Source organism: Hypanus sabinus, chromosome 5, assembly GCF_030144855.1.
Source record: "Hypanus sabinus isolate sHypSab1 chromosome 5, sHypSab1.hap1, whole genome shotgun sequence".
NCBI classification, from domain to species: domain Eukaryota; kingdom Metazoa; phylum Chordata; class Chondrichthyes; order Myliobatiformes; family Dasyatidae; genus Hypanus; species Hypanus sabinus.
Window position 1 is genome coordinate 72,659,642 of NC_082710.1, and position 1,153,433 is coordinate 73,813,074.

The 1,153,433-nt window shown below is 45.9% G+C and overlaps 2 protein-coding genes across 6 annotated transcripts; both read right to left on the bottom strand.

Annotated features, from left to right (window-relative positions):
• Positions 1-99,253: 99,253 nt before the first annotated feature.
• Positions 99,254-617,518, bottom strand: LOC132394242 (A disintegrin and metalloproteinase with thrombospondin motifs 3-like). 5 transcript variants are annotated; one of them, XM_059970122.1, is made up of 23 exons: positions 617,254-617,518; positions 613,564-613,591; positions 612,678-613,063; positions 547,489-547,648; positions 420,119-420,318; positions 216,218-216,301; positions 211,955-212,111; positions 210,431-210,536; positions 199,823-199,966; positions 197,274-197,406; positions 174,394-174,507; positions 171,368-171,513; positions 169,411-169,583; positions 169,185-169,318; positions 157,866-157,989; positions 145,522-145,605; positions 145,093-145,173; positions 140,501-140,664; positions 121,991-122,156; positions 108,187-108,319; positions 104,085-104,292; positions 102,603-102,720; positions 99,254-102,198 (listed from the first exon to the last, which is right to left on the bottom strand). In XM_059970122.1, exons 1-23 carry the CDS (start codon positions 617,311-617,313, stop codon positions 101,690-101,692), a joined length of 3,612 nt encoding a protein of 1,203 aa, XP_059826105.1. In that variant the 5' UTR covers positions 617,314-617,518; the 3' UTR covers positions 99,254-101,689. The 5 variants fall into 5 exon arrangements, 4 of the variants coding, with proteins under 4 accessions (XP_059826105.1, XP_059826104.1, XP_059826106.1 ...); XM_059970121.1 differs by having other exon boundaries at positions 617,248-617,518; XM_059970123.1 differs by lacking the exon at positions 145,522-145,605 and having other exon boundaries at positions 617,248-617,518.
• A 122,243-nt stretch (positions 617,519-739,761) lies between these two features.
• Positions 739,762-1,071,965, bottom strand: LOC132394761 (paladin-like; the record flags this gene model as incomplete). The annotated part of the gene is made up of 17 exons (XM_059971170.1): positions 739,762-739,911; positions 767,901-768,056; positions 798,733-798,869; positions 800,683-800,758; positions 802,232-802,372; positions 806,591-806,788; positions 810,395-810,543; positions 997,235-997,464; positions 999,306-999,454; positions 1,002,484-1,002,613; positions 1,015,194-1,015,342; positions 1,027,000-1,027,167; positions 1,038,282-1,038,357; positions 1,041,302-1,041,462; positions 1,047,364-1,047,528; positions 1,054,353-1,054,532; positions 1,071,858-1,071,965. Coding segments are annotated over 17 exons (2,523 nt in total), but the record flags the coding sequence as incomplete, so codon positions are not given.
• Positions 1,071,966-1,153,433: the final 81,468 nt, after the last annotated feature.

Consider the following 1,153,433-nt stretch of genomic DNA (forward strand, 5'->3'; position numbering starts at 1 on the left):
CTCACAGAGACTCAGTAGACAATCCCTCCATGAATTCCTCCTTTTCTCCACCCATGACACCATGTCTGATCTTGAGTGCCATGCCCCCACCTCTTTTGCCTCCCTCCCTGTCCTTTCTGAAACACCTAAAGCCTGGCACTTGAAGTAACCAATCCTGCCCCTGAGCCATCCAAGTCTCTGTAATGGCCACTACATCATAGCTTCAAGTACTGATCCACTCTCTAAGCTCATCCGCTTTGTTGGTAATGCTCCTTGCATTAAAATAGACACATCTCAAACCAACAGTCTGAGTGTGTCCTTTCTCAATCACCTGCCGATCCTCTGTCTCACACTGTCTCCAAGCTTTCTCTATTTGTGAGCCAACTGTTCTTGGACTACAGTTCAGCATTCAACACCATAATTCCTTCCCAGCCCAACAAGAAGCTGGGAGATCCCAGCCTTCACCCTGCACTGTTTTGTGCACTTTATGCAGTCCTGGGTAGGCCTGTAGTCTAGTGTAGTTTCTTTTGTGTTGTTTTTTACGTAGCTCAGTCTAGTTTTTTTAGTGTGTCTTGTAACATCATGGTCCTGAAAAAACGTCTCATTTTTAAAATGTACTGTACCAGGAGTTATGGTCGAAATGACAATAAATAGGGACTTGACTTGACTTTTCTTGTGTAGCTGGATCCTGGACTTCCTGGCAGATCACCAGCAAGTGGTAAGAGTGGGCTCCCTCGCCTCTGCTCCCCTGACCCTCAATACAGGAGCCCCCTCTTTTACTCAGTTTATACCCATGACTGTGTCGCCACCCACAGCTCCAATCTGCTAATTAAATTTGCTGATGAAATTACTCTGATTAGCCTAATCTCAAATAGTAATGAGACAGCCTATAGAGAAAAAGTCACTACCCTGACACAGTGGTGTCAAGAAAACAACCTCTCCCTCAACGTCACAAAAACAAAGGTTCTGGTTGTGGACTACAGAAGGAATGGAGACAGGCTAATCCCTATTAACATCAATGGATCTGGCATCAAGAGGGTGAACAGCTTTAAGTTCCTTGACATAAACATCATTGAGGATCTCACTTGGTCTGTACATACCGGCCGTGTGGTGAAAAATGAACAACAGCACCTCTTTCACCTCAGACGTTTGAGGAAGTTTGGTGTTGGCCCCAAACTCCTAAGAACTTTCTACAGGGGCACAGTTGAGAGCATCCTGACTGGCTGCATCACTGCCTGGTATGGGAACTGTACTTCCCTCAATCACAGGACTCTGCAGAGAGTGGTGCGGACAGCCAGTGCATCTGTAGATGTGAACTTCCCACTATTCAGAACATTTACAGAGACAGGTGTGTAAAAAGGGCCTGAAGGATCACTGAGGTCCCAAGTCATCTTTTCCAGTGGCTACCATCTGGGAAAGAGCATCAAAAACTAAAAATCACAATATTCATCAAAACAAGGTGCTGCATAAAAGCCAAGACCAACAGGCTCCGGGAAGCTTCTTCCAGCAGGCCATCAGGCTCATGAACTCACACTGATACAGTTGTATTTCTATGTTGTATTGTCTGTCCTGTTGTACATACTGTTTATTACAAATTACTATAAATTTCACATTACACTTTTAGATGGAGACATAACGTAAAGATTTTTACTCCTCGTGTATGTGAAGGATGTAATTAAGTCAATTCAACTCAATTAGTTATTACTTGCCATGCACCTTGTTTCGATGAATTTTGTGATTTTGAGGTTTTGATGCTGTTTTTAATTATTAATCTGAACTAACTAAATACTTAACGAGCAAACACAAGGAAATCTGCAGATGCTGGAAATTCAAACAACAACACACACAAAATACTGGTGGAACTCAGCAGGCCAGGCAGCACCTCTAAGGAGAAGCACTGTCGACGTTTCGGGCCAAGACCCTTCTTCAGGACTAACAGAAAGGAAAGATAGTAAGAGATTTGAAAGTAGTGGGGGGAGGGGGAAATGCGAAATGATAGGAGAAGACCGGAGGGGGTGGGATGAAGCCAAGAGCTGGAAAGGTGATTGGCGAAAGTGATAGAGCTGGAGAAGGGAAAGGATCATGGGACGGGAGGCGGGAGAAAGAGGGGGTGGGGGGAAGCACCAGAGGGAGATGGAGAACAGGGAAACAACTAAATATGTCAGGGATGGGGTAAGAAGGGGAGGAGGGGCATTAACAGAAGTTAGAGAAGTCAATGTTCATGCCTTCAGGTTGGAGGCTACCCAGCCTGTATATAAGGTGTTATTCCTCCAACCCGAGTTTGGATTCATTTTGACAGTAGAGGAGGCCATGGATAGACATATCAGAATGGGAATGGGACGTGGAATTAAAATGTGTGCCATCAAGTTGGAGGCTATCCAGATGGAATATAAAGTGTTGCTCCTTCAACCTGAGTGAGACCTCATTGTGACAGTAGAGGAGGCCATGGATTGACCTTTTGGAATGGGAAGTGGATTTAAAATTGGTGACCTCTGGGAGATCCCGCTCATCCTGAGAGCAGATGCGGCAGAGACGGAGGAATTGTGAGAAGGGATAGCATTTTTGCAAGAGACAGGGTGGGAAGAGGAATAGTCCAGGTAGCTGTGAGAGTCTGTAGGCTTATAGTAGATATCAGCAGATAAGCCATCTCCAGAGACGGAGACAGAAAGATCAAGAAAGGGGAAGGAGGTGTCGGAAATGGACCAGGTAAATTTGAGGGCAGGGTGAAAGTTGGAAGCAAAGTTAATGAAATCAATGAGCTCAGCATGCGTGCAGGAGGCAGCGCCAATGCAGTCGTCGATGTACCGAAGGAAAAGAGTGGGACAGATACCTGTATAGACTTGAAATATGGACTGTTCCACAAAGCCAACAAAAAGGCAGGCATAATTGGGACCCATACAGGTACCCATAGCTACACCTTTGGTTTGGAGGAAGTGGGAGGAGCCAAAGGAGAAATTATTGAGAGTAAGAACTAATTCCGCTAAACGGAGGAGAGTGGTGGTAGAGAGGAATTGGTTAGGTCTGGAATCCAAAAAGAAGTGAAGAGCTTCGAGACCATCCGGGTGGGGGATGGAGGTGTATAGGGACTGGATATCCATGGCAAAAATAAGGCGTTGGGGGTAAGGGAACTTAAAATCATTGAAAAAATTCAAAGCATGAGAAGTGTCATGGACATCGGTGGGAAGAGATTGAACAAGGGGGGATAAGACAGTGTCAAGGTATGCAGAAATGAGTTCGGTGGGGCAGGAGCAAGCTGAGACAATAGGTCTACCTGGACAGGCAGGTTTGTGGATCTTGGGTAGGAGGTAGAAACAGGAAGTGTGGGGTGTGGGAACTATGAGGTTGGTGGCAGTGGAAGGGAGATCCCCAGAGCTCATAATGTTGGTGGTGGTATAAGAGACAATGGCTTGGTGCTCTTTAGTGGGGTCATAATCAAGGGGTAAATAAGAGGAGGTATCAGAGAGCAAATACGAGGAAATCTGCAGATGCTGGAAATTCAAACAACAACACACACAAAATGCTGGTAGAACACAGCAGGCCAGGCAGCATCTATAGGGAGAAGCGCTGTCGACGTTTCGGGCCAAGACCCTTTGTCAGGATTTTTGACCAGCATTTTGTGGGAAGTATCAGAGAGTTGTTGTTGTGCCTTGGCCAGGTAGACAGCTCCCCCTTATCAGTAGGTTTTTTAGTGAGGTTGGGATTGGTGCGGAGGGATTGGAGAGCAGACCGTTCGGAAGGAGTTAGGTTGGAACTGGAACAGGATGCAGTGAAGTCGAGACAGTTGATGTCCCGTCTGCAATTAGCAATAAAGAGATCCAGAGCAGGCAGAAGACCAGAGTGGGGTGTCCATGAAGAGGAGGAGGGTTGAAGACGGGAGAAGGGGTCATCATTGCGGGTAGGAGAGTCCTTGTCAAAGAAGTAAGCTCGGAGACAGAGCCGACGGAAGAAGAGTTCAGCGTCATGACGTACGCGGAACTCGCTGAGGTGTGGGCGAAGGGGGACAAAGCTGAGGCCCTTACTGAGGACAGAGCGCTCTGCCTCAGAGAGTTGAAGGTTGGAGGGAATGGTAAAGACCCGACATGGATGAGAGATGGGATCAGAGGGGGGAGGATGAGGCTTTTCATTCCAGTACTTCCCACCATGTTTCTTGCAAAAATGCTATCTCCTTCTCACAATTCCTCTGTCTCTGCCGCATCTGCTCTCAGGATGAGGCTTTTCATTCCAGGACGAAGGAGATGTCTTCCTTTTTTAAACAAAGGGGCTTCCCTTCTTCTACTATCAACTCTGCTCTCAAACGCATCTCCCCAATTTCCTGCACATCTGCCCTCACCCCATCCGCCTGCCACCCCACTCAGGATAGGGTTCCCCTCGTCCTCACCTACTACCCCATCAGCCTCCAGGTCCAACGTATAATTCTCCATAACTTCCGCCACCTCCAACGGGATCCCACTACCAAGCACATCTTTCCCTCCCCTCTCTTTCTGCTTTCCGCAGGGATCGTTCCCTACGTGATTCCCTTGTCCACTCGTTTCCCCCCCCCCCCCCCCATCCCTTCCCATCGATCTCCCACCTGGTACTTATCCTTGTAAGCGGAACAAGTGCTACACCTGCCCTTACACTTCCTCCTTCACCATCATTCAGGGCCCCAGACAGTCCTTCCAGGTGAGGCGACACTTCACCTGTGGGTCGGCTGGTGTGGTATACTGTGTCCGGTGCTCCTGGTGTGGCCTTTTATATATTGGTGAGACCCGACGCAGACTGGGAGACAGTTTCGCTGAACACCTACACTCTGTCCGCCAGAGAAAGCAGGATCTCCCAGTGGCTACACATTTTAATTCCACGTCCCATTCCCATTCTGATATGTCTATCCTTGGCCTCCTCTACTGTCAAAATCAATCCAAACTCAGGTTAGAGGAACAACACCTTATATATCAGCTGGATAGCCTCCAACTTGATGGCATGAACATTGACTTCTCTAACTTCCATTAATGTCCTTCCTCTCCTTCTTACCCCATCCCTGACATATTTAGTTGTTTGCCTGTTCTCCATCTCCCTCTGGTGCTTCCCCCGCCTTCTTTCTCCTGAGGCCTGCCGTCCCATGATACTTTCCCTTCTCCAGCTCTGTATCACTTTCACCAATCACCTTTCCAGCTCTTAGCTTCATCCCACCCCCTCCGGTCTTCTCCTATCATTTTGCATTTCCCCCTCCCCCCACTACTTTCAAATCTCTTAGCATCTCTCCTTTCAGTTAGTCCTGACGAAGGGTCTCGGCCCAAAACGTCGACAGTGCTTCTCCCTATAGATGCTGCCTGGCCTGCTGTGTTCCACCAGCAATTGTGCGTGTTGTTTTAACTAAATACTTAACACAGTACTTTCTTGATGTTTTAACTGTGAAATGTTTTTACCTGTAACTAATTTCCTATATACAAGCAAATTTTTCACCACAATATTTATTCAATCTGTGATTCCTTAACTACTGAACATCAGCATGAAATCCTGCAAACCAATTTCTGCAAATCTAAACTAACAGCGTGAAATGACATGGTGAATTTCATGGGTCAAAGGAGATAGTAGACATTTGATAAAACTCTTTTCTGACCACTGAATATCTCAAATTATTTTGCATGCTATGATTTTGGAAAGTGGTTACTATAGTGCTGTACAAATCCCAGAAACTAATTTCTGTCCAATGAAGATCCACAAATCGTAAATGAAGTAATAAGGAAATATTTTGGTGATGTCAGTTCAAGGATAAATATTGGCCATGGTTTGGAGAGTATTTCTTTGCACTTCTCTAAATAAAGCTGATAAACAGCTGAGTAGGCAGAAGGGATCTTGGTCACAAACTCATCTGACAATGGCACCTGTAACCATGCACTGAAGTATCAGGCCATGCCTTATGCACACACCACTGAAGCGGTGTGAAAGTTAAACCCTAACATTCCATCTAGGGACCAGGAGTTACCAACTGCAATAAAATGCCATACCCTGATTGTTACTAATCAAAGCCCAGTATAACCAAGCGAGGTTAAGGTCTTACTCACCACAGCCAAGTGTTACCCGCTGTAGCCAAAGCATTACTAACCAAAACCTAGTGTTACCAACCACGGCAGAGGTATTACCAACCAAACCTGGTGTTACCAGCCAAAGTCAACTGTTACCAATAAATACTTGGTGTGAAAAATGCAGGTCAGGGTGTTAATAACCATGACCAATATCCACCAACCACAGCAAGATGTTACTAACCAGGGCTGGATGTTAACAACCGCAGCTAGAGTGCTGCCTGCAGAGGCCAGGATGCTACCAATTGAGGCAAGGTTGTTACTAATTAAGCCAACTCTAACACCAATCAAACTTACTACACAGGATAGTGAAATCAGATGAAATTTAATACTGAGTAAAATAAGTCAGATTCAAATTAAGAAAAAAGAGGTGGAAAATTAGGGATATTTCTTCCCAGACTACTGAAAATATGTTGGTAAATAAGGTAAATCAACATGTAACATAGAGGATTGTTGCACTAGCCAATAATGTTGTGCTATTCATGATGCCATATTACTCTAAATATCCTCTGTGTGTGTCATCCATGCCATTACATTCCCTTCATATTCATGAATTTGTCTAAAAGCCTTTTAGACCATAAGGCCATAAGCAGAAGTAGATCATTTGAATGACACTGTTCTGTCATTCAATCATGGGCTGACCCAATTCTTCCAGACATCCCCAATCTGCTCACTTCTCTCCATACCATTTGATGCCCTGGCTAATCAAGAACCTATCCATCTCTGCCTTAAATGCACCCAATGACATGGCCTCCACAGCCATTTGTAGCAACAAATTCTTAAACTCAGCCACGATGCCTGCTTCCAGTAGAACCCCCTGGGAAACTATTGCAGGCAATGACCACTCTCTAAATAAAAAGCTTACTCTTCAAGCTGTCCTTACACTTCCCTCCTCAGCCTTAAAATATGTCTTCTGGTATATGTCATTTTTACACTGGGGAAAAGATTCTGTCTACTGTACCTGTGCTTTTCATAATTTAAAGAAAAATAACTCTATAATGTCTCCCCTTGGCCTCTAACACTCTAGGGAAAATAACCGAAGCTTGTCCAAACTTTCCATATATCTCACACCATCTAATCCAGGCAGCATCCTGGTAAATCAGATTTGAGTTCAAGTTCAACCACATACATGTCTACTGCTAAATGAAACAATGTTCCTCCAGACCAAGGTGTACTACATAGAATGTATAACTCACACACAACACATTAAGTAATATTACCATCTACAACACAAGTTAAAAAGTAAGTAGTATGGTGCTACTTGTGCTGTCTGCTTGATGAGACCTGTGGCAGAGTTCAATAGTCTTATAACCTGGGGGAATAAGCTGTGTCCCATCCTAACAGTTCTTGTTCTAATGTTCCAGTGCCTCTTGCCTGAGGGTGGGAGATCAAAGAGATTGTTAGATGGATCATTGACAACGTCAAGGGCTCTCCATATGCAGCACTCCTGATAAGTTTCTCAGACGGGTGGAAAAGAGACCCCAATGATCCTCTCAGCAGTCCTTGCAATCCCTGTGCCAGATAGTGATGAGCTCTCAATGGTGCTCCTGTAGAATGGTGTCAGTGCTTCCCTCAATCTCCTCAGGAAATGGAGTTGCTGCTATGATTTCTTGATGAGAGAGGTGGTGTTGATGGATTGGGAGATTGTCCACTTCTAACTCTCCCCGCGGAGCTATTATGTACAGTGAGGAGTAGTTAGTCATTACCTCCTAACTTTCACAATTATTTTATTAGTCTTGTCCACATTGAGCTGCTGTTCTTAAACTGATATACCAGGCACGCTACTTCCTCTCTGTACACTACCTCATCATCGTTGTCAATGAGGCCAACCACTGTTATTAGTCATTTGTGAACTTGATGATTCAGGTTTGATTTGGTTCTGGCAGAACAGTCATGTGTCAGCAATACCAGCTGAGCACGTAGACCTGGGGCACCGGTGCTCAATGTGATTGAGTTAGAGATGTTGCTGTTAACACAGACTGACTGTGGTCTTTCTGTCAAGAGGTCCAAGATGCATTTGCAGTGTTACGTCTGTAGCCACCTCCTTTGTGAGAATCGCAAGATCACTTGTTGGGTTGGGAAAAGAGACGTGCAGTCTGGCTCGTCTCTCTGGCGATGTAAAGCTACTGGACATGGCCATTGTCTCTTGTAGACAGATTTGTGGATTGAGATGCTCTGCTACGTGAATGCCCTCGGGCAAAGTGGGCTGGTTGAGGGAGAGATTGGATCACCCCCAACTTGATTGACATCTACGACTCTGCGAGTCAGAATAAAAGAGGGGCTGTAGGAACAACCCCTCAGACGCACTAGAAGAAACGTTAAGCGACCACGTAACAGCAGGAAGTCATCTGAAGGAAGCCACGTGCGTTCGATTCCGTGGCTGGAATCGGTGGCTGGAACCACGGAAAACAGCTTTTAGCTAACAACAGGGAAACCCGCTCCCCTGACTCAACGGATTGGCATCTTAAAAGACCTGGGGCAAGTTTAAACCGCATCACTTTTAAACTCAACAACGCTGCAGCTTGAACGAACTGATAGTGACTTATCTTTCCATTGGACAATACAATAACCCCTAGACAACGATAGAGTTATTTCTTATTGGTTATTATTATACCCGTGCTTAGATTTAGTATTGACGACGTATATTATCTGTATGTTTGCATTAATCTAATTTTTGTGCCCTTTATCAATAAATACCTTTAAAAATAGTACCATCAGACTTCAACGGACCTCTCTATCTTTGCTGGTAAGTAATCCAGTTACAGGAATTCGTAACAAAGTTGGGGTTCTCGTCTCGAGATTTGACACCAAATTGGGAGGCCAGTGAATTGGGATTGTAAATCCAAAACTTGGATCTGGTTACGCGGGTAGCCAGACGGGAAACCAGCAAAGATGGATGTGGGTGAATTTATAGAAAACCCGACTCTGGAGGCGCTGGAGGTGGCCTCCAAATCGGTCTTGATAAAATTGGCGAAGGATTTAAACCTCGCAGGGGTGAGGCTGTCAATGAAAAAGCGGGAGGTGCGAAGGGCAATAACTCAGTATTATATTGGGAAGAAGGTGCTTACAGATGAGGTATTGGAAAATATCCCTGAAGAGGCACCCGCTAGTGGGACGGCTCAGCTAGAATTGGAGAAATTAAAGTTGGAACATGCAATTAAGTTAAAGCAGCTGGAGGCAGCCAAGAGAGAGAAAGAGAGAGAAAGGGCCGAGAGAGAGCAAGAGAGGGAGAGGGCCGAGAGACAGCAAGAGAGCAAGAGGGCCGAGAGAGAGAAAGAAAGGGAGAGAACCGAGAGAGAGAGAGAGAGTGAGCATGAAATGAAGTTAAAACAGCTGGAAGCAGATGAAAAAGAGAAACAGAGGAAACGTGACTTGGAGATGGAGAAGTTACGGCAGGAGCCACGAGTTCCAGGGTCAGAGCGAGAGGAGCGTTTCAATGTTAGTCGAGAATTGAGGCTAGTACCTCCGTTCGAGGAAACGGACGTCGATAGTTACTTCTTGCTTTTTGAAAAGGTGGCAGTGAATCAGAAGTGGCCCAAAGGTCAGTGGGTGGCGCTGTTACAAAGTGTGTTAAAGGGGAAGGCACAGCGGGCATATACGGCGTTGGCCATGGAGGAGGGAGAGGAGGAGAGTTATGACAAAGTAAAGGCAGCCATTCTCCGGGGTTATGAGCTAGTACCTGAGGCGTATAGACAAAAGTTTAGAAGTTTAAAGAAAGGATGGAATCAGACGCATACCGAGTTTGCCTATGAGAAGGGTGTGCTCTTGGACCGGTGGTGCACCACAGAGAGAGTGGGAGAAGATTATGGGCGTCTCAGGGAGTTAATTCTGATTGAGGAATTTAAAGGGTGTGTTTTGGAGGATATCCGGACGTATCTGAATGAGAAGCCGGATAAGTCTATCTCAGTATTTGCTAGGTTCGCAGATGAATATGCCCTAACCCACAAGACAAAGTTTTCCTCGAATAAAAGTACCCAGAGAGACGGTGGGAACAATCGAGAAAGTCCGCCGGCTGAGGCAGAGGTCCTGCCGGGAGCTACTGGTAAGGTCGAGGGGGAAAGGCCATATGGCCAGAGATTTCCGGGCTTAACCTGTTTTAATTGTGGAAAAGTGGGACATATTGCATCGCAGTGCTTTGCTCCGAGGAAAGAAACAGGAAAGGGGAAAGCAGCAGTCCCTATCGGATGTGCCGTGGTAATCAATAGATCGACAAGAGAGCCCCGGGTAGACAGAGTACGAGAAGGGTTGGAGACTTGTCTGTCACACGGAACCGTAAACCGTGTCTGTGAGGGAGGGAGACACACCAGTTCCCGTACGGATCTGGAGAGACACGGGGGCTGAGCTGTCGTTGATCAGCAGTAAGGTACTAGAGTTTGGTCGAAAGATGAGAATGGTAGCTGTAAAGGGAGTAAGTAAAGGGACAGAAATGGTGCCCTTACATAAGGTTACATAAGGTGAGCTGGTATCTGGACCAGTTGAAATAGGGGTGAGATCAGAATTCCTGAGGAAGGACGCAGACGTCCTTCTCGGTAACGATTTAGCAGGTGGTAAGGTTTGGGCAGCCATGACGATGGCCAGCCGACCGGTGAGTGTTGCAGCCCCACCCCTAGATTCCAAGATCTACCCCACATGCGCGGTCACTCGCAGCCTGTCGAGAAAGGCAGCTGAGAACCAGAGCAGTTTAAATCTGGCCAGTTTCGATTTGGCCGAGACGTTTCTACCGACCTTGTACCACGAGGGTTTAGAGGGTGGTAAAACGAAGAGTAGTAAAGTAAAAGAGGTTAAGGAAGCAGAGGTAGATCTGCCCTTAGTGAGGAGAAAGATCCTAGAGGCTGGAAATAAAGATGAGGAACCGATAGAACAATTAAGAGGTCCAGAGTTGGACATGGATGATCTGTCTGGTTTGGCAGAACTGTTTGAGGAAGTTGAAACTTCTAAAGGTGTTCCCGATAATGAAATGAGGGCAGCCCTAGATGAAAAGGGTGCCCTTACCTCGAAGAATCCTGCTGGGTTGGCAGATGAAGTTGTTTCAGCCCGCGGGGTTGAGTTTACTCCGGAAGGGAGTTGCCCAGAGAGTACCTGGGAGGATCAGGGGAACTTAAAATTTGAAAAAGGTACGGGTATTGAAAGCCTGGAAGAGGCCAATGTCCCGTTTGAGTGTGTCCAAGATGGGGATGCACGTGGTACTGAACCTAGTAACGGAGCTCAGAAAAAGTCTGAGGTATTTGATTCAGTGGAACGGGATGGCCGTCCTTGTGGGTCAAATACTTGGTTCAGTGAAAAAAGGGTTAACCTTAGTAACAGTGGGAAGTGAGAGTTCCCAGGTGTTTGTGCTCGAAGGTGTGTTCAAAGTTAATGCAGAGTTTAAGAATGGGGAGATAAGAATTATCATTGAAGGAAACAGGAAATCTGTAGTTCCCAAATCGAATGAAGAAATTTTAAGCCCTGCAGATCGCTTACAGATTAAGCTGGCATATGACAGGGCCCCCCACGCTATTGTTATTCCAGCGTGTGGTGTAAAAGGGCAGAATTTGAAATGCTGCTTGAGCAAGGAAGTCGAACTGAAACCACACAGTCTGAAGGGGCCTGATGAGAGGGTTAGCCACCTGTGTAAAATTACAGAGGTCAGTGGAAATTCAGAAGATGGGCTAAGTTTGGGACATGGTGTTGATAAAATAATTCCTATGGAACAGGCAGGCGAGGGTTTATCTCACCACCTTACTCAAATTCCCCGGAAAAGAGGCGACGGTTAATGAGGACGCCATTTTTAAATAGCAAAGCCGGTTGTACGGGATTTCGACAAAACCTGTGAATAATAAAGACAACCCCCTTGGAAGCCTGCCTGTTCAGTTTGAAAACGACCGAAAGACTAGTATTTACATAAACTTTTGTAGATGCATGTAAGCTAAGAGCATACCTCCTTAGTTTTGTTGCTGAAAAAAATAATAAAATAGGTGGTTATTAAATTGAAGTCTGATGCTACAAGACATTAGTACGGTACAAGATGTTAAGATATTGAAGAAAGTGACACTGTAATCGTTAACTGTTTAGATGCTGAATTGAGTGTATAACTGCATTACTCTGTAGAAAAAAACTTTAGATTATAACACCCTGTAAGACTCTGTATGAAAATGCCCTGAAGAAAGGGGGTGTTACATCCGTAGCCCCCTCCTTTGTGAGAATTGCAAGATCACTTGTTGGGTTGGGAAAAGAGACGTGCAGTCTGGCTCGTTTCCCCGGCGATGTAAAGCTACGGGACATGGCCATTGTCTCTTGTAGACAGATTTGTGGATTGAGATGCTCTGCTACGTGAATGCCCTCGGGCAAAGTGGGCTGGTTGAGGGAGAGATTGGATCACCCCCAACTTGATTGACATCTACGACTCTGCGAGTCAGAATAAAAGAGGGGCTGTAGGAACAACCCCTCAGATGCACCAGAAGAAATGTTAAGTGACCATGTAACAGCAGGAAGTCATCTGAAGGAAGACACGTGCGTTCGATTCCGTGGCTGGAACCACGGAAAACAGCTTTTAGCTAACAACGGGGAAGCCCGCTCCCCTGACTCAACGGATTGGCATCTTAAAAGACCTGGGGCAAGTTTAAACCACATCACTTTTAAACCCAACAACGCTGCAGCTTGAATGAACTGATAGTGACTTATCTTTCCATCGGACAATACAGTAACCCCTAGACAATGATAGAGTTATTTCTTATCGGTTATTATTATACCCGCGCTTAGATTTAGTATTGACGGTGTATATTATCTGTGTGTTTGCATTAATCTTATTTTTGTGCCCTTTATCAATAAATACCTTTAAAAATAGTACCATCAGACTTCAACAGACCTCTCTATCTTTGGTGGTAAGTGATCCAGTTACGGGAATTCATAACAACAGAAAGAAGTGTTGAGATCCAATGAGGACAGTTCACCCACCAGCTTTTGAGGGACGATCTATGAAACACCGAGCTGAAGTCAATAGAGAGCATCCTGGCATAGGAGGAACCTTTTCCAGGTGGGACAGGATGGAGTGGAAGGCAGAGGCTATGGCATCATTGGTGGAGTAAAAGGTGAACTGGAAAGGGTCCAGTGCTGCAGGAAAATGGGATTTGGTGCAATCAATGACCAGCTGCTCAAAGCATTATTGTTGAGGCAGGTTACTGTCACCCTCTTGAGCACTAAGATGATGATGGCTGCCTTAAAGCCTGAGAGGACCGTGGACAGTTCCAGAAAGATGTAGAAGGTGTCTGTTAGAACCTCAGATAACTCAAGTTCAAGTTTATATGTGAATTCAGCCATATATGAATGCCCATGAATATAGTCAAACAAAACAGTGTTCCTCTGGAGCCATTGTGTAAAACACAGCACCCACAATCATACACAGCACAAGGCACATGTAAAATCGCAAACAAACATACAATCGCATGCAAAAAATGTATAACCCAAGTCCATGAATGAGCTGTTCTGTAACTTAATGGTTCATGGATGTTGTTGGCAAGATCAAGGAATCCACAAACAAATACATGCATGCACCCCAGTCCATGTCATTACAGCCTGAACTCTGGAGGGCAACACTGAAGGGAGGGGCCAGCCCCTTTCCCCAACCCAGCATGGGAGCTGTACTACACCATCTCTGCTGCCCTCTTTGCTGGACTGCTGCAGAACTCAAGCCCACAGCTCGAGGCCTCAGCCTTACTGCAACTGAGGCCACATAGCTTCCCCAACATCTACCTCACCAGTAAACAAGGGAAACGACCTTGCAGCATTTTACGTTATCAATGTCCAACAGAATCTTGCAATCACAAGAGGAAGGTCCAAGATAACCACTCACAGTTAGACTGCACGTGGCCTTCACTCTGATGCCTTCCTGTAGCAGGCAGAAATATCGTCTGCACCTCCAGCTCACTAATGGGGTAGACCTGCAGAAGTTAGTGTCCAGAATTGTTCTGTGATCATAAAAAACACATTTTAAAACATGTTTTTGACTTGCCGAAGGATTTCAGGCCGAAATGTCGACTGTACTATTTTCCTGGATATTGCCTGGCCTGCGGAGTTCCTTCAGCATTTTGTGTCTGCTGTTTGGATTCCCAGTGTCTGCAGATTTTCTGTTGTACATGTTTTGAGAGGTCCAAAAGCACTGCCATTTTACTGGAATCGCACTGTGTGGTCTCTCACTGCCTGGCCAGGTATGTTAATCAGGCCCCGCAGCTTTACGAGGGTTGACCCTGGACTGGGTCTTCCTCACATCAGCTGCAGCCAGACAGAATGCCTACTCCTCGGGGGGTGGTGGGAGGAGGTTCTTCCTCGCTGGCAACATTCTGTGCATCAAACCGAGTGTAAAGGACGATCAGCCTATCAGGAAGAGAGGCGACACTGATGCTGGCATGTAGGATGGATTTGTGGTCCGTTATGGTCTGAATACCCTGCCACATGTGCCTCGTGTCTCTGGCATCAAAGAAATGTTTATATGCTTTGTGAATAATCCTGTTCCTGATGGCACGGGAAAACAGAGCCCCAACTGACAAGACAGCTGTCTTAGCCCCTGATCTCTCAGCAGTGCCAGGATCTCTGCCTCAGCAAGGACCTGGACTCACTGCAGTTTGCCTATCACCAACGACAGACGCCATCTGTAGACTTCAGGAAGGGTAAGTCGAAGGAACACATACCAATCCTGATAGAGGGATCGGAAATGGAGAGAGTGAGTAGTTTCAAGTTTCTGGGTGTCAAGATCTCTGAGGATCTAACCTGGTCCCAACATATCAATGCAGTTATAAAGAAGGCAAAATAGCAACTATACTTCATTAGGAGTTTGAAGAGATTTGGTATGTCAACAAATACACCCAAAAACTTCTACAGATATACCATGGAGAGCACTCTGACAGGCTGCATCACTGTCTGATATGGTGGGGGGATGTTAACTACCTCAGTTTTTTAAAAATATATATTATTTATGTTTTTTGCATGATTTTAATCTATTCAATATACATATACTGTAATTGATTGATTGATTTACTATTATTATTTTTATTTGTTTTTCTCTTCTATATTATGTATTGCATTGAGCTGCTGCTGCTAAGTTAACAAATTTCACGACACATGCCAGTGATAATAAACCTGATTCTGATTCTGTTGTCAACCATTGTTCCTGATTTGCCCTCACAGAAATGTGTTTATTAAAAGGGACATCCTCAATGCTCTTCTCTGTACAGTCTGTTATGGTCAGGTCCGAAGTCCGTATTCCAGTTCTTGATCCGGTCCGCAGACTCTGGACTCCGGGTCCTTCGACCGTCCCTCGTTTCGCCTTGAACTCAAAAAGTCACACCTGAGGATCATCTTAGCTTGGTTGGGCTCAAGGAGGCGCACCTGATGCCTATCGGTTGGCTGTGAATATAAGGGGCTCTGGGATTAAGTATAGTCGGGGGGGGGGGGGGGGGGGGTTGGGTTGGGTTCGGTTCGTCTCGTCTCGTCTCGTCTCGTCCTGTCCTGGCTTGGAGTACCACTGTTAACGATGAGTTCTGTGATTGAGTGATGGACTGGGCTGCTCTGTAGCCCATCTGAGTCTTGAAGTCACCCTGGACTGAGCTTCCTTCCTGTCCCTTGCCTCTGTCAGGTAAGACAGGCCAGATTGCTGTTGCCTGGTGGAGGGCTCTGCCCCTTCCTGTCCCTTGCCTCTGATGGATAGTGCCCCACAACCTGCCCAAGACCCCTGTGTCCTATCCGGAAGGTTCGGGTCCTGCCCAGGAGTTCTGCGGCCTGTCCAGAGGACTCTGCCCCTTCCTATCCTTCGCCTCTGATGGGTTGTGCCCTGTGATCTGTGCAGGAACCCGATGACCTGCCCAGGCCTGTGTCCTGCCTGGAAGGTCTGGGCCCTGCCCAGGGGGCTGTCCTCCCAGCATTCCTAGACCCAAGATCCCAGCCTCAAGCCAAGCCTCGATGCCACCTTGGACCCCAAGATCTCTCTGAACGCAACGAACTCCACACCTTGTCCTATCCTTTAGCTTGTCCTGTCCTGCCCCCAGTACTTCAGTGCTTGCGTCCTGCATTTGGGTCCAGTCCCACAGTCAGTCACAGATCTCGCCAATTCATCGATGTTAATGTGAGGGCTGTAGTCTGTGGTTTCAAAACAGTCCTGCAAAGCTCTGGCTGCTTCTTCTGGCCAAGTCTTTATCTTCCTTTGAACTGGTTTGCCACATTTGATCATTGTATGCAGGAATTAGCAGGTCAGAGTATCCAAGGTAACCCCTGAGGATCAGCTTTGTAACCACCAGGGATAAACAGGTCTAATATATTCTCAAACACAAGAAAATGCAGATGCTGAAAATCCAATGCGACACAGACAAAATGCTGGATGAATTCAGCAAGCCAGACAGCAGGTGATGAAGGGTCTCATCCCGAAACATTGACTATTTACTCTGTTCCATGGACTCTGCCTGGCCTGTTGAGTTCCTCCAGCACATTGTGTGTGTTGCTAATATGTTATCACTTGTAGCAAACTCAACGTGCTGAACTTCGGCAGGACTCTTCATATCTTCTGCACACACTCGTCAGAGATGTTGTAGCCAGAACTGGAGGAGTCAAGAGTCAGAGGCTACTTTTGGTTTTTTTTTAATTAACTTATTCAATAAGAAAAGCTGTTTTTTTTTAAATTGCAAAGTCATATTTTTAACTCAAGATGAAGCCAACATCACTTGTAAGACATGCATCTGCTGCAGCTTCTAACACTCTGTATTTAGGAGTTGGAATTGCAACTAGATGAACTCTGGATCATTTGTGAAGCTGAGCTGGTGATAGATAGAACATGCAAAGGGATAGTTACACCCAAGGTGTAAAAAACAGGAGACTAGGTGACAGTCAGAAAGGGGAAAGAAGTTAAAGAGCCAGTGCAGAGTACCCCTAGCCATCCCCATTAACAACAGGTATATCACTTTGGATACTGTTGGGGGGATGAACTAACAGAGGGAAGTCACAGTGGGCAGGTCTCTGGCACTATTCTGGCTCTGTGATTCAGAAGGGAAGGGGAGGGAAGAGGCACACTGTGGTAATAGGAGATTCATTACTTCAAGGGAACAGACAGGAGACTCTGTGGATGAGAACAAGATTACTGGATGGTAATCTTGATGTTCCACCAGCATTTTGTGGACAGCGCTTCTCCCTATAGATGCTGCCTGGCCTGCTGTGTTCCACCAACATTTTGTGTGTGTTGTTTGAATTTCCAGCATCTGCAGTTTTCCTCATGTTTACTGGATGGTGTGTTGCCTCCTGGGTGCCAGGGTCATGGACATGTTGAATTGAGTCCTGAACATGGGAGGGGGAGCATCCAGAGGTTGAGGTCCATGTAAATACCAATGACATGGGTCAACTGAGTGATCAGGTTCTACATAGGGTGTTCAGGGAGCTGGGTGCTAAGTTAAAGGTCAGGGCCTCCAGGGTTGTGATTTCAGGTTTGCTGCCCATGCCAAGTGTTTGTGAGGCCAGAACTAAGAAGATTATACAGTTTAATACATGGCTAAGGAATTGGTGTAGCAGAGAGGCCAGAAGATTATTGGATCATTGGGCTCTCTTCCAGGAAGGTAGGACCTGTACGGAAGGGACAGTTTGCACCTGAACTGGAGGGGGACTAATATCCCAGCAGAAAGGTTTGTTAATGCTGCACGGTGGGGTTTAAACCAGATTTGAAGGGGGATGGGAACCAGAGTGCCAGAGCAGATAGTGGAGAGGTTGTGGTGACAGATGTTGTTAAGACATCAAAGTCAGGAATCAAAAGGTTGAACAATAGTTCAACTAATGCCCTGAGCTGCGTATATTTCAATGCAAGAAGTATTGTAGGAAAGGCAAATGAGCTCAAAGCATGGATCAACACCTGTGATTAAAATGTTCAAATGTGCAGTCCAACATTGAGTTCAATGCTGACTGGAAACTCCTGCAATGCAGCTGGTACCAAACTGTATCGGCCTCTGCCATTCCTTTGGGTTGATCAGATGCATAGAGAGGGGGAGCTTGCTACATGGGCAGCAGTTTGCTCTCCAGATCGTACTGCCAGGCTGGCGTATTGAGACAGCTAGACACAATATCCATGGTTGAGTCTGACCGACGGAGGCCCTCACCACCTCACCATTAATGAGGGCAAGTATTCCTTTTTTGCCACTTTATCCACCTGTGTGTTGACACCTTTAGGAATCCGTTAACTTTTTCACTGAGTTCCCTCTGTTTGGCAATATGCTTTAGGACCCATTGTACGTGTTCTACCCTTAATAGGCCTTCCAAAATGCATCTCAGGATTACATTCCAACAACTATCTCTCTGCCTATTTCACCGGTAATATCATTCTGCACCTACAATTACTTTCTTCACTAAGCACCAATGTTTGTACCATCTGCAAATGTATTTATCATACCTCTTACAGCTGTTTCCAAATTGTTAATACACTTAAACACTGATTCCTATTGCACCTCACAAGTCATAAACCTCAAACTACAAAAGTAACACTCCGTCACCACCACCCCTCCCCTGTCCAGCTCATTTCACACCCGCAACACCATCTGAAAGAAGAGGTGTCCCCTCAGGTTCTCCTTAAATATTTCACCTTTCACCCTTAATGTATGACCTCTAGTTTTAGTCTCAAGCAAACCCAATGGGAAAGCCCTGCTTGCATTTACCGTATCAACATCACTCATAATTTTTATACCTCAATCAAATCTCCCCTCATTTTGCTACATTCTAGGGAAGAAAGTCCAAACATATTCTGTCTTTCCCTATAACTCCGATCTTCCAAGTTCTGGCAACATCCTTGTCAATTTTCTCTGTACTCTTTAAATCTTATTGAAAACTTCCTGCAGGTGAGTGACAACAACTGTACACAATAGTCCAAATTTGACCTCACCAATGTCTTATATAACTCATAAAATCCCAACTCCTGTACTCAATGTGCCAAAAGCTCTTGTTGTGGCACTATCTAATTGTGATATCACATTTAAAGAATTATAATTTTGTATTCCAAAATTCCTTTGTTCTACCACACTTTGAGTGACCTCCAATTTACTGTGATAGTCTTAACCAGATATGTCCTCTCAAACACCTCACATTTATCTGCATAAAGTTCCATCTGCCATTTTTTATCCCATTTTTTCAACTGGTCTAAATCTTGCTGCAAGCTTTGAAAATCTTCCTCACTGTCTACCAATCCCCCAATCTTGTTGTCTTCCACAAATCCAGTTTACCACATTAACAACCAAATCATTATGATATAAACAACAATGGACTCAGCACCAATTCCTACAGCACAGTACTAGTACTAGTCCCAAGCCTCTAGTCAGAGAGGGACAACCATCTACTACCATTCTCTGGCTTCTCCCACAAAATCAAAGTCTAATCCAATTTATTACCTCATCTTGAATGCTGAATGACTGAACCTTCTTGACCAGCCTTCCATGTGGGACCTTGACAAATACATTGTCAAAGTCCATATAGACAATATCCACTGTATTCCTGGATCAAATTTCCTGGCAACCTGCTTGAAAAACTCTACAAGATTGGTTAGGCATGGTCTATCATGCAGAAAGCCACATAGACTCTCCCTAACCAGTCTGTGTCGATTGAAATATTTATAAAGCTGGTCCTTTAGCATAGTTCCAATAATTTTCCCACTACTGACAAAAGGCTCACTGGCCTATAATTTCCTGGCTTATTTTTAGAGCCTTTCTTAAACAACAGAACAACATTAGCTATCCTCCATCCTCCAGCACCTCTCCTAAAGGTGTTTTAATTACCTCTGCCAGGAACCTTGCAATTTCTGCACTAGCTTCCCACAAGGTCCGAGGTGACTCTTTGTAAAGTCTTAGGAAGTTATCCACACTGATTTACCTCAAGAATGCACACACCTCCTCTTCTGTAATCCGGACATGGTCATTGACCTCACTACAGTTTTGCTTTAGTTCTGTAGACACACAGTGTCTTTCTCCCAAATAAATACAGGTGCAAAAAATCCATTCAAGATTTTTCCTGTTTGGTTTGTGATGCACCATCAATAATTCACACTGAGACATAAGGCGAGATATCGGCTTTTATTGACTGGAAGAAGGAACCAGGAGTGAGTGTCTATCATACAATGTCCTGGAGACTGAGGCCGAGCGTCAGGCCTCAGATCGCCTTTATACAGGGGCCTGTGGGAGGAGCCACAGGAGCAGTCAGCAGGGGGCGTGTCCAGACAGGCACATAGTTCACCACAGTTTGGCACAATGTATAGATGACCACTGTAATCTTCCGGAGGACCACTCCTTCTCCTTGTCTGCCAAAGGAACCTCACGTCTTCTTTTAGACCCTTGATTTCTCTCAAGTGTTACCTTGCACTCTGTATAATCCTTACATACCTCATTTGTTACTTGCTGCCAATATCTTTCTTCTTCAAGTTCTCAATATCCCTTGAAAACCAAGGTTCCCCAAACCTGTTATCCTTTCTTTTTAATCTAACAGTAGCATAATACTCTGTGTTCTTCTTTTTGAGGACCTCCAGTTTCCACGTATGCTTTTGCCAAAAACCAATCTGTCCCAACCCACACCTGCTAGATCTTTTCTGAACCTGAGGACCAGTCCTATCCTTCTCCATAACTATCTTGAAAATAATGGAATTCTAATCACTAGATCTAAAATATTCCCCTACTCACACTTCTCTCACTTGCCCTGTCTTGTTCATTAATAAGAGATACAGCATTGGCTCTCTCTAGTTGGGACCTCGATATATTGACCATTCAGTCCTTTTACAATATGGGAGTATGTGAAAACTTACAATCACCTATAATCGCAATCTTCATTTTTGTCTAATTGTCTGCTACCTCTATGAATCTTCTCCCCTAAATCCTGCTCAGTATTGGGAAGTGTATAATATAATCCCATTAATGTATTCATCCTTTTCTTATTCCTCTGTCCCACACATTTAACCTCAGTAGATGAGCCCTTCAGCCTGTCCTGTCTGAATACTCATGTGACATTTTCCTTTAAGAGTAATACCTCCCCTTTATCATGTCTAAAACAATGGAATCCTGGAACATTGAGCTGCCAGTCCTGCTTCATTTGCAAACATGTTTCACTACTGTCTACACTATCAAAATTCCACATTCTGATCCATGCTCTCAACTCATCTGCCTTATCTACAATACTCGTTTCATTGAAATAGATGCAGCTCGGAATGCCAGTCCCACCACGCTCAACCTTTCCATTCCTGTCTTTATATCTACTTTCCCCACAACCACTCCACTAGCTGCCCTGGCATCCTGGTTCCCACCTCCCTGCAGCTTTAGTGTAAAGCCCGCAGAGCAGCTGTAGCAAACCCTTTCACAAGGGTTTTGGTCTCCGTCCAGTTCAGATGCAAACCATCCTGTTTCCCTGAAAGTGGGCTCAATGATCTAAAACTCTGAAGCCCTGTCTCCTGCATCTTCTCCTTAGCCACATGTTAAACTGTATGGTCTTCCTATTTCTAGCACACTAATATGTGGCATGGATAGCAATCCTGAGATCTCCCACTTTGGAGATCTTGCCTTTTTCTTTAAGACTTATCTTCCAGAACTCATCTTTTTCAGGACCTCATCAACCTTCCAACCTATGTGGGACCAACGTAAACCACAAACTCAGGCTGCTCACACTCCGCTTAAGAACACTGTGGATTTGATCCAAACTATCCCTAACCCTAGAACCTGGGAGACAAAGTACCATCTGGGAATCTTGTTCCATCCACATGTAACACTCGCTTCACCTAGCGGCTTAATATAGGGGGTGATAACCCCTGCCCAGCCAAGCTTAAGAAATCTCGTCTGGGTGGATGCTGCGCGATGTGTCCCCAGTTATAAATCAGTACCCCGAAGTAATAAACAGTACACACTATGCAATTAAACAATTAAGCTTTATAACTCTTTCTTTGACTATATGATTATTAGAGAGACAAAATATAAAAGAAAAAAGGCCCAAATCTTATTACACAGTCTGTGCACAAAGTTGGAGTTCACCCATAGGCAATCGGTCCCCATTGACCTCCTCCGATCATCACTGCCCTTCGGAGCCTCGCTCCGAGTCTACCCCATCCAGCAGTCTACCAAATCTCTCCATCCACGTCTTCTCTCTGCATCTCTCTCTCTCCCTCGCACGAAAGCCTGGGAATTCAACTGCTTCCAGAATCACAAGACAGGACAACAAAATCCTGATTGGCTAACATGCATCCACAGTCTTGTTATCTTTAGCCATAACCCAAACATTGCTGCTACAGAGAAACTGTTACTTCAGCAGTGAAACATTACAAAAAACCATTACATTAGCAGTGAAACCTTACAGTGCATTACACACAGAACGTCCTGTCTTTTCCCCAACCATTGAATCCTCTATCACTACAGCTCCCTTTTCTTTCAGAGTCACAGAGCCAAACAGAGTGCCAATCAGAGACCTGATTACACTGACTTCCCACCCCCCACAACAAAAGGTATCTGAAGTGTTATATACACTATTGAGTGAAACAGCCACAGAGGGACACTTTTCTCCTATTCCCTTCCCCTCTTCTGACTGTCACCTAGCTAACTAAATTTTGGAAATTAGTGGTGTCTATCTCCCTGGAGCTATTTCTATCATATTCTCCTTCTCCCAAATGAGCTGAATGTCATCCAACTGCAGCTATAGTTCCCTAATATAGTCTGGAAGGAGATGCACCACATACACTTCTCATAGATGATCATAAGACCATATGATCTACAGATGTGTAGAGATTGAAGATCTCTCAGTTCTCCCACATCTTGCACACCACTCATCTTGAATCCATTCTCTCTAATCTAGCTCGGCACCAATTAAGAAATAGAAACATGGTAAAAGAAACCTCAACCTAGCCTCTATCTCTCCTAGCTAAAGCTTCAGCTCCCCAGTCTAATCCTGGCCAGTCCGCTGATACCTCACTCCCCTACCGAGAGCCTAATAACACAAATGAGCTCAAATTCTGCTGAAAGATCCAAAAGGCCTTGCCTGCCTTTTGAAACTGTGGCAAAACTCATGACTTTTCTGATTGGACTCTTGCACTGAGTGATAGCTAAACTTCAACATAGATTGATAATGTTCTGACTTACTTTCCTCTGTTCTGTATCAGGCAAGACAGCAGCTATCTTTCATAAGGAGTTTAAGGAGATTTGGTTTGTCACCTAAAACACTCAAAAACTTCTACAGATGTACCTTGGGGAGCATTCTGAAGACTGCATCATTGTCTGGTGTGGTGCATTACTGCAAAGAATGGAGAGAAATTGCAGAGGGTTGTAAAATTAGTCAGCTCCGGCTTGGTTACGAGCCTCCGTAGTATCCAAGACATCCTCAAGGAGCGGTGCTTCAGAAAGCAGGTGTCCATCATTAAGGATCCCCACCACCCAGGACATGCCCTCTTCTCACTGTTACCATCAGGTAGGAGATACAGAAGCCTGAAGGCACACACTCAGCGATTCAGGAACAGCTTCTTCCTCTCTGCCATCCAATTCCCAAATGGACATTGAACCCAGAACATTTGTTATTATTTCTGTTTTTGCCAAAACAATATATATGTATATATATATATACCTACTGTAATTGATTTACTTAAATTTTCAATATTATGTATTGCATTGTACTGCTTTCACTTGTTAACAAATTTCATGGCATATGCTGATGGTACTTAATCTGGTTCTGTTGCCTATCGCAGGCTGTCGTTAAGATGCTTCAATTAGTATTTCACTATATCATTCTGGTAAAACTCAACATCCCATTGCACAATTAGCTTTAATGTTTTAGAAAATGCATGTACTAAAAATAAATGCTCTACAGAATCACAGATTATGATTTGTCCTTATACCTTGAGACATCTGCAGGGTGTTTAAACACATAGCTTGAGTCATTCTGTGATTTCACTTTGAAATGTCAATGAAGATTATTCAAAGGGTTTCACAACTCTTTTGTCCTATTGAAGTGGGAATTGATTTAATCATGGAAAATACTGAATAATGAAATAAATTTGTGAACAGATTGACATTCTTTATATGAACATGTTTTTGAATTGGAAAAGAACTTCGCAGTAACTGTAGATGTTTGCTGGCATATTGTCATGGAGTTTTCATAAAGTTTGTTTGATCAGGATGTGGATAAGAAAATTAAGTAGAGTTTAATTCTTGCACTCTGTTAGAGAGCAAGTCCTAAAATTTGCTTCTTCACTTGACAATTCTATCTTTTTGCTTCTTCTTTCCTATGCTGTAAATCCCTCAGTTACACTTTGCCTCTCAGATAAAAACAATAGACATTTATATCATACCTAGTTTGTCCTTAGAACATGCCATATTTTGTTTTATATAAAGAACTATCAACAGCTGATTTGTACTCAGAACTGTGCTGCTAAGATAACAAATTTTGGTGGTAGATGTTGAAAACTAAATGATTTCCCCCTAAGTGGGTGATAATTGAATTTCTCCATTTCCAGGAGGAAACTGGTTGAAAATAAATACCAGCTTGAAAAACAATGAAAATAATGATTTTCCTTTGCATATTCCTGCTTCATCTGTGTGAATATTTTGATGGCTGAACAAATATTCACCCAGTTGATCCAATGCATCCAGCACATCAAAGTTGAGTTAATTGTTCATTCCAATGATTTCCACTTCTACTCAATGGTAACTGGACTTATTGATACAGCAAAGACCAAAATTCCATAACTGGTAAGTTCCAATGAACAAACGTGCAGTACAAAATGGAAAGATGGATTTTGGTGCAGAAATTGTTGGTAGACCTTTTAAAACTGTCCGGATGGATGGTCTCTGTTTACCCCTTTCCATAAACTGTTTACTCCTTTCCATAGACACTGCATGACCTGCTGAGTTCCTCCAGCAATTTGTGTGTGCTACTTCTAAAATGGAAGCTGACTTAGGACACTTCCAAGTACTAATAGCCAAGCTTCAGGACCCAGATCTGAAGGGTCCCTTGGCAACTGGATCGTCGACTTCCTTAATGGGAGATCACAGTCATTGCAGATCAATAATACCATCTTGTTGCTGACTATCAAAACAGGCGCACCTCGAAGATACATGCTTAGACTAATGCTCTACCCTCTCCTCACTCATGACTGTGTGACTAAGCACAGTTGAAACACCATCTATAAATTCACCAATAATGCCACTTTTGTTGGTAGAACCTCAGATGGTGCTTACAGGCAGTTCAGCAGGTTGAGTGGAGTCATTATAACAAGCTCACACTCACGCTCAGCATCAGCAAGACCAAAAAACTGACTGTGGACTTCAGGAAGGGAACATCAGGCAACACACGCGAAAAGTCAGTGGTGAAAATGAGAGTATCTTCAAGTTCATGAGTGTCAACATCTGAGAGTCAACATCTTGGGTGCAACACATCAATGCAATCATGAAGACAGCATGCCAGTGGCTCTATTTCTTTAGGGGTTTTAGAAGATTTCATATGTCACTGAAGACTCTTGCATGTTTCTATAGACATATGACAGAGAGTATTCTGACTGGTTGGAGCACAGCCTGGTACATAGGCTCCAATACATAGGATTAAATGGTTATAGACTCAACCTTCTCTTTACAGGCATGACTCTATTCATTATAGAGAACATCTTCAACACGTGGTGCCTCATGGTGATGATAGCTAGTATTAAGAACCCCCATCACACAAGACATGACTTCTTATGAAATTTGATGACTTAACACAAGTGGTCATGATTGGACAATGAATGGATTAATAAATGACATATCATTAGTAACCTGAAATTCTGTTTCAAATTAAATTGTACCACTCTCCCATCGCTCAAACTAAGTATATTCTGCCATTTCCTAACACACAGCATTCAAAGTAAATCTTACATCCATATTGGACAGCTTGCAGACATTCCAGGTATTCCATTACAAAAGGAACATCCTCCAGGATTAATGGATGTGTGTATTGCAAGATGAACTCTCATCCACGTTCCTCTATTTAACCGGACAAAGAGGAAGCCAAATAAAGGCAATGTAGCTAGTATTGGTTATTTATAGCTTTATCCATGAATCAGGGACCCCCACTACCTGGGTCACGCTTTCTTGCTGATGCCATCAGGAGGAAGGTACAGGAGCCCCAGAAGCCCCACCATCAAGCTCAGGAACAGTTACTTGAACCATCATGCTCTTGAACCAGAGGGGATAACTTCACTCAACTTCACTAGCTCCATCAATGAACTGTTCCCCCAACCTATGGACTCTCCATCTCATGTTTTTGATATTTATTGCTATTTATTATTCTTTTATCTTTTGTATTTTCAGTTTGTCATCCTTATCAATTAGCTATTCATTCCTCCTGTTGGGTACCTTCTTTCCTTGATACTAGTTTTTCTTGGATTTACAGTGAATGCCCACAAAAATGAATCCCAGGGTTGTATATGGTGACGTATATGTACGTTGTATATGTACGTTGCTATTAAATTTATGTTGATCTTTGAAGTTATTGTCCTTCTGCTAGTCATGTTACAACCTCGAGGAGTAATGATACATGGATGCAGTGGCATGGATTGGCACTAAGAAGATGTACAAGGATAGTTAACACTTGTAACTGGTTTGCCATTATTTAATTCGTAGCTTATTTGGAATCTTTGTATTGGTGCATAGCTTGATATTTTGGTTTTGAGAGAGTGATGATACAGAGAATGGGGCAATGGGCAGTGATAAATGCAGAGTACAATCAGATGAGTTAATTACAGACTGTTCAAAATAAGTCCAATTGTGTGAAAATCAAAACAAATTGCAAATGATCTGAAATAAAATGGAAAATGCTGGCCAGGCAGCATCTGTGGAAAGAGAACCAAAGTTAACTACCTCCAGCATTTTCTGTTTTTATTTTGAAAGTCCAATCAATTTGTTTCTCTTCTGTTTCACAGTGGCTCACCAGACAGCTGGAGGCAAGGACTGAACCTTAATGACTACAAACCTGAAACCTCCTCCACCGAGCACCTTCAGAGTCAGTATCTCAGAAATGTTTTCCTCAGAGTTCTACAGGTACTTTGCAGGCATGCCCTTGCCCTCTGAGTCATTCAATAAGCAAATGACACCTATTCTGACTTTATTGTTGCTATATTTTCTCCATGAAGAACTAATGTGCATTAGATCTGTGTCTAAATAAAGTTCTCAACATGCTCTGCAGGTGGTAATACAGAAAGGTGCCAACGTGCAGCCATGAATTTGTCTAATTGATCTATGTGCCTTTCAGACCTGGTGTTAATTTAATTTAATTTTCTAATTTAAGTTTGATATACAATTTTTGATTAGGGCACGTGGGTAACAGAGCGACTATCTACCATCGCCAGATGCTACTACAATACAGAGATCGCCCAGAAACAAACCTTCACGAAGATCTGATGGGTAAATTACGCAACCTTGGCTTGCTGAGGGGATCAGGCCTACAATCCTCGGAGTCACCTGATGCTGGTGGCCGGAGACAGAGACGGCGTAAGCGATGTGCGAGGAATCGGAAGCGAGGCAAATGGGCAGGGGTCCCTGCCAGGCTAAAAGCAAACCCTAGCCGGTCGGCTCTCCCGTCCATTCTGCTCTTCAATGTCTGCTCCCTGGACAATAAATTGGACTACATCCAACTCCAACGAAATACTCGGCGGGAGTACCGAGTCTACTCTGCATATGTTTTTATAGAAACACGGCTCACTGATGGGATTTCGGACGCCGCCGTTCGGCTGGACGGGCTCGCCTTGTTTTGAACAGACAGGGTAAGACTCGCGGTGGTGGCGGTGTCTGTGTTTACATCGACACGGAATAGTGCAAGAACTCTGTGCTGGTTTCCATTCACTGCTCATCGCTAGTGGAGTTTGTGACTGTTCGATGCAGGCCATTTAGTTGCCACGGGAATTCACCTCTGTCCTTATATTCGGTGTCTACATCCCCCCAGCGCTAATGCTAAGGAGGCGCTCTGTGAACTGTACGGGGCTATTAGCGAACTGCAGAACGCACACCCTGATGGTCTGTTTATTGTCGCCGGAGATTTTAACCAAGCGAACCTTAAGTCAGTGCTTCCCAAATTCCATCAGTATGTAGACTTTACAACGAGGGGGGAGAACACGTTGGACCTGGTTTACACAAACATCCCAGACGCGTACCGGGCAGAGCCCCGCCCCCACCTCGGATACTCAGACCACATCTCTGTGATGCTAATCCCAGCATACAGACCGCTCGTCAGGCACTCCAAACCAGTTCAGAAGCAGGTGAAAACCTGGCCAGCAGGAGCCATCTCTGCTCTTCAAGACTGCTTTGTGCACACTGACTGGCACATGTTCAGGGAGGCTGCAACCGATGGCGACTCTACCAATTTAGAGGAGTACACAGCATCAGTGACCAGCTACATCAGCAAGTGCATCAATGAATTCACTGTGTCCAAGACCATCAGTACACACGCTAACCAGAAGCCATGGATGACCGCAGAGGCGCGTGCGCTGCTGAGGACCTGTGGCTCCGGAGGCATCACCCGCACAGTCAGGTGCTGTTGTCCTGTAATTGGCGACAAGGCAGCCCTAACAACAGCAAGGGCCTTCAGAGGAGCAAAGTGTGCACACTCCCAGTGAATCCACAGCAACTTCCAGGACAGCAGTGACACGCGGCGCATGTGGAAGGGCATCCAGGACATCACCAATTACAGGACAACAGCACCTGACTGTGCGGGTGATGCCTCCCTCCCAGATGCGCTGAATAACCTTTATGCCCGTTTTGAGGTAGAAAATGATGTGGCGGCGAGGAAGTCCAAAGTCCACCCCTCCTACAAATGAGGAATGGGTTAAAGGGTGGACCGAAAGATTTTTGTGATAAAGTTTGTTGAGATAAAACCTGCAACCTTCTGACCAACATAAACAGTATCTACCTCAAGTGTTAACTTTTTCATACAACTTCTGGGAGTCAGTATAAATTCAACACCAATCTAGACTTAACGCACAAAATGCTGGAAACACTCAGTGGATCAGGTAGCAGAATTAACATTCTCTGCTTTTATTTGGGATTTACACCAGCTACCATTTTTACTGTACACCTTATGAAGTTTGCTTGTTCCACTCTTACTTTTGCAATGAGCTCTATATTTGGTCTCCAAAAATTTTCCAGCCTAAGCCAGAGGAACAGACCTCAACCTTCTACATGGACAAATGGCTGCCGTGGTGATAATGTTGTATACCAACAACTCCAGTTTCTCTTTCACTGATGTCTCAGTTCAAAATTATTCTGTTTCTTTTCCCTGTGGTCTCCCCCAACCCCTCCACCATGTAATCTGCTTCTTTTCTGACTTTTCTGGTTTGGAGAAAGGATTATTGATCTGAAAAATCAACTCTATGGATTTTACCTGACATTTTGTATCCTTCCAGCATTTTCTGATATTTTGGATTTTCATGCATTTTTCATGCGTTAAATTCTTCTCATTATTATTTTAAAGTACTTTAATTCTGTTAGATAAGGCCTACATATGCAAATGTATGTCATATTCTTCTAGAAGTCTGTTTAATTAATAGGTATTCATTGATGTGTAAAACTTCTCTCTTGACAATTCTTTTGATGACAATTATTTTGAAGGCATTTCAGTTCCTTGCCACAAGACCTTAAGACGCAGGAGCAAAATTAGAACAATCAACCCCTCGAATCTACTGAGCCAATCAATCATGACTGATTTATTTTGCTTCTCAACCCCATTCTCCTGCCTTCTCCAATAACCTTTGATGCCCTTAGTAATCAAGTACTTATCAACCTCCGCTTTAAATATACCCAATAACTTTGCTTCTAGCTGCCTGTGTCACTGAATCCCAGGTTCATGACAATCTAGCTAAAGAAATTCCTCCTTATTTCTGTTCTAAAGAGATGTCCTTTTGAGGCTGATTCTGAGGCTGCGGCCTCTGGCTAAGATTCTCCCATTACACTGGGCAGTAAATTTTATCATAAGTGTTGCTTCCACAGAAACTTTTTTTTTTGTTTATGATAGACGACTTGAAGTTGAACACAAATATAATTTCACACTACTTGTGTTATGTAGGAATTTTCAGAAACAACAAATTAACTTATATTGAATACAATGTGTTTAATTGTTTAACTTTGTAAATGTTCAACTAAGTTATAATGTTTTGTTGATTATTTTCATTTGTACTCATTGTCTGAGGCACTGATAGATTCTAGTTGCCCTGATGCCCTGATGCCATTTCTCCATGACTGCAATGTCCTGATGAAACCTTTCACCATCTCATCACTGACAGTGCCAAGATTTGCAGGCAATAGGTCTAAGTGGGAACGTAGAAAGTGACATGTTGTCAACATGGTTTGGTGCTCTGTAGCTGCCAAGAATATTTTAAACATAATTCTTGAATGCCTTCCATGCGATTTTCTCCTGTCTCACTAGAAGTTCTTCAAATTGCCTGTCATTGATGACCTTTTTGATTTGTGAACCAACAAAAATGCCTTCCTTAATCTTGTCATCAGTTATTCTGGGAAACATCTGTCTCAAATAATCAAAATTCTTTGAAGAATTAACAAGAAGGATAGACAAAAGAGGATCAGTTGATGTGTACTTGGATATTCAGAAGGCCTTTGACAAGATGCCACACATGAGGCTGCTTAACAAGCTCGGAGCCCATGGTATCTAGCATGGATAAAGAAGTGGCTGATTGACAGGTAGCCAAGAGTCTGAATAAAGGGAGCATATTCTGACTGTCTGCCAGTGGTGTTCTACAGGGGATTGTGTTGGGATAGATTCTTATTGCATTATATGTCAATGATTTGGAATTGATGGCTTTGTTGCAAAATTTGCAGATGATATGAAGATAGGTGGAGAGCAGGTAGTTCTGAGGAAGTAGAGAGACTACAGAAGCACTTAAAGATTAGGCAAATGGGCAAAGAAATGGCAGATGGAATACGATGTCGGGAAGTATATGGTAATGCACTTTGGTAAAAGAAATGAAAGGGTTGACTGTTTTCTAAATGGAGAGAAAATACAAAAAAAAAACTAAGATGTAAAAGGTCTTAGGAGTCCTTGTACAGGATTCCCTAAAGGTTAACCTGCAGGTTGAGTCTGTGGTGAAGAAGGCAAATACAATGTTAACATTTGTTTCCAGAGGACTAGAATATAAAAGCAAAGATGTAATATTGAGACCTTATAAACCACTGGTGAGGCCTCACTTGGGGTATTGTGAGCAGTTTTGAGCCCCATACCTTCGAAAAGATGAGCTGAAACTGGAGAGGGTTCAAAGGAGGCTCAGGAAAATGATTCCAGGATTGAATGTCTTGTCATTTGAAGAATGTTTGATGTTTCTTGGCCTGTATTCACTAGAATTCAGAAGAATGAGGGGTGACCTCATTAAAACCTATTGAATGGTGAATGACCTTGATAGAGTGGATGTGGAGAAGATGTTTCCTTTGGTGGGAGAGTCTATGACCAAAGGACACAGCATCAGAATCAAGGAGTGTCCTTTTAGAATACAGGTGAGGAGGAATTTCTTTAGACAGAGGGCAGTGAATCTGTGGAATTCTTTGCCACAAGCAGCTGTGGAGGCAACATATTTATGCATATTTAAGGCAGAGGTTGATAGGTTCTTGATTAGTCAGGGAGAAGGCAGGAGGTTGGATCAGCCATGATGATATAACAGCAGACTGTTGGGCCAAATAGCCTAATTCTACTCCGAAATTCTATGGTCTTATGGAAGTTTTCATTGGAAGTTTTGATGTCTGGTGACTGCAGATTCCATCCTTGTAGTCTTGTACCCAATAATTCTCCTTTTGCCTTTGACAAACCCAAGTCACTGACTAGCTCATTTAACTCAGATTGAGTAATCAGATGAGGCTCACTTGACACAAAAGGGTTTAAAATCTTTATCAGTATCAGTGTTGTTTAATATTCCTGCCTCGTACATCATGGCATCTTTGTCTGCCTTGAATGGACTCCATATCTCTGGTGGCTTTGGTACTAGAAGACTATCGTCATGGGGTATTCAATGGATTTCTTGTTTTTAGCAGAGAAACCAGGCACACTGGTCAGACAGAAGTAGCTGTCTGTCACATGATCCTCCTGCTCTCGCCATATCATCAGGACAGCAATTGGCATTGACTTCCAAGTACCTCTGAGCCAAGCTCTAAGATCGACAATGCATGTTGCACAACAAACGTGAGGAGCCCAGGCTTTGTTTTGGTTGCTAATTTTATACCTGGAGTAGAGCATATAGGCTTTTGTAAGAAGTCATGCTCTGTCTTTAGGCATATACTCACCACAAGTATCATAGAAAGTATCGAAACTGTTGCAACATTGGTGAGACATTTTGTTGACACAAATACTCCTGAAAATACAATTGCTTTATTATACTGAGCACACACAATATGCTGTGCGAAGAGCATGCACATCAACGCGATTGCAAACCATAAACGCAATGCATAGAACAATGTACATTAGGCTTTCTAAAACCTGTCCTGCCCAGGAATACTGGGACAAGATAGAAAACCTTTCATCTTACATTGTGGGCAACATTGTAGTTGACTGAATTATGAATTGAAATAAGGTGATTTCAATAAAATGGTGTATAATATGGAAATTTCATCGTGATTTTCATGATCACCAGCCCAAAATCTATTATATGCACCCAACTTGATTCAGGAAGTAAACACTTTGTTGTCCAGTGTTATTGGAAACATCCTCTGCATACCCACTCTATCTAGGCCTTTCAGTATTCAGTACATTTCAATTACAAACGTAGATTTCCCATAATTTTTTTTAAAACTCCAGTGAGTACAGGCCCAGATCAATCAAACAGTCATCATATGTTAACCCTTTCTTGGCGAGATCATTCTTGTAACCCTTATCTGGGTCCTCTCCAATGCCAGCATATCCGTTCTTAGATATTGGGCTGGACAAATATTCCGAATGTGGCCTGAGAATTGGCTTATTAAGACTCAGCATTACACCTTTGCTTTTATGTTCCAGTCTTCTCAGAATTATTGTAACATTGCAACTTTATTTCTTTACTACTGACACAACATGCAAGTTAACTTTTAGGGAATTCTGCACTAGGACTTTCATGAGACCATAAGACATAGGAGAAGAATTAGGCCACTTGGCTCATCAACCCTGCTCTGCCATCGACTTCCTCACTTGCAGACCCCAGTCAGTTCATTTTGGTAACAACATCTCTTCCACAATCTCCATCAGTGCAGGAGCACCAAAAGGCTGTGTGCTTAGCCCCCTGATTTACTCATTTTACATTATGACTGTGCTGTCTTTACGATCTGGTTCTTATTAACTGTGGTTTATCTCGACGTTTAATTCGGCGTTCGTTACACGCGAAGGAGAACGTTACAGTGACTATGAGCTCCCATGCCATTATGTTTGCCGACAACACCGATATTGATGGCCAAATCAAAGGTGGTGATGAATCAGCACAGAGGAGGGAGATTGAAGATCTGGCTGAGAAGTGCCTTAACAATAACTTCTCACTCAATGTTAGCAAGAAGAACGAGCTAATTATTGCCTACAGGGGGAGGAAACCAGAGATCCATGAATGAGTCCTCATCGGGGGATCACAGCTGGATAGGGTTAGAATTTTTAAATTCCTTAGTGTTATTATTTCAGAGGATCTCTTCTGGGTCCAGGAAGTAATTGCATTACAAAGAAAACACAGCAGTGCCTTTGCTTTCTTATAAATCCACGAAGATTTGGCATGTCACTTAAAACATTGACAAACTTCTGTAGATGAGTGCTGGAGGTTGCATCACGGTCTGGTATGGAAACACCAATGCCCTCGAACGGAAAGGCCTACAAAAAGTAATGGATACAGCCCAGTCCATCACAGGTAAAGCCCTTACCATCACTGAGCACATCTACACAGATAGCTTGTGTAGAACAGCAGGATCTATAATCAAGGACTCCCATCATCCAAATTATGCTTTTTTCTCACTGCTGCCATTGGGAAGGAGGTACAGGAGCCTTACACCCACACAACCAGGTTCAAGAACAGTTATTATCCTTCAACCACCAGGTTCTTAAACCAGAGGTGATAACTTTTCTCACCCTAACTGTTCCCACAATGAATGGACTCACTTTCTAGCACTCTTCAGCTCAAGTTCACAATGCTTATTTATTTGTTATTATTTTTCTCTTTCTGTATTTTCACAGTTTGTTGTCTTTTTCACACTGGTGTTTGTCCATCCTGTCAGGTGCAGTCTTTCATTGATTTTATTGGAGTTCTTTATAATTATTGTGATTACCCATAAGAAAATGATTCCCTGGGTTGTGTATGGTGACCTACAGGTACTTTGATAATAAATTTACTTTGAATTTTGAATTTAATTTACTTTCTTCCTGTAACCTTTGATGCCATTACTAATCAAGAATGTATTAGCCTCTGCTTTAAATATACCCAAAAACTTGGCCTATACAGCCATCTGTGGCAATGAATTCCACAGATGCACCGACCTATAGCATAAGAAATTCCTCTTCATCCTTGTTCTAAAAGGATGCCCTCTATTCTGAGGCTATGCAAAGTCCATTTGCAATTCGGATTTCTAAATTTGCTCCCTGTCTAGAAAATGATCAATGCCTTTATTTCTTCCACCACAGTGTATGACCATACACTTCCCTACATTATATTCCATCTGCCACATCTTTGCTCACTGTTTGAAACAATCCAAGTCCTTCTGCAAATCACAACAATAGAAAATCTGCAGACATTGGAAATCAAAGCAACACACTCAAGATGATGGAGAACTCAGCAGGCCAGGCAGCATCTATGGACAAAGGGTCCAGTCGACATTTTGGACCAAGACCCTTCAGCAGGAATGGAGGAAAAATATAAGGAATAGGGTAAGAAGATTGGGGGAGGGAAGGGAGAAACACAGGATGATAGGTGAAACTGGGAGGTTGGGGGGAGGAGTAGAGTAAATAGTTGGGAAGTTGTTTGGTGAAAGTGATACAGGGCTGGAGAAGGGGTAATCTGACAGGAGAGAACAGAAGGCCATGGAAGAAAAAAAGGGGGAGGAGCATCATAGGGAGGCGATGGACAGGCAAAGAGATAAAGTGAGAGGGGGAAATGGGAATGGGGAAAAGAGAGGGGAGTATTACTGGAAGTCAAGAAATCGATTTTCAGGCCATCAACTTGGAGGCTACCCAGACAGAATATAAGGTAAACACAAAGTACACTGCAGATGCTGTGGTCAAATCAAGACATACAAACAAGCTGGATGAACTCAGCAGGTCGGGCAGCATCCATTGATAGAAGCCCGACCTGCAGAATATAAGGTGTTGTTCCTTCAACCTGAGCGTGGCCTCATTGCAACAGCAGAGGAGGCCATGGATGGACATATTGGAATGGGAATGGGGTGGAATTTATATAGCGGCCACAGGAAGATCCCACTTTTTCTGAAAATCTTGATTTCTCCACAGCACCTGCCTCTTCACCTACTTTTTTCAATCATCCATAGACTTTGCCACAAAACCATCAATTCCATCACCCAGATTACTGGTGGTGCCAACACAGAACCCTACAGGACAGCACTAGTCACTGAATTCTAACCAGTAAAAGGCCCCTATTATTCACACTATTTGCTTTCTGCCAGCCAGCCAATTATGGGGGGGGGGAGGGGGGCGGATAGATAGAGTTGACATGGATAGGCTTTTTCCATTGAGAGTAGGGGAGATTCAAACAAGAGGACATGAGTTGAGAGTTAAGGAGCAAAAGTTTATGGGTAACATTAAGGGGAACTTCTTTACTCAGAGTGTGGTAGCTGTGTGGAACAAGCTTCCTTTAGAAGTAGAGGCAGGTTCGATTTTGTCATTTAAAAAAAAAGTGCAGATAGGTGGGACTAGGTGAGAGTAAGCGTTCGGCATGGACTAGAAGGGCTGAGATGGCCTGTTTCTGTGCTGTAATTGTTATATGGTTATATGGTTATAACTTTGTGGTCTGAAGGGCCTGTATTGTTCTGTAGGTTTTCTATGTTTCTCTGTTTCTATGTTCACCGATATACAGGAGGCTACAGTAAATGACCCCAACAGACTTACAGGTGAAGTATTGCCTCACCTGGAAGGACTGTTTGGAGCCCTGAATGGCAGTGAGGGAGGAGGTGTAGCAGCAGGTGTAGAACTTGTTCTGCTTGCAAGGATAAGTGCCAGGAGGGAGATTAGTGGGGAGGGCCGATTGGACAAGGGAGTCACATAGGGAGCAATCACTGCAGAAAGCAGAAAGTGTGGAGGAGAACAGATGTGCCTGGTGATGAGATCCCGTTGGAGGTGGCGAAGTTTTAACTGTACTTTTTTCCATGGATGCTGCCTGGCCTACTGAGTTCCTCCAGCATTTTTTGTGCATTGCTTGGATTTCCAGCATCTGCAGGTTTTCTCTTGTTGGCAATAAATTATTAGCTGGCTTATCTTCATCTTTTCTTCTCATTATTTTTTTTTACATGGCTTCTCTTGGTTTTATTGCTTTCCAATCCTCTCGTTTTTCTTTAGTTTTTGCTCTAAGGTATGTCTACACTTTTGCTTTTATGCTCTATTTGACTTCCCTGGTCATCCAAAGTTGTGCCATCCTCCCTTCAGAATTTTTCTTCTTAGTTGAGACATACTGATTCTGTGTCTTCTAAATTACTCACAGAAACATGAGCCAAGTTGCTCTGCCGAACTCCCTGATGTGTTTCTTACCAATCCATTTTTGCCAGCTCCTCTGTCATGCCTCTGTAGTTAACTTTCCTTAACTGTAATACTCATGCATTTGACTTCAGCTCTTCCTCAAACTACAGGATGAATTCCATCATATGATGATCACTGCCTTGTAAGAGTTCCTTCATCTAAAGCTACCTTAGCAAATCTGGTTAACTGCATAACATTCAATCAAGAATTAACTTTTTACTGGTGTGCTCAACCGCAAACTGCTCTGAAAAGCCATCTCAGTCTTTCTCAAACTTCCTTCTTTTGCAATTCAGCACCAAGCTGATTTTCCCAATACATCTGCATAGTGAAACTTCCCACAACCATTGTAACATTGCCCTTTTTCCATGCCTCTATAATTTGTACCCCACATCCTTCCTACTGTTCAGAGGCCTGTGGACAACTCCCATCAGTATATTTTTATTCTTGCAGTTTTTTTTTACTCTACCCCTAAGGGCTTTACATCTTTTGATCCTTTATCACTTCTTTCTAAGGATTTGATTCTGTTTTTGACCAACAAACCCAGCCTACACTTCTGTCCACCTCTCTGTCCTATTAATATGATGTGCATCTTTGGATGTTAATCTCCCAGCAGTGATCTGCTTTCACCCACAATTCTGTAATGCCCACAACATCAAAGTGACTGATTTCTAACTGTGCTACAAAATCATCTATCTTATTTAAAAGTTCAAAACAAAATTTATTATCAGAGTACATACATGTCACCACATACTGAGATTCATACTTAACAAATCTATAGAACAGTAACTGTAAATAGGATCAATGAAGAACAAACTATGCAATTGCAGATGTAAATAAATATCAATAAATAATAAGCATGAAATAACAAGATGAATGAGTCTTTAAATGAATGTACTGTGCATATACTCTGCGCATTGAAATACAACATTTCCAGCCCTGTACTCACCACCCTGCTTTTCTAATTTGTCTACAGCTTGTTTGACATTAATTTCTTATCCCTTTCTAAACGTTTTGCCTGAAGATCTCAGTAACCTGGATTACTCCCCTTTACATAGGGTTCCAAACTGTTGAACCTGCCCCTGCATTATCACAAATTACATGGTGATTAAATATCAACAGAAAACACTTTATCAAGGTAAGCATGTTGAACTAATCACATTGACTAATGGTATCAAAAATATTTACGTGACAGGCCATGTAGTACAATAATTTTTTGTTCTTCAGTTGATTAATTTTTGCAACCATTGATGTTTACATACCTACTAGGTTAACAGAGGAAGTTTCACTGTTGCTGTCAAATGCTAACGCCCCATGAAATAGAAGCTTCAGCTTGTCTATCCCACCCATATCAACTGTCAAAATCTGAAGTAAGCCCAACAATTGCAGCACCTTTTATGTCTGTGCTGTGCTTAGTATAACAAAACAACCTGAAGTATTTTATAGAACTATTATCAAGTAAGAACTGACAATCTCTTGCTTCTAGAGCTATCTTTTAAGCAAAATTTAGATGAGAAGTAAAGAGATTTATGGAGGAAGCTTAAAAACTGTTGTCCTCAGCAGGTAAAGGTACAGCAACCAAAGTAAAGTATTAAGTCTGAGGCTGACTAAGAGGTAAGAATTAGAAGCATGTACATAAAACATTTACTGAAAAAAATGTTGTGACTATGATTAAGTCACTCAAGAAACTGGCAAAGTTGTGGGTATGAAAGTCTTTATACATCAAGACAATCAGACTTCCTCTTGGAAACTTTCTCAGTAGAGTCTCCCAAAATCAAAACTACATCATGTTTTTATACACCTAAGATCAAAAGTAACACCAGGTGATTCAATACAATTCAATAGTCACAATGACATTGGTTACTTCAGTACATTGGCTTCCAATGAATTGCATATCTACAGTGGCCTACCTTTGCTCAGACATACTAATTGACACAGATATTCTAAAAGTTTCTGAAGACAGAGAGCCAGTCATCCAAGATTAGAGCTGTGTGAGCTGACTGACAGTGCAAATCCCCCAACAATTGATGGACTAGAATAGATGATATACTAGGTGATAGCATCAGTCTGGTCTGCAAGCTTCCTTCAACTTGTTTACAATGGTACAAATAGTTAAGCCTATATATTCTGGGATTAATACTGACCAATTGACATAACCCCATTGTCTGGCAGATTCATATGCAAACTTTGTATGGTCACCATTTTGCAAACCATATCTCTTAGTCTGTAGACAAATGAGAAAAGCTGCAGGTACTGGAAATCCAAGCAATATGCACAAAATGCTGGAGGAACTCAGCAGCAACAATGGAGAAGTGTACAGTCCAAGCTTTGGGTTCAGACCCTTCAGCAGAAGCAGTCTGTGGACCAGCCTGTGCTCCACAGACAGTATTAATTATTTGTTCGAATGGACTATTAACTTCAATTTAATGCATGCAATGTACAATTCACCATACATTATGAACTGAAGGCTGGTTATTGCTGGAATTAACATCTGCAAATTCACATAACACCAGAACAAATGCATTCTTTGGAACCATAATGATACTGCATAATGAAAAGCACAGCTTTAAAAAATGAATTATAAATTTATTTTCTTTTGACCTTTTATTGGACATAGCATTTTTAGTTGCTATCTCTCAGTAAAGATTGCATATCAGCAGATGAGTATGACTTTATATTAGATCAGATCAGATACAACACTGTGTCATGTCATCTGCAGAAATTCTCTGATGACTCAGCAGTAGTTGGGTGTATAAAAGGACAGGAGGATGAATATAGGGCCCTGGTGGAGGACTTTGTCAAACGGTGCAAGCTGATTCATCTGTGGCTCAGCATCAGTAAGAAAAGGAGATAATGATGGACTAAGCCCTGCCCCGGTTACTATTGATGGTGAGGACTCACAGGTACCTGGGTGTGCACCTGGATAACAGGTTTGAATGGGGCACCAACATAGAGGCTGTGTACAATAAGACCAGAATAACCTCCACTGCCTGAGGAAAATCCTGACAATTCTGGACAATGTTTCTCACCTTCTACATGCTACCTTGGCTGAATAGAGGAGGACTTTCAGTAACAGACTGCGCTGCTCCAAAGAGCACTATGTGAGGTCATTACCCTCAGCCATTGGGCTCTATAATGAGTCAACCTATAGCTGGGGAAGTGATGATCCCCTCCTGTTAGACTGTTTGAGGTAATTTTTTTTTATTCTCTGTACTTCTATTCTAATTTCTGTATATCTGTGCACTTTTGACACTTTAATTTCTTGTTGGATCAATAACTAATCTATCAATAATCAGTAAATTGCTCAAAGGTTCAAAGGTTTCAAAGGTACGATCCCCCCTCCCCCCACAGGCAAAAAAAGCAACGGCACCCGCCTCCAAGCACTCAAGTATGAGCAACGCAACAGCAAAGAAAGAGACTTACAGTTACCCCAAAGACTTCGCGTTTCACCCAGCAATCGACATACCGCAGGCTCTCTCTCCCTAGTAAGGGGAAAGAGGTGTCTCTATTTTCAGTGAGCAGGGAGACATAACAAACAACTTGCTGGTTTATGATGTTAAAAGTCAGTTAAGTCGCTTCTTTTGAGCTCTGTGCCTGAAGATTGCAGAGATCCCGGGTCTCCAGGCACACAGTTGCAGATAACCCGACTCCCCAGATGGTACATGGGTCTCCTGTCATGACACAGAGCCCCAATCCGCCCGTCTCCAGAGCCCCAAGATCCTAGTCTGAGCCTTTGCGTACCGAACAACAACGGCCGATCATGGAACCCCGAGAGCAGGTCCCATTTCCGCAAAGAACCATAGTCAACGTGCAACTCCAGGTCAGGGTCTTCAGAAGGACCCTGAAAGGGAAAAATAGAGATATTAAAAATGGAAATAGCACTGCTTCTGAAGATGCAGGCAAAGGGGTCACCATTAGGTGCCATTGACCCTCCTAAGCTCAGCCTTTGAATCACAGTTCATTACCTCCATACTAGCAATTCAGATCTACAGGTGCAAAGCTTATGTTCAACAACAAAATTAAATAGTATTTTTTTATCTTAATCAAAATTATTTGACATCTCCACTTCCATTTTGTCTGTTGAATATACAGAAATTTATTCAAAGGACTTCTTGCTATTTGCCCAAAGTTATTATACTTCACTAAATTAGCTGCAGATGTGTCTAATTGCTCAATTTACTACTGCTGTGGTTGTTAATTGATTTGTTGAATATGGTGCAAGTGTATGCCTAATAGAAAATTGTTAAGTGTATGACTGCTGAGAAATCGTGTTTATTTAGTAGGAGCCTCTCTTACCAATTTGAATGTCCTTATATTTCCAAGTAGTGATTGTATGTTGCAGCTAACAACCATAACACCATAAGACACAGGAGCAGAATTAGGCCATTCAGCCCATTGAGTCTGCTCCACCATTCCATCATGGCTGATCCCAGATCCCATTCAACCCCATTCATCTGCCCTCTCACCATATGCCATGATGCCCCGACCAATCAGGAATCTATTAACTTCCACTTTAAATATACCCTCAAACTTGGGAAAAGGGGAGCTCCATTTCAGCAACAATAAGGAGTTATGAATGATATTCACCCTCCCACCTTCAATTCTATTAGAATGCCTGACACCAATTTCCACCTGTTCTTTGCATAATAAAGGCTACCAAATTATTTGCTTTCTTAATTGCATGTTGCACCTGGTTGTTTGCTTTCAGGGAATCTTGCTCTTTAATTGTGAGCATGTTTAAATGAACTTAACTCAGACTATCATTCTTTAAAACTATTATCATTTTTCATGTTTAATGTACCAAAATAAACAATTCATATTTTCCCACATTGTGTTTCATTTGCCATGTTATATTCACTCATTCAGCTTATGGCAGGATGTCCTCCTGACATTTCTTACTTACTCCTCCACGCTGACGATCTGACAAATGGATCAAACACAGTCACAAACTTGTTATCTGATTCCTTCAGCCAAATTGTTGTAATAGATTATGAGTAGCTGGGGTCACGCACTGTGGAATGCCATTCCAACGTGAAAGCAATCTGTTTAAATCCATTCTTTGCTTTCTGTCTACCACCAACTCCAAATCCAGAATCCATAAACTTTATAGCTTCTGTGTAGAACATTATCAAGAGTGTTTTCAAAGTTCAAATGTGTGACATTTACACAAGAAAGTCTGTAGATGCTGGAAATCTTGAGCAACGCACACAAAATAAAAGGATCCTTTTATGGTTGGCTGCCAGTGGTGTTCTGCAGGGGTTGGAGTTTGGGCCACTTCTTTTTATGCTGTAAACCAATTATTTAATGATGGAATAGATGGTTTAGTTGCCAAGTTTTCAGATGATACAAGGATTAGTGGTGGGGCAGGTGGTGTTGAGGAAACAGGTAGATTGCAGGAGGTCTTAGATTAGGAGAATGGGTAAGAAAGTGGCAAATAAAATACAATGCCGGAAAATGCATCATCATGCACTTTGGTAGTAGAGTTAAATGTGGAGACTATTTTCTAAACAGGGAGAAAATCCAAACATCTGAGATGCAGAGGGACTTGGGAATCCTTGCGCAGAGCACCTTAAAGGTCAACTTGCAGCTAGAGTCAGTGGTGAGGAAGGCAAACACAATATTAGATTTCATTTCCAGAGGTCTAGAATGCAACAGCAGGGATGTGATGCTGAGGCTTTATAAGGCACTGGTGAGGGCTCACCTTGAGCATTGTGAACAGTTTTGGGCCCCTCATCTAAGAAACGATGTGCTGGCATTGGAGAGGGTCCAGAGGAGGTTCACAAGAGTGATTCCAGGAATGAAGGGTTATCATATGAGGAACATCTGATAGCTCTGGGTCTGTACTTGCAAGAATTAAGAACGATGAGGGGGGGAACGCATTGAAACCTTTTGAATTTTGAAAGGCCTAGACAGAGTAGATGTGGAAAGGATGTTTCCCATTGCGGGGGCGGTTAGGACAAGAGGGCACAGCCTCAGGATAGAGGGACGTCCATTTAAAACAGATGTGGAGAGATTTCTTTAGACAGAGGGTGGTGAATTTGTGGAATTTATTACCACGGGCAGCTGTAGAGGTCAGGTTGTTGGGTGTATTTAAGGCAGAGCTTGATAGGTTCCTGATTGGACATGGCATCAAAGGTTATGGGGAGAAGTCCGGTGAGTGGGGCTGAGGAGGGGAAAAAAGGATCAGCCATGATTGAGTGGCAAAGCAAACTCAATGGGAAAAGTGGCCCAATTCTTCTCCTATGTCTTAAGGTCTAAAAAGCTGGTGGAACTCAATATATCAGACAGCAACTGCAGAGGGAGTAATCCATGCATTTAGTGAGTCTAGTATAACTTTAGAAACATTATTATACTAATTACTGTTATATGAACATTCACTATCCTTGGAGGAAGAGTAGATAAATTTGACCCATCAAGCCTACTTCATCATTCAGTAAGATCATTCCTGATCTTCTCTCAATGACAAAGAATTTTGAGTACAGGAAGGAGACAGAGAACCAAGTAACATGGGTGTTATTACAACCTTTCTTTCAAATTTGCTTTTGACTTCAGGAAGGCCACATGCTCCAGTCTACATCAACAGTATTAAGATCAATAAGAATTAAAGCTTCATTTCTAAGAGTTAACATCATCAATCAGCTGTTTTGGTCCAACCACACATATGTCAAGGCCAAGAAAACTCATCGCCTCCCCTGCTGAAGTTGACTCTCACCAATGTTTATAGAGGCACCACAGAAAGCATCATAATTGGAAGCATTGCATAGCAATTACTCTGCCCAAAATTTCAAGAAGACGCAGAGTTGCAGATGATGGTCAGAACATCAGAGAAATCAGCCTCCTCTCTATGTACACTTCCCACTGTCTCAGTAAAATAGCCAACTTAAAGATCCTACTAAACCCGGACATTCCCTCTTCCTCCGCCCACCCCCCCAACCCCTGCCCTCACATCAGATAGAAAATACACAAGCCTGAAATCAAGTACCATCAGGCTTGAGGACAGCTTCCTTCCTGTTCTAAAGCCATTGAACAGCCACCTGGTACAATAAGAATGGAATACTACCTCTGCATTGATGGCATGCAGAGCAGAATTTTCCACTGAACCGCAGTACATGTGACAATAATGAAGCAATTTACCATCCGCTCGCTCTGTCCCCAAATACCATGACTCCACTAATATCTGCTGCCGACAGTTTTGAACAAAATCCATTACCGAGTACCCACAGCCAACCAGGGTAGATAATTCAGAATATTTACAACCCTCTGAATGAGGATTCAATTTAGTACTGAATAGCTTAGCCTTTATTCGGAGATGGTGACCACTGATTGGAGACCCCTGGGCCAGTGGAAACATCCTCAATTATTGACCCAATTAAGAATTTAAGAACATGCTAAGAATTTTGCTAAGTAACCGGGAACACCTGTTATACTTTGTGGCCTAAACTACTCAATTTCTTTTTGTATGACAGACCTCGAATCAAATCAAATCATTGGCATTTGTCATGAAACTTGCAGTTTTTGCCACAGCAGTACATTGCAATTCACAATGACAAAAAAGTATATAAAAATTAATTTAAGTAAGGAGTGCAAAAAGAGAAGAAAAAATTGAAATGTTCATTGTCCATGCAGAAATCTGATGGCAGAAGAGAAGAAGCTGGTCCTGAAATGTTGATTGTGTGTCTTCAGGCTCCTGTACCTCCTCCTTGATGGCAGCAATGAGAAGAGGGCATGTCCTGGATGATGGGGATACTTAATGGTGGATGCCACTGCTTCGAGTCACTGTTTGAAGACGTCCACAAACCTGGGGAGGCTGGTGAAGCTGACTGAGCTCACAACTTCCTACCGCTTGTTTTGATTCTGTGCAGTCAGCCCCACCCCTCACCCCCATATGAGACGGTGATGCAGCCAGTTAGCATGCTCTCCTGTACATCTGTAGAAATATTCGAGTGTCTTTGGTGACATACCAAGTTTCCTCAAACTCCTAATGAAATATAGTAATTGCAATAATATGGGTTGAGCTCAGAGATGTTGATACCCAGGAACTTGAAACTGTCCATCCTTTCCACTGGTGTGTGTTCCCTTGACTTCCTCATCCTGAGGGCCACAATCAATTCCTTGGTCTTAATGACACTGAATGCAAGGTTGTTGCTGCGTCACCACTCAATCAGCTATTTCACTCATGTACGCCTCTCTTCACCATCTGAAATGCTGACAATAATCATCATGTCATCGGCAAATATATAGATGGTGTTTGAGCTGTGCAGAGTTGTGGATGTAGAAAGTAGGGCCTGCAACTTTGAGGTGCATAAGTGTTGATAGTCAGTGAGGAGGAAATGCTTCCAATTGTACAGACTGTGGTCTCCTGGTGAGGAAGTCAAGGATCCAGTTGCATTGAGAGGTACAGATGTCCCCCATTTTTCGAACGTTCACTTTACGACAGCTCACTGTTATGAAAGACCTTCATTAGTACAGTACAAAGGCCCAGGTTTTGGAGCTTGTTGATTAAATCTGAGCAACTGAATATTTTTGATTTGAACGCTGACCTGTAATCAATAAACAGCAGTCTGATGTATTACTGTCGTCCAGGTGATCCAAGGCCCAGTGAGATTACATAGTGGCAATAGGCAAACTGAAGTGGATCCAGGTCCTTGCTTAGGCTGGAATTGATTCTGGCAATGACCAGCCTCTCAAAGCACTTCATCACAGTAGATGTGAGAGCCACTGGGTGGCAGTCATTGAGGCAGCTCACCCTGCTCTTCTTGGCACTGGTATGATTGTCACCCTTTTGAAGCAGGTGGCAACTTCCAACAGCAGCAGTGAGAACATTAGGACTCTAGAACATTAGAATGTTTTTGACAAGAACAGGCCATTCGTTTAACAAAGCTTGCCAAATTTCTATTTACTTTGTGTGTTAAGATAACTATTGAGTTTAGATTTGAAAGTCTCTAAGGTACACCATCAGGGCTTGGCTCCTTGTGAGGGTTCACCCTCTTGAAAGGTATTCTGACATCAGCCTTTGCTACAGAGATCGCAGGGTCACCAGACACTGCAGGAATTCACACAGGTGTTGGTTTATTCTCCCTTACAAAGTGCACATGAAAGGGGTTGAGCTCATTGGGAAGTGAAGCAACACAGCCGTTCGTGATATTAGATTTCACCTTGTGGGAAGAAATGGCCTGTAAATCCTGCCAGAGCTGATGTGCATCCAATTCTGTCTCTAACTTAAACTAGAATAGTTTTCTTTTCACTTTTCAAAGAGTTTTCTGTTGTTCATACCTGGATTTCTTGTACAGTTCTGGATCACCGGTCTTGAATGCCAGAGCAGACTCAGTACTTTCTGTATCATCCATGGCCTATGGTTTGGGCATGTTTGGATATGTTCTTGAAGGCACACTCTCAACCACACAGGTCTTGACATCAATGACAACTGTGGCATATTCATTCAAATTCAAAGATGAATCCCTAAAAATTGTCCAGTCCACCAACTCAAAGCAGTGCTGTGACTTCTCTTCACCATGCCAGCACTTGTGCTGCGGCATTTAATCTCTGCCTATTCACTGGAAGTAAAAATACAGCCAGGTGATTGGACTTTCCAAAGTGAGGGCAAGGGATGGCACAATCAACATTCTTGATGGTGGTATAACATTGGTCTAGTGTGTTGGGTCTTCTGGATCCACAGGTTCAGAGACTACATCAAGTGGGATTGGCTGAAATCCCCCACAATGATCAGGAAGGTATCAGCTTTAAATAGATCCAAGAAAGAATTAATACCTTTATTATTCCAAATTTAAAAATTGGATCACTCAAAGAAGGCTTAAAAAATAGTTTTTATAAATTAAACTACAAAGTTTGAATGTTTTAAGATTAAAAAAAATTACGGAACTGGAGCCAAACTTGTAAAAAATACTTAATGACAGGGTATAAACTTAAATTAGCAACTTCAGCTAATTGTATAAGTAGAGAAACTCCCAATAATGAAGTTAAATAAAACAGTTTCACAGCTTTCAATTCCAAATCTACCCAAATTGGCCGCTCATTCTTATCAACCCAGAGTAACCAAAAGGACATATATCGCACATTATCAGCCCAGTAATACATTCTTAAATTCGGCAACACAAGACCTCCATCCTTTTTCAATTTTTGTAAGTGATATTTACCAATTCTTGGTCTTTTATCATTCCAAATAAAGATGAGATAATAGAATCATTTTGATCAAAAAACTTCTTAGTCAAAAAAACAGGGATATTCTGAAATAAGTACTTCATAGAATCTACCAAGGGAACAAAATTAGCTTTATAAAGATCCTTATGTTTTTAGTGATTATAATGCCTATATATCTAAAGGAATCCATAACCTTGAAAGGAGTATTATGATATATAGAAACAGATTCATTTAAAGGAAACAGTTCACTTTTATTAAAATTAATTTTATATCCTGAAAAATCTCCAAATTCATTAAATAATTTTAGCAAGGCAGGGATAGATTCCTCAGGATTAGATATATAAACCAGTAAATCGTCAGCATAAAGAGAAATCTTATGAAAGGTCTCATTCACAAGAATCCCATAAATATCTTTAGCTTCATGAAGAGCAACAGCAAGGGGTTCTAATATTAAGTTAAATAACAAAGGATTTAATGGACAACCCTGTCTTGTTCCCCATGAAAGCTGAAAAAAGGGGATCTACAATTATTAGTAATAACAGTAGCAAAAGGAGTTTTATATATCATTCTAATACAATTATTAAAATTAATGCCAAAACCAAATGTCTCTAAAACATTAAATGAACATTTCCATTTGACTCAATCAAACACTTTTTCAGCATCCAAAGATACTGTGGAGTTTTAAAAGAAGACAAATATATAATATTAAATAATCTCTGAGCATTTGAAAATGAATAACAACCCTTTATAAATCGTGTTTGATCTTTAAAAATAGTTTTACCCAAAATATTTTCCAACCAATTGGCCATTATCTTTGACAGGATCTTAGCATCAACATTCAATAATGAAATAGGTCTATATGAGGCACAACCAGTAGGATCCTTATCCTTTCTAAGAATTAAAGAAATAGAAGCCTCATAAAAAGTAGAGGGTAAATCACATTTCACTAAAGAGTCCTTAAACATTTCCAACATATACAGAGAAAACAATTTTCCAAACTTTTTAATAGAATTTTCCAGGATAGCCATCAAGTCCAGGGGCCTTACAGATTGCATTGAAAAAAAAAATGGCTTTATCAGTTTCAGCTTCAGTAATTTGGGCATCAAGAGTTTTTTGATCCTCAACAGAAATTTGAGGAAAAGCAATCTTTCGTAAAAAAAGCATTCATTTCAGAAGAATGCACTGGAAATTGAGATTTATAAAGTTCAGTATAAAAATCTTGAAAAATCTTATTAATTTCTTCATAATCCCAAACCAGGGTGCCATCTTTGCTACAGAATTTCATAATTTGCCTTTTGGCTCTGGCCATTTTAAATTGAGATGCAGGCAGTTTGTTATTTTTATCTCCAAACATATAAAATTGACTTTTTAGCTTAAGCATGGACATGGACAGACAGTTCCAAACAAGGTGAGGCAAGGCTCCAGGCAGGAACGTGAAGGGATACAGACAAGAGGTTTGGACAGGAACAATCCAGCAGCCCGAGGCTGAATCCTGAAGCTATTTATGAAGCCAGCCCAAACGAGAATCAGCTGCCTCAACAGAAACTGGGGAAACCCAGAAAACCTGGAATAAGGAACATGGACTGGACTGTGAACCGGAATGTGGATTTCACAGATTGGACCATGACATCTACTTTAGTCTGTTTTTTAAGCTTAGCTGAATAAGAAATGATCTGACCATGTAAAAATGCTTTAAATATATCCCATATGATTAATTTAGACATAGCCCCTATATCATTAAAAAGAAAACATTTTTTTATCTGGGTTTCAATAGAACTAACAAAGTCAGAATTTTGCAATAATGTTTGGGATAGGCACCAAGGTGGCAGGCAAGGATGACATCATCAAATTTGAAAGACAAACTCAAAGGCACATGATCAGATATAGCAATAGTGCCATATTCACAATTCTTAACACTAGGCAAGAGGCAAGAGTCGACTATAATATAATCGATCCTCAAATATTTTCCATGAACATGTGAAAAAAAAGAATATTCTCTGTCATCAGGGTGTAAATATCTCCATAGTTCAATCAATCCAAAATCGGTCAAAAAGGAATTAATAAGTGACGCAGAGCGATTTGGAAGTCACTGATTGGTTGAGCTCTTGTCAATCAAGGGATTTAAACAACAGTTAAAACCCCCACCGGCGTTCTGCGGATTCGGGATCACTGTCTGGGTGCCGAAGAATCGTCAGACCTGTGGTGAGTGATTTATTGGAATAAAAACCCCAACTGGAAGCAAACCACGACTGAAGATGAGGGAACATCAACAATTGAACCAGCCCGAGGGTTGAGAGCATCAACTGAAGAGAATCCATCTGACTCGGAGATTCCAGTGATTCAGTCAGGAGAAAGTTTGGTTAAAAACGAGAAGGAATTTGTCTCCCAGAAGCTCAAACATGGCACACTAGTTTTGCTGTCTCTGTCTAGATATTTAAGAGGTGAAGCAAGGGATTCAATCAACCTTCCTATCTGATCAGACTACGGGGCAGGATTCACTCAGTCATTTGACCAACTGGTACCTCTGTTATTTTACACAGAGGAGAGCCCATTCTTCTGTGGGAATGGATTCAGTCAGTCATCTCAACTGAAGGTACATCAGTAAGTTCACATTGGGCAAGGTCATTCACCTGTTCTGTGTGTAAAAAAGTATTTAGTCTGTCATCCCACCTGTGGACCCACCAGTCAGAAGCTGGTCATCTGCTGAATTTCTGGGGAAGGATTCACTCGGTCATCTGACCTAATGGCTCACCAGTCAGTTCACACAAGGGAGAAGCCATTCACCTGCTCGGACTGCGGTAAGGGATTTACTCGGTCATCTGACCTAAAGGTACACTATTTTTTTAATAAAAAATTTTTAAAAAACCCACCCATTATCAACACATTTATTTAAATCAGGCAATAGAGCAAATACGTTTTTAAAAAAAGAGGGATCATCTAAGTTAGGAACATACAAATTGACCAAAACAACTTTTCTATTACAAATTACTCCTTTAACAATTAAACATCACCCATTAAAATCTGACTTAATATCCTCTTGAAGGAACAAAATATTGGATTTAATAAAAATAGACACTCCTTTGAGAAGTGGAGTGAAATTGCAAACCCTTCCATGATCTGAAAAATCTGTCTTGATCTCCTGCCTTGATATGCGTCTCTTGGTCAAAAATTATATCAGGCTGGAATCGATTAATGATTTTAAAAGTCATTTTTCATTTGATAGGATGATTCCAACCACATACATTCCAACTTATTACATTACCATACTATACTTTTATTCTACTTTACATATGCGCAGAGCACATGCCAATACTGGATGATCATAAATGGCGGCGATGAAGAATACAACCACATAAAAAACACACATGCTCTGGAACCACCCAATGGAAAAAAAAACCCTAACTCTTACTCTAATCCCACCCCTCCCCCCACAGCTCAGAAAAAACAAGCACCCTACGATAGAAAAACAAACCCTAGACTGCTCTCACTGTCCAAAGAAAATTTGAAAAGGTTCTCTACCCCACCCCCTAGTTAAAAAAAGATGAAATCCACTGACCTTGTAAGAGAAACAAGAAAGTCTCAACAGTTTACATTCCAGCACCTACAGACTATCCCATGTTTATATTTATTTTTAAACAAAGAGAAAACCAAAAAATTATTATCTCTTACAAAGAAAAACCAGCACCATTTTAAATTTAACATTAGATCCCCTAAAAAAAGCTTTAAATTCAGTTATAAGATGCTATAATATTCTATTATGTAAAAAGCATACTAATATATTGAAAAGAAATTTAAAAAGATAAAGTTATTAAGATCTAAAGTATATTACCTAGTGAAACCAAGCATATTATTTAATAACAAATCAACACTTTTTTTTAAAAAAGCAAGTAGAAACGTTAATAGCATATTTAACCCAAGCAAATTTTCAAAACTACCAACTAATAATATTATACAAATAATTGAAACCTCTGCTAAGTATATATATAAAAAAAGAAAATAGCCCCATTAGTAGGAAAAACTACCAGTTAGTTAATTAAGAAAGAAACAAAAAAAACATCAAACCAGATATTAGGTTAAAGGAGTAAGTCCTCTTACCTACTTTTTCTCAGTCGAATGTCCAAATAACCATTTAAACAGTCATACTTGAACCATGAATCTTCTTTCCAAAGCAAAACGATAATATACAATAATGAAAAAGTCACCTGATCTTCATAGATCAGCCTTCATAAATCTTCTTTCAGAAACGTTAATGCAGATAACCAAACCGTCTTCCAGACAGTTCAATCGGCAGTTACAGCAGGTATGATTTGAACAAACACCAGTGCAACTTTAGGATCAAAAAATGTAGAGGAGGAGAATCAGGAGGAAGATCTTCCATTCTTGTTGGGTGATGTAAGGAAGGAAACAATTTCTTTTCATATGCCTGTTTCATTACTAGAGCAAATTTTGATCTTTGATGTCTTATCTATGTGCTCTTTCTATAGTAGGCGGCTGCGATAGCATAGTAGGAAATAAGGTATAAAAAAGCTTACCAAAGCAAACAGTTAAGTCTCCATTTTTGATTCCATCCTGCAGCCCAACAATTCATATATTCCTTTGGCGAGACCTAGTTTTCAGGTCTATAATCTTATTTCGATATATTTCCAAACAAGTTGTAGTTTCAAGCAATTTTTGCTTAGTTACCTTCCATTCCTCTTCATGTGTAATGACTTGAGTTTCCAGATCTTTAAGTTTTCCCAGAAATGACATCATTTCATTACTGTTCTTTTCCAGTTTGTCTTTAATTGAATTCAATGTCCGAGCCATATCTTTGGCCCACGATGGCATTTCATCAGATCTTTCCTTTTGCATCTTTCCTTTTCTGTTACCTTTATCACTAGGTTCAGACAGGTTCTTCCAACTCTTCAAAAACATGTTGTTCCCCTTCAAGAATCAGCAACTAAAATTTTTAAATTTGAAGTTTAAACTAAAGGGAAAGGAACAAAACTAGGGGCAGCCCAGAAACTGCTGTTACTCCATTCACAGACAGGTGCAGATAGTCTGATGACTTTTGAACAAATAGTTGATAAATACTCTCTTTCATATTCAAACTTCTTACAATAGCTTCAAGTTAGACATTTCTTACACAAATATTTAAGTAATTTTCCTTGCATATTAGAGGCTGACCTGTGAGATACTATTATGAGTATGAACCCTTTGATGAAGGGTTCCATTGGAAGAATCTATAGTTTATTATTACAATGGGATAAGTGCCCTTTCTTTAAGATTAAACAAGATTGGGAAAAGGAACTTAATTTGACTTTTATTACGGAGGACTGGATACGGATCTTGAAGTTGGTTAACTCTTCCTCGATTTGTGCTAGCCATTCATTGATTCAAGTTAAAATTGTACATTGTTAGTATTTGATGAAGGAGAGATTGTCTAAAATCTTTCCTAATGTTGATAGTTATTGCGATAGATGTAAAACTGAGACAGCTACACTGACACACATGTTTTGGTCTTGTTCTATACTGGAACAGTTTTGGAAATCAGTTTATTCTACAATTTCTAAAGCACTTAGAATTAATTTACAACCTAACAAATTAACTGTGTTCTTTGGAATAATACCTCAAAATATCTGTGGTATTTCTTTGTCTGACCAACATGTTATTGCATTTGTTACATTGATAGCTAGGAGGGCCATTCTGTTGAAGTGGAAAGATACGTTGGCTCCCACTCTGTCACAATGGTTCTCTCAAATGATGTTATGTCTTACTTTGGAGAAGATTAGAAGTCGAACCTTCAAACCTATGTTTGATTTTGAGAAGAGGTGGGGTTCATTTGCTTGTTACTACCATTTGAGTTAATAGATAGATTTCCTCCACAATCTATTTGTAAATTTTGGTATAATTTGTTTTTTTGCTGCCGGTTTGATGTTTATCTTTAGAAGCTTTTTGTATAACGCATGGCTCCGGGGTTGAACACCTAATGGGTTCTTCTTTTTATCACTTTTTTCTTGCTTTAGTCAGATTTTTTTTAACTTTTCTTCTCTTTTCTTGTGTCACAATATTTTTCAATCCTTAATATTGTTCTTTTTCTCGTTTGAGACATAATAAGTGGTACTTACTTTGATATACTCTTGTATTTTGGATAATAATAATAATAATAAAAAGATATGAAAAGAAAAGAAGGTATCAGCTTGCACTTTTTTGTAACTGCTAAGCACAGTGCTCAGCTCTGTATTGATAGACATTTTAAATGTCTGAAAATGATGCTCCTTACTTTAGTACCCAAGGCTGTGACTGTGGATTTTGGCTGTAAATGGGAATATTTAACAAGTGCAGCACATACTAGATGGGCAAAGGGGTCTGTTTCTGTGCTGTACTTTTCTATGATTCCTATTGAAGCCACATAAAAAGAGTCACCACGTGTTGGCGCCATCTTAACTAAACGTATATCCACCAATTCCTCTCCAATATGTTATCTAAAACTTTAACAATATGTCTCAGGACAAATCCTCTAATATGGCAATGCCATGGAGTTTAAAGTTACTGACCCTCTCCTCCTCCAATACTGCATGTCATAGAACCATTTACAAGAGACAATTTTGCAAGAAAGTAACATTCATCATGAGGGACCCTCCACCTGCTAGGCCATGTCATCTTCTCAATGCTGCCATCAGGCAGGAGGCAGAAGTGAAATGCCACACTTCAACAACAGCTACAAAAGGTTCATTTCCATTTATATAGGAATGCCTAACACAATAAATATGTACTTAATTTCCTTCAACTGGCCAGTGAAATGGTTTCTGCATTCTATCTAGCAATAAGCATTCTTGCTCACAACATCTCACTGATCTTTTTATAAACCTTTACTACTGTGATTCTTTTGCAAATCAATTTTCAAAAAGGGAAAAGACAGATAATTTTTTTGGGAAATGAGTCTAAAGGGAAGAAAGTTTTTAAAACAGATGAGAAACTGTAAATGTTGAGCAATAGATGGTTGAGGAAGTTTGGTATGGGCTCCCAAATTCTAAGAACTTTCTACAGGGGCACAGTTGAGAGCATCCTGACTGGCTGCATCACTGCCTGGTATGGGAACTGTACCTCCCTTAATCACAGGACTCTGCAGAGTGTGGTGTGGACATCCCAGCGCACATGTAGTTGTGAACTTCCCATGATTCAGGACATTTACAAGGACAGGTGGATAAAAAGAGCCCAAAGGATCATTGAGGACCCAAGTCACCCCAACCACAATCTATTCCAGTTGCTACAATCCAGGAAGTGGTACTGTAGCATAAAAGTCGGGACCAACAGGCTCCAGGACAGCTTCTTCCACCAGGCTATCAGACTGATGAACTCACATTGATTTGAGTGTCTTAATACATTGACTGTTCTATTTATTATAACTTATTATAAATTACTATGATTGCACATTGCACATTTAGATGGAGACTTAACATAAATATTTTTACTCCAATGTATGTGAAGGATGTAAGAAATAAAGTCAATTCAATTCAATAAATCATCTGTTAGAGGAATTCAGTGGGTCAAGCAATGTCTGTGCCAGGGGAGGGTGTGGAAGTTGTTGCAATTTTGGGTCAAAATGCTAAATCAGGACACTCATAGCAGAGAAGAAACTTTAAGTGTTGGTATTGATATAGGAGATAAGAAAAAGTGCAACATTCTCTATGCAACATTGTAAAGACTGGAACAACACTCAAATGTCTTCAGGAAGATGATTCAAGCGATATTAATTAGCAGCAATCTAACAATAAGTCGGGTGTTCCTGGTGGTGGAGACAGATACAATAGAGGTTCTTTGATAGGAACATGACCATGCAAAGAATGGAGGGATATGGGTAATATGCAAGCAGGAGGGATTAGTTGTCATTAGCTTAATTAGTTTGGCTCAACATCGTGGGCTGACAGACCTGATCCTCTACTAATGTATGTTCCTTAATTAAATGAGATGCATGCTGAGGCCCTAGAGGACTAATTGAACATTTGAACATTAGACGCAAAATGCTGGTGGAACACAGCAGATCAGGCAGCATCTATAAGGAGAAGCACTGTCGACGTTTCGGGCCGAGGCCCCTCGTCAGGAAATTTGAACATTAGAAAGCTTTTGACAAGAACAGGCCATTCAGCCCAACAAAGCTTGCCAAATTCCTATTCACATCATGTGTTGAAATAACTATCGAGTTTAGATTTGAAAGTATCTAAGGTACTGCTCTCAACTACACAACTAAGGAGCTTATTCCAGTCGTCCACAACTTTCTGCATAAAGAAATGCTTCCTGGTATTAATCTGAAATCACCCCTTAACCAGTCACCACCTATGGCCCCATGCCCTTGATTGATTCATTTTAAAATAGCAGCTGGCATCCATCTTACTTATACCTTTAATGATTTTGAACACTTCTATCATGTTTCCTCTCATTCTACGTCAACCTTGGCAAAAAAGATTCAATTCTTTCAATCTCTCTTCATAGCTCATACCCTGCAGACCTGGATTGAGTCTCATCACCCTTCTCTGCTTTCCAGTGCCTTCACATCCCTCACACAATATGGAGACCAAAACTATGCATACACAGTACTCAAGATGTGGCCTCATAAATGCATTATACAGCTTAAGGAGAAAGTCTTTTGACCTTGGACTCCACTAAGCGTCTGATATAGCCCAACATTCTATTAGCCTTCCTAATTGCTTATGTATATTATCCAGATGTTGATAGTGATGAGTCTCCAAGGATGCCCAAATCCTTCTCATACGGTGCACTTTGTAACTCAAGACCCCCCCCCCCGTTGTACATTTAAATCTAATATTTCTACTTCCTATATGTAATACTTTATATTTACTGATATTAAATTTCATCTGCCATTTCTCTGCCCGCATCTGGATTTTGTTTAGATCTAACTGTATTGACTCCACTGCCTGAATGTTATCAGCCCATCCCCCTAAATTTGTGTCATTGGCAAACTTTACTAGTTTATTTATTATGTGCTTATCCAATCATTAATGCAAATGAAAAACAGCATCAATCCCAAAACCAATCCCTGCAGAACCCCACTTTTAACATCTTTTAATTGTGAAAATGATCTTCTCACTATAACTCATTGGCTCAAAAACAGAAAACAATTGTGTACCCATTCGCACACATTACCCTAAATCCCTACCTCCTGCAATTTGATTATTAATCTCCTATGGGTCACCTTGTCCTAAGCCCTCTGAAAGTCCAAGTAAACTAAATCAACCATGCTATTGTCAAAAATTTTAGTTGACTCTTCAAAGAACTCCAGTATATTAGTAAAACATGGTTCCCCTTTCTGACCCCATGCTGACTTTCTGCTAACATGCCTGTTCTTATCATCTGCTTCTCCACCTCATTCTTCATTATTGTTTCCGCTATCTTGCCTGTGATACATGTTAAGCTTGCTGGTCTACTGTTACTACGGTCAGTGTGGTCACTTTTACTACTGAAGTATTGAACAATTCTTTTAGATTTGAAAAAATATTGAAAGTATTAAAAAAATCAGCAATAGGCTTCTCAACCTGCCTTTTAGCAATCTGAATTTCCCTCTTGAGTCTAGCTCTCATATTTTCATATGCCTGCTGTTAACATCATTATTATTTTCTCTATATTCCTTATATAGCTGTCTTTTCGTCAATAAATTTTACGTATATATTTATTCATCTATGAAGTTCATCTATTGTTTTTATTGCTTCTCCCGACCTTGGGTATGAACATTTCCTCTGTGTATTACCTCTTTAAATTGACCCCATTGTTCCTCAATGGACTCAATGTCAAGCAGTTTCTTCCAGTTTACTTTACAAAGCCTTTGCCACATCTGCACAAACTTTGCCTTTCTGAAATTCAATTTCATGGCTTTGGTTTTTAATGCCATACTTTCCCAAAAGTACTTTGAGACTAACAATGTTATGATCATTTGTTCCTAAAGGCTCAACAATTTCCATATCAATTCTATCCTGATTGTTATGAATATCAGATCTAGACAGGCCTCCCCTTGTGTTGGTTATTAACATATGGGGTCAAAAACAATCATTCAATATTTGAAAAATTAAAGTCAGCTATAATTATAACATCATCCTCAGATATTGCTTTTTTGATATTCTGCAGATTTGTTTATTAATATCAATGTCAGCATTATGGGGTCGAAAACATACACCCAATGTTTTTCCTTTATCCTTAGCTTTCAATTCTCACCCAGATATCTTAATTAAGTCTCAATTCATCTCCTACAATAAACATCATCAAATGTTCAAATCCTCTTTTATGTATGTGGCTACTCCTCCCCCTTTACAACCTTTCCCATCTTTCCTTTAATACTATATTCATCACCATTCTTTGACGCCGACAAGGTTTCTGTTATTATTGTTATATCATACTGATATGCACTTGTGTATAATTCCAGCTCTTGGAATAGTACTGGTTGGTTGGGTTGCTGGGCACCAGTGCAACATTGGGTGTATATAGGGATCTGAGGGTGTAAATGGTCTCAAATCCTAGTCTGTTGTTAAGTTGTAAGTGGTGCATTGGACGCCTACCATTTTTGGTTCTGAAGATCCAAGCAGAAATAATGACCTAAAGAAATCAGGCCTTTGTTTTTAATTCTTGAAATTTCCTGTTTCATTCCAAATGTATGGTGGAACTTATATTTAAAAGAAACTGTAGAATCCCCGAGAAAGCTGTGAGGGAATGTAGATCAGCAAGTGTGATATGTGAAGGGCTACTGTGAGTTAGGGTATGGATACCATTGTGAAGCACAATTTGATATCAAATAATGCCACTCTTCTCAGCAGAAAATTTGCTTCACATTGAGATAGATGTCTGGCTGAACCAGAGAGATGGAGATATGCCTCGGGAAGACACTTTTTAGGCAAATGGTCAGTGGGTGAGTGGAGAAGGGAAGTAGAGAATAAAAGAGATTACTGTGTGGAAAAGAGATGAACAAGTTATTTGGTAACATTGCAAAACATTTTAATTACTTCGTGATTCCAATATGAAGTGGAAAAGTGGAAAGAATAATGTAGAATAAAATATTAAACTTTAGCTCCTATCTTGTTTCAAACATATTCATGACTGTGCATGCTTCAGCAACTGGAAGGAAATGAAATTAATCACTGTAGGTTCAGTAAGAAACATTATGTGCTCAATATCTGATAGAAAAAGGGTCTAGTGCTTTCCCGGCATGTATGACAAATAAACTCTCCTTGGGCTTCCAGCTGGATACAGCTGTCAATGATAACATACATCACAATGACCAGCTCTGCCATCTTCGTCAGGGATGAAGTGTGTCTGGTGAATGTCTGGTCTGGTGGTATTTATACTCCTGTAGTCTGTCCCTCCTGGTTGGTTAGTCCTCATCCAATCACCTTTTATACATTGAATTCCTGTTCTTATTTAGAGTGAGACCTTTACCTTTTGTTAAAATTATTTTCTTCTTGTTCTATTTCAAAGACTTAATTCACCAGGCAGTCCCAAAAGCCATTGGCACACCACAGTAGTTTTGCACCATTAAAGGCATATTCAAATGTTCTGCTACTGCCAATTTCTCCAGGCAACCCAAACAAATTCACCTCCTGTGCTCCTCAATGCTGGTTTCTACCATGCATCCCATCTGGCTAATGTACGCTGCTCTACATTCACAGGGCACCTTGTAAATGTCAGACAAATTGAGACCCAGCATAAGCTGTGAATTGAGCTTCCTTACAGGTTTGTAGATGGTATTAATCTGGTATTTCTTCAGGATACTGAGATCCCTCCAGAAACTGCAGAAAAACCAGGAAACCTAACAACAAGGAGGAATCAATCGCTACTGCCCTTCTTCCCTATATTTCCATGGTTTCTGAAAGGATCATCAAGAGCTTAACATTCAAGTATGCAGATTGTATTAAAAGGATGGGTAGGTAGGTAAAGGGGGAGGCATGGCTTTGTTGGTACAAAATGAAATCAAATCATTTGAAAGAGGTGACATGGAAGGAAGATGTTGAATTATTGTAGGTAGAGCAAAGTGTAAAAAGACCCTGATGGGAGTTATATTCAGACCCCCAAACAGTATTGAGGATGTGGCCTGCATATTACAGAAGGAGGTAGAAAATGCTGTGGTGAGGAAGGAAAAGGCAATGTTAGCATTCATTTCCAGAGTACTAGAATATAAAAGCAAGGATATAATGTTGAGGCTGTGTAAAGCACTGGTGAGGTCTCAATTAGAGTATTGTGAAGAGTTTGGACCCCTAATTTAAGAAATAACATGTTGACATTGGAGAGGGTTCAGGGGAGGTTCATGAGATTGATCTGGGAATGATTGGGGTATTATATGAACAGCAATTAAAGGCTCCTGTTTTTATATTATAGTGTTCTTGAAATTAATGCTAAAATTGCACTCACCTTCCTCACCACAGATTCAACTTGCAAGTTAACCTTTAGGGAATCCTGCAAAAGGATTCCCAAATCCCCTTGCACCTCAGATTTTTGAATTTTCTCTCCATTTAGAAAATAGTCCAAGCTTTTATTCCTGCTATTAAAGTGCATGATCAAACACTTCCTGACACTATATTCCATCTGCCAGTTCTTCACCCACTTTCCGAGCCAGTCTAAGTCCTCCTGAGCCTCTATGCTTCTCAGCACTACCTGTCCCTCCACCTATCATCAAATCATCTACAAACTTGGCCCCAAAGCCATCAATTTTGTCATCTAAATTGTTGACATATAATGTTAAAAGATTGGTCCCGACACAGACCCCCGTGGAACACCACTAGTCATCGGCAGCCGATCAACAAATGCTCCTTTTATTCCTACTCTTTGACTCCTGCCAATCAGCCAATGCTCTATCAATGCTAATATCTTTCCTGAAATACCATGGGCTCTTATCTTATTAAGCAGCCTTGTGTGTAGCTGTCAAAAGCCTTCTGAAAATCCAAGAACACAATATCAACTTATTCTCCCTTATTTATCCTGATTGTTATTTCTTCAAAGAATTCCAACAGATTTGTCAGGCAAGATTTTTCCTTGAGGAAACCACGTTGATTCGGCCTATTTTATCATGTGCCTCCAAATACCCTGAAACCTTATCATTAACAATCAACTCCAACACTTCCCCAACCACTGAGGTCAAAGTAACTAGCCTACAATTTATTTTCTTCTGCTTCCCTCCCTTCTTGAAGAGTGGAGTGACCCATTGGCCTAAAACGATCCTGCTTCTTGCAGTAGCCATGTCTATGACTGGATTTCAGTTTTCATAATCCTAATAGGAATATTTGATGATCCCCATTGAAGCTACATGCAAAGTATTGTCACTTCTTAATGCCATCTTATTATCAGAATAAAAATTAAAATAAAGTCTGAAGCATTTGGATGCAAGGGGTCCGCAGATGCTAGAAATCCAGAGCAATACACACAAAATGCTGAAGGAATTCAGCAGGTTAGATCGCATCTATCAATCTGTAGTTAGCTGCCTGACCTTTGAGTCCTTCCAGCATTTTGTGTCTGAAGCATTTGAAAGCGTCTTGGCTAGAATTTTCAAACGGATGACTGGTCTCATTTTCCACGCAAGGCCATTTATCTCTGTGGTGAACTACGTGTGCCTGTCTGGACACGCCCCTGCTGACTGCTCCTCCCACAGGCCCCAGTATAAAGACGATCAAGGTCTGATCCTTGGCCTCATTCTCCAGGATGTAGTATGATGGTCACTCACTGCTGGTTCCTTCTTCAGTCAATAAAAGCCGATATCTCGCCTTTACGTCTCAGAGAGAGTTATTGATGGTGCATCAATTTTATTGACTGGAAGTTTTAAAACATGGAAACCGTTTTACGTCCGGAAAGATTGGATTTGGACCCTCAAGACCCTGAAGCAGCTCTTGCTTTTGAACTCTGGCTTGCATGCTTCCAATCGTACTTGGAGGAGGTTCGTGCGGCTGACCCTGCCGTTATGCACAGAATTCTCCTCTCGAGGGTCACCCCAAAACTTTATTCCATTATCCGGGACCTGCCGACCTACGATGGGGCACTGGATGCCCTCAAAAGACAGTACCTGTGGCCGGTGAACACAGTCTACATCATTTAACTACCCGGCGACAGCGGCCTGGCGAATCGAGCGCCCAGTTTCTCCGAGCACTACAGACACTCATCCAAACTTGTGACTGCAAGACGCTCACGGCAGAACAGCATGCGGAGCTGCTAGTGCGAGATGTCTTTGTGACGGGACTGAGGTCAGTGTACGTGAGCCAGCGGCTGCTAGAAAAAGCCGGTCTTACCTTACGCTCGGCGATCGAGACGGCCGATAGCTGCTCTGCACAACGCTGACGCTGTCCAGTGGCGCGATTCCCCGCCGGTTCTGTGGACACCTCAGACCCTGCCGCCGCCGGCTCCCGGGAGCGAATTCGCCAACGCTGCTGCCAGTTGCGATTCCACGAGCTCCCCGAACCCGACCATGGCTGCGGCCCGTCAGAAGCCCGTGCTTTGTTATTTCTGTGGAGTCGGTAAACATCCTCGAAAACGCTGCCCAGCGCGAGAAGCGACCTGCTCCAGCTGCGGAAAGCGGGGCCATTTCGCCATGGTCTGTAAGTCTAAACTACGAGCGGAGTGCAGCGCTGCGGGTGAGATGTGGGGGCCGCCATCTTGCATGCCCGGATGTGGGCGGCCATCTTTGTCTGCGTCAGCATGCCCCGCCCCCGACCCTCCGATGCGTACCGGGTACCCCGGATGTGGGCGGCCATCTTTGTCGACGTCAGCATCCCCCGCCCCTGACCCTCCGATGCTTACCGGGTACCCCGGATGTGGGCGGCCATCTTTGTCGGCGTCAGCATGCCCCGCCCCCAACCCTCCAATGCTTACCGGGTACCCCGGATGTGAGCGGCCATCTTTGTCTGCGTAAGCATGCCCCGCCCCTGACCCTCCGATGCTTACCGGGTACCCCGACCGCTCATCTCTGGCCACTGTAACCCTCGACCAAAGCGCCCCACACCAGCTTGCAAGGTCAATGATGGACATCCGGGTGGAGGGGCACAGGACTAGATGCCTGTTTGACACGGGCAGCACTGGGAGTTTTATTCACCCGGACACAGTGCAACGCTGCGGACTCGCAACGTGGCCGGTAAGTCGGAGGTTCAATTTGGTTTCTGGGTCGCATTCCACAGACATCCAGGCGGGTTGTGTAGCGACATTGGTAGTGCAAGGCACAGAATAACTGAACTTTGCGCTGCTGGTCATGCCTAATCTGTGCGCACCTGTGCTATTGGGGCTGGACTTCCAGAGCCATCTCGAAAGTGTGACTATGGTATACGACGGGCCCCTCCCACCACTCACTGTCCGGAATCTTCAGTTTTGTGGGACTTCATCACAAGTGACCACACACACACACACGGGCCCACACGTCCCATCCAGCACCAGGCCGACAGCTGCGCTACCGACACCACTTGCAGTCTCTCCACTCTCAAGGTCCCTCCCCCACCGCTGTTCGCCAACCTGACCCCCGACTGTAAACCTGTGGCAACTAAAAGCAGGAGGTACAGCATGGGGGACAGGGCCTTCATTCAGTCAGAGGTGCAGCGGCTGCTCAGGGAGGGGATCATTCAGCCAAGCACAAGTCCTTGGAGGGCCCAGGTGGTTGTTGTTTGGACTGGGCAGAAAAATAGGATGGTGGTGGACTACAGTCAAACCGTCAATAGGTTCACGCAGCTTGACTCGTACCGCCTACCCCGCATCGCGGATATGGTCAACCAGATAGCTCGGTACAAGGTGTACTCGACAATAGATCTGAAATCCACTTATCACCAGCTCCCCATCCGCCCAGAGGACTGCCCCTACACCGCCTTCGAGGCGGGCGGCAGGCTCTATCACTTCTTGCGTGTCCCCTTCGGTGTCACGCATGGTGTCTCTGTCTTCCAGGGGGAAATTGTCTGGATAGTGGACCAGTACCAACTGAAGGCCACATTTCCCTATCTGGATAACATCACCATTTGTGGTCACAACTGGCCTGATCATGACGCCAACCTCCAACGATTTCTCCAAGTGGCCGCAGCTCTGAACCTTACTTATAACAGGGACAAGCGTGTGTTCAGAACCACCCACCTTGCTATCCTTGGGTATGTCATGGAAGACGGGGTCATTGGCCCCGATCCCGACCGTATGCGCCCCCTGTTAGAACTCCCTCTTCCCACCACTCTCAAAGCCCTCAGACGGTGCCTGGGTATTTTTTTTCCTTTTACGCCCAATGGGTCCCCCATTACGCAGACAAGGCCCGCCCCCTGGTCAAGTCTACCATTTTTCCCCTCTCTGCTAAGGCCTGCGCGGCCTTCAGCTGCATTAAAGAGGACATTGCCAAAGCTATGATGCTTTCAGTGGACGAGACCATTCCCTTCCAAGTGGAGTGTGACGCCTCCGATTTCGCTCTGGCTGCTACCCTCAATCAGGAAGGCAGACCAGTAGCATTCTTTTCTCGTACCCTCCAAGGCTCTGAAATTCGGCACTCTGCGGTGGAGAAAGAAGCCCAGGCCATAGTGGAGGCTGTTAGGCACTGGAGACACTATCTCGCTGGCAAAAGGTTCACCTTGCTGACCGACCAGCACTCAGTTGCGTTCATGTTCAGCAACCAACAGCGGGGCAAGATCAAAAATGATAAGATTTTGCAGTGGAGAATAGAACTCTCCACCTACAACTATGATATCCTGTACCGGCCTGGCAGATTCAATGAGCCCCCTGATGCCCTATCCCAGGGAACGTGTGCTAGCACACAGCTTGACCAGCTGTATGCCCTTCATGCACAACTTTGCCATCCAGGGGTCATCCGATTTTACCATTTTGTGAAAGCCCGGAACCTGCCATACTCCCTGGAGGACATCAGGACGATGACCAGGGACTGCCAAATTTGCGCTGAGTGCAAACCGCACTTCTACAGTCCTGACACGGCGCAACTTGTCAAGGCCACCCGCCCTTTTGAACGCCTGAGTGTTGACTTTAAGGGCCCCCTTCCCTCCACTGATCGCAATGTATATTTGCTCAATGTTATCGACAAGTACTCACGGTTCCCCTTTGCCATTCCTTGCCCCGACACCATTGCCACGTCCGTCATAAAAGCCCTGTGCCAGCTCTTCACTCTGTTTGGGTATCCCTGCTATATCCACAGTGATAGAGGGTCCTCCTTTATGAGTGACGAGCTGCGCCAGTACCTGCTAGCTAGGGGCATTGCTACTAGTCGGACCAAGAGTTATAATCCCCGGGGTACACTTTTAGCCCTTAAGTCAAAAGGGTTGCCGGTCTCTCGATGGCAGGAGGTCTTCCCTGAGGCACTCCATTCTATCCGCTCTCTGTTATGTATGTCCACCAATGCCACCCCTCATGAACGTCTATTCTCTTTTCCCAGGAAGTCTGTCACTGGGACCGCTCTACCAGTTTGGCTGACGTCCCCGGGGCCAGTGCTGCTCCGGAAACATGTGAGGAGTAATAAATACTCCCCGCTGGTCGAGAGGGTTCACCTTCTGCATGCGAACCCCCAGTATGCCTATGTGGTCTTACCTGATGGGTGGGAGGACACGGTCTCCATCCGCGACCTGGCGCCCGCAGGTGCAGCAGACCACTACCCTGAACACTCTCCGGTAACTATGAACCCTGTACCTGAGGTGACACCGTGCTCACCAGGCCCTACACAGACTCCTCATGATTCTTATATACCGGGCGTTTTGTACGCATATATACCAGGCGCCTCGCACATGCGTGAGGGATCACTGGCGCCTAGTGGGCTGGAACCAGCACAACCTCCGTCTCCTGTGCAATCACCAATGTCGCCGGCATCCGTGCAATCACAGCCGGTGCTACGTAGATCGCAATGACAGATTCGACCACCTGATAGACTTGACCTGTAAGAAACTTCGCTACATGGGGGCTCTTTTAAACAAAGGGGGGGTGAATGTGGTGAACTACGTGTGCCTGTCTGGACACGCCCCCTGCTGACTGCTCCTGTGGCTCCTCCCACAGGCCCCTGTATAAAGGCGATCGAAGCCTGATGCTCGGCCTCTCAGTCTCCAGGATGTAGTATGATGGTCACTCACTGCTGGTTCCTTCTTCCAGTCAATAAAAGCCGATATCTCGCCTTTACGTCTCTGAGTGAGTTATTGATGGTGCATCAATCTCAGAAGCCAAATTTTATCATGAAGCTAGTGAGGGCACTGGATTCTTCAAAAATTATGGCTGTAGTTACGTTTCAGGACAAATCAAAGCAGCAGGGCCCTGGCCCAACACTGAGGAATGAGCCAATGCTTGGCCAGATGAAGAGTCAGGCCAGATTGGAAAGGTAGAGCACGGCCCAAATCAAGGTAGTGGAACCCAGGCCCAAGAGTGAGCAATGAGTCATTTTTTGGCCATTGTTGGAGCAGATGGGGTCGATTTGAACAGCAGGGCCCAGGTTCCAGAGCAAAGATCAAGCCTACGTTTGACAATTTAAGCATCAGGCCATATTGAAAAGCTGTGGTGACAGTGCAGGAGGCGAGGAACAGGCCGATGTCTGGTTTGCTGCTCCGCAAGGTTTACTTGTCTCTGCACTGAACTGAGGCTGTAGCCGGCAGCTAATGGGCTCCTGGACTGGCTGCAGTGATGAAATAGCTTGATGGCTGTGGACTCACTTTCATGAACTTCAGTTCTGAGTGCTTTGTTAAATTCTAATTGTTTGCCCAATTTGTTCTTTTTCTCCCTTCTTTGGCTACTTGATGGCCTTTTTTAATGGGTTCTATTGAGTTTCTTTGTTTTGTGGCTGCCTGTAACAAGATGAATCTCAAGAGTGTATATAATATACAAACTTTGATAATAAATTAACTTTGAACTTTGAACTATGTGCTACAGAACCAACATGCTGACTTGTTACTGCTGTTACTGCTGTTACTGCACTACATCTACCTCACAAAAAATTCCTCAGGTATTTCTGGTCCACATGAAACAATAACAAGTCCAGCACTCACCCATTGCACTCAACATCATTATTTCCATCAACATGGCCAGAACCTGAACTAAGACAGACAGACACACACACACACACACTAGAACTGCTTGAGTAAATCAGAGACCCTGATCCTATTGGATGTTGTATATTTTCAGACATACAACATTTTTTTACTTATCCAGTAAAAAGCAGCCAATTTGATTGAAGCATCACACTCAGAATGTTGGAGGAACTTCACCACCTCCAATGGGATCCCACCATAAGCCCATCTTTCCTTTTCCCCCGTCAGTCCCTCCAACTTTCTGCTTTCCATAGGGATTGCTCCCTATGTGACTTCCTTGTCCACCTGTCCCTCTCCCTGATCTCCCTCCTGGCACTTATCCTGCCCCTACACCTCTTCCCTCACTAACATTCAAGGCCCCAAGATGTCCCTCCAGGTGAGACGACACTTCACCTGTGAGTCTGTAGATGTCATATACTGTGTTCAGTGCTCCTGGTGTGGCCTTCTGTGTATTGAAAATACCTGACATAGATTGAGAGAAAGCTTTGCTGAGCACCTATGCTCCATCAGCCAGAAGAGGTGGGATCTCCCAGAGGTCACCAATTTTAAATCCACTTCCCATTCCAAAAGGTCAATCCATGGCCTCCTCTACTGTCAAAATGAGGTCTCACTCAGGCTGGAGGAACAACTCTTTATATTTCATCTGGATAGCCTCCAAACTGATGGGCATGAACATTGACTTCTCTAACTTCTGTTAATGCCCCTCCTCCCCTTCTTACCCCATCCCTGACATCTTTAGTTGTTTGTTTTTTTACTCTCTCTCTCTGCCCATCACCCTACCTGTTCTCCATCTCCCCTTTTCGTTCTCCCTAGGCCTCCCATCCCATGATCCTTTCCCTTCTCCAGCTCTGTATCACTTTCACCAATCACCTTTCCAGCCCTTAGCTTCATCCCACCCCCTCCGGTCTTCTCCTATCATTTCACATTTCCCCTTCCCCCCACTATTTCCAAATCTCTTACTATCTTTCCTTTCAGTTAGTCCTGACAAAGGGTCTCGGCCTGAAACGTCGACATCGCTTCTCCATATAGATGCTGCCTGGCCTGCTGTGTTCCACCAGCATTTTGTGTGTGTTGTTTGAATTTCCAGCATCTGCAGATTTCCTCGTGTTTGTACATTAAGTCAATATGTCATTATGCACAATAAGAAATTATATTAGCAAATAACTGCTTAACAAAGCTAAGCAATATATCAATAATAATAAGAAAAAATAAAGTGTTCAGAATATTTTTTTGAAAGAAAAAGGAAAAAAAAAGAACCCCTACTAACTGAAAAAAACAAAATAAAAGCCCATTGGGAACACAACCCCGGAGCTATACATCATACAAGCTTCCATAGAAAAAACATCAATCCGCCAAATCAAATCCACTTAAAGAAAAAATTGGAAGGAAACCATATTAATTAACTCAAATCAGATGTTAGTAGTGGGTGAATGAACCCCACCTTTTCTCAAAATCAAATCAAGGATCAAAAGTTCGACTTCTGATTTTCTCCAAACTAAGACATAGCATCACCTGAGAAAACCATTGTATCAAAGTAGGAGCAGAAGCATCTTTCCACTTCAACAGAATAGCCCTTCTGGCCAACAAAGCAACAAATGCAATTGCATGTTGGTCTGATGGAGAAATACCATGAATATATTGAGGGGTTATACCAAATAAAACTGTCAATTTATTAGGTTGTAAATGTAACCCCCTGGGTCGCCTCAGGCTCACTCAGCTCGTTCTCGTCTAGGGGGAACAGCCTTCGGCCCCGCCAAACTGGGTAATCAGCTGGTGTGGATGCTGTGTGAGGTCCCCGCCTCACCCAAAAACAGACAGTACACCATATGCGATTAAATGAGTACAATTTATAAAGGTTACTATAACTAAGTGATTAATAACGATACAGTATATATGAAGAGAAAATTAAAGAAAAGGCGCCAAACTTATCAAAGTCCAAACCACTTCGTGCACAGCCGTTGGAGCTCAATTTCTGAAGTCTTCTGGCCACCATTCGATCCCCTCCGAACTCCTCGGACTCTCCAAACAGCTCAGGACCCTCCGAGTGGTCAACCAAGCACATCTAGCTTCATCCCCCACCCCCCTCCTCGGAGAATCTCCCGGCCTCGGACCCCCCTTTGGGGTCCGATCCTCGCCCAGCTTAGAGCATTGCGTCCTCTCTCTCGACCCCCTCGCGCCGATCTGCCCAAAAGCCCGTCAACAAAAGCTTGCAGACTCAGAAGAAAGAACATTAATCCCCATTTGGTTTACAAAGGAATACCATTCTCGTTATCAGTAAATTAGCATTCCTGCTAGTTAACAAAAAAGAAGAAACCCTCTTTACGCTCTCCCTCCACCAAATAAAAGTCATGTCCTCATGACTACTAAATAACTCGCCACCTTTCCTGCCAAGACACCGTAACCCAAGCACAAACAGTGACATCTCCTCCCCACACAGTAACCCTCACGCCCTGTTCCTCAGGCGCTACTTAGGCCAACTATCTGGGAGTTCCCTAACCCTTCTGAGACCTCCGTACCCCCTCACCTAAACCCTTCAGGCTCGGTCACAACTGGGGATACCTTGGGCCCACTACCAACTCCTCTCTCAACCTCTCACTCATGCCCCACACTGCACACAGCTAACCCTCCCCGCTACACCTGACTCAATGGGAGAAGGGCCAAAGGTCTCTTCCTCAATCGAGGGAAAGTCAGCAAAAGGCAGCATGTACCACACATCCAGCACATCATCCATCGAACCTGTATTCTTCCTCATTCCTGTGATCGGTAGCTGCTGTTTGATCTTCTCCAAACGGAAACACGTGGCCTGCACTGCTCCCGCAGTCTCTTCAACCTCCTGTTCAGTATTCACTGCACTTCTCTCCAGCTTTTTCTTCCTCATGACTTCTTCCAGATCAACTTTCAGGTTTTGCACTTCATTTGAACTGTCGATGGTCACCTTCAGGTTCCCTTCAAGCCTCCGCTTCTCTCTTCTGAGATTTGTCTGTAATTTCTTCACCTCTGCAAACTCCCCTCTCTGGGTTCTCAGTTTGCTATTACCCTCAGTCAGACAACTTTCTTCATTCTCTCCAACTTGTAAGTCTTCCGAATGGTTCCAGATCACTTTCTCCAGTCTCTCCGTCTTCATTTCAAACTTGGTTCCGTAGAGACAGTCACTCACGAGCTGCGACCTTCGCCAGCCCTGGCACGTGTCCCGAAAACACTTTAACTCGGTAGTTCTCAGCTGCTCCTGCAACGACCTCACTTCATATTCTCCTGAGGCAAATCCAAATACCAAGAGATCATCCACATACACCAAAACTCCAAACGCCTCCACATCCCCTATGGTCTTCCACCTGCCCCGCAGGAAGGTTGCAAGGGCTCCAGATATGCCCTGTGGCATCTTTTCGGACCCGAAGACTCCTAGGGAATTTATAACGGCTGTCTTCTCCTTGTCGGCCCCACTCATCGGGATCTGGCAACATCCACTCCTCGGATCCAGCACCTTAAACCATTTCGCACCACTCAGACAGGCCATCGCCTCTCCGGCCCTCAGGCCCATATTCTGGTCACTGACAGTGTGCCGCTTCAACGCGAATATAATCCACACACACGCTGCCTACGTCTTCCACGGCTTCAGGGGACAGTCGCCGCAACCTCTCTCTCTCCGAGGTGTCTTCAGCAGTCAACTCCGCTCCCTCGTGGTACTTCGCAGCGTCCACTAAGAGGGTCTCACCCTCAGATACTTCCCCCAGGCCGTACCACCACTGGCTCTTGTTTGAATTCGGTATCAGCCCAATGCTGCTATACACGTCCGCACAAGCAGCTCGAAACTCTGGGTGCATCGACAATGCCTCCAAACAGCGCTCAGCCTCCTCCGGGCAGGCTCCCAAATGCACCAGCAGGATATTGGTTCTCTCTAGAACAGAAACACTGCCCGTCTCAACAGGGTCCGGACACATCAGCATTAACGATTCATGAACCTCAGTCACCTCCACATTTGCCTCTAAGAACTCTATTTTCACTGACCAACAACCGTCGTCTGGATAATCACCAGCACTGGTACCCCAAATCCCCAGTGTTCTCAATGTCGTCAAGGGTAAATGCTTCCAATAACGGTTATAAAACAAACTGTACAGCAACTTCACCAGCGCCCCGGTGCCGAGGATGGCTTTAACTTGACTTCCATCCATCCGTAACAACACCTGTGCTCATGGCCCCTCTAAGCCTTCAGGAATAGGGTCTTTTCCTTTCGGGAGTTCCTTGGTGCATTGCTGGGAACGTGCTCCCCCAGAGACCCCAAGCCGTTCCCCCACTGGGCCTCCTCTAAGTTTCCCGACACCTCTCGAATCAACGGAACAACTGATCCCCTTGACAGATCCCCTTGGCACCACAAGCAATTTATCTGCCCCCTTAGGCAAAAAGAGATACCCTAAAAACTTCCCACCAATCTCCTGCCACGGATATGATAAGCCTCCCAGCTGCGGCATTTGACTTCCAGACGAACCACACGCATTTTCCCACACTTTCCCAGAACTGGCAGCGGTCACTTCGAGGTAATTGCGCCCGACAGTTCTAATAAAGTCACCAGCCCGCCTACTCAAACTTTCAACCCGTCCCTGTCGCTTTCCCTCAGCCAAGCACTGCCACTCACCCAACAACTGAGGGGTCCGCTCCGCCCACGCCTCCGCCCCTTTAGAGCTGGACATTATTCCAACAACCGGGCGGAGCTCACCACTGCTGAAACATCCCAACCTGTCACTCCTCAATCTCCGAACAGTACGGAAAACCCATGGTCCCACCACCATTTCGTCAGCCAACAGCAGCCACCCCACCCAACACACACGCAGCGATAACCAGCAATCGCACACCCACAAAGGCACACCAGCTCTTCGCCGCAGACACAATTTAAAGAGGGCGATCCCACAGCTTCCACAGAAATCAACCCCGGACGAGCACCCCACAATGTAACCCCTGGGTCGCCTCAGGCTCACTCAGCTCGTTCTCGTCTAGGGGGAGCAGCCTTCGGCCCTGCCAAACTGGGTAATCAGCTGGTGTGGATGCTGTGTGAGGTCCCCGCCTCACCCAAAAATAGACAGTACACCATATGCGATTAAATGAGTACAATTTATAAAGGTTACTATAACTAAGTGATTAATAACGATACAGTATATATGAAGAGAAAATTAAAGAAAAGGCGCCAAACTTATCAAAGTCCAAACCACTTCGTGCACAGCCGTTGGAGCTCAATTTCTGAAGTCTTCTGGCCACCATTCGATCCCCTCCGAACTCCTCGACTCACAGCTCAGGACCCTCCGAACTCCTCGGACTCTCCAAACAGCTCAGGACCCTCCGAGTGGTCAACCAAGCACATCTAGCTTCATCCCCCCCCCCCTCCTCAGAGAATCTCCCGGCCTCTGACCCCCCTTTGGGGTCCGATCCTCGCCCAGCTTAGAGCATTGCGTCCTCTCTCTCGACCCCCTCGCGCCGATCTGCCCAAAAGCCCGTCAACAAAAGCTTACAGACTCAGAAGAAAGAACATTAATCCCCATTTGGTTTACAAAGGAATACCATTCTCGTTATCAGTAAATTAGCATTCCTGCTAGTTAACAAAAAAGAAGAAACCCTCTTTACATAAATTAATTTTTAATACTTCAGAAATTGTAGAGAAAATAGACTTCCAAAAATGTTTCAATGCAGAACACGGTAGCAGTGAAATCTTACAAAGAAACCATTACATTAGCAGCGAAATCTTACAGTGTTACACTCAGATTTCCAGCATTTGCAGATTTTCTCTTGTTTGTATTTGATCGAAGCTTTTTTCTCTCCAACACTGCTATCTCTTCAGTTTATAAGATTGTATTTACATTCATACTGTGTGTGCCCTTCAGATTCTCCTGATAGACTGCTTTTTCTAGTGGAGTGTTCTCCCATGGGTGAAATTTTCACATAACTTAAAGCTTCACTTGACACAAATCTTGATAATTTTTTATAAAAAGGGCACTTTGTTTTCACTCCATTGTAATCCTACTTTTGTCACATTCTCATTTGTTACAATCCATTTCAGTTCGTAATTTAATATGAAGTAGTAGTCTGCAATTAACAAAATCAGGGTTTAAAAATAATGAGGAGATGGCTAGCAGCTTTGGTTGTGGGATTGAGATTGGATATTGCTCACCTGTTCACAAGGTGGGAATGATCTCTATGTGGTGAATATAGACCAGGCATGGGCAAACTACGGCCCGCGGGCCATATGCGGCCCGTTAAGCTTTTTAATCCGGCCCGCAGAACTTGATGAAATTATATTAATAAACCTTGTTAACGTTTTTTTCCCCGCAATTCTGGCGTTTTCCCAATAGATGACACACTCTATATACATTGAGGTGCAGCGTATTACTCCACATTTGTGCTTTACTTTGTGACCTTGTGGCGACCCATTTCCTGGCACATCCGAACTGGCTCACAATTAGCCAGCGTTCCGGCTAAGGGAAATAGCCTGCGGGGATTTGCGAGCACAGAGCTTTGGAGCCTTTGCGCCACGGGGGGCAGGTTGAGGGAGGCTTAAAAGTGAGGCTGGGGATTTCGAATAAAGTTTTTTCCTTCGACTGCAGTTACCGACTCCGTGTCGTAATCTTAGTGCTGTGTGTAGCACACCGCTACAACCTCTCACCCCTTCTGTAAAGATGAGTGGAGCTAAGAAAAGAAAAGTGGATAGAGAATGTCGGGTGTTTAATAAGGAGTGGACAACTAAATATCTTTTTACCGAACACCGATCAACTGCTGTATGCCTGATATGCCAAGAGACTGTTTTTAAAGAATATAATATCACTTTGCCACAAAACATGCCAACTATGCTAGCGACCAGTCAACGAAAGAACGGGAAGCTAATGCTCAGAGGCTGGCAGCTAATTTACAGGCTCAACAAAATTTTTTTCACCGTCAAACTGCCATTCATGACTCAAGTACCAAGGCGAGTTTTATGCTGTCATTCAAATTAGCAAAGGCCAGCAAGCCTCTGTCTGGAGGCGAGTTTTTAAAAGAATGTATGGTGGAGGCAACAGGTGTATTGTGTCCGGAGAGCAAAGACAAATTTGAAAAAATCAGTTTATCACGCAGGACAGTGACTCGCCGTGTGGAACTGATAGATGAAGATATAACCAGCGACTTAAATAAAAAGGCAGAGTCGTTCATGTTATATTCATTAGCACTGGATGAAAGCAACAATGTAAAAGACGCTGCACAGCTCCTCATTTTTATCTGAGGAATTAACAATACTTTTGAAATAATGGAGGAGTTTTTGACAATGGAGTCTCTGAAAGGAAAAACACGGGGAGAGAACTTGTATGACCGGGTGTCTGCTGTCATCGAAAATATGAAGCTCCCTTGGAGTAAACTTATCAACGTCACCACAGATGGATCTCCTAATTTGACGGGGAAAAATGTCAGCCTGCTGAGGAGAATACAGAATAAAGTGAAAGATGAAAATCCTGACCAGGATGTTATTTTCCTTCACTGCATCATCCACCAGGATCTCTATGTAAATCGGTATTACAGCTGAATCATGTTGTGAATCCTGTCGTAAAACTTGGCAACTTTATAGGTGCAAGGGGACTTCAGCACTGTCAGTTCATCACGTTCCTGGATCACCAGGACCTACTTTATCACTCCCGTGTCCGCTGGTTAAGTTTGGACAAAGTGTTTCAACGAGTATGGGAGCTCAAAGAGGAGATTGGTGCATTTTTGGAGTTACTGAGGAAGGCTGGCGAATTTCTTGAGCTGAGCAACAAGAGCTGGCTTTGTGACTTTGTGTTTGCTGTGGATATATTTTCACACATGAATGAACTGAATGTGAAGCTACAGGGGAAGGATCAGTTTGTGCATGACACGTACACAAACATGAAAGCCTTTAAATCCAAGCTGGCTTTTTTCTCCAGGCAAATTTCGAATAAGTTATTCACTCATTTTCCCACACTAGCCACGCTGGAAGAGGCCGGCGCAAATGTGAAAAAATACAGCGAGTCACTGGATGCGCTGCACAGAGAATTCTGCCGTCGCTTTTCTGATTTTGAAAAAATTGACAAGTCACTTCAGTTGGTGGCCTGTCCCCTGTCGCAAGATCCTGAAACAGCACCAGAGGAGCTACAGCTGGAACTGATCGACCTTCAGTCTGACCCCGTCTTAAAAGAGAAGTTCAACTCTCTTAAACTGAATGGCTTTTATGCTTCACTTGGTAAAGAGGTGTTTCCAAACCTCCGGAGGACGGCACAGAAGATGCTGGCGTTGTTCGGCTCAACCTATTTGTGTGAACAGGCATTCAGCGTCATGAACATCAACAAAGCCAGCCACAGATCCAGGTTAACTGACAAACACCTAATATCCATCCTGAGAATCGCCACAACAAAACTAAATCCAGACTTTGATGCGCTGGCTAAAAAGGGAGACCAACAACACTGTTCCCACTGAAATTAAAAATAAGTTTCTTCATTGTGTTATGTAAAAAATGCATTGCAAAATATTTTTTTCAATAAGCCTTACATGTTACATGTCATTTCTGTTAAGTGATGGACATGAGTAGTGCGCAGGTGCACGTACGTTCTCAAATAAAAAATGTGCTCCTGATCAAATAACGCCTCCGCATACCGGCGCGCTCTCACTGTTCTGTCATTGTGCGGGTCGTTGTTGAGTTTTGGCACAGGGGACAATTGAATAAGAAGGAGCAGGACAAGTAGACCTGCATCTCCTACCGTTTTTGAAATAAAGACAGTCAGGAGGAGAGTGATGATGATAATATCTTGAAGGATAACAGAATTTTCAGTGCTTTAAAATAATAACTGTTACTATTAAAAAAAGCTGTATTTTATTCATTTAATTTTCAGTGTTTTAAAAGTCATTTCAATAAATAGCTAAATACCATGGGACTTCAAAGACAGATATTTTGTTGTAATGCATTTGTTCATTTTCAATTGAAATTAAAGCACATGTTTTCTACATATCCCATGATATTTTATTTTCTCTTATGAGGTGTATTACCAGAACACTCCGTCCATCTGCTCCTGGTCTGGCCCCCCTGTCAAATTTTAGAACCCTTTGTGGCCCTCAAGTCAAAAAGTTTGCCCACCCCTGGTATAGGCACAAAGGCTTTCTCAAGCTCTTCTCAGCCAGCCAAAAGAACCAGCAGTAAGGTCCATGTGGGACATTAGTTCAGTCCGCCTGCCCCACCCCCATAAGCACACTCAGCAAACCCAGTGACATTCCTGAAGTTTTCTGTGACCAATGTTGTCCACTAATGTCTGCTTTAATGGTAGTATTATGCGTGTCAGGGTATCATGCATTCTATTTCCACTACAGAAGAATTAGAATCAAGTCCAGACTGCTACTCCAGCACATTATTGAGAGAGTGTTGTACAATTAGAAGTGTAGTTCAGGATTGGAAGAACTCCTTAGCGCAGTTCTGAAAGAGAGTAATTATTCTAGTCCGTTAGTCAATATTTATTCCCCAATCAGCATTCACCAAAAAACCCCAGAAAACTTTACCTAACAAATTTGAAAGTATTAAGTAAATTTATAATCAAAGTACAGGTATGTATTCATATGTCTCTGAATACTACCCTGGGGTTTATTTTCTTGCAGGTATTCAGAAAGAAGTAAAATAGAATCAATGAAACACTACACACAAAGTCTGCCAAATTGTGCAATACAAAAATAAACAAGTAATAATAATAAATAACTAATGCTGAAAACAAGTTGTTGAATCCTTGAAAGTGAGTTCAAAAGTTGTGTACAATGATTGGTTGGTTCAGTGTTGTGGTGAGTGAAGATGTTTACGCTGATTCAGGAGCCTGATAGTTGAAGGATAATAACTGTTCCTGAAACTGGTGGTGTGGGACCAAGGCTCCTGGACCCCCTTCCATATGGCAACTGCAGGAAGAGAGCATGGTCTGAATGGTTGGGTCCTTAATGGTGGATGCTGCTTTGTGACCGCGCTCAATCGTGGGGAGGGATTCTCCTTTAATGAACTGGGCTGCATCCACCAAGTTTTGTAGGCTTTCCCATTCTGAGATCCCCATACCAGACTGTGATGCAATCAGTCAAGATACTCTCCACTGTGCCTCATTAGAAATTTGTCAGCATTTTAGATGACATACCGAATCTGCGCAAACTTCTAAGAAAGTAAAGGTGTAATTGTGCTTTCTTGGAAATGGCATTTATGTGCTTGTTCTAAAACAGATTCTCTGATATGATAATGCCCAGAAATGTAGAAGAATGGCTGAGAGGCAGGAGGCAGTGAGTGGGAATAAAAGGTGCCTTTTCTGGTTGGCTGCCAGTGACTAGTGGTGTTCATCATGGGTCAGCATTGTGTCCTCTGATCTTCCATTGTCAATGATTTAGATAATGGAATTGATGGATTTGTGGCAAAGTTTGCGGATGATACGAAGATCGGTGGAGGGGTAGGTAGTGCTGAGGAAGCAATGCGATTGCAGCAGGACTTAGACAAATTGGAAGAATGGGCAAAAAATGTGACAGATGGAATAGCTGTTCCAGTGCATTTTAGACGATGTTGGATCTCATCATTAAGGTCGACATTGGAGGAGAGGTGACTTCCAAGATACGGAATGTGGTCCACATTTTCCAGGGTTGTTTCACCAAGTTGAATTGTTGATTCTATTCAATTTGTCTTAGTTGGTGAAAGTTGGTAGACGACCTGAGTCTTCTTGGAATTGATGGTAAGTCCAAGTTTCATGTATGCACGGTTGCAGGCAGTCAGAATCTGTTGTAGGTGGTTTTCTGAGAGAGCTGCAACACTGTTGTCATCTGCGTATTGGAACTCGATGAGGGAACTTGTTTTTGGACTTGAGACTGGCAAGATTGAAAAAGACTGCCATCTGTTCTGTAGACAATTTTGATTCCTGGGGATAGGTTGTCCTTGATGATGTGGATGATTGTCGCAGTGAAGATGGTGTACAAAGTTGGGGTAATCATGCATTCCTGTTTTACTCCTGATCTGACTTGAAAAGGCTCACAGTTACTGTTGCTGACCATGACTGTGGCAAGCATACCATCATGGAGGAATCTCAGGATTGAAATGTATTTTTCAGGGCATCCATAGTTGGATAGGACATCCTATAGGAGTTCCCTCGATACTGAGTCAAAGGTTTTGGTGAGGTCATTGAATGCCATGTACAAAGGTTGAAGTTGTTCATGACATCTTTCTTGTAGTTGTCGCATTATGAAGATCATGTCGATTGCTCCACGTGATGGTCTAAAACCGACTTGTGTCTCCGGAAGGATCTTCTCGGCTAAAGGCAGCTGGTTGTTCATGATGCCGGTGAGGATTTTTCCTGCTGTTGCTAACAGGGAAATTCCATGATAGTTCCCGCATTTGGATTGATCGCCTTTCTTTTTGTAGATGGTAATGATTGCTGAGTCTCTAAAGTCTGCTGGTACATCTTCATTTATCCAGATCTTTTTAAGAAGTTGATGCAGTTGGTAATGAAGTGGGTTACTTCCAATTTTGTGGACCTTGGTTGGTATTCCATCGAGTCCAGTGGCCTTGTTGTTTTTCAAGGTTTCAGTGGCTTCCTTGACTTCTTCAAGTGTTGGTATTTTGCTTAGGGAGTCGTCAACGGGCTGTTTTGGAATGTTGTTAATCACATTCCTGTCAAATGAGATGGTTTGATTTAGAGGATCTTCAAAGTGTTCCCTCCATCTAGAATTGATGTCAGCATTGCTCTTCAGGATGGTTGAACCATCTTTGATTTGAGAGGGGCTTGACCATGAGTGGATGGACCAAAAACAGCTTTAGTTGCATTGAAAAAGCCTCGAGTGTCGTTGGTGTCTGCTATTTGTTGGATTTCCTGAGCTTTCTTCCTCCACAGTTGGTTTTTCAGGTTTCGGGTGCTCTTCTGGATTGCAGCCTTGCATTCCTGATAGTGTATCCTTTTGGTAGCTGATTGTTGGTCATTTTGTAAGATGATGAAAGTTTTTCTCTTTTCGTCGATGAGTTGTTGGAGTAGTTTGTCATTATCATCGAGCCAATCCTGATGTTTTTTCATCCTGAACCCAATTGTTTCTTTGCAAGAGGTGATGATAGCATTCTTCAATTGATTCCAGTGTTCTTCTACAGATGGTGGGATTTGCTGAGGCAGTTGTTCTTGAAGATTTTGTTGGAACTTCTGTACATAGTTGATGTCTTGACAGATGTCAACATTGTATTTCTTAATAGTGTTCTGATTTTGATGTTTCCTTTTGGGCCGAATCTTCATTCTCAAGACGAGTTGATGGTCTGTCCATTGCGCATTGGCACCAGTAACAGCTCTTGTTATCAGTACATCTGATTGGTTCCGAGATCGTACGATGATGTAGTCGATGAGGTGCTAGTGTTTGGAGCATGGATGCTGCAAGAAGACTTTGTGCCTGTTTTTCTGGCGAAATAGAGTGTTTGTAATCACCAGGTTGTGTTCAGCACATTTGGTGAGGAGGAGTGTTCCATTGGCATTGACCTTGCCAACTCCTTCCTTGCTTATTATTTCAGTCCAGATCCTATGATCCTTCCCAACTCTGGTATTGAAGTCTCCCAAGAGAATGATCTTGTAATTGTTGGGAACAGAGGAAAGGACATCGTCAATTCGGTTGTTCATCTTTACTTTAAACTTTAAAGTTCATCTTTACTTCATCTTCAGCGTCCAGAGTTGGAGCGTAGGTGCTGATGATGGTGGCATGTGGGTTCTTGATGAGCTGAATTTGCAGAGTCATGAGACGTTTATTGATTCCCAGTGGTTGCTCTGTCAACTTCTGAAGTAGGCTGTTTCCGATGGCAAAACCTTCTCCATGAATCCTCGGTTGTTCAGGATCATGTCCTTTCCAGAAAAAGGTGTATTGACCTTGCTGTTCCTTTAGTTGCCCTTCTCCGGCTCTGTGGGTCTCACTCAGAGCAACAATGTCAAAGTTGAATTTTTGGAGTTATCGGGCAACAAAGGCAGTTCTCCTCTCTGGTCGGTCTGAGTTTGGGTTATCCATCAGAGTTCGTATATTCCAGGTTCTAAATTTCATAGTTTCACTTCTTGATGTTTTTTGTCCGCATGATGGTGATCCCTCTGGATGCGGCTTTCTAGACAGGATGGAGTGAAGCAGACTATTTTTAGGGCACCCTTTCTAGCCCCTTCCCAGTTCAGGATGAGCAGATTGGATCCTAAATAGGGCTGCTCAGATGTTAAAACTGCTACTGAACAATTTTCCTGCTTCTGTCCAAAAGTTGGGTGACTGACTCAAGTATTCACCGCTTTTGAGCCAGTTCTTGACCAGGGGCTTCCAGTCTGCATATTGCCTGCTCCTGTCACCCTCCCCTGATTGCCAAAAGACTTGAAGATGTGGCCCACAGGGCAAAGACGCCTGTGAATGTATTTGTTTAATGTGTACTTGATGTTGCACTCCAAGAAGCACACGATACTTCACAAATCAACCAACTAATTCCAATGGCATGGAAACCATGACGATTGGTGCTGATGGATTTGTTGCAGCCTTCATCCACCTTCACAGCCATTGAGTTCAAATCAACTTTGTCTGCCTTATCCACTGTTGAGGTCTTGGTGGGACTGTTCTTTGTCAGGGATCTCACTCTCGACCTTACCACCATGGATTGTCACCTTGTCATGGTGGAGAAGCTTATGTGGTCCTGAGATCCCGAGAGCGATGCCATCTGGAGCTATGCTCCTGGTAGGGTCAAAGGATTAGATAGGGTGGATTGTGCTCACCCATCTTTCCTTTCCTCCAACCAACAACTTCACATATAGGATTCTTTTTCCTCATGTACCTCCCATTTGGTTCCAAATGTCATTCACCTTTCCCTTGTCCTCTAATGGTTCTCATTATCTTTACTTGTCAGAGTCCAGCTCTGGTGTCCCTACTTATCTCCTTCCAGCAGCTGTGCCCTGCCTTCACCCTCCCATCCCTCTATCAGCAATTTTCATCCTTCTTTCTTCTCTCTTTGTCTGACCCAATCTAACATTTACCTACACAGTCTTCCAACTCCACCTCCACTCACCTGCCCTACCTTCCTGTCATGTTGCACCCCTCAATGCATCAATCACCTTGGAAACCCTTCTTGCCTCTGTACAGGCCATCTCATCTCTCCATTCTCAGCCCTGATTCAGGGCTTTGGTTTGAATATTCACAATGTCTTTCTCCCCCACTGATGCTGCCCGAGCAAATTATGTGTTGCTGCAGATTCCAACATCTGCCGTCTCTTCTGTCTCCGTGGTGCTTTGTACATTTTGTTCTTCTTTTAAAGAGTTTACGCTACTAAATATAATCATCATTAATATCAAATATGTTTTTCTTTTATATTGATGTTTCTTTCTTTATACGTATTTTTACTATGGATGGTTTATTTATGAAATACAAAAGGTTAGGCTCCCACTCAGTGGCCCAGAACCATCTACTGGTCAGCTCCTATTGTTCCAAATGTAGTGGTCCACTTTCTGAGAAAACTTGCATTTACAGATATATTCTTTGCCTCATATCCCTTACAAATCTAAGGAGATTAATGGTTACTGTTTTCAGAAGAGTAGATTGAAATAACTTGAACAGTCCACAGAAGGAGTTAATTCACAACAAACTGTCAGAACAACTTTACTGTGCTCACTTTGTGAATTACACAAAATGTTACATCATCTTAGGATCTCTGACTGTCCACTGACTTCTGATCAGTTGTCATTTGTCAACATACTTGCCTCATGTAACTGATGGTAATTGTAGTGTTGCTTCACAGTAAAGAAACAATAACATAATGCAAAGACAGCGTATGATAGAATCTGAAGGAACTCTAATTAAAGTACTAGATTGCTGTACCAGCTGTCTTCCCTCTTCCCTTTCAGTCCTGATAGAGCATCACAACTCATCAGCTCGAAAAGTAACATTCCTTCCCACCTCTACACACAACCCACCCTCAATACTGCTCAACCTGTTGAGTTTTTCCAATTTCATTATGCTATGACAATATGTTTTGTTAATTATTAAGTGATTAACTCTCAGTTCATAGGATTATAGAGACACAGAAAGTACAGCACAAAATCAGCCCTTCGAGCTATCTCATCCATGCTGAACCATTTAAACCCCATTGACCTGCATTGCCCTCCATACACCTGCCACCATGTACCTATCCAAACTTACCTTAAATGTTGAAACTACGTTCTCAAGCATCACTTGTACTGCAGCTCATTCCACACTCTCATAACCCCGTAGAGTGAAGAAGTTTCCCCCTATGTTCCCCTTAAACTTTTCACCTTTCACCCTTAACCCATGACCTCTGCTTGTAGTCACCCAATTTAAGTGTAAAAAGCCTGCTTGCATTTTCCCTGTCTCCACTCGGTCTTCAACTTTCAAAGGAATAAAGTCACAACATATTCTGTAATATATGGATCTACTTTTAGCACAAATACTCCCCTTAGCATGAATTATTGACTGACAACTTCACCAAGCGCAGTAATCTGTTGTTCTCTCTCTGCAAGCTGATTATACCAGTTAACCCCATTTCCACATGTGTGTGTGTGTGTGTGTATTTTTATTAAATTATTATGTAGTTGTACAGACAAAGAGATGAAATCATCAACAAAGTCAGCATGGATTTGTGAAAGGAAAATCATGTCTGACGAATCTTATAGAATTTTTTGAAGATGTAACTAGTAGAGTGGATGGGGAGAGCCTGTGGATGTGGTATATTTAGATTTTCAAAAGGCTTTTGACAAGGTCCCACACAGGAGATTAGTGTGCAAACTTGAAGCACACGGTATTGGGGGTATGGTATTGATGTGGATAGAGAATTGGTTGGCAGACAGGAAGCAAAGAGCGGGAGTGAACGGAACCTTTTCAGAATGGCAGGCAGTGACTAGTGGGGTACCGCAAGGCTCAGTGCTGGGATCCCAGTTGTTTACAATATATATTAATGATTTAGACGAGGGAATTAAATGCAGCATCTCCAAGTTTGCGGATGACATGAAGCTGGGTGGCGGTGTTAGCTGTGAGGAGGATGCTAAGAGGATGCAGGGTGACTTGGGTAGGTTAGGTAAGTGGGCAAATTCATGGCAGATGCAATTTAATGTGGTTAACTGGGAGGTTATCCACTTTGGTTGCAAGAACAGGAAAACAGATTATTATCTGAATGGTGGCTGATTAGGAAAAGAGGAGGTGCAACAAGTCCTGGGTGTCATTGTACACCAGTCATTGAAGGTGGGCATGCAGGTACAGCAGGCGGTGAAAAAGGCAAATGGTATGTTGACATTCATAGCAAAAGGATTTGAGTACAGGAGCAGGGAGGTTCTACTGCAGTTGTACAAGGCCTTGGTGAGACCGCACCTAGAATATTGTGTGCAGTTTTGGTCCCCTAATCTGAGAAAAGACATTCTTGCCATAGAGGGAGAACAAAGAAGGTTCACCAGATTGATTCCTGGGATGGCAGGACTTTCATATGAAGAAAGACTGGATCGACTCGGCTTATACTCACTAGAATTTATAAGACTGAGAGGGGATCTTATTGAAACGTATAAAATTGTAAAGGGATTGGACAGGCTAGAGGCAGGAAGATTGTTTCCGATGTTGTGGAAGTCCAGAACAAGGGGCCACAGTTTAAGGATAAAGGGGAAGCCTTTTAGGACTGAGATGAGGAAAAACTTTTTCACACAGAGTGGTGAATCTGTGGAATTCTCTGCCACAGGAAACAGTTGAGGCCGGTTCATTGGCTATACTTAAGAGGAAGTTAGATATGGCCCTTGTGGCTAAAGTGATCAGGGGGTATAGAGAGAAAGCAGGTACAGGGTTGGTCATGCACTTTACAGTCGGTTGATGTTCATGGATCCTTGTGGCTAGCTTTCTCCTGGTTTGCTGCTGTGCTTGTTTTGGATTTTGCAGACCACATTGGTCTTGTTTAATAGTTTGGCTCATTTGTTGATCTGCCAGTACTCTTCTCACCATTGCTGTTGGCTTGTGTGCAACTGAAATTCTATGTTTTTGGAGGAGTCAAAGTTCACCACAGAGCCAATCAGTAAAAAAAACCTCCTCTCCATATGACAATTGAGTTTCTGAAATGATGTCTAATCAGCTGATTGAAAAGTAAATAAAGGTCAAGCATTTGGAAAAATTAACATGTTTAATAACACACTAACAATGTGTCCTTGCACAATGATGAAATGTCAAGTCAATACCAATATCTGAGAACAACTCAACCCAACCATCTCCACTACGTCCCTTATCTGCTGTGCAACCACACCCATGATTTTGTCCTCAGTAAAAGGGAGATATACTTGTTAAAAATCCCACCCATCTCCTGCAGCTCAAGACATAGGTGCCCTGTTGATCTTTATGGGAAGCTATTCTCGTTTGCTCTTACTAGTTAAAGACCCTTTTGGGTTTTTCCTTGCCTGATCCATTTCATACTCTCTTTGCCCTCTGGATTTTACTCAAGAATATCCTTAATCATTTGAAACTTGAACCTGGGACCAGTTCTGTCCCTTTCCATAACTGATTTAAAACCCTTGCTACTCCAAGAACATTGGGTACTGCAGGCTACTCCATCAGATGATTAGAGTAGCTGGACTAGTGTTGCCAGTGGAGCTGTCTGAGGCCCAGATGGTGGGGCAGGAACCGATCAAGGCCAGGATGGTGGAGTAGCAGTCGGCCGAGGCTGGGATGGTGGAGAAGGAGTTGGCCCAGGCTGGGATGGTGGAGAAGGAGTTGGCCCAGGCTGGGATGGTGGAGAAGGAGTTGGCCCAGGCTGGGATGGTGGAGAAGGAGTTGGCCCAGGCTGGGATGGTGGAGAAGGAGTTGGCCCAGGCTGGGATGGTGGAGAAGGAGTTGGCCCAGGCTGGGATGGTGGAGAAGAAGCCAGATGGTGAAAGTATTTTTTTATCATCAAGTCAATTCAGACCAAGAAAGCAGCGGGAGAACACCTAAGGATTTCCAGTGGGAAGACATTTTGAGTTCTCGGGGGAAGAGAGAGGCCAGACTGCACAGGCACGTGACGTCAGCCAGTTGAATGTGAACAGTTTAAAAAGAAGGCTGCCATATCCAGCGGGCAGCAGAGTGAAAGGGCTTTGGCTCCACGGGCTTCGGCGGTAACGGGACGAGGTGAGGCAGTTGTTGATTGCTAAAGGATGTAGTATGTGTGTGAGGCCAGTTTTCTGTGGTCGGTGTCAGATGTGGGAGGTCCTGGAGTCTCCCGGCATCCCAGATGGCCACATCTGCACCCGGTGCATCGAGATGCACTCCTAAGGGACCGAGTTAGGGAACTGGAGCTGCAGCTCGATGACCTTCGTCTGGTCAGGGAGAGTGAGGAGGTGATAGAGAGGAGTTACAGGCAGGTGGTCACTCCGGGGCCACGGGGGACAGTGAAATGGGTCACAGTCAGGAGAGGGAAGGGGAAGAGTCAGGTACTAGAGAGTACCCCTGTGGCTGTACCCCTTGACAATAAATACTCCTGTTTGAGTACTGTTGGGGGGGACAGCCTACCAGGGGGAAGCAACAGTGGCCGTGCCTCTGGCACAGAGTCTGGCCCTGTGGCTCAGAAGGGTAGGGAAAGGCAGAGGAAGGCAGTAGTGATAGGGGACTCTATAGTTAGGGGTTCAGACAGGCGATTCTGCGGATGCAGGAAAGAAACACAGATGGTAGTTTGCCTCCCAGGTGCCAGGGTCCGGGATGTTTCTGATTGCGTCCAAGATATCCTGTGGTGGGAGGGAGAACAGCCACAGGTCATGGTACATATTGGTACCAATGACATAGGTAGGAAAGGGGAAGAGATCTTGAAAGAAGACAACAGGGAGTTAGGAAGGAAGTTGAAAAGCAGGACCTCAAATGTAGTAATCTCGGGATTACTGCCTGTGCCACGCGACAGTGAGAATAGGAATAGAATGAGGTGGAGGATAAATGCGTGGCTGAGGGATTGGAGCGGGGGCAGGGATATTGATTTCCAGATCATTGGGACCTCTTTTGGGGCGGGTGTGACCTGTACAAAAAGGACGGGTTGCACTTGAATCCCAGGGGGACCAATATCCTGGCGGGCAGGTTTGATAGAGCTGTTGGGGAGGGTTTAAACTAGTTTGGCAGGGAGTTGGGAATCAGAATGTGAGTGCAGGGATTAAGGTAGAAGGACAAGGACATGCTGCTAAGAGTTCTGAGTTGATGAGGAAGGACAAGCAGGGGACAGAACATAATTGTAGCCAGTTAAAGGGGTTGAAATGTATTTATTTCAATGCTAGGAATATTAGGAACAAGGAGGATGAAAGAGCATGGATTAGTACGTGGAACTACAATGTTGTGGCCTTTATTGAAACTTGGTTGGAGGAAAGGCAGGATTGGATGATGCAGGTCCCAGGGTTCAGGTGTTTTAAAAGGAATAGGTTGGGAGGTAGAAAAGGGGGGGGGGAGTGGCATTGCTGGTCTGGGATAGTATCACGGCTATAGAAAGGGAGGTCGCTGCAGAAGGAGTGTCCACGGAGTCAGTCTGGGTGGAAGTCAGAAATAGGAAGGGATCAATCACTGTGCTGGGAGTAGTCTATAGGCCCCCAAATAGCCATCAGGACACGGAGGAGCAGATAAGCAGGCAGATAGAATGGAGCAGGAAATACAGGACAGTAGTTATGGAGTTATGGGTGATTTCAACTTCCCCCATATTGACTGGCACCTCCTGAGTGTAAGGGGGATAGATGGGGCTGAATTTGTCAGGTGTGTTCAGGAAGGATTCCTGACACAGTATGTGGACCGGCCGATGAGAGGAGAGGCTATACTGGATCTAGTTCTGGGTAATGAACCTGGTCAGGTGACAGATCTTCTGGTGGGGGAGCATTTTGGTGAGAGTGACCACAACTCCCTTAGCTTCAGCATAGCTATGGAAAGGGATAAAATCAGACGAAATGGTAAAGTGCTTAACTGGGGAAGGGCTAACTTTGAAGGGATGAGGCAGGAACTAGTGAGAGTAAATTGGAAACAGATGTTCAAAGGGGAAAGTACAGAAGTAATATGGGAGAAGTTTAGGGACCACTTGAGCTGGGTTCAGGATAGGTTTGTCCAACTGAGGCAAGGAAAAAATGGGAGGAAAAGGGAACCTTGGCTGACGAAACATGTGAGACAACTCATCAAGACGGAAAAGGAAGCATATGTTAGATACAAGAAGCAGGAAGTAGAAGGGGCTTATGAGAAATATAGGGTAGCCAGGAAGGAGCTAAAGAAAGGACTTAGGAGAGCTCAAAGGGGGCATGAGAAGGCCTTGGCATGTAGGATTAAGGAGAACCCCAAGGCGTTCTATGAATATGTGAAGAATAGTAGGATGACGAGAATGAAGGTGGGACCGCTAAAGGATAAAGAGGGCAACATGTGCCTGGAGGCGGAGGAGGTTGGGGAGGTCCTAAATGAATACTTTGCTTCAGTGTTCACAAGTGAAAAGGATCTTGATCAGGATGAGGTCGAAGTAGAGCGGGCCTGTGTACTGGACAATGAGAAGATTAAGGAAGAAGAAGTGCTGGATCTTCTTAAAAACGTTAAGATTGATAAATCCCCAGGGCCGGAAATGATACACCCCAGGTTGTTGTGGGAAATGAAAGAAGAGATCGCAGGAGCATTAGTTATGATCTTTGAATCCTCTTTTAGCTACAGGGGAAGTGCTGGAGGACTGGAGAATGGAAAATGTAGTTCCCCTGTTTAAAAAAAGGTAATAGGGAGAAACCGGGGAACTATAGACCGGTGAGTCTTACGTCAGTGATATGCAAACTACTGGAAAGGATTCTTAAGGATAGTATCTACGAGCATTTGGAGAAGTACAGTCTACTCATGGATAGTCAACATGGCTTTGTGAAGGGAAGATCGTGTCTCATGAGCCTGATTGAGTTTTTGTACACTACACTACAGTACAGTACAGGCCCATAAGTAGTGTTTTTTTTAATAAGCCCTGGAACTTCATCTGCTGTTCACCTGCAACTCCTAGATTCAGCTTTTACCACCATGGAAGATGGTGGTGAATTTCCAATCACATTCATAAACATGGGTGAAAAGCCGTCTGCCTACCTAGGGCGGTTACAGTTACTGTTGACACAGACTGTAAAGTGAGTTGGAGTTGCGGAAAGTGAGATTAACAAGCAGTTTTGTAGGGGATGTTGTGACCACTCCCAAATCTTAGAGATGCAATTGGGACAGAAAATACAAAACCCAACAAACTATTGACATTTCTACAGACTGAGGAAGACAAGCATGCTTCCAGAACTGCATACATGAAACAGCAAATAGAATCAGTGAAACCGCTTGCTGTTATACAGACACAGACCGCAAGTGCCTGTAAAAATGTAGCACAGTGAACTTCAGTTACTTCTCAATTGACTAAAGAAATTTCTGAGCTTCAAAGTTAACCAGCTACTCTACAAGCTACAAAACAGCAGAAGGTAAAAGCCAGCTGAAAGACAGCAGGTGATATGCCACCAAAAGGAAAGACTGACACAAAGGATAAACAAGAGTCCACAACCACTAACTAACAGCCAAGTATATAACCAAAACCTTGGTACTGTTTTAAATAGGGTGAAGATGGGCACACAGCCAGCTCTTGCTGTTATGAACCTAATCTGGCATTAGTAGCAGAAATCAGAATGCAGCTTGAAAAGAGAGGGAGTCATGTCATGGTACTCCTAAGCTTCATTTTAAGCTAGAAGTTTATACTGACTTGGAACTGGAACAGAGTTCCATATAACTGAACCATAATACTTAAGAATAGGAATTCAACTCATTTTCTAACTAACTAGGGATAAAGAAAGGCAAATGTTAAACCTTTAAATAGGGAATAACACTGGATCTGATTAGTTAGCAAAAATGGAGTAATAATGGTTATTCTAATGAATATCACTGATTCTAACTCAAAAGGAATTTGATTTTCATTTGATATCTGAGATTTGGAACTTAAGACAGAATGTTGGAATTTTGAATTGTACTTACTCATGTAAATACTTTGTACATATATTGCTATTTTTTTTTATAAACAAAACTTACCTCTAGATGTGTGTGTGTGTTTTATTCACTGCTTCCTTCCAATACCTAGAGCTCTGATAGTCCTCCAGCACCAAGTGTAGTACTTGTAATTAGATTTTCTCAAAACAAGTGTGGCGACTAGTCACATGAGATGAGACAAGCACTACGCAGGTGTTACATACCGACATTTAAAATGTTGATATCCACGGGTCAGGTGCCGGAGGACTGGAGGATAGCTCATGTAGTTCCGTTGTTTAAAAAAGGCTCAAACAGTAAGCCGTGAAATTATAGGCTGGTAAGTTTGACATCGGTAGTAGGTAAATTATTGGAAGGAATACTAAGAGATAGGATCTACAAGTATTTGAATAGACAGGGACTTATTAGAAATAGTCAGCACGGCTTTGTGCGTGGTAGGTCATGTTTAACCAATCTATTAGAGTTTTTCGAGGAATTTACCAGGAAAGTGGATGAAGGGAAGGCAGTGGATGTTGTCTACATGGACTTCAGTAAGGCCTTTGACAAGGTCCTGCATGGGAGGTTAGTTAGGAAGATTCAGTCGCTAGGTATACATGGAGAGGTAGTAAATTGGATTAGACTCAATGGATTGGCCAATTGGATTGGCTCAATGGAAGAAGCCAGAGAGTGGTAGTGGAGGATTGCTACTCTGAGTGGAGGCCTGTGACTAGTGGTGTGCCACAAGGATCAGTGCTGGGTCCATTGTTATTTGTCATCTATATCAATGATCTGGATGATAATGTGGCAAATTGGATCAGCAAATTTGCTGATGATAGACAGATTGGAGGTGTAGTGGACAGTGAGGAAGGCTATCAAAGATGCAGAGGGATTTGGACCAGTTGAAGGAATGGGCAGAAAAATGGCAGATGAAGTTTAATGTGGACAAGTGTGAGGTTTTGCACTTTGGAAGGTCAAACAAAAGTAGAACATACAAGGTAAATGGTAGGACACTGAGGAGTGCAGTAGAACAGAGGGATCTGGGAATACAGATACAAAATTCCCTAAAAGTGGTGTCACAAGTAGATAGGGTTATAAAGAGAGATTTTGGTACATTGGTTTTATAAATCAAAGTATTGAGTATAAGAGTTGGAATGTAATGGTGAGGTTGTATAACAGACAGACAGACAGACATACTTTATTGATCCCGAGGGAAACTGGGTTTCATTACAGCTGCACCAAGAATAGTGAAGAAATATAGCAATATAAAACCATAGATAGTTAAATAATAATGTTAATCATGCCAATTGGAAATAAGTCCAGGACCAGCCTATTGGCTCAGGGTGTCTGACACTCTGAGGGAGGAGTTGTAAAGTTTGATGGCCACAGGTAGGAATGACTTCCTATGACGCTCAGTGTTATATCTCGATGGAATGAGTCTCTGGCTGAATGTACTCCTGTGCCTAACCAGTACATTATGGAGTGGATGGGAGTCATTGTCCAAGATAGCATGCAACTTGGACAGCATCCTCTTTTCAGACACCACCGTCAGAGAGTCCAGTTCCACCCCCACAACATCACTGGCCTTACGAATGACTTTGTTGATTCCGTTGGTGTCTGCTACCCTCAGCCTGCTGCCCCAGCACACAACAGCAAACATGATAGCACTGACCACCACAGACTCATAGAACATCCTCAGCATCATCCGGCAGATGTTAAAGGACCTCAGTCTCCTCAGAAAATACAGACGGCTCTGCGCCTTCTTGTGGACATTGGTGAGACCAAATTTGGAGTATTGTGTGCAGTTTTGGTCACCTAATTACAGGAAGGATATTAATAAGGTTGAAAGAGTGCAGAGAAGGTTTACAAGGACATTGATAGGACTTAAGAAACTGAGTTACAGGGAAAGGTTGAATAGGTTAGGACTTTATTCCCTGGAGTGTAGGAGCATGAGGGGTGATTTGATAGAGGTGTATAAAATTATGATGGGTATAGATCAGGCATGGGCAAACTACGGCCCGCGGCCCATATGCGGCCCGTTAAGCTTTTTAATCCGGCCCGCAGAACGATGAAATTATATTAATAAACCTTGTTAATGTTTTTTCCCCGCAATTCTGGCGTTTTCCCAATAGACGATGCACTCTATATACATTTGTGGCGACCCATTTCCTGGCACATCCGAACCGGCTCACAATTAGCCAGCATTCCGGCTAAGGGAGATAGCCTGCGGGGATTTGTGAGCACAGAACTTCAGAGCTTTGGAGCCTCTGCGCCACGGGGGGGGGGGGCAGATTGAGGGAGGCAGGGAGGCTTAAAAGTGAGGCTGGGGATTTCGAATAAAGTTTTTTTCTTTGACTGCAGTTACCGACTCCGTGTCGTAATTTTAGCGCTGCATGTAGCACACCGCTACACATTGACCTTTGTTGAGGTGCAGCGTATTACTCCACATTTGCGTTTTACTCTTTGTTCGGCTCGACCTATTTGTGGAAACAGGCGTTCAGCGTCATGAACATCAACAAAGCCAGCCACAGATCCAAGTTAACTGACCAACACCTCAGATCCATCCTGAGAATCGCCACAACAAAACTAAATCCAGACTTTGATGTGCTGGCTAAAAAGGGAGACCAACAACACTGTTCCCACTGAAATTAAAAATAAGTTTCTTCCTTGTGTTATGTAAAAATGCATTTGAAAATATTTTTTTCAATAAGCCTTACATGTTACATGTCATTTCTGTTAAGTGATGGACATGAGTAGTGCGTAGTTGCACGTACGTTCTCAAAATAAAAAATGCGCTCCAGATCAAATAACACGCTCCGCATACTGGCGCGCTGTCACTGTTCTGTCTTTGTGCTGGTCGTTGTTGAGTTTTGGCACAGGGGACAATTGAATAAGAAGGAGCAGGACAAGTAGACCTGCATCTCCTACCATTTTAGAAATAAAGACAGTCAGGAGGAGAGTGATGATAATAATATCTTGAAGGATAACAGAATTTTCAGTGCTTTAAAATAATAACTGTTACTATTAAAAAAAGCTGTATTTTATTCATTTAATTTTCAGTGTTTTAAAAGTCATTTCAATAAATAGCTAAATACCATGGGACTTCAAAGACAGATATTTTGTTGTAATGCATTTGTTCATTTTCAATTGAAATTAAAGCACATGTTTTCTACACATCCCATGATATTTTATTTTCTTGTATGAGGTGTATTACCAAAACACTCCGTCCATCTGCTCCTGGTCTGGCCCCCCTGTCAAATTTTAGAACCCTTTGTGGCCCACAAGTCAAAAAGTTTGCCCACCCTGGTATAGATAGAGTGAATGTAAGCAGGCTTTCTCCACTGAGGCCAGGGGAGAAAGGGGGAAAAGTTTAAAGGGAATATTAGTGGGGGGGTTTCTTCCCACAGAGAGCGGTGGGAGTGTGGAATGAGCTGCCAGATGAAGTGGTAAATGCGGGCTCACTTTTGACATTTGAGAAGATCTTGGACAGATACATGGATCAGAGGTGTATGGAGGGATATGGTCCAGGTGCAGGTCAGTGGGAGTAGGCAGAAAAATGGTTCGGCACAGCAAAGAAGGGCCAAAAGGCCTGTTTCTGTGCTGTAATGTTCTAGGATTCTATGGTTCTATACAGGTTGAATGATGATTAAACTTGATCTGATTTGAAAAGAACTACAGCCACTGGTCCCAAAGTGCTTTCCCGCTAATACCTGAAGTCACTTGCTCTGCCCTAATACTCAATTGTGGGTCGGGCTTTGCCCTTTCTCCAGTAGGGCCCTCTATATATTGTCTGAGGAAACTCTTCTAATGTACTTATAAAATTGCACACCATCTAAATCCTTAACACTATGGCAGCCCGAGATTAAAAAGTTCGAAGTTCATAGAAACATTTATTATCAGAATACATCTATGTCACCACATACAAAATTCCCTTTTATGAAATCACCCTGATTCCTGCAACACCACCCCCCCCCACACACACACACACATGCACACACACACACACACACACACACACACACACACACACACACACACACACACACACACACACACACGCACACACACACACACACACACACACATACACACACGCACGCAACCTGCCTGAGTGCTTGTGCTTCTAATTCCCTTTGACTATTTGGAGGCCAACAGCAAAACCACAACAAGGAGTTCATCTGCTACATATTTCTCAGCTTCTCCCAAAAAGCATCAAACATCTACAGGGGGAACGCCAGCAGGTCAGGCAGCGGCAGCATCTCCAGTGGGAAGGGATCTGTTGACATCCTTAGCTGAAACCCCGCATCATGTCTAAGGCTGGAGATGGAATGTAGTCATTAAAAAGAGGAGAGAGGAGTGGTGAGACAGAATATGGTTGATCAAGCAAAGGTGGGGGAGTGTGAAGAATAATGAGCAGAGAAGGTTGTGTGGAGTCAGAGTCATAGAGTTATACAGCATTAAACAGGTCCTTCAGCCCAACTCTTTCATGCTGACCAAGATGTCTGTCTGAGAAGTCCCATTTGCCAATGTTTGAGCTGTATCTCATTTTCATCTAATGACTATCTGACTTTTGTTTATATCTCCAATACCTAGAACAGTGTATAGGAGAGTAGGGATCACCGTTGTCTTGTTTGGAGCCAGACCTGAGGCCATCATACCTCTTCTAATTTTATATATTCTTGAGATTTTGAAAAAGCCCATTTTTGGCCATTTACATTTTTGCCTATTTATAATACAATTTAATCCCCAAAATTCTGTTTCTTGTTGTCTATTCTCCCAACATGAAAAATAACTCTCCCCATATTTTCCAACTCAGGTACATCCCAAAGGCAATTTACAATGGGTAACATCAACCTGTACAAGGTGGGAGGAAGCCCATAATACACAGGAGCAGAATTAGGCCATTTGGCCCATTGTGTCTGTTTCACCATTCAATCATAGCTGGTTTATCATTCCCCTCAATTTAATTTTCCTGTCTTCTCTCCATAATCAAGAATATCCTTTCTAATCAGGAACCTATTAACCTCCACTGTAAATATACTCAATAACTTGGTTTCCAATGCAGTTTGCAGCTATGAATTCCACAGATTCAGCACCCTCTGGCTAAAGAAATTCCTCATCATCTCTGTTCTACAAGGATGTCCTTGTATTGAGGCTGTGCCCTCTGGTCCTGGACTCTTCTTATTGGAAACATCCTTTCCATGTCCACTCTAGCCCAGGGTGGGCAAACTTTTTGACTTGAGGGCCACAAAGGGTTCTAAAAATTGACAGGGGGGCCGGACCAGGAGCAGATGGATGGAGTGTTTTGGTAATACACCTCATAAGAGAAAATAAAATATCATGGGATATGTAGAAAACATGTGCTTTAATTTCAATTGAAAATGAACAAATGCATTACAACAAAATATGTCTTTGAAGTCCCATGGTATTTAGCTATTTATTGAAATAACTTTTAAAACACTGAAAATTAAATGAATAAAATACAGCTTTTTTTAATAGTAACAGTTATTATTTTAAAGCACTGAAAATTCTGTTATCCTTCAAGATATTATCATCATCACTCTCCACCTGACTGTCTTTATTTCAAAAACGATAGGAGATGCAGGTCTACTTGTCCTGCTCCTTCTTATTCAATTGTCCCCTGTGCCAAAACTCAACAACGACCAGCACAAGGACAGAACAGTGAGAGCGCGCCATTAGGGGGAGCGCGTTATTTGATCTGGAGCGCATTTTTTATTTTGAGAACGTACGTGTACCTGCGCACTACTCATGTCCATCACTTAACAGAAATGACATGTAACATGTAAGGCTTATTGAAAAAAAATATTTTCAAATGCATTTTATACATAACACAAGGAAGAAACTTATTTTTAATTTCAGTGGGAACAGTGTTGTTGGTCTCCCTTTTTAGCCAGCGCATCAAAGTCTGGATTTAGTTTTGTTGTGGCGATTCTCAGGATGGATCTGAGGTGTTGGTCAGTTAACTTGGATCTGTGGCTGGCTTTGTTGATGTTCATGACGCTGAACGGCTGTTCACACAAATAGGTCGAGCCAAACAAAGAGTAAAGCGCAAATGTGGAGTAATACGCTGCACCTCAACAAAGGTCAATCTGTAGCGGTGTGCTACATGCAGCGCTAAAATTACGACACGGAGTCGGTAACTGCAGTTGAAGAAAAAAACTTTATTCGAAATCCCCAGCCTCACTTTTAAGCCTCCCTCAACCTGCCCCCCTGTGCACAGGCTCCAAAGCTCTGTGCTCGCATATCCCCGCAGGCTATCTCCCTTCGCCGGAACGCTGGCTAATTGTGAGCCGGGTCGGATGTGCCAGGAAATGGGTAGCCACAAATGTATATAGAGTGCGTCATCTATTGGGAAAACGCCAGAATTGCGGGGAGAAAACATTAACAAGGTTTATTAATATAATTTCATCAAGTTCTGCGGGCCGGATTAAAAAGCTTAGCATATGGCCCGCGGGCCGTAGTTTGCCCATGCCTGATCTAGACCTTTCAATATTTAATAGGTTTCAATCTGATTCCCCCTCATTCTCCTATACCACAGTGAGTAAAGAACGTAGAACATAGAATAGTACAGCACATTACAGGCACTTCAGCCCACAAGGTTGTGCCGACCCTCAAACCCTGCCTCCCATATAACACCCCACCTTAAATTCCTCCATATACCTGTTTAGTAGTCTCTTAAACTTTACTAGTGTATCTGCCTCCACCACTGACTCAGGCAGTGCATTCCACGCACCAACCACTCTCTGAGTGAAAAACCTTCCTCTAATATCCCCCTTGAACTTCCCTCCCCTTACCTTAAAGCCATGTCCTCTTGTACTGAGCAGTGGTGCCCTGGGGAAGAGGTGCTGGCTGTCCACTCTGTCTATTCCTCTTAATATCTTGTACACCTCTATCATGTCTCCTCTTATTCTCCTTCTCTCCAAAGAATAACCCCCTAGCTCCCTTAATCTCTGATCTCTAAACCAGGCAGCATCCTGGTAAATCTCCTCTGTACCTTTTCCAATGCTTCCACATCCTTCCTATAGTGAGGCAACCAGAACTGGACATGGTACTCCAAGTGTGGCCTAACCAGAGTTTTATAGAGCAGCATCATTACATTGCATCTCTTAAACTCTATCCCTCGACTTATGAAAGCTAGCAGCCCATAAGCTTTCTTCACTACCCTATCTACCTGTGAGGCAACTTTCAGGGATCTGTGGACATGTACCCCCAGATCTCTCTGCTCTTCCACACTGCCAAGTATCCTGCCATTTACTTTGTACTCTGCCTTGGAGTTTGTCCTTCCAAAGTGAACCACCTCACACTTCTCCAGGTTGAACTCCATCTGCCACTTTTCAGCCCACTTCTGCATCTTATCAATGTCTCTCTGCAATTTTCGACAATCCTCTACACTATCTACAATACCAGCAACCTTTGTGACATCTGAAAACTTGTCAACCCACCCTCCTACCCCCACATCCAGGTCGTTAATAAAAATCACAAAAAGTAGAGGTCCCAGAACAGATCCTTGTGGGACACCACTAGTCACAACCCTCCAATCTGAATGTACTCCCTCCACCACAACCCTCTACCTTCTGCAGGCAAACCAATTCTGAATACACCTGGCCAAACCAGACATCAAATGTTACACAAGGCTCCAATCCTATAGTCATTGGGTATACTTAAGGCAGAGGTTAATAGATTCTTGTTTAGTCAGGGAATGAGGTGATACGGGAAGGAGGCAGGAGACTGGGACTGAGAGGGAAATGGATCAGCCATGAAGAAAAGACTCAATGGGCCAAATGGCCTAATTCTGCTCCTATATCTTATGGTCTTATACAAATTTGCCAACAACACCACTGTTGTGGGATAAATTACAAGTGATGATGACTCAGCATACAGTAGCAAGATAGGACATCTGATTGAATGTGGCTGTAACAACAACCTCTTTCTCAACATCAGTAAAATGAAAGAAGCTGATTGTTGACTGCAAGAAGAAGACGGCCGAACATGCATCAGTGGATCAGTGATGGAGAACAGCTTTAAATTCATGGGTGCTAACATATCAGATAATCTGTCCTGGGTGCAGCACACAGATGATGAGCTAAGGAAAGCTTTACTTTCTTCGGTTAATGTGGTTTGGCTTGTCACTGAACTGGCCAAACTCTGCTCCTATGGAGTCTAGCACTCTAAAGCATCCTAATGGGTTGCATCATGGTCTGGTATGGCAATGGAACAGAAGAAACTGAAGAGCGGAGTGGATTGGCTCATCATACATGGACCAATACTTCACAAACATATCCCTGCCCACCATTGCAAGTATCTAGAGGAGGTACCATATCAAGAAGGTAACATCCATCACCAAAGATCCCCACCATCAAAGACATGCTACCTTCTTGCAGATACCACCAGACAGGAAACAACTACATAACTTCACACATTCATTCTTGAACAATCCTGCACTAGCCTAATCACAACTCAATACAACAGCACTATGGTCACTTTACATTACAATGGACTTCGTGATTTTTTTATAATTGTGTTCTTTGTTATGCTTAAGTTATGTTTTTCTTGACAGTGAAGGCATCCAGTATGCTGAAAAGTGGCATACATCCTTGTATCCCAGTTCTGGCGGGAGTTCAGCACTGCATAGAACTAATAAGGACTATAATTCAATTTGGAGAGAGCAGTTCTCAAGGGAAGAACTGCAGATCCACAAGAGAGAATAAAGAAAATCATGATGCTGTACTTGGTCGTCAGCACGGAAGCTTTGGTTGTGGCTGGCATGTGACCAATAATTCCAGTAATCAACAAGCTAGAAGCCCAGTGGGAAATAAAGAGAATGGAAGTATTTGTGGGTTGGTTTGCAAGTGGAGAATTGGAAGTAGGCACCAATATCCAACATCAAGAACCTTTGATTGGGATGACAATCAAAGACAAAGACTTTCATGACAGAGATAATAGGGGAAATTTTAATAATTTGTTTGACTAAGTAACTGGCGCCTTGTTATCTCTCAAACTATGCAAAATATGCAGGCAGACTGCATCCATTTTCTCTTTTGCTGTTTTTCGCAGCTCTTTTTAAACAATACGTTATATTCTCTCAGTGTTATGTAGGAAGCTATCTAAACCACTTCCCTTTTTAATTATCTTCTATTTGTTTCTTTACTCTTTTTTGCACCCGTGAGTATATGCTGTTTTATTTATTAATTTTCCATATTTGATTTTACTTATCTGTCTTTCCTTTTTTACTGAGACTAATACTTATATTTTCCCATGGTTTTTTTAATCGTAATTAGCAATCTTATTTACTTTGATTTTTTTTGCATATATATTATTTACAATCATTTATTCAGCGCAGCTATACATATATATTTTCTGGAGCCACCGGATTTCTGGGTTGGGAACATTAGAATTAATCTCCAGCCTCCCTTGGCTGATTTCTCTCTTTGGGGGGAAGGAGGGGGGAAATGGGTTCTTCTATAAAACTGATTGGATGTTTTTACTGTTTTACTTATTCACTATCTACATGTCTGTGATTACCTTTTATACATAACTAAAGGATACTTGATTGATTCTTTTATTAATATACTCAGTTTTAATGTGAAAGGTCTAAATAACCCTGTTAAACGAAATAAGATTTTCTCTTATATCCGGAAACTTAAAACTCATATAATCTTTCTCCAAGAAACCTATATTCGTAAAGATGATATTTCATGTTCTTTCAAAGGATGGAAGGGTATGCATTTTCACTCATCCTCTCAATCTAGATCAAGAGGCATCTCTATCCTGTTTGATCAGAACTTATCCTTTATTCAACATCATGTAATTTCTGATACAAATGGGTGCTTTGTTATTGTTTCAGATAGTCTTGGGAATAAACTAATCGTATTCCCTCAGAATGGAGCGAATGTATACGCTCCAAATACAGATGACTCCTTGTTCTTTGAACGTCTTTTCTCTTTTCTGCCTGATTTGAATCGGTGTTCCTTAGCGATGGGTGGAATTTTAATTTTTGGCTTGACCCTATATTAGACTGCTCTTCAAGTAAAACCCCTGTCACTAATAAATCAGTCTTACTTTTTAAATCTTTTTTATCTCAATGTGGTATTTTTGATGTGTGGCATTTTTTACACCCCCAAGAAAAGGAATATTCATATTTCTCTCAGGTTCATCATATGTACTCTCAGATTGTTTTTTTTTATAGATAGAAACTTGCTTCCACTGGTACGATCCTGTGATTGCAAGGAGATTGCTTTGTCTGATCATGCACCTGTGCTTCTGGCTTTAAGATTACCTGTTTACTCTGTGCCAAATAGAAGTTGGTGTTTTAACTTATCATTGTTATCTGATAAAAATTTTCTAAAGTTTTTGGAAAAACATATTACTTTTTTGTTTAAAGAAAATTTTAAAGGAGATACTGCTGGTAATATAGTCTGGGATACTTTTAAAGCATATATTCATGGAGAAATTATCTCTTACTCTACCGATATAAAGAAAAAAGCTGACAAAGAAAGGTCTGACCTAGCAGTGGTATTAAAAGATCTTGATCGAAAGTATGCCCTAACTCTAGATCCAAGTATATATTATAAGCGTATTGAAATCCAATCCAAGTATAATCTTCTGCTAACTTACCCAATTGAACGACAGCTGTTGAGAGATAAAACTCAATTTTACATTCACGGGGATAGAACTGATAGTTTACTAGCCAATTGCTTAAAATCTTTTACAGTTAATCGTCAAATCACAGAAATTTTTAAAGATAATGGAACTAAGACATCCGACCATTCTGAAATTAACAACTTATTTAAAAACTTTTACCTTAATTTGGAGATTTAGGTATCTCCAGATGATACCAATATGAATGCTTCTTTCAGTAATATCAACATTCCTACATTGTCTGCTGATAGTCTAACACAGTTAGATCAGCCTATTTCCAATGAAGAAGTGGCTGAGGCTATACGTGCTTTACATTCTGGTAAGACCCCAGGACCTGATGGCTTTCCTGGGGAGTTTTATAAAACTTCCACTATGTTACTTACACCTTATTTATCCTCTGTTTTATCAGAGTCCTTTAAATCAGGTAAACTCCCTCAATCTTTTTATGAAGCTTTTAGTTCTCTTATTCTTAAAAAAATAAAAATCCAGCTGAATGTTCTTCATACAGACCGATTTCTTTATTAAATGTTGATGCAAAAATTTTAGCCAAAATCTTAGCTTGAAGACTTGAAAATATTCTACCATCTATTATATCACATGACCAGATAGGATTTATTAAAAATCATTACTCACATTTTAATATACATCAGTTATTGAATGTGATATATTCACCATCCAAAAAATATCAGAGTGTATATTATCCTTAGATGCAGAAAAAGCCTTTGATAGGATTGAGTGGAATTATCTTTTTAAGACCTTAGAAAAGTTTAATTTTGGACAGGTCAAGGAAGAAGATGAAGCAGGAATGCTGCAAATTCAAACAGAGTCTAAGCCTTTAAACTCAGAGCTTATATTTATTGCTATGTGCTCTCCAATATTACAAACAACATCAGTAGTGTACACTAGAGTAAAACAGAAATCTACATTATTGTACAAAAGAAAGCAAAATTGAACAATTAATTCATTTTAGTTCCCTTTATGGCTTGAAGGATATTCTTACATTCTATGCAAGTGTCTGAGGGCCCAGGAGTTGTCATTTTATAAAGCACTAATTTCATTCATCTTCAATAGCCTTGCAGATTGACAGCAGCGATTCTTCAAAGGCATTAGGTTGACTGAAATATCTGATTTACTAGCAAGGGGTTCCTGGTAGTAAGCAGTTAAGGGCTCCACACACGAAATGCTGGAGGAACTCAGGAACTGAGACCCTTCATCTCCATTCAAAATGTCAACTTCTCATAGATGCTGCCTGACCTGCTGAGTCCTTCCAGCATTTTGTGTGCGTTGCTCTAGGTTTCCAGTATCTGCAGAATCTCCTGTGTTAGTGAAGGGCTCATTTCAGGTTGACTGCCTGGCAATTTTCTGGGGGGGGGGGGGCAGTATGACAGTGCCCAGGTAACCCTGGAGAAAGAACATGTAGTCCAATGGAGGTGTTTAGGAACCACTGTGTTTACTGTCATTCTCATTAGAGTTTTGATGTAGTGTTGTAATAATATCGACTTTGCAATAAATGTATTTTGTTTCATGGTCTTCCACTATGTGCCTCCAGTTACATCTTAACTATACCATTTTGATTATGAAATGAAATACTAGACCCAATTTCAAAATGGTTCAGCCATTCTCTCTTTCCCCATTATGGGCACCACGGTACTGTAGCAGTTCGTGTGATGCTATGACAGCTTGGAGTCAGAGTTCGGAGTTCAATCACAGCATTCTCTGTAAGAGGTTCGTACATCCTCCCCATATAATGTGTGGATTTCCTCCGGGTGCTCCGGTTTCCTCCCACAGTCCAAAGATGTACTGGTCAGTAGGTTAATTGGTCATCATAAATTGTCCTGTGATTAGGCTAGGGTTAAATCAGTGGGTTGCTGGCTGCATGCTTCGAAGGTTTGGAAGGGCAGATTCTGTGCTGCATTCTACAAAAAAATATTAGCTACACACCATTTTTAAAGTTTGATCAATGCTTGTCAGTTGGTCAATTGGAATGTCCAAATTTTACTACATAAGTCACACTGACATCATTTTTTTTCTGTGAGATTAAATCACTATATTTGCATTGGATTTTTAATTATATCCTGTGCAAATCGATTAGGACTAGGGGTTGGTAGTGAGGGACCTTGTTGGTTTTTAATGGAGGGAGGAGGTATCAGCTGGTGCAGTTGCTGCTTCTGGCAACACACATGTAAGAATATTTTAGTCAAATGGCCGAATTTCTCAAGCATAAACACACACTAGTGTATGACGGAATGGATCAGAATACTTTGTTTTGCAAATATAGTCACTGCTGCTATCAGCAAATGGGCCAGTTCAGATGATAGGAAGTAGGTAGTGAAACAGATTAAGCCCAGAAATGAAGAACAATGTATTGTATGTTCAAAATTCCTAACAAGGATGTTTGATTAATGTATTTGAATCTTACTCATGAAGTGTGTAACAAGAACAGAATACTCCGGGAAGGCACAGCATATTGAAGGAATGGCATATAGGCGGCCATTCAGATTGGAATAAAAGCCTTCTCCACTTATTTCCAGTGGGTTTTATATACCCAGCTTAGTTCTTTGTAGTTTTGTATAACAGATGTTCGTCCGTGAGTGCTAGTAAATACATGTATTAAGTTAACCTGGTAATGGGTCCAGCAATAATTCTTACCTATTTATTTCACTCTTTATTCCTGACTGTACTTGGACAGTTTTGAATATCAAGAATACACCAGTATTTAGACAGTTATGTAACATTGGTAAACACTGAATAGGGCAAACTAATTTTGCCCTAAACCCTAATGTTAACTTTTGCAAATACAGTACATTATTTACAGAGCAGCTGAAAATAACTAAAATTATATCCATTCCACTGACAAATGTGGCTGACCAGACTACAGAACATTTTCATATAAAGGCATCTCCAAAAACTTAATGATATCATTTCTTTGAATGCTTGGCTTTCATTTTTTAAACATCAGCTGAAATGCAACATGATTTCATAATTATTTGCAAAGATAACAACTGTCAGACCTGGTAGTTCCCTTCACATTTGAAAGACCTTTCGTACCTTTGTTATCCTAAATAAATTGAAGGCTGCTCAAATGGTTGAAAAGATTAAAGTGCCAGCACTTCACATTCCATCAAAAGGAGAATAAAAAACCTGTCAGTTTAAATTCACTGAAGTTGCCCAAAATCCTTTTTTAATTATTTATGTGTCATGATATGTACAATTTGAACAATGGTATTTCACTTTCGCCCAGGAATGTCTGATGCACGAAGGAAGCATCCTTCATGTATTTACCACAGGAGTCTGTAATGTAGTATGGCTGTCCGTAGTCAGTGCTCCACTGTATGATGCTTGGGTAGCCATGGAGCTGTTAGTAGAATTGCGAGGTTTGCTTTGGAGTGAATGCTGAGAAGCTACAAATCTGGAAGGCCTGCTGTCAACAGAAGCAGGACTTGTTCGAGAGAAAACAGCAGCTTTTGTTTTGCCACGAGCTGTGTTTATTGCACTGGGCTGTGAGTTCCTTGCTCTGACTGGCTTGCTGCTGTGTGGAACTCTGCTCCTGAGCGTGGTATCCATTTGTTGTGTTGGTGCCATCTCTACATTGGCTCTGCGGTCTGCATCAGCCATGAGGTCCTCTAATTCCGCAGTGCCAGTGAAGAAAGGGGGAGGCAGGGTACTGCTGCGCCTGCTACAGGATTCACAACAGAGTTTATTGTAGCCTGGGATGGAGCAATACCGAGCAAGCACTTCCATTTGGCAGAATATGGACTTGTCTTTAAGGCAGGGCTCATCTACAAAATCAATAAAATTTGCTATCATTAATAAAAACAGCAGAGTGAGAGAAAGATAATCCTAGATTGTATACTTTTTGACATTTCAGAGAGAGCTAGGAGGGAGCTGGGAGGGGTAGATGAGGGAAGAAGGGAATGAGGGGAAAGTTGGAGTTGGAGCAAGAAGTGAGGGATGAAGCTCTAGTTGCGGGGGGAGAGAATATGGGAAATAACGATGAGAAGGAAGCTGTTTTTGTTGAAAGTCATACAGCCTCAGGCAATTATGTGCGAGTTAAAGTCTTTTCATAGTGCATATATATAGTTTACAAGATTCATGCTTTGTTGAGGAACTTCTTTAATTTCCGATCTTTTAGAGGATCCTATATCCCTATACCTTATGAATGTCCAGCATCATAGATACGTACCAACACATGGAGGGCGGCTGCAGACCTTCATCACTTCTGGCTTCTCCCCATCACACAGATTACTTGGACGACATGAGACTTGTCTTTGCTCAATTCCTTCACCACATGTGACAGAACACTACATAAAAATAAATACAGAAAGAAATCGGGCACACATTTTTGATGGAGCACTTTCCCAAGAACGTACAGTGACAATATGGTTCCCATGTCAGAATGCAGTAGGTTTGTTACATTCCACCTCCCAGTGATATTCAGTATGACAAATCTCCACTCACCTATATAACAGTGACAGCTCCATATCAAACAATGTTAAACAGGGACTGTCAATACTGCATCAAAGTGATAAATAAGTAGCCATACATAGTATTTTTGGTAGACCCTCAGAAGGAGATGAAAGGACTTATGGGAGCAAGGTATACCAGCTAGTTTAGTGGTATTGCAGCAGCAAACTTGCATTCAATGTCAGTAAGACCAAAGAATTGATTGTGAACTTCAGAAAGGGCAAGATGAGGGAACACACCCCAATCTTTATAGAGGGATCAGAAGTAGAGAAAATGAGCAATTTCAAGTTCCCTAGGTGTCAGTATCTCTGAGGATCTAACCTAGTTCCAACATATCAATGCAGTTATAAAGAAGGCAAGACAGCAGCTATACTTCATTAGGAGTTTGAAGAGATTTGATTCATCAATTAAAACACTCAAACTTCTACAAATGCACTGTAGAGAGCATTCTGGCAGGCTGCATCACCGTCTGGTATGGTGGGGTGGGGGGGGGGGGAGGCTACTGCACAGGAATAAAACAAGCTGCAGAAAGTTGTAAAATTAGACAGTTCCGTTTTGGATCTAGCCTCTGTAGTATCCATTTCATCTTCAAGGTGTGGTGCCTCAGAAATACAGTGTTCATTATTAAGGACCCCCTTCACCCAGGATATGTCCTCTTCCCCTTGTTACCATCAGGAAGGAGGTGTAGAATCCTGAAAGCACACACACAGTGATTCAGGAACAGCTTCTTCCGCTCTGCCGTCTAATTTCTGAATGGGCATTGAACCCATGAACAACGCCTCACTTTTTTATTATTTGTTTTTGCATTATTTTTAATTTACCTATTTAATAAATAATATGTTTATTGTAATTTTTTTTTCTATATTTGTCATGTATTGCATTGTACTGTTGCTGCTAAATTAACAAATTTCACAACATATGCCAGTGTAATTAAACCTGATTCTGATATTGTAACCCAGTTCTGCGTTATTAAAGCTCTGTGGAACACACTAAGATTGAGAAGATCATGTCTGGAAAATCAGGTGTTTTCAAATTTTTGTTCCTGTTGTAATTTTTATCTGTTTTATTTCCTGATAAGCTGGGGAAAACTCAAATGTTGCACCAGTACTTTTTAGTTAACAATTTCACTAACTTGTGGCATTGCTTTGAAAAGGATGGCCCATGACACACAATAAGGCTGTGGAAGCTGACTCTCACTGACCTCTGACCAAGGGCCTATCTTCCATTGTGCAGGGCAGGGCTTCCGATTGCAGGCACGACGCGTCTCTGGCCGTTCACCAATGCAGTATTTGCTGTGGACTGAGCGGTTCCTTCCATCAACCATCAGCTGCATGCAGCGGACAGTGCGGATCTGGTAACCAGAACTGCCGCAGGACTTAGTGCAGTGTTCCCATTCCTCTGCTCTCCACCTGGACAATATGAATTTTATTAGCAGAGATCCATGGCATCATCTGTGGATTCACTACCTTTCATTAAACTCAGTGAGAAATAACCTGAAAGAGGTGAAGACACAAGAGATGAGCAATACACAAACTTCTGGAAGAACTCAATGGTTCAGGCAGTATGTATGGACAGAATTGGACTACTGATGTTTGGAATCAAAGACATTGAGATTTTTGTTTGTTGCTCCAGATGTCCAGCATCTCAAGTCTCTTGGGTCTCCATTTTGCTGTCTTTTGAGGTATGCCTATATTGATGCTATGCCACTGTCTTCAACAGGAGTTCTGTGAGACCTTCTCAAGTTGCCAACACCCCACTCCCCCCCAAGATCTCTCTTGCTTTCCACTCTCTGACCAGAGGTCTTCATGAGAGATCTCAATCCAAAATGTTGATCGTCCATTTCAAGTCAAGTCGTCACTTTTTATTGTCATTTCGACCATAACTGCTGATACAGTACATAGTAAAAATGAGACAATGTTTTTCAGGACCATGGTGTTACATGACACAGTACAAAAACTACACTGAACTATGTAAAAACAACACAGAAAAAAACTATACTAGACGACAGACCTACCCAGGACTGCATAAAGTGCAGAAAACAGTGCAGACATTACAATAAATAATGAACAAGACAATAGGCACAGTAGCGGGCAGTCCAGACTCTGGGTAATGAGGAATCTGATGGCTTGGGGGAAGAAACTGTTACATAGTCTGGTCGTGAGAGCCCGAATGCTTCAGGGCCTTTTCCCAGATTTCACTCCATAGGTGCTGCTTCATCCTGTGAACTCCTTTATGTTGCTCCACATTTGAGAGAAATGACTGGATTGTCTTGCAATACTTCACTAATACTGTTTTATAAATGTATTAGCTACATACTCATAATGAAGCTTATTAACTGTAAATGTGCAATGCATGTCATGGTTAAAGTGTTCTTGTTCTTTTAAATACAAAACCCCGGCACAGGAGATACTTTATGTTCATACAGATTAAATGCTATGAGGGGTGATTGATAAGTTTGTGGCCAAAAGTAGAATGAGATGAGTTATTAACTTCAAACTTTCTGCATAATCACTCAAAGAGTTGAACTGCATGTACTTGTAACAAGAGCTGTTTAACACATCTCGTTCTACCTTAGGCCACAAACTTATCAATCACCCATCTGTGAACACTTTCTGGAGGTCCAAGATCTGTATGCTCCTCAATCACTAGTGTGTAAATGTAGAAGTGGACTATGTTGAAAAATAAATGTGTTAGGTTTTCTAAAATTGACTCCTTCTACCTTAGGCTATGAACATCAATCACCGCTCGTAAGTACCCAAACACACTGCATTATTTTCTGACTGCACTGGGACAAGTGTTTTAAGTATTAAACTTCACACAATCTGCATACTACTTACACACACTTTTATAAGGATTGCATTTGGATGAAGAGTAGAACATGTGGATACCACAGTAGTGAAGTGGTTAGTGTAAGTCTATTGCAGTCCATCAGAATTCAATACCAACAGTGGTTGTATGCCAACCACCCCACCCCTGTGGAATACGTGTTTTTTCCTCTAAGGTAATCTGGTTTCCTCCCACTGTCCAACGACACATCGGTTAGTAGGTTAATTGGTCCCATGATTAACTAGGGCTAAATTGAGGGTTGCTAGGGTGGCATGGCATGAAGGGTCAGAAGTCAGATTCCGCGCTGTATCTCAAAATAAAAAATAATTAAATAAGCATCATGCGTTCTAGAACCATAAGTCCAAGAGAAAATTGTCATGAAGTCAACTGATATTTCTAATTTTCTGTAAGTAACTGCGGGTTAAACTAAAGTATTGATTGGTTAAAAATTGTTCCATTAGGTTAGTGGAATGAGGTTGTTAGGGTTTATTGAGTACTTATGGAAATATGTAAATATGTCAGATATTAATTTAAATGAGAACCAGTCTTCTGTTCTCAATTTAAATGCAAGGAGTAATCAGTTTGAAGTTAAAGAGCACCTTTGCATATAAACAGTACTGTCTATGGAGCCCAGGCTGCAGGCCCACAGCAGGGAGCTGGCTGCTAAGAGATAGAGTTTGCAAAGTGAAGTGACCATGAGCTGTTCTCATATGTATCGGCCAAATATTAGACAATAGGGTTAACTTCACTGACCTGCATCAAACCAGGTAGTTATGCGCTAAGTTACTTGCATCATTGTAAACAACTTCAAAGAAGCTTGCAAACCAGACTGATACTATCACTTAGCACACCAAACATAGTCAATAGTTGGGATATTTGAGTATTCAAAGAGTCAGCCTTTGTCACACTAACCCAAGGTATCTGGCTGTCTGTCCTCAGAAGTTTTTCATTCATACTAGCAGTATGAATTAATTTGCCCCATCAAATAAATTGGAATCTCCAGAGATAGCTTATCAATTACAATGTGTTCCACTGTAAATATGTACTTCAAAGGAACCACTTGTCAGTCACAAAATGGAAGTAAATATTGTCATTATAACTGTGGAAAGTATATTCAATCACCTGTTGTATCTTTGATCTTAAGGGCATAAGAATGTGATGTACTTTGAGTTTGGGAGACTCTCCCTAGAACATGTCTATAGCGATGGTCTGCAAGCTTTCTTGAACTCAGTGCCAATGGTGCAAAAAACTTAGCCAGTGTTCCCTGGTTTGATGCAGGCCAATTAGCATAACCCCATTGTCTTATGTTTAGGTAATACAGACCAAAGCATCTCATGGTCCCTTTACTTTGCAAACTATATCTCTTAGCAGTCAGCTCCCTGCTGTGGGCCAACCACCTGTGTTCTATAAACAATGCTGTTTGCAAAGCTGTGTTGTTAACTTCAAACAGCTTGCAATTTACATGCAGTGGCCACTTTATTAGGTACACCTGCTCATTAATGCAAGATTTCCCAGTGGCCAACCATTTTAACTCCATTCCCCATTTGCATTCTGATATTTTGTTGCACGGCCTCCTCTACTGCCGCGATAAGGACACTCTTAGGTTGGGAGAGCAACATCGCATATTCTGGCTGGGTAGCCTCCAACCAGACAGCATGAACATCAATTTCTCTAACATAGTAATTTTTCTCCGCTCCCCTTTTCTCTTTTTTCCTCTCCCCATTCTAGCTCTCTTCTTACCCCTTCTCTTCTTTTCACCTGCCTATCACCTCCCTCTGGTATCCCTCTTCCTTCCCTTTCTCCTATAATCCACTCTTCTTTAACAGATTCCTCCTTCTTCAGCTCTTAACCTTTTCCATTTATTACCTCCTAACTTCTGAGTTCATCCCTCACTAGGCTTTAAGTATTACCTTCCAACTTGTCCTGCTTCCCCTCAGTTTCAGATCTCACATTTCTGTCACTTACTGCAGTTAAAACCAACTATTTCCACCCCTATAAACTTGACTGAATCTATAAATGCTTCAACCCATTTCCTAAACCCTTTAAGCATTTTGTTACACCCAGCCTTAAATATTCAGAAACAAATCTGGCTGATGTTCCATCTACCTTCCATAAACTTGAAATACTTTGCAATCCTTTGATTCGTGCCCATCTTTCCTCAAGAAATACCACTTTACTTCATTGGAGGCTTTGGTTTGGTAAGCTGCTGGAAGTTTTGTTGTTTTAAAAGTTTTTTTGAAGTGGAATTTGTTACGGTTGTTAAAGCAAATCGTCATTTTCACTGTTGTTGATAGTGATGAAGAGAACTCTTGACATCCAAAGTCATTATGAGCAAGTAGAAACACATTTCACTGGCTAATTCTCAATATCATCAGTGCTCAGTGGTAAGTTCACTGTTTAGATTCCTAGAAAATAATTCTTTTAGTAAGGAAAGGCCGGGAGCAGCAACACATCTCATCAAAGCACATGTTACTTACATAGGCAGCTTACATTGCTGTAGGTTACACATTCTGCGGATTGGCTTTGGCTTTTTGTCTGCAGAACAGTGGCTGCGGTGAACCATTTTATTATCAGCTTTCCTGCGGCATCCATATTTTGTATATTGAAAACCTAATAACAAAACTTAAGTTATTCATCTATGTCAAACACAACTTGAACTATAGTATGATGCATATATAATCAACTTTCTAATGTTATTTACTGCATCCCACACACATTCCCATTCCTGTTACCTTTGATGGTGAGGACCTACAAGTATCTGGGGGTGCACCTGGATGACAGACTTTAGTGGAGCTTGTACACAGAGGCTGTGTACAAGAAAGGTCAGAGTCGCCTCTATTTCCTGAGGAGACTGAGGTTCTTTGGAGTATGGAGTGTTCTACCAGTCTGTTGTTGCTGATACAATCTTCTAAGCAGTGGTGTGCTGGGGCAATGGCATCAACATAGGTGATGCTTTTCTTTCTTTCTTTCTTCTTTCTTTTCAAATCTTTTTATTATTATTATTATTGAAAGATAGCACAAGTACATCGAAGTAACAACACTTACAATGGCTCATAAAGAGGAAATTATCTTATCTTAAATTACCTTCAATCTTAAGGATTGAAAATTTTGTGAATAAAAAAAAACCCTACTAAGCAAGAAAAGTGAGGGGAAAAAAAGAAACCCATTGGGGGTACAACCCCGGAGCCATGCATCATGCAAAAAGCTTCTAAAAATTAACATCAAACCGCCAACAAGAAAAAATATATATCAAAAAAACTTTACATTTAGATCGTGGAAGAAATCTATCAGTTAACTGAAGTGATAATAACGAGCAAATGAGCCCCATCTCTTCTCAAAACCGCATAAAGGTTCAAAGGTTCTACTAATTTTCTCCAAACTAAGACACAGCATCACTTGAGAGAACCATTGTGACAAAGTAGGAGCTGATATATCCTTCCATTTCAACAAGATGGCCCTCCTAGCTATCAATGTAACAAACGCAATAACGCGTTGGTCAGACACAGAAATACCATGGATATTTTGAGGAATTATTCCAAAAAGCACAGTCAATTTATTAGGTTGTAAATTGATTCTGAGTGGTTTAGAAATTGTCGAAAAGACTTACTTCCAAAACTGTTTTAATACAGAACATGACCAGAGCATATGTGTCAGTGTAGCTATCTTAGTTTTACATCTATCACAATACTTGTCAACATTGGGAAATATTTTAGAAAGTCCCTCCTTCGTCAAATGGTAACGATGTACAATTTTAAATTGAATCAGTGAATGACTAGCGCAGATCGAAGAGTTAACCAGCTTCAGAATCTGTGTCCAATCCTCCCACATAAAAGTCAAATTGAGTTCCTTCTCCCAATCCTGTTTAATCTTAAGTAAAGAACGCTTATCCCATTGTAGTAATAAATTATAAATTCTTCCAATAGAACCTTGCAACGAAGGGTTCATATTCATAATAGTATCTAACAAGTCAGCCTCCAATATGTAAGGAAAATTACTGAATTCGAAATTCATAAAGCTATTTTTTCAATGCAATCTGGTAAGGCCCCAGGACTTGATGGTTATCCTGTAGAATTTTATAAACAATTTGGAAAATTGCTTTCTCCATTTATGTTGGAGATGTTTAAAGAATCTTTTGCAAAAAGTTATTTACCCTCTTACCCTCTACTTTTTATGAAGCTTCTATTTCTTTAATTCTCAAAAAGGATAAAGATCCTACTGATTGTGCCTCATATAGACCTATTTCATTATTGAATGTTGATGCTAAGATTCTCTCAAAGATAATGGCCAATCGGTTGGAGAGTATATGTGTAAAATCATTTTTAAAGAGCAAACAGGCTTTATAAAGGGTCGTTATTCTTTCTCAAATGTTCGTAGATTATTTAATATTATATATTTGCCTTCATCTAAAACTCCACAATGTATTATATCTTTGGATGCTGAAAAAGCATTTGATCAAGTAGAATGGAAATATTTATTTAATGTTTTAGAAAAATTTAGATTTGGTATTAATTTTAATAATTGGATTAAAATGATATATAAAGCTCCTATTGTTACTGTTGTCACTAATAACTGTAGGTCTCCTCTTTTCAGCTATCACGGGGTCAAGACAAGGTTGTCCATTAAGTCCTTTGTTATTTAACTTTGTTATTAAATATTAGAACTACTTGTTATTGCTCTTTGTGAAGCTGAAAATATTCATGGGATTTTTGTGAATGAGACCATGCACAAGATCTCTCTTTACGCTGATGATTTATTGGTATATATATCAAAGCTTGAAGAATCTATTCCTGCTTTGCTAAAGTTATTTGATAAATTTGGAGACTTTTCAGGATATAAAATAAATTTTAGTAAAAGTGAATTACTTCCTTTAAGTGAATCTGTCTCTATACATGATAATATTCCTTTTAAAGTTATGGATTCTTTTAGATATTTAGGTGTTATAATTATTAAAATATATAAGGATCTTTATAAAGCCAATTTTCCTCCTTAAGTGGACTCTATGAAAAGTATTCCTTTAGTAGATGGAGCCCACTTACATTTTCACTTGTTGGTCGTATTCATGTAGTTAAAATGATGATTTTCCCAGAATTTTTATATTTATTTCAGAATATTCCTGTTTTTTTGACTAAGAAGTTTTTTTGATCGGATTGATTCTATTATTCTATCTTTTATTTGGGATAATAAAAGACCAAGAATTGGTAAATGTCATTTGCAAAAGTTGAAAAAGGACAGACGTCTCACTTTGCCTAAGCCAAGAATGTATTATTGGGCTGTTAATTTGCGGTATATGTCCTTTTGGTTATATTGGGGTGATAGGAATGATCGGCCAATTTGGGTAGACCTGGAACTGAGAGTTGTGAAACAGTTTTATTTAACTTCGTTATTAGGAGTTGCTCTACCTATACAATTAGCTAAAGTTGCTAATTTAAACCTATAACCTGTGCTTAATCACTCTTTACAAATTTGGATCCAGTTCCGTAATTTTTTTAATCTTAAAAAATTTAGACTTTGTAGTATAATTTATCGTAATTACTTTTTTAAACCTTCTTGGAGTGATCCAATTTTTTTTACTTTGTAAAAATAAAGATATTAATTCTTTTTTGATTTATTTAAAGAAGGCAGATTGATGTCTTTTGAACAATTAATCAATAAGTATTCACACGTTTTACAATATCTTCAAGGTGATGCTAACAGGCTCAATAAACTGATTAGGAAGGCCGGCTCTGTTAAAGGAGTCAAACAGGACACATTGGAGCCTGTGTTAGAACAAAGGACCCCACAGAAATTCCTGGCAATCCTAGATAACATTTCTTGCCCTCTGCATGTCACCTTGGCTGAACAGAGGAGCACTTTTAATAATAGACTAAGATAACTGTGCTACTCTAAAGAGTGCAATATGAGGTCATCCTTATCCTCTTCCATTGGGCTATAGCTGGGGAAATGATGACCCCTCTCCTGTTTGTGGCAACTTATTTTTTATTTTTTCTACTTCCCTTCTAATATTTCTATCTGTGCACTTGTAATGCTACTGTGAGACTGTAACTTCCTTTGGGATTAATAAAGTATCTATCTATCTTATAGACCAACTTTCCAAGCAGGACCTTGTCAAAAACAACATCATCAAATACACTGTCCTCATAAACACATTCTGTGTTTTTTACCAAAAAACTTCTACAATGAGTAAAACTATAGCTGGGAAAGTGACGACTCCTCCTGTTAGACTGTTTGAGGTAACTTTTTTTTATTCTTTCTTACTTTTCTTCCAATATTTGTGTATCTGTGGGCTTGTAATGCTACTGGGACACTGTAATTTCCTTCAGAATCAATAAAGTATCTATTTATCTTCCCACCCTATTCCTTATAACTGTCCTCAATTTATCTGGTCCATTTCCAACACCTCCCTCCCCTTTCTTGATCTCTCTGTCTCTATTTCTGCTGTTCTCAACTGCATCTCTTCCATTTTGTGCACCTCTGCCCCAATCCCATCCTCCCACCATCCCAACAGGGATAGGGTTCCTCTTGTCTTCATCTAACACCCCATTAGCCTCTCCGTCCAGCACATAACTCTGTATAACTTACACCACCTCCAATGAGATCTCACTAAGCACATCTTTCTCTCCCCCCCCACTTTCTGCTTTCTGCAGGGATCACTCCCTACGCAACTCCCTTGTCTATTCGTCCCTCCCCACTGATCTCTCTCCTGTCACTTATCCATGCAAGCAGAACAAGTGCTGCACCTGCCCCAACACGTCCTCCCGCACTACCATTCAGGACCCTAAACAATCCTTCCAGGTGAGGTGACACTTCACCTGTGTGTCTGTTGGTGTCATATACTGTGTTTGGTACTCCCGGTGTGGTCCCGTGTATATCGGTGAGACCCGATGTAAATTGGGAAACTGCTTTGCCGAGCACCTACTCTCCATTCACCAGGACAAACGGGATCTCCCAGTGCCCACCCATTTTAATTCCACTTCCCATTCCCATTCCGATATGTCCATTCATAGCCTCCTCCACTGTCACCTTGAGGCCACACTGAAGCTGGAAGAGAAACACTTATATTCCATCTGCATGAACATCGATTTATTGAATTTCCAGAAATGCCCCCCACTCTTTTCCATTCCTCTTTCATCTTATCTCCTTGCCTGTCCATCATCTCCCTCTGGTGCTCCTTCCCATTCCCTTTCTTCCATGGGCTTCTGCCCTCTCTGTCAGATTCTCCATTCTCCAGCCCTTTATCTCTTTCACCAATCAACTTTCCAACTTTTTCCTTCCCCCTTCCTCCCCCGATCACCTTGTGTCTCTTCCCGCCCTCCCCCCACCTTCGTACTCTGACTCCTCATGTTTAATTCTCCAGGCCCGAAACATTGAGTCTTCACTCATTTCCATAGATGCTGCCTGGTTTGCAGGGTTCCTCCAGCATTTTGTGTGTGTTGCTTGGATTTCCAGCATCTGCAGATTTTCTCTCATATATCTATCTACCTTATCCTTTTATTTAATCTATTTCAGGATAAGGACTTAATTGAAAATCCATCATTTAATGACCGTGAGCCAGAGCTCAGGACCAACGGGCAGTATTTTGACACACTCAATGTGATATATGGAATAGGTTTTTAACCCACTGCAGATATGTCAACTCTGTTAGGGTGGGAATGAAATCATACAGAGTCCAGACTAGGTAAAGATGGCAGGTTTCTTTCCCTAAATAATATTTAAAGCCAGTTTGCATCTCAAAATGCTTGACAGTTTTAGAAACATAGAAAACCTATAGCACAATACAGGCCCTTCGGCCCACAAAGTTGTGCCGAACATGTCCCTACCTTAGAAATTACTAGGGTTACCCATAGCCCTCTAGTTTTCTAAGCTCCATGTACCTATCCAAAAGTCTCTTAAAAGACCCTATTGTATCCGCCTCCACCACTGTTGCCGGCAGCCCATTCCACGCACTCACCACTCTCTGCATAAAAAAACTTAACCTTGACATCTTACCCCTGACAAAATTTTTATGATTACTTTTACTGATAAGGACATATCATTTCCTTATTTTAGAACTGAACCTTAAATTATCTCAATATCCAGAAACCCCTTAATCCCTGTTTACAATACATTCACATCTATGTTTCCACACCATTCTTGGATAAAATGTTTCCAAGACCTGCCATTCACTGATTTAAGAAATTTATTCTCATCTTACTCCCCAGCACATTAATTTGAGACCATAATCCACTGTTCATACAGCTAAACCAGAAACATTACCTCAGCATATACTTTGTTAAGCTTCATAAAAATGTTGTATTTCAATGACATAATCTCCTACTTTTCTACTCCCTATAAAGTAAAGGCGCCATAAGTTTAACATTTTCCCATGAGATATCTCCCCCACTCCAGATATCATCTGGTGAACTTTGATAGCATTTTTTCTAATACCTTAGGCAGGGAGATGAAATCTGTATACAATTTTCCAGCCACAACGTCAGCAAGAATGCCTCACTCACACTCTTCTAACCCTGTGCAGCCCCATTGCTTGCTGTACCTGCATATTAGCTTCACTGAGGAAATTCACATTCCCTAAATGCTAAGATCGCTCACTTATTTAAAAAAAACTTTATATTCCATCTACCATGCCCTTCCCCATCCATTTGACTTGACTTTATTCATCAGACGCTTTCTGCACTCTCACTACACATTCTGCCACTCTGTACTATCAACTAACTTGGATACATTACACTTGATCCTCACATTGAAATAATTGACATAGTTTGTTGACACTGAGATCCCAACACCGATCCCTTTGGCATTCAATGGACTGAAAACCTAAAAATAACATTTATTCCTACTCATTTTCTACTCTCAATTCTCTCCAATCCCACGTTATCATTTTGTCTAATGACCTCTTATGAAGTACCATTTTGAAAACTACTGGTTCTACTTTCTCCATTCTCATTGCTACAACTTTAAGATGTTCCAACAGGTTCTGAAGTATATGATTTCACTTTCAGAAATCCACAAGGACTTTTCTTAGTGCCCTGTTAGCAGTTTGCTAGAAATAGATTCTAGCATTTTCCCTGTAATATTAACTGGTCTGTAGTTCCTGCCTTTACCACTTACATTGCATAAAGAGTGAGATTATATTTGCAAACTTTCATTCTTTGGGAACCAGCATAGAAACTTTGGAACTTAATAAGTTAACAAATTGTACATTTTCATTGCCTCCTTGTTCAAAACATGACATCAATCATCAGGACTTAGACTATAAAACATAGGAGCAGAATTAGGCCACTCAGCCCATTGAGTCTGCTCTGCTATTCCATCATGGCAGATCACGGATCCCCTTAACCCCATACCGATGAGTTCACGGTACAAATAATTACGTATGGTTATGATATTGTGGCAATTACGGAAACATGGCTGCAGGGTGACCAGGACTGGGAATTAAACATACAAAGGTATTCGACAATTAGGAGAGACAGGCAAGAAGGAAAAGGAGGTGGGGTGGCTATGTTAATAAAGCAAGAAATCACTGCAATAAAGCGAAATGTTATTGGCTCAAAGGATCAGGATAACGAAACAATTTGGGTAGAAATAAGAAATAGTAAAGGGAAAAAAGCAGTGGTGGGAGTAGTCCATAGGCCTCCAAACAGCTGTAACTCAGTTGGTCGGAGCATAAATCAGGAAATAGTTGGGGCTTGTAATAAGGGAACAGCTATAATTATGTGGGATTTTAACTTTCATATTGACTGGACTAATCAAGTCGGACACGGCAACCTTGAAGAAGAGTTTATTGAGTGTATTCGGGATGGGTTCCTTGAACAATACGTTACTGAGCCGACAAGGGGGCAAGCAGTCTTAGATCTGGTCCTGTGTAATGAGACAGGACTAATAAAAAATGTCCTAGTAAAGGATCCCCTTGGACTGAGTGACCATAACATGGTCGAATTCCATATTCAATTAGAGGATGAGAGGGTTGGATCTCAAACAAACATACTGAGCTTAAATAAAGGAGACTATGATGGTATGAGAGCGGAATTGCTTAAGATGGATTGGGAAAATAGATTAAAGGGTAGACCGGTACTTGATCAGTGGTGTATATTTAAGGAGTTATTTTACAACTATCAAGAAAAATATATTCCACTGAAGAAAAAAGGGTGTAAAAGAAAAAAATAGTTATCCGTGGCTAAGTAAAGAAATAAAGCAAAGTATACGACTAAAAAGAAAGTTATATAAGGTAGCTAAATCTAGTGGGAAGATTGAAGATCAAGAAGCTTTTAAAGATCAGCAGCAAATAACAAAAAGATTGATTAAGAAGGGGAAGATAGATTATGAAAGTAAATTGGCAAAAAACATAAAAGCAGATAGTAAGAGTTTTTATAGTTACATAAAAAGAAAAAGGGTGGCTAAAGTAAATGTTGGTCCCCTAGAAGATGAGACCGGGAAATTAATGGTAGGGGACTTGGAGATGGCAGAAACGCTGAAAAAATATTTTGTATCAGTTTTTACAGTAGAGGACACTCAAAATAACCCAACACTGGATAAACAGGGGGAGAGAAGCTAACTACGATTCAAATCACCAAGGAAATGGTACTTGATAAATTAATGGGACTGAAGGTGGATAAATCCCCTGGACCGGATGGCTTGCATCCTAGGGTCTTAAGGGAAGTGGCGGTCGGGATTGTGGATGCATTAGTGATAATTTTTCAAAACTCGCTGGACTCGGCAATGGTCCCGGCAGATTGGTAAAATGCTAATGTAACTCCTTTATTTAAAAAGGGCAATAGACAGAAGGCTGGGAATTATAGGCCAGTTAGCCTAACATCTGTGGTTGGCAAAATGTTGGAATCGATAATTAAGGAAACAGTAACAGGGCATTTGGATAAACATAGCTTAATAGGACAAAGTCATCATGGCTTTACAAAAGGGAAGTCATGTTTGACAAATTTGTTGGAGTTCTTTGAGGACATAACATATAGGGTAGATAAAGGGGAACCAGTGGATGTGGTGTATTTGGACTTCCAAAAGGCATTTGACAAGGTGCTACACCAAAGATTATTACTTAAAGTAAAAAATCATGGGATTGGGGATAATATTCTGGCATGGGTGGACGATTGGCTTTTTAACAGAAAACAGAGAGTTGGGATAAATGGTTTATTCTCAGACTGGCAGTTGGTGACTAGTGGTGTTCCGCAGGGTTCGGTGTTGGGACCCCAACTCTTTACAATCTATATTAACGATTTGGAGAAAGGGACTAAGTGCAGCATATCGAAGTTTGCTGATGACACAAAGATGGGAGTGTAATGAGTGCAGAGGACATTGAAACACTGCAGGGTGACATAGATAGGCTGAGTGATTTGGCAGATGAAATATAATACTGACAAGTGTGAGGTCTTGCACTTTGGCAGGAAAAATAATAGAGCAAGTTATTATCTAAATGGAGAGAAACTGGAAAGTGCTTCTGTGCAAAGGGATCTGGGGGTCCTGGTGCAGGAAACACACAAAGTTAGTATGCAAGTGTAGCAGGTGGTCAAGAAGGCCAATGGAATGCTGGCTTTTATTGCTAGGGAGATGGAGTATAAGAACAGGGAGGTCTTACTGCAGTTGTACCGGGCATTGGTGAGACCACACCTGGAGTACTGCGTGCAGTTCTGGTGTCCATATTTAAGAAAGGACATTCTGGCTCTCGAGGCAGTGCAGAGAAGGTTCACTAGGTTAATTCCGGGGATGGGTGGGTTAATGTATGGTGAGAGGTTGAGTAGATTGGGACTCTACTTATTGGAGTGCTGAAGAATGAGAGGTGATCTTATTGAAACATATAAGACTGTGGAGGGGCTTGATCAGGTGGATGCGGGGAGAATGTTCCCAATGATGGGTGAAACTAGGACTAGGGGGCATAATCTTAAAATAAGGGGATGCCGTTCCAGGACTGAGATGAGGAGAAATTTCTTCACTCAGAGGGTAGTGGGGCTGTGGAATTTACTGCCCCAGAGAGCTGTGGAAGCTACTACACTCAATAAATTCAAAATGGAGATAGACATTTTCCTGGATAAAAATGGCATTAGGGGATACGGTGAGCGAGCAGGTAAGTGGACATGAGGCTAGGTTTAGATCAGCCATGTGATCTCCTGGACCAGTTTTCGATAGCCTGGATGGGTTGGAGAGGAATTTTCCAGATTTTTTCTCCTCAATTGGCAAATCGTTTTTTTTTTCCCCGGGTGATCACATGGATTTGGGCGGGATGAATAATAAAATAAAATGGGCAGCACGGTGCCCTGTTGGTTGGCACTGTTGCCTTGTGGGATTTGGGATTTGGTGATAACTAGAGTTAAGATTGGATCAGCCATGATCTTGTTGAATGGCGGAGCAGGCTTGAGGGGCCGATTGGCCTACCCCTGCTCCTATCTCTTATGTTCTTATGTATGTTCATACACTTGCTTTCTCGCCATATCATTTGATGCCCTGACCCATCAGGAAATGTGGAACGAGCTTCCAGTAGAAGTGGTAGAGGCAGGTTCGGTATTATCATTTAAAGTAAAATTGGATAGATATATGGACAGGAAAGGAATGGAGGGTTATGGGCTGAGTGCAGTTCAGTGGGACTAAGTGAGAGTAAGCGTTCGACACAGACTATAAGGGCCGAGATGGCCTGTTTCCATGCTGTAATTGTTATATGGTTATATGATCAACTTCTGCCTTAAATATTCCCACAGACTTGACCTCCACCGCAGTCTGTGGCAGAGCATTGCTCAGATTCACCACTCTCTGGCTAAAAGTATTCCTCCTTAACTCTGTTCTAAAGGGTTGCCCCTCAACTTTGAGGCTGTGCTCTCTAGTTCTGGAATCCTCCACCACAGGAAACATCGTCTCCACATCCACCCCATCCAGTCCTTTCAACATTTGGTAGGTTTCAATGAGATCCCCACACATTCTTCTAAATTCCAGTGAGTACAGGCCCAAAGCTGCCAAATGCTCCTCATGTGTTAACCCCTTTATTCCCAGAATGATCACCTGGACTTATAGGAACTGGGGAATTATTTTCAAGTCCACAGATTTCTAGTTTATTATGTTATTTATGTTTATTTCATTCAGCATTTTATTCACTCTGGACACATTTTTCCCATTTATTTGTGACAAATAAACATAAAATATAAAATATTTTCCCATTTATTTGTGACAAATAAACATAAAATATAAAATATTTTCTTATTCTGTAGCATTCCTTCCGCATAGGCTTTCCCCATCTTATCTACAGCCACTACACATGAACACGTTTGGGAGACCAGTCCATGATGCACCACTTTTCCAACAGAAATACACAGCATTTACTGTGAGCATTTTAATTATTTAAATGATAGTCATTACTGATTTACTGTCATAACTCACATCTCATACCTCCATGTTTATTCAGTTTTGAGACCATAATGTTTAATTGATTTGAATTAATTTTAATCTTTGTATAAAATTCTATCATACTATGATCATATTTTGTAATACAACATCAACTTCAACTTTATTGTCATTGGCCTGTACAAATGTACAACCAAACAATAAAAAGGTTTCTCTGGACCATGGTGCACCACAAAACGTGTATCACACACAGAACATAAACCAAAATATTACTGTAAGTTAATAAAATATAATTCAAAATGCATGGAGTGTGCAGCATAGGTAAACAGTAAACAATAAACAATACAGCAAAGAGTAAGCAGCTCGCTGTCCTGGTGACGATACCTCGGTGGTGGCCAGGCATACATTAGTCACACAGCCTGAGGGAAGAAGCTGTTACTCAGTCCGGCAGTCCTAGTCCTGATGTTCCTGTGCTTCCTTCCAGATGGTTGTGGGTCAAGGAGGGATCCTCAACAATGCTTTAGGTAGATCTAAAATCTTGACACACTTACCATATGAAAAGGATTCTGATTATGTACACTGTCTACACCATTTATAACTTTACAATGCCTGTTAGATCATTCCTAGCCTTCCTTATGACAAGGGAAACAATCACAGCCAATTCTTTTTCTCTCTTTAGTTATGAAGGCATTGTCCTGGTGAATCTCCTCAGCCCTCTCTCTAGTGTAAACACATCATTCCTATAATACAGAAATAACAAAAAGCAAAAGTCTTACCACTGGTAACAGGGTTCCAATAGCAAAACGAACCCTCATGACCACCCCTCATCTTCTATGACCTAGCCAAATTTGGATCCAATTTACTGACTTGCTTAGGCTCTGAGACACCCCAACATGGACAACTGAACTGCTCCATAGAGCGCTATATGAGGAATTCTTACCCTCAGCCACTGGGCTTTATAGTGAGTCAACCTATAGCCGGGGAAATGATGACCCTCTCCTGTTTGTGGTAACTTACTTTTTATTCTTTCTCCATCTTTTCTAATACTTATATCTGTGCACTTGTAATGCTACTCTGAGTCTGTAATTTCCTTTGAGATCAATAAAGTACCTATTTACCTTATAGACCAACCTTCCAAGTGGGACCTTGTCAAAAGCCTTACAGTAGCAATAACCTCAAATACACTGTCCTCATTAACACATTTTGTAGCTTTTTCAGATTGTCAGATTTAATCCTCCATCAGCAAAGCTGCATTGTGAAGCATGTAGAATGCAGCTGGTCAGGTACACATTTTGGAAATGTTTCGGAAGTCATGGGCCAAGCGCTGGCAAATGGAACTAATATGGGTGTGGCATCTTGTTCAGCATGAACTAGTTATGCCGAAGGGCACGTTTACTCTGTGGCTCATGGACAGAGTCATAAGGCACATGGATAAAAGTCACAGTGGCATATGGATGAAAGAAAAATAGAGAATGATGTGGGGAGGAACGGTTAGATTGATCGTGGAGTAGGTTAAAAGGTTAGCACAACATCATGGGCTGAAGTGTGTGGCCTATGTTATACTGTTCGATATTCTATGACTTTAACTTGTTAATCAATCTCTGCCTCTCCAAATTTTTTCCAATAACTTCCCTACCATTGATATTAGATTCTCTTTTCAATAATTACCTGACTTATTCTTGATGTCCTTTTAGAATTCAGAACCATATTTCCTGCATCCTACTTATCTGGTACCTCTTCCGTAGTCAATGGTGATTTAAAAATCACTGTCAGGACTCAAGCAATCACCTTCTTTGCCCCACAAAGCATGAAGGGGGCATATTCCGTCACGTCTTGGGAATTTGCCACCTTAGATCATTGACAGCTATTAGATGCTCCTTTTTATTAAATATGATCTAGAAAATACTGCCTCTTCCGAAATATGCAAGCACAACATTCTGTCTTTAGTGAATACAGGTTTGCTAAAGGCACCACTGTTACACTCTTGCTCTCAATATACTTACAAAATACTTTTGAGATTTTCCCTAATGTTGTCTAGTGTGAGCTTGCTTTCTCTAGGTAACCCCCTCCTACACATTCACTGCTCCTGAAGGTTCTCACCAGATATAGAATTCCCTTTCTCTTTCTCAGACCGTGACATTCAGGGTCTCCTGGACTTCTCTCTTCTACCTTTCATAATTGCAGAAACATGTTGACCTTTAATTTTCACTTTTTCACGTTTAAAAGACAGCTATTTTCCAAATGTAGATTTATCCATTAGAGCTACTCCCAGTTTAATTTTGCCAGCTTCTGTCCAGTGATGTTGAAATGAGCTTTTCACTTATTCAAGACTTCAATTTTGGATCACTCTTATCGACCTGTAGAACGTGAAGACTTTCCTGACACTACAACTACTTCCTCGGCAAGTCCAGTACCATCATTTTGCTAATACAATCTGCTACTGTCCTGTGTGCCCTCTCCAGGTCTTTCACATAGGGGTGACTCCAATTAAATTTCTGGACGCTGAAATCTCCTGCAACTATAAACCTATTGCTTTTATACCCCTCTATCATTTGCCAACATACTTGCATGATTATGTCCTGCAGCTTGTGGGTGGCCACCACAAACCCTTAGTGGAGTAATTACCCTTTTTGTTAGTTTTGCGTAATTCTACTCATTTGAAAGACAGGATATTACACTTCAACGCCATGGTAATTGATTCCTTAATCAATATAGCAATGCCTGCTCCTTTTTCACTTTCTCCCCCATCTCACCTGAAACACTGAGCTGCCAGGCCTCCTTAAAGCATGTCTCTGTGATTACAATAACACCATACACCCATATGTTGATCAACATTCTAAGTTCATCTGTGTTACAAGTAATGCTCCTTGCATTAAGATATCAGCAACTTAGCCTTCCAGTCCTCCCTTACACCATTCTTAAAAGATCCTATTCAGATATAATTACCTCCACCACAAGGCTTGGAACACTGGGACCAACTCTTCAAAGCCCACTCAAATGTATCAATGTCTTCCTGAAGCACATTGTTGTTGCTGATCGTTGGTAAGGAGTCCTCATGGATAATATAGTTATAGGTGAGACTAGATTTGGTGCTATTATTCCGAGGGATAATCTGAAAGAGATGGAAGGTTACTAGTAAATTTTGAAGGTCTGACATGTGAAAATCCACCACTGTGTTCAAGATTGTACAAGTAACACTTCTGCCACATTGCCACAGTTTTTCTCAATTTTACACCACAAGACATAGGAGCAGAATTAGGCCATTCAGCCCATTAAGTCTGCTACACCATTTCATCATGGCTGATCCAAACCCATTCTCCTGCTTTTCCCCATAACTTTTCATATCCCGACGAATCACAAACCTATCAATCTCCACCTTCAATGCACCAAATGACCTGGTCCCCACAGCCACCAGTGGCAACGAATTTCACAGATTCAACACCCTTTGGCTGAAGAAATTCCTCCTCATCTCTGTTCTATTTTGAGGCTGGGCCCCCTAGTCCTAGACTCCTGTATCAAAGGAAACATCCTCTTCACATCCACTTTTAACATTAGATTCATGGTTTTATACAGCAAGGAAATGAATCTATCAGTCCAACTTCTTCATGCTGACCAAAGTGCAATTCTCCTGCAATTGGCCCATATCCCTCTAAATCATACCTGTACAAATGTCATGCATTAGAATGTAAACAGTATAGCACAGGAACGAGTTGTGTTGAATTAATTCCAAAATTTTTTTACATAGAAACATAGAAAACCTACAGCCTCAGCTGTGCCAGACATGTCCTACCCTAGAAATTACTAGGCTTACCTATATCCCATTATTTTTCTAAGCTCCATGTACATATCCAAAAGTCTCTTAAAAATATCCGCCTCCACCACCTTTGCCGGCAGCCCATTCCACGCACTTATCACTCTCTGAGTAAAAAACTACCCGGCATCTCCTCTGTACCTACTCCCCAGCACCTTAAACCTGCATCCTCTTGTGGCAATCTTTTCAGCCCTAGGAAAAAGCCTCTGACGATCCACACGATCAATGCTTTTCAACATCTTATACACTTCTAACAGGTCACCTCTCATCCTCCATCGCTCCAAGGAGTAAAGGCCGAGTTCACTCAACCTATCCTCATAAGGCATGCTCCCCAATCCAGGTAACATCCTTATAAATCTCCTCTGCACCCTTTCTATGGTTTCCACATCCGTCCTGTAGTGAGGCGACCAAAACGGAGCACAGTACTCCAAGTGAGTCTGAGCAGGGTCCTATTTAGTTGCAACATTAACTTTCGGCTCCTAAGTTCAATTCCATGATTGATGAAGGTCAATGCACCATACACCTTCTTAACCACAGAGTCAACCTGCGCAGATGCTTTCAGAGTCCTATGGACTCAGATCCCTCTGATCCTCCACACTGCCAAGAGTTTTACCATTAATAATATATTCTGCCATCATATTTGACCTACAAAAATGAACCAGCTCACACTTATCTGGGTTGAACTCCATCTGCCACTTCTCAGCCCAGTTTTGCATCCTATCAATGTCCTGCTGTAACCTCTGACAGTCCTCCACACGATCCACAACACCTCCAACCTTTGTGTCATCAGCAAACTTACTGATCCATCCCTCCACTTCCTCATCCAGGTCATTTATAAAAATCACAAAGAGTAAGGGTCCCAGAACAGATCTCTGAGCCACTCCACTGCTCTTCCTTCATCAATATGTTTAGTCACATTTTCAAAAAATTCAATCAGCCTCGTAAGGCACGACCTGCCCTTGACAAAGCCATGCTGACTACTCCTAATTATATTATGCCTCTCCAAATGTTCATAAATCCTGCCTCTCAGGATCTTCTCCATCAACTTACCAACCACTGAATTAAGACTCACTGGTCTATAATTTCCTGGTGTATCTCTAATCCCTTTCTTGAATAAGGGAACAACATTCGCAAGCCTCCAGTCCTCTGGACCCTCTCCTGTCCCTACTGATGATGCAAAGATCATTACCAGAGGCTCAGCAATCTCCTCCCTCGCCTCCCACAGTAGCCAGGGGTACATCTCATCTGGTCCCAGTGACTTATCCAACTTGATGCTTTCCAAAAGCTCCAGCACATCCTCTTTCTTAATATCTACATGCTCAAGCTTTTCAATCTGCTGCAAGCTGTCACAATTAACACCAAGAGCCTTTTCCATAGTGAATACTGAAGTAAAGTATTCATTAATTACCTCTGCCTGTCTATCTGTTTGTCTGTCTGTCTATTTCCTCCGGTTCCATACACACTTTCCCACTGTCACATTTGATAGGTCCTAGTCTTTCACATCTTATCCTCCTGCTCTTCACATAGTTGTAGAATGCCTTGGGGTTTTCCTTAATCCTGCCCGCCAAGGCCTTCTCATGGCCCCTTCTGGCTCTCCTAATTTCCTTCTTAAGCTCCTTCCTGTTAGCCTTATAATCTTCTAGATCTCGAACATTACCTAGCTCTCTGAACCTTTTGTACGCTTTTCTTTTCTTCTTGACCAGATTTATTACAGCCTTTGTACACCATGGTTCCTGCACCCTACCATAACTTCCCTGTCTCATTGGAACGTACCTATGCACAACTTCACACAAATATGCCCTGAACATTTGCCACATTTCTTCCGTACTTTTCCTTGAGAACATCCGATTCCAATTTAAGCCTCCAATTTCCTTTCTGATAGCCTCATAATTTCCCTTACTCCAATTAAATGCTTTTCTAACGTCTGTTCCTATCTCTCTCCAGTGCTATGGTAAAGGAGATAGAATTATGATCACTATCTACAAAATGCTCTCCCATTGAGAGATCTGATACCTGACCAGCTTCATTTCCCAATACCAGATCAAGTAAACCTCTCCTCTTGTAGGCTTATCTACATATTGTGTCAAGAAACCTTCCTGAACACACCTAACGAACTCCACTCCATCTAAACCCCTTGCTCTAGGGAGATGCCAATCTATATTTGGGAAATTAAAATCTCCCATCATGACAACTCTGTTATTATTACATCTTTCCAGGATCTGTTTCCCTATCTGCTACCTTGATATCACTGTTACTATTGGGCGGCCTATAAAAAACCAGTAAAGTTATTGACCCCTTTGGTGAATCTCCAACCACAGAGACTGTGTAGTTAATTGTTGTTAATCACTTCTTCACCCTTCCCCCAGCTCTTCCCTTTTGTCCTTTTCCAAATGACCATCTGACTCAAATGCTGCTGAACTTCTCCCAGTCTAGATTACTGACTTGAAAAGTTTTCACGATTCCTTTTCCCAAAGAATCAATCTGTGGACCTAACTGAATGTTTCTGGTACATTGTGCTTCCATCACACAGAGCTAATTTCAGAATATGAAACATCAAGTTCTGTGGACTGTTGTTTAATTATCTGTGTCTGTGTGTTATTTGCTCGCTTTTTGGTGTTTGTGCAATTTGCTGTTTTTTTTTCACGTGTTGGGAGTTTGATGTTTTCTTTGAATAGGTTCCATGGTGATTTTTTGTTTCATGGCTGTGTGTGGGGAAGACAAATCTCAGAGTTGTATAGTGCACACATACCTCGCAGGTCGCACTTAGCCATTCCAAAGGATATGATGGATTGCAATGGTTATGCAGTAATGCAACCAGGCAACATCTTAGCTACAAAATGAGCTTTGCCTCTAATTGGACCGACACATGACTAGCAACTGGCAGGAACGTGGAACATTGCTGCTTATGCATTGCTAAGGACAAATGCAATTTCTATCAGTCAACCAGTCACCACCATCTACTCTTTGCTATTTAAGTGCAGCACGTAGCTCTACCACAGCCTTGGCCCAAACAAGATAGAAATTCAATAGCTGAGGTCAGAGAGACTGCTTTCATCATTAGACAGTAGTTGATCAGGTGTGGCATCAAAAAGCTCTTGTGAAATAGATTTCAGTGGGCACCTTTGCAAAATACTCTGGTCTTCAATGCAACATGGTGCAAAATGGAGAGGCTATTGAAGGTCAGTTATTCCAGCCCTAGGACATCACTGCTGAAGTATTCTTTCCCAAATACTGACCAGCAACTCAACTGGGCCAGCTAAGTAAATATAACCACAAGTGCAAGTCAGAGGTTTGGTGTCCTGTGTCATGTGAGTTACCTTTTGACACCCCAAGGCCTTTGCATCAATTGGAAAGTCTTCAAACAGAACACATTTGCAAATACCTAGGTGACGACAGCTCACTAACAACAATCATGAAACCCAAAGATTTCTAGAACAGAGTGGCTCAGTTAATTGGAACCCCATCCACCACCATTCCCTCCATCCCCAGTGCTCAGTGTTTGTGTTATAAAATGCACTGCATTATTTGGCCAAACTAACATGACCGCACCTCCCAAAGGCACTACTTCTACCAGTAACATTACACGAGCAGCAAATGCATTACCACCTCCAAGTTACACACTATCCTGACTCATTCTTTTATCATCAGTGGGTTCAAATCTTGAAGTTCCCATCCCATTAATGCTTGTGTTGTTGTTGAGAGCCGTTGAGTCCTTGTCAACTCATGGTGACCCTATGGATAGTGTTTGACTTAAACAACAGAAAAAGTCAGAATAGCTATAGAATGGAAGGAATCAACTGTACACAACAGAAATGCAGCTAGTCATGCATCTCCACCCTCTCTCTTCAGCCCTGGTCTTTATTTCAGATATTTCTGCATCTCCCTTATGAATCTAACTCTATTACTGTGCTGGTTACACATTACAGACTCTAATCACTTGTTGAGTAAAATATACATTTCCTCAGCTCAGTTTTGCTTTTGTTGTCAATTGCTCCATTCTATTTCTCTCTGTTTTTGTCTTAGAACTTTGCTTCATTTAATATTCTGATAGATCCCATCAGCTTTCAACAGTCTCCATTCTCTACTGATACAGAAAAACCATGACATTTGAGTAAAAAATGAAAAATCAAAAGCCATTAATAAATCTTAAAGGTATGTAGGTAGGTTATTTGGTTGTTGCTATCCTTTGGTGTCAGTTAATGGCAAAATGAATGGAAGGAGTGCTGATTGGAAAGAAAATTAATTGAAGGGGCATATGGAAATAAGAAGAGGGGGACTGGGTCTAGTGTTCCCATAGAAACTGGCAAGCACCCAAAATCAAATGGTTTCTTCATACTTCAACACAAGACTTATTCATTTTGGAATCTGGTTTCTGGCAATGCAATTCATTCCAGATCATAAAAAATATTCTGCTTAAAAAGTTATATTTATCAAAAATATTGGCACTCATTCTAACAAAACCATTCATAATTTTGAAAATCTAACATCCACTTGAACTTCTTTAAGAACACAAACTTCTTCTCTTGGTTCTCCATGCACCTCAAGCACAACTCTAGGAAAACATTTTTGTACTCTTACAGGGCCTTTTCTAAGATTTGCTTTATTTGTCACAGATATATCAAAATATTGAAACATACAGTGAAAAACGCCATCTGATTCAACGATCAACACAGTTGGAGGATGTGTTGGGGACAGCCCACCAGTACTGCCAACTTAGCATGCTCACAAATTACCACCCATACATCTTTGTGGAATGTGTATGAAAGGAAATTGAAATGCCCAGAGGTCACAGGGAGAATGTAAATACTACTTACAGGAGGTGGTAGGAAGTGAAGGCCAATGACTGCACTGTGACAAATCAGACTCTTCTTTGCCTGATTTGTCAGACAAGTCAGACATACACAACTTTCTTAGTTATGGAAACAGAATATAGAATAAAATTCAGCTCTGGCAGGGTTTGCAAGACATTACTTCCGACAAAGTGAAACCCAATAGCATGAATGGCAGCGATGCTTCACTACCAGATGAACTCAATGCCTTCTATGCCCACTTTGAAAGGGAGAACGTAACTATAGCTACAGCCGCACCTGGTGACCCTGTGATTTCTGTCTTAGACACCAATGTAAGGCTGTCTTTTAAGAGGGTAAACCCTTGCAAGGCAGAAGGTCCCGATGGAGTACCTGGTAAGGCTCTGAAAACCTGTGCCAATCAACTGGCGGAAGTATTCAAGGACATTTTCAACCTCTCACTGCTATGGCGGAAGTTCCCACTTGCTTCAAAAAGGCAAGTGCCTAAGAAGAATACTGTGAGCTGCTTAATAACTATTGCCCAGTAGCACTCAAATTGATGGTGATGAAATGCTTTGAGAGGTTGGTCATTACTGGACTGAACTCCTTCCTCAGCAAGGACCTGGACCCACTGCAATTTGTCTCTCGTCACAATAGGTCAACGGCAGACGCAATCTCAATGGCTCTTCACAAGGCTTTAGACCACCTGGACAACACAAACAGCTATGTCAGGGTGCCGTTCATCGACTATAGCTTAGCTCAGCATTTAACACCATCATTCCCACAATCCTTTTTGGTAAGTTACAGATCCTGGGCCTCTGTACCTCCCTCTGCAAGTAGAAGTACAGCTAGGTGATCAGACTTCCCGAATAGCACAGGTGGCATTCTTAATGGTGGTGTAGCAATGATCCAGTGTGTTGTTTCCTCTGATATTGCAAGTGGTCTGTTGATGGGAGTTGCTTAGTGATTTTTTCAGACTAGCCTGGTTAAAATCCTCCAAAACGATGGTGAAGGCGATAGGGTGCGCTGTTTCGTGCATGTTGATCCCATTGCTCAGATCATCTAAAGCCTGTTTGACATTGGCCTGAGGTGGAACATATACTGCTATCAAAATGACCCCAGAGAACTCCCCTGGTAGGTAAAAAGGACGGCACTTAACTGCTAGATATTCCAGATCTGGTGAGCAGAACTGGGACAGCACTGATATGCTTGTGCACCAAGAAGAGTTGATCACGAGGCAAACTCCTCCACCTCTGCTTTTGAGAGACTCTATAGATCTATCCTGATGGTGTATAGTAAACCCGTCGATCTGAATCGCTGCATCCGGTACGGAAGGGGTTAACCAGGATTCCGTGAAACAAAGGACACACGTGGGCTAATGTTCCTCTGATTCAGCACCCTGGCTCTGAGGTCATCGATTTTATTCACCAGAGACTGCACAGTCGTCAGCAAGATGTTCGGTATAGGGAGTTTAAAACCCCATTTCCTTAACCGCACTTGTAACCCCGCTCTACACCAGCGCTTACTCCGAGGAGTCCTACATGGGCACTTCAGACCATAATCGCTGCTATTTCCATCAGTTTTAAGCAGTGATAGTTCATTTAAACGCATTAAGGCATCTTTGTTGACTGTACTGACCCAGGAAGCAGTTGTGCTGTTCAGCTGCGTCAGGCTGAAATGGGGATATTTAATCTTATCCATTGAGAGTACTGCTGCTACTTGAGTCACTCTTAGGCACCCCGCCTAGATACTCCTGCCAGCTGGTTGGCACAGGTTTTTAGTGCCCTACCAGGTGCAGCATCAGGGCGCCTCATAACCCTACCTACTGAGAAATATTGAGGCCCTGCTTCGGAAAAGGAAAGGAAGCATGCACAGGGTTTAGAAGGCTGGGATGAGCGAATCCCTTGATGACTTTAAGAGGAAGTATATAATCAAGAGCAAAGTCAGGATAGAAAAGGGAAGGTATGAGATAGATTAGGCAGATTGGGTCAACAATTCCAACAGGTTTTCCGGTTTAAGATGGTACTGGTGAAGCTCAGCAATGCTTGCTGGTGGCAAATAAAACAACTAAATACTTCATTCATCACTCTTTTTCTGGTAAACGAGCCCTGTAAACAATAGATGGTAACTTCCCTGTCAAAGCAGAGATTTTGAACTGCCTGCATGACCTGATAAAACCATATAACAATTACAGCATGGAAACAGGCCATCTCAGCCCTTCTAGTCCATGCCGAACGCTTACTCTCACCTAATCCCATCAACCTGCACTCAGCCCATAACCCTCCATTCCTTTCCTGTCCATATACCTATCCAATATTTTTTTTAAATGACAGTATCAAATCTGCCTCTACCACTTCTACTGGAAGCTTATTCCACACAGCTACCACTCTCTGAGTAAAGAAACTCCCCCTCGTGTTAGCCTTAAACTTTTGCCCCCTAACTCTCAATTAATTTCCTCTTGTTTGAATCTCCCCTACTCTCAATGGAAAAAGCCTATCCACGTCAACTCTATCTATCCCCCTCATAATTTTAAATACCTCTATCAAGTCCCCCCTCAACCTTCTCTGCTCCAAAGAATAAAGACCTAACTTGTTCAACCTTTCTCTGCAATTTAGTTGATGAAACCCAGATAACATTCTAGTAAACCTGCTCTGTACTCTCTCAATTTTGTTGGCATTGTTCCTATAATTCGGTGACTAGAACTGTAAACAATACTCCAAATTTGGCCTTACCAATGCCTTGTACAATTTTAACATTACATCCCAACTTCTATACTCAATGCTCTGATTTATAAAGGCCAGCATACCAAAAGCTTTCTTCACCACCCTGTCCACATAAGATTCCACCTTCAGGGAACTATGCACCATTATTCTTAGATCACTCTGTTCTACTGCATTCTTCAATGCCCTACCATTTAACATGTATGTCCTGTTTTGTTTCCGCCTACCAAAATGTAGCACCTCACACTTACCAGCATTAAACTCCATCTGCCATCTTTCAGCCCACTCTTCTAACTGGCCTAAATCTCTCTGCAAGCTTTGAAAACCTACTTCATTATCCACAACGCCACCTATCTTAGTATCATCTGCATACTTACTAATCCAATTTGCCACCCCATCATCCAGATCATTAATGTATATGACAAACAACGTTGGACCCAGCAGAGATCCCTGAGGCACACCACTAGTCACCGGTCTCCAACCTGACAAACAGTTATCCACCACTACTCTCTGGCATCTCCCATCCAGCCACTGTTGAATCCATTTTACTACTTCAATATTAATACCTAACAATTGAACTTTCCTAACTAACCTTTGCTGTGGAACCTTGTCAAAGGCCTTACTGAAGTCCATATAGACAACATCCACTGCTTTACCCTCAACTTTCTTAGTAACCTCTTCAAAAAATTCAATAAGATTTAACAAACATGACCTGACGTGAACTGAATGTTCAAAAGTGCAGGGTGATTATGGCAAAGCTTCTCCAGCCTGAATTGAGGCGATGAGGTTTGGGCCTGAAAGTGGGAAATGAGCCAATGTTTGGCATTTACTGGAACCGACATGGAGATAACTTGATGTGGTAAGACTGAGGTGAGGAGAACAGAGGCAAAGCCAAGGCAGAGCCAGACCCGAGGTTTGACCAATTTAAGCACGGAGCCCAATTAGAAAGATTGGGGTCAGGCTGAATTTGGGCAGCAGGGCTCAGGCCCATGAGCATATTGAAGTGGCAGGGCCCAGGTCCGAGAGCAAGGAATGAACAAATGTCCTGACGATTTAAGCACCAGGCCAAAAGGGTGTCCGGGCGCTGGAGTGAGGGACAGGATGGTGATGATTTAAGTACCAGGCCAGATTGAAAAGGTCAGGGTGTCTGAGTGAGGGACAAGATGGTGACGATTTAAGCACCAGGCCAGATTGAAAAGGTCGAGGTGTTCGGGCTGGAGTAAGAGACAGGATGGTGACATATAACATGGAATAGTACAGCACATTACAGGCCCTTCAGCACACAAGGTTGTGCTGACCCTCAAACCCTGCCTCCCAAATAACCCCTCCACCTTAAATTCCTCCATATACCTGTCTAGTAGTCTCTTAAACTTGAGTCAGGCAGTGCATTCCATGCACCAACCACTCTCTGAGTGAAAAACCTTCCTTTAATATCCCCCTTGAACTTCCCTCCCCTTACCTTAAAACCATGTCCTCTTGTACTGAGCAGTGGTGCCCTGGGGAAGAGGTGATGGCTGTCCACTCTGTCTATTCCTCTTAATATCTTGTATATCTCTATCATGTCTCTCCTCATCCTCCTTCGCTCCAAAGAATAAAGCTCTAGCTCCCTTAATCTCTGTTCATAATCCATACTCTCTAAACCAGGCAGCATTCCAGTAAATCTCCTCTGTACCCTTTCCAATGCTTCCTCATCCTTCCTATAGTGAGGCGACCAGAACTGGACACAGTACACCAAGTGTGGCCTAACCAGAGTTTTATAGAGCTGCATCATTACATCATGTCTCTTAAACTCTATTCCTTGATTTATGAAAGCTGACACCCCATAAGCTTTCTTAACTACCCTATCTACCTGTGAGGCAACTTTCAGGGATCTGTGGACATGTACCCCCAGATCCCTCTGCTCTTCCACACTGCCAAGTATCCTGCCATTTATTTTGTACTCTGCCTTGGAGTTTGTCCTTCCAAATTGTACCACCTCACACTTCTCCGGGTTGAACTCCATGTGCTACTTCTCAGCCCACTTCTGCATCTTATCAATGTCTCTCTGCAACCTTCGACAATCCTCTACACTATCTACAACTCCACCATCCTTTGGGTCATCTGCAAACTTGCCAACCCACCCTTCTACCCCCACATCCAGGTCGTTAATAAAAATCACAAAAAGTAGAGGTCCCAGAACAGATCCTTGTGGGACACCACTAGTCACAACCCTCCAATCTGAATGTACTCCCTCCACCACAACCCTCTGCCTTCTGCAGGCAAGCCAATTCTGAATCCACCTGGCCAAACTTCCCTGGATTCCATGCCTTCTGACTTTCTGAACAAGCCTACTGTGTGGTGCCTTGTCAAATGCCTTAATAAAATCCATGTAGATCACATCCACTGCACTACCCTCATCTATATGCCTGGTCACCTCCTCAAGGAACTCTATCAGGCATGTTAGATACAATCTGCCCTTCACAAAGCCATGCTGACTGTCCCTGATCAGACTGTGATTCTCTAAATGCCCTGTAGATCCTATCTCTAAGAATCTTTTCCAATAGCTTTCCCACCACAGACGTAAGGCTCACTGGTCTATAATTACCCAGGCTATCCTTACTACCTTTTCTGAACAAGGGGACACCATTCGCCTCCCTCCAATCCTCCGGTGCCATTCCCGTGGACAATGAGGTCAGATTTAAGAACCAGGCCAGATTGAAAAGGTCAGGGTGTCCGGGCTGGAGTGAGGGACAGGATGGTTCAGCTCATTGTTCCACCAGGTTACCCATCTCTGCACTGAACTGAGACAGTGGCCTGTAATTAATGGACTTCGGTGTACTCATTTTCATGAATTTCAGTTCTGAATGCTATTTGCTGACTTTCTGAATGATTTGTTTTTTTTCCCTCTGCATATTGGATGATTGATGGTGACCTTTTGTTTTAATGGGTTCTATCGGGTTTCTTGGTTTTGTGGCTGTCTGTAAGGAGGCAAATCTCAAGTTTACATATTTTGATTACAAATGTACTTTGAACTTTGAGAATATATCAAGAGTAAATATGTGGGTATGGAGAGAGCAGGTTTTCATAGAAATCAGCAGGACCACCCATGTCTCGAGCCACAGGAGATATAGCAGATTGGATTTTTAATGATTATTTCCCCTTATATCATCAGGGAGGAGATATTTGCAGCCTTAAAGTGCATTAAGGTGAATAAATCCCCAGGGCTTGACTGAGTGTCTCCTTGGGGGTGAGAGGTCTTAGGTGATAGGCTGGTCTGAGGTCATGGAAGTGGGCTGAGGAGAGGCAAATAGATAGAGGGCTATGGGTAAAACCCTAAGTAATTTCTAAAGTAAGTAAATGTTCGGCACAGCATTGTGGGCTGAAAGGCCTGTATTGTGCTGTAGGTTTTCTATGTTTCTAAATGGATTTCAATAAGGGCAAGTCTGCTTTTGGAAAGCCAGACCAGAGTAGGACGTGTGAATAGTAGGCAATTAGGATTATAGTGGAACAATGGACCCAGGAGTACAAGGTCATAGCTCATTGAAAGTAGCATCACAGGTAAACAGGGTGGTGAAAAAGATGTCTGACATGCTTGCCTAGTGATGTTGCAGAATGGAAGTCATTCGTGAAGTTGTCCTTAGAGTACTGTGTACTGTTCTCTTCATTTTAAATTTGAAAAGATGTAGCTAAACTGAAAAGAATGAAGAGAAGGTTTATGAGAATATCATCAGGAATTGAAAGCCTGAGTTATATGGAGAGTTTGGCCTTTATTCCTTTTGGGACATAGGAAAATGAAGAGCAACCATATAGAAATGTTTAGAATTATGAAAAGTGTAGAAAAGGGGGATAGCAACAGTCTTTCCCCAGGGAAGCAAAGTCCAAAACTAAAGAGCACAGCTTTAGCGTGAGAGAGGAAACATTTAAAAGGGACCTGAGGGAGAACACTTTCACACAGAAGGGGTCAGTATGCGGAATGACCTGACAGAGAACTCTTTCAGAGGGGGTCAATATGCGGAATAGACAATAGACAATAGGTGCAGAAGTAGACCATTTGGCCCTTCGAGCCTGCACCGCCATTTTGAGATCATGGCTGATCAACTACTATCAATACCCGGTTCCTGCCTTGTCCCCATATCCCTTGATTCCCCTATCCATAAGATACCTATCTAGCTCCTTCTTGAAAGCATCCAGAGAATTGGCCTCCACTGCCTTCCGAGGCAGTTCATTCCAGACCCCCACAACTCTCTGGGAGAAGAAGTTTTTCCTTAAATCTGTCCTAAATGACCTACCCCTTATTCTCAACCATGCCCTCTGGTACTGGACTCTCCCAGCACCTGGAGCATATTTCCTGCCTCTTTCGTGTCCAATCTCTTAATAATCTTATATGTTTCAATCAGATCCCCTCTCAATCTCCTTAATTCCAGCGTGTACAAGCCCAGTCTCTCTAACCTCTCTGCGTAAGACAGTCCAGACATCCCAGGAATTAACCTCGTGAATCTACGCTGCACTTCCTCTACAGCCAGGATGTCCTTCCTTAACCCTGGAGACCAAAACTGTACACAATACTCCAGGTGTGGTCTCACCAGGGCTCTATACAAATGCAAGAGGATTTCCTTGCTCTTGTACTCAATTCCCTTTGTAATAAAGGCCAACATTCCATTAGCCTTCTTCACTGCCTGCTGTACTTGCTCATTCACCTTCAGTGACTGATGAACAAGGACTCCTAGATCTCTTTGTATTTCTCCCTTACCTAACTCTACACCATTCAGATAATAATCTGCCTTCCTGTTCTTACTCCCAAAGTGGATAACCTCACACTTATTCACATTAAACGCCATCTGCCAAGTATCTGCCCACTCACCCAGCCTATCCAAGTCATCCTGAATTCTCCTAACATCCTCATCAAATGTCACCCTGCCACCCAGCTTAGTATCATCAGCAAATTTGCTGATGTTATTTTCCATGCCTTCATTCAAATCGTTGATGTAAATTGTAAACAGCTGTGGTCCCAATACCGAGCCCTGTGGCACCCCACTAGTCACCACCTGCCATTCCGAGAAACACCCATTCACCGCCACCCTTTGCTTTCTATCTGCCAACCAGTTTTCTATCCATATCAACATCTTTCCCCCCAATGCCATGAGCTTTGATTTTACCCACCAATCTCCTATGTGGGACCTTATCAAATGCCTTCTGAAAATTGAGGTACACTACATCCACTGGATCTCCCCCGTCTAACATCCTGGTTACATCCTCGAAAAACTCTAACAGATTAGTCAAGCATGATTTACCCTTGGTAAATCCATGCTGGCTCGGCCCAATCCTATCACTGCTATCTAGATATGCCACTATTTCATCCTTAATAATGGACTCTAGCATCTTTCCCACCACCGATGTCAGGCTGACATGTCGATAGTTCTCCCTCCCTCCTTTCTTAAAAAGTGGGATAACATTAGCATTCTCCAATCCTCAGGAACTGATCCTGAATCTAAGGAACATTGGAAAATGATTACCAATGCATCTGCAATTTCCAGGGCCACCTCCTTTAGTACCCTAGATTGCAGACCATCTGGACCTGGGGATTTGTCAGCCTTCAGTCCCATCAGTCTTCTCATCACCGTTTCCTTCCTAATGTCAATCTGTTTCATTTCCTCTGTTACCCTATGTCCTTGGTCCATCCATACATCTGGGAGATTGTTTGTGTCTTCCCTAGTGAAAACAGATCTAAAGTACTCATTAAATTCTTCTGCCATTTCTCTGTTTCCCATAACAATTTCACCCAATTCATTCTTCAAGGGCCCAACATTGTTCTTAACTATCTTCTTTCTCTTCACATACCTAAAAAAGCTTTTGCCATCTTCCTTTATATTCCTGGCTAGCTTGCGTTCGTACCTTATTTTTTCTCCCCGTATTGTCTTTTCAGTTAAGTTCTGTTGATCCTTAAAAACTTTCCAATCATCTGTCCTCCCACTCACCTTAGCTCTGTCATACTTCCTTTTTTTTAATGCTATGTAATCTCTGACTTCCTTTGTCAACCACTGTGGCCCCTTTCCCCCCTTTGAGTCCTTCCTTCTCTGGTCCCTACGATAACACTTATACCCTTGTACATTCATTTCCCAGGTCTGATCTCCCTGCAGTCATGTCTCCGTTATCCCAACAACATCATAGTTACCCATTCGCACCTGGGCTTCAAGCTCATCCGCCTTATTTCTGACACTTCGTGCAGTCAGATATAGAATTTTTAGCTCATTTCTCCTCTCTCTGTTTGAATCGCTGCCTATTGTGCTTAACCCAGCTCCCCGAAGTCCCATCGGGCTATACGCCCCTAGAATTTTGTTGTCCTTCTTAAATTTACTTATTCTTTCAACACATTTAACTAGACCTGAAGGAGAACTTTTCCACACAGAGGGGGTCAGTTTACGGAATGACCTGAGGGGCAACTCTTTCACACAGAGGGGGTCAATTTACGGAATGACCTGAGGGGCAACTCTTTCACACAGAGGGTGTCAGTTTACGGAATGACCTGAGGGGCAACTCTTTCACACAGAGGGGGTCAGTATATAGAATGACCTGAGGGGGAACACTTTCACACAGAGGGGGTCAGTATATAGAATGATCTGAGGGGCAACTCTTTCACACAGAGGGGGTCAGTTTACGGAATGACCTGAGTGGAGCACTTTCACAGAGAGGGTGTCAGTATATAGAATGACCTGAGGGGCAACTCTTTCTCACAGAGGGGGTCAGTATATAGAATGACCTGAGGGGTAACACTTTCACACAGAGGAGGTCAGTTTACGGAATGGCCTGAGGGGCAACTCTTTCACACAGGGGGGTCAGTTTACAGAATGGCCTGAGGGGCAACTATTTCACACAGAGGGGGTCAGTATATAGAATGATCTGAGGGGTAACACTTTCACACAGAGGGGGTCAGTATATAGAATGACCTGAGGGGTAACACTTTCACACAGAGGGGGTCAGTATATAGAATGATCTGTGGGGCAACTCTTTCACACAGAGGGGGTTAGTTTACGGAATGACCTGAGGGGAGCACTTTCACAGAGAGGGTGTCAGTATATAGAATGATCTGAGGGGCAACTCTTTCTCACAGAGGGGGTCAGTATATAGAATGACCTGAGGGGTAACACTTTCACACAGGGGGGGTCAGTTTATGGAATGACCTGAGGGGCAACTCTTTCACACAGAGGGGGTCAGTTTACGGAATGGCCTGAGGGGCAACTCTTTCACACAGAGGGGGTCAGTATATAGAATGAGCTGAGGGGCAACTCTTTCACACAGAGGGGGTCAGTTTACGGAATGACCTGAGGGGTAACACTTTCACACAGAGGGTGTCAGTATATAGAATGACCTGAGAGGCAACTCTTTCACACAGAGGGTCAGTATATAGAATGACCTGAGGGATAACACTTTCACACAGAGGGGGTCAGTTTACGGAATGACCTGAGGGGTAACACTTTCACACAGAGGGTGTCAGTATATAGAATGACCTGAGAGGCAACTCTTTCACACAGAGGGTCAGTATATAGAATGACCTGAGGGATAACACTTTCACACAGAGGGTGTCAGTTTACGGAATGACCTGAGGGGTAACACTTTCACACAGAGGGGGTCAGTTTACGGAATGGCCTGAGGGGCAACTCTTTCACACAGGGGGGTCAGTTTACAGAATGGCCTGAGGGGCAACTATTTCACACAGAAGGGGTCAATATATAGAATGATCTGAGGGGTAACACTTTCACACAGAGGGGGTCAGTATATAGAATGACCTGAGGGGTAACACTTTCACACAGAGGGGGTCAGTATATAGAATGATCTGTGGGGCAACTCTTTCACACAGAGGGGGTTAGTTTACGGAATGACCTGAGGGGCAACTCTTTCACACAGAGGGGGTCAGTATATAGAATGACCTGAGGGGGAACACTTTCACACAGAGGGGGTCAGTATATAGAATGATCTGAGGGGCAACTCTTTCACACAGAGGGGGTCAGTTTACGGAATGACCTGAGTGGAGCACTTTCACAGAGAGGGTGTCAGTATATAGAATGATCTGAGGGGTAACACTTTCACACAGAGGGGGTCAGTATATAGAATGATCTGTGGGGCAACTCTTTCACACAGAGGGGGTTAGTTTACGGAATGACCTGAGGGGAGCACTTTCACAGAGAGGGTGTCAGTATATAGAATGACCTGAGGGGCAACTCTTTCTCACAGAGGGGGTCAGTATATAGAATGATCTGTGGGGCAACTCTTTCACACAGAGGGGGTTAGTTTACGGAATGACCTGAGGGGAGCACTTTCACAGAGAGGGTGTCAGTATATAGAATGACCTGAGGGGTAACACTTTCACACAGGGGGGGTCAGTTTATGGAATGACCTGAGGGGCAACTCTTTCACACAGAGGGGGTCAGTTTACGGAATGGCCTGAGGGGCAACTCTTTCACACAGAGGGGGTCAGTATATAGAATGAGCTGAGGGGCAACTCTTTCACACAGAGGGGGTCAGTTTACGGAATGACCTGAGGGGTAACACTTTCACACAGAGGGTGTCAGTATATAGAATGACCTGAGAGGCAACTCTTTCACACAGAGGGTCAGTATATAGAATGACCTGAGGGATAACACTTTCACACAGAGGGGGTCAGTTTACGGAATGACCTGAGGGGTAACACTTTCACACAGAGGGTGTCAGTATATAGAATGACCTGAGAGGCAACTCTTTCACACAGAGGGGGTCAGTATATAGAATGACCTGAGGGGGAACACTTTCACACAGAGGGGGTCAGTATATAGAATGATCTGAGGGGCAACTCTTTCACACAGAGGGGGTCAGTTTACGGAATGACCTGAGTGGAGCACTTTCACAGAGAGGGTGTCAGTATATAGAATGATCTGAGGGGTAACACTTTCACACAGAGGGGGTCAGTATATAGAATGACCTGAGGGGTAACACTTTCACACAGAGGGGGTCAGTATATAGAATGATCTGTGGGGCAACTCTTTCACACAGAGGGGGTTAGTTTACGGAATGACCTGAGGGGAGCACTTTCACAGAGAGGGTGTCAGTATATAGAATGACCTGAGGGGCAACTCTTTCTCACAGAGGGGGTCAGTATATAGAATGACCTGAGGGGTAACACTTTCACACAGGGGGGGTCAGTTTATGGAATGACCTGAGGGGCAACTCTTTCACACAGAGGGGGTCAGTTTACGGAATGGCCTGAGGGGCAACTCTTTCACACAGAGGGGGTCAGTATATAGAATGAGCTGAGGGGCAACTCTTTCACACAGAGGGGGTCAGTTTACGGAATGACCTGAGGGGTAACACTTTCACACAGAGGGTGTCAGTATATAGAATGACCTGAGAGGCAACTCTTTCACACAGAGGGTCAGTATATAGAATGACCTGAGGGATAACACTTTCACACAGAGGGGGTCAGTTTACGGAATGACCTGAGGGGTAACACTTTCACACAGAGGGTGTCAGTATATAGAATGACCTGAGAGGCAACTCTTTCACACAGAGGGTCAGTATATAGAATGACCTGAGGGATAACACTTTCACACAGAGGGTGTCAGTTTACGGAATGACCTGAGGGGTAACACTTGCTGAATTAATGTCATTGTTTATGCCTTTGGCTGGGGAAGAGAAGATGGTTAAACTGTACAGTTGAGTCTCTTGCTACACAGTGAAAACAATGATGAGATATTCTGTGCAGAATGAAAAGATCTTGAGAGGTAATTTAAAGGTCAGCATTGCACTGTATATCATGCTGTAATCACATTACCATTGTCATTATGTAATCTGAGAAATTTATTTGGTCTAAGGAGAAAATAAATTGAATAAGATAGAAAATATTAACATTAAGAAACAAATTTTTTTCTCCACCAACTTTTATCTTCACATCAGCCACATCTGTCTTAGATCATCTGCTGCTGAAGTATACACCTTAATGTATACAAACCTCATTGTTTATACATAGCTTGCTCTAAGGAGCTAGTAATCAGTTCTTTTATCCTTTATCTTGTAGATTTTATTCCTGGTTATCTGGAATCAGCATTGGAAAATGTTCTGAGATCCAAAGTCATAACATTCCCAATGTTGTTGTATTATTGATAGAAGAATGAAAAGAGAAAATACTCACCAAGACCACAACAGCATCGTGCAAAGGGCCATCTGTACGGAGAGTTTCCATATCGTTCTCCAAGGTGTATCTCCATTCTATACCAAGCTCAATAAAAACTTTCATCTTGGCTTTTTCACCTTTACCATTTAGAATGTAGTGGCCTGTAGCCTGGTTCTTGAGAGCTGGTGGACAAATAAAAAACTAAAGTATGTGCGGGAAAATAGTTCTCGAACACAAATGCAGCATGGCTATGTGAATTAATTATTTTGGAACATTTCAACATAAGATATTAAAGTTGAGAAACAAAGGACAGATATTCAGAGCTTAAAATGTAAAAGTTGGTTGAGTTGTTTATTTTAATAGGAATATCTATTAGACATCACTCAGCAAGGAACAATCTGTCACGGAAAGATGTTGCAAAGAAAGCTTTAAGGGAATAAAGGAGATATGGTGAAGTACCAGCATTATCCATAGAACAAAAGCATTGGATAGATGATTAGTGTTGAGAAAGTTGGTTTGCCCAATAAACAAGCCTTAACGGGAGAATTTCGAGATTGGAGAACTATTCTCTCCAGGAAAGTTAAGCCTTCGGACGATATGGTTTAGTAGAAGAAGTTGGATGACTAGCATGTGAGCAACCATTTCTTGGCCTGGGCATCTATGTTCTTACATTGATTCAGGAAAGGTTATCTAGACATCGATCAGTGTTCACCTTCTTTCACTTTTCAACTTTCTGATTGCTTCATACTTCTAGTGAATTTATCAAATCTAAACTGAGGAACTGGTTGACAAGGATGGGCTTGCTTGGTAATTTAGTTCTTGCATTAGTGAGTTTTGTCAATGTCAGCAATCATTTTTGTAGCTGAGTCTATCTGTGATTCCAAACAACCTCCAAAATCTTACGACAAAATGCAGTAATATCCAAGCAGTATGATTTAGAGGTACTTTCTTTCTACATAGTTGGAAAGCTCTGGTTTAGTACCCCGTTCCACAGCTGGAGACCATAGTTCAGGTTACCTGTCACTGAGTACAGGCAGTTTCCAGCTGAGATGTGAAAATGGCACACTTCTACATCACATGAGCATAACATATCCAATGTTTTTAATCATTTACTATCAATGCCAATGCAGTGGGCCTAGCCATCGGCTCTTGCTTTTATTGCTGCCTGCTAGACCTGATGCACACAATTGCATCCTCCATGTTTCCATTTATAAATAACTACTGGTACAATTAATCTAAATGGTTTTGTATGGCATTACTGAGTGTAGAAATAGATTATTTGGTAAAATAACTGTTTCCAGGTTAAGTTGTTGTCATTGTGGTGTCCAGACATTTTATTTGCTTATTTCACAACTACTTGCTGTTCCATTCAATTACTGGATTAACCAAAAGTTCTTTAGCAAGTTACAATTTATCAAAATGGTATTATAACCTATAAATTAATTTGAAATGCAATCTTTCTTACAGCTGGTCAAAACAGGAGATGTAAGTGTCCAACAAGGAACAACAAAAAGAGTCAATGAAATAGGTCAATAAGCCAGAGATTTCCACTAGAAAGAACATTGCTGAGCCAAGCTGTTTGGATTTCACTGGGTTTTCTGGGTCGATGAAGTTAGCAACTTACTGCTATTTCCAATACTTGTGATAAAACAATTAGCAATACTTTCAGTAAGTTGTTCAATCCAGTTAGCTATATTAAAACCTATAAATTACTACAATAAATGGCAAAAATCAAATCACCAGAGGAGCTCAGTGGAATGGATGGGGGTGGGGGTGGGGTGGCAAGGAAATGTAAACTTTGCAAATCATGAGCCTGCATCAGGACCTGGCTAAGAATTTCTGACCAAAATCATTGCCTGTTTCTCTTCACACAGATGCAGGCTAACCTTCTATTTCCTGCAGACACCATCCACTGTCTGTATTTAAAAAAAAACTTGTTGCTCTACACACCTCCTTTGAACTTTACCCAGCTCAACTTAAATTCATACCCTCCATTATTAGATATTTAGACCCTGGGAAAATTGCCTACTCCATCTATGCCTCTCATCATTTTATAAAATGCTACTAAGTCTCTCTCAGTCTCTGCCAATGTAGAGAAAACAGCCCTAGTTTCTCTAATCTCTCCTTATCCAGGCAGCATTCTGGAGAGTCTCTTTGTCAATCTCTCAATAGCCTACATATCTATCCCATAATCAGAAGACTACAACTGAATGCAATACTTCAGATGTGGCCGAACCAGAGTTTTCTCCTGCTGCAACACACTGTAACTTTATGATTTTTGAACTGGGTGTCTTGACTAATAAAGGCAAGCATACTACATTCTTTCCTCACCATGCGATAGAATTGTGTAGCCACTTTCAAGGTGTTATGGACTTGGACCCAAACTCCCTCTGTACATTAACATTGTTATGGGTCCTGTCATTAACTGTGTATTTTCCATTTACATTTGATCTCCCAAAGTGTAATACTTTACACCTGCCTGGACTAAACTCCATCTGCTACTTCTTCACCCATAATTGCAACTGATCTACATCCCTCTGTACTTTTGGGCAACCTTATACACTATCCACACTGTCAGCGATCACTGTGCTATCAGTAAACTTACTTATCCACCCATGCATGTTTTCATCTGATTCATGGATGGGTAGAATAGAACCATTGCAGTCATATACCAACTAGGAACCCATGGAACAAAAACAGGTGAACAATGAAAGTTAAGTAAGGTTTCATTTCAGAACATTTTTTATAATAGCAAAATGTTATTTCTTGAATTATGCCCTTGCACTTTAACAATCTAATCAGAGATGCCATTTACATATATTTAATCCTTCAAATTTTAAATAATATAGACTACAATTTTCTCTAAGTTCCCAAATGCTCATCACCATCATAGAAAGAGCTTTATGTTTGGTGCTTATGAGATGAGTGAAATCATACAGTATTTCTGAAGTACGGTGCATTTCTTGTACACCTATTGCAACATAATTTCTGTTTATGGAGCTGAAGATGAATTTCTGTCTTATAATTAATGATATTATGAGATTTAATATTATAAAAATGGATCTGAAGCAGACCCCTGACAATAGGGTTTGCCCATAAAGTCTGATATGGCAATGAAAATTCATAGGACACAAGTGTCTGTGTTTGTGTGTGCGTGAGTGTGCGAATGTGTGCCCGACATGTCTTTATTAATTACTGCACAAAGCGGGCAGTTAAGGGTTGGGGAGAAGATGGGACACATGCCTATAAAGTACATTTTTTTAAGATCCCCCTCCAAAAGTGGTGTAATTTAAATTCTACACACACTGCTGAAGTGTTAACTGGCGCCTGTATTGCTGATATTGTTCCATGCAAAGAGAAAGTCACATCAGTGAGGCAATTTTGTACAAGTAGTCTTACGGAGATGAGCAGAAGAAACATTGCACTTTGAACAAATGCTAGTTAATTAATGGTATTATGAGAGCTAATATTATAAAAATGCATCAGCCCATAGTATTACAGGAAAAATTCCAGCATGGATAAAGCAGTGGCTGATTGGCAGGAGGCAGAAAATGGGAATAAAGGGAGCCTTTTCTGGTTGGCTGTCCCCAAAGACCTGGGATTATATGTCAATAATATGACAATATTATATGACAATATGAAGATAGGTGAAGGGGCAGTTAGTTTTGAGGAAGTAGAGAGGCGACAGAAGGACTTAGATTAGGAGAATAGGCAAGGACATGGCAGATGGAATATGGTGTTGGGAAGTGTATGGTCATGCACTTGGGCAGAAAAAATGGAAGTGTTGACTCCTATCTAACTGGAGAGACAATATAAAAAACTGAGGTGCAAATGGACTTGTGCAAGATTCACTAAAGGTAATTTGCAGGCCGACTCTGTGGCGAGGAAGGCAAATGTGGTGTTAGCATTCATTTCAAGAGGATAGAATACAAAAAGACAGATGTAATGTTGTCACTTTATAAAGCACCGGTGAGGCCTCATTTGGAGAATTGTGAACAGCTTTAGGCCCCTTTTCTTAGAAAGGATATGTTTACACTGGAGAGGGTTCAAAGGAGGTTCACAAAAATGATTCCAGGATTGAATGGCTTGTCATATTGACAGTGTTTGATGACTCTGGACCTATATTCACTAGAATTCAGAAGAATGAGGGTTGACCTCATTACAACCTGTCGAATGGTGAAAGGCCTTGACAGAGAGGATGTGGAGAGGATGGTTCCTATGATGGGAGAGTCTAAGACCAGAGGACACAACCTCAGAATAGAGTGGCATCCTTTTAGAATGGAGATGAGGAGGAATTTCTTTAGCCAGAGAGTACGAATCTGTGGAATTCCTTGCCACAGGCAGCTATGGAGGCCGTCATTGGGTCTATTTATAGGGGAGGTTGATAGATTCTTGACTGGTCAGGACACAAAGGAATACGGGGAGAAGACAAGAGATTGCGGCTGAGAGGAAAACTGGATCTGATATAATGGTGGAGCAGGTTCGATGGGCCAAATTCTACTCCTATATCTTACGGTCTTATGGTCTAACTTGTTTGGATTAGTCCTTCAAATTGTCATCTGTTGCTTCAATGGGTAAACTTTATCAAGCTGTGGCAGGTTAGTACTTACCAAGAATGTGAGGAGATACCTCATCTTCTTGGATGAACACATGTCTAGAACCAGCTGGGATATCAAATATCTTTAAGTAGCCTTTGCATGTGTCATCATCAATTATAGAAGCAAAAAGAAAGAACAACACAGTGGTGGTTAATATGGCATTCCATGGAATTTTGATCTGAAGAAGGTAACGTTAAGCTAATGCACAATTTCCATATCCACTTCAAATAACAAACTAGATATGTGACACATACAACCAAGCCAAATTTTTTTCTCTCTGCCTTAGAGAAAAAAATAATGTATGTGTTTGTCACAAGTCCATCTTCTCATGTGATAAACTTGTACAAAGGAATTACTGAGCCAGTGGATGAACTGAATGATGAACACGTTTGCAAAAGCAATATTCTGATGCTCCACCCTTTGATCACTATCATTACTTACCAAAAAAATCCCCCGAGTGCCTTGATTCAGAGATATCAAGGTTTCTAGCCCCCTTGGGTAAAATGAATGCTCCTCTGGTTCGCCCTTGAACAAAATGGTTTTGTCAGTTTTTCAGGTGATTGTCTTGTTTTCATAGACCACATTTGTGATCATTATGTAAAAGAAGTAACTCTGCCACAATTGAGGTAGAGTTAATGACATATGTTTCCAAATGAGAAACAGCTACTAGAATAAGATAGGTTATTGCCAATGAAAAAAAGCAGAAATCAAAAGTGTAAGAGACGTCCAGCTCAGGCCAGACTGGATACTTGCAAATATGTTTTCCCAAGGTTCCAAGCTTGTTTTTGTATCTCTTGTTTAATTTTTTACCTGTTGAAAGAGTTTAGGGAGTGATTAGCTGCTACTGAGTCACCACAATTCATGGTCAAGACAGTCATTCCTGAATATTGATTAATTTCTCTTTCTGCATCATAATATATAATGTTTCCTCTAATTTATGTTCCATAGCATTTTCAGTACAATAGCAATTAGCAACCAGAGGATATGTTCTTAATGTTTAGGGGTGGACTGTATCAGTCTGTGCCTTGACGCAAACTCCAAATGTTGCAAGACTGTTGTTCCACATGTCCAGGGAGAAGATAGGGCATCACCAAACTACTCAAAGTGAACTTCCGGATAGGACGTGCTTCACTTACAGATAATCTTGCCTCGTTTTATTTTTGACTCTTTTTCATTTGAATTCTGCTCTTATGGCAATATGCATTGCACTTCAGACTACTGATAAAGTATGATGAACATATCACAGTAGTCATGTTTTCTGGGCTTCCTAATTATCCACATGGAAAAAAGATGATAACATGAGAAGACCTAACCTAAGAAATAAGAACAGGAAGATACCATGCAGCCTCTCAAGCCAGTTCTACTAATCAAAAGAAATATCATGGGTAATCGCCTCCATCAATTTACTATTGAAATTTATTACATAGACAACATACAACTTCAAATTAGCTGAAGACACTAAGAAACGCTTTTATTTCCTCTCTACGCAAGTAATATCAGATCACAGGGGTTTTGCATGGTATGCTGGCAATGGCGTAGTTTACAACAATCCACATCACCAGCATCATTCCACAGTGAAAAAGGTTTATACTCATGAATGGAAGACTTTGAACAGAAGCCAGTATAAAGCTGACACAAAGGTTTACTCGTCTTTACTTCAGTTGGAGGTCTTGCTCTCTAACTCTGTGAGTTGGAACCTTTCTAGCTTCTGCTGCAATCTGCAAGTAGCATTCTGCTGGAGATTGAGAAGCTTTCAATGCACAGAACAGAGGGGTCACTTTGCTGCTTTGGCACAGGGAAATGCAACCGATATGCCGATATCCATTACTTGACAGAAGTTAGCTGAGCCTGAAACAGACACGAAATGAATGGCCTCCTTCAGCACTGAATGATTCTAAATGAGTGCTAATGGCAGTGCTTTCCATTCTGTGTGCTGCAGCACATTGGGACCTCAGCACGTATGACAAATCAGGAGCTTAGAATGAAACTCAGCTGTTGCACTCCAGGCAAGTATACTTCATAAGCACTAAATCTATCACTTGTCAGATCTCAAGATGTATGGTTGTGGCTCAGAATACACTGCTGTAGTGAATAGTTCTACTCCGGACTGCATTTAGGTCTTTGTAAACAGTCCCTTGGAATTTAGGAAAGGGTGCCTGCACTCCAAATGAGAGGTGGAAGATACCGGTGTGGTAATTCATGTCAGCTGTTTGTTATACATACTGTATAACACCATAAGACACAGCAGCAGAATTAGGCCATTTGGCCCATCGAGTCTGCTTTGCCATTCATTCAATTGTGGCTGATTCTTTTCTCCCCTCTTCAGCCCCACACCCTGGCCTTCTCCCTGTAACATTTGATGCCATGTCCAATCAAGAACCTATCAAGCTCTGACTTAAATACAACCAATGACCTGGCCTCCACAGCTGCCTGTGGTAACAAATTCTACAAATTCACCACCCCCGGCTAAAGAATTCTCTTCGCATCTCTGTTTTAAATAGACACCCCTCTAACTTGTGGCCACGCCCTCTTGTCCTAGACTCCTCCACCATGGAAAACATCCCTTTCATATCTACTCTACATTCGAAAGGTTTCAATGAGATCACCCCTCATCCTTTTGAATTCCAGCAAGTATAGACACAGAGCCATCAAACATTCCTCATATGATAACCGATTCATTCCTAGAATCATCCTTGTGATTCTCCTCTGGACCCTCTCCAATGGCAGCACATCTTTTCTAAGATGAGGGGCCCAAAACTGTTCACAATACTCAAGGTGAGACCTCACCAGTGCTTTCTAAAGCCTCAGCATCACATCCTTGCTCTTGTATTCTATAGCTCGAGATGAATGCTAGCATTGTATTTGCCTTCCTCACCATCGGCTCAACATGAAAGTTAAACTTCAGGATGTTATCCACATGGATGCCCAAGTCCCTTTGCATCCTAGATTTTTGGATTTTCTCCCTGTTTAGAAAATAGTCTGCACATTTAATTCCACTACCAAAGTGCAAGACTGTGTATTTTCCAACATTGTACTTCATTTTCCACTTTCTTGCCCATTCTCCTAATCAGTCCAAGTCCTTCAGCATCCTACTTGTTTCCTCAACACTACCTGCCCCACCACCAGTCTTCGTATCATCTGCAATCTTAACAGAACCATCTATTCTGTCTTCTAAATCACTTATATACAGTATGAAAAGAAGCGGCCCCCAACACTGACCTCTGTGGAACACAGCTTGTCACTGGCAGTCAAACAAAAAAGGATCCTTTAATCCCACTCACTGCCTGCAACCAATCAGCCAATGCTCTAACCACGCCAGTAACTTTCCTGTAATAGCATAGGATCCTAACTTGGTAAGCAGCCTCATGTGTGGCACCTTGTCAAAGACCTTCTGAAGGTCCAAATATACAAAATCTACTGCATCCCCATTTTCTATCTTACTTGAAATCTCCTCAAAGAATTCCAACAAGTTCATCAGGCAAGTTTTTCCTTCAAGGAAACCATGCTTTGTGCTATCTTGTCCTGTGTCACCAAGTACTCCATAACCTCATCCTTAACAATTGACTCCAACCACTGAGGTCAGGCTAACTGGTCTATAATTTCCTTTCTGCTGCCTTCCTCCTTCTTTCCAATTTTCCAGTCCTCTGGAACCATGTCAGAGTCTAACGATTTTTGAAAGATCATTGCTAATATCTCCACAATCTCTAATGCTACCACTTTCAGTACCCTGGGGTGCAGTTCATCTGGTCCGGGTGACTTATGTACCCTTAGGTTTCAGTTTTTTTGAGCAACATTTCCATTGTAATAGTAACTGCACTCTCTTCTCTTCCCCCACACCCTTCAATATCTGGCACACTACTAATGTCTTCCACAGAGAAGACTGATGCAAAATACTCATTTAGTTCATGTTCCATCTCCTTGCCCCGTTATTATTTCTCTGGTCTCATTTTCTAGCGGTCCTATATCCACTCTTGGCTCTTTTATTTTTTACATATTCGAAGAAGTTTTTACTATCCACTTTGATATTGCTTGCTAGGTTACTTTCACATTTCATTTTTTCCCTCCTAATGATTCTTTTAGTTGCTCTGTGTAGGTTTTCCAAAGCTCACCAATCCTCTATCTTCCTGCTAATTTTTGCTTTTACTTTAGGTTTGACTTCTCTTGTCAGTCACGGTTATACTATTTTGTCATTTGAGTATTTCTTCATTTTAGGAATACATCTATACTGCACCTTCCTCATTTTCCCAGAAACTTTCACCATTGTTGCTCTGCCAGCATCTCCTTCAAATTGGCTTTGACCAACTCCTCTCTCATGCCACTGTAATTTCCCTTACTCCACTGAAATACTGCCACATCAGACTTTACTTTCTCCCTCTCAAATTTCAAGTTGAACTCAATCATATTGTGATCACTGGCTGTTTAGGTTTCTTTTTACCTTAAGCTCCCTAATTGCCTCCGGTTCATCACAAAACACTCAATCCAGCACAGCTGATCCCCGGGTGGGCTCAACGACAATGCCATAGGCATTCAATAAACTCAATCTCTTGAGATCCATTTACCAACCTAATTTTCCCAATCAATCTGCATGTTGAAATCTCCCATGACTATCCTAACATTTTTTTGACACGTTGCCCTGTATAGTCCTGACAGAGCTCTTGGTTCACAGGTATGGAGATACAAGAATACCAGAATTTAGGTAATAATACAAGCATTTTCTTTCCCTCACACCCCTCTCTCTCACACACACAAACATGCATTCTAAGCACTCCAGGTTAGAGGACAAAGGAGAATATGGGAGAGGAGGGGTAGCACAAGTCCTGTGCGTATAGAGGCTCAGAGCATTCAGTGAATAATGATGGGAGCCAACTGAAATCCTGGCAGCTTCATTTCCTAGACGTATCCATCAACATCACATTGAGAAATGTTCATCGGAATTCACTTGCAAGTCGCTGGGAACCCATAATCTGTCAATATCAAGTAGTAGCATATAGCTTTTGTAGCATAGTCTGGGTGAGTTGGCCACTTTATGAATATATGAGCAGCCTGCTCTAACTCATCTCTTCTGAAAGAATATCCTAATCCCTTAAAATCTGTCCTGACAGCATTGCCATGACAAGATTCCTATTGCACTAAACTAATTGGTCAGAGTACAATGCATCCAGTGTTTCCTTACTCACTTACATCCATAAAAGGTCAGTATACTGATAAAAAAACATGCAAGGAGTGCACTTTAATCAATTAGATAAGATGACAACATCACACGTAGTTTTGTTAATCTCCATTTCCCATGCTGCTGATTATCAATTACAGCTCAGTGTTCAACCATCATCCCCTCACTAATCAACAAGTTTCAGAACCTGGGCCTTTATTCAATCCCGTGTAACTGAATCTTCAGCTTCATTAATGGAAGATCACAGTCAGTGCAGATTGGTGAGAACATCTACTCACTGACAATTAACTCCTCAGGGATATGTGCTTACCCCACTGCTTTACTCTCTCTACACTCATGACTGCGTGGCTGGCCACTGCTCAAACACCATCTATTAATTCATTGATGACACCACTGTTGTTGGCAGAATCATAGATGGTGATGAGGAGCAGTAGAGGGGTGAGATAGACTGGCTCTTTGTATGGTTTCACAACAATTACCTCATATTTAGTGACAGAAAAAGCAAGCAACTAATTGTGGCCTTAAAGAGAGGGAAACTGGGAGAACACACTGCAGACCTCATTGAGGAGTCAATGGTGGAAAGGTTAACAACTTCAACTTCCCAGGCATCAACATCTCAGAGGCCAATAAATTGATGCAATAATCGATAAGGAACACTCGTGGTTTTACTTCACTAGGGGTTTGAAGAGATTCGGTGTGTCACTAAAGACTCTTGCAAATTTCTTCAGATGTACACTGGGGTGTATTCTGACTGGTTGCAACATAATGTGATGTGAAACCACCAAAGCAGAGGATCACAAAAGAATGTAAAGTGTTGAAGACACTGCCAGTTCCATCACATCCACAAGTTTTCCTGCCATCAAGGACATCTTCAAGAAATGGTATCCATCATTAACTGAGACATGCTCGCTTCAGGTTATTTCGAGCAGACGAGGCAGTACAGAAGCCTGAAAGCATACACTCAATGTTTTAGAAACAACAAACAAGAGAAAATCTACAGATGCTGAAATCCAAGCAACACACACAAAATGCAGGAAGAACTCGGAATCGAATGCAGGAAGAACTCGAATTGGAACAAGGAGGCAGCGGGAGAGCACCTAAGGATTTCCAGTGGGAAGATATTTTGAGTTCTCGGGGGAAGAGAGAGGCCAGACTGCACAGGCACGTGACGTCAGCCAGTTGAATGTGAACAGTTTAAAAAGAAGGCAGCCATATCCAGCGGGCAGCGGAGTGAGAGGCAGCAGAGTGAAAGGGCTTTGGCTCCACGGGCTTCGGCGGTAACGGGACGAGGTGAGGCAGTTGTTGTATATGTGTGAGGCCAGTTTTCTGTGGTCAGTGTCAGATGTGGGAGGTCCTGGAGTCTCCCGGCATCCCAGATGGCCACATCTGCACCCGGTGCATCGAGATGCACTCCTAAGGGACCGAGTTAGGGAACTGGAGCTGCAGCTCGATGACCTTCGTCTGGTCAGGGAGAGTGAGGAGGTGATAGAGAGGAGTTACAGGCAGGTGGTCACTCCAGGGCCATGGGGGACAGAGAAATGGGTCACAGTCAGGAGAGGGAAGGGGAAGAGTCAGGTACTAGAGAGTACCCCTGTGGCTGTACCCCTTGACAATTACTCCTGTTTGAGTACTGTTAGGGGGCACAACCTACCTAGGGGAAGCAACAGTGGCTGTGCCTCTGGCACAGAGTCTGACCCTGTGGCTCAGAAGGGTAGGGAAAGGCAGAGGAAGGCAGTAGTGAAAGGGGACTCTATAGTCAGGGGTTCAGACAGGCGATTCTGTGGATGCAGGAAAGAAACTTGGATGGTAGTTTGCCTCCCGGGTGCCAGGGTCCGGGATGTTTCTGATCGCATCCAAGATATCCTGCGGTGGAGGGAGAACAGCCAGAGGTCGTGGTACATACCGGTACCAATGACATAGGTAGGAAAAGGGAAGAGGTCCTGAAAGAAGACTACAGGGAGTTAGGAAGGAAGTTGAAAAGCAGGACCTCAAAGACAGTGAGAATAGGAAGAGAATGAGGTGGAAGATAAATGCGTGGCAGAGGGACTGGAGCAGGGGGCAGGGATTCAGATTTCTGGATCATTAGGACTTCTTTTGGGGCGGGTGTGACCTGTACAAAAAGGACTGGTTGCACTTGAAACCCAGGGGGACCAATATCCTGGCGGGCAGGTTTGATAGAGCTGTTGGGGAGGGTTTAAACTAGTTTGGCAGGGGGGTGGGAATCAGAATGTGAGTGCAGGGATTAAGGTAGGACAAGGGCATGATGCTAAAAGTTCTGAGTTGATGAGGAAGGACAGGCAAGGGACAGAACATAACTGTAGCCAGTTAAAGGGGTTGAAATGTGTCTACTTCAATGCTAGGAGTATTAGGAACAAGGAGGATGAAGTTGTGGCCATTACTGAAACATGTTTGGATGAAGGGCAGGATTGGATGATGCAGGTCCTGGGGTTCAGGTGTTTCAAAAGGAATAGGTTGGGAGGTAGAAAGGGGGGGGGGAGTGGCATTGCTGGTCAGGGATAGTATCACAGCTATAGAAAGGGAGGACGCTGCAGAAGGAGTGTCCACGGAGTCAGTCTGGGTGGAAGTCAGAAATAGGAAGGGATCAATCACTGTGCTGGGAGTAGTCTATAGGCCTCCAAATAGCCCCCGGGACACCGAGGAGCAGATAAGCAGGCAGATTTTAGAATGGTGCAGGAAATACAGGGTAGTAGTTACGGGTGATTTCAACATCCCTCATATTGACTGGCACCTCCTGAGTGTAAGGGGGATAGATGGGGCTGAATTTGTCAGGTGTGTTCAAGAAGGATTCCTGACACAGTATGTGGACCGGCCGATGAGAGGAGAGGCTATACTGGATCTAGTTCTGGGTAATGAACCTGGTCAGGTGACAGATCTTCTGGTGGGGGAGCATTTTGGTGAGAGTGACCACAACTCCCTTAGCTTCAGCATAGCTATAGAAAGGGATAAAATCAGATGAAATGGTAAAGTGCTTAACTGGGGAAGGGCTAACTTTGAAGGGATGAGGCAGGAACTAGTGAGAGTAAATTGGAAACAGATGTTCAAAGGGGAAAGCACAGAAGTAATGTGGGAGAAGTTTAGAGACCACTTGAGCTGGGTTCAGGATAGGTTTGTCCCACTGAGGCAAGGGAAAAATGGTAGGAAAAGGGAACCATGGCTGACGGAACATGTGAGGCAACTCATCAAGAGGAAAAAGGAAGCATATGCTAGATATAAGAAGTGGGAAGTAGGAGGGGCTTATGAGAAATATAGGGTAGGAAGGAAGGAGCTAAAGAAAGGACTTAGGAGAGCTCGAAGGGGGCATGAGAAGGCCTTGGCATGTAGGATTAAGGAGAACACCAAGGCGTTCGATGCTTATGTGAAGAATAGGAGGATGACGAGAACGAAGGTGGGACTGCTAAAGGATAAAGGGGGCAACACGTGCCTGGAGGCGGAGGAGGTTGGGGAGGTCCTAAATGAATACTTTGCTTCAGTGTTCACAAGTGAAAAGGACCTTGATCAGGATGAGGTCGAAGTAGAGCGGGCCTGTGTGCTGGACAATGTGGAGATTAAGGAAGAAGTGCTGGATCTTCTTAAAAACATTAAAATTGCTAAATCCCCAGGGCCGGATATGATACACCCAGGTTGTTGTGGGCATTGAGAGAAGAGATCGCAGGAGCATTAGCTATGATCTTTGAATCCTCTTTGGCTGCAGGGGAAGTGCCGAAGGACTGGAGAATAGCAAATATAGTTCCCTTGTTTAAAAAAGGTAATAGGGAGAAACCGGGGAACTATAGACCAGTGAGTCTTACGTCAGTGGTATGCAAATTACTGGAAAGGACTCTTAAGGATAGGATCTATGAGCATTTGGAGAAGTACAGTCTACTCATGGATAGTCAAAATGGCTTTGTGAAGGGAAGATCGTGTCTCATGAGCCTGATTGAGTTTTTTGAAGAGGTAACAAAAGAAATTGATGAGGGTAGGGAGTGGTTGTGGTCTACATGGACTTTAGCAAAGCATTTGATAAGGTCCCTCATGAGAGACTCATCCAGAAAGTCATGAGGCATGGGATAAGTGGAACTTTGGCTGTTTGGAAAAAAAAATTGGCTTAAAGGAAGAAAGCAGAGGGTAGTTGTGGAAGGAAAGTATTCTGCCTGGAGGTCAGTGACTAGTGGAGTGCCGCAGGATCTGCCCTGGGACCCCTGCGATTTGTGATTTTTATAAATGACCTGGATGTAGAGGCGGAAGGATGGGTGAGTAAGTTTGCGGATGACACAAAGATTGGTGGATGGAACTGTAGGTTGTCGAAGGTTACAAGAGGATATAGACAGGCTGCAGAGTTGGGCAGAAAAATGGCAGATGGAGTTCAATCCGGACAAGTGTGAGGTGATGTATTTTGGAAGGACAAACCAGAAGACTGAGTACAGGATTAATGGTCAGTTACTTAAGAGTGTGGATGAACAGAGGGACCTTGGGGTTCAAATCCATATGTCCCTCAAGGTTGCTGCACAGGTTGTTAGGGTAGTTAAGAAGGCCTGTGGGATGCTAGGCTTCATTAACAGGGGGATTGAGCTCAAGAGTAGAGAGGTCATGTTGCAATTCTACAAATCTCTGGTGAGACCACACTTAGAGTATTGTGTTCAATTCTGGTCACCTCATTATAGGAAGGATGTGGAAGCTATGGAGAGGGTGCAGAGGAGATTTACCAGGATGTTGCCTGGATTGGAGAACAAGTCATATGAAGCAGGTTAGCAGAGCTGGGACTTTTCTCTTTTGAGCATAGAAGAATGAGAGGGGATTTGATAGAGGTCTGCAAGATTATGAGAGGCATAGATAGGGTGGATAGTCAGTACCTGTTTCCCAGGGCACCAATAGCAAACACCAGAGGGCATATGTACAAAATTAAGGGAGGGAAGTTTCGGGGAGACATCAGGGGTAAGTTTTTTTACACAGAGTGTTGTGACTGCCTGGAATGACTTGCCAGGGATGGTGGTGGAGGCCAAAATATTAGGGGTATTTAAGAACCTCTGGGACAGGCACATGGATGAAAGAAAAATGGAGGGTTATGAGGTAGTGTGAGTTTAGTACTTTTTTTAAGGATTATATGGGTTGGCACAAAATGGAAGGCTGAAGGGCCTGTACTGTGCCGTAGTGTTCTATGGTTCTAACTCAGCAGGGCAGGCAGCATCTATGGAAAAAAGCAAATAGTCGATGTTTCGGGCCAAGACCCATTATTAGGGCTGGAAAAGAAGATGGGAAGTCAGAGTAAGGTGGGGGAGGGGAGGAAGAAGTGAGATGTGTTACATGGTAAGTGAAACCAGGTTGGGGGGGGCGGTTGAAGTAAAGAACTGGGAAATTTACTGGTGCAATAAAGAAGGGGGAATCTGATAAGAGAGGACAGAACTCCATGGCAGGAAGGGAAGGGGAAGGAGCACCAGAGGAACGGATGAACAGGTAAGGAGAGAAAATGGGAATGGGAATAGTGAAGGGGGGGGGGGCAATTAACATACGCTTTAGAAACTGACGTTCATGCCATTAGGCTGGACAATACCCAGACAGAATATAAGGTGTTACTTCTCCAACCTGAGTGTGGCCTCATCGTGGCAGTAGAATTGGACTGATTGTTGGAATGGGAATGGGAAGTAGAATTTAAAACGGGTGGCCACTGGGAGATGCTGCCTTTTCTGGCAGATGGAGCTTAGGTGCTCAGTGAAGCGGTTTCGCAATCTATGTCCGGTCTCGCTGATTTACAGGAGGCCACACTGGGAGTACTGGATACAGTAGATAATCACAACAATCTCAAAGGTGAAGCGTTGCTTCACCTGGAAGGACTGTTTGGGGTGATGAATAGCAGTGAGGGAAGGATGTAGGGGCAGGTGTAGCACCTTCCACTTGCAAGGGTAAGTACTAGGAGGGAGATCAGAGAAAGCAGTGATCCCTGCAGGAGGTGTGTGGGTGGTGGGATCCCATTGGAGATGGCAGGGGTTGTGGAGAATTATGTGCTGGTGGGGTGGTGGGTGAGGATGAGGAGCCCTGAGCCTGGTGGGGGGGATGGGGTGAGGGCAGACATGAGTGAAATGGAAGAGATGCTGGTGTGGGTAGTGTTGATGGTGGAGGAAGAAAGCCCCTTTCTTTGAAGAGAGAGAACATCTCATTCATTCTGGAATGAAAAGCCGCATCTTGAGAGTAGATGCTGCAGAGATGGAGGAACTGAGGGAAAGGGATGGCATCTTTACAAGAGACAGGGTAGGAGAGGTATAGTCCAAGATATCAGTACATAAACTGTCTCCAGAGACAGAGAGATCAAGAAAGGGGAAGAGGTGTCGGAAATGGACCAGGTAAATTTGAGGGTAGGGTGGAAGTTGGAGGTAAAGTTGATGAAGTTGACGAAGTCAGCATCAATGCAGTCATCGATATAGTTTAGGAAGAGTTGGAACCAATGCCAGTGTAATCTTGGAATGTAGGCTGTTCCATATAGCTGACAAGAAGATAGGCATACTGAGATCCATGCAAGTGCCCATGGCTACACCTTTTTGTTTGAAGGAAACGGGAGGAACCAAAGGAGAAATTATTGAGAGTGAGCACAAATTCTGCCAGACGGAGGAGAGTGGTCGTGAAGGGGAAAAGTTTCAGGAACAATTTCTTCTGCTCCACCAACGGGTTTCTGAATGGTCCGTGAACCCACAAACACAACTCACTGTTCATCTTCTGTACTACTCACTTCTTTTGTAGCATGCAGTAATTTTTATGTCTTGTATGGTACTAGAGTCATAAATTTCACAACACATGTCAGTAATGTTTGCTCCTGCCTTGTGATTTTGTCTGTTATTTCTGTCATTTCAGGAAAATTCTTACTTATCCCATAGTAAATTGGAAGATTTAATAAAAGGTTATTAATGCTGAGAGAGCCTTTAAGGCAACTATTAACTGAATAAAGGCACACACTAAAGCTACAATGAAATGTGTAAACAATTTATGTGGTCAACTTCGCTCTGTAAAGTCAATTGAAGTCAGGAAAAGCCATGTTCCCTCTGTACAATCACCCAGAGGGCAAATGGGTACTCCTATGTAGGCAGGGATCTTAAATACCCACAGCATTATCCAAGGAAGAAGCTAAAATTTCTATTAACACTACCCAATTGTAAGGAATCCTTTCATTCTCTGTGCACTAAGGGTGATTTTAACAAACATAAGGTTGCTTTAATTACACAAATGCATAATGAATGTATGCCCAAAATGTTCCACTGTTGTTACCTCTGAGCAGCAGTGAGCCACCCTGTTAGGCACATTTATATCATCCTTCTCGGTGCAGATCAGAATATCCTTGTCATCTTTCTTTGGCGTATGTCTTCAAAGATTATAACTCCCTGAGAATTTCTTGCTTTCCCAGAAGATGGGTGGAAAGCCCTTAATCTGTTTCTGCCAGGATTCTCCCTTATACATAATCGTTATGGAAGTTCCATATTTATATTTGGCATAGATCACAGTGGGTTATAATCAGTAATACTACTGGGTAATCCCAGTCGGTGACTGTTCAGAAAATGCCCATGAAAATTCTGCCACAGTGATCTTGTCATATTTCAACGAGGAAGTTCAATGCAAATCAGAATACTCCTACCTAGTTTTTTTGGTGTTCGGGTGAATGTTCCTTTCACTGTTCTGCAGTGTGAGTTGTCCCCACCACATACTCCACACTTGTCATCCACTTTGTTTGAACCGATTTCTTTGTCACATCCCACTTTCTGTAGAGGCAAACCTTTAATCAACATAGCAGCACACTGCAGCATTAAAACAGAGGAATTGCAATGGACCATTTAGCACCACACACTAAATGCTGGAGGAACAGCAGTCCAGGCAGCATCTATGGAAAAGTGTATAGTCGCATTTCAGGCTGAGACCCTTCATCAAAACTGGAGAAAAAAAAGACCAATAAGCTCTTTCACTGTTCCCATCAACCAATTAGATCACAGACGAGCTCACCATAGAATCCTTTAATCTGTTTTCACTCTGTGCTTCCTTTACCTAATAAATTCTTGATCTTAAAAGCTTTAATTAATCTAATTAAGACCATAAGACAAAGGAACAGAATTAGGCCATTTGGCCCATTGTGCTTGCTACACCACTTCATCATAGATGATTCATTTCCCTCTCAAACCCAATTTCTGGTCTTCTCCCCATAACCTTTCTCACCCCGACTACAAATTCCACAGTTTAACCACCCTCTGGTCAAAAGAATTCCTCCTCCTCTCTGTTCTAAATAGCCCTCTGGTCCTAGACTCCCCTATGAAAGGAAATGTCTGCTTCACATCCACTCTGTCTCGGCCTTTCAACATTCAATAGATTTCAATGAGATCCCCCTGATTCTTCTAGTGAGTACAGGCCCATAGCCTTCAATCGCTGCTCATATGATAACCCTTTCACTCCTGCATACATTCTTGTGAACCTCCTCTAAACCCTCTCTAACATCAGCACGTTTCTTAAATAACGGACCCAAAACTGCTCATAATACACCGTGAGGCCTCACTAGAGCTTTATATCCTTGCTTTTATATTCTAGCCCATTTGAAATGAATGCTAATGTTGTATTTGTCTTCCTCACCACAGACTCAAACTGAAATTAACCTTTAGAGAATCCTGCACATGGACTCCTAAATCTATTTACATCTTGGATTTTTGCATTCTCTCTCAGTTTAGAAAGTAGTCTCTGTGCTATTGCTTCTACCAAAATGCATGACCATTTACTTCCCAACACTGTATTCCATCTGCCATGTCTTTGCCTATTCTCCTAACCTGTCTAAGTCCTTCTGTAGCCTCTCTACATTCTCAACACCGCCTGACCCTCCACCTATATGTTGGCCACAAAGCCAATAATTTCATCATCCGAATTGTAGATGTGAAACATAAGAAGAAGTGGACCCAATACAGACACATATGGAACACCTCTAGCCTCTCGAAGCCAATTCAAAAAGGACTCCTTTATTCCACACTTTGCTTCCTGCCAATCAACCAATGCTCTATCCATGCTAGTATCTTTCCTATAACACCCTGGGTCCTTATCTTGTTAAGCACCATGTCAAATGCCTTCTGAAATTCCACTTACACAACATCCACCGATTCTCCTTCTCTATCCTACCTCTTACTTCTTCAAAGACTTCCAACAGGTTTATAAAGCAAGATTTACCCTCAAGGAAACCATGCTGACTTTGGACTATTCTGTCATGTGCCTCCAAGTACCCTGAAATCACATCCTTAACAATCGACTCCAACATCTTCCCAACCACTGAGGCCAGGCTAACTGGTTTGAAATTTTTCAGTCTTCTGGAACTATGCCAGAATCCATTGATTCTTTAAAGATCATTACTGATGCCTCCACAATCTCTTCAGCTACTTCTTTTAGAATTCTGGGGTGTACTCCAGGTGATTTGCCTACCTTCAGACTGCTCAGTTTCTCAAGCATGATCTCCCTAGTAACAGCCACTGCACTTGCTTCTGCCCTCTGACTCTCTCGAACTTCCAGCATACTGCTAGTGCCTTCCACAGTGAAGAATCATGCAAAGTCCTTACTCAGTTCATCTGCCATATTCTTGTCCCCCATTACTATCTTCCAGTGTCATTTTGTAGTGGTCCAATATGTACTCTTGCCTCTCTTTACACTTTAGATATCTGAAGAAACTTCGGGCAACCTTTCTGATATTATTGGCTAGCACTGACTTGATTTTCCAATCTACCTGCATTTTGAAATCCCCCATGACTAACATAACATTGCCTTTTTGACATGCTTACTCTATGTCCCACTGTAACTTGTAGTCCACATCCTGGCTACTGTTCGGAGGCCTGTACATAACTCCCATCAGGGTCTTGATACCCTTGAGGTTCTTAATTCTACCCACAAGGATTCTACTTCTTCTAATGTAAAATGGAGTTCTAGATTTCTACCAGTAATCAAGTAAAAAACCTGTTTCAATTGACTTGAGAATACCCAATTCTATTTCTCTTGCCAGAACATTTTTTTAAACTAACCTCATTTAGTTCATGTAGAATTTCAGAAGTCTCAATATCTCCAAGCCTTTAGAATAAAAGTCAAGTTTATTAAATCATACATAAAGCTTCAGTTTTATTTTGATGAAGCTCCAGCTTAGCTAGATCTTGGTTAACATGTCCTTCTTGATTTGTGATGATCAAACAATACTCCAGATAGGATTTAACCAAGATTTTAATCAAATGAAGCATTTTTATTACTCTGCGATTCATTCACTGTACAGTGTCAATTGTAGAGCAATCCTAAATTTAAAGCTGAATTTGAATCTTATTATCTGAAGGCAAGTCCAGGCACTGAATATAGGAGCAGGGACACACACAAAATGCTGGTGGAACACAGCAGGCCAGGCAGCATCTATAGGGAGAAGTGCTGTCGACGTTTCGGGCCGAGACCCTTCGTCAGGAGTAGGGAATTATGTCGCAGTTGGACATTTGGTGAGGTTGCTCTTGGAGCACTGTCTGCAGTTTTGGTCACCATATTGTAGCTAAACTGGAAGGCAGAAAAGAAAAATGGAGGATCATGGGCTTTTGTTGGAGGGAAGGGATAAATTAACTGAGGAGTAGGTTATATACAGTAGGTCGGCGTGACATTGTGTACCATAGGGCCTGTGCAGTGCTGTCCTGTTTCACTGTGGTGGACAGCCTTGTGAGTTCTTCAGATCGCAGAAGAGAATTTCTATCTGGAATTTAGCCCTTGGTAGGGACCGCCCAAGGGAGAGGTAGCAGACAAAGAATGATCCAGCCAAGACCTCAGTGGGGGAGCTGATGGGAAATGATAACACACCACGATGACAGTGAAGGCAGAGGAAGGCGGCAGCTGTGAAGGGTCCCCAGTCATCTTGCATTCCATGCCACTGGACCCTGACCCTGATCTGCCTAGGACTGTGTGGTGGCTGGCCGTGATTCAGCCTCCCTGCATTAAACAAAGTCACGCAAATGCATTCTCCATTAAGGGGATCCATCCTAATATCTGGATTAGCAAGTGGGCATGGTTGAGAGGTTTGACCCACACTGCACAAGAATATGTGGATCCTGGATTGGCCTCCACAGCCACCCTCCAATAGACAACCCCTGTGGAGAACATCATACTCAACTCCAGTGATCACACTCTGTTTACAAGGATGTTAACAGGATTAGAAGGCCTGGCCTGCATTAAAGGGAGTGGTTGTCTAGCCCAGGTCTTTATTCCTTGGAATATAGGTGAATGAGAGAAGACCTTACAAAAATGTTTACACTTATTGAAGGCATAGGTATGGTGGATGGCAACAGTCTTATCCCCAGGGTAGGAGAGTGAGAGGGAGTAAGGGAGAGGGGATAGGTGTAATGTGAGGGGGGAAAAGATTTTAAAAGAGACTCAAGGGACAACTCTTCATGTAGAAGGAGGCGTATATGGAATGAACTGCCAGAGGAAGTGGTTAAGGCAGGTGCAATAGTATAATTTAACAAGCCACAAAAATACAACTGCAGATGCTGTGGATCAAAGAATACGAACACAACGCTGGAAGAACTCAGCAGTCAGGCAGCATCTGTGAGAAAAGAGTAGCCAACGTTTCGGGCCGAGATGAAGGGTCTCGGCCCAAAACATTGGCTAGTCTTTTCTCATGGATGCTGCCTGACCTGCTGAGTTCCTCCAGCATTGTGTTCGTATCATTTAACAAGCACTGGAATGGGTGGGGCTTCGATGGGTATGGGCTGAACAGGGAATTGGGACGAGTTGGGTGGGCAGTGTGAAGGGCCAGTACGCTGTATTGTTCTTTGACACAAAGTCACAAATAGCTTCTCTCTTCTCCATTTCCATTGCCTTTATCTTTGTTTAAGTAGTTAGGGTAAAAGGCAATCCACAAATGTAATTAGATTTTCCCACAAAGTGGAACATGTATTTTACATCCTTTCTTACATGCAGTAACATGAAAAATTTAAGGGGTTCTAATGTCACAAAAGCATCCTCTGGCAGCTTATAGGAAAACCATTAAATATTAAAGCTGAACTATATAAATAAGAATTAGGATGCATGCACAAAACATGTAACATCTTGGCAAGTTTTAGTGAGGTTTCAAGTGAGGAGAGAAAGAGAGAGGGAGAGAGAGAAAGGACAGAGTGCTTTGGCATTTCAAGTGTTCAATGACAACATGGCCACCATTCAGAGACTGGCAGTACCCTACAATTAGACCAGCTATACACATCCAAACTCAGATCATTCCACATATGCACAGTAAAGAGCAACGCAATGACCTTCCAAGAATCACTAAGTTATGGAATGGTTCCGGAAATCTGGAAAATTTGAAATGTCACTCCACTCTTCAAGAAGTGAGAGTGGCAGAAGAAAGGAAATTATAGGCCTGCTAGTCTGACTTCAGTGGTTGGAAAGATGTTGCAGTCGATTTTTAAGGATGTGGTTTTGCAGTATTTGGAGGCACATGTTAAAATAGGTCACAATCAGCATGGTTTTCTCAAGGGAAAGCCTTGCCTGTCAAATCTGTTGGAATTCTTTGAAGAAATAACAAGCTGGATAGACAAAGAAGACCCATTTGATGTTGTGTACTTGGATTTTCAGAGCTTTGACAAGGTGCCATACATGAGGCTGCTTAACAAGTTAAGAGCCATAGTATTACAGGAAAAATTCTAGCATTCTGGAATGGATAAAGTAGAGGCTGATTTGCCAGAGGCAAAGACTGGGAATAAAGGGATCCTTTTCTGGTTGGCTGTTGGTGAACAGTGGCATTCCACAGGGGCCTGTGTTGGGACTGATTCTTTTTATGTTATATGTCAATGACTTGAATGATGGAATTGAGGGTTTGTTGCAAAGTTTGTGAATGATACAAAGATAGGTGGGGTAGGTGGTTTTGAGGCAGTACAGTGGCTAAAGAATGACTTCAGCAGCTTAGGAGGATGGGCAGAGGAATGGCAGATGGAATACAGTGTCAGAAAGTGTATGGTTATGCACACACTTTGGAAGAAGAAATGAAAAGGTTGACTATTTTCTAAATGGAGAGAAAGTTCAAACATCTGAGGTGCAAAGGCACTTGGGAGTCCTTGTGCAGGATTCCCCAAAGGTTAATTTCCAGGTTTAATCAGTGGTGAGGAAGGCAAATGTGATATTAGCATTTATTTCAAGAGGACTGGAATATAAAAGCAAGGATGTTATACTGTGCCTTTGTAAAGCACCAGTGATGCCTTGCTTGGAATATTGTGGACAGTTTTGGGCCCCTTATCTTAGGGAGGATGTGCTGACACTGGAAAGGGTTCAAAGGAGGTTCACAAAAATGATTCTAGGGTTGAATGGCTTGTTACATGAAGAGCATTTGATGTCTCTGGGTCTGTATACAATAGAATTTAGACAAATGATGGGTTACTTAATTGAAACCTATCCAATATTGAAAGGCCTTGATAGAGTGGATGTGGAGAGGGAGTTTCCTCTGGGGGGTGATTCTACGGCCTCAGAATACAGGGGAATCCTTTATGAATGGAAATGAGGAGGCATTTCTTTAGCCAGGGAATGGCGAATCTGTGGAATTTGTTGCTGCAAGGACATGATGGAGGCCAAGTCTTTAAGTACAGTTAAGGCAGAGGTTGATAGAATTTTTGACTGGATTCTCGAGGAAAATTGTATCAGCCATGATGAAATGGTGAGGCATACTTGATGGGCCTAATGGACTAATTCTGCTCCTATACCTAAGCTGCAACACTGCACTGCGACAGACATGAAGTTTCTACAGTGGGTGATCAGAACTGCCAAATGCATCACCAATACAAGCTTATCAGGACATACAGTATATACTGAAAGGTACTGGAAAAGGGCCAATAACTTCATGAATGCTCCCACCCTGCCAATGGACTGCTTGTCCTACTTCCATTAGGGAGAAGACTGTGTAGCATCTACAACAAGGCCAGCAGACACCTTATGAGCAGATGCAGTGTAGTACTATTTGTACACAGTGTAGTCCCTATTTGTAGAAAAACATGACTGATGGTATCAGTGGCAGAATTTAGAGGAAGTGGAGAAAACCAGAGTAGAATAGTAGTGAGCCTAGTCTTAGGGAATGTAAAGGGCATGCAAAAAGGGAGATGTTAGCATAGTCATGGGGAATTTCAACAGGCAGGTCGATTGAGAAAATCAGGTTGGTGCTGGATCCCAAGAGAAGGAATTTGTACAATGCTCATGAGATGGCTTTTCAGAGATAAAATCAAATGTATCAGTATTACGTTGAGGTGAAGGGAACAACAGAGGCATGAGAGTGGAGCTGGATAAAGTTGATTGGTAGGGAACAAAAGCAGGGATGACTGCAGAAGGATGAATGCAGTTTCTGTGGGTAATTCGGAAGGTGCAGGATAGATACAATTGCAAAGAAGTATTCTAAAGGGAGGTTGAGGCAACTGCAGCTGACAAGGGAAGTCAAAGACAGCATAAAAGCAAAAGTTAGGGCATATAATAGAGCAAAAGTTAATCAGAAGCTAGAGAATGGAAAGCTATTAAAATGGAAGGCAATTTAAAAAGCAACAAGGAGAGAAAAGATGAAATATGACGTTAAGCTAGCCAATAACATAAGAGGATGTCAACAGTATTTTTAGATATATGGAGTGTAAGAAAGGTGAAAGGTGAATATCGGTCTGCTGTAAAATGATGCTGGAGAGGTAGTAATGGGGAACAAAGAAATGGCAGATAAATTTTCCGCCAGTTTTCACTGTGGAAGATATCAGCAGTATGCCAGACAATCATGGGGCAGAAATGAGCGTAGTTAATATTACTAAGGAGAAGGTTCATGGGAAGCTGTAAGATAGACAAGTCATCTGGACCAAATGAGCTACACCCCAAGATTCTGAAAGAGGAGGCTGAAGAGATTGTGGAGGCATTAATAATGACCTTTCAAGTATCTCCAGATTCTGAAATGGTTCCGGGGGATGGAAAATTGCAAATGTCACTCCACTCTTCAAGAAGTGAGAGAGGCAAAACAGAGGAAACTGTAGGCTGGTTAGCCTGACTTCAGTGGCTGGGGAGATGTTAGTGTCCATTATTATGATTGAGGTTTTGGGGTACTTCGAGGAATATAATAAAATAGGCCAAAGGCAGCAAAGTTTGCCTGACAAATGTGTTGGAATTCTTTCAGGAAATAACAAGGAGGATAGACAAAGGAGGGTCAGTAGATTTTGCTTACTTGGGTATTCAAAAGGCCTTTGACAAGGTGCTGCACATGATGATGCTAAACAAGATAAGAGCCCGTGGCATTGCAGGAAAGATACTAACATGAACAGAAGATTAGCCAACTGGCAGGAGACAAAGAGTCAGAATAAAGAGGATCTTTTCTAGTCGGCTGCTGGTGACTAGTGGTGTTTAGCAGGGGTCCGTATGTGGACTACTTCTTTTCATGTTAAATGCTAATGATTTGGATGAAGGAATTGATGACTTTTTGCCAAGTATGTGGATGATATGAAGATAGGTGGAGTGGCAGGTAATGTTGAGGAAACAGGAAGTCTACAGAAATTCTTAGACAGATTAGGAGAATGGGCAAAGAAGTGGCAGATGGAATACAGTGCAAGGAAGTGAATGGTCATGCACCTTGGTAGAAGGATTAAAAACATAGACTCCTTTCTAAACAGGGAAAATATTCTGGAAACTCAGAGGGACTTAGGGGTCCTTGTGCAGAATTCCCTAAAGATTAATTTGCAGAGTGAATTGGTAGTAAGGAAGGCAAATACAATGCAGTATTAATTTTGAGTGGACTAGAATATATAATTCTAGTAATGCCATGTCTTTTTAAGGCACTGGTCAGACTGCACTGGGAATTCTGGGCCTCTTGCTTAAGAAAGAATCTGCTGCATTGAAGAGGGTCGAGAACAAGTTCACAAAAATGATCCAGAAATGAAAGGGTTAACATACAAGGACTGTTTGATGGATCTGGGCCAGTACGCACTGGAGTTGAGAAGAATGAGGGAATCTCAAGGAAATCTATTGAATGTTGAAAGAGTGGATGTGGAAAGGATGTTTCCTATAGTGGGGGAGTCAAGGACCAGAAGGTGTAGACTCAGAATAGGATATCCCTTCAGAATAGAGACAAGGAGGAATTCCTTCAGCCAGAGGGTGGTGATTTTGTGGAAGATATCTGTGGAGGCCAAATCGTTGGGTATGTTTAAAGTGGAGGTTGATAGGTTCCCGATTAGCAAGGGTGTCAAAGGTTATGGAGAGAAGGCTAGAGAAAGGGGTTGAAAGGATTAATAAATTCACCATAACTGAATGGCAGTGCTTGCTTGATGGGTCAAATGGCCTAATTCTGCTACTATGTTTTATGGTCTTATAAAATGTAGCAAGTAAATGATTGGCATATTGGTGTAAGATCACTTTGGAAATAGTAACCAGAAGAAAATTTCAAGATAGTTATTGAAAAGGGACAAGTATGGACTAGAAATCAGGATAGTACCCGGCAGAAGTAGATCTGGAGCAATTATTTGCAGGTTATTTACAACCACCGGATGGGGCGCATTTAAATGTAAAATACTTCGAATCCAGGACCAATGTATTCCTGTAAAGGGTAAAAAGAATTGACAACAAATCCAGGCAACCCTTAAAGTCACTGAATACTGAAGGCTGAATTTAACAAGTTAGCAAGCATGTCGTAGGTATGGAGAACTAAAAATAGGGAAGGCTCTTTGGAATATAGTAAGTGTAACAAGATATTTGAAAAAGAAATCATATATATGAAATCCCACTGGTGGGCAGCATTGACGGAAATCCCAAAGCATTTTATAAGTACGGTATTTATTTTTTTATATATTGTTTATTGTAATTGTTACATACCCGTGGGTATCTTGTGCCTGGCACTTGACCATGATGTAATTGAGGCTATGCTGGGCATGATGTAATGATTTTGTGATGGTGGAGTGACATAATTTTCCCGCCAGTGAGAGGTCATGAGATAGTTTTTTTCACCAGGGTATAAAAGGAGAACCCCTCCCAGTGACACGGGGCAGTTCATGGTTGAATTTGCCAGTGACTCCGTTTTGCTACGTATTCGATGTTATGACACAGTTTTGTTTTAAAGTGGAGTTTTACTTTCTGCCTTAAGTCTCAAAGGTTATTGCCAGCAGTTCTGCTACAATACTGCCAGTTCAGTCCAGTTGGACAGTGAAGATTTATCGAAGTATGGGAAGCTGGAAGAATCGAGAAAAGTTGGTGTTGTCGGCTGTAAAGCAGGTTTGACCTTTATTTAATCTTCGTACAAGGAGTTAGTAACTTGCGTCCATGATAACTCCTGCTTTGCCAAAAGAGCAGAAAGAGTTGGATGCAAAGTTTCGCCAAGGAAAAGTCAGTGCCTTTAAACGGTTTTATTTCCTCCAATCGTAAATCCCTCGGCAAAGCATACTTCAGCTGGGATCAGCAGTAACGTTACGAAAGAGGATTTAATTACTTCAAGGAAAGTCTCTCCTAACTCCTAATGATGTAAATCATTTTTGACTTTTTGCAATACTAAAGAACTGTGTTTGCATTTCTCACTTTAAGAACTGTTCGAGCTGCCATATCGCAGCTGACTTATGGTTAAGTTAGCCGTTTGCTTACTTTTGGGTTTTTTTTAGCAGTGTTTAACAAATGTTTTATTTGTTATAAAAAACCTGTCTCAATTATATACTCATTGTTGCTGGATCGTAACATAATTTATAGTTTTTAATGTATTGCCATAAGAGACCATAAGACATATGACATTAAGACATTAGGCCATTTGGCCCATCAAGTCTGCTCCAACGTTTCATCATGACTGATCCAATTCCATCTTGACCCCAATCTCCTGTCGCGAAACATTAAATTTCACAACATATGTCAGTGATATTAAACCCGATTCTGAGATAAACATTTTCAGCTGCAATCATAAAGGAGAAGGACACCGTAACTGCAGAATTCAGGTACGAGGACAGTAATGTTCTAGAAATTGTTAACATTAAAGAGGAGGAGCTTTTCGGTTCGGATGAAGGTAGCACTGTAGATGTAATCCATGTAGACTTCAGTAACTCCTTTGTCAAGATTCAACATGTGAGAATGTTTGATGTCTGGAGTGTACTGAGTGGGTAGTGAACAAGTCTTAACCTGACATTAAAGTAGTATATGGGCAAGCACTTGAATTGCCAAGGGATACAAAAGCAGATAAATAGAATTAGTTTAGATGGTCAGCATGGACTTGGTAAAACAAAGTGCCTCCAGCTGTGCTCGATGAAACTACCAGTTATCTGGGAAAGGGATGTAGTTGGTCATTAGGGAATGAAATTTACGATTCACGCAAAAGATACAAGCTTTGAACTTCTATTTAGTTGAAGGAAATCTGTGCCTATGCAATAATAGATATTGAACTGAAATGGAAATTACTGCCCAGGAGCTGCAATGGTGGCAGTGCACAGGGTTAATGTTTTTAAATTAATTTTACATGAGGAAGGTTGACATTAGTTATCACAGTTCCCCGACTGTTCTGCAGACTTTTTCAGTCCTGAAGCTGCTGAATCTGAATAGAATGGTATGGAATCAATCGAAGAAAAATGTTAAGGAACAACCAGATGGAGGAGATTTATCTCTGTATTAGCAGAGTTGTTCCTTAAACTCACACAAAAAGCATATTTATTTTTGTTTAGAGACACTATGCGAAATTCCGATCTTTCGAGCCACGGCATTCCCTTAACGCAAAACTAATCACGGGACAATGTACAATGACCCATTAAGCTACTAACCAGCACTGTGGCAGGAAACCTGAACACCCAGGGGAAACCCAGAAACTCTGCATCTGAAAATGGACTAAAATACCAGCTCAACAACTTGCACTTTTCTACAGCCAAATCAGAGAATTACCTTAAAAGCCTCTTTACTTGCATGGATAATATGAAGACATTGCATGCAAATGATGGAGCCAAGGTAGAATTTTACTCACCACACATTCCCCTCTAACACAGATGCTATAGGAATCTTTATAGGAACAGCGGGTACCATCATGAACCAACTGTTTCATGTAGACAATTCCTCCCATTTCTTTGGATTGACAATATAGATGGCATTTCTTTATTGCTAAGAAGAACCAAGACAATTAGATTGCTTTAAAGGTATCAATTGTTTTTGAAACTTGTTTTCTTAAATGCAAAGATTGTGATTTAACATACAGTCAGGATGTTCATATGGAAGCCAGTGGTGTTTGGTATTCTGATATTCATAGTATGAGTTCCTTTGTTGACATTGTTGTGCTCGGAAGTCTTCATAACGTGGACAATCTTCTTTGTTACACAATTGATACTCATAGTTTAGACCAGGACAATCCTGACCACCATTGGCAGGCCTAATGACAATAATGCAATAACATTATTATAGACAAAGGATGACCGGCAAATTATACAAGTGCTATCAAATCAGTGAAATATATTGCAATTAGAATTCCTTGACCTCGACCCCGACCTCTCCTCTCCAAATGGGTCACTCCACCTACATCAATCCTGCACCACCATCCCGGCTCATCCCCTGAACTCGCCTCGGCATCGCTCACCCCTCACTGATTGCAGTGATAGTTTAACACACTTTACCCCAGAAAAGGTGTTTTTGGAGAAGTTTTTAATCTGATTTTTTAAACTTTTTATACTATCAGTGAACTGTTGCATGTATTCAGTAGCACCATCTTAACTGGAAGTTAATTATATATTATTCATCTTTAAGTAGGCCAGCTCTACACAATCAAAGTTATTCACAAGGTTATATTTGTAATTATATGCAATCTGTGCTTAAGGCAATAGTTCGTCAGATTTCAATACAACACAATTACGATGTAATCTTTGCATGTTCATGCTATGTGCCCATGATACTGCTGCAAATAACTCTTTGATTTCACACATGTATAGAAGTGCTTGTGCAGTATAACAATAAATGAGTTTGGCTTTGATGCATCCCTGGTGTAAAAGCTACATTTTGTCTTTTAATTAATACTTTGTAATTTCCAGTGTAGCTTCCCCTCTCTTATTTAAAAATAAGTATACAAATCCTTTAATTGATTGACACAACATGGAAACAAACCCTTTGGCCTACTGAGTCCACACTGCCCTTTTAATGTACCTCATTCCCTGACAAACTCAACTCTCATCTGTGGATAATCCACAAGATTGCAGGTAGAAAGTACCAACTCTACACAGACAGCACCAAAGTCAGGAGTGAACATTAGCTGCTGTAGCTTTGAAGCAGCAGCTCCATTGTCCAGGCTCCTTAGACTTTCAGCAACAACTGCCTCATTTTGCTGCGTTTCTGAACGTTAAGGAAATTGAGCAATATGAAGCTAGTGAAGGAGTGCAGTACTGAAGCAAAAATACAAAAGTAACATTTTGAACAGTGGTAGGTGGATTGTTGGGGCAACTTGTTGCCCTTGATGTTTTCTTCTTGTGTTTTTCTAGCAAATCCGTTTTTCTAATTTTCCTTACCTAGTCCCTCCCCTTAATTTCCATGCGAAGCACTTTTCCCATATGGACTCCACTGAGAGAGTCTCTCCCCTATGCACCCTTGTGCAGGATCCTTCACTGTGTAGCCCTGATGATCACAGTAATTGTGATCACTTGCTTTGTGTCTACAGTTTGACGGTGACTGTTCACTTCCAAGTGGGTATCACCCAAAAAAGAGAGCAGTTCAGCACGCATCTGCCATTTGAACAAGCAAATGGCCTTTTGCTGTTTCCAAATCAGAGATAACCACAATAGCAATTTCATGGAGTAGAGTAAATGCATTTGAAAATTGAGATTTTTTTTGGTTTTCACAGTCTGGCATTAGACCAAAGTGAAGCACCCATTAAACACACCAAAAAGGAATGAAATCCAAAATCTATGATGCAGAATCCATTTGAAGTACGGAAGAAAGAGATTATGTTAGAAACTACAGCAACTTCTCCCAACAGAAAGAAGTAATATTTCCAGAAGAATTCAGAGAGTTGTGGATTGTTTTCTGCAAAGAGAAACACAGAACAAATCTGTAATTTACACAAGGCTTGATTATTCAGGGAAATTACTTAATCTCCACAATTATTGAGACAGCACGCTATCAAAACACTCTGCCTTTAATAAGACATCCATTATTTCTGATATCACTTACGCTGGGTTATTGCATTGGCGAGTTCGAAATCGGACGCCCGATCCACAGGTGCGAGAACAGGACCCGAGTTTGCTCCACGATCCCCAGTTACCATCCTGCTTTAACTGCTCCGAGGTCTTCCACAAACAGTGACCCTGGTAGCACCACTGTTCAAACCAAACATCTTCAGTATCAGGCAGTGCATTATCGAGAAGACTAACTATAAATACATGCAGATTAATTACACAGCACATACACCGGTGGCTAACACATAAATTATCTGTTTTGCAGTGTTTGCTAAACTATACCTAAGACCCAACATAAGTGCTGAAGAAGCAGCTTTAGTCCACCTTGTCTGTGTGCATACTTGTGCTCAGGGCGTGGCCTGTATTCACAATGGTGACACCAAGCTTTCGTGCTCTAAAGTTCAATTTTTCCATCTTATTATCTTCATTGGTCATAGTTTTGTGACCATGCACCAGCCAGCCTACTTGGTCTAAAGGTGCTCATTCAGACTGGGGTCACTGTGCTAAGTTATATTTCCCAGGCTTCTCTCATCTGCTAACAACATAGAAAATGACCCCCAGTGAGTCTGGTTCAATTCTGCTGTTGTCTGTAAGGAGTTTGTACTTTCTCTCTTGACCATGTGGGTTTCATCCCACACTCCAAAGAATTGGGGAGGTGCGGGTGAGGTGGATGAAAATTAAGCCAGTTAGCTCATCAAGTCAATGCAGACGCACAATGCTCCCAACTATTCTTTTTACAGTCGGACCTCCTTGTCCGTGGGTTCTGCATGCACGACTTCAACCAACCGCGAAGCGAGAAAACCCGGAAATGTCCTTCCAGCACTTGTTGTTCAACCATGTACAGACTTTTTTTCTTGTCACTATTCCCTAAACAATGCAGCATAACAACTACCTGACATAGCATTTACATTGTATTAGGTATTATAAGTAATCTAGAGATGACTTAAAGTATACGGGAGGATGTGCGTGGGTTATCGTGGATCGGGATCGAAAAAAATCGCAAGTTCTCTTACTAAGTAAGTCGGAACAGGTACATCCAGTATTATTTAGCATCAGTTAATCAAATGTTTGTCTTAGTATATAGTATATATTTTACCTTTCTATGCATATAAAACATTTAAGAACGTATGTTTCAGTGCTGGGCTCGGGAACAGAAGTTCCCAAGTTCAATCCAGTGACAGATCGCTCCCTAGAGCACTCTCCATCTGTGCCGGGTTGACAAGGAGGATCAAAAATCCAAAACCCAAAAACCCCATAATTAAACCACTGTGTTGCTTAGTAAAAATTGTAGCTTTCATCGGGACACTTTATCCTTTAAAATTGTTCCGATTGTTGACCAACTGTAGCCTAGCACTTTTCCAATGACCGATGGCGTTTCACCTCTTTCTGATCGCTTTATTATTTCCACTTTATTTTCAATCGTGATGGTGATTATTTTCGTGAACAGGAACACTGCAGATTCAGAGCTCTAACGCTGGGTCCTAATGTCCACTGCATTGAGACAGGTTAAATAAGGGACTTGAGCATCCGCATTTTTTGGTATCTGCGAGGGGGTCCCGCAACCAATCCCTCGCAGATCAGGAGGGCCAACTGTACTTCTGTGTAACCTACTATCTTTTAAATACCCAGCCACTCCTCCACCCCTACCCCAATCTCCTACCACCCACATACACTTGAAATAATTGACAATAGCCAATTAACAAATGAACTGCAGATCTTTGGAAACTTGGAGAAACTGGAACACTGAGGGAAGCCCATGCGATCACACAAAGAGTGTGTTATTGCTGAGTTTAGGAATGAAGCTGGGTCTGTGGAGTCGTGAGGCAGCACTATTAACTGCTGTGGCACCTTCCCACCCTGCTCTGAACAATAATTGCCTTCAACAATAAAATTGCTGAAAACAACTAAAATGTCAAATGATTGAACACATGACAAACCATAAATTTTTAAAGACATCCAGTTGACAGTTGGTCACCAGGAAAAGAGGAGGAAAATCCAATCACAGCTAGGGACAACATGAGCCTTGTGAAGGTAGTGAGTCATTGCTTTTGAGTCCTCAAACAGAAAAGTTTAAGCAAGTCCTCTAATTTCCTTTACCACCCTGCAAGTGCATTGCTACATCATGCAGCATTATGGTGTGAGTGCTCTGGATTGGATTTTCACAGAGTTAGAGAGAAATAGAGCAGAAGCACATGTCAAATTGCCCATTTACACCAACCCTACATGAACCTAGATCTTTTTATTCTTCCCTGATTCCCAGAACCTCCACACAGTTTCTACCAATACCTATAAACATGAGGCAATTTACAGTGGCTAATTAATCTACCAATTCACACATCTTTGGGACGTGACAGGAAACCCACCTGGTCACGTGAAGTCTGAGTTCAGTACTGACCCTGCTCTCTGGCACCGTGAGTCTATCAGCTGCAGCACTACGCAGCCACATTTTCTTTCTTTACTTTGCTTCTGGCCACCAGTTTTATTGGGTGACACCCTCTTCATGTTCATTTCTGACTTCCGCTTTTGTTCAATGTAGCACAGAATTCGGAGGTCAGTGCTGAGTCCAAGGATGGAGTACAAACGTACTAGGGTGAAGACCAATGTAGTTTTGTATCCCAACTACGTGTGTGCAATGCAGGTGTAATGCAATTCATTTAAATGAGACCATCAACGTTAAATGAAAAAGCATGTTTTTTGAATACATGAGTTAATACTGGCATCACTAATGTCACTGTTTCCTTGTGTTTTATTTATATTCTACCAACAGCAGTGAGTATGTAACCCACAGGAATTCCAGCTTATTTGTTATCTAGTTCTGATTAACAATGTAGTTACAACGACTAACTGGACGTTTCAGACTCTCTGATATGGTGAGGTGGCATCACTGTACGAGCAGAAGATGAAGTATACTGCATTTCCTCACCAACATGACCTTGTTACCCTAGCAGTCGAGAATTAGATCTCCTGGTAACTGATATAATTGTCTCCAAAACATATAACTGTGTCGAAGAGCTGCCTCACCTTTCCAGGTGCACACTCTGTTCCATCCAAGGGAGGTCCTTTCTTCGTCTTGCAGAAGAACGGATTTTCAGGGTGGCTGCACCACAGCTGCTTACACGGATCAAAGGTGCGAAACTGTAATGCAAGGAAATGAAATTACCTTTTATTCTACAAGCCATGTTTCAACATGTAATTGAATGCCGTTATTTATACTGCTAAGGTTGTTAATCAAAATATATTTGACCACACACGTTGAAAATGACATGGTAAATACATTTAAAAATTAATATATCCGGTTTGAAGGTAACAGTATTGGTCAAAGGGTCAAAATAGGGCCAATGAAATGCTGAAACTCCTCATGAAACTAGAGTGCAAATGGAGCTTTTACATTGTCATTGATGTATGTTTCCATCTGCTGACAGTCTAGTAAAGAGTCAATAAGGACCTAATATTAGAATGTAATTTTTCTCATATGCATTCTCATCTAACTGAACACTACCTTGAAAGTGCAGTGGAGATGACTTTCATAAAAATACAGCACAGAAACAGGCCCTTTGCTTCGCTCCACGCGGGAACAGGCCCTTCGCTTCGCTCCACGCGGGAACAGGCCCTTCGCTTCGCTCCACGCGGGAACAGGCCCTTTACTCCACGCAAGAACAGGCCTTTCGCTTTGCTCCACGCGGGAACAGACCCTTTGCTCCAGGCGGGAACAGGCCCTTCGCTTCGCTCCATGTGGGAACAGGCCTTTCGCTTCGCTCCACGCGGGAACAGACCCTTTGCTCCAGGCGGGAACAGGCCCTTCGCTTCGCTCCATGTGGGAACAGGCCTTTCGCTTCGCTCCACGCGGGAACAGACCCTTCGCTCCACGCGGGAACAGGCCCTCCGCTTCGCTCCACACAGGAACAGGCCCTTCGCTCCACGCGGGAACAGGCCCTTCGCTTCACTCCACGCGGGAACAGGCCCTTCGCTCCACTCCACGCGGGAACAGGCAAATCGCTTTGCTCCACACGGGAACAGACTCTTCGCTCCACGCGGGAGCAGGCCCTTCGCTTTGCTCCACACGGGAACAGGCCCTTCGCTCCATGCGGGAACAGGCCCTTCGCTTCGCTTCACATTGAAACAGGCCGTCCGCCTCACAAGGCTCTCACTGACCATTATTTCCCATTTGCACTTACTCCACATTCTCTTCATCTTCCCCAGAGACTACCAGTCACCTACATACTAGGGGAAATTCATCTACCATCCCAAATATCTTTGGGATGTGGGAGGAAACTGTAGCACCTGGAGAAAATCCATACGGTGATATGGTCAGGGTGGAATCAGGCTCTCTGGTGGACTGGTGTTGTAGGCAGCGACTCTAGTAGTTCCACCACTGTGACACCCCACTGGCACAGATCCATGGATAATACTGTAAGACTGATGCTTTGTCTTGCTTCTACTAAGACACTACACTGGGAGAACTGGTACAAGTGCTTTGACGGGGAAAAATCCATAAAATACATTTGTTTGATTTTCTGAAGCATGATGCAAGACTCTTTGGTATATACAGCACCGAATTTGCCCCTTTGACCCAACTCAACTACACAAACAGAGACGTCACTTTTAGGTAGATGCATTTGCCTACACTGGGCTCATATTTCTCTGAATTTCTTTGAGTTGTGCATCCGTCTCAACATCTTTTAAGCATTGCAATTGTGCATGCATATACCACTTACCCTAGTAGTTCTTTCCACATATCCACCATATTTTGTGTGAAAAGTTTGCCACTCAGGTCTCAAATCTTTCCCGTCACCTTAAACCTATGCCCTCCAGATTGAGATTCCACTCCATTGCAAAAGGACAGCCACTATCCACCTTATTTATACCCCTCAGGATCTTCTGCACCTCCAAAGTCACTACTTAGCTTCTGAAGCTCTGGGGAAGTAAAGCCCCAGCCTATCTAATCTGACCTTATATCTCAAACACTACAGTCCTGGTAACATCTCTGTGAATCTTACCTGCACCCTCTATAGCTTAGTTACATCCTTCCTAAAATGAAAATTCCACACACAATCAGAATCAGAATCAGGTTTATTATCACTGGCATATGATGTGAATTACAATACATAATCTAGGAAAATAATAATAATAAATAAACAAGTAAATCAATTATGTATATTGAATAGATTAAGAAATCATGCAAAAAACAGAAATAATATATATTAAAAAAATGAGCAAGTGGCCAAAGATTCAATGCCCATTTAGGAATCGGATGGCAGAGAGGAGGAAGCTGTTCCTGAATCGCTGAGTGTGTGCCTTCAGGCTTCTGTACCTCCTACCTGATGGTAACAGTGAGAAGAGGGCAGGTCCTGGGTGCTGGAGGCCCTTAATAATGGACACTGCCTTTCTTTTTTAAAAAATTATTTATTTATTAAATTTTAGAAAATTACATGAATAAACGTGATGATAAAATAGTAAGAAAAATAATATTAACTCTCCCTTAACGCTTGTCTAAAGAAAGAAAAAAAAAGAAAGAAAAGAAAGAGTGCCTGGATATCGGAGGATCCCCACATGCTCCATGGAGTTCAAAATAATTTTAATATTTATTTTTTCTTTCCCCAATTATTTTATAATTTTATCTTCAAAGGACCTATGTATTTAATCCTATCTTTTGTAAGTATGGGAACCAAATATTCAAAAATATATCATATTCATTTCTTAGATTGTATGTAATTTTTTCAAGTGGAATACAACTATGTATTTCATTATTCCAACGATCCATAGTTAAATATAAATCAGATTTCCAAGTAACTGCAATAACTTTTTTGGCTACTGCCAATGCAATTTTTATAAATTTTTTCTGATACTTATTCAATTTAAGTTTCGGTATTGTCCCTTCAATGTCTCCTAATAAAAATAATACTGGACTAGGTGGGAGTTGTACTCCAGTAATTTATTCCAATAAAAGTCTTAGATTTATCCAAAATGGTTGAATTTTAAAACAAGACCAAGTAGAATGTAAAAAAGTACCAATTTCTTGATTACATCGAAAATATTGGTCAGACATATTTGAATTTAATCTATTTATTTTCTGTGGTGTTATATATAATTGATGTAAAAAATTATATTGTATTAGTCTAAGTCGAACATTTATTGTATTTCTCATACTATCAGAACATAATCTTGACCAGTTTTTTCCATCAATTTTAACATTCAAATCAGATTCCCATTTTTGTCTTGATTTATGAATTCCTAATTTAATTGTCTGTTTTTGAATCAAATTATACATACAAGATGTAATTTTTTTAATTTTTCCTTTCTGAATTAATATTTCTATTTCACTAGGTTTTGGCATCAACATTGTTTGACCCAGCTTTTCTCATAAATAAGCTTTTAATTGAAAATAACAAAAAAGAGTATTATTTGATATTTTATATTTATTTTTTAATTGATCAAATGACATCAATATACCTCCTTCAAAACAATCACCTAGATATTTAATCCCCTTTTGGAACCAATTATGTAAAAGTTTATTATCCATTGTAAAAGGAATAAGCCTATTTTGAATTAAAGTTCTTTTTGCTAGTAAAGATTTTTTTATCTCATCATCCATATTTACCTTATTCCATAAATCAATCAAGTGTCTTAATATAGGAGATTCTTTTTTTTTTCCTGTATCCATTTGGATTCCCATTTATATATAAAATATTCTGGTATGTTTTCTCCTATCTTATCTAGTTCTATTCTAATCCATGCCGGTTTTTCTTCATCAAAAAAAGACGCAATAAATCTAAGTTGATTTGCTTTATAATAATTCTTAAAATTTGGAAGTTGTAACCCTCCTAAATCAAATTTACACGTCAATTTTTCCAATGATATTCTTCACATCTTTCCTTTCCAAAGAAATTTCCTTACATATTTATTCAGTTCTTGAAAAAACTTCTGAGGTAATTGTATTGGTAAAGTTTGGAATAAATAATGCAATCTAGGAAATATATTAATTTTTACAGCATTAACTCTACCTATTAATGTTATTGGTAACATCATCCATTTATCAAGGTCCTCTTTTATTTTTTTAATAATGGCAAATAATTTTGTTTATATAAATTTTTTACATCATTATCAACTCTAATACCTAAATATTTTATCCCATTTATTGACCATCAAAATTGAGTTACTAATCGACATTGATTATAATTTCCTTTGGTAAGGGGTATAATTTCACTTTTATCCCAATTTACTTTATACCCTGATACTTTCCCATATTCTTCCAATCTAAAAGATAATCTTTGCAAAGATTTCAATGGGTTTGTTAAATAAATCAAAACATCATCAGCAAATAAATTAATCTTATATTCTTCTTGATTAACTCTAAAGCCCCCAATGTCTGAATCTGATCTAATTAATTCAGCTAATGGTTCTATTGCTATTACAAATCAAGCAGGTGATAATGGGCATCCTTGTCAAGTTGACCTAGTTAAGCAAAATGGTGTTGAAATCTGACCATTTGTAACTACTTTAGCTTGACGATTAGTATTTAAAGTTTTAATCCATTGTATAAAAGATTTTCCTAACTCATATTTTTCCAATACCTTAAATAAAAAATCCCATTCCAATCTATCAAATGCTTTTTCTGCATCCAAAGCAACTGCCACACGTATTTCCTCTCTTTTTTGTGCCAAATGAATTATACTAAATAACCGGGTTATATTATCCATTGATTGTCTGTTTTTAATAAAACCTGTTTGATCCATATGTATTAATTTTGGTAAATATTTAGATATTCTATTAGATAAAATTTTTGCTAGTATTTTATAATCTGTATTCAACAAAGAAATAGGCCTATATGATGTTGGTTTTAAAGGATCTCTATCCTTTTTTGGCAATACAGTTATGATCGCTGTTAAAAAAGATTGTGGGAGTTTATGCATTCTTTCCACTTGGTATAATAATTCCATAAAAGGAGGAATTAATAAATCTTTAAATTTTTATAAAATTCAGGAGGAAAACCATCTTCTCCTGGGGACTTATTATGAAGTAATCCTAAAGCTTCTTCAACCTCTTTTAATGTAAAGGGCATTATCTAATCCTTTCTGTTCTTCCAAATTTAATTTTGGAAGGGTTATTTGTGATAAAAATTCATCTATCTCAGCAATCTTATTTTGTGATTATGATTGATATAGTTCAGTATAAATTTTTTTTTAAGTTTCATTGATTTCTAAAGGTTTATAAGTAACCTTATTTACACTTGATCTAATTGCTTTTATTGTTTTAGAAGCCTGTTCTGTTTTCAACTGCCAAGCAAGAATTTTATGTGATCTTTCACCTAATTCGTAATATTTCTGTTTAGTTCTCATAATTACTTTTTCTGTATATGTCTGGAGTGTATTATATTGTAATTTTTTATTAACAAGTTGTCTTCGTTTTTCTTCTGTCATATATCTTTGAGATTCTTTTTCTAACTTAATGATATCTTTTTCCAATTGATCTAATTCTGCTGTGTATTCCTTCTTAATTTTAGATATATAACTTATAATCTGACCCCTTAAATATGCTTTCATCGCTTCCCATAATACAATTTTATCTTCAACTGAATGTAAATTTGTATCCAAAAAAAATTGAATTTGTTTTTTCATAAAATCACAAAAATCTTGATGTTTTAATAAAATTGAATTAAATCTCCATCTATAGATCAATTCCTCCTTATCCATCATTATCATTGTCATTATCAAGGGGGAATGATCTGACAATATTCTTGCTTTACATTCCACACTTTTCACTCTATCTTGAATATTTTTTGATAATTAAAAATAATCAATCCTTGAGTAAGTTTTATGTCTATTTGAATAAAATGAATAATCTCTTTCTCTTGGATTAATTTTTCTCCATATATCAATCAGATTTAAATCTTTCATTAATGATAAAGTTAGTTTTATTACTTTTGATTTTGTAGCAACTTTAGCTGATCTATCCAAAACTGGATCTAAACAAAAATTAAAATCTCCACCTATTAATATTTTATCATGTGCATCAGCGAAGTTCAAAAAAACTTTTGCATGAATTTTGCATCATTTTCATTTGGTGCATAAATGTTCATAAAAGTCCATAATTCTGAAAAAAATTTGACAATGCATAATCACATATCTCCCCACAGAATCAATTATTACATTTTGTATTTTAATTGATAAAGATTTATTAACCAAAATTGCAACTCCTCTCGATTTTGAATTAAATGAAGCTGCAATGACATTTTCAAACCAATCTCTCTTTAATTTCTTGTGTTCTGTTTCTGTTAAATGTGTTTCTTGTAAAAAAGCTATATCTCCTTTCATTTTCTTAATATATGTTAAAACTCTTTTTCTTTTCACAGGTACATTAATTCCATTAACATTAAAACTTAAAAAATTAAGTAAATTAATCATTCATAATACCTTGGGAACTCTTTAAAATTCTCCATGTTGCTATGAGTCTCACTCCAATCATCCAGGCAAAAAAGAAGAAAAATAGAAGAAAGATAACTAATATATAAGAAAAAAAACTAAATACCCCCCACTAATGTTGCGAATAAAAAGAACACAACATTACCCCCCCCCCCCCATTTTACGGGTCATGGCAATCGCCATGATTGTACACGTGAAACTCGCAGTCATCGATCAGGAGCTCCTCCAACTCCCCCGCAAAAGCAAAAAAAAAGAGAAAATATATTAGTGGAGAAAAAAAAAGAAAATAAATAATGTCTCTACTCCCAATTAATACTCCTCGACTATTTTTTTCTTATAAATGTCCATCAAGTCCAACCTTGTTTCAGTCTTCATCATTAGTCCATTTCATTTCTATAATTCTTTACTCCTCTTTGTGGACATCAGGTAATTCTTGTACAAATTTCTCCGCTTTCCGGTAATCAATGAAAAATCTTCTTTCTTCGTTATCCAGGAAAATTATCAATTTTGCTGGGTAGCTCAATAAAAATTCATAGCCCTTTTCCCATAAAGATTTTTTCACTGGATTAAATTCCTTCCGCCGCTTCAGAAGATCGTAACTTATGTCTGGATAAAAAAAAACAACTCTTTTCCCTTCTATTATCAATGGCCTATAAAAGGTGCTCTTTTTAGCACCTTGAGTATCTGCCTTCAAGATCATTTCTTTACCTTGGTACCTTAAGCATTTTATCAAAATTGATCTTGGATTTTGATCTAGTTGAGGTCTTGGTCTTAAAGCTCTGTGTGCTCTTTCAATTTCAATTACTTGGCTTCCTTCTTTCATTTCCAAAATTTTTGGAATCCATTCTTGAAAGAATTTTATTGGATTTTCTCCCTCTGTACCTTCCATAAGACCAACAATTTTGATATTATTTTGTCTACTAGAGTTTTCAAGTGCATCTATTTTTTCCAACATCTGTTTTCTTTCTGTTGTCCAGGCAAGATTATTGTCTTCTATCTTATTTATTCTTTCAGTGTTTTCTTCAACTTTTACTTCCATCTCTTTAACTTTATTATCCATCTTCTTTTGTTTTTTCACCACATTATCGAGTGTATTCTGCATCCTTCTTATATCTGTTCTTATAGCTTTTAATTCATTCGTCATATATATCAGGATATCTTTTATGTCTCCTTTAATCTCCTCTTTCTTTTCCTCTGAATTTCCCAAAGAGTCTGATTCTACTTCCGATTCACTTTCAGTCGTAGTTGGAATTTGTAGTTTTGTTAATATCTGTTCATGCATATTTTCGTGCATGCGTTGTTCTTGCCGTTTCTTCTTAGAGACCGTCGACATTGCTGCAACTTCCTGTCCCGCATCATCAGAAGTGCCATGCACTTCACTGGGAGGAGATCCAACTTGAGTCCGAGGCTTCGCCGAGACGGCTAGGCCTTTTTCCCCGCCAATTTGCGCAGTCTTCGAAGTAGTAGCTTTCTTCTGTTTTGGTTTAGGAGTCATATCAAAAGATAATCCTGAGTTGCTTATAAATAGTTTCTAGTAGGTATTTGCTAACACTTCTTCATTTAAACCTTATTTTATTACTTTTTACGAGAGAGCTGGATTCCCAACGTCTCGATCCTACGTCATCACGTAGGACATTCTTCTGAGACACCACTCCCTAAAGATGTCCTGGGTACTTTGTAGGCTAGTACCCAAGATGGAGCTAACTAGATTTACAACCCTCTGCAGCTTCTTTCGGTTGTGTGCAGTAGTCCCTGCATATCAGGCAGTGATGCAGCGTGTCAGAATGCTCTCCATGGTACAACTATAGAAATTTTTTAGTGTATTTGTTGACATGCAGAATCTCTTCAAACTCTTAATAAAGTATAGCCGCTGTCTTGGCTTCTTTATAACTACAATGATATGTTTGGACCATGTTAGATCCTCAGAGATCTTGACACCCAGGAACTTGAAGCTGCTCACTCTCTCCACTTCTGATCCCTCTATGAGGATTGGTATGTACTCCTTCGTCTTCGTCTAAAAAAATTGGATAGGTATATGGACAGGAAAGGAATGGAGGGTTATGGGCTGAGTGCAGGTTGGTGGGACTAAGTGAGAGTAAGTGATTGGCATAGACTAGAAGAGCCGAGATAGCCTGTTTCCATGCTGTAATTGTTATATGGCTATATGGTTACCCTTCCTGAAATCCACAATCAGCTCTTCCATCTTACTGACATTGAGTGCCAGGCTGTTGCTGCAGCACCATTCCACTAGTTGGCACATCTCACTCCTTTACACCCTCTCATCACCACCTGAGATTCTACCAACAATGGTCGTATCATCAGCAAATTTAGAGATGGTATTTGAGCTGTACCTAGCCACACAGTCATGTGTTACGAACCCCGTAACTGGGTCACTTACCAGCAAAGATAGAGAGGTCCGTTGAAGTCTGATGGTACTATTTTTAAAAGTCTTTATTTATAAAGGGGCACAAAAATAAGATTAATACAGACATTCAGATAAAATACGTCGTCAATACTCAATCTAAAAACGCGGGTATAATAATAATCATCAATTAAGCAATAGCTCTATCGTTTGTCTAGGGGATATTGTATTGTCCGATGGAAAGATAAAAGTCACTGTCCGTTCAAGCTGCAGCTATTTGGCTTTCAGAGAGACGGTTTTAAACTTGCCCGGGACTTTTATGAGGCCAATCTGTTGCGTCGGGGGAGTAGTTCCCCGTTGTTAGTTCCAAGTCATTTTCCGTGGTACCAGCCACCAGCCCCCAGGCAAGGGAACCGAACGCACGTGGCTTCCTTCAAATGGTTTCCCGCTATTGCGGGATCGCTAGCGTTTCTGATGCGTCTGAGGGGCTGTCCCTGCAGCCCCCCCCCTTTTATCTTAACTCGCCGGGTAGTAGATGTCAATCAGATTGCAATCTCTCTCTCAACCAGCCCACTTTGCCCAAGGGCTTGCACGTAGCACAGTCCCCAATCCACAAACGTTGTCTCCAGGAGACAATGGCCAGGTCTCTCTCATTTCCTGGGTCCTCTGACCCAACCCAATAATGCTCTTGCGATTCTCACAAAGGAGGGGGCTCCCCCCGCACCCTTCGGCCCCTCAGAGTTGTGGTGCATTCATAACACATGTGTATACAGAGAGTAGAGCAGTGGGTTAAGCACACACACCTGAGGTGTGCCAGTGTTGATGTTAAGTGAGGTTATGTTATCACCAATCTGCACACACTGTGGTCTTCTGGTTAGGAAGAGGGAGGTACAGAGGCCCAGGTTCTGCAACTTCTCAATCAGGATTGTGGGAATGATGATATTAAATGCTGAGCTACAGTCGATGAACAGCATCCTGACGTAGGTGCTTGTGTTGTCCAGGTGATCTAAAGCCGTGTGAAGAGCCATTGAGATTGTGTCTACCGTTGACCTATTGTCGCGATATGCAAATTGCAATGGGTCCAGGTCCTTGCTGAGGCAGTTCAGTCTAGTCATGACCAACCTCTCAAAGAATTTCATCACTGTCGATGTGAGTGCTACTGGGTGATAGTCCGACCAACCTCACAACCTCTCAAAGAATTTCATCGCTGTCGATGTGAGTGCTACTGGGTGATAGTCCGACCAACCTCACCAATGCGTTACGCAGCTGTAACATGGCATTGCAATCATTGCCCTGACTGAGTATGCCAAATGCCTTCTTCATCTCTCAACTGACCTTTGTCACTACTTTCAGCAAACTATGTACTTCTTCACCTAGCTCTGTTCTCGACAGCAACTTCAAATCCCTGATAGTTACTGTGTAAGCCCTACTGAGTTTACCATTTTAAAATACAACACTTCACATGCATGAAGTTAAAATTCATCCGCCACTTTTCGCCTCACTTTCTTAGTTGATTTAGATCCATTTGTAATTTTACACAATTATTTCCATTGTCCATTGAAATGTCAATGTTGATTCCACCAGTGAACTTACTTCACTTCCATTGATATTCTCATTTAAATCATTCATACAGATGACAATAAGCAGTAAACCTATCCCCAATCCTTGTCACTAGTCACTTGCCTCCAGACTGAATATAGCCCTATATTACCATCAAACCAATTGGTATCTATTTGGTTAGTTGACCTTGAATATCCCATAATCTAACCTTCCAGAACAAGTCATCAAGGGATCTTGTTAAATATCTTGGTGAAGTCCCTATAGACAGTCTTTTCTACTGCCTTTATCAATCCTCCTGATCACTTCTTCAAAAAAGATTGATCAAATTCATGTAATTTGAGTTTCCACACACAAAGCCTTGTTGACTGTTCCTCATCAGTCTTTGCCTTTCCAAATACAGATAGATCATGTCTCCTTCAATTACCTTCCTACCATTGACATTAAGCTCATCAATGGGTAGTTACTTGGCTTGTCCTTCCAGCCCTTCTTAAATAAAAGCACAACATTAGTCACTCTCCATTCTTCCAGTACTTAACAATGATGCAAATATCTCTGCTATGGCTCCAGCAATCTCTTCATTGGCTTCCCACAATGTCCAGGGATATACTTGGTCCTCCCTTGTAATATGAATACCGTATGTTTCAAGACATAGTTTTTTCTTCCCTGAATTCCCTAGTTGGAAGAACCCTTTGGGAACAATGATCATAGTTAAATCAACTTCAAGATTGTCATGGAAAAATATAAATTTGGTCCTCAAGTTTGGGTCTTTAATCGGGGCAAGGCAGATTTTGATTGTGTCAGACAGGAGCTGAAACTGCTAGAGGGGAAACACCTGACAAGTGTGAGTCATTAAAGTGAAACAGTAACCATTCAATTTCAACATGTCTCGGTAAGGGTAGGAGGTAAAGATGGTAAACTGGTTAACAAAGGTTTGATCAAGGAAAAGACGGAGGTCAATGTCAGGTATAGGAAACTGAATGAATCTCTTTAAGTCTGTAAGAGATATTAAAGAGGAGGACAATCTTTTCTAAGTAGAGTAGGTTAGAAACAAAGGAATGAATGGGTGGCCTCAGATACCAGAGGGTTAATCTATGCATAGAGACAGGGGATTTGAGCGACATCCTAAATGAATACTTCTCATTGGTATTCACTGGAAGGTGAGTTAAGGGGAGAATATGCTGATATGGTGGAGCATATCTGGTCTTGGGAAGGAGGAGGTGTGAGAAATATTGGAGAATATTAGGCTCAGTTCTTTACTCTGCTACTAGAACTAGCTGCAGTCTAGTCTCCAGCTTCTGTTCAAATGAATTCAACACAGTGAATTGGTTGCTAAAGCTTACGTCATGACCCAACATGCACTCATAGGAATGGTTTAGAGGGATATGGAATAAATGGGACTAACTTGGAGAGGCACCTTGGCTGGCATGGACCGCTGGGCTGAGGGCTTGATTCTGTGCTGGATGACTGACTATAAATTCCAAAGACGGGGTGGGATCTGTCTCAAGATGTACAGGGATAGAAGGGAGGAGATAAGAACCCCAGCAATCTCCTCATGGAGATTTTTGCATTTTCATTAGCTATGGATGAGCATAGATCATTTTGTCTTCTTATTCCAAAAGGTCAGTAGGAATAAACCCAGCCTATTCAATCTACCCTTATAAATAAAACCCTCTATCCCAGGCAACATCCTAGTGAGGTTCTTCTGCACATTTTCTAATTCTACCACTTGTAGAACTGTACAAATGCTTCAAGCTGGTGGAGTAGATTCTGAGAGAGAGGAATTAGAATCACTTGCAAATCAGGATTGATCAGATTTGAGTGTTTGAGCAGGTAACCTAATAGATTGATCAGGGCAGAGTGATAGATATAGTTTGCATGGACTTTAATAAGGTATTTGGCAAGGTCAAGCATAGTAGGCTGGTCCAGAATGATAGGGCACATGGAATCTGAGGCATATTGCCAAATTAGTTCCAAAACTGGCTGGTTTTAGGAGTCAGAGGTATTGCTGGATGGATGTTTTTCCTGACTGGAAATTTGTAACAAGTGCTATACTGTAGGGATCAGTGTAAGGACATTTGTTGACTACAATGCTTTAATCTGATGAAAAGCTTCTGATGCAAGATAAGAAATACCAAAAATTCCCTTTCCTCTGAAGATGCTGATCAATACACTGCGTTCTTCCAGCAACTTTTTTTTAAATTTGCCTAGACCTTTGTCGTTTGTGATGTATATCAAAGTCTTGAACAGTAAAGTAAGGATTATGATTACCAAGTCTGCAGAAGGCAAAAATATTGATGAAGTTGTAGATAATGAAGAAGGTTGTACAAGGATTCAGAGAGCATAGATCAACTGAAAAGTTGAGTAGAATGGTGGCAAGAGGAATTTGATCAAGGCAAGTATGAGAAAATGCATTTGGGATGTCAAGTGCTGGTAGGTCATAGAGAGTAAATACCCAGGGTTTCAGTAGCATTGATTGACATAGAACATAGAATAGTACAGCACATTACAGGCCCTTCTGTCCACAATGTTGTGCTGACCCTCAAACCCTGCCTCCCATATAACCCCCTCACCTTAGATTCCTCCATATACCTGTCTAGTAGTCTTTTAAACTTCACTAGTGTACCTGCTTCCACCACTGACTCAGACAGTGCATTCCACGCACCAACCACTCTGAGTGAAAAACCTTCCTTTAATATCCCCCTTGAACTTCCCTCCCATATTTTTATATAAATTCCATTTGTGATAGATGTCAATTTGAAACTGCGTCTTTAACTCATATGTTTTGGTCACGTCCACTTTTGAAAAAATATTGGAAAGATATTTTTGATATTATCTCTGCGGTATTGAACCGATTTACAACCCCATCCTATTACAGCAATTTTTGGTTTACCAATGATGGACTTACTGCATTTATCTTCTTCCACCTGTCGAATGATTGCATTTCTCACTCTGATGGCTAGAAGATCTATTTTGCTGAATTGGAAGGAAATTAATCCTCCCACTGTATTTCATTGGTTTTCTCAAACTATGTTATGTTTAAATTTAGAAAAAATTAGAAGTGGTGTATTTGATACTTCTATTAAATTTGAAAAGATATGGAGACCATTTATTCAATATTTTCATATGATGTAATATGACCCTGTTCCAGGCTTATTTGATTTTCCAGCTTTAAGCTTATTTATGTTGAGAGGATCGGAGTTGATGACACTGATAATTATGTATTCTTGTGAGATATTATAGACAGCCCTTTTTTTTTTCTTTTTCTAGTTTTTCTTTTTTTTTCTTTTTTTGCTTTTTTTCTTCTTTATTAGCTATTAGATTAGTAGTTTAGTTATTTTTGCATAATATTTTTTTTCTTTTTTTCTGTGTTTTTTTTATATTATATATTATGAAATACCTAGATTTACCTTGTTCATACATATACTGTATGGTTCATGTTTTGGGAAAACTCATTTATATTGTAATTATCGCTTATGTATTCTTTCATGTGCAATGGGAATTTGTATGTTTGTAATCCCTTTATTAATATATCAATTGTATTTTGTTCATATTATTAATGATAATAAAAAGATTGAAAAAGAAAAGAAAGAACTTCCCTCCCCTTAGGGGTGCAGAGAAGCTTAGGGGCGTAGATCCATTGTTCCCTGGAATCATAGAATAGTGAGAAGGGTACTTGGTATGCCTGCTTTCATGATTGGAGATACTGAGTACGTGTTAGGACATCATGTTGCAGCTATAGCAAATATCAGTTAGACTGCACCAAGAATGCCATAAATAGTTCTGGTTACCAAACAACAGGAAGGATGTGGTGGCCTGATGACAGAGTGCAGAAGAGATTCACCAGAATGTTACCTGGAATTGAGGGCTACAGTTATGAAGAGAGATTGATTAGGCTGCAAACATTCTCAGAAGGCTGAGAGATTATTGAAGCTTATTAAATTGTGAGTGTCACAGATGGTCAGAATCTTAAACCCAACACAGAGGAGACTATAACCAGAGGTGAGAGGTGAAAATTTTAAAGGTCAGAGGGGTTCATTTTTCATAGCGTGTGATAAATACCTGCAGCGAGGTACCAGTAAAGGCAGAAAGTATTACAACATTTAGAAGGTATTTGGACAGCTTCTTGGATAGAAAGGTCTGGAAGATGTAAATATTGGAACTCTTCAAATAGTCAAACACCTTCAAATATTGTAATTGTTGTATGTAGTAACTTATTCATGGTAGTACCATGTGCATTCAAATGTAACATAAAAGAGTTGTGAACATCTGTCAAATTTAACAAACATGGATAATGTGCACAATTTTTTTGTGCAATACTATATTTTACCAGTTAGGCACTCTCAAATCAAACATTTAGTACCAATTGCTATATTTGTTTTAAAAGTCCACACAGAATTATGGATTTAAACTTGTGTTTTTGGAAATGATTAGTTGAGATTTGAGAAAACTAAAAATATGATTTAATAATGGTCATTACAAAGCTGCAAGCTGAAATTAATAAAACATGTGTATCCTTCCCTATTATTTATTTCTGACCTCATCTTCCAGTGTGTAATAGCATCCTGTGCTCTTCATGCTACCAGGATCCCGATTTGATAACTAATTCCCTACATTTGGAAGACAAAAATGTAAGTTAGGTTGTTGCTTTTCTAAACATCTCCACTTTTTCTACAGGTATAATCAATCCTAAGCTCTGGATCTGTTTGACAATCTGTGCCATTTTATTCCATGTTGCCACGGCTTCCCAATGACAAACAGCAGGAAGAATCAATTTGTAACAGCCAGTAGAACTCAGTTGCACTCGACTCTCCATGCTCTCCACACATGCACTACTGCAATGATGCTCTTGTCAAGCTTAGGAAGAACAACTAATCTTTTGAATCAGATAATTTACAAACTTCTGACTTTAACATTGACCCTAACAACTTCAAACTTAGATTACTATTCCAATTCTCTTTCAGAAGGTAACAATATACAATATACAATGGCTACATTGGTCCTTTCAGGAATGAGGAAGCAATGGGATGGAGAAATGTTACTGGCACAGAGCAAAGGGTGATCTGCATCACTGGCAGCTACATGCCTTCGGTCATTTCCTTTCGTTTTCTTGCATCATTATTTCTTCTTTCATCTCCTGTCATACCATGCAGCACAGACCATTTTCCTTTCCACTTCCTTTCCCTACTCAGTTCCCCTTTGTAAATGGAATGTCTGTAATCTTCCCATTTCTCATTAAGGTTCATCAGATCACATCATCCCCTTCCCCTTCCCTCTCCACAGATACTGCCTGCCCTGCTGAGAACTTTCAGCACTTGCTGTTTCATTTCCAATTTTTCATCAGAAATTGGTGGCAATTGTGATCTAACTCATTTACTCTCTCAAATTGACATAAAGGACCTCACAACAAAATTGCAAAGGAAAACAAAGATACACTCTCCTGGAAAAGTTTTTCTTAATCAAAGTCACTAAAGCAGAATAAGAATAAATTAGGAAGTGCTAGTAATAAGTCTTCTGGGGTTTGATCTACAATTCACTGCAATTTATAACCTAGCCCAGGAAATTCACAGGAATGTTCTTCTTCCTCAAATCCAGAGTCCAAACAGTACTAACTTTATTGCCTTGGAACATTACCAAGCCCAGCACTATGATATTGTTTGTTTGTTTAGTTAGTTAGTGATACAGAGTGGAGCAGGCCTTTCCAGCCCTTCGAGCTCTTCCGCTCAACAATCCCACATGACTGATTAACTCCTGTTACGATGCTCACCCAACCACTCCAGCTTCCAGGGCTTAGATGCTCTGACTCTCTGGAATATGGATGGCTGGCACACCCCCTTTAAAGTCTCAGACTCACCCTGCTAATTGGCAGGATGTTTTGACGCCAGGATTTTAATCTTTAAAGAGCACCTGAACTGAGGTTAGGAGCTCAATTGTCAGCTCAACTTTGGATTCTCCTCTGGCATCTAGGTTAGAACCCTGTCCTCGTTTCAGTCCTAATTCTAGTCTTGGATACTCCAGCATTTGATTCCTGACCATCCTTTTGCCTCAGACTCTCATCACAGCACGACTGAGCCTAACGTGGACCCAGTGGGGTATCGGAGCGTCTCGTCCACTGTGGGCAGACACAGTGACACCATTTCCAAACAGACCTGGTTACCACATGCTAACCTGTCATTAAGCAGAAGCTCGGGTGAAGCTATCTGTTGTTTTGTGGAGTCAATCCATTTCTGATCCCAGAGAGATTAGTTGATGACCCGGGTTCTTGTCACGGCTTCGTCACTCAGTGTTCATTGGTGCTTGAGCTCCAGCCATCCTGGTTCCCTAAGAAGAGTGGAAAAGTGGCCTTCATGATCTGTCTCCTGATCAGGAGAGTCCTGGCCTTGGTCACTGCGCATTGTGAGCAAAGGTCAGAGATCTGCTCTGATTCGGAAGAACTCATGAATGCCATGAAGAGGGTGTTCCATCATCCCGCTGGAGCTAACAGAGCCTTGGACCATCTGATGAAGGTGCGTCAGGTTTGTCGGTCAGCAGCCAACTACGCCATCGAGTTTCGGACTCCAGAGGAGTGCGGCAGGCAAAAGGAGGCCTTGGCCACTTTGCACCACAATGAACTCTGAGGCAAATTAAATGAGGCCCTTGCCTTGGGAGAGCTGGTGGAGGACATAGAGGTTCTGATTGATCAGTCCGTCCACCTTGATAATCGCTTGGGACTATCTCAGGAGGTTTACGAAGTCTAGCCCAAGCCCTGCATCAATGTATCACAGCTCTACCTCCCAACCTCAGATACTGACCAGCTCATCTCCTGCAACAGATCAACTGCACAAGACTCTCTCCTCTGATGAAAGGTCCCGGCACCGGAGTCGAGGTTGCTGCCATTACTGTGGGGAAGCACGTCACCTGTGGGCAGAATATCTGAAGCTGCAGCCATTGAGGAATCTGCTAAGACCTTCCAACGTCAGAAGGTATGTGACAGTAGCACCTACCAAGCCCAACCCTACTGATTCTGATGTAATGCTGAAGGTAGATCTCCTGGGGTAAGAACCGACAAGAGGTCAATACTTTTTGGACTCTGAGGCTCCTGGGCTTGGGGACCGCCCATCAGCTCAACATACCTTTGCAGGAGTTCATCCAGCCATGACATCAACAGCTCTGGATGGCTGGCCTCTTGGTTCCGGGCAGATCCTGCAGTAGATATCAGTTTTGCGAAAAGGATAGGGGAACACATGGAGGACATTCGTCTCTATGTCATCGATTCTCCTCACATACCACTGAGCATAACTCTTCCATAGACTGGAAGAAAGGGGGAGTCATTGAGTGGTTAAGTCATTGCAAGAGGGAACGTTTTCGGTTTTGTGTTCCAACCCGCAGCCTCTCCTGAGGTCAGTGGCCGATGAGGAGGCAGTCTTTTCCTCAAGGTAACCTGAAGCCTTTGGGAGACCTAGTCCTGCTTCCAAGGGTAGCCAAGCCAGCTCCAGTCAACAAGACCATGTGGGTCCTGACCCTGTCTAGTCAGAGGTGCGCTGGAACTGGAGAGAGAGGGTCACTAGTTCAGGAACAAGCCAAGAGGCCCACCATGGAAGTGCCCAGCAGTCTGGAGACCTAGTAGCCAAGCCCAGGGAACCAGTCAGCAGATCATGTCTAAGGGAAAGGCTCCCTTGGAGACTAGTCCCAGGAGCACAAAGATTATTAGCACCTTGCTGCCATTGTGAGGATACGGATGAGAACTTGGGCTCTGATTTGGTCTCTGTTTCAACAAAATACTCTAGTGAACTTACAGAAGAGTTTATGGGGTCTGTCGATACACCCCGCAATCTAAGGAGCATCAGCTGGTTGAAATTCCTTCCATATATAAGGATTTGGAAAGGGTCTTCAGCCAGGGAAAAGCCTCAACTCTTCCACCATACCAACATTACAACCATGCAACAGACCTACTGACTGGTACTTTTCCTCCATGGAGTCAATTAAACGCGCTGACAGTCTCAGAGGGAAGCACTATGTACATCAAAGCAGACTCTTGCCATGGGATTCATTCAGCCTCTTTGTACAGAAAAAGGACGGGAGCCTGCAGCCATGCATTTATTATAGAAGGCTGAATCACATAACAGCCAAAAATCATTACCCCCTTCCACTCATGAGCACAACCTGTGAGACTTGCCAAGGGGCAAGAGTATTCTCCAGGCTAGACTCAGAGAGTGTGTACATCTGGTCAGCAAATGGAAGACAGCATTCAACACACCGCCATGTCCTTCGGCATTGCTAACACCCCAGCAGCTTTCCAGGCCTTTATAAACGATATGCTCAGGGATGCCCTCCACAAGTTTGCCTTCACTTACCTGGATGACATCCTAATTTTCTCAAGGTCCACGGAGAAGACTTCGCTCATGTCTGAGATATTTTAGAGGCTTCCAGATCATGAATTTAAAGTCAAGCTGGAGACAAGCGAAAGATTTCATGTACCCATTATTGGGTTTTATCATCTCATCTCAAGATGACCAAGACACAAGTAGTCAGAGACTGTCCAAAACAATCCAATATGAAACAACCCCAACAGGAACTTCAGCTCAGTGGCAGCTCCCCTGCGAGCACCAATTCAGAGATCCACGAGCCCTTTTGTCTGGACTATCAAAGCAGAAGCTGCTTTTGCAAAACTTACACAGTGGTTCACAACAGCTCCAATTTTGTTTTCACCTAACCTGGACCTGCCCTTCATCATGGAGGTAGACACCTCAGACATCTAAATGTGCTTCCAACGGACGCCTTCGGACAGTAAACTGCACCCTTGTGTATTCTTCTTCAGGTGGCTATTCCTGGCAGAGGTGAGCTGTGACATCAGAAATTGAAAGATGTTTGTGGTCAAGCTGGCATTGAATGAATGGTGTCACAGGGTTGAGGGGGCCAAGAATCTTTTTAGTGTATGGACAGACCACAAAAACCTGGCTTATATTTGTGAGGCCAAAAGACTGAATTCAAGGCAGACTAGGTGGTCTCTTTTCTTTAACCGGTTCAATTTTGTTCCGACCTTTCCACCGGGGTCAAAGAATCCAAAACCAGATGCCTTATCTTGTTAGTTCGATGAACCCAAACGGGAGAAGCAGCCTAACACCATTTTGCCTGAAGCAAAGGTGATAACACCAATTTTGTGGGGAAATCGATACAATTGTTCTCAAGACCCAGGTGCAAGGAGAGATTCCCAAGGATGATCCTCCGAAGTGCCTGTTCATTCCAAATTCAATCAGGTCTAAGGTACTTCAATGGGGACATGTATCTAGAATGACCATTCATCCAGGGGCTGCCAGAACCCTCGGGTTCATTAAGAGAAGATACTGATGGCCTGGAATGGCTAAAGAGGTCCAACAATATGTGCAGGAACATGAGGTGTTCACTCTGAAAAAGGAGCCACACACCCTACCTCAGGGGCTCCTTCACCCTCTACCTGTTCCACATCATGGGCGCACATATCCATGGACTGTCACAGGTCTTCCAAGGGGAAGACAGTCATCATGGTAACTGTGGAACATCTTTCGAAAGCCTACAAATTCATTGCATTGGACAAACTGCCATCAACAGTGAAAATGGCAGAGATTGTCCTGCACCAAGACTTCAGGAATCACAAAATTCAAATGGAAGTTGTGTTGAATTGGGGTCCACAATTTGCAACATGTTTTTGGAGGGTGTTTTCTATGCTGAGTGGGGCTACAGTGAGTCTCTCCTCTGTTTCACCCACTGTCCAATGGCCAGGTGGAGCTGGTAAACCAGAACATAGAAAGAACCCTGAGATGCCAAGTCTCAGAAAAAGCAGACAAGTGGTGCAACCATTTGATGTGGACAAAGGTTGCCCACAATATGTTACAGCATTCTATGGTTGGGATGTCCCTGTTCAAGTGCCAATTTGGGTAAGCACCACCACTCTTCCCTGAACAGGAGTTCAAGGTTGGGGTTCCTGCAACTGAAGTTCTCATCTGATGTTGCAAGGAGATATAGCCTAGGGATTTTGTTAGCCTCTACCCTGAATACTGAAATGAATGCTAACGGCAAGAAAAGACAGGAACCAGTTTTGCAGCTGGGCAACAGGTCAGGCTGGCGACTCAGGATTTGCCTCTCTGGGTGGGGTGAATAAAGTTGGTGCCCAAGTTCATTGGACTGTTCATGGTTGTCAAGAATGTAAATCCAGTGGTCTACACCTTGCAGCTCCCCAAGACCCTCTTAACATCAGTCCTTTAGCACCACCGCCACCCATGATGTGGAACAGGTCTTCACCGTAAAAAGAATTCTTCATTCACAAACTCGGGGTGCTTGGCAGTTCCTCATGGAATGGGAAGAACTTGGACTTGAAGAACAGTGCTGGGTTCCCGAAAGGGATACTTTGGATGTGGCTCTCATCCATGATGACCACCACTGTCTTGCCAAGCAGCCAGGGCTGTAAGGTGTTGCCTGTAGGAGAGGGGGTCCTGTTACGATTTGCACATGACCATGCCAGCTTCCAAGGTTTAACTGCTCCAACTGTTCAGAATATGGACGGCTGGCACACCCATTTAAAATGTTCAGGCTCGCCCCACTAATTGGCAGCCATGTTTTGGTGCCAGGATTTAAAGAGCACTTGAACTGAGGTTCAGTGCTCAATCGTCAGCTCAACTTTGGATTCTTGTCTAGCATCTAGGGTAGAACCTCGTCCTCGCTTCAGTTTTTTTTGCAATTTATTCAGTCTTGTATTGTGTCTCGGTACTCCAGCACTTGGGTCCTAACCATCCCTGCCTTGGTCTCTGGTTACAATTCTAACCTACCTCTAGCAATTTTCAATAACCAATTATCTTACCCAGTCTGTCTTTGGACTGTGGGTGAAAGCTGGAGCACCCCTGGAAAACCACGCGTTCCACAGTGAGGACAGAACACCGCCAGAATTGAACTCTGATCTCCGACACACCCTGAACTGTAATAGCATTGCATTAACCGTTACGCTATTGTCATTAGCTGTTAGCCCCTATTGATGCCAAGTCTGAATCCATGTCCATACTACTTCAGAAGTACTGTCATTAGCTGTTAGCCCCTGTTTAATCCTAGTTTGAAACCACATCCACACTACTTAAGGAAGAAGTGCTTACTGTCAGCAGCACCAGTGGGAGTCACAGCAGCACAGAAGAGAATGCATACTGACTTTCTGAGCTGCACACCTCAGACAGGCAGAGAGGAGAGAGCGCTCAGTTTGGTGCGATACTGACTGCCCTTCACATTGACAGTTCAGCAGTAACAACCAATGGAAGACCAGTACCACAAGCGAACCCCAAGAATCAAAATGAAGTGACCAAGGTGATGTCCACACTGGTCAGAATCATCTGATATTGCTTTTCAGGCCTCACACACTGCTGTACACCACCATTACTAAGCAACTGAAAATTCATTTGAGTCAAAACTCCTTGAAGTATAGATCAGCTATAATTGTTAAACGGTGGAGCAGGTTTAAGGGGACATGATACTTATTGCCTAACTATTGATGTATATTCCTTTATTCTCAAAATTCCTATCTACCAACATGCACTAAACAGATTGTATACAAACAACGTCAGTCCTTCAGCCATGATGGGTATTTCAATACATAGTGCTCCCTAAGACCCTTCATCTAGTGTACAGCAGGTAGCACACAATTGATGCCACAAACAACAACGCACAACAACTATTTTTGGAGAGGCATGATTGAGGTTGGATGTGATGCAAAGTTTATCAAGAAAAGACTCCTTAATCTCATCAACATGTACAAACACGCTGGAGGAACTCAGCAGGTCAGGCAGCATACGTGGAAATGAGTAGTCAGTCTCCAGCCCCTTGGTATGAACATTGAATTCTCCAACCTCCAATAATTCCCTCCCTCCCCCTTCCCCCATCCCACTTTCACCCTGCCTCCTCTTCTAGCTGCCTATCATCTCTCTCATGATTCTGCCTTCTTCTACTAACCATTGTGTTTTCCCCTTACATTCCTCCTTCACCTCTCCGGCCTATCCCCTCCCTGCTTCCCCTCTCCCATTCCTTGATCTTTCTTCTGATTGGTTTTTCACCTGGCACCTACCAGCTTTCTCCTTCCCACCCTCTCCCCACCTTCTTTATGGGGATGTGCCCCCTCCCTCTTGTCCTGACGAAGGGTCTCAGCTTGAAACGTTGACTGCTCGTTTCCACGGATGCTGCCCGACCTGCTGAGTTCCTCCAGTGTGTTTGTACGTGTTGATTTGACCACAGCATCCGCAGAGTACTGTGTGTTCCTTAATCTCATTTTCCCCTCCTCTTCAGTTTTGTAAATTGCAGACAATTTGTTTAACAAATTAAAAATAAATAAGTACCTACTGCTCATAAAATACAGTAGAACTAATTGCTATGTTACCCAGTCATAACCATGATCACATTTGAAAAGTAAGTTTATGACAGAGTAAAACCTCTCTTTTTATGATTTAATTTGGCACCAGATGATGCAGCTGTCCACGAGAGCTTCCATCTCCTGGAAGATGATTCTTTGCTATCCACTCTGTTAATTTTTAATATTTAATTTTCTGTTTTTGAAGTCATTGAGTAAAACGTACCGCTGTACACATTTTGTAGCCTACTCCAAAATCAAATCGGCACTGTTCATCCATTGAGTAGTTTATCCCCGGCAATTCTGGAATTTTGGGCCAATCATGTTCAAATGGGTCATCCAGGAGGCAGTCATAGGAGCTGTGGGAAGCAAAGAAAACTGAATGTATAATCCCTTCACTGGAAACTTTGCCTCAACTGTTCAACATCCTGGTTTATCCCAACAAAGGTTCTGAGGATCTTTCAAAAATTGGATGTTTCCATGGTCTGGCTTTTTCTACTTCTGTCCACCTGAGACAGCCACTCCCATTAGGACACACACACACACACGAGTGCTGCGTCCTGCTGGATCATTGAACCACACCAATGGGGACAAATCCTTTTGATTTGCCAGCGTCAGGAACTCTTGCTTTCTTTCACTGGAGCAAAGACAGCAGACACAGGACTTCCTTACACAATTAAAAACAGTTTTATATCATATATTTTAATACTGAAATTACCCGTTACTGATCAGCAAAATCCATCACAGAACAATGGAAGATGAGATGAGTTGACTGCAGACTTTCAAGCCCACTCCAGTTGTCATTTTCCCATTTTCAATTACAAATTACAAATTACAAATTACAAATTGAAAATACACAAAATGAAACATTTACAGGACTCTGAGGTAGCGGTGATCAAAGGTAAGAAGTTGTAACTTTCTGAGTCCTAAATGGCCGAGCAAATACAACTACATCTAGTTTTAGGTATATGGACACGCAGAACACCCTACCAAGCTCTTCAAGTTTATTTTTCAATAAGAATATCTCTCATTCTCCTAAATGCTATGAGATAATCAACTATCCTACTCAACATCTCACTGTACAACCAGCTTACTATAGAAACCAGTCTTGGACTCAATACAAGTATATCCTTACTTAAGCAAAAGCTGTACATCACACACAGTATTCCATGAATGGTCAAACCAATTCCTTATAATTACAATAAAAGTTTTTTCTCTTGTACTTTAATTATGTTTCCTTTGCAATATCAATTATATAATACATTTATGCTTTGGTTTTTAATTCATTACAATGATCAATGTCTAACAAAGTCTCCATAACAGGCCCAGACCAAGACAACAAAAACCCTATGGTGGAAATTTTTGGTGACTTGATGGTGGAAACCCAAAGAGATCCAAATATGCTACATACACATTTCATGCCTTAGGCAACATACATGTAAATGAATGGTAATAAAACCCCTGATTTCATCTTGCCATTTTAAATACATACATGTTATTCTTTGCTCACAACACTTTTCTATGCATGACAAGCATTGTCATCAATTTCATGAACTCTCATTTTTGCAACAATCAAGCACAAGTACCATCCACTGATTGTCATCGAGTCATACTGCATTGAAAAGATCTCTTTGGATGACCACATCCATGCTACACATCAGATACCCATCGAAACCTATCCCATTTATTTTCACTTGATTCACAGCGTTCAATACCTTGACAAATTCAAATGCTTGTCCAGATCCTACTTAGATATTGGAAGAGTCACTGCTCTTGTCACCAACTTAGAAGACGTGTTCCAGCAAGTTTGTTACCTCCTCTAAAAATTCAACAAAATTTATTTTAAATTAATTTGTTTAAATTCCATACTTGTTCACTCTTCATCAATCAAGAATGACTTCTAATAACCCCTCCCGAAAAGTTTATATGAAGGCTCAAGCTAAAATCATTGCTTTTCTTCAACTGCCATTTTGAATGATGCTTTGACAAAGAGAATGGCATACGCTAAGAATCTTACATCAAAAGGCATTATCTGCATATTGCTATGATTCAACACCACCTTTCTTTGCTCAGTCTTCATCCACTTTTCCCATTAAAGATGGCATTGCTTTTACAATACCTGTTTCCTTTGGAAATATCTTTATCTAAAAACAAGACAGCATAAGAAACTTCCAAATGTTCCTGAACATTCTGTGACAAATTGAATGTTTCAAGAAATGAAACAAACATCCGTAATTCAATCCATCAGTTTATAAATTATCTTTCTATCTATACTTAGCCTTTTACACTCCAGCAAATACATAATTGGGCAAAGATCATATCCAGTTGACCATAACTAATAACACTAGGTAGCAACAATTATTTCTTTATTGATACAGTATGGTAACAGGCCTTTCCAGCTTATTGAGCCTTCACCACCCAATTACACACATCACCAGTTAACCTACCAACCTGTGGGAGGAAACTGAAACACCTGGACAAGTGGTCATGCGGAGAATGTACAGACTCCTCATAGCAGCAGAATTGAATCTGTGTCACTGGCTCCTTAATTGCTTTATTCTAAAAACTACAAACAACATGACTTGGCATAATTTAATATGCATTTTCTCAGGGCTGAATAAAATGACTTGAATAATAGTTTTTCCAGAATTAACAAAGCATCCATCACTGTCCTAATCACCCGAAACACTTTCCATCCTACATACCATTAATATAGAAGAAATAATTTACCCAAAGAAAATGTAAACCATTTTTCCAGCCAGCTGAGATACTTACTGAAGATATCGCTTCAGCTCTTGCCCACTACACCGAGACCAATGAAACCGATGAAATGCAGCTTGGACCAAGGGTGCCATCACACTCCCCATACTGGTTTCATCACCACACCGATTCCCCTGACCATCATGCTCCATTCCCAAGCTAGGAGAGTTCCAGAAAAAGGTTGTAAGATTGGGAATACTTAGCATTATTCAAAATAAAGTGTAACAACATCACTTAATCACTAGTCAGAGCTTAAGTTTTGCAGTGCCCATATTCCTGAATATTTTCTGATTTAATTATACCAGGTGATTGAACATTAGCCCCCTCCCATGTCTTGGTTAGGGAGGATGTAGGTGACTAGTAACACTGCTGGAGAGCAGTGAATCAAACCCTACATGAAGCAATAACACCAAAAAATAGACTCATTCCTGATTTGTTGAACAGTCCTTTGTGCAAGTTGTGCACCACATATTAAGAATAAGTACACTTTAAACATTAGAAGTTTTGAAAAATTCTTCAGATGTGTTAAAGTGCAATACAAAGTGTACAGCATAGAATATAGAAGGATACAACACAGGGTTAGACTACAGGCCCATCATGACCCTGCCAACGATATAACACTCTAAACTCACCTCACCTGTCAACACATGCTCCTAATCTATTTACGCCCTGCCTGTTCACATATCAGTCTAAATGCCTCTTAAATGTTGCTGTCATCTCTGCTTCTACTACTTCTAATGCTTCTACTCAGAAATGAAAGCATCTCACATCCTTTGTGAAAAATACTCACTTTACACATCTCTTTTAAAGCTCCCCCCCCACCTTGCCTTGAACTCATGCCCCCAGGTATTTGACATTACTGCCCTGGAAAGAAAGTTGATTATGTACCCGATCTATGCCCCTCATAATTTTATATATTTCCATCATGTCACTCCTCTGCCCTGGACTCTCTACAAGAAAACAACACAGCTTTGTCCAACACCTCTTATTACTACAGTCCAATCCAGCAAATATTCTCGGCAAACCTTTTCAAAGTTCAACGTAAGTTAGTTATCAAAATACGTAAATATCACCTTACACAACCTGAGATTCATTTTCTTGCTGGCATTCACAGTAAATACAAATAAACATAACAGAATCAATGAAAGATTGCACCCAATAGGATGGAGAAACAACCGACGTGCAAACACCGACAAACTGCAAATACAAAAAGAAAGAGAAAAAAAAGGAATAAATATCAGGAACATGAGATGAAGAGTCATTGAAAGCAAGTCCACGTTTATGGGAACAGTTCAGTGATGGAGTGAATGAAGTTATCTCCACTGGTTCAAAGGCCTGATGGTCCAAAGCCTCCATATTCTTTCTGTAGTGAAGCAAGCAGAACTGCATACAATTCTCCAAATGTGGCCTGACTAAAGTTTAGTCCTGTTACAGCATGGGGCTCCTTACATTTTAATACTTAGCACTGCAGGCCTTCTTTAACAACCAACCCTTCTGTTGCCGCATTCAGGAAGCTATAGATTGCACGCCAAACCCCTTTGTCTACCATGATTGTAAGGGCCCTCTTAATAATGCAAAATCCCATTTTGCATTTTACCCCCCAAAATACCTCACTTTACAAAATCCAATAGTAAAGGGAGATACTTGGGGTTAAAATCTGGCATTTCTCCACCCAAATTTTGAATGGGTCTACATTTTATTGTATCCTTTGACAATCTTCCTCAATACCTACAACTCCATCAATCAACTTTCATGCTAAAGTCAGAGGTATCAGTATTATAGTGGAGTAAAGGAAACTATAGAGGCATGAGGGCGCTCTGAACATGCTGCTCTTCATTCCCTCCACACTAATCCTAAGCTCACCAAACACAGACAAGGGAGGTACTGTAGTAGTCTAGCGTACTGACCCCTACATTGCCGAGGTCCAGCGCCAAGTCTCAGACATCTGCTCTTACTTACCCCTCAAATGGAACCCCGCTAAAGAACACCATGCCATCGTCTTCCACACCATTACCAAGCTTACTGACTCTGGGGACCTCCCATCCCCTACCACCAACCTCACAGATCCCATGCCCTGCACCACCCATTTCTACCTCCTATCCACAAACCTGCTTGTCCAGGTAGATCCATTGTTTCAGCTTGTTCCTGCCACACTGAACTCTTATCTGCATACATCGACTCTGTTTTATCCCACCAGTTCAGTCCCTTCCTACCTACATCCATGACATCTTGCACACTCTTGCCTTTTCAAGGATTTCAAGTTCCCTGGCATCTTATTTTTAAAATGGATGTTCAGTCCCTATTCATCTCCATCCCCACCAGGAAGGCCTCAAAGCTCTCCAGTTCTTTCTGGACACCAGATCCAACCAATTTCCCTTCACCACCACACACTCCTAAACCTAGCAGAACTTGTCCTCGCCCTAAATAATTTCTCCTTTGGCTCCTCCCACTTCCTTCAAACAAAAGGGGTAGGCATATGCACTCACATGGGTCCCAGCTATGCCCTCCTATTGGTCAGCTATGTGGAACAGTCTATGTTGCTAGCCTACACTGGAGACCATCCCACACTTTACCAACACTACATCCACGACTGTATTGGTGCTGCTTCCTGCACCCATGCTAAACTCATTAATTTCATCAACTTTGCCTCCAACTTCCACCCTGCCCTCAAATTCACCTGGTCCATTTCTGACACCTCCCTTCCCTTTCTCAATCTCACTGTTTCTTTTTCTGGAGACAGATTATCTACTGATGTCTATTATAAACCCATGGACTCTCACAACTACCTGGACTATACCTCTTCCCACCCTGTCACTTGTAAAATCACCATCCCCTTCTCTCAATTTCTCCGTCTCTACCATCAATGCTGCCCTCAACCACATCTCTTCCATTTCACGCATGCCTGCTTTTACTTCGTCCTCCCGCTTCCCCACCAGGATAGGGTTCCTCGTCCTCACCTACCACCACACCAACATTTGCATCCAGCACATAATTCTCCACAACCTCCGCTATCTCCAATGGGATCCCATCTCCAAGCACATCTTCCCCCCCCTCTACTGTTTTTGCTTTCCACAGGGATATCTCCCTATGCAACTCCCTTGTCCATTCGTCCCTCCCCACTGATCTTCCTCCTAGCACTTATCCTTGCAAGTGGAACAAGTGCTACACCTGCCCCTACACCTCCTCCCCACTACCATTCAAAGCCCTAAACAGTCTTTCCAGGTGAGGTGACACTTCACCTGTGAGTCTGTTGGGGCCATTTACTGTGTTTGGTGCTCTCAGTGTGGCCTCCTGTACATTGGTGAGCAACAATGTAGATTGGGAGACTGCTTCGCCAAGCATCTATTCTCTGTCCACCAGAACAAGCTGGATCTCCTGGTGGCCACCCATTTTAATTCCATTTCTCATATCGGTTTGTCGATCTATGGCCTCCTCCATTGTTGTGATGAGGCCAGACTTAGGTTAGAGGAACACCAACTTATATTCTGCTTGGATAGCCTCGAATGTGATGGCATGAACATCAATTTCTCAAACTTCCAGTCATGTTCCCCAATACTCCACCAACCTGGTCCATTTCCCATCCCCTTTTCCTGTTCTCACCTCATCTCATCTCATCTCACCCATCACCTCCCTCTGCTCCTTCCCCTTTTTCTTTCTTCCATGGACTTGAAGGGTTTCGGCCCGAAATGTCAACAGTACTTTTTTCCAGATACTGTCTGGCCTGCTGAGTTCCTCCAACATTTTGTGTGTGTTGCATGAGAGAGGAGCTGGCCAAAGTAGAATGGAATGGGACACTAGCAGGGATGACAGTAGAGAAGCAATGGCTGGAGTTTCTGGGAGCAACTTAGAAGGCACAGGATAGATACATCACAAAGAAGTAGTATTTTAATGGTAGGATGTTCTAACCATGGCAGACAAGCGAAGTCAATGCCAACACAAAAACAAAAGAGAGGGCATATAATAGAGCTAAAAATCAGTGGGAAGTTAGAGGATTGGGAAGCTTCTAAAAACCAACAGAAAACAACTGAAAAAGCAATAAAAGGGGAAACAGATGAAATATGAAGGTAAGCTAGCCAACAGTATCAAAGAGGATACCAAATGTTTGTTTTTTCAGATATAGGAAAGAGTAAAAGAGAGGCAAGAATAAACATTGGACCATTAGAAAATAACATTGGAGAGGTTGTAATGGGGGACAACTAAATCGTAGACGAACTGAGTAAGTATTTTGAAGCGGTCTTCACTGTGGAAGACACTAGCAGTATGTTGGAAGTTCATGAGTGCAAGGGGGCAGAGCAAAGTGCAGTTGCTATCACTAGGGAGAAGTTGTTTTGGAAACTGAAATGTCAAAAGATAGTTAAATCACCTAAGCAGACTACACCTCAGGGTTCTGAAAGAGGTAGCTAAAGCAACTGTGGAGATATTAGTAACGATGAGCTTTCAAGAATCAGTAGGTTCTAAAATGGATCTGGGGAACTGGAAAATTGCAAATATCACTCCACTCTTTGAGAAAGGAGGAAGGCTAAAGAAAGGAAATTATAGGCCAGTTAGTCTGACTTCAGTGGTTGGGAAGATGTTGGAGTGCATTGTTAAGGTTGAGTCTCAGGGTACTTGGAAACACATGATAAAAAAGGACCAAGGCAGCATGGCTTCCTTAAGATTAAATCTTGCCTGACAGATCTGTTGGAATTCTTTGAGTTAATAACAAGCAGGATTGACAAAAGCGAATCATTGGATGTCATGTATTGGATTTTCAGAAGGCCTTTGACAAGGTGCCACACACAAAGTCTACTTAACAAGTTAAGAGCACCATAGAACCATAGAACACTACGGCACAGTACAGGCCCTTCAGCCCTCCATGTTGTGCCGACGCATATAATCCTTAAGAAAAAAGTACTAAACCCACACTACCCCATAACCCTCCATTTTTCTTTCATCCATGTGCCGGTCCAAGAAGCACTTAAATACCCCTAATGTTTTAGCCTCCACCACCATCCCTGGCAAGTCATTCCAGGCACTCACAACCCTCTGTGTGAAAAACTTACCCCGATGTCTCCCCTAAACTTCCTTCCCTTAATTTTGTACATATGCCCTCTGGTGTTTGCTATTGCTGCCCTGGGAAACAGATACTGGCTATCCACCCTATCTATGCCTCTCATAATCTTGTAGACCTCTATCAAGTCCCCTCTCATTCTACTACGCTCCAAAAAGTCCCAGCTCTGCTAACGTTGCTTCATATGACTTATTCTCCAATCTAGGCAACATCCTGGTATATCTCCTCTGCATCCTCTCCATAGCTTCCACATCCTTCCTATAATGAGGTGACCAGAATTGAACACAATACTCTAAGTGCAGTCTCACCAGAGATTTGTAGAGTTGCAACATGACCTCTCTACTCTTGAACTCAATCCCCGTTATTGAAGCCTAGCAACCCATAGGCCTTCTTAACTACCCTAACAACCTGCGCAGCGACCTTGAAGGATTTGAACCCCAAGGTCCCTTTGTTCATCCACACTTTTAAGTAACTGACCATTAATCCTGTACTCAGTCTTCTGGTTTGTCCTTCCAAAATGCATCACCTCACACTTGTCCAGATTGAACTCCATTTGCCATTTTTCTGCCCAACTCTGCAGCCTGTCTATATCCTCTTGTAACCTTCAACCACCTACAGCTCCATCCACAACACCTCCAATCTTCGTGTCATCCACAAACTTACTCACCCATCCTTCCGCCTCTACATCCAGGTCATTTTTAACAATCACAAATAGCAGGGGTCCCAGGACAACTCCTGCAGCACTCCACTAGTCACTGACCTCCAGGCAGAATACTTTCCTTCCACAACTACCCTCTGCTTTCTTCCTTTAAGCCAATTTTTTATCCAAACAGCCAAGGTTCCACTTATCCCATGACTTATGACTTTCTGGATGAGTCTCTCATGAGGGACCTTGTCAAATGCTTTGCTAAAGTCCATGTAGAACACATCCATTGCCCTACCCTCATCAATTTCTTTTGTTACCTCTTCAAAAAACTCAATCAGGCTCATGAGACACGATCTTCCCTTCACAAAGCCATTTTGACTATCCATGAGCAGACTGTACTTCTCCAAATGCTCGTAGATCCTATCCTTAAGAATCCTTTCCAGTAGTTTGCAAACCACTGACGTAAGACTCACCAGTCTATAGTTCCCAGGTTTCTCCCTATTACCTTTTTCAAACAAGGGAACTACATTTGCCATTCTCCAGTCTCCCAGCACTTCCCCTGCAGCCAAAGAGGATTCAAAGATCATAGCTAATGCTCCTGCGATCTCTTCTCTCAATTCCCACAACAACCTGGGGTATATCATATCCGGCCCTGGGGATTATCAATCTTAATGTTTTTAAGAAGATCCAGCACTTCTTCTTCCTTAATCTCCACATTGTCCAGCACACAGGTCCACTCTACTTCGACCTCATCCTGATCAAGATCCTTTTCACTTGTGAACACTGAAGCAAAATATTCATTTAGGACCTCCCCAACCTCCTCCGCCTCCAGGCACGTTGCCCTCTTTATTCTTTAGCGGTCCCACCTTCGTTCTCGTCATCCTCCTTTTCTTCACATAAGCATCGAACGCCTTGGTGTTCTCCTTAATCCTACATGCCAAGGCCTTCTCATGCTCCCTTCTAGCTCTCCTAAGTCCTTTCTTTAGCTCCTTCCTGCCTACCTTATATTTTTCATAAGCCCCTCCTACTTCCTGCTTCTTATATCTAACATATGCTTCCTTTTCCGTTTTGATGAGTTGCCTCACATGTTTCGTCAGCCACGGTTCCCTTTTCCTACCATTTTTTCCTTGCCTCAGTGGGACAAACCTATCCAGAACCCAGCTCAAGTGGTCCCTAAACTTCTCCCACATTACTTCTGTGCTTTCCCCTTTGAACATCTTTTTCCAATTTACTCTCGCTAGTTCCTGCCTCATCCCTTCAAAGTTAGCCCTTCCCCAGTTAAGCACTTCACCATTTCATCTGATTTTATCCCTTTCCATAGCTATGCTGAAGCTAAGGGAATTGTGGTCACTCTCACCAAAATGCTCTCCCACCAAGAGGTCTGTCACCTGACCAGGTTCATTACCCAGAACTAGATCCAGTATAGCCTCTCCTTTCGTTGGCCGGTCCACATACTGTGTCAGGAATCCTTCTTGAACACACCTGACAAACTCATCCCCATCTATCCCCCTTACGCTCAGGAGGTGCCAGTCAATATGCGGGAAGTTGAAATCACCCATACCTACTCCCCTGTATTTCCTGCACTATTCTAAAATCTGCCTGCTTATCTGCTCCTCGGTGTCCCAAGGGCTATTCGGGGGCCTATAGACTACTCCCAGCACAGTGATTGATCCCTTCCTATTTCTGACTTCCACCGAGACTGACTCTGTGGACACTCCTTCTGCAGCGTCCTCCCTTTCTATAGCCATGATACTATCCCTGACCAGCAATGACACTCCCCCCTTATCTACCCCCTATCCTATTCCTTTTTAAACACCTGAACCCTGGGACCTGCATCATCTAATTCTGCCCTTCGACCAACCATGTTTTAGTAATGGCTACAACATCGTAATTCCACGTACTAATCCATGCTCTAAGTTCATACTCCTTGTTCCTAATACTCCTAGCATTGAAATTTCAACCGCTTTAACTGACTACAATGAAGTTCTGACCCCCTGCCTGTCCTTCCTCATCAACTCAGAACTCTTAGCATCATGCCCTTGTTTTTAATGGCACATGGTATTACAGGAAAGATTCTAGCAGGGATAGAGCATTGGTTGATGGGCAGGGGCAAAGTGTTGGAATAAAGGGATGCTTTTCTGATTGGCTCTCAGTGCCTAGTGGTTTTCTGCAGGGGTCTGTGTTGGGACCACTTTTCTTAGTGTTAAATGTCAGTGATTTGGATGATGGAATTAATGGCTTTGTGGCCAAGTTTGTGGATGATACAAAGATAAGTGGTGGGGCAGGTGGTGTTTAGGAAGCAGACAGGCTGCAGAAGGATTTGCACAGATTACGAGAATGGGCAAAGAAGTGGCAAAAGAAATACAGTGTTGCACTTTGGCAGAAGGAATACAATAGGAGACTATTTTCTAAATGGGGAGAAAATTCAGAAATCCAAGGTGAAAAGGTACTTGCAAGTCCTGGTGCAGGATTCCCCAGTGGTTAATTTGCAGTTTGAGTCTGTGGTGAGGAAGGCCAATGCAATGTTACTGTTCATTTTGAGAGCACTAGAATATAAAAGCAAGGATGTAATATTGAGGCTTTACAAAGCACTGGTGAGACCTCACTTGCAGTATTGGGCTCCTGACTTAAGAAAGAATGAGCTGACATTGGAGAGGATTCGGAGGAGTTTCGTGAGAATGACTCGACTGAAAGGCTTATCGTATGAGGTGAGATTGACAGCTCTGGGCCTTTAATCATTGGAATTTAGAAGAACAAGGGAGGATCTCATTGAAACCTATTGAATGTTGAAAGGCCGAGATAGAGTGGATGTGGAAAGGTTGTTTCCTTTGGTGGGTGAGTCCAGGACCAGAGGATACAGCCACAGAATAGAGTTATGTCCATTTAAAACAGAGATGAGGAGGATTTTCTTTAGCCAGAGGGTAGTAAATCTGTAGAAATCATTACCACAGGCAGCTGACGCCAAGTCATTGGTTACATTTAAGGCTGAGGTTGATAGCCTCTTGATTAATCAGGGTGTGAAACTGGAAGAAGGTTGAGAGGGAAATGGATCAGCCATGATGAAACGGTGCAGCAGACTTAATGGGCTGAATGGCCTAATTCTGCTCTTATGTCCTATGGTCTAATCAGACCACCTCCATTTTCATCCAAATCATTAATAAATACTGCAAATAACAGAGGTCCTACCAGTACAACAGAACAGCAATGGTCATAGACTTCCAGTCAGAAAAGCATAACCCTCTGTTTTCTATAACCAACCAATTTTGTATTCAATTTACCAAATCTTCTCAACCAACCTGCCAGAAGGGACCCTGGCAAATACCTTGCTAAAATCCATGCAGACAATATCCACTGCCTATCTTCATCAGTCATCTTTATCACTTCCTCAAAAACCTCTTATCAATTTTATGAGACAGGAATTCCCTGTATAAAGCCATGCTGACATTGCTTAATATATCCATTTTACAAATGTGAGTAAATTTGTTCACCAAGAATCTTCCTCAATAACTGATGTGAGGCTCACCAGATTATTTTCCAGGTTTGTTCCTGTTGCCTTTCTTACACAAAGAAACACAACTCTAGCCATCCATAAGTAGAGGATACAAAGACCTCTGCCAAGGCTCCAGCAATCTCCTCCCTTGCTTGCCTTGTTATCCTGGGACAGATACCTTCAGGGTCTTGGGAGTTATCTACTCTAATGCTTTTTAACACATTCTCCCCCTGAATAATGACATGCCCTAGAATAACAACATACCTCTTCGTAAACTTACCATCATTCTTCACCTTTCCTTGGTGAACAATGATGTAAAGTACTGCCAGAACCTCACCCACTTCCATAGCTCCACACTCGAAGGCTTAGTACACGTTTTCTCTTTAAGGCAATAATCTTCAAAGAGGCTTTCTGAAAAAGTGTGATGAAAGGACTTGCATTACAGGAATTTTGTTAAGTAATGCAACTTCTCTGCAGAGTCACTGTAGAATGATCCCAAGTTTTCCCAATTTTCCCAAGTAGAATGATCAACCCTGGACAACTGTGAGAAACTGAACAACAGGAAATGTTCAAATGAAAATCTAATTTGATTCAGAACATCGAGCAGCACAGCGCAGGAATGAGCCTCTCAGTCCACAATATCTACAGTGGCCAATTATGCCAATTAAACTCATCCGATTTCCCAGAATATGGTCTATATTCATCCATTTCCTGCCTGGAAATGGTTCTTAAACATTGCTATTGTATCTGTTTCTGTTATTCCCCTGGAGGTCCAGGCATTTACCACTCTCTGTATTAAAACACTTGTACCTTAAGTCTCATCTAAAGTTTCCTCTTCTCCCCTTAAAGCTACACCCTCTCATATTTGGCATTTCCAACCTGGGATAAAGACTCTGACCATCTCCCTATCTCTGCCTTTCATAATTTTATTTACTGTACCTCAATCAGCTCTCTCCTGCTCTTTTTGTGGTCTGTTAATAAGAAGAAATGTAGTTTCCAAATTAACGTAGCCATACGTCACATGCAAGCAGAGAATCACATTGTCTATGAAAGCCGCTTTGATTAACGTGTCCAGTGCAGGCTCTTTGAAAGTAATACATTAGACCCAAGAATTCTACCACCTCTCAGCCTTATTGCAATCAATTAATCAAGTTAAAAAGTGCAAAGGTTGCTTTGAGGTCATGCCAGTACTTTATAAATGCAACTCCTTGGTTTTGCCTGTCTTTCAGTGTTCAGGAAGTGACTAGGTTTGATTGTTTGCAGAGGGAACCCACGTAATTCCATGTAAACCCATGACATCGTTACATTGCAAGTGATGACAAGTGACATTGTAGCCAACTCAAGAGCAATAATGTCATTTAACCCATAGACTGCTGCTGAAATAATATATTTTACTTGGACTGGAGGTGACTTTATTACGTGAATATTTAAACTTACACATGACCAGTCTCGTGTGCTACAACAAATGCCGAAGAGAACCCATCTTCATGGTTTAAAGTACAGCTACGAACTGGGTGACACATTCCAGTCACTGGAGCATATCCTACAGCAAGGAGTTGGGACAAAAAACTAACATGAATAACATTAATAACAAATTGTAATCATTGAGTAGTCAGAGGATTGGAAACGAGGTATATGTAAATAAAACAGAGCTGTTTTTACTCTGCACTGTAGAGTGTCAATGCAATCAAGCTTTATTATTAACACAGTACCAGTGTAATACAGGCGTTACCTCTCAAAACACCATGTCAACATAAGACAGCTTTTGTTTTATTGCATTGACAGTGTAAGACTTTTTTTTCCAAACTCTTCATGTCCACTATCGACCATTCTAATTTTTGCAGTTTCGTTCCCTGTTACTTTTGGAACACAATAAATAAGAGCAATAGTAGGTGAAGTGACTCCAAACTTACTCAACAATTAAGCTGAGGAACCTTGACCTTTGCTTTGCTTTATCAGTTCCTTGTAATCCTCAATTTTCCTAAAATCAAGTACCTTGTCTATTTCAGACTCATCACATCAGACTCTTAGCTTTTCCTGACAAATTAACAACCTAGCAGTCACCCTATTTCTCATTAGTTTTATGCTTCAATCCCCAAATGTATTCAAACTAATCTATAACTTGATTTATTGTTTAGCTATCACCACCCTTGGTTTGACTGTGCATGATAACCGAGACTGTGGATAAACTGAAACATGGTACAATGATATGATTAGTAGCAACTGACAAGCATTTAGTAGAATTTGATGGAAATCAATGATAGCAGAGTTATTACTAAACATCAGGTTTTTTACAAAAATATAGTCTGGGATTGTGTGAACTGGCAGGATTATTGTTACAGGCCCTGAGAAGACTCTTTTGAACTGCTGCTTTTCTCATGTTTCTAATCCTTGTTTGGTAGGATTAGGTTGAAAATTCTTGGATACTTCTTTCCATGTCCCCAGTCCTTTGTGTTGACCGGATTCAGGAACAATGGCCACCAGCTACTACAACCATACCAGATATATCCTTCCTTTGTAATAACCAAAAGAGCTACTTTATCCCTCTGTCACTTTATTGAATATATTCTGTCATTTCATGTTCATGCCCTATCACAGTTAGGTTACCAGTTCACATCATTATGGGGTCTGGCCCTGTCACAGGGTGACCCTTGTGGAGCTGCTTTTTCATTGTTGACCAAAACCTACTGATACAATATCTGGCTATATTAGAATATGAATGCATCCCACTGTCATAGGACTTGGCTCTGTTATGAAAGGACTTGCTCTGCCTTCTGCTAACTACATTCAATTGTTATGAGACTCTGTCTCTACTTTAACTGGCATAAACTGAATTAACCATGGAAGGTGTGGAGAAGAATACTCAGCAAAAACCTCCACCGTCAACTGATTGTGCCTTATTTTTACATCAAGCCATTAATTGTTCATTTCCCCATAGACACCAATAGTCTTGCACAGTACCTTGCATACCCGCTGGGCCAAAATCTTGCCTTGTTAAAAAGATTGCATGATCGTGGTGCTCTGAGTGGTTTAGGTCTGATCTTTGTTGAGAGGAGGCCCAACGGCAAACATTCTCCAGACTTCGAGATGGATTTCCTCTTTCAATCAAGCTGATGGACTGATCAAAGAATGTTTACTTGCATTAGGATTGCTTCAACATGTCATATCACCTCATTCCACAAAGTTGGATATATCGTTTAAAGTCAAGTTTATTATCATGTGCACAATTACCACTGTGCACAGGTGCACTGTTAAACACAACTGCGGCCGCATCCCAGGCACCAAGCAGCATACACAAGCAAAACATAAATTAGACCCAACTCATTTACAAGATAAAATTATTAGAACAAAAAATGGCCATAAGTAATCAGAGTTGTCATAGTGTTGCTAAACTGTAGTAATAATTAGAGCTTTGCTAGCTGGTTGGAGAACCGTTCTGGGATCTAGACGATGAGGGATTTCAGGTTTTTGTACCTACTACCTGATGGCCTAGATGGTAGATATTGTTGCCTATCTAATATTTCAGTAATATTGTAAATATATTAATTGATTAAGTATTCTTTGTTGTTTAAATAATGCAATGCAGGCTGTATGTAAAAGTACATAAATAGCATACATCATTACGCCACCACGTCATATGTACGCACCTCACTTAAAGTAAAAACAAAGTTAAACTTTTATTGGCAAACATGAGGAAATCTGCAGATGCTGGAAATTCAAGCAACACACACAAATTGCTGGTGGAACGCAGCAGGCCAGGCAGCATCTATAGGGAGAAGTGCTGTTGACGTTTCTGGCCGAGTCCTTTGTCAGGACTGGCTGAAAGACAGATGTGTTCCGTTTCAAAATGGATAATTGGTTCATGTATATTGAGCAAACTGAGTAGAATTTTGATGCAAATAAATATCCCACGAGAAGCGTGTGCATTGGATTTAAGGGCATACAGATTTCTTAGAAAGCTAACTGCTCCAACCAAACCAGCCAAAATGAGTTTTGCTGATATTGTGAAAATAATGCATGAACATTTAGAACCAAAACTATTGTTGATTGCAGAATGCTTTAGGTTTCATAAGCAGAATCAAAAAGGAGGGAAGTCCATTTCAGCGTACATGGGTGAATTGAAGGGACTGCCTGTGTATTGTCAGTTCAGTAATGGGTTTAATGAAGCACTAAGACAGCATTTAGTTTGTGGAATTTTACAATAAATTATTCAAAAATGGCTCCCAACTGAAGCACAACTTACATTTAAAAGAGGTTGAAGTAATTTTATCAATAGAAACAGCAGACAGACACAACTGAGTTGCAGTCAGGAATTAATGTGAGTGTAAAAAAAACTGCAACATCTAAACAGGAAAGAAATTGACAAACAAATTGTGTTCCTGTTGTGGCAGGGACTCAAACACCAGATCAATGCAGATATAAAGGCCAAATTTGCAGAAAATGCAACAAAGTAGGGCACATATAAAGAGCATGTCAGGCAGAAAGCACTAAATAAACTGCACAGGGAAGAGAAAAAGATAAGAAGTCAAGTTGAAGTTTGAGAAAGAGCACTAATCTGCATGCTGATGATGAAAAGTCTGATTATGATGAGAGTGACACAGGACTGTGTAACCTTATGTAAAAACTAACAAGGGAGATGAAAAGCTCCCTTGTCAGGAAAGATGCTGTCCCACAAGAGTAAGAAAGCTTCCCCAGTGATTTAATCTTTAGGTCTGAATGGGACAGTTCAAAGTTTACCATGCTGTAAATGTCTGCCTAGTAGACTCAACCTGTAAATTAACCTTTAGGGAACCCTGCACAAATTCCACACATTCACTACTCTCTGGCTGAAGAAATTCCTTTTGTCCCTGTTCTAAAAGGGTGACCCTCTATTCTGAGGCTGTGTGCTCTATCTAGTCTTAGACTCTTCCACCATAGGAAACATCCTTTTAACATTCACTCTATCAAGGCCTATCACCATTCAATAGGTTTCAATGAGGTAACTCCTCATTCTTCTGAATTCCAGTGAATACTGGCCCAGAGCCATCAAATGCACTTCATATGACAAACCATTCAATCCTGGAATAATTTTCATGAACGTCCATTTCAGCACATCATTTCTAAGATTAGGGAACCAGAAATGCTCACAATACTGCAAATGAGGCCTCACCAGTGCTTTGTGAAGTCTCAACATTACATCCTTACTTTTACATTCTACTCCTCTTGAAATGAATGCTAACATCACATTTGCCTTCCTCACCACAGATTCAACCTACAAATTAAACTTTAGGGAATCCTGCACAAGTCTCTTTGCGCCTCAGTTTTTTGTATCTTTTCTCTAGTTAGAAACTGACCAGCTCTTTCATTTCTTCTACCAAGATGCATGACCATATACTTCTTGACATTGTATTCCATCTGCCATTTCTTTGCCCATTCTCTTAATCTTTCTAAGTCCTCCTGCAGTCTCTCTACTTCCTCAAAACCACCGTCCCCTCCACCCATCTTCATATTGTTTGCAAGATTTGCAACAAAGCCATCAATTCCATTATCCAAATCATTAACATATAACATAAAAATCATCAGTCCCAACAAAGACCCCTGTGCAACACCAGAAGCCACCAGAGCCAGTCAGAAAAAACTCTCCACCTGGTATCTGTAAAAGGTGCCACCAACTGTCTCCAGTCATACCAAAGGGTTTCGGCCCAAAATGTTGAATATACTTTTTTCCATAGATGCTGCCTGGCCTGCAGAGTTCCTCCAGCATTTTGTGTGTGTTGCCTTCATTATCCAGTGTATATCTAGTTCACTGTGACATCCATTTCTCCTGTAGACTAAAGTGGAGTTTCTCCAAGACAGGACGAATTCCTTGTGTAGTGCCGAGGTAAGACAAGACAGGTCAGTAGTCTACAGCCTTGGCTGCCTCTAACTCCAACAGCAAGTCCCCTAGCTCTCTCAGACATTGGGGCTCCCTGCTAAAAATCTTGGGAAAGGACTTGAGTTTGGCAAAGAGAACAGTCTTTGTTGTCTCTGCGGATCTGTATCACTTCCAATCTTTGCCTGACTAAATTGAGATCAGAACTGGGGTGTTTGATGTGAACTGGCCTTAATCTGCTTGTGTCCTCAGCAGACTTGCAACCCAAGCCACTTCACCAGCAGGACACGTCTTCACTAGGCCTGAGGCTGAGGTCTTCAGTGGCACTGGAGAATGGGCACTTCCAAGCCCAGTAATCTTCTGGCTTATTATCAAGTTTGGTGAGTCCAGCCATCAACAGCTCATGACAGGCTAGGAAACTAGCAAGATCTGACACATTGTGATTAGGTTGGGTTCATCGGGGGTGTGGTGCACCTTACAGAGAGGCTGAGCAGCGTCACCACCTGTGACATGCCGTGGTACATAGGAGCCTTGGAGTTTACTGCTACATGGCAGCACATCTCCTTCACATCAACGGGTGAGCGAGTGGCTGGTCATTGGACGTTTTGAGATATCTGCCTATTCAGGTGAACATGTGAGGGAGGCGATCTCTGTTCTATCCCATTTGGGGAAGAGATGTCAAGCTCCATGCTTGCCACTGATCTGCTAGACTGCTTGATAAACCAGATGATCGTAGTTAACACACTGACCTGGTTTCACTTCACTGTTTCCAGCATTTTAACTTTTTGTAAGACGGGAGCTTGCAGAATCAATGACTTATCCACCACGGATGGAATCACCACAGACAGTGTCTTTTTACTAATCTGCCCTTGCTCGAGAGTTACCCTGTTTCTAAAGCTATGCAGATAGGTAAACTTTATTGTTTACCAATGCATCCCAGTACACAAGGAGCCAATGTAAAAAGACACCACATCGTGATGTTCTCATGACAGGTTACTTCAAATATTGCTTGAAATTTCTTCAATTTCTAACTACAAGCGATTAAGGAAATGTACAAACAATATATAAGAGCCAAACTGATGATGAAAGCAAATTGCTTAATGCGATAAAACAAACAATCAACAACAGCTGCAAATTTACAATTAAGCAGTGAGATATAATAATTAGAAAGAAAATAACAAATCACATCAGGTAGGACATAACAAGGGCAAACAGTGCAATAATGCTCCATTATGAACTTGCAGCAATCTAATGCTGTTGCACATTGACTCAATGCAGTTCTAACTCATTGTTTTCTGATTCTACACAATGTGCAAACAGGAAATAGAAACTTCAGATTTATTGGACAATGGCAAGCTTTGGCAGTAACCTACCTTTGCATATCCTAGCATGATCATTCGCACCAGCACAACGTTCACATGGACTCCCAGTGATTTATCGTGGTAAATCTCATTAACCTAATGATGGGAGGAAGAAAAAAAAAGTATATAAGTTATTCCAATTTTTAAAATACTCAACTGTTCATGGTGGCGTTAACTTTGGTACCTTTTACTAAAAGTACCAAAACTTTTTTCATACATAAAACAAATTTCAACAGTAAATAAATGATCACAAGAATATCTGCAGATGCTGTAAATACAAGCAACACACACAAAAAACTGGAGGAACTCAGCAGGGCAGGTAGCATTCATGGAAAAGAGTACAGTGGCATGTAAAAGTTTGAGCACCCCTGGTCAAAATTTCTGTTACTGTGAATAGCTAAGTAAGTAGAAAATGAACCGATCTCCAACAGTCATAAAATTAAAGATGAAACATTATTTTCAACATTTTAAGCAAGATTAGTGTATTATTTTCATTCTGTACAATTTTAGAGTGAAAAAAAGGAAAGGAGCACCATGCAAAAGTTTGAGCACCACAAGAGATTTGAGCTCTCAGATAACATTTACCAAGGTCTCAGACCTTAATTAGCTTGTTAGGGCTATGGCTTGTTCACAGTCATTGTTAGGAAAGGCCAGGTGACGCAAATTTCAAAGCTTTATAAATACCCTGACTCCTCAAACCATGTCCCAACAATCAGCAGGCATGGGCTTCTCTAAGCAGCTACCTAGCACTCTGAAAATTAAAATAAATGATGCCCACAAAGCAGGAGAAGGCTGTAAGAAGATAGCAAAGCGTTTTCAGGTAGCCCTTTCCTCAGTTCGTAATGTAATTAAGAAATGGCAGTTAACAGGTATGGTAGAGGTCAAGTTGAGGTCTGGAAGACCAAGAAAACTTTCTGAGAGAACTGCTCATAGGATTGCTAGAAAGGCAAATCAAAACCCTCGTTTGACTGCAAGAGACCTTCAGGAAGATTTAGCAGACTCTGGAGTGGTGGTGCACTGTTCTACTGTGCAGCAACACCTGCACAAATATGACCTTCATGGAAGAGTCATCAGAAGAAAACCTTTCCTGCATCCTCACCACAAAATTCAGCAAAGGAACATCTAAACAAGCCTGATGTATTTTGGAAACAAGTCCTGTGGACTGATGAAGTTAAAATAGAACTTCTTGGCTGCAATGAGCAAAGGTATGTTTGGAGAAAAAGGGGTGCAGAATTTCATGAAAAGAACACCTCTCCAACTTTTAAGCACGGGAGTGGATCTATCATGCTTAGGACTTGTGGTGCAGCCAGTGGCATAGCGAACATTTCACTGGTAGAGGGGAGAATGAATTCAATTAAATACCGGCAAATTCTAGAAGCAAATATCACACTGTCTATAAAAAATCTGGAGATGAAAAGAGGATGGCTTCGACAACAGGGTAATGATCCTAAACACACCTCAAAATCCACAATGGACTACCTCAAGAGGCACACGCTGAAGGTTTTGCCATGGCCCCCGACCCAAACATCATCGAAAATCTGTAGATAGATCTCAAAAGAGCAGTGCACGGAAGACAGCCCAAGAATCTCACAGAACTAGAAGCCTTTTGCAAGGAAGAAGTCTCCCAAACAAGAACTGAAAGACGTTTAGCTGGCTACAGAAAGCATTTACAAGCTGTGATACTTGCCAAAGGGGGTGTTACTCAGTACTGACCACTCAGGGTGCCCAAAGTTTTGCTTCGGGCCCTTTTCCTTTTTTGTTATTTTGAAACTGTAAAAGAAGTAAATAAAAAAGTAATCTTGCTTAAAGTATTAAAGAAATGTGTCATCTTTAACTTTATGCCTTTTGGAAATCAGGTCATCTTTTACTCGCTTTGCTATTCACAGTAACACCAACTTTGACCAAGGGTGCCCAACCTTTTGCACACCAATGTAAACAGTCAACTTTTCAGGCGTTAGATGCTGCCTGGTCTGCTGAGTTCTTTCAGTATTTTCTGTGTAAATAAATGATTTCACTGTGGTGGGCTGCACACACAGGACTCAAACCGCCATTGGGAGCCAAGGGCAGACACGCGGTGCGTTTGGAACTACCCGCTTGGGGCGGACCTTCCGGGGACAGTCTGACGTCACAGGGGCTCATGGGAGGGGAGATTTAAGCGTGTGATTTTGAATCAGTAAAGGAATTCTGAGTTCGTCTCTCTCTGCCTCCGTGTGTTTCTTTAGTAGCGTGTTGCATGCAACTATTTTGATGACCCCGATGTTCCAGATGGCATCTGTAACCAGCGACTCAGCAACCAGCCATGAATCTGAGCGATTTGCACAGCGCGGTCTCTCTGAAGCTTCCGACTTTCTCGGCCACTCAGCCCCACATTTGGTTCAAGCAGGCTGAGGCCCAGTTCAATATCAGAGCCATTACAGCCAACGCCATGCGGTACGTGGTCAGCGTGCTCGACCAGGAGACGGCAGGCCAGATCATCGACTTCCTATGCCAGCCACCAACAGAGGACAGGTACACTAAGCTTAAGGCGCTCCTGATCTGTACCTTCGGACTCTCCCGCCGCGAATGGGCCGCGGGACTACATCACACAGATACTTATTTTAGGGGCAATTGCTTTATATACGGTGCCTATAAAACAGTATTCACCCTTTTCCTTGAAAGTTTTCCTTGAAGGTTTTATTGTTTTACAACATTGAATCACAGTGGATTTAATTTGGCTTTCTCCCCCTTCCCCCCCCCCCCACATTGAACAACAGAAAAGACTCTTTCGTGTCAAAGTGAAAACAAATTTCTACAAATTGGTCTATATTGATTACTATTATTAAACACAAAATAATTGATCGCATAATTACTCAACCCCTTCAAGTCAATATTTAGTAGATGTACCTTTGGAAGCAATTACTACCATGAGTCTGTGTGGATAGATCTCCATCTGCTTTACACATCTGGACTCTGCCATTTTTCCTCATTCTGCTTTACAAAACTGCTCAAGCTCTGTCAGATTGCATGGGGATTCTGAGTGAAAAACACTTTTCAAGTCCAGCCACAAATTTTCAAATAGATTGAGGTCTGGACTCTGACTTGGTCACTCCAGAACATTAACTTTGTTGTTTATAAGCCATTTCTGTGTATCTTTGGCTTTATGTTTGGGGTTATTGTCTCACTGGAAGACAAATCTCCGAACTCTCAGTTCTCTTGCAGACTACATCAGGTTTTCCTCCAGGATTTCCCTGCATTTTGCTGCATTCATTTTACCCCCTACCTTCACAAGCCTTTCAGGGCCTGCTGCAGTGAAGCATCCCCACAGCACGATGCAGCCACCACCATGCTTCATGGTAGGGATAGTTTTTGATGTGCAGTGTTTGGTTTATGCCAAAGACAGTGTTTAATCTGACAGCCAAAAAAACTCAAATTTTGGTTTCATCAGACCATTGAACCTTTTTCCAGCTGACTTCAGAGTCTGCCTTCTGGCAAACTTTAGCCAAGGTTTCATGTGAGTTTTTTTTCAACAGTGGCTTTCTCTTGACCACTCTTCCATAAAGCTGTGACTGGTGAAGCACCCGGGCAACAGTTGTTGTATGCGTAGTCTCTCCCATCTCAGCAACTGAAGGCTTATAACTCCTCCAGAGTTGTCAAAGGTCTCTTGGCCTCTCTCACTAGTCCCCTTCTTGCACAGTTGTTCCGTTTTAGAGGACAGCTTGCTCCAGGCCGATTACTGTTGTGCCATATTCTTTCCATTTCTTAAGAACTGATTTAACTGTACTCTAAGGGATATTCTTGTGGAAATTTTCTTGTTTCCATCTCCTGACTTGTGCCAAATGTCTTGGAGTATTATTTTGTCTTCATGGTGTAGTTTTCACCAGGATACTGACTCACCAGCAGCTGGACCTTCCAGATACAGGAATATTTTTACTACAATCAATTGAAACACCTTGACTGGACACAGGTGATCTTCATTTTACTAATAATGTGACTTCACCAGTGATGATTTGGCGTGTCATATTAAAGGGGGTAACTAACTGTACAATCAATTCTTTTGTGATTTATATTTGTTTGTAACACCCTGGGAAAGGATTCACTGTTAATGTAATGGTCTTTCTGTAGAAGCAGTGTTTGGGTTATGGTTAAAGATAATGGGGGCTTTGGAATGTGAGCCATCCAATGGAGGGAGTGTGTTTTCATGTTGTGTGCCGGACACCAGTGTGAGTTGAGACTTTTGCTCGGTGAGAGAGCCCGGAGAGAAGAGGTCGTAGGCCTCACCGGGAGCAGGGCCATGATCTGATGAAGACTGGGGGGGATCAAAGGAGGACTGGCGAAGGGGAAACGGTGAGCTCCAACTTGTGCACATTAGACTGTCTCATTAAAATGAGCTTTTTTCTTTTTTTCTTGCGTTTTTTTTTACTGACCCTTTAGTCAAATTAAGAAATATAAATCTATATCGTTTAATTGTGTATGTAGTCCGTTATTTTGTAGTACTGATTTGTAACAGGGTAACAAATCACGCAGCCTCCACACAAACGAGAGGATTCGGGTGAGCTTACATGAGCTTACATCTCAATCTCACATGTTTGGCGATTGTCTTCCCTAGACTTACGCAGCCAACAGAATCTGAGTGTTTCATGTAATTAATTTAGATAATTTTAGAGAGATCTGTTTTCACTTTGACACAACAAAAAAAGCCAAATTAAATCCACTGAGATTCAATGTTATAAAACAATAAAGCATAAGAACTTCCAAGGGTGGTGAATACTGTTTCTAGGTTACGGATCAAGAATTCTAATTTGCCAATATACATAACCATATGAAATAAAAATTCATTTAATTAATAATTAATCTGCTAGATTTACAAGGTAACATGAAACACTGCAATTATCTTACAAAATGTGGGGAAATCTGTGGGCCCTCCACTGCATGCATGAAAAGATAAATTGTGTCAGGCAGCAGAATGTTTTCATGGAACTTGACACTTATAACAGTTTCTTAAAGAACTCCGTAACTCATTTGAAAGAATAACAATTCATCATTTTTTTTTATCAACTTCACAACCTTTTTGGTTCTAATTTGGCATAAAACTGCTCCCTTTTCTATCCCATAGTTACATAGCAACAGTGTTTTCCTTATTGTGAACAAGGAATTTGGATTGTGCAGAAACCTGATTAATGAAATGATGTTAAATGATTGCATTCCTGCTTTCCCGAGCCACTTATTGAAGTAAAAAGCGTTTATTACTTAAATCGTTTAACATATTGATTTCCTGTGTGAAGTGTTGATATTCCCAGCATTTTGACTAGTGGTGGTGAAGTAACGGTCCATCCAGGTTAAGATGTTTTCAGACTGAGGAAACCTTGGTCCTTCTCCCCTTACCCTAACCGATAAGGATAAGATCGTGAGACACAAGCCATCTGGCCCATCGTGCTTGCTCCGCCATTCAATCATGCTGATCTCTTTTATTTTATCTCCTCCTCAACTGCAGTTCCTGCCCTTCTCCCCGTAACCTTTGATACCATGCCCGATCACGAACCTATCAATCTCTGCCTTAAATACACACAATGACTTGGCCTCCACAGCTCCATGTGGCAACAAATTCCAATAATTCACCACTCTTTGGCTAAAGAAATTTCACCGCATCTCTGTTTTGAAAGGGTGCCCCTCTATCCTGAGGCTGTGCCCTCTTGTCTTACACTCTCTCACCATGAGAAATCTCTTTCCCACAGCTAAGCTGTCTAAGTCTTTGAACATTCAAAAGGTTTCAATGAGATCCCTCCCTCCCTCATCCTTCTGAATTCCAGTGAGAACAGACCCAGAGCCATCAGGTGTTCTTTAGAGATAAGGAGATAAGCCTTTCATTCCTGGAATCACCTTGGGAAACCTCCTCAGGATCCTGTCCAATACCAGCACATCTCTGTTTGGGCCCAAAACTTTTAATAATACTCAAGGTGGGGCCTCACCAGTGCATTATAAAGCCTGAGCATCACATCCTTGCTCTGGTATTCCAGAACTCCTGAAATGAATGATAACAAAGCATTTGCCTTCCTCAACATCAACCTTCGGGGTGTTCTGCACAAGGATTCCCAAGTCCCTCTGCATCTCAGATTCCTGGGTTTTCTCCCCATTTAGAAAATAGTCTGCACATTTATTTCTACTAACAAAGTGCATGACCATGCATTTTCTAACATTGTATTTCATTTGCCACTTTCTTGCCCATTCTCCTAATATTGCACTTCGGAAGGTCAAACCAAGGTAGAACATACAAGGTAAATGGGAGGAAACTGAGGAGTGCAGTAGAACAGAGGGATCTGGGAATACAGATACATAGTTCCCTAAAAGTGGCATCACAGGTGGATAGGATCGTAAAGAGAGCTTTTGGTACATTGGCCTTTATAAATCAAAGTATTGAGTATAAGAGTTGGAATGTAATGGTGAGGTTGTATAAGACATTGGTGAGACCGAATTTGGAGTATTGTGTGCAGTTTTGGTCTCTGAATTACAGGAAGGATATTAATAAGGCTGAAAGAGTATAGAGAAGGTTTAAAAGGATGTTGCCGGGACTTGAGAAACTGAGCTACATAGAAAGGTTGAATAGGTTAGGACTTTATTCCCTGGAGCGTAAGAGAATGAGGGGAGATTTGATAGAGGTGTACAAAATTATGATGGGTATAGATAGAGTGAATGCAAGCAGGCTTTTTCTACTGAGGCCAGGGGAGAAAAAAAAACAGAGGTCATGGGTAAAGGGTGAAGGGGGAGAAGTTTAAAGGGAACATTGGGGCGGATGGGGGCTTCTTTACACAGAGAGTGGTGGGAGTGTGGAATGAGCTGCCAGATGAAGTGGTGAATACGGGCTCACTTTTGACATTTAAGAAAAACTTGGACAGGTATATGGATGAGAGGGGTATGGAGGGATATGGCCCAGGTACAGGTCAGTGGGACTAGGCAGAAAAATGGTTCTGCACAGCCAAGAAGAGCAAAAAGGCCAGTTTCTGTGGTGTACTGTTCTACGGCTCTTATAGGAACATAGAAAACCTACAGCACAATACAGGCCCTTCGGCCCATAAAGTTGTACCAAACATGTCCGTAAGTAGAAATTACTAGGCTTACCCATAGCCCTCTATTTTTCTAAGCTTCATGTACCTATCCAAAAGTGTCTTAAAAGACCCTATTGTATCCGCCTCCACCACCGTCGCTGGCAGCCCATTCCACCCACTCTCCACTCTCTGAGTAAAAAACTTACCCGGTCATCTCCTCTGTACCTACTCCCCAGCACCTTAAACCTACGTCCATTTGTGGCAACCATTTCAGCCCTGGGAAACAGACTCTGACTATTCACATGATCAATGACTCTCGTTATCTTATACACCTCCATCAGGTCACCTATCATCCTCCGATGCTCCAAGGAGAAAAGGCTGAGTTCACTCAGCCTATTCTCATAAGGCATGCTCCCCCAATCCAGGCAACATCCTTGTAAATCCCCTCCGCACCCTTTCTATGGTTTCCACATCCTTCATGTAGAGAGGGCAATTGGTAAAGCCTAGGTAGTTCTAAGGTAGGGACATGTTCAGCACCACTTTGAGGGCTGAAAGGCCCGTATTGAGCTGTCTGTTTTCTACCTTTCTACGTTTCATTAATTTTCCTTCTTATGTCATTGGTACCAATATGTACCAAGGCTGCTCCCCCTGCGTCTCCAAAATGTTGAGGTCCCAATCTGGGACGTCCCTGACCCTGTCACCCGGGAGGAAACATACAATCCTGGAGTCGCGTTCACACCCACTCAATCTCAACTGTTCCCCTCACTATCTAGTCCCCTAGCACTACTACTCCCTTCTTCTCTCTCTTTCCCTTCTGCACCACGGACCCACGATCAGTTCCAGTAACTCGGTCGCCATGGCGTACACCTGGGAGCTCATCCTCCACAAGAGTATCCAAAGTGAATAACATCAAATACTCAGTGCTGCACACAGCCAGGGACAGCTGGGTAAGGTGGGGCCATGTACCCTGAACCCTAACACAGCTGCGTAAGGGGAGACCGTGTAGTCTGAACCCTGACACAGCTGGGTAAGGGGAGACCGTGTAGTCTGAACCCTGACACAGCTGGGTAAGGTGGGACCGTGTAGTCTGAACCCTGACACAGCTGGGTAAGGTGGGGCCATGTACCCTGAACCCTGACACAGCTGGGTAAGGGGAGACCGTGTAGTCTGAACCCTGACACAGCTGGGTAAGGGGAGACCGTGTAGTCTGAACCCTGACACAGCTGGGTAAGGTGAGACCGTGTAGTCTGAACACTGACACAGCTGGGTAAGTGGAGACCGTGTAGTCTGAACCCTGACACAGCAGGTTAAGGTGGGTCCGTGTAGTCTGAACACAGACACAGCTGGGTAAGTGGAGACCGTGTAGTCTGAACCCTGACACAGCTGGGTAAGTGGAGACCGTGTAGTCTGAACCCTGACACAGCTGGGTAAGAGGAGACCGTGTAGACTGAACCCTGACACAGCTGGGTAAGGTGGGACCGTGTAGTCTGAACCCTGACACAGCTGGGTAAGGGGAGACCATGTAGTCTGAACCCTGACACAGCTGGGTAAGGGGAGACCGTGTAGTCTGAACCCAGACACAGCTGGGTAAGGGGAGACCGTGTAGTCTGAACCCTGACACAGCTGGGTAAGGTGGGACCATGTAGTCTGAAACCTGACACAGCTGGGTAAGGGGAGTCTGTGTCGTCTGAACCCTGACACAGCTGGGTAAGGGGAGACCGTGTAGTCTGAACCCTGACACAGCTGGGTAAGGTGGGACCGTGTAGTCTGAACCCTGACACAGCTGGGTAAGGTGGGACCGTGTAGTCTGAACCCTGACACAGCTGGGTAAGGTGGGACCGTGTAGTCTGAACCCTGACACAGCTGGGTAAGTGGAGACCGTGTAGTCTGAACCCTGACACAGCTGGGTAAGGGGAGACCGTATAGTCTGAACGCTGACACAGCTGGGTAAATGGAGACCGTGTAGTCTGAACCCTGACACAGCTGGGTAAGGGGAGACCGTGTAGTCTGAACGCTGACACAGCTGGGTAAGGGGAGACCGTGTAGTCTGAACGCTGACACAGCTGGGTAAGGGGAGACCGTGTAGTCTGAACCCTGACACAGCTGGGTAAGAGGAGACCGTGTAGACTGAACCCTGACACAGCTGGGTAAGGGGACACCGTGTAGTCTGAACCCTGACACAGCTGGGTAAGTGGAGACCGTGTAGTCTGAACCCTGACACAGCAGGTTAAGGTGGGTCCGTGTAGTCTGAACACAGACACAGCTGGGTAAGTGGAGACCGTGTAGTCTGAACCCTGACACAGCTGGGTAAGTGGAGACCGTGTAGTCTGAACCCTGACACAGCTGGGTAAGAGGAGACCGTGTAGACTGAACCCTGACACAGCTGGGTAAGAGGAGACCGTGTAGTCTGAACACTGACACAGCTGGGTAAGGTGGGACCGTGTAGTCTGAACCCTGACACAGCTGGGTAAGGGGAGACCATGTAGTCTGAACCCTGACACAGCTGGGTAAGGTGGGACCGTGTAGTCTGAACCCTGACACAGCTGGGTAAGGTGGGACCGTGTAGTCTGAACCCTGACACAGCTGGGTAAGTGGAGACCGTGTAGTCTGAACCCTGACACAGCTGGGTAAGGGGAGACCGTGTAGTCTGAACGCTGACACAGCTGGGTAAGGGGAGACCGTGTAGTCTGAACGCTGACACAGCTGGGTAAGGGGAGACCGTGTAGTCTGAACCCTGACACAGCTGGGTAAGTGGAGACCGTGTAGTCTGAACCCTGACACAGCTGGGTAAGGGGAGACTGAGTAGTCTGAACCCTGACACAGCTGGGTAAGGGGAGACTGTGTAGTCTGAACGCTGACACAGCTGGGTAAGGGGAGACCGTGTAGTCTGAACCCTGACACAGCTGGGTAAGTGGAGACCGTGTAGTCTGAACCCTGACACAGCTGGGTAAGTGGAGACCGTGTAGTCTGAACCCTGACACAGCTGGGTAAGGGGAGACCGTGTAGTCTGAACCCTGACACAGCTGGGTAAGGGGAGACCGTGTAGTCTGAACCCTGACACAGCTGCGTAAGAGGAGACCGTGTAGTCTGAACACTGACACAGCTGGGTAAGGGGAGACCGTGTAGTCTGAACCCTGACACAGCTGGGTAAGGGGAGACCGTGTAGTCTGAAACCTGACACAGCTGGGTAAGGGGAGACCGTGTAGTCTGAACCCTGACACAGCTGGGTAAGGGGAGACCGTGTAGTCTGAACCCTGACACAGCTGGGTAAGGTGGGACCATGTAGTCTGAACCCTGACACAGCTGGGTAAGGGGAGTCTGTGTCGTCTGAACCCTGACACAGCTGGGTAAGGGGAGACCGTGTAGTCTGAACCCTGACACAGCTGGGTAAGGTGGGACCGTGTAGTCTGAACCCTGACACAGCTGGGTAAGGTGGAACCGTGTAGTCTGAACCCTGACACAGCTGGGTAAGGTGGGACCGTGTAGTCTGAACCCTGACACAGCTGGGTAAGTGGAGACCGTGTAGTCTGAACCCTGACACAGCTGGGTAAGGGGAGACCGTATAGTCTGAACGCTGACACAGCTGGGTAAATGGAGACCGTGTAGTCTGAACCCAGACACAGCTGGGTAAGGGGAGACCGTGTAGTCTGAACCCTGACACAGCTGGGTAAGGGGAGACCGTGTAGTCTGAACCCTGACACAGCTGGGTAAGGGGAGACCGTGTAGTCTGAACCCTGACACAGCTGGGTAAGGGGAGACCGTGTAGTCTGAACCCTGACACAGCTGGGTAAGGTGGGACCATGTAGTCTGAACCCTGACACAGCTGGGTAAGGGGAGTCTGTGTCGTCTGAACCCTGACACAGCTGGGTAAGGGGAGACCGTGTAGTCTGAACCCTGACACAGCTGGGTAAGGTGGGACCGTGTAGTCTGAACCCTGACACAGCTGGGTAAGGTGGGACCGTGTAGTCTGAACCCTGATACAGCTGGGTAAGGTGGGACCGTGTAGTCTGAACCCTGACACAGCTGGGTAAGTGGAGACCGTGTAGTCTGAACCCTGACACAGCTGGGTAAGGGGAGACCGTGTAGTCTGAACGCTGACACAGCTGGGTAAGAGGAGACCGTGTAGACTGAACCCTGACACAGCTGGGTAAGGGGAGACCATGTAGTCTGAACCCTGACACAGCTGGGTAAGTGGAGACCGTGTAGTCTGAACCCTGACACAGCAGGTTAAGGTGGGTCCGTGTAGTCTGAACACAGACACAGCTGGGTAAGTGGAGACCGTGTAGTCTGAACCCTGACACAGCTGGGTAAGTGGAGACCGTGTAGTCTGAACCCTGACACAGCTGGGTAAGAGGAGACCGTGTAGACTGAACCCTGACACAGCTGGGTAAGGTGGGACCGTGTAGTCTGAACCCTGACACAGCAGGGTAAGGGGAGACCGTGTAGTCTGAACCCTGACACAGCTGGGTAAGGGGAGACCGTGTAGTCTGAACCCTGACACAGCTGCGTAAGAGGAGACCGTGTAGTCTGAACACTGACACAGCTGGGTAAGGGGAGACCGTGTAGTCTGAACCCTGACACAGCTGGGTAAGGGGAGACCGTGTAGTCTGAACCCTGACACAGCTGGGTAAGGGGAGACCGTGTAGTCTGAACCCTGACACAGCTGGGTAAGGGGAGACCGTGTAGTCTGAACCCTGACACAGCTGGGTAAGGTGGGACCATGTAGTCTGAACCCTGACACTGCTGGGTAAGGGGAGTCTGTGTCGTCTGAACCCTGACACAGCTGGGTAAGGGGAGACCGTGTAGTCTGAACCCTGACACAGCTGGGTAAGGTGGGACCGTGTAGTCTGAACCCTGACACAGCTGGGTAAGGTGGAACCGTGTAGTCTGAACCCTGACACAGCTGGGTAAGGTGGGACCGTGTAGTCTGAACCCTGACACAGCTGGGTAAGTGGAGACCGTGTAGTCTGAACCCTGACACAGCTGGGTAAGGGGAGACCGTATAGTCTGAACGCTGACACAGCTGGGTAAATGGAGACCGTGTAGTCTGAACCCAGACACAGCTGGGTAAGGGGAGACCGTGTAGTCTGAACCCTGACACAGCTGGGTAAGGGGAGACTGTGTAGTCTGAACCCTGACACAGCTGGGTAATGGGAGACCGTGTAGTCTGAACCCTGACACAGCTGGGTAAGGGGAGACCGTGTAGTCTGAACCCTGACACAGCTGGGTAAGGTGGGACCGTGTAGTCTGAACCCTGACACAGCTGGGTAAGGGGAGTCTGTGTCGTCTGAACCCTGACACAGCTGGGTAAGGGGAGACCGTGTAGTCTGAAGCCTGACACAGCTGGGTAAGGTGGGACCGTGTAGTCTGAACCCTGACACAGCTGGGTAAGGTGGAACCGTGTAGTCTGAACCCTGACACAGCTGGGTAAGGTGGGACCGTGTAGTCTGAACCCTGACACAGCTGGGTAAGGTGGGACCGTGTAGTCTGAACCCTGACACAGCTGGGTAAGGTGGGACCGTGTAGTCTGAACCCTGACACAGCTGGGTAAGTGGAGACCGTGTAGTCTGAACCCTGACACAGCTGGGTAAGGGGAGACCGTGTAGTCTGAACGCTGACACAGCTGGGTAAGAGGAGACCGTGTAGACTGAACCCTGACACAGCTGGGTAAGGGGAGACCATGTAGTCTGAACCCTGACACAGCTGGGTAAGTGGAGACCGTGTAGTCTGAACCCTGACACAGCAGGTTAAGGTGGGTCCGTGTAGTCTGAACACAGACACAGCTGGGTAAGTGGAGACCGTGTAGTCTGAACCCTGACACAGCTGGGTAAGTGGAGACCGTGTAGTCTGAACCCTGACACAGCTGGGTAAGAGGAGACCGTGTAGACTGAACCCTGACACAGCTGGGTAAGAGGAGACCGTGTAGTCTGAACACTGACACAGCTGGGTAAGGTGGGACCGTGTAGTCTGAACCCTGACACAGCTGGGTAAGGGGAGACCATGTAGTCTGAACCCTGACACAGCTGGGTAAGGTGGGACCGTGTAGTCTGAACCCTGACACAGCTGGGTAAGGTGGGACCGTGTAGTCTGAACCCTGACACAGCTGGGTAAGTGGAGACCGTGTAGTCTGAACCCTGACACAGCTGGGTAAGGGGAGACCGTGTAGTCTGAACGCTGACACAGCTGGGTAAGGGGAGACCGTGTAGTCTGAACGCTGACACAGCTGGGTAAGGGGAGACCGTGTAGTCTGAACCCTGACACAGCTGGGTAAGTGGAGACCGTGTAGTCTGAACCCTGACACAGCTGGGTAAGGGGAGACCGTGTAGTCTGAACCCTGACACAGCTGGGTAAGGGGAGACTGTGTAGTCTGAACACTGACACAGCTGGGTAAGGGGAGACCGTGTAGTCTGAACCCTGACACAGCTGGGTAAGTGGAGACCGTGTAGTCTGAACCCTGACACAGCTGGGTAAGTGGAGACCGTGTAGTCTGAACCCTGACACAGCTGGGTAAGGGGAGACTGTGTAGTCTGAACCCTGACACAGCTGGGTAAGGGGAGACCGTGTAGTCTGAACCCTGACACAGCTGGGTAAGAGGAGACCGTGTAGTCTGAACACTGACACAGCTGGGTAAGGGGAGACCGTGTAGTCTGAACCCTGACACAGCTGGGTAAGGGGAGACCGTGTAGTCTGAACGCTGACACAGCTGGGTAAGGGGAGACCGTGTAGTCTGAACCCTGACACAGCTGGGTAAGTGGAGACCGTGTAGTCTGAACCCTGACACAGCTGGGTAAGTGGAGACCGTGTAGTCTGAACCCTGACACAGCTGGGTAAGGGGAGACCGTGTAGTCTGAACCCTGACACAGCTGGGTAAGGGGAGACCGTGTAGTCTGAACCCTGACACAGCTGCGTAAGAGGAGACCGTGTAGTCTGAACACTGACACAGCTGGGTAAGGGGAGACCGTGTAGTCTGAACCCTGACACAGCTGGGTAAGGGGAGACCGTGTAGTCTGAAACCTGACACAGCTGGGTAAGGGGAGACCGTGTAGTCTGAACCCTGACACAGCTGGGTAAGGGGAGACCGTGTAGTCTGAACCCTGACACAGCTGGGTAAGGTGGGACCATGTAGTCTGAACCCTGACACAGCTGGGTAAGGGGAGTCTGTGTCGTCTGAACCCTGACACAGCTGGGTAAGGGGAGACCGTGTAGTCTGAACCCTGACACAGCTGGGTAAGGTGGGACCGTGTAGTCTGAACCCTGACACAGCTGGGTAAGGTGGAACCGTGTAGTCTGAACCCTGACACAGCTGGGTAAGGTGGGACCGTGTAGTCTGAACCCTGACACAGCTGGGTAAGTGGAGACCGTGTAGTCTGAACCCTGACACAGCTGGGTAAGGGGAGACCGTATAGTCTGAACGCTGACACAGCTGGGTAAATGGAGACCGTGTAGTCTGAACCCAGACACAGCTGGGTAAGGGGAGACCGTGTAGTCTGAACCCTGACACAGCTGGGTAAGGGGAGACCGTGTAGTCTGAACCCTGACACAGCTGGGTAAGGGGAGACCGTGTAGTCTGAACCCTGACACAGCTGGGTAAGGGGAGACCGTGTAGTCTGAACCCTGACACAGCTGGGTAAGGTGGGACCATGTAGTCTGAACCCTGACACAGCTGGGTAAGGGGAGTCTGTGTCGTCTGAACCCTGACACAGCTGGGTAAGGGGAGACCGTGTAGTCTGAACCCTGACACAGCTGGGTAAGGTGGGACCGTGTAGTCTGAACCCTGACACAGCTGGGTAAGGTGGGACCGTGTAGTCTGAACCCTGATACAGCTGGGTAAGGTGGGACCGTGTAGTCTGAACCCTGACACAGCTGGGTAAGTGGAGACCGTGTAGTCTGAACCCTGACACAGCTGGGTAAGGGGAGACCGTGTAGTCTGAACGCTGACACAGCTGGGTAAGAGGAGACCGTGTAGACTGAACCCTGACACAGCTGGGTAAGGGGAGACCATGTAGTCTGAACCCTGACACAGCTGGGTAAGTGGAGACCGTGTAGTCTGAACCCTGACACAGCAGGTTAAGGTGGGTCCGTGTAGTCTGAACACAGACACAGCTGGGTAAGTGGAGACCGTGTAGTCTGAACCCTGACACAGCTGGGTAAGTGGAGACCGTGTAGTCTGAACCCTGACACAGCTGGGTAAGAGGAGACCGTGTAGACTGAACCCTGACACAGCTGGGTAAGGTGGGACCGTGTAGTCTGAACCCTGACACAGCAGGGTAAGGGGAGACCGTGTAGTCTGAACCCTGACACAGCTGGGTAAGGGGAGACCGTGTAGTCTGAACCCTGACACAGCTGCGTAAGAGGAGACCGTGTAGTCTGAACACTGACACAGCTGGGTAAGGGGAGACCGTGTAGTCTGAACCCTGACACAGCTGGGTAAGGGGAGACCGTGTAGTCTGAACCCTGACACAGCTGGGTAAGGGGAGACCGTGTAGTCTGAACCCTGACACAGCTGGGTAAGGGGAGACCGTGTAGTCTGAACCCTGACACAGCTGGGTAAGGTGGGACCATGTAGTCTGAACCCTGACACTGCTGGGTAAGGGGAGTCTGTGTCGTCTGAACCCTGACACAGCTGGGTAAGGGGAGACCGTGTAGTCTGAACCCTGACACAGCTGGGTAAGGTGGGACCGTGTAGTCTGAACCCTGACACAGCTGGGTAAGGTGGAACCGTGTAGTCTGAACCCTGACACAGCTGGGTAAGGTGGGACCGTGTAGTCTGAACCCTGACACAGCTGGGTAAGTGGAGACCGTGTAGTCTGAACCCTGACACAGCTGGGTAAGGGGAGACCGTATAGTCTGAACGCTGACACAGCTGGGTAAATGGAGACCGTGTAGTCTGAACCCAGACACAGCTGGGTAAGGGGAGACCGTGTAGTCTGAACCCTGACACAGCTGGGTAAGGGGAGACTGTGTAGTCTGAACCCTGACACAGCTGGGTAATGGGAGACCGTGTAGTCTGAACCCTGACACAGCTGGGTAAGGGGAGACCGTGTAGTCTGAACCCTGACACAGCTGGGTAAGGTGGGACCGTGTAGTCTGAACCCTGACACAGCTGGGTAAGGGGAGTCTGTGTCGTCTGAACCCTGACACAGCTGGGTAAGGGGAGACCGTGTAGTCTGAACCCTGACACAGCTGGGTAAGGTGGGACCGTGTAGTCTGAACCCTGACACAGCTGGGTAAGGTGGAACCGTGTAGTCTGAACCCTGACACAGCTGGGTAAGGTGGGACCGTGTAGTCTGAACCCTGACACAGCTGGGTAAGGTGGGACCGTGTAGTCTGAACCCTGACACAGCTGGGTAAGGTGGGACCGTGTAGTCTGAACCCTGACACAGCTGGGTAAGTGGAGACCGTGTAGTCTGAACCCTGACACAGCTGGGTAAGGGGAGACCGTGTAGTCTGAACGCTGACACAGCTGGGTAAGAGGAGACCGTGTAGACTGAACCCTGACACAGCTGGGTAAGGGGAGACCATGTAGTCTGAACCCTGACACAGCTGGGTAAGTGGAGACCGTGTAGTCTGAACCCTGACACAGCAGGTTAAGGTGGGTCCGTGTAGTCTGAACACAGACACAGCTGGGTAAGTGGAGACCGTGTAGTCTGAACCCTGACACAGCTGGGTAAGTGGAGACCGTGTAGTCTGAACCCTGACACAGCTGGGTAAGAGGAGACCGTGTAGACTGAACCCTGACACAGCTGGGTAAGAGGAGACCGTGTAGTCTGAACACTGACACAGCTGGGTAAGGTGGGACCGTGTAGTCTGAACCCTGACACAGCTGGGTAAGGGGAGACCATGTAGTCTGAACCCTGACACAGCTGGGTAAGGTGGGACCGTGTAGTCTGAACCCTGACACAGCTGGGTAAGGTGGGACCGTGTAGTCTGAACCCTGACACAGCTGGGTAAGTGGAGACCGTGTAGTCTGAACCCTGACACAGCTGGGTAAGGGGAGACCGTGTAGTCTGAACGCTGACACAGCTGGGTAAGGGGAGACCGTGTAGTCTGAACGCTGACACAGCTGGGTAAGGGGAGACCGTGTAGTCTGAACCCTGACACAGCTGGGTAAGTGGAGACCGTGTAGTCTGAACCCTGACACAGCTGGGTAAGGGGAGACCGTGTAGTCTGAACCCTGACACAGCTGGGTAAGGGGAGACTGTGTAGTCTGAACACTGACACAGCTGGGTAAGGGGAGACCGTGTAGTCTGAACCCTGACACAGCTGGGTAAGTGGAGACCGTGTAGTCTGAACCCTGACACAGCTGGGTAAGTGGAGACCGTGTAGTCTGAACCCTGACACAGCTGGGTAAGGGGAGACTGTGTAGTCTGAACCCTGACACAGCTGGGTAAGGGGAGACCGTGTAGTCTGAACCCTGACACAGCTGGGTAAGAGGAGACCGTGTAGTCTGAACACTGACACAGCTGGGTAAGGGGAGACCGTGTAGTCTGAACCCTGACACAGCTGGGTAAGGGGAGACCGTGTAGTCTGAACCCTGACACAGCTGGGTAAGGGGAGACCGTGTAGTCTGAACCCTGACACAGCTGGGTAAGGGGAGACCGTGTAGTCTGAACCCTGACACAGCTGGGTAAGGGGAGACCGTGTAGTCTGAACCCTGACACAGCTGGGTAAGGGGAGACCGTGTAGTCTGAACCCTGACACAGCTGGGTAAGGGGAGACCGTGTAGTCTGAACCCTGACACAGCTGGGTAAGGTGGGACCATGTAGTCTGAACCCTGACACAGCTGGGTAAGGGGAGACCGTGTAGTCTGAACCCTGACACAGCTGGGTAAGGTGGGACCGTGTAGTCTGAACCCTGACACAGCTGGGTAAGGTGGGACCGTGTAGTCTGAACCCTGACACAGCTGGGTAAGGTGGGACCGTGTAGTCTGAACCCTGACACAGCTGGATAAGTGGAGACCGTGTAGTCTGAACCCTGACACAGCTGGGTAAGGGGAGACCGTATAGTCTGAACGCTGACACAGCTGGGTAAATGGAGACCGTGTAGTCTGAACCCTGACACAGCTGGGTAAGGGGAGACCGTGTAGTCTGAACGCTGACACAGCTGGGTAAGGGGAGACCGTGTAGTCTGAACGCTGACACAGCTGGGTAAGGGGAGACCGTGTAGTCTGAACCCTGACACAGCTGGGTAAGAGGAGATCGTGTAGACTGAACCCTGACACAGCTGGGTAAGGTGGGATCGTGTAGTCTGAACCCTGACACAGCTGGGTAAGGTGGGACCGTGTAGTCTGAACCCTGACACAGCTGGGTAAGGTGGGACCGTGTAGTCTGAACCCTGACACAGCTGGGTAAGGGGAGACCGTGTAGTCTGAACCCTGACACAGCTGGGTAAGGGGAGACCGTGTAGTCTGAACCCTGACACAGCTGGGTAAGGGGAGACCGTGTAGTCTGAACCCTGACACAGCTGGGTAAGGGGAGACCGTGTAGTCTGAACCCTGACACAGCTGGGTAAGGGGAGACCGTGTAGTCTGAACCATGACACAGCTGGGTAAGGTGGGACCGTGTAGTCTGAACCCTGACACAGCTGGGTAAGGTGGGACCGTGTAGTCTGAACCCTGACACAGCTGGGTAAGAGGAGACCGTGTAGTCTGAACCCTGACACAGCTGGGTAAGGGGAGACCGTGTAGTCTGAACCATGACACAGCTGGGTAAGGTGGGACCGTGTAGTCTGAACCCTGACACAGCTGGGTAAGGTGGGACCGTGTAGTCTGAACCCTGACACAGCTGGGTAAGAGGAGACCGTGTAGTCTGAACCCTGACACAGCTGGGTAAGGGGAGACCGTGTAGTCTGAACCCTGACACAGCTGGGTAAGGGGAGACCGTGTAGTCTGAACCCTGACACAGCTGGGTAAGGTGGGACCATGTAGTCTGAAACCTGACACAGCTGGGTAAGGGGAGTCTGTGTCGTCTGAACCCTGACACAGCTGGGTAAGGGGAGACCGTGTAGTCTGAACCCTGACACAGCTGGGTAAGGTGGGACCGTGTAGTCTGAACCCTGACACAGCTGGGTAAGGTGGGACCGTGTAGTCTGAACCCTGACACAGCAGGGTAAGGTGGGACCGTGTAGTCTGAACCCTGACACAGCTGGGTAAGTGGAGACCGTGTAGTCTGAACCCTGACACAGCTGGGTAAGGGGAGACCGTATAGTCTGAACGCTGACACAGCTGGGTAAATGGAGACCGTGTAGTCTGAACCCTGACACAGCTGGGTAAGGGGAGACCGTGTAGTCTGAACGCTGACAGAGCTGGGTAAGGGGAGACCGTGTAGTCTGAACGCTGACACAGCTGGGTAAGGGGAGACCGTGTAGTCTGAACCCTGACACAGCTGGGTAAGAGGAGACCGTGTAGACTGAACCCTGACACAGCTGGGTAAGGGGACACCGTGTAGTCTGAACCCTGACACAGCTGGGTAAGTGGAGACCGTGTAGTCTGAACCCTGACACAGCAGGTTAAGGTGGGTCCGTGTAGTCTGAACACAGACACAGCTGGGTAAGTGGAGACCGTGTAGTCTGAACCCTGACACAGCTGGGTAAGTGGAGACCGTGTAGTCTGAACCCTGACACAGCTGGGTAAGAGGAGACCGTGTAGACTGAACCCTGACACAGCTGGGTAAGAGGAGACCGTGTAGTCTGAACACTGACACAGCTGGGTAAGGTGGGACCGTGTAGTCTGAACCCTGACACAGCTGGGTAAGGGGAGACCATGTAGTCTGAACCCTGACACAGCTGGGTAAGGTGGGACCGTGTAGTCTGAACCCTGACACAGCTGGGTAAGGTGGGACCGTGTAGTCTGAACCCTGACACAGCTGGGTAAGTGGAGACCGTGTAGTCTGAACCCTGACACAGCTGGGTAAGGGGAGACCGTGTAGTCTGAACGCTGACACAGCTGGGTAAGGGGAGACCGTGTAGTCTGAACGCTGACACAGCTGGGTAAGGGGAGACCGTGTAGTCTGAACCCTGACACAGCTGGGTAAGTGGAGACCGTGTAGTCTGAACCCTGACACAGCTGGGTAAGGGGAGACTGAGTAGTCTGAACCCTGACACAGCTGGGTAAGGGGAGACTGTGTAGTCTGAACGCTGACACAGCTGGGTAAGGGGAGACCGTGTAGTCTGAACCCTGACACAGCTGGGTAAGTGGAGACCGTGTAGTCTGAACCCTGACACAGCTGGGTAAGTGGAGACCGTGTAGTCTGAACCCTGACACAGCTGGGTAAGGGGAGACCGTGTAGTCTGAACCCTGACACAGCTGGGTAAGGGGAGACCGTGTAGTCTGAACCCTGACACAGCTGCGTAAGAGGAGACCGTGTAGTCTGAACACTGACACAGCTGGGTAAGGGGAGACCGTGTAGTCTGAACCCTGACACAGCTGGGTAAGGGGAGACCGTGTAGTCTGAAACCTGACACAGCTGGGTAAGGGGAAACCGTGTAGTCTGAACCCTGACACAGCTGGGTAAGGGGAGACCGTGTAGTCTGAACCCTGACACAGCTGGGTAAGGTGGGACCATGTAGTCTGAACCCTGACACAGCTGGGTAAGGGGAGTCTGTGTCGTCTGAACCCTGACACAGCTGGGTAAGGGGAGACCGTGTAGTCTGAACCCTGACACAGCTGGGTAAGGTGGGACCGTGTAGTCTGAACCCTGACACAGCTGGGTAAGGTGGAACCGTGTAGTCTGAACCCTGACACAGCTGGGTAAGGTGGGACCGTGTAGTCTGAACCCTGACACAGCTGGGTAAGTGGAGACCGTGTAGTCTGAACCCTGACACAGCTGGGTAAGGGGAGACCGTATAGTCTGAACGCTGACACAGCTGGGTAAATGGAGACCGTGTAGTCTGAACCCAGACACAGCTGGGTAAGGGGAGACCGTGTAGTCTGAACCCTGACACAGCTGGGTAAGGGGAGACCGTGTAGTCTGAACCCTGACACAGCTGGGTAAGGGGAGACCGTGTAGTCTGAACCCTGACACAGCTGGGTAAGGGGAGACCGTGTAGTCTGAACCCTGACACAGCTGGGTAAGGTGGGACCATGTAGTCTGAACCCTGACACAGCTGGGTAAGGGGAGTCTGTGTCGTCTGAACCCTGACACAGCTGGGTAAGGGGAGACCGTGTAGTCTGAACCCTGACACAGATGGGTAAGGTGGGACCGTGTAGTCTGAACCCTGACACAGCTGGGTAAGGTGGGACCGTGTAGTCTGAACCCTGATACAGCTGGGTAAGGTGGGACCGTGTAGTCTGAACCCTGACACAGCTGGGTAAGTGGAGACCGTGTAGTCTGAACCCTGACACAGCTGGGTAAGGGGAGACCGTGTAGTCTGAACGCTGACACAGCTGGGTAAGAGGAGACCGTGTAGACTGAACCCTGACACAGCTGGGTAAGGGGAGACCATGTAGTCTGAACCCTGACACAGCTGGGTAAGTGGAGACCGTGTAGTCTGAACCCTGACACAGCAGGTTAAGGTGGGTCCGTGTAGTCTGAACACAGACACAGCTGGGTAAGTGGAGACCGTGTAGTCTGAACCCTGACACAGCTGGGTAAGTGGAGACCGTGTAGTCTGAACCCTGACACAGCTGGGTAAGAGGAGACCGTGTAGACTGAACCCTGACACAGCTGGGTAAGGTGGGACCGTGTAGTCTGAACCCGGACACTGCAGGGTAAGGGGAGACCGTGTAGTCTGAACCCTGACACAGCTGGGTAAGGGGAGACCGTGTAGTCTGAACCCTGACACAGCTGCGTAAGAGGAGACCGTGTAGTCTGAACACTGACACAGCTGGGTAAGGGGATACCGTGTAGTCTGAACCCTGACACAGCTGGGTAAGGGGAGACCGTGTAGTCTGAACCCTGACACAGCTGGGTAAGGGGAGACCGTGTAGTCTGAACCCTGACACAGCTGGGTAAGGGGAGACCGTGTAGTCTGAACCCTGACACAGCTGGGTAAGGTGGGACCATGTAGTCTGAACCCTGACACTGCTGGGTAAGGGGAGTCTGTGTCGTCTGAACCCTGACACAGCTGGGTAAGGGGAGACCGTGTAGTCTGAACCCTGACACAGCTGGGTAAGGTGGGACCGTGTAGTCTGAACCCTGACACAGCTGGGTAAGGTGGAACCGTGTAGTCTGAACCCTGACACAGCTGGGTAAGGTGGGACCGTGTAGTCTGAACCCTGACACAGCTGGGTAAGTGGAGACCGTGTAGTCTGAACCCTGACACAGCTGGGTAAGGGGAGACCGTATAGTCTGAACGCTGACACAGCTGGGTAAATGGAGACCGTGTAGTCTGAACCCAGACACAGCTGGGTAAGGGGAGACCGTGTAGTCTGAACCCTGACACAGCTGGGTAAGGGGAGACTGTGTAGTCTGAACCCTGACACAGCTGGGTAAGGGGAGACCGTGTAGTCTGAACCCTGACACAGCTGGGTAAGGGGAGACCGTGTAGTCTGAACCCTGACACAGCTGGGTAAGGTGGGACCATGTAGTCTGAACCCTGACACAGCTGGGTAAGGGGAGTCTGTGTCGTCTGAACCCTGACACAGCTGGGTAAGGGGAGACCGTGTAGTCTGAACCCTGACACAGCTGGGTAAGGTGGGACCGTGTAGTCTGAACCCTGACACAGCTGGGTAAGGTGGAACCGTGTAGTCTGAACCCTGACACAGCTGGGTAAGGTGGGACCGTGTAGTCTGAACCCTGACACAGCTGGGTAAGGTGGGACCGTGTAGTCTGAACCCTGACACAGCTGGGTAAGGTGGGACCGTGTAGTCTGAACCCTGACACAGCTGGGTAAGTGGAGACCGTGTAGTCTGAACCCTGACACAGCTGGGTAAGGGGGAGACCGTGTAGTCTGAACGCTGACACAGCTGGGTAAGAGGAGACCGTGTAGACTGAACCCTGACACAGCTGGGTAAGGGGAGACCATGTAGTCTGAACCCTGACACAGCTGGGTAAGTGGAGACCGTGTAGTCTGAACCCTGACACAGCAGGTTAAGGTGGGTCCGTGTAGTCTGAACACAGACACAGCTGGGTAAGTGGAGACCGTGTAGTCTGAACCCTGACACAGCTGGGTAAGTGGAGACCGTGTAGTCTGAACCCTGACACAGCTGGGTAAGAGGAGACCGTGTAGACTGAACCCTGACACAGCTGAGGAGACCGTGTAGTCTGAACACTGACACAGCTGGGTAAGGTGGGACCGTGTAGTCTGAACCCTGACACAGCTGGGTAAGGGGGAGGACCATGTAGTCTGAACCCTGACACAGCTGGGTAAGGTGGGACCGTGTAGTCTGAACCCTGACACAGCTGGGTAAGGTGGGACCGTGTAGTCTGAACCCTGACACAGCTGGGTAAGTGGAGACCGTGTAGTCTGAACCCTGACACAGCTGGGTAAGGGGAGACCGTGTAGTCTGAACGCTGACACAGCTGGGTAAGGGGAGACCGTGTAGTCTGAACGCTGACACAGCTGGGTAAGGGGAGACCGTGTAGTCTGAACCCTGACACAGCTGGGTAAGGGGAGACTGTGTAGTCTGAACACTGACACAGCTGGGTAAGGGGAGACTGTGTAGTCTGAACCCTGACACAGCTGGGTAAGTGGAGACCGTGTAGTCTGAACCCTGACACAGCTGGGTAAGTGGAGACCGTGTAGTCTGAACCCTGACACAGCTGGGTAAGGGGAGACTGTGTAGTCTGAACCCTGACACAGCTGGGTAAGGGGAGACCGTGTAGTCTGAACCCTGACACAGCTGGGTAAGAGGAGACCGTGTAGTCTGAACACTGACACAGCTGGGTAAGGGGAGACCGTGTAGTCTGAACCCTGACACAGCTGGGTAAGGGGAGACCGTGTAGTCTGAACCCTGACACAGCTGGGTAAGGGGAGGACCATGTAGTCTGAACCCTGACACAGCTGGGTAAGGGGAGACCGTGTAGTCTGAACCCTGACACAGCTGGGTAAGGGGAGACCGTGTAGTCTGAACCCTGACACAGCTGGGTAAGGGGAGACCGTGTAGTCTGAACCCTGACACAGCTGGGTAAGGGGAGACCGTGTAGTCTGAACCCTGACACAGCTGGGTAAGGTGGGACCATGTAGTCTGAACCCTGACACAGCTGGGTAAGGGGAGACCGTGTAGTCTGAACCCTGACACAGCTGGGTAAGGTGGGACCGTGTAGTCTGAACCCTGACACAGCTGGGTAAGGTGGGACCGTGTAGTCTGAACCCTGACACAGCTGGGTAAGGTGGGACCGTGTAGTCTGAACCCTGACACAGCTGGATAAGTGGAGACCGTGTAGTCTGAACCCTGACACAGCTGGGTAAGGGGAGACCGTATAGTCTGAACGCTGACACAGCTGGGTAAATGGAGACCGTGTAGTCTGAACCCTGACACAGCTGGGTAAGGGGAGACCGTGTAGTCTGAACGCTGACACAGCTGGGTAAGGGGAGACCGTGTAGTCTGAACGCTGACACAGCTGGGTAAGGGGAGACCGTGTAGTCTGAACCCTGACACAGCTGGGTAAGAGGAGATCGTGTAGACTGAACCCTGACACAGCTGGGTAAGGGGAGACCATGTAGTCTGAACCCTGACACAGCTGGGTAAGTGGAGACCGTGTAGTCTGAACCCTGACACAGCAGGTTAAGGTGGGTCCGTGTAGTCTGAACACAGACACAGCTGGGTAAGTGGAGACCGTGTAGTCTGAACCCTGACACAGCTGGGTAAGTGGAGACCGTGTAGTCTGAACCCTGACACAGCTGGGTAAGAGGAGACCGTGTAGACTGAACCCTGACACAGCTGGGTAAGAGGAGACCGTGTAGTCTGAACACTGACACAGCTGGGTAAGGTGGGACCGTGTAGTCTGAACCCTGACACAGCTGGGTAAGGGGAGACCATGTAGTCTGAACCCTGACACAGCTGGGTAAGGTGGGGACCGTGTAGTCTGAACCCTGACACAGCTGGGTAAGGTGGGACCGTGTAGTCTGAACCCTGACACAGCTGGGTAAGTGGAGACCGTTGTAGGCTGAACCCTGACACAGCTGGGTAAGGGGAGACCGTGTAGTCTGAACGCTGACACATCTGGGTAAGGGGAGACCGTGCAGTCTGAACGCTGACACAGCTGGGTAAGGGGAGACCGTTGTAGTCTGAACCCTGACACAGCTGGGTAAGTGGAGGACCGTGTAGTCTGAACACTGACACAGCTGGGTAAGGGGAGACTGTGTAGTCTGAACCCTGACACAACTGGGTAAGGGGAGCCTGTGTAGTCTGAACGCTGACACAGCTGGGTAAGGGCGAGACCGTGTAGTCTGAACCCTGACACAGCTGGGTAAGTGGAGACCGTGTAGTCTGAACCCTGACACAGCTGGGTAAGTGGAGAGCGTGTAGTCTGAACCCTGACACAGCTGGGTAAGGGGAGACCGTGTAGTCTGAACCCTGACACAGCTGGGTAAGGGGAGACCGTGTAGTCTGAACCCTGACACAGCTGGGTAAGGGGAGACCGTGTAGTCTGAACCCTGACACAGCTGGGTAAGGGGGAGACCGTGTAGTCTGAACCCTGACACAGCTGGGTAAGGGGGAGACCGTGTAGTCTGAACCCTGACACAGCTGGGTAAGGTGGGACCGTGTAGTCTGAACCCTGACACAGCTGGGTAAGGTGGGACCGTGTAGTCTGAACCCTGACACAGCTGGGTAAGAGGAGACCGTGTATTCTGAACCCTGACACAGCTGGGTAAGGGGAGACCGTGTAGTCTGAACCCTGACACAGCTGGGTAAGGGGAGACCGTGTAGTCTGAACCCTGACACAGCTGGGTAAGCGGAGCCCGTGTAGTCTGAACCCTGACACAGCTGGGTAAGGTGGGACCATGTAGTCTGAACCCTGACACAACTGGGTAAGGTGGGACCGTGTAGTCTGAACCCTGACACAACTGGGTAAGGGGAGCCTGTGTCGTCTGAACCCTGACACAGCTGGGTAAGGGGAGACCATGTAGTCTGAACACTGACACAGCTGGGTAAGGTGGGACCGTGTAGTCTGAACCCTGACACAGCTGGGTAAGGTGGGACCATGTAGTCTGAACCCTGACACAACTGGGTAAGGGGAGACCATGTAGTCTGAACCCTGACACAGCTGGGTAAGCGGAGACCGTGTAGTCTGAACCCTGACACAGCTGGGTAAGGTGGGACCATGTAGTCTGAACCCTGACACAACTGGGTAAGGGGAGACCATGTAGTCTGAACCCTGACACAGCTGGGTAAGCGGAGACCGTGTAGTCTGAACCCTGACACAGCTGGGTAAGGTGGGACCATGTAGTCTGAACACTGACACAGCTGGGTAAGGTGGGACCGTGTAGTCTGAACCCTGACACAACTGGGGTAAGGGGAGCCTGTGTCGTCTGAACCCTGACACAGCTGGGTAAGGGGAGACCATGTAGTCTGAACACTGACACAGCTGGGTAAGGTGGGACCGTGTAGTCTGAACCCTGACACAGCTGGGTAAGGTGGGACCGTGTAGTCTGAACCCTGACACAACTGGGTAAGGTGGGACCGTGTAGTCTGAACCCTGACACAGCTGGGTAAGGGGACACCGTGTAGTCTGAACCCTGACACAGCTGTGTAAGGTGGGACAGTGTAGTCTGAACCCTGACACAGCTGGGTAAGGGGAGACCGTTGTAGTCTGAACCCTGACACAGCTTGGTAAGGGGAGACCGTGTAGTCTGAACCCTGACACAGCTGGGTAAGGTGGGACCATGTAGTCTGAACCCTGACACAGCTGGGGAAGGGGAGTCTGTGTCGTCTGAACCCTGACACAGCTGGGTAAGGTGGGACCGTGTAGTCTGAACCCTGACACAGCTGGGTAAGGTGGGACCGTGTAGTCTGAACCCTGACACAGCTGGGTAAGGTGGGACCGTGTAGTCTGAACCCTGACACAACTGGGTAAGGTGGGACCATGTAGTCTGAACCCTGACACAGCTGGGTAAGGTGGGACCGTGTAGTTTGAACCCTGACACAGCTGGGTAAGGGGAGACCGTGTAGTCTGAACCCAGACACAGCTGGGTAAGGTGGGACCGTGTAGTCTGAACCCTGACACAGCTGGGTAAGGGGAGACCGTGTATTCTGAACCCTGACACAGCTGGGTAAGGTGGGATCGTGTAGTCTGAACCCTGACACAGCTGGGTAAGGTGGGACCGTGTAGTCTGAACCCTGACACAGCTGGGTAAGGTGGGACCGTGTAGTCTGAACCCTGACACAGCTGGGTAAGGGGAGACCGTGTAGTCTGAACCCTGACACAGCTGGGTAAGGGGAGACCGTGTAGTCTGAACCCTGACACAGCTGGGTAAGGGGAGACCGTGTAGTCTGAACCCTGACACAGCTGGGTAAGGGGAGACCGTGTAGTCTGAACCCTGACACAGCTGGGTAAGGGGAGACCGTGTAGTCTGAACCATGACACAGCTGGGTAAGGTGGGACCGTGTAGTCTGAACCCTGACACAGCTGGGTAAGGTGGGACCGTGTAGTCTGAACCCTGACACAGCTGGGTAAGAGGAGACCGTGTAGTCTGAACCCTGACACAGCTGGGTAAGGGGAGACCGTGTAGTCTGAACCGTGACACAGCTGGGTAAGGGGAGACCGTGTAGTCTGAACCCTGTCACAGCTGGGTAGGGTGGGACCGTGTAGTCTGAACCCTGACACAGCTGGGTAAGGTGGGACCATGTAGTCTGAACCCTGACACAACTGGGTAAGGGGAGACCATGTAGTCTGAACCCTGACACAGCTGGGTAAGCGGAGACCGTGTAGTCTGAACCCTGACACAGCTGGGTAAGGTGGGACCATGTAGTCTGAACCCTGACACAACTGGGTAAGGTGGGACCGTGTAGTCTGAACCCTGACACAACTGGGTAAGGGGAGCCTGTGTCGTCTGAACCCTGACACAGCTGGGTAAGGGGAGACCATGTAGTCTGAACACTGACACAGCTGGGTAAGGTGGGACCGTGTAGTCTGAACCCTGACACAGCTGGGTAAGGTGGGACCGTGTAGTCTGAACCCTGACACAGCTGGGTAAGGTGGGACCATGTAGTCTGAACCCTGACACAACTGGGTAAGGGGAGACCATGTAGTCTGAACCCTGATACAGCTGGGTAAGCGGAGACCGTGTAGTCTGAACCCTGACACAGCTGGGTAAGGTGGGACCATGTAGTCTGAACCCTGACACAACTGGGTAAGGTGGGACCGTGTAGTCTGAACCCTGACACAACTGGGTAAGGGGAGCCTGTGTCGTCTGAACCCTGACACAGCTGGGTAAGGGGAGACCATGTAGTCTGAACACTGACACAGCTGGGTAAGGTGGGACCGTGTAGTCTGAACCCTGACAATGCTGGGTAAGGTGGGACCGTGTAGTCTGAACCCTGACACAACTGGGTAAGGTGGGACCGTGTAGTCTGAACCCTGACACAGCTGGGTAAGGGGACACCGTGTAGTCTGAACCCAGACACAGCTGTGTAAGGTGGGACAGTGTAGTCTGAACCCTGACACAGCTGGGTAAGGGGAGACCGTGTAGTCTGAACCCTGACACAACTGGGTAAGGTGGGACAGTGTAGTCTGAACGCTGACACAGCTGGGTAAGGGGAGACCGTGTAGTCTGAACGCTGACACAGCTGGGTAAGGGGAGACCGTGTAGTCTGAACCCTGACACAGCTGGGTAAGTGGAGACCGTGTAGTCTGAACCCTGACACAGCTGGGTAAGGGGAGACTGTGTAGTCTGAACCCTGACACAGCTGGGTAAGGGGAGACTGTGTAGTCTGAACGCTGACACAGCTGGGTAAGGGGAGACCGTGTAGTCTGAACCCTGACACAGCTGGGTAAGTGGAGACCGTGTAGTCTGAACCCTGACACAGCTGGGTAAGTGGAGAGCGTGTAGTCTGAACCCTGACACAGCTGGGTAAGGGGAGAGTGTGTAGTCTGAACTTGACACAGCTGGGTAAGGGGAGACCGTGTAGTCTGAACCCTGACACAGCTGGGTAAGAGGAGACCGTGTAGTCTGAACACTGACACAGCTGGGTAAGGGGAGACCGTGTAGTCTGAACCCTGACACAGCTGGGTAAGGGGAGACCGTGTAGTCTGAACCCTGACACAGCTGGGTAAGGGGAGACCGTGTAGTCTGAACCCTGACACAGCTGGGTAAGGGGAGACCGTGTAGTCTGAACCCTGACACAGCTGGGTAAGGGGAGACCGTGTAGTCTGAACCCTGACACAGCTGGGTAAGGTGGGACCGTGTAGTCTGAACCCTGACACAGCTGGGTAAGGTGGGACCGTGTAGTCTGAACCCTGACACAGCTGGGTAAGAGGAGACCGTGTAGTCTGAACCCTGACACAGCTGGGTAAGGGGAGACCGTGTAGTCTGAACCTTGACACAGCTGGGTAAGGGGAGACCGTGTAGTCTGAACCCTGTCACAGCTGGGTAAGGTGGGACCGTGTAGTCTGAACCCTGACACAGCTGGGTAAGGTGGGACCGTGTAGTCTGAACCCTGACACAGCTGGGTAAGGGGAGACCATGTAGTCTGAACCCTGACACAGCTGGGTAAGCGGAGACCGTGTAGTCTGAACCCTGACACAGCTGGGTAAGGTGGGACCATGTAGTCTGAACCCTGACACAACTGGGTAAGGTGGGACCGTGTAGTCTGAAGCCTGACACAACTGGGAAAGGGGAGCCTGTGTCGTCTGAACCCTGACACAGCTGGGTAAGGGGAGACCATGTAGTCTGAACACTGACACAGCTGGGTAAGGTGGGACCGTGTAGTCTGAACCCTGACACAGCTGGGTAAGGTGGGACCGTGTAGTCTGAACCCTGACACAACTGGGTAAGGGGAGACCATGTAGACTGAACCCTGACACAGCTGGGTAAGCGGAGACCGTGTAGTCTGAACCCTGACACAGCTGGGTAAGGTGGGACCATGTAGTCTGAACCCTGACACAACTGGGTAAGGTGGGACCGTGTAGTCTGAACCCTGACACAACTGGGTAAGGGGAGCCTGTGTCGTCTAAACCCTGACACAGCTGTGTAAGGGGAGACCATGTAGTCTGAACACTGACACAGCTGGGTAAGGTGGGACCGTGTAGTCTGAACCCTGACACAGCTGGGTAAGGTGGGACCGTGTAGTCTGAACCCTGACACAACTGGGTAAGGTGGGACCGTGTAGTCTGAACCCTGACACAGCTGGGTAAGGGGACACCGTGTAGTCTGAACCCTGACACAGCTGTGTAAGGTGGGACAGTGTAGTCTGAACCCTGACACAGCTGGGTAAGGGGAGACCGTGTAGTCTGAACCCTGACACAGCTGGGTAAGGGGAGACCGTGTAGTCTGAACCCTGACACAGCTGGGTAAGGTGGGACCATGTAGTCTGAACCCTGACACAGCTGGGTAAGGGGAGTCTGTGTCGTCTGAACCCTGACACAGCTGGGTAAGGTGGGACCGTGTAGTCTGAACCCTGACACAGCTGGGTAAGGTGGGACCGTGTAGTCTGAACCCTGACACAGCTGGGTAAGGTGGGACCGTGTAGTCTGAACCCTGACACAACTGGGTAAGGTGGGACCATGTAGTCTGAACCCTGACACAGCTGGGTAAGGCGGGACCGTGTAGTCTGAACCCTGACACAGCTGGGTAAGGGGAGACCGTGTAGTCTGAACCCAGACACAGCTGGGTAAGGTGGGACCGTGTAGTCTGAACCCTGACACAGCTGGGTAAGGGGAGACCGTGTATTCTGAACCCTGACACAGCTGGGTAAGGTGGGACCGTGTAGTCTGAACCCTGACACAGCTGGGTAAGGTGGGACCGTGTAGTCTGAACCCTGACACAGCTGGGTAAGGTGGGACCGTGTAGTCTGAACCCTGACACAGCTGGGTAAGGGGAGACCGTGTAGTCTGAACCCTGACACAGCTGGGTAAGGGGAGACCGTGTAGTCTGAACCCTGACACAGCTGGGTAAGCGGAGACCGTGTAGTCTGAACCCTGACACAGCTGGGTAAGGTGGGACCATGTAGTCTGAACCCTGACACAACTGGGTATGGTGGGACCGTGTAGTCTGAACCCTGACACAACTGGGTAAGGGGAGACCGTGTAGTCTGAACCCTGACACAGCTGGGTAAGTGGAGACCGTGTAGTCTGAACCCTGACACAGCTGGGTAAGGGGAGACTGTGTAGTCTGAACCCTGACACAGCTGGGTAAGGGGAGACTGTGTAGTCTGAACGCTGACACAGCTGGGTAAGGGGAGACCGTGTAGTCTGAACCCTGACACAGCTGGGTAAGTGGAGACCGTGTAGTCTGAACCCTGACACAGCTGGGTAAGTGGAGAGCGTGTAGTCTGAACCCTGACACAGCTGGGTAAGGGGAGAGTGTGTAGTCTGAACTTGACACAGCTGGGTAAGGGGAGACCGTGTAGTCTGAACCCTGACACAGCTGGGTAAGAGGAGACCGTGTAGTCTGAACACTGACACAGCTGGGTAAGGGGAGACCGTGTAGTCTGAACCCTGACACAGCTGGGTAAGGGGAGACCGTGTAGTCTGAACCCTGACACAGCTGGGTAAGGGGAGACCGTGTAGTCTGAACCCTGACACAGCTGGGTAAGGGGAGACCGTGTAGTCTGAACCCTGACACAGCTGGGTAAGGGGAGACCGTGTAGTCTGAACCCTGACACAGCTGGGTAAGGTGGGACCGTGTAGTCTGAACCCTGACACAGCTGGGTAAGGTGGGACCGTGTAGTCTGAACCCTGACACAGCTGGGTAAGAGGAGACCGTGTAGTCTGAACCCTGACACAGCTGGGTAAGGGGAGACCGTGTAGTCTGAACCCTGACACAGCTGGGTAAGGGGAGACCGTGTAGTCTGAACCCTGTCACAGCTGGGTAAGGTGGGACCGTGTAGTCTGAATCCTGACACAGCTGGGTAAGGTGGGACCGTGTAGTCTGAACCCTGACACAGCTGGGTAAGGGGAGACCATGTAGTCTGAACCCTGACACAGCTGGGTAAGCGGAGACCGTGTAGTCTGAACCCTGACACAGCTGGGTAAGGTGGGACCATGTAGTCTGAACCCTGACACAACTGGGTAAGGTGGGACCGTGTAGTCTGAACCCTGACACAACTGGGTAAGGGGAGCCTGTGTCGTCTGAACCCTGACACAGCTGGGTAAGGGGAGACCATGTAGTCTGAACACTGACACAGCTGGGTAAGGTGGGACCGTGTAGTCTGAACCCTGACACAGCTGGGTAAGGTGGGACCGTGTAGTCTGAACCCTGACACAACTGGGTAAGGGGAGACCATGTAGACTGAACCCTGACACAGCTGGGTAAGCGGAGACCGTGTAGTCTGAACCCTGACACAGCTGGGTAAGGTGGGACCATGTAGTCTGAACCCTGACACAACTGGGTAAGGTGGGACCGTGTAGTCTGAACCCTGACACAACTGGGTAAGGGGAGCCTGTGTCGTCTAAACCCTGACACAGCTGTGTAAGGGGAGACCATGTAGTCTGAACACTGACACAGCTGGGTAAGGTGGGACCGTGTAGTCTGAACCCTGACACAGCTGGGTAAGGTGGGACCGTGTAGTCTGAACCCTGACACAACTGGGTAAGGTGGGCCCGTGTAGTCTGAACCCTGACACAGCTGGGTAAGGGGACACCGTGTAGTCTGAACCCTGACACAGCTGTGTAAGTTGGGACAGTGTAGTCTGAACCCTGACACAGCTGGGTAAGGGGAGACCGTGTAGTCTGAACCCTGACACAGCTGGGTAAGGGGAGACCGTGTAGTCTGAACCCTGACACAGCTGGGTAAGGTGGGACCATGTAGTCTGAACCCTGACACAGCTGCTTAAGGGGAGTCTGTGTCGTCTGAACCCTGACACAGCTGGGTAAGGTGGGACCGTGTAGTCTGAACCCTGACACAGCTGGGTAAGGTGGGACCGTGTAGTCTGAACCCTGACACAGCTGGGTAAGGTGGGACCGTGTAGTCTGAACCCTGACACAACTGGGTAAGGTGGGACCATGTAGTCTGAACCCTGACACAGCTGGGTAAGGCGGGACCGTGTAGTCTGAACCCTGACACAGCTGGGTAAGGGGAGACCGTGTAGTCTGAACCCAGACACAGCTGGGTAAGGTGGGACCGTGTAGTCTGAACCCTGACACAGCTGGGTAAGGGGAGACCGTGTATTCTGAACCCTGACACAACTGGGTAAGGTGGGACCGTGTAGTCTGAACCCTGACACAGCTGGGTAAGGTGGCACCGTGTAGTCTGAACCCTGACACAGCTGGGTAAGGTGGGACCGTGTAGTCTGAACCCTGACACAGCTGGGTAAGGGGAGTCCGTGTAGTCTGAACCCTGACACAGCTGGGTAAGGGGAGACCGTGTAGTCTGAACCCTGACACAGCTGGGTAAGCGGAGACCGTGTAGTCTGAACCCTGACACAGCTGGGTAAGGTGGGACCATGTAGTCTGAACCCTGACACAACTGGGTATGGTGGGACCGTGTAGTCTGAACCCTGACACAACTGGGTAAGGGGAGCCTGTGTCGTCTGAACCCTGACACAGCTGGGTAAGGGGAGACCATGTAGTCTGAACACTGACACAGCTGGGTAAGGTGGGACCGTGTAGTCTGAACCCTGACACAGCTGGGTAAGGTGGGACCGTGTAGTCTGAACCCTGACACAACTGGGTAAGGGGAGACCATGTAGACTGAACCCTGACACAGCTGGGTAAGCGGAGACCGTGTAGTCTGAACCCTGACACAGCTGGGTAAGGTGGGACCATGTAGTCTGAACCCTGACACAACTGGGTAAGGTGGGACCGTGTAGTCTGAACCCTGACACAACTGGGTAAGGGGAGCCTGTGTCGTCTAAACCCTGACACAGCTGGGTAAGGGGAGACCATGTAGTCTGAACACTGACACAGCTGGGTAAGGTGGGACCGTGTAGTCTGAACCCTGACACAGCTGGGTAAGGTGGGACCGTGTAGTCTGAACCCTGACACAACTGGGTAAGGTGGGACCGTGTAGTCTGAACCCTGACACAGCTGGGTAAGGGGACACCGTGTAGTCTGAACCCTGACACAGCTGTGTAAGGTGGGACAGTGTAGTCTGAACCCTGACACAGCTGGGTAAGGGGAGACCGTGTAGTCTGAACCCTGACACAGCTGGGTAAGGGGAGACCGTGTAGTCTGAACCCTGACACAGCTGGGTAAGGTGGGACCATGTAGTCTGAACCCTGACACAGCTGGGTAAGGTGGGACCGTGTAGTCTGAACCCTGACACAGCTGGGTAAGGTGGGACCGTGTAGTCTGAACCCTGACACAACTGGGTAAGGTGGGACCATGTAGTCTGAACCCTGACACAGCTGGGTAAGGTGGGACCGTGTAGTTTGAACCCTGACACAGCTGGGTAAGGGGAGACCGTGTAGTCTGAACCCAGACACAGCTGGGTAAGGTGGGACCGTGTAGTCTGAACCCTGACACAGCTGGGTAAGGGGAGACCGTGTATTCTGAACCCTGACACAGCTGGGTAAGGTGGGATCGTGTAGTCTGAACCCTGACACAGCTGGGTAAGGTGGGACCGTGTAGTCTGAACCCTGACACAGCTGGGTAAGGTGGGACCGTGTAGTCTGAACCCTGACACAGCTGGGTAAGGGGAGACCGTGTAGTCTGAACCCTGACACAGCTGGGTAAGGGGAGACCGTGTAGTCTGAACCCTGACACAGCTGGGTAAGGGGAGACCGTGTAGTCTGAACCCTGACACAGCTGGGTAAGGGGAGACCGTGTAGTCTGAACCCTGACACAGCTGGGTAAGGGGAGACCGTGTAGTCTGAACCATGACACAGCTGGGTAAGGTGGGACCGTGTAGTCTGAACCCTGACACAGCTGGGTAAGGTGGGACCGTGTAGTCTGAACCCTGACACAGCTGGGTAAGAGGAGACCGTGTAGTCTGAACCCTGACACAGCTGGGTAAGGGGAGACCGTGTAGTCTGAACCGTGACACAGCTGGGTAAGGGGAGACCGTGTAGTCTGAACCCTGTCACAGCTGGGTAAGGTGGGACCGTGTAGTCTGAACCCTGACACAGCTGGGTAAGGTGGGACCATGTAGTCTGAACCCTGACACAACTGGGTAAGGGGAGACCATGTAGTCTGAACCCTGACACAGCTGGGTAAGCGGAGACCGTGTAGTCTGAACCCTGACACAGCTGGGTAAGGTGGGACCATGTAGTCTGAACCCTGACACAACTGGGTAAGGTGGGACCGTGTAGTCTGAACCCTGACACAACTGGGTAAGGGGAGCCTGTGTCGTCTGAACCCTGACACAGCTGGGTAAGGGGAGACCATGTAGTCTGAACACTGACACAGCTGGGTAAGGTGGGACCGTGTAGTCTGAACCCTGACACAGCTGGGTAAGGTGGGACCGTGTAGTCTGAACCCTGACACAGCTGGGTAAGGTGGGACCATGTAGTCTGAACCCTGACACAACTGGGTAAGGGGAGACCATGTAGTCTGAACCCTGATACAGCTGGGTAAGCGGAGACCGTGTAGTCTGAACCCTGACACAGCTGGGTAAGGTGGGACCATGTAGTCTGAACCCTGACACAACTGGGTAAGGTGGGACCGTGTAGTCTGAACCCTGACACAACTGGGTAAGGGGAGCCTGTGTCGTCTGAACCCTGACACAGCTGGGTAAGGGGAGACCATGTAGTCTGAACACTGACACAGCTGGGTAAGGTGGGACCGTGTAGTCTGAACCCTGACAATGCTGGGTAAGGTGGGACCGTGTAGTCTGAACCCTGACACAACTGGGTAAGGTGGGACCGTGTAGTCTGAACCCTGACACAGCTGGGTAAGGGGACACCGTGTAGTCTGAACCCAGACACAGCTGTGTAAGGTGGGACAGTGTAGTCTGAACCCTGACACAGCTGGGTAAGGGGAGACCGTGTAGTCTGAACCCTGACACAACTGGGTAAGGTGGGACAGTGTAGTCTGAACGCTGACACAGCTGGGTAAGGGGAGACCGTGTAGTCTGAACGCTGACACAGCTGGGTAAGGGGAGACCGTGTAGTCTGAACCCTGACACAGCTGGGTAAGTGGAGACCGTGTAGTCTGAACCCTGACACAGCTGGGTAAGGGGAGACTGTGTAGTCTGAACCCTGACACAGCTGGGTAAGGGGAGACTGTGTAGTCTGAACGCTGACACAGCTGGGTAAGGGGAGACCGTGTAGTCTGAACCCTGACACAGCTGGGTAAGTGGAGACCGTGTAGTCTGAACCCTGACACAGCTGGGTAAGTGGAGAGCGTGTAGTCTGAACCCTGACACAGCTGGGTAAGGGGAGAGTGTGTAGTCTGAACTTGACACAGCTGGGTAAGGGGAGACCGTGTAGTCTGAACCCTGACACAGCTGGGTAAGAGGAGACCGTGTAGTCTGAACACTGACACAGCTGGGTAAGGGGAGACCGTGTAGTCTGAACCCTGACACAGCTGGGTAAGGGGAGACCGTGTAGTCTGAACCCTGACACAGCTGGGTAAGGGGAGACCGTGTAGTCTGAACCCTGACACAGCTGGGTAAGGGGAGACCGTGTAGTCTGAACCCTGACACAGCTGGGTAAGGGGAGACCGTGTAGTCTGAACCCTGACACAGCTGGGTAAGGTGGGACCGTGTAGTCTGAACCCTGACACAGCTGGGTAAGGTGGGACCGTGTAGTCTGAACCCTGACACAGCTGGGTAAGAGGAGACCGTGTAGTCTGAACCCTGACACAGCTGGGTAAGGGGAGACCGTGTAGTCTGAACCTTGACACAGCTGGGTAAGGGGAGACCGTGTAGTCTGAACCCTGTCACAGCTGGGTAAGGTGGGACCATGTAGTCTGAACCCTGACACAGCTGGGTAAGGTGGGACCGTGTAGTCTGAACCCTGACACAGCTGGGTAAGGGGAGACCATGTAGTCTGAACCCTGACACAGCTGGGTAAGCGGAGACCGTGTAGTCTGAACCCTGACACAGCTGGGTAAGGTGGGACCATGTAGTCTGAACCCTGACACAACTGGGTAAGGTGGGACCGTGTAGTCTGAACCCTGACACAACTGGGAAAGGGGAGCCTGTGTCGTCTGAACCCTGACACAGCTGGGTAAGGGGAGACCATGTAGTCTGAACACTGACACAGCTGGGTAAGGTGGGACCGTGTAGTCTGAACCCTGACACAGCTGGGTAAGGTGGGACCGTGTAGTCTGAACCCTGACACAACTGGGTAAGGGGAGACCATGTAGACTGAACCCTGACACAGCTGGGTAAGCGGAGACCGTGTAGTCTGAACCCTGACACAGCTGGGTAAGGTGGGACCATGTAGTCTGAACCCTGACACAACTGGGTAAGGTGGGACCGTGTAGTCTGAACCCTGACACAACTGGGTAAGGGGAGCCTGTGTCGTCTAAACCCTGACACAGCTGTGTAAGGGGAGACCATGTAGTCTGAACACTGACACAGCTGGGTAAGGTGGGACCGTGTAGTCTGAACCCTGACACAGCTGGGTAAGGTGGGACCGTGTAGTCTGAACCCTGACACAGCTGGGTAAGGGGAGACCGTGTAGTCTGAACCCTGACACAGCTGGGTAAGGGGAGACCGTGTAGTCTGAACCCTGACACAGCTGGGTAAGGTGGGACCATGTAGTCTGAACCCTGACACAGCTGGGTAAGGGGAGTCTGTGTCGTCTGAACCCTGACACAGCTGGGTAAGGTGGGACCGTGTAGTCTGAACCCTGACACAGCTGGGTAAGGTGGGACCGTGTAGTCTGAACCCTGACACAGCTGGGTAAGGTGGGACCGTGTAGTCTGAACCCTGACACAACTGGGTAAGGTGGGACCATGTAGTCTGAACCCTGACACAGCTGGGTAAGGCGGGACCGTGTAGTCTGAACCCTGACACAGCTGGGTAAGGGGAGACCGTGTAGTCTGAACCCAGACACAGCTGGGTAAGGTGGGACCGTGTAGTCTGAACCCTGACACAGCTGGGTAAGGGGAGACCGTGTATTCTGAACCCTGACACAGCTGGGTAAGGTGGGACCGTGTAGTCTGAACCCTGACACAGCTGGGTAAGGTGGGACCGTGTAGTCTGAACCCTGACACAGCTGGGTAAGGTGGGACCGTGTAGTCTGAACCCTGACACAGCTGGGTAAGGGGAGACCGTGTAGTCTGAACCCTGACACAGCTGGGTAAGGGGACACCGTGTAGTCTGAACCCTGACACAGCTGGGTAAGCGGAGACCGTGTAGTCTGAACCCTGACACAGCTGGGTAAGGTGGGACCATGTAGTCTGAACCCTGACACAACTGGGTATGGTGGGACCGTGTAGTCTGAACCCTGACACAACTGGGTAAGGGGAGACCGTGTAGTCTGAACCCTGACACAGCTGGGTAAGTGGAGACCGTGTAGTCTGAACCCTGACACAGCTGGGTAAGGGGAGACTGTGTAGTCTGAACCCTGACACAGCTGGGTAAGGGGAGACTGTGTAGTCTGAACGCTGACACAGCTGGGTAAGGGGAGACCGTGTAGTCTGAACCCTGACACAGCTGGGTAAGTGGAGACCGTGTAGTCTGAACCCTGACACAGCTGGGTAAGTGGAGAGCGTGTAGTCTGAACCCTGACACAGCTGGGTAAGGGGAGAGTGTGTAGTCTGAACTTGACACAGCTGGGTAAGGGGAGACCGTGTAGTCTGAACCCTGACACAGCTGGGTAAGAGGAGACCGTGTAGTCTGAACACTGACACAGCTGGGTAAGGGGAGACCGTGTAGTCTGAACCCTGACACAGCTGGGTAAGGGGAGACCGTGTAGTCTGAACCCTGACACAGCTGGGTAAGGGGAGACCGTGTAGTCTGAACCCTGACACAGCTGGGTAAGGGGAGACCGTGTAGTCTGAACCCTGACACAGCTGGGTAAGGGGAGACCGTGTAGTCTGAACCCTGACACAGCTGGGTAAGGTGGGACCGTGTAGTCTGAACCCTGACACAGCTGGGTAAGGTGGGACCGTGTAGTCTGAACCCTGACACAGCTGGGTAAGAGGAGACCGTGTAGTCTGAACCCTGACACAGCTGGGTAAGGGGAGACCGTGTAGTCTGAACCCTGACACAGCTGGGTAAGGGGAGACCGTGTAGTCTGAACCCTGTCACAGCTGGGTAAGGTGGGACCGTGTAGTCTGAATCCTGACACAGCTGGGTAAGGTGGGACCGTGTAGTCTGAACCCTGACACAGCTGGGTAAGGGGAGACCATGTAGTCTGAACCCTGACACAGCTGGGTAAGCGGAGACCGTGTAGTCTGAACCCTGACACAGCTGGGTAAGGTGGGACCATGTAGTCTGAACCCTGACACAACTGGGTAAGGTGGGACCGTGTAGTCTGAACCCTGACACAACTGGGTAAGGGGAGCCTGTGTCGTCTGAACCCTGACACAGCTGGGTAAGGGGAGACCATGTAGTCTGAACACTGACACAGCTGGGTAAGGTGGGACCGTGTAGTCTGAACCCTGACACAGCTGGGTAAGGTGGGACCGTGTAGTCTGAACCCTGACACAACTGGGTAAGGGGAGACCATGTAGACTGAACCCTGACACAGCTGGGTAAGCGGAGACCGTGTAGTCTGAACCCTGACACAGCTGGGTAAGGTGGGACCATGTAGTCTGAACCCTGACACAGCTGGGTAAGGTGGGACCGTGTAGTCTGAACCCTGACACAACTGGGTAAGGTGGGCCCGTGTAGTCTGAACCCTGACACAGCTGGGTAAGGGGACACCGTGTAGTCTGAACCCTGACACAGCTGTGTAAGTTGGGACAGTGTAGTCTGAACCCTGACACAGCTGGGTAAGGGGAGACCGTGTAGTCTGAACCCTGACACAGCTGGGTAAGGGGAGACCGTGTAGTCTGAACCCTGACACAGCTGGGTAAGGTGGGACCATGTAGTCTGAACCCTGACACAGCTGGGTAAGGGGAGTCTGTGTCGTCTGAACCCTGACACAGCTGGGTAAGGTGGGACCGTGTAGTCTGAACCCTGACACAGCTGGGTAAGGTGGGACCGTGTAGTCTGAACCCTGACACAGCTGGGTAAGGTGGGACCGTGTAGTCTGAACCCTGACACAACTGGGTAAGGTGGGACCATGTAGTCTGAACCCTGACACAGCTGGGTAAGGCGGGACCGTGTAGTCTGAACCCTGACACAGCTGGGTAAGGGGAGACCGTGTAGTCTGAACCCAGACACAGCTGGGTAAGGTGGGACCGTGTAGTCTGAACCCTGACACAGCTGGGTAAGGGGAGACCGTGTATTCTGAACCCTGACACAACTGGGTAAGGTGGGACCGTGTAGTCTGAACCCTGACACAGCTGGGTAAGGTGGCACCGTGTAGTCTGAACCCTGACACAGCTGGGTAAGGTGGGACCGTGTAGTCTGAACCCTGACACAGCTGGGTAAGGGGAGACCGTGTAGTCTGAACCCTGACACAGCTGGGTAAGGGGAGACCGTGTAGTCTGAACCCTGACACAGCTGGGTAAGCGGAGACCGTGTAGTCTGAACCCTGACACAGCTGGGTAAGGTGGGACCATGTAGTCTGAACCCTGACACAACTGGGTATGGTGGGACCGTGTAGTCTGAACCCTGACACAACTGGGTAAGGGGAGCCTGTGTCGTCTGAACCCTGACACAGCTGGGTAAGGGGAGACCATGTAGTCTGAACACTGACACAGCTGGGTAAGGTGGGACCGTGTAGTCTGAACCCTGACACAGCTGGGTAAGGTGGGACCGTGTAGTCTGAACCCTGACACAACTGGGTAAGGGGAGACCATGTAGACTGAACCCTGACACAGCTGGGTAAGCGGAGACCGTGTAGTCTGAACCCTGACACAGCTGGGTAAGGTGGGACCATGTAGTCTGAACCCTGACACAACTGGGTAAGGTGGGACCGTGTAGTCTGAACCCTGACACAACTGGGTAAGGGGAGCCTGTGTCGTCTAAACCCTGACACAGCTGGGTAAGGGGAGACCATGTAGTCTGAACACTGACACAGCTGGGTAAGGTGGGACCGTGTAGTCTGAACCCTGACACAGCTGGGTAAGGTGGGACCGTGTAGTCTGAACCCTGACACAACTGGGTAAGGTGGGACCGTGTAGTCTGAACCCTGACACAGCTGGGTAAGGGGACACCGTGTAGTCTGAACCCTGACACAGCTGTGTAAGGTGGGACAGTGTAGTCTGAACCCTGACACAGCTGGGTAAGGGGAGACCGTGTAGTCTGAACCCTGACACAGCTGGGTAAGGGGAGACCGTGTAGTCTGAACCCTGACACAGCTGGGTAAGGTGGGACCATGTAGTCTGAACCCTGACACAGCTGGGTAAGGGGAGTCTGTGTCGTCTGAACCCTGACACAGCTGGGTAAGGTGGGACCGTGTAGTCTGAACCCTGACACAGCTGGGTAAGGTGGGACCGTGTAGTCTGAACCCTGACACAGCTGGGTAAGGTGGGACCGTGTAGTCTGAACCCTGACACAACTGGGTAAGGGGAGACCATGTAGACTGAACCCTGACACAGCTGGGTAAGCGGAGACCGTGTAGTCTGAACCCTGACACAGCTGGGTAAGGTGGGACCATGTAGTCTGAACCCTGACACAACTGGGTAAGGTGGGACCGTGTAGTCTAAACCCTGACACAACTGGGTAAGGGGAGCCTGTGTCGTCTAAACCCTGACACAGCTGGGTAAGGGGAGACCATGTAGTCTGAACACTGACACAGCTGGGTAAGGTGGGACCGTGTAGTCTGAACCCTGACACAGCTGGGTAAGGTGGGACCGTGTAGTCTGAACCCTGACACAACTGGGTAAGGTGGGACCGTGTAGTCTGAACCCTGACACAGCTGGGTAAGGGGACACCGTGTAGTCTGAACCCTGACACAGCTGTGTAAGGTGGGACAGTGTAGTCTGAACCCTGACACAGCTGGGTAAGGGGAGACCGTGTAGTCTGAACCCTGACACAGCTGGGTAAGGGGAGACCGTGTAGTCTGAACCCTGACACAGCTGGGTAAGGTGGGACCATGTAGTCTGAACCCTGACACAGCTGGGTAAGGGGAGTCTGTGTCGTCTGAACCCTGACACAGCTGGGTAAGGTGGGACCGTGTAGTCTGAACCCTGACACAGCTGGGTAAGGTGGGACCGTGTAGTCTGAACCCTGACACAGCTGGGTAAGGTGGGACCGTGTAGTCTGAACCCTGACACAACTGGGTAAGGTGGGACCATGTAGTCTGAACCCTGACACAGCTGGGTAAGGTGGGACCGTGTAGTCTGAACCCTGACACAGCTGGGTAAGGGGAGACCGTGTAGTCTGAACCCAGACACAGCTGGGTAAGGTGGGACCGTGTAGTCTGAACCCTGACACAGCTGGGTAAGGGGAGACCGTGTATTCTGAACCCTGACACAGCTGGGTAAGGTGGGACCGTGTAGTCTGAACCCTGACACAGCTGGGTAAGGTGGGACCTTGTAGTCTGAACCCTGACACAGCTGGGTAAGGTGGGACCGTGTAGTCTGAACCCTGACACAGCTGGGTAAGGGGAGACCGTGTAGTCTGAACCCTGACACAGCTGGGTAAGGGGAGACCGTGTAGTCTGAACCCTGACACAGCTGGGTAAGGTGGGACCATGTAGTCTGAACCCTGACACAGCTGGGTAAGGGGAGTCTGTGTCGTCTGAACCCTGACACAGCTGGGTAAGGTGGGACCGTGTAGTCTGAACCCTGACACAGCTGGGTAAGGTGGGACCGTGTAGTCTGAACCCTGACACAGCTGGGTAAGGTGGGACCGTGTAGTCTGAACCCTGACACAACTGGGTAAGGTGGGACCATGTAGTCTGAACCCTGACACAGCTGGGTAAGGCGGGACCGTGTAGTCTGAACCCTGACACAGCTGGGTAAGGGGAGACCGTGTAGTCTGAACCCAGACACAGCTGGGTAAGGTGGGACCGTGTAGTCTGAACCCTGACACAGCTGGGTAAGGGGAGACCGTGTATTCTGAACCCTGACACAGCTGGGTAAGGTGGGACCGTGTAGTCTGAACCCTGACACAGTTGGGTAAGGTGGGACCGTGTAGTCTGAACCCTGACACAGCTCTGTAAGGTGGGACCGTGTAGTCTGAACCCTGACACAGCTGGGTAAGGGGAGACCGTGTAGTCTGAACCCTGACACTGCTGGGTAAGGGGAGACCGTGTAGTCTGAACCCTGACACAGCTGGGCAAGCGGAGACCGTGTAGTCTGAACCCTGACACAGCTGGGTAAGGTGGGACCATGTAGTCTGAACCCTGACACAACTGGGTAAGGTGGGACCGTGTAGTCTGAACCCTGACACAACTGGGTAAGGGGAGCCTGTGTCGTCTGAACCCTGACACAGCTGGGTAAGGGGAGACCATGTAGTCTGAACACTGACACAGCTGGGTAAGGTGGGACCGTGTAGTCTGAACCCTGACACAGCTGGGTAAGGTGGGACCGTGTAGTCTGAACCCTGACACAACTGGGTAAGGGGAGACCATGTAGACTGAACCCTGACACAGCTGGGTAAGCGGAGACCGTGTAGTCTGAACCCTGACACAGCTGGGTAAGGTGGGACCATGTAGTCTGAACCCTGACACAACTGGGTAAGGTGGGACCGTGTAGTCTGAACCCTGACACAACTGGGTAAGGGGAGCCTGTGTCGTCTAAACCCTGACACAGCTGTGTAAGGGGAGACCATGTAGTCTGAACACTGACACAGCTGGGTAAGGTGGGACCGTGTAGTCTGAACCCTGACACAGCTGGGTAAGGTGGGACCGTGTAGTCTGAACCCTGACACAACTGGGTAAGGTGGGACCGTGTAGTCTGAACCCTGACACAGCTGGGTAAGGGGACACCGTGTAGTCTGAACCCTGACACAGCTGTGTAAGGTGGGACAGTGTAGTCTGAACCCTGACACAGCTGGGTAAGGGGAGACCGTGTAGTCTGAACCCTGACACAGCTGGGTAAGGGGAGACCGTGTAGTCTGAACCCTGACACAGCTGGGTAAGGTGGGACCATGTAGTCTGAACCCTGACACAGCTGGGTAAGGGGAGTCTGTGTCGTCTGAACCCTGACACAGCTGGGTAAGGTGGGACCGTGTAGTCTGAACCCTGACACAGCTGTGTAAGGTGGGACAGTGTAGTCTGAACCCTGACACAGCTGGGTAAGGGGAGACCGTGTAGTCTGAACCCTGACACAGCTGGGTAAGGGGAGACCGTGTAGTCTGAACCCTGACACAGCTGGGTAAGGTGGGACCATGTAGTCTGAACCCTGACACAGCTGGGTAAGGGGAGTCTGTGTCGTCTGAACCCTGACACAGCTGGGTAAGGTGGGACCGTGTAGTCTGAACCCTGACACAGCTGGGCAAGCGGAGACCGTGTAGTCTGAACCCTGACACAGCTGGGTAAGGTGGGACCATGTAGTCTGAACCCTGACACAACTGGGTAAGGTGGGACCGTGTAGTCTGAACCCTGACACAACTGGGTAAGGGGAGCCTGTGTCGTCTGAACCCTGACACAGCTGGGTAAGGGGAGACCATGTAGTCTGAACACTGACACAGCTGGGTAAGGTGGGACCGTGTAGTCTGAACCCTGACACAGCTGGGTAAGGTGGGACCGTGTAGTCTGAACCCTGACACAACTGGGTAAGGTGGGACCGTGCAGTCTGAACCCTGACACAGCTGGGTAAGGGGACACCGTGTAGTCTGAACCCTGACACAGCTGTGTAAGGTGGGACAGTGTAGTCTGAACCCTGACACAGCTGGGTAAGGGGAGACCGTGTAGTCTGAACCCTGACACAGCTGGGTAAGGGGAGACCGTGTAGTCTGAACCCTGACACAGCTGGGTAAGGTGGGACCATGTAGTCTGAACCCTGACACAGCTGGGTAAGGGGAGTCTGTGTCGTCTGAACCCTGACACAGCTGGGTAAGGTGGGACCGTGTAGTCTGAACCCTGACACAGCTGGGTAAGGTGGGACCGTGTAGTCTGAACCCTGACACAGCTGGGTAAGGTGGGACCGTGTAGTCTGAACCCTGACACAACTGGGTAAGGTGGGACCATGTAGTCTGAACCCTGACACAGCTGGGTAAGGTGGGACCGTGTAGTCTGAACCCTGACACAGCTGGGTAAGGGGAGACCGTGTAGTCTGAACCCAGACACAGCTGGGTAAGGTGGGACCGTGTAGTCTGAACCCTGACACAGCTGGGTAAGGGGAGACCGTGTATTCTGAACCCTGACACAGCTGGGTAAGGTGGGACCGTGTAGTCTGAACCCTGACACAGCTGGGTAAGGTGGGACCTTGTAGTCTGAACCCTGACACAGCTGGGTAAGGTGGGACCGTGTAGTCTGAACCCTGACACAGCTGGGTAAGGGGAGACCGTGTAGTCTGAACCCTGACACAGCTGGGTAAGGGGAGACCGTGTAGTCTGAACCCTGACACAGCTGGGTAAGGTGGGACCATGTAGTCTGAACCCTGACACAGCTGGGTAAGGGGAGTCTGTGTCGTCTGAACCCTGACACAGCTGGGTAAGGTGGGACCGTGTAGTCTGAACCCTGACACAGCTGGGTAAGGTGGGACCGTGTAGTCTGAACCCTGACACAGCTGGGTAAGGTGGGACCGTGTAGTCTGAACCCTGACACAACTGGGTAAGGTGGGACCATGTAGTCTGAACCCTGACACAGCTGGGTAAGGCGGGACCGTGTAGTCTGAACCCTGACACAGCTGGGTAAGGGGAGACCGTGTAGTCTGAACCCAGACACAGCTGGGTAAGGTGGGACCGTGTAGTCTGAACCCTGACACAGCTGGGTAAGGGGAGACCGTGTATTCTGAACCCTGACACAGCTGTGTAAGGTGGGACCGTGTAGTCTGAACCCTGACACAGTTGGGTAAGGTGGGACCGTGTAGTCTGAACCCTGACACAGCTGGGTAAGGTGGGACCGTGTAGTCTGAACCCTGACACAGCTGGGTAAGGGGAGACCGTGTAGTCTGAACCCTGACACTGCTGGGTAAGGGGAGACCGTGTAGTCTGAACCCTGACACAGCTGGGCAAGCGGAGACCGTGTAGTCTGAACCCTGACACAGCTGGGTAAGGTGGGACCATGTAGTCTGAACCCTGACACAACTGGGTAAGGTGGGACCGTGTAGTCTGAACCCTGACACAACTGGGTAAGGGGAGCCTGTGTCGTCTGAACCCTGACACAGCTGGGTAAGGGGAGACCATGTAGTCTGAACACTGACACAGCTGGGTAAGGTGGGACCGTGTAGTCTGAACCCTGACACAGCTGGGTAAGGTGGGACCGTGTAGTCTGAACCCTGACACAACTGGGTAAGGGGAGACCATGTAGACTGAACCCTGACTCAGCTGGGTAAGCGGAGACCGTGTAGTCTGAACCCTGACACAGCTGGGTAAGGTGGGACCATGTAGTCTGAACCCTGACACAACTGGGTAAGGTGGGACCGTGTAGTCTGAACCCTGACACAACTGGGTAAGGGGAGCCTGTGTCGTCTGAACCCTGACACAGCTGGGTAAGGTGGGACCATGTAGTCTGAACCCTGACACAACTGGGTAAGGTGGGACCGTGTAGTCTGAACCCTGACACAACTGGGTAAGGGGAGCCTGTGTCGTCTAAACCCTGACACAGCTGGGTAAGGGGAGACCATGTAGTCTGAACACTGACACAGCTGGGTAAGGTGGGACCGTGTAGTCTGAACCCTGACACAGCTGGGTAAGGTGGGACCGTGTAGTCTGAACCCTGACACAACTGGGTAAGGTGGGACCGTGTAGTCTGAACCCTGACACAGCTGGGTAAGGGGACACCGTGTAGTCTGAACCCTGACACAGCTGTGTAAGGTGGGACAGTGTAGTCTGAACCCTGACACAGCTGGGTAAGGGGAGACCGTGTAGTCTGAACCCTGACACAGCTGGGTAAGGGGAGACCGTGTAGTCTGAACCCTGACACAGCTGGGTAAGGTGGGACCATGTAGTCTGAACCCTGACACAGCTGGGTAAGGGGAGTCTGTGTCGTCTGAACCCTGACACAGCTGGGTAAGGTGGGACCGTGTAGTCTGAACCCTGACACAGCTGGATAAGTTGGGACCGTGTAGTCTGAACCCTGACACAGCTGGGTAAGGTGGGACCGTGTAGTCTGAACCCTGACACAACTGGGTAAGGTGGGACCATGTAGTCTGAACCCTGACACAGCTGGGTAAGGTGGGACCGTGTAGTCTGAACCCTGACACAGCTGGGTAAGGGGAGACCGTGTAGTCTGAACCCAGACACAGCTGGGTAAGGTGGGACCGTGTAGTCTGAACCCTGACACAGCTGGGTAAGGGGAGACCGTGTATTCTGAACCCTGACACAGCTGGGTAAGGTGGGACCGTGTAGTCTGAACCCTGACACAGCTGGGTAAGGTGGGACCTTGTAGTCTGAACCCTGACACAGCTGGGTAAGGTGGGACCGTGTAGTCTGAACCCTGACACAGCTGGGTAAGGGGAGACCGTGTAGTCTGAACCCTGACACAGCTGGGTAAGGGGAGACCGTGTAGTCTGAACCCTGACACAGCTGGGTAAGGTGGGACCATGTAGTCTGAACCCTGACACAGCTGGGTAAGGGGAGTCTGTGTCGTCTGAACCCTGACACAGCTGGGTAAGGTGGGACCGTGTAGTCTGAACCCTGACACAGCTGGGTAAGGTGGGACCGTGTAGTCTGAACCCTGACACAGCTGGGTAAGGTGGGACCGTGTAGTCTGAACCCTGACACAACTGGGTAAGGTGGGACCATGTAGTCTGAACCCTGACACAGCTGGGTAAGGCGGGACCGTGTAGTCTGAACCCTGACACAGCTGGGTAAGGGGAGACCGTGTAGTCTGAACCCAGACACAGCTGGGTAAGGGGACACCGTGTAGTCTGAACCCTGACACAGCTGGGTAAGGGGAGACCGTGTATTCTGAACCCTGACACAGCTGGGTAAGGTGGGACCGTGTAGTCTGAACCCTGACACAGCTGGGTAAGGTGGGACCGTGTAGTCTGAACCCTGACACAGCTGGGTAAGGTGGGACCGTGTAGTCTGAACCCTGACACAGCTGGGTAAGGGGAGACCGTGTAGTCTGAACCCTGACACTGCTGGGTAAGGGGAGACCGTGTAGTCTGAACCCTGACACAGCTGGGTAAGCGGAGACCGTGTAGTCTGAACCCTGACACAGCTGGGTAAGGTGGGACCATGTAGTCTGAACCCTGACACAACTGGGTAAGGTGGGACCGTGTAGTCTGAACCCTGACACAACTGGGTAAGGGGAGCCTGTGTCGTCTGAACCCTGACACAGCTGGGTAAGGGGAGACCATGTAGTCTGAACACTGACACAGTTGGGTAAGGTGGGACCGTGTAGTCTGAACCCTGACACAGCTGGGTAAGGTGGGACCGTGTAGTCTGAACCCTGACACAACTGGGTAAGGGGAGACCATGTAGACTGAACCCTGACACAGCTGGGTAAGTGGAGACCGTGTAGTCTGAACCCTGACACAGCTGGGTAAGGTGGGACCATGTAGTCTGAACCCTGACACAACTGGGTAAGGTGGGACCGTGTAGTCTGAACCCTGACACAACTGGGTAAGGGGAGCCTGTGTCGTCTAAACCCTGACACAGCTGGGTAAGGGGAGACCATGTAGTCTGAACACTGACACAGCTGGGTAAGGTGGGACCGTGTAGTCTGAACCCTGACACAGCTGGGTAAGGTGGGACCGTGTAGTCTGAACCCTGACACAACTGGGTAAGGTGGGACCGTGTAGTCTGAACCCTGACACAGCTGGGTAAGGGGACACCGTGTAGTCTGAACCCTGACACAGCTGTGTAAGGTGGGACAGTGTAGTCTGAACCCTGACACAGCTGGGTAAGGGGAGACCGTGTAGTCTGAACCCTGACACAGCTGGGTAAGGGGAGACCGTGTAGTCTGAACCCTGACACAGCTGGGTAAGGTGGGACCATGTAGTCTGAACCCTGACACAGCTGGGTAAGGGGAGTCTGTGTCGTCTGAACCCTGACACAGCTGGGTAGGGTGGGACCGTGTAGTCTGAACCCTGACACAGCTGGGTAAGGTGGGACCGTGTAGTCTGAACCCTGACACAGCTGGGTAAGGTGGGACCGTGTAGTCTGAACCCTGACACAACTGGGTAAGGTGGGACCATGTAGTCTGAACCCTGACACAGCTGGGTAAGGTGGGACCGTGTAGTCTGAACCCTGACACAGCTGGGTAAGGTGGGACCGTGTAGTCTGAACCCTGACACAACTGGGTAAGGGGAGACCATGTAGACTGAACCCTGACACAGCTGGGTAAGCGGAGACCGTGTAGTCTGAACCCTGACACAGCTGGGTAAGGTGGGACCATGTAGTCTGAACCCTGACACAACTGGGTAAGGTGGGACCGTGTAGTCTGAACCCTGACACAACTGGGTAAGGGGAGCCTGTGTCGTCTAAACCCTGACACAGCTGGGTAAGGTGGGACCGTGTAGTCTGAACCCTGACACAACTGGGTAAGGGGAGACCATGTAGACTGAACCCTGACACAGCTGGGTAAGCGGAGACCGTGTAGTCTGAACCCTGACACAGCTGGGTAAGGTGGGACCATGTAGTCTGAACCCTGACACAACTGGGTAAGGTGGGACCGTGTAGTCTGAACCCTGACACAACTGGGTAAGGGGAGCCTGTGTCGTCTAAACCCTGACACAGCTGTGTAAGGGGAGACCATGTAGTCTGAACACTGACACAGCTGGGTAAGGTGGGACCGTGTAGTCTGAACCCTGACACAGCTGGGTAAGGTGGGACCGTGTAGTCTGAACCCTGACACAACTGGGTAAGGTGGGACCGTGTAGTCTGAACCCTGACACAGCTGGGTAAGGGGACACCGTGTAGTCTGAACCCTGACACAGCTGTGTAAGGTGGGACAGTGTAGTCTGAACCCTGACACAGCTGGGTAAGGGGAGACCGTGTAGTCTGAACCCTGTCACAGCTGGGTAAGGGGAGACCGTGTAGTCTGAACCCTGACACAGCTGGGTAAGGTGGGACCATGTAGTCTGAACCCTGACACAGCTGGGTAAGGGGAGTCTGTGTCGTCTGAACCCTGACACAGCTGGGTAAGGTGGGACCGTGTAGTCTGAACCCTGACACAGCTGGGTAAGTTGGGACCGTGTAGTCTGAACCCTGACACAGCTGGGTAAGGTGGGACCGTGTAGTCTGAACCCTGACACAACTGGGTAAGGTGGGACCATGTAGTCTGAACCCTGACACAGCTGGGTAAGGTGGGACCGTGTAGTCTGAACCCTGACACAGCTGGGTAAGGGGAGACCGTGTAGTCTGAACCCAGACACAGCTGGGTAAGGTGGGACCGTGTAGTCTGAACCCTGACACAGCTGGGTAAGGGGAGACCGTGTATTCTGAACCCTGACACAGCTGGGTAAGGTGGGACCGTGTAGTCTGAACCCTGACACAGCTGGGTAAGGTGGGACCTTGTAGTCTGAACCCTGACACAGCTGGGTAAGGTGGGACCGTGTAGTCTGAACCCTGACACAGCTGGGTAAGGGGAGACCGTGTAGTCTGAACCCTGACACAGCTGGGTAAGGGGAGACCGTGTAGTCTGAACCCTGACACAGCTGGGTAAGGTGGGACCATGTAGTCTGAACCCTGACACAGCTGGGTAAGGGGAGTCTGTGTCGTCTGAACCCTGACACAGCTGGGTAAGGTGGGACCGTGTAGTCTGAACCCTGACACAGCTGGGTAAGGTGGGACCGTGTAGTCTGAACCCTGACACAGCTGGGTAAGGTGGGACCATGTAGTCTGAACCCTGACACAACTGGGTAAGGTGGGACCATGTAGTCTGAACCCTGACACAGCTGGGTAAGGCGGGACCGTGTAGTCTGAACCCTGACACAGCTGGGTAAGGGGAGACCGTGTAGTCTGAACCCAGACACAGCTGGGTAAGGTGGGACCGTGTAGTCTGAACCCTGACACAGCTGGGTAAGGGGAGACCGTGTATTCTGAACCCTGACACAGCTGGGTAAGGTGGGACCGTGTAGTCTGAACCCTGACACAGCTGGGTAAGGTGGGACCGTGTAGTCTGAACCCTGACACAACTGGGTAAGGTGGGACCATGTAGTCTGAACCCTGACACAGCTGGGTAAGGCGGGACCGTGTAGTCTGAACCCTGACACAGCTGGGTAAGGTGGGACCGTGTAGTCTGAACCCTGACACAACTGGGTAAGGTGGGACCGTGTAGTCTGAACCCTGACACAGCTGGGTAAGGGGACACCGTGTAGTCTGAACCCTGACACAGCTGTGTAAGGTGGGACAGTGTAGTCTGAACCCTGACACAGCTGGGTAAGGGGAGACCGTGTAGTCTGAACCCTGACACAGCTGGGTAAGGGGAGACCGTGTAGTCTGAACCCTGACACAGCTGGGTAAGGTGGGACCATGTAGTCTGAACCCTGACACAGCTGGGTAAGGGGAGTCTGTGTCGTCTGAACCCTGACACAGCTGGGTAAGGTGGGACCGTGTAGTCTGAACCCTGACACAGCTGGGTAAGGTGGGACCGTGTAGTCTGAACCCTGACACAGCTGGGTAAGGTGGGACCGTGTAGTCTGAACCCTGACACAACTGGGTAAGGTGGGACCATGTAGTCTGAACCCTGACACAGCTGGGTAAGGTGGGACCGTGTAGTCTGAACCCTGACACAGCTGGGTAAGGTGGGACCGTGTAGTCTGAACCCTGACACAACTGGGTAAGGGGAGACCATGTAGACTGAACCCTGACACAGCTGGGTAAGCGGAGACCGTGTAGTCTGAACCCTGACACAGCTGGGTAAGGTGGGACCATGTAGTCTGAACCCTGACACAACTGGGTAAGGTGGGACCGTGTAGTCTGAACCCTGACACAACTGGGTAAGGGGAGCCTGTGTCGTCTAAACCCTGACACAGCTGGGTAAGGTGGGACCGTGTAGTCTGAACCCTGACACAACTGGGTAAGGGGAGACCATGTAGACTGAACCCTGACACAGCTGGGTAAGCGGAGACCGTGTAGTCTGAACCCTGACACAGCTGGGTAAGGTGGGACCATGTAGTCTGAACCCTGACACAACTGGGTAAGGTGGGACCGTGTAGTCTGAACCCTGACACAACTGGGTAAGGGGAGCCTGTGTCGTCTAAACCCTGACACAGCTGTGTAAGGGGAGACCATGTAGTCTGAACACTGACACAGCTGGGTAAGGTGGGACCGTGTAGTCTGAACCCTGACACAGCTGGGTAAGGTGGGACCGTGTAGTCTGAACCCTGACACAACTGGGTAAGGTGGGACCGTGTAGTCTGAACCCTGACACAGCTGGGTAAGGGGACACCGTGTAGTCTGAACCCTGACACAGCTGTGTAAGGTGGGACAGTGTAGTCTGAACCCTGACACAGCTGGGTAAGGGGAGACCGTGTAGTCTGAACCCTGACACAGCTGGGTAAGGGGAGACCGTGTAGTCTGAACCCTGACACAGCTGGGTAAGGTGGGACCATGTAGTCTGAACCCTGACACAGCTGGGTAAGGGGAGTCTGTGTCGTCTGAACCCTGACACAGCTGGGTAAGGTGGGACCGTGTAGTCTGAACCCTGACACAGCTGGGTAAGTTGGGACCGTGTAGTCTGAACCCTGACACAGCTAGGTAAGGTGGGACCGTGTAGTCTGAACCCTGACACAACTGGGTAAGGTGGGACCATGTAGTCTGAACCCTGACACAGCTGGGTAAGGTGGGACCGTGTAGTCTGAAACCTGACACAGCTGGGTAAGGGGAGACCGTGTAGTCTGAACCCAGACACAGCTGGGTAAGGTGGGACCGTGTAGTCTGAACCCTGACACAGCTGGGTAAGGGGAGACCGTGTATTCTGAACCCTGACACAGCTGGGTAAGGTGGGACCGTGTAGTCTGAACCCTGACACAGCTGGGTAAGGTGGGACCTTGTAGTCTGAACCCTGACACAGCTGGGTAAGGTGGGACCGTGTAGTCTGAACCCTGACACAGCTGGGTAAGGGGAGACCGTGTAGTCTGAACCCTGACACAGCTGGGTAAGGGGAGACCGTGTAGTCTGAACCCTGACACAGCTGGGTAAGGTGGGACCATGTAGTCTGAACCCTGACACAGCTGGGTAAGGGGAGTCTGTGTCGTCTGAACCCTGACACAGCTGGGTAAGGTGGGACCGTGTAGTCTGAACCCTGACACAGCTGGGTAAGGTGGGACCGTGTAGTCTGAACCCTGACACAGCTGGGTAAGGTGGGACCGTGTAGTCTGAACCCTGACACAACTGGGTAAGGTGGGACCATGTAGTCTGAACCCTGACACAGCTGGGTAAGGCGGGACCGTGTAGTCTGAACCCTGACACAGCTGGGTAAGGGGAGACCGTGTAGTCTGAACCCAGACACAGCTGGGTAAGGTGGGACCGTGTAGTCTGAACCCTGACACAGCTGGGTAAGGGGAGACCGTGTATTCTGAACCCTGACACAGCTGGGTAAGGTGGGACCGTGTAGTCTGAACCCTGACACAGCTGGGTAAGGTGGGACCGTGTAGTCTGAACCCTGACACAGCTGGGTAAGGTGGGACCGTGTAGTCTGAACCCTGACACAGCTGGGTAAGGGGAGACCGTGTAGTCTGAACCCTGACACTGCTGGGTAAGGGGAGACCGTGTAGTCTGAACCCTGACACAGCTGGGTAAGCGGAGACCGTGTAGTCTGAACCCTGACACAGCTGGGTAAGGTGGGACCATGTAGTCTGAACCCTGACACAACTGGGTAAGGTGGGACCGTGTAGTCTGAACCCTGACACAACTGGGTAAGAGGAGCCTGTGTCGTCTGAACCCTGACACAGCTGGGTAAGGGGAGACCATGTAGTCTGAACACTGACACAGTTGGGTAAGGTGGGACCGTGTAGTCTGAACCCTGACACAGCTGGGTAAGGTGGGACCGTGTAGTCTGAACCCTGACACAACTGGGTAAGGGGAGACCATGTAGACTGAACCCTGACACAGCTGGGTAAGCGGAGACCGTGTAGTCTGAACCCTGACACAGCTGGGTAAGGTGGGACCATGTAGTCTGAACACTGACACAGCTGGGTAAGGTGGGACCGTGTAGTCTGAACCCTGACACAGCTGGGTAAGGTGGGACCGTGTAGTCTGAACCCTGACACAACTGGGTAAGGTGGGACCGTGTAGTCTGAACCCTGACACAGCTGGGTAAGGGGACACCGTGTAGTCTGAACCCTGACACAGCTGTGTAAGGTGGGACAGTGTAGTCTGAACCCTGACACAGCTGGGTAAGGGGAGACCGTGTAGTCTGAACCCTGACACAGCTGGGTAAGGGGAGACCGTGTAGTCTGAACCCTGACACAGCTGGGTAAGGTGGGACCATGTAGTCTGAACCCTGACACAGCTGGGTAAGGGGAGTCTGTGTCGTCTGATCCCTGACACAGCTGGGTAAGGTGGGACCGTGTAGTCTGAACCCTGACACAGCTGGGTAAGGTGGGACCGTGTAGTCTGAACCCTGACACAGCTGGGTAAGGTGGGACCGTGTAGTCTGAACCCTGACACAACTGGGTAAGGTGGGACCATGTAGTCTGAACCCTGACACAGCTGGGTAAGGTGGGACCGTGTAGTCTGAACCCTGACACAGCTGGGTAAGGGGAGACCGTGTAGTCTGAACCCAGACACAGCTGGGTAAGGTGGGACCGTGTAGTCTGAACCCTGACACAGCTGGGTAAGGGGAGACCGTGTATTCTGAACCCTGACACAGCTGGGTAAGGTGGGACCGTGTAGTCTGAACCCTGACACAGCTGGGTAAGGTGGGACCTTGTAGTCTGAACCCTGACACAGCTGGGTAAGGTGGGACCGTGTAGTCTGAACCCTGACACAGCTGGGTAAGGGGAGACCGTGTAGTCTGAACCCTGACACAGCTGGGTAAGGGGAGACCGTGTAGTCTGAACCCTGACACAGCTGGGTAAGGGGAGACCGTGTAGTCTGAACCCTGACACAGCTGGGTAAGGGGAGACCGTGTAGTCTGAACCCTGACACAGCTGGGTAAGGTGGGACCATGTAGTCTGAACCCTGACACAGCTGGGTAAGGGGAGTCTGTGTCGTCTGAACCCTGACACAGCTGGGTAAGGTGGGACCGTGTAGTCTGAACCCTGACACAGCTGGGTAAGGTGGGACCGTGTAGTCTGAACCCTGACACAGCTGGGTAAGGTGGGACCGTGTAGTCTGAACCCTGACACAACTGGGTAAGGTGGGACCATGTAGTCTGAACCCTGACACAGCTGGGTAAGGCGGGACCGTGTAGTCTGAACCCTGACACAGCTGGGTAAGGGGAGACCGTGTAGTCTGAACCCAGACACAGCTGGGTAAGGTGGGACCGTGTAGTCTGAACCCTGACACAGCTGGGTAAGGGGAGACCGTGTATTCTGAACCCTGACACAGCTGGGTAAGGTGGGACCGTGTAGTCTGAACCCTGACACAGCTGGGTAAGGTGGGACCGTGTAGTCTGAACCCTGACACAGCTGGGTAAGGTGGGACCGTGTAGTCTGAACCCTGACACAGCTGGGTAAGGGGAGACCGTGTAGTCTGAACCCTGACACAGCTGGGTAAGGGGAGACCGTGTAGTCTGAACCCTGACACAGCTGGGTAAGCGGAGACCGTGTAGTCTGAACCCTGACACAGCTGGGTAAGGTGGGACCATGTAGTCTGAACCCTGACACAACTGGGTAAGGTGGGACCGTGTAGTCTGAACCCTGACACAACTGGGTAAGGGGAGCCTGTGTCGTCTGAACCCTGACACAGCTGGGTAAGGGGAGACCATGTAGTCTGAACACTGACACAGCTGGGTAAGGTGGGACCGTGTAGTCTGAACCCTGACACAGCTGGGTAAGGTGGGACCGTGTAGTCTGAACCCTGACACAACTGGGTAAGGGGAGACCATGTAGACTGAACCCTGACACAGCTGGGTAAGCGGAGACCGTGTAGTCTGAACCCTGACACAGCTGGGTAAGGTGGGACCATGTAGTCTGAACCCTGACACAACTGGGTAAGGTGGGACCGTGTAGTCTGAACCCTGACACAGCTGGGTAAGGTGGGACCGTGTAGTCTGAACCCTGACACAACTGGGTAAGGTGGGACCGTGTAGTCTGAACCCTGACACAGCTGGGTAAGGGGACACCGTGTAGTCTGAACCCTGACACAGCTGTGTAAGGTGGGACAGTGTAGTCTGAACCCTGACACAGCTGGGTAAGGGGAGACCGTGTAGTCTGAACCCTGACACAGCTGGGTAAGGGGAGACCGTGTAGTCTGAACCCTGACACAGCTGGGTAAGGTGGGACCATGTAGTCTGAACCCTGACACAGCTGGGTAAGGGGAGTCTGTGTCGTCTGAACCCTGACACAGCTGGGTAAGGTGGGACCGTGTAGTCTGAACCCTGACACAGCTGGGTAAGGTGGGACCGTGTAGTCTGAACCCTGACACAGCTGGGTAAGGGGAGACCGTGTAGTCTGAACCCTGACACAACTGGGTAAGGTGGGACCGTGTAGTCTGAACCCTGACACAGCTGGGTAAGGTGGGACCGTGTAGTCTGAACCCTGACACAGCTGGGTAAGGGGAGACCGTGTAGTCTGAACCCAGACACAGCTGGGTAAGGTGGGACCGTGTAGTCTGAACCCTGACACAGCTGGGTAAGGGGAGACCGTGTATTCTGAACCCTGACACAGCTGGGTAAGGTGGGACCGTGTAGTCTGAACCCTGACACAGCTGGGTAAGGTGGGACCTTGTAGTCTGAACCCTGACACAGCTGGGTAAGGTGGGACCGTGTAGTCTGAACCCTGACACAGCTGGGTAAGGGGAGACCGTGTAGTCTGAACCCTGACACAGCTGGGTAAGGGGAGACCGTGTAGTCTGAACCCTGACACAGCTGGGTAATGGGAGACCGTGTAGTCTGAACCCTGACACAGCTGGGTAAGGGGAGACCGTGTAGTCTGAACCCTGACACAGCTGGGTAAGGGGAGACCGTGTTGTAGAAACTGCAAATAGTAAGGGCTGGTATGGATTCAGATAAAGGCTGAGGTTTAAAACCCATCACTATAAATTATTTCTTTCCTTTGCTTGTTAATTAAATGTAATAAGGCACTTCTCCGTTCTTCAAAACGTTATTTTGCATTGGAAAGGAAAATACGTCCCATTACACAATTGCAGCTGCAGTTGGTCTTATTGGGGCATAAAAGATATGTTCATTTTACAATTCCTCTTGTGATTCAATGATTTAAATGATATCACAAATGATCGAGAGCAAACTGCATGCAATTGCCACTTTCTACAAGAAAATCATTTGGTAACTTATAGCATAGAACATTAGTTGGAGATGGTCCAGAGGTGCTGCACAAGGCAAAACATGAAGTTAGACCTGCATTCCCAGACACCCATGACTTTGTTTGAATTAGCTTAATATTTTGAGGTTACAAAACATAATATTGGCGACGAGATATTTTTAAAATAAACTCAAGATAGCTAACAACCTGTTCAATTGCACTGAGACATTCAAACCAAAAATAATGAGCACTGGGAGGAAAGGTCAAATTAAAAACTACACAGCACTTGTCTTCAGAAGGAACACAATTGAGTTTGAAAAGATGTCAGAAAGTGAAGAATTCAGAGGTTCATAAAGAGAGAGCACTAGGTAATAATATTCATAATAAAAGTAGAAATGGCTGGCTACTTTGGAAAGATTACTGCATGATGACACAAGAGAGATTTGGGATATGTATTCTGAGTTAATTCAACGACCTTAGATATGGTAAAAACAAAAGGGTCAGCATTGTGGGGCATGATTGGCTGAGACAACTACAATTTAGTTATAGATCCATCCACCATTTGAAAGCTGCATTCCCTACAACAAAGCCATATGAAAGCAAATTAAGAAATGTACTGGATGATGCCACAACTGTCTCCATGCCAAACACCATGAACCTTTGTCCAACAGAGAACAAACAGGTGTGAGTTCTACCTCTGTCCCTTTGGTTGGAAAGCATATTGGACCAGGGATTTTTTTATTATGTGTGTACATAAAGAACTTCAGTTCCTAGTGTGCAATATGGGCAGTTCACCCAGAACCAGAAAAGATGCGGGGTGAGCTCATCAAAACGTGCTTGGGCTGGAGCTAAAGCCATTGCTATAAATCTATAAACAAAATAGTCCTTGCATTTTATCCCATGTTGTCCGTCTTTTCAAAGAACAAAAATAACATGGTGTCAGAAGTCGGGGTAAAGTCTAGACATAGGCAATAAAATAATACTGTGATTGACTGAAGAAGGAGACACTCAACAGAGAAAGATGCTGCAAGTGAGGTTAACCAAGGAGGCAACGTAGCATGTTGTGCCCAGAAGTTCACCAGGAGATTGAAGATTGCTGTTCATCTCTGACTGCCTTTCACACAGAGCTTTGAGACCCATTTCATGAAATTTTGAAAGCCACCTGCTGACTAATTCCTCATATGGGCCGCTGTAGAGAGTTCCATTAATGATGAATGATCGTGATATATACTGAAATCTAAAATGAATGTTGTCTGGAGGGGAATGGCAAGTGTCAGGAAGAGATAATATATTCATGTATCGAGAAGCTGCTTACTTCCAGAGGGCACAGCTGGAAAAGATTTGTCCAATTACTGCAGAACATCTCAAAAGCTTGAAGAAATGATAGCAACAAACAAAGATGCTGGAGGAGCTCAGTGGGTCAGGCAAGCTGTGCAGAAGGAAATAGTGAATATTTTGGGCTGAGTCTCATCATCTAAACTGGAAAGAATAGCCAGTATAAACAGGTGTGAAGGGAGAGAGCTGGGAGGTGGTAGATGGACTCAAGTAAGGCTGTACCCCATCCCTCATCTGCATTTACTGCAATCATTGTCCTTTACTTTGATTTTACATTTGGGTTTGTTTCATGACTATACTGTTATTCAAGCATCATCATTTTCAAATTTCTGTGTGTTTTACAATTTTATATATTTTTAAATATTTTGAAGAGCAATTATTTGGTGCCTTTTGTTGACTTATAGGACCATTTTTATTTAATAAGAAATAGGCACTAACAAACAACTAGGATCCCATCAGAGCAGCAGACAGGAGTTGTATATCAGATTTTCCTTTGATATTTCAATGTCAGTTCAGAGATCAAGGGCCACAAAGGAAGAGAAAGGAGTTACTGCTGATGATTCCTGCTCATAGAACTCTGTGAATTTCTTCTGCCATCTGTTGGACAATTTTGCTTCTTTCATCTTTACAATATGGCCCGCCTCCTTATTGTTCCTGTTCAAACTCTGATGAATGAATTTATACAGCTTGGAATGGAGCCTCCAAGGCTACTAATATTTATTGAAAGATAAAAAACCTCACTTTGATGTCCAGATCTTAGGATAACCCGGGATCTTTTACAGATAGTGAAGAAATTTCTGCAATGCAGTCGTTGTTACAATGCAGGGTCTGTGGCAGCTGACTTGAGAGTTCTAATCTGCTCCTAGAGCAAGCCCAGTCCCAGAAGACAAAAATACTACAAGCATCAGTTTAAGGAAGCTTAAAAGAATTAAACAGGAGGTGAGGAAAATAAGGCCATAAGCCATAGGAGCAGATTTAGGCCATCAAGTCTGCACGACAATTTCATCATTTCCTCTCAATCCCACTCTCCCATAACCTTTCACACCCTGACTACTCAAGAATTTATCAATCTCTGCCTTAAATGCACCCAGTGACAGCCTCCACAGCCACCTGAGGCAATGAATTCCAAAGATTCAACACCCTCTGGCTAAAGGAATTCCTCCTCATCTCTATTCCAAATGGACATCCCCCTATTTTGAGGCTGTGCCCCCTGACCCTAGATTCCCCCCTCCAAATGAAACATCCTCTTCACATTCACCTTATTGATGCCTTTCAACACACAATAGACTTCAATGAGATCTCCCCTCATTCTTCAACATTCCAACATGTAAAGGATCAGAAGCATCAATCATTCCTCAGATGATGACTTTCAATCCCAGAATCATTCTTGTGAACCTCCTTTGCACCTTCTGCAAAGTCAACCCATCCTTTCTTAAAAAAGGAGACAAACCTGCTCACAATACTCCAAGTGAGCGTCATTAGTACCTGACACATCCTTGCTTTTATATTCATCCTCGTGAAATGAATGTTAAAATAGCATTTAGCTGTCACACCACTGACTCAATCTGCAAATAAACATAGACACATAGAAAACTTACAGCACAATACAGGTCCTTCACTCCATAAAGCTGTGTTGAACACGTAATTACTTTAGAAATTACCCAGGGTTACACATAGCCCTCTATTTTTCTGGCTCCACATAGCTGCCCAGGAGGCTCTTAAAAGACCCCATCGTATCCACCTCCACAACCGTTGCCGGCAGCCCATTCCACGCACTCACCATTCTGAGTGAAAAAACTTACCCTGACATCTCCTCTGTACCTACTTCTTCCAAGCACCTTAAAACTGTGCCCTCTCCTGTTAGCCATTTCAACCCTGGGAAAAAGCCTCTGACTATCCAAATGATCAATGCCTCTCATCATCTTATAGACCTCTATCAGGTCACCTCTCAGCCTCCGTCGCACCGAGGAGGAAAGGCCGAGTTCATTCAACTTATTCTCATAAGGCATGTTATCCAATCCAGGCAACATCCTGGTAAATGTCCACTGCACCCTTTCTATGGTTTCCACATCCTTCATGTACAGAGGTCAATTGGTGAAGCCTAGGTAGTTCTAAGGTAGGGACATGTTCAGCACAACTTTCAGGGCTGAAGGGCCTGTATTGAGCTGTCTGTTTTCTATCTTTCAACGTTTCATTAATTTTCCTTCTTATGTCATTGGTACCAATATGTACCAAGGCATCGGGCTGCTCCCCCTGCGTCTCCAAAATGTTGAGGTCCCAATCTGGGACGTCCCTGACCCTGGCACCCGGGAGGAAACATACCATCCTGGCGTCGCGTTCACACCCACTCAATCTCAACTGTTCCCCTCACTATCTAGTCCCCTAGCACTACTACTCCCTTCTTCTCTCTATTTCCCTTCTGCACCACGGACCCACGATCAGTTCCAGTAACTCGGTCGCCATGGCGTACACCTGGGAGCTCATCCTCCACAAGAGTATCCAAAGTGAATAACATCAAATACTCAGTGCTGCACACAGCCAGGGACAGCTGGGTAAGGTGGGGCCATGTACCCTGAACCCTGACACAGCTGGGTAAGGGGAGACCGTGTAGTCTGAACCCTGACACAGCTGGGTAAGGGGAGACCGTGTAGTCTGAACCCTGACACAGCTGGGTAAGGGGAGACCGTGTAGTCTGAACCCTGACACAGCTGGGTAAGGTGGGACCGTGTAGTCTGAACCCTGACACAGCTGGGTAAGGGGAGACCGTGTAGTCTGAACCCTGACACAACTGGGTAAGGGGAGCCTGTGTCGTCTGAACCCTGACACAGCTGGGTAAGGGGAGACCGTGTAGTCTGAACCCTGACACAGCTGGGTAAGGGGAGACCGTGTAGTCTGAACCCTGACACAGCTGGGTAAGGTGGGACCGTGTAGTCTGAACCCTGACACAGCTGGTTAAGGTGGGACCGTGTAGGCTGAACCCTGACACAGCTGGGTAAGGTGGGACAGTGTAGTCTGAACCCTGACACAGCTGGGTAAGGGGAGACCGTGTAGTCTGAACCCTGACACAGCTGGGTAAGGTGGGACAGTGTAGTCTGAACCCTGACACAGCTGGGTAAGGGGAGACCGTGTAGTCTGAACCCTGACACAGCTGGTTAAGGTGGGACCGTGTAGTCTGAACCCTGACACAGCTGGGTAAGGTGGGACAGTGTAGTCTGAAACCTGACACAGCTGGGTAAGGGGAGACCGTGTAGTCTGAAACCTGACACAGCTGGGTAAGGGGAGACTGTGTAGTCTGAACCCTGACACAGCTGGGTAAGGGGAGACTGTGTAGTCTGAACCCTGACACAGCTGGATACGGGGAGACTGTGTAGTCTGAACCGTGACACAGCTAGGTGAGGGGAGACCGTGTAGTCTGAACCCTGACACAGCTGGGTAAGGTGGGACCGTGTAGTCTGAACCCTGACACAGCTGGGTAAGGTGGGACCGTGTAGTCTGAAACGCTGACACAACTGGGTAAGGGGAGACCGTGTAGTCTGAACCCTAACACAGCTGGGTAAGGGGAGACTGTGTAGTCTGAACCCTGACACAGCTGGGTAAGGGGAGACCGTGTAGTCTGAACCCTGACACAGCTGGGTAAGGGGAGACCGTGTAGTCTGAACCCTGACACAGCTGGGTAAGGTGGGGCCATGTAGTCTGAACCCTGACACAGCTGGGTAAGGTGGGACCGTGTAGTCTGAACCCTGACACAGCTGGGTAAGGTGGGACCGTGTAGTCTGAACCCTGACACAGCTGGGTAAGGTGGGACCGTGTAGTCTGAACCCTGACACAGCTGGGTAAGGGGAGACCGTGTAGTCTGAACACTGACACAGCTGGGTAAGGTGGGACCGTGTAGTCTGAACCCTGACACAGCTGGGTAAGGGGAGACTGTGTAGTCTGAACCCTGACACAGCTGGGTAAGGGGAGACCGTGTAGTCTGAACCCTGACACAGCTGGGTAAGGAGAGACCGTGTAGTCTGAACACTGACACAGCTGGGTAAGGTGGGACCGTGTAGTCTGAACCCTGAAACAGCTAGGTAAGGTGGACCGTGTATTCTGAACCCTGACAGAGCTGTGTAAGGTGGGACCGTGTAGTCTGAACGCTGACACAGCTGGGTAAGGGGAGACCGTGTAGTCTGAACCCTGACACAGCTGGGTAAGGGGACACCGTGTAGCCTGAACCCAGACAGAGCTGGGGGAGGGGAGACGGTATAGTCTGAACCCTGACACAGCTGGGTAAGGTGGGACCATGTAGTATGAAACCTGACACAGCTGGGTAAGGTGAGACCGTGTAGTCTGAACCCTGACACAGCTGGGTAAGGTGGGACCGTGTAGTCTGAACCCTGACACAGCTGGGTAAGTTGGGACCGTGTAGTCTGAACCCTGACACAGCTGGGTAAGGAGAGACCGTGTAGTCTGATCCCTGACACAGCTGGGTAAGGTGGGAACGTGTAGTCTGAACGCTGACACAGCTGGGTAAGGTGGGACAGTGTAGTCTGAACCCTGACACAGCTGGGTAAGGTGGGGCCAAGTAGTCTGAACCCTGACACAGCTGGGTAAGGTGGGACCGTGTAGTCTGAACCCTGACACAGCTGGGTAAGGGGAGACCGTGTAGTCTGAACCCTGACACAGCTGGGTAAGGTGGGGCCATGTAGTCTGAACCCTGACACAGCTGGGTAAGGTGGGACCGTGTAGTCTGAACCCTGACACAGCTGGGTAAGGGGAGACCGTGTAGTCTGAACCCTGACACAGCTGGTTAAGGGGAGACGGTGTAGTCTGAACCCTGACACAGCTGGGTAAGGTGGGACCGTGTAGTCTGAACACTGACACAGCTGGGTAAGGTGGGACCGTGTAGTCTGAACCCTGACACAGCTGGGTAAGGGGAGACTGTGTAGTCTGAACCCTGACACAGCTGGGTAAGGTGGGACCTTGTAGTCTGAACTCTGACACAGCTGGGTAAGGGGAGACCGTGTAGTCTGAACACTGACACAGCTGGGTAAGGGGAGACCGTGTAGTCTGAACCCTGACACCGCTGGGTAAGGGGAGACCGTGTAGTCTGAACCCTGACACAGCTGGGTAAGGGGAGACTGTGTAGTAAGAACCCTGACACAGCTGGGTAAGGTGGGACCGTGTAGTCTGAACCCTGACACAGCTGGGTAAGGTGGGACCGTGTACTCTGAACCCTGACAGAGCTGTGTAAGGTGGGGCCGTGTAGTCTGAACACTGACACAGCTGGGTAAGGTGGGAAAGTGTAGTCTGAATGCTGACACAGCTGGGTGATGTGGGACAGTGTAGTCTGAACCCTGATACAGCTGGGTAAGGGGAGACCGTGTAGTCTGAACCCTGACACAGCTGGTTAAGGTGGGACCGTGTAGTCTGAACCCTGACACAGCTGGGTAAGGTGGGACCGTGTAGTCTGAACCCTGACACAGCTGGGTAAGGGGACACCGTGTAGCCTGAACCCAGACACAGCTGGGGGAGGGGAGACGGTATAGTCTGAACCCTGACACAGCTGGGTAAGGTGGGACCGTGTAGTCTGAACCCTGACACAGCTGGGTAAGGTGGGACCGTGTAGTCTGAACCCTGACACAGCTGGGTAAGGTGGGACCGTGTAGTCTGAACCCTGACACAGCTGGGGGAGGGGAGACCGTGTAGTCTGAACCCTGACACAGCTGGGTAAGGGGAGACTGTGTAGTAAGAACCCTGACACAGCTGGGTAAGGTGGGACCGTGTAGTCTGAACCCTGACACAGCTGGGTAAGGTGGGACCGTATATTCTGAACCCTGACAGAGCTGTGTAAGGTGGGAACGTGTAGTCTGAATGCTGACACAGCTGGGTAATGTGGGACAGTGTAGTCTGAAAACTGACACAGCTGGGTAAGGTGGGACCGTGTAGTCTGAACCCTGACACAGCTGGGTAAGGTGGGACCGTGTAGTCTGAACCCTGACACAGCTGGGTAAGGGGACGCCGTGTAGCCTGAACCCAGACACAGCTGGGGGAGGGGAGACGGTATAGTCTGAACCCTGACACAGCTGGGTAAGGTGGGACCGTGTAGTCTGAACCCTGAAACAGCTGGGTAAGGTGGGACCGTGTAGTCTGAACCCTGACACAGCTGGGTAAGGTGGGACCGTGTAGTCTGAACCCTGACACAGCTGGGTAAGGTGGGACCGTGTAGTCTGAACCCTGACACAGCTGGGGGAGGGGAGACCGTGTAGTCTGAACACTGACACAGCTGGGTAAGGGGAGACGGTGTAGTCTGAACCCTGACACAGCTGGGTAAGGTGGGACCGTGTAGTCTGAACCCTGACACAGCTGGGTAAGGGGAGACCGTGTCGTCTGAACCCTGACACAGCTGGGTAAGGTGGGACAGTGTAGTCTGAACCCTGACACAGCTGGGAAAGGGGAGACCGTGCAATCTGAACCCTGACACAGCTGGTTAAGGGGAGACGGTGTAGTCTGAACCCTGAAACAGCTGGGTAAGGTGGGACCGTGTAGTCTGAACCCTGACACAGCTGGGTAAGGTGGGACAGTGTAGTCTGAACCCTGACACAGCTGGGTAAGGGGAGACCGTGTAGTCTGAACCCTGACACAGCTGGGTAAGGTGGGGCCATGTAGTCTGAACCCTGACACAGCTGGGTAAGGTGGGACCGTGTAGTCTGAACCCTGACACAGCTGGGTAAGGGGAGACCGTGTAGTCTGAACCCTGACACAGCTGGGTAAGGGGAGACGGTGTAGTCTGAACCCTGACACAGCTGGGTAAGGTGGGACCGTGTAGTCTGAACACTGACACAGCTGGGTAAGGTGGGACCGTGTAGTCTGAACCCTGACACAGCTGGGTAAGGGGAGACTGTGTAGTCTGAACCCTGACACAGCTGGGTAAGGTGGGACCGTGTAGTCTGAACCCTGACACAGCTGGGGGAGGGGAGACCGTGTAGTCTGAACCCTGACACAGCTGGGTAAGGGGAGACGGTGTAGTCTGAACCCTGACACAGCTGGGTAAGGTGGGACCGTGTAGTCGGAACCCAGACACAGCTGGGTAAGAGGAGACCGTGTAGTCTGAACCCTGACACAGCTGGGTAATGTGGGACCGTGTAGTCTGAACCCTGACACAGCTGGGTAATGTGGGACCGTGTAGTCTGAACCCTGACACAGCTGGGTAAGGTGGGACCGTGTAGTCTGAACCCTGACACAGCTGGGGGAGGGGAGACCATGTAGTATGAACCCTGACACAGCTGGGTAAGGTGAGAGCGTGTAGTCTGAACCCTGACACAGCTGGGTAAGGGGAGACCGTGTCGTCTGAACTCTGACACAGCTGGGTAAGGTGGGACAGTGTAGTCTGAACCCTGACACAGCTGGGAAAGGGGAGACCGTGTAATCTGAACCCTGACACAGCTGGTTAAGGGGAGACGGTGTAGTCTGAACCCTGACACAGCTGGGTAAGGTGGGACCGTGTAGTCTGAACCCTGACACAGCTGGGTAAGGTGGGACAGTGTAGTCTGAACCCTGACACAGCTGGGTAAGGTGGGGCCATGTAGTCTGAACCCTGACACAGCTGGGGGAGGGGAGACGGTATAGTCTGAACCCTGACACAGCTGGGTAAGGTGGGAACGTGTAGTCTGAACGCTGACACAGCTGGGTAAGGTGGGACAGTGTAGTCTGAACCCTGACACAGCTGGGTAAGGTGGGGCCAAGTAGTCTGAACCCTGACACAGCTGGGTAAGGTGGGACCGTGTAGTCTGAACCCTGACACAGCTGGGTAAGGGGAGACCGTGTAGTCTGAACCCTGACACAGCTGGGTAAGGTGGGGCCATGTAGTCTGAACCCTGACACAGCTGGGTAAGGTGGGACCGTGTAGTCTGAACCCTGACACAGCTGGGTAAGGGGAGACCGTGTAGTCTGAACCCTGACACAGCTGGTTAAGGGGAGACGGTGTAGTCTGAACCCTGACACAGCTGGGTAAGGTGGGACCGTGTAGTCTGAACACTGACACAGCTGGGTAAGGTGGGACCGTGTAGTCTGAACCCTGACACAGCTGGGTAAGGGGAGACTGTGTAGTCTGAACCCTGACACAGCTGGGTAAGGTGGGACCTTGTAGTCTGAACTCTGACACAGCTGGGTAAGGGGAGACCGTGTAGTCTGAACACTGACACAGCTGGGTAAGGGGAGACCGTGTAGTCTGAACCCTGACACCGCTGGGTAAGGGGAGACCGTGTAGTCTGAACCCTGACACAGCTGGGTAAGGGGAGACTGTGTAGTAAGAACCCTGACACAGCTGGGTAAGGTGGGACCGTGTAGTCTGAACCCTGACACAGCTGGGTAAGGTGGGACCGTGTACTCTGAACCCTGACAGAGCTGTGTAAGGTGGGGCCGTGTAGTCTGAACACTGACACAGCTGGGTAAGGTGGGAAAGTGTAGTCTGAATGCTGACACAGCTGGGTGATGTGGGACAGTGTAGTCTGAACCCTGATACAGCTGGGTAAGGGGAGACCGTGTAGTCTGAACCCTGACACAGCTGGTTAAGGTGGGACCGTGTAGTCTGAACCCTGACACAGCTGGGTAAGGTGGGACCGTGTAGTCTGAACCCTGACACAGCTGGGTAAGGGGACACCGTGTAGCCTGAACCCAGACACAGCTGGGGGAGGGGAGACGGTATAGTCTGAACCCTGACACAGCTGGGTAAGGTGGGACCGTGTAGTCTGAACCCTGACACAGCTGGGTAAGGTGGGACCGTGTAGTCTGAACCCTGACACAGCTGGGTAAGGTGGGACCGTGTAGTCTGAACCCTGACACAGCTGGGGGAGGGGAGACCGTGTAGTCTGAACCCTGACACAGCTGGGTAAGGGGAGACTGTGTAGTAAGAACCCTGACACAGCTGGGTAAGGTGGGACCGTGTAGTCTGAACCCTGACACAGCTGGGTAAGGTGGGACCGTATATTCTGAACCCTGACAGAGCTGTGTAAGGTGGGAACGTGTAGTCTGAATGCTGACACAGCTGGGTAATGTGGGACAGTGTAGTCTGAAAACTGACACAGCTGGGTAAGGTGGGACCGTGTAGTCTGAACCCTGACACAGCTGGGTAAGGTGGGACCGTGTAGTCTGAACCCTGACACAGCTGGGTAAGGGGACGCCGTGTAGCCTGAACCCAGACACAGCTGGGGGAGGGGAGACGGTATAGTCTGAACCCTGACACAGCTGGGTAAGGTGGGACCGTGTAGTCTGAACCCTGAAACAGCTGGGTAAGGTGGGACCGTGTAGTCTGAACCCTGACACAGCTGGGTAAGGTGGGACCGTGTAGTCTGAACCCTGACACAGCTGGGTAAGGTGGGACCGTGTAGTCTGAACCCTGACACAGCTGGGGGAGGGGAGACCGTGTAGTCTGAACACTGACACAGCTGGGTAAGGGGAGACGGTGTAGTCTGAACCCTGACACAGCTGGGTAAGGTGGGACCGTGTAGTCTGAACCCTGACACAGCTGGGTAAGGGGAGACCGTGTCGTCTGAACCCTGACACAGCTGGGTAAGGTGGGACAGTGTAGTCTGAACCCTGACACAGCTGGGAAAGGGGAGACCGTGCAATCTGAACCCTGACACAGCTGGTTAAGGGGAGACGGTGTAGTCTGAACCCTGAAACAGCTGGGTAAGGTGGGACCGTGTAGTCTGAACCCTGACACAGCTGGGTAAGGTGGGACAGTGTAGTCTGAACCCTGACACAGCTGGGTAAGGGGAGACCGTGTAGTCTGAACCCTGACACAGCTGGGTAAGGTGGGGCCATGTAGTCTGAACCCTGACACAGCTGGGTAAGGTGGGACCGTGTAGTCTGAACCCTGACACAGCTGGGTAAGGGGAGACCGTGTAGTCTGAACCCTGACACAGCTGGGTAAGGGGAGACGGTGTAGTCTGAACCCTGACACAGCTGGGTAAGGTGGGACCGTGTAGTCTGAACACTGACACAGCTGGGTAAGGTGGGACCGTGTAGTCTGAACCCTGACACAGCTGGGTAAGGGGAGACTGTGTAGTCTGAACCCTGACACAGCTGGGTAAGGTGGGACCGTGTAGTCTGAACCCTGACACAGCTGGGGGAGGGGAGACCGTGTAGTCTGAACCCTGACACAGCTGGGTAAGGGGAGACGGTGTAGTCTGAACCCTGACACAGCTGGGTAAGGTGGGACCGTGTAGTCTGAACCCAGACACAGCTGGGTAAGAGGAGACCGTGTAGTCTGAACCCTGACACAGCTGGGTAATGTGGGACCGTGTAGTCTGAACCCTGACACAGCTGGGTAATGTGGGACCGTGTAGTCTGAACCCTGACACAGCTGGGTAAGGTGGGACCGTGTAGTCTGAACCCTGACACAGCTGGGGGAGGGGAGACCATGTAGTATGAACCCTGACACAGCTGGGTAAGGTGAGAGCGTGTAGTCTGAACCCTGACACAGCTGGGTAAGGGGAGACCGTGTCGTCTGAACTCTGACACAGCTGGGTAAGGTGGGACAGTGTAGTCTGAACCCTGACACAGCTGGGAAAGGGGAGACCGTGTAATCTGAACCCTGACACAGCTGGTTAAGGGGAGACGGTGTAGTCTGAACCCTGACACAGCTGGGTAAGGTGGGACCGTGTAGTCTGAACCCTGACACAGCTGGGTAAGGTGGGACAGTGTAGTCTGAACCCTGACACAGCTGGGTAAGGTGGGGCCATGTAGTCTGAACCCTGACACAGCTGGGGGAGGGGAGACGGTATAGTCTGAACCCTGACACAGCTGGGTAAGGTGGGACCGTGTAGTCTGAACCCTGAAACAGCTGGGTAAGGTGGGACCGTGTAGTCTGAACCCTGACACAGCTGGGTAAGGTGGGACCGTGTAGTCTGAACCCTGACACAGCTGGGTAAGGTGGGACCGTGTAGTCTGAACCCTGACACAGCTGGGGGAGGGGAGACCGTGTAGTCTGAACACTGACACAGCTGGGTAAGGGGAGACGGTGTAGTCTGAACCCTGACACAGCTGGGTAAGGTGGGACCGTGTAGTCTGAACCCTGACACAGCTGGGTAAGGGGAGACCGTGTCGTCTGAACCCTGACACAGCTGGGTAAGGTGGGACAGTGTAGTCTGAACCCTGACACAGCTGGGAAAGGGGAGACCGTGTAATCTGAACCCTGACACAGCTGGTTAAGGGGAGACGGTGTAGTCTGAACCCTGAAACAGCTGGGTAAGGTGGGACCGTGTAGTCTGAACCCTGACACAGCTGGGTAAGGTGGGACAGTGTAGTCTGAACCCTGACACAGCTGGGTAAGGGGAGACCGTGTAGTCTGAACCCTGACACAGCTGGGTAAGGTGGGGCCATGTAGTCTGAACCCTGACACAGCTGGGTAAGGTGGGACCGTGTAGTCTGAACCCTGACACAGCTGGGTAAGGGGAGACCGTGTAGTCTGAACCCTGACACAGCTGGGTAAGGGGAGACGGTGTAGTCTGAACCCTGACACAGCTGGGTAAGGTGGGACCGTGTAGTCTGAACACTGACACAGCTGGGTAAGGTGGGACCGTGTAGTCTGAACCCTGACACAGCTGGGTAAGGGGAGACTGTGTAGTCTGAACCCTGACACAGCTGGGTAAGGTGGGACCGTGTAGTCTGAACCCTGACACAGCTGGGGGAGGGGAGACCGTGTAGTCTGAACCCTGACACAGCTGGGTAAGGGGAGACGGTGTAGTCTGAACCCTGACACAGCTGGGTAAGGTGGGACCGTGTAGTCTGAACCCAGACACAGCTGGGTAAGAGGAGACCGTGTAGTCTGAACCCTGACACAGCTGGGTAAGGTGGGACCGTGTAGTCTGAACCCTGACACAGCTGGGTAATGTGGGACCGTGTAGTCTGAACCCTGACACAGCTGGGTAAGGTGGGACCGTGTAGTCTGAACCCTGACACAGCTGGGGGAGGGGAGACAATGTAGTATGAACACTGACACAGCTGGGTAAGGTGAGAGCGTGTAGTCTGAACCCTGACACAGCTGGGTAAGGGGAGACCGTGTCGTCTGAACTCTGACACAGCTGGGTAAGGTGGGACAGTGTAGTCTGAACCCTGACACAGCTGGGAAAGGGGAGACCGTGTAATCTGAACCCTGACACAGCGGGTTAAGGGGAGACGGTGTAGTCTGAACCCTGACACAGCTGGGTAAGGTGGGACCGTGTAGTCTGAACCCTGACACAGCTGGGTAAGGTGGGACAGTGTAGTCTGAACCCTGACACAGCTGGGTAAGGTGGGGCCATGTAGTCTGAACCCTGACACAGCTGGGTAAGGGGAGACCGTGTAGTCTGAACCCTGACACAGCTGGGTAAGGGGAGACTGTGTAGTCTGAACCCTGACACAGCTGGGTAAGGTGGGACCGTGTAGTCTGAATCCTGACACAGCTGAGGGAGGGGAGACCGTGTAGTCTGAACCCTGACACAGCTGGGTAAGGGGAGACGGTGTAGTCTGAACCCTGACACAGCTGGGTAAGGTGGGACCGTGTAGTCTGAACCCTGACACAGCTGGGTAAGGTGGGACCGTGTAGTCTGAACCCTGACACAGCTGGGTAATGTGGGACCGTGTAGTCTGAACCCTGACACAGCTGGGTAAGGTGGGACCGTGTAGTCTGAACCCTGACACAGCTGGGTAAGGTGGGACCGTGTAGTCTGAACCCTGACACAGCTGGGTAAGGGGAGACCGTGTAGTCTGAACCCTGACACAGCTGGGGGAGCGGAGACCATGTAGTATGAACCCTGACACAGCTGGGTAAGGTGAGAGCGTATAGTCTGAACCCTGACACAGCTGGGTAAGGGGAGACCGTGTAGTCTGAACCCTGACACAGCTGGGTAAGGGGAGACCGTGTAGTCTGAACCCTGACACAGCTGGGTAAGGGGAGACCGTGTAGTCTGAACCCTGACACAGCTGGGTAAGGTGGGGCCATGTAGTCTGAACCCTGACACAGCTGGGTAAGGTGGGACCGTGTAGTCTGAACCCTGACACAGCTGGGTAAGGTGGGACCGTGTAGTCTGAACCCTGACACAGCTGGGTAAGGTGGGACCGTGTAGTCTGAACCCTGACACAGCTGGGTAAGGGGAGACCGTGTAGTCTGAACCCTGACACAGCTGGGTAAGGTGGGAACGTGTAGTCTGAACCCTGACACAGCTGGGTAAGGGGAGACTGTGTAGTCTGAACCCTGACACAGCTGGGTAAGGGGAGACCGTGTAGTCTGAACCCTGACACAGCTGGGTAAGGAGAGACCGTGTAGTCTGAACCCTGACACAGCTGGGTAAGGTGGGACCGTGTAGTCTGAACCCTGACACAGCTGGGTAAGGTGGGACAGTGTATTCTGAACGCTGACAGAGCTGTGTAAGGTGGGACCGTGTAGTCTGAACACTGACACAGCTGGGTAAGGTGGGAACGTGTAGTCTGAATGCTGACACAGCTGGGTAAGGTGGGACAGTGTAGTCTGAACCCCGACGCAGCTGGGTAAGGGGAGACCGTGTAGTCTGAACCCTGACACAGCTGGTTAAGGTGGGACCATGTAGTCTGAACCCTGACACAGCTGGGTAAGTTGGGACCGTGTAGTCTGAACCCTGACACTGCTGGGTAAGGGGACACCGTGTAGCCTGAACCCAGACACAGCTGGGGGAGGGGAGACGGTATAGTCTGAACCCTGACACAGCTGGGTAAGGTGGGACCGTGTAGTCTGAACCCTGACACAGCTGGGTAAGGTGAGACCGTGTAGTCTGAACCCTGACACAGCTGGGTAAGGTGGGAGAGTGTAGTCTGAACCCTGACACAGCTGGGTAAGGGGAGACCGTGTAGTCTGAACCCTGACACAGCTGGGTAAGGTGGGGCCATGTAGTCTGAACCCTGACACAGCTGGGTAAGGTGGGCCCGTGTAGTCTGAACCCTGACACAGCTGGGTAAGGGGAGACCGTGTAGTCTGAACCCTGACACAGCTGGGTAAGGGGAGACGGTGTAGTCTGAACCCTGACACAGCTGGGTAAGGTGGGACCGTGTAGTCTGAACACTGACACAGCTGGGTAAGGTGGGACCGTGTAGTCTGAACCCTGACACAGCTGGGTAAGGGGAGACTGTGTAGTCTGAACCCTGACACAGCTGGGTAAGGTGGGACCGTGTAGTCTGAACCCTGACACAGCTGGGTAAGGGGAGACCGTGTAGTCTGAACCCTGACACAGCTGGGTAAGGGGAGACCGTGTAGTCTGAACCCTGACACAGCTGGGTAAGGGGAGACCGTGTAGTCTGAACCCTGACACAGCTGGGTAAGGGGAGACTGTGTAGTAAGAACCCTGACACAGCTGGGTAAGGTGGGACCGTGTAGTCTGAACCCTGACACAGCTGGGTAAGGTGGGACCGTGTATTCTGAACCCTGACAGAGCTGTGTAAGGTGGGACCGTGTAGTCTGAACACTGACACAGCTGGGTAAGGTGGGAACGTGTAGTCTGAATGCTGACACAGCTGGGTAATGTGGGACAGTGTAGTCTGAACCCCGACACAGCTGGGTAAGGGGAGACCGTGTAGTCTGAACCCTGACACAGCTGGTTAAGGTGCGACCGTGTAGTCTGAACCCTGACACAGCTGGGTAAGGTGGGACCGTGTAGTCTGAACCCTGACACAGCTGGGTAAGGGGACACCGTGTAGCCTGAACCCAGACACAGCTGGGGGAGGGGAGACGGTGTAGTCTGAACCCTGACACAGCTGGGTAAGGGGAGACTGTGTAGTAAGAACCCTGACACAGCTGGGTAAGGTGGGACCGTGTAGTCTGAACCCTGACACAGCTGGGTAAGGTGGGACCGTGTATTCTGAACCCTGACAGAGCTGTGTAAGGTGGGAACGTGTAGTCTGAATGCTGACACAGCTGGGTAATGTGGGACAGTGTAGTCTGAACCCTGACACAGCTGGGTAAGGGGAGACCGTGTAGTCTGAACCCTGACACAGCTGGTTAAGGTGGGACCGTGTAGTCTGAACCCTGACACAGCTGGGTAAGGTGGGACCGTGTAGTCTGAACCCTGACACAGCTGGGTAAGGGGACACCGTGTAGCCTGAACCCAGACACAGCTGGGGGAGGGGAGACGGTATAGTCTGAACCCTGACACAGCTGGGTAAGGTGGGACCGTGTAGTCTGAACCCTGAAACAGCTGGGTAAGGTGGGACCGTGTAGTCTGAACCCTGACACAGCTGGGTAAGGTGGGACCGTGTAGTCTGAACCCTGACACAGCTGGGTAAGGTGGGACCGTGTAGTCTGAACCCTGACACAGCTGGGGGAGGGGAGACCGTGTAGTCTGTACCCTGACACAGCTGGGTAAGGGGAGACGGTGTAGTCTGAACCCTGACACAGCTGGGTAAGGTGGGACCGTGTAGTCTGAACCCTGACACAGCTGGGTAAGGGGAGACTGTCTAGTCAGAACCCTGACACAGCTGGGTAAGGTGGGACCGTGTAGTCTGAACCCTGACACAGCTGGGTAAGGGGAGACCGTGTAATCTGAACCCTGACACAGCTGGTTAAGGGGAGACGGTGTAGTCTGAACCCTGACACAGCTGGGTAAGGTGGGACCGTGTAGTCTGAACCCTGACACAGCTGGGTAAGGGGAAACCGTGTAGTCTGAACCCTGACACAGCTGGGTAAGGTGGGACCGTGTAGTCTGAACCCAGACACAGCTGGGTAAGGGGAGACTGTCTAGTCAGAACCCTGACACAGCTGGGTAAGGTGGGACCGTGTAGTCTGAACCCTGACACAGCTGGGTAAGGTGGGACCGTGTATTCTGAACCCTGACACAGCAGGGTAAGGTGGGACCGTGTAGTCTGAACCCTGACACAGCTGGGTAAGGGGAGACCGTGTAGTCTGAACCCTGACACAGCTGGGTAATGTGGGACCGTGTAGTCTGAACCCTGACACAGCTGGGTAAGGTGGGACCGTGTAGTCTGAACCCTGACACAGCTGGGGGAGGGGAGACCATGTAGTATGAACCCTGACACAGCTGGGTAAGGTGAGAGCGTGTAGTCTGAACCCTGACACAGCTGGGTAAGGGGAGACCGTGTCGTCTGAACTCTGACACAGCTGGGTAAGGTGGGACAGTGTAGTCTGAACCCTGACACAGCTGGGAAAGGGGAGACCGTGTAATCTGAACCCTGACACAGCGGGTTAAGGGGAGACGGTGTAGTCTGAACCCTGACACAGCTGGGTAAGGTGGGACCGTGTAGTCTGAACCCTGACACAGCTGGGTAAGGTGGGACAGTGTAGTCTGAACCCTGACACAGCTGGGTAAGGTGGGGCCATGTAGTCTGAACCCTGACACAGCTGGGTAAGGTGGGACCGTGTAGTCTGAACCCTGACACAGCTGGGTAAGGGGAGACCGTGTAGTCTGAACCCTGACACAGCTGGGTAAGGTGGGACCGTGTAGTCTGAACCCTGACACAGCTGGGTAAGGGGAGACTGTGTAGTCTGAACCCTGACACAGCTGGGTAAGGTGGGACCGTGTAGTCTGAATCCTGACACAGCTGGGGGAGGGGAGACCGTGTAGTCTGAACCCTGACACAGCTGGGTAAGGGGAGACGGTGTAGTCTGAACCCTGACACAGCTGGGTAAGGTGGGACCGTGTAGTCTGAACCCTGACACAGCTGGGTAAGGTGGGACCGTGTAGTCTGAACCCTGACACAGCTGGGTAATGTGGGACCGTGTAGTCTGAACCCTGACACAGCTGGGTAAGGTGGGACCGTGTAGTCTGAACCCTGACACAGCTGGGTAAGGTGGGACCGTGTAGTCTGAACCCTGACACAGCTGGGTAAGGGGAGACCGTGTAGTCTGAACCCTGACACAGCTGGGGGAGCGGAGACCATGTAGTATGAACCCTGACACAGCTGGGTAAGGTGAGAGCGTATAGTCTGAACCCTGACACAGCTGGGTAAGGGGAGACCGTGTAGTCTGAACCCTGACACAGCTGGATAAGGGGAGACCGTGTAGTCTGAACCCTGACACAGCTGGGTAAGGGGAGACCGTGTAGTCTGAACCCTGACACAGCTGGGTAAGGTGGGGCCATGTAGTCTGAACCCTGACACAGCTGGGTAAGGTGGGACCGTGTAGTCTGAACCCTGACACAGCTGGGTAAGGTGGGACCGTGTAGTCTGAACCCTGACACAGCTGGGTAAGGTGGGACCGTGTAGTCTGAACCCTGACACAGCTGGGTAAGGGGAGACCGTGTAGTCTGAACCCTGACACAGCTGGGTAAGGTGGGAACGTGTAGTCTGAACCCTGACACAGCTGGGTAAGGGGAGACTGTGTAGTCTGAACCCTGACACAGCTGGGTAAGGGGAGACCGTGTAGTCTGAACCCTGACACAGCTGGGTAAGGAGAGACCGTGTAGTCTGAACCCTGACACAGCTGGGTAAGGTGGGACCGTGTAGTCTGAACCCTGACACAGCTGGGTAAGGTAGGACAGTGTATTCTGAACGCTGACAGAGCTGTGTAAGGTGGGACCGTGTAGTCTGAACACTGACACAGCTGGGTAAGGTGGGAACGTGTAGTCTGAATGCTGACACAGCTGGGTAAGGTGGGACAGTGTAGTCTGAACCCCGACGCAGCTGGGTAAGGGGAGACCGTGTAGTCTGAACCCTGACACAGCTGGTTAAGGTGGGACCGTGTAGTCTGAACCCTGACACAGCTGGGTAAGTTAGAACCGTGTAGTCTGAACCCTGACACTGCTGGGTAAGGGGACACCGTGTAGCCTGAACCCAGACACAGCTGGGGGAGGGGAGACGGTATAGTCTGAACCCTGACACAGCTGGGTAAGGTGGGACCGTGTAGTCTGAACCCTGACACAGCTGGGTAAGGTGAGACCGTGTAGTCTGAACCCTGACACAGCTGGGTAAGGTGGGAGAGTGTAGTCTGAACCCTGACACAGCTGGGTAAGGGGAGACCGTGTAGTCTGAACCCTGACACAGCTGGGTAAGGTGGGGCCATGTAGTCTGAACCCTGACACAGCTGGGTAAGGTGGGCCCGTGTAGTCTGAACCCTGACACAGCTGGGTAAGGGGAGACCGTGTAGTCTGAACCCTGACACAGCTGGGTAAGGGGAGACGGTGTAGTCTGAACCCTGACACAGCTGGATAAGGTGGGACCGTGTAGTCTGAACACTGACACAGCTGGGTAAGGTGGGACCGTGTAGTCTGAACCCTGACACAGCTGGGTAAGGGGAGACTGTGTAGTCTGAACCCTGACACAGCTGGGTAAGGTGGGACCGTGTAGTCTGAACCCTGACACAGCTGGGTAAGGGGAGACCGTGTAGTCTGAACCCTGACACAGCTGGGTAAGGGGAGACCGTGTAGTCTGAACCCTGACACAGCTGGGTAAGGGGAGACCGTGTAGTCTGAACCCTGACACAGCTGGGTAAGGGGAGACTGTGTAGTAAGAACCCTGACACAGCTGGGTAAGGTGGGACCTTGTAGTCTGAACCCTGACACAGCTGGGTAAGGTGGGACCGTGTATTCTGAACCCTGACAGAGCTGTGTAAGGTGGGACCGTGTAGTCTGAACACTGACACAGCTGGGTAAGGTGGGAACGTGCAGTCTGAATGCTGACACAGCTGGGTAATGTGGGACAGTGTAGTCTGAACCCTGACACAGCTGGGTAAGGGGAGACCGTGTAGTCTGAACCCTGACACAGCTGGTTAAGGTGCGACCGTGTAGTCTGAACCCTGACACAGCTGGGTAAGGTGGGACCGTGTAGTCTGAACCCTGACACAGCTGGGTAAGGGGACACCGTGTAGCCTGAACCCAGACACAGCTGGGGGAGGGGGGACGGTATAGTCTGAACCCTGACACAGCTGGGTAAGGTGGGACCGTGTAGTCTGAACCCTGACACAGCTGGGTAAGGTGGGACCGTGTAGTCTGAACCCTGACACAGCTGGGTAAGGTGGGACCGTGTAGTCTGAACCCTGACACAGCTGGGGGAGGGGAGACCGTGTAGTCTGAACCCTGACACAGCTGGGTAAGGGGAGACTGTGTAGTAAGAACCCTGACACAGCTGGGTAAGGTGGGACCGTGTAGTCTGAACCCTGACACAGCTGGGTAAGGTGGGACCGTGTATTCTGAACCCTGACAGAGCTGTGTAAGGTGGGAACGTGTAGTCTGAATGCTGACACAGCTGGGTAATGTGGGACAGTGTAGTCTGAACCCTGACACAGCTGGGTAAGGGGAGACCGTGTAGTCTGAACCCTGACACAGCTGGTTAAGGTGGGACCGTGTAGTCTGAACCCTGACACAGCTGGGTAAGGTGGGACCGTGTAGTCTGAACCCTGACACAGCTGGGTAAGGGGACACCGTGTAGCCTGAACCCAGACACAGCTGGGGGAGGGGAGACGGTATAGTCTGAACCCTGACACAGCTGGGTAAGGTGGGACCGTGTAGTCTGAACCCTGAAACAGCTGGGTAAGGTGGGACCGTGTAGTCTGAACCCTGACACAGCTGGGTAAGGTGGGACCGTGTAGTCTGAACCCTGACACAGCTGGGTAAGGTGGGACCGTGTAGTCTGAACCCTGACACAGCTGGGGGAGGGGAGACCGTGTAGTCTGTACCCTGACACAGCTGGGTAAGGGGAGACGGTGTAGTCTGAACCCTGACACAGCTGGGTAAGGTGGGACCGTGTAGTCTGAACCCTGACACAGCTGGGTAAGGGGAGACCGTGTCGTCTGAACCCTGACACAGCTGGGTAAGGGGAGACCGTGTAATCTGAACCCTGACACAGCTGGGTAAGGTGGGACCGTGTAGTCTGAACCCAGACACAGCTGGGTAAGGGGAGACTGTCTAGTCAGAACCCTGACACAGCTGGGTAAGGTGGGACCGTGTAGTCTGAACCCTGACACAGCTGGGTAAGGGGAGACCGTGTAATCTGAACCCTGACACAGCTGGTTAAGGGGAGACGGTGTAGTCTGAACCCTGACACAGCTGGGTAAGGTGGGACCGTGTAGTCTGAACCCTGACACAGCTGGGTAAGGGGAAACCGTGTAGTCTGAACCCTGACACAGCTGGGTAAGGTGGGACCGTGTAGTCTGAACTCAGACACAGCTGGGTAAGGGGAGACTGTCTAGTCAGAACCCTGACACAGCTGGGTAAGGTGGGACTGTGTAGTCTGAACCCTGACACAGCTGGGTAAGGTGGGACCGTGTATTCTGAACCCTGACACAGCAGGGTAAGGTGGGACCGTGTAGTCTGAACCCTGACACAGCTGGGTAAGGGGAGACCGTGTAGTCTGAACCCTGACACAGCTGGGTAAGGAGAGACCGTGTAGTCTGATCCCTGACACAGCTGGGTAAGGTGGGAACGTGTAGTCTGAACGCTGACACAGCTGGGTAAGGTGGGACAGTGTAGTCTGAACCCTGACACAGCTGGGTAAGGGGAGACAGTGTAGTCTGAACCCTGACACAGCTGGGTGACGTGAGACTGTGTAGTCTGAACCCTGACACAGCTGGTTAAGGTGGGACAGTGTAGTCAGAACCCTGACACAGCTGGGTAAGGGGAGACCGTGTAGTCTGAACCCTGACACAGCTGGGTAAGGGGAGACGGTGTAGTCTGAACCCTGACACAGCTGGGTAAGGTGGGACCGTGTAGTCTGAACACTGACACAGCTGGGTAAGGTGGACCGTGTAGTCTGAACCCTGACACAGCTGGGTAAGGGGAGACTGTGTAGTCTGAACCCTGACACAGCTGGGTAAGGTGGGACCGTGTAGTCTGAACCCTGACACAGCTGGGGGAGGGGAGACCGTGTAGTCTGAACCCTGACACAGCTGGGTAAGGGGAGACGGTGTAGTCAGAACCCTGACACAGCTGGTTAAGGTGCGACCGTGTAGTCTGAACCCTGACACAGCTGGGTAAGGTGGGACCGTGTAGTCTGAACCCTGACACAGCTGGGTAAGGGGACACCGTGTAGCCTGAACCCAGACACAGCTGGGGGAGGGGAGACGGTATAGTCTGAACCCTGACTCAGCTGGGTAAGGTGGGACCGTGTAGTCTGAACCCTGACACAGCTGGGTAAGGTGGGACCGTGTAGTCTGAACCCTGACACAGCTGGGTAAGGTGGGACCGTGTAGTCTGAACCCTGACACAGCTGGGGGAGGGGAGACCGTGTAGTCTGAACCCTGACACAGCTGGGTAAGGGGAGACTGTGTAGTAAGAACCCTGACACAGCTGGGTAAGGTGGGACCGTGTAGTCTGAACCCTGACACAGCTGGGTAAGGTGGGACCGTGTATTCTGAACCCTGACAGAGCTGTGTAAGGTGGGAACGTGTAGTCTGAATGCTGACACAGCTGGGTAATGTGGGACAGTGTAGTCTGAACCCTGACACAGCTGGGTAAGGGGAGACCGTGTAGTCTGAACCCTGACACAGCTGGTTAAGGTGGGACCGTGTAGTCTGAACCCTGACACAGCTGGGTAAGGTGGGACCGTGTAGTCTGAACCCTGACACAGCTGGGTAAGGGGACACCGTGTAGCCTGAACCCAGACACAGCTGGGGGAGGGGAGACGGTATAGTCTGAACCCTGACACAGCTGGGTAAGGTGGGACCGTGTAGTCTGAACCCTGAAACAGCTGGGTAAGGTGGGACCGTGTAGTCTGAACCCTGACACAGCTGGGTAAGGTGGGACCGTGTAGTCTGAACCCTGACACAGCTGGGTAAGGTGGGACCGTGTAGTCTGAACCCTGACACAGCTGGGGGAGGGGAGACCGTGTAGTCTGTACCCTGACACAGCTGGGTAAGGGGAGACGGTGTAGTCTGAACCCTGACACAGCTGGGTAAGGTGGGACCGTGTAGTCTGTACCCTGACACAGCTGGGTAAGGGGAGACCGTGTCGTCTGAACCCTGACACAGCTGGGTAAGGGGAGACCGTGTAATCTGAACCCTGACACAGCTGGGTAAGGTGGGACCGTGTAGTCTGAACCCAGACACAGCTGGGTAAGGGGAGACTGTCTAGTCAGAACCCTGACACAGCTGGGTAAGGTGGGACCGTGTAGTCTGAACCCTGACACAGCTGGGTAAGGGGAGAGCGTGTAATCTGAACCCTGACACAGCTGGTTAAGGGGAGACGGTGTAGTCTGAACCCTGACACAGCTGGGTAAGGTGGGACCGTGTAGTCTGAACCCTGACACAGCTGGGTAAGGGGAAACCGTGTAGTCTGAACCCTGACACAGCTGGGTAAGGTGGGACCGTGTAGTCTGAACCCAGACACAGCTGGGTAAGGGGAGACTGTCTAGTCAGAACCCTGACACAGCTGGGTAAGGTGGGACCGTGTAGTCTGAACCCTGACACAGCTGGGTAAGGTGGGACCGTGTATTCTGAACCCTGACACAGCAGGGTAAGGTGGGACCGTGTAGTCTGAACCCTGACACAGCTGGGTAAGGGGAGACCGTGTAGTCTGAACCCTGACACAGCTGGGTAAGGAGAGACCGTGTAGTCTGATCCCTGACACAGCTGGGTAAGGTGGGAACGTGTAGTCTGAACGCTGACACAGCTGGGTAAGGTGGGACAGTGTAGTCTGAACCCTGACACAGCTGGGTAAGGGGAGACAGTGTAGTCTGAACCCTGACACAGCTGGGTGACGTGAGACTGTGTAGTCTGAACCCTGACACAGCTGGTTAAGGTGGGACCGTGTAGTCAGAACCCTGACACAGCTGGGTAAGGGGAGACCGTGTAGTCTGAACCCTGACACAGCTGGGTAAGGGGAGACGGTGTAGTCTGAACCCTGACACAGCTGGGTAAGGTGGGACCGTGTAGTCTGAACACTGACTCAGCTGGGTAAGGTGGACCGTGTAGTCTGAACCCTGACACAGCTGGGTAAGGGGAGACTGTGTAGTCTGAACCCTGACACAGCTGGGTAAGGTGGGACCGTGTAGTCTGAACCCTGACACAGCTGGGGGAGGGGAGACCGTGTAGTCTGAACCCTGACACAGCTGGGTAAGGGCAGACGGTGTAGTCTGAACCCTGACACAGCTGGGTAAGGTGGGACCGTGTAGTCTGAACCCAGACACAGCTGGGTAAGAGGAGACCGTGTAGTCTGAACCCTGACACAGCTGGGTAAGGTGGGACCGTGTAGTCTGAACCCTGACACAGCTGGGTAATGAGGGACCGTGTAGTCTGAACCCTGACACAGCTGGGTAAGGTGGGACCGTGTAGTCTGAACCCTGACACAGCTGGGTAAGGTGGGTCCGTGTAGTCTGAACCCTGACACAGCTGGGTAAGGGGAGACCGTGTAGTCTGAACCCTGACACAGCTGGGGGAGGGGAGACCATGTAGTATGAACCCTGACACAGCTGGGTAAGGTGAGAGCGTATAGTCCGAACCCTGACACAGCTGGGTAAGGGGAGACCGTGTAGTCTGAACCCTGACACAGCTGGGTAAGGTGAGACCGTGTAGTCTGAACCCTGACACAGCTGGGTAAGGTGGGGCCATGTAGTCTGAACCCTGACACAGCTGGGTAAGGTGGGACCGTGTAGTCTGAACCCTGACACAGCTGGGTAAGGTGGGACCGTGTAGTCTGAACCCTGACACAGCTGGGTAAGGTGGGACCGTGTAGTCTGAACCCTGACACAGCTGGGTAAGGGGAGAGCGTGTAATCTGAACCCTGACACAGCTGGTTAAGGGGAGACGGTGTAGTCTGAACCCTGACACAGCTGGGTAAGGTGGGACCGTGTAGTCTGAACCCTGACACAGCTGGGTAAGGGGAAACCGTGTAGTCTGAACCCTGACACAGCTGGGTAAGGTGGGACCGTGTAGTCTGAACCCAGACACAGCTGGGTAAGGGGAGACTGTCTAGTCAGAACCCTGACACAGCTGGGTAAGGTGGGACCGTGTAGTCTGAACCCTGACACAGCTGGGTAAGGTGGGACCGTGTATTCTGAACCCTGACACAGCAGGGTAAGGTGGGACCGTGTAGTCTGAACCCTGACACAGCTGGGTAAGGGGAGACCGTGTAGTCTGAACCCTGACACAGCTGGGTAAGGAGAGACCGTGTAGTCTGATCCCTGACACAGCTGGGTAAGGTGGGAACGTGTAGTCTGAACGCTGACACAGCTGGGTAAGGTGGGACAGTGTAGTCTGAACCCTGACACAGCTGGGTAAGGGGAGACAGTGTAGTCTGAACCCTGACACAGCTGGGTGACGTGAGACTGTGTAGTCTGAACCCTGACACAGCTGGTTAAGGTGGGACCGTGTAGTCAGAACCCTGACACAGCTGGGTAAGGGGAGACCGTGTAGTCTGAACCCTGACACAGCTGGGTAAGGGGAGACGGTGTAGTCTGAACCCTGACACAGCTGGGTAAGGTGGGACCGTGTAGTCTGAACACTGACTCAGCTGGGTAAGGTGGACCGTGTAGTCTGAACCCTGACACAGCTGGGTAAGGGGAGACTGTGTAGTCTGAACCCTGACACAGCTGGGTAAGGTGGGACCGTGTAGTCTGAACCCTGACACAGCTGGGGGAGGGGAGACCGTGTAGTCTGAACCCTGACACAGCTGGGTAAGGGGAGACGGTGTAGTCTGAACCCTGACACAGCTGGGTAAGGTGGGACCGTGTAGTCTGAACCCAGACACAGCTGGGTAAGAGGAGACCGTGTAGTCTGAACCCTGACACAGCTGGGTAAGGTGGGACCGTGTAGTCTGAACCCTGACACAGCTGGGTAATGTGGGACCGTGTAGTCTGAACCCTGACACAGCTGGGTAAGGTGGGACCGTGTAGTCTGAACCCTGACACAGCTGGGTAAGGTGGGTCCGTGTAGTCTGAACCCTGACACAGATGGGGGGAGACCGTGTAGTCTGAACCCTGACACAGCTGGGGGAGGGGAGACCATGTAGTATGAACCCTGACACAGCTGGGTAAGGTGAGAGCGTATAGTCCGAACCCTGACACAGCTGGGTAAGGGGAGACCGTGTAGTCTGAACCCTGACACAGCTGGGTAAGGTGAGACCGTGTAGTCTGAACCCTGACACAGCTGGGTAAGGTGGGGCCATGTAGTCTGAACCCTGACACAGCTGGGTAAGGTGGGACCGTGTAGTCTGAACCCTGACACAGCTGGGTAAGGTGGGACCGTGTAGTCTGAACCCTGACACAGCTGGGTAAGGTGGGACCGTGTAGTCTGAACCCTGACACAGCTGGTTAAGGGGAGACCGTGTAGTCTGAACCCTGACACAGCTGGGTAAGGTGGGACCGTGTAGTCTGAACCCTGACACAGCTGGGTAAGGGGAGACTGTGTAGTCTGAACCCTGACAGAGCTGCGTAAGGTGGGACCGTGTAGTCTGAACACTGACACAGCTGGGTAAGGTGGGAACGTGTAGTCTGAATGCTGACACAGCTGGGTAAGGTGGGACAGTGTAGTCTGAACCCTGACACAGCTGGGTAAGGGGAGACCGTGTAGTCTGAACCCTGACACAGCTGGTTAAGGTGGGACCGTGTAGTCTGAACCCTGACACAGCTGGGTAAGGTGGGACCGTGTAGTCTGAACCCTGACACTGCTGGGTAAGGGGACACTGTGTAGCCTGAACCCAGACACAGCTGGGGGAGGGGAGACGGTATAGTCTGAACCCTGACACAGCTGGGTAAGGTGGGACAATGTAGTATGTAACCTGACACAGCTGGGTAAGGTGAGACCGTGTAGTCTGAACCCTGACACAGCTGGGTAAGGTGGGACCGTGTAGTCTGAACCCTGACACAGCTGGGTAAGTTGGGACCGTGTAGTCTGAACCCTGACACAGCTGGGTAAGGAGAGACCGTGTAGTCTGATCCCTGACACAGCTGGGTAAGGTGGGAACGTGTAGTCTGAACGCTGACACAGCTGGGTAAGGTGGGACAGTGTAGTCTGAACCCTGACACAGCTGGGTAAGGGGAGACCGTGTAGTCTGAACCATGACACAGCTGGGTAAGGTGGGGCCATGTAGTCTGAACCCTGACACAGCTGGGTAAGGTGGGACCGTGTAGTCTGAACCCTGACACAGCTGGGTAAGGGGAGACCGTGTAGTCTGAACCCTGACACAGCTGGGTAAGGGGAGACGGTGTAGTCTGAACCCTGACACAGCTGGGTAAGGTGGGACCGTGTAGTCTGAACACTGACACAGCTGGGTAAGGTGGGACCGTGTAGTCTGAACCCTGACACAGCTGGGTAAGGGGAGACTGTGTAGTCTGAACCCTGACACAGCTGGGTAAGGTGGGACCGTGTAGTCTGAACCCTGACACAGCTGGGTAAGGGGAGACCGTGTAGTCTGAACCCTGACACAGCTGGGTAAGGGGAGACCGTGTAGTCTGAACCCTGACACAGCTGGGTAAGGGGAGACCGTGTAGTCTGAACCCTGACACAGCTGGGTAAGGGGAGACTGTGTAGTAAGAACCCTGATACAGCTGGGTAAGGTGGGACCGTGTAGTCTGAACCCTGACACAGCTGGGTAAGGTGGGACCGTGTATTCTGAACCCTGACAGAGCTGTGTAAGGTGGGACCGTGTAGTCTGAACACTGACACAGCTGGGTAAGGTGGGAACGTGTAGTCTGAACCCTGACACAGCTGGGTAAGTTGGGACCGTGTAGTCTTAACCCTGACACAGCTGGGTAAGGGGAGACCGTGTAGTCTGAACCCTGACACAGCTGGGTAAGGTGGGACCGTGTAGTCTGAACCCTGACACAGCTGGGTAAGGGGAGCCTGTGTCGTCTGAACCATGACACAGCTGGGTAAGGGGAGACCGTGTAGTCTGAACCCTGACACAGCTCGGTAAGGTGGGACCGTGTAGTCTGAACCCTGACACAGCTGGGGGAGGGGAGACCGTGTAGTCTGAACCCCGACACAGCTGGGTAAGGGGAGACGTGTAGTCTGAACCCTGACACAGCTGTAGTCTGAACCCGGACACAGCTGGGTAAGGTGGGACCATGTAGTCTGATCCCTGACACAGCTGGGGGAGGGGAGACCGTGTAGTCTGAACCCCGACACAGCTGGGTAAGGGGAGACGTGTAGTTTGAACCCTGACAAAGCTGGGTAAGGGGAGACGTGTAGTCTGAACCCTGACACAGCTGTAGTCTGAACCCGGACACAGCTGGGTAAGGTGGGACCGTGTAGTCTGATCCCTGACACAACTGGGTGAGGGGAGACCGTGTAGTCAGAAACCTGACACAGCTGGGTAAGGGGAGACCATGTAGTCTGAACCCCGACACAGCTGGGTAAGGGGAGACCGTGTAGTTTGAAGCCTGACACAACTAGGGAAGCGGAGTCCATGTAGTCTGAACCCTGACACAACTAGGGAAGCGGAGTCCGTGTAGTCTGTACCCTGACACTGCTGGGTAAGGTGGGACCGTGTAGTCTGAACCCTGACACAGCTGGGTAAGGTGGGACCGTATAGTCTGAACCCAGACACAGCTGGGTAAGGTGGGACCGTGTAGTATGAACCCAGACACAGCTGGGTAAGGTGGGACCGTGTAGTCTGATCCCTGACACAGCTGGGTAAGGTGGGACCGTGTAGTATGAACCCAGACACAGCTGGGTAAGAGGAGACCGTGTAGTCTGAACCATGACACAGCTGGGTAAGGTGGGACCGTGTAGTCTGAACCCAGACACAGCTGGGTAAGAGGAGACCGTGTAGTCTGATCCCTGACACAGCTGGGTAAGGTGGGACCGTGTAGTCTGAACCCTGACACAGCTGGGTAAGGTGGGACCGTGTAGTCTGAACCCTGACACAGCTGGGTAAGGGGAGACCGTGTAGTCTGAACCCTGACACAGCTGTGTAAGGGGAGACCGTGTAGTCTGAACCCTGACACAGCTGTGTAAGGGGAGACCGTGTAGTCTGAACCCTGACACAGCTGGGTAAGGTGGGACAGTGTAGTCTGAACCCTGACACAGCTGGGGGAGGGGAGACCGTGTAGTCTGAACCCTGACACAGCTGGGTAAGGGGAGACCGTGTAGTCTGAATACTGACACAGCTGGGTAAGGGGTGGGGGACCGTGTAGTCTGAACCCTGACACAGCTGGGTAAGGTGGGACTGTATAGTCTGAACCCTGACACAGCTGGGTAAGGTGGGACCGTGTAGTCTGAACCCTGACACAGCTGGGTAAGGTGGGACCGTGTAGTCTGAACCCTGACACAGCTGGGTAAGAGGAGACCGTGTAGTCTGATCCCTGACACAGCTGGGTAAGGTGGGACCGTGTAGTCTGAACCCTGACACAGATGGGTAAGGGGAGACCGTGTAGTCTGAACCCTGACACAGCTGGGTAAGGGGAGACCGTGTAGTCTGAACCCTGACACAGCTGGGGGAGGGGAGACCATGTAGTATGAACCCTGACACAGCTGGGAAAGGTGAGAGCGTATAGTCCGAACCCTGACACAGCTGGGTAAGGGGAGACCGTGTAGTCTGAACCCTGACACAGCTGGGTAAGGGGAGACCGTGTAGTCTGAACCCTGACACAGCTGGGTAAGGGGAGACCGTGTAGTCTGAACCCTGACACAGCTGGGTAAGGAGAGACCGTGTAGTCTGAACCCTGACACAGCTGGGTAAGGTGGGACCGTGTAGTCTGAACCCTGACACAGCTGGGTAAGGTGGGACCGTGTAATGTGAACCCTGACAGAGCTGTGTAAGGTGGGACCGTGTAGTCTGAACACTGACACAGCTGGGTAAGGTGGGAACGTGTAGTCTGAATGCTGACACAACTGGGTAAGGGGAGACCGTGTAGTCTGAACCCTGACACAGCTGGGTAAGGGGAGACGGTGTAGTCTGAACCCTGACACAGCTGGGTAAGGTGGGACCGTGTAGTCTGAACACTGACACAGCTGGGTAAGGTGGGACCGTGTAGTCTGAACCCTGACACAGCTGGGTAAGGGGAGACTGTGTAGTCTGAACCCTGACACAGCTGGGTAAGGTGGGACCGTGTAGTCTGAACCCTGACACAGCTGGGTAAGGGGAGACCGTGTAGTCTGAACCCTGACACAGCTGGGTAAGGGGAGACCGTGTAGTCTGAACCCTGACACAGCTGGGTAAGGGGAGACTGTGTAGTAAGAACCCTGACACAGCTGGGTAAGGTGGGACCGTGTAGTCTGAACCCTGACACAGCTGGGTAAGGTGGGACCGTGTATTCTGAACCCTGACAGAGCTGTGTAAGGTGGGACCGTGTAGTCTGAACACTGACACAGCTGGGTAAGGTGGGAACGTGTAGTCTGAACCCTGACACAGCTGGGTAAGTTGGGACCGTGTAGTCTTAACCCTGACACAGCTGGGTAAGGGGAGACCGTGTAGTCTGAACCCTGACACAGCTGGGTAAGGTGGGACCGTGTAATGTGAACCCTGACACAGCTGGGTAAGGGGAGCCTGTGTCGTCTGAACCCTGACACAGCTGGGTAAGGGGAGACCGTGTAGTCTGAACCCTGACACAGCTCGGTAAGGTGGGACCGTGTAGTCTGAACCCTGACACAGCTGGGGGAGGGGAGACCGTGTAGTCTGAACCCCGACACAGCTGGGTAAGGGGAGACGTGTAGTCTGAACCCTGACACAGCTGTAGTCTGAATCCGGACACAGCTGGGTAAGGTGGGACCATGTAGTCTGATCCCTGACACAGCTGGGGGAGGGGAGACCGTGTAGTCTGAACCCCGACACAGCTGGGTAAGGGGAGACGTGTAGTCTGGACCCTGACAAAGCTGGGTAAGGGGAGACGTGTAGTCTGAACCCTGACACAGCTGTAGTCTGAACCCGGACACAGCTGGGTAAGGTGGGACGGTGTAGTCTGAACCCTGACACTGCTGGGTAAGGGGACACCGTGTAGCCTGAACCCAGACACAGCTGGGGGAGGGGAGACGGTATAGTCTGAACCCTGACACAGCTGGGTAAGGTGGGACAATGTCGTCTGAACCCTGACACAGCTGGGTAAGGAGAGACCGTGTAGTCTGAACCCTGACACAGCTGGGTAAGGTGGGACCGTGTAGTCTGAACCCTGACACAGCTGGGTAAGTTGGGACCGTGTAGTCTGAACCCTGACACAGCTGGGTAAGGAGAGACCGTGTAGTCTGATCCCTGACACAGCTGGGTAAGGTGGGAACGTGTAGTCTGAACGCTGACACAGCTGGGTAAGGTGGGACAGTGTAGTCTGAACCCTGACACAGCTGGGTAAGGGGAGACCGTGTAGTCTGAACCCTGACACAGCTGGGTAAGGTGGGGCCATGTAGTCTGAACCCTGACACAGCTGGGTAAGGTGGGACCGTGTAGTCTGAACCCTGACACAGCTGGGTAAGGGGAGACCGTGTAGTCTGAACCCTGACACAGCTGGGTAAGGGGAGACGGTGTAGTCTGAACCCTGACACAGCTGGGTAAGGTGGGACTGTGTAGTCTGAACACTGACACAGCTGGGTAAGGTGGGACCGTGTAGTCTGAACCCTGACACAGCTGGGTAAGGGGAGACTGTGTAGTCTGAACCCTGACACAGCTGGGTAAGGTGGGACCGTGTAGTCTGAACCCTGACACAGCTGGGTAAGGGGAGACCGTGTAGTCTGAACCCTGACACAGCTGGGTAAGGGGAGACCGTGTAGTCTGAACCCTGACACAGCTGGGTAAGGGGAGACCGTGTAGTCTGAACCCTGACACAGCTGGGTAAGGGGAGACTGTGTAGTAAGAACCCTGACACAGCTGGGTAAGGTGGGACCGTGTAGTCTGAACCCTGACACAGCTGGGTAAGGTGGGACCGTGTATTCTGAACCCTGACAGAGCTGTGTAAGGTGGGACCGTGTAGTCTGAACACTGACACAGCTGGGTAAGGTGGGAACGTGTAGTCTGAACCCTGACACAGCTGGGTAACGGGAGACCGTGTAGTCTGAACCCTGACACAGCTGGGTAAGGAGAGACCGTGTAGTCTGAACCCTGACACAGCTGGGTAAGGTGGGACCGTGTAGTCTGAACCCTGACACAGCTGGGTAAGGTGGGACCGTGTAATGTGAACCCTGACAGAGCGGTGTAAGGTGGGACCGTGTAGTCTGAACACTGACACAGCTGGGTAAGGTGGGAACGTGTAGTCTGAATGCTGACACAACTGGGTAAGGGGAGACCGTGTAGTCTGAACCCTGACACAGCTGGGTAAGGGGAGACGGTGTAGTCTGAACACTGACACAGCTGGGTAAGGTGGGACCGTGTAGTCTGAACACTGACACAGCTGGGTAAGGTGGGACCGTGTAGTCTGAACCCTGACACAGCTGGGTAAGGGGAGACTGTGTAGTCTGAACCCTGACACAGCTGGGTAAGGTGGGACCGTGTAGTCTGAACCCTGACACAGCTGGGTAAGGTGGGACCGTGTAGTCTGAACCCTGACACAGCTGGGTAAGGGGAGACCGTGTAGTCTGAACCCTGACACAGCTGTGTAAGGGGAGACCGTGTAGTCTGAACCCTGACACAGCTGTGTAAGGGGAGACCGTGTAGTCTGAACCCTGACACAGCTGGGTAAGGTGGGACAGTGTAGTCTGAACCCTGACACAGCTGGGGGAGGGGAGACCGTGTAGTCTGAACCCTGACACAGCTGGGTAAGGGGAGACCGTGTAGTCTGAATACTGACACAGCTGGGTAAGGTGGGACCGTGTAGTCTGAACCCTGACACAGCTGGGTAAGGTGGGACTGTATAGTCTGAACCCTGACACAGCTGGGTAAGGTGGGACCGTGTAGTCTGAACCCTGACACAGCTGGGTAAGGTGGGACCGTGTAGTCTGAACCCTGACACAGCTGGGTAAGAGGAGACCGTGTAGTCTGATCCCTGACACAGCTGGGTAAGGTGGGACCGTGTAGTCTGAACCCTGACACAGATGGGTAAGGGGAGACCGTGTAGTCTGAACCCTGACACAGCTGGGTAAGGGGAGACCGTGTAGTCTGAACCCTGACACAGCTGGGGGAGGGGAGACCATGTAGTATGAACCCTGACACAGCTGGGAAAGGTGAGAGCGTATAGTCCGAACCCTGACACAGCTGGGTAAGGGGAGACCGTGTAGTCTGAACCCTGACACAGCTGGGTAAGGGGAGACCGTGTAGTCTGAACCCTGACACAGCTGGGTAAGGGGAGACCGTGTAGTCTGAACCCTGACACAGCTGGGTAAGGTGGGGCCATGTAGTCTGAACCCTGACACAGCTGGGTAAGGTGGGACGGTGTAGTCTGAACCCTGACACAGCTGGGTAAGGTGGGACCGTGTAGTCTGAACACTGACACAGCTGGGTAAGGTGGGACCGTGTAGTCTAAACACTGACACAGCTGGGTAAGGGGAGACCATGTAGTCTGAACCCTGACACAGCTGGGTAAGGTGGGACCGTGTAGTCTGAACCCTGACACAGCTGGGTAAGGGGAGACTGTGTAGTCTGAACCCTGACACAGCTGGGTAAGGGGAGACCGTGTAGTCTGAACCCTGACACAGCTGGGTAAGGAGAGACCGTGTAGTCTGAACCCTGACACAGCTGGGTAAGGTGGGACCGTGTAGTCTGAACCCTGACACAGCTGGGTAAGGTGGGACCGTGTAATGTGAACCCTGACAGAGCTGTGTAAGGTGGGACCGTGTAGTCTGAACACTGACACAGCTGGGTAAGGTGGGAACGTGTAGTCTGAATGCTGACACAACTGGGTAAGGGGAGACCGTGTAGTCTGAACCCTGACACAGCTGGGTAAGGGGAGACGGTGTAGTCTGAACCCTGACACAGCTGGGTAAGGTGGGACCGTGTAGTCTGAACACTGACACAGCTGGGTAAGGTGGGACCGTGTAGTCTGAACCCTGACACAGCTGGGTAAGGGGAGACTGTGTAGTCTGAACCCTGACACAGCTGGGTAAGGTGGGACCGTGTAGTCTGAACCCTGACACAGCTGGGTAAGGGGAGACCGTGTAGTCTGAACCCTGACACAGCTGGGTAAGGGGAGACCGTGTAGTCTGAACCCTGACACAGCTGGGTAAGGGGAGACTGTGTAGTAAGAACCCTGACACAGCTGGGTAAGGTGGGACCGTGTAGTCTGAACCCTGACACAGCTGGGTAAGGTGGGACCGTGTATTCTGAACCCTGACAGAGCTGTGTAAGGTGGGACCGTGTAGTCTGAACACTGACACAGCTGGGTAAGGTGGGAACGTGTAGTCTGAACCCTGACACAGCTGGGTAAGTTGGGACCGTGTAGTCTTAACCCTGACACAGCTGGGTAAGGGGAGACCGTGTAGTCTGAACCCTGACACAGCTGGGTAAGGTGGGACCGTGTAATCTGAACCCTGACACAGCTGGGTAAGGGGAGCCTGTGTCGTCTGAACCCTGACACAGCTGGGTAAGGGGAGACCGTGTAGTCTGAACCCTGACACAGCTCGGTAAGGTGGGACCGTGTAGTCTGAACCCTGACACAGCTGGGGGAGGGGAGACCGTGTAGTCTGAACCCCGACACAGCTGGGTAAGGGGAGACGTGTAGTCTGAACCCTGACACAGCTGTAGTCTGAATCCGGACACAGCTGGGTAAGGTGGGACCATGTAGTCTGATCCCTGACACAGCTGGGGGAGGGGAGACCGTGTAGTCTGAACCCCGACACAGCTGGGTAAGGGGAGACGTGTAGTCTGGACCCTGACAAAGCTGGGTAAGGGGAGACGTGTAGTCTGAACCCTGACACAGCTGTAGTCTGAACCCGGACACAGCTGGGTAAGGTGGGACGGTGTAGTCTGAACCCTGACACTGCTGGGTAAGGGGACACCGTGTAGCCTGAACCCAGACACAGCTGGGGGAGGGGAGACGGTATAGTCTGAACCCTGACACAGCTGGGTAAGGTGGGACAATGTCGTCTGAACACTGACACAGCTGGGTAAGGAGAGACCGTGTAGTCTGAACCCTGACACAGCTGGGTAAGGTGGGACAGTGTAGTCTGAACCCTGACACAGCTGGGTAAGTTGGGACCGTGTAGTCTGAACCCTGACACAGCTGGGTAAGGAGAGACCGTGTAGTCTGATCCCTGACACAGCTGGGTAAGGTGGGAACGTGTAGTCTGAACGCTGACACAGCTGGGTAAGGTGGGACAGTGTAGTCTGAACCCTGACACAGCTGGGTAAGGGGAGACCGTGTAGTCTGAACCCTGACACAGCTGGGTAAGGTGGGGCCATGTAGTCTGAACCCTGACACAGCTGGGTAAGGTGGGACCGTGTAGTCTGAACCCTGACACAGCTGGGTAAGGGGAGACCGTGTAGTCTGAACCCTGACACAGCTGGGTAAGGGGAGACGGTGTAGTCTGAACCCTGACACAGCTGGGTAAGGTGGGACTGTGTAGTCTGAACACTGACACAGCTGGGTAAGGTGGGACCGTGTAGTCTGAACCCTGACACAGCTGGGTAAGGGGAGACTGTGTAGTCTGAACCCTGACACAGCTGGGTAAGGTGGGACCGTGTAGTCTGAACCCTGACACAGCTGGGTAAGGGGAGACCGTGTAGTCTGAACCCTGACACAGCTGGGTAAGGGGAGACCGTGTAGTCTGAACCCTGACACAGCTGGGTAAGGGGAGACCGTGTAGTCTGAACCCTGACACAGCTGGGTAAGGGGAGACTGTGTAGTAAGAACCCTGACACAGCTGGGTAAGGTGGGACCGTGTAGTCTGAACCCTGACACAGCTGGGTAAGGTGGGACCGTGTATTCTGAACCCTGACAGAGCTGTGTAAGGTGGGACCGTGTAGTCTGAACACTGACACAGCTGGGTAAGGTGGGAACGTGTAGTCTGAACCCTGACACAGCTGGGTAAGGGGAGACCGTGTAGTCTGAACCCTGACACAGCTGGGTAAGGAGAGACCGTGTAGTCTGAACCCTGACACAGCTGGGTAAGGTGGGACCGTGTAGTCTGAACCCTGACACAGCTGGGTAAGGTGGGACCGTGTAATGTGAACCCTGACAGAGCTGTGTAAGGTGGGACCGTGTAGTCTGAACACTGACACAGCTGGGTAAGGTGGGAACGTGTAGTCTGAATGCTGACACAACTGGGTAAGGGGAGACCGTGTAGTCTGAACCCTGACACAGCTGGGTAAGGGGAGACGGTGTAGTCTGAACACTGACACAGCTGGGTAAGGTGGGACCGTGTAGTCTGAACACTGACACAGCTGGGTAAGGTGGGACCGTGTAGTCTGAACCCTGACACAGCTGGGTAAGGGGAGACTGTGTAGTCTGAACCCTGACACAGCTGGGTGAGGTGGGACCGTGTAGTCTGAACCCTGACACAGCTGGGTAAGGGGAGACCGTGTAGTCTGAACCCTGACACAGCTGGGTAAGGGGAGACCGTGTAGTCTGAACCCTGACACAGCTGGGTAAGGGGAGACCGTGTTGTCTGAACCCTGACACAGCTGGGTAAGGGGAGACTGTGTAGTAAGAACCCTGACACAGCTGGGTAAGGTGGGACCGTGTAGTCTGAACCCTGACACAGCTGGGTAAGGTGGGACCGTGTATTCTGAACCCTGACAGAGCTGTGTAAGGTGGGACCGTGTAGTCTGAACACTGACACAGCTGGGTAAGGTGGGAACGTGTAGTCTGAACCCTGACACAGCTGGGTAAGTTGGGACCGTGTAGTCTTAACCCTGACACAGCTGGGTAAGGGGAGACCGTGTAGTCTGAACCCTGACACAGCTGGGTAAGGTGGGACCGTGTAGTCTGAACCCTGACACAGCTGGGTAAGGGGAGCCTGTGTCGTCTGAACCCTGACACAGCTGGGTAAGGGGAGACCGTGTAGTCTGAACCCTGACACAGCTCGGTAAGGTGGGACCGTGTAGTCTGAACCCTGACACAGCTGGGGGAGGGGAGACCGTGTAGTCTGAACCCCGACACAGCTGGGTAAGGGGAGACGTGTAGTCTGAACCCTGACACAGCTGTAGTCTGAATCCGGACACAGCTGGGTAAGGTGGGACCATGTAGTCTGATCCCTGACACAGCTGGGGGAGGGGAGACCGTGTAGTCTGAACCCCGACACAGCTGGGTAAGGGGAGACGTGTAGTCTGAACCCTGACAAAGCTGGGTAAGGGGAGACGTGTAGTCTGAACCCTGACACAGCTGTAGTCTGAACCCGGACACAGCTGGGTAAGGTGGGACGGTGTAGTCTGAACCCTGACACTGCTGGGTAAGGGGACACCGTGTAGCCTGAACCCAGACACAGCTGGGGGAGGGGAGACGGTATAGTCTGAACCCTGACACAGCTGGGTAAGGTGGGACAATGTCGTCTGAACCCTGACACAGCTGGGTAAGGAGAGACCGTGTAGTCTGAACCCTGACACAGCTGGGTAAGGTGGGACCGTGTAGTCTGAACCCTGACACAGCTGGGTAAGTTGGGACCGTGTAGTCTGAACCCTGACACAGCTGGGTAAGGAGAGACGGTGTAGTCTGATCCCTGACACAGCTGGGTAAGGTGGGAACGTGTAGTCTGAACGCTGACACAGCTGGGTAAGGTGGGACAGTGTAGTCTGAACCCTGACACAGCTGGGTAAGGGGAGACCGTGTAGTCTGAACCCTGACACAGCTGGGTAAGGTGGGGCCATGTAGTCTGAACCCTGACACAGCTGGGTAAGGTGGGACCGTGTAGTCTGAACCCTGACACAGCTGGGTAAGGGGAGACCGTGTAGTCTGAACCCTGACACAGCTGGGTAAGGGGAGACGGTGTAGTCTGAACCCTGACACAGCTGGGTAAGGTGGGGACAGTGTAGTCTGAACACTGACACAGCTGGGTAAGGTGGGACCGTATAGTCTGAACCCTGACACAGCTGGGTAAGGGGAGACTGTGTAGTCTGAACCCTGAAACAGCTGGGTAAGGTGGGACCGTGTAGTCTGAACCCTGACACAGCTGGGTTAAGGGGGAGACCGTGTAGTCTGAACCCTGACACAGCTGGGTAAGGGAGGACCGTGTAGTCTGAACCCTGACACAGCTGGGTAAGGGGAGACCGTGTAGTCTGAACCCTGACACAGCTGGGTAAGGGGAGACTGTGTAGTAAGAACCCTGACACAGCTGGGTAAGGTGGGACCGTGTAGTCTGAACCCTGACACAGCTGGGTAAGGTGGGACCGTGTATTCTGAACCCTGACAGAGCTGTGTAAGGTGGGACCGTGTAGTCTGAACACTGACACAGCTGGTAAGGTGGGAAAGTGTAGTCTGAACCCTGACACAGCTGGGTAAGTTGGGACCGTGTAGTCTGAACCCTGACACAGCTGGGTAAGGGAGACCGTGTAGTCTGAACCTGACACAACTGGGTAAGGGGAGCCTGTGTCGTCTGAACCCTGACACAGCTGGGTAAGGGGAGACCGTGTAGTCTGAACCCTGACACAGCTCGGTAAGGTGGGACCGTGTAGTCTGAACCCTGACACAGCTGGGGGAGGGGAGACCGTGTAGTCTGAACCCCGACACAGCTGGGTAAGGGGAGACGTGTAGTCTGAACCCTGACACAGCTGGGTAAGGGGAGACGTGTAGTCTGAACCCTGACACAGCTGTAGTCTGAACCCGGACACAGCTGGGTAAGGTGGGACCATGTAGTCTGATCCCTGACACAGCTGGGGGAGGGGAGACCGTGTAGTCTGAACCCCGACACAGCTGGGTAAGGGGAGACGTGTAGTCTGAACCCTGACAAAGCTGGGTAAGGGGAGACGTGTAGTCTGAACCCTGACACAGCTGTAGTCTGAACCCGGACACAGCTGGGTAAGGTGGGACCGTGTAGTCTGATCCCTGACACAACTGGGTGAGGGGAGACCTTGTAGTCAGAACCCTGACACAGCTGGGTAAGGGGAGACCATGTAGTCTGAACCCCGACACAGCTGGGTAAGGGGAGACCGTGTAGTTTGAAGCCTGACACAACTAGGGAAGCGGAGTCCGTGTAGTCTGAACCCTAACACAACTAGGGAAGCGGAGTCCGTGTAGTCTGTACCCTGACACTGCTGGGTAAGGTGGGACCGTGTAGTCTGAACCCTGACACAGCTGGGTAAGGGGGGACCGTATAGTCTGAACCCAGACACAGCTGGGTAAGGTGGGACCGTGTAGTCTGAACCCTGACACTGCTGGGTAAGGGGAGACCGTGTTGTCTGAACACTGACACAGCTGGGTAAGGGGGGACAGTGTAGTCTGAACTCTGACACAGCTTGGTAAGGGGAGACCGTGTAGTCTGAATACTGACACAGCTGGGTAAGGAGAGACCGTGTAGTCTGAATTTTGACACAGCTGGGTAAGGGGAGACCGTGTAGTCTGAACCCTGACACAGCTGGGTAAGGTGGGACCGTGTATTCTGAACCCTGAAACAGCTGGGTAAGGTGGGACCGTGTATTCTGAACCCTGACACAGCTGGGTAAGGTGAGGCCATGTAGTCTGAACCCTGACACAACTGGGTAAGGGGAGACCGTGTAGTCTGAACCCAGAGACAGCTGGGTAAGGGGAGACCATGTAGTCTGAACCCTGACACAGCTGGGTAAGGGGAGACCGTGTAGTCTGAACCCTGACAGAGCTGTGTGAGGGGAGACCGTGTAGTCTGAACCCTGACACAGCTGGGTAAGGGGAGACCGTGTAGTCTGAACACTGACACAGCTGGGTAAGGGGGGACAGTGTAGTCTGAACCCTGACACAGCTGGGTAAGGGGAGACCGTGTAGTCTGAACCCTGACACAGCTGGGTAAGGGGGGACAGTGTAGTCTGACACCTGACACAGCTGGGTAAGGGGAGACAGTGTAGTCTGAAACCTGACACAGCTGGGTAAGGGGACACCGTGTAGCCTGATCCCAGACACAGCTGGGGGAGGGGAGACGGTATAGTCTGAACCCTGACACAGCTGGGTAAGGTGGGACCGTGTAGTCTGAACCCTGACACAGCTGGGTAAGGTGGGACCGTGTAGTCTGAACACTGACACAGCTGGGTAAGGGGAGACCGTGTCGTCTGAACCCTGACACAGCTGGTCAAGGTGGGACCGTGTAGTCTGAATACTGACACAGCTGGGTAAGGTGGGTCCGTGTAGTCTGAACCCTGACACAGCTGGGTAAGCGGAGTCCGTGTAGTCTGAACCCTGACACAGCTGGGTAAGGTGGGACCATGTAGTCTGAACCCTGACACAGTTGGGTAAGGTGAGACCATGTAGTCTGAACCCTGACACAGCTCGGTAAGGGGAGACTGTGTAGTCAGAACCCTGACACAGCTGAGTAAGGTGGGACCGTGTAGTCTGAACCCTGACACAGCTGGGTAAGGTGGGACCGTGTATTCTGAACCCTGACACAGCTGGGTAAGGTGGGACCGTGTAGTCTGAACCCTGACACAGTTGGGTAAGGTGAGACCGTGTTGTCTGAACACTGACACAGCTTTGTAAGGGGGGACAGTGTAGTCTGAACCCTGACACAGCTTGGTAAGGGGAGACGGTGTAGTCTGAAACCTGACACAACTGGGTAAGGAGAGACCGTGTAGTCTGAACCCTGTCACAGCTGGGTAAGGGGAAACCGTGTAGTCTGAACCCTGACACAGCTGGGTAAGGTGGGACCGTGTAGTCTGAACCCTGACACAGCTGGGTAAGGGGAGACCGTGTCGTCTGAACCCTGACACAGCTGGTCAAGGTGGGACCCTGTATTCTGAACCCTGACACAGCTGGGTAAGGGGAGACCGTGTAGTCTGAACCCTGACACAGCTGGGTAAGGGGAGACCGTGTAGTCTGAACCCTGACACAGCTGGGTAAGGTGGGACCGTGTAGTCTGAACCCTGACACAGCTGGGTAAGGGGAGACCGTGTCGTCTGAACCCTGACACAGCTGGGTAAGGTGGGGCCGTGTATTCTGAACCCTGAAACAGCTGGGTAAGGTGGGACCGTGTATTCTGAACCCTGACACAGCTGGGTAAGGTGAGGCCATGTAGTCTGAACCCTGACACAACTGGGTAAGGGGAGACCGTGTAGTCTGAACCCAGACACAGCTGGGTAAGGGGAGACCATGTAGTCTGAACCCTGACACAGCTGGGTAAGGGGAGACCGTGTAGTCTGAACCCTGACAGAGCTGGGTGAGGGGAGACCGTGTAGTCTGAACCCTGACACAGCTGGGTAAGGGGAGACCGTGTAGTCTGAACACTGACACAGCTGGGTAAGGGGGGACAGTGTAGTCTGAACCCTGACACAGCTGGGTAAGGGGAGACCGTGTAGTCTGAACCCTGACACAGCTGGGTAAGGGGGGACAGTGTAGTCTGAACCCTGACACAGCTGGGTAAGGGGACACCGTGTAGCCTGATCTCAGACACAGCTGGGGGAGGGGAGACGGTATAGTCTGAACCCTGACACAGCTGGGTAAGGTGGGACCGTGTAGTCTGAACCCTGACACAGCTGGGTAAGGGGAGACCGTGTCGTCTGAACCCTGACACAGCTGGGTAAGGTGGGTCCGTGTAGTCTGAACCCTGACACAGCTGGGTAAGCGGAGTCCGTGTAGTCTGAACCCTGACACAGCTGGGTAAGGTGGGACCATGTAGTCTGAACCCTGACACAGCTGGGTAAGGGGAGACCATGTAGTCTGAACCCTGACACAGCTGGGTAAGGGGAGACTGTGTAGTCAGAACCCTGACACAGCTGAGTAAGGTGGGACCGTGTAGTCTGAACCCTGACACATCTGGGTAAGGTGGGACCATGTATTCTGAACCCTGACACAGCTGGGTAAGGTGGGACCGTGTAGTCTGAACCCTGACAAAGCTGGGTAAGGGGAGACCCTGTATTCTGAACCCTGACACAGCTGGGTAAGGGGAGACCATGTAGTCTGAACCCAGACACAGCTGGTCAAGGTGGGACCGTGTAGTCTGAATACTGACACAGCTGGGTAAGGTGGGTCCATGTAGTCTGAACCCTGACACAGCTGGGTAAGCGGAGTCCGTGTAGTCTGAACCCTGACACAGCTGGGTAAGGTGGGACCGTGTAGTCTGAACCCTGACACAGCTGGGTAAGAGGAGACCGTGTAGTCTGAACCCTGACACAGCTGGGTAAGAGGAGACCGTGTAGTCTGAACCCTGACACAGCTGGGTAAGGGGAGACCATGTAGTCTGAACCCTGACACAGCTCGGTAAGGGGAGACTGTGTAGTCAGAACCCTGACACAGCTGAGTAAGGTGGGACCGTGTAGTCTGAACCCTGACACAGCTGGGTAAGGTGGGACCGTGTATTCTGAACCCTGACACAGCTGGGTAAGGTGGGACCGTGTAGTCTGAACCCTGACACAGCTGGGTAAGGGGAGACCGTGTTGTCTGAACACTGACACAGCTGGGTAAGGGGGGACAGTGTGGTCTGAACCCTGACACAGCTTGGTAAGGGGAGACCGTGTAGTCTGAAAACTGACACAACTGGGTAAGGAGAGACCGTGTAGTCTGAACCCTGTCACAGCTGGGTAAGGGGAGACCGTGTAGTCAGAACCCTGACACAGCTGGGTAAGGTGGGACCGTGTAGTCTGAACCCTGACACAGCTGGGTAAGGGGAGACCGTGTCGTCTGAACCCTGACACAGCTGGTCAAGGTGGGACCCTGTATTCTGAACCCTGACACAGCTGGGTAAGGGGAGACCGTGTAGTCTGAACCCTGACACAGCTGGGTAAGGGGAGACCGTGTAGTCTGAACCATGACACAGCTGGGTAAGGTGGGACCGTGTAGTCTGAACCCTGACACAGCTGGGTAAGGGGAGACCGTGTCGTCTGAACCCTGACACAGCTGGTCAAGGTGGGACCCTGTATTCTGAACGCTGACACAGCTGGGTAAGGGGAGACCGTGTAGTCTGAACCCTGACACAGCTGGGTGAGGGGAGACCGTGTAGTCTGAACCCTGACACAGCTGGGTAAGGAGAGACCGTGTAGTCTGAACCCTGACACAGCTGGGTAAGGTGGGACCGTGTATTCTGAACCCTGAAACAGCTGGGTAAGGTGGGACCGTGTATTCTGAACCCTGACACAGCTGGGTAAGGTGAGGCCATGTAGTCTGAACCCTGACACAACTGGGTAAGGGGAGACCGTGTAGTCTGAACCCAGACACAGCTGGGTAAGGGGAGACCATGTAGTCTGAACACTGACACAGCTGGGTAAGGGGAGACCGTGTAGTCTGAACCCTGACAGAGCTGGGTGAGGGGAGACCGTGTAGTCTGAACCCTGACACAGCTGGGTAAGGGGAGACCGTGTAGTCTGAACACTGACACAGCTGGGTAAGGGGGGACAGTGTAGTCTGAACCCTGACACAGCTGGGTAAGGGGAGACCGTGTAGACTGAACCCTGACACAGCTGGGTAAGGTGGGGCCATGTAGTCTGAACCCTGACACAGCTGGGTAAGGTGGGACCGTGTAGTCTGAACCCTGACACAGCTGGGTAAGGGGAGACCGTGTAGTCTGAACCCTGACACAGCTGGGTAAGGGGAGACGGTGTAGTCTGAACCCTGACACAGCTGGGTAAGGTGGGACCGTGTAGTCTGAACACTGACACAGCTGGGTAAGGTGGGACCGTGTAGTCTGAACCCTGACACAGCTGGGTAAGGGGAGACTGTGTAGTCTGAACCCTGACACAGCTGGGTAAGGGGAGACCGTGTAGTCTGAACCCTGACACAGCTGGGTAAGGGGAGACCGTGTAGTCTGAACCCTGACACAGCTGGGTAAGGGGAGACTGTGTAGTAAGAACCCTGACACAGCTGGGTAAGGTGGGACCGTGTAGTCTGAACCCTGACACAGCTGGGTAAGGTGGGACCGTGTATTCTGAACCCTGACAGAGCTGTGTAAGGTGGGACCGTGTAGTCTGAACACTGACACAGCTGGGTAAGGTGGGAACGTGTAGTCTGAATGCTGACACAGCTGGGTAATGTGGGACAGTGTAGTCTGAACCCTGACACAGCTGGGTAAGGGGAGACCGTGTAGTCTGAACCCTGACACAGCTGGTTAAGGTGCGACCGTGTAGTCTGAACCCTGACACAGCTGGGTAAGGTGGGACCGTGTAGTCTGAACCCTGACACAGCTGGGTAAGGGGACACCGTGTAGCCTGAATCCAGACACAGCTGGGGGAGGGGAGACGGTATAGTCTGAACCCTGACACAGCTGGGTAAGGTGGGACCGTGTAGTCTGAACCCTGACACAGCTGGGTAAGGTGGGACCGTTTAGTCTGAACCCTGACACAGCTGGGTAAGGTGGGACCGTGTAGTCTGAACCCTGACACAGCTGGGGGAGGGGAGACCGTGTAGTCTGAACCCTGACACAGCTGGGTAAGGGGAGACTGTGTAGTAAGAACCCTGACACAGCTGGGTAAGGTGGGACCGTGTAGTCTGAACCCTGACACAGCTGGGTAAGGTGGGACCGTGTATTCTGAACCCTGACAGAGCTGTGTAAGGTGGGAACGTGTAGTCTGAATGCTGACACAGCTGGGTAATGTGGGACAGTGTAGTCTGAACCCTGACACAGCTGGGTAAGGGGAGACCGTGTAGTCTGAACCCTGACACAGCTGGTTAAGGTGGGACCGTGTAGTCTGAACCCTGACACAGCTGGGTAAGGTGGGACCGTGTAGTCTGAACCCTGACACAGCTGGGTAAGTGGACACCGTGTAGCCTGAACCCAGACACAGCTGGGGGAGGGGAGACGGTATAGTCTGAACCCTGACACAGCTGGGTAAGGTGGGACCGTGTAGTCTGAACCCTGAAACAGCTGGGTAAGGTGGGACCGTGTAGTCTGAACCCTGACACAGCTGGGTAAGGTGGGACCGTGTAGTCTGAACCCTGACACAGCTGGGTAAGGTGGGACCGTGTAGTCTGAACCCTGACACAGATGGGGGAGGGGAGACCGTGTAGTCTGTACCCTGACACAGCTGGGTAAGGGGAGACGGTGTAGTCTGAACCCTGACACAGCTGGGTAAGGTGGGACCGTGTAGTCTGAACCCTGACACAGCTGGGTAAGGGGAGACCGTGTCGTCTGAACCCTGACACAGCTGGGTAAGGGGAGACCGTGTAATCTGAACCCTGACACAGCTGGGTAAGGTGGGACCGTGTAGTCTGAACCCAGACACAGCTGGGTAAGGGGAGACTGTCTAGTCAGAACCCTGACACAGCTGGGTAAGGTGGGACCGTGTAGTCTGAACCCTGACACAGCTGGGTAAGGGGAGACCGTGTAATCTGAACCCTGACACAGCTGGTTAAGGGGAGACGGTGTAGTCTGAACCCTGACACAGCTGGGTAAGGTGGGACCGTGTAGTCTGAACCCTGACACAGCTGGGTAAGGGGAAACCGTGTAGTCTGAACCCTGACACAGCTGGGTAAGGTGGGACCGTGTAGTCTGAACCCAGACACAGCTGGGTAAGGGGAGACTGTCTAGTCAGAACCCTGACACAGCTGGGTAAGGTGGGACCGTGTAGTCTGAACCCTGACACAGCTGGGTAAGGTGGGACCGTGTATTCTGAACCCTGACACAGCAGGGTAAGGTGGGACCGTGTAGTCTGAACCCTGACACAGCTGGGTAAGGGGAGACCGTGTAGTCTGAACCCTGACACAGCTGGGTAAGGAGAGACCGTGTAGTCTGATCCCTGACACAGCTGGGTAAGGTGGGAACGTGTAGTCTGAACGCTGACACAGCTGGGTAAGGTGGGACAGTGTAGTCTGAACCCTGACACAGCTGGGTAAGGGGAGACAGTGTAGTCTGAACCCTGACACAGCTGGGTGACGGGAGACTGTGTAGTCTGAACCCTGACACAGCTGGTTAAGGTGGGACCGTGTAGTCAGAACCCTGACACAGCTGGGTAAGGGGAGACCGTGTAGTCTGAACCCTGACACAGCTGGGTAAGGGGAGACGGTGTAGTCTGAACCCTGACACAGCTGGGTAAGGTGGGACCGTGTAGTCTGAACACTGACACAGCTGGGTAAGGTGGGACCGTGTAGTCTGAACCCTGACACAGCTGGGTAAGGGGAGACTGTGTAGTCTGAACCCTGACACAGCTGGGTAAGGTGGGACCGTGTAGTCTGAACCCTGACACAGCTGGGGGAGGGGAGACCGTGTAGTCTGAACCCTGACACAGCTGGGTAAGGGGAGACGGTGTAGTCTGAACCCTGACACAGCTGGGTAAGGTGGGACCGTGTAGTCTGAACCCAGACACAGCTGGGTAAGAGGAGACCGTGTAGTCTGAACCCTGACACAGCTGGGTAAGGTGGGACCGTGTAGTCTGAACCCTGACACAGCTGGGTAATGTGGGACCGTGTAGTCTGAACCCTGACACAGCTGGGTAAGGTGGGACCGTGTAGTCTGAACCCTGACACAGCTGGGTAAGGTGGGTCCGTGTAGTCTGAACCCTGACACAGCTGGGTAAGGGGAGACCGTGTAGTCTGAACCCTGACACAGCTGGGGGAGGGGAGACCATGTAGTATGAACCCTGACACAGCTGGGTAAGGTGAGAGCGTATAGTCCGAACCCTGACACAGCTGGGTAAGGGGAGACCGTGTAGTCTGAACCCTGACACAGCTGGGTAAGGGGAGACCGTGTAGTCTGAACCCTGACACAGCTGGGTAAGGGGAGACCGTGTAGTCTGAACCCTGACACAGCTGGGTAAGGTAGGGCCATGTAGTCTGAACCCTGACACAGCTGGGTAAGGTGGGACCGTGTAGTCTGAACCCTGACACAGCTGGGTAAGGTGGGACCGTGTAGTCTGAACCCTGACACAGCTGGGTAAGGTGGGACCGTGTAGTCTGAACCCTGACACAGCTGGTTAAGGGGAGACCGTGTAGTCTGAACCCTGACACAGCTGGGTAAGGTGGGACCGTGTAGTCTGAACCCTGACACAGCTGGGTAAGGGGAGACTGTGTAGTCTGAACCCTGACACAGCTGGGTAAGGAGAGACCGTGTAGTCTGAACCCTGACACAGCTGGGTAAGGTGGGACCGTGTAGTCTGAACCCTGACACAGCTGGGTAAGGTGGGACCGTGTATTCTGAACCCTGACAGAGCTGTGTAAGGTGGGACCGTGTGGTCTGAACACTGACACAGCTGGGTAAGGTGGGAACGTGTAGTCTGAATGCTGACACAGCTGGGTAAGGTGGGACAGTGTAGTCTGAACCCTGACACAGCTGGGTAAGGGGAGACCGTGTAGTCTGAACCCTGACACAGCTGGTTAAGGTGGGACCGTGTAGTCTGAACCCTGACACAGCTGGGTAAGGTGGGACCGTGTAGTCTGAACCCTGACACTGCTGGGTAAGGGGACACCGTGTAGCCTGAACCCAGACACAGCTGGGGGAGGGGAGACGGTATAGTCTGAACCCTGACACAGCTGGGTAAGGTGGGACAATGTAGTATGTAACCTGACACAACTGGGTAAGGTGAGACCGTGTAGTCTGAACCCTGACACAGCTGGGTAAGGTGGGACCGTGTAGTCTGAACCCTGACACAGCTGGGTAAGTTGGGACCGTGTAGTCTGAACCCTGACACAGCTGGGTAAGGAGAGACCGTGTAGTCTGATCCCTGACACAGCTGGGTAAGGTGGGAACATGTAGTCTGAACGCTGACACAGCTGGGTAAGGTGGGACAGTGTAGTCTGAACCCTGACACAGCTGGGTAAGGGGAGACCGTGTAGTCTGAACCATGACACAGCTGGGTAAGGTGGGGCCATGTAGTCTGAACCCTGACACAGCTGGGTAAGGTGGGACCGTGTAGTCTGAACCCTGACACAGCTGGGTAAGGGGAGACCGTGTAGTCTGAACCCTGACACAGCTGGGTAAGGGGAGACGGTGTAGTCTGAACCCTGACACAGCTGGGTAAGGTGGGACCGTGTAGTCTGAACACTGACACAGCTGGGTAAGGTGGGACCGTGTAGTCTGAACCCTGACACAGCTGGGTAAGGGGAGACTGTGTAGTCTGAACCCTGACACAGCTGGGTAAGGTGGGACCGTGTAGTCTGAACCCTGACACAGCTGGGTAAGGGGAGACCGTGTAGTCTGAACCCTGACACAGCTGGGTAAGGGGAGACCGTGTAGTGTGAACCCTGACACAGCTGGGTAAGGGGAGACCGTGTAGTCTGAACCCTGACACAGCTGGGTAAGGGGAGACTGTGTAGTAAGAACCCTGACACAGCTGGGTAAGGTGGGACCGTGTAGTCTGAACCCTGACACAGCTGGGTAAGGTGGGACCGTGTATTCTGAACCCTGACAGAGCTGTGTAAGGTGGGACCGTGTAGTCTGAACACTGACACAGCTGGGTAAGGTGGGAACGTGTAGTCTGAACCCTGACACAGCTGGGTAAGTTGGGACGTGTAGTCTTAACCCTGACACAGCTGGGTAAGGGGAGACCGTGTAGTCTGAACCCTGACACAGCTGGGTAAGGTGGGACCGTGTAGTCTGAACCCTGACACAGCTGGGTAAGGGGAGCCTGTGTCGTCTGAACCCTGACACAGCTGGGTAAGGGGAGACGTGTAGTCTGAACCCTGACACAGCTGTAGTCTGAACCCGGACACAGCTGGGTAAGGTGGGACCATGTAGTCTGATCCCTGACACAGCTGGGGGAGGGGAGACCGTGTAGTCTGAACCCCGACACAGCTGGGTAAGGGGAGACGTGTAGTCTGAACCCTGACAAAGCTGGGTAAGGGGAGACGTGTAGTCTGAACCCTGACACAGCTGTAGTCTGAACCCGGACACAGCTGGGTAAGGTGGGACAGTGTAGTCTGAACCCTGACACAGCTGGGTAAGGGGAGACCGTGTAGTCTGAACCCTGACACAGCTGGTTAAGGGGAGACCGTGTAGTCTGAACCCTGACACAGCTGGGGGAGGGGAGACCGTGTAGTCTGAACCCTGACACAGCTGGGTAAGGGGAGACCGTGTAGTCTGAATACTGACACAGCTGGGTAAGGTGGGACCGTGTAGTCTGAACCCTGACACAGCTGGGTAAGGTGGGACTGTATAGTCTGAACCCTGACACAGCTGGGTAAGGTGGGACCGTGTAGTCTGAACCCTGACACAGCTGGGTAAGGTGGGACCGTGTAGTCTGAACCCTGACACAGCTGGGTAAGAGGAGACCGTGTAGTCTGATCCCTGACACAGCTGGGTAAGGTGGGACCGTGTAGTCTGAACCCTGACACAGATGGGTAAGGGGAGACCGTGTAGTCTGAACCCTGACACAGCTGGGTAAGGGGAGACCGTGTAGTCTGAACCCTGACACAGCTGGGGGAGGGGAGACCATGTAGTATGAACCCTGACACAGCTGGGAAAGGTGAGAGCGTATAGTCCGAACCCTGACACAGCTGGGTAAGGGGAGACCGTGTAGTCTGAACCCTGACACAGCTGGGTAAGGGGAGACCGTGTAGTCTGAACCCTGACACAGCTGGGTAAGGGGAGACCGTGTAGTCTGAACCCTGACACAGCTGGGTAAGGTGGGGCCATGTAGTCTGAACCCTGACACAGCTGGGTAAGGTGGGACAGTGTAGTCTGAACCCTGACACAGCTGGGTAAGGTGGGACCGTGTAGTCTGAACCCTGACACAGCTGGGTAAGGTGGGACCGTGTAGTCTAAACACTGACACAGCTGGGTAAGGGGAGACCATGTAGTCTGAACCCTGACACAGCTGGGTAAGGTGGGACCGTGTAGTCTGAACCCTGACACAGCTGGGTAAGGGGAGACTGTGTAGTCTGAACCCTGACACAGCTGGGTAAGGGGAGACCGTGTAGTCTGAACCCTGACACAGCTGGGTAAGGGGAGACCGCGTAGTCTGAACCCTGACACAGCTGGGGGAGGGGAGACCATGTAGTATGAACCCTGACACAGCTGGGTAAGGTGAGACCGTATAGTCTGAACCCTGACACAGCTGGGTAAGGTGGGACCGTGTAGTCTGAACCCTGACACAGCTGGGGGAGGGGAGACCGTGTAGTCTGAACCCTGACACAGCTGGGTAAGGGGAGACGGTGTAGTCTGAACCCTGACACAGCTGGGTAAGGTGGGACCGTGTAGTCTGAACCCTGACACAGCTGGGTAAGGGGAGACCGTGTCGTCTGAACCCTGACACAGCTGGGTAAGGTGGGACCGTGTAGTCTGAACCCAGACACAGCTGGGTAAGGGGAGACTGTGTAGTCAGAACCCTGACACAGCTGGGTAAGGTGGGACCGTGTATTCTGAACCCTGACACAGCTGGGTAAGGTGGGACCGTGTAGTCTGAACCCTGACACAGCTGGGTAAGGTGGGACCGTGTATTCTGAACCCTGACACAGCTGGGTAAGGTGGGACCGTGTAGTCTGAACCCTGACACAGCTGGGTAAGGGGAGACCGTGTAGTCTGAACCCTGACACAGCTGGGGGAGGGGAGACCGTGTAGTCTGAACACTGAAACAGCTGGGTAAGGTGGGACCGTGTAGTCTGAACCCTGACACAGCTGTGTAAGGGGAGACCGTGTAGTCTGAACCCTGACACAGCTGTGTAAGGGGAGACTGTGTAGTCTGAACCCTGACACAGCTGGGTAAGGGGAGACCGTGTAGTCTGAACCCTGACACAGCTGGGTAAGGGGAGACGGTGTAGTCTGAACACTGACACAGCTGGGTAAGGTGGGACCGTGTAGTCTGAACCCGGACACAGCTGGGAAAGGGGAGACCGTGTAGTCTGAACCCTGACACAGCTGCGTAAGGTGGGACCGTGTAGTCTGAACCCTGACACAGCTGGGTAAGGTGGGACCGTGTAGTCTGAACCCTGACACAGCTGGGTAAGGTGAGACCGTGTAGTTTGAATACAGACACAGCTGGGTAAGGTGGGACCGTGTAGTCTGAACCCTGACACAGCTGGGTAAGGTGGGACCGTGTAGTCTGAACCTTGACACAGCTGGGGGAGGGGAGACCGTGTAGTCTGAACCCTGACACAGCTGGGTAAAGGGAGACCGTGTAGTCTGAACCCTGACACAGCTGGGTAAGGTGGGACCGTGTAGTCTGAAGACTGACACAGCTGGGTAAGGTGGGACTGTGTAGTCTGAACCCTGACACAGCTGGGTAAGGGGAGACCGTGTAGTCTAAACACTGACACAGCTGGGTAAGGGGAGACCATGTAGTCTGAACCCTGACACGGCTGAGTAAGGAGGGACAGTGTAGTCTGAACCCTGACACAGCTGGGTAAGGGGAGACCGTGTAGTCTGAACCCTGACACAGCTGGGTAAGGGGAGACCGTGTAGTCTGAACCCTGACACAGCTGGGTAAAGGGAGACCGTGTAGTCTGAACCCTGACACAGCTGGGTAAGGGGAGACCGTGTAGTCTGAACCCTGACACAGCTGGGGGAGGGGAGACCGTGTAGTCTGAACACTGAAACAGCTGGGTAAGGTGGGACCGTGTAGTCTGAACCCTGACACAGCTGTGTAAGGGGAGACCGTGTAGTCTGAACCCTGACACAGCTGTGTAAGGGGAGACTGTGTAGTCTGAACCCTGACACAGCTGGGTAAGGGGAGACCGTGTAGTCTGAACCCTGACACAGCTGGGTAAGGGGAGACGGTGTAGTCTGAACACTGACACAGCTGGGTAAGGTGGGACCGTGTAGTCTGAACCCGGACACAGCTGGGAAAGGGGAGACCGTGTAGTCTGAACCCTGACACAGCTGCGTAAGGTGGGACCGTGTAGTCTGAACCCTGACACAGCTGGGTAAGGTGGGACCGTGTAGTCTGAACCCTGACACAGCTGGGTAAGGTGAGACCGTGTAGTTTGAATACAGACACAGCTGGGTAAGGTGGGACCGTGTAGTCTGAACCCTGACACAGCTGGGTAAGGTGGGACCGTGTAGTCTGAACCTTGACACAGCTGGGGGAGGGGAGACCGTGTAGTCTGAACCCTGACACAGCTGGGTAAAGGGAGACCGTGTAGTCTGAACCCTGACACAGCTGGGTAAGGTGGGACCGTGTAGTCTGAAGACTGACACAGCTGGGTAAGGTGGGACTGTGTAGTCTGAACCCTGACACAGCTGGGTAAGGGGAGACCGTGTAGTCTAAACACTGACACAGCTGGGTAAGGGGAGACCATGTAGTCTGAACCCTGACACGGCTGAGTAAGGAGGGACAGTGTAGTCTGAACCCTGACACAGCTGGGTAAGGGGAGACCGTGTAGTCTGAACCCTGACACAGCTGGGTAAGGGGAGACCGTGTAGTCTGAACCCTGACACAGCTGGGTAAAGGGAGACCGTGTAGTCTGAACCCTGACACAGCTGGGTAAGGGGAGACCGTGTAGTCTGAACCCTGACACAGCTGGGTAAGGTGGGACAGTGAAGTCTGAACTCTGACACAGCTGGGGGAGGGGAGACCGTGTAGTCTGAACCCTGACACAGCTGGGTAAGGTGGGACCGTGTAGTCTTAACCCTGACACAGCTGGGTAAGCTGGGACCGTGTAGTCTGAACACTGACACAGCTGGGTAAGGGGAGACCGTGTAGTCTGAACACTGACACAGCTCGATAAGGTTGGACCCTGTAGTCTGAACACTGACACAGCTGGGTAAGGTGCGACCGTGTAGTCTGAACCCTGACACAGCTGGGTAAAGGGAGACCGTGTAGTCTGAACCCTGACACAGCTGGGTAAGGTGGGACCGTGTAGTCTGAACCCTGACACAACTGGGTAAGGTGGGACCGTGTAGTCTGAACCCTGACACAACTGGGCAAGGTGGGACCGGGTAGTCTGAACCCTGACACAGCTGGGGGAGGGGAGACCGTGTAGTCTGAACCCTGACACAGCTGGGTAAGGTGAGACGGTGTAGTTTGAATACAGACACAGCTGGGTAAGGTGGGACCGTGTAGTCTGAACCCTGACACAGCTGTGTAAGGGGAGACCGTGTAGTCTGAACCCTGACACAGCTGTGTAAGGGGAGACTGTGTAGTCTGAACCCTGACACAGCTGGGTTAGGGGAGACCGTGTAGTCTGAACCCTGACACAGCTGGGTAAGGGGAGACGGTGTAGTCTGAACCCTGACACAGCTGGGTAAGGTGGGACCGTGTAGTCTGAACCCTGACACAGCTGGGAAAGGGGAGACCGTGTAGTCTGAACCCTGACCCAGCTGGGTAAGGTGGGACCGTGTAGTCTGAACCCTGACACAGCTGGGTAAGGTGGGACCGTGTAGTCTGAACCCTGACACAGCTGGGTAAGGGGAGACCGTGTAGTCTGAACCCTGACACAGCTGGGTAAGGTGGGACCGTGTAGTCTGAACCCTGACACAGCTGTGTAAGGGGAGACCGTGTAGTCTGAACACTGACACAGCTGTGTAAGGGGAGACCGTGTAGTCTGAACCCTGACACAGCTGGGTAAGGTGGGACAGTGTAGTCTGAACCCTGACACAGCTGGGTAAGGGGAGACCGTGTAGTCTGAACCCTGACCCAGCTGGGTAAGGGGAGACCGTGCAGTCTGAACCCTGACACAGCTGGGGGAGGGGAGACCGTGTAGTCTGAACCCTGACACAGCTGGATAAGGTGGGACCGTGTAGTCTGAACCCTGACACAGCTGGGTAAGGGGAGACCGTGTAGTCTGAATACTGACACAGCTGGGTAAGGTGGGACCGTGTAGTCTGAACCCTGACACAGCTGGGTAAGGTGGGACCGTGTAGTCTGAATACTGACACAGCTGGGTAAGGTGGGACCGTGTAGTCTGAACCCAGACACAGCTGGGGGAGGGGAGACCGTGTAGTCTGAACCCTGACACAGCTGGGTAAGGTGGGACCGTGTAGTCTGAACCCTGACACAGCTGGGGGAGGGGAGACCGTGTAGTCTGAACCCTGACACAGCTGGGTAAGGTGGGACCGTGTAGTCTGAACCCTGACACAGCTGGATAAGGTGGGACCGTGTAGTCTGAACCCTGACACAGCTGGGTAAGGTGGGACCGTGTAGTTTGAATACAGACACAGCTGGGTAAGGTGGGACCGTGTAGTCTGAACCCTGACACAGCTGGGTAAGGTGGGACCGTGTAGTCTGAACCCTGACACAGCTGGGGGAGGGGAGACCGTGTAGTCTGAACCCTGACACAGCTGGGTAAAGGGAGACCGTGTAGTCTGAACCCTGACACAGCTGGGTAAGGTGGGACCGTGTAGTCTGAAGACTGACACAGCTGGGTAAGGTGGGACTGTGTAGTCTGAACCCTGACACAGCTGGGTAAGGGGAGACCGTGTAGTCTAAACACTGACACAGCTGGGTAAGGGGAGACCATGTAGTCTGAACCCTGACACGGCTGAGTAAGGAGGGACAGTGTAGTCTGAACCCTGACACAGCTGGGTAAGGGGAGACCGTGTAGTCTGAACCCTGACACAGCTGGGTAAGGGGAGACCGTGTAGTCTGAACCCTGACACAGCTGGGTAAAGGGAGACCGTGTAGTCTGAACCCTGACACAGCTGGGTAATGGGAGACCGTGTAGTCTGAGCCCTGACACAGCTGGGTAAGGTGGGACAGTGAAGTCTGAACTCTGACACAGCTGGGGGAGGGGAGACCGTGTAGTCTGAACCCTGACACAGCTGGGTAAGGTGGGACCGTGTAGTCTTAACCCTGACACAGCTGGGTAAGCTGGGAACGTGTAGTCTGAACACTGACACAGCTGGGTAAGGGGAGACCGTGTAGTCTGAACACTGACACAGCTCGATAAGGTTGGACCCTGTAGTCTGAACACTGACACAGCTGGGTAAGGTGCGACCGTGTAGTCTGAACCCTGACACAGCTGGGTAAAGGGAGACCGTGTAGTCTGAACCCTGACACAGCTGGGTAAGGTGGGACCGTGTAGTCTGAACCCTGACACAACTGGGTAAGGTGGGACCGTGAAGTCTGAACCCTGACACAACTGGGTAAGGTGGGACCGTGTAGTCTGAACCCTGACACAGCTGGGGGAGGGGAGACCGTGTAGTCTGAACCCTGACACAGCTGGGTAAGGTGAGACGGTGTAGTTTGAATACAGATACAGCTGGGTAAGGTGGGACCGTGTAGTCTGAACCCTGACACAGCTGTGTAAGGGGAGACCGTGTAGTCTGAACCCTGACACAGCCGTGTAAGGGGAGACTGTGTAGTCTGAACCCTGACACAGCTGGGTAAGGGGAGACCGTGTAGTCTGAACCCTGACACAGCTGGGTAAGGGGAGACGGTGTAGTCTGAACCCTGACACAGCTGGGTAAGGTGGGACCGTGTAGTCTGAACCCTGACACAGCTGTGTAAGGGGAGACCGTGTAGTCTGAACCCTGACACAGCTGGGTAAGGGGAGTCTGTGTCGTCTGAACCCTGACACAGCTGGGTAAGGGGAGACCGTGTAGTCTGAACCCTGACACAGCTGGGTAAGGTGGGACCGTGTAGTCTGAACCCTGACACAGCTGGGTAAGGTGGGACCGTGTAGTCTGAATACTGACACAGCTGGGTAAGGTGGGACCGTGTAGTCTGAACCCAGACACAGCTGGGGGAGGGGAGACCGTGTAGTCTGAACCCTGACACAGCTGGGTAAGGTGGGACCGTGTAGTCTGAACCCTGACACAGCTGGGGGAGGGGAGACCGTGTAGTCTGAACCCTGACACAGCTGGGTAAGGTGGGACCGTGTAGTCTGAACCCTGACACAGCTGGGTAAGGTGGGACCGTGTAGTCTGAACCCTGACACAGCTGGGTAAGGTGGGACCGTGTAGTTTGAATACAGACACAGCTGGGTAAGGTGGGACCGTGTAGTCTGAACCCTGACACAGCTGGGTAAGGTGGGACCGTGTAGTCTGAACCCTGACACAGCTGGGGGAGGGGAGACCGTGTAGTCTGAACCCTGACACAGCTGGGTAAAGGGAGACCGTGTAGTCTGAACCCTGACACAGCTGGGTAAGGTGGGACCGTGTAGTCTGAAGACTGACACAGCTGGGTAAGGTGGGACTGTGTAGTCTGAACCCTGACACAGCTGGGTAAGGGGAGACCGTGTAGTCTAAACACTGACACAGCTGGGTAAGGGGAGACCATGTAGTCTGAACCCTGACACGGCTGAGTAAGGAGGGACAGTGTAGTCTGAACCCTGACACAGCTGGGTAAGGGGAGACCGTGTAGTCTGAACCCTGACACAGCTGGGTAAGGGGAGACCGTGTAGTCTGAACCCTGACACAGCTGGGTAAAGGGAGACCGTGTAGTCTGAACCCTGACACAGCTGGGTAATGGGAGACCGTGTAGTCTGAGCCCTGACACAGCTGGGTAAGGTGGGACAGTGAAGTCTGAACTCTGACACAGCTGGGGGAGGGGAGACCGTGTAGTCTGAACCCTGACACAGCTGGGTAAGGTGGGACCGTGTAGTCTTAACCCTGACACAGCTGGGTAAGCTGGGACCGTGTAGTCTGAACACTGACACAGCTGGGTAAGGGGAGACCGTGTAGTCTGAACACTGACACAGCTCGATAAGGTTGGACCCTGTAGTCTGAACACTGACACAGCTGGGTAAGGTGCGACCGTGTAGTCTGAACCCTGACACAGCTGGGTAAAGGGAGACCGTGTAGTCTGAACCCTGACACAGCTGGGTAAGGTGGGACCGTGTAGTCTGAACCCTGACACAACTGGGTAAGGTGGGACCGTGAAGTCTGAACCCTGACACAACTGGGTAAGGTGGGACCGTGTAGTCTGAACCCTGACACAGCTGGGGGAGGGGAGACCGTGTAGTCTGAACCCTGACACAGCTGGGTAAGGTGAGACGGTGTAGTTTGAATACAGACACAGCTGGGTAAGGTGGGACCGTGTAGTCTGAACCCTGACACAGCTGTGTAAGGGGAGACCGTGTAGTCTGAACCCTGACACAGCCGTGTAAGGGGAGACTGTGTAGTCTGAACCCTGACACAGCTGGGTAAGGGGAGACCGTGTAGTCTGAACCCTGACACAGCTGGGTAAGGGGAGACGGTGTAGTCTGAACCCTGACACAGCTGGGTAAGGTGGGACCGTGTAGTCTGAACCCTGACACAGCTGTGTAAGGGGAGACCGTGTAGTCTGAACCCTGACACAGCTGTGTAAGGGGAGACCGTGTAGTCTGAACCCTGACACAGCTGGGTAAGGGGAGACGGTGTAGTCTGAACCCTGACACAGCTGGGTAAGGTGGGACCGTGTAGTCTGAACCCTGACACAGCTGGGTAAGGTGGGACCGTGTAGTCTGAACCCTGACACAGCTGGGTAAGGTGGGACCGTGTAGTCTGAATACTGACACAGCTGGGTAAGGTGGGACCGTGTAGTCTGAACCCAGACACAGCTGGGGGAGGGGAGACCGTGTAGTCTGAACCCTGACACAGCTGGGTAAGGTGGGACCGTGTAGTCTGAACCCTGACACAGCTGGGGGAGGGGAGACCGTGTAGTCTGAACCCTGACACAGCTGGGTAAGGTGGGACCGTGTAGTCTGAACCCTGAACCAGCTGGGTAAGGTGGGACTGTGTAGTCTGAACCCTGACACAGCTGGGTAAGGGGAGACCGTGTAGTCTAAACACTGACACAGCTGGGTAAGGGGAGACCATGTAGTCTGAACCCTGACACGGCTGAGTAAGGAGGGACAGTGTAGTCTGAACCCTGACACAGCTGGGTAAGGGGAGACCGTGTAGTCTGAACCCTGACACAGCTGGGTAAGGGGAGACCGTGTAGTCTGAACCCTGACACAGCTGGGTAAAGGGAGACCGTGTAGTCTGAACCCTGACACAGCTGGGTAATGGGAGACCGTGTAGTCTGAACCCTGACACAGCTGGGTAAGGTGGGACAGTGAAGTCTGAACTCTGACACAGCTGGGGGAGGGGAGACCGTGTAGTCTGAACCCTGACACAGCTGGGTAAGGTGGGACCGTGTAGTCTTAACCCTGACACAGCTGGGTAAGCTGGGACCGTGTAGTCTGAACACTGACACAGCTGGGTAAGGGGAGACCGTGTAGTCTGAACACTGACACAGCTCGATAAGGTTGGACCCTGTAGTCTGAACACTGACACAGCTGGGTAAGGTGCGACCGTGTAGTCTGAACCCTGACACAGCTGGGTAAAGGGAGACCGTGTAGTCTGAACCCTGACACAGCTGGGTAAGTTGGGACCGTGTAGTCTGAACCCTGACACAACTGGGTAAGGTGGGACCGTGTAGTCTGAACCCTGACACAACTGGGTAAGGTGGGACCGTGTAGTCTGAACCCTGACACAACTGGGTAAGGTGGGACCGTATAGTCTGAACCCTGACACAGCTGGGTAAGGTGAGACGGTGTAGTTTGAATACAGACACAGCTGGGTAAGGTGGGACCGTGTAGTCTGAACCCTGACACAGCTGTGTAAGGGGAGACCGTGTAGTCTGAACCCTGACACAGCTGTGTAAGGGGAGACTGTGTAGTCTGAACCCTGACACAGCTGGGTAAGGGGAGACCGTGTAGTCTGAACCCTGACACAGCTGGGTAAGGGGAGACGGTGTAGTCTGAACCCTGACACAGCTGGGTAAGGTGGGACCGTGTAGTCTGAACCCTGACACAGCTGGGAAAGGGGAGACCGTGTAGTCTGAACCCTGACACAGCTGGGTAAGGTGGGACCGTGTAGTCTGAACCCTGACACAGCTGTGTAAGGGGAGACCGTGTAGTCTGAACCCTGACACAGCTGGGTAAGGGGAGACGGTGTAGTCTGAACCCTGACACAGCTGGGTAAGGTGGGACCGTGTAGTCTGAACCCTGACACAGCTGGGTAAGGGGAGACCGTGTAGTCTGAACCCTGACACAGCTGGGTAAGGTGGGACCGTGTAGTCTGAACCCTGACACAGCTGTGTAAGGGGAGACCGTGTAGTCTGAACACTGACACAGCTGTGTAAGGGGAGACCGTGTAGTCTGAACCCTGACACAGCTGGGTAAGGTGGGACAGTGTAGTCTGAACCCTGACACAGCTGGGTAAGGGGAGACCGTGTAGTCTGAACCCTGACACAGCTGGGTAAGGGGAGACCGTGTAGTCTGAACCCTGACACAGCTGGGGGAGGGGAGACCGTGTAGTCTGAACCCTGACACAGCTGGATAAGGTGGGACCGTGTAGTCTGAACCCTGACACAGCTGGGTAAGGGGAGACCGTGTAGTCTGAATACTGACACAGCTGGGTAAGGTGGGACCGTGTAGTCTGAACCCTGACACAGCTGGGTAAGGTGGGACCGTGTAGTCTGAATACTGACACAGCTGGGTAAGGTGGGACCGTGTAGTCTGAACCCAGACACAGCTGGGGGAGGGGAGACCGTGTAGTCTGAACCCTGACACAGCTGGGTAAGGTGGGACCGTGTAGTCTGAACCCTGACACAGCTGGGGGAGGGGAGACCGTGTAGTCTGAACCCTGACACAGCTGGGTAAGGTGGGACCGTGTAGTCTGAACCCTGAACCAGCTGGGTAAGGGGAGACCGTGTAGTCTGAACACTGACACAGCTGGGTTAGGGGAGACCGTGTAGTTTGAACCCTGACACAACTGGGTAAGGTGGGACCGTGTAGTCTGAACCCTGACACAGCTGTGTAAGGGGAGACCGTGTAGTCTGAACCCTGACACAGCTGTGTAAGGGGAGACTGTGAAGTCTGAACCCTGACACAGCTGGGTAAGGGGAGACCGTGTAGTCTGAACCCTGACACAGCTGGGTAAGGGGAGACGGTGTAGTCTGAACCCTGACACAGCTGGGTAAGGTGGGACCGTGTAGTCTGAACCCTGACACAGCTGGGAAAGGGGAGACCGTGTAGTCTGAACCCTGACACAGCTGGGTAAGGTGGGACCGTGTAGTCTGAACCCTGACACAGCTGTGTAAGGGGAGACCGTGTAGTCTGAACCCTGACACAGCTGGGTAAGGGGAGACGGTGTAGTCTGAACCCTGACACAGCTGGGTAAGGTGGGACCGTGTAGTCTGAACCCTGACACAGCTGGGTAAGGGGAGACCGTGTAGTCTGAACCCTGACACAGCTGGGTAAGGTGGGACCGTGTAGTCTGAACCCTGACACAGCTGGGTAAGGGGAGACCGTGTAGTCTGAATACTGACACAGCTGGGTAAGGTGGGACCGTGTAGTCTGAACCCTGACACAGCTGGGTAAGGTGGAACCGTGTAGTCTGAATACTGACACAGCTGGGTAAGGTGGGACCGTGTAGTCTGAACCCAGACACAGCTGGGGGAGGGGAGACCGTGTAGTCTGAACCCTGACACAGCTGGGTAAGGTGGGACCGTGTAGTCTGAACCCTGACACAGCTGGGGGAGGGGAGACCGTGTAGTCTGAACCCTGACACAGCTGGGTAAGGTGGGACCGTGTAGTCTGAACCCTGACACAGCTGGGTAAGGTGGGACCGTGTAGTCTGAACCCTGACACAGCTGGGTAAGGTGGGACCGTGTAGTTTGAATACAGACACAGCTGGGTAAGGTGGGACCGTGTAGTCTGAACCCTGACACAGCTGGGTAAGGTGGGACCGTGTAGTCTGAACCCTGACACAGCTGGGGGAGGGGAGACCGTGTAGTCTGAACCCTGACACAGCTGGGTAAAGGGAGACCGTGTAGTCTGAACCCTGACACAGCTGGGTAAGGTGGGACCGTGTAGTCTGAAGACTGACACAGCTGGGTAAGGTGGGACTGTGTAGTCTGAACCCTGACACAGCTGGGTAAGGGGAGACCGTGTAGTCTAAACACTGACACAGCTGGGTAAGGGGAGACCATGTAGTCTGAACCCTGACACGGCTGAGTAAGGAGGGACAGTGTAGTCTGAACCCTGACACAGCTGGGTAAGGGGAGACCGTGTAGTCTGAACCCTGACACAGCTGGGTAAGGGGAGACCGTGTAGTCTGAACCCTGACACAGCTGGGTAAAGGGAGACCGTGTAGTCTGAACCCTGACACAGCTGGGTAATGGGAGACCGTGTAGTCTGAACCCTGACACAGCTGGGTAAGGTGGGACAGTGAAGTCTGAACTCTGACACAGCTGGGGGAGGGGAGACCGTGTAGTCTGAACCCTGACACAGCTGGGTAAGGTGGGACCGTGTAGTCTTAACCCTGACACAGCTGGGTAAGCTGGGACCGTGTAGTCTGAACACTGACACAGCTGGGTAAGGGGAGACCGTGTAGTCTGAACACTGACACAGCTCGATAAGGTTGGACCCTGTAGTCTGAACACTGACACAGCTGGGTAAGGTGCGACCGTGTAGTCTGAACCCTGACACAGCTGGGTAAAGGGAGACCGTGTAGTCTGAACCCTGACACAGCTGGGTAAGGTGGGACCGTGTAGTCTGAACCCTGACACAACTGGGTAAGGTGGGACCGTGTAGTCTGAACCCTGACACAACTAGGTAAGGTGGGACCGTGTAGTCTGAACCCTGACACAGCTGGGGGAGGGGAGACCGTGTAGTCTGAACCCTGACACAGCTGGGTAAGGTGAGACGGTGTAGTTTGAATACAGACACAGCTGGGTAAGGTGGGACCGTGTAGTCTGAACCCTGACACAGCTGTGTAAGGGGAGACCGTGTAGTCTGAACCCTGACACAGCCGTGTAAGGGGAGACTGTGTAGTCTGAACCCTGACACAGCTGGGTAAGGGGAGACCGTGTAGTCTGAACCCTGACACAGCTGGGTAAGGGGAGACGGTGTAGTCTGAACCCCGACACAGGTGGGTAAGGTGGGACCGTGTAGTCTGAACCCTGACACAGCTGGGAAAGGGGAGACCGTGTAGTCTGAACCCTGACACAGCTGGGTAAGGTGGGACCGTGTAGTCTGAACCCTGACACAGCTGTGTAAGGGGAGACCGTGTAGTCTGAACCCTGACACAGCTGGGTAAGGGGAGACGGTGTAGTCTGAACCCTGACACAGCTGGGTAAGGTGGGACCGTGTAGTCTGAACCCTGACACAGCTGGGTAAGGTGGGACCGTGTAGTCTGAATACTGACACAGCTGGGTAAGGTGGGACCGTGTAGTCTGAACCCAGACACAGCTGGGGGAGGGGAGACCGTGTAGTCTGAACCCTGACACAGCTGGGTAAGGTGGGACCGTGTAGTCTGAACCCTGACACAGCTGGGGGAGGGGAGACCGTGTAGTCTGAACCCTGACACAGCTGGGTAAGGTGGGACCGTGTAGTCTGAACCCTGAACCAGCTGGGTAAGGGGAGACCGTGTAGTCTGAACACTGACACAGCTGGGTTAGGGGAGACCGTGTAGTTTGAACCCTGACACAACTGGGTAAGGTGGGACCGTGTAGTCTGAACCCTGACACAGCTGTGTAAGGGGAGACCGTGTAGTCTGAACCCTGACACAGCTGGGTAAGGGGAGACTGTGTAGTCTGAACCCTGACACAGCTGGGTAAGGGGAGACGGTGTAGTCTGAACCCTGACACAGCTGGGTAAGGTGGGACTGTGTAGTCTGAACCCTGACACAGCTGGGTAAGGGGAGACCGTGTAGTCTAAACACTGACACAGCTGGGTAAGGGGAGACCATGTAGTCTGAACCCTGACACGGCTGAGTAAGGAGGGACAGTGTAGTCTGAACCCTGACACAGCTGGGTAAGGGGAGACCGTGTAGTCTGAACCCTGACACAGCTGGGTAAGGGGAGACCGTGTAGTCTGAACCCTGACACAGCTGGGTAAAGGGAGACCGTGTAGTCTGAACCCTGACACAGCTGGGTAATGGGAGACCGTGTAGTCTGAACCCTGACACAGCTGGGTAAGGTGGGACAGTGAAGTCTGAACTCTGACACAGCTGGGGGAGGGGAGACCGTGTAGTCTGAACCCTGACACAGCTGGGTAAGGTGGGACCGTGTAGTCTTAACCCTGACACAGCTGGGTAAGCTGGGACCGTGTAGTCTGAACACTGACACAGCTGGGTAAGGGGAGACCGTGTAGTCTGAACACTGACACAGCTCGATAAGGTTGGACCCTGTAGTCTGAACACTGACACAGCTGGGTAAGGTGCGACCGTGTAGTCTGAACCCTGACACAGCTGGGTAAAGGGAGACCGTGTAGTCTGAACCCTGACACAGCTGGGTAAGGTGGGACCGTGTAGTCTGAACCCTGACACAACTGGGTAAGGTGGGACCGTGTAGTCTGAACCCTGACACAACTGGGTAAGGTGGGACCGTGTAGTCTGAACCCTGACACAGCTGGGGGAGGGGAGACCGTGTAGTCTGAACCCTGACACAGCTGGGTAAGGTGAGACGGTGTAGTTTGAATACAGACACAGCTGGGTAAGGTGGGACCGTGTAGTCTGAACCCTGACACAGCTGTGTAAGGGGAGACCGTGTAGTCTGAACCCTGACACAGCTGTGTAAGGGGAGACTGTGTAGTCTGAACCCTGACACAGCTGGGTAAGGGGAGACCGTGTAGTCTGAACCCTGACACAGCTGGGTAAGGGGAGACGGTGTAGTCTGAACCCTGACACAGCTGGGTAAGGTGGGACCGTGTAGTCTGAACCCTGACACAGCTGGGAAAGGGGAGACCGTGTAGTCTGAACCCTGACACAGCTGGGTAAGGTGGGACCGTGTAGTCTGAACCCTGACACAGCTGTGTAAGGGGAGACCGTGTAGTCTGAACCCTGACACAGCTGGGTAAGGGGAGACGGTGTAGTCTGAACCCTGACACAGCTGGGTAAGGTGGGACCGTGTAGTCTGAACCCTGACACAGCTGGGTAAGGGGAGACCGTGTAGTCTGAACCCTGACACAGCTGGGTAAGGTGGGACCGTGTAGTCTGAACCCTGACACAGCTGTGTAAGGGGAGACCGTGTAGTCTGAACACTGACACAGCTGTGTAAGGGGAGACCGTGTAGTCTGAACCCTGACACAGCTGGGTAAGGTGGGACAGTGTAGTCTGAACCCTGACACAGCTGGGTAAGGGGAGACCGTGTAGTCTGAACCCTGACACAGCTGGGTAAGGGGAGACCGTGTAGTCTGAACCCTGACACAGCTGGGGGAGGGGAGACCGTGTAGTCTGAACCCTGACACAGCTGGATAAGGTGGGACCGTGTAGTCTGAACCCTGACACAGCTGGGTAAGGGGAGACCGTGTAGTCTGAATACTGACACAGCTGGGTAAGGTGGGACCGTGTAGTCTGAACCCTGACACAGCTGGGTAAGGTGGGACCGTGTAGTCTGAATACTGACACAGCTGGGTAAGGTGGGACCGTGTAGTCTGAACCCAGACACAGCTGGGGGAGGGGAGACCGTGTAGTCTGAACCCTGACACAGCTGGGTAAGGTGGGACCGTGTAGTCTGAACCCTGACACAGCTGGGGGAGGGGAGACCGTGTAGTCTGAACCCTGACACAGCTGGGTAAGGTGGGACCGTGTAGTCTGAACCCTGAACCAGCTGGGTAAGGGGAGACCGTGTAGTCTGAACACTGACACAGCTGGGTTAGGGGAGACCGTGTAGTTTGAACCCTGACACAACTGGGTAAGGTGGGACCGTGTAGTCTGAACCCTGACACAGCTGTGTAAGGGGAGACCGTGTAGTCTGAACCCTGACACAGCTGTGTAAGGGGAGACTGTGAAGTCTGAACCCTGACACAGCTGGGTAAGGGGAGACCGTGTAGTCTGAACCCTGACACAGCTGGGTAAGGGGAGACGGTGTAGTCTGAACCCTGACACAGCTGGGTAAGGTGGGACCGTGTAGTCTGAACCCTGACACAGCTGGGAAAGGGGAGACCGTGTAGTCTGAACCCTGACACAGCTGGGTAAGGTGGGACCGTGTAGTCTGAACCCTGACACAGCTGTGTAAGGGGAGACCGTGTAGTCTGAACCCTGACACAGCTGGGTAAGGGGAGACGGTGTAGTCTGAACCCTGACACAGCTGGGTAAGGTGGGACCGTGTAGTCTGAACCCTGACACAGCTGGGTAAGGGGAGACCGTGTAGTCTGAACCCTGACACAGCTGGGTAAGGTGGGACCGTGTAGTCTGAACCCTGACACAGCTGTGTAAGGGCAGACCGTGTAGTCTGAACACTGACACAGCTGTGTAAGGGGAGACCGTGTAGTCTGAACCCTGACACAGCTGGGTAAGGTGGGACAGTGTAGTCTGAACCCTGACACAGCTGGGTAAGGGGAGACCGTGTAGTCTGAACCCTGACACAGCTGGGTAAGGGGAGACCGTGTAGTCTGAACCCTGACACAGCTGGGGGAGGGGAGACCGTGTAGTCTGAACCCTGACACAGCTGGATAAGGTGGGACCGTGTAGTCTGAACCCTGACACAGCTGGGTAAGGGGAGACCGTGTAGTCTGAATACTGACACAGCTGGGTAAGGTGGGACCGTGTAGTCTGAACCCTGACACAGCTGGGTAAGGTGGGACCGTGTAGTCTGAATACTGACACAGCTGGGTAAGGTGGGACCGTGTAGTCTGAACCCAGACACAGCTGGGGGAGGGGAGACCGTGTAGTCTGAACCCTGACACAGCTGGGGGAGGGGAGACCGTGTAGTCTGAACCCTGACACAGCTGGGTAAGGTGGGACCGTGTAGTCTGAACCCTGAACCAGCTGGGTAAGGGGAGACCGTGTAGTCTGAACACTGACACAGCTGGGTAAGGGGAGACCGTGAAGTCTGAACCATGACACAGCTGGGTAAGGTGGGACCGTGTAGTCTGAACCCTGACACAGGTGGGTAAGGGGAGACCGTGTAGTCTGAACCCAGACACAGCTGGGTAAGAGGAGACCGTGTAGTCTGATCCCTGACACAGCTGGGTAAGGTGGGACCGTGTAGTCTGAACCCTGACACAGCTGGGTAAGGTGGGACCGTGTAGTCTGAACCCTGACACAGCTGGGTAAGGTGGGACGGTGTAGTCTGAACCCTGACACAGCTGGGTAAGGTGGGACCGTGTAGTCTGAACCCTGACACAGCTGGGTAAGGGGAGACCGCGTAGTCTGAACCCTGACACAGCTGGGGGAGGGGAGACCATGTAGTATGAACCCTGACACAGCTGGGTAAGGTGAGACCGTATAGTCTGAACCCTGACACAGCTGGGTAAGGTGGGACCGTGTAGTCTGAACCCTGACTCAGCTGGGGGAGGGGAGACCGTGTAGTCTGAACCCTGACACAGCTGGGTAAGGGGAGACGGTGTAGTCTGAACCCTGACACAGCTGGGTAACGTGGGACCGTGTAGTCTGAACCCTGACACAGCTGGGTAAGGGGAGACCGTGTCGTCTGAACCCTGACACAGCTGGGTAAGGTGGGACCGTGTAGTCTGAACCCAGACACAGCTGGGTAAGGGGAGACTGTGTAGTCAGAACCCTGACACAGCTGGGTAAGGTGGGACCGTGTATTCTGAACCCTGACACAGCTGGGTAAGGTGGGACCGTGTAGTCTGAACCCTGACACAGCTGGGTAAGGTGGGACCGTGTATTCTGAACCCTGACACAGCTGGGTAAGGTGGGACCGTGTAGTCTGAACCCTGACACAGCTGGGTAAGGGGAGACCGTGTAGTCTGAACCCTGACACAGCTGGGGGAGGGGAGACCGTGTAGTCTGAACCCTGAAACAGCTGGGTAAGGTGGGACCGTGTAGTCTGAACCCTGACACAGCTGTGTAAGGGGAGACCGTGTAGTCTGAACCCTGACACAGCTGTGTAAGGGGAGACTGTGTAGTCTGAACCCTGACACAGCTGGGTAAGGGGAGACCGTGTAGTCTGAACCCTGACACAGCTGGATAAGGGGAGACGGTGTAGTCTGAACCCTGACACAGCTGGGTAAGGTGGGACCGTGTAGTCTGAACCCTGACACAGCTGGGAAAGGGGAGACCGTGTAGTCTGAACCCTGACACAGCTGGGTAAGGTGGGACCGTGTAGTCTGAACCCTGACACAGCTGGGTAAGGTGGGACCGTGTAGTCTGAACCCTGACACAGCTGGGTAAGGTGGGACTGTGTAGTCTGAACCCTGACACAGCTGGGTAAGGGGAGACCGTGTAGTCTGAATACTGACACAGCTGGGTAAGGTGGGACCGTGTAGTCTGAACCCTGACACAGCTGGGAAAGCGGAGACCGTGTAGTCTGAACCCTGACACAGCTGGGTAAGGTGGGACCGTGTAGTCTGAACCCTGACACAGCTGGGTAAGGTGGGACCGTGTAGTCTGAACCCTGACACAGCTGGGTAAGGTGGGACCGTGTAGTTTGAATACAGACACAGCTGGGTAAGGTGGGACCGTGTAGTCTGAACCCTGACACAGCTGGGTAAGGTGGGACCGTGTAGTCTGAACCCTGACACAGCTGGGGGAGGGGAGACCGTGTAGTCTGAACTCTGACACAGCTGGGTAAAGGGAGACCGTGTAGTCTGAACCATGACACAGCTGGGTAAGGTGGGACCGTGCAGTCTGAATACTGACACAGCTGGGTAAGGTGGGACCGTGTAGTCTGAACCCTGACACAGCTGGGTAAGGTGGGACCGTGTAGTCTGAAGACTGACACAGCTGGGTAAGGTGGGACTGTGTAGTCTGAACCCTGACACAGCTGGGTAAGGGGAGACCGTGTAGTCTAAACACTGACACAGCTGGGTAAGGGGAGACCATGTAGTCTGAACCCTGACACGGCTGAGTAAGGAGGGACAGTGTAGTCTGAACCCTGACACAGCTGGGTAAGGGGAGACCGTGTAGTCTGAACCCTGTCACAGCTGGGTAAGGGGAGACCGTGTAGTCTGAACCCTGACACAGCTGGGTAAAGGGAGACCGTGTAGTCTGAACCCTGACACAGCTGGGTAAGGGGAGACCGTGTAGTCTGAACACTGACACAGCTCGATAAGGTTGGACCCTGTAGTCTGAACACTGACACAGCTGGGTAAGGTGCGACCGTGTAGTCTGAACCCTGACACAGCTGGGTAAAGGGAGACCGTGTAGTCTGAACCCTGACACAGCTGGATAAGGTGGGACGGTGTAGTCTGAACCCTGACACAACTGGGTAAGGTGGGACCGTGTAGTCTGAACCCTGACACAACTGGGTAAGGTGGGACCGTGTAGTCTGAACCCTGACATAGCTGGGGGAGGGGAGACCGTGTAGTCTGAACCCTGACACAGCTGGGTAAGGTGAGACGGTGTAGTTTGAATACAGACACAGCTGGGTAAGGTGGGACCGTGTAGTCTGAACCCTGACACAGCTGTGTAAGGGGAGACCGTGTAGTCTGAACCCTGACACAGCTGTGTAAGGGGAGACTGTGTAGTCTGAACCCTGACACAGCTGGGTAAGGGGAGACCGTGTAGTCTGAAACCTGACACAGCTGGGTAAGGGGAGACGGTGTAGTCTGAACCCTGACACAGCTGGGTAAGGTGGGACCGTGTAGTCTGAACCCTGACACAGCTGGGAAAGGGGAGACCGTGTAGTCTGAACCCTGACACAGCTGGGTAAGGTGGGACCGTGTAGTCTGAACCCTGACACAGCTGTGTAAGGGGAGACCGTGTCGTCTGAACCCTGACACAGCTGGGTAAGGGGAGACGGTGTAGTCTGAACCCTGACACAGCTGGGTAAGGTGGGACCGTGTAGTCTGAACCCTGACACAGCTGGGTAAGGGGAGACCGTGTAGTCTGAACCCTGACACAGCTGGGTAAGGTGGGACCGTGTAGTCTGAACCCTGACACAGCTGTGTAAGGGGAGACCGTGTAGTCTGAACACTGACACAGCTGTGTAAGGGGAGACCGTGTAGTCTGAACCCTGACACAGCTGGGTAAGGTGGGACAGTGTAGTCTGAACCCTGACACAGCTGGGTAAGGGGAGACCGTGTAGTCTGAACCCTGACACAGCTGGGTAAGGGGAGACCGTGTAGTCTGAACCCTGACACAGCTGGGGGAGGGGAGACCGTGTAGTCTGAACCCTGACACAGCTGGATAAGGTGGGACCGTGTAGTCTGAACCCTGACACAGCTGGGTAAGGGGAGACCGTGTAGTCTGAATACTGACACAGCTGGGTAAGGTGGGACCGTGTAGTCTGAACCCTGACACAGCTGGGTAAGGTGGGACCGTGTAGTCTGAATACTGACACAGCTGGGTAAGGTGGGACCGTGTAGTCTGAACCCAGACACAGCTGGGGGAGGGGAGACCGTGTAGTCTGAACCCTGACACAGCTGGGTAAGGTGGGACCGTGTAGTCTGATCCCTGACACAGCTGGGGGAGGGGAGACCGTGTAGTCTGAACCCTGACACAGCTGGGTAAGGTGGGACCGTGTAGTCTGAACCCTGAACCAGCTGGGTAAGGGGAGACCGTGTAGTCTGAACACTGACACAGCTGGGTTAGGGGAGACCGTGTAGTTTGAACCCTGACACAGCTGGGTAAGGTGGGACCATGTAGTCTGAACACTGACACAGCTGGGTAAGGGGAGACCGTGTAGTCTGAACCCTGACACAGCTGGGTAAGGTGGGACCGTGTAGTCTGAACCCTGACACAGCTGGATAAGGTGGGACCGTGTAGTCTGAACCCTGACACAGCTGGGTAAGGGGAGACCGTGTAGTCTGAATACTGACACAGCTGGGTAAGGTGGGACCGTGTAGTCTGAACCCTGACATAGCTGGGTAAGGTGGGACCGTGTAGTCTGAACCCTGACACAGCTGGGTAAGGTGGGACCGTGTAGTTTGAATACAGACACAGCTGGGTAAGGTGGGACCGTGTAGTCTGAACCCTGACACAGCTGGGTAAGGTGGGACCGTGTAGTCTGAACCCTGACACAGCTGGGGGAGGGGAGACCGTGTAGTCTGAACCCTGACACAGCTGGGCAAAGGGAGACCGTGTAGTCTGAACCCTGACACAGCTGGGTAAGGTGGGACCGTGTAGTCTGAATACTGACACAGCTGGGTAAGGTGGGACCGTGTAGTCTGAACCCTGACACAGCTGGGTAAGGTGGGACCGTGTAGTCTGAAGACTGACACAGCTGGGTAAGGTGGGACTGTGTAGTCTGAACCCTGACACAGCTGGGTAAGGGGAGACCGTGTAGTCTAAACCCTGACACAGCTGGGTAAGGGGAGACCATGTAGTCTGAACCCTGACACGGCTGAGTAAGGAGGGACAGTGTAGTCTGAACCCTGACACAGCTGGGTAAGGGGAGACCGTGTAGTCTGAACCCTGACACAGCTGGGTAAGGGGAGACCGTGTAGTCTGAACCCTGACACAGCTGGGTAAAGGGAGACCGTGTAGTCTGAACCCTGACACAGCTGGGTAAGGTGGGACAGTGAAGTCTGAACTCTGACACAGCTGGGGGAGGGGAGACCGTGTAGTCTGAACCCTGACACAGCTGGGTAAGGTGGGACCGTGTAGTCTTAACCCTGACACAGCTGGGTAAGCTGGGACCGTGTAGTCTGAACACTGACACAGCTGGGTAAGGGGAGACCGTGTAGTCTGAACACTGACACAGCTCGATAAGGTTGGACCCTGTAGTCTGAACACTGACACAGCTGGGTAAGGTGCGACCGTGTAGTCTGAACCCTGACACAGCTGGGTAAAGGGAGACCGTGTAGTCTGAACCCTGACACAGCTGGGTAAGGTGGGACCGTGTAGTCTGAACCCTGACACAACTGGGTAAGGTGGGACCGTGTAGTCTGAACCCTGACACAACTGGGTAAGGTGAGACCGTGTAGTCTGAACACTGACACAGCTGGGTAAGGGGAGACCATGTAGTCTGAACCCTGACACAGCTGGGTAAGGTGGGACCGCGTAGTCTGAACCCTGACACAGCTGTGTAAGGTGGGACCGTATAGTCTGAACCCTGACACAACTGGGTAAGGGGAGACTGTGTAGTCTGAACACTGACACAGCTGGGTAAGGGGAGACCATGTTGTCTGAACCCTAACACAGCTGGGTGACGGGAGACCGTGTAGTCTGAACCCAGACACAGCTGGTCAAGGTGGGACCGTGTAGTCTGAATACTGACACAGCTGGGTAAAGTGAGACCCTGTAGTCTGAACCCTGACGCAGCTGGTTAATGTGGGACCCTGTAGTCTGAACCCTGACACAGATGGGTAAGGGGAGACCATGTAGTCTGAAACCTGACACAGCTGGGTAAGGGGAGACCGTGTAGTCTGAACCCTGACACAGCTGGTTAATGTGGGACCCTGTAGTCTGAACCCTGACACAGATGGGTAAGGGGAGACCATGTAGTCTGAAACCTGACACAGCTGGGTAAGGGGAGACCGTGTAGTCTGAACCCTGACACAGCTGGTTAATGTGGGACCCTGTAGTCTGAACCCTGACACAGATGGGTAAGGGGAGACCATGTAGTATGAACCCTGACACAGCTGGGTAAGGGGAGACCGTGTAGTCTGAACTCTGACACAGCTGGGTAAGGGGAGACCATGTAGTCTGAACCCTGACACAGATGGGTAAGGGGAGACCATGTAGTCTGAAACCTGACACAGCTGGGAAAGGGGAGACCGTGTAGTCTGAACCCTGACACAGCTGGGTAAGGGGAGACTGTGTAGTCTGAACCCTGACACAGCTGGGTAAGTTGGGACCGTGTAGTCTGAACCCTGACACAGCTGGGTAAGGGGAGACCGTGTAGTCTGAACCCTGACACAGCTGGATAAGGGGAGACCGTGTAGTCTGAACCCTGACACAGCTGGGGGAGGGGAGCCTGTGTCGTCTGAACCTTGACACAGCTGGGTAAGGGGAGACCGTGTAGTCTGAACCCTGACACAGCTCGGTAAGGTGGGACTGTGTAGTCTGAACCCTGACACAGCTGGGTAAGGGGAGACCGTGTAGTCTAAACACTGACACAGCTGGGTAAGGGGAGACCATGTAGTCTGAACCCTGACACGGCTGAGTAAGGAGGGACAGTGTAGTCTGAACCCTGACACAGCTGGGTAAGGGGAGACCGTGTAGTCTGAACCCTGACACAGCTGGGTAAGGGGAGACCGTGTAGTCTGAACCCTGACACAGCTGGGTAAAGGGAGACCGTGTAGTCTGAACCCTGACACAGCTGGGTAAGGGGAGACCGTGTAGTCTGAACCCTGACACAGCTGGGTAAGGTGGGACAGTGAAGTCTGAACTCTGACACAGCTGGGGGAGGGGAGACCGTGTAGTCTGAACCCTGACACAGCTGGGTAAGGTGGGACCGTGTAGTCTTAACCCTGACACAGCTGGGTAAGCTGGGACCGTGTAGTCTGAACACTGACACAGCTGGGTAAGGGGAGACCGTGTAGTCTGAACACTGACACAGCTCGATAAGGTTGGACCCTGTAGTCTGAACACTGACACAGCTGGGTAAGGTGCGACCGTGTAGTCTGAACCCTGACACAGCTGGGTAAAGGGAGACCGTGTAGTCTGAACCCTGACACAGCTGGGTAAGGTGGGACCGTGTAGTCTGAACCCTGACACAACTGGGTAAGGTGGGACCGTGTAGTCTGAACCCTGACACAACTGGGTAAGGTGGGACAGTGTAGTCTGAACCCTGACACAGCTGGGGGAGGGGAGACCGTGTAGTCTGAACCCTGACACAGCTGGGTAAGGTGAGACGGTGTAGTTTGAATACAGACACAGCTGGGTAAGGTGGGACTGTGTAGTCTGAACCCTGACACAGCTGTGTAAGGGGAGACTGTGTAGTCTGAACCCTGACACAACTGGGTAAGGGGAGACCGTGTAGTCTCAACCCTGACACCGCTGGGTAAGGGGAGACGGTGTAGTCTGAACCCTGACACAGCTGGGTAAGGTGGGACCGTGTAGTCTGAACCCTGACACAGCTGTGTAAGGGGAGACCGTGTAGTCTGAACACTGACACAGCTGTGTACCGGAGACCGTGTAGTCTGAACCCTGACACAGCTGGGTAAGGTGGGACAGTGTAGTCTGAACCCTGACACAGCTGGGTAAGGGGAGACCGTGTAGTCTGAACCCTGACACAGCTGGGTAAGGGGAGACCGTGTAGTCTGAACACTGACACAGCTGGGGGAGGGGAGACCGTGTAGTCTGAACCCTGACACAGCTGGATAAGGTGGGACCGTGTAGTCTGAACCCTGACACAGCTGGGTAAGGGGAGACCGTGTAGTCTGAATACTGACACAGCTGGGTAAGGTGGGACCGTGTATTCTGAACCCTGACACAGCTGGGTAAGGTGGGACCATGTAGTCTGAATACTGACACAGCTGGGTAAGGTGGGACCGTGTAGTCTGAACCCAGACACAGCTGGGGGAGGGGAGACCGTGTAGTCTGAACCCTGACACAGCTGGGTAAGGTGGGACCGTGTAGTCTGAACCCTGACACAGCTGGGGGAGGGGAGACCGTGTAGTCTGAACCCTGACACAGCTGGGTAAGGTGGGACCGTGTAGTCTGAACCCTGAACCAGCTGGGTAAGGGGAGACCGTGTAGTCTGAACACTGACACAGCTGGGTTAGGGGAGACCGTGTAGTTTGAACCCTGACACAGCTGGGTAAGGTGGGACCATGTAGTCTGAACACTGACACAGCTGGGTAAGGGGAGACCGTGTAGTCTGAACCCTGACACAGCTGGGTAAGGTGGGACCGTGTAGTCTGAACCCTGACACAGCTGGGTAAGGTGGGACCGTGTAGTCTGAACCCTGACACAGCTGGGGGAGGGGAGACCGTGTAGTCTGAACCCTGACACAGCTGGGTAAAGGGAGACCGTGTAGTCTGAACCCTGACACAGCTGGGTAAGGTGGGACCGTGTAGTCTGAATACTGACACAGCTGGGTAAGGTGGGACCGTGTAGTCTGAATACTGACACAGCTGGGTAAGGTGGGACTGTGTAGTCTGAACCCTGACACAGCTGGGTAAGGGGAGACCGTGTAGTCTAAACCCTGACACAGCTGGGTAAGGGGAGACCATGTAGTCTGAACCCTGACACGGCTGAGTAAGGAGGGACAGTGTAGTCTGAACCCTGACACAGCTGGGTAAGGGGAGACCGTGTAGTCTGAACCCTGACACAGCTGGGTAAGGGGAGACCGTGTAGTCTGAACCCTGACACAGCTGGGTAAAGGGAGACCGTGTAGTCTGAACCCTGACACAGCTGGGTAAGGTGGGACAGTGAAGTCTGAACTCTGACACAGCTGGGGGAGGGGAGACCGTGTAGTCTGAACCCTGACACAGCTGGGTAAGGTGGGACCGTGTAGTCTTAACCCTGACACAGCTGGGTAAGCTGGGACCGTGTAGTCTGAACACTGACACAGCTGGGTAAGGGGAGACCGTGTAGTCTGAACACTGACACAGCTCGATAAGGTTGGACCCTGTAGTCTGAACACTGACACAGCTGGGTAAGGTGCGACCGTGTAGTCTGAACCCTGACACAGCTGGGTAAAGGGAGACCGTGTAGTCTGAACCCTGACACAGCTGGGTAAGGTGGGACCGTGTAGTCTGAACCCTGACACAACTGGGTAATGTGGGACCGTGTAGTCTGAACCCTGACACAACTGGGTAAGGTGAGACCGTGTAGTCTGAACACTGACACAGCTGGGTAAGGGGAGACCATGTAGTCTGAACCCTGACACAGCTGGGTAAGGTGGGACCGTGTAGTCTGAACCCTGACACAGCTGTGTAAGGTGGGACCGTGTAGTCTGAACCCTGACACAACTGGGTAAGGGGAGACCGTGTAGTCTGAACACTGACACAGCTGGGTAAGGGGAGACCATGTAGTCTGAACCCTAACACAGCTGGGTGACGGGAGACCGTGTAGTCTGAACCCAGACACAGCTGGTCAAGGTGGGACCGTGTAGTCTGAATACTGACACAGCTGGGTAAAGTGAGACCCTGTAGTCTGAACCCTGACGCAGCTGGTTAATGTGGGACCCTGTAGTCTGAACCCTGACACAGATGGGTAAGGGGAGACCATGTAGTCTGAAACCTGACACAGCTGGGTAAGGGGAGACCGTGTAGTCTGAACCCTGACACAGCTGGTTAATGTGGGACCCTGTAGTCTGAACCCTGACACAGATGGGTAAGGGGAGACCATGTAGTCTGAAACCTGACACAGCTGGGTAAGGTGGGACCGTGTAGTCTGAACCCTGACACAGCTGGGTAAGGGGAGACCGTGTAGTCTGAACTCTGACACAGCTGGGTAAGGGGAGACTGTGTAGTCTGAACCCTGACACAGCTGGGTAAGGGGAGACCATGTAGTCTGAACCCTGACACAGCTGGGTAAGGGGAGACCGTGTAGTCTGAACTCTGACACAGATGGGTAAGGGGAGACCATGTAGTATGAACCCTGACACAGCTGGGTAAGGTGGGACCGTGTAGTCTGAACCCTGACACAGCTGGGTAAGGGGAGACCGTGTAGTCTGAACTCTGACACAGCTGGGTAAGGGGAGACCATGTAGTCTGAACCCTGACACAGATGGGTAAGGGGAGACCATGTAGTCTGAAACCTGACACAGCTGGGAAAGGGGAGACCGTGTAGTCTGAACCCTGACACAGCTCGATAAGGTTGGACCCTGTAGTCTGAACACTGACACAGCTGGGTAAGGTGCGACCGTGTAGTCTGAACCCTGACACAGCTGGGTAAAGGGAGACCGTGTAGTCTGAACCCTGACACAGCTGGGTAAGGTGGGACCGTGTAGTCTGAACCCTGACACAACTGGGTAAGGTGGGACCGTGTAGTCTGAACCCTGACACAACTGGGTAAGGTGAGACCGTGTAGTCTGAACACTGACACAGCTGGGTAAGGGGAGACCATGTAGTCTGAACCCTGACACAGCTGGGTAAGGTGGGACCGTGTAGTCTGAACCCTGACACAGCTGTGTAAGGCGGGACCGTGTAGTCTGAACCCTGACACAACTGGGTAAGGGGAGACCGTGTAGTCTGAACACTGACACAGCTGGGTAAGGGGAGACCATGTAGTCTGAACCCTAACACAGCTGGGTGACGGGAGACCGTGTAGTCTGAACCCAGACACAGCTGGTCAAGGTGGGACCGTGTAGTCTGAATACTGACACAGCTGGGTAAAGTGAGACCCTGTAGTCTGAACCCTGACGCAGCTGGTTAATGTGGGACCCTGTAGTCCGAACCCTGACACAGATGGGTAAGGGGAGACCATGTAGTCTGAAACCTGACACAGCTGGGTAAGGGGAGACCGTGTAGTCTGAACCCTGACACAGCTGGTTAATGTGGGACCCTGTAGTCTGAACCCTGACACAGATGGGTAAGGGGAGACCATGTAGTCTGAAACCTGACACAGCTGGGTAAGGGGAGACCGTGTAGTCTGAACCCTGACACAGCTGGTTAATGTGGGACCCTGTAGTCTGAACCCTGACACAGATGGGTAAGGGGAGACCATGTAGTATGAACCCTGACACAGCTGGGTAAGGTGGGACCGTGTAGTCTGAACCCTGACACAGCTGGGTAAGGGGAGACCGTGTAGTCTGAACTCTGACACAGCTGGGTAAGGGGAGACCATGTAGTCTGAACCCTGACACAGATGGGTAAGGGGAGACCATGTAGTCTGAAACCTGACACAGCTGGGAAAGGGGAGACCGTGTAGTCTGAACCCTGACACAGCTCGATAAGGTTGGACCCTGTAGTCTGAACACTGACACAGCTAGGTAAGGTGCGACCGTGTAGTCTGAACCCTGACACAGCTGGGTAAAGGGAGACCGTGTAGTCTGAACCCTGACACAGCTGGGTAAGGTGGGACCGTGTAGTCTGAACCCTGACACAACTGGGTAAGGTGGGACCGTGTAGTCTGAACCCTGACACAACTGGGTAAGGTGAGACCGTGTAGTCTGAACACTGACACAGCTGGGTAAGGGGAGACCATGTAGTCTGAACCCTGACACAGCTGGGTAAGCTGGGACCGTGTAGTCTGAACCCTGACACAGCTGTGTAAGGCGGGACCGTGTAGTCTGAACCCTGACACAACTGGGTAAGGGGAGACCGTGTAGTCTGAACACTGACACAGCTGGGTAAGGGGAGACCATGTAGTCTGAACCCTAACACAGCTGGGTGACGGGAGACCGTGTAGTCTGAACCCAGACACAGCTGGTCAAGGTGGGACCGTGTAGTCTGAATACTGACACAGCTGGGTAAAGTGAGACCCTGTAGTCTGAACCCTGACACAGCTGGTTAATGTGGGACCCTGTAGTCTGAACCCTGACACAGATGGGTAAGGGGAGACCATGTAGTCTGAAACCTGACACAGCTGGTTAATGTGGGACCCTGTAGTCTGAACCCTGACACAGATGGGTAAGGGGAGACCATGTAGTATGAACCCTGACACAGCTGGGTAAGGTGGGACCGTGTAGTCTGAACCCTGACACAGCTGGGTAAGGGGAGACCGTGTAGTCTGAACTCTGACACAGCTGGGTAAGGGGAGACCGTGTAGTCTGAACCCTGACACAGATGGGTAAGGGGAGACCATGTAGTCTGAAACCTGACACAGCTGGGAAAGGGGAGACCGTGTAGTCTGAACCCTGACACAGCTGGGTAAGGGGAGACTGTGTAGTCTGAACCCTGACACAGCTGGGTAAGTTGGGACCGTGTAGTCTGAACCCTGACACAGCTGGGTAAGGGGAGACCGTGTAGTCTGAACCCTGACACAGCTGTGTAAGGCGGGACCGTGTAGTCTGAACCCTGACACAACTGGGTAAGGGGAGACCGTGTAGTCTGAACACTGACACAGCTGGGTAAGGGGAGACCATGTAGTCTGAACCCTAACACAGCTGGGTGACGGGAGACCGTGTAGTCTGAACCCAGACACAGCTGGTCAAGGTGGGACCGTGTAGTCTGAATACTGACACAGCTGGGTAAAGTGAGACCCTGTAGTCTGAACCCTGACGCAGCTGGTTAATGTGGGACCCTGTAGTCTGAACCCTGACACAGATGGGTAAGGGGAGACCATGTAGTCTGAAACCTGACACAGCTGGGTAAGGGGAGACCGTGTAGTCTGAACCCTGACACAGCTGGTTAATGTGGGACCCTGTAGTCTGAACCCTGACACAGATGGGTAAGGGGAGACCATGTAGTCTGAAACCTGACACAGCTGGGTAAGGGGAGACCGTGTAGTCTGAACCCTGACACAGCTGGTTAATGTGGGACCCTGTAGTCTGAACCCTGACACAGATGGGTAAGGGGAGACCATGTAGTATGAACCCTGACACAGCTGGGTAAGGTGGGACCGTGTAGTCTGAACCCTGACACAGCTGGGTAAGGGGAGACCGTGTAGTCTGAACTCTGACACAGCTGGGTAAGGGGAGACCATGTAGTCTGAACCCTGACACAGATGGGTAAGGGGAGACCATGTAGTCTGAAACCTGACACAGCTGGGAAAGGGGAGACCGTGTAGTCTGAACCCTGACACAGCTCGATAAGGTTGGACCCTGTAGTCTGAACACTGACACAGCTAGGTAAGGTGCGACCGTGTAGTCTGAACCCTGACACAGCTGGGTAAAGGGAGACCGTGTAGTCTGAACCCTGACACAGCTGGGTAAGGTGGGACCGTGTAGTCTGAACCCTGACACAACTGGGTAAGGTGGGACCGTGTAGTCTGAACCCTGACACAACTGGGTAAGGTGAGACCGTGTAGTCTGAACACTGACACAGCTGGGTAAGGGGAGACCATGTAGTCTGAACCCTGACACAGCTGGGTAAGGTGGGACCGTGTAGTCTGAACCCTGACACAGCTGTGTAAGGCGGGACCGTGTAGTCTGAACCCTGACACAACTGGGTAAGGGGAGACCGTGTAGTCTGAACACTGACACAGCTGGGTAAGGGGAGACCATGTAGTCTGAACCCTAACACAGCTGGGTGACGGGAGACCGTGTAGTCTGAACCCAGACACAGCTGGTCAAGGTGGGACCGTGTAGTCTGAATACTGACACAGCTGGGTAAAGTGAGACCCTGTAGTCTGAACCCTGACACAGCTGGTTAATGTGGGACCCTGTAGTCTGAACCCTGACACAGATGGGTAAGGGGAGACCATGTAGTCTGAAACCTGACACAGCTGGTTAATGTGGGACCCTGTAGTCTGAACCCTGACACAGATGGGTAAGGGGAGACCATGTAGTATGAACCCTGACACAGCTGGGTAAGGTGGGACCGTGTAGTCTGAACCCTGACACAGCTGGGTAAGGGGAGACCGTGTAGTCTGAACTCTGACACAGCTGGGTAAGGGGAGACCGTGTAGTCTGAACCCTGACACAGATGGGTAAGGGGAGACCATGTAGTCTGAAACCTGACACAGCTGGGAAAGGGGAGACCGTGTAGTCTGAACCCTGACACAGCTGGGTAAGGGGAGACTGTGTAGTCTGAACCCTGACACAGCTGGGTAAGTTGGGACCGTGTAGTCTGAACCCTGACACAGCTGGGTAAGGGGAGACCGTGTAGTCTGAACCCTGACACAGCTGGGTAAGGGGAGACCGTGTAGTCTGAACCCTGACACAGCTGGGGGAGGGGAGCCTGTGTCGTCTGAACCTTGACACAGCTGGGTAAGGGGAGACCGTGTAGTCTGAACCCTGACACAGCTCGGTAAGGTGGGACCGTGTAGTCTGAACCCTGACACAGCTGGGTAAGGTGGGACTGTGTAGTCTCAACCCTGACACAGCTGGGTAAGGGGAGACCGTTTAGTCTGAACCCTGACACAGCTGGGGGAGCGGAGACCGTGTAGTCTGAACCCTGACACAGCTGGTTAAGGTGGGACCGTGTAGTCTGAACCCTGACACAGCTGGGTAAGGTGGGACCGTGTAGTCTGAACCCTGACACAGCTGGGGGAGGGGAGACCGTGTAGTCTGAACCCTGACACAGCTGGGTAAGGTGGGACCGTGTAGTCTGAACCCAGACACAGCTGGGTAAGGGGAGACTGTGTAGTCAGAACCCTGACACAGCTGGGTAAGGTGGGACCGTGTATTCTGAACCCTGACACAGCTGGGTAAGGTGGGACCGTGTAGTCTGAACCCTGACAGAGCTGGGTAAGGTGGGACCGTGTAGTCTGAACCCTGACACAACTGGGTAAGGGGAGACCGTGTAGTCTGAACACTGACACTGCTGGGTAAGGGGAGACCATGTAGTCTGAACCCTGACACAGCTGGGTAAGGTGGGACCGTGTAGTCTGAACCCTGACACAGCTGGGTAAGGTGGGACCGTGTAGTCTGAACCCTAACACAGCTGGGTGAGGGGAGACCGTGTAGTCTGAACCCTGACACAGCTGGGTAAGTTGGGACCGTGTAGTCTGAACCCTGACACAGCTGGGTAAGGGGATACCGTGTAGTCTGAACCCTGACACAGCTGGGTAAGGGGAGACCGTGTAGTCTGAACCCTGACACAGCTGGGGGAGGGGAGCCTGTGTCGTCTGAACCCTGACACAGCTGGGTAAGGGGAGACCGTGTAGTCTGAACCCTGACACAGCTCGGTAAGGTGGGACCGTGTAGTCTGAACCCTGACACAGCTGGGTAAGGGGAGACCGTTTAGTCTGAACCCTGACACAGCTGGGGGAGGGGAGACCGTGTAGTCTGAACCCTGACACAGCTGGGTAAGGTGGGACCGTGTAGTCTGAACGCAGACACAGCTGGGTAAGGTGGGACCGTGTAGTATGAACCCAGACACAGCTGGGGGAGGGGAGACCGTGTAGTCTGAACCCTGACACAGCTGTGTAAGGTGGGACCGTGTAGTCTGAACCCTGACACAGCTGGGTAAGGGGAGACGTGTTGTCTGAACCCTGACACAGCTGTGTAAGGGGAGACCATGTAGTCTGAACCCGGACACAGCTGGGTAAGGTGGGACCGTGTAGTCTGAACCCTGACACAGCTGGATAAGGGGAGACGTGTAGTCTGAACCCTGACACAGCTGTGTAAGGGGAGACCGTGTAGTCTGAACCCGGACACAGCTGGGTAAGGTGGGACCGTGTAGTCTGATCCCTGACACAGCTGGGTAAGGTGGGACCGTGTAGTCTGAACCCTGACACAGCTGGGTGAGGGGAGACCGTGTAGTCAGAACCCTGACACAGCTGGGTACGGGGAGTCAGTGTAGTCTGAACCCCGACACAGCTGGGTAAGGGGAGACCGTGTAGTTTGAAGCCTGACACAACTAGGGAAGCGGAGTCCGTGTAGTCTGAACCCTGACACAACTAGGGAAGCGGAGTCCGTGTAGTCTGTACCCTGACACTGCTGGGTAAGGTGGGACCGTGTAGTCTGAACCCTGACACAGCTGGGTAAGGTGGGACCGTGTAGTCTGAACCCTGACACAGCTGGGTAAGGTGGGACCGTGTAGTATGTACCCAGACACAGCTGGGTAAGAGGAGACCATGTAGTCTGAACCCTGACACAGCTGGGTAAGGTGGGAGCGTGTAGTCTGAACCCTGACACAGCTGGGTAATGTGGGACCGTGTAGTCTGAACCCTGACACAGCTGGGTAAGGTGGGACCGTGTAGTCTGAACCCTGACACAGCTGGGTAAGGGGAGACCGTGTAGTCTGAACCCAGACACAGCTGGGTAAGGTGGGACCGTGTAGTCTGAACCCTGACACAGCTGGGTAAGGTGGGACCGTGTAGTCTGAACCCTGACACAGCTGGGTAAGGGGAGACCGTGTAGTCTGAACCCTGACACAGCTGGGTACGGGGAGTCAGTGTAGTCTGAACACCGACACAGCTGGTTAAGGTGGGACCGTGTAGTCTGAACCCTGACACAGCTGGGTAAGGGGAGACCGTTTAGTCTGAATCCTGACACAGCTGGGTAAGGTGGGACCGTGTAGTCTGAACCCTGACACAGCTGGGTAAGGGGAGACCGTGTAGTCTGAACCCTGACACAGCTGGATAAGGTGGGACCGTGTAGTCTGAACCCTGACACAGCTGGGTAAGGTGGGACCGTGTTGACTAAACCTTGACACAGCTGGGGGAGGGGAGACCGTGTAGTCTGAACCCAGACACAGCTGGGTAAGAGGAGACCGTGTAGTCTGATCCCTGACACAGCTGGGTAAGGTGGGACCGTGTAGTCTGAAACCTGACACAGCTGGGTAAGGGGAGACCGTATAGTCTGAACCCTGACACAGCTGGGTAAGGGGAGACCGTGTAGTCTGAACCCTGACACAGCTGGGTAAGGTGGGACCGTGTAGTCTGAACCCTGACACAGCTGGGTAAGGGGAGACCGTGTAGTCTGAACCCTGACACAGCTGGGGGAGGGGAGACCATGTAGTATGTACCCTGACACAGCTGGGTAAGGTGAGACCGTATAGTCTGAACCCTGACACAGCTGGGTAAGGTGGGACCGTGTAGTCTGAACCCTGACACAGCTGGGGGAGGGGAGACCGTGTAGTCTGAACCCTGACACAGCTGTGTAAGGGGAGACCGTGTAGTCTGAACCCGGACACAGCTGGGTAAGGTGGGACCGTGTAGTCTGATCCCTGACACAGCTGGGTAAGGTGGGACCGTGTAGTCTGAACCCTGACACAGCTGGGTGAGGGGAGACCGTGTAGTCAGAACCCTGACACAGCTGGGTACGGGGAGTCAGTGTAGTCTGAACCCCGACACAGCTGGGTAAGGGGAGACCGTGTAGTTTGAAGCCTGACACAACTAGGGAAGCGGAGTCCGTGTAGTCTGAACCCTGACACAACTAGGGAAGCGGAGTCCGTGTAGTCTGTACCCTGACACTGCTGGGTAAGGTGGGACCGTGTAGTCTGAACCCTGACACAGCTGGGTAAGGTGGGTCCGTGTAGTCTGAACCCTGACACAGCTGGGTAAGGTGGGACCGTGTAGTATGTACCCAGACACAGCTGGGTAAGAGGAGACCGTGTAGTCTGAACCCTGACACAGCTGGGTAAGGTGGGACCGTGTAGTCTGAACCCTGACACAGCTGGGTAATGTGGGACCGTGTAGTCTGAACCCTGACACAGCTGGGTAAGGTGGGACCGTGTAGTCTGAACCCTGACACAGCTGGGTAAGGGGAGACCGTGTAGTCTGAACCCAGACACAGCTGGGTAAGGTGGGACCGTGTAGTCTGAACCCTGACACAGCTGGGTAAGGTGGGACCGTGTAATCTGAACCCTGACACAGCTGGGTAAGGGGAGACCGTGTAGTCTGAACCCTGACACAGCTGGGTACGGGGAGTCAGTGTAGTCTGAACACCGACACAGCTGGTTAAGGTGGGACCGTGTAGTCTGAACCCTGACACAGCTGGGTAAGGGGAGACCGTTTAGTCTGAATCCTGACACAGCTGGGTAAGGTGGGACCGTGTAGTCTGAACCCTGACACAGCTGGGTAAGGGGAGACCGTGTATTCTGAACCCTGACACAGCTGGATAAGGTGGGACCGTGTAGTCTGAACCCTGACACAGCTGGGTAAGGTGGGACCGTGTTGACTAAACCTTGACACAGCTGGGGGAGGGGAGACCGTGTAGTCTGAACCCAGACACAGCTGGGTAAGAGGAGACCGTGTAGTCTGATCCCTGACACAGCTGGGTAAGGTGGGACCGTGTAGTCTGAAACCTGACACAGCTGGGTAAGGGTAGACCGTATAGTCTGAACCCTGACACAGCTGGGTAAGGGGAGACCGTGTAGTCTGAACCCTGACACAGCTGGGTTAGGTGGGACCGTGTAGTCTGAACGCTGACACAGCTGGGTAAGGGGAGACCGTGTAGTCTGAACCCAGACACAGCTGGGTAAGAGGAGACCGTGTAGTCTGATCCCTGACACAGCTGGGTAAGGTGGGACCGTGTAGTCTGAACCCTGACACAGCTGGGTAAGGTGGGACCATGTAGTCTGAACCCTGACACAGCTGGGTAAGGTGGGACCGTGTAGTCTGAACCCTGACACAGCTGGGTAAGGGGAGACCGTGTAGTCTGAACCCTGACACAGCTGGGGGAGGGGAGACCATGTAGTATGTACCCTGACACAGCTGGGTAAGGTGAGACCGTATAGTCTGAACCCTGACACAGCTGGGTAAGGTGGGACCGTGTAGTCTGAACCCTGACACAGCTGGGGGAGGGGAGACCGTGTAGTCTGAACCCTGACACAGCTGGGTAAGGGGAGACTGTGTAGTCTGAACCCTGACACAGCTGGGTAAGGGGAGACCGTGTCGTCTGAACCCTGACACAGCTGGGTAAAGTGGGACCGTGTAGTCTGAACCCAGACACAGCTGGGTAAGGGGAGACTGTGTAGTCAGAACCCTGACACAGCTGGGTAAGGTGGGACCGTGTATTCTGAACCCTGACACAGCTGGGTAAGGTGGGACCGTGTAGTCTGAACCCTGACACAGCTGGGTAAGGGGAGACCGTGTAGTCTGAACCCTGACACAGCTGGGTACGGGGAGTCAGTGTAGTCTGAACCCCGACACAGCTGGTTAAGGTGGGACCGTGTAGTCTGAACCCTGACACAGCTGGGTAGGGGGAGACCGTTTAGTCTGAACCCTGACACAGCTGGGTAAGGTGGGACCGTGTAGTCTGAACCCTGACACAGCTGGGTAAGGGGAGACCGTGTAGTCTGAACCCTGAGACAGCTGGATAAGGTGGGACCGTGTAGTCTGAACCCTGACACAGCTGGGTAAGGTGGGACCGTGTTGACTAAACCTTGACACAGCTGGGGGAGGGGAGACCGTGTAGTCTGAACCCAGACACAGCTGGGTAAGAGGAGACCGTGTAGTCTGATCCCTGACACAGCTGGGTAAGGTGGGACCGTGTAGTCTGAAACCTGACACAGCTGGGTAAGGGGAGACCGTATAGTCTGAATCCTGACACAGCTGGGTAAGGGGAGACCGTGTAGTCTGAACCCTGACACAGCTGGGTAAGGTGGGACCGTGTAGTCTGAACCCTGACACAGCTGGGTAAGGGGAGACCGTGTAGTCTGAACCCAGACACAGCTGGGTAAGAGGAGACCGTGTAGTCTGATCCCTGACACAGCTAGGTAAGGTGGGACCGTGTAGTCTGAACCCTGACACAGCTGGGTAAGGTGGGACCGTGTAGTCTGAACCCTGACACAGCTGGGTAAGGTGGGACCGTGTAGTCTGAACCCTGACACAGCTGGGTAAGGGGAGACCGTGTAGTCTGAAACCTGACACAGCTGGGGGAGGGGAGACCATGTAGTATGAACCCTGACACAGCTGGGTAAGGTGAGACCGTATAGTCTGAACCCTGACACAGCTGGGTAAGGTGGGACCGTGTAGTCTGAACCCACACACCGCTGGGGGAGGGGAGACCGTGTAGTCTGAACCCTGACACAGCTGGGTAAGGGGAGACGGTCTATTCTGAACCCTGACACAGCTGGGTAAGGTGGGACCGTGTAGTCTGAACCCTGACACAGCTGGGTAAGGGGAGACCGTGTCGTCTGAACCCTGACACAGCTGGGTAAGGTGGGACCGTGTAGTCTGAACCCAGACTCAGCTGGGTAAGGGGAGACTGTGTAGTCAGAACCCTGACACAGCTGGGTAAGGTGGGACCGTGTATTCTGAACCCTGACACAGCTGGGTAAGGTGGGACCGTGTAGTCTGAACCCTGACACAGCTGGGTAAGGTGGGACCGTGTATTCTGAACCCTGACACAGCTGGGTAAGGTGGGACCGTGATGTCTGAACCCTGACACAGCTGGGTAAGGGGAGACCATGTAGTCTGAACCCTGACACAGCTGAGTAAGGAGAGACCGTGTAGTCTGATCCCTGACACAGCTGGGTAAGGTGGGAACGTGTAGTCTGAACGCTGACACAGCTGGGTAAGGTGGGACAGTGTAGTCTGAACCCTGACACAGCTGGGTAAGGGGAGACAGTGTAGTCTGAACCCTGACACAGCTGGTTAAGGTGGGACCGTGTAGTCAGAACCCTGACACAGCTGGGTAAGGTGGGACCGTGTAGTCTGAACCCTGACACAGCTGTGTAAGGTGGGACCGTGTAGTCTGAACCCTGACACAGCTGGGTAATGTGGGACCGTGTAGTCTGAACCCTGACACAGCTGGGTAAGGTGGGACCGTGTAGTCTGAACCCTGACACAGCTGGGTAAGGGGAGACCGTGTAGTCTGAACCCAGACACAGCTGGGTAAGGTGGGACCGTGTAGTCTGAACCCTGACACAGCTGGGTAAGGTGGGACCGTGTAGTCTGAACCCTGACACAGCTGGGTAAGGGGAGACCGTGTAGTCTGAACCCTGACACAGCTGGGTACGGGGAGTCAGTGTAGTCTGAACCCCGACACAGCTGGTTAAGGTGGGACAGTGTAGTCTGAACCCTGACACAGCTGGGTAAGGTGGGACCGTGTAGTCTGAACCCTGACACAGCTGGGGGAGGGGAGACCGTGTAGTCTGAACCAAGACACAGCTGGGTAAGAGGAGACCGTGTAGTCTGATCCCTGACACAGCTGGGTAAGGTGGGACCGTGTAGTCTGAAACCTGACACAGCTGGGTAAGGGGAGACCGTATAGTCTGAACCCTGACACAGCTGGGTAAGGGGAGACCGTGTAGTCTGAACCCTGACACAGCTGGGTAAGGTGGGACCGTGTAGTCTGAACCCTGACACAGCTGGGTAAGGGGAGACCGTGTAGTCTGAACCCAGACACAGCTGGGTAAGAGGAGACCGTGTGGTCTGATCCCCGACACAGCTGGGTAAGGTGGGACCGTGTAGTCTGAACCCTGACACAGCTGGGTAAGGTGGGACCGTGTAGTCTGAACCCTGACACAGCTGGGTAAGGTGGGACCGTGTAGTCTGAACCCTGACACAGCTGGGTAAGGGGAGACCGTGTAGTCTGAACCCTGACACAGCTGGGGGAGGGGAGACCATGTAGTATGAACCCTGACACAGCTGGGTAAGGTGAGACCGTATAGTCTGAACCCTGACACAGCTGGGTAAGGTGGGACCGTGTAGTCTGAACCCTGACACAGCTGGGGGAGGGGAGACCGTGTAGTCTGAACCCTGACACAGCTGGGTAAGGGGAGACGGTGTAGTCTGAACCCTGACACAGCTGGGTAAGGTGGGACCGTGTAGTCTGAACCCTGACACAGCTGGGTAAGGGGAGACCGTGTCGTCTGAACCCTGACACAGCTGGGTAAGGTGGGACCGTGTAGTCTGAACCCAGACACAGCTGGGTAAGGGGAGACTGTGTAGTCAGAACCCTGACACAGCTGGGTAAGGTGGGACCGTGTATTCTGAACCCTGACACAGCTGGGTAAGGTGGGACCGTGTAGTCTGAACCCTGACACAGCTGGGTAAGGTGGGACCGTGTAGTCTGAACCCTGACACAGCTGGGTAAGGTGGGACCGTGTAGTATGTACCCAGACACAGCTGGGTAAGAGGAGACCGTGTAGTCTGAACCCTGACACAGCTGGGTAAGGTGGGACCGTGTAGTCTGAACCCTGACACAGCTGGGTAATGTGGGTCCGTGTAGTCTGAACCATGACACAGCTGGGTAAGGTGGGACCGTGTAGTCTGAACCCTGACACAGCTGGGTAAGGGGAGACCGTGTAGTCTGAACCCAGACACAGCTGGGTAAGGTGGGACCGTGTAGTCTGAACCCTGACACAGCTGGGTAAGGTGGGACCGTGTAGTCTGAACCCTGACACAGCTGGGTAAGGGGAGACCGTGTAGTCTGAACCCTGACACAGCTGGGTACGGGGAGTCAGTGTAGTCTGAACCACGACACAGCTGGTTAAGGTGGGACCGTGTAGTCTGAACCCTGACACAGCTGGGTAAGGGGAGACCGTTTAGTCTGAACCCTGACACAGCTGGGTAAGGTGGGACCGTGTAGTCTGAACCCTGACACAGCTGGGTAAGGGGAGACCGTGTAGTCTGAACCCTGAGACAGCTGGATAAGGTGGGACCGTGTAGTCTGAACCCTGACACAGCTGGGTAAGGTGGGACCGTGTTGACTAAACCTTGACACAGCTGGGGGAGGGGAGACCGTGTAGTCTGAACCCAGACACAGCTGGGTAAGAGGAGACCGTGTAGTCTGATCCCTGACACAGCTGGGTAAGGTGGAACCGTGTAGTCTGAAACCTGACACAGCTGGGTAAGGGGAGACCGTATAGTCTGAATCCTGACACAGCTGGGTAAGGGGAGACCGTGTAGTCTGAACCCTGACACAGCTGGGTAAGGTGGGACCGTGTAGTCTGAACCCTGACACAGCTGGGTAAGGGGAGACCGTGTAGTCGGAACCCAGACACAGCTGGGTAAGAGGAGACCGTGTAGTCTGATCCCTGACACAGCTAGGTAAGGTGGGACCGTGTAGTCTGAACCCTGACACAGCTGGGTAAGGTGGGACCGTGTAGTCTGAACCCTGACACAGCTGGGTAAGGTGGGACCGTGTAGTCTGAACCCTGACACAGCTGGGTAAGGGGAGACCGTGTAGTCTGAACCCTGACACAGCTGGGGGAGGGGAGACCATGTAGTATGAACCCTGACACAGCTGGGTAAGGTGAGACCGTAGAGTCTGAACCCTGACACAGCTGGGTAAGGTGGGACCGTGTAGTCTGAACCCTGACACAGCTGGGGGAGGGGAGACCGTGTAGTCTGAACACTGACACAGCTGGGTAAGGGGAGACGGTGTATTCTGAACCCTGACACAGCTGGGTAAGGTGGGACCGTGTAGTCTGAACCCTGACACAGATGGGTAAGGGGAGACCGTGTCGTCTGAACCCTGACACAGCTGGGTAAGGTGGGACCGTGTAGTCTGAACCCAGACTCAGCTGGGTAAGGGGAGACTGTGTAGTCAGAACCCTGACACAGCTGGGTAAGGTGGGACCGTGTATTCTGAACCCTGACACAGCTGGGTAAGGTGGGACCGTGTAGTCTGAACGCTGACACAGCTGGGTAAGGTGGGACCGTGTATTCTGAACCCTGACACAGCTGGGTAAGGTGGGACCGTGATGTCTGAACCCTGACACAGCTGGGTAAGGGGAGACCATGTAGTCTGAACCCTGACACAGCTGAGTAAGGAGAGACCGTGTAGTCTGATCCCTGACACAGCTGGGTAAGGTGGGAACGTGTAGTCTGAACGCTGACACAGCTGGGTAAGGTGGGACAGTGTAGTCTGAACACTGACACAGCTGGGTAAGGGGAGACAGTGTAGTCTGAACCCTGACACAGCTGGTTAAGGTGGGACCGTGTAGTCAGAACCCTTACACAGCTGGGTAAGGTGGGACCGTGTAGTCTGAACCCTGACACAGCTGTGTAAGGGGAGACCGTGTAGTCTGAACCCTGACACAGCTGGGGGAGGGGAGACCGTGTAGTCTGAACCCTGACACAGCTGGGTAAGGGGAGACCGTGTAGTCTGAACCCAGACAAAGCTGGGTAAGGTGGGACCGTGTAGTCTGAACCCTGACACAGCTGGGTAAGGGGAGACCGTGTAGTCTGAACCCTGACACAGCTGGGTACGGGGAGTCAGTGTAGTCTGAACCCCGACACAGCTGGTTAAGGTGGGACCGTGTAGTCTGAACCCTGACACAGCTGGGTCAGGGGAGACCGTTTAGTCTGAACCCTGACACAGCTGGGTAAGGTGGGACCGTGTAGTCTGAACCCTGACACAGCTGGGTAAGGGGAGACCGTGTAGTCTGAACCCTGACACAGCTGGATAAGGTGGGACCGTGTAGTCTGAACCCTGACACAGCTGGGTAAGGTGGGACCGTGTTGACTAAACCTTGACACAGCTGGGGGAGGGGAGACCGTGTAGTCTGAACCCAGACACAGCTGGGTAAGAGGAGACCGTGTAGTCTGATCCCTGACACAGCTGGGTAAGGTGGGACCGTGTAGTCTGAAACCTGACACAGCTGGGTAAGGGGAGACCGTATAGTCTGAACCCTGACACAGCTGGGTAAGGGGAGACCGTGTAGTCTGAACACTGACACAGCTGGGTAAGGTGGGACCGTGTAGTCTGAACCCTGACACAGCTGGGTAAGGGGAGACCGTGTAGTCTGAACCCAGACACAGCTGGGTAAGAGGAGACCGTGTAGTCTGATCCCTGACACAGCTGGGTAAGGTGGGACCGTGTAGTCTGAACCCTGACACAGCTGGGTAAGGTGGGACCGTGTAGTCTGAACCCTGACACAGCTGGGTAAGGTGGGACCGTGTAGTCTGAACCCTGACACAGCTGGGTAAGGGGAGACCGTGTAGTCTGAACCCTGACACAGCTGGGGGAGGGGAGACCATGTAGTATGAACCCTGACACAGCTGGGTAAGGTGAGACCGTATAGTCTGAACCCTGACACAGCTGGGTAAGGTGGGACCGTGTAGTCTGAACCCTGACACAGCTGGGGGAGGGGAGACCGTGTAGTCTGAACCCTGACACAGCTGGGTAAGGGGAGACGGTGTAGTCTGAACCCTGACACAGCTGGGTAACGTGGGACCGTGTAGTCTGAACCCTGACACAGCTGGGTAAGGGGAGACCGTGTCGTCTGAACCCTGACACAGCTGGGTACGGTGGGACCGTGTAGTCTGAACCCAGACTCAGCTGGGTAAGGGGAGACTGTGTAGTCAGAACCCTGACACAGCTGGGTAAGGTGGGACCGTGTATTCTGAACCCTGACACAGCTGGGTAAGGTGGGACCGTGTAGTCTGAACCCTGACACAGCTGGGTAAGGTGGGACCGTGTATTCTGAACCCTGACACAGCTGGGTAAGGTGGGACCGTGATGTCTGAACCCTGACACAGCTGGGTAAGGGGAGACCTTGTAGTCTGAACCCTGACACAGCTGGGTAAGGAGAGACCGTGTAGTCTGATCCCTGACCCAGTTGGGTAAGGTGGGAACGTGTAGTCTGAACGCTGACACAGCTGGGTAAGGTGGGACAGTGTAGTCTGAACCCTGACACAGCTGGTTAAGGTGGGACCGTGTAGTCAGAACCCTAAATACAGCTGGGTAAGGTGGGACCGTGTAGTCTGAACCCTGACACAGCTGTGTAAGGGGAGACCGTGTAGTCTGAACCCTGACACAGCTGGGGGAGGGGAGACCGTGTAGTCTGAACCCTGAAACAGCTGGGTAAGGTGGGACCGTGTAGTCTGAACCCAGACACAGCTGGGTAATGGGAGACCGTGTAGTCTGAACCCTGACACAGCTGTGTAAGGGGAGACCGTGTAGTCTGAACCCTGACACAGCTGTGTAAGGGGAGACTGTGTAGTCTGAACCCTGACACAGCTGGGTAAGGGGAGACCGTGTAGTCTGAACCCTGACACAGCTGGGTAAGGGGAGACGGTGTAGTCTGCACCCTGACACAGCTGGGTAAGGTGGGACCGTGTAGTCTGAACCCTGACACAGCTGGGAAAGGGGAGACCGTGTAGTCTGAACCCTGACACAGCTGGGTAAGGTGGGACCGTGTAGTCTGAACCCTGACACAGCTGTGTAAGGGGAGACCGTGTAGTCTGAACCCTGACACAGCTGGGTAAGGGGAGACGGTGTAGTCTGAACCCTGACACAGCTGGGTAAGGTGGGACCGTGTAGTCTGAACCCTGACACAGCTGGGTAAGGTGGGACCGTGTAGTCTGAACCCTGACACAGCTGGGTAAGGGGAGACCGTGTAGTCTGAACCCTGACACAGCTGGGTAAGGTGGGACCGTGTAGTCTGAACCCTGACACAACTGGGTAAGGTGGGACCGTGTAGTCTGAACCCTGACACAGCTGTGTAAGGGGAGACCGTGTAGTCTGAACCCTGACACAGCTGTGTAAGGGGAGACCGTGTAGTCTGAACCCTGACACAGCTGGGTAATGGGAGACCGTGTAGTCTGAACCCTGACACAGCTGTGTAAGGGGAGACCGTGTAGTCTGAACCCTGACACAGCTGTGTAAGGGGAGACTGTGTAGTCTGAACCCTGACACAGCTGGGTAAGGGGAGACCGTGTAGTCTGAACCCTGACACAGCTGGGTAAGGGGAGACGGTGTAGTCTGAACCCTGACACAGCTGGGTAAGGTGGGACCGTGTAGTCTGAACCCTGACACAGCTGGGAAAGGGGAGACCGTGTAGTCTGAACCCTGACACAGCTGGGTAAGGTGGGACCGTGTAGTCTGAACCCTGACACAGCTGTGTAAGGGGAGACCGTGTAGTCTGAACCCTGACACAGCTGGGTAAGGGGAGACGGTGTAGTCTGAACCCTGACACAGCTGGGTAAGGTGGGACCGTGTAGTCTGAACCCTGACACAGCTGGGTAAGGGGAGACCGTGTAGTCTGAACCCTGACACAGCTGGGTAAAGGGAGACCGTGTAGTCTGAACCCTGACACAGCTGGGTAAGGTGGGACAGTGAAGTCTGAACTCTGACACAGCTGGGGGAGGGGAGACCGTGTAGTCTGAACCCTGACACAGCTGGGTAAGGTGGGACCGTGTAGTCTTAACCCTGACACAGCTGGGTAAGCTGGGACCGTGTAGTCTGAACACTGACACAGCTGGGTAAGGGGAGACCGTGTAGTCTGAACACTGACACAGCTCGATAAGGTTGGACCCTGTAGTCTGAACACTGACACAGCTGGGTAAGGTGGGGCCGTGTAGTCTGAACCCTGACACAGCTGGGTAAAGGGAGACCGTGCAGTCTGAACCCTGACACAACTGGGTAAGGGGAGGCCATGTAGTCTGAACCCTGACACAGCTGGGTAAGGTGGGACCGTGTAGTCTGAACCCTGACACAACTGGGTAAGGTGGGACCGTGTAGTCTGAACCCTGACACAACTGGGTAAGGGGAGACCGTGTAGTCTGCACCCTGACACAGCTGTGTAAGGGGAGACCGTGTAGTCTGAACCCTGACACAGCTGGGTAAGGGGAGACCGTGTAGTCTGAACCCTGACACAGCTGGGTAAGGTGGGACCGTGTAGTCTGAACCCTGACACAACTGGGTAAGGTGGGACCGTGTAGTCTGAACCCTGACACAACTGGGTAAGGGGAGACCGTGTAGTCTGAACACTGACACAGCTGGGTAAGGGGAGACCATGTAGTCTGAACCCTGACACAGCTGGGTAAGGTGGGACCGTGTAGTCTGAACCCTGACACAGCTGGGTAAGGTGGGACCGTGTAGTCTGAACCCTGACACAGCTGGGTAAGGTGGGACCGTGTAGTCTGAACCCTGACACAGCTGGGTAAGGGGAGACCGTGTAGTCTGAACCCTGACACAGCTGGGTAAGGTGGGACCGTGTAGTCTGAACCCTGACACAACTGGGTAAGGTGGGACCGTGTAGTCTGAACCCTGACACAGCTGTGTAAGGGGAGACCGTGTAGTCTGAACCCTGACACAGCTGTGTAAGGGGAGACCGTGTAGTCTGAACCCTGACACAGCTGGGTAAGGTGGGACAGTGTAGTCTGAACCCTGACACAGCTGGGTAAGGGGAGACCGTGTAGTCTGAACCCTGACACAGCTGGGTAAAGGGAGACCGTGTAGTCTGAACCCTGACACAGCTGGGGGAGGGGAGACCGTGTAGTCTGAACCCTGACACAGCTGGATAAGGTGGGACCGTGTAGTCTGATCCCTGACACAGCTGGGTAAGGGGAGACCGTGTAGTCTGAATACTGACACAGCTGGGTAAGGTGGGACCGTGTAGTCTGATCCCTGACACAGCTGGGTAAGGTGGGACCGTGTAGTCTGAATACTGACACAGCTGGGTAAGGTGGGACCGTGTAGTCTGAACCCAGACACAGCTGGTGGAGGGGAGACCGTGTAGTCTGAACCCTGACACAGCTGGGTAAGGGGAGACTGTGTAGTCTGAACCCTGACACAGCTGGGTAAGGGGAGACCGTGTAGTCTGAACCCTGACACAGCTGGGTAAGGAGGGACAGTGTAGTCTGAACCCTGACACAGCTGGGTGAGGGGAGTCCGTGTAGTCTGAACCCTGACACAGCTGGATAAGGTGGGACCGTGTAGTCTGAACCCTGACACAGCTGGGTAAGGGGAGACCGTGTAGTCTGAACCCTGACACAGCTGGGTAAGGAGGGACAGTGTAGTCTGAACCCTGACACAGCTGGGTGAGGGGAGTCCGTGTAGTCTGAACCCTGACACAGCTGGATAAGGTGGGACCGTGTAGTCTGAACCCTGACACAGCTGGGTAAGGTGGGACCGTGTAGTCTGAAACCTGACACAGCTGGGTAAGGGGAGACCGTGTAGTCTGAACCCTGACACAGCTGGGTAAGGGGAGACTGTGTAGTCTGAACCCTGACACAGCTGGATAAGGTGGGACCGTGTAGTCTGAACCCTGACACAGCTGGGTAAGGGGAGACCGTGTAGTCTGAACCCTGACACAGCTGGGTAAGGAGGGACAGTGTAGTCTGAACCCTGACACAGCTGGGTGAGGGGAGTCCGTGTAGTCTGAACCCTGACACAGCTGGTTAAGGTGGGACTGTGTAGTCTGAACCCTGACACAGCTGGGTAAGGGGAGACCGTGTAGTCTGAACCCTGACACAGCTGGGTAAGGAGGGACAGTGTAGTCTGTACCCTGACACAGCTGGGTAAGGGGAGACCGTGTAGTCTGAACCCTGACACAGCTGGTTAAGGTGGGACAGTGTAGTCTGAACGCTGACACAGCTGGGTAAGGTGGGACCGTGTTGACTAAACCTTGACACAGCTGGGTAAGAGGGGACCGTTTATTAGGGGACACTTATATAGGATGTCAAGCCCTTGGAGAGGGAGCAAAGGAGATTTAGCAGAACTGTGACTAGACATGACTGGATTCAGTTGTGTGAAGAGACTGGAGAAATCATGGTCGTTCGGAGCAGAGAAAGTTAAGTTAAATATATGGTGTCGATTTTGCAGTTCCAAAGTATGTATTGATGAGCTTATAAAGATAAAGCATTCCCATTATGAGTTTGCATGACAAATATTAATTATCAAATAAATTCTTAAACATTCTAGCCTAAATTAAATAAATAATTAAGAATATTACACTCTAACAAGTCAAAAGAACTGTTTTGAAAAATATCTACTTTTTTGGCTATATACCATACATTCTCATGTCCCTTTCAGAATGTTAAGACCAGGACATGAAAGAATAATGAGGGCTCCCTTTTATGATATTGAAAAGAACAGCTGCAATCTAAATTTCCCAAGCAGTAAAAACGTGGAATTTAGACAGTTATACTGGAGAGAATATGAATAAATGAAGAAATTCAGAACTTTGGGCAGTAATCTTTATGGATCAATTCCTATGGTTGTTGATTATAGTTAGCTATGTGGAAAAGCAAATACTGAGCTTTTTTTGCCAACGTTGTTCTAAATTTTATCTACTACTGTAATTCACTCTCCAGATTTATTGAAATAACGTGGTGAGCAGCAAACACTCCTGCAAAGACAAAGTCTGAAATGAGCTTCAATCAATCTGGGAAAGAACAGTAATATAAAGTTTGATATGTTACACAAGGCCCTACCATCATTAAATAACCTCACACAAGCATACTAAGTTATCACTACTGCTACAGGTATTGGCAACCACAGAATCACAGAAAAGTACAGCACAGAAACAGACCTTTCAGCCCATGTAGTCGGTGCCAAGCCATTTACGCAACCTTCTCCCATTGATGAGCACTGGGATCACAGCTCTCTATACCCCTACCGTCCATTTAATAGAACTTGCATGCACCACTTGTGCTGGCAGCTCATTCCACGCTCTCACAACTCTCTGAGTGAAGAAGAACAACCATTCCAAAGTCCTTGAAAATATCTCATAAAATTAAATGTATCCAAATTATGTTTTCTTTACCTTAATTCGGCCCACAAAGCTGTGCCGAACATGTCCTTACCCATAGCCCTCTATTTATCTAAGCTCCATGTACCTATCCAGGAATTTCTTAAAAGACCCTGTCATTTCTGCCTCCACCACCACCATCGGCAGCCCATTCCACGCACTCTCCACTCTCTGAGTAAAAAATTTAATTTAACCCTGACATTTCCTCTGTGCCTACTTTCAAGCACCTTAAAACTATGCCCTCTTGTGCTAGCCATTTCAGTCCTGGGAATAAGCCTTTGACTATCCACATGATCAATGCCTCTCATCATCTTGTACACCTCTATCAGGTGATCTCTCATCCTCCGTCGCACCAAGGAGAAAAGGCCAAGTTCATTCAACCTATTCTCATAAGGCATGCTCTCCAATCCAGGCAATATCCTTAAAAATCTCCTCTGCACCCAGTGGCGACCCATTTCCTAGCGTATCCGAACCGACTCACAATTAGATAGCCTACGGGGGTTTGCGAGCACAGAGCTTTGGAGCCTCTGCGCCATGGGGGGCCGGTTGACAGAGGCTTAAAAGTGAGGCTGAAGTTTTCGAATAAAGTTTTTTTCCTTCGACTGCAGTTACCGACTCCGTGTCGTAATTTTAGCGCTGCGTGTAGCACACCACTACAATTGGTGACCCTGACGGTCCAAACGATTTTTGGACCAGAAATGACCGACGCCGCCTCTGATCCTGCGGTTTCGTTGAAACTGCCGGGTTTCTGGACACAGCGCCCGGACCTATGGTTCCAGCAAGCCGAAGCCCAATTCCACGTTCGCCGGATCACCTCAGAAGACACCCACTACTACTACTTGGTGAGCTCCCTCGACCAGGACAGAGCGGCCCAGGTCGCGGAGTTCGTACAGTCGCCCCCGGCAGACGGCAAGTACACAGAATTCAAAGCTCTGCTCCTCAGGACTTTCGGACTCTCACGGCGCGAGCGGGCTGCCCGTTTACTGCACCTGGATGGCTTGGGCGACAGACCTCCATCGGCTTTAATGAATGAGATGTTGTCTCTCGCCGACGAACACACCCTGCCTCATGTTTGAGCAGGCTTTCCTGGAGCAGCTGCCCGAGGACATCCGCCTGCTGCTGTCCGACGCGGATTTCAGTGACCCCCGGAAGGTGGCAGCCCGGGCGGACTTGCTGTGGAACGCCAAAAAGGTGAGCGGGGCGTCCATCGCACAGATCACCCAGCCACGTTCCCAGCAGCAAACCAGTCCAGGCCCGGCCACAGAGCCCGCCAACACCAAGCCCAACGAACAATGGTGTTTCTACCACCAGCGGTGGGGCGCAGAAGCCCGCTGTTGTCGCCCGCCCTGCAAGTTCTCGGGAAACGCCAGGGCCAGCCGCCGCTGATGGCTACGGCGGCTGGCCATCGGGATAGCCTCCTGTATGTGTGGGATAGAAGGTCGGGACGCCGGTTTTTGGTCGATACTGGGGCTGAGATCAGCGTTTTACCTCCGACGAGTTACGACACCCGCAGCAGGGCACCGGGTCCCCCCCTGAGGGCCGTGAATGGCAGCACCGTAAGGACCTATGGCACCCGCCAGGTGCAGCTACAGTTCGGCTCCAGCCAGTTCACGTGGGACTTCACACTGGCCGCCGTAGCCCAACCGCTTCTGGGTGCGGATTTTTTGCGGGCTCACAGCCTGCTGGTCGACCTGCCCAGGAAGAGTCTGGTACACGCCGAGACCTTTCAGACGTTCTCCCTGGGTGCAGCCTAGTTGCCGGCCCCTCACCTCGGCTCCATCACGCTGTCCGACAATGACTTCATCAGGGTCCTGGCGGAGTTCCCATCGGTTCTGGCACCGCAGTTCACAGCGGCCATGCCCAGGCACGGCGTACAGCACCACATCCCGACCCAGGGACCACCCCTCATGCCCGTGCTCGGCGGCTTCCCCCGGACAAGCTCCGACTGGCGAAGGAGGAGTTCCAGAGGATGGAGGAATTGGGGATCATCCGGCGGTCCGACAGCCCATGGGCTTCCCCCCTGCACATGGTGCCCAAAGCGACGGGGGGCTGGAGACCGTGCGGCTACTACCGCAGGCTGAACGAGGCTACCACACCGGACCGCTACCCTGTGCCGCACATTCAGGACTTTGCGGCAAACCTGCACGGCGCACGGATCTTCTCCAAGGTAGATCTCGTCCGGGGATACCATCAAATCCCGATGCATCCTGACGACGTCCCCAAAACAGCTCTCATCACCCCATTCGGCCTTTTCGAGTTCCTCCGCATGCCGTTCGGTCTGAAGAATGCCGCACAGACGTTCCAGCGGTTAATGGACGCGGTGGGACGGGACCTGGACTTCGCGTTCATCTATTTGGATGACATCCTCATAGCCAGCGGCAGTCGTCAGGAGCATCTGTCCCACCTCTGTCAACTCTGCGCCCGACTGAGTGAGTACGGTCTTACAATCAACCCTGCCAAATGCCAGTTCGGACTCGATACCATTGACTTCCTGGGCCACAAATTACTAAAGACGGGGCAACCCCTCTGCCCGCTGAGGTAGATGCGGTCGGCCACTTCCCCCGACCCACCACGATCAAAGGCCTTCAGGAATTCGTAGGTATGGTCAATTTCTACCGCCACTTCCTCCCTTCAGCTGCCCGGATCATGCGCCCCCTGTTCGCCCTGATGTCGGGTCCGAGCAAGGACATTACCTGGGACGAGGAGTCCGCCGCCGCTTTCGTTCAAACGAAGGAAGCTTTGGCGAACATCCCAGAATGGACACCCCTACCGCCCTCACAGTGGACGCATCAAACACGGCAGTCGGTGGGGTGCTGAAGCAACTCACCGCAGGTCGCTGGCAACCCCTGGCGTTTTTCAGCAAACACCTGCGACCACCCGAGCTTAAGTACAGTGCTTTCGACCGGGAACTGTTGGCGCTCTACCTGGCAATCCGGCATTTCAGGTACTTCCTAGAAGGTCGGCCCTTCACCGCGTTCACGGACCACAAACCGCTTACCTTTGCGTTTACGAAAGCATCCGACCCCTGGTCATCCCGCCAGCAACGCCACCTGTCCTACATCTCTGAATACACGACGGATGTCCGGCACGTCTCGGGTAAGGACAATGTCGTGGCGGATGCGCTCTCTCGCCCTACCGTTCATGCCCTTTCCCAAGGGGTAGACTTTGAGGCGCTGGCAGAGGCACAGCAGGCGGATGAGGAGATTCCGAGTTACAGGACCGCAGTCTCCGGTCTGCAGCTCCAGGACCTCCCCGTGGGCCCGGGTGAGAGGACCCTACTCTGTGACGTCGCCACCGGCCAGCCCCGTCCAGTCGTCCCGACAGCATGGCGGCGCCGCGTTTTCGACTCCATTCATAACTTGGCGCATCCCTCCATCCGGACAACTGTCCGGATGGTTTCCAGCAGGTTCGTTTGGCATGGACTCCGCAAACAGGTCAGTGAATGGGCCAGAACGTGCATGCACTGCCAGACGGCCAAGGTGCAGCGGCACACCAAAGCCCCACCGCAGCAGTTCCATCCCGCCCACCGGCATTTCGACCACATTCATGTGGATATCGTGGGCCCCCTGCCAGTGTCGCGCAGAGCGCGTTACCTCCTGACTATCATGGACCGGTTCACAAGATGGCCAGAGGCGGTCCCGCTCACCGACACCACCTCCGAATCTTGCGCCCGAGCCCTGATCGCCACCTGGATATCTCGCTTTGGTGTACCGGCCCACATTACCTCCGACAGAGGCGCCCAGTTCACCTCCAGCCTGTGGTCAGCTATGGCCAGCCTTTTGGGGACTCTGCTGCACCACACAACTGCCTACCACCCACAGTCGAACGGGCTAGTGGAGCGTTTCCACCGTCACCTGAAGTCGGCCCTCATGGCCCGCCTGCGAGGAGCCAACTGGGCGGACGAGCTTCCCTGGGTCCTACTCGGCATCCGCACAGCACCCAAGGACGACCTGCACGCCTTGACGGCCGAGTTGGTATATGGCGCGCCCCTGGTCGTCCCCAGGGAGTTCCTACCAGCCCCAAGGGGGCAAGAGGAAGAACCCGCAGCAGTCCTGGGCAGACTTCGCGAGAAGCTCGGTAACCTGGCCCCCATACCCACTTCACAGCAAGGGCGGCACCCGACCTGCGTACTCAAAGACCTACAGAACTGTAAGTTTGTGTTTGTACGAAGGGGCGGGCATCGGCCACCGCTGCAGCAGCCATACGAGGGGCCGTTTATGGTGCTCCGGAACAACGGGTCCACGTTCGTGCTGGACGTTGGGGGGAAGGAGGAGGTTTTCACGGTGGACCGCCTCAAGCCGGCCCATGTGGACCTGGCGCAACCGGCCGAGTTTCCGGTGCCTCGGCGCAGAGGCCGACCTCCCAAGCAGGTTCTGGCCCAGACTGTGGACATTGGGGGGTGTATCGCCGGTTCTGGGGGGGGGGGGGTTATGTGGCGACCCATTTCCTAGCATATCCGAACCGACTCACAATTAGATAGCCTACGGGGGTTTGCGAGCACAGAGCTTTGGAGCCTCTGCGCCATGGGGGGTCGGTTGACAGAGGCTTAAAAGTGAGGCTGAAGTTTTCGAATAAAGTTTTTTTCCTTCGACTGCAGTTACCGACTCCGTGTCGTAATTTTAGCGCTGCGTGTAGCACACCGCTACAACCCTTTCTATAGTTTCCACATCCTTCCTGTAGTGAGGTGACCAGAACGGAGCACAGTACTCCAACTGAGGTCTGACCAGGTCCTATATAGCTGTAGCTTAACCTCTCGGCTCTTAAACTCAATCCCATGGTTGATGAAGGCCAATGCACCATATGTCTTCTTAACCCCAGAGTCAATCTACACAGCAGATTTTAGTGTCCTACAGACTCAGACCCCAAGATCCCTCTAATCCTTCACAATGACAAGAGTCTTATAATTAATACTATATTCTGCCATCGTATTTGACCTACCAAAATGAATCACTTCACATTTATTTGGGTTGAACTCCATCTGCCACTTCTCAGCCCAGTTTTGCATCCTATCAATGTCCTGCTGTAACCTCTGACAGCCCATCACACTATCCACAACACCCCCAACCTTTGTGTCATCAGCTAATTTACTAACCCATCCCTCCACGTCGTCATCCAGATCATTTATAAAAATCACGAAGAGAAGGGGTCCCAGAAAAGATCCCTGAGGCACACCACTGGTCACCGACATCCATGCTGAATATAACCCGTCTACAACCACTCTTTGCGTTCTGTGTGCAAGCCAGTTCTGGATCCACAAAGCAATGTCCCCTTGGATTCCAAGCCTCCTTACTTTCTCAATAAGCCTTGCATGGAGTACCTTATCAAATGCCTTCCTGAAATCTATATACACTACATCTACTGCTCTACCTTCATTAACGTGCTTAGTCACATCCTCAAAAAATTCAATATCTCGTAAGACATGACCTGCATTTGGCAAAGCCATGCTGACTATTCCTAATCATATTATGCCTCTCTAAATGTACATATAAATCCTGCCTCTCAGGATCTTCTCCATCAACTTACCAACCACTGAAATAAGACTCGCCAGTCTATAATTTCCTGGGTTATCTCTACTCCCTTTCTTGAATAAGGGAACAACATCTGAAACCCTCCGGAACCTCTCCACACCCCATTGATAATGCAAAGATCATTGCCAGAGGCTCCTCCCTCGCTTCCCACAGTAGCTTGGGGTATATCTCGCCTGGTCCCAGTGACTTATCCAACGATGTTTTCCAAAAGCTCCAGCACATCCTCTTTATTAATGTCTATATGCTCAAGCTTTTCAATCTGCTGTAAGTCATTCCTACAATCACCAAGGTCCTTTTCCATAGTGAATACTGAAGTAAAGTACTAATTAAGTACCTCTGTTATCTCTGCCGGTTCCATGCACACTTCTCTACTGTCATCCTTGATTAGTCTTATTCTCTCACACCTTATTCTCCTGCTCTTCACATACTTGTAGAATGCCTTGAAGTTTTCTTTAATCTTGCTTGCCAAGGCCTTCTCTTGGCCCCTTCTGGCTCTCCTAATTTCATTCTTAAACTCCTTCCTGCTAGCCTTATAATTTTCTAGATCTCTAACATTTCCTAGTTTTTTGTACCTTTCATAAGCTTTTCTTTTCTTCTTGACTAGATTTTCAACAGAATTTGTACCCACGGTTCTTGTACCTACCATCCTTTCTCTCTCTCATGCTTCATTAGGGAATCTTGCACAAGGATTCCCAAATCCCTCTGCACATCTGATTTTTGAATTTTCATCCCATTTAGAAAATAGTCCATGCTTTTATTCCCTCTAACAAAGTGCATGACCATACACTTCCTGACACTGTATTCCATCTGCCACCTCTATGCCCATTCCCCTCAACTGTCTAAGAGAGTAGTTCCCAACACCATTTAGCAAGGGGTCCAAGGACCCCAGTTTGGAAAGCCTTGGTTCAAGTCCTTCTGCGGTTTCTTGCAGCCTTAACACTATCTGCCACCTACCTACCTATCGTCTGCAAACTTGGCCTGAAAGAAATCAGTTTCATCATCCAAATCAATAACATACAATATAAAAAGAAGTGGTCCCAACACAGACCCTTGTGGAACACCTGTAGTTACCAGCAGCCAATCCAAAAAGGCTCGCTTTATTCCCACTCTTTGGCTCCTGCCAATCAGACAATGCTCTATCCATCTTTCCTGTAATACCCTGGGCTCTTATCTTGTTTAGCATTGTCACGTGCAGCACCTTGTCAAAGGCCTTTTGAAAATACAAGTACACAACATCCACCAATTCTCCTTTGTTTATCCTGTTTGTTATTTCTTCAAGGAATTCCAACAGATTTGTTAGGCAAGGTTTTCCCTTAAAGACCCCATGGTGACTTTGGCCAATTTTGTCATGTGTCTCCATGTACCCCAAAACCACATTCTTAATAATCTACTCCAACATCTTCATGACCACTGAGGGTCAGGCTAACTGGCCTTTCTTCTGCCTCCCTCCCTTCTTGAAGACTGGAATGACATTTGCAATTTTCTAGTTCTCCAGAACCTTGCCAAAATCCATTGATTCTTAACCATAACCATATAACCATATAACAATCACAGCATGGAAACAGGCCATCTTGGCCCTCCTAGTCTGTGCCGAACCCTTAATCTCACCTAGTCCCACCTACCCGCACTCAGCCCATAACCCTCCACTCCTTTCCTGTCCATATACCTATCCAATTTTACCTTAAATGACACAACTGAACTGGCCTCTACTACTTCTACAGGAAGCTCATTCCACACAGCTATCACTCTTTGAGTAAAGAAATACCCCCTCATGTTTCCCTTAAACTTCTGCCCCATAACTCTCAAATCATGTCCTCTAGTTTGAATCTCCCCTACTCTCAATGGAAACAGCCTGTTCACGTCAACTCTATCTATCCCTCTCAAAATTTTAAATGCCTCGATCAAATCCCCCCTCAACCTTCTACGCTCCAATGAATAGAGACCTAACTTGTTCAACCTTTCTCTGTAACTTAATTGCTGAAACCCAGGTAACATCCTAGTAAATCGTCTCTGCACTCTCTCTAATTTATTGATATCTTTCCTATAATTCGGTGACCAGAACTGCACACAATATTCCAAATTTGGCCTTACCAATGCCTTGTACAACTTTAGCATTACATCCCAACTTCTGTACTCAATGCCTTGATTTATAAAGGCCAGCGTTCCAAAAGCCCTCTTCACCACCCTATCTACATGAGACTCCACTTTCAGGGAACTATGCACAGTTATTCCTAGATCTCTCTGTTCCTGTGCATTCCTCAATGCCCTACCATTTACTCTGTATGTTCTATTTGGATTATTCCTGCCAAAATGTAGAACCTCACACTTCTCAGCATTAAACTCCATCTGCCAACATTCAGCCCATTCTTCTAACCGGCATAAATCTCCCTGCAAGCTTTGAAAATCCACCTCATTATCCACAACACCTCCTACCTTAGTATCATCGGCATACTTACTAATCCAATTTACCACCCCATCATCCAGATCATTTATGTATATTACAAACAACATTGGGCCCAAAACAGATCCCTGAGGCACCCCGCTAGTCACCAACCTCCATCCCGATAAACAATTATCCACCACTACTCTCTGGCATCTCCCATCTAGCCACTGTTGAATCCATTTTATTACTCCAGCATTAATACCTAACGACTGAACCTTCTTAACAAACCTTCCATGTGGAACTTTGTCAAAGGCTTTGCTGAAGTCCATATAGACTACATCCACTGCCTTACCCTCGTCAACATTCCTCGTAACTTCTTCAAAAAATTCAATAAGGTTTGTCAAACATGACCTCCCACGCACAAATCCATGCTGGCTACTTCTAATCAGATCCCGTCTATCCAGATAATTATAAATACTATCTCTAAGAATACTTTCCATTAATTTACCTAGCACTGATGTCAAACTGACAGGTCTATAATTGCTAGGCTTCCTTCTAGAACCCTTTTTAAACAATGGAACCACATGAGCAATACGCCAATCCTCCGGCACAATCCCCGTTTCTAATGACATATTAAAGATCTCCGTCAGAACTCCTGCTATTTCTACACAAACTTCCCACAAGGTCCTGGGGAATATCCTGTCAGGACCCGGAGATTTATCCACTTTTAAATTTCTTAAAAGCGCCAGTACCTCCACCTCTTTAATTGTCATAGGTTCCATAACTTCCTTACTTGTTTCCCACACCTTAGACAATTCAACATCCTTCTCCTTAGTGAATACCGAAGAGAAGAAATCATTCAAAATCTCTCCCATCTCCTTCGGTTCCACACATAGCTGACCACTCTGATTCTCTGAGGGGCCAATTTTATCCCTCACTATCCTCTTGCTTTTAATATAACTGTAGAAACCTTTCGGATTTACTTTCACCTTATTTGCCAAACCAAGCTCGTATCTTCTTTTAGCTTTTCTAATCTCTTTCTTAAGATTCCTTTTACATTCTTTATATTCCTCGAGCAATTCCTTTACTCCATGCTGCCTATATCTATTGTAGACATGCCTCTTTTTCTGAACCAAATTTCTAATATCCCTTGAAAACCATGGTGCTCTCAAACCTTTAACCTTTCCTTTCAGCCTAACAGGAACATAAAGATTCTGTACCCTCATAATTTCACCCTTAAATGACCTCCATTTCTTTATTACATCCTTCCCATAAAACAACTTGACCCAATCCACTCTCTCTAAATCCCTTCGCATCCCCTCAAAGTTAGCCTTTCTCCAATCAAAAATCTCAACTCTAGGTCCAGTCCTGTCCTTCTCCATAATTATATTGAAGCTAATGCTATTGTGATCACTGGACCCGAAGTGCTCCCCAACATATACATCTGTCAGCTGACCTATCGCATTCCCTAACAGGAGATCCAACACTGCCCCATCTCTAGTCGGTACTTCTATGTATTGTTGCAAAAAACTATCCTGCACACATTTCACAAACTCTAAACCATCCAGCCCTTTTACAGATTGAGCTTCCCAGTCTACGTGTGGAAAATTAAAATCTCCCACAATCACCACCTTGTGTTTACTACAAATATCTGCTATCTCCTTACACATTTGCTCTTTTAACTCACGCGCCCCATTAGGTGGCCTATAATACACTCCTATCAGTGTTACTGCACCTTTCCCATTCTTCAATTCCACCCAAATGGTCTCCCTAGAGGAGCTCTCTAATCTATCCTTCCAAAGCACTGCCATAAGATTTTCTCGGACAAGCAATACAACACCTCCTCCTCTGGCCCCTCCTACTCTATCACACCTGAAACAACTAAATCCAGGAATATTTAGTTGCCAATCACACCCTTCCTGCAACCATGTTTCACTAATAGCTACAACATCATAATTCCAGGTATCAATCCACGCTTTTAGCTCATCCACCTTTCTTACAATGCTCCTAGCATTAAAATAGATACATTTAAGATACTCTCCATCTCCTCCTCTCTTTCCATCCCTAACAATGCATTCAAATTTATTATCCTTTTCTTTCTTCTCCCCTACATCTTCGGGCTGAGCGCATCCCTTCTCCATCACCTGCCTTTCCTCCCTCACACACTGTCTATTTACTTGCTCCACTGGTGAACTAACCTCCTCTCCCATAGTCTCCTCTGTATGGTGGAACAGTTGAGGAACAGCGGAAATCTTTCAAAGGGATTTTTCACAGTGCTGAGCAAAAGTATATTCCAGTTAAAAGCAAGGACAGTAAGGGTGGCGACAGCTAGCCTTGGATAACCAAGGAAATAAAAGAAGGCATTAAACTAACAGCTTGCGCCTACAAAGTTGCCAAGAGTAGTGGGGAACTGGAAGATTGGGAAAACTTTAATTCTGGAAAGATTATTACTAACACCTGTACAATCTCCTCAGCCACTTCTTTTAAAACCCTGTGATGTAGTCTGCAGGGTCCAGGTGTCTTATCTCTCTGAAACATGATGGGACCTGGATCCTGGTGAATCACAAATCTAGGGCTGTGGACAGGGCTTTAAACTAAATAGCAGGGGGTGGGTTCAATTGATTGGAGAAACACGGATAAATTAAAAGACAAAAGTATGAATAAAGATAAAGAAAAAGCAAAGGATAATAAAAGAGAAAATAAAGGATGGAGTGCAGAAAAGTCAAGTGCAAAAGAGGCAAAGATTACTAGATTTTAAATGCACAGTAAGTGTACAAGCACTTTATCTGAAAGATAAACAAGGTCAGTGAACTTGTGTCACAAATCAGTATGAAGTGGAATGATTTAGGGACATTATAGAAACATAGTTGCAGAGTGGAGAGGATTGGGAATTAAATATCCAAGGATATCAGGTAATACAGAAGGATAGGCAGGAAGGTAGCGCTCTTGGGTGAGGATGAGATCAGGGTGTTAGTGAGAGAGTTCATAAAATCTAAGGAGCAGAATGTTGAATCCATTTGGGTAGAGATTAGGAAAAGTAAAGAAAAAAAATCACTGGTGGGAGTTGTTTATTGGCCACTGAATAATAACATTACAGTGACACGGGCAATAAACAGAGAAATATCTGAGGCACGTCAGAATGGAACAGTAGTTATCATGGGGACTTTAACTTGCACATAGATTGGGTGAATCAAGTTGGTCGAGGCAGTCTTGAGGAGGACTTCACAGAATGCATCTGTGATGGCTTTCTTGAACAGCATGTTGCTGAACCTACAAGGGAGCGTGCTATCTTAGATCAGGTCCTGTGCAATGAGACATTTTAAATTAGTGATCTTGTAGTTAGGGATCCTCTTGGAAAGAGTGATCACAGTATGATTGAGTTTCTCATACAAATGGAGGGTACAATAGTTTGATCTAAAACCAGTGTATTTTGCTTAAACAAGGGAGACTCCAATGGGATGAGGGAGGATTTGGCCAGCGTAGACTGGGAACACAGGCTATATGGTGGAACAGTTGAGGAACAGCGGAAATCTTTCAAAGGGATTTTTCACAGTGCTGAGCAAAAGTATATTCCAGTTAAAAGCAAGGACAGTAAGGGTGGCGACAGCTAGCCTTGGATAACCAAGGAAATAAAAGAAGGCATTAAACTAACAGCTTGCGCCTACAAAGTTGCCAAGAGTAGTGGGAAACTGGAAGATTGGGAAAACTTTAATAAAGAACAAAGAACCACTAAGCGAGCAATAAAGAAAAGGAAGATGGATTATGAAAATATACTAGAACAAAATATAAAAATGTACAGTATAAGCTTTTATAATTATATAAATCAGAAAAGGGTGACTAAAGTGAACATAGGTCCTTTTGTGGACGAGAAGGGCAAATCGATATTGGGTAATGAGGAAATGGCCAGGGTTATGAATGACTATTTTGTGTTGATCTTCACGGTGGAGGACACGTCTAGCATGCCAAAGAGAGATGATGTGAATGCAGTGGGAGGTGAGGAGCTCAATACAATACCTATCACTAAAGAGGTAGTGCTGAGCAAACTTGTAGGCCTGAAGATAGACAAGTCCCCCGGTCCTGATGGAATGCATCCCAGGATACTGAAGGAAATGGCAGAGGTTATGGTTGAGGGTTTGGTGATAATTTTTACAAAATTCTCTGGATTCTGGGCAGGTCCCAGGGGATTGAAAGAAGGCTATGTCACACCACTGTTCAATAAAGAATGTAAGCAAAAGGCAGGTTACTATAGGCAAGTTAGTTTAACATCTGTAGTTGGAAAAATGCTTGAAGCTCTGCTAACGTAATGGTCTTTCTGTAGAAGCAGTGTTTGGGTTATGGTTCAAGATAATGGGGTGCATTGGAATGTGAGCCGTTCAGTCAGGGAGCATATTTTTTGTGCTGGACACCAGTGTGAGCAGGGAGGTGAAGAGAGAAGATGCCGGAGAGAACCGGTGGTAGGATTTGGCCCGGTGGGGACCGTGAATCAGTGGAGCAAGGTGCGGAGGTCTACTGTGGATTCATGAATATGACTTTTAGAAGAGTTGAGCTCCAATCTGTGCACTTCTGACTGTTTTTATATTGGGCCCTTTTTGTTGTTTTCTTTTATTTACTAATCCTTTAATTACATTAACATACATAAAAAATAATTTCTTTAATTGTTTGCAGTGTGCTGTGTTATTTCTTGGCACTGAGTTGTAACAGGGAGGTAAATCACACAGCATCCACACAAACCGGAGTTCGGGGTGGGAGAGCCGTCTCAGTCTCACAGGTTTGGCAGGACCGGAGTGTGTCCTCTTTAGACGTACACGGCCAAGGAAAGCAGCGGGGTTTCATTGTGGGGGCTCATCCCAGATTGATTTCGTTGGATGCTGTGTGATTGCCCTGAGCATTGATGCAGTGAGTTGTGTGTTTAAACGTGTTAAACTATTGCCTGGTGAAGTGATTAAGATACGTGGTTATGGGTGCTGCAGTGGCTGAGTGGTAGTGCAAATCCACGGGATTACTGGTAATGAATGTGGATGGACGTTCGTAGCTGATTCAGACTTTAAGTACCATTAAAGCATTAGGGACAATTACGATCATGGAGCAGAGGTTTGAGAAAGTGGCAGGCAAAGAGTTTGTTTTAGTTCAGACTAGCGCTAATGTAATGGCAGTGGAACTGCCTGGTACTATTGGGACCCTGGGAGAGGTGAAAGGGCATGGGCTGTCCATACTTTCTGGGAGGAAGGGAGTGAGGACCAGCGTGATGAACCAGAAGCCGAGTTTCCTGTAGGTGGAGGTGGAGACCTCCAAGTCAATTTGCTCTTGTTTTTACAGAGCAAGGGGAAGGACTGGTCTGATTTGGAAGGTTTAATGACCCCCCATTGAGGGGGGAGCATTCTGAGTTGGTAGCACTCCTTCCCTCCCTGGCAAATAAATGGCAAAATGCCCAAGTGCAAAGTCCCAGCTATCGTAGGCTCAGTATATTCTCGGGAATGAAGCCCACCCCTAAAGGGACTTGGGCAGAGCAGACCATGCAGATGCTGGATGAGTGGCAGTGCTTGGATGATGTGAAAAGACAGCGACTGGTAGAGAGTTCAAGGGGGCCAGCTGCTGACGTAGTGAGGTCCTTAAAGACACAGAACCCCTTTGACTATTTCCATGGGTTACACGCTAGAAAATGTTTTTGGTGTGACAGGGAAACCCATTGGAGTTTATAACGGAGTTTCAGAACATGTTTCAGGAGGAAGGGGAGAAACTTTCCACCTACGTTTTTCGGCTAGAGAGACAGCTGAGTTGCTTTTGGTGTAGGGGGGCTATTAAAAAGGCTGAGGTGAATCAATTAAGAATGGGCCAAGTGGCAAAAGGTGCACAGTCACAGGTCCTGATCACTTAGGGTCTCCGAATATCTCGTAAGATGAGCCCCCTTCCCTTATTTCTCGAACTGATCAGAGAAGAAAGAGAGGAGGAGAATGTGACAGAGGTGTGGGAGACCTCTATCAGCAAGGTACAGCCCTAGGTAGTAGCCCCCATTGCTGAAGTGACCCCTGGTAGGCCAACCTGGGGATGGTAAAGGAGCTCGTGGCAGAGTTTAGAACTGACACGTCCCAGCTGTTATTGCAGGTATGGCCATCCTGCATGACAAAGCCAACAGAGAGTCAGACCCCCTGCGGGGACGGACTAAACAGAGAGCTACTAGTGAATGGGGTCCCACGAGAAGGGGAGCGACTGGTATTGTATGCCGTAACTGTGGGGAAGAGGGGCACTTCAAGCAGGAGTGTGAAGGGCGGGGAAGCCTTGGGAGAGTGAGCCCCCGGGTACCGAAGCAGAGAGAGACGTCAGCAAAGTGAGGAGAGATCCAGTGAGGGAACAGCCTGATGTCTCGGGTGGAACCATTCCCAGCAATATATCCAGGAACACCCGAAAGCAAAAAGATCCCTTTTCCTGATGGTTTAGTGGGGCCAAGCTCCAGTGTAGCGTTACAGATTGAGGGTATTTATGCTACAGCCATACTTGACACCAGCCCTCAGGTTACTCTGTTGCAACATTTGTTTTACAAGCAGTATTTGATACATTGACACCATTCAGTGCGCTAGAGATCTGGGGTCTTAGTACAGATGACTATCTGTACAATGGCTACTTGTCATTGAAGCTGGAGTTTTCAGAGGCAGATATGGGAGCAGCTCTTGTCTTTGACACGTTAGTACTGGTTTGTCTGGACTCAGTCAAGAGGGATGAAGCTTCAATTCTCGTGGGGTCAAATATTTCTATCGTGAGGAGCCTGCAAGGAGGAAGTTGGAGAGAGCTTTCTGAAAACTTTGTCTATTTACCCTGTGTTCCGAGCTGCTTTTGAGGAAGTGTGTGGTCACACTGGGCTAGATGATGTGCATAAACGAGGGACTGTGTGGTACACCCTGTCCCAACCAGTTGTTATAGCCTGGGGAAGTAGCAAGGGTGATGGGATACCCCAAATTTCTAGGAATGCCTGATGCTGATGCCCTCTTGGTGAATACTCTGGAAGACCACAAAGAGGAGTTATGCTTACCTGCTGGGGTACTGGTGAGGCCTGAACTTCAGAAGCCCTTGGCTGTACAGGTGAACAGGATGACAGTGACTGTCAGGAACACCTCAGAAAGAGAGGTCACCCTCAAGCAGGGGGTGCCAATGGCGCACCTCTTTCCAGTGATAGTAATGTCTAGTGTCCTTGTGAGACAAGCCAGTGAGAAACATAGTGTTTGGGCCCACCTTGAAAGAACATGAAGTGAGGCTACTGAAGGCCTGAAAGCTAAAGGGTTAAAGGTTTCCCTGGACAAAAGGGGAAGTTGACTGCCCAATCATTCAACTTTGGAGACTCCCCAATGCCTGGAGGCTGGAAGAAGAGGTTGATAGAGAAGATGTTGAAGCTGGAAGATACCTTTTCTACTGATGAGTTTAGTGTGGGTTGTTCCTGGGGCACTTAACACACCATCCAGGTGTCAGAGGACACCCTGTTCAGAGAATGGTCGTGGCAACTGGCCCCTGCAGAGCTGGAGGACATTCAGCAGCATATGTGGAAGTTGACGGAAGCAGGGATCATCACGGAGTCCAGAAGCCCTTATGCGTCTCCAGTAGTGGTGGCCACCAGGAAGAAGAATGGAAAGGTATGAATGTGTGTGGACTATCAGTCTCTGAACAGGCATACAGTTCCTGACCAGTATGCAGTCTCTGGAACTGAGGAAATGCTGGCCTGTCTGAGTGGTGTGAAGTGGTTCAGCGTGCTGGACTTGAGGAGTGGACATTACCAAATCCCCATGAGTGAGGTCAACAAAGAGAAGATGGCATTCATATGTCCACTGGGATTCTTCCAGTTCGAAAGGATACCCCAGGGCATCTCGGGAGCCCCTGCAACCTTCCAATGGTGGGGGATATGAACTTGCTTGAGGTATTGGTGTATCTGGATCACCTCATAGTGTTTGGGCCCACCTTGGAAGAACGTGAAGTGAGGCTACTGAAGGCCTGAAAGCTAAAGGGTTAAAGCTTTCCCTGGACAAGTGCCAGTTCTGCAAGAATATCTGTCAACTATGTTGGACACATAGTCGAATGGGATGTAGCTACCAATCCATCTAAAATAGAGGTGGTGACCACATGGCCAAGGCCTCAGACTGTGATGGCCCTGCACTCATATCTTGGGTTCTGTGGGTACTATCGGAGGCTCGCGAAGGGCTACTATAAAGAGGCTCATCCTTTAGATCAGCTTGTGTGGTTACCCTCCCTTGGGGAAGAAAGGGAGGAGAATGAAAGGAGAGAAGGGTAAAGATTATCTTTGCCCTTTAGAGCCTTTTGGACCGAGATGGAATGTGAAGTGTTAAGAGGCCTTTCAGTTGCTGAAGGAGCTGCTGATGAAAGTGCCTGTGCGGGCTTTCACAGACCCCAGATTGCCGTATGTACTGCATATGGGTGACAGCAGAGAGGGCTTAGAAGGTGTTCTGTATCAAGGTGAGGGCACCGGATTGAGACATGTTGTATTTCTCAGTCGGATTCTGTCACCCTCTGAGCAAAACTACCCCAAACACAAATTGGAGCTCCTGGCATTGCATTGGGCTGTGGTGCATAAGTTGGCTATCTATATGGTGCCAAGATTGAGGTGAGGACAGACCGCAATCCCCTAACTTATATCCTGACCTTGGCGAAATTGGATGCCACAGGCCAACGGTGGTTGGCGGCGTTGTCTGCCTATAACTTCAGCCTGAAGTACTGGCCAGGGAGTTGGCTCACTGTTGATGCTTTGACTCAACATGTGGACAGGGCTAGACAGGGACAGAGAGTGGGAGAACGTTTCTGCCCCTGCAGTGAAAGCCATGTGCTAGTCTTCCATCACAGTGAAGGCAGAGGAAATGCAAGGGCAGGATCGAGCGGTAGATCATTTGGGAGCTTCTTATGGCACCATTCTACAGGCTTGAGCCTGACTGCTCTGAAGACAAAGCTGTTGCAGGAATTGAATCTTGGGGAAGTGCAGCCACTCAGCGAGATGACCCATGCATTGGTTCTGTTTGGTCAGCAGTTGTGGGGATGTGATCCAAGCAGACAAGATGAATCACTGTGCAATGTGAGAGAATGGCCCACATTGGAGTTGAGGAACCAGATTCTACACAGGGTCATGTCGCCTCCGGACCAGCCTTGGCATTCCTAGCTGGATCTGCCTGAGAAGTATTGGAGGATTATGTTGAAGTCACTACATGATGATTCTGGCCATTTGGGGGTTGACAAGACCTATGGATTTTTCAGAGATCAGTTCTACTGGCCGCAAATGAAGTCGGAGGTCGAAGAGTACTGCAAGTCATGTATTCGATGTAAATGGAGGAAGACGCTGCCGACAAGGGCCATTCCGTTGTCGCACTTGCAGAATGTGGGGCCACTTGATATGGATTTCCTGTCAATAGAGCCTGATGCCAGCAACATGGCGAATGTCTTAGTCATTACGGATCATTACAACAGATATACGCAAGCCTTCCCTAAGGATCAGACATCCACGGTGGCCAAAGTGCTTTGGAAGAAGGATTTTTCTTATTACGGCAACACACACAAAATGCTGGTGGAACACAGCAGGCCAGGCAGCATCTGTAAGGAGAAGCACTGTCGATGTTTCAGGCCAAGACCCTTCGTCAGGACCCTCCTGACGATGCTGCCTGGCCTGCTGTGTTCCACCAGCATTTTGTGTGTGTTGTTTGAATTTCCAGCATCTGCAGATTTCCTCGTGCTTGCTCACTTATTATGGCCTCTCCAAGCAGATACATAGCAATCAGGGAAAGGGTTTTGAGAGTAGGCTCTTACATGAGCCACTGAGCATGTTCAGAGTCAAGAAGTCGAGGACTTCGCCTTATCACACGTAGGGTGATCCCCAGCCTGAGAGGTTTAATCGGACCTTGCTAGACCTGCTCAGAACCTTGGAGATTAGCAAAAAGACCAAGTGGAATCAACATATTGGAGATCTGGACCACTGTTATAACTGTACACAGAATGAAGCTACCAGGTACTCGCCATATTATCTGTTATTTCAGTGCGAGGTGAGGGTGCCCATTGACATCTGGTTTGGGACTGGCGAGGAAGAGCTACACAGAAGACTCATCTGTCTTCTGTCTGATATGAGAAGGGAGCTGCAAAAGACTTATGAACTAGATGAGGTCTCAGCTACCAAGCAGAAAAAAGGAAACAAGAGGAGGTATGATCAAAAGGCTAGATTCTCCCAACTAATGCCTGGAGACCAAGTACTGCTGAAGAATTTGGAGCTTCCGGGGAGGCATGAGTAATGGACAGGGAGGGGCCTCCCCATGTAGACAGGAAAGAGCCCAGAGTGTCTGAAGCTGAAGAAGTAGATGAGAGGGTAAGGAGGTCTCAAAGAGTCAGGATATTCCCAGACAGACTGGCCGATGTCACACCCGGGAAACAATGACACCTATAGCCCTTTACAACAGTTATTTAGTTTATAATATTTCTGCTTAGTAATTCATTCGGAATTACACGCGAAGGAGAACGTTACAGATACCTATAGCCCTTTACAGCTGTGTGGGAGGCTCTGATAACATAACATTTCTAAGAGATTTTGTGCTATTTATGAAGGGGTGATAAATTATCTCAAAGTCATGAGGACATGATTAATTTTGTTGGGAGGAGAGTCTAACACCCTGGAAAAGGTTTCACTGCTAACGTAATGGTCTTTCTGTAGAAGCAGTGTTTGGGTTATGGTTAAAGATAATGAGGGCTTTGTAATGTGAGCAATACAATCAAGGGAACAGGTTTTTTTTGAGTGCCTGACACCAGAGTCAGCAGGGGTCTTTGTTTGGTGAGAGTTAAAGAGAAAAGATGCTGGAGAGAACTGGTCATAGGATTAGGCCCAGTGGGGAACAGTGATTCGATGGAGCAAGATTTGCAGGACTACTGTGGATCAGTGAATATGACCTTTGGAAGAGTTGAGGTCCAACTTGTGCACATTTGACTGTTTAATTATAACGGGCCCTTTTTGTTTTTTTTGTCTTTTATTTACTAACCTTTTAATTAACATTCATAAATACAATTTCTTTAATCGTACGCAGTGTGCTGTGTTATTTCTTGGCACTGAGTTGTAACAGGCGAGTAAATCACACAGCATCCACACAAACCAGGGTTTGGGGTGGGAAAGACGCCACAATCTCACGAATTTGGTGGGACCAGAATGTGTACGTAGCCAAAGGAAACCAGGGTTTCACTATCATTTAAGAAGAAATAGCAAGGTGCCTGGAAAGAAATGGATCCATCAGACAGACACAGCATGGATTCAGCAAAGGCAGGTCCTGTTTGACAAACTTTCTGGAGTTCTTTGAGGAGACAACGAGCGCAGTGGTTAGAGGGGAACAGATGGACATTATTTACTTTGATTCCCAGAAGGTGAATGGAATGTTGGCCTTCATTGCTAAAGGGATTGTATTTAAAAGTAGGGAGGTAATACTGCAACTGTACGGGGTACTGGTGTGGCCGCATCTGGAGTATAGCGTGCAGTTTTGGACGCCTTACTTGAAAAAGGACACACTGGCTTTGAAGGCAGTGCAGAGGAGGTTAACTAGGATGATTCCAGAGATGAGGGGGGTCAGACTATGAGGAGAGATTGTGTCACCTGGGACTGTACTCGCTGGAATTCAGAAGAATTAGAGATCTTATAGAAATATATAAAATTATGAAAGGGATAGATAATATAGAAGCAGGAAAGTTGTTTCCACTGGTAGATGGGACTAGAACTAGGGGACATCACCTCAAGATTTGGTGGTGGTGGGGGGTGGATTTAGGATGGAGATGAGGAGGAACTGCTTTTCCCAGAGAGTGGTGAATCTGTGGAATTCTCTGCCCAATGAAGCTATGGAAGCTACCTCAGTAATTATAATTAGGACATGTTTGGATAGATTTTTGCATAGTAGAGGAATTAAGGGTTATGGGGAAGATGCATGTAGATGAAGATGAGTCCATGGCCAGATCAGCTACGATCTTATTGAATGGCAGAGTAGACCCGATGGGCCAGATGGCCAACTCCTGTTCCTATTTCTTGTGTTCTTCAGACCTTTCAGTTTCTCAAGCACCTGCTCTCAATTCTGCCTCTGGACACTCTCGAACTTCTGCCATACCTCTATTGTCTTCCACAGTGGAGACCAATGCACAATTTATTATTCAGTTCATCCACCATTTCCTTGTCCCCTGTTACAATCTCTCCAGGATCATTTTCCGGTGGTGCAACATCTCCTCTCACCTCTCTTTTACTCTTTAAACTTCACTGTGTCCTATGGCGTGGGCAATCATGGCTTTCTGATCATGATTGTTCTTGGCAAATTTTCTACAGAAGTGGTTTACTACTGCCTTCTCCTGGGCAGTGTCTTTATAAGACAGGTGACTCCAGCCATTATCAATACCCTTCAGAGATTGTCTGTCATAACGAGGACTTGTGATATGCACCAGCTGCTCAAAAACCAACCACCAGCTGTTCCCATGGCTTCACGTGACGCTGATCGGGGGCTAAGCAATTGCTACACTTTTCACAAGGTAACCTGCAGGTTAGCAGCTGGAAGGAGCACTTTACGCCTCCTTTGATAGAGACGCATCTCGACTCTGCCACACACTATAGTCTATGCATCTTTTAAAAAGAAAGTTCAAGAGTTACTTGGGGGAAAAAAGGAGTACAATGTGAGATTAGTACCAAAGTGCAGACTCCGGTGGAGTGATCTGATTATTAATGGAGAACACTCATTTAAGAAAAAGAGATGGACATTATCATAGATAACCATAATTTTCCAAGATTTTAAGATAAAACTACTGTACTTTAGCACTAAGAGGAATGCTTTACCAACCCAATCATTTGTTTTGAAGTTGCTGTGGTTTTGAAACTTATTTTTATTGTGCAAATCTCATTTTATCTTTTAAATGGGGGAACAGTAAATGGAAAGAGAGAAAATTATTCTAGTTATTATTTGGAGTCCCAGGGGACATTTATTAGATAAATATTACCATATAACCATTTAACAATTACAGCACGGAAACAGGCCATTTTGGCCCTTCTAGTCTGTGCCAAATGCTTACTCCCACCTAGTCCCACTGACCCGCACTCAGCCCATAACCCTCCATTCCTTTCCTGTCCATATACCTATCCAATTTTACTTTAAATGACAATACCGAACCTGCCTCTACCACTTCTACTGGAAGCTCGTTCCACACAGCTACCACTCTCTGAGTAAAGAAGTTCCCCCTCGTGTTACCCCTAAACTTTTGCCCCCTAACTCTCAACTCATGTCCTCTTGTTTGAATCTCCCCTTCTCTCAATGGAAAAAGCCTATCCACGTCAACTCTATCTACCCCCCTCATAATTTTAAATACCTCTATCAAGTCCCCCCTCAACCTTCTACGCTCCAAAGAATAAAAACCTAACGTGTTCAACCTTTCCCTGTAACTTAGGTGCTGAAACCCAGGTAACATTCTAGTAAATCTTCTCTGTACTCTCTCTATTTTGTTGACATCTTTCCAAAAATTTGGTGACCAGAACTGTACATAATACTCCAAATTGAGCCTTGCCAATGCCTTGTACAATTTTAACATTACATCCCAACTCTTATACTCAATTCTCTGATTTATAAAGGCCAACATACCAAGAGCTTTCTTCACCACCCTATCCACATGAGATTCTACCTTCAGGGAACTATGCACCATTATTCCTAGATCACTCTGTACTACTGCATTCTTCAATGCCCTACCATTTACCATGTACGTCCTATTTCGATTAGTCCTACCAAAATGTAGCACTTCACACTTATTACAAGCTATATTAACAACCTTTTGAAGAATGATCTTGTGACCTTGGCCAAAGTCTGTAATGTCAGAAGCTTCAAAGTGATTCAGGATGTGGATCTATGTAATTGTGATTATTGCAATACAAAAGATATTCAAAGATGATTATCACTCTCAGTGAAATGTAAAGCACCTGGATACAGGTTATCATTTTAAAAATCTCACATCGGTTTTATACCAAGATCTGTTTATTCATTATGTGACCACTGACCGGGCGCCATGGTAATATAGTACATCTCGGGGCATTGGAATTTGGAACGTCCCCTGTACGGAGTCTTTGTACGTCCTCCCCGTGGGTTGCATGTTTGTTGGCTCCTCTGGTTTCCTCCTATAGTCCAAAGGTGTACTCAGGTAGGTTAATTGGTCATTGTAAATTGTGTCGTGATTAGTGATGGTTAAATCAGTGCGTTCAGGGGTTGCTGGGCGGGTGTGGCCTGAAGGAGCCGAAGGGAATATTCCACACTGTTATTGCTAAATAAAAAGTAAATAAATAAATCTGATGGCAGAAGGGAACAAAGTAAAGAAGATCACTTTTTAATGTGGCTCCTGTCATCTTTAGTTTGATATTCTCCTGGCCTGGGAAGAAAACCACCTTTTGCCCTCGTCACTCGGCTTTCTACGCACCAGGGAATAAAGCCGCAGCCTATCGAGTCTCGGCAAGCCCCTGGTCCTGATAGTATCCTTGTGAACCTTTCCTGCACTTTTTCCAACTTAATTACATCCTTCCAATAGTCTGGCATGAGAAGTGCACACAGTACTCTAAATGTGGTCTTACCAATGTCTTGTTCACTTGCAATATCGCATCACAATCCAAGTACACGATGTCCTGACTGATGAAGCCAAGCACGGAGAAAGCCTTCACCACCACTCTGCCTATCTCTGTCTCCACTTCCAGTACTCCTCCATCTCTCTGCTCAAAAACATTTTCCAGAGCTTGCAATTTGCTGTGCAAGTCCTCCCTGGTTTAATTTTCAAAAATGCAAAACTTTACACTTGTCCAAGTTAAGTTCCATCCACCATTCCTTGGCCCAGCTTCCCTCTTTGCTGGGGAACATTAGGACATGAAATGAAGCACGTTTTGCCCTCGAGTGCACAGCCACAGTGTGTTGGCTTTTACTAACATCCAGTTTTGTCAGAATTGGCAGATCTAGAGATTCAAGTACTCAACTTCCATCTGTGTGTATTAAATAAATGATAAATAAGCATTTGCCAGTCAGACAGCATTTGATTTATTATTGAGCACAACAACACCTTTTCCATACTTTGGCTGGGTTTTAGATTTTGATCATAATTTTTAAAAGGAGATTATTGAGATATTGATTAGGATTAGCAAACTGACAGTTATTGCACGCATCTGAGTAAAAGTAGTGCATTAAAGTCAATGCATTGGTGACATAGTGGTAGCAAAACTAGACACAACAATACTGCAACAATGCAACACTGCAAGAAAATGAAATATAGTTTTGAGATAGTGGTGTTTCTATACCCACCACCCCCTCCACCTTCAATAAAATTATATATGCATTTACTATGCAACTTTTGAACCTTTGAACTCAAGAAATAAAAGTCATCATCAATTTCAAAATTCTATTTCTGGGAGCTTGAGATGCACTGGCTGGTTGTCACATCCCCTGGAATACACTTTGGAGTTACTTCACTGGCTACCCAAGTCTTGAAGTCATGAATGGCAATATCTAAAATAGACTTTATTTCATTCAATGTACAAAATATGGCACATTTCATTGTGAGTAATATATTCTCATGGAATGTGTTTTGTAGTTTGATAATTAAAATTTATTATAATGACGCTTTATTTTTATTTAAACTGAGGAAGGACCCTACAATAGCTTCATTTTGCATGATCAATGTGCTTAGAACTGCGGAGATGTGCACTGGTGGGCAAACTTTCTTTCACTCATGCAAAGAATGCTGCTGTGACAAAAGCCTTTGTGTCAACACTCTCTATGCCATTTCCAACAGAGGCATATTGCAGGGTAATATTATGATAAACACAGAAACTGCAAATGTTAGGCCCAAACAAGAGAAAATTTGCAGATGCTGGAAATCCGAGCAACACACACAAATGTTGCAGGAACTCAGCTGGCCAGGCAGCATCTATGGAAAAAAGCATAGTTGATGTTTTGGGCCGAAACCATTTAGCAGGACATTAAGCATCAAGATTATCCAAGGTTAAATACAATCTAATAAAGCAGTATCTTTAATCAGCAGTTACTTAAAATACATACAAGAGAGTCAGTGTAGCACAGAATCTCCAGCAGCAGCTCAGCGACATTGTAAATCCATGATTCCCATGTAGGAGATCAGGGCAGCATCATATAGGAACACATTCATCTCAAAGGTATCTCTCAAGATCCACTTGATGAAGGCTACAATTCCTACAACAGCATTGCTACAAAATCCTGGAGCTGTCTCTTTAAGAATGCTGCACAGTCTCCAGGTGATAAATAGATCCAGATTGGTTTCCTCGAAACATACCAACGTTGCAAAATCCAGCCTGTAGCTAATTGAATTCACCCTAATCTCTCAGCAATTTTACTGAGAAGCTGTGCTACACAAATAGCTGCATCTGTAGCCAAGCTGTTCTGGTCAGCTACAACAGCAGCTGTATGGAAAATTGCTGAGGTATGTCCTATACACAAAATGCCAAGGAAATCCAACTTGACCAAATAGCATCCCATCAGTTTTCAGCAAAGTGATGTAAGCCATCATCAACTTTGAGTTTTGCCTGGACCACGAACCAATAGTGGCACAGTGGTGCAGCTTGCAGAGCTGTGGTCTCACCACTCCAGAAATCTGGCTTTGATCCTGATCACTGGTCTCTAACATGTTCTCACCCTCACCTCCAGGTGCTTCGGTTTCCAACCACATCCAAAGGCATGCCCAGATGCTAGATTGATTGCCCACTGAAAATTGCCCCAAGTTTTGCAGGTGGTCAAGCAGAACATGTGGAAAGTTTCAGTTGAAGTTTCAAATCAAAGGCCTTTCTTTCCTCTCTCGTGTGCTCTGTTTTTGTTGCTTCAGATTTCCAGCATATGCAATCTTTTGTGTCTACGGTTTAATTTATTTTCCGCCAGTCAAGCAGAGTTTGTGGAGACTAAAATGTAAGGTCTTTGACCTGAAAACTTAAGTGGTTTCTCTTTCCATAGTTTCTGTTTAATTGTCTGAGTTCCAGCAGCATTTCTGTCTTTGTCTCACTACATTAGTGCTTCAGTTTTCCAATCTCCAAAGAGCATAGATCTAATGTAACACACACAAAATGCTGGAGGAACTCAGCGGGCCAGGCAGCAAAAGAGTAAACAGTCAACATTTTGAGCCAAGACCCGTCTTTAGGAACATCATTAGATCTTAAGCCTTTGGCTACTCATGATAGGATAACCTCTCATATCAGCAAATGACTGAGTGAATCAGTCTTCGGCTGCCTCCAATGCCAATATATCACTTCATAAATAAAGGAACCAAAGCTTGCCAATTCTCCCATGAGCCTGCAGCTCCCTTAGACACTAACACCTCCACAATACTCGGCTGTGAGCTGATAACAGGCAGGTAATGCTAATAATTAACCATCTCCAACAGGAGAGCCTCTATGCATTTATCTGTGATGTACAGTGGCATTACTATTCCCAAGTCCCCCACCTTCAATATCCCGAGTGTCACCATTGACTAAAAATTCAGCTCGACCAGCCACACAAGCAATGAAAGTACAGAAGCAGTTCAGAAATGGAGTGAGCGAATTACCCCTAGCACCCAATGGTCTTTTCACTATCAACAAGGCAGAAGTCACATCACATTCCTGACTCCACCTAATCCCTAAACTGGATCATAGTCCTGCAGGTCATAGGTTACCCTATCTAATCCCTAAACTGGATCATAGTCCTGAAGGTCATAGGTTACCCCATCTAAACCCTAAACTGGATCATAGTCCTGCAGGTCATAGGTTACCCCATCTAATCCCTAAACTGGATCACAGTCCTGCAGGTCATAGCTTTTTAGGAATACTTGCAAGTAGTTTTGTAAGCATGGTGAATGTTTCTGTATTTAAGGCAATGAATTCTGGATTCATAGCACCAAATAGATGGAAAATGTCCCCTCAAGCAGGATCTCGTTTGAATAAGATGCACTTCCTCACTGGATTTCAACCCACTGACTTCCGCTCTGGAAATAAGAGTAATAGACTATCAATCGTCAATACAGTCACATGTGGGGGACAGAGGAGAACCCTCAGGTGGCTAAATGAACCTCGGTACACAGTCCTTCAAAATAATTTCTACATTAAGTTAAAATACATTGCATCATTAAAGACCACAAATATGGAGAGGAATGCTGTTAACTTACAGCTTCATACCTTCATGTTTCATTATGCTATTAAAACAAAACTCATTCTTATACCTGTCAGTAGATCAATCTCAGTTGGGTATTACAGATTATTTCCGATTTCTGAATACTACCATAAAGCCTTATGAAGTGAAGATTTCATAAAGGTATTCAGATACAAACCCCATTTCCAGAAAAGTTGGGATATTTTCCAAAATGCAATAAAAACAAAAATCTCTGATATGTTAATTCACGTGAGCACTTATTTAACTGACAAAAGTACAAAGAAAAGATTTTCAATAGTTTTACTGACCAACTTAATTGTATTTTGTAAATATACACAAATTTAGAATTTGATGGCTGCAACACACTCAACAAAAGTTGGGGCAGAGTTAAAATAAGATTGAAAAGTGCACAGAATATTCAAGTAACACCAGTTTGGAAGACTCCACATTAAGCAGGCTAATTGGTAGCAGGTGAGATATCATGACTGGGTATAAAAGTAGCGTCCATCAAAGGCTCAGTCGTTGCAAGCAAGGATGGGTCGTGGCTCACCCCTTTGTGCCAAAATTTGTGAGACAATTGTTAGTCAGTTCAAAAGGAACATTTCCCAACACAAGATTGCAGAGAATTTAGGTATTTCAACATCTACAGTACATAATATTGTGAAAAGATTCAGAGAATTCAGAGACATCTCAGTGCGTAAAGGGCAAGATCGGAAACTACTGTTGAATGCACATGATCTTCGAGCCCTCAGGCGGCACTGCCTAAGAAACCGTCATGCTACTGTAGCAATTATAGTCACCTGGGTTCGGGAGTACTTCGGAAAACCGTTGTCACTTAACACAGTCTGTCGCTGCATCCAGAAATGCAACTTGAAACTATATTACGCAAGGAGGAAGCCATACATCAATTCTATGCAGAAACACCAGTGAGTTCTCTGGGCCCGAGCTCATCTCAGATGGACCGAAAGACTGTGGAACCGTGTGCTGTGGTCAGATGAGTCCACATTTCAGCTAGTTTTCCAGAAAAACGGGTGTTGAGTTCTCTGTGCCAAAGATGAAAACGACCATCCTGATTGTTATCAGAGAAAGGTGCAAAAGCCAGGATCTGTGATGGTATGGGGGTGCATCAGTGCCCACGGCATGGGTGAGTTGCATGTATGTGAAGGTACCATTGACTCTAAGGTGTATATTAGGATTTTAGAGAGACATATGTTACCATCAAGGTGACGTCTCCTCCCAGGACATCCATGCTTATTTCAGCAGGACAATGCCAGACCGCATTCTGCATGGGCTACAACAGCATGGCTTTGTGGCCTGCTGTCAGTTCAGATCTCCTATTGAAAATGTATGGCACATCATGAAGAGGAGAATCAGACAACGGTGACCACGGACTGTTGAGCAGCTGAAGTCTTATATCAAGCAAGAATGGACAAAATTGCTAATTGCAAATCTACTACAATTAGTATCCTCAGTTCCAAAACAATTAAAAAGTGTTATTAAAAGGAAAGATGATGTAACACAATGGTAAACATGCCTCTGTCCCAACTTTTGTTGAGCGTGTTGCAGCCATCAAATTCTAAATTTGTGTATACTTACAAAATACAATTAAGTTGGTCAGTAAAACTATTGAAAATCTTTTCTTTGTACTTTTGTCAGTTAAATAAAGGTTCACGTGAACTAACATATCACAGATTTTTGTTTTTATTGCATTTTGGAAAATATCCCAACTTTTTTGGAAATGGGGTTTGTATTACGAGGGGTTTATGAAAGTGGTATCACTGGCAGTGGACATTGATTTATGATGTCTATCAAATTACCTGACAAGGCAATGATGAGAATTATACTATGCAGAGCCCTGTTACCATCTGGAGCACACAGCTTGTTAGAGTGGTGAATGCTAATTTCCAGAACACAATGCAAAGAGAATATCAGGCAGGAACTGGCCCTTCAACCCAATATTCCACCAAACTAATTAAACTAGGAAATCTTCAGTCTGTGAAATCTGCACACTTGTCAACCTGTAAATTTTACTCCACCAATCTGTAAACCCTTAACCTCAGTTCAATGGTGAAGTCAGTGGAATGCCCTTTATGTGAGATGTGGTGTTTCTGGGTCCCCGATAACTCCATCTACAGGAAATGCACCCAACCTCAGCTCCTAATTGACAAGGTTTCGGAACTGGAGCTGGAGCTGGATGCACGCAAGGCCATCCGAGAGGCTGGAAACCTCACAGACTCAGATTCAGATTCAGTTTATTGTCATTCAGAAACCACAAATCAATGCAATTAAAAAATGAGACAACGTTCCCCCAGAACGATATCACAAAAGCACATGACAAAAGAGACTACACCAGAAAATCCACATAACATTTGGTAATCCTGAATCCAGTGGCCGGAGAGGCTGCTGCGTATTAATATCGTGCTACCATCTTAATGTGTTCTCCAGAAAGGAGCTCCAAATCCACCAGACAGAACAAGCCCAAAAACCAAAGCTACAAAACCTGCACAAAACCACAAAATTACAACAGTGCAAACAATAACTCATTGATCAAAAAACAGACCATGGCCAAAGTAAAAATAGTCCAGAGATGTTAAAAGACTGTAAGTTCGAAAGAAACCACCACACAGTTTCCATTTGTCCTCAGGGTCCCGACTGACTCATCATCCCACACCGGAGGCAGAAGGGAATACCCCTGCTATGGACTTCCACGGCGCTGCCCGACTCAGCCTCGCAGACGCAGCACACAATGAAAGCTCCGTCGGAAACAGCCTCGCAGACACAGCACACACCGAAAGCTCCGTCGGAAACAGCCTCGCAGACACAGCACACACTGAAAGCGACGTGACCGCAGTGGATTCCGAGTTCGTCAAACATCTGAGCATCCTCTCTGGCACAGCATCTCCGAGCACCATCCTCTGCCGAGCGTATTAAGACGCCCCCGCCAATGGCCATCGGCAATGCGACCACGAGGACTGAGGGCCTGTTCGTCCCAGCAGAGTCCCGGACCTCACAGCAGCAGCAGCAATGAAGAAGGACTTCCTGGAGATTTCCCGATGTTCCTCCGTGTTCCCACGTCCATTTTCAACCAATTATGATTGCGCACGGCACCCCGCTTCACAAATAACAGATAATCAGCTCCGGAGTGGCTGCTACAAGCTGCGTTGTGCCGCCATCTTGGATTTAACATGATGAGACTTATACTGAGGTGGTCACACCCAGGGTGTAGGCCTACAAGTAGTGAGCAGCAGGAGAAGCAAGCAGTCAGTACAGGGATCCCTGTGGCCATTCCTCTCAGCAACTAGAATACCCCATTGGATATTACTGGAGGGATCACAATGGCCATTCCTCTCAGCAACAAGAATTCCCCATTGGATATTACTGGAGGGATCACAGTGGCCATTCCTCTCAGCATCAAGAATTCCCCATTGGATATTACTGGAGGGATCACAGTGGCCATTCCTCTCAGCAACTAGAATACCCCATTGGATATTACTGGAGGGATCACAGTGGCCATTCCTCTCAGCAACTAGAATACCTCACTGGATATTACTGGAGGGATCACAGTGGCCATTCCTCTCAGCAACTAGAATACCCCACTGGATATTACTGGAGGGATCACAATGGCCATTCCTCTCAGCAACTAGAATACCCCACTGGATATTACTGGAGGGATCACAATGGCCATTCCTCTCAGCAACTAGAATACCCCATTGGATATTACTGGAGGGATCCCTGTGGCCATTCCTCTCAGCAACAAGAATACCCCATTGGATATTACTGGAGGGATCACAATGGCCATTCCTCTCAGCAACAAGAATACCCCATTTGTTTATTACTGGAGGGATCACAATGGCCATTCTTCTCAGCATCAAGAATACCCCACTGGATATTACTGGAGGTGGGGGGCAGAGGATGATCAATCAGGGTACAGCAGCAGAAGCCAGACCAGTCGCACTGTGCCTGTCTCTAAGGCTCAGCAGGGAAGGGTATAGTCAGGTAGAGCGATAGTGATGGGAAACTTCAAAAGTCAGGTGATACATTGGCTGAGAAAGAGATGCCACTCCTCTCGAGTGCTGGGGCTCAGATGTCTCGGAGTGGCTGCAGAAGATTCTCAAGGGAGATGTTGCGCAGCCAGAGATGATGGCACACATTAACACCAATGACCCAGGTAGAAAGGGGTAAGAGGTCCTCTGCAGAGAGTCTAGTACCTTAAGAAAGAGGTGGCTGAAGAGATCGTGGAGGTATTAGTAATGATTTTTGAAGAATTGCTAGATTCTGGAATGATTTTGGAAGACTGGAAAATTGCAGATGTCATTCCACTCTTCAAGAAGGGAGAGAGGCAGAAGAAAGTAAATGAGAGGCCAGTTAGTCTGGCCTCAGTAGTTGGAAGATGTTAGAGTCAATTACTAAGGATGAGGTCTAAGGGTACTTTGGAGGGACATGACAAAATAGGCTGTAGTCAGCATAGTTTCCAGAGTGGAGTCTCAAGATGGCGCCTATGGAGTGAAGCGGTTTTAGGCTTCGCTCCAATCCTTTTACTTTTTTTTAACCTACTGTTACGTACTCGTGACACATGACAGTGGTGCCCTTGTCACGTGACTGGGGTTGAAGCTATACTGGACTTGAGGTGATGGTCTTGTGATGGTGGAATGACGTCATTTTCCTGCCAGTAGAGATCATGTGACAGGTTTTTTTTACAGGTTATAAAAGGTAGACCCCAACCTGGGAGGAGGGGCAGTTCGTGGCTGGATTTGCCAAGTTGACTTCATGCCACTGCGTGTTTTAAATGATGACGCAGTTTAGTTGAAGGATGAAGTTTTTATCTAATGCCTAATGTTTAAAAGGTCATTGCCAGCAGGTTCTTTACGATTCTGCTAGTTCGAGACAGTGGAGAGTGAAGATCAAAGTTCGGAAGTTAAAGATCGAGGAGAATTGCTTTCTTCGGTGAAACGGGGGCGACCTTTGTTTGATCCTTATTTGGAAGGATTACGTTGACTATCTTCATGTTAATCCCTAGGTTTAACTAGAAAGGATTGAAGGTAGTGGAGAAGGAAAGGTCAGTGCCTTTAAGCTGTTCTGTTTCGTGAATTCTTCGTGGGAAGTTCGACGTCGGAGATCGGAAGCAAGCGACGTGAAAGAGAATTTGAATCGTCTTATAAAGTCTCTCCTTTTAAATGGACCGTGAGCATATCGAACTTTTGGCAATACCACTTTAAAGAACTGTATTGGCAATAAGACTTTAAAGAACTGTTTTTGCAATATCACTTTAAGAACTGTTTTTGCAATATCGCTTTAAGAACTGTTTGGGCTGCTGCACTGCAGTTGATTTCCGGTTACATTAGTGTTTGTTTACTTTTGGGGGGTTTGTTTTCTGTGTTTAATAAACCTGTTGGTTGTTATCAGAAACCCTTGCCGAACTCATATATTTATTGTTGCCTGAATACGTGACACTACAAACACCCCCTAATTGATCGTTTTATACCTATTCTAAAGGGGTTTAAACATATGAAATTTTTTTCAACTGTTTGAATCATTTTCAACTTGCTGAAATGTCTAGAGCAAAGGAATCGAAACAAACGAAAGAACCGTTAACTTTAGAAGCAATTGCGAAACTTATAGACGACAGACTTGAAAAACTGGAGAGTAAATTAACCTCAAAGCTTTCTACCTTCGATGAAATTTTAAAGACACTTGACGCAAAACTTCAAGCACTTACACTGGATTCAGAAAAACAAGCAAGTATTTTAGCTCTTGAAGAAGCCGCTCGCCAGAGAGATCGCATAATTGAAACCTTGCAACAATAGCAAGCTTCGACTTCTCAACAGATGGGTTGTTATAAATCTAAAATCACTGATCTTGAAAACCGCTCTCGAAGACAAAATCTCCGGATAATTGGGATTCCGGAAAAATTTGAGAACGGTGATCTCACTGTATTTTTCTTCAAATTTTTAATGGGCGTCTTCGGCTCAGAAGTACTGGATTCCCCTCCAATAATCGACCGTGCACATCGCATTTCTCGTTTTCATTCCATTATCCATTCAAGTTTCCATTCAAGGATCCATTACCCTCATACGTTTGATTCGTTTGATTCGGGCTGCCCGGAAAAAGGGTATGATCAGCTTTCAAGATTTTAAATTCCGTATTCTGGAAGACTATAGTCCCAAAGTTTTAAGGCTTTTAAATCAGTTATGTCGGAAATTCATCAGGAAGGCTACAAGCAAGCGCTGTTATTTCCAGCACAATTGAGAGTTACTCTCAATGATGGAACTTATGGGCTGTTTAAATCTCCAGCGGATGCTCAAAGATTCCTTGAAGATTCCAAACATTTTATTGTTTCTACGGGTTGACTAATGTAATAATTAGTTTATAGATTTGGATCTTTTATAAAATGATGTGTTTTTTTGCATGATGGCTTACACGTATTTCTTACACAGGGTAAAAGTCCGGTTTCGGTTTATTCTGAGTTTGTTCTTTTCATATTATTATTAATGTTAGTTCTGAAAGTAATTCATTAGGGTTTTCTTTTAAGTTCATATACACTTTTTTATATTTTTAATGTTTAATTATTAAGATTTTTTAAAAAATAAAATGTTGTTTCTTCTTCCCGAAAGACATTAGTGCTTGGAACGTCACATTCGTTTTGATGTGTCTGAATAAGTTTAAGGACTTTCTTTTAAAACACCAATACAATATTATCCATTTATGGGTTTTATCATTTTAATTTTTTAAAATCCTTTTGTTTTTTATATATAATACTAATTTTATACTTTAATTTTTGTTATACCAACCCTTTCTTATAATATGGGTGGTTTGTATCTTTTATTCAACTTTTTTTTTGTTTGAGTTGCCGTCTTGACATATGGGGGTAATTTTAGTGTTAGATTGCTTGCTTGCCTCTTTTTGGCTTTTTTCCTGGGGTTTTGAGGGTGGAGGGAGGGGGATTTTTCTTTTTTCTTTTTGCTTGCTTTACGCTTAGTTGTACTTCATGGGCTCATTTGAAACTACAAAAATGGTTGCAGTGTCATGACTTCCGGTTCCTCCTTGAACTTACTTCCCTCTTTCGGATTCATGAGTTCATCTTTTTTTTAACCTTATGTGTTAATTGTAATAAATATTGTCAATATGAATAAGATTATTAATTTTGTTTCTTGGAATACTAATGGTTTAAATCATCCGATCAAACAGAAAAAAAATTCAAAGTATTCCATAGAATGAATGCTAAAGTTATCTTTGTACAAGAGACTCATGTAAGGAAGGTGGACAGTCAATGCTTTTTTAGGTTTTGGTAAGGCAAACAATATCACTCTAATTCTCAAGCCAAAGTAAGAGGCGTTTCCATTTTTATAGATTCTTCAACCTCTTTTATACACCATGAAACAATTTCAGACCCACAAGGTAGATTTTTGCTTATTACTGGTCTACTTTTTAATCAAAAAATTGTTTTAGCTAATGTTTATGCTCCAAACACTGATTGTCCCGAATTTTTGTCTATTTACATCCTTTCCCAATTTGAATCAGTACAGGCTGATAATGGGTGGGGATTGTAACTGTTGTTTAAACCCTTCGATGGATAGATTCTAAGCCCACCCATGCTCTTCCGAATAAATCTGCCTCTTTTATTAATTCCTTTATGACTGATTCTGCAATTTCCGAAATTTGGCATTTTTTACACCCCAATGAGAAAGAGTTTTCATACTTTTCTCATGTTTATCATAATTATTCAAGAATTTATTACTTTTTCATTGATCGCCATTTACTTACAGATGTTATCGATTGTAAATATGACTCTATTACCATTTCTGACCATGCACCTTTGAAGCTATCTATTAAGACAATGGACTCATCTACTAATGCTAAATCTTGGAGGTTTAACTCTATTTTATTGCAGGACTTTGTTAATTTTATTAAACAACAAATTGATTTGTTTTTCTCAACAAATTCTACAGCAGAGATCTCTAGTGGAATCTTATGGGACACTTTTAAAGCATTTATTTGTGGACAGATTATTTCATACTCTGCTGGAGTTAGGAAACAAACTAATTCTAAAATATTAACATTGGTTGATAAAATCAAAGCAATTGATAAGATTTATTCAGTGACCCCTAGCAAAGAACTTTATAAAGAAAGAGTGGAACTTCAAATGGAGCATAGTTCGTTATTATCCTCTTCGATTGAATATCAGTTAATTAAATCTAGAACACAGTTTTATGTACATGGAGATAAGTCTGGCAAATTATTGGCTAATCAATTGAAAACTGCTTTGGTTAAATGACAGATTACTAGGATTTGTAAACAAGATGGCACTTTGACGATCGACCATAAAGAGATAAATAAATCCTTTCAAGATTTTTATAATTCCTTATATCAATCAGAATTTGTTGAGGATTCTTCTATAATAGATGAATTTTTAAGAAAATTGAATATTCCAAAATTAACAGTAGAGGATCGTGTATTCCTGGATACACCTATTACGGAAACTGAAATAAAAAAGGCTATTTTTTCAATGAATTCCGGTAAAGCTCCTGGTCCGGATGGTTATACTGTAGAATTTTTTAAATCCTTTTCCTCTATACTTTCTCCTTGGGTTTGTAAAATTTTTAAAGATGCGTTAATTATAGGCAAATTGCCACAAACTTCTTATGAAGTCTCTATTTCTTTAATTCTTAAAAAAGATAAAGACCCTATTGAAATGTGCATCCTATCAGCCTATATCCTTGCTGAATACAGATTTTCAGATTTTTAGTAAAATTTTGGCTATAAATTAGAAAATATATTACCTCGAATTATTTCTGAAGATCAGATTGGATTTATTAAAAACTGCTATTCATCTTTTAACATTAGAAAATTAATTAATATTATTTATACTCATTCACCCAAAATACCAGAATGTGTCATTTCCTTAGATGCTGAAAAAGCATTTGATAGAGTTGAATGGCCATATTTATTTAATACGTTGCAGCATTTTAATTTTAGTTTGAAATTTATATCATGGATTAAATTAATATACTATAAACCCTTGGCTTCAGTCTTTACCAATAATCAAAGATCTCCTTTTTTTCAGTTATTCCGTGGTACAAGGCAAGACTGTCCTTTAAGTCCTTTACTATTTGACATTGCTTTGGAACCTTTGGCTATAGCCATTCGTGAATCACCTAATATTTTGGGTATTACTCGTGGGGAAGGGACATATAAGTTATCATTATATGCTGATGATTTGTTACTATACATATCCAACCCTGAGAGATCTATTCCTGCTATTTCGTCCTTGCTTGCTCAGTTTAATAACTTTTCTGGTTATAAATCGAATTTTAATAAGAACGATTATTTCCATTAAATATGCAAGTTCCAATTTATAAACATTTACCATTTAAAGTTGTCACAGATTATTTTACTTATTTGGGTATTAAAATTACCAAAAAAACATAAAGATTTATTTAAAGTTAATTTCTTACCTTTAATTGACCAAATTAAGCAACTTGCTACCAGATGGTCTCCACTATCTTTGGTTGGTCGAATTAATGCTATTAATATGATGGTATTACCCAAATTCTTATATTTATTTCAAGCATTACCAATTTTTATTCCTAAATCTTTTTTTGATACTATTGACTCCAAAATATCTTCCTATCTGTGGCAGAATAAAAATCCTAGACTAAGTAAAAAATATTTACAGAAGCCTAAGAAGGAGGACAGATTTGCTTTGCCAAACTTGAGATTTTACTATTGGGCAGTTAATATTCGATATTTAATATTTTGGCCACAAGAATCAACTATAGCAGCTTGCCCACAATGGGTAAATTTGGAATGTAAATCTGTACAAGTCTTATCATTGTTTTCAATTTTAGGATTTTCACTCCCTTTTTCTTTATCTAAATTGAATAAACAAATAACTAATCCTATAGTCAAACATACATTGCGAATTTGGTTTCAATTTCGTAAATTTTTTGGTTTGAATAGGTTCATCTTATCGAGCCCTATAATATCTAACTTTTTTTTTCAGCCCTCTTTTATGGATCTGTGGTGACCCATTTCCTGGCACATCCGAACCGGCTCACAATTAGCCAGCGTTCTGGCTAAGGAAGATAGCCTGCGGGGATTTGCGAGCAGTGAGCTTTGGAGCCTCTGCGCCACGGGGGGCAGGTTGAGGGAGGCTTAAAAGTGAGGCTGGGGATTTCGAATAAAGTTTTTCCTTCGACTGCAGTTACCGACTCTGTGTCGTAATTTTAGTGCTGCGTGTAGCGCACCGCTACAATTGGTGACCCCGACGGTCCAAATGATTTTTGGACCAGAAATGACCGACGCTGCCTCTGTTCATGCGGTTTCATTGAAACTGCCGGGTTTCTGGACACGGCATCCTCACCTGTGGTTTCAGCAAGCTGAAGCCCAATTCCATGTTCGGCAGATCACCTCTGAAGACACCCGCTACTACTACTTGGTGAGCTCCCTCGACCAGGACACAGCGGCCCAGGTCGCGGAGTTCGTACAGTCGCCCCCGGCAGATGGCAAGTACACGGAATTCAAAGCCCTGCTCCTCAGGACTTTCGGACTCTCACGGCGCGAGCGGGCTGCCTGTTTACTGCACCTGGATGGCTTGGGAGACAGACCTCCATCGGATTTAATGAATGAGATGTTGTCTCTGGCCGACGGACACACACCCTGCCTCATGTTTGAGCAGGCATTCCTGGAGCAGCTGCCCAAGGACATACGCCTGCTGCTGTCCAACGCGGATTTCAGTGACCCCCGGAAGGTGGCAGCCCGGGCGGACTTGCTGTGGAATGCCAAGAAGGTGAGCAGGGCGTCCATCGCACAGATCACCCAGCTACGCTCCCAGCAGCAAACCAGTCCAGGCCCGGCCGCAGAGCACGCTAACCCCAGGGGCAGGGGTGGAGGGCCCAATGAACAATGGTGCTTCTACCCTCAGCGGTGGAGCGCAGAAGCCCGCCGTTGTCGCCCGCCCTGCAAGTTCCCAGGAAACGCCAGGGCCAGCCGCCGCCGATGGCTACGGCGGCTGGCCATCGGGATAGCCTCCTGTATGTCTGGGACAAGCGTTCAGGACGCCACTTTTGGTTGACACCGGTGCTGAGGTTAGCGTTTTACCTCTGACGAGTTACGATACCCGCAGCAGGGCACTGGGTCCCCCCCGGCGACGCATTTCCTGGCACATCCGAACCGGCTCACAGTTAGCCAGCGTTCCGGCTAAGGGAGATAGCCTGCGGGGATTTGCGAGCACAGAGCTTTGGAGCCTCTGCGCCACGGGGGGCAGGTTGAGGGAGGCTTAAAAGTGAGGCTGGGGATTTCGAATAAAGTTTTTTCCTTCGACTGCAGTTACCGACTCCGTGTCGTAATTTTAGTGCTGCGTGTAGCACACCGCTACAGATCAAGCTTTTATTTTATGGAAAACAAAAGGTATAACATGTTTTCGTGATCTATTTTTGGATGATAGCTTTATGTCCTTTGAACAGTTATCTAATAAATAAAATTTACCTAAAATTCATTTTTTAAGATATTTGCAAGTTAGTAATTTTTTGAATAATGAGTTACAGTCTTTTCCGAAACTATGTCCATCGGACATTACAGAAAGAATTTTAGCTCCGAATCCTTGTCAAAAGGGTTTAGTAGTTGTCATTTATAATATGATCATGAAAATACAGCCAGAAGTATCAGAAAAAATTAAGAAAGAATGGGAAGAAGAACTTCATTGTCTTATACCCACTAAGCAATGGGAGAAAATTTTACTATTAGTCAATTTGTCTTCTATTTGTGCTAAACATGCCCTAATACAATTTAAGGTTGTGCATAGAGCTCATTTATCTAAAGATAAACTTGCTTGATTTTATTCCTATGTTAATCCAACCTGTGACAGATGTCATTCTGATGTTGCTTCATTGACCCATATGTTTTGGTCTTGCCCTTGTTTGCAAAATTATTGGAAAGATATCTTCAATATTATTTCAATAGTTCTGAATATCAATTTCCAACTGCATCCTATTACTGCAATTTTCGGTTTACCAATGGTGGATAATAGTCATTTATCCCCCTCATCTCGACGAATGATTGCATTTGTTACATTAATGGCTAGAAGATCTATTTTATTGAATTGGAAAGAAATTAATCCTCCAACTATATTTCAGTGGTTTTCTCAAACTATCTCTTGTTTGAGCTTAGAAAAAATTAGAAGTGTTGTCTTTGATCCTTCAGTTAAATTTGAAGAAACTTGGAGACCATTTATTCAACATTTTCATATGAGTTAAATTGTCTTTTCCTAAACCTTACTTTTATTATCCTTAATTATTTGGATGGAGGTTCAGAGTTATTGGCACTACTGTATATGTACTTAATATTATTCAATGGCCCATGTTGGTTAGTGTTTTTTTCTCTTTTTTGGTTTTTTTTTTATTTCTTTTGTTCATCAATACTATGAGTTTGGGAGGTTATTATATATTGATTAGCATATATTTGAATGTCTACTTAAACTATTAACTATGTACTCTCAAACTCTGTATTCATGTTTCATTCATGTTTTCTTAAAAATTAATAAAAATATTTAAAAAGAAAGAAAGTTTCCAGAAGGGACTGTCTTGCCTGACAAATCTGTTGGAATTCTTTGAAGCAATAACAAGCAGGATAGACAAAGGAGAATTGGTTGATGATATGTACTTGGATTTTCAGGGGGCATTTGACAAGGTGCTACACATGCGGCTGCTTAACAAGCTACGATATTAAAGGAAAGATACAGCAAAGAGTGGGAATAAACGAAGCCTTTTTCTGGTTGGCTGCTGGTGATTAGTGATGTTCCACAGGGACCTGTGTTGGGATCGATTATTTTTATGTCATATGTCAATGATCTGGATGATAGAATTGATGCCTTTGTTGCAAAGTTTGCAGATGATGTGAACATAGGGAAAGGGGAAGGTTGAGTCTGTGATGAGGAACGAAAAGAGAATGTTAGCATTCATTTCCAGAAGACTGGAATATAAAAGCAAGGATGTAATTTTGAGACTTTGTAAAGCAGTGGAGAGGCCTCTCGGAGTATTGTGAGCAGTTTTGGGCCCCTTATCTAGAAAGGATGTGCTGAAACTGGAGTAGGTTCAAAGAGGTTTGCAAAAATAATCCCAGGACTGAAAGGCTTGTCACAGGAAGTGTTTGATAGCTCTGGGCCTGTGTTCACTAGATTTTCGAAGAATGAGGCATGACCTCATTGAAACTTAACTGATGGTGAAAGGTCTTGATCGAGTGGAAGCAGAAAGGATGTTTCCTATGGTGGGAGAGTCTAAGACCAGAGGACAAGAGAACACAGCCTCAGAATAGACGGGAGTCCTTTAAAAACAGAGATGTGTAATTTCTTTAGCCAGTGAGTGGTAAATCTGTGGTATTCGTTGCTACAGGCAGCTGAGGTAGATAGAATCTTGACTGATCAGGGCAGGAACTGATATGGGGGAAGGCAGGAGATTGGGGCTGAGAGGAAAAATGGGTCAACCATGATGGTAGAGCAGGTTCAATGGGCCAAATGACCTAATTCTGTTCCTATATCTTATGGTCTAAACATTTCATATTTCACCCTTAACTCATAACATCTAGCTATAGACCCACCCAATCTCAGTGGAAAAAGGCTGCTTGCATTTATCCTGTCAATACCCCTCTTAACTTTGTATGCCTCTATCAAATCTCTTCTCAATCTTCTATGTCCTAAGGAATATCGTCCTCATTTATTCAACCTTTCCTTATAACTCAGGTCCTCCAATCCTGGCAGCATCCTTGTAAATTGTATCTGAACTCCTCCAGCTTTGATTATGTCCTTCCTGTCAGTAGGTGACCAAAACTACACTCAACACTCCAAATTAGGCCTCCCCAACTTCAACATAATATCCCATCTCCTGTACTCAAAATGTTGGTCTATGAAGGCCAATGTACCAAAAGCATTTTTTATGACCCTATCTGCCTTTGCCACCTCCTTCAATGAATTACGGCCCTGAATTCCCAGAGCAAGGAGTTTACATGGGGTGGAGTTTGTTAGGTGTGTTCAGGAAGGTTTCCTGATGCAATATGTAGATAAGTCAACTAGAGGAGAGTCCGCACTTGATCTGGTATTGGGAAATGAACCTGCTCGGGTGTCAGATCTCTTGGTGGGAGAGCATTTTGGAGGTAGTGAACATAGTTCTATCTCCTTCATCAGAGCGCTGGAGGGGGATAGGAGCAGACAATTTGGGAAAAAAATTAATTGGGGTGAGGGAAATATGATGCTATCAGGCAGAAACGGGAGCAGGTGTTCTTAGGGAAATGCATGGCAAATGTTCAGGGAAAGGATGGTAGGGTAATATAACCATAGTGCACAAAGGATGCAGAATATCTAGTTAAGAAGAAAAGTAAAGCTTACAGAAGGTTCAAGAAACTAAGCACTGTTAGAGCTCTAGAAAATTACAAGGTTGCCAGATAGGAGTTTAAGAATGGAATTAATAGAGCTAGAAGGGGCCTTGAGTAAATTTTTCCACACAGAGAGGGGTGGGTGCGTGGAATGCACTGCCGGCGATGGTACAATAGAGTCTTTTAAGAGACTCTTAGATAGGTACATGGAGCTTGGAAAGACAGAGTCTATGTGCTAGGGAAACTGTAGGCAGTTTCTAAAGTAGGTTACGTGGTCAGCACAACATTGCAATCTGCTGTAGACTTCTATGTTCTATATCCGTTTATTCTTTTGCACTCTTCCGTGAACCAGGGTAAGTCTTACACAGTGAACTGTAGGGCACTGAGGACTGTGGTTCAACAAAGGGTCTGGGAACACTGGAACTTGCAACACCTCACACTTGTCTGCATTTAATTCCATCTGCCATTTTTCAGCCCATTTTTCCATCTGGTCCAGATCCCACTGCAAGATCTGATAGTCTTCCTCACTGTCCACTACACTTCCAATCTTCATGTCATCTTTAAATTTCCTTATCCAGTTTACCACATTATCATGCAGATCATTGATATACAGAGATATGCAAAAGTTTGGCACTCCTGGTCAAAACTTCTGTTACTGTGAATAGTTAAGTGAGTAGAAGATGAACTGATCTCCAGAAGTCATAAAATTAAACATGAAACATTATTTTCAACATTTTAAGCAAGATTAGTGTATTATTTTCGTTCTGTACAATGTTAGAGTGAAAAAAGGGAAAGGAGCACCATGCTTTGGGCACCCTAAGAGATTTGAGCTCTCAGATAACCTTTACCAAGGTCTCAGGCCTTAATTAGCTTGTTAGGGCTATGGCTTGTTCGCAGTCATCATTAGGAAAGGCCAGGTGATGCAAATTTCAAAGCTTTATAAATATCCTGACTCCTCAAATCTTGTCCCAACAATCAGCAGCCATGGGCTCCTCTAAGCAGCTGCCCAGCACTCTGAAAATTAAAATAAATGATGCCCACAAAGCAGGAGAAGGCTGTAAGAAGATAGCAAAGCGTTTTCAGGTAGCCGTTTCCTCAGTTCATAATTAAGAAATGGCAGTTAACAGGAATGGTGGAGGTCAAGTTGAGGTCTGGAAGACCAAGAAAACTTTCCGAGAGAACTGCTCATAGGATTGCTAGAAAGGCAAATCAAAACCCTCGTTTGACTGCAAAAGACCTTCAGGAAGATTGAGCAGACTCTGGAGTGGTGGTGCACTGTTCTACTGAGCAGCGACACCTGCACAAATATGACCTTCATGGAAGAGTCATCAGAAGAAAACCTTTCCTGTATACTCAGCACAAAATTCAGTGTCAGAAGTTTGCAAAGGAACATCTAAACAAGCCTGATGCATTTTGGAAACAAGTCCTGTGGACTGATAAAGATAAAAATAGAACCTTCTGGCCACAATGAGCAAAGGTATGTTTGGAGAAAAAAAAATGCAGAATTTCATGAAAAGAACACCTCTCCAACTGTTAAGCACGGGGGTGGATCGATCATGCTTTGGACTTGTGCTGCAGCCAGTGGCACGGGGAACATTTCACTGGTAGAGGGAAGAATGAATTCAATTAAATACTAGCAAATTCTGGAAGCAAACATCACACAGTCTGTAAAAAAGCTGAAGATTTAAAGAGGATGGCTTCTACAACAGGATAATGATCCTAAACACACCTCAAAATCCACAGTGGACTACCCGATGAAGGGTTTGCCATGACCCTTACAGTCCCCTGACCTAAACGTCATCGAAAATCTGTGGATAGATCTCAAAAGAGGAGTACATGCAAGACGGCCCAAGAATCTCACAGAACTAGAAGCCTTTTGCAAGGAAGAATGGGCAAAAATAACCCAAACAATAATTGAAAGACTCTTAGCTGGCTATAGAAAGTGATTGCAAGCTGTGATACTTGTCAAACTGGATGTTACTAAGTACTGACCATGCAGGGTGCCCAAACTTTTGCTTTGGGCCCTTTTCCTTTTTTGTTATTATGTAAGTGTAAAAGATGGGAATAAAAAAAGTAATCTTCTTAAAATATTAAAGATGTGTCATCTTTAACTTTATGCCTTTTGGAAATCAGGTGATCTTTTACTCACTTAGCTATTCACAGTAACAGAAATTTTGACCAGGGGTGGCCAAACTTTTGCATGCCACTGTAGGTGACAAACAACAATGGATCCAGCACTCATCCCTGCAGAATTCCACAAGTCAAAGGCCTCCAGTCAGAGAGAAAACTACCACTGTCTAATCCAATTAACTACCTCATTTTAAATGCCATGCAACTGAAATTTCTTGACCAACGTCCCAAGCGGGACCTTGTCAAATGCCTTGCTAAAGTCCATGTAAACAGCATCCACTGTCTTTCTGTCATCGACTTTCCTGGTAAATTCCTTAAAAAGCTCTGTAACTTTGGTTAAACACAACCTACCACGCACAAACCATGCTGACTAATCACTCCCTGTCTATTCAAATGCTTACATATTTAGTCCAATAACCTCCAACGACTGATGTCAGGATCACCAGCCTATAATTTCCTGGTTTATTTTTAGAGCCTTTCTTTAACAGCAGAACAACATTAGCTAGCCTCCAATCCTCTAGTACTTCACCTGTCACTAAGGATGATACAAAAATCTCTGCTGCAGCCACTGCAATATCAGCACTCGTCTCCCACAGAGTCCATGGGAACACCTTGTCAAGCCTTGGGGATTCATCCACTCTAATATGCCTCAAGACAGCGAACACCCTTAGCCCAAAGCTACACAGGAATGGCTTAAAAACAATAAAGCTAATACCCTGGCCAAGTCAGAGTCCAGACCTCAATGAAATTGAGAATTTGTGGCTGGACTTGACTGTTACTCACAATCCCCATGCAATCTGACAGAGCTTGAGCTGTTTTGTAAAGAAGAATGAGGAAAAATTGCAGTGCCCAGATGTGCAAAGCTGATAGAGACCTATCCACACAGACTCAAGGCTGTAATTACTGCCAAAGGTACATCTATTAAATACTGGCCTGAAAGAGGTGAGTAATTATGCAATCAATTTTTTATGTTTAATAACTGTAAAAAATTTAGATCAATTTGTAGAAATTTGTTTTCACTGTGAGATGAGTCTATTCTGTTGATCAATGTATCAATGTGGGTGGGGGGGGGGGGGGGGGAAGCCAAATTAAATCCATTGTGATCCAATGTTGTAAGACAATAAAACATGAAAACCTCCGGGGGGGGGGGGGGTGAATAGTTTTTATAGGCACTGTAAAAGCAAACACACAATGCTGAGTCTGCATTAGGCATTGGTCCCACACTACTTGGAGCATTCTGAGCAGCTATGGGTCCCTTATCTAAGAAAAGATGTGCTGACTTTGGAGAGGGTCCAGAGAATGATTCAGGAATGAAAGGGTTAACATATGATGAGTATTTGATGTCTCTGGGCCAGTACTTGCTGGTGTTTAGAAGTATGATTCGGGGTCTCATTGAAACCAGTCGATTATTGAAAGGCCTGGATAGAGAGGATATGGGGAGGATTTGTCTTATAATGCGTAAGTCTAGGACCAGAGGGCACAGCCTCAGAATAGTTGGACGTCCATTTACAACAGAGAGGAGCAGGAATTTCTTTGGTGAGATACTGCAGTGAATCTGGGGAATTCATTGCCACAGACTACTGCGGAGGCCAAATCATTGAGTATATTTAAAGCTGAGGTTGATAGTTCTTGATTAGTCTGGACCTCAAAGGTTACCAGAAGAAGACAGGAGAATGGGGTTGACTGGGACAATAAATCAACCAGGATGTAATGGTTGATGGGCTGAATGGCTTAATTTTGCACCTATGTCTTGTAATCTTATAGAATAAGGGGAGAGAGAAGGGTTTGCTTGAAACCAAATCTACTGCACTGCTCAAGGGCAACTGTTTAAGGGATTACAGAAACCATACACCTGATTTTTTTAAAAAAACAGAATAGAAGTAATATGAATTATTAATTATGATGCTTAACTAGACTTTTTAAATTTATTTTTGTGGGAAGTAGAGTAAATACTATTTCTAAGTTGTATGATAATTCTGTTAAGAGTTTTGATTGAATTGTGAGAGCAAAGACATAGAGAAGGGAAATTAATCTTTGCTTTGGCCTAAAATTATTTTGGAAAGGAAAATTTCAAAAGAGAAATCCTGAACCTTGCAGGTTGTAACTACTTTTAACAAGATCTCATCAAAGGCATTTAATTATAAACACTCCACCTGAAAGGAAATTCCAAAACTGTTGTAAATGGCTGGAATTAATTAATGTGTCTGATTTTGTGACTGGCTCTAAAAATACTACTATTGAAATAACATCAATTTATCCAGGTCATGCTGTCTTCTCACTGCTGCCATCAGGAAGAAGGTACAGGAGCTTCTGGACTCACACCACCAGGTTCAGGAATAGCTCAACCTTCAGACTCTTGAGCCAGTCTCACCCCATCACTGAGCTGATTGCACAACTCACTTTCAAGGACTCTTAATTTCACATTCTCAATATTTATTGTTAATTTGTTTAATTTTTTTTGTATTTGCACAGTTTGTTGTACTTTGCACATTGGTTGTCTGTCTTGTTGGATGCGGTCTTTTATTGATTTTATTATGGTTCTTGGATTTACTGAGTATGCCTGCAAGAAAATGAATCTCAGGGTTACCTGTGATGACACGTATGTACTTTGACAATAAATTTATGTTGAACTTGGGTTTTCCAACATATTCCACACAACAAGTTTTTCACGTCAAATCACAACATTCCAGTTCACACAACAAACTGAGGTGAGGTCTAATTCTGGTGCTGAACAGTATATAAATTTGCAAATTAAAGATTGAATTGATCCTTCCATGGCCTGCTTTCTGATGAGTGAGGGAACATTTTCTGCTGTCTCCATTACATTTTTCCTTTCAGACAATCATGTTCTTTTTCCATGGCAGCTTGAGAACTCCAACTCATTCAGTATTCTGTCCTAACAGTTCTCATGCAAAAATAGTTAAAATATGTTAATGCTCTCTATTTTCCAATTGGATACATTTTCCAACAACAAAACTACTTTTTCTAAGTCCAACAGGACTTAATATTCTCCAAACTACACACATATACCACCAAATGAAACAATGTTCTCTGGACCGAAGAGCACGTAACACTAAGTGGTATTACCACAAATAACAAATAATAAGGTGCACACACAACACAAATTAAAAAGTAACCAGTATAATGCTACTGGTGCTTCAGGCTGGTGGCAGGCAGTTCAGTGGTCTCACAGCCTAAGGAAAGAAGCTGTTTCCTATCCTAACAGTTCTTGTCCTAATGCTGTGGTAGCTCCTGCTTAATGGTAGAGGTTAAAGAGATGGATGGGAGGGATCATTGATGATGCTAAGAATCCTGCGTATACAACTCTTCGAATGGGTGGAAGAGAGACCCCAATGATCCTCTCAACAATTCTTGCAATCCTTCGTAAGGACTTGCAGTCAGATGCCTTGCAAGACATTATCCAAATACTTGAAAAGGCATTTTTTAAAATATTTTCATCTTACAAGGTATCCTACAATTTCATAAAGTGTTTTCAATCTGTTTTTGCTTCAAAATCAAACTTGACTGTTCCTCAATTAAAATAGAGGGAGCTCCTTTCCCAGGTGTTTTCCTACCGTCTCAGCTACTCAAAATCAACCCATTTCTAACTGAAAGTCTCAGAGATGCCTCAGGTTTATTTACTTTATCATAAGACCATACGACAAAGGAGCAGAAGTCGACCATTTGGCCCATTGAGTCTGCTCTGCCATTTCATCATGAGCTGATCCAATCTCCCCTTTAGTCCCATTCCCCCGCCTTCTCACCATAACCTTTGATGCCCTGACTACTCAGATACCTATCAATCTCTGCCTTAAATACACCCAATGACTTGGCCTCCACTGCCGCCCGTGGCAACAAATTCCACAGACTCACCACCCTCGGGCTATGAGGTTTCTATGAGGTCCCCCCTCATTCTTCTAAGCTCCAAGGAGTACAGTCCAAGAGCGGTCAAACGTTCCTCATATGTTAACCCTCTCATTCCCAGAATCATTCTAGTGAATCTTCTCTGAACCCTCTCCAACGTCAGCACATCCTTTCTTAAACAAGGAGCCCAAAACTGCACACAGTATTCCAAGTGAGGTCTTACCAGTGCCTTAGAGAGCCTCAACATCACATCCCTGCTCCTATACTTTATTCCTCTAGAAATGAATGCCAACACTGCATTCGCCTTCTTCACCACCAACTCAACCTGGAGATTAACCTTAAGGGTATCCTGCACGAGGGCTCCCAAGTCCCGTTGCATCTCAGAACTTTGAATTCTCTACCCATTTAAATAATAGTCTGCCTGTTTATTTCTTCTACCAAAGTGCATGACCATACACTTTCCAACATTGTAATTCATTTGCCACTTCTTTGCCCATTCCCCCAATCTATCCAAGTCTCTCTGCAGACTCTCTGTTTCCTCAGCACTACCGGCCCCTCCACCTATCTTTGTATCATCAGCAAACTTAGCCACAAAGCCATCTATTCCATAATCCAAATCGTTGATATACAATGTAAAAAGAAGCGGCTCCAACACGGACCCCTGCGGAACACCACTGGTAACCAGCAGCCAACTAGAATGGGAACCCTTTACTCCCATTCTCTGTTTCCTACCAATCAACCAATGCTCTATCCATGTCTGTAACTTCCCCATAATTCCATGGGCTCTTATCTTCTTTAGCAGCCTCATGTGCGGCACCTTGTCAAAGGTCTTCTGAAAATCCAAATACACAACATCCACTGCATCTCCCTTGTCTAGCCTACTTGTAATTTCCTCAAAAAATTGCACTAGGTTTGTCAGGCAGGATTTTCCTTTAAGAAAACCATGCTGAGTTCTGCCTGTCTTGTCATATGCCTCCAGGTAGTCCGTAACCTCATCCTTGACAATCGACTCCAACAACTTCCCAACCACCAATGTCAAGCTAACGGGTCTATAATTTCCTTTTTGCTTCCTTGCCCCCTTTTTAAATAGCTGAGTGACATTTGCAATCTTCCAGTCCTCCGGAACCATGCCAGAATCTATCGACTTTTGAAAGATCATTGCTAATTCCTCTGCAATCTCCACTGCTACTTCCTTCAGAACACAAGGGTGCATTCCATCTGGTCCAGGAGATTTATCTACCCTTAGACTATTCAGCTTCCTGAGTACTTTCTCTGTCGTAATTGTAACTGTACATATTTCTCTTCCCTGACACCCTTGAATGTCTGGTATATTGCTGAAGTCTTCCTCAGTGAAGACTGATGCAAAATACTCATTCAGTTCCTCCACCATCTCCTCATCTCCCATTACAATTTCTCCAGCATCATTTTCTATCGGTCCTATATCTACTCTCACCTGTCTTTTACTCTTTATATACTTGAAAAAGCTTTTAGTATCCTCTTTGATATTATTTGCTAGCTTCCTTTCATAGTTCATCTTTTCCCTCTTAATGACCTTCTTAGTTTCCTTTTGTAAGCTTTTAAAAACTTCCCAATCCTCTGTCCTCCCACTAATTTTTGCTTCCTTGTATGCCCTCTGCTTTGCTTTTACTTTGGCTTTGACTTCTCTTGTGCCACGGTTGCATCCTTTTTCCATTCGAAAATTTCTTTTTCTTTGGAATGTATCTGTCTTGAACCTTCCTGACCAGCCACTACTGGTCTGCCATCCTTCTCGCTAGTGTCCCTTTCCAGTCAACCTTGGCCAGTTCCTCTCTCATGCCACTGTAATTTCCTTTACTCCACTGAAATACCGACACATCGGATTTTGGCTTCTCTTTCTCAAATTTCACAGTGAACTCAATCATGTTGTGATCACTGCCTCCTAAGGGTTCCTTCACTTCCATCTCTCTAATTGTCTCTGGTTCATTACACAATACCCAATCCAGTACAGACCTAGTGGGCTCAACAAGAAGCTGTTCTAAAAAGCCATCTCATAGACATTCTACAAATTCTCTCTCTTGAGATCCAGTGCCGACCTGATTTTCCCAATCCACTCACATGTTAAAATCCCCCACAATTATTATAACACTGCCCTTCTGGCAAGCCTTTTCTATTTCCTTTTGTAATTTGTAGTCCACATCACTGCAGCTATTTGGAGGTTTCTCCGTCTTCTGTTGCTGAGTGCTCCTACCACTTTCCATACTTTTTTGGATCTTAATCTCCTCTATAACAGGAAAACAACTCTCTCTTCACTGGATTTTTGCTCCACCTTTGACATGACCCTGTTTCGATTTCTTAACCTGCTCCTTCTGCCCCCAATCCTAGGTTGGAATTTTAAACTCCACAGACTCCCTATTTGGAACATAGAGCAGCATAGCACAGCACAGGCCCTTCGGCCCACAATGTTGTGCCAATCCAACTAAAATAATAAGCAAATGGCTAACTAATCTTTTCTGACTACACAATGACCATATCCCTCCAGTTTCCTCGCCTATGTAAGCGTCGTTTATAAGTCCCTGATATTTCTGCCTCTATCACCACCCCAGGCACCCACCACTCGATGTTTAAAAAAACACAAACACACTTGCCCCTCACATCTCCTTTGAAATTACCCCCCTCTCCCCTTCAATGCATGCCCTCTGGTATTAGACACTTCAAACCTGGAAAACAGATACTCCCTGTCCACTCTATTGATGCCTCTCATAGTCCTATAAACCTCCATAATTATTGACTCTCCTATTACTATCACTCTGTCTGACCCTACCCTTCCCTGTTGAGCCTCAGAGTCAGCCAGCCAGAAATGCTCATCAGCTGAGACAGAATCAATGAAGAGAGAAACAGGGCAACACACAGAAAATGCCGGAGGAACTCAGCAGACCGGCCGGCATCTACATAAAAGAGTACATTGTTGACGTTTCAGGGCAAAACCAATCCTGATGAAGGGTCACGGCCCAAAACATCAGCTGTTTACTTTTTTCCCTTAGATGCTGCCTGGCCTTCTTGAGTACTTCCAGCATTTTGTGTGTGTTGCTTGGATTTCTAGCATTTACTGATTTTCTCTTGTTTGTGAAGAGAGAAATGGAGGTCATGTTGCAAGACTTGACTGATGCTTTTTTTTTAATATACCAGCTTCCCAAAGTCAGCATTTTTTTAAAACTGCGTAACTCTTGCACCCTGCTACAAGATCTCTACCTGAAGAAATCATTTCCCTCTTTCACTGGATTGTTCCAGAGGGCTGTTGCATTGGTTTTCCCATCCAATCTCTGTTCTTTTCAACCCTGTGCTACTCAGCTACACAGTCCCTGCTGCAACTCCTTGCCACAGTCTCCAACACCACACCTTCGACACAGTCCCAAGTCTCATTAAACCTCATCTCATGGATCTAGCACAGCTGTGACTCATCTCCCATGCTTCCCCCCCCCTCCCCCAGGGAAACAGGAGTCTAAACCTAGACAGCACAGTTTTAAAGTTAGATGAAATAAGATTAAAAAAGATATGAGGTGTAAGTTATTTACACAGAGGGTGACGGACATGCCAGAGGAGATGTTAGAGGCACATGCAATTACAATGTTTAAATGGCTCTGGTCAGGTATTTGATATGGGCCTAATGCGATTAGCTATCTCAGTTGGCATGGGATAAAGGGCCTACTGCTGTGCTTTTCAGCTTTATCTCAATGTGCTGGGATGTGAAATTTTGTCTGTTATGTCCTCAAACACCTTTGAATATTTTAAAGTTACATGCACATCGATGAAAGCTCTTGTACTTGGAGCAGGCAAGGTTTAGAGAAGATTTAATTATGTAGGATTTCAATGGGATGAATCAGGAAAAAAATGCTTACTCTAAGTTTAGAGCCAATCACAAAGGTTTAACATTTTCATCATTTGATGTTAAAAGAAATCTTTTTACTTTATTACTGGACCATGAAATGGTTTGCTATGTGGAGTTAAGTCAAAGATAATTATATCTATTAAGGGAAAGATTGATAAGTATTTGAAGCAATAGAATTTGAGGGAGAACATGGAGCTGTGGGAGTGTTTCTGTGCCAGTCCAGGAAAAAGCTTAAGAACAGACAGATGGGTAGTCTTTCTCTGTTGTAAATGATGACTCTTTTGGAAAGGATTGCATTCATTGAGCTAACTAAAAGCAAGTCCAAGTTTGTGGAGATATATTTATAATATCATGGATGACTGACAAACTATATATATAAGTGGTGGGGCAAAACACAATTAATTGTAAAAAAAAATACATGTCCAATCTTAAAAGATCATAAAATATTTTGATTAGAAGTCAAGTACTATATAACATACTAGTCATGCAATTTGGTACAGCACAGCATGAGTCCATAAGTTTGGACTTCTTACCTTAGTTGAGAGGTTTTGAAAATATTTCAGCATAGTACAGATACCTACTATATTCATTAGGGTCAGCAGGTAGTTCTGAACGTGTTCTTTTCCGTGGAACCGCACCACGGAGTCGTCCACTCCCAGAAGCACCTCAATGTTGTAATCATTTTCTTTTGCATGTCTCCGTTGCCTCAAATTTTCATCCAGTCGCTTGCCAATCTTGTGATACATATGATCCAGATTACCAACCCCATCAAACTTCGATTCTGTCAACAAACATGATCAGTGTTTAGCACAAACTGAAACTTAGTGAGTTCGTATACCATGTAACCATTTAATCAAATGTCTGCAGCTTTTTAAAAAATATTTTATTGAAATAATATATAACATAATATATAATGCTATGAAACCTAGCAGAGAAAGATTCAATTTGGTCAGCACACAAACAACTAGGTGAAGGTTTTTTCAGCTACAATTCCATTCCACATTAACATGATGCACTACAGCAGCGTGCCAAAATGTCTTCATAAACCCACGATAGTCACTGCCTGTAAGATCAAGAATGGTAATTGACTGTCAGAAGCTTTTCTAAGTTGCCACCAGAATGAAAATCTTAAAGCTCCCAGCTGAATAACATTTATGCTGAGGAATACCCCTGTCAGACGGCATTTAATGATGGGCAGTAAAAGCTTTTCAGCACATCGTGAAAATGACATTTTTAACGTAAAGTGTCCCTTGCTAGATTAAATGCACTGCATAAATCTATGGGGAGTGTACTTCCTTATCACCATGTAGCAATAGTTACAAATGGTAATCTTGTTTACAGAGTTTTCATGGAATGTTCCAGGGGTATTCTGTTCATCAAAATGCAAACTGTTAAAGTTGCCTACATCCAAGAACCATGCAGTTCTATTAAACGTGGTGAGAATTCTGTGTCTGGAAATTTCCTTGACAGATCTAGACAGACACATGAATAGGCAGGGGATTGAGGGCCATGGATCATGTACAAGCAGGTCAGAGTTCAGTTCAACATAAATATTGTGGGCCAAAGGGCCTGTTCCTGTGCTATCTTGAACAAGAGAAAACCTGCAGATTCTAGAAATCTGAGCAACACACACAAAACCTGGAGGAACTCAGCAGGCCAGGCAGCATCTATAAGAAAAAGTACAGTCGACGTTTTGGGCCGAAACCCTTCTCCAGTCCTGCCAAAGGGTTTCAGCCCAAAACGTCAACTACGTGTTTTCCATAGATGCTGCCTGGCCTGCTGAGTTCCTCCTGCATTTTGTGTGTGTTGCTCTGTGCTATCTTGGCCTATGTTCCAGGTAACCTTCTGATATAGGAGCTACAATGGCACAAGAGAACAACTCCTTCAAGCTCATCTGTTCTCATAATCTCTCCATTTAATGTCTCTTTCTTTCCTTTTCAAGGTGGATGGGGTTCTGTCAGTGCCCTTGACCTACAGCTGCACTCAAACTGCTTTTGTTTGTGTTGATGGGACCTGCTCAAAGGGCTCACTGACTAGCCATTTTTTCATTATACCAAGGGCGTGGACTAGAAGACACAGCTCCCCTTTGGAGTTCTGAGGCTTTGTCGTCCTGTGGACAAGCCAATTCCTAACCATTGTCATTGATGGAAGCATTGCAGGACAAAAGAGAATATCGGGATCAGCAGATCAGCTGTTACATGTCTTGGTTCATGTTTTTTGTTGCCTCTGTCTCTCTCATTTGTAGCCAATTCTCGAGTTGAAGAACTTGGGGAAAAAAGCAGTGCAGCAGATTTTAACATCGGAATCAGCAAGTTGTTTTGTTTAAGTCCCCTATCACTGAGTGACACCTCTCTGAGAGAGCACCAGTGGCATGCTGAATTGTCGGCTGAACAATTAGTTTTTGTTGTACTGCAGATCACGGTCTTTGCTACTGTTTGTTTGGTGGGTGGAGGGTGCTGATGCTTTTTGCTGTAATAATTGGGGGAGGGACGAGGGTTGATGCTGAGGGGGTCATTGGGGTTCTAACATTTTTACTGTCTTTGGGGTACTCTTCTGTTTTATAGACATTTGTGAGGAGTAAGAATTTCAGGTTGTATATTGTATACCATCTGATATTAAATAGAACCACTGAAATATTCTGTCTCCACTTTTACATATTTCTCCCAAACATCTGGGCACGTTTTATTGCCAACTTTTTGTTTTACACCTAAAAACACCTCACAATATGTTTGCTGGTGATTCATCTGAATGGCAAACACATTTTACTCTTCATGTTGCTTTTCTGGGATTAGTCGATCCCTCGGTCTTTAGTCTCAGCACTCATTAATTTTAATTCAATAATGCTTGTGGCTATCTGATTGAGCTTTGCTCTCCTTTGAAGCAGTGTAATATTCCACATGAAGCATCTTGGCACAACTGATAGTCTTACTGCAAAAAGTTTTTAAAAAACACAGCCGCCACCTTTGTTTTCTCTCCATTTACTAAGAGATTGTCATAAAAACGGATCCTGTTCATGTGTATAAATTTGTGTCGATATTCAGTGTCAGAACTCAGCACCTTCAAATTTCCTGTACTTCTGTTCACCAAATACTGTACCCCAGTTTACCGACATGGACATTCTACTCTCTCATCTGCCTGATTTTACTGGATTCCAATTTCATAATCATTTACATAACACAATGCACATTTACTGCTGCGTTCTTGCTGCAGTTTTCCATAAGACATAGGAGGGGAATTGGGCCATTTGGCCCATTGAGTCTGCTCCACCATTCCATCATGGCCGATTTATTATCTCTGTGCTGTCTTTACGACAGTTATTTAGTTTATAATATTTTCACCTAGTAATTCATTCGATAGTATTTTCTAGTTAGAATTAGAAGTGTTTAAAGTATATTCATTGCATGTAAAATATATCGGCATGTGATGACGTCACATCCGGTTTCGCCGCGTCTTGTGGGAAAGTACCGGTTTGAAATTAGCGCGAGGGTGGGGGCTTACCACGAGGCACACCTGAGCAGAAGTTGTTTTGCAGGCATGAGAAATCACAGTGAGAGCAACGCTGTAAGTTAATAGATAATCGATATATTGAACTAAGATGTTAATGCCGATCCTGTTAGAAGTAACGACGGTCGATAATGTTTATGCTTTCATTAGTTAAAGAGTTGCGGATAGTTTGCATGGAAGTGTATTTAAAGTAGTCAATGGAGCAGGTAAACTCTCCCTGTATACTGCACCTTAGTGTAATATTGTTATAGTCACCTTTGCAAGTATTTACAATTGAAATGTGATATTAAGGAAGGAACAAATACTGTATCAATCTTGTATTGTTTTATCAACAGTTTTCACCATATGTTAATGTGAAGAGTGAACAGTAAATGGTTAATCTTACTGCGATCTGGTTCTTATTAACTGTGGTTTATCTCGACGTTTAATTCGGCGTTTCGTTACACGCGAAGGAGAACGTTACAGTGAAAAAGCGGCATTATCAGGTGTTTCAAGTGCTGCAATGTCAGCTCGATCCAGCATCAAGTCGACGCCACCCAGCGACAAGGGCAGTAAACCGACATCAAGTAAGCCCACCCAGGCGTTATCAGGTGTTCCAAGTGCTGCAATGTCAGCTCGATCCGGCATCAAGTCGATGGCGCCCAGCGACAAGGGCAGTAGAACGACATCAAGTAAGTCCACACAGGCAAGAGCCAAGGCAGAAGCCGCCAAGGTGCGACTGCGTTACGCCAGACAAGAAGCAGTTTTGAAAATGAAACAGGCCACCAGAGAAGCCGAAATTCAGAGAGAAAGGGCCGCCAGAGAAGCCGAAAAGGCCGCCAGACAAAGAGAAGAGGCTGCCAGAGAAGCCGAAATCCAGAAAGAAAGGGCTGCCAGAGAAGCCGAAATCCAGAAAGAAAGGGACGCCAGAGAAGCCGAAAAGGCCGCCAGACAAAGAGAAGAGGCCGCCAGAGAAGCCGAAACCCAGTTGGAAATGGCAAAAATATCGACAGTGTTGCAAGTGCTGCAGCTAGAAAGAGAAGAAGAAGCTGCCATGGCAGAAGCAAAGTACATAGAAGAAGCTGAAGGGTCGCGTGATCTGACCGAAGCAAGATCTACTTTAGAAAGGACCAGACTGGAACGCACAAGCGACTATGTACAATATCAAATAGACAGGCAGGCTCGTCTCCCCTCTCCATACGTATTCGATAACTTCCCCAGCTACGAGGAACCTCAGAGAGTCACGATTGCATCACATCCATACGAGGAAGGAAATTTACCCTCACGGCTCCGTGATGAAGTCAAGAATGAAAGAACCGACAACGCTCCTTCACCCCCACAACAGGACGGCGGGGAGGGAGAGGTTCACTCCAGGACAACAATTGTCAGCTCGAACTGTACAGACGTTTGCGGTCAAACACAGTCAAGCCGTTCTTGTTCCAAGGTCTGCCTCACTAAGGTGTACCCTAAAGAAGCACAACAAGACATTACCAAGTGTAAAGTAACCGACGAGACGCCAGGTCAGTCAGTTTTCGTTCGAACCGAGCACGGAAACAAACTTGCACAATCAGCTCAAGATACCATTTCTTTAAAAACCAAAGACACCAAGGTCTTCAGAGATGAAGCAAATAATGGGGTTGCCCCATTGCCTTTCAGAGAACCACGCCAGCGCTCACCAGATAACAAAGAGCAGGCAGTCAAACGGTTCACGTCCTTACGGAAAACCCAGAAAAGGAAACCTGAGATGCAGCAACGCACCCGATTGGCCCACGAGGTACTGTGCACCCTAATGGCAGAGGTCACAGCCATTATAAACGCACAATCACTCCTACCTGTGTCTTCTGACCCAGAAAACCCCTTTATACTTTCGCCATCAACGCTCCTTACGCAGAAGGCAGGAGCACCTCCTCCACCAGGAGACTTCTCAGACAAGGATTTGTACACAAAGCAATGGAGACAAGTCCAGGCTCTGGCAAATCAGTTCTGGCCTCGCTGGAGACAAAAATATCTACCTTTGTTGCAACAGAGACAAAAGTGGACAGAACCCCACAGGAATCTTCAAGTTGGAGACTTAGTCCTGCTCAGGGACAAGCAAATCGCCCGCAACAGCTGGCCAACGGCCAGAATCACTGCTACATTCCCTAGCGGGGATGGACATGTCAGGAAGATCGAATTGAAGACTACCGACCAAGGCGATGTGAAAATTTACCAAAGGCCAGTTACAGAGGTTATTCTACTTCTACCCAATGACTGATTAAGAGACTAAGTTTTGTACTCTGCTCATTGTGACCTTACGAAGGTCAAGCGGGGAGTGTGCTGTCTTTACGACAGTTATTTAGTTTATAATATTTTCACCTAGTAATTCATTCGATAGTATTTTCTAGTTAGAATTAGAAGTGTTTAAAGTATATTCATTGCATGTAAAATATATCAGCATGCGATGACGTCACATCCGGTTTCGCCGCGTCTTGTGGGAAAGTACCGGTTTGAAATTAGCGCGAGGGTGGGGGCTTACCACGAGGCACACCTGAGCAGAAGTTGTTTTGCAGGCATGAGAAATCACAGTGAGAGCAACGCTGTAAGTTAATAGATAATCGATATGTTGAACTAAGTTGTTAATGCCGATCCTGTTAGAAGTAACGACGGTCGATAATGTTTATGCTTTCATTAGTTAAAGAGTTGCGGATAGTTTGCATGGAAGTGTATTTAAAGTAGTCAATGGAGCAGGTAAACTCTCCCTGTATACTGCACCTTAGTGTAATGTTGTTATAGTCACCTTTGCAAGTATTTACAATTGAAATGTGATATTAAGGAAGGAACAAATACTGTATCAATCTTGTATTGTTTTATCAACAGTTTTCACCATATGTTAATGTGAAGAGTGAACAGTAAATGGTTAATCTTACTGCGATCTGGTTCTTATTAACTGTGGTTTATCTCGACGTTTAATTCGGCGTTTCATTACACGCGAAGGAGAACGTTACAATCTCTTTCAATCCATATTTTCCTGCCTTCTTCCCATAACCTTTGACACACTACTAATCAACAGCCTATTACTTTCACTTTAAATATTTCCAAATGACTTGGCCTTCACAGTTGTCTGTAGAAACTAATTCCAAAGATTCACCACCCTCTGGCTAAAGAAACTCCTTCTCATCACTGCTGTAAAGGGTTGGCCTTCTATTTTGAGGTTGTGCGCTCTGGTCCTAGACTCCCCAACTATAGAAAACATCCTCTCCATGTCCACTCTATCTAGGCCATTAAATTTTCAATAGGTTTCAATGCCATTCCCCCTTCATTCTTCTAAACTCCAGCGAGCACAGGCCCAGAGCCATCTAACACTCCTCAGATGTTAACCCTTTCATTCCCAGGAACATTTTTGTGAACTGACTCTGGGCCCTCTCCATTGTCAGCACATCTGACTAAGGACCCACAACTGTTCAAAACACTCTATGTGTGGTCTGACCAATGCCACACACAGCCATAGCATTACATCCTCGCTTTTATATTCTAATCTTCTAATTTGCCTTCCTTCACGCCACCTCAGGTCAACCTTTAGGGAATCCTGCACATGGATTCCCCCGTCTCTTGGCACCTATGATATCCTAATTTGATCCCCATTTAGAAAAGTCTAAGCCTTATTCCTTCCACCAAGTGCATGACCACATATTTCCCTACACTATATTCTATCTACCACTTCTTTGACCATACTCTAATTTGTAAGTGTTTCTGCAGTCTCCCTGCTTTCTGACACTGCCTGCCCCACTATTTATCTTTGTGTCATCCACAAACGTGGCCACAAAACCAACAATTCTGTCATCCAAATCATTGAAATTAACATTAAAAGAGCGGCTTCTGAAGAACATCACTAGTAACAAGCAGCCAACCACTCTTTGCCTCTTGCCAATCAGCCAATCTTCTATCCATGCTAGTACCTTTCTTATAATACCATGGGCTCTATTGTTCTTCAGCAGCCTCATGCGCAGGATCTTGTCAAACGCCTCCTGAATATCCAAGTTAAAACACGATCTAGTGACTCTCCTCTTTCTATATTGCCTGTTATTTCCACAAAGAAATGGAACAGGTTTGTCAGACAAGGTTTCCTCCTTTAGCAAACCGTGCTGACTTTGGCCTCAAGTACCCTGACACCTCATCCTGAAAACAATGCACTCCAACATCTTCCCAATCACTGAAGTCATGCCATCTGGCCTATAATTTCCTCCCCTATTAACGAGTGCAGTGACATTCACAATCATCTCTGCTAGTGTCCCCTTCCAATCAAGTTTGGCCAGCTCTCCCTTCATGCCTCTATCGTCCACCGTAGTATGGAAACATCTGACCTTACTTTCTCCCTCTCTAATTGCAGGGTGAATTCTACCACTGCCTCCTCAAAGTTGCTTTACATTAAGCTCCCTAATCATATCTGGTTCATTACTCAACATGCAATTCAGAATTGTCTTTTCCCTTGTGCGCTCAACTGCAAGTCGCCCTAGAAAGCCATCTTATTGACATTCTGCAAATTCTTTCTCTTGGAATCCAGTACCAATTTCATTTTTCCAATCTACCTGTGTATTGAATCCCCATGACTATCGTAATATTTCCCTTTTTATAAGCCTTTTCAATCTCCCATTGTAGTTTGTACCCCGCAGCTTGTTGGCTACTCAGAGGCCGGTGTATAATTCCATAGGGTCTTGCAATTTCACAAGGATTCTACAACTTCTAATCCTCTTTCTAAGGAATTGATTTTATTTTTTTTACCAACAGAGCCACCCCAGCCCCTCTACCTACATGAATGCGCTTTCGATAGATTGCATATGCTTGGATGGTAAACTCTAGACAATGATCTCACAATGATTTCAGTGATGCCTACAATGTCATACGTGCCAATTTCTAACTGTGCTACAAGATCAGCTAGCAAACACGAGGAAATCTGCAGATGCTGGAAATTCAAGCAACACACACAAAATGCTGGTGGAACACAGCAGGCCAGGCAGCATCAATAAGGAGAAGCACTGTCGACGTTTCGGGCCGAGACCCTTTGTCATGACTAAATGAAAGGAAAGATAGTAAGAGATTTGAAAGTAGTGGGGGGAGGGAGAAATGTGAAATGATAGGAGAAGACCGGAGGGAGTGGGATGAAGCCAAGAGCTGGAAAGGTGATTGGCAAAAGTGATACAGAGCTGGAGAAGGGAAAGGATCATGGGACGGGAGGCCTTGGGAGAAAGAAGGGGGGAGGGGAGCACCAGAGGTAGATGGAGACCAGGCAAACAACTAAATATGTCAGGGATGGAGTAAGAAGGTGAGGAGGGGCATTAACGGAAGTTAGAGAAGTCAATGTTCATGCCATCAGGTTGAAGGCTACCCAGCCAGTATATAAGGTGTTGTTCCTCCAACAACAGTCTGTGGAAAAGGGAGTTGCATAGGGAGCGATCCCTGCGGAAAGCAGAAAGAGGTGGGGAGGGAAAAGATGTGCTTGGTAGTGGGGTCCCGTTGGAGGTGGCAGAAGTTACGGAGAATTATATGTTGGACCTGGAGGCTAGTGGGGTGGTAGGTGAGGACAAGGGGAGCCCTATCCCAAGTGGAGTGGCGGGTGGATGGGGTGAGGGCAGATGTGCACGAAATGGGAGAGATGCGTTTGAGAGCAGAGTTAATGGTGGAAGAAGGGATGCACCTTTGTTTAAAAAAGGAAGAGATCCCCTTCATCCTGGAATGAAAAGCCTCATCCTGAGAGCAGATGCGATGGAGACGGAGGAATTGTGAGAAGGGGATAGCATTTTTGCAAGAGACAGGGTGGGAAGAGGAATAGTCCAGGTAGCTGTGAGAGTCTGTAGGCTTATAGTAGATATCAGTAGATAAGCCATCTCCAGAGACGGAGACAGAAAGACTTTCACCCTGCAGTTGACTTCATTAACTTTGCCTCCAACTTTCACCCTGCCCTTAAATTTACCTGGACCATTTCCGACACCTACCTCCCCTTTCTTGATCTTTCTGTCTCCGTCTCTGGAGACAGCTTATCTACTGATATCTACTATAAGCCCACAGACTCTCACAGCTACCTGGACTATTCCTCTTCCTACGCTGTCTCTTGCAAAAATGCTATCCCCTTCACACAACTCCTCCGTCTCCGCCACATCTGCACTCAGAATGAGGCTTTTCATTCCAGGAAGAAGGAGATGTCTTCCTTTTTTAAAAAAAGGGGCTTCCCTTCTTCCACCATCAACTCTGCTCTCAAATGCATCTCTCCTATTTCCCACACATCTGCCCTCACCCCATCCGCCCGCCACCCCACTCGGGATAGGGTTCCCCTTGTCCTCACCTACCACCCCACCAGCCTCCAGGTCCAACATATAATTCTCCGTAGCTTCCACCACCTCCAACAGGATCCCACTACCAAGCACATCATTCCCTCCCCCCATCTTTCTGCTTTCCACAGGGATCGCTCCCTACGCGACTCCCTTGTCCACTCGTCCACCCCATCCCTTCCCACCGATCTCCCTCCTGGCACTTATCCTTGTAAGCGGAACAAGTGCTACACCTGCCCTTATACTTCCTCCCTCACCACCATTCAGGGCCCCAGACAGTCCTTCCAGGTGAGGCGACACTTCATCTGTGAGTCGGCTGGAGTGGTATACTGCGTCTGGTGCTCCCGGTGTGGCCTTTTATATATTGGTGAGACCCAACACAGACTGGGAGACCGTTTCACTGAACACCTACGCTTGGTCCACCAGAGAAAGCAGGATCTCCCAGTGGCCACACATTTTAATTCCACGTCCCATTCTGATTTGTCTATCCATGGCCTCCTCTACTGTCAAAAATGAATCCAAACTCAGGTTGGAGGAACAACACCTTACATATCGACTGGGCAGCCTCCAACCTGATGGCATGAACATTGACTTCTCTAACTTCTGTTAATGCCCCTCCACCCCTTCTTACCCTATCCCTGACATATTTAGTTGTTTGCCTGTTCTCCATCTCCCTCTGGTGTTCCTCCCCCTCCCATCTTTCTCCCGAGGCCTCCCGTCCCATGATCCTTTCCCTTCTCCAGCTCTCTATCACTTCCGCCAATCACCTTTCCAGCTCTTGGCTTCATCCCACCCCCTCCGGTCTTCTCCTATCATTTCGCATTTCCCCCTTCCCCCCACTAATTTCAAATCTCTTACTATCTTTCCTTTCAGTTAGACCTGACGAAGGGTCTCGGCCCGAAACGCCGACAGTCCTTATAGATGCTGCCTGGCCTGCTGTGTTCCACCAGCATTTTGTGTGTGTTGTTACAAGATCATCTGCCTTATTCCGTATACTGCATGCATTCAAATATGATTTCTTCAGACTGGTATTCATCACCCTTTTCAATTTTACCCACTCATTACTAAATTCTTACCCCTTTTTAATCTTTTTTCTGATATATTCAGGAAGCTTTCATAATCTATTGGACACTCTCTTTCCCTTTTACTTTATCCTCACTCTTCCAACTGTTGAACTAGTGAACCTTCTACTTAGTTGAACCCTTTAACCCATCCCAGTGACTGCACATTTGTTCTGTCATCAGTCTATCCTTCCTCACTGTCTCGGCACACACCGTACCTACATGTACACCAACTGCTGCACCCTCTGGCCTATCACTCCGCTTCCCATTCCCCTGCCACATTAATTGAAACTCTCCGCAACAGGTCTAGAAAACTTGCTTCAAGGATATAGGTTCCCTGAGTTCACATACAACCTGTCTTTTTTTTGTACTAGTCATACCTTCTTCAGAATAATCTAGAAATCTGAACCCCTGCCCCCTGCACCAGTTTCTCAGCCACATGTTCACCTGTCAAATCATCCTATTCTTCCTCTCACTGGTGCATGGTACGGGCAGCAATCCAGAGCAACATAATTTAAGAACCGCCTGTAACTCGTTAACGTTCTCAACACATCTCACTGCAAGACCTCTGTTCCATTAAGTTATTCACATGGAAGAGTCTTCAAAACAAAACTGGAAAGTTACTGAGAAAGCAAGAAAAACAGTAATGTATGTGTGACATCCTTATGCCCTGATAACACATTCCAAACTTATAAGCTATTGTGGGAATTACTTCTTTGATGCTTCACTGAAAATACTGAGTTTCCAAAATCAAATTCCAAGATCATTTTTTGAAGTTTTGATATTTCTTTGTCAAATGCATCCTTCCCTGTAAACTTTAACGATGGGACTCAGAACCACTATGTGTTGAGGATTTAAATGACACAACTTTTAGAGAAAGTAACTACCTTTCCCATAAAAAGGACTGATTCCCCATTCAGTTACTATTTGAGTATCCATGAATAAATCCTTTGACTTCAGCACATTTATCAAAATTATTAAATCTTTCAAAATAGCTTATTTCATCTATTGGTCAAAGTACGTCCTTAAACATGTACATGTTTGGTACAACATTCTGGGCTGAAGGGCCTGTATTGTGCTGCAGGTTTTCTATGTTAAAACTCATAAGCATTTCATGAAAGAAGGAAAATTGAGTGGGGAATTTCACATGCACAATAACAGGAAAAACAGCTGTAATTAGTCATAGGAAGATACAGGCAGTCCCCGGGTTACATACGATTTCCGTTCCTGAGTCTGTCTTTAAGTGGGATTTGTACGGCAGTCGGAACAAGTACATCCGGTATTATTTAGCGTCAGTTAGTCAAACGTTTGTCTTAGTATATAGTATATATTTTACCTTTCTATGCATATAAAACACTTAAGAAACATATGTATCCAATAATTAAACCACTGCATTGCTTAGTAATAATTGTAGCTTTCATCGGGGCAGCGCCTTTCAAATGCTCCATTATTCTCACTTTATCCGTTATCCTTTAAAATTGTTCTGATCATTGACCGACTGTAGCCTAACGCTTTTCCAAGGACCGATGACACATTTCACCTCTTTCCAAACGCTTTATTATTTCCACTTTATTTTCAATCGCGATCGCTTCCCGTCAATGGAACAGAAACCTGCCGCCGCTGGCTCCCGAGGTCCGCTGGGTCCGAAGGACCACCGCACTGAGACAGGCTAAATGGGACAAGTGGGGTCTGTGCTGGGTTTGGGTATTTGATCCTCCACAATATTCCGCGTGGGAATTTAAGCTGTAAGTGGCAGTGCTTTTTTTACGAGGTTGAGTTGTGTGCTCGACATCAACCCAGCACGGGAACGGTCTATCACTGGATCCAACTGGGGAAACTCCATTCTCCAGCCTGGTGCTGATCTCACTGCGCCACTAGCCCACTGAAATGGGGGGGGGGGGGGGGTCAGGGTGAATCTTACTAAGAAAAATTTAAGCTAAATACAAAGTTTAACACTCAACACAGTGTCAAGAGCAACAAATTAAAATGGCGGACGGCGTCACGATCCAAATTAAAATGGTGGATGGCATTCTCCTTCCTTGGTTCGTAAGTACAAGTTGTCTGTAAGTCAGACGTTTGTAACTCAGGGACTACCTGTACAAGACATGGCAGATGCTGGAATCTCAGAAGAAGCTGGAGGAATTCTGTACACTGAGCAGCATCTGTGGGGGAATAATTTGTCAATGATCAAAACTGCATCATGACCATGAAAATGCTTTTCACTGAACTGAATATGGAAATAGCAGGGATCTACTTTACCAAGAATTCAGATACTTATCTTTTTACTTGTTGATTATCCTTTCTAAGATAAGGAACCCCAAACTGCTCACAATACTCCAAGTGAAGCCTCACTAATGCTTTATAAAGTCTCTACTTTACATCCTTGCTTTTGTATTCCAGTCCTCTGGAAATGAATGCTAACATTGCATTTGCCCTCCTCACCACAGACTCAGCCTGTACATTAACTTTTAGCAAAACCTGCCCAAGTCTCCAAGTCTTTGCACCTCAGTTTTTTTAATTTTCTCTCTATTTAGGAAATAGTCAATCCTTTCATTTATTCTACTAAAGTGCATGACTTCTCAACCTGTCATTCTCTGCCATTCTCCTAATCTGTCCAAGTCCTTCTGTAGCCTCTCTATTGTCTCAAAACTAACTTGCCCTCCACCTATCTACATATCGTTTGCAAACTTTGCAACAAAGCAAGAGGGCATACAGGAGCAACTAGTGGAGTGGTGCCGCAGCAAAAATCTGGCACTCAACGTCATTAAGACGAAAGAGCTGATTGTAGACTTCCGGAACGGTAAGTCGAAGGAACTCATACCAATCGTCATAGAGGGATCAGAAGTGGAGAGAGTGAGCAGATTTAAGGTCCTGAGTGTCAAGATCTGAGGATCTAACCTGGTCCCAACATATCAATGTAGTTATAAATAAGGCAAGACAGAGGCTATACTTCATTAAGACTTTGAAGAGATTTGGCATGTCAACAAATACACTCAAAGACTTCTATAGATGCACCATGGAGAGCATTCTGACAGGCTGCAACACTGCCTGGTGTGGTGGGGGGGGGGGGGGGGCAGCTGCACAGGACCAAAAGAAGCTGCAGAGGCTGTAAATTTAGTCAGCGATTCTTGTGTACTAGCTTACAAAGTACCCAGGATACCTTCAATGAGCGGTGTCTCAGAAAGGCAGCATCCATTATTAAGGACCTCCAGCACCCAGGGTGTGCCCTCTTCTCATTGTTACCATCAGGTAGGAGGTACAGAAGCCTGAAGGCCACAATCAGCGATTCAGGAACAGCTTCTTCTCCTCTGCCATCCAATTCCTAAATGGACATTGAGCCCTTGAACACTACCTCAATTTTAAAATATATATTTGCTTTTTTCACGTTTTTTAATCTATTCAATATATGTATACTGTAATTGATTGATTATTATTATTTTCTTCTATATTATGTATTCCATTGAACTGCTGCTGCTAAGTTAACAAATTTCACATCACATGCCGGTGATAATAAACCTGATTCTGATTCTGAATTCCATCATTTAAATCACTGACATATAACGTAACAGGAATCATTCCCAGCATGGGCCCCTGTGGAACACCCTAGTCACTGACAGCCAACTAGAAAAGGCTCCCTTTATTCGCATTCATTGTTTCCTGCCAATCAGCCACTGCTTTATCCATGCTAAAATCTTTCCTGTAATACCATGGGCTCATAGTTTGTTAGCAGCCTTATGTGTGGCACCTTGTCAAAGGGATTCTGAAAATCCAAGTACACAACATCAACTGATTCTCCTTTGTCCACCCTCCTTTTTTATTTCTTCATAGAATTCTAACAGATTTGTCAGGCAAGATTTGCCCATGCTGACTATGGCTTATTTTATCATGTACCTCCAAATACCCTGAGACCTTACCCTTATTAATTGATTCCAACATGTTCCCAACCACTGTGGTCAGACTAACTGGCTTATAGCTTCACACATAAAATTCTGGAGGAACTCAGCAGGCCATACAGTAACTATATTTGACATTTCAGGCCAAGACCCTTCATCACATTAAGTCCCAATGAAGGGCCTTGTCCCAAAATATCCACTATACTCTTTCCCATAGATGCTGCCTGGTCTGCTGAGTTCCTCCAGCATTTAGTGTGTGTTGCTTGAATTTCCAGCATCTGCAGATTTTCTCTAGCCTATTGTTTCCTTTCTTCTGCCTCTCTCCCTTCTTGGAGTGGAGTGACATTTGCAACTTGCTAGTCATCCAGAACCATTCCAGAATCTAGTGATTCTTCAAAGATCATTACTAATGCCCCCATGAGCTCTTCAGTCACCTCTTTCAGAACCATGGGGTGTAGACCATCTGGTCCAGGTGACTTATCTACCTTCAGACCTTTCAGTTTCCCAAGAACCTTCTCTCTAGTTATGGTAACATGACACACTTCATTCCCCTGACACCTGGAATTCCCACCATACTACTAGTGTCTTCCAGAGTAAAGACCAATGCAAATACTTATTCAGTTTATCCGCTATAGCAATGTTCCCCATTACTACTGCTCCAGTATCGTTTTCCAGTGGTCCATTATCCACTCCCACCTCACTTTTATACTTCATCTATGTAACCCCCTGGGTCACCTCAGGCTCGCTCAGCTCGTTCTTGTCTAGGGAGAGCAGCCTTTGGCCCCACCAAACTGGGTAATCAGCTGGTGTGGATGCTGTGTGATGTCCCCACCTCACCAAAGAACAAACAGGACACCATATGCGATTAAATGATTATAGTTTATAAAGATTACTATAACTAAGTAATTAATAACGATACAGTATACATGAAGGAAAAGAAAATAAAGAAAAGGCGCCAAACTTATCAAAGTTCAAACACTTCCTGCACAACTGTTGGAGCTCAATTACTGAAGTCTTCTGGCCACCATTCGATCCCCTCCGAACTCCTCAACTCGCAGCTCAGGACCCTCTGAAGTGATCAACCAAGCACATCTAGCTTCATCCCCCCCTCCTCGGAGTACCTCCTGGCCTCAGACCCCCACTGGGGTCCATTCCTTGCCCAGCTTACAGCATCATGTCCCCTCTCTCTCACCCCCCTTGCACCTATCTCCCCAAAAGCCCGCCAACAATAGCTTACAGACTCAGAAGAAAGAACAACATTAATCCCAATTGGTTTACAAAGGAATACAATTCTCGTTATCAGTAAATTTTAACCCAAACAAGCTTCCAGCACTCTCTTGCAACAAAGAAGCATTCCTACTTTTAACAAAACAAAGCAGCTATTTTGATTCACATAGACAGTAACAAAGAAAAATAAGAAACCCCCCCCCCTTTACATCTATCTGAAGAAACTTTTGGTATCCTGTTTAATATTATTGGCTATTTTACTTTTGTATTCCATCTTTACCTTCTTAATGACTTTATTAGTTGCCATCTGTTGGTTTTTAAATGCTTCCCAAACCTCTAACTTCCTACTATTTTTTGCTCTATTATATGCCTCTCTTCGGCTTTTACGTTGGCATGAAGTTTGTGAAACCAAATAAATCACAATAGACTCATAGAAAATGTTTGAAAAAGTGGAGATGAAAACAGGGAACACACACAAAGTGCTGGTGGAACGCAGCAGGCCAGGCAGCACCTATAAAGAGAAGCACTGTCGACGTTTCGGGCCGAGACCCTTATAAAAATAGGTGTTCTGTGAGATACAAAGGTTTCTATCCCACCAAAGCTATGTTTACAATGTGTACTGATTCCTGAACAACAGTAATTTCTACACTAGTCTGCTGTATATTGATTACAACTCCACATTTACAAATCATCCCCTCATCACTGATCAATAAGCTCCAAAACCTAAGCTTCTGTATCTCCCTTTGCAATTCAATTCTTGTCTGACCACCATCTGTTGAGGAAATGGATTGGTAACAGCATCTCATCGCTGGCAAGCAACCCCTGAAGGATGTGTGCTCTATTCTCTCTACACTCATGACTGTGAGCTCAATTAGCATCTCCAAATGCACCGATGACATTATTGTTGTTGACAGAGTCTCAGGTGGTGACAAAGAGGCATCTATGAGTCAAATAGGCTGGTCAATTGGTGTCAAAGCAACAATCTTGCTATCAATGTCAGCAAGAGCAAGGATATGACTGCCATGATGAGGCCAAACTCAGGTTGGAGGAGCAACACCTCATCTACCGTCTGGGTAGTCTCCAGCCTGGTGGTATGAACATCGAATTCTCCAACTTCCCAAAATTCCCTCCCTCTCCCTTCCCTCATCCCACTTTCACTCTGCCTCCTCTTCTAGCTGCCTATCACCTCTTTCATGATTCTGCCTTCTTCTACTACATAGTGCTTTCCCCTTACATTCCTTCTTCACCTCTCCTGCCTATCCCCTCCCCCACCCCTTGATCTTTCCTCTGATTTGTTTTTCACATGGCACCTCCCACCCTCCCCCGACGTTCTTTATAGGGCCCCTGCCCCTCCTTCTTCAGTCCTGACAAAGGGTCTCAGCCCGAAACGTTGACTGCTCGTTTCAAAGGATGCTGCCTAACCTGCTGAGTTCATCCAGCTTGTTTGTACGTGTTGATATGACTGTGGAATTCACAAGCGGTAGGCTGGGAGAACACATGCAATCCTCACTGAGGGATCAATGATGGAGGGTGAGCGTTTCAAGCTCCAGGGCATCAGCATCTCAGACGATCTATCCTAAGTCCACTATATTAACAAGATCATGACAAGGCATGCCAGTGGCTATACTTCATTAGGAGTTTGGGATGTCACAAAAGCTATAATAACTTACTACAGTACAACACATTCAGACTGGTTGCATCACTAACACGAGAAAGTCTGTAGATGCTGGAAATGCAAGTGACACACACAAAATGAGGGAGGAACTCAGCAGGCCAGGCAGCATCTGTGGAAAAGCCAATGTTTCGGGCTAAGACCCTTCAGCAGGTCCTGATGAACAGTCTTGGCCCAAAACTGTTTACTCTGTTCAAGACCTTCTGCAGATTCCCTGCTTTCTCAAAACTGACTACACCTCCACTTCTCTTTATATCCACAAACATAGTCACAAATTCATCAATTCCATCATCCAGATCATTAACAAAAGTAACAGACCCACCATCAATTACTGGGGAACACAGAGCCCCCTCCATTTTAAATCATTGTCTTCTACCACTAGTCATTATCAGCCAAATGTAAAGCCCCCCTCTATTTTAACTCTTTGTCTTCTGCCTCTAGTCACTGGCAGCCAAATAAGAGTCCCCCTTTCTTCCCACTCTTTTGACCTGCCAGCTGGCTACTCTATAGGAGAAAGGGAAGGAGGTGAAAGGCAAATAAGAAGAGGTAAGAGGCCAGAGTGGTGAATAGGAGGAGAGGGAAGAGGGAGGGAAAAATTTTCCAGAAGGAAAAATCAATATTCATGCCATCTGGTTAGAGGCTGCCCAGACAGAATATAAGGTGTTGTTCCTCAAACCTGTGGGTAGCCTCATCATGGCACAAGAGGAGACCATGAACTGACATGTTGGAATGGGAATGGGAACCGAAGTTAAAATGTTTGGCCACCTGGAAGATCTGGAGGTGCTCAACGAAGTGGTCCTCCAATTATTTCCTGTAATAACGTGGGGTCTTATCTGTGTCAAAGACACAGTAAACAACAATCCAAGTAAACAATTTTCCTTTGTTTATCCTACCCATTGCTTCCTTAAAGAATTCCTACAGATTTGTCAGGCAAGATCTCTCCTAAAGGAAACCATAGTGACTCAGCCTATTTTATCATGTGATTCCAAATACCTCTAAACTTCATGGACTCTAAAACCTTACCAATTACTAAAGTCAAGCAGAGCAGCCTCAAAACTTCCTAGACTTCAGGATAAGCTATAAGGACAGAATAGACAAGCTGGTACTGTTGTCCTTGGAGCGAGAGAAGATAGTGTCCTAAAGAAAGCTTTTGGCACATTGACCTTCATAAATCAAAGTACTGAGTACAGGAGATGGGATATTATGTTGAAATTGTGTAAGACATTGATGAGGCCTGATTTGGAGTATGGTGTGCGATTCTGGTCACTAACCTACAGGAAATAAAGTTGAAAGAGTACAGTGACAATTTACAAGGATGTCTGGAGGACCCGAGTTACATGGAAAGTTTGAACTGGTTAGGACTTTATTGCTTGGAAGGTAGAAGATTGAGAGGAGATTGTTTTTAGATATAAACAGAATAGGATAAATGCAAGCAGGCTTTTTCCTCTGAGGTTAGTTGGGACTACAACCAAAGGTGATGGATTAAGGGTGAAAGGTGAAAAGTTTAAATAGAACATGAGGGAAAACTTCTTCACTCAGAGGATGTTGAGAACATGCTGCCAGTATCAGTGGGGCATGCAAGTTTGACTTCAACATTTAAAAGAAGTTTGGATAGGTACAAGGATGGGAGTGGCATGGAGGGCTATGGTCCGGGTGCAGGTCGATGGGAGTAGGCAGTTTAAATAGTTTTAACAGTGGACTAGGTGGGCCAAAAGGCCTGTTTCTGTGCTGTAGCTTCCTATGATTCTATAAACACAAGTGATTCTGCAGATGCTGATAATCCAAAGCAAACACACAAAATGCAGGAGGAACTCAACAGATCAGACGGTACTTATGGAGGTGAATAAACTGTTAATGTTGACTGTTATTTCCCTCTATAGCTGCTGTCAGATTTACTGAGTTTCTCCAGTATTGTGTGTGTTGCAATGGATAGGACATATTTAGGAGATGGGCTAAGTGCATAAATGCAAATTAGTACAGACAGACACCTTGGTTCACTTTGACAAGTCAGATTGGAGGGTGGACTTCCATGTTGTAAAACTATCCATATCTTTGAATCTATTAGTCAAGGATATCAGGCACATGTTCACACTCCAGTGTAACTGCAACTGCCTTCACCACCACTTCTGACAGCCTCTGAGGTGGGGGAGGGATGGTGATGAGTTCAGAGATGGAATCTGGTGATGACAGGTGGAAAAGGATAAGGAAAGTTAGCCAGATAGAGCTAGGTAGAGGGAGGAAGGTCAAAGGTTTTAGATCCAGATTCCAGTGTTAGTAATCTCTTGTATCCCATTGGTTCGACTCCCATCCCCTGAAGAAAGATTCTAACTATCATCTAATAGCTGGACTTCGGTGTTCAAGCCCATCATTCCCTAAAAATGGCAATATAGGGAGATCGGGTTGTTAAGAAGGCACGTGGCATGCTAGCCTTCAAAGTTCATGGCATAGGATATAAAAGATGGGACTTTTAATTGCAACTTTACAAACTTCTGGTTCGACTACACTTGAGAGTATGCATTTCTAGTTGCCACCCAATTGGAAGGATGCAATTGCACTGGAGAGAATGCAAAAGAGGTTTACCAGGGTGTTATCAGGAGGACTTTAGTTATGGGTGAGATTGAACAGGCATATTTTCCCTGGAGTGAAGGAGGCTGAGGGGTGACTGAATAGGGGTTTATGAGATTATAAGAGACATAGATAAGATAGATAATTAGAATCATTTTCCCATTATAGAGGTATCATAAACAAGAGTACATAATTTGAGGTGAGAAGGAATTTTAAAGGGGTCCTAAGGTTAAACAGAGTGTGGCTGATATCAGGAACTTGCTGTTAGAGAAGGTGATGGGGTCAGATACAATTATAATTACACATTACTTAAGGGGGTAAGGAAGAGAAGGATGCAATTGATTCTGGATCTCTCAGTCTAGGTTTAAGAGCCCCTCAAGCAATCTCAGAAGGATTAGTGTAGATGGCCATAAAGATTGGCCTGAGGTAGTGAGCTCAGTAGTGGACTCTGTGTTCAACTTTATGACTCTATGCCATTTCATTTCAGCAATGAACCATTTGCAAGATAGGATATGCATCCCAAGCAGGAAGAATTCAATGAATCATGTCCACCATTCTAACTCTCCCAACTTCCGCACTCAACAGATTGTCCTTTGTAGTTTTGCCACCGTTAACAAGATTCCACTGCTTTTCATGCCCTCTCTTCTCTCCCCTTTCAGCATTCCAAAGAGAGCAGTCCCTTCACAAATCGCTGTTCCAATCTTCCATGTCCACCAACTACTTATCTTATTGTGGCACTTTCTTCTACAACTGTGAGGCACATATGTCCTTTTACCTCATCCCTTCCCACCATCCAGGGACCCTAGCAACCCTAGGTGAAGCAACAATTCACTTGCGGTTCTTCCGATCTCATGCACTGTTCAGAATGTGTTCTCTTCTACACTGGAAAAAACAAATTAAGACATATGACCACTGTGCTGAGCCCAGCATTCAGTCCATGGGGTGGGGGGACCCTGAGTACTGCCTTCCCCTTCAACTGTCTATCCATCTCCCGCTTTGAGTGCTTGTGCTCTCCTGTGTTGTTACAATGACTTGAATATAAGCTCAAGGAATGCCACATCATATGTGTTCCAGCCTTCAAAGCTCAATATCAATTCATCACTATCAGATTTTTGAAATTTGCATTGGAAATGGATAGTTCAGTGATGTATGTAGAACACAGAACAGTATAATGCATGAGAAGCCCTTCAGCTCATGATTTTATGTCAAACTAATTAACCTAATCCTTCTTCCCCACACATTGAGCATATCCCTCTCTTCTCAGGTGCTTTTCAAGCCCTCATAACTCTGTGTAAAGAAGCTGTCCTACACTTACTGGATGCCTATCTATGCCTTGCATAGTTTTAGAAACTTCTGTCAAATATCCCCTCAATCTCTGCCTCTGTAGAGAAAACAGCTCCAGGTAATCCAGCCTCCTCTCACAGGACACGTCTTCTAAACTAGGCAACATCCTGGTAAACCTCTTCTGAACCCTCTCCAAAACCTCCATATCATTCTCATGATGACATAACCAAATCTGACCACAAAGCTCTATATGTGGCCTACCCAATGTTTGGTAAAGCTGTCACACAACTTCCTGACCCCTGAACTCAGTGGCTCAGCAAATAACGGTGAGCATGCCATATACCTTCTTTGCCACCATAGTCACTTGTAGTGAGGGTTGGATTGTACCCAGAGATCATCAATGCTGTTAAAAGTGCTGTCATTAACTGTGTCCTGTCCCTTTACATTTGATCACCCAAAGTGCAAACCCCACACACGCCCACATTAAACTTCATACTACCACATCTCCACTCATACTTACAATGGGTTGAGATATTGCTATGTCCTTTAGCAACCTCCTGTGCAATCCAGAGTGACACCAACCTTATGCTGTCTACAAACCTGACAAACAACACAACCACATTGCTGTCTGAGTCACTTATACACCTGAGACACAACAGAACACACCCACAGCAATCTAGCTCATTTATTTTAGAGATGTAAGCCTCCGTTAGTCTCAATAATAATACCGGATATACCTGTTCCGACTAACTTAGTAAGAGAACTTCCGATTTTTTTCGATCCCGATCCATGATAACCCGCGTACATCCTCCCGTATACTTTAAATCATCTCTAGATTACTTGTAATACCTAAACAATGTAAATGCTGTGTAAAATAGTTATTATACTGCATTGTTTATGGAATAATTACAAGAAAAAAAGTCTGTACATGCTCGAACAATGAGTGCTGGAAGAGCACTTCCGGGCCTTCGCTATTCGCAGTTGGTTGAATTCACGCATGGGGAATTCGTGGATAAGGAGAGCCGACTGTAATTGGACAAATTGGACTTGTTGGGCCGGGAGTGCCTATTTCTGTGCTCTATCTCTCTATTAAAATAAATACAATAATCCCTGTGGAAGACTACTATTTCCGGACTACCATCCAGAAGAAATCACATCAACCCAATATCCTCTGCTTTCTACGGACAAGTCAGTTTTTGATCCAATCAGCTAAGTCACCAACTGCATCCTAACTGCAGCACGAAGGGCCAGTGGGGGCAGCTCATGCTGCAGTGCAAAATAAATCAATAAATAAAACTATCCAAGTTAACGTTTCTCAAGGGAATTTCACCTGTGTTATTCAGTTGATCTGCCTCTGCACAATGTTTGATCTGCTGGGCATTTTTTGTTTCCTTATGCAGGCTTTGTGATTTCTGGCAACAACTACAGACATTTATAGCCTTAAAGTTTCCTTTTGTCTACTTTCTCCAAAATGCATCCATTATTCTGTCAAATAAACTGTACCATAGGATCTTTTTGGCAACTTCAGGTTCACCCCATTAGAAAGACACTTTCTCACTTCTCCATCCTTTCCCCACCCTTTCTACAATCTAAAACTGACTTGATTTATCTCTTTCCCAATTCTGATGAAGTATATGACCAAAACCGTTCATTTTTTTTCTCCCTGAAGATGTTATCTAATTTTTCAAATTTTTCTAATTTTGAGCATTTTCTACTTTTTATTTGTGAAGAATTTTGGTTTCCATCTTAAGGTCCCATTAGCCCTTACGATCAGACTGGTCAACTACTCAAGAAGACCCAGTCACTCACCAGATCAGCTGGTCTGCCACACTGAGCTGACTAGATTCAATTCATCTAACTAACCACAAGCTTACATTGTTTCCTGAGAACAACTTAGATTTGACACATTGATTGTTTAGCTGGGATGGTATAAAGAGAGAGAAAACTAACTGGGCTCTACACTCCAGAACAGGGGATCCCGACATGGTGCTGGGGATGGTCAGGCACTCGGTATCGCAGGGTTCCCAAAGTGGTGGGGGCACTCGGTATCGCAGGATTCCCAAAGTGGTGGGGGCACTCGGTATCGCAGGATTCCCAAAGTGGTGGGGGCACTCGGTATCGCAGGATTCCCAAAGTGGTGGGGGCACTCGGTGTAGCAGGGTTCCCGAAGTGGTGGGGGCACTCGGTATCGCAGGGTTCTCGAAGTGGTGGGGGCACTCGGTATCGCAGGATTCCCAAAGTGGTGGGGGCACTCAGTATCGCAGGATTCCCAAAGTGGTGGGGGCACTCGGTATCACAGGATTCCCAAAGTGGTGGGATCACTCAGTATCACTGGATTCCCAAAGTGGTGGGGGCACTCAGTATCACAGAGTTCCCAAAGTGGTGGGGGCACTCGGTATCACAGGATTCCCAAAGTGGTGGGGGCACTCAGTATCACAGGGTTCCCAAAGTGGTGGGGGCACTCGGTATCGCAGGATTCCCAAAGTGGTGGGGGCACTCGGTATCGCAGGGTTCCCAAAGTGGTGGGGGCACTCGGTATCACAGGATTCCCAAAGTGGTGGGGGCACTCGGTATCGCAGGGTTCCCGAAGTGGTGGGGGCACTCGGTATCGCAGGATTCCCAAAGTGGTGGGGGCACTCGGTATCACAGAATTCCCAAAGTGGTGGGGGCACTCGGTATCGCAGAGTTCCCAAAGTGGTGGGGGCACTCAGTATCACAGGATTCCCAAAGTGGTGGGGGCACTCGGTATAGCAGGGTTCCCAAAGTGGTGGGGGCACTCAGTATCACAGGATTCCCAAAGTGGTGGGGGCACTCGGTATCACAGGGTTTCCCAAAGTGGTGGGGGCACTCAGTATCACAGGATTCCCAAAGTGGTGGGGGCACTCGGTATCGCAGGATTCCCAAAGTGGTGGGGGCACTCAGTATCACAGGATTCCCAAAGTGGTGGGGGCACTCGGTATCGCAGGATTCCCAAAGTGGTGGGGGCACTCGGTATCACAGGATTCCCAAAGTGGTGGGGGCACTCGGTATCACAGGGTTCCCGAAGTGGTGGGGGCACTCGGTATCGCAGGATTCCCAAAGTGGTGGGGGCACTCGGTATCACAGGATTCCCAAAGTGGTGGGGGCACTCGGTATCGCAGAGTTCCCAAAGTGGTGGGATCACTCAGTATCACTGGATTCCCAAAGTGGTGGGGGCACTCAGTATCACAGAGTTCCCAAAGTGGTGGGGGCACTCAGTATCACAGGATTCCCAAAGTGGTGGGGGACTCGGTATCACAGGATTCCCAAAGTGGTGGGGGCACTCGGTATCGCAGAGTTCCCAAAGTGGTGGGGGGACTCAGTATCACAGAGTTCCCAAAGTGGTGGGGGGACTCAGTATCACAGAGTTCCCAAAGTGGTGGGAGCACTCGGTATCGCAGGGTTCCCAAAGTGGTGGGGGCACTCAGTATCACAGGATTCCCAAAGTGGTGGGGGCACTCGGTATAGCAGGATTCCCAAAGTGGTGGGGGCACTCGGTATCATAGGGTTCCCAAAGTGGTGGGGGCACTCGGTATCGCAGGATTCCCAAAGTGGTGGGGGCACTCAGTATCACAGAGTTCCCAAAGTGGTGGGGGCACTCAGTATCACAGGGTTCACAAAGTGGTGGGGGCACTCAGTATCACAGGATTTCCGAAGTAGTGGGGGCACTCGGTATCGCAGGGTACCCGAAGTGGTGGGGGCACTCGGTATCGCAGGATTCCCAAAGTGGTGGGGGCACTCGGTATCACAGGATTCCCGAAGTGGTGGGGGCACTCAGTATCACAGGATTCCCGAAGTGGTGGGGGCACTCGGTATTGCAGGGTACCCGAAGTGGTGGGGGCACTCGGTATCGCAGGATTCCCAAAGTGGTGGGATCACTCAGTATCACTGGATTCCCAAAGTGGTGGGGGCACTCAGTATCACAGGATTCCCGAAGTGGTGGGGGCACTCAGTATCACAGGATTCCCGAAGTGGTGGGGGCACTCTGTATCACAGGATTCCCGAAGTGGTGGGGGCACTCGGTATCACAGAGTTCCCGAAGTGGTGGGGGCACTCGGTATCACAGGGTTCCCAAAGTGGTGGGGGCACTCGGTATCACAGGGTTTCCCAAAGTGGTGGGGGCACTCGGTATCACAGGATTCCCGAAGTGGTGGGGGTACTCAGTATCACAGGGTTCCCGAAGTGGTGGGGGCTCTCGGTATCACAGGATTCCCAAAGTGGTGGGGGCACTCAGTATCACAGGATTCCCAAAGTGGTGGGGGCACTCGGTATAGCAGGGTTCCCAAAGTGGTGGGGGCACTCGGTATCACAGGATTCCCAAAGTGGTGGGGGCACTCGGTATCACAGGGTTTCCCAAAGTGGTGGGGGCACTCAGTATCACAGGATTCCCAAAGTGGTGGGGGCACTCGGTATCGCAGGATTCCCAAAGTGGTGGGGGCACTCGGTATCACAGGATTCCCAAAGTGGTGGGGGCACTCGGTATCGCAGGATTCCCAAAGTGGTGGGGGCACTCGGTATCGCAGGATTCCCAAAGTGGTGGGGGCACTCGGTATCGCAGGGTTCCCGAAGTGGTGGGGATACTCGGTATCGCAGGATTCCCAAAGTGGTGGGGGCACTCAGTATCACAGGATTCCCAAAGTGGTGGGGGCACTCGGTATAGCAGGATTCCCAAAGTGGTGGGGGCACTCGGTATCATAGGGTTCCCAAAGTGGTGGGGGCACTCGGTATCGCAGGATTCCCAAAGTGGTGGGGGCACTCAGTATCGCAGGGTTCCCAAAGTGGTGGGGGCACTCAGTATCACAGGGTTTCCCAAAGTGGTGGGGGCACTCGGTATCACAGGATTCCCGAAGTGGTGGGGGTACTCAGTATCACAGGGTTCCCGAAGTGGTGGGGGCTCTCGGTATCACAGGATTCCCAAAGTGGTGGGGGCACTCAGTATCACAGGATTCCCAAAGTGGTGGGGGCACTCGGTATAGCAGGGTTCCCAAAGTGGTGGGGGCACTCGGTATCACAGGATTCCCAAAGTGGTGGGGGCACTCGGTATCACAGGGTTTCCCAAAGTGGTGGGGGCACTCAGTATCACAGGATTCCCAAAGTGGTGGGGGCACTCGGTATCGCAGAGTTCCCAAAGTGGTGGGATCACTCAGTATCACTGGATTCCCAAAGTGGTGGGGGCACTCAGTATCACAGAGTTCCCAAAGTGGTGGGGGCACTCAGTATCACAGGATTCCCAAAGTGGTGGGGGCACTCGGTATCGCAGGATTCCCAAAGTGGTGGGGGCACTCGGTATCACAGGATTCCCAAAGTGGTGGGGGCACTCGGTATCACAGAGTTCCCAAAGTGGTGGGGGGACTCAGTATCACAGAGTTCCCAAAGTGGTGGGGGGACTCAGTATCACAGAGTTCCCAAAGTGGTGGGGGCACTCAGTATCACAGGATTCCCAAAGTGGTGGGGGCACTCGGTATAGCAGGATTCCCAAAGTGGTGGGGGCACTCGGTATCATAGGGTTCCCAAAGTGGTGGGGGCACTCGGTATCGCAGGATTCCCAAAGTGGTGGGGGCACTCAGTATCGCAGGGTTCCCAAAGTGGTGGGGGCACTCGGTATCGCAGGATTCCCAAAGTGGTGGGGGCACTCAGTATCACAGAGTTCCCAAAGTGGTGGGGGCACTCAGTATCACAGGGTTCCCGAAGTGGTGGGGGACTCGGTATCACAGGGTTCACAAAGTGGTGGGGGCACTCAGTATCACAGAGTTCCCAAAGTGGTGGGGGCACTCAGTATCACAGGGTTCCCGAAGTGGTGGGGGCACTCAGTATCGCAGGATTCCCGAAGTGGTGGGGGCACTCAGTATCACAGAGTTCCCAAAGTGGTGGGGGCACTCAGTATCACAGAGTTCCCAAAGTGGTGGGGGCACTCAGTATCACAGGGTTCACAAAGTGGTGGGGGCACTCAGTATCACAGGATTTCCGAAGTAGTGGGGGCACTCGGTATCGCAGGGTACCCGAAGTGGTGGGGGCACTCGGTATCGCAGGATTCCCAAAGTGGTGGGGGCACTCGGTATCACAGGATTCCCGAAGTGGTGGGGGCACTCAGTATCACAGGATTCCCGAAGTGGTGGGGGCACTCGGTATTGCAGGGTACCCGAAGTGGTGGGGGCACTCGGTATCGCAGGATTCCCAAAGTGGTGGGATCACTCAGTATCACTGGATTCCCAAAGTGGTGGGGGCACTCAGTATCACAGGATTCCCGAAGTGGTGGGGGCACTCAGTATCACAGGATTCCCGAAGTGGTGGGGGCACTCTGTATCACAGGATTCCCGAAGTGGTGGGGGCACTCGGTATCACAGAGTTCCCGAAGTGGTGGGGGCACTCGGTATCACAGGGTTCCCAAAGTGGTGGGGGCACTCGGTATCACAGGGTTTCCCAAAGTGGTGGGGGCACTCGGTATCACAGGATTCCCGAAGTGGTGGGGGTACTCAGTATCACAGGGTTCCCGAAGTGGTGGGGGCTCTCGGTATCACAGGATTCCCAAAGTGGTGGGGGCACTCAGTATCACAGGATTCCCAAAGTGGTGGGGGCACTCGGTATAGCAGGGTTCCCAAAGTGGTGGGGGCACTCGGTATCACAGGATTCCCAAAGTGGTGGGGGCACTCGGTATCACAGGGTTTCCCAAAGTGGTGGGGGCACTCAGTATCACAGGATTCCCAAAGTGGTGGGGGCACTCGGTATCGCAGGATTCCCAAAGTGGTGGGGGCACTCGGTATCACAGGATTCCCAAAGTGGTGGGGGCACTCGGTATCGCAGGATTCCCAAAGTGGTGGGGGCACTCGGTATCGCAGGATTCCCAAAGTGGTGGGGGCACTCGGTATCGCAGGGTTCCCGAAGTGGTGGGGATACTCGGTATCGCAGGATTCCCAAAGTGGTGGGGGCACTCAGTATCACAGGATTCCCAAAGTGGTGGGGGCACTCGGTATAGCAGGATTCCCAAAGTGGTGGGGGCACTCGGTATCATAGGGTTCCCAAAGTGGTGGGGGCACTCGGTATCGCAGGATTCCCAAAGTGGTGGGGGCACTCAGTATCGCAGGGTTCCCAAAGTGGTGGGGGCACTCAGTATCACAGGGTTTCCCAAAGTGGTGGGGGCACTCGGTATCACAGGATTCCCGAAGTGGTGGGGGTACTCAGTATCACAGGGTTCCCGAAGTGGTGGGGGCTCTCGGTATCACAGGATTCCCAAAGTGGTGGGGGCACTCAGTATCACAGGATTCCCAAAGTGGTGGGGGCACTCGGTATAGCAGGGTTCCCAAAGTGGTGGGGGCACTCGGTATCACAGGATTCCCAAAGTGGTGGGGGCACTCGGTATCACAGGGTTTCCCAAAGTGGTGGGGGCACTCAGTATCACAGGATTCCCAAAGTGGTGGGGGCACTCGGTATCGCAGAGTTCCCAAAGTGGTGGGATCACTCAGTATCACTGGATTCCCAAAGTGGTGGGGGCACTCAGTATCACAGAGTTCCCAAAGTGGTGGGGGCACTCAGTATCACAGGATTCCCAAAGTGGTGGGGGCACTCGGTATCGCAGGATTCCCAAAGTGGTGGGGGCACTCGGTATCACAGGATTCCCAAAGTGGTGGGGGCACTCGGTATCACAGAGTTCCCAAAGTGGTGGGGGGACTCAGTATCACAGAGTTCCCAAAGTGGTGGGGGGACTCAGTATCACAGAGTTCCCAAAGTGGTGGGGGCACTCAGTATCACAGGATTCCCAAAGTGGTGGGGGCACTCGGTATAGCAGGATTCCCAAAGTGGTGGGGGCACTCGGTATCATAGGGTTCCCAAAGTGGTGGGGGCACTCGGTATCGCAGGATTCCCAAAGTGGTGGGGGCACTCAGTATCGCAGGGTTCCCAAAGTGGTGGGGGCACTCGGTATCGCAGGATTCCCAAAGTGGTGGGGGCACTCAGTATCACAGAGTTCCCAAAGTGGTGGGGGCACTCAGTATCACAGGGTTCCCGAAGTGGTGGGGGACTCGGTATCACAGGGTTCACAAAGTGGTGGGGGCACTCAGTATCACAGAGTTCCCAAAGTGGTGGGGGCACTCAGTATCACAGGGTTCCCGAAGTGGTGGGGGCACTCAGTATCGCAGGATTCCCGAAGTGGTGGGGGCACTCAGTATCACAGAGTTCCCAAAGTGGTGGGGGCACTCAGTATCACAGAGTTCCCAAAGTGGTGGGGGCACTCAGTATCACAGGGTTCCCGAAGTGGTGGGGGCACTCAGTATCGCAGGATTCCCGAAGTAGTGGGGGCACTCGGTATCGCAGGATTCCCAAAGTGGTGGGGGCACTCGGTATCACAGGATTCCCGAAGTGGTGGGGGCACTCAGTATCACAGGATTCCCGAAGTGGTGGGGTACTCGGTATCGCAGGGTACCCGAAGTGGTGGGGGCACTCGGTATCGCAGGATTCCCAAAGTGGTGGGATCACTCAGTATCACTGTATTCCCAAAGTGGTGGGGGCACTCAGTATCACAGGATTCCCGAAGTGGTGGGGGCACTCAGTATCACAGGATTCCCGAAGTGGTGGGGGCACTCTGTATCACAGGATTCCCGAAGTGGTGGGGGCACTCGGTATCACAGAGTTCCCGAAGTGGTGGGGGCACTCGGTATCACAGGGTTCCCAAAGTGGTGGGGGCACTCAGTATCACAGGGTTTCCCAAAGTGGTGGGGGCACTCGGTATCACAGGGTTCCCAAAGTGGTGGGGGCACTCAGTATCACAGGGTTTCCCAAAGTGGTGGGGGCACTCGGTATCACAGGATTCCCGAAGTGGTGGGGGTACTCAGTATCACAGGGTTCCCGAAGTGGTGGGGGCTCTCGGTATCACAGGATTCCCAAAGTGGTGGGGGCACTCAGTATCACAGGATTCCCAAAGTGGTGGGGGCACTCGGTATAGCAGGGTTCCCAAAGTGGTGGGGGCACTCGGTATCACAGGATTCCCAAAGTGGTGGGGGCACTCGGTATCACAGGGTTTCCCAAAGTGGTGGGGGCACTCAGTATCACAGGATTCCCAAAGTGGTGGGGGCACTCGGTATCGCAGGATTCCCAAAGTGGTGGGGGCACTCGGTATCGCAGGATTCCCAAAGTGGTGGGGGCACTCGGTATCGCAGGATTCCCAAAGTGGTGGGGGCACTCGGTATCGCAGGATTCCCAAAGTGGTGGGGGCACTCGGTATCGCAGGGTTCCCGAAGTGGTGGGGATACTCGGTATCGCAGGATTCCCAAAGTGGTGGGGGCACTCGGTATCACAGGATTCCCAAAGTGGTGGGGGCACTCGGTATCGCAGAGTTCCCAAAGTGGTGGGATCACTCAGTATCACTGGATTCCCAAAGTGGTGGGGGCACTCAGTATCACAGAGTTCCCAAAGTGGTGGGGGCACTCAGTATCACAGGATTCCCAAAGTGGTGGGGGCACTCGGTATCGCAGGATTCCCAAAGTGGTGGGGGCACTCGGTATCACAGGATTCCCAAAGTGGTGGGGGCACTCGGTATCACAGAGTTCCCAAAGTGGTGGGGGGACTCAGTATCACAGAGTTCCCAAAGTGGTGGGGGGACTCAGTATCACAGAGTTCCCAAAGTGGTGGGGGCACTCAGTATCACAGGATTCCCAAAGTGGTGGGGGCACTCGGTATAGCAGGATTCCCAAAGTGGTGGGGGCACTCGGTATCATAGGGTTCCCAAAGTGGTGGGGGCACTCGGTATCGCAGGATTCCCAAAGTGGTGGGGGCACTCAGTATCGCAGGGTTCCCAAAGTGGTGGGGGCACTCGGTATCGCAGGATTCCCAAAGTGGTGGGGGCACTCAGTATCACAGAGTTCCCAAAGTGGTGGGGGCACTCAGTATCACAGGGTTCCCGAAGTGGTGGGGGCACTCAGTATCGCAGGATTCCCGAAGTAGTGGGGGCACTCGGTATCGCAGGATTCCCAAAGTGGTGGGGGCACTCGGTATCACAGGATTCCCGAAGTGGTGGGGGCACTCAGTATCACAGGATTCCCGAAGTGGTGGGGGCACTCGGTATCGCAGGGTACCCGAAGTGGTGGGGGCACTCGGTATCGCAGGATTCCCAAAGTGGTGGGATCACTCAGTATCACTGGATTCCCAAAGTGGTGGGGGCACTCAGTATCACAGGATTCCCGAAGTGGTGGGGGCACTCAGTATCACAGGATTCCCGAAGTGGTGGGGGCACTCTGTATCACAGGATTCCCGAAGTGGTGGGGGCACTCGGTATCACAGAGTTCCCGAAGTGGTGGGGGCACTCGGTATCACAGGGTTCCCAAAGTGGTGGGGGCACTCAGTATCACAGGGTTTCCCAAAGTGGTGGGGGCACTCGGTATCACAGGATTCCCGAAGTGGTGGGGGTACTCAGTATCACAGGGTTCCCGAAGTGGTGGGGGCTCTCGGTATCACAGGATTCCCAAAGTGGTGGGGGCTCTCGGTATCACAGGGTTTCCCAAAGTGGGAGTTTCTAAAGGGGTGGTGGGACTGAAGAAGTGTTGTTATTTCTGGTCCTGGCCCACATGTTAGTACTGTAGTACAGTGTTAGCTAGTATGATTCCCATACTCTATTCATGCAAATCCTGTGGATTCAACAGGGTAACGTTCACAATCTGCCCTTTGAATGGTCTTGATTGCAGTTCTCTGACCCACTGCCCAACTTTACAAACCTTTAGGCAGAGAGTCAGGAGCTGCCTGACCTATGACAATGTCTGGACTGCCCCATTCACTGAAGACAATTGGCGACTGACCATGGTCATTAAACTGTAATGAAAATGACAGAGGCAGACAAAACAGCAAAAGAAGTGTCGACACTATTGTGTGGAGTATCTGAAATATGGATTTATATCACTACCAAGCAACTAAAATCAACAACTCCTGAACCATGCTTTCTTCGAAAGCATGTGTCTACAGTCTGGAAACATTTTTTTTCAAATGAGGCAATGAAACCATCCAGGCTCCTTGAGCATTTGAAGAGAATACACTCTGATAAAGCAAATAACTGGGCTTATTTTCAGTCACTTTATCAAAACTTTCAGAAACAGAAAATATTTCAAAACATGTCTGCCAGCACTTCACAATGAAACAGCCTGCTTCATACAACATTTCATTGTTCATTGCTAAATTTAAAGCTCCAAGCAATTGGAGAACTGATTCTGCCAGCAGTAAGGAAGGGTCTGAATACTGTTTTGCATAAGTCACCAGACCAAATAACTAGAGCAACTCTGCTCAGCCAGAACTCTGTCAAAGACAAATAGATGAAATGTCTGAGAATGTGGAAGATATGTTACACAACATACTTAGGATAACAGAATTCACTCTTTTCGTAGATGCTGCCCAGCCTGCTGAGTTCCTCCAGCATTTTGTGTGTGTTGCTTGGATTTTCAGCATCTGCAGATTTTCTCATTTGTGATAATGGAATCTGTTCTGCCATTGGATGAGACAACTTTGCCAGGCAATGAATCTTTGCTTCTTGGTAATGTTTCCTTCATAAAAGATGAAACCATGGTTGAAGGGTTGTTATTTGCAAAGGGACTAATAACAGATATAAAGGAAGAGTCAATATTTCAAGTTATTGAGCAATTTTCCAAAGACACACCATGAACATTCTTTCTTGTTCAACTGATGAGGCACCATCAATTACATGGTGCCACACTGGGGTTATTTAGTTTCTTGAATAAAGCTGTACCTAATATATTTACCACTTACTGTGTAATTCACAGACAACATATTGTTGCAAACACTAAGTCACAAATAATTAAATACTGTTATCACAGTGGAAACTAAAGTTGTCCCATGCTCTCAATTCTTGACTATTTTGAGATCTTTGCATTCAGAATGATTAACACTTTGAACACTTGTTATTGCATACAGACTTCAGATGGCTCTCAAAAGGAAATTGCCTGAGACATTTCTATCTGCTTTTTGAAAGTGTGATAAATTGTTTGAAGACTCGAATACTTACTAACTCAAGAATATTAGCCAGAGCATTGATTATTATTATTCTGTATATTCTGTTTAATTAAATCATTCTTCAATGGCAAGGAAATTATGTGAATCAGCAAATAAGTCATTTCCACATTTCTGTCCAACTTATAACCCTATTTAAGTGCAACTTTGGCTGGTGCAACCTTTTCTCAGTTCCAAGCCTGTCCAAGTTGGAAATGGAAGAAAGAATACCAGATGAAGATCTTCAAGTATATCGTGTCCATAATGACACAATGAGCTTTATGAGCTGCATAAAGACATGCGAGAGAGATTTCAGGATCCCCTTTCAAACCAAATTTCAGATTGGGTAATTAATTCATTCCTCAACACATGTAATGAGGAATTAACAAGGATGGAGGATTGGTCAAGCACTTTCAAGAATCACTTAATTCTGGCATAGTCCCGGAAGATTGGAAGATTGCAAATGTCACTCCACTCTTTAAGAAGGCAAAAAAAAGGAAATTATAATCCAGTAACCTCAGTGGTTGGGGAAGTACTGGAGTCTATCATTAAGGATAAGGTTTTGGGGTTCTTGGAGACTAATGATAAAATAAATCAAAGTCAGCATGGTTTCTGCCAAATGAAATCTTGCCTGACAAATCCGTTAAGAGTTCCTTGAGGAAGTAACAAGCAGGGTGGACAAAGGAGAGGCAGTGGATGTCATTTATTTGAATTTTCAGAAGGCACTTGATAAGGTGTCACATGTGAGGCTGCTTAACAAGATGAAATCCTATGGCGTTACAGGAAAGATACTGGCATGGATAGAGGAATGGCTGACAGGCAGGAGGCAGTGAGTGGGAATAATGGAGACTTTTCTGGTTAACTGCCAGTGACTCAGAGGTCAGTACTGGGACTGCTACGTTTCACATTGATTTGAATGATGGAATTGATGGCTTCGTGGCAAAGTTTGCGGATGATACGAAGATAGGTGGAGGGGTAGGTAGATTCAAGATTCAAAAACTTTATTGTCATTCCAACCATACATCAACCCTGCAGGGAAGAATGAGACAGTGTTTCCCAGGGGCAAGTGCAATCATAACAAATGCAACAAATAGTAAACACAATAAATAATAAAACACAACAGCCACACGTCGGTTAAAATCAAGTTCTAAGTGTCCAGTGCAAGTTAAAAGCGTCCAAAGCAGAGTCAGGTAGAGCAGCTATTTAGCAGTCTGACTGCCCGTGGGAGGAAGCTGTTTAGTAGCCTTGTGGGTTTAGTTTTGATGCTCCTGTAACATTTACCTGATGGCAGAAGAATAAATAGTTCACGGAGAGGGTGTGAGGGGTCTTTAATGATGTACCGTGTCTTCTGGAGGCATCGACTCTGAAAGAGGTCTTGGACAGAAGGTAGGGAGACCCCAATAACCTTCTCTGCTCCTCTAACCACCCTCTGCAAAGCTTTTTTGTTGGCAGCACTGCAGCTGGAGTACCAGGCTGTGATGCAAAAGGTCAGCACACTCTCAACCACGCCTCTGCAGAATGTAGTTAAGATGTTAGTGGGGAGTGATGCTTGTTTAAGCTTCCTCAGAAAGTGCAATCTCTGCTGGGTCCGTTTCACAATCCCAGTGGTGTTCCTAGACAAGGTGAGATTGCCCGAGATCTGCACCCCAAGGAACTTGATGTTTTCCACTCTCTCCACTGTGGAGCGGCTGATGCTGAGGGGTGTGTGTTCAGGCTGAGACCGTCTGAAATCGACGATCATCTCCTTGGTTTTCGTGACATTAAGCATCAAGTTGTTGTCACTGCACCAGCTCTCTAGGTGTTTGACCTCCTCCCTGTACTTTGTTTCATCATTTTTGCTGATGAGCCCCACCACTGTGGTATCATCAGCAAATTTAATGATCAGGTTCCCCTTGAATCTGGCTGCACAGTCATGTGTTAGCTGTGTAAACAGCAATGGGCTAAGCACACAGCCTTGTGGGGATCAGTGCTCAGTGTGGTGGAGTCAGAGATGTTCCTGCTAACACGGACTGACTGTGGTGTGTCTGTCAAGAAATCCAGAATCCAGCGACACATGGCAGTGTTAAGGCCAAGCAGCGACAGTTTCTCCACTAGTCTCTGCGGGATGATGGTATTGAACGCTGAACTGAAATCAATGTACAGGATTCTGGCATAAGTGTCTTTATTTTCCAAGTGAGAGAGAACCGTGTGCAGTGTGGTGGATATTGCGTCCTCCGTAGAGCGATTTGGACGATAAGCAAACTGTAGAGGATCCAGCGATGAGGGGAGGCTGGCTGTGATATGAGGCTTGACAAGCCGTTCAAAACATTTCATCACTATGGGGGTCAGGGCAACGGGACGGTAATCATTCAGACAGGCTACAACTGATTCCTTTGCTACAGGGATGATTGGGGAGGTTTTGAAGCATCTGGGGACAATGGCTTGACTAACGGAGATGTTGAAAATGTCTGTCGGGACATCTGCTAACTCATCAGCACATTCCTTGAGCACACGTCCAAGGATGTTGTCGGGTCCTCCCGCTTTTCGTGGGTTGACCCTGGCAAGGGTCCTCCGTGTTTGCTCTGACTCAATGATTGGAGTCGGCTGGTCAGATGTTAAGAAGGGACTGGCTCTCCCCCTTACTGTAGTTAGTTTGTTGCTTCGAAGCGTGCAAAGAAATTGTTGAGCCTGTCTGGAAGAGAGGCAGCGCTGTCATCAGCTTTCTGCCTGATCCTGTAGTCTGTCAGAGCTTGAATTCCCTACCACATCCATCTGGTGTCACCTGTGTCACAGAAGTGTCCATGTATTTTGCCCGCGTAGGCCCCTTTTGCTTTCCTGATCCCTTGTGAAAGCGCAGTCCTGGCTGAGCGAAGTGCACTCCTGTCCCCCGATCTGTAGGCTGTGTCACGGGCCTTCAGTAGTGAACACACCTCTGTTGTCATCCATGGCTTTTTATAACCACGTGCGGTGAAGGTTTTCATCACAGTGACATCCTCCGTGCATTTGGTTATGTAGCTGATTACTGCCTCTGCACACTCAACGTCTATATGGTCATCGTAGGAGGCTGCTGTCTTAAATATGTCGCAGTCTGTGTGCAAAGAACAGTCTTGTAGTGCTGAGGCTGCTCCTTTTGGCCAGACCCTTATCTGTCTTTTCTCTGCTCTCACACTTTTAAGCAGTGGTTTATATGCTGGTGTTAACATGACAGATATGTGGCAGAGTGGCCAAGATGGGGGAGGGGTGCTGCTTTGTCTGCCTGTGGGGTGTTGGTATAAACCAAGTCCAGTGTGTTGTCTCCCCTGGTTTTAAAATCCACATATGCAGGAATTTGGGGCACACAGTCTTTAAGCTGGTGTGGTTAAAGTCCCCAGCAATCACCACAAAGCTGTCAGGATGTGTAGTCAGTGGCTCACTGATGGCTTCATGCAGGCCTCCCAGTGCTTTGTTAGCATTAGCCTCAGCATTGGCACTGGGAGCTACGTAAACAGCTGCCACAAGCATGATGGTGAATTCCCTCGGCAGACAGAACGGCCGGCATTTCACAATGAGAAATTCAGCCAGAGGTGAGCAATGTTTGGCAGCTACTGTAGCATTCGTACACCAGTCTTTGTTGATGTAGATACACAGATTCCCTCCCCGGCTCTTACTGGAGCTAGCTTCCTCTCTGTCCGCACGAAACGATGTCATTCCCCCTAGCTGTATCGCCGCATCCGGTATGTTGTCGTGGAGCCAGGATTCCGTGAAGGCATTCACACAGCAGTCTTTAAACTCCTTGTGTGTTCCTCTCAGCAGACGCAGCTCGTCCAGCTTGTTGTCGATGGAGCAGACATCTGAGAGCAGGAGGGACGGTACCGCTGGACTGGTGGGGTTAGCTTTTAGCCTGGCATGGATGCCGGCCCTCTTACCCCTCCTCTGTCTTCTCTCACAGTGCTTTCGCTTCCTCTTTCCTCGGGAAGTAACCGGCTTGGTAGCGGATAGTAGTCCATAGCGGTGTAAACTGTCCACGTCACACCAGAACTCGTTTCTCCGACATAGTTTGCCCTGATGTTAACGAGCATATTCCAACTGTGTGTTATGCGTCTAGGACAAGCAGAACAAACACTTGATACACTTATCGCTCCCCGAGGGGCCGCTGCGTCCATGCGTGCCGCCATCTTCAAGTGCTGAGGAAGCAATGCGATTGCAGCAGGACTTAGACAAATTGGAAGAATGGGTAAAAAATGGCAGATGGAATACAGTGTTGGGAAATGTATGATAATGCATTTTGGAAAAAGGAACAATAATGCAGACTATTATCTAAGTGGGGAGAAGGTTAAAAAATCAGAGGTGCAGAGGGACTTGGGAGTCCTCATGCAAGACTCCCAGAAAGTTAATTTACAGGCTGAGTCTGTGGTAAGGAAGGCAAATGCAATGCCGGCATTTATTTCAAGGGGATAGAATACAAAAGCAAGGAGATGATGCTGAGTCCTACACGACACTAGTCAGGCGTATTGTCAACAAGGTGTATTGGTATATGAGTGTATTGTCAACAGTTTTGGGCCTCAGATCTCAGAAAGGATGTGTTGTCATTAGAGAGAGTCCAGAAGAGGTTCATTAGGATGATTCCGAGAATGAAGCAGTTAACGTAGAACCATAGAACACTACGGCACAGTACAGGCCCTTCAGCCCTCCATGTTGTGCCGACCCATATAATTCTTTAAAAAAGTACTGAACCCACAGTACCCCATAACCCTCCATTTTTCTTTCATCCACATGCCTGTCCAAGAGGCTCTTAAATACCCCTAATGCCTCCACCACCATCCCTGGCGTCATTCCAGGCACTCACAACCCTCTGTGTAAAAAACTTACCCCTGATGTCTCCCCTAAACTTCCCTCCCTTAATTTTGTACATATGCCCTCTGGTGTTTGCTATTGGTGCCCTGGGAAACAGGTACTGACTATCCACCCTATCTATGCCTCTCATAATCTTGTAGACCTCTATCAAGTCCCCTCTCATTCTTCTATGCTCCAAAGTGAAAAGTCCCAGCTCTGCTAAACTTGCTTCATATGACTTGTTCTCCAAACCAGGCAACATCCTGGTAAATCTGCACCCTCTCCATAGCTTCCACATCCTTCCTATAATGAGGTGACCAGAATTGAACACAATACTCTTAAGTGCAGTCTCACCAGAGATTTGTAGAGTTGCAACATGACCTCTCTACTCTTGAACTCAATCCCCCTGTTAATGAAGCCTAGGATCCCATAGGCCTTCTTAACTACCCTATCAACCTGTGCAGCAACCTTGAGGGATGTATGGATTTGAATCCCAAGGTCCCTTTGTTCATCCACACTCTTAAGTAACTGACCATTAATCCTGTACTCAGTCTTCTAGTTTGTCCATATGAGGAGCGTTTGGCAGCTTTGGGTCTGTAATCACTGGAATTTAGAAGAATGAGTGGGGATCTCACTGAAACCTACTGGATGTTGAAAGGACTAGATAGGATGGATGTTTGCTATGGTGGGGGGATCCAGAATTAGAGGGCAGGGCCTCAAAATTGAGGAGCATCCTTTTAGAACAGAAGTAAAGAGGGGTTTTTTAGCCAGAGAGTAGTGAATCTGTGGAATGCTGTGCCACAGACTGCGGTGGAGACCAAGTATGTGAGTATATTTAAGGAGGAAGTTCTTTGTTTCCTGATCAGTCAGGATATCAGAATATGGTGAGAAGGCAGGTGTACGGGGTTTGAGTGGGATCCGGGATCAGCCATGATAAAATGGCAGAGCAGACTCAATGGGCTAAATGGCCTAATCCTGCTCCAATGTATTATGGTCAAAGAACTGATCTTGATGCAAAATGACCTTGATCTGAAGTTGAAGTTCAATAAATCATATGGAGACTTTTGGCTGCAGAAAGAAATCTGAACACTGTCTTGCACTGTGGAGAAAGGTTCCTTACTGCCTTTCCAACGTCACATTTAGTGGAGTTAAACATGATGTTGCAATCTCCTGGCTTCTTTCAAAGCAATAGAATAGACTGTAAATTACAGAATGTGGGGAACTGAGATTCCTTTCGAGTGACATTCAGGCTGATGTTGAGAAAATGATTATCTCTGCACCAGGCCTATCCATCTCACTGAAAGGGGACAAAGCAACGAAGTAGTGAATAGTTGGACTACTAATGTAGCTCTAAAATAGTTGCTGAAAAAAATTACTACAATTAAATAATTTTATTTGTAGCTTTAAATAGATTTGAATAATTTTTGAAATTATTTGTCACTTGGCAGTTCCTATTTTCTTTCACCATGCATAGTAGATTAAAATTCTTTAGTTTTTATGTAATGGCTGGTGGGGGGGGGGGGGGGGTGCTAGAGATGTGGTCAGGGAACCAAGGAGGCTGTATCCCCCCAAAAAAAGTTTGGGAATCACTTCCAGTCAAGATGGCACCAGCAAACAATGATTTCACAGGCAAAAATTTCCAGATAGCAACACTTTCCAATTATTTCACCATCTGCCTGTTCTTTTCATCTTGCTTGTGTTACAGAAACTGTTGGAACCTGTGATGTACAGTTTGAATCTCAATCAAAGGATCCAGTGCCATGCTGTGCTCGGAGAGCTGCCTCGTGGAAATCAGAGATGGGTGGGGGTGGTGGGGGCAAAGGCCCCAGAACACAAGCTGACTCATGGAAAAGACCGGAGATGAGACAAGCGGACTTGTACGACTCCATCTTGAAGCAGTGAGGTAAGCTGAAGAATTATGGTGAATGCAGAGGAGGTACTGATAGCTTGATGCAAGGCGGTCGGTAACTGGATCGGTGTGTTTGGCCCCAGGTGGGCGGTGCTCCGCCTGGATTGGTGTGTTTGGACTCGACTGGCACACTGGGCCCCAGGTGGGGGGTGTTTGGCCAGGATTGGCACACTGGGCCCCAGGTGGGGGGTGTTTGGCCAGGATTGGCACACTGGGCCCCAGGTGGAGGGTGTTCGGCCAGGATTGGCACATTGGGCCCCAGGTGGGGGGGGGGGGGTGTTCGGCCAGGATTGGCACATTGGGCCCCAGGTGGGGTGGGGGGTGTTTGGCCAGGATTGGCACATTGGGCCCCAGGTGGGGGGGGGGGTGTTCGGCCAGGATTGGCACATTGGGCCCCAGGTGGGGTGGGGGGTGTTTGGCCATGATTGGCACATTGGGCCCCAGGTGGGGGGGGGGGGTGTTTGGCCATGATTGGCACACTGGGCCCCAGGTGGAGGGTGTTCAGCCAGGATTGGCACATTGGGCCCCGGGGGGGGGGGGGGGGGGGTGTTTGGCCAGGATTGGCACACTGGGCCCCAGGTGGAGGGTGTTCAACTTGGATTGGTGTGTCGATCCAGCTGGGGGGTGTTTGGCCTGGATCAGTGTATTCAGCCCTGGATCGGTGACATTAGGACTAAGATCAGTGGTCACCCTTTATGAAGGGACTGAGTTCATGCGGCTGCTCTCCTCTTACACAGCAAAAAGACGTTTCCCATATTCTGGAGACTCATGTGATTATTGGACTACGTTATATTGGTTTCCCTCAGTTTTTTGGTATTTTCTTTCTTGTGGATGACTGCTGGGTAGATGATCTGTTAATTTTCTGTGTGTAAGAGGTGGGGGTTTCAGATCTGATGCTACTGTCACTGTTCTTTACAGCGAGTGAGGGGTCGGGATTTATACGTGTAGAGGATCGTCGATTGTTCTTGTGGCTGCTTTTTGCTGCAGACAGGGGGTGGATATTGAGGTCTGCGATTTTTGTTTCTTTTCTCTTTCATGCTGATTTGTTGGTGGTGGGGTGAGTTGATGTCTTTTCTTTTAATGTTTATCTGGAATATTCTGTATTTAATGTCTATCTGGAATAGGCAAATATCAGAGTTGTATTATATATGCATATTTTGACAATAAACTGAACCCATCTCACCATAAGCTTGTGCTTTCTAGTTCTTGATTCTCTCATCTTGGAAAAGAAGCAGAGTGTATTCACCCTGTCCATATAGGCTGTTGTGTCCTTAATATTTCAATAATATTTAATTCATCCTGTATAGACATTGCTTGATGAAGCATTTTTGTTCATGTGAGTAATTATGGGTTATATGTAAAACACATTAATTACATACAAACATTACACACAATATGTGTGCACCTCGCTTACACCTGCATTTCAGACTCCTGTATCTTCCTTTGAATTAATTTGATGTTTTGGTAACATCGGTGATTAGGCATTTTGAAAATGAGCCTGACATGGCTGTCAACCTGTTGAAGCAGACTGAGACATTTGAAGTAAAGAAACAGAGTAGCTCATGTTTTTTGGAAGGGAAGACACAATCAAGTTTTTAAAAAGTCAGAAAACATGGCATTTTTTAAATTAACAGGATGGGAGGAGGTATAGCCCAGGTAGCTGTGAGAGTCAGTGAGTTTATATTAGACATCAATAGATGAGCTGTCTCCAGAGATCAAGAAAGGGGAAGAGGTGTCGGAAATGGACCAGGTAAATTTGAGGGCAGGGTGGAAGTTGGAGGCAAAGTTGATGAAGTTGATGTGCAGGGTGCAGGAAGCAGCACCAATGCAGTTGTCACTGTAGCATAGGAGAAGTTGAGGACTGACACCAGTTTTACACTACAATGATGACTGCATTGGTGCTCCTTCCTGCACCCATGCTCAGCTCACCAACTGCATCAATCTTGCCAAGACATGTTAGACAACTTAATTGAGCTTTTTGAAGAGAGTGCCAAGGAGACTGATTAGGGAGATCAGTAGACCTGGGCTGTTGAAAAGGTGCCATGTGGTAGACTGATCCAGAAGGTGAGATCCCATGGCATACAGAATAGGCTAGACAAGTCGATACAAAATTGGCTAAAGAGAGAAGTTAGAGGAGGGTAGTAGAGGGTATTTCTTCTAATTGGAGGCTTCTGATTAGTGGTGTATCACAGGGACAAATGCGGTATCCACTCATGTGTGCATCAAGGATGCAAATTAGAGAAAGATATCATGATTCATTTGGTCTTCACTAATCATTAACTACCATTTAATTTAATCTGATGAAATCCCACTTAAGTTGTTCACAAATTCTCCCCACTTTTCCAACAACTCCCAACAGATGATATAATTTACCTACACACTGAGAGCAATGCAGACTGGCCATATAAACAACATGTCATTGAGATCTGAGAGTGAACCAGAACACCTGAAGACAATGACACAGGAATATGCCTGTTCCTTAAACAAATACCAAGGCCAGGGTGCAGCCCATGTTTCTAACATCCTCAGATAGACAGAGGGAAACATCCATGTTTCTCACACAGTGAAACAGACACATGGAAGCATCAAAAAAAATAAAAACACAACATGCTGGCAGAACTCAGCAGGCCAGAAAGCATCTATGGGAGGAGGTAGTGACGACGTTTCAGGCCGAAACCCTGGTGATGAAACGTCGTCACTACCTCCTCCCATAGATGCTGTCTGGCCTGCTAAGTTCTGCCAGCACTTTGTGTTTTTATTTATTACCAGCATCTGCAGATTCACTCATGTTGACACTGAATCATCCATGTTTCTCATAGAGTGAAACACAGACACAGGGAAACATCCACGTTTCTCACACACTGAGACACAGACACAGGGAAACATCCATATTTCTCTCACACTGAGACACAGAGGGAAACATCCATGTTTGACACACAGAAACAGGGAAACATTGATGCTTCTCACAGACTGATACAGACACAGAGAAAATCCATGTTTCTCACACAGATAAAGGTAAACATGCATGTTTCTCACACAGAAACAGGGAAACATCCATATTTCTGACAAACACAGGGAAACATCCACATTTCTCATACAGACACAGGGAAACATCCATGTTTCTCACAAAGTGAGACACAAATGCAGGAAAACATCCATGTTTCTCACACACTGAGACAGACAGAGGGAAACATCCATGTTTCTCACACACTGAGACAGACAGAGGGAAACATCCATGTTTCTCACACACTGAGACAGACACAGGAAAACATCCATGTTTCTCACACACTGAGACAGACAGAGGGAAACATCCATGTTTGACACACAGAAACAGGGAAACTTTGTTGCTTCTCACAGACTGAGACAGGCACAGAGAAACATGCATGTTTCTCACACAGACACAGGGAAACATCCATGTTTCTCACACAGTGAGACAGACACAGGGAATCGTCCACGTTGCTCATCAGTGAGACTATCACAGGGAAACTTCCATGTCTCTCATAGAGTGTGACAGAGACACAGGGAATCATCCATGTTTCTCACACAGACACAGGGAATCATACATATTTCGCAAAAACACAGGAACCATCCATGCTTTTCAAAGTGAAACACAGACACAGGGAAACATCCATGTTTCTCACATACTGAGACACAGAGGGAAACATCCATGTTTCTCACACAGTGAGTCAGACACAGGGAATCATCCATGTTTCTCACACACTGATACAGACACAGGGAATCATCCATGTTTCTCACACACTGAGACAGACACAGGGAATCATCCATGTTTCTCACACACTGATACAGACACAGGGAAACATCCATGTTTCTCACACACTGAGACAGACACAGGGAATCATCCATGTTTCTCACACACTGAGACAGACACAGGGAATCATCCATGTTTCTCACACACTGAGACAGACACAGGGAATCATCCATGTTTCTCACACACTGAGACAGACACAGGGAATCATCCATGTTTCTCACACACTGACACAGTCACAGGGAAACATCCATGTTTCTCACACACTGATACAGACAGAGGGAAACATCCATGTTTCTCACACACTGAGACAGACACAGGGAAACATCCATGTTTCTCACACACTGAGACAGACACAGGGAATCATCCATGTTTCTCACACACTGACACAGTCACAGGGAAACATCCATGTTTCTCACACAGTGAGTCAGACACAGGGAATCATCCATGTTTCTCACACAGTGACACACAGACACAGGGAAACATCCATGTTTCTCGTTCACTGAGACACAGAAATGGAAACATCGATGCTTCTCACAGACTGAGACAGGCACAGAGAAACATCCATGTTTCTCACACACTGAGACAGAAACAGGGAAACATCCATGTTTCTCACAGGCACAGGGATACTACCATGTTTCTCACACAGTGAGACACAGAGGGAAACACCCATGGTTCTCACACAGTCAGACACGGACATAGGGAAACATCCAAGATACTTGGGAATCATCCATGTTTCTCACACTGTGAGACACAGACACAGGGAAACATCCATTTTTCTCACACACTGATACAGACACAAAGCACCATCACGTTCACCCTATGACTGGAACATGCAAATGGTTGGGATGACTGCGGCTGAATTATGAATGATTTAAATCTATACAGCTACACATAGCATATTGTCTTTTGTATCCATAGAGTTTAGAACTGATGGCGACCTCACAGGAGCAGTTAAACTATTGCAGCTGCTAGATCCTTTTTGATATCTGTAAGACAAATATGTTGAGGGCTCAATTAAATAATTTCATAATCAAGTACTCAGTGGTGGATTAAATGGCTTGCTGATTTTAGTAATTACAAAGCAAAATTATTTACTGAAAGAAATAAAGATTTCTTAACAGCACTTCAGGACAATGGAAGCAAACTTCCATCTATCAAAAAGGATTTTAATTGCATACATTTAATGTAAAAGAATAATTACGTCGAGGTCATAACAACCTCCCAAATATATTCCACCATGATCTATGAACAAAGCTGAGCATTCATGAACTACTGTGGACCAGGGAAATATACCCAAGCACTCTCTGTAACTTCATGGCCCAATTACTCTCAAGCGTAGTACGCCGAAGAACACGCCAGGCGCAGTACCGGGCACATATGACAACTAAGAGCCTTCCTCACAAAGCACAATATGCATGCCATCAGCCAAACCAGGATGAAACAAACAGAACTAAACTGTCTTACAGTGGAATAGATCAATGCTCTGTACTTTTACCACATAAAAGCATGAATAGTTTCAAACTCATCGGGTTGTACGGCATAGTATCATGCCTTTCCACACCACGTGCTGACTGTTTTTGTCCATTTGCTCACATTAGGGTTGGATTCTCCTTTGCCTTGCCTACGTAAATGACTGTCTAACTGCCCCAACACTTAGTTCCAGAAACCAACCGCAAAGAGCTTCATCCTGTTTCCTGTTAAGATGCCTTCCCCTCATCGAAAACCTGTCATCATCATCGTGATGGAGGTGATCATAGTCTCATGAACATGATTACTCCTGGCAAATTTTTGACAGAAGTGGTTTGCCATTGCCTTCTTCTATGCAGTGTCTCTACAAGACAAGCATCCCCAGCCAGCCACAAGCGATATTTTTCAGAGATTGTCTGCCTGACGTCAGTGGTCGTTCAACCAAAACTTGTGATCTGCACCAGCTGCTCATACGACCATCCACCACCTGCTCCCATGGCTTCACATGACCCTGATTGGGGGCTAAGCAGGTGCTACACCTTACCCAAGGATGCCCTCTAGAAGCTAAAAGAGGGAAGGGGTGCCTTAGACCTCCTTTGTCAGAGACGCATATCCACCCCAACATCGATAAAACCTATGCCCTCTTTTGTTCAATACCCATGTGATGGGCAAAGGGGTTAGACTGTTGACTCTGTCTCTGCCTCTCATAATGAGGGCAGCCCTCAGCCTCTTTCGCTCCACAGAAAACCAGCCCAGATGATGCATAATTGAACAGCGAATGGGAGGAAGAAGCCACTGGTAGCTCCCGCCCCGTAACAATGCTGACACTCAGGATGTGAATGCCATCAAGTATATTACCACTGTCTTACACTGCATGGAAATTATTATTTTGCAGTAGCAGTATAGAGCAAAGGCAAAAATATTATAAATTACTGAATAAATAAATTGAGCAAATTAGGAATACTGATATGGTATCAGTGGACTGTTCAAAAGTTTGATGATGGAAGGAAAGAAGCAGTTTCTGAATCATTGACTGTGGGCCTTCGGATTCCTGTACTTCCTCCATGATGGTAGTAATGAGAATACATCTTGTCCTGGATGGTGAGGGTCCTTAATGCTGGATGCCACCTTCTTGAGGTGATACCCTTCAAGGTGGGTAGGGATGTGCCTGTGATGGAAATGACAGAGCCCACAACCCTCGGTAGCCTCATGCAAACCTGTGAATACTAGACTGTGTTTCTTCCAGTCAGAATGCTCTGCACTTTACATCTACAGATTTCTGCAAGATTCACAGGCAGGGTTGCCATTTATTTCAAGGGAAATAGAATATAAAAGCAAGGAGGTAATGCTGAGCCTTTATAAGATTCCAGACAGGTCGCACTTGGGGAACTGTCAACAGTTTTGGGCCCCTTATCTCAGAAAGGATGGGTTGTCGTTGGAGAGAATCCAGGGTTGGTTCACAAAGATGATTCCGGGAATGAAAGGATTAACATATGAAAGACATTGGCAGCTTTGGACCAACACCCACTAGAATTCAGAAGAATGCGAGGGGATCTCATTGAAACCTACTGAATCGTGAAAGGACTAGATAAGGCGGATGGGAGAAAAATGGTTTTTAACCTTCCGTCCTATCTGAGCCCCTTCACTCTGGTTCCCACCTCCTTGCCAAATTAGCTTAAACCCTCCCCAACTTCACATTCTGGAGGCCCAATCAGTGGTGGGAGCAGAGCCCAGCAAGCAGAAGGGACAAGTGGGGTGGCCATTGTTGGGAGTAGGTTAGTGGTGAGAGTAAGAGAGGAAGGCTTTGGCTGAAAAGTGGATTTGACTCGGAAGAGGCGCTGACTCTGGGTGAGTCTCTGTTAAGGTCCCCTTCTGAGCAGTCAGCTGGAGACGTTCATGGAGTGAGTACTGTTTTGGATTCGCTCCATAACCTTTACTTTTTTTTAACCTTTGATCACCCTTATTCAGCTTATTTTTACCTATACCGAAAGTTTCTTTGTTAATTTTTTTTGAACTTACTGCCAAGAGTTTGTTGAGAACTTTTGAAGATATGCAAACAGAAATGTCTCTCAGGTCTAAGGGACGGGATCCCGGACGCAATCCGAACGGTAACGGAAAGAAGCAGGCTCCGCCACAACAAACTCAATTAACATGAATTGTTTATGGAGGTTTTGGATAAAAAATTTGATGAACTACAACAATTTTTTAAAGAAGATATAAAGGCTTTTCAAGAGTACATGGTTAAGACGGATTCAGTAATTAACCAGCAACAAGCTCTTATCGCGTCTCTGCAAGAAGATGCTCGGAAGCGAGATTTGACTATTGAAAAACTGCAACAGGATTTAATTTCGACCATTAAGCTGATGGAAGCCCTTAAAGCCAAGAGTGACGATTTTGAGAATCGGTCCAGAAGACAGAACCTATGTATACTTGGTCTTCCAGACGGCATAGAAAAAGATGACCCTTCAAAATATTTTGCTCAACTTTTAAAAGAAGCGTTTCTGACGATTTTCCCGAATAACCCTCCTTTATTGGATCGGGCACATAGAATTCGGCGTCGATCACCGAGTGCTACAGACAAACCTTCGGTGGTAATTGTCCGGTTCCATTATGTACATGACAAAGAATAACTTATACGTGCAGCTCGTCGGGCAGGAATGATTAAATTCAAAGAATACTGCTTCCGCTTGGTCGAAGATTTTAGCCCTGACCTTTTAAAAAGAAGGCTTCTTTTTAAACCATTGATGGCTGAATGTTATGAGAAAAATCTGAAACCTGCGCTCCTATACCCTGCGAAGCTTCAAATATCTCCGTCAAATGCTCCACGACAGTTTTTTCTTTCAACTTCAGAAGCGAGAAAATATCTGGAGGAGAACTTCCCTACTGCTACAGACACCAGTCTCTAATAAATGAACGATTCTGATCGTGTAAGATGGTTCTCGATTTCTTAAACCAGAATTAACATCTGGTTATTGGTGTAGGTTCATCCTATACTTTATACTTAAGTTAAAGCGTGTTTTCGTCATATTAATTGTTCCGCCTTATACACTTTAACCATTATACTACATTCTTGTCCATTAACTTTGTTCCTTCGAAGGTATATTTTTAATTCTTTGAAGGTGAATTTTTCTTTGATTAAGATGGTGGTTTTTTGAAAAAGATTTTTGGTTTTGTTTAAGATGGCGTTATTTTTTTTCTTTCTTTCATCTTCTTCCTACAATGCATCGCTTATCATAGCTTAAATATTTTTTGTTTTGGCTGGGCTAGAGCCCGATTTATAATTTTTTTTTAGTGACTATATTCTTATTTTTTTTACACCTAACTATACTTAGAAATATGGTTTTTATTATAGCGATTTGAATTTTTAAAGTTGGGGTGATTCTTTTATATATATCCTTTATATATGGAGTGTTCTTCAGCTGACATGGGGGTAGAATTAGTCTTACTTTTTCCCTTTTTAAGTCATATTTTGGCTTTTTCTCTTTTTCTTGGGGGGTGGGGGGATGGTCTGTTTTCTAATTCTATTTTTTTTTTGCATCAGTTTGTGTTAGTTTTTTTATTTGGGCTGTTTTTGAACTTCAAATATGTCTGTGTTGTCGTCACTTCCAGGTCTTCTCTTTACTTTTGTACCTCTTCCGGGTGCATGAGTTTATAAGCTGGTTAACCCTTTCTATACCAAAGGGTTGATTTTAGAATTATGGTTCAGACCATTAATTTTGTGTCTTGGAATACTAATGGTTTAAATCATCCAATTAAACGAAAGAAGATTTTCAAAGTATTCCAAAGACTTAATGCTCATATCATTTTTGTACAAGAAACTCATGTGAGGAAGGAGGACAAATTTCGTTTTTTTAGATTTTGGCGGGGTCAACAGTATCACGCAAATTCGAATGCTAAAGTAAAAGGAGTTTCAATTTTTATTGACTCCTCTATTCCATTTGTTCAACATTATATTTTTTCGGATCCGAATGGTAGATTTTTGTTAATTATGGGTTTACTTTGTAATAAAAAGGTTGCTTTGGTTAATGTTTATGCTCCAAATGTGGATTGTCCTGACTTTTTAAGTCCTTATTTACCTCTTTACCCAATCTAAACGAATATAAGTTAATAATGGGTGGTGACTTTAATTGCTGTTTAAATCCTTTGATGGATAAATCTTTATCTATTCAGACTTTACCTAATAAGTCGGCCACTTGTATTAACTCTTTTTTGACTGACAATGGAGTTTTTGATATTTGGAGATTTCGGCATCCTAAAGACAAAGAGTTTTCTTTTTTCTCACATGTTTATCACTCTTATTCGAGAATTGATTATTTTTTTGTAGACTCTTGTTTTATTCCATTGGTAATCGGTTGTAACTATGATATTATAACTATCTCTGATCATGCTCCATTATTACTTTCTATGAAATTTACGGATACAGCTTCTAATGCCAGACAATGGCGATTTGATTCTACCTTGTTGCAAGACTCTGACTTTATAAAATTTATGGAGGAGCAGATTGACTTCTTCTTTTCAACTAATTCTACAGATGATATCTCCTGCGGAACACTTTGGGACACTTTTAAAGCGTATATACGTGGACAGATTATTTCTTATTCTGTTGGTTTGAGGAAATGTACTAAGATGGAAACTCTTTTATTGGTTGATAAAATTAAAGAGATTGATAAGAAATATTCGATTGCTCCTAGTAAGGAGCTTTACAAACAAAGGGTTGAACTTCAAATGGAACATAGTTTATTACTTACATCCTCGATTGAAAATCAATTATTGAAAACTAGATCTGATTTTTATATACGTAGTGATAAATCTGGTAAACTGTTAGCTAGTCAATTGAAGAATGCTTTGGTTAAACGTCAAATCACTAAGATTTGTCAGCAGAATGGGAATCTGACAGTTAATCATGATGAGATGAATAAGGCATTTCATGACTGCTATACCTCCCTGTATCAATCTGAATTTCCTCAAGATCATAATACCATGTCTGATTTTCTTGGGAAATTAAATTTTCCAAGATCATCATCTGATGATCTTTTAATATTGGATACTCCTATTACGGATGTAGAAATTAAAGGGGCTATTTCCTCAATGAATTCTGGGAAAGCACCAGGTCCAGATGGTTATACAGTTGAATTTTTAAAAATTTTTCCGCTACTCTTTCCCCTTGGTTATGTAAGGTTTTTGAGGAAGCCATTAGATTGGGGAATTTGCCACAATCTTTTTATAGAGCTTCCATTTCTCTAATATTGAAGAAAGATAAAGACCCTACTAACTGTGCTTCCTACAAACCAATATCTTTATTGAATGTAGACTGCAAGATTTTTTCCAAATTACTGGCATCTAGATTGGAGTAGGTATTACCCAAAATTATTTCAGATGATCAAACCGGTTTTATTAAAAATCGCTATTCTTTTTTTAACATTAGGAGATTGTTGAATATTGTTTATACTCCCTCACAATGACACTTCAGAATGCGTGATTTCAGTAGATACGGAGAAAGCATTTGATAGAGTTGAATGGCCTTACTTATTTAATGTGTTGGAGAAGTTTAATTTTAGTCCGATATTTATATCATGGATTAAATTGATTTATCATACTCCAGTAGCCTCAGTGTTTACCAATAATCAAAGATCTCCCTTTTTTCGCCTATTTCGGGGCACTAGACAAGGATGTCCTCTTAGTCCATTACTATTTAACATTGCCTTAGAACCTTTGGCAATTGCCATCAGACAATCACAGGATATTTTGGGTATTAATCGTGGGACAGACATTCATAAGTTATCTTTGTATGCAGATGATTTATTACTATTCATTTCTAACCCGGAGAAATCCATCCCAGCAGTTTTATCATTATTGGTTCAATTTAGTGAGTTTTCTGGGTATAAGTTAAATCTTAATAAAAGTGAATTGTTTCCTTTGAATAAATGGGTCCCAATTTATGGAAATTTACCTTTTAAATTAGTTAATGATTCTTTTAATATTTAGGAATCAAAATCACAAAAAACATAAAGATTTATTTAGATCTAATTTTTTACCCTTAATTGATCAGATTAAAGGTTTGTTTACTAAGTGATCACCATTATCTTTATCCTTAATAGGTAGGATTAATGCTATTAAGATGGTTATTTTACCTAAGTTTTTATATATTTTTCAAGCGATACCAATTTTTATCCCGAAATCTTTTTTTTACTAATGTTGACTCAAAAATTTCTTCATATATATGGCAGAATAAAAATCCCAGGTTAGGTAAAATATATATACAGAAGACAAAAAAGGAAGGCGGGTTAGCATTACCTAATTTCAGATTTTATTATTGGGCAGTTAATATTAGATAATTGTTATGCTGGTTGAAAGATGGGGGTGGATCTTTTGGCCCTCGTTGCGTGAGTTTAGAAATTAAATCTGTATCAGCTTATGCTCTGGGTTCTATTTTAGGGAATTCTCTCCCTTTTGCTCTTTCTAAATTGCCGAAACGAATTGACAACCTGATAGTTAAACATACTTTGTGTATATGGTTTCAATTTCGGAGATTTTTTGGGTTGACTCAATTCGTTTTAAATAGTCCTATTGTATCTAATTGTTTTTTCCACCCTTCCATTATAGATCAAGCTTATTCGGCTTGGAAAACTAAGGGATTACTAAGATTTTCTGATTTATTTTTGGACAATTGTTTCATGTCTTTTGAGCAATTATCCAACAAATATAACTTGCCTAGATTTCATTTTTTTAGATATTTACAGATTAGACATTTTTTAAGTTCTGTACTCCCTACGTTTCCAAATTTTATGCCTTCAGATATTTTGGAGAGTTTATTTGAATTAGACCCTTTTCAAAAAGGGCTTATTTCAAAACTTTATAATATAATTATGAAGATACGTTCAGAGCCTCTTTATAAGACTAAAAAGGATTGGGAAAGAGAGCTTAGCCTTATTATTTCTAGTGAGAATTGGGATAGAATTCTTCAATTAGTTAATACATCATCGTTATGTGCCAAACATTCATTAATACAATTTAAGGTCGTACATAGGGCCCATATGTCCAAGGATAAATTAGCTCATTTTTACTCTCATATTAGTCCTATTTGTGATAGATGTCAATCTGAAATTGCGTCTTTAACTCATGTTTTGGTCTTGTTCATTTTTGGAGAAATATTGGAAAGATATTTTTGATATTATTTCTGCGGTTTTGAATATCGATTTACAACCTCATCCTATTACCGCAATTTTTGGTTTACCAATGTTAGACTCACTGCATTTATCTTCTTCTGCCCGTCGAATGATTGCATTTCTAACTCTGATGGCTAGAATATCTATATTGTTGAATTGGAAGGAAATTAATCCTCCCACTGTATTTAATTGGTTCTCTCAAACTATGTTATGTTTAAATTTAGAAAAAATTAGAAGTTGTGTTTTTGAGACTTCTATTAAATTTGAAAAGTTATGGAGACCATTTATTCAACATTTTCATATGATGTAATGACCCTGTGCCAAGTTCATTTGATTTCCCAGCTTTTAGCTTATGTATTTTGAGAGGACCGGAAGTGACGGCATTGATGAATATTTATTCTTGTGAGATATTATAAACAGCCCCCCTTTTTTTTTCTCTTTTTTTTTTGCTTCTTTTTTCTTCTATATTAGTTATTAGTTGTTAGATTAGTAGATTAGCTAGTTCTGCATTATATATATATTTTTTTTAATTTCTTTCTTTTTTCTGTTTTTTTATATCATATATTATGAAATATTTAGACTTACCATGTTCATACATATATTTTATGGCTTATGTCTTGGTAAACTCATTTATATTGTGACTATTATGTATGTTTTTTTTCATATGTAATGGAATTTGTATGTTTGTAATTTCTTTATCAATATATCATTTGTATTCTGTCCATATTACTAATAATAATAAAAAGATTTAGAAAAAGGTCCCCTTCTTTTCTCTCTTGCTGTACTTGGCTGCTGTGTGTTCTTCATGCCAGACGCTGGACCCAGAGTCTGCCAGGGAACTACATCAGTGTGAAGTGAATCCAGCTGCAGCTCCTTGAAGACCGTTAGGGATCTGGAGCAACAGCTGGATGACCTTTGGCTTGTACGGGAGAATGACGACATTATTGATCAGAGGTACAGGGAAACAGTCACCCCTAAGTTGCAGGAGGTGAGTAGCTGGGTGACTGTTAGGAGAAATGTGAATAGGCAGTTAGCACAGAGCACCCCGTGGCCATTCCTCTCAATAATAAGTTTACTGCTTTGGATACTGTTGGGGGGGGGGATGACCTCCCAGGGGAACACCACAGAGACTGAGTTACTGGCACTGAGCATGGGTCTGTGGTGCAGAAGGGAAAGAGGGAGAAGAGGGGAGGGGAAGTGATAGGGGACTCAATAGTCAGTGGAACAGACAGGAAATTCTGTGGACCTGAACAGGACACGCAGATGGTATGTTGCCTCCTAGTTGCCAGGGTCAGGGACAGCTCAGATTGCGTCCACATCATTTTAGAGAGGCCCACGTGTCTTGGTACATATTGGTATTGTTACATACTCGTGACACATGACAGTGGTGCCCTTGTCATGTGACTGGGGTTGAAGCTGTACTGGACTTGAGGTGATGGTGGAATGACGTCATTTTCCCGCCAGTAGAGATCATGTGACGGGTTTTTTTTACAGGTTATAAAAGGTAGACCCCACCCTGTGAGGAGGGGCAGTTCGTGGCTGGATTTGCCAAGTTGACTTCATGCCACTGCGTGTTTGAAGTGATGACGCAGTTTAGTTGAAGGATGAAGTTTTTATTTAATGCCTAAAGTTTAAAAGGTCATCGCCAGCAGGTTCTTTATGATTCTGTTAGTTTGAGAATTAGAGGAGAGTGAAGATTCAAGGTTGGAAGTTAAAGATCGAGGAGAATCGCTTTCTACGGTGAAACGGGGGCGACCTTTGTTTGATCCTTATTTGGAAGGATTTCGTTGACTATCTTCGTGTTAATCCCTGGGTTTACCAGAAAGGATTGAAGATAGTGAGGAAGGAAAGGTCAGTGCCTTTAAGCCGTTCTGTTTCGTAAATTCTTCGTGGGAATTTCGACGTCGGGAATCGAAGCAAGCGACGTGAAAGAGAACTTAAATCGTCCTGTAAAGTCTCTCCTTTTAAATGGACTGTGAGCATATCGAACTTTTGGCAATATCACTTTAAGAACTGTTTTGGAATATCACTTTAAAGAACTGTTTTGGAATATCACTTTACGAACTGTTTGAACAGCCGCTCAGCAGCTGTTTCCGGTTACGGTAGTGTTTGTTTACTTTTGGGGGGTTTGTTTTCTGTGTTTAATAAACGGGTTGTTTGTTATAAGAAACCCTTGCCGAACTCATATATTTATTGTTGCCTGAATACGTAACAGTACCAATGACATAGGAAGGAAAAGTTAAGAGGTCCAGAAGAAAGAATTTAGAGTGTTTAGTAGAAAGCTGAGAAACAGGACCCCCCCAGGTAGTAATTTCTGGATTGCTGCCTGTGCCATGCACCAGTGAGGGTAGAAAGAGATAAATGTGTGGCTGAGAAGCTGGTATGGGGGGGTGGGGCAGGGCTTCAGGTTCTTGGATCATTGAGATCCGTTCTGGGGGAGTTATCACCTGCTCAAAAGTGACAGGTTACACCTGAACCCAAGAGGGACTAATATTCTCGTGGGCAAGTTTGTTAGAGCTGTTCGGGAGGGTTTAAACTAATTTGACAAGGAGGTGGGAACCAGAGTGAAGGGACTCAGATAGGACGGAAGGATAAAAAAAAAGATAGTGAGCAGTCAGACTGTCAGGAAGGGCAGGCAGATGGTCGGACAAAACTGCAGTCAGCAGAGTGAGTATCAGTGCATTAGAGATGCAGAATCAAAAAGGGTAGCAAATACAGCACTCAACGTGTTATATCTCAGTGTACAGAGTATAAGAAATAAGGTGGATGATCTTGTTGCACTATTACAGGTTGCCAGGTATGATATTGTAGCCTTAATGGAATCGTGGCTGAAGGATGGTTGTTGCTGGGAGCTGAATATCCAAGGTTACACGTTATATCGAAGCAATAGGAAGGTAGGCAGAGGGGGTGGCGTGGCTCTGCTGGTAAAGAATGGCATCAAATTAGTAGAAAGATGTGATACAGGATCAGAAGATGTTGAATCCTTGCAGGTTGAGTTAAGAAACTGCAAGGGTAAAAGGACCCTGATGGCAATTATATACAGGCCTCCAAACAGTAGATGGGTTGTGGACCATGGATTACAACAAGAAGTAGAAAAGGTGTGTCAAAAGGGCAATGTAATGATAGTCATGGGAGATTTTAATATACAGGTTGATTGAGAAAAATCAAGTTGGTAAAGGAGCTCCAGTGAGCGAGTTTGTTGATTGACTACAAGATGACTTTTTAGAGCAGTTTGAGTTGAGCCTACTAGGGGATCAGCTATACTGAATTGAATGTTATGTAATGAACTGGAGGTGATTTAGGGAGCTTAAAGTAAAAGAACCGTTGGGAGGCAGTGATCACAATATGATTGAGTTCAACTTAAAATTTTTAAAGCCTGATGTAGCAGTATTTCAGTGGAGTAAAGGAAGTTACAGTGGTAGGAGAGAGGAGCTGGTCAAAGTAAATTGGAAGGATCTGTTGTCAGGGATGACAGCAGGGCAGCACTGGCGTGCATTTCTGGGGAAAATGAGGAAGGTGCAGGGCTGACAAGGGAAGTCTAAACTAATGTAAATGCAAAAGAGAGGACATACAACAAAGCAAAAATTAGCAGTGAAATAGATAATCGGGAAGTTTTTAAAAACCTAGAGAGCAACTAAAGAATCATGAGAAGGGAAAAGATGAAATATGAAAGCAAGATAGCAAATAATATCAATGTGGATAGCAAAAGCTTTTTCAAATATGTAAAAAATAAAATAGAGATAAGTGTGGATATAGGACCGCTAGAAAATGAAGTCAAAGAAATAATAATGCGGAAAAAGGAGATGGCAGATGAACTAAATGAGTATTTTGTTTCTGTCTCCACTGTGGAAGACACAAGCAGTGTGCCAGATGTTGTAGTGTGTGAATGAAGAGAGGTTAGTGCAGATACAAATACAAGGGAGAAGGTGCTCAAAAAGCTGTAAGATCGAAGGGCACACAATTCACCCTGACCAGATGAACCATACCCTAGGGCAGTGGTCAGCAACCTTTACCACTGAAAGAGCCACTTGGACCCGTTTCCCACAGAAAAGAAAACACTGGGAGCCGCAAAACCCGTTTGACATTTAAAATGAAATAACACTGCATACAACGTTTTGTTTTGCCTTTATGCTATGTATAAACAAACTATAATGTGTTGCATTTATGAAATTGATGAACTCCTGCAGAGAAAACGAAATTACATTTCTGCATGCAACAAAAACATTTTGAACTCCGAAAAAAAGACGTTGGGTTGAAGGTTACTTTTAAGTAAAATACTCAAAGTCTATTTGAGTCCTTCTTGTATTTATGAAAAACGCCAAACTTAAATTTGCCGCCAGCAGCAAACCTTAAATAACGTCAGCCAGCTGTCAACCTGAAAAATAAAAGGATTATTTCACTGAACAATGAAAACATATGAATATACGTAAAATAATAGGCAATTAGAATATTTATCATACTTGTTCAGGTTGACTCACACCTGACAATGCAGTCGTATTCAGTAGGGATGGATCGATACTTAGGGGAGTGACCGGGAAGGATAATGTGTTTTTTTCCTCTCTGAACTCACAGAAGCGTTTCCCAAACGATGTTTGCATTGCGATGATTGCAGAATGTAAATACTCCGAATTTATCATGTCGTGACCTTGTTTGAACTCTCTCAAATTGGGGAAGTGAGACAATGTGCCTTTCTGTAAATCTCTGGCAAGCAACGTCAAATTGCGCTCGAATGCCAAAACATCCTCCAACATGTGCAGGGCTGTACGTCCTTACCCCTGAAGAGCTGTGTTCAGCGTGTTCAGGTGCGCTGTCATGTCTACCATGAAGTGTAGCTTTTCCAGCCACTCTGGCTGTTCCAGCTCAGGAAAGTTGAGCCCTTTGCTGCCCAGGAAAGTTTTCACTTCTTCCAGACACGCGACAAAGCGTTTCAGCACCTCCCCTCTGGACAGCCAGCGATAAAAACACGTTGTAGCGGTGTGCTACACGCAGTCAGTAAACTGCAGTCAAAGGTAGCTTTATTCGAACTAAACAGCCTTGCTTTTAAGCCTCCCTCAACCCGCCCCCCATGGGCGCGGATGCTGCAAAAGACACGTACTCACAAACCCCCGTAGGCTATCTCCCTTAGCCTGAACGCTGGCTAACTGTGAGCCGGTTCGGATGTGTCAGGAAATGGGTCGCCACAACGTCTTATTTAGATTGTACAAGATCACCATAATCTTCAAATTTAGATTTACATTTCAAAAACTAACAAACTAACATAAAATACATTTTAATTAAATACTGACCATGTAGCGGTGCGCTACACGCAGCGCTAAAATTACGACACGGAGTCGGTAACTGCAGTCGAAGGAAAAAACTTTATTCGAAATCTTCAGCCTCACTTTTAAGCCTCCCTCAACCTGCCCCCCATGGCGCAGAGGCTCCAAAGCTCTGTGCTCGCAAACCCCCGTAGGCTATCTAATTGTGAGTCGGTTCGGATGTGCCAGGAAAAGGGTCGCCACAACCAATTATTTCCCAAAGCAACAGGGAGCCGCAGCACAGACGTAAAAGAGCCACATGTGGCTCCGGAGCCGCGGGTTGCCGACCCCCGCCCTAGGGATTTGACAAAGGTAACATTAAAGATTGTGGAGGCATTAGTAATGATCTTTCAAAAATCACTGGACTCTGGCATGGTGCCAAAAGACTGGTAAATTGCAAATGTCACTCTGCATTTTAAGAAAGTAGGAAGGCAGCAGAAAGGAAATTATAGACCACTTAGCCTGACCTCAGTGGTTGGTAAGATGTTAGAGTCAATTGTTAAGGATGAGGTGATGGGAGTACTTGGTGACACAGGACAAGATAGGCCTAAGTCAGCATGGTTTCCTCAAGGGAAAATCTTGCCTAATGAATCTGTTGGAATTCTTTGAGAAGATTACAAATAGGATAGATAAAGGGAATGCAGTGGATGTTGTATATTTGGACTTACAGAAGGCCTTTGAGAAGGTGCCACACATGAGGCTTCTTACTAAGAGCCCATGGTATTACAGGAAAGTTACTAACATGGTTAGAGCATTGGCTGATTGGTAACGGGCTGCAAGTGGGAATAAAAGGATCTTTGTCTGGTTGGCTGCCAGTGACTACTGGTGTTCCACAGAGGTCGGTGTTGGAAACGCTTCTTTTTATGCTGTATGTCAATGAATCAGATGGCTTTGTTACCAGGTTTGCAGATGACACAGAGATTGGTGGAGGGGCATGTAGCATTGAGAAAGCAGGTAGGCTGCAGAAGGACTTAGATTAGGAGAATGGCAAATAAAATACAATGCTGGAAAATGCATGGGCATACAACTTGGTAGAAAACATAAATGTGGAGACTATTTTCTAAACGGGGAGAAAATCGAAACATCTGAGATGCAGAGGGTCTTGGGAGTCCTTGTGCAGAATACCTTAAAGGATAACTTGCAAGTAGTGTCAGTGGTGAGGAAGGCAAAGGCAACATTACAAAAGCAGGGATGTGATGCTGAGGCTTTATAAGGCACTGGTGAGGCCTCACCCGAGTATTGTGAACAGTTTTGGGCCCCTCATCTCAGGAAAGATGTGCTGGTATTGGAGAGGGTCCAGAGGAGCTTCACAAGGATGATTCTGGGAATGAAAGGGTTATCATACGAGGAATGTTTGCTGGTTCTGGGTCTGAACTCACTGGGATTTACAAGGATGGGGGAGGGATCTCATTGAACCTTTCAAATTTGAAAGCCCTAGACAGAGAGGATGTGGAAAGCATGTTTCCCATGGTGGGGGCAGTCAAGCAGAAGAGGGCGCAGCCTCAGGGTAGAGGGACATCCATTTAAAAGAGAAATGCAGAGAAATTTCTTTAGCCAGTGAGTGGTGAATTTGTGGAATTTGTTGCCACTTGCAGCTGTAGAGGCCAGGTCATTGAGTGTATCTAAGGCAGAGATTGATAGGTTCTTGATTGGGCATAGCATCAAAGGTTACAGGGAGCAGGCCAGGGAGTGAGGTTGAATAGGGAATAAAAGATCAGCCATGATTGAATGGCAGAGCAGTCTCGATGGGCCAAATGGTCTAATTCTGCTCCTATATCTAATCTGATTCTGAATTCTACAGATTGAACACTCTCTGGCTGAAGAAAGTCCTCATCTCTGATCAAAACAGAAGTCCTTCTGTTCTGAGACTGTGTCCTCTAAACCTCGTGGAGATGGAAACACCCTCTTCATGTGTACTGTTTTTAGCGTTTCAATCTACAATATATTTAAATGAAATCCCTTGTTCATTTTTCTAAAGTCCAAAGCATACAGGCCCAGAGCTATCAGATGCTCCTCATACCTTACATTTCCAGAAACATTCTCATAACCATCCTCCATACCCTATCCAATGCCAAGACATTCTTTTTCAATATTCCAAATATGGGCTAACCAATGCCTTATAAAGTTTCAGTATTACATACTTGCCTTTATGTTCTAGCCATCTCGAAATGAATGCTAACATTGCATTAGCCTCCCTCAAGATGCAAGTCCACCTTTAGGGAATCTTGCATAAGGATTCCCAAGTCCCTTCGCCCCTCCAGTTTCCTCCTCATATATTCAAATGCACTCAGTGCATGGAATAATGTGGATGGCCTTCTTGCACAGTTAGAAATTGGCATCACAGAGTTGTAGTTGAAAGATCACAGCAGGGAGCTAAGCATCCAATGATGCACCCCCTACTGAAAAGACAGGTAGGTGGGCAGTGTGTTGGGATGGCTCTTTTTGTTTAAAAAAAAGATCAAATCTTTGAAAGAAGCGACATAGGTTCAGAAGGTTTAGAATCCTTCTGGGTAGAGTTAAGAAACAGCAAGAGTTAAAAGACTTTGATCGGAGTTGTAGTAGCAGGGTACAAATTACAACAGATAGAAAAGGCATGCAAAAAGGGGAAATCCCTCAATGATCACCAGGATTTCAATATGCAGGAAGATTGGGAAAATCAGGTTGGTTTGGATCTCAAGAGAAAGAATTTGTGGAATGCCTATGAGATGGGTTTTCTTTCCCCAAGAGCCTTTATGATTAGGCCCACTAGGGAAAAAGGAAATCCTGGATTGGGTGCTGTGTAATGAACCAGATTTGATTATGGACCCTTTAAAAGGAATCCTTAGAGGCACTGAACATGACTGTATTCATCACAATTTACCCTGCATTTGAGAGGGAGAAGCTAAAATTAATATATCAGTACCACAATTGAGTAATGGTAACTACAGAGGCAAGAGAGATAAGCCAACCAAAGTTGATTGGAAGAGCGCACTATCGGGAGAAACAGAATTAATTTAACTCAATGAAGAGAAAAACATGATGAAGGGAAAACAAGGCAAATGTGGCTGATGAGGAAAGTTGAAGACAACAAGAAAAAAAACAAAAAAAAGAGTCCACACAACCCAGAAAAAAAAGTTGTAAGCTAGAAGACTGGGAAGCTTTAAAAAATCAACAGAAGATAATTAAAAAAACAATAAAAAGAGAAAAGCTAGAATATAAAGGTAAGCTAGACAATAATATAAAAGGGAATACCAAAAGTGTATAACAGAGCAAGAGTGGGAATCAGATTAATTTTGCATCTTAATCTGCATTAGATCATCCAAGTGTTCCACTTCTAGTCTATTTGTAGATTTACATTTGATTGACAGGCACAATGGCAAAATTAAATGTTTTGACTAGACGGCATTGGTGTTCAGCAGGCCAGCAGTTTATTAACAATGAGCTACTGACTTCCATTCTGTGTTTATTATTGCAATTCGTGTTGTAACTTGAATGCATTAATTTCAAAGTAAATGCTATTTTGCATTTATTTCTTCCAAAATGTATTAATTATATTCATTAACACCTAATTACAGGGTATTTCACAGCTAAATTAGATTTCAATATTATATTAACATAATTTCAGAATTATATTTCCATTATATATGTGTTGCCTTTATGGCAGTTATTTAGTTTATAATATTTTCACTTAGTAATTCATTTGTTAGCATTTTCTAGTTAGAATTAGAATTGTTTAAAGTGTATTCATTGCCTGTAAAATATATCGGCATGCGATGACGTCACATCCAGTTTCGCCGCGTCTTGTGGGAAAATACCGGTTTGGGATCGACACAAGGGTGGGGGCTCGCACGAGGGAGACCAGATCAAGAAGTTGTTTGTATGCATTAGAAATCACAGTGAGAGCAACGCTGTAAGTTAATAGATAATCGATATGTTGAATTAAAATGTTAACGACGATCCCGTTAAAAGTAACGACGGCCGATAAGGTTTATGTTTTCGTTAGTTAAAGAGTTGCGGATAGTTTGTGTTGAAGTGTATTTAAAGCGGTCCATGGTGTAGGTAAATTCTGTCTGTATGCTGCCCTTTAATGCAATGTAGTTGTAATTTACTTTTACAAGTATTTACAATGTGAATGTGATATCAAGAAGGGAACAAATACTGTATCAATCTTGTATTGTTTTATCAACAGTTTTCACCATACGTTAATGTGAAGAGTGAACAGTAAATGGTTAATCTTACTGCGACCTTGTTTTCATTGACTACGGTTTACCTCGGCGTTTAATTCGGCGTTTCCACTACACCCGAGCGAGAACGCTACAATATAAAAGAAAATTCCAATTGCATAGCAATAAAAGCTATGTGTCCAAGAGCATTTCAGTTACCGTGTGGCCACACACCTGTGCAGCTTAGAAGGAATTATGCTGACGAGATTGTGGAGGTATTAGTAGTAATCTTCCAAGAATCTTCAGATTCTGAAATGGCTCCAAAGGACAGGAAAATTGCAAATGTCACTTCACTCTCCAAATAGGGAGGGAGGCGTATTTTATGTTATGACCTGGATGACAGAATCACTAAATATGTGGCCAAGTTTGCAGTTGATACAAAGGGAGGTGGAGGGGCAGGTAGTGTTGAGGAAGCAAGGATTCTGAAGAAGACTGGGACAGATTGGGAGAATGAGCAAAGAAGTGGTAGATGGCACTTTCAGAGAAGGATTAAAGGAATAAACTATAGCCATTTTTAAATAGGTAATAAATTCAGAATTCAGAGGTTCAAAGGAACTCTGGTGCAGGACTCACAAAAGGTTAGCTTGCAGGTTGTGTCAGTAGTATGGAAAGCAAATGCAATGCTGGCATTCAGTGCACAGTAGAGAGCATCCTGACAAGCTGCATCACTACTTGGTATGGAAATTGCACTATAGTGGAGAGGAAGAGTCTACAACGGGTCACATAAATTGCCCAATGCAAACCTATTGTCAAAGACAGACAGAAAAATTGGCCAGTAACATAATGGAGGATCCCACCACTCATGGACTGTCTGTCTCACTCCCATCAGGGAGGAGGACACGTAGCATCTACACCAGGACGACCAAACTCAACTACACCCTATCCTCGTTATATGCGGGTGATACGTTCTTCGCAGTCAACACAATGTAAAATCGAATAATGTGAATAATTATTTAAATGGAGAAAATAGGGACGTGTTCCAGAGGGCTTCCTAAATATGTTTTATCTGTAATTTATTCACATTTTCATTCCAATACGACACAAAAGCCGTACCACAAGGCAACATTTATATTATATTTCATCAATTTAAGATAATATTCAATGTAATAAATCATAGAAAGTTAACATACTAGGGTGTACAGTACTCACCAACAGTGGCAGGTGTGTTCACTTCAGGAGATAAGTGGTTGTTGTGGTGTTGGGCATGGATAAGGTAGACATCGAGCACAGCATGGGGTGAAGGAAGACTCACAGAATGGCAGCAGGAAATGCCACCGGTTTGAAGAAAGTAGTGAGGGTTGTTTGCTTGGCAACATTTTGTTTTTAAAGCATGAATTTGCTTGTAGGGAAGAAGGGTTGGTGGCAGGAAACGATGGAAATGCTGACTCCGTTCTAAATTTGGATCCATGTCCATCCCCATTTGTGGCAAGTGTTTCGACTTCCACCATTCCCTCACCGTTGGTAAACTCCCGGGATTTTCAAAATCATCTGTGCTTGCAGCATCTGACAGATAGTTCGCCGTAAAAAAAATTTGAATGTGGATCACGCCTTGGTCGAGTGGCTGAATCAGCGATGTTGTGTTAGGCAGCAGGAAACACACTGTTATGTTAGGATGAATACTGTCCAAATGTTTAGGATGGGCTGGCACATTGTTAAGCAACAGAAGAACTTTAAAGGCAAGATTCTGTTCCCGGCAGTAACATCCCAAGCTGTGTTACCTTCAGCTGATACCACACTCTTTATAATTCTCAAATTTTTTTTCAAATGTTAAAGTGGTTCTCTGATATTTGACTGATGGCCCAGGACATAAATCGGATGCTTAGGAGGCATAGTTAAATATTTCAAGCACAAAATCACTGCACCGTAAGTAAAATCAACAGAAGTTTAAGAGCGCAAGATCGCACATCCACAGCTTGCCAAAACCATTGAGAGTCTGGCGGGAGTTTGATTGTGAGGCACGCGCACCTGACTTGTATTGGCGGGAAAGCGGTGCTTCTCGTCTCGACTGTGAGGGGTGCATATGTGACTTGTACTGGTGGGAAAGTAGAGCTCCTCGTGTAACTGAGAATTTTGGACATATATAAGGATAAGTTGGTAGAAATAGGTTCCTCACATAACTGTGAATCCACATAGTCCGAGGACGCATGTAATGAGGATAGGGTGTAGTTACTTTCCCCAAGCAGCAAGTCTGATCAACACCTCCACCCACTAACCCACCACTACACCCTATCCTCATTACATGCGGGGGATACGTACCTCGCAGTTGGCGCATAATGTGAATAATTGTTTAAATGGAGAAAATAGGGACGCGTTCCAGAGGGCTTCCTGAATATGTTTTATCTGTAACGTATTCACATTTTCATATCAATACAACACAAAAGCAGCACAAGGCAAAATTTGTATTATATTTCATCAATTTAAGGTAATATTCAGCTGGAGTTGAAAGTTAACATACTGGGGATTGCAGTACTCACCAACAGTGGCAGTTGTGTTCGCTCTGGGAGATGAGTGGGTGTTGTGGTCATCAGGATCATATCAAGCACAGCAAGGGGTGAAGGAAGACTCACAGAACTCAGGCAGCAGGAGATGACACCGGTTTGAAGAAAGTGGTGAGGGTTGTTTGCTTGGCAGCATTTTGTTTTACAGCACAACTTTGCTTGTAGGGAAGAAGGGTTGACAGCAGGGAATGATGGAAATGCTGACTCCATTGTAAACTTGGGTCCATGTCCATCACCATTTGTGCCAAGTATTCCGACTTCCACCATTCCCTCACCGTTGGTAAACTCCTGAGATTTTCAAAATCATCTGTTGCTTGCAGCATCTGACAGATAGTTTGCCGTAAAAAAATATGCCTTGAATGTGGATCACACATTGGTTGAGTGGCTGAATCAGCGATGTTGAGTTAGGCAGCAGTAAACACTGTTATGTTAGGAGGAACGCTGTCCAAATGTTTAGGATGGGATGGCGCATTGTCAAGCAACAAAGGAACTTTAAAGGCAAGATTGTTCCCAGCAGTCCCAGAGCTGTGTTACCCTCAGCTGATGCCGCGCTGTTTATAATTTTCAACAATTTTTCCAAGTGTTAAAGCGGTTCTTTGCCGCTCAGCTGATGGCCCAGGACGATTAAGAGGCATAGTTAAATATTTCAAACACAAAATCACTGCACCATAAGTAAAACCAACAAAAGCTTAAGAGCGCAAGATCGCAAAACCAATGCGAGACTGACGGGAGTGAGACTGTGAGGCGCACACACCTGACTTATATTGGCGGGAAAGCAATGCTTCTCGTCCCAACAGTGAGACTGTGAGGCGTGCGCACGTGACCTGTGTTGGCGGGAATGCAGTGCTCCTTGCATAACTGTGAGTTTTGGACACATATAAGGAGATGTTGGTAGAAATAGGTTCCTCACATAACTGTGAATCCGCATAGTCTGAAGATGCATATAATGAGGATAGAGTGTACTTTATTATTTCCCGTCAGGCATCTTATGTACAGCCTATCTTCACTATATGGACATACAATCAATGTATATAAGCTATCTCATGTATTTATATTTATTGTGTTATTTTTAAAATTATTATCATTGTTTTGAGGGTCTTTTGCATGCACCAGATCCAGAGTAACAATATTTTCGTTCTCCTTACAATTGTGTACAGGAAATGACATTGAACAATCTTGAATCTCAAGAGGAACAGAATATGAAAACAAACATGTAATGTTGGGATTTTATAAGGCATTGGTCAGACCACATTTGGTCCACGTATTTAGTTTAACAGTTTAACATCAGTGGTGGGTAAATTAATGGAAAGTATTCTTAGAGATAGTATTTATAATTATCTGGATAGACGGGATCTGATTAGAAGTAGCCAGCATGGATTTGTGCGTGGGAGGTCATGTTTGACAAACCTTATTGAATTTTTTGAAGAAGTTACGAGGAATGTTGACGAGGGTAAGGCAGTGGATGTAGTCTATATGGACTTCAGCAAAGCCTTTGACAAAGTTCCACATGGAAGGTTAGTTAAGAAGGTTCAATCGTTAGGTATTAATGCTGGAGTAATAAAATGGATTCAACAGTGGCTAGATGGGAGATGCCAGAGAGTAGTGGTGGATAATTGTTTATCGGGATGGAGGCCGGTGACTAGCGGGGTGCCTCAGGGATCTGTTTTGGGCCCAATGTTGTTTGTAATATACATAAATGATCTGGATGATGGGGTGGTAAATTGGATTAGTAAGTATGCCGATGATACTAAGGTAGGAGGTGTTGTGGATAATGAGGTGGATTTTCAAAGCTTGCAGGGAGATTTATGCCAGTTAGAAGAATGGGCTGAACGTTGGCAGATGGAGTTTAATGCTGAGAAGTGTGAGGTTCTACATTTTGGCAGGAATAATCCAAATAGAACATACAGGGTAAATGGTAGGGCATTGAGGAATGCAGAGGAACAGAGAGATCTAGGAATAACTGTGCATAGTTCCCTGAAAGTGGAGTCTCATGTAGATAGGGTGGTGAAGAGGGCTTTTGGAACGCTGGCCTTTATAAATCAAGGCATTGAGTACAGAAGTTGGGATGTAATGCTAAAGTTGTACAAGGCATTGGTAAGGCCAAATTTGGAATATTGTGTGCAGTTCTGGTCACCGAATTATAGGAAAGATATCAATAAATTAGAGAGAGTGCAGAGACGATTTACTAGGATGTTACCTGGGTTTCAGCAATTAAGTTACAGAGAAAGGTTGAACAAGTTAGGTCTCTATTCATTGGAGCGTAGAAGGTTGAGGGGGGATTTGATCGAGGTATTTAAAATTTTGAGAGGGATAGATAGAGTTGACGTGAACAGGCTGTTTCCATTGAGAGTAGGGGAGATTCAAACTAGAGGACATGATTTGAGAGTTAGGGGGCAGAAGTTTAAGGGAAACACGAGGAGGTATTTCTTTACTCAAAGAGTGATAGCTGTGTGGAATGAGCTTCCTGTAGAAGTAGTAGAGGCCAGTTCAGTTGTGTCATTTAAGGTAAAATTGGATAGGTATATGGACAGGAAAGGAATGGAGGGTTATGGGCTGAGTGCGGGTAGGTGGGACTAGGTGAGATTAAGGGTTTGGCACGGACTAGGAGGGCCAAGATGGCCTGTTTCCGTGCTTTGATTGTTATATGGTTATATGGTTATATATTTACAGATGTGCTAGCATTAGAGAAGGCAAAGAAGATGTGTGATCCTCGGAAGACATACATGTTATGTCTCTGGACCTATACTCGCTGGAGTTTAGATGAATGAGATGGCAGACAGATGGGATGGCGGTGTGGAAAGGCCTGGATAGAGTGAACACTGAGAGAATGTTTCCAACATTTGGGGAGTCTAGGACAAGAGAGCATTGACTCAGAGAGAAGCTTGTCTCTTTAGAACAGAGATAAAGAGGAATTCCTTTAGCCAAAGGACATTGAATCCGTGGGATTTATTGACACAGGCAGTAATGATGGCCAACTCATTGGGTATGTTTAAAACAGATTCTTCATTAGCCAGGGCATCAAAGCCTCTGGGTAGGAGGCAGGAGAATGGAGTTGAGAGTGAAATGGATTAGACGTGATGTACGTGAAGCCCAATTCTGCTCCTATGTCTTAAAGTTTTATGATATTTCCCTGCATTTAGCATATATCCCTCCACTGCATTCCTATTCAGTCACCCATCCAAGTGCCTTGAGATGCTAGTAGTACCTGCCTCTACCACCTTCTCCGGCAGCTTGGCCCACACAACAACAATGCTTATTGGCAGATTTTGACTTTCACCAACTTTGGGAAAAGGTGAGCAGTCATGTCAGAAAAGCAGACAATTTCTGGAATGTTCTGATAGATTTCTGCATACGTGCCAGGTTATCAGTATGGCACCCTTCAGTGGATCTGAGTGGAGAGACATTCCGAGTGCTTGAGGTAGAACCCACCTTTATTGTCCCACTCATGAGGTGTAGATAACAAGAAGTTTATTCAGAGGGTCTGACAGTCATCACAAGAGCCAGCAGGACATTATAGAAATAGCTGGAATGACTGGATTTAGTTGATGGTCTAGCTGTGCTTTTGCCAGCCTGTGGTGGACTGGCATCCACACTGGACGGAGAGGAGAGTGGTCTCGGGTTAGAATCCTGCCGGCTCCTTGCACGTTTTACATTCATGCTGGGTTGAGCATCAAGCTAGCAACTCAGCCTCATAAGAAACAGACAAATCCTAAAGAAATGGCAAGGTTGCCACCTGGTGCACCACAAGACATGGAGAGGAAGCTGTGCTTTAATCTAATAATCATCTTAATATAATAAATAATATATAAAAATAATATAATATAAATAATAATAATATAATGATTACAATAAATAATAATAATAAATATAATAGATTATAATCATCTTAATAAGACTAAAGTAAGACTGGTGTTGAAAATTCCTTTAAAGTAATTGGCACTTAGCAAGTTGGGCAAGACATGTCTAAAAAGCAAACATGAAAGCCAAGATCACAGATTGTTCATAATGCTTCACGGGACTCAATTCCAATGGAGAAAAAGCAATACACAAATTGCAATATCACATTCTCAAACATACAAACACACATACTCACCAAAACACAACCCTTACATTCACACAATGTGCACAATCATGTTTGTGAATTCACCCTACTCAGTGGTTTGGCATTTATAACAATGGTGAAGTTGCAAACAACCTTCCAGCAACAAATACAGCAGAGTCAGATATACAAATCCTTAAGCTGTTTTCAGTAACCACTTGTTCTTTTAGAGTGCACCCCCAAGTCTTCACGATCATAAGATGCAGATATCACGGCTGTACAAGAACTTAGAAGAATTACTCAATTTTACATGATACAAAAAAAAATTAAATATTGTACTTCAAAGGCAACACGAGTGAATCTGCAGATGCTGGAAATAAATAAAAACACAAAATGCTGACAGAACTCAGCTGGCCAGACAGCATCTATGGGAGGAGGTAGTGGCGACGTTTCAGGCCGAAACCCTTCATCAGGAGTGAAGTAACATGGGATGGTTGAGGGGGGATAAGAAATGGGGGGAGGGATGAGGTAGAGAGCTGGGAAGTTATAGGGAAATGGGCTGGGGGGGAAGGTGGAGAATTATGGGAAATAAGAGAAAGAAAGGTAGGACTGGGGGGAGATTATAGTGAGGGGGGGGAAAAAGAGAAAGAGAACCAGACTAAAATTATAGATAGGGATGGGGTAAGGGTGGGGGGCAGGGTTATCAGTGGAGGTCTGTGGGTTGAATGTTCATGCCGGCAGGTAGGAGGCTACCTAGGCGGGAGATAAGGTATTGCTCCATCAACCTGCGTGTGGCCTCATCTTGATGGTAGAGGAGGCCATGGACAGACGTATCGGAGTGGGAGTGGTCTGTGGAATTAAAGTGTGTGGCCACAGGGAGATCCCGCCACTGCTGGAGGACTGAGCGCCGGTGTTCAGCGAAACGGTCTCCCAGTCTGCGGTGGGTCTCCCCAATGTATAAATGGCCACATTGGGAGCACCAGATACAGTATATCACCCCAGTTGACTTGCAGGTGAAATGGTGCCTCACCTGAAAGGACTGTCTGGGGCCTGGGATGGTGGTGAGGGAAGAAGTATGGGGGCAGGTGTAGCACTTCTTCCGTTTGCAGGGATGAGTGCCCGGAGGGACATCGGTGGGGAGGGATGGGGGGGATGAATGGACAAGGGAGTCGCATAGGGAGCGATCCCTGCGGAAAGCTGAGAGTGGGGGGAGGGGAAGATGCGTCTGGTGGTGGGATCCCATAGGTGGTGGCGGAAGTTAAGGAGGATTATACATTAGATCTGTAAGCTGGTAGGGTGATAGGTGGGGACCAGGGGGACTCTATCCCTGGTGGGCTGGCGGGGGGATGGGGTGAGGGCAGAGGTGCGTGAAATACGGGAGACGCGATGGAGGGCAGAGTTGATAGTGGACGAAGGGAAGCCCCTTTCTTTAAAAAAGGAAGACATCTCCTTCGTCCTAGAATGAAAGGCCTCATCCTGAGAGCAGATGCGGCAGAGGCGGAGGAATTGAGAGAAAGGGATAGCATTTTTGCAGGAGACAGGGTGGGAGGAGGAATAGTCTAGGTAGCTCTGGGAGTCTGTAGGTTTGTAGTAGACATCGGTGGATAGGCTGTCTCCAGAGATAGAAACAGAGAGATCTAGAAAGGGGAGGGAGGTGTCAGAAATAGACCAGGTGAATTTGAGGGCGGGGTGAAAGTTGGAGGCGAAGTTAATAAAGTCGACGAGCTCAGCAGGAAACAGCACCGATTCAGTCGTCGATATAACGTAAGAGGAGGACAGATACCGGTGTAGGTTTGGAACATAAATTGCTCCACATGGCTGACAAATGGCAGGCATAGCTAGGACACATGTGGGTGCCCATGGCTACACCTTTAGTTTGGAGGAAGTGGGAGGAGCCAAAGGAGAAATTGTTAAGGGTGAGGACTAATTCCGCAAGGCGGAAAAGAGTAGTGGTAGAGGGTGACTGGCTGGGTCTGGAATCCAGGAAGAAACGGAGAAATATTGTACTTAGTCATGTACTGCCCTGGTTAATATTTTTACTGTTATGCTGTAGGTATTTCATTTTAGCAGTTCTGTAAGAGCAGTCTGTTTGGCTTTCAGCCTGCTTGGGTTTGAGTTGAGATAAGGGGCTTTGTTGTTCTACTTAGAAATGTGGTTTCAGCCAATCAGGATGGTGGAATTGGGAAAAGATTCTAGAGTAGGCTGGGCCGAGAGGTTTTTGTGACGGACACTGATGTGTGCCGAAGACATTTTGGTGGCAGCTGGGAGAAGACAGGAGGGAAGATGGCGGACGACGCCATCCCTGTGCACAAGGTGCTTTGTGCAGATGAATGGCTTCAGGTAGGAAGGACCAGTACTCCTGTGGGAGGGCCATTTGCTTGGGATGGATTGTGAGTGACATTCGGAAGGTGGTGTGTGCTTTCACACAGACCGAGGGTCCAGCCTGTGAGTTAGACAACTGCAAGATGAGCTCCAACTTACATGTTTTAATTACTGTTTTAATTATAATGGGTCCTTTTTGTTCTTTCTGTCTTTTATTTAATAAATCTTTGGTTAGATTAATGTTCAGAAATATACTGTTTTTATTATTATATGCAGCGTACGATCTGCTATTTCTTGCCGGGGCAGTAAATCATAGAGCTTTCACACAAATCGGGATTCGGGGGGGGGGGGTGAGACATCCCAATCTCATAGGTTTGGTGGGACCCAGGTCATGTACACCCTCAAGGTATGGAGCCTGAGAAAGGTGGGTTTCTTGCTGGAGTCCAGAGACTGTTAGCGAGAAGCTAACAAACTGCAATTCCAGAGACACCCAGTTAAGCATTTCAAAATAAACTTTCTGCTCAGTTATATGCTTAAATTTTTGAAAATCTTTACTTGATGACTTCAGCCATGAGACACCTTTGATGTACCTGAGTGCTCAACCAGCTCGATTTGATTTATTAACATGCAGCACAGAGTATGGCCCTTTCAGTCAAACCACCGAATAATCCCTCAATTTAAACCTGGCTTAATTTACAATGACCAATTAACCTACCAACTGACATGGCTTTGGACTGTGAGAGGAAACCAGAGCACCCGGAAGAAACTCACGCGGTCATGGGGAGAATGTACAAACTCCTTACAGGCAGTCGGGAATTGAACCCGTGATTTGTAAACTCTAAAGCATTGTGCTAACCACTATGCTACCATACCGTCCCACCCTTCAATGTCACCCTTTCCACTGAAAGTAAAAATTCAAAACTGAGCCCCTGTAGTGCATGACAAAATGAAAGGGAAAATTCACATTTCATCAAAGATTTGGTGCACAGTTTTCTTTATGAATAGTAGACCCAGTACTGGTTATACTATTGTTCTGGCACTTTGCTGCTGAGTGTAAAATCTTATGTGAACAAGCAAACCATTAGAAATAGTTGGATGAAGCATGTGCACAACTACCATGAAGTGTAATGAGATACCAGACACAATACCTCATAAATTTAAGCCTCTATTTCAGGCATTAAGAGAATAAGCATAACAGCTAAAAGCTGAATAAAGTTAACCAATTACTGTAATAAACTAGCAAGTTTTTGAATTATCTTGGTTAGAGATAACTGAAGACACATCTTTTTACTTCAAAACGGTTACAAACTTTAGATAGCAGATGAAGAGCTTGACTAAAACCAAATTCAACTAGATAAACCCAATTAAAAACAACTTTGGTTTCCACTTGAGGTGTGAAAACTTGCTTTGAATATCCAGAAATTTTGCTTGCTGCATTTGAATTTTGCTTGAGCTGTTATGATCACTCTGCAGCTCAATAAGACATTCTTACATTCTCCCAATCTGGAATATGCATCTTCAGCAGGTCTCTGAACTGAATTCCATATCAGTGCGCAGTTGTTTCAAATGATCAAGATACACAAACAGATCATCTTACAATTCTATTCTAAGAAAGAAATGGCACAAACTCACGAAGTCCAATATTGCTGCTGAAAAGTTCAAGTTTTCATAGGAAAGTAATAACAGCATCTTTGCATGTTACAGTTTTACCTTGTAACTGTTTGCTCAGTTTTTCCAAATATATCTGACAGGTAAAAAATGTCAGACTTAGCAGTGACATTCCTACAAAATCTAGCATGGACCCCTGGGAGGCCATATGACCCAAGTTGAGAATCATGGTCCTACACTCTGTGCCTGCTGGCTCTATCGGTTCTGCTGGTCAGCTGACTATCTGTTACCTGCACTATTGTCTACCATGCTGTCAGCATCTGAAATTAAAGTATGCAATAAATGTGAACGCCTGTGAAATAGGAGAAAATAAAATTAAATGTTTACACGCAGATCACTTAAGTTTTCAAAAGATTCAAAGTACAAATTATACAACCTCGAGATTTCACAAAGCAAGAAACTCTAATAGCCCAATTTAAACAAAGGCCAGAAATGACTGTGCAGAGAAAGGGAGAAAAAGAAACACACTGTACAAACAACAGAAGCAAGCTGACAACGTCCTGAACAAGACTGAGTCCCAGATCCACTGCCGGAGGAGCAGGAGTAGACCCAAGCCAAGCCTCGGTCCCCAGTTTCCACACTAACAGGGCAAAAACACACAGCAGCCAGCTCAGCTCACAGCCCCAATGCCGTGGAGAAAGGAATGAACATTTGCAAAATCAGTCTGACACTCAGGTCTCTAGTCTATCTGTCTCAACATTTAAATTGTTCTAGAGTCACAAGAGTAATACAGCATGGACACAGGCCAATAAGTGCAAATTGTCCATACCCAACTAAGATCAGCCCATTTGCCATGTATACCTATATCCTTCTAAACTTTTCCTATCCAAGTGTCTTTTCAATGTTGCTTCAGCTACTTTCCCTGGCAACTCACCCTACATGAGCACTACACTCTACGTGAAGTAGTTCCCCCTCATGTCCCTCTCACCCTCTCCCATTCCCCTCTCACCTTTAACCTATGCCCTTTAATCTTTCATTCCCTTGCCCTGGTAAAAAAGACTGTATCCCTTTATCTATACCCCTCTTGTTTTCAGACACACGAGGTAATTATTCTGTCTTCTATGCACCCAGGAACAAAGCACAAGTTTGTGTTTCAGTGACCGTCCACATTCCCTGTCATTCCGAACATGCCTTACGCACTCACAGCTATAAACACATCATGCACACACGTGTTCCATACAAATGGCTGCTGAAGTTACATCAGTCACATCGGTCCCAGATGAGCTCAATACCTTTTATTCTCAATCCCAACTGAGCTTAATACCTTTTCTGCTCACTTTGATTGATATGGAGAGAGAATTGCAAACTCCTACATACCATGATACCCTGTGATTTCAGTCTGTGAGGCTGATATGATAGAATCCTTCAGGAGGGTGAACCCACAGACACCATCTGGCCCAGACAGTGTATCTGGATGCACACTGAAAACCTGTGTTGATCAACTGGCTGGAGTGTTTACTGACACCTTCAACCTTCACTTTTTGAGGTACCCATATACCTCAAGTGGGCTTCCGTCATACCAATCCCAATCATAAATGTGAAGTGCTTTGAGAGATTGATCATGAAGCATATTGACTGCTGCTTGAGCAGTGATTTACAGAACTTTACCTTGACTACTCTCACATGAGGTCAAAGCAGATGTCATTTCATTGTCAAGTCAAGTCACTTTTTAACCATAACCATATAGCCATATAACAATTACAGCACGGAAACAGGCCATCTTGGCCCTTCTAGTCCGAGCCGAACCCTTAATCTCACCTGGTCCCACCTACCCGCACTCAGCCCATAACCCTCCACTCCTTTCCTGTCCATATACCTATCCAATTTTACCTTAAATGACAATATCAAACCTGCCTCTACCACTTCTACTGGAAGCTCATTCCACAAAGCTACCACTCTCTGAGTAAAGAAATTACCCCTCGTGTTACCCTTAAACTTTTGCCCCCTAATTCTCAACTCATGTCCTCTTGTTTGAATCTCCCCTACTCTCAATGGAAAAAAGCCTATCCACGTCAACTCTATCTATCCCCCTCATAATTTTAAATACCTCTATCAAGTTCCCCCTCAACCTTCTACGCTCCAAAGAATAAAGACCATAGATAGATAGATAAATGAATGACCATGTCATTTCAACCATAACTGCTGGTACAGTACACAGTAAAAACGAGTCATTTTTCAAGACCATGGTGCTACATGAACAGTACAAAAACTACACTGAACTACGTAAACCACGTAGTTCACTCAGCTCTAGAACATCTAGACCACGAAGATCAGGATGCTCTTCATTGACTACAGCGCAGATTTCAACACCATCATTTTCTCAAAACTAATCAGTGAGCTCCAAGAGCTGGGCCTCAATAACTCCCTGTGCAACTGGATCCTCAGTTTCCTCTCTTGCAGACTCCATTCACTTCTGATTGGCAACAACATCTCCTCCACAATAACCTTCAGCACAAGACTGTGTGCTTATCTCCCTGCTCTCCTCACTTCACTATGTGGTTCAGGTATGGTGTCAATGCCATATTCAAGTTTGCTAATGACACCATTGTTCTTAGCTGAATCAAAGGAGGTGACAACTCATCACATAGGAGGGAGAAGCCAGGGGTACATAGCCAGTCCTCATTAGGGCATTGAAGGTGGAGAGGGTGAGCAACTTTAAATTCCCTGGCATTGTCATATTAGGGGATCCGTCCTGGGATCAGCATGTAAGGAGCATCACAAAGAAAGCACAACTGCACCTCCACTTTCTTAGAAGTTTGCGCAGACTCAGCATGTCATCTAAAACTCTGACAAGCTTCTATAGATGCGCAGTGGAGAGTATCCCGACTGGCTGCATCATAGCCTGGTATGGAAACACCGATGTCTAAGAACTGCTCAGTACAAGAGGATATTGCTTTAAGGTAAGGGGAGGGAAGTTCAAGGGGGATATTAGAGGAAGGTTTTTCACTCAGAGAGTGGTTGGTGCGTGGAATGCAGTGTCTGAGTCAGTGGTGGAGGCAGATACACAAGTGAAGTTTAAGAGACTACTAGACAGGTATATGGAGGAATTTAAGGTGGGGGGTTATATGGGAGGCAGGGTTTGAGGGTCGGCACAACATTGTGGGCTGAAGGGCCTGTAATGTGCTGTACTATTCTATGTTCTATGTCTGTTTTAACTTGAAAGCATATGGTTACCACAAATCTAATTCCAGTATGGATCCCTGCAGAACACCACTAGCCACAGACATCCAGCAAGAATGAGGCACACAGTAAAGCCAATTCTGAATCCAAATGCCCAAATTACTGAATACCATACAACTTAACCTTCTGGATGAGCATATCATAAGGGACTTTGTCAAATGCCTTACAACAACCCATACAGATAACATGTACAGTTCTACCTTCTGTTAGGTACCCCTAGGGTTCATATCTTCTGTGGACAATCTCTTTAAAATGTCAGGAGAATGAGACTGGCTTTTGGAGCAAACACGAGGAAATCTGCAGATGCTGGAAATTCAAACAACACACACAAAATGCTGGTGGAACACAGCAGGCCAGGCAGCATCTATAGGGAGAAGCACTTTGACGTTTCGGGCCGAGACCCTTTTGTGTGTGTTGTCTGGCTTTTGGACACTGTTTGTGCTGCTACTGAGAGACATGAGAGAATGTCTCTCATGAGACATGAGCTACTGAGAGAATGATTTAGTATTAGGGCTTTTTCACTAATTGTTTACTTTGCTCCAAGGACACTCTCTTCGTCTGCTCGTGTGGATTCCTGCTGAGACAGCAAGGCGGGACCAGGTGATTGACAGGATGGATGGCTGGTACCGTGTCAGGGGAAATAAAAGCAAGTCCGCTGAGACACACTACAGGACACTGAAAGAGCGTTGTGCACCCACGCGAAGGTGCGGGTTTGGAGGATCGATTTGGGGGAATCGATCAGAGGCTCACAGTGTGTGAAGGCAGGCTGGTGGGGGCTTGTGTGTGTGTCCACCCTCACCTGGGTGACAGGCTCACCACTGAAGAATGGTCAGGCCTGGTACAGAGGGGTCACAGTCGGTGACCACAACAGGACAAGAAGACAACGGAAGGTTTGCCTGCAACTGCATCATCTCTCGTTTTCTCTCTCTCTCTCTCTCTCTCTAACGACTTAAACTAAACTGAACTCTGCACCATCATAAGACTCTTTACCCCTAGACTTTGATAGATCTTGGTTTTGATTCCTATTTCCACAATTCTGTATGTATCATTGCTAAACTGTTTTATATGTATATCTGCTTTTTATAGTACTGTATTACTTAGTTTACCAATAAACACTACTAGTTACAGTACCAGCAGACTCCAACGTATTATTCCATTTCTACTGGTTTGGTAACCTGGTCACGGGGTACGTGACACTTCAAAAATCAACTTCATTACTTCAAGAAACTCTACTAATCAATAAAGCAAGACCTGTCCCACACAAAACTAACACAAGGTGCACTGCAGATGTTGTGGTCAAATCAAGACGTACAAAAAAGCTGGATGAACTCAGCAAGTCGGGCAGCATCCGTTGAAAGAAGCAGTCAACGTTTCGGGTCAACACCTTCATCAGGACTAAAGAAGGACAGGGCAGGGGCCCTATAAAGAAGGTGGGGGGAGGGTGGAAAACCAATCAGAGGAAAGATCAAGGGGTGCGGGAGGGGAAGCAGGGAGGGGATAGGCAGGGCAGGTGAAGAAGGAATCTAAGGGGAAAGCACTATGGGCAGTAGAAGAAGGCAGAGTCATGAGAGGTGATAGGCAGTTGGAGGTGGAGGCAGAGTGAAGGTCGGATGGGGGAAGGGAGAGGGAGGGAATTACCAGAAGTTGGAAAATTCGATGTTCATACCAAGGGGCTGGAGACTACCCAGACGGTATATGAGATGTTGTGCCTCCAACCAAAGTTTGGCCTCATCATGGCAGTAGAGGAGGCCATGCGTGGACATATCTGAATGGGAATGAGTGGCAACCGGGAGATCCTGTTTATTGTAGCAGACAGAGCATAGGTGCTCGACGAAGCCGTCCCCCAATCTGCGTCCGGTCTCGCCGATGTATAGGAGGCCACACCAGGAGCACCGGATGCAATAGATTACCCCTACAGACTCACAAGTGAAGTGTTGCCTCACCTGGAAGGACTGTTTGGGGCCCTGAATGGTGCTAAGAGAGGAGGTGTAGGGACAGGTGTAGCACTTACGCTTGCAGGGATAAGTACCAGGTGGGAGATCTGTGGGGAGGGACCTGTGCACCAGGCAGTCATGGAGGGAACGATCCCTGCGAAAAGCAGAGAGGGATAGAGAGGGAAAGATGTCCTTAGAGGTGGGGTCCTGTTGAAGGTGGTGGAAGTTGTGGAGGATAATATGCTGACTATCTATACTGACAAAGCTATAACAAAGCTATGCTGTCTATCCCTGATTTGGCCAGGATTTTCCAATAAATCCTATTCCTAAGAAATGCCTCAAGCAGCTTCCCTACCACAAACATTAGAATAATCAGTCTATAGTTTCCAGGATTATTCCAATTCCTTTCTTGAACAACAGATCAACTGTAGCTACTAACAAGCCCTTTGGGACTTCACCTGTATGAAGAGAGAGCACAGAAAACGTGGACAAAATCCAGACAATTTCATCTCATGTCTCTTAATGTCTCTTAATAGCAATTATAGGCCTGTCAGTTTGACGTCAGTAGTGGGTAAATTAATGGAAAGTATTCTTAGAGATTGAATATATAATTATCTGGATAGACAGGGTCTGATTAGGAACAGTCAACATGATTTTGTGCATGGAAGATCATGTTTGACAAATCATTGAATTTTTTGAAGAGGTTATGAGGAAAGTTGATGAGGCTAAAGCAGTGGATGTTGTCTATATGGACTTCAGTAAGGCCTTTGACAAGGTTCTACATGGAAGGTTAGTTAGGAAGGTTCAATCGTTAGATGTTAATATTGAAGTAGTAAAATGGATTCAACAGTGGCTGGATGGGAGATGCCAGAGAGTAGTGGTGGATAACTGTTTGTCAGGTTGGAGGCTGATGACTAGTGGTGTACCTCAGGGATCTGTACTGGGTCCAATGTTGTTTGTCATGTACATTAATGATCTGGATGATGGGGTGGTAAACTGGACTAGGAAGTATGCAGATGATTCAGATTCACATTCAGTTTATTGTCATTTATAAACCACAAATACAATGCAATTAAAAAATGAGACAACGTTCTCCAGAATGGTATCACGAAAAAGCACAAAACAGACCACACAAGAAAAACCACACAGACCTCTGCTGATACCCCTGTCCCCCACTTACCCCCATCCCTATCTATTATTTTAGTTTGGTTCTCTTTCTCTCTCTTTTTCCCCCCTCACTATAATCTCCCCCGAGCCCTAACTTTCTTTCTCTTTTATTTCCCATAATTCTCCACCTTCCCCCTAGCCCATTTCCCTCCAGCCTATCACTTCCTAGCTCTCTACTTTATCCCTCCCTCCACTTCTTATCCCCCCTCGACCATCCCATGTTACTTCACTCCTGATGAAGGGTTTCGGCCCGAAATGTTGTCACTACCTCCTCCCATAGATGCTGTCTGGCAGGCTGAGATCTGCCAGCATTTTGTGTTTTTATTTATTTCCAGCATCTGCAGATTCACTCGTGTTGCCTTTGAAAAACCACATAACGTTTGGTAATCCCCAATCCAGAGTCCGGAGAGGCTGCTGCGTATCAATATCGCGCTACCGTCTTAGCATGTTCCCCGGAAAGGAACTACAAACCCATCAGACAAAACTAAAACTACAAGACCTACACAGAACCAGATAGTTACATATAGTTATAGTTAACATACAGTTTCAACAGTGCAGACAATACCATAATTGATAAAAGACTAATTGACAAAGACCACATAATTATAACACATAGTTTCAACAGTGCAAAGTAATACTGTAATCTGATAAAGAGCAGTCCATGGCATGGTTTAAAAAACTCCCGACAGTCCATCAGACGGTAGAAGACAGCAGATGGTAGAAGGAAGAAAAACTCTTCCTGCCATGAACCTCCAGCGCTGCAGCTTGCCGATACAACACCTTGGGAGCCCCAAGCACAGCCAACTCTGAGTCCGTATATACCAAGGTAGTTGGCGTTGTGGATAATGAAGTAGGTTTTCAAAGCTTGCAGAGAGATTTAGGCTAGTTAGAAGAGTGGGCTGAAAGATGGCAGATGGTTTAATGCTGATAAGTGTGAGGTGCTACATTTTGGTAGGCGTAAACAAAACAGGACATATATGTTAAATGGTAGGGCATTGAAGAATGCAGTAGAACAGAGTGATCTAAGAATAATGTGCATAGTTCCCTGAAGGTGGAATCTCATGTGGATAGGGTGGTGAAGAAAGCTTTTGGTATGTTGGCCTTTATAAATCAGAGAATTGAGTACAAGAGTTGGGATGTAATGTTAAAATTGTACAAGGCTTTGGTAAGGCCGAATTTGGAGTATTGTGTACAGTTCTGTTCACCAAATTATAGGAAAGATGTCAACAAAATAGAGAGAGTACAGAGAAGAATTACTAGAATGTTACCTGGGTTTCAGCACCTAAGTTACAGGGAAAGGTTGAACAAGTTAGGTCTTTATTCTTTGGAGCGTAGAAGGTTGAAGGGGTTCTTGGTAGAGGTATTTAAAATTATAAAGGGGATAGATAGATTTGACATGGATAGGCTTTTTCCATTGAGAGTAGGGGAACTTCAAACAAGAGGACATGAGTTGAGACTTAGGGGGCAAAAGTTTAAGGGTAACATGAGGGGGAATTTCTTTACTCAGAGAGTGGTAGCTGTGTGGAGTGAACTTCCAGTAGAACTGGTAGAGGCAGGTTTGGTATTGTCATTTAAAGAAAAATTGGATACGTATGTGGACAGGAAAGGAATGGAGGGTTATGGGCTGAGTGCGGGTCAATGGGACTAGGTGAAAGGAAGCGTTTGGCACAGACTAGAAGGGGCCAGATGGCCTGTTTCTGTGCTGTAATTGTTATATGGTTATGATATTTTATGCTATTGTAGGTAATGTAATTGGTGGAAGTGTACATAATTCACAACCACCAACACTGAGTTGGAATTCATTTTAAGAGGCTGCTCTGATAAGATGATGTAATTATGTGAAGTTCAGTTACCACACTTTGTATTCAGGTTTTGGAATACAATAAATGTGTTGCTACAGTTTTCTTAAACATAAAACACCTCACTTGTTATATTTGCGAAAATTTGTATCAGTGACCGTGATGCTCTAGGACAGGGGTCGGCAACCTTTACCACTGAAAGAGCCACATGGACCCGTTTCACACAGAAAAGAAAACACTGGGAGCCACAAAACCCGTTTGACATTTAAAATGAAATAACACTGCATACAATGGTTTTTTTGCCTTTATGCTATGTATAAACTAACTACAATGTGTTGCATTTATGAAATCAATGAACTCCTGCAGAGAAAACAAAATTACATTTTTGCATGCAACAAAAACATTTTGAACTCCGAAAAAAAGACGTTGGGTTGAAGGTTACTTTTAAGTAAAATACTCAATGTCTATTTGAGTCCTTCTTGTATTTATGAAAAACGCCGAACTTAAATTGTCCGCCAGCAGCAAACCAAAAATAACGTCAGCCAGCTGTCAACCTGAAAAATAAAAGGACTATTTCACTGAACCATGAAACAATATGAATATACGTAAAATAATAGGCAATTAAAATATTTATCATACTTGGTTAATGGGATTTCTGCTCCTGGACCTCAGCGCAGAGCGTCTGCACATCAGGGCTGTATGACGTCACCTTCATCTTTACACAGGATCGCAAGCTGTCATCTGTGAGGCGTGCGCGATGTTTGTTTTTAATAAAGTTCATGTTGGAGAACACCTGCTCACATACATATGTGGATCCAAAGATCGACAGGACTCCAAGCACATACTTTTTAATGTTTACATAAATGTCGGGGATAGCATTCCATGTTTAGAACACAAGTTTGTCCATTTGGGGAGGTTTTCAGTATCACTCCATCTGAGCAAGAACGGCTTTCTGACGGGCAACATCTTCAAGGTCTGCCGTCAAGCGTCTAAACTTGGACCCCCATATGTCTTTGTCGGCTATGTCGACCAGTTCCATCTCAAGATCAGGTTGACTCACACCTGCCAATGCAGTCGTATTCAGTAGGGATGGATCGATGCTTAGGGGAGTGGCGGGTGTCAGGCATTGGCAGTGGTGACATATTAATAGCGATAAAAAGCACGTTGTAGCAGTGTGCTACACGCAGCGCTAAAATAATGACACTGAGTCGGTAAACTGCAGTCAAAGATAACTTTATTCGAACTAAACAGCCTTGCTTTTAAGCCTCCCTCAACCCTCCCCCCCGTGGGCACAGATGCTCCAAAAGACACTTATTCACAAACCCCTGTAGGCTATCTCCTTTAGCCGGAACGCTGGCTAAGGGAGATAGCCAGCGTTGTATTTAGATTGTACAAGATCACCGTAATCTTCAAATTTAGAATTACATTTCAAAAACTAACAAACTAACATAAAATACATTTTAATTAAATACTCATCATTTATTTTCCAAAGCCACAGGGAGCCGCAGCACAGAGATGAAAGAGCCACATGCGGCTCCAGAGCCGCAGGCTGCCGACCCCTGCTCTAGGATAATCCCAGAGTTGTTGAATAAGTACACTAATACAGTCACTTTGAAACTGCCAGAGGTTTGGGAGTAAAATGCCATTGCTCGGTTTGTACAAGCCGAGGCCCAAATCACACTGCAAGACATCTCCATCGACAACACCAAATACTTTTATGTGATAGCGTCACTCAGCAACTCACAGCTGCAAGAGTGGTGAGTCTGCTTAAACACCAGCCTGAACACAATAAATACTGATCACTGAAAACTTACCTTTCACAGACGTTTGGATTATTGGAGTCTGAGCACACCAAACAATTGCTTTCCTTGCCTGACCTTGGCGATACTAGGCCTTCAGAGCTAATGGATCACACATGCTGTCTCTCCTGGGAAATTAGCAGCCTCGTCTTATTTTTAAAAATTCTTCATGCAAGCTGATCAAGCTCATGCACCTGTGGAGATTGCTGATAGTCTACCCTCAGCCAGGCAGATGCGCACAATTCCTCCTCCTTTCCCTGCATCAGTAAGCCCTGTAGCAAGACCGCCAAAGAGACACCAGGTCTGTGTATTTACCACACTCAATTTTGTGAAAACTTTGGGAAGGGGTGACTGCCTTGCAGCTTCAAAAAATGCCAGCACGTCAGGGCAAAGGTCTGTATGTGGGTATAACCACACCATGGGTTCCAGCTGCCAGAATGTCTACTGTTCATTACAGACACGCTTTCAGGGTGACACTTCCTGCTTAACATGGGGCCTCAAGTGAATGTGCTGCCAGCATTGTCCAATGATGAGCAGGCAAATAGCATCAAAACCTCAGCAGAAGCTGCCAATGGCTGCAGGATCCTGACTTACAGGATGATGCTCTGCTTCAGTGGGTGACGTAACACATGAGACTTTGCCCTGGCTGAAGTGGCTAGATCTCTGCTCATTGCAGATTTCTTGTCTGCCCAAGGACTGATAATCAATCTTAAGAAGTACCAGCTTGTCGATGTCGAGGACTTTGGGTCATTACCCTGCTCCCCCAGTAAATTCCCAACATTGACTCTCACGTATGTGCAAGTTTATCTAACTGCTGGTGAATTCCAAATCCTCACCAAGCCCACATTCTCCACTACAATCACAAATCATGGGGATTGCCCCTGGGGTTTACCCCTCCCTGCGGTCCCCAAGTCCGATGGTAGTTCCACAGAGTCACCACACATCCAAGACTTTTTGGTACATTTAGCTGGAAATTTGATTTTTTTTCCCTCCGAACTCAACTTAGTTAGGGGCTACCAAAAGGTGCCCGTGTGCTCGGAGGACATTCCCAAAACAGCTGCGATCATCCCATTTGGCCTTCTGAGTTTCTGCACATGCCAGCTGGACAGAAAAAAGCTGCACAGACTTTCCAACGGCTGATGGACTCTGTATTAGAGTTACTTTTTGTTTACCTGGATGACATTCTTGCTGCCAGTGCATCCACATCCAAACACTTCTCTCATCTCTTGCACACCTTGAGTGCATAAGGCAACACGGGTTTTGGGCTGTCAGCCATGACTTTCGCATCTCCACAGAAGGTGCAAAAACCTTGCCATCAAAGGCAGCTACTATTACAGATTTCCCACCGCCCCAAACCACTAAATAACTACATGAGTTTTTAGACATGGTGAATTTCTATCACTGCTTCATTCCAAAAGTGGCTGAACTTGTGCTCCCCCGTGTATGGTGCACTTAAAGGCAATACCGTTAATCAGGTGCTTGACTGGTCAACAGACACGACCAGGGCATTTGATGGTAACAAACAAGCTCTTTCTAACACAACCCTACTGGCACACCCGCTCCCCGATGCACCCATAGCCATTACTATGCTATGGGTAATGTGCATGAATAAGTAATTAGAGGTATGTGGTAGCTGCTTGCCTTTTTCAGCTCCATACCCCTGAAAGAATGTACAGCACCTTTGACCATGAGCTTCTCGGTCTCTATCTGGTTGTCTGCCATCTTGCCTTTACAATACTTCTTCATCTTTGGGATGCATCTTTCCTGCCCTTTTCAATTTTCCCCCAGAACAGCCATTGCTGTTCTGCTGTCACCCCTGCTAGAGTCCCCTTCCAATCAACTTTGGTCAGCTTCCCTCACATGCCTCCAGGATTCCTTTTACTCCACTGATATACCTGATTTTAGCTTCTCCTCCTCAACCTGCAGGGGAACTCATTCATATTATGATCACTGCTTCCTAAAGTTTTTTTTAAACTTAAGCTCCCTATTCTAATCAGGGTCATTACATAACACCCAATCCAAGATTACCATTCACCTCGTGGGCTCAACTGTGAGCTGCTCTGAAAAGCCATTTTTAGGCATTCTACAAATTACCTCTCTTGGGATCCAGCACCAGCCAGATTTTCCAATCTACCTGCACAGGGAAATCCCCCATGATTAACGAACAATTGTGCCCTTTTCTAACTCCCGTTGTAATTTATAGCCCATATCCTGGTACTGTCCAGAGGCCTGTGTATAACTCCCATCACATTCCTTTTACTCTTGTAGTTTCTTAAACCCTACCACAAGGATTCTCCAGCTTCTGATCCTCTAAGGATATATTTCACTTTTTACTAACAGATCCACCCCACCCTTTCTGCCTGCCTGCCTGTTCTTTCAATACAATGTATATCCTTGGACGTTAAGCTCCCAATTATGACATTCTTTCAGCCACAACTCAGAGATGCCCACAGCATCATACCTGCCAACCTCTGTGTTACAAGATCATCAACCTTATTCCGTAAATTGCATGCATTCAAATATAACACCTTCAGCCCTGTACCCATCACCTGATTTGATTTTGGCCCCCGTTACACTGAACTCATTTCATTGACTGCAATTTTGCCCTTTGATCTGCCTGTCCATCCTCACAGTCTCACTACACATTGCATCTATTAGTAAAGTAACTACACCATCCTCAGCCTGATCTCTCCGGTTTCCTTCCCCCTGCCAAATTAGTTTAAACAGTCCCCCACAGCTCTAGGAAACCTGCCTGCAAGGATATTGGTCCCATCCTTTTTGTACAAGTCATACCTTCCCCAGAAGGGATCCCGATGACCCACAAATATGAAACCCTGTCCCCTGCACCAATTCTTCAGCCTTGCATTCATCTGCCAGTCATCCTATTTTTAGCCTCACTGGCATGTGACACAGGCAGCAATCCAGAGGTTACGATTGACATCATCCTCAGAAGAACAATAGAGAAACTGGATCCGTTTTCCCCAGAAGGAAAAGGCCAGGGGATAACCTGGTAGGGGCACGTGAAATTATAAAAGGCATAGGCACTTAAATTTTTTATTATTGCAGAGCTCTGAGAAACAAGAGCAGGGAGGAAGTTTTAAAGGAAATTTGAGGGGTAAGTTTTTTTAAAGACAGAGTGGCTGATATCTGAAATGAAAGAAGATGTAACTACTATATTTAACAGACATTTAGACAGCCAGTTAAATATATACAGAGCAATGCAGGCAAATGGAATTAATGTAGATGGGCAAAGGGCTGCTATGGATATGGTAGCTGAAAGGGCTTGTTTCTGTGCTATACACTCTGACTCAATGACTCAAAATGGGGCTGAGAACCGGCTACATGAAACAACTCCCTCTCAAAACCAGTCATCACAATTCCTGGCATTTTTCAGTTGTTACACCAACCAAATAAACTATAGGACAACAGTTGTCCAGCAACACTAAACCCTATGTTAACAAGCTGTTTAAAAAAAAGCTCTTATGAAAAGGATGCAGAAAGTTGAATAATTGGACTAGCACGAGAAGGCACAGTTTTAAGGAGCTTGGAAGTAGGTACAGAGGAGTTATCAGGGTTAAGTTTGTTTGTTTGGTTTTTTTTACGCAGAGAGTGGTGAGTGTGGGGAATGGGCTGCTGGCAATGATGGTGGAGGCTGATACGATAGGATCTTTTAAGAGACTCCTGGACAGGTATATGCAGCTCAAAAAAATAGAGGCTATAGATAACATTAGGTAATTTCTCGCGTAGGGATATATTGGGCACAGCTTTGTGGGCCGAAGGGCCTGTATTGTGCTGTAGGTTTTCCATGTTTCTATGACTCTTACCCACAGGAATTCAAAACTACTTTGTTATCAAGAAACACAAACAACACACAGAAAATGCTCAGTCTGGTGAGAACAGAAGACTGGGTTCAATGTCCTCCATCAATCATGCCAGCAAAAAACTGACAACAATGTAATTTGTTAAGACATTTTGTTTTCCACAATCATCTTTCATTGACTGTGAAAAAATTGTTCTGCTCTGAATAGGATCTTCGCTATGGCTTTTGTTATGTTTTGTAACTTCAAGACATTAAACTAATTCAAAGGACGATGCAGCAGTCCAGGAATGTGGTCTAACTTCGAGTTTACTTTTAGCGAGGCGTGTACATATGTGGTAGTGTGGTGATGTATTGTAATTCATGTATTTAAGCACAATACCCATAATGAATTCTTTAAATGAACAAGAATGCTTAATCAAGCAACATACACAAAATTACTCAACTATTACTGAAGTATTAAATACAGTTTTAGTTGTGATTTCCATACAGATCCTTCACAAATAGATAACTATTACTGAAGTATTAAATACACAGTTTTAGTTGTGATTTCCATACAGATCCTTCACAAATAGTTAACTATTACTGAAGTATTAAATACAGTTTTAGTTGTGATTTCCATACAGATCCTTCACAAATAGATAACTATTACTTAAGTATTAAATACACAGTTTTAGTTGTGATTTCCAAAGTATAAACAACAATAAATTATTGTTTATTTATTGAGATACAGCATGAAGTAGGCCCCTCTGGCCCTTTGAATCATAGCACCCAGAAATCCCCAAATTAATCCTAACCTAATCATGGGATAATTTTACAATAACCAATTAACCTACCAACAGGTATGGCTTTGGACTGTGGGAGGAAACTGGAGCACCGGGAAGAAACACGTGCAGTCACATGGAGAACATACAAACTCCTTACAGGCAGCGTTGGGAATTGAACCAGGTTCGTCTGTATTGTAAAGCGTTGTGCTAACCACTATGCTACTGTGCTGCTCCTAATTTGTTGGTTTTTTTTCTCAAAAGTCTGATTAAAATATGTAAAGGGGGTTTCTTCTTTTCTCTTTGTTACTGTGTATGTAATCAAAAGGGCGTCTTTGTTTTGTTAACTAGCAGGAATGTTTCTTTGTTGCGAGAGAGTGCTGGAAGCTTGTTTGGGTTAAAATTTACTGATAACGAGAATGGTATTCCTTTGTAAACCAAATGGAGATTAATGTTCTTTCTTCTGAGTCTGTAAGCTTTTGTTGACGGGCTTTTGGGCAGATCAGCGCGTGGGGGTTGAGAGAGAGGACGCAATGCTGTAAGCTGGGTGAGGAACGGACCCCGAGCGGGGGTCCGAGGCCAGGAGGTACTCCGAGGAGGGGGGATGAAGCTAGATGTGCTTGGTTGACCACTCGGAGGGTCCTGAGTTGCAAGTCAAGGAGTTCGGAGGGGATCGAATGGTGGCCAGAAGACTTCAGTAATTGAGCTCCAATGGTTGTGCACGAAGTGGTTTGGACTTTGATAAGTTTGGCGCCTTTATTTTTTCTCTTCATATATACTGTATCGTTATTAATCACTTAGTTATAGTAACCTTTATAAATTGTACTCATTTAATCGCTTATGGTGTACTGTCTTGTTTTTGGGTGAGGCGGGGACATCACATAGCATCCACACCAGCTGATTACCCAGTTTGGCGGGGCCGAAGGCTGCTCCCCCTAGACGAGAACGAGCTGAGCAAGCCTGAGGCGACCCAGGGGGTTACACATAGAACTCCTCAATACTGGAATAGTACAACTCAAGAATTGGCTCTTCAGCCCTGAATGTCTATACTGACCATAATGCCAATTTAAACAAATCTTTGCATGCCTAGAGTGTATATCACCTCCTCCATTTACTGTGCATTCATGTGTCTGTCTAAGCATCTTTGAAATATTTTCCTTGTAACTACTTCTGCCACTGACCCTGGTAGCGTGTTACAGGCACCTACTACTCTCAGTGTCAGAAACTTGCCTTGCAAATCTCCTATAAAATTTTCACCTCTTACTATATATTTAAGCCTTCTTTCCACCCCAAGGAAAGATTCTACCCTATCAAAATCTCTCAAAGTTGTACTTATACTTTTATCCGGTTGCTTTTCAGCCTTGTATGCTCCAGAGATTATAGTCAGTCCAACATCTCCTCATACCTAAATCTCTCTAATCCAAGCAACAACCATAATTACACACAATAATCCAAACTGGCCTAGCCAAAGGTTTAGGCAGCTGCAACACAGAATGTATAATAGCACAACACAAGAACAGAGCTTTTGACTCATGATGTTGTGCCAAGTAAATTTGCAATTAAACTCTTAACTAAAGTAATTCCTCCCATCTGCATACTCACTCCCCTTGGAGGTTTTCATGTTTTATTGTTTTACAACATTGAATCACAGTGGATTTAATTTGGCTTTTTTTTCAGACTGATTAACAACAAAAGACTCTTTCATGTCAAAGTGAAAACTAATCTCTACAAAGTGATCTAAGTTAATTACAAAATATAAAACATAAAATAATTGATTGCATAAGTCTTCACCCCACCCCCTTAATATGACACACCAAATCATCACTGGTGCAGCCAGTTGGTCTTAGAAGTCAAACAATTAGTTAAATGGAGATCACATGTGTGCAGTCAAGGTGTTTCAATTGATTGTAGTAAAAATACTCCTGTATCTGGAAGGTCCAGCTGCTGGTGAGTCAGTATCCTGGCAAAAACTACACCATGAAGACAAAAGAACACTTCAAGCAGCTCTGTGAAAATGTTATTGAAAAGCACAAGTCAGGAGATGGATTTCCAAGTCACTGATTATTTCTTCGAGTACAGTTAAGTCAATCATCAAGAAATGGAAAGAAAATGGCACAGCTGTAAATCTGCCTGGAGCAGGCCGTCCTCAAAAACTGAGTGACCGTACAAGAAGGGGACTAGTGAGGGAGGCCAGCAAGAGACCCATGATAAATCTGGAGGAGTTACAAGCTTCAGTGTCTGAGATGGGAGAGAGACTTTGGCTACTATACAACAACTGTTGCCTGGGTGCTTTACCAGTCTCAGCTTTATGGCAGAGTGGCAAAGAGGAAGCCACTGTTGAAAAAAAACTCATATGAAATCTTGACTAGAGTTTGCCAGAAGGCATGTGGGAGAGTCTGAAGTCAGTTGGAAGATTCTATGGTCTGACGAAACCAAACTGAGTTTTTTGGCCATCAGACTAAACACTGTCTTTGGCATAATCTAAACACCGCACATCATCAAAAGCACACCATCCCTACCATGAAGCATGGTGGTGGCTGTGGGGATGCTTCACTACAGCAGGCCCTGGAAGGCTTGTGAAGGAGGGCAAAATGAATGCAGTAAAATACAGGGAAATCCTGGAGGAAAACCTAAAGCAGTCTGCAAGAGAACTGCAACTTGGGAGAAGATTTGTTTTCCAGCAAGACAATGACCCCAAGTATAAAGTTATGCAGGAATGGGTTTAAAACAACAAGATTAATGTCCTGGAGTAGCCATGTTAGAGTCCAGACCTCAATCAAATTGAGAATTTGTGGCTGGACTTGACTATTTACTCATGATCCCCATGCAATATGACAGAAATTGAGCAGTTTTGTAAAGAAGAATGTTGAAAAAATTGCAGTGTCCAGATGTGCAAAGCTGATAGAGACCTATCCACACAGACTCGAGCCTGTAATTGCTGCCAAATGAGCATCTACTAAATACTGACTAGAAGGGGGCGAATACTTAAGCAATCAATTATTTTGTTTTGCATTTGTAATCAACTTAAATCACTCATTTATAGAGAACTGTTTTCACTTTGACATAAAGAGTCTTTTTCTGTTGATCACTGTCAATAAAAAAGCCAAATTATATCCACTGTGATTCAATGTTGTAAAACATGAAAACTTCCAAGGGGGCGGGTGAATACTTTTTATAGGCACTGTATATCTATTCTCTACCTGATGCCCTACCTAGAGCAGTGAGGGTGCAAACAGGTTTCAGCGAAATATGGACTGTTTAAATTAATGGATGTTAGTCAATAAATTAATGATAAAACATGTCTTCCACATTAGTAGAAAAACAGAAAAGCAAAGTACTTTTTAAAATGAGATACTGAAAGATTCTGGTGTTTCAAAATACCTACATGCTCTGTGACATGAATTGCTCAAAATTAATGTGCAAATATTGTAAGCCAACTATATTTTGGATTGTTTTGAAAGACATTAATATCTTAGAAAGTACAGTAATCCAGAGAATTGGGAACATTTTAGAATTCAACAGAAGATGACCAAAAAAGTCATAGAGAAACGGAAAATAGAATGAAGGTACACTAGCGTGGAAATTAAAACAGACAATTTATATACAGAAGGAAAAGGTTTCTGAGCACAAATGTGACTACCTCACTGTCAGATATGGGAGAACTTAGAGGTAAATAAGGAAATGACCAAGCAATCAAATACATTGTGTCTGTCTTCAGAGAATACAAAAAGAAAACTCTCCTAAAAATACTAGAGAACCAAAGGCTTACTACAAATAAACTAAAATAATTTAGCATTAGTTTAAAAGTCAAATTTAAGGGTCTAAAAGTTGACAAATGCTGAGGACCTACATCCAAGAGGTTGGAAGATAAAGCCTATGCAGTAAGTGGATGCTTTGGCTATTCTGTAGATTCTTGAGTCATTCCAACAAAGGAGGCAAATATGACTCTGCTATTTAAGACAGGAGGAAAAAGGAAAACAACCTGTTGGTCTGACATTAGCTAGTAGAAAAAGGCTGCAATTTGTAACAATACCAACATACTAAGAAAATAATAAGATTAAGCAAAGTCAAACCGGATTTCTGAAAGAAAAATCATGTTTGATTACTCTTTTTGTGGATGTGCTGAACCTTCCTGAAAATGCAGAGCAGTTGTGTTTTCAGGAAAGTTTCCATGAAATGTCTGAGTCAGGAGGCTGTGAGGTAATGTTAGTGTTTTGGTTATAGACTAGTGTGGATTGAAGTCTAGCTAACAGGTAGAATAAGGAGTTAGAATAAACAGGTCTTTCTCAGTTTGAAAATTTTAAAAAGGCAGATGTGGAAATTTGAAACTAGAACAGAACATACTGGCAAAACTTCAGTGAAGGACCATAGATAGGAAATGTTGATCGTTTCTATGGTGACCAGCACTTTGAAATTCTGTAAATGACCTAGGCAGAAATGTGAAGATACAGAGACTTCGAGGGGATATTAACAAACTAAATGAGTGGGCTGCAACCCGGCAGATGCAATGATATGTTGAAAGATATAATATCTGTTTCAACAGGAAACAAAGCAGAACTTGAGCAATTTTTAAATATTGGAAAAATTTCAAATGCTTTTGCTCAAAATGATGTTGACCAAAACTAATGTGGCATCACATTAAATCAGAAAGGTGAAACAGTACATTCACCGTCCTGGTGAAGGAACTTGGGCACGTTTTCCTACAGCTATGCAGATGTTTAGTTGAATTACTATGTACAATGCTGGTCTCATTACACTTGGAACAGAATAAATGCAGCAGAGACAACTAGTTTCTGGGAAGGCTAAATCAAATCTGTCATATGTGGAGAGACTGAGCAGGCTTGGCCACAGTACAACAGATTCTGGAACTAGAGAGGTGACCACCGAGAGAAACAAAATTCTTAGAGGGTGCATCTTGCACTGACTGGAGAATTTAATATTAGGAGTCACAGTATCAAAATTAGAGACAACTTAAGATTGAAATAAAGAGAAATTCCTTCACTCGGAAGGTGGTCAATGTTTAGAGTTCTCTATACTGAAGATCTGGTTGGAAGCTAAATTGCTGAAATAATCAAATAAAAAATTCAACATATTTCTTAGTATTAGAGGAATGAGGGGCTATCGAGATAAGGTAGGAAAAGTGGTCTTGTTGTAAAGGATCAACTGAAATTTTACTAAGTGGCTTATTAGACCAGGGAAGCAAATAAACCGACAGAGTTTCTATTTGTTTACATTCTAGAGTTCTTGTAGTTAGGAATTTCCTGCTATAGTATTTAAATTGCACTGTTTGCTGAAATCCCCTGCAGAAGTAGGCTTCTCACATCCAGTTCCCATACATTGGCCTTAATGGCTTGGTGGAGAGATCCTGCAGATAAAGCTTAGTAGCTGAACAGGCAACTCCTCTGCTTTTCTTGTGCATCCTTACTTTATCAGTTGAAACTTCAGCATCAAGGATAATGAAAGCAATATCTTATTCAAATTATGCCAAATGTGCTAAAGTGATTCAATTTCTAGTCTAATTACAACCCTGTAAAGGAGTGAAATACTACTACTCAATTTACATATTTAATAAAGTTACTTTATTCTTCTACTTTTCACCAATATTTCAGGCTTTCCTATGCTTGTTTATTGGGATTAAGCCAAAAGTTTAAATACTTGTGTACTATTTCTGGCAAGCATTTTATATTTCTTTCTTGTTGTGGAGTTCCTGGGGTTAAGCAAATAATTCCTTCAGGTCAGAGTGCATTCAGAAAGAATCAGCACATACTCAGAGGAGACACAAGAGACTGCAGATGCAGGAATCTGGAGCACAACAAAATTCTACAGGAACTTTGTAAATTGGCTTCCTGGCCCTATGCACCAAGGGGAAGTGTACATTTTGTTTCCAGTTTGGTTTGAAACATTGGAATCTACAGGGTTCTCTGGTACAAATCATACCATTGGAGAGGTACACAAAAAACCCACACACAAAATAAAATCTGTAATTTGAGAAGTTTAAAGTGCAGATACAATTAGAGCAGCCAAGCAGACAGAGATGTGGGTGGCCTTTCAAAGTTGACATGATCCAGCTTTCATTACTTCGACCTCACTTGAAGACAAAGTAAAATGGTGTACTTTCCTTGCTCAATCTGCATGTCAGATGTCAAAGCAACATTTTTTAAGCTAAGTCATTAGCTGGGTATCCAAAACTGTGAGTTAAAGATAGGTACAATTTGTAAAAGGGGCATCTAATTCTGATTTTAACAATTGCTTCATTTATTACACATACTAAAACAGTTGCAAAAGTGAACAAGTAACTCCTGCTGATAGTTTCACTCAAGTATTTAGAAAAGTAATTTGTAACTGAGTTAGCTCTGCCTCAGTCAGTGGGAACATTCTGCCTCTCTGAATGGGAACACTATTAGGTCAAGTACCACTCTGCAGATTTTAGCTCTTCAGTTTCCTTACTAATGTTTACAGGACAACGGACAACTTGTACTTATGGACCGAGGAAGGAGAACGCCATCTGCCATTTTCAGTTGTTGCTGTTGACACTGTGTTGAGTGTTTAACTTTGTATTTGGCTTAAATTTTTCTTAGTAAGATTCACCCTGACCCTGCCTTCCCCCTCCCCCCAACCCCCATTCTGGTCGGCTGGTGGCGCAATGAGATCAGCGCCAGGCTCGAGAACGGAGGTTCCTAAGTTCGATTTAGTGACAGACCACTCCCATGCCAGGTTGATGTCGATCTAGTGACTCCCGTACCATCCAGGCTGGATTGATGTTGAGCTCGCAACTCGACCTCGTAAAAAAAGCACTGCCATCTCCAGTTTAAATTCCCACGTGGAATATTGTGGAGGATCAAATACCCAAACCCAGCACATCCCCCGCTTGTCCCATTTAGCCTGTCTCAGTGTGGTGGTCCTTAGGACCCAGCGGACCTCGGGACCCACCGCCTGCAGTGTTTCTGTTCCATTGACGGGAAGCAATCGTGATTGAAAATAAAGTGGAAATAATAAAGCATTTGGAAAGAGGTGAAACACCATTAGTCATTGGAAAAGTGTTAAGCTATAGTCGGTCAACAATCGGAACAATTTTAAAGGATAAAGTGAGAATAACGGAGCTTGTGAAAGGCCCTGCCCCGATGAAAGCTACAATTATTACTAAGCAATGCAGTGGTTTAATAATCAGAATACATACATTTCTTAAATGTTTTATATGCATAGAATGGTAAAATATATACTATATACTAAGACAAACGTTTGACTAATTGATGCTAAATAATACCAGATGTATTTGTTCTGACTTACATTCAAATCCGACTTAAAGACAGACTCAGGAACGGAACTCATACGTAACCCGGGGACTGCCTGTACCTCAAATCTACAGCTGCAGCTGTTAACTCCCAATGCCTCTTCATTCTTCGAGAAAGCCTCAGAGTTAAGGATGATTTGCTTCTACTCCAGTTCTCAGACAACTGCTGCTATTTCTGAATGAGAGATACTTGTAGTGTCAGGTTGAATACATAACTTGGGGCTTCATATGCTCCTTCCACAGCTTCTACATCACCTTCATCAATTTCATTCTCAACGACTCAGACAGAACACAAAACAGGCCCTTCAGCCCACTGAGCCTTTACCAGCCCACACCATTACATTAATTGTTCAATAGTTCCATTTTTTTAAATCTCCCTATAGTCCCATTGGTTCCCCCCTCCCCAGATTCTACAAATACCTACACAATAGGGGCAACTTACAATGGCCAATTAGCCTAATAACCTGCCCACTCTGCAATGTAGGAGGAAACTAGAGCACCCACAGGCAGGTCTCAATGGGAAAATCAAATTCCACACCAGCAACACCCAAGGTCAGGATCAAAACCATATTTCTTTGTTGCTCTACCAACTTACCCCACTATACCACCTTTGATTATTATTTACCTATCGATTTACCAATGAGGATTCAGGAAAGAAATGTCATAATAGTTACCTTTCAGAACATTCAGAATATGGTGAAGAAGAGTGCAAACCGTGCTCTCAGAAATCACTGTGTGGCCAGTGATTGCATACCCGTTCACTGCAGCACAGGCAGCAGAGCAAGCAGCAATCACCATGCAAAATAGAATGTTAAATTGCAATTACCTTCCATCATGCAAAATTGCACATCATCTGCAGATAGGTTAAAGCTAGTGTACAAATCAATGGTTTCTGGACCCTCTCTAATGCCTTCAAAGCTTCTTATAATGTGGTGACTGCAAATTAACACAACATTTCAGTTAAGGCCAGAATAGTGTTCTACAAAGGTTCAACATAACTTTCTGACTTTCATATTCAAAGCATTGACTGATAAAGCACAAACTGTAAATGTTTTATTAACTGTTTTCTCAAGCAGAATTACCTCTTTCTAAGACTTGTATCCTCCTCCTCCTGAAATCTCCTATAGAACAGTGTTCGTTATTCTATATTCCATCTCATTACTCCTATCTTAAAACTTCTCCACATTAAGATTCAACTACCCACTGGCATACTGACATTTTGCTGCCATTTATTACAATCCTCTTAGGAATTCGCAATGCTGCCCAGGTTTGTGTCATCTGTCAATTTAGAAATTGTATTATTGGAGATCAACAGAAACGCCAATCCTTGGAGAACACGGCTCTATTTTCCCCTTGCTCAAAACCCACCACTCAGCACAAGCCTCTGTTCTGTTAACGAGCCAATTTTTATCTGTGTTACCATTGTTCATTTTACGCTTTAACCTTACTGATAAATCTGTTATCTGGCAAAATGTAATCCCCTGGATGATCGTGTACTCTACCTAGTTTACAATATTCAAATCAACTCTGTTAATCAACTCATTTAAAATTCTATCACATTCATCAAGCAGCATTTAACTTTATCAAATCTATGCTGTCATAACTAAACTAATCCTTTTTTTCATCACTATTAATCATATTCAGGATCAATATTTATGAAATCTATCCTGACTGCTTTGCTGCTGTTACATCATTTACAAGCATTCCTAAGGTTTATATTCCGCTGAGTTAAGACATTTCTTTACTCCTCTGTCCCAAATGGCAAGTCCTATTTCTTAAAACCATGAGCCTAGTTCAAAGCAATCCATTGAGGGAAATATCCTCCAGCATGTACCCCACGAGCTCCTCCAGCACTTGAGGATTCATTAGATCCCCTCTCATTCTTCTAAATGTCAAAACAGCAGACACTGCATATAAACAGTATTCACCCCCTTGGAAGTTTCATAGAACATAGAATAGTACACATTACAGGCCCTTCGGCCCACAATGTTGTGCCGACCCTCAAACCCTGCCTCCCATATAACCCCCCACCTTAAATTCCTCCATATACCTGTCTAGTAATCTCTTAAACTTCACTAGTGTATCTGCCTGCACCACTGACTCAGGCACTGCATTCCACGCACCAACCACTCTCTGAGTGAAAAACCTTCCTCTAATATCCCCCTTGAACTTCCCTCCCCTTACCTTAAAGCCATGTCCTCTTGTACTGAGCAGTGGTGCCCTGGGGAAGCGGCACTGGCTGTCCACTCTGTCTATTCCTCTTAATATCTTGTACACCTCTATCATGTCTCCTCTCATCCTTCTTCTCTCCAAAGAGTAAAGCCCCAGCTCCCTTAATCTCTGATCATAATCCATACTCTCTAAACCAGGCAGCATCCTGGTAAATCTCCTCTTTACCTTTTCCAATGTTTCCAAATCCTTCTGATAGTGAGGCAACCAGAACCGGAAACAGTACTCCAAGTGTGGCCTAACTAGAGTTTTATAGAGCTGCATCATTATATCATGACTCTTAAACTCTAACCCTCGACTTATGAAAGAAAACACCCCATAAGCTTTCTTAACTACCCTATGTTTCATGTTTTATTGTTTAACAACATTGAATCACAGTGGATTTAATTTGACACTGATCAACAGAAAAAGACTCTTTCATGTCAAAGTGAAAACAGATCTCTAAAAAATGATCTAAATTTATTGTAATTATTAAATGCAAAATAATTGATTCCACAAGTATTCACTCCATTCAAGTCAGTCTTTAGTAGATGCACCTTTGGCAGCAGTTACAGCCTTGAGTCTGTGTGGATAGGTCTCTATCAGCTTTGTACATCTGGACACTGCAACTTTTCCCCATTCTTCTTTACAAAACAGCTCAAGCTCTGTCAGATTGCATGGGGATTGTGAATGAAGAGCCCTTTCCAAGTCCAGCCACAAATTCTTGTTTAGATTGGTCAGGTCTCTGACTTGGCCACTCCAGAGTTTGTTGTTTTTAAGCCATTCCCTTGTAGCTTTGGGTTTATGCTTGGAGTCGTTTCCAAATCAGTTCTCTTGCAGACTGCAACAGATTTTCCTCCAGGATCTCCCTGAAATTCGCTGCATTCATTTTGCCCCCTACCTTCACAAGCCTTCCAGGGCCTGCTGCAGTGAGGCATCCCACAGCCACCACCATGTTTCACAGCAGGAATGGTGTGTTTTTGATGAAACGCGATGTTTGCCTTATGCCAAACACCGCGTTCAGACTGATGGCCGAAAAGCTCAATTTTGGTTTCATCAGGCCATAGAACATTCTTCCAGCTGACTTCAGAATCTCCCACATGCTTTCTGGCAAACTCTCGCCAATATCTTAAACACAAAGTACACTGCAAATGCTGTGGTCAAAGCAACACATACAATATGCTGGAGGAACTCAGCAGGTTAGGCAGCATCCATGGAAACGAGCAGTCAACGTTTCGGGCTGAGACCCTTCGTCAGGTCTGAAGAGGGAGGGTGTAGGGGCCCTATAAAGAAGGTGGAGAGAGGGTGGGAAGGAGAAGGCTGGTAGGTGCCAGGTGAAAAACCAATCAGAGGAAAGATCAAGGGGAGGGGAAGCAGGGAGGGAATAGGCAGGAAAGGTGAAGAAGGAATGTAAGGGGAAAGCACTACGTGTAGTAGAAGAAGGCAGAATCATGAGAGAGGTGATAGGCAGCTGGGGATAGGCATCTCGGACACTTCTCTCCCCTTTTTCGACCACTCGGTCTCTATCTCTGGAGACAGACTGTCCACTGACATCTTCTATAAACCCACTGACTCTCATAACTACCTCAACAAGTCCTCTTCCCACCATTCCTCCAGCTCCGCCGCATCTGCTCCCAAGGTGAGGCTTTCCGTTCTAGGACATCTCAAATATCCTCTTTTTTAAAGGATCGTGGTTTCCCTTCTGCCGTCATCACTGATGCCCTCACCCGCATCTCCTCCATTTCCCACACTTCAGCCCTGACCCCATCCTCCAGTCACCACAACAGGGACCGACTTCCCCTTGTCCTCACCTGCCACCCCACCAGCCTCCAGATCCAGCACATTATCCTCCATCTTCAACAGGACCCCACCACTAAGGACATCTTTCCCTCTCTACCCCCTCTCCGCTTTTCGCAGGGATCATTCCCTCCGCGACTGCCTGGTCCACACATCCCTCCCCACAGATCTCCCACCTGGTACTTATCCCTGCAAGCGCAAGTGCTACACCTGTCCCTACACCTCATCTCTTACCACCATTCAGGGCCCCAAACAGTCCTTCCTGGTGAGGCAACACTTCACTTGTGAGTCTGTTGGGGTCATCTATTGCATCCGGTGCTCCTGGTGTGGCCTCCTCTACATCGGCGAGACCCGACACAGATTGGGGGACTGCTTCGTCGAGCACCTCCACTCTGTCCGCCACAAGAGACAGGATCTCCCAGTTGCACCCACTTCAACTCTGCTTCAAATTCCCATTCGGATATGTCCATACATGGCCTCCTCTACTGCCATGATGAGGCCAAACTCAGGTTGGAGGAGCAGCACCTCATATAGCGTCTGGGTAGCCTGCAGCCCCTTGGCATGGACATCGAATTCTCCAACTTCCGGTAATTCCTTCCCTCTCCCTTCCCCCCTTCCACCTTCACTCTGCCTCCACCTCCAACTGCCTATCACCTCCCTCATGGCTCCACCTCCTTTTACTACCCATAGTGCTTTCCCTTCAGATTCCTTCTTCACCTTTTCTGCTGATCCCCTCCCTGCTTCCCCACCCCTTTACCTTTCCTCTTATTGGTTTTTCAACTGGCACCTACCAGCCTTCTCCTTCCCACCCTCCCTCCACCTTCTTTATAGGGCCCCTGTCCCCTCCCTCTTCAGTCCCGATGAAGGGTCTCAGCCCGAAACATTGACTGCTCGTTTCCACGGATGCTGCCCGAACTGCTGAGTTCCTCCAGTGTGTTGTACATGTTGCTCTCGCCAATATCTTACTTGAGGATGTATTTCAGGGTGTATATTGTATGCATTTCTCCGACATTAAATGTATCTTTGAGTCCCCCCCACCCCTGCAACAGTGGCTTTCTCTTTGCTACTCTCCCATAAAGCTGTGACTGATGAAGCACCTGGGCAACAGTTGTTGTATGCACAGTCTCTCCCATCTAAGTCACTGAAGCTTGTAACTTCTCCAAAGTTGTCATAGGTCTCTTGCTGGCCTTCCACAATCATCCCTTTTTTGCACAGTCACTCAGTTTTAGAGCACGGACTGCTCCAGCCAGACTTACAGCTGTGCCGTATTCTTTCCATTTCTTGATGATTGACTTAACTGTACTCCAAGGGATACTCAGTGACTTGGAAATCCATCTCCTGACTTGAGCTTTTCAATAAACTTTTTGTGGAGTTTATCTGACTACATGGTATAGTTTTTGCCAGGATACTGACTCACCAGCAGTTGGACCTTCCAGATACAGGAGTATTTTTACTACAATCAATTGAAACATCTTGACTGCACACAGGTGATCTCCATTTAACTAATTGTGTGACTTCTAAGACCAACTGGCTGCACCAGTGACGATTTGGTCTGTCATATTAAAGGGGATGAATATTTATGCAATCAATTATTTCATGTTTTATATCTTAGATCATTTTGTAGAGATATTTTCACTGATACAAAATAGTCTTTATCTGCTGATCAGTGTCAAAAAAATGCCAAATTAAATCTACTGTGATTAAATGTTGTAAAATGATAAAACATGAAAACTTCCCTGGGGGAGTTGAATATGTTTATAGACACAGTAAATCAAGTCTGCAAGACCTCTCTTCATGGGTCAAGGTAATAATCCCATAATAAATCTGGTGATGATTCTCTATCACCAGTATAGCCTTCTATTAGAAAGAATGTAAGGCCTGTACAGAGTAGTGCAGGTACAGCCTCACAAACACCCTATATAATTGGAGTAAGATGTCTCTACTTCTGTACTCAAATTGTTCTCCAGTGAAAGTTTCTTGTCCTAATTGCTTGCTATACGTGTACATTAACATCAACAGAAGATGGACATGCTACAAGGCGAGAGAGTGCTGAAGAGATTTACAAGGATGTTGCTTGGATTGGAGAGCATGCCTTATGAGTGAACTTGGCCTTTCCTCCTTGGTGAGACAGAGGACGAGAGATGCCCTGATAGAGGTGTACAAGATGGTCAGAGCCATTCATTGTGTGCATAGCCACAGACCTTTTCCCAGGGGCTGAAATGGCTAACATGAGGGGGTATAGTTTTAATGTGCTTGGAAGTAGGTGCAAGAGGGGATATCAGGGGTAAGTTTTCCACACAGAGGGTGGTGGGTGTGTGGACTGCGCTGTCAGCGAAGGTGATATAAGCAGATACAACAGGGTCTTTTAAGAGACTCCTGGATAGGTACATGGACCTCAGAAAAATTGAGGGCTATGCAGCAGGAAATTCTAGGCAGTTTCTAGAGTAGGTTGTATGGTTGGCACAACACTGGGCCAAAGGGCCTGTAATGTGCTGTATATTTATATGGTCTAAATTCTATGTTCTATGTGATAGGTAAAGCTATGGGGGTGGAAAGGTAAAGGAAACATCCCTTCAGTACTTTGACATTCTATATGTTAACATTTTTTAAAAATTCATTTGTTCTCCCTGATGACAAGGAATATTTATCTATGTCATAGAGGTATATAAAATTATGATAGGTATAGATAGAGTGAATGCAAGCAGGCTTTTTCCACTGAGGCTAGGGGAGAAAAAAACAGAGGACATGGGTTAAGGGTGAAGGGGGCAAAGTTTAAAGGGAACATTGGGGGGGGCTTCTTCACACAGAGAGTGGTGGGAGTGTGGCATGAGCTGCCAGATGAAGTGGTAAATGCCGGCTCACTTTTGACATTTAAGAAAAACTTGGACAGGTACATGGATGAGAGGGGTATGGAGGGATATGGCCCAGGTGCAGGTCAGTGGGACTAGGCAGAAAAATGGTTCAGCACAGCCAAGAAGGGCCAAAAGACCTGTTTCTGTGCTGCAACATTCTATGGTTCTATGTCCTCTTTTGATTTTTATAGAAAATGGAATCCTCACAATTTTTGGAATGTTTCTGTCGAAGCGCAAGGTGCAGGTATTCCTGATGGCCAGTTTAGAGCGGACTGCAATGAATGCTTCCATCAGATTTCAGAAATATTTCTGTTGTCATGCTGATGCAGTGACTGCATTTAACATGTAGATGTTAAGAAATTTAGAAATATTCATATGGAATAAGTAATCATACCATTGATTCCACTCTCTCCTTCAGTATGCTTTCCCTCAATCTGATTCCATCTTCTCACTCTCCCTCAGCTTTGCTTCTTGTCTTCCTTGTTCTTCCTCAATTTCCTTCCTCCTCTCCCTGACTCAGTCTGCCTCCACTTCCTCCTCCCCACTGTCTGCAGAGAAGCAGCCAACAGTTTAGTCAGCTGGTGTAGTCCACCTCAGTTGTGGTTTCTTCAGCCACAGTGGTTCTGCATTTAAAAGTCTAAACCACTGTTTGCTCCATCCTCTCTCATGCTGTCTGTTACACCCTGTCTCTCCAATTTCTACATACATTTCCTGATGGACCTGCTGGCCTTCCGTCTCCAGAGGGCACACATTTTAATTACCTAAGACCATTTTTCCACTCTGAATTTTAAAGCAACGCTATGGTTTCCCCACTTGCCTTCTCTCTGCTCTGTTCCAAAGTCAAGCAGACAAATGCAGATTACACAGTCTGATGTGTAATCTTGTTGGTCTGTCACGTAAATAACTCAAATGTTACCTCAAGTGTACAGCAGAGAAAGGGGCCATTTTGTCTAACCAGTCAATGCCATGCTCTCATCTCCTGTCATCAGATCATAGAAATGGAGAGCAAAGAAACAAGCACTTTTGGTCCATCTTGTCCTGGAAGATCATCATCCCATTTGCAAGCATAAGACCCGTATTTCTTTTCTATCCAAATGTCTTTTGAACAGTGTAGTTGTTTATGCCACTACCACCTTCTCTGGCAGCTCATTCCAGATATTCACACTTTGTATGAAGAAAGGTCTCCTTTCAGTTTCTGCACTCACACCTTAAACCCGTTCAAGGCACCATTACCCTGGGAAAAAAACTGACCATCCATCTCATCTGCAACCCTCTTAATTTTATAACCTACTACAAACATTAACAGTCTCTCACGTTCATTCCAATGAGAATGTACCCAGCCTAACGTTACAATCTCTCCTTACAGGTGCAGCCCTTCATGCCCAGTAGTGTTTTTAGTGAATCTCAACTATATTGCTCTGTTGCTACCACATTCTTTGTACTAGAACTGTATACAACACGTAAATGCTGCGTTACCAATGTTATGTTCAGCTGGAACATGACAACCCAACTCTCGTATTCATTGCCTCAACCAGAGAAACAAATTCCTTTTTCACAACTCAATCTATGTTGGCATTTTCAGGACACTGTAAATTTGCATCTTAACTTCCATCTCTCTCTCCCCCAGTGCCGCTAAGATTCCTGTCAGTGTCTGTATATGTCCTCCTAGAATTTGATTACTCAAAGTGCATTACCTCACACCAATGAAGGCTCTTGGCCAGAAATGTTGACTGTTTACACTTTTCCATTGTTGCTGTCTGGCCTGCTGAGTTCCTCCATTTTGTGAGTTACCTCACATTTATCCGGTGGTTCCACCTGCCACTACTCTGCTCAACTTCCCAGCTGATTTATCCACAAACAACCTTTGCTGTCTACATCTCCACTGAAATTTGTGTCATACCATTTGTATTCTCATCCACTTCATTAATGTACTTTACAAATATGAAATGTCAAGTATCGATCCTCATGGTACACTACTTGTATCAGACTTCCAGTCAAAACATTCCTGTCCACCATTACCCTCTCCCTCCAATCACCCAAGCCAATTTTAAATCTAGTTTGCCAACATGCCTTGGATCCCTTGTGCTTTAAACATTTGGATCATTCTACCTGTAGAACAGTGTCAGGAGGTTCTTGTAAACCACATTTATGGTTCGACCTTCATTAATCTTCATTTGGCTTTTAGACAGGTACTTGGATAGCAATGGGCTCCAGGGATATGCAAAACCTTGGATTTACGAGACATCATTTCCCCTGTGACTCCTCCTAAATTTGCAAGTGAACATGTAATCTGTCCCTCAGAATCTTCTTCAACAAGTTCCCTACCACTAATGTATCCCCTTCTCCAACATGTGCTTGTGCATCCTCTACTACTTTAATAACCCTTTTAGATTCAGTAATCAAACAGGAAAAGTGCTCCAAATGTGGTTTAAAAAGTAATTACAAAGGAATTTTTAGATGATATTATCAAAAATAACAGCATCTGAGGATTTTTCTGAAATCAATAGTCAGGAAAATAGGAGAGTGGTCAGGAATACTAAGGAAATGATAATGGTGCCCTTAGAAAATAATAAGTATTGGGCAAACTGGGTGTGGATTTATGAAAAGCAAATCATATTTGACAAATCTATTGCAATAAAACTACATACAGAATACAGAAAGATTATCTATTTGAAGGCATTTGAGATTATTAAATAAACTTGGCCCATATAGCCTTAGTAGACTAGTTCTCCAATCTGTGCTGTCTGAGCACTGTCGGGATATTTTCCCTGATAACAACGCCACACCTTCACCTTTAAGCCCTTCCTCTCTATCACATCTAAACAACTGATTCCTGGAATATTGAGCTGCCAGCTCTGTCCCTTCTGCAACTAAGTCTCACTAATGGCTGCAATATTATAATTCTACATGCCCTGAGCTCATCTGCCTTTCCTACAATACTCCTTGTGTTGAGATGTACACAACTAGTCCCACCATGCTCAACCTTTCGAAGACTGACTTTGTACAAAAGCTTAACGACATCTGCTTGGGTTGTGTTGTTGTCCAATCTTGGGAAATTTACTTGCAAACATGAGGAGACTTTGTCAGTTCACCTCTTGTATGGAGATGAAACATCTGCAATCATCAACCACTTGAGCTACACATCTTCTGAATTATTTTTAACAACATCTTTCCCCACAACCACTCCGCTATCTGCTTTGGTACTCTGCTTTTCATCTCTTTCCTCCCCCACCATCTGAAGTGCTAGCAATCCTTCCCAAGGGATATTAGTCCCCTTCCATTACAGGTACAAACCATCCCATCTGACTGGTTCCTCCTTCTCTGGAAATGAGCCCAATGATCCAAAATTCTGAAGCCCTTAACAACATGTTGAACTGTATGATCTTAATATTTCTGGCCTCACTAGCACATGGCATGGGGAGCAATCCCGAAATCACAACTCTGGAGGTCCTCTCCTCAGCACTAACTCCATGAGCTCACTTTGGAGGATCTTGCTCCCTCCATTCCTTCCCATGTCATTGATACCAAAGTGGACCATGACTTCTGGATGCTCACCTTCCCACTGCAGCCTCGATCCAAGATGTCTCCGAGCCTGGCACCTGGGAGGCAACTATCTGGAATTCTTGTTCTCATCCACCGAACCTCCTTTCTGTTTCTTGAACGAATGAATCCCGTATCACTGCAGCAGAGACCCGACTGTTGTACTTTCCTCTACTAGGTCACCCTTCAACACTATCTAAAGCAGTATACCTGTTGTTGAGGGGAATGTCCACGAGTGCACTCCATACAAGCTGCCTATCACCTTTCCTCTTCCTGATGGTTATCCAGTTAATTGTGTCCTGAACCCTGAGTGAAACTACCTCACTGTATGTCCTGTTGATCAACTTCTCAATCTCCTGAATAGTCCAGGGTTCATCCAGTTCTGGTTCCAATTCACTAACATGTCTGAAGGAAGCTGCAGTTGGATGCACTTTTTGTAAGTATAGTTGTCAGGGACACTGGAGGTCTCCCTGTCTTCCCACATCCCACAAGAGGAGCATTCCATTATTCTGCCTGGCATCGCCACAGTTCTAACTGTGAAATAAGAAAGAAATATTAAACAAATAAAGCTATCTACAACCTCCACCTTTCCTTGCCAAAGTCACTATAAGCCAAATCCTGAACTCACCACTTTAAAACTGGCCCACTCACACAATGGCCACTCTCTGTGAGCCTCACCTCTTTTTATTGGCCCTAGTTAAGTGCCTAATTATGCACAATCCAATGTCTCCTCAGGAACTGTGGTGCACAGAATGCCTAACTGCTGCCACTTGCTCCTTTTGAACTCTCTCTCCCGTTATACCTTCCAGCGTCTCTTCGGGAACTATGGCGCACAGAATACAGAAAGGGAAATGTATGGGCGACTACATGACAAGAGGATTGCAATGTAGAAAACAAGATGTGCTTCAATCGAAAAACAAAATGGAATAAAGTATTTTTGGTAATAAACTAATAACGACTGAGAGACTGAGATACAGAGTTATCTAGGGAGGGTGGGAGAGTAACACCATTTTCCTTCTGGGTAGCCTCTAACCTGGTGGCATGAGCATTGATTTCTCGTTCCAGTAACGTGTTTTTTTTTATTTCTTCCACTTTATTTCTTTTCTCTTTTTCCCTTTCCTTTTCTTCTATTCCACACTCTGGCCTCTCACCTCTTCTCCTCAGCTGTCTTTCTCCTCCCCCCCTTTCTCACATGGTCCACTCTATTCTCCTATCAGACTCCTCCCTTTCCTACCCCATAGCTTCACCTATCACACAGAATTTAGAACATATAAATATACAGCTCATGAAAGGCTCTTCGGCCCACAATGTTGTGACAACCATGTAACCTACTCTATAAACAACCTGGAATTTCCTACCACGTAGCCCTTTATTTTATGGCATGATTACTTATTCCATATAAATATTTCTAAATTTCTTAACATCTACATGTTAAAAGCAGTCACTGCATCAACATGACAACAGAAATATTTCTGAAATCTGATGGAAGCATTCATTGCAGTCCGCTCTAAACTGGCCATCAGGAATACCTGCACCTTGCGCTTCCACAGAAACATCCCTTCAGTACTTTGACATTCTATTTGTTAAGATTTTTTTGAAGTTCATTTGTTCTCCCTGATGGCAAAGAATATTTGCCTTTATGCTCATTTGCCTATTATAGAAAATGGGATCTTCACAATTTTTGTTCACACCAAACCCCACTGTGGACTCATTACATTTGCAGCTTCACACTGCCTCACAAGAGCATAAGAACACAAGGAGACGGCCATCTGGCCCCTCGAGCCTGCTCCACCCTTCAATAAGATCAGAACTGATCTGACCATGGACTCATCTTCACCTACCTGCCTTTTCCCCAACAGCCCTTAAATTCCCCTTTCAAGTCTGCAGATGCTGGAAATCTGAGCAACACACACAAAATGCTTCATCATACCTCAGCATTTTGGGTGTTGCTTGTCGTAATTATAATTACTGAGTAGCCTCCACTAATTCCACAAATTCAATACTCTTTGGGAAAAGCACTTCCTCCTCATCTCTGTCCAAAATTGACTCCATAGAACCATAGAACATTACAGCACAGAAACAGGCCTTTTGGCCCTTCTTGGCTGTGCCGAATCATTTTTCTGCCTACTCCCACTGACCTGCACCCGGCCCATATCCCTCCATGTGCCTCTCATCCATGTACCTGTCCAAGGTTTTATTAAATGTTAAAAGTGAGCCCGCATTTACCACTTCATCTGGTAGCTCATTCCACACTCCCACCACTCTCTGTGTGAAGAAGCCCCCCCCCCATGTTCCTTTTAAACTTTTCCCCCTTCACCCTTAACCCATGCCCCCTGGTTTTTTTCTCCCCTGGCCCCAATGAAAAAAGCCTGCTTTCATTCATTCTGTCCATACCCATCATAATTTTATATCCCTTTATCAAATCTCCCCCTATTCTTCTACGCTCTAGGGCACAAAGTCATAACCTAATTCAATCTTTCTCTGTAAATGTTTTTTAAGTCCCAGCAACATCCTCGTAAACCTTCTCTGCACTCTTTCAACCTTATTAATATCCTTCCTGTAATTCAGTGACCAAAATTGCACTCAATACTCCAAATTTGGCCTCACCAATGCCTTATACAACCTCACTATAACATTCCAACTCTTATACTCAATACTTTGATTTATAAAGGCAAATGTACCAAAAGCTCTCTTTACAACCCTATGATGCCACTTTTAGGGAATTATGTATCTGTATTCCCAGATCCCTCTGTTCTACTGCACTCCTCAGTGTCCTACCATTTACCTTGTACGTTCCACCTTGGTTTTTCCTTCCAAAGTGCAATACTTCACATTTGTCTGTATTAAACCCCATCTGCCATTTTTCCAGCTGGTCCAGATCCCTCCGCAAGCTTTGAAAACCTTCCTCACTGTCCACTACACTTCCATTCTTTGGATCAACAGCAAATTTGCTGATCCAATTTACCACATTATCTTCCAGATCATTGATATAGATGACAAATAATAATGGATCCAGCACTGATCTGTGACAGACCTCTTAGTGGGGTAGCATTTTGGTGAGACTGACCACAACTCTCTTACCTTCAGCATAGCTATGGAAAGGGATAAAATCAGATGAAATGGTTAACTGGGGAAGGGCTAACTTTGAAGGGATCTAAGATGGCGGCGCGACGCAGCTTGCAGGGGCCACTCTGGAACTGATTATCTGTTATTTATGAAGTGGGGTGCCGTGCGCAATCATAATCGATTGAAAACGGACGTGGGAACACGGAGGAACATCGGGAAATCTCCAGGAAGACCTTCTTCATTGCTGCTGCTGTTGCGAGGTCTGGGACTCAGCTGGGAAGAACAGGCCCCCAGTCCTCGGGGTCGCTTTACTGATGGCCGTTAGCGGGGCCGTCTTAATACGTTCGGCAGAGGATGGTGCTCAGAGAAGCTATGCTGGAGGGGATGGTCGTCGGCTCCGAGGTTCGACGGACTCAGGTCGCTTTCGGTGTGTGCTGTGTCTGCGAGGCTGCTTTCGACGGAGCTTCCATTGTGTGCTACATCTGTGAGGCTGAGTCGGGCGGTGCCTCGGAAGTCCTTAGCGGGGGTACTCCCTTCTGCTGCCGACGTGGGATGGCGAGTCTGTTGGGACCCTGGGGACTTGTGGTGATTCTCTTGAACTTACAGTCCTTTAACATCTTGGACTATTTTTACTGTGCCCATACTCTGATTTTTTATCAATTATGCTATTGTTTGCACTGTTGTAACTATATGTTGTAATTTTGTGGTTTTGTGCAGGTCTTGTAGCTTTAGTTTTTGGTCTTGTTTTTGCCTGGTGGACTTGGAGCTCCTTTCCGGGGAACATGCTAGGTGGTAGCGCGATATTACTACGCAGCAGCCTCTCCGGACTCTGGATTGGTGATTGCCAAATGTTACATGGATTTTCTGGTGTAGTCTCTTTTGTCATATGCTTTTGTGATATCATTCTGGGGGAACGTTGTCTCATTTTTTAACTGCATTGCATTTGTGGTTTCTAAATGACAATAAACTGAATCTGAATCTGTTGAGGCAGGAACTAGCAAGAGTAAATTGGAAACAGATGTTCAAAGGGGAAAGCACAGGAGTAATGTGGGAGAAATTCAGGGACCACTTGAGCTGGGTTCAGGATAGGTTTGTCCCACCGAGGCAAGGAAAAAATGGTAGGAAAAGGGAACCGTGGCTGATGAAACATGTGAGGCAACTCGTCAAGAGGAAAAAGGAAGCATATGCTAGATATAAGAAGCAGGAAGCAGGAGGGGCTTATGAGAAATATAGGGTAGCCAGGAAGGAGCTAAAGAAAGGACTTAGGAGAGCTAGAAGGGGGCATGAGAAGGCCTTGGCATGTAGGATTAAGGAGAACCCCAAGGCGTTCTATGTGTATGTGAAAAATAGGAGGATGACGAGAATGAAGGTGGCAACATTCAAAGGATAAAGAGGGCAACATGTGCCTGGAAGTGCAGGAGGTTGGGGAGGTCCTAATGAATACTTTGCTTCAGTATTCACAAGTGAAAAGGATCTTGATCAGGATGAGGTCGAAGTAGAGCGGGCCTGTGTGCTGGACAATGTGGAGATTAAGGAAGAAGAAGTGCTGGATCTTCTTAAAAACATTAAGATTGATAAATCCCCAGGGCCGGATATGATACACCCCAGGTTGTTGTGGAAATTGAGAGAAGAGATCGCAGGAGCATTAGCTATGATCTTTGAATCCTCTTTGGCTGCAGGGGAAGTGCCGGAGGACTGGAGAATGGCAAATGTAGTTCCCTTATTTAAAAAAGGTAATAGGGAGAAACCTGGGAACTATAGACCAGTGAGTCTTACTTTGGTGGTCTGCAAACTACTGGAAAGGATTCTTAAGGACAAGATCTACGAACATTTGGCGATGTAGTCTACTCATGGATAGTCAACATGGCTTTGTGAAGGGAAGATCGTGCCTCACGAGCCTGATTGAGTTTTTTGAAGAGGTAAAAAAAGAAATTGATGAGGGTAGGGCAATGGATGTGGTCTACATGGACTTTAGCAAAGCATTTGACAAGGTCCCTCATGAGAGACTCATCCAGAAAGTCATGAGGCATGGGATCAGTGGAACCTTGGCCGTCTGGATAAAAAAATTGGCTTAAAGGAAGAAAGCAGAGGATAGCTGTTTGGTAAGTATTCTGCCTGGAGGTCGGTGACTAGTGGAATGCCACAGGGATCTGTCCTGGGACCCCTGCTATTTGTGATTTTTATAAATGACCTGGATGTAGAGGCGGAAGGATGGGTGAGTAAGTTTGCAGATGACACGAAGATTGGAGGAGTTGTTGATGGAGCTGTAGGTTGTCGAAGGTTACAAGAGGATATAGACAGGCTGCAGAGTTGGGCAGAAAAATGGCAGATGGAGTTCAATCTGGACAAGTGTGAGGTGATGCATTTTGGAAGGACAAACCAGAAGACTGAGTACAGAATTAATGGTCAGTTACTTAAGAGTGTGGATGAACAAAAGGACCTTGGGGTTCAAATCCATACATCCCTCAAGGTTGCAGCACAGGTTGATAGGGTAGTTAAGAAGGCCTATGGGATGCTAGGCTTCATTAACAAGGGGATTGAGTTCAAGATTAGAGAGGTCATGTTGCAACTCTACAAATCTTTGGTGAAACCGCACAGAGTATTGTGTTCAATTCTGGTCACCTCATTATAGGAAGGATGTGGAAGCTATGGAGAGGGTGCAGAGGCGATTTACCAGGATGTTGCCTGGTTTGGAGAACAAGTCATATGAAGCAAGGTTAGCAGAGCTGGGACTTTGCTCTTTGGAGCGTAGAAGAATGAGAGGGGACTTGATAGAGATTATGAGATAGAGATAGAGACAAGATTATGAGAGACATAGATAGGGTGGATAGTCAGTACCTGTTTCCCAGGGCACCAATAGTAAACACCAGAGGGCATATGTACAAAATTAAGGGAGGGAAGTTTAGGGTAGACATCAAGGGGAAGTTTTGTTTTGTGTTTTTTTTACACAGAGGGTTGTGAGTGCCTAGACTGACTTGCCAGGGATGGTGGTGGAGGCTCAAACTTTAGGGGTATTTGAGAGCCTCTTGCACAGGCACATGGATGAAAGAAAAATGGAGGGTTATAGGATAGTGTGGGTTTAGTACTTTTTTAAAGGATTATATGGGTCGGCACAACATGGAGGGCTGAAGGGCCTGTACTGTGCTGTAGTGTTCTATGATCCCTGTGGCACATTACTAGTCACAGGCCTCCACTCAGAGAAGCAATCCTCCACTACCACACTCTGGCTTCTCCCATTAAGCCAATGTCTAATCCAATTTACTACGTCACCATGTATACTTAGTGACTGAATCTTCCGAACGAACCTCCCATGCAGGACCTTGTCAAAGGCCTTACTGAAGTCCATGTAGACAACATCCACTGCCTTCCCTTCATCCACTTTCCTTGTAACCTCCTCGAAAAACTAATAGATTTCTTAAACATGACCTACCACACACAAAGCCTTGTTGACTCTCCCTAATAAGTCCCTGTCTATCCAAATACTTGTAGATCCTACCTCTTAGTACTCCTTCCAATAATTTACCTACTACCAATGTCAAATTTACCAGCCTATAATTTCCCGGATTACTTTTGTGTGTAGGGCTCCGTTAGTCTCAATAGATCATGGATTTGCACCTTGGAAAGTTTCCAGGGCGCAAGCCTGGGCAAGGTTTTTTTATGGAAGACCGGCAGTTGCCCAAGCTGCAAGTCTCCCCTCTCCACGCCACCAATGTTGTCCAAGGGAAGGGCATTAGATTACTTTTAGAGCCTTTTTTAAACAACGGAACAACATGAGCTATCCTCCAATCCTCTGGCACCTCACCTGCAGATACCAACATTTTAAATATCTCTGCCAGGACCCCTGCAATTTCAACACTAGTCTCCTTCAAGGTCTGAGGGAATACCGTGTCAGGTCATGGTGATTTATCTACTCTGATTTGCCTCAAGATAGCAAGCGTTTCCTCCTCTTCAATCTGTATAGGTTCCATGACCTCACTACTTGTTTGCCTCATTTCCATTGACTCCATGCCAGTTTCCTTAGTAAATACAGACGCAAAAAATCCATTTAAAGTCCCCATTTCTTTTGGTTTCATACATAGCTGACCACTTTGATCTTCAAGAGGACCAATTTTATCCCTCACTATCCTTTTGCTCTTACTATACCTGTAGAAGCTCTTTGGATTATCCTTCACCTTGACTGCCAAAGCTACCTCATGTCTTCTTTTAGCCCTACTGATTTCTTTCTTAAGTATTTTTTTTGCACTTTTTATACTCCTCAAGTACCTTATTTGCTCCCTGTTTCCTATACATGTCATGCATCTCTCTCTTCTTCTTTATCAGAGTTTCAATATCCCTGGAGAACCAAGGTTCCTTAACATTCACTTTGCCTTTAATCCTAACAGGAAAATACAAACTCTGCGCTCTCAAAATTTCTCCTTTGAAGACCTCCCACTTACCAACGCATCATTGCCAGAGAACAACCTGTCCCAATCCATGCTTTTTAGATCCTTTCTCATTTCTTCAAATTTGGCCTTTTTCCAGTTTAGAACCTCAACCCAAGGGCCAGATCTTTATCCATGATTAAGTTGGAACTAATGGTGTTACAACCACGGGAACCAAAGTGTTCCCCTACACACACTTCTGTCACCTGTCCTAACTCATTTCCTAATAGGAGATCTAATATTGCATCCTCTCTGGTCGGTACCTCTATATATTGATTTAGAAAACTTTCCTGAACACATTTTACAAACTCTAACCCGTCTAGACCTTTAACAGTATGGGAATCCAATCCCCTATTATCACAACTTTCCTGCAGCTGTCTGCTATCTCTCTGCAGATTTGCTCCTCCAGTTCTCGCTGACTATTGAGTGGTCTATAATACAACCCCATTCATGTGGTCATACCTTTCCTGTTTCTCAGCTCCACCCATATGGCCTTGGTAGACAAGCCCTCTAATCTGTCCTGCCTGAGCACTGCTGTAACATTTTCCCTGACTAGCAATGCCACTCCCCTACCCCTAGTCCCTCTGCCTCGATCACGTCTGAAACATCGCAACCCTGGAACATTAAGCTGCCAGTCCTGCCCCTCCTGTAGCCAAGTTTCAGTAATGGCTACAATGGCATAATTCCGCATGTCAATCCATGCCCTCAGCTCGTCAGCCTTTCCCACAATACTCACATTGAAATAGACACACCTCAGAAGATTATTACCACCACACACAACCCTTCTATTTGTGACTGCATGAAACTTTAACATCATCTATTTTCACCCCTGCTCCACTATCTACTCTGGTTCCCAACCCCCTGCAAATATAGTTTAAACCTCCCCCCTCTCAATAGCACTAGCAAACCTCCCTCCAAGGATATTGGTCCCCCTGTAGTTCAGGTGTAACCCATCTCTCCTGTACAGGTCCCACCTGCCCCAGAAAAGGTCCCAATGATCCTGAAATCTGAAACCCTGCCCCCTACACCAGTTCCTCAGCCATGTGTTCATCCTCCAGAGCATCCTATTCTGACCCTCACTGGCATATGGCACAGGAAGCAATCCAGAGATTATCACCCTCGAGGTCCTGCTTTTTAACTTCCTACCAAGCTCTCTATACTCACTCTTCAGGACCTCCCAAGTCTTTCTACCTACATCAGTGGTACCGATGTGTACCATGACATCTGGCTGATCACCCTCCCAGTTCATTATGTTGTACACTTGATCAGAGACATCCCTGACCCTGGCACCCAGGAGGCAACAAACCATCCAGATGTTTCTGTCACGACCACAGAACCTCCTGTCTGTACCTCTAACTATCGAGTCCCCTATCACTACCACTCTCCTCTTCTTCCCCCCTCCCTTCTGCACTGCAGAACCAGACTCAGTGCCAGAGATCCAGCTGCCACAGCTTGTCCCAGTTAAGTCATCCCCCCCAACAGTACCCAAATCGGCATACTTGTTGTTGAGGGGAATGGCCACAGGGGAGCCCTGCTCTGTCTGACCTTTCCCCTTCCCTCGCCTGACAGTAATCCAATTACCTCTGCCCTGCTCCTTTGGCGTAACTACCTCCCTGAAGCTACTATCTATAAACTCCTCATTCTCCTGAATGATCCGGAGGTCATCCAGCTCCTGCTCCAGTTCCCTTTATTTTGTAATTTCTTTTTTTTATTGAAGTTCATCATCAAACAAACATATATATCACAAATCTCCACAAAGTATTTATCTGAGGTATACACTTATAGAAAAGAGTGGAAAGAAAAATCAAGCAAAAGGAAAGAACTATGTAGGGAGTGATCTTTTTTTTTAAAAACAGATTCATTGATTTGTGAGAATTAAATCAGGCCCATGAGGCATTATTTAGTTAAACCATTTTTCACAGTATGGATCAAATTGTTCCCGCTTATGATTAACAAATGCTGTTATCTTCTCCATTTTGTAAATGTCCATTGTAATTTCCATCCATTTATTTAAAGTTGGGCTCTCCTGTGATAACCGTTTCCTGGTAAGAGTCTTTTTACCAGCCACCAACAGTATATTCATTAAATATTTATCTCTTTTCAACTGTTCTTGAGGTATATATCCAAAATATATGGTCTTACTCTCTAAGGGTATTTCACATTTAAAGATGTCTTATAGGGCATTCTGTATCCCCCTTCAATAATTTTTGATAACAAGGCAGTCCCAAAAATATGATAATGATTTGCATTTTGATTTCCACAATTTCTCCAGCAAACAGGGAGGTTACTATCATAATGGGTTTTTCTGAGAGGGTGTAATATAATATCTTATCAAGTTTTTCCATCCAAACTCCTTCCATTTCTGTGAACTGGTTCACTTCCATTGATATCTTCATATTGTTGTCCATTCTTCCTCAGATATAATTATCCCTCCTTCCTTCTCCCATTTTGTTTTAATGTATGAAGTCGAACGTGTTTTAAGATTTGACAATCCCTTATACATGCTTGAAATGATTCTACTACCATTATCTGAATTATATGCTTTTCTAAAGAGCTCTATCAAGCATGTATTTGCCTTGGTTACATTCTTAAGCATCTTAGTAACATATTGTCGCATCTGTAAATACCGATAAAAATCTTGTTTTTCTAATAAGTATTTCTCTTTAAGCATTTCAAAACAGAACAATGTTCCTTCTTACATTATGTTGCAAAGAACTGTTATTCGTTTAGCTATCCAGTCCTTAAATCTAGTATCCAAATTATTTGGTATAAAATCTGAGTCATAGGCACACCATTTAAGAATTGCAGTATCTCCCTCTAGATTATATTCTTTTATAGTAGTTTTCCATATTTTAAGAGTCAATTTCACCCATGGGTTATCAATAGTATTTATGTAGCTTTGCAGGTTGTTATCAGCCAAATTTGCTTGTATGGGGATGGGAAGTACCCGCTCCTCAATGTTTTTCTGTCATATGATGGGTTGCACCAACATATCACAGCTCTCAACTGTGCTGCAAAACAATAAACTCTAAGAGAAGGTAGACCCCATCCCCCCTTTTCCTTTGCTAATTGCAAAGATTTGAGACAAACTCTAGGCCAGGGGTCGGCAACGTTTACCACTGAAAGAGCCAATATGGACCCATTTCCCACAGAAAAGAAAACACTGGGAGCCACAAAACCCGTTTGACATTTAAAATGAAATAACACTGCATACAATGGTTTTTTTTTTTGCCTTTATGCTATGTATAAACAAACTATAATGTATTGCATTTATGAAATTGATGAACTCCTGCAGAGAAAACGAAATTACATTTCTGCATGCAACAAAAACATTTTGAACTCCGAAAAAAAGACGTTGGGTTGAAGGTTACTCCATAGTTAGCCTACCTTGGATCAAAGAATTAAAAGAAAGCGCGCACTGGCGGGTGTCAGGCATTGGCAGTGGTGATGTATATTAATAGCGATAAAAAACACGTTGTAGCGGTGTGCTACACGCAGCGCTAAAATAAAGACACTGCAGTCAAAGATAACTTTATTCGAACTAAACAGCCTTGATTTAAAGCCTCCCTCAACCCGTCCCCGTGGGCGCGAATGCTCCAAAAGACTCGTACTCACAAACCCCCGTAGGCTATCTCCCTTAGCCGGAACGGTGGCTAATTGTGAGCCGGTTCTGATGTTCCAGGAAATGGGGTCTCCACAACGTTTTTAGATTGTACAAGATCACCATAATTTTCAAATTTCGAATTACATTTCAAAAACTAACAAACCACAGGGAGCCACAGCACAGAGATCAAAGAGGCGCATGCGGCTCCGGAGCCGCGGGTTGCCGACCCTTGCTCTAGGCCTTTAACCCTGCCAAATATACCTTGATAACATCTTGTTCCATTCATTGAATTGATTTTGATTAATCTCTATTGGTAGGGTCTGAAAGAGATATAACAGTCTGGGCAGTATATTCATTTTAATAGACTCAATCCTTGAACTGAGACTGAAAAAAGGAATCAGGTTCCAACTTGCCACATCTTCCTTAATTTGTTTATATAAAGGCTGATAATTACATTCTGATAATTTTGCCAAATCTTTTGGCAGAATGATGCCCAAATATTTGAAAGACTCTCCGTGCCATGCCCAGGGGTATCGACTTTCAATTTTTCTTGGTGGGCTATAGTAATATGAAAGTAATTGGGCTTTATCTATGTTGATCTTGTATCCTGATAATTGACCAGATTGTTCAAAGGATTGCATCAATTTAGGTAAAGAGTATGTTGGTTGACCTAGATAGATCAAAATGTCATCCGCAAATCAAGCCAATTTATGCTCTGTCCCTTTAATAGTAATTCCCCTGATATCTTCATTTTGTCTGATGTATTGAGCTAATGGTTCCAGATATAACACGAAGAGTAGCGGTGACCATACACAATCCTGTCTTGTGCCCCTTTTTAGGGTAAGAATACTTGATAAATATCCATTGATTTTAATTCTAGCAGTAGGATTGTCATATAGTGTCTGTATAGTTTTAATAATTGTGTCTTGGAAACTAAATCTATGTAAAACTCTGTAAAGAAAATTCCAATTAACTGAATCAAATGCTTTTTCAGCGTCCACGCTTATCACTATTGCTTCGATTTTATTTTTTTGTATATGATCCATAATGTGAAGTGTCCTTCGTATATTGTTTTGTGTCTGGCATTGTCGTATAAAACCTGTCTGATAGTTACGTATCAGTATGGGTAGAAACTCCTCTATTCATTTGGCCACGATGAAGGTAAATAATCTATCATCTACATTAAGAACGGATATTGGTCTAAATGACCCACATTCCATTTTATCCTTGCCTTCTTTCGGTATAGCTGAGATTATCGCTTCCTTCCAACTGGGTGGCATTTGTGCCTTTTTTAGAGCCCAGTTCAGTGTGGGGAGTAAAACAGGAATTAACTCATTTTTAAATTCTTTGTACCACTCTGTCGTATACCCATCTGATCCTGGTGACTTGCTTAATTTAAGCCTACTAATTGCAGCTTTTAATTCAACTTCAGTTGTGTCAGCAGTCATCCTTCTATTTTGTTCTTTGCTTAAAGTGGGTAACACTAGAGAATTCAACGTGGTGTTAATTTGGGTTATGCTTCCCCCTAGAACTTTGGAATATAGAGTTTTGTATAACACTTCAAAAGTTTCTTAAATTTCACTTAAAGTTTGGTTGTAATTGTAAATTTAATTCTCCCCCACATATCAGGAGACCTTCTGTTTCCATTACCATAATATCAGTAATTTTCTGAAAGAAACCAATATCACTTCCCGGGGGTGCGTATATATTCAATAGAGTAATTGAATTTCCGTCTATATTCCGCCTTATCAGAATATATCTGCCCACTTTATCTCCCATTTTGAATACTTTTTCAAAATTTAGCTTACTTGAGATAAGAATAGCAACTCCTCTCCCATGTCCTGATTTATATGAGGAGAAAAACAAATTAGTGAAGCCCATTCTCTTTAGTTTTTTATGCTCATTATCACAAATGAGTTTCCTGTAAATATACTAAATGGGCTTGTTCTTTTTTCATTTTGGATAAAATTCTCTTACATTTGATTGGATTTAATAGCCCATTGACATTAAAATAAATGAATTTTACCTTGTCTTTAGCCATCTGGATTTATCTGTCAATGTATCATTGAAATTAGAATAAAACTTAATCGATTTACTCCCTGAACAAATAAGAACCAAGAAACTCAAATAATAACAAAAATGGCAATGAACGTGTGATTCCAAGGCTGAGGTCTCTAGTAGATGACACTGCGTTGAACTAGAGGAAATGTCTAGCTGTGAGGGATAACCCCTCCTACTTGTGAGTTGAGGGCCCCCTTTGCAGTATTCATAAAAGTCAGTGAACAAATCCATTAAACAGAAAAGATTTCCCTGTGTACCCCTCCTATATATATATATATACACACACACACACACACACACACACACACACACACACACACACACAAAGGAGTAAGTGAGCGAATAAAGAACAACAACTAAGAAATATAAAATCCACATCATAATAAATATTTCTTGAGATAGGTATATCACCGTGTACTTTTGCTTCCACTTAGCTTCTCAACATTTTTAAAGTTAGCCAAACCTTATGGCTCTTCTGAAGGGGGTGAGGACTGTCTTTGGAAAACTCCTGATATACTTCTCTCGGCCTCCTCCTGTCTCCTGCCTTCTTGATTCTCGCACTATTTCCCAAGCGGAGCGGGATAATTCCTCAGCCAGGCTTTCCCTCGTTTTCGTCACGCTAACGGGCAACCCTCTGACCTTCATGTCTGTAGTCACCTCTTCCACTCTCTGGTACAACCTCGTCCCATTGTCAAAAAACACTCGAAGTTTAGCAGGGTTCGGGATTTGAAATCTAATCTTTTTTTTGCTTTAGTCCTCACTTTACTTCAGAGTATTCTTTGCGTTTCTGCAGGACCACGGGGGGGGGGGGGGGGGGTAATCTTGGTTGAAATATATTAATTTCTCATCGAAAAACACTCTCTTCTTACCCCAAGCCCTTCGTAGAATCTCCGCCTTGGTGCTGTACTGAAGGAATTTAATTATTATTGAGTGTGGCTTTCTATCCCAGGTATGTTTAGGGACAAGCGCACAATGGGCTCTTTCGACTTCCAGCTCCCTAGCCAAGGGAAGATCCAGCACGTCTCGCAGTAACTTTCCCCTAAATTCCATCATAGACGAGGCCTCCGCTCCTTTGGGAACGTTGTAGATTCTGAGTTTTTTTCTGCCGTGATCTTCCCTCCAGGTCAAGCAGTTTACCTTCTTGGTGATGTAATATTTTTATTGTCTTACTCAGTATCCGTTCCACGTTTTTAACGCGATCTTCCACCTTCTCAATTTGAGTCTCTGCTACCGCTATTTTTTGATTGACGCTGGCCAGCTCTGACTTAATATCATGGAGCTGCTGCTTTAATTCTTTCCGGAACTCCCTTGTCTATTTCAGGATTTCAAACATATTCGCCGCTTCGCCTGAACGAGGCCCAGCGGCAGCCTCGCTAACACACGGTCGGGTAGGAGAGCCGCTCGCTGCACTCCTCTCGGACGCAGGCTCTGCAGTGTCGCTTTTTTAATTTCCATTCTTTTTCCCTATTCTTGCCCCTCTTTTCAGTTCAAATATTTTTCCAAAAATACTATATTTGATGGGTTAACGGGGCTTAATACGCGTTTTTCTAGAGAAGCTAGTGATTAAGCTGCTTCTCGACGATAACGTCACCGGAAACCACTGCTCCAGTTCCCTAACGCAGTTTGTTAGGAGCTGTAGCTGGATGCACTTCCTGAAGGTGTCACTGTCAGGGACACCACCCTGACTTCCCACATCCTGCAAGAAAAGCATTCTAACATCCTGCCTGGCATTCTCTTTACTCTAAACTAAACAAAACTTACCGGAAACTACATTTGCCTCTGCCTGTTCACGCCAAAGCCTGCTGAGCCAAAGCCATCCCACTCTGGCAATGGCCACTGTATATGGCGTTTTATTTTTAAATCTTTGGCGTGCTATGTCAAGCAGTCTAGCCTCTTTTCCCCAATCAGTTAAAAAAAATGGCTTCTCTCTGAGATGCCTTTATTTCTTCACTTTCCGCCTCTTGCTTCGATTTAAAAAACCGTTGAAAAATTCCTCTCCTTTTTAAACCCTTGGCGTGCAACATCACTCGCCTGCGCAGTCTAACCTCTTTGCCCCGATCAGTTTTTAAAAAAAGCTTCTCTCCGAGATGCCTTTACTTCTTCACTCTCTGCCTCTTGCTTCAATTTCTCCCCCAGATCTTGAGGCTATGTCTCCTAGTTCTAGTATCACCTATCAGTAGAAACAAATTTCCTGCCTCTATATTATCTGTACCTTTCATAACTTTATTTGTTTCTATAAGATCTCCTTGCATTCTTCTGAAGTGGAGTGAGCTGGGAGCAAAGTGAAAGCTTAAGGGTTTGGGCTCAACGGGCTTAGGCGGAAGCGGGCGAGGCAATGTAGGTTTAGGTTTCAGTTTTTCCTGTTGTTTGAGGAAAGGGGGAATTATGAGTGTGAGAGCAGCTGGTTGTTCTCGGTGTCGGATGTGGGAGGTCCTGGAGTCTCCTAGCCTCCCGGACGTCCACATCTGCACCAGATGTGCTGAGCTGCAGCTCTTAAGGGACCATGTTAGGGAACTGGAGCTGCAGCTCGATGACCTTCGTCTGGTCAGGGAGAGTGAGGAGGTAATAGAGAGGAGTTACAGGCAGGTGGTCACACCGGGACCATGGGAGGCAGACTAGTGGGTCACAGTTAGGAGGGGGAAGGGGAGAGTCAAGTACTAGAGAGTACCCCAGTGGCTGTACCCTTTGACAATAAGTACTCTTGTCTGAGTACTATTGGGGGGTGTGGAGCCTACCTGGGGGAAGTAACAGTGGCCGTGCCTCCAGCACAGAGTCCGGCCCTGTAGCTCAGAAGGGTAGGGAAAGGAAGAGGAAGGCAGTAGTAATAGGGGACTCGATAGTTAGGGGGTCAGATAGTCGATTCTGTGGACGCAATCAGGAGATCCGGATGGTAGTTTGCCTCCCTGGTGCCAGGGTCCGGGATGTTTCTGATCACGTCCAAGATATCCTGAAGTGGGAGGGTGAGGAGCCAGAGGTCGTGGTACATGTAGGTACCAATGATATAGGTAGGAAAAGGGAAGAGGTCCTGAAAGGAGAATATAGGGAATTAGGAAGGGAGTTGAGAAGAAGGACTGCAAAGGTAGTAATCTCGGCATTACTGCCTGTGCCACACAACAGTGAGAGTAGGCATGGAATGAGGTGGAAAATAAATGCATGGCTGAGGGATTGGAGCAGGGGGCAGGGATTCAAGTTTCTGGATCATTGGGACCTCTTTTGGGGCAGGTGTGACCAATATCCTGGTGGGTAGATTTGCGAAGGCTACTGGGAAGACCTTAAACTAGAATGGTTGGGGGATAGGAATTAAATTGAAGAGACTAGGAGAGAGGAGGTTAGTTCACAAATAGAGAAAGCTTGTAGACAGAGTGTGAGGGAGGATAGGCAGGTGACAGAGAAGGGGAGCACTCAGACCGAAGATGTCGGGGAGAAGGAAGACAAATATGATAAAGTTGTTTGCACCATTAGGGATAAACAGAGAGTAAGAGGTGGAGAGTTTCTTAAATTCATCTATTTTAATGCTAGGAACATTGTAAGAAAGGTGGATGAGCTTAGAGCATGGATTGATACCTGGAAATATGATGTTGTAGCTATTAGTGACACATGGTTGCAGGAGAGGTGCGAATAGCAACTAAATATTCATGGATTTCGTTGCTTCAGGTGTGATAGAATCAGAGGGGCAAGAGGGGGAGGTGTTGCATTGCTTGTCAGTGAAAATATTACAGTGGTGCTTTGGCAGGATAGATTATGGGGCTCATCTAGGGAGACTATTTGGGTGGAATTGTGGAATGGGAAAGGTGTACTAACACTTATAGGGGTGTATTATAAACCATTTAATGGGGTGCGAGAATTGGAGGAGCAAATTTGCAAGGAGATCACAGATATTTGTAGTATGCACAGGGTTGTGATTGAGAGAGATTTTGATTTTCCACAGATAGACTGGGAAGCCCATACTGTAAAAGGGCTGGATAATTTGGAATTTGTAAAATGTGTGCAGGATAGTTTTTTTACAGCAATACTTCGAGGTACCAACTAGAGAAGGGGCAGTGTTGGATCTCCTGTTAGGGAATGAGATAGGTCAGGTGACGGAGGCATGTGCTGGGAGCACTTTGGGTCCAGTGATCACAACGCCATTAGTTTCAATATAATTATGGAGACTGGACCCAGGGTTGAGATTTTTGATTGGAGAAAGGCGAACTTTGAGGAGATGCAAAAGGATTTAGAAGTAGTGGATTGGGACAATTTGTTTTATGGGAAGGATGTAATAGAGAAATTGTGGTCATTTAAAGGTGAAATTTTGAGGGTACAGAATTTTTATGTTCCTGTTAGGTTGAAAAGAAAGGTTAAAAGTTTGAGAGAGACATGGTTTTCAAGGGATATTGGAAACTTGGATCAGAAAAAGAAGGAGATCTACAATAAATATAGGCAGCATGGAATAAATGAGGTGCTTGAGGAATATAAAGAATGTAAAAAAAATCTTAAAGAAATTAGAAAAGCTAAAAGATGATATGAGGTTGCTTTGACAAGTAAGGTGAAAATAAACCCAAAGGGTTTCTACAGTTATATTAATAGCAAAAGGATAGTGAGGGATAAAATTGGTCCCTTAGAGAATCAGAGTGGACAGCTATGTGCAGAGCCAAAAGAGATGGGGGAGATTCTGAACAATTTCTTTTCTTCGATATTCACTAAGGAGAAGGATATTGAATTGAGTAAAGTAAAGGAAACAAGTAGGGTAGTTATGGAAAATATGATGATCAAAGAAGAGGAAGTACTGGCGCATTTAAAGAATATAAAAGTGGATAAATCTCTAGGTCCTGACAGGATATTCCCTAGGACAGGGTCGGCAATGTTTACCACTGAAAGAGCCAATATGGACCCATTTCCCACAGAAAAGAAAACACTGGGAGCCACAAAACCCGTTTGACATTTAAAATGAAATAACACTGCATACAATGGTTTTTTTTTTGCCTTTATGCTATGTATAAACAAACTATAATGTGTTGCATTTATGAAATTGATGAACTCCTGCAGAGAAAACGAAATTACATTTCTGCATGCAACAAAAACATTTTGAACTCCGAAAAAAAGACGTTGGGTTGAAGGTTACTCCATAGTTAGCCTACCTTGGATCGAAGAATTAAAAGGAAGTGCACACTGGCGGGTGTCAGGCATTGGCAGTGGTGATGTATATTAATAGCGACAAAAACACGTTGTAGCGGTGTGCTACACGCAGCGCTAAAATAAAGACACTGCAGTCAAAGGTAACTTTATTCGAACTAAACAGCCTTGCTTTAAAGCCTCCCTCAACCCGTCCCCGTGGGCGCGGATGCTCCAAAAGACACGTACTCACAAACCCCCGCAGGCTATCTCCCTTAGCCGGAACGGTGGCTAATTGTGAGCCGGTTCGGATGTGCCAGGAAATGGGGTCTCCACAACGTTTTTAGATTGTACAAGATCACCATAATCTTCAAATTTCAAATTACATTTCAAAAACTAACAAACCACGGGGAGCCGCAGCACAGAGATCAAAGAGGCGCATGCGGCTCAGGAGCCGCGGGTTGCCGACCCCTGCCCTAGGACCTTGAGGGAAGTTAGTGTAGAAATAGCAGGGGCTCTGACAGAAATATTTCAAATTTCATTAGAAACAGGGATGGTGCCAGAGGATTGGCGTATTGCTCATGTAGTTCCATTGTTTAAAAAGGGGTCTAAGAGTAAACCTAGCAATTATAGGCCTGTAAGTTTGATGTCAGTGGTAGGTAAATTAATGGAAAGTATTCTTAGAGATGGTATATATAATTATCTGGATAGACAGGGTCTGATTAGGAACAGTCAACATGAATTTGTGCATGGAAGGTCATGTTTGACAAATCTTATTAAATTTTTTGAAGAGGTTACAAGGATAGTTGATGAGGGTAAAGCAGTGGATGTTGTCTATATGGACTTCAGTAAGGCCTTTGACAAGGGCCACACAGAAGGTCTGCTAGGAAGGTTCAATCATCAGGTATTAATATTGAAGTAGTAAAGTGGATTCAACAGTGGCTGAATGGAAGATGCCAGAGAGTGGTGATGGATAACTGTTTGTCAGGTTGGAGGCCGATGACTAGTGGTGTGCCTCAGGGATCTGCACTGGGTCCAATGTTGTTTGTCATGTACATTAATGATCTGGTAAATGATCATATACATTAATGATCTGGTAAATGATCTGGTAAATCTGGTAATGATCTGGGATGGTAAATTGGATTAGTAAGTATGCAGATGATACTAAGGTAGATGGCGTTGTGGATAATGAAGTAGGTTTTCAAAGTTTGCAGAGAGATTTAGGCCAGTTAGAAAAGTGGGCTGAAAGATGGCAGATGGAGTTTAATGCTGATAAGCATGAGGTGATACATTTTGGTAGGAATAATCAAAATAGGACATACATGGTAAATGATAGGTCATTGAGGAGTTCAGTAGAACAGAGTGATCTAGGAATAATGGTGCATAGTTCTCTGAAAGTAGAATCTCATGTGGATAGGGTGGTGAAAAAAGCTTTTGGTATGCTGGCCTTTATAATTCAGAGCATTGAGTATAGGAGTTGGGATGTAATGTTAAAATTGTACAAGGCATTGGTGAGGCCAAATTTGGAGTATTGTGTACAGTTCTGGTCACTAAATTATAGGAAAGTCGTCAACAAAATAGAGAGAGTACAGAGGAGATTTACTAGAATGTTACCTGGGTTTCAGCACCTAAGTTACAGAGAAATTTTGATCAAGTTAGGTCTTTATTCTTTGGAGCGTAGAAGGTTGAGGGGGGGACTTGATAGAGGTATTTAAAATTATGAGGGGGATAGATAGAGTTGACGTGGATAGGCTTTTTCCATTGAGAGTAGGGGAGTTTCAAACAAGAGGACATGAGTTGAGAGTTAGGGGGCAAAAGTTTAGGGGTAACACAAGGGGGAACATCTTTACTCAGAGAATGGTAGCTGTGTGGAACAAGCTTCCAGTAGAAGTGTAGAGGCAGGTTCGATTTTCTCATTTTAAAAAAATTGGATAGGTATATGGATAGGAAAGGAATGGAGGGTTATGGGCTGAGTGCAGGTAGGTGGGACTAGATGAGAGTAAGCGTTCGGCATGGACTAGAAGGGCCAAGGTGGCCTGTTTCCGTGCTGTAATTGTTATATGGTTATATGGTTAATTCCAGCAAGTACAGTCCTGGGTAACTCAATCTCCTCTTATAGTCTAACCCCTCATTTCTGGAATCAACCTGGTGAACCTCCTCTGCACTGCCTCCAAAGCCTCTGTGTCCTTCCTCACATAAGGAGACCAGAACTGCACACAGTACTCCAGGTGCAGCCTCACCTGTATCCTGTACAGTTGCAGCATAACCTCTCCGCTCTTAAATTCAATCCCTGTAGCAATGAGGGCCAAGATTCCATTTGCCTTCATGACACTCTGCTGCAACTGCAAACCATCCTTTTGTGATTCATGCAGAAGCACTCCCAACTCCTTCTGCATAGCAGCATGCTTCAATCTTTTAGTATTTGAATAATAATCTGGTCTTCCATGTTTCCTTCCAAAGTGGATGGCCTCATATTTGCCAACATTGTCTCCATCTACCAGACCGTTGCCCACTCACTTAACCCATCTATATCTCTCTGCAGACTCTCCACACAATTTGCTTTTCCACTCAATTTTGTGTCATCAGCAAACTTTGATACAATACACTGGGCTCCCTCTTCCAGATCATTAAAATATATCATGAACAGTTGTGGGTCCTGCACTGACCCCTGTGGCACACTGCTCACCATTGATTGCCAACTGGAGTTCCACCCATGTATCCCAACTCTCTGCTTTCTATTGGCTAACCAATCCTCTATCCATGCTAATACATCACTCCCAACTCTATGCATCCTTAACGACTGGATAAGTCTTTTGTGTGGCACCTTATCGAACGCCTTCTGGCAATCCAAGTAAGTAATGTCCATCTGTTCCCCTCTGTCCTCTGCCACTGCGCTTGTTATATCCTCAAAGAACTCCAGTAAATATGTCAAACACCTTATCCACCTTCGTAACTGGATTTTTCCCCACCTTGTAAAGAGAGATTTTCAAGATTCGGCACTGATACAGCACTGGGCAGGCAATTTGTCCCACAACATTGTGCAGATATTGAATGTTCTCCTCCTCTTTCTCATCCAAATCCCTTCATATTCAGGTGAATATCTAAAAGCCTCAACTTCCACCAAACTCTAGTAGACTATTCCAGGTATCTACCACTCTCTGCATAAAAACTTGCTACTCACATCACCTTTAAACTCCCCAACTTTAACATTTCTATCCAGGGGAACAGATTTTGACTTTCAACTTCATTTCTCTGTAATTTTGTAATGAAATACCACTTCAGCAAATATATTTACAATTTGAAATTTATTGGTTGATTTCTACTGAAAAAGGAATTATCTCCTTGTATATCCTCCTCAGGATTTTCCATGGTTAATACAGATTCCTCATCTACCAAATGATTTACTATCTCGCTATTCAGTCAGACCAGACCAGACCAGACACAAGCAATAATCCTCTTCTTAGCACTACTCCAGTGTACCAAATTTATTTTAACCTCTTCCCTTCTGCTTGCATTCCCTCTCTTATAACAACTGCTAAAAGTATTTCTATTTGTCACTCTTTCAATAACAGCTGTATCTGTCATACTGAAACCTTCTGACAGTCTTCAATCTAAAATGTTAACTCTGCTTCTCCTTCTCACAAACTACCTGACCTGCTGACATTTGAAACATTTTCCTCTGTAGTTACGATTTCCAGTATCTGCAACATTTTCCATTTTCATTTCCATAGTTATTATAGCACCTCTCATCCTCTCAATTATCATTATATTTCCTCTCATTTCTTTCTCTTGTTAAATGTCATTTCTTTTCAGTAGTGAACCATTTTTTATAGATTATTTCTCATTAGATATCCTCTGCCATTTGAGAGTGGCAGTGTCAACCTTTCTGGTTCCTAGGAAAAGGATTATGGTGGCACACAATTTGGTGATTGTAAATGTATCCAAAAGAAGTCATCATGATCCAATGCCGAACTCATGGCACAACAGTAGCACATCTAACTCCAGATTGCATGTTAAAATCATGTCAGTGTCACAAACAGTGTCAGATTCTTTTTGGGGCCAGCACGCAATCGCTTGCTGACAAGGATTCAGTTCCTGCTGCAGTCTGTAAGGAACGTGCATGTTCTGTGCGAGTTTCTTTTTGGTGCTCACTTTCCTCTGATATTCCAAAGATGTAAAGTTAGGGTTGATGAGTTGTGGGGATGCAGTGCTGATGCAGGAAGCATAGTGACCCCAGCACAATCCTGATTTGATTTGACCCAAACAACGCATTTCCCTGTGTGTTTTGATATTTCAATACATATGTGATGAATAAAGTTAATCTGCTTTAAAAGCTGACTGGAATTAGGGGATGAAAACCCTCATGAAGAACTCTGAACTCTCTTGCCGCAATATTCCCAAAACATCACAAACATGGTTACATAAAGAAGCTGGCTCTCTGCTAAACAAACTGAAAAAAAAACCCTCACAATCTTCAAGCCTCCAACTGCCCAGCATATCTCGGGGAAAGCACATTCCATGAACTAAGACAATCCTTCCTGTGAGATCTATTTTTGGACGACAATCCTGTGAGCCCTCACCCCGTCCATGCAGCCCACTGGAACACACAACGGCATGTCCAGTGCTATGCCACCTCACTGAGCTGCTCAGCTTTGTTCAGTTGTTCACTGCTGCTATTTGCATGGCAAGAATAAAACTGTGTAATTATAGGGAAAATGAGTTGGGAAACACTTTGGAAAATCAGCTTATTGCCACTTATCAGTGTCAGATTATACTAAAGAAAAATTAATATTTAGCAGTTACCTTTAACTATATTAAGCTGCTGACTCCTGTTAGTAAAATAATTCAAAAAAGTCATTTTCTACATTTCATCGTCTACTAAATAATTATTTTCTGATGAGCAAGCAGATTGAAGAAATGCTATGCAAGCTTTGGACCAGACACAAACCTGCTGGATGAAAGTCATCAGCGATTTCAGGATGCGAGCGCTGGAAAGCTGACCTGCGGTACACCACGTGAACTCGACCTTTCTCCTCTTCCTCTGCTTGCTTTCCCTTTTCAAGTGGCTCGATAAAATATTCCCCTTGATCTGTTCGGATCATGCCAGCCTAATGAGAAGGTCAAAACCAGGTTAGACTCAAATCTAAAATGCATCCCGCCGCTGTCTGTAAGGAGTTTGATTGTATGTTCTTGCTTAGGTTTCCTCTGGGGGCTCTGGTTTCCTCCCACATTCCAAAGACATTGGTTATTTAATTGGTCACATGGGCACAACTGGGCCGGAAGGGCCTGTTACCACGTTGTATCTCCCACTTGAATTAAAATATATCATTTTAACACCAAGTATTAGTGCAGGATGGGTGAGGGGGCACCTGATTTTTTTTTATTTTCCAAATACAAATTCACTCTCACCTCAATAGTTCTCATTTTACTAATGTTGAAAAACGCTTGCCATAAAAAAAATAGATCAGGTCACACTGCCTTTCTTAGAGCAACATGAAGAGAATTTATCAAGGGGAAAATTCTGCATCACACCATAAATTCTTGTGTCACTTCCTAGGATATATTGCACTTTGCAAGTCAGAGTCATAGTTGTGTAGCACACAAATAGGAAAGAGTTTAGAGTCTAAACTCTTCCTGTTCAATGCCTGTTCAAGTGCCTTTTGCACATCAGAGTCATAGTTATACAGCACAGAAATGGCCCTTCCTTTTCTCCCTGTGCTGTCTTTACGACAGTTATTTAGTTTATAATATTTTTGCTTAGTAATTCATTCGATAGTATTTTCTAGTTAGAATTAGAAGTGTTTAAAGTATATTCATTGCATGTAAAATATATCGGCATGCGATGACGTCACATCCGGTTTCGCCGCGTCTTGTGGGTAAGTACCAGTTTGAAATTAGCGCGAGGGTGGGGGCTCACCATGAGGCACACCTGAGCAGAAGTTGTTTTGCAGGCATGAGAAATCACAGTGAGAGCAACGCTGTAAGTTAATAGATAATCGATATATTGAACTAAGATGTTAATGCCGATCCTGTTAGAAGTAACGACGGTCGATAATGTTTATGCTCTCGTTAGTTAAAGAGTTGCGGATAGTTTGCATGGAAGTGTATTTAAAGTAGTCAATGGAGCAGATAAACTCTGCCTGTATACTGCACCTTAGTGTAATGTAGTTATAGTCACCTTTGCAAGTATTTACAATTGAAATGTGATATTAAGGAAGGAACAAATACTGTATCAATCTTGTATTGTTTTATCAACAGTTTTCACCATATGTTAATGTGAAGAGTGAACAGTAAATGGTTAATCTTACTGCGATCTGGTTCTTATTGACTGTGGTTTATCTCGACGTTTAATTCGGCGTTTCGTTACACGCGAAGGAGAACGTTACACTCCCCTTGGGAAAGAGTTTAGAGCTGAAAAAGAGCAGTACAGAAGGTGCATGGCATGTTTGCGTTTACTCATCAAGGCACTGAATTCAAGAGTTCAGAAGTCAAGCTGTAATTTTATAAAATTTTGGTTAGGTCACTTGTGGAGAATTGCATTCGATTCTGGGCACCCCATTCTCGGAAGCACGAGGAGCCATTGGGGAGGATGCAGAAGAGGTTTATGAGGATGCTGCCTGGATTGGAGGATGTGCGTTATGTGGAGAGTTTGGACAAATTTAGTGTTGTGGACATAATTCAACCAATTAGTTTGGTGAACCATTGAGGATGCAAGTATTACATGGTTTATTGTCTGTAGTCACCTACAGCACCAACCATTAAACACCAACCTTCAGTTAGCAGGTAGAGTGCTGGCTGAACGAGATCCCTATAGGCCTGTGTCCCTCTATTCCTTTTAAATATTGTAATTTCAGCAGCCTCTACAATCTCAATCCATATACCTAGCACCTCAGATCTCATGCGTTTCCCCTCTCAGCTTAAACGTGTACCTTCTTGATTTAGACTCCTCTACCCTGGAAAAATAATGAAAATGCTCCCTATCTACAATCCTCATGATATTATACACCTCTCAGTCTAGACACTTACACTCCAGGTGAAAAAGCAGTTTATCCAGGCTCTCAGATTATACACCTGTCAGTCTGCGACACACGCTCCAGAAAAAACAGTTTACAAAAAACCCTCTATCCCGGAAACCATCTCTATGATGTTTCTCTGAGCTCTTTCCAGCTTAATGACATCATATAACCATATAACAATTACAGCACGGAAACAGGCCATCTCAGCCCTCTAGTCAGTGCCGAACGCTTACACTCACCTAGTCCCACTGGTCCGCACTCAACCCATAACCCTCCATTCCTTTCCTGTCCATATACCTATCCAATTTTACTTTAAATGACAATACTGAACCTGCCTCTACCACTTCTACTGGAAGCTCGTTCCACACAGCTACCACTCTCTGAGTAAAGAAATTCCCCCTCACGTTACCCTTAAACTTTTGCCCCCTAACTCTCAACTCATGTCCTCTTGTTTGAATCTCCCCTACTCTCAATGGAAAAAGCCTATCCACGTCAACTCTATCTACCCCCCTCATAATTTTAAATACCTCTATCAGGTCCCCACTTAACCTTCTAAGCTCCAGAGAATAAAGACCTAACTTGTTCAACCTTTCCCTGTAACTTAGGTGCTGAAACCCAGGTAACATTCTAGTTAATCTCTGTATGCTCCTAGGTTTAAAATAAATGCATTTAAGAAATTCTCCACCTCTTCCTCTCTGTTTATTTCTAACAGTACAAAGAACTTTACTGTCTTCTTTTTCTTCCTTCTCCCGTACATCTGTTCCTACACTCTGGCTCCCCCCCCCTCCACCCCCCGTATCTAACTTAAATCCACTGGAGCCTCTCTAGCAAACCTACCTGCAAGAATATTTGTCCCCCTCCAGTTCAGATGTAAACCGTCCCGCCGGAACAGGTCCCACCTTCCCTGGAAAACTGGCCAATTATCTATAGATCTGAAGCCCTCCCTCCTGCACCATCACGTGTTGATCTGCACTATCTTACTATTTCTAAACCCACCTGCACGTGGCACTGGTAGCAATGCTGAGATTGCTATCCTGGAGGTCCTGTCCTTTAACTTGGCACCTAGCTCCCTAAACTCACCTTTCAGGACCTCCTCACTCTTCCTACGTCATTGGTCCCTACATGGACCACGACTTCCGGTTGTTCACCCTCCCTCTTGAGAATACTGAGAACTCGATCCGAGATATCGCAGATCCTGGCACCAGGGAGGCAACTTTTACCATCCGGGATTCTCGATCTCTTCCACAGAACCTATCTGTCCTCCTAACTATCGAATCCCCTATCACTACTGTTCTCCTGAAGTGAAGCTCGTACTCTGCTATCTTTTTAAGTTCCCCCGCTGATCTCAGAGGCTGACTTCCATGCGCTTGCGCAGTTGTGCCCCGTTCAGCCTCCCCTCTGCTTGTTCTCGCCGAAGCCTGATTGAGCCAAAGCCAAACGACTCTGCCTCAGTCCACTCCGATGATGGCCGCTGTATATGACGGTCTTTCTTTTAAACCTTTGGCACGCTACATCACGCGCCTGCGCTGTCTAGCCTCATTGCCCCGATCAGTTTTAAAAAAAGCTTCTCTCCGAGCTTCTTTTACCTCTTCCCTCTCTGCCTCTTGCTTTGATTTAAGTGAGCATTGAAAACCCTCTCCTTTTTAAACCTATGGCACGCTACGTCACGCGCCTGCGCAGTCTAGCCCAGGGGTGGGCAAACTTTTTGACTTGAGGGCCACAAAGGGTTCTAAAATTTGACAGGGGGGCCGGACCAGGAGCAGATGGACGGAGTGTTTTGGTAATACACCTCATAAGAGAAAATAAAATATCACGGGATGTGTAGAAAACATGTGCTTTAATTTCAATTGAAAATGAACAAATGCATTACAACAAAATATCTGTCTTTGAAGTCCCATGGTACTTAGCTATTTATTGAAATGTCGTTTAAAACACTGAAAATTAAATGAATAAAATACAGCTTTTTTTAATAGTAACAGTTATTATTTTAAAGCACTGAAAATTCTGTTATTTATCATCATCACTCTCCTCCTGACTGTCTTTATTTCAAAAACGGTAGGAGATGCAGGTCTACTTGTCCTGCTCCTTCTTATTCAATTGTCCCCTGTGCCAAAACTCAACAATGGCACAATGACAGAACAGTGAGAGCACACCAATATGCGGAGCTCTGTGCTCGCAAATCCCCGCAGGCTATCTCCCTTAGCCGGAACGCTGGCTAATTGTGAGCCAGGAAATGGGTCGCCACAAGGTCACAAAGTAAAGCGCAAATGTGGAGTAATACGCTGCACCTCAACAAAGGTCAATGTATATTGAGTGCGTCCTCTATTGGGAAAACGCCAGAATTGCGGGGAAAAAACGTTAACAAGGTTTATTAATATAATTTCATCAAGTTCTGCGGGCCGGATTAAAAAGCTTAATGGGCCGCATATGGCCCGCGGGCCGTAGTTTGCCCATGCCTGCTCTAGCCTCATTGCCCTGATCAGTTAAAAAAAAGCTTCTCTCCGAGCTTCTTTTACCTCTTCCCTCTCCGCCTCTTGCTGCGATTTAAATCCTTCCTTTACATTCTTCCAAAGCTTGGACCAGAAATGCAGATACAGAGTCAGGATCGGGCTTAATATCACTGCCGTAGGTCGTGAAATTTGTTGTTTTGCAGCAGCAGTACAAGACATAAAAAACCATAAGTTCTGTAAGAAATATTAAAAAAATGTTGTGCAAAAGGTGAAAAGTAGTGAAGTCGTGCTCGTGGGTTCCTGGATGGTTCAGAAATCTGATGGCAGAGGGGAAGAAGCTGTTCATAAAACATCGAGTGTGTGTCTTCAGACTCCTGTACCTCCTCCTTGATGGTAGCAACTGAGAAAACAGTACGTCCTGGTTGGTGAGGGTCCTTAAAGGTGGATACTGCCTCCTGGGGCATCACTTTTTGAATTTCTTTGCATCTGGGGAGGCTTCTGCCTATGTTTGCACTTTTTCTGATCCTGTGCATTGCCCTCCACAGCAGACAGTGGCGCAAACAGTCCGCATGCTCTCCACAGTGCATTGGTAGAAATATGCAACTCTTTGATGACATACCAAATCTCCTTAAACTCCTCATGAAATATAGCCGCTAGTATACCTTCTTCATAATTGTGTCAATATATTGGGCCCAGAACAGACACTCCGGAGCTTTAAGCTGTTCACACTTTCCACTGCTGACCTCTTGATGGAGGACCAGTGTGTGTTCCCCGACTTTCCCTTCTTAAGTCTACAATTATTTTGCCAGTCTTACTAACAGTGAGTGCAAAGTTGTTGTGGCAACACATCCAAGTGTGGTCACATGACATCAGCTCTGAACCATGAAGAGAAGTGTACCAAGCACCTCCTTCACCACACTGTCTGTTTGCCAGTTCAAGGAACTGCGCCCCTTTCAGACATGCCGCCTCTCCCAGAAGTTCTGGGAGTCTCCCGCATATTGATAGCTGCTCCCTGAAGCCCACAAATTATATACAATATCCCAGAATTTGCTATTTTGGAGGCGGAGAGGGAGCATCCTGATTGGTCTCTCTTCATGCTAAGTAGACCTATCAGTTTTCTCTGTGGGCGGGCTTACAGTCGATCTCAAAAATAACGACAGTGTTGCTCGCTGCACTGTTTACACCAGTGACTTTTCTATTGCCCAAGGTGGGTTAAATGACTGTAAATGACATGTTGAGGTGAGTTTAACAGGTGTCATTCATTCATTAGCATTGCTAATGTTATTTAAACTAGCTGGCTAGCTGCTAAGGAGCTACTCGACTGATGTCCTACGTGATGAGACCGAACTTCCTGGACTTGCTTAAAGTTGTAATAGAGTAAAGAAGCAACTCCATGATAATATAAGTGCATATTTTAATGTCACATTTACTGCATATACCCAACGATTTACAGATTAGACAAAATCACTAAATGAAGTATTACATACGCCTTGGAGGTCAACCGGGGTTGTGGGGGGGGGGGGAGGAGGAGAGGGATATGGGGTTGTGGGGGGTGGGATGCTACCTCCCTGAAATGAATTTTTGCAGTGTGGTATGTCTGCTCTTTGCCTTTCTGTTCTATTACTCTCTCAACTAAGGCACTGCAAATCCTGTCCCAGTTTAACTTACAAAAATCAAAGCTCAAAAGTTCAAAGTACATTCATTAACAAAGTATGTATACAATATACAACCTTGAGATTCTTCACCTTACAGGTAACCACAAAACAAAGTAACCCACAGAAAACACCCAATGTGCATAAAAAACAAACCGTGCAAACAGTAAAAGTAAGCAAGTAACTTCCAAAAGAGAGTCCACAGACACAAAGCCAGTCACAGCCAATCCAGAAGGCCATTAGTTGCAGGCCACAACCTCAGTTCAGTGCAAGACGAGTAAACCTTGCGAGCAGTGAGCTGAACACTGTCCCATCTCTCTCCTCTGGCCCTGACAACCTGACCCTTTCAATGTGGCCCGGCAATAAAGTCAGCCAAGCAGTGGGTTATTCCTTGCTCTCAGACACAGACCTTGCCACTTTCAATACGCGCTCAGGCCTGGGCCCCACCACCTCAACTCTGCCTCACCACAGTTCTGCCACTTCAAATCAGCTCCTAGCCCACAGCAACATTGGTTCCTTCCCCACCATCAGCACCAGGCCTGGGCCCCACTACCATGATTCAGCATATACATAACACACTGCAACAGCAGACATCCCACCTTAGAACCACCGAACATTACAGCACAGAAACAGGTCTTTTGGCCCTTCTTCGCTGTGCCGAACCATTTTCCTGCCTGGTCCCACTGACCTGCACCTGGCCCATATCCCTCCATACCTCTGTCATTCATGTACCTGTCCAGGTTTTCTTAAAAGTGAGCCCGCATTTACCACTTCACCTGGCAGTTCATTCCACACTCCCACCACTCTCTGTGTGAAGAAGCCGCCCCCTAATGTTCCCCCTTCACTCTTAACCCATGCCCTCTGGTTTTTTTTCTCGCCTAGCCTCAATGGAAAAAGTCTGCTTGCATTCACTCTATCTATACCCATCATAATTTTATATACCTCTATCAAAGCTCCCTCCATTCTTCTACGCTCCAGGGAATAAAGTCCTAACCTATTCAACCTTTCTCTGTAAATCAGTTTCTCAAGTCCCAGCAACATCTTCATAAACCTTCTCTGCACTCTTTCAACCTTATTAATATCCTTCCTGTAATTCAGTGACCAAAACTGCACTCAATACTCCAAATTCAGCCTCACCAATGTCTTATACAACCTCACTACAACATTCTCTTACACTCAGTACTTTGATTTATAAAGGCCAATGTACCAAAAGCTCTCTTTACGACTCTATCTACCTGTGACACCACTTTTAGGGAATTTTGTATCTGTATTCCCAGATCCCTCTGTTCTACTGCACTCCTCAGTGCCCTACCATTTACCTTGTATACTCTACCTTGGTTTTTCCTTCCAAAGTGCAACACCTCACACTTGTCTGTATTAAACTCCATCTGCCATTTTTCAACCCATTTTTCCAGCTGGTCTAAATCCCTCTGCAAGCTTTGAAAACCTTCCTCACTGTCCACTACACCTCCAATCTTCATATCATCAGCAAATTTGCCTATCCAATTTACCACATTATCATCCAGATCATTGATATAGATGACAAATAACAATGGACCCAACACTGATCCCTGTGGCACACCACTAGTCACAGGCCTCCACTCAGAGAAGCAATCCTCCGCTACCACTCTCTGGCTTCTCCCATTGAGCCAATGTCTAATCCAATTTAATACCTCACCATGTATACCTAGTGACTGAATCTTCCTAACTAACCTCCCATGCAGGACCTTGTCAAAGGCCTTACCGAAGTCCACGTAGACAACATCCACTGCAAGGATATTGGTCCCCCTGTAGTTCAGGTGTAACCCATCTCTCCTGTACAGGTCCCACCTGCCCCAGAAGAGGTCCCAATGATCCTGAAATCTGAAACCCTGCCCCCTACACCAGTTCCTCAGCCATGTGTTCATCCTCCAGAACATCCTACTCTTACCCTCACTGGCATATGGCACAGGAAGCAATCCTGAGATTATCACCCTCGAGGTCCTGCTTTTTAACTTCCTACCAAGCTCTCTATACTCACTCTTCTGGACCTCCCAAGTCTTTCTACCTACATCAGTGGTACCGATGTGTACATCTGGCTGATCACCCTCCCAGTTCATTATGTTGTACACTTGATCAGAGACATCCCTGACCCTGGTACCCAGGAGGCAACAAACCATCCAGGTGTTTCTGTCACGACCACAGAACCTCCTGTCTGTACCTCTAACTATCGAGTCCCCTATCACTACCACTCTCCTCTTCTTCCCCCCTCCCTTCTGCACTGCAGAACCAGACTCAGTGCCAGAGATCCAGCTGCCACATACCCAAATCGGCATACTTGTTGAGGGGAATGGCCACAGGGGAATCCTCCTCTGCCTGCCCTTTCTCCTTCCCTCGCCTGACGGTAACCCAATTACCTGTTCCCTGCTCCTTTGGTGTAACTACCTCCCTGAAGCTACTATCTATATACTCCTCATTCTCCTGATCCGGAGGTCATCCAGCTCCTGCTCCAGTTCCCTAATGCAGTTTGTTATGAGCTACAGCTGGATGCACTTCTTGCAGGTGTCGTTGTCAGGGAGACCTCCAGTCTCCCTGACCTCCCAAATCCTGCAAGAGGAGCATTCCAACATCCTGCCTGGCATTCTCTCTACTCTAAACAAGCAAAACAAAACTTATTAGAACCTACCCTTGCCTCTGCCTATTCACACCAAAGCCTGTTGAGCCAAAGCCATCCCACTCTGCTCCCTCTCACTCCACTGCCCACTCTCAATGCAGCCTGCTGAATATGGTGGTCGCCTTTTAAACCTTTGGTGCTCTATGTCACACAGTCACAGTCCAGCCTCTTTTCCCCGAGCAGGTAAACAAAAATGGCTTCTCTCCGAGATTTCTTACTCCTTCACTCTCAGCCTCTTGCTCCGATTTAAAAGAGACCTTTGAAAATTTCTCGCTTTTTTAAACCTTTGGCACTCTGTCACGTGTCTGGGCAATCTAGCCTCTTTTCCCCGAGCTGGTAAAAAAAATGGCTTCTCTCTGAGATTCCTTACTCCTTCACTCTCACCCTCTTGCTTCTCTCCCAGAAGTTCCAGGAGTCTCCTGCATATTGATAGCAGCTCCCTGGCACCTGCAAAATATATACAATATACTGGAAATCGATTTTTTGAGGGGGAGGGGGAGAGGGAGCATCCTGATTGGTCTCTCTTCGTGCAAAGTAGACCTATCAGTTTTCTCTGTGGGCGGGCTTACAGTCAACCTCTCTCTCTCTTTCATTGTCCATCAGTTCAGTTTAGTGTCCTGCTGCACCATGGCAGAGTGTACCAAAAACAGAAAACATAAAACGTACTTCACCCCAGACTACACTAAAGTGTACTCCTGCCTAATAGGGGTCAAAAATAACGACAGTGTTGCTCGCTGCACTGTTTGCAACAGTGACTTTTCTATTGCCCACAGTGGGTTAAATCACTGTAAAAGACATGTTGAGGTGAGTTTAAGAGGTGTCATTTGTTCATCAGCATAGCTAATGTTATTTAAACTAGCTGACTAGCTGCTAAGGAGCTACTCTATGAGGCCAAACTCCCTGGACTTGCTTAAAGTCGTGATAGAATAAAAAAACGACTCCATGATAATATAAGTACATATTTTAATGTCGCATTTTCCGCATATACCCAACTTGGTTTACAGATTAGACAAAATCACTAAACGAAGTATTACATACACCCTTGGAGGTCGACCGGGTGGGGGGGGGGGGGTATATGGGTTTGCGGGGGGTGGGGGTGCTACCTTCCTGAAATGAATGTTTGCAAGGTGGGATGTCTGCAACATTCCTGCACCTTTGTGTCTTCATTCACACGGCAAAAATGACAGTTAGTTCAAAAGCGGAACCCCAAAATGGAAGTTAGAAACTACTAATTGCCCAGATCATTTTTGAGACAAAGTGTGAGCAATGAACAGTTAATAGTTGTGTTTGCTGCCAACAAGTCGTCACTGTGCTTCATCAGCACCATCTTAAACCAGAATCAACATTTTTGCACTTACTTGAGTTAATTTCCATCTACTGCTCCTTCACCCACTTTTCCAGTTACTCTAGAACCTGTTGTAATTTTAGTTAACTATTTTTGTAGTCCACTACACCACAGAATTTGATGTCATCTGAATACTTGCTAACCTGGGTTTTTGCCCAATGACAGTGACAGAATGGTGATACACAGTCAACCATGGATATATTGTGTCTCGTAGGTTAAGGCATTTCCATTCATCTGGTATCTTTTGTGTGTCTAGTTGGTGGAAATCTTATGCCTGTGAGGCATTACCAAAGAAACCTACAATTTCTGCAGAGACTTAAAATTTCAATTATTCTGTCATTGTAAAACTGCTCTTCTTTGACTGATGTAAATAAGATTCATGTCAAGATATCAGCAACAGAGCAGGAGAGATTTTTGAGGATATTCCAGGTAATTAAATCAATGTTTCAGTTAATTCCGATATTTATCAGAAGAAACAATTCAGCACCCCATACTTCAATACTGCAGCAAGCTTGGCTCCCTTCAGGGAATTATTGAATCAATCTGCTTTGGTAAAATTACACAGTTGGACAAAATGGCAAAGCAAGGAATGCCAATTTTGCATAAATTCCGAACTTCATTTCCATGAAAACTCCATGAAAATCTTCAAAACAAATCACCAACCATGGAAACCTTATATAAAATATTGATCTTGATAAACGCAAGGCAAAATTAGGCCATTCAGCCTATTGAGTCTGCATCATGGCTGATTTATTATCCCTCTCAAACTATTCTCCTGCCTTCTTTAATGCTCTTGCTAATTAAGAACCTATCAATCTATGCTTTAAATATATCCAATGACTTGGCCTCTATAGCTGTCCGTGGCAATGAATTCCACAGATTTACCATGTCTGCCCAAAGAAATTCCTCCTTATCTGTTCTGAAGTGACACCCTTCATTTCAAAGGCTGTGCCCTTTAGTCCTAGAGCAGGGGTCAGCAACCTTTACCACTGAAAGAGCCACTTGGACCCGTTTCCCACAGAAAAGAAAACACTGGGAGCCACAAAACCCGTTTGACATTTAAAATGAAATAACACTGCATACAATGTTTTTTTTTGCCTTTATGCTATGTATAAACAAACTATAATGTGTTGCATTTATGAAATCGATGAACTCCTGCAGAGAAAACGAAATTACATTTCTGCATGCAACAAAAACATTTTGAACTCCAAAAAAAAGACGTTGGGTTGAAGGTTACTTTTAAGTAAAATACTCAACGTCTATTTGAGTCCTTCTTGTATTTATGAAAAACGCCAAATTTAAATTTGCCGCCAGCAGCAAACCAAAAATAACGTCAGCCAGCTGTCAACCTGAAAAATAAAAGGACTATTTCACTGAACAATGAAAACATATGAATATACGTAAAATAATAGGCAATTAAAATATTTATCATACTTGGTCAGGTTGACTCACACCTGACAATGCAGTCGTATTCAGTAGGGATGGATCGATGCTTAGGGGAGTGACCGGGAAGGATAATGTGTTTTTTTCCTCTCTGAACTCACAGAAGCGTTTCCCAAACGATGTTTGCATTGCGATGATTGCAGAATGTAAATACTCCGAATTTATCATGTCGTGACCTTGTTTGAACTCTCTCAAATTGGGGAAGTGAGACAATGGGCCTTTCTGTAAATCTCTGGCAAGCACTGTCAACTTGCGCTCGAATGCCAAAACATCCTCCAACATGTGCAGGGCTGTACGTCCTTACCCCTGAAGAGCTGTGTTCAGCGTGTTCAGGTGCGCTGTCATGTCTACCATGAAGTGTAGCTTTTCCAACCACTCTGGCTGTTCCAGCTCAGGAAAGGTGAGCCCTTTGCTGCCCAGGAAAGTTTTCACTTCTTCCAGACACGCGACAAAGCGTTTCAGCACCTCCCCTCTGGACAGCCAGCGATAAAAACACGTTGTAGCGGTGTGCTACACGCAGTCAGTAAACTGCAGTCAAAGATAGCTTTATTCGAACTAAACAGCCTTGCTTTTAAGCCTCCCTCAACCCGCCCCCCATGGGTACGGATGCTGCAAAAGACACGTACTCACAAACCCCCGTAGGCTATCTCCCTTAGCCTGAACGCTGGCTAACTGTGAGCCGGTTCGGATGTGTCAGGAAATGGGTCGCCACAACGTCTTAATTAATTGTACAAGATCACCATAATCTTCAAATTTAGAATTACATTTCAAAAACTAACAAACTAACATAAAATACATTTTAATTAAATACTGACCAATTATTTCCCAAAGCAACAGGGAGCCGCAGCAGAGACGTAAAAGAGCCACATGTGGCTCCGGAGCCGCGGGTTGCCGACCCCCGTCCTAGACTTACTGCAGGAAACAGGCTCTCCACATCCACTCTACTTATACCTTTCAATATTTGGTAGGTTTCAATGAGATCTCCCCTCAATCTTTAACATTCAGCGAATGCAGGCCCAGAGACATCAGATGTTACTCATACATTAACCCTTTTCATTCCTGGGTTCATTTTCATGAACTTTCTCTAGCCGCTCTCTAATGCCAGCATGTATTTTCAAAACTGCTCACAAAAGTCCGTATGGTTTGACCAACATCTTATAAAGTCTCAACATTATATCGTTGCTTTTATATGCTAGTCTTCTTGAAAGGAATGCTACCATTGTATTCACCTTCCTTACCACTGACTCAACCTGCAAGTTAACCTTTAGGGAATCCTGCACAAGGCCTTCCAAGTCCCCTTGAACCTTGGATTTCTGAAATTTCTGAAATTTCAGCTTAGAAAATAGTCAATCCCTTTATTCTTTCTACTGAAGAACATGACCACACATTTCCCTACACTATATTCCATCTCCTACTTATTGTCCATTCTCCTAACCTGCCCAAATCCTTTTTGCAGAATTCCTGCTTCATCACTGCTACCTGCCTCTCCACCTATCTTTGAATAATCTGCAAATGTGGCCACGGAGCCATCAACTACATCATCCAAATCACTGACACTTAACACGAAAAAAGTGGTTGCAATGCCAATCCCTGCAGAACACCACCAGTCACCAGCAGCCACTAGAAAAGGCTCCCCGTACTCCCACTTTTTGCTTCCTGCCAGTCAGCCAATCTTCTGTCCATACAAGGATCTTTCTTGTAAAGGTATTACAGAAAAATTTATTGATTAGCAGCCTTCTGAAAATCCAAATAAACAACATCCACTGACTCTACTTTGGTCTATCCTGTGTGTTATTTCCTCAAAGAATTAGAACAGATATATCATGCAAGATTACCCCTTAAGGAAACCATGCTGACTTTGGTCTACTTTATCAGAAGCCTCTATGTACCCTTAAACCACATCCCTAATAATGAAGCCCAGGATCTTACCAACCACTGTTTCGATCTAACTGGTCTATAAATTCCTTTCTTTTGCCTACCTTCCTGTATTAATAGTGGAGTGACATTTGCAAATTTCCAGTCAACTGGAACCATTTCAGAATCTAGTGATGCTAGAAAGATCATTACTAATGCTCCACAATCTCTTCAGCCTCTTCTTTTGGAGTGTTGTTCATTTGTTCCAGAATACCTGTCTACCTTCAGACCTTCCATCTTCCCAGAACCTTCTCTTCAGCAATAGTAACTACACTCACTTCCGCTCCCCAATACTCTTGAATTCTGGCATATTGCAGGAGTCTACCACAGAGGATATTGATGCAAAATACTTTTGAGTTCATCTGCCATTTTTCTGACCCCCATTACTAACTCTCCAGCATAATTTTCTAGCGGTCCAATATCCACTCAAGCCTCTCTTTTGCTCTTTATATATCTGAAAAAAAATTTGGTATCTCTGTACATTATTGGCTAGCTTACCATCATATTTCTAATTGCCTTCTGTTGGTTTGTATAAGCTTCCCCACTAATCTTTGCTATATTGTATACCTTCACTTTTGCTTTTATCTCACTTTGCTTTCATCCTCCTTTTAGAATACTACTACTTCTTTGGAACGTATCTATCCTGCACCTTCCGAATTTGTCCCAGAAACATCAGCCATTGCTTCACTGTCATCATCCTTGTTAAGAGTCCCTTCCAATCAATTTTAGCCAGCTCTTCTCCCATGACATTGTAGATCCCTATACTCCCGTGTATTAGAGATGCATCTGATTTTAATTTCTCCCTCTCAAGCTGCAGGATGAATTTCATCATAGTTCCTTTACTTTAAGCTCCCTCAAGTCATTATACAACACCCAATCATTAAGTGTATTTTCCCGACCACAAACTGCTCCTATCTCTTGCGATCCAGCACAAAAAAAGATCTTCCCAATCTCTCTGCATATTAAAATCACCCAGACTATTGTAATAGATTTATTTTTATATTGTTTGTCTTTCTCCCATTGTAATTTATACTCCACATCCTACCATTCAGAGGCCTATATATAACTCCTATCAGTTTCTTTTCTTGACCCACAAGGATTCTACATCTTCCAATCCTTTATTCTGAAATAGGATTCAGTGGTCAAGATCTTTTAGGTTGAAAAGTAACTTGTAGGGACACTCAAATCTCCTCTTTAAATTCCAGTAAACATAGATCAAACTTCCTCAACTAATCCTCAAAGAATACTTCTCATCTTAGGTTTATACCAACACTATACAATTCCAACAAGCTTAATCAATATTTTGCAATAAAGATCAAAATACCACCTGCATTCCCAAAAGCTAGTGAATATGTACGTTTATTTCCTATGTTTCAAGATTGTAACAACATTATGGTTTTCTATTTTCATGGCAAAATGAAAAACCTCGATTTTTCCAACGTTATGATACATTACCTGCAGCTTTGCTAGTGCAGGTGAGATGGTAACAGGTGAATCTTCTGTTGTTTATGTAAGTTATTGAATGGAGCAAAACCTTACCAAACTTTCTGGAAAAATGCTTAGTCCAGATTCAAAATGAGAAACATAAACAGACTCAAGAGATAACATTACTACTCAGAATGGGGATGATAAAGGTAGAGCAAGTTAGAGCTCCATTGTGAGTTGTACCATAAATTGTTAGATTAATGTAGTGTAATTTTTCAAAATATCCAGCTTCTGGCTGGAAATTATTAACACAAGAATTTATATCTCATTTTGTGCTGAATAATATATTGTAAAACAATTAATGATCACAGTATGACCTTAATCTTTTCCCCAACGCTTACTCACTTTCAGTGACTGAAACGTTTGAGGTATTACAGGTTCTTGAGAGTGTGGCACTGAGATTTTTACCTTGACATAATGTTGATCTGAAATGGATCAAGAGCTCTGTGTTCCAGTAGTTTTAATATCCCAGAATATGTGTCAGCCAACCAGACACTACAGCCTTGCCAACACAAACATGTGGGATTCAGCAAGAGGGGCCAACTTTCAGAGACTGGCTGTTCATTTTAATGGAATAAATGTGCATTTATTAACAGAGTGGAGCTACAGAGTGAACTAGAGCTCCAGCATCTTTCATCACCTTGGATCTCACTTGAAGCAGAATCCGTGAAGGAGTGTCTTTGTGGTTACCTGCTGAATCCCACTGTGGATGTACCAATGGAAATCTTCATAGGCACAGAAAGCAGTGTGATTCACAGCAAAGTCAAAAAGATGGAAATGCATTTACCTATTTCTGCTGTCACAGATATGCTATACTTATTTAATACTGTGTAATTCTGTATGCCAATAATTACAAATCACCGTCTTGCCCCAGACTCCAACTTACTATGTCAAAACAAATACATCTTTATTTACATATTGCAACAGACATGGTTATTTAGGCGTCTAGTTTTGTAGCAACTTCTATCATTCCATTTCCGCCATCTTATTTTCCATAATGCTCTGCAAATTACCTTCCCTCATATTCTCAACAATTCCACTTGGATTCCAAACTGCTTCTATGCTAATTGTCTTTAGGACGTGGGAGAAAACCAGAGGAGCTGGAGGAAACCCAAGCTGTGACAGGGAAAATGCATGTAAAGAGTAACTAAATATTGAGTCAAACTGTCAGGCAGCATCACCAACCACTGCAATGCCCTACTGCCTTATCCACCTCAGATTTAAAATTACCAACTGACCTGGATAAACCAGAAGTCTGAATTTCAACCACATTGTGTGGAGAAGTATTTCCCAACCACACTTGAAAGAGTGGTCTCTGGTTTTTGGAACAGGTCCCTTCACTGCAGACCACCACCACCCCAAATCCTCTCATCTAACTAGGAGAAATAATTTTATTCCAGCCATCAAAAACTTAACGTATGAAAAAAAAAATCACCATTTAACATTCTGATTACACAATTTTGGTGTGTGTAATCTCATTACTAAACTCACAATTCATTTTTCTGAGATTAACACCGTATGTCCCGGCACCAGGTGTGGGATACAATGTTGCTAACAATGTGTGTGTATGTACTGTGTTGTATGATGTGGGCGGTCATGGTCTTTCCATGACCATGATTATTCTTGGTAAATTTTTCTACAGAAGTGGTTTGCCATTCCCTTCTTCTGGGCAGTGTCTTTACAAGATGGGTGACCCCAGCCATTATCAATACTCTTCAGAGATTGTCTGCTTGGCATCAGTGTTGTCTAACCAGGACTTGTGATACACACCAGCTGCTCATACGACCATCCATCACCTTCTATCATGGCTTGACGTGACTCTGATTGTGGGGGCTGAGCAGGTACTACACCTTGCCCAACTGTGACCTGCAGGCTACAGAGGGAAGGAGCGCTTTACACCTCCTTTGGTAGCGACATCTCCCACACCACCACCCTAACCATACATGAGGAATTACAGTTCATCAGTAAGATCTCTTACTTAATCTAAACAAAAAGATGATCAATAATTGACATTAATGTAAAAATCATTGTAGTAAAAATGGGAATATAACCATACAGATCAACCTTCAAAACCATAGATATGACAGATGAAATTCATGGACACCCAACTAAGCAAAATTCCCCTCACAAACATACGGTACTATTCTGCCTAACTTGGGAGAGCTGTCAAGTAAAACAACAGTCTTACAGAGTCATACATAAAAAAATTCCCTCCACCATTTTTCCAGAAATAACCCAGTGGGTGTTCTGCCACAGTGGGAGTGTGCGATTCCAGAGGTCTTCGGCATTAACTCTGCACTTCATGACAAGGACCTCTCTTCCTGGTAACAGCATTCAAACTTTCCTCAGTCAGCACTCCTCATGCTGGTCTCAGGTTAGGAAGGTCACGTTATACACTGCCTTGGGAAGATTTCAGTATTTACCCCCAGCAATGAGTCAGTGGCACCGAAAGACTGAGCATCCTGAGCTACCACACTGACTTTGTGACAGGGGGTAGATCAGTCCACTGAGAAACATTGTCATGTCTTGACCCAGGTGGACTGGGTCAAGACAACACAAGTAGGAGTGACCTTGTTCACAGAAAAGGTCCTGTTTTCACACTGCAAACATAAAGGAGAGATCAAACTCAGCATGGTGGTACCATGAGCAAAGGTCCACTCCTCAATCAAGCCCAACACTTCCCCCTGTGCAAGATAACTCTCCCCCCTTTTACCTTCTTCCTTTCCAATGTCGATTAGCAACACTCCTCTCAAGTAAAACCCATGTAGAGTCTATTGCAGAGCATAGTATAGTGCAGTAAATGAGTTGCTGCATACAGTATCCTATATTGTACTACTTAGTGTACTACGTTTGTCTAATTTGCTGCTCAAAGATTCCCAGCCCAAGTTTCTAGTTGTCCATCACTCGTCAGACACCTCTCTGACCACTACTATCACTGTCTTAAGAAATGATACAGGTCTTGTGAGCCATAGCATAATGCTCATGGCAACCATCAAACACGTAACTAGTCTAACCCTATTTTTCAGCACCTGGCCTACAGCACTTCAAGTGTTATCCAAGTATTTATTACAGATGAGAGAACCTGCCTCCACCATCCTGTGTGGTGGTGTTTAACCATTTCTGGGTTAAAAAAAATGCTGACTCAAATCTAATCTAAATTTCCTAAGTGTTACCATAAACATATGCCCTCTGGTCATTGAATGTTCTGTTAAGGGGAAAAGATTTGTATCATCTATGCCCCTCATATATTTGTATGTCTCAGTAACATCACGCTCAACCTTCTCTGTTGCAGGGGAAATAAATCCTGCCTATCCAATGTCCACTCAAACTTCTCACCCTGCTGTATCTCCTCTAAGTGACATCCTTCCTAGAATGTGTTGACCAGAGTTGCACACACAGTTCAATCATGGCCTAATTAATGTTTAATATGGTTGTACTACAGTCTCCTTACCCGTATATTTGACACCTTAGCTAATTAAGGGTTGTCCTTCAAAACTTCTCAACCATCTTATCAGCCTGTGCTTCTGCCTTCGGGAATCCTTGGACAAGTACACCAACACCCCTTAGTGCTTCTCAGAGTCCTATCATAGAGGGCTATAGTAATTTCTAAGGTAGGGACATGTTCAGCACAACTTTGTGGGACAAAGGGCCTGTATTGTGCTGTAGGTTTTCTATGTGTCTATGTTTCTATTATTTGTTTTATATACATCTTAGATTTACTGGCCCCTCAAAATGTCTTCCCTTGCACTTCCATCTGCAGTTTCTCTGCTCATAAAATCAACATATATATTGATATGCACCCTCAACAAAATCATCTTTTCTGTGTCAGCTGCAAACTTAACCCTCACATCTCTTGCTTTCAAATTCAGATTATTAATGTATATCACCAATGGTTATCAATCCACGCAATACTCCAGAGATCACAGGCTTCCAATCCCAAAAATAGCCTTGACCATCAGCCTCCAGCTCTCTGCAACGTCAATTTTGGATACAATTTGCAAAATTACCTTTCAGATTTTGTCCAAGGCCTTACTGGTACTAAACTAGCCCCTCAACATACTTAATCACTTCAAAAAAGTGATCTTGCTCTAACAAAGCCATGTTGGCAATGTTTGCATATTCCCTGCCTTTCCAAATACAATTTAATCTTATTCCCCAGAATTTTTGGCTACTATACAATTTATTTTTAATCTTAACCCAACACTTTATATTCGTGCTCTTGTTATTTCACTATTACCAGAACATATAGGTTCTGAACTCTCATCATTTCTTTTGAATGACTCCCACTGGTTGCATGCAGGCGTCTCTGCAAATAACTGCTCCCAGTTTACTTTTGACAGTTCTACCCACAGTTCAGAATCTTAATTTACAGATTATCCAGGTCCTTCTCCACAGAAACCTTAGAAGTTAGAGTTATTGCTTCTGCCTGAGAAATATTCCCTCCCCTTCCTAAACTAGGTCCTCGGTCATTTATAAGATTATAAGGGACTTAATGTTTTGACTAGGGCAAAGAGTCACAAACAAAGGACATAGCTACAAAATAAGGGGCTGATTACTTAAAACTGAGGTGCATAGCAATGCCTTTGCTCAGAAAGTACTGAATCCCTGCCACTGAGAATGGTGGAAATCGATCATTACATTTATTTGAAACAAACATACAAACCCCATTTCCAGAAAAGTTGGGATATTTTCCAAAATGCAATAAAAACAAAAATCTGTGTTATGTTAATTAACATGAACCTTTATTTAACTGACAAAACTACAAAGAAAAGATTTTCAATAGTTTTACTGACCAACTTAATTGTATTTTGTAAATATACACAAATTTGGAATTTGCTGGCTGCAACACACACAACGAAAGTTGTGACAGAGTTAAAATAAGATTGAAAAGTGCACAGAATATTCAAGTAACACCAGTTTGGAAGACTCCACATTAATTGGTAGCAGGTGAGATATCATGACTGGGTATAAAAGTAGCATCCATTAAAGGCTCAGTCTTTGCAAATAAGGATGGGTCGTGGCTCACCCCTTTGTGCCAAAATTCGTAAGAGAATTGTTATCAGTTCAAAAGGAACATTTCCCAATGCAAGATTGCAGAGAATTTAGGTATTTCAACATCTACAGTACATAATTTTGTGAAAAGATTCAGAGAATTCAGAGACATCTCAGCGCGTAAAGGGCAAGGTCAGAAACCACTGTTGAATGCGCGTGATCTTCGATCCCTCAGGCGGCACTGCCTAAGAAAACCGTCATGCTACTGTGACAATTATAGTCACCTGGGCTCGGGAGTACTTCAGAAAACCATTGTCACTTAACACAGTCCGTCGCTGCATCCAGAAATGCAACTTGAAACCGTATTACGCAAGGAGGAAGCCATACATCAACTCTATGCAGAAACGCCAGTGAGTTCTCTGGGCCCGAGCTCATCTCAGATGGACCGAAAGACTGTGGAACCGTGTGCTGTGGTCAGATGAGTCCACATTTCAGCTAGTTTTCGGAAAAAACGGGCATCGAGTTCTCTGTGCCAAAGATGAAAACGACCATCCTGATCGTTACCAGTGAAAGGTGCAAAAGCCAGCATCTGTGATGGTATGGGGGTGCATCAGTGCCCATGGCATGGGTGAGTTGCATGTATGTGAAGGTACCATTGACTCTGAGGCGTATATTAGGATTTTAGAGAGACATATATTGCCATCAAGGTGACATCTCTTCCCGTCCATGCTTATTCCAGCAGGACAATGTCAGACCACATTCTGCACGGGCTACAACAGCGTGGCTTTGTAGACACAGAGTGTGTGTGCTTGACTGGCCTGCTGCCAGTCCAGATCTATCTCCTATTGAAAATGTATGGCGCATCATGAAGAGGAGAATCAGACAATGGAGACCACAGACTGTTGAGCAGCTGAAGTCTTATATCAAGCAAGAATGGACAAAATTTCCAATTGCAAATCTACTACAATTAGTATCCTCAGTTTCAAAACGATTAAAAAGTGTTATTAAAAGGAAAGGTGATGTAACACAATGGTAAACATGCCTCTGCCCCAACTTTTGTTGAGCGTGTTGCAGCCATCAAATTCTAAATTTGTGTATATTTACAAAATACAATTAAGTTGGTCAGTAAAACTATTGAAAATCTTTTCTTTGTACTTTTGTCAGTTAAATAAAGGTTCATGTGAATTAACATATCACAGATTTTTGTTTTTATTGCATTTTGGAAAATATTCCAACTTTTCTGGAAATGGGATTTGTAGATAAATATTTGAAAAGTGAGAAATTGAGTGCTGTGGTTACCAACACAGAGGAGTTGAGGCCAGCATGGATCAGCCCCGATCACATTGAATGCTGAAGCAGATCTTCTGGGGTTAACCTATTCCTACTGATACCTTTTTCTCAAGTTCTTAACTTCAGCATAAACTCATGGAACAGAACTTATATTTCAACTAGCAACTTAAAAGATATTGGGTTTAACTGTGATTCTGGTATTCCCATGTAGGCCCTCGTTTGGCAAAATTTGTTCAGGTTAAAGATTCACACCAATAATTTGAACTCAACGATCTCACCCTTAGAGGGAGTCCTTTACCTTCAGAAATACCAGATTACAGCGATGACTGTACTGAAAATGTAGCTTACTGACTGCAAAGCAGCCTGGGACATGCACACATGGTGAAAAGTGCTGTGCTAATGCATTTTTTTTTAAGTTTCCCATCTTTCATTGCCTCAGCTTTGCTCAAAACCTCATTGTTTAGCAAAGGTTACTGACACAAAAAAAATCTTGTCTGTTGCTCTCCCCACAGATTCTGTCCAACCTCCCAAGTAGTTACCGCATGGAAATGCATTCCCACTGCATTCTGCAACCGGGCACATTGCTCACTCTATTGTGAAGTTCAGGTTCGGTGAGCACCGTAGGTTTGTTCATTATTTATTAATGTAGACGCGTTTCCTCCCACAACGGCTGCCTGGCCCAGCAGATCAATGTTGAAACACATGTTTCTTCCAATCTAGAACCAAGATTACTTGATCAATCGCCAAAGAATGCAAGTGGAAGAACTCGAGGCTTGGTGCCAGGGAAAAAGCCTCTTTCCTCAATGTCAAAAAGACAAAGCAGATTGTTATTGTCTTCAGAATGACTTGTACCACTCACACTCCTCTTCAAACTCCCAGAAGCACACCTCTCATGGTCCCAGGACACATCCTTCACAGTAAATGAAAGCTCATCAACACCTTTACTTTGTGAGGAGGCTGAAGAGAGCACGTCAGTGCTTACAGCCTTCTACAGGTGCAGTTGGGAGTATCCGAAAATGCTGCATCATCGTGTGACTCGGCAGACAGGAGGGCTCTACAACAGTCAATTAAAACACGTCAATGTGCCAGAAAAAGGTTAGCAATATCATGAAGGATCCCATCCACTCTGTTCATAGACTGGTTGTCCCACTCCCACTAGTGAGGAGGCTAAGCAACATCCATGCCTGGATCACCAGACTCAAAAACAGTTTCTTCAAACCATCAACACCTCCACCCAGTAACTCAATTCACCAGCACCACTACTTTATCCTTTCCTGTCAAAGTCACCTGATTGTCAGATAATCCTGAACTTAGCGTCACTCTATGAACATACAATCAGTCTATACATACAAGATAACCTTATGGATTTATATTGCGTTTATATATCACGCTCTTTTTACTTAAAAGTGATTTTTTTTGCTCCTTTATTCACGGGTAATAAACAATCATGGATCTTGATGCTGGCTTACAGGGCCTGCAATATACACATGCAAATTCCTAACTGTCCTAATTCCTAAGACAGTGTTACTATGCTAGCTTTTTAAACGAGGAAACAATGATAGTATTCTTAAAGGCAAGATGGAATGTGACTTGGGAGAGGAACTAATAGATACTGATGCCCTACACTTCTGCTCTATGCAGAAGTAATAGTGATCCAAGTTTTGAACTATGCTGTCAAACTATCCTTGTTAAGTTGCTACAGAGTAACTCAATGACTAAATCTTATTGGCTGTGGTATTTGCACTAAGGAGGTCCTTTGCCACCAACAACATGGTCCAATGTAGGTCAAGTGTGATCAAGATGGCACTGAGCTGTGATGTCTGTGATTCATGGCTCAGATTTGCTTTTTTTTGTTCTTGGGGATGGTTTGGGGACAATGCAGGGAAACTGGGGGGCCAGGTTATGGCTTAGAGACAGGTTAGGGAGAATGAAGAGTCAGGGGCAGGTTGGAATGCTCTGCAAAGGTCAGGGGTCAAATCAGGTCAACAGGTGCTGAGGAGACCATGTCAGTGACCAGGTTGGAGGTCCTTGGGTGTGGGACTCAAGGGCCATTGACCAACTCCCTCACTTTCAGCTCCCTGAGATCAGAGGTACAGAAGACAAGGCCCAATGTGCTCTGTGACCAAAGGTTTTCTATTGATCCTGGATGCCAGTTCAGCCTAGGTCCAAAGGTCAAAGCTGTGACTGGCAAGTCCTGGGGGTCCATACCCAGAGGTCAGCAAAGTCCAGAGAACAAGGCCAAAAGAGGTGGTCCAGAGGTAGAAAGTCTGTAAGATTGAAGAGTAAAGATGACAAGTCTGGAGGTAAAGGCCAATGGTCAAATCTGCAAGTCTAGGCCAGAGAATAGAGGTTGGAGGCCTGATGTTTGAGTTCTGGAGTTGGAGGTGTGTGCCTGTGAGAGCTTGTGTCAGCTTGCGTGCACACTGGTGGGTGGATGGGAAAGGGGCTTATTTGCTGTTATAGGCAGTCCCCGGGTTACGTACGAGTTCCGTTCCTGAGTCCGTCTTTAAGTCGGATTTGTACGGAAGTCGATACAAGTACATCCGATATTACTTAGCGTCAGTTAGTCGAACGTTTGTCTTAGTATATAGTATATATTTTACCTTTCTATGCATATAAAACACTTAAGAAACATATGTATCCAATAATTAAACCACTGCGTTGCTTCGTAATAATTGTAGCTTTTATCGGGGCAGCGCCTTTCAAATGCTCCATTATTCTCACTTTATCTGTTATCCTTTAAAATTGTTCTGATCATTGACTGACTGTAGCCTAACGCTTTTCCAATGACCGATGGCGTTTCACCTCTTTCCAAACGCTTTATTGTTTTCACTTTATTTTCAATCGCAATCGCTTCCCATCAATATAACAGAAACACTGCGGGTGGCAGCTTCCGAGATTTGCCGGCTCCCGAGGTCTGCTGGGTCCTAAGGACCACCTCATTGAGACAGGCTAAATGGGACAAGTGGGGGCTGTGTTGGGTTTGGGTATTTGATCATCCACAATATTCTGCGTGGGTATTTAAACTGGAGGTGGCAGCGTTTTTTTTAAACGAGGTCAAGTTGCTAGCTCGACATCAACCCAGCACGGATGGAATGGAGTCTCCGGATCGACATCAACCCGACACGGGAACGGTCTATCACTGGATCAAACTCGGGAAACTCCGTTCTCCAGCCTGGCGCTGATCTCACTGCACCACCAGCCGACAGGAATGGGGGGGGGGGTTGGGGAGGTGAGGGGTCAGGGTGAATCTTACTAAAATTTTAAGCCAAATACAAAGTTAAAACACCCAACTCAGTGTCAATGGTATTGACTTAAAATGGCAAACGGCGTTGCGATCTGACTTAAAATGGCGGACGGCGTTCTCCTTCCTCGGTTCATAAGTACGAGTTGTCCGTAAGTCGGACATTCGTAACTCGGGGACTACCTGTATCTTATTTTGTTGTGTTGTTTTGTGTCTTGTTGCCGCCACCTGTGCTGTGTTGTATTGAATGTTGTGGGTATGCTATGTTGGCACCCATGGCCTTGCATGAGTCAGTGAGCTTGTAGCTACTTCTTAAGAATATTGGCAAAATTTTCTTGTAGCGAAGTTGTAGCGAAAGAGTGCCTCTTTGGGAACTGCAAATGTCAGGGATCCCAGTGATGCAACAACATCATATCTGGCTGACTCTAACTAAATCCTTGAAGTTCAGGAGTTTACTTGTAAAAGGACTCCATTATCATGCCAGTAGACTTGGGAGAATTGTACGGAGACAATAACCACAGTATTTTTTAGGGTATGGGGAGGTAAGGTAAGCTTTGTCACGGAAATACACAAGAGAAAGGAAGTTATCGCTGCCCAGTACACCACCAGCTTTATGCTCAGTACCAAATCTTGATCACCAAATACCATCATCCTCAGCTAAAAATGTAATGCCGGCACATGAGAGGCAGTGAGGAATTTCACCAGAAAATCTTTTTTCACCGAGATGTGGTTCCCAAATTGGGGGAAGTTTCAAGTTTTCCTAGAGTCTTCATTCCTGGACTACAGTCAGATGAGGTGATAAGACGAGGGGTATGGGATAGCAGAGTACAACACAAACAAGCTGGTAGATGATTTTTATTTAGTGGGTATTTAATGCAAGACCTATTTTCTTATAAATTAGATGACGACTTGAATGTGCTCTGCCAAGTATTGCCTTCATGGTCTAGAGTGGAAGAAACATTGTAATATGGTTCAACATCAACCTGCTGGAAGAATTTAGTGAGTGGCTCAGAACTGTCAGTATTTCTTTTCTCCCACTGATGTTTCTTGGAACTATGAAGTTCTTCTATCAAACTGTTGCTTCAAACACCAACATCTGCAACCACTTGTGCTTCCTGTTTTGTACGGTTTCCCAATTGTATTGGGAATTAACTCAGCTCCAGGGAGAAATTATATTGAAGCCAGATATAGAAAAGTTGAACAGTGCTAGCATAAAGACACAGACTTGACAGCAGCTTGCACTGAGATTTTAGACACGAAGCTACAGATGCCGGCAGCTGTCAATACTGACACAGTGTAGACCAGCAAGGACAATAATTCCTTTCTTTCCACAGATGCTACTCAACCACAGACTTCTCCCAATGTGGTTAAGATCATGAACTGTATGCCATCCTATAGCAAGTCTGTTAGTTGTGCCTTTAGACAGATAGAATCTATGCTGCAATATAGATGCAGCTCCTTGGAAACTAAGGAGATGGGTGAGGATCCTAGTGGTGACTTCCCCTGCAGCAAGACCTTGTACAGTTACCAAAACGGGATTTATTTCCTTTCTTAAAGCTCCTCATCTCTGAGATTTCCCCACACTTTATGCTCATGTAAGAAGTGCAAGTTAGGACTGCAATTTTGTGAACAAATTTGGCCTCCAACTAATTTTAAATGATTTAAAAAAAAACAGATCTCTACTTGCTGTTTCTCAGACGATAGATCCATTGACTTTATCAATGTGGTGTGCACATCCTGGCTGCTCCAGGTACAGTTTACCTCCCAGTGTTCCTACCCCAGATTGACAAAAATTCTTCAGCAAGTGAGCACCAAGCCTTCCCAACACATGTCAAGAAATGACGTAGTACTCTCCCCTTGCTTAGTTGAATGCAACTTCAACAAGCGCAAAAAACATGCTAACATCCAGAATAAAGAAGCCCTCACAAGCAGCATCTTATTCATCTCCTTAAATAGTAAACTCCTCCACCATTGATGCACCTTAGCCCCAATTGAAAGCTGTTTCATTTGACTATATTCAGGTGTATGGCTGAATGACAATTCAACTTGAACTTGATTGTTATATCTACAATATGCCAAAACTTTTGACAGCTTTTATCAAAACTAAAATGAGCAACAACTAAAAGAACAACAGCTGTATGGAAAGCACCACCATTTCTGAGCTGCCCTCCAAGCCACATACTATTCTGACCAAAAATATAAACACAACAGATTCTACAGATGCTATAAACCTTGACCAACACAAGTGTGTGAGGTTACTCTAACTAGAGAAAAAGTTCTTGGAAAACTAAAAGGTCTGATGATGGATAAGTCACCTGGACCAGTTGACGTATACCCTAGAGTTCTGAAAGAGGAGGCTGAAGAGATTGTGGAGGCATTAGTAATGATCTTTCAAGAATCACTAGATTCTGGATGGTTCTGGTAGAGTGAAAAATTGCAAATGTCACTCCACTCTTCAGGAAGGGAGGGAGACAGAATAAAGGAAACTATAGGCCAGTTAGTCTGACCTCAGTGGTTGGAAAGATGTTGGAGTTGATTGTTAAGGATAAGGTCTCAGGATAGTTAGAGGCACATAAAGGCTATAGTTAGCAGGATTTCCTCAAGGGAAAATCTTGCCAGACAAACCTGTTGGAATTCTTTCAAGAAATAACAAGCAGGATAGACGAGAGAATCAGTTGACGAGACGAGAGTTGAGGTAGACGAGAGAATATGCTTGGATTTTCAGAAGGTCTTTGACAAGGTGCCACATTTGAGGCTGCTTAACAAGCATGGTATTACAGGAAAAATTCTAGCATGGATATATCAGAGGCTGATTTGCAGGAGGCAAGGAGTGGGAATAAAAGGAGCCTTTTCTGGTTGGCTGCCGGTGACTAGTGGTGTTCCAGAGGAGTCTGTGTTGGGACTGATACTTTTTACGTTGGATGATGGAATTGATAGCTTTGTTTCAAAGTTTACAGATAATATGAAGGTAGATGGAGGGGAAGGTAGTTTTGAGGAAGTAAAAGGGGTACAGGAAGCCTTAAACAGATTAGGAGAATGGGCAAAGAAATAGCAGATGGAACACAATGTTGGGAAGTGTATGGTCATGCACTTTGGTAGAAGAATTGAAAGGATTGACTATTTTCTAAATGGAATGAAAATACAAAAAAACTGAGGCGCAAAAGGTCTTGAGTCCTTGTGCAGGATTCCCTGAAGGTTATTTTGCGGGTTGGGTCTACGGTGAGGAAAGCAAATGTGATGTTAACATTCATTCAAAGAGGACTAGAATATAAAAGCAAGGATGTAATGTTGAGACTTTATAAATCACTGGTGAAGCCTCGCTTGGAGCACAGTGAACAGTTTTGGGCCCCTATCTTAGAAAGGATGTGCTGAAGCTGAAGCTCACAAAAATAATTCTAGGATTGAATGGTTTGTCATATGACGTGCTTTTGATGGCTCTGGCCTGTATTCACTAGAATTCGGAAGAAAGAGGGGTGACCTCATTGAAACCTATCAAATGGTAGAAGACCTTGATAAAGTGAATGTGGAGGGGATGTTTCCTATGGTGGGAGAGTCCAAGACCAGAGGACACAGCTTCAAATTAGAGGGGCGTCCTTTTAGAACGGACATGAGGAGGAATTTCTTTAGCCAAAGAGTGGTGAACCTGTGGAATTCTTTGCCACAGACAGCTGTGGAGGCCAAGTCTTTAAGTATATTTAAGGCAGAGGTTGATAGATCGTTGATTAGTCGGGACATGAAGGGATACGGGGAGAAAGCAGGAGATTGGGACTGACAAGAAAACCCCTTCATAGATGTTTCCTGACCTGCAGAGTTCCTGCAGCATTTGGGTGTCAAAGTAAAAATAAATAGACAACAGACTCAAAATGCTGGTGGAACACAGCAGGCCAGGCAGCAGCTATAAGGAGAAGCACTGTCGATGTTTTGGGCCTTTGTCAGGACTAACTGAAAGGAAAGATAGTAAGAGATTTGAAAGTAGTGTGGGGGAGGGGGAAATGCAAAAGCCTTTCTTTCTTCAATGATGGGGCTAAATTCTGTAATTCCTGACTCAGGTGCTGTTTAAAAGCATCTTCAGGTGAATTGCAGAAATTTAAAGCGGTTTTTTTAAAACCAACTCTTTCGAGGAGAAATGCAGATAAGCTGTCACAACCGCAGCTTCTGCAATTGTGCTTGTGAACCTGTACGCGCCAGGTTATTATTATTTCATTGTGATGGTATTTAACTCCCTTCTTTTTGTTGTAGTGCTTGTCGAGACGAGCGAAACACAGCAACATTGCGCTGTCTGCTTGCGTTCAGCCTTGCCTGAGAACAGTGGGCTGTAGAGTCGACCAACACTGAAGACTAGCGGTATTCATTTTATATTTAGATATTCCCTTCAGCCGCAGTGCTGGCATTTAGTTTTCCATTCAAGAGTTTTAGTTAATGGCCCTGTTTGGCCTAACATTTATTTTTTTTTCTTTTCCCTCTAACTCTGTTCACATGAAAGTCTGTGAACTATCAACCTGCTGTAGTGTCTCCCTCTTGGTGCTTGGGCCAAATCCGAACCTGGTGACAGGAGGTCTTGACCAGCAAAGCTGGACCTGGGGGAGAGAGAGAGGGAGAGAGGGAGAGAGGGGGAGAGAGAGAGAGAGGGGGGGGGAGGGGGAGGGGGAGGGGGAGGGAGAGAGGGAGAGAGGGGGAGAGAGGGGGAGAGAGAGAGAGGGGGAGAGAGGGGGAGAGAGGGAGAGGGAGAGGGAGAGGGAGAGGGAGAGGGAGAGGGAGAGGGAGAGGGAGAGGAGAGGGAGAGGGAGAGGGAGAGGGAGAGGGAGAGGGAGAGGGAGAGGGAGAGGGAGAGGGAGAGGGAGAGGGAGAGGGAGAGGGAGAGGGAGAGGGAGAGGGAGAGGGAGAGGAGAGAGGGAGAGAGAGAGAGAGAGAGAGAGAGAGAGAGAGAGAGAGAGAGAGAGAGAGAGAGAGAGAGAGAGAGAGAGAGAGAGAGAGAGAAAAAGATCTGAACGGCCCTGAGATTGATTGGTCAGGTAGGGGACAAGCTACAGGCAATTGAATTTGTTTCGGGTGAAGTTGCTGAAGACATCAGGCAGATAATTTTGTGCCGACAAGCCCAGTCTCATCTGGAGAAACAGCTATCAACCCTCGCAGCAACTGTTCAACAGCACACTGCAGACAATTGGAGTCAGGTGTCTGCAATTTCGCTCTCATGGCTGCTATCCATGATCTCACTGTGGACAACCAACTGACAGCCATTAACATTCTCACCAATGTAACTTAGCAGCCTCTGGCGGCCTCAGTCCCACTCCCAGCATCTCGCAGGTCCTCCTTTTCCACTGTCCCAACAAATTCTGCTGCTACCACTCCCGCACCCACTGACTCGACTTGTCCAGAACTAACTCCACTTTCAGACAATCACACTGTCCTGTATCCATACAGCAACTGAGAATTCCACTACCAGGCAGAAACTCTGGTGATCCCGATGACTGCAGGAATTTCATTATCAGTGCGAGCTGACACTCCAAGCCCAGTCTGGTCGTTATGGTGATGATGCACGAAAACTGGCGTATATAGTCAGTCTCCTAGATGGACCTTCACTCAGCCTGTTCAACGCTTTACAGGAGCAACGATATCCCACGGCGCAGTCATTCTGGCATTTTATTGCAGAGTTAAGGGGGGGTTTGACCTTCCAGTATGGGGTCAGGAGGCTGCCACCGACTCTTGGACCTGCGCCAAAGCAGAGGAACGGTGAAGGCCTACCTAAGCAGTCAAGTTCCACACGCTTGTAGTAGAGACGGGTTGGAACGAGAAATCTCCCATCACTGCCTTCCAGCGTTGACTAAACGAAGGGGTCCAGCACGAGATTACTGTCAGTTCATTTGAATACAGCGGGGGGGGTGGGGGGGGGAAGAGAGAGACACAGAAGCAGGTTGATAGTTCAGACTTAATGTAAACAGAGTTACAGGGAAAAGAAAACTAGGCCAAACAGGGCCTTTTAACCAGAATTCTCAAATGGAAAACTAGATACCAGCACTGCGGCTGAAAGGAATAACTAAATATAAAACAAATACCGCTAGTCCTCAGCGTCTGTCGGTCAACTTGATAGTCCACTATTCTCAGGCAAGGCCGAATGAAGCAGGCAGGGCCTTGCTGCACCTTGCTGCATCTCGATAAGCACAACAATGAAAAGGGAGTTAAATACTCTCATAATGGAATATCTGACACGTGTACTTTCACGAGAACAATTACCAAATCTGCCTTGCAGCTGAGTCTGTGGTTGTGACACAAGCAATAACTTACAGAATTTTCACACATTCTGTAAATAGGGAAGCAAGCAAAAACTCAAAACATGAATCAAATCCAGTGACTTAAATCCATTGCTGTAAGGCAACATAAAGTTTCAGGCTCATTATTGCAAACAAGAGAAAATCTGCAGATGCTGGAAATCCAGGCAACACACACAAAATGCTGGAGGAGCTCAGCAGGCCAGGCAGTATCTATCGAAAAGAGAACAATCGACGTTTCAGGCCGAGACCCTTCATCAGGACTGGAGAAAGAAAAGATGAGGAGGTGAAAAAAAAAGTTAGGTGGGGGGAGGGAAGAGAGAAACACAAGGTAGGTGAAACCAGGTTGAGGAGGGGTGAAGTAAAGAGCTGGGAAGTCAACTGGTGAAAGAGATACAGGGCTGGAGAAGAGGGGATCTAACAGCAGAAGACAGAAGGCCATGGAAGAAAAGGGAAGGAGCACCAGAGGGAGATGATGGGCAGGTAAAGAGATAAGGTGTGTTAGGGAAATGAGAATGGGGGATGGTGAGGGAGAAGGAGGGAGGGCTTACCTTAAGTTCCTGAAATTGATGCTCATGCCATCAGGTTGGAGACTACCCAGATGGAATACAAGGTGTTGCTCCTCCAACCTGAGTGTGGCCTCATTGTAGAAGAGGCCATGGATTGACATGTTGGAATGGGAATGGGAAATGGAAATAAAATGGATAACTACTGCTTTTTCTGGTGGATGGAGCATAGGTGCTAGGCAAAGCTGTCTCCCAATCTACAACGGGTTTCACCAATATACAGGAGGCCACACGGGGAGCACCAGATACAGTACATGACCCCAACAGACTCACAGATGAAGTGTCGCCACACCTGGAAGGACTGTTTGGGGCCCTGAATGGCAGTAAGGAAAGAAGTGGAGGGGCAGATGTAGCACTTGTTCTGTTTGCAAGTATAAGTGCCAGAAGGGAGATCAGTGGGGAGGGATGAATAGACAAGGGAGTCATATAGGGGGCAATCCATGTGGAAAGCAGAAAGTGGGGTGGGGGGGTTAAAAAGATGTGCCTGGTGATGGGATCCCATTCGAAATGTGGCAAGAATTACACACTGGCACAAAGGCTGGCAGGGTGGTAGGTGAGGACAAGAGGTGAAGAGGCAGAAGAATGGAGTAAGGGGAGAAGTGCATGAAATGGAGGAGATGTAGTTGAGGGCAGCGTTGATGGTGGAGGAAGGGAAACCCCTTTCTTTGAAGGAGGAGGACATCTCCTTCGTTCTAGAATGAAAAAACTCATCCTGAGAGCAGATGCAGTGGAGAAGGAGAGATTGAGAGAAGGGTATGGCGATTTTACAAGTGACAGGGTGGGAAGAGATAATCCAGGTAGCTGTGAGAGTCGGTGGGTTTATAATAGATATCAGAAGATGATCTGTTTCCAGAGAGAGATCAAGAAAGGGGAGGAAGGTGTCAGAAATAGACCAGGCAAATTTGAGGGCAGAGTAGAAGTTGGATGCAAAGTTGATGAGGTCAACGAGTTCTGCATGGACGCAGGAAGCAGCACCAATGCAGTCATTGATGTAGCGTAGTAAAAGTTAGGGAGGACTCTAGTGTAGACTTGGCATGTAGACTGTTCTACATAGCCAACAAACAGGCAGGCATAGCTGGGACCCATGTGAATTCCCTTTTGTTGAGGGAAGTGGAAGAAATTGAGTGCGAGAACAGACAAAGGAGAGTGGTGGTGGAGGGGAACTGGTTGGGTCTGGTGTCCAGTGTTATGAAGGTACCACAGCTCTGAGGGGCCGAAGGAGTGGGAGCAGCCCCCTCCTTCCGGACAATCGCAAGATCGCTATTAATTCGGGTCTCGGAAGTGAGAGACAATGCAATGGTTCTGACCATTGTTCTTAGAGGCACCTGTGTGTCCCTACTACCTGACAGCTACCATGGGCATGGACACCCTCGGGCAATGTGGGGGTGGAGTTTGCATCCCCCTACGTTGATGGACAGCTACAACTCTGCAAGTAAAGATAAAAGCAGACTGCAGGAGACAGTACCCTAGCGATGCACCAGAGGAACTTGCTCGCTCAACGCTCCCGGGAGAGCTGGAAGCCATTCAACGCCACGTGTGCTCCTAACTCCTTTGCCTGGGGAGCGAGTGGCTGATACAACCGAGAAGGACTTCGAACTAACAACGGGGAGACCAAGGCTCCCCTGATTTTTAATGGAGTGGCTTCATAAAGACACGGGCAAGTTTTCATTTCGTTTTCACCGATCCCTCTAAAACACATGAAACCCAACGATTCCTCGAAAGGCTAAAGTCTGCAGGCTTCTGAATGACTTTTTATATTTCTAATGGACAAAAATATTATCCCCTAGACAACAGCCGAGATTACTTCTTAATGACTATACCCGCGCTTTAGATTGAGTATTGGTGATGTGCATTATCTGAATGTTTGCATTAACCTTATTTTTGTGCCCCTTTATAAATAAAAACGTTTGAAAATAGTGAAATCAGACTTCAACGGACCTCTCTACGTTTACTGGTAAGTTCTCCAGTTACGGGAGATGTAACACCAGAAAGAAAGAAACAAAGCTCTGGGGCCTTCCTGGTAGGGGAGGGAGGTGTATAGCGACAGGACATCCATAGTGAAAATAAGATGCTCAGGGCCAGGTAATTAAAATCATTGAAACGATCATATGAAGTGTCACAGATGTAGGTAGAAAGGGGTTGAACTGGGGTATGAAGTACGAGTTCAGCAGGCAGGAACAAGCAGAACCAACGGGTCTACCTGGACAGACAGGTTTATGGATCTTGGGTAGGAGGTAGAAAGGGGAGGTGCGGGGTGCAGGAACTATGAGGTTAGTGGCAGTGGGTGGAAGATCCCCAGAGCCTATTAAATGTTGATGAAGGTGTGGGGGACAATGGTCTTCTGTTCCTTAGTGGGGCAAGTAAGAGGAGGTGTCTGACAGTTGTTGCTGGGCATCAGCAAGGTAGAAGTCAGTACGGCAAACTACTACAGCACCTCCCTTATCTGCAGGTTTGATGGTGAAGTTAGGATTAGTGTGGAGGAAGAGGCGAGCAGACATTCAGAAGAAGCGGTTGGAATTGGAGAGAGGGTGAAGTCAAAATGAAAGAGGTCTCATTGGCAGCTGGCAATGAAAAGATCCAGAGTAGGCAAAAGACCAAAGAGGGATGTCCAGGAAGAGGAGGGTTGAAGATGGCAGAAAGGTTCATCAGTGTGGGTGGAGAGTCTTTGCCAAAGAGAAACAACATCTTATATTCAGTCTGGGTAGCCTCCAAACTGATGGCATGAACACAGATTTCTGGAACTTCCAGTAATGCCCCCCCTTCACCATTCTCCATTCCCTTTTCCCCCTCTCACCCCATCTCCTTGCCTGCCCACTGACTCTCTCTGGTGCTCCTCCCCCCTTTTCTTTCTTCCATGGCCTTCTGTCCTTCCCTATTCCCTTCTCCAGCCCTGTATCTCTTTCACTAACCAACGCCCCAGCTCTTTACTTCACCCGTCCCCCCACTCCAGGTTTCACATATCACCTCGTGTTTCTCCCTCCCCTCCCCCCACCTTCTTACTCTAACTCATCATTTGCCCCCCTACCCCCCAGTCCTACTGAAGGGTCTCGGCCCATTATGTCAACTATACCCTTTTCCATAGATGCTGAGTTCCTCGTGAGTAATACTCATTGTATTGAGTTGCAAGATGTTTAATGTTCCTATCTCAAGGGAAAACTGACAGACCAACTGGAACATACAGGCCCCAGCAATCTCAATTGCCTCTTTCAATAACCTGCGATAAATCTCTTCAGGTCCTGGGGACTTTCAATTTAATGCTCAACAAACTAAGTTCCATTCAAGATAACCATATCACCTTTGATCTCACTACTTTCCATGTTCTTCTGCTTGGTGGATGTCAATGCAATGTACCTGTCTCATACCTTACACACTCTCTCTGTCTTCAAAGTTAAATTCCCTCCTTGGTCCTGGTGAGGTACTACTCTCTCCCTAGTTTTTCATGCTTCAGTTTTCTCTCTGGAAAGCCAAGCCAAGTGGTAAGTCCAGACCAAATTTAAATCACTGAATGATTGGGGGGGGGGGGTAGGTGAAGGAGGCCTTTGGGGTTCTAACATTTAAATGTCTTTCATTCTTTGGGGCGCTCCTCTGTTTTTGGGAATGTTTGTGAAGAAAAATAATTTCAGAATGTATATTATATACATTTTTCTGACATTAAACGCACCTATGGAAACCTAGGAACTCCCACAGTCCAGACAACACTGTAGCGGTGTGCTACACGCAGCGCTAAAATTACGACACGGAGTCGGTAACTGCAGTCGAAGGAAAAAACTTTATTCGAAAACTTCAGCCTCACTTTTAAGCCTCTGTCAACCGGCCCCCCATGGCGAAGGGGCTCCAAAGCTCTGTGCTCGCAAACCCCCGTAGGCTATCTAATTGTGAGTCGGTTCGCATACGCTAGGAAATGAGCCGCCACAACACTGTGATTTCAATCTGAGGCCAATATGGGAGCATTCTTCAGGAGTGTAAACCCACGGAAAACATCCAGCCCAAACGGGTTACCTGGCTGAGTACCAAAGACCTGTGCTATTCAAATGGCTGGTGTGGTCACTGTTATCTTTAACCTCAGGATTTTGCAGTCAGAGGTACCCACCTGCTTCAAGTAGGCTTCAATTATACCAGTGCCCAAGAATATGGTAACCTGCCTCAATACAATTGTCCAGTAGCACTTACATCCACTGTGATGAAGTGATCTGAGACGTTGATGATAAAGCACAATTCTTTCAGTTCCTGCTTGTTGAGCAACTTGGATCTGCTCCATCTTGCCTAGCATCACAACAGGTCAAAAGCAGATGCTGTTTCACTGGCTCTCCCCTCAACCACGGAATACCTGGATAGTGACAGTGCACATATAAACAACAACACACACAAAATGCTGGTGGAACACAGCAGGCCAGGCAGCATCTATAGGGAGAAGCACTGTCGACATTTCGGGCCAAGACCCTTCGTCAGGACTAACTGAAAGGAAAGATAGAAAGAGATGTGAAAGTAGTGGGGGGAGGGGGAAATGCGAAATGATAGGAGAAGACCGGAGGGGGTGGGATGAAGCTAAGAGCTGGAAAGGTGATTGGTGAAAGTGATACAGAGTTGGAGAAGGGAAAGGATCATGGGATGAGAGTCCTCAGGAGAAAGAAAGGGGGAGGGGGAGAAGCACCAGAGGGAGATGGAGACCAGGCAAACAACTAAATATGTCAGGGATGGGGTAAGAAGGGGAGGAGGGGCATTAACGGAAGTTAGAGAAGTCAATGTTCATGCCATCAGGTTGGAGGCTACCCAGCCGGTATATAAGGTGTTATTCCTCCAAGCTGAGTTTGGATTCATTTTGACAGTAGAGGAGGCCATGGATAGACATATCAGAATGGGAATGGGACATTTAATTAAAATGTGTGGCCACTGGGAGATCCTGCTTTCTCTGGCGGACAGAGTGTAGGTGTTCAGCGAAACGGTCTCCCAGTCTGTGTCGGGTCTCACCAATATATAAAAGGCCACGCCGGGAGCACCAGACGCAGGATACCACACCAGCCAACTCACAGGTGAAGTGTCGCCTCACCTGGAAGGACTGTCTGGGGCCCTGAATGGTGGTGAGGGAGGAAGTGTAAGGGCAGGTGTAGCACTTGTTCCACTTACAAGGATAAGTGCCAGGAGGGAGATCAGTGGGAAGGGATGGGGGGGGGAACAAGTGGACAAGGGAGTTGCGTAGGGAGCGAGCCCTGAGAAAAGCAGAAAGGGGGGTGGGGGAAGGAAAGATGTGCTTGGTAGTGGGATCCCATTGGAGGTGGCAGAAGTTACGGAGAATTATACATTGGACCTGGAGGCTGGTGGAACGGTAGGTGAGGATAGGGGAACCCTTTCCCGAGTGGGGTGGCGGGTGGATGGGGTGAGAGCAGATGTGCGGGAAATGGGAGAGATGCGTTTGAGAGCAGAGTTGATGGTGGACGAAGGGAAGCTCCTTTGTTTAAAAAAGGAAGACATCTCCTTCGTTCTTGAATGAAAAGCCTCATCCTGAGAGCAGATGCGGCGGAGACGGAGGAATTGTGAGAAGGGGATAGCATTTTTGCAAGAGACAGGGTGGGAAGAGGAATAGTCCAGGTAGCTATGAGAGTCTGTAGGCTTATAGTAGATATCAGTAGATAAGCCATCTCCAGAGACGGAGACAGAAAGATCAAGAAAGGGGAGGGAGGTGTCGGAAATGGACCAGGTAAATTTGAGGGCAGGGTGAAAGTTGGAGGCAAAGTTAATGAAGTCAACGACCTCAACATGCGTGCCAATGCAGTTGTCGATGTAGCAAAGGAAAAGAGGGGGATGGATACCGGTATAGACTTGGAACATAGACTGTTCCACAAAGCCAACAAAAAGGCAGGCATAACTGGGACCCTTGGTTTGGAGGAAGTGGGAGTTGCCAAAGGAGAAATTATTGAGAGTAAGAACTAATTCCACAGACAGAGTGGTGGGAAAGGGGAATTGATTAGGTCTGGAATCCAAAAAGAAGAGAAGAGCTTTGAGACCTTCCTGGTGGGGGATGGAGGTATATAGGGACTGGACGTCCATGGTGAAAATAAGGCGGTTGGGGCCAGGGAACTTAAAATCATTGAAAAAATTCAAAGCATGAGAAGTGTCACGAACATAGGTGGGAAGAGATTGAACAAGGGGGGATAAGACAGTGTCAAGGTATACAGAAATGAGTTCGGTGGGGCAGGAGCAAGCTGAGACAATGGGTCTACCTGGACAGGCAGGTTTGTGGATCTTGGGTAGGAGGTAGAAACGGGAAGTGCGGGGTGTGGGAACTATGAGGTTGGTGGCAGTGGATGGGAGATCCCCAGAGCTGATAAGGTTGGTGATGGTACAGGAGACAATGGCCTGGTGCTCCTTAGTGGGGTCATGATCAAGGGCTAAATAAGAGGAGGTATCAGAGAGTTGTGGCTGTGCCTCGGCCAGGTAGAGGTCAGTACGCCAGACAACAACAGCTCCCCCCTTATCAGCAGGTTTTATAGTGGGGTTGGGATTGGTGCGGAGGGAGCGGAGAGCAGAGCGTTCGGAAGGAGTTAGGTTGGAATTGGAACAGGATGCAGTGAAGTCGAGAAGGTTGATGTCCCGTCGGCAATTAGCAATAAAGAGATCCAGAGCAGACAGAAGACCCGAGCGGGGTGTCCATGAAGAGGAGGAGGGTTGAAGACGGGAGAAGGGGTCATCGGTGGGGGTAGGAGCGTCCTTGTCAAAGAAGTAAGCTCGGAGATGGAGCCGGCAGAAGAACAGTTCGGCATCATGGCATATGCGGAACTCGCTGAGGTGTGGGTGAAGGGGGACAAAGCTGAGGCCCTTACTGAGGACAGAGCACTCTGCCTCAGAGAGTTGAAGGCGGTGATGGCACTAGAGTCTGGGTTTTCAATATGCCCTGGGTTGCCGGAGTCTAGCACCATCACCACGTGTTCCAATGGCCATGGACTGGCCCCGGCCGTCGATCTCGGTTGTCCCAGCAACCCAGGGCATTTTCACAACCCGGACTCCAGCACCATCAACGCGGGTTCCAATGACCATGGACAGCTTCAAAGCGATTGTACAACCACCGACTGCGATTCCAGCCTTGAACTCCAGGCCGGGTCTTCACACACTGCGATTGTGAATCCAGTCTCCCCTTCCCCCACCACCACTCTGTAATCCCCTCTCCTTCAGATCCCATCGTCAGCTCCTGGGCCCTCAGAGGCTCCATCTTCCTCTCACCCCAACCCTTCCCTCTCCACTGACACCACCAGCCTCCCTCCCCCCTCTGATCCCATCTCTCATCCGTGCGAGGTCTTTACCATTCCCTCCGACCTTCAACTCTGAGGCAGAGCGCTCTGTCCTCAGTAAGGGCCCCACTACTTTCAAACCTCTTACTATCTTTCCTTTTGGTTAATCCTGACGAAGGGTCTTGGCCCGAAACGTCAACAGTGCTTCTCCCTATAGATGCTGCCTGGCCTGCTGCGTTCCACCAGCATTTTGTGTGTGTTGGTGTTTGAATTTCCAGCATCTGCAGATTTCCTCGTGTGTGCAAATATAAAAATGTTCTTCAGTGATTTCTGCTCTTCATTCAATATTATCATCCCCTCAAAACTAAGCAACAAGCTTCAAAACCTTGGCTTCAAACCCTCGGCCTCAATACCTCATTAGCAAATGGACCCTGGATTTCTTCACTTGCAGATACAGTCAGTTTGTATTGGCAACAACCATCAATCACCATCAATCAGCACAGCCTAGCCCCCTACTCTACACTTTACATTTATAAATATGATGCTAAGATCATTTGTTGATGACACCATAGTTGTGCCTGAATCAAAGGTGGTGATAAATCAGCAAATAGGAGGGAGATTCAGAATCTGGCTGAGTGGTGTCACAACAACAACCTCTCACTTAATTCCAGCAAAAGCAAAGAGATTATCATTGACTACAGGGGGAGGAAACCAGAGGTCTAAGAGGTCCTCATCAGGGAATCAAAGATGAAAAGGATTATCATTTCAGGGGTTCAGCATGTGTTTGTGCAGATTCAGATGCGAAGTGAAGAGGATACTGACCAGTTGCATCACGGCCCAGTATGGGAACACCAATGCCCTTGAATGGAAAATCCTACAAAATGTAGTACAGATAGCCCATCGCAGGTAAAGCCCTCCCCACCACTGAGCATATTTAGGAGGAAAGCAACATCCACCATCCAGGCCACACTCTCTCCTCACTGCTGCAATCAGGAAGGTACAGGAGACCCAAGTCCCACAGCACGTTATTACCCCTCAACCATCAGGGCTCTTGAACCAGAGGTGATATCTTTACTCTTTCCAACACTGAATTGATTCTGCAACCTATGGACTCTACAATTTGTGTTCTCAATATTTATTGCTTTCTTTTTCTTTTCTTTTTGTACTTGCACAGTTTGTAGTCTTTTGCATTATGGTTGTTTGTCTTTTTCTGTCATGTCCAGTTTTACATTGATTGCATTTTGTTTCTTTATACTTACTGGGAATGCCCACAAGAAAATGAATCTCCATTGTATATGATGAAATATTTTGTACTTTCATAATAAATTTACATCTAACTTAACTCTACTTGCCTAAGATATTTTAAGATCGCCTTTAGCCCTCCTGATTCCCAGTTTTGCTTTGTTGATAACAGTTTTGGAGACTTTACAGGGCTTCTTTTTAACACCTGACTAAATTTGCAGTGATCCATCATATCAACTTTGCTGAGCCGTGCCACGATACGCTTGTCTTCTGCTAAGCAAACACCAAGGGGCATCACGAGTCCAACCCAGACACCACGCAACTCCGCCTCCAGTGGAGCACAAAGACTCTGACGCCTCTCCACTGGTGGGGGTGGGGGGGGGGCAGTAAACAGGTGACACCGTGACAAGGCAAAGAGTGGTTGTAGACAGGCCATATTCTGCATGGAGGTCAATGAGCAGTGGTGTGCTTCAGGGATCTGTTCTGGGACCCCATCTCTTTGTGATTTATATAAATGACCTGGATGAGGAAGTGGAGAGATGGGTTAGTAAGTCTGCTGATGACACAAAGGTTGGATGTGTTGTGGATAGTGTGGAGGGCTGTCAGAGGTTACTGTGGGACATCGATAGGATGCAGAACTGGGCTGAGTAGTGGCAGATGGAGTTCAACACAGGTAAGTGTGAAGTGGTTCACTTGGTAGGTCAAATATGATGGCAGAATATAGTATTAATGGTAAGACTCTTGGCAGTGTGGAGGATCAGAGGGATCTTGGGGTCCGAGTCCATTGGTCACTGAAAGGTGCTGCGTAGGTTGACTCTGTGGTTAAGAAGGTGTATGGTGTATTGGCCTTCATCAATCATGGAACTGAATTTAGGAGCCGAGAGGTAATGTTGCAGCTATATAGGACCCTCGTCAGACCCACTTGGAGTACTGTGCTCAGTTCTGGTTGCCTCACTACAGGAAGGATGTGGAAGCCACAGAAAGGGTGAAGAGGAGATTTATAAGGATGTTACCTGGATTGGGGAGCATGCCTTATGAGAATAGGTTGAGTGAACTCAGCCTTTTGTCCTTGGAGCGAAGGAGGATGATAGAGGTGTACAAGATGATGAGAGATATTGATCATGTGGATAGTCAGAGGCTTTTTTCCCAGGGCTGAAATGGTTGCCACAAGAGGACACAGGTTTAAGGTGCTGTGGAGCAGGTACAGAGGAGATGTCAAGGGTAAGGTTTTTACTGACAGTGGGTGGAATGGGCTGCCGGCAAAGGTGGTGGAGGCAGATACGATATGGTCTATTAAGAGACTTTTGGATAGGTACATGGAGCTTAGCAAAATAGAGGGCTATAGGTAAGCCTAGTCATTTCTAAGGTAGGGACATGTTCAGCACAACTCTGTGGACTGAAGGGTCGGTATTGTGCTGTAGGCTTTCTATGTTTCTACCTCTCCACTGGGGGGGGGGGCTGTAAACAGATGACACCATGACACCTCTCCACTGGGGGGGGCAGTAAACAGGCTACAAGACTGGTCCTCATCTCCCCATGATCCACCAATAAATCAGTGAATTGGACTTCCAGCACTCCACTTTACCAGTGTCCAACAGGGTCTCTCGCAGTTAGACTGTGCATCTCCTCCACACACCCACCCCTCTGTCGCAGCACGAACCACACCAAGACCAGCTCCTTCAGCTTCTCCACCAACAGACAACTCACTGATCGGTAAAGTACCGCAGGTCTACCTTTCTTAATAGTGTAACTGGCCTTTACCCAACTTTGTAGGTTTTCCCAATCCTTCTCTACAAGTACCTGAAAACATACAGGGTGTGATGTTCACTGTTCCCAAAATGCACTCTCCTGAAACTCGAATCATCTGTCCCAGTTCATTTTCCTTTGCAAGGTCTGATGTGGCCCCTTCGCTGGTTGGACTACCTGTATGCTGTCCTGAAGAATCCTCCTGGATTCCCCAATTCTCCTCTCTGACACAGTGTGAGTCCCAGTCAAGACTGGTGGAAATGAAGTTGCCTAATACAACTACTCTATTTATTTTAGATGTTTCCATAGTCTGTCCCTATTTACCTTGGGATACCCATGTTCCAAAGCTAAGCAGCAATTCATCCAACTTCTATCCTGACTTCTCCTGCATTGTTTTATTTATTCTACAGTTGCTTCCAATTTGTAACAAGACTAATGGTTATCTCGCATGTAATTGCCCTCAAGTGCATGTCTGTGTGGTGAATAATGTCGAGGAGAGATGGCAGAATCAAACACGAGTGAGAGAGGAGGATCAACAAAGCATTTTCAAATTTTTCCACACCATCACAATTTTCAAGACATCAGTTTCATCATACCAAGCTTTACAAGGCATGCAGCCAACACCACCAAACACCAAAGTTCGCCCACCAACCTCAAAAACAGCTGGAGAAGTAATGAAAGAGTTGGAAATTTAGCAAGTAGGGGGTGAAGTGATCAGGTCAACATGACTTTCAATAATTTCAAAAGACCTTACAAGTTTAGCTCCTGAATTCACCTAACTAACAGTAAGATAGTTTTTGTTTGATGATAGCAGGGTCAACATGGATCACAATTCAACTCCAATCACACACTTTGCATTTCTTCCCCCATACCTTCCAAAGGCATCCACTTTTCTGACTGCTGACAAAATGCAGCTGGCAATACAAAGAACAAAAGTGTGAGGCACCACAGCAAAAACTAAATAAATTGCTAACTGAAGCAGCCCTTAAGTAAATTGGGCTTGCCAGTGGTGTTGCGACACCAGCACCAGACTTCGAGTGCGAGTGGTCTCAGGTTCGAATCTGGCCAGCCCCTTGCATGCTGGGTTGAACATCAAGCTAGCAACTTAGCCATGTTAAACAGACAAATGCTAAGGAAATTGGCAAACAAAAATGCCACCTGAAGAGCCAGAAGTCGTGAAATGGAGCAGCAGTAAATTAAAAAGGGCAGATCATAGGAATGATTCTTGGGTATTGTGGCTGGAACAACTATTCCTTTCAGAGTACTTAACAAAATAGTCCATTACGACTGCTCAATGTAGAAAACCCCTGTGTGCAGCATCTCAAGGTATGAAATAATATTGCCAATGCTCTTTCAAAATGAAAGCAATGTTGCAAGTGACTGCGGAAATGAACAGAGAGATAATTAAACAGAGCAATTGGAGTCATGCTATGGACAGTAACCAGAAATGTTTTGTACCATTGACTTAGATACTAATATTAACAATAAAACAACTTGCCTGTTCTTCGTCAAAATAATGCTGAGAGATCTTTCATTACATTAGAAATAGAAAAGAGGAATTCTTCATTTTAAAGTCTCTTTCAAAAGCTGAAACAGTGAGACATTGCTTCATTGAAATATTGGCCTTGATGTGAACAATTCTCTGAATCTACAACATTGGAAACTAGAGGAGGAGCAACAAGATATTTCAATCTTCTCACTGTCCATCTCAACATAAGGTGCAGCTGAATTTGGAGCAAATGTCAATGATTTTGGACATCGAAGAGAAACTGAAGTGTATGAAAGGAATGGGATAGAAACCAGAATAAGGAGGTTGTGGGGGGGGGGGGGTGGCAAGCACGAGCACAAGGTGATATAGCAGACCTGGTGAGGAGGATAAAGTAAGAAGCTGGGAGAAGATAGGTGGAAGGAGTAAAGGGCTGAAGAAGAACAAATCTGATAGGTGAGGAGAGTCAACCATGGGAAAAAGCGAAAGATGAGGGAAACCATAAGGAGGAGATAAGCAGGTAAGAAGAGGAGTGTTTGAGGGTAACCAGAATGGGAGGTGAAAAAAGTAGGAAAGGGGAGAAATTTCTCCATTGATTTCTCTAACTTCTGGTATTCTTTTGTCCCCTCCCCCATCCTTCTCTCTTCTTCCATTCTCCATTCTGGTTACCCTTTCTCACAGCCTATTAGCTCCCTCTCGTTCTTCCCCTTTCTTCCATCATCCACTACTCTCTCCTATCCGATTCCTTCTCCTTATTCAGATTTTCTTATTCAAACCATCTCCTCCTCTTTCTGGCTTCTTGCCCCTTCCTTTCCCACCCTGGTCTCAATCCAAAATGTCAATTGCTTATTCCCTTCCATAGACACTGCCTGACTTGCTGTGCTTTTCCAGCATTTTCTGTTTTGCTGAAGAACTATTGAAAATAATAAAAACACTGACAATATATTAAAAAAAATTGGAGGACAGTAGCCGATTATATACTTTAATGCACTGATGATTAAAATTAAGCGACCTGCAGTTTTCACCTGTGCACGACACAAAGAATCAATGCCTGTTGTTTACGCAGATTCATTCCATACAAAAGAATTCACGCGAGTGCCAAATAGGCCAGAGAGAAGTGAGTGGCTCCAGACACCAGCTCACTACAGGCTGAGAGTCAGTGACCCATGACAGACAGCAGCAAAGCACAAACTAAAGGTAAATGACTCACATTTACACCAACACACAACTAGGGATCAGTGTCCAACCACTTAACATCAATTTCTACAGATTGGTGATCATAAACATCACTCATGATGCACCCTGCTGTAAACAATCACAGTTTGCATCCATACAACACCTGCAATGCCCAAAGATGCACATTGGAGCAATTTTAAACAAACAAGAGACCAGGCCCATTTAATGGAGACTCAATATGATGCAATTCATAGGGTTTGTTAACCAAGCTGCTGAAGAAGTCACTAATACTCTGGGAAAGTACTTTAGCGTAGGCCACAAACATCTGAAAGCGAGACCAAGGACAAAAATGGAAGACACTGATGTTTACAGTCTAGAAAGACAAATCACAGATCTCACGGGGTTGCACGATTAGCAATATCTCAGAGACAGAGATGCATAGTGTGAGGGATAAACTCAAAAAACATGGTAAATTTTGAAAATATTGTGTTGCTTAACTAGGATCAGCTGCCAATGAGATAATGGGATTTTGAATTAAGGGTTTGTCACAGAAGATTTTTTGCAAGTGTCGATAACAATATTTGTTGCAAAATAAAAAGCTGGTCAACAAATCTAAGAACTCTGCAAATACAATTAGAGTCAAGCAATTTATGTAAATTACTAAATCTGCTTAAACTTATCACAAAGTCCAAACTGACACTAGTCTGCTGGACCACAAGGTCCAAGCCTACAAGGAACCTATGCTTTAAAGTTGCAGGTGCATTAACTGTCTGCACATTGATCATTCAGGGGCTGCACATACACAAATTAGAACAGATGAGGTAAAATGAGTATAGGATAAGCAGTTAGAACATAGAACAGTACAGCACAAGAACAGAGCCTTTGGCCAGGATGGTACACCAAATTAGTTCAACTAATGCTGCCTAATTACAGCAATTCCTTCTGCCTGCACACTGCCATGTCCCTCTCTTCTCTGCATATTTATGTACCAATACAACAGCTTCTTTAACAACTCGATCATATGCACTTCCACGATCTGCTTGCAGTGTATTCCAAGCACCCACCTTATCCCACACATCCCTTTTAAACTTTCCCTCCTTCACCTTAAATGGATGTTCTCTAGATTAGACATTTTGACCCTGGGTTAAAGAATCCAGCTGCCTATCTATGCCTCTCTTAAATGTTATAAATTTACATCAGGCCTCCACTAGAGAAAACAACTCTCCTTTAAGCACATGCCCTGTTGTCCGTCCATCATCGTCAATGACGACCTCGACACCATTACGATGATGGTGATGGTGTTGAGACTAGCGCTTGATTTGGATTTAAGTGAGGGAGAGTTGCACAGTGTCAGCCTCACTCTCTCTTCCCAAATCCCATCTGGATCCAGTGACAAGACAGGAGTTGAGATGGTGGAGATGGGACTAGATGCAGTGGATGACCAGGATATCTCCTGTGTCCAGTCCTGCTCTACGCGTTCCACGACGCTTGCACAGACTGCCTTCTTGACCGTCGGACCTTCCATTGGTCTCGTGCGCTCAATTGACCGGAGTCTGTCTTCACATGCTGGGATAAACAACTCCCTATCTCACCGAGGGTTTGAGACCCGTCGGCTACCCTTAGCTGGTTTAGCCGGCTTGTCGAAGCTGTTGCCCGGGGTGTGGCCGCTGTCGCATGCAAACAGCTACGGGAAGCCACAGGTGAGAGCTGAGTGCCAGGTGGGGACCAAAGGTGGACAAACCACCTGAAAAGGCCCCTGTAATCTGAGTAAAAACAACAATTTATTTAACACACCCTCTCCAAAGCCTCTGCATCCTTTCTATAATCACATGACAAGAATAGAATGCAGTACTGTAAATGCAGCCTAACCAGAGTTTTATAAAGCTGCAACATAACTTTTGAACTCAATGCCTCACTGACAGAAGCAACCACAACACACATCTTCTTTACTACTCTATTAACCTGTGTGGACATTTTCAAGGAGATACTTTAGGTGTTTCAGTAAGTAAAATATGGGGGAAGCGGGAGTCACCTGATGGCGTAGGATCGAGACGTGGAAATCCAGCTCTCCTGTAAAAACTAGTAAGATAAAGTTTAAGTGAAGAAGAGTTGATAAATACTTTCTAAAAACTACTTATAAACAGCTCAGGAGTACCTTTAGATATGTCTCCTAAACAGAAACAGAAGAGAACTACTACTTTGAAGATAGCGCGAGTTGGCAAAGAAAGAGGCCCGACAATTATGACGAAACCTCGTACTCAAGTTGGATCTCTTCCCGGCGAAGTACATGTCGCCTCCGACGATGTGGAACAGGAAACTGCGGCAGCATCAACTGTCTCTACGAAGAAACAGCAGGAACTGCACATGCGTGAAGAAACGGGTATGTGCAAACAGGTGCAAACAGAACTATAAGCTCCAACTGCGACTGTGCTGTCTTTACGACAGTTATTTAGTTTATAATATTTTCGCTTAGTAATTCATTCGATAGTATTTTCTAGTTAGAATTAGAAGTGTTTAAAGTATATTCATTGCATGTAAAATATATCGGCATGTGATGACGTCACATCCGGTTTCGCCGCGTCTTGTGGGAAAGTACCGGTTTGAAATTAGCGCGAGGGTGGGGGCTTACCACGAGGCACACCTGAGCAGAAGTTGTTTTGCAGGCATGAGAAATCACAGTGAGAGCAACGCTGTAAGTTAATAGATAATCGATATATTGAACTAAGATGTTAATGCCGATCCTGTTAGAAGTAACGACGGTCGATAATGTTTATGCTTTCATTAGTTAAAGAGTTGCGGATAGTTTGCATGGAAGTGTATTTAAAGTAGTCAATGGAGCAGGTAAACTCTCCCTGTATACTGCACCTTAGTGTAATGTTGTTATAGTCACCTTTGCAAGTATTTACAATTGAAATGTGATATTAAGGAAGGAACAAATACTGTATCAATCTTGTATTGTTTTATCAACAGTTTTCACCATATATTAATGTGAAGAGTGAACAGTAAATGGTTAATCTTACTGCGATCTGGTTCTTATTGACTGTGGTTTATCTCGACGTTTAATTCGGCGTTTCGTTACATGCGAAGGAGAACGTTACAGTGAAAAAGCGGCATTATCAGGTGTTTCAAGTGCTGCAATGTCAGCTCGATCCAGCATCAAGTCGACGCCGCCCAGCGACAAGGGCGGTAAACCGACATCAAGTAAGCCCACCCGGGCGTTATCAGGTGTTCCAAGTGCAGCAATGTCAGCTCGATCCGGGATCAAGTCGATGGCGCCCAGCGACAAGGGCAGTAAACCGACATCAAGTAAGTCCACCCAGGCAAGAGCCAAGGCAGAAGCCGCCAAGGTGCGACTGCGCTACACCAGACAAGAAGCAGTTTTGAAAATGAAACAGGCCACCCGAGAAGCCGAAATCCAGAAAGAAAGGGCCGCCAAAGAAGCCGAAATCCAGAAAGAAAAGGCTGCCAGAGAAGCCGAAAGGGCCGCCAGAGAAGCCGAAACCCAGTTGGAAATGGCAAAAATATCGACAGAGTTGCAAGTGCTGCAGCTAGAAAGAGAAGAGGAAGCTGCCATGGCGGAAGCAGAGTACATAGAAGAACCTGAAGGGTCGCGTGATCTGACCAAAGTAAGATCTACTTTAGAAAGGACCAGACTGGAACGCACAAGCAACTATGTACAATATCAAATAGACAGGCAGGCTCGTCTCCCCTCTTCATACGTATTCGATAACCTCCCCAGCTACGAGGAACCTCAGAGAGTCACGATTGCATCACATCCATACGAGGAAGAAAATTTACCCTCGCGGCTCCGTGATGAAGTCAAGAATGAAAGAACCGACAACGCTCCTTCACCCCCACAACAGGACGGCGGGGAGGGAGAGGTTCACTCCAGGACAACAATCGTCAGCTCGAACTGTACAGAAGTTTGCGGTCAAACTCAGTCAAGCCGTTCTTGTTCCAAGATCTGCCTCACTAAGGTGTACCCTAAAGAAGCACAACAAGACATTACCAAGCGTAAAGTAACCGACGAGACGCTAGGTCAGTCAGTTTTCGTTCGAACCGAGCACGGAAACAAACTTGCACAATCAGCTCAAGATACCATTTCTTTAAAAACCAAAGACACCAAGGTCTTCAGAGATGAAGCAAATAATGGGGTTGCCCCATTGCCTTTCAGAGAACCACGCCAGCGCTCACCAGATAACAAAGAGCAGGCAGTCAAACGGTTCACGTCATTACGGAAAACCTGAGATGCAGCAACGCACCCGATTGGCCCACGAGGTACTGTGCACCCTAATGGCAGAGGTCACAGCCATTATAAACACACAATCACTCCTACCTGTGTCTTCTGACCCAGAAAACCCCTTCATACCTTCGCCATCAATGCTCCTTACACAGAAGGTAGGAACACCTCCTCCACCAGGAGACTTCTCAGACAAGGATTTGTACACAAAGCAATGGAGACAAGTCCAGGCTCTGGCAAATCAGTTCTGGCCTCGCTGGAGACAAAAATATCTACCTTTGTTGCAACACAGACAAAAGTGGACAGAACCCCGCAGGAATCTTCAAGTTGGAGACTTAGTCCTGCTCAGGGACAAGCAAATCGCCCGAAACAGCTGGCCAACTGCCAGAATCACTGCTACATTCCCTAGCGGGGATGGACATGTTAGGAAGATCGAATTGAAGACTACCGACCAAGGCGATGTGAAAATTTACCAAAGGCCAGTTACAGAAGTTATTCTACTTCCACCCAATGACTGATTAAGAGACTAAGTTTTGTACTCTGCTCATTGTGACCTTACGAAGGTCAAGCGGGGAATGTGCTGTCTTTACGACAGTTATTTAGTTTATAATATTTTCGCTTAGTAATTCATTCGATAGTATTTTCTAGTTAGAATTAGAAGTGTTTAAAGTATATTCATTGCATGTAAAATATATCGGCATGCGATGACGTCACATCCGGTTTTGCCGCGTCTTGTGGGAAAATACCGGTTTGGAATTAGCGCGAGGGTGGGGGCTTACCACGAGGCACACTTGAGCAGAAGTTGTTTTGCAGGCATGAGAAATCACAGTGAGAGCAACGCTGTAAGTTAACAAATAATCGATATATTGAACTAAGATGTTAATGCCGATCCTGTTAGAAGTAACGACGGTCAATAATGTTTATGCTTTCGTTAGTTAAAGAGTTGCGGATAGTTTGCATGGAAGTGTATTTAAAGTAGTCAATGGAGCAGGTAAACTCTGCCTGTATACTGCACCTTAGTGTAATGTTGTTATAGTCACCTTTGCAAGTATTTACAATTGAAATGTGATATTAAGGAAGGAACAAATACTGTATCAATCTTGCATTGTTTTATCAACAGTTTTCACCATATGTTAATGTGAAGAGTGAACAGTAAATGGTTAATCTTACTGCAATCTGGTTCTTATTGACTGTGGTTTATCTCGACGTTTAATTCAGCGTTTCGTTACACGCGAAGGAGAACTTTACAGCGACTGAAAGTGAAAGTGAACCAGAAGTAGAATCAGACTCTCTGGAAAACACAGATGAGGAAATAGATGAAGGAGAAGAAGAACAGGAAGAAATTAAAGGTGGAAGACTTTCTGGAGACACAAGAAAAGCTCTGATACAAATAATGCATGAATTAAAAACATTAAAAGTAATAAAAACAGATATTAAAAATATGAAGATTACGCTTGATAAGGTGGTGGAAAAACAAAGAAAATGGATAAGAAAGTTAAAAAGTTGTAAGAAAAAACAGGAGACACCATTGAAAGAGTGGACAAGATGGAAGATAATATCCTTGCCTGGACATCAGAAAGAAAATGGTTGTTGGAAAAAGTGGATGTGCTTGAAAATTTCAGCAGATGAAACAATATTAAGATTGTTGGTCTTGAAGAAGGTATAGAGGGAGAAGATCCAATAAAATTCTTTCAAAAATGGATCCCAGAAATCTTGGAAATGGAAGAGGGAAGTCAGTTAATTGAAATCGAAAGGGCTCATAGAGCTTTAAGACTAAAGCCCCAACAAGATCAAAATCCACGATCAATCTTGATAAAATACTTAAGATATCAAGATAAAGAAAAGATCTTGAAGGCAGCTGCTCAAGGTGCCAGAAAGAGAAATGGCCCATTGATGAAAGAAGGGAAAAGAGTTCTTTTCTATCCTGATATAAGTTACGACCTTTTGAAGAGGAGGAAGGAATTTAACCCAGTGAAAAGAATCTTATGGGAAAAGGGTTATAAATTTATACTGAGCTACCCGGCAACACTGAGAATCTTTTTGGATGACGAAGAAAGAAGATTTTTTACTGATCATCGGAAAGCGGAGTTTGTACAAGAACTTCCTAATTTTCGCGAGACGCGGTAAAGAATTATGAAAGTGAAATGGATTAAAGATGAAGACTGAGATAGGGATCAGATTTGATGTATATTTAAGAGTAGAAGAATATACAACTATACTTTAAGTATATGATAGAAGAAGAGAAAGATAAAAAAAATTGAGGAATATTAATTGGGAGTAGGGATATTAATTTTTTTTTCTTCACTTATACATATCTTTTTTTTGTTACGGGGGAGCTGGAGGAGCTTCTGATCGATGGCTGCAAGATTCACATGTGTAATCATGGCGATTGCCATGACCCATAAAACGGAGGGGGGTAGTGTTGTGTCTCTATTCATCCACAACATTAGTAGGGGGTATTTTGTTATCTTTTTCTTTACTATCTATCATTCTTCTATTTTTCTTTTTTTGCCTGGATGATTGGGGGGGGGGGAATATAGCAACATGGAGAATTTTAAAGAGATTCCCCAAGGTATTATGAAATGACTAATTTACTCAATTTTTTAAGTTTTAATGTTAATGGGCTTAATAGACCAGTGAAAAGGAAAAGTGTTTTAACATATATATTAAAAAATGAAAGTAGATATAGCTTTTTTGCAGGAAACACATTTAACAGAGATGGAACATCAGAAATTAAAGCGAGATTGGGTTGGAAATGTTATTGCAGCTTCATTTAATTCAAAGGCAAGGGGAGTTGCAATTTTGGTTAATAAAACCTTACCAATTAAAATACAAAATGTACTAATTGATTCTGCGGGGAGATATGTGATTATACATTGTCAAATCTTTTCAGAGTTATGGACTCATGAATATTTATGCACCAAATGAAAATGATGCAAAATTCATACAAGAAGCTTTTTTGAATTTGGCCGATGCACACGATAAAATATTAATTGGTAGAGACTTTAACTTTTGTCTAGACCCAGTTCTAGATAGGTCAACTAAGGTTGTTACAAAATCAAAAGTAATAAAGCTAACTTTATCATCGATGAAAGACTTAAATTTGATTGATATATGAAGAATTAATCCAAGAGAAAGAGATTATTCATTTTATTCAAATAGACATAACTTATTCAAAGATTGATTTTTTCCTATTATCAATGAATATTCAGTGTGTTGCCTTTATGGCATTTGTTTAGTTTATAATATTTTCATTTTAGTAATTCATTTGTTATCATTTTCTAGTTAAAGTTAAGATTGTTTAAAGTAAATTCGTTGTCTGTGATATATCACGGCATGCGATGATGTCACACCCGGTTTCGCCGCGTCTTGTGGGAAAATACCGGTTTGGAGAAACAGGAAGGAGGGGGCTCACATGTGCAGGATCAGCGCAAGAAAAGTTTTCTTTCTACACACTAGAAACATCAGAGAAGCAATGCCGTAAGTTCATGAAATAATCAATGTGTTGAATTAAAATGTTAACGCTGATTCTGTTAAAAGTAACGACGGTCGATAAGGTTTATGTTTTCGTTAGTTAAAGAGTTGCGGATAGTTTGTGTTGAAGTGTATTTAAAGCAGTCAATGGCGTAGGTAGATTCTGACCGTATGTCGCACTTTAACATAATATAGTTGTTGTAGTTTTACTTTTGCAAGTATTTACAATGTAAATGTGATATCAAGTAGGAAACAAATACTGTATATATTTTGTATTGTTTTATCAACAGTTTTCACCATCCGTTAATGTGGAAGAGTGAACAGTAAACGGTTAATCTTACTGCGATCCTGTCTTCATTGACTACGGTTTACCTCGGTGTTTAGTTCAGGGTTCTTTTACACCTGTGCGAGAACACTACATTCAGGATAGAGTGAAAATGTGGAATATAAAGTGAGAATACTGTCAGATCATTCCCCCTTGATAATGACAATGATAATGATGGATAAGGAGGAATTGATTTACAGATGGAGATTTAATTCCATTTTATTAAAACGTCAAGATTTTTGTGATTTTATGGAAAAACAGATCCAATTTTTTTTAATACAAACTCACATTCAGTTGAAGATAAATTTATATTACGGGAAGTGATGAAAGCATATTTGAGGGGCCAGACAATAAGTTATACTTCTAAAATTAAGAAGGAATATATGGTAGAAATAGATCAATTAGAAAAAGAGATTACAAAATTAGAAAAAGAATCTCAAAGATATATGACAGAAGAAAAACGAAGACAACTTGTCAGTAAGTTACAATATAATACGCTCCAGACATACCGAACAGAAAAAGCAATTATGAGAACTAAACAGAGATATTACGAATTAGGTGAAAGATCACACAAGATTCTTGTTTGGCAGTTGAAAACAGAACAGGCTTCCAAAACAATAAATGCAATTAGAACAAATGCAAATAAAATTGCTTATAAACCTTTAGAAATTAATGAAACCTTTAAAAAAAATTTATTCTGAATTATATCAATCAGAATCACAAAATGAGGTTGCTGAGATACAAATTTTTTTATCACAAATAATTCTTCCAAAATTGAATTCTGAAGAACAGAAAGGATTAGATATGCCCTTTACATTAAAAGAGGTTGAAGAAGCTCTAGGATAACTCCAGAGTAATAAATCTCCAGGAGAAGATGGTTTTCCGCCTGAATTTTATAAAAAAAATTAAAGATTTATTAATCCCCCCCTTTACGTTAATACATCAAGCAGAAAGAACACATAAACTTCCACAATCTTTATCGACAGCAATCTTAATAGTATTGCCAAAAAAAGATAAAACCAACATCATATAGGCCTATCTCTTTGTTGAATATGGATTATAAAATAATAGCAAAAATTTTATCTAATGGATTATATAAATATTTATCAAAATTAATACATATGGATCAAACAGGCTTTATTAAAAATAGACAATCGGCGGATAATGTAACTCGGTTACTTAGCATAATTCATCTGGCACAAAAGGAGGAAATGAGTGTGGCAGTTGTTTTGAATGCAGAAAAAACTTTTGATAGATTGGAATGGGACTTTTTATTTAAGGTATTGGAAAAATATGGGTTGGGAAAATCTTTTATAAACTGGATTAAAACCTTAAATACTAGTCCCAAAGCTAGTGACAAATGGTCAAATTTCAACATCATTCCAGTTAACAAGGTCAACTAGACAAGGCTGTCCATTATCACCTGCCCTATTTGTATTGGCGATAGAACCATTAGTTGAATTAATTAGAACCGATTCAGATATTATGGGCTTCAGAGTTAACCAGGAGGAATGCAAGATTAATATATTTGCTGATGATGTTTTGATTTATCTAAAAAACCCATTGCATTCGTTGCATAAACTATCTCTTAGATTGGAAGAATATGGGAAAATATCAGGGTATAAAGTAAACTGGGATAAAAGTGAAATTTTACCCCTTACTAAAGGAGATTATAGTCAATGTCGATTAGTAACTCAATTTAGATGGCCGATAAATGGAATAAAATATTTAGGTATAAGAGTCGATAATGATAAAAGAATTTACATAAATTAAATTATTTGCCATTATTGAAAAAAATTCAAGAGGATCTTAATAAATGGATGATGTTACCAATAACATTAGTAGGTAGAGTTAATGCTGTAAAAATGAATATATTTCCTAGATTACAATATTTATTCCAAACATTACCAATACAAATGCCGCAGAAGTTTTTTCAAGAGTTGAATAAATGTATGAGGAAGTTCCTTTGGAAAGGTAAGATGTCAAGAATATTGTTGGAAAAATTGATATGTAAGTTTGACCTAGGAGAGTTACAACTCCCAAATTTTAAGAATTATTATAAAGCAAATCAACTTAGATTTATTGCATCTTTTTTTGATGAAGATAAACCAGCATGGATTAGAATAGAGTTAGATAAGATAGGAGAAAATATACCAGAAGATTTTATATATAAAAATGGGAATCCAAATGGATACGGGAAAAGAAAGAATCTCTTATATTAAAACATTTGATTGATTTATGGAATAAGATAAATGTTGATGATGAGATAGAGAAATCTTTATTAGCAAAGAGAACCCTAATTCAAAATAGACTCATTCCTTTTACAATGGATAACCAACTTTAATATAACTGGTTTCAAAAAGGGATTAGATATATAGGTGACTGTTTTGAAGGAGGTATATTGATGTCATTTGATCAACTAAAGAATAAATATAAAATATCAAACAACACTCTTTTCTGTTACATTCAATTAAGGGCTTATTTAAGAGATAAACTGGGTCAAACAATATTAATGCCGAAGCCTAATGAAATAGAAATTTTAATTCAAAAAGGAAAAATTTTTTAAATTACTTCTTGTATGTATAACTTGACAAAAACAGACAATTAAACAAGGAATTCATAAGTCAAGTCAAAAATGGGAAACTGATTTGAATATTAAAATTGATAAAACAAGTTGGTCAAGACTATGCCTTGACAGTATGACAAATACAATAAAGGTCTGACTTAGATTAGTATAATACAATTTTTTTACATCAATTATATATTACACCACAAAAAATAAATAGATTAAACCCAAATTTATCTGACCAACGTTTTCGATGTAATCAAGAAATTGGTACTTTTTTTACACTCTACTTGGTGTTGTTTTAAAATTCAACCTTTTTGGATAAATTTAAGACTTTTACTGGAACAAATTATTGGAATACAACTCCCACATAACCCAATATTATTTTTATTAGGCGAAATTGAAGGGATAAACCGAAACCTAAATTGAATAAATAATCAGAAAAAATTTATTAGAATTGCATTGGCAGTAGCCAAAAATGCTATTGCAGTTACTTGGAAATCAGATTCATACTTAACTATGGACCACTGGAATAATGAAATATTTAGCTGCATTCCATTTGAAAAAATTACTTATAATTTAAGAAATGAATATGATATATTTTTGAAAATTTGGCACCCTTATTTACAAAAGACAGGACATATATATTTAATCCTTCGAAGATAAAATTATTAGCTATTTGGGGAAAAAAAATAAAGATATATACCAAAGCTATTTTGAACTCCATGGAGCATGTGGGGATCTTCTGTTATCCAGGCATTCTTTCTTTTTTCTTTCTTTCTCTTTTTTTTCTTCTTTCTTTTTTTTAAGATAGGGATGTTAAGGGGGGGGGAAGGGTTAAGGGGAGGGGGAGGGCTTATATTAACTTCCATTACTCTATTATTCTATTCATTTTATGTAATTATCAAAAATTTAATAAAAAATATATTTTTTTAAAAAGTAAGTAAAATATGGCAATGGCCAATCTCCAGATAACAAAGACACTGATGAGAGTTTGAGTCGAAGGACTTTGTGAGTGACACCCAGGAAGATAATAAGCAATTCACAAATGGAATTAGATGAATTAGAATCAGCAATGGAAAAAGTTAGGGGGTGAAACACCGACCAGTCTGTGAAATTCAACTGTTTTAGTCAGTCCCGTTGCCAGAAAAATTAATTTTATGATGGACAGTAAAGGTGCTGGGAGAGAAATTTGTTTTTTCTTACTTGCTCTGAACAAGTAAGAGAGTATTATCTGCTGTTTCTTCTCTCACTTCTGGTCACAATCATGTGTGTCTGTCTAACAGCAGTGGCTGATACAAGCAAGCACAGAAGGCTTGAAAAAGAATGGCGATAAATTTAAAATCAAGCTTTAATTGGGAGCCATCAACAGTCAGGAGGCATAGAGACAAGTTTTGATAGATTGTAAATTGTGGGTAGCACAGCTTTGAAAAAAACCACGTTAATGAATAAAAATAGGAAGCAAGGCATGAATGCTTTCTGAATGTATATCACAAGATAAGATTACATTTTCAGCAACATTTTGGTATTTGACAACATACTATTAAAATAGCAGAAACTAAACCTTTGGGAGACTATTGCTAATATTTTGAATGAAGTGTTTCAATTAGTTCTGGAATATACAACCAGCTGCTTTGTAAACTGTCAGAATAGATGGGGCTTCCTTGAAAACTGAGACATGGTGGAATTTTTTCAGCCAGAAGATGCTGAATCTGTGGAATTTGTTGCAGAGGGCTGTGGATATATTATTGTTACTGCAATGCACTCCTGTCGCAAAACAACAAATTTCACAGCATATGCCAGTGATATTGAACCCGATTCTGATCCTTAAGGCAGAAACTGATATGTTCATGATTGGCATTATGGGAAGAAACTGGGAGAATGTGGTTAAATAAAGCATTGGTCATGATGTTCTCAATCTTAAACAGGACATTCCATTCCCTACAATTAAATTTCAGCTTGTAATCCTCTGTGCTACAAACCCCATAAACTATGCATTCACAAAACTTAGTGATTGGGATAAGCAGATATTGCTTTAAGTAGACAATATTATATTCCTATAGTGGGGAGTCTAGGATCATAGTTCATTCAACAGAAATTTGCCAATCCGACATTACATGGGGCAACTATTCAATGTTAACTTGTTGCATACAAGCGAAGTTCCTTTCAGTAAGCATAGCATTCTACTTGGATTCATTATGAAAACAAAGCAGACATTTATGCAGTGAAAAAGTCAAAATTCCTCATTCCAAGATCCCTGAGGTTAATTGCTTTGTCACATTCAAACATCACTGAAAGAGCATATTCTTTCATCCTCAAGCTGCTCTTAAAATCCCATAAACAGCACAATCTGTAATTATAAGGTTTACAAAGAATTATCATGAGGCTCCCCTGTGCAAGGTGATCATGGCAGCCAATCTTCAAAAAGATGCATCAGAATAAGACTTTTCCAGAGAGTGATGCTATGCAAAAAAAAACCAGATGCTGTAAGCTTAATGTCATTTCCTGTATGCAAGTGCAAGAAAAATTAAATAGTTTGTTCATCTGAATCTAGTGCAGCACAAAACTAAAATAAGGAACACAATAACAATATTAAAAGTACATACAATAAAGATAGCTTAAATACACAAACTGATTGCACATCCATAAATGAACTTATATAGTTGTGGTTTAGTGGATGGAAGAGTAGATCAGTCTTACTGCTTGAGGAAAGCCACTGATTTTGAGTTTGCTGGTCCTGGTGTGGATGCTATGTAGCCTCTTCTCTGATGGGAGTGGGACAAACAATCCTTAAGCTAGATGTGTGGGATCCTTCATGATATTACTGGTCCTTTTCCAGCATTTTTCTGTGTACATGTCCTCAATAGCAGGTAGGCTGGTGCCAGCGATGCACTGGGCAGTTTCGATCATCCATTGTAGAGACTTCCTGTCCGTCGTGTGCAGGTTCTGAACCAAGCAGTGATGCAGCTTGTAGGATGCTCTCTACTGATAATCTGTAGATGTGCAAATTCCAGCTCTGATCTGCCTCCTCAGGAAGTAAAGGCATTGGTGAGCTTTCCTGACTGTGTACGATGGGTTCTAGTGCCTAGAGAGGTTGTGTGTGACGTGCACTGCCAGGACTTTGAGGGGTGCGGGTTCTCCTAAAATCGATAACTATTTCATTTGTCTGGTTCACATTAAGAGGAAGTGAAGGTGTTCCCAGATTAAGAGAAACCTACACAGAAAGGCAAAAGCACAGCATCTAGATGAAATCTGATATCTATGCACCTCACAACTGGATCTCAGCAGAAAAGCAGTGGCTGGAATGTCTGGCAGCTGTTTGGAAGGCACAGGGTAGATCCATCCCAAAGAAAGGCCAGATGATGCAACTGTGGTGACAAGGCAAATCAAAGCCAACATAAAAGCAAAAGAGAGGGCATATAATAGAGCAAACATTAGTAGGAAGTTAGATGATTGGGAAGCTTCTCAAAACTAACTGAAGGAAACTAAAAAAGCCATAGAATAAAGAATAGATGTGGAGGTAAGCTAGGCTATAATATTAAGGATACCAGGAGTTTCTTCATATATGTAAAGAGTAAAAAGGGAGGCAAAAGTAAATATTGGACCACTGGAAAATGCTGGAGAGGTAGTAATAGGGGACAAGGAAATTGGCAGATGAACTGAATAAGTATTTTGCATCAGTCTTCTCTGTGGAAGACGCCAGCAGTATGCCTGAAGTTCGAGTGAGTCGGGGGCAGATGTGTGTGAAATTGCCATTACTAGATAAATAGTGCAGATGAAACTGAAAGGTCTGAAGGTAAATAAGTCACTTGGAACAGATGGTCTATGCCCCAAAGTTCTAAAAGAGGTGGCGGAAGAGATTGTGGAGGTATTAATAATGATCTTTCAAGAGTCAATGGATTCTGCCATGGTTTCAGAAGACTGGAAAATTGAAAATGTCACTCCTTCAAAATGTCCCTCAAGAAGGGAGAGAGGCAGAAGAAAGGAAACTGTAGGCAAGTTAGTCTGACCTCAGCAATTGGGAAGATGATGGAGTTGATTATTAAGGATGAGGTCTCTGGGTACTTAGAGGCACATGATAAAATAGGCCGTAGTTAGCATTGTATCCTCAAGGGAAAATCTCGCCTGACTAATCTGTTGGAATTCTTTGAAGAAATAACAAGCAGGATAGACAAAGGAGATATTGTGCACTTGGATTTTCAGAAGACCTTTGACAAGGTGCTACACATGAGACTGCTTAACAAGAAGCCATGGAACACGTACAAAATGCTGGAGGATCTCAGCAGGGCAGGCAGCCTGATGAATGGTCTCTGCCTTGGGAGTCATCTTGTAGGATTCCCTAAAGGTTAATTTGCAGACTGAGTCGGTGATGAGGAAGGCAAATGAAATGTTAGCTTTCATGTTGAGAGGTCAAGAATACAAAACAAAGGATGTAATGTTGAGGTGTAATAAAGGTACTCTTGATGCCTCACTTGGAGTATCATGAGCAGTTTTGGACCCCTTATCTGAGGAAAGAGAGGGTTCAGAGAAGGCTCACAAGAATCATTCTAGGACTGAAAGACTTATCTTATGAAAAGTGGTTGATGGTTCTGGGCCTTTACTCACTGGAATTTAGTTGAATGAGGGGGATCTCATTGAAACCTACTGAATATTGAAAGGCCTGGAAAAAGTGGATGTAAAGAGAATACTTCCGATGGTGGGGAGTCCAAGACCAGAAGATACAACTTCAGAATAGAAGGATGTCCTTTTAGAAAGGAGGAATTTTTTTTTAGCCAGAATGTGGTGGAAGTGTGGAATTCCTTACAACAGGCCAAGTCATTGTGTATATTTAAGGCAGAGGTTGACAGATGCTTGATTAGTCAGGGCATGGAGTTCTGGGAAGAAGGCAGGTGATTTCCCTCTCAGCCCCAATGAATCAGCCATGATAAAATGGAGGAGCAGACTCGATGGGCCAAGTGACCCAAATCTGCTCCCATCTTTTGTGATCTTATGATTGAGACTGGAAAATGGCAGATCTGTTTCCTTGTTCAACATGGGAACAAGGATGCACATCTTTCCTTGGGGGCAATTGAAACGTCTAGAAACTGCAGGCATGTGTGCCTTACATCAGCAGTCAGAAATTTGTTGGAAAATATTCTGAGGAACAACATAGTGTACACATTCACTTGCAAAGGCAGGATCCGATCCAAAGCAGGCAGCATGGCTTTTTGTGGGAGAGATCATGCCTCACAAATCTGAGGGGAGATCATACGACAACGGTGGTAACAAAGAAAATTGGTGAAAGCACAATTGTGGATGTGTGTTACATGGACTTTAATAAGGCTTTGGACAAGTTCCTGCATGATAGGTGGTCCACAAGATAAAAGATATTTGAAATGTATTGGCAAATTTGATCCAATATTGGCTAGGTGACAATAGGCAGAAGGTAGCAGCGAACAGGTGTTTCTCTGACTGGAAATTTGGATTCAGATGGATAAATGCTGAGAACTTTGTTGGTTGTCATATACTGTGTATATACACATACGTCACATATATACAGGTGAAAACTAACTTGGCTGGCTGCTGGGAACCAACGTGATAGGGCTAAGGATGGGGCAGTTAGTTTGCAAACAAAGGCAGTGCGTAGTGAGACTGCTAGTATTGGAGTATGAAAGTTGCATTGTTTGCTGTGTAACCAAAACTATGTAGTCAGCTTTGAGCTTGCTATTTGCTATGCATGTATCCAATTTAGTAGGAGAATGAAATCTTAAGAATGTAGAAGACAATGGTGTGTTAATGAGAGGTAGCTAAGGATGTAGATTAGAACATGATTAAACCAGGAGATTGCTATAAAAAATGCTATGTACAAGGATCGGTGGGCAATCAGTGACTAGCTTCAATGGTTGCAAATTAAAGTTTAACCCTTCTTTAAGAAGCTTCTGAGTCTCCTGGTCGTTTGTGGAGCACGAGAAACCACAACACTAGCAAGGAGAGGCTTGTAATAGAGCAAATTTGCAGTCAACAGGGTGGTGCAATGTAAAAAGGGGGTCATAAACAAAAAAGGTGCTAAGTACTGGGCTGAAGGTGTTATATTTAAATGCATGTAGAAGGCAATAAGGTAAACAAACTTGTAGCACAATTGCAGATTGGCATGTATTATGTTGTGTGCATCATGGCTGAAAGAAGATTATACCTGGGAGCTTAATATTCAAGGGTACTAGTGAGGCCTCTGTCAGTCAGGATGCAACATCCATGGTCGACCCTATCAAGCCAGGGCAGTACGATACGGAGAGCAAGCTCCCTCTCCACACATCTGAGTAACCCAAAGGAACACCGATACAGTTTGATACCAGCAGCAGCACAGAAGTTGCCAGTCAGTCTTGAACTCAACACAGGACAGCCTTAGGGACTCCAGCTCCAGATTCCCCCCCACCCACCTCGGGATTTACTTCCTGAAGCCTTCCCCATGAGTGGGTGTAGCCACAAGGCAGTGGAGGTTTGAGATCAGAGTTTTCCTTCTTCCAGATAAGCTGCCAACCACCTGACGAGCCTCATCTGCCCAAAGCAACTGCTTTGAAGGTGTCAGTAATCCACTTGCCTTTGCCCCTTTGCCCATTCAGTACAAACTGTTCTGCCAGGCTTAACAGCTAAGGCACGCAAAGGCCAGGAGCTCAAGTTGGTTATCAGAGGCTATTTGAGACACACACCATTGCAAGCATTTATTAGGTAATGCATTGCCACTCCCAGCTATAACAACCTTGTGGATACACATTGTATCAAAAGATAGGCAGGTAGGCAGAGGGTGTGGGGTGGCTGTTAGTTAAAAATGAAATTTGAAAGAACTGACATGGGGTTGGAGAAGGGGTAGGAGGGATGATGGTGCCCAACGGCGACTCCTTTGCTTGCATCTTTGGAAACAGCTCTATTTCCATCTTTAATCTCTATTTTTTCCTTTCAGGGTTCTTTTGAAAACTTTGACCTGGAGTTACATACTGACTACGGTTTTTTTAAAAAGAACAGGAATGGGACATTGTTCAGCACGCTAAAGGCTCGGCCTGAGAGTCCAGCTCGAATTCAGAAGCCTAGGATCTCGGGGCTCTGGAGACGGGCAGATTGAGGGTTGGTGTCCCGACAGGAGACCGGTGTGTCACTAGACACTAGAACACTACAGCACATGACAGGCCCTTCAGCCCTCGATGTTGTGCTGACCCATATATTCCTTTTAAAAAAGTACTAAACCCACACTACCCCATAACCCTCTTATTTTTCTTTAATCCATGTGCCTGTCCAAGAGGCTTTCAAATACCCTTAATGTTTTAGCCTCCACCACCATCCCTGGCAAGTCATTCCAGGCACCAACAACCCTCTGTGTAAAAATCTTGCCCCTGATGTCTCCCCTAAACTTCCCTCCCTTAATTTTGTACATATGCCCTCTGGTGTTTGCTATTGGTGCCCTGGGAAACAGGTACTGACTATCCACCCTTTCTATGTCTCTCATAATCTTGTGTCGTCAGGGGAGTCAGGATATCTGCAGCTGTGTGCCTAGAGACCTGGGATCTTTGTGAGCTTCAAGCGTAGAGCTCAACAAAAGCAACGTAACTGACTTCTAACACTGTAAACCAGTGAGTTGTTTGTTATGTCTCCCCACTCACTGGAAAATGGAGAGGGGGAGAGGGGGAGAGAGAGGGAGGGGGGAGAGGGGGAGAGAGAGGGGGGGAGAGGGGGAGAGAGAGGGGGGGAGAGGGGGAGAGAGAGGGGGGGGAGAGGGGGAGAGAGAGGGGGGGGAGAGGGGGAGAGAGAGGGGGGGAGAGGGGGAGAGAGAGGGGGGAGAGGGGAGGGGGGGAGGGGGAGGGGGGGAGAGGGGGAGAGAGAGGGGGGGGAGAGGGGAAGAGAGAAGGGGAGAGGGGAGGGGGAGGGGGAGGGGGAGGGGGAGGGGGAGGGGGAGGGGGAGGGGGAGGGGGAGGGGGAGGGGGAGGGGGAGGGGGAGGGGGAGGGGGAGGGGGAGGGGGAGGGAGAGGGAGAGGGAGAGGGAGAGGGAGAGGGAGAGGGAGAGGGAGAGGGAGAGGGAGAGGGAGAGGGAGAGGGAGAGGGAGAGGGAGAGGGAGAGGGAGAGGGAGAGGGAGAGGGAGAGGGAGAGGGAGAGAGAGAGAGAGAGAGAGAGAGAGAGAGAGAGAGAGAGAGAGAGAGAGAGAGAGAACCTGCAGTATGGCCGTAACAAAACAAGCCCACTAAAATGTCAGATGTTGAATTTTCAGAGGCTCAGAAACCCGGAAATATGTAACGTCTTGCCCTTTTATGGGCTAAGCTTGTTTTGAACTAAACAATATAGTTTCTCTGTAGCCACCACCATCCCCCCCCCCACCCCCAAGGGTTCTACAAAGAAATTTCTGGGTCAGTCATTATTGCCTTGAGCCACTCCTCCTTGTGCAGATTCTTAAATACTGCAGATTGTTTCTGCTCCCTTGTAACCCTTAGTAAAAAAAACACTTCCAACTCTATAGCATCAATATATTAAATTCTGCACATTCGCCAGTTCATCCTTTTAGTTCCTAATTCTTCACCCTTTCTCCATGATCATGGCCAGATGGATACCTAAGTAACTATCCCTGATACTTCTAGTGGTGCTGTTATAGCCGCAATTAGACTGCAGATTTCCTCTGAACCTCTCCCATGCTACCTCAGCTATTCAGTCATGGAGTTATATTGTATGGAAACTTGCCCTTTTGCACTGATTTGCCAATGCTGATTAGAGCACTTTTTTGAACTAGCCCCATTTGCTAGCGTTGTGCCAATAGCCACCTAAACCTTACCAATCTCTCAACTTGCCCGTAAGTATTTTACACATTGTAAATTTACCTGTCTTTACCACTTCGAGAAACTCATTCCGCATGGCCACTAACCTGTGTGGGAAAACTCCTTTCTGGGATCTCCTTTAAATATTACCCTTCACCTTATACTGTACCTATGTCATTGATGAAGTTGGCTGTTTACAATATTCTGCTGCTTTTTCTGATCTTGTGTAGTGGCCCCTCCATACTAAAGAGTGGTACCACTAACTAGAATGCTCACCATGGTATATAGGTATACATTTTTAAGCATCTTTGAATGACATGGCAGAAGCCTCACAAGCGTTAAAAATACCTTTAAACAACAATGTCTCAAAAAGGCAGCACCCATCATTAAGGACCCCCATCACCCAGGACTTGCCCTCTTCTCAATGAAACCATCAATGAGGAGATAGAGCAGTCTGAAGCCACACTCAACATTTCAGGAACAGCTTCTTCCCCTCCACCAGATTCTTGAATGGACAATGTACCCACAAACAACACCTCATATTTCCCCTTCTCTGCTTGCACTACTTTTTTTTTGTAATTCAAATTTTTTTAATTATTTATTCTTATTTTACAAAGTAGCACAGCATATCATAGAGCAGATACAGTACAGCATATTTACAAAGCCATCCCATGAATAATTTCATTATTATGTATTGCAATGTATTGCTTCCACAAAACAGCAAATTCCATGGCACATGCCAATGGTATTAAACCTGAATCTGTCTCTACTTTCAGCCTCCACAACCCTGAAAAGAACTATGACCACTCATGTTATCTACACCCCTCAAGACTTTATATACCCCTCAACCTCCAACGATCCAGGGGAAAAATTTTAAGACCGTCCTCATAACATGAACCTTCCGGTCCTAGGAAAATCCTTGTGAATCTTTCCTGCACACACTCTAGCTTAATCTAGCAACAATGTGCACAAAATTCCAGATAGTTACAGGGATGTCCTGCATTGACACAAGATGATATCACAACTCTTGAATACATGCCCCATCAGGTGGGGACAAGTATTCCCTGTAATCCTTTCACCACCTCATCTACCTGTTTGGCCCTCTCTACAGCACTCCACAGGGCCCTGCCATTTACTCGAATGTGCTGTCCTCATTTGACTTGCCAAATTGCAACACGTTGCACTCGTTCCAAGTTAAATTCCATCTGCAATTACTTTGCCCACTTTTCTGGTTGACCTAGATCTTGTTCTAACCTTAGACTACCTCCTTCACTGTCCACCTCACCAACAATGTTGACATCACGCACAATCTACACTCCAATTCAAACTGCTAACATACATGACAAAGAGCAATAGACTCAGCACTAATCCCTATGGAATTCTGTTGATCAGTGGCCTCCAATCTGAAAATAATCTTTCACTACCATCCTGTTTCCTTCCACCATGCAAATTTTGTGTCCCATTAGCTAGCTGACCTTGAATCTCTGTTCTCACCTTCCAGTTTAACCCCGCTAAAGTCTAAGTAGGCCACCTGCCCCCAATCTCTTCAAAAAAAACTCAAATGAACTTACCAGTCCATCACAGTTGCTAATGGCCACGGTGGCTCCAGAGACATGGCTGATGCCCCCATTGTAGATACAGTTCCCATCCAGTGTCTCTATACGGTTCTGTCCATCTTCCTGCCACTCCACCACAGCTCCTGGGGCCAGCAACCGGCGGCTGGGCTCCAGTCTCAACTGCCAGTTCAAACCAAACACTGTGACATTGAAGAAGAGAGGGTGGGGCTTGACTTGAGCTTTCCCAGAAGATGCAGACCAGGACTCAGGACCACTTTGCCTTTTCCTCCGAGCTACAGGGCCTGACACCAGGTGAGACACAAAGTGGCCCTGGGAGTCTGTTCTGAGTGGAGTCACTAGCCCATAGTCCTGACCCAGAGCACCAAACCTCTGTAAAATCTCTGCAATAAAAACCAAAGGGCAAGAATTAGTAGATAGATTTCTTTGTCACAGTCATCCTCCTATGAAATTAACTCAGATCATTGCTTACTTCCTTCATTTTTAGTTCTTTTCATTGGGAGTGAAGAGCAAATCCAGTCTGACATGCTGGGCATTCCTCCTCCTGTGCAGTTCACATCCCCTCTTTCATTTGCCTGTTCTGTTTATACTTTCACTCTCCAACTGCTCCCACTCCCTCATTCATCAGATAACCTTGTTTATCCCCAGGATCACTGACTTTATCCTGCAAGCCTCTTCCATCTTCCTCCCAATTCTGACAACCTGAAACATGTTTAGTATTTCCAGCATCTTCAGTCACTCCATCTCCACCACCTATCTTTCCATCCTGTCAAATGAGTCTCGCTCCCAGTCAGTCACCAAATGGTAAACCAATGTCATCCTCCTTATTTGTTCAGCTTTTTATCTTCCAGGAGAAGGGGCAGTGAAATTACAACATACCCACCTCTGCTCTTAGTAACTTGGGATTCAGCCTGCAGGAATAAAAAAAAGAGCAAAATATCAGACTTGTGAAGAAAAGCTGAGGCTTTGCATTGTTATATATTCAAGCTTCCCCATGAAATCAACCAGAAGTATCTAAAGAGAGGAAATTGGTTAGTGCAAATGTATGTGCATTGAAATTAAGGTGTACAATTTATACAACTGGTTCACATCGTGAATAACACAACGCTTTATAATACAGGAGTTGTAAGGAGTTAGTACATTCTCCCTTGACTGTGTAGGTTTCCTCTGGATGATCCAGTTTCCTTCAACAGTCCAGTTGGTTGGTTAATTGGTCATTGTAAATTGTCCCATGATTAGACTGGCATTAAATCGGCAGATCCCTAGGTGGTGTGGCTCGAAGGGCTAGAGGACCTGTTCCGTACTGTATTCCAATAATAATAATAAAAAAATAAACACACAACTCAAAGTTTAATTAATGCAACATGTGGTTATCATTTCAACACTAACCTATGCTAACAGAGCCGCCTGTCACATTGGTGCATATTGACAAGTTATAACTAACAGCATTGTTCCCAGCTAAGCCATCTGACTTGCTCTTGCTTCAAGAATTATAAATTACAGCACAGAAACAGGTCCTTTGAGCCATCTAGACCTTGCTAAACTACAATTCTGCCTAGTCCCATCAATCTGAACCCAGACCAAACCTCCTATCCAAATTTCTCTTAAATGTTTAAATCAAACCTGCATCGACTAGTTCAGTTGGCAGCTCATTCCACTCTCAAATCTGAGTGAAGAAGTTCCCCTTAAATATTTCATCTTTCACCCTCACCAATGACCTCTGCTTCTAGTGTCACCCAACCTCGGTGGGAAAAGACAGCTTGCATTCACCCTATCTAGCTGCTCAGGTCAGTGTGCCAAAAGCTTTCTTATCCACCTGTGACACCACTTTCAATGAATTATGGACCTGTATTCCCAGGTCCTTTTGTTCTACCACACTCCTCAGTGCCCCAACATTCACTGCGCAAGTCCTACCCTCGTTAGTCCTCCCTTAGTCCAATTCTCCACACTTGTCTGCATTAAATTCCATCTTCCATTTTCAGCCCATTCTTTCCATTATAGAAATCATGCCATAAGTTTTTTTTAAAAGCCTGACAGAGTTATGACTGATACAAATGAGAGTGTTGATGCTGGAAGTGAGAGAAAAAGAAGACAAAATGCTGCAAGAACTCTGGATCAATCAGCACCAATGGATACAAAAGGTGAAAACTGATGGTTCAGCTTGAGACCCTACATTAGGACATGGTGGAACAAAGACAGTGAAAACTCTTCTCTGTGGTTAATGGAGTAGTTCAATGAGTACCTGCTAAATCTCTTCACCACTGAGAAAGTAAAGGTGGCCTGGACCCTCTAACCTCCATTAACTGAAAGGGTGTATCAGCTCACCATCTTTTTTTTTAAAAAAACAGGCCCGTGAGGGATAGGCAATGAATGGACCTTTTTCCACAACGCCCACCCCACAAATAAAAGGCAGCAATACTACCAAATGTTTAATGGCCTCAGACAAGGTCAGTGATATCATCAAATCCCACCCGTCAGAAACTGCTTCACCCACCTACTTGATAACCAACAATGAATTATCAAGAAACATTGGAGTTAGGGTTGTGGGGATAACGATGGCAACCCAGCTCCATCCTTACAAATAACACTGCACAGAAACTGAAGCCATTGACAAATCATACAATGCCCTATTAAGGACTAAGAGCTCACCAATGAAATGCTTCTCAAACGTACATATAGAAAACATGTCTAGAAGCCATGGACCTCTTCCACAGACCCTTCCTCCTTGTGAGACCTCAGCCTACACCCAAACACCATCATGCAAGAGCAACAACAACACACTTCATCAATGGACTATTTAAGCCAAAAAGCATTGTCTGTTCCATATATCCACCGGCATAGCAATCTCTGTAAAATGCTCTTCCTCCAAAGATCTAACAGTTTTCTTTCAAAAACGTACACTCCAGCTCATAATAAACAATACAACCCAAGTGGTGGGGTAAGGGGCAGGTGTGAGCACTTCAACAGCAAACTTCCCCATGCAAGGTGAACACTGCCAAATAACAACTTTGCATACCTCTGAAATGTATGAAAGACACACACACACCATATAAACCTGACTCCTAAGGCTAATTATAAACATTTTATCCTTCTGACAAAAGTTGCAACCAGTAGTCCAATTTAGCCCCTACGAATTCACAATCTAGCCAGCAAGATTGTTAACATGAAGACCTCTGTACATTTTCCCCAAAACACAGGAAAAAACAAAAATTTGGCTGTGAGGTTGTGGATGGATCCTTAAATAAGCACAGTAACTTTTCCCACAAACACCACAGAGAACAAAGTCTATTAGAATGAATTCCCTTCAAATAAACCCCTTCAAATAAGGAGTAGCCCATCTTGACTTGGAGCATGCCAGATCATAGCTCCACTCATCACCTGTTCTAGTCATCGCTAGTTGTGGTTCAGTGACCAACCTCAGCAGAATTCCACTGTTCTTTATAAACATCCTCTTGTTCTTGACTCCTTTACTGCTGTTCCCAGCACCTCTCGAATCTATTAACTGATTAAATCAGCTTAAACACCCCAATTGGAACATCAGCCTGGAGCAACAATATGCTGGGGAACTCGGTTTGTCTTCCACATCTGCTTTTTTCACTCTTTCTTTGTGATGTATCTGCAACTCATCGAAACACATTGTTTCCTTTAGGATGTGCAGTCTCCACAACTGTACACAACTTCTAAAGATGCTCAGAAGAGAACTTCCTTTAACTGCAACATAACATCGACTTTCCTCTTGCTATGTTCCATTGGTGCATCTACTTACTGTGCGAAAGAATCCATTGACTGGATATGAGGGTTGAAGTTCAGCTCGGCTCAGACCGAACTTTACCACATTTACCTCTCAAAGTTGCTGATGGCCTCAAATCTCCTTTTGAACTCCACCTGCTCCAGTTCTTCCAACTCACTTCAGCTACAAAAATTCTTTACTGACAACACCACAACAGCCAATGGTGGGCGGCCTGTCTGCTTCCAGAAAATCTGTCACAGGAGTTGTACAGCCTTCTGCCCCCAACAACACAACTTCCTGTGCCGTCTAACTTTAGTTTCATCGACAAATTTAGTTAAAAAAAATACAGTATATCCGCAATTCTCCTGCCATTTATGAATACAATTAAGTGCCGAGGGCACCAGTAATTACATCCTCACCTTCTGTCTCTCGAACAAAACAAAATCAACACCCCGGGCCTTCCTCCCTTTTCATTCCATCCGTCCTCTTGCGTGGGTCGGTCGTTAGTAAAACTCTTTCGGAACACCGCATAACCCATGTTCCCACATTTTGCACTCCAGTAGGCTGCCTGAAACACCTCAAACCCGGGGCACTCCGAAATGTTTTACCGCACGCTTTAGAACATTTAAACCGCCATCCTTACTGCTTCAGAATCCTTCAAATGCGATACAGAAAAATGCCAGAAAACCGGAATAGAAACGCTTCCTAAATTAATCTAGGCTCCCAGAACTCTCCGTTTTGTCATCCATGAAATAAATCTGCACGAAATATCCGAGAAAATATTAAATTGTCACTGAGTCCACAACTCAAAGATCCTGTAAGAAGTGAATAACTTACACGCACCGCTGCAGTTAAAGTCCACACGAGTACCCCAGTTACCAGCCATAGTGACAGAAGAACCATCGCCGATCCTTGAGGCTAATATTAACTGTGGACGTCTCGGGAGAAAGCGATCCCTGGGGGTAGTATGACTGCGGCTCTCAAGTTGGTGTGTGAGGAGCTGGCAACCTCGAATGGAGTGGAGAAAGCGTGCCCCACATATACTGACTCCTGCCCCCGGTCCCGGGTAATAAACTGCAAGTAGCTTGACGTCACCGCCTCCAGTGTAACCGCATGCCTACACCGAGCTGCAAAGACAAACTTTATTCAGAGACGCTCGATACGGATCGCTGGCTGCATTCGGGAAGATCCACCCCCACCTTTGTCAACTAGGAACGTTCTCAATAAAAACTTAACGTTTAGCAAATCGTGACAAAACAGACTGAAGCAACAACTATGATGGGGAATGCAACATTTACATCGTACCATCCACGACTTCAGAAAGCCCCAAAGCATTTTATAGAGGAGGTATAGTCGCAAAAGTTAACGGTTACAAGTATAGAAACAGGACTGAGTAATAACCTGAGGTGTGATCAGAGAATGATAGCGTTGTAAATTGCTGGAAATTCCGAGGAGAACTCCGAGCATTTTTACTTCCACTTTTGGCTCCAATTTAACACTTTCTTGGAGATCTCATGGGCTTTTATGATTTTGACCAGCTGATCAGGTTGGACCTTGTGAAAAGTCTTGCTGAATCCTGACAACATGAAACATATAGTGTGTATCACTCACTTCTATTTCCAACAACTTTACTCGTTTGAGGCATTGCCTTTTGAAATGCAGCATTAAACAGGGGTCACTCTGCTCTTTCAATAGAAAATAAAACATCGCAGCACTCTACTGGCCCTTCGGCCCACGATGTTGTGGTGAACCACTCTGACACTTCACTCCTGCATAGTGCCGATCTAGAGTTTCTTAAAAGCCCACAATTTATCTGTTACACAACCACTCCTGGTGTCAATATCTGTGCCAGCCATGATGCCATCTAGCTGTACAGGATCTCTATCCATCCATTTGTTCATTTGCCCATCTAACTGCCTCGTAGACAATGTTATTATATCGGATTCCACCCCTTCCCCTGAAAATACATTCCAGGCACTTCTCACTTCCTGTGTAAAATTTCAACTAGTAAATGTTTCTTTAACATTAAAGTTATGTCCTCTAGTGTTTAATTTCTCTACCTTACAAAAAGACTATCTATTCTATTCACCCACTCATAATTTTATATACTTTAATCAGGTTAACGGATGCACTGAGTTTATCAAACCCCTCCTTGTAACTAATACTGTCTAATCCAGGTAACATAGAGGTGAACTTCTTTTGCACCCTCTCAACATACTTTTCTATCCTTCTTGTAATGCTGCAACTGGTATGCAATATTGCATTCTTCACTTCTTGTAATATATATTTAGATTTAATAGCAGGAAGCCTGATAAAGAATTTTGCAGACTGAGTATGAAAACTTCAGCTTGTGGAAAGATAAAATTTTTGGTATCCTTAGCTCGCTTCCCTTCATATTTCATCTATTCACTCCATATGGCTTTTTCATTGCCTTCTGTGGGGTTTTTAAAAGCTTCCCAATCCTCTAACTTCCCACTAATATTTTCTTTACTATATGCCTTCTCTTTGGCTTTTATGTTGGCTTTGACTTCCCTTGTCATCCATGGTTGCATCAACCTGCCTTTAGAATACTTCTTCCTTCCACGTGTACCTATCCTGCATCTTCCAAATTGCTCCCAGAATTTTCAGCCTCTATTGTTCTGCCACCATCCGTTCTAGTGTCACCTTCTTGTCAACTTTGGCCAGATCTTTTCTCAGGCCTTTGTAATTCACTTTACTCCACTGTAACATCTGACTTTAACTTCTTGCTCTCAAACTGCAAACTGTCTTCTCAGAGTTCCTTTACCTTAAGCTCCCTAATCAAATCTGGTTCATTACACAACACCCAGTCCAGAACAGCTGGACCCCTAGTGGGCTACACTGCAAGCGGCTCGAAAAATCTGCAAGTTTTCTTTCTTGGGATCCAAAATTAACACCAACTTGCTTTTTCAAATCTACCTCCATATTGAAATCCTCCATGACTCTTGATATGCATTTTTTATCTCCTGTTGTAATTTATTGTCCCACATCCTGGTTAGTGTTCAGAGGCCAATATATAACTCCCTTTCTTTTTCTTTTTAAATCTTTTTATTAGTTTTAAACAAACATAAATGAAACATGAATACAAAATGTTTGAGAGTACATAATTAATAGTTTAAATAGACATTCAGATATATAATAATAAAAATATTTAACCTCTCAAACTCAGAACATTAATGAACAAAGAAGTAAAAAGAGAAAAAAAAAACAAAAAAACACTAACCAACATGGGCCATTGAATAATATTACATATACAGTAGTGCCAATAACTCCAAACCTCCATCCAATCGATTAAGGATAATATAAGTAAGGTTTAGGAAAAGACAAATCAACTCATGTGAAAATGTTGAATAAAAGGTCTCCAAGTTTCTTCAAATTTAACTGAAGGATCAAAAACCACACTTCTAATTTTTTCTGAACTCAAACAAGAAATAGTTTGAGAAAACCACTGAAATACAGTCGGAGGATTAATTTCTTTCCAATTCGATAAAATAGATCTTCCAGCCATTAATGTAACAAATGCAATCATTCATTGAGATGAAGCAGATAAACGATTATTATCTGTCATTGGTAAACCAAAAATTGCAGTAAGAGGATGCGGTTGAAAATTAATATTTAAAACTCTTGAAATAATACTGAAAATATCTTTCCAATAATTTTGTAAACAAGGACAAGACCAGAACATATGAGTCAATGAAGCAACATCAGAATGACATCTATTGCAGGTTGAATTAAGATGAGAATAAAATCGAGCCAGTTTATCCTTAGACATATGAGCTCTAAGTACAACCTTAAATTGTATTAGGGTATGTTTAGCACAAATAGAGGACGAATTTACCAATAATAAAATTTTTTCCCATTGCTCAGTAGATATAGGACAGTACAACTCTTCTTGCCATTCCTTCTTAATTTTTTCTGATACATCTAACTGTAAATTCATAATCATCTTATAAATGATGGCTACTAAACCCTTTTGATAAGGATTAAGGGCTAAAAATTCTATCTGTAATGTCCAATGGACATTCTTTCGAAAAAGACTGTAACTCATTATACAAAAAATTTCTAACTTGCAAATATTTAAAAAAATGGGTTTTAGGTAAATTATATTTATTAGATAGCTGTTCAAAGGACATAATGTTATCATCCAGAAACAGATCATGAAAACATGTTATACCTTTTGTTTTCCATAAAAGTAAAGCTTGATCCATAGATGAAGGCCGAAAAACAATTATTAGATATTATAGGACATGATAAAATAAATTTATCCAAACCAAAAAATTTACGAAATTGAAACCAAATTCGTAATGTATATCTGACTATAGGATTAGTTATCTGTTTATTCAATTTGAATAAAGAAAAAGGAAGTGAAGGTCCTAAGGTTGAAATCAGTGAAATATCTTGCACAGATTTACATTCCAAATTTACCCATTGTGGGCAAGTAGCTATAGTCCATTCTTGTGTCCAGAATATTAAATACCGTATATTGACTGCCCAATAGTAAAATCTTAAGTTTGGTAAAGACAAGCCGCCCTCCTTCTTAGGCTTCTGTAAATATTTTTCACCCAATCTAGGATTTTTGTTCTGCCACAAGTAAGAAGATATCTTAGAGTCAATAGTATCAAAAAAAGCTTTAGGAATAAAAATTGGTAATGCTTGAAATAAATATAAGAATTTAGGTAGTATCATCATCTTAATAGCATTAACTCTACCAACCCATGACAAAGATAGTGGAGACCATCTAATAGCAAGTTGCTTAATTTGATCAATTAAAGGTAAAAAGTTAACCTTAAATAAATCTTTGTTTTTTAGTAATTTTAATACCTAAGTAAGTAAAATAATCTGTAACAATTTTATGTGGTAAATGTTTATAAATTGGAACTTGCATATTTAATGGAAATAGTTCACTCTTGTTAAAATTAAATTTATAACCAGAAAAATTACTAAATTGAGCAAGCAAAGATGAAATAGCAGGGATAGATCTTTCAGGGTCAGATATATATAATAACAAATCATCAGCATATAATGATCCTCTCCCCACGGGTAATACCCAGAATATTAGGTGATTCACGAATAGCTATAGCCAATGGTTCTAAAGCAATGTCAAATAGTAAAGGACTTAAAGGACAACCTTGCTTTGTACCACGAAATAGCTGAAAAAAAGGGGATCTTTGATTATTGGTAAAAACCTAAGCTAAAGGTTTATGGTATATTAATTTAATCCATGATATAAATTTTGAACTAAAATTAAATTGTTGCATTGTAGTAAATAAATATGGCCATTCAACTCTATCAAATGCTTTTTCAGCATCTAAAGAAATAACACATTCTGGTATTTTAGATGAAGAAGTATAAATAATATTAATTAATTTTCTAATGTTAAAAGATGAATAGCGATTATTAATAAATCCAGTCTGATCTTCAGAATAATTTGAGGTAATATATTTTCTAATCTAATAGCCAAAATTTTACTGAAAATCTTAAAATCCGTATTTAATAAGGATATAGGCCGATAGGATGCACATTCAGTAGGGTCTTTATCTTTTTTAAGAATTAAAGAAATAGAAGCTTCATAAAAAGATTGTGGTAATTTACCTACAGTTAATGCATCTTTAAAAATTTTACAAAGCCAAGGAGAAAGTATAAGAGAAAAAGATATAAAAAATTCTACAGGAAAACCATCTGGACCAGAAGCTTTACCAGAATTCATTAAAAAAATAGCCTTTTCTATTTCAGACTCTGTAATAGGTGTATCTAAAGTTACGTTATCCTCAACCTTTTGGAATATTTTTGGAATATTCAATTTCCTTAAAAAATTCATTTATTATAGAAGAGTCCTTAGTGAATTGTGATTGATATAAGGAGTTATAAAAATCTTGAAAGGCTCTATTTATCTCTTTGTGGTCGATCGTCAGAGTACCATCTTGTTTACGAATTCTAGTAATCTGTCATTTATCCGAAACAATTTTCAATTGATTAGCCAGTAATTTACCAGACTTATCTCCATGCATATAGAATTGAGTTTTTGATTTAATTAACTGACTTTCAATCGAAGAGGATAATAATAAACTATGTTCCATTTGAAGTTCCACTCTTTCTTTATAAAGTTCTTTACTAGGGGTCATTGAATAAATCTTATCAATTGCTTTGATTTTATCAACTAATGTTAATATTTTAGAATTAGTTTGTTTCCTAACTCCAGTAGAGTATGAAATAATCTGTCCACGAATATATGCTTTAAAAGTATCCCACAAAATTCCACTAGAGATCTCGGCTGTAGAATTTATTGAGAAAAACAAATCAATTTGATGTTTAATAAAGTTAACAAAGTCTAAATCCTGCAATAAAATAGGATTAAACCAAAATTTATCATTGATGTATATGAATCCGTTATTTTAATAGATAACTTCAGAGGTGCATGATCAGATATGGTAATACAGTCATACTTACAATCAGTAACATCTGTGAGTAAATGGTGATCAATGAAAAAGTAATCAATTCTTGAGTAATTATGATAAACATGAGAAAAGTATGAAAACTCTTTGTCATTAGGGTGTAGAAAACGCCAAATTTCACAAATAGCTGAATCAATCATAAAAGAGTTAATAAGAGAAGCCGATTTATTCGGAAGAGTTTGGGTGGGCTTGGATCTATCCATCACAGGGTTTAAACAACAGTTAAAATCCCCACCCATTATCAGTCTATATTGATTCAGATTAGGAAAGGATGTAAATAAGCATTTAAAAAATTCAGGACAATCAATATTTGGAGCATAAATGTTAACTAAAACAACTTTTTGATTAAAAAGTAGACCAGTAATAAGAAAAAATCTACCTTGTGGATCTGAAATTGTTTCATGATGTATAAAAGAAGTTGATGAGTCTATAAAAATAGAAACACCTCTTACTTTGGCTTGCGAATTTGCGTGATACTGTTGGCCAAAACCTAAAAAAACGTTGACTATCCACTTTCCTTACATGAGTCTCCTGCACAAAAATAACATTGGCATTCATTCTATGGAATACTCTAAATATTTTTTTTCTGTTTGATCGGATGATTTAAACCATTAGTATTCCAAGAAACAAAATTAATAATCCTATCCATATTGACAATATTTATTACAGTTAACACATAAGTTTAAAAAAAAAGTGAACTCATGAACCCGGAAGAAGGAAGTGAGTTCAAGGAGAAACCGGAAGTCACGGCACTGCAACCATTTTTGTAGTTTTATAGAGGCCCATGAAATAAAACTACGCAAAAAGCAAGCAAAAAGAGAAAAAAGGAAAAGAAAAATCCCCCTCCCTCCACCCTCGAAACCCCAGGAAAAAAGCCAAAAAGAGGCAAGCAGGCAATCTAATGCTAAAATTACCCCCATGTCTCAGGACGGCAACTCAGACAAAAAAAAAAATTGAAAAAAATACGAACAACCCATATTATAAGAAAGGGTTAATATAACAAAAGTTAAAATATAAAATTAGTATTATATATATATAGCAAAAGGGTTAAAAAAATTAAATTGAAAAAACCCATAAATAAATACTATTAAATTAGTATTTTAAATGAGAGTTTAAAACTTTCAAACTCATCAAAATGGATATGACGTTCCAAGCACTAGAGTCTGTCGGGAAGAAGAAATGCCATTTTATTATTATTTTTTTTTAAATCTTAATATTTAAATGTTAAAAATATAAAAAAGCTTATACAAACTTAAAAAAAATAACCCTAATCAGTTATTTTCAAGGTTAATAGATTAATAAAATATAAAAAATAATAAAATCAGAATAAACCAAAAAAAAGAGAACTTTTACAATATATAAAAAATACATGTCAGCCATACCTAAAAAAACCTTCATTCTGTAAGAGATCGAAATTTATAGACTAATTATTATAGTCAATGCAATAGAGTGTCATTGTTCCAAAAAACTTTGAGTGTCCACTGGAGATTTAAACAGCCGAACAGTTCTGTCTTCAGAAGTAACTCTCAGATGTGTTGGAAATAACAGCGCTTGCTTGTAGCCTTCCTGGTGAAATTTAGACATAACCGGTCTAAAAGCCATTCTTGCCCTTAAAACTTAGGGCTATAATCTTCCAAAATACGAAATTTAAATTCTTGAAAGTTAATCATACCCTTTTTCCGAGCCGCCCGAATCAGACGCTCTTTGATATGAGGGTAATGGATCCGGAGAATTACATGCCGTGGTTTGTCTGAATCAGAACGATAGCGAGAGATACGGTGAGCACGATCGATTATTGGAGGAGAGTCCAAAACTTCTGAACTGAAGACATCCATTAGAAGTTTAGAAAAGACAACGATAAGATCACCACTCTCAAAATTTTCCGGAATCCCAATTAGCCGAAGATTTTGTCTTCGAGAGCGATTTTCAAGAGCAGTAATTTTAGATTTATAACGATCCATCTGTTGAGAAGTCGAAGCTTGCTCTTGTTGCAAAGTTTCGATAATATGTTCGTTCTTATGAGCGGCTTCTTCAAGTACCAAAATACTTGCTTGTTGTTTTTGTAGTTCCAGTGAAAGCGTTTTAAGTTCTCCTTCAAATGATTTTAAACGCTCATCAAACGCAAAAAGCTGTTCAGTTATTTTTCTCTCCAGACCCGCAAATTTATCTTCTATAAGCTTTACAATATTTTCTAAAGTTATTGGTTCTTTTGTCTGTTTCGATTATCTTACTTTAAACATTTCAGCGAGTTGAAAATAGATCGAATAGTTAAAAATAAAAATTCTGTATGTTTAAACCCCTTTAGAATAAGTATAAAAAAGATCATTTAAGGGGTGTTTGTAGGTTAAAAAGATGTAAAAGGTTTGGAGCAAAGCCAAAAGCAGTTTACTCCATAAGCACCATCTTGAGACCTCCATATAACTCCCATTATGGTCTTTTTACCTTGTAGTACCTTAATTCTACCCACAACGATTCTACGTCTTCTGATCTTTTGTCAGCTCTTTCTAAGGATTTGATTTCATTTTTCACAACAGAGCCACACCACCACTCTGCCTAACTGCATGTTCTTTCAATACAAGGAGTATCCTCGGATGTTAAAGCTCCCAACTACAACTTTTTTTCTGTCACGGCTCAGTGATGGCCACACATCATACTTACAATTTCTAACTGTACTGCAAGATCATCTACATTAATTTGTATACTACATGCATTCAAATATAAAATGTTCATTCCAGTATTCATCACTCTTTTTGATATTGACCCCCTGTTACACTGCAACACATCCCACTGACTGAAATGTTGCGCTGTCATCTGCCTGTCCTTCCTGACAGTCGCACTACACACTGCTTCTGCTTGTAAACCAACTACCCCATCCTCAGCCCTGTCACTCAGTTTCCCATCTCGCAGCCAAATCAATTCAAAGCTTCACAACAGTTCTAGCAAAGCTGCCCGCAAAGATATAGGACCCCCTTTGTACAATAAAGGTGTGGTTGAACCAAAGAGAGAAGATTTATGAGCAGGTAGCCCTGATTGGAAAGCTGAGCCTACTAGGCCTGAACACCTCCCTCTGCAACTGGATCCTAGAGTTCCTGACTGGGAGACCTCAGTCAGTCCGGATCGGGAGCAGCATCTCCAACACCATCACACTGAGCACCGGAGCCCCCAAGGTTGCATGCTCAGTCCACTGCTGTTCACTCTGCTGACCCATGACTGTGCTGCAACACACAGCTCGAACCATATCATCAAGTTCACCGATGACACGACCGTGGTGAGTCTCATCAGCAAGAAGGACGAGTCAGCTTCCAGAGAGGAGGTGCAGCGGCTAAAGGACTGGTGCAGAGCCAACAACTTGTCTCTGAATGTGAACAAAACAAAAGAGATGGTCGTTGACTTCAGGAGGGCACGGAGCGACCACTCCCCACTGAACTGATGGCTCCTCAGTAGAGATCATTAAGAGCACAAAATTTCTTGGTGTTCACCTGGTGGAAAATCTCACCTGGTCCCTCAACACCAGCTCCAAAGCAAAGAAAGCCCAGCAGCGTCTCTACTTTCTACAAAGGCGAGGAAAGTCCATCTCCCACATCACATTCTACAGGGGTTGTATGGAGAGCATCCTGAGCAGATGCATCACTGCCTGGTTCGGAAATTGGATCGCAAGACCCTGTAGTGGATAGTGAGGTCAGCTGAGAAGATCATCGGGGTCTCTCTTCCCACCATCACGGACATTTACACTACACGCTGCATCCGCAAAGCAAACAGCATTATGAAGGACCCATGCACCCCTCATACAATCTCTTCTCCTCCTGCCATCTGGGAAAAGGCACCACAACATTCGGGCTGTCACAACCAGACTATGTAATAGTTTCTTCCCCCAAGCTATCAGATCCTCAATACCCAGAGCCTGGGCTGACACCTTACTGCCCTATTGTCCTGTTTATTATTTATTGTAATCCCTGCACTGTTTTGTGCACTTTATGCAGTCCTGGGTAGGTCTGTAGTCTAGTGTAGTTCTTGTGTTTTTTTCTCTGTGTTTTTTATGTAGTTCAGTTTAATTTTTGTACTGTGTCATGTAATACCATGGTCCTGAAAAATGTCTCGTTTTTACTATGTACTGTACCAGCAGTTATGGTCAAAATGACAATAAAAGTGACTTGACTTGACTTGACTTGACTTCGCTGAAGAATTGTAGCTTTGAAAAAGTTTAATAAGCTAGGGACAAGCCAAATGGCAAAGATTTAAGATAATTGGTAGAAAGATTTGATTGGAACTTTCTTAAGTCAAGAATCTACATGAGGTGGGATTTCTTCAGTGCACTCCAAATAGTTCTTGGAACAGTACATGGAGTGTCCAACTACAGAACATATACTGTTTGGGAAACAAGGCAGCCCAAGTGGAACACTTGATGGTGAGTGAACATTTTGTTAATAGTGACCACAAGTCATCATGATTTAAGGATAAAATTGGATCCTGCCGTAAGGTACTAAATTGGGGGAAAAAAGTTGCAAAAAGGTCTGACAAGAGTGTAAGGGTGTCAATTGGGAGCAGTTGCTGTTTGACAAGTCTACAGCTGATGGAAAAGAGGTATATATATTTTGAAAGGCTGTGCTGGCCATGTCGTGTGATAGATTTTTTTGAGAAGTTGACAAGGGATTTTCGTGAGGGTAAGGCAATGAACATTATCTACCTGGACTTCAGTAAGGCATTGGATAAAGTCTCTCACGGTAGGTTGATTCAGAAGCAAATGATGTGTGAGATTCTGCGTAAATTGCAAGTTTCAGTTCAGAACTTGGGTATCCTGAGAACACAGAGTAGAAGGCCTTTATTCTGGCTGGAGGTCTGTGACCAGTGGTGTTGAAGATGACAGTATGTAAGTCATTCTGCAGCAGAGTAAAACTTGAATCGTATAACACACATTTCGATCAGCTCCTCGCATTATAGGAAGGATGTGGAGACTGTGCAGAGAGGGCAGGAGCTGTTTACCAGAATGGCGCCTGGATTAGTGAGTATGAATTATAAGAATGGTTGTACAAACTCGGAATGTTCTCCCTAGAGTGCCAGAGGCTGAGGAGAGACCTGATAAATGCTTTTAAAATTATGAGAGGCATAGACAATCAGAATCTTTTTTAAAGATTCAAAGTAAAGAAGGTATAAATTATACAATCTTGAGATTTTGTTGCTTACAGGTAGCTTCAAAGCAAGAAACCCAAAAGAATCCAAATAGAAAAAAAAGCCCAACACCCGATGCACAAGAGAAAGACAAAACAACACAAGTCATGCAAACAATTGAAGCAAACAACAACATTCCAAACCAGATTGAGTCCTCAGATCCAAACCGCGGAGCAGCCTGGAATAGGCCCAAAGCCTCACTTATCAGCTCATCAGATTAGCGGGTATGGAACACAGCAGTCTTCATAGCCTCAGCACCCTGAAGAGAGGAATGCACATCACGGGGAGCGAGTGAAATCAGCTCTTGCCTCCAATCTGGGCAGGTGTTAAGTTGTCTAAAGAGCATATCATGCCTCACACTAGGAACCAGCAACTATGAAGGGCTCGGGGCCTAGTGACTTACTCTGGACCCAGATTTCACTGCCTAGCCCAAAGCCACTCTCAAGGTCTTCAAATTCTTGCTCTTGCTTCAAGCTCTTGCTCTTAAAAACAAGGATGTAATGTTGAGACTTTATAAAGCACTGGTGAGGCCTCATTTGCAGTATTGTGAACAGATTTGGACCCCTTATCTGAGAAAGGATGTGCTGAAACTGGGGAGGGCTCAAAGGAGGTTCACAAAAACAATTCCAGGATTGAATGGCTTGTCATATGGAGAGGGTTTGATGGCTATGGGCCTATATTCACTAGAATTAAGAAGAATGAGGGGTGACCTCATTGAAACCTATCAAATGGTGAAAGCCTTGATAGATATAGTGGTGATCTAGACAATAACACATACTTACAGAGTGGTGATCTAGATGACGATGTGTTCTCACAAAGTGATAATCTAGACAATGTGCTTACAGAGTGGTGATCTAGACGATGTTGTGTACCTAAAGAGCGGTGATCTAGAAGTCAATGTGTACTCTCAGAGTGGTGATTGAGACTTTGTGTACTCACAGAGCTGTAATCTAGATAATGACATGTACTCACAGAGCCATGATCTAGACGATGATGTGTACTCTCAGAGTGGTGATCTAGATGACCTGTACTGACAAAGCGGTGATCTAGACGACGATGTGTACTCATAGACTGGTGAAGTAGATGATGATAGATTGAGTTGAAGAGATTAAGCAAAGTTCCTCATTTTCTGCTGGTGTTAGGGAAACAGCAGCATCCTTCAGTCAGGTAAGATTCCAGTGATACTCCCTTTCTTTGACAGTGCAACCCCCTTCAATGCTGGACTGAAATGTTAATCTGGTTTATACGCTATCTTTGGTGTGGAACTTGAACGCATGGTCTACTGGTACAAAGTGAAAGAACATAAAATAAGAAAGGATTTTTTTTCATCTGATTAAAACACAAACTTTCAAAAACATGGCTTGCATAAACACTTCTAATGGAGAATTTGATTGTGTATTAGGCAAGAGCAAAAGAGATTGCACTTGAAAGTCTGCAATTGTCCGAATTGTCCTCCTCTGTGCTGGAAGTTACCATAATTACCTGCATAAAATAATTACATACATTTGGAAATTAGTCTGCCAAGCTTTCATTTTTACTTATACTGTAGTGGATTCAGCATAATCTTTTACACATAAATTTGAATCAGGTTTATTGTCTCTGATATCTATTGTGAAATCAGCTGTTTAATGGCAGCAGGACATAAGTTACAAAAATAAGTAAATAGAGCAGAAGACCAATAATGAGACAGTGCTCGTGAGTTCATGGACTGTTCAGAAATCTGATGATAGAGGGGAAGAAGCCTTTCCAAAACCATTCAGTGTAGGCCTTCTGGTTTCCGTACCTCCCTCCAAATGGTGGTAAGGAGAAGAGATGGTAAGAGTTCTTAATGACAGATGCTCCCTTCGTGAGGCACTGCTTCTTGAAGGTATCCTCAATGGTGGGGAGGGTTGTGATGGAGCTGGCTGAGTCTACAATCCTCCTCAGCTTATTGTAAATCTGTGTATTGGAGCCTCCGATACCAGACAGTCATGCAACTAGACAGAATGTTGCCATCATACATCTGCTGAAATTTTCCAGAGTCTTTAGTGATACACCAAACCTGCTAGGTCTTGCTAATGTTGACTACAAGGTCATTGTTGCAACCAGCTGATCTATCTGACTCTTACACATCTCCTCTTTGCCATCTGAGAATCTGCCACAAAAGTGGTGTCATTGGTGAATTTATGAATGGCATTTTTACTAATAAATTAGCATTGCAGGTGGTCCATTTGGAAGTTGCCAGCCAGATGTAATCACGTTACCAACCGATTATAAATAAGTAATTTACCAACCAGAAATAATTGAGTTACCAACCGGATATAATTAATTATGTTACCAGCCAGATATGGGATTCGATAGTTAGGGCAACAGATAAAAGGTTCTGTGGAAGAGATCGAGAATCCTGGATGGTCTGTTGCCTCCCTGGTGCCAGGGTCCACGATATCTTGGATCGAGTTCTCAGTATTCTCAAGAGGGAGGCTGGGCAGCCAGATGTTGTGGTCCATGTAGGGACCAATGACGTGGGTAGGAAGAGTGAGGAGGTCCTGCAAAGAGAACTTAGGGAGTTTGATGCAAAGTTGAAGGACAGGACCTCCAGGGTTGCAATCTCAAGATTGCTACCCATGCCACTTGCTAGTGAGGCTAGAAATAGGAAGATAATGCAGCTAAATACATGGCTGAGGAGCTGGTGCAGGAGGGAGGGGTTCATGTTTCTGGACAATTGGACCTTGTTCCAGGGAAAGTAAGACCTGTTCCGACGGGACAGGTTGCACCTGATCTGGAGGGGGACTAGCATCCTTGCGGGAAGGTTTGCTAGTGCTGCTCCGGGTGGGGGGGGGGGGGGTGGTGTTTAAACTAGATTTGCAGGCAGAGGGGAACCAGAGTGTTAGAGCAGATAGTGAGGTGGAGGAGGATAAAGTTCATGCGAGAACTGCAAGTATAGTGCATGATGTAAAGCCAGATCTAACATATAAAGAGGCTTTGAGGAAAGAGAAGCAGAATAAAGGGTGTAAAGGTAGTAAGGTAGAAGGGCTAAAGTGTGTGTACTTCAATGCAAAAAGCATCAGGAACAAAGGTGATGAACTGAGAGCTTGGATACATACATGGAATTATGATGTAGTGGCCATTACGGAGACTTGGCTGGCACCAGGGCAGGAATGGATTCTCAATATTCCTGGATTTCAGTGCCTTAAAACAAATAGAGGGGTGGAGGGAAAGGGGAGGAATGGTGGCATTACTGTTCAGGGATACTATTACAGCTGCAGAAAGGGTGGATAATATAGCAGGATCCTCTTTTGATTCAGTATGGGTAGAAGTCAGGAACAGGAAGGGAGCAGTTACTCTGTTGGGAGTATTCTGTAGGCCCCTTGGTAGCAGCAGAGATACCGAGGAGCAGATTGGGAGGCAGATTTTGGAAAGGTGCAAAAATAACAGGGTCGTTATCATGGGTGACTTTAACTTCCCTAATATTGATTGGCACTTGATTAGTTCCAAAGGTTTAAATGGGGCACAGTTTGTTAAGTGTGTCAAGGATGGATTCCTGTCACAGTATGCTGACAGGTCGATGAGGGGGAATGCCATACTAGATCTAGTATTAGGTAACGAACCGGGTCAGGTCACAGATCTCTCAGCGAGTAAGCATCTGGGGGACAGTGATCACCGCTCCCTGGCCTTTAGCATTATCATGGAAAAGGATAGAATCAGAAAGGACAGGAAAATTTTTAATTGGGGAAGGGCAAATCATGAGGGTATAAGGCTAGAACTTGCGGGTGTGCATTAGGATGATGTTTTTGCAGGGAAATGTTCTATGGATATGTGGTTGATGTTTAGGGATCTCTTGCAGGATGTTAGGGATAAATTTGTCCTGGTGAGGAAGAGAAAGAATGGTAGGGTGAAGGAACCATGGGTGACAAGTGATGTGGAGAATCTAGTCAGGTGGAAGAAGGCAGCATATGTGAGGTTTAGGAAACAAGGATCAGATGGGTCTACTGAGGAATATAGGGTAGCAAGAAAGGAGCTTAAGTAGGGGCTGAGAAGAGCAAGAAGGAGTCATGAGAAGGCCTTGGCAAGTAGGGTAAAGGAAAAACCCCAAGGCTTTTTTCAATTATGTGAAGAACAAAAGAATGACAGGAGTAAAGGTAGGAATGACTAGAGATAAAATTGGGAAGATGTGCCTGGAGGCTGTGGAAGTTAGTGAGGTCCTCAATGAATACTTCTCTTCAGTATTCACCAATGAGAAGGAACTTGATGATGGTGAGGACAGTATGACTGAGGTTGATGTTCTGGAGCATGTTGATATTAACGGAGAAAAGGTGTTGGAGTTGTTAAAATACATTAGGACGGATAAGTCCCAGGGGCCTGATGGAATATTCCCCAGGCTGCTCCATGAGGTGAGGGAAGAGATTGCTGAGCCTCTGGCTAGGATCTTTATGTCCTCGTTGTCCACGGGAATGGTACTGGAGGATTGGAGGGAGGCGAATGTTGTCCCCTTGTTCAAAAAAGGTAGTAGGGGTAGTCCAGGTAATTATAGACCAGTGAGCCTTATGTCTGTGGTGGGAAAGCTGTTGGAAAAGATCCTTAGGGATAGGATCCATGGGCATTTAGAGAGTTCAACCCAGAGAAGTGTGAGGCGGTACACTTTGGAAGGACAAACTCCAAGGCAGAGTACAAAATAAATGGCAAGATACTTGGGTATGTGGAGGAGCAGAGGGATCCCTGAAAGTTCCCTCACAGGAAGATAGGGTAGTGGGTGTTATGGGGTGTTATGGGGTGTTAGCTTTCATAAGTGGAGGGATAGAATTTCCGAGTCGCGGGGTAATGATGCAGCTCTATAAAACTCTGCTAAGGCCACACTTGGAGTACTGTGTCCAATTCTGGTTGCCTCACTGTAGGAAGGATGTGGAAGCATTGGAAAGGGTACAGAGGATATTTACTAGGATTCTGCCTGGTTTAGAGAGTATGGATTATGATCAGAAATTAAAGGAGCTAGGGCTTTACTGTCTGGAGAGAAGGAGGATGAGAGGAGATTTGATAGAGGTATACAAGATATTAAGAGGAATAGATAGAGTGGACAGCCAGCGCCTCTTCCCCAGGGCACCACTGATCAATACAAGAGGACTTGGCTTTAAGGTAAGGGGTGGGAGGTTCAAGGGAGATATTAGAGGAAGGATTTTTACTCAGAGAGTGGTTGGTGCGTGGAATGCAGTGCTTGAGTCAGTGGTGGAGGCAGATAGACTAGTGAAATTTAAGAGACTACTAAACAGGTATATAGAAGAATTTAAGGGGGAGGGTTATATGGGAGGCAGGGTTTAAGGGTTGGTACAACATTGTGGGCCGAAGGGCCTGTACTGTGCTGTATTGTTCTATGTTCTATGTTCTATATAATTAAGTTACCAGACAGATATAATTATGTTACCAACCAGATATTATTAAGTTACTAGTCAGATATAATGAAAACACCAGTCAAATATAATTTAGTTACCTGACATAAAATTTAATATTCATTTAACTTAAAAGAACTTTAATGCTTAATGTTTATTTTGATAGCTTTGTAAATATTTTGATAAAAGATTTTTCCATTTCAATGCTCAAAGTATGCAAAAAAAGCAATGTTAGCAGAATAATTTTACTGCGTAATTAATCCAAAGTTGTAAATACAATGTTAGCATCAAATGCCATGTTTTCATGTATTCAGATTCCATTAATCATTAGAACATTTACTGCTATATCATCTCCAACTATCTTTTTCAACTGATGAAAATATTTACTATATATAATACCTATTGCATTGTTAGTATCTGCTAATGCATTTTGCGGCCAATGAAACGTAGCTCATAATGTATGCTGGAAATGCAGCAAAGAATTTGCACTTGCAATCTCCTAAAAAAGACAATATAGTCTTGAGTGGAAATTCAATTTTAGTTTGGTTCTGCGTATTGAGAGATGACTATTGACTGAGGCACCCAACAAGTCTTTCTGCACCTAAATTCACCTGGTCTATCTCTGACCCCTCCCTCCCCCTCTGGATCTCTGGAGACAAATCTCTGGAGACAAATGATCAACCAACATCCTTTATAGACCTACTGATTCCCATGATTACCTTGTCTATCCCTCTTCCCACCCCGTCTCCTGTAAAAATGCTATTACTTTTTCTCAGTTTCTTTGGCTCCTCTGCATCTGTTCCCAGGATGTGGCTTTTTCCATTTCAGGTCATCAGAGATGTTCTTATTCCTTACAGAATGGGGTTTCCCTCCCTCTACTATTGATGCTGCCCTCACCCACATCTCCTCCATTTTCCGTACATTTGCACTTACCCCATCTTCCCGCTCCCTCAGTGGTGATACCGTCCCTCTTGCCCGTACCTACCACACTATCAGCTTCCGCAACTTCTGCCATCTCCAAAGGGATCTTACCACTAAATATAGGTAAGATCTCCTATAGCTAAACCTCCTCCCTTCCACGTTCTGCAGAGACACTCCCTCTGTGATTCCCTTGTTGATTCATCCCTCCACACTGAACTCCCTCCCGGCATTTATCCCTGCAAGCAGCTTAAGTGCAACACCTGCCCATTCACCTCCTCCCTCACCTCCATTCAGGGCCACAAACAGTCCTTCCAGGTGAGGCAACAATTCACCTCTGAATCTGCTGGGGTCATCTATTGTGTCTGGTGCTCCTGACACAGCCTCCTCGAGCACCTCCGCACCATCTATTGCGTCTGGTGCTCCTGACACAGCCTTCTCGAGCACCTCCGCACCATCTACTGCGTCTGGTGCTCCTGACACAGCCTCCTCGAGCACCTCCGCACCATCTATTGCGTCTGGTGCTCCTGACACAGCCTTCTCGAGCACCTCCGCACCATCTATTGTGTCTGGTGCTCCTGACACAGCCTCGTCGAGCACCTCCGCACCATCTATTGCGTCTGGTGCTCCTGACACAGCCTTCTCGAGCACCTCCGCACCATCTATTGTGTCTGGTGCTCCTGACACAGCCTCCTCGAGCACCTCCGCACCATCTACTGCGTCTGGTGCTCCTGACACAGCCTCCTCGAGCACCTCCGCACCATCTATTGCGTCTGGTGCTCCTGACACAGCCTCGTCGAGCACCTCCGCACCATCTATTGCGTCTGGTGCTCCTGACACAACCTCCTCGAGCACCTCCGCACCATCTATTGCGTCTGGTGCTCCTGACACAGCCTCCTCGAGCACCTCCGCACCATCTATTGTGTCTGATGCTCCTGACACAGCCTTCTCGAGCACCTCCGCACCATCTATTGTGTCTGATGCTCCTGACACAGCCTCGTCGAGCACCTCCGCACCATCTATTGTGTCTGGTGCTCCTGACACAGCCTCGTCGAGCACCTCCGCACCATCTATTGCGTCTGGTGCTCCTGACACAGCCTTCTCGAGCACCTCCGCACCATCTATTGCGTCTGGTGCTCCTGACACAGCCTTCTCGAGCACCTCCGCACCATCTATTGCGTCTGGTGCTCCTGACACAGCCTCCTCGAGCACCTCCGCACCATCTATTGCGTCTGGTGCTCCTGACACAGCCTCGTCGAGCACCTCCGCACCATCTATTGCATCTGGTGCTCCTGACACAGCCTCCTCGAGCACCTCCGCACCATCTATTGCGTCTGGTGCTCCTGACACAGCCTCCTCGAGCACCTCCGCACCATCTATTGCGTCTGGTGCTCCTGACACAGCCTTCTCGAGCACCTCCGCACCATCTATTGCGTCTGGTGCTCCTGACACAGCCTTCTCGAGCACCTCCGCACCATCTATTGTGTCTGGTGCTCCTGACACAGCCTCCTCGAGCACCTCCGCACCATCTACTGCGTCTGGTGCTCCTGACACAGCCTTCTCGAGCACCTCCGCACCATCTATTGCGTCTGGTGCTCCTGACACAGCCTCCTCGAGCACCTCCGCACCATCTATTGTGTCTGGTGCTCCTGACACAGCCTCCTCGAGCACCTCCGCACCATCTATTGTGTCTGGTGCTCCTGACACAGCCTCCTCGAGCACCTCCGCACCATCTATTGTGTCTGATGCTCCTGACACAGCCTCCTCGAGCACCTCCGCACCATCTATTGCGTCTGGTGCTCCTGACACAGCCTCCTCGAGCACCTCCGCACCATCTATTGTGTCTGATGCTCCTGACACAGCCTTCTCGAGCACCTCCGCACCATCTATTGTGTCTGATGCTCCTGACACAGCCTCGTCGAGCACCTCCGCACCATCTATTGTGTCTGGTGCTCCTGACACAGCCTCGTCGAGCACCTCCGCACCATCTATTGCGTCTGGTGCTCCTGACACAGCCTTCTCGAGCACCTCCGCACCATCTATTGCGTCTGGTGCTCCTGACACAGCCTTCTCGAGCACCTCCGCACCATCTATTGTGTCTGGTGCTCCTGACACAGCCTCCTCGAGCACCTCCGCACCATCTATTGCGTCTGGTGCTCCTGACACAGCCTCGTCGAGCACCTCCGCACCATCTATTGCGTCTGGTGCTCCTGACACAGCCTCCTCGAGCACCTCCGCACCATCTATTGCGTCTGGTGCTCCTGACACAGCCTCCTCGAGCACCTCCGCACCATCTATTGCGTCTGGTGCTCCTGACACAGCCTTCTCGAGCACCTCCGCACCATCTATTGCGTCTGGTGCTCCTGACACAGCCTTCTCGAGCACCTCCGCACCATCTATTGTGTCTGGTGCTCCTGACACAGCCTCCTCGAGCACCTCCGCACCATCTACTGCGTCTGGTGCTCCTGACACAGCCTCCTCGAGCACCTCCGCACCATCTATTGTGTCTGGTGCTCCTGACACAGCCTCCTCGAGCACCTCCGCACCATCTATTGTGTCTGGTGCTCCTGACACAGCCTCCTCGAGCACCCCCGCACCATCTATTGTGTCTGGTGCTCCTGACACAGCCTCCTCGAGCACCTCCGCACCATCTATTGTGTCTGGTGCTCCTGACACAGCCTCCTCGAGCACCTCCGCACCATCTATTGTGTCTGGTGCTCCTGACACAGCCTCCTCGAGCACCTCCGCACCATCTATTGTGTCTGGTGCTCCTGACACAGCCTCCTCGAGCACCTCCGCACCATCTATTGCGTCTGGTGCTCCTGACACAGCCTTCTCGAGCACCTCCGCACCATCTACTGCGTCTGGTGCTCCTGACACAGCCTTCTCGAGCACCTCCGCACCATCTATTGCATCTGGTGCTCCTGACACAGCCTCCTCGAGCACCTCCGCACCATCTATTGCATCTGGTGCTCCTGACACAGCCTTCTCGAGCACCTCCGCACCATCTATTGTGTCTGATGCTCCTGACACAGCCTCCTCGAGCACCTCCGCACCATCTATTGTGTCTGATGCTCCTGACACAGCCTCGTCGAGCACCTCCGCACCATCTATTGTGTCTGGTGCTCCTGACACAGCCTTCTCGAGCACCTCCGCACCATCTGCCACAAGCAGGATTTCCCAGAGGCCAAAAATTTTAATTCTGATTCCCATTCCTGTTCCAATGTGTTGATCCATGGCTTCTTCCTGTGCCAAGATGATGTGGAGGAGCAACACCTTAACTCCTATCTGGGTAGCCTTCAACCTGATGAAGCAGTGAACAAATTCCCTCCCCCATTCCTCCATTCCTCACTCTAACTTTTCACTTTTTCTCTCCTGCCTGTTACATTCCCCATGTCCCCTCCTCCTTCTCTTTCTCCTATTGTCCACTCTCCTCTCCTATCAGATTCCTTCCTCTTCAGCTCTTGAACTTTCATGGCTTCAGCTATCACCTTCCAGCTAACCTTCTTGCCCTCTACCAATCTTTTTATTCCTGCATCGACCCCCTTCTTTCTCAGTCCTGAAGAAGAGTCTCAACCGAAAACATTGCCTGTTTACTCTTTTCCATAGATGCTGCCTGAACTGCTGAGATCCTCCAGCATTTTGTGTGTTTTGCAACAAATCTCCATTCACTTCTTCAACAAAAAGCACAAGAATTTTACCAACCAACAAAGAACAAATGAGATCTGGACTTCATTGTCCTTTTATATGAGCTGTATTTCCTTTGGACTGCACTGTTACACCCTACTAGGCCTTCACAATCAAAATGTAGAGTCTAAATTGATCCCTCGACTTTCTAACCTTAACTCAAAAGTGCTGAGACACAACAATTGGCATTGAATAAAGTATACTGACAGAGATGAATTGAAATTATTAGACTAGAGGGTGATACCGAAATAAGAAAGAAGGGATTTCCTGGTGGTGGCTGATGGAGTAACAGCAATCTCCTGTTGCTCCAATTCTAATTATCTTACTATTTCCAACCTATCTTGAAACTTTCATTTTTAAATGTGATATTTTTTCATTATGGCTGCATCAAAAGGTGGCAGAGATACTAAAAAGGATGATCCCCCTGCTTCTTTGGATTCTATCATGAATTTGGTGCAAAGTCATACATGAGAAGCCTCTGAGAAGTTTCAACAATTCAGCTCTGAACTTAATCAAGTAGATGGTAAATTGAATTCTTTTCAGCAAACTCTTAATGAACATGATAAATTTATAAAAAATAATGAAGCAGTGTTGTAGTCTCTGGAAACGGAAGTGGATGAACTGCAAAAGCTTTGTGAAAAGCAATCAAAGTCCAACGAAAAGTTAAGACAGAAGATTATCAACATAGAAAATAGAAGGAGAAGGAATAACCTACGGGTTCTGGGTCTCAAAGAATTAATTGAAGTAATCATCCTATGGAACTTTTGCAAACTTTCTGCAAGAATTATTTCCGGAAATGTTGGCGCCTTTGCCTATGATTGACTGAGTTCACAGGTCTCCCATTGTTAGACTTCCTAACAGAGATAGAACAAGAGCAGTAATAATTTGTTTTCATGAATTTAAAACAAAGGATCTGTTAATCCGCGAATCTCATCAAAGAAGCATGATTGACTATCATGGTTCCCCATCCTATTACCACAATTTTTGGTTTACCAATGATGGACACACTTCATTTATCTTCTTCCGTCTGTCGAATGATTGCGTTTCTTACACGAATGGCTAGAAGATCTATTTTGTTGAATTGAAAGGAAATTAATCCTCCTACTGTATTTCATTGGTTTTCCCAAATTGTGTTATGTTTAAATTTAGAAAAAATTAGAAGTGGTGTATTTGATACTTCTATTAAATTTGAAAAGATATGGAGACCATTTATTCAATATTTTCATATGACGTAATATGACCCTGTTCCAAGCCTATTTGATTTTCCAGTTTTGATTTTATATATGTTGAGAGGATCAGAGTTGACGACACTGATGATTTTGTATTTTTGTGAGATATTATAAACAGCCCTTTTTTTTCTCTTTTTCCAGTTTTTCTTTTTCTCTTTTTTCCTTTTTTGTTTTTTTTTTCCTTATTAGTTACTAGATTATTAGATTAGTTTTTTGCATAATTTTTTTTCTTTTTCTCTATTCTGTTGTTTTATTAGATATTATGATATACCTAGGTTTGCCTTGTTTATTTATATATTGTATCGTCCATGATTTGGGAACACTCATTTATACTGTAATCATTGCTTATGTATTCTTTCATGTTCAGTTGAAATGTGTATGTTTGTAATCCCATTGTGCTGTCTTTACGACAGTTATTTAGTTTATAATATTTTCGCTTAGTAATTCATTCAATAGTATTTTCTAGTTAGAATTAGAAGTGTTTAAAGTGTATTCATTGCATGTAAAATATATCGGCATGCGATGACGTCACATCCGGTTTCGCCGCGTCTTGTGGGAAAACACCGGTTTGAAATTAGCGCGAGGGTGGGGGCTTTCCACGAGGCTCACCTGAGCAGAAGCAGTTTTGCAGGCATGAGAAATCACAGTGAGAGCAACGCTGTAAGTTAATAGATAATCGATATATTGAACTAAGATGTTAATGCTGATCCTGTTAGAGGTAACGACGGTAGATAATGTTTATGCTTTCGTTAGTTAAAGAGTCGCGGATAGTTTGCATGGAAGTGTATTTAAAGTAGTCAATGGAGCAGGTAAACTCTCCCTGTATACTGCACCTTAGTGTAATGTAGTTATAGTCACCTTTGCAAGTATTTACACTTGAAATGTGATATTAAGGAAGGAACAAATACTGTATCAATCTTGTATTGTTTTATCAACAGTTTTCACCATATGTTAATGTGAAGAGTGAACAGTAAATGGTTAATCTTACTGCGATCTGGTTTGCATTGGCTGTGGTTTATCCGGACGTTAAATTCGGCGTTTCGTTACACCCGAAGGAGAACGTTACAGTGAAAAAGCGACATTATCAGGTGTTTCAAGTGCTGCAATGTCAGCTCAATCCAGCATCAAGTCGACGCCGCCCAGCGACAGGGGCAGTAAACCGACATCAAGAAAGCCCACCCAGGCGTTATCAGGTGTTCCAAGTGCTGCAATGTCAGCTCGATCCGGGATCAAGTCGATGGCGCCCAGCGACAAGGGCAGTAGAACGACATCAAGTAAGTCCGCACAGGCAAGAGCCAAGGCAGAAGCCGCCAAGGTGCGACTGCATTACGCCAAACAAGAAGCAGTTTTGAAAATTAAACTGGCTGCCAGAGAAGCCGAAAGGGCCGCCAGAAAGGCAGAAGCCGCCAAGGTGCTACTGCGTTACGCCAGACAAGAAGCAGTTTTGAAAATGAAACTGGCCACCAGAGAAGCCGAAATCCAGAAAGAAAGGGCCGCCAGACAAAGAGAAGAGGCCGCCAGAGAAGCCGAAACCCAGTTGGAAATGACAAAAATATCGACAGAGTTGCATGTGCTGCAGCTAGAAGGAGAAAGAGAAGCTGCCAGGGTGGAAGCAAAGTACATAGAACAAGCTGGAAAAGGGTCGCGTGATCTGACCGAAGTAAGATCTACTTTAGAAAGGACCAGACTGGAACGCACAAGTGACTATGTACAATATCAAATAGACAGGCAGGCTCGTCTCCCCTCTCCATACGTATTCGATAACTTCCCCAGCTACGAGGAACCTCAGAGAGTCACGATTGCATCACATCCATACGAGGAAGGAAATTTACCCTCGCGGCCCCGCGATGAAGTCAAGAATGAAAGAGCTGACAACCGATATACTTTGACACCAAAGTTACAAAGTTCGATGCGAAGAGACGCGGAGGTTGAATCCAGGATGGCAAATTCCATGAGAAACGTGCGTTCTCAGTCATATAGGCGCCAACGTACTTCTCCAGCCCGCATGCCGCTTGCAGCCGATCCCACGCTGCAGTATTTAGCACGACGGGATCTCGTCACTTCGGGACTGTACCAGTTTGACGATAAACCCGAAAATTACCGTGCTTGGCTCTCCACATTCACCAACGTGATTGACGGGGTCCAGCTCAGTGCAACCCAAAGGTTGGACCTTATGGCGAAATGGCTGGGAAAAGAATCACGCGACCAGGTGAGACGCATGCGTTCAGTGTACATCAACAAACCTGAGCTAGCCTTAAGCGAAGCGTGGGAGAGACTTTGGGAGAGATATGGGGCCCCCGACATTATTGAAGCGGCGCTATATCGACATCTGGAAAACTTTCCTAAGGTGTCAGCCAAAGATCACTTTAAGTTAAGAGAATTCGGAGATTTACTCATGGAGATCCAAGGCGCCAAAGAAGATGGCTATTCGGCTGGTTTAGTATTCCTAGATACTCCATCCGGGATTAGACCAATTGTGGACAAACTTCCATTTGGGCTGCAGGACAAGTGGCTGACTGTTGCCTCAGAGTACAAGGAAGACCACGATGGTCGATTTCCTCCCTTTGAGCTCCTCACTAGGTTTGTGTGCAAGGAGGCGAAGAGGCGAAACGACCCTAGCCTTGTAGGTCCAGGAAGCAGTTCGATTTACACCAAGCCAGGCAGATCCGTTTCGAATGTTTTCAACATTGATAAACCCGTGTCAGTGCTCAAGACCGAAGCCCTTACGACTAACAACGACCCTGGCAAGTATTGTCCATTGCATAACAAACCTCACCCCCTGAAAGCATGCAGAATGTTTAGGGAAAAACCCCTTGAAGAGAGGACGGCTCTTCTCAAGGAGAAAAGAATATGTTTTAGATGCTGTTCCTCAACCTCTCACCTCGCCAGAGAGTGTACGATCGCCGTGAAGTGTCCGGAATGTGGCAGCCCAGATCACGTCGAGGCCATGCATCCCGACCTGTCACCACAAACCGAGAGCGCTCCTTCACCCCCACAACAGGACGGCGGGGAGGGAGAGGCTCATTCTAGGTCAATAGCTGTCAGCACGAACTGTACAGAAGTTTGCGGTCAAGCTCAGTCAAGTCGTTCTTGTTCCAAGATCTGCCTCACTAAGGTGTACCCTAAAGGAGCCAAAGACAAGGCCATCAAAGCCTATGTGATTCTGGACGATCAGAGCAATCGTTCACTAGTCAGTCCAGAGTTCTTTAAATTGTTCAACATTGAGAGTGAGCGGTTCCCATACTACCTCAAAACTTGCTCAGGCAACATGGAAACCCAAGGAAGGAAGGCAGAAGGCATCCAGATCGAGTCCCTGGATGGTAAAGTCGTCATCTGTCTCCCTCCGCTCTTAGAGTGCAATGAAATCATGAATAACCGCGCTGGGATCCCGACACCAAGTGCGGTGCTACACCAGCCGCATCTCCACCACATCGCCAAACACATCCCAGAACTGGATCCGAAAGCGGAAATACTCCTGCTATTAGGAAGAGATGTTATCCAGGTACACAAGGTTAGGCAGCAGATCAATGGACCACTCAACGCCCCCTTCGCGCAACGTCTGGATCTGGGCTGGGTGGTGATAGGAGAGGTGTGTCTCGGTGACGTACACAAACCGATGGTTAACACACTCAAGACCAATGTGCTAGAGAGTGGCCGCCATTCAATCTTTCAACCCTGCCCGAGTGTCCCGTGCATCAAAGAAGCACAACAAGACATTACCAAGCGTAAAGTAACCGACGAGACGCTAGGTCAGTCAGTTTTCGTTCAAACCGAGGACGGAAACAAACTTGCACAATCAGCTCAAGATACCATTTCTTTAAAACCCAAAGACACCAAGGTCTTCAGAGATGGAGCAAATAATGGGGTTGCCCCATTGCCTATCAGAGAACCATGCCAGCGCTCACCAGATAACAAAGAGCAGGCAGTCAAACGGTTCACGTCCTTACGGAAAACCCGGAAAAGGAAACCTGAGATGCAGCAACGCACCCGATTGGCCCACGAGGTACTGTGCACCCTAATGGCAGAGGTCACAGCCATTATAAACGCACAATCATTCCTACCTGTGTCTTCTGACCCAGAAAACCCCTTTATACTTTCGCCATCAACGCTCCTTACGCAGAAGGCAGGAGCACCTCCTCCACCAGGAGACTTCTCAGACAAGGATTTGTACACAAAGCAATGGAGACAAGTCCAGGCTCTGGCAAATCAGTTCTGGTCCCGCTGGAGACAGAAATATCTACCCTCGTTGCAACAGAGACGAAAGTGGACAGAACCCCGCAGGAATCTTCAAGTTGGAGACTTAGTCCTGCTCAGGGACAAGCAAGTCGCTCGCAACAGCTGGCCAACGGCCAGAATCACTGCTACATTCCCTATCGGGGATGGACATGTCAGGAAGATCGAATTGAAGACTACCGACCAAGGCGATGTGAAAATTTACCAAGGGCTAGTTACAGAAGTATTCTACTTCTACCCAATGACTGATTAAGAGACTAAGTTTTGTACTCTGCTCATTGTGACCTTACGAAGGTCAAGCGGGGAGTGTGCTGTCTTTACGACAGTTATTTAGTTTATAATATTTTCGCTTAGTAATTCATTCAATAGTATTTTCTAGTTAGAATTAGAAGTGTTTAAAGTGTATTCATTGCATGTAAAATATATCGGCATGCGATGACGTCACATCCGGTTTCGCCGCGTCTTGTGGGAAAACACCGGTTTGAAATTAGCGCGAGGGTGGGGGCTTTCCACGAGGCTCACCTGAGCAGAAGCAGTTTTGCAGGCATGAGAAATCACAGTGAGAGCAACGCTGTAAGTTAATAGATAATCGATATATTGAACTAAGATGTTAATGCTGATCCTGTTAGAGGTAACGACGGTAGATAATGTTTATGCTTTCGTTAGTTAAAGAGTCGCGGATAGTTTGCATGGAAGTGTATTTAAAGTAGTCAATGGAGCAGGTAAACTCTCCCTGTATACTGCACCTTAGTGTAATGTAGTTATAGTCACCTTTGCAAGTATTTACACTTGAAATGTGATATTAAGGAAGGAACAAATACTGTATCAATCTTGTATTGTTTTATCAACAGTTTTCACCATATGTTAATGTGAAGAGTGAACAGTAAATGGTTAATCTTACTGCGATCTGGTTTGCATTGGCTGTGGTTTATCCGGACGTTAAATTCGGCGTTTCGTTACACCCGAAGGAGAACGTTACACCCATTATCTATGTATCAATTTTATTTTGTTGATATTAATAGCAATAATAAAAAGATTGAAAAAGAAAGAAAGACTATCATGGTTGCAAGATTAGAATTGTTGAAAATTACTCGCCTGAGGTTATGCAGAAACATACTAAATCCAAAGAAGTTATGTCTGAGTTTTTTAACAAGGGTTTCAAACACTTCCTTTGCTACTCAGCTCGTCTCAGATTCACACTTAAAAATGATTCTTTCGTATGGTTTCGTTCGACTGCTGAAGCACAAAGATTTTTCAAATCCAAAGGCTAGTTGTTTAGTTTATCCTTACATGAAGACGCAAGATTAAATTAGAAACTTTTAATTCGCAAACCCCATCAAAATGGCATGATTTGTTATAGGGTGGAATATTAAGATGCTTGAGGTTATGTAGGATTGTGCTAAGTTTAAACAAGCTCTATTGGAATTTTTTTTAACAAGGATTTTAACCCGTCACTTGGCTACCCAGCTTGACTGAGAATCTCGTTAAAGATGGATTCTTCAAGTGGTTTCGTTTAAATGTTGAAGCATAAAGATTTTTAAATTTGAAAGCTAACTGCTTAGCCTGTTTTTCATGAAGATATAAGATTAAATGTTTAATGTCTTTCGGTATGAATAATTATAAATTTTACTTTTGGTAAACCTTTGTAACTAATTTCCTTTTGTATTTTTAATACTGTATTTTTGAGATATGAGAATTGAATTTCTTGTTTGGATATTGCTTAGTCTAGGGTTGGAATATAAACAATCTTGAAACTAATTGGAGCGATCACCAGGTTTTTTGGGGGGGTTGTCCATAGTTGTAGATGCTGCCTTTCTATTGCTCGGTTTTCCTTCTTTGTGAGGTGGGCGGGGAAGGGTTTTTTTTCTGCAAAGCTGTTTTTGATTTTTTTTTGCCAACTTGTTGCTTGGTTACCATTTCTCAAGGTTTATGGATTGGTTTTACTTATATTTTAACCCTTCCTTTAAATAACATTAAAAATGGAATGAACTATTAATCTACTCAGTTTTAACACATGAAAGTGTTAAATTACTCTGTTAAACATTATGAGATTTTTGCTTATATTAGGAAATGTAAGGTGAGTTTACAAGAAACTCACATACACAAATATGATCATCTACATTTTTTAGCCATTGGAACGGACTTTGTTTTCATTCGTCTTTTCAGGCCAAATCTAGAGGAGTTTCGATTCTTGTGGATAAGACACTTTCCTTTCTCCAACATAAAGTAGTGCCTGAGATACTAATGGATGTTTTGCTATAGTTTCAGGAAAACTAGATAATAAATTAATAGTATTTGCCAATGTGTATACCCCAAATGTAGGTGATCCAGGATTCGGTGAGTGTTTTTTTTTCATTTTTACCAGTACTGAGTCTTTATTCTTTGGTGATGGGAGAAGATTTTAACTGCTGGCTGGACCCAATTTTAGACTGAACATCTTCTAAACTAACATCTCTTAATAGATCAGCTTTGTTTATTGAATCCTTTTTTATTGAAATGTGGTATTGTTGATGTTTGGCATTTCTTATATCCTTTAGATCGGGGGTACTCGTTTTTTTTCCTATGCTCATCATACATATACCAGGATTGTTTTTTTATTATCGATGGTCAAATAATTTCATCAGTTTGTTCCTGTGAATATAAAGAGATTGCTGTTTAAGATCATGCTTCTGTATTTCTATCTTTAAATCTCCCTGGTCTTCCTCAAACAAACAGATTTTGGCATTTTAGTACAATGTGGCGACCCAGTTCCCAGCGCACTCGAACTGGTTCACAAAGCGGTGCGCGCCGGCATTGAGGCAGGCTCCAAAGAGGGCGCCAAGCCTGCTTTACCAGCAAAGGGAAAAGCCCGCGCGTGGGACGGGACTGTGAATACGTGACCCCTGCAGCATTCCTGCCCGGGGAGGGTGGGATCTGGAAGGCTTTAAAGCAATGCCACGAAGTTTGAATAAATCTCTTTTGCAACTGTAGCTTACCGACTCCATGTCATTATTGCAGCGCTGTGTGTAGCACACCGCTACAACAACTTTGTTATCTGATAAGGAATTTTTAAAATTTCTAGAGAGGTACATTATTTTGTTTTTTGAACAGAATAAAATGGAAGAGACTTCCAATCTCATTGTATGGGGTACTTTCAAGGCCTATATTAGAGGACAAATTATTTCTTACACTGCGAGTGTTAAGAATAAACTAATAAAGAAAGAATTGAATTTGCCAATCAATTGAAACAATTAGGTCAAAAATATGCTATAGCTCCTGATCCTGTTTTAAATAAAAGACGTGTTGAAGTTAAAACTAAATATGATCTTCTGTTAACATATCCAATTGAAACTCAACTTCTTAAAGATAAAACTCAATTTTACATTCATGGAGACAAATCAGGCAAAGTATTGCCCAACCAATTAAAAACTTCTTAGTTAAACGACAAATTAAAGAAATTTGCAAAACTAATAGTGATAGGACAACTGATCACTCTGAAATAAATGATACCTTTAGAGAATGCTATTCTGAACTTTATGGTTCTGTTACCCCTACAGATAATAGTATAATGAATATTTTTCTAGATCAATTAAATATCACTGCACTTTCTGCAGATAATTGTAAACAGATGGATCAACCTATTTCTTATGAGGCTATATGTTCATTACACTTGGGGAAGGCTCCAGGTCCGGGTGAATTTTCTGGAGAATTTTATAAGGCTTTTTCTTCATTAATTATACCGCAGTTGCACTTAGTGCGATTTGGATTCTTTCACCTTGGGTAGCTTGCCTCAATCTTTCTAAGAAGCCTCTATTTTGCTTGTACTAAAGAAGAACAAGGACCCAAATGAACGCTCTTCATATAGGCCAATTTCATTACTCAATGTTGATACTAAAATCCTTTCTAAAGTTTTGGCTCATAGGATTGAAAATATTCTACCTTCTATTATTTCTGATGATCAGACTGGATTTATTATAAACCAACATTCCCATTTTAATATATGCTGTATATTAAATGTTATTTACTCTCCCTCCCAGGAGATATCAGAACGTGTGATATCCTTAGATGCTGAGAAGGCCTTTGATCGTGTTGAATGGAATTATTTATTTAAAACCTTAGAAAAGTTTAATTTTGGACCAGATTTTATTCAATAGATTAAATTATTTTACCTATCTCCTTCTGCTTGGGTTCTTACTAATTTTCAAAATTCCAAACCATTTAAATTTCATCACAGAACTAGACAAGGCTGTCTGTTGAGCCCTTTGCTCTTTGATCTAGCTTTAGAACCTCTTGCCATTGCTTTTTGAGAATCTAATGATATCTGTGGTATTTTAAGGAGAGGTATTCCTCCCAAAAATTCACTTTATGCTGATGATATATTGCTGTTTATCACTAATGTCGAGACTTCGTTATCTTGCATACTTTCTTTACTCTCCTGTTTTAGCCAGTTTTCAGGAGATAAGTTAAACCTACATAAGAGTGAATTATTTCCTTTAAATAATTTGATATCAGTTAATAATAATCTCCCTTTTAAAGTTGTAAGGAATCAATTTACTTATTTGGGTGTAACAGTCATTAAGAATTACAAACACCTGTTCAAAGAAAACTTTCTTACTTTATTGAATCATGTAAAGAGGATATCATTAAATTGGTCACCTCTTTCAATATCATTGATTGGACATATTAGCTCTATTAAAATGAATATTCGACCTAAATTTATATATCTTTTTCAGGCTTTACCCATGTTCATTCCTAAATCCTTTTTTGACTCTCTTCTATTTTATCCTCCTATATATGGGAAAATAAACATCTTCATTTAAATAAAGTTCATCTTCAAAAATCTAAAAAGTCTGGAGGTTTATCCTTACTCAATTTTAGGTTTTATTACTGGGCAGTTAATATACGATATCTTACGTTTTGGCTGTATTATATTAATTGTGTAGACTGTCTGGTATGGGTCTCTTTAGAAGCTAACTCTGTTAATAAATTTTCTATTATTTCTCTTCATGGATCCTCACTTCCTTTATTTGTAAGTAAACTATCCGCTAATTTAATAGTTAAACATACTCAGAGGATCTGGATACAATTTAAAAAACATTTTTGTTTATTGAGATTTTCCCTTTCAAGTCCCATTCATTCTAATTCTTTTTTAAACCCTCAATGACTGATTTAGTTTTTAAAGAACGGGACAGGTTGCATATTAAATGTTTTTGGGATGTGTTTGTTGGAGGAAACCTTTTTCCATTTGAGCAATTGTCAGCTAAATATAGCTTACGCAAAAGTCACTTTTTTAGATATTTACAAATTAAAGACTTCTTAATATCTCTATTATGCGCATTTCCTATAAGCTCAGATAAGAACTTACGAGATGTAATTTTTAGTTTGACACCTTTTCATAATGGTTCAATATCTAATATTTATGGTATGTTACTGGAGGCGAGGAATGTTCCTTTTGACAAAATTAAGAATCTCTGGAAACAAGATTTACAGACATCGATATCTGAGGAAACTTGGAATGAAATTTTTAAACTGGTTAGTACTTCATCGCTATGTGCTCATCATTCCCTCATACAGTTTAGTGTGGTTCATAGAGCTCACATGACTAAGGATAAGCTATCTCTTTTTTATATGGATATATCTCCCTACTGTTGCAGATGTAATAAAGGAGTAGCTTCATTAATTCATATGTTTTGGACTTGTCTGAATCTTAAAAAATATTGGAAGGAAGTTTTTCAAGCTTTTCAATTTTAAGCCTAACCCTCTGACGGCAATATTCAGTATTGTTGCAGGACAAGATATTAAGCTGAAGGCATCTGATTTACATATTTTGGCCTTTAGCTGTCTTACAGCTCGGAGTACGCTTTTGTTTAAATGGAAAGATGTTTTTCCTCCTACTCATGCTCAATGGTTATGCGACATTATGTCATGTTTAGATTTAGAGAAGATTCGTTGTTCAATTTCTGAATCTCGTCAAGACTTTCAAACATTGTGGGAACCTTTTCTGAATTATTTTCAAAACCTTCAATTCGTTGTTTAAACTCAGATGTTGGCTATTATTAATTTTTATTATATGAGAATGTTTTTTACCTTTTCTCCTTAATAAACAGCTTCAGTCTTGATAGAGGTTATATTCTTTTTTTTGTAATAAATTAGTATAGTTCAATATAACTATGGATTAACTTACATGAATATGGGGTAATGAGATTGTTATTATGAACAGATAAAATGTATCTGTTCATTTTTTTAAATCTTTTTTTGACCTTTTATATACACTTTCTTGTATTCTGTATGTATTCTTCTATGTAGAAACTAATACAAATATTGAAAAGAGAAATAGGAGCAGAATTAAGCCATTTGAACTATCATGTCTGCTCCACCATTTCATCATGGCTGACTTTAACCTTTCGTGCCCTTACTAAACAAGAACCTACAAACTTCAATTTTAAATATGCTGAATGAGTTGGCCTCCACAGCCATCTGTAGCAATGAATTCCACAGATTCACCACCATCTGGCCAAAGAAATTCCTCCTCATTTCTGTTCTAACAGGCATTCTTCTACTCTGAGGCTGTGTTTTCTTGTCCTACACTCACACACTCACTATAAAAAGCATCCTCTCTATATCCGCTCGATCTAGGTCTTTCAATGATCAATGAGTTTCAATAGGATCACAAGACAAAGGAGCAGAATCAGGCCATTTGGCCCATCGTGTCTGCTCTGCCATGCCACCATGCGCTAAACTATTCTCCCATCTCGTTCCAATTTGCTGCTTTTTTCCCATATCCTTTGATACCCTGACTAATTGGATACCTGTCAAGCTCCTCCTTAAAAACCCTCAATGAATGGGCCTCCACAGCTGTATGTTGCAACAAATTCCATAAATCCACGACCCTCTGGCTAAAAATATTTCTCCTCATCTCTGTTTTAAATGGGTACCCTCTAATTCTAAGACTGTGACCTCTTGTCCTGGACTCACTCACCAAGAAAAACAGCGTTTCCACATCTACTCTGTCCAACACTTTCAACATTCGAAATGTTTTTATGAGATCCCCTTTCATTCTTCTATACTCTAATGAATACAATCCAAGAGCCGACAAACGCTCCTGCAGCCCAGGAATCATCCTCGTGAATCTTCTCTGAACTTTCTCCAACATCAGCACATCCTTTCTAAGACAGGGGGCCCAAAACTGCACATAGTATTCCAAATGGGGTCTCACCAGTGCCCATAGAGCCTCAACCCCTCCTTACTTTTATACACTATTCCTCTTGAAATGAATGCCAACATAGCATTCACTTTCCCTACTACTGATCCAACCTGGTGGTTAATCTTTAGGGTATCCTGCACTAGGACCCCCAAGCCCCTTTGAATTTCCAATTTTTGAATTTTCTCACTATCTAAATAATAATCTGCCTGATTGTTTCTTCTTCCAAAATGTACAACCATACATTTCTCAACATTGTATCTCATCTGCCATTTCTTTGCCCACTATCCTAAACTGACCAAGTCTCTCTGCAACCTTCCTGTTTCTTCAACACTTCCTGCTCCTCCACCTATCTTGGTGTCATCCGCAAACTTAGCCACAATACCATTTAATCCATAATCTCAATCATCGATATAGTGTAAAAAGAAGAGGCCCCAACACCGACCTCTGTGGAAAACCACTAGTAACCGGCAACCAACCAGAGTAGGATCCCTGTATTCCCACTCTTTGCTTTCTGCCTGTCAGCCAATGCTCCACCCATTCCAATATCCTTCCTGTAATTCCATGGGCCCTCATCTTATTATTATGCGGCACCTAATCAAAGGCCTTTTGAAAATCCAAATACACAACACCCACAGCCTCTCCCTTGTCAATCTTATTTGAGATTACCTCAAAAAATTCCAATAGGTTGGTGAGGCAGGATCTTCCCTTCATGAAACCATGTTGGTTTGGGCCTATTTTGTCATGCACCTCAAGGTAATTCATAATCTCATCCTTGAGAATCGACTCCAATACCCCCTCATTCTTCTCAACTCCAGTGAGTACAGTCCCAGAACCATCAAAACCGCTAAATATATTAACCCTTTCATTTCCAGGATGATTCTTGTGAATCTCCTCTGGACCACCCACTGGCGCCACCCCCCCACCCCACCCCCACCATGCCAGCACATCATTTCTCAGATAAATGGCTGATAAATCCTCACAAAAGCTTCAAGAGCTGTCTGATGAATGCCTTATAAAGCCACAACATTACATTCTTGCTTTTATGTTCTGGTCCCCCTGAAATGAATGCTAAGACTGTATTTGCTCTCCTTATTACTGACTCAACATGCAAGCTATCCTTTAGGGAATCCTGCAACAAGACTCTCAAGTCCCTTTTCATATCTGATTTTTGAATTTTCTCCCCATTTAGAAAATTGTCTATGCCTTTATTCTTTCTACCAATATGGATAACCATACATTCCATCTGCCACTTACTTGCCCATTTTCCTATTCTGGCCAAGTCCTTCTGCAGACTCTCTGCTTCTTCAACATTATCTGTTTCTCCACCTGTCCTTGTGTTGTCTACAAATATGGCCACAAAGCCATCAATTCGTCATCTAAATCATGAGTGTCTAAAGTGAAATGAAGTGGTCCCAACACCAACCCCTGTGAAACACCACTAGTCACTGGCTGCACACCAAAAGTGGCCCCTTTATTCTCAATCTTTACCCCTGCTAGTCAGCCAATCTTCCATCCATGTTAGTATCTTTCCTATAATACTATGAGCTCCTATTTTGTTTAGCAGCCTTCTGAAAATCCAAGTAAACAACATCTACTGACTCTCTTTTGTCCATCCTGCCTGTTATTCCCTGAAATACTTTGTATTTACAGCAGATTTGTCAGGCAAGGTATCCCCTTAAAGAAGCCATGCTGACTGCAGCATATTTTATCATGTGCCTTCAAGTACCCAGAAACATCATTCTTGGTAATGTACTCCAGCCACCAAAGTCAGGCTAACTGGCCAATAATTTTCTGTCTTTTGCCTACCTCTATGTTTAAAGAGTGGAGTGAATTTTGCAATTTTTCAGTCCTCCAGAATCTAGTGATTCTTGAAAGATCATTACTAGTGCCTCCACAATCTCTTCAGCCACTTCTATCGAACTCTGGGGTGTAGTCCATACGGTCCAGGTGACATCCACCTTCAGACCTTTCACCTTCCAAGCACCTTCTCCTTAGTAATAGCAAATACATTCACTTCTGCTTCCTGACACTCTCAAATTTCATGCATACTGCTGTGTCTTTCACTGTGAAGACTGTAATAAATGCTTATTATGTTCATGCATCATTTGTTTGTCCCCCATTACTACCTCCCTGGTGTCATTTTCCAGTGGTCCAATATCCACTCTCATCTCTCTTTCACGCTTTATATATCTGAAAAAAACAATTATTATCCTCTTTTATATTATTAGCTAGTTTACCTTCAAATACCTCCTGTTGTGTTCGAGCACCAACTTACTTTCCCCTATCAACTTGCCCATTGAAATCCCCCATGATTAATGCAACATTGCCCTTTTTACAAACCTTTTCTATCTTCCATTGTAAGTTGTACCCCTCATCCTGGCTACTGTACGTAGGCCTATATATAACTCCTATCAGGGTCTTTTTACCCTTGCAGTTTCCTAACTCTTGCCACAAGAATATTATGTTTTCCAATCCTATGTGAATTCTTTTTAAGGACTTGATTTCATTTTGACCAATAGAGCCACGCCACCACCTATGCTTACCTACCTGTCCCTTCAATACAATGCATGTCCTTGAATGTTAAATTCCCATCTACGATCTTCGTTCAGCCACAACTCAGTGACGCACACAGTGTCATACCTGCTAACCTCTACCTGCAGTGCAAGATCATCTACCTCATTCCATGTACTTTGGGCATTCAAATATAACAACTTTAGTCCTGTATTCATCACCCTTTTAGACTTTGTGTCCATGTTACCAGAAGTTAATTTCTCATCCCTTTCTAATCTTTATATCTTTTAATTTATTCTGGAAATGTTCGTTATCTCTCCTGTACTCTCCTTTTTACTTTATCCTCACTTTTCCAAATTGTTGAACCTACCATTTCATTCACTTCAACCTGTCCCATTGACTGCAGTTTAGCCCAGTCAACTCCCTATTCCACCTCAGTCTCACTACTTGTGTACCAAATGTCCCATTCTCTGCCCTGTCACTCTGACAAATCAGTTTTAACCCGCCCCAACAGCTCTTGAAAATCCATCCGCAAGGGTATCGGTCCTCCTGAAGTTCAGGGGTAACTCGTTCCTTTGTACAATGATCCACAATTTTGAAACTAAGCCCCATGCACCATTTCTTCAGCCACACATCCATCTGCTAAATCATCCCAGTCTTATCATCTCTGGCATGTGACACAGACAGCAACACAGAGGTTACTACTCTTGAGGTCCTGCCTTTCAACTTTCTACTTAGCGCCTGATATTCTCGTATCAGGACTCGTATCTGTTCCTATCTATATTGTTTGATACAAATATTGTTAAGTTTTACAACTCCAGAAACTAATCAAAAGAAAAATACAGGAGACTGGGAAAATGTGTTTACTTCATTTTACTTCAGTACATACGAAGTACATGCATGGTGTTTTAAAATGCCCCATTCAGGTCTAAGGATTTCATCACTGTGGAAGAGTTCTTACTTTCGTGGGATAACATCTTTCCTGAGGAGGGGCAAGGGTCACTCTGCCAGGGCAATGCAGGCCATCCCCAGGGATGGAGAGTTGCTGCTCTTGGTTGGCATCCAGAACAGTGTATGACTAGCTGCTCAATCTGCTGATGTATTCTAGGCCCCCAGACAAAGTCTTGAGCAAATGTTTTCATTTTGACCATGCCTAGATCCTCTAAGAAACTGAATCCATCTCTGAATTCACGCTGCTGCTGTTAGTGAAACACCTTTCTGTGGGTTGAAAAGACTCTAGTGGTTGGTGATCAGTATTGAGGGTAAACTCTCTCCCATACAAATGCTGTTTGAAATGCTTTATACCCAAGCCGGACTCAGGCCCTCTCTGTCAGTCTGTAGATACTTTTTCTCTGTAGCGGTAGGCACATGATGCAAAAGCTATGGGCCATTCATCCCCACCACTCAGGACATGTGGCATGACTGCACCTGTACCATATGGTGAGGTGTCACAGGGAAGCTTCACTGGGTGATGTGGATCGTAATGTGTCTGATGTCACATTTCTTTTACCATTTTGAAAGTCACCTTGCACTGCTTTGTCCATTTCTTCTGCAATAATAAGTTCAACAGATGGAGCACAGTAGTCAGGTTTGCCAAGAACATATTATAATGGTTGACAATCCTAAAGGGACTGCAACTGTGACATGTCCTTTGGCCATTGGGCATCCACCATTACTTGAATTTTCTCAGCACACTCGCTTAATCTTCATGGTATGACCAGAGTAGGAATGCTAGGTTTAAAGAATTCACACCTGTTGTGTCATACTCTGAACCCGTAATCTTCTCATTTTTATAACACTGTCTTGAGATTTTGGAGATTTTCCTTGTCATCCTTATTGGTAACAGTGACGTCATCCAGGTAACACAAGTGACTGAGCAGCCTTGCAGCACCAGGTCCATAGCTTTCTGACAGAGTGCAAGTGTAGATGCTAAGAAAAATAAGCCTATTATAGCAGTAAAGCCCCTTGTGAGTGTTTATGGTGAGAAACACTTTAAACTTTTCTTCCATCTCCATCAGTAGGTAGGTCTCAGCTGAGTCCACATTGCTGAAGTGTTTCCCTCCAGAAAGGTTTGCAAAGATATCCTCTATCCTGGGCATTGAGTATTGTTCTACATTCAGGAATGAGCTGTGGCTGGCCTTAAATTCACCATAGATCCTGACAGACCCATTCTTCTTGTCTACTGGGACCATTGGTGTTGCCTTGGCCTCCACTCAATGTTGGAACAAATTCCTTTAGCCTCCATGCAATCTAGTTCACTAGCTACTATATCAGGGATGGTATAAAGAACCAGATAGACTTTGCAAAACTTGGGTGCAGCATTTTCATTTAACAGTATTTTTTATCCTTGATATGTTTGAGTTTTCCAGCACCATCCTTGAACACTGTAGTGTCACTCTCCTGATGGTTGTGAATGGAGTAACAGCTTCTTGCAGTCATTCCTATCTCACTTACTTTACTGTTTCCAATCTGTTTTAAAACCTCACCTTTAAATGTGATAGGAGTACGAGAGTTACGAAAGGTACTAAAAAAGAAGATGCTGCTGCATCCTTGGATTCTACAATGGTTTTGATTCAAAAGCAGATAGAAGAATCTTCCAACGAGTTCCAACAACTTAGATCTAAATTTAAACTAATGGATGCGAAATTGGATTCTATTCAAAAAACTTTAACTAAGCATGATAAACGAACAGAAGAGAATGAAGAAATTCTGATGATTTTGGATGCGAGAATAGATGACCTGTGAAAAGCAATCGAAATCTAACAAGAAATTAAAACAGATGACTATCAATTTAGAAAAGAGAAACAGAAGAAATAACCTACAAATTCTGGGTCTTGAAGAGTTAATTGAAGGTGATTAGCCTACTAAATTCTTTGCAAGCTTTTTGGTACAATTATTTCCTAAATTCTTACTGTCTGCACTATGATCGATTGAATTCATAGATCGGCCATTCGCAGAGCCAAGTCCAGATTAGTTATAATTTGTTTTCATGAATTTCAAACAAAGGAACACTTAATTTGTGAATCGCGTCGAAGAGGAATTACAAGGGTCAGAAGATTAAGATTATTGAGGATTTTTCACCCTAGGTTATGAATGAGCGTGTTAAATTCAAAGAGGTTATGTCAGAACTTTTTAACAAAGGTTTAAAGCCGTCTCTTCGTTATCCTGCTCATCTTAGAATCACTCTGCAAGATGGTTCTAAAGAATGGTTTCACTCAAGTGAAGAAGCCCGGAATTTTGTAAAGCAATGGATTAACTGTTTAGTATCTTGCTGCTATATGTAGAATTGCTTCTTTTACTTTTGGTGAACCTTCGCAGCTAAATTTCCTTGTTTGTTAAATGTTTTACTTAGAGAATAAAATTCTAATGAGTTAATACTGAATGTGATTATACGTTATGAATTTTGATAAGTTTTTTATTATTTCATACCCTTCTCTCGAGGTTTATTTTATCAATGTGGCTTAGTTTGGATATTTTTCATTCTATTGTTTTGAGACTATAATAATCAATCTATTTGTGTTCTTGTTATGAGGGTTAAGTTTTTTTTAGGGTTAGGGTTAGGGTTTTGGGAGGGTGATGCCATTAGTTGTAGCTGCCAGCCTTCTTTTGGCTGTCCTTCTGATTTTGGGAGGGGGGAGGGGGTGACTTTTTCTGGGAGCTGTTTTGGGATGTTAGCCAAATCTGTTGCTTGGTTACCCTATTTCAAGACTTATTGTTTGGTTTTAATGTTCATTTTACTCGTTATTACTTTAATTTCTTTATTAAATAGTATTAGTAATGGGTCATACTATTAGCTTACTCAGTCGTAATGTGAAAGGATTAAATCACCCTGTGAAGTGGAATAAGATTTTTGGCTATATTAAAAAACTTAAGGCCCCAATTATTTTTTTTACAAGAAAAACACATGTACATATATGTGATAACTTACATATTTTCAGTAGATGGAAAGGACTCAATTTTTACTCCTCTTTCCAGGCTAAGTCTAGGGGAGTTTTGATTTTTATGGATAGTACAGTTCCCTTTGTCCAACATAGTGTCTGATACTAATGGGCGTACTGTCATAGTGTCAGGAAAATCAGATAATATATTGATGGTTTTTGCCAATCCGTGTACTCCAAATACAGATGATCCTGTTGCATGGAGCGACTGAGGAGAAACCCAAGAAACCCAAGAAACCGGCACATCGACTGATTTGGGGATGCTGGCGTAGACGTGAACGTAGAACAGCAAACTGGAGGAATCTTGACAAGGAGACAGGATTTACAAGGACTATCTTGAAACTACAGCTGAACTTAGAACTAACGGTTCTAATCGGACAAGGGAACAAAGCAATACACGAGAATAGACCAACAAACTGGCAACCTGTGATAGTGACACCATCGTACTTATTTCACAGTCTCCGATGAAAACCAGGTGTACTGTAATTAAATAAACTAGCAGCAATTGGAAATCTAAGCACTGAAGTTAGGGCATAATCAGGGAGAAAGGAGCGTTAAAGGGGAACAGCCAACTGGAACCATGACACAATGGTGATAGGACAACAGTGGCTAGATGGGAGATGCCAGAGAGTAGTGGTGGATAATTGTTTATCGGGATGGAGGCAGGTGACTAGCGGGGTGCCTCAGGGATCTGTTTTGGGCCCAATGTTGTTTGTAATATACATAAATGATCTGGATGATGGGGTGGTAAATTGGATTAGTAAGTATGCCGATGATACTAAGGTAGGAGGTGTTGTGGATAATGAGGTGGATTTTCAAAGCTTGCAGGGAGATTTATGCCGGTTAGAAGAATGGGCTGAACGTTGGCAGATGGAGTTTAATGCTGAGAAGTGTGAGGTTCTACATTTTGGCAGGAATAATCCAAATAGAACATACAGAGTAAATGGTAGGGCATTGAGGAATGCAGAGGAACAGAGAGATCTAGGAATAACTGTCCATAGTTCCCTGAAAGTGGAGTCTCATGTAGATAGGGTGGTGAAGAGGGCTTTTGGAACGCTGGCCTTTATAAATCAAAGCATTGAGTACAGAAGTTGGGATGTAATGCTAAAGTTGTACAAGGCATTGGTAAGGCCAAATTTGGAATATTGTGTGCAGTTCTGGTCACCGAATTATAGGAAAGATATCAATAAATTAGAGAGAGTGCAGAGACGATTTACTAGGATGTTACCTGGGTTTCAGCAATTAAGTTACAGAGAAAGGTTGAACAAGTTAGGTCTCTATTCATTGGAGCGTAGAAGGTTGAGGGGGGATTTGATCGAGGTATTTAAAATTTTGAGAGGGATAGATAGAGTTGACGTGAACAGGCTGTTTCCATTGAGAGTAGGGGAGATTCAAACTAGAGGACATGATTTGAGAGTTAGGGGGCAGAAGTTTAAGGGAAACACGAGGAGGTATTTCTTTACTCAAAGAGTGATAGCTGTGTGGAATGAGCTTCCTGTAGAAGTAGTAGAGGCCAGTTCAGTTGTGTCATTTAAGGTAAAATTGGATAGGTATATGGACAGGAAAGGAGTGGAGGGTTATGGGCTGAGTGCGGGTAGATGGGACTAGGTGAGATTAAGGGTTCGGCACGGACTAGGAGGGCCAAGATGGCCTGTTTCCATGCTGTGATTGTTATATGGTTATATGGACAACTGACCATTTAGAAATAAACGATATTTTTAAAGAATTTTATTCTAAACTTTATAGTTCTGACCCTCCCAAAGATAACACCGTAATGAATAATTTTTTAGATCAATTAAACATTCCTACACTTTCTGTTGATAACCGAAAACAGTTGAATCAACCTATTTCGTATGAGGAAATTGCCAAGGCTCTATGTTCCTTGCACTCGGGGAAGGCTCCAAGTCTTGATGGATTTTCTGCAGAATTTTATAAGGCTTTTTCCTCACTGCTTATACCTCATTTATATTCAGTCTTTTCAGATTCCTTTGTAGGTTGCCGCAATCTTTTTATGAAGCTTCTGTATTGCTTATCCTTAAAAAGAATAGGAACCCAACTGAATGTTCTTCATACAGACCAATTTCCTTACTCAATGTTGACACTAAAATCCTATCTAAAGTTCTGGCTACCACGAGGAAATCTGCAGACGCTGGAAATTCAAACAACAACACAAACAAAATGCTGGTGGAGCACAGCAGGCCAGGCACCATCTATAGGGAGAAGCGCTGTCGACGTTTCGGGCCGAGACCCTTCGTCCTGACAAATTGTAAGAAATAAATTTATCTACTTGGGTATAACAATTACCATGAATTATAAATACCTATTTAATGAAAATGTTCTTAACTTACCGAATTTTGTAAAAAGGACACTATCAAACTGGTTTCCTTTTTCATTATCCTTGATTGGCCAAATCAACTCTATTAAAAGGAACATTTTATCTAACTTTTCTCCCTTTTTCAGGTATTATCTGTTTTTATTCCTAAATCTTTTTTTTATTCTCTCAATTCTATTATAGCTTCTTATATATGGAAAAATAAACATACTTGACTAAATAAAGTTGCTCTTCAAAAATCTAAGAAGAATGAAGGTTTAGCTTTACCAAATTTTAGGTTTTAAAATTGGGCAGTCAATATACGAAATCTTACGTTTTAGACATATTATATTAACCGTGAGGAATGTCCAATATGGGTTTCTGTAGAAGCTAACTCTGCTAATAAATTTTCTATTATTTCTCTTCTCGGATCCTCACTCCCTTCATCTTTTAGTAAACTAACTGAAAATTTGTTGTTAAATATACTTTGAAAATCTGGGTACAATTTAGGAAATCTTTGGTCTATTGAGATTTTCTTTGTCTAGTCCCATTTGTTATATTTTTTTAAACCTTTGATGACCGATTCAGTTTTTAAAGAATGGGATAGATTGGGTATTAAATATAAATGCAAGAAGGCTTTTTCCATTGAGGTCAGATGGAATCTCAATCAGAGATCATAAGTTAAGGATGAAAGGCAAAAAGTTTAAGGGGAACATGAGGAGAAATTTCATGACTCAGAGGTCGTGAGAGTGTGGAATGAGCTGCCAACACAAGCGGTGCATGTAAGCTCAATTTCAACATTTAGGAGATGTTTGGATAAGTACATAGATAGTAAGCTGTGGTCTGGGTGTAGGTCAATGGGAGTAAGTAGTTTAAATGGTCTGGCATAGACTAGATGGGCAGAAGGGCCTTCTTCTGTGCAGTACTTCTCTATGACTCGACTCTATGATGCAAATTACTTTGGCCTTGCAATCTGAAATAAAAACAAAATAATTCAAATCAGAAGACATTCCAGTACAACAAGGAGGTCGGTTTTTGAAAGAGAAAGTGTGAAAAAATCTTTAAGTAACAACAAAAAGAGACAATTTGAACAAAAACCAGCTGAGGTAATGACCTGCTAATGTACAATAACATTGCACTAGGTCTCCTTGATACTGTGCATCTCTGTATTTCCAGGATTTAACATCACAAAACACAGTTAGCTCTGATAACTTTCTTTCATCCTTCACTATAAATCCTCCTTCCAATCCATAAGCTACTTGGCAACCCATCCACTATATCAGGGTTTCCCAGCCTGGGATTCACAGACCCCTTAGTTAATGGCATAAAAGAGGTTGGGAACCTTGCTCTACGTTGCTCTCTTTGTTGTGATGTTTCAATCTATTCATCTGCAGAATGTCAGGTGCAAATTAGTTATTCTCTAGGTTAATTGATTCTGAAACTAAATATGTTCCAAATTTGGAAAAAAAATTATACTATGAGCAATTTTTATTTTTGTTAATGTTCATCATCTGCGAGAATTGCATCCAGTTACAGCTTCTAATAATCCGCATTACGAAGTTGGAGCTGGAATTGGATGAACTCCGATCATTCAGGGGGTTGAGGAGGTGATAGATAGGACATATAGAGAGGTAGCTACACCGAAGGTACAGGACACAGAAAACTGGGAAAGGGGTTAAGGAACCAGCACAGAGTACCCAATGTGGCTGTCCCCCTCAACAACAGGTATATCATTTTGGATACTGTTGTGGGGACTCCTAGCACAGGAAAGTCACAGCAGTCAGGTCTCTGGCACTGAGTCTGACTCTGCAGTTCAGAAAGGAAGGCAGGGGTGCAAAGATGTGTGCTGTGGTGATAGGGGAACAGAAAGGAGGTTCATGGGTGAAAATCTGGATAGTAGGTTGCCTCCCAGGTGCCAGATTCTGGGACATCTCAGATTGTGTCCTCAGCATTCTTAAGTGGGAGGGTGAACAGCAGAAATTGTGGTCCATGTAGGTACCAATGATATGGGGAGGATGAGTGACGAGGTTCAGCATAGGGAGTTCAGAGAGTTTGGTGCTAAGTTAATAGACAGGCCCTCCAGGGTTCTGATCTCAGGACTGTGCCATGTGCTAGTGAGGCCAGAACTAGGAAGATTATACAGTTTAACACATGGCTAAGCAGATGGTGTTAGAGGGAAGGCATAAGATTTTTGAATCATTGGTCTTTTTTCCATGGAAGCTGGGACCTGTAGAGAAGGGATGGTTTGCACCTCAACTGGAGGGGGACTAATATCCTATCAGAAAGCTTTGTTAATGCTGCACGGTGGGGTTTAAATTAGAGTTGTTGGGGGATGGGAACCAATGGAGAGGTTGTGGAGACTGATGTTGATAAGAGGTCAGACAAAATCTGGAATGAAAAGGTTGAGCATGGTGCGACTAGTGTCCTGAACTGCCTATATTTCAATGCAAGAAGTATTTCAGGAAAGGCAGATGAGCTCAGGGTTTGGATCAACATGTGGATTTATAATCTTGCAGCCATAACTGAGACTTGGTTGCAGGAGGTGGAGGACTGATGGCTCAATATTCTGATGTTTCATTGTTTTATATGTGACAGAACGGGAGGGATTTAAGGAGGAAAATAGGAAAATGTTACAGCAGTGCTCCATCAGGACAAACTGGAAAACTTGTCTAGTGAGGCAATAAGGGTAGAACTGAGAAATAAGAAAGGTTAATTGAGCTATATTACAGACCACCCAACAGACCGAGGGATTTAGAGGAACAAATTTGTAAAGAGATCATGGGCTGTTGCAAGAAACACAAGGTTGTTATAGTAGGTGGTTTTTAACTTTCCACATGTTAACTGGGAATCCCATTCTGTGAATGGACTGGATGGGATAGAGTTTGTCAAATATGTTCAGGAAAGTTTCCGTCATCAGTATGTAGAGTCCCAATGAGAGAGTGTGTGATACTGGATCTACTATTAGGGAATGAGGCAGGGCAGGTGGCAGAAGTTTGTGTAGGGGAACACTTTGCACCTAGTGACCACAATGCCATTAAATTCAAAGTAAATATGTGAAACACTCTGGTTCTGTCGGCTGTGTAAGTCTAGGGAAGACAGTCTGCAGACCCAGTCAAATGTGTGAGATTGGGGCACGAGCCCACCCCGAAACTCCCGGTTTGTGTGGAAGCCGCGGGATTCGTTACCCTGTTACAAATAAGTACCACCAAATAACAATCAGTACGCCACATACAATTAAAATATTTAGCTTTATAATTCTTAATTTGACTAGGGGTTAGTAAAGAAAGAGTAAAACCAAAGAAAAAGGCCCATTTTAATGAAGCAGTCTAATATGCACAAGGTTTCCCTTCACTGATCCTCCTTCGATCTTCCCGAGCTTTGTCGAATCACAGCCCTACTCCGGGTGGAATCGTATGATCTCTTCTCCCCAGCATCTTCTCCCTTCATCTCCCCTTGAACCAAAGCCCCAAGCCCAACCTTTGCGTCTCTCACCAGAGAAGCCTCCCCTTAATCCAGCCATCCTACTTGGATGGCACACAATTCTCCTATCCCTTATCTTCAACAGTAACCCAAACAAGCAGCTTGCAGCACCATAACAGTAAAAAACTATTGACCAGGGCGTTACATATGCAAAAAGACTGGTCCTGACCATGGGTTGAGATTCTAACTTGGAGAAGCTCTTGCATCGAAATATAGGCAGCTGAGGACACTAGTCGCACCATGCTCAACCTTTTCATTCCTGCTTTTGTTTGATGTCTTACCAACATCTGTTTCCACAACCTCTCCACTAACTGTTATAGCACTCTGGTTCCCACTCTAATTTAAACCCCACTGCGCAGCATTAACAAACCTTCCCACTAGGATATTAGTTCCCCTCCAGTTCAGGTGAAAACCATCCTTTCTCTACAGGTCCCAGCTTCCATGGAAGAGAGACCAATTTTGTTGATATCAGAAATGATCTGACAGGCTGTTTTCTGGCAAGGGTGTACTTGGTAAGCGGGATCCTTCAGAAGTGAAACTTTATGAGGCTTGTATGAATCTGTCAGAATGAAAGATAAAGAATAATAATATTTAAGATAACAAGGATAAAAATCTCTTTATTTTCAAGAGATATTGTGGCTGTGGTTAACAGAAAAGAGGAGATACATAGCAGATACTAGCTGATAGGAACAAATGAGGTGCTTATGGAGTGTAAGAAATGCAAGAGAACTCTTCAGAAAGAAATCAGGAGGGCTAAAAGGAGGCCTGAGGTTGCCCTAGCAGACAAGATGAAGGAGAATCCTAAGGGATTCTACAGATATGTTAAGGGCAAAAGGATTGCAAGAGACAAAACAGGTCCTCTGGAAGATCTGAATGGTAATCCCTGTGTGGAACCAAAAGAGATGAGGAAGATCTGAAATCCATTTTCTGCATCTCCATTTACACAGAAGATGGACACAGAGTCAATAGAAGAGAGGCAAAACCGTATCAACTTCATGGACTCTGTATAGGATGCTATCACGTACTTGCTGCACAAATCCCTCTCTCACCTGGACAGGGTCAGTGGTGCTGTGAGGATTACATTCCTGGACTTCTCTAGTGCCTTTAACACCATCCAGCCCAGGATCTTAAGGCACAAACTAACGGAGATGGGAGTAGACTCACACATGGTGGCTTGGATAACAGACTACTTGACAGACAGACCTCAGTATGTGCGGTTGGGAGACTGTAAGTCTGACACGGTGGTCAGCAGCACAGGAGCGCCGCAGGGGACCGTGCTCTCTCCGGTCCTGTTCACCCTGTACACATCAGACTTCCAATATAACTCGGAGTCCTGCCATGTGCAGAAGTTCGCTGATGACACGGCCATAGTGGGGTGTGTCAGGAATGGTCAGGAGGAAGAGTATAGGAAACTGATACAGGACTTTGTGATATGGTGCAACTCAAACTACCTGCGTCTCAATGTCACCAAGACCAAGGAGATGGTGGTGGACTTTAGGAGACCTAGGCCTCATATGGAGCCAGTGATCATTAATGGAGAATGTGTGGAGCAGGTTAAGACCTACAAGTATCTGGGAGTGCAGTTAGATGAGAAGCTAGACTGGACTGCCAACACAGATGCCCTCTGCAGGAAAGCACAGAGTCGACTGTACTTCCTCAGAAGACTGGCATCATTCAATGTTTGTAGTGAGATGCTGAAGATGTTCTAGCAGTCAGTTGTGGAGAGCACCCTCTTCTTTGTGGTGGTGTGCTGGGGAGGCAGCATTAAGAAGAGGGCCGCCTCACGTCTTAATAAGCTGGTAAGGAAGGCGGGCTCTGTTGTGGGCACAGAACTGGAGAGTATGACATCGGTGGCAGAGCGGAGGGCGCTGAGTAGGCTACGGTCAATCATGGAAAACCCTGAACATCCTCTGCACAGCATCATCCAGAGACAGAGAAGCAGCTTCAGCGGCAGGTTGCTGTCAATACAATGCTCCTCAGACAGGATGAAGAGATCATTACTCCCCAACGCCATTCGGCTCTACAATTCAGCCACCAGGGGCAAGACATGTTAAAGTGCCGGGGTTAGGACTGAGCTTAAGTTACCACTCAATGCACTTTAGTAAACTATTTAAGAACTTTTTAAAAGCTATTTATTAATGCTTTTTGGGAGGGTGATTTTAGATGCATATCATATTTATACTGAGTTAAATACTGTATGTAATTAGTTTTGCTACAATAAGTGTATGGGACACTGGAAAAATGTTGAATTTCCCCTTGGGGATGAATAAAGTATCTATCTATCTATCTAGATTACAGAGGAGGAGGTGTTTGCTATCCTGAGGCAAATCAGGGTGGATAAATCCCTAGATCCTGACAAGGTGCTCCCCCAATCTCAAAGGGAGACAAATGCAGAGACTGTTGGGACCCTAGCAGAGATATTTGACTCATCCTTAGTGACTGGATATATACCAAAGGATAATCAATATTGTTCCGCTGTTTGAAAAAAGGCTCTAAACATAAACCAGGAAATTATAGGCCAATGAGTGGGAAAGTTATTGGAAGGTTTTCTAAGGGACCAGATATTAGTAATTGGATAGACATGGACTGATTAAAGATACTCAGGATAGCCTCATGCGTGGTAGGTCGTGACTAACCAATCTCATAGATTTTTCAGGGATGTTACCAGGAAAATGGATGAAGCCAAGGCAGTGGATGTTGTGTCCATGGAGTTTAGCAAGGCATTTGACAAGGTTCCACATTGGGAGGCGGGTCAGAAAGGTTCAGTCACTCAGCATTCAAGATGAGTAGGAGAAGCCAGAGAGTGGTAGTAGATGATTGCCTCTCTGACTGGTGGCCTGTGACTAGTGGAGAGCCGCAGGGATCAGTGCTGAGTTGTTTGTTATCTATGTCAACAATCTGGATGATAATGTGGTCAACTGGCTCAGCAAATTTGCAGATGACACCAAGACTGGGGATGTATGACAATGCGGAAGGCTGTCATGATTTACAGTAGGATCTGCATCAGCTCGAAAAATGGGTTGAAAAATGGTAGATGGAATTTAATACAGACAAGTAGGAGGTTTTGCACTTTGTTAGGACCAATCAGGGTAGGTCTTACATGTAAGCTGAGCTTCTCTGTGACTCTCTCTATTTCATTCACACTGCTCAGGCTTTTATTTGTTAACTCATAGCCCTGCTGACTTTTATTTTGAAATTCAGTTGGACCACACAAGGAAACTAGTCATTTTATTTTAGTTGAGTTTCTTGTTTAGGATGTACACAATCATATGTCTTCTTGCTTTCACTTATCCCTTCAAAATAATAATCTGCAAGTGTTGTTTTAGTTCACTGAGAAATATTGTGTTAACATGTAAATGTTTATCAGTATAGCGTATGATCAGCCTTTGTAATTTAATGAATTAAATGTTATTATTCTTCACTCATACTTTAAACCTTTGTTTACTCATGTTGTGTATAAGTTTTGTATATTTACCATGTAAATCTAGCTTCATGTATTCCTAATTTCTTATGGATGTCTGACTTAATCTCCATAAATTTGCTGTAATAAGTACCTATGTTATTTTTCTGTTTCTCTCTCAGTTTTACTCGAATTCAATTGTATATGAACAACCCAGAGCTTGGATGCTAAATCCTGAGTGGAGATTGAATTGTGTACTTTCTACACACAGAAGGTCTCATTCCTGAATAGAACAACTGCAAAAGACATTACGCAAGCTTCAGTACAGAGTTAAATTATGGAAATGATGATGAACAAGATCCCTATTCTCAACACAGCAGCTCCATGGATTATCAACAGCCTAACTTAGAAAATTCGACTTTATCTGTAAATTTTAAAAGTATTTTTCAAGCTAGTAATTGCAATAATAATAAAATGTTTCATGAATTTTAATAATGACTGGACAATATATGTACTCCATGAATTTCATTATGGGTAATGTTCAGATAATTATTCTTTAGAAGAAAAAGGTTGATCTAACTATTTTTGATTAACCTCAGAAAGTGAGGGAATATTTAAATGATCTAGAATTATGTACAGTTTTGGTCTCCAGGGTTAAGGAAGGACATCCTGGCTGTAGAGGAAGTGCAGTGTAGATTCACGAGGTTAATTCCGGGGATGTTAGGACTGTCTTACGCAGAGAGGTTAGAGAGACTGGGCTTGTACACACTGGAATTAAGAAGATTGAGAGGGGATCTGATTGCAACATATAAGATTATCAAGGGATTGGACAAGATAGAGGCAGGAAATATGTTCCAGATACTGGGAGAGTCCAGTACCAGAGGGCATGGTTTGAGAATAAGGGGTAGGTCATTTAGGACAGAGTTAAGGAAAAAAGTCTTCTCCCAGAGAGTTGTGAGGGCCTGGAATGCACTGTCTCAAAAGGCAGTGGAGGCCAATTCTCTGGATGCTTTCAAGAAGGAGCTAGATAGGTATCTTATGGATAGGGGAATCAAGGGATATGGGGACAAGGCAGGAACCGGGTATTGATAGTAGATGATCAGCCATGATCTCAAAATGGCGGTGCAGGCTCGAAGGGCCATATGGTCTACTTCTGCACCTATTGTCTATTGTCTAAAATTATTCATAGCAAAATTGGCTTTAGGGGAATCAGAGCTATACAGTTTAGAGTAAAATTCTCTAAAAGTATCATTTATTTCTAATTGATCAGAAGTTATATCACTACTCGGTTTGGAGATTTCCTTAATTTGACATTTAACTATTAAAGTTTCAAGTTGATTAGCCAAAAGTTTGCCCATTTTATCACCATGAACATAAAAATGACTTTTATCTTTTGAAAGTTGAGTTTCAACAGGGTGAGTTAAGAGCAGATCATATTTAGTTTTAACTTCAACACGTTTTTTATATAAGACAGGATCCAGATTGGAAGCATATTTTTAATCTAAATATTTCAGCTGATTGGCTAAGTCAGTTCTCTCATTATTAGCTTTTTTCTTAATACTTGCTGTATAAGAAATAATCTGGCCTCTAATAAAAGCCTTGAAAGCATCCCAAATAATAAGGCTAGAAGTGCCATTTAGCGTATTCTCTTCAAAGACAAAAGTAATTTGACTCTCTAAAAATTTTTAAAAACCTTATCTGATAGTAACATTGGATTGAAATGCCAAAATCTGTTTGATTGAGAAATACCTGGAAGTTTTAAAGATAAAAAGACGGGGGCATGATCTAAAGCAGCAATTTCTTTATATTCACAGGATCGAACATATGGTATCAGTTGAGTATCAAAAAAAAAAATTAATCCTGGAATTGGTATGATGAACATGAGGAAAAAAAGGAATATTCTTTTCTTGTTGGGTGTAAAAAATGCCAGACATCAATAATGTCACAATTCATTAAAAAAGATTCGATATTGGAGGCAGATCTACTAATATTCAATCATTTTGAAGGTGAACGGTCTAAAACAGGATCAAGAAAGCAATTAAAGTCACCTCCCAAGATTAAAGAGAACAGATTTAAGTCTAGTAAAAAAGAAAACTAACGTTCAAAAAAGCCAGAATCATCTATATTCAGAGCATAGAGATTAGCATAGTTTGTTATCTAATTTCCCTGATACTATAATGAACCGCCCATTGGGGTCAGACAATACTTCATGTTGAACAAAGGCAACTGAATTGTCAATCAAAATCGAAGTACCTCTGGCCTTGGCTTGAAAGGAAGAATGAAAAGCCATTCCAATGCTTGGACAAATGCCCACAGTCAGATCTGCAAACACGTGTTTCTTGCAAAAAAATAATTCAGGCATTCAATTTTTTAATATAGGTAAAAATCTTATTGTGTTTCACAGGGCAGTTTAAACCTTTCACATTTAAACTAAGTAAATTAATATTGTGTTCCATTTAAATATGTTTAAAACAGAGGTTAAACATATAAACCATTGGAATATACTAAAAACCCAAACCTTAAAATTCAAAATACTTAACCAAGCAATAAATGAGGTGAGGGTAAACAAGCAGCTGATAAAAAAAACAGCCCACTCCTGCCCTCTCCCACAAAGAAAAAAATCGTCCAAGGGAGGACGAAGGCTAATCTGATTAATCCCACCCATAATATCCTACTGGCAGAGCTCCAAGAGAAGAAAAGATTAGTACAGAATGAATTTCAACCTAGACTACATAACTTTCAAAAAGAGCTAAAAAATATTCTAAACAAAGAATAATTTCAAAGAAAACTTTCTGAGGTTAATCAAAAATGGTTAGATCAACCTTTTTTCTCCTGAGGAAATTGCCTGGGATGTCCCTTCTCTGAGTTCAGGGAAGGCTTCTGGTCCTGATAGATTTTCTGGAGAGTTCTATGAGCTCCTTTGCTTATTCCTCACTTACTTTCTGTTCTTTCTGACTTTTTAAATTAGGCAGGTTGCTACAATTCTTTTATGATGCCTCTATTTTGCTTAAACAGAATAAAGATCCAACTGATTGCTCTTCCTACAGACCTGTTTCTTTACTTAATGTTGATGCTAAAATTTTATCTGAACTTTTGTCACATAGGATGGAAAACATTCTGCCTTCTATTATCTCTGATGACCAGACCGGATTTATCAAAAATCATTATTCTCATTTTAACATTTGTCATTTACTGAAGATTATTTATTCTCCTTCTAAAGAAACTTCGGAGTGCGTGATTTCTTTAGATGCTGAGAAAGCCTTTGACTGGGTTGAATGAAATTATTTATTTAAAATTTTAGAAAAATTTAACTTTGGGTCCAATTTTATTCAATGGATTAAATTATTTTATTAATCTCCCACTGCTCAGGTTCTTAGTAACTCTCAGAGTTCTAAACCATTTAGTCTCCAATGTGGAACCAGACAAGGATTTCCTTTGACTCCTTTGCTTTTTGATTTGACTTTAGAGCCTTTAGCCATCACATTTCGTGAATCCATTGACATCTCGGGTATTTTAAGGAGGGGTATCACTCATATATTGTCACTTTATGCTGATGACCTTTTGCTCTACATCTCTAATGTGGAGTCCTCTCTACTCTCAGTACTCTCTTTACTTTCTGAATTTAATTGGTTCTCAGGATATGAACTTAATCTTCATAAGAGTGAACTTTTTCCTTTGAATAATTTGGTATTGCTCAACTCTGACCTTCCTTTAAAAATTGTAAGAAAACAATTTACTTATTTGGGCATAACAATTACTAGGAATTATAAATCTCTTATTAAAGAAAACTTTATCACTCTTTTGGAGTATGTTAAGAAGGTACTATCAAATTGGTCTCCCCTTTCTTTATCACTGATTGGACATATCAATTCTATTAAAATGAAGATTTTTACTAAATTTTATATTTATTTCACGCTCTATCTGTTTTTATTTCTAAATCTTCTTTTGACTCTAGACTCAATTATATCTTCTTATTTATGGAAGAATAAACCTCCCACCTGATTAAGCAAAGTTCATCTTCAGAAAACTAAAACAAATGGGGGATTACTAATTTTAGGTTTTACTATTGGGCAGTCAACATATGATATCTTTCATTTTGGTTATATCATATTACTTATGAAGACTGTTTGGGTTTCCTCAGAAGTTAATTCTGTTAATAAATTTTCTATTATTTCTCTTCTTGATTCTTCAATTCCTCTATTCTTAAGTAATTTAACTGATAATTATGTAGTTAAACATTCTTTGAGGATTTGGTTACAATTTAGAAAATTCTTTGGGTTATTTGGATTTTTACTCTCTAGTCCTTTTTATTTCTCTTTTAGCCAGAAGAGTTTTGTTGCTTAAGTGGAAAGATGCCGCTCCGCCTAATCATGCCCATTGGTTGATAGATGTTATGCCATGTTTAACTTTAGAGAAGATTAGGTGTTCTATTTCTGTACCTAGACAAGATTTTTTCACATTATGGGGATCTTTTTGGAAATACTTTCATAATCTTTGACTTATTCAGCAATGATGATGGCTATTATATGTTTGAATTTACCACTATGTTCAGGATTTTTTTCCTTTTCTTTTAACCACTGTTTTTTTTTTCTCTTTTTCTTTTTTTTTGTTATGGGATTTTGATTTTGTTTTAGATTAGAATACAATATCCCCTTTCAATATTACGTTTAATTTACTACATACAGGTATGGGGCATTTCAACTTTCTTTCTGTTTTCATAATATCATAATGTATTTGTGTTCATCTATGCAAGTAATCAATAAAAATATTGAAAAAATAAAGAAAATCTTTAGAAAGAAAGAATTTTGGAAAATATATAAAAATCTAGGTAAAATCATCATTTTCACAGCATGAATATGACTTATTAAAGAAAAATTAAGTGGATTCCATTCAGAAAATAGTTGTTTCATGGATTCCTTTAAAGGAACTATATTTGCTTTATAGAGATCTTTATATTTTTTAGTAATTATAATACCTAAATATCTAAATGTATTAACAATCCTAAAAGGAATATTATTACATATACTGTTTAACTAAAAAAATTTTTGATCAGATTGACTCTCGGACTCTTATTGTTCCAAATAAAAGAAGAAATAAGAATTAATAAGTATCATTTACAAAAATTTTAAAAGGATGGTGGACTTGCACATTCTAATTTAAGACTGTATTATTGGGCTGTGAATATTAGACAATTATGTTTTTGGTTATATTGGCTTGATAAGAGCCAAAAACCTTTATGGGTTGATTTGGAATTAAAAGATGTTAATCAATTTCATTTAACTTCAATTTAAGGAACTCCATTACCTTTACAGCTCTCTAAAATTCCAAATTTAAATCTTTATCTGGTTATTAAACAATCCCTACGGATTTGGGTTCAGTTCCGTAATTTTAATATAACACAGGGACCGCCTATATGATCCCCAACCTATAATCGAAAGAATTCTGTTAGTCCTCTTGAATTCCACCACATAGATTTTCTCCCACTCTTTCCAGTGGCCTCTCACTATTTCCTTAGCATTACCAATTTGCCATTTATGGCTTGGGAAATGTTTTTACCATTATTGGTTTGCAGTGTTGAATTTATCGAGCTGTTCATGCTCAGCTCCCTTTTCCAGCTTCCTCAAAATACAACGCCATGAAACATGCAGTGAAGTTATCAATAACTCTCCGAGGTCCTGAACAATGTCTCCTGCCAAGTGTATCATGGAGCCCATTTTTCAACCTGTCACCAAATAAGCACTGCAGTTAACTCAGAGGAAGGCAATTAACCTCAGAATTGAATAGCAAGTGCTATACACAGATCACTGGTGTAGTACTGAATACAGACATTCTTTGAATTTCAGTAATAACAATTGTAATATATTTTTCCAAAGCATAAATTAAAAAAAAACTGCATCCACCTTCCTAAGTTCTTTTATCTGGCCTAATATTGTTTCTTTGCTATGCTTTATCCTTATCCTTATCCGTATTTACTGAACTGCCCACTCTCCCATTCTGATCATCCTAACCTTTTTGATCCACATTTCCTTATCCGAATCTATACTATTTTTGGTTCCTGACCAAAAATCATCCTGATCTTAATGACACAGTCCATTCTAAATGCATTACTCTTCCCTTCCTGATTCTGTCATCTCCCCTCCCCTCATTTCTATCCTGTTCTCCACCAACCAAACTCTGATCCTGACCATTCCCCTCAAATGGATTACACTACCACAATCAGTTTGTACTACCTGGGCAATCCACTAGTCATTCTGCAACTCTATACCTTCTTCTAAACTGTTGTCACTGCTATTCACTAATTTAAATTTAACTTTGTTCAATATTACCTATAAATGTACATCTATTTTTGCCGAAGTCTCCACAGCAACATTCCATGTTTAAATATGTTGCTGCAGAGGCTCTGGCAAATATTGACACCATTTTAAACTTGTCCACCCAGCACTAATATAAGTAGAACACACACAGGAATTTCAATGGTGGATCAGCTAACAGCGTACTGCACAGCACAAAGCACATCAGGTTAGTATGTGTCATAATGTTAGGTGACCAAATAAAAGAAAATCTGTGTTGTTACTGTGAAATTGGGATGAAGGAGGAATTTCAGTCTGCAATGCTTAATTTTTCCCTTCAGCTGTTAATGAACTTGTCTATGAAGATAGATACTGGAGGAATAATTTCTTCCATTAACTTGGGAATAAGAAATCTCTGATGGAAAAAAAGAAACAATGAATAAGAAGAAAAAAAAATAAGGCCTGTCAAGGATTAGTTAAACTGATTGAAAGTAGCACACAGAAAATGCTGGAGGAACTCAGCAGGTCAAGCAACATCTATGGCAGTCAAAGTCTTCGGTTGAGACCCTTCTTCAGGACTGGAAAGGAAGGGGGGGGAGGAGAAGCCAAAATAAAAAGGTGGGTGTAGATGAAGCCAGATGGGTAGGACAGGCAAAGGGCTGAAGAGAAAGTAATCTGAGAGAAGAGGAGAGTGAAAGGGAAGGAGGAGGGGATCCGGGGCAAGTGATAGGCAGGTGAGAAGAGGTAAAAGGTCAGAGCGGGGAATAGAAGAGGGGATGGGGAAGGAATTATTTTTACGGGAAGGAGGAATAAATATTCCATCAGGTTGGATGCTACACAGACGAAATATAATGTGTGCTCTTCCACCCCAAGGGTGGCCTCATCGTGGCACAAGAGGGGGCTGTGGATTGGCTTGTTGGAATGGAAATGGGAATTAAAATATTTGACCACCAGGAAATTCCACTTTTGCTGGCTGGAGTGGAGGCGCTCGATGAAATGGTCTCTCAAGTTCCAACAGGTCTCATTAATGTAGAGGAGGCCACATCAGAGCACGAGACGCAATAGATAACACCAGCAGATCTGCAGGAGAAGTGTTGCTTCACCTGGAAGGACTGTTTGTGGCTCTGAATAGAGGTGAGGGAGGAGGTAAATGGGCAGGTGTCGCACTTGGCTGCTTGCAGGGATAGTGCTGGGAGGGAGATCAGTGAGGAGGGATGAATGAACAAGGGATTTATTGGTAAAGATATGTCAGTGGTAGGATCATTTTGCAGATGATGTAACTTGCAGGGAATGATGTGTTGGATGCAGAGGCTCATGGGGTGGTAGGAGAGGACAGGAGGAACTCAATGCTTGTAACGATGTTGGGAAGATGGATTGAGGCTGGATATTCGGGAAATGGAGGCGATGCGGGTGAGGACAGTATCAATGGTGGAGACAGGGAAAACCCTTTCTTTGCAGCAGGATGACAGCTGTGATGTCCTGTAAAGGAAAGCCACATCCTGATGAAGATGAAGGAACGGAGAAAAGGAATAACATTTTTACAGGACACCGGTTGGGAAGAGGTATAGTCAAGATAGACGTGGAAATTGGCAAGTTTATTGAAGATGCTGGTTGACAGTTTTCTCCAGAGGTGGAGATAGAGAGATAGAGAAAGGGGAGGAATGTGTCAGAAATGGACCAGGTGAATTTAAGGGCTAGGTGGAAGTTGGGGGCAAAGTTGATGAAATTGTGATGTTCATTCATCAATGTAGCAAAGGAAGAGTTGGGAAGCATTGATTGGGAAGGCTTGGAACATGGTTGTTCTCCATAGTCAACAAAAGGCAGGCACAGCGAGTACCCATGGCTACCTCTTGAGGTGGGAGAAAGTGTGAGAAGCCAAAAGATAACTCTTTTGAGGGTGAGGGTGAGTTCTACCAGATGGAGGATGGTGGTGGTGGAGGGGAACTGGTTGGTTCTTTAATTGACTAAAAATTTCAATGTTTTTGCAGAGTTTCACCTTTTTCTCTCTTCTTAGGGTATGTCATATGCCAGATGAAATACAAAGTCTTTGGGATAACTGCAAGTCTGTGTCTTTGCTGTTGCTTTGCTCACGTTGAGTGTTCGGTGATGGTACCGACGCTTGCTTTTTTTTGAGAGTGGGAGGGAGGGGGTTTGTTGCTCACTGCCGCTTATAGGCAGGATGGACGGGAGCTAGGGGAGACTGTGGGGTTCTAATGTTCATCTGTTGTTCATTCCTTAGGGCACTTCTCTGTTTCCATGGATGTTTGCAAAGAAAAAGCATTTCAGGATGTATATTGTATACATCTTATATTAAATTGGACCTTTGAACCTTTGAACCTCTGAATTGCTTCTGCTTAATAGTTAAACTGATTGTTGTGGCGTTGCCAACAATCCAGAAATGATGTTGAAATTCCTTTAGGTGCACTCTAAAATTAATTGAGTAAAACTTCTGAAAGGGTATGCTATGCTCCAAGCATTTTAGACATCGGTTAGTTACATGTGGTTAGTTACGCCTAATCAAAAAAGAAGATCGTGAAAGTTACTATCTCTAAAATCGAACCAATTTACTGATGCAAAACAAAAAGGATCCTGCTACCTAAGCCCTTGTAGGTTCACATCACGATCCCAGTTTTACAGAACAGAATGACTCCTAAAAGCTTCAGCCCCAGTCATGCCTGGGAGTCAAATGCTTTGTTGGTGTAATCCATATCTCTAAAGGTGTGTTGATTTCCTGAATTTTGTTCCAGTTTCTAATTTATACTTCTCTGTGTTCCACATGAATAATTATACCTGATTGAATGTCTCCCTAAACTTGGGCATACTAGATTCAAAGAGAGGAATTCACTGAGCAATAATTCATACTGGGAGACCTTTTCACATTAAGTAAACTAAATGAATGCTAATGCATGCAATAGAAAACATGTCATGATTCCTTGTGGTCATTTGGTGCATAGTATTTGCTAGTTGTTAAGTACCAATACTCTGCGAGATCCTTGTTCGACTCTCCTCGCGGGTCTGGGAGAATCTGAAACTCACTACAGAGACCAAGACTGTTGTGTACAATGCATGTGTTTCAGCACCCTCTTGTATGGTAGCAAGATTTGGACCATCTACTCCAAGCAGGAGAGGAAATTCAATAGTTTTCACCTGCACAGCCTTCGCTGCATCCTTGGCATCACCTGGAGAGACAAAGTCCCAAACTCTGAGATCCTCTCCCGCGCTGGACTTCCCACGATGTTTTTAAGACAATGCAGACTGCGCTGGCTGGGCCACATCTGTCGTATGAAGGATGGTAGACTGCCAAAGGACCACAAAGAACTAGCAACAGGCAAGAGGAATGTTGGTAGACTCCAACTTCGCTTCAAGGACCTCTGCAAATGCAACATGAAAGCCTTAATAACCAACACAGAGTGCTGGGAGGGTACAGCAGATGACCATAACAAATGGCAAGGTACTCTTCAGCAATACCCAGAGCAAGGTGAAAGAGTGATCCTGGGTCAGTTTGAGGAGCAGAGAGATAAATGGAGAGCACAGCAGACAGCGGGCAGCAATTCCACGATGCCTTACATGTGCAGCAACTGTGGCAGAGCCTACCATTCCAGGATCAGCCTCAATAGCCACAGTTGATGCTGCTCAACAAACCAGTGATGACCAGAGGCGCAGTACCCATGGTTGACCATGACCGACGGAGGCCACATACATAGTACCAATAGTTCAGTTTACTTACTGATAGTAGTCAAGCATATTTTTCATTAAATTATTGACGTAGAGAGTAATTCCCAGCAACTCAATACAGCACATTAATTTTCCACTACCCAGTAGAGCACAGTGCTTTCCTCCAGGCTGACAGGCAGGAAAAACACTCACTGCCTCCTGCTTGTCAGCCATTCCTCTATCCATGCCAATGTCTTTCCTGTAACACCATAGGATTTTATCTTGTTTAGCAGCCTGATGTGTGGCACCTTATCAAATGCCTAACCTTTCCCAATCACTCAGATCTTCAAGTTCTGATAATATCATACAAATTTCTCTGCAGTCTTTCAGTCTTGTTGGCATCTTTCTTGTAGGTAGGTGAGCAAAATTGTACACAATATTCCAAATCAGGCCTTGCCGGCATCTTCAACAACCAACATAACATTTCAACTCCTGTACTCAGTATTTTGATTTATGAAGGCCAATGTGCTGAAAGCTCTATTTATGAACCTATACACCTGTGACACAACTTTCAAGGGATTATGGATCTGTATTCTCAGATCCCTTGTTCCACTGTATTCCTCAATGCCCTACCATTCACTGTGTAAGTCCCTACTCTGATTTGTGAATCAAAAGTGCAATACCTCTCACTTGTCTGTATTAAATTCCATCTGCCATTTTTCAGCCAATTTTGCCATCTGATCCAGATCCTGTTGCAGATTTGAAAGCCTTCCTTGCTTCCAGTATGTCCTCAACCTTGGATGTCATCTTCAAATTTGCTTATCCCTAGTTTGCCAGATAATCATTCATATTATTAATATAGATGACAAATAACTTGTTGCACTATTACAGATTGTCAGGTATGATGTTGTGGCCATCACTGAATTATGGCTAAAGGATGGTTGTAGTTGGGAGCTGAATGTCCAAGGTTGCACGTTGTATCAGAGGATAAGAAGGTAGACTATGGGGTGGCATGACTCTGCTGGTAAAGAATGGTATCAGATTAATAGGAAGATGTGACATAGGATCAGAAGATGTTGAATCTTTATGGATTGAGTTCAGAAACTGCAAGGGTAAAAGGACCTTGATGGCAGTTATATACAAGCCTCCCAACAGTAGTTGAAATGGAAACTGGAAAAGGCATGTCAAATGGGCAATGTTTTGATTGTCATCAGAGATTTTAGCATGAAGGTAGATTGGGAAATGGTTGGTAATGGATCTCAAGAGAGTGAATTTGTTGAATGCCTGTGAGATGGCTTTTTAGAGCAGTTTGTCATTGAGCCTACTAGTGGATCAGTTATATTGGTTTGTGTGTTATGTAAAGAACCAGAGGTGATTAGGGAGCTTAAGGTAAGGGAAACCTTAGATGACAGTGCTCATAATATGATTGAGTTCAACTTCAAATTTGATAGGGAGAAAGTGAAGTCTGACACAGCTGTACTCCAATAAAGTAAAGGAAACTACAGTGGAATGAAAGAGGAGCAGGCTAAAGTAAATTGGAAGAAAATGCTGACAGGGATGATAGTGGAGCAGAAATTACTTCAGTTTCTGGGAGAAATGAGGAAGGCGCTGGATACATGTATTCCAAAAACAAAGAAATGATCAAATGGCGGAACAATACAACAATGGCAGACAAGGGAAGTCAAAGCTAATGTAAACACAAAAGAGAGGGCATGAAAAAAACCAACAGCAGGAAGATAAAGATTGGGAAGTTTCTAAAAATCTACAGAAAGCAAACAGAAGAATCATTAGGAGGGAGAAGATGAAATATGAAAGCAAGCTAGCAAACAATATCAAAGTGGATAGAAAAAGCTTTTTCAAGTATGTAAAAATAAAATAAAAGAGAGGTGAGACTGGATATAGGACCACTAGAAAATGAGGCTAGAGAAATAATAATGGGGATAAGGAGATTATAGATGAACTAAATGAGTATTTTGCATCAGTCTTCATTGTGGAATACACTAGCAGTATGTCAGATGTTGTAAGTTCTGAGGGAAGAGAAGTGAGTGCAGTTACTATTGCAAGAAAGAAGGTACTCAAAAAGCAGAAAGACCTAAGGGTACATAAGTCACCCAGACCAGATGAACTGCTCCCTAGGGTTCTGAAAGGGGTAACAGTAGAGAATGTGGAGGCATTAGAAATGATCTTTCAAATATCATGGTGCTAGAGGAGTGGAAAATTGCAAATGTCAAACCACTCTTTAAGAAAGGAGGAAGGCAGCAGAAAGGAAATTATAGACCAGTTAGCCTGACCTCAATTGTTGGGAAGATGATGAAGACAATTGTTAAGGATGAGTTCACGGAGTACTTGGTGACACAGAACAAAATAGGGCAAAGTCAGCATGGTTTCCTTAAGGGAAAATTGTGGCTGACAAACTTGTTGGAATTCTTTGAGATTACAAATAGGATATAACTTGGCCTTTTCTCCTTGGAGTGACAGAGGATGAGAGGTGACCTGATAGGTGTGTATAAGATGATGAGAGGCATTGATCATGTAGATAGCCAGAGGCTTTTACCCAGGGCTGAAATGGCTAATATGAGGGGGCATAGTTTTAAGGTGCTTGGAAGTAGGTACAAACAGGATGTCGGAGGTAAACAGAGAGTACTGGGTGTATGGAATACACTGCCGGCGATGGTGGTGGTGGAAGCGGATACAATAGGGTCTTTGAAGAGACCCTTAGATAGGTACGTGGAGCTTAGAAAAATAGAGGGCTATGCAGTAAGGAAATTCAAGGCAGTAGAGTAGGTTACATGGCAGGCACAACATTGTGGGCTGAAGTGCCTGTAATGTGCTGTAGATTTCTATGTTCTATGTTCTGTGATAGATAAAGGGGATGCAGTGGATGGTGTATATTAGGATTTTCCTAAGGCCTTTGACAAGGTGCCACATATGAGTCTGCTCACCAAGTTAAGAGCCCATGGTATTACAGGAAAGTTACTGACATGGTTAGAGCATTGGCTGATTGGTAGGAGGCAGCGAGTGGGAATAAAAGGATCCTTTCCTGGTTGACTGGCAGTGACTAGTGCTGTTCCACAGGGGTCAGTGTTGGGACCACGTCTTTTTATGCTGTATATCAATGATTTAGATGATGGAATAGATGGCTTTGTTGCCAAGTTTGCAGATGATATGAGGATTGGTGGAGGGGCAGGTAGTGTTGAGGAAACAGATAGAATGCAGTAGAACTTAGACCAACCTTTCTCAACCTTTTTGTCCTGGAGGAACCCTTGCAGTAATTTTCAAGTCTCAGGAAATCCCTCCATACAAATTATTAAACCTACAGCTCATATTAGCATGATCACTAAATTGTAGATATAATCGAAGCAAATCGAAGCAAGGAGCGGAGAGGGAAGAGGTAAAAGAAGCTGGAGAGAAGCTATTTTTTTAACTGATCAGGACAAAGAGGCTAGACTGCGCAGGCGCGTGACGTAGGGCGCCAAAGGTTTAAAAGAAAGACCGCCATATACAACGGCCATCATCGTAGCGGCCATTGTCGGAGTGGACTGAGGCAGAGTGGGTCGGCTTTGGCTCAATCAGGCTTCGGCGAGAACAGGCAGAGGTGAGGCTGAATGGGGCACAACTGTGCAAGTGCGTGGAAGTCAGACCAGCGGGGAATTTAAAAAGCGAGCAGAGGCTGAGTACGAGCTTCACTCTAGGTGAGGTAAGGTTGGGTAAGCTCCTTTAATTAGTCTAATTAGTTTAGGAGTAGGTAATGGAGGCAGCAGTTGGGGCAGTCGAGTGCTCTGTTTGCAGTATGTAGGAAGTCAGGGCGAGCACAGCTGTCCCTGATGACTACACCTGCAAAAGGTGCATCCAGCTGCAGCTCCTGACAGACCGTGTCAGGGAACTGGAGCTGGAACTGGATGAACTTCGGATCATTTGGGAGGCAGAGGCAGAAATAGGCAGGAGTTTCAGGGAGACAGTCACCCCTGGGAGTCAGGAGACAGGTAGTTGGGTGACTGTCAGGAGAGGGAAGGGGAATAGACAGGAAGAGCAGAGGAACCCTCTGGCCATTCCCATCAACAATAAGCATACTGTTTTGGATTCTGTTGGTGGGGACAACCTACCAGGGACAAGTTGCAGTGGTTGAGTCTCTGGCACTGAGACTGGACCCTCAGCTCAAAAAAGAAAGGAGGGAAAAGAGGAGAGCAGTAGTGATAGGGGATTCGATAGTTAGGGGGACAAATAGGAGGTTCTCTGGAAGAGATCGAGAATCCCGGATGGTCTGTTGCCTCTGTGGAGCCAGGCTCCACGATATCTCGGATCGAGTTCTCAGTATTCTCAAGAGGGAGGGTGAGCAGCTGGATGTCGTGGTCCATGTAGGGACCAATGACGTGGGTAGGAAGAGTGAGGAGGACCTGAAAGGTGAGTTTAGGGAGCTAGGCGCCAAGTTAAAGGACAGGACCTCCAGGATAGCAATCTCAGGATTGCTACCAGTGCCATGTGCAAATGGGTTTAGAAATAGTAAGATAGCGCAGATCAACACGTGGCTGAAGACATGGTGCAGGAGGGAGGGCTTCAGATTTATAGATAATTGGGCAGTTTTCCAGGGAAGGTGGGACCTGTTCTGGCGGGACGGTTTACATCTGAACTGGAGGGGGACAAATATTCTTGCAGGTAGGTTTGCTAGAGAAGCTCCAGTGGATTTAAACTAGATATGAGGGGGGAGGGGTACCAGAGTGTAGGAACAGATGTATGGGAGAAGGAAGAAATAGAAGAAGTAAAGTTCTTTGTACTGTTAGAGATAAACGGAGAGGAAGAGGTGGAGAATTTCTTAAATGCATTTATTTTAATGCTTGGAGCATGGATTGATACCTGAAAATATGATGTTGCAGCTATTAGCGAGACATAGTTGCAGGAGGGGTGTGATTGGCAACTAAATATTCCTGGATTTTGTTGCTTCAGGTGTGATAGAATCAGAGGGACAAGAGGGGGAGGTGTTGCGTTGCTTGTCAGAGAAAATATTACAGTGGTGCTCTGGCAGGATAGATTAGAGGGCTCATCTAGGGAGACTATCTGGGTGGAATTGAGGAATGGGAAAAGTGTAGTAACACTTACAGGGGTGTATTATAGACCACTTAACAGGGAGTGAGAATTGGAGGAGCAACTTTGCAAGGAGATAGAAGATATTTGTAGTAAGCACAGGGTTGTGATTGTGGAAGATTTTAATTTTCCACACATAAACTGGGAAGCCCAGACTGTAAAAGGGATGGATGGTTTGGAGTTTGTAAAATGTGTGCAGGATAGTTTTTTGCAGCAATACATAGAGGTACCAACTGGAGAAGGGGCAGTGTTGGATCTCCTGTTAGGGAATGAAATAGGTCAGGTGACGGAGGTATGTGTTGGGGAGCTCTACGGGTCCAGTGATCACAATGCCATTAGTTTCAATATAATTATGGAGAAGGATAGGACTGGACCCAGGGTTGAGATTTTTGATTGGAGAAAGGCTAACTTTGAGGAGATGTGAAAGGATTTAGAAGGAGTGGATTGGGACAATTTGTTTTATGGGAAGGATGTAATAGAGAAATGGAGGTAATTTAAAGGTGAAATTTTGAGGGTACAGAATCTTTATGTTCCTGTTAGGTTGAAAGGAAAAGTTAAAAGTTTGAGAGAGCCATGGTTTTCAAGGGATATAGACAACAGGTGCAGAAGTAGACCATTCGGCCCCTCGAATCTGCACTGCCATTCTGAGATCATGGCTGATCATTCACTATCAATACCCAGTCCCTGCCTTGTCCCCATATCCCTTGATTCCCCTATCCATCAGATATCTATCTAGCTCCTTCTTGAAAGCATCCAGAGAATTGGCCTCCACCGTCTTCCGAGGCAGTGCATTCCACACCTCCACAACTCTCTGGGAGAAGAAGTTTTTCCTCAACTCTGTTTTAAATAACTGACCTCTTATTCTCAATCCATGCCCTCTGGTACTGGACTCTCCCGACATCTGGAACATATTTCCTGCCTCAATCCTATCAAATCCTTTAATTATCTTAAACGTTTCAATCAGATCCCCTCTCAATCTCCTCAATTCCAGCGTGTACAAGCCCAATCTCTCCAATCTCTCTGCGTTAGACAGCCCTGCCATCCCAGGAATCAACCTAGTGAATCTACGCTGCACTTCCTCAATTGCCAGAATGTCCTTCCTTAAACCTGGAGACCAAAACTGTACACAATATTCCAGGTGTGGTCTCACCAGGGCCCTGTACAAATGCAAAAGGACATCCTTGCTCTTGTATTCAATTCCCCTTGTAACAAAGGCCAACATTCCATTTGCCCTCTTCACTGCCTGTTGCACTTGCTCATTCACCTTCATTGCCTGATGAACTAGGACTCCTAGGTCTCTTTGCATTTCTCCCTTATTGGAAACTTGATTAGGAAAAAGAAAAAGATCTACAATAAATATAGGCAGCATGGAATAAATGAGGTGCTCGAGGAATATAAAGAATGTAAGAAGAATCTTAAGAAAGAAATTAGAAAAGCTAAAAGAAAATACAAGGTTGCTTTGGCAAGTAAGGTGAAAATAAATCCAAAGGGTTTCTACAGTTATATTAATAGCAAAAGGATAGTGAGGGATAAAATTGGTCATTTAGAGAATCAGAGTGGACAGCTAGGTGTGGAGCTGAAAGAGATGGGGGAGATCTTGAACAATTTCTTTTCTTCGGTGTTCACTGAGGAGAAGGATATTGAATTGTGTAAGGTAAGGGAAACAAGTAGGGAAGTTATGGAAACTATGACGATTAAAGAGGACAAAGTACTGGCGCTTTAAAGGAACATAAAGGTGGAAAAATCTCCAGGTCCTGACAGGATATTCCCTAGGACCTTGAGGGAAGCTGGTGTAGAAATATCAGGGGCTCTGACAGAAATATTTCAATTGTCATTAGAAGCCGGGATGGTGCCGGAGGATTGGCGTATTGCTCATGTGGTTCCATTGTTTAAAAAGGGTTCTAAGAGTAACCCTAGCAATTATAGGCCTGTCAGTTTGATGTCAGTGGTGGGTAAATTAATGGAAAGTATTCTTAGAGATGGTATAGATAATTATCTGGTTAGATAGGGTCTGATTAGCAACAGTCAGCATGGATTTGTGCGTGGAAGGTCATGCTTGACAAATCTTATTGAATTTTTTGAAGAGCCCGTGTCAGTTGGGTTAGTTTATTTTTGGGTTTTTTTGTTTTTTTTCTATATTTCTATTTTTTGTATCTACCATGAGTCTGGGAGGCTATTATATATGGATTATTAACTGTTTGTATTTGTATTCTAATCTATCAATTATGTACTCTCAAGCTCTCTATATTTGATGTTTTTCTTATGATGTTTATTTGAAATTAATAAAAGGATTTTAAAAGAAAATATTTTTTGAAGCGGTTACGAGGAAAGTTGATTAGGGTAAAGCAGTGGATGTTGTCTATATGGACTTCAGTAAGGCCTTTGACAAGGTTCTGCATGGAAGGTTAGTTAGGAAGGTTCAATCGTTAGGTATTAATATTGAAGTAGTAAAATGGATTCAACAGTGGCTAGATGGGAGATGCCAGAGAGTAGTGGTGGATAACTGTTTGTCAGGTTGGAGGCCAGTGACTAGTGGTGTGCCTCAGGGATCTGTACTGGGTCCAATGCTGTTTGTCATATACATTAATGATCTGGATAATGGGGTGGTAAATTGGTTTAGTCAGTATACAGATGATACTAAGATAAGTAGCATTGTGGATAATGAAGTAGGATTTTAAAGCTTGCAGAGAGATTTAGGCCAGTTAGAAGAGTGGGCTGAACGATGGCAGATGGAGTTTAATGCTGATAAGTGTGAGGTGCTACATTTTGGTAGGAATAATCCAAATAGGACATGCATGGTAAATGGTAGGGCATTGAGGAATGCAGTAGAACAGAGTGATCTAGGAATAATGGTGCATAGTTCCCTGAAGGTGGAATCTCATGTGGATAGGGTGGTGAAGAAAGCTTTTGGTATGCTGGCCTTTATATATTAGAGCATTGAGTAAAGGAGTTGGGATGTAATGTTAAAATAGTAGAAGGCATTGGTAAGGCTGAATTTGGAGTATTGTGTACAGTTCTGGTCATCGAATTATAGGAAAGATGTCAACAAAATAGAGAGAGTACAGAGAAGATTTACTAGAATGTTACCTGGGTTTCAGCACCTAAGTTACAGAGAAAGGTTGAACAAGTTAGGATTTTATTCTTTGGAATGTAGAAGGTTGAGGGGGGACTTGATAGAGGTATTTTAAATTGTGAGGGGGATAGATAGATTTGACATGGATAGGCTTTTTCCATTGAAAGTAGGGGAACTTCAAACAAGAGGACATGAGTTGAGACTTAGGGGGCAAAAGTTTAAGGGTAACATGAGGGGGAATTTCTTTACTCAGAGAGTGGTAGCTGAGTGGAAAGAGCTTCCAGTAGAAGTGGTAGAAGCAGGTTCGGTATTGTCATTTAAAGTAAAATTGGATACGTATGTGGACAGGAAAGGAATAGAGGGTTTTGGGCTGAGTGTAGGTCAGTGGAACTAGGTGAGAGTAAGCATTTGGCATGGACTAGAAGGGCCGAGATGGCCTGTTTCCATGCTGTAATTGTTATATGATAATCTGAAAATAATTGTTAATGCTATTTTGAGTAGAGAATGAATTTTTAGCTAACATTCCTTGAAAATGTAGGTAGCTAAGCTAAGCTTTCTTTTTTTGAAATTAATCTTTCTTTCCCTTTCATAATTTTTAAAAACTCAAAAGGCAAACATAATAAATTTCTGTTTTCAATAAGACTCAAGACTTTCTGATATCCTTCCTCATTCTGAAGCCCAAGCAGCAGTGAAAACATTTCAAGATTTCCTTTTGCAACTGTATTTTTTCTAAAGATTCAGTTCCTTTTAAATCCAAGAACTTTGTCACTTTAAGTCAAAACATATTTTCCAGGGCCTTGCAAATATTTGTTCAACTGATAAAAAATGTCTGCTGTTATCTTGTTTCTGCGTTATCTTCAAGGCACTCAGCAAAATTTGGCCCACTATTTTCTTGAAGTTATTCTTGCAATTCACCTTTCAGCTCAAACAGCTTACAGAAAACTCTTCCTCTGCTCAGCCACCGGACTTCTGTATGTAGCAGATTGGTGTGCTCTTTCTCCAAGTTTTCACACAGTTTCTTAAACATTCTCAATTCAACTGGTCTTTTTTTGATCAAATTAAGGATTTTTTTTAACATTATCCAGAACTTCTTTCATTTCATTTCCAAGAATTTTTGACATCAGCACCTCTCCGTGAGGTCAGGATTTACTTTTATTACAAGAGAAACAAAACTCTCATGGAGCCAATCATTGATGGGGCACCATCAGTACAGATGTCAAACAACACACACCAAATGCTTGTCGAACACAGCAAGCCAGGCAGCATCTAGAAGGAGAAGCACTGTCGACGTTTCAGGCGGAGACCCTTCATCAGGACCCTCTTTATAGATGCTGCCTGGCCTGCTGTTTTCCACCAGCATGTTGTGTGTGTTGTTTGAATTTCCAGCATCTGCAGATTTCCTCGTGTTTGCTCTTTAGGTACAGAAGTCAACCCAGTTTTTTCAAGAAGGACCTTTAGTTTCTAGATATAAAGTCAAAACATTAAATATATTTTGGCCTTTGCTTGTTTTGGGCAGCTCTTTGCAACTGAAAAGGTGTTCTCGAATTTCTCCATCATTTACAAATCTTACAAGTGCTACAACATGACCTTCATTGGTGAAATTTCCAATTTCATTTTCCAATGTTCCTTAGATTCAGGATCAGTTCCTGAAGATTGGAGAGTGGCTAATGTTATCCCACTTTTCAAGAAGGGAGGGAAGGAGAAAACGGAGAACTATCGCCCTGTTAGCCTAACGTCAGTCGTGGGGAAGATGCTTGAGTCCATTATTAAGGACGAAATAGTGGCACATCTAGATGGCAGAAATAGGATTAGGCCGAGCCAGCATGGACTTACCAAGGGCAAATCATGCTTCACTAATCTGTTGGAGTTTTTTGAGGGTGTAACAAGGATGTTAGACGAGGGTAAGCCAGTGGATGTTGTATACCTAGATTTTCAGAAGGCATTGGATAAGGTGCCACATAGGAGATTGGTGAGTAAAATCAGAGCTCATGGCATTGGGGGCAGGGTTTCAACATGGATAAAAAAACTGGTTGGCAGATAGAAAGCAAAGGGTAGCAGTGAATGGGTGTTTCTCCGACTGGCTGGAGGTGAATAGTGAGGTACCACAGGGCTCTGTATTGGGACCACAGCTCTTTACGATTTATGTCAATGATTTAGATGAGGGCATTGAAAACTATATCAGCAAGTTTGCTGACAATACTAAACTGGGTGGCAGTGTGACATGCGAAGAGGACATTAGGAGAATACAGGGAGACTTGGATAGGCTGGGTGAGTGGGCAGATACTTGGCAGATGTCATTCAATGTGAATAAATGTGAAGTTATCCACTTTGGAAGCAGGAACAAGAGGGCAGAGTATTGTCTGAATGGTGTAGAGTTAGGTAAGGGAGAAATGCAAAGAGACCTAGGAGTCCTAGTTCACCAGTCAATGAAAGTGAATGAGCAAGTGCAACAGGCAGTGAAGAGGGCAAATGGAATGTTGGCCTTTGTTACAAGGGGAATTGAATACAAGAGCAAGGATGTCCTTTTGCATTTGTACAGGGCCCTGGTGAGACCACACCTGGAATATTGTGTACAGTTTTGGTCTCTAGGTTTAAGGAAGGACATTCTGGCAATTGAGGAAGTGCAGCGTAGATTCACTAGGTTGATTCCTGGGATGGCAGGGCTGTCTTACGCAGAGAGATTGGAGAGATTGGGCTTGTACACGCTGGAATTGAGGAGATTAAGAGGGGATCTGATTGAAAAGTTTAAGATAATTAAAGGATTTGATAGGATTGAGGCAGGAAATATGTTCCAGATGTCAGGAGAGTCCAGTACCAGAGGGCATGGACTGAGAATAAGAGGTCAGTTATTTAAAACAGAGTTGAGGAAGAGCTTCTTCTCCCAGAGAGTTGTGGAGGTGTGGAATGCACTGCCTCGGAAGACGGTGGAGGCCAATTCTCTGGATGCTTTCAAGAAGGAGCTAGATAGATATCTGATGGATAGGGGAATCAAGGGATATGGGGACAAGGCAGGGACTGGGTATTGATAGTGAATGATCAGCCATGATCTCAGAATGGCGGTGCAGACTCGAGGGGCCAAATGGTCTACTTCTGCACCTATTATCTATTGTCTATTGTCTATTGAAATCTGTTGACTCATCAACCTGGATAGAGAAGCTGCTGTTTTTCAGTTTATCACACTAAACCTCTTCAGCATCATGTGATGTGACATCAATACGTCGACTTACTGTACTGTTAGAGAGTGAAACATTTTCAATTTCTCATACTGCATCTTGTCCTAACACAGGGGTTAATAAAATATAAAAAAGAATGGCATAATACATAACTAAATAAGAATACAGCAAAAAAGTGCAAAGACTTCACAATACAATTCACTTCTAACCTATACAATTCACCTTCTGCAATATTTATGACAGCAAAATGGCAGGCCAGCAGTTGAGTTATGCACGTAAAAATTCCTCCTTTAGAATGAAAATTTCCCTCAATTTTCTGCTACAACAATAGAGTTTGCTCGCTTCTATAAGGCAGTCAGCCTTATAAGGGCAAGTTGGGGGAGGTAATTCAGGAGAAAGAGACTGACATCACAGCCTAAGTTGGGCAAGTCCATTCAATGCTCGGAAAACCCCTTTCACTCTCACCATCAACCTACCGTCCACCCCTCCGTGCAATACAGCACTCACTAATTATTAACCTACCGTCCACCCCTCCGTGCAAGACAGCACTCACCAAATATCAGCCTACCGTCCTCCCTGATCTCTTGTCAAAAACTGAGAGTAAACACAGTCCTACTGCACACTGCCATAGTGGGCTGATAGACCTCTAATGAGATTGCTAACAGGACTGCTGTCACTACCCATCACTGCGAGTACGAGCATCATGTATTGCATTAATTTTGAAAAACGGTGACACTTCTTTTAAAATTACGAACTCTCATGGAGCCCTGGTTGAGAATCCAGATTGGGCAGATTAGACAGATTAGGAGAATGGGCAAGAAAGTGACAAATTAAATACAGTGTTGGAAAATGTTTGACTATGCACTTAGGTAGTAGAAATAAATGTGTAGACTATTTTCTAAATGGGGAGAAAATCCAAAAATCTGAGATAGAAACATAGAAACATAGAAAACCAGCTCAAAAAGCTGTGCCAAACATGTCCATACCTATGAACAACCTAGGCTTTACCCATAGCCCTCCATTTTTCTAAGCTCTATGTACCTATCCAGGAATCTCTTAAAAGACTCTATCGTTTTTGCCTCCACCACCACCGCCGGCAGCCCATTCCAGGCACTCACCACTCTCTGCGTAAATACTTATCCCTGACATCTACTTCCAAGCACCTTAAATCTATGCCCTCTCATGTTAGCTATTTCAGCCCTGGGGAAAAGTGTCTGACTATCCACACGAGCAATGCCTCTCATTATCTTGTACACATTTATCAGGTCACCTCTCATCCACCATCGCTCCAAGGAGAAAAGGCTAATTTCACTCAGCCTATTCTTATAAGGCATGCTCCCCAATCTATATCCTACCATAATATTTGATGTACTAAAATGAACCACTTCACACTTATCTGGGTTGAACTCCATCTGCCACTTCTCAGCCCAGTTTTGCATCCTATCAATGTCCCGTTACAACCACTGACAGCCCTCCTCACTATCCACAACACCTCCATCCTTTGTGTCATCAGCAAATTCACTAACCCATCCCTCCACTTCCTCAACCAGGTCATTTATAAAATTCACAAAGAAAAGGGGTCCCAGAACAGATCCCTGAGGCACTCCACTGGTGACTGACCTCCAAGCAGAATATGGCCTGTCTACAACCACTCTTTGCCTTCTGTGGGCAAGCCAGTTCTGGATCCACAAAGCAAGGTTCCCTTGGATCCCATGCCTCCTTACTTTCTCAATAAGCCTTACAGGGGGTATCTTATCAAATGCCTTGCTGAAGTCCATATACACTACATCTACTGCTCCACTTACATCAAGGTGTTTAGTCACATCCTCAAAAAATTCAGTCAGGCTCATAAGGCATGACCTGCCTTTGACAAAGCCATGTTGACTATTCCTAATCATATTATGCCTCTCCAAATGTTCATAAATCCTGCCTCTCAGGATCTTTTCCATCAACTTACCAACCACTGAATAAGACTCACTGGTCTATAATTTCCTGGGCTATCTCTACTCCCTTTCTTGAATAAGGGAACAACATTTGCAACCCTCCAATCCTGTGGAACCTCTCCCATCTCCATTGATGATGCAAAGATCATTGCCAGAGACTCCACAATCTTCTCCCTCACCTCCTACAGTAGCCATGGTACATTTCGTCCGGTTCCAGTGACTTCTCCAACTTGACGCTTTCCAAAAGCTCCAGCATATCCTTTTCTTAATGTCTACATGCTCCAGATTTTCAGTCCACTGTAAGTCTTCCCTACAATTGCCAAAGTCCCTTTCCGAAGAGAATATTGAAGCAAAGTATTCATTAAGAACCTCAGCTATCTCTTCTGGTTCCATACACTCTTTTCCACTGTCACACTTGACAGGTCCTATTCTCTCTCGTCTTATCCTCTTGCTCTTCACATACTTGTAGAATACCTTGGGGTTTTACTTAATCCTGCTCGCCAAGGCCTTCTCATGGCCTCTTCTGGCTCTCCTAACTTCGTTCTTAAGCTCCTTCCTGCTAGCCTTATAATTTTCTAGATCTCTATCATTACCTAGTTTTTTGAGCCATCCGTAAGCTTCCTTTTCTTCTTGATTAGATTTTCAACTGCCTTTGTACACCACGATTCCTGTACCCTACCATCTTCCCCTGTCTCATTAGAATGTACCTACACAGAATGTCACACAAGTATCCCCTGAACACTTGCCACATTTCTGCTGTACATTTCCCCGAGAATGTTTGTTCCCACTTTATGCTTCCAAGTTGCTGCCTGATAGCTTCATATTTCCCCTTACTCTAATTAAACACTTTCCTAACTTGTCTGTTCCTATCCCTCCCCAATGCTATGGTAAAGGAGGTAGAATTGTGATCACTATCTCCAAAATGCTCTTCCACTGAGAGATCTGATACCTGACCAGGTTCATTTCCCAATACCAAATCAAGTACAGCCTCTTTTCTTGTAGGTTTATCTACATATTGAGTCAGGAAACCTTCCTGAACACACCAAACAAACTCCACCCCATCTAAACCCCTTGCTCTAGGGAGATGCCAATCAAAATCACTCACCACGGCAACCCCGTTATTATTACACCTTTCCAGAATCTGTCTCCCTATCTGCTCCACGATGTCCCTGTTACTATTGGGTGGTCTATAAAAACACCCAGTGGAGTTATTGACCCCTTCTTGTTCCTAACCTCTATCCACAGAGACTCCATAGACAATCCCTCCATGACTTCCTCCTTTTCTGCAGTCACAACACTATCTCTGATCAGCAGTTCCATGCCCCACCTCTTTTGCCTCCCTCCCTGTCCTTTCTGAAACATCTAAAGCCTGGTACTCTAACCATTCCTATCCTTGAGCCATCCAAGTCTCTGTAATGGCCACAACATCATAGCTCCAAGTACTGATCCACGCTCTAAGCTCATCTGCTTTGTTCACAACACTCCTTGCATTAAAATAGACACATCTCAAACCATCGGTCTGAGCTCGTCTCTTCTCTATCACCTGCCTGTCCTCCCTCTCGCACTGTCTATGCATTCTCTATTAGTGAGCCAACCGCCCCTTCCTCTGTCTCTTCAGTTTGCTTCACACCCCCCAGCAATCCTAGTTTAAAGTCTTCCCAATAGGCTTTGCAAGCCTCTCCACCAGGATATTGGTCCCCCTGGGATTCAAGTGCAACCTGCCCTTTTTGTACAGGTTACGCCTGCCCCAAAAGAGGTCCCAATGATCCAGAAATCTGAATCCCTGCCCCATGCTCCAATCCCTCAGCCACGCATTTATCCTCCACCTCACTCTATTCCTATATTTACTGACACATGGCACAGGAAGTAATCCCGAGATTACCATCTTTGAGGTCCTGCTTCTCAACTTCCTCCCTAACTCCCTGTAGTCTTCTTTCAGGACCTCTTCCCTTTTCCTACCTATGTCATACGTACCAATATGTACCACAATCTCTGGCTGTTCATATTCCAAATTCAGGATATTGTGGACGTGATCAGAAACATCCTGGACCCTGGCACCTGGGAGGCAAACTACCATCTGTGTTTCTTTCCTGCATCCACAGAATTGTCTGTCTGACCCACTAACTATAGAGATCCCTATCTCTGCTGCCATCAACTTCCTTTCCCTACCCTTCTGAGCCACAGGGCCAGACTCGTGCCAGAGACACTGTTGCTTCCCCCAGGTAGGCCATCCCCCCCAACAGTACTCAAACAGGAGTACTGATTGTTAAGGGGAACATCCATTGGGATACTCTCTAGTATCAGACTCTTGCCCTTCCCTCTCCTGACTGTTACCCACTTATCTGTCTCCCGAGGCCCCAGTGTGACTACTTGCCTATAACTCCTCTCTATCATCTCCACATTTTCCCTGACCAGATGAAGGTCATTGCGCTGCTTCTCCAGTTCCCTAACCTGGTCCCTAAGGAGCTGTAGCTCGATGCACCTGGCACAGATGTGGCTGTCTGGGAGGCTGGGAGTCTCCTGGACATCCCACATCTGACACCCAGTACAGAACATCGGCCCCTCAGACAAACTTCCTTTTTCTATTCTTCATAGGTAACTTACATCGCCTCGACCCGTTATTGCTAAAGCCCTCCTACTCGGACTCCCTCTACTCCATTGCCTGCTCTATAAAGCTGTCTTCTTTTTAAGTTCTTCCCACCGGTCTAATTCGCTGATGTCCATGTGCCTGCGCAGTCGTTCCTCGATCAAACCGCCGAGGGAAAAACTGTGGATAACCTCTCTAAGGAAGGAATCTTGTTAGGAGAACTCTTTCTAACTTTTACATAACCTAGCTAAAAATGGTCATAAAGTACCAAAGCAGCAACTACAGTTTGTACAGCCTGAAGTTACTTATCTCGGACATACCTTACCCAGGATACAAGGTCATTAATTAACACTCAGACTGAAGCAATAGTTAAGGCCCCGCCACTGATGACTCATAGTGAAATTGAGCTATGGGGATGACTGGGTATTGTAGACAGTAGATTTTAGATTGTGTTGCTGTTGTTAGGTCCCTCCAGAAAACATCTCTTCCCAGTCAAACAGATCGGTTATGCTGCTGAAACGTGGAAGTTGAGAAAGTGTTTGAATATAAAAGAGGCCATGAATCCATCCCAGCTTTGGGCCTCCAAGACCATAATAAGGCATTTCACCTTTTCTTTCACCATGAATGGTTTTATTCAAATCTTTTTGGCTCAGAAGCACATGAAAAGACAAAGGCCGAATGCTCATTTCAGTGTTCAGTTAGACCTAATATCCAGAGGGGCAATGGGATGTCTTCCAGTGGTAGCAACCTGTTGTCTGGCTGGGTAGTAAATGTAGTCTCCGACTCCTCATCATCTTACTGATGTCCATGTCCCATGTTACATGATCGACTCGCTGCCACGCAACACCTTACTCCCATTAGGAAAACTAAGTACGAAACTGAGTTATGAATAAACCTGAATATTAGAATTACTTGTTGTACCACTCTTCTCCCGGTGGAGAAAGAGGGCGATCCACACTGCTGTGAGACTGTTACACAAGATGTAATAAACCCCTTGTGGACCTGACTGACACTCCTATTGTTAATGCCGCTTTCATGTTCTTTGCTGATGCTTTGGCTTTCTGTCTCGATAATGGAAAACCATGTGAAGGGTGTGCAATTACCCATGTTGTGCAGACAGCGGCACTTCAGCACAACAAGCGAGCTATTGCACTACTAGGGCTTGTATACTTGCTAAAGGACAGAATGCCAATGCTTATACTGACTCACACTCACTTCACCCTTTTGGTCCACTGCCTCATCGACCGAAAGGGTAAAATGGGAAAAGCTACGTTGTAAGCTTCATGTGGCTTCACCCCAATTTACCCCAGGTAAATTGATACCGTGGACTGCCTAATGTGCTCACAAGAGGGGAATGATTGATTAAATAAGACGGACTTTATTGAATTGCCTGAGTGTGAAGGGTATCAGTATGTATTAGTTATTATTGGTGTGTTCTCCCAATGGGTTGAAGCATTTCCCTGTAAAACATATGGTTCAGTTACAGTAGTGAAATGTTTGTGAAAGGAATTAATCCCACAAAATGCTTGTTAAAGGAATTATTCCTGCGAAATGTTTGTTATAGAAAACAATCCCGTGAAATGTTTGTTAAAGGAATTAATCCCGCGATTGGATCCCTTGGAAACTACCTAGTGACAACAGTACCCACTTCACTGGTAAAGTAATTAAAGAAGTTTGCAAAGCCTTACACATGGATCAATATTTCCACTGTAGCTACCATCCTCAGTCAACAGGCCTAGTGGAAAAGATGGACGGAACAACTAAAAATGAACTTAGTGAAATGTGTGAGGAAACTGGATGAAAGTGGAAACAGGTGCTGCTTTTGGTTCTGATGACTATTCAAGCCATTGCTAATAGAAACATTAGCTTGTCCAGATAATAAAACATAATGGGACAGTACTTTCATCTGCCATTGGATGTGCCGCTGGGAGTTAAGCAGTTAGATGTACATAACCGGGATAACGAGAATTCTGGACTATTATATTGCCCTGAAAACATGACCAAGTATCAGCAGGTAAAGGAAGCCTAGCAATCATTAGCAAATGCTAAGTGCCTCGACATAGAGCCCGGAGATTATGTGGTGGTGCAGACACTTAAAAGAACAAACTGTTTGGAACCTCGATTTGAAGGACCATTTCAGATATTGCTGTTCACTAACACATCTATTAGGGTAAGAGAAAAGCCGCGTGGATTCACACTTCTCACTGTAAGAAGATATCTAATGATGCAAAAAATATATAAAACTGCTGAGAGTCCTGATGATGGTGGTTGGATTATCTCTTGTCCTTTCTCTGACAGGTGTAGCTGTCATGAACATTTTCCTATGAATGATTTACAATTATGCAAACAGGACCAATGTCTGAAGTTGCTGGGTTGGTACAGCTGTCCCAGCACATGTAGAAATGGATGTGTCCCTTTTACCCGTGCCCTTTAATGGAACAGAGATGAGCTGTTTATTTTAGAGTTGGTCCAAGCCCTCTGCCCTGGATGATTGGTGCAATGGTGATGGGACTCAGAAACATAGTGTTAAGAGACATTCCCAACCACACCAGCTTCCGGGATTTAGGTGCTTGAACTCTCTAGAGTATGGGTAGTTGGCACAGCCCCATTAAGGGTTCAGGGTGGTCCTATTAATTGGCAATCATGTTTTGTTTTGTTTTAAATTGAGTATTTAAAGAGCCCCTGAACAGAGGCTCAGTGCTCAATCATAAGCCTCACTAGTGATTTCATCTAGTGTTTGTTTTGTGTTCAGTTTTTGATCCAGTTTGAAACTGCACCTCGATCCAGATACTGTAGCATTTGGGTCGAAGCCATCCTCATCAAGGACTCTCATCACAGTAAGGTTGAACCAACACGGACCCAATGGGGTTTTGGAGCCGTGTGTCAAGTTTTGCAGGAGGGAAGCCAAAGTCACTTAGGTGAGGCTGTCAGTCATCCTGCAGAACCAGTCTACCTTCCAACCCCGGAGAGATTCGATGGTTCTTGCCACAGCTTCCTTGTCCAATGCTCATTAGTATTTGAACTCCAGCCATCCTGGTTCCCTTTGCAGACAGGTGGCCTTCATTATCTCTCTTCTATCTGGAAGAGCCCTGGCCCGGACCACCGGCATTGGGAACATAGGTCAGAAATTTGCTTGGCTTTGGAGACAGCTGAGCCTTGGACTGCCTGACGAAAATTCGATGGAGAGGATGGTCAGCAGACCATGAATTTCAGACCTAGGCCAGAAGAGTGGTTGGTACAGGGAGAGCCAGTGGAGGACTTAGAGGTTCTGATCAACCAGTCCATCTGCTCCAACAGTCATCTGGTGGAGCAAAAGTGGGACCACTCCAGGAGGTGAAAGACAGCAGGTCCAAGCCTGGGTCCTATCCACTGCCCAACCTTGGATCATGAGCAGCCCATCACTTGCTCCAAATCCAGCTGAACCCATGCAGGTTGGTTACACCAAACTTTCTCCAGATGAAAGGTCCCTGCATCGGAGTTGAGGTAACTGGTTTTACTGCGGGGAAGCAATAGGTCAAATGTCCCACTCTGCTACGAGATCTGCTACGACCATCCAGTGTCAGATAGACTGTGATGTTAGAAGCTACTACTCCCAATCCTACTGATTCTGGTTTCATGCTGGAGTAAGAACTTGAGGCAGCTAAAGACTTTTGTGGACTCTGGGGCAGTTTTCTGAATTTCGGAACCGCCCACCAGTTCAACATACCACCGCGAGAGTTGTGCCAGCCCTTGCCCCAACAGTCCTAGACAGCCGCTTGCAAGGCTCCTTGCAGATCCTGCAACAGACTGTAGTTTTGTAGATGAGAATAGGGGCTTATGTGGGAGATATTAGTTTCTACATTATTGACTCTCCACTTGTACCCCTGATCTTTGGGCACCCTTGGCTGTCCCAGCATAACCCATCCATGGACTGAAGGGAGGGGAGAATCATTGCTAGGTCCAGTCATTGTAAGAGGGATTGCTTGCAACATGGTTTTCCAACACTCAACTCGCCCGTGACCAACAACCAATAAGGGGGACAGACTTCAGTGTGAGGTAACCCAAGACCTTCTGGAGAGGGCCAAGAACCTTTTCATCATTTGGACTGACCAGAAGAACTTGGTTTACATTCAGGAGGCCAAGGATCTGAATTCTAGGCAGGCCATGTGGTCTTTGTCCTTTAATCATTTTGATTTCATCCTGAACTATTGACTAGGGTCAAAGAACCAGAAAACAGATGCCTTGTCCCATCAATTTTATGAACTGCAAAGAGAGGAGTGGTCTACAACCATTTTGCCCCAAGCCAGGGTGGTAGCACCACTTCATTGGGGAATCAATGCTCTTGTTTGCAAGGCCCGAGTTCAAGAGGAGATTCCTGACAACAGTCCTCTGGGTCGGCTGCTTGTCCCAAGTTCTGTCCAGTGCCAGGTACTCCAATGGGGACTTTCATTGAGAAATGAAGAAGGCTCAAAATGACAAAGGAAGTGTGGCAGTACGTGAACAAGGAGTCCCATACCCAACCTCAAGGGCTCATCCACCCCCTGCCTGTTCCAGAAAGGCCATGGGCACACACCTTTGCCATCCAAGGGGAAGACTGTCATCATGGTATTTGTCAATCAGATTTTGAAAGCCTGCAAGTCCATTGCCTTGGAGAAGCTACCATATGCAGTGAAGATGGCTAAAATTGGCCTGGACCAGGTCTTCAGGATCCATAGATTCGCAATGGACGTTGTCTCAGATCGTGGTCCACAATTCACCTCACATTTCTGGAGGGTGTTCCATAAGCTGATTGGGGCAACAGCAAGCTTTTCCTCTGGGTTTCACCTGCAATCCAATGGCTAGACGGAGCAGGCCAACCAGGATTTAGAATGCACTTTAAGATGCTTGGTCTCAGAAAGACTGATGAATGGCGCCCACAAACCCTTACAACACTCAGCACATGGAATGTCACAGTTCAAGTACCGGTTTGGTTATCCTTCATCTCTCTTTCTGGAACAGGAGGCCGAGGTTGGGGTTCCTGCAGTCGAGGATCTCAACCAAAATGGATTCGGGCCAGTGAGATTTTGCTGGCCTCTTCCCAGAAGGGGAAGACCAAGGCAAACCAAAGAAGAAGACAGGGACCAGCTTTCCAGCTTGGGCAAAGGTCTGGCTGTCCACTCTGCCCAGGTGGAATCTAGAAAGTTGACGCTCAAGTTCATTGGTCCATTCAAAGTCCTGATGAAAGCAAACCCAGTGGCTTACACCTTGCAGCTCCCTAAGACCCTAAAGATCATTCCCACATTCCACATCTCTAAATTAAATATGTCAGCACCAGCCCCTTAGCCCCACCACTATCAGCCCTGTCACCACCCAGCTTTATTGAGGAGAGCAGATCTTCACAGTGAGAAGACATTTGAACTCACATACTGTTTGGGATGTTGAGCAATACCTCGTGGACTGGGAAGGATTCCAGCCCAAGGAAAGGCGTTGGTTGTCTGAAAGAGACATCTTAGACTAGCTTTCATCCATGTCACTCTGAGCAGCATGCCATCCTCCTCAAGGTCTCTCATCACACATAGACCTTGCTTCCTACCATCAATCACTGCCTCTCTGAGTAACCAGGGTCATAGGGGAAGGGGTCCTGTTATGACACACTCCCAACCATGCCACCTTCCGGGATTTAGATGCTCAAACTCTCCAGAGTATGGGTAGCTGGCACGGCCCCTTTAAGGGGTCAGGATGGTCCCATTAATTGGCAATCATGTTTTGGGTACCAAGAACTGAGTATTTAAAGAACTCCTGATGTTCAGTGTGAACTCTACACAAGTAGAGTTCAGTAAACTCTACTTGTGATTTCATCTAACATTTGTTTTGTGCTCAGTTTTCATTCCAGTTTGATACCACATCTCAATCCTTGCTTCAGATGCTCCAGCATTTGGGTCCAGGACACTCATCACACAGAGACCCCTCCCCTCCCCCTATTAGTACAGCCAGAGTGTCACTGAGGGTGATAATTTTGGAAACAACAAGTGTTTCAGATTATGGTGCATACACCAGTAAGACCATTCTAACAACAGAGTAAAGGGACTTGGTGTTGCCTTGGGGAAGGTAACGCTTGCCTATGGAACTGGTAAGGCAGCATAAGAACTGATTAATGTGGCATCAGCATTGTAAGAGTTAGCAAATGAAACTGAATATTCTCTCCATCAAATATAACAAACAATATATAAATTGCTGGCCGTCCATACATTAGCATTGCAAAATCAAAAAGGCTTCAGACTTTGTTTTACCTGAGAAAGAAGGTATGTATGCATTGATTGGTCAAGAATGTTACATTTACACAACAGATGAATCCAAAGCTAAAACTTACTGAGAGGTCATCAAAAAGATCAAGAAATTGAGATCAGCTTCATAATTAAATCACTCCAGGAAGAGGATGGTGGGCAACTATCCCACATTATGGTATTATCATTGGTATAATTGGTCAGGCCATGAAGGGATATGAGGAGAAGGCTGGAACTTGAGGCTGAGAGGAAAATTGGATCAACCATGAAAAAATGGTGGAGCAGACTCGATGGGCCAAATGACATAATTCTGCTCCTATATCTTATGGTCTTATAATAATAATAGCTGTTATTCTTTTAGGAATTTTGTGTATCATAGTAGAACTAAGAAGAAAAGTGTATTGAAAATGGGTACCTGTTAGTCAGGACTAGGAAAGGAGGATTTTGTTTAACTAAAATTCTGAGACTACCATTATCTGAATATTTGAAATCACTTCAATTATGGTTTTTTTGTGCCATATTCTACCAGTGCCTCGGTGACCACTTTTTTAAAAGTGGTTGTCTTGGAGGAAAGATTCTGTGAGTGGTCCCCCATGTCCTTCTCACAGAGCAGTTTTTTTTTAATGATGCCGAGTTGCGAGCTCAACATGCAACCCGACATGGATGGAAAGTGTGTCTGGGAACGACCTGACTGGATTCGAACTTGGGAACCTTCACTCTGGAGTCCGGCACTGATGTCACTGCTGTGACATCAATTACTGTACTCATACCTTAACAACTGTGCTTTGAAGATTATGGTATTGTCATGAAATGACAAAAAGGAGGGAATGTGGAAATATATCTGTAACCCTGAAATCTTTATGAATTTGTAACTTTTCTAATATGTAATGTGACAAAATGGAACCTGTAAGATCCAAGAGTGCTTTGTTGGTTTGGATGGGAGGCTTGCAAGCCTGTGTGTGTGTGTGTGTGTGTGTGTGTGTGTGTGTGTGTGTGTGTGTGTGTGTGTGTGTGTGTGTGTGTGTGTGTGTGTTTTACCAAGATGTGTGTTTATGACAGGAGACTGTGTTTATGGTAGGGATGTATCAACAACAGAGAAAAACAGGATATAGCCTCTAAAGACAAATAGACTGATTGAAGGACTAGAGACTGCAGACAGATGCCGATAACAACATAGATAATGGAGGAATATTATGGAATGGAACAGCCTAATAACTGTTCTCTGTAAAAAGTAGAATTGAAGCTATTTTCCAACAATAATATGTGGAGGTAGCTTCTCCTGAAAGTTAATAATAAAATGTGTCTATAATTTGATCCAATCTGAATTTGTTGTCGTTTGCTTCTGCATGTTAGAAGACCTTGCTGCATGTTACATGACAGAACAAATGAGGAATTAAAGAATGCAATATTGACCATTGTAGGTGTTAACAGAGGGGGCCCGGTAGATGTTACAAGAGGCGGGGCAAACATCCCTCTGCAATTGCATCCCATTTATGGATGGTGTTTCAAGGAGTATATGGAACAGCATTAGATTGAGACCATTTAGTTCCAGAGCCGTCAAATAGATTGTTAAATACATTGGCTTCTCACTATACCGATGAATCTAAAAAGGCTTTGATCCCACTGAATCCACACATACTGAGGAAAATGAGTGGAGGAGATACTAAGCCATCTAATCAGGCAACTGCCTGGAGAAATGAGGGCAGAGGAACTACCCCAAAGGTCTCCCCACCACCCTATCAAGTAGCAAGGAAGGGAAATAGAACAGTGCCAGGGACAAGAAGAACTGAAGGTGGAGTATTTAAATGCTAGAACTGTGGTCAAGAAGGACTTATTAAGAGAGAATGTCCAAACCAAAGAGAGAGAAAGCAGAGCCCTTGGAAGGGCCAGATATGCCAAGCCTACAACATAACCTGGTGGAACCACCCCCATCCAGGGGGTTGTAGCTGTAACTTCAGTGATGGTGTTAGGCCTCACCAACATGAGTGTGTGACACAAGGTGCAATGAAACTGGAAGACCTCTGGTGAATCGTAGGGTTGGAGGCTGCCCTGTCACCTTTTTTTGGGATACTGGAGGATCCCAAACCACTAATATAAATAATGCAAATTGGGAGATACAGGGTAAAATTATCCAGGATTCACAGGACATTCACAAGTGAGACATGTGAGTGTACCATTGGAAATCAGAATAGAAGACATAGCATTGGAACATTCAGTAGTGTTGGTGGAATTACCCAGGGAGCAGGAACATATACTGGGGAGTGATTACATGGCCAAAGCAGGGCTTTGTTTTGACCCAGTTAATTGTATGATTTCGCAGATACCAACTGGCATGAATAACATATACCACATGCAGATCCTGGCAGGAGAATGCCAGGACATAATGGGTGAAATGTGGATAAAACAGGAGGAGATGAGCAATGATCAGATGGTGCAGCAAATTATTGCACAGAACTCAGGGACATCTGCAAGGCACAAGCATGACTGTGGAAAGATGGCTGGCAGTGTGTGCAAACAATGTCCAGGCCCTAAACCACAGAAACAATATGGGTTTCCCAAAAAAGCTGAGGAAGATGTAGGTAAGGTAATACAGAGTTTGGTACAACAAGGGGTACTAAGGCCAGCAACCTCCACTAATAACTCACCCTATGGCCAGTGAGGAAACCAGATGATAGTTGGAGGTTGACAATAGACTATCAAGAGCTGAATAAAGTAATCCCGTTAACAGCTCCAACTGTAGCATCTAACCCAGAGACGGTGATCAAACAGAATGAAAGAGCACAATGGTCACAGGTTAACACATAAATAATGGGATTTGGTCTATCTCATTAGAAAGAGAGTATCAATACAAGTTTGCATTTACCTTACTTGGTAGGTATGCACTGGTTTTCAGTTATGCAAATTCATATACTTGTGAACTCAGCCAATGAAGCTACCTATCAGTAAAATAGATTCTTTCTGTTATAACTTATTAAGGAGAAAATCTTTGTAGCGTTGCCTTAAACAGCATTGGAGTAGAATGGAAAACTAAGAGTAACATGAATAGTTATGGATAAAGATAAAATTGGACTTCAGGGGAAAGTTCTATATTGGGGAAAGGCCAATTACAACTGTTAGGCAGAAGCTGGAGAAAGTAAATAGGGAGTAGATATTATTCAATAAGATGAGATGTAATATGAGGGACCATTTAAAGGCCACAGATATGGGACAAATATATTCCTGTGAGTGAAAGAAACAGCATTAGCTAGATTCCAAGCAAGTTAGTCAAAAAGAAAAAGAAAGCTCACATATGTTTAGGAAGATTAATGTTTAGGGCCAGGCTCTTTCTGGATATAGAGAGATCAGAAAAGAACTTGAACAGGGAACCAGTAATTCTAAAAATAAAAATGGCCATTATATATCCTTGGTGAATAGGTTTAAGAAAAACGCCAAAATATTTTATACATTCATTAAAACAAGAGGGTAGCCAGGAACAAAGTAAAATCTGTCAAGGACAAAGGGAGGAATTTGTGCCTAGAAGGTGTGCACAGTACCTTGTAGCAGTATTCCCAAGGAAAAAGGCATGGAAGATAGTCAGATGAGGGAGGGGTATGCTGATATCAAGAAGGAGGAGGTATTGAGGCTCTTGAAGAACATTAAGGTGGATAAATCCCCAGGGTCTGATGAAATTATAGGTCAGTGAATCTTATGCCAATGGTAGGAAAATTATTTGAGAATATTTTTATGGATGGGATCAGGATCCGATTCAGATTTAGTATCACCGGCAAATTCGGTGAAATTTATTGTTATGCAGTAGCAGTACATTGCAGTACATAATAATATAAACCGTGAATTACAGTAAGAAGTGTATCTATTTAAGGTAAATTTTTAAAAAATAGTGAGGTAATGTTCATGGGTTCAATGTCCATTCAGAAATCTGATGGCAGATGGGCAGAAGCTGTTCCTCAAATCTGGAAAGGCAAGAAATTTACTCGGGATAGACTTTGTGCAGGAGGGGTCATAGAAGACAGGGTAGTAATGGAGAGGTGTAACCAATCCTGTTTCTCAGGGATCGGTTCTTTGCTGTTTGTGACATCTACAAATCATTTGGATATAGGTGGGTTGATTAGTAAATTTGCAAATGGCATAAAAATTGACATAGTTCTTGGCAGTGAGGAAGCTTGCCAAAACATAGAGCAGATCATAGAGCAGGTCAGTTGGAAGTGTAGTCAGAAAACTGACATATGGAGTTTAATCTAGACAAGCGTGAGGTGTTGCACTTTGGATGGCCAAATATAAGAGGAAAGAATACTGTAAATGGCTGGGCCCTTAGGAGCAATGATATACAGAGTAACCTTCGGGTGCAGTTCTATAAGTGTCAGACAAGTAGATAGGATGGTAAACATTGTGAAAAGCACACTTACATTCATCTGTTGAGACAGCAAATATAAAAATCAGGAGGTAATGCTGCAGCTGTGTAAAACTTTGAATAGGCCAAATTTGGAATATTGTGTTCATTTCTGTCCACTACATTACTGGAACACTGTACAGACACTGGAGAAGGTTCACCACTTGGACCACCTGGGTTCGAGAGCCTTAGCTAGGAGGAGGGGTCACACAGACTTGGATTGATTACTCCGGAGAGTCAAAGTCTGAGAGACAACCTGATGGAAATAGATAAAATAGACAGGACAGATAGAAAAGTGGGTGGGGGGCAGGGAGGGGATGGCATTGCTATTAGAAAGAGTTAACATAGAGTCAGAAGGTGTTGAATCATTGTGAATAGAGCTAAGGAAATGCAAGAGTAAAAAGACCCTGATATATTGATTCTCAAACAGGAGTAAGGATGTGGATTACAAATTACAACGTGAGTTAGAAAATGCATGCCAAAAGGGCAATGTTACAATAGTCATGGAGGACTTCGATATGCAGGTAGACTGAGAAAATCAGGTTGGTGCCCGATTCTAGGAGGGGGAATTTCTAGAGTGCAAATGAGGTGGTGTAGTGGTGTGCTACACGCAGCACTAAAATAATGACACGGGAGTCGGTAAACTGCAGTCAAAGATAACTTTATTCGAACTCAACAGCCTTGCTTTAAAGCCTCTCTCAACCCGTGGGCACGGATGCTCCAAAAGACACGTACTCCCAAAACACCATAGGCTATCTCCCTTATCCGGAACGCTGGCTAATTGTGAGCCGGTTCGGGTGTGCCAGGAAATGGGTCGCCACATAACCCCCCCGCAGAACTGGCTATACACCCCCCAATGTCCACAGTCTGGGCCGGACCCAGTTTGGGAGGTCGGCCTCTGCGCTGCGGTGCCAGAAACTCGACCGGTTGCGCCAGGTCCACATTGGCCGGTTTGAGTTGGTCCACCGTGAAAACCTCCTCTCTCCCTCCAACGTCCAGCACGAACGTGGACCCGTTGTTCCGGAGCACCGTAAGTGGCCCCTCATAGGGCCGTTGCAGCGGTGGCTGATGCCCGCCCCTTCGTACAAACACAAACTTACAGTTCTGCAGGTCTTTGGGTACGCAGGTCGGGTTCTGCCCATGCTGCGAAGTGCGTATGGGGGCCAGGTGACCGAGCCTCTCGCATAGTCTGCCCAGGACTGCTGCGGGTTCTTCCTCTTGCCCCCTTGGGGTTGGTATGAACTCCCCTGGGATACACTAACTCGGCCGATGAGGCATGCAGATCGTCTTTGGGCGGCGTGCGGATGCCGAGTAGGACCTAGGGAAGCTCGTCCGCCCAATTAGCTCCTCGCAGGCAGGCCATGAGGGCCGACTTTAGGTGACGGTGGAAACGCTCCACTAGCGCGTTCGACTGTGGGTGGTAGGCAGTTGTGTGGTGCAGCTGAGTCACCAAAAGGCTGGCCATAGCTGACCACAGGCTGGAGGTGAACTGGGCGCCTCTGTCGGAGGTAATGTGGGCCGGTACACCAAAGCGGGACACCCAGGTGGCGATCAGTGCCCGGGCGCAAGAGTCGGAGGTGGTGTCGGTGAACGGGATCGTCTCTGGCCATCTGGTGAACCGGTCCACGATAGTGAAGAGGTGCCGCGCAGAGCGCGACACTGGCAGGGGGCCCACGATATCCACATGAATGTGGTTGAAACGCCGGAGGGTGGGGTGGAACTGCTGCGATGGGGCTTTGGTGTGCCACTGCACCTTGGCCGTCTGGTAGTGCATGCACGTTTTGGCCCATTCACTGACCTGTTTGCAGAGTCCGTGCCAAACAAACCTGCTGGAAACCATCCAGACAGTCATCCGGATGGAGGGGTGCGCCAAGTTATGAATGGAGTCAAAAACACGTCGCCGCCAAGGTGCTGGGACAACGGGACGGGGCTGGCCGCTGGCGACGTCACAGAGTAGGGTCCTCTCACCTGGGCCTACGGGGAGGTCCTGGAGCTGCAAACTGGAGACTGCGGTTCTGTAACTCGGGATCTCCTCATCTGCCTGCTGTGCCTCTGCCAGCGCCTCAAAGTATTCCAAAGACCAATTCTGATTAGACAGTTTGTAAAAGAACCCCAAGGGGCTAATGACCATAATATGATGGAATTCACCCTGAAATTTGTGAAGGAGGAGCAAAAGTCAGATGTATCAGTATTACAGTGGAGCAAAGGAAATTATAGAGGCATGAGAGAGGAGTTGGCCAGAATTGACTGGAAAAGAATATTGGCAGGAATGACTGCAGAGCAGCAATGGCAGGAATTTCTGGAAGCAATTTGGAAGGCAAAGGATATATACACGCAAAAAGGAAGAAGCATTCTAAAGGCAAGATGACAAAAGTGTTGATAACAAAAGAAGTCAAAGCCAACATGAAAGCCAAAGAGAGGGGATATAATATAGCAAAATGTATTGGGAAGTTAGAGGATTGGGAGGCTTTTAAAAACCAACAGAAGACAACTAAAAAAGTCACTAAGAAGGTAAAGATGGAATATGAAACTAAGTTGGCCAGTAATATTAAAGAGGATACCAACATTTTCTTCAGATACATAAAGTGTAAAAGAGGCAAGAGTGGATATCAAACCACTGGAAAATGATGCTGGAGAGGTAGTAATGGGGGACAAGGAAATGGCAGACAAACTGAATAAGTATTTTCCATCAGTCTTCACTGTGGAAAACATCAGTAGTATGGTGGAAGAGGTTATGAATGTGTGTGAAGTTACCATTACTAGAGAGAAGATTCTTGGGAAACTGAAAGGTCTGAAGGTAGATAATTCACCTGGACCAGATGTGTACACCCCAGAGTTCTGAACGAGGAGGCTGAACAGATTGTGAAGGCATTAGTAATGATCTTTCAACAATTACTAGATTCCGCAATGGCTCTGGAAGACTGGAAAATTGCAAATGTCACTCCACACTTCAAGAAAGAATAGAAGCAGAAGAAAGCAAACTAAGTGCACATTAGTTTGACCCCAGTGGCTGGGTAGATTTGGAGTCAATTATTAAGGACGACATCTCAGAGTACTTGGAGGCACATGAAAAAATAGGCTATGGTTTCCTCAAGGGAAAATCTTGCTTGACAAATCAGTTTGAATTCTTTGAAGAAATAACAAGCAGGATAGACAAAGGAAAATTGGTTGATGTTGTGTACTTGGATTTTCAGGAAGCCTTTGACAAAGTGCCACACATGAGGTTGCCTAACAAGTTATGAGCCCATGGTATTACAGGAAAGATTCTAACATGGATAAAGCAGTGGTAATTGGCAGGAGGCAAAGAGTGGGAATAAAATGATCCTTTTCTGGGTGGCTGCCAGTAACTAGTGGTGTTTCGCAGGGGTTGGTGTTGGGACCGCTTCTTTTTATGCTGTATATCAATGATTTAGGTGATGGACTAGATGGCTTTGTTGCCAAGTTTGCTGATGATACAAAGATTGGTGGAGGGGCAGGTAGTGTTGAGGAAACAGGTAGGGTGCAGAAGGATTTAGACAGGTTATGTTAAAGATCTAGAAGATTATAAAGCTAACAGGAAGGAGCTTAAGAAGGAAATTAGGAGAACCAGAAGGGGTCATGAGAAGGCCTTGGTGGCCAGGATTAATGAAAACCCCAAGACACTTACAGTATGGGAAGAGCAAGAAGATAATATGTGAAAGAATATGTAAATGATTTGGATGATGGAATTGATGGTTTTGTTGCAAAATTTTTCAGATGGTATGAGGACGGATGGAGGAGCAGGTAGTTTTGAGGAAGTAGAGAGGCTACAGAAGGACTTAGAAAGATTAGGAGAATGGGCAAAGAAATGGCAGATGGATTACAGAGTCAGGAAGTGTATGGTCATGCACCTTGGTAGAGGGAATGAAAGAGTTGACTATTTTCTAAGCGGAGAGAAAATAGAAAAAACTGAGTCAGAAAAGGACTTGGGAGTCCTTGTGCAGGATTCCCTAGTGGTTAATTTGCAGATTGAGTCTGTGGTGAGGAGGGCAAATGCAATGTTAGCATTCATTTCAAGAGGATAGAATATAAAAGCAAGGATGCAATGTGGAGACTTTATAAGGCACTGGTGAGGCCGCACTTTGAGTATTGTGAGCAGTTCTGGGCCCCTTATCTTAGAAAGGGTGAGCTGACACTGGAGAGAGTTCAAAGAAGGTTCACAAAAATTATTCCAGGATCGAATAAGAAAACTGAGCCTGTATTCACTGGAATTTAGAAAAATGAGGAGTGACCTTATTGAAACCTATCAAATGGTGAAAGGCTTTGGCAGAGTGGATGTGGAAGGATGTGGTGTCCTTTTAGAACAGAGATGAGGAGGCATTTCATTTGCTGGAGAGAGGTGAATCTGTGGAATTCTTTGTCACAGGCAGCTATAGAGGTCAAGCTTTTATGTATATTTAAGCCAAAGGTTTATAAAGATAGTTAGTCTATCTCCCAGGCTGGGAATAGCAAATACTAATGGGTATAACTTTAAGTTGAGCGGAGGAAATTATAAAAAGATTTACAACACAAGTTTCTTTTACTGAGAGAATGGTATGTGCCTGCAAGGCACTGCCAGGAAAGGTGGTTGAAGCTGATATAATGACAACATTTAAGACTCACACAAGGAGGCAGGGGATAGAGGGGTATAGACCTTTTGCAGGCAGATGGGATTCGTTTAAACTGGCAGCGTGGCTGGCGTAGAAATCGTAGGTTGAAGAATATGTTTCTGTGCAAGAAGATGGTCAATGTGCATGATACAGCTTTATAAAGCAGACCAGAATAGACTGCAAAATGGAGTCCTGGTGCAAGGTTTCAACCCAACACATTGATAATTCCTTTTGCCTCACAGATGTGCATCAACCCACTGACTTCCTCCTTCAGATTGTTTGTTGCAACTCTATAAATCTTTGGTTAGGCCACACCTGAAGCACTGTTTGCAGATCTGGTCACCACATAGTAGGAAATGAACTGTTGGTTCTGGGGGCGAGGAGTATTTACACACTTCATTTTAGTCTTATATGAGTGACACTTGGTTCCAGATTGTCCCACAAGATGAAATATTCTCTCCATATCCATCCCTTTTAAAGACTCCACTATTTTGTATGTTTAAATCAATTTTTTTTTCTAAATTCCAGTGCATACAGGCCTAGTTTGTTCAAATTTTCCTCTTATGACAACTCATACCAGTACTAGAGTACTAGACTGGTAAATCTTCTCTGAACTGCTGCCAACACATTAACATCCTTTATAAATAAGTCTAACACTGCAGACATTACTCCAGGCAAACTCTCATTTATGCCCTACTCAACTGATACATTACTTCCCTACTTTTGTGCTGAATTCATTTAGAAATAAATGGTCATTGTTAGCTCTTTTAGTTACTTGCTTCCTCCCTTCTACAAATCATAGAAATCATACAAATCATACAAATCCATCTCAGAGTTTTGCAATGCCTTATCATTCAGATAAAACCTTTTCTGTACAAAAATGAAATACTGCATGTTTTAGACCATAAGAACATTAGACATAGGAGCAGAATTAGGCCATTCAGTACATCATATCTGCTCTGTCATTCCATCTTGCCTGATTTATTATCGTTCTCAACCCCACGCTCATGTCTTCAGCCCATTAACTCTCATGCCCTTACTAATCAGGAACCCATCAACCTCTACTTTAAATATATCCAACGCTTCGCATCCGAAAATTGCAAAGACTTCGACACATTCCCCACCCCTTTAGCTGAAGTAATTCATCCTAATCTCTGTTCTAAAGGAACATCCTTCTATTTTGAGGCTGATATCTGTTCCCAGACTTTCTCACTATAGGAAACATCCTCTACACATCCACTTTATCTAGACCTTTCAGTATTCAATAGCTTTCAATGAGATTCGCCCTCATTCTTCTAAACTCCATTGAGTACCAGCCCAGAGGCATCAAACGCTCCTCGTATGTTAACCCTTTCATTCCCGGCATCATTGTCATGAACCTCCTCTGGACCCTCTGCAAAGGCAGCACATCCTGTCTTAGATAAGGAGCCCAAACCAGCTCACAATACTCCGAGCACAGTTTGACCAGTGCTTTATAAAGCCCCAGCATTACATCCTGCTTTAATATTCCAGTCCTCTTGAAATGAACATTAGCATTATATTCGCCCTCCTTATCACTGACTCCACCTGCAAAGTAACGTTTAGGCAATCCTGCATGAGGAGTCCCAAACCCTTTACACCTCAGATTTCTGAATTTTGTCCCCATTTAAAAAATAGTCTACTGTGGCGACCCATTTCCTAGCGTATCCGAACCGACTCACAATTAGATAGCCTACGGGGGTTTGCGAGCACAGAGCTTTGGAGCCTCTGCGCCATTGGGGGCCGGTTGACAGAGGCTTAAAAGTGAGGCTGAAGTTTTCGAATAAAGTTTTTTTCCTTCGACTGCAGTTACCGACTCCGTGTCGTAATTTTAGCGCTGCGTGTAGCACACCGCTACAATTGGTGACCCCGACGGTCCAAACGATTTTTGGACCAGAAATGACCGACGCCGCCTCTGTTCATGCGGTTTCGTTGAAACTGCCGGGTTTCTGGACACAGCGCCCGGACCTATGGCTCCAGCAAGCCGAAGCCCAATTCCACGTTCGCCAGATCACCTCAGAAGACACCCGCTACTACTACTTGGTGAGCTCCCTCGACCAGGACAGAGCGGCCCAGGTCACGGAGTTCGTACAGTCGCCCCTGGCAGACGGCAAGTACATGGAATTCAAAGCCCTGCTCCTCAGGTCTTTCGGACTCTCTCGGCGCGAGCGGGCTGCCCGTTTACTGCACCTGGATGGCTTGGGCGACAGACCTCCATCGGCTTTAATGAATGAGATGTTGTCTCTCGCCGACGAACACACACCCTGCCTCATGTTTGAGCAGGCATTCCTGGGCTTTGGTGTGCCACTGCACCTTGGCCGTCTGGCAGTGCATGCACGTTCTGGCCCATTCACTGACCTGTTTGCGGAGTCCTTGCCAAACGAACCTGCTGGAAACCATCCGGACAATTGTCCGGATGGAGGGATGCGCCAAGTTATGAATGGAGTCGAAAACGCGGCGCCGCCAAGCTGTCGGGACGACGGGACGGGGCTGGCCGGTGGCGACGTCACAGAGTAGGGTCCTCTCACCCGGGCCCATGGGGAGGTCCTGGAGCTGCAGACCGGAGACTGCGGTCCTGTAACTCGGAATCTCCTCATCCGCCTGCTGCGCTTCTGCCAGTGCCTCAAAGTCTACCACTTGGGAAAGGGCATGAACGGTAGGGCGAGAGAGCGCATCCGCCACGACATTGTCCTTACCCGAGACGTGCCGGACATCCGTCGTGAATTCAGAGATGTAGGACAGGTGGCGTTGCTGGCGGGATGACCAGGGGTCGGATGCTTTCGTAAACGCAAAGGTAAGCGGTTTGTGGTCCGTGAACGTGGTGAAGGGCCGACCTTCTAGGAAGTACCTGAAATGCCGGATTGCCAGGTAGAGCGCCAACAGTTCCCGGTCGAAAGCACTGTACTTAAGCTCGGGTGGTCGCAGGTGTTTGCTGAAAAACGCCAGGGGTTGCCAGCGACCTGCGATGAGCTGCTCCAGCACCCCACCGACTGCCGTGTTTGATGCGTCCACTGTGAGGGCGGTAGGGGTGTCCATTCTGGGATGTACTAGCATTGCGGCGTCTGCCAAAGCTTCCTTCATTTGAACGAAAGCGGCGGCGGACTCCTCGTCCCAGGTAAGGTCCTTGCTCAGACCCGACATCAGGGCGAACAGGGGGCGCATGATCCGGGCAGCTGAAGGGAGGAAGCGGCGGTAGAAATTGACCATACCTACGAATTCCTGAAGGCCTTTGATCGTGGTGGGTCGGGGGAAGTGGCGGACCGCATCTACCTTAGCGGGCAGAGGGGTTGCCCCGTCTTAGTAATCCTGTGGCCCAGGAAGACAATGGTATCGAGTCCGAACTGGCATTTGGCGGGGTTGATTGTAAGACCGTACTCACTCAGTCGGGCGCAGAGTTGACGGAGGTGGGACAGATGCTCCTGACGACTGCCGCTGGCTATGAGGATGTCATCCAAATAGATGAACGCGAAGTCCAGGTCCCGTCCCACCGCGTCCGTTAACCGCTGGAACGTCTGTGCGGCATTCTTCAGGCCGAACGGCATGCGGAGGAACTCGAAAAGGCCGAAAGGGGTGATGAGAGCCGTTTTGGGGACGTCGTCAGGATGCATCGGGATTTGATGGTATCCCCGGATGAAATCTACCTTGGAGAAGATCCGTGCGCCGTGCAGGTTTGCTGCAAAGTCCTGAATGTGCGGCACAGGGTAGCGGTCCGGTGTGGTAGCCTCGTTCAGCCTGCGGTAGTCGCCGCACGGTCTCCAGCCCCCCGTCGCTTTGGGCACCATGTGCGGGGGGAAGCCCATGGGCTGTCGGACCGCCGTATGATCTCCAATTCCTCCATCCTCTGGAACTCCTCCTTCGCCAGTCGGAGCTTGTCCGGGGGAAGCCGCCGAGCACGGGCATGGAGGGGTGGTCCCTGGGTCGGGATGTGGTGCTGTACGCCGTGCCTGGGCATGGCCGCTGTGAACTGCGGTGCCAGAACCGATGGGAACTCCGCCAGGACCCTGGTGAAGTCGTTGTCGGACAGCGTGATGGAGCCGAGGTGAGGGGCTGGCAACTGGGCTGCACCCAGGGAGAACGTCTGAAAGGTCTCGGCGTGTACCAGTCTCTTCCTGGGCAGGTCGACCAGTAGGCTGTGAGCCCGCAAAAAATCCGCACCCAGAAGCGGTTGGGCTACGGCGGCCAGTGTGAAGTCCCACATGAACTGGCTGGAGCCGAACTGTAGCTGCACCTGATGGGTGCCATAGGTCCTTACGGTGCTGCCATTCACGGCCCTCAGGGGGGGACCCGGTGCCCTGCTGCGGGTGTCGTAACTCGTCGGAGGTAAAACGCTGATCTCAGCCCCAGTATCGACCAAAAACCGGCGTCCCGACCTTCTATCCCACACATACAGCAGGCTATCCCGATGGCCTGCCGCCGTAGCCATCAGCGACGGCTGGCCCTGGCGTTTCCCGGGAACTTGCAGGGCGGGCGACAACGGCGGGCTTCTGCGCCCCACCGCTGGTGGTAGAAGCACCAGTGTTCATTGGGCCGGGGTTTGGCGGGCTCTGCGGCCGGGCCTGGACTGCTTTGCTGCCGGGAGCGTGGCTGGGAGATCTGTGCGATGGACGCCCCGCTCACCTTTTTGGCGTTCCACAGCAAGTCCGCCCGGGCTGCCACCTTCCGGGGGTCACTGAAATCCGCATCGGACAGCAGCAGGCGTATGTCCTCGGGCAGCTGCTCCAGGAATGCCTGCTCAAACATGAGGCAGGGTGTGTGTTCGTCGGCGAGAGACAACATCTCATTCATTAAAGCCGATGGAGGTCTGTCTCCCAAGCCATCCAGGTGCAGTAAACGGGCAGCCCGCTCGCGCCGAGAGAGTCCGAAAGTCCTGAGGAGCAGGGCTTTGAATTCCGTGTACTTGCCGTCTGCCGGGGGCGACTGTACGAACTCCGCGACCTGGGCCGCTCTGTCCTGGTCGAGGGAGCTCACCAAGTAGTAGTAGCGGGTGTCTTCTGAGGTGATCTGGCGAATGTGGAATTGGGCTTCGGCTTGCTGGAACCATAGGTCCGGGCGCTGTGTCCAGAAACCTGGCAGTTTCAACGAAACCGCATGAACAGAGGCGGCGTCGGTCATTTCTGGTCCAAAAATCGTTTGGACCGTCGGGGTCACCAATTGTAGCGGTGTGCTACACGCAGCGCTAAAATTACAACACGGAGTCGGTAACTGCAGTCGAAGGAAAAAACTTTATTCGAAAACTTCAGCCTCACTTTTAAGCCTCTGTCAACCGGCCCCCAATGGCGCAGAGGCTCCAAAGCTCTGTGCTCGCAAACCCCCGTAGGCGGAAGGTGGCAGCCCGGGCGGACTTGCTGTGGAACGCCAAAAAGGTGAGCGGGGCGTCCATCGCACAGATCTCCCAGCCACGCTCCCGGCAGCAGACCAGTCCAGGCCCGGCCGCAGAGCCCGCCAACCCCCGGCCCAATGAACACTGGTGCTTCTACCACCAGCAGTGGGGCGCAGAAGCCCGCCGTTGTCGCCCGCCCTGCAAGTTCCCGGGAAGCGCCAGGGCCAGCCGCCGCTGATGGCTACGGCGGCTGGCCATCGGGATAGCCTCCTGTATGTGTGGGATAGAAGGTCGGGACGCCGGTTTTTGGTCGATACTGGGGCTGAGATCAGCGTTTTACCTCCGACGAGTTACGACACCCGCAGCAGGGCACCGGGTCCCCCCCTGAGGGCCGTGAATGGCAGCACAGTAAGGACCTATGGCACCCGTCAGGTGCAGCTACAGTTCGGCTCCAGCCAGTTCACGTGGGACTTCACACTGGCCGCCGTAGCCCAACCGCTTCTGGGTGCGGATTTTTTGCGGGCTCACAGCCTACTGGTCGACCTGCCCAGGAAGAGACTGGTACACGCCGAGACCTTTCAGACGTTCTCCCTGGGTGCAGCCCAGTTGCCAGCCACTCACCTCGGCTCCATCACGCTGTCCGACAACGACTTCACCAGGGTCCTGGCGGAGTTCCCATCGGTTCTGGCACCGCAGTTCACAGCGGCCATGCCCAGGCACGGCGTACAGCACCACATCCCGACCCAGGGACCACCCCTCCATGCCCGTGCTCGGCGGCTTCCCCCGGACAAGCTCCGACTGGCGAAGGAGGAGTTCCAGAGGATGGAGGAATTGGGGATCATCCGGCGGTCCGACAGCCCATGGGCCTCCCCCCTGCACATGGTGCCCAAAGCGACGGGGGGCTGGAGACAGTGCGGCGACAACCGCAGGCTGAACGAGGCTACCACACCGGACCGCTACCCTGTGCCGCACATTCAGGACTTTGCAGCAAACCTGCACGGCGCAGTTCGGACTCGATACCATTGACTTCCTGGGCCACAGGATTACTAAAGACGGGGCAACCCCTCTGCCCGCTAAGGTAGATGCGGTCCGCCACTTCCCCCGACCCACCACGATCAAAGGCCTTCAGGAGTTCGTAGGTATGGTCAATTTCTACCGCCGCTTCCTCCCTTCAGCTGCCCGGATCATGCGCCCCCTGTTCGCCCTGATGTCGGGTCCGAGCAAGGACATTACCTGGGACGAGGAGTCCACCGCCGCTTTCGTTCAAACGAAGGAAGCTTTGGTGGACGCCGCAATGCTGGTACATCCCAGAATGGACACCCCTACCGCCCTCACAGTGGACGCATCAAACACGGCAGTCGGTGGGGTGCTGGAGCAGCTCATCGCAGGTCGCTGGCAACCCCTGGCGTTTTTCAGCAAACACCTGCGACCACCCGAGCTTAAGTACAGTGCTTTCGACCGGGAACTGTTGGCGCTCTACCTGGCAATCCGGCATTTCAGGTACTTCCTAGAAGGTCGGCCCTTCACCGCGTTCATGGACCACAAACCGCTTACCTTTGCGTTTACGAAAGCATCCGACCCCTGGTCATCCCGCCAGCAACGCCACCTGTCCTACATCTCTGAATACACGACGGATGTCCGGCACGTCTCGGGTAAGGACAATGTCGTGGCGGATGCGCTCTCTCGCCCTACCGTTCATGCCCTTTCCCAAGGGGTAGACTTTGAGGCACTGGCAGAGGCGCAGCAGGCGGATGAGGAGATTCCGAGTTACAGAACCGCAGTCTCCGGTCTGCAGCTCCAGGACCTCCCCGTGGGCCCAGGTGAGAGGACCCTACTCTGTGACGTCGCCACCGGCCAGCCCCGTCCAGTCGTCCCGACAGCTTGGCGGCGCCGCGTTTTCGACTCCATTCATAACTTGGTGCATCCCTCCATCCGGACAACTGTCTGGATGGTTTCCAGCAGGTTCGTTTGGCACGGTCTCCGCAAACAGGTCAGTGAATGGGCCAGAACGTGCATGCACTGCCAGACGGCCAAGGTGCAGCGGCACACCAAAGCCCCACCGCAGCAGTTCCATCCCGCCCACCGGCGTTTCGACCACATTCATGTGGATATCGTGGGCCCCCTGCCAGTTTCGTGCGGAGCGCGTTACCTCCTGACTATCGTGGACCGGTTCACAAGATGGCCAGATGTGGTCCCGCTCACCGACACCACCTCCGAATCTTGCGCCCGAGCCCTGATCGCCACCTGGATATCTCGCTTTGGTGTCCCGGCCCACATTACCTCCACATTACCTCCGACAGAGGCGCCTCCAGCCTGTGGTCAGCTATGGCCAGCCTTTTGGGGACTCAGCTGCACCACACAACTGCCTACTACCCACAGTCGAACGGGCTTGTGGAGCGTTTCCACCGTCACCTGAAGTCGGCTCTCATGGCCCGCCTGCGAGGGGCCAACTGGGCGGACGAGCTTCCCTGGGTCCTACTCGGCATCCGCACAGCGCCCAAGGACGACCTGCACGCCTCGTCGGCCGAGTTGGTATACGGCGCGCCCCTGGTCGTCCCCGGGGAGTTCCTACCAGCCCCAAGGGGGCAAGAGGAAGAACCCGCAGCAGTCCTGGGCAGACTACGCGAGAAGCTCGGTAACCTGGCCCCCGTACGCACTTCACAGCACGGGCGGCACCCGACCTGCATACCCAAAGACCTACAGAACTGTAAGTTTGTGTTTGTACGAAGGGGCGGGCATCGGCCACCGCTGCAGCGGCCATACAAGGGGCTGTTTATGGTGCTCCGGAACAACGGGTCCACGTTCGTGCTGGACGTTGGGGGGAAAGAGAAGGTTTTCACGGTGGACCGCCTCAAGCCGGCCCATGTGGACCTGGCGCAACCGGCCGAGTTTCCGGCGCCTCGGCGCAGAGGCCGACCTCCCAAGCAGGTTCTGGCCCAGACTGTGGACATTGGGGGGTGTATCGCCGGTTCTGGGGGGGGGTTATGTGGCGACCCATTTCCTAGCGTATCCGAACCGACTCACAATTAGATAGCCTACGGGGGTTTGCGAGCACAGAGCTTTGGAGCCTCTGCGCCATGGGGGGCCGGTTGACAGAGGCTTAAAAGTGAGGCTGAAGTTTTCGAATAAAGTTTTTTTTCCTTCGACTGCAGTTACCGACTCCGTGTCGTAATTTTAGCGCTGCGTGTAGCACACCGCTACACTACCTTTTTATTCTGTGTACACCAGACACTTCTCTGCACCATCTCTTTTCCCATTTTCCTAATCTGTCTAAGTTCTTCTGCAGACTCACTGCATCCTCAACACTACCTATACTTGTGTAACCCCCTGGGTCGCCTCAGGCTTGCTCAGCTCGTTCTCGTCTAGGGGGAGCAGCCTTCGGCCCCACCAAACTGGGTAATCAGCTGGTGTGGATGCTGTGTGATGTCCCCGCCTCGCCCAAAAACAGACAGTACACCATATGCGATTAAATGAGTACAATTTATAAAGGTTACTATAACTAAGTGATTAATAACGATACAGTATATATGAAGAGAAAATTAAAGAAAAGGCGCCAAACTTATCAAAGTCCAAACCACTTCGTGCACAGCCGTTGGAGCTCAATTACTGAAGTCTTCTGGCCACCATTCGATCCCCTCCGAACTCCTCGACTCGCAGCTCAGGACCCTCCGAACTCCTCGGCTCTCCAAACAGCTCATGACCCTCCGAGTGGTCAACCAAGCACATCTAGCTTCATCCCCCCACCCCTCCTCGGAGAATCTCCCGGCCTCAGACCCCCCTTTGGGGTCCGATCCTCGCCCATCTTAGAGCATTGCGTCCTCTCTCTCGACACCCTCGCGCCGATCTGCCCAAAAGCCCGTCAACAAAAGCTTACAGACTCAGAAGAAAGAACATTAATCCCCATTTGGTTTACAAAGGAATACCATTCTCGTTATCAGTAAATTAGCATTCCTGCTAGTTAACAAAAGGAAACCCTTTCCCAACAGTAACAAAGAAAAAAAAGAAACCCCCTTTACACATGCATTGTCTGCAAACTTGGCCACAAAGCCATTCATTCCATTGTCCAAATCATTGATATACGAGGGGTGATTGATAAGTTTGTGGCCTAAGGTAGAAGGGGTCAAGTTTAGAAATCCTAGCTCATTTAGTTTTCAACATAGTCTGCTCCTACATTTACACAACTTAGTCCAGTGGTCGTGGAGCAAATGGATCTTGGACCTTCAGAAAGTGTCCACAGCAGGGTTGATTGATATGTTCGTGGCCTAAGGTAGAAGGAGATGAGTTATACAGCTCTTGTTTCATGCACATGCAGTTCATCTCTTTGAGTGATTATGCAGAAAGTTTGAAGTTAATAACCCGCCGATATTCTATCCATGTTAGTATCTTTCCTCTAATACCATGGGACTTTTATCTTGCTAAGCAGCCTCATGTGCAGCACCTTGTCAAAGAGCTTCTAAAAATTCAAGTACACAACATCCATTGACTCTTTTTTACCTATCCTGCCTGTTATTTCCTCAAGAATTCCAAACAGATTTGTCAGCCAAGATTTTCCCTGGATGAAACCACGCTGATTTCAGCCTATTTTATCATGTGCCTCCACATATCCCAAAATCAAATTCTTAACAATGGACTCCAACATCTTACTGAGGTCAGGGTAAATGCTCTTTCACCACCATTCCTTCTTAAAGGGTGGAGTGACAATTGTGATTTTCCAGTTTTCTGAAACCATGAGAGAATGCAGTGACTCCTGAAAGATCATTACTCGTGCCTCCACAGTCTCTTCAGCCACCTCTTTCAGAACCCTGGGTGTAGTCCATTTGGTCTTGGGAACATACCTACCTTCAGATCTTTCAGACATCCAAGCACCTTCGCCTTAGTGAGAGCAACTTCATTCACTTCTGCCTCTGAACTCCTTAATCTCTGGCATACTGCTGGTGTCTTTCACAGTGAAGACTGATACTCAGTAAGTTCGTCCGCCATTTCTATGCACCCCATTATGACACCTTCAGTGCAGTGCCATTTTCCAGCTTTTGCTTTTCTTTTACTCGTTAAATATATGTACATGCATCTGAAAAAAATTGATATCCCCTTTTATATTTCAATGGCATTTAACAGCAACTATTTCAAGTTCATCTGTGGAAACAGCTGAATTTCTACCTTTAATGTCTCTCTGTTTTTCTTTTCAAGGTATCAGAGACCCTGACCTAGAGTTACACTCAGACTTCTGTTCTCTGGGGTGGTGGGACCCGCACCTGGGGGCTCGTGACTGGTCATTTTCCGATATCCCAAGGACACAGCCTCAAGACGATTGTGCCTTCCGATTTCTGAGTCTTTGTGGCCCTGTGTACTCTATGCCAGTGCCACCAACTGAAATGCCACAGGAGTAAACGGAACATTGGGAACAACGGATATGTGAAAGGGTGACACCTCCCTGTCCCTTTATTAGGGAGGGAGAGCCTGTGGCATGTCAAATTGTCAGGGAAATGATTAGTTTTTGTTGTATTGCAGATCATGGTCTTTCCTGGGGGGGTAGAGGGTGCTGATGCTTTTCTTGGTTGAAGTAAGTGGGCAGGGGGCTGGTCATTGCTTTGCTGCTGCTTGTGTATAGGAGGGGGAGTGGGGGGCTTTGGGGTTTGAATGTTTTTGCTGTCACTCATTCTTTAGGGCACTTTTCTGTTTATGTGGATGTCTGTGAAGAACTATAATTTCAGTTTGTATATTGAATTTAAATGGAACTGTTGAAATATTGAGCTATATTATTAGCTAGCTTAATCGACCTGTCGTGCTCCTACTCCATGCTGAACTAATTATATTGCATACTCCCGTCGATCTGCACCCGGACCCACCCTCCATACCCCTTCCAGCCATGTGTCTATCCAAGCTTCTCTTAAACATTGATATAAGCTCGCATGTACCACTTGCGCTGGCAGCTCATTCCACACTCTCATGAACCTCTAAGTGAAGAAGTTTCCCCTCATGCTCCCCTTAAACTTTTCACCTTAACCCACGACCATTCAACTTCAGTGGAATAATGTTGCTTTCACTTGTCCTATCTATGATCCTCATACTTTTGTATTCCTCTATTAATCTCCTCTCAGCCTTAGACATTCCAAGGAATAAAGTCTGAACATAGTTAATCTTCCCTAACTCAGTTTCTGCAGACACAGCAGCAATCTTGTAAACTTTCTCTGGACTCTTTCAACCTTGTTTACATCTGTCCTGTAAATAGGTGACCAAAACTTCACACAATACTCCAAATTCGGTTTCAATAATGCCTTGTACAGCTTCAACATAACAGCCTATCTCCTATAGTCAGTACTTTGATTTATGAAGGCCAATGTGACAAAAGCTTTCTTTATGACTCTATCTACTGTGATGCCTCTTTCAATGAATTATGTACCTGTATTTTCAGATCTGTTTGTTCTACTGCCCTACCATTCACTGTGTAAGACCTACCCGGGTTTGTCCTACAGAAGTGTAACACCTTGCACTTGTCTGCATTAAATTCCGTCTTGTAGGGACTCCTTAATTTCATTAGGCAGAATTCACCCAGACTGTTAAGGGTTAAGTTCACCACGTATGTTACATGTTATGTTATTATGTTTTGGGGGTGGGGCGGGTTCTTTTATATATGCACACACACAATGTCGCCATTCATTTCCGGTGGGAATAAAGTGTACGCCTGTGCCCAACTCTGAGGGGTTGAAGGGTCCCAAAGTAGCTCCCTCTTTTTTGAGAATCGCAAGATCGCTATTAGTTCAGGTCAGGAGACCCAGGAAATGAGAGAGAGACGTTTGGAATGTCTTGGCCCCTCGGCGATACAAAGCTACAGGAAACGGCCATTGTCTCTTGGAGACGCACCAAAAGAAATGCTAGAAATCCTGTAACAGCGTAATAGCGAAAGCCGGTGGAAAGCCACGTGCATCCTTTTCCATTTGTCGGGATTGGTGGGCCTTGCCACAGAAGAACGGCTTTAGCTAACAACAAAGCGGAAATCAGCCCCCCAATGACTCTCGAAGGATTGACATCATAAAAGGAATGGGCAAGTTTTAATCCGTCTCTCTCTCCAACCAAAAGCTGCAGCTTGAATGAACTTGAGTGACTTTTATATTTCCATCGGACAATACATTATCCCCTAGACAACGATAGAGCTATTTCTTATTGATTATTATTATACCCGCGCTTTTAGATTTAGTATTGACGACGTATATTATCTGTATGTTTGCATCGATGTTATTTTTGTGTATTTTTATCAATAAATACTGTTAAAAATAGTACCATCAGACTTCAACAGACCTCTCTATCTTTGCTGGTAAGTGACCCAGTTACGGGGTACGTAACAATTGGGGTTCTCGTCTCAGGATTTGACACCAAATTGGGAGGCCAGTGAATCGGGCTTGTAAGTCCAAACTTGGATCTGGTTACGCGGGTAGCCAGACGGGAAACCAGCAAAGATGGACGTGGGTGAATTTATAGAAAACCCGACTCTGGAGGTGCTAGAGGCGGCCACCAAATGAGACTTGATAAATGTGGCGAAGGGGTTAAACCTTGCAGGGGTGAGGTTGTCAATGAAAAAGTGGGAGGTGCGAAGGGCAATAACTCAGTATTATATTGGGAAGAATGTGTTTGCAGCTGAGGTATTGGAAAATATCCCTGAAAAGGTACCAGCCAGTGGGACGGCTCAGTTAGAGTTGGAGAAATTAAGATCGGAACATGAAATTAAAGTAAAGCTGCTAGAAGCAGCTGAAAAAGAGAGAGCAAGAGCCGAGAAGCAACGGGAGCATGAGCTCCAGCTAAAGGAGTTAGAGGTGAAAAGAGAGCAGGACAGGGCTGAGAAACAAAGGGAGCATGAAATTCAGTTAAAACAGCTGGAAGCAGCTGAAAAAGAAAAGGAAAGAGCTGAGAAGGAGAGAGAGGCAGAGAAACAGAGGAAACATGACTTGGAGATGGAGAAGTTAAGGCAAGAGCGAAGAGTTCAAGGGTCAGACCGAGAGGAGTTGTTTAATGTTAGTCGAGAGTTGAGGTTAGTACCTCCGTTCGAGGAGACGGATGTTGATAGTTATTTCTTGCTTTTTGAAAAGGTGGCAGTGAATCAGAAGTGGCCCAAAGAGCGGTGGGTGGCGTTGTTACAAAGTGTGTTAAAAGGGAAGGCACAATGAGCATATGTGGCGTTGTCCATGGAGGAGGGAGAAGCAAAGAAATATGCCGAAGCAAAGGAGGCCATTCTCCGGATTTACGAATTGGTACCTGAGGCGTATAGACAAAAGTTCAGGAATTTAAAGAAAGGGTGGAATCAGACGTATACCGAGTTTGCCTATGAGAAGGGTGTGCTCTTGGATCGTTGGTGTACAGCAGAAATAGTGGGAGAGGATTTTTGGCATCTCAGGGAGTTAATTCTAATTGAGGAATTTAAAGGTTGTGTTTCAGAGGATATCCGGATGTATTTGAATGAGAAGCCGAATAAGTCCATCTCCGAATTTGCTAGGTTCGCAGATGAATATGCCCTAACCCACAAGACAAAGTTTTCCTCGAATAAAAGTTCCCAGAGAGACCATGGGAACAATAGAAAAAGCCTGTCGGCTGAGGCAGAGGTCCCGCCTGGAGCTAGTGGTAAGGTTGGGGAGGAGAGGCAAGACGGCCAGAGGTTATTGGGCTTGACCTGTTTTAATTGTGGGAAGGGGGGACATATTGCATCTAGGTGCTTTGCTCCGAGGAAGGAGACAGGAAAAGGGAAAGCAGCGGTCCCTCTCGGATGTGCCGTGGTAATCAGTAAATCGACAAGAGATTCCTGGGTAGACAGAGTACGAGAAGGGTCTGAGACTTGTATGTCAAACAGAACCGTGTCTGTGAGGGAGGGAGACCCACCAGTTCCTGTGCAAATCTGGAGAGACACGGGTGCTAAACTGTCATTGATTAGCAGTAAGGTACTAGATTTTGGTCGCAAGATGGGAACGGTAGCTGTGAAAGGAATAGGAAAAGGGATGGAAATGGTACCCTTGCATAGGATCATTATGAATTGTGAGCTAGTCTCTGGACCAGTTGAAATGGGGGTGTGATCAGAATTCCCGAGAACTGACGCAGACGTCCTTCTGGGTAATGATTTAGCCGGTGGTAAGTTTTAGGGAGCAATGATGCTGACAAGACAGCCTGTGAGTGTTGAGGCTCCATCCCTAGATCCGAAGATCTATCCCGCATGCGCGATCACTCGCAGCCTGTCGAGAAAGGCAGCTGAGAACGAGAGCAGTTTAAATCCAGCCAGTGTCGAGTTGGCCGAGATGTTTTTACGGACCCTGTACCACGAGGGTTTAGAGGGTGGTAAAACTAAGAGTAGTAAAGTGAAAGAGAATAAGGGAGAGGAGGTAGACCTGTTCTTAGCGAGGAGAAAAGTTCTAGAGGCACAAAATAAAGATGAGGAACCGATAGAGCGGTTAAAAGGTCCAGGGTTGGACATGGATGATCTGTCTGGTTTGGCAGAACTGTTTGAAGAAGTGGAAACTTCTAAAGGTGTTCCCGATAATGAAATGAGGGCAGTCCTAGATGAAAAGGGTGCCCTTACTTTGACAAAGTCTGCTTGGTTGGCAGATGAGGTTTTTTCAGCCCGTGGGGTTGAGTTTACTCTGGAAGGGAGTTGCCCAGAGTAGCTGGGAGGATCAGGGGAATTTAGAATTTGGAAAGGGTATGGGTATTGAAAGCCTGGAAGAGGCAAATGTCCCATTTGAGTGTGTCCAAGATGTGGATGCACGTGGTACTGAACCTAGTAATGGAGCTCAGAAAAAGTCTGAGGTATTTGATTCAGTTGAAAAGGAATGCAGTCCTTGTGGGTCAGATGGACTTGGTTCAGTGAAAAAAGGGTTAACCTTGGTAATAGTGGGAAGTGAGAGTTCCCAGGTGTTTGTGCTCGAAGGTGTGGTAAAAGTCAGTGAGGAGATCAAAGGTGGTGGGGTGAATATTATTATCGAAGGAAACGGGGACTGTGTAGTTCCCAAATTGAATGAAGAAAATTTAAAGGCTGGACTGATATCAGAAGCAGCAACCAGGCTACAGAGACAATGGCGTGGTACCACAAAGCCTGTGAATCAATTACAGGTTGAGTTGGAAGGTAAAGGGGCCCCACACGCTATTGTTTTTCCAGAGTGTGGTGTGAAAAGGCAGAACTTGAAATGCTGTTTGAGCAAAGAGTTTAAAATGAAAACTAATGGCCTGAAGGGCCCTGAAGAGAAAACTAGCAACTTGCGTAAAATTAAAGAATTGGGTGGAAATTCAGGAAATGGTCTAAGTTTGGAACACATTGTTGATAAAATAACTCCTATGAAAGGAACGGGCAAAAGCCTATTTCGCCAGGGTGCACAAGCTCCCCACGTGGGAATTAACCAGAAAAGAGGCGAGGGTTAATGGGGACGTCATTTTTAAATAGCAGAAGCCGGTTTTACGGGATTTCGACAAAGCATGTGAATAATAAAGACAACCCCATGGAAGCTTGACTGTTAAGTTTGAAAGTAACATAAAGACTTGTATTTTGCATGAACTTTTGTAGTATACACATAAGCTAAGATCACAACTCCTTAGTTTCGCTCGCTGAAGAAAAAAAAAATAGGTGTTTATTAAATTGGAGTCTGATGCTACAAGACTTTAGTACGGTACAAGATGTTAAGGTATTAAAGGAAGTGACAATGTAATCATTACCTGTTTAGATGCTGAATTGAATGTATAACTGTATTACTCTGTAGTGAAAAAAAGGCTTTTGTATTGTATTAGATTCTAAAATTCTGTAAGACTCTGTATTACTTCGTTTTTACTGATGGTAAATACGCGTTGAAGAAAGGGGGTGTTACACCTGTGCCCAACTCTGAGGGGTTGAAGGGTCCCAAAGTAGCTCCCTCCTTTTTGAGAATCGCAAAATTGCTATTAATTCAGGTCAGGAGACCCAGGGAATGAGAGAGAGACATTTGGAATGTCTTGGCCCCTCGGCGATACAAAGCTACGGGAAATGGCCATTGTCTCTTGGAGACGCACCAGAAGAAACGCTAGAAATCCTGTAACAGCGTAATAGCGAAAGCCGGTGGAAAGCCACGTACGTCCTTTTTCATTTGTCGGGATTGGTGGGCCTTGCCACAGAAGAACGGCTTTAGCTAACAACAAAGGGGAAATCAGCCCCAACGACTCTCGAAGGATTGACATCATAAAAGGAATGGGCAAGTTTTAATCCGTCTCTCTCTCCAACCAAAAGCTGCAGCTTGAATGAACTTGAGTGACTTTTATATTTCCATCGGACAATACATTACCCCCTGGACAATGTTAGAACTATTTCTTATTGATTATTATTGTACCCGCGCTTTTAGATTTAGTATTGACGACATATATTATCTGTATGTTTGCATCGATGTTATTTTTGTGTATTTTTATCAATAAATACTGTTAAAAATAGTACCATCAGACTTCAATGGATCTCTCTATCTTTGCTGGTAAGTGACCCAGTTACGGGGTACGTAACAGTACGTTATAAATAATTACACTCATGTTGACTTTTGTCGACGCTCCTCTGGTCAATTCCTAAGTGATTTCGCTCATTTTACGATCATGACTATAAACACTGTTGCTCTCAGGCTCCCTGAATTCTGGCAGTAACATGCTGCAATTTGGCTCGCTCAGGGAGAGGCCCAGCTCACAGTGCAGGGACTCTGACATGAAACTGCCTGACCAGTCAACACGCATGTCAGCTGAGAGACACCGGCCAGCTACGTCATCACAGCTTTAGACAGTTCTACGGCGACTAGTGTCCTAGAGCACCCCCCAGAAGCTGGCAGATACGAGACTCCTACTAGAGACTGTTGAACTTTCTGCATCTGCGCCTGCCTGTCAGCTCCTCTCACTGCCCAGCTTAGGCAACTCCAAGCCATTGGAGTTGATGGGCCACATTTTGTCCATCCTTGGTGGACATCTGCTGTGTTTCATCTTGAGCTTTCCCTGCAACAACTACCAGGCGAGGTGTTGTCAGCCCTGGCTGGCTCTCCCCTCAGAGACCTCCGAGCTCTAGCGAGAGAGGCTGACAAGGCGCTTTCCGTCACCAAGAGAGCCTGTGTGACCATGGGGCTGGAGGACCTCACCGCCTCGCCACCACCAGAACATGAGACCATTGCCACGGCGCAACGACAGTCTCCTTCACACGAAGGAGTTTCTATCATACGAAGATTGGGCTGAGAGCTAAGAAATGTCGCCCACGCTGCGGATTCCAGGAGTTGGGAAAATGGAACGGCTGCTATGAGCATCAGCAGGTCAGGAAGTTGTTGTCTGTTACTGACTCTGTTTCTGGGCACCATTTCCTCTGTGACACAAGTGTTCATGTGAGCATCCTGCCTATGTCTAAATTGGACATACGATCTGGGGAATATGGACCATCTCTCGAGGCTGTGAATGGTGGTACCATCTGGATTTTTGGTAAGTGTGAGATGGTGTTGTGCTTCAGCGGGCAGAGGTTCTGCTGGAATTTTGTGTTGGCGGTGGTGTCTACACCCCTGCTGAACACCAACTCCCTCTTGTGTGGACAGACTGCCATGGGTCATGTTGGGCCTGAGGACCATCAGTCCTCTTCTGCAGAGCTCGTTTTTGGGCAAACCTGTGGGTGCAGGGAGAGTTTCTCCCAACACCCACAGTCCGTTGGTCCACTTCACAGCAGCGGTCGGGTGTTATGGACAGTGCCAAAACTTTCGTTCCAGTGCCAACGACGCAGCATGGCCTGCCGCGGTCTCACCCATAGCCAGGCCTGCGGGCGGTGCAATATGTGTTTGTACATCAAGATGGACATCAGGGTCTCCTGCAGAGCCTTATGACAGCCTATTCCACGTGTTGGGAACAGGGGATGAGTTTTTTACACAGGACTTTAGAGGAATCCTGGACAGTGTTTCTGTGGATTGTCTCAAGCCTGCCCATTTGGACCTGGACTCTCCAGTGGAAGTGACACACACCCATGGAGGGGCCAGCCTTCCAGCTCCAGACCTTCTGACCAATGTTCCCTCTAATTTTTAGTAGTCAGTGTGCACAAAAATCTTATGTTGTGCAAATTTTTTCCTGTGACAAAAGTATGTGTGCACTAAATGCACACATGGCACAGTTTATGTAGGTTTACAAAATATTTGACATAAAACTGCACAGAATAACAACAAAATAACATACATATTTAAGTCACTCAGTTATTTTTTCTCTCTCCTGTCTTTGGCATTTACCCATTCTTTGTAAACTCTATCTAGACCGGGGGTCGGCAACCTGCGGCTCCCGAGCCATTTGTGGCTCTTTCACCTCTGTGCTGCGGCTCCCTGTGGCTTTGGGAAATAATTGGTCAGTATTTAATTAAAATGTATTTTATGTTAGTTTGTTAGCTTTTGAAATGTAATTCTAAATTTGAAGATTATGGTGATCTTGTACAATCTAAGTGTGGCGACATCCGAAACGGCTCACAATTAGCCAGCATTCCGGCTAAGGGAGATAGCCTACGGGGGTTTGTGAGTACGCGTCTTTTGCAGCATCTGCGTCCATGGGGGCTGGGTTGAGAGAGGCTTAAAAGCAAGGCTGTTTAGTTCGAATAAAGCTATCTTTGACTGCAGTTTACTGACACCGCTACAACGTGTTTTTATCGCTGGCTGTCCAGACGGAAGGTGCTGAAACGCTTTGTCGCGTGTCTGGAAGAAGTGAAAACTTTCCTGGGCAGCAAAGGGCTCACCTTTCCTGAGCTGGAACAGCCAGAGTGGCTGGAAAAGCTACACTTCATGGTAGACATGACAGCGCACCTGAACACGCTGAACACAGCTCTTCAGGGGTAAGGACGTACAGCCCTGCACATGTTGGAGGATGTTTTGGCATTCGAGCGCAAGTTGACAGTGCTTGCCAGAGATTTACAGAAAGGCACTTTGTCTCACTTCCCCAATTTGAGAGAGTTCAAACAAGGTCACGACATGATAATTTCGGAGTATTTACATTCTGCAATCATCGCAATGCAAACATCGTTTGGGAAACGCTTCTCTGAGTTCAGAGAGGAAAAAAACACATTATCCTTCCCGGTCACTCCCTTAAGCATCGATCCTTCCCTACTGAATACGACTGCATTGGCAGGTGTGAGTCAACCTGATCTTGAGATGGAACTGGCCGACATAGCCGACAAAGACATATGGGTGTCCAAGTTTAGACGCTTGACAGCAGACCTTGAAGATGTTGCCCGTTCTTGCTCAGAAACACAAATGGAGTGATATTGAAAACCTTCCAAAACCGGACAAACTTGTGTTCGAAACATTTATGTAAACATTAAAAAGTATGCGCTTTGAGTCCTGTCGATCTTTGGATCCACATATGTAAGTGAGCAGGTGTTCTCCAACATGAACTTTATTAAAAACAAACATCGCGCATGCCTCACAGATGACAGCTTGCGATCCTGTGTAAAGATGAAGGTGACGTCATACAGCCCTGATGTGCAGACGCTGTGCGCTGAGGTCCAGGAGCAGAAATCCCATTAACCAAGTATGATAAATATTTTAATTGCCTATTATTTTATGTGTATTCATATTTTTTCATTGTTCAGTGAAATAGTCCTTTTATTTTTCAGGCTGACAGCTGGCTGATGTTATTTTTGGTTTGCTGCTGGCGGAAAATTTAAGTTCGGCGTTTTTCATAAATACAAGAAGGACTCAAATAGTCATTGAGTATTTTACTTTAAAGTAACTTTCAACCCAACGTCTTTTTTTCGGAGTTCAAAATGTTTTTGTTGCATGCAGAAATGTAATTTCGTTTTCTCTGCAGGAGTTCATCAATTTCATAAATGCAACACATTATAGTTTGTTTATACATAGCATAAAGGCAAAAAAAACGTTGTATGCAGTGTTATTTCATTTTAAATGTCAAACGGGTTTTGCGGCTCCCAGTGTTTTCTTTTCTGTGGGAAACGGGTCCAAGTGGCTCTTTCAGTGGTAAAGGTTGCTGACCCCTGATCTAGACTAATAGAATTTCCATTCAATTGATGGCTTGTGTTTCTCATTAACATATCCAAATGACATTCACCTAAACGTTTTCTCAGCTTGTTTTTGAGTTGATTCATTAGGCTAAAACCTCGCTCACAGTCTGCACTAGACACAATAAGGGTTCCCCAATGTCCATCAACTGTGCAAGGTCACAAAACTGTTCATTTTGAAGTACAAATGCCACCATTTGAGCAAAGTTTGAAATCAGTTTAAATAAAAAATTTTAAATCATTAAACTATCTAACTATTATAGTATTTTCAGCTAGAAAATCATGATATTTCAGGCATAAGGCATTAACTCGTTCATCGCCAAGTGTGAAGTCACAATCTGCAATTGCAGAGAAATCAAAAGCTGATCATTCTTGTACCTCATCTTCAGGAAACCTTTCTTCTAAATGAACATAAAGACTATTTATAAAAGTCACTAGTGAACTTGTATCTACTGTGACGTTTTCTTCACGTTGTTGGCTTAGCAAAACTTTAACTTTGTCACTCCATAAAACATTGCCTCCCAGATACTGCTTTCTTATCTTGTTAATTTTGCCTCACACAAAATGAAGTGAAATGAATCAATTGGTGTCAGGCCACTGTTTTGCTGAATCTTGCACAGTGCAGCCAGTTCATCAAAGACATCACTTAAAACCTGTAAAGTTCTTTTGTGCTTCATGCCCTTCGCTTCTTTTGAATTCAACATAATATATCAATATTTTTTCAATAAAAATTTAGTAAGCTATCTACAGGATTTGAAGCAGATCCTTGTAAACTTTATGATATGAACACAGTCTGCCAAAGATGGCTGCCACCGTGATGCAGCTGTACAAACTTGAACAGGAAAGGTGAGCTGACGTAAATTAGTGATGTGCATTGTGGTATTTGAAAAACTGACTAACTAGTTAACAGAGACATTTAGCTAAAAGATTATTTTCAATAAGTATAATTATTAATTACTACATTATTTTAGTTAACTAACCTTTTGTGCGCACATTAATTTCCTTTGTGTATTGGTTGAAAAATGTGTGTGCACGCGCACAGCTTAAAGGGCACATAGCTTCTGACATTGACTGTTCTTCCTGCCTGCATGTGCCCGTGAAGGCAGGAGTGGGCTCGATCGAGTTTTGCAGGACCCTGCTTATTTGACTTTGTCTGCTAGGGTGAATTCTGCGGGATGGGTGGGGGTCATGTGCAGGGACTCCTTAATTTCATTAGGCAGAACTCACCCAGACTGTTAAGGGTTAAGTTCACTGTGTATGTTATTACATCTTGGGGTGTTTTTCTTCTGATATGTATATGGTGTTACCATTTGTTTGCAGAGGCATAAAGTGTACGTTAGAAGTAATTACACTGATGTCGATTTTTGTTGACACTCCTACACTCTGCCATTTTTTGGCCCATTTTTCCAGCTGGCCCAGATTCCATTGGAAGCCATTATAGCCTTCCTCACTGTCCACTACACCCCCAATCTTGGTGTCATCTACAAATTTGCTGACCCAGTTTACTACGTTATCATCCAGGACACTGATATAGATGACAAACAACAATGAACCCAGCACAGATCCCTGAGGCACACCACGAGTCAATGCCTGTTGTTAGAGTGGCAACCATCTACTACCACTCTCAGGTTTCTCCCACACAGCCAATTCAAATCTAATTTACTACCTCATCTTCATCTTGAATGCCAAGCGACTGTTCCTTCTCGACCAACCTTTCATACGGTACCTTGTTTAATACTTTGCTGAAGTCCATGTAGATAACATCTACTGCCTTGCCTTCACCCACTTTCCTGGTTCGTACCTGACCTGTCATGTACAATGCCGTACTGACTATCTTTTATCAGTCACCGTCTATCCAAATACTTATTTTTCCGGTTCTTTAGAATATCTTCCAATAATTTCCCATTACTGATGTCAGGACTATAATTTCCTGCCCTAATTTTACAGCCTTTCTTAAACAGTGGAACAACACTGGCAATCCTGCAATCCTCTAATACCTCACCTGTCACTATGGATGATTGAAATATCTCTGCCAGGGCCCCAGCAATTTCTGCATTTGTTTCCTGCAGGGCTCATGAACTTGATGCTAGTTTCCCTCACTTCTATAGTCTCTGTGTCTGCCTCCTGAGTAAACAAAAATGCAAAAAATTAATTTAAAATCTCCCACATCTTTTTTGGCTCCACACATGGATTAGCATTTTGATCTTCCAGAGGACCAATTTTTTCCCCTGCAATCCTTTTGCTCTTCATATATCCGTAGAATCCCTTAGTATTCTGCTTCATCTTGTCTGCTAGGGCATCCTAATGCCTTCTTTTAGCCTTACAGATTTCTTTCTCAAGAGTTCTCTTGCATTTCTTACACTCCATAAGCACGTCATTTGTTCATACCTGCCTCTACCTTCCTCAAAACTTCTTTTTTTTTAACCAGGGTCTCAATATCTCTTGGAAACCACGGTTCCCTAAACCTGTTAACTTCACCTTTTATTTTGACAGAGACATGCAAACTTCGTATTCTCAAAATTTCACTCTTGAAGGCTTCTCACTTTCCAAGAACACATCTGTCAGAAAACAATCTACCCCAATCCATATTTGCCAGATCATTTCTGAACCATCAAAATTAGTCTTTCTCCAATTTAGAATTTCAACCCACGGACCAGACCACACACACAATGCTGGAGGAGCTCAGCAGGCCAGGCAGCGTCTATGGAAAAGAGTACAGTCGATGTTTTGGGCCAAGACCCTTTGCTACCTGTTTTTATCCCAAGAAAGGTTGGCTAAAAATTCATTCTCTATTCAAAAGAGCATTAACAATTATGTCTGGATTATTATATCTATTGATCACATTAACTTACCATGAGTTGTAGATTCAATAATTTTTATACAGAGTTTCCCTGAGACTTGAAAATTATTTCAAGGGTTCCTCCAGGGCAAAAAGGTTGAGAAAGGCTGGACTAAGTCCTTCTGCAGTCTTCCTGTTTCCTCAACATTACCTGGTCCTCCATCAATCTTCGTATCATCTGCAAACTTGGCATCCATCTTCTAAATCATTTATATACAGTTTAAAAAGAAGTGGTCCCAACACTAAACTGTGCAGAACACCACCAGACACTGGCAGCCAACCAGAAAAGGACCCTTTTATTCCCACTCACTGCCTCCTACCAATCAGCCAATGCTCTAACCATGCCAGTAACTTTCTTGTAATACCATGGGCTCTTAACTTGGTAAGCAGCTTCATGTGTGACACCTTGTGAAAGTCCAAATATACAATATCTATTTCATCCCCTTTATCTATTCTACTTGTAATCTCCTCAAAGAATTCCAACAGGTTTGACAGGCAGGATTTTCCCTGAAGGAAACTATGCTGACTTTGTCCCATCTTGTCTTGTGTCACCAAGTACTCCATTACCTCATCCTTAAAAATTGACTCCAACATCTTCCCAACCACTGAGGTCAGTGTAATTGGTCTATAATTTCCTTTCTGCTGCCTTCCTCTTTTCTTAAAGAATCTAGTGACATTAGCAATTTTCCAGTCCTCTGGCACCCTGTCAGAGTCCAATGAATTTTGAAAGATCATTACTACTGCCTCTTCAGTCTCTACTGCTACCCCTTTCAGAACCCTGGTTTGCAGTTCACCTGGTCCAGGTGATTTATGTACCCTTAAGTCCTTCAGGTTTTTGAGCACCTACTTCCTTGTTATTGTAACTCTCTCCATCACATGCACTCTCATTGGGATTTTTACATACTGATGAAGGAAACATTCCTGAACACATTTAACAAACTCTGTTCCATCTAGTCCTTTTTACAATATGGGTGTCCAAGTCAACATGTGGAAAGTTAAAATCATACACGATGACAAACTTATGTTTCTTACAACAGTCTGTGATCTCTCTACAAATTTGTTCCTCTAAATCCTTCGCATGGTGGGTGGTGTGTAATATAGCCCCACTTATGTGGTCATGCATTTCTTATTTCTCAGTTCCACCCTTAACTCCTCACATGGAGCACAGCCATGAAATTTTCCCTGAATAGTAATGCCACCTCCTTCTTTATTCCCCCCTGCTCTGTTGCATCTCAAACAACGGAACACCAGAATATTGGGCTACCAGTCCTGGTCCTCCTGAAACCAAGTCTCACCAATGGCTACAATATCATCATTCCAGGTGTTGATCCATTCGTTTTCGAAATTGTTCCCAGAAACTCCAGCTATTACTGTCCTGCTGTCATCACTGCTCACATCCCCTTCCAGAGATGGTGTTCCTGCAGACCCTGCGGGAGGCAAGTACAGAAATTGAGCGGGCCCTGGCAGAGATACTTCAATCATTCTTAGCAACAGGTGAGGTACCAGAGGATTGAAGGACAGCCAATGTTGTTCCACTGTTAAAGAGAGGCTGTAAAAATAAATCATGTGTGGTAGATCACCACTAACCAATTTTGTTAGAGTTCATGTAGACAACATCCACTGCCTTGCTGTTAACTTTCCTGGTAAATTCTTCAAAAAACTATGTATGATTGGTAAGTATTTGACTAATTCTTTGCAAGGTATTTGACAAGGTCCCACATGGGAGGTTGGCCAATAAGTGTCATTCGCTTAGTATTCAATATGAGGTAGTAAATTGGATTAGACTTTGGCTTTGTTGGAGAAGAAATATGGTTGCTTCTCTGACTGGAGGCCTGTGACGAGCAGCATGCCATAGGGATTGGTGTGGGGTCCTAATAGCTTGTCATCTATATCAATGAACCAGATGATAATGTGGTTAACTGGAATAGAAAATTTGCAGATAATGCTAAGATTTGGGGTGTAGTGGACAGTGAGGAAGTCTATCATGGTTTGCAGAGGGATCTGCATCAGTTGGAGAAATAGGCTGAAACTGGCAGATGGAATTTAGTGCAAACAAGTACAAGGTGTTGCACTTCAGTAGGACCAACCAGGGCAGGTCTTAAACAGTGAAAGGTAGGGCATTGAGGAATGTTGTAGAACATAGGGATCTGGGAATACAGGTCCATAATTCATTGAAAGAGCTGTCACAACAGATAGGGTTTTAAAGAAAGCTTTTGGCACATTGGCCTTCATAAATCAAAGTATTGAGGATAGGAGGTGGGATGTTATGTTGAAGTTGTATAAGAGATTAGTTTTGATCACCTAGCTACAAAAAAGGTGTAAGTAAGGTTGAAAGAGTGCAGAAAAAAATTTCAGGAAGGTTGCTGGTTCTTGAGGACTTGAGTTATAAGGAAATATTGAATTTGTTAGGAATTTATTCCCTGGGATATAGAAAACTAAGAGGAGATTTGATAGAGGTATACCAATTTATGAGGGTTATAGTTAGGGTAAATGCAAGCAGGTTTTTTTCCACTGAGGTCGGGTGGGACCTCAACCAGAAGTCATGGGTTAAGGGTAAAAGGGGAAAAGTTTAAGAGGAACATGGGGGGCGGGGAGCTTCTTCACTCAGAGGGTTGTGACAGTGTGGAATGAGGTACCAGCACAGGTGGTACAGGCAAGCTCGATTTCAATGTTTAACAAAGCTTGGATAGGTACATGGATGGTAGAGATATGGAGGGCTGTGGTCCCACTGCAGGTTGATGGGAGTACGCAGTGTAATAGTTGGGCCACAGGGTCTGTTTCTGTGCTGTTATATCTACAGTGCCTATAAAAAGTAGTCACCACATCTTGGAAGTTTTCATGTTTCATTGTTTCACAACATTGAATCACAGTGGATTTAATTTGGCTTTTTATTGACACTGATCAACAGGATGAGACTCTTTGATGTCAAAGTGAAAACAGATCTTCACAAAGTGATCTAAATTAATTCCAAATATAAAACACAAAATAATTGATTGCGTAAGTATTCACCCACTTTAATATGACATACCAAATCATCAATGGTGCAGCCAATTGGTTTTAGAAGTCACATAATTAGTAAAATAGAGATCACCTGTGTCCAATCAAGGTGTTTCAAATGATTGTAGTAAAAATATTCGTGTCTGGAAGGTCCAGCTGCTGGTGAGTCAGTATCCTGGCAAAAACTATACCATGAAGACAAAAGAACACTCCAAGAAACTTCATGAAAAGTTATTGAAAAGCACAAGTCGGGAGATGGATACAAGAAAATTTCCAAGTCACTGAATATCTCTTAGAGTATAGTTAAGTCAATCATCAAGAAATGGAAAGAATATGGCTCAGCTGTAAATCTTCCCAGAGCAGGCTGTCCTCTAAAATTGAGTGACTGTGCAAGAAGACAAGTGAGGGAGATTACCAAGAGATCAATGAAAATCTGGAGGAGTTACAAGCTTCAGTGATTGAGATGTGAGTGACTATGCATACAACAACTGTTGCCCGGGTGCTTCACTAGTTGCCGCTTTATGGGAGAGTAGCAAACTCAGATGAAATCTCGGCTAGAGTTTGCCTGAAGGCACGTCGGAGACTCTGAAGCCAGCTGGAAGATGGTTCTATGGTCTGATGAAACCAAAATTGAGCTTTTTGGCCATTGGACTAAACATTATGTTTGGCATAAACCAAACACCGCACATCATCAAAAACACACTATCCCTACCGTCAAGCATGGTGGTGGCTGCATCATACTGTAAGGATGCTCCACTACAGCAGGCCCTGGAAGGCTTCTTAAACAAATCCTTAATTGGCTCGAGGTCTGAACTTTGACTTGGACACTCCAGGACATTAACTTTGTTGCTTTTAAGCCATTCCTGTGTAGCTTTGGTGTTATGTTTGGAGTGATTGTTTTACTGGAAAACAAATCTTCTCTTAAGACGCAGCTCTCTTGCAGACTGCATCAGATCTTCCTCCAGCATTTCCCTGTATTTTGCCACAGGTATTATAGTCGCCCTTTTGAAGCAGGTGGGAACTTCTGACTGCAGCAGAGAGAGTTTGAATGTGTCCTTGGCTGTCACAGGTTTTCAGTGCCTTATTGGGTACACCATGATGGTGTGGCACCTTGTGAGGCCTTACTCGAATGAATGGTAACACACATAAAATGCTGGTGGAACGCAGCAGGCCAGGCAGCATCTATAGGCAGAAGCGCTGTTGACGTTTTGGGATGAGACCCTTCGTCAGGACTAACTGAAAGGAAAGATAGTAAAAGATTTGAAAGTAGGAGGGGGAGGGGAAAATGCGAAATGATAAGAGAAGACCAGAGGGGGTGGGAGCCAGAAAGGTGATTGGCAAAAGGGATACAGAGCTAGAGAAGGGAAAGGATTATGGGACGGGAGGCCTAGGGAGAAAGAAAGGGGAAGGGGAGAGAAAGAAAAAAAGGGAGGGGGGAAAAAACTAAATATATCAGGGATGGGGTAAGAAGGGGAGGAGGGGCATTAATGGAAGTTAGAGAAGTCAATGTTCATGCCATCAGGTTGGAGGCTACCCAACTGGTATATAAGGTGTGTTCCTCCAACCTGAGTGTGGCTTCATCTTGACAGTAGAGGAGGCCATGGATAGACATATTAGAATGAGAATGGGACGTGGAATTAAAATGTGTGGCCGCCGGGAGATCCTGCTTTCTCTGGCGGACCGAGCATAAGTGTTCAGCGAAACAGTCTCCGTCTGCGTCGTGTCTCACCAATATATAAAAGGCCACACAGGGAGCACCAGACGCAGTATACCACACCAGCCGACTCACAGGTGAAGTGTCGCCTCACCTGGAAGGACTGTCTGGGGCCCTGAATGGTGGTGAGGGAGGAAGTGTAAGGGCAGGTGTAGCACTTGTTCCATTTGCAAGGATAAGTGCCAGGAGAGAGATTGGTGGGAAGGGATGGGGGGGACGAGTGGACAAGGTAGTTACGTAGGGAGTGATCCCTGCGAAAAGCAGTAAGAGTAGGGGAGGGAAAGATGTGCTTGGTAGTGAGACCCCTTGGAGGTGGCGGAAGTTACAGAGAATTATACGTTGGATCCGGAGGCTGGTGGAATGGTAGGTGAGGACAAGGGGAACCCTATCCTGAGTGGGGTGGTGGGCGGATGGGGTGAGGGCAGATGTGCGGGAAATGGGAGAGATGCATTTGAGAGCAGAGTTGATGGTGGAAGAAGGGAAGCCCCTTTGTTTAAAAAAGGAAGACATCTCCTTCGTCCTGGAATGAAAAGCCTCATCCTGAGAGCAGATGCGGTGGAGACGGAGGAATTGTGAGAAGGGGATAGCATTTTTGCAAGAGACAGGGTGGGAAGAGGAATAGTTCAGGTAGCTGTGAGAGTCTGTAGACTTATAGTAGATATCAGTAGATAAGCCGTCTCCAGAGGTGGAGACAGAAAGATCAAGAAAGAGGAGGGAGGTGTCGGAAATGGACCAGGTAAATTTGAGGGCAGGGTGAAAGTTGGAGGCAAAGTTAATGAAGTCAACGAGCTCAGCATGCGTGCAGGAGGCCGCACCAATGCAGTCGTCGATGTAGCGAAGGAAAAGAGGGGGATGGATACCGGTATAGACTTGGAACATGGACTGTTCCACAAAGCCAACAAAAAGGCAGGCATAACTGGGACCCATACGGTTGCCCATGGCTACACCTTTGGTTTGGAGGAAGTGGGAGGATCAAAGGAAAAATTATTGAGAGTAAGAACTAATTCCGCTAGACGGAGGAGAGTGGTGGCGGGGGGAATTGGTTAGGTCTGGAATCCAGAAAGAAGCGGAGAGCTTTGAGACCTTCCTGGTAGGGGATGGAGGTATATAGGGACTGGACATCCATGGTGAAAATAAGGCGGTAGGGGCCAGGGAACTTAAAATCATTGAAAAAATTCAAAGCATGAGAAGTGTCATGATCATAGGTGTGAAGGGATTGAACAAGCGGGAATAAGACAGTGTCAAGGTATGCAGAAATGAGTTCGCTGGGGCAGGAGCAAGCTGAGACAATTGACAGCACATCTTTTACTACATGTTCAAAGTACATTCATTATCAAAGTATGTATAAATTATACAGCCTTGGGATTCATCTCCTTAAAGGCAGCCACAAAGCAAAGAAATCTAAAAGAACCCACAAACAACAGAACACCCAGAAAGAAAAAAAATCAAATTGTGCAAAACAATAAAGATAAGCAAATAGCATATAAAATGGAGGTGAGTACTCAGACATGGAGCCTGAAGCAGCGACAGCCTCAATTCAGCGCAGAGTGAAGTAAATGCCACAGAGTCTGCAGACACAATGCCTGGAGCAGTCAGGGCAGGCCACAGCCTCAGTTCAGCGTAGAGCAGCAAGCAGAACTGGCCCAGCCCTCGCCTCTGGTCCCGACACTCTGTCTGTTCAATCTATCTGGCCCGGCATTTAAATCATTCAAACATCAGGTTGTTCCTCACTCTAAGTTGTTCCTGTCGCATCAATACACTCTGGGCCTGGACCCTGATGTCACCTTTCAGGCTGTACCCGACCTTTCTAATCAGTTCAGCAATAGATCAATCACACCTCACCTTCGGTTTAGGTGGACAGGCCCTGAATCTGCCTCTCCTCCATGCTCCAACTTTACTCTGCTCCACTTGCTTCGACCTCACCCTGACCTCACCTCAGCCTCAGTTTCGCTCACCTTTTAATTGTTTGTGGTGATCGTATATCATTATTTTTTCCAGTGTTATTAATAGAGTGTTTAGTTGTTTTCCTTGTTTTATTAACTGACAATAAACAGTTGCTTGCCTTTAGCAGCTTTTGGATCCTGGCATCCAAATGAAGACCCATCTCTACCTCCATCCCATCCCCTCTTCGTTAATCCACTTATTGTCTACTCTCCGCATGTTGAGAATCTGTTTCCCAGTTACCCCTTGATGCCTTCTGAAAATCTAAATTCAAAACATCAACCAGCCTCTCATTATCCATAACATGTTACTTCTTAAGAGATCTATTTCCATTTTACAAAACTCTGTTGACCTTGTCTGAGCACCTTGAATTTTTCCTGTGCCCTATCAGAACACATTTAATGATAGCTTCTAACAATTTTCTTGTGATTGGTAATAAACAGACTGGTTTGTAAATTTTTGCTTTTCCTCTGTCTATGCTTCCGCCTGTGATTGTTCTGAATCCACAAGAAGTTTTGTCTTTTAATACAGTAGAAAACTGCTTTTCTGGAATAATGCCATAATTCGAGGCATTGGTGAGGCCAAATTTGGAGTATTGTGTATAGTACTGGTCACCAAATTATAGGAAAGATGTCAACAAAATAGAGAAAGTACAGAGGAGATTTACTAGAATGTTACCTGGGTTTCAGCACCTAAGTTACAGAGAAAGGTTGAACAAGATAGGTCTTTATTCTTTGGAACGTAGAAGATTGAGGGGGGACTTGATAGAGGTATTTAAAATTATGAGGGGGATAGATAGAGTTGACATGGATAGGCTTTTTCCATTGAGAGTAGGGGAGATTCAAACAAGAGGACATGAGTTGAGAGTTAAGGGGCAAAAGTTTAGGGGTAACAGGAGGGGGAACTTCTTTACTCAGAGTGGTAGCTGTGTGGAACGAGCTTCCAGTAGAAGTGGTAGAGGCAGGTTCGATATTGTCATTAAAAAAAAATTGGATAGGTATATGGACAGGAAAGGAATGGAGGGTTATGGGCTGAGTGCAGGTCAGTGGGACTGAGTGAGAGTAAGTGTTGGGCATGGACTAGAAGGGCCGAGATGGCCAGTTTCCGTGTTGTAATTCTTATATGGTTAATTTGTAGAATCATTTATTTGCTGAAACCATCAATATAAGTGGAGCATTCATATGTCATTGCATTTCAGCCCTGCACTTCAATGTTTCCTGGATAAAAAAGCATGACGGAACATCATTGGCAGCATAGACTATACTCAAAAGCACAAGCATACATGACAGCATGGAGGAACATCGGGGAATCTCCAGGAAGACCTTTTTCATTGCTGCTGCTGCTGTGAGGTCCGGGACTCTGCTGGGAAGAACAGGCCCCCAGTCCTCGGGGTCTCGTTGCCGATGGCCATTGGTGGGGCCGTCTTAATACGCTTGGCAGGGGATGGTGCTCGGAGAAACTGTGCCAGAGGGGATGGTCATCGGCTCAGAGGTTCAATGGACTTGGAGTCCTTTCGACGGACTCAGGTCACTTTCGGTGTGTGCTGCGTCTGCGAGGCTGGGTTTGACAGAGCTTTCATTATGTGCTGTGTCTGCGAGGCTGAGTCAGGCGGCGCCATTGTAGTCCATAGCGGGGGTATTCCCTTCTGCTGCCGGCATGGGATGGCAAGTCTGTCGGGACCCTGGAGACTTGTGGAAACTGTGTGGTGATTTCTTTTGAACTTATAGTCCTTTAACATCTTTGGACTAATTTTTACTGTGCCAATGGTCTGTTTTTTGTAATCAATTATGCTATTGTTTGCACTGTTGTAAATATGTGGTTTTCTGCAGGTCTTGTAGCTTTAGTTCTTGGTCTTGTTTGTCTGGTGGATTTGGAGCTCCTTTCCGGGGAACGCGCTAAGACGGTAGCATGATGTTAATACGCAACAGCCTCTCCAGACTCTGGATTGGGGATTGCCAAACATTATGTGGATTTTCTGCTGTAGTCTATTTTGTCATATGCTTTTGTGATATCATTCTGGAGGAACGTTGTCTCATTCTTTAACTGCATTGCATTTGTGGTTTCTAAACGACAATAAACTGGAATCTGAATCTGAACTTAAAAAGCTAGTTGAACACATTAGTCCAACTTAATATTTCCATGGCAAAATAAGAAAGAATAGCTTTGTATGTTATCTGAAACTATAAATCAGAATTTCTGATGATAATTTGAGGGGATAAAAATGCTCAAAAATTGGAGTTACAATTAATAGATCCATGAAAATAAATAGATCCCCAATGCACTAAGAATAGGTAATGAGGTGAAAACATCTTCCTGAACAAGAGCAGTTGGAGAAAGCATTGAAAGGAAGTGCATGCTCAGTTTCATTGGGATTGTACATTTGATTTTAACTAATATGGCAAAAAGTCACATAGCTAATTTGCATGTATCTTTTCATTGAGGAAACTCAAATACTACAATGTTGGAAAAGGCTAGTTTTATTAGAGTTGACATTTCATCCCTCTCACCACACTGTTGTAAAGTAATTTAAAATCTTAACATCTGAGAGTAGGCAGATAGAAAACATTCTGATGCTGAAAGACAACGTTAATCTGATTTGTTGCAAGTTGTCAAATCATTTCACCAAATGTCGGGACCTTGTATCCTCTCTGCTTCTGCCATCGGTTACGCATCCTGCACATTGCGGTAGATTCTGGATCTTCAAACTCTGAGAATCCCAACTTGTCCAGGATTTCAAACACACCTGCGGGAGCTGCCACCTGTAAGCAACAAATTAGCAAAGCAAGTTAGGACACGGAGTTATCGCCCATATTCCATAGTTCTGGCTACCTTAGCTCTAGGTAGGGAGTTTGCTATGTCTTCAAACCTGGCCTCATTAAGATGAAATAAGTCTGAAGGAAAAAAATCCCAACCAGATCAGGTGGGAGGAAGCAAAAGAACTCTGACATCCATCTCTGGAGACAGACTACTACTGACATCTTTTACAAACCTACAGACTCTTACATTTATCCCAAACGTTATGTGGATTTTCTGGTGTAGTCTGTTTTGTCATATGCTTTTGTGATATCATTCTGGAGGAATGTTGACTCATTTTTTATCTACATTGCATTTGTGGTTTCTAAATGACAATAAACTGAATCTGAATCTGAATCTCAATTTATCTTGACTATACCTCTATCCACAAGGTCATTTGTAGAAATTCTAATCCCTTCTCTCAGTTCCTCCATCTTCACCACATCTGTTCTCAGGATGAGACTTACTGTTCAGAACATCTGAGATGTCTGCTTTTTTTAAAGACTGAGATTTTTCTGCCCTCATCTGTGTCATATCCATTTCCTACACATCTGCCCTCGCTGCATCCTCCTGCTGTCAGTAACAGGGATAGGGTTCTCCTTGTCATTACCGCCTACTGCGTCAGCCTCCATATCCAACTTATCATTATGTAACCTCCGTCATCTCCAATGGATCCTACCACTAGGCACATCTTCCCTTACCCAACTCTCTGCTTTCCATAGGGATTGCTGCCTATGTGACTCCCTTGTCCATGCAGCCCTCCCCACTGATCCCCCTCCTGCAAGGATGATCAGTACCACACCTCCTCCCTCACCATAATTCAGAGCCCCAAACGGTCCTTCTGAGTGCAGCCTCCTCTACATTGGTGAGACCTGACACAGGTTGGGAACTACTTAGTGGAGCAAATTCACTCTGTCTGCTGCAAAAAGCATGATTTTCCAATGGTTACTCATTTTAATTCAACTTCACACTCACATTCTGACATGTCTGCCCATTGGCTCCACTATTGTCTGGATGATTCCAAACTCAGATTGGAGGTGGTCACCTCAAATTCAGTCTAGGTAACCTCCAACCTGATGGCATGAACAATGATTTATCTAATTTCCAGTAATTTCTACCCACCCTCCTTCTTTCTTTTTCCATTTCTAGTTCTCACCTCTTCTCTTCTCACTTGCCATCACCTCCCTCTGGTTTCCCTCCTCCTTCCCTTTCTTCCATGCATGGACCTCTGTCCTGTCCTAATAAATTCCTTCTTCTTCAGCACCTTATCTCTTACCCCTATCACCTCCCAGCTTCTTACTGCATGCCCCCTCCCCTGCTCACCTATCACCTCCCAGTTTGTACTCTTTCCCCTTACCCCCCTTCTTGTCCGTTTCCTTTCTAGTCCTAGTGAATGATGTCAGACCAAAATATTGACTGTTTATTCCTCCCTACCCTAGCTGAGTTTCCTAACCCTAGCTTGCTGAGTTTGCTAACCCTAGCTTGCTGAGTTTCCTAACCCTAGCTTGCTGAGTTTCCTAACCCTAGCTTGCTGAGTTTGCTAACCCTAGCTTGCTGAGTTTGCTAACCCTAGCTTGCTGAGTTTCCTAACCCTAGCTTGCTGAGTTTCCTAACCCTAGCTTGCTGAGTTTGCTAACCCTAGCTTGCTGAGTTTGCTAACCCTAGCTTGCTGAGTTTCCTAACCCTAGCTTGCTGAGTTTCCTAACCCTAGCTTGCTGAGTTTGCTAACCCTAGCTTGCTGAGTTTGCTAACCCTAGCTTGCTGAGTTTCCTAACCCTAGCTTGCTGAGTTTCTTCAGCATTTTGTGTGTGTTGCTCAAGATTTTAGCATCTGCAGAATATCTTGTGTTTTTAAAGTCAAGAACTATCCCTCTGAATCTTAGCTGAGACAAGAGTCTGAAGCATTTATTCTCCCTATCAGCAGTAGCTTCAACAATTACAATCAACAAAATGCATTGCATTTATTCACCATTGCTCCCAAATCCAGAGCCTCTGCCACAGCACGTGAACAACAGCACAACCAGCCCCCCTTCCAGTCTCACACCATTCTGTCACTGTCAAGTCAGCATCACTGAGAAACTAATCTCCATCCAATGTTACAGAGTAACAATTAAACCCTCTTTCCACATTGTGGGAACGTAATTGAATATCTGTTGGTACTGAACACGGGTAGCTGAGACTTCACCTTCATCAGATGATGCTTACTCCCACTTCTTTGAAAGCTAATAAATGTTGGCCTTGCCAATGACACCCAAATCCTATAAAAACAAATAGTTGCAAGGCTGAGATCAGGACAACGATGCCATTGTAAGATTTTTATCTTTCAAGGGGGATCATTGAATATATAATCTCCATTTCCCAGGCACCAATGCCAGTTTCCCTTTGGATTTCCTAGAACAACAATCAAAGTAATCTTGCATTTACTATATTTTTCACATATAACAGAGACCGCTACAGTTTTTATACATCGATCAGTTCAGCAACAGAGCTTCCTCTATCGAGGAGACGAGACCGGGCTGCAGGGCAGCTCACATTTTCTTGCCACGCAGAGAATTTGGAGTGTACATTCCAAATAAATATAAACCATCTGCATTTTTCCAGACAGAATGAAATTTGCACAACACTCTTTAACATGAAAAAAAAACACATTTTAATCTGTCACGATATTTTCAGAGTTTTCTTCTTCAAACATCACTGACATAAAGTAAATAGCAGCTGACCACCTAAATATCAATCTTTATAAGTTAAAAATCTACTTCACTATAAATCTGGAAACATACTCATTGTTAAAAGAATGAAATGAGACATACTTCTATCTGAGCAGGTTATGGACTCCTCTAGACACAAGGATGTTTCTAGCTGGCCTTCAAAGATTGTAAATTGAGTGACTGATGTATAACACCAGGAGGCCCTGAATGTATAAACTAAGCCCCTTGCACCTACTGCTTGTACGAGAACTGCTGCTCAGAACATAAGTGTACTTTGTCATGGATGAAAGTGATACACAGTTCAAATAAACTGCGACTAAAATGGTTGTCTAAACCCAGGAAAATTCAACGGCAAAATATGTTTCTTTACTTTAGCTGTGAAAACCCACCCAGCCTCTCTTTCACTGGTTGCCAGGGTAAATTTTCCTGAAAGCAGACTGTCTGAAATCGGGCTTGATCATAAACGAGCAGTGTTGAACAGATTTGTTTACTACCCAGAAATTCCTGCTTTCTTAAAGATGCAGTACTTTCACTTTTGATGATAATCAAAAATATTATCACTTAAACTATCAGGCAAAAGGTGCCCAGTTCATGTAGAGTACTCTTGTTGTTATATAGTAGTCTCTCATTTTATAGTTTTCGAAGGCTGCTTGTTACTGTTAGTTTTAATTTGACGGTAGACCTCTCATGGGGTGATATAGGGGTTCAAGACCAATTCCAGAGGTTTCACCACAAAATCAAGCTGGCACGAGTGTAACACTAAGGGAAAGCTGGACTGCTGGATATATTTCCTTAGATATAGGACTAACCATAGCATTTTCTGCCCACTCAGCCAGACAAAGCAACATTATATATTCAGAAAATGCTGGTGGAATGCAGCAAGCCAAGCAGCATCTATTGGAAGAAGCACTGTCGACAATTTGGACCGAGACCCCTCGTCAGGACTAACTGAAAGAAAAGGTAGTAAGAGATTTGAAAGTAGGAGGGAGAGGGGGAAATCCAAAATGATAGGAGAAGACAGGAGGGGGTGGGGTGAAGCTAAGAGCTCGAAAGGTGATTGGCAAAAGGGATGCAGAACTGGAGAAGGAAGAGGATCATGGGATGGGAGGCCTAGGGAGAAAGAAAGGGGGGGGGGAGCACCAGAGGGAGATGGAGAACAGACAAGGAATGATGGGCAGAGGAAGAAAAAAAAGGAGGGGGAGAAATAAATAAATCAGGGATGGGGTAAGAAGGGGAGGAGGGGCATTAACAGAAGTTAGAGAAATCAATGTTCATGTCATCAGGTTGGAGGCTACCCAGACAGAATATAAGATGTTGTTCCTCCAATTTGAGTGTAGCTTCATCTTGACAGTAGAGGATGCCATGGATAGACATATCAGAATGGGAATGGGATGTGGAATTAAAATGTGTGGCCACTGGGAGATCCTGCTTTCTCTGGCAGACAGAGCGTAGGTCTCCCAGTCTGCGTCGGGTCTCACCAATATATAAAAGGCTGCACCAGGAGCACCAGACACAGTATACCACACCAGCCAACTCATAGGTGAAGTGTCACCTCACCTGGAAGGACTGTCTGGGGCCCTGAGTGGTGGTGAGGGAGGAAGTGTAAGGGCAGGTGTAGCACTTGTTCCGCTTACAAGGGTAAGTGCCAGGAGGAGACCAGTGGGAAGGGATGAGGGCGACGTGTGGACAAGGGAGTCGTGTAGGGAGCGATCCCTGTGGAAATCAGAAAGTGGGGGAAGGAAAGGTGTGCTGGGTAGTGGGATCCCATTGGAAGTGGCGGAAGTTACGGAAAATTATACGTTGGACCCGGAGGCTGGTAGGGTGGTAGGTGAGGACAAGGGGGACCCTATCCCGAGTGGTGTGGCGGGCGGATGGGGTGATAGCAGATGTGCATGAAATAGGAGAGATATGTTTGAGAGAAGAGTTGATGGTGGAGGAAGGGAAGCCTCTTTGTTAAAGGTGCCATTGCAGACTGGGAGACCGTTTCGCTGAACACCTATGCTCTGAAAGCAGGATCTCCCAGTGGCCACACATTTTAATTCCACGTCCCATTCCCATTCTGATATGTCTATCCATGGCCTTCTCTACTGTCAAGATGAAGCCACACTCAGGTTGGAGAAACAACACCTGATATTCCATCTGGGTAGCCTCCAACCTGATGGAATGAACATTGATTTCTCTAACTTCCGTTAATGCCCATCTTCCCCTTCTTACCCCATCCTTGATTTAGTTATTTCTCCCCCTCCTTTTTTTCCTCTCTATGCCCATCACTCCACCTGTTCTCCATCTCCCTCTGGTGCTCCCCTCCCCCTTTCTTTCTCCCTAGGCCTCCCGTCCCATGATCCTTTTCCTTCTTGCTATTTGCTAGAGAATGAAATCTTAGGAATGTAGAAGACAATGGTGTGTTAATGAGAGGAAGCTAAGAGATGTAAGTTATGTAGTCTGAGTTTGCTATTTGCTATGCATGTACCCAATTTAGTAGGAGAATGAAATATTAAGAATGTAGAAGACAATGTTGTGTTAATGAGAGGTAGCTAAGAGAAGTAGATTAGAACATGATTAAGTCAATGGGTAGAAACAATAGTGATGCATGTACGTGTGGTACGCAATTATAGACCGATTGCATATGCTAATGCAACTAAACCAGGAGATTGCTATAAAACATGCTGTGTCCAGAGATCGGTGGGCAATCAGCGACTAGCTCAATGACTGTCTCAGCTTTGATTTGCAAATTAAAGTTTAACCCTTCTTGAAAAATCTTCTGTGTCTCCTGGTCATTTGTGGGGCACGAGAAACCATGACATTCCAAGGAAGTAGTCAGAGATGCGGTCGTTCTCGATGACCCTGGCCATCACTCCATCGTGGAATGACCTTACAATGCTGACCAGCCTGGGGGGCAGCCTAACTCAGTAAGGATACACCAAAGGACTATGTAACTGATGGCATCAAATGCCTTCATCTACAAAGAGGACGTGGAGATTCTGGTTCTGTCCTTGGCGCTTCTCTGGGATCTGTCCGACAGCAAAGATCATGTCCACTGTCCCTCTGTTAGATCTGAAACCACAATGGCTGTCTGAAACAATGTCATCAAGGAGGTGAGAGGTAATCCTGTTCAATATGATATGGGCCATGATCTTCCCGGCTAAACTCAGGAGAGACAGGACTCTGTGATTGTCCCAGGATGCCCTGTCCCCCTTGTTCTTGTACAGATGGATGATGTTTGCATCCCTAAAGTCCTATGGTACACAGGCTTTCTCCCAGAACTGCTGCATGAGCTCTGTCAGCCTCTGAAGAAGGGTTTTGCCACCCTCCTTGAAGATTTCTGGTAGGATCCCATCCAGGCCAGGGGCCTTACCTGGCTGCAGCTGGTTGACTGTCTTCCTAGCTTCCACCAATATGGGGGATCATCAAGGATCTCCAAGACTAAGCACTGGGCCATGTCTTCTATGGCCTGGTCATCTCTCTGGGATGGCCTGTTCAGCAGCTGGACAATGTTGCTTTGTCAGTGAGGAGTGGTCCACCCAAGGAGCAGATATGATGCTGGAGGAAGGTCCATACACTGCCTTTAGACCATGACCAAACTTCTTTGTGTTGTTCTGGTCAGAGTAGTGTTGCAGCTCTGCCACTTTGGCCTCTCACCACTGATCTTTCATCTTCCACAGTTCAGCCTGGACCTTACTACAGAGGTGCTTCAAGAGGTCATGTTTGGAGGTTGACTGCTTGTCACTGAGCCAGCTTGCAAAGGCTTCCTGCTTCTGTTTGAGAAGGGTGACGATATCAGAGTTGTTCTGATTGAACTAATCTTAATGCTTCCCCTTGGAGCACCTGAGAATGGCACTTGCAGCCCTGTATAGTAATGGTCATCAACCTTTTTAAGCCCAAGATCCCCTACCTCGGCCTTAGTGAAAGGCAAATCGATTAGTTACACACATGTACAGAAAGACCGGAAGTAAAACCCTGCAACCCGGAAGTAGAAGTAATGCATGAACACCAGGGGTCACCACCCTTTCTTGCACTGCGGACCGGTTTAATATTGACAATATTCTTGCAGACCGGCCGACTGGGGTGAGGGAGGTGGTGGTGTTAAGCATGATGGGAATACAGAGATACTCAAAGCAGGTTCCTTATTTCCAGTCTATTCTGCAACTTAGTTTTTGTGGCTCTCAGCACTTACCTGCTGTCCTGCTTGTTCATGTTTTTTCCACTTAAAAAAACTCAACGGGTTTGTCTTTAGGTACAGGGTGCTTGGACTCAAGGTACTGAAGCAGTTTTGAGGCCTTCACTGCCTCATTAGACAGCCTCCGCCCACCCACCGCCGGACGCCTTGGCCAGGTGCGGCTGTTCCCCCCCTTGTAGGATCTATCAGCCGACAAAAGTTTGTCTCGAGGGATGACTTACAGCAGATCACAGTAAGGTAGCTGCTCTGCTACTTACGAAACGCTGAGCCCAAATTAGGTCATCTGCGAATATTTTAGCACCAGGTTCCCCACAAAAATTCGGTGTGCCAAACAGGTTTAGAGGCGGTACCCATCTGTCCGCACTCCAGGCCAGTAGCAACAGCACTTCCCCCAGGCCAACCAGTGATCCCTGGCGCGAGGGTGTCACTGCGTTTAGGCGACTGATGACCTCACATGCATTCAAGTTCATCAGTCGGCGTGACAGGGAATGAGGAAAGGTGAAGCTGACTCATCATTTCCTCGTGGCCCGGTGGTTGGGAACCACTGAAGCACACTGTAGTGCGTGGCGGGGAAGCTACACACATGCACATCGGGCAGAAAGAACGGAACTAAAACCCTTCAACCCGAAAACAATCTCTCAACAGTATTTGTGTATTTATTTTTCATTTTTTCGGGATCTACTGGGAAAGTCTCAAAGATGCGATCGACAGGTTGATGACCACTACTGTACAGGGTATCTCTGAAGACAGCCCATGTTCTTCCTGGTCTGGTCTGCTTCCACATGCAGTTGCTGAAGTTGCTTCGCCAGTTTGCTGATCAGCTCTTCTTTGATGCTGGGGTCAGTAAGCTATTGAATATTCAGTTTTGCCCTGGCGATCTGAAATGACAGCTTGCTTCTCAGCAGGATGTGGTCAGTCCAGCAGTCTGCACCCCTCATTGCTCTGGTGATGATCACATCCCTGATGTCCCAGCTCCTTGTGATCACGTAGTCAATCAGGTGCCAGTTCCTGGAGCACAAGTTGCCTTGTGCATGTCCAGAAGTTGAATGAGGGTGTTGGTGATTGTCAGCTCATTTTCTGCACAGAAGATGACACCGCTCCTTGAAAATGTCCTGGGTACTTTTTAGGCTAGTGCCCAAGATGGAGCTGACTAGATTTACAGCCCTCTGCAGCTTCTTTTGGCCCTGTGCAGTAGCTGCCCATACCAGACAGTGATGCAGCCTGTCAGAATGCTCTCCACGGTACATCTATAGAAGTTTTTGAGTTTACTTGTTGACATACTGATGCACCATCAATAACTCTCTCTAAGATGTAAAGGCGAGATATCGGCTTTTATTGACTGGAAGAAGGAACAAGCAGTGGTTGACCACCATGCTACATCCTGGAGACTGAGAGGCCGGGCTCAGACCTCAATCGCCTTTATACAGGGGTCTGTGGGAGGAGCCACAGGAGCAGTCAGCAGGGGACGTGTCCAGACAGGTATATGTAGTTCACCACATTCACCCCCCCCCCCTTTGTTTTAAAAGAGAGTCCCCATGTGGCGAAGTTTCGTACAAGTATATTTACAGGTTAACTCTATCAGGTGGTCGAATCTGTTGCTGCGATCTACATAGCACTGGCTGTGATTGCACCGGAGACGGAGGTTGTGCTGGTTCCGGCCTGACTGGAGGTGTCAGCCCACTAGGCGTCAGTGATCCTTCACGCGTGTGCGAGGCGCCTGGTATATATGCATACGAGATGCCCGGTATAGGAGTGTCGTGAGGAGTCTGTTTAGGGCTTGGTGTGCGCAGTGTCAGGTGGGTATACACCTCGGGTACAGGGTTCATAGTTACCGTGGAGTGTTCGGGGTAGTGGTCTGCTGCTCCTGCGGGCGCCAGGTCGCGGACGGAGACCGTGTCCTCCCGCCCATCAGGTAAGACCACGTAGGCATACTGGGGGTTCGCATGTAGAAGGTGAACCCTCTCGATCAGCGGGGAGTATTTATTACTCCTCACATGTTTCTGGAGCAGCACTGGCCCTGGGGACGTCAGCCAAGCTGGTAGGGTGGTCTCAGTGGCAGACTTCTTGGGAAAAGAGAATAGGCGCTTGTGGTTTAGACTTACAGACCTTGGCAAAATGGCCCTTCTTCCCGCAGCTGGAGCTGGTCGCTTCTCGGGCCAGACAGCGTTTTCGGGGGTGCTTTTCGAGTCCGCAGAGGTAATAGTGTGCGGGCTTTCAACTGGCCGCAGCTGTGGTCGGGTTCGGGGAGCTCGTGGAATCGCGACTGGCAGCAGCGTTGGCAAAATCGCTCGTGGGAACCGGCAGCGGCGGGGTCTGAGGTGTCCACGGAACCGGCGGGGAATCGCGCGGCTGGACAGTCAGCGTTGTGCAGCGTAGCGTCCAGCGTGTCGGCCGTCTCGATCGCCGAGCGTAAGGTAAGATTGGCGTTTTCCAGCAGCCGCTGGCGCACGTACACTGACCTGATCCCTGTAACAAAGGCGTCTCGTAAGAGGAGCTCCGCATGCTGTTCCGCCGTGAGAGTTTTGCAGTCGTAAGTTCGCACGAGTGTCTGTAGGGCTGGGAGAAACTGGGCGCTCGACTCTGCAGGCTGCTGCCGTCGCGAAGCAATGTCTTGCGTAGACGGTGTTCACCAGCTGCAGGTACTGTCTTTTGAGGGCATCCAGTGTCCCTTCGTAGGTCAGCAGGCCCCTGATAAGTGAGTAAACTTTCGGGGGACCCTCGAGAGGAGAATTTGGTACATAACAGCTGGTTCAGTTGCACTAATCTCCTCCAAGTATGAGTGGAAGCATGTAAGCCAGAGTTCAAAGGCAAGAGCTGCTTCAGGGTCTTGGGGATCCAAATCCAATCTTTCCAGATGTAAAACGCTTTCCACGTTTTAAAACTTCCAGTCAATAAAATTGACGCACCATCAATAACTCTCTCTGAGACGTAAAGGCGAGATATCGGCTTTTATTGACTGGAAGAAGGAACAAGCAGTGGTTGACCACCATGCTACATCCTGGAGACTGAGAGGCCGGGCTCAGGCCTCAATCGCTTTTATACAGGGGCCTGTGGGAGGAGCCACAGGAGCAGTCAGCAGGGGGCGTGTCCAGACAGGTATATGTAGTTCACCACACATACCAAATCTCTTCAAACTCCTAATGAAGTATAGTCGTTGTCTTGCCTTCTTTATAACTACATCGATATGTTAGGATCAGGTTAGATCCTCAGAGATCTTCTGTCAGAGTGACCAGTTCCACCACGTGAAAGCCAGAAGTTGGGCTTGATTATCGGACACACGCTAATTTGAGACACACGCCATTTGGAGCTCTTTACAGGCAGTGGGAGCTTATCCCCACTGCCACCTTGCCGATGACAACCATTCAGAAACAGCCCCCTCAATCTCCTACTCTCCCCCCCCAATCTCCTATACCCCACACCCCTATCTCCTACACTTCACACCCCTCAATCTCCTACACTGCTCCCCCTCAATCTCCTACACTCCACCCCCTCAAATTCCTACATTCCAGCCCCCTCAATCTCCTACACTCCACACCCTCAATCTCCTACACTCCACCCCCTCAAACTCCTGCACTACTCCCCCTCAATCTCCTACACTCCACGCTCTCAATCTCCTACACTCCACCCCCTCAAACTCCTACACTCCACCACCCCTCAAACTCCTACACTCCTCTCCCTCAATCTCCTACACTCCATGCTCCTCAGTCTCCAAGAATCCACTCCCCTCAATCTTTTACTCTCCACAACCTCGATCCCCTACAACCCTCCACCTCAATCTTCTACACCCTCAATCTCATACATTCCACCCCACTCAATCTCCTACATCTAGCCTCTGCTGGTAACTCAGCCCGCTGACCTGACAGTGTCGTTGTAAACATCTATAAATAACCTGCATGAAAATGTAGATGGGGGTTAGCAAGTTTGTAGATGATACGAAAATTGGAAGCGATGTCGTGTAGAGGACTTGCAAAGGATACAATGGATATAGTAGAATGGGCAGAAAACTGTCTGATGGGGTTTAAAGAGCAAACACGAGGAAATCTGCAGATGCTGGAAATTCAAACAACAATACACACAAAATGCTGGTGGAACACAGCAGGCCAGGCAGCATCTATAGGGAGAAGTGCTGTCAACGTTTCGGGCCGAGACCCTTCGTCACGACTCTTCAGGACTCTTCGTCCTGATGAAGGGTCTTGGCCCGAAACGTCGACAGTCCTTCTCCCTATAGATGCTGCCTGGCCTGCTGTGTTTCACCAGCATTTTGTGTGTGTTGTTGATGGGGTTTAACCTGACCTAATGGACTATGTCTGATGAGGTTTCACCTGGCCAAATATGAAACTGTCTGATGTGGTTTAACCTGGCCAGACATGAAATTTTTCACTTTGAAGGTGAAATTTAGGGAGACAATACCCTGGTAATGACAGCAGAGTTAAAGTGTAGGGGGATGCTGTCAGGACTCGACAGTCTCAGTTATAGACAGAGGTAACACAGAATTTATAGTTCCCTGAAAGTGGTTAAGAAGTCACAGTGCATTAGCTGGAAAATTGAGTTCAAGAGTCAGAGAGCCATGTTGCAACTTTATAATATTCAATTTGGCTGCATCAAGGTATTGCATTCAGTTCGATTATAGAAAGGATACCGAGGCTTTGGAGAGGGTGCAAAATAGGTTTAGCAGGATGTTGCCTGGATTATGGGCATGAGAGTTTGGATAAACTTGGATTGTTATCTCCTGTGGTGAATCTGATGGGCGATTTTGGAGGTTTATAGGATTATGAGAGGCATAGATAGAGTGGATAGATATTATTTTTCCTGGCGTGAAATGTCTAATACGAAAGACATGCATTCAAAGTGAGAAGGCTGTTCAAAGGAGATGTGTAGGGTGGTGTTCTCACACCATGATGGGAATCTGGAATGGGTGATGGTAGATCCTATTATGATAAGGGAGCTCCAGAGGCTCTTCCACAGGTACATGGATGTGATAGAAATGAAAGGATATGGACATTGTCTAGGCAGAACAGATTAGTTTAGTTGAGTATTTAGTTGGGAGTTTAATAGTTGGGTACAAGATTGCTGGCTGAAGGACCTGTCCCTATGTTGTATATACTAATATCTTGTACAACTGTGGTGTAACATCCCAACACTTATTACTCTGTGCCCTGACTAATGAAAGCCAGTTTTCCAGATGACTTCTCATTTTTGTCTACATTTAGTAAACTATGTACCTGTACTCTGCAATTCCCCAGGGTCTGGCCACTAACTATTCCCAAACTACACTACTTCAGATATATGTGAACTGAAAGCAGTTTGCCACTCTGTGACCCACTTATCCAGCTGACCAAGATTCCTAGTAATCTTTGATAGCCTTCTTCACTGTCTACGATATCACCTACTTTAGTATACAGACAGACGGACATACTTTATTGATCCCGAGGGAAATTGTGTTTTGTTACAGCCGCACCAAACAGGAATCATGAAGAAATATAGCAATATAAAACCATAAATAATTAAATAATAATAAGTTAATCATGCCCAAGTGGAAATAAGTCCAGGACCAGCCTATTGGCTCAGGGTGTCTGACACTCCGAGGGGGGAGTTGTAATGTTTGATGGCCACAGGCAGGAATGACTTCCTATGACGCTCAGTGTTACATCTTGGTGGAATGAGTCTCTGGCTGAATGTACTCCTGTGCCTAACCAGTACATTATGGAGTGGATGGGAGTCATTGTCCAAGATGGCATGCAACTTGGACAGCATCCTCTTTTAAGACACCACCGTCAGAGAGTCCAGTTCCACCCCCACAACATCACTGGCCTTACGAATGACTTTGTTGATTCTGTTGGTGTCTGCTACCCTCAGCCTGCTGCCCCAGCACACAACAGCAAACATGATAGCACTGACCACCACAGCCTCATAGAATATCCTCAGCATCATCCGGTAGATGTTAAAGGACCTCAGTCTCCTCAGGAAATAGAGATGACTCTGACCCTTCTTGTAGACAGCCTCAGTGATCTTTGACCAGTCCAGTTTTTTGTCCATTCGTATCCCCAGGTGTTTGTAATCCTCCACTATGTCCACACTGACCCCTTGGATGGAAACAGGGGTCACTGGGGTCCTAGCCCTCCTCAGGTCCACCATCAGCTCCTTAGTCTTTTTCACTTTAAGCTGCAGATGATTCTGCTCACACTATCATCATTAGTAAGTATCATCATAAACTTACTCTCACTCACATCCAAATCATTAATATGGATAATGAACAACAAAGGGCCCAGCACTGAATGCTTTGACACACTGCTGGCTATTGATCTCCAGTCCAAGAAATAATCTGTGACCATTATTCTCTATCAAACCAAATGGGAGTCTACTTAACTATTTCTCCCTGGATTTCACGCGATCTAATCTTCCAGACTAGTCTGCCATGACAGACCTTGTCAAAGGCCTTGCTGAAGTCCATATAGACAACCCTTACCTCATCCATCCTCAGTTACCTCTTAGAAAATGACTTTGTCAGATTTGAATTCCTATGCACAAAGCTATAATGACTATTCCTAGATTCTAAAAACGTTGCACTTGCAAATCTTCCCATTACCACAAATAATTCTGTATTTCCTCTCAGTCTTGCATAACATTTATCTTTCTACCAACACTGACAAAGCAGTGATTCTGTTTGCATTCTTTAATCTGTGAGAATTCTGCAATGTGTAAATCGCTGCTGCATCTTCCAGCTATACAATAGTAACTATGCTTTGGACAAAATAATGATCTGAAAGCCTATCTATAAGTATTTGTGTTACATATGGAAATTTATATTGCAAATTAAAACCAGAAGTGTTCCGAATCCACACATAAAAGAATCTTCTTGGAACATTCACTCAAATCCAAGCTTCTCCTCTATAGTTGATGATCTAACCTTCTTGCCTTTCAGGTGTGATCTGCACACATCACATTCAATAGCCATTATGTGGAGAAACGGTTATTCTACAGACGTGACATGAGGAAATCTGCAGATGCTGGAAATTCAAACAACACACACAAAATGCTGGTGGAACCACCAGCATTTAGTGTGTGTTACTCTACAGACATCTTATCTTTTAAGATATTTTCAGATGGAAATTGCATGAACTAGCTTTATTTGAAGCATTTTTTTTTTGACCATCAAGTTCAAAACCTGAAGTGACTATGCTGATCAAACACAAAGCTTTTAAACTTAACAGGCTCCCATCAGAACCGATCCCACACACGTCAAGAAACTTGATCAGAGTTCATTCAACAGATTTCAAGTCACATATGCTAAGAGTGATGTGCAGTCGACTGGAAATCCTGCATAGTCATTACACTCTAACTACACGTCTGACACAGACAGCAGATGTAAAGTGCACTTAATGCACAAAAATGTGGCAGTCATTATCTACACAGCAGGGACACAAAAGCAGCAAGGAAGCAACTAAAAACCTGTCACGTAGGTTGCCTAGTTCATATCCTGAGGGCATCGCACTGCACTTAAAAGTCAATAACTACTTCTTGTTTTATACATGATCATAGCAGCTGAATTGAATTAGCTGTCTCCTGACTCCTAGATGTGACTGTCTCCCTGAAACTCCTCTGTCTCTGCCTCCTGAATGATCCGAAGTTCATCCAGCTCCAGCTCCAGTTCCCTAACAGGGTTTGTCAGGAGCTGCAGCTGGATGCACGACTGCCCCAACTGCTGCCTCCATTCCCTACTCCTAAACTAACTAGATTAATTAAAGGAGCTTAACCAGCCTTACCTCCCCTGGAGTGAAGCTCGTACTCAGCCTCTGCTCACTTTTTAAATTCCCCGCTGGTCTGACTTCCATGCGCTTGCACAGTTGTGTCCCATTCAGCCTCACCTCTGCCTGTTCTCGCCGAAGCCTGATTGAGCCAAAGCCGACCCACTCTGTCTCAGTCCACTTATCAATTCCCCTTTTGATTTTATAAATCTGTGTGAAATCATCCCTCATCCCTCTGTGCTCCAACAAAGTAAAATCCCAGTCTATTGCTGTTGTGTTGTCTGCTGATCTGTGGTATTGAAGTCTGATGGCCCAGGTCGGTACAAGAACACTAGGTACAACTTGCAGAGGGCTATTTCAACAGCAAAGGAACAATTCTAAATAAGGCTGGAGGCAGAATTGGATGCAAGATAACTCTGGCAGAGTTTGCAGGCCATTACTTCCTACAAAATTTCTCCAATTTCTCAGGCAAGGCCAAATGCTGCTGTTGCTGTGCTGGGTCCAAGTCTCAAAAAGGACTACAACGGAAAGGATGGAGTTAAATACTATCACAGTAAAATAATAATCACCTGTCACTTGAATATTTACTAGGGCAATTGCGGTATCTACTGCGTTGCTGAATCTATGATCGTGACAGGGCTTCAGCCGGGAAACATGGAATACTGCGTGGATCTTCAGTGATGCTGGTAGATGCAATCTATAGACACCTTGTTCACAACCTTTTCCACTACAAACAGTCCCACGTAGCGCGGAGCCAATTTGCAGCTCTCGACTTTCAGGAGAAGATCGCTTGATGCCAACCGGACCTCCTCTCCTGGCTTGAATGGCCTTACCTGTCGACGGAGCCAATCAGCCTGCCGGGAACACTGTTTCTGGGCGCGTAGCAGAGAAGCCCTGGCTCGTCTCCAGGTGTGCGTGTGCTTGTAGCGCTGGATCAGCTGTTCAGCCCCAGGAACTCCTACATCCATCTCCTGATCAGGGAAGAGCAGGGGCTGGAATCCCTTCTGGCATTCAGAAGGAGACATACTGGTGGAGGACAACTGGAGGTTATTGTGGGCGATCTCTACCCAAAACAATTGGGAGCTCCAGGATTTGGGGTTGGAAGAGGCAAGACAGTGCAGGGTTGTCTCCAACTCCTGGTTCACTCTGTCTGGAAACCAGATGAGAGGCTGGCCAATGCTCCTACAAGAGAGCAGAAAGCCTTCCAAAAGCAGGAAGTGAACTGTGGTCCACTGTCAGTCCCATATGTCTTGAGGAAAGCCATGGAGCATGAACACATGTTGAGTGTGGCAGTCTCATGACCTGTTGGGAGCTTGCGGAGGGCAATGAAGTGGGCAGCCTTGGAAAGTGATCAACAGCAACCAAAATGGTGGTGTTTCCATTAGACGGTGGCAGACGAGTGATGAAATCTACTGGGAGGTGGAACCAGGCGGTGGGTACATGCAGTGGACATAACAGACCCGCAGGACGCTGGCGTGATGTGTTGTTCCGAGTGCAGGTGAGACAGGCAGATACAAAGTCATGGGCACCCTGGGACACAGATGACCACCAAAATTGTCTCCTTATAAACTCCTGAGTCTGTTGAATTCCCAGATGTCCAGCCAGATGGGAGGTATGACCCCATTCCAGCACTTTGGAACACACTGCAGCAGGGACAAATAGCCAGTTGGGAGGTCCCCCACCCGAGCCTCACCTCTGCCTCTATTTCCCAGGTCATCGGAGCAGCAATACACGAGTGAGGAGGAATGGGCTCTGGATCGGCATTGTCCTCAGATCCGAGGAACTGCCGAGAGACAGCGTTGGCCTTTGTATTTTTGCTGCTGGGACGATAAGTGAGGATGAAATTGAACCGTGTGAAGAAGGGCTTGACGAGAATTGAGTCTCTCAGCATCCTGAATACAGGAGAGTTTTTTGTGATCTTTGCAGACCAAGAATGGATGTTCTTCCCCCTCCAGCCAGTGTCACCATTCCTCTAGGGCCTCCTTGACATCCAGAAGCTCCCGGTTCTCAATGTCATAATTCCTCTCTGTTGAGTCAAGCAACAGGAAAGAAAGGCACAAGGGTGCAGCCGGTGATCCGCAGACGAGCATTGAGAGAGGACAGCTCCAATACTGACATCAGATGCATCCAGTTCGACAACGAATGGCTGAGATGGGTCTGGGTTTTCCAGCAGCAGGGCGGTTTAGCTCCGAAAATGCTTGGTCAGCATCGTCCGTCCAATGGAATCCTGCCGAGGTCTTCCTGGTGAGTTCATTAACTGGAGCCACGATAGAGCCGCAAATCTGGATGAAGCGGCGATAAAAGTCTGCAAACCCCATGAAACACCATACCTGTTTGATTTGTAGATGGTTTGGACCACTCTGCAACTGCCTAGACTTTACTAGGGTCAATTTGAACAGTGGATGGGGAAAGTATATAGCCCAAAAATGTCACCTGGTCTTTAGGGAACTCACATTTTTCAGGTTTGGCGTACAGGTTATTTTCAGGGAGCCATCTGAAAATCCTCCAGGCATGCTGGACACATTCCTGATGAGATTGGAGATAGATAAAGGTGTCATCGAAATACACAAACACAAACCTGTTCAACATGTCCCTGAGCTCATCTGAGCTCATAATGGCAATTAAAGGAGTTCAGAGCTGTCTTGCACTCATCCCCTTCTCATGCGAATCAGATTGTAAGCATTGTGCAGATCAATGTTGGAAAACATGGCTGCTCCCTGGATATGTTCAAACGCAGACACCAGCAGGGGAAGAGGGTAGCAGTTCTTCAGTGATATTGCTCAGGGGCCGATAATCAATGCAGGTGCGGAGCTTGCCATCTTTCTTGCTCGCAAAAAAGAAGTCTGCTCCTGCCGGCGAGGTTGATGGACAGATAAACCCCATGGCCAATGCCTCCTTAATGCATTCCTTCATGGTCACCGTTTCATGACGACAGAGGGAAAAGAGTCAGCCCGGGGAGGACTAGTGCCAGGTAGGAAGTCTATGGTACAGTCATCTAGCAGGTGTGGGGGCAGGATGGTGGTCTTTCTTTTACTGAAAACCTCAAGGAGATCCGCATATTCAGCCGGAATCCCAGACAGGTCCACATCCTTAGCTGACACAGGAGGGGATTCATGGAATGGAGCTTGAGCTAGACCCAGACGGGTAGACAGGCATGCTGGTCCCCACTTTTCAGAGACCAATCAATCCATCAGTCATGTTGCGGTAACCAGGAAAGATTGAATACCAGTGGCAGTGGCAACCAGATAGTAGGAGAGTTCTTCACTATGGTTGCCTTCGAGCACAAGTTGGAGGGGTTAGGTGGAAAGGTGAATCTGGCCAACACACAAAATACTGGAGGAATTCAGCAGACCAGACAGCATCTATGGAAAAAGTACAAAGTTTCAGGCCAAAACCCTTCACCGGGACTGGAGAAGAAAAGCTGAGGAGTAGATTTGAAAGGTGGGGGAGGGGAGAGAGAAATGCCAGGTGATAGGTGAAACCTCGAGGGGGAGGGATGAAGCAAAGGGGATGAGAAATGGTGAAGAGGAGGAGGGGGAGTTTGAGAAATCAATGTTCATGCCATCAGATTAGAGTCTACCCAAATGGAATACAAGGTATTGTTCCTCCAATCTAAGTGTGGCCTTTTCTGACAGTGGAGGAGGCCATGGATGGACATATTGGAATGGGAAGTGGAATTAAAATGGGTGGCCACTGGGAGATCCTGCTTATTCTGGCGGCCAGAGTGTAGATGCTCAGTGAAACGGTCTCTCAATCTACATCGGTTCTCACCGATATATAGATGGCCATAACAGGACACCAACACAGTAAATGACCCTAATAGACTCACAGGTTAAGTGTCACCTCACCTGTAAGGACTGTTTGGGGCCCTGAATGGTAATGCGACAAGCGGTGTAGGGGCAGGTGAGGCACTTGTTCTACTTGCAAGGATAAGTGCCAGGAGGGAGATCCGTGGGGAGGGAATGATTTAAATCGAAGCAAGGGGCGGAGAGGGAAGAGGTAAAAGAAACTGGAGAGAAGCTGTTTTTTTTAACTGATCGGGGCAAAGAGGCTAGACTGCGCAGGCGCGTGACATAGCGCGCCAAAGGTTTAAAAGAAAGACCGCCATATACAGCGGCCATCATAGTAGCGGCCATTGTCGGAGTGGACTGAGGCAGAGTGGGTCGGCTTTGGCTCAATCAGGCTTCGGCGAGAACAGGCAGAGGTGAGGCTGAATGGGACACAACTGTGCAAGTGCGTGGAAGTCAGACCAGCGGGGAATTTAAAAAGCGAGCAGAGGCTGAGTATGAGCTTCACTCCAGGTGAGGTAAGGTTGGGTAAGCTCCTTTAATTAGTCTAATTAGTTTAGGAGTAGGTAATGGAGGCAGCAGTTGGGGCAGTCGAGTGCTCTGTTTGCAGTATGTGGGAAGTCAGGGCGAGCACAGCTGTCCCTGATGACTACCCCTGCAAAAGGTGCATCCAGCTGCAGCTCCTGACAAACCGTGTCAGGGAACTGGAGCTGGAACTGGATGAACTTCAGATCATTCGGGAGGCAGAGGCAGAAATAGGCAGGAGGTTCAGGGAGATAGTCACCCCTAGGAGTCAGGAGACAGGTAGGTGGGTGACTGTCAGGAGAGGGAAGGGGAATAGACAGAATGAGCAGAGCACCTCTCTGGCTGATCCCATCAACAATCATTATAGATTTTGGATACTATTCCTGGGGATGACCTACCAAGGACAAGTTGCAGTGGTTGCGTCTCTGGCACCGAGACTGGACCCTCAGTTCAGAAGGGAAGGAGGGAAAAGAGGAGAACAGTAGTGATAGGGGATTTGATAGTTAGGGGGACAGATAGGAGGTTCTGTGGAAGAGATCGAGAATCCCGGATGGTCTGTTGCCTCCCTGGTGCCAGCGTCCCCGATATCTCGGATCGAGTTCTCAGTATTCTCAAGAGGGAGAGTGAGCAGCCGGATGTCATGGTCCATGTAGAGACCAATGACGTGGGTAGGAAGAGTGAGGAGGTCCTGAAAGGTGAGTTTAGGGAGCTAGGACCAAGTTAAAGGACAGGAGCTCCAGGATAGCAATCTCAGGATTGCTACCAGTGCCATGTACAGATGGGTTTAGAAATAGTAAGATAGTGCAGATCAACACGTGGCTGAAGACATGGTGCAGGAGGAAGGGCTTCAGATTTATAGATAATTAAGCAGTTTTCCAGGGAAGGTGGGACCTGTTCTGGCGGGATGGTTTATATCTGAACTGGAGGGGGACAAAGATTCTTGCAGGTAAGTTTGCTACAGAGGCTCCATTTGATTTAAACTAGATATGAGGGGGGAGGGGAACCAGAGTGTAGGAACAGATGTATGGAGAAGGAAGAAAAAGAAAACGGTAAAGTTCTTTGTACTGTTCAACAGAGATGAGGAGGTGGAGAATTGTGTTGTTTGTCAGAGCAAATATTACAGCGGTGCTCTGGCAGGATAGATTATGGGGCTCATCTAGGGAGACTATTTGGGTGGATTTGAGGAATGGGAAAGGTGTAGTAACACTTATAGGGGTGTATTATAGACCACCTAATGGGGAGCGAGAATTGGAGGAGCAAATTTGCAAGCAGATAGAAGATATTTGTAGTCAGCACAGGGTTGTGATTGTGGGAGATTTTAATTTTCCACACATCGACTGGGAAGCCCATACTGTAAAAGGGATGGATGGTTTGGAGCTTGTAAAATGTGTGCAGGATAGTTTTTTGCAGCAATACGTAGAGGTACCAACTAGAGAAGGGGCAGTGCTGGATCTTCTGTTAGGGAATGAGATAGGTCAGGTGACGGAGGTATGTGTTGGGGAGCTCTTCGGGTCCAGTGATCACAATGCCATTAGTTTCAGTATAATTATGGAGAAGGATAGGACTGGACCCAGGGTTGAGATTTTTGATTAGAGAAAGGCTAACTTTGAGGAGATGCGAAAAGACTTAGAAGGAGTGGATTAGGACAAATTGCTTTATGGGAAGGATGTAATAGAGAAATGGACGTCGTTTAAAGGTGAAATTTTGAGGGTACAGAATCTTTATGTTCCTGTTTGGTTGAAAGGAAAGTTTAAAAGTTTGAGAGAGGATATTGGATATTGGAAATATTTCAAAGGATATTGGAAACTTGGTTAGGAAGAAGAGAGATATCTACAATAAATATAGGCAGCATGGAGTAAATGAGCTGCTCGAGGAATATAAAGAATGTAAAAAGAATCTTAAGAAAGAAATTAGAAAAGCTAAAAGAAGATACGAGGTTGCTTTGGCAAGTAAGGTGAAAATAAATCCAAAGGGTTTCTACAGTTATATTAATAGCAAAAGGATAGTGAGGGATAAAATTGGTCCCTTAGAGAATCAGAGTAGACAGCTATGTGTGGAACCGAAAGAGATGGGGGAGATTTTGAACAATTTCTTTTCTTCAGTATTCACTTAAGGTAAGGGAATCAAGTAGGGAAGTTATGGAAGCTGTGACGATTAAAGAGGAGGAAGTACTGGTGCTTTTAAGAAATATAAAAGTGGATAAATCTCCGGATCCTGATAGGATATTCCCTAGGACCTTGAGGAAAGTTAGCGTAGAAATAGCAGGGGCTCTGACAGAAATATTTCAAATGTCATTAGAAACGAGGATTGGCGTATTGCTCATGTGGTTCCATTGTTTAAAAAGGGTTCTAAGAGTTAACCTAGCAATTATAGGCCTGTCAGTTTGACGTCAATGGTGGGTAAATTAATGGAAAGTATTCTTAGAGATGGTATATATAATTATCTGGATAGACAGGGTCTGATTAGATACAATCAGCATCGATTTGTGCGTGGAAGGTCATGTTTGATAAATCTTATTGAATTTTTTGAAGAGGTTACGAGGAAAATTGACGAGGGTAAAGCAGTGGATGTTGTCTATATGGACTTCAGTAAGGCCTTTGACAAGGTCCCGCATGGAAGATTAGTTAGGAAGGTTCAATCGTTAGGTATTAATATTGAAGTAGTAAAATGGATTCAACAGTGGCTGGATGGGACATGCCAGAGAGTAGTGGTAGATAACTGTTTATCAGGTTGGAGGCCAGTGACTAGTGGTGTGCCTCAGGGATCTGTACTGGGTCCAATGTTGTTTGTCATATACATTAATGATCCGAATGATGGGGTGGTTAATTGGATTAGTAAGTATGCAGATGATACTAAGATAGGTGGCGTTGTGGATAATGAAGTAGGTTTTCAAAGCTACTTGTGGACATGGTGGAGGATTACAAATACCGGGATACGAATGGACAATAAACTGGACTGGTCAAAGAACAGTGAGGCTGTCTACAAAAAGGGTCAGAGCCGTCTCTATTTCCTGAGGAGACTGAGGTCCTCTAACATCTGCTGGACGATGCTGAGGATGTTCTGCGAGGCTGTGATGGCCAGTGCTATCATGTTTGCAGTTGTGTGCTAGGGCAGCAGGCTGAGGGTATCAGACACCAACAGAATCAACAAACTCATTCGTAAGGCCAATGATGTTGTGGGGGTGTATCTGGACTCTCTGACGGTGGTGTCGGACAAGAGGATGCTGTCCAAGTTGTATGCCATCTTGGACAATGTCTCGCATTCACTTAGCGTCATAGGAAGTCATTCCTGCCTGTGGCCATCAAACTTTACAATTCCTCCCTTGGAGGGTCAGACACCCTGAGCCACTAGGCTGGTCCTGGACTTATTTCCACTTGTCATAATTTACTTATTATCATTATTATTATTTAATTATTTATGGTTTTATATTGCTATATCTCTACACTATTCTTGGTTGGTGCGACAGTAACGAAACCCAATTTCCCTCAGGATCAATAATGTATGACTGTCTGTCCGTCTGTTTTGCAGAGAGATTTAGGCCAGTTAGAAGAGTGGGCTGAACGATGGCAGATGGAGTTTAATGCTGATAAGTGTGAGGTGCTACATTTTGGTAGGAATAATCCGAATAGGACATACATGGTAAATGGTAGGGCATTGAGGAATGCAGTAGAACAGAGTGATCAAGGAATAATGGTGCATAGTTCCCTGAAGGTGGAATCTCATGTGGATAGGGTGGTGAAGAAAGCTTTTGGTATGCTGGCCTTTATAAATCAGAGCATTGAGTAAAGGAGTTGGGATGTAATGTTAGAATTCTACAAGGCATTGGTAAGGCTGAATTTGGAGTATTGTGTACAGTTCTGGTCACCGAATTATAGGAAAGATATCAACAAGATAGACAGAGTACAGAGAAGATTTACTAGAATGTTACCTGGGTTTCAGCACCTAAGTTACAAAGAAATGTTGAACAAGTTAGGTCTTTATTCTTTGGAGCGTAGAAGGTTGAGGGGGGACTTGATAGAAGTATTTAAAATTATGAGGGGGATAGATAGAGTTGACATGGATAGGCTTTTTCCATTGAGAGTAGTGGAGATTCAAACAAGAGGACATGCGTTGAGAGTTAGGGGGCAAAAGTTTAAGGGTAACATGAGGGGGAATTGCTTTATTCAGAGAGTGGTAGCTGTGTGGAATGAGCTTCCATTAGAAGTGGTAGAGGCAGGTTCGGTATTGTCACTTAAAGTAAAATTGGATAGGTATATGGACAGGAAAGGAATGGAGGGTTATTTGCTAAGTGCGGGTCAGTGGGACTAGGTGAGAGTAAGCATTCAGCGCGGACTAGAAGAGCCAAGATGGCCTGTTTCCGTGCTGTAATTGTTATACGGTTACATGGAATGAATGGACAAGGGAGCTACGTAGGGAGCAAACCCCGCAGTATACAGAAGGTGAGGCAGAGGGAAAGATGTGTTTGGTGGTGGGATCCAGTTGGAGGTGGCATCAGTTTTGGAGAATGATGTGCTGGACGCGGAGGCTGGTGGAGTGGTAGATGAGGACAAGAGGAATCCTATCCCTGGGAACATGCTGAGAGGATGGGCTAAGAGCAGACGTGTGTGAAATGGAAGAGATGTGGTTGAGTAAGGGAAGCCCCTTCCATTTTCCATGCGGTGAAATGGAAGAGATGGTGGAGGAAGGGAAGCCCCTTTCTTTCTTCTTTCTCTTTCATCAATTTATATCCCAGCTCTTTGCTTCATCTCTCCCTCTCCAGGTTTTATTTAACTGCTGGAGTTTCTCTCTGCCCTCTCACCACCTTTCAAATCTATTCCTCAGCTTTTTTTTCTCCAGTCCTGCCAAAGGGTTTTGGCCAGAAACGTTGACTGTACTTTTTTCCATAGATGCTGCCTGGCCTGCTGAATTCCTGCAGCATTTTTTGTGTGTTGCTCAGATTTCCAGCATCTGCAGATATTCTCTTGTTTGTGAGGTGGATCTGCCCAGTGCCCGGAGGTCAACTGTCCAGCACCTTCACGTTGATTTTTTTTCTCTTAATTGCCGAGTCAGAAGTCCCCATCTTTAAGCGAGAGAGATGTCCATAAGATTCCCAGCTGCACCAGAGTCAATAAGCATCTTAAGTCGTCTGGTCTGGGACCTCCACAACAAGAAAATTGTGAGCATTACAGAATTAGGGGAAGCTGACTGAAGAGGGAACCGACCCATCAGGATTCCCCTCCCTGCTGACGGGTATTCTCTTTTACTGGACACTTGGAGCATGCCGCCCGGAAGTGTCCTGGATCACCGCAGTGGAGGTAGGAACCTGTTCTCCAGTGCCACTCTTTTTCCTTCTGAGACAGGCGCTTGTGCCACATTTGCATAGGCTCCTCCATGGACTGGGTGCTGGATGAGGGCAAGGAAAGACAGTGATCAGTTACCCGGTCGTCAGCTCAAATAGCCAGATTAATCAGGTCATCCAGACCATTCTGCTCGTCCCGGACAGTGATCTCACACCAGACCCCTGCATTCAGTCCATGCAGGAAGGTAGTGATGAGAGATCTCTCATTCCAACCCATCTCTATTGCAAGCATGCGGAATTAGACTGCATAGGCTCTCACCGTTCCTCTCCCTTGTCGCAGGTCCAAGAGTCAGTGGGCAGCCTCCTGACCCTGTACTGGAAGATCAAAAACCCTCCTCAACTCTGCCATGAAATGTCAGAACAACTGGGCTACAGGGTATCCTTGCTCCTGTATAACGTCGAACAGGCTGAGTGAAGGTCCATATAGAAGATTGACCAAGTATGTCAGTTTTTGTGCATCATCACCAAAACGACCAGACTGGGCTTGGAATGTCAGCTCGCACTGATAATAAAATTCCTCCAACCATCGGGATCACCAGAATATCTGCTGGTTTTGGAATATCGGAGCAGCAGAAAAGGAGGACATGTGAGATGCTGGGAGTAAGACCTAAGTGGCCAGAGGCTGCTGAATTGCATTGGCGAGAACGTTAACGGTTGTCCGCTGACACTGGCTGTCCACAGTGAGCTCGTAGACGGCGCCATGAGAGCAGAAAGTTCAGACGCCTGACTCCGATTGTCTGTGGTGAACTGTTCAACCATTGCAGCTAAGGATGGTATCTGTTCCTCCAGATGAGACTGGGCTTGTTGGCATGAGATTATCTCCCTCATTACCTCCATAACTTCAATGAGAACAGATTCTATTGCCTGTCGCTTGTCTCCTACCTGACCAATGAATCTCATGGCCATGGTCAGCTGCTCTCTCTCTCTCTCACTCTCTCTGCTGGATCCACTTTTGTGTGGTCGAGACCGTAGTGCTTGCTGTCTCTATGTTTGGATATGGCCAAGTGTGGAGCGAGAGACGTTGAAGTGGGTCAATAGTTCACAGACTTTAACGTGGACAGAGTTAGACGGAAAAGAAAACAATAAATGCTGGGCCAAATAGGGCCATTAATTAAAACTCTCAAATGGAAAATGAAGACAAAACTGCAGCTGAAAGGACTAAATATAAGATGAATACTACAGGTCTTCAGTCAGTTGACTTGACAGTCCAGTTTGTCAGGCAAGGCTGAATGCAAGCAGGCAGCAAAATGTTTCTCAAGTCTCAGCAAGCACTATGGCGAAAAGAATGGAGTTAAGTACCATCACAATGAAATAATAATTAGCTGGCATGTGCATATTACTGTATCCACTGCGCTGCTGAATCCATGGTTGTGACATATGGCTAACTCCTGACTCAGCAACGAACTAGACCCACTGCAATTTGTCTATGGTCTATGGCAGATGCAATCTCATGGGCTCTTCATGCAGACTTGTATCAGCTGGACAATAAAAATACCATTGTCAGGGTACTGTTTATTGAATAGAACTCAGTGTTTATCATAATCATTCCTACAGTTCTGATCAAAACGTTCCAGTACCTGAGCCTCTGTACCTCCCTGTGTAAGTGGATTCTTGGCTTTCTCACCAGAAGGCCACAATCTGTGCAGATCAGAAATAACATCTTCACCTTGTGGACAATCAACATGGGAGCACCTCAGGGATAGGTGCTTAGTCCACTGCTCTATTCTCTTTACACCCATGACTGTGTGGCTAGGCACAGCTCAAACACCATCTATAAATTTGCTGACGATACAACCATTGTAGGCAGAATTTCAGATGGTGACAGAAGCGAGATTTATCAGCTGGTTTAGTGGTGTCACAGCAACAACCAGGCACTCAATGTCAGTAAGACCGAAGAACTGATTGTGGACTTCAAGAAGGGTAAGATGAGGGAACACACACCAGTCCTCATAGAGGGATCAGAAGTGGAGAGAGCGAGCAGTTTCAAGTTCCTGGCTGTCAATATCTCTGAGGATCTACCCTGGACACAACATATTGATACAGCTACAAAGAAGGCATGCAATGGCTATATTTCATTAGGAGTTTGAGGAGATTTGGTATGTCATCAAAAACTCTCAGAAATTTCTACAGACGTACCTTGGAGAGCATTCTGACTGGCTGCATCACCGTCTGATACGGGGGAGTGGGGGAAAATGCACAGGATCAAAGTAAGCTGCAGAGTCATTTCCTTCATGGGTTCTAGCCTCCATAGTATCCAGGACATCTTCAGAGTGATGCCTCAAAAAGGCAGTGTCTATCATTAAGCACCTCCATCACCTAGGTTATGCCATCAGGAAGGAGGTACAGAGCCTGAAGCCACATATGCATTGATTCAGGAACAGCATCTTCCCCTATGCGTTCCAATTTCTGAATGGACATTGACCCAGGACACTACCTCACTACTTTTTATTTCTATTTTTGCACCACTTATTTAACATATATATACTTAATTCTTTTCTATTATTATGTATTGCATTGTACTGCTGTTGCAAAAGTACCAAGTTTCACTATAAGACTATAAGAAATAGGAGCAGCATTAGGCCATTCAGCCCATCGAGTTTACTCCATCCTTCTGTCAAGGCTGATCCCGGATCCAATTCAACCCCATACAGCTCAACATCTCCTTTTATCCCTGACCGATCAGGGATAATTTCCACCTTAAATATACCCATGGACTTGACCTCCACCGCAGTTTGTAGCAGAGCATTCCACAGATTCACTACTCTCTGGCTAAAAAAATTCCTCCTTACCCCTGTTCTAAAATGTGCCCCCTCAATTTTGAGGCTGTGCCCTCAAGTTCTGGACACGCCCCATCATAGGAAACGTCCTTTCCACATCCAACCTATCTATTCCTTTCAACATTCGGTAAGCTTCAATGAGATCCCCTGCATTCTTCTAAATTCCAGTGAGTACAGGCCCAAAGCTGTCAAATGCTCCTCACATGCTAACCTCTTCATTCCCGGAATCATCTTTGTGAACGTCCCCTGGATTGTTTCCAACGACAACACATTCTTTCAAAGATAAGGGGCCCAAAGCTGTTGACAATACTCCAAGTGTGGCCTGACTAGTGTCTTATAAAGCCTCAGCATTGTCTCCTTGCTTTCACGACAGATGCCAATTCTGATTCTGATGCTTCATTTAACTACACCCATGAGTTAAACATAATCTGCCAGGGTGACATTCTCTAACAAATTCACTATTCACCAAGAGGCTTCAAATTCTGTTCTTTATTGTTATTTCCAAGTAAGATTAAGTGGACTGTCCTTTAATTACCTGGCGCATTTCTACAATATATTTTGAAGAAAGGTAATATTTGAAATTCTCTATAAGCCCTGTACTAGTGAATGTTTGGGTTACCTTGCCAATAACACTGCAATTTCCATCCATATTTTCCTCAGCAGCCCATGGTGCAATGCAATTGGACCCAAGAATTTATCTACTTTAATTAAGAATTGTTAGGCATTTTTGTTATTTCTATTTGCAAAAAGTGAAATATCAGATACCACAAATATCGTAGTAGGAAAATATTACCATTTTGAAATCGTGGTAATAGGAATTCACACGATGTAACACAAATCATTCACCAAGTAGTAGTTTTCAAACAATCAGAAACCATGCTGAGCTTTGATCTCTTACCTCAGTCATCCACTCTTTGAAGGTTCTTTTCCATGTTCCTGGTTTCTCCAAGTGTAGATAAGTGTTAAAAAGAATCAGGTACAGGTACCTCTCTAGGTATTGTAGACTACGCAAATGTAAGCTTTCTGCAGTATCTTTATCCTTAGCTCCTTTTGACTGTAATAATAATATAAAATTATTTGAAAAGGTATTCATAATGATTAATAAATATTGTAGAATCAATGTTCAACCATGTACCAGTTTTACAAAATACTAACAGTTCTCCTGTGGTCTTTTTATAGATGTTCAGTTGTTCTCATCTTCAAGCTGGTTTGCAAGAAATCTTCCTTGAGACTCTTAAGTAAGTTTCTTTGACTGATGTATCATAATCTCTTTGCTCATTACCCAAAAACAGAATAAATTCCTTTCCCTCACACTTCAGTTTGTGTGGTTTTCTCAGAGCCTTTCATATGTTTTTTTAGTTCATGTAAGACTAAATATGGCCATTATAATAACTTGCAACAATATTTTCTTTGTGATTTTTCCCACCGTGGTAATTAACAAAAATGGCCACCAAATCTAACAGTTAACAACTATGTGAAATGATTCAAACAGGAGGACATGAGTTGAGAGTTAGGGGGCAAAAGTTTCAGGGTAACACGAGGGGGAATTTCTTTACTCAGAGAGTGTAGCTGTGTGCAATGAGCTTCCAGTAGAAGTGGTAGAGGCAGGTTTGGTATTGTCATTTCAAGTAAAATTGGATAGGTATATGGACAGGAAAGGAATGGAGGGTTATGGGTTGAGTGTGGGCCAGTGGGACTAGGTGAGAGTAAGTGTTCGGCACGGACTGAGATGGCCTGTTTCCATGCTGTAATTGTGAAATGGTTATATGGTTATAAGACTTAGATAGATATTGAAAGATTAAAGACATGGATCTGTTAAAGGAAAATTGTGATTGACAAATATAATTCTGTTAAAAAAGTGAAAGACTGGATAGATGAAAGAAAAGTAGTCAAAGCTGTAGATATTCAGAAGTGCTCAGCTCTTAGTGTCCTGAGGGCCCGACAGCCACTGTACACTATCAATTATCCTTTTTTTTACATTCTTTGTCTCACTCAGGTGCAGAGAATGGATCCTCTGACATAATTTGTCTAAATCAGGGGTTCCCAACCTTTTTTATGGCATGGACCCTTACTATCAACCAATGTGTTAATGGAGGTCAGATTGGGAACCCCTGGTCTAAAGTGAGATGCACACAAATTTTGTGCTTACAGTTCAAACTAGTGTTCACAGAAATATGATATAGAGAAGCATGTTGGCTCGAAATCCAACTATCTAATTTGCTACAATCTGTAGTCTGCAGCTTATATTTTACTCTATTTTAATGTCACTCCTCACAGATTTCCCCGCATGCTTCTAAATTCCCGTGAATACAGGCCTAAAGCTGCCAAGCACTCCTGATATATTAACCCCTTCAATAACATACCCTAACCCTAGCCATACACTTTAGAAGTGTGTGAGGAGACCAGGACATCTGAAGAAAACCCACACAGTCACAGGGAGAAAGTGGACATAGCAACAGGAATCATGCCCTGATCTGTATTCACTGGTGCTGTAAAGTGATGGCACTAAGTGCTACACTAACGTGCTGCCCACTCCAGATGGCAGTCAGGGAAATTGTTGTTTCCAAATAGAACCAAAGAACCATAGAACATTACAGCACAGAAACAGGCCATTTACCACTTCATCTGACAGCTCATTCCACACTCCCACCACTCTCTGTGTGAAGCCCCCCCAATGTTCCCTTTAAACTTTACCCCCTTCACCCTTAACCCATGTCCTCTGTTTTTTTCTCCCCTAGCCTCCGTGGAAAAAGCCTGCTTGCATTCACTCTATCCATACCCATCATAATTTTATATACCTCTATCAAATCTCCCCTCGTTCTTCTACACTCCAGAGAATAAAGTCCTAACTTATTCAACCTTCTAAAGTGCAACACTTCACACTTGTCTGCATTAAACTCCATCTGCCATTTTTCAGCCCATTTTTCCAGCTGGTCCAGATCCCTCTGCAAGCTTTGAAAACATTCCTCATGGAGGAATAAGATAAATTGCAAAGCCACCACTTCGCTTTCAGTGAAACTAAATTAACTAAAAATCTACAAAACCAAACATTCAAATAAATTTTGACAAAATATTTAAAAATATGCCTTGAATTTCCCTAGCACCCACAGCGGTACTTTTGTTTCTCCCTACATTCAATGCTGCATATATCGAATTCTAATGATAAAGAACCATCTCAGACTGAAATTGCACTGTGTATTAACCATATAACCATATAACAACTACAACACAGAAACAGGCCATCTCGGCCCTTCTAGTCCGTGCCGAACACTTACTCTCACCTAGTCCCACTGACATGCACTCAGCCCATAACCCTCCATTCCTTTCCTGCCCATGTACCTATCCAATTTTACTTTAAATGACAATAACAAACCTGCCTCTACCACTTCTACTGGAAGCTTGTTCCACACAGCTACAACTCTGAGTATTCACAAATGATCAGTGCCTGAGAGCAAGATGCTGGTGAAGAGCCTCTCCTTCAGGCTATTCTGAATGGAAAGGGTAGGGAGAGTCTGTTATGTAATTCAAAGATGAATGTCTGGATGCATATTGGCTGCTGACGATGATTGTCAGTAAACCCTGATCTAGGCCACTAGATTCACAGCTGGACTAACAGGGAAGGATAAAAGGAGATTAGGTAACAGCTGATCACTGCCCGCAGACTTCTGTCACTTCATTAATAAATGGAGGGCTCCTATCAGATGGTCTCTGGTTAGGGTGCATATGGACAATCAATAGGTATTGGAGTCATGTCAGGCAATGTTACTTAGAGTGAGGTCATGATTCAGATGTTCCATGGGTGGGAGAGGGGTCTTGCGTTGGGTCGTTGGCGAATGGAAATCTCATGTTAGTCATCAGTGAATGGAAGTTCCAATGCCAAATGATTGATGATGGAGAGCTGGTGGCAACTCAGATATCTAGGTTGGGAATTTAGTGATCTGTGGTTGAGGAGTTCTAACTATGAGGTCCACTGGTAATGAAATCATTTTGGCTGTTACTCAAATGGAAAATGGTTCATTCATGAAAGCAAACTTCTCAGCAAGAATCTGTAGGATTTTGTGAATAAAACATACAAGAGTTATTTTATGCTTAACAAATGTACTGCCACTCTTTACTTCCATTATGAACAAACCAAAAGCAGTCACCTTACACTGATGCCAGTTAATCAGACACTATCTCTTAAAGTAAGGCACAACAAGGTAGAACAGTAGGTAGCCCCATGCGAGGCTTATTCAGAAAGTAATGAGGCAAGGGATCCAAGGACACCTTGCTTTGTGAATCAAGAACTGGCCTGACTACAGAAGGCAAAGAGTGATTGTGGATGGTTCATATTCTGATTGGAGGCCGGTGACCAGTGGTGTTCCACAGGGATCTGTTCCAGGACCCCTACTGTGATTTTTTATAAATAACTTGGATGAAGAAGTAGAAGGGTGGGTTAGTAAGTTTGCTGATGACACAAAGGTTTGGGGTGTTGTGGATAGTCTGGAGGGTTGTCAGAGGTTACAGTAGGATACTGACAGGATACAGAACTGTGCTGAGAAGTGGCAGATGGTGTTCAACCCAGAAAAGTATGAAGTGGTTCATTTTGGTAGATCAAGTTTGAAGACAGAATTATAATATTAATGGTAAGAGCCTTGACAGTGTGGAGGATCAGTGAGATGTTGGGGTCCATGTCCACAAGACACTCAAAGCTGCTGTTCAGATTAACAGTGTTGTTAAGAATGTGTATGGTCCGTTGGCCTTCATCAACCGTGGGATTGAGTTCAGGAGCTGTGAGGTAACGTTACAACTGTATAAGACTTTAGTTAGACCTCACTTGGAGTACTGTGTTCAATTCTGGTCACCTCAGTGCAGGAAAGAAGTGGATACTATAGAGAGTGCAGAGGAGATTTACAAGGATGTAGCCTGGATTGGAGAGCATGCCTTATGAGAATAGGTTGAGTGAACGTGGCCTTTTCTCCTTGGAGCGACAGGAGATGAGAGGTGACCTGATAGAGGTGTATAAGATGATGAGGGGCATTGATTGTGTGGATAGTCAGAAGCTTTTTCCCAGAGCTGAAATGGCTAACACAAGGGGGGGGGGGGGGGTGTAGTTTTAAGGTGTTTGTAAGTAGATACAAGCAGGATGTCAGAGGTAAGTTTTTCACACAGAGAATGGTGGGTGCGTGGAATGCACTGCCAGCGACAATGGTGGAAGCAGATAGAATCCATCTGTCATCCAGTACATTACCCGACACGGGTCCCCCAGATTCACCAAAACCCACATTGTGAGTCAGTCTGCAACTCATAGCAGCTGCCAGCCTGGGCCCTATGTGCCTTGGTTGGAGTAACAGCAGGTGTCCCTGGCGTGCCCTGGGGTGTGCTGTTGGTATGGTAAAGGAACCATCCAGGTCTTGCTGGGGCAGTTTCAGGCGATCTTCAGGAATATATCCAGGTTTGCCCTTACTATCTATAAGAAAATTCTTTTCTCCCCATTCCAAAATGTGGATTGGGCCATCGTAAGGTGGCTTAAGGAGGTGCTGTTGTACATCATGGCAGACAAAAACGAATGAGGTAGATCTGGTACGCTGTGATGGGAGATAGGAATAGGCATAAAGGAATTGTTTACTGAGGAGGGCGGAACCCTGCTGAGATGCCGCATCAGGAAACTGATAATTGTGGCATCAGGAATAAAATCACTCAGCACCCATGGTGGCTGCCCATACTCAGCCAAAGATCACGTTATGGAGCAGCAGGACCCATGGGAGATGATCGGGACAACACTCATCTCTCAGAGCAGCCTTTAAGGAATGGTGAAACTGTTCATGCAGTCCATTGGACTGCAGGAGACACGCTGTGATGTGGTGAAATTTATCACTGAGGTTCTGGCCGCTGACCTGAATTGGGGATCGTGGTCAGAAGAAATATCAGATGGGGTGTGGAACCGAGTGACCCAGGTGTTGGTGAATGCTGGAACCACATCTGTGGCCATTGTCAACATTAGTGGAACGATCTCCGGCCACCTGGCATATGGTCCAAGCTGCAGGAGGAGGGGAGGCAGAGGACCCACCAAGTCCACATTGATGTGGTCAAATGTCACTTAGGGACTTTGAAAGGTGCCCATGGTGTCCGAAAGTTTCAATTAATTTTCACCCACTGACACACAGTATCGTGCACTCTAGTATCGTACTTCTTTCCTAGGGCCATTTTAAAGCAACCAATTTCTGTGACGTCTTCCAGCTTGGATGTGAAAAGCCATGAACAGCGTTAAAAACAGTACACTTACAGTTTTCAGGGACCAAGGGCTGAAGGTGACCAGTTGAGACATCGCACAGGCTAGAAACTCCTGCATCCCCGAACTTGTGTCAGACAACCGCCGGCCCATGAGCTGCTCTCCGAGCCTGGAGCTCTGGGTCAGTAGCTTGGTTGGCTGCCATGTGTATGGCATGGATGCCTGGCCGTGACAGACAATCAGTACAACACAGCATTAGTTTTCCCTTAATATGCTGTAAGTCATTTGTGAACTCCGAAATGCAGGCCAGGTGACACTTCTGCCATGCAGATCAAGAGTCTCACACTTTGGCCAGCATGTGCACAAGGGGTCTGTGGTCAATGAATGCTGTGAAATGGCGACCCGCCAATAGAAAACAAAAAATGGCGGATGGCCAGATAGAAGCTCGCAGTCAAGCGTGCTGTCTTCTCTCGGGGGGATGGAACTGACAGCTGAAGAAAGTGAGTGGCTGCCACTCGCCTCCAACCAACTGTTCAGGCACAGCACCCACAGCACAGTAGCGATGGCTGTAGTGTACTGGGGAGCAGGTTGGCCAGTAGGATCATGTTCATAAGAGCTCGTTTGTTACTGTCAAATGCTCTGGTCATGTCTGCTGACCATTCAAGCATGTGATTAGAGGCACTGCCTTTATGGGCACTATACAAGGGGAGCATAAGTTCAGCAGCTTGCGGAATGAAAGGGTGATAGAGATTCACCATGCCTAAAAACTGTTGCAGTACTTTGGACAGTGGGAAGTCCACAATAGCAACAACCTTTGACACAGGGGTGTCGTACCTTCTGGACAACCTGATCTAGAATTTAGCAGAGTTAATAATCAGCCCATGTGGCTTAGGTGCCTGAAAAGTGTGAAGAAATGATAAGTATTTGAAACATGTGAATGTGTGCAGAGATGACAAGTATTTGCTTTTGGATGTGCTGGTGACAAGTATGTTATCCAGGTAAACAACAAGAAAATCTAAATCTTTTCATTAGTTGTTGGAAAGTCTGTGCTGCATTTTTCAGCAGAAATGGCATGCACAGAAACTCAAATGGTCCAAATGGGGTTATCACAGTCATTTTGGGAATGGCCTCAGCTGGCATAGGCACCTGATGTAGCTCCTGACTGAGTCCACTTCGGAAAGACATGCCTTTCTGGCTACACGTGCTGGAAAGTCTTGAGTATGTGAAACCGGGTAATGATTGTGGGTGGTGACTTCACTAAAACGGCAGTAATTACCACAGGGACAGCAACCACCATCGGGCTTAGGGACCAGGTCGATGGGTGAAGCCCAAGGGCTGTTCGACCTGTGTATAATGTTAAGCATTTCCATGCTAGCAAACTCAGCATTCACGCTGACCAGCTTTTCAGAGTCCAGCCTACATGGACGCGCATGGACTGGTGAACCACTTGTGGAAGCATGGTGCTCGATCCTGTGCTTTGTAACTGTAGTGGAAAATGTGGGCTTGGTGAGGTTTGGAAATTCACCCAGCAGACAATGATTTCAAATGTGATGGTGCATGTGGTAGGCAGAGTCAGTGTGGGGAACTTTTAGGAGTACGGAATAATGATCCAAAGTCCTTTGCATTCACAAGTTGGCAGTTCTTAAGATCTACTTACAGTCCTTTGGCATAAAGGAAACCTGCACCGAACAGCCAAGACAAAGTTACATGGTGCAGAGTTGTCAACGTCACCTATCGTGTCCTGTGAGTCTGGGTCCTGCTGCCATTGGCGACCCCCAGCAAGGGTCTGTCGCTCTCTGCCTTATAATCAATGAGCGATGCTGGCAGCACGTTCATTTCAGCGCCGTGTCACACAGGAAGTGTCAGCCAGAATGATCAATAGACATCTCCTGCAGCTGGAACCCACTGTGTTCACAAACCCAGACCTCCCATGTCCCAATGCACTGGCACTGTCAAAGCTGTATGGTGGTTCTTGGTGTTCATGCCAAGATCTGTGCAGTAAAAAACATAGATCTGGCATTGTCTGGTTTGGAGCCAGGGCCGTGAGTCTGCTGGAGGTTCTGCTGATAGGAAAAGGGAAAGGAGGAGGAACGATACACTTCTGCCTGGCTGAGTGTAGACTATCAGCCATTTTAGCAAGCTCCTTATCATCCTTCACAGTGTATTAGCAAGGGCTCTGTGAACCTGATCAAGCATTTGTTGCATAATAAAACAAGGATGGTGATTGCCCAAGAGAGACAGCACGTGGTCCATTAGTTCTGAAGACCTAGAAACACCCAGTCCGGGCAAGGAGAACAGTTATTTAGCGTGCTCACACTCAGACAGTCCAAAAGCCTGCAACTACTGAGTTTTCAGAGTGACTTATTTGTCACATGCAGGCAGGTCTTTTAGTAGACTCACCACTCTGGCTGCCGTGGAACTACTTAACGATGCTATGATGTAGTAAAATTTGGTATTGTCCATGGTGATCTCTCGCAGCGTGAATTAGGCTGTTATTTGTGCAAACCGCACTGTAGCGTGCAGATCCCACAACGTCAATGCAATTGTATCTGTCAATATATTGTTGAGTAACTCTGACACCATCCGAGAGTGTAAGATTTTGTGAATGGCACACGTGAGAATCATTTTATGTGCTTAACAAAAGCCGTAGCCCTTTAGTTCCATTATGAACAAACCAAAATCAGCCGCCTTACACTGAGGTCATTATGCCAGGCACCGTCTCTTAAAGTGAACACAACTCAATGATAGTGTTTGTGAACTATGTAGAACAGTTTCTATTATAAACAATATGTGTCATCTGTCCCTCATTACATTACCCTACAACACGCCAAGTTGAATTTACTGATGGTATATTTCAAACTATATTGCACTCCAGGGAAACACTAATAATTAATAAGCTTCTTATTTTAATGAATCCAACTGTAGTGTTACTACATATCCTTAATTTTTGTGGTTTTAAGCATACGCTCCTTGAATATTTATTGTAATTTGATTTAGGTTAATGGCATACAACTGAAAATATACTGAAGTGAACAACAGATCATGAAACTAAAAATTAGTTTTTAAGCAATACCTTAAAAAATGCCTACTTCTGCCCAGGTGGAAGAATGTGGGATCAATATACAGTTTTGAAAATATTCTGATTGTTTACAATGAGGTTCTCAGATATTGAGAAGAAAGCAAAGCAATTCCATCACATAACACATTTTTATCTATGATCTACATTTGCAACATTTAATAGTAGTCCTGTGCATACACGAATTGCTTTAAGTGCCAGTGTTGTCAGACAGGTTAGTGCAACATTCAGCTTGCAATATGTAAAGCCCTTTAAAATTTGAGCATTATATGTCAACAATGTGAAGCTTGATTATAAGGGGGGGGGGGGTGCCCTCATAACATTAGGCATTCAATTGCATTAAGTTAAGAAAACATCTCGACATTGGTCATTAAAGAAACCTCTAGAATGGATCAATTTCCCATCTGGCAGTTTCACTGTCTTTATTCTTGTGTTCCTGGGAACTCAGTCAATATTTCTGTGTCAGGCATCCACATAAGCACTGGCCATGAATCCACACCATTCAAAGGCAAATCTGCCCCCAAAATATCCTTACTATGTGAAACAGTGATTCTCAATGGAAATCTCTACTTTCAGAGCTCTAACAATGGTGAAGATCACAAGAACAGTATCAGACATTGTCCATGTGTACGTTGTTGCTTCGCACCAAACATGCTGAGGTCCCTAAGAACACAACTTTTTAAAGCACTGAAGTATGTCTAGATCACATATTCACCAAGTATAAACCTATACTTCTTGATGCTTTTTACAATCCTAGACAGTTAGGTACTTCAGATATGTGGTTATTTTTGTAAAATAGGAAATATAGCAACCAAATTGCACACAGCAAGCACCCGTGTGAAGAGCAAGTGATTGAGAAATAACTGTTGGTCAAGTCATTAGGAAAACTCCACTGCCATAGGATTGACTTGAAAGAACAGGCGTGCCTCTGAAGTACTTTAGCCACAGCCTCAGTGCTCACTCTTGCCAACACTGACATTAAATCCACAAGCTTTTATTTTCCTTTATTCTCATTACCAGAAGTATCCGTTGCATCTTAGTCCTGCAGTTCTCCACAATGACAGAATCCTGAAGTGTAAGAGATGTTTTCTACACCTAGAAGTTCCATGGGAAGAGAGTTGCTGTTGGAGAAAGATGACAAGATTGCTTCTTCAGAGCAATCCTAAAGAATTGAAATTATCATTGAGTTGGACTGCTAGGTATTGATAGAAAACTTTTCTTGCACCCGATATTCTTAAAGCTGCAATGCCTATTGAGCTTGACTAGGATAACTGCCAATTGATTGGCATATTATTCCTTTCTGTTGATCAGATCACTTGGTAAACTAAACTCAGCAAATCGGTTACCTCCCTTTGTGGATTAGGGGTAGCGAGAGCACCCTTCTACATGCACATTTAATCTTAACCTTAGTCTTCAAGTGAAATTACTCATTCATTTTTAACCATGGTAATGAGTGGTTTTAATTAGTATTGGACCAGTGTAAATACAAACATATGTTCTGTTTACCAGCCCTCAACTGGAATTATATGGGTGCACGTAGCTTTGGGAACAATTTCTTGTGTTTATCAAGTGTATAGGCACTGACTGCGCAGCAAGTGAGATGATATCAAGACATACACAAAACGTGATTAAGTGGACACTTAAGATAAGAAGTTTTTATTTCTACTGGTGCTCCTGGTCCAGCAATACAAATCCATGTCCATTAACTAGGAAAGTATATTTCAGAAGGGGGAATGTGGAGGAAAGGATCCATAAAAGGTGTGTGGTTGTGTCTGTGCCCATGCATGTCTGTTTGTCCAAATTTGTGCTAAGCTTCTGCATTGGGACCTCATCTCTAATCGTCTTGGAGCTCTTTGCCATTAGACCAAAACCTTGTGCTAACATAATCATATCATATTACACATTAAAAACAACTATGCATAGGCTTCTTCAAGTTTTCAGAACTGGAATCGAAACAAGTCATCCTCAGTCCCAAAGGATTGGAGGAGGAGGAGGAGAGTTGAAGACAGGGATCAAGGAGATTAACTTCCCATTCAGTTTTGTGAGACTTTAACCCTGAGAGCAATGAAGGTTTAATATTGCTGCCAGTAGCAGAGGCATAATATTAAATTTTCATCACTATCAGCATCTTGGAGCATTGCTCCACAACTAACATAGCACTAATTGTGGAAGGAGTGAAATTTATGGAACTGATTCAACTAGAAATTAATTTCAGAGAAGTTGCCGACCTCTTCTTAAAATTAAATGTTTTCTGCTTCAAACCTCAATGATTTAATGGTACCAAATATACTTTTGATCCCTGCATCACAGTAAGTTCTCATCACAACTGAACCATTGACTGTTATCAACATAGGCAACATCTGTCAGATTAATTTTCATGTGTGAAAACATTTGCTGACTTCAGTGAGTGTAGATCCAAAGTAAACCTCTGTGGTCCACAAATAACAACCCAAGTAAAGGATCTCATTCAGAGAAACAGTTTAAGGTCACCATCAGAATGATTCAGAATCTGAAGTACTGTGACACTCAAATATACTGCACATGGTGATTAATAATAAAAATGTTTTAAACTGAAGCAAAATATTTCATGGAACAGCTGGACTGAAAAATTCTATTTGATTCAACTGGACAATCTTTAAGTAAGAAAGGAACAGAGAATAAAATCTGAAAATAAAACTGATGTCCTGAATAAGGATGCACACTGAAAAATGATTATATAATGCAAAAGCATAATTCCAAGCATTGGCTCCTTAATTTGATTAGCACTCAGACCAAATGGTATGACTGATGATGTCTAGTACTTGACTAAAGGTTTAGATAAATAGAAAAAATGAGACAACACAATACTTCAGAAGCATTTTACGGGCAATAAAATATATTTAAGTTATTGTGATTTTGCATGGGGATACAGGACACAATATTTCAAGTTCTGACAACCATCAATTTGATAGCAATCAGATATTTATTTTATTTTTGAGTGATGTAGGGTAAGCATTGAGCAGAACCTGGTCAAGAGCTTTCCCGTTCTTCTTTAAGTGTACCATATCAGAGATCCATCTCAAAGAGCAAAACGATCCTTGGTATGACAACTTGGGCAAAGTTTAAATCTTGAACATTGCAGCACTCCCTGAATGCCAGCTTGGAATATACATATTAAAGTCTTTGCAGCTGAACTTGAAGTTATATTTTTCTAATCTGAAAAGAAAAATGGCTGGCCCATGGCTGACTTTTCAATAATCCAGAAAATGTTACTATTTGAAACTTCAATAGAGAATGTTAAACATCTGGAAATGCGAACCCAGCATTTGCCTCCATGTGATTTCAGCCTCACAGCTGTATCAGGCTTTGTATAACTTCATTATATGGACATCACAGTTCAAGATAAAGATCCAGATTCTCAGGGAAGCAGGTAATACAGTCGGTCATACAACATGGAACCAGGCCCATCAAAGTTCCCATCTGAGCTAGTCTCATTTCCCTGTGTTTAACACATACCCATGTTTGTGTCTAAGTTCTATTTAAATATTATTAACATATCTGTCTCAAACACTTTCTCTGCAACTCATTCCCTATACTGACCACCCTCTGGGTGAAAAAGATCCCCCTTAGATTCCTATTAAATCTCTCTCCTCTCACCTTAAACCTAGTCAATTTAATTCACATTCAAGACTTAGTGTAAATCCACCATCAAATTCAACACCATCATCCCCTCAAATCACCAAGATTCAAAACCTGGGCTCTGCATTTCTCTCTGCAATTGGATCTTCAACTTCCTCTGGAGAACACGGTCAGTGCATATCAGTAACAAACATCTCCTCCTTGCCGATAATCAACATAGGCAGATCTGAAGAATGTGTGCTTAAGCAACTGCTCGACTCTCCCTACACTCGTGACTGTATGGAAAAGCACAGCTCAAACGCCATCTACAGATTGGCTAATCGAGTGGTGTCAGCAAGACCAAGGAATGCTAACAGACTTCAAGAAAGGAAAGCCCACCACTCCTCCTCGGGGTGTCAGCAAAAGAAAGGGTGAGCAGCTCAAATTCCTGCGCATCAACATTACAGAGCTTCTGTCCTTCTGTAGTCACAAAAAAAAAATCTCTACTCATTAGGAGTATGAGGAGATTGGGAAAGTCATCAAAACTCTTGCAAACTTCTAATGGTGTATGGTGGAGAGCATCACAGCCTGGTAGACTCCAGTGCACAGGAACGCAAGAGAACAGTTTAAAACTCAGCCACCTTCATCACGGGCACAACCCTCACCACCACTGAGGACATCATCAAGAGATGATGCCTCAAGAAGGCAGCATCCATCACTAAGACACTCCCAATCTGTGACATACCCTCTTCATTTTATCACTACTGGGGAGGAGATATGGGAGCCTAAGAAATCACACTCACCAGTACAGGGACAGCTTCTTCCCCTCCACCATCAAACTTCTGAACTGTCCACCACTCCTTTTCATTCAATTACTTATTCTTATATTTTCATAATAATTTTTATCCACCATTAGTGTGAGCTAACTCTGATATATTTTAGGGGGAAATCCCCACAGCCAGAATAAAATTTAAAGAAAGTTGGGACTGAAGCCATTCAGACATTTTTGTTCTGTTAACTACCCTTATAAAAATAGCACAGTTCTTAAAAAGTGATTACCTTAAATTATTACCTTTTTGGCAAATTTGTATGGAATTACCTGATTGATTGTGTCTACAAGAAAACAGGCTGTTGAATTATTTAAAGGGATAGCCATCTCTATTAAGTTAAATGGGATGCTAATGAGAGCTAGGGCTTTACTCTTTGGAGAGAAGGAGGATGAGAGGAGACATGATAGAGGAAGATATTAAGAGGAATAGATAGAGTGGATAGCCAGTGCCTCTTCCCCAGGGCACCACTGCTCAGTACAAGAGGACATGGCTTTAAGGTAAGGGGAGGGAAGTTCAAGGGGGATATTAGAGGAAGGTTTTTCACTCAGAGAGTGGTTGGTGTGTGGAATGCACTGCCTGAGTCAGTGGTGGAGGCAGATACACTAGTGAAGTTTAAGAGACTACTGGACAGGTATATGGAGGAATTTAAGGTGTGTGTGGGGGGGGGGGGGGGGGGTTATATGGGAGGCAGGGTTTGAGGGTCGGCACAGCATTGTGGGGTGAAAGGCCTGTAATGTGCTGCACTATTCTATGTTCTATTTGATAGTCTGCTATGGAGAAGCCCTGATTTCCTTCAATATCTACCTTCCAAATACTCTAAAATCATGGCATGTGGAAAGGCCATGAATTCCTTTAAAATCTGCCTTGTGAATACTGTAAAATCATGGTATGAGAGAATGCATAACATTTAGGAAATAGTTGAAAATATAGGTGGGGATTATTCTGTGTGACAGAGGCTAACAGGCCATTTTAATTTAGTAACTTGTCTAGGAGATATCAGATTATTGTAATTTCAGAAACTGAACTTAATTTGGAACAAATGAACATTGGTTTCAGTGTTAATTTTTAAGTTCAAAATAAAATAAAATTTATTATCAGAATACATACATGTCACCACCTACAACCCAGACATTCTTTTTTTGCAGGCATACTTAGCAGAACAGTAGAACTGTTCTATGGAACAGTAATTATAAACTGTAAGCTGTGCAAATGCAGATAGCAACTAAATAGCAATAAATAATGAGCATGAAATAACAAGATAAAGGAGTTATCCCCTTTTGTTCAAGAGCCTGCAGGTAATAACTATTCTTGAACATGGTGGTGTGAACCCTGAGGTTCTTGTATCTTCTACCTGATGGCAGCAGTGAGAGGAGAGCATGGCCTGGGTGGTGATGATCTCTGATGATGAATGCTGCTTTTCTACATCAACGATTCATGTAGATGTGTTCAAAGGGTGGGAGGGTTTTGCCCAAGATGCACTGGGCTAAATCTACTACATTTTGTAGGGTTTTCCACTCAAAGGCATTGGTGTTCCCATGCCAGGCCGTAATGCAGCCAGTCAGCACACTTTCCACCACACACCTATAGAAGTTTGCCAAGGCTTTTGATGACATGCCAAATCTCCACAGACTCCTGAGGAAGTAGAGGTGCTGTCGTGTTTTCTTCGCAATTATATTTTGATAGTGGATCCAGGAAAGGTCTTTTGAGATTGTGACAGCCAGGGATTTAAAGTTACTAACCCTCACCTGGCTCATGAACCTCTGGTTTTCCTCTCCTGAAGTCTATAATCAGTTCCTTGGTCTTGTTGACACTGAGTGAGGTTGTTGTTATTACACCACTCAGCCAAATTTTCACTCTCCCTCCTGTATGCTGATTGTTCACCCCCTTTGATACAGCCCACATCAGTGGTGGCATCAGCAAACTTGTCCATGGTGTTGGAGCGGTTCTTGGCCCCAGTCACAGGTGTAAAGCAAGTAGAGCAGGGCTAAGTACTCATCCCTGTGGTGCTCCTGCGCTGATGGAGATGGTGGAGGAGATGATTTTGCCAATCTGAACTGACTGGGGTCTACAAGTGAGGAAATCCAGGATCCAATTTCACAAGGGGGTATTGAGGCCCAAGTTTTAGTTTACTGATAAGTTGTGAAGGGCTGATGGCGTTAAATAATGAACTGTAGTAGATAAAGAGCATCCTGATGTATGATGGATCTTTACTGTCCAGATATTCCAGGGTTGTATGAAGAGCCAGTGAAATGGCATCTGCTGTAGACCTGTTGCTTTGGTAGGCGAATTGGAGCAGATCCAAGTCGCTACTCAGACAGCTGATATGCTTCAACACCAGCCTCTCAAGTAAGGTGAAACCATGCAAAATTCCATTTCCTTCTTCAGAGATATCATATATATATTTGAGTGGGAAAGGAGTGTGTGTGGTACAATATTGCCATCTACTGATGTACAAAACCCTCAAAGCTTGCATGGCTATAACTTAATTGCTTCAGAACATTGTTTATCTGAATAAAGTTGCTTGGAATATCATGATAAGATCTAACTGTTTTGGTTGCTATTGGCCTACAAATTTTTCAGTGGTGTTGTATAGTTTGCCAGTACTTTTGCTCAACATTAATGCAGCAAGTAAACTGAACTGTGTAATATTGTAAGAAATTGTCTTCAACCTAATGTAAAAGTGAATACTTTTTGAACTGATATCATTTGCAAAGTTATTAGGCCTGCTATGATGGTTGATGAGGAACCCACTTCTCTAGATCTGGATGATAATGTGGTTAACTGGATCAGCAAATTTGCAGATGACACCAAGATTGGGGGTGTAGTGGACAGTGAGGAAGAACATCATGGCTTGCAAAGGGATCTGGATTAGCTGGAAAAATGGACTGAAAATGGCAGATGGCTTTAATACAGACAAGTGTGAGATGTTGTACTTCAATAGGACCAATCAGTGTACGTCTTACACAGTGAAGGGCAGGGCACTGAGGAGAGTGATAGAACAAAGGGATCAGGGAATACAGGTCATTCATTGAAAGTGACATCACAGTAGATACAGTCATAAAGAAAGCTTATGGTAAATTGGCCTTCATAAATCAAAGTACTGAGTACAGGAGATGGGATGTTATGTTGAAGTTGTAGAAGATGTTGGAGTATTGTGTGCAGTTTTGGTCACTTACCTACAGTAAAGATATAAACTGGGTTGAAAGAGAACAGAGAAAATTTACAGGTTTGTTGCCGTAACTGGAGGACCCGAGTAATAAGGCAAGATTGAAACATAGAAGATTGAGAGGAGATTTGGTAGAGCTATACACAATTGTGAGGGGGATAAATAGGGTTAGTACATACAGACTTTTTCCATTGAGGTTTTGGGTGGAATTACCACTAGGGACCATGGGTTAAAGGTGAAAGGTGAGGAGTATAAGGGGAGCATGAGGGGAAACTTTTTCCACTCAGAGGGTTGTGAGAGTGTGGAACGAGCTGCCAGCGCAAGTGCTACATGTGAGCTCAATTTCAATGTTTAAGAGAAGTTTGGAGAGGTCCATGGATGGTAAGGGTACTGAGGGCTATGGTCTCAATGCAGGTTGATGGGAGTAGGCACAGACTAGATAAGCCAAAGGATTTGTTTCTGTGTTGTACTTTTCTATGACTATGACTCTAGAGTCATTCTTTCTATCTATTTGTGCTATTTTAGCCATATCAGTAAAGCCCTTGGATGTACAGTTTGAAATTCTTTATAGAAGATTTCAGAAGAGAAGGAGCATCAGCCGAAAACCCGCTTTGGATCTCAGAGTGTAATTTATAAAGTGGATGGGCTGCTGCCATTCAGACCCTTTATCTTTAATTAACAACCCTTTTAAAATTAGCACAACCTTTAATTCTTCGGGGTGGCATGGCCATGTAGTGGTTAGCACAATGCTTTCTAGTACCAGCGACCTAAGTTCAACTCCTGCCGCTGTCTGTAAGGAGTTTCTACATTGCTCCAGTTTCCACCCACAGTCGAAAGAAATACCAGCTGGCAGGTTCAATCACAAACAAGAGAAAATCTGCAGATTCCGGAAATCTGAACAACACACACAAATTGCTGGATGAATTCAGCAGGTCAGGCAGCATCTATGGAAAAGAGTACAGTCGATGTTTCGGACTGAGACACTTCAGCAGTTGGTAGGTTAATTGGACATTGTAAATTATCCTGTGATTAGGCAAGGGTTAAATTAGGGGTTGCTGGGCTGCGTGGCTCAAAGTTTCGGAAGAGCCTGTTTTGTGTTGTATCTCAATAAGTAATTAAATAAGAGAAGGGCACGTTGCATGTTCGGATGGAGACTGGGACACCCTATCACACAACTTTTTACAAATAAAGGGTCAATTGAAAGTTGTATCAAACTTAATAATTGGTTTCAGAATCTTCCCTCCACTAATTCTATCCATAAATCAGGCAGGAGAAGAAACCAGACCAGGCTCCTTATCCAATTTTAGAAAGACAGCAAATGAAAGAGGCAGTGATGAACATTAAAGAGTGAGTGACTGCTTCTTATTAGAATCAGAATCAGGTTTATTATCACCAGCATGTGTTGTGAAATTTGTTAACTTAGCAGCATCAGTTCAAAGCAATACATAATATAGAAGAAGAAAAAAATAATAAGCAAATCAATTACAGTATACATATAATGAATAATTAAAAATACCCTGTAGTGCAAAAAGCAGAAAGAATATATAGTTAAAAAGAGAGGTAGTGTTCATGGGTTCAATGTCCATTTAGGAGTCAGATGGCAGAGGGGAAGAAGCTGTTCCTGACTTGCTGAATGTGCGCCTTCAGGCTTCTGTACCTCCCACCTGATGGTAACTGTAAGAAAAGGGCATGCTTTGGGTGCTAGAGGCCCTTAATAATGGAAGCTGCTTTTCTCAGACACCACTCCCTGAAGATGTCCTGGGTACTTTGTAGGCTAGTACCCAAGATGGAGCCAACTAGATTTACAACCCTGCAGCTTCTTTCGGTCCTGTGCAGTAGTCCCTGCATATCAGACAGTAATGCAGCATGTCAGAATGCTCTCCACGGTACATCCATAGAAATTTTTGAGTGTATTTGTTGATATACCAAATCTCTTCAAACTCCTAATGAAGTACAGACGCTGTTTTGCCTTTTTTTGTAGCTGCATTGATATGTTGGGACCAGGTTAGGTCCTTAGAGATCTTGACACCCAGAAACTTGAAACTGCTTATTCTCTCCACTTCTGATCCCTCTGTGAGCATTGATGTGTGTTCCTTCGACTTACCCTTTCTGAAGTCCACAGTCAGCTGTTTTGTCTTACTGACATTGAGTGCAAGGTTGTTGCTGTAACACCACTCCACTAATTGGCATATCTCACTCCTTTATGCCTTCTGTCTCCATCTGAGATTCTAAAAACAATGGTTGTGTCATCAGCAAACATGTAGATGGTATTTGAGCTATGTCTAGCCACACAGTCATGGGTATAAAGAGAGTAGAGCAGTGGACTAAGCACACACCCCTGAGGTGCACCAGTGTTGATAGTCAACGGGGAGGAGATATTATCACAAATCTGTAAGATTGTGGTTTTCCGGCTAGGAAGTCGAGGATCCAATTCAGAGGGAAGTACAGAGCCCCAGGTTCTGTAACACCTCAATCAGGATTTTGGGAAAGATGGTGTTAAATGATGAGCTATAGCCAATGAACAGCATTCTGACATAGGTGCTTGTGTTGTCTAGGTGGTCTAAGTCCATGTGGAGAGCCATTGAGTTTGCATCTACTGTTGGCCTATTGTGACGATAGGCATTTGCAATGGGTCCAGGTCCTTCCTGAGGCAGAAGTTCAGTCTAGTCATGACCAATCCCTCAAAGCATTTCATCACTGTTGATGTGAGTGCTACCGGGCAATAGTCATTAAGGCAGTTTACATTATTCTTCTTAGGCACTGATATAATTGTTGCCTTTTTGAAGTGGGAACTTCCACCCATAGCAGTGAGAGGTTGAAACTGTCCTTGAATACATCCGGCAGTTGGTTGGCACAGGTTTTCAGAGCCTTACCAGGTACTCCATCTTGACACAGAAGCATAGAAAACCTACAGCACAATACAGGCCCTTTGGCCCACAAAGTTGTGCCGAACATGTCCCTGCCTCAGAAATTGCTAGGCTTACCTATAGCCCTCTGCCTTGCGAGGGCTACTACCTACTGCAAGACCTACTGCCTTGGAAGGGTTCACCCTCTTTAAAGACAGCCTGACATCAGTCTCTGTGAAGAAGATCACAGGGTCACTGGGTGCAGCAGGGATCTTCACAGCTGTAGTTATATTCTCTTGTTCAAAGCGTACATAGAAGGGTTTGAGTTCAGCTGGTAGTGAAGCGTCGCTACCATTCATTTATGCTATAGCCAGTTTATTCAATTTGCAATGTGTTGATTACCCACTTTGTGTTACTGTATTCTCATATTAGTGATCTTTTTTACTTTCCTGAATCAATTAACTGCATTGTTTTTATCTGGAAAATCAGGACCTTGACATGGAGAAATCATAGAGTTATAAAGCACTACAACATTGAAACAGGCCTTTTGCCCACCTAGACCACGCCAAACTGTTAGTCAACCTCATCCCATTGTCCCACACCTGGGGCATAGCCCTCCACAACCCTCCCTATTATATTCATATCCAAACTTCTCTTAAAAGCTGTAGTCAAACCCGCAACTAACACGCTCAGAGTGAAGTAGTTCTCTCTCAGTTTCTACTTAAACACCAGATTTCATCCGTAAACTTTGACTTCTAGTTCTAGTCTAACTTTTCACCTGTAGTTTTCGTGGAAAAGGTCTGCTAGCATTTACTGTATATGTAACCCTTGTAATTTTGTATAGCTCTGTCAAATTTCCCCTAACCTAAATAAAGTCCTAACCTGTTCAATCATTCCCTATTATTTAGGTCCTGTCAACACCTTTGTAAATGTTCATTGCACTGTTCAAATCTTACGGATATCTTTCCTTTAGGAGATTGACTAGAAATACACATAATACGCCAAATTTTATAAAAATTCAACCTCAAATCTTGTACCTTGATTTGTGATGGTCAACGTGCCAAAAACTCTCTTTCTGACTCTATCTTCCCAGGATGCCATTTGCAAAGAATTATGGCTCTGTATTCCCAGATCCTTCTGTTCTACCACACTCCTCAATGCTCTACTGATCACGGTGTAAGTCAGACCAGAAGACATGGGAGGAGAATTAGGCCATTCAGTCCATCGAGTCTGCTTTGCTATTCCATCATGGTTGATCCTGGATCCCACTCACCTGCATACATCTGCTTTCTCATTATATGTTTTGATGCCCTGACCAATCAGGAAACGACCAACTTCCACCTTAAGTATACCCAAAGACTTGGCCTCCACCACAGTCTGTGGCAGAGCATTCCACAGACTCACTACGCTCCAGGTAAAAAAAAATCATCCTTACCTCTATTCCAAATGGTCACCCCTCGATTTTGAGACTGTGTCCTCAAATTCTGGATACCTCCACCATAGGAGACATCCTCTCCACATCCACCCTATCCACTCTTAGAAACATAGAAAACCTACAGCACAATACAGGCCCTTCAGCTCACAAAGCTGTGCTGAACATGTCCTTGTCTTAGAACTACCTAGGTTTACCATAGCCCTCTATTTTTCTAAGCTCCATGTCCAGGAGTCTCTTAAGAGACCTGATCATTTCTGCCTCCATCACCACCGCTGGCAGCCCATTTCTTGCACTCAACACTCTCTGAGGAAACAATTACCCAACATCTCCTCTGTACCTACTTCCAAGTACCTTAAAACTATGCCCTCTTGTGCTAGCTATTCCAGAGTAGGGGTCCCAGAACAGATCGCTGAGGCACACCACAGGTGACTGACCTCCATGCAGAATATGACCTGTCTACAACCACTCTTTGCCTTCTGTGGGCAAGTCAGTTCTGGATCTACAAAGCAATGTCCCCTTGGATCCCATGTCTCCTTACTTTCTCAATAAGCCTTGCATGGGCTATCTTGATAAATGCCTTGCTGAAATCCATATACACTACATCTACTGCTCTTCCTTCATCAATGTGTTTAGTCACATCCTCAAAAAATTCAATCAGGTTCATAAGGCACAGCCTACCTTTGACAAAGCCATGCTGACTATTCCTAATCATATTATGCCTCTCCAAATGTTCATAAATCCTGCCTCTCAGGATCTTCTCCATCAACTTACCAACCACTGAAGTAAGACTCACTGGTCTATAATTTCCTGGGCTATCTCTACTCCCTTTTTTGAATAAGGGAACAACATCCGAAACCCTGCAATCCTCCAGAACCTCTCCCATCCTCATTGATGCTGCAAAGATCATCACCAAAGGCTCAGCAATCTCCTCCCTTGCCTCCTACAGTAGCCTGGGGTACATCCTGTCCGGTCCCGGTGACTTATCCAACTTGATGCTTTCCAAAAGATCCTGCACATCCTCTTCCTTAATATCTACATGCTCAAACTTTACAGTCCACTGCAATTCATCCCTAAAATCACCAAGATCCTTTTCTGTAGTGAATACTGAAGCAAAGTATTCATTAAGTACCTCTGCCATCTCCTCCAGTTCCATACACACTTTTCCACTGTCACACTTGATTGGTCCTGTTCTCCCACGCCTTATCTTCTTGCTCTTCACTAACTTGTAGAATGCCTTGAGGGTTTCCTTAATCCTGTTCACCAAGACCTTCTCATGGCCCCTTCTGGGCTCTCCTAATTTCATTCTAAAGCTCCTTCCTGTTAGCTTTATAATCTTCTAGATCTCGAACATTACCTAGCTCTCTGAACCTTCTGTAAGCTCTTCTTTTCCTCTTGACTAGATTTACAACCTTTGTACACCACGATTCCTGTACCCTACCATCCTTTCAGTCTCATTGGAATGTATCTATGCAGAACTCCATGCAAATATCCCCTGAACATTTGCTACATTTCTTCCGTACGTTTCTCTGAGAACATCTGTTTCCAATTTATGCTTTCAAGTCCCTGCCTGATAGCCTCATATTTCCCCTTACTCCAATTAAATATTTCCCGAACTTATCTGTTCCTATCCCTCTCTAGTGCTATGGTAAAGGAGATAGAATTGTGATCACTATGTCCAAAATACTCTCACCTGACCAGGTTCATTTCCCAATACCAGATCAAGTACAGCTTTGTAGGCTTTTCTACATATTGTGTCAAGAAACCTTCCTGAAGACATCTAACAAACTTTACCCCATTTAAACCCCTCACTCTAGGAAGATGCCAATCAATATTTGGGAATTTAATATCTCCCACCACAACAACCTTATTATTATTACACCTTTGCAGAATTTATCTCTCTATCTACTCTTCGATGTCCCTGTTACTATTGGGTAGTCTATAAAAAACACCCAGTAGAATTATTACCCCTTCCTATTCTTAACTTCCACCCACAGAGACTCCATAGGCAACCCCTCCATGACTTCCTCCTTTTCTGTAGCCGTGATATTATCCCTGATCAACAGCACCACGCCCCTACCTCTTCTGCCTCCCTCCCTGCCCTTTCTGAAACATCTGTAGCCTGGCACTTGAAGTAGCCATTCCTGCCCCTGAGCCAATCAAGTCTCTGTAATGGCCACAACATCATAGCTCCAAGTGCAGATCCACACTCTAAGCTCATCCGCTTCGTTCAAAATACTCCTTGCATTAAAATAGACACACCTCAAACCATCAATCTGAGCGCATCCCCTCTATCACCTGCCATTCCTCTCTTTCACACAGTCTCCAAGCTTTCTCAATTTCTGAGCCAACCTCCCTTTCCTCCGTCACTTCAGTTCGGTTCCCACCCCCAGCAATTCTAGTTTAAACTCTCCCCAAAAGCCTTAGCAAACCTCTCCGCTAGAATACTGGTCCCCCTGGAATTCAAGTGCACAGGTTACAACTGCTCCAAAAGAGGTCCCAATGTTTCAGAAATCTGAATCCTGCCCCTGCTCCAATCCCTCAGCCATGCATTTATCCTCCATCTCATTCTATTCCTATACTCACCTTTGAGGTCCTGTTTCTCAACTTCCTTCCTAACTCCGTCAACTTTCAGTAGGTTTGAATGAGATCCTCATACAGTCTTCTAAATTCCCTTGAGTACAGGCCCAAGGCTGCCAAATGATCCCTATATGTCAACCCCTACATTCCTGGAATCAACATTGTGAACCTCCTCCAGACTCTCTCCAATGGCAATAAATTATTTCTGAGATACTGGGCCCCAAACTGTTTACAATACTCCAAGTGCAGCCTGACTAGTTTCTTATAAATCCGCAGCATTATCTCTCGGCTTATATTGTCCGTTCCCCTTGAAATAAATGCCAACATAGTATTTGCCTTCTTTACCACAGACTCAACCTGTAGCTCTCTGGGAATCTTGCAGGAGGACTCCCAAGCCCCTCTGCACCTCTGATGTTTGAACCTCTCCCCATTTAGATAATAGTCCAGACTATTGTTCCTTTGATAAAAATACATTATCATACATTTCCAACACTATATTCCATCTGCCACTTTTTTGCGCATTCTTCAAATTTGTTTAAGTCCTGCTGCAATTACATTGCTTCCTCAGCACTACCTATCTTCATATCATCTGCAAACTGTGCCACAACGCCATCAATTCCACAATCTAAATCACTGACTAACAATGTGAAAAGCAATGGTTCCAATACTGACCTCTGAGGAACACCACTAATTACTTGAAGCCTTTTATTCCCACTCACTGCCTCCTGCCTGTCAGCCATTCCTCTATCCATGCCAGTATCTTTCCTGTAATTCCATAGGATTTTATCTTGTTAAGCAGCCTCATGTGTGGCACCTTAGCAAATGCCTTCTGAAAATCCAAGTAAATAACATCCACTGCCTCTCCTTTGTCCACAAATCCAACAGATTTGTCAAGCAAGATACCTCTTTACAGAAACCATGCTGACTTTGACTTACTCAATCAGTAGTCTTCAACAGGGATAAGGTTCCCATGCAAGGCTCATTCAAAAAAGTAAAGAGGCATGGGATCCAAGCAGACCTTACTGTATGGATCCAGAACAGTCTTGACCACTCAAGTCAAAGGGTGTTTGTGGATGGTTCATATTCTGCATGGAGGATGGATCTGCTGGGATCTGTTCTGGAACCCCTCTTCTTTGTGATTTTTATAAATGACCTGGATGAGGGTGGGTTAGTAACTTTGCTGATGACACAAAGGTTGTAAGTGTTGTGGATAGTGTGGAGAGCTGTCAGAGGTTACAGCGGGACATTGATAGGATGCAGAACTGGGCTGAGAAGTGGCAGATGGAGTTCACTCAGATAGGTGTGAAGTGGTTCATTTTGGTGGGTCGAATTTGAAGACAGAATATAATATTAATGGTAAGACTCCTGGCAGTGTGGAGATCCAGTGAGATCTTGGTGCCCATATCCATGGGACACTCAAAGCTGCTGAATATTGTTAAGAAGGCGTATGGTGTGTTGGCCTTCATCAACCATGGGAATGATTTCAAGAACCATGAGGTAATGTTACAACTATGTAAGACCTTAGTTAGACCCCACTTGGAGTACTGTGTTCAGTTCTGGTCACTTCACTACAGGAAGGATGTGGAAACTATAGAAAGGGTGCAGAGGAGATTTACCAGGATGATGCCTGGATTGGAGAGCATGCCTTATGAGAATAGGTTGAGTGTACTTGGCCTTTTCTCCTTGGATTGACGGAGGATGAGAGATCACCTGATAGAGGTGTATAAGATGATGAGAGGCATTGATCGTGTGGATAGTCAGAGGCATTTTCCCATGGCTGAAATGGCTAACATGAGGGGGCATAGTTTTATGGTGCTTGGAAGCAGGTACAAGGGGATGTCAGAGGTACGTTTTTCACACAGAGAGTGGCGGGTACATGGAATGCACTGCTGGCAGTAGTGGTGGAAGCGGATAAAATAGGGTCTTTTAAGAGACTCTTAGTTAGATACATGGAGCTTAGTAAAACAGAGGGCTATGTGCTAGGGAAACTCTAGGCAGTTCCTAGAGCAACTTACTTGGTTGGCATAACATTCTGGGCCGGAGGGCCTGTAATGTGCTGTAGATTTCCATGTATCTATGTTATGTTTACCCTGAAACCTCATTCTTAATAACATTTTCCCAACCACTGAGGTTAGGATAACTGGTCTGTAATTTCCTTTCTTTTGTCTTCCACCCTTATTAAAGAGTGGAGTGACAACTGCAATCTTCCAGTTCTCGGGAACATGCCAAAATCAAGTGATTCTTGAAAGATCCTGACGAATGCATCCGTTATCTCTCCTGCAATCCCTTTCAGGACTCTGGGATGTAGCCCATCTGGACCAGATGGCTTACCCGCCTGAAGACCCTTGAGTTTACCTAGCACTTTGTCCTTTATAATAGCAATGGCTCTCCTGCTCCCTGACACTCACAGACAACTGGCACACTGCTAGTGTCTTCCACAGAGAAGACAGATGCAAAGTACCAATTAAGTTCGTCTGCCACTTCCTTGTCCCCATTACTACCTCACCAGCATCACCTTCCAGTGGTCTAATATCAACTCTCACCTCCCTTTTAACTCTTTATATAACTGAAAACTTTTGGTATCCTGCTTTATATTATTGGCTAGTTTGCCCTTGTAGTTCATCTTTTCCCTTCTTATGGCTTTTTCGTTGCCTTTTGTTGGATGTTAAAAGCTTCCCAATCATCCAACTTCCCACTCACTTCTGCTACTTTATATGCCCTTTCCTTGGCTTTTATGCAGTTGTTAACTTCCCTTGTCAGCCGCAGTTGCCTACCCCTGCCATTTGAGAACAACTTCTTCGGGGTCACATATCTATCCCGCACCTTGTGAATTATTTCCAGAATTTTCAGCCATCTCTGCTCTCCCATCATCCCCACCAGTATCCTCCTCCAATCCACCTGAACAATCTCATGTGTCTGTCATTCCCTTTATTGCATTGTGATACATTTAACTTACGCTTCTCCCTCTCAAATTTCAGTATGAGCTCAATCATATTACAATCACTGCCTCCTAAGGTTTCTTTACATTAAGCTCCCTAATAAGATCTGGGTTATTACACAAGACCCAATCTAGGATAGCCTTCCCTTGAGTGGGCTCAAGCTCAAGCTGCTCTAAAAAGCCATCAAGGTCATTCAACAAATACCCTCTTTTGCAATCTGACACCAATCTGATTTTCCCGATCCCCTTGCATAGTGAAGTCCTCCATTACAATTGTGTCATTAGCCTTATCAGCCTCTTCCAGCTTCTTTTGCAATCTCAACCCCACATCATGACTACTATTTGGAGGCTTATATATGATTCCCATAATGTTATTTTTACCCTTGCAGTTTCCAACTATGACCTTCTTTCAGCCATGACTCAGTGACGCCCATACTGATCAATCTCTAATTGTGCCACAAATTCGTCCACCTTATTAGAATGCTGCACGCATTTAAATACAGCACCTTCAGTCCTGCATTCTTCTTCATTTTAAATTTTGCCTCTGTGTACAATTTAACTCTCTACTCTGTCTGCATTTGTACCCAATCATTGGCTTGTCCTTTCTTACATTCAAGTCCTCTCCTTGTCCGTCCTCCCAAAGTGCAACATCTCACATTTGTCTGCATTAGGTTTTACCTGCCATTTTTCAGCCTATGTTTCTAGCTGGACCAGATCCCACTGATTTGATAGCCTTCTTCACTGTCCACTCTACTCCCAATCCCATTGCCATCCACAAATTTGTTGATCCAATTTACCACATTATCATTGATATAGATGACAAAAAACTACAGACTCAACACCAGTCCTAGCAGCACTCCACCAGTCAGCGAGGTAAGCATCTACTACCACTCTCTGGTTTTTCCCACTTAGCCAATATTGAATTCAGTTTACTACCTCATCCTGAATGTCATGTGATCGAACCTTCTTGACCAGCCTCCCATGTTGGATTTAATCAAAGGCCTTGCAGAAGCCCACATAGACAATGTCCACTGGCTTTTCTTCATTAACTTTCCTGGTATTCTCAAAAAAAATACAAGGTTGTGTAGATAAAAACAACCATGCCCAAAGTCATGTTGATTATCCCTGATCACACCCTGTCTATCCAAATACTTACATTCACTGTCTCTTGGAATACCTTCCAATAATTTACCCACTCCTGACCTCAGGCTCTCCAGCCTAAAACTTCCTGGCTTATTCTTAGATCCTTTCTTGAACACCAGAACACCATTAGCTCCAGTCCTCTGGCACTTCCTCCATTGTATTCCATAATATGTTCCTACCCACCCACCTTGTGGCCGCAATAGGAAGGAATGCTTTCCTCTGACACTCCCTTGGAGTAGCACCTGTGCACTGAAAGGATCAATGTTCACCTTAACCCAATCATGATCCTTCATCAGTGAATTTTACAACACTTCAACAGAACCATTAATTTGCTTCAATATAAATGGGAATGAAAGCTCACAAGTTTGTGCTACACAAAGAAAACGGTGCTGGATTAGGGTGTAGAATTGTCATTTTTCTTGTAGTTTGCTTGTATTTTGTATTGTCATCTATATCCATGTAATTGGTCAGTGCATTTTCCAGTAAATGTCATGTAGCTGTTCCTGTAATTTTCTAGAAGTTTCTTCGTTTTCTGTAGCAGGTGTACTTCACCTCAATCTGGCTAATTTATAGGTTAATTGGTAGCAGCAGAATCAACAGGATCCAACAGTTGTCAAGTACAGAAGAATGAGGAAACTGAGAAAGAAGTAGATTGGTAATCTGTAAGAAAGAATCAACGATGCTGTCTACAGTCAATCTCAGACAAGTTATTGATGAGAGTCTCATGCATGTTCCTTCCTTTTGCAACATAACAACGGTTCTTCCAACTACTTATCCCAATCCCAGTAATCAAGCTGATCTAACCCAATAGGCGAGTCTTCAAGTTGATTATCCATTTAAGATCAGTCTTCATTGGTGCTGCTCTATTACCACTAGGAATATAAAATAATAAAGTCTAGAAGCAAAATGCAGGACCTGTAATTAAACGTTCAGCCGAAGGTGGGTATCGCCTCACTGAGTTCCTCCAGCATTGTGTGTGTGTGTTGCTTGGATTTCCAGCATCTGCAGATTTTCTCTTGTTAATCATATGACTTTCCTGTTTTTGGATAATGTACTAAGTTAAAAATTAAGTGTTTAAGTAAAACTGGACTTCTAGTTGACTATCTCAATACAAATGTACCACCAGTTTAACCTTTTCTGGTGAATATCTAACATTTTTCCAGCCTTTCATCACATGATTCATCTAACCCGCTAAGCCACTTGTGCATTATTAAATTGATTTCACAGCTGGGAATGTAACTACAGGAGGATTTGTATCACAATCTTGTTTTGGCAGTTTAGATAGTAACAAAATCAAGAAGACATTTATCACTCTGTAAACTGAATGACTACAAAGGCAGTCTATAACCATTTGATCCTCAGCAACACCCGACAACCCTCTGTAAACTCCCAATATCAGCAACGTTCGTTATTCATAGGAATGACAGCAGGAATGACAGACAGAAGTTCAAAGTGAACAAAACCAGAGATAACCTACATTGTAAAAAGACAGAATGAACTCATCAATGCTAATAGAACCTTTCAAGTATGGAAAAGTGGAGATGAATGTTAAGATAAAAAAATTGTAAAACCACTCAGCTTTCTTCCAATTTTACAATGACAAAGATACAGTTTCCCCATGTCATCCTCTACGGAATCAGAGACACAGTTTCCCCACGTCATCCTCCATGGAATCAGAGATACAGTTTCCCCATGTCATCCTCTCCGGAATCAGAGATACAGTTTCCCCATGTCATCCTCTCCGGAATCAGAGATACAGTTTCCCCATGTCATCCTCTACGGAATCAGAGATACAGTTTCCCCACGTCATCCTCCATGGAATCAGAGATACAGTTTCCCCATGTCATCCTCTACGGAATCAGAGACACAGTTTCCCCATGTCATCCTCTACGGAATCAGAGACACAGTTTCCCCATGTCATCCTCTACAGAATCAGAGATACAGTTTCCCCATGTCATCCTCTCCGGAATCAGAGATACAGTTTCCCCATGTCATCCTCTCCGGAATCAGAGATACAGTTTCCCCATGTCATCCTCTCCGGAATCAGAGATACAGTTTCCCCATGTCATCCTCTCCGGAATCAGAGATACAGTTTCCCCATGTCATCCTCTCCGGAATCAGAGATACAGTTTCCCCATGTCATCCTCTCCGGAATCAGAGATACAGTTTCCCCATGTCATCCTCTCCGGAATCAGAGATACAGTTTCCCCATGTCATCCTCTCCGGAATCAGAGATACAGTTTCCCCATGTCATCCTCTACGGAATCAAAGATGTTTCAGGGAGTTTTGTTCTTTTGTCTTCCTTCAAAATCTATCCTATGTTTTAGTTGGTCATTATGAAGAATATTTTTCAAACCTCAGTCAAAGCTTATTTTTAGACAATCTTCACTCTGTTTCATGATTGACATGTTATCCAGTAGTTTTTCATTGTACTGTGCTAACTCATATTTTTGCAAGGTCACTGATCAACTTTGAAAGCACAAAGTACACTTTTCCCACACTCTTCCCCAAACTCTCCTGAAAACAAAGGCAAGCAGTGCATAGAAAGGTTTAGAAAAATTAAATGTAGTAACCAAAATTAATGCTTCAACTTCCAACAGTGGTTAATATGCAAATAATGTATGTTTTAATGAAGTTGCTTTTGGGATAAATATTCGGTAAGGTATTTGGAAGAACTCTCCCAACTTGTTTGTAATAATGTAGTACCCTGAAAATATTTACATCTCACTTCACAATGAAATAGCAAATCAGTTCAACATCTCACTTTAAAGATGGCATGCTTGTTGGTGCAAGTCTTTCAGTATGACGTAGTGGATCTGTCTCGATAATGTAATCAAGTGCTTAAGTGAGGTTTGAACCCACATACCTTCTAACTCAAAATCATGTTATTGAGGCAAAGCTGGCATTCTACTCTCACTCTAATAATCTGTTCGTTTCCTCAGCTCACTGTTATCCATATCTTCCCACACTGCCTAAGCAGTGTCTTTATGCCAGTTGTAGGTGTTTTATTAGTTGTTATTTTGGAAGCAGAATGAAACACCAACTAAAACTACTACCTCATAGTTCCTGCAAACTTGATCCTATCTTGAACTTCTGCATTATCTGTAAGGAGTACGCACAATCTCCCCGTGACTACATGTCTTCCTCATGCAGGTAACCTCTGCATTTTGGAAGGGATTTGAGGGTTGCTCCTAGAAAACATTGCATAGCACAGTTTACCACAATGTGAAGCCATGAAATATGCAAATGCATCAAGAGGAATTTGTTGAAAAAAGTACATCTTGATTTATTTATTGAACTTTTTGTCTTAAATCCCACAAAAGTGAATTTGATTCTGTATCTCAGATGTCTGGGTAGTGATTTGTCGATTACCTGAATGGCAGCAACATGGGAGATGCTTGGACAATGAAAATATAATGTAGATAGCTGTGTTCCAGACAATGCATCTTTTGCTCTGCATTGTCTGAACCTTGCTAGATTAATTCTTTCCTCTCTTTTTTGCACATGAATTCTTTCCGTTATAATCCCATTCCCATACAAAATTGCCAATCAACCATTCTTGTACTCCAGCTGCAGATAACCAGGAAAACAACATTACTCAAATGGGGTCACCCTTCAGTATTGGTGGCCCAACAATGCAGTGATGGAGAAGTCCTCTGATATTAGGGCCTCCAATTGAGAGTTCGCATTAACCAAGACACTTGTATGGGTTGGAGACCCAGTGTGAGATCACTTTCAAATCGAGCAGGTCACATGATCAGTTTCAATGACAAGCAAACATGGTGAATATTAAGTCTAATATATGAATTGAATAAACTGTCAACATAATAGTGAATGGAAAGTAAACATGCCATGATCATCCGTTGACAGTGGGAAATACAGCTTCTTTTGAAAGCAAAGATGTTAATTACCTTCTTATACGTGTTGAGGATAAGCTCCCTTAAGTGGTGCATCATGGGAGTCATTGAGTCACTCACTGCATCAAGAGCCCTGTCCACTTCCTTTTTCATTTCGTCACCGTTTGGAAGAATACGGACCAGACTAAGAACTGCCTGAGAGAAAAATAAACAGAACTGCAACAAAGGGATCATCTCCAGAGAATGTCCCAACAGTAAATGTTGACTAACGATGCGCTCTAAATTATGGGTACATTGTTCATATTTCTGATCACGGAACGATTGTATTGTTTGGCTAGTACTTAGAATACAATCACCAAGATACAGTGAAAAGCTTGTCTTGCATGCTGCTTACACAAAACAGATCATTACACAGTGCATTGGGCTGGAACAAGATAAAATAATAATAACGCAGAATAAAGTGTAAAAGCTACTGAAAAAGTGCAGTATAGGTAAACAATAAAGTGCAAAATGACAATGAGGTAGATTGAGAGGCCAGGAGTCCATCTCATCACGAAAATGGTCCATTCAAGAGTTTGATAACACTGGGATACACTCTGCCCTTGAGCCTGGTTGGCCATGCTTTCAGGCTTTTGTACCCTCTCCACTATGGCAGAAGGGACTAGAAAGAAACATAAAATTACAACTGCAGATGTGGACTACGTGGACTAGAAAGAATGTCTGAGATAGGTGGAGTCTTTGATTATGTTGGCTACTTTACTGGGAAGCAGCAGTGAGAAGTACAGAGACCACAGAAGGGAGGCTTGTCCACAACTCTCTGAAGTTCTTAGTCACGCACAGAGCAATTGCCAAACTAAGCCATTATGCACCTTGACAGAATGGTGTACGGTGTACGGTGTTTCAACCCAAGCATGCAAATTCATACAAAGGATAAAAGAAGTGAATGATGTCATTCAGACTATCCAGCCCAAGATAGTCGTAATGACATCACAAATATTATCTATGAATGTGATTCCACATCCTATGTTCACACTCATCTTCCAAGTTCCAAATAATGATGTTCATTTGGCTAAGTTCATTTATACATTTATATGATAAGTTTGCTTATTTTAAAATTTTTGTTGAGCCTGTGAAAAGCCTGCTCTACTCTAGCTTAAAGGTAGAGCTACCTTCTTTTGCTATCAAGTAAAAGACATCCGGAGATGCTCCATCTTGAATTATCTCTAGGGATTTTGCAATTTTCTCATTCATTCTAATGAAGACCCGTATTCCACCTGCTTCTTAACCATGTCTCTATGATGACACCATCAAGGTTCAAAGCTTTTCCCTCACAATTCTGGAGAAGTAGATTTTCCACTGGATATAATCATTTTTTGACATGATTTGATTTGTCACATCTATCCAAAATGCTTAATATTGTCCATCACAAAAGCCTTATTGTTTGCCCTTCCAAAAAAAACCTTGAGTGGCCTTTGTCCCTGTCACAGCACTGAGGCTTTTTGGTTGACCCTTAATCAACCATTTATTATCTTCAATAATAAAAACATCTTTTTCAAAAAAATTTCAGATTTCTAGCATCTTTTTGATCAACAAGTATAAACATGTTGTACACACTTTATCTTTTGTGCTCACATTAGTCAGGCAGGTCACGTTGTACCTAACTTGCTGCTCAGCAATATTTGCATAGGTACATACAGTATAGCGTAATGTCTCAACACAGATACTGTTTGACTCTGCAATCTAACAAATAAACCATGACCTCTAAAAATATAATGATTCAGTACCTTGTGCCTATACAAAGACATTGCATTCAATTCAATATTAATCCGTTACGTATCCATGCATGGTTAACATGCCACAGACAGATCAAAAGTTCAGGAGCAATAGCTTACCATTGCCATCGGTAATTTTGGTAAGTCACTAACACTGTGCAGGAGATAGGTGACTGGAAGATTATTTTATCTGTGCATCCATAAAGAGTTTCAATTTCCAGCCTATAATTACTTACCTCAAACTCGCCCTTTGTATACTTTGCATCAGGGATGCTCACCATATCCTCCACAGTAGGTTCTGGAAACCCCTGTCGGGAGAACCAATGGATTTCAGATTAAGCAATTTTCAGAAACATTAGGCATAAAATAAATTCTTGATTGAAAGAAATAAAGGCAAATAGTGAAAGATAATTTCTATAAGGGGCCAATAACATTAAATCTATGAAGGCCACAAGTGTGTAAAGCGTGTAGATTATCACTGGAAGAGTAAAAGGGAAAGCTAGAAGAAATATACTGAGAGGGCTTTTCACACATGGAATGATTTGGATATGTGATTGTTTAAAAGACCATTAGCTATGGAGAGAGAGAATACAATCCCCAATGGGAAAGTATAAAGTATGGTCATTCACCTGAAACCCCTATGCGACTGCCTGATCTGATAGGTATGTATTGCACTTATTGTTTTGATTGTAGGTTAGCATAATATGTAGCTTTAAATTTGTTCAAACACATTTTCATGTGGCATCATGGGGTGTTTTACGTCGAATATTAAATAAATCCATCAACGTTCTCAATATGCAGCACCCCATCAGTGTACCAGAGTGTCACACTGGAATTATATCCCTGCACAGTGAAACAAATTAGCTTTGACCAAGTTGACATTGAGCAGACACTGACCCCTCAGAATCTACAATACCCAATCAGAACCAATAAGTATTTCTCAAATATAGTGTATGAAGAAGCCCCATACTTTTGAGTAGTGTAAAGTTTATTACAATATGCAAAAGAACATATTATTATATGCCACTAGACTTATATGTTGAATGCTAAGCCACGGTAGTGTAGCAGTTTTGCGACAGAATTATAGCTCAGGGCATTAGAGTTTGGAGTTCAATTTCAGAGTTCTCTGTAAGCTGCCCTGTGTGTCCTCCCCATGTCCTCTTGTTCAGGGTAATTGGTCATTGATAAGGTTCTGTGATAAGGTTACGGTTAAATTGGGTTTGTCAGGGATATCAGGTCAGTGCAGCTTGTGCGGCCAGAAAGGCCTATTCCAACTAGTATCCTAAATAAATAAACAAAACCTGCAATGTTTCAACAATGTCAATGTGATTAGGGGAAACCACTAAACCAAAATCTACAGGAATTAAACACTCAATTTTGTAGAAGCTGAAGATACTGAAATCTTGAACATTTTACAAAGATTTTGTCCCTTACTTCCCTGTTTCTCAATGATAGGCTGTTTTCTTTCTCATTGGCTATCCTTTACCTATGGTTTTGTACACTTCTTCACCATGATCTCGTAGCAAACTACAGAGTTTCAAAGGAAAATGCAGTCAGCAAGACTTCACTGGAAATCAGAAAGATACTGCAGGTTGCATTGCATTTCTACTTCCACACCATCATCTAAAATAAATGACAAATATCTCAAAAAATCTCCTTGTCTGTAGGGACTGAGCAGATGGAGCAACATCTGTGTGGGGAAAAGAATTGTCAGCGTTTCTCGTGAGTTCCTCCAGTCAATTGGTAATTTAAAATGGTCCTGTAGAAGCTTTTAAACTCACTTTTATATGCCAGACCAGAAGCAGGGAGATAGCCATGCCAGCTGTGGTCCTTCCTTTACCATTGCGACAATTTAAGACAATCACTGTGTTTTGATCTACTATTAAATTTGACCTTATGACACTAAGGAAGGTATCAAATTCCTGTCAATACAAAGAAAAATGCAAAAATCAGAACTGATAATTACAATATTATATTTTGCTTCAATGTTTTCAAACACACAATGTTATAACACACAGGGTTTAATCATCCAGTTTAAGGTACAAAAGTGAACAGTCCATTTTCCAGCAAGAAGAAACGTAATCATTGCATTTCTCTGCTTTGCCCCATCAATCTTCCAAGCAAATCCTGGGGAGTGAGTATTGTTACGTATTCAGGCAACAATAAATATATGAGTTCGGCAAGGGTTTTTTATAACAAACAACACGTTTATTAAACACAGAAAACAAACCCCCCAAAAGTAAACAAACACTAACGTAACCGGAAATCAACTGCGGTGCGGCAGCTCAAACAGTTCTTAAAGCGATATTGCAAAAACAGTTCTTTAAAGTGGTATTGCCAAAAGTTCGATATGCTCACAGTCCATTTAAAAGGAGAGACTTTATAAGACGATCTAAATTCTCTTTCACGTCGCTTGGCTTCGATCCCCGACGTCGAACTTCCCACGAAGAATTTACGAAACGAAACGGCTTAAAGGCACTGTCCTTTCCTTCCTCACTATCTTCAAACTTTTCTGATAAAACCCAGGGATTAACGCGAAGATAGTCAACGAAATCCTTCCAAATAAGGATCAAACAAAGGTCGAAACCCGTTTCACTGTAGAAAGCGATTCTCCTCGATCTTTAACTCCCGAACTTCAATCTTCACTCTCCACTGATTTTTCAAACTAGCAGAATCGTAAAGAACCTGCTGGCAATGACCTTTTTAAACTTTAGGCATTAGATAAAACTTAATCTTTCAACCACACTGCGTCATCACATTAAATCACGCAGTGGCATGAAGTCAACATGGCAAATCCAGCCACGAGCTGCCCCTCCTCACAGGGTGGGGTCTTCCTTTTATAACCTGTAAAAACAAACCTGTCACATGATATCTGCTGGCGGGAAAATGACGTCACTCCACCATCACAAGACCATTACCTCAAGTCCAGTAAGCTTCAATCTCAGTCACGTGACAAGGGTACCACTGTCATGTGTCATGAGTATGTAACAGTATGAACAAGAGGAACTTCCTGTCAGAGTCTAAATGAACCATATCCTCAGCCTAGTGTGGGGAATGAGTTTGATTTGGGCATAGTGTTACATATCCTGTGGGTATCTTGTGACTGTCTTATGACCATGACGTAATTGAGTATCTTGTGAGCATGATGTAATGGTCTCGTGATGGTGGGGTGATGTAATTTTCCCGCCAGTGTGAGGTCACATGTTCTCAACAGGTATATAATGGGAAACCCCTGTTGTTACACAGTTGATTCTTCATTTAATTCGTCAGTTACTCTGTTACCTGTCCCATGACACAGTTTTGTGTTAAAGTGGAGTTTTACTTTCTACTGTAAGGTACGGAATTGTTGTGCCAGCAGTTTCGCCAATCGCTGCCAGTTCTGTTTGGTGTACCTTTGATTTAATTTTAAAGTCTAAGTATTGGAGAGTGAGACCTTACTAAAGTACGGGAACCCGAAGGATCGAGTAAAATTGGTGTCATTCGGCAGTTTAATAGAGGATCAACCTTATTGACTCTTCATTCAGAAATAGTGATCTGCATCTGAGATAACCCCTGTAAGATCAGAAAGGTTTGTGCAATGTTCATTCACCAAGGAAAAGGTCAGTTCCTTTAAGCTGTTTTTATTTCCTTCGTCGTGAATCCTTTGGACAAGGCATCTCTCAACTGTGATTAGCAGATTCATCATTTTCTTTGGAGAAATTGTTGCAGTAAAGTCTCTGCTTATTGACTGTATAAATCACTTGGCCTTTTGAATTTACCACTTTAAGACTGTGTTCGAATTTACCACTTTAAGAACTATTCCAGAGTTTGGCCGTTTGCTAAAATGCCATGTAGCAGTTAACGTCCAGCTAAGTTAGTCGTTTGTTTACTTTTCATTTGTGGTGAGCAGAGTTTAATAAATGTTTATGTTTGTTTATAAAACCTGACTCAATTCTATATTCATTGTTGCCGGACACATAACAATAGGAAGTCATGGATTTCTTTATGGGACTAAGAGGAGAAATTCCTAATGCAGGCCCTGCAGTTAAAAGCAGGCTATTGCTGCCTTTGAGTGACTTTTACAGCGCACAAAGTCAAGGATGGAAAGAGAAAATCACAATACTGACAATAACCACACACGTACCCAGCTTCTGCTGGATTAGCAGTTTTAAGAGACTACCTGCCTGCTGCAAGCATTCAGACTAGCTCAGATAGATATCTTGGTTGGTATAGACAAGTTGGGCCAAAAAGCCTGTTTCTATGCTCTGTACTCTATGACTTAATGACTCTACAAGAATTGCTTGGCATTAGTTCAGATACTTATGCACTTAAGTCCTGCTCCAGAGATGTTGGGACATAATTCCCACTAACATTCAAGTTCAAGTTTAAATATTATTTGACCATACATGAAACAGCATTCCTCCACGGCCAAGGTACAAAACATATATGTCACAAGCAAGACACAGCACATTCAAGGTAACTAGTCACACCCAAGTCCCCGACGACATGTCCACGAATTGATGGTGTAGTTCTTGGCAACATGCAGAAATGTTCTGGTTCTGTGTAGACCACAGACTGTACAGTTGTTTCCAGAGAATTATATCCAATCTAAAGCAATTATTTAAGTTCAGATTTTAAGTGATTCTCTAGCCCCAAATGAGACCAAATGCTTGCTCTAATTCTGCCTACACACCAACATCAATACCCCCCCACCACAATCACCATCTCCTCACACCAGTTTAATTCTGACACCAAGACTAGATCTGACAGAGTTTGAGTTATGCAATAACAACAGCTCCTCAATCATGCCATGCCTTGAGAGAAGTTAGGGGGAGGGGGGGGGGGCGGTCATTAAACGCTGCCCTTCCAGAACAGTAACAAAAATAAATGGCTGATTGTGGCCCAAACAAATAAATCTCTCAACCTTATTGCAAGTATTTTTGTGAGCCAGGTTGCAGAAATGTTTCTCTGAGGCTCACAAGAGACTTGGGTTACTTTTGCTATCACTGATAAGGTACAGGACCTTCTCACCACTACAAAAAAATAAGGCCTTTGACCTTGTGCTTGAATGGCAAATATGACCAGGTGGTAGATCTGTGCTAAGAGTCAGCCCTATGTTATAATAATGAGGCTCTTAATGAAGATATTGAAGGGCAGGCAAAGGTTTAGGATAATTATTTTCTCAGTATAAAATATATACAAGTTTTCACAAACTTTTTGTATATTACATGATAAAATGAATGTAAAGATAATCAGAGAAATAACCAACAAAAAAGAGGACCGAATAGTGCCTTAATAATGTGCAAGGATGGGTTTACGCAAATATTTATTACATTTTGGGGGATTTTGAGGGTTATCTGTCAGTGATAGAGAAGATTTTCCCTTTCAATTCATTTGACTCCCAGTAAATGATGAAGCCATCATGTTCCAGTGATTTCTCAGTATTTTTGGCATTTCAAGAATATTAAAAAATTATTCTTGGAATTAGCCTCAAGGTTACATTGAAGAAGTTAGGTGTTCTATTTTTGAATCAAAAAGGATTTGAGGGGACTTTTGAAAGTGGTATATCAGATTATGAGGGGTTTTGATAGGGTGTCGAGAGAAACTACTCCTATGGTTCAAGGCTACAGATTTAATATGTGAGTGAAAATATTGGAAATAAGTGAAAATAAGTTTAAATAGAGAGTGCCTTGTCAATCTGGAACTTATTTTCAGTGAGGCCAGTGGAATCACATTGTTGGGCACAAAATATCACTGTTACTTCATCTTTTCCTTACTTTATGGTAGTGGACAATCAATCAAAAGTACACATCAGCATACATTCCCCCATCAGTAACCATTAGAAACTAATACACTGGTTTTATTCATTATTGTAATAGTGTTATTAGTGTTCTAATTTGTACTGTATTTCATTTAATAATTTATTACTTAGTTAAATGGTAGCTTGGCTTTTTTATACCATTTTAACTATTTTCATAAAACTTCAGCTAACTGGGTCAGCCACTTAATTGGGCCAAAATTTACTGGTCTCGATGTGTCCCAATGAACCAGAATCCACTGTACTGAGATGGTGCAATATTGAATATTTAAGGAATAATGATAACAATTAAAAACAGCAAGAAGATTAGTGTTTCTACGTAACCCATGGGGAAATAGTGTACCTCTTCTGTAGGAGCTGCACAGTCGGTAATTGGAATGCGTTGGTATTGCAGCTGAGGATATTGTATGAAGGCCTGGCTGTAAAACTCCTTCAGAGTCAAGCAGGAGCTGAACTGTTTCATTTCTTTTGTTTCTTCCTGCCATATCTCTGTGGGGTGCTTGGAGCTCAACAGGTCCATTTTGGAGGCAGACTCAACTTCCTGCAACACAAAAATATGCTAATGTTAAGCCTTTTATTAAATATGAGACAGAAGCAACAGATTTCATCAGAATACCAGTGTATTACCAGGCCTAAAACCGTCATTATAATTGACCCATCAATCAAAATCACCTGGTGACCTTTAATTCCACTTGATTTCAAGTACTATGGAAAGCTGTTTCCATTATATCAAATAATCAGTACAAAAGTAAGTTGAAATCTACAATCTTGAGAAAATATGACTTCTCATATTTATAATTTATACATCAGTGATGTGTAAACGATTGATATATAAAATAGTAGCTGAACTTATATTATGTAATCAAGCTATTGGGCACGTGTTATTACGCAATAACAAATATCAAGTTAATGACCTTGCATCATGAGTGATGTTATTTGCAAAACTCGAAGCCTTTGCTTATCGGAGACAGAGGACAGTTTCCAAAACAATACTTTTCTCCCTTAGATTATGAAAGACCTTGAGGAAGGCCGAAAGGGCAATGACCTCAGCAAGCAGGGTCAAGGATAATACCAAGGCATTTTATACTTCTTTTAAGAAAAAGAGGATGGCGAAGCAGAGCAACACACACAAGATGCTAGAGGACCTCAGTAACTTAGGCAGCATCTATGGAGGGCTATAACCCAATGCATTTCAGGCTGAGACCCTTTCATCAAAATCTGCTGAATTCTTCCAGCTTCTTTGGTGTGTTACTCAAGACTTGCTAAGCTTCTCCAGCATTTTGTATGAGTTGCTCCAGCATCATGTGTTTATGACTTAGGTCCACTCAAAGGTAAGGAGGGAGTTTGTGTTTGCAGTCAGAGCAAGTGGCTGAAATGCTAAATGTGTCAATATTTCCTGAAGAGAAGAAACTGGAGGACAGCAAAAACAAGAGTGGGACATGCTAATATTCAGGGACATTTTGAGATTCAGGAGGTGGTGCTGGGTCTTCTGAAAAGCATTAAGATGAATGAGTTCTCAGGACCTGATGACATATATCCCAGATTATGGAAAACAGCAAGAAAAGAGATTGTTTTGAGAAAGATTTTTGTTTCTTCACTAGCAATAAGCAAAGTTCTTGAGGACTGGAGAGTGGTAAATGCTGTGCCTTTGTTCAGGATGGGAAATAGGGATAATGCAGGTAATTAAAGGGTAATGGGCACCCTATAACTGGTAGGGAAGTTATTGGAGAGGATACTAATGGATAGGATTTAGGTGTATTGGAAAGGGATGGCCTGCTTAGGTTAAGTAGCATGGCTTAGCTCAGGGCAGGTTTTGACTGATAAATTTCACTGAGTATTTTGTGGAGATAACAAAGGTGCGTGATGAGGGTAAAACAGTGGATGATATCTACATAGAGTTCAGTTAAGTCCTTTCATTATGTCCCTTGTCATAGTTGATTCAGAAGATAAAGATACTCATGTTTCAGAGTAAATTGCAGGTTTGGATCCAGAACTGACTTCCCATAGAAGAGAGAGAGTATGGGTGGAAGGCAGTTCTTCTGGCTGAAGGCCAGTGACCAGTGGTCTTTCGTGACAATCTGCACTGGGACCTTTGTTGTTTCTGATATATAGCAAAAATGTAGATGGATGCCTTTGCAAGTTTGCAGACAGCAACAATATGGTGGAGTTGTGGACAGTATAAAGTTGTGGATGCTGTATTCTATCAAAGAAGACAATGGAATATAGATCAATCGCAGATATGGGCTATGTCCTAATGTAATATTCTCAAAGAACGAGAGGACACTGACAAAGTTCTCAAGTTGGTAGAAACATGGCAAATGAATGTAACTGGATGAACTGAGAAACCATACTAGAAACATAGAAAACCTACAACACAATACAGGCCCTTCGGCCCACAATGCTGCACCTTACTTTAGAAATTATCTAGGTTACACATAGCCCTCTATTTTTCTAATCTCCATGTACCTATCCAAGAGTCTCTTAAAAGACCCTATTGAATCCGCCTCCATCACTGTTACTGGCAGGCTATTCCACACACTCAACACTCTCTGAGTAAAAAACTTACCCCTGACATCTCCTTTGTACCTACTTCCAAGCACCTTAAAACTGTGCCCTCTCACGTTAGCCATTTCAGCTCTGAGAAAAAGCCTCTGACTATCCACACAATCAATGCCTCTCATCATCTTGTACACCTTTATCAGGTCGCTTCTCATCGTCTGTCGCTCCAAGGAGAAAAGGCCGAGTTCACACAACCCAGTCTCATAAGGCATGCTCCCCAATCCAGGCAATATTCTTGTAAATCTCCTCTCCACCCTTTCTATGGTTTCCACATCCTTCCTATAGTGAGGTGAGCACAGTACTCCAAGTGGGGTCTCCTATATAGCTGTAACATTACGTCTCAGCTCTTGAACTCAATCCCACGTTTGATGAAGGACAATACACCGTCACAGTCAACCTGCACAGCAGCTTTGAGTATCCTATGGACTTGGACCCCAAGATCTCTCTGATCCTCCACACTGCCAAGAGTCTTACCATTAATATTATATTCTGCCATTGTACTTGACCTACCAAAATGAACCACCTCACACTTATCTGGTTGAACTCCATATGCCACTTCTCATCCTATCGATGTCGCACTGTAACCTCTGACAACCCTCCACACTATCCATACCACCCCCAACATTTATGTCATCAGCAAATTTACTAACCCATCTCTGCACTTCCTCATCCAGGTCATTTATAAAAATCACGAAGGGAGGAAGTACCAGAACAGATCGCTGAGGCCCACCACTGGTCACTCACCTCCATGCAGAATATGACCCACCTACAACCACTCTTTGCTTTCTGTGTGCAAGCCACTTCTGGATCCACAAAGCAAGGTCCCCTTGGATCCTATGCCTCCTTATTCTCTCAATAAACCTTGCATAGGGTACCTTATCAAATGCCTTGCTGAAATCCATATACACTACATCTACTGCTCTATCTTCATCAATGTATTTAGTCACATCCTCAAAAAAATTCAATCAGACTCGTAAGGCAAAACTTACCATTGACAAAGCCTTTATCGGGCTCATAAGGCATAACCTACCATTGATAAAGTCTCAATCAGGCTCGTAAGGCACAACTTTCCATTGACAAAGCCATACTATTGGAAAAACATTGTTGCACTGAATGGTAGAGAGATTGGAAGAGATACGTTACAGAATCTGTACTAGATGTCCCATTACTGAAGCATGGAGCTTAGTAATTAGGAAGATTACTTGGTTGTATTGACCAATCAATAAAAGAATGGTTTAGTTTTCCTGGAATTCTATAGAAAGCCAAAAGAAAATGGGGTTAGCATAGCGCATGTTAGAAAATATGAACCTGAAACCTTTTTCAGAGTAACAAATCACTTACTCGCTGGCTGATGATGTAGTAGCATCAGCACAAGACTTTGAGGTGAATGGTCCTGAATTTCAATCCCACCAGCTCCTTAATGCTTTTCATTCATGCTGGGTTGGGCATTGAGTTAGCAACTCAGCTTTGTAAAACCCAGTAAAATGCTACAGGAAAGACAAAAATGCTGCCCGATGTGTGAAAACCACTTAACAGGACACTCAAGGATCTTAAAATGCAACAGTTACTTCACACAGAAGATGCATACCTCGAGTTGTTCCACTGTTATGGCTGGGATAATGATCTCCTGCTGGAGACTGCTGGCTTCCCTGAGTGAATAAAATTGCCCATCTGCGTGCAACACTGCTTCTTCTCTCAGGTTTAGACACAACACCCTAGTAAACCTCCTGAGATCGTCTGTCAGATAGGACAAGATCCGCAACAGTCCCTGCAATTAAAATATCTTTATTTTCCGATTTCATTTCAATCCACAGCCTTATCTTAACACAATAAAATGCATCTAATCTTGAAACAACTTCTACAGACACCCAGCCTGGGTTTTTCTCATTAGTTAGCTAACTGGATCAATGGATTCAGACCATAATTTGTCTTGGGATCTCTGAGAAATAGTTAACCACAAGTAGTTGATAGAGGAGCTGTAAATCAGTTTTACGTACAGCAATTCTCTACATACAGTGTCTCTAAAAATATTCACTCCCCCTTGGAAGTTTTCATGTTTTATTGTTTTACAACATTGAATCACAGTGAACTTAAGTTGGCTTTTATGACACTGATCAACGGAAAAAGACACTTTTCATGTCAAAGTGAAAACAGATCTCTACAAAGTGATCTAAATTAATTACAAATATAAAATACAAAATAATTGATTGCATAAGTCTTCAACTCCCCCCCCCCCCAATATGACACACCAAATCATCACTGATGCAGCCAGTTGGTTCCAGAAGTCACACAATTAGTTAAATGGAGATCACATGAGTGGAGTTAAGGTGTTTCAATTGATTGTAGTAAAAATACTCCTGTATCTGGAAGGTCCAACTGATGGTGAGTCAGTATCCTGGCAAAAACTACACCATGAAGACAAAATAATACTCCAAGCAGCTCTGTGAAAAGGTTATTGAAGAGCAAAAGTATGGAGACAAGAAAATTTCCAAGTCACTGAATATCCCCTGGAGTACAGTTAAGTCAATCATCAAATGGAAAGAATACGGCACAGCTGTAAATCCACCTGGAGCAGGCCTTCCTCAAAAACTGAGTGACCGAGCAAGAGGGGAACTAGTGAGGGAGGCCACCAAGAGTCTATAACAATTCTGGAGGAGTTACAAGCTTCAGTGGCTGAGATGGGAGTGACTGCACATGCAACCGTTGCACAGGTGCTTCACCAGTTACACACACAAAATGCTGGTGGAACGCAGCAGGCCAGGCAGCATCTATAGGGAGAAGCGCTGTCAACGTTATGTGCCGGACCCTTTATCCTGACAAAGTCCTTCTCCCTATAGATGCTGCCTGGCCTGCTGCGTTCCACCAGCATTTTGTGTGTGTTGCTTGAATTTCCAGCATCTGCAGATTTCCTTGTGTTTGCTTCACCAGTTGCAGCTTTATGGGCAAGACGCAAAGAGAAAGCCACTGTTGGAAAAAAACTCCCATGAAATCTCAGCCAGACTTTGCCTGAAGGCAAGTGAGAGACTCTGAAGTCAGCTGGAAGATGGTTCTATGGTCTGATAAACTGAGCTTTTTGGTCATCAGACTAAATGCTATGTTTAGCATAAGCTAAACACCACACATCATCAAAAACACACCATCCTTACCATGAAGAATGGTGGTAGCTGCATCATGCTGTGGGGATGCTTCACTGCAGCAGGCCCTGGAAGGCTTGTGAAGGTAGAGGGCAAAATGAATGCAGCAAAATACAGACAAATCCTGGAGGAGAATCTAATGCAGTCTGCAAGAGAACTGACTTGGCAGAAGATTTGTTTTCCAGCAAGCCAATGACCCAAAGTTTAAAGCCAAGGCTATATAGGAATAGCTTAAAAAACAACAAAGTTAATGTCCCGGAGTAACTAAGTCAAGAGTCTAGACCTCAATCCAATTGAATATTTTGTGGACGGACTTGAAAAGTGCTGTTCACTCACAATCCCCATGCAATCTGACACAGCTTGAGCAGTTTTGTAAAGAAGAATGGGGAAAAACTGCAGTGTCCAGATGTGCAGAGCTGATAGAGATCTATCCACACAGATTCCAGACTGAAATTGCTGCCAAAGTTGCAACTGCTAAATACTGAGTTGAAGGGAGTTTTATGCAATCAATTATTTTGTGTTTTATATGTGTAATTATTTTATATCAATTTGTAGAGATCTGTTTTCACTTAGACATGAATCTTTTGCTGTTGATCAGTGTCAAAAAAGTGAAATAAAATTGACTGTGATTCAATGCTGTAAAACAATGAAACATGAAAATTTCCAAGTGGGGGGAATCCTTTTTATAGGCTCTGTATATGAAGGTACCACAGACTGTTCATGGCTGATCTCTTCCCATCGCTATAAATGTGAACTGTCTAAAGGGCAATACATGCAGGAGCTGTCTACTGGTATATTAATTGACCCATGTGTGGAGCAGCTACCTACCAACAGACAGATTCTGCAGATGTTGGAACTCTTGAGCAACATGTATTCAAAACTGGAGGAACTTAGCAAGTCAGGAAGCACTTTGGGCTGAGTTCATTTTCCTCCGCAGATGCTGCCTGACTTGCTGAGGTCCTCCAGCATTTTGTATGCATTGCTTGGTATGTGGAAAGCATCTTGTGATGGAACATTAAACTTTTTTTGTGGTATATGCGAAGCACACAATCTACAGATTTGTTGAGCAGATGCCCAATATAGAAAAGACATTCATTATTATTCAGCACAATTCCCCATATACACGGGGGGGGGGGGGGTGGTGGTGATTCTTTTCAAAATTGCTTTCATATTATCTTTCTTACCCTCAACCCTAATTCCTATTGTCCTGCTGCTGTGGTTCCTATCCGATTAGCACTAGCCAACCTCACAGGAAAAATCTCCAGTTCAGACTCCTATCCTGCTGTAGCCTTAGACGACCCCACCAACTGTTAAGGTGATAAGACCGTGAGACACAGGAGCAGAATTAGGCCATTTGGCCCTTTGAGTCTGCTCCACTATTTAATCATGGCTGATCCTTTTTTCCCTCTTCAGTACCACTCCCCAGCCTTCTCCCCATAACCTTTGATGCTGTGTTCAGTTAAGAATCTATCAATCTCTGCCTTAAATGCAGCCAACCACCTGGCCTCCACAGCTGTTTGTAGTAATAAATTCTACAAATTCACTACCCTCTGGCTAACGAAATCTCTCTGCATTTTTGTTTTAAATGTGTGCCCTCTTGTCTTAGACTGCCCCCCAATCATGGGAAATATCCTTTCCACATCTACTCTGTCTAGACCTTTCAACATTTGAAAGATTTCAATGAGATCCCTCCTCATCCTTCTAACTTCCAGCGAGTACAGACCCAGAGCTATCAAACGTTCCTCGTATGATAACACTTTCAATCCCGGAATCATCCTTGTGAACCTGCTCTGAACTCTCTCCAAAGCCAACGCATCTTTTCTTCAATGAGGAGCCCAAAATTGTTTGCAATACCCAAAATGAGGCCTCACCACTGATCTATAAAGCCTCAGCATTACATTATGTGTTCTAGACCTCATGACGTGAATGCTAGCATTGTATTTGCCTTCCTCACCACCAACTCTACCTGCAAGTTAACCTTTAGGGTGTTCTGCACAAGGACTCCCAAGTCCCTTTGCATCTCATATTTATGCTACCCACAGACTTACTAATCATATCTCCTCCAGTCTCATCCCTGCCATTAATATATATCACAAAACGACAAAGTTCTTAGCTCTGATACATCATTGATTACAAACCTTCAATCAGAAAAACAAACTTCCACCACTACATTTTGCCTCCTATCATCAAGCCAATTTTAGATCCAATTAGCCAGGTCACCTTGGATCTTGTGCCTTAACTTTTGGACCAGTCTCCTACACATGGAACCTTGTCAAATACCTTATGTAAGTTTATTTACACAATATTTACACACTGTCATCAAAAACCTCCCTAGTTACCTCCTCATACAAGCCAACAAGATGGAATTTCCCCTACACAAATCCATGTCTATTGCCTTTCTAAATATGCACAAGTACTATTCCTTGGCATTTCTCCAACAATTTCACCAATCAACACACACAAAATGCTGGAGGAACTCAGCAGGTAAGAAGGGCAGAATTAAGCTTCTCCAGGGTCGGCACCCCGGCAGACTTCGCAATGTAGTAGTCGAATCACAAATAAGAGAAAATCTGCAGGTGCTGGAAATCCAAGCAACACACACAAAATGCTGGAGGAACTCAGCAGGTCAAATATTGATAGTATTATTGACTGCGTACATTAGTACAAAAATGACATGTTGTTGCTGAATATAAAATTAAGGTGGTGCTGACCTCCTGATTTGGTTGTGCTATTCCACAGACAGGCATTTTGGAAACTTTTCTGTAGTTTGCCACTTTCATTTGTCTTTGACTACTCATTTCGTCAACATCCAGGTAGTCATCAGCAAGCTGTGGGTTACAAGGAAAATATGAAGTTGCAGAGAGGTTAAATTTACATTGAACCTTCAATCAGCAGGGAAAATGTTCTTGAATATCACTACCCCACTCCCTGAGCTTTCCACTTAAAATGTCTCCACAGTAAATGATGATGAGAAATAGTCTCTAATATCTATGAATTATTAGGCACGAGATTTGTAAACTCTACTGCACAGCTGAACACCTCACAACCGTACAACACAATCTGAATACAGTGCCAGACAGCCACATCCCCTAACAAAAGTAATTCCCTGACAGGCTTCTGTTCTTCTTTCAGGTACATGACTGCAAGGATCACTTGCAAACTACAGTTCTTACGTCTGGAAGATGACACTGCATTGGGAAAAGTGGTGCTGTGGCCAAACCCAGGAATAGGATGACAAATAATGAAGCTGATATTCTAATATCTAAATCTCCTTCTCACATAGTACTTATCCTCATCACAAGTTCTCTTTTGCTTATAAGCTACTGATCATTTTGCATTTCAGATGAACAAGAACTACAGCTGGGCAAATGTTGCAGGGAAGTAAAATGTTGGATGAAAAGCTGTGCCTCTTGGTTATTGACTTTCTGACATCAGCTCAGATAGACTCATAAAATGCCCAAGTATGCAGCACACAAAAACAAGCCCTCCAGTACAACTCACCCACGCCAACCAAAATGCTAATCTAAATCAGTCTAATTTGCCTGCATGTGATCTGTACCCTTCTAAACCTCACCTGCCCATGCACCTGTCCATTTTTAATAAACCTGCCATAGTCCCTTCCTCTGGAAGCTCATTCACATATGCACCACTGTTTACATGAAGTAGCCACCCCTCGGATTCCTTTTAAATATTTCTCCTCTCACCTTAAATCTATCTGCTGTAGCTTTTGATTCCCTTTCCATGGTTAGGTTCAGTAGATTGCTTTGTGACCTCCAACATCTTACATGCCTCTCAATGCCTGGCATTAATGACTCTGAATTCAGTACTAACTTAAAACAACGTAAATGGAAAGAGATTGACTTACCATAGCTTGGCATATTCATCCTCCATGCTAAAACCTCCCTTGTCAAAGTCTCAAGCACAGCACTCTGACTGTGAAACAGCCCTTCTCTAAGTGACCACTCCTACCAGTGCTTGTTTCCCTTCTGACCTCTATCTTGGTGCTAGTCCTACTGGTGAGAGGTTCTTCCTTGCTCTCTTACCTCTTCTCCAAGATCGCCCTGCTATTCCTACCACAATGTGAAGGAAAGACCAATCAACACCCCCATCTGCTTTGTGCAATGCTATGAGTCTGGTAACAACTCTGAAACTTGGGACTGCCACGAGAAACCCCAAACAACTGGAGAGATATAGAGCAATGACAAGGTAACGATCCTTCCTTTTGCTTATTGTATATTGGGCTACACAAGCGAAGTGGCTGTTTGGACTGACTATATTTGATGCACAGTAAGACCATATACATCAGACCATAAGACCATATGAGGCAGGAACTGAATTAAGTCATTTGGACCAATGAGTCTGCTCCACCATTTCATAATGGCTGATCTATTTCCCTTTCAACCCCATTCTCCTGCCTTTCAGGACCTGACTTATCAAGGAACTATCAACTTCCACCTTAAATGTACTCAAAGACCTGGCCTCCACAGCCACCTGTGGCAACAAATTCCACAGATCACCTTATGGATAAAGAAATTCCTCATCTCCATTCTAAATGGACGTCCCCTCTCTATAGAAAACATCTTCTCTATGTCCACTCTATCTAAGCTTCTCAATATACGATAATCCCATCATTCTTATAAATTCTAGTGAGTACAGGCACACTCTCCTCATACAATAAGCTTTTCATTCCCAAATTAATTTTCATGAACCTCCTTTGAACCCTCTCCAATGTCAATGTTCTTAGAAAAGGGGCCAAAACTACTCACAGTATTCCAAATGAAACACGTCTAATACCTTATAAAGCCTCAGCATTACATCCCTGTTTTTATATTCTAGTCCTCTCAAAATGAATGATAACATTGCATTTGCCTTCATCATCACAAACTCAACCCGTAAGTTAACTTCTAGGGACTCAGCATGAGGACTCCCAAGTCTCTTTGCACTTCTAATTTTTTTTGTACCTCTCTTCTATCTTTGTACTGTCTGAGAACTTGGCCACAAAGTCATCAATTTTGTTGTCCAAATCATTGACATACAACATAAAAAGAAGTGGTCCTAACACTGACCCCTGTAAAACACCAGCAACCAATCAGAAAAGGTTTACTTTATTCCCACACTTTGCTTCCTGCCAATTGGCTTCTGCTTTTCCATGCTAGTATTTTCCCATGGCTCTCATCTTGTTTAGCAGCCTCCTGTGGGCCACCTTGTCAAAGGCCTTCTGTACATCCAAATACACAACATCCACTAATACTCCCTTGTCTATTCTGTTTGTTACTGCCTCAAAGAATTTTAACAGGTTTGTTAGACAACATTTTCTCTTAAAGAAACCAAGTACCCAAAACCTCATCCTTAACAGTCAACTCCAACTCGTTGCATCCACTGAGATAATTTTAACTGGCCTATAACTTCCTCTTTTTTTGCCTCCTTCCCTTCTTGAAGAGCGGACTGTTAGCTGGAATTTTATAACTATCCCAGAATCTAGGGAAGTCAAAGCCAACATTAAAGCCGAAGAGAGGGCAAATAATAGAGCAAAAGTTAGTGTGAAGTTAAGAGGATTGGGAAGCTTATAAAAACCAACAGAAGGCAACTAAGAAGTCATTAAGCAAGTAAAGATGGTATATGAAAGTAAGCTAGTGATTAGTACCAAAGGGGATACCAGAAGTTTCTTCAGATACATAACGTGTAAAAGAGAGGCAAGAGTGGATATCAGATCTCTGGAAAATGATGCTGAAGAGATACCAGTGGGCACAAGGAAGTAGGGGAAGAACTGAAAAAGTATTTTGCATCTGTCTTCACTGTGGAAGACACCAGCAGTATGGTGGAAGTTCCAGGTGTCAATGGTCATTAAGTGTGTGAAATTACCATTCCTAGAGAGACGGCTTGCGGGAAACTGAAAGGTCTGAAGGTAAATGATTCACCTGGTCTAGATGGTGTACATCTCAGGGTTCTGAAAGAGGTGACTGAAGAGAATGTGGAGGCATTAGTAATGATCTTTCAAGAGTCACTAGATTCTGGAATGGTCCCGGAAGACTAGAAAATTGCAAATGTCACTCATTCTTCAAGAAGGGAGAGAGGCAGAAGAAAGGAAACATTGCCTAGTTAGTCTGACCTCAGTGGTTGGGAAGATTCTGGCTTCTGAAAGGATGTGGTTTCAGGGTGCTTGGAGGCAGATGATAAAATAGGCAGTAGTCAGCATGATTTCCCCAAGGGAAAATCCTGTCTGACAAATCTGTTGGAACTCTTTGAAGAAATAACCAGCAGGATAGAGAATCAGTTGGTATTGTATTTGGATTTCCAGAAGGCCTTTGACAGGGTGCCACACGAGACTACTTAACAAGCTATGAGCCTATGAAATTACAGGAAAAATTCCAGAATGAATAAAACAGCGGCTGATTGTCAGGAGGCCAAAAGTGGGAATGAAGGGAGCCTTTCCTGGTTGGTGTCAGTGACTAGTGGTTTTCCATAGGGTTCTGTGTTGGGACTGATGATTTTACATTATATGACGATGATTTGGATGATGAAATTGATGGCTTTGTTGCAAAGTTTGCAGATGATACAAAAACAGGTGGAGGGGCAGGTAGATTTGAGGAGATAGAGTGGTCCAGAAAGACTTAGAAAGATTAGGAGAATGGGAAAAGAAGTGGTAGGTGGAATGCAGTGTCTAGAAGTATATGGTCATGCAATTTGGAAGAAGAAATAAAAGGGTGAACTATTTTCTATTAGAGAGAAAATACAATAATCTGAGGCATATAGGGACTTGGGAGTCCTTCTGTAAGATTCCATAAATGTTAATTTGCAGGTTGAGTCAGTGGTGAGCAAGGCAAATGCAATGTTAGCATTCATTTCCAGAGGACTAGAATATAAAAGCAAGGATGTAATGTTGAGACTTTATAAAGGACTGGTGAGGCCTTACTTGGAGTATTAGGAGCAGTTTTGGGCCCCTTGTTATTAGAAAGGATGTGCAGAAACTGGAGAAGGTCCAAAGGATGTTCATGAAATTGATTCCAAGATTGAATGGCTTGACATATGAAGAGTGTTTGATGGCTCTGGGCCTGTATTCACTAGAATTCAGAAGGATAAGAGTGACCTCATTAAAATCTGTTGAATAGTGACACGGCTTGATAAAGTGGATGTGGAGAGGATATTTCCTATGATGGGAGAGTCTAAGACCAGAGGACCCAGCTGTAGAAAAGAGGGAAGTCCTTTTAGAACGAACATGAGGAGAAATTTCTTTAGCTGGCGAGTGGTGAATCTGTGGAAGTCTTTGCCATAAGCAGCTGTGGCGGCCAAGTCTTTATGTATATTTAAGGCAGAGGTTGATAGATTCTTGATTAGACAGGGCATGAAGAGATAAGACAGGAGATTGGGGCTGAGAGGAAAAGTGGGTCAGCCATGTTGAAATGGCACAGTGGACTCAATGGGCCAAATGACCTAATTCTGCTCCTATATCTTATGGTCTTATTTAGATTTTTCTTGAACAATCACTACTAATGCCTCCACAAAATCTTTAATGACTTCTTTCAGAACCTTGGAGTGTGGACCATCTGGTCCAGATAATTTATCTACCTCCAGAACTTTCAGCTTCCCGAGCTCCTGCACTCACTTCTGCCCCCAACACTCTCAAACTTGCAGCATACTGCTAGTGTCTTATGCAATGAAGACTGATACAAAATACTTATTCAGTTCATTTGCCTTACTGCTACCTCTTCAGCATCGTTTTCCATGATGGTTTAAGGTGATTCGTGCAACTCATACCATGTTATCCCATATATAATTGTGATTCTCAAATATAAACCAAAGTTTTCAAACTATTGCTGATAAAATCAACTTGTATTGAATATGTGAATACACAATTTATAAAAGCATACTGTACATATACTGAGGACAAAAATGATGCTCAAAATCAGCACTAACAAAATTGATAAGATTGTGTTCTGCAATATCTTCATATCATCTCATTCACACTCAAGTTGCCTCTTAAAGAAAAATTAAGTTGTTATCGATTTTGATGAACTTACTAGAACACAAAGGCGCTTAGTGAGGAGATTATCAGGAGTCTTCATCTCGAGTCTGAACATAGCACTCAGCAGCCTATAGAAGAAGGGTTTCCTTCGCATCCAAGTACTAAACATGACTGAGAAAGCCAATGGGTACTGGAAATTGATAAGAACATCTTATAGACAAGATTACAAGAAGACCTTTTAAACCAAAAATAACATTGTTTTGGTGATGGCAGATTAAAATAAGAGATTAAAATGACTGTGGGGGAGGGGATTGATGATTACAGGATGAACTACTCTTCCCCATTCTGACTGTTTCCATGACCCTCTGACCTGCTCAGTACACGGACCACCAAGCACACACTTGCAATAATCCTGCTTTAATCCTATATTTTATTCACCCCATATTCTCATAGTGGTTCACGAAAAGAACCAATGCTTTATTATCTCAATAAAATAGCAAGGAATATAAGAGTAATGGACAGCCAATGACATTTCTATATGCAAAATAGTGGTCGGAAACATCTTGAAATTCTTAATTAAATTGCATTACCGGAGCATCTAGAAATAGAGGTATTGACACCTCAATGAATCATTCATGATCTTATTGGATGTCAGGGCAGGCTTGAAATTCAAGAAGGCCTACTCAGCTCTTACTTTATTGTGTTCTTAAAAAGTCATCTGTAAAGGAAAAGGCCATGAAATGCCACCCAAAGTCAGGCAAGGTTATGGAAGTAAAAACCTGCTATGACTTTTAGCTTGTGGATTAATTGGGATTTTCAGTTTTGTTTAAATGATTCAATTCATCATAAACTGCACATTGATAATAAAGTTTCCAACCTGTTCATGAAGATAGCTGTTGAAAGCAATGAGGTAAAAGTATCTCTGAAGATAGAGAAAGACTTTGCTGATTGATGCTTCTCTTGAATCCTTTGTCTGAGCAGCGCAAAGCAATTAAAAACAAATATTAATAATATCAGTACTTTCACTTTTCATCATTAAAGTACCTTTCTGATATGAAAACAAATTTCCTTAATTAGTGCTTCCCATCCAACAGTGCCAGTGCACACAGCACAATGCATGTTATATATCCCAGTATGACTGTATAAAAATAACTGTACACGCCTGATACTCGGATGATCATACATGATCTTATGGGTGTCGAACTCTGGGAAGATTTGCTCAGATTCTTCATTAACTTTGGAGGATCTCATTAATGGTCAATAACTACAATGCTGGAAAATACAAAAAACAGATTGACAGAAGAAGAGATAATTAGCAAAATAGCACAAAAGATAATTAGCAAAATAGCCTCAGCCTATATCTACTGCAGAAGAAATTGGGCAATTCCAAGTTTTCCACTTTAACTTTTAAAAGGGGAGTCCAGATTTTTGATTTAGAGATAATCAGGAGCATGGCAACAGCTCTTAACCAGCACAAATTCATTACTAACCATCATGGACTGCTCTATCCTTAAATTGCTAAATTGCAATTAAATCCTGATGCTTTCTGATTCCACAGTGAAAGAGCAATGAGTGAGGCAAGGCTGACACCTTGTGACAACTTGTAGCACAAGGGGTAAAACTTGTCACAGAAAGGAGGAGATAGCTCAGATGGGCCTATGGTCTTTAATATTCAATATAAGACAATTAATTCAGTGTTCTGATTTTTAAGGGAAAGGAAGCAGTGATTATAAAATATGTTGAAGATTGTAAGAAACTGGAGTCAGGAAACAAAGTCAAGGGGCAGAATGCACATAAACAGCTTGCAACTGTGAGTAGAGGATGCCAGAATGGAGTGGCAGGAAGGCAGACAGTGCAGAAACAATTGGAGGAGAATTGAACGACATTGGAGCAAACGAATGACTGAGATGGATAAGTTCCAGTTTTATTTGTTTATTTATTTATTTTACTTACTTAGAGAAATAGTGCAGAACAGGCCATTCCGGCAAACTTGAGATGCGCTGCCCCCCAATTTAAATCCAGCCTAATCACAGGACAATTTACAATTTACCTACTAAACGGTACATCTTTGAACAGTGGGGGGAAACTGGTGCATCCTAATAAAAGCAGTTCCTCCTTATTTACTCACCCTACTCGCTCAATCTTGAGGCTATGTCCCTAGTTCTAGTCTCACCTGCCAGTGGAAACAATTTTCCTGCCTCCATCTTATCTAGCCCTTTCATAATTTTACAAGTTTCTGTAAGATCTCCTCTCATCCTCTGAATTCCAGTAAGTACTGTCCCAGGCAACTCAATCTCTCCTCATAGTCTAAACCCCTCAGCTCTGAAATCAACCTAGTATCTCCTTCCTCAAGTAAGGAGACCAGAACTGCAAGCAGTACTCCAGGTGCACCTTCAGCAGTACCATATACAGTTGCAGCATAACCTCCCAGCTCTTAAATTCAATCAATCTAGTGTTACGTACTCGTGACACATGACAGTGGTACCCTTGTCACGTGACTGGGGTTGAAGCTATACTGGACTTGAGGTAATGATCTTGTGATGGTGGAGTGATGTCATTTTCCCGCCAGTAGAGATCATGTGACAGGTTTTTTTTACAGGGTATTAAAAGGAGGACCCCTCCCTGTGAGGAGGGGCAATTCGTAGCGGGATTTGCCATGTTGACTTCATGCCACTGCGTGATTTAATGTGATGACGCAGTTTAGTTGAAAGATGAAGTTTTTTCTAATGCCTAAAGTTTAAAAGGTTATTGCCAGCAGTTTCTTTACAATACTGCTAGTTGAGGATCAGTGGAGAGTGAAGATCAGAGTTCGGGAGTTAAAGATCGAGAAGAATCTATTTCGACGGTGAAATGGGTTCGACCTTGTTTAATCCCTATTCGGAAGGAATCCGCTGACTGTTCTCGTGTTAATCTCTGCAGGATAGCAGAAAAGATTGAGGACAGTGTGATAAAGGAAAGGTCAGTGCCTTTAAGCCGTTTTGTTTCGTAAATTCTTCGTGGGAAAAGTTCGACTTCGGGGACTGAAGCAAAGCGACATGAAAGAGAATTTAAATCATCTTAAAAAGTCTCTCCCTTAAATGGACTGTGAGCATTTTGAACTTGTGGCAATACTACTTTAAAGAACTGTTTTTGCAACATGGCTTTAAGAACTGTTTAAGCTGCCGCACAGCAGCTGATTTCTGGTTACGTTAGTGTTTGTTTACTTTTGGGGGGTTTGTTTTCAGTGTATAATAAACGTGTTATTTGTTATATAAACCCTTGCCTAACTCATATATTTATTGTTGCCTGAATACGTAACACTAGCAATGAAGGCAAACATTCCATTTGCCTTCTTGATAGCCTGCTTGATGCACCATCAATAACTCTCTGCGACGTGAAGCGAGATATCGGCTTTTATTGACTGGAAGAAAGAACAAGCAGCAATTGACCACCATGCTACATCCTGGAGACTGAGGGCAGGGCTCAGGCCTCAATCGCCTTTATACCGGGGACTGTGGGAGGAGTCAGCAGGGGGTGTGTCCAGACAGGTATATGTAGTTCACCACACTGCTGCACCTGCAAACCAGCATTTTGTGATTCATGCGCAAGAGCTCCCAAGTCCTTCTGGACATGTGAGTACCAAGACTGTTCAGTATTCCTGGGTTCAATTGGTTAAAGTCTGATAGAACGGGGATGGTAAATGAGATGCAGGGTTTCACTATTGATAAAGGAAAATATCACAGCAGTAAACTGAGACGACACACTGGAGGGCTCATCACAGAATCAATTTGAGTAGAGCTCAAAAATTGGACAGGTGCAATTACACTGATGGGATTAAACTACAGGCCCCTATATTAGCCACCTCGAGGTAGAGGTACAGCTTGGTAGACAGATTATTGAGAGATACAGAAACCATAGGGTTGTCATAGTGGGGGACTTTAATTTTCCCAGTAGTGAATGGAACTTTGTTAGTACAAGAAGCAGGATGGGTGGAATTTATTCAATGAATATAAGAGATGTTCTTTAGATGGTCTATGGAGAGTCCAGCTGGAGGAAACAATATTCGGGACAGTGTTGGAAATGAGCCAGGCCACTTTACAGACCTAATAGTAGGTGAACATTTTTGGAATAGAGAACACACTTCATTAGGTTAGGAGTAAGGATAAAATTAGAGCTTGCAAGAAATTTCGAAATTGGGCTGGGCAAATTGTGACAGGATAAAACAGGAGCTAAAAAAGTTCATCATAAACACAAGAGATTCTGCAGATGCTGGAAATCTCCAGCAACACATGCAAAATGCTGGAGGAGCTCAGAAGGTCAGCAACATCTACGGAGGGACTTACGGTCAATTTCAGGCTGGAAAAGAAGGGGTCAGAATCCAGAGTAAGAAGGTGGGGGAGGGGAAGAAGTACACATTGGCAGGTGATAGCTGAGAGGAGGTTAGGGTGGGGAGACAAGTGGGCATAGTGGTGGAATAGTGGGGACACTAAACTTAATTTTATCGATTTCAGTTTCATGCATCTATACCCACTCATAATTTTGTATACTTCAATCATTTCTCCTCCATTCTTTGCTCCTGGGAAGAGAGAACAATGTCTACTCACAATCAAATTGTTCCATATAAAACTCTAGTTAGGCCACACTTGGAGTACTGTGTCCAGTTCTGGTCGCATCACTATAGGAAGGATGTGGAAGCATTGGAAAGGGTACAGAGGAGATTTACTAGGATGCTGCCTGGTTTGGAGAGCATGCATTATGATCAGAGATTAAGGGAGCTAGGGCTTTACTCTTTGGAGAGAAGGAGGATATATGATAGAGGTATGCAAGATATTAAGAGGAATAGACAGAGTGGACAGCCAGCGCCTCTTCCCCAGGGCACCACTGCTCAGTACAAGAGGACATGGCTTTAAGGTAAGGGGTGCGAAGTTCAAGGAGGATATTAAAGGAAGGTTTTTCACTCAGAGAGTGGTTGGTGCATGGAATGCACTGCCTGAGTCAGTGGTGGAGGCAGATACACTGTGAAGTTTAAGAGACTACTAGACAGGTATATGGAGGAATTTAAGGTTGGGGGTTATATGGGAGGCAGGGTTTAAGGGTCGGCACAACATTGTGGGCCGAAGGGTCTGTACTGTGCTGTTCTATTCACCTCTTTCCTATAGTTTGGTGAATCTGAGCAATATTACCTCTTTCTTATAGCTTGATGCTCAGAACTACATACACTGCTCCAACTGGTGTTTAGAGATTTTACAAAAAAAATTTGGTGAAAGAGGTATAAGCGCAAATTTTTTTAAAAAAAGGTAACAAATACTAAAAATAACTTAGTTACATCTACAGAGAAAGTAGATTGTAAATTATGACTCATGTGATAAAGACTTGAGGAAAACTAGTGGCTGGTAATATTCCACTGGACACTCGCATCATATGAGTGCCACCCGTAAATGTGGTTCAATTATTCAAGCACAAGCAACCTCCTGCACATGTAAAATCACATCTTTCATCTTTCAGCAATTCTGCAGCACATGGTGTCTCTGTTTTTTTTTGTGAACAGAAATTTAAAACATAGCACCCTAATGGGTGTTGTGTACAGGCCCCCAAACAGTAGCGTGGATATTGGGTACAAGTTGATTAGGGAGTTAACATTGGCATGTGCTAAAGGTAATGCAGTCGTTATAGGAGATTTCAACATGCAGGTGAACTGGGAGAATCAGGTAGGTGCTGGACCCCAGGATAGGGAGTTTGTGGAGTGTCTAAGGGATGTATTTTTGGAACAGCTTGTGATTGAGCCAACCAGGAACGAGGCTATTTTGGACTTGGTGATGTGTAATGAACAGGAATTGATAAGTGATCTTGAAGTAAAGGAGCCATTAGGAAGTAGTGATCATAACATGAAAAGTTTTTATCTACAATTTGAGAGGGATAAGGGCAGATCAGAGGTGTCAGTGTTGCAATTAAATAAAGGAGACTACGGAGCCATGAGGGAAGAGCGGGCCAAAGTTAAATGGGCGGATGCCCTGGCAGGAAAGACAGTGGATCAGCAGTGGCAGATATTCTTGGGGATAATACAAAAGATGCAAAAGCAGTTCATTCCAATGAGAAGGAAGGATTCAAAGAGGGGGAAGGGGCCACAGTGGTTGACAAAGGAAGTCAGAGATTGTATAGCATTAAAAAAAAAGAAGTATGACAGGGCTAAAATGAGTGGGAATACAGATGATTGGGAAAGTTTTAAGGAACAGCAGATCTTAACTAAAAAAGCAATACGGAGAGAAAAAATCAGGTATGAGTTCAGTCTAGCCACAAATATAAAAGGGGATAGCAAAAGCTTTTTTAGCTATGTGAAGAGAAAGAAGATAGTTAAGAACAATGTTGGCCCCTTGAAGAATGAATTGGGAGAAATTGTTATGGGAAACAGGGAAATGGCAACAGAATTTAATGCGTACTTTAGATCTGTCTTCACCAGGGAGGACACAAGCAATCTCCCAGATGTATGGATGGGCCAGGGTCATAAGATATCAGAGGAATTGAGACAGATTGACATTAGGAAAGAAACTGTGATGAGTAGTCTGGTAGGACTGAAGGCTAATAAATCCCCGGGTCCAGATGGTCTGCATCCCAAGGTTCTAAAAGAGGTGGCTCAGGAAATTGCGGATGCATTGGTAATCATTTTCCAATGTTCCTTAGATTCAGGATCAGTTCCTGAAGATTGGAGAGTGGCTAATGTTATCCCACTTTTCAAGAAGGGAGGGAAGGAGAAAACAGAGGACTATCGCCCTATTATCCTAACGTCAGTCGTGGGGAAGATGCTTGAGTCCATTATTAAGGACGAAATAGTGGCACATCTTGATGGCAGTAATAGGATTAGGAGCCAGCATGGATTTACCAAGGGCAAATCATGCTTGACTAATCTGTTGGAGTTTTTTGAGGGTGTAACAAGGATGTTAGACGAGGGTAAGCCAGTGGATGTAGTGTACCTAGATTTTCAGAAGGCATTCGATAAGGTGCCACATAGGAGATTGGTGAGTAAAATCAGAGCTCATGGCATTGGGGGCAGGGTTTCAACATGGCTAGAAAACTGGTTGGCAGATAGAAAGCAAAGGGTAGCAGTGAATGGGTGTTTCTCGGACTGGCTGAAGGTGACTAGTGGGGTACCACAGGGCTCTGTATTGGGACCACAGCTCTTTACGATTTATGTCAACGACTTAGATGAGGGCATTGAAAACTATATCAGCAAGTTTGCTGACAATACTAAACTGGGTGGCAGTGTGACATGCGAAGAGGACGTTAGGAGCATACAGGGAGATTTGGATAGGCTGGGTGAGTGGGCAGATACTTGGCAGATGTCATTCAATGTGAATAAATGTGAAATTATCCACTTTGGAAGCAGGAACAAGAGGACAGAGTATTGTCTGAACGGTGTAGGTAAGGGAGAAATGCAAAGAGACCTAGGAGTCCTAGTTCACCAGTCAATGAAGGTGAATGAGCAAGTGCAACAGGCAGTGAAGAGGGCAAATGGAATGTTGGCCTTTATTACAAGGGGAATTGAATACAAGAGCAAGGATGTCCTTTTGCATTTGTACAGGGCCCTGGTGAGACCACACCTGGAATATTGTGTACAGTTTTGGTCTCCAGGTTTGAGGAAGGACATTCTGGCAATTGAGGAAGTGCAGCGTAGATTCACTAGGTTGATTCCTGGGATGGCAGGGCTGTCTTACGCAGAGAGATTGGAGAGATTGGGCTTGTACACACTGGAATTGAGGAGATTGAGAGGGGATCTGATTGAAACGTTTAAGATAATTAAAGGATTTGATAGGATTGAGGCGGGAAATATGTTCCAGATGTTGGGAGAGTCCAGTACCAGAGGGCATGAATTGAGAATAAGAGGTCAGTTATTTAAAACAGAGTTGAGGAAAAACTTCTTCTCCCAGAGATGGTGGAGGCCAATTCTCTGGATGCTTTCAAGAAGGAGCTAGATAGATATCTGATGGATAGGGGAATCAAGGAATATGGGAACAAGGCAGGGACTGGGTATTGATAGTGAGTGATCAGCCATGATCTCAGAATGGCGGTGCAGACTCGAGGGGCCGAATGGTCTACTTCTGCACCTATTGTCTATTGTCTATCAAGGAATGGTTTCCAGTCTCACTGATAAAAGAGATGTTGAGTTTGTTTGAAATGCAGGGACATTTTGTTAGCTCTACCTGTCTCTGATGTTCTTCTGCAGGCTTTAGGACATCCTTTTTGTGAAGAAAAATGATTTCCTTCAGATCATGCATTTCTGAACAAATTTTCACGATGGCATCCACCTGTAAATTTCAATCAGATATTCTTGGTGAATCTGCACTATCTACAGATTGTCTCTAATACTGGAGGAACAGTCTTCCACTCTCTCCTTTTGTTTCAACCCAACATGTTACCTTCATGTTACCAGCATGTGGCCTGGATTGGGGAGCATGCCTTATGAAAACAGGTTGAATGAACTTGGCATTTTCTCTTTGGAGCAATGGAAGATGAGAGGTGACCTGATAGAGGTGTATAAGATGATTAGGGGCATTGATCATGTGGATAGTCAGAGGCTTTTTCCCAGGGCTGAAATGGCTGCCACAAGTGTACACAAGTTTAAGGTGCTGGGGAGTAGGTACAGAGGAGATGTCAGGGATAAGTTTTTTTACGCAGAGAGTGGTGAGTGCATGGAATGGGCTGCTGGCAACAGTGGTGGAGGCAGATACGATATGGTCTTTTAAGAAACTTTTGGATAGGTGAATGGAGCTTAAAAAAATAGAGGGCTATGGGTAACCCTAGTAATTTCTAAGCAAGGGACATGTTTGGTACAACTTTGTTGTCAGAAGGTCCTGTATTGTGCTGTAGGTTTTCTATGTTCTTATGCTTCATAAGTTATTGTGTGTTATGTGCACTACAGTGCTAACACCTCATTTCTATATACATTATATGGTTATATATTTTATATACAATTATGTAGTTCAATTATAATAAACTTGACTTGACTTTATCTTAACCGGTGTCCCAAATCAGGAAGTGGTGTCCCAAAAGCTGTGCAATGCTTGACAGGATAAGTTCAGCTCACAGAAATAACAATGCCCTTGTCAAATCTCTTGTCATTTCCTCCACTCACCTTAGCTTATGAGGCAGAAGACAAGATGCATTGTTTAACTGCAGACTGCTGCAACATTCCTGGACTCAGGGACTTGGACAATATGTTTTGGTGTGACTGTATTTTACTGCTGTCTTATGTGTGCCTTGTGCTGCATGTGACTGTTAGTACTATGCACACTGGCTCTGGCGTAACACTGTCTTATTTGCCTGTATTCATGTATGGTTGAATGACATTTAAAATTGTGTGTGTGTGAGAGCGAGAGGGAGATAACAGGTGTGTGCACATGTTTGTACAGGTGCATGTGATTGTGTGCGTGATTTAGCCTCACTCTTTCTTATCAGTGAACTTGATTTATTTCTTCCATTAACCTCCCAGGGCAACACAACATCAACATGATCTCCCCTTTGTGTGACCCTGGATAGCAATATTAGATCCTTCTGACCTTGGTATTAAATGTAAAATACTTTAATACACTGAGTAAAGTATTAAAAAAAGAAGGAAATTTTAGCAGGAGTTCATATTCAACTCAACACTTTGTAAACTGATTTGTATCAAATACCTTTTAACTCATTTTAAATTAGTTTAATTTTTATATATTTTGTTTTGGAGTTTCAATTTGCAGCATGCTTTTATCTCTTCAGGTACTTAAGTAACTTAAAACCCAATGAAGTTCAAAGCCATGCATCACATTTATTTTTAAAATTTTGTTTTACTTTTCATCTACTATAAGATAGATGAAGGAAATACAATGAACAATTTGCTTCAATGTTAACATTCTTTGAAGCAATTAAAGACTGGTTTTGTCACACATACATTTAAACATCGAAGCATCTGGTTCAATGGGTTGTTTGCATCAAATCAAATCAGTGAGGATGTGCTGGGGGCAGCCTGCAAGTGTTGGCACACTTCCAGCGTCAATATAGCGTGCCCACAACTTATCAACCCTAACTGTATGCCTTTGGAATGTGGGAGGAAACTGGAGCATCGGGAGGAAACCCACGCAGTATCTGGAACAATGTTCAGACTCCTCAAAGAGAGCGGTGGAAAATTAAATCTTTATCTTACACCTGGCATTGGAAAGCAATGGATAACAGTGCCATCATGATTTTTGTTACTGGGTTGAAGACACACAACAGTAACCAGTACAATTTTCTGTGAATTTTAGCTTTGCACTGCACCAAACATGTCTGTTGGGGTTAAGTCAGATGCTGAGATTTGGGAAAACTCGAAAACCCAACTCAGTCACCAGGGTTTGAGGCCACCCCAGCAGCGAGCATACGAAGGACCCTACAAGGTGTGGCGCTTTAACGAGACGACCTGCGTTCTCGACATCGACAGTCGTTAAGAGACTTTTACCATTGACCTTCTCAAACCGATGCATCGAGACCTTGAATGCCCGGGTGGCAGACCACGAGGCTGGACACCTAAAAGAACGGACAGTGTGCAGGCTGTGGACTCTGCACCTTCTAGCGCCGGTTGTGGGAGTCATGTGGCAAGCGAGCCAGCTCCAGCAGCCAGCGGCAAGCGAGCGCGATGAGTGCGGGGAAGAAGCCAAATTCACTTCCGCCCCGCAAATGTGCGGGATGCAGGGAGCGGGCATTTGAAAGCGCACGGATTCGAACAGTAAACAGTTCAACGAGACCCTGCTCGACTCAATGTGTTGCTGTCACTCGTTGTGTATCAGCACGACCACAGTCCGCACAATTATCTGTGGCCGTGAATTTCACAGGTTCAGCACCCACTGACTAAAAGAATTCCTCCTCACCTCTGTTCTAAAGCGGCAACTTTTATTCAGAGGTGCTCCATCTGGTCTTAAACCCCCCCCCCCCCAGGAAACACCCACTCCACATCCTCCCCATACAAAACATCCTCTACACATCCCTCACTATAAGAAAAACCCTATAGGAAACATCTACACCACATCACCCCCTACAGGAAACATCCACTCCACATCCCCCCCATAGGAAACACCCACTCCACATCCCCACCTATAGGAAACATCCACTCCACATCCCCCCCATAGGAAACACCCACTCCACATCCCCACCTATAGGAAACATCCACTCCACATCCCCCCCATAGGAAACATCCAGTCCACATCCCCCCTTATAGGAAACATACACTCCACAACCCCGCTATAGGAAACATCCACTCCACATCCCCCCCAATAGGAAACATCCACTCCACATCCCACCCAATAATAACATCCACTCCACATCCCCACCATAGGAAACACCCACTACACATCCCCCACTGTAGGAAACACCCACTCCACATCCCCCTTTATAGGAAACATACACTCCAGGACCCCGATATAGGAAACATCCACTCCACATCCCCCCTTATAGGAAACATACACTCCACAACCCCGCTATAGGAAACTTCCACTCCACATCCCCCCCATAGGGAACAGCCACTCCACATCCCCCCCAATAGGAAACACCCACTCCACATCCCCCCCATAGGAAACATCCACTCCACATCCCCCCTTATAGGAAACATACACTCCACAACCCCGATATAGGAAACATCCACTCCACATCCCCCGCAATAGGAAACATCCACTCCACATCCCCCACTATAGGAAGCATCGACTCCACATCCCCTCCTATAGGAAACATCCACTCCACATCCCCTCCTATAGGAAACATCCACTCCACATCCCCCACTGTAGGAAACATCCACTCCACATCCCCCAGTATAGGAAACATCCACTCCACATCCCCCCCTATAGGAAACATCGACTCCACATCCCCCCAATAGGAAACATCCACTCCACATCCCCCCTATAGGAAACATCTACACCACATCCCCCCCATAGGAAACATCCACTCCACATCCCCCCTATAGGAAACATCCACTCCACATCCCCACCTATAGGAAAAATCCACTCCACATCCCCCACTGTAGGAAACACCTACTCCACATACCCCCTTATAGGAAACATACACTACACAACCACGCTATAGGAAAACTCCACTCCACATCCACCCCAATAGGAAACATCCACACCACATCCCCCACTATAGGAAGCATCCACTCCACATCCCCTACTATAGGAAACATCCACTCCACATCCCCACTATAGGAAGCTCCCACTCCACATCCCCTCCTATAGGAAACACCCACTCCACATCCCCAACTGTAGGAAACATCCACTCCACATAACCCCTATAGGAAACATCCACTCCACATCCCCGACTGTAGGAAACATCCACTCCACATCACCCCTATAGGAAACATCCAATCCACATCCCCCACTGTAGGAAACATCCACTCCACATCCCCCCCATAGGAAACATTCACTCCACATCCCCCCTTATAGGAAACATACACTCCACAATCCCGCTATAGGAAACATCCACTCCACATCCCCCCCAATAGGAAACATCCACTCCACATCCCCCACTATAGGAAGCATCCAGTCCACTACCCCTCCTATAGGAAACATCCACTCCACATCCCCTCCTATAGGAAACATCCACTCCACATACCCCACTGTAGGAAACATCCACTCCACATCCCCCCCATAGGAAACATCCACTCCACATGCCCCCAATAGGAAACATCCACTCCACATCCCCCTATAGGTAACACCCACTCCACATCCCCACCCATAGGAAACACCCACTCCACATCGCCCCCATAGGAAACACCCACTCCACATCCCCCACTATAGGAAACACTCACTCCACATCCCCTCCTATAGGAAACATCCACTCCACATACCCCACTGTAGGAAACATCCACTCCACATCCCCCAGTATAGGAAACATCCACTCCACATCCCCCACTATAGGAAGCATCCACTCCACATGCCCCCAATAGGAAACATCCACTCCACATCCCCCTATAGGTAACACCCACTCCACATCCCCACCCATAGGAAACACCCACTCCACATCGCCCCCATAGGAAACACCCACTCCACATCCCCCACTGTAGGAAACACCCACTCCAAATCCCCCCTTATAGGAAACATACACTCCACATCCCCCCCCATAGGAAACTTCCACTCCACATCCCCCCCATAGGAAACATCCACTCCACATGCCCACAATAGGAAACACTCACTCCACATCCCCTCCTATAGGAAACATCCACTCCACATACCCCACTGTAGGAAACATCCACTCCACATCCCCCTATAGGTAACACCCACTCCACATCCCCACCCATAGGAAACACCCACTCCACATCGCCCCCATAGGAAACACCCACTCCACATCCCCCCTTATAGGAAACATACACTCCACAACCCCGTATAGGAAACATCCACACCACATCCCCCCCTATAGGAATCATCCAATCCACATCCCCCACTGTAGGAAACATCCTCTCCACATCCCCCCGCCCCTATAGGAAACACCAATTCCACATCCCCCCTATAGGAATCATCCAATCCACATCCCCCACTGTAGGAAACATCCTCTCCACATCCCCCCCAATAGGAAACACCCACTCCACAACCCCCCCATAGGAAACATCCACTCCACATCCCCACTTATAGGAAACATACACTCCACAACCCCGATATAGGAAACATCCACTCCACATCCCCCGCAATAGGAAACATCCACTCCACATCCCCCACTATAGGAAATACCCACTCCACATCCCCTCCTATAGGAAACATCCACTCCACATCCCCCACTGTAGGAAACATCCACTCCACATCCCCCACTGTAGGAAACATCCACTCCTCATCCCCCAGTATAGGAAACATCCACTCCACATCCCCCCCTATAGGAAACTTCGACTCCACATCCCCCCAATAGGAAACATCCACTCCACATCCCCCCTATAGGAAACATCCACTCCACATCCCCCCCATAGGAAACATCCACTCCACATCCCCCCTATAGGAAACATCCACTCCACATCCCCACCTATAGGAAACATCCACTCCACATCCCCCACTGTAGGAAACACCCACTCCACATCCTCCCTTATAGGAAACATACACTACACAACCCCGCTATAGGAAAACTCCACTCCACATCCCCCCCAATAGGAAACATCCACACCACAACCCCACTATAGGAAGCATCCACTCCACATCCCCTACTATAGGAAACATCCACTCCACATCCCCACTATAGGAAGCTTCCACTCCACATCCCCTCCTATAGGAAACACCCACTCCACATCCCCAACTGTAGGAAACATCCACTCCACATCCCCCTCTATAGGAAACATCCACTCCACATCCCCGACTGTAGGAAACATCCACTCCACATCTCCCCCATAGGAAACATCCACTCCACATCCCCCCTTATAGGAAACTTACACTCCACATCCCCACCTATAGGAAACATCCACTCCACATCCCCCACTGTAGGAAACACCCACTCCACATCCCCCCTTATAGGAAACATACACTACACAACCCCGCTATAGGAAAACTCCACTCCACATCCCCCCCAATAGGAAACATCCACACCACAACCCCACTATAGGAAGCATCCACTCCACATCCCCTACTATAGGAAACATCCACTCCACATCCCCACTATAGGAAGCTTCCACTCCACATCCCCTCCTATAGGAAACACCCACTCCAAATCCCCAACTGTAGGAAACATCCACTCCACATCCCCCCCTATAGGAAACATCCACTCCACATCCCCGACTGTAGGAAACATCCACTCCACATCCCCCCCATAGGAAACATCCACTCCACATCTCCCCTTATAGGAAACTTACACTCCACAATCCCGCAATAGGAAACATCCACTCCACATCCCCCCCAATAGGAAACTTCCACTCAACATCACCCACTATAGGAAGCATCCAGTCCACTACCCCTCCTATAGGAAACATCCACTCCACATCCCCTCCTATAGGAAACATCCACTCTACATACCCCACTGTAGGAAACATCCAGTCCACATCCCCCAGTATAGGAAACATCCACTCCACATCCCCCCCATAGGAAACATCCACTCCACATCCCCCCCATAGGAAACATCCACTCCACATGCCCCCAATAGGAAACATCCACTCCACATCCCCCTATAGGTAACACCCACTCCACATTCCCACCCATAGGAAACACCCACTCCACATCGCCCCCATAGGAAACACCCACTCCACATCCCCCACTATAGGAAACACTCACTCCACATCCCCTCCTATAGGAAACATCCACTCCACATACCCCACTGTAGGAAACATCCACTCCACATCCCCCAGTATAGGAAACATCCACTCCACATCCCCCCCATAGGAAACATCCACTCCACATGACCCCAATAGGAAAAATCCACTCCACATCCCCCTATAGGTAACACCCACTCCACATCCGCACCCATAGGAAACACCCACTCCACATCCCCCTATAGGAAACATCCACTCCACATCCCCCCCATAGGAAACATCAACTCCACATGCCCCCAATAGGAAACATCCACTCCACATCCCCCTATAGGTAACACCCACTCCACATCCCCACCAATAGGAAACACCCACTCCACATCGCCCCCATAGGAAACACCCACTCCACATCCCCCACTATAGGAAACACCCACTCCACATCCCCCTATAGGAAACATCCACTCCACATCCCCACCTATAGGAAACATCCACTCCACATCCCCCACTGTAGGAAACACCCACTCCACATCCCCCCTTATAGGAAACATACACTCCACATCCCCCCCCATAGGAAACTTCCACTCCACATCCCCCCTTATAGGAAACATACACTCCACAACCCCGCTATAGGAAACTTCCACTCCACATCCCCCCCATAGGGAACAGCCACTCCACATCCCCCCCAATAGGAAACACCCACTCCACATCCCCCCCATAGGAAACATCCACTCCACATCCCCCCTTATAGGAAACGTACACTCCACAACCCCGATATAGGAAACATCCACTCCACATCCCCCGCAATAGGAAACATCCACTCCACATCCCCCACTATAGGAAGCATCCACTCCACATCCCCTCTGATAGGAAACATCCACTCCACATCCCCTCCTATAGGAAACATCCACTCCACATCCCCCACTGTAGGAAACATCCACTCCACATCCCCCAGTATAGGAAACATCCACTCCACATCCCCCCCTATAGGAAATATCCACTCCACATCCCCCCCCATAGGAAACATCCACTCCACATCCCCAAATAGGAAACACCGACTCCACATCCCCCTCTATAGGAAACATCCTCTCCACATCCCCCCCCCTATAGGAAACACCAACTCCACATCCCCCCTATAGGAATCATCCAATCCACATCCCCCACTGTAGGAAACATCCTCTCCACATCCCCCCCTATAGGAAACATCCACTCCACATCCCCCCCATAGGGAACAGCCACTCCACATCCCCCCCAATAGGAAACACCCACTCCACAACCCCCCCATAGGAAACATCCACTCCACATCCCCCCTTATAGGAAACATACACTCCACAACCCCGATATAGGAAACATCCACTCCACATCCCCCGCAATAGGAAACATCCACTCCACATCCCCCACTATAGGAAGCATCCACTCCACATCCCCTCCTATAGGAAACATCCACTCCACATCCCCCCCTATAGGAAACACCGACTCCACATCCCCAACTGTAGGAAACATCCACTCCACATCCCCCCCTATAGGAAACACCGACTCCACATCCCCCTCTATAGGAAACATCCTCTCCACATCCCCCCCCCCTATAGGAAACACCAACTCCACATCCCCCCCTATAGGAATCATCCAGTCCACATCGCCCACTGTCGGAAACATCCTCTCCACATCACCCCGCCCCTATAGGAAACACCAATTCCACATCCCCCCCTATAGGAATCATACACTCCACATCCCCCACTGTAGGAAACATCCTCTCCACATCCCCCCGTTAGGAAACATCCACTCCACATTCCCCCCATAGGGAACAGCCACTCCACATCCCCCCCAATAGGAAACACCCACTCCACATTCCCCCCATAGGAAACATCCACTCCACATCCCCCCTTATAGGAAACATACACTCCACAACCCCGATATAGGAAACATCCACTCCACATCCCCCGCAATAGGAAACATCCACTCCACATCCCCCACTATAGGAAGCATCCACTCCACATCCCCTCCTATAGGAAACATCCACTCCACATCCCCCACTGTAGGAAACATCCACTCCACATCCCCCAGTATAGGAAACATCCACTCCACATCCCCCCCTATAGGAAACTTCGACTCCACATCCCCCCAATAGGAAACATCCACTCCACATCCCCCCTATAGGAAACATCCACTCCACATCCCCTCCTATAGGAAACATTCACTCCACATACCCCACTGTAGGAAACATCCACTCCACATCCCCCCGTTAGGAAACATCCACTCCACATCCCCCCCATAGGGAACAGCCACTCCACATCCCCCCCAATAGGAAACACCCACTCCACATCCCCCCCATAGGAAACATCCACTCCACATCCCCCCTTATAGGAAACATACACTCCACAACCCCGATATAGGAAACATCCACTCCACATCCCCCGCAATAGGAAACATCCACTCCACATCCCCCACTATAGGAAGCATCCACTCCACATCCCCTCCTATAGGAAACATCCACTCCACATCCCCTCCTATAGGAAACATCCACTCCACATCCCCCACTGTAGGAAACATCCACTCCACATCCCCCAGTATAGGAAACATCCACTCCACATCCCCCCCTATAGGAAATATCCACTCCACATCCCCCCCCATAGGAAGCATCCACTCCACATCCCCTACTATAGGAAACATCCACTCCACATCCCCACTATAGGAAGCTTCCACTCCACATCCCCTCCTATAGGAAACACCCACTCCAAATCCCCAACTGTAGGAAACATCCACTCCACATCCCCCCCTATAGGAAACATCCACTCCACATCCCCGACTGTAGGAAACATCCACTCCACATCCCCCCCATAGGAAACATCCACTCCACATCTCCCCTTATAGGAAACTTACACTCCACAATCCCGCAATAGGAAACATCCACTCCACATCCCCCCCAATAGGAAACTTCCACTCAACATCACCCACTATAGGAAGCATCCAGTCCACTACCCCTCCTATAGGAAACATCCACTCCACATCCCCTCCTATAGGAAACATCCACTCTACATACCCCACTGTAGGAAACATCCACTCCACATCCCCCAGTGTAGGAAACATCCACTCCACATCCCCCCCATAGGAAACATCCACTCCACATCCCCCCCATAGGAAACATCCACTCCACATGCCCCCAATAGGAAACATCCACTCCACATCCCCCTATAGGTAACACCCACTCCACATTCCCACCCATAGGAAACACCCACTCCACATCGCCCCCATAGGAAACACCCACTCCACATCCCCCACTATAGGAAACACTCACTCCACATCCCCTCCTATAGGAAACATCCACTCCACATACCCCACTGTAGGAAACATCCACTCCACATCCCCCAGTATAGGAAACATCCACTCCACATCCCCCCCATAGGAAACATCCAATCCACATGACCCCAATAGGAAAAATCCACTCCACATCCCCCTATAGGTAACACCCACTCCACATCCGCACCCATAGGAAACACCCACTCCACATCCCCCTATAGGAAACATCCACTCCACATCCCCCCCATAGGAAACATCAACTCCACATGCCCCCAATAGGAAACATCCACTCCACATCCCCCTATAGGTAACACCCACTCCACATCCCCACCAATAGGAAACACCCACTCCACATCGCCCCCATAGGAAACACCCACTCCACATCCCCCACTATAGGAAACACCCACTCCACATCCCCCTATAGGAAACATCCACTCCACATCCCCACCTATAGGAAACATCCACTCCACATCCCCCACTGTAGGAAACACCCACTCCACATCCCCCCTTATAGGAAACATACACTCCACATCCCCCCCCATAGGAAACTTCCACTCCACATCCCCCCTTATAGGAAACATACACTCCACAACCCCGCTATAGGAAACTTCCACTCCACATCCCCCCCATAGGGAACAGCCACTCCACATCCCCCCCAATAGGAAACACCCACTCCACATCCCCCCCATAGGAAACATCCACTCCACATCCCCCCTTATAGGAAACGTACACTCCACAACCCCGATATAGGAAACATCCACTCCACATCCCCCGCAATAGGAAACATCCACTCCACATCCCCCACTATAGGAAGCATCCACTCCACATCCCCTCTGATAGGAAACATCCACTCCACATCCCCTCCTATAGGAAACATCCACTCCACATCCCCCACTGTAGGAAACATCCACTCCACATCCCCCAGTATAGGAAACATCCACTCCACATCCCCCCCTATAGGAAATATCCACTCCACATCCCCCCCCATAGGAAACATCCACTCCACATCCCCAAATAGGAAACACCAACTCCACATCCCCCTCTATAGGAAACATCCTCACCACATCCCCCCCCCTATAGGAAACACCAACTCCACATCCCCCCTATAGGAATCATCCAATCCACATCCCCCACTGTAGGAAACATCCTCTCCACATCCCCCCCTATAGGAAACATCCACTCCACATCCCCCCCATAGGGAACAGCCACTCCACATCCCCCCCAATAGGAAACACCCACTCCACAACCCCCCCATAGGAAACATCCACTCCACATCCCCCCTTATAGGAAACATACACTCCACAACCCCGATATAGGAAACATCCACTCCACATCCCCCGCAATAGGAAACATCCACTCCACATCCCCCACTATAGGAAGCATCCACTCCACATCCCCTCCTATAGGAAACATCCACTCCACATCCCCTCCTATAGGAAACATCCACTCCACATCCCCCACTGTAGGAAACATCCACTCCACATCCCCCAGTATAGGAAACATCCACTCCACATCCCCCCCTATAGGAAACCGACTCCACATCCCCCCAATAGGAAACATCCACTCCACATCCCCCCTATAGGAAACATCCACTCCACATCCCCCCCATAGGAAACATCCACTCCACATCCCCCCTATAGGAAACATCCACTCCACATCCCCACCTATAGGAAACATCCACTCCACATCCCCCACTGTAGGAAACACCCACTCCACATCCCCCCTTATAGGAAACATCCACTCCACATCCCCACTATAGGAAGATTCCACTCCACATCCCCTCCTATAGGAAACACCAACTCCACATCCCCAACTGTAGGAAACATCCACTCCACATCCCCCCCTATAGGAAACACCGACTCCACATCCCCAACTGTAGGAAACATCCACTCCACATCCCCCCCTATAGGAAACACCGACTCCACATCCCCCTCTATAGGAAACATCCTCTCCACATCCCCCCCCCCTATAGGAAACACCAACTCCACATCCCCCCCTATAGGAATCATCCAGTCCACATCGCCCACTGTCGGAAACATCCTCTCCACATCACCCCGCCCCTATAGGAAACACCAATTCCACATCCCCCCCTATAGGAATCATCCAATCCACATCCCCCACTGTAGGAAACATCCTCTCCACATCCCCCCGTTAGGAAACATCCACTCCACATCCCCCCCATAGGGAACAGCCACTCCACATCCCCCCCAATAGGAAACACCCACTCCACATCCCCCCCATAGGAAACATCCACTCCACATCCCCCCTTATAGGAAACATACACTCCACAACCCCGATATAGGAAACATCCACTCCACATCCCCCGCAATAGGAAACATCCACTCCACATCCCCCACTATAGGAAGCATCCACTCCACATCCCCTCCTATAGGAAACATCCACTCCACATCCCCCACTGTAGGAAACATCCACTCCACATCCCCCAGTATAGGAAACATCCACTCCACATCCCCCCCTATAGGAAACTTCGACTCCACATCCCCCCAATAGGAAACATCCACTCCACATCCCCCCTATAGGAAACATCCACTCCACATCCCCTCCTATAGGAAACATTCACTCCACATACCCCACTGTAGGAAACATCCACTCCACATCCCCCCGTTAGGAAACATCCACTCCACATCCCCCCCATAGGGAACAGCCACTCCACATCCCCCCCAATAGGAAACACCCACTCCACATCCCCCCCATAGGAAACATCCACTCCACATCCCCCCTTATAGGAAACATACACTCCACAACCCCGATATAGGAAACATCCACTCCACATCCCCCGCAATAGGAAACATCCACTCCACATCCCCCACTATAGGAAGCATCCACTCCACATCCCCTCCTATAGGAAACATCCACTCCACATCCCCTCCTATAGGAAACATCCACTCCACATCCCCCACTGTAGGAAACATCCACTCCACATCCCCCAGTATAGGAAACATCCACTCCACATCCCCCCCTATAGGAAACTTCGACTCCACATCCCCCACTATAGGAAGCATCCACTCCACATCCCCCCTATAGGAAACATCCACTCCACATCCCCTCCTATAGGAAACATTCACTCCACATACCCCACTGTAGGAAACATCCACTCCACATCCACCCCATAGGAAACATCCACTCCACATCCCCCAAATAGGAAACATCCACTCCACATGCCCCCAATAGGAAACATCCACTCCACATCCCCCTATAGGTAACACCCACTCCACATCCCCACCCATAGGAAACACCCACTCCACATCGCCCCCATAGGAAAGACCCACTCCACATCCCCCACTATAGGAAACACTCACTCCACATCCCCTCCTATAGGAAACATCCACTCCACATACCCCACTGTAGGAAACACCGACTCCACATCCCCCTCTATAGGAAACATCCTCTCCACATCCCCCCCCCTATAGGAAACACCAACTCCACATCCCCCCTATAGGAATCATCCAATCCACATCCCCCACTGTAGGAAACATCCTCTCCACATCCCCCCCTATAGGAAACATCCACTCCACATCCCCCCCATAGGGAACAGCCACTCCACATCCCCCCCAATAGGAAACACCCACTCCACAACCCCCCCATAGGAAACATCCACTCCACATCCCCCCTTATAGGAAACATACACTCCACAACCCCGATATAGGAAACATCCACTCCACATCCCCCGCAATAGGAAACATCCACACCACATCCCCCACTATAGGAAGCATCCACTCCACATCCCCTACTATAGGAAACATCCACTCCACATCCCCCCAATAGGAAACACCCACTCCACATCCCCACCCATAGGAAACACCCACTCCACATCCCCCACTATAGGAAACACTCACTCCACATCCCCTCCTATAGGAAACATCCACTCCACATACCCCACCGTAGGAAACATCCACTCCACATCCCCCTATAGGTAACACCCACTCCACATCCCAACCCATAGGAAACACCCACTCCACATCGCCCCCATAGAAAACATCCACTCCACATCCCCCCCTATAGGAAACACCCACTCCACATCCCCCCCATAGGAAACATCCACTCCACTTCCCCCATTATAGGAAACATACACTCCACAACTCCGTATAGGAAACATCCACTCCACATCCCACCCAATAGGAAACATCCACACCACATCCCCCACTATAGGAAGCATCCACTCCACATCCCCTACTATAGGAAACATCCACTCCACATCCCCCCATAGGAAACATCCACTACACATCCCCCACTGTAGGAAACACCCACTCCACATCCCCCTTTATAGGAAACAAACACTCCACGACCCCGATATAGGAAACATCCACTCCACATCCCCAACTATAGGAAACATCCACTCCACAACCCCCACTGTAGGAAACACCCACTCCACATCCCCCCTTATAGGAAACATACAATCCACATCCCCCGCAATAGGAAACACCCACTCCACATCCCCCCCATAGGAAACATCCACTCCACATCCCCCCTTATAGGAAACATACACTCCACAACCCCGATATAGGAAACATCCACTCCACATCCCCCGCAATAGGAAACATCCACTCCACATCCCCCACTATAGGAAGCATCCACTCCACATCCCCTCCTATAGGAAACATCCACTCCACATCCCCTCCTATAGGAAACATCCACTCCACATCCCCCACTGTAGGAAACATCCACTCCACATCCCCCAGTATAGGAAACATCCACTCCACATCCCCCCCTATAGGAAATATCCACTCCACATCCCCCCCCATAGGAAGCATCCACTCCACATCCCCTACTATAGGAAACATCCACTCCACATCCCCACTATAGGAAGCTTCCACTCCACATCCCCTCCTATAGGAAACACCCACTCCAAATCCCCAACTGTAGGAAACATCCACTCCACATCCCCCCCTATAGGAAACATCCACTCCACATCCCCGACTGTAGGAAACATCCACTCCACATCCCCCCCATAGGAAACATCCACTCCACATCTCCCCTTATAGGAAACTTACACTCCACAATCCCGCAATAGGAAACATCCACTCCACATCCCCCCCAATAGGAAACTTCCACTCAACATCACCCACTATAGGAAGCATCCAGTCCACTACCCCTCCTATAGGAAACATCCACTCCACATCCCCTCCTATAGGAAACATCCACTCTACATACCCCACTGTAGGAAACATCCAGTCCACATCCCCCAGTGTAGGAAACATCCACTCCACATCCCCCCCATAGGAAACATCCACTCCACATCCCCCCCATAGGAAACATCCACTCCACATGCCCCCAATAGGAAACATCCACTCCACATCCCCCTATAGGTAACACCCACTCCACATTCCCACCCATAGGAAACACCCACTCCACATCGCCCCCATAGGAAACACCCACTCCACATCCCCCACTATAGGAAACACTCACTCCACATCCCCTCCTATAGGAAACATCCACTCCACATACCCCACTGTAGGAAACATCCACTCCACATCCCCCAGTATAGGAAACATCCACTCCACATCCCCCCCATAGGAAACATCCACTCCACATGACCCCAATAGGAAAAATCCACTCCACATCCCCCTATAGGTAACACCCACTCCACATCCGCACCCATAGGAAACACCCACTCCACATCCCCCTATAGGAAACATCCACTCCACATCCCCCCCATAGGAAACATCAACTCCACATGCCCCCAATAGGAAACATCCACTCCACATCCCCCTATAGGTAACACCCACTCCACATCCCCACCAATAGGAAACACCCACTCCACATCGCCCCCATAGGAAACACCCACTCCACATCCCCCACTATAGGAAACACCCACTCCACATCCCCCTATAGGAAACATCCACTCCACATCCCCACCTATAGGAAACATCCACTCCACATCCCCCACTGTAGGAAACACCCACTCCACATCCCCCCTTATAGGAAACATACACTCCACATCCCCCCCCATAGGAAACTTCCACTCCACATCCCCCCTTATAGGAAACATACACTCCACAACCCCGCTATAGGAAACTTCCACTCCACATCCCCCCCATAGGGAACAGCCACTCCACATCCCCCCCAATAGGAAACACCCACTCCACATCCCCCCCATAGGAAACATCCACTCCACATCCCCCCTTATAGGAAACGTACACTCCACAACCCCGATATAGGAAACATCCACTCCACATCCCCCGCAATAGGAAACATCCACTCCACATCCCCCACTATAGGAAGCATCCACTCCACATCCCCTCTGATAGGAAACATCCACTCCACATCCCCTCCTATAGGAAACATCCACTCCACATCCCCCACTGTAGGAAACATCCACTCCACATCCCCCAGTATAGGAAACATCCACTCCACATCCCCCCCTATAGGAAATATCCACTCCACATCCCCCCCCATAGGAAACATCCACTCCACATCCCCAAATAGGAAACACCGACTCCACATCCCCCTCTATAGGAAACATCCTCTCCACATCCCCCCCCCTATAGGAAACACCAACTCCACATCCCCCCTATAGGAATCATCCAATCCACATCCCCCACTGTAGGAAACATCCTCTCCACATCCCCCCCTATAGGAAACATCCACTCCACATCCCCCCCATAGGGAACAGCCACTCCACATCCCCCCCAATAGGAAACACCCACTCCACAACCCCCCCATAGGAAACATCCACTCCACATCCCCCCTTATAGGAAACATACACTCCACAACCCCGATATAGGAAACATCCACTCCACATCCCCCGCAATAGGAAACATCCACTCCACATCCCCCACTATAGGAAGCATCCACTCCACATCCCCTCCTATAGGAAACATCCACTCCACATCCCCTCCTATAGGAAACATCCACTCCACATCCCCCACTGTAGGAAACATCCACTCCACATCCCCCAGTATAGGAAACATCCACTCCACATCCCCCCCTATAGGAAACCGACTCCACATCCCCCCAATAGGAAACATCCACTCCACATCCCCCCTATAGGAAACATCCACTCCACATCCCCCCCATAGGAAACATCCACTCCACATCCCCCCTATAGGAAACATCCACTCCACATCCCCACCTATAGGAAACATCCACTCCACATCCCCCACTGTAGGAAACACCCACTCCACATCCCCCCTTATAGGAAACATCCACTCCACATCCCCACTATAGGAAGATTCCACTCCACATCCCCTCCTATAGGAAACACCAACTCCACATCCCCAACTGTAGGAAACATCCACTCCACATCCCCCCCTATAGGAAACACCGACTCCACATCCCCAACTGTAGGAAACATCCACTCCACATCCCCCCCTATAGGAAACACCGACTCCACATCCCCCTCTATAGGAAACATCCTCTCCACATCCCCCCCCCCTATAGGAAACACCAACTCCACATCCCCCCCTATAGGAATCATCCAGTCCACATCGCCCACTGTCGGAAACATCCTCTCCACATCACCCCGCCCCTATAGGAAACACCAATTCCACATCCCCCCCTATAGGAATCATCCAATCCACATCCCCCACTGTAGGAAACATCCTCTCCACATCCCCCCGTTAGGAAACATCCACTCCACATCCCCCCCATAGGGAACAGCCACTCCACATCCCCCCCAATAGGAAACACCCACTCCACATCCCCCCCATAGGAAACATCCACTCCACATCCCCCCTTATAGGAAACATACACTCCACAACCCCGATATAGGAAACATCCACTCCACATCCCCCGCAATAGGAAACATCCACTCCACATCCCCCACTATAGGAAGCATCCACTCCACATCCCCTCCTATAGGAAACATCCACTCCACATCCCCCACTGTAGGAAACATCCACTCCACATCCCCCAGTATAGGAAACATCCACTCCACATCCCCCCCTATAGGAAACTTCGACTCCACATCCCCCCAATAGGAAACATCCACTCCACATCCCCCCTATAGGAAACATCCACTCCACATCCCCTCCTATAGGAAACATTCACTCCACATACCCCACTGTAGGAAACATCCACTCCACATCCCCCCGTTAGGAAACATCCACTCCACATCCCCCCCATAGGGAACAGCCACTCCACATCCCCCCCAATAGGAAACACCCACTCCACATCCCCCCCATAGGAAACATCCACTCCACATCCCCCCTTATAGGAAACATACACTCCACAACCCCGATATAGGAAACATCCACTCCACATCCCCCGCAATAGGAAACATCCACTCCACATCCCCCACTATAGGAAGCATCCACTCCACATCCCCTCCTATAGGAAACATCCACTCCACATCCCCTCCTATAGGAAACATCCACTCCACATCCCCCACTGTAGGAAACATCCACTCCACATCCCCCAGTATAGGAAACATCCACTCCACATCCCCCCCTATAGGAAACTTCGACTCCACATCCCCCACTATAGGAAGCATCCACTCCACATCCCCCCTATAGGAAACATCCACTCCACATCCCCTCCTATAGGAAACATTCACTCCACATACCCCACTGTAGGAAACATCCACTCCACATCCACCCCATAGGAAACATCCACTCCACATCCCCCAAATAGGAAACATCCACTCCACATGCCCCCAATAGGAAACATCCACTCCACATCCCCCTATAGGTAACACCCACTCCACATCCCCACGCATAGGAAACACCCACTCCACATCGCCCCCATAGGAAAGACCCACTCCACATCCCCCACTATAGGAAACACTCACTCCACATCCCCTCCTATAGGAAACATCCACTCCACATACCCCACTGTAGGAAACACCGACTCCACATCCCCCTCTATAGGAAACATCCTCTCCACATCCCCCCCCCTATAGGAAACACCAACTCCACATCCCCCCTATAGGAATCATCCAATCCACATCCCCCACTGTAGGAAACATCCTCTCCACATCCCCCCCTATAGGAAACATCCACTCCACATCCCCCCCATAGGGAACAGCCACTCCACATCCCCCCCAATAGGAAACACCCACTCCACAACCCCCCCATAGGAAACATCCACTCCACATCCCCCCTTATAGGAAACATACACTCCACAACCCCGATATAGGAAACATCCACTCCACATCCCCCGCAATAGGAAACATCCACACCACATCCCCCACTATAGGAAGCATCCACTCCACATCCCCTACTATAGGAAACATCCACTCCACATCCCCCCAATAGGAAACACCCACTCCACATCCCCACCCATAGGAAACACCCACTCCACATCCCCCACTATAGGAAACACTCACTCCACATCCCCTCCTATAGGAAACATCCACTCCACATACCCCACCGTAGGAAACATCCACTCCACACCCCCCTATAGGTAACACCCACTCCACATCCCAACCCATAGGAAACACCCACTCCACATCGCCCCCATAGAAAACATCCACTCCACATCCCCCCCTATAGGAAACACCCACTCCACATCCCCCCCATAGGAAACATCCACTCCACTTCCCCCCTTATAGGAAACATACACTCCACAACTCCGTATAGGAAACATCCACTCCACATCCCACCCAATAGGAAACATCCACACCACATCCCCCACTATAGGAAGGATCCACTCCACATCCCCTACTATAGGAAACATCCACTCCACATCCCCCCCATAGGAAACATCCACTACACATCCCCCACTGTAGGAAACACCCACTCCACATCCCCCTTTATAGGAAACAAACACTCCACGACCCCGATATAGGAAACATCCACTCCACATCCCCAACTATAGGAAACATCCACTCCACAACCCCCACTGTAGGAAACACCCACTCCACATCCCCCCTTATAGGAAACATACACTCCACATCCCCCCCCATAGGAAACTTCCACTCCACATCCCCCCTTATATGAAACATACACTCCACAACCCCGCTATAGGAAACATCCACTCCTCATCCCCCCCATAGGGAACAGCCACTCCACATCCCCCCCAATAGGAAACACCCACTCCACATCCCCCCCATAGGAAACATCCACTCCACAACCCCGATATAGGAAACATCCACTCCACATCCCCCACTATAGGAAGCATCCACTCCACATCCCCACCTATAGGAAACATCCACTCCACATCCCCTCCTATAGGAAACATCCACTCCACATCCCCCACTGTAGGAAACATCCACTCCACATCCCCCAGTATAGGAAACATCCAATCCACATCCCCCCCTATAGGAAACTTCGACTCCACATCCCCCCAATAGGAAACATCCACTGCACATCCCCCCTATAGGAAACATCCACTCCACATCCCCCCCATAGGAAACATCCACTCCACATCCCCCCTATAGGAAACATCCACTCCACATCCCCACCTATAGGAAACATCCACTCCACATCCCCCACTGTAGGAAACACCCACTACACATCCCCCCTTATAGGAAACATACACTACACAACCCCTCTATAGGAAACATCCACACCACATCCCCCACTATAGGAAGCATCCACTCCACATCCCCTACTATAGGAAACATCCACTCCACATCCCCACTAAAGGAAGCTTCCACTCCACATCCCCTCCTATAGGAAACACCCACTCCACATCCCCCCTATAGGAAACATCAACTCCACATCCCCCCCATAGGAAACATCCACTCCACATCCCCCCCATAGGAAACATCCACTCCACATCCCCCCTTATAGGAAACATACACTCCACAACCCCGATATAGTAAACATCCACTCCACATCCCCCACTATAGGAAGCATCCACTCCACATCCCCTCCTATAGGAAACATCCACTCCACATCCCCTCCTATAGGAAACATCCACTCCACATCCCCCACTGTGGGAAACATCCACTCCACATCCCCCAGTATAGGAAACATCCACTCCACATCCCCCCCTATAGGAAACTTCGACTCCACATCCGCCCAATAGGAAACATCCACTGCACATCCCCCCTATAGGAAACATCCACTCCACATCCCCCCCATAGGAAACATCCACTCCACATCCCCCCTATAGGAAACATCCACTCCACATCCCCCCTTATAGGAAACATACACTCCACAACCCCGATATAGGAAACATCCACTCCACATCCCCCGCAATAGGAAACATCCACTCCACATCCCCCACTATAGGAAGCATCCACTCCACATCCCCTCCTATAGGAAACATCCACTCCACATCCCCTCCTATAGGAAACATCCACTCCACATCCCCCACTGTAGGAAACATCCACTCCACATCCCCCAGTATAGGAAACATCCACTCCACATCCCCCCCTATAGGAAACTTCGACTCCACATCCCCCCAATAGGAAACATCCACTCCACATCCCCCCTATAGGAAACATCCACTCCACATCCCCCCCATAGGAAACATCCACTCCACATCCCCCCTATAGGAAACATCCACTCCACATCCCCACCTATAGGAAACATCCACTCCACATCCCCCACTGTAGTAAACACCCACTCCACATCCCCCCTTATATGAAACATACACTACACAACCCCGCTATAGGAAAACTCCACTCCACATCCCCCCCAATAGGAAACATCCACACCACAACCCCACTATAGGAAGCATCCACTCCACATCCCCTACTATAGGAAACATCCACTCCACATCCCCACTATAGGAAGCTTCCACTCCACATCCCCTCCTATAGGAAACACCCACTCCACATCCCCAACTGTAGGAAACATCCACTCCACATCCCCCCCTATAGGAAACATCCACTCCACATCCCCGACTGTAGGAAACATCCACTCCACATCCCCCCCATAGGAAACATCCACTCCACATCCCCCCTTATAGGAAACTTACACTCCACAATCCCGCTATAGGAAACATCCACTCCACATCCCCCCCAATAGGAAACATCCACTCCACATCCCCACCTATAGGAAACATCCACTCCACAACCCCCACTGTAGGAAACACCCACTCCACATCCCCCCTTATAGGAAACATACACTCCACATCTCCCCCCATAGGAAACTTCCACTCCACATCCCCCCTTATATGAAACATACACTCCACAACCCCGCTATAGGAAACATCCACTCCACATCCCCCCATAGGGAACAGCCACTCCACATCCCCCCCAATAGGAAACACCCACTCCACATCCCCCCCATAGGAAACATCCACTCCACATCCCCCCTTATAGGAAACATACACTCCACAACCCCGATATAGTAAACATCCACTCCACATCCCCCACTATAGGAAGCATCCACTCCACATCCCCTCCTATAGGAAACATCCACTCCACATCCCCTCCTATAGGAAACATCCACTCCACATCCCCCACTGTGGGAAACATCCACTGCACATCCCCCCTATAGGAAAAATCCACTCCACATCCCCCCCATAGGAAACATCCACTCCACATCCCCCCTATAGGAAACATCCACTCCACATCCCCCCTTATAGGAAACATACACTCCACAACCCCGATATAGGAAACATCCACTCCACATCCCCCGCAATAGGAAACATCCACTCCACATCCCCCACTATAGGAAGCATCCACTCCACATCCCCTCCTATAGGAAACATCCACTCCACATCCCCTCCTATAGGAAACATCCACTCCACATCCCCCACTGTAGGAAACATCCACTCCACATCCCCCAGTATAGGAAACATCCACTCCACATCCCCCCCTATAGGAAACTTCGACTCCACATCCCCCCAATAGGAAACATCCACTCCACATCCCCCCTATAGGAAACATCCACTCCACATCCCCCCCATAGGAAACATCCACTCCACATCCCCCCTATAGGAAACATCCACTCCACATCCCCACCTATAGGAAACATCCACTCCACATCCCCCACTGTAGGAAACACCCACTCCACATCCCCCCTTATAGGAAACATACACTACACAACCCCGCTATAGGAAAACTCCACTCCACATCCCCCCCAATAGGAAACATCCACACCACAACCCCACTATAGGAAGCATCCACTCCACATCCCCTACTATAGGAAACATCCACTCCACATCCCCACTATAGGAAGCTTCCACTCCACATCCCCTCCTATAGGAAACACCCACTCCACATCCCCAACTGTAGGAAACATCCACTCCACATCCCCCCCTATAGGAAACATCCACTCCACATCCCCGACTGTAGGAAACATCCACTCCACATCTCCCCCATAGGAAACATCCACTCCACATCCCCCCTTATAGGAAACTTACACTCCACAATCCCGCTATAGGAAACATCCACTCCACATCCCCCCCAATAGGAAACATCCACTCAACATCACCCACTATAGGAAGCATCCCGTCCACTACCCCTCCTATAGGAAACATCCACTCCACATCCCCTCCTATAGGAAACATCCACTCTACATACCCCACTGTAGGAAACATCCACTCCAGATCCCCCAGTGTAGGAAACATCCATTCCACTTCCCCCCCATAGGAAACATCCACTCCACATCCCCCCCATAGGAAACATCCACTCCACATGCCCCCAATAAGAAACATCCACTCCACATCCCCCTATAGGTAACACCCACTCCACATCCCCACCCATAGGAAACACCAACTCCACATCCCCAACTGTAGGAAACATCCACTCCACATCCCCCCCTATAGGAAACACCGACTCCACATCCCCCTCTATAGGAAACATCCTCTCCACATCCCCCCCTACAGGAAACACCCACTCCACATCCCCCAGTATAGGAAACACCGACTCCACATCCCCTCTATAGGAAACATCCTCTCCACATCCCCCCCTACAGGAAACACCCACTCCACATCCCCCAGTATAGGAAACATCCACTCCACATCCCCAATTAGGAAACACCGACTCCACATCCCCCTCTATAGGAAACATCCTCTCCACATCCCCCCCCCTATAGGAAACACCAACTCCACATCCCCCCCTATAGGAATCATCCAGTCCACATCGCCCACTGTCGGAAACATCCTCTCCACATCCCCCCGCCCCTATAGGAAACACCAATTCCACGTCCCCCCCTATAGGAATCATCCAATCCACATCCCCCACTGTAGGAAACACCCACTCCACATCCCCCTATAGGAAACATCCACTCCACATCCCCCCCATAGGAAACATCCACTCCACATGCCCCCAATAGGAAACATCCACTCCACATCCCCCTATAGGTAACACCCACACCACATCCCCACCAATAGGAAACACCCACTCCACATCGCCCCCATAGGAAACACCCACTCCACATCCCCCACTATAGGAAACACCCACTCCACATCCCCCTATAGGAAACATCCACTCCACATCCCCACCTATAGGAAACATCCACTCCACATCCCCCACTGTAGGAAACACCCACTCCACATCCCCCCTTATAGGAAACATACACTCCACATCCCCCCCCATAGGAAACTTCCACTCCACATCCCCCCTTATAGGAAACATACACACCACAACCCCGCTATAGGAAACTTCCACTCCACATCCCCCCCATAGGGAACAGCCACTCCACATCCCCCCCAATAGGAAACACCCACTCCACATCCCCCCCATAGGAAACATCCACTCCACATCCCCCCTTATAGGAAACATACACTCCACAACCCCGATATAGGAAACATCCACTCCACATCCCCCGCAATAGGAAATATCCACTCCACATCCCCCACTATAGGAAGCATCCACTCCACAACCCCTCCTATAGGAAACATCCACTCCACATCCCCTCCTATAGGAAACATCCACTCCACATCCCCCACTGTAGGAAACATCCACTCCACATCCCCCAGTATAGGAAACATCCACTCCACATCCCCCCCTATAGGAAACTTCGACTCCACATCCCCCCAATAGGAAACATCCACTCCACATCCCCCCTATAGGAAACATCCACTCCACATCCCCCCCATAGGAAACATCCACTCCACATCCCCCCTATAGGAAACATCCACTCCACATCCCCACCTATAGGAAACACCCACTCCACATCCCCCCTTATAGGAAACATACACTACACAACCCCGCTATAGGAAAACTCCACTCCACATCCCCCCCAATAGGAAACATCCACACCACATCCCCCACTATAGGAAGCATCCACTCCACATCCCCTACTATAGGAAACATCCACTCCACATACCCACTATAGGAAGCTTCCACTCCACATCCCCTCCTATAGGAAACACCCACTCCACATCCCCAACTGTAGGAAACATCCACTCCACATCCCCCCCATAGGAAACATCCACTCCACATCCCCCCTATAGGAAACATCCACTCCACATCCCCCACTGTAGGAAACACCCACTCCACATCCCCCCTTATAGGAAACATACACTACACAACCCCGCTATAGGAAAACTCCACTCCACATCCCCCCCAATAGGAAACATCCACACCACAACCCCACTATAGGAAGCATCCACTCCACATCCCCTACTATAGGAAACATCCACTCCACATCCCCACTATAGGAAGATTCCACTCCACATCCCCTCCTATAGGAAACACCCACTCCACATCCCCAACTGTAGGAAACATCCACTCCACATCCCCCCCTATAGGAAACATCCACTCCACATCCCCGACTGTAGGAAACATCCACTCCACATCCCCCCCATAGGAAACATCCACTCCACATCCCCCAAATAGGAAACATCCACTCAACATCACCCACTATAGGAAGCATCCAGTCCACTACCCCTCCTATAGGAAACATCCACTCCACATCCCCTCCTATAGGAAACATCCACTCTACATACCCCACTGTAGGAAACATCCACTCCACATCCCCCAGTGTAGGAAACATCCACTCCACATCCCCCCCATAGGAAACATCCACTCCACATCCCCCCAATAGGAAACATCCACTCCACATCCCCCTATAGGTAACACCCACTCCACATCCCCACCCATAGGAAACACCCACTCCACATCGCCCCCATAGGAAACACCCACTCCACATCCCCCACTATAGGAAACACTCACTCCACATCCCCTCCTATAGGAAACATCCACTCCACATACCCCACTGTAGGAAACATCCACTCCACATACCCCACTGTAGGAAACATCCACTCCACATCCCCCAGTATAGGAAACATCCACTCCACATTCCCCACATAGGAAACATCCACTCCACATGACCCCAATAGGAAAAATCCACTCCACATCCCCCTATAGGTAACACCCCCTCCACATCCGCACCCATAGGAAACACCCACTCCACATCGCCCCCATAGGAAACACCCACTCCACATCCCCCACTATAGGAAACACTCACTCCACATCCCCCACTATAGGAAACATCCACTCCACATCGCCCCTAAAGGAAACACCCACTCCACATCCCCCTATAGGAAACATCCACTCAACACCCCCCCATATAGGAAACTTCGACTCCACATCCCCCCAATAGGAAACATCCACTCCACATCCCCCCTATAGGAAACATCCACTCCACATCCCACCCATAGGAAACATCCACTCCACATCCCCCCTATAGGAAACATCCACTCCACATCCCCACCTATAGGAAACACCCACTCCACATCCCCCCTTATAGGAAACATACACTACACAACCCCGCTATAGGAAAACTCCACTCCACATCCCCCCCAATAGGAAACATCCACACCACATCCCCCACTATAGGAAGCATCCACTCCACATCCCCTACTATAGGAAACATCCACTCCACATACCCACTATAGGAAGCTTCCACTCCACATCCCCTCCTATAGGAAACACCCACTCCACATCCCCAACTGTAGGAAACATCCACTCCACATCCCCCCCATAGGAAACATCCACTCCACATCCCCCCTATAGGAAACATCCACTCCACATCCCCCACTGTAGGAAACACCCACTCCACATCCCCCCTTATAGGAAACATACACTACACAACCCCGCTATAGGAAAACTCCACTCCACATCCCCCCCAATAGGAAACATCCACACCACAACCCCACTATAGGAAGCATCCACTCCACATCCCCTACTATAGGAAACATCCACTCCACATCCCCACTATAGGAAGCTTCCACTCCACATCCCCTCCTATAGGAAACACCCACTCCACATCCCCAACTGTAGGAAACATCCACTCCACATCCCCCCCTATAGGAAACATCCACTCCACATCCCCGACTGTAGGAAACATCCACTCCACATCCCCCCCATAGGAAACATCCACTCCACATCCCCCCTTATAGGAAACTTACACTCCACAATCCCGCTATAGGAAACATCCACTCCACATCCCCCCCAATAGGAAACATCCACTCAACATCACCCACTATAGGAAGCATCCAGTCCACTACCCCTCCTATAGGAAACATCCACTCCACATCCCCTCCTATAGGAAACATCCACTCTACATACCCCACTGTAGGAAACATCCACTCCACATCCCCCAGTGTAGGAAACATCCACTCCACATCCCCCCCATAGGAAACATCCACTCCACATCCCCCCCATAGGAAACATCCACTCCACATGCCCCCAATAGGAAACATCCACTCCACATCCCCCTATAGGTAACACCCACTCCACATCCCCACCCATAGGAAACACCCACTCCACATCGCCCCCATAGGAAACACCCACTCCACATCCCCCACTATAGGAAACACTCACTCCACATCCCCTCCTATAGGAAACATCCACTCCACATACCCCACTGTAGGAAACATCCACTCCACATCCCCCAGTATAGGAAACATCCACTCCACATTCCCCACATAGGAAACATCCACTCCACATGACCCCAATAGGAAAAATCCACTCCACATCCCCCTATAGGTAACACCCACTCCACATCCGCACCCATAGGAAACACCCACTCCACATCGCCCCCATAGGAAACACCCACTCCACATCCCCCACTATAGGAAACACTCACTCCACATCCCCCACTATAGGAAACATCAACTCCACATCGCCCCTAAAGGAAACACCCACTCCACATCCCCCTATAGGAAACATCCACTCAACATCCCCCCATATAGGAAACATCCACTCCACATCGCCCCTAATGGAAACACCCACTCCACATCCCCCTATAGGAAATATCCTCTCCACATCACCCCCTACAGGAAACACCCACTCCACATCCCCCAGTATAGGAAAGACCCACTCCACATCCCCTCTATAGGAAATATCCACTCCACATCCCCCCCCATAGGAAACATCCACTCCACATCCCCAATTAGGAAACACCGACTCCACATCCCCCTCTATAGGAAACATCCTCTCCACATCCCCCCCCCCCTATAGGAAACACCAACTCCACATCCCCCCCTATAGGAATCATCCAGTCCACATCGCCCACTGTCGGAAACATCCTCTCCACATCCCCCCGCCCCTATAGGAAACACCAATTCCACGTCCCCCCCTATAGGAATCATCCAATCCACATCCCCCACTGTAGGAAACACCCACTCCACATCCCCCTATAGGAAACATCCACTCCACATCCCCCCCATAGGAAACATCCACTCCACATGCCCCCAATAGGAAACATACACTCCACATCCCACTATAGGTAACAACCACACCACATCCCCACCAATAGGAAACACCCACTCCACATCGCCCCCATAGGAAACACCCACTCCACATCCCCCTATAGGAAACATCCACTCCACATCCCCACCTATAGGAAACATCCACTCCACATCCCCCACTGTAGGAAACACCCACTCCACATCCCCCCTTATAGGAAACATACACTCCACATCCCCCCCCATAGGAAACTTCCACTCCTCATCCCCCCTTATAGGAAACATACACTCCACAACCCCGCTATAGGAAACTTCCACTCCACATCCCCCCCATAGGGAACAGCCACTCCACATCCCCCCCAATAGGAAACACCCACTCCACATCCCCCCCATAGGAAACATCCACTCCAAATCCCCCCTTATAGGAAACATACACTCCACAACCCCGATATAGGAAACATCCACTCCACATCCCCCGCAATAGGAAATATCCACTCCACATCCCCCACTATAGGAAGCATCCACTCCACATCCCCTCCTATAGGAAACATCCACTCCACATCCCCTCCTATAGGAAACATCCACTCCACATCCCCCACTGTAGGAAACATCCACTCCACATCCCCCAGTATAGGAAACATCCACTCCACATCCCCCCCTATAGGAAACTTCGACTCCACATCCCCCCAATAGGAAACATCCACTCCACATCCCCCCTATAGGAAACATCCACTCCACATCCCCCCCATAGGAAACATCCACTCCACATCCCCCCTATAGGAAACATCCACTCCACATCCCCACCTATAGGAAACATCCACTCCACATCACCCACTGTAGGAAACACCCACTCCACATCCCCCCTTATAGGAAACATACACTACACAACCCCGCTATAGGAAAACTCCACTCCACATCCCCCCCAATAGGAAACATCCACTCCACATACCCACTATAGGAAGCTTCCACTCCACATCCCATCCTATAGGAAACACCCACTCCACATCCCCAACTGTAGGAAACATCCACTCCACATCCCCCCCTATAGGAAACATCCACTCCACATCCCCGACTGTAGGAAACATCCACTCCACATCCCCCCCATAGGAAACATCCACTCCACATCCCCCCTTATAGGAAACATACACTCCACAATCCCGCTATAGGAAACATCCACTCCACATCCCCCCCAATAGGAAACATCCACTCAACATCACCCACTATAGGAAGCATCCAGTCCACTACCCCTCCTATAGGAAACATCCACTCCACATCCCCTCCTATAGGAAACATCCACTCTACATACCCCACTGTAGGAAACATCCACTCCACATCCCCCAGTGTAGGAAACATCCACTCCACATCCCCCCCATAGGAAACATCCACTCCACATCCCCCCCATAGGAAACATCCACTCCACATGCCCCCAATAGGAAACATCCACTCCACATCCCCCTATAGGTAACACCCACTCCACATCCCCACCCATAGGAAACACCCACTCCACATCGCCCCCATAGGAAACACCCACTCCACATCCCCCACTATAGGAAACACTCACTCCACATCCCCTCCTATAGGAAACATCCACTCCACATACCCCCCCATAGGAAACTTCCACTCCACATCCCCCCTTATAGGAAACATACACTCCACAACCCCGCTATAGGAAACTTCCACTCCACATCCCCCCCATAGGGAACAGCCACTCCACATCCCCCCCAATAGGAAACACCCACTCCACATCCCCCCCATAGGAAACATCTACTCCACATCCCCCCTTATAGGAAACATACACTCCACAACCCCGATATAGGAAACATCCACTCCACATCCCCCGCAATAGGAAACGTCCACTCCACATCCCCCACTATAGGAAGCATCCGCTCCACATCCCCTCCTATAGGAAACACGCACTCCACATCCCCCACTGTAGGAAACATCCACTCCACATCCCCCAGTATAGGAAACATCCACTCCACATCCCCCCCTATAGGAAACTTCGACTCCACATCCCCCCAATAGGAAACATCCACTCCACATCCCCCCTATAGGAAACATCCACTCCACATCCCCCCCATAGGAAACATCCACTCCACATCCCCCCTATAGGAAACATCCACTCCACATCCCCACCTATAGGAAACATCCACTCCACATCCCCCACTGTAGGAAACACCCACTCCACATCCCCCCTTATAGGAAACATACACTACACAACCCCGCTATAGGAAAACTCCACTCCACATCCCCCCCAATAGGAAACATCCACACCACATCCCCCACTATAGGAAGCATCCACTCCACATCCCCTACTATAGGAAACATCCACTCCACATCCCCACTATAGGAAGCTTCCACTCCACATCCCCTCCTATAGGAAACACCCACTCCACATCCCCAACTGTAGGAAACATCCACTCCACATCCCCCCCTATAGGAAACATCCACTCCACATCCCCGACTGTAGGAAACATCCACTCCACATCACCCCTATAGGAAACCTCCAATCCACATCCCCCACTGTAGGAAACATCCACTCCACATCCCCCCCATAGGAAACATCCACTCTACATCCCCCCTAATAGGAAACATCCACTCCACATCCCCCACTATAGGAAGCATCCAGTCCACTACCCCTCCTATAGGAAACATCCACTCCACATCCCCTCCTATAGGAAACATCCACTCCACATACCCCATTGTAGGAAACATCCACTCCACATCCCCCAGTATAGGAAACATTCACGCCACATCCCCCCCATAGGAAACACCCACTCCACATCCCCCACTATAGGAAACATCCACTCCACATACCCCACTGTAGGAAACATCCACTCCACATCCCCCAGTATAGGAAACATCCACTCCACATCCCCCCCATAGGAAACATCCACTCCACATGCCCCCAATAGGAAACATCCACTCCACATCCCCCTGTAGGTAACACCCACTCCACATACCCACCCATAGGAAACACCCACTCCACATCGCCCCCATAGGGAACACCCACTCCACATCCCCCACTATAGGAAACACTCACTCCTCATCCCCCACTATAGGAATCATCCACTCCACATCGCTCCTAAAGGAAACACCCACTCCACATCCCCCTATAGAAAACATCCACTCCACATCCCCCCCTATAGTAGACACCCACTCCACATCCCCTCCATAGGAAACATCCACTCCACATCCCTCTATAGGTAACACCCACTCCACATCCCCACCCATAGGAAACACCCACTCCACATCGCCCCCATAGGAAACACCCACTCCACATCCCCCACTATAGGAAACACTCACTCCACATCCACTCCTATAGGAAACATCCACTCCACATACCCCACTGTAGGAAACATCCACTCCAGATCCCCCAGTATAGGAAACATCCACTCCACATCCCCCTGTAGGTAACACCCACTCCACATCCCCACCCATAGGAAACACCCACTCCACATCGCCCCCATAGGAAACACCCACTCCACATCCCCCACTATAGGAAACACTCACTCCACATCCCCTCCTATAGGAAACATCCACTCCACATACCCCACTGTAGGAAACATCCACTCCACATCCCCCAGTATAGGAAACATCCACTCCACATCTCCCCCATAGGAAACATCCACTCCACATGCCCCGAATAGGAAACATCCAGTCCACATCCCCCTATAGGTAACACCCACACCACATCCCCACCCATAGAAAACACCCACTCCACATCGCCCCCATAGGGAACACCCACTCCACATCCCCCACTATAGGAAACACTCACTCCACATCCCCCACTATAGGAATCATCCACTCCACATCGCCCCTAAAGGAAACACCCACTCCACATCTCCCTATAGGAAACATCCACGCCACATCCCCCCCTATAGTAGACATCCACTCCACATCCCCTCCATAGGAAACATCCACTCCACATCGCCCATAAAGGAAACACCCACTCCACATCCCCCTACAGGAAACATCCACTCCACATCCCCCCCATAAGAAACATCCACTCCACATCCCCCCCGATAGGAAACATCCACTCCACATCGCCCCTAAAGGAAACACCCACTCCACATCCCCCTATAGGAAACATCCACTCCACATCCCCTCCATAGGAAACATCCACTCCACATCCCCCTATAGGAAAGACCCACTCCACATTCCCCCATATAGGATACATCCGCTCCACATCCCACACAATAGGAAACATCCTCTCAACATCCACCCCTATAGAAAACACCCACTCCACATCCCCCCCATAAGAAACATCCACTCCACATCCCCCCCGATAGGAAACATCCACTCCACTTCCCCCTATAGGAAATATCCTCTCCACATCACCCCCTACAGGAAACACCCACTCCACATCCCCCAGTATAGGAAACACCCACTCCACATCCACCCATAGGAAATCTCCACACCACATCCCCCCCCCATAGGAAACATCCACTCCACATCCCCAAATAGGAAACACCCACTCCACATCCCCCCCATAGGGAACAGCCACTCCACATCCCCCCCATAGGAAACATCCACTCCACATCCCCCTATAGGAAACATACACCCCACAACCCCGCTATAGGAAACATCCACTCCACATGCCCCCCAATAGGAAACACTCACTCCACATCCCCTCCTATAGGAAACATCCACTCCAGATACCCCTCTGTAGGAATCATCCACTCCACATCCCCCAGTATAGGAAACATCCACTCCACATCCCCCCCATAGGAAACATCCACTCCACATGCCCCCAATAGGAAACATCCACTCCACATCCCCCTATAGGTAACACCCACTCCACATCCCCACCCATAGGAAACACCCACTCCACATCGCCCCCATAGGAAACACCCACTCCACATCCCCCACTATAGGAAACACTCACTCCACATCCCCCACTATAGGAATCATCCACTCCGCATCGCCCCTAAAGGAAACACCCACTCCACATCCCCCTATAGGAAACATCCACGCCACATCCCCCCCTATAGTAGACATCCACTCCACATCCCCTCCATAGGAAACATCCACTCCACATCGCCCATAAAGGAAACACCCACTACACATCCCCCTACAGGAAACATCCACTCCACATCCCCCCCATAAGAAACATCCACTCCACATCCCCCCCGATAGGAAACATCCACTCCACATCGCCCCTAAAGGAAACACCCACTCCACATCCCCCTATAGGAAACATCCACTCCACATCCCCACCATAGGAAACATCCACTCCACATCCCCCTATAGGAAAGACCCACTCCACATTCCCCCATATAGGATACATCCGCTCCACATCCCACACAATAGGAAACATCCACTCAACATCCACCCCTATAGAAAACACCCACTCCACATCCCCCCCATAAGAAACATCCACTCCACATCCCCCCCGATAGGAAACATCCACTCCACTTCCCCCTATAGGAAATATCCTCTGCACATCACCCCCTACAGGAAACACCCACTCCACATCCCCCAGTATAGGAAACACCCACTCCACATCCCCCTATAGGAAATCTCCACTCCACATCCCCCCCCATAGGAAACATCCACTCCACATCCCCAAATAGGAAACACCCACTCCACATCCCCCCCATAGGGAACAGCCACTCCACATCCCCCCCATAGGAAACATCCACTCCACATCCCCCCAATAGGAAACATCCACTCCACATCCCCCTATAGGAAACATCCACTCCACATCCCCCATTGTAGGAAACACCCACTCCACATCCCCCCCATAGGAAACATCCACTCCACATACCCCACTGTAGGAAAGATACACTCCACAACCCCGCTATAGGAAACATCCACTCCACATGCCCCCCAATAGGAAACATCCACTCCACATCCCCCCTATAGAAAACACCCACTCCACATCCCCTCCTATTGGAAACACCCACTCCACATCCCCCCTTATAGGAAACATACACTCCACATCCCCACTATAGGAAACATCCACTCCACATCCCCCCCATAGGAAACATCCACTCAACATCCCCCACTATAGGAAGCATCCAGTCCACTACCCCTCCTATAGGAAACATCCACTCCACATCCCCTCGTATAGGAAACATCCACTCCACATACCCCACTGTAGGAAACATCAACTCCACATCCCCCAGTATAGGAAACATCCACTCCACATCCCCCCCGATAGGAAACATCCACTCCACTTCCCCCTATAGGAAATATCCTCTCCACATCACCCCCTACAGGAAACACCCACTCCACATCCCCCAGTATAGGAAACACCCACTCCACATCCCCCCTATAGGAAATCTCCACTCCACATCCCCCCCCCATAGGAAACATCCACTCCAATTCCCAAATAGGAAACACCCACTCCAAATCCCCCCCATAGGGAACAGCCACTCCACATCCCCCCCATAGGAAACATCCACTCCACATCCCCCCAGTAGGAAACATCCACTCCACATCCCCCTATAGGTAACAACCACTCCACATCCCCACCCATAGGAAACACCCACTCCACATCCCCCCCATAGGAAACATCCACTCCACATCCCCCCTTATAGGAAACATCCACTCCACATCCCCCCCATAGGAAACATCCACTCCACATCCCCCCCAATAGGAAACATCCACTCCACATCCCCCACTATAGGAAGCATCCAGTCCACTACCCCTCCTATAGGAAACATCCACTCCACATCCCCTCGTATAGGAAACATCCACTCCACATCCCCCTATAGGTAACAACCACTCCACATCCCCACCCATAGGAAACACCCACTCCACATCGACCCCATAGGATACACCCACTCCACATCCCCCACTATAGGAAACACTCACTCCACATCCCCTCCTATAGGAAACATCCATTCCACATACCCCACTGTAGGAAACATCCACTCCACATCCCCCAGTATAGGAAACATCCATTCCACATCCTCCCATAGGAAATATCCACTCCACATGCCCCCAATAGGAAACACTCACTCCACATCCCCCACTATAGGAAACATCCACTCCACATCGCCCCCATAGGGAACAGCCACTCCACATCCCCCCCATAGGAAACATCCACTCCACATCCCCCCAATAGGAAACATCCACTCCACATCCCCCTATAGGAGACATCCATTCCACATCCCCCACTGTAGGAAACACCCACTCCACATCCCCCCCATAGGAAACATCCACTCCACATCCCCCCTTATAGGAAACATACACTCCACAACCCCGCTATAGGAAACATCCACTCCACATCCCCCCCAATAGGAAACATCCACTCCACATCCCCCACTATAGGAAGCATCCAGTCCACTACCCCTCCTATAGGAAACATCCACTCCACATCCCCTCGTATAGGAAACATCCACTCCACATACCCCACTGTAGGAAACATCAACTCCACATCCCCCAGTATAGGAAACATCCACTCCACATCCCCCCCATAGGAAACATCCACTCCACATGCCCCCAATAGGAAACATCCACTCCACATCCCCCTATAGGTAACAACCACTCCACATCCCCACCCATAGGAAACACCCACTCCACATCGACCCCATAGGAAACACCCACTCCACATCCCCCACTATAGGAAACACTCACTCCACATCCCCCACTATAGGAAACATCCACTCCACATCGCCCCTAAAGGAAACACCCACTCCACATCCCCCTATAGGAAACATCCACTCCACATCCCCCCCTATAGGAGACATCCACTCCACATCCCCTCCATAGGATACATCCACTCCACATCACACACAATAGGAAACATCCACTCAACATCCACCCCTATAGAAAACACCCACTCCACATCCCCCCTATAGGAAATCTCCACTCCACATCCCCCCCCACAGGAAACATCCACTCCACATCCCCAAATAGGAAACACTGACTCCACATCCCCCTCTATAGGAAACATCCTCTCCACATCCCCCCCCCCCCCATAGGAAACACCAGCTCCACATCCCCGCCTATAGGAATCATCCAGTCCACATCGCCCACTGTAGGAAACATCCTCTCCACATCCCCCCGCCCCTATAGGAAACACCAACTCCACATCACCCCGTATAGGAAACACCCACTCCACATCCCCTCTGAAGGGAACATCCACTCCACATACCCCACTATAGGAAACACCCACTCCACATCCCACCATAGGAAACATCCACTCCACATCCCCTCCATAGGAAACATCCACTCCACATCCCCCTATAGGAAACATCCACTCCACAACCCCCACTATAGGAAACATCCAGTCCACATCCCACCATAGGAAACATCCACTCCACATCCCCCTATAGGAAACATCCACTCCACATCCCCCACTGTAGGAAACATCCTCTCCACATCCCCCCCATAGGAGACATCCACTCCACATCCCCCACTGTAGGAAATACACACTGCACATCCCCCCTTATAGGAAACATACACTCCACATCGCCGCTAATGGAAACGACCTCTCCACAGCCCCCCCATAGGAAACATCCACTCCACATCCCCACTATAGGAAACATCCACTCCACATCCCTTCCTATAGGAAACATCCACTCCACATCCTCACTATAGGAAACATCCAGTCCACATCCCCCGCTACAGGAAACATCCACTTCACATCCCCCCCTATAGGAAACACCAACTCCACATCCCCCAATATAGGAAACATCCACTCCACATCCACCCTAGAGGAAAACACCCACTCCACATCCCCCCCATAGGGAACTGCCACTCCACATCCCCCCCATAGGAAACATCCACTCCACATCCCCCACTATAGGAAACATCCACTCCACATCCCCCCCATAGGGAACTGCCACTCCACATCCCTCCAATAGGAAACATCCACTGCACATCCCCCTATAGGAAACATCCACTCCACATCCCCCACTGTAGGAAACATCCACTCCACATCCCCCTATAAGAAAACACCCACTCCACATCCCCCCCATAGGAAACATCCACTCCACAACCCCACCGATAGGAAACATCCACTCCACTTCCCCCTATAGGAAATATCCTCTCCACATCACCCCCTATAGGAAACACCCACTCCACATCCCCCACTATGGGAAACATCCACTCCACATCCCCCCTATAGAAAACACCCACTCCACATCCCCTCCTATTGGAAACACCCGCTCCACATCCCCCCTTATAGGAAACATACACTCCACATCCCCACTATAGGAAACATCCACTCCACATCCCCCCCATAGGAAACATCCACTCCACATCCCCCACTATAGGCAGCATCCACTCCACATCCCTTCCTATAGGAAACATCCATTCCACATCCCCACTATAGGAAGCATCCACTCCACATCCCCTCCTATAGGAAACATCCACTCCACATCCCCCACTATAGGAAACATCCACTCCGCATCACCCCAATAGGAAAAATCCACTCCACATCCCCCTATAGGAAACATCCACTCCACATCCCCCCTATAGGAAACATCCACTCCACATCCACTCCTATAGGAAACACCAACTCCACATCCCCCAATATAGGAAATACCCACTCCACATCCCCCACTGTAGGAAACATCCTCTCCACATCACTCCCTATTGGAAACACCAACTCCACATTCCCCACTATAGGAAATACCCACTCCACATCCCACACTGTAGGAAACATCCTCTCCACATCCCCCTATAGGAAACATGCTCTCCACATCCCCCACAGTAGGAAACACCCACTCCACATCCCCCACTACAGGAAAAAACCCACTGCACATCCGCTACTATAGGAAACATCCACTCCACATCTCCCACTGCAGGAAACATCCACTCCACAACCCCCAATAGGAAACATCCACTCCACATCCCCCCCTATAGGAAACACCCACTCCACATCCCCCACTGTAGGAAACATCCTCTCCACATCCCCCCTATGGGAAACATCCACTCCACATCCCCCTATAGGAAACATCCACTGCACATCCACCACTGTAGGAAACATCCACTCCACATCCCCCACTATAGCAAATACCCACTCCACATCCGCCACTATAGGAAACATCCACTCCACATCTCCCACTGTAGGAAAGTTCCAGTCCACATCCCTCCCTATAGGAAACACCCACTCCACATCCCCCCTATAGAAATCATCCACTCCACATCCCCCAATAGGAAATATCCTCTACACATCACCCCCTATAGGAAACACCAACTCCACATCCCCCACTATAGGAAATACCCACTCCACATCCCCCACTGTAGGAAACATCCAGTCCACATCCCCCACTGTAGGAAATATCCACTCCACATCCCCCACTGTAGGAAACATCCTCTCCACATCCCCCTATAGGAAACATGCTCTCCACATCCCCCACTGTAGGAAACATTCTCTCCACATCCCCCCATAGGAAACTCCCACTCCACATCCCCCCTATAGGAAACACCCACTAAACATCCCCCGCTATAGGAAACACTCACTCCACATCCCCCACTATAGGAAACATCCACTCCACATCGCCCCTAAATGAAACACCCACTCCACATCCCCCTATAGGAAACATCCACTCCACATCCCCCCCTATAGGAAACATCCACTCTACATCCCCTCCATAGTAAACATCCACTCCACATCCCCCTATAGGAAAGACCCACTCCACATCCCACACAATAGGAAAAATTCACTCAATATCCACCCCTATAGGAAACATCCACTCCACAACCCCACCGATAGGAAACATCCACTCCACTTCCCCCTATAGGAAATATCCTCTCCACATCACCCCCTATAGGAAACACCCACTCCACATCCCCCACTATGGGAAACATCCACTCCACATCCCCCCTATAGAAAACACCCACTCCACATCCCCTCCTATAGGAAACACCCACTCCTCATCCCCCCTTATAGGAAATATACACTCCACATCCCCGCTATAGGAAACATCCACTCCACATCCCTTCCTATAGGAAACATCCACTCCACATCCCCACTATAGGAAGCATCCACTCCACATCCCCTCCTATAGGAAACATCCACTCCACATCCCCCACTATAGGAAACATCCACTCCGCATCGCCCCAATAGGAAACATCCACTCCACATCCCCCTATAGGAAACATCCACTCCACATCCCCCCTATAGGAAACATCCACTCCACATCCCCTCCTATAGGAAACATCCACTCCACACCCCCCTATAGGAAATATCCTCTCCACATCACCCCCTATAGGAAACACCAACTCCACATCCCCCACTATAGGAAATACCCACTCCACATCCCCCACTGTAGGAAACATCCTCTCCACATCCCCCTATAGGAAACATGCTCTCCACATCCCCCACAGTAGGAAACATCCACTCCACATCCCCCACTATAGGATACATCCACTCCGCATCGCCCCAAATGGAAACATCCACTCCACATCCCCCTATAGGAAACATCCACTCCACATCCCCCCTATAGGAGACATCCACTCCACATCCCCTCCATAGGAAACATCCACTCCACATCTCCCACTGCAGGAAACATCCACTACACAACCCCCAATAGGAAACACCCACTCCACATCACCCCCTATAGGAAACACCCACTCCACATCCCCCACTATGGGAAACATCCACTCCACATCCCCCCTATAGAAAACACCCACTCCACATCCCCTCCTATTGGAAACATCCACTCCACATCCCCCCTTATAGGAAACATACACTCCACATCCCCACTATAGGAAACATCCACTCCACATCCCCTCCTATAGGAAACATCCACTCCACATCCCCCACTATAGGAAACATCCACTCCGCATCGCCCCAATAGGAAAAATCCACTCCACATCCCCCTATAGGAAACATCCACTCCACATCCCCCCTATAGGAAACAACCACTCCACATCCACTCCTATAGGAAACACCAACTCCACATTCCCCAATATAGGAAATACCCACTCCACATCCCCCACTGTAGGAAACATCCTCTCCACATCACTCCCTATTGGAAACACCAACTCCACATCCCCCACTATAGGAAATACCCACTCCACATCGCACACTGTAGGAAACATCCTCTCCACATCCCCCTATAGGAAACATGCTCTCCACATCCCCCACAGTAGGAAACACCCACTCCACATCCCCCACTACAGGAAATACCCACTGCACATCCGCTACTATAGGAAACATCCACTCCACATCTCCCACTGCAGGAAACATCCACTCCACAACCCCCAATAGGAAACATCCACTCCACATCCCCCCCTATAGGAAACACCCACTCCACATCCCCCACTGTAGGAAACATCCTCTCCACATCCCCCCTATGGGAAACATCCACTCCACATCCCCCTATAGGAAAAATCCACTCCACATCCCCCACTGTAGGAAACATCCACTCCACATCCCCCACTATAGCAAATACCCACTCCACATCCGCCACTATAGGAAACATCCACTCCACATCTCCCACTGTAGGAAAGTTCCAGTCCACATCCCTCCCTATAGGAAACACCCACTCCACATCCCCCCTATAGAAATCATCCACTCCACATCCCCCAATAGGAAATATCCTCTACACATCACCCCCTATAGGAAACACCAACTCCACATCCCCCACTATAGGAAATACCCACTCCACATCCCCCACTGTAGGAAACATCCAGTCCACATCCCCCACTGTAGGAAATATCCACTCCACATCCCCCACTGTAGGAAACATCCTCTCCACATCCCCCTATAGGAAACATGCTCTCCACATTCCCCACTGTAGGAAACATTCTCTCCACATCCCCCCATAGGAAACTCCCACTCCACATCCCCCCTATAGGAAACACCCACTAAACATCCCCCGCTATAGGAAACACTCACTCCACATCCCCCACTATAGGAAACATCCACTCCACATCGCCCCTAAATGAAACACCCACTCCATATCCCCCTATAGGAAACATCCACTCCACATCCCCCCCTATAGGAAACATCCACTCTACATCCCCTCCATAGTAAACATCCACTCCACATCCCCCTATAGGAAAGACACACTCCACATCCCACACAATAGGAAAAATTCACTCAATATCCACCCCTATAGAAAACACCCACTCCACATCCCCCCCATAGGAAACATCCACTCCACAACCCCACCGATAGGAAACATCCACTCCACTTCCCCCTATAGGAAATATCCTCTCCACATCACCCCCTATAGGAAACACCCACTCCACATCCCCCACTATGGGAAACATCCACTCCACATCCCCCCTATAGAAAACACCCACTCCACATCCCCTCCTATAGGAAACACCCACTCCTCATCCCCCCTTATAGGAAATATACACTCCACATCCCCGCTATAGGAAACATCCACTCCACATCCCTTCCTATAGGAAACATCCACTCCACATCCCCACTATAGGAAGCATCCACTCCACATCCCCTCCTAGAGGAAACATCCACTCCACATCCCCCACTATAGGAAACATCCACTCCGCATCGCCCCAATAGGAAACATCTACTCCACATCCCCCACTATGGGAAACATCCACTCCACATCCCCCCTATAGAAAACACCCACTCCACATCCCCTCCTATAGGAAACACCCACTCCTCATCCCCCCTTATAGGAAATATACACTCCACATCCCCGCTATAGGAAACATCCACTCCACATCCCTTCCTATAGGAAACATCCACTCCACATCCCCACTATAGGAAGCATCCACTCCACATCCCCTCCTAGAGGAAACATCCACTCCACATCCCCCACTATAGGAAACATCCACTCCGCATCGCCCCAATAGGAAACATCTACTCCACATCCCCCTATAGGAAACATCCGCTCCACATCCCCCCTATAGGAAACATCCACTCCACATCCCCTCCTATAGGAAACATCCACTCCACATCCCCCTATAGGAAATATCCACTCCACATCCCCCTATAGGAAACATCCACTCCACATCCCCCACTATAGGAAACATCCACTCCGCATCGCCCCAATAGGAAACATCCACTCCACATCACCCTATAGGAAACATCCACTCCACATCCCCCCTATAGGAAACACCAACTCCACATCCCCCACTATAGGAAATACCCACTCCACATCCCCCACTGTAGGAAACATCCACTCCACATCCCACACAATAGGAAACATGCTCTCCACATCCCCCACAGTAGGAAACATCCACTCCACATCCCCCACTAAAGGAAACATCCACTCCGCATCGCCCCAAATGGAAACATCCACTCCACATCCCCCTATAGGAAACATCCACTCCACATCCCCCCTATAGGAGACATCCACTCCACATCCCCTCCATAGGAAACATCCACTCCACATCTCCCACTGCAGGAAACATCCACTACACAACCCGCAATAGGAAACACCCACTCCACATCACCCCCTATAGGAAACACCCACTCCACATCCCTCACTGTAGGAAACATCCTCTCCACATCCCCCCTATGGGAAACATCTACTCCACATCCCCCTATAGGAAACATCCACTCCACATCCCCCACTGTAGGAAACATCCACTCCACTTCCCCCACTATAGGAAATACCCACTCCACATCCGCCACTATAGGAAACATCCACTCTACATCCCCTCCATAGTAAACATCCACACCACATCCCCCTATAGGAAAGACCCACTCCACATTCCCCCATATAGGATACATCCACTCCACATCCCACACAATAGGAAACATTCACTCAACATCCACCCCTATAGAAAACACCCACTCCACATCCCCCCCATAGGAAACATCCACTCCACAACCCCACCGATAGGAAACATCCACTCCACTTCCCCCTATAGGAAATATCCTCTCCACATCACCCCCTATAGGAAACACCAACTCCACATCCCCCACTATAGGAAATACCCACTCCACATCCCCCACTGTAGGAAACATCCTCTCCACATCCCCCTATAGGAAACATGCTCCCCACATCCCCCACTGTAGGAAACAACCACTCCACATCCCCCACTATAGGAAATACCCACTCCACATCCCCCAATATAGGAAAGACCCACTCCACATCCCCTCCTATTGGAAACACCCACTCCACATCCCCCCTTATAGGAAACATACACTCCACATCCCCACTATAGGAAACATCCACTCCACATCCCCTCCTATAGGAAACATCCACTCCACATCCCCCACTATAGGAAACATCCACTCCGCATCGCCCCAATAGGAAAAATCCACTCCACATCCCCCTATAGGAAACATCCACTCCACATCCCCCCTATAGGAAACATCCACTCCACATCCACTCCTATAGGAAACACCAACTCCACATTCCCCAATATAGGAAATACCCACTCCACATCCCCCACTGTAGGAAACATCCTCTCCACATCACTCCCTATTGGAAACACCAACTCCACATCCCCCACTATAGGAAATACCCACTCCACATCGCACACTGTAGGAAACATCCTCTCCACATCCCCCTATAGGAAACATGCTCTCCACATCCCCCACAGTAGGAAACACCCACTCCACATCCCCCACTACAGGAAATACCCACTGCACATCCGCTACTATAGGAAACATCCACTCCACATCTCCCACTGCAGGAAACATCCACTCCACAACCCCCAATAGGAAACATCCACTCCACATCCCCCCCTATAGGAAACACCCACTCCACATCCCCCACTGTAGGAAACATCCTCTCCACATCCCCCCTATGGGAAACATCCACTCCACATCCCCCTATAGGAAAAATCCACTCCACATCCCCCACTGTAGGAAACATCCACTCCACATCCCCCACTATAGCAAATACCCACTCCACATCCGCCACTATAGGAAACATCCACTCCACATCTCCCACTGTAGGAAAGTTCCAGTCCACATCCCTCCCTATAGGAAACACCCACTCCACATCCCCCACAGTAGGAAACACCCACTCCACATCCCCCACTACAGGAAATACCCACTGCACATCCGCTACTATAGGAAACATCCACTCCACATCTCCCACTGCAGGAAACATCCACTCCACAACCCCCAATAGGAAACATCCACTCCACATCCCCCCCTATAGGAAACACCCACTCCACATCCCCCACTGTAGGAAACATCCTCTCCACATCCCCCCTATGGGAAACATCCACTCCACATCCCCCTATAGGAAAAATCCACTCCACATCCCCCACTGTAGGAAACATCCACTCCACATCCCCCACTATAGCAAATACCCACTCCACATCCGCCACTATAGGAAACATCCACTCCACATCTCCCACTGTAGGAAAGTTCCAGTCCACATCCCTCCCTATAGGAAACACCCACTCCACATCCCCCCTATAGAAATCATCCACTCCACATCCCCCAATAGGAAATATCCTCTACACATCACCCCCTATAGGAAACACCAACTCCACATCCCCCACTATAGGAAATACCCACTCCACATCCCCCACTGTAGGAAACATCCAGTCCACATCCCCCACTGTAGGAAATATCCACTCCACATCCCCCACTGTAGGAAACATCCTCTCCACATCCCCCTATAGGAAACATGCTCTCCACATTCCCCACTGTAGGAAACATTCTCTCCACATCCCCCCATAGGAAACTCCCACTCCACATCCCCCCTATAGGAAACACCCACTAAACATCCCCCGCTATAGGAAACACTCACTCCACATCCCCCACTATAGGAAACATCCACTCCACATCGCCCCTAAATGAAACACCCACTCCATATCCCCCTATAGGAAACATCCACTCCACATCCCCCCCTATAGGAAACATCCACTCTACATCCCCTCCATAGTAAACATCCACTCCACATCCCCCTATAGGAAAGACACACTCCACATCCCACACAATAGGAAAAATTCACTCAATATCCACCCCTATAGAAAACACCCACTCCACATCCCCCCCATAGGAAACATCCACTCCACAACCCCACCGATAGGAAACATCCACTCCACTTCCCCCTATAGGAAATATCCTCTCCACATCACCCCCTATAGGAAACACCCACTCCACATCCCCCACTATGGGAAACATCCACTCCACATCCCCCCTATAGAAAACACCCACTCCACATCCCCTCCTATAGGAAACACCCACTCCTCATCCCCCCTTATAGGAAATATACACTCCACATCCCCGCTATAGGAAACATCCACTCCACATCCCTTCCTATAGGAAACATCCACTCCACATCCCCACTATAGGAAGCATCCACTCCACATCCCCTCCTAGAGGAAACATCCACTCCACATCCCCCACTATAGGAAACATCCACTCCGCATCGCCCCAATAGGAAACATCTACTCCACATCCCCCACTATGGGAAACATCCACTCCACATCCCCCCTATAGAAAACACCCACTCCACATCCCCTCCTATAGGAAACACCCACTCCTCATCCCCCCTTATAGGAAATATACACTCCACATCCCCGCTATAGGAAACATCCACTCCACATCCCTTCCTATAGGAAACATCCACTCCACATCCCCACTATAGGAAGCATCCACTCCACATCCCCTCCTAGAGGAAACATCCACTCCACATCCCCCACTATAGGAAACATCCACTCCGCATCGCCCCAATAGGAAACATCTACTCCACATCCCCCTATAGGAAACATCCGCTCCACATCCCCCCTATAGGAAACATCCACTCCACATCCCCTCCTATAGGAAACATCCACTCCACATCCCCCTATAGGAAATTTCCACTCCACATCCCCCTATAGGAAACATCCACTCCACATCCCCCACTATAGGAAACATCCACTCCGCATCGCCCCAATAGGAAACATCCACTCCACATCACCCTATAGGAAACATCCACTCCACATCCCCCCTATAGGAAACACCAACTCCACATCCCCCACTATAGGAAATACCCACTCCACATCCCCCACTGTAGGAAACATCCACTCCACATCCCACACAATAGGAAACATGCTCTCCACATCCCCCACAGTAGGAAACATCCACTCCACATCCCCCACTAAAGGAAACATCCACTCCGCATCGCCCCAAATGGAAACATCCACTCCACATCCCCCTATAGGAAACATCCACTCCACATCCCCCCTATAGGAGACATCCACTCCACATCCCCTCCATAGGAAACATCCACTCCACATCTCCCACTGCAGGAAACATCCACTACACAACCCGCAATAGGAAACACCCACTCCACATCACCCCCTATAGGAAACACCCACTCCACATCCCTCACTGTAGGAAACATCCTCTCCACATCCCCCCTATGGGAAACATCTACTCCACATCCCCCTATAGGAAACATCCACTCCACATCCCCCACTGTAGGAAACATCCACTCCACTTCCCCCACTATAGGAAATACCCACTCCACATCCGCCACTATAGGAAACATCCACTCTACATCCCCTCCATAGTAAACATCCACACCACATCCCCCTATAGGAAAGACCCACTCCACATTCCCCCATATAGGATACATCCACTCCACATCCCACACAATAGGAAACATTCACTCAACATCCACCCCTATAGAAAACACCCACTCCACATCCCCCCCATAGGAAACATCCACTCCACAACCCCACCGATAGGAAACATCCACTCCACTTCCCCCTATAGGAAATATCCTCTCCACATCACCCCCTATAGGAAACACCAACTCCACATCCCCCACTATAGGAAATACCCACTCCACATCCCCCACTGTAGGAAACATCCTCTCCACATCCCCCACTGTAGGAAACATCCACTCCACTTCCCCCGCTATAGGAAACATCCACTCCACATCCCTTCCTATAGTAAACATCCACTCCACATCCCCACTATAGGAAGCATCCACTCCACATCCCCTCCTATAGGAAACATCCACTCCACATCCCCCACTATAGGAAACTTCCACTCCGCATCGCCCCAATAGGAAACATCCACTCCACATCCCCCTATAGGAAACATCCACTCCACATCCCCCCTATAGGAAACATCCACTCCACATCCCCTCCTATAGGAAACATCCACTCCACACCCCCCTATAGGAAATATCCTCTCCACATCACCCCCTATAGGAAACACCAACTCCACATCCCCCACTATAGGAAATACCCACTCCACATCCCCCACTGTAGGAAACATCCTCTCCACATCCCCCTATAGGAAACATGCTCTCCACATCCCCCACAGTAGGAAACATCCACTCCACATCCCCCACTATAGGAAACATCCACTCCGCATCGCCCCAAATGGAAACATCCACTCCACATCCCCCACTATAGGAAATACCCACTCCACATCCGCCACTATAGGAAACATCCACTCCACATCCCCCCTATAGGAATCATCCACTCCACATCCCCCAATAGGAAATATCCTCTACAGATCACCCCCTATAGGAAACAACAACTCCACATCCCCCACTGTAGGAAACATCCACTCCACATCCCCCACTGTAGGAAATATCCACTCCACATCCCCCACTGTAGGAAACATCCTCTCCACATCCCCCTATAGGAAACATGCTCTCCACATCCCCAACTGTAGGAAACATCCACTCCACATCCCCCACTGTAGGAAATATCCACTCCACATCCCCCACTGTAGGAAACATCCTCTCCACATCCCCCTATAGGAAACATGCTCTCCACATCCCCCACTGTAGGAAACATTCTCTCCACATCCCCCCATAGGAAACTCCCACTCCACATCCCCCCCTATAGGAAACATCCACTCCACTTCCCCCTATAGGAAATATCCTCTCCACATCACCCCCTATAGGAAACACCAACTCCACATCCCCCACTATAGGAAATACCCACTCCACATCCCCCACTGTAGGAAACATCCTCTCCACATCCCCCACTGTAGGAAACATCCACTCCACTTCCCCCGCTATAGGAAACATCCACTCCACATCCCTTCCTATAGTAAACATCCACTCCACATCCCCACTATAGGAAGCATCCACTCCACATCCCCTCCTATAGGAAACATCCACTCCACATCCCCCACTATAGGAAACTTCCACTCCGCATCGCCCCAATAGGAAACATCCACTCCACATCCCCCTATAGGAAACATCCACTCCACATCCCCCCTATAGGAAACATCCACTCCACATCCCCTCCTATAGGAAACATCCACTCCACACCCCCCTATAGGAAATATCCTCTCCACATCACCCCCTATAGGAAACACCAACTCCACATCCCCCACTATAGGAAATACCCACTCCACATCCCCCACTGTAGGAAACATCCTCTCCACATCCCCCTATAGGAAACATGCTCTCCACATCCCCCACAGTAGGAAACATCCACTCCACATCCCCCACTATAGGAAACATCCACTCCGCATCGCCCCAAATGGAAACATCCACTCCACATCCCCCTATAGGAAACATCCACTCCACATCCCCCCTATAGGAGACATCCACTCCACATCCCCTCCATAGGAAACATCCACTCCACATCTCCCACTGCAGGAAACATGCACTACACAACCCCCAATAGGAAACACCCACTCCACATCCCTCACTGTAGGAAACATCCTCTCCACATCCCCCCTATGGGAAACATCCACTCCACATCCCCCTATAGGAAACATCCACTCCACATCCCCCACTGTAGGAAACATCCACTCCACATCCCCCACTATAGGAAATACCCACTCCACATCCGCCACTATAGGAAACATCCACTCCACATCCCCCCTATAGGAATCATCCACTCCACATCCCCCAATAGGAAATATCCTCTACAGATCACCCCCTATAGGAAACAACAACTCCACATCCCCCACTGTAGGAAACATCCACTCCACATCCCCCACTGTAGGAAATATCCACTCCACATCCCCCACTGTAGGAAACATCCTCTCCACATCTCCCTATAGGAAACATGCTCTCCACATCCCCCACTGTAGGAAACATTCTCTCCACATCCCCCCATAGGAAACTCCCACTCCACATCCACCCTATAGGAAACACCCACTAAACATCCCCCGCTATAGGAAACACCCACTCCACATCCCCCCCTATAGGAAACATCCACTCCATATTCCCCTATAGGAAACATCCACTCTACATCCCCTCCATAGTAAACATCCACTCCACATCCCCCTATAGGAAAGACCCACTCCACATTCCCCCACTGTAGGAAACATCCACTCCGCATCGCCCCAATAGGAAACATCCACTCCACATCCCCCTATAGGAAACATCCACTCCACATCCCCCCTATAGGAAACATCCACTCCACATCCCCTCCTATAGGAAACATCCACTCCACATCCCCCTATAGGAAATATCCTCTCCACATCACCCCCTATAGGAAACACCAACTCCACATCCCCCACTATAGGAAATACCCACTCCACATCCCCCACTGTAGGAAACATCCTCTCCACATCCCCCTATAGGAAACATGCTCTCCACATCCCCCACAGTAGGAAACATCCACTCCACATCCCCCACTATAGGAAACATCCACTCCGCATCGCCCCAAATGGAAACATCCACTCCACATCCCCCTATAGGAAACATCCACTCCATATCCCCCCAAAGGAGATTTCCACTCCACATCCCCTCCATAGGAAATATCCACTCCACATCTCCCACTGCAGGAAACATCCACTACACAAACCCCAATAGGAACAACCACTCCACATCACCCCCTATAGGAAACACCCACTCCACATCCCTGACTGTAGGAAACATCCTCTCCACATCCCCCCTATGGGAAACATCCACTCCACATCCCCCTATAGGAAACATCCACTCCACATCCCCCACTGTAGGAAACATCCACTCCACATCCCCCACTATAGGAAATACCCACTCCACATCCGCCACTATAGGAAACATCCACTCCAGATCTCCCACTGTAGGAAAGTTCCAGTCCACATCCCTCCCTATAGGAAACACCCACTCCACATCCCCCCTATAGGAATCATCCACTCCACATCCCCCAATAGGAAATATCCTCTACACATCACCCCCTATAGGAAACACCAACTCCACATCCCCCACTGTAGGAAACATCCACTCCACATCCCCCACTGTAGGAAATATCCACTCCACATCCCCCACTGTAGGAAACATCCTCTCCACATCCCCCTATAGGAAACATGCTCTCCACATCCCCCACTGTAGGAAACAATCTCTCCACATCCCCCCATAGGAAACTACCACTCCACATCCCCCCTATAGGAAACACCCACTAAACATCCCCCGCTATAGGAAACACCCACTCCACATCCCCCGCCTATAGAAACATCCACTACATATTCCCCTATAGGAAACACCCACTCCACATACCCCACTGTAGGAAACATCCACTCCACATCCCCCTATAGGAAACATCCACTCCATGTCCCCCACTGTAGGAAACATCCACTCCACATCCCACACTATAGGAAACATCAACTCCACATCACCCCATATAGGAAACACCCACTCCACATTCCCCACTGTAGGAAACATCCACTCCAGAAGCCCCCTATAGGAACCCCCACTCCACATCCAGAAAACTATAGGAAACATCCACTCCACATCCAGAAAACTAGAGGAAACACCCACTCCAGAACCCCTCTATAGGAAACAATCAGTCCACATCCAGAAAACTACAGGAAACATCCTCTCCACCTCCCCCACTGTAGGAAACATCCACTCGACATCCCCCACTGTAGGAAGCATCCACTCCACATCCCTTCCTATAGGAAACATCCACTCCACATCCCCACTATAGGAAGCATCCACTCCACATCCCCCTATAGGAAACATCCACTCCACATCCCCCTATAGGAAACATCCACTCCACATCCCCCACTGTAGGAAACATCCACTCCACATCCCCCACTATAGGAAATACCCACTCCACATCCCCCACTATAGGAAACATCCACTCCACATCCCCCCAATAGGAAACATCCACTCCACATCCCCACTATAGGAAGCATCCACTCCACATCCCCTCCTATACGAAACATCCACTCCACATCCCCCACTGTAGGAAACATCCTCTCCACATCCCCCACTATAGGAAATACCCACTCCACATCCGCTACTATAGGAAACATCCACTCCACATCTCCCACTGCAGTAAACACCCACTCCACATCCCCCCATAGAAAATATCCACTCCTCATTCCCCCTATAGGAAACATCCACTCCACATCCCCCACTGTAGGAAACACCCACCCAACATCCCCCACTATAGGAAACATGTTCTCTACATCACCCCCCATAGGAAACACCCACTCCACATCCCCCCTATAGGAAACACCCACTCAACATCCCCCCTGTAGGAAACATCCACTCCACATCCCCCCTAAAGGAAACACACACTCCACTTCCCCCACTGTTGGAAACATCCTCTCCACATCCCCCCACAGGAAACTCCCACTCCACATCCCCCCTATAGGAAACACCCACTAAACATCCCCCCTATAGGAAACACCCACTCCACACCCCCCCTATAGGAAACATCCACTCCATATTCCCCTATAGGAAACACACACTCCACATACCCCACTGTAGGAAACATCCTCTCCACATCCCCCCTATAGGAAACATCCACTCCACATCCCCCTATAGGAAACATCCACTCCACGTCCCCCACTGTAGGAAACATCCACTCCACATCCCCCACTATAGGAAACACCCACTCCACACCCCCCCTAAAGGAAACACACACTCCACTTCCCCCACTGTTGGAAACATCCTCTCCACATCCCCCCATAGGAAACTCCCACTCCACATCCACCCTATAGGAAACACCCACTAAACACCCCCCCTATAGGAAACACCCACTCCACATCCCCCCCTATAGGAAACATCCACTCCATATTCCCCTATAGGAAACACCCACTCCACATACCCCACTGTAGGAAACATCCTCTCCACATCCCCCCTATAGGAAACATCCACTCCACATCCCCCTATAGGAATCATCCACTCCACGTCCCCCACTGTAGGAAACATCCACTCCACATCCCCCCCCCCTATAGGAAACATCCAATCCACATCACCCCGTATAGGAAACACCCACTCCACATTCCCCACTGTAGGAAACATCCACTCCAGAAGCCCCCTATAGGAAAAACCCACTCCAGAAGCCCCCAAAAGGAGCCCCACTCCACATCCAGAAAACGATAGGAAACATCCACTCCACATCCTGAAAACTAGAGGAAACACCCACTCCAGAACCCCTCTATAGGAAACAATCAGTCCACATTCAGAAAACTACAGGAAACATCCTCTCCACATCCCCCACTGTAGGAAACATCCTCTCCAGATCCCCCACTGTAGGAAGCATCCACTCCACATCCCTTCCTATAGGAAACATCCACTCCACATCCCCACTACAGGAAACATCCACTCCATATCCCCCACTGTAGGAAACATCCACTCCGCATCCCCCCAATAGGAAACATCCACTCCACATCCCCACTATAGGAATCATCCACTCCACATCCCCTCCTATAGGAAACATCCACTCCACATCCCCCTATAGGAAATATCCACTCCACATCCCCCCAACAGGAAACATCCACTCCACATCCCCCTATAGGAAACATCCACTCCACATCCCCCACTGTAGGAAACATCCACTCCACATCCCCCACTATAGGAAATACCCACTCCACATCCGCCACTATAGGAAACATCCACTCCACATCTCCCACTGTAGGAAACTTCCAGTCCACATCCCTCCCTATAGGAAACACCCACTCCCCATCCCCCACTGTAGGAAACATCCACGCCACATCCCCCACTATAGGAAATAGCCACTCCACATCCGCCACTATAGGAAACATCCACTCCACATCTCCCACTGTAGGAAACTTCCAGTCCACATCCCTCCCTATAGGAAACACCCACTCCACATCCCCCCTATAGGAATCATCCACTCCACATCCCCCTATAGGAAACATCCACTCCACATCCCCCACTGTAGGAAACATCCACTCCTCATCCCTCTTTATAGGTAACATCCACTCCACTTCCCCCTATAGGAAACACCCACTCCAAATCCCCCCTATAGGAATCATCCACTCCACATCCCCTTATAGGAAACATCCACTCCACATTCCCCACTGTAGGAAACATCCACTCCAGAAGCCCCCTATAGGAAATACCCACTCCAGAAGCCCCCAAAAGGAACCCCCACTCCACATCCAGAAAACTATAGGAAACATCCACTCCACATCCAGAAAACTATAGGAAACATCCACTCCACATCCAGAAAACTAGAGGAAACACCCACTCCAGAACCCCTCTATAGGAAACAATCAGTCCACATTCAGAAAACTACAGGAAACATCCACTCCACATCTTCCACTGTAGGAAAAATCCACTCCACATCCCCCTCATAGGAAACATCCACTCCAGATCCCCCACTGTAGGAAGCATCCACTCCACATCCCTTCCTATAGGAAACATCCACTCCACATCCCCACTATAGGAAGCATCCACTCCACATCCCCTCCTATAGGAAACATCCACTCCACATCCCCACTGTAGGAAGCATCCACTCCACATCCCTTCCTATAGGAAACACCCACTCCACATCCCCCCATAGAAAACATCCACTCCTCATTCCCCCTATAGGAAACATCCACTCCACATCCCCCACTGTAGGAAACACGAACTCCACATCCCCCACTATAGGAAACATGTTCTCTACATCCCCCACAATACGAAACACCCACTCCACATTCCCCCTATAGGAAACACCCACTCAACATCCCCCCTGTAGGAAACATCCACTCCACATCCCCCCTAAAGGAAACACACACTCCACTTCCCCCAATGTTGGAAACATCCTCTCCACATCCCCCCATAGGAAACTCCCACTCCACATCCCCCCTATAGGAAACACCCACTAAACATCCCCCCTATAGGAAACACCCACTCCACATCCCCACCTATAGGAAACATCCACTCCATATTCCCCTATAGGAAACACCCACTCCACATACCCCACTGTAGGAAACATCCTCTCCACATCCCCACTATAGGAAACATCCACTCCACATCCCCCTATAGGAAACATCCACTCCACGTCCCCCACTGTAGGAAACATCTACTCCACATCCCCCCCCTATAGGAAACATCCAATCCACATCACCCCGTATAGGAAACACCCACTCCACATTCCCCACTGTAGGAAACATCCACTCCAGAAGCCCCCTATAGGAAACAATCAGTCCACATTCAGAAAACTACAGGAAACATCCCCTCCACATCCCCCACTGTAGGAAACATCCTCTCCAGATCCCCCAGTGTAGGAAGCATCCACTCCACATCCCTTCCTATAGGAAACATCCACTCCACATCCCCACTACAGGAAACATCCACTCCATATCCCCCACTGTAGGAAACATCCACTCCGCATCCCCCCAATAGGAAACATCCACTCCACATCCCCACTATAGGAATCATCCACTCCACATCCCCTCCTATAGGAAACATCCACTCCACATCCCCCTATAGGAAATATCCACTCCACATCCCCCCAACAGGAAACATCCACTCCACATCCCCCTATAGGAAACATCCACTCCACATCCCCCACTGTAGGAAACATCCACTCCACATCCCCCACTATAGGAAATACCCACTCCACATCCGCCACTATAGGAAACATCCACTCAACATCTCCCACTGTAGGAAACTTCCAGTCCACATCCCTCCCTATAGGAAACACCCACTCCACATCCCCCACTGTAGGAAACATCCACGCCACATCCCCCACTATAGGAAATAGCCACTCCACATCCGCCACTATAGGAAACATCCACTCCACATCTCCCACTGTAGGAAACTTCCAGTCCACATCCCTCCCTATAGGAAACACCCACTCCACATCCCCCCTATCGGAATCATCCACTCCACATCCCCCTATAGGAAACATCCACTCCACATCCCCCACTGTAGGAAACATCCACTCCTCATCCCTCTTTATAGGTAACATCCACTCCACTTCCCCCTATAGGAAACACCCACTCCAAATCCCCCCTGTAGGAATCATCCACTCCACATCCCCTTATAGGAAACATCCACTCCACATTCCCCACTACAGGAAACATCCACTCCATATCCCCCACTGTAGGAAACATCCACTCCACATCCCCACTATAGGAATCATCCACTCCACATCCCCTCCTATAGGAAACATCCACTCCACATCCCCCTATAGGAAATATCCACTCCACATCCCCCCAACAGGAAACATCCACTCCACATCCCCCTATAGGAAACATCCACTCCACATCCCCCACTGTAGGAAACATCCACTCCACATCCCCCACTATAGGAAATACCCACTCCACATCCGCCACTATAGGAAACATCCACTCCACATCTCCCACTGTAGGAAACTTCCAGTCCACATCCCCCCTATAGGAAACACCCACTCCACATCCCCCACTGTAGGAAACATCCACGCCACATCCCCCACTATAGGAAATAGCCACTCCACATCCGCCACTATAGGAAACATCCACTCCACATCTCCCACTGTAGGAAACTTCCAGTCCACATCCCTCCCTATAGGAAACACCCACTCCAAATCCCCCCTATCGGAATCATCCACTCCACATCCCCCTATAGGAAACATGCACTCCACATCCCCCACTGTAGGAAACATCCACTCCACATCCCCCACTATAGGAAACATCCACTCCGCATCCACCCTATAGGAAACACCCACTAAACATCCCCCCTATAGGAAACACCCACTCCACATCCCCCCCTATAGGAAACATCCACTCCATATTCCCCTATAGGAAACACCCACTCCACATACCCCACTGTAGGAAACATCCTCTCCACATCCCCCCTATAGGAAACATCCACTCCACATCCCCCTATAGGAATCATCCACTCCACGTCCCCCACTGTAGGAAACATCCACTCCACATCCCCCCCCGTATAGGAAACATCCAATCCACATCTCCCCGCATAGGAAACACCCACTCCACATTCCCCACTGTAGGAAACATCCACTCCAGAAGCCCCCTATAGGAAAAACCCACTCCAGAAGCCCCCAAAAGGAGCCCCACTCCACATCCAGAAAACGATAGGAAACATCCACTCCACATCCTGAAAACTAGAGGAAACACCCACTCCAGAACCCCTCTATAGGAAACAATCAGTCCACATTCAGAAAACTACAGGAAACATCCTCTCCACATCCCCCACTGTAGGAAACATCCTCTCCAGATCCCCCACTGTAGGAAGCATCCACTCCACATCCCTTCCTATAGGAAACATCCACTCCACATCCCCACTACAGGAAACATCCACTCCATATCCCCCACTGTAGGAAACATCCACTCCGCATCCCCCCAATAGGAAACATCCACTCCACATCCCCACTATAGGAATCATCCACTCCACATCCCCTCCTATAGGAAACATACACTCCACATCCCCCTATAGGAAATATCCACTCCACATCCCCCCAACAGGAAACATCCACTCCACATCCCCCTATAGGAAACATCCACTCCACATCCCCCACTGTAGGAAACATCCACTCCACATCCCCCACTATAGGAAATACCCACTCCACATCCGTCACTATAGGAAACATCCACTCCACATCACCCACTGTAGGAAACTTCCAGTCCACATCCCTCCCTATAGGAAACACCCACTCCACATCCCCCACTGTAGGAAACATCCACGCCACATCCCCCACTATAGGAAATAGCCACTCCACATCCGCCACTATAGGAAACATCCACTCCACATCTCCCACTGTAGGAAACTTCCAGTCCACATCCCTCCCTATAGGAAACACCCACTCCACATCCCCCCTATAGGAATCATCCACTCCACATCCCCCTATAGGAAACATCCACTCCACATCCCCCACTGTAGGAAACATCCACTCCTCATCCCTCTTTATAGGTAACATCCACTCCACTTCCCCCTATAGGAAACACCCACTCCAAATCCCCCCTATAGGAATCATCCACTCCACATCCACTTATAGGAAACATCCACTCCACATTCCCCACTGTAGGAAACATCCACTCCAGAAGCCCCCTATAGGAAATACCCACTCCAGAAGCCCCCAAAAGGAACCCCCACTCCACATCCAGAAAACTATAGGAAACATCCACTCCACATCCAGAAAACTAGAGGAAACACCCACTCCAGAACCCCTCTATAGGAAACAATCAGTCCACATTCAGAAAACTACAGGAAACATCCACTCCACATCATCCACTGTAGGAAAAATCCACTCCACATCCCCCTCATAGGAAACATCCACTCCAGATCCCCCACTGTAGGAAGCATCCACTCCACATCCCTTCCTATAGGAAACATCCACTTCACATCCCCACTATAGGAAGCATCCACTCCACATCCCCTCCTATAGGAAACATCCACTCCACATCCCCACTGTAGGAAGCATCCACTCCACATCCCTTCCTATAGGAAACACCCACTCCACATCCCCCCATAGAAAACATCCACTCCTCATTCCCCCTATAGGAAACATCCACTCCACATCCCCCACTGTAGGAAACATGTTCTCTACATCCCCCACAATACGAAACACCCACTCCACATTCCCCCTATAGGAAACACCCACTCAACATCCCCCCTGTAGGAAACATCCACTCCACATCCCCCCTAAAGGAAACACACACTCCACTTCCCCCACTGTTGGAAACATCCTCTCCACATCCCCCCACAGGAAACTCCCACTCCACATCCCCCCTATAGGAAACACCCACTAAACATCCCCCCTATAGGAAACACCCACTCCACATCCCCCCCTATAGGAAACATCCACTCCATATTCCCCTATAGGAAACACCCACTCCACATACCCCACTGTAGGAAACATCCTCTCCACATCCCCCCTATAGGAAACATCCACTCCACATCCCCCTATAGGAAACATCCACTCCACGTCCCCCACTGTAGGAAACATCTACTCCACATCCCCCCCCTATAGGAAACATCCAATCCACATCACCCCGTATAGGAAACACCCACTCCACATTCCCCACTGTAGGAAACATCCACTCCAGAAGCCCCCTATAGGAAAAACCCACTCCAGAAGCCCCCAAAAGGAGCCCCACTCCACATCCAGAAAACTAGAGGAAACATCCACTCCACATCCTGAAAACTAGAGGAAACACCCACTCCAGAACCCCTCTATAGGAAACAATCAGTCCACATTCAGAAAACTACAGGAAACATCCCCTCCACATCCCCCACTGTAGGAAACATCCTCTCCAGATCCCCCACTGTAGGAAGCATCCACTCCACATCCCTTCCTATAGGAAACATCCACTCCACATCCCCACTACAGGAAACATCCACTCCATATCCCCCACTGTAGGAAACATCCACTCCGCATCCCCCCAATAGGAAACATCCACTCCACATCCCCACTATAGGAATCATCCACTCCACATCCCCTCCTATAGGAAACATCCACTCCACATCCCCCTATAGGAAATATCCACTCCACATCCCCCCAACAGGAAACATCCACTCCACATCCCCCTATAGGAAACATCCACTCCACATCCCCCACTGTAGGAAACATCCACTCCACATCCCCCACTATAGGAAATACCCACTCCACATCCGCCACTATAGGAAACATCCACTCAACATCTCCCACTGTAGGAAACTTCCAGTCCACATCCCTCCCTATAGGAAACACCCACTCCACATCCCCCACTGTAGGAAACATCCACGCCACATCCCCCACTATAGGAAATAGCCACTCCACATCCGCCACTATAGGAAACATCCACTCCACATCTCCCACTGTAGGAAACTTCCAGTCCACATCCCTCCCTATAGGAAACACCCACTCCACATCCCCCCTATCGGAATCATCCACTCCACATCCCCCACTGTAGGAAACATCCACTCCTCATCCCTCTTTATAGGTAACATCCACTCCACTTCCCCCTATAGGAAACACCCTCTCCAAATCCCCCCTGTAGGAATCATCCACTCCACATCCCCTTATAGGAAACATCCACTCCACATTCCTCACTACAGGAAACATCCACTCCATATCCCCCACTGTAGGAAACATCCACTCCACATCCCCACTATAGGAATCATCCACTCCACATCCCCTCCTATAGGAAACATCCACTCCACATCCCCCTATAGGAAATATCCACTCCACATCCCCCCAACAGGAAACATCCACTCCACATCCCCCTATAGGAAACATCCACTCCACATCCCCCACTGTAGGAAACATCCACTCCACATCCCCCACTATAGGAAATACCCACTCCACATCCGCCACTATAGGAAACATCCACTCCACATCTCCCACTGTAGGAAACTTCCAGTCCACATCCCTCCCTATAGGAAACACCCACTCCACATCCCCCACTGTAGGAAACATCCACGCCACATCCCCCACTATAGGAAATAGCCACTCCACATCCGCCACTATAGGAAACATCCACTCCACATCTCCCACTGTAGGAAACTTCCAGTCCACATCCCTCCCTATAGGAAACACCCACTCCAAAACCCCCCTATCGGAATCATCCACTCCACATCCCCCTATAGGAAACATCCACTCCACATCCCCCACTGTAGGAAACATCCACTCCTCATCCCTCTTTATAGGTAACATCCACTCCACTTCCCCCTATAGGAAACACCCACTCCAAATCCCACCTATAGGAATCATCCACTCCACATCCCCTTATAGGAAACATCCACTCCACATTCCCCACTGTAGGAAACATCCACTCCTCATCCCTCCCTATAGGTAACATCCACTCCACATCCCCCTATAGGAAATATCCTCTCCACATCACCCCCTATAGGAAACACCAACTCCACATCCCCCACTATAGGAAATACCCACTCCACATCCCCCACTGTAGGAAACATCCTCTCCACATCCCCCACTATAGGAAATACCCACTCCACATCCGCTACTATAGGAAACATCCACTCCACATCTCCCACTGCAGGCAACACCCACTCCACCTCCCCCCATAGAAAACATCCACTCCTCATTCCCCCTATAGGAAACATCCACTCCACATCTCCCACTGTAGGAAACACCCACTCCACATCCCCCACTATAGGAAACATGTTCTCTACATCCCTCCCCACAGGAAACACCCACTCCACATCCCCCCTATAGGAAACACCCACTCAACATCCCCCCTGTAGGAAACATCCACTCCACATCCCCCCTATAGGAAACACCCACTCCACATCCCGCCCTATAGGAAACATCCACTCCATATTCCACTATCGGAAACACCCACTCCTCATACCCCACTGTAGGAAACATCCACTCCACATCCCCACTATAGGAATCACCACTCCACATCCCCTCCTATAGGAAACATCCACTCCACATCCCCCTATAGGAAACATCCACTCCACATCCCCCCAATAGGAAACATCCACACCACATCCCCCTATAGGAAACATCCACTCCACATCCCCCACTGTAGGAAACATCCACTCCACATCCCCCACTATAGGAAATACCCACTCCACATCCGGCACTATAGGAAACATCCACTCCACATCTCCCACTGTAGGAAACTTCCAGTCCACATCCCTCCCTATAGGAAACACCCACTCCACATCCCCCACTGTAGGAAACATCCACTCCACATCCCCCACTTCAGGAAATAGCCACTCCACATCTGCCACTATAGGAAACATCCACTCCACATCTCCCACTGTAGGAAACTTCCAGTCCACATCCCTCCCTATAGGAAACACCCACTCCACATCCCCCACTGTAGGAAACATACACTCCACATCCCCCACTTCAGGAAATAGCCACTCCACATCTGCCACTATAGGAAACATCCACTCCACATCTCCCACTGTAGGAATCATCCACTCCACATCCCCTTATAGGAAACATCCACTCCACATTCCCCACTACAGGAAACATCCACTCCATATCCCCCACTGTAGGAAACATCCACTCCACATCCCCACTATAGGAATCATCCACTCCACATCCCCTCCTATAGGAAACATCCACTCCACATCCCCCTATAGGAAATATCCACTCCACATCCCCCCAACAGGAAACATCCACTCCACATCCCCCTATAGGAATCATCCACTCCACATCCCCCACTGTAGGAAACATCCACTCCACATCCCCCACTATAGGAAATACCCACTCCACATCCGCCACTATAGGAAACATCCACTCCACATCTCCCACTGTAGGAAACTTCCAGTCCACATCCCTCCCTATAGGAAACACCCACTCCACATCCCCCACTGTAGGAAACATCCACGCCACATCCCCCACTATAGGAAATAGCCACTCCACATCCGCCACTATAGGAAACATCCACTCCACATCTCCCACTGTAGGAAACTTCCAGTCCACATCCCTACCTATAGGAAACACCCACTCCAAATCCCCCCTATCGGAATCATCCACTCCACATCCCCCTATAGGAAACATCCACTCCACATCCCCCACTGTAGGAAACATCCACTCCACATCCCCCACTATAGGAAACATCCACTCCGCATCCACCCTATAGGAAACACCCACTAAACATCCCCCCTATAGGAAACACCCACTCCACTTCCCCCCCTATAGGAAACATCCACTCCATATTCCCCTATAGGAAACACCCACTCCACATACCCCACTGTAGGAAACATCCTCTCCACATCCCCCCTATAGGAAACATCCACTCCACATCCCCTTATAGGAATCATCCACTCCACGTCCCCCACTGTAGGAAACATCCACTCCACATCCCCCCACTATAGGAAACATCCAATCCACATCACCCCGTATAGGAAACACCCACTCCACATTCCCCACTGTAGGAAACATCCACTCCAGAAGCCCCCTATAGGAAAAACCCACTCCAGAAGCCCCCAAAAGGAGCCCCACTCCACATCCAGAAAACGATAGGAAACATCCACTCCACATCCTGAAAACTAGAGGAAACACCCACTCCAGAACCCCTCTATAGGAAACAATCAGTCCACATTCAGAAAACTACAGGAAACATCCTCTCCACATCCCCCACTGTAGGAAACATCCTCTCCAGATCCCCCACTGTAGGAAGCATCCACTCCACATCCCTTCCTATAGGAAACATCCACTCCACATCCCCACTATAGGAAACATCCACTCCATATCCCCTCCTATAGGAAACATCCACTCCACATCCCCCTATAGGAAATATCCACTCCACATCCCCCCAACAGGAAACATCCACTCCACATCCCCCTATAGGAAACATCCACTCCACATCCCCCACTGTAGGAAACATCCACTCCACATCCCCCACTATAGGAAATACCCACTCCACATCCGCCACTATAGGAAACATCCACTCCACATCTCCCACTGTAGGAAACTTCCAGTCCACATCCCTCCCTATAGGAAACACCCACTCCACATTCCCCACTGTAGGAAACATCCACTCCACATTCCCCTATAGGAAACACCCACTCCACATCCCCACTATAGGAATCATCCACTCCACATCCCCTCCTATAGGAAACATCCACTCCACATCCCCCTATAGGAAATATCCACTCCACATCCCCCCAACAGGAAACATCCACTCCACATCCCCCTATAGGAAACATCCACTCCACATCCCCCACTGTAGGAAACATCCACTCCACATCCCCCACTATAGGAAATACCCACTCCACATCCGCCACTATAGGAAACATCCACTCCACATCTCCCACTGTAGGAAACTTCCAGTCCACATCCCTCCCTATAGGAAACACCCACTCCACATCCCCCACTGTAGGAAACATCCACGCCACATCCCCCACTATAGGAAATAGCCACTCCACATCCGCCACTATAGGAAACATCCACTCCACATCTCCCACTGTAGGAAACTTCCAGTCCACATCCCTCCCTATAGGAAACACCCACTCCAAAACCCCCCTATCGGAATCATCCACTCCACATCCCCCTATAGGAAACATCCACTCCACATCCCCCACTGTAGGAAACATCCACTCCTCATCCCTCTTTATAGGTAACATCCACTCCACTTCCCCCTATAGGAAACACCCACTCCAAATCCCACCTATAGGAATCATCCACTCCACATCCCCTTATAGGAAACATCCACTCCACATTCCCCACTGTAGGAAACATCCACTCCTCATCCCTCCCTATAGGTAACATCCACTCCACATCCCCCTATAGGAAATATCCTCTCCACATCACCCCCTATAGGAAACACCAACTCCACATCCCCCACTATAGGAAATACCCACTCCACATCCCCCACTGTAGGAAACATCCTCTCCACATCCCCCACTATAGGAAATACCCACTCCACATCCGCTACTATAGGAAACATCCACTCCACATCTCCCACTGCAGGCAACACCCACTCCACCTCCCCCCATAGAAAACATCCACTCCTCATTCCCCCTATAGGAAACATCCACTCCACATCTCCCACTGTAGGAAACACCCACTCCACATCCCCCACTATAGGAAACATGTTCTCTACATCCCTCCCCACAGGAAACACCCACTCCACATCCCCCCTATAGGAAACACCCACTCAACATCCCCCCTGTAGGAAACATCCACTCCACATCCCCCCTATAGGAAACACCCACTCCACATCCCGCCCTATAGGAAACATCCACTCCATATTCCACTATCGGAAACACCCACTCCTCATACCCCACTGTAGGAAACATCCACTCCACATCCCCACTATAGGAATCACCACTCCACATCCCCTCCTATAGGAAACATCCACTCCACATCCCCCTATAGGAAACATCCACTCCACATCCCCCCAATAGGAAACATCCACACCACATCCCCCTATAGGAAACATCCACTCCACATCCCCCACTGTAGGAAACATCCACTCCACATCCCCCACTATAGGAAATACCCACTCCACATCCGGCACTATAGGAAACATCCACTCCACATCTCCCACTGTAGGAAACTTCCAGTCCACATCCCTCCCTATAGGAAACACCCACTCCACATCCCCCACTGTAGGAAACATCCACTCCACATCCCCCACTTCAGGAAATAGCCACTCCACATCTGCCACTATAGGAAACATCCACTCCACATCTCCCACTGTAGGAAACTTCCAGTCCACATCCCTCCCTATAGGAAACACCCACTCCACATCCCCCACTGTAGGAAACATACACTCCACATCCCCCACTTCAGGAAATAGCCACTCCACATCTGCCACTATAGGAAACATCCACTCCACATCTCCCACTGTAGGAATCATCCACTCCACATCCCCTTATAGGAAACATCCACTCCACATTCCCCACTACAGGAAACATCCACTCCATATCCCCCACTGTAGGAAACATCCACTCCACATCCCCACTATAGGAATCATCCACTCCACATCCCCTCCTATAGGAAACATCCACTCCACATCCCCCTATAGGAAATATCCACTCCACATCCCCCCAACAGGAAACATCCACTCCACATCCCCCTATAGGAATCATCCACTCCACATCCCCCACTGTAGGAAACATCCACTCCACATCCCCCACTATAGGAAATACCCACTCCACATCCGCCACTATAGGAAACATCCACTCCACATCTCCCACTGTAGGAAACTTCCAGTCCACATCCCTCCCTATAGGAAACACCCACTCCACATCCCCCACTGTAGGAAACATCCACGCCACATCCCCCACTATAGGAAATAGCCACTCCACATCCGCCACTATAGGAAACATCCACTCCACATCTCCCACTGTAGGAAACTTCCAGTCCACATCCCTACCTATAGGAAACACCCACTCCAAATCCCCCCTATCGGAATCATCCACTCCACATCCCCCTATAGGAAACATCCACTCCACATCCCCCACTGTAGGAAACATCCACTCCACATCCCCCACTATAGGAAACATCCACTCCGCATCCACCCTATAGGAAACACCCACTAAACATCCCCCCTATAGGAAACACCCACTCCACTTCCCCCCCTATAGGAAACATCCACTCCATATTCCCCTATAGGAAACACCCACTCCACATACCCCACTGTAGGAAACATCCTCTCCACATCCCCCCTATAGGAAACATCCACTCCACATCCCCTTATAGGAATCATCCACTCCACGTCCCCCACTGTAGGAAACATCCACTCCACATCCCCCCACTATAGGAAACATCCAATCCACATCACCCCGTATAGGAAACACCCACTCCACATTCCCCACTGTAGGAAACATCCACTCCAGAAGCCCCCTATAGGAAAAACCCACTCCAGAAGCCCCCAAAAGGAGCCCCACTCCACATCCAGAAAACGATAGGAAACATCCACTCCACATCCTGAAAACTAGAGGAAACACCCACTCCAGAACCCCTCTATAGGAAACAATCAGTCCACATTCAGAAAACTACAGGAAACATCCTCTCCACATCCCCCACTGTAGGAAACATCCTCTCCAGATCCCCCACTGTAGGAAGCATCCACTCCACATCCCTTCCTATAGGAAACATCCACTCCACATCCCCACTATAGGAAACATCCACTCCATATCCCCTCCTATAGGAAACATCCACTCCACATCCCCCTATAGGAAATATCCACTCCACATCCCCCCAACAGGAAACATCCACTCCACATCCCCCTATAGGAAACATCCACTCCACATCCCCCACTGTAGGAAACATCCACTCCACATCCCCCACTATAGGAAATACCCACTCCACATCCGCCACTATAGGAAACATCCACTCCACATCTCCCACTGTAGGAAACTTCCAGTCCACATCCCTCCCTATAGGAAACACCCACTCCACTTCCCCCACTGTAGGAAACATCCACGCCACATCCCCCACTATAGGAAATAGCCACTCCACATCCGCCACTATAGGAAACATCCACTCCACATCTCCCACTGTAGGAAACTTCCAGTCCACATCCCTCCCTATAGGAAACACCCACTCCACATCCCCCCTATAGGAATCATCCACTCCACATCCCCCTATAGGAAACATCCACTCCACATCCCCCCCTATAGGAAACATCCACTCCATATTCCCCCACAGGAAACTCCCACTCCACATCCCCCCTATAGGAAACACCCACTAAACATCCCCCCTATAGGAAACACCCACTCCACATCCCCCCCTATAGGAAACATCCACTCCATATTCCCCTATAGGAAACACCCACTCCACATACCCCACTGTAGGAAACATCCTCTCCACATCCCCCCTATAGGAAACATCCACTCCACATCCCCCTATAGGAAACATCCACTCCACGTCCCCCACTGTAGGAAACATCTACTCCACATCCCCCCCCTATAGGAAACATCCAATCCACATCACCCCGTATAGGAAACACCCACTCCACATTCCCCACTGTAGGAAACATCCACTCCAGAAGCCCCCTATAGGAAAAACCCACTCCCTAAGCCCCCAAAAGGAGCCCCACTCCACATCCAGAAAACTAGAGGAAACATCCACTCCACATCCTGAAAACTAGAGGAAACACCCACTCCAGAACCCCTCTATAGGAAACAATCAGTCCACATTCAGAAAACTACAGGAAACATCCCCTCCACTTCCCCCACTGTAGGAAACATCCTCTCCAGATCCCCCACTGTAGGAAGCATCCACTCCACATCCCTTCCTATAGGAAACATCCACTCCACATCCCCACTACAGGAAACATCCACTCCATATCCCCCACTGTAGGAAACATCCACTCCGCATCCCCCCAATAGGAAACATCCACTCCACATCCCCACTATAGGAATCATCCACTCCACATCCCCTCCTATAGGAAACATACACTCCACATCCCCCTATAGGAAATATCCACTCCACATCCCCCCAACAGGAAACATCCACTCCACATCCCCCTATAGGAAACATCCACTCCACATCCCCCACTGTAGGAAACATCCACTCCACATCCCCCACTATAGGAAATACCCACTCCACATCCGCCACTATAGGAAACATCCACTCAACATCTCCCACTGTAGGAAACTTCCAGTCCACATCCCTCCCTATAGGAAACACCCACTCCACATCCCCCACTGTAGGAAACATCCACGCCACATCCCCCACTATAGGAAATAGCCACTCCACATCCGCCACTATAGGAAACATCCACTCCACATCTCCCACTGTAGGAAACTTCCAGTCCACATCCCTCCCTATAGGAAACACCCACTCCACATCCCCCCTATCGGAATCATCCACTCCACATCCCCCTATAGGAAACATCCGCTCCACATCCCCCACTGTAGGAAACATCCACTCCTCATCCCTCTTTATAGGTAACATCCACTCCACTTCCCCCTATAGGAAACACCCACTCCAAATCCCCCCTGTAGGAATCATCCACTCCACATCCCCTTATAGGAAACATCCACTCCACATTCCCCACTACAGGAAACATCCACTCCATATCCCCCACTGTAGGAAACATCCACTCCACATCCCCACTATAGGAATCATCCACTCCACATCCCCTCCTATAGGAAACATCCACTCCACATCCCCCTATAGGAAATATCCACTCCACATCCCCCCAACAGGAAACATCCACTCCACATCCCCCTATAGGAAACATCCACTCCACATCCCCCACTGTAGGAAACATCCACTCCACATCCCCCACTATAGGAAATACCCACTCCACATCCGCCACTATAGGAAACATCCACTCCACATCTCCCACTGTAGGAAACTTCCAGTCCACATCCCTCCCTATAGGAAACACCCACTCCACATCCCCCACTGTAGGAAACATCCACGCCACATCCCCCACTATAGGAAATAGCCACTCCACATCCGCCACTATAGGAAACATCCACTCCACATCTCCCACTGTAGGAAACTTCCAGTCCACATCCCTCCCTATAGGAAACACCCACTCCAAACCCCCCTATCGGAATCATCCACTCCACATCCCCCTATAGGAAACATCCACTCCACATCCCCCACTGTAGGAAACATCCACTCCTCATCCCTCTTTATAGGTAACATCCACTCCACTTCCCCCTATAGGAAACACCCACTCCAAATCCACCCTATAGGAATCATCCACTCCTCATCCCTCCCTATAGGTAACATCCACTCCACATCCCCCTATAGGAAATATCCTCTCCACATCACCCCCTATAGGAAACACCAACTCCACATCCCCCACTATAGGAAATACCCACTCCACATCCCCCACTGTAGGAAACATCCTCTCCACATCCCCCACTATAGGAAATACCCACTCCACATCCGCTACATTAGGAAACATCCACTCCACATCTCCCACTGCAGGCAACACCCACTCCACCTCCCCCCATAGAAAACATCCACTCCTCATTCCCCCTCTAGGAAACATCCACTCCACATCTCCCACTGTAGGAAACACCCACTCCACATCCCCCACTATAGGAAACATGTTCTCTACATCCCTCCCCACAGGAAACACCCACTCCACATCCCCCCTATAGGAAACACCCACTCAACATCCCCACTGTAGGAAACATCCACTCCATATTCCACTATCGGAAACACCCACTCCTCATACCCCACTGTAGGAAACATCCACTCCACATCCCCACTATATGAATCATCCACTCCACATCCCCACTATAGGAATCATCCACTCCATATTCCACTATCGGAAACACCCACTCCTCATACCCCACTGTAGGAAACATCCACTCCACATCCCCACTATATGAATCATCCACTCCACATCCCCACTATAGGAATCATCCACTCCACATCCCCTCCTATAGGAAACATCCACTCCACATCCCCCTATAGGAAACATCCACTCCACATCCCCCCAATAGGAAACATCCACACCACATCCCCCTATAGGAAACATCCACTCCACATCCCCCACTGTAGGAAACATCCACTCCACATCCCCCACTATAGGAAATACCCACTCCACATCCGGCACTATAGGAAACATCCACTCCACATCTCCCACTGTAGGAAACTTCCAGTCCACATCCCTCCCTATAGGAAACACCCACTCCACATCCCCCACTGTAGGAAACATCCACTCCACATCCCCCACTTCAGGAAATAGCCACTCCACATCCGCCACTATAGGAAACATCCACTCCACATCTCCCACTGTAGGAAACTTCCAGTCCACATCCCTCCCTATAGGAAACACCCACTCCACATCCCCCCTATAGGAATCATCCACTCCACATCCCCCTATAGGAAACATCAACTCCACATCCCCCACTGTAGGAAACATCCACTCCTCATCCGTCTTTAAAAGTAACATCCACTCCACTTCCCCCTATAGGAAACACCAACTCCAAATCCACCCTATAGGAATCATCCACTCCACATCCCCCTATAGGAAACATCCACTCCACATCCCCCACTATAGGAAACATGTTCTCTACATCCCCCCCCATAGGAAACACGCACTCCACATCCCCCCTATAGGAAACACCCACTCATCATCCCCCCTTTAGGAAACATCCACTCCACATCCCCCCTAAAGGAAACATCCACTCCATATTCCCCTATAGGAAACACCCACTCCACATACCCCACTGTAGGAAACATCCTCTCCACATCCCCCCTATAGGAAATATCCACTCCACGTCCCCCACTGTAGGAAACATCCACTCCACATCCCCCACTATAGGAAACATCCACTCCACATCCCCCCCTATAGGAAACATCCACTCCACATCTCCCACTGCAGGAAACACCCACTCCACATCCCCCCATAGAAAACATCCACTCCTCATTCCCCCTATAGGAAACACCCACTCCACATCCCCCACTGTAGGAAACACCCACCCAACATCCACCACTATAGGAAACATGTTCTCTACATCACCCCCCAAAGGAAAAACCCACTCCACATCCCCCCTATAGGAAACACCCACTCAACATCCCCCCTGTAGGAAACATCCACTCCACATCCCCCCTAAAGGAAACACACACTCCACTTCCCCCACTGTTGGAAACATCCACTCCATATTCCCCTATAGCAAACACCCACTCCACATAACCCACTGTAGGAAACATCCTCTCCTCATCCCCCCTATAGGAAACATCCACTCCACATCCCCCTATAGGAAACATCCACTCCACGTCCCCCACTGTAGGAAACATCCACTCCACATCTTCCACTGTAGGAAAAATCCACTCCACATCCCTTCCTATAGGAAACACCCACTCCACATCCCCCCATAGAAAACATCCACTCCTCATTCCCCCTATAGGAAACATCCACTCCACATCCCCCACTGTAGGAAACACGAACTCCACATCCCCCACTATAGGAAACATGTTCTCTACATCCCCCACAATACGAAACACCCACTCCACATTCCCCCTATAGGAAACACCCACTCAACATCCCCCCTGTAGGAAACATCCACTCCACATCCCCCCTAAAGGAAACACACACTCCACTTCCCCCAATGTTGGAAACATCCTCTCCACATCCCCCCATAGGAAACTCCCACTCCACATCCCCCCTATAGGAAACACCCACTAAACATCCCCCCTATAGGAAACACCCACTCCACATCCCCCCCTATAGGAAACATCCACTCCATATTCCCCTATAGGAAACACCCACTCCACATACCCCACTGTAGGAAACATCCTCTCCACATCCCCCCTATAGGAAACATCCACTCCACATCCCCCTATAGGAATCATCCACTCCACGTCCCCCACTGTAGGAAACATCCACTCCACATCCCCCCCCTATAGGAAACATCCAATCCACATCACCCCGTATAGGAAACCCCCACTCCACATTCCCCACTGTAGGAAACATCCACTCCAGAAGCCCCCTATAGGAAAAACCCACTCCAGAAGCCCCCAAAAGGAGCCCCACTCCAAATCCAGAAAACTATAGGAATCATCCACTCCACATCCTGAAAACTAGAGGAAACACCCACTCCAGAACCCATCTATAGGAAACAATCAGTCCACATTCAGAAAACTACAGGAAACATCCTCTCCACATCCCCCACTGTAGGAAACATCCTCTCCAGATCCCCCACTGTAGGAAGCATCCACTCCACATCCCTTCCTTTAGGAAACATCCACTCCATATCCCCCACTGTAGGAAACATCCACTCCGCATCCCCCCAATAGGAAACATCCACTCCACATCCCCACTATAGGAATCATCCACTCCACATCCCCTCCTATAGGAAACATCCACTCCACATCCCCCTATAGGAAATATCCACTCCACATCCCCCCAACAGGAAACATCCACTCCACATCCCCCTATAGGAAACATCCACTCCACATCCCCACTGTAGGAAACATCCACTCCACATCCCCCACTATAGGAAATACCCACTCCACATCCGCCACTATAGGAAACATCCACTCCACATCTCCCACTGTAGGAAACTTCCAGTCCACATCCCTCCCTATAGGAAACACCCACTCCACATCCCCCCTATAGGAATCATCCACTCCACATCCCCCTATAGGAAACATCCACTCCACATCCCCCACTGTAGGAAACATCCACACCTCATCCGTCTTTATAAGTAACATCCACTCCACTTCCCCCTATAGGAAACACCAACTCCAAATCCCCGCTATAGGAATCATCCACTCCACATCCCCCTATAGGAAACATCCACTCCACATCCCCCACTATAGGAAACATGTTCTCTACATCCCCCCCCCATAGGAAACACCCACTCCACATCCCCCCTATAGGAAACACCCACTCAACATCCCCCCTGTAGGAAACATCCACTCCACATCCCCCCTAAAGGAAACATCCACTCCATATTCCCCTATAGGAAACACCCACTCCACATACCCCACTGTAGGAAACATCCTCTCCACATCCCCCCTATAGGAAATATCCACTCCACGTCCCCCACTGTAGGAAACATCCACTCCACATCCCCCACTATAGGAAACATCCACTCCACATCCCCCCCTATAGGAAACATCCACTCCACATCTCCCACTGCAGGAAACACCCACTCCACATCCCCCCATAGAAAACATCCACTCCTCATTCCCCCTATAGGAAACATCCACTCCACATCCCCCACTGTAGGAAACACCCACCCAACATCCCCCACTATAGGAAACATGTTCTCTTCATCACCCCCCATAGGAAACACCCACTCCACATCCCCCCTATAGGAAACACCCACTCAACATCCCCCCTGTAGGAAACATCCACTCCACATCCCCCCTAAAGGAAACACACACTCCACTTCCCCCACTGTTGGAAACATCCACTCCATATTCCCCTATAGGAAACACCCACTCCACATACCCCACTGTAGGAAACATCCTCTCCACATTCCCCTATAGGAAACATCCACTCCACGTCCCCCACTGTAGGAAACATCCACTCCACATCCCCCACTATAGGAAACATCCACTCCACATACCCCCTATAGGAAACATCCAATCCACATCACCCCGTATAGGAAACACCCACTCCACATTCCCCACTGTAGGAAACATCCACTCCAGAAGCCCCCTATAGGAAAAACCCACTCCAGAAGCCCCCAAAAGGAACCCCCACTCCACATCCAGAAAACTATAGGAAACATCCACTCCACATCCAGAAAACTAGAGGAAACACCCACTCCAGAACCCCTCTATAGGAAACAATCAGTCCACATTCAGAAAACTACAGGAAACATCCTCTCCACATCTTCCACTGTAGGAAAATTCCACTCCACATCCCCCTCATAGGAAACATCCACTCCAGATCCCCCACTGTAGGAAACATCCACTCCGCATCCCCCCAATTGGAAACATCCACTCCACATCCCCACTATAGGAATCATCCACTCCACATCCCCTCCCATAGGAAACATCCAATCCACATCACCCCGTATAGGAAACACCCACTCCACATTCCCCACTGTAGGAAACATCCACTCCAGAAGCCCCCAATAGGAAAAACCCACTCCAGAAGCCCCCAAAAGGAACCCCCACTCCACATCCAGAAAACTATAGGAAACATCCACTCCACATCCAGAAAACTACAGGAAACATCCACTCCACATCTTCCACTGTAGGAAAAATCCACTCCACATCCCCCTCATAGGAAACATCCACTCCAGATCCCCCACTGTAGGAAGCATCCACTCCACATCCCTTCCTATAGGAAACATCCACTCCACATCCCCACTATAGGAAGCATCCACTCCACATCCCCTCCTATAGGAAACATCCACTCCACATCCCCACTGTAGGAAGCATCCACTCCACATCCCTTCCTATAGGAAACACCCACTCCACATCCCCCCATAGAAAACATCCACTCCTCATTCCCCCTATAGGAAACATCCACTCCACATCCCCCACTGTAGGAAACACGAACTCCACATCCCCCACTATAGGAAACATGTTCTCTACATCCCCCACAATACGAAACACCCACTCCACATTCCCCCTATAGGAAACACCCACTCAACATCCCCCCTGTAGGAAACATCCACTCCACATCCCCCCTAAAGGAAACACACACTCCCCTTCCCCCACTGTTGGAAACATCCTCTCCACATCCCCCCATAGGAAACTCCCACTCCACATCCCCCCTATAGGAAACACCCACTAAACATCCCCCCTATAGGAAACACCCACTCCACATCCCCCCCTATAGGAAACATCCACTCCATATTCCCCTATAGGAAACACCCACTCCACATACCCCACTGTAGGAAACATCCTCTCCACATCCCCCCTATAGGAAACATTCACTCCACATCCCCCTATAGGAATCATCCACTCCACGTCCCCCACTGTAGGAAACATCCACTCCACATCCCCCCCCTATAGGAAACATCCAATCCACATCACCCCGTATAGGAAACCCCCACTCCACATTCCCCACTGTAGGAAACATCCACTCCAGAAGCCCCCTATAGGAAAAACCCACTCCAGAAGCCCCCAAATGGAGCCCCACTCCACATCCAGAAAACTATAGGAAACATCCCCTCCACATCCTGAAAACTAGAGGAAACACCCACTCCAGAACCCCTCTGTAGGAAACAATCAGTCCTCATTCAGAAAACTACAGGAAACATCCTCTCCACATCCCCCTCTGTAGGAAACATCCTCTCCAGATCCCCCACTGTAGGAAGCATCCACTCCACATCCCTTCCTATAGGAAACATCCACTCCACATCCCCACTACAGGAAACATCCACTCCATATCCCCCACTATAGGAATCATCCACTCCACATCCCCTCCTATAGGAAACATCCACTCCACATCCCCCTATAGGAAATATCCACTCCACATCCCCCCAACAGGAAACATCCACTCCACATCCCCCTATAGGAAACATCCACTCCACATCCCCCAGTGTAGGAAACATCCACTCCACATCCCCCACTATAGGAAATACCCACTCCACATCCGCCACTATAGGAAACATCCACTCCACATCTCCCACTGTAGGAAACTTCCAGTCCACATCCCTCCCTATAGGAAACACCCACTCCACATCCCCCACTGTAGGAAACATCCACGCCACATCCCCCACTATAGGAAATAGCCACTCCACATCCGCCACTATAGGAAACATCCACTCCACATCTCCCACTGTAGGAAACTTCCAGTCCACATCCCTCCCTATAGGAAACACCCACTCCACATCCTCCCTATAGGAATCATCCACTCCACATCCCCCTATAGGAAACATCCACTCCACATCCCCCACTGTAGGAAACATCCACTCCTCATCCCTCTTTATAGGTAACATCCACTCCACTTCCCCCTATAGGAAACACCCACTCCAAATCCCCCCTATAGGAATCATCCACTCCACATCCCCTTATAGGAAACATCCACTCCACATTCCCCACTGTAGGAAACATCCACTCCTCATCCCTCCCTATAGGTAACATCCACTCCACATCCCCCTATAGGAAATATCCTCTCCACATCACCCCCTATAGGAAACACCAACTCCACATCCCCCACTATAGGAAACACCCACTCCACATCCCCCACTGTAGGAAACATCCTCTCCACATCCCCCACTACAGGAAATACCCACTCCACATCCGCTACTATAGGAAACATCCACTCCACATCTCCCACTGCAGGCAACACCCACTCCACCTCCCCCCATAGAAAACATCCACTCCTCATTCCCCCGATAGGAAACATCCACTCCACATCCCCCACTGTAGGAAACACCCACTCCACATCCCCCACTATAGGAAACATGTTCTCTACATCCCTCCCCACAGGAAACACCCACTCCACATCCCCCCTTAGGAAATACCCACTCAATATCCCCCCTGTAGGAAACATCCACTCCACATCCCCCCTATAGGAAACACCCACTCCACATCCCGCCCTATAGGAAACATCCACTCCATATTCCACTATCGGAAACACCCACTCCTCATACCCCACTGTAGGAAACATCCACTCCACATCCCCACTATAGGAAACATCCACTCCATATCCCCCACTGTAGGAAACATCCACTCCGCATCCCCCCAATAGGAAACATCCACTCCACTTCCCCACTATATGAATCATCCACTCCACATCCCCACTATAGGAATCATCCACTCCACAACCCCTCCTATAGGAAACATCCACTCCACATCCCCCTATAGGAAACATCCACTCCACATCCCCCCAATAGGAAACATCCACACCACATCCCCCTATAGGAAACATCCACTCCACATCCCCCACTGTAGGAAACATCCACTCCACATCCCCCACTATAGGAAATACCCACTCCACATCCGGCACTATAGGAAACATCCACTCCACATCTCCCACTGTAGGAAACTTCCAGTCCACATCCCTCCCTATAGGAAACACCCACTCCACATCCCCCACTGTAGGAAACATCCACTCCACATCCCCCCAATAGGAAACATCCACTCCACATCCCCCCCTATAGGAAATATCCACTCCACTTCCCCCCCCATAGGAAACATCCACTCCACATCCCCCACTGTAGGAAACATCCAATCCACATCCCCCACTTCAGGAAATAGCCACTCCACATCCGCCACTATAGGAAACATCCAATCCACATCTCCCACTGTAGGAAACTTCCAGTCCACATCCCTCCCTATAGGAAACACCCACTGCACATCCCCCCTATAGGGATCATCCACTCCACATCCCCCTATAGGAAACATCCACTCCACATCCCCCACTGTAGGAAACATCCACTCCTCATCCGTCTTTATAAGTAACATCCACTCCACTTCCCCCTATAGGAAACACCAACTCCAAGTCCCCCCTATAGGAATCATCCACTCCACATCCCCCTATAGGAAACATCCACTCCACATCCCCCACTATAGGAAACACCCACTCAACATCCCCCCTGTAGGAAACATCCACTCCACATCCCCCCTAAAGGAAACATCCACTCCATATTCCCCTATAGGAAACACCCACTCCACATACCCCACTGTAGGAAACATCCTCTCCACATCCCCCCTAAAGGAAATATCCACTCCACGTCCCCCACTGTAGGAAACATCCACTCCACATCCCCCACTATAGGAAACATCCACTCCACATCCCCCCCTATAGGAAACATCCAATCCACATCACCCCATATAGGAAACATCCACTCCACATGCCCCCAATAGGAAACATCCACTCCACATCCCCCACTATAGGAAATACCCACTCCACATCCGCCACAATAGGAAACATCCACTCCACATCTCCCACTGTAGGAAACCTCCAGTCCACATCCCTCCCTATAGGAAACACCCACTCCACATCCCCCACTGTAGGAAACATCCACGCCACATCCCCCACTATAGGAAATAGCCACTCCACATCTGCCACTATAGGAAACATCCACTCCGCATCTCCCACTGTAGGAAACTTCCAGTCCACATCCCTCCCTATAGGAAACACCCACTCCACATCCCCCCTATAGGAATCATCCACTCCACATCCCCCTATAGGAAACATCCACTCCACATCCCCCACTGTAGGAAACATCCACTCCTCATCCCTCTTTATAGGTAACATCCACTCCACTTCCCCCTATAGGAAACACCCACTCCAAATCCCCCCTATAGGAATCATCCACTCCACATCCCCTTATAGGAAACATCCACTCCACATTCCCCACTGTAGGAAACATCCACTCCTCATCCCTCCCTATAGGTAACATCCACTCCACATCACCCTATAAGAAATATCCTCTCCACATCACCCCCTATAGGAAACACCAACTCCACATCCCCCACTATAGGAAATACCCACTCCACATCCCCCACTGTAGGAAACATCCTCTCCACATCCCCCACTATAGGAAATACCCACTCCACATCCGCTACTATAGGAAACATCCACTCCACATCTCCCACTGCAGGCAACACCCACTCCACATCCCCCCATAGAAAACATCCACTCCACATTCCCCCTATAGGAAACATCCACTCCACATCTCCCACTGTAGGAAACACCCACTCCACATCCCCCACTATAGGAAACATGTTCTCTACATCCCTCCCCACAGGAAACACCCACTCCACATCCCCCCTATAGGAAACACCCACTCAACATCCCCCCTGTAGGAAACATCCACTCCACATCCCCCCTATAGGAAACACCCACTCCACATCCCGCCCTATAGGAAACATCCACTCCATATTCCACTATCGGAAACACCCACTCCTCATACCCCACTGTAGGAAACATCCACTCCACATCCCCACTATAGGAAACATCCACTCCATATCCCCCACTGTAGGAAACATCCAATCCGCATCCCCCCAATAGGAAACATCCACTCCACATCCCCACTATATGAATCATCCACTCCACATCCCCACTATAGGAAACATCCACTCCACATCCCCCTATAGGAAACATCCACTCCACATCCCCCCAATAGGAAACATCCACACCACATCCCCCTATAGGAAACATCCACTCCACATCCCCCACTGTAGGAAACATCCACTCCACATCCCCCACTATAGGAAATACCCACTCCACATCCGGCACTATAGGAAACATCCACTCCACATCTCGCACTGTAGGAAACTTCCAGTCCACATCCCTCCCTATAGGAAACACCCACTCCACATCCCCCACTGTAGGAAACATCCACTCCACATCCCCCACTTCAGGAAATAGCCACTCCACATCCGCCACTATAGGAAACATCCACTCCACATCTCCCACTGTAGGAAACTTCCAGTCCACATCCCTCCCTATAGGAAACACCCACTGCACATCCCCCCTATAGGAATCATCCACTCCTCATCCCCCTATAGGAAACATCCACTCCACATCCCCCACTGTAGGAAACATCCACTCCTCATCCGTCTTTATAAGTAACATCCACTCCACTTCCCCCTATAGGAAACACCAACTCCAAATCCCCCCTATAGGAATCATCCACTCCACATCCCCCTATAGGAAACATCCACTCCACATCCCCCACTATAGGAAACATGTTCTCTACATCCCCCCCCATAGGAAACACCCACTCCACATCCCCCCTATAGGAAACACCCACTCAACATCCCCCCTGTAGGAAACATCCACTCCACATTCCCCTATAGGAAACACCCACTCCACATACCCCACTGTAGGAAACATCCTCTCCACATCCCCCCTATAGGAAATATCCACTCCACGTCCCACACTGTAGGAAACATCCACTCCACATCCCCCACTATTAGGAAACATCCACTCCACATCCCCCCCTATAGGAAACATCCACTCCACATCTCCCACTGCAGGAAACACCCACTCCACATCCCCCCATAGAAAACATCCACTCCTCATTCCCCCTATAGGAAACATCCACTCCACATCCCCCACTGTAGGAAACACCCACCCAACATCCCCCACTATAGGAAACATGTTCTCTACATCACCCCCCATAGGAAACACCCACTCCACATCCCCCCTATAGGAAACACCCACTCAACATCCCCCCTGTAGGAAACATCCACTCCACATCCCCCCTAAAGGAAACACACACACCACTTCCCCCACTGTTGGAAACATCCTCTCCACATCCCCCCATAGGAAACTCCCACTCCACATCCCCCCTATAGGAAACACCCACTAAACATCCCCCCTATAGGAAACACCCACTCCATATCCCCCCCTATAGGAAACATCCACTCCATATTCCCCTATAGGAAACACCCACTCCACATACCCCACTGTAGGAAACATCCTCTCCACATCCCCCTTATAGGAAACATCCACTCCACATCCCCCTATAGGAAACTTGCACTCCACGTCCCCCACTGTAGGAAACATCCACTCCACATCCCCCACTATAGGAAATACCCACTCCACATCCGGCACTATAGGAAACATCCACTCCACATCTCCCACTGTAGGAAACTTGCAGTCCACATCCCTCCCTATAGGAAACACCCACTCCACATCCCCCACTGTAGGAAACATCCACTCCACATCCCCCACTTCAGGAAATAGCCACTCCACATCCGCCACTATAGGAAACATCCACTCCACATCTCCCACTGTAGGAAACTTCCAGTCCACATCCCTCCCTATAGGAAACACCCACTGCACATCCCCCCTATAGGAATCATCCACTCCACATCCCCCTATAGGAAACATCCACTCCACATCCCCCACTGTAGGAAACATCCACTCCTCATCCGTCTTTATAAGTAACATCCACTCCACTTCCCCCTATAGGAAACACCAACTCCAAATCCCCCCTATAGGAATCATCCACTCCACATCCCCCTATAGGAAACATCCACTCCACATCCCCCGCTATAGGAAACATGTTCTCTACATCCCCCCCCATAGGAAACACCCACTCCACATCCCCCCTATAGGAAACACCCACTCAACATCCCCCCTGTAGGAAACATCCACTCCACATTCCCCTATAGGAAACACCCACTCCACATACCCCACTGTAGGAAACATCCTCTCCACATCCCCCCTATAGGAAATATCCACTCCACGTCCCACACTGTAGGAAACATCCACTCCACATCCCCCACTATTAGGAAACATCCACTCCACATCCCCCCCTATAGGAAACATCCACTCCACATCTCCCACTGCAGGAAACACCCACTCCACATCCCCCCATAGAAAACATCCACTCCTCTTTCCCCCTATAGGAAACATCCACTCCACATCCCCCACTGTAGGAAACACCCACCCAACATCCCCCACTATAGGAAACATGTTCTCTACATCACCCCCCATAGGAAACACCCACTCCACATCCCCCCTATAGGAAACACCCACTCAACATCCCCCCTGTAGGAAACATCCACTCCACATCCCCCCTAAAGGAAACACACACACCACTTCCCCCACTGTTGGAAACATCCTCTCCACATCCCCCCATAGGAAACTCCCACTCCACATCCAGAAAACTATAGGAAACATCCACTCCACATCCTGAAAACTAGAGGAAACACCCACTCCAGAACCCCTCTATGGGAAACAATCAGTCCACATTCAGAAAACAACAGGAAACATCCTCTCCACATCCCCCACTGTAGGAAACATCCTCTCCAGATCCCCCACTGTAGGAAGCATCCACTCCACATCCCTTCCTATAGGAAACATCCACTCCACATCCCCACTACAGGAAACATCCACTCCATATCCCCCACTGTAGGAAACATCCACTCCGCATCCCCCCAATAGGAAACATCCACTCCACATCCCCACTATAGGAATCATCCACTCCACATCCCCCCTATGGGAAACATCCACTCCACATCCCCCTATAGGAAACATCCTCTCCACATCCCCCACTGTAGGAAACATCCACTCCACATCCCCCACTATAGGAAATACCCACTCCACATCCGCCACTATAGGAAACATCCACTCCACAGCTCCCACTGTAGGAAAGTTCCAGTCCACATCCCTCCCTATAGGAAACACCCACTCCACATCCCCCCTATAGGAATCATCCACTCCACATCCCCCAATAGGAAATATCCTCTACACATCACCCCCTATAGGAAACACCAACTCCACATCCCCCACTATAGGAAATACCCACTCCACATCCCCCACTGTAGGAAACATCCTCTCCACATCCCCCACTGTAGGAAACATCCACTCCACATACCCCACTATAGGAAATACCCACTCCACATCCGCCACTATAGGAAACATCCACTCCACATCTCCCACTGTAGGAAAGTTCCAGTCCACATCCCTCCCTATAGGAAACACCCACTCCACATCCCCCCTATAGGAATCATCCACTCCACATCCCCCAATAGGAAATATCCTCTACACATCACCCCCTATAGGAAACACCAACTCCACATCCCCCACTATAGGAAATACCCACTCCACATCCCCCACTGTAGGAAACATCCTCTCCACATCCCCCACTGTAGGAAACATCCACTCCACATCCCCCACTGTAGGAAATATCCACTCCACATCCCCCACTGTAGGAAACATCCTCTCCACATCCCCCTATAGGAAATATGCTCTCCACATCCCCCACTGTAGGAAACATTCTCTCCACATCCCCCCATAGGAAACTCCCACTCCACATCCCCCCTATAGGAAACACCCACTAAACATCCCCCGCTATAGGAAACACCCACTCCACATCCCCACCTATAGGAAACATCCACTCCATATTCCCCTATAGGAAACACCGACTCCACATACCCCACTGTAGGAAACATCCACTCCGCATCCCCCCAATAGGAAACATCCACTCCACATCCCCACTATAGGAATCATCCACTCCACATCCCCTCCTATAGGAAACATCCACTCCACATCCCTTTATAGGAAACATCCACTCCACATCCCCCCAATAGGAAACATCCAATCCACATCACCCCGTATAGGAAACACCCACTCCACATTCCCCACTGTAGGAAACATCCACTCCAGAAGCCCCCTATAGGAAAAACCCACTCCAGAAGCCCCCAAAAGGAACCCCCACACCACATCCAGAAAACTATAGGAAACATCCACTCCACATCCAGAAAACTAGAGGAAACACCCACTCCAGAACCCCTCTATAGGAAACAATCAGTCCACATTCAGAAAACTACAGGAAACATCCTCTCCACATCTTCCACTGTAGGAAAAATCCACTCCACATCCCCCTTATAGGAAACATCCACTCCACTTCCCCCTTATAGGAAACATCCACTCCACATCCCCCTTATAGGAAGCATCCACTCCACATCCCCTCCTATAGGAAACATCCACTCCACATCCCCACTATAGGAAGCATCCACTCCACATCCCCTCCTATAGGAAACATCCACTCCATATCCCCCACTGTAGGAAACATCCACTCCGCATCCCACCAATAGGAAACATCCACTCCACATCCCCACTATAGGAATCATCCACTCCACATCCCCTCCTATAGGAAACATCCACTCCACATCCCCCTATAGGAAACATCCACTCCACATCCCCCACTGTAGGAAACATCCACTCCACATCCCCCACTATAGGAAATACCCACTCCACATCCACCACTATAGGAAACATCCACTCCACATCTCCCACTGTAGGAAACATTCTCTCCACATCCCTCCCTATAGGAAACACCCACTCCACATCTCCCACTGTAGGAAACTTCCAGTCCACATCCCTCCCTATAGGAAACACCCACCCCACATCCCCCACTGTAGGAAACTTCCAGTCCACATCCCTCCCTATAGGAAACACCCACTCCACATCCCCCACTGTAGGAAACATCCTCTCCACATCCCCCCTATGGGAAACATCCACTCCACATCCCCCTATAGGAAACATCCTCTCCACATCCCCCACTGTAGGAAACATCCACTCCACATCCCCCACTATAGGAAATACCCACTCAACATCCGCCACTATAGGAAACATCCACTCCACCTCTCCCACTGTAGGAAAGTTCCAGTCCACATCCCTCCCTATAGGAAACACCCACTCCACATCCCCACTATAGGAATCATCCACTCCACATCCCCCAATAGGAAATATCCTCTACACATCACACCCTATAGGAAACACCAACTCCACATTCCCCACTATAGGAAATACCCACTCCACATCCCCCACTGTAGGAAACATCCTCTCCACATCCCCCACTGTAGGAAACATCCACTCCACATCCCCCACTGTAGGAAATATCCACTCCACATCCCCCACTGTAGGAAACATCCTCTCCACATCACCCTATAGGAAACATGCTCTCCACATCCCCCCATAGGAAACTCCCACTCCACATCCCCCCTATAGGAAACACCCACTAAACATCCCCCGCTATAGGAAACACCCACTCCACATCCCTCCCCTATAGGAAACATCCACTCCATATTCCCCTATAGGAAACACCCACTCCACATACCCCACTGTAGGAAACATCCTCTTCACATCCCCCCCTATAGGAAACATCCACTCCACATCCCCCTATAGGAAACATCCACTCCACATCCCCCACTGTAGGAAACATCCACTCCACATCCCCCAATATAGGAAATACCCACTCCACATCCGCCACTATAGGAAACATCCACTCCACCTCTCCCACTGTAGGAAAGTTCCAGTCCACATCCCTCCCTATAGGAAACAGCCACTCCACATCCCCACTATAGGAATCATCCACTCCACATCCCCCAATAGGAAATATCCTCTACACATCACACCCTATAGGAAACACCAACTCCACATCCCCCACTATAGGAAATACCCACTCCACATCCCACACTGTAGGAAACATCCTCTCCACATCCCCCACTGTAGGAAACATCCACTCCACATCCCCCACTGTAGGAAATATCCACTCCACATCCCCCACTGTAGGAAACATCCTCTCCACATCACCCTATAGGAAACATGCTCTCCACATCCCCCACTGTAGGAAACATTCTCTCCACATCCCCCCATAGGAAACTCCCACTCCACATCCCCCCCTATAGGAAACATCCACTCCATATTCCCCTATAGGAAACACCCACTCCACATACCCCACTGTAGGAAACATCCTCTTCACATCCCCCCCTATAGGAAACATCCACTCCACATCCCCCTATAGGAAACATCCACTCCACGTCCCACACTGTAGGAAACATCCACTCCACATCCCCCACTATAGGAAACATCCACTGCACATCACCCCATATAGGAAACACCCACTCCACATCCCCCACTGTAGGAAACATACACTCCACATCCCCCACTGTAGGAAACATCCACTCCACATCCCCCCTATAGGAAACATCCAATCCACATCACCCCGTATAGGAAACACCCACTCCACATCCCCTCCTATAGGAAACATCAACTCCACATCCCCCACTATAGGAAACATCCACTCCACATCCCCCCAATAGGAAACATCCACTCCACATCCCCCTATAGGAAACACCCACTCCACATCCCCCCCTATAGGAAACACCCACTCCACATATCCCACTTTAGGAAACATCCACTCCACATCCCCCTATAGGAAACATCCACTCCACATCCCCCACTGTAGGAAATATCCACTCCACATCCCCCACTGTAGGAAACATCCTCTCCACATCACCCTATAGGAAACATGCTCTCCACATCCCCCCATAGGAAACTCCCACTCCACATCCCCCCTATAGGAAACACCCACTAAACATCCCCCGCTATAGGAAACACCCACTCCACATCCCCCCCTATAGGAAACATCCACTCCATATTCCCCTATAGGAAACACCCACTCCACATACCCCACTGTAGGAAACATCCTCTTCACATCCCCCCCTATAGGAAACATCCACTCCACATCCCCCTATAGGAAACATCCACTCCACATCCCCCACTGTAGGAAACATCCACTCCACATCCCCCACTATAGGAAATACCCACTCCACATCCGCCACTATAGGAAACATCCACTCCACCTCTCCCACTGTAGGAAAGTTCCAGTCCACATCCCTCCCTATAGGAAACACCCACTCCACATCCCCACTATAGGAATCATCCACTCCACATCCCCCAATAGGAAATATCCTCTACACATCACACCCTATAGGAAACACCAACTCCACATCCCCCACTATAGGAAATACCCACTCCACATCCCCCACTGTAGGAAACATCCTCTCCACATCCCCCACTGTAGGAAACATCCACTCCACATCCCCCACTGTAGGAAATATCCACTCCACATCCCCCACTGTAGGAAACATCCTGTCCACATCACCCTATAGGAAACATGCTCTCCACATCCCCCACTGTAGGAAACATTCTCTCCACATCCCCCCATAGGAAACTCCCACTCCACATCCCCCCCTATAGGAAACATCCACTCCATATTCCCCTATAGGAAACACCCACTCCACATACCCCACTGTAGGAAACATCCTCTTCACATCCCCCCCTATAGGAAACATCCACTCCACATCCCCCTATAGGAAACATCCACTCCACGTCCCACACTGTAGGAAACATCCACTCCACATCCCCCACTATAGGAAACATCCACTGCACATCACCCCATATAGGAAACACACACTCCACATCCCCCACTGTAGGAAACATACACTCCACATCCCCCACTGTAGGAAACATCCACTCCACATCCCCCCTATAGGAAACATCCAATCCACATCACCCCGTATAGGAAACACCCACTCCACATCCCCTCCTATAGGAAACATCAACTCCACATCCCCCACTATAGGAAACATCCACTCCACATCCCCCCAATAGGAAACATCCACTCCACATCCCCCTATAGGAAACACCCACTCCACATCCCCCCCCTATAGGAAACACCCACTCCACATACCCCACTTTAGGAAACATCCACTCCACATCCCCCTATAGGAAACATCCTCTCCACATCCCCCACTGTAGGAAACATCCACTCCACATCCCCCACTATAGGAAACATCCACTCCACATCCCCCACTATAGGAAACATCCACTCCACATCCCCACTATAGGAAGCATCCACTCCACATCCCCTCCTATAGGAAACATCAACTCCACATCCCCCACTATAGGAAACATCCACTCCACATCCCCCCAATAGGAAACATCCACTCCACATCCCCCTATAGGAAACCGCCACTCCACATCCCCCCCCTATAGGAAACACCCACTCCACATCCCTCCCTATAGGAAACACCCACTCCACATTTCCCATATAGGAATCATCCACTCACATCCCCCTATAGGAAATATCCTCTCCACATCACCCCCTATAGGAAACACCAACTCCAAATCCCACACTATAGGAAATACCCACTCCACATCCCCCACTGTAGGAAACACCCACTCCACATCCCCCCATAGAAAACATCCACTCCTCATTCCCCCTGTAGGAAACATCCACTCCACATCCCCCACTGTAGGAAACACCCACTCCACATCCTCCACTATAGGAAACATGTTCTCTACATCCCCCACAATACGAAACACCCACTCCACATTCCCCCTATAGGAAACACCCACTCAACATCCCACCTGTAGGAAACATCCACTCCACATCCCCCCTAAAGGAAACACACACTCCACTTCCCCCACTGTTGGAAACATCCTCTCCACATCCCCCCATAGGAAACTCCCACTCCACATCCCCCCTATAGGAAACACCCACTAAACATCCCCCCTATAGGAAACACCCACTCCACATCCCCCCCTATAGGAAACATCCACTCCATATTCCCCTATAGGAAACACCCACTCCACATACCCCACTGTAGGAAACATCCTCTCCACATCCCCCCTATAGGAAACATCCACTCCACATCCCCCTATAGGAAACAACCACTCCACGTCCCCCACTGTAGGAAACATCCACTCCACATCCCCCCCTATAGGAAACATCCAATCCACATCACCCCGTATAGGAAACACCCACTCCACATTCCCCGCTGTAGGAAACATCCACTCCAGAAGCCCCCTATAGGAAAAACCCACTCCAGAAGCCCCCAAAAGGAGCCCCACTCCACATCCAGAAAACTATAGGAAACATCCACTCCAGAACCCCTCTATAGGAAACAATCAGTCCACATTCAGAAAACTACAGGAAACATCCTCTCCACATCCCCCACTGTAGGAAACATCCACTCCAGATCCCCCACTGTAGGAAGCATCCACTCCACATCCCTTCCTATAGGAAACATCCACTCCACATCCCCACTACAGGAAACATCCAATTCATATCCCCCACTGTAGGAAACATCCACTCCGCAACCCCCCAATAGGAAACATCCACTCCACATCCCCACTATAGCAATCATCCACTCCACATCCCCTCCTATAGGAAACATCCACTCCACATCCCCCTATAGGAAACATCCACTCCACACCCCCCCAATAGGAAACATCCACTCCACATCCCCCTATAGGAATCATCCACTCCACATCCCCCACTGTAGGAAACATCCACTCCACATCCCCCACTATAGGAAATACCCACTCCACATCCGCCACTATAGGAAACATCCACTCCACATGTCCCACTGTAGGAAACTTCCAGTCCACATCCCTCCCTATAGGAAACACCCACTCCACATCCCCCCTATAGGAATCATCCACTCCACATCCCCCTATAGGAAACATCCACTCCACATCCCCCACTGTAGGTAACATCCACTCCTCATCCCTCTTTATAGGTAACTTCCACTCCACTTCCCCCTATAGGAAACACCCACTCCAAATCCCCCCTATAGGAATCATCCACTCCACATCCCCTTATAGGAAACATCCACTCCACATTCCCCACTGTAGGAAACATCCACTCCTCATCCCTCCCTGTAGGAAACACCCACTCCACATCCCCCACTATAGGAAACATGTTCTCTACATCCCCCACAATACGAAACACCCACTCAACATCCCCCCTGTAGGAAACATCCACTCCACATCCCCCCTATAGGAAACACCCACTCCACATCCAGCCCTATAGGAAACATCCACTCCATATTCCCCTATCGGAAACACCCACTCTACATACCCCACTGTAGGAAACATCCACTCCACATCCCCACTATAGGAAACATCCACTCCATATCCCCCACTGTAGGAAACATCCACTCCGCATCCCCCCAATAGAAAACATCCACTCCACATCCCCACTATATGAATCATCTACTCCACATCCCCACTATAGGAATCATCCACTCCACATCCCCTCCTATAGGAAACATCCACTCCACATCCCCCTATAGGAAACATCCACTCCACATCCCCCCAATAGGAAACATCCACACCACATCCCCCTATAGGAAACATCCACTCCACATACCCCACTGTAGGAAACTTCCAGTCCACATCCCTCCCTATAGGAAACACTCACACCACATCCCCCACTGTAGGAAACATCCACTCCACATCCCCCACTACAGGAAATAGCCACTCCACATCCTCCACTATAGGAAACATCCACTCCTCATCTCCCACTGTAGGAAACTTCCAGTCCACATCCCTCCATATAGGAAACACCCACTCCACACCCCCCACTGTAGGAAACATCCACTCCACATCCCCTCCTATTGGAAACATCCACTCCACATCCCCCACTATAGGAAACATCCACTCCACATCTCCCACTGTAGGAAACTTCCAGTCCACATCCCTCCCTATAGGAAACACCAACTGCACATCCTCCCTATAGGAATCATCCACTCCACACCCCCCTATAGGAAACATCCACTCCACATCCCCCACTGCAGGAAACATCCTCTCCTCATCCGTCTTTATAAGTAACATCCACTCCACTTCCCCCTATAGGAAACACCAACTCCAAATCCCCCCTATAGGAATCATCCACTCCACATCCCCCTATAGGAAACATCCACTCCACATCCCCCACTATAGGAAACATGTTCTCTACATCCCCCCCCATTAGGAAACACCCACTCCACATCCCCCCTATAGGAAACACCCACTCAACATCCCCCCTGTAGGAAACATCCACTCCACATCCCCCCTAAAGGAAACATCCACTCCATATTCCCCTATAGGAAACACCCACTCCACATCCCCCCTAGAGGAAACATCCACTCCACGTCCCCCACTGTAGGAAACATCCACTCCACATCCCCCACTATAGGAAACATCCACTCCACATCCCCCCAATAGGAAACATCCAATCCACATCACCCCGTATAGGAAACACCCACTCCACATTCCCCACTGTAGGAAACATCCACTCCAGAAGCCCCCTATAGGAAAAACCCAATCCAGAAGCCCCCTATAGGAACCCCCACTCCACATCCAGAAAACTATAGGAAACATCCACTCCACATCCAGAAAACTAGAGGAAACACCCACTCCAAAACCCCTCTATAGGAAACAATCAGTCCACAATCAGAAAACTACAGGAAACATCCTCTCCACATCTTCCACTGTAGGAAAAATCCACTCCACATCCCCCTTATAGGAAACATCCACTCCAGAACCCCCACTGTAGGAAGCATCCACTCCACATCCCTTCCTATAGGAAACATCCACTCCACATCCCCCACTGTAGGAAACATCCACTCCACATACCCACTATAGGAAGCATGCACTCTACATCCCCTCCTATAGGAAACATCCACTCCACATCCCCCTATAGGAAACATCCACTCCACATCTCCCACTGTAGGAAACATCCACTCCACATCCCCCACTATAGGAAATACCCACTCCACATCCGCCACTATAGGAAACATCCACTCCACATCTCCCACTGTAGGAAACTTCGAGTCCACATCCCTCCCTATAGGAAACACCCACTCCACATCCCCCCTATAGGAATCATCCACTGCACATCCCCCTATAGGAAATATTCTCTCCACATCACCCCCTATAGGAAACACCAACTCCACTTCACCCACTATAGGAAATACCCACTCGACATCCCCCACTGTAGGAAACATCCTCTCCACATCCCCCTATAGGAATCATGCTCTCCACATCCCCCACTGTAGGAAACAACCACTCCACATCCCCCACTATAGGAAATACCCACTCCACATCCCCCAATATAGGAAACATCCTCTCCACATCCCCCTATAGGAAACATGCTCTCCGCATCCCCCACTGTAGGAAACATTCTCTCCACATCCCCCCATAGGAAACTCCCACTCCACATCCCCCCTATAGGAAACACCCACTAAACATCCCCCGCTATAGGAAACACCCACTGCACGTCCCCGCCTATAGGAAACATCCACTCCATATTCCCCTATAGGAAACAGCCACTCCACATACCCCACTGTAGGAAACATCCCCTCCACATCCAGAAAACTAGAGGAAACACCGACTCCAGAACCCCTCTATAGGAAACAATCAGTCCACATCCAGAAAACTACAGGAAACATCCACTCCAGATGCCCCACTGTAGGAAGCATCCACTCCACATCCCTTCCTATAGGAAACATCCACTCCACATCCCCACTATAGGAAGCATCCACTCCACATCCCCTCCTATAGGAAACATCCACTCCACATCCCCCACTATAGGAAACATCCACTCCGCATCCCCACTATAGGAAGCAACCACTCCACATCCCCTCCTATAGGAAACATCCACTCCACATCCCCCACTATAGGAAACATCCACTCCACATCTCCCACTGTAGGAAACTTCCAGTCCACATCCCTCCCTATAGGAAACACCCACTGCACATCCTCCCTATAGGAATCATCCACTCCACACCCCCCTATAGGAAACATCCACTCCACATCCCCCACTGCAGGAAACATCCTCTCCTCATCCGTCTTTATAAGTAACATCCACTCCACTTCCCCCTATAGGAAACACCAACTCCAAATCCCCCCTATAGGAATCATCCAGTCCACATCCCCCTATAGGAAACATCCACTCCACATCCCCGACTATAGGAAACATGTTCTCTACATCCCCCCCCATAGGAAACACCCACTCCACATCCCCCCTATAGGAAACACCCACTCAACATCCACCCTGTAGGAAACATCCACTCCACATCCCCCCTAAAGGAAACATCCACTCCATATTCCCCTATAGGAAACACCCACTCCACATCCCCCCTATAGGAAACATCCACTCCACGTCCCCCACTGTAGGAAACATCCACTCCACATCCCCCACTATAGGAAACATCCACTCCACATCCCCCCCTATAGGAAACATCCAATCCACATCACCCCGTATAGGAAACACCCACTCCACATTCCCCACTGTAGGAAACATCCACTCCATAAGCCCCCTATAGGAAAAACCCAATCCAGAAGCCCCCTATAGGAACCCCCACTCCACATCCAGAAAACTATAGGAAACATCCACTCCACATCCAGAAAACTAGAGGAAACACCCACTCCAAAACCCCTCTATAGGAAACAATCAGTCCACAATCAGAAAACTACAGGAAACATCCTCTCCACATCTTCCACTGTAGGAAAAATCCACTCCACATCCCCCTTATAGGAAACATCCACTCCAGAACCCCCACTGTAGGAAGCATCCACTCCACATCCCTTCCTATAGGAAACATCCACTCCACATCCCCCTATAGGAATCATCCACTCCACATCCCCCACTGTAGGAAACATCCACTCCACATCCCCCACTATAGGAAATACCCACTCCACATCCGCCACTATAGGAAACATCCACTCCACATCTCCCACTGTAGGAAACTTCCAGTCCACATCCCTCCCTATAGGAAACACCCACTCCACATCCCCCCTATAGGAATCATCCACTCCACATCCCCCTATAGGAAACATCCACTCCACATCCCCCACTGTATGTAACATCCACTCCTCATCCCTCTTTATAGGTAACATCCACTCCACTTCCCCCTATAGGAAACACCCACTCCAAATCCCCCCTATAGGAATCATCCACTCCACATCCCCTTATAGGAAACATCCACTCCACATTCCCCACTGTAGGAAACATCCACTCCTCATCCCTCCCTGTTGGAAACACCCACTCCACATCCCCCACTATAGGAAACATGTTCTCTACATCCCCCACAATACGAAACACCCACTCAACATCCCCCCTGTAGGAAACATCCACTCCACATCCCCTCTATAGGAAACACCCACTCCACATCCCGCCCTATAGGAAACATCCACTCCACATCCCCACTATAGGAAGCATCCACTCCACATCCCCTCCTATAGGAAACATCCACTCCACATCCCCCACTATAGGAAACATCCACTCCGCATCCCCACTATAGGAAGCATCCACTCCACATCCCCTCCTATTGGAAACATCCACTCCACATCCCCCACTATAGGAAACATCCACTCCACATCTCCCACTGTAGGAAACTTCCAGTCCACATCCCTCCCTATAGGAAACACCCACTGCACATCCTCCCTATAGGAATCATCCACTCCACACCCCCCTATAGGAAACATCCACTCCACATCCCCCACTGCAGGAAACATCCTCTCCTCATCCGTCTTTATAAGTAACATCCACTCCACTTCCCCCTATAGGAAACACCAACTCCAAATCCCCCCTATAGGAATCATCCACTCCACATCTCCCACTGTAGGAAACTTCCAGTCCACATCCCTCCCTATAGGAAACACCCACTGCACATCCTCCCTATAGGAATCATCCACTCCACACCCCCCTATAGGAAACATCCACTCCACATCCCCCACTGCAGGAAACATCCTCTCCTCATCCGTCTTTATAAGTAACATCCACTCCACTTCCCCCTATAGGAAACACCAACTCCAAATCCCCCCTATAGGAATCATCCACTCCACATCCCCCTATAGGAAACATCCACTCCACATACCCCACTATAGGAAACATGTTCTCTACATCCCCCCCCATAGGAAACACCCACTCCACATCCCCCCTATAGGAAACACCCACTCAACATCCCCCCTGTAGGAAACATCCACTCCACATCCCTTCTAAAGGAAACATCCACTCCATATTCCCCTATAGGAAACACCCACTCCACATCCCCCCTATAGGAAACATCCACTCCACGTCCCCCACTGTAGGAAACATCCACTCCACATCCCCCACTATAGGAAACATCCACTCCACATCCCCCCCTATAGGAAACATCCTCTCCACATCTTCCACTGTAGGAAAAATCCACTCCACATACCCCTTATAGGAAACATCCACTCCAGAACCCCCACTGTAGGAAGCATCCACTCCACATCCCTTCCTATAGGAAACATCCACTCCACATCCCCCTATAGGAAGCATCCACTCCACATCCCTTCCTATAGGAAACATCCACTCCACATCCCCCACTATAGGAAATACCCACTCCACATCCGCCACTATAGGAAACATCCACTCCACATCTCCCACTGTAGGAAACTTCCAGTCCACATCCCTCCCTATAGGAAACACCCACTCCACATCCCCCCTATAGGAATCATCCACTCCACATCCCCCTATAGGAAACATCCACTCCACATCCCCCACTGTATGTAACATCCACTCCTCATCCCTCTTTATAGGTAACATCCACTCCACTTCCCCCTATAGGAAACACCCACTCCAAATCCCCCCTATAGGAATCATCCACTCCACATCCCCTTATAGGAAACATCCACTCCAAATCCCCACTGTAGGAAACATCCACTCCTCATCCCTCCCTGTAGGAAACACCCACTCCACATCCCCCACTATAGGAAACATGTTCTCTACATCCCCCACAATACGAAACACCCACTCAACATCCCCCCTGTAGGAAACATCCACTACACATCCCCCCTATAGGAAACACCCACTCCACATCCCGCCCTATAGGAAACATGCACTCCATATTCCCCTATCGGAAACACCCACTCTACATACCCCACTGTAGGAAACATCCACTCCACATCCCCACTATAGGAAACATCCACTCCATATCCCCCACTGTAGGAAACATCCACTCCGCATCCCCCCAATAGAAAACATCCACTCCACATCCCCACTATATGAATCATCTACTCCACATCCCCACTATAGGAATCATCCACTCCACATCCCCTCCTATAGGAAACATCCACTCCACATCCCCCTATAGGAAACATCCACTCCACATCCTCCCTATAGGAATCATCCACTCCACACCCCCCTATAGGAAACATCCACTCCACATCCCCCACTGCAGGAAACATCCTCTCCTCATCCGTCTTTATAAGTAACATCCACTCCACTTCCCCCTATAGGAAACACCAACTCCAAATCCCCCCTATAGGAATCATCCACTCCACATCCCCCTATAGGAAACATCCACTCCACATACCCCACTATAGGAAACATGTTCTCTACATCCCCCCCCATAGGAAACACCCACTCCACATCCTCCCTATAGGAAACAGCCACTCAACATCCCCCCTGTAGGAAACATCCACTCCACATCCCCCCTAAAGGAAACATCCACTCCATATTCCCCTATAGGAAACACCCACTCCACATCCCCCCTATAGGAAACATCCACTCCACGTCCCACACTGTAGGAAACATCCACTCCACATCCCCCACTATAGGAAACATCCACTCCACATCCCCCCCTATAGGAAACATCCAATCCACATCACCCCGTATAGGAAACACCCACTCCACATTCCCCACTGTAGGAAACATCCACTCCATAAGCCCCCTATAGGAAAAACCCAATCCAGAAGCCCCCTATAGGAACCCCCACTCCACATCCAGAAAACTATAGGAAACATCCACTCCACATCCAGAAAACTAGAGGAAACACCCACTCCAAAACCCCTCTATAGGAAACAATCAGTCCACAATCAGAAAACTACAGGAAACATCCTCTCCACATCTTCCACTGTAGGAAAAATCCACTCCACATCCCCCTTATAGGAAACATCCACTCCAGAACCCCCACTGTAGGAAGCATCCACTCCACATCCCTTCCTATAGGAAACATCCACTCCACATCCCCCTATAGGAATCATCCACTCCACATCCCCCACTGTAGGAAACATCCACTCCACATCCCCCACTATAGGAAATACCCACTCCACATCCGCCACTATAGGAAACATCCACTCCACATCTCCCACTGTAGGAAACTTCCAGTCCACATCCCTCCCTATAGGAAACACCCACTCCACATCCCCCCTATAGGAATCATCCACTCCACATCCCCCTATAGGAAACATCCACTCCACATCCCCCACTGTATGTAACATCCACTCCTCATCCCTCTTTATAGGTAACATCCACTCCACTTCCCCCTATAGGAAACACCCACTCCAAATCCCCCCTATAGGAATCATCCACTCCACATCCCCTTATAGGAAACATGTTCTCTACATCCCCCACAATACGAAACACCCACTCAACATCCCCCCTGTAGGAAACATCCACTCCACATCCCCCCTATAGGAAACACCCACTCCACATCCCGCCCTATAGGAAACATCCACTCCATATTCCCCTATCGGAAACACCCACTCTACATACCCCACTGTAGGAAACATCCACTCCACATCCCCACTATAGGAAACATCCACTCCATATCCCCCACTGTAGGAAACATCCACTCCGCATCCCCCCAATAGAAAACATCCACTCCACATCCCCACTATATGAATCATCTACTCCACATCCCCACTATAGGAATCATCCACTCCACATCCCCTCCTATAGGAAACATCCACTCCACATCCCCCTATTGGAAACATCCACTCCACATCCCCCCAATAGGAAACATCCACACCACATCCCCCTATAGGAAACATCCACTCCACATCCCCCACTGTAGGAAACTTCCAGTCCACATCCCTCCCTATAGGAAACACTCACACCACATCCCCCACTGTAGGAAACATCCACTCCACATCCCCCACTACAGGAAATAGCCACTCCACATCCTCCACTATAGGAAACATCCACTCCACATCTCCCACTGTAGGAAACTTCCAGTCCACATCCCTCCCTATAGGAAACACCCACTCCACATCCCCCACTGTAGGAAACATCCACTCCACATCCCCCACTACAGGAAATAGCCACTCCACATCCGCCACTATAGGAAACATCCACTCCACATCTCCCACTGTAGGAAACTTAAAGTCCACATCCCTCCCTATAGGAAACACCCACTCCACATCCCCCCTATAGGAATCATCCACTGCACATCCCCCTATAGGAAATATCCTCTCCACATCACCCCCTATAGGAAACACCAACTCCACTTCACCCACTATAGGAAATACCCACTCGACATCCCCCACTGTAGGAAACATCCTCTCCACATCCCCCTATAGGAAACATGCTCTCCACATCCCCCACTGTAGGAAACAACCACTCCACATCCCGCACTATAGGAAATACCCACTCCACATCCCCCAATATAGGAAATACCCACTCCACATCCCCCACTGTAGGAAACATGCTCTCCACATCCCCCTATAGGAAACATGCTCTCCACATCCCCCACTGTAGGAAACATCCACTCCACATCCCCCACTGTAGGAAATATCCACTCCACATCCCCCACTGTAGGAAACATCCTCTCCACATCCCCCTATAGGAAACATGCTCTCCGCATCCCCCACTGTAGGAAACATTCTCTCCACATCCCCCCATAGGAAACACCCACTCCACATCCCCCCTATAGGAAACACCCACTAAACATCCCCCGCTATAGGAAACACCCACTGCACATCCCCGCCTATAGGAAACATCCACTCCATATTCCCCTATAGGAAACACCCACTCCACATACCCCACTGTAGGAAACATCCCCTCCACATCCCCCCCTATAGGAAACATCCACTCCACATCCCCCTATAGGAAACATCCACTCCACGTCCCCCACTGTAGGAAACATCCATTCCACATCACCCCATATAGGAAACATCCACTCCACATCCCCCTATAGGAAACATCCACTCCACATCCCCCACTACAGGAAACATCCATTCCACATCACCCCATATAGGAAACACCCACTCCACATCCCCCACTGTAGGAAACATACACTCCACATCCCCCACTGTAGGAAACATCCACTCCACATCCCCCCGATAGGAAACATCCAATCCACATTCCCCACTGTAGGAAACATCCACTCCAGAAGCCCCCTATAGGAAAAACCCACTCCAGAAGCCCCCTACAGGAACCCCAACTCCACATCCAGAAAACTATAGGAAACATCCACTCCACATCCAGAAAACTAGAGGAAACACCGACTCCAGAACCCCTCTATAGGAAACAATCAGTCCACATCCAGAAAACTACAGGAAACATCCACTCCAGATCCCCCACTGAAGGAAGCATCCACTCCACATCCCTTCCTATAGGAAACATCCACTCCACATCCCCCACTATAGGAAACATCCACTCCGCATCCCCACTATAGGATGCATCCACTCCACATCCCCTCCTATAGGAAACATCAACTCCACATCCCCCACTATAGGAAACATCCACTCCTCATCCCCCCAATAGGAAACATCCACACCACATCCCCCTATAGGAAACATCCACTCCACATCCCCCACTGTAGGAAACATCCTCTCCACATCCCCCACTGTAGGAAACATTCTCTCCACATCCCCCCATAGGAAACTCCCACTCCACATCCCCCCTATAGGAAACACCCACTAAACATCCCCCGCTATAGGAAACACCCACTGCACATCCCCGCCTATAGGAAACATCCACTCCATATTCCCCTAAAGGAAACACCCACTCCACATACCCCACTGTAGGAAACATCCCCTCCACATCCCCCCCTATAGGAAACATCCACTCCACATCCCCCTATAGGAAACATCCACTCCACGTCCCCCACTGTAGGAAACATCCACTCCACATCCCCCACTACAGGAAACATCCATTCCACATCACCCCATATAGGAAACACCCACTCCACATCCCCCACTGTAGGAAACATACACTCCACATCCCCCACTGTAGGAAACATCCAATCCACATCACCCCGTATAGGAAACACCCACTCCACATTCCCCACTGTAGGAAACATCCACTCCAGAAGCCCCCTATAGGAAAAACCCACTCCAGAAGCCCCCTACAGGAACCCCAACTCCACATCCAGAAAACTATAGGAAACATCCACTCCACATCCAGAAAACTAGAGGAAACACCGACTCCAGAACCCCTCTATAGGAAACAATCAGTCCACATCCAGAAAACTACAGGAAACATCCACTCCAGATGCCCCACTGTAGGAAGCATCCACTCCACATCCCTTCCTATAGGAAACATCCACTCCACATCCCCACTATAGGAAGCATCCACTCCACATCCCCTCCTATAGGAAACATCCACTCCACATCCCCCACTATAGGAAACATCCACTCCGCATCCCCACTATAGGATGCATCCACTCCACATCCCCTCCTATAGGAAACATCAACTCCACATCCCCCTATAGGAAACATCCACTCCACATCCCCCACTGTAGGAAACTTCCAGTCCACATCCCTCCCTGTAGGAAACACCCACTCCACATCCCCCACTGTTGGAAACATCCACTCCACATCCCCCACTACAGGAAATAGCCACTCCACATCCGCCACTATAGGAAACATCCACTCCACATCTCCCACTGTAGGAAACTTCCAGTCCACATCCCTCCCTATAGGAAACACCCACTGCACATCCTCCCTATAGGAATCATCCACTCCACACCCCCCTATAGGAAACATCCACTCCACATCCCCCACTGCAGGAAACATCCTCTCCTCATCCGTCTTTATAAGTAACATCCACTCCACTTCCCCCTATAGGAAACACCAACTCCAAATCCCCCCTATAGGAATCATCCACTCCACATCCCCCTATAGGAAACATCCACTCCACATCCCCCACTATAGGAAACATGTTCTCTACATCCCCCCCCATAGGAAACACCCACTCCACATCCCCCCTATAGGAAACATCCACTCCACATCCCCCCAATAGGAATCATCCACACCACATCCCCCTATAGGAAACATCCACTCCACATCCCCCACTGTAGGAAACTTCCAGTCCACATCCCTCCCTATAGGAAACACTCACACCACATCCCCCACTGTAGGAAACATCCACTCCACATCCCCCACTACAGGAAATAGCCACTCCACATCCTCCACTATAGGAAACATCCACTCCACATCTCCCACTGTAGGAAACTTCCAGTCCACATCCCTCCCTATAGGAAACACCCACTCCACATCCCCCACTGTAGGAAACATCCACTCCACATCCCCCACTACAGGAAATAGCCACTCCACATCCGCCACTATAGGAAACATCCACTCCACATCTCCCACTGTAGGAAACTTCCAGTCCACATCCCTCCCTATAGGAAACACCCACTGCACATCCTCCCTATAGGAATCATCCACTCCACTCCCCCCTATAGGAAACATCCACTCCACATCCCCCACTGCAGGAAACATCCTCTCCTCATCCGTCTTTATAAGTAACATCCACTCCACTTCCCCCTATAGGAAACACCAACTCCAAATCCCCCCTATAGGAATCATCCACTCCACATCCCCCTATAGGAAACATCCACTCCACATCCCCCACTATAGGAAACATGTTCTCTACATCCCCCCCCATAGGAAACACCCACTCCACATCCCCCCTATAGGAAACACCCACTCAACATCCCCCCTGTAGGAAACATCCACTCCGCATCCCCCCAATAGGAAACATCCACTCCACATACCCACTATAGGAAGCATCCACTCTACATCCCCTCCTATAGGAAACATCCACTCCACATCCCCCTATAGGAAACATCGACTCCACATCCCCCACTGTAGGAAACATCCACTCCACATCCCCCACTATAGGAAATACCCACTCCACATCCGCCACTATAGGAAACATCCACTCCACATCTCCCACTGTAGGAAACTTTGAGTCCACATCCCTCCCTATAGGAAACACCCACTCCACATCCCCCCTATAGGAATCATCCACTGCACATCCCCCTATAGGAAATATCCTCTCCACATCACCCCCTATAGGAAACACCAACTCCACTTCACCCACTATAGGAAATACCCACTCGACATCCCCCACTGTAGGAAACATCCTCTCCACATCCCCCTATAGGAAACATGCTCTCCACATCCCCCACTGTAGGAAACAACCACTCCACATCCCCCACTATAGGAAATACCCACTCCACATCCCCCAATATAGGAAAGACCCACTCCACATCCCCCACTGTAGGAAACATGCTCTCCACATCCCCCTATAGGAAACATGCTCTCCACATCCCCCACTGTAGGAAACATCCACTCCACATCCCCCAATGTAGGAAATATCCACTCCACATCCCCCACTGTAGGAAACATCCTCTCCACATCCCCCTATTGGAAACATGCTCTCCGCATCCCCCACTGTAGGAAACATTCTCTCCACATCCCCCCATAGGAAACTCCCACTCCACATCCCCCCTATAGGAAACACCCACTAAAAATCCCCCGCTATAGGAAACACCCACTGCACATCCCCGCCTATAGGAAACATCCACTCCATATTCCCCTATAGGAAACATCCACTCCACGTCCCCCACTGTAGGAAACATCCACTCCACATCCCCCACTATAGGAAACATCCATTCCACATCACCCCATATAGGAAACACCCACTCCACATCCCCCACTGTAGGAAACATACACTCCACATCCCCCACTGTAGGAAACATCCACTCCACATCCCCCCGATAGGAAACATCCAATCCACATCCCCCTATAGGAAACACCCACTCCACATTCCCCACTGTAGGAAACATCCACTCCAGAAGCCCCCTATAGGAAAAACCCACTCCAGAAGCCCCCTACAGGAACCCCAACTCCACATCCAGAAAACTATAGGAAACATCCACTCCACATCCAGAAAACTAGAGGAAACACCGACTCCAGAACCCCTCTATAGGAAACAATCAGTCCACATCCAGAAAACTACAGGAAACATCCACTCCAGATCCCCCACTGTAGGAAGCATCCACTCCACATCCCTTCCTATAGGAAACATCCACTCCACATCCCCACTATAGGAAGCATCCACTCCACATCCCCTCCTATAGGAAACATCCACTCCACATCCCCCACTATAGGAAACATCCACTCCGCATCCCCACTATAGGATGCATCCACTCCACATCCCCTCCTATAGGAAACATCAACTCCACATCCCCCACTATAGGAAACATCCACTCCACATCCCCCCAATAGGAAACATCCACACCACATCCCCCTATAGGAAACATCCACTCCACATCCCCCACTGTAGGAAACTTCCAGTCCACATCCCTCCCTGTAGGAAACACCCACTCCACATCCCCCACTGTTGGAAACATCCACTCCACATCCCCCACTACAGGAAATAGCCACTCCACATCCGCCACTATAGGAAACATCCACTCCACATCTCCCACTGTAGGAAACTTCCAGTCCACATCCCTCCCTATAGGAAACACCCACTCCACATCCCCCACTGTAGGAAACATCCACTCCACATCCCCCACTACAGGAAATAGCCACTCCACATCCGCCACTATAGGAAACATCCACTCCACATCTCCCACTGTAGGAAACTTCCAGTCCACATCCCTCCCTATAGGAAACACCCACTGCACATCCCCCCTATAGGAATCATCCACTCCACATCCCCCTATAGGAAACATCCACTCCACATCCCCCACTGTAGGAAACATCCTCTCCTCATCCGTCTTTATAAGTAACATCCACTCCACTTCCCCCTATAGGAAACACCAACTCCAAATCCCCCCTATAGGAATCATCCACTCCACATCCCCCTATAGGAAACATCCACTCCACATCCCCCACTATAGGAAACATGTTCTCTACATCCCCCCCCCATAGGAAACACCCACTCCACATCCCCCCTATAGGAAATACCCACTCAACATCCCCCCTGTAGGAAACATCCACTCCACATCCCCCATAAAGGAAACATCCACTCCATATTCCCCTATAGGAAACACCCACTCCACATACCCCACTGTAGGAAACATCCACTCCACATCCCCCATTATAGGAAACATCCAATCCACATCACCCCGTAGAGGAAGCACCCACTCCACATTCCCCACTGTAGGAAACATCCACTCCAGAAGCCCCCTATAGGAAAAACCCACTCCAGAAGCCCCCTATAGGAACCCCCACTCCACATCCAGAAAACTGTAGGAAACATCCACTCCACATCCAGAAAACTAGAGGAAACACCCACTCCAGAACCCCTCTATAGGAAACAATCAGTCCACATTCAGAAAACTACAGGAAACATCCTCTCCACATCTTCTACTGTAGGAAAAATCCACTCCACATCCCCCTCATAGGAAACATCCACTCCAGATCCCCCACTGTAGGAAGCATCCACTCCAGATCCCCCACTGTAGGAAGCATCCACTCCACATCCCTTCCTATAGGAAACATCCACTCCACATCCCCACTATAGGAAGCATCCACTCCACATCCCCTCCTATAGGAAACATCCACTCCATATCCCCCACTGTAGGAAACATCCACTCCGCATCCCCCCAATAGGAAACATCCACTCCACATCCCCACTATAGGAATCATCCACTCCACATCCCCTCCTATAGGAAACATCCACTCCACATCCCCCTATAGGAAACATCCACTCCACATCCCCCCAATAGGAAACATCCAATCCACATCACCCCGTATAGGAAACACCCACTCCACATTCCCCACTGTAGGAAACATCCACTCCAGAAGCCCCCTATAGGAAAAACCCACTCCAGAAGCCCCCAAAAGGAACCCCCACTCCACATCCAGAAAACTATAGGAAACATCCACTCCACATCCAGAAAACTAGAGGAAACACCCACTCCAGAACCCCTCTATAGGAAACAATCAGTCCACATTCAGAAAACTACAGGAAACATCCTCTCCACATCTTCCACTGTAGGAAAAATCCACTCCACATCCCCCTCATAGGAAACATCCACTCCAGATCCCCCACTGTAGGAAGCATCCACTCCACATCCCTTCCTATAGGAAACATCCACTCCACATCCCCACTATAGGAAGCATCCACTCCACATCCCCTCCTATAGGAAACATCCACTCCACATCCCCCACTATAGGAAACATCCACTCCGCATCCCCCCAATAGGAAACATCCACTCCACATCCCCACTATAGGAAGCATCCACTCCACATCCCCTCCTATAGGAAACATCAACTCCACATCCCCCACTATAGGAAACATCCACTCCACATCCCCCCAATAGGAAACATCCACTCCACATCCCCCTATAGGAAACACCCACTCCATATCCCCCCCCTATAGGAAACATCCACTCCACATCCCCCACTGTAGGAAACATCCACTCCACATCCCCCACTATAGGAAATACCCACTCCACATCCGCCACTATAGGAAAAATCCACTCCACATCTCCCACTGTAGGAAACTTCCAGTTCACATCCCTCCCTATAGGAAACACCCACTCCACATCTCCCCTATAGGAATCATCCACTCCACATCCCCCCAATAGGAATCATCCACACCACATCCCCCTATAGGAAACATCCACTCCACATCCCCCACTGTAGGAAACTTCCAGTCCACATCCCTCCCTATAGGAAACACTCACACCACATCCCCCACTGTAGGAAACATCCACTCCACATCCCCCACTACAGGAAATAGCCACTCCACATCCTCCACTATAGGAAACATCCACTCCACATCTCCCACTGTAGGAAACTTCCAGTCCACATCCCTCCCTATAGGAAACACCCACTCCACATCCCCCACTGTAGGAAACATCCACTCCACATCCCCCACTACAGGAAATAGCCACTCCACATCCGCCACTATAGGAAACATCCACTCCACATCTCCCACTGTAGGAAACTTCCAGTCCACATCCCTCCCTATAGGAAACACCCACTGCACATCCTCCCTATAGGAATCATCCACTCCACTCCCCCCTATAGGAAACATCCACTCCACATCCCCCACTGCAGGAAACATCCTCTCCTCATCCGTCTTTATAAGTAACATCCACTCCACTTCCCCCTATAGGAAACACCAACTCCAAATCCCCCCTATAGGAATCATCCACTCCACATCCCCCTATAGGAAACATCCACTCCACATCCCCCACTATAGGAAACATGTTCTCTACATCCCCCCCCATAGGAAACACCCACTCCACATCCCCCCTATAGGAAACACCCACTCAACATCCCCCCTGTAGGAAACATCCACTCCGCATCCCCCCAATAGGAAACATCCACTCCACATACCCACTATAGGAAGCATCCACTCTACATCCCCTCCTATAGGAAACATCCACTCCACATCCCCCTATAGGAAACATCGACTCCACATCCCCCACTGTAGGAAACATCCACTCCACATCCCCCACTATAGGAAATACCCACTCCACATCCGCCACTATAGGAAACATCCACTCCACATCTCCCACTGTAGGAAACTTTGAGTCCACATCCCTCCCTATAGGAAACACCCACTCCACATCCCCCCTATAGGAATCATCCACTGCACATCCCCCTATAGGAAATATCCTCTCCACATCACCCCCTATAGGAAACACCAACTCCACTTCACCCACTATAGGAAATACCCACTCGACATCCCCCACTGTAGGAAACATCCTCTCCACATCCCCCTATAGGAAACATGCTCTCCACATCCCCCACTGTAGGAAACAACCACTCCACATCCCCCACTATAGGAAATACCCACTCCACATCCCCCAATATAGGAAAGACCCACTCCACATCCCCCACTGTAGGAAACATGCTCTCCACATCCCCCTATAGGAAACATGCTCTCCACATCCCCCACTGTAGGAAACATCCACTCCACATCCCCCAATGTAGGAAATATCCACTCCACATCCCCCACTGTAGGAAACATCCTCTCCACATCCCCCTATTGGAAACATGCTCTCCGCATCCCCCACTGTAGGAAACATTCTCTCCACATCCCCCCATAGGAAACTCCCACTCCACATCCCCCCTATAGGAAACACCCACTAAACATCCCCCGCTATAGGAAACACCCACTGCACATCCCCGCCTATAGGAAACATCCACTCCATATTCCCCTATAGGAAACATCCACTCCACGTCCCCCACTGTAGGAAACATCCACTCCACATCCCCCACTATAGGAAACATCCATTCCACATCACCCCATATAGGAAACACCCACTCCACATCCCCCACTGTAGGAAACATACACTCCACATCCCCCACTGTAGGAAACATCCACTCCACATCCCCCCGATAGGAAACATCCAATCCACATCCCCCTATAGGAAACACCCACTCCACATTCCCCACTGTAGGAAACATCCACTCCAGAAGCCCCCTATAGGAAAAACCCACTCCAGAAGCCCCCTACAGGAACCCCAACTCCACATCCAGAAAACTATAGGAAACATCCACTCCACATCCAGAAAACTAGAGGAAACACCGACTCCAGAACCCCTCTATAGGAAACAATCAGTCCACATCCAGAAAACTACAGGAAACATCCACTCCAGATCCCCCACTGTAGGAAGCATCCACTCCACATCCCTTCCTATAGGAAACATCCACTCCACATCCCCACTATAGGAAGCATCCACTCCACATCCCCTCCTATAGGAAACATCCACTCCACATCCCCCACTATAGGAAACATCCACTCCGCATCCCCACTATAGGATGCATCCACTCCACATCCCCTCCTATAGGAAACATCAACTCCACATCCCCCACTATAGGAAACATCCACTCCACATCCCCCCAATAGGAAACATCCACACCACATCCCCCTATAGGAAACATCCACTCCACATCCCCCACTGTAGGAAACTTCCAGTCCACATCCCTCCCTGTAGGAAACACCCACTCCACATCCCCCACTGTTGGAAACATCCACTCCACATCCCCCACTACAGGAAATAGCCACTCCACATCCGCCACTATAGGAAACATCCACTCCACATCTCCCACTGTAGGAAACTTCCAGTCCACATCCCTCCCTATAGGAAACACCCACTCCACATCCCCCACTGTAGGAAACATCCACTCCACATCCCCCACTACAGGAAATAGCCACTCCACATCCGCCACTATAGGAAACATCCACTCCACATCTCCCACTGTAGGAAACTTCCAGTCCACATCCCTCCCTATAGGAAACACCCACTGCACATCCCCCCTATAGGAATCATCCACTCCACATCCCCCTATAGGAAACATCCACTCCACATCCCCCACTGTAGGAAACATCCTCTCCTCATCCGTCTTTATAAGTAACATCCACTCCACTTCCCCCTATAGGAAACACCAACTCCAAATCCCCCCTATAGGAATCATCCACTCCACATCCCCCTATAGGAAACATCCACTCCACATCCCCCACTATAGGAAACATGTTCTCTACATCCCCCCCCCATAGGAAACACCCACTCCACATCCCCCCTATAGGAAATACCCACTCAACATCCCCCCTGTAGGAAACATCCACTCCACATCCCCCATAAAGGAAACATCCACTCCATATTCCCCTATAGGAAACACCCACTCCACATACCCCACTGTAGGAAACATCCACTCCACATCCCCCATTATAGGAAACATCCAATCCACATCACCCCGTAGAGGAAGCACCCACTCCACATTCCCCACTGTAGGAAACATCCACTCCAGAAGCCCCCTATAGGAAAAACCCACTCCAGAAGCCCCCTATAGGAACCCCCACTCCACATCCAGAAAACTGTAGGAAACATCCACTCCACATCCAGAAAACTAGAGGAAACACCCACTCCAGAACCCCTCTATAGGAAACAATCAGTCCACATTCAGAAAACTACAGGAAACATCCTCTCCACATCTTCTACTGTAGGAAAAATCCACTCCACATCCCCCTCATAGGAAACATCCACTCCAGATCCCCCACTGTAGGAAGCATCCACTCCAGATCCCCCACTGTAGGAAGCATCCACTCCACATCCCTTCCTATAGGAAACATCCACTCCACATCCCCACTATAGGAAGCATCCACTCCACATCCCCTCCTATAGGAAACATCCACTCCATATCCCCCACTGTAGGAAACATCCACTCCGCATCCCCCCAATAGGAAACATCCACTCCACATCCCCACTATAGGAATCATCCACTCCACATCCCCTCCTATAGGAAACATCCACTCCACATCCCCCTATAGGAAACATCCACTCCACATCCCCCCAATAGGAAACATCCAATCCACATCACCCCGTATAGGAAACACCCACTCCACATTCCCCACTGTAGGAAACATCCACTCCAGAAGCCCCCTATAGGAAAAACCCACTCCAGAAGCCCCCAAAAGGAACCCCCACTCCACATCCAGAAAACTATAGGAAACATCCACTCCACATCCAGAAAACTAGAGGAAACACCCACTCCAGAACCCCTCTATAGGAAACAATCAGTCCACATTCAGAAAACTACAGGAAACATCCTCTCCACATCTTCCACTGTAGGAAAAATCCACTCCACATCCCCCTCATAGGAAACATCCACTCCAGATCCCCCACTGTAGGAAGCATCCACTCCACATCCCTTCCTATAGGAAACATCCACTCCACATCCCCACTATAGGAAGCATCCACTCCACATCCCCTCCTATAGGAAACATCCACTCCACATCCCCCACTATAGGAAACATCCACTCCGCATCCCCCCAATAGGAAACATCCACTCCACATCCCCACTATAGGAAGCATCCACTCCACATCCCCTCCTATAGGAAACATCAACTCCACATCCCCCACTATAGGAAACATCCACTCCACATCCCCCCAATAGGAAACATCCACTCCACATCCCCCTATAGGAAACACCCACTCCATATCCCCCCCCTATAGGAAACATCCACTCCACATCCCCCACTGTAGGAAACATCCACTCCACATCCCCCACTATAGGAAATACCCACTCCACATCCGCCACTATAGGAAAAATCCACTCCACATCTCCCACTGTAGGAAACTTCCAGTTCACATCCCTCCCTATAGGAAACACCCACTCCACATCTCCCCTATAGGAATCATCCAATCCACATCCCCCTATAGGAAATATCCTCTCCACATCACCCCCTATAGGAAACACCAACTCCACATCCCCCACTATAGGAAATACCCACTCCACATCCCCCACTGTAGGAAACATCCTCTCCACATCCCCCACTATAGGAAATACCCACTCCACATCCGCTACTATAGGAAACATCCACTCCACATCCCACACTGTAGGAAACACCCACTCCACATCCCCCACTATAGGAAACATGTTCTCTACATCCCCCCCCATAGGAAACACCCACTCCACATCCCCCCTATAGGAAACACCCACTCAACATCTCCCCTGTAGGAAACATCCATTCCACATCCCCCCTAAAGGAAACACACACTCTGCTTCCCCCACTGTTGGAAACATCCTCTCCACATCCCCCCATAGGAAACTCCCACTCCACATCCCCCCTATAGGAAACACCCACTAAACATCCCCCCTATAGGAAACACCCACTCCACATCCCCCCCTATAGGAAACATCCACTCCATATTCCCCTATAGGAAACACCCACTCCACATACCCCACTGTAGGAAACATCATCTCCACATCCCCCTATTGGAAACATCCACTCCACGTCCCCCACTGTAGGAAACATCCACTCCACATCCCCCCCTATAGGAAACATCCAATCCACATCACCCCGTATAGGAAACACTCACTCCACATTCCCCACTGTAGGAAACATCTACTCCAGAAGCCCCCTATAGGAAAAACCCACTACAGAAGCCCCCAAAAGGAACCCCCATTCCACATCCAGAAAACTATAGGAAACATCCACTCCACATCCAGAAAACTAGAGGAAACACCCACTCCACATCTTCCACTGTAGGAAACATCCTCTCCACATCCCCCTTATAGGAAACATCCACTCCAGATCCCCCACTGTAGGAAGCATCCACTCCACATCCCTTCCTATAGGAAACATCCACTCCACATCCCCACTATAGGAAATACCCACTCCACATCCGCCACTATAGGAAACATCCACTCCACATCTCCCACTGATGGAAACTTCCAGTCCACATCTCTCCCTATAGGAAACACCCACTCCACATTCCCCTCTGTAGGAAACATCCACTCCACATCCCCCACTGTAGGAAACATCCACTCCTCATCCCTCTTTATAGGTAACATCCACTCCACTTCCCCCTATAGGAAACACCCACTCCAAATCCCCCCTATAGGAATCATCCACTCCACATCCCCCGATAGGAAACATCCACTCCTCATCCCTCTTTATAGGTAACATCCACTCCACTTCCCCCTATAGGAAACACCCACTCCAAATCCCCCCTATAGGAATCATCCACTCCACATCCCCCGATAGGAAACATCCACTCCACATTCTCCACTGTAGGAAACATCCACTCCTCATCCCTCCCTATAGGAAACACCCACTCAGCATCCCCCCTGTAGGAAACAACCACTCCACATCCCCCCTAAAGCAAACACACACTCCACTTCCCCCACTGTTGGAAACATCCTCTCCACATCCCCCCATAGGAAACTCCCACTCCACATCCCCCCAATAGGAAACACCCACTAAACATCCCCCCTATAGGAAACAACCACTCCACATCCCCCCCTATAGGAAACATTCACTCCATATTCCCCTATAGGAAACACCCACTCCACATACCCCACTGTAGGAAACATCCACTTCACATCTCCACTATAGGAATCATCCACTCCACATCCCCTCCTATAGGAAACATCCACTCCACATCCCCCTATAGGAAACATCCACTCCACATCCCCCCAATAGGAAACATCCAATACACATCACCCCGTATAGGAAACACCCACTCCACATTCCCCACTGTAGGAAACATCCACTCCAGAAGCCCCCTATAGGAAAAACCCACTCCAGAAGCCCCCAAAAGGAACCCCCACTCCACATCCAGAAAACTATAGGAAACATCCACTCCACATCCAGAAAACTAGAGGAAACACCCATTCCAGAACCCCTCTATAGGAAACAATCAGTCCACATTCAGAAAACTACAGGAAACATCCTCTCCACATCTTCCACTGTAGGAAAAATCCACTCCACATCCCCCTCATAGGAAACATCCACTCCAGATCCCCCACTGTAGGAAACATCCACTCCTCATCCCTCTTTATAGGTAACATCCACTCCACTTCCCCCTATAGGAAACACCCACTCCAAATCCCCCCTATAGGAATCATCCACTCCACATCCCCCGATAGGAAACATCCACTCCTCATCCCTCTTTATAGGTAACATCCACTCCACTTCCCCCTATAGGAAACACCCACTCCAAATCCCCCCTATAGGAATCATCCACTCCACATCCCCCGATAGGAAACATCCACTCCACATTCTCCACTGTAGGAAACATCCACTCCTCATCCCTCCCTATAGGAAACACCCACTCAGCATCCCCCCTGTAGGAAACAACCACTCCACATCCCCCCTAAAGCAAACACACACTCCACTTCCCCCACTGTTGGAAACATCCTCTCCACATCCCCCCATAGGAAACTCCCACTCCACATCCCCCCAATAGGAAACACCCACTAAACATCCCCCCTATAGGAAACAACCACTCCACATCCCCCCCTATAGGAAACATTCACTCCATATTCCCCTATAGGAAACACCCACTCCACATACCCCACTGTAGGAAACATCCACTCCACATCTCCACTATAGGAATCATCCACTCCACATCCCCTCCTATAGGAAACATCCACTCCACATCCCCCTATAGGAAACATCCACTCCACATCCCCCCAATAGGAAACATCCAATCCACATCACCCCGTATAGGAAACACCCACTCCACATTCCCCACTGTAGGAAACATCCACTCCAGAAGCCCCCTATAGGAAAAACCCACTCCAGAAGCCCCCAAAAGGAACCCCCACTCCACATCCAGAAAACTATAGGAAACATCCACTCCACATCCAGAAAACTAGAGGAAACACCCATTCCAGAACCCCTCTATAGGAAACAATCAGTCCACATTCAGAAAACTACAGGAAACATCCTCTCCACATCTTCCACTGTAGGAAAAATCCACTCCACATCCCCCTCATAGGAAACATCCACTCCAGATCCCCCACTGTAGGAAGCATCCACTCCACATCCCTTCCTATAGGAAACATCCACTCCACATCCCCACTATAGGAAGCATCCACTCCACATCCCCTCCTATAGGAAACATCCACTCCACATCCCCCACTATAGGAAACATTCACTCCGCATCCCCCCAATAGGAAACACCCACTCCACATCCCCACTATAGGAAGCATCCACTCCACATCCCCTCCTATAGGAAACATCAACTCCACATCCCCCACTGTAGGAAACATCCACTCCACATCCCCCACTATAGGAAATACCCACTCCACATCCGCCACTATAGGAAAAATCCACTCCACATCTCCCACTGTAGGAAACTTCCAGTCCACATCCCTCCCTATAGGAAACACCCACTCCACATCTCCCCTATAGGAATCATCCAATCCACATCCCCCTATAGGAAATATCCTCTCCACATCACCCCCTATAGGAAACACCAACTCCACATCCCCCACTATAGGAAATACCCACTCCACATCCCCCACTGTAGGAAACATCCTCTCCACATCCCCCACTATAGGAAATACCCACTCCACATCCGCTACTATAGGAAACATCCACTCCACATCTCCCAATGCCGGAAACACCAACTCCACATCCCCCCATAGAAAACATCCACTCCTCATTCCCCCGATAGGAAACATCCACTCCACATCCCCCACTGTAGGAAACATCCACTCCACATCCCCAACTATAGGAAAAATCCACTCCACATCTCCCACTGTAGGAAATTTCCAGTCCACATCCCTCCCTATAGGAAACACCCACTCCACATCCCACACTGTAGGAAACACCCACTCCACATCCCCCACTATAGGAAACATGTTCTCTACATCCCCCCCCATAGGAAACACCCACTCCACATCCCCCCTATAGGAAACACCCACTCAACATCCCCCCTGTAGGAAACATCCATTCCACATCCCCCCTAAAGGAAACACACACTCTGCTTCCCCCACTGTTGGAAACATCCTCTCCACATCCCCCCATAGGAAACTCCCACTCCACATCCCCCCTATAGGAAACACCCACTAAACATCCCCCCTATCGGAAACACCCACTCCACATCCCCCCCTATAGGAAACATCCACTCCATATTCCCCTATAGGAAACACCCACTCCACATACCCCACTGTAGGAAACATCATCTCCACATCCCCCTATTGGAAACATCCACTCCACGTCCCCCACTGTAGGAAACATCCACTCCACATCCCCCACTATAGGAAACATCCACTCCACATCCCCACCTATAGGAAACATCCAATCCACATCACCCCGTATAGGAAACACTCACTCCACATTCCCCACTGTAGGAAACATCTACTCCAGAAGCCCCCTATAGGAAAAATCCACTCCAGAAGCCCCCAAAAGGAACCCCCATTCCACATCCAGAAAACTATAGGAAACATCCACTCCACATCCAGAAAACTAGAGGAAACACCCACTCCAGTACCCCTCTATAGGAAACAATCAGTCCACATTCAGTAAACTACAGGAAACATCCTCTCCACATCTTCCACTGTAGGAAACATCCACTCCACATCCCCCTTATAGGAAACATCCACTCCAGATCCCCCACTGTAGGCAGCATCCACTCCACATCCCTTCCTATAGGAAACATCCACTCCACATCCACACTATAGGAAACATCCACTCCATATCCCCCACTGTAGGAAACATCCAATCTGCATCCCCCCAATAGGAAACATCCACTCCACATCCCCACTATAGGAATCATCCACTCCACATCCCCTCCTATAGGAAACATCCACTCCACATCCCCCTATAGGAAACATCCACTCCACATCCCCCCAATAGGAAACATCCACTCCACATCCCCCTATAGGAAACATCCACTCCACATCCCCCACTGTAGGAAACATCCACTCCATATTCCCCTATAGGAAACACCCACTCCACATACCCCACTGTAGGAAACATCATCTCCACATCCCCCTATTGGAAACATCCACTCCACGTCCCCCACTGTAGGAAACATCCACTCCACATCCCCCACTATAGGAAACATCCACTCCACATCCCCACCTATAGGAAACATCCAATCCACATCACCCCGTATAGGAAACACTCACTCCACATTCCCCACTGTAGGAAACATCTACTCCAGAAGCCCCCTATAGGAAAAATCCATTCCAGAAGCCCCCAAAAGGAACCCCCATTCCACATCCAGAAAACTATAGGAAACATCCACTCCACATCCAGAAAACTAGAGGAAACACCCACTCCAGTACCCCTCTATAGGAAACAATCAGTCCACATTCAGTAAACTACAGGAAACATCCTCTCCACATCTTCCACTGTAGGAAACATCCACTCCACATCCCCCTTATAGGAAACATCCACTCCAGATCCCCCACTGTAGGCAGCATCCACTCCACATCCCTTCCTATAGGAAACATCCACTCCACATCCACACTATAGGAAACATCCACTCCATATCCCCCACTGTAGGAAACATCCAATCTGCATCCCCCCAATAGGAAACATCCACTCCACATCTCCACTATAGGAATCATCCACTCCACATCCCCTCCTATAGGAAACATCCACTCCACATCCCCCTATAGGAAACATCCACTCCACATCCCCCCAATAGGAAACATCCACTCCACATCCCCCTATAGGAAACATCCACTCCACATCCCCCACTGTAGGAAACATCCACTCCACATCCCCCACTATAGGAAATACCCACTCCACATCCGCCACTATAGGAAACATCCACTCCACATCTCCCACTGTAGGAAACTTCCAGTCCACATCCCTCCCTATAGGAAACACCCACTCCACATTCCCCACTGTAGGAAACATCCACTCCACATTCCCCTATAGGAAACACCCACTCCACATTCCCCACTGTAGGAAACATCCACTCCACATCCCTCCCTATAGGAAACATCCACTCCACATCCCACACTGTAGGAAACATCCACTCCTCATCCCTCTTTATAGGTAACATCCACTCTACTTCCCCCTATAGGAAACACCCACTCCAAATCCCCCCTATAGGAATCATCCACTCCACATCCCCCTATAGGAAACATCCACTCCACATTCCCCACTGTAGGAAACATCCACTCTTCATCCCTCCCTATAGGTAACATCCACTCCACATCCCCCTATAGGAAATATCCTCTCCACATCACCCCCTATAGGAAACACCAACTCCACATCCCCCACTATAGGAAATACCCACTCCACATCCCCCACTGTAGGAAACATCCTCTCCACATCCCCCACTATAGGAAATACCCACTCCACATCCGCTACTATAGGAAACATCCACTCCTCATCTCCCACTGCAGGAAACACCCACTCCACATCTCCCCATAGAAAACATCCACTCCTCATTCCCCCTATAGGAAACATCCACTCCACATCCCCCACTGTAGGAAACACCCACTCCACATCCCCCTATAGGAAACATGCACTCCACATCCCCCACTGTAGGAAACAATCTCTCCACATCCCCCCATATGAAACTCCCACTCCACATCCCCCCTATAGGAAACACCCACTAAACATCCCCCCTATAGGAAACACCTATTCCACAACCCCCCTATAGGAAACATTCACTCCATATTCCCCTATAGGAAACACCCACTCCACATACCCCACTGTAGGAAACATCCTCTCCACATCCCCCCTATAGGAAACATCCACTCCACATCCCCCTATAGGAAACATCCACTCTACATCCCCCACTATAGGAAACATCCACTCCACATCCCCCCCTATAGGAAACATCCAATCCACATCACCCCGTATAGGAAACACGCACTCCACATTCCCCACTGTAGGAAACATCCACTCCAGAAGCCCCCTATAGGAAAAACCCACTCCAGAAGCCCCCAAAAGGAACCCCCACTCCACATCCAGAAAACTATAGGAAACATCCACTCCACATCCAGAAAACTAGAGGAAACACCCACTCCAGTACCCCTCTATAGGAAACAATCAGTCCACATTCAGTAAACTACAGGAAACATCCTCTCCACATCTTCCACTGTAGGAAACATCCACTCCACATCCCCCTTATAGGAAACATCCACTGCAGATCCCCCACTGTAGGAAGCATCCACTCCACATCCCTTCCTATAGGAAACATCCACTCCACATCCACACTATAGGAAACATCCACTCCATATCCCCCACTGTAGGAAACATCCAATCTGCATCCCCCCAATAGGAAACATCCACTCCACATCCCCACTATAGGAATCATCCACTCCACATCCCCTCCTATAGGAAACATCCACTCCACATCCCCCTATAGGAAACATCCACTCCACATCCCCCCAATAGGAAACATCCACTCCACATCCCCCTATAGGAAACATCCACTCCACATCCCCCACTGTAGGAAACATCCACTCCACATCCCCCACTATAGGAAATACCCACTCCACATCCGCCACTATAGGAAACATCCACTCCACATCTCCCACTGTAGGAAATTCCAGTCCACATCCCTCCCTATAGGAAACACCCACTCCACATTCCCCACTGTAGGAAACATCCACTCCACATTCCCCTATAGGAAACACCCACTCCACATTCCCCACTGTAGGAAACATCCACTCCACATCCCTCCCTATAGGAAACACCCACTCCACATCCCCCCTATACGAATCATCCACTCCACATCCCCCTATAGGAAACATCCACTCCACATCCCACACTGTAGGAAACATCCACTCCTCATCCCTCTTTATAGGTAACATCCACTCCAGTTCCCCCTATAGGAAACACCCACTCCAAATCCCCCCTATAGGAATCATCCACTCCACATCCCCCTATAGGAAACATCCACTCCACATTCCCCACTGTAGAAAACATCCACTCCTCATCCCTCCCTATAGGTAACATCCACTCCACATCCCCCTATAGGAAATATCCTCTCCACATCACCCCCTATAGGAAACACCAAATCCACATCCCCCACTATAGGAAATACCCACTCCATATCCCCCACTGTAGGAAACATCCTCTCCACATCCCCCACTATAGGAAATACCCACTCCACATCCGCTACTATAGGAAACATCCACTCCACATCTCCCACTGCAGGAAACACCCACTCCACATCCCCCCATAGAAAACATCCACTCTTCATTCCCCCTAAAGGAAACATCCACTCCACATCCCCCACTGTAGGAAACATGTTCTCTACATCCCCCATTATAGGAAACATGTTCTCTACATCCCCCCCCATAGGAAACAGCCACTCAACATCCCCCCTGTAGGAAACATCCACTCCAAATCCCCCCTAAAGGAAACACACACTCCACTTCCCCCACTGTTGGAAACATCCTTTCCACATCCCCCCATAGGAAACTCCCACTCCACATCCCCCCTATAGGAAACACCCACTAAACATCCCCCCTATAGGAAACACCCACTCCACATCCCCCACTGTAGGAAACATCCTCTCCACATCCCCCACTATAGGAAATACCCACTCCACTTCCGCTACTATAGGAAACATCCACTCCACATCTCCCACTGCAGGAAACACCCACTCCACATCCCCCCATAGAAAACATCCACTCTTCATTCCCCCTATAGGAAACATCCACTCCACATCCCCCACTGTAGGAAACACCCACTCCACATCCCCCATTATAGGAAACATGTTCTCTACATCCCCCCCCATAGGAAACACCCACTCAACATCCCCCCTGTAGGAAACATCCACTCCAAATCCCCCCTAAAGGAAACACACACTCCACTTCCCCCACTGTTGGAAACATCCTCTCCACATCCCCCCATAGGAAACTCCCACTCCACATCCCCCCTATAGGAAACACCCACTAAACATCCCCCCTATAGGAAACACCCACTCCACATCCCCCCCTATAGGAAACATCCTCTCCACATCCCCCCATAGGAAACCCACTCCATATTCCCCTATAGCAAACACCCACTCCACTTACCCCACTCTAGGAAACATCCTCTCCTCATCCCCCCTATAGGAAACATCCACTCGACATCCCCCTATAGGAAACATCCACTCCACGTCCCCCACTACAGGAAACATCCACTCCACATCGCCCCCCCATAGGAAACATCCAATCCACATCACCCCTTATAGGAAACAACCACTCCACATCCCCCACTGTAGGAAACACCCACTCCACATCCCCCACTATAGGAAATAGCCACTCCACATCCGCCACTATAGGAAACATCCACTCCACATCTCCCACTGTAGGAAACTTCCAGTCCACATCCCTCCCTATAGGAAACACCCACTCCACATCCCCCACTGTAGGAAACATCCACTCCTCATCCCTCTTTATAGGTAACATCCACTCCACTTCCCCCTATAGGAAACACACACTCCACATCCCCCCCTATAGGAAACATCCACTCCACATCCCCCTATAGGAAACATCCTCTGCACGTCCCCCACAGAAGGAAACATCCACCACATCCCCCACTATAGGAAACATCCACTCCACATCCCCCCCTATAGGAAACATCCAATCCACATCAACCCGTATAGGAAACACCCACTCCACATCCCCCCCTATAGGAATCATCCACTCCACATCCCCCTATAGGAAACATCCACTCCACATCCCCCACTGTAGGAAACATCCACTCCTCATCCCTCTTTATAGGTAACATCCACTCCACATCCGCTACTATAGGAAACATCCACTCCTCATCTCCCACTGCAGGAAACCCCCACTCCACATCTCCCCATTGAAAACATCCACTCCTCATTCCCCCTATAGGAAACATCCACTCCACATCCCCCACTGTAGGAAACACCCACTCCACATCCCCCTATAGGAAACATGCTCTCCACATCCCCCACTGTAGGAAACAATCTCTCCACATCCCCCCATAGGAAACTCCCACTCCACATCCCCCCTATAGGAAACACCCACTAAACATCCCCCCTATAGGAAACACCCATTCCACATTCCCCCTATAGGAAACTTCCACTCCATATTCCCCTATAGGAAACACCCACTCCACATACGCCACTGTAGGAAACATCCTCTCCACATCCCCCCTATAGGAAACATCCACTCCACATCCCCCTATAGGAAACATCCACTCCACATCCCCCACTATAGGAAACATCCACTCCACATCCCCCCCTATAGGAAACATCCACTCCAGAAGCCCCCTATAGGAAAAACCCACTCCAGAAGCCCCCAAAAGGAACCCCCACTCCACATCCAGAAAACTATAGGAAACATCCACTCCACATCCAGAAAACTAGAGGAAACACCCACTCCAGTACCCCTCTATAGGAAACAATCAGTCCACATTCAGTAAACTACAGGAAACATCCTCTCCACATCTTCCACTGTAGGATACATCCACTCCACATCCCCCTTATAGGAAACATCCACTCCAGATCCCCCACTGTAGGAAGCATCCACTCCACATCCCTTCCTATAGGAAACATCCACTCCACATCCACACTATAGGAAACATCCACTCCATATCCCCCACTGTAGGAAACATCCACTCTGCACCCCCCAATAGGAAACATCCACTCCACATCCCCACTATAGGAATCATCCATTCCACATCCCCTCCTATAGGAAACATCCACTCCACATCCCCCTATAGGAAACATCCACTCCACATCCCCCCAATAGGAAACATCCACTCCACATCCCCCTATAGGAAACATCCACTCCACATCCCCCACTGTAGGAAACATCCACTCCACATCCCCCACTATAGGAAATACCCACTCCACATCCGCCACTATAGGAAACATCCACTCCACATCTCCCACTGTAGGAAACTTCCAGTCCACATCCCTCCCTATAGGAAACACCCACTCCACATTCCCCACTGTAGGAAACATCCACTCCACATTCCCCTATAGGAAACACCCACTCCACATTCCCCACAGTAGGAAACATCCACTCCACATCCCTCCCTATAGGAAACACCCACTCCACATCCCCCCAATACGAATCAACCACTCCACATCCCCCTATAGGAAACATCCACTCCACATCCCACACTGTAGGAAACATCCACTCCTCATCCCTCTTTATAGGTAACATCCACTCCACTTCCCCCTATAGGAAACACCCACTCCAAATCCCCCCTATAGGAATCATCCACTCCACATCCCCCTATAGGAAATATCCTCTCCACATCACCCCCTATAGGAAACAGCAACTCCACATCCCCCACTATAGGAAATACCCACTCCACATCCCCCACTGTAGGAAACATCCTCTCCACATCCCCCACCATAGGAAATACCCACTCCACATCCGCTACTATAGGAAACATCCACTCCACATCTCCCACTGCAGGAAACACCCACTCCACATCCCCCCATAGAAAACATCCACTCTTCATTCCCCCTATAGGAAACATCCACTCCACATCCCCCACTGTAGGAAACACCCACTCCACATCCCCCACTATAGGAAACATGTTCTCTACATCCCCCCCATAGTAAACACCCACTCCACATCCCCCCTATAGGAAACACCCACTCAACATCCACCCTGTAGGAAACATCCACTCCAAATTCCCCCTAAAGGAAACACACACTCCACATACCCCACTGTAGGAAACATCCTCTCCTCATCCCCCCTATAGGAAACATCCACTCCACGTCCCCCACTGTAGGAAACATCCACTCCACATCCCCCACTATAGGAAACATCCACTCCACATCTCCCCCTATAGGAAACATCCAATCCACATCACCCCGTATAGGAAACAACCACTCCACATCCCCCACTGTAGGAAACATCCACTCCACATCCCCCACTATAGGAAATAGCCACTCCACATCCGCCACTATAGGAAACATCCACTCCACATCTCCCACTGTAGGAAACTTCCAGTCCACATCCCTCCCTATAGGAAACACCCACTCCACATCCCCCCTATAGGAATCATCCACTCCACATCCCCCTATAGGAAACATCCACTCCACATCCCCCACTGTGGGAAACATCCACTCCTCATCCCTCTTTATAGGTAACATCCACTCCACTTCCCCCTATAGGAAACACCCACTCCAAATCCCCCCTATAGGAATCATCCACTCCACATCCCCTTATAGGAAACATCCACTCCACATTCCCCACTGTAGGAAACATCCACTCCAGAAGCCCCCTATAGGAAAAACCCACTCCAGAAGCCCCCAAAAGGAACCCCCACTCCACATCCAGAAAACTATAGGAAACATCCACTCCACATCCAGAAAACTAGAGGAAACACCCACTCCAGAACCCCTCTATAGGAAACAATCAGTCCACATTCAGAAAACTACAGGAAACATCCACTCCACATCTTCCACTGTAGGAAAAATCCACTCCACATCCCCCTCATAGGAAACATCCACTCCACATCCCCCTATAGGAAATATCCTCTCCACATCACCCCCTATAGGAAACACCAACTCCACATCACCCACTATAGGAAATACCCACTCGACATCCCCCACTGTAGGAAACATCCTCTCCACATCCTCCTATAGGAAACATGCTCTCCACATCCCCCACTGTAGGAAACACCCACTCCACATCCCCCACTATAGGAAATACCCACTCCACATCCGCTACTATAGGAAACATCCACTCCACATCTCCCACTGCAGGAAACACCCACTCCACATCGCCCCCCTATAGGAAACATCCACTCCACATCCCCCACTATAGGAAATACCCACTCCACATCCGCCACTATAGGAAAAATCCACTCCACATCCCCCCAATAGGAAACATCCACTCCACATCCCCCTATAGGAAATATCCTCTCCACATCACCCCCTATAGGAAACACCAAGTCCACATCCCCCACTATAGGAAATACCCACTCCACATCCCCCACTGTAGGAAACATCCTCTCCACATCCCCCACTATAGGAAATACCCATTCCACATCCGCTACTATAGGAAACATCCACTCCACATCTCCCACTGCAGGAAACACCCACTCCACATCCCCCCATAGAAAACATCCACTCTTCATTCCCCCTATAGGAAACATCCACTCCACATCCCCCACTGTAGGAAACACCCACTCCACATCCCCCACTATAGGAAACATGTTCTCTACATCCCCCCCATAGTAAACACCCACTCCACATCCCCCCTATAGGAAACACCCACTCAACATCCACCCTGTAGGAAACATCCACTCCAAATCCCCCCTAAAGGAAACACACACTCCACATACCCCACTGTAGGAAACATCCTCTCCTCATCCCCCCTATAGGAAACATCCACTCCACATCCCCCCTACAGGAAACACACACTCCACTTCCCCCAATGTTGGAAAAATCCACTCCACATCCCCCCCTATAGGAAACACCCAATACACATCACCCCCTATAGGAAACACCCACTCCACATTCCCCACTGTAGGAAACATCCACTCCAGAAGCCCCCTATAGGAAAAACCCACTCCAGAAGCCCCCAAAAGGAACCCCCACTCCACATCCAGAAAACTATAGGAAACATCCACTCCACATCCAGAAAACTAGAGGAAACACCCACTCCAGAACCCCTCTATAGGAAACAATCAGTCCACATTCAGAAAACTACAGGAAACATCCTCTCCACATCTTCCACTGTAGGAAAAATCCACTCCACATCCCCCTCATAGGAAACATCCACTCCACATCCCCCTATAGGAAATATCCTCTCCACATCACCCCCTATAGGAAACACCAACACCACATCACCCACTATAGGAAATACCCACTCGACATCCCCCACTGTAGGAAACATCCTCTCCACATCCCCCACTATAGGAAATACCCATTCCACATCCGCTACTATAGGAAACATCCACTCCACATCTCCCACTGCAGGAAACACCCACTCCACATCCCCCCATAGAAAACATCCACTCTTCATTCCCCCTATAGGAAACATCCACTCCACATCCCCCACTGTAGGGAACACCCACTCCACATCCCCCACTATAGGAAACATGTTCTCTACATCCCCCCCATAGTAAACACCCACTCCACATCCCCCCTATAGGAAACACCCACTCAACATCCACCCTGTAGGAAACATCCACTCCAAATCCCCCCTAAAGGAAACACACACTCCACATACCCCACTGTAGGAAACATCCTCTCCTCATCCCCCCTATAGAAAACATCCACTCCACATCCCCCCTACAGGAAACACACACTCCACTTCCCCCAATGTTGGAAAAATCCACTCCACATCCCCCCCTATAGGAAACACCCAATACACATCACCCCCTATAGGAAACACCCACTCCACATTCCCCACTGTAGGAAACATCCACTCCAGAAGCCCCCTATAGGAAAAACCCACTCCAGAAGCCCCCAAAAGGAACCCCCACTCCACATCCAGAAAACTATAGGAAACATCCACTCCACATCCAGAAAACTAGAGGAAACACCCACTCCAGAACCCCTCTATAGGAAACAATCAGTCCACATTCAGAAAACTACAGGAAACATCCTCTCCACATCTTCCACTGTAGGAAAAATCCACTCCACATCCCCCTCATAGGAAACATCCACTCCACATCCCCCTATAGGAAATATCCTCTCCACATCACCCCCTATAGGAAACACCAACACCACATCACCCACTATAGGAAATACCCACTCGACATCCCCCACTGTAGGAAACATCCTCTCCACATCCTCCTATAGGAAACATGCTCTCCATATCCCCCACTGTAGGAAACACCCACTCCACATCCCCCACTATAGGAAATACCCACTCCACATCCGCTACTATAGGAAACATCCACTCCACATCTCCCACTGCAGGAAACACCCACTCCACATCGCCCCCCTATAGGAAACATCCACTCCACATCCCCCACTGTAGGAAACCTCCACTCCACATCCCCCACTGTAGGAAACATCCACTCCACATCCCCCACTATAGGAAATACCCACTCCACATCCGCCACTATAGGAAAAATCCTCTCCACATCCCCCCAATAGGAAACATCCACTCCACATCCCCCTATAGGAAATATCCTCTCCACATCACCCCCTATAGGAAACACCAAGTCCACATCCCCCACTATAGGAAATACCCACTCCACATCCCCCACTGTAGGAAACATCCTCTCCACATCCCCCACTATAGGAAATACCCATTCCACATCCGCTACTATAGGAAACATCCACTCCACATCTCCCACTGCAGGAAACACCCACTCCACATCCCCCCATAGAAAACATCCACTCTTCATTCCCCCTATAGGAAACATCCACTCCACATCCCCCACTGTAGGAAACACCCACTCCACATCCCCCACTATAGGAAACATGTTCTCTACATCCCCCCCATAGTAAACACCCACTCCACATCCCCCCTATAGGAAACACCCACTCAACATCCACCCTGTAGGAAACATCCACTCCAAATTCCCCCTAAAGGAAACACACACTCCACATACCCCACTGTAGGAAACATCCTCTCCTCATCCCCCCTATAGGAAACATCCACTCCACGTCCCCCACTGTAGGAAACATCCACTCCACATCCCCCACTATAGGAAACATCCACTCCACATCTCCCCCTATAGGAAACATCCAATCCACATCACCCCGTATAGGAAACAACCACTCCACATCCCCCACTGTAGGAAACATCCACTCCACATCCCCCACTATAGGAAATAGCCACTCCACATCCGACACTATAGGAAACATCCACTCCACATCTCCCACTGTAGGAAACTTCCAGTCCACATCCCTCCCTATAGGAAACACCCACTCCACATCCCCCCTATAGGAATCATCCACTCCACATCCCCCTATAGGAAACATCCACTCCACATCCCCCACTGTGGGAAACATCCACTCCTCATCCCTCTTTATAGGTAACATCCACTCCACTTCCCCCTATAGGAAACACCCACTCCAAATCCCCCCTATAGGAATCATCCACTCCACATCCCCTTATAGGAAACATCCACTCCACATTCCCCACTGTAGGAAACATTCACTCCAGAAGCCCCCTATAGGAAAAACCCACTCCAGAAGCCCCCAAAAGGAACCCCCACTCCACATCCAGAAAACTATAGGAAACATCCACTCCACATCCAGAAAACTAGAGGAAACACCCACTCCAGAACCCCTCTATAGGAAACAATCAGTCCACATTCAGAAAACTACAGGAAACATCCACTCCACATCTTCCACTGTAGGAAAAATCCACTCCACATCCCCCTCATAGGAAACATCCACTCCACATCCCCCTATAGGAAATATCCTCTCCACATCACCCCCTATAGGAAACACCAACTCCACATCACCCACTATAGGAAATACCCACTCGACATCCCCCACTGTAGGAAACATCCTCTCCACATCCTCCTATAGGAAACATGCTCTCCACATCCCCCACTGTAGGAAACACCCACTCCACATCCCCCACTATAGGAAATACCCACTCCACATCCGCTACTATAGGAAACATCCACTCCACATCTCCCACTGCAGGAAACACCCACTGCACATCGGCCCCCTATAGGAAACATCCACTCCACATCCCCCACTGTAGGAAAAATCCACTCCACATCCCCCACTGTAGGAAACATCCACTCCACATCCCCCACAATAGGAAATACCCACTCCACATCCGCCACTATAGGAAAAATCCACTCCACATCCCCCCAATCGGAAACATCCACTCCACATCCCCCTATAGGAAATATCCTCTCCACATCACCCCCTATAGGAAACACCAAGTCCACATCCCCCACTATAGGAAATACCCACTCCACATCCCCCACTGTAGGAAACATCCTCTCCACATCCCCCACTATAGGAAATACCCATTCCACATCCGCTACTATAGGAAACATCCACTCCACATCTCCCACTGCAGGAAACACCCACTCCACATCCCCCCATAGAAAACATCCACTCTTCATTCCCCCTATAGGAAACATCCACTCCACATCCCCCACTGTAGGAAACACCCACTCCACATCCCCCACTATAGGAAACATGTTCTCTACATCCCCCCCATAGTAAACACCCACTCCACATCCCCCCTATAGGAAACACCCACTCAACATCCACCCTGTAGGAAACATCCACTCCAAATCCCCCCTAAAGGAAACACACACTCCACATACCCCACTGTAGGACACATCCTCTCCTCATCCCCCCTATAGGAAACATCCACTCCACATCCCCCCTACAGGAAACACACACTCCACTTCCCCCAATGTTGGAAACATCCACTCCACATCCCCCCCTATAGGAAACACCCAATCCACATCACCCCCTATAGGAAACATCCAGTCAACATCCCCCCCCATAGGAAATATCCACTCCACATCCCCCTATAGGAAACATCCACCCCACATCCCCCCTATAGGATACATCAACTCCACTTCTCCCCTATATGAAACACCCACTCCAGAACCCCCACTGTAGGAAACATCCACTCCACAACCCCCTATAGGAAACATCCACTCCTCATCCCCCACTGTAGGAAACACCCACTCCACATCCCCCACTGTAGGAAACATCCTCTCCGCATCCCCCACTGTAGGAAACATCCTCTCCACATCACCCCGTATAGGAAACACCCACTGCACATTCCCCACTTTAAGAAACATCCACTCCAGAAGCCCCCCATAGGATACACCCACTCCAGAAGCCCCCTATAGGAACACCCACTCCACATCCAGAAAACTATAGGAAACATCCACTCCACATCCAGAAAACTAGAGGAAACACCCACTCCAGAACCCCTCTATAGGAAACAATCAGTCCACATTCAGAAAACTACAGGAAACATCCTCTCCACATCCCCCTATTGAAAACATACACTCCAAATCCCCCCTATAGGAAACATCCACTCCACATCCCCCACTGTAGGAAATATCCACTCCACATCTCCCACTGTAGGAAACATGCACTCCACATCCCCTCTATAGGAAACACCCACTCCACATCCCCCACTGTTGGAAACATCCTCTCCACATTCCCCACTGTAGGAAACATCCACTCCACATCCCAACCTATAGGAAACATCCACTCCACATCACCCTATAGGAAACACCCACTCCAAATCCCCCACTGTAGGAAACATCCACTCCACATGCCCGCTATAAGAAACATCCACTCCACATCCCCCCCACCCTAGAGGAAACACACATTCCACATCCCCCCCTATAGGAAACATCCACTCCACATCGCCCCCAATAGGAGACACCCACTCCACATCCCCCTATAGGAAACACCCACTCCACATCCCCCACTGTAGGAAATATCCACTCCACATCCCCCACTGTAGGAAACATGCACTCCACATCCCCTCTATAGGAAACACCCACTCCACATCCCCCACTGTTGGAAACATCCTCTCCACATTCCCCACTGTAGGAAACATCCACTCCACATCCCAACCTATAGGAAACATCCACTCCACATCACCCTATAGGAAACACCCACTCCAAATCCCCCACTGTAGGAAACATCCACTCCACATGCCCGCTATAAGAAACATCCACTCCACATCCCCCCCACCCTAGAGGAAACACACATTCCACATCCCCCCCTATAGGAAACATCCACTCCACATCGCCCCCAATAGGAAACATCCACTCCACATCCCCCCTATAGGAAACACCCACTCAACATCCCCCCTATAGGAAACATCCACTCCACATCCCCCCTAAAGGAAACACACACTCCACTTCCCCCACTGTTGGAAACATCCTCTCCACATCCCCCACTGTAGGAAACATCCACTCCACATCCCCCACTGTAGGAAACACACACTCCACATCCCCCACTGTAGGAAATATCCACTCCACATCCCCCCCTATAGGAAACATCCACTCCACATTCCCCTATAGGAAACACCCACTCCACATACCCCGCGGTAGGAAACATCCTCTCCACATCCCCCCCTTTAGGAAACATCCACTCCACATCACCCTATAGGAAATATCCTCTCCACATAACCCCCTATAGGAAACACCAACTCCACATCCCCTACTATAGGAAATACCCACTCCACATCCCCCACTGTAGGAAACATCCTCTCCACATCCCCCACTATAGGAAATACCCACTCCACATCCGCTACTATAGGAAACATCCACTCCACATCTCCCACTGCAGTAAACACCCACTCCACATTCCCCACTATAGGAAACATGTTCTCTACATCCCCCACCATAGGAAACACCCACTCCACATCCCCCATATAGGAAACACCCACTCAACATCCCCCCTGTAGGAAACATCCACTCCACATCCCCCCTAAAGGAAACACACACTCCACATACCCCACTGTAGGAATCATCCTCTCCTCATCCCCCCTATAGGAAACATCCACTCCACATCCCCCTATAAGAAACATCCACTCCACATCCCCCCTATAGGAAACACCCACTAAACATCCCCCCTATAGGAAACAGCCACTCCACATACCCCACTGTAGGAAACATCCTCTCCTCATCCCCCCTATAGGAAACATCCACTCCACATTCCCCTATAGGAAACATCCACTCCACGTCCCCCACTGTAGGAAACATCCACTCCACATCCCCCACTATAGCAAACATCCACTCCACATCCCCCCCTGTAGGAAACATCCAATCCACATCACCCCGTATAGGAAACAACCACTCCACATCCCCCACTGTAGGAAACATCCACTCCACATCCCCCACAATAGGAAATAGCCACTCCACATCCGCCACTGTAGGAAACATCCACTCCACATCTCCCACTGTAGGAAACTTCCAGTCCACATCCCTCCCTATAGGAAACACCCACTCCACATCCCCCCTATAGGAATCATCCACTCCACATCCCCCACTGTAGGAAACATCCACTCCTCATCCCTCTTTATAGGTAACATCCACTCCACTTCCTGCTATAGGAAACACCCACTCCAAATCCCCCCTATAGGAATCATCCACTCCACATCCCCCTATAGGAAACATCCACTCCACATTCCCCACTGTAGGAAACATCCACTCCTCATCCCTCCCTATAGGTAACATCCACTCCACATCCCCGTATAGGAAATATCCTCTCCACATCACCCCCTATAGGAAACACCAACTCCACATCCCCCACAATAGGAAATACCCACTCCACATCCCCCACTGTAGGAAACATCCTCTCCACATCCCCCACTATAGGAAATACCCACTCCACATCCGCTACTATAGGAAACATCCACTCCTCATCTCCCACTGCAGGAAACACCCACTCCACATCCCCCCATAGAAAACATCCACTCCTCATTCCCCCTATAGGAAACATCAACTCCACATCCCGCACTGTAGGAAACACCCACTCCACATCCCCCACTATAGGAAACACCCACTCAACATCCCCCCTGTAGGAAACATCCACTCCACATCCCCCCTAAAGGAAACACACACTCCACTTCCCCCACTGTAGGAAACATCCACTCCACATCCCCCACAATAGGAAATAGCCACTCCACATCCGCCACTGTAGGAAACATCCACTCCACATCTCCCACTGTAGGAAACTTCCAGTCCACATCCCTCCCTATAGGAAACACCCACTCCACATCCCCCCTATAGGAATCATCCACTCCACATCCCCCACTGTAGGAAACATCCACTCCTCATCCCTCTTTATAGGTAACATCCACTCCGCTTCCTCCTATAGGAAACACCCACTCCAAATCCCCCCTATAGGAAACATCCACTCCACATCCCCCTATAGGAAACATCCACTCCACATTCCCCACTGTAGGAAACATCCACTCCTCATCCCTCCCTATAGGTAACATCCACTCCACATCCCCGTATAGGAAATATCCTCTCCACATCACCCCCTATAGGAAACACCAACTCCACATCCCCCACAATAGGAAATACCCACTCCACATCCCCCACTGTAGGAAACATCCTCTCCACATCCCCCACTATAGGAAATACCCACTCCACATCCGCTACTATAGGAAACATCCACTCCTCATCTCCCACTGCAGGAAACACCCACTCCACATCCCCCCATAGAAAACATCCACTCCTCATTCCCCCTATAGGAAACATCCACTCCACATCCCGCACTGTAGGAAACACCCACTCCACATCCCCCACTATAGGAAACACCCACTCAACATCCCCCCTGTAGGAAACATCCACTCCACATCCCCCCTAAAGGAAACACACACTCCACTTCCCCCACTGTTGGAAACATCCTCTCCACATCCCCCCATAGGAAACTCCCACTCCACATCCCCCCTATAGGAAACACCCACTAAACATCCCCCCTATAGGAAACACCCACTCCACATCCCCCCCTATAGGAAACATCCACTCCACATCCCCCTATAGGAAACATCCACTCCACGTTCCCCACTGTAGGAAACATCCACTCCACATCCCCCACTATAGGAAACATCCACTCCACATCCCCCCCTATAGGAAACATCCAATCCACATCACCCAGTATAGGAAACACCCACTCCACATCCCCCACTATAGGAAATACCCACTCCACATCCGCTACTATAGGAAACATCCACTCCACATCTCCCACTGCAGGAAACACCCACTCCACATCGCCCCCCTATAGGAAACATCCACTCCACATCCCCCACTGTAGGAAACATCCACTCCACATCCCCCACTGTAGGAAACATCCACTCCACATCCCCCACTATAGGAAATACCGACTCCACATCCGCCACTATAGGAAAAATTCACTCCACATCCCCCCAATGGGAAACATCCACTCCACATCCCCCTATAGGAAATATCCTCTCCACATCACCCCCTATAGGAAACACCAAGTCCACATCCCCCACTATAGGAAATACCCACTCCACATCCCCCACTGTAGGAAACATCCTCTCCACATCCCCCACTATAGGAAATACCCATTCCACATCCGCTACTATAGGAAACATCCACTCCACATCTCCCACTGCAGGAAACACCCACTCCACATCCCCCCATAGAAAACATCCACTCTTCATTCCCCCTATAGGAAACATCCACTCCACATCCCCCACTGTAGGAAACACCCACTCCACATCCCCCACTATAGGAAACATGTTCTCTACATCCCCCCCATAGTAAACACCCACTCCACATCCCCCCTATAGGAAACACCCACTCAACATCCACCCTGTAGGAAACATCCACTCCAAATCCCCCCTAAAGGAAATAGCCACTCCACATCCGCCACTGTAGGAAACATCCACTCCACATCTCCCACTGTAGGAAACTTCCAGTCCACATCCCTCCCTATAGGAAACACCCACTCCACATCCCCCCTATAGGAATCATCCACTCCACATCCCCCACTGTAGGAAACATCCACTCCTCATCCCTCTTTATAGGTAACATCCACTCCACTTCCTCCTATAGGAAACACCCACTCCAAATCCCCCCTATAGGAATCATCCACTCCACATCCCCCTATAGGAAACATCCACTCCACATTCCCCACTGTAGGAAACATCCACTCCTCATCCCTCCCTATAGGTAACATCCACTCCACATCCCCGTATAGGAAATATCCTCTCCACATCACCCACTATAGGAAACACCAACTCCACATCCCCCACAATAGGAAATACCCACTCCACATCCCCCACTGTAGGAAACATCCTCTCCACATCCCCCACTATAGGAAATACCCACTCCACATCCGCTACTATAGGAAACATCCACTCCTCATCTCCCACTGCAGGAAACACCCACTCCACATCCCCCCATAGAAAACATCCACTCCTCATTCCCCCTATAGGAAACATCCACTCCACATCCCGCACTGTAGGAAACACCCACTCCACATCCCCCACTATAGGAAACACCCACTCAACATCCCCCCTGTAGGAAACATCCACTCCACATCCCCCCTAAAGGAAACACACACTCCACTTCCCCCACTGTTGGAAACATCCTCTCCACATCCCCCCATAGGAAACTCCCACTCCACATCCCCCCTATAGGAAACACCCACTAAACATCCCCCCTATAGGAAACACCCACTCCACATCCCCCCCTATAGGAAACATCCACTCCACATCCCCCTATAGGAAACATCCACTCTACGTTCCCCACTGTAGGAAACATCCACTCCACATCCCCCACTATAGGAAACATCCACTCCACATCCCCCCCTATAGGAAACATCCAATCCACATCACCCAGTATAGGAAACACCCACTCCACATCCCCCACTATAGGAAATACCCACTCCACATCCGCTACTATAGGAAACATCCACTCCACATCTCCCACTGCAGGAAACACCCACTCCACATCGCCCCCCTATAGGAAACATCCACTCCACATCCCCCACTGTAGGAAACATCCACTCCACATCCCCCACTGTAGGAAACATCCACTCCACATCCCCCACTATAGGAAATACCGACTCCACATCCGCCACTATAGGAAAAATTCACTCCACATCCCCCCAATGGGAAACATCCACTCCACATCCCCCTATAGGAAATATCCTCTCCACATCACCCCCTATAGGAAACACCAAGTCCACATCCCCCACTATAGGAAATACCCACTCCACATCCCCCACTGTAGGAAACATCCTCTCCACATCCCCCACTATAGGAAATACCCATTCCACATCCGCTACTATAGGAAACATCCACTCCACATCTCCCACTGCAGGAAACACCCACTCCACATCCCCCCATAGAAAACATCCACTCTTCATTCCCCCTATAGGAAACATCCACTCCACATCCCCCACTGTAGGAAACACCCACTCCACATCCCCCACTATAGGAAACATGTTCTCTACATCCCCCCCATAGTAAACACCCACTCCACATCCCCCCTATAGGAAACACCCACTCAACATCCACCCTGTAGGAAACATCCACTCCAAATCCCCCCTAAAGGAAACACACACTCCACATACCCCACTGTAGGAAACATCCTCTCCTCATCCCCCCTATAGGAAACATCCACTCCACATCCCCCCTACAGGAAACACACACTCCACTTCCCCCAATGTTGGAAACATCCACTCCACATCCCCCCCTATAGGAAACACCCAATCCACATCACCCCCTATAGGAAACATCCAGTCAACATCCCCCCCCATAGGAAATATCCACTCCACATCCCCCTATAGGAAACATCCACCCCACATCCCCCCTATAGGATACATCAACTCCACTTCTCCCCTATATGAAACACCCACTCCAGAACACCCACTGTAGGAAACATCCACTCCACAACCCCCTATAGGAAACATCCACTCCTCATCCCCCACTGTAGGAAACACCCACTCCACATCCCCCACTGTAGGAAACATCCTCTCCACATCCCCCACTGTAGGAAACATCCTCTCCACATCACCCCGTATAGGAAACACCCACTGCACATTCCCCACTTTAAGAAACATCCACTCCAGAAGCCCCCCATAGGATACACCCACTCCAGAAGCCCCCTATAGGAACACCCACTCCACATCCAGAAAACTATAGGAAACATCCACTCCACATCCAGAAAACTAGAGGAAACACCCACTCCAGAACCCCTCTATAGGAAACAATCAGTCCACATTCAGAAAACTACAGGAAACATCCACTCCACATCTTCCACTGTAGGAAAAATCCTCTCCACATCACCCCCTATAGGAAACACCAACTCCACATCCCCCACAATAGGAAATACCCACTCCACATCCCCCACTGTAGGAAACATCCTCTCCACATCCCCCACTATAGGAAATACCCACTCCACATCCGCTACTATAGGAAACATCCACTCCACATCTCCCACTGCAGGAAACACCCACTCCACATCCCCCCATAGAAAACATCCACTCCTCATTCCCCCTATAGGAAACATTCACTCCACATCCCCCACTGTAGGAAACACCCACTCCACATTCCCCACTATAGGAAACATGTTCTCTACATCCCCCACCATAGGAAACACCCACTCCACATCCCCCCTATAGGAAACACCCACTCAACATCCCCGCTGTAGGAAACATCCACTCCACATCCCCCCTAAAGGAAACACACACTCCACTTCCCCCACTGTTGGAAACATCCTCTCCACATCCCCCCATAGGAAACTCCCACTCCACATCCCCCCTATAGGAAACACCCACTAAACATTCCCCCTATAGGAAACACCCACTCCACATACACCACTGTAGGAAACATCCTCTCCTCATCCCCCCTATAGGAAACATCCACTCCACATCCCCCTATAAGAAACATCCACTCCACATCCCCCGTATAGGAAACACCCACTAAACATCCCCCCTATAGGAAACACCCACTCCACATACCCCACTGTAGGAAACATCCTCTCCTCATCCCCCCTATAGGAAACATCCACTCCACATCCCCCTATAGGAAACATCCACTCCACGTCCCCCACTGTAGGAAACATCCACTCCACATCCCCCACTATAGGAAACATCCACTCCACATCCCCCCCTGTAGGAAACATCCAATCCACATCACCCCGTATAGGAAACATCCACTCCGCATCCCCCCAATAGGAAACATCCACTCCACATCCCCCACTATAGGAAATAGCCACTCCACATCCGCTACTATAGGAAACATCCACTCCACATCTCCCACTGCAGGAAACACCCACTCCACATCGCCCCCCTATAGGAAACATCCACTCCACATCCCCCACTGTAGGAAACATCGACTCCAGAATCCCCCCATAGGAAATCCCACTCCAGAAGCCCTCTATAGGAACACCCACTCCACATCCAGAAAACAAGAGGAGACACCCACTCCACATCCCCCTATAGGAAACACCCACTCCACATCCCCCACTGTAGGAAATATCCACTCGACATCCCCCACTGTAGGAAACATGCACTCCACATCCCCTCTATAGGAAACACCCACTCCACATCCCCCACTGTTGGAAACATCCTCTCCACATTCCCCACTGTAGGAAACATCCACTCCACATCCCAACCTATAGGAAACATCCACTCCACATCACCCTATAGGAAACACCCACTCCAAATCCCCCACTGTAGGAAACATCCACTCCACATGCCCGCTATAAGAAACATCCACTCCACATCCCCCCCACCCTAGAGGAAACACACATTCCACATCCCCCCCTATAGGAAACATCCACTCCACATCGCCCCCAATAGGAAACATCCACTCCACATCCCCCCTATAGGAAACACCCACTCAACATCCCCCCTATAGGAAACATCCACTCCACATCCCCCCTAAAGGAAACACACACTCCACTTCCCCCACTGTTGGAAACATCCTCTCCACATCCCCCACTGTAGGAAACATCCACTCCACATCCCCCACTGTAGGAAACACACACTCCACATCCCCCACTGTAGGAAATATCCACTCCACATCCCCCCCTATAGGAAACATCCACTCCACATTCCCCTATAGGAAACACCCACTCCACATACCCCACTGTAGGAAACATCCTCTCCACATCCCCCCCTTTAGGAAACATCCACTCCACATCCCCCTATAGGAAATATCCTCTCCACATAACCCCCTATAGGAAACACCCACTCCACATACCCCACTGTAGGAAACATCCTCTCCACATCCCCTACTATAGGAAATACCCACTCCACATCCCCCACTGTAGGAAACATCCTCTCCACATCCCCCACTATAGGAAATACCCACTCCACATCCGCTACTATAGGAAACATCCACACCACATCTCCCACTGCAGGAAACACCCACTCCACATCCCCCCATAGAAAACATCCACTCCTCATTCCCCCTATAGGAAACATTCACTCCACATCCCCCACTGTAGGAAACACCCACTCCACATTCCCCACTATAGGAAACATGTTCTCTACATCCCCCACCATAGGAAACACCCACTCCACATCCCCCCTATAGGAAACAACCACTCCACATCCCCCACTGTAGGAAACATCCACTCCACATCCCCCACTATAGGAAATAGCCACTCCACATCCGCCACTGTAGGAAACATCCACTCCACATCTCCCACTGTAGGAAACTTCCAGTCCACATCCCTCCCTATAGGAAACACCCACTCCACATCCCCCCTATAGGAATCATCCACTCCACATCCCCCACTGTAGGAAACATCCACTCCTCATCCCTCTTTATAGGTAACATCCACTCCACTTCCCCCTATAGGAAACACCCACTCCAAATCCCCCCTATTGGAATCATCCACTCCACATCCCCCTATAGGAAACATCCACTCCACATTCCCCACTGTAGGAAACATCCACTCCTCATCCCTCCCTATAGGTAACATCCACTCCACATCCCCCTATAGGAAATATCCTCTCCACATCACCCCCTATAGGAAACACCAACTCCACATCCCCCACAATAGGAAATACCCACTCCACATCCCCCACTGTAGGAAACATCCTCTCCACATCCCCCACTATAGGAAATACCCACTCCACATCCGCTACTATAGGAAACATCCACTCCACATCTCCCACTGCAGGATACACCCACTCCACATCCCCCCATAGAAAACATCCACTCCTCATTCCCCCTATAGGAAACATTCACTCCACATCCCCCACTGTAGGAAACACCCACCCAACATCCCCCACTATAGGAAACATGTTCTCTACATCCCCCACCATAGGAAACACCCACTCCGCATCCCCCCAATAGGAAACATCCACTCCACATCCCCCACTATAGGAAATAGCCACTCCACATCCGCTACTATAGGAAACATCCACTCCACATCTCCCACTGCAGGAAACACCCACTCCACATCGCCCCCCTATAGGAAACATCCACTCCACATCCCCCACTGTAGGAAACATCGACTCCAGAATCCCCCCATAGGAAATCCCACTCCAGAAGCCCCCTATAGGAACACCCACTCCACATCCAGAAAACTAGAGGAGACACCCACTCCACATCCCCCTATAGGAAACACCCACTCCACATCCCCCACTGTAGGAAATATCCACTCGACATCCCCCACTGTAGGAAACATGCACTCCACATCCCCTCTATAGGAAACACCCACTCCACATCCCCCACTGTTGGAAACATCCTCTCCACATTCCCCACTGTAGGAAACATCCACTCCACATCCCAACCTATAGGAAACATCCACTCCACATCACCCTATAGGAAACACCCACTCCAAATCCCCCACTGTAGGAAACATCCACTCCACATGCCCGCTATAAGAAACATCCACTCCACATCCCCCCCACCCTAGAGGAAACACACATTCCACATCCCCCCCTATAGGAAACATCCACTCCACATCGCCCCCAATAGGAAACATCCACTCCACATCCCCCCTATAGGAAACACCCACTCAACATCCCCCCTATAGGAAACATCCACTCCACATCCCCCCTAAAGGAAACACACACTCCACTTCCCCCACTGTTGGAAACATCCTCTCCACATCCCCCACTGTAGGAAACATCCACTCCACATCCCCCACTGTAGGAAACACACACTCCACATCCCCCACTGTAGGAAATATCCACTCCACATCCCCCCCTATAGGAAACATCCACTCCACATTCCCCTATAGGAAACACCCACTCCACATACCCCACTGTAGGAAACATCCTCTCCACATCCCCCCCTTTAGGAAACATCCACTCCACATCCCCCTATAGGAAATATCCTCTCCACATAACCCCCTATAGGAAACACCCACTCCACATACCCCACTGTAGGAAACATCCTCTCCACATCCCCTACTATAGGAAATACCCACTCCACATCCCCCACTGTAGGAAACATCCTCTCCACATCCCCCACTATAGGAAATACCCACTCCACATCCGCTACTATAGGAAACATCCACTCCACATCTCCCACTGCAGGAAACACCCACTCCACATCCCCCCATAGAAAACATCCACTCCTCATTCCCCCTATAGGAAACATTCACTCCACATCCCCCACTGTAGGAAACACCCACTCCACATTCCCCACTATAGGAAACATGTTCTCTACATCCCCCACCATAGGAAACACCCACTCCACATCCCCCCTATAGGAAACAACCACTCCACATCCCCCACTGTAGGAAACATCCACTCCACATCCCCCACTATAGGAAATAGCCACTCCACATCCGCCACTGTAGGAAACATCCACTCCACATCTCCCACTGTAGGAAACTTCCAGTCCACATCCCTCCCTATAGGAAACACCCACTCCACATCCCCCCTATAGGAATCATCCACTCCACATCCCCCACTGTAGGAAACATCCACTCCTCATCCCTCTTTATAGGTAACATCCACTCCACTTCCCCCTATAGGAAACACCCACTCCAAATCCCCCCTATAGGAATCATCCACTCCACATCCCCCTATAGGAAACATCCACTCCACATTCCCCACTGTAGGAAACATCCACTCCTCATCCCTCCCTATAGGTAACATCCACTCCACATCCCCCTATAGGAAATATCCTCTCCACATCACCCCCTATAGGAAACACCAACTCCACATCCCCCACAATAGGAAATACCCACTCCACATCCCCCACTGTAGGAAATATCCTCTCCACATCCCCCACTATAGGAAATACCCACTCCACATCCGCTACTATAGGAAACATCCACTCCACATCTCCCACTGCAGGATACACCCACTCCACATCCCCCCATAGAAAACATCCACTCCTCATTCCCCCTATAGGAAACATTCACTCCACATCCCCCACTGTAGGAAACACCCACTCCACATTCCCCACTATAGGAAACATGTTCTCTACATCCCCCACCATAGGAAACACCCACTCCACATCCCCCCTATAGGAAACACCCACTCAACATCCCCCCTGTAGGAAACATCCACTCCACATCCCCCCTAAAGGAAACACACACTCCACTTCCCCCACTGTTGGAAACATCCTCTCCACATCCCCCCATAGGAAACTCCCACTCCACATCCCCCCTATAGGAAACACCCACTAAACATTCCCCCTATAGGAAACACCCACTCCACATACCCCACTGTAGGAAACATCCTCTCCTCATCCCCCCTATAGGAAACATCCACTCCACATCCCCCTATAAGAAACATCCACTCCACATCCCCCCTATAGGAAACACCCACTAAACATCCCCCCTATAGGAAACACCCACTCCAAAACCCCTCTATAGGAAACAATCAGTCCACATTCAGAAAACTACAGGAAACATCCTCTCCACATCTTCCACTGTAGGAAACATCCACTCCACATCCCCCTTATAGGAAACATCCACTCCAGATCCACCACTGTAGGAAGCATCCACTCCACATCCCTTCCTATAGGAAACATCCACTCCACATCCCCACTATAGGAAGCATCCACTCCACATCCCCTCCTATAGGAAACATCCACTCCACATCCCCCACTGTAGGAAACATCCACTCCGCATCACCCCAATAGGAATCATCCACTCCACATACCCACTATAGGAAGCATCCACTTCACATCCCCTCCTATAGGAAACATCCACTCCACATCCCCCTATAGGAAATACCCACTCCACATCCCCCACTGTAGGAAACATCCTCTCCACATCCCCCACTATAGGAAATACCCACTCCACATCCGCTACTATAGGAAACATCCACTCCACATCTCCCACTGCAGGAAACACCCACTCCACATCCCCCCATAGAAAACATCCACTCCTCATCCCTCCCTATAGGTAACATCCACTCCACATCCCCCTATAGGAAATATCCTCTCCACATCACCCCCTATAGGAAACACCAACTCCACATCCCCCACAATAGGAAATACCCACTCCACATCCCCCACTGTAGGAAACATCCTCTCCACATCCCCCACTATAGGAAATACCCACTCCACATCCGCTACTATAGGAAACATCCACTCCACATCTCCCACTGCAGGATACACCCACTCCACATCCCCCCATAGAAAACATCCACTCCTCATTCCCCCTATAGGAAACATTCACTCCACATCCCCCACTGTAGGAAACACCCACCCAACATCCCCCACTATAGGAAACATGTTCTCGACATCCCCCACCATAGGAAACACCCACTCCGCATCCCCCCAATAGGAAACATCCACTCCACATCCCCCACTATAGGAAATAGCCACTCCACATCCGCTACTATAGGAAACATCCACTCCACATCTCCCACTGCAGGAAACACCCACTCCACATCGCCCCCCTATAGGAAACATCCACTCCACATCCCCCACTGTAGGAAACATCGACTCCAGAATCCCCCCATAGGAAATCCCACTCCAGAAGCCCCCTATAGGAACACCCACTCCACATCCAGAAAACTAGAGGAGACACCCACTCCACATCCCCCTATAGGAAACACCCACTCCACATCCCCCACTGTAGGAAATATCCACTCGACATCCCCCACTGTAGGAAACATGCACTCCACATCCCCTCTATAGGAAACACCCACTCCACATCCCCCACTGTTGGAAACATCCTCTCCACATTCCCCACTGTAGGAAACATCCACTCCACATCCCAACCTATAGGAAACATCCACTCCACATCACCCTATAGGAAACACCCACTCCAAATCCCCCACTGTAGGAAACATCCACTCCACATGCCCGCTATAAGAAACATCCACTCCACATCCCCCCCACCCTAGAGGAAACACACATTCCACATCCCCCCCTATAGGAAACATCCACTCCACATCGCCCCCAATAGGAAACATCCACTCCACATCCCCCCTATAGGAAACACCCACTCAACATCCCCCCTATAGGAAACATCCACTCCACATCCCCCCTAAAGGAAACACACACTCCACTTCCCCCACTGTTGGAAACATCCTCTCCACATCCCCCACTGTAGGAAACATCCACTCCACATCCCCCACTGTAGGAAACACACACTCCACATCCCCCACTGTAGGAAATATCCACTCCACATCCCCCCCTATAGGAAACATCCACTCCACATTCCCCTATAGGAAACACCCACTCCACATACCCCACTGTAGGAAACATCCTCTCCACATCCCCCCCTTTAGGAAACATCCACTCCACATCCCCCTATAGGAAATATCCTCTCCACATAACCCCCTATAGGAAACACCCACTCCACATTCCCCACTATAGGAAACATGTTCTCTACATCCCCCACCATAGGAAACACCCACTCCACATCCCCCCTATAGGAAACACCCACTCAACATCCCCCCTGTAGGAAACATCCACTCCACATCCCCCCTAAAGGAAACACACACTCCACTTCCCCCACTGTTGGAAACATCCTCTCCACATCCCCCCATAGGAAACTCCCACTCCACATCCCCCCTATAGGAAACACCCACTAAACATTCCCCCTATAGGAAACACCCACTCCACATACCCCACTGTAGGAAACATCCTCTCCTCATCCCCCCTATAGGAAACATCCACTCCACATCCCCCTATAAGAAACATCCACTCCACATCCCCCCTATAGGAAACACCCACTAAACATCCCCCCTATAGGAAACACCCACTCCAAAACCCCTCTATAGGAAACAATCAGTCCACATTCAGAAAACTACAGGAAACATCCTCTCCACATCTTCCACTGTAGGAAACATCCACTCCACATCCCCCTTATAGGAAACATCCACTCCAGATCCACCACTGTAGGAAGCATCCACTCCACATCCCTTCCTATAGGAAACATCCACTCCACATCCCCACTATAGGAAGCATCCACTCCACATCCCCTCCTATAGGAAACATCCACTCCACATCCCCCACTGTAGGAAACATCCACTCCGCATCACCCCAATAGGAATCATCCACTCCACATACCCACTATAGGAAGCATCCACTTCACATCCCCTCCTATAGGAAACATCCACTCCACATCCCCCTATAGGAAATACCCACTCCACATCCCCCACTGTAGGAAACATCCTCTCCACATCCCCCACTATAGGAAATACCCACTCCACATCCGCTACTATAGGAAACATCCACTCCACATCTCCCACTGCAGGAAACACCCACTCCACATCCCCCCATAGAAAACATCCACTCCTCATCCCTCCCTATAGGTAACATCCACTCCACATCCCCCTATAGGAAATATCCTCTCCACATCACCCCCTATAGGAAACACCAACTCCACATCCCCCACAATAGGAAATACCCACTCCACATCCCCCACTGTAGGAAACATCCTCTCCACATCCCCCACTATAGGAAATACCCACTCCACATCCGCTACTATAGGAAACATCCACTCCACATCTCCCACTGCAGGATACACCCACTCCACATCCCCCCATAGAAAACATCCACTCCTCATTCCCCCTATAGGAAACATTCACTCCACATCCCCCACTGTAGGAAACACCCACCCAACATCCCCCACTATAGGAAACATGTTCTCTACATCCCCCACCATAGGAAACACCCACTCCGCATCCCCCCAATAGGAAACATCCACTCCACATCCCCCACTATAGGAAATAGCCACTCCACATCCGCTACTATAGGAAACATCCACTCCACATCTCCCACTGCAGGAAACACCCACTCCACATCGCCCCCCTATAGGAAACATCCACTCCACATCCCCCACTGTAGGAAACATCGACTCCAGAATCCCCCCATAGGAAATCCCACTCCAGAAGCCCCCTATAGGAACACCCACTCCACATCCAGAAAACTAGAGGAGACACCCACTCCACATCCCCCTATAGGAAACACCCACTCCACATCCCCCACTGTAGGAAATATCCACTCGACATCCCCCACTGTAGGAAACATGCACTCCACATCCCCTCTATAGGAAACACCCACTCCACATCCCCCACTGTTGGAAACATCCTCTCCACATTCCCCACTGTAGGAAACATCCACTCCACATCCCAACCTATAGGAAACATCCACTCCACATCACCCTATAGGAAACACCCACTCCAAATCCCCCACTGTAGGAAACATCCACTCCACATGCCCGCTATAAGAAACATCCACTCCACATCCCCCCCACCCTAGAGGAAACACACATTCCACATCCCCCCCTATAGGAAACATCCACTCCACATCGCCCCCAATAGGAAACATCCACTCCACATCCCCCCTATAGGAAACACCCACTCAACATCCCCCCTATAGGAAACATCCACTCCACATCCCCCCTAAAGGAAACACACACTCCACTTCCCCCACTGTTGGAAACATCCTCTCCACATCCCCCACTGTAGGAAACATCCACTCCACATCCCCCACTGTAGGAAACACACACTCCACATCCCCCACTGTAGGAAATATCCACTCCACATCCCCCCCTATAGGAAACATCCACTCCACATTCCCCTATAGGAAACACCCACTCCACATACCCCACTGTAGGAAACATCCTCTCCACATCCCCCCCTTTAGGAAACATCCACTCCACATCCCCCTATAGGAAATATCCTCTCCACATAACCCCCTATAGGAAACACCCACTCCACATACCCCACTGTAGGAAACATCCTCTCCACATCCCCTACTATAGGAAATACCCACTCCACATCCCCCACTGTAGGAAACATCCTCTCCACATCCCCCACTATAGGAAATACCCACTCCACATCCGCTACTATAGGAAACATCCACTCCACATCTCCCACTGCAGGAAACACCCACTCCACATCCCCCCATAGAAAACATCCACTCCTCATTCCCCCTATAGGAAACATTCACTCCACATCCCCCACTGTAGGAAACACCCACTCCACATTCCCCACTATAGGAAACATGTTCTCTACATCCCCCACCATAGGAAACACCCACTCCACATCCCCCCTATAGGAAACAACCACTCCACATCCCCCACTGTAGGAAACATCCACTCCACATCCCCCACTATAGGAAATAGCCACTCCACATCCGCCACTGTAGGAAACATCCACTCCACATCTCCCACTGTAGGAAACTTCCAGTCCACATCCCTCCCTATAGGAAACACCCACTCCACATCCCCCCTATAGGAATCATCCACTCCACATCCCCCACTGTAGGAAACATCCACTCCTCATCCCTCTTTATAGGTAACATCCACTCCACTTCCCCCTATAGGAAACACCCACTCCAAATCCCCCCTATAGGAATCATCCACTCCACATCCCCCTATAGGAAACATCCACTCCACATTCCCCACTGTAGGAAACATCCACTCCTCATCCCTCCCTATAGGTAACATCCACTCCACATCCCCCTATAGGAAATATCCTCTCCACATCACCCCCTATAGGAAACACCAACTCCACATCCCCCACAATAGGAAATACCCACTCCACATCCCCCACTGTAGGAAACATCCTCTCCACATCCCCCACTATAGGAAATACCCACTCCACATCCGCTACTATAGGAAACATCCACTCCACATCTCCCACTGCAGGATACACCCACTCCACATCCCCCCATAGAAAACATCCACTCCTCATTCCCCCTATAGGAAACATTCACTCCACATCCCCCACTGTAGGAAACACCCACTCCACATTCCCCACTATAGGAAACATGTTCTCTACATCCCCCACCATAGGAAACACCCACTCCACATCCCCCCTATAGGAAACACCCACTCAACATCCCCCCTGTAGGAAACATCCACTCCACATCCCCCCTAAAGGAAACACACACTCCACTTCCCCCACTGTTGGAAACATCCTCTCCACATCCCCCCATAGGAAACTCCCACTCCACATCCCCCCTATAGGAAACACCCACTAAACATTCCCCCTATAGGAAACACCCACTCCACATACCCCACTGTAGGAAACATCCTCTCCTCATCCCCCCTATAGGAAACATCCACTCCACATCCCCCTATAAGAAACATCCACTCCACATCCCCCCTATAGGAAACACCCACTAAACATCCCCCCTATAGGAAACACCCACTCCAAAACCCCTCTATAGGAAACAATCAGTCCACATTCAGAAAACTACAGGAAACATCCTCTCCACATCTTCCACTGTAGGAAACATCCACTCCACATCCCCCTTATAGGAAACATCCACTACAGATCCACCACTGTAGGAAGCATCCACTCCACATCCCTTCCTATAGGAAACATCCACTCCACATCCCCACTATAGGAAGCATCCACTCCACATCCCCTCCTATAGGAAACATCCACTCCACATCCCCCACTGTAGGAAACATCCACTCCGCATCACCCCAATAGGAATCATCCACTCCACATACCCACTATAGGAAGCATCCACTTCACATCCCCTCCTATAGGAAACATCCACTCCACATCCCCCTATAGGAAATACCCACTCCACATCCCCCACTGTAGGAAACATCCTCTCCACATCCCCCACTATAGGAAATACCCACTCCACATCCGCTACTATAGGAAACATCCACTCCACATCTCCCACTGCAGGAAACACCCACTCCACATCCCCCCATAGAAAACATCCACTCCTCATTCCCCCTATAGGAAACATCCACTCCACATCCCCCACTGTAGGAAACACCCACTCCACATGGCCCACTATAGGAAACATGTTCTCTACATCCCCCCCCATAGGAAACACCCACTCCACATCCCACCTATAGGAAACACCCACTCAACATCCCCCCTGTAGGAAACATCCACTCCACATCCCCCCTAAAGGAAACACACACTCCACTTCCCCCACTGTTGGAAACATCCTCTCCACATCTCCCCATAGGAAACTCCCACACCACATCCCCCCTATAGGAAACACCCACTAAACATCCCCCCTATAGGAAACACCCACTCCACATACCCCACTGTAGGAAACATCCTCTCCTCATCCCCCCTATAGGAAACATCCACTCCACATCCCCCTATAAGAAACATCCACTCCACATCCCCCCTATAGGAAACACCCACTAAACATCCCCCCTATAGGAAACACCCACTCCACATACCCCACTGTAGGAAACATCCTCTCCTCATCCCCCCTATAGGAAACATCCACTCCACATCCCCCTATAGGAAACATCCACTCCACGTCCCCCACTGTAGGAAACATCCACTCCACATCCCCCACTATAGGAAACATCCACTCCACATCCCCCCCTGTAGGAAACATCCAATCCACATCACCCCGTATAGGAAACAACCACTCCACATCTCCCACTGTAGGAAACATCCACTCCACATCCCCCACTATAGGAAATAGCCACTCCAAATCCGCCACTATAGGAAACATCCACTCCACATCTCCCACTGTAGGAAACTTCCAGTCCACATCCCTCCCTATAGGAAACACCCACTCCACATCCACCCTATAGGAATCATCCACTCCACATCCCCCACTGTAGGAATCATCCACTCCACATCCCCCTATAGGAAACATCCACTCCACATTCCCCACTGTAGGAAACATCCACTCCTCATCCCTCCCTATAGGTAACATCCACTCCACATCCCCCTATAGGAAATATCCTCTCCACATCACCCCCTATAGGAAACACCAACTCCACATCCCCCACAATAGGAAATACCCACTCCACATCCCCCACTGTAGGAAACATCCTCTCCACATCCCCCACTATAGGAAATACCCACTCCACATCCGCTACTATAGGAAACATCCACTCCTCATCTCCCACTGCAGGAAACACCCACTCCACATCCCCCCATAGAAAACATCCACTCCTCATTCCCCCTATAGGAAACATCCACTCCACATCCCCCACTGTAGGAAACACCCACTCCAAATCCCCCACTATAGGAAACATGTTCTCTACATCCCCCCCCATAGGAAACACCCACTCCACATCCCCCCTATAGGAAACACCCACTCAACATCCCCCCTGTAGGAAACATCCACTCCACATCCCCCCTAAAGGAAACACACACTCCACTTCCCCCACTGTTGGAAACATCCTCTCCACATCCCCCCATAGGAAACTCCCACTCCACATCCCCCCTATAGGAAACACCCACTAAACATCCCCCCTATAGGAAACACCCACTCCACATACCCCACTGTAGGAAACATCCTCTCCTCATCCCCCCTATAGGAAACATCCACTCCACATCCCCCTATAAGAAACATCCACTCCATATCCCCCCTATAGGAAACACCCACTAAACATCCCCCCTATAGGAAACACCCACTCCACATACCCCACTGTAGGAAACATCCTCTCCTCATCCCCCCTATAGGAAACATCCACTCCACATCCCCCTATAGGAAACATCCACTCCACGTCCCCCACTGTAGGAAACATCCACTCCACATCCCCCACTATAGGAAACATCCACTCCACATCACCCAGTATAGGAAACAACCACTCCACATCCCCCACTGTAGGAAACATCCACTCCACATCCCCCACTATAGGAAATAGCCACTCCACATCCGCCACTATAGGAAACATCCACTCCACATCTCCCACTGTAGGAAACTTCCAGTCCACATCCCTCCCTATAGGAAACATCCACTCCACATCCCCCTATAGGAAACATCCACTCCACGTCCCCCACTGTAGGAAACATCCACTCCACATCCCCCACTATAGGAAACATCCACTCCACATCCCCCCCTGTAGGAAACATCCAATCCACATCACCCCGTATAGGAAACAACCACGCCACATCCCCCACTGTAGGAAACATCCACTCCACATCCCCCAGTATAGGAAATAGCCACTCCACATCCGCCACTATAGGAAACATCCACTCCACATCTCCCACTGTAGGAAACTTCCAGTCCACATCCCTCCCTATAGGAAACACCCACTCCACATCCACCCTATAGGAATCATCCACTCCACATCCCCCACTGTAGGAATCATCCACTCCACATCCCCCTATAGGAAACATCCACTCCACATTCCCCACTGTAGGAAACATCCACTCCTCATCCCTCCCTATAGGTAACATCCACTCCACATCCCCCTATAGGAAATATCCTCTCCACATCACCCCCTATAGGAAACACCAACTCCACATCCCCCACAATAGGAAATACCCACTCCACATCCCCCACTGTAGGAAACATCCTCTCCACATCCCCCACTATAGGAAATACCCACTCCACATCCGCTACTATAGGAAACATCCACTCCTCATCTCCCACTGCAGGAAACACCCACTCCACATCCCCCCATAGAAAACATCCACTCCTCATTCCCCCTATAGGAAACATCCACTCCACATCCCCCACTGTAGGAAACACCCACTCCAAATCCCCCACTATAGGAAACATGTTCTCTACATCCCCCCCCATAGGAAACACCCACTCCACATCCCCCCTATAGGAAACACCCACTCAACATCCCCCCTGTAGGAAACATCCACTCCACATCCCCCCTAAAGGAAACACACACTCCACTTCCCCCACTGTTGGAAACATCCTCTCCACATCCCCCCATAGGAAACTCCCACTCCACATCCCCCCTATAGGAAACACCCACTAAACATCCCCCCTATAGGAAACACCCACTCCACATACCCCACTGTAGGAAACATCCTCTCCTCATCCCCCCTATAGGAAACATCCACTCCACATCCCCCTATAAGAAACATCCACTCCATATCCCCCCTATAGGAAACACCCACTAAACATCCCCCCTATAGGAAACACCCACTCCACATACCCCACTGTAGGAAACATCCTCTCCTCATCCCCCCTATAGGAAACATCCACTCCACATCCCCCTATAGGAAACATCCACTCCACGTCCCCCACTGTAGGAAACATCCACTCCACATCCCCCACTATAGGAAACATCCACTCCACATCACCCAGTATAGGAAACAACCACTCCACATCCCCCACTGTAGGAAACATCCACTCCACATCCCCCACTATAGGAAATAGCCACTCCACATCCGCCACTATAGGAAACATCCACTCCACATCTCCCACTGTAGGAAACTTCCAGTCCACATCCCTCCCTATAGGAAACATCCACTCCACATCCCCCTATAGGAAACATCCACTCCACGTCCCCCACTGTAGGAAACATCCACTCCACATCCCCCACTATAGGAAACATCCACTCCACATCCCCCCCTGTAGGAAACATCCAATCCACATCACCCCGTATAGGAAACAACCACGCCACATCCCCCACTGTAGGAAACATCCACTCCACATCCCCCAGTATAGGAAATAGCCACTCCACATCCGCCACTATAGGAAACATCCACTCCACATCTCCCACTGTAGGAAACTTCCAGTCCACATCCCTCCCTATAGGAAACACCCACTCCACATCCCCCCTATAGGAATCATCCACTCCACATCCCCCACTGTAGGAAACATCCACTCCTCATCCCTCTTTATAGGTAACATCCACTCCACTTCCCCCTATAGGAAACACCCACTCCAAATCCCCCCTATAGGAATCATCCACTCCACATCCCCCTATAGGAAACATCCACTCCACATTCCCCACTGTAGGAAACATCCACTCCTCATCCCTCCCTATAGGTAACATCCACTCCACATCCCCCTATAGGAAATATCCTCTCCACATCACCCCCTATAGGAAACACCAACTCCACATCCCCGACAATAGGAAATACCCACTCCACATCCCCCACTGTAGGAAACATCCTCTCCACATCCCCCACTATAGGAAATACCCACTCCACATCCGCTACTATAGGAAACATTCACTCCTCATCTCCCACTGCAGGAAACACCCACTCCACATCCCCCCATAGAAAACATCCACCCTCATTCACCCTATAGGAAACATCCACTCCACATCCCCCACTGTAGGAAACACCCACTCCACATCCCCCACTATAGGAAACATGTTCTATACATCCCCCCCCATAGGAAACACCCACTGCACATCCCCCCTATAGGAAACACCCACTCAACATCCCCCCTGTAGGAAACATCCACTCCACATCCCTCCTAAAGGAAACACACACTCCACTTCCCCCACTGTTGGAAACATCCTCTCCACATCCCCCCATAGGAAACTCCCACTCCACATCCCCCCTATAGGAAACACCCACTAAACATCCCCCCTATAGGAAACACCCACTCCACATCCCCCCCTATAGGAAACATCCAGTCCACATCCCCCTATAGGAAACATCCACTCCACGTTCCCCACGGTAGGAAACATCCACTCCACCTCCCCCACTATAGGAAACATCCACTCCACATCCCCCACTGTAGGAAACATCCACTCCAGAAGCCCCCTATAGGAAAAACCCACTCCAGAAGCCCCCTATAGGAACCCACACTCCACATCCAGAAAACTATAGGAAACATCCACTCCACATCCAGAAAACTAGAGGAAACACCCACTCCAAAACCCCTCTATAGGAAACAATCAGTCCACATTCAGAAAACTACAGGAAACATCCTCTCCACATCTTCCACTGTAGGAAACATCCACTCCACATCCCCCTTATAGGAAACATCCACTCCAGATCCCCCACTGTAGGAAGCATCCACTCCACATCCCTTCCTATAGGAAACATCCACTCCACATCCCCATTATAGGAAGCATCCACTCCACATCCCCTCCTATAGGAAACATCCACTCCACATCCCCCACTATAGGAAACATCCACTCCGCATCCCCACTATAGGAAGCATCCACTCCACATACCCACTATAGGAAGCATCCACTCCACATCCCCTCCTATAGGAAACATCCACTCCACATCCCCCTATAGGAAACATCCACTCCACATCCCCCCAATAGGAAACATCCACTCCACATCACCCTATAGGAAACATCCACTCCACATCCCCCACTGTAGGAAACATCCACTCCACATCCCCCACTATAGGAAATACCCACTCCACATCCGCCACTATAGGAAACATCCACTCCACATCTCCCACTGTAGGAAACTTCCAGTCCACATCCCTCCCTATAGGAAACACCCACTCCACATCCCCCACTATAGGAAATACCCACTCCACATCCGCCACTATAGGAAACATCCACTCCACATCTCCCACTGTAGGAAACTTCCAGTCCACATCCCTCCCTATAGGAAACACCCACTCCACATCCTCCCTATAGGTATCATCCACTCCACATCCCCCTATAGGAAATATCCTCTCCGCATCACCCCCTATAGGAAACACCAACTCCACATCACCCACTATAGGAAATACCCACTCGACATCCCCCACTGTAGGAAACATCCTCTCCACATCCCCCTATAGGAAACACCCACTCCACATCCCCCACTATAGGAAATACCCACTCCACATCCGCTACTATAGGAAACATCCACTCCACATCTCCCACTGCAGGAAACACCCACTCCACATCCCTCTTTATAGGTAACATCCACTCCACTTCCCCCTATAGGAAACACCCACTCCAAATCCCCCCTATAGGAATCATCCACTCCACATCCCCCTATAGGAAACATCCACTCCACATTCCCCACTGTAGGAAACATCTACTGCTCATCCCTCCCTATAGGTAACATCCACTCCACATCCCCCTATAGGAAATATCCTCTTCACATCACCCCCTATAGGAAACACCAACTCCACATCCCCCACAATAGGAAATACCCACTCCACATCCCCCACTGTAGGAAACATCCTCTCCACATCCCTCACTATTGGAAATACCCACTCCACATCCGCTACTATAGGAAACATCCACTCCACATCTCCCACTGCAGGAAACACCCACTCCACATCCCCCCCATAGGAAACATCCTCTCCACATTACCCCCTATAGGAAACACCCACTAAACATCCCCCCTATAGGAAACACACACTCCACATCCCCCCCTATAGGAAACATCCACTCCACATCCCCCTATAGAAAACATCCACTCCACGTCCCCCACTGTAGGAAACATCCACTCCACATCCCCCACTATAGGAAACATCCACTCCACATCCCCCCCTATAGGAAACATCCAATCCACATCACCCCGTATAGGAAACACCCACTCCACATTCCCCACTGTAGGAAACATCCACTCCAGAAGCCCCCTATAGGAAAAACCCACTCCAGAAGCCCCCTATAGGAACCCCACTCCACATTCAGAAAACTATAGGAAACGTCCACTCCACATCCAGAAAACTAGAGGAAACACCCACTCCAAAACCCCTCTATAGGAAACAATCAGTCCACATTCAGAAAACTACAGGAAACATCCTCTCCACATCCCCCTATTGGAAACATACACTCCAAATCCCCCCTATAGGAAACATCCACTCCACATACCCCACTGTAGGAATCACCCACTCCACATCCCCCCCATAGGAAACATCCTCTCCACATCACCCCCTATAGGAAACATCCACTCCACATCCCCCCATAGAAAACATCCACTCCTCATTCCCCCTATAGGAAACATCCACTCCACATCCCCCACTGTAGGAAACACCCACTCCACATGGCCCACTATAGGAAACATGTTCTCTACATCCCCCACCATAGGAAACACCCACTCCACATCCCACCTATAGGAAACACCCACTCAACATCCCCCCTGTAGGAAACATCCACTCCACATCCCCCCTAAAGGAAACACACACTCCACTTCCCCCACTGTTGGAAACATCCTCTCCACATCCCCCCATAGGAAACTCCCACGCCACATCCCCCCTATAGGAAACACCCACTAAACATCCCCCCTATAGGAAACACCCACTCCACATACCCCACTGTAGGAAACATCCTCTCCTCATCCCCCCTATAGGAAACATCCACTCCACATCCCCCTATAAGAAACATCCACTCCACATCCCCCCTATAGGAAACACCCACTAAACATCCCCCCTATAGGAAACACCCACTCCACATACCCCACTGTAGGAAACATCCTCTCCTCATCCCCCCTATAGGAAACATCCACTCCACATCCCCCTATAGGAAACATCCACTCCACGTCCCCCACTGTAGGAAACATCCACTCCACATCCCCCACTATAGGAAACATCCACTCCACATCCCCCCCTGTAGGAAACATCCAATCCACATCACCCCGTATAGGAAACAACCACTCCACATCTCCCACTGTAGGAAACATCCACTCCACATCCCCCACTATAGGAAATAGCCACTCCAAATCCGCCACTATAGGAAACATCCACTCCACATCTCCCACTGTAGGAAACTTCCAGTCCACATCCCTCCCTATAGGAAACACCCACTCCACATCCACCCTATAGGAATCATCCACTCCACATCCCCCACTGTAGGAATCATCCACTCCACATCCCCCTATAGGAAACATCCACTCCACATCCCCTCCTATAGGAAACATCCACTCCACATCCCCCTATAAGAAATATCCTCTCCACATCACCCCCTATAGGAAACACCCACTAAACATCCCCCCCTATAGGAAACACCCACTCCACATCCCCCTATAGGAAACACCCACTCCACATCCCCGACTGTAGGAAACACCTACTCCACATACCCCACAGTAGGAAACATCCTCTCCACATCCCCCCCTATCGGAAACATCCACTCCACATCCCTCTATAGGAAACATCCACTCCACATCCCCCACTATAGGAAACACCCTCTCCACATCCCCCTATAGGAAACACCCACTCCACATCCCCCCTATAGGAAACACCCACTAAACATCCCCCCCTATAGGAAACACCCACTCCACATCCCCCCCTATAGGAAACATCCACTCCACATTCCCCTATAGGAAACACCCACCCCACATACCCCACTGTAGGAAACATCCTCTCCACATCCCTCTATAGGAAACATCCACTCCACATCCCCCACTATAGGAAACACCCTCTCCACATCCCCCTATTGGAAACACCCACTCCACATCCCCCACTATAGGAAATACCCACTCCACATCCGCCACTATAGGAAACATCCACTCCACTTCCCCCTATAGGAAATACCCAATCCAAATCCCCCACTGTAGGAAATATCCACTCCACATCCCCCAATGTAGGAAACATCCACTCCACATGCCCGCTATAGGAAACATCCACTCCACATCCCACCCGCCCTATAGGAAACACCCAATCCACATCACCCCCAATAGGAAACATCCACTCCACATCCCCCCCTATAGGAAACATCCTCTCCACATCCCGCACTATAGGAAACATCCACTCCACATCCCCCACTGTAGGAAACATCCACTCCTCATCCACCCCTATAGGTAACATCCACTCCACTTCCCCCTATAGGAAACACCCACTCCAAATCCCCCACTGTAGGAAATATCCACTCCACATCCCCCAATGTAGGAAACATCCACTCCACATGCCCCCCACCCTATAGGAAACACCCAATCCACATCACCCCCAATAGGAAACATCCACTCCACATCCCCCCCCTACAGGAAACATCCTCTCTACATCCCCGTATAGCAAACACCCACTCCACATCTCCCACTGTAGGAAACATCCACTGCACATCCCCCCCTATAGGAAAAATCCACTCCACATCACCCCCCATAGGAAACATCCACTCCACATCCCCCTATAGGAAACATCCGCTCCACATCCCCCTATAGGAAACACCCAATCCACATCACCCCCTATAGGAAACATCCAGTCCACATCCCCCCCCCCATAGGAAACATCCACTCCACATCCCCCCATAGGAAACATCCACTCCACATCCCCCTATAGGAAACATCCACTGCACATCCCCCCCTATAGGAAACATCCACTCCACATCCCCCCCCATAGGAAACATCCACTCCACATCCCCCTATAGGAAACATCCAGTCCACATCCCCCCCCCATAGGAAATATCCACTCCACATCCCCCTATAGGAAACATCCGCGCCACATCCCCCCGCCGCTAGGAAACATCCACTCCACATCCCCCTATAGGAAACATCCAATCCACATCCCCCACGGTAGGAAACATCCACTGCACATCCCCCCCTATAGGAAACATCCACTCCACATCCGCCACTGTACGAAACATCCACTGCACATCCCCCTATAGGAAACATCCACTCCACATCCCCCACTGTAGAAAACACCCACTCCACATCCCCCCAATAGGAAACATCCACTCCACATCCCCGTATAGGAAACATCCACTCCACATCCCCCACTGTAGGAAACACCCACTCCACATCCCCCACTGTAGGAAACATCCTCTCCACATCCCCCACTGTAGGAAACATCCTCTCCACATCACCCCGTATAGGAAACACCCACTCCACATTCCGCACTTTAGGAAACATCCACACCAGAAGCCCCCCATAGGAAACACCCACTCCAGAAGCCCCCTATAGGAACACGCTCTCCACATCCAGAAAACTATAGGAGACACCCACTCCACATCCCCCTATAGGAAACACCCACTCCACATCCCCCACTGTAGGAAATATCCTGTCCACATCCCCCAGTGTAGGAAACATGCACTCCACATCCCTCCCTATAGGAAACATCCACTCCACATCCCCTGTATAGGAAACACCCACTCCACATCCCCCACTGTTGGAAACATCCTCTCCACATCCCCCACTGTAGGAAACATCCACTCCACATCCCTCCCTATAGGAAACATCCACTCCACATCCCCCACTACAGGAAACATCCACTCCACATCCCTCCCTATAGGAAAAATCCACTCCACATCCCCCACTGTAGGAAACATCCACTCCACATCCCAACCTATAGGAAACATCCACTCCACATCACCCTACAGGAAACACCCACTCCAAATCCCCCACTGTAGGAAATATCCACTCCACATCCCCCAATGTAGGAAACATCCACTCCACATGCCTGCTATAGGAAACATTCACTCCACATCCCCTCCACCCTAGAGGAAACACCCACTCCACATCCCCCCCTATAGGAAACATCCACTCCACATCGCCCCCAATAGGAAACATCCACTCCACATCCCCCCTATATGAAACACCCACTCAACATCCCCCCTATAGGAAACATCCACTCCACATCCCCCCTAAAGGAAACACACACTCCACTTCCCCCACTGTTGGAAACATCCTCTCCAAATCCCCCACTGTAGGAAACATCCACTCCACATCCCCCACTGTAGGAAACATTCTCTCCACATACCCCCCATAGGAAACTCCCACTCCACATCCCCCCTATAGGAAACACCCACTAAACATCCCCCCCTATAGGAAACACCCACTCCACATCCCCCCCTATAGGAAACATCCACTCCACATTCCCCTATAGGAAACTCCCACTCCACATACCCCACTGTAGGAAACATCCTCTCCACATCCCCCCCTATAGGAAACATCCACTCCACATCCCCCTATAGGAAACATCCACTCCACATCCCCCACAGTAGGAAACATCTACTCCACATCCCCCACTGTAGGAAACATCCACTCCACATCCCCCACTGTAGGAAACATCCACTCCACACCCCCCACTATAGGAAACATCCAATCCACATCACCCCGTATAGGAAACATGCTCTCCACATCCCCCACTGTAGGAAACATTCTCTCCACATCACCCCGTATAGGAAACACCCACTCCACATCCCACACTATAGGAAACACCCACTCCACATCCCCGACTGTAGGAAACACCCACTCCACATACCCCACTGTACGAAACATCCTCTCCACATCCCCCCCTATAGGAAACATCCACTCCACATCCCCCACTATAGGAAACACCCTCTCCACATCCCCCTATAGGAAACACCCACTCCACATCCCCCCTATAGGAAACACCCACTAAACATCCCCCCCTATAGGAAACACCCACTCCACATCCCCCCCTATAGGAAACATCTACTCCACATTCCCCTATAGGAAACACCCTCTCCACATCCCCCTATTGGAAACACCCACTCCACATCCCCCACTATAGGAAATATCCACTCCACATCCCCCAATGTAGGAAACATCCACTCCACATGCCCGCTATAGGAAACATCCACTCCACATCCCACCCACCCTATAGGAAACACCCAATCCACATCACCCCCAATAGGAAACATCCACTCCACATCCCCCCCTATAGGAAACATCCTCTCTACATCCCCCTATAGGAAACATCCACTCCACATCCCCCCATAGGAAACACCTACTCCACATCCGCCCTATAGGAAACACCCACTCCACATCACCCCCTATAGGAAACACCCACTCCACATCCCCCTATAGGAAACATTCACTCCACATCCCCCCTATAGGAAACATCCACTCCACATCCCCCAATGTAGGAAACACCCACTCCACATCCCCCACTATAGGAAACATCCACTCCACATCCCTCCCTATAGGAAACATCCACTCCACATCCCTCACTGTAGGAAACACCCACTCTACATCCCCCCATAGGAAACACCTACTCCACATCCCCCCTATAGGAAACACCCACTCCACATCACCCCCTATAGGAAACACCCACTCCACATCCCCCACTATAGGAAACATCCACTCCACATCCCCCCTATAGAAAACACCCACTCCACATCCCCCACTATAGGAAGCATCCAGTCCACATCCCTTCCTATAGGAAACATTCAGTCCACATCCCCAGTATAGGAAGCATCCACTCCACATCCCCCCTATAGAAAACACCCACTCCACATCCCCTCCTATAGGAAACACCCACTCCACATCCCCCCTATAGAAAACACCCACTCCACATCCCCCACTATAGGAAACATCCACTCCACATCCCCCCTATAGAAAACACCCACTCCACATCCCCTCCTATAGGAAACACCCACTCCACATCCCCACTTATAGGAAACATACACTCCACATCCCCGCTATAGGAAACATCCACTCCACATCCCCCCCATAGGAAACATCCACTCCACATCCCCCAATATAGGAAGCATCCAGTCCACATCCCTTCCTATAGGAAACATTCACTCCACATCCCCAGTATAGGAAGCATCCACTCCACATCCCCTCCTATAGGAAACATCCACTCCACATCCCCCACTATAGGAAACATCCACTCCGCATCCCCCCAATAGGAAACATCCACTCCACATCCCCACTATAGGAAGCATCCTCTCCACATCCCCTCCTATAGGAAACACCCACTCCACATCCCCCACTGTAGGAAACATCCACTCCACATCCCCCTATAGGAAACATCCACTCCACATCCCCTACTATAGGAAATACCCACTCCACATCCGCCACTATAGGAAACATCCACTCCAGATCTCCCACTGTAGGAAACTTCCAGTCCACATCCCTCCCTATAGGAAACACCCACTCCACATCCCCCCTATAGGAATCATCCACTCCACATCCCCCACTGTAGGAAACGTCCACTCCACATCCCCCAATGTAGGAAACATCCACTCCTCATCCCTCCCTATAGGTAACATCCACTCCACATCACCCTATAGGAAACACCCACTCCAAATCCCCCACTGTAGGAAATATCCACTCCACATCCCCCAATGTAGGAAACATACACTCCACATGCCCCCCACCCTATAGGAAACACCCAATCCATATCACCCCCAATAGGAAACATCCAGTCCACATCCCCCCCCATAGTAAACATCCTCTCCACATCCCCCTATAGGAAACACCCACTCCACATCCCCCTATAGGAAACATCCACTCCACATCCACCCTATAGGAAACATCCACTCCACATCCCCCAATGTAGGAAACACCCACTTGACATCCCCCACTATAGGAAACATCCACTCCACATCCCCCCCTATAGGAAACACCCACTCCACATCCCCCCATAGGAAACACCTACTCCACATCCCCTCCTATAGGAAACACCCACTCCACATCCCCCCTTATAGGAAACATACACTCCACATCCCCGCTATAGGAAGCATTCACTCCACATCCCTTCCTATAGGAAACATCGACTCCACATCCCCACTATAGGAAGCATCCACTCCACATCCCCTCCTATAGGAAACATCCACACCACATCCCCCACTATAGGAAACATCCACTCCGCATCCCACCAATAGGAAACATCCACTCCACATCCCCCTATAGGAAACATCCACTCCACATCCCCCCTATAGGAAACATCCACTCCACATCCCCTCCTATGGGAAACATCCACTCCACATCCCCCTATAAGAAATATCCTCTCCACAGCACCCCCTATAGGAAACATCCACTCCACATCCCCCCCCTGTAGGAAACATCCTCTCTACATCCCCCTATAGGAAACATCCACTCCACACCCCCCCATAGGAAACACCTACTCGACATCCCCCCTATAGGAAACACCCACTCCACTTCACCCCCTATAGGAAACACCCACTCCACATCCCCCTATAGGAAACATTCACTCCACATTCCCCAATGTAGGAAACACCCACTCCACATCCCCCACTGTAGGAAACACCCACTCCACATCCCCCCATAGGAAACACCCACTCCACATCCCCCACTATAGGAAACACCCACTCCACATCACCCACTATAGGAAACACCCACTCCACATCCCCCACTATAGGAAACATCCACTCCACATCCCCCCTATAGAAAACCCCCACTCCACATCCCCTCCTATAGGAAACACCCACTCCACATCCCCCCTATAGGAAACATCCACTGCACATACCCCACTATAGGAAGCATCCAGTCCACATCCCTTCCTATAGGAAACATGTTCTCTACATCCCCCCCCATAGGAAACACCCACTCCACATCCCCCCTATAGGAAACATCCACTCCACATCCCCCCTAAAGGAAACACACACTCCACTTCCCCCACTGTTGGAAACATCCTCTCCACATCCCCCACTGTAGGAAACATGCTCTCCACATCCCCCCTATAGGAAACATCCACTCCACATCCCCCTATAAGAAATATCCTCTCCACAGCACCCCCTATAGGAAACATCCACTCCACATCCCCCCCCTGTAGGAAACATCCTCTCTACATCCCCCTATAGGAAACATCCACTCCACACCCCCCCATAGGAAACACCTACTCGACATCCCCCCTATAGGAAACACCCACTCCACTTCACCCCCTATAGGAAACACCCACTCCACATCCCCCTATAGGAAACATTCACTCCACATTCCCCCTATAGGAAACATCCACTCCACATCCCCCAATGTAGGAAACACCCACTCCACATCCCCCACTGTAGGAAACACCCACTCCACATCCCCCCATAGGAAACACCCACTCCACATCCCCCACTATAGGAAACACCCACTCCACATCACCCCCTATAGGAAACACCCACTCCACATCCCCCACTATAGGAAACATCCACTCCACATCCCCCCTATAGAAAACCCCCACTCCACATCCCCTCCTATAGGAAACACCCACTCCACATCCCCCCTTATAGGAAACATCCACTCCGCATCCCCCCTATAGGAAACATCCACTGCACATACCCCACTATAGGAAGCATCCAGTCCACATCCCTTCCTATAGGAAACATGTTCTCTACATCCCCCCCCATAGGAAACACCCACTCCACATCCCCCCTATAGGAAACATCCACTCCACATCCCCCCTAAAGGAAACACACACTCCACTTCCCCCACTGTTGGAAACATCCTCTCCACTTCCCCCACTGTAGGAAACATTCTCTCCACATACCCCCCATAGGAAACTCCCACTCCACATCCCCCCTATAGGAAACACCCACTAAACATCCCCCCCTATAGGAAACACCCACTCCACATCCCCCCCTATAGGAAACATCCACTCCACATTCCCCTATAGGAAACACCCACTCCACATACCCCACTGTAGGAAACACCCACTCCAGGACCCCCCTATAGGAAACACCTACTCCTCATCCAGAAAACTATAGGAAACATGCACTCCAGAACTCCACTATAGGAAACATCCACTCCACATCCAGAAAACTAGAGGAAACATCCACTCCAGATCCAGAAAACTAGAGGAAACACCCACTCCAGAACTCCACTATAGGAAACATCCACTCCAGTACCCCACTATAGGAAACATCCACCCCACATACAGAAAACTATAGGAAACATCCACTCCAGTACCCCACTATAGGAAACATCCACCCCACATCCAGAAAACTAGAGGAAACATCCACTCCAGATCCAGAAAACTAGAGGAAACACCCACTCCAGAACCCCTCTATAGGACACATCCACTCCAGAACCCCACTATAGGAAACATCCACCCCAGATCCAGAAAACTATAGGAAATATCCACTCCAGATCCAGAAAACTAGAGGAAACACCCACTCCAAAACCCCACTATAGGAAACATCCACTCCAGTACCCCACTATAGGAAACATCCACCCCACATCCAGAAAACTAGAGGAAACATCCACTCCAGATCCAGAAAACTAGAGGAAACACCCACTCCAGAACCCCACTATAGGAAACATCCAGCCCAGATCCAGAACCCCACTATAGGAAACATCCACTCCAGAACCCCACTATAGGAAACATCCACTCCAGAACCCCACTATAGGAAACATTCACCCCACATCCAGAAAACTATAGGAAACATCCACTCCAGATCCAGAAAACTAGAGGAAACACCCACTCCAGAACCCCACTATAGGAAACATCCACTCCAGATCCAGAAAACTAGAGGAAACACCCACTCCAGAACCCCACTATAGGAAACATCCACCCCAGATCCAGAAAACTATAGGAAACATCCACTCCAGATCTAGAAAACTATAGGAAACACCCATGCCAGAACTCCACTATAGGAAATATCCACTCCACATCTAGAAAACTATAGGAAACACTCACTCCAGAATGCCACAGTGGTTGACAAAGGAAGTCAGAGATTGTATAGCATTAAAGAAAAAGAAGTATGAGTGGGAATACAGATGATTGGGAAAGTTTTGAGGAACAGCAGATCTTAACTAAAAAAGGAATATGGAGAGAAAAAAATCAGGTATGAGCTCAGTCTATCCAGGAATATAAAAGGGGATAGCAAAAGTCTTTTTAGCTATGTGAAGGGAAAGCAGATAGTTAAGAACAATGTTGGCCCCTTGAAGAATGAATTGGGAGAAATTGTTCTGGGAAACAGGGAAATGGCAACAGAATTTAATTCGTACTTTAGATCTGTCTTCACCAGGGAGGACACAAGCAATCTCCCAGATGTATGGACGGGCCAGGGTCATAAGATATCAGAGGAATTGAGATAGATTGACATTAGGAAAGAAACTGTGATGAGTAGACTGGTAGGACTGAAGGCTAATAAATCCCCGGGTCCAGATGGTCTGCATCCGAGGGTTCTAAAAGAGGTTGCTCAGGAAATTGCGGATGCACTGGTAATCATTTTCCAATGTTCCTTAGATTCAGGATCAGTTCCTGAAGATTGGAGAGTGGCTAATGTTATCCCACTTTTCAAGAAGGGAAGGAAGGAGAAAACAGAGAACTATCGCCCTGTTAGCCTAACGTCAGTCGTGGGGAAGATGCTTGAGTCCATTATTAAGGACGAAATAGTGGCACATCTTGATGGCAGAAATAGGATTAGGCCAAGCCAGCATGGATTTACCAAGGGCAAATCATGCTTGACTAATCTGTTGGAGTTTTTTGAGGGTGTAACAAGGATGTTAGACGAGGGTAAGCCAGTGGATGTTGTGTACCTAGATTTTCAGAAGGCATTCGATAAGGTGCCACATTGGAGATTGGTGAGTAAAATCAGAGCTCATGGCATTGGGGGCAGGGTTTCAACATGGCTAGAAAACTGGTTGGCAGATAGAAAGCAAAGGGTAGCAGTGAATGGGTGTTTCTCGGACTGGCTGGAGGTGACTAGTGGGGTACCACAGGGCTCTGTATTGGGACCACAGCTCTTTACGATTTATGTCAACGATTTAGATGAGGGCATTGAAAACTATATCAGCAAGTTTGCTGACGATACTAAACTGGGTGGCAGTGTGACATGCGAAGAGGACGTTAGGAGAATACAGGGAGACTTGGATAGGCTGGGTGAGTGGGCAGATACTTGGCAGATGTCATTCAATGTGAATAAATGTGAAGTTATCCACTTTGGAAGCAGGAACAAGAGGGCAGAGTATTGTCTGAACGGTGTAGAGTTAGGTAAGGGAGAAATGCAAAGAGACCTAGGAGTCCTAGTTCATCAGTCAATGAAGGTGAATGAGCAAGTGCAACAGGCAGTGAAGAGGGCAAATGGAATGTTGGCCTTTATTATAAGGGGAATTGAGTACAAGAGCAAGGATGTCCTTTTGCATTTGTACAGGGCCCTGGTGAGACCACACCTGGAATATTGTGTACAGTTTTGGTCTCCAGGTTTAAGGAAGGTCATTCTGGCAATTGAGGAAGTGCAGCGTAGATTCACTAGGTTGATTCCTGGGATGGCAGGGCTGTTTTACACAGAGAGATTGGAGAGATTGGGCTTGTACACGCTGGAATTGAGGAGATTGAGAGGGGATCTGATTGAAACGTTTAAGATAATTAAAGGATTTGATAGGATTGAGGCGGGAAATATGTTCCAGATGTTGGGAGAGTCCATTACCAGAGGGCATGGATTGAGAATAAGAGGTCAGTTATTTAAAACAGAGTTGAGGAAGAGCTTCTTCTCCCAGAGAGTTGTGGAGGTGTGGAATGCACTGCCTCGGAAGACAGTGGAGGCCAATTCTCTGGATGCTTTCAAGAAGGAGCTAGATAGATATCTGATGGATAGGGGAATCAAGGGATATGGGGACAAGGCAAGGACTGGGTATTGATAGTGAATGATCAGCCATGATCTCAGAATGGCGGTGCAGACTCGAGGGGCCGAATGGTCTACTTCTGCGCCTATTGTCTATTGTCTAACCCCACTATAGGAAGCATCCACCCCACATCCAAAAATCTATAGGAAACACCCACTTCAGAACCCCACTATAAGGAAACACCCTCTCCACATCCCCCCCGCTATATGAAACATCCAGTCCCCATCCAGAAAACTATAGGAAACATCCACTCCACATCCAGGAAACTATAGGAAACATCCACTCCATATCCATAAAACTATAGGAAACACCAGAACCCCACTATAGGAAACATCCACCCCACATCCAGAAAACTATAGGAAACACCCACTCCAGAACCCCACTATATCTTTCTTTGTTCTGCCTATATTGTTGGAATAATTCATATTGTGCACATTGAACCAGAACATCTGGATCTTTTCCTTTTGAATTCCTCTACAGGTTACGTGAGAGGCACTGAACCTGGGCACCAGCCTTCAGGACATTTGATTCAGTCCTAATCACCTGACTATACTACGTCAAATTATAATTACAGTTCTCTTCTCTCAACTTTCTCGACGACCTTGATCAGAAGGCATTGGGATTGTACACCACCCCAATTACTGGACTGCCCCTTGGGTCATGGTCACATTTTGAGGTTCACAACTTGCACAAGAATCCTCCATGCCCAACTGGAATTGAAGATGTCAATTAGGTTCTCCTCAAAGTGAAGAATCCTCACAACTCATTCATGTTTCTTGTCCAAAATCCTGCCCCATTCCACATAAATCACTCCTGTTGATATCAGACTTTTCAATGAAACATTAGACTTTGACCTTTTCCTCTCAGATGACACAACAACATTCAATATTCAAGAACGGAAACAGCACCGTTCTACTTAGCAATCCACTCACAATTAATTCTAATTTAGAGCTGTTTCTGAGAAATAGTAAATGTTGTTTCTATGTGTAAATTGATCGTATTTCATTGGCTGGAATATCAGTTTATTAAATTGATTTTTCCTTAAAGAACAAGTTGAGGTAGTTTTTAACAAAGTTGCCAAGGTTAAAGGAAGGATAAGAGTACATTTGAACATCCCTGAATTAAAGGACAAAACAATACTCATATTATGACATCCAATATGAAATTACCTTCCTAATATATGTATATAAATTTATACACACACATACATTTTTTTAGGGAGGTAATTTCATATCGGATATCATTTTATATATAGAAACAGCACTCACCTCCTCAACAATTCTCTGACCATTGGGAAAAGAAGTGGCATATCGTTCAACAAGCTGACAGTGCTTTTCTGCTCCAGAATCATTTTCCTTCTCAGATCTACATTTATAATAATGCATTTGATTATCATTCATTTGTTAACAATTAACCATTTATTAAGAATTTACAAAGGCTGTTAAGTGAAGATTCCTTAATAGTTAAGTAGTATAATTATTAAATTCCCCCAGGTAGGATCAAACAAACAGGAATGAAAGGTTTGTCTATTTATATGACAGATATATGAAAGCGAGTGATGTAAGCATTTAATTCAAGCACCATATTTACAAAAGTGGAAGACTAGGATCCTTGTCTCCCTAACCAGAAGGCCACAATCTGTGCGGATGGGAAATAACATCTCCATCTCACTGACAATCAACGCTGGCACGCCTCAGGGATGTGCGCTTAGTCCATGACTGTGAGGTTAGGCATAGCTCAACTGCCATTTATAAATTTGCTGATGATACAACCGTTGTTGGTAGAATCTTAGATTGTAACAGGAGGGCATACAAGAGTGAGATATACCAGCTGGTTGAGTGGTGTCATAGCAGCAGCCTTGCACTCAACATCAGTAAGACCAAGGAACTGATTGTGGACTTCAGGAAGAGTAAGACCAGGGAACATAGACCAATCCTGATAAAGGGATCAGAAGTGGAGAGAGTGAGCAATTTCAAGTTCCTGTGTGTCAATATCTCTGAGAATCTAACAATTCAGCCATAAAGAAGACAAGACAGCAGCTATATGTCATTAGGAGATTGGGTATGTCACCAAAACCACTCGCAAATTTCTACAGATGTACCATGGACAGCATTCTAACTGGCTGCATCTTTACCTGGTATGGGGGTGTGGGGGGCTACTGAACAGGATCGAAGTAAGCTTCGAGAGTTGTAAACTTAGACACCAGATGTATCCAGGACATCTTCCAGGAGCAATGCCTGAAAGAGGCAGCATACATCATTAAGGATCCCCATCACCCAAAGTATGCTTGCTTCCCATTGCTACCATCAGGAAGGAGGTACAGAACCCTGAAGGCACACACTCAATGATTCAGGAACAGCTTTGTTCTCCCCCCCCCCCCCCAGCCATCCAATTTCTGAATGAACATTGGACCTTTGAACACTACCTCACTACTTCTTTTATTTCTTTTCTTTTTGTACTACTTATTTAATTTAATTAAAATATATACAATATATAAAAATGGAATTACAGTACATATACCTGTAATTCAGTTTTTATCTCTCTCTATTATCATATATTGTAATGTACTGCTGCTGCAAAGTTAACAAATTTAACAACATATGCTGGTGATATTATACCCAATTCTGATTAAAACTAATTATTTTACTAAGATCAGACTAATCACCACTATTCTTCCTTAGTCTTCATCCCCCCACCTTTCCAGCTTCTACTCAATGTACCTCAATCCATCATCATCTTTGTGTAATATCCTTTAGTCTCTATAGCAAACTCCTCATAGCTCTCAAACTCATTTCACCACTCCTCACTACTCAGCCACCCTCCTTGACTACACAATCAATTCCAAGGTGCACACTGCCCCTTTCGGTATTCATTCAGCCACACTATTTTTGGGGTATTTCACCTGGCTTCTCTTCTTACTCTTAATATCCTCATTTTAACTTGCATTTCCTAAGAATTTTAAACTCTTCAAAGGATTTAAAAGAATCAGGTTTGTGGATGACACAATGGTTGCCTTCACCAACAACAAGGAGAAGGCATACAGGGAGGATGTAGAATGGCTAGTAGAATGGTATGAACACAGAACCTTGAGTCTCATTGTGGGCAAGATTAAATAGATGATTGTGGACAGGCTGATCACTCCTCACTGCACATAAACAATTCCTCTGTGGAAAAAGGTAGGAGCACCATTTTTGTGGAAGTGCACATAACAGATGATCTCACCTGGTCCCCAACACAAACTTCTTTAGTCAAGAAAGCACAACAGCTTCACAACACAACACTTTCGGAGGAGATGGAAGCAAACACTGCCCTTTGCCCACCCCACCTCCCTCAATCTAACCATCGAGAGTTCCCGGACCAACTGCATCAGTATCTGGTACTGGGATTGCAAGGCATCTAACCGCAGGCCTGACAAAGGACTGAGAGGACTGCTGAGAAGTCTTTCTTCCACTTATCTGAGATACTTACCTGAAGCTCTGATAACACAGGATCCTTAGCATTGTCATTGATCCCTGCCATTTGTCCAACAATCGCTTTAACCCCCTACCATCAGACAGGAGGTACCATAGCATTAGAACATGGACAATTAGGATGGGAAACAGTTTCTTCTCTCAGGTCATAAGATTACTGAACACCCTGCCATCGTCTCATCATATACGATGCACTAGTTGTTTACTTTTTAATCTGAGACATAAATACCCATTAGTATTTCTTAATTTATTTGTGGTAATATTACTTTATGTATTATGTGTGAGTTCTACATACTGTGTCCTGCACCTTAGTCCAGAGGAACATTGTTTCGTTTGGCTGTATACAAGTGTGTGGTTGAAAAGACAATTAACAACAACTTGAATTTGAACAAGAAAACGATTAACTCTTGAATATTGCAGTCTAATCTTTTAGTGGCTTCCAAACAAAGAAAATGTTGACTTGCAAAGCTTTCCACAGTCAACCTGCTTGACAAAAGGTGAGTGGCACAGTTGCAGAATGTCAATGATGTTAAATGAAAAGGACAGGACCACAGAGAGGAGACAGAGAAAATGACAATATGACACAGGTGAGACACAGAAAAGGACAGGACCACTGAGACACAGAAAAGGAATATATGACAGAGAGGAGACAGAGAAAAGGACAGGACCACAGAGAGGAGACAGAGAAAGGACAGTATGACAGAGAGGAGACAGAGAAAAGGACAGGACCACTGAGAGGAGACAAAGAAAAGGACAGTATGACAGAGAGGAGACAGAGAAAAGGACAGTATGACAGAGAGGAGACAGAGAAAAGGACAGGACCACCGAGAGGATATAGAGAAAAGGACAGGACCACCGAGATGAGACACAGAAAAGGACAGTATGACAGAGAGGAGACAGAGAAAGGACAGTATGACAGAGAGGAGACAGAGAAAAGGACAGGACCACTGAGAGAACACAGATAAAATGACAGTATGTCAGAGAGGAGACAGAGAAAAGGACGGGACCACCGAGATGAGACACAGAAAAGGACAGTATGACAGAGAGGAGACAGAGAAAGGACAGTATGACAGAGGGGAGACAGAGAAAAGGACAGGACCACCGAGATGAGACACAGAAAAGGAATATATGACAGAGAGGAGACAGAGAAAAGGACAGTATGACAGAGAGGATATAGAGAAAAGGACAGGACCACCGAGAGGAGACAGAGAAAGGACAGTATGACAGAGAGGAGACAGAGAAAAGGACAGGACCACTGAGAGGAGACAAAGAAAAGGACAGTATGACAGAGAGGAGACAGAGAAAAGGACAGGACCACCAAGAGGATATAGAGAAAAGGACAGGACCACCGAGATGAGACACAGAAAAGGACAGTATGACAGAGAGGAGACAGAGAAAGGACAGTATGACAGAGAGGAGACAGAGAAAAGGACAGGACCACTGAGAGAACACAGATAAAATGACAGTATGTCAGAGAGGAGACAGAGAAAAGGACGGGACCACCGAGATGAGACACAGAAAAGGACAGTATGACAGAGAGGAGACAGAGAAAAGGACAGTATGACAGACAGAGAAAAGGACAGGACCACCGAGAGGATATAGAGAAAAGGACAGGACCACCGAGATGAGACACAGAAAAGGACAGTATGACAGAGAGGAGACAGAGAAAAGGACAGGACCACCGAGATGAGACACAGAAAAGGAATATATGACAGACAGGAGACAGAGAAAGGACAGTATGACAGAGAGGAGACAGAGAAAAGGACAGGACCACAAAGTGGTGACAGAAATGGACAGGATGACAGAGAAGATACAGAAAAGGATGGGCAACAGAGGAGGTAGAATCATGAATGTAGACTGCAGAGAGGCTGTTGAAAACTAAGACTAGAACTAACCAATTACTGCCTATCGTTTGTTATCTCTGGAATTTTGAAATTGAAATATCTTTATTGTCATTGCATAGTACAATTTTCATGCACCAATACAGCGAAAATGAGTTTGCAACTCTCGTACTCAATGCTATAAAACAACAAATTAAATAAATAAACAATAAATAAAATCAAGCAAACAGCCAATACAAGCAATGTCCAGCAGTACAAAAGCGTAACTCGGATGCATGACAGCCATAAAACCGTATTTAAAGTAGCAATATAACAGATTTATGGATGATGCTTGATCGATTGTTTTAGAGCAATTATAGCTCTGGGGAAAAAGCTATTTTTCAGTCTGGAAGTGCAGGCACAGGAAATCTTATAACGTCTGCCAGATGGAAGAAGTTCAAACAGACAATTCCATGGGTGTGTATTGTCCTTACGAATGCTTGTAGCTTTCCTTAGGCAGCGTGAGCTGTAGGTGTCCTCCAGGGCTGGGAGCTGTGTCCCGATGGTCTTCTGTGCGCTAGAGACGACCCGCTGAAGTGCTCTCCTATCAGCTGCTGTACAACTGAGATACCACACAGAGATGCAGTATGTTAAGATGCTCTCTATGGTGCAGCGGTAAAAGGTCACCAGCATCTGTTCAGGTAGACCAGCTTTCTTCAGCGTCCTGAGGAAAACAGGCATTGCTGTGTTTTCTTAACTATTGTTGTGGTGTTAGTGGACCATGTAAGGTCTTCTGAGATGTGTATTCCCAGAAACCTGAAACTGGACACTCTCCCCACTATGTCTCCGTTAATGTAGCCTGGAGCGTACTCGTCATCCCGTGACTTTCCAAAGCTGATATTTAGCTCCTTTTGTCTTTGTTGTATTAAGAGACAGGTTGTTCTCTGAGCACCAGCTCACTAAGCTCTGTACTTCCGCTCTGTACGTTGATTCATCTCTGTTGGAGATCAACCCAATCACTGTAGTGTTGTCTGCGAATCTGATGATGGTATTGGTGTCAAATGCAGGTACACAGTCATAAGTGAAGAGGGAGTAGAGTATGGGACTCAATACACAACCTTGTGGTGTACCAGTGTTCAGGATAGTAGTGGAGGGCAGGTGAGGGCCCCGTCTCACTGCCTGTGAATGCTCTGACAAGAAATTCAGGACCCAGTAGCAGAGTGATGAGCTTTGATAGAGGTTTACAAGATCATGAGAGGGATCGATATAGTACACAGAGAGTATCTGTTTCCCAGAGTTGAATTGTCTAATACCAGAGAGCATGCACTGAAGTTGAGAAAGGACAAGTTCAAAAGGAATGTAAGGGGCAAGTTTTTATTTTATTTAGAGAGTGGTGGATGCTTGGAATGCGCTGCTAAGTATGGTGGTAGAGACAAATACATTTGAGGCTTTTAAGAGACCTGTGGATAGGCACAGGGATGAAAGCAAGTTGGAGGGATATGGACATGGTGTAAGCAGGAGGGATTTGTGTTTGGGTGTTTTTGATTTGCTCTTTAGCTGGTTCCGAATGGCCGGTTCCTCTGCTGTACTCTTCTATGTTCTATTCTACAGCACATTTTTAAAAGTACTTTTATGGTGCAAAGTAACACCTCAGTAAAATACTATTAAGTATCCTATCGAATGTAGAACAGCACAGCACAAGAACAGGCCTTTAGGCCCACAATGTTGTGGCAAACTAATTAAATAAATTAAAATAATTAATTAATGAAATATCAACTAAGCTGCTCCATTCTGCCCTCACAAGGTCCATGTTCTTCCATTTCTTGCACATTCATGTGCCTATCTAAGAGACCCTTGAAAGCCTCTATCATATTTGCCTCGACCTTCACCTCTGGCAGCACATTCCAGGATCTACCACTCCCTGTGTCAAAAATCTTTCATTTAGCCGGGCTAATGCTGCATTCCAGGCACCACCCATCTCAGGCAGTTTGTTTCTGCAAAAGTGAAATGGGTCCAGACAATGTTGCACTGTTACCTCCCAGGGGATGGGTATTTCCTACCTTGGGTTTGTGTTCTGCGTGGTGCACCCTTTAAGCAATGTGATTAAAGCAGCACATTCATACTCACTGTCACTGATATCTATTCACTTCCCATTTCCTGGCAGATATCGGAGATCTGGGTGACCGCACCTACTGACTCTCAGCCAAACTTCTAAATGTTTCAGAAATAAACCCTGCCCTTGGTTAATTTTCTGCTGTAGCATCTCAATAACTTACCCTTAACATTATAGAGCAATGCAGCACAGAAACAGCTCAAACAGTCTACACAGGCCACAGCAGCCTCCCCGATAGTCACACTTGCCCACATTTAGCCCATAAACAGCCAAACCTCTCCCCTCTGTCTACTGACACAAACGTTTCTTAACTGGTGCTAATTGTAGCCACCTTGACCACTTCTTCATTCAGGTACTCACTACCCTCTGTGTGAAGAAGTCACCTCTCTGCCTCTTATCTTCTATCTACGTCCTTGTGGTGACCCACTTTCTACGCAGGTGAACCGGCTCACAAAATGGCGCGCGGGTCGGCAGAGGGTCCAGCCCCAAAATGGCGCTGGGCCTTCTTCTTCACCAGCAAGGGAAGAAAGCCTGCACGCGGGAAAAGACTTTTGTAATGCACCTCTGACGTCATTTCCACCCAGAGAGGGCGGGAGCGGAACTGCGTAAAAGCCAGTGCTGTGAATTTTGAATAAACTAGTCCTGAGAGCAACTTACAGACTGCGTGTCGTTATTTCTAGCTCTGTATGTAGTACATCGCTACATTGGTGACCCTGATGGTCCAAACGGGATTTGGACCAAAGATGACCGACTCTTCATCTGTTCACGCAGTTTTGCTAAAACTGCCAACTTTCTGGACGCTGCGACCACGTGAGTGGTTTGACCAAGCAGAAGCCCAGTTCCAGATTCAGCAAATATCTTCTGATTCCACGTGTTACTATTACTTGGTGAGCTCCCTTGACCAGGAGACGGCCGCCCAGGTTGAGGATTTCATACAGTCGCCCCCGGAAGTAGGCAAATATGCAGCATTGAAAGCACTGCTCATAGGGTCCTTTGTCCTCTCACGGCGTGAGTGAAGTGCCCGCTTGCTGCACCTGGATTGTTTGGGAGATAGGCCGCCGTCAGCATTAATGAACGAGATGCTGGCCCTGGCTGAAGGACACAACCCTGTCTTATGTTTGAGCAAGCGTTCCTGGAGCAACTGCCAGAGGACATACATCTGCTGCTGGCCGACGCAGATTTCAGTGACCCCCCCGATAGTTGGCGGCCCAGGCAGACGTGCTGTAGAAAGCCAAGAGGGAGAGCATGGTGTCTGTCAGTCAGATTACCGAGCCACGCGCCCAACAGCAGACCAGACCAGGTCGCGCACATAACACAGAGGCAGGTGTGAAGAGGCCAATGAACAGTGGTGTTTCTACCACCAGCAGTGGGGCACAGAAGCCCGCCATTGTCGCCCACCCTGCAAGGGCCAGAGCCAGTGGCCACTAATGACTATGGCGGCTGGCCACCAGGATAGTCTCTTGTACATCTGGGACAAACAGTCGGGGCGCCACTTCTTGGTTGACACCGGAGCGGAAATCAGCATCTTACCCCCGACGAGGTATGACACCCACAACAGGAAGCCAGAACCCACCCTGAGGGCCGCAAACGGCAGCATGATACGGACCTACGGCACCCGCACAGTGCAGCTGCAGTTCGGCACCAGCCGGTTCACGTGGGACTTCACACTGGCCGCGGTGGCCCAACCACACCTGGGGGCGGACTTCTTGCGAGCTCACAGGCTGCTGGTCGACTTGCAAGGGAAAAGACTGGTACATGCCGAGACTTTCCAGATGTTCTCCCTGGGTGAAGCCGAGTTGCTGGCCCCACACCTGGACTCCATCACGCTGTCGGACAACGAATTCACCAGAATCATGGCGGACTTTCCATCAATTTTGGCACCGCAGTTCACGGCAGCCATGCCCAGACACGTTCAGCACCACATTCCGACCAAGGGACCACCCCTCCATGCCCGCGCACGAAGGCTCTCCCCGGACAAGCTCCGCCTGGCGAAGGAGGAGTTCAAGAGGATGGAGAAATTGGGGATCATATGGCAGTCTGACAGCCCATGGGCTTCCCCCCTGCACATGGTGCCCAAAGGAGCCGGGGGTTGGAGACCATGCGGCGACTACCACAGACCAAATGAGGCTACAACTCCAGACTGCTACCCCGTGCCACACATACAGGACTTTGCAGCAAACCTACAAGCATCTTTTTCAAAGTAGACCTCGTCCGGGGATACCATTAAATCCTGGTGCACCCTGAAGGCACCCCCAAAACAGCACTCATCACCCCGTTCGGCCTGTTTGAATTCCTCCAAATGCTGTTCAGCCTGAAGAATGCTGCACAAACATTCCAGCGGCTAATGGATGTGGTGGGACGCGACCTGGACTTGTGTTCATCTATTTGGACAACATCCTCATAGCCAGCAGTAGTCATCAGGAGCATCTGTCCCACCTCCGCCTGCTCTACTCCCGCCTGAGTGATATCGGCCTCACAATCAACCCAGCCAAATGCCAGTTCAGACTCGACACCATCGTCTTCATGGGCCACAGGATTACCAAGGATGGGGCACCACCTCTGCCCGCCAAGGTAGACGTGATCCGCCGTTTTGCCCAGCCCAACACAGTCAAAGACCTGCAGGAGTTTGTTAGTATGGTGAACTTCTACCACTGTTTCCTCCCCTCAGCAGCCTGTATCATGAGCCCTTTGTACACTCTGATGTCGGGTAAAGGCAAGGACAGTACTTGGGATGATGAGGCCACGGCCGCTTTCATTAAAGCCAAGGAAGCCTTGGCAGATGCCACGATGCTGGTGCACCCCAGAACGGACATTCTGACCGCCCTCACAGTGGACGCATCCGACACAGCAGTCAGTGGGGTGCTGGAGCAACTCATCGAGGGGCGCTGGCAACCCCTGGCGTTCTTCAGCAGCCACCCAAACCCAAACTTCGACCAGGAGCTGTTGGCACTATATCTGGTAATCCGGCATTTCAGGTACTTCGTAGACCACGTTCACGGACCACAAACTTTTGAACTTCGCATTCATGAAGGTGTCCGATCCCTGGTCGGCCTGCCAGCAGCGACATCTGTCCTACATCTCCAAGTACACGATGGACATCCAGCATGTCTTGGGAAAGGACAATGTCGTGGCGGATGCAATCTCCAGACCAGCTGTCCAGGCCCTGTCCCTGGGGGTGGACTATGCAGCACTGGCGGAGGCGCAGCAGGCAGACGACGAAATGCCCAGCTACAGGACTGCAGTCTCGGGTTTGCAGCTGCAAGACTTCCTCGTAGGCCCAGGTGATAGGCACCTCCTGTGCGACGTGGCTACCGGCCAACCTCGCCACATCGTCCCAGCGAGCCTGGCGCACCCATCTATCAGGACAACCATCCGGATGGTGTCCAGCAAGTTCGCGTGGCACAGACTTCACAAGCAGGTCAGTGAATGGGCCAAAACGTGGGCGCAGTGCCAAACAGCCAAGGTGCAGTGGCACACTAAAGCCCCGCCGCAGCATTTCGAACTCACCCGCTGGACGTTTGACCACATTTACGTGGATATCATGGGGCCCCTGCCAGTGTCACAAGCAGCGTGGTACCTTCTAACTATGGTAGACCGGTTCACGAGGTGGCCAGAGGCTGTCCCGCTCACCAACACCACGGTCAATTCCTGCGCCCGAGTGCTGATTGCAACCTGGATAGCACGCTTCAGGATACTGGCCCACATTACCTCCGACAGAGGCGCCCAGTTCAGCTCCAGCCTGTGGTCCGCTGTGGCTAGCCTGTTGGGAACGCAGCTACACCACACAACTGCCTACCACCCACAGTCGAACTGACTAGTGGAACGTTTCCACCGTCACTTGAAGTTGGCTCTCATGGCCCGCCTGAGAGGACCTAACTGGGTGGACGAGCTTCTCTGGGTCCTGCTTGGAATCCGCACAGCGCCCAAAGAGGATCTACACACCTCATCAGCTGAGCTGGTGTACGGCGCGCACCTGGTCGTCCCAGGAGAGTTCATACCAGCCCCAAGGGGGCAAGAGGAAGAACCCGCAGAAGTCCTGGACAGACTACGCGAACAGCTCGGCAACCTGGCCCCCGTGCCAACTTCACAACATGGACAGATCCCGACTTGCATACCCAAAGACCTGCAGAACTGTAAGTTTGTATTTGTACGAAGGGGCGGACACCGGGCACTGCTACAGCGGCCGTACAAGGGGCCATTCAGGGTGATCAACAACAACGGGTCCACATACGTTCAGGACATTGGGGGGAAAGAGGAGGTTTTCACAGTGGACCAACTCAAACCGGCCCATGTGGACTTGGCGTAGCCGGTCTAGGTTCAGGGACTGCGGCGCAGAGGCAGACCGCCCAAACAGAGACTGATCCAGACTGTGGATATTGGGGGGGTGTATCGCTGGTTCTGGAGGGGGGGCGGGTTATGTGGCGTCCCACTTTCTACGCATGCAAACTGGCTCACAAAATGGCGCTGGGCCTTCTTCTTCACCAGCAAGGGGAGAAAGCCTGCACGCGGGAAGAGACTTTTGTAATGCACCTCTGACGTCATTCCACCCAGAGAGGGCGGGAATGGAACTGCGTAAAAGCCAGTGCTGTGAAGTTTGAATAAACTAGTCTCGAGGGCAACTTACAGACTGCGTGTCGTTATCTCTAGCTCTGTGTGTAGTACATTGCTACATCCTTTAGTTCTACCCTCCCCAACCCTGGGGAAAAGACTGACTTCCAGCTTATCCATATCCTTCGTGATTTTATAAACACATGAGCACACTCATATTTCTTCTGCACTGTAGGGAATAAGCAAATTCAACCTCTAACTCAGGCCCTCTAGTCTGTGCAGTTCCTCTCCAGCTTCACAATGTCCTTCCTATAATAGAGTGAGCAAAACTGTTCACATTGCTCCAAGAGTGGCCTCCCAGGATTTTTACAACAGCAACATAATGTCCTACTGCAAAATTCGATGCCCTGACTAATGAAGGCTAGCATGCTAAACACCTTCTTCCCCACCCTATCTACTTGTCTGGCCACCTTCTATAAATGATGCCCTTCTGGCCCAGGTCCTTTGTTCCACAATATGCTTCAGTGCCTTGCCATTCACTCTGGAGGCCATACCCTAATTTGTCTGTCCAAAATGCATCACCTCACACTTGTCTAATATCAACTCTAACCTCCCTTTTACTCTTTTATAACTGAAAAGCTTTTGGTATCCTGCTTTATGTTATTAGCTTGTCTGCCTCGATATTTCATCTTTTACATTCTTATAACTTTTTTAGTTGCCTTTTTTTGGATTTTAAAAGCTTCCAAATCATCAACTTCCCACTCACTTTTGCTATCTTCTATGTCCTTTCATTGGCTTTTATGCAGTCCCTTGTCAGCCATGATTGCCTACCCCTGCATGAGAACTTCCCTCCATTCCATTGCTCAAAATCATTATGGGTAAAGTGGATGCCAGCTGCTACTTTAAAATTAATCCATTAACAAGGCCATGGGGCCAGAGGTGGAGACTGGTTTTGGGGAAATTTCAGACTAATGTCAGGAAGCATTTCTTTACAGAGCAAGTTGTGGACACATGGAACAAACCATCTAGTTGTGAGTAGTACCTTAGAGACTTTCAAATCCAAACTTGATAGTTATTTCAACACAGGATGTGAATAGGAATTTGGCAAGCTTTGTTGGGCCGAATGGCCTGTTCTTGTCTAATGTTCTCATGCATTGTACATGGGAGGTCATGTCTGGTAAATCTTTGGGAATTTGCTGTCAAGACCATGGTCCATACTGTGGCTTTTATAAGTTTGTAGGGATGATTATGGGAATTGAGGGGAGAGTTAGAGATAGAGGTCAAGTTAGGGTTTAGGGCACTAATGTGGAAAGTTGTAGGTCAGATTAGGGCTTAGCAAAGGATGACAAAGGATATCTACATTCCAGGCCTCCACTCCATGCCTGAAGGCCCAAATTTAGGCTGAATGACCTAAATCTGCTACTATGTTTTATGGTCTAATCTGGTCTCTATTAGTCTAGCTGAAAAACCTCTTGGGATTATCTTTAACACTGCCTGCTAAATCCACTTCATATCCTCTTTTGCCTTCCTGGTCTTAAACCTTTTGTATTTGTTGAGGGATTCTTTCGTACCCAGTTGCCTAAATATGATGTGGCTTTCTTCTTTTTCCTTACAAGAGCCTCAAAATGTCATATCAGCTAGGGTTCACTGAACTCGGAATGTTTACCCTTCTCCCTAACAGGAATGTGCTTCCTCAACACTATTGTCTCCGTCCACTACCTTTGTATCATCTGCAAACTTAGCCACAAACCCATCAATTCAGCCATCCAAATCATTGACATGCAACGTAAAAGCAGAACAAACACCGACCCCTGCAGCATACCACTAGTCACTGGAAACCAACTAGAAAAAGCCCCCTTTAATCCTACTCCTTGCTTCTTGCCCATCTGCCAATCTTCTATCCATGCAAATATCTTTCTTGATGTACCATGGGCTCTTACCTTGTTAAGTAGCCCCATGTGTGGCACCTTGTTAAATGCTTTCTGAAAATCTGCATAAACAAGATTCAGTTTGTTTATCCTGCCTATTATTTCCTCGGAGAATTCCAACAGGCAAGACTTCCCTTTAAGGAAACCATACTTAGGCTTATTTCATCCTGTGCTTCTAAGCATCCCAATATGCCATCCTTAACAATGGACGCCAACATCTTTCCAGCCACTGAAGTCAGACTAAATGGCCAATGATTTACTTTGTTCTGCCTCCCTCTTTTCTTAAAGAATGCACTGGGACCATCATTTCTAATGCCTCCACAATCTCTTCAGCTACCTCTTACAGAACCCTGAGGTGTAGTCCATCTGGTGCAGTTGACTCTTCTACCTCCAGACCTTTCAGCTTTCCAAGCACCTTCTCCGTAGTAATAACATCTGCATTCACACCTGACACTTTTCAATTTCTTCATGCTGCCAGTGTCATCTATAGTAAAGATTGATGCAAAATACTTATTAAGTTTATCTGCCTTTTCTTTGTACCCTACTATTACCTCTCCAGTATCAATTTCCAGCAGTCTGATATCAGCTCTTGGCTCTTTTACTCTTCATATATCTGAAACAACTTTGGTATCATTTTTGATATTATTGGCTAGTTTACTTCCATATTTCATCTTTTCTCTCCTGGATTTTTCACTTGCCTTCAGTTGTTTTTAAAAGCCTCTCAATCTTCTAACTCACACTAATTTTTGCTATATTATATACCATCTCTTTTCCTTTTATGCTATATAGGAAGGATCTCCTGCCAGCCATGGTTGCTTCATCCTCTCTTTGTAAAAACTCCTTCCTCATTGGAATCTAACTGTCCTGTGCCTTCTGAATTGCCCCCAAATACTCCAGCCATTGCTGTTCTGCTGCCATCCCTACTAGCGTCCCTTCCAATCAGCTCTGGTCAGCTTCTCTCACAGGCTTTGAAATTCCTTTTACATCATTTGATACACCTGACTTTAGCTTCTCCTTCTCAAATTGCAGAGTGAATTCTATAATATCACGATCACTAGCTCTCAAGCGTTCATTTACCTTAAGCTCCATAAGTAAACCTGGTTCATTATGCAACACCCATTCCAGAATTGCCTTCCTGCTCATGGACTCAGCCACAAGCTGCTCAAAAAAGTAATCTTGTAGGCATTCTACAAGCTCCATCTCCTGGGATCCAGCACCAACCTAATTTTCCCAGTCTATCTGCATGTTGACTATCATAACATTTCCCATCTTACATGCCTTTTCTATCTCCCATTGTAATTGGTATCCCACCTCCTGGTTACTCTTTGGAGGCTTGTATTTAACACCCATCAGGGTCTTTTTACCCTTGCATTTTCTTAACTCTACCCACAAGGTTTCTATACTGTAATATCCAAAGCATTATAGTTTCATGTACTGGCCATGCTACTATTTCAACACCATTGTTCCTGATACAGCTTGCTTTAGAAACACATACCTCAGCCTATCCCACTACCTGCAATTTTGCCCCATCAATGGGTGATCCTTCCTCACACTCTCTACATGTTGCATCTACCAATATATGAACTCTTTATCCTCTACATATTACTCTGGTTCTCAATGACCCCTGCCTAACTAGGTTAAACCCTCCCCAACAGTTCTAGCAAATCTGCCCGCATGGATAAAACATGGACATAGGAGCAGAATTAGGCCATTCAGCCCATTAAGTTCACTCCACCATTCCATCGTGGCTGATCCTGGATCCCTCTCAAGACCATACTCCTGCTTTTTCACCATATCCTTTGATGCCCTGACTGATCAGGAAACGATCAACTTCCGCCTTAAATATACCCACAGACGGCCTCCACTGCAGTCTGTGGCAGACAATTTCACAGATTCACTACTCGCTGGATGAAAAATTCCTCCTTAGTTCTGTTCTAAAAGGTCACCACTCAATTTTGAGGCTGTGTCCTCTAATTCTGGATACCTCCGCCACAGGAAACATCCTCTCCACATCCACCCAATCTAGTCCTTTCAACATTTGGTAGGTTTCAATGAAATTCCTTCCACATTCTTCTAAATTCCAGTGAGTACAGGACCAAAGCTGCCAAAAGCTACTCATAAGTTAACTCCTTCATTCCTGGAATCATCGTCATGAACCTCCTCTGATAACAACACATCCTTGCTGAGATATGGGGCTCATTTTTTTTTAAATCACAGCAAGAGGTGGAGAGGGAAGAGATAAAAGAAGCTCGGAGAGAAGCTTTTTTTTAACTGATCACAGCAAAGAGGCTAGACTGCGCAGGCGCGTGACGTAGTGCACCAAAGGTTTAAAAAGGAAGACTGCCATATACAGCGGCCATTGTCGGAGTGGACTGAGGCAGAGTGGGACAGCTTTGGATCAATCAGGCAGAGGCGAGAACAGGCAGAGGCGAGGTTTGAACGGGGCACAACTGCGCAAGTGCGTGGAAGTCGGCCTCTGATATCTGCAGGGGAATTTAAAAAGTGAGCAGAGGCTGAGTACGAGCTTCACTCCAGGTGAGGTAAGGCTGGGTAAGCTCCTTTAAGTAATCTAATTAGATTAGGAGTAGGTAATGGAGGCAGCAGTTAGGGCAGTCGAGTGGTCCATTTGCAGTATGTGGGAAGTCAGGATGAACACAGCTGTCCCTGATGACTACACCTGCAAAAGGTGCATCCAGCTGCAGCTCCTGACATACCGTGTCAGGGAACTGGAGCTGGAACTGGATGAACTTCGGATCATTCGGGAGGCAGAAATAGACAGGAGTTTCAGGGAGACAGTCACCCCTAGGAGTCAGGAGACAGGTAGTTGGGTGACTGTCAGGAGAGGGAAGGGGAAGAGCAGAGCACCCCTGTGTCTGTTCCCATCAACAATAAGTATACTGTTTTGGATACTGTTGGTGGGGACGACCTACCAGCAACAAGTTGCAGTGGTTGTGTCTCTGGCACCGAGACTGGACCCTCAGCTCAGAAGGGAAGGAGGGAAAAGAGGAGAGCAGTAGTGATAGGGGATTCGATAGTTAGGGGGACAGATGGAAGGTTCTGTGGAAGAGATCGAGAATCCTGGATGGTCTGTGCATCCCTGGTGCCAGTGTCCCCGATATCTCGGATCGAGTTCTCAGTATTCTCAAGAGGGAGGGTGAGCAGCCAGACGTCGTGGTCCATGTAGAGACCAATGACATGGGTAGGGTGAGGAGGTCCTGAAAGGTGAGTTTAGGGAGCTAGGACCAAGTTAAAGGACAGGACCTCCAGGATAGCAATCTCAGGATTGCTACCAGTGCCACGTGCAGGTGGGTTTAGAAATAGAAAGTTAGTGCAGATCAACACGTGGCTGAAGACATGGTGCAAGAGGGAGGGCTTCAGATTTATAGATAATTGGGCAGTTTTCCAGTGAAGGTGGGATCTGTTCCGGCGGAGCCATTTACATCTGAACTGGAGGGGGACAAATATTCTTGCAGGTAGATTTGCTAGAGAGGCTCCAGTGGATTTAAACTAGATACGAGGGGGCAGGGGTACCAGAGTGTAGGAACAGATGTATGGGAGAAGGAAGAAAAAGAAGACAGTAAAGTTCTTTGTACTGTTAGAGATAAACAGAGAGGAGGAGGTGGAGAATTTCTTAAATGCATTTATTTTGATGCTAGGAGCATTGTAAGAAAGGTGGATGAGCTTAGAGCATGGATTGATACCTGGAAATATGATGTTGTAGCTATTAGTGAAACATGGTTGCAGGAGGGGTGTGATTGGCAACTAAATATTCCTGGATTTCGTTGCTTCAGGTGTGATAGAATCAGAGGGACAAGAGGGGGAGGTGTTGGGTTGCATGTCAGAGAAAATATTACAGCGGTGCTCTGGCAGGATAGGTTAGCAGGCTCATCTAGGGAGACTATTTGGGTGGAATTGAGGAATGGGAAAGGTGTAGTAGCACATATAGGTGTGTGTTATAGATCACCTAATGGGGAGCGAGAATTGTAGGAGCAAATTTGCAAGGAGATAGCAGATATTTGTAGTAAGCACAGGGTTGTGATTGTGGGAGATTTTAATTTTCCACCCATAGACTGGGAAGCCCATACTGTAAAAGGAATGGATGGTTTGGAGTTTGTAAACTGTATGCAGGATAGTTTTTTGCAGCAATACATAGAGGTACCAACTAGAGAAGGGGCAGTGTTGGATCTTCTGTTAAGGAATGAAATAGGTCAGGTGACAGAGGTATGTGTCGGGTCCAGTGATCACAATGCCATTAGTTTCAATATAATTATGGAAAAGGATAGGACTGGACCCACCCAGGACTGAGATTTTTGATTGGAGAAAGGCTAACTTTGAGGAAATGCAAAAGGATTTAGAAGGAGTGGATTGGGACAATTTGTTTTACGGTAAGGATGTAATAGAGAAATGGCGGTCATTTAAAGGTGAACTTTTGAGGGTACAGAATCTTTATGTTCCTGTTAGGTTGAAAGGAAAGGTTAAAAGTTTGAGAGAGCCATGGTTTTCAAGGGATATTGGAAATTTGGTTAGGGAAAAGAGTGATATATAACATAGAATATAGAACATTGAATAGTACGGCACATTACAGGCCCTTCGGCCCACAATGTTGTGCCGACCCTCAATCCCTGCCTCCCATATAACCCCCCACCTTAAATTCCTCCATATACCTGTCTAGCAGTCTCTTAAACTTCACTAGTGTATCTGCCTCCACCACTGACTCAGGCAGTGCATTCCACGCACCAACCACTCTCTGAGTGAAAAACCTTCCTCTAATATCCCCCTTGAACTTCCCTCCCCTTACCTTAAAGCCATGTCCTCTTGTACTGAGCAGTGGTGCCCTGGGGAAGAGGCGCTGGCTGTCCACTGTCTATTCCTCTCAATATTTTGTACACCTCTATCATGTCTCCTCTCATCCTTCTTCTCTCCAAAGAGTAAAGCCCTAGCTCCCTCAATCTCTGATCATAATCCATACTCTCTAAACCAGGCAGCATCATGGTAAATCTCCTCTGTACCCTTTCCAATGCTTCCACATCCTGAGGTGACCAGAAGGGGACAGAGTATTCTAAGTGTCTAACTAGAGTTTTATAGAGCTGCATCATTATATCGCGTCTCTTAAACTCTATCCCTTGACTTATGAAAGCTAACACCCTTAGCTTTCTTAACTACCCTATCTACCCTATCTAATTTTCAGGGATCTGTGGACATGTAGATCCCTGCCTTGGAGGGATCTACAAACTCTCTGCCTTGGAGTTTGTCCTTCCAAAGTGTACCACCTCACATTTCTCCGGGTTGAACTCTATCTGCCACTTCTCAGCCCACTTCTGCATCCTATCAATGTCTCTCTGCAATCTTTAACAATCCTCTACACTATCTACAATACCACCAACCTTCGTATCGTCTGCAAACTTGCCAACCCACCCTCCTACCCCCGCATCCATGTCGTTAATAAAAATCACAAAAAGTAGAGGTCCCAGAACAGATCCTTGTGGGACACCACTAGTCACAACCCTCCAATCTGAATGTACTCCCTCCACCACAACCCTCTGCCTTCTGCAGGCAAACCAATTCTGAATCCACCTGGGCAAACTTCCCTGGATCCCCATGCCTTCTGACTTTCTGAATAAGCCTATCGTGTGGAACCTTGTCAAATGCCTTACTAAAATCCATGTGGATCACATCCACTGCATTACTCACATCTATATGCCTGGTCACCTCCTCAAAGAACTCTATCAGGCTTGTTAGACACAATCTGCCCTTCACAAAGCCATGCTGACTGTCCCTGATCAGACTATGATATTCTAAATGCCCATAGATCCCATCTCTAAGAATCTTTTCCATCAGCTTTCCCACCACAGACGTAAGACTCATTGATCTATAATTACCTGGACTATCCTACTATCTTTTTTAACAAGGGGACAACATTCACCTCCCTCCAATCCTCCGGTACCATTCCCGTGGACAATGAGGACATAAAGATCCTAGCCAGAGGCTCAGCAATCTCTTCCCTCACCTCGTGGAGCAGCCTGGGGAATATTCCATCAGGCCCCGAGGACTTATCCATCCTAATGTATTTTAACAACTCCAATACCTCCTCTCCCTTAATATCAACATGCTCCAGAACATCAACCTCACTAATATTGTCCTCACCGTCATCAGGTTCCCTCTCAGTGGTGAATACCGAAGAGAAGTATTCATTGAGGACCTTGCTCACTTCCACAGCCTCCAGGCACATCTTCCCACTTTTATCTCTAATCGGTCCTACCTACACTCCTGTCATCCTTTTGTCCTTCACATAATTGAAGAATGCCTTGGGGTTTTCCTTTACCCTACTCGCCAAGGCCTTCTCATGCCCCCTTCTTGCTCTTCTCAGCCCCTTAAGCTCCTTTCTTGCTACCCTATATTCCTCAATAGACCCATCTGATCCTTGCTTCCTAAACCTCATATATACAATAAATATAGGCAGCATGGAGTAAATGAGGTGCTCGAGGAATATAACGAATGTAAGAAGAATCTTAAGAAAGAAATTAGAAAAGCTAAAAGAAGATACGAGGTTGCTTTGGCAAGTAAGGTGAAAATAAATCCAAAGGGTTTCTACAGTTATATTAATAGCAAAAGGATAGTGAGGGATAAAATTGGTCCCTTAAAGAATCAGAGTGGACAGCTATATGTGGAGCCGAAACAGATGGGGGGAGATTTTGAACAATTTCTTTTCTTTGGTATTCACCAAGAAGAAGGATATGGAATTATGTAAGGTAAGGGAAACACGTAGGGAAGTTATGGAAACTATGATGATTAAAGAGGAGGAAGTACTGGTGCTTTTAAGGAATATAAAAGTGGATAAATCTCCGGATCCTGACAGGATATTCCCTAGGACCTTGAGGGAAGTTAGTGTAGAAATAGCCGGGGCTCTGACAGAAATATTTCAAATGTCATTAGAAACGGGGATGGTGCCGGAGTATTGGCGTATTGCCCATGTGGTTCCATTGTTTAAAAAGGGTTCTAAGAGTGAACCTAGCAATTATAGGCTTGTCAGTTTAACGTCAGTGGTGGGTAAATTAATGGAAAGTATTCTTAGAGATGGTATACATAATTATCTGGATAGACAGGGTCTGATTAGGAACAGTCAACGTGGATTTGTGCATGGAAGGTTATGTTTGACAAATCTTATTGTATTTTTTGAAGACGTTACGAGGAAAGGTGACGAGAGTAGAGCAGTGGATGTTGTCTATATGGACTTTAGTAAGGCCTTTGACAAGGTTCCACATGGAAGGTTAGTTAGGAAGGTTCAATCGTTAGTTATTAATATTGAAGTAGTAAAATGGATTCAACAGTGGCTGGATGGGAGATGCCAGAGAGTAGTGGTGGATAACTGTTTGTCAGATTGGAGGCCGAATACTAGTGGTTTTCCTCAGGGATCTGTACTGGGTCCAATGTTGTTTTTCATATACATTAATGATCTGGATGATGGGGTGGTAAATTGGATCAGTAAGTATGCAGATGATACTAAGGTAGGTGGAGTTGTGGATAATGAAGTGGGTTTTCAAAGCTTGCAGAGAGATTTAGGCCAGTTAGAAGAGTGGGATGAGTGATGGCAGATGGAGTTTAATGCTGATAAGTGTGAGGTGCTACATTTTGGTAGGAATAATCCAAATAGGACATACATGATAAATGGTAGGGCATTGAAGAATGCAGTAGAACAGAGTGATCTAAGAATAATGGTGCATAGTTCCTTGAAGGTGGAATCTCATGTGGATAGGGTGGTGAAGAAAGCTTTTGGTATGTTGGCCTTTATAAATCAGAGAATTGAGTACAAGAGTTGGGATGTAATGTTAAAATTGTACAAGGCTTTGGTAAGGCCGAATTTGGAGTATTGTGTACAGTTCTGTTCACCAATTTATAGGAAAGATGTCAACAAAATAGAGAGAGTACAGAGAAGGATTACTAGAATGTTACCTGGGTTTCAGCACCTAAGTTACAGGGAAAGGTTCAACTAGTTAGGTCTTTATTCTTTGGAGCGTAGAAGGTTGAAGGGGGTCTTGATAGAGGTATTTAAAATTATAAGGGGGATAGATAGATTTGACGTGGATAGGCTTTTTCCATTGAGAGTAGGGGAAATTCAAACAAGAGGACATGAGTTGAGACTTAGGGGGCAAAAGTTTAAGGGTAACATGAGGGGGAATTTCTTTACTCAGAGAGTGGTAGCTGTGTGGAGTGAACTTCCAGTAGAAGTGGTAGAGGCAGGTTCGGTTTTGTCATTTAAAGCAAAATTGGATAGGTATATGGACAGGAAAGGAAAGGAGGGTTATGGGCTGAGTGTGGGTCAGTGGGACTAGGTGAGAGTAAGCGTTCAGCATGGACTAGAAGGGCCGAGATGGCTTGTTTCCATGCTGTAATTGTTATATGGTTATAAAACTCTTAACAATACTCTGTTCAGCCTGACTAGTGTTGTTTAAAGCCTCAGCATTATATCCTTACTTTTATATTCTATTCCCCTTGAAATAAATGCCAACAATGCATTTGCCTTTAATACAAATCAACCTGTAAATTAACCCTCTAGGAGTCTTGCACAAGGACTCTGCATATGTCTCTCTTCACCTCTGATGTTTGAACTTTCTTGCCATTTAGATGATAGTTCACACTGCTGGTTTTTTTTTACAAAAATGCATTATCACACATTTCCCAACACTGTATTCCATCTCCCACTTTCTTGCCCATTCTTCCAATTTGTTTAAGTCCTGCTGCAATTGCATTGCACTACCTACCTTCATATAATCTCATCTGCAAACTTTGCCACCACACCATCAATTCCACTATCTAAATCACTGACTAACAATGTGAAAAGCAGTGGTCCCAATTCTGACTCCTGAGGAACACCACTAGTTACTTGCAGTCAACCAGAAAGACCCCTTTTATTCCCACTTACTGCCTCCTGCTTGTCAGCCATACCTCTATCCATGCCAGTATCTTTCCTCTAAGGCCATAGGATTTTATCTCGTTAAGCAGCCTCATGTGTGGCACCTTATCAAATACCTTCTGAAAATCCAAGTAACTGACATCCACGGCCTCTCTTTTGTCCACCCTGCTTGTTACTTCCTTGAAGAGCTTCAACAGATTTGTCAGGCAAGACTTCCCTTCACAGAAACCACACTGACCTTGACTTATTTTATCATTAGTTTCCAAATACCTTGCAACCTCATCCTTAATAATTGACTCCAACATTTTCCCAGCCACTGAGGTTAGGCTAACTGGCCTATAATTTCTTTTCTTTTGCTTTCCTCCCTTCTTAATTAGTAGAGTGACATTTGCAATTCCCCAGTCCTCTGGGACCATGCCAGAATCAAGTGATTCTTGAAAGATGATGACCAATGCATCCGTTATCTCTTCTGCAACCTCTCTCAGAACTCTGCAATGTAGTCCATGTTGCTCAGGTGACTTTGAGTATGCCTAGCAGTTTTACATTTGTCCTCCTCAAGTTCTGGTGTAACCCTTCCGTTTTGTGCAGGTCATATCTTCCCCCGAACAGATCTTAACTATGCAGATGTCTGACACCCTGCCTCCTGAACCAATTCATGAGCCGCACATTTATATGCCAATTCAGCCTATTCTTACCTTCAGTGGCAAGTGGCATTAACAGCAATCCAGAGATTACAACCCTTGAAGCCCTGCTTTTCAACTCTCCACGCAGTTCCCTAGGTAGGCAGTCCAAAGTGGTATACTTGTTATTGAGGGGCCGACATTTTATGTGTTACTGTCCTGTTGTGTCAATTGGGCTCCTGGAGCATTGTGCTGTTATTACTATGAACTGAAATGTCACCGCTGCATGGTTTATTTATCACCTTGCAGAATGACAGTTGTTTCAAGTCTTACCTTTCCATTTGAGGAAATGTTGTTCTGTGGGCTATGATCAGTGCACCTATCACCATTCCAAGATTAGAACGTCCAATTCCTGTTTGACAGCTGAAGAGTAGGGCAGGAGGTGGCTTGGGACCTGTCCTGAAAATGATGTTTGGACAGTCCTAAAATTGATAACAGAAGACAAGACTGAATAACGAAAAAACTTGCAAATGACAATCCAGCTAATGTTCCAGCTCTAGCGCAAAACTTTGGATTGGACTGAACCCACATCTGTGAAGTCTCAAACTTTGAGACCTATTCATTCAAACTGAGATCAGTTAGTTCTCAGCTGGGCTACTAGACTCTGAAATTGCTCACCATTTTTCAATACAGTTAATTTAAATATCCATAAATCTATAATTAATGAGCTGCAGCAGTTATAAAATAATATGATCTCATAGCTAGAAGAGGACATTCAGTTGCCAGCACCTTTGAGAACAAAATCAATCACACTTAGAGTCAGAGTTTCAGAAGGCTACAGCAAAGAAAGAGGCCCATCAGACCATCTAGTCCACACTGAACTATTAATCTGTTTTGTCCCATTGACCTGCACCTGAACCCCTCTCATCCATGTACACTACCTATCTAAATTTCTCTTCTTATGTTGAAATCAAACTCAAGTATACCACTTCCACTGGCAGTGAGTTCCACAACTTCACACTTAAACATTTCACCTTTTTTCCATAACTCATGATCTCTCCTTCTGGCTTCACCCAACCTCAGTGGGAAAAAATGCTCACATTTAGCCTATCTATTGCTATGTATTCAGGCAACAATAAATATATGAATTCACCTTCCTATAATCCGTACAAAACCTAATACTACCATCTGGTTTTGGCACCATAACATATGGCAAACTCCAATTTGAGTTAGAATGTCTAATGATATTATTCTCTAACATATATTCAATTTCTTTCTCAACAAGTTCACATTTTTCTATGTTCATCCTAGATGGATGTTGTTTAATAGGTTTGGCATCTCCAACATCTACATCATGTGAAGCTATAGTAGTCCTTCTCGGAACATCTGGAATCAACTCCTTATACTTAAAAATTAACTCCTTCATCTGTTGTTTCTGCTCTAGCTGTAAATGTGCTAATTTCTCGTCAATATTTTCCAGAATGGTTGAATTTGGTAACCTAACAGAAAGATTGTTGGATTTAGAATGAAAGTTAGATGAATCATCTATCATGTTCCTAGTTAAATCAAACTCATTCTCACTAACCACAACAGTCACAGTATCAGATTGTTTCTTAAAATATGGTTTTATCATATTTATATGGCAAAGTTGTGTTGACCTTCTACGATCTGGAGTTTTTATTACATAATCCACATCATTGATTTTAGACACAATTTCATAAGGACCATGAAATCTAGCTTGTAAAGGATTTGTCTGCCCTGGGAAAAGAACCAACACCTTATCTCCAGGCTTAAACATCCTCATCCTAGCTTCTTTATCATACCAACTCTTCATTTTCTCCTGAGCCAACTTTAAATTTTCCTTAGCTAAGCTACAAGCTTTATGGAACCTGTCCTTAAATTTCAAAACGTAGTCCAACAAATTAGTGTGTACTTCCTTACTAATCCACTGTTCTTTCAATAAAGCTAAAGGTCCTCTAACTCTATGCCCAAACACAAGTTCAAATGGACTAAAACCTAAAGATTCCTGTACCGATTCCCTTACTACAAATAAAAGTAAGTTTATACCCTCATCCCAGTCACTTTCATTTTCCACACAAAATGTCCTAATCATATTATTGAGGGTAGAATGAAACCTCTCCAAGGCACCTTGCGATTCTGGATGGTATGCAGATGAAGTGATTTGCTTAGCTCCCAATTTATAAACTATCTGTTGAAACAATCCAGACATAAAATTACTGCCTTGATCAGTTTGTATCTCCTTAGGTAATCCAAAATAAGTAAAAAAATTTATAAGGGCCTTTGTCACAGTTTTAGCTTTTATATTCCTAAGTGGTACTGCCTCTGGAAACCTAGACGAAGTACATATGATAGTCAACAAATACTGATAGCCAGTTTTTGTCTTTGGTAATGGACCAACACAATCTACAATAACTTTAGAAAATGGTTCTCCAAATGCTGGGATAGGTTGTAATGGAGCTACTGGTGTAACCTGATTTGGTTTACCCACAATTTGACAAGAATGCACGTTTTACAAAACATCGCCACATCTTTTCTTAGACCAGGCCAGTAAAAATGTTTTAAAATCTTGTCCACAGTTTTCCTTACCCCTTGATGTCCACCTAAAGGCACACTATGAGCTAAAGTCAAAATCTCATTTCGATAAACTTTTGGAACAACTACCTGGTAAACAACATTCCAATCCTCACTTGCAGGAATTGTAGGCGATCTCCACTTCCTCATCAACACTCCTTTTTCCAAGTAATATCCTACTGGCACCTTCTCAATTTCACTATCTAGTAAAGCCTGCTCTCTTAATTTTATAATCTCAGAGTGTCTATTCTGCTCTGCTATCATCTCCTTCCGAGACAGAGATAAATCTTTATAGTCAGACTTACTCCAAGAATCTTGTTCAAACAACAAAGGTAAGAAAGTCTCTGACACATCCTCAAAACTCGAATCCTGAGTTGAACAGTCCTGAGTAACAACCTCATTCTGCGCATCAATCTTTTTAGCCATATCTCTAGTCACAACACAGGAAGAATCTGTGTTAGAATTCAACTCTGGTTTCTCTGAATCCATTGTCAAATGCACTTCAGGAAAAACTTGTCCACCTGCCAAGTCATTACCTAACAATAAAGAAATACCCTTCACAGGTAAGCTATGCTGTAATCCTACTTTAACAAATCCTGTAACTGACCCTGATTTTAAATTTACTTTATGTAAATGTTCAGGCATAAAATCACTCCCAACATCTCTTATGTAATTTACCTCACCAGTATCAGACTCTTCATTAAACTTCAACACACTGTCTAACATCAGTGATTGAGAAGCACCAGTATCCCTAAGGATTCTTATTGGCACCAGAGTAGATCCTTCTTTCAAGGATACAAACCCTTCAGTTATAAAATGATCATATCCCTTTCTAACTTGGTCAGACTCTAACAAAGCCTCATTTGTGTTTATCAAACCCTGTAACTTTACAGGTGCTCCAGTATGTTGCACACATGCATCTGGAACTGCTTCCTTCTCTTTCTTTTTCAATCTGAAACAGTTAGCTATTACATGGCCAGGCTTCTTACAATAGTTATAAATAAGACCAAACTGTCTTTCCTTCACAGGCTTTCCTTCCTCCTTACCTTTCTCATTAACCTCTGATTTAATTTCTGATTTACCTTGAGTCTCCATGTTATTTTTCCTCTTAAAAATTCTGCCCTGAGGAAATTTATTCTTATGGATTAAAACATACTCATCAGCACAGTCCTGCAATTTATCAGTACCCCTCTCATTTAAGTAGGCCCTTACTTCAACAGGAAGGCTTCTTTTAAATTCCTCCATTAAAATCAGCTCTCTCAATGTATCATAGTCCCCATTTACATTTTTAGAAGAAACCCATCTCTCAAAACACATAGCTTTATCAAGGCAAATTCCGGATAAGTTTTTTCCACAGACTTTTTCAAACTTCTGAATCTTTCTCTATAAGCTTCTGGGACTAATTTGTATGCGTTTAAGATATGCATCTTCACAATATCATAATCAAGTGCTTGCGCAGCAGTTAAAGCTGTGTAAACTTGTTGTGCTTTACCTTTAATTACACTCTGTAACAACACTGACGATTTATCTTTCGGCCACTCTGACATCCGAGTAATAGTTTCAAAATGTTGAAAATATCTTTCCACTTCTGTTTCACTAAATGGAGGGACCAATTTAATTTCTTGACTAGCAACAAATGGTTTTCTTGAACCAGAAGACTGATTCCCAGACCTTAATTCCTCCATTGCATATTCAAATGTCCTCTTCTTTTGATCTGTCTCCAATTTACAATGCTCCAATTCAGCTTTACTTTGTTCCAACCTCATTTGTTCGATTTGCAACTGCATCTCCAGATTACTTATTGGAAACGACTCTAAAGCCGAATCATCAAAAACACCCAAGTCCACATAGTGTGATGCGATTTACCTCTGTATCACAGCCTTAGATGTAGTCTGCAAAATACCTTTAAGTTGCAAACTACTAGCTATCTCAGATACCTCAGTTTTTTTTGCCTTCACTAACAACTCCGCATCTGGCGAAGCCAGAAACTCATCAATATTCATTGTTGCCGAATACCACTCACAAACCAATCAAACAAAAGAACCGAGTATTCCCCTTTTCCAAAACACCGATTTAAAAGCTAGCAAGCATTTAAACTCAAATGATCCAATCCCGGACAAGCCCCCATATTTATGTTACGTATTCAGGCAACAATAAATATATGAGTTCGGCAAGGTTTTTTTTTATAACAAACAACACGTTTATTAAACACAGAAAACAAAACCCCCAAAAGTAAACAAACACCAACGCAACCAGAAACAGCTGCTGTGTGGCAGCCCAAACAGTTCTTAAAGCGATATTGCAAAAACAGTTCTTTAAAGTGGTATTGCCAAAAGTTCGATATGCTCACAGTCCATTTAAAAGGAGAGACTTTATAAGACGATTTAAATTCTCTTTCACGTCGCTTTGCTTCAATCCCCGGCGTCGAACTTCCCACGACGAATTTACGAAATGGAACAGCTTAAAGGCACTGACCTTTCCTTCCTCACTATCCTCAATCCTTTCTGGTAATCCCAGGGATTAACGCGAAGATAGTCAACGAAATCCTTCCAAATAGGGATCAAACAAAGGTCGACCCCGTTTCACCGTAGAAATCGATTCTCCTCGATCTTTAACTCCCGAACTCCGATCTTCACTCTCCACTGATTTCTCGAACTAGCAGAATCGTAAAGAACCTGCTGGCAATGACCTTTTAAACTTTAGGCATTAGATAAAACTTCATCTTTCAACTAAACTGCGTCATCACATTAAATCACGCAGCGGCATGAAGTCAACTTGGCAAATCCAGCCACGAACTGCCCCTCCTCACAGGATGGGGTCTTCCTTTTATAACCTGAGAAAAAACCTGTCACATGATCTCTACTGGCGGGAAAATGACGTCACTCCACCATCACAAGACCATTACTTCAAGTCCAGTATAGCTTCAACCCCAGACACGTGACAAGGGTACCACTGTCATGTGTCACGAGTACGTAACACTATACAATGATTATTTTGTATACCTCTTTCAAATCTCCCCTCATTGCCCTACGCTCTGGGGAATAAAGACCAAACCGATTCAACCTTTCTCTATAACTCCTGGCAACATCCTTGTAAATTTTTTTGCACCCTTTCAATCAACTGATATTTCTCCTGTAGGTGGGTGACCACAGCTGAACACAATAGTAAAAATTAGGCCCCAACAATATGTTATACATCTTTAAAATAACATCCCACCTCCTGTACTCAATATATAAAGGCTAATCGGCCAAAAGCTTCTTTATGACCCTACCTACCTGTTATGCCACTTTCAATGAATTATGGACCTGTATTCCCAGATCCCTTTGATCTACCACACTCCTCAGTGCCCTACTGCTCACCATGCAAGTCCAACCTCGGGCTTTCATCACAAAATGTAACGCATCATGCTTGTTTGCATTAAATTCCATCTGCCATATTTCTGCCCTTTTTCCCAGCTGGTCCAGATCCCACTGCAAACTCTGATAGACTTCCTTGCCATCAACTATACCACCAACCTTGATGCCATCCACAAATTTGCTTATCCAGTTTACCACATTATCATCCAGATCATTGATATAAATGACAGACAACAGACCCAGCACTGATCTCTACGGTACACCACTTGTCACAGGGCTCCAGTCAGTGAAGCAACCATCTACTACCACTCCCTAATCTTGTCCCACAAAGCCAAAGTCTAAGGGCAGGACATAACCTACCATACACAAGGCCATGTTAACTATCCCTAATCACTCCATGTTGATCAAAATACTTACATTTCAGGTTCTTTAGAATGCTTTCCAATAACTTGCCCACTACTGGTGCCAGGCTCCATCTTATTTTTAGAGCTTCCCTTGAACAAATGAACAGCATTAGCTATCCTCCAATCTACCAGCAGCTAACCAGTGACCAAGGATATTCTAAATATCTCTGCTAGGACCCATGCAATTTCTGCACTACTCTCCCACTGGGTCAGACAGCACACCATCTCAGGCTCTGGGGATTTATCTACCTGGATTTTTCTAAAGACAGCAAACACCTCCTCTTCTATAATTGGTACACAGGCTATGATCTCATTGTTGCTTTGCTTCCCTTCTATAGATTGTGTGCCCATCTTCCAAGTAAATTTTAATGCTAGGAGCATTGTAAGAAAGGTGGATGAGCTTAGAGCATGGATTGATAACTGGAAATATGATGTTGTAGCTATTAGTGAAACATGGTTGCAGGAGGGGTGTGATTGGCAACTAAATAAATCCTGGATGTTGTTGCTTCAGGTGTGATAGAATTGGAGGGACAAGAGGGGGAGGTGTTGCATTGCTTGTCAGAGAAAATATTACAGCGGTGCTCTGGCAGGATAGATTAGAGGGCTCGTCTAGGGAGACTATTTGGGTGGAATTGAAGAATGGAAAAGGTGTAGTAGCACTTATAGGTGTGTGTTATAGATCACCTAATGGGGAGCGAGAATTGTAGGAGCAAATTTGCAAGGAGATAGCAGATATTTGTAGTAAGCACAGGGTTGTGATTGTGGGAGATTTTAATTTTCCACACATAGACTGGGAAGCCCATACTGTAAAAGGGATGGATGGTTTGGAGTTTGTAAACTGTATGCAGGATAGTTTTTTGCAGCAATACATAGAGGTACCAACTAGAGAAGGGGCAGTGTTGGATCTTCTGTTAAGGAATGAAATAGGTCAGGTGACAGAGGTATGTGTCGGGTCCAGTGATCACAATGCCATTAGTTTCAATATAATTATGGAGAAGGATAGGACTGGACCCACCCAGGACTGAGATTTTTGATTGGAGAAAGGCTAACTTTGAGGAAATGCAAAAGGATTTAGAAGGAGTGGATTGGGACAATTTGTTTTACGGTAAGGATGTAATAGAGAAATGGCAGTCACTTAAAGGTGAAATTTTGAGGGTACAGAATCTTCATGTTCCTGTTAGGTTGAAAGGAAAGGTTATAAGTTTGAGAGAGCCATGGTTTTCAAGGGATATTGGAAATTTGGTTAGGAAAAAGAGAGATATATACAATAAATATAGGCAACATGGAGTAAATTAGGTGCTCGAGGAATATAAAGAATGTAAGAAGAATCTTAAGAAAGAAATAAGAAAAGGTTAAAGAAGATACAAGGTTGCTTTGGCAAGTAAGGTGAAAATAAATCCAAAGGGTTTCTACAGTTATATTAATAGCAAAAGGACAGTGAGGGACAAAATTGGTACCTTAAAGAATCAGAGTGGAGCTGTGTGTGGAGCCAAAAGAGATGGGGGAGATTTTGAACAATTTATTTTCTTTGGTATTCACTAAGGAGAAGGATATTGAATTGTGTAAGGTAAGGAAAACAAGTACGGAAGTTATGGAAACTATGATGATTAAAGAAGAGGAAGTACTGGCGCTTTTAAGGAATATAAAAGTGGATAAATCTCCAGATCCTGATAGGATATTCCCTAGGACCTTGCGGGAAGTTGGTGTAGAAATAGCAGGGGCTCTGACAGAAATATTTCAAATGTCATTAGAAACAGGGATGGTGCCGGAGTATTGACATATTGCTCATGTGGTTCCATTGTTTATAAAGGGTTCTAAGAGTAAACCTAGCAATTATAGGCCTGTCTGTTTGACATCAGTGGTGGATAAATTAATGGAAAGTATTCTTAGAGATGATGTATATAATTATCTGGATAGACAGGATCTGATTAGGAACAGTCAGCATGGGTTTGTGAGTATAAGGTCATGTTTGACAAATATTATTGAATTTTTTGAAGAGGTTACGAGGAAAGTTGATAAGGGTAAAGCAGCGGATGTTGTCTATATGGACTTCAGTAAGGCCTTTGACAAGGTTCCGCATGGAAGGTTAGTTAGGAAGGTTCAATCGTTAGATATTAATATTGAAGTAGTAAAATGGATTCAACAGTAGATGGGAGATACCAGAGAGTAGTGGTGGATAACTGTTTGTCAGGTTGGAGGCTGGTGACTAGTGGTGTATCTCAGGGATCTGTACTGGGTCCAATGTTGTTTGCCATTTACATTAATGATCTGGATGATGGGGTGGTAAATTGGATTAGTAAGAATGCAGGTGAAACTAAGGTAGGTGGTGTTGTGGATAATGAAGTAGGTTTTCAAAGTTTGCAGAGAGATTTAGGTCCGTTAGAAGAGTGGGCTGAACGATGGCAGATGGAGTTTAATGCTGATAAGTGTGAGGTGCAACATTTTGGTAGGAATAATCCAAATAGGACATACATGGTAAATGGTAGGGCATTGAAGAATGAAGCAGAACAGAGTGATCTAGGAATAATGGTGCATAGTTCCCTGAAGGTGGAATCTCATGTGGATAGGGTGGTGAAGAAAGCTTTTGGTATGTTGGCCTTTATAAATCAGAGAATTGAGTCGGGATGTAATGTTAAAATTGTACAAGGCATTGTTAAGACCGAATTTGGAGTATTGTGTACAGTTCTGTTCACCAAATTATAGGAAAGATGTCAACAAAATAGAGAGAGTGCAGAGAAGATTTATTAGAATGTTACCTGGTTCTCAGCACCTAAGTTACAGGGAAAGGTTGAACAAGTTAGGTCTTTATTCTTTGGAGCATAGAAGGTTGAGGGGGGACTTGATAGAGGTATTTAAAATTATGAGGGGAATAGATAGAGTTGACATGGATAGGCTTTTTCTATTGAGAGTAGTGGAGATTCAAACAAGAGGACTTGAGTTGAGAGTTATGGGGCAAAAGTTTAAAGGTAACATGAGGAGGAATTTCTTTACTCGGAGAGTGGAACGAGCTTCCCGTAGAAGTGGTAGAGGCAGGTTCGGTATTGTCATTTAAAGTAAAATTGGATAGGTATATGGACAGGAAAGGAATAGAGGGTTATGGGCTGAGTGCTGGTCAGTGGGGCTAGGTGAGAGTAAGCATTTGGCATGGACTAGAAGGGCTGAGATGGCCTGTTTCCATTGTTATATGGTTAACTCTGTTCTCAGAGAATACCCTTCTATTCTGATGCTGTATCATTTGGTCCTAGACTCTCCCACCATAGAAACATGCTCTCCACTCTATCTGTATGCTCTGGTCTGAAACTCTCCCACCATAGAAACATCCTTTCCACACCCACTTTATGAAGGCTTTTCACCATTTAATAGGTTTCACTTAGGTCACCGCTCATTCTTCTGAACTGTAGTGAATACAGGTCCAGACCCATCAAACACTTTTCATATGACAAACTATTCACTCCTGGAATAATTTTCATGAAACTCGTTTGAACTTTCTCCAGTGCCAGCACACCCTTTCTAGAAAAGTGAGGCCTCACCGGTGCTTTACAAAGCCTCACCATTATATCCTTGCTTTTATATTCTCATCCTCTCAACATCCATGCTAACATTGCATTTGACTTCTTCACCATCGAATCAACCTGCCAACTAACCTTTAGGGAAACCTAAAGTAGGACTCAGGTGTCCCTTTATGCCTCAGAGTTTTGAATTTTCTCTCCATTTAGAAAATAATCTATCCTTTCATTTTCTCTGCGAAAGTGCATGACTATGCATTTCCTCAAACCATATTCCATCAGCCATTTCTTTGCCCATTCTCTGCATCTATTCAAGTTCTTCTGTAGCCTCTCTATTTCCTCAAATCTACCTGAGCCTCCACCTATTTTTGTATCATCTACCAACTTTGCAACAAAGCCATCAATTCTGTTATCCAAGTCACTGACATATAACAAAAAAAAGGTGTTCCCAACATAGCTCCCGTTGTGGAATGCCACTAGTCACTGTTAGCCAACTAGAAAATGCTCCCTTTATTCTCACTCTTTGTCTCTGCTTTATCCATGTTAGTATCTTTCCTGTAATACCAAGGGCTCTTAACTTGTTAGAAATCCAAGTACACAACTTTAGTCAATTCTTCGTCTATCCTGGTTGCTATTTCTTTAAGGAATTCCAACAGATTTGTCAGGCTAGCTTTTTCCTTGACGAAACCACGCTGACTACAGCTTATTTTATTAAGAGCCTCCCAGTATCCCGAAACCATATAGTTAACAATAGATTCTAACACCTTCCTAACCACTGAGGTCAGATTAACTGACCTATAATTTCCTTTCCTCTTCCTCTCTCCCGTCCTGAAGAGTGGAGTTACATTTGCAATTTTCCAGTCTTCCAGAACCATTCTAGAATGTGGTGATGCTTAAAAGATCATTACTAATGTCTTCACAAACTCTTCAGCTACCTCTTTTCAAATCCTGGGGTATACATCATCTGGTCCAGGTGACTTATCTGCCTTCAGACCTTCCTCTTGAAACCCTGCACTCTATTATGTCTAAAACAGGGGTTCCACAGACCGCCCCAGTTAATGGTGGGAGTCCATGGCATAAAAATGGTTGGGTGGTCTGAAACAACAAAACCACGGAATACGACGTGCTAGTCCTGTCCCTCCTGCAACCAACGCTCACAAATGGCTGGCTACAATGCTATCATTTCACAAGCTCCCTAGCCACATGTTAAACCGTATTATCTTCCTATTTCTGACTTCACTAGCACGTCATGGGTAGCAATCCCAAGACCGCAACCCTGGATGTCCTGTCCTTTAACTTACTTTGCAACTATATAGGACCCTGGTCAGACCCCACTTGGAGTACTGTGCTCAGTTCTAATCGCCTCACTACACGAAGGATGTGAAAGCCATAGAAAGGGTGCAGAGGAGATTTACAAGGATGCTGCCTGAATTGGGGAGCATGGCTTATGAGAGAACTTGAGTGAACTCGGCCTTTTCTCCTTGGAGCGACAGAGGATGAGAGGTGACCTTATAGAGGTGTATAAGACGATGAGAGGCATTGATCATATGGATAGTCAGAGGCCTTTTCCCAGGGCTGAAATGGTTGCCACAAGAAGACATAGGTTTAAGGTTCTGAGGAGTAGGTACAGAGGAGATGTCAGGGTTAAGTTTTTTACTCAGAGAGTGGTGAGTGTGTGGAATGGGCTGCCATGGAATGGGTGGAAGCTGATACAATAAGGTCTTTTAAGAGACTTTTGGATAGGTACATGGAGCTTAGAAAAATAGAGGGTTATGGGTAAGCCTGGTAATTTTTAAGGTAGGGACATGTTTGGCACAACTTTGTGGGCCGAAGGGCCTGTATTGTGCTGTATGTTTTCTATGTTTCTATGCTAGTCCTTGTCACCCCTCCTACCCATGTAATTGTTACCAACATGGGCCATAACCTCTGGTTGCTCACCCTCTGACTTAAGAATGCCATGACCTTGATCTGAGATATTCCTGACCCTGGCACCTGGGAGGCAATATACCATCCAGGAATCTTCATCCACAGAACCTTTTGTCTGTTCACCCAACCACTGAATCCTCCATCACTGCAACCCACCTCTTCTCACCCCTTCTCTTCTGAGTCACAGGCTGGACAGTGCCAGAGACCTGACCGGTGGGGCTTTCCTCTGCTAGGTCATACCCTCCAACAGTATACAAAGCAGTATAGCTGTTACTGGGGGGAGCAGCCACAGGGCAGCACTGGCTGCCTATCCCCTTCCCACCCTGACAGTCACCCAGTTACTTATGCTCTGTACCTTGGGTGTAACTACCTTCTTGTATGTCCTGTTGATCAACCCCACAGCCTCTCTAATGATCCGGAGTTCATTCAGCTCCAGCTGCTTGACACAGAGAGTAAGAAGCTGTAGCTGAATGCACTTCTTGCCGGTGTAAACATCAGGAACACTGAAGATCTCCCTGCTTTCCTATATCCAACAACAGGAGCATTTCACTATCCTGGCTGGCATCAAAAAGTGCTCTAACTGTGAATGAGAAAGAAAGAAAAAAATTTTTAAAAATCTACCAACAGCCTCAGTCTCTCTTTGCCTCTATGAGCAAATCCAAAACTCTGACACTGGCCCACTTTCACAAAGTTTGCTCCACTTAAACCTAACTTTCCCTTGGACCTTGCCAAGGGCCTGATTACGCACACTCCAGCTGTTCCTATTGATGTGTGGTGAGCAGAATGTCCCAGGTGCCCCTGCTCACTTCTTCCGAAATCTCGCATTTGCTATGCACACTCCATCTCCTAGTGATGTGTGGCACGTGGAATTGTAGAGGACTGTAATGGACTATTCATACATTGCCCGCATCCGAGTGTTCACATTAGGGTTACATTCTTCTTTCTTTACCATGCAAGTGCCTGTCTAAACTTAACTTAAATGTAACAATTGCATCTGTTTATACCTGCCTTTACAGGCAAGTACCAGATACCAGCCCCCCTCTATCTGAAAATTATTTCTCTCAGATCCTCTTTAAAACTCCTTCCTCTCATCTTAAACCTATCCCCCTTTGTTTTTGATATCAGTGCCCCGCAGAAAATGTAGACCATAGAACTCTACAGCACAGTACAGGCTCATCGGCCCACAATCTTCTGCCAACTTTTAAACTACTCTGAGATCAATCTAACCCTTCCTTCCTACATAGCTCTCTATTTTTCTATCACTCTCATGCCTGTCTAAGAAATTCCTAAATGTTCCTAAAGTATCTACCTCTAACACCACCGCTAGCAGGGTGCTCCATGCACTACCACTCTGTGTAAAAGAACTTACCTCTGACATCTCATCTACACATTTCTTTAGCTACTTAGCCCTGGAAAAAATGTTCCTTGCTATCTACTGTATCTGTGTCTCTTATAATCTTGTACACCTCTATCAAGTCATCTCTCATTCTCTTTCACTCTAGAGAGAAAAGCCCTAGCTCACTCAACCAATCCTCACAAGACATGCTCTTTAATCTAGGCACTTCCTGGTAGATATCTTCTGCAATCTCTCTAAAGCTTCCACATTCTTCCTATAATAAGGTGACCAGAACTGAACACAATGTTCCAAGTAAGGTCTAACCAGAGTTTTACAGATCTGCAACATTACCTCATGGCTCTTAAACTCGATCCCCTGACTGACAAGGGGAAAACACTACACATTGTTAGCAACACATTCAACTTGTGTGGCAACTTTGAGGGATCTATGGATATGGACCCCAAGATCCCTCCGTTCCTTGACACGGCCAAGAATCCTGCCATTAATCCTGTCCTCTGCCTTCCAATTCAACCTTCCAAAGTGAATCACTTCACCTATCAGTCCTGATGAAGTGTCTCAGCCCAAAACGTCAACTGTACTCTTTTCCGTAGATGCTACCTGGCCCGCTGAGTTCCTCCAGCATTTCGTGTGTGTTGCTTGGATTTCCAGCATCTGCAAATTTTCTCCTGTTTACGAATGTCCAACTGTAACCTATTACAACCTTCCACATTCCACATCATTCACAACTTCACCAATATTCATTTCATCCTCAAACTTACTCACCCATCCTTCCACTTCCTCATCCAAGTCATTTATGAAAATCCCAAAGTGCAGGGCCTCCAGCTAGAATATGCTCCAGCTACTTTGATCTTGTGCAGTACCACCCCCCCACCCCCAAAACAGACAGTGATACAGCCTGTTAGATGCTCTCCATGGTACATCTGTAGAGTGTGTTGATTGTCATCACCGCCATTCATAATGTTGGGTTTCACTTTGTAGGAAGTAGTGGCCAGCAAACCCTGTCGCATGTTTCTTCTTTAATCGTTGATTGGTCCTACTTTCACTCTAGTCATTCTCCTGTTCTTCACATATCTGTAGTAGACCTTGGGGATACCTTAATGCTATTCACCAAGGCCCTTTCATGCCCCCTTCTAGCTCTCCTAAGTCCATTCTTCAGCTCCTTCCTGGCTATCTTGTAACTCTGGATGGAGCCTTGTCTGATCCTGGCTTCCTAAACCTTAAGTAAACTTCTTTCGCCATTTTGACTAGATATTGCACAAGTCTTGTCAGCTATTGTTCCTTCACCCTGGTAGGGCAGATGTTGACTAGCCACCCTCTCTAAGCCTCTGATAACTTTACATACCTTACCTGCCTCCTTCACATTCAGGGAGAACAAACTCAACCTATCCAGTCTCAGCCCATAAGTAAAATCCTCTAATAGAGGCAATATCCTGCTGGATTTCCTTTGTGCAGGAGAGAATGCAATCACTTACAACTCTCTATTGTAACACGCACAAAATGCTGGTGGAACTCAGCAGGTCAGGCAACATCTATGGAAATGAATAAACAGTCGATGTCTTGGTCTGAAACATCGACTGTATACTCATTTCTATAGATGCTGCCTGATCCATTGAATTCCACCAGCATTTTAGACCATACGTCCATAAGACATAGGAGCAGAATTAGACCATTTGGCCCATCAAGTCTGCTTCACTATGGCTGATCCTTTCTCCCCCTCCTCAATCCCATTTCCCAGCCTTCTCCCTGTAACCTTTGATGTCATGTCCAAACAAGAACCTATCAATCTCTGCCTTAAAGCAATGTTAGCATTTATTTCAAGAGGTCCAGAATACAAGAGCAAAGATGTGATGCTGAGGCTTTATAAGGCACTAGTGAGGCCTCACCTTGAGTATTGTGAACAGTTTTGGGTCCCTCATCTTAGAAAAGATGTGCTGGCATTGGAGAGGATCCAGAAGAGGATCACAAGGATGATTCCAGAAATGAAAGGTTTGTGACCTCTGGGTCTGTACTCGCTGGAATTTAGAAGGATGAGGGGACATCTGATTGATACCTTTCAGATGTTAAAAGCCTTAGAGAGAATAGATGTGGAAAGGATGTTTTCTATGATGGGCTAGTCTAGGACAAGAACGCACAGCCTCAGAATAGAGGGGTGTCCATTTAAACACACCCAATGATCTGGACTCAGTTCTCTGTGGTAACAAATTGCACAAATTTACCACCCTCTGGCTAAAGAAATGTTTCTGTATCTCTATTTTAAATGGACACATCCTTTCCACATCTATTCTCTCTAGGACTTTTAACATCTGAAAAGTATCAATCAGATGCCCCCACATCCTTCTAAATTTCAGCGAGTACAGACCCAGAGGTAACAAACCTTTCATTCCTGGAATCATCCTCGAGAGCCTCCTCTCCAATGGCAGCACATCTTTTCTAGGATGAGGGACCCAAAACTGTTCACAATACTCAAGGTGGGGCCTCACCAGTGCCTTATAAAGCCTCAGCATCACATCCTTGCTCTTGTATTCTAGACCTCTTGAAATGAATGCTAACATGGCATTTGCCTTCATCACTACTGACTCTAGCTGTAAGTTAACCTTTAGGGTGTTCTGCACAAGGACTCCCAAGTCCCTTTACATCTCAGATTTTTGGATTTTCTTCCTGCTTAGAAAGTAAACTGTGCATTTAGTTCTACCATCAAAAAGCATGACCATGCATTTTCCAACATTGTATTTCATTTGCCAATTTCTTGCCCATTCTCTTAATCTGTCTAAGTCCTTCTGCAGCCTACCTGTTTCCTCAACACTACCTGCCCCTCCACCAATCTTCGTATCATCTGCAAACTTGGCAACAAAGCATTCTATTTATATTTATATCATCTGAATCATTCATATACAGCATTAAAAAGAAGCGGTCCCAACACCAACCCCTGCGGAACACCACTAGTTACTGGCAGCCACCCAGAAAAGGATCCTTTTATTCCCACTGGCTGCCTCCTACCAGTCAGCCAATGCTCTAACCATGTTAATAACTTCCTGTAATACCATGGGCTCTTAACTTGGTAAGCACCTTTTCAAAGGCCTTCTGAAGGTCCAAATATACAACATCCACTACAACCCCTTTATCCATCCCATATGTCATCTCCTCAAAGAAATCCAACAGGTTCATCTGGCAAGATTTTCCCTAAAAGAAACCATGCTGACTTTGTTCTTTCTTGTCCTGTGTCACCAAGTATTCCATCACCTCATCCTTAACAATTCACTCAATCGTCCCAACAACTGAGGTCAGGCTAACTGGTCTATGATTTACTTTCTGCTGCCTTCTTCCTTTCTTAAAGAGTGGAGTAACTTTTGCAATTTTTCAGTCCCCTGCCAGAGTCCAATGATTTTTGAAAGATCATTACTAATGCCTCCACAAACTCTAACGCTACCTCTTTCAGAACCCTAGGGTACAGTTCACTTGGTCCAAATGACATATGTACCCTTAGGTCTTTCAGTTTTTTGAGCAACTTCTCTCTTGTAATAGTAACTGCATTCACTTCTCTTCCCTCACACCCTTCAACAACTGGGAGACTGCTTGCATCCTCCACAGTGAAGACGGATTAAAAATACTCATTTAGTTCATCTACCATCTCCTTGTCCCTGCTATTATTTCTCCAGCCTCATTTTCTAGTGGTTCTATATCCACTCTCATCTATCTTTTATTTTTTACATACTTGAAAAAGCTTTTACTATCCATTTTGATGTTGCTTTCACATTTCATGTTTTCCCTCCTAATGATTCTTTTAGTTGCTCTCTGCAGGGTTTTAAAAGCTTCCCAATCCCTTGTCTTCTCAGCAGGCCAGGCAGCATCTATAGGGAGAAGTGCTGTTGACGTTTCAGGCCGAGACCCTTCGTCAGGACTAACCGAAAGGAAAGATAGTAAAAGATTTGAAAGTAGTGGGGGGAGGGGGAAATGCGAAATGATAGAAGAAGACCGGAGGGAATGGGATGAAGCTAAGAGCTGGAAAGGTGATTGGCGAAAGTGATACAGAGCTGGAGAAAGGAAAGGATCATGGTACGGGAAGACTCTGGAGAAAGAAAGGAGGTGGGGGGGAACACCAGAGGGAGATGGAGAACAGGCAAACAACTAAAAATGTCAGGGATGCGGTAAGAAGGGGAGGAGGGGCATTAACAGAAGTTAGTGAAGTCAATGCTTATGCCATCAGGTTGGAGGCTACCCAGCCGGTATATAAGGTGTTGTTCCTCCAACCTGAGTTTGGATTCATTTTGACAATAGAGGAGGCCATGGATAGACATATTAGAATGGGAATGGGACTGGCTGGGTAGCCTCCAACCTGATGGCATGAACATTCACTTCTCTAACTTCTGTTAATGCCCCTCCTCCCCTTCTTACCCCATCCCTGACATCTTTAGTTGTTTGCCTGTTCTCCATCTCCCTCTGGTGTTTCTGCACCCCCACCTTTCTCCCGAGGCCTCCTGCCCCATGATCCTTTCCCTTCTCCAGCTCTATCACTTTCACCAATCACCTTTCCAGCTCTTAGCTTCATCCCACCCCCTCCGGTCTTCTCCTATCATTTCGCATTTCCCCCTCCCCCCACTACTTTCAAATCTCTTACTATCTTTCCTTTTGGTTAGTCCTGACGAAGGATCTCGGCCCGAAACATCGACGGCGCTTCTCCCTATAGATGCTGCCTGGCCTGCTGCGTTCCACCAGCATTTTGTGTGTGTTGCTGTTTGAATTTCCAGCATCTGCAGATTTCCTCATGTTTCCCGTCTCCTCATTAATTTTTGCTTTGTTGCATGCCCTCTCTTTTGCTTTTACATCAGCTTTGACTTCCTGTGTCAGCCATAGTTTACTATTTTGCCTTTTGAATATTTCTTTGTATTTATAATACATCTGTCCTGCACCTTCCTGAATTTTCCCAGAATTTTCTCAGAAATCACCTTATTGAATTTTTTGAAGAAGTTACGAGGAATGTTGACAAGGGTAAGGCAGTGGATGTAGTCTATATGGACTTCAGCAAAGCCTTTGACAAAGTTCCACATGGAAGGTTAGTTAAGAAGGTTCAGTCGTTAGGTATTAATGCTGGAGTAATAAAATGGATTCAACAGTGGCTAGATGGGAGATGCCAGAGAGTAGTGGTGGATAATTGTTTATCGGGATGGAGGCCGGTGACTAGCGGGGTGCCTCAGGGATCTGTTTTGGGCCCAATGTTGTTTGTAATATACATAAATGATCTGGATGATGGGGTGGTAAATTGGATTTGTAAGTATGCCGATGATACTAAGGTAGGAGGTGTTGTGGATAATGAGGTGGGTTTTCAAAGCTTGCAGGGAGATTTATGCCGGTTAGAAGAATGGGCTGAACGTTGGCAGATGGTGTTTAATGCTGAGAAGTGTGAGGTTCTACATTTTGGCAGGAATAATCCAAATAGAACATACAGGGTAAATGGTAGGGCATTGAGGAATGCAGAGGAACAGAGAGATCTAGGAATAACAGTGCATAGTTCCCTGAAGGTGGAGTCTCATGTAGATAGGGTGGTGAAGAAGGCTTTTGGAACGCTGGCTTTTATAAATCAAAGCATTGAGTACAGAAGTTGGGATATAATGTTAAAATTGTACAAGGCATTGGTAAGGCCAAATTTGGAATATTGTGTTCAGTTCTGGTCACCGAATTATAGGAAAGATATCAATAAATTAGAGAGAGTGCAGAGACGATTTACTAGGATGTTACCTGGGTTTCAGCACTTAAGTTACAGAGAAAGATTGAACAAGTTAGGTCTCTATTCATTGGAGCGTAGAAGGTTGAGGGGGGATTTGATTGAGGTATTTAAAATTTTGAGAGGGATAGATAGAGTTGACGTGAATAGGCTGTTTCCATTGAGAGTAGGGGAGATTCAAACGAGAGGACATGATTTGAGAGTTAGGGGGCAGAAGTTTAAGGGAAACACGAGGGGGTATTTCTTTACTCAGAGGGTGATAGCTGTGTGGAATGAGCTTCCTGTAGAAGTAGTAGAGGCCAGTTCAGTTGTGTCACTTAAGGTAAAATTGGATAGGTATATGGACAGGAAAGGAGTGGAGGGTTATGGGCTGAGTGCGGGTAGGTGGAACTAGGTGAGATTAAGAGTTCGGCATGGACTAGGAGGGCCGAGATGGCCTGTTTATGTGCTGTGATTGTTATATGTTATATGTTATTGCTGATCTGCTGTCATCCCTGCCAGCATCTCCTTCATATTTACTTTGGCCAACTCCTCTCTCGTACCACTGTACCCCACTGAATACTGCTATGTCAGACATTACTTTCTCCCTATCGAATTTCAAGTTGAACTCAATCATATTGTGATCACTGTCCCTTAAAGGTTCTTTTACTTTAAGCTCCCTAATCACCTCCAGTTCACTACATAATACCCAGTCCAGTATAGCCAATTCCCTAGTGGGCTCAATGAAAAACTCTCTAAAAGAGACCATTTCATAGGCATTCAACAACCTGACTCTCTTGAGATCCATTACCAACCTGATATTCCCAATCGACCTGCATATTGAAATCTCCCATGACGATCACTGCACTGCACTTTTGACTCAACTTTTCTATTTCCTGTTGTAATCTGTGGTCCACATTCCAGCTATTGTTGGGAGGCTTGTATATAAGTGTCATCAGGATCCTTTTACCCTTGTAGTTTCTTAATTCAACCTGCAAAGATTCACCATCTTTCGATCCTATTTAGAGTGTGTTGCTCTGTATTTCCAGCATCTGCAGGACTTTGTGTTTGTAACTTCATTGAACAGAAAGGCACAAAATATTCCAAGTACAGCCTAACAGGTATTTTGTAAGGTTGCAACTACTGTGTGCTATGCTTATCTGCAACTTCTTTAAAATCCAGAAGTCATAGAAACATAGAATAGAAAACCTACAGCACAATACAGGCCCTTCACCTCACAAAGTTGTGCAGAACATGTCCCTACCTCAGAAATTACTGGGCTTACCTATAGCCCTCTACTTTACTAAGCTCCATGTACCTATCTAAAAGCCTCTTGAAAGACACTATCATATCTGCCTTCCACACTGTTGCCGGCAGCCCATTCCACGCACTCATCACTCTGAGCAAAAAACTTACCCCTGACATCTCCTCTGTACCTACTGCCCGGCACCTTAAACCTGTCCTCTTGTGGCAACCATTTCAGCCCTGGGAAAAAGCCTCTGACTATCCACACGATCAATGCCTCTCTCATCTTATTCATCTCTATCAGGTCACCTCTCAACCTTCAATGCTCCAAGGAGAAAAGGCCAAGCTCACTCAACCTGTTTTCATAAGGGATGCACCCTAATCCAGGCAACATCCTTGAAAATCTCCTCTGCACCCTTTCTATGGCTTCCACATCCTTCTTGTAGTGAGGCGAGCAAAACTGAGCACAGTACTCCAAGTGGGTCTGACGAGGGTCCTATATAGCTGCAACATTACCTCTCAGCTCCTAAATTCAATTCCATGATTGATGAAGGCCAATACACCATACACCTTCTTAACCACAGAGTCAACCTGTGCAGCTGCTTTGAGCGTCCTATGGATTCAGACCCCAAGATCCCTCTGATCCTCCACACTGCCAAGAGTCTTACCATTAATACTATATTCTGCTATCATATTTGACCTACCAAAATGAACCACTTCACACTTACCTGGGTTGAACTCCATCTGCCACTTCTCAGCCCAGTTTTGCATCCTAACAATGTCCTGCTGTAATCTCTGATAGCCCTCCACACTATCCACAACACCTCCAACCTTTGTGTCATCAGCAAACTTACTAACCCATCCCTCCACTTCCTCATCCAGGTTATTTATAAAAATCATGAAGAGTAAGGGTCCCAGAACAGATCCCTGAGCCACTCCACTGGTGATCAACCTCCACGCAGAAGATGACCTGCTACAACCACTCTTTGCATTCCTTGGACAAGCCAGTTCTGGATCCCATTTCTCCTTACTTTCTCAATGAGCCTTGCATGGGGTACTTTATCAAATGCCTTGCTGAAATCCATATACACTGCATCTACTACTCTTCCTTCATCAATGTGTTTAGTCACATTCTCAAAAAATTCAATCAGGCTCGTAAGGCATGACCTGCCCTTTACAAAGCCATGCTGACTACTCCTAATCATATTATACCTCTCCAAACGTTCATAAATCCTGCCTCTCAGGATCTTCTCTATCAACTTACCCACCACTGAGGTAAGACTCACTGGTCTATAATTTCCTGGGCTATCTCTACTTCCTTTCTTGAATCAAGGAACAACATCTGCAACCCTCCAATCCTCAGGAACCTCTCCCATCCCCATTGATGATGCAAAGATCATTGCCAGAGGCTCAGCAATCTCCTCCCTCACCTCCCACAGTAGCCTGGGGTACATCTCATATGGTCCTGGTGACTTATCCAACTTGATATTTTCCAAAAGCTCCAGCACATCCACTTTCTTAAAATCTACATGCTCAAACTTTTCAGTCTGCTGCAAGTCATCACTACAATCACTAAGATCTTTCTCCATAGTGAATACTGAAATAAAATATTCATTAAGTAGCTCTGCTATTTCCACCAGTTCCATACACACTTTCCCATTGTCACATTTGATAGGTCCTATTCTTTCATGTCTTATCCTCTTGCTCTTCACATACTAGTAAAATGCCTTGGAGTTTTCCTTAATTCAGCCCACCAAGGCCTCCTATTGGCCCCTTCTGGCTCCCCTAATTTTCTTCTTAAGCTCGTTCCTAGTAGCCATATAATCTTATAAGTCTCTAACATTACCTAGCTCTCTGAACCTTTTGTAAGCTTTTCTTTTCGACTAGATTTATTACAGCCTTTGTACACCATGGTTCCTGTACCCTACCATAACTTCCGTCTCATTGGAATGTACCTATACAGAGCTCTACACAAATATCCCCTGAATATTTGCCACATTCCTTCCGTACTTTTCCCTGAGAACATCTGTTTCCAATTTAAGCCTCCAATTTTGTGCCTGATAGCCTCATAATTCCCCTTACTCCAATTAAACACTCTTCTAACTTGTCCATTCCTATCTCTCTCCAATGCTATTGTAAAGGAGATAGAATTATGATCACTAAAGTCTTTCGTTTTCACTTAAATGATTGCATCTCTTTTGAAAGATATTATCGAATCTGTGTTTTTATATAAGGAATTATTGGTATCAATAGAATGAAATTCAAGAGGTTCATAGAAATGTCTTCGCAAACATTATTTTGTTATACCATGTCTTTAGAGAAGTCTCGTTTGGCATTTTTGACAGGGGAGAGAAGGTCTAGCATGTGCAAAGCTAAAGCTCTCACTGTGGAGTGGTCTGCCATCCACAGCCTCACTAAGTAAAGATTTTACTAAAAAAATTTAGGGCATCTTCATTCTTCCGGCATTTGGCATAGATAATAGACCCTAACATACAATTATAGAGAAATGGAGTAACTACAGCCCTTCGGCCCATCTGATTCATACCAACCAAGGTGCCTAACTAAGCTAATCCCATAGGCTTGTGTTTGTCTCATATCACTCTAAACCATTCCTATCCTGCTTTGTTGTCATTGGGATAATGTGACCTTAATTCTATTCAGCAACAAGTCACAATATAGCAGTGAGAGTTGTGTTTACAGTGGGATTGGCAAGGTGACTACTGTGGTTAAATGGTCCCATAATGATTATATCCTGAAATAACTTGGTCTCTTGCTGAAATTTCTTAACAATACTGATATCATTTTTCTGGCTTGAATAAAAATAGCAATTTGTATTGAAGTTTTGGATTTGAATACAAGTTTTATTATTCCTCTGATACTTTTTCTATCTCACAGAAGATAAATTCTGCCATTTCTCATTTCCAACACACCTGAATATCTGAGAGGGTTTCAGTCTCCTACAGGAAATAATAGTTGGCAAGACCAAAAGCGTTCAGACTACAACATCTGGCAAGTTTCATTTTCCAGCCTGGTGTGCTTTTAGTTTTATTCACCTTGAGTCATTTGGTGAGGTTTTTAAAACCTTTTTCAGACACATCTGGTGGAATTACAATCTCTTTAATTCTTACATCATCTTGGATTGTGATCGCTTTCTGCCTGTGATATCCAGAGCAGTTTCAATCTTTTGAAACCAGAAGCATATGGTGATATTTAATCTTTCAACATCTGGTAAAGCTTTTAGCACTTTACATCTGAGACAAAGGCACTTTATATCTCTTCACACCTATTATCAGCCTTAGTGAAAACAGAGTTCATCTCACATATTCTGCTAACTTACCCTTACTGTGCTAATGAAGGCGTCAAAGTCTGCTTCTTCCAGGGTGTCAGCAACAGGCAAAGGCAATCGTTTATATCTGGGAGGGAGGAGGAACTGCTGGTTATTAATGCAAGTTATTCCAAGAATAACCCTGACTACACCCCATCAGAGGTACTCATTTTGTTTGATCCTTTCTCCATGATGCACCATCAATAACTCTCGGAGACATGACGCGAGATATAGGCTTTAATTGGCTGGAAGAAAGAACAAGCAGCAATTGACCACCGCACTACATCCTAGAGACCGAGGCCGGGGCAGTGTCTCCAATCGCCTTTATACTGGGGTCTGTGGGAGGAGCCACAGGAGCAGTCAGCGGGGGGGGGGGGGGGGGGGGGCGTGTCCAGACAGGTCTATGTAGTTCACCACACTCCCTCTCCTCTCTAAAATTTAAACCTTACTTGTTATCTTACTTAGTTCTGACAACAGGTTCTCAACCTGAAACAAAGCCTTTTCCTCTTTCCACTATTGCTGCCTAATAGTTGGGTCTGCCCAGAATCTTCTGTTGTTAGTGATTATTAACCTAGTTAAATTGCATTCTCTGTGCTACAAAGAGATTGAATTCAATCATAATGTGAGATGTTCTATTCGATAAAGAAAACTGGCTCTGCTGCAAAGTTCCAGCTGTCTATTGATCTTAGATTTGAAAGCTGCCACAGTCTAAGGATCTGGAATTCTTGAAGAGACCGTTTCAGATTTCAGCTATTGTCCACAGCAAGAACATTGAATCCAGAAGGGAGACACAAAAGTCTGCAGGTGCTTCAAATTGGGAGCAGTACACAAAAAGCTGGAGGAATTAATGAAGTCAGGCAGCATTTATGGAGGGAGATGAACAGTTTACATTTGAAGTCAAGACCCTTCATCAGGACAATATGGAATCAATATAGCATGGAATTTTCTTTTCCTAAAAGCTGGGAACTTTATTACATCATGCAAAGAAATTGCATTCTCAATGCTCATTCCTGTTTAAGCAGGAAACTAAATACTTCTTAGATGTAGACATTTGTTTGCTAATAGGCAGACAGCCAGCAAGTACATGGCAACACACACAAAGAAACCAGCAACGAAAAACCACAATTAGATTGTGCTTTCAACTCAGGCACTGTACTGGAGTCAAACTTTGGGACCATGCTCAGGGAGGAGTTTTTTTGGATGGGCGACCAACAGAATGAAATGCAGATTTTCAGGTATACCTCGAAGCAGAAGTGAGAGGTAGAGTGGCTCAGTGAGTGAAATGTAGAGGTTAGTATCCTGGCAGTGCACAAGAGGACAACAACAGAAGTATAGTAATCTTCATAGGAAGGTGGAGATCACAAAAACAGGGAGGGAGTACAAGAATTCAAAGTTTAAAACTGAGTCATTGTCTCTTCAAAACTCAGTGTGGGCCAATCAACACCCAGTAACTGGACAGTGTGAGTTAAGATACAGGTAACAGATATTAGTAAGTTCACGTTCATGGAAGAAAGAAGCCGTTATTCATTAAGGACGCAAGTTAACAAAACAAAACAATGAATAAAGTGTCAGCAGCTGCCAACATAATGATGATGAAGTGACTAGGTGGATATGTCGCCCTCAGCTGGGAGAAACTCTGCTCAAGGACAAGAAGATACAAATAGTCAGGATCAGGCTCACTGATGGCTGCAGTTAATGGAGGTTAATGGCTGGAGTACATTGCAAGGGGACGAAGGAACAGAGTCGCTAAATTTGGGATGGGGCACAATAGGAACCAAAGATGGAAGCTTTGACTTCCCAGTCAGAGGAATGTTCTCTTTTTCTGAAGCTAAACAAATCAGTAACAGAGGCAAGATTAGGAAAGATGGTGATTAGATAGACCTGGATTCAGCAGTATACACAAAAAACTGGCGTGTTTTCAGATGAAAGGTAACTTATAGATGAGAATAGGAAGCAAAGGTTTGAGCATGGGCTACGAGAGTTCGAAAAAGAAGTCATTGTAGATGATGGATGCCAATGTCTGAATTTATAAGAATAAGACTATAAGACATAGGAGCAGAATTAGGCCATTCAGCCCATCGAGTCTGCTGCACCATTCCACCATGGCTGATCCTGGATCCCACTCAACCCCATATACCTAACTTATCACCATATCCTTTGATGCCCTGATCAATCAAGAAACTATCAACTTCCCCTTTAAACATACCCCTGGTCTTGGCCTCCACTGCAGTCTGTGGCAGAGCATTCCACAGATTCACTGCTCACTGGCTAAAAAAATTCCTCCTTACCTCTGTTCAAAAAGGTCTCCCCTCAATTTTGAGGCTGTGCCGCCTAGTTCTGGACACCTCCACCAGAAGAAACATCCTCTCCACATCCACCCTACCTAGTCCTTTCAACATTTGGTAGGTTTCAATGAGATCTTCCCCACATTCTTTATAAATTTTAGTGAGTACAGGCCCAAAGCAGCCAAATGCTTCTCATATGTTAACCCCTTCATTCTTGGAATCATCCTCGTGAACACCCACTGGACTCTCTCCAATGACAACACATCCCTTCTGAGATATGGGGCCCAAAACTATTGACAATATTCCAAGTGCGGCCTGCCCAATGTCTTAGAAAGCTTTAGCATTATCTCTTTGTATTTATATTCTCTTCTCCTTGAAATAAATGGCTCTTAATCGAACCAGGTCAGTGTGTTCCCATCCTATGAGAAGATAAAGGAGGATGTCATGGTCATCAGTTTGAAAAACAGGAGGCAGGTTTTCATGGAGCGGTCTACCATAACTACTCTGATAAAGGGTGCTCCACTGAAGTGGATATCGAACTGGCTGATTGAAGCACAGTTATACAAAATAGAGACATAAATTTGGATGGCATAAAAAGGACTTTTAGAAACAAGGGAGATTGGAGAAGGGACAGGAATTTGCAAGAACAGAGTACCTGAGTGATTGTTTTAAATTGTTGACAGTGATCCAAATCTTGTTTTAAAAATACACATTAATAAAAATAAAAATTCGTACTAATGAAAGTACCTGAAGTATGGCATTGTAAACACATAGCCTCTATAGACCTCCTCGGAGATACGAACATCTTCCACGTTCTCAATTGTCTTTGGGAGAGGCTCAGCAACAAATTGCTCTGTGCCATGATAAACAAAGTATACTTTGTTGCTCAAAACAGCAAAATCCAGCAGCTAAATGTAACAGAAAAGGAAAAACAATATTGGTATTAGCATGGGTGTTCGAAATCTGCAGATTCTGTTTGGTACTTAATAGTGTGGACTAAAAAGATCAAACAATAAATTTCAACCTCATTTACCTTTATGTATCAGGACAGAGGAAGTCATAATACAAGAATTCAAAATTATGAGGGTTTTAGACAGAAACTTTTCATTATATTAATTGCTTTACTGGGCTTTTCTTCAGAAACGGGAGCTCTTTTTGCAAGTTGGTTATCACTGAGTTTTGAGGAATGCTCCTGTTTTAATGGTTGAATCATTACGTTAATTTCAGATGCTACAAGAATGCAAAATTGACCTTAGTGTTAGGCATGAAAGTTGTCTCACAAATTGGTTTTTTAATTTATGCATTGTCTCTTTTATCTTATAACCTGAGCCTGTTAGAAAAATTGAAACATAAAGATCATACCATCAGTTTCAAGGATATGATTTTTGTAGAAGGTCTTGCTCTAAGTAAGATCTGGAATTCAATTGTAAACAAGGTGGGAGAGCAGAAACCTGATTGGATGAGGGCTATCCAATCAGGAGGGATGGACAATGGGGGCTGTATGGAAGACTGGAAGATTGCAAATGTCACTCTGCTATTTAAGAAAGGGGCAAGGAAGCAAAAAGGAAATTATAGACCTGCTAGCTTGACATCGGTGGTTGGGAAGTTGTTGGAGTCGATTGTCAAGGATGAGGTTACGGAGTACCTGGAGGCATATGACAAGATAGGCAGAACTCAGCATGGTTTCCTTAAAGGAAAATCCCGCCTGACAAACCTAATGCAATTTTTTGAGGAAATTACAAGTAGGCTAGACAAGGGAGATGCAGTGGATGTTGTGTATTTGGATTTTCAGAAGGCCTTTGACAAGGTGCTGCACATGAGGCTGCTAAACAAGATAAGAGCCCATGGAATTACGGGAAAGTTACATATGTGGATACAGTGTTAGTTGATTGGCAGGAAACAGAGAGTTGAAATAAAGGGATCCCATTCTGGTTGGCTCTATCCTCTGCTACAAACTTTGCAACAAAGCCATCAATCCCAACACAGACCATTGTGGAACACCACTAGTCACCAGCAGCCAGCCAGAAAAGACCCCCTTTATTCCCACTCTATGCCTCCTGCCAATCAACCACTGCTTTATCCATGCTAGAATTTGCCCTGTAATACTATGGGCTCATATCTAGTGATTCCTGAAAGATCATTACTAATGCCTCCACAATCTCTTCAGCCACTTTCAGAACCCTGGGCTGTACACCAACTGGTTCAGCTGACTTATCTACCTTCAGACCTTTCAGCTTCCTAAGAACCATAGGAGGCAATGAGTGGGAATAGAATGATTCTTTTTTGGGTGGCTGCCAGTGACCTGTGTTGTTCTTCAGGGGTTGGTGTTGGGACTGCTTTTTATTTTATATATCAGTGATTTAGATGATGGAATAGATGGCTTTATTGCCAGGTTTGCAGGTGATATGGAGATTGCTGGAGGGGCAGGTAGTGTTGATGAAACAGGTAGGCTGCAGAAGGACTTAGACAGATTAGGAGAATGGCCATAAGAGCTGAAAATGAAATACAATGTCGGAACATGCATTTAAAGTTACTGACCCTCTCCATCTCTCATCTGATGATTACTGGCTCATGGACCTCTGGTTTCCCTGTCCTGATGTCTACAATCAGTTTCTGCTCTGCCACAGACTACAGTGGAGGCCAAGTTCATTGGTATATTTAAGATGGAAGTTGATCGCTTCCTGATCAGTCAGGGCATCAAAGGATATGACAAGAAAGATCAGCCATGATGGAATGCTGGAGCAGGCTTGATGGGCTGAATGGCCTAATTCTACTCCTATGTCTTATGGCCTTATTGACATTGAATGAGAGGTTGTTGTTATGACACCACTCAGACAAATTGTCAATCTCCGTCCTGTATGCTGATTCATCTCCCCCTTTGAAACAGCCCACAACAGTGCTGTAATCAGCAAACTTGCATATGGAGTCGGAGCTGTACTTAGCCATACAATCGTAGGTATAATGCGAGCAGAGCAGGGGTAAGCACATAGCCCTGCAGTGCTCCTGTGTTGATGGAGATTGTGGAAGAGATGTTTTTGCCAATCCGAACTGCCTGGGGTCTACAAATGAGGAAATCCAGGATCCAAATGCACAAAGGGGTATTGAGGCCCAGGTCTTGGAGTTTACTGATTAGTCTTGAGGGGATGATGGTATTAAATGTTGAGCTGTAATCGATGAAAGAGTATCCTGATCTGTGCATCCTTACTGTCCAGATGTTCCAGGGTTGTGTGAACAGCCAACGAGATAACATCTGCTTTAGTCCTGTTGCTTCAGTTGGCGAATTGGACCAGATCCATGTCCTCATTCAGAAAGGAGCTGATATACTTCAACAACAGCCTCTCAAAACACTTCATCATTGTGGATGTAAATACTACCGGGCAATAGTCATTTAGACGCAGGTCTTCAGTATTCGACCAGATACTCCATATTGGCCAAACGCTTGCCTTGGATTCACTCTCTTGAAGGCAGGCTGTACGTCATCTTCAGACATTGAGACCAAAGGATCATAAGACCATAAGACATAGGAGCAGAATTAGGACATTTGGCCCATCGAACCTGCTCTACCATTCTATCATGGCTGATTCTGGATCCCGCTCAACCCCATACACCTGCCTTCTTACCATATGTTTTCATGATCAGGGAACTATCAACTTCCACCTTAAATATACCCATGGACTTGGCCTCCACTTCAGTCTGTGGCAGAGCATTCCACAGATTTACTATTCTTTGGCTAAAAAAAATTCTCCTTACCTGTGTTTTAAAAGGTCATCCCTCAATTTTGAGGCGTTGCCCTCTAGTTCTGGATACCCCCACCATAGGAAACATCCTCTCCACATCCATCCTATCTAGTCCTTTCAACATTCAGTAGATTTCAATGAGATCCACCCGCACTCTTCTAAATCCGAATGAGTACGGGCCCAAAGTTGCCAAACATTCCTCATATGTTAACCCCTTTCTCGTGAACCTCCTCTGGAGTCTCTCCAATGACAACACATCCTTTCTGAGACATGTTGACAATACTCCAAAAACTTACTCAAAGACTCTAACAGATTATTAAGGCAAGATTTCCCTTCACAGAAACCATGTTGACTTTGAATTATTGTATCATTAGTCTCCAAGTACCCCAAAACATTATCCTTAATGATAGTTTCCAACACTTCCCCGACCACTGAGGTTAGGCTAACTGACCTATAATTTCCCTTCTTTTTCCTTCCTCCCTTCTTAAAGAGTGGAGTAACATTTGTGATTTCCCAGCCCTCTGGGACCATGCTAGAATCAAGTGATTCTTGAAAGACCATGATCGATGCATCCATTATCCCTTCAGCAACCTCTCTCAGGACTCTGGAATGTAGTCCATCTGGTCTAGGTGACTTATCCACCTTAAGACCTTTGAGTTTGCCTAGCTCCTTGTCCTTTGCAGTAGCTCCTGACATTCATGGACCCCTGGCCCACTGCTAGTGTCTTCCACAGTGAAGACTGATGCAAAGCATTATCTGGTGGTATGTAAACTTCAGTCAGGATCATGGATGAGAACTCCCAGGGCAAATAGAATGATCTACATTTAATCATTAGTTGTTCTAAGTCAGGAGAACAAGAGGTTGACATAGCCCCAAAGTCCATGTACCAAAGAGAATTGACTAAATAGCATGCATCGCCACCTCTTTCCTTTCCAGGATTCAAGGTTCGATCAATTCCGAAGAAGGTAAAACCCTCCGGTCGGATAACTCTGTCTGGCGTGTTCGCTGTTAACCAAGACTCAATGCAACAAACAAGAGAGTTCAGCCTCATCTGCCTCTGATACAGCAGCCTTGCCCTGAGATCGTCAAGTGACTGTACATTCACTAACAAGATGGTCAGCAGGGGAGGTCACATCGCTCTCCACTTCAGCCTGGTTTAAATCCCTCTTCTCCAGCTGCATTTTCAGCATTGGCCTTGGCATTGACCCTTAAAGGCATCATGCTTAACTGCTCCACATTTAACTGTCAAACTTGAGATCTGAGATCTTTGAAAGGCCTCGTATCACCATTTGGGGTAACTCAATATTGGAAAAGGAAATGTTTGGGTTTGTTTTGAAGGACTTCATTTCATTGTTTGCACTGCTCGCTCCACTGGGCCAGTTGATGCTGCTTGATATAGACCCTTTGTCCAGTACATAACACCATTCTTCTCAAGAAACTCCTCAAATTTGGCACTCGTGAAGGCCAGACCGTTGCCAGGTATGATCATTTCCAGAATACCAAATGTGGCAAAGGCCAACTGTAGTTTAGTGGTGGTAGTTGTGGAGTGACATGATGAATGAGTGGGTAACACCTCTATGCACTCCGAATAGGCATCCACAATAACCAGAATGGTTTAAGGGTGACATCTGACAACCGACAGATCGGACCGATGTGCACCATCTTCTCAATATCGGTGTCCATTTGGGTAACCACACAGAGCTTCTAGCCAGTGCGTTCATTAGCTCCACACTTGGTTGGGCATCATGCACGCCACTGAGAACACGCTTGCAGACTAGGGTGGGGGAGAAGTGAACCACTACACAACAGCCACAAAATATTCAGCCATCCTGTAGGCTCAGTTCATATTGCCGATTTGTGAATGGTTAAAATTCGGGTGGAGGAGTGATGGGCCAGATTCCCTCTTTTCACCTGTGGATCCCAGGTGGTCCACTGCCTCGTGAAGTGACTGGTGATGGGGGTTTTCTCTAGGCATAACTTTGAATGGTGCTGCGGCAGACGCGGTGTACTTGACCATTGCTGACTCCCTCCACATTTTCTTTCCGGGGTAGGGGGATATACTTTATTGTGTAAGAGTAGGCAGACAAGGTCAATGTCCATCATTGTGTTCTGGGTGATGATATCTTTTGGATAAAATGGTGTCTCCCCCATTATGCCTTTGTCCAATGTTGCAAGGTGGTGGGCCACTGACGTCCCAGTTACTAACATATATTCAAGATAGGAACAGACATAGGGGATTTCTTTAACCAAGCTACCAATAAGTCATTGGAGTAAACCAGGGGTCAAACTCAGCCCAAATGGCAGCCGTTTGTATTGAAACAGGCCTCTGTGTGAGTTAATTGCAGTAATCTCCTGAACGTCTTCATCCAGAGTGACCTGACTGTAACAGGCATGTTTTGGGTCGAGTGTTGAGAACTGTTGGCCTCTCGACAGGGTTACATACAGTCCTTCAATGGTAATCGATAGTCATTTACTTTTTTCACAGGGTTTGCAGTCAATTTGTTGTTGCCACAGATGCAAACTGACCTATCAGACTTTTGGACAACAATCAAGTTATCTCTCTGATACAAATGGCAACCAATGATTGGGTTAACCACTCTGAGTCTTGTCATAGCTACATTCAAAAACAGATTGGGTGCTTGTAATAGAACAACCATTCTTGTTTTGATTCTCATTGCCAAGTATAGTATACACTCAAAGCAAGAATGACAATGGAACAGTAGGATTAAAGGTTTCTACTGGATTAAACATTCCTTGTAGCCATGAACACACTGTGCAATTTACAGTGTGGGAGTGTTGGACTGGGCCTGCTGAATGAAAAGCACATGCACTCTAAAGCCCACGTGAGAAAGAGGGAGAACCCTCAGCACTCAGCAAGCATGGTTGATTCACTACACGATCAGACACACACACACTAATGTAGCACATTCTCACATCAATCTGATATGGCTCAACCACAACAATCAGGTTCTCTCTCCTATACAAAGAGAAATCAACATGGAAATAATTGAACTGTCTGGTCTATCCAGAAGATACTCGGTGTCATTTGTAAAACTCAGGAAATTCACATACCTCATTTTTAATGATTAATTCCAGATTTTCCACCTGATCTCTTGAAGTCAGATTATAGAGATTTTCTTGAAGGTCATCATGGTCACGTGGGGTATAAGGAACAAAATCGTCCTCCTGATGAAGAAAAATGACAGGCTCCTCTCGCACATTGAAGTAAATAATTTCCTAGTGAATCGAGGTTGTGGAAAAACAAGTTTTGATAAATGGTCAGACTTCAAAAAATTAAATGAAAAAGCAATAAATGCTGAAAACGTACTCCATAGAAACATATCCTTTCACCCAATGAGTACATGATGACCATCAAACACCCATTTTTATACTAATCAGGGACACCTTATTTCCCTTATTACAGAGAGAGAGAGCCTGTGGTATGTGGAGTTACCAGGTGAACAAGTAGTCTTTGGGGTACTGCAAGTCTCTGTCTTTATTCATGCTTTGCTGCACGCTTGAGTGTTTGGGGGGAGGGGTATCATTGCTTTGCTGCTGCTTACGTGTGGGGGGGGAGCGGGTGGGCTTTAGGGTTCTAACATTTAACTGTCATTCATTCTTTGAGTATTCCACTATTTTCGTGCATGGTTGCAAAGAAGAAGAATTTCAGGGTGTGTATTGTATACATTTCTCTGAGATTAAATGGACCTTGGAAACCTTGAATCCTAAACGAACCCTGTTTTACATTTCCCACATTTCCTTTTTTTTGTAATTTATTTTTTTATTGAAGTTCATCATCAAACAAACATTTCCATAAGATGTATTTCAGACATTGTACATATATATCATATAATCATATATATCACAGATCTCCACAAAGTATTTATCTGAGGTATACACTTATAGAAAAGAGTGGAAAGAAAAAACAAGCAAAAGGAAAGAACTATGTACAAGTAGGGACAGATTCATTGATTTGTGAGAATAAAATTAGGCCCATGAGGTGTTACGTAGTTAAAGCATTTTTCCTAGTATGAATCAAATTGTTCCTGCTTAAGATTAACAAATGCTGTTATCTTCTCCATATTGTAAATGTCTATTGTAATTTCCATCCATGTATTTAAAGTTGGGCTATCCTATGATAACCATTTCCTAGTAAGAGTCTTTTTACCAGCCACCAACAGTATATTCATTAAATATTTATCTCTTTTCAACCATTCTTGAGGTATATATCCAAAATATATGGTCTTACTCTCTAAGGGTATTCATTTCCCACATTTCCATCACTTCCTCCTAGTTTCTGCCATTCACTTTCATCAATGGCAATTTACAGTGACCAATTAATCTACCAATTTGCAGATTTCTGGGGCATGGGAGAAAGCTAACACATCCAAAGAGACCCATGTGTTCACTTGAAGGTACACTTGAGATTCCACACAGACCAGCACTGGAAGTCAAGGTCAGTTCTGGGTAACAGTGCTGCTTGCATCTATTCATACAATAGCACAGTTTAGGTGAGCTCATTATACCAATAGCAGTGCTTCAAAAGATTTATTACAGTGGTTTATTAACCCCTATTTCTGTAGCCCTGCATGTTTTTGACCATTTAAAGTATATATCCTACACTCCTTCCCAAGTTTTAGTCACTGAGTTATTAATTAATCTTCTTTCAAGAAGAATCTATTCAGTTAGTCCAATTTATGAACATCAGAAATAGGAGAAGGGGTAAGCCAGTTGGCTGCACAACTCTAGTCACATTAAAATATTACTCCATCGATCCTTGACACTTTTGTCAATTAGCTTATAACCTCATCCATTGGTTAACAGCCTGTATATAGCTAATGACATTACATTAATTGACTAACATGAAGAATAAGTGTTTACCTATGTGTTGTGGCTCTAAGCTCTGTTCACAGAAGGTATTAGCAGGAGAAAAGATTCAAGATCTTTTGAGAAAAGATCTACTCAAAGATTAGTTTAAAAACTGCAGCATCTCGACTGCTTCCATGGAATCACTAAGCCCTGAGCACTCAGGTGCGTACAAGATATTGCACTAGTAACATGCATAAGCCCCGAATACGTTCAGGACAATACTCTAGATGTGGCCTGACTGGTGTCTTATAAAGACTCATCATTATCTCCCTTTTTTTATATTTTATTGCCCCTTAAATGAATGTATTTACCTTCTTTACCTGTAAACCTGTAAATTTACCTCAACCTGCAAATTAACCTTCTGGGATTCTTGTGCAAGGACTCCCAAGTCCCACAGCACCCCAGATGTTTGTACCTTCTCCCCATTTAGATAGTAGTCCATACTATTGTTCCTTTTACCAAAATGCATTATCATACTTTTCCCAACACTGCATTCCACCTGCCACTCTTTTGCCCATTCTTCCAATTTGTCCAAGTCCTACTGCCATCACATTGATCCTCAGCACTACCTACCTCTCTACCTATCTTTTTATCATCTACAAACTTTGTCACAAAGCCATGAATTCTATTATCTAAAGCATTGACAAACAATGTGAAAAGTAGTGGTCCCAATACTGAGAAACACTAGTCACTGTTAGCCAACCAGAAAAGTGCTTTTTTATTTCCACCAGCTGCCCCCTGCCCGTCAGTGATTCCTCTATCCGTGCCAGTATCTTTTCTGTAACGCCAGAGGATTTTATTGTGCTAAACAGCCTTATTAGACCATAAGACATAGGAGCAGAATTGGACCATCTCATGGCGGATTCTTTTTTTTCACCTCCTCAACCCCATTTCCTGGCCTTCTCCCCGTAACCTTTGATGCCATGTCCCATCAAGAACCTATCAATCTCTGCCTTATATAGACCTCTGACCTCCACAGCTGCATGTAGCAACAAATTCCACAAATTCATCAACCTTGGGCTAAAGAAATGTCTCTACATTTCTGTTTTGAAAGGGCGCCCCTCTCTCCTGGGGCTGTGCCCTCTTGTCCTGGGCACTCCCACCATTGGAAACACCCTTTCCACATCTACTCTGTCTCACTTTTCAACATTCGAAAGGTTTCAATGAGATTCCCCCCCCCCCCCCGCCCATCCTTCTGAAATCCAGCGAGTACAGAAGCAGAGCCATCAAGCGTTCCTCATTCCCGGATCCTTTAATTCCTGGAATCATCATTCCGAACCTCCTCTGGACCCTTTCCAATGCCAGCACATCCTTTCTAAGATGAGGGGCCCAAAACTATTCACAATACTCAAGGTGAGGCCTCACCAGTGCCTTATAAAGCCTCAGAATCACATCCTTGCCCTTGTATTCTAGACCTCTTGAAAGGAATGCTAACATTGCATTTGCCTTCCTCACCACTGTCTCTTCCTACAAGCTATCCTTTATGGTGTTCAGCACAAGGACTCCCAAGTCCCTTTGCATCTCAGATTCCTGGGTTTTATCCCCTTTTAGATAATAGTCCACACATTTACATCTACTACTGACGTGCATGACCATGCATTTTCCAACATTGTATTTCATTTGTCACTTTCTTGCCCATTCTCCTCACCTGTCTAAGTTCTTCTGCATCCTACCTGTTTCCTCAACACACCTGCCCCTCCACCAATCTTAGTATCATCTGCATACTTGGCAACAAAGCATTCTATTCCATCATCTAAATTATTTATTTGATGATGGCATCCGTTAGTCTCGCGAGACCATGGATCTGCACCTGGAAAGTCTTGCTTCAGCCTCTCCAGGGCGCAGGCCTGGGCAAGGTTGTATGGAAAACCGGCAGTTGCCCAAACAGCAAGTCTCCCTTCTCCATGCCAATAATATTGTCCAAGGGAAGGGCAAGGGCTGATACAGCTTGGCACCAGTATCGTTGCACGAGCTGCTAGAGCGAGGTTGAAGACAACGTCAGACTGCCGTAGGGACTTCAGCTCCAGATTTGTCCTCCGGGTTTACTCCCGAAGCCTTTCCCATAAATGGGTATGGCCACAAGGCAGCAGAGATTTGAAATCAGAGTTTTCTCTCTCTTAGGTGGGCTGCCTTCCCAGGCTGATGAGCTCCATCCACCGGAATTATTTATATACATTATAAAAAGAAGTAGTCCCAACATCAATCCCCACGGAACACCACTAGTCACTGCCAGTCAACCAGGAAAGGATCCTTTTATTCCCACTCGCTGCCTCCTACCAATCAGCCAATGCTCTAACCATGTCAGTAACTTTCCTGTAATACCATGGACTCCTAACTTGGTAAGCAGCCTCATGTGTGGCACCTTGTCAAAGGCCTTCTGAAAGTCCAACTACACAACATCCACTGCATTCCCTCTATCTATCCTACTTGTAATCTCCTCAAAGAATTCCAAAAGGGTTCGTGAGGCAGGATTTTTTCCTGAAGGAAACCATGCTGACTCTGTCCTATCATGTCCTGTGTCACCAAGTACTCCATCACCTCATCCTTAACAATTGAATCTAACATCTTCCCAACCACTGAGGTCAGGCTAACTGGTCTATAATTTCCTTTCTGCTGCCTTCCTCCTTTCTTAAAGAGTAGAGTGATAATTTCAATTTTTCAGACTTCTGGCACCATGCCAGAGTCCAATGATTTCTGAAAGATCATTTCTAATGCCTCCACAATCTCTAAACTACCTCTTTCAGAACCCTATGATGCAGTTAATCTGGTCCTGGGTGACTTATGTACCTATAGGTCTTTCAGCTTTTTGAGCATCTTCTCTCTTATAATAGTAACAGCACCCACTTCTCTTTCTTCACACACTACAACATCTGGCACACTGCTAGTGTCCTCCACAGTGAAGACTGATGAAAAATACTCATATAATTCATCAGCCATCTCCTTGTCCCCTGTTATTATTTCTCCTGCCTCATTTTCTAGTGGTCCTATATCCACTCTCATTTCTCTTTTATATTTAACATACTTAAAAACTTTTCACTACCCACTTTGATATTATTTGCTAGCTTGCTTTCATATTTCATATTTTCCCTAATGATTTTTATAGTTGCTCCCTATTGTTTTTTAAAAGCTTCCCAATCTTCTATCTTCTCACTGATTTTTGCTTTGTTGTATGCCTTTTCTTTTGCTTTTACAATAGCTTTGACTTTCCTTGGCAGCTGCGGTTGTACTATTTTACCATTTGAGTATTTCTTCATTTTCGGAATACATATACCTGCACCTTCCTCATTTTTCCCAGAAACTCTCGTCATTGCTGCTCTGCTGTCATCCCTGCCAGCATCTCCTTCCAATTTACTTTGGCCAACTCCTCTCTCATGCCACTGTAATTTCCATTACTCCACTGAAATACTGCCACATCAGACTTTACTTTCTCCCTATCAAATTTCAAGTTGAACTCAATTATATTGTGATCACTGGTTCCTAAGGGTTCTTTTACCTTAAGCTCCTTAATCACCTCCTGTTCATTACATAACACCCAATCCAGTATAGCTGATCCCCTAGTAGGCTCAACAACAAACTGCTCTAAAAAGCTATCTCTTCGGCATTCAACAAACTCACTCTCTTGAGATCCATTATCAACTTGATTTTCCCAATTGACCGGGATGTTAAAATCTCCCATCACTACCATAACATTGCCCTTTTGACTCGCCTTTTCTATTTCCTGTTGTAACCTGTGGTCCACCTCCCAGCCACTGTTGGGAGGCCTGTATATAACTGCCATCAACATCCTTTTACCCTTGCAGTTTCTTAACTCAACCCACAAGGATTCTTCTGATCCTGTATCACATCTTTTTACTAATTTGATGCCGTTCTTTACCAGCAGAGCCACACCTTCTGACTGGTCTTTGAGTCCTGACGAAGGATCTCAGCCCAAAACGTCGACAGTGCTTCTCCCTATAGATACTGCCTGGCCTGCTGTGTTCTACCAGTATTTTGTGTGTGTTGTTTAAACCTTCCCCAACAGCTCTAACAAACCTACCCGGGAGAATATTGGTCTTCCTCAGGTTCAGATGCAACCCATCACTTTTGAACAGGTCATATCTCCTCAGAAGAGATTCCAAGTATCTGAAGCCTTGCCCCCTGCACCAGTTCCTCAGCCACACATTTATCTTCTAGATCATCCTGTTTCTAACCTCACTGGCACAGACAGCAATCCAGAAATTAGTACCTGGGAGGTCCTGCTTCTCAGCTTTCTACCTAGCTCTTTAAATTCTCTCTTCAGGACCTCATTGCTTTTTCTTCTATGTCACTGGTACCAATATGTACCAAGACATTTGGCTGCTCCCACTCTCTCTCCAAAATGTTATGGAGACGATCTGAGACATCCTTGACCCTGGCACCTAGGAAGCAACATACCATCCAGGTATCTTGTTCACGTCCATATGTGTGGCACCTTATCAAATGCCTTCTGAAAATCGAAGCAAGTGACATCCACTGCCTCTCCTTTGTCCACCCTGCCTGTCACTTCCTTGAAGAACTCTAACAGATTAGTCAGGGAAGATTTCTCTTTTCAGAAACCATGATGACTCTGACTTATTTTATCATTAGTCTTCAAATACCCCAAACCCTCATCCTTAAAAATAGACTCCAACACTTTCTCCAACAACTGAGGTTAGGCTAACTGGGCTAAAATTTCCTTTATTTTGCCTTCCTCTCTTCTTAAAGTGTAGCACCTTGTCAAAGGCCTTCTGAAAATCCAGGTAAACAAAGTCCACTTACTTCTCCTTGCCTATCTTGCCTGTTATTTCCATAAAGAATTTTAACAGGTTTGTCAGACAAGATTTCCCCTGAAGGAAACCATGCTGGTTTTAGCTTATTTAATCATGTGCCTCTGAATGTCCCAAAAACTCTTTCTGACTTAATCCTGTCCCACTCACCAATATCCAAGCCACTTAAACCTAACTTCTTCTTAAGGCTATTGCCATGTGCCTAATGCTCTCAAGTGCCACCAAGTGTCCTGACTAACCCTGCCTGCTTTTTGGATCTCACACTCAATCACCTCAAGTGATGGTTCACACCTCAAGCCTGCTAAATACATGAACCAAAATTCTGTCAATACACAAACATTTGTGACTTCTGTTTTTCTGTCTAGACCAGCCAGAGGAATGTGACTCAGCACTGAACAGATTTCTCACCTGATTTCCTTCTTCCTTTAGTTTTTGTAATACTATCTGGAAGCCATTCAGTGTTGTTTGCCCCATGCCATATACAGAATAGCCGAGCTGAATCGGTCGAAAATTTGGTGCTCCATAACTCTTCAGGGTAAGAAGAACATCGATTTTGTCGTTGATATCATTAATCATAAAGTATTTCCCCTGAAATGATGCAGAATGAAGCATTCTATCAGCAGTTAATCATGCAATTGTAGATAATCATACTCACTCATAAGTCAGTGCAGAACATGAAAGGATTGTTTTATCTCCTTTATAAATATACAAACAATTAGGTATTGGGTTTAAGAACAAAAAACAAAACAGCACAGTACAGGCCATTTGGCCCACCATGTTGTGCCAACCCTTAAAACCTGACCCCCATATAACCCTCCACCTTAAATTTAGTTTATGAATTTACAATTTTGTCTTCAATGCACTCAAATGTGTGATTTATTTATGAAATTACATGAGCCTGAGACCCAGTAACAGTTCATCTGTTATGCGGCACGTCGTATGACATACTGTAAGCGATCATAGTCTTTCTATGACCATGATTAGGGTTTTTCGTTGTACCTCAGTACATATGACAATAGTAAACCAGCTTATCAATTACTTAGTAATAGCGACTTGATGAATGATGCAGCTACGAAGGGTGGGGGAGTGTGAGAGTGGGACCTAAAGATCAGAATGACCTGGATGAGTTGCAGATAAACAGTGTCTGTAAGAATCACGTGTATAGTGGTTTCTTGACGAACAAAACCAAACCACTGAGAGACTGAGCGAGGGACTCGACACTGTCTGACACGCCACCAAATAACAGAGTTCCCAGCCAACAAAAGTACACTTGATCCTTTATTACAAAACCAGCAAAGACAAATGATATAGCAATAAAACATTAATGAAACTAGTGCAGCAATAGTGAAATGTAACTCAAGAAAAATAAGCAAAATTAATATAGCCAAATTTGCGATAGAGGTCAACAAAAAAGTAGCCATGTCGTCTACCAAGTCTCTCTAAAAACTAACTGCATAAAGTGTGAACACATGACTATGCTCACCGCTTCTACCATAACCCATAATAAACTCCTAACATAAAATACAATACAGGCAGACCGAAACTTGTGACATGGCTCATGCATCCCACCCTCTAATAATTACAACCACATAGTACAAACATAGGAGATCAGAAACCTTCAGGGATAAACATCTTATTATTTATACAAATGTCCTTTTACTTCAAGCCAAGTCATGTAACAGTTTTCTAGGCCAAAGGTTATTAGAACCTTGCTGAGGACAGAGTGATCATGTCAGGTAAGGCCGGGTAAGATCCTTTAATTGATCTAATTAGCTTAGGAGCAGGTAATAGAGGCAGCAGTTAAGGCAGTCGAGTGCTCCGATTGCAGTATGTGGGAAGTCAGGGCGAGCACAATTGTCCCTGATGACTACACCTGCAAAAGGTGCATCCAGCTGCAGCTCCTGACAAACCAGTTAAGAAACTGGAGCTGGAGCTGGATGAACTTCAGATCATCTGGTAGGCAGAGACAGAAATAGACAGGAGTTTCGGGGAGATAGTCACCCCTAAAAGTCAGGAGACAGGTAGCTGGGTGACTGTCAGAAGGGGGAAGGGGAATGGACAGAATGAGCAGAGCAGCCCAATGGCCATTTGGATACTGTTGGTGGGGATGACCTACCGGGGACAAGTTGCAGTGGTTGCGTCTCTGGCACTGAGGCTGGACCCTCAGCTCAGAAGGGAAGGAGGGAAAAGAGGAGAGCAGTAGTGATAGGGGATTCGATAGTCAGGGGGACAAATAGGAGGTTCTGTGGAAGAAGTCAAGAATCCCGAATGGTCTGTTGCATCCCTGGTGCCAGGGTCCGAGATATCTCAGATTTTCTCAGTATTCTCGAGGGAGGGAGAGCAGCCAGATGTCGTGGTCCATGTAGGGACAAAGGACAGGGGTAGGAAGAGTGAGGAGGTCCTGAAAGGTGAGTTTAGAGAGCTAGGTGCCAAGTTAAAGGACAGGACCTCCAGGATAGCAATCTCAGCATTGCTACCAGTGCCATGTGCAGGTGGGTTTAGAAATAGTAAGATAGTGCAAATCGACACATGACTGAAGACATGGTGCAGGAGGGAGGGCTTCAGATTTATAGATAATTGGGCAGTTTTCCAGGGAAGGTGGGACCTGTTCCGATGGGACGGTTTACATCTGAACTGGAGGGGGACAAATATTCTTGCAGGTAGGTTTGCTAGAGAGGCTCCAGTGGATTTAAACTAGATATGAGGGGGGAGGGGAACCAGAGTGTAGGAACAGATGTATGGGAGAAGGAAGAAAAAGAAGACAGTAAAGTTCTTTGTACTGTTAGAGATAAACGGAGAGGAAGAGGTGGAGAATTTCTTAAATACATTTATTTTAATGCTTGGAGCATTGTAAGAAAGGTGGATGAGCTTAGAGCATGGATTGATACCTGGAAATATGATGTTGTAGCTATTAGTGAAACATGGTTGCAGGAGGGGTGTGTTTGGCAACTGAATCTTCCTGGATTTCGTTGGTTCAGGTGTGATAGAATTGGAGGGACAAGAGGGGGAGGTGTTGCGTTGCTTGTCAGAGAAAATATTACAGCGGTGCTCTGGCAGGATAGATTAGAGGGCTCATCTAGGGAGACTATTTGGGTGGAATTGAGGAATGGGAAAGGTGTAGTAGCACTTATAGGGGTGTATTATAGACCACCTAATGGGGAGCGAGAATTGGAGGAGAAAATTTGCAAGGAGATAGCAGATATTTCTGGTAAGCACAGGGTTGTGATTGTGGGAGATTTTAATTTTCCACACAGACTGGGAAGCCCATACTGTAAAAGGGCTGGATGGTTTGGAGTTTTTTAAATGTGTGCAGGATAGTTTTTTGCAGCAATACATAGAGGCACCAACTAGAGAAGGGGCAGTGTTGGATCTCCTGTTAGGGAATGAAATAGGTCAGGTGACGGAGGATGGGGAGCAGTTCAGGTCCAGTGATCACAACATCATTAGTTTCAATATAATTATGGAGAAGGATAGGACTAGACCCAGGATTGAGATTTTTGATTGGAGAAAGGCTAACTTTGAGGAGATGCGAAAGGATTTAGAAAGGAGTGGATTGCGACAATTTGTTTTATGGGAAGGATGTAATAGAGAAATGGAGGTCATTTAAAGGTTAAATTTTGAGGGTTTATGTTCTTTATGTTCCTGTTAGGTTGAAAAGAAAAATTAAAAGTTTGAGAGAGCCATGGTTTTCAAGGGATATTGGAAACTTGCTTCAGAAAAAGAGAGGTATCTACAATAAATATAGGCAGCTTGGAGTAAATGAGGTGCTCGAGGAATATAAAGAATGTAAAAAGAAATTAGAAAAGCTAGAAGAAGATACGAGGTTGCTTTGGCAAGTAAGGTGAAAATAAATCCAAAGGGTTTCTACAGTTATATTAATAGCAAAAGGATAGTGAGGGATAAAATTGGTCTCTTAGGGAATCAGAGTGGACAGCTATGTGTGGAGCCGAAAGAGATGAGGGAGATTTTGAACAATTTCTTTTCTTCAGTATTCACTAAGGAGAAGGATATTGAATTGTGTAAGGTAAGTAAGGAAGTTATGGAAACTATGATGATTAAAGAAGAGGAGGTCCTGGTTCTTTTAAGGAATATAAAAGTGGTTAAGTCTCCAGATCCTGACAGGATATTCCCTAGGACATTGAGAGAAGTTAGTGTAGAAATAGCAGGGGCTCTGACAGAAATATTTCAAATGTCATTAGAAACGGGGATGGTACCAGAGGATTGGCATATTGTTCATGTTGTTCCATTGTTTAAAAAGTGTTCTAACAGTAAACCTAGCAATTATCTAGCAAAAAAAATAGTAAGTTTGACAGCAGTGGTGGGTAAATTAATGGAAAGTATTCTTAGAGATGGTATATATAATTATTTGGATAGACAGTCTGATTAGGAACAGTCAACATGGATTTGTGCGTAGGAGGTCATGTTTGAAAATCTTACTGATTTTGAAGAGGTTACTAGGAAAATTGACAAAGGTAAAGCAGTGGATGTTGTCTATATGGCTTTGACAAGGTTCCATATGGAAGATTAGTTAGGAAGCTTCAATCATTAGGTATTAATATTGAAGTAGTAAAATGGATTCAACAGTGGCTGGATGAGAGATGCCAGAGAATAATGGCGGATAACTGTTTGTCAGGTTGGAGGCCGGTGATTAGTGGCGTGCCTCAGGGATCTGTACTGGGTTCAATATTATTTGTCATATACATTAATGATCTGAATGATAGGGTGGTAAATTGGATTAGTAAGTATCAAGTCAAGTCAAGTCAACTTTTATTGTCATTTCGACCATAACTGCTGGTACGGTACATAATAAAAACGAGACAATGTTTTTCAGGACCATTGCGTTACATGACACAGTACAAAAATCTAGACTGAACAACATAATAAAAAAATACACAGAGAAAGCTACATTAGACTACAGACCTACACTGGACTGCATAAAGTGCACAAAAACAGTGCAGGCATTACAATAAATTATAAACAGGACAATAGGGCAAGGTGTCAGTCCAGGCTATGGGTATTGAGGAGTCTGATAGCTTGGGGGAAGAAACTGTTACATAGTCTGGTTGTAAGAGCCCGAATGCTTCGGAGCCTTTTCCCAGATGGCAGGAGGGAGAAGAGATTGTATGAGGGGTGCATGGGGTCCTTCATAATGCTGTTTCCTTTGCAGATGCAGCGTGAAGTGTAAATGTCCATTTTGGCAGGAAGAGAGACCCCGATGATCTTCTCAGCTGACCTCACTATCTGCTGCAGGGTCTTGCGATCCGAGATGGTGCAATTTCTGAACCAGGCAGTGATGCAGTTGCTCAGGATGCTCCCTGTAGAATGTGATGAGGATGGGGGGTGGGAGATGGTCTTTCCTCAGCCTTTGTAAAAAGTAGAGACACTGCTGGGCTTTCTTTGCTATGGAGCTGGTGTTGAGGGACCAGGTGAGATTCTCCGTCAGGTGAACACCAAGAAATTTGGTGCTCTTTACGATCTCTACCGAGAAGCCGTCAATGTTCAGCGGGGAGTGGTCGCTCCGTGCCCTCCTGAAGTCAGCAACCATCTCTTTTGTTTTGTTCACATTAAGAGACAGGTTGTTGGCTCTGCACCAGTCTGTTAGCCACTGTACCTCCTCTCTGTAAACTGACTCGTCGTTCTTGCTGATGAGACCCACCACGGTCGTGTCATCAGTGAACTTGATGATAAGGTTCGAGCTGTGTGTTGCAGCACAGTCGTGGGTCAGCAGAGTGAACAGCAGTGGGCTGAGCACGCAACCCTGGGGAGCCCCCATGCTCAGTGTGATGGTGTTGGAGATGCTGCTTCCGATCCAGACTGACTGAGGTCTCGCAGTCAGGAAGTCTAGGATCCAGTTGTAGAGGGTGGTGTTCAGGCCTAGGAGGCTCAGCTTTCCAATCAGTTTCTGAGGGATGATTGTGTTGAATGCTGAACTGAAGTCTATGAACAGCATCCGAACATGTGTGTCTATTTTGTCCAGGTGCATTAGGGCCAGGTGGAGAGTGGTGGCAATGGCGTCATCTATTGAGCGGTTGGGATGGTACGCAAACTGCAGGGGGTCCAGTGAGGGGGGCAGCAGGGTCTTGATATGCCTCATGACGAGCCTCTCAAAACACTTCATGATGATGGATGTGAGTGCAACGGGACGGTAGTCATTTAGGCAGGACACTGAAGACTTCTTCGGCACGGGGACGATGGTGGCGGCCTTGAAGCACGTTGGAACGGTGGCGCTGCTCAGGGAGATGTTGAAGATGTCAGTGAGAACATCTGCTACTGGTCTGCACATCCTCTGAGCATTCTACCAGGGATGTTGTCTGGTCCAGCAGCCTTCCGTGGGTTGACCCTGCACAGGGTTCTTCTTACATCGGCCACGGTGAGACACAGCACCTGGTCATTTGTAGGAGGGGTGGACTTCCTCGCCGCCACGTCATTTTCTGCCTCAAACCGGGCGTAGAAGTTATTCAGCGCATTTGGGAGGGAGGCATCACCTGCACAGTCAGGTGATGTTGTCCTGTAATTGGTGATGTCCTGGATGCCCTTCCACATGCGCCATGTGTCGCTGCTGTCCTGGAAGTGGCTGTGGGTTGGCTGGGTGTGTGCACGCATTGCCCCTCTGATGGCTCAGGACAGTTTGGCCCTTGCTGTTGTTAGAGCTGCCCTGTCCCTGCTCTGAAGGCAGAGTCGCGGGACCTCAGCAGCGCACGCACCTCTGCGGTCATCCATGGCTTCTGGTTGGCACATATAGTGATGGTCTTGGACAGAGTAACATCAACAATGCACTTTCTGATATAGCTGGTCACTGATGCTGTGTACTCCTCTAAGTTGGTAGAGTCGCCATCGGTTGCAGCCTCCCTGAACATGTGTCAGTCAGTGTGCTCAAAGCAGTCTTGAAGAGCAGAGATGGCTCCTGCTGGCCAGATTTTCACCTGCTTCCGAACTGGTCTGGAGCGCCTGGCGAGTGGTCTGTATGCTGGGATTAGCATAACAGAGATGTGGTCTGAGTATCCGAGGTGGGGGCAGGGCTCTGCCTGGAACGCGTCAGGGATGTTTGTGTAAACAAGATCCAACGTGTTCTCCCCACTCGTTGCAAAGTTCACATACTGATGGAATTTGGGGAGCACTGACTTAAGGTTCACGTGGTTAAAATCACCGGCGACAATAAACAGACCATCAGGGTGTGTGTTCTGCAGTTCGCTTATAGCCCTGTACAGTTGACAAAGCGCCTCCTAGCATTAGCGCTGGGGGGAATGTAGACACTGAATATAAGGACAGAGGTGAATTCCTCTGCAGATGATACTGAGATAGGTTGTGTTGTGAATAATGAAGTAGGTTTTCAAAGTTTGCAGAGAGATTTAGGCCAGTTAGAAGAGTGGGCTGAAAGATGGCAGATGGAGTTTAATCCTGAGTGTAGAGTGCTATATTTTGGTAGGAATAATCAAAATAGGACATACATGGTAAATGGTAGGGCATTGAAGAATGCAGTAGAACAGAGTGATCTAGGAATAATGGTGCATAGTTCCCTGAAGGTGGAATCTCATGTGGATAGGGTGGTGAAGAAAGCTTTTGGTATGCTGGCCTTTATAAATCAAAGCATTGAGTATGGGAGTTGGGATGTAATGTTGAAATTGTACAAGGCATTGTTAAGGCCAAATTTGGAGTACTGTGTACAGTTCTGGTCACCGAATTATAGGAAAGATGTCAACAAAATAGAAAGAGTACAGAGAAGATTTACTAGAATATTACCTAGGTTTCAGCACCTAAGTTACAGAGAAAGGTTGAACAAGTTAGGTTTTTATTCTTTGGAGCGTAGAAGGTTGAGGGAGGACTTGATAGAGGTATTTAAAATTATGACTTGGATAGGCTTTTTCCATTGAGAGTAGGGGAGATTCAAACAAGAGGACATGAGTTGAGAGTTAGGGGGCAAAAGTTTAGGGGTAACATGAGGGAGATCTTCTTTACTTAGAGAGTGGTAGCTGTGTGGAATGAGCTTCCAGTAGAAGTGGCAGAAGCAGGTTCAATATTGTCATTTAAAGTAAAATTGGATATTTATATGGACAGGATAGGAATGGAGGGTTATTGGCTGAGTGCAGGTCGGTGGGACTAGGTGAGAGTAAGCGTTCGGCATGGACTAGAAGGGCTGAGATGGCCTGTTTCTGTGCTGTAATTGTTATATGGTTATATGGTAAGTCATTCCAAATTGTTTGGAGTCTTCCCCAATCAGAAGTCCTGGGTGAACCATGAGATCTGAAACTGGCTGAGGACCAGATCAGAGATATCCAAGTCGGGAGACCAAAAATGCTGCAAGAAGTGCAGTTATGAACCCCAGAAAGCCATCCCATAGGCAAAGTGGAGATTTTGGACCAAACTAGAATGAATGAGGGATGCTCGACAGCTGTGGCAGGATTTTATTGCTATAACTTCCTACAAAGTTCAATCAAGTGATAGAGCTTCACTTTCACGAGTCCAATGCTTGCTTTGATCATTGGAATATGGTGAAACCATCACACTCTCAAATCTCCTGATGATCCTTTGATCACAGTATCTGACACAGGCTGCTTTCAGCAGGGCAAACCCAAGGAAAGAATCCAGAATGGACAGGGTGCCTGGCCTGTGTGTTCATTGATATCTTTAACTGCTCACTTTAGCAGTGTGTGGTACCCACCTGCTTCGAGCAACTTCAATTATTCTGGTGCCCAAGAAGAGCGTGGTAATCTGCATCAATGACTATCGTCCAGTTGCACTTGCATTCACAGTGATGAAGTGTTTTGAGAGGCTGATGATGGAAAATATCAGCTGTCCCTGAGAGGAGAATTGAATCCACTCCAACTTGCTACTAGAACCCTGGATCAACTGAACAGGATGCATACATCAGGATGCTCTTTATCAATTAAAGTTCAGAATTTAATACCATCATCCTGTAGCGATGTACTACATACAGAGCTAGAGACGACACACAATCGGTAAGTCATCTCGAGACTAGTTTATTCAAACTTTGTGGCGCTGGCATTTAATCCCTAGCGACCGCCCTCTCCGGGCAGAAATGACATCAGAGGTGCGTTACCAAAGTCTCTCCCCGCGCGCTGGCTATTTGTGAGCCGGTTTGCCTGCGCAGAAAGTGGGTCGCCAGATAGTCCCCCCCCCCCCAGAACCGGCAATACACCCCCCAATGTCCACAGTCTGGATCAGCCTCTGTTTGGGAGGTCTGCTTCTGTGCTGCGGTGTCTGAACCTCGACCGGCTGCGCCAAGTCCACATGGGCTGGTTTGAGTCGGTCCACCATGAAAACCTCCTCTTTCCCCCCAATGTCCAGCACGTATGTGGACCCGTTGTTGTTGATCACCTTGAATGGCCCCTCGTACGGCCGCTGTAGTGGTGCCTGGTGTCTGCCCCTTCGTACAAACACAATCTTACAGTCTTGCAGGTCTTTGGGTACATGGGTCCGTCCATGCTGTGAAGTAGGTACAGGGCCAGGTTGCCGAGACTTTCACCTAGTCTGTCCAGGGCTGCTGCGGGTTCTTCCTCTTGCCCCCTTGGGGCTGGTATGAACTCTCCTGGGACAGCCAGGGGTGCACCATACACCAACTCGGCCAACAAGGCATTCAGATCCTCTTTGGGCGCTGTGCGAATTCCAAGCAGGACCCAAGGAAGCTCGTCCACCCAGTTAGGTCCTCTCAGGTGGGCCATGAGAGCCGACTTCAGGTGACGGTGGAAACGCTCCACTAGTCCGTTCGACTGTGGGTGGTAGGCAGTAGTGTAGTGTAGTTGCGTTCCCAACAGGCTGGCCACAGCCGACCACAGGCTGGAGGTGAACTGGGTGCCTCTGCCAGAGGTAATGTGGGCCAGTACCCCGAAACGTGCTACTCAGGTTGCAATCAGTGCCCGGGCGCAGGAATCGGCGGATGTGTCAGTGAGCGTGACCGCCTCTGGCCAACTTGTGAACCGGTCTACCATAGTTAGGAGGTACCGCGCTCCTCATGACACAGGTAGGGGCCCACGATATCCACATGAATGTGGTTGAATCTCCAGTGGGTGAGTTCGAACTGCTGCGGCGGGGCTTCAGTGTGCTGCTGCACCTTGGCTGTTTGGCACTGCGCGCACGTTCTGGCCCATTCACTGACTTGTTTGCGAAGTCCGTGCCACGCGAACTTGCTGGAGACCAGCCGGACGGTTGTCCTGATAGATGGGTACGCCAAACCATGTATGGAGTCGAAAACTCACCGCCTCCAGGCTGCCGGGACGATGGGGCGAGGTTGGCCGGTAGCCAAGTTGCACAGGAGGGTCCTCTCACCTGGGCCTACGAGAAAGTCCTGCAGCTGCAAACCCAAGACTGCAGTCCTGTAACTGGGCATCTCGTCATCTGACTGCTGCGCCTCCGCCAGTGCTGCATAGTCCACCCCCAGGGACAGGGCCTGGACAGCTGGTCTGGAGTGTGCGTCCGCCACGATGTTGCCCTTTCCCGAGACATGCTGGATGTCAGTTGTGTACTTGGAGATGTAGGGCAGATGTCGCTGCTGGCAGGATGACCAGGGATTGGACACCTTTGTGAATGCGAAGGTCAACGGTTTGTGGTCCATGAACACGCTGAATAGCCTGCCTTCTAAGAAGTACCTGAAATGCCGGATTGCCATATACAGTGCCAACAGCTCCCGGTCGAAAGCACTGTACTTGAGTTCGGGTGGTCGTAGGTGCTTGCTGAAGAACGCCAGGGGTTGCCAGCGCCCCTCGATGAGTTGCTCCAGCACCCCACTGACTGCTGTGTCGGATGCGTCCACTGTGAGTGCGGTCGGAACGTCCGTTCTGGGGTGCACCAGCATCGTGGCATCTGCCAAGGCTTCCTTGGCCTTAACGAAAGTGGCTGCAGCCTCCTCGTCCCAAGTAATGTCCTTGCCTCTACCCGACATCAGGGTGTACAAAGGGCGCATGATACGGGCTACTGAAGGGAGGAAATGGTGGTAGAAGTTCACCGTACCAACGAACTCCTGCAGGCCTTTGACTGTGTTGGGCCGGGCAAAGTGGCGGAACGCGTCTACCTTGGCGGGCCGAGGTGTTGCCCCGTCTTTGGTAATCCTGTGGCCCAGGAAGTCGATGGTATCGAGACTGAACTGGCATTTGGCTGGGTTGATCGTGAGGCTAAAATCACTCAGGCGGGAGTAGAGCAGGCGGAGGTGGGACAGATGCTCCTGATGACTACTGCTGGCTATGAGGATGTTGTCCAAGTAGATGAACACAAAGTTCAGGTCACGGCCCACCGCATCCATTAGCCGCTGGAACGTCTGTGCGGCATTCTTCAGGCCAAATGGCATTCGGAGGAACTCGAACAGGCCGAATGGGGTGATGAGTGCTGTTTTGGGGATGTCTTCAGGGTGCACCGGAATTTCATGGTATCCCAGGATGAGGTCTACTTTGGAAAAGATTCTTGCCCCGTGCAGGTTTGCTGCAAAGTCCTGTATGTGTGGCACAGGGTAGCGGTCTGGAGTTGTAGCCTCGTTCAGGCTGCGGTAGTCACAGCATGGTCTCCAGCCCCCGGCCGCTTTGGGCACCATGTGCAGGATGAAGGCCCATGGGCTGTCACACCACCGTACGATCCCCAATTCCTCCATCCTCTTGAACTCCTCCTTTGCCAGGCAGAGCTTTTCTGAGGGGACCCTTCGTGCGCATGCGTGGAAGGGTGGTCCCTGGGTCAGGATGTGGTGCTGTACCCCGTGTCTGGGCATGGCTGATGGCTGCCGTGAACTACGGTGCCAGAATTGATGGAAAGTCTGCCAGGAGTCTGGTGAATTCGTTGTCCGACAGCATGATGGAGTCCAGGTGTGGGGCCGGCAACTTGGCTTCACCCAGGGAGAACGTCTGGAAAGTCTCGGCATGTACCAGTCTTTTCCCTTGCAAGTCGACCAGCAGGCTGTGAGCTCGCAAGAAGTCTGCCCCCAGGAGTGGTTGGGCCACCGCGGCCAGTGTGAAGTCCCACGTGAACCGGCTGGTGCCGAACTGCAGCTGCACTTTGCGGGTGCCGTAGGTCCGTATTGTGCAGCCGTCTGCGGCCCTCAGGTTGGGTCCCGTCGGGGGCAAGATGCTGATTTCCACTCCGGTGTCGACCAAGAAGCGGCATCCCAACTGTTTGTCCCAGACGTACAGGAGGCTGTCCTGGTGGCCAGCCACCATAGTCATTAGTGGTCACTGGCTCTGGCCCTGGCCCTGGCAGGATGGGCGACAACAGTGGGCTTCTGTGCCCCACCACTGGTGGTAGAAGCACTGCTGTTCACTGGCCTCCTCACTCCTGCCTCTGCGTTGTGTGCGCCCCCTGTCGGGCCTGGTCTTGTCTGCTGTTGGGCGCGTGGCCTGGTAATCTGACCGACAGATGCCACGCTCTCCCTCTTGGCTTTCCACAGCACGTCTGCCCGGGCCGCCACCTTCCTGGGGTCACTGAAATCTGCGTCGGCCAGCAGCAGATGTATGTCCTCGGGCAGTTGCTCTAGGAACACTTGCTCAAACATGAGGCAGGGCTTGTGTCCGTCAGCCAGGGACAGCATCTCGTTCATCAATGCTGACGGCAGTCTGTCTCCCAAACCATCCAGGTGAAGCAGGCGAGCACCCCGCTTACGCCGTGAGAGGCCAAAGGTCCCAATGAGCAGCGCCTTGAATGCTTCATACTTGCCTTCTTCCGGGGGCGACTGGATGAAATCCGCAACCTGGGCGGCTGTCTCCTGGTCAAGGGCGCTCACCACGTGGTAGTAACGCGTGGAATCAGAGGATATCTGCCGAATCTGGAACTGGGCTTCTGCTTGGCTAAACCACACGCGTGGTCGCAGCGTCCAGAAAGTCGGCAGTTTTAGCGAAACTGCATGAACAGGTGAAGAGCCGGTCATCTTTGGTCCAAATTCCGTTTGGACCGTCAGGGTCACCAATGTAGCGATGTACTACATACAGAGCTAGAGAGGACACGCAGTCGGTAAGTCATTTCGAGACTAGTTTATTCAAACTTCGCAGCGCTGGCATTTAATCCCTAGTTCCCGCCCTCTCCGGGCGGAAATGACATCAGAGGTGCAGTACCAAAGTCTCTCCCTGCACACTGGCTACTTGTGAGCCGGTTCGCCTGCGCAGAAAGTGGGTCACCACAATCCCTTCAAAACTAACCAACTAAGACCTAGGCCTCAATACATCCTTGTGTAACTGGAGGTTTGATTTCCTCACTTGCGGACCCCAGTCAAGTTGGTTTGGCAACATCTCCTCCACGATCTCCATCAGTACAGGTGCACCACAAGATTCTGTGCTTAGACCCCTGCTCCACTCATGTTTCACCTATGACTGCGTGGCTAAGCACAGCTCCAATGCCACATTCAAGTTTGCTGATGATACCACTGTTGTGGACCATATCAAATGTGCTGGTGAATCATGTTGGCCAGAAAGAACTAAAGTCTACAAAATCAGTGATTTTGAATAAATCAGGGACAATGGAAGCAGACAGACCAATTGCCTTTGTCCTTGCCATAAGGGAGAAGATGGAGTCTGCCATTTTATGAAGAGACTGTTCATTATTTTGTGAGCTGAAGTCACTTGGCTTGATCAATGTTTTAAAGCACAATGATGCCTCAGGTAATCTGCTGAACTAGGGATCATTTCCAAATAAGAAGTTATTTGTGAGCTGCTTTTTGGTTGGATATAACATGCAGGTTTGTAATTTTGGGGTCTGAGAGATTCAAGCTGGCTGCAAATTAAGAACGAAGAGCCATAAGTTAGCGATTATTACTTGCTGGGAAGAGGGCAATAAATGGATGCTGGCCTGGTTTAGAGCCAATAAAAAGGTGTTAAAGGTCAGACACATGACCTGTGGTCAATGACCCTGGAATGCAATATTTGAATTGGTAAGGAATGAATATAAAAGCAAACACTTCAACTGTGCTACAGTAATGACTCAGTAAGAGGTTCACCACTGTGGATGCTAGCTGCCCCACAGACAAGGAGATTTGAAACAGGACTACAAGGAACTTGTGGCCAGCAGCAGAAACTCCTCTTTCACTGGTATTATTTTTACTATTCTTTGACTGCTCATGGAAGGTCAGGAAAACTCAGTAGACGTGCACACAGTTATCTTGTTGTTCACGTTTATGTTCTTCTGTTGAGACAATAAAGGTACTTGTCCATAATTTCTCTCTTCATCTCCCTGATCACTATTACAAGGGGTGATTCTTTTAACAATCAGCATACAGGGGAGAGATTGAAAATATAGCTGAGTGTTGTCATGACAACCACCTCTCACTCAATGTCAGCAAGACCAAGGAGCTGATTGTAGACTTCATGAGCCAGTCCTCATCAGGGGATCAGAGGTGGGGAGGGTCAGCAACCTTAAATTCCTAGGTGTTATTATTTCAGAAGACCTGTCCTGGACCCAGCGCGCAAATGCAATAGTGAAGAAAGCACAGTAGTGCCTTTACTTCCTTAGGGGTCTGTGGAGATTTAGCATGATATCTAAAACCCTGACAAACTTCTATAGATATATAGTGGCTGCATCACAGCCTGGTATGGGAACACCATTGTCTTTGAATTGAAAATGCCACACAAGGTAGTTGATTCAGCCCAGTTCATCACATGTGAAGCCCTCCCAACCATTTAACTTATCTACGTGAAATGCTGTCATAGAAAAGCAGCATCCATTGTCAGAGATCCTCACCACCCAGGCCATTCCCTTTTCTCACTGCTACCATCAGGTAGAAGGAGATACAAGAGCCTTAGGACTCACACCACCAGGTTCAAGAACAGTTACTATCCCACAACCATTAGGCTCTTGAACAAAGGGGTTGACTACACTCAATAGCCAAAGTATTGAGATATTTCTACAACCAGTGATCTCACTTTAAGGCTCTTTATCTTGCTATTTCCTGCTCTCATTATCTATTGCTATTTATTTATATTTGCATTTGCACAGTTTGTAGTCTTCTCCACTCTGGTTGGCTTTTCATTGATCCTGTTATAGTTACTATTCTATAGGTTTGCTGAGTATGCCCACAGGAAAATGAATCTCAGAGTTGTGTGTGGTGACATATGTGTTCACTTTGAACATTGAAATCAAGCTCCCATGCACCACTGATGATGTCAACTCATTCCACACTCTCATGACCCTCTGAATGATGAAGTTTACCCTCATGTTCCCCTTAAATTTCACACCTTTCACCTCTGGTGGTAGTCCCACCCAACCTCTGTGGAAAAAGCCAGCTTGCATTGATCCTATCTATACTCCTTAATTTTGTATATCTCTATCAAATCTCCTCTCAATCTTCTACATTCTAAAGAATAAAATTCTAACCTGTTTAATCTTTCCTTATAACTCACATCCTCCTGAGTCGTCAGCTTATTTTGAAAACAAGTTTGACATGTATTGGACTTGCTTCTATCCACGATGAGCATAAACATCCTCCTTTTGGAACTCTCCTGCTAGCAAGGATGGTGGGGTCTTCAGAAGCAGCAGATGGTTGAGTGTTAACTCTTCCAAATCATTGGGATTGGAGGATGCTTTAGTAATTGGATGACCATTGATAAAAGACTATTTCACAAAGGACTGTGCTGAAACCCTCTTCATCAAGATTCGGTACCTTCATGGAATTGAGGACCTTTCACACAGACCTCCGTGATGTGAGCCAGCTGGGGGATTAGAAATCTGCTTAATCCCGTTTTGTAGAAGGACATCATTGATCTGTGAATGATTCCACTTCTGAATGATTTCTTTCAACTCCTACTCAACAAAGTCTGTCACATTATCAGAGTGCAATTCATGAACCTGTCCTCGCCTAGCTATAAAGCATCAAAGTGCATTAACAAAGAAATCTGCGTCTAAAGAAGATGCCACTTCAATGCACAGCTAGACAGGTAAATATAACCCTGTAACTTTCACTGTAATTCTTCTGATCTCCTTAAAAGGTCTAACGTAGTTCACTCCACACAAATGCTGGAGGAACTTAGCAGGCCAGGCAGCGCCAATGAAAAAGAGTATAGTTGACGTTTTGGGCCGAGACCCTTCAGCAGGATTAACAAAGGATTAGTTTTAGTGGGTAGCTGATCACCAGTCCAGATTCATTGGGTTGAAGGGCCTGTTACTGTGCTGTATCTATGACTATGACATTAATGTTAATGTAACTTACAAAATTTATCTACAGTGTGCATTTTAACATTACTGCTGAAACAATTACAGTTCTTAATTATTTACAGTAAACATTGGTTTTATTCACCCTTTTCCTTCCAAAATCATGTCATTTAAAGAGTCAACACTCAAATTGCATCCTTTGACCTCATCCCCCAAGATCTGGAACCACTTGCAGCCTCACAGTTTATCTTATCCACCTTGGATCTGAAGCCCTAGATCACAGTCGTTCCCCACTTCCCAGCCTCACGATCATTCCAAGCTGCATATCTCACTGTTTACTTGGAAGATTTTGCAGATGCCAGATATCTTGAGCAACACACACAAATGCTGGAGGAACTGAGCAAATCAGGCAGCAATCCAAGAAAGGAATAAACAGTTAACATTTCAAGTCAATCAGGGCTGATAGTCTCACAGTTTGCTGCTGACTACTGCATTTGGGGGATCACCCACGCATAATACTTGTGAAACTGAGAGGGGGTGAGCAGCGATGAATATTTAGTCAACAAAAAAAATCAGACCATCTGTTTATGATAAAGAATTGGCTCTGACTTGTTGATGAAATTGAAATCACAATTGATGTCAGATAATCTGCAAAGTTTCACTGATTCAGGCTGGGTATTTGTGGTTTGCGCACTGTTTTGAATGGTCAGTGCTGCCTGCCCATTGGGGACCACTGCTCAATCATGTGGTGTTTGCCTGAGGGTTCCTAACTTTGTTTTAAAAGGTGGAAATACGTATTCTTCCTGTTGAACTGAAACTGTTTGTTTAAGTGCTGCAGATGCATGGACAGTTTGCTTGTTACCTGTGTTTATTGAACAGAACAGAATATTGGGAATGCTCTGTGGGTAAACAAAGAGCTTCTTGTGAGTTACACAATAAGGAGAAAGTAACTGCTACAACATGTCTCATGCAACCAAGCAAAGTGGCTGATGCCAAGCAGTCCTGGCAGGAGATTGCAAGGGGGTTTTTGCTACAGAAATGCAGCCCATGAAGCCTATACTTTGGAGAAGCTTGCAATGCAGGTAAATGCCTGCACCTGTCTTTTGTTAAACCATTCCCATTCTCATTACTTTCTAACCAAACTACCCTCCACTTTGATTCAACAATCCACCTGCATACCAGGGGCAATTTATAATGTCCAATTAACTTATCGACCCCCATGCCTTCAGAATGAGAAAGGAAAATAGAGCTGTACCAGGGAGAGTATACCAACTCCACACAATCAATACTCAATGTAAGGAGTGAAGCCAGATCGCGATGCTCTAATGTAGCAGTTCTGCTGGCTGCACCATAGTACCTCCTGCTAGCTTTCTGTGCCTCTCATTTGATATGGGGACAAGGCAAGGACTGGGTATTGATAGTGAATGATCAGCCATGATCTCAGAATGGCGGTGCAGACTCGAGGGGCCGAATGGTCTACTTCTGCACCTATTGTCTATTGTCTATTGTCTATTTGGGTGATTTTTGTCTTAGCCTGGATAAAAATAGTGGCTAAGACGTATGCAAACGCTGTCAAAAATTAGGATACAAGTTTCTTGATAGGCACAGACACACCCAGAAATGGCACCACATTGTTCCCAGCTGCACCACACAAAATAAGTTTCTCTAGGATTGTCATTAGTTGTTTTTACATCTACTACATGGAATTTCAGGGACCATCTTGATCATCAGATCAATAAATTACGGGTTGGACTAATGGTGGTTTCCTAAATGCACTTTTTAGATGATAAACATTTAGTACCTAAACCTCATGTTCAAACAAGCTTAAGAAAGGAAATGAGTTACCTGTACAAGGTAATGTTCAGGTAGACTGTCATTCATGCTGCCAGTGACATAGTGGGCCTTATGAAAGTTATCATGAACTTGAAATTCTTCCTTCAGATTAGTCCTTAGGATCAAACAGAAAATATTGTTGAGAGGATTAAATGGCACATATTATGCTTAGCAAGAAAAAAAATGCTATAGCAGGTCAGTGATTGATAAGAAGCAGTCACTCACCTCTACCAGATACTAAGGCCTCTCAGAGCTACAGTCATGGTTTACTTTCTCCTGCATTCCAAATAGTGCTAAAGGCTTTGGCTTTGTGCATAAAAGTTAAAGAGCAAGTTGGATGACAAAAAAATGTACAGTGCATAGACTGTTACCTATTGATCACAATTCCAAACAAACTCATCTCCAGCTTCCAGACCTCAGACTCAGCAACTAATCTAGAACTGGTTCCTCGACTTCCTGACAAACAGACCATTATCAGTTAGGATCAGCAACAACATCTCGCTAGATTCTGCTCTCACCTGATTTAAAAGTGTGCTGATGACACCACTGTAGGGGGCCAGAAATCAGACAGCTTTCAGGAGGGAGGCAGCCAAGTGGCACAGCATCAAGACTAAAAGCTTTTTCTCAATGTCAGCAAAACAGAAGAGCTCATTATTGACTTCAGGAAGTCAGGTGAAGTATACTCTTTCGTGTGCATCACTGATGCTGAGGTTGAGATTGTTGATGCTTCATATTACCATAGAACACTACAGCACAGAAAACAGGCCATTTGGCCCCTCTAGTCTGTGCCGAAACTTTATTCTGTTAGTCCATGACCTGCACCCAGCCCATAACCCTCCAGACCTCTCCCATCCATGAATTGATCCAATTTATTCTTAAAACCTAAGAGAAAGCCTGCATTTACCATGTCAAATGGCAGCTCATTCCACACTCCCACCACTGAGTGAAGAAGTTCCCCCAACGTTCCCCCTAAACCTTTCCCCTTTCACCCTAAAGCTATGACCTCTCATATTTACCTCTCCTAATCTAAGTGGTAAGAGCCTACTCACATTTACTCTGTCCATATCCCTCATAATTTTGTAAACCTCTATCAAATCCCCCCTCATTCTTCTACGCTCCAAGGAATAAAGTCCTAACCTGTTCAATCTTTCCCTGTAACTCAACTCCTGAAGACCTGGCAACATCCTAGTAAATCTTCCCTGCACTCTTTCAATCTTACTGACATCCTTCCTATGGTTTGGTGACCAGAACTGCTCACAATACTCCAAATTTGGCCTCACTAATGTTTTATACAACTTCAACATAACAACCCAACTCCTATACTCAATACTTTGATTTATGAATGCCAGGATGCCAAAAGCCTTCTTTACAACCCTGTCTACCTGTGATGCAACTTTCAAGGAATTACGTATCTGAACTCCCAGATCCGTTTGTTCCTCCACACTCCTCAGTGCCCCATCTTTTACTGTGTATGTCCTACCTTAATTTATCCTTCCAAAATGCAACACCTCACATTTGTCTGCATTAAATTCCACCTGCCATTTTCTGGCCTATTTTTCCAGTTGGTCCCGATCCCTCTGCAAGCTTTGAAAGCATTCCTCGCTGACCACAATGCCTCTAGTCTTAGAGTCATCAGCGAAAGCCTCACCAGTAGTTTGTCCTGGGTTCAGCGATGTAGATGCTGTAGCCCGGAGAGCACACCAGTACCTCAACTTCTTCCGAAGTCTAGGGCAGCTCAATGTCTACATTAACCCTTACCAATTTTTATTGCTATACCACTGAAAGCATCTTATCCCAAAGCATCACAGCGTGGCACGGTAACTGCTCAGCCCATACCCACAGTAAATCTCAGGGAAAAGTTGCAAATGCAGTCCAGTCTCACACAAAAAACACAATCACAGGCTCCACTCCATTAACTGTCTACCCTTCCTCTTGCCTACCCCACTCTCCCCACTTTTTTGAGGTTGTCGTTCTCCCCCCTCCCAACCCCTTACATCAGGCAGAACGTACAGTACCACCAAACTCAAGGACAATTGCTATCCCACTAAAAAGACTCTTGAATGGCCCTCTTGCATAAAGAACTCCTGATGTCTCAATGTACCCTGTCACGGATCTTGCATCTTGTTCAACAAACTCTGTTCCACTTTCTCTGTGACTGTAGTTCTGCAGTGTTACTGGTTATCCTTTTGTACTGCTTGGATGTATTCTGCAATCATTTCTCTGACTGGCTGGCAAACAGAGTTTATCTCAGCACATGCAACAATAATAAATTAATTATTTATTAACAAACCAATTACAGTGACAAAGTGGTAACAATCTTATCTCTAAATTCATTCAAGATGGGTTCAAGTTGTACTTGGGCAGAAAATGGTCTGAATCTCAAAGAGGTGTGAACTGATACTGAACTTGCTTTGTGGATCCAGAACTGGCTTGCCCACAGAAGGCAAAGAGTGGCTGCAGACGGGTCACATTCTGCATGGAGGCCAGTAACCAGTGGTGTGTCTCAGGGATTTGTTCTGGGCCCCTTTTCTTCGTGATTTTTATAACTGACCTGGCTGAGGAAGTGGAAGTTTGCTGATGACACAAAGGTTGGGGGTGTTGTGGATCGTGTGGAGGGCTGTCAGAGGTTACAGCGGGACATTGATAGGATGCAAAACTGGGCTGAGAAGTGGCAGATGGATTTCAACCCAGATAAGTGTGAGGTGGTTCATTTTGGTAGGTCAAATATGATGGCAGAATATATTATTAATGGTAAGACTTGTGGCAGTGTGGAGGATCAGAGGGATTTTGGGGTCCAAGTCCATAGGTGACTCAAAACTGATGTGCAGGTTGACTCTGTGGTTAAGAAGGCATATGATGCATTGGCCTTCTTCAACCATGGGATTGGGTTCAAGAGCCGAGAGGTAATGTTACAGCTATATAGGACCCTGGTCAGACCCCACTAGGAGTACTGTGCTCAGTTCTGGTCACCTCACTACAGTAAGGTGTGGCGACCCACTTTCTGCACAGGCGAACCTGCTCACGAATAGCCCACTCGCGGGGAGAGATTTTGGTAATGCACCTCTGATGTCATTTCCGCCCGGAGAGGGTGGGCAATAGGGATTAAACGCCAGCGCCACGAAGTTTGAATAAACTAGTCTTGGAACGACTTACCAACTGCGTGTTGTTATTTCTAGCTCTGTACGTAGTACATCGCTACTTTGGTGACCTCAATGGTCCAAACGGGATTTGGACCAAAGATGACCGACTCTTCATCTGTTCACACAGTTTCGCTGAAACTGCCGACTTTCTGAAAGCTGCGACCACATGTGTGGTTTAGCCAAGCAGAAGCCCAGTTCCAGATTTGGCAGATCTCTTCTGATTCCACGTGTTACTATTACGTGGTGAGCTCCCTTGACCAGGAGACAGCCCCCAGGTTGCGGATTTCATACAGTCGCCCCCGGAAGAAGGCAAATATGAAGCATTCAAAGCGCTGCTCATTGGGACCTTTGGCCTCTCATGGCGTGAGTGAGGTGCCCGCTTGCTGCACCTGGACGGTTTGGGAGACAGACTGCCATCAGCATTGATGAACGAGATGCTGTCCCTGGCTGACAGACACAAACCCTGCCTCATGTTCGAGCAAGCGTTCCTGGAGCAACTGCCCGAGGACATACATTTGCTGCTGGTCGACGCAGATTTCAGTGACCCCAGGAAGGTGGCAGCCCGGGCAGACATGCTGTGGAAAGCCAAGAGGGAGAGCGTGGCATCTGTCGGTCAGATTACCAGGCCACGTGCCCATCAGCGGACAAGACCAGGCCCGACAGGGGGCGCACACAACACAGAGGCAGGAGTGAGGAGGCCAGTGAACAGTGGTGCTTCTATCACCAGCGGGGGGGGGGGCACAGAAGCCCGCCGTTGTCACCTACCCTGCAAGGGCCAGGGCCGGGGCCAAGGCCAGCTGCCACTAATGGCCATGGCAGCTGGCCACCAGGACAGCCTCTTGTACGTCTGGGACAAACAGTTGGGATGCCGCTTCTTGGTCGACACCAGAGTGGAAATCAGCATCTTACCCCCGACGGGACCCAACCTGAGGGCCGCAAACGGCAGCACGATACGGACCTACGGCACCCACACAGTGCAGCTGCAGTTCGGCACCAGCCGGTTCATGTGGGACTTCACACTGGCCGCGGTGGCCCAACCACTCCTGGGGGCGGACTTCTTGCGAGCTCACAGCCTGCTGGTCGACTTGCAAGGGAAAAGACTGGTACATGCCGAGACTTTCCAGATGTTCTCCCTGGGTGAAGCCAAGTTGCCTGCCCCACACCTGGACTCCATCACGCTGTCGGACAACGAATTCACCAGAATCCTGGCAGACTTTCCAATGATTCTGGCACCACAGTTCACAGCACCCATGCCCAGACACGGAGTACAGCACCACATCCCAACCCAGGGACCACTCCTCCACGCCCGCGCACAAAGGCTCCCCCTGAAAAAGCTCTGCCTGGCAAAGGAGGAGTTCAAGAGGATGGAGGAATTGGAGAACGTACAGAGGTCCAACAGCCCATGGGCCTTCCCGCTGCACATGGTGTCCAAAGCAGCCGGGGGCTGGAGACCATGTGGCGACTACCGCAGACCAAACAAGGCTACAACTCCAGACTGCTATCCCGTGCCACACATACAGGACTTTGCAGCAAACCTGCATGGGGCCGCGAATTTTCTAAGGTAGACCTCGTCCAGGGATACCATCAAATCCCAGTGCACCCTGAAGACATCCACAAAACATCACTCATCACCCCGTTCGGCCTGTTCGAGTTCCTCCGAATGCCATTTGGCCTGAAGAATGCCACACAGACATTCTAGCGGCTAATGGATGCGGTGGGCCGTGACCTGAACTTTGTGTTCATCTACTTGGACAACATCCTCATAGCCAGCAGTAGTCATCAGGAGCATCTGTCCCACCTCCGCCAGCTCTACTCCTGCCGGAGTGATTTCAGCCTCACAATCAACCCGGCCAAATGCCAGTTTGGTCTCGATACCATCAACTTCCTGGGCCACAGGATTACCAAAGACGGGGCAACACCTCTGCCCGCCAAGGTAGATGCGATCCGCCACTTTGCCCGGCCCAACACAGTCAAAGGCCTGCAGGAGTTCGTTGGTACGGTGAACTTCTACCACCATTTCCGCCCCTCAGTAGCCCGTATCATGCGTCCTTTGTACACCCTGTTGTCGGGTAAAGGCAAGGACATTACTTGGGATGATGAGGCTGCGGCCACTTTAGTTATAGCCAAGGAAGCCTTGGCAGATGCCACGATGCTGGTGCACCCCAGAATGGACATTCCGACCGCACTCACAGTGGACGCATCCGACACAGCAGTCGGCGGGGTGCTGGAGCAACTCATCGAGGGGCGCTGGCAACCCTTGGTGCTCTTCTGCAAGCACCTACGACCACCCGAACTCAAGTACAGTGCTTTCGACCGGGAGCTGTTGGCACTGCATCTGGCATTCCGGCATTTCAGGTACTTCTTAGAAGGCAGGCCGTTCACCGCGTTCACGGACCACAAACAGTTGACCTTCACGTTCACGAAGGTGTCTGATCCCTGGTCTGCTCACCAGCAGCAACATCTGTCCTACATCTCTGAGTACACGACGGACATCCAGCATGTCTCGGGAAAGGGCAACGTCGTGGCGGACGCACTCTCCAGACCAGCTATCCAGGCCCTGTCCCTGGGGGTCGACTATGCAGCAATGGCGGAGACGCAGCAGGCAGACGACGAAATGCCCAGCTACAGGAACGGAGTCTCGGGTTTGCAGCTGCAGGATTTTCTCGTAGGCCCAGGTGATAGGACCCTCCTGTGCAACGTGGCTACTGGCCAACCTCGCTCCATCGTCCCAACAGCTTGGTGGCGGCAGGTTTTCGACTGCATACAAGGTTTGGTGCACCTATCTATCAGGACAACCATCCAGCTGGTCTCCAGCAAGTTCGCGTGGCACGGACTTCGCAAACAGGTCAGCTGATGGGCCAGAATGTGCACACAGTGCCAAATAGCCAAGGTGCAGCGACACACTAAAGCCCCGCCACAGCAGTTCGAACCCACCCACCAGAGATTTGACCACATTCATGTGGATATCCTGGGCCCCCTACCAGTGTTCCGAGGAGCGCGGTACCTCCTAACTATGGTAGACCGGTTCACGAGGTGGCCAGAGGCAGTCCCGCTCACCGACACTTCTGCCGATTCCTGCGCCCGAGTGCTGATTGCAACCTGGGTAGCACGCTTCAGGGTACCAGCCCACATTACCTCCGACAGAGGTGCCCAGTTCACCTCCAGCCTGTGTTCGGCTGTGGCCAGCTTGTTGGGAACGCAGCTACACCACACAACTGCCTAACACCCATAGTCGAACGGGCTAGTGGAATGCTTCCACCGTCACTTGAAGTCGGCTCTCATGGCCCGCCTGAGAGGACCTAACTGGGTGGACGAGCTTCCCTGGGTCCTGCTTGGACTTCGCACAGCGCCCAAAGAGGATCTGCACGCCTTGTTGGCCGAGTTAATGTGCGGCGCACCCCTGGTTGTCCCAGGAGGGTTCATACCAGCCCCAAGGGGGCAAGAGGAAGAACACGCAGCAGTGGTGGCCAGACTACGCGAAAGGCTTGGCAACCTGGCCCCCGTACCGACTTCACAGCATGGACGGACCCATGTACCCAATGACCTGCAGAACTGTAAGTTTGTGTTTGTACGAAGGGGCGCACATCGGGCACCGCTGCAGCGGACATACGAGGGGCTGTTCAAGGTGATCAACAGCAACGGGTCCATGTACGTTCTGGACATTGGGGGGAAAGAGGAGGTTTTCACAGCGGACTGACTCAAACCAGCCCATGTGGACGGCACAGCCAGACGAAGTTCAGACACCGCGGCGCAGAGGCAGACAGAGACTGATCCAGACAGTGGACATTGGGGGGGTGTATCGCCGGTTCTGGTGGGGGGGGGGAGGGTTATGTGGCGACCCACTTTCTGCACAGGTGAACTGGCTCACAAATAGCCAGCGTGTGGGGGTAGACTTTGATAATGCACCTCTGACGTCATTTCCGCCCGGAGAGGGTGGGCGCTAGGGATTAAATCCCAGCACCGCAAAGTTTGAATAAACTAGTCTCGAGACGACTTACCGACTGTGTGTCATCTCTAGCTCTGTATGTAGTACATCGCTACAAAAATATAGAAACTATAGAAAGGGTGCAGAAGAGATTTACAAGGATGTTGCCTGGATTGGAGAGCAAGTCTTATGAGAATAAGTTGAGTGAATGCAGCCTTTCCTCCTTGGAGCAGCAGAGGATGAGAGGTGATCTGATAGAGGTCTATAAGATGATGAGAGGCATTGATCATGTGGATAGTCAGAGACTTTTTCCCAGGGCTGAAAAGGCTAACGCAAGAGGACACAGTTTTAAGGTGCTTGGAAGTAGGTACAGAGGAGATGTCAGGGGTAAGTTTTTTATGCAGAGAGTGGTGAGTGTGTAGAATGGCCTGCTGGCGACAGTGGTGGAGGTCAATACAATAGGGTCGTTTAAGAGACTCCTGGGTAGGCACATGGAGCTTAGAAAAATAGAGAGCTATGGGAACCTTAGGTAATTTCTAAAGTATGTACATGTTCAGTACAGCATTGTGGGCTGAAGGGCCTGTATTGTGCTGTAGGTTTTCCATGTTTCTATGACCAGCATCCTGCCTCCTCTCAGAGTGGATATTAAAGCTAATGCACACTCATGTCCATGAAACTCTCAAAATAAGACCATAAAACAAAGGAGCAGAATTGGGATATTCAGCTCATTGACGTTGTTCCACTATTTCATCATGGCTAATTTATTATCCTTCTCAACCCCATTCTCCTGCCTTCTCCCGTAAGCTTTGATGCCCTGACTAATCAGGAAACTCTCAATCTCCACTTCAAATATACTCCACACTTGGCCTCCACAACTGCCTGTGGCAATGAATTCCACGGATTCACCACCCTCTGGCTAAAGAAATTCCTCCTCACCTCTGTGGTAAATGGAACGTTAGCATTCCGTTCAAGAGGACTAGAATATCAATGTAAGGATGGCGGCCCGCACACGGGGCTCAAACCGCCATCGGGAACTGCAGGCAGACACGTGGCCTGCTTGGGGCAGACCTTCTGGTGACGCTGGCCGCAGGGGCCCATGGGAGGGGGTATTTAAGCGCGTGAGTTTGAGTTAGTAAAGCCATTCTGAATTCAGCTCTCTCTGCCTCCGTGTGTTCCTTTCGTAGCATTTTGCGTGCCACTACATTGGTGACCCAGACGTTCCAGACGGCATCTGCAACCAGCGACTCAGCGACCAGCCATGAGTTCGAGCAACTCGCACAGGGCAGTCTCTCTGAAGCTTCTGATTTTCTCGGCCACTCAGCCCACATTTGGTTCGAGCAGGCTGAGGCCCAGATCAATATCAGAGACATTACAGCCGACGCTACGTGGTATTACTTCGTGGTCAGCACGCTCGACCAGGAGACAGCAGACCAGATCATCGACTTCCTATGCCAGCCTCCAACAGAGGACAGGTACACTAAGCTTAATGCACTCCTGACCATACCTTCGGACTCTCCTGCCGCGAACGGGCCGTGCGGCTCCTCCACATGGACACCATCCGAGCTCATGAACGATATGCTGGTGCTCATGGACGGCATATGCCCTTTATTTAAACAGTTGTTCCTCGAGCAAATGCCAGAGGACATTCGCCTCCTCCTCATGAGTGAGGATTTCAGTGACCCACGCTGGGTCACAGCTAAAGCAGATGTCCTTTGGCAGAGCAAGCAACGTGGAGCTACCTCCATTGGCCTAGCCATGATCGCTCACCCCAAAGCCCAGGCCCCGCAATCGAAGCCGTCGAGACCCATGGGGTAAAGACGAAAGTTCGGAACAATGGTGTTTCTATCACCAAAGATGGGGCTCAGGCGCACGCCACTACTGTCCACCATGTGCTTTTCCGGGAAACGCCGGGGCCAGCCATCGCTAATGGCTATGACGGCTGGCCACCGAGACAGCCTCCTGTACCTCTGGGACCGGCACTCCAGCCGGCGCTTCCTGGTAGACACTGGGGCTGAAGTCAACGTACTTCCCCCCCCCCCCCGAACATGGACACTTGTAACGCTGTCCCAGGCCCCGAACTCACTGCTGCAAATGGTACCAGTATTCGGACGTACGGCCTGTGAACTATCTCACTGCATTTCGGGTCCAGCTGTTTCACTTGGACTTTGACGTTGGCAGCAGTGTCACAGCCACTACTAGGGGCAGACTTCTTAGGAGCTAACTGCCTCCTGGTCGACTTGAAAGGCCAGCGTTTGGTCCAAGCCGAGACGTTCCAGACTTTCCAGCTCGGAGAAGCCAAGCTACCGGCCCTCCACCTGGATTCCGTGACCCTCTCGGGTAATGAATTCACCAGGGTTTTGGCGGAATTCCCCTCCATAGTCAACCGACATGGCAGAGTCCCCTACCGGACAAGGTCCAGGCCATCCGCCAGTTCCCTAAGTCCAGCACGGTCAAGGGCCTGCAGGAGTTCGTAGGGATGGTCAACATTTATGATCGGTTCATACCAGCGGCGGCCCGCATCATGAGACCCTTGTTCAGCCTGATGGCTGGCAAGGGCAAAGTAGTGGCATGGGACGCGGAGTCCACGGAGGCATTTCAGCAGGCCAAGGAGGCGCTGGCGAAGGCGGCCCTCCTGGTGCACCCAAGAGTCGATGTACCCACGGCACTCACAGTCAACGTTTCCGACACGGCAGTCGGTGGAATCCTGGAGCAGCTCGTCGAGGACCAGTGGCGACCACTCGCTTTCTTCAGCCGGCACCTACGGCCACCAGAGGTGAAGTACAGCGCCTTCGACAGAGAGTTGCTAGCGCTCTACCTGGCTGTCCGGCATTTTCGGTACTTCCTCGAGGGAAGGGATTTCACCGTGTATACGGACCACAAGCCCCTCACCTTCACACTGGCCAAGGTATCGGACCCATGGTCAGCTCGGCAGCAGAGGCACCTGTCCTTTATTTCAGAATTCACCACAGACGTCCGCCACATTGCAGGGAAGAACAACGTCATTGCTGACACACTGTCTCGCCCCTGCCTCTACTCAGTAGGCATATCATCCTCAGGAATAGACTACGCAGCACTGGCGGAAGCACAACGGTCGGACCCCAAGATTCTGGCTTACCGCACCACTGTTTTGGGGCTCCAGTTGGAGGACGTCTCCATCAGCCCGGCAGCGGATCGACTCCTGTGTGACGTGTCTACCGGCAAACCCCGACCCGTGGTACCAGCGGCATGGAGGCACCGGGTGTTCGACACCCTGCACGACCTGGCCCACCCGTCCATCCAGGCGTCCATCAAGCTGGTAGCGGACAGATTCATCTGGCACGGTTTACGCAAACAGATCGGACACTGGGCCAGGACCTGCGTACACTGCCAGACCGCCAAAGTCCAGCAACAAGTGAATGCTCCCCCTCCAGTAGTTCCAGCCGATGCAAAGGAAATTCCAACACATCCATGTGGACATCGTCGGCCCCCTGCCAGTCTCCCGGGGCACCAGGTATATCTTTACCATGGTAGACAGGTTCACCAGGTGGCCTGAAGCCGTACCACTCACAGACACGTCCACTGAGTCCTGCGTCAGGACGTTCATTGCCAACTGGATCGCCAGGTTCGGCCTCCCAATGGACATCACCCCCGACAGAGGGGCACAGTTCATCTCTGGTTTGTGGACAGCACTGGCGCAGCTCCTGGGCACCCAACTGCATCACACCACAGCGTCCAACGTTTTGGTAGAGCGATTCCACCGGCATCTCTGATGGCACGCCTCAGGGGCCCTAACTGGATAGATGAGCTTCCCTGGGTCCTAATGAGCATCCCCCAAGGAGGACCTGGACATCTCCTCTGTGGAATTGGTCTACGGCGCCCCCCTGATGGTCCTGCGAAAGTTCATACCAGAGGCCCGAGGTTCGGACAAAACTCCAGCAGTGGTGCTAACGAGGCTGCGGGACAAGGTAGGGACCCTGGCACCGGTCCCAACCTCCAGGCATGGTCCCACGCCATCCTTCACCCCTATTGACCTCCGAGACTGTGAGTATGTTTTTATTTGCAGGGGCATGCACAGTGGCCGTACGAGGGACCCTTCAAGGTGATCCGGCACAATGGAACCACGTGTGTCATGGATGTAGGTGGCTGGGAAGAGACTTTTACAGTGGACCGCCTCAAACCGGCGCACTTGGACATTGAACAACCAGTGAGGGTGCCTGCAGCGCCCCGGTGAGGCCGGCCACCCAGGCAAACCACACAGACTGGGGGCTCCACTCCCTCGATGCCCCGATGGACGTTTCTGGGGGGGGGGGGGGTGGCGGTCTGCACACACATGGGGCTCGAGCCACCGTCAGGAGCCGCAGGCAGACATGCAGTCTGCTCGGGGAGGACCTTCCGGGGACAGTATGACATCACGTCGGCCCTGCTGGTCACAGGGGCCCATGGGAGGGGGGATTTAAGCGCGCGAGTTGGAATCAGTAAAGCCTTTCCGAGTTCAGCTCACTCTGCCTCCGTGTTTTCCTTTCGTAGCGTTTTGCGCGCCACTACAAGACTATATATAAAGCACTGGTGAGGCCTTGAGCAAGGCACTTAACCACACATTGCTCTGCGACGACACCGATGCTAAGCTGTATCAGCCCTTGCCCTTCCCTTGGACAACATCAGTGGTGTGGAGAGGGGAGACTGGCAGCTTGGGCAACTGCCGGTCTCCCTTACAACCCCGCCCAGGCCTGCGCCCTGGAAACTTTCCAAGGTGAAAAGCAGAGAATGGTAGAGAGGGAAAGATGTCCTTAGTGGTGGGGTCTTGTTGAAAGGACATCTTTTCCTCTCCAGCCCTCTCTGCTTTTCACAGGGATCATTCCCTCCGCGACTGCCTGGTCCACACGTCCCTCCCCACAGATCTCCCACCTGGTACTTATCCCTGCAAGCCTAAGTGCTACACCTGTCCCTACACCTCATCTCTTACCACCATTCAGGGCCCCAAACAGTCCTTCCTGGTGAGGCAACACTTCACTTGTGAGTCTGTTGGGGTCATCTATTGCATCCAGTGCTCCCGATGCGGCCTCCTCTACATCAGCGAGACCCGACGTAGATTGGGGGACCGCTTTGTCGAGCACCTATGCTCCGTCTGCAACAACAGACAGGATCTCCCGGTTGCCACCTACTTCAACTCTCCTTCCATTCAGATATGTCCACGCATGGCCTCCTTTACTGCCATGATGAGGCCAAACTTCGGTTGGAGGAACAACATCTCATCTACTGTCTGGGTAGTCTCCAGCCCCTTGGTATGGACATCGAATTCTCCAACTTCCGGTAATTCCCTCCCTCTCCCTTCCCCCATCCCACCTTCACTCTGTCTCCTCTTCTAGCTGCCTGTCACCTCTCATGACTCTGCCTTCTACTACTACCCATAGTGCTTTCCCCTTAGATTCCTTCTTCACCATTCCTGCCTATCCCCTCCCTGCTTCCCCTCCCCCACCCCTTGATCTTTCCTCTGATTGGTTTTCCACCCTCTCCCCACCTTCTTTATAGGGTCCCTGCCCCCTCCTTCTTTAGTCTTGACGAAGGGTTTTGACCCGAAACGTTGACTGCTTCTTTCAACAGATGCTGCCCGACCTGCTGAGTTCATCCAGCTTTTTTGTACGTCTTAATTTGACCACAGCATCTGCAGTGTACTTTGTGTTTTGTATGAATTGGTGGAGCAGACTCGATGAGCCAAATGGTCTAAATAAATCTGCTCCTATATCTTATGGGCTTATATTTGTGGGCAAAAGGGAAACCTTATTTGTATGAAGATAATTTAATGAAATGCAGAGATGCACTAAAGCAGAACCGGCAAAATTATCTTTCCCTCACCCCAGACAATTCATGCCTTGCTGAATATTTGCAACATTTTCTAATTTTTTTTTAAATAAATTGAAGTTCCAGGAGATTTGAGGCCACTTTTAAGTAATCATTGTTTTATTATGTCAATGGCTGTATTCATTGTAATCAATAGAGCCCTACATCATTTGTTTCCTCATGTTCCACGATCATCAGCTGTATATTACCGGTAATTGGTATTCCAAGAACCATCAGTGCATTCAATTACATTATGTATATTCCACTGTAATGGCATCAAAGTGACATTTCTGTAGTGCAAAAGTAGCTGTATGCTTGTATGGAATAGTACTTTTCTGATTGTTGTGTTGAGGGGTAAATATCAAGAGTTTGACTGAGCCTTGTTGGCAGAAAATCTCCACTGAGGTGTGAGAGAATAAATTTAGATTTTAACATTTACTTAGAGGTACAAATCTTGTTTAGATGCTGAAAGGGAATGTTCAAATCAATCTGAGTGTCATATTGTCATAGGCATGAAATTGCCATGTGAGATCAGACTCCCAATGGCACGTGCATTCCTCAGAAGGACTACTTCTTTTTCAAAATCACAATTCAAAACATATTTATTCATAAAAGGATATAAATTATACACCCTGTGATTTATCTGCTTACAGGCAACCACAAAGCAAGAAACCCAAATAACACCATTTTTAAAAAAAGCCCAGAAACCACTACACAGAGAAAGAGAGAAAAAAAACACAATCATGCAAACAACAGAAGCAAGCCAACGGCACGCCGAACCAGACTGAGACCCCAGATCCACTCCAGGAGCAGCCTTGGTCGCCAATTCATTGCCCCAGCAGGGCAAAAAAGCACAATAAGCAGATCAGCTCACAGCATTGGCGCAGTGGAGAGAGGAATGAACACTTGCAGGAGGGTAAGCAAAATCAGCCTGACCCTCACCTCCATTCCTGACACTTGGGATTCCGGGATATCTGTGCCGGTGTAGAAACCGTGCAAGAACCAGGTAGTGCCTCGCTCTTGGATCTGGACCCAGGCACAATGATACCATGATCCACCCTGAAACCATTCTCCATCTCACTAAATCAGCTCAGCACGGAGTGACCCAACCTCATCAGGAGGATGAGCATCAACACTCTTCCATTTCGTAAGTAGGAGCCATCTTTCTGACATACACATGGATGTTTTGCATTTCTTCCAGGATTGTGGCCTTGACACTTCCAATTATCCATCCTCCTTTATCCCAGTGTACAGTAGCTTGACATTGGATTTTGGATGGAATACTCCATGTATTGTTAGTAGTTTCCAGGTCTTTATGTCAGTAGCAGGGTGCAAAGTACAGGCAGGGACAGCATACACGGAATGGCACAACCAAGTTGCAGGAATTGTGCGCTGAGTATGGATTGGACATTCCCAAGTCCAAATGGGAAGCACCTGAGAAGGTAGTGGAGAATGACAGAGCTAAGATCCTGTGGGACTTACAAATACAGACTGTTAAGCAGGTACTGGACAACCAACCCGCCATTTGGACAAGGAATAGAAGAAAGCAATAGTAATGCATGTGGCAATCCCAAATGACAATAACATCACAAAAAAAAGAGAAGCAGGGCTAGAAAGAGCAGATGAAAAGGATGTGGATGGTGGTGAGGCAGGTAGCATAGAGGAAGCAGGGAGACTGCAGAAGAAAAACTGATTAGAAGGGGCAAAGAAGTAGCAGATGGAATATAGTGTAGGGAAATGTAGGTCATATACTTTGGTAGAGGAAAGGAATAAAGACAGACTATTTTCTAAATGGGGAGAAAATTCAACAATCAGAAGGGTAAAGGGAAGTAGACGAACAGACACAGGAGCAGAATTAGGCCATTCAGCCCACTGAGTCTGCTCCACCATTCCATCATGGCTGATCACGGTTACCACTGAACCGCATACAAAAGTCCTGGTGTGTGTCGACACTGCTACCTGTTTGTGTGAGGCAAGAGGCAGGGTGCCCAGAGTGCCATTTCCTTCCTTCAGCCTTGCTGGGTTAGTGGTGGCCAAGGGCTGATGGTGCCAGCCGGTCCCGGTGTAGCATGACTGTCTTCCGCTGCTCAGGCAACCATGCCCAATAAACCACATCGGAGATGAGGTTGAGCACCTTCTCCAGCCTTTTCCAGTGGCTTCCCAACTTGGGGGATAGTTCCATCTCCCGGGAGTGGCAATACTGGGGCCCCCACCATGTACTGCTATATTGACACCCTAGACTGGTGACCTGGCCCCTTCTAGGACATGCAAGCATCGCAGCGATGCACGAACAGCTCCACATCCTGCTAATGCTGTTGGGGAGGGTTTAAACTAGATTACATGAGTGTGGGAACTGAAGTGAAGAGGCAGAGGATGGGGAGGTTGGAACAAAAGTAGAGACAGCTTATAGAGAGTTTGTGAGGAAGAATAGGCAGGTGTTAGAGCAAAGATACACTCAGCCTGATGGTTTGAGATGTCTATTTTAATGCAAGGAGAATTATAAACAAGGCGGATGAACTTAGAGCGTGGATCAATACGTGGAACTGTGACATTGTGACCATAACAGGGACTTGGATGACTTGGGAGAGGGAATGGCTGCTGAGTATCCCAGGCTTTAGATGTTTCAAAAAGAACAGAAAGGGAGGCAAAAGAGGTGGGAGCGTGGCATTGCTGATCAGGGATAGTGTCACGGTTACAGAAAAGGAGGAAGTTATGGAGGGATGGTCTACTGAGTCAGTCTGGGTGGAAGTCAGAAACAGGAAAGGGGCAATAACTCAACAGGGTGTTTATATAGACCACCCAATAGTATATTGAGGAGCAGACAGATATGGAGGCAGATTCTGGAACGGTGCAATAATAATAGGGTTGTTGTGATGGGAGATTTTAACTTTCCCACTATTGATTGGCATCTCCTTAGCACAAGGGGTTTAGATGGGGTGGAGTTTGTTAGGTATGTTCACAAAGGTTTCCTGGTGCAATATGTAGATAAGCCAACTAGAGGAGAGGCTATACTTGATCTGGCATTGGGAAATGAATCTGGTCAGGTGTCAGATCTCTTGGTGGGAGAGCATTTTGGAGGTAGTGAACACAACTCTATCTCCTTCACCATAGTGCTGGAGAGGGATAGGAGCAGACAATTTGGGAAAATATTTAATTGGGGTAAAGAGAAATATGATGATATTAGGCAGGAATTTGAGAGCAGATGTTCTCAAGGAAATGCATGGCAGAAATGTGGCAAACATTCAGGGAATATTTGCATAGAGTTCTGCATAGGTACGTTCCATTGAGGTCAGGAAAGGATGGTAGAGTTAAAGAAACATTGCACAAAGATTGAAGAAAAGATAGTTAAGCAGAAAAGAAAAGCTTGGTCAGACCCCACTTGGAGTACTGTGCTCAGTTCTGGTCACCTCATTATAGGAAGGATGTGGAAAACACAGAAAGGGTGCAGAGGAGATTTACGAGGATGTTGCCTGGATTAGAGAGCATACCTTATGAGAATAGGCTGAGTGAACTCGGCCTTTTCTCCTTGGAGCGATGGAGGATGAGAGGTGACCTGATAGAGGTGTGTAAGATGATGAGGGGCATTGATCATGTGGATAGCCAGATGCTTTCCTCCAGGGTTAAAATGGCTAACACAAGGGGGCATAGTTTTAAGGTGCTTGGAAATAGGTACTGAGGGGTTGTTCAAGGATAAGTTTTTCACACAGAGAGTGGTGGGTGAATGGAATGCATTGCCAGCAACATTGGTGGAGGCAGGGCAACAGGGTCTTTTAAGAGGTTGTTTCACAGGTACATGGAGCTTAGAAAAATAGAGGGATATGCGCTCGGGAAATTCTAGACTGTTTATAGAGTAGGTTACATGGTCGACACAACATTGTGGGCCGAAGGGCCTGCAGTGTACTGTAAATTTCTACGATCTATATACCCAGGCCAGTAGAAGCGTTCACACATGCCCAATGTCACCAGCTACAAGAGTTTGTCCCGTCAGACAACTGCCACTGCTGGAACAGCAACCCATCGTGGACCTCCTGCGTTCCCCAATGCGAGTATAGGGCTTTGGTCTCTGGGTCCATGACAGAGATCTCTGCCCACTCCGGCAGTCATCCCACACTCAGCTCTCCCCTCACCGGGCCAACGCGGGATCGCTCACCTGTTCTCTGCACAGCTGCTGGGCCATGGAGGGAAGGTCACCTGCCCTTGGTTCAGCTGTGTGGTGTTGGGCCGCTGCCGGGTGTGCTGCACTGCCCCGGGTGCTGGCTGCCCCCGCTGGGACCGCTTCCTGGAACTGCCCTGCCAGAGAGCCACAGCTTCGGCGCTGAGGTAGAGTGTTGCCCCCGACACATCCACACGGGCCCTCCGGCGGGGCAGCAGGTCCAGGCCAAGGATGCAGGACTCTCGGATGTCAGCGAGCCACATCTCATGCTCCGCTGCGTTTCTCCCCACTGCGATGCGCAGCCTCCTCTTCCCTCACATCACCGCACAGTCACCGGTGACCGTCGCCAGTTGGAAGCCATCGTTGTCCACCCAGGTGGGATGGCTGGTCCCTGTTGGGGGGAGCACCAGGACGAATGGTAGGGATGGTTGACCCCCGAGTCCACCAACACCCAGCATCTGATGCCCTCCACCACGCAGTCCACGTGTAAGCCTCTCTCTTCACACAAACGGCCCACCCGGAGGGGTTCTGCTGGAGGACTCGGGTGGCACTGCCCGCTCGGCGTTTCCCGGTGGCTGTGCCGGGCTGTGGCTTGGTGCCGGTGCAGGGCAGTCCCAGGCCAGATGACCTGCCTCACCGCACCGGTAACATCGTGGCCTGCAGTGGGGTCGGACCTGTCTCACCGGCTCCTCCTCCACCTCGGTGACACAATCCCGGTCACGCTGCACGCGGGGTGACGCTGGAACACCGGTGGCCAAGGTCGCTTCTGTCCTCTCCGCCTCGGCCAGCGATGATGGCCATATCAGGCGAACAAGCTGCCGAAGGCAGTGCCTTTACAGGGCGTGGAGGGCAATCTGTCCCTGGGCTGCGGGAGGGAACTGGGGGTGGCTACGCCGAGCACAGTGCTGGGAATCAGCTGCTAATGCCCCCAGGCTTTCTGCCATACAGCGCTGTCTGCTGCGCAGTTCTTCCCTCATTCACTTATCCAGCGCCCTGCAGTTACACTGCTCTGCCAACATTAGGTAGAGGAGGGCCCGCAGGGCCCTTCTCCCTCCAGGTCCAGGACAAGATGGACTGCCGTCTCGGTGGGGCTCATCCGTTGTGCCATGCGGCAAGTTTGACTTGCGCCGGGTAAGGCTCCAGGCGGCTGGTACCGTTGTATCTGGGGAGCTTCAGAGTAGACTTTGAGGCGCAAATCGTCAAGGCCCTTTGATCTTTATCTTGCTCCAGTGGCATCTGCCATTGCTACGGCGACTTGGGTTCCCTGGTACAGAGGCGACTGATGCGCTCCTGCCTGTCCCCCGGGTTGGGGAGCCTGGGTACGTTTGTTCCGTCAGAGCTCCCAGGGAAGGCTCGGTTAACAGGTTGTCCCTCCAGGTCTCGTCTTCATGAGCCCTGCCCGTGGGTGCAGGGGAGGCAAACTGCTCGGTTTCTCATCTTGTACTTGTCTGCATTATATCTCATCTGACATTTTTCAACCAAGTTTCCCAGCCGGTCAGGATCGTTTTGTAAGCACTGATAGTCTTCTCACTGTGCTCTGCAGCTCCAGCCTTTGTGTCATCCTCAGATCTGCGGATCCAGTTTACCACATTATCATAAGACAAAGGAGCAGAATTAGGCCATTGGGCTTGTCTAAATCATTGATAAAGATGATAAACAAGAACAGACCCAGCACCAATCCCTGTGGCTCATCACTTGTTCCGGACCTCCAGTCACAGAGACCACCATCAGCTCCTCTCTGATTTCTCTGATCCAATTGGCTACTTGGTTTGGCCAGGCAGCTGAACCTACTGGACATCCACCCACGTGGAACTTTTTTTAAAGGCTTTCCTAAAGTCCACATAGACAACATCTACTGCCTTTCCTTTAGCAACCTTCTCGGTAACCTCCCTGAAACATTCTAATAAGATTGCTTAGACAATATCAACCATACACAAATGCCTATTCCTAATCAGGCCCTGTATACCAATTATATATACTGTCCTTTAAAATATCTTGCAATAATTTACTCACGACTGACATCAGGCTCACAATTTCATGGCTTCTGCTTGCTTGTGCTATCAGCAAACCAGCTTCAAGCACTCTCTCAGGCAATGCATTCCTGGTGCTAATTATTGTCTGGGTAAAGAAGGTCCCCTCATATTCTGCAGACTTTGGGATCCAATATTTAATTCAATAATTTCAACTGCCTTGCCTTCTTTATTGGCCAATGCTCACATCAGAAACACATCTATGATATAAATTCTCTGCCTGTTCTGATCAGCATTTTCCAGAGCTTGTTTAGGTTTTGTATGGCCCTTTATTTGTTTTCACTCTACATTGCTCACTGATCTATAAACCACATGGTTTCATCAATAGTTTAAAGCCTGAGCCAATCGATTCTTTCCCTCCCACACCTTCACTGCAACTGAAAACTACCTAGCATGAAGAAATGCCTAGCACAAGAGGCACAGTTTTAAGGTGCTTGGAAGTAGGTACAGAGGAAATGTCAGGGGTAAGTTTTTTATGCAGAGAGTGATGGGTGTATGGAATGGGCTACCGGCGATGGTGGTGGAGGCAGAAACAATAGGGTCTTTGAAGAGAATCCTGGATAGGTACTTGGAGCTTAGAAAAATAGAGGGCTATGAGTAAGCCTAGGTAACTTCTAAGGTAAGGACATGTTCGGCACAGCTTTCTGGGCTGAAGAGCCTGTGTTGTGCTGTAGGTTTTCTATGCTCTATGTTTCTATCTTGTTTTCTCTTTCCCCAACTCTGATAAAGGATTCTTGAACCAAAACATTAATTCTGTTTCTCTTTCATGGACAATTCCTGTCCTGTTGGGTTTTTAAATGGCATTTTTTTTGTTTTAATTTTCATCATTGATGTTTCTTCAAGTGGATCAGAGGTTCCCAACCTGGGGTCCACAGACCCCTTGCCTAGTGGTATTGGTCCATGCCATAAAAATGGTTGGGAAGCCCTGAAATTGATTGAAATGGAACCTGTTCTTCTAACATGAGCTACTGTCTTTTCACAGGTCATACATTTAAATCATCCACCCTCTTCATCCCAGCTGGCCTAGTATAAAGTACAAACAAACCAATTGGAAACAGGTACTAGACAGCAAACCAAGACTGAGCTGACCTTAGAGATTCTTTCACACAGCACTTACATTTTCTCTTTTTAGTTGCGTTGGTTTTATTACAGAGGGTTAACATATGAGAGATGGCTCTGCATTCACTGGAGTTTAGAAGAATGAGAGAGGATCTCATTGAAACCTATCAAATATTGAAAGGTATATACACAATATGCTAAAAGAACTCAGTAGGCCAGGCAGCATCTATGGGAAAGACTAAACAATGGATGTGGGTGAGCATCTGGGGGACAGTGATCACCGCTCCCTGACCTTTAGCATTATCATGGAAAAGGATAGAATCAGAGAGGACAGGAAAATTTTTAATTGGGGAAGGGCAAATTATGAGGCTATAAGGCTAGAACTTGCGGGTGTGAATTCGGATGACGTTTTTGCAGGGAAATGTACTATGGACATGTGGTCAATGTTTCGGGATCTCTTGCAGGATGTTAAGGATAAATTTGTCCCGGTGAGGAGGATAAAGAATGGTAGGGTGAAGGAACCATGGGTGACAACTGAAATGGAAAATCTAGTCAGGTGGAAGAAGGCAGCATACATGAGGTTTAGGAAGCAAGGATCAGATGGGTCTATTGAAGAATATAGAGTAGCAAGAAAGGAGCTTAAGAAAGGGCTGAGAAGAGCAAGAAGGGGGCATGAGAAGGCCTTGGCGAGTAGGGTAAAGGAAAACCCCAAGGCATTCTTCAATTATGTGAAAAACAAAAGGATGACAGGAATGAAGGTAGAACTGATTAGAGATAAAAGTGGACAGATGTACCGGGAGGCTGTGGAAGTGAGCGATGTCCTCAAAGAATACATCTCTTCAGTATTCACCACTGAGAGGAAACAATGATGGTGAGGACAATATGAGTGAGGTTGATGTTCTAGCGCATGTCGATATTAAGGGAGAGGAGGTGTTGGAGTTGTTAAGATACATTAGGACAGATAAGTCCCCAGGGTCTGGCGGAATATTCCCCAGGCTGCTCCACGAGGAAAGGGAATAGATTGCTGAACCTCTGGCTAGGCTCTTTATGTCCTCGTTGTCCATGGGAATGGTAGTGGAGGATTGGAGGGAGGCGAATGTTGTCCCCTTGTTCAAAAAAGGTAGTAGGGATAGTCCAGGTAATTATAGACCAGTGAGCCTTACGTCTGTGGTGGGAAAGCTGTTGGAAAAGATTCTTAGAGATAGGATCTATGGGCATTTAGAGAATCATGGTCTGATCAGGGACAGTCAGCATGGCTTTGTGAAGGGCAGATTGTGCCTAACAAGCCTAATAGAGTTCTTTGAGGAGGTGACCAGGCATATAGATGAGGGTAGTGTAGTGGATGTGATCTACATGGATTTCAGTAAGGCATTTGACAAGGTTCCACATGGTAGGCTTATTCAGAAAGTCAGAAGGCATGGGATCCAGGGAAGTTTGGCCAGGTGGATTCAGAATTGGCTTGCCTGCAGAAGGCAGAGGGTCGTGGCAGAGGGAGTACATTCAGACTAGAGGGTTGTGACTAGTGGTGTCTGTTCTGGGACCTTTACTTCTTGTGATTTTTATTAATGACCTGGATGTGGGGGTAGAAGGGTGGGTTGGCAAGTTTGCAGATGACACAAAGGTTGGTGGTGTTGTAGATAGTGTAGAGGATTATCAAAGATTGCAGAGAGGCATTGATAGGATGCAGAAGTGGGCTGAGAAGTGACAGATGGAGTTCAACCCAGAGAAATGTGAGGTGGTACATTTTGGAAGGACAAACTCCAAGGCAGAGTACAAAGTAAATGGCAGGATACTTGGCAGTGTGGAAGAGCAGAGAGATCTGGGGGTACATGTCCACAGATCCCTGAAAGTTGCCTCACAGGTAGATAGGGTAGCTAAGAAAGCTTATGGGGTGTTAGCTTTCATAAGTCGAGGGATAGAGTTTAAGAGACACGATGTAATGATGCAGCTCTATAAAACTCTATTTAGGCCACACTTGGAGTACTGTGTCCAGTTCTGGTCGCCTCAGTATAGGAAGGATGTGGAAGCATTGGAAAGGGTACAGAGGAGATTTACCAGGATGCTGCCTGGTTTAGAGAGTATGGATTATGATCAGAGATTAAGGGAGCTAGGGCTTTACTCTTTGGAGAGAAGGCGAATGAGAGGAGACATGATAGAGGTGTACAAGATATTAAGAGGAATAGACAGAGTGGACAGCCAGCGCCTCTTCCCCAGGGCACCACTGCTCAGTACAAGAGGACATGGCTTTAAGGTAAGGGGAGGGAAGTTCAAGGGGGATATTAGAGGAAGTTTTTTCACTCAGAGAGTGGTTGGTGCGTGGAATGCACTGTCTGAGTCAGTGGTGGAGGCAGATACACAAGTGAAGTTTAAGAGACTACTAGACAGGTATATGGAGGAATTTAAGTTGGGGGTTATATGGCAAGCAAGGTCTGAGGGTCGGCACAACATTGTGGGCCGAAGGGCTTGTAATGTGCTGTACTATTCTATGTTCTATGTTCTATGTTTTGGGCAGAGACCCTTCTTCATGACAGGAATATTGAAAGACCGAGATAGAGTGAATGTCCTATAGTGGGTGAGTCTAGAACCAGGGGGCACAGCCTCAGAATAAAGAACATCCATTTAGAACACAGATGAGGAGGAATTTCTTGAGCCAAGGTGGTGAATTTGTGGAATTCATTGCCATGGACCGCTGTCCATGAGTATATTTAAAGTGGAGGTTCTTGTTTAGTTAAGACATCAAAGGTTAAGGAGAGATGGGAGGAGAATGGGGGTTAAAAGGGATAATAAATCAGCTATGATGGAATGGCAGAGCAGATTCAAAGGGCTGACTAGCCTAATTCTGCTCCTATATCTTATGGTCTTAATTATTTTGTTAAATTCTCGTCTGAAAGTAATTACTTAGTCTACTTCAACAACAGCCTATTTTATCGTCTGATCTCCCTCTTTGTAGAAAGATCAGTATAATCTATGTGCATTCTTTAAGTTTACGTAATATGGCAGTTAAAGAAAAACTTTCACTTGAGGTTGAAGTGTATTACAGGACTACAAAAATTCAGGGAAAGCTGCTTAATGGTAATGCTTAGAAACACTTCTTAACACAAACAGTGGTAGAAATTTGGAAGCTTCTCTTCCTAAAATCCTGATCAATTCAAAATTTCTGAATAAACAATCTTTGTGAGGCATGAATATAAAGTCACAGAATAATAAAGAGAAACAGTTGGACCAGCGATCAGCCACTCATTTAAACTAATCTTGATTAAGTAAACTCAGACTTTATCACTTACCTATACAATCTTGGCAATTGACAGTGATAAGTTCAAATAACAGCCATTTTGGATGGGAAGAAACTGGATTACCAGCAGGAATTCCACATGGTCATATGGAGGATTTGTGAACATTAATAAATAACAATTTCATAATGAAATGCTTCACTTGACTTTCAATTGATCTAATATACTGATTGCTTTCAAAATTCCTTATGCTCCAATTGAAATGACTCTCTTCACACAGACATTTCATTGCGTATTATGTATTCATGACTATCACTCATTTCATTTTTGAACCATAATGTTTGGATTTGAAACAATAGCTGCTGCAATTCCCCTAATTCCCCTGATGCTGTTACTCACGTTATCACAACACGTGCCACTTTGTTGGTGACAAAGGATTTAGCCAACCCTGCTGGTGTGTTTATAACCTCAGAATGATTGTCAGCTTCAGATAATTTGACATCTCTCTCGGGTTGAGCTTGGACAGATGACACAGCTTGCTGGTTGGTACTGGCACTTGTGCCCATTGTGTCTCCGAACCTAAGCAAAGATAATACAACACTCTGTTCTATCAAAGTAAACTCCAACATTCAGAGTTTTGGCTAATGTGGTAAAATTACACCAAATTCAAACCAAACTATGGACTATAATCCCAATGGCATCCATATGGAAGGGGACTACAACCACCTAGACCCATTTCTATCCTGTTTAGTTATTAGTTGCAAAGGAGCAGCCTAATCTCCTCGCCTGTCAGATTCCTTCCTCTCCAGCCCTTCACTTTTCCCATCCACCTGGCTTCACCTATCACTTTCTAGCTACTCCTCCTTTCCCTTCCCCCATCTTTTTATTCTGGCATCTTCCCCTTCCTTTCCAGTCTTGAAGAAGGGTCTTGACCCAAAACATCATTTCTGTAGATGATGCCTGACCTGCTGAGTTCCTCCTGTGTTGTGTGTGTTTTGTTCTATTATTTGCAATGCCTCAAGTATTTGTCCATTTTTGTCCTCCTCCTTATTTCTCACCCACATTCTGCCAATCAGAACATCACATGAAGCAACATTGATTTCTTCAGTACTTGATGCTATCTCCTAACTCCACCATTACCTTTCCCAGTTCCTTAAGTTGTCACACTTCATGTCAAACAGCTAGTATTATTATTAATGAAACAGATTATTACTTAAATGGTAAAAATTTGCAGTATGCTGCTGTGCAGAGGGACTTGGCAGTGCTTGTGCATGAATCATAAAAGGTTGATTTGTAGGAGCAGCAGGCTATCAAGAAGGCAAATGGAATGTTGGCCTTCATTGCTAGAGGGATTGAATTTAAGAGCAGGGAGGTTAAGCTGCAACTGTACATAGTACTGGTAAGGTTGCAGTTCTAGTCTCCTTGCTTGAGGAAGGATATACTGGCTTTGGAGGTGGTGCAGAAGATGTTCACCCGGTTGATTCCAGAGATGAAGGAGTTAGACTATGAGGAGAGATTGAGTCACCTGGGACTGTACTCGCTGAAATTCAGAAGAATGACAGGAGATCTTATAAAACATATAAAATTATGAAAGGGATAAATAAGATAGAGGCAGGAAAGTTGATTCCACTGATAGTTGAGACTAGAACTAGGGGACATCGCCTCAAGATTCGGGGGAGTAGATTTAGGATGGAGATGAGGAACTGCTTTTCCGAAAGAATAGTTAATCTGTGGAATACTCTGCCCAATCAGAGCAGGCGACAAGGCAGCTCTAACAACAGCAAGGGCCAAACTGTCCCGAGCCATCAGAGGGGCAAAGCGTGCACATGCCCAGCAAATCCACAGTCACTTCCAGGACATCGGCGACATGCAGCGCATGTGGAAGGGCATCCTGGACATCACCAATTACAGGACAACATCACCTGACTGTACGGGTGATGCCTCCTTCCCAGATGCACTGAATAATTTCTACGCCCAGTTTGAGACAGAAAATGACGTGGTGACGAGGAAGTCCACCCCTCCTACAAATGACCAGGTGCTGTGTCTCACCGTGGCCGATGTAAGAAGAACCCTGTGCAGGGTCAACCCACGGAAGGCTGCTGGACCAGACAACATCCCTGGTAGAATGCTCAGAGGATGTGCAGACCAGCTGGCAGATGTTCTCACTGACATCTTCAACATCTCCCTGAGCAGCGCCACCGTTCCAACGTGCTTCAAGGCCGCCACCATCGTCCCCGTGCCGAAGAAGTCCTCAGTGTCCTGCCTAAATGACTACCGTCCCGTTGCACTTACATCCATCATCATGAAGTGTTTCGAGAGGCTCGTCATGAGGCATATCAAGACCCTGCTGCCCCCCTCACTGGACCCCCTGCAGTTTGCGTACCATCCCAACCGCTCAATAGATGACGCCATTGCCACCACCCTCCATTTGGCCCTAATCCACCTGGACAAAAAAGCCACATAAGTTCAGATGCAACACGAGTGAATCTACAGATGTTGGAAATAAATAACAACACAAAATGCTGGCAGAACTCAGCAGGCCAGACAGCATCTATGGGAGGAGGTAATAACGACTTTTCGGGCCGAAACCCTTCATCAGGAGTGAAGTAACATGGGATGGTCGAGGGGGGATAAGAAGTGGGGGGAGGGATGAAGTAGAGAGCTGGGAAGTGATAGGCTGGAGGGAAATGGGCTGGGGGAAGGTGGAGAATTATGTGAAATAAAGAGAAAGAAAGGTAGGGCTGGGGGGAGATTATAGTGAGGGGGGACAAAAAGAGAGAAAGAGAACCAGACTAAAATTATAGATAGGGATGGGGGTAAGGGTGGGGGGCAGGGGTATCAACGGAGGTCTGTGAGTTGAATGTTTATGCCGGCAGGTAGGAGGCTACCTAGGCGGGAGATAAGGTATTGCTCCATCGACCTGCGTGTGGCCTCATCTTGATGGTAGAGGAGGCCATGGACAGACTTTTCGGAGTGGACGTGGTCTGTGGAATTGAAGTGTGTGGCCACAGGGAGATCCCGCCACTGCTGGAGGACTGAGTGCCGGTGTTCGGCGAAACGGTCTCCCTGTCTGCGTCAGGTCTCCCCAATGTATAAAGGGCCACATCGGGAGCACCGGATACAGTATATCACCCCAGTTGACTCGCAGGTGAAGTGGTGCTGTTCATAGTTCATAAGTTTGGATGCTGTTCATAGACTTCAGTTCAGCATTCAACACAATAATCCCTCAGAAACTGATTGGAAAGCTGAGCCTATTGGGCCTGAACACCTCCCTCTGCAATTGGATCCTAGACTTCCTTACTGGGAGACCTCAGTCAGTCTGGATCGGGAGCGGCATCTTCAACACCATCACACTGAGCCCCCCCAGCACTGTGTGCTCAGTCCACTGCTGTTCACTCTGCTGACCCACGACTGTGCTGCAACACACAGCTCGAACCATATCATCAAGTTCACCGATGACACGACCGTGGTGGGTCTCATCAGCAAGAACGACGAGTCAGTTTACAGAGAGGGGGTGCAGTGGCCAATGGACTGGTGCAGAGCCAACAACCTGTCTCTGAATGTGAACAAAACAAAAGAGATGGTTGTTAACTTCAGGAGGGCACAGAGTGACCACTCCCCGCTGACCATCGACGGCTCCTTGGTAGAGATCATAAAGAGCACCAAATTTCTTGGTGTTCACCTGACAGAGAATCTCACCTGGTCCCTCAACACCAGCTCCATAGCAAAGAAAGCCCAGCAGCGTCTCTGCTTTTTGTGAAGGCTGAGGAAAGTCCATCTCCCACCCCCCCCCCCCCCCCATCCTCATCACATTCTGCAGGGGTTGTATTGAGAGTATCCTGAGCAGCTGCATCACTGCCTGGTTCAGAAATTGCACCATCTCGGATCACAAGACCCTGCAACTAAGGTGAGGTCATCTAAGAAGATCATCGGGGCCTCTCTTCCCGCCATCACGGACATTTACACTACACGCTGCATCCGCAAAGGAAACAGCATTATGAAGGACCCCATGCACCCCTCATACAATCTCTTCTCCCTCCTGCTGTCTGGGAAAAAGGCTTCAAAGCATTCGGGCTCCCACAACCAGACTATGTAATAGTTTCTTCTCCCAAGCTATCAGACTCCTCAATACCCAAAGCCTGGACTGACACCTTGCCCTATTGTCCTGTTTATTATTTATTGTAATACCTGCACTGTTTTTGTGCACTTTATGCAGTCCTCTGTAGGTCTGTAGTCTAATGTAGCTTTCTCTGTGTTGTTTTTGTTTACGTAGTTCAGTCTAGTTTTTGTACTGTGTCATGTAATACCATGGTCCTGAAAAATTTTGTCTCATTTTTACTATGTACTGTACCAGCAGTTATGGTCGAAATGACAATAAAAGTGACTTGACTTGAATGAAGCAGTGGAGGCTACCTCAGTAAATATATTTAAAGCAATGTTGGATAGATTTTTGCATAGTAGAGGAAGTAAGGGTTATTTAGGAAATTAAAGGCAGGTAGGTGGAGATGAGTCCATGGCCAGAGCAGCCATGATCTTATTGAATGGCGGATCAGGCTCAATGGGTCAGATGGCCTTATTTCTTATGTTCTTGTGTAGTGCTGCACTCCACTCACTGTCTATTCCCTCTGTCAAAAATCTCCTCCATTGACATCCCATTCCATTTGCCACATGACAGATACTGACAAGATTTATCAGTATGTCGTCTGGGATGGAAATTTTCTTTTTTTTTCTCTTGAGAAGAGGAAGGACAGGCTGGGTTTGTTTTTCTTGGAGTGCAGAAACTGGGGAGGTAACTGATAAAAGGATATTGTGGCGACCCACTTCCCAGCGCACTCGAACCGGCTCACAAAGCGGCGCGCGCCGGCATTGAGGCCGGTCCCAAAAAGGGCGCCAGGCCTTCTTCACCAGCAAGGGAAAAGCCTGTACGTAGGACGGGACTGTGAACATGCGCCCCCTACAGCATTCCCACCCTGGGGAGGGCGGAAACGAGAAGGCTTTAAAGCGAGGCCGCTAAGTTTGAATAAATCTCTTTTGCAACTGCAACTCACCGACTATGTGTTGTTATTTCAGCGCTGTGTGTATCACACCGCTACAATTGGTGACCCCAACGGTCCAAACGATATTTGGACCAGAGATGAACAGATGCATCTGTTCATGCAGTTTTGTTAAAACTGCCAAGCTTCTGGACGCTGCGACCTCACCTACGGTTCCAGCAAGCAGAAGCCCAATTCCACATTCGGCAGATAATCGCGGATTCCACATGTTACTACTACGTGGTGAGCTCCCTCGACCAGGAGACAGCCTCCCAGGTTGAGGAGTTCATACAATCGCCCCCAGCGAACGGCAAATTCATAGCATTCAAAGCCCTGCTCATAAGGACTTTCGGACTCTCACGGCGTGAGCGATTCTGCCCGCTTACTGCACCTGGATGGTTTGGGGGACAGGCCACCGTCGGCATTGATGAACGAGATGCTGGCCCTGGCTGGAGGACACAAGCCCTGCCTCATGTTTGAGCAGGCGTTCCTAGAGCAGCTGCCTGAGGACATAGGCCTGCTGCTGTCCGACACGGATTTCAGCGACCCCAGAAGATGGCAGCCCAGGCAGATGTGCTGTGGAAAGCCAAGAAGGAGAGTGGGGCGTCTGTCGCATAGATCACCAGGCCACGCTCCCAGCAGCAAACCAGACCAGGCCTGGCAGCAGAGCCCACTAACCCTAGAGGCAGGGGTGAGGAGACCAACGAACAATGGTGCTTCTACCACCAGCGGTGGGGCGCAGAAGCCCGCCGTTGTCGCCCGCCCTGCAAGTTCCCGGGAAATGCCAGGGCCAGCTGCCGCTGATGGTTAAGGCGGCTGGCCATCGGGATAGCCTCCTGTATGTCTGGGACAAGCAGTCGGGACGCTGCATTTTGGTCGACACCAGAGCCAAGATCAGCGTCTTACCTCCGACGAGTTACGACACCCACAACAGAGAACCGGGTCCCACCCTGAGGGCCACGAATGGCAGCACAGTTAGGACCGACGGCACCCGTACGGTGCGGCTGCAGTTCGGCTCCGGTTGGTTCACGTGGGACTTCACACTGGCCGCCGTAGCCCAACCACTCCTGGAAACGGATTTTTTTGCGAGCTCACAGCCTACTGGGTCGACCTGCCAAGGAAGAGACTGGTCCATGCCGAGACCTTTCAAACGTTCTCCCTGGGTGAAGCCAGTTGCCGGCCCCACACCTAGACTCCATCACGCTGTCCGAGAACGAATTCACTGGAGTCCTGGTGGATTCCCATCGGTTCTGGTACCACAGTTCACGGCAGCCATGCCCAGACACGGAGTATGGCACCACATCCCGACCCAGGGACCACCCCTCCACGCCCCTGCTCGAAGGCTTCCCCCTGACAAGCTCCGACTGGCAAAGGAGGAGTTCAACAGGATGGAGGAATTGGAGATCATATGGCAGTCCGACAGCCCATGGGCCTCCACCCTGCACATGGTGCCCAAAGCAACAGGGGGCTAGAGACCATGCAGCAACTACTGCAGGCTGAACGAGGCTACAACACCGGACTGCTACCCTGTGCCACACATTTAGGACTTTGCAGCAAACCTGCACGGCGCACAGATCTTCTCCAAGGTAGACCTCATCCGGGGATACCATCAAATCCCAATGCATCTGGACGATGTAGCCAAAATGGCACTCATCACCCCGTTCGGCCTTTTCGAATTTCTCTGAATGCTGTTCAGCCTAAAGAATGCCGCACAGACGTACCAGCGGTTAATGGATGTGGTGGGCCGTGACCTGGACTTCCCTTTCATCTATTTGGACGACATCCTCATAGCCAGCAGTAATCGTCAGGAGCATCTGTCCCACCTCTGTCAACTCTATGCCCGACTGAGTGAATACAGCCTAACAATCAACCCGGCCAAATGCCAGTTTGGGCTTGACACCATCGACTTCCTGGGCCACAGGATTACTAAAGACAAGGCAACCTCTCTGCCCGCCAAGGTAGACGCGGTCCGCCACTTCCCCTGACCCAACACAATCAAAGGCCTGCAGGAATTCATGGGTATGGTGAATTTCTACCACCGCTTCCTCCCCTCAGCAGCCCGAATCATGCCCCCTGTTCGTCCTGATGTCGGGTAAGGGCAAGGACATTACCTGGGATGAGGAGTTCGCTGCCGCTTTCATTAAAACGAAAGAAGCCTTGGCAAACACCGTGATGCTAGTGCACCCCAGAACGGACGTCCCTACCACCCTCACAGTGGACGCATCCAACACGGCAGTCGGTGGGGTACTGGAGCAACTCATCGCGGGTCGCTGGCAACCCCTGGTGTTTTTCAGCAAACATCTATGACCACCCGAGCTCATATACAGTGCTTTCAACCGGGAGCTGTTGACGCTATACCTGGCAATCCGGCATTTCAGGTACTTCTTAGAAGGTCGGCCCTTCACTGCGTTCACGGACCACAAACTGCTTACCTTTGCGTTTACGAAAGCATCCGACCCCTGGTCATCCCGCCAGCAGCGCCATCTGTCCTACATCTCCGAATACACGATGGATGTCCAGCATGTCTCGGGTAAGGACAATGTCGTGGCGGACGCGCTCTCTCGCCCTAACATTCAAGCCTTGTCCCGGGGGTAGACTATGAAGCACTGGCGGGGGCGCAGCAGGCAGACGAGGAGATCCCTAGTTACAGAACCGCAGTCTCTGGTTTGCAGCTCCAGGACCTCCCCGTGGGCCCAGGTGAGAGGACCTTACTCTGTGACGTCACCACCGGCCAACCCCGCCCCGTCGTGCCGGCAGCCTGGCGGCGGCACGTTTTCGACTCCATTCACAACTTAGTGCACCCCTCCATCAGGACAACCGTCCGGATGGTGGCCAACAGGTTCATTTGGCACGGACTCCGCAAGCAGGTCAGTGAATGGGCCAGAACGTGCATGCACTGCCAAACAGCCAAAATGCAGTGGCACACCAAAGCTCTGCCGCAGCAGTTCCACCCCACCCACCGGCGTTTCGACCACAATCATGTGAATATCGTGGGCCCGCTGTCAGTGTCGCGAGGAGCGCGGCTCCTCCTGACTATCGTGGACCGGTTCACAAGATGGCCAGAGGCAGTCCCGCTCACCGACACCACCTCCAAATGTTGCGCCCGGGCACTGATTGCCACCTGGGTATCTCGCTTTGGTGTACCGGCCCACATTACCTCCAACAGAGGCGCCCAGTTCACCTCCAGCCTGTGGTCAGCTATGGCCAGCCTTTTGGTGACACAGCTGCACCACACAACTGCCTACCACCCACAGTCGAACGGTCTAGTGGAGCGTTTCCACCGTCACCTGAAGTCAGCTCTCATGGCCCGCCCCAAAGGGCCTAACTGGGTGGACGAGCTCCCCTGGTTACTGCTCGGAATCCGCACGGCGCCCAAAGAGGATCTGCACACCTCGTCGGCCAAGTTGGTGTACGGCGCACCCTTGGTTGTCCCAGGAGAGTTCATACCAGCCCCAAGAGGGCAAGAGAAAGAACCTACAGCAGTCCTGGACTGACTATGTGAGAGGCTCGGTAACCTGGCCCCCATACCCACTTCACAGCATGGGCAGAACCCGACCTGCGTACCCAAAGAGCTGCAGAACTCTAAGTTTGTTTTTGTACAACGGGGCAGACACCGGACACCGCTACAACGGCCCTATGAGGGGCCGTTTACGGTGATCAGAAACAACGGGTCCACATTCGTGCTGGACATTGGGGGGCAAGAGGAGGTTTTCACGGTGGACCGACTCAAACCAGCCCATGTGGACTTGGCACAGCCGGTCGAGATTCAGGCACCGCGGCGCAGAGGCAGACCTCCCAAACAGAGGCTGATCCAGACTGTGGACATTGGAGGGTGTGTCTCCAGTTCTGGGCAGGGTGTTATGTGGCGACCCACTTCCTAGCGCACTCGAACCGGCTCACAAAGTGGCGCGCGTCGGCATTGAGGCAGGTCCCGAAGAGGGCGCCAGGGCTTCTTCACCAGCAATGGGAAAAGCCCGCTCATGGGTAGGGACTGTGAATATGCCCTGGGGAGGGCGGGAACAGGAAGACTTTAAAGCGAGGCCGCAAAGTTTGAATAAATCTCTTTTGCAACTGCAACTCACCGACTGCGTGTCTTTATTTCAGCACTGTGTGTAGTACACCATTACAGTACACTATATACTGATGTTTGGTATGGGTAGGGAGGATAGTGAGAAACTCAAGGGTGAAAAGGGGACCTGAGAATTTTTTTGTCTGAAGAGTGAATGCAGTCTGAATAGTATTGCCTCTCACAACATTTTTTTTTAATCTGAAGATGTGCTTGAATCACCAAGAGAGAGAAGGCTGTGGACCAAGTACTGGTAAACATGATTGGTGTAAATGATGGGCCAAAGAACCTCTTTCTGTGCTACATTGTCCCTTACAACTATTGGAGGCTGCTTACATCTTCAAGTCATAGATGACTGTGAAATGAACTATTGAGCACACATATACTTTGCTGCTGTAGGGTTTACTTGTAACTTTTTATTCACACGTAACTTAATCTAAGGAGGAAAAACAATGAGAGCTGGATTGATTGCTGGAAGTGCACGTGGATACTCTTCAGGGTAAGACAGGACTATGTTCAGCTTTGTTGATAATCAGTGTGAAATAGGCCACTATTACTTGCTGTCCAAGGTTAAAGTAGAAAGAATACTTTAACTTTCTACAAAATTAGCAAAAGTAAATACCACTCAATGTGTCAAGCAGCATATGTGAAGAAAGAAATTGATTTAACATTTGAATTAACACAGATTCTAAAAGTAGTTGATAAATACATCTGAGGGCATCAGGTAACAGACAGTATTATCAGGGTGTGAGGCATCTGATAGAAACAATAGAGCTGGAGATGTTCAAAAGCTGGAAGAACACAAGGTTAGGGCTGATGACCAAGGAGTTATATGTATGAGATATGTATGAAAATAAATTAAAATTGTTGTTCTCAAATAATGAATAGAAGTTTGAAATAGTGTGGGTCCAAGAGTATATATCTTCAGTCCAACTGATTTCTAACAAGAAATTTTTGTCATCCGTGGTCAACTAATTATCCTGCTCAGTAGGACGGAGGAATTATACATGGTGATTCAGTACAGTTATTGATGACAATTTCTAATCGTCGTCACAAGTTCCAAGGTACGATATTAACTCACAAGAACTGTTCTATCTGAGAATGAGCAGTCCTGATGGAGGGTCTTGGCCCAAAATGCTGAATATTTACTTTTTTTCCATAGATGTTGCCTGACTTGCTGAGTTCCTCCAGCATTGTGTGTGTATTGTTGGATTTCCAGCATCTGCAAACCACCTTGTGTTTATGAGAGAAGTCAAGTAGCTTTGTTTAGATTACCTTACTTCTTCTCTCTTTTGGCTACTAGGTTAAATTTGGTTCTGGAAAATGATGATTGCCTGCTGTCCACTCAAAAACATCGACAGACACTGCAAATTCTAGCATCCAGAACAGATGGTAAATTGTGAATAGCAGAATAAACTAGCATTATTGTTCAGTCGGTAGCCTTTTGTTCAGGAAGGGGGGAATTCTACTACAAATATAGGAAAATCTGTAGTTGCTAAAAACGTAAAGCAGTCCTGATGAAGGGTCTCAGCCCAAACTGTTGACAGTTTGCTTTTTACCACAGATGCTGCCTGACATGCTGAATTCTTCCAGTATTTTGTGTGTGATGCCAAGGGAGGAGTTCTGCCTGTCACAAGGACACTAGAATCAGTACAGCAGACATCTCAAAGGAACATAGACACTGTTCTGTTTCATATTATTTCTTAATTCCCATATATCAATTTCCAAAGGAAATTCATCATTTATAGTTTCTTCTGAAGCCCAAAAATGCCGGACTTCAAGAGTACACCGGCACTGCTGAAGAAATCAATGAAGAAAACTTGCCATGCACTTACCTTCATCATTTTCACATACATGCCTAAGAAAAAACACAAAGTTACCTACTCTCTCAACTTGCTTATTGAAGTAACTTGCCCTCTAACCTAATTTTATCATTCACCTAGCACGAACCCCGAGAAGATACCATAGACTTAAAACAGCTTTGTTTCTGTTGTGACAAAAAAAATGGTAGAAACACTGAACAGATCTTAGAGCTGAAATTTTAGCTCTCTTACTCTTCTGTAGACGCTATCTGACTTGCTAAGTGTTTCCAGCATTTTTTGTTTTTATTTCAGATAACCAGAATCAGCAATATTTGTTTCCATTTGCACTTACCGATTGTTTTCTTTCCAACTAACGCATAACTTACCTGGTTACTGCAAGAGAGATTCACACTGCAACATGCACACATACACCAGATGTGAATTGATTTCTATTGTATTTCTGTCTTCTGGTGCAGTTCCCAATTTATAAGATGTACCACCTCTGCAAATAAAAAAAATGAGTAAAAATAACCAGCCAATGCCATTTCTGGAACTGGCAATTTGCAGAAGAAGCAGGAGAAACACACGAATTGAAGTAGATAACTGCTTTATCACCACGGTACTCAAATAAGTGAAATCATTTGCAGCAAAGCCTCAGAGGCACAGCTCAGCAACTCGATCCTCTGAAAATAAGAAAGCAGCAGGCCTCAGCTTGCTTCAGCAAGTCAGCATTTTCCTCAAAATGAAATTCCCCAGCTGCATTGAAGGAACAATACTCAGCATGAATGGTTATTGCTGTGCTCTCAAAGTACTTGATTAACAGCCAAATCCTCTTAGCAACCAAAGTCTGACCCATCCAAAGTATTTTCCGAAATAATAAAGCAACACAATATTTTGGCTGGGTCTGATTGTGGTGACCCAGCATATATTTTCTTTGTTTAAATTACAGATCATATGCATGATCATTAAATATTTCCACATAAATTTTCCATTTACCGTTTTTCAATTTTGAATCACATGCATCACACAAAATGCTAAAATATGGCTACTTATTATGTCATGCAGTGTAAAACATGGGTGTGATTTGAGTTGACTGTTGTGGTACATCGCTGAATTATGTAAGGTGTGAGCTCCTTACATAATGAGTGGCAATTCATTATATTACACTGTATACTGCCAGATATAATTTAGTACAGAATGCATTATCAAATATAGCTTCACTGCTTTCTATATTGAAGCTTTACACCAAAGTGTGCACCACACATTTTCACATGTGTTAAAGGAAAAACATTCAATGGAGAAGGAATAGAGGACTATGATGGTAGAAATAGAGAGGGAAAGACAGGATGAAGCATGGACAATGAGTAGGTCCTGCTTATATTAAATATATCCAGTACAATCCTTATTTAAGTCAGTGAACTGATTGCTGATAAGAGTTCTCTGGATAGTTCTTCAGAGAGATTCTTGCAACACCAACAGTATGGGTAAGACTTTAGAAAATGCTCATCTTAGATATAAACAATTGCCTTGACCTTTCCTTTGTTTCTTATCTATCAACACTAGAAGCATGTTGTGACTTGGGGACAGTTTTCATCATTCCATTCCTCATTTGGTAACTGACTTGTGCAGTATACAATGATCCTGAAAGTTCTGACAAACTTTTATAGTGGGCTGTTCCTTGACAACTGTTGTACAAACACTTCTACTGTATGCACCTTACTGTATGTAAGGTAAGTGGTCAGAGGTCGAGCGACTAAATGTTGAAAGATCCTTTTGTATTTCATTCCTACTCCCAAAGATCCCACTGATTTTAGAATGAAATCCTCTAGCTCTTAAGTGTTCAAGATTGTAATTTCCAGGGCAAAAGTGTAAAGGAGTATGAAATAATTCTTACTCCAGATCCAATGCAGAACAAAAAACAATAAGATAAAGATTATAATAATAAAACTACAAAATGAATATAAATAAACAAAATGGTTTAAGCACGTAGATTAATTGTATGTCCATAAAGTGACAGTAAGCACTGACTGACAGGGAACGATAAAGGAGCGATCTTGTGGAGAGGCTGTTAGGATGGATTAGTGGCTCTAGCTCTCTCACACCCCATCAAAAACCACCAGGACAAGCCCATACCTACTCTCCACATGTCATTATGCCCTCACACCCATCAAAACCCAACAGGACTACCCCATTCCTACTCTCCACATGTCATTACTCTCTCACACCACATCAAAACCCACCAGGACAACCCCATACCTACTCTCCACATGTCATTACTATCTCACACTCCATCAAAACCCACCAGGACTACCCCATTCCTACTCTCCACATGTCACTACTCTCTCACACCCCATCAAAACCCACCAGGACACAGAGGACAACCCCATTCCTACTCTACACATGTCATTACTCTATCACACCCATCAAAACCCACCAGGACTACCCCATTCCTACTCTCCACATGTCATTACACTTTCACACCCCATCAAAACCCACCAGGAAAACCCCAGTCCTCCTCTCCAAATGTCATTACTCTCACACACCCCATCAAAACCCACCAGGACAAAGAGGACAACCCCATTCCTACTGGACACATGTCATTCCTCGCTGACACCCCATCAATACTCAGCAGGACAACCCCATTCCAACTCTCCGCATATCATTACTCTCTCACACCCCATCAAAACCCACCAGGAGAACCCCAATCTTCTTCTCCAGATGTCATTACTCTCTCACACCCATCAAAACCCACCAGGACACAAAGGACAACCCTATTCCTCCCCTCCACATATCATTACTCTCGCACACCCATGAATACCCACAGAACAACCCATTCCTACTCTCCACATGTCATTACTCTCTCACACCCCATCAAAACCCACCAGGACAAACACATTCATAGTCTCCACATGTCATTACTCTCTCACACGCATCAAAACTCACCAGGACAGAGAGGACAACCCCATTCCTACCGTCCACATGTCATTACTCTCTGACACCCCATCAATACCCAGCAGGACAACCCCATTCCAACTCTCCGCATATCATTACTCTCTCACACCCCATCAAAACCCTCCAGTAGAACCCCAATCTTCCTCTCCAGATGTCATTACTCTCTCACACCCTTCAAAACCCACCAGGACTACCCCATTCCTACTCTCCACATGACACTACTCTCTCACACCCCATCAAATCCCACCAGAACACAGAGGACAACCGCATTCCTACTCTCCCACATATCATTACTCTCTCACACCCCATCAAAAACATAAGGACAACCACATTCATAGTCTCCACATGTCATTACACTCTCACACCCATCAAAACCCGCCAGGACAACACCATTTCTACTCTACACATGTCATTACTCTCTCACACCCATCAAAACCCACCAGGACAATCACATTGCTACTCTCCACATGTCATTACACTCTCACACCCCATCAAAACTCAGCAGGACACAGAGGACAACCCCATTCCTACTCTCCACATGTCATTATCTCTCACACGCATCAAAACCCACCAGGACAGACAGGAAAACCCCATTCCTACTGTACACATGTCATTACTCTCTGACACCACTTCAATACCCAGCAGGACAACCCCATTCCAACTCTCCGCATATCATTACTCTCTCACACCCCATCAAAACCCACCAGGAGAACCCCAATCTTCCTCTCCAGATGTCATTACTCTCACACACCCATCAAAACCCACCAGGACACAAAGGACAACTCTATTCCTCCCCTCCACATATCATTACTCTCTCACACCCATGAACACACACAGAACAACTCATTCCTACTCTCCACATGTCATTACTCTCTCACACCCCATCAAAACCCACCAGGAGAACCCTAATCCTCCTCTCCACATGTCATTACTCTCTCACACCCTATCAAAATCCATCAGGACAACCCCATTCCTACTCTCCACATATCATTATTCGCTCACACTCCATCAAAACCAACCAGGCCAAACCCATTCCTACTCTCCACATGTCATTAACTCTCTCAAACCCCATCAAAATCCACCAGGACAACCCCATTCCTACTCTCCACATATCATTATTCACTCACACTCCATCAAAACCAACCAGGCCAAACCCATTCCTACTCTCCACATGTTATTAACTCTCTCAAACCCCATCAAAATCCACCAGGACAACACCATTCCTACTCTCCACATGTCATTACTCTCTTACACCCCATCAAAACCCACAAGGACAACTGCATTCCTCCTCTCCAGATGTCATTACTCTCTCACACCCATCAAAATCCATCAGGACAACCCATTCCTTCTCTCCATATGTCATTACACTCTCACACCCATCAAAACCCACCAGGACTACCCCATTCCTATTCTCCACATGTCATTACAATTTCACACCCCATCAAAACCCACCAGGAAAACCCCAGTCCTCCACTCCAAATGTCATTACTCTCACACACCCCATCAAAACCCACCAGGACAAAGAGGACAACCCCATTCCTACTGGACGCATGTCATTCCTCGCTGACACCCCATCAATACTCAGCAGGACAACCCCATTCCAACTCTCCGCATATCATTACTCTCACACACCCCATCAAATCCCACCAGGAGAAACCCAATCTTCTTCTCCAGATGTCATTACTCTCTCACACCCATCAAAACCCACCAGGACACAAAGGACAACCCTATTCCTCCCCTCCACATATCATTACTCTCGCACACCCATGAATACCCACAGAACAACCCATTCCTATTCTCCACATGTCATTACTCTCTCACACCCTATCAAAATCCATCAAGACAACCCCATTCCTACTCTCCACACATCATTATTCGCTCACACTCCATCAAAACCAACCAGGCCAAACCCATTCCTACTCTCCACATGTCATTAACTCTTTCAAACCCCATCAAAATCCACCAGGACAACACCATTCCTACTCTCCAAATGTCATTACTCTCTTAAACCACATTAAAACCCACAAGGACAACTGCATTCCTCCTCTCCACATGTCATTACTCTCTCACACCCATCAAAATCCATCAGGACAACCCATTCCTTCTCTCCATATGTCATTACACTCTCACACCCATCAAAACCCAGCAGGACACAGAGGACAACTCCATTCCTTCTCTCCACATGTCATTACACTCTCACACCCATCAAAACCCACCAGGACCACGCCAATCCTACTCTCCACATGTCACTACTCTCTCACACCCATCAAAACCCACCAGGACTACCCCATTCCTACTCTCCACATGTCATTACTCTCTCACACCCCATCAAATCCCACCAGAACACAGAGGACAACCCCATTCCTACTCTCCCACATATCATTACTCTCTCACACCCCATCAAAACCCACCAGGACAACCACATTCATAGTCTCCACATGTCATTACACTCTCACACCCATCAAAACCCACCAGGACTACCCCATTCCTACTCTCCACATGTCATTACTCTCTCACACCCCATCAAAACCCACCAGGACAATCACATTGCTACTCTCCACATGTCATTACTCTCTCACACCCCATAAAAACTCAGCAGGACACAGAGGACAACCCCATTCCTACTCTCCACATGTCATTATCTCTCACACGCATCAAAACCCACCAGGACAAAGAGGACAACCCCATTCCTACGGGCCACATGTCATTCCTCGCTGACACCCCATCAATACCCAGCAGAACAACCCCATTCCAACTCTCCGCATATCATTACTCTCACACACCCCATGAAAACCCACCAGTAGAACCCCAAACTTCTTCTTCAGATGTCATTACTCTCTCACACCCATCAAAACCCACCAGGACACAAAGCACAACCCTATTCCTCCCCTCCACATATCATTACTCTCTCACACCCATGAATACCCACAGAACAACCCAGTCCTACTCTCCACATGTCATTACTCTCTCACACCCCATCAAAACCCACCAGGAGAACCCTAATCCTCCTCTCCACATGTCATTACTCTCTCACACCCTATCAAAATCCATCAGGACAACCCCATTCCTACTCTCCACATATCATTATTCGCTCACACTCCATCAAAACCAACCAGGCCAAACCCATTCCTACTCTCCACATGTCATTAACTCTCTCAAACCCCATCAAAATCCACCAGGACAACACCATTCCTACTCTCCACATGTCATTACTCTCTTACACCCCATCAAAACCCACAAGGACAACTGCATTCCTCCTCTCCACATGTCATTACTCTCTCACACCCATCAAAATCCATCAGGACAACCCCATTCCTACTCTCCACATGTCATTACTCTCCCACACCCATCAAAACCCAGCCGGACACGGAGGACAACTCCATTCCTACTCTCCACATGTCATTACACTCTCACACCCATCAAAACCCTCCAGGACTACCCAATTCCTACTCTCCACATGTCATTACTCTCTCACACCACATCAAAACCCACCAGGAAAACACCATACCTACTCTCCACATGTCATTACTCTCTCACAACCCATCAAAACCCAGCAGGACAACCCCATTCCAACTCTCCGTATATCATTACTCTCTCACACCCCATCAAAACCCACCAGGACACAAAGGACAACGCTATTCCTCCTCTCTACATATCATTACTCTCTCACACCCATGAACACCCACAGGACAACCCATTCCTACTCTCCACATTTCATTACTCTCCCACACCCATCAAAACACAGCCGGACACGGAGGACAACTCCATTCCTACTCTCCACATGTCATTACACTCTCACACCCATCAAAACCCACCAGGACTACCCCATTCCTACTCTCCACATGTCATTACTCTCTCACACCACATCAAAACCCACCAGGACAACCCCATACCTACTCTCCACATGTCATTACTCTCTCACAACCAATCAAAACCCAGCAGGACAACCCCATTCCAACTCTCCGTATATCATTACTCTCTCACACCCCTTCAAAACCCACCAGTACACAAAGGACAACGCTATTCCTCCTCTCTACATATCATTACTCTCTCACACCCATAAACACCCACAGGACAACCCATTCCTACTCTCCACATTTCATTACTCTCTCACACCCATCAAAACGCACCAGGACACTGAGGACATCTCCATTCCTACTCTCCACATGTCATTATTCACACTACACCCATCAAAACCTGCAAGGACACAGAAGGCAAATCCGTTCCTACTCTCCACATGTCATTACTCTCTCACACCCATCAAAATCCATCAGGACAACCCATTCCTTCTCTCCATATGTCATTACACTCTCACCCCCATCAAAACCCAGCAGGACCACGCCATTCCTACTCTCCACATGTCATTACTCTCTCACACGACATCAAAACCCACCAGGACAACCCCATACCTACTCTCAACATGTCACTACTCTCTCACACCCATCAAAACTCACCAGGACACAGAGGACAACCCCATTCCTAATCTGCACATGTCATTACTCTCTCACACCCATCAAAACCCACCAGGACTACACCATTCCTACTCTCCACATGTCATTACTCTCTCACACCCCATCAAAAGCCACCAGGACAACCACATTCATAGTCTCCACATGTCATTACACTCTCACACCCATCAAAACCCACCAGGAGAACCCCAATCTTCCTCTCCAGATGTCATTACTCTCTCACACCCATCAAAATCCATCAGGACAACCCATTCCTTCTCTACATATGTCATTACACTCTCACACCCATCAAAACCCAGCAGGACATGGAGGACAACTCCATTCCTTCTCTCCACATGTCATTACACTCTCACACCCATCAAAACCCACCAGGACCACGCCATTCCTACTCTCCACATGTCATTACTCTCTCACACGACATCAAAACCCACCAGGACAACCCCATACCTACTCTCCACATGTCACTACTCTCTCACACCCATCAAAACCCACCAGGACTACCCCATTCCTACTCTCCACATGTCATTACTCTCTCACACCCCATCAAATCCCACCAGAACACAGAGGACAACCCCATTCCTACTCTCCCACATATCATTACTCTCCAACACCCCATCAAAACCCACCAGGACAACCACATTCATAGTCTCCACATGTCATTACACTCTCACACCCATCAAAACCCGCCAGGACAACACCATTCCTACTCTACACATGTCATTACTCTCTCACACCCATCAAAACCCACCAGGACAATCACATTGCTACTCTCCACATGTCATTACTCTCTCACACCCCATCAAATCCCACCAGAACACAGAGGACAACCCCATTCCCACTCTCCACATGTCATTACTCTCTCACACCACATCAAAACCCACCAGGACTACCCCATTCCTACTCTCCACATGTCATTACTCTCTCACACCCCATCAAAACCCACCAGGACAATCACATTGCTACTCTCCACATGTCATTATCTCTCACACCGCATCAAAACCCACCAGGACAAAGAGGACAACCCCATTCCTACTGGACACATGTCATTCCTCGCTGACACCCCATCAATACCCAGCAGGACAACCCCATTCCACCTCTCCGCATATCATTACTCTCACACACCCCATCAAAACCCACCAGGAGAACCCCAATCTTCTTCTCCACATGTCAATACTCTCTCACACCCATCAAAACCCACCAGGACACAAAGGAAAACCCTATTCCTCCCCTCTACATATCATTACTCTCTCACACCCATGAATACCCACAGAACAACCCATTCCTACTCTCCACATGTCATTACTCTCTCACACCCCATCAAAACCCACCAGGAGAACCCTAATCCTCCTCTCCACATGTCATTACTCTCTCACACCCTATCAAAATCCATCAGGACAACCCCATTCCTACTCTCCACATATCATTATTCGCTCACACTCCATCAAAACCAACCAGGCCAAACCCATTCCTACTCTCCACATGTCATTAACTCTCTCAAACCCCATCAAAATCCACCAGGACAACACCATTCCTACTCTCCACATGTCATTACTCTCTTACACCCCATCAAAACCCACAAGGACAACTGCATTTCTCCTCTCCACATGTCATTACTCTCTCACACCCATCAAAACCCACAAGGACAACCAATTCCTTCTCTCCATATGTCATTACACTCTCACCCCCATCAAAACCCAGCAGGACCACGCCATTCCTACTCTCCACATGTCATTACTCTCTCACACGACATCAAAACCCACCAGGACAACCCCATACCTACTCTCCACATGTCACTACTCTCTCACACCCATCAAAACTCACCAGGACACAGAGGACAACCCCATTCCTAATCTGCACATGTCATTACTCTCTCACACCCATCAAAACCCACCAGGACTACACAGTTCCTACTCTCCACATGTCATTACTCTCTCACATGCATCAAAACCCACCAGGACAGAGAGGAGAACCCCGTTCCTACTGTACACATGTCATTACTCTCTGACACCCCATCAATACCCAGCAGGACAACCCCATTCCAACTCTCCGCATATCATTACTCTCTCACACCCCATCAAAACCCACCAGGAGAACCCCAATCTTCCTCTCCAGATGTCATTACTCTCTCACACCCATCAAAATCCATCAGGACAACCCATTCCTTCTCTACATATGTCATTACACTCTCACACCCATCAAAACCCAGCAGGACAACCCATTCCTTCTCTCCATATGTCATTACACTCTCACACCCATCAAAACCCAGCAGGACATGGAGGACAACTCCATTCCTTCTCTCCACATGTCATTACACTCTCACACCCATCAAAACCCACCAGGACCACGCCATTCCTACTCTCCACATGTCATTACTCTCTCACACGACATCAAAACCCACCAGGACAACCCCATACCTACTCTCCACATGTCACTACTCTCTCACACCCATCAAAACCCACCAGGACTACCCCATTCCTACTCTCCACATGTCATTACTCTCTCACACCCCATCAAATCCCACCAGAACACAGAGGACAACCCCATTCCTACTCTCCCACATATCATTACTCTCCAACACCCCATCAAAACCCACCAGGACAACCACATTCATAGTCTCCACATGTCATTACACTCTCACACCCATCAAAACCCGCCAGGACAACACCATTCCTACTCTACACATGTCATTACTCTCTCACACCCATCAAAACCCACCAGGACAATCACATTGCTACTCTCCACATGTCATTACTCTCTCACACCCCATCAAATCCCACCAGAACACAGAGGACAACCCCATTCCCACTCTCCACATGTCATTACTCTCTCACACCACATCAAAACCCACCAGGACAACCCCATACCTACTCTCCACATGTCACTACTCTCTCACACCCATCAAAACCCACCAGGACACAGAGGACAAGCCCATTCCTAATCTGCACATGTCATTACTCTCTCACTCCCATCAAAACCCACCAGGACTACCCCATTCCTACTCTCCACATGTCATTACTCTCTCACACCCCATCAAAACCCACCAGGACAATCACATTGCTACTCTCCACATGTCATTATCTCTCACACAGCATCAAAACCCACCAGGACAAAGAGGACAACCCCATTCCTACTGGACACATGTCATTCCTGGCTGACACCCCATCAATACCCAGCAGGACAACCCCATTCCACCTCCCCGCATATCATTACTCTCACAAACCAAATCAAAACCCACCAGGAGAACCCCAATCTTCTTCTCCAGATGTCATTACACTCTCACACCCATCAAAACCCACCAGGACACAAAGGAAAACCCTATTCCTCCCCTCTACATATCATTACTCTCTCACACCCATGAATACCCACAGAACAACCCATTCCTACTCTCCACATGTCATTACTCTCTCACACCCCATCAAAACCCACCAGGAGAACCCTAATCCTCCTCTCCACATGTCATTACTCTCTCACACCCTATCAAAATCCATCAGGACAACCCCATTCCTACTCTCCACATATCATTACTCTCTTACACCCCATCAAAACCCACAAGGACAACTGCATTTCTCCTCTCCACATGTCATTACTCTCTCACACCCATCAAAACCCACAAGGACAACCAATTCCTTCTCTCCATATGTCATTACACTCTCACCCCCATCAAAACCCAGCAGGACCACGCCATTCCTACTCTCCACATGTCATTACTCTCTCACACGACATCAAAACCCACCAGGACAACCCCATACCTACTCTCCACATGTCACTACTCTCTCACACCCATCAAAACTCACCAGGACACAGAGGACAACCCCATTCCTAATCTGCACATGTCATTACTCTCTCACACCCATCAAAACCCACCAGGACTACACAGTTCCTACTCTCCACATGTCATTACTCTCTCACATGCATCAAAACCCACCAGGACAGAGAGGAGAACCCCGTTCCTACTGTACACATGTCATTACTCTCTGACACCCCATCAATACCCAGCAGGACAACCCCATTCCAACTCTCCGCATATCATTACTCTCTCACACCCCATCAAAACCCACCAGGAGAACCCCAATCTTCCTCTCCAGATGTCATTACTCTCTCACACCCATCAAAATCCATCAGGACAACCCATTCCTTCTCTACATATGTCATTACACTCTCACACCCATCAAAACCCAGCAGGACAACCCATTCCTTCTCTCCATATGTCATTACACTCTCACACCCATCAAAACCCAGCAGGACATGGAGGACAACTCCATTCCTTCTCTCCACATGTCATTACACTCTCACACCCATCAAAACCCACCAGGACCACGCCATTCCTACTCTCCACATGTCATTACTCTCTCACACGACATCAAAACCCACCAGGACAACCCCATACCTACTCTCCACATGTCACTACTCTCTCACACCCATCAAAACCCACCAGGACTACCCCATTCCTACTCTCCACATGTCATTACTCTCTCACACCCCATCAAATCCCACCAGAACACAGAGGACAACCCCATTCCTACTCTCCCACATATCATTACTCTCCAACACCCCATCAAAACCCACCAGGACAACCACATTCATAGTCTCCACATGTCATTACACTCTCACACCCATCAAAACCCGCCAGGACAACACCATTCCTACTCTACACATGTCATTACTCTCTCACACCCATCAAAACCCACCAGGACAATCACATTGCTACTCTCCACATGTCATTACTCTCTCACACCCCATCAAATCCCACCAGAACACAGAGGACAACCCCATTCCCACTCTCCACATGTCATTACTCTCTCACACCACATCAAAACCCACCAGGACAACCCCATACCTACTCTCCACATGTCACTACTCTCTCACACCCATCAAAACCCACCAGGACACAGAGGACAAGCCCATTCCTAATCTGCACATGTCATTACTCTCTCACTCCCATCAAAACCCACCAGGACTACCCCATTCCTACTCTCCACATGTCATTACTCTCTCACACCCCATCAAAACCCACCAGGACAATCACATTGCTACTCTCCACATGTCATTATCTCTCACACAGCATCAAAACCCACCAGGACAAAGAGGACAACCCCATTCCTACTGGACACATGTCATTCCTGGCTGACACCCCATCAATACCCAGCAGGACAACCCCATTCCACCTCCCCGCATATCATTACTCTCACAAACCAAATCAAAACCCACCAGGAGAACCCCAATCTTCTTCTCCAGATGTCATTACACTCTCACACCCATCAAAACCCACCAGGACACAAAGGAAAACCCTATTCCTCCCCTCTACATATCATTACTCTCTCACACCCATGAATACCCACAGAACAACCCATTCCTACTCTCCACATGTCATTACTCTCTCACACCCCATCAAAACCCACCAGGAGAACCCTAATCCTCCTCTCCACATGTCATTACTCTCTCACACCCTATCAAAATCCATCAGGACAACCCCATTCCTACTCTCCACATATCATTATTCGCTCACACTCCATCAAAACCAACCAGGCCAAACCCATTCCTACTCTCCACATGTCATTAACTCTCTCAAACCCCATCAAAATCCACCAGGACAACACCATTCCTACTCTCCACATGTCATTACTCTCTTACACCCCATCAAAACCCACAAGGACAACTGCATTCCTCCTCTCCACATGTCATTACTCTCTTACACCCCATCAAAACCCACAAGGAAAACCAATTCCTTCTCTCCATATGTCATTACTCTCTCACACCCATCAAAACCCAGCAGGACATGGAGGACAACTCCATTCCTACTCTCCACATGTCATTACACTCTCACACCCATCAAAACCCACCAGGACTACCCCATTCCTACTCTCCACATGTCATTACTCTCTCACACCACATCAAAACCCAACAGGACAACCCCATACCTACTCTCCACATGTCACTACTCTCTCACACCCATCAAAACCCACCAGGACTACCCCATTCCTACTCTCCACATGTCATTACTCTCTCACAACCCATCAAAACCCACCAGGACACAAAGGACAACGCTATTCCTCCTCTCTACATATCAGTACTCTCTCACACCCATGAACACCCACAGGACAAACCATTCCTACTCTCCACATTTCATTACTCTCTCACACCCATCAAAACGCACCAGGACACTGAGGACATCTCCATTCCGACTCTTCACATGTCATTATTCACACTACACCCATCAAAACCTACAAGGACAAAGAAGGCAACTCCATTCCTACTCTCCACATGTCATTACTCTCTCACACCCATCAAAATCCATCAGGACAACCCATTCCTTCTCTCCATATGTCATTACACTCTCACACCCATCAAAACCCAGCAGGACACGGAGGACAACTCCATTCCTTCTCTCCACATGTCATTACTCTCTCACACCCATCAAAATCCATCAGCACAACTCATTCCTTCTCTCCATATGTCATTACACTCTCACACCCATCAAAACCCAGCAGGACACGGAGGACAACTCCATTCCTACTCTCCACATGTCATTACACTCTCACACCCATCAAAACCCACCAGGACCACGCCATTCCTACTCTCCACATGTCATTACTCTCTCACACGACATCAATACCCACCAGGACAACCCCATACCTACTCTCCACATGTCACTACTCTCTCACACCCATCAAAACCCACCAGGACCACGCCATTCCTACTCTCCACATGTCACTACTCTCTCACACCCCATCAAAACCCACCAGGACAACCACATTCATAGTCTCCACATGTCATTACTCTCTCACACCCATCAAAACCCGCCAGGACAACACCATTCCTTCTCTACACATGTCATTACTCTCTCACACCCATCAAAACCCACCAGGACAATCACATTGCTACTCTCCACATGTCATTACTCTCTCACACCCCATAAAAACTCAGCAGGACACAGAGGACAACCCCATTCCTACTCTCCACATGTCATTATCTCTCACACGCATCAAAACCCACCAGGACAAAGAGGACAACCCCATTCCTACGGGACACATGTCATTCCTCGCTGACACCCCATCAATACCCAGCAGGACAATCCCATTCCAACTCTCCGCATATCATTACTCTCACACACCCCATCAAAACCCACCAGGAGAACCCCAATCTTCTTCTCCAGATGCCATTACTCTCTCACACCCATCAAAACCCACCAGGACACAAAGCACAACCCTATTCCTCCCCTCCACATATCATTACTCTCTCACACCCATGAATACCCACAGAACAACCCAGTCCTACTCTCCACATGTCATTACTCTCACACACCCCATCAAAACCCACCAGGAGAACCCCAATCTTCTTCTCCAGATGTCATTACTCTCTCACACCCATCAAAACCCACCAGGACACAAAGCACAACCCTATTCCTCCCCTCCACATATCATTACTCTCTCACACCCCATCAAAACCCACCAGGACAACCACATTCATAGTCTCCACATGTCATTACACTCTCACACCCAACAAAACCCGCCAGGACAACACCATTTCTACTCTACACATGTCATTACTCTCTCACACCCATCAAAACCCACCAGGACAATCACATTGCTACTCTCCACATGTCATTACTCTCTCACACCCCATCAAATCCCACCAGGACACAGAGGACAAGCCCATTCCTAATCTGCACATGTCATTACTCTCTCACACCCATCAAAACCCACCAGGACTACCCCATTCCTACTCTCCACATGTCATTACTCTCTCACACCCCATCAAAACCCACCAGGACAATCACATTGCTACTCTCCACATGTCATTACTCTCTCACACCCCATCAAAACTCAGCAGGACAAAGAGGACAACCCCATTCCTACTTGACACATGTCATTCCTCGCTGACACCCCATCAATACCCAGCAGGACAACCCCATTCCAACTCTCCGCATATCATTACTCTCACACACCCCATCAAAACCCACCAGGAGAACCCCAATCTTCTTCTCCGCATGTCATTACACTCTCACACCCATCAAAACCAACCAGGACACAAAGGAAAACCCTATTCCTCCCCTCCACATATCATTACTCTCTCACACCCATGAATACCCACAGAACAACACATTCCTACTCTCCACATGTCATTACTCTCTCACACACCATCAAAACCCACCAGGAGAACCCTAATCCTCCTCTCCACATGTCATTACTCTCTCACACCCTATCAAAATCCATCAGGACAACCCCATTCCTACTCTCCACATATCATTATTCGCTCACACTCCATCAAAACCAACCAGGCCAAACCCATTCCTACTCTCCACATGTCATTAACTCTCTCAAACCCCATCAAAATCCACCAGGACAACACCATTCCTACTCTCCACATGTCATTACTCTCTTACACCCCATCAAAACCCACAAGGACAACTGCTTTTCTCCTCTCCACATGTCATTACTCTCTTACACTCCATCAAAACCCACAAGGACAACCAATTCCTACTCTCCACATGTCATTACTCTCTCACACCACATCAAAACCCACCAGGAGAACCCCATACCTACTCTCCACATGTCACTACTCTCTCACACCCATCAAAACCCACCAGAACTACCCCATTCCTACTCTCCACATGTCATTACTCTCTCACAACCCATCAAAACCCAGCAGGACAACCCCATTCCAACTCTCCGTATATCACTACTTTCTCACACCCCATCAAAACCCACCAGGACACAAAGGACAACGCTATTCCTCCTCTCTACATATCATTACTCTCTCACACCCATGAACACCCACAGGACAACCCATTCCTACTCTCCACATTTCATTACTCTCTCACACCCATGAAAACGCACCAGGACACTGAGGACACCCCCATACCTACTCTCCACATGTCATTACTCTCTTACACCCCATCAAAACCCACAAGGACAACTGCATTCCTCCTCTCCACATGTCATTACTCTCTTACACCCCATCAAAACCCAGAAGGACAAACAATTCCTTCTCTCCATATGTCATTATTCTCTCAAACCCATCAAAACCCAGCAGGACATGGAGGACAACTCCATTCCTACTCTCCACAAGTCATTACACTCTCACACCCATCAAAACCCACCAGGACTACCCCATTCCTACTCTCTACATGTCATTACTCTCTCACACCACATCAAAACCCACCAGGACAACCCCATACCTACTCTCCACATGTCATTATTCACACGACACCCATCAAAACCTACAAGGACACAGAAGGCAACTCCAGTCCTCCTCTCCACATGTCATTACTCTCTTACACCCATCAAAATCCATCAGGACAACCCATTCCTTCTCTCCATATGTCATTACATTCTCACACCCATCAAAACCCAGCAGGACACGGAGGACAGCTCCATTCCTTCTCTCCACATGTCATTACACTCTCACACCCATCAAAACCCACCAGGACCACGCCATTCCTACTCTCCACATGTCATTACTCTCTCACACGACATCAAAACCCACCAGGACAACCCCATACCTACGCTTCACATGTCACTACTCTCTCACACCCATCAAAACCCACCAGGACCATGCCATTCCTACACTCCTCATGTCATTACTCTCTCACACGACATCAAAACCCACCAGGACAACCCCATACCTACTCTCCACATGTCACTACTCTCTCACACCCCATCAAAACCCACCAGGACAACCACATTCATAGTCTCCACATGTCATTACACTCTCACAGCCATCAAAACCCGCCAGGACAACACCATTCCTTCCCTACACATGTCATTACTCTCTCACACCCATCAAAACCCACCACGACAATCACATTGCTACTCTCCACATGTCATTACTCTCTCACACCCATCAAAATCCATCAGGACAACCCATTCCTTCTCTCCATATGTCATTACACTCTCACACCCATCAAAACCCAGCAGGACACGGAGGACAACTCCATTCCTTCTCTCCACATGTCATTACTCTCTCACACCCATCAAAATCCATCAGCACAACCCATTCCTTCTCTCCATATGTCATTACACTCTCACACCCATCAAAACCCAGCAGGACACGGAGGACAACTCCATTCCTACTCTCCACATGTCATTACACTCTCACACCCATCAAAACCCACCAGGACCACGCCATTCCTACTCTCCACATGTCATTACTCTCTCACACGACATCAATACCCACCAGGACAACCCCATACCTACTCTCCACATGTCACTACTCTCTCACACCCATCAAAACCCACCAGGACCACGCCATTCCTACTCTCCACATGTCACTACTCTCTCACACCCCATCAAAACCCACCAGGACAACCACATTCATAGTCTCCACATGTCATTACACTCTCACACCCATCAAAACCCGCCAGGACAACACCATTCCTTCTCTACACATGTCATTACTCTCTCACACCCATCAAAACCCACCAGGACAATCACATTGCTACTCTCCACATGTCATTACTCTCTCACACCCCATAAAAACTCAGCAGGACACAGAGGACAACCCCATTCCTACTCTCCACATGTCATTATCTCTCACACGCATCAAAACCCACCAGGACAAAGAGGACAACCCCATTCCTACGGGACACATGTCATTCCTCGCTGACACCCCATCAATACCCAGCAGGACAATCCCATTCCAACTCTCCGCATATCATTACTCTCACACACCCCATCAAAACCCACCAGGAGAACCCCAATCTTCTTCTCCAGATGCCATTACTCTCTCACACCCATCAAAACCCACCAGGACACAAAGCACAACCCTATTCCTCCCCTCCACATATCATTACTCTCTCACACCCATGAATACCCACAGAACAACCCAGTCCTACTCTCCACATGTCATTACTCTCTCACACCCCATCAAAACCCACCAGGACTACCCCATTCCTACTCTCCACATGTCATTACTCTCTCACACCCCATGAAATCCCAACAGAACACAGAGAACATCCCCATTCCTACTCTCCCACATATCATTACTCTCTCACACCCCATCAAAACCCACCAGGACAACCACATTCATAGTCTCCACATGTCATTACACTCTCACACCCAACAAAACCCGCCAGGACAACACCATTTCTACTCTACACATGTCATTACTCTCACACACCCATCAAAACCCACCAGGACAATCACATTGCTACTCTCCACATGTCATTACTCTCTCACACCCCATCAAATCCCACCAGGACACAGAGGACAAGCCCATTCCTAATCTGCACATGTCATTACTCTCTCACACCCATCAAAACCCACCAGGACTACCCCATTCCTACTCTCCACATGTCATTACTCTCTCACACCCCATCAAAACCCACCAGGACAATCACATTGCTACTCTCCACATGTCATTACTCTCTCACACCCAATCAAAACTCAGCAGGACAAAGAGGACAACCCCATTCCTACTTGACACATGTCATTCCTCGCTGACACCCCATCAATACCCAGCAGGACAACCCCATTCCAACTCTCCGCATATCATTACTCTCACACACCCCATCAAAACCCACCAGGAGAACCCCAATCTTCTTCTCCGCATGTCATTACACTCTCACACCCATCAAAACCAACCAGTACACAAAGGAAAACCCTATTCCTCCCCTCCACATATCATTACTCTCTCACACCCATGAATACCCACAGAACAACACATTCCTACTCTCCACATGTCATTACTCTCTCACACACCATCAAAACCCACCAGGAGAACCCTAATCCTCCTCTCCACATGTCATTACTCTCTCACACCCTATCAAAATCCATCAGGACAACCCCATTCCTACTCTCCACATATCATTATTCGCTCACACTCCATCAAAACCAACCAGGCCAAACCCATTCCTACTCTCCACATGTCATTAACCCTCTCAAACCCCATCAAAATCCACCAGGACAACACCATTCCTACTCTCCACATGTCATTACTCTCTTACACCCCATCAAAACCCACAAGGACAACTGCTTTTCTCCTCTCCACATGTCATTACTCTCTTACACTCCATCAAAACCCACAAGGACAACCAATTCCTACTCTCCACATGTCATTACTCTCTCACACCACATCAAAACCCACCAGGAGAACCCCATACCTACTCTCCACATGTCACTACTCTCTCACACCCATCAAAACCCACCAGAACTACCCCATTCCTACTCTCCACATGTCATTACTCTCTCACAACCCATCAAAACCCAGCAGGACAACCCCATTCCAACTCTCCGTATATCACTACTTTCTCACACCCCATCAAAACCCACCAGGACACAAAGGACAACGCTATTCCTCCTCTCTACATATCATTACTCTCTCACACCCATGAACACCCACAGGACAACCCATTCCTACTCTCCGCATTTCATTACTCTCTCACACCCATGAAAACGCACCAGGACACTGAGGACACCCCCATACCTACTCTCCACATGTCATTACTCTCTTACACCCCATCAAAACCCACAAGGACAACTGCATTCCTCCTCTCCACATGTCATTACTCTCTTACACCCCATCAAAACCCACAAGGACAAACAATTCCTTCTCTCCATATGTCATTATTCTCTCACACCCATCAAAACCCAGCAGGACATGGAGGACAACTCCATTCCTACTCTCCACAAGTCATTACACTCTCACACCCATCAAAACCCACCAGGACTACCCCATTCCTACTCTCTACATGTCATTACTCTCTCACACCACATCAAAACCCACCAGGACAACCCCATACCTACTCTCCACATGTCATTATTCACACGACACCCATCAAAACCTACAAGGACACAGAAGGCAACTCCAGTCCTCCTCTCCACATGTCATTACTCTCTTACACCCATCAAAATCCATCAGGACAACCCATTCCTTCTCTCCATATGTCATTACATTCTCACACCCATCAAAACCCAGCAGGACACGGAGGACAGCTCCATTCCTTCTCTCCACATGTCATTACACTCTCACACCCATCAAAACCCACCAGGACCACGCCATTCCTACTCTCCACATGTCATTACTCTCTCACACGACATCAAAACCCACCAGGACAACCCCATACCTACGCTTCACATGTCACTACTCTCTCACACCCATCAAAACCCACCAGGACCATGCCATTCCTACACTCCTCATGTCATTACTCTCTCACACGACATCAAAACCCACCAGGACAACCCCATACCTACTCTCCACATGTCACTACTCTCTCACACCCCATCAAAACCCACCAGGACAACCACATTCATAGTCTCCACATGTCATTACACTCTCACAGCCATCAAAACCCGCCAGGACAACACCATTCCTTCCCTACACATGTCATTACTCTCTCACACCCATCAAAACCCACCACGACAATCACATTGCTACTCTCCACATGTCATTACTCTCTCACACCCCATAAAAACTCAGCAGGACACAGAGGACAACCCCATTCCTACTCTCCACATGTCATTATCTCTCACACGCATCAAAACCCACCTGGACAAAGAGGACAACCCCATTCCTACGGGACACATGTCATTCCTCGCTGACACCCCATCAATACCCAGCAGGACAATCCCATTCCAACTCTCCGCATATCATTACTCTCACACACCCCATCAAAACCCACCAGGAGAACCCCAATCTTCTTCTCCAGATGTCATTACTCTCTCACACCCATCAAAACCCACCAGGACACAAAGCACAACCCTATTCCTCCCCTCCACATATCATTACTCTCTCACACCCATGAATACCCACAGAACAACCCAGTCCTACTCTCCACATGTCATTACTCTCTCACACCCCATCAAAACCCACCAGGACTACCCCATTCCTACTCTCCACATGTCATTACTCTCTCACACGCATCAAAATCCACCAGGACGCAGAAGACAACCCCATTCCTACTCTCCGCATGTCATTACTCTCTCACACACATCAAAACCCACAAGGACACAAAGGACAACCCTATTCCACCTCTCTACATATCATTACTCTCTCACACCCATGAACACCCACAGGACAACCCATTCCTACTCTCCACATGTCATTAATCTCTCACACCCATCAAAACGCACCAGAACACAGAGAACATCCCCATTCCTACTCTCCCACATATCATTACTCTCTCACACCCCATCAAAACCCACCAGGAGAACCCCAATCTTCTTCTCCAGATGTCATTACTCTCTCACACCCATCAAAACCCACCAGGACACAAAGCACAACCCTATTCCTCCCCTCCACATATCATTACTCTCTCGCACCCATGAAGACCCACAGAACAACCCAGTCCTACTCTCCACATGTCATTACTCTCTCACACCCCATCAAAACCCACCAGGAGAACCCCATACCTACTCTCCACATGTCACTACTCTCTCACACCCATCAAAACCCACCAGAACTACCCCATTCCTACTCTCCACATGTCATTACTCTCTCACAACCCATCAAAACCCAGCAGGACAACCCCATTCCAACTCTCCGTATATCACTACTTTCTCACACCCCATCAAAACCCACCAGGACACAAAGGACAACGCTATTCCTCCTCTCTACATATCATTACTCTCTCACACCCATGAACACCCACAGGACAACCCATTCCTACTCTCCGCATTTCATTACTCTCTCACACCCATGAAAACGCACCAGGACACTGAGGACACCCCCATACCTACTCTCCACATGTCATTACTCTCTTACACCCCATCAAAACCCACAAGGACAACTGCATTCCTCCTCTCCACATGTCATTACTCTCTTACACCCCATCAAAACCCACAAGGACAAACAATTCCTTCTCTCCATATGTCATTATTCTCTCACACCCATCAAAACCCAGCAGGACATGGAGGACAACTCCATTCCTACTCTCCACAAGTCATTACACTCTCACACCCATCAAAACCCACCAGGACTACCCCATTCCTACTCTCTACATGTCATTACTCTCTCACACCACATCAAAACCCACCAGGACAACCCCATACCTACTCTCCACATGTCATTATTCACACGACACCCATCAAAACCTACAAGGACACAGAAGGCAACTCCAGTCCTCCTCTCCACATGTCATTACTCTCTTACACCCATCAAAATCCATCAGGACAACCCATTCCTTCTCTCCATATGTCATTACATTCTCACACCCATCAAAACCCAGCAGGACACGGAGGACAGCTCCATTCCTTCTCTCCACATGTCATTACACTCTCACACCCATCAAAACCCACCAGGACCACGCCATTCCTACTCTCCACATGTCATTACTCTCTCACACGACATCAAAACCCACCAGGACAACCCCATACCTACGCTTCACATGTCACTACTCTCTCACACCCATCAAAACCCACCAGGACCATGCCATTCCTACACTCCTCATGTCATTACTCTCTCACACGACATCAAAACCCACCAGGACAACCCCATACCTACTCTCCACATGTCACTACTCTCTCACACCCCATCAAAACCCACCAGGACAACCACATTCATAGTCTCCACATGTCATTACACTCTCACAGCCATCAAAACCCGCCAGGACAACACCATTCCTTCCCTACACATGTCATTACTCTCTCACACCCATCAAAACCCACCACGACAATCACATTGCTACTCTCCACATGTCATTACTCTCTCACACCCCATAAAAACTCAGCAGGACACAGAGGACAACCCCATTCCTACTCTCCACATGTCATTATCTCTCACACGCATCAAAACCCACCTGGACAAAGAGGACAACCCCATTCCTACGGGACACATGTCATTCCTCGCTGACACCCCATCAATACCCAGCAGGACAATCCCATTCCAACTCTCCGCATATCATTACTCTCACACACCCCATCAAAACCCACCAGGAGAACCCCAATCTTCTTCTCCAGATGTCATTACTCTCTCACACCCATCAAAACCCACCAGGACACAAAGCACAACCCTATTCCTCCCCTCCACATATCATTACTCTCTCACACCCATGAATACCCACAGAACAACCCAGTCCTACTCTCCACATGTCATTACTCTCTCACACCCCATCAAAACCCACCAGGACTACCCCATTCCTACTCTCCACATGTCATTACTCTCTCACACGCATCAAAATCCACCAGGACGCAGAAGACAACCCCATTCCTACTCTCCGCATGTCATTACTCTCTCACACACATCAAAACCCACAAGGACACAAAGGACAACCCTATTCCACCTCTCTACATATCATTACTCTCTCACACCCATGAACACCCACAGGACAACCCATTCCTACTCTCCACATGTCATTAATCTCTCACACCCATCAAAACGCACCAGAACACAGAGAACATCCCCATTCCTACTCTCCCACATATCATTACTCTCTCACACCCCATCAAAACCCACCAGGAGAACCCCAATCTTCTTCTCCAGATGTCATTACTCTCTCACACCCATCAAAACCCACCAGGACACAAAGCACAACCCTATTCCTCCCCTCCACATATCATTACTCTCTCGCACCCATGAAGACCCACAGAACAACCCAGTCCTACTCTCCACATGTCATTACTCTCTCACACCCCATCAAAACCCACCAGGAGAACCCTAATCCTCCTCTCCACATGTCATTACTCTCTCACACCCTATCAAAATCCATCAGGACAACCCCATTCCTACTCTCCACATATCATTATTCGCTCACACTCCATCAAAACCAACCAGGCCAAACCCATTCCTACTATCCACATGTCATTAACTCTCTCAAACCCCATCAAAATCCACCAGGACAACACCATTCCTACTCTCCACATGTCATTACTCTCTTACACTCCATCAAAACCCACAAGGACAACTGCATTCCTCCTCTCCACATGTCATTACTCTCTCACACCCATCAAAACCCACCAGGACAACCCCATACCTACTCTCCTCATGTCATTACTCTCTCACAACCCATCAAAACCCAGCAGGACAACCCCATTCCAACTCTCCGTATATCATTACTCTCTCACACCCCATCAAAACCCACCAGGACACAAAGGACAACGCTATTCCTCCTCTCTACATATCATTACTCTCTCACACCCATGAACACCCACAGGACAACCCATTCCTACTCTCCACATTTCATTACTCTCTCACACCCATCCAAACGCACCTGGACACTGAGGACATCTCCATTCCTACTCTCCACATGTCATTATTCACACTACACCCATCAAACCTACAAGGACACAGAAGGCAAATCCATTCCTACTCTCCACATGTCATTACTCTCTCACACCCATCAAAATCCATCAGGACAACCCATTCCTTCTCTCCATACGTCATTACTCTCTCACACCCATCAAAACCCACCCGGACAATCACATTGCTACTCTCCACATGTCATTACTCTCTTACACCCCATCAAATACCACCAGAATACAGAGGACAACTCCATTCCCACTCTCCACATGTCATTACTCTCTCACACGACATCAAAACCCACCAGGACAACCCCATACCTACTCTCCACATGTCACTGCTCTCTCACACCCATCAAAACCCACCAGGACACAGAGGACAAGCCCATTCCTAATCTGCACATGTCATTACTCTCTCACACCCATCAAAACCCACCAGGACTACCCCATTCCTACACTCCACATGTCATTACTCTCTTACACCCCATCAAATCCCACCAGAATACAGAGGACAACCCCATTCCCACTCTCCACATGTCATTACTCTCTCACACGACATCAAAACCCACCAGGACAACCCCATACCTACTCTCCACATGTCACTACTCTCTCACACCCATCAAAACCCACCAGGACACAGAGGACAAGCCCATTCCTAATCTGCACATGTCAGTACTCTCTCACACCCATCAAAACCCACCAGGACTACCCCATTCCTACTCTCCACATGTCATTACCCTGTCACACCCCATCAAAACCCACCAGGACAATCACATTGCTACTCTCCACATGTCATTACTCTCTCACACCCCATCAAAACTCAGCAGGACACAGAGGACAACCCCATTCCTACTCTCCACATGTCATTATCTCTCACACGCACCAAAACCCACCAGGACAAAGAGGAGAACCCCATTCCTACTGGACACATGTCATTCCTCGCTGACACCCCATCAATACCCAGCAGGACAACCCCATTCCAACTCTCCGCATATCATTACTCTCACACACCCCATCAAAACCCACCAGGAGAACCCCAATCTTCTTCACCACATGTCATTACTCTCTCACACCCATCACAACCCACCAGGACACAAAGGAAAACCCTATTCCTCCCCTCCACATGTCATTACTCTCTCACACCCTATCAAAATCCATCAGGACAACCCCATTCCTACTCTCCGCATATCATTATTCGCTCACACTCCATCAAAACCAACCAGGCCAAACCCATTCCTACTATCCACATGTCATTAACTCTCTCAAACCCCATCAAAATCCACCAGGACAACACCATTCCTACTCTCCACATGTCATTACTCTCTTACACCCCATCAAAACCCACAAGGACAACTGCATTCCTCCTCTCCACATGTCATTACTCTCTTACACCCCATCAAAACCCACAAGGACAACCAATTCCTTCTCTCCATATGTCATTACTCTCTCACACTCATAAAAACTCAGCAGGACACAGAGGACAACCCCATTCCTACTCTCCACATGTCATTATCTCTCACACGCATCAAAACACATCAGGACAAAGAGGACAACCCCATTCCTACGGGACACATGTCATTCCTCGCTTACAACCCATCAATACCCAGCAGGACAACCCCATTCCAACTCCCCGCATATCATTACTCTCACACACCCCATCAAAACCCACCAGGAGAACCCCAATCTTCTTCTCCAGATGTCATTACTCTCTCACACCCATCAAAACTCACCAGGACACAAAGCACAACCCTATTCCTCCCCTCCACATATCATTACTCTCTCACACCCATGAATACCCACAGAACAACCCAGTCCTACTCTCCACATGTCATTACTCTCTCACACCCCATCAAAACCCACCAGGAGAACCCTAATCCTCCTCTCCACATGTCATTACTCTCACACACCCCATCAAAACCCACCAGGAGAACCCCAATCTTCTTCTCCAGATGTCATTACTCTCTCACACCCATCAAAACTCACCAGGACACAAAGCACAACCCTATTCCTCCCCTCCACATATCATTACTCTCTCACACCCATGAATACCCACAGAACAACCCAGTCCTACTCTCCACATGTCATTACTCTCTCACACCCCATCAAAACCCACCAGGAGAACCCTAATCCTCCTCTCCACATGTCATTACTCTCTCACACCCTATCAAAATCCATCAGGACAACCCCATTCCTACTCTCCACATATCATTATTCGCTCACACTCCATCAAAACCAACCAGGCCAAACCCATTCCTACTCTCCACATGTCATTAACTCTCTCAAACCCCATCAAAATCCACCAGGACAACACCATTCCTACTCTCCACATGTCATTACTCTCTTACACCCCATCAAAACCCACAAGGACAACTGCATTCCTCCGCTCCACATGTCATTACTCTCTTACACCCCATCAAAACCCACAAGGACAACCCATTCCTTCTCTCCATATGTCATTACTCTCTCACACCCATCAAAACCCAGCCGGACACGGAGGACAACTCCATTCCTCCTCTCCACATATCATTACTCTCTCACACCCATGAATACACACAGGACAACCCATTCCTACTCTCCACATTTCATTACTCTCTCACACGCATCAAGACCCACCAGGACAGAGAGGACAACCCCATTCCTACTGTACACATGTCATTACTCTCTGACACCCCATCAATACCCAGCAGGACAACCCGATTCCAACTCTCCGCATGTCATTACTCTCTCACACCCCATCAAAACCCACCAGGAGAACCCCAATCTTCCTCTCCAGATGTCATTACTCTCTCACTCCCATCAAAATCCATCAGGACAAACCATTCCTTCTCTCCATATGTCATTACCCTCTCACACCCATCAAAACCCAGCAGGACAACCCATTCCTTCTCTCCATATGTCATTACACTCTCACACCCATCAATACTCACCAGGACACAAAGCACAACACTATTCCTCCCCTCCACATATCATTACTCTCTCACACCCATGAATACCCACAGAACAACCCAGTCCTACTCTCCAGATGTCATTACTCTCTCACACCTCATCAAAACCCACCAGGAGAACCCTAATCCTCCTCTCCACATGTCATTACTCTCTCACACCCTATCAAAATCCATCAGGAGAACCCCATTCCTACTCTCCACATATCATTATTCGCTCACACTCCATCAAAACCAACCAGGCCAAACCCATTCCTACTCTCCACATGTCATTAACTCTCTCAAACCCCATCAAAACCCACAAGGACAACTGCATTCCTCCTCTCCACATGTCATTACTCTCTCACACCCATCAAAATCCATCAGGACAACCCATTCCTTCTCTCCATATGTCATTACTCTCTCACACCCATCAAAACCCAGCCGGACACGGAGGACAACTCCATTCCTACTCTCCACATGTCATTACACTCTCACACCCATCAAAACCCACCAGGACTACCCCATTCCTACTCTCCACATGTCATTACTCTCAAACACCACATCAAAACCCACCAGGACAACCCCATACCTACTCTCCACATGTCATTACTCTCTCACAACCCATCAAAACCCAGCAGGACAACCCCATTCCAACTCTCCGTATATCATTACTCTCTCACACCCCATCAAAACCCACCAGGACACAAAGGACAACGCTATTCCTCCTCTCCAAATATCATTACTCTCTCACACCCATGAACACACACAGGACAACCCATTCCTACTCTCCACATTTCATTACTCTCTCACACGCATCAAGACCCACCAGGACAGAGAGGACAACCCCATTCCTACTGTACACATGTCATTACTCTCTGACACCCCATCAATACCCAGCAGGACAACCCCATTCCAACTCTCCGCATATCATTACTCTCTCACACCCCATCAAAACCCACCAGGAGAACCCCAATCTTCCTCTCCAGATGTCATTACTCTCTCACTCCCATCAAAATCCATCAGGACAAACCATTCCTTCTCTCCATATGTCATTACCCTCTCACACCCATCAAAACCCAGCAGGACAACCCATTCCTTCTCTCCATATGTCATTACACTCTCACACCCATCAAAACACAGCAGGACACGGAGGACAACTCCATTCCTGCTCTCCACATGTCATTACACTCTCACACCACATCAGAACCCACCAGGACAACCCCATTCCTACTCTCCAGATGTCATTACTCTCTCACACCCATCAAAACCCACCAGGACTACCCCATTCCTACTCTCCACATGTCATTACTCTCTCACACCCCATCAAATCCCACCAAAACACAGAGGACAACCCCATTCCTACTCTCCCACATATCATTACTCTCTCACACCCCATCAAAACCCACCAGGACAACCACATTCATAGTCTCCACATGTCATTACACTCTCACACCCATCAAAACCCGCCAGGACAACACCATTCCTACTCTACACATGTCATTACTCTCTCACACCCATCAAAACCCACCAGGACAATCACATTGCTACTCTCCACATGTCATTACTCTCTCACACCCCATCAAATCCCACCAGAACACAGAGGACAACCCCATTCCCACTCTCCACATGTCATTACTCTCTCACACCCCATCAAAACCCACCAGGAGAACCCTAATCCTCCTCTCCACATGTCATTACTCTCTCACACCCTATCAAAATCCATCAGGACAACCCCATTCCTACTCTCCACATATCATTATTCGCTCACACTCCATCAAAACCAACCAGGCCAAACCCATTCCTACTCTCCACATGTCATTAACTCTCTCAAACCCCATCAAAACCCACCAGGACAATCACATTGCTACTCTCCACATGTCAATACTCTCTCACACCCCATCAAAACTCAGCAGGACATAGAGGACAACCCCATTCCTACTCTCCACATGTCATTATCTCTCACACGCATCAAAACCCACCAGGACAAAGGGGACAACCCCATTCCTACTGGACACATGTCATTCCTCGCTGACACCCCATCAATACCCAGCAGGGCAACCCCATACCTACTCTGCACATGTCACTACTCTCTCACACCCATCAAAACCCACCAGGACCAGGCCATTCCTACTCTCCACATGTCATTACTCTCTCACACGACATCAAAACCCACCAGGACAACCCCATACCTACTCTCCACATGTCACTACTCTCTCACACCCATCAAAACCCACCAGGACACAGAGGACAACCCCATTCCTAATCTGCACATGTCATTACTCTCTCACACCCATCAAAACCCACCAGGACTACCCCATTCCTACTCCCCACATGTCATTACTCTCTCACACCCCATCAAAACCCACCAGGACAACCACATTCATAGTCTCCACATGTCATTACACTCTCACACCCATCAAAACCCGCCAGGACAACACCATTCCAACTCTACACATGTCATTACTATCTCACACCCATCAAAACACACCAGGACACAGAGGACAACCCCATTCCTACTCTCCACATGTCATTATCTCTCACACGCATCAAAACCCACCAGGACAAAGAGGACAACCCCATTCCTACTGGACACATGTCATTCCTCGCTGACACCCCATCAATACACAGCAGGACAACCCCATTCCAACACTCCGCATATCATTACTCTCACACACCCCATCAAAACCCACCAGGAGAACCCCAATCTTCTTCTCCACATGTCAATACTCTCTCACACCCATCAAAACCCACCAGGACACAACGGAAAACCCTATTCCTCCCCTCCACATATCATTACTCTCTCACACCCATGAATACCCACAGACCAACCCATTCCTACTCTCCACATGTCATTACTCTCTCACACCCCATCAAAACCCACCAGGAGAACCCTAATCCTCCTCTCCACATGTCATTACTCTCTCACACCCTATCAAAATCCATCAGGACAACCCCATTCCTACTCTCCACATATCATTATTCGCTCACACTCCATCAAAACCAACCAGGCCAAACCCATTCCTACTCTCCACATGTCATTAACTCTTTCAAACCCCATCAAAATCCACCAGAACAACACCATTCCTACTCTCCACATGTCATTACTCTCTTACACCCCATCAAAACCCACAAGGACAACTGCATTCCTCCTCTCCACATGTCATTACTCTCTTACACCCCATCAAAACCCACAAGGACAACCAATTCGTTCTCTCCATATGTCATTACTCTCTCACACCCATCAAAACCCAGCAGGATATGGAGGACAACTCCATTCCTACTCTCCACATGTCATTACACTCTCACACCCATCAAAACCCACCAGGACTACCCCATTCCTACACTCCACATGTCATTACTCTCTCACACCACATCAAAACCCACCAGGACAACCCCATACCTACTCTCCACATGTCATTACTCTCTCACACCCATCAAAACACACCAGGACACAGAGGACAAGCCCATTCCTAATCTGCACATGTCATTACTCTCTCACACCCATCAAAACCCACCAGAACTACCCCATTCCTACTCTCCACATGTCATTACTCTCTCACACCCCATCAAAACCCACCAGGACAATCACATTGCTACTCTCCACATGTCATTACTCTCTCACACCCCACCAAAACTCAGCAGGACACAGAGGACAACCCCATTCCTACTCTCCACATGTCATTATCTCTCACACGCATCAAAACCCACCAGGACAAAGAGGACAACCACATTCCTACTGGACACATGTCATTCCTCGCTGACACCCCATAAATACCCAGCAGGACAACCCCATTCCAACTCTCCGCATATCATTACTCTCACACACCCATGAATACCCACCAGGAGAACCCTAATCCTCCTCTGCACATGTCATTACTCTCTCACACCCTATCAAAATCCATCAGGACAACCCCATTCCTACACTCCACATATCATTATTCGCTCACACTCCATCAAAACCAACCAGGCCAAACCCATTCCTACTCTCCACATGTCATTAACTCTCTCAAACGCTATCAAAATCCACCAGGACAACACCATTCCTACTCTCCACATGTCATTACTCTCTTACACCCCATCAAAACCCACAAGGACAACTGCATTTCTCCTCTCCACATGTCATTACTCTCTTACACCCCATCAAAATCCACCAGGACAACACCATTCCTACTCTCCACATGTCATTACTCTCTTACACCCCATCAAAACCGACAAGGACAACTGCATTCCTCCTCTCCACATGTCATTACTCTCTTACACCCCATCAAAACCCACAAGGACAACCAATTCCTACTCTCCACATGTCATTACTCTCTCACACCACATCAAAACCCACCAGGACAACCCCATACCTACTCTCCAAATGTCACTACTCTCTCACACCCATCAAAACCAACCAGAACTACCCCATTCCTACTCTCCACATGTCATTACTCTCTCACAACCCATCAAAACCCAGCAGGACAACCCCATTCCAACTCTCCGTATATCATTACTCTCTCACACCCCATCAAAATCCACCAGGACACAAAGGACAACACTATTCCTCCTCTCTACATATCATTACTCTCTCACACCCATGAACACCCACAGGACAACCCATTCCTACTCTCCACATTTCATTACTCTCTCACACCCATCAAAACGCACCAGGACACTGAGGACATCTCCATTCCTACTCTCCACATGTCATTATTCACACTACACGCATCAAAACCTACAAGGACACAGAAGGCAACTCCATTCCTACTCTCCACATGTCATTACTCTCTCACACCCATCAAAATCCATCAGGACAACCCATTCCTTCTCTCCATATGTCATTACACTCTCACACCCATCAAAACCCAGCAGGACACGGAGGACAACTCCATTCCTACTCTCCACATGTCATTACTCTCTCACACCCATCAAAATCCATCAGGACAACCCATTCCTTCTCTCCATATGTCATTACACTCTCACACCCATCAAAACACACCAGGACCACGCCATTCCTACTATCCACATGTCATTACTCTCTCACACGACATCAAAACATACCAGGACAACCCCATACCTACTCTCCACATGTCACTACTCTCTCACACCCATCAAAACCCACCAGGACCACGCCATTCCTACTCTCCACATGTCATTACACTCTCACAACCCATCGAAACCCACCAGGACAACCCCATACCTACTCTCCACATGTCATTACTCTCTCACACGACATCAAAACCCACCAGGACAACCACATTCATAGTCTCCACATGTCATTACACTCTCACACCCATCAAAACCCGCCAGGACAACACCATTCCTACTCTACACATGTCATTACTATCTCACACCCATCAAAACACACCAGGAAACAGAGGACAACCCCATTCCTACTCTCCACATGTCATTATCTCTCACACGCATCAAAACCCACCAGGACAAAGAGGACAACCCCATTCCTACTGGACGCATGTCATTCCTCGCTGACACCCCATCAATACCCAGCAGGACAACCCCAATCCAACCCTCCGCATATAATTACTCTCACACACCAAATCAAAACCCACCAGGAGAACCCCAATCTTCTTCTCCACATGTCATAACTCTCTCACACCCATCAAAACCCACCAGGACACAAAGGAAAACCCTATTCCTCCCCTCCACATATCATTACTCTCTCACACCCATGAATACCCACAGAACAACCCATTCCTACTCTCCACATGTCATTACTCTCTCACACCCTATCAAAATCTATCAGGACAACCCCATTCCTACTCTCCACATATCATTATTCGCTCACACTCCATCAAAACCAACCAGGCCAAACCCATTCCTACTCTCCACATGTCATTAACTCTTTCAAACCCCATCAAAATCCACCAGGACAACACCATTCCTACTCTCCACATGTCATTACTCTCTCACACCACATCAAAACCCACCAGGAGAACCCCATACCTACTCTCCACATGTCACTACTCTCTCACACCCATCAAAACCCACCAGGACTACCCCATTCCTACTCTCCACATGACATTACTCTCTCACAACCCATCAAAACCCAGCAGGACAACCCCATTCCAACTCTCCATATATCATTACACTCTCACACCCCATCAAAACCCACCAGGACACAAAGGACAACGCTATTCCTCCTCTCTACATATCATTACTCTCTCACACCCATGAACATCCACAGGACAACCCATTCCTACTCTCCACATTTCATTACTCTCTCACACCCATCAAAACGCACCAGGACACTGAGGACATCTCCATTCCTACACACCACATGTCATTACTCTCTCACACCCATCAAAATCCATCAGGACAACCCATTCCTTCTCTCCATATGTCATTACACTCTCACACCCATCAAAACACACCAGGACCACGCCATTCCTACTATCCACATGTCATTACTCTCACACGACATCAAAACCCACCAGGACAACCCCATACCTACTCTGCACATGTCACTACTCTCTCACACCCATCAAAACCCACCAGGACCATTCCATTCCTACTCTCCACATGTCATTACTATCTCACACGACATCAAAACCCACCAGGACAACCACATACCTACTCTCCACATGTCACTACTCTCTCACACCCATCAAAACCCACCAGGACACAGAGGACAACCCCATTCCTAATCTGCACATGTCATTACTCTCTCACACCCATCAAAACCCACCAGGACTACCCCATTCCTACTCCCCACATGTCATTACTCTCTCACACCCCATCAAAACCCACCAGGACAACCACATTCATAGTCTCCACATGTCATTACATTCTCACACCCATCAAAACCCGCCAGGACAACACCATTCCAACTCTACACATGTCATTACTATCTCACACCCATCAAAACACACCAGGACACAGAGGACAACCCCATTCCTACTCTCCATATGTCATTATCTCTCACACGCATCAAAACCCACCAGGACAAAGAGGACAACCCCATTCCTACTGGACACATGTCATTCCTCGCTGACACCCCATCAATACACAGCAGGACAACCCCATTCCAACTCTCCGCATATCATTACTCTCACACACCCCATCAAAACCCACCAGGAGAACCCCAATCTTCTTCTCCACATGTCATTACTCTCTCACACCCATCAAAACCCACCAGGACACAAAGGAAAACCCGATTCCTCCCCTCCACATATCATTACTCTCTCACACCCATGAATACCCACAGAACAACCCATTCCTACTCTCCACATGTCATTACTCTCTCACACCCCATCAAAACCCACCAGGAGAACCCTAATCCTCCTCTCCACATGTCATTACTCTCTCACACCCTATCAAAATCCATCAGGACAACCCCATTCCTACTCTCCACATATCATTATTCGCTCACACTCCATCAAAACCAACCAGGCCAAACCCATTCCTACTCTCCACATGTCATTAACTCTTTCAAACCCCATCAAAATCCACCAGAACAACACCATTCCTACTCTCCACATGTCATTACTCTCTTACACCCCATCAAAACCCACAAGGACAACTGCATTCCTCCTCTCCACATGTCATTACTCTCTTACACCCCATCAAAACCCACAAGGACAACCAATTCCTTCTCTCCATATGTCATTACTCTCTCACACCCATCAAAACCCAGCAGGACATGGAGGACAACTCCATTCCTACTCTCCACATGTCATTACACTCTCACACCCATCAAAACCCACCAGGACTACCCCATTCCTACTCTCCACATGTCATTACTCTCTCACACCACATCAAAACCCACCAGGACAACCCCATACCTACTCTCCACATGTCACTACTCTCTCACACCCATCAAAACACACCAGGACACAGAGGACAAGCCCATTCCTAATCTGCACATGTCATTACTCTCTCACACCCATCAAAACCCACCAGAACTACCCCATTCCTACTCTCCACATGTCATTACTCTCTCACACCCCATCAAAACCCACCAGGACAATCTCATTGCTACTCTCCACATGTCATTACTCTCTCACACCCCATCAAAACTCAGCAGGACACAGAGGACAACCCCATTCCTACTCTCCACATGTCATTATCTCTCACACGCATCAAAACCCACCAGGACAAAGAGGACAACCCCATTCCTACTGGACACATGTCATTCCTCGCTGACACCCCATCAATACCCAGCTGGACAACCCCATTCCAACTCTCCGCATATCATTACTCTCACACACCCATGAATACCCACAGAACAACCCATTCCTACTCTCCACATGGCATTACTCTCTCACACACCATCAAAACCCACCAGGAGAACCCTAATCCTCCTCTCCACATGTCATTACTCTCTCACACCCTATCAAAATCCATCAGGACAACCCCATTCCTACACTCCACATATCATTATTCGCTCACACTCCATCAAAACCAACCAGGCCAAACCCATTCCTACTCTCCACATGTCATTAACTCTCTCAAACCCTATCAAAATCCACCAGGACAACACCATTCCTACTCTCCACATGTCATTACTCTCTTACACCCCATCAAAACCCACAAGGACAACTGCATTTCTCCTCTCCACATGTCATTACTCTCTTACACCCCATCAAAATCCACCAGGACAACACCATTCCTACTCTCCACGTGTCATTACTCTCTTACACCCATCAAAACCCACAAGGACAACCAATTCCTACTCTCCACATGTCATTACTCTCTCACACCACATCAAAACCCACCAGGACAACCCAATACCTACTCTCCACATGTCACTACTCTCTCACACCCATCAAAACCCAGCAGGACAACCCCATTCCAACTCTCCGTATATCATTACTCTCTCACACCCCATCAAAACCCACCAGGACACAAAGGACAACACTATTCCTCCTCTCTACATATCATTACTCTCTCACACCCATGAACACCCACAGGACAACCCATTCCTACTCTCCACATTTCATTACTCTCTCACACCCATCAAAACGCACCAGGACACTGAGGACATCTCCATTCCTACTCTCCACATGTCATTATTCACACTACACCCATCAAAACCTACAAGGACACAGAAGGCAACTCCATTCCTACTCTCCACATGTCATTACACTCTCACACCCATCAAAACCCACCAGGACAACCCATTCCTTCTCTCCATATGTCATTACACTCTCACACCCATCAAAACCCAGCAGGACACGGAGGACAACTCCATTCCTACTCTCCACATGTCATTACTCTCTCACACCCATCAAAATACATCAGGACAACCCATTCCTTCTCTCCATATGTCATTACACTCTCACACCCATCAAAACACACCAGGACCACGCCATTCCTACTATCCACATGTCATTACTCTCTCACACGACATCAAAACATACCAGGACAACCCCATACCTACTCTCCACATGTCACTACTCTCTCACACCCATCAAAACCCACCAGGACCACGCCATTCCTACTCTCCACATGTCATTACTCTCTCACACGACATCAAAACCCGCCAGGACAACACCATTCCTACTCTACACATGTCATTACTATCTCACACCCATCAAAACACACCAGGACACAGAGGACAACACCATTCCTACTCTCCACATGTCATTATCTCTCACACGCATCAAAACCCACCAGGACAAAGAGGACAACCCCATTCCTACTGGACACATGTCATTCCTCGCTGACACCCCATCAATACCCAGCAGGACAACCCCATTCCAACTCTCCGCATATCATTACTCTCACACACCCCATCAAAACCCACCAGGACAATCACATTGCTACTCTCCACATGTCAATACTCTCTCACACCCCATCAAAACTCAGCAGGACATAGAGGACAACCCCATTCCTACTCTCCACATGTCATTATCTCTCACACGCATCAAAACCCACCAGGACAAAGAGGACAACCCTATTCCTACTGGACACATGTCATTCCTCGCTGACACCCCATCAATACCCAGCAGGACAACCCCATTCCAACTCTCCGCATATCATTACTCTCACACACCCCATCAAAACCCACCAGGAGAACCCCAATCTTCTTCTCCACATGTCATTACTCTCTCACACCCATCAAAACCCACCAGGACACAAAGGAAAACCCTATTCCTCCCCTCCACATAACATTACTCTCTCACACCCATGAATACCCACAGAACAACCCATTCCTACTCTCCACATGTCATTACTCTCTCACACCCCATCAAAACCCACCAGGAGAACCCTAATCCTCCTCTCCACATGTCATTACTCTCTCACACCCTATCAAAATCCATCAGGACAACCCCATTCCTACTCTCCACATATCATTATTCGCTCACACTCCATCAAAACCAACCAGGCCAAACCCATTCCTACTCTCCACATGTCATTAACTCTCTCAAACCCCATCAAAATCCACCAGGACAACACCATTCCTACTCTCCACATGTCATTACTCTCTTACACCCCATCAAAACCCACAAGGACAACTGCATTTCTCCTCTCCACATGTCATTACTCTCTTACACCCCATCAAAACCCACAAGGACAACCAATTCCTTCTCTCCATATGTCATTACTCTCTCACACCCATCAAAACCCAGCAGGACATGGAGGACAACTCCATTCCTACTCTCCACATGTCATTACTCTCTCACACCACATCAAAACCCACCAGGACTACCCCATTCCTACTCTCCACATGTCACTACTCTCTCACAACCCATCAAAACCCAGCAGAACAACCCCATTCCAACTCTCCGTATATCATTACTCTCTCACACCCCATCAAAACCCACCAGGACACAAAGGACAACGCTATTCCTCCTCTCTACATATCATTACTCTCTCACACCCATGAACACCCACAGGACAACCCATTCCTACTCTCCACATTTCATTACCCTCTCACACCCATCAAAACGCACCAGGACACTGAGGACATCTCCATTCCTACTCTCCACATGTCATTATTCACACTACACCCATCAAAACCTACAAGGACACAGAAGGCAACTCCATTCCTACTCTCCACATGTCATTACTCTCTCACACCCATCAAAATCCATCAGGACAACCCATTCCTTCTCTCCATATGTCATTACACTCTCACACCCATCAAAACCCAGCAGGACACGGAGGACAACTCCATTCCTACTCTCCACATGTCATTACTCTCTCACACCCATCAAAATACATCAGGACAACCCATTCCTTCTCTCCATATGTCATTACACTCTCACACCCATCAAAACACACCAGGACCACGCCATTCCTACTATCCACATGTCATTACTCTCTCACACGACATCAAAACCCACCAGGACAACCCCATACCTACTCTCCACATGTCACTACTCTCTCACACCCATCAAAATCCACCAGGACCACGCCATTCCTACTCTCCACATGTCATTACTCTCTCACACGACATCAAAACCCACCAGGACAACCCCATACCTACTCTCCACATGTCACTGCTCTCTCACACCCATCAAAACACACCAGGACACAGAGGACAAGCCCATTCCTAATCTGCACATGTCATTACTCTCTCACACCCATCAAAACCCACCAGGACTACCCCATTCCTACTCTCCACATGTCATTACTCTCTCACACCCCATCAAAACCCACCAGGACAATCACATTGCTGCTCTCCACATGTCATTACTCTCTCACACCCGATCAAATCTCAGCAGGACACAGAGGACAACCCCATTCCTACTCTCCACATGTCATTATCTCTCACACGCATCAAAACCCACCAGGACAAAGAGGACAACCCCATTCCTACTGGACACATGTCATTCCTCGCTGATACCCCATCAATACCCAGCAGGACAACCCCATTCCAACTCTCCGCATATCATTACTCTCACACACCCCATCAAAACCCACCAGGAGAACCCCAATCTTCTTCTCCGCATGTCATTACTCTCTCACACCCATCAAAACCAACCAGGACACAAAGGAAAACCCTATTCCTCCCCTCCACATATCATTACTCTCTCACCCCCATGAATACCCACAGAACAACCCATTCCTACTCTCCACATGTCATTACTCTCTCACACACCATCAAAACCCACCAGGAGAACCCTAATCCTCCTCTCCACATGTCATTACTCTCTCACACCCTATCAAAATCCATCAAGACAACCCCATTCCTACACTCCACATATCATTATTCGCTCACACTCCATCAAAACCAACCAGGCCAAACACATTCCTACTCTCCACATGTCACTAACTCTCTCAAACCCCATCAAAATCCACCAGGACAACACCATTCCTACTCTCCACATGTCATTACTCTCTTACACCCCATCAAAACACACAAGGACAACTGCATTTCTCCTCTCCACATGTCATTACTCTCTTACACCCCATCAAAATCCACCAGGACCACACCATTCCTACTCTCCACATGTCATTACTCTCTTACACCCCATCAAAACCCACAAGGACAACTGCATTCCTCATCTCCACATGTCATTACTCTCTTACACCCCATCAAAACCCACAAGGACAACCAATTCCTACTCTCCACATGTCATTCCTCGCTGACATCCCATCAATACCCAGCAGGACAACCCCATTCCAACTCTCCGCATATCATTACTCTCTCACACCCCATCAAAACCCACCAGGACACAAAGGACAACGCTATTCCTCCTCTCTACATATCATTACTCTCTCACACCCATGAACACCCACAGGACAACCCATTCCTACTCTCCACATGTCATTACTCTCTCACACACCATCAAAACCCACCAGGAGAACCCTAATCCTCCTCTCCACATGTCATTACTCTCTCACACCCTATCAAAATCCATCAGGACAACCCCATTCCTACACTCCACATATCATTATTCGCTCACACTCCATCAAAACCAACCAGGCCAAACCAATTCCTACTCTCCACATGTCATTACTCTCTTACACCCCATCAAAACCCACAAGGACAACCAATTCCTACTCTCCACATGTCATTACTCTCTCACACCACATCAAAACCCACCAGGACAACCCCATACCTACTCTCCACATGTCACTACTCTCTCACACCCATCAAAACCCACCAGAACTACCCGATTCCTACTCTCCACATATCATTACTCTCTCACACCCATGAACACCCACAGGACAACCCATTCCTACTCTCCACATTTCATTACTCTCTCACCCATCAAAACGCACCAGGACACTGAGGACATCTCCATTCCTACTCTCCACATGTCATTATTCACACCACACCCATCAAAACCTACAAGGACACAGAAGGCAACTCCATTCCTACTCTCCACATGTCATTACTCTCTCACACCCATCAAAATCCATCAGGACAACCCATTCATTCTCTCCATATGTCATTACACTCTCACACCCATCAAAACCCAGCAGGACAACGCCATTCCTACTATCCACATGTCATTACTCTCTCACACGACATCAAAACATACCAGGACAACCCCATACCTACTCTCCACATGTCACTACTCTCTCACACCCATCAAAACCCACCAGGACCACGCCATTCCTACTCTCCACATGTCATTACACTCTCACAACCCATCAAAACCAACCAGGACAACCACATTCATAGTCTCCACATGTTATTACACTCTCACACCCATCAAAACCCGCCAGGACAACACCATTCCTACTCTACACATGTCATTACTATCTCACACCCATCAAAACACACCAGGACACAGAGGACAACCCCATTCCTACTCTCCACATGTCATTATCTCTCACACGCATCAAAACCCACCAGGACAAAGAGGACAACCCCATTCCTACTGGACACATGTCATTCCTCGCTGACACCCCATCAATACCCAGCAGGACAACCCCATTCCAACTCTCCGCATATCATTACTCTCACACACCCCATCAAAACCCACCAGGACAATCACATTGCTACTCTCCACATGTCATTACTCTCTCACACCCCATCAAAACTCAGCAGGACACAGAGGACAACCCCATTCCTACTCTCCACATGTCATTATCTCTCACACGCATCAAAACCCACCAGGACAAAGAGGACAACCCCATTCCTACTGGACACATGTCATTCCTCGCTGACACCCCATCAATACCCAGCAGGACAACCCCATTCCAACTCTCCGCATATCATTACTCTCACACACCCCATCAAAACCCACCAGGACAATCACATTGCTACTCTCCACATGTCAATACTCTCTCACACCCCATCAAAACTCAGCAGGACACAGAGGACAACCCCATTCCTACTCTCCACATGTCATTATCTCTCACACGCATCAAAACCCACCAGGACAAAGAGGCCAACCCCATTCCTACTGGACACATGTCATTCCTCGCTGACACCCCATCAATACCCAGCAGGACAACCCCATTCCAACTCTCCGCATATCATTACTCTCACACACCCCATCAAAACTAACCAGGAGAACCCCAATCTTCTTCTCCACATGTCATTACTCTCTCACACCCATCAAAACCCTCCAGGACACAAAGGAAAACCCTATTCCTCCCCTCCACATAACATTACTCTCTCACACCCATGAATACCCACAGAACAACCCATTCCTAATCTCCACATGTCATTACTCTCTCACACCCCATCAAAACCCACCAGGAGAACCCTAATCCTCCTCTCCACATGTCATTACTCTCTCACACCCTATCAAAATCCATCAGAACAACCCCATTCCTACTCTCCGCATATCATTATTCGCTCACACTCCATCAAAACCAACCAGGCCAAACCCATTCCTACTCTCCACATGTCATTAACTCTCTCAAACCCCATCAAAATCCACCAGGACAACACCATTCCTACTCTCCACATGTCATTACTCTCTTACACCCCATCAAAACCCACAAGGACAAATGCATTTCTCCTCTCCACATGTCATTACTCTCTTACACCCCATCAAAACCCACAAGGACAACCAATTCCTTCTCTCCATATGTCATTACTCTCTCACACCCATCAAAACCCAGCAGGACATGGAGGACAACTCCATTCCTACTCTCCACATGTCATTACACTCTCACACACATCAAAACCCACCAGGACTACCCCATTCCTACTCTCCACATGTCATTACTCTCTCACACCACATCAAAACCCACCAGGACAACCCCATACCTACACTCCACATGTCACTACTCTCTCACACCCATCAAAACCCAACAGGACTACCCCATTCCTACTCTCCACATGACATTACTCTCTCACAACCCATCAAAACACAGCAGGACAACCCCATTCCAACTCTACGTATATCATTATTCGCTCACACTCCATGAAAACCAACCAGGCCAAACACATTCCTACTCTCCACATGTCATTAACTCTCTCAAACCCCATCAAAATCCACCAGGACAACACCATTCCTACTCTCCACATGTCATTACTCTCTTACACCCCATCAAAACCCACAAGGACAACTGCATTTCTCCTCTCCTCATGTCATTACTCTCTTACACCCCATCAAAACCCACAAGGACAACTGCATTCCTCATCTCCACATGTCATTACTCTCTTATACCCCATCAAAACCCACAAGGACAACCAATTCCTACTCTCCACATGTCATTACTCTCTCACACAACATCAAAACCCACCAGGACAATCACATTGCTACTCTCCACATGTCATTACTCTCTCACACCCCATCAAAACTCAGCAGGACACAGAGGACAACCCCATTCCTACTCTCCACATGTCATTATCTCTCACACGCATCAAAATCCACCAGGACAACCCCATTCCTACTGGACACATGTCATTCCTCGCTGACACCCCATCAATACACAGCAGGACAACCCCATTCCAACTCTCCGCATATCATTACTCTCACACACCCCATCAAAACCCACCAGGAGAACCCCAATCTTCTTCTCCACATGTCATTACTCTCTCACACCCATCAAAACCCACCAGGACACAAAGGAAAACCCTATTCCTCCCCTCCACATAACATTACTCTCTCACACCCATGAATACTCACAGAACAACCCATTCCTACTCTCCACATGTCATTACTCTCTCACACCCCATCAAAACCCACCAGGAGAACCCTAATCCTCCTCTCCACTTGTCATTACTCTCTCACACCCTATCAAAATCCATCAGGACAACCCCATTCCTACTCTCCACATATCATTATTCGCTCACACTCCATCAAAACCAACCAGGCCAAACCCATTCCTACTCTCCACATGTCATTAACTCTCTCAAACCCCATCAAAATCCACCAGGACAACACCATTCCTACTCTCCACATGTCATTACTCTCTTACACCCCATCAAAACCCACAAGGACAACTGCATTTCTCCTCTCCACATGTCATTACTCTCTTACACCCCATCAAAACCCACAAGGACAACCAATTCCTTCTCTCCATATGTCATTACTCTCTCACACCCATCAAAACCCAGCAGGACATGGAGGACAACTCCATTCCTACTCTCCACATGTCATTACACTCTCACACCCATCAAAACCCACCAGGACAACACCATACCTACTCTCCACATGTCACTACTCTCTCACACCCATCAAAACCCACCAGGACTACCCCATTCCTACTCTCCACATGTCATTACTCTCTCACACCCCATCAAAACCTACCAGGACACAAAGGACAACGCTATTCCTCCTCTCTACATATCATTACTCTCTCACACCCATGAACACCAACAGGACAACCCATTCCTACTCTCCACATATCATTACTCTCTCACACCCATCGAAACTCACCAGGACACTGAGGACATCTCCATTCCTACTCTCCACATGTCATTATTCACACTACACCCATCAAAACCTACAAGGACACAGAAGGCAACTCCATTCCTACTCTCCACATGTCATTACTCTCTCACACCCATCAAAATCCATCAGGACAACCCATTCCTTCTCTCCATATGTCATTACACTCTCACACCCATCAAAACCCAGCAGGACACGGAGGACAACTCCATTCCTACTCTCCACATGTCATTAATCTCTCACACCCATCAAAATCCATCAGGACAACCCATTCCTTCTCTCCATATGTCATTACACTCTCACACCCATCAAAACACACCAGGACCACGCCATTCCTACTATCCACATGTCATTACTCTCTCAGACGACATCAAAACCCACCAGGACAACCCCATACCTACTCTCCACATGTCACTTCTCTCTCACACCCATCAAAATCCACCAGGACCACGCCATTCCTACTCTCCACATGTCATTACTCTCTCACACGACATCAAAACCCACCAGGACAACCCCATACCTACTCTCCACATGTCACTACTCTCTCACACCCATCAAAACACACCAGGACACAGAGGACAAGCCCATTCCTAATCTGCACATGTCATTACTCTCTCACACCCATCAAAACCCACCAGGACTACCCCATTCCTACTCTCCACATGTCATTAATCTCTCACACCTCATCAAAACCCACCAGGACAATCACATTGCTACTCTCCACATGTCATTACTCTCTCACACCCCATCAAAACTCAGCAGGACACAGAGGACAACCCCATTCCTACTCTCCACATGTCATTATCTCTCACACGCATCAAAACCCACCAGGACAAAGAGGACAACCCCATTCCTACTGGACACATGTCATTCCTCGCTGACACCCCATCAATACCCAGCAGGACAACCCCATTCCAACTCTCCGCATATCATTACTCTCACACACCCCATCAAAACCCACCAGGAGAACCCCAATCTTCTTCTCCGCATGTCATTACTCTCTCACACCCATCAAAACCAACCAGGACACAAAGGAAAACCCTATTCCTCCCCTCCACATATCATTACTCTCTCACACCCATGAATACCCACAGAACAACCCATTCCTACTCTCCACATGTCATTACTCTCTCACACACCATCAAAACCCACCAGGAGAACCCTAATCCTCCTCTCCACATGTCATTACTCTCTCACACCCTATCAAAATCCATCAGGACAACCCCATTCCTACACTCCACATATGATTATTCGCTCACACTCCATCAAAACCAACCAGGCCAAACCCATTCCTACTCTCCACATGTCATTAACTCTCTCAAACCCCATCAAAATCCACCAGGACAACACCATTCCTACTCTCCACATGTCATTACTCTCTTACACCCCATAAAAACCCACAAGGACAAATGCATTTCTCCTCTCCACATGTCATTACTCTCTTACACCCCATCAAAACCCACAAGGACAACCAATTCCTACTCTCCACATGTCATTACTCTCTCACACCACATCAAAACCCACCAGGACAACCCCATACCTACTCTCCACATGTCACTACTCTCTCACACCCATCAAAACCCACCAGAACTACCCCATTCCTACTCTCCACATGTCATTACTCTCTCACAACCCATCAAAACCCAGCAGGACAACCCCATTCCAACTCTCCGTATATCATTACTCTCTCACACCCCATCAAAACCCACCAGGACACAAAGGACAACGCTATTCCTCCTCTCTACATATCATTACTCTCTCACACCCATGAACACCCACAGGACAACCCATTCCTACTCTCCACATTTCATTACTCTCTCACACCCATGAAAACGCACCAGGACACTGAGGACATCTCCATTCCTACTCTCCACATGTCATTATTCACACTACACCCATCAAAACCTACAAGGACACAGAAGGCAACTCCATTCCTACTCTCCACATGTCATTACTCTCTCACACCCATCAAAATCCATCAGGACAACCCATTCCTTCTCTCCATATGTCATTACACTCTCACACCCATCAAAACCCAGCAGGACACGGAGGACAACTCCATTCCTACTCTCCACATGTCATTACTCTCTCACACCCATCAAAATCCATCAGGACAACCCATTCCTTCTCTCCATATGTCATTACACTCTCACACCCATCAAAACGGACCAGGACCACGCCATTCCTACTATCCACATGTCATTACTCTCTCACACGACATCAAAACATACCAGGACAACCCCATACCTACTCTCCACATGTCACTACTCTCTCACACCCATCAAAACCCACCAGGACCACGCCATTCCTACTCTCCACATGTCATTACTCTCTCACACGACATCAAAACCCACCAGGACAACCACATTCATAGTCTCCACATGTCATTACTCTCTCACACCCATCAAAACCCACCAGGACAATCACATTGCTACTCTCCACATGTCATTACTCTCTCACACCACATCAAAACTCAGCAGGACACAGAGGACAACCCCATTCCTACTCTCCACATGTCATTATCTCTCACACGCATCAAAACCCACCAGGACAAAGAGGACAACCCCATTCCTACTGGACACATGTCATTCCTCGCTGACACCCCATCAATACCCAGCAGGACAACCCCATTCCAACTCTCCGCATATCATTACTCTCACACACCCCATCAAAACCCACCAGGAGAACCCCAATCTTCTTCTCCACATGTCATTACTCTCTCACACCCATCAAAACCCACCAGGACACAAAGGAAAACCCTATTCCTCCCCTCCACATAACATTACTCTCTCACAACCATGAATACCCACAGAACAACCCATTCCTACTCTCCACATGTCATTACTCTCTCACACCCCATCAAAACCCACCGGGAGAACCCTAATCCTCCTCTCCACATGACATTACTCTCTCACACCCTATCAAAATCCATCAGGACAACCCCATTCCTACTCTCCACATATCATTATTCGCTCACACTCCATCAAAACCAACCAGGCCAAACCCATTCCTACTCTCCACATGTCATTAACTCTCTCAAACCCCATCAAAATCCACCAGGAC

Excerpts from the sequence above, each read along its gene's own strand:
- LOC132394242 (XM_059970121.1), bottom strand. The coding sequence starts at position 617,313 with ATGGTTCTTCTGTCACTATGGCTGGTAACTGGGGTACTCGTGTGGACT. Across the intron at positions 157,990-169,184 it reads GTGTTAGAGGGGAATGTGTG|AAAGTGGGATGTGACAAAGA; the intron begins GTGAGTAAAATT and ends TTGCCTCTACAG. Across the intron at positions 145,174-145,521 it reads GCACTCGGGGGATTTTTTTG|GCTACTTAAAGATATTTGAT; the intron begins GTAAGTAATGAT and ends ACACATGCAAAG.